At 41.1% G+C, this 1,153,433-nt stretch overlaps 1 protein-coding gene, 1 long non-coding RNA gene and 1 other non-coding gene across 3 annotated transcripts; 1 reads left to right on the forward strand and 2 right to left on the reverse strand.

Annotated features, from left to right (window-relative positions):
• Positions 1-18,610: 18,610 nt before the first annotated feature.
• LOC142203618 (dynein axonemal heavy chain 3-like) lies at positions 18,611-946,521 on the reverse strand. Its single transcript, XM_075274510.1, has 81 exons — positions 946,495-946,521; positions 936,777-936,868; positions 897,084-897,163; positions 894,843-894,960; positions 845,520-846,031; positions 845,130-845,262; positions 824,152-824,290; positions 817,814-817,918; positions 816,635-816,765; positions 815,996-816,191; positions 813,164-813,367; positions 808,958-809,092; positions 805,639-805,757; positions 801,796-802,000; positions 798,661-798,864; positions 797,594-797,724; positions 796,717-796,912; positions 794,735-794,929; positions 794,201-794,389; positions 788,071-788,301; positions 785,531-785,629; positions 784,870-785,009; positions 779,815-779,973; positions 779,484-779,712; positions 647,105-647,257; positions 644,075-644,216; positions 624,246-624,444; positions 617,512-617,620; positions 612,271-612,390; positions 611,376-611,546; positions 605,789-605,926; positions 592,311-592,454; positions 580,541-580,705; positions 571,953-572,175; positions 541,153-541,283; positions 540,740-540,840; positions 533,351-533,465; positions 520,182-520,315; positions 516,402-516,581; positions 500,866-501,061; positions 487,266-487,274; positions 424,703-424,720; positions 418,161-418,399; positions 381,864-382,013; positions 351,108-351,327; positions 322,419-322,532; positions 316,985-317,134; positions 286,651-286,833; positions 280,554-280,692; positions 277,674-277,864; positions 277,172-277,267; positions 272,496-272,687; positions 267,002-267,135; positions 258,377-258,539; positions 243,593-243,775; positions 228,523-228,681; positions 212,779-212,886; positions 197,087-197,251; positions 192,845-193,029; positions 189,475-189,646; positions 182,343-182,476; positions 181,371-181,542; positions 172,522-172,725; positions 169,173-169,303; positions 163,969-164,161; positions 128,259-128,437; positions 121,135-121,393; positions 71,284-71,409; positions 67,204-67,381; positions 63,843-63,919; positions 54,715-55,008; positions 40,187-40,324; positions 34,870-35,130; positions 32,678-32,770; positions 30,066-30,164; positions 26,410-26,592; positions 24,601-24,693; positions 22,300-22,479; positions 22,024-22,134; positions 20,772-20,829; positions 18,611-18,756 (listed from the first exon to the last, which is right to left on the reverse strand). The coding sequence occupies exons 1-81, from the start codon at positions 946,519-946,521 to the stop codon at positions 18,611-18,613; spliced, it is 12,669 nt and encodes a 4,222-aa protein (XP_075130611.1).
• A 128,380-nt stretch (positions 946,522-1,074,901) lies between these two features.
• LOC142205356 (U6 spliceosomal RNA) lies at positions 1,074,902-1,075,008 on the forward strand. Its single transcript, XR_012716370.1, has one exon. It is a non-coding gene; the product is annotated as a U6 spliceosomal RNA (small nuclear RNA).
• A 19,769-nt stretch (positions 1,075,009-1,094,777) lies between these two features.
• LOC142203662 (uncharacterized) lies at positions 1,094,778-1,122,989 on the reverse strand. Its single transcript, XR_012716119.1, has 3 exons — positions 1,122,793-1,122,989; positions 1,122,103-1,122,167; positions 1,094,778-1,094,850 (listed from the first exon to the last, which is right to left on the reverse strand). It is a non-coding gene; the product is annotated as an uncharacterized LOC142203662 (long non-coding RNA).
• Between the last annotated feature and the right edge of the window lie 30,444 nt (positions 1,122,990-1,153,433).

Consider the following 1,153,433-nt stretch of genomic DNA (forward strand, 5'->3'; position numbering starts at 1 on the left):
GTAATAAGAGACCTTTGGGGACATCTGATCACTTTTTTTTTTGTACTTGAGGCTGATTTCTCCTATAACTGGGGCTGCTACATTTAACCTCAGTTATAGGAGGAATCCAGCCTCCTGCACGCTGCTATACACAGTATGCAGAGCTGATCTGAGTCCTGTAGGACCCAGCAGCTCTGGCAGGACACTGAGCCCGGCGGATCACGTGTCTGCTGGGTCAGAGGGCAGCTGATTTATGGCTGCGTCCATAGCTGTGTATACAGCGCTCATTGAGTGCTGTATACACAGCGATCGAGAAGGCAGGGGAGGTAATAAATTTATAATTTAATAAATAATAATAAATAATAAATAAATAATAAATAATAATAATTAATAAATAATAATTAATAAATAAATTTAATAAATGAAGTTACAGCCAGCTCCTAGTGAAAGCAACTGCACGATCTCCGTGCAGCTGCTGTGTTCTGGTGCACGTACAGGTACATCCTGGCAGAACTAGACCACCACTTCCCGGACGTATATAGTCTATGGGCGGTCCAGAAGTGGTTAAAGGGGTTGGCCACCTTCAGACCAATATTGACAAACAAATGTACAATCAAAAGATATACAATTTTCCAATATACTTTCTGTATCAATTCCTCACAGTTTTCTACATCTCTGCTTGCCGTCATTCATTCTGTTACTTCTAGTGGATAAAACTCTGACCATGGTCATGTGATTTACGGTCCATGGTCATGTGATGAGGACACAGGTGCACAGATGATTACCAGGCAGATGTCTGATTACTGGGCTGTGACTATAACAAGCAGCACCTGTGTGCTCATCACATGACCGTGGACCGTAAATCACATGAACATGGTCAGAGGTTTATCCTCTAGAAGTAACTGAATGAATGACAGAAAGCAGAGATCTAGAAAACTGTGAGGAATTGATACAGAAAGTATATTGGAAAATTGTATATCTTTTTATTGTACATTTGTTTGTCAATATTGGTCTGAAAGTGGACAACCCCTTTAAGGAACAGCAAGCACGCATAGACATGCTGTACAGAAAAGCAGAAGGAGCAGGGCAGAAAAGGAGAGTGGGAACCAAATGGTAGTTCTTAAAAGTAACCTGGTGGCTGTGAATGCTGTAAGAAGTGACAATGTGTCGGTACAAGTACAGTACTATCCATCACTGGATTAGGCTATGGGAGCTATGAGGCCCCACTTTTTTTGTTGCATATTTTGCAGTGTTTTTCTGAGTTTAAGTGAATTCAGAACAAGGAAGATGTATAAGAAGCTTCCTAGATATTTCCCATTCTTTTTGTAACCATTCTTGGCTTTGGCTCAAAATACGGTAGCAAAATCTGCAACAAAAACACTGCATTTCCACAACATGGGGTCTAAGCCTTAGGCCTCCTGCACACAAATGGCAATGTATGTGGTTTTCACTGACTTATACATTAAAAATGAACTGACAGGGCTGCAAATGCAAACAGGTATAGGACAGATATAGGACCTGCTCCATAATTTGCAGCTCTTCAATTTGGCCTGGACACAGAGCCACAAAAACAAGGTGAGGCAGTAGCCGCAGGCAGCACTCCGGAGGGGGCTGGTAGCCGCGGCAAATTATTTTTTTTCATTTTCTTTTTTTTACTTTTTTTTTTTCTAAACTAGTGGAGGAGAAAGCCACTCTGAAAACAACTCGAGCAGCCCCCTCCTGCGCTGGTTTAGACCTCTGCATCTCAGTGTCCTATACCTCAGCTGTAGCAGAACACTGAATGGACGCTCCCTCTGCATGTAATTCTTGCAGTTCCCATGCTGAGTGCCGTAGCAACGAAATATGCCAAGAGTGCCAATCTTGCTGACCCCTGCTCTAGATGAAGGCAGTTGAATAGTATTGGAGGGAAATTTGTTCTCAACTCCAAACCAGACTAAATTTCAAAAATGAAAATTGACATAACCTATGATATTCTTACTTTTCAAGTCTCCTCTTAAATAGAGATTTAGGTGAATTGAATCATTTTGAGCTGGATTCGACCTGAATATCCCAAATTGTTTGGTCTTTAATGAAACTGAATACTTTGCAATTTATCTGAAGCAAAGTAATAACAATAATAAAAAAAATGTATTTATATAGCGCCAACATATTCCACAGCTCTGTACAATTTGTAGGGTTCAAATACAGACAGAAAGATACATTACAAAGAAAGTCATTTCACACAATGGGACTGAGGGCCCTGCTCGCAAGAGCTTACAATCTATGAGGTATAGGGGGTGACACAAGAGGTAGCAGAGGCGGCATTGCTTATGCAGAGGTCAGACACTTTTATAATAGATGTGACTGTCATTACATAAACATAAGACTTTATGAGCCGTCAACAGTCGTGTCCTTTAACATGTGGATGGAGCTTGGACCTATAAAGTTAGCCTCAGATGGCATCATATCATGTGGGGAATTGCAGCATTTCAGCTACATGTTGATGGGATTAGCCATTTTTGGGGGGCTCCCAAGCTAGACTCACATCTGTAACAGTCTATCCATCATTTGGGTCCACTGGGGGACCCGAACAAATAAGAGACTGACTGCTGTTTTAGCTGTTACACATAGACACCAGCGGACCCCATTGACTATAATGAAGTCAGTCGAGTGTCCGTTGTTTCAAAACTACAAACAATAACATTTGTATCTCAATATTGGTCTGAAAGTGACCAACCCCTTTAACCTCTTCCTGCACCATGACATAATAATACATCATGGGAATGTGTACCGTAAAGCACTATGTTGTACTTGTAAATTTGGAAAATTGCTGTTAGAATTGGAAGCTTTATATTTCCAAAATAAATTGAAGGACAATTAAAAGAAGATGCCAATATAAAGCAGAGATACAGGAGATATTATTTATGAATGTATTTGGGGGGTATCAGTCTGACAGCAGAGCATTTCACATTTTGAAAATTGCAAATTTTTCCAAAATTCAATAACATTTTCAGAATTTTTTTGTATAATAAAATGCAAAAAATATTGACCAATGTTTACCACTAACATGAAGTACAATGTGTCTCAAAAACAATCTCAAAATCACTTTGGTAAGTTTAAAGAATCCTATAATTAAAATGTTTTTTTTTCTGACTAACATACAGGAATAGCCTTAAGAAAGGCTATTCTTCTCCTACCTTTAGATGTCTTCTCCGCGCCGCCATTCGGTAGAGCATGCCACAAAAAATAGCTGCGCTCATGTGCAGTTGGCTCTGCCCGAGGTCTGATGGCAGAGCTGACTGCTTATGCATAGAAGTTTGACCCCAAGCACCGGAAGAAGACGCAGGGAGAGGACGTTCCGGAAGAAGATAGAGACGTCGCTGGAGAGTTCTCTCGGAGCATTGGGGACGCCCTCAGTGCTGTTTGAGCACTGAGGACCGTCCCCAGTGCTGTGAGATAGCTCATTTGCATACCGAAGAAAACTGGGATTTCTACCGAACGGCAGCGTGGAAAAGACATCTAAAGGTAGGAGAAGAATAGCCTTTCTTAAGGCTATTCCTACGTGTTAGTCAAAAAAAAACCAAACATTTTAATGATAGGATCCCTTTAAAGCATCTCAAAATTATTGCCACATAAAGTGATATATGGGGCCATGACCATAAGGTGTTTTTTGGTTATGTCATTAAGGGGTTAAGCACAGTAATGACTGGGAGCACAATATTTCACTTTGGAAAGACAGTAGTAAGTTAGGAACTCTGTGCTATGTGAGGCCATAATGAGCACACATGCAGGATGACATTGGTAGGGAAATAATTAGGTGAACACACTGACCCTTTAAGAAACAGCAAGCGCACATAGGCATGCCCTATAAAAAGCAGAAGGAGCCGAGAATATACGTCAGAAAAGGAGAGTGGGAACCACACGGTAGGTCTTAAAAGTAACCTGGTGGCTGTGAACACTGAAAGAGGTGACTGTGCCAATACAAATACAGTCCAGTCCATCACCATTATTCTTTGCTGTTCTACGCTCATACATGTTTGGAGGCTCAGTAAAAGGGGCATTATACTGTGTCAGGGGCCAGTAAAGGGGGTGTTACACTGTATGGGGACAGTAAAGTCCTGTATCTACAACTTCTAACGTTTCGAGGGGGAGAAGAGTAGGTATTTTCTGATTTCCCAGGTTTTGAGGGGGGACTGTCAAAAGTTTGGGATGGCACCCAGTTTTTCCTAGTTACACCCCTTCATAAGGTGTGTGGGGACCCTGGTTTCGCATTGGAGCCTCACAAGTTCACATTGCGCCTCTGCATGTGTGTACTTGGGTCAGAACAGTATTTCTGACCAGGTTGCTACCTGTATCATGAAGCATTGGTTGCTGAACTACAGTACTTATATAGACTGTTATGGGATCTCTGACCATCTAATTTTATTTAGAGGCACATGTAGGTTCTTTTTCTCATTAATTTATATGAAACCCATAAAAACTTACTGTTATTTTCCATTTTACAGAAATTTCCCTCTAGAAGTGATTACAGTGCCTTTTATGGCGACACAGAAAACTATACTATGGAACCATAGGGACTCCATCCCTCACAATACAGGGCCCATACTCACAGACCCTCAACAAGAATAATGACAGATATGAGCTTGCTGTATACCTACTGGCCACATGAGGTCACTGTCTTACTGTGGATTATAATTACACGTCACCATTGTATCACTCTATATCTAGAGATCTTGTAAAATAATAATAATTGCCATTAGAATACATCACAATGGTTACCTTGCCATGCATAGCTAAATTATTACACATATCTTTTTATTTTGTATTCATCCTTTATTCGCTTTGACTTCAAAGCGTCAGTCCCCATAGATACATTTGATGCCATTGGCTAATTGTGTACGTTTATAGGATCAAAAGCTTGCTGTGATAATACTGCTAACCCCGTGTCCTTTGATTTAATTATAATTAAGTAATTAAAGGAAATACAATTATGATTCAACATTGGCAACTTAAGAAGCCTATTATATGTAAATAATAGATAATTGAAATTTGTGTGGCTTTATTAACAAAAACTTTTATCTTATTTGCTCTTCTGCTTAATGACTTTAACAATAAAGTCACCTTTGGGAAAAACAGTTTCTGAAATTTCTTAATCGAAGAAAGGAGATTTGTAGAATGAGGGGTCTGATAAACTACTTCAATGTTTTTCTTGCAGGATAATAAAATACATCATTATGGAGAGCTTTTTTACGTTACTAAAATGCAACACATGAGTGCTGGTGACATATGGCAATATTTGTACAATATAGATATTCACACGTGTACATGTGCATAAAGAGTAATTTATTATATTCTCATCAAGTGTGTATCCTAGGTACACAGAAATGAATGGTAAGAGGGTTTAGATTGTGGATAAAGAATGACTTTCAGATGAAGTAGAAAGAGATGAGAACAGTAAATGACATAGTCAGTAGAGATGAGCGAGTACTGTTCGTATCAGCCGATCCGAACAGCACGCTCCATAGAAATGAATGGATGCACCTGATACTTCCGCTTTGACGGCAGCCGGCCGCTTAACCCCCCGCGTGCCGGCTACGTCCATTCATTTCAATGCGAGCGTGCTGTTCGGATCGGCTGATCCGAACAGTACTCGCTCATCTCTAGTCAGACATAGTGTATAGATTTCTACCAGTGAGAGCAGATACAGAATATATAGAGGTCCGGGGATTTGTCAGGCTTGTCTTTGTGGGCCGCTGTGCAGACCAGCCTGCAGTAGTATGGAAAGCCAACTTGTCTGTGTAGTGAAGCTACTGACAAGGATGAGCCAGATGCAGCAGCATTTTAATACAGTTTTCTGACACGGAATGAAAAGAACATATTTATCATTTAACGACTCAGAACTTCTTAAAAAAGGAGAAGGAAGGACACTTGGGGTAATTTACTTTGCCATCTACATAGATGGATGCATAAATCTGGCATAGATGAGAGTAGGAGTGGTACATATATGGCACAAAGCCTTTTTTCCACCAAAGATGTGCCACTTTGCTCCCCACTTGCCACTTTTTAAGAAAGTGAGCTGAGCAGAGATCAAGGCAGAACAACAACAGGGACATCTTGGCCCAGCAACTTGACTATAATTCACACCAGAAAAGTCCTTCTCTTGTAGGTTTCAGTTCTGGCACATGGGACAACCTGGCTGGAGTCTTTTAATAATTCTGATGCACTTACATCATCTGGCAAATGGCAAGCAGATGCATTGTGCAAGCACCAGTGGAAGCAGGGATAGCGGTCTGGATGCCATTTGAGACACAACCAACGTTTTTCCGAGCAGCATTACTTTGCAGAAGTGTGTACCATCCTTCTTTATAAAGTAATTCCAGGGGCGTAACCAGATGATGTAAGTGCACCAGAATTATTAAGAGGCTCCAGCCAGGTTGTCCCATGTGCCAGAACTGAAACCTACAAGAGAGGGAGTTTATTGTCTTCTACCTATTGAGCCTGATGAAAGCCGTTTATGAAAGGTCGAAAAGTCACTCTACTTGATCTATGTGAATAAACACTATTATTGCATGTACCTTCCTATTATCATGTGACTGGCACTTTATCTATGTGCTTTTGGAATACTAGACATTCCCCCTCTCATGAATTATATGTCCATGAATTGATGTTTAGCAGTATTTGCAACAGTGCAGTCTTCATCATATACCACATGGGCCTGTCTGCATCCTTCTATGAACTGACCTAGACATAACCTAAGTAGTAACTTAAGGATCACTTGAATTAGATGGTAGCAAAAAAACTAAAAAAAGTTGCTTCCTGGTGTATGTTATGCAGATAATCAAAGGTAACTTCACTCAGAAATCTTTGCTGAACTCTGTCTTGCTACAATGTCAAAGATGTGTCATGTTACTGCTTCTAATAGAAGTCTATCAGACGGGAAGAGGGAGGAGTGAGCAGGAGTGAGATAAGAGACTGCAAACAATTGAAAATGAAGCTTTCTAATCTCACCCAAGTGCTTATTAAATAAAATTTTATTTTCGTTAGTTCACCTGCTGTCATTATTTCCCAGAAGCCATTTAACTATGTTCAACTGAACTGTGGGAGTAGTATTAAAGGGGTTGGCCACTTTCAGACCAATATTGAGAGACAAATGTTATGGTTTGTATAATAAAAAGTTGTACAATTTTCCAATATACTTTCTGTATCAATTCCTCACAGTTTTCTAGATCTCTGCTCAGTCATTCTGTTACTTCTAGAGGATAAAAGTCTGACCATGGTCATGTGATTTACGGTCCATGGTCATGTAATGAGCACACAGGTGCACAGTTGATAACCAGGCAGGTGTCTGATTACTGTGCTGTGACTATAAGGAGCGGCACCTGTATGCTCATCACATGACCATGGACCGTAAATCACATGACCATGGTCAGACTTTTATCCTCTAGAAGTAACAGAATGACTGAGCAGAGATCTAGAAAACTGTGAGGAATTGATACAGAAAGTACATTGGAAAATTATACAACTTTTTATTATACAAACCATAACATATGTCTTTCAATATTGCTCTGAAAGTGGCCAACCCCTTTAAAGTATACAGTTGTGTTAAAAAGTGCAATCAATACAGTCACTTCTTAAAGGGTATCTGAGATTTTATGAAAGTTGAAATATGTGCAGGGCCTTGCTGGGAAATATGTTTGATGACTGTATAAGCCTTCATACATGCTATTTTTTCTGCTGCTAATAATCACATTATGGCTGCAACACATTTTGCATTTGTCTTTGAGGCAGTGGATATGTAGCATATAGAACAGTCTGTCCCCCTCCCCTATCCTTTGTAACTAATACTGGTTCATTTACATATAAAATTCTGCCAGAAGTAACTGTACAAGATCAAACAAATAGCTGAGAAAATCCTGAGTGACAATAATATAGGAGATCCAGGAATACTGAAAGGACAGGTTTTATTAAATATCTAAGATAACAATCAAATAAAAACAAATCAAACTCCTTCAGATGAAAAGACATGTGCTAAACTAGACAGACCCTTTGTTTAGATTTGACACCCCGAAACGCATTCTTTGACATTTAATAAAACCAACTGTCCTTTTTGACATCACCCTGTGATCCATTGTGATACACTTTTGCTTGGAGAGGCGCATAACCTGGAGTTTTTATTGTTTAAGAGTGTTTGAGCTTTTACTTAAGTTCACATTCCTTAAAGGGTATTCCCAACTGGCTTGTTCACCAACCTGCATGCTGTGTGCTCTATTCACTTCCTGTTTTTTTCAGTACATTGGTGAGCAGGGTTTCACTTGCTCTGCTTATCTCTCTTCATAGCAGTACATGTTTGCAGTCAGTAATGAGGGATGGTTGTAAATAAATTAGCACAGTATCACTGGAAGATGCAGAATATGAAGCTGATGTAGCAGAGCTGGATTTGATAGATGATGAGAATCCCAAATTTACATGCTACAGGAACAAGAGTCAGCTTGCAATAAACTCCGTTTTAGGTCTGTGTCTCAGCCCTTATCAGTCGGTTAATTGAATTTTGCTGATAACTGAAAGAGCCAGAGATAAACAGCTCAGAAATACAAGCTGCTCCGAGCACTCAGCTCCCCCTCCCCTATCTGAGAGCAGGGAGCTACGTCACTTGTCCTGGACAGAGAGATAAACAGCTCAGAAATACAAGCTCCCTCCGAGCACTCAGCTCCACTCCCCTTCCCCTCCCTAAAGAACAGGGAGCTACATCACTTGTCCTGGGCGGAGAGATAAGATCATCCCCAGGTCCGTGGTTATGGAAACGCAGCGTAAACAATTAAGTGAATAAATTAAGATAGCAGCCAAACAAAGCCGTTTTGACGAAGAAATGTATTTAGGAAAAGTCTTAACTCCACATAAGCTAGCAGTATAGATAGGATCCTTGAAAAGGGACAACCCCTGTAAAGGAATGATACTGTAACTAGAGATGAGCGAACACTAAAATGTTCGAGGTTCGAAATTCGATTCGAACAGCCGCTCACTGTTCGAGTGTTCGAATGGGTTTCGAACCCCATTATAGTCTATGGGGAACATAAACTCGTTAAGGGGGAAACCCAAATTCGTGTCTGGAGGGTCACCAAGTCCACTATGACACCCCAGGAAATGATACCAACACCCTGGAATGACACTGGGACAGCAGGGGAAGCATGTCTGGGGGCATAAAAGTCACTTTATTTCATGGAAATCCCTGTCAGTTTGCGATTTTCGCAAGCTAACTTTTCCCCATAGAAATGCATTGGCCAGTGCTGATTGGCCAGAGTACGGAACTCGACCAATCAGCGCTGGCTCTGCTGGAGGAGGCGGAGTCTAAGATAGCTCCACACCAGTCTCCATTCAGGTCCGACCTTAGACTCCGCCTCCTCCGGCAGAGCCAGCGCTGATTGGCCGAAGGCTGGCCAATGCATTCCTATGCGAATGCAGACTTAGCAGTGCTGAGTCAGTTTTGCTCAACTACACATCTGATGCACACTCGGCACTGCTACATCAGATGTAGCAATCTGATGTAGCAGAGCCGAGGGTGCACTAGAACCCCTGTGCAAACTCAGTTCACGCTAATAGAATGCATTGGCCAGCGCTGATTGGCCAATGCATTCTATTAGCCCGATGAAGTAGAGCTGAATGTGTGTGCTAAGCACACTCATTCAGCACTGCTTCATCACGCCAATACAATGCATTAGCCAGTGCTGATTGGCCAGAGTACGGAATTCGGCCAATCAGCGCTGGCCAATGCATTCTATTAGCCCGATGAAGTAGAGCTGAATGTGTGTGCTAAGCACACACATTCAGCACTGCTTCATCACGCCAATACAATGCATTAGCCAGTGCTGATTGGCCAGAGTACGGAATTCGGCCAATCAGCGCTGGCTCTGCTGGAGGAGGCGGAGTCTAAGGTCGGACCTGAATGGAGACTGGTGTGGAGCGATCTTAGACTCCGCCTCCTCCAGCAGAGCCAGCGCTGATTGGCCGAATTCCGTACTCTGGCCAATCAGCGCTGGCCAATGCATTCTATTAGCCCGATGAAGTAGAGCTGAATGTGTGTGCTAAGCACACACATTCAGCACTGCTTCATCACGCCAATACAATGCATTAGCCAGTGCTGATTGGCCAGAGTACGGAATTCGGCCAATCAGCGCTGGCTCTGCTGGAGGAGGCGGAGTCTAAGATCGCTCCACACCAGTCTCCATTCAGGTCCGACCTTAGACTCCGCCTCCTCCGGCAGAGCCAGCGCTGATTGGCCGAAGGCTGGCCAATGCATTCCTATGCGAATGCAGACTTAGCAGTGCTGAGTCAGTTTTGCTCAACTACACATCTGATGCACACTCGGCACTGCTACATCAGATGTAGCAATCTGATGTAGCAGAGCCGAGGGTGCACTAGAACCCCTGTGCAAACTCAGTTCACGCTAATAGAATGCATTGGCCAGCGCTGATTGGCCAATGCATTCTATTAGCCCGATGAAGTAGAGCTGAATGTGTGTGCTAAGCACACACATTCAGCACTGCTTCATCACGCCAATACAATGCATTAGCCAGTGCTGATTGGCCAGAGTACGGAATTCGGCCAATCAGCGCTGGCTCTGCTGGAGGAGGCGGAGTCTAAGGTCGGACCTGAATGGAGACTGGTGTGGAGCGATCTTAGACTCCGCCTCCTCCAGCAGAGCCAGCGCTGATTGGCCGAATTCCGTACTCTGGCCAATCAGCGCTGGCCAATGCATTCTATTAGCTTGATGAAGCAGAGTGTGCACAAGGGTTCAAGCGCACCCTCGGCTCTGATGTAGCAGAGCTGAGGCTGCACAAGGGTTCAAGCGCACCCTCGGCTCTGATGTAGGAGAGCCGAGGGTGCACTTGAACCCTTGTGCACCCTCAGCTCTGCTACATCAGAGCCGAGGGTGCGCTTGAACCCTTGTGCACACTCTGCTTCATCAAGCTAATAGAATGCATTGGCCAGCGCTGATTGGCCAATGTATTCTATTAGCCTGATGAAGTAGAGCTGAATGTGTGTGCTTAGCACACACATTCAGCTCTACTTCATCGGGCTAATAGAATGCATTGGCCAGCGCTGATTGGCCAGAGTACGGAACTCGACCAATCAGCGCTGGCTCTGCTGGAGGAGGCGGAGTCTAAGATCGCTCCACACCAGTCTCCATTCAGGTCCGACCTTAGACTCCGCCTCCTCCAGCAGAGCCAGCGCTGATTGGCCGAATTCCGTACTCTGGCCAATCAGCACTGGCTAATGCATTGTATTGGCGTGATGAAGCAGTGCTGAATGTGTGTGCTTAGCACACACATTCAGCTCTACTTCATCGGGCTAATAGAATGCATTGGCCAATCAGCGCTGGCCAATGCATTCTATTAGCGTGAACTGAGTTTGCACAGGGGTTCTAGTGCACCCTCGGCTCTGCTACATCAGATTGCTACATCTGATGTAGCAGTGCCGAGTGTGCATCAGATGTGTAGTTGAGCAAAACTGACTCAGCACTGCTAAGTCTGCATTCGCATAGGAATGCATTGGCCAGCCTTCGGCCAATCAGCGCTGGCTCTGCCGGAGGAGGCGGAGTCTAAGGTCGGACCTGAATGGAGACTGGTGTGGAGCTATCTTAGACTCCGCCTCCTCCAGCAGAGCCAGCGCTGATTGGTCGAGTTCCGTACTCTGGCCAATCAGCGCTGGCCAATGCATTCTATTAGCCCGATGAAGTAGAGCTGAATGTGTGTGCTTAGCACACACATTCAGCTCTACTTCATCAGGCTAATAGAATACATTGGCCAATCAGCGCTGGCCAATGCATTCTATTAGCTTGATGAAGCAGAGTGTGCACAAGGGTTCAAGCGCACCCTCGGCTCTGATGTAGCAGAGCTGAGGGTGCACAAGGGTTCAAGTGCACCCTCGGCTCTCCTACATCAGAGCCGAGGGTGCGCTTGAACCCTTGTGCAGCCTCGGCTCTGCTACATCAGAGCCGAGGGTGCGCTTGAACCCTTGTGCACACTCTGCTTCATCAAGCTAATAGAATGCATTGGCCAGCACTGATTGGCCAGAGTACGGAATTCGGCCAATCAGCGCTGGCCAATGCATCCCTATGGGAAAAAGTTTATCTCACAAAAATCACAATTACACACCCGATAGAGCCCCAAAAAGTTATTTTTAATAACATTCCCCCCTAAATAAAGGTTATCCCTAGCTATCCCTGCCTGTACAGCTATCCCTGTCTCATAGTCACAAAGTTCACATTCTCATATGACCCGGATTTGAAATCCACTATTCGTCTAAAATGGAGGTCACCTGATTTCGGCAGCCAATGACTTTTTCCAATTTTTTTCAATGCCCCCGGTGTCGTAGTTCCTGTCCCACCTCCCCTGCGCTGTTATTGGTGCAAAAAAGGCGCCAGGGAAGGTGGGAGGGGAATCGAATTTTGGCGCACTTTACCACGTGGTGTTCGATTCGATTCGAACATGGCGAACACCCTGATATCCGATCGAACATGTGTTCGATAGAACACTGTTCGCTCATCTCTAACTGTAACAGCTCACACGCACAAAGAATTTCTTTAGCATACCATTCAGTCCAAAACGCAAGTCTACCAAGTTGATCCAGAGGAGGACAAAACCCCCTATGAGGAAATTTTACTTCAAGAAACTCATCCAAACCCTCTTGAGCTTGTGTATGTTATCATCCATCACCACATCCTGTGACAGTGACTTCCATAGTCTCACTGTTCTTATTATAAAGAAGCTCTACCTATGACCATAGTAAAAATGTAGGTGGCACATTACAGATTTTGCACTGTGGCTTATGAGCCTCAAGCACTGGTTCTGGATAGTACACTCAACTGTGAGGAGCATTAGGTCAGACTGAGCTTTCAGCCTCCATATATAGGTGGATAATATCAATGTCGCTACTCTATTCAATAGCAGCCGGCAGAGATCTTCAAAATGGTGAGGAGTTTTAGAGCTTTTTATTATTTCCACAAAACATGAAGCTGCCTTCTGCATTATTATTATTAATACTCTGTTAGCTGGTTATAGCTGAAATAAACCTGGTGGTAGGGACATTACAGTTGGCTGCGGCTTCATTTATCAAATAAGTAAATGCTAAAGCCATCCTAATTGTAAAACATATATATTTCTAGCACTTAACTATAAGCAGATGTAGAACCATAATATGGTTAGGCGGTATAACTGAATAATTTAAACTCAATTTTTCTTGATTAATGAAAACTGAAATGTTCTTATAATCACTGGATTCATTAGTAACAGTGAAAAAACTGTAATTATAATGCCTAGACTAATTGCATCAAGGCAAGAATTAAGAATTCATTTCCTTTTTTTATTATATCTCGCCGAAAGTCATCAAAAAGCTATCATGTTCATCCGACAATGCTCCATTTCAGTGCGGAAAAGCTCTTGTGCATGAATATGTGGTCCTGAATGCAGCACAAGAACTCTGAGAAGGTGGAAAATAAATCACTCAGAAAATAAAGCTTTCTTGTATAATTACTGAAGTGTACGACAAATTAGGAGAGATGGCCTCAGGATAAATGGACACAACAACACCATCAAAGAAGATAAGCAGATATTATTTACTACATACAGTACACATTGTATTAATATAATTGTAAGGGTAGGCAGCGGTTATGAAAGTTTGGAGCTTTAAGCACATTTATAGTAATAAAAATAATTATAGTCTTTACTAATCAATTATGTCTCATGGAAATTATGTATACAGCTTAAGGCCTACTGTACTGAGAAACAAACCACTATTATACGCTCGGGTCTATACACACACCAGAGTATCATAAGAGAAGGCCCAGAGGAGGTCAGTAAACATGGCAGTGTTACTCAACCCTTCTGGGCTCTATCACAGCATCCAATGTGGGTCCCTGTCCTCTTCAGTTCTCTTTCAGCCTCCTGAATGACGTCAGCGGCCATGAGGGACTTCTGAGGACTGGAACTGAGCCTCAGTGGTATCATATGGTAATGCCAACATCATGATACTTGCGTCTAAGCAAAACTGCCAAATCAACCATGTGAACACTAGTCATACCATGAAACACAGCAATCAGGTAGGAGAAAAATGACCTGGGAGCAATAGCAAACTGTGAAGGATATCGCCTTACCAAAGCCGCTTGGCACACCTGCGATCGCCATCTTTTCTTGCTTTCTACTCACCCCCGTTAGTGTGCCTGGGTTTATAGGATAATACAAAACGAGTTTTATAAATTTTATATTAACTCGAGTGGGTCGGTACTAACCACTAATACAGAAATACGTATCAGTGAATATAAAGCAAATACAGATAAAAGCACAATACAATACATAAAATAAAATGAGAATAAAAGATAGAAAGGAAATAATACCAAAACAAGTCTCTGAAGCCTACCTCCTAGGCCTCAGGGTACATGCTTAAATCAGTAAGGAGCTTCAATTTGCTCACATGGCTCCCAGTTTCAGAACTCCCTTTGTCTCCTCAGGTGAGACCATTTAACTCCCCCAGTCTCTTCCCAGATTCCTCCCTGAGAGATGTCATTAGGGGGAAGTCCACCCCTCCATCCTTGAAACCAAATAACCATGTATCATCATATTTCCTTTCAAGATGACCACAGAGTCAGAAAAGAGGTATGATGGGGTTTGCGGCGAGATCCCCATTGTGTAGACATCAAGAATGACACTCCAATTTCCTTTGTCTGGACCTTTTCCCTGCTCCCTACTGTATCTTATGTGGACTTGGATCGTGTGCCTTCAGTTTGCGCACCTGAGGAATTTATCAGGGGACGGTAGCTTGTCCTTCTAGGCAAATATTATCAGAAAACTGGGGCTTGTGTATTCAGAGGTCTTTCAATACATAATTTCAGGATATAGATAGATAGATAGATACACACACACACTGCTCAAAAAAATAAACACTCAAATAACACATCCTAGATCTGAATGAATGACATATTCTCATTGAATACTTTGTTCTGTACAAAGTTGAATGTGATGGCAACAAATTCACACAAAAATCATCAATAGAAATCAAATTTATTAACCAATGGAGGCCTGGTTTTGGAGTCACCCCCAAAATTAAAGTGGAAAAACACACTACAGGCTGATCCAACTTTGATGTAATGTCCTTAAAGGGGCTATATCATTGGGAAAAGTCATTTTTAACTAAGCACATCCTTGCATAGGCGATTCCACACATACCTTTTGTATGTAAATCGCTTCAGTGGTTTTTGAATCAGCCTGTTTTTATTCATATGCTAATTAGCCTCTTGGTGCACCCCGGAAGTCTCATTGTTCACCCTCTGCCTATTCTTTCCTATGTATGTGTACAACACAGGGTGCTGCTGCTGATGACTTCCTGCTTCCTGTTTGCACACACAGATAGGAGAGAATAGCAGAGAGGAGTGCTGCTGGGAACTTCCTGCTGCCTGTATGACCTCCCTGCAATACCTGGGCATGCTCCTGATGAGGTTGCGGATGGTCTCCTAACGGATCTGCTCCCAGACCAGACTAAAACATCTGCCAACTTCTGAACAGTTTGTGGTGCAATGTGAAACACTGGAGGCGCTACTAGGAAACAGGCCAGTACACCAGGAAACATGGAGGGGGCCGTAGGAAGGCAACAACCCAGTAGCAGGACCACTACCTCTGCCTTTGTGCAATGAAGAACAGGAGGAGCACTGCCAGAGCCCTGCAAAATGACCTCCAGCAGGCCACAAATGTGCATGCAGTGTGTTTTTCCACTTTAATTTGAGCAGTATATAAATAAATAATATATATATATATATATATATATATATATATATATATATATATACACATTTATATATACACACACACACACACACACATCTCCTGCACTTGCCACCAGAGCCTCAGCTAGCCTCATGGTAGGTGCAGCCATGATCCCAGCAGTCGTACTGGATCAGAGAGGGCCTTTGATGATGGTGGTCAGAGTATTCCTCTCCACAACCTACCATTCTTGTATGCCCAAATCATAAGCCAATATCCTTTACCATTACTATAACTAAAGAAATCTTGTGCATTATCTGGGTGAAGGAATACAGCACTTTTTAGCTAAATATAAGTGTGAAGCTACCATTACTTCATCAAGCTATTTTTATAGGCGGCTGTCTCATCACATTATTTTTACATAGTGATATAAGATGTACCGTATTTTTCGGACTATAAGACGCACTGGACTATAAGACGCACCTAGGTTTTAGAGGAGGAAAATAGGTAAAAAAAATTTTGAAGCAAAAACTGGTAAAATATTTAATATATGGGAGTTGTAGTTTTGCAACAGCTGCAAGGCCACATTGACAGGTGACCCTGCAGCTGTACGGGGATGCATAGAGTGTTTTTTTTTGCGGGGCCAGAAGTACTTTTTAGTTATACCATTTTGGGGAATATCTATTGCTTAGATCACCTTTTATTGAAAAAAAAAAACCAGTGGTTTATGATATATGATTTTCTACTTTTATATATATATATTCTAGGGACAGGAGGTGATTTAGAACTTTTAGTTATTTCATATTTTTATTATATATTTTTAAAGCTTTTTTTTTTTTTTTTTTTTTTTTTACTATTTTATTCTGTATTGCCGTCTATGGGACATTCTGTCTATTAGTATTACGGCTGGTCATAGAGACCAGCCGCAATACTAATACAGCAGTGACAGGCCCGGGAGCCTCATTAGGCTCCCGGCTGTCACCCGAACAGGTCGGCTCCTGCGATATCGCCACGCAAGAGCCGGCCTGCAACTTTACAGGTACGGGGCCGGTGGGGACCGGCCCCGGGGGAGAAGGGGCCGCTGATACTGACCCGGCATCCGCTGTACTAGAGAGGCGGATGCCGGGGAGGGATAGACGCCGGGGCCTGAGACATCGCTGCCCTGCCCTGCATGAAGGCAGCGGCGGGGGGACGGAGGAGCAGAATAGCATCACTCCTCCCGCTGCTGGCTTCATGCAGGGCAGGGCAGCGATGTCTCAGGCCCCGGCACCTGTAATGGCGTCTATCACTTGCCGGCTTCCGCCTCTCTATTACAGCGGATGCCAGGCGCCACATTCGGCCTATAAGACGCACCCTTCTTTTCCCCCCAAATTTGGGGGAAAAAAAGTGCGTCTTATAGTCCGAAAAATACGGTAATATATTTATACAAGCCTGATAAAGACAATATACTGTAAGTGCTATTACCTGCTAAAATAATAGCTTATCAGGATACAAATTTCATACACTCTGTTTATTGACAAATGGGAATATGAGAGGAATTACATTATAAAGATCCATTTCTGTTACTGATACCAGCAGACTGCAAGTACATAAATTAATATGCAATACAGTTTATTAATTATGAAGATTATCATTTTACAATACCACATAAATAGTGATTAAACATAAAAATATTAGCACATAAAGTAAAATGTCACCATTGATGAGAGTTAATATTGAAAATGCTGTAATAGGGAGGTCACAGATTCTGCGCCTGCTTTATAAATAGGTTATTACATTGCCGAGTATGGAAACATTCATTTACAGTGAAATAAAGTACTTTTTATTTAGGAAAATGTCACTGAATATTCTGCGACAGCGTTCGGTGACTCTGAATTGATAAGCTGGGTGATACATTTCAGGCTCCATCCACTGATAGATGTATTATGTGCCAACCCTATTCAGAGTTGTACGTATATACATAATAACACTAGTGATTATACAAAGATTAAACACAATAACGACAGGTATAATGATTTTCATTAACATAACCTTGAAAACTAAGAAAATAAACAAGTCGACAGATTTATGGTACTAACTTTGCAGAGGGTTTGCACAATTTTTAATTTTGTAACCAAAGTTTTTATTGCTGCAGTGCATATAAAATAAAAAGGAAATCAGTTTTACAATTAGTCGACTAAATTATCTGTTTTGTTTATATAGTTCATATCATACTTAAGGCCTCGTTCACATCTGTGTCGGTAATCAGGACCCCCCTCCCCGAACGGACTATCGAACGCATTTGCAAGCGGTGTGCAGTGAAAGCACACGGACCCCCATAGACTATAATGGGGTCCGTGTGCTTGCCGCGAGATCTCTGCAGAGAACATGCGGACAGGAAAGTACTTCACAATCTACTTTCCTGTCACATGATTTGTGTGGAGATCTGGTCCCATTACAGTCTATGGGGTCCGTGTGTTTTCACTGCATACCGCTTGCAAATGCGTTTGGTAGTCCGTTCCCATGTGGACTCCCCGAACGGATTACCAAACGCAGATGTGAACCAAGGGTAAGTGTCTCCTTGGTTACAGACTACAAAGAAGTCTGTAGTCATGTGTTACACTTTTCCCTGAGCTCCATCTTGTTACCTTTCAGACAGTAGGAGATGTGACTGTTGGAAGGGGGATACACATGACTGCATGACTCCTAGGGTGTGTTTTAGTCTGTAGCCGGTTGACACATAGGAGTTATATATTTGAAAATTATCATAAATGATTTTAAAGACTAATGATGACTTATGATTTATTTCATTGAACGCTAGATATGACAATTTTTATTCATCACACTTGCCTTTCCTGAGTAAGGAAATATATAATAGAGTGGGCACATATAGTTGTCCAAGCAATGTATTTTTCTATTTCGCACTAGTAGTCCAGCTGGCACAGGCACGCCACGCCTCGGTTAATCCAGTGGTTGGGGGGTTTGTCTGTTGCCAGGTTGATGGTGAGCACATAGTTGGTGGAATGTCCTGTTGTGGAGAGTTCTCCACGGCGAGCACTTGTTTTGTAAACTGTGAATGCGATAATTTCAAGAATCCACCATGAAGAATACTTACAGGTACTAGTTTACAAGTATAAACAATGTTTACAATACAGTAGCATAAATCCTTTATATTATTATCATACATAGATGTAGCCACCAAGGTGGAAGGAACTTATGCAACTTTTTTTTCTCTTTCAGTCAGGTTCTGCATTTATCTACATAGCAAGAACTCAACCATTGATAATCCATATCAAACTTTTTTCCTTATAGGCCATGTAAATTTTCATAATACTTATGGTAACTTCTTTAGATGACTTTTAGGTAATGTGTAGCATCACTTTCTAGTATCTGTCTATTGTATCTGGATTGTATGACACTAATATCTAGGCAATGTATGTCAGTATTATGTGAGCAATGCATGGAAGTATTTTGCTCTGTTTATTACTTCTGTGTATTCAATGCAATGGCTTTTTTATATAGATACTGTATGTCAGCAGTATGTAGACCCTCCTGCCTTTTGATACTTGTACTTGGGGCAAGCGTCAGCGCCCAGGAAAGTGCCAGGGCCCCAAGCTCCTGACAGGGCCCACTTGGCAGTAGCGTAGAGTACGGTACCCGTGGCAAGCTGAAAATGGCCAGGGCCCTGGACCACCATTATAGCAGTCAGGGAAAGCCTGGTTCCCCAGCTCCTATACGTACTGCTAATGGAAAGGGCCTGTGTAATACTGTGTGGGGGCCACAGCAGAGAACATAATACTGTATGGGGGACTCTGTGGAGCATATAATACTGTGTGGGGGTCACTGTGAAAAATGTAATACTGTGTGTGGGGCCCACTGCGGTGCATATAATGCTGTGGGGAAAACTGTGGAGCATAAAATGCTATGTGGGGCCACTGCAGAGGATATAATACTGTATGGGGGCCACCGTGAATCATGTAATACTGTGTGGAAGTCCTTGCTGAACATGTAATACTGTCTGGGGGCCACAGTGGGGCATATAATATTGTGTGGGGGCCCTGGCGGAGCTTATAATGCTGCGTGGGGGCCACTGCAGAGCATATAGTGCTGTGTGGAGCCCACTTCGATGCATATAATGCTATCTGGGGGCCACTGCAGAGCATGTAATACTGTGTGGGGGTCACTGTCGAGCAAATAATGGTGTGTGAAGGCCACTGTGCAGCATATGATGCTGTGTGGGATCCACTGCACAGCACACAATGCTGTTTGGAGGCCACTGCTAAGCACATAATGCTGCCTGGGGGCCACTGTGGAGCACATAATGTTGTATGTGGGAAAACTGTGGAGCATATAATACTGTGTGTAGGGGACCACTGTGGAGTGGAAATATTAACAGTATCAGGCCCTGTTCACACAGTGGAATCTGGCACTGATTTTGCAGCGGATTTCACACCTAAATCAGCAGCAGATTCCTCTCTGTTCTGCCTCCTATTGAAACTAATTGGAGCATGAAGGTGGAAAAAGAAAAGCATCCTTCTGGATCTTGCTGCAGATTCTGCAGCTGATTCAGATGTTGTAGCTTGATACTCTTCACTGGTTAGACCAATTCATTTGGGCCTAATCAATGGTGGAAAATAGCAACAGAGTACTGAGGTTCTGCACTGTGAGCCAGGAGAAGAAAGTAAAGAAGAATCCAAGGCAGGTGTCCAGCTCAAATTCCTCTTTGCTTTCCAATGCCCAAATAAGGCTTCATGCACACAACCAATCTTGTATCCTTAGTGTCTTCTACTATGTACTTACATGGAATGGACTGTATTACAGTCCACTTCAGTAGGTCTGCCTCAGGAAAAACACCCAATTTCAATAGGTTTTTTGATGCTGTGTGCATGAGTTACTCCAAAAGGGGCTCACTGGGGCTCTGTTGCCCAAGGGCCCACACAAACCTGGAGCTGGCCCTGCTTGTACTAATACTACTAATATGGTAGAAGACTATATACATTTTTAAAGCACAGAACGTTAATTAATATGAATTGAAAACTACTTTATTTTTAGCCAAATTTGCAGCTTTGACTATTGGTACTTTACCTGGGCATTGATAAAAGGAAGCAACTTGAGACACTTTTTCTTTAGGAATAAGCCATATCTTTAATATGTCTGTAAAGGAAACTTATTTCAAAGTTGTGTTTTTATCTATTCTAACTTAATTTGGAAGAAATGGGTGGTAGATAAGAAGGCTTCAAATGAACGGAATTAAATGCCTTATAAAACTCAATCATACCTCTTTATACAGCAAGAATATTTCTAAAACTGGCAAAAAATCTAACAAAAAATATTTATTATGGGAAAGCATTGAGTATTGTATGTAAATACATGACATTGATATTTCCCTTAGCCACATAGCGTTAAAAAAGTCATAGACCAGGTGTTTGCAACTTTTTCAAGGCCAGTAGTGCAAATGGTCCATGCCAAAGCCAGTTTTATGCCACCATTACCACTTTCTGAAAAGGGGGTATGGCATCGCCATATTGTGCAGTAGCCATATATACAGGATTAAAGACATGGTACTGTGCAATGTCCACATATACAGAATTAGAGAAGAGGTATTGTACAATTCCTGTATATACAGGATGAGAGCAAATCTATACACACAGATACATACAAATCCCCAAATTATACATTTCTATGAAGTTTAAGGGCCTGTGAAAGGCCTTCAAGAGCTGCTGCACACATCGATGCCAGGAACCAACACAGATGTATACAAAGATGCATTGGTTCCGCTTTTAATCTTTCTGTTGCAGCAAAGGGAAGGTATGAATGTTTGAAAACATACAAAGTCCAATGTAAATTACCCTAAGTAGTCATGGGGGCGGGGAGTAGCTTCAGCCTGGTTCCCTTGTTAATCCCATCCCCTGAAAGTGATTGATGACATCTCCCTTGTGACATCAGGCAGTGAGGGGACTATGAGGGGGATCTCAGTCATGTCCAGGGGATGTGACTAACAAGTGGACAGCGTGCTACAACAAAAAAGATTACAGAAGGCACTGAAGAAAAGGGAAGTACTTCATCCTGCACTTAATGGAACCAGTTTATATTGGAAAAACCACCTGACAGGTTCTCTTCATTATCAGCCATTCTATAAATGTAGAAGTGGACAACTCATGACATGATGTCTGCATTGCTGATTCCAAAGTGCCATTCTGCTTTAGCAATAAAAAATTGCAATGTAATTTATTTTGAGTAACTACTTTGAAGGCACATGCAGAAAATTTAAGATTACATGGTTAACATTTCACTTATACAATGTATATAAAGTACATTATCTTATAAGAAAGGATACAATAGGCATGCTTTCATACAAAACTTTTGGGAAAGATTCACCAATCATATGTTTGTCTCGGTCCCATCTGGCTCCTTCCATATAGAGACCATTAATATATATGCCATCAGGCTGCAAAGGAAGAAGAAATAGCAGAACTATGGTAGCTGAACCCATTATACTCTAAATCGTATATGTTATCTTATAGTTACAATTACTCCATCTAGTATCATACAATAAAATATAATTCATAAATATATAAGCAAAAATAACTTTAACATTAAAGTAACTAATTACCGGAGAAGCATCAATATCATTGGTGTAATAATGATCTGTTATCTGAACCTGGAGTCTCAGTAAATCTATAGGGGTCCTATACTTTCTGGCATAGTTTTGCAGGGCTCCAGTAAGAAAAGATTGGGTAAAGAAAAACCCTGAGATCCAGAAAACTTTGGGTGTCCCCTTTTCAATCCATTCCTAAAACAAAAGAAATAAAAGATGAATGTAAATTATACACTTATTAATAGTAAGTCTTTGAAGGGATTATGTAACGGAAGAATATGGTCACTCAAACACCTTATTAACAAAAATGAATTCACTTACTTCTTAAGTTAGAGCATCGATTCCCCGTATGACAAGACTGTCACATGTTCCCAGAAGCTCAGCAGTGAGTTCAGTTTGATGACTCTGTGACACAGGCCTATATATTTGTGTGTGGTCCCCTCTCTTGTTGTGTCAGAACATCATCAAACCATATGACCACTAGGGTGCTGGTATTGTGATGATGCAAAGGATGTAAACCAGTCTTTACTTTATCAAAGCCATCTTTTTCATATTAATTCTGGCACATGAAAGTGTATTGTAAACTGCTAGTCAAACTACATTTTTATCACAGTAGTATAGAAATGGCATGAGACAAGATACAGTTTTTTATGACACTGATGGAAATAGTGGAGAACAACACTCCATTTGATTCAGAGAAGTAAATAGGGAATATGCAAGTGCACTACCACTCTTCTCAAAAAGGGGCTCAATAACCCTAGTTGTCATTATGGATTCCCCTGTGATCATACACTTATTATCTATCCTGTGACTATGTGATGAATGTTGTTTCTGGTAAAAGCCCTATAGCATCCCTAACACCCCTGTTCTCTAGTAAGAACATTCCTGTTCATGGAACCAGTGGTGTAACTACTGGGGTAGCAGTGGTCGGAGACATTAGGGGGCCTGGCGGGCCCTTGATGTTTGTTTTTTTGTTTTTTTTAATAGGCTGTTACCTGCTGGAGTAACCCCAGCCGGTAAAGGGCCCTATTTACTTACCGATTCCCGCTCCTGCTCACGGCCGCCTGCGCTTCCCCTTCTGCGGAGGCAGCTGTGAGCAGGAGCGGGAATTGGTAAGTGAGGCCACAGGCCTACGAGCCCCGAAAACACTACTATCATTACATTCTGGGGTCTTTTCAGAACCCAGAGTATAATGACCGGAGACCCAGAGGAGGTGAGGTAAAATAAAAAACACTGTTACTTACCTCTCCTGTGCTTCAGCAGGCTTTAGGCCTGTTTGGTGACATCACAGATGCCATGTGGCCCAGGCTAACGTCATTATGTGTCGGAACGCCGGCCGGGGTCAGGTGATGTCTGGTCCAACATTGAAGAGATCTGCAGGAGTGCGCCAGAGCCAGGAAGAGGTAAGTAACATGTTTTTTTTTATGTTTGTATCTTCCCCTGGGTCTCCAATCATTATACTCTGGGGTCTTAAAATGAAGTAAGGGGGCTCCATGTCAAATGCTCGGCTTGGGGCCCCACCGTTCCTAGTTACGCCACTGTGTAGAACAGTTCTGATAGTAGAATATAAGGGAAATATTGTATAGGTCACAAAGCCTTAGCCTTAATTTGTTTTTCGTTACTTTTTCAACTTTTTTTGATATTTGTTGCTGCCATCAATTTCTAAGTGAGTTATTTTTTGGAATTAGGGCTGTACAATATATTCAAGAAAAGCAGCATATTTTTCTATTTGCAGTGAAAGAAGGAAATAGTTAACTGCTTTTCTGGAGCATCTGGCTGACAACAGTTCCTGGTAGGTAGACATAGCACAGTTTGAAGAAGGATTTGGATGACTCACACCACAGTAAACTTGTAATTTACTACTGCTTCTGAGAAGATTGTAGCTCTCTGCCACTCACTATCCCTTGGCAGGCTTCTATAGAAAGGTTTGATGTGTAAACACTATATTAAATTATTGCCCACACAGTTCAGATATCCTAAACCAAATAATGTCTCACTACTGTAAAGCTAACAGCAAACATTAGACATCCCAGGAATAGCATGAGGCATAAATCTTCCGAAATGAGGGTGTGTTAAGCTGTTGCTACAAGGATTCTTAATTCCCAGGGAAGGTTTTATACACCAGAGGTCATGAATCTGCTTGAATTTTCATAAAAAGAAGATTTTCTACAGTATTCTATCACAAAGTGTTCTGTTTATGCAAATGTAAGTACTTACTGCAGCAGAGGAAATGTATCTGGATATGTTTATTTTCTCTGCAGAGTAGAAGCGGATGACAATGAAGATTACTTTTTTGCTTTACTGTTAAGATCTCACCTTGAAAAAGTTCAGTCTTTGCAAAAGATCTGTTATATAACCGCCTAAGGGCTTCAGTGATGGGTATGACCTGGCTGACCAGACAGAGGGAACCTAAAAGCATAATGTGTGTTACTGAGAATGACTGCATTATGGTATATGAGTGCATACTTTGTGCTGGTTACAAACAGAGATTTTACATTTTACCATGAATTCCTTTTTTAGCTTTATAATAATTTAGATCTCTGACCACACTAGTGTTACGCTTTTTTTGCTCACAGTTGGGTTATGACATGTAATATCTTCACAGCTCCGACTGACGCTAGGTTCACACTAGCGTTTGGCAGTCCGTTCTGTGGTTTTCGTCTTCTGCATGCAGAAGACGGAAACCTGTCAGACCGGTCCGGCCGTGAGCGGCAGTGAGTTTTTTAAGCTCTCTGCCGCAAAACCGTTTTTTAAAAATCGGACACAGAGTACTGCATGTCCGACTCTGTGTCCGGTTTAAAAAAAAATGGTTTTGCGGCGGAGAGCATAAAACGCTCACCGCTGCTCACGGCCGGACATCTTTCAAACCCATTCAAATGCCTGCAGGTTTCCGTCTCCTGCCTCTGTTTTGTGCAGGAAACGGAAACCTGCAGAACGGAGACCGGGCGCAGATGTGAACAAGCCCTGATATGTAATGAATCAATTGGGTTTCTGCTTGAATATTTTTTACGGTAGGAATTGTATTGCAAACTATGCAATGGCTGTAAATAACAATACAACCCCCAAGAATTGGTGCAAACAGTATCTTAGATCACCATGGTCTTATAAAATAAAATTCCTCTATAATTCTGCTTTACATTGTTATTGGCACAGGGCCTGCACTGAAGTGAATAGTACTTACAGAAATCTAAGATCACTTGAATTTTGCCCATTTGTTTCAGTGGATGGAGAGTGTGTATCTTAGTGTCCATGAGTAGGGAGAGAACCTTCCCTGTCTGCAGGAAGCGACGCATTTCTAAGGTATGTGGTCTATCTGCACACTTTCCCTTCTCTAGTTTGGGGCGGGGGTGACCTTTGTAAGCCAATATAAAATGTCTAGAAGCACCACTACATATAGCAGGATCTTTCCACTGAAATTCGATTGGGCATGGGGAAAACTTATTCTAGCACTGGTTTTGTTTCTCAGTTGCTAGTGACTTCTCTACATCTCTATTATTTCCCAGTTGTAGCCCTTACAACCGTTTGTATTGTAAAATCTATTAACAGCTTGTCTATTACTGAAAGATGGGCAAGGAATTCATTTGGAAACTAAAATTCCATTTAACCCAGCAAGTTAATATGTCTCAATATTCAATAATAATGTTATTCAAACAAAAGTAACATAAAATACTCTTTATGCTGCTCAATCAGAATTTTTTCCGTAAAGCAGAATGATAAAAACATGGCTACATTTCCCAGTGGCTTCTCTATAGAACACATATTTTATGTATAAGTAAAATACTATTTTTTCTGACTCTGAATTATGAGCTGCTTTCCCATTTCTTTAAGGGTAATAGATCCCACTGTATATTTTTCATATATGTATTAGTGAAGATAAGAAACCGCAGGCCCTTTGATACTGAAAGAGGTAACAATATGTGTTTAAAACATAATTACCAAGTAGATATGACTAGTGTCAGGGGAATATGAAATGAAGAAGCTGAAGTGTGAAAAAGATTCTTTGCAATGTGGAGACAGAAAGATGAGTAATGAGAATCCTAATACACTGTGACAGCACTTGCATATTAATCCCTATGGGTGAGCCATATTTTAAGACGCACTTACTATAGCGCACAAATGACTTACTTTACCAACAATCATGCTACTGAACAAATCATCAAGCTCATTGGACATCACAGATAGACCCGAAATGGCTTTGTTTAAATCTTGCAAGCTCATCCGGATGGTAGAGGTCAAGCGGTTAAACCTCAATAGCTCATGAACCAGCACAGTATTCATAGATTCTGTGTACTGAGTCGGATAGAGTCTCTGGAAGAAGAAAAAAAGTCATTTGAAATAGGTTTTAAAAGTGCCTCATACATCTACTATATAAAGTACATACAGCACAACTATGGCAATAAGCAAAGTATCCTACTGTATATGTAATTGTGTACCAATCATGCTCGAATGTATGCTTTGCATGGTTAATAAATAGTAACCTAAATCTCTGACCCAAGTCGACCAAATACATTTGACCTTGTATGTTACTTCTTTGCTATGTTGGAAATCCATTGTTTTTTCAACTATTTACTACTATACCTACATAAGTCATTCCAGAGAGATTCCATGAATCCTTGTATACTGTTAGGCAAGATGTTTTTGAAATATGTAATTCACTTATTATTATAAAATAAAAATCTGTGAGATATTCTGAAACTTTGTTCATTTAATACTTGCTTGTGTTAGGTACCCCTCTGCTTTATTACCCTTCTGCTTCAGTACTTGTTCTTATGTGTTGTGCAGACATGGCAGTTGCATGTGTCCAGCTGTCACCAAACAAGAGGAAGATGAGACGCATGGACTATCAAACCACCCACCCACCATGGACTATTAAACCCCCCACCCACCACGCAAAAGAACCCACGGACTGTTCCACCCACCCCCCATGGACTATTAAACACCCCTAAGCCCCCCCATCACCTGTATACTCACCGACACCCCAAAGCCTCAAACAAGAACGAGGAGACCCCAAAGACACTCAAACCCCCAACCCACGAACCCTGTACCCATTCTCCTCCACCACCCCCAACTTTCTTTTTGCCTTGGCAACACCAAATGACAACTGGAAATGGTCACAGCCGAGGAAAAAACAATATCTGCGTAAGATCACAACAGTAAAAACTCAGCAGTAGTACAAGTCTCAGATGGTAGCAAAGGAATACTCAGACAGTCCAAGTCACAAAACAAAGTATACAGTTCAATATCATTAGGGTTGTACATCGCAACATACAAATATGTGACTGTCTGGGTGTCTGCGCTGTTTGAATTCCCTGAAGCAACTCCTTTAGTGGCATCCAAAATTCATCGCTGCCAGGACTATGCTTATAGGTGTGGAGATGTAAGTTTATTATGAAAATAATGTTAGAAAATTGTAAACCGAAAGGGGTCTCTTCCAACCCAGCCGACTGGAGAAGTGCATATTATCCAGTACATAAATTACTGCAAGGTAGATGTGATTGACTGACCCGCATTTCACTTACAACATTAAAAGATAATCCTGTTTTTAAGCTGTACAAATTTATGGAAATCTACTTACAAATTCTAGATTCTATAGCTATTGTAAGCTATGTTGAGAAAACATGCTACAATTGTATAAAAACTTTATCAGTTTGAGATATATATATATATATATATATATATATATATATATATATATATATTGAAATGAAAGCATTAAACTTATCAGATACAATAATATAGGAAAAATGTTTGCTGTAGGAATTCTACATTGCTTGATTGTTCCAAAAGTTTACATGTATTGTATAGTTTAATTGTGTTATACTAATTATACATTTCAGCTTTCTGATTATTGCTATTGGAACCAGTCAACAGTTTGTTGACAGACACTCCAAAAATCCTAGCTAGTTGAGCTCCTATATAGAATGTTCTTTTTTGCCTTACTGATCTAAACTGATCAGATTAGTGTTCTCTAGAGATGAGCGAGTACTATTCGAAACGGCAGTTTCGAATAGCACGCTCCCATAGAAATGAATGGACGCAGCCGGCATGCAGCCAATGCCGGTGTCCGGCCCCTTAACCCCCTGCGCACCGGCCGCTCCCATTCATTCCTATGGGAGCATGCTATTCGAATAGTACTCGCTCATCTCTAGTGTTCTCTCTACAATTCCCAGACTGCATCACAACACAGAGAATGAGCAAGCAAGGAAATGGGAGATTAGTTATGTAGATTGGTGTCATATAACTGAAGGAATTTTTAAGTTTATTGAGGAAGCCTGATAATATAGGGTAGTTGAGCCAAGGGCATTGGATACTTGACAAGGATCGATGGTGGTCTCAATAAAAAACAAGACCATATATCTGACCATATATGTGAGTATCCTTTAAGACTTTGTACACTCAAGTACTATATGTATGAAAAGGACAGCATAGTGTTCCAGCAGGACAATGACCTGAAGTATAAGTTGAGATTAGTGAAGAAATTGCTCATTGACAATGAAGTAGAGGTGCTGCATTAGTCCCCAGACCTCAAGCAAAGAGAACACTTGAGGGTAGAATTGAAGTAAAAGCTCGCACCCAAGTGAGATAACTAGTGTGCACCAAGATTTGGAACAAGTGGAAGAGACCTGGGATCAGATTTCGGTCAAGACATGCTTGAATTATTATTAATATTATTTATAGACCACCATTCATTCCATGGTTCTGTACATTTGAGGGTTTACATACAGTAAACAAAATATACAAAACAAGTATAATACTAACAGTGACGGACTGGCATTATCCAGTCTATGAAGGAAAAGGTATAGAGACAGTAGGTGAGGATAGACGCTATTCAGATGTTGGTTTGGGGACGATAGAGTTTTTGGAGTCTGTAGGCCTTCCCGAATAGGTGAGTCTTCAAGGTTTCTTGAAGTGTGTTATGTGGGGGACAGTCTTATGTGTTGTGGTAGTAAGTTCCATAGTATGGGGGATGCACGGAAGAGGTCATGGAGACGGTTGTGTGAAGAGCGGATAAGAGCAGAGTGGACTAGGAGGATCGGAGGTTACATGTGGGCAGGCAGATTAGGTCAGAAATGTATGGAAAGGACAGGGTGTGGATGGTTTTATATGTCAACATGAGCTTTTTGAATTCTATTCACTGAACGATCAAGAGCATGCCCTGAAGGATTCAGGCACTAGTTAAAGACAGAGATCGATTTACAAAATACTAACAAAATAATAAAAATAAAAATTTTTGATTTTTTTGGCGCAAAAGTCAAATTTATGAGTGAGATAGCCAAGACGATTGTCTATAAAATAATGGTCGTCACATTAAACACACATATAATTTTGTTTTCACTATAAGCGGAATCTCCCAGTATACCTGCCTTGTTATATATCCATCATACTAGTCATATTCTCAATAGAAAAACATATTGAATCACAATTTCTAATTATATGTGGATTATGCCTCAATGGATAGTGCAAAATGCTATCTAGAGGGAAACTCATAATAAATCTAAATATGAATTACCAATTCTAGTAATTAATATGAAAGCTTTTAACATAAAAATTATTAACATTTATATAGAAGTCCCCCACAGTGCTCCATTTCTATGTACGGTTATATGATTTCTACAGGAAACTAACTTCTTTTTGGTATTAAATGTCTTAAATATGCTGTAATATGTGAAAATTAATTATATAAATGGAAGAAAATCTGAGTCTAGAACAATGACACAGAAAATACTGTTTCTTTCTTATACTATTTCAAACAAATCGTCAAAGTTTCATATAACTTGTACCTTGACTTCTTCTACATTAAAATCCTCTGGTATTTTTGACAGAATGTCAACTGTAAGTTCCTGGACAACTTCAGATGTTGGTTTTCCACCTCCACTTGTCTAGACAGTAGACAGATGACATTACAAAGGTACATAAAGATAGCATTTTGTATCATACTCAGCCAAAACAATGGGGATATGAATCAAAATAGTTCACAAAATAATAAAACTTTTCAACAGTTTGACAGGTTCTTCAAATATAGTAGTCAATAAAATCCCAGTGCGTTGAATTTAGCTTATTTCTTGTTAAAAGAGTAAAATGCAAACACTGATTATTTTATTAGTTTATTAACCTCAATTATAATAATCAATTCTAAAATCATATTTATAAATTAATATCACAGTTGAATATAAGAAACTTTATAATATTTCTTATTAAAGAAATATGTTTCCTTCTCCACTTATTAGGCAATTTTCCCCTCCTTCCTTTCACTCAGACTGTTGTCTGTCTAGAATCAATCTCTATGCTTAGACTCACACACAGACGCCTATGGAGAGGGGAGGGGGAGGAGGCTGTTCATTTATTTATTGCCTCATGCTGTGAAGTATTAGAGCCTTGTGTTGAAAAATTCAGTTATTTCTGTGTTTTTTTTTTTCCAGTGGCCTCCTATCCCCTCCCCTTCTCCAAAGACTTCTATGTAAAAAAGTAATTCAGCCTTATAAGTGGACAAGGAAGCATATTTCAGTAATAAGATATATTAATGAATTTCTTATTTTCACCAGTATTATTTATTTATTTATGAAAAGTGGTTTTATCATTAGAATTTTACAAGACGGTTTTAGCCATAAAGGGAATCTGACAGCACAAACATCATTTATAAACTAAATACATAGAACTCTACTGGTACCTTTTGTGTATTGTGACTTGATGCTCCAACACTGAGGAATTTAGTTTATTACAAATATGCAAAATGAGTTCTCAAGTGTTAGATTCAAGTGCTGAATTTCTCAGAGCTGGAGCAGCACCACTGAGATCTTTCAATGGTGCTGGAGGTACCACTGAGGTCTGTGTGTATCGCCCTACAGTACTATGAGTTTCGTTTATAATGGATGTTTGTGCTGACAGACCCCTTTAAAAAGGAACCTGACATATGAAAAATGTAGTGTAATCTCCAGGCATCTATCATGTTATACAACAGAAAGAGATGATTGCTATAAAGTTTTTGGGGAAAAGATTCCGTATAACTTGTCATTTAGTCATGTAAATCTTCTCTTTTTATGCTGAAAAGTTAAAGGGGTTGTCCCAGCTCAAGGATCCTATCTATACTGGTAGCTTATGTAAATTGAAGACTTTTCCTAAATATAATGCTTTAGAAATGCTATTTTGTTTGCCTGCTATGTGAAATTATTCCTCCTCTTGTTTACACAGCTTTGTTATAACTACTGACCTGTAAGACAATTGATGCCACTCACTCACTGCTCTTGCCTCCAGGACAATCAGTCCAGCTAATTGTAGTTTGCTGATATCGCACAGGTAAAACTAAGATTAACTATTAGAGGAACAGAAGAAAGAAGAAAACCCAGGTGAAAGAGATGGGTGTAGAGGAAAATCAATTACAGAGGTGAGGAAATAGGACTGTATTCAGACAGTACAAGAAGAATCTATTGCAAGGAATCATAGGCAGATGGCGCCGAAGCCTGAACGGGCAAGGATATTACAGTGGTCTTATTGGAAAATGTGGCTTTGACAGACATGTAGTGTACATTGCCAGCTTTAGGCGTGGGCTACATGGCAACCTTGGTCAGCAAATGTGGGTGTGTTGGCCTGTTACTCCTTTACCAATACAAGTGAATGGAGTAGCATTGCGACCCCAAGAGTTCTAGTTGCATACAGATCAAGCACTGCTGCATTTTTTTTGAAGCATGTTTCAACTCCATTCACTTATATTGGTGAAGGAGTCAGAGGCCTGCACAGCAATCTTTGTCGGACAGGAGTCGTTGCCAAAATCCCTTTGTAGTCCTAGCCTTGTTCTCTTCAATCAGATCTCTGCTTCTTTATAATTTACTGATAGTAGGAAGGGAAACATTGAAAGAGAGTAAATCATGGTAGTAGGTTAGGTCTTGTTTGTACTGTGTAACCATGAAGATTCACAGGTCTTCCCTGATAGGCCTAAGTTATGGAAAATGAACTGTAAAATCTGAACATTGATCATCATTGATTAAGTTTAGTAAAATGTTTACATTTTTGGGAGTATGTCCAGACAAACAATCATCCATTCCCATACACATTGCATGATTGCTCTCAGTACAATTTCTGTTCACATCAGGGGGTTTACTCCTGACAATGATTCTATACCTGCATAAAAAGAGGCGATCAACAATAAACTAGCATTTGCATGTTTGTTGGATAGGTGTACGTAGAATTGTGATCAAATATTAACATTGTTCTGTTGATGATCACCCTATGTAAGAGCTCATTTACCCTTGTCTAATGTAGACTCTTTAACAGCCTTTAGAATACACAATATTTCCATTAGTTATAACTATTGTCCCCAGTACCTACATGACAATATAAATGGTAAGGGTCTTTGGAAGAAACAGTCATTGAATTGTGATGTTAATATGTATAGTACCTGTTTTGGTAAAGTTGCAAGGATTCCATCAAATAATTCCACAGTCTCCTTCTGTTCTCTGGTAATATTTCCATTGACATGGAGTCCAAATACCTGAAAAAAGTAGTATTCCACTATGATATATTCAGTAAAGGCTTTAAAGATCAACTTTCTAGTGACTATTCATGAATTTATTAAAGGCTACTATGAGCCACATATGAAAGATTTGCGTGCCATGCAAACTAATAAAAACTCATGAAACTGAATATAATGCAATGTAGTAAAGCACTATATTAGAACTAGAGATGAGCAAACAGTAAAATATTCGATATTCGTTTGGAATGGCCGCTTAATATACGACTATTCAAACGAATGTCAAACCCCATTATAGTCTATGGGGAAAAATGCTTCGTTTCAGGGGATCCGACCTTTCGACTCAGGAGAGTCACCAAGTCCACTATCACACTCCAGGAAATGATGCCAACACCCTGGAATGCAACTGGGACATGTCTGGGGGCATCAAGTACCTTTATTATGTCGGGATCCCTGTCAGCTTGCGATATGCGGGAGCTGACTTTTTCCCATAGGAATGCATTGACCAGCGTTGATTGGCCGAATGCCATACAGAGTACAGCATTCGGCCAATTAACGCTGGTTCTGCCGGAGGCTCATCTGTGAGGAGGCGGAGTCTAATATTGGACCAGAATGGAGACTGCTGTGAACCGATCTTAGACTCCGCCTCCTCCGGCATACTCTGTATGGCATTCGGCCAATCAACGCTGGTCAATGCATTCCTATGCCGAGATGAAGCAGAGCTGGCTGTGCGCTCAGCTCAGCTACTCCGAACATGCAGCCAGGGTGAGCACACAGCCAGCACTGCCACATTGGAGATGAAGCAGTGCTGAATGTACGCTGAGCTCTGCTACACCTGAGATGCAGCAAAGCTGAGTATGCAGCAGGGTTCAACGCACACTCAGCGCTACTACACCTGAGATGCAGCAGAGCTGAGTGTGCAGCAGGGTTCAACGCACACTCAGCACTGCTACATCTGAGATGCAGCAGAGCTGAGTGTGCAGCAGGGTTCAACGCACACTCAGCACTTCTACATCTGAGAAACTGCTGTGGACCGATCTTAGACTCTACTTCCTCTGGCACAACCAGCGTTGATTGGCCGAATGCTGTACTCTATTGGCATTTGGCCAATCAATGCTGGTCAATGCATTCCTATGGGAAAAAGTCAGCTTGCGCATATCGCAAGCTGACAGGGATCCCGACCAGATAGAGCCCCAAAGAGCTGGGTGAGTAACATTCCCACCTAAATAAAGCTAATTCCTAGTTAACCCTGCCAGTACATCTATCCCTGTCTCACAGTCACATAGTTCACAGTCTCAAATTAATCGAATGTTAAATCCAGCATTCGTCTAAATTATAGGTCACCTGATTTAGCCAGCCAATTACTTTTTCCGATTTTTTTTCGATGCCCCCGTTGTTGTAGTTCCTGTCCCACCTCCCCTGCACAGTTATTGGTGCAAAAAAAGCGCCAGGGAAAGTGAGAGGGGCTAAAAATTTTTACTGCGTTTGCATCGTGGTGTTCGATTCCAATCGAATACCCCGAACGGCCAAATATTCGATCAAATATGTATTTGATCGAATAGTGTTCGCTCATCTCTAATTAGAACATATCCTATCCGTGGAACTTACCTTATACGTGGCATATAAAACTCTTACCTCTAGTAGTAATTACATGGAGCCTCGGACACTATGTGTGGATAAACTCCTAACATTGCCATGCACCTGAGACTAACTGGCCAAACCTGTCAACTGTCCACCAACCCAAATTCCATATTACAATATATACAGGATATAAAGACACTAGAATGTTTTCGTATTACATATACACATCTAAGACAGTAGCCATATAGGTAAGCTGTGTGAATCATAGTACTATACAGTATGCAGATTTCACCAATACCAAATTACTATTAAATAGACGACTGCTATATTATTAATATTACTGGTTACAATAGGTTGACACTATTAATCGGACAGTGAAACATCAATAGCTTTATTTTTGACGTATTTGATCTATTTAATATGATATGCATATCTCCTTGGAAGGTATGATTCCTTAATATTTAGCAGCAGAAAGCTGATTACTGTTCCGAATTGCTTATTACTTGACATCTATTAAGGTTTATTGTTAGGTCACATACCTCTGGATCAGCATTGAGAGGAAGGCTTTTTATGTATTCCATGTAGCTGTCATGGGTACCGTTCTTTGGAGCAAAGTATTTTCCACTGGGAGAGAATGTGTAATGGCTTTCGGTAATTATAGCTTCACAAAGAAATATGTCTAGCAAGCTTAAGAGAAGACGCCTGTCGTGCTCATCTGTTACTCTTCCTCCATAGTTGCATTCACCAGTTAGATAAATGATGGCATCTAGAGGGGTTTCTTTGTAATCATTGAGGAAACTCTACAAGACATAGGATATATATTCTCTGCAATTATCCGACCTCATACATAGCACTATATGACATGTACGGCCCAATTAAAGGTATCAAGGATTGTTTATACAGGTCAGGACACATTTACCATGGGCAGCATCTCATAAATCTAGTTGCAGGGGTATATGTAGCAAGGCTATAAGGACGTCTTTAATAAATCATATTCAAGAAGATAAAACAGAAGCAAATGGTTGAATTTCATAGGCTTCAGTTTTAAATTGCCTTAAGACATTGCATTCACTATAATGTAAGTGGACTCCTTTGGAGTATTGGGAGTTCCCCTTATTGGTGGATGAAGTTAACCTGTATTTTATCTTGTAAAGGGCTGTCCCACCTCCATACAATAATCCTCAGCAGGTCACATCACTGACCACGTCCATCTTATCGATATTGACACTTTGTCACTGCTAGTACCAAGTAAGTGACTGCCACAAATGGACATAAGGGATATATCAGGAAATTGCACAAATACCAAGTCTTTGCTATATTGTTATTCTCACAGTTACCAAATAATAGAAAATGCCTACTGTAGTACAGCACTGTTCACACTGCCACTGTGGCAATAGAGGTATCTCAGCCCTTTTATATATTATTGTGGCGTAGAGAACCACGCAGAGAGCTGTAATGCTGTTCAACTTTATATATCAAATAGCAGAATGACAGCCTTTCCAGCTGTACTGGAGTATCTTTGTACATATCCTCTCAGTCCAAGTGTATTCCAAAAAGCAGTGCATGACCACCACTTTAGTTTGTGGATCTCTGCATATCACAGACAGCACATAGAAGCCAGTTTACATGTTACTGACAGCAGCACTATTATAATAAGATGGTGGCAGTACATATATAATATACAGCCAGAGGCGTAACGTCAAGATCCTGGAACCCAATGTACAGTCCTATGAAAAAGTTTGGGCACCCCTATTAATCTTAATCATTTTTAGTTCTAAATATTTTGGTGTTTGCAACAGCCATTTCAGTTTGATATATCTAATAACTGATGGACACAGTAATATTTCAGGATTGAAATGAGGTTTATTGTACTAACAGAAAATGCGCAATATGCATTAAACCAAAATTTGACCGGTGCAAAAATATGGGCACCTCAACAGAAAAGTGACATTAATATTTAGTACATCCTCCTTTTGCAAAGATAACAGCCTCTAGTCGCTTCCTGTAGCTTTTAATCAGTTCCTGGATCCTGGATGAAGGTATTTTGGACCATTTCTTTCTACAAAACAATTCAAGTTCAGTTAAGTTTGATGGTCGCCGAACATGGACAGCCCGCTCTCAAATGATCTGAAAACAAAGATTGTTCAACATAGTTGTTCAGGGGAAGGATACAAAACGTTGTCTCAGAGATTTAACCTGTCAGTTTCCACTGTGAGGAACATAGTAAGGAAATGGAAGACCACAGGGACAGTTCTTGTTAAGCCCAGAAGTGGCAGGCCAAGAAAAATATCAGAAAGGCAGAGAAGAAGAATGGTGAGAACAGTCAAGGACAATCCACAGACCACCTCCAAAGAGCTGCAGCATCATCTTGCTGCAGATGGTGTCACTGTGCATCGGTCAACTATACAGCGCACTTTGCACAAATAGAAGCTGTATGGGAGAGTGATGAGAAAGAAGCCGTTTCTGCACGTACGCCACAAATAGAGTTGCCTGAGGTATGAAAAAGCACATTTGGACAAGGCAGCTTCATTTTGGAAACAAAAATTGAGTTGTTTGGTTATAAAAAAAGGCGTTATGCATGGCGTCCAAAAAGAAACAGCATTCCAAGAAAAACACATGCTACCCACTGTAAAATTTGGTGGAGGTTCCATCATGCTTTGGGGCTGTGTGGCCAATGCCGGCATCGGGAATCTTGTTAAAGTTGAGGGTCGCATGGATTCCACTCAGTATCAGCAGATTCTTGAGAATAATGTTCAAGAATCAGTGACGAAGTTGAAGTTACGCCGGGGATGGATATTTCAGCAAGACAATGATCCAAAACACCGCTCCAAATCCTCAGGCATTCATGCAGAGGAACAATTACAATGTTCTGGAATGGCCATCCCAGTCCCCAGACCTGAATATCATTGAACATCTGTGGGATGATTTGAAGCGGGCTGTCCATGCTCGGCGACCATCTAACTTAACTGAACTTGAATTGTTTGTCCAAAATACCTTTATCCAGGATCCAGGAACTGATTAAAAGCTACAGGAAGCGACTAGAGGCTGTTATCTTTGCAAAAGGAGGATGTACTAAATATTAATGTCACTTTTCTGTTGAGGTGCCCATACTTTTGCACCGGTCAAATTTTGGTTTAATGCATATTGCGCATTTTCTGTTAGTACAATAAACCTCATTTCAATCCTGAAATATTACTGTGTCCATCAGTTATTAGATATATCAAACTGAAATGGCTGTTGCAAATACCAAAATATTTAGAACTAAAAATGATTAAGATTAATAGGGGTGCCCAAACTTTTTCATAGGACTGTAAAATATGGGGTCCCTACTTACCATGTGCTATCTATAATACTGGTGTTAATGTTGTAGAAAGCCTTTTGATTCCCTGAGGATCCAGGGGCTATTAGCAATTGTCACCTCTGTATCCCCTATCACTTTACCTTTGTATACAGCCTATAGCAGCCTATTGATCCTTTACCTATTAATGATTCTAAATGATCTATGTCTGTTTATGTAAACTAAACTGCTAGATACTATAGGTTTCCAGGCTTTGAGAGGTGATGCTCCATGAACAACTTCATCACTCATGTGTTGGCCAAAGGTCAGGAGCGCCAGGGACCCAAATGGAGACTCTTCACTAGATCCCCTCAAAGGTAAGTAGGCAGAATTTGTTTTTGTAAGTCTGTGCAGGAGACAAAAATGTATTGGAACACCTCCGTAGGTAGTCACTTAAGTCACTTGATACTACTGACGGGAGCAGTGTCCAAAAGGGCTCATATACATAGCTGCTTAGCAGATTGCTCTGGTAGGGATCAATTATACAATATCTATAGTCTACTATAAGTCCATACTATTCCAGTTGCATGAGGTATGTTTACATAGTTTTATTTTACTAATATATATGGGTAATAAAAGAGTGTTTTATCCTGTAAGTGGTGCCTACAGGTGCGCACTGTGGAGTCCTGAGGACAATGTGCTGCCATATACGGGCCTTTTTATAATTAAAATTTCATCACATATAAGGTCTATTGGATAATAGCGATAATTCTTTAGGTCACTATTTGTCCACCTTGTTGCCTTTGTGTATATGTATAGCATATATACTGTATATAATATTTTACTTTACATTTAAGTGTAACTACATCCTTTACCACTAGGTGGCAATGTTTAACAAGAAATTTTTCATTACTGTTATTATTTAGTACTGGCGCAAGTGTTGGTGGAAGGATGTATAGCTAGACAGACAGACAGACTTACAGATAGATAGATAGATAGATAGATAGATAGATAGATAGATAGATAGATAGATAGATAGATAGATAGATAGATAGATAGATAGACAGACAGATAATCCAGATGTATAATTTTAACCTCCTTTTTCAAGCATTTTACATTTTTTTATGGGACATTTGCCTTTGTAATGATCCCTTGATGCATTTTAAAGTGGTTAATATGTTTAGCAATTATGGTATCCCCTATTGCAATATACTTTAATAGAGAACTTTGCTTTCTGTAGGTAATAATCCTTGCTAGATACTATTGCTGCATGTCTGCAATAACTTGTAGGAGATATGCTCTATCTTCTAGGCTTAAACAGGTTTTACCATATGTAAACTATTTATATATCAGCTATGTGGTAAGTGTCTTGAGAAAGTGGGTCCAGTTTGTTTATGCTGACACTCTATTCTTCTGTATGAAATTGCTGAAGATAGCCAAGTACTCAGCGGTGAACCTGCTTTTATCGCCACCTGAGGCGGACGACAGAAAGCCGCTCCCCCCCCCCCTCCCCGGAGTAGGGGGCAGAGCGGAGGGGGCATGGCTTAGCGGCGTTCGCTGGCAGAGAGCAGGCACGGAGAGGACCTGCTCTCTGCCTGAGTGTGAGGGGAGGCCGCTGGAGCAGCGCTGCTCCAGCGGCCTCCCCAATCCACCGCTCGGTGCTAAGCCAGTCCAGGACAGCTTGTCCTGGACTGGCTTAAATAAGCAAAAATGCCGCCCTCCCTGGGGCCCCGGCATAGCGCCGCCTGAAGCGGTCGCTTCAGGTCGTCTCATGGGAGGTGCGGCTCTGCAAGTACTGCAGAGGCTTCCCTTTGGCAGTCTCATAGAGATAAATGGAGTGGCAGATAGCATGCTCACCCTGCTACTAGACTCCTACAGTGGGCAGGGTATCGCTCTTGTCATGTTGGCCGGGGGTCCCAGTGGTTGAACTTTAGCGGGGAAAAGATGTCCTTAAAGAAGAGATCAGAGGAATCTAAAAGGTTTTTAAAAGTTTACAAACCATATCAATAGAACAACAGTGTTAATATGGGTTTATTCCCCATAGCTTGTTTTTCTATTTTCATCAGCTTTTCCATATTTCAGTTTCCAAAGTGTGTTCAGTAATGATTAATATTTAAAGTTTTTAGGGACTGTTCAGTATGAAACATCAGTATTTCTAGAACACATAGTAATTCCCAATGACTTATTTCTTCTCTGTTTATTGGAAATGAAATTGCTAGCTTGTGTCTCTGGGAATTTCAAAATAGCTCAAGCAAAAAATAGTTTCCCTTTCCTTCTTCATCTTGAGGACTGCCTGGCAACAGTGGGACATGATGTCAGCGCTAAAACTTCAGCATCTTCAGGACACCAGGTGGGTTAATAAACTTTCCTGCTGTCTGCCAACTGGCACATATATATAAATAGGCTTTCATAAAGCCGATAATGTCACCCTCATCCTAATGCTGTACCTTGTATCTTTACCATGCTGTATTTGTGCATGTCCGCTAAAGGACCATTGGGAAGTGCAGCGATGGACTGGTTGATCATAATATCTATAATGCTTAATTTTATAATCCGTAACAAGACATGGCATATGTTACCTGGAGTTGCCTGGCACTGATTTTTAAGTCTGAGTCATTGAATTCATAAGGTATGTTCCAACCAAGGGATCCATATGTGCGTCTCTCTTGAACGAGTGCATGGAAAAAACATAATCCAAATAAAAGCTTCTCAAATACCTGGGGAGAAATGGTAAAAATCATAGTCTATTATTTGTTTGATGATCATTGTAGGCACCATATACTCAAATAGATTAAGATCATTGATGTTTTGTTGATAAATTACTTAAGCTTATGTACTTATGGTCACTGCTTTGAGATTTGCTAGAAAGAAAGAAAGAAAGAAAGAAAGAAAGAAAGAAAGAAAGAAAGAAAGAAAGAAAGAAAGAAAGATGCCACATGGCCTTTTTTCCAGTTTAATACTCAAATTATTAACCTCAAACGACAGTAATAGTAATTTGGTAAGGGTGTCTGCTTAGGATTTCCCTCCATTCTTGGAGCCTAATAGGGTCTTGGTGTTCACTTAAACAGCACCTGAGACCACTATTGAATATCTTCAATTCTCTTACTACCAGAAGAAAACCAAGTGAATCTCCTTGGGACTTCATAATGAGAGCCAGTGTGTCAGGCCTCACCAGTGACATGCCAAGTGTCAGACTTGATCAGCAGATGCCATGCTTGTATTTGAATGACATGTCACAGCTGAATGGTGCTAATAGGAGGAAATTTGACTGTTTTGTCATTAATGAGAAGGGTGACTTTTTTTTTTTTTTTTGGTGGATGACCCTTTAAATAATAGACTATGTCCAAAGAGGTGGGAAAAAAATCACTACTTCACTTTTTCTTTGTTTTATAATTAAAAAAAAAATCATATGGGAAGTTAAAGTGGTTTTCCTCTGTCCCTTTCCCAGCAGTTTGGCTGCTGTCTGTTTTTCTCACTTTCTTCCACAAGCTGGCAGATGGTAGCTTTGACTGTTTGATGGCCAGAACACTATGAAGTACCTCAGTAGATACAGACACTGCCTTTGCCATAAAATAATATTTATTACTAGAAATTTAATATAAATGCAGATAAAATATTATACACAGTAAATGTATATTATATTACACAGGTTTGTAGAGAACACCTCTTCCCAGACAATAGACTTGTAGTGAATTCCATGTTATCTGTGTGATTATATAGAGTTTTACATTGTCTGAGCCTTTGTCAGCAAACTGAAATTAACAGACCTGATTATCCTGATAACAGCTCTGAAAGCAATCACAATCTGAGAATTCAGCCCCCCCTCCCCCCCCCCAGGGAGCAGTGAGTTGTCACCTAATAAAAGATAACGTGCTATGTGCCTTTACAATGATGTGTAAACATAGGAGGAATAATTTCAATTACTCTAGGCTCACACCAGCTTTCATGTTTTCTGTCTTTGGAGTCCCAAATGACATAAACCCTGTCCACTTAGAAAGTTGATACAGACCACATAGACTACAATGGGGTCTGCCAGGTTTCCGAAGATTTTGTACTAAAACCGGAAAAAACAGGACTTTTCTCTCCTCCAATTTTAGGTGGTTTCAGCGACAGAGACTCAAACCCTAGTGTGAATCCAGCCTTAGTGAGCAAGCCAAGCAGCATTTCTTAAGCAATGTATTTAGTAAACCTCTTAGAAGTATAGATAAAATACTTGAGATGGGAATAGCTCTTTAAGAGATATTGGAGAAGTTTTACTAATCTAAAATTTAGACATCATAAACTTACACATGACACTCAGAAGATGTGCCAAAACTTATCATAGAGGTGTATGCAATGTGATAGAAACTAAATACTCTGCTCTGAAAGGAGGCTTACTTTAAAGAAGAACTGTTGTCCTCAGAGATGTGAGGTATTACATACCACTAGAAAACCGACAGTGCACTGAATTCAGTACACTGTCACCTTTCCTGGTATGTGCCCCGGTTCTAGCCATACCGCTGTTAGTTTCAGTATTCTTCCATAGCCTTGTACGGTCAGGTAGGGCTTTCCTCACACCCCAGCGATGACGCTACGCTGTAATGGCTGCGTTTTTGGTAGTGGAGAGATATCAGTGCCAGCACCTGGACTCATACTGGGAAAGCCGACTGCTGAATTTCTAGTGGTACGTAATACCTCACATCTCTAAGGAAAGGTCCTCTATTAAACAGTTAATTTGTGCCAAAATACTGGAACAGGCCTTTAACACACCTGGCACATTATATGAAAGTATCCAAGCCCCCTTATCTAGGCACTTTGTAAAGCAAATAATGTGATACATGTCATGTGTACCAGAATTCTCTCTCGCCAGAATTGCACATGTAAACATGTATGCAAACAAGGAAATGTGTGCAAAAAAAATCATTGTCAGCAGCACATTCCTCACATAAACAAGGGTGCACTGCTGAAAATAATACATCTGTGTGGGAGCAAACAATCATACATACAATTATATTTGTATACTGACCATGGCGGAGGCAGACTAGCTCTATTATATTGCCAATTGCCACTTGGTTAAGGCAAGGAGCTCAGCTCCGTATGTGAAAGGACCCTCACACCAGGAGGATATTAGACTTTCTGTTGAGACAATTACAAGCTCATGGAGTGGTACTCAAGTGGTATTTTCCACGAAAAGAAAGAAAGTTGCCACAGAGTGGGCCCATGATAGCTGTTGGCCAGTAAGCTAAGGTGGAAGAATTGATCTGAATACAACTTGTGCTGGAATGTGCCTGTACTGATAGGGGAGGGGTCTTTAGTGGTAGAGGTCTCTCTCTGTATGATGGATCCTTTTTAATATTACTGAAAATAAGTTGGCCAGAGCAGATATATAATCCAGATCTATATACATTTATTTTGAAGAGTCTAAGAAGCTTATAGCTACACGTTTTATATGAAATACCATTTAGAAATTAGCTATGCATATTAGAGAGGCAAGTGAAATTATGAGTATTTCTATACAACAGAGAGGTCATTGTAATTTGGCTTATTTGTACATACTAACAGGTACGGACAGCTCAAGAGTGCCAATATACTAACAGGACTATCCCCCCCTGTTCTGCCTGCTGGGATTTTACGTCTTTTATTGTGTTTGTGATATGCTGTAATAATATCTGCTATACTTATACACTACATTCAGTCTGGGCATTCATTAGTGAATACCGAAATGTGTCTATTCTTAAACCGCCTGATATACTACACCTCTGTCTACATATTCTGCTCTATACAAGACAGTATTCTTCAGGCTAATGTTCAAAGAAAACAAGAAGTCTGACGCGACCTTAGTACAGAATTAAACTTGCTGTTAGAGTTGGGAGTAGGGAGCGTTTTTTTTTCCAGAAAATCTCATATAGAGCTTAACTTCTCCGAAACCCACTGTTCTTTTATTATTCTGGGAGATCTTAATGCTATTGCAAAGGTCACTCAGTGTGCGAGAATTCTTAGCTTTCCTGTCTGTAGAAATCACTTGAGGGGGGAAGTAACTAAGAGACATGAACAGCCTGGTTACACTATATATATGCATTGTCTTGCTACTGTATTAAATGTTTGCAATTATACTATAAATTCATTTGTTTTTCTTCTTTGCCTTGGGTTTTTGTGAAGACTATATAAGTGTTACAAACAGAATATGCAGAAGGAATCACTTGTAAGGAGCTTTACATAGATATATTCTAAAACTATCTGTGCAATAAAAACTGTCCTTCAGGGCAGGGCCCCATATGGGGTAAACAACGCAGTTTGACTGCAGTGTAAACGCTGCGCCAAAACCTACAGCATTTTACAGTGCCTGCAAAGTAGCGAGTCCCATCCACACATTGTAGAAAAATATGCACAGCAACTGTTGCGTGTCTGGAAATCATAGCATATCAATTATACCTAGAAATGCCGATTTTTTGCCTACAGGTATAACTGAAGCAGCAAAGTGCTGTGGGGAAAAACTGCGGTTTTTCCTGCAGTGCTTTTTCACTGTGCTCTGCTATGTGGGGCCTTAGGGTTGGTTCACACTAGCGCTTGTATTCCGTCTGCAAGGGGTCCGCATGGAGACCCCCCTGGACAGAATACCAACGCTAATGCAAGCGCTGTGCAGTTAAGCACACGGAGCCCATAGACTATAATGGGCTCCGTGTGCTTGCCGCGCACTGCCTGCACAATTCATTCGTGCGGGCAGTGCGCAGCAAGCACACGGAGCCCATTATAGTCTATGGGCTCCATGTGCTTTCCAAGCACATCGCTTGCAATTGCATTCCCTCCGAGGGGTCTCCATGCGGACTCCTTGCGGATGGAATACAAGCGCTAGTGTAAACCAGCCCTTAGACAGACTTATTTTCTGTGAAATATGTCAGCCTAATGATATGTGCATGAGGACTAATAGATACTTTGGAGTACCTAGATTTATTTATTTTTATCAGATCATCTTGTATTAAATATTTAACATAACATACAATAAACAGTGAAAAGAATAGCAAAAATCACCCCCCACACACACACTCACACAAAACCCAATAATCCTTCCCTTCCATAGACAGCAGTGGTTTATTACAGAATTAAATTCATATCCCAACCAATGTCTCAATGAATATGACCTCAATATACATTTAGACATTTCACCTGGTATTACAAGTACAATTTTTGATTAACCTAAATATAGTTTGAATTTTTACAAGGTGTTGCACAGTGATGCATATGGCTCTGTTCACAATAGCATCAAAGCTTCTGTGAATAGAGGACTTATAATAGGATTCAATAGAATTCATCAGGTTACTGGTTTTGTTCACTAATCTGATAGAACTTACGTTAAAGTCATCTAAAGGCACAAAATAAAATGAATTAATGGGGACATTCAAGGAATTTTATGGTTTAGAAAACCCATATTAAAATACCCTATAAGGGTATTATAAGCGGGATGGTCCATTATTTATACCCTTCATCAAACAGGTAGAACAGCCACATTCTTCTGTGAAGGAACCATCATATCTCACTGGGATAAGCACTAAATTACATTGCTTTTGATCAGCTAGAATTCTGTCTGTCTTATTTTCTAGTCTGGATCTAATAACAATAAGTTATTTATATAGCACCAACATATTCCGCAGCACTTTACTTTGATAGTATGCCTAAAAATGTTTGATGGGGCACAAGGGTATAAGCAGTAAAAGCACTGTGGATATTCATTTAGAAGAAAAGATATAAATAGTATTTCTTTTATCTGTGGTACACACCAAAGATAAGTAGAGCTGGCATCTACAGTAGTTTATACATTGTCTATAGGTCATAATTTGCAGGATAAGATAAGATAATCCTTTAATAGTCCCGCAATGGGGAAATTTCAGATAACTCAGTATGGAATATTATAGTTGAGTACGCTATTCCATATAGGTTAAGAAACGGAATATTAGCATATGCCAAAAGAACCCTTTTGGTATAGACTGTGCCAAGAGGTTTCCTAGAATAACGTACACTACAAACACAGTATGAATACATCCATGGGTCTCATCTACACCTGAATACTCAGTATTGCATCTGTAGCCTGTCATGGGTTCCTACAGTGCTGACATGTGCCAAAACCTGTATACAGAGGTGCAGGAGGATTCACAGTTTCTGTGCAGCAATTAGGAGCATTGCTTCTATGGGAGAATGCTCTGCCTCACAGAGACACAATGTAGCAGTGTACGGAATGTATTCATAGGGCCTCTGCCATGTGCACGATGTACCCATAGAGAACATGTACTATATATTCACGAAAGAATAGCAGATTTGTAAAATGTAAATGATATCAAGAATCAGAGTAAACACTACGATGCATACAATATCTACCAAATTACACACAGGTAACAATATACACAACATACTAGTCTTCATAGCGGCGGGTATTAAATATATGAAAAGTGACATTTGTATATCTTGACCTTCGCATTGTCGGTGAGATGTTTCACCAGTAAACAGGCGTATGACCTGGAAATTGTAAATGAGTCCACATTGTTAATCAGGAAGTCTGTTATTCCACGGGAAGAAGCATAATAGCTTTGATATAATATTCATTCAGATATGACACTTTTCAAGTGGTTTGCAACTGCAAATGGAAAAGTTAAAAAAAAAAAAAAAAAAAAAAGCTTAAGTAACCATAGCAACCTATCTTGTCAGTCGCGTGTTCAAGTTTCCCATTTTATTTTTTTCCTATCCTGAGGTAATGCATGATAGATATCTTTCCAAGGTTAGAAGAGAGGTTTGAGGCAGAACAATAATCCTCCCATGAACTGCCCAAACACAAGAAAATATTTCTTAATTAAGCAAGAAGTCAAAGCAGCGTGCTCATTACTGTGAAATATCCGTCTATATCAGCTGGGAAGCACAAAGCCGTATGATGGGCGCGTAATGAGCACCACAATATCACACCATTTATACACGTTACTTTTATGGCTATGTCAAAACAAACACGCGTAGGATGGTGAAGGTCTGCCTTGAATGGAGTGGCGGGGCAACCGTACCCATCTTAAATGATGTCAATGAGGTGATATTTCAGCGTAGATGTGTCATTTTACCCTTACGGACTGGAACGCCGTTTTAGATAAATGTAAGCCTAGGTTTTCATTCATGCTGAATCTCACAGTTGGCGCAGCACAGATCTCAGGAAAGTCCCAGCCTGCTGTATGTGACAGAGGCTGTCATGAAACTCTCCTGTCTGTTCTGACCTCTCCTGCTGACTTCCACCTGTTTTATTGTCATCACATTGGGACATCTTTTTAATGAGCTGACTGTACAGACCTGCAAGACAACAATCATATTCAATACACATTTAATAAAATGAATAGATGTCTACGGTACTGAAATTACATAGCGTCCCAACACCAGGGTTGCCATAAATTTCTTTTTTCCACTGTTCATAAAAAAAAAAAATAAAAAAAAAAATTCTACATGCATTACCTATACTTTATAATAAATTTTGGAACCCATTTGTGCCTATTAGTTGTTCTAAGTGTGGTGGCCACTCTGTCTATGGTATCCTTATTCATGCTGTGGCCTAATGCCTTGTAGTCACACTGGGTGTGAAAGTTTCCTTTTAGAAGGGTGGCTTTCGTTCATATGGGGTTTGAGTAGACTGCGATTTTGGATGTTGAACCATTGTAAAAGCAGTGGGAGTGTGGGCTTACCTGACCCTAGGCTACCACTCAGCTGTCCTCTTGCGCCTCTGACTGGCACTATCATGGCGCAGACAAGCAGTAGTTCTTCATTGAGGCTTTCGTCCCACCTGCCCTCTTTACCCTGGGTTCCGGTCCATTTCCTCCCTAGTACTATCAAGAACTTTTTGTTATCACTACATTTTCTCCGGATCTGGGATGCAATGTATGCAGGTGGCTGCGTTGCTAGGGTTATGGCCCCCTTAGCCCTATTTCCATAATCTCACATTCGCTCTGGGTTGTTTGGTGGATAAATTCCTCTGTTGGTGGAGTAGGGATGACATTCACTTGTGCAAGGTTGCTGGTGACATGCTTCTTTCCCCTCTGGAGCTTTTGCATGCTTCTCACTTGACTCTCACTTGTCCTGACTGGAATTGGCCAACTTAGCACTTTTCTCTGTAAATTTTCCTTGCCTCCACTACTTTCTTGCACCATGACAAATCTGGAGTCTGCATTCTCTCACGTGGACAACACCCTGCATGCCCTGTCTGCACTCTATAGCATTCTCCTCAAAGATGCTGTACCCAGAAACCCTACCTTTATGGGTCCCTGGGAGTCTCTTTCCTGTCAACTGGGGCAGGTTATTCCTGTTTACACATAAACTCCCATTGTCTTGCAGTGGGCAGGAAAAGAATTTCAAAATGCTGACTCAGTGATACCGCTGCCTTGACCTCCTGCATAGGTTTTATCTTGGGGTGTCTTACCGATGCTGGCACTGTGGCTCTGAGAGAGGTACACTTTACCATATCTGGTGGGAGTGTGCTACCCTTAGGCTCTTTTGGAATGCTGTGTTCACTCTGTACACTAAAGTGAATGGTCGATGCATTATGCCCTTGCCCCAACTGGCCCTTCTCTCCATTATACCTGGGAAAATTTCTGTGGTAAAGAGAGACCTTCTGTGATTGATTGAACATAAAAGGGAGGCTTTCCCAATACTTTTGGTCTTCCATCTTGAGTTCCTGAGCATTTACAGTTTCTAACTGCTGTTGTTGATCCTTGCTACCATTTAGCAATTTGTACTAACTGCTTGTTTGCTGGACAACTACTACCTCAGTAAAGGACTGGTGACTCAGATCCTGTGAAGTGAGCATCTCTCTTTGTCATGACTCTAAGATACACAAATAGTGTGGGCACAGCTCCCCTGTCCTTGGGTAGGCTGGTGTAATTGACAGCACAGTAGGGTTTGGGCATAGTAGGTTGCCATGCCTATTCCAACTTGTCCAGATAAGAACAAAAATCTGGTTGGCGGCCCTGCTATTCTTCACTTCAATGTACTGAACTGTGGCCTTTCATGTACAAATGTGGGTTAAAAGAACTTCAGATTGTAAGTCAGCTCCTATCTGTCCTCTTTATCTATCCTCTTTTATCTATATCTGCTTAACGCTACATCAACAAAAAGAAAATAAAAAAAAATGGCCTTTTCTTTATCAGAAAGCCCTCTCCATTTACTCCAGTTATTTAGTTCAAATAGCTTTTCCATCACCTACGTTCAGAATGTGGGGGTGGTTTGTCTTTTCTCCCAATTCTGGGTGGGCATTGTGCTTTGTAAGTGAAAGCTGTAGACAAATTATAGGAATAGTGTTGGGGCTACCAATGGCCAGATACTCACAGTCAGTTATTAATAGTACTGTGAAGAGTAAAATTCTGGAAATATTAGGGCTCGTTCACAGGGGGCGGTGCGGATTTTGACACAGAGAGTGACGCGGGAGCCGCGTCACTCTCGGGTCAAAACCTGCCTGCCACAACCATCGCAGTCGTGGCTTTCCCCTCCAGAGCCGGCTCAAATGAATGAGCTGACTTCAGAGGGTGCTGCCGCTAGGCGGAAGCCGCGGCTCAGCGCGCCGTGGCTTCCACCTGAAGAAAGGGCAGGTTGCTTCTTTTTTTCTGCTAGCAGAAAAAAAAACTAGCAATCTACATAGACCACTATTGTAAAGGGGCGGATTTTGAAGTGAAATCCGCTGTCAAAATCTTCCCCTTTGTTCACGTGTGAACTAGCCCTTATTGTTTCTTTAATTGTTGAATAAAAAGACTGTTTTGGCCTCAAAAAGCAAACTCTTTGGTGCCCACCAACTCCATGATGAACAAAAAAAGGCAGCTGCCCCATGACAGCTACATTTTTCCTTCTGCTTAACATTAGTGGCTGTCAACAGAATATTTTCTTTTATCAATAGATATTCCTCCAGGAACTGTGACATGACCAAATATTCATGCCTCTGTGAAGATTTGCTATGTATATTACCAGTGAAGTACAGGTGTACAAGTGAATACTAGGTGGTGGTGCCAAGTGTTGAGTGCTAAGTTTGTACACAAGTGAGTTGACATTCGTGTTAGCAGGGATTGACTGGCAAGGGAATTGTAGCTCTCCTACTGGAATGCTACTTTAAGCATAAATCCTGCGAGTATAGAAGGTCACTGTCTATTCAATTCAATTACATATAGCTTGATCAGTGGTAGATACATAATATTTCCGTTCAAGCATGCAGTGAATGCAATGTATGTCATACCAGCGCCCACAAAAAGCTCTTTAAGGCGTTTAAAATAAAAAGTGAGAGTTAACTGTGAAATGGTTGCTAAGTGGTCCAAACATAGCTAGATGGACAATGACAGCCAAGGACAAGATGTGCATTACACATCCTACTCGAGCACATTCTGTTCATTTACAGCCAGAATTGCCATACTCTATTTAGAAAATGTATCACACTGTTCATCTCTCTCACACAAATGTAATGTGACAGAAAGACATTGAAATCAAGGGATTATTTAGTTACGTAAAACTAGTTTTAATTCCCAGACAACATATCTAATAGGTAAGATTTGAAACATCCTAGTTTGGCAGAAACCTTCATTTAAAAGCAATTTCATAAAAATGAATTCATTTGTCCAATAAATCAATTCATTGCTTTTTTTTTTACCTCTTTTGCTAAATTTAGATGGACACCTCCCTAAATGTGTAGGTTATCTTGTCCACCGCTGGACATAATGTAATCTCTTCTAGTCATTCCTATTTCCTGGTCTTAATTCTTGTAATGTAGTTCCTGCTGTTTTGTTCAGCTGCAGGGAGAATTGGCTGTTGTGGTTTGACAATGACAAGAATACCTCTTGTCAAGTGAAATCACATTTATAGATAGAAGATGGACAGGACAGTGCTTGCCAAATGTGGTGTAAAATAGGAAAACAAGAAAGAAAAAAAAAAAGCTTTCCTTTTCAGGGAATAGTATAAAACAACTATTGCTTTTTGTACAGTATTTAACCCTTTGACATACATAGAATTTTATGCAAGGCTAGATTTATACCATGCATGGCTCTGATGTGTAAAGGCCAGTTCTTCTAATGTATAAATCTACCTTGACCAAAGCATGTCATTAGCCAAATTACTACCAAAAGAACTTTGTTTAGCATGGATTTGACTTGTGTTTGTCAGTGTACTTTAGCACCAACTGAATTGAAGAATGTAGAATGCTTTTTTCATGTAGAATGCTTTTTTTTTTTATATATGTAAAAATACATAATATTGCATGTTTTTTATTAGTTGAGATCAATGCACTTATATATGTATTAAATAGTATATGTCTATAGTAGTAGTATATGTATATCGTATAGAGATGAGTGAGTACTGTTCGGATCAGCCGATCCGAACAGCACGCACGCATTGAAATGAATGGAAGCACCTGGTACTTCCGCTTTGACGCCGGCCAGCCGCTTAACCCCCCACGTGCTGGCTACGTCCATTCATTTCAATGCGTGGGTGCTGTTCGGATCGGCTGATCCAAACAGTACTCGCTCATCTCTAATTATCGTATATTAAGTAGTAGTATACATGCACCACTAGAGGTGACTTATCGCCACTGAAAACAAAGCATTAGACAAGTTGTAATTCAACACGTCTGATTGTTTTCCTTCCCCAAATCTGTTGAACAAATGTTGACTGAAAACCTACAGTAATATACATTGGATTATGTTGTATCTTTTGAAATTAGCTAACAATAATCTAATCTCTATGGCCAGTTTAATATTCAACTATGATACTGTATGAACCTTAGCATATATATGTATTGTGAGAAGGTGACAGGCAGAGTGCTGGAGTCCAGATATATCAGCCCTGGGTTTCTGACATATTTGTGGCCCAGGGTGGGTCTGGAGTAGGCCTCAGCCCAGGTGTAGATCCTTGGTTAATTACTGGGCCAGAAAAAGCCTGCAGCTCTTGCATTGCAGTGCAGTTCCATGAAGTGAAAGGAGGTGTATGGTTCTGTCCTGTAACCCTGAGTCTGGTGAGACAATATTGCCTGTTGTGTTCGTGTAGCTGGAAGTAAGCCACACGTATAGTTAGGTTATCTGTTCTGTTAGACCTGGTTCACATCTGCGTTCAGTATTGCATTTGGAGAGTCCGCATGGGGAACCCCCAGAATGGAATACCGAACGAATTGACAAGCGGTGAGCTTATGAAAGCACACAGACCACATAGACTATAATGGGGTCCATGTTTTTTTTGCGCGCTGTCCACACGAATTATAGTCTATGGGGTCCATGTGCTTTCATAAGCTCACCGCTTGTCAATGCATTTGGTATTCCATTCCCGGGGTCCCAATGTGGACTCCCTGAATAGAATACCAAACGTAGATGTGAACCAGGCCTTAGCTAGTGGCTCAAACGAGCAGTTATTTATTTTGTTTTTGCCTGAAGTTAAGGCTGTATTTTGCTTAGTTTATTTTGTGCCTGAAGTCAAGGTTTATTTATTTTCCTGATTTTTTTTTTTTTTTTGCTAAATAAACCCGTTTGCTGCACATTTTGTGTCTCTGTCTTAACTGTTTGGGTCCGTACCATGGCGCCGAGCTAACTTTCCCACTATATATATATATATATATATATATATATATATATATATATATATATCGTACTTAACGGACAAGTGTACTGGACTACATTATTGAGAACAGATGCATCCATTAAAATAAAATATATGTTTTTCTGTAATGGGTCCTCATGGGTGCCACTGTGCGACTGTTTACATTTACAAGCTCAAAGTCTTAAGGCTTTTAGTCCGTGCACACAGACCATCACTAGCCAGGGTCACAGTGCCATTTGCAATCTAGTCCTAATGTACATCTGAGAATAAATAATTGTGTTTAAGACTAGAAAGAAATATTTTTTGCAGAAAGGTTAATAAGAGCAAGCTCTTGCTCCACTATGCTGATAAGTCAAATGTCTCAGATGTTGTTTGGAAAACAGGAATGACCAATAACCATTTGGAATCCAATTCCTTTGCTGTATTGCATATTTGGGGGTCGTATAAAAACATAAAAATGTTCAATAAAGAGTTTTCATTTTTTTCTTAGTGACTCTTTATGAATAATAGACCGAAGAGCAACATTGACACTTTGATCAAATCAGTTGCATGTTTTTGTAGTTTACCTGGGATTCTGAATAACTATAAAAGGTATCGATTTCGATGTATATATAAAGTAAACAACACAGTAATAAACTCAGCAATACGTGTATGCTTCTCTGTACTCGCTAAAGTGACAAATGGAACGTCATCCACATTGTGCTGTACATTTATGAAACTAGAACACTGACATATTGAACAAGTCATTACACGGTGCAGGATATTTTTGCAATAGTTCAACTATCTTTCAAGCACGACAAGGTTACACTGCAGCAAACATACAACAAAATAAACTGCAAGATGAAAAATCTGACTGATGTGACAGGATATTTGTTGACATTCATGTCAAGAGATTCCACAGCAAAGCAGCAAAGAGAATATCCCCAATTCTTAGAACTATCATTTCTGTTGACAGTTTGATGACGGGACGTAAAACAATTCTCCTGCTTCTTACAGTTAGTTTGCTCTTCCTATGTTTTCAATATGGACCTGCCAATTCCAATGTGCCAGAGAAGTTCTGAAAGGTCAGTATTTCATTATTTATTGCCCGGATTCCAAAACTCTATTACTATAACTACTGCGTTAATGAATCTTATTTGTCTTATCTTGTTCTGTTATTATACGTCATTATCTATTTTTTCATATTTTTTATGATAATATTGAGAAAACACTATATATAGGATACAGTTAGTAACAACAGTTTAATCCATTTCCCCAGGATGCATTCTAACCCTAATGACCAATGCAATTTTTCCCTTTTTTCGATACTGGTCAAATACATACATCATTTTATTTTTTTAGGTCACTGTGATGAATTTTGCAACTTTTTGTGACAAATAGGGCATTATGTTTTTTCCAGCTTAAACCAAATAGCAGTTGCTAAATAAGGTAAAATGGGAAAAATTCTAAAAAAAATTAACAAAGTGCCATTTTACAACAATTATTTTAATATATGACAAGACCTAGTTAATGTCACTGTGTTGAAAGCAGGGCTATGTGTGCAATTCCAAGATCCTTATTCATTTTCTTTAATTTATTATTACTATTATTTTTAAATAATTTTTAATTAAGCCCATAACAACCAGGAAACTTTTTTTTTTTTTCCAAAAATCAAAACTTAAATTATTCTTTCGGCTAAGGCCCCACATTGCAGAGAATCAGCCTTTTTGTTGCAGATTTTGTTGTGTTTTTTGAGCCAAAGCCAAGAGTGGCTACAATATGAATGATATATATACTGTATATATATTTATATTACTTATACTTCTGCCTTCTGATCCATTTACTCCTGGCTTTAGCTTAAAGAACCACAGCAAAATCTGCAACAAAAAGTGATGCTTTTCTACATTGTGGGGCCTCAGCCTTATATACAAATCCTATTCTAGGGATACCCATATTCCTGTATTGTCTGTACAATATACTGTGCATGCTTTATGGCAGTGGATGAAAGTCAATTGAAAAATCTCATATATTATTATAGTCTCCAGGAAGCGTCAGAGAGTCCATCCTCTAATGATAATGACTTTCCTCTTGTCGGGCTTGTATATACAGAGAAGCTGATCAATGAATTACAGAGAATTGGAAATAATATTTTAGTGTGATGGAGTATCAGTGTGAAAATATTAAAATTTTTAAAGTTTTTTATGTGGCTTGTAACATTGAAAATTTAAAGCTGCTGTCAAAAATGTATTAAAATATATTTATAAAAACACATATTTAAATGTTTTTTTTTTTTTTTTGCTGATATATCCTCTTTAACTACCTAACAGTGCAAACATTTTTCAGCTGCTCCATTGGATATTTTGTGATATATTATTTATTAATTAAATAACCACATATTATTTAAAATTAAGAAGCAGAATTGTGTAAAGCATTAATAACATTATTAGATCTCGTGAATTCCCAGTTGCTATGGGTTTTACCTTCAGTCTTCACCTGATCTAGTCATGGTCTGTGAATGCTTGGCCTAGATACTAATGAGCATGTTGAGCGCAGTGACACAGTAAAGGTAACCTACCTGTGGTTTGTTGCAGCCATTAAAGAAAGACGGATTACAAATTGGATCGCTGAGGTATGACTTTAACAAGTTTGCTCTTAGTCCCTTTGGGGGTTCATTGGTCATTTTTATTCCATTCTGCAGAACAGATACAGGAAAACTTTGCGAAGGATAACTGGTCAGCCATAATCGGAAGCTAGATTTTGTCTTTTCTGGATCTGTAATGACTTCTTCACAAATTTGTTCAAGATCTGCAAGCCAACTAATAGCCAAGTGGCAGTTCTGGAGTACGACCCATGTGCCATCTTCAGCTGCCTAAAAAAAAGTAGCCAAAATTTAGGAAATGATGTTATTATTCACACATTCACATACCAAATTAATTATGAATCCCTAACAATCTGGAGAGAACCCAAACACAGTCATTATCTGCGAAATGAAGTTATACAGTCTCTGTGACCTTTAATCAATCATCATACTGTTAATGTTAATTTTCCTGATTTAAAAACCATAGATGTATTTGCATTTTAATGGGCATTAAATGAGTGTCATTGGGAAGAAATAATAGATTCTTGGCCTTTTGGTATAAATTCTTAGTAAAATATTTATGGGAAATGATGTAAAAGATGTAGATGATGTTGCTATTGTTATAACCATAATATCTTTCACACAGTGATGAAGAGTCATAACTAAAAGAAACATTTTATGTTTGATATTAAATTAATATACAGTTTGGAGAATGCTGCCTGGAGAGTTATGTGCATCAATTTTAATGATGACTTGCTGTTACCATAACTCAATTCATTTGTAAACTTTGTCATAGGTTTGCCTTTTAGTGAGGAGAATAATTGAAGGAGAAGTAGGAATTAGAAATTGTATTTGCTTTTACTTAGATAGATAGATAGATATAGATAGATATACACAGACAGACAGACACATAGATAGATAGATAGATAGATAGATAGATGCATACATACATAAACACATAGATGTGAGGCAATGTTTTTGCTTCTTGTACCCGCCATCCCCTCACCTACACCAAAAATATGGTTCATGTAATTATCATATTTCTCTGTAAATGTCAGACTTTGAATAGGAGAAGTCAGGGAAGGCTGAACCCACACCCTAGATAGTGATAACTGTACTGACTTTTTCTTCCTTTAGCTTTTATGTGTTTTTTTGTAATGGATGTTTTCCCCTATTCTCGAGACAGGGAATAAGTGATAGATCTCTGGCGGCCCGATTGCCGAGTCCCTCAGTGATCAGGAGACTCCTTGTGAATGGAATGCGTGTGTAACCAGCGCTGCATTCATTTCTATAAGGCTGCAAGGCTCTGCTACAGATTACAGTCCATTACAGATTACAGTGTTCCATTCCCAAAGTAGCTCTAGGGTGACTTTTGGTTCTCCATCCTCCTGATCACTAGAGAACCTGAAGTTCAGGCCCTCAGCAATGGGACACATATTCCTGCCAGTGGATAGGAAATAAGTATCCATAGTGGCACAACCCCTTTATCCTCTTTCTGCTGGTGGCATTTTTCAATTTTCGTTTTTGACTCCTTGCCTTCCAAAACTTTTTTATGTTCCTGTTCACAGATCTATATGAAGGCTTAATGTTTGCAGGACAAAGTGTTCTTCATAATGGTACCATTTATTATTCTGTATAATGTACTGGGAAGCTGGAAAAAAATTCTGAATGGGGTGGAATTGGAGAAAAAGTGCGATTTGTGCGACTTACTTACGGGCTTGGTTTCTACAGCATTCACTGTTCAGCCAAAATGACACTTCACCTATATTCTATCTTTCGGTATGATTCTGGGATACCAAATATTTATAGTTTTGTGTACAGTTTAACCCCTTAACAAAAGTCCAAAACTTTACAAAAAAAATTGCATAGGGCGGCTTTTCTCATGGGGCCAGGTGTACTTTTTAGTTATACCATTTTCAAGAATGTCTATTGCTTGGATCAATTTTTATTAAAATTTTTTGTCAGAGCTGAAACAGATAAAAAAAGCGTTGGTTTGGCAAATTAGATCCCCTCCCCCCCCCCCCCCCCCGCTATGACATTCACTGTATAGGAAAAATATTTTTATAAGTTTGTGGACCAGCATATACAAAATCAGGGTTACCTAATAGGTATATGTTTTTTACTATTAGATGTATTTTAAGGAAAAGGGGGTGATTTGAATTTTTAATTTTTTTAAAAAAATTTTTTATATATATTTTTAGTCTTCTTTTAATACTTAATTTATTAGAACCCCTAGGGATCTTGAAACCCTGGGAGTCTAATCAGTAATGAAATGCATTATAATGCTAATGCATTGCAATATATCGTCATGTGTATGACAGGCTGCATAAAGTATGGCATACAAATGAATGCTAGACAAGTTTGGGAGCCTTCAATAGGCTTTTGGCTATCAACGCAATGGAACACCGGCACCGGATCTCATTCTCGGCGCTGGCAATCCTACCCAAAATGATGGCAATGGCGGCTGCTCAGCTCCTGAGTGACCCCCATATTTAAATACCCAACATCTGCTCCACTATTATGGTGGATGTTGCAAAGGGGTTAATCACTAGGCAAAGGCATATTTAGCTTTCTTTAGCTCACAGAGTGCATGCACAGTTATTATCCTCATCTTAAACAGGTAATTTAGCCTTTTTACAATTCATGACCTACAATTCATATATGCTATCAATATTAAATTAGTGAGAATCCATCTCTCAGCACTACCTGCCAGTCAACGGTCTGAAGGAGCTGCTGCACTCATGCACGTTTCGTAATGGCCGTTTTGAGTATTGCAGGTTTATCCCAATGGGACAAAGCTGAAATATCTAGAACAGCTACTACAAAAAAGTTCATCTGTCTGAGTATGGATCAGACTGCAAATCAGTGTGAGTATTGAAGATGCTGAAGTGCTTGCACCAGGGCAAACATCTAATCGCAGGGGTGCTGAGTCGGGCCCCCAGCAATCTAATATTGACGGTCTATCCGAACAATAGGCTATCAGTTTTAAAAGGCTGAATAACCCCTTTTGAGTTTTCTCTAATAAACAAGCACAGTTGTGAAAAGTTTTTTTTTTTTTGCTTTAAAATGTTGAATGGTTCCCCTGGTAAGCCCTTTGGTGTGCTCTGCTGGATACCATGGCTTTTCTGCTATACTCCTTGAAAGCAGAGCAGTCACCTCTATCTTTTTTTCTATCCCATCGTGCATTTATGGGATGAAATGATAAGGCTACTGTGTTATTTCCAAACTAGCACTTATCCTGTACAGCTACTCGGTGATTTCCTAATAGTCGCTGTATTATCTAGTCTGACACAATGTGTGTACATACAATTTTACACAAAAGCCTTAGTTAGTAATGTTGTATTATCAGATTCACCACTATTCAATCATACAATTTTATCTTGGCTCTTAGCTTTTCCTTGCCAACATATAGCCTTGTTTTTTCATATAGAACTCTATTCAATAATGACTTCAAGTCTGCGACTCACATTTGCTAAATGAAGACACTTACAAATGATTAGATTTTTCCTGCCAGACCTTTGAGGAAGAAAACATATAGAAATGACACATTTTCTTCATTTTCCATTATTTGTATAGCGCCAACATATTCCAAAGCAATATTCAGAGATTGTCATCATTCACATTATACTAGTGATACACATAAGAAAGCTTTCCGGCCGACAAGTAATCAGGCACAGTTATCTCACATGATCTCAGTCATGTAGTGTATGTGTACTGAAAAATGTAGTACCGTATTTTCTGGCATATAAGATGACTTTTTAACCCCTGAAAATTTTTATAGCGGATGCCAGGTATGTAAAGCTAATGGCGGCTGGTCTGCTGCAAAGCGGTCGCCATAGCAATCGGGTCTCTGCTGTAATGTACGGCAGAGATGCTGGGGCTAATGCCCGCAATCAGAGTCCACTCTGATCGCAGGCATTAATATTGCAAAGCCCCCCCTCCTCCCAAAGTGTCAGAATAGCCCCCCATACCTGTAAAGTTGCAGGCCGGCTCCTGCACGGCAAGGTTGCAGGAGCCGACCTGTTCCTATGACAGCCAGGAGCCTACTGAAGGCTCCCAGGCCTGTCATAGGAATATTACTATTGCGGCTGGTCTATGACCATCTGCAATAGTAATGTATAGAATTTCCCATAGGCTGAAATACACTTGTATTGCAGTCTACGGGACTTACAATTAAATGATTACAGGCTCAAGCCCCCTAGGCGGGGGTTAATTAAATAGTTAAAAAAAAACAAAAGTTTAAAAAATATATAAAAAGATAAAAAAAACAAAAGTTCTAAATCACCTCCTTTCCCTAGAATACATATAGAAGAAGAAAATTACTGTGATACACATACACATTAGTTATCCCTGTGTCCAAAAATGCCCAGTCTACCTATAAAATATTTTTCCTGTACGGTGAATGTCAAAATCAAATTTGCCAAACCACTGTTTTTTTCACTGTTTCGCCTCTGATTTAAATAAAAGGTGATCTAAGCAATAAACATTCCCCAAAATGGTATAACTGAATCTGAGGATAGATCATCAATCAAAACGAGTTGGAAAACTCCTTAAGGCCAGGGCTTCACATGGAGTAAGTACCGTGTTGTGACCATGGTGTAAACATCGTGGAAAAAATGCAGTATTTTACAGTTCTTGCAAAGGATTCTAGCGAATTCCATCCACACATTGCAGAAAAATTCTGCAATTTCCAAAACAGTTGTACTTTTGGAAATCGTAGCATGTCAATTATACCTATGGAAATGCTGGCGGTTTCCCTGGAAGCAGAAAGTCCGCAGAAACCTTTGTAGACCTCCTGTGAAAAGCACTGCAGGAAAAACAGTGATGCATTACTGACAGTTTTTCCTGCAGCACTTTTTTTTCTGAAGCCTGTTACATGGGGCCTTAGCCTTAATAAAGCCCAAGTGCCACCTTAATCAAATGAATTGCCCTCTTATATTATGCCCCTCATTCCCCCTAACAAATATTGCGCCCTAATGACCACTTATATAAATGATGCCACGTAATGACACCTTATATAAATAACCTCGCCCCATAATGCCCCTTAATATAAATGAATTCTCCTTATGCCCCCTTATATAAATACCCCCCCACCCATCCGCAATTGCGGATTAAAGTACAAGCACATGCAATACAATGGTCCCAAACACACAGCTGCAGTTTTTGCGGCTGAGTACCAGGTCCGAATTGTAGATCCGCAAATTATGGAACAGGTTCTATATCTGTCTGTAATTGTGGATCTATAAATTCTTTTAATTGTATGAGTCAGTGAAAACCACATATGATACATGGACAACAGTCATGGATGCCATTTTTACTTGCAGGAGGCCTAAACCCTTATTCACATCTGTGTTTGGTAATCCGTGCGGGGAGTCCGCATAGGGACCCCCCTAAATGGAATACCAAATGCATTGCCAAGCGGTGTGCAGTGAAAGCACACAGACCCCATAGACTATAATGAAAAGTACTTTGCGATCTACTTTCATATCCGCATGATTCATGCAGATAGCACACGGACCCCATTATAGTCTATAGTCTTTCATTGCTTGGCAATGCATTCGGTAGTCCATTCAGGGGGTCTCCATGCGGACTCCACAAATATATTACCAAACGCAAATGTGAACAAGGTCAGGAGAAGTGACAGGTACTGTATAAGCAAAAGTTCTGGCAGAAATTAGCAAAGCAAAGACTGAACAGCTATTAATGTATAAGTTGACTAATAGAAAATTATATTCTGAGATAAAAGCTTGAACACAATGGAACGTGTGTAACTATTTTTCTCATGTTCTTATAATGACTGTATGGACATGAGGTAACATGCCTTTTATTTAGTTGCTTGGCTGCTTTATAATTCTGCTACATCAGTGCAGAGCTGTATTCTACAATTACAGCTTAGTTACAGTCCCTATAGTACCCTAAAAGAGATGAGTTTTTAGAACTGACTTCAAACTAGAAGTTGGGTGTTAATCTGATTGCTTGGGGTAACACATTCCAGACATTTGGTGCAATTTGGGAGAAGTTTTGGTAGGGAGATTCTAGTTATAGAGGATGTTAATCTCAGGCCATTGGCAGAACACACAGCACAAGTAGTAGAAGGGCAGACAGAGATGAGAGGAGATGTTGGGAGGTGCTTCAATTTGGACAACTTGTGGAGAAGGGTGATAAGTTTACATTGTATTCTATCATGGAAAGGCAACCAGCGCAGTGACTGTCACAGACTGGAGGCATTGGTGTAGCATTTAGACTGAAAATAGAGCCTGGCCGCTGCATTCAGGATACATTGTAGTGGTGAGTTTATTGAAGAGAAGACCGATTAGCAAGGAGTTACAGTAGCCACATCGAGAGTGAATCAGGGCAACCAAAAGAGGTTTGGATGTTCTCACAGTAAGAAAAGGGTTGATTCTGGAGATGATTTTGAGGTGCAAGTAGCATGAGCATGCAAATAATTGTATACAAGGGGTAGAGGAAAGGACTGAGTGAAACACAGCTCAAAGACAGTGGGCATGTTGCAAACACAATCCAAAAACAGTGGGCATGCTGCGTCAAAGTTACGGTTAGATTACAGACTGAAATGAAAATATCAGGATTAGTTTGGTTAGTAGATGGTGGAAACGACAATAGTTCAGTTTTTAAAGGGATTCAATCATTAAACTGGCATTTTTTCTCCCTAACATTTAGGAGTAGCCTTAAGAAAGGCTATTCTTCTCCTACCTTTAGATGTCTTCTCCGCACTACCGTTTGGTAGAAATCCTGGTTTTCTTCTGTATGCAAATGAGTTCTCTTGCAGTACTGGGGGCGGTCCCCAGCGCTCAAACAGCACTGGGGGCGTCCCCAATGCTGCAAGAGAAATCTCCAGTGACGCCTCTATCTTCGCCTGGAATGCCTCTCTCCACATCTGGGCTTCAAACTTCTAGGCATGCGCACTCGGCGCAGTTTTTAAGCTAAAATCCATCATTCATTTAATCCCTAAAACTGAAGGTTTTTTCAAGTGCAGTGAAAAAAGCACAGATATTCATGAAGGCAGACTGCTTGTTCTCTAGACTGTTACTTGTTCTGAACAGGGTATGTTTACTAGTGTTAACTGCTTGAGGAATCTTTTTTTTTTTTTTAAATCAGCACATGAAGTTAGAGAATAAGTAAGTGAATTACTGAACTCAAGCAGCAGACATATCTTAAACCCCATGGTAGATCTTGTATGACATAGAAGGTAAGCAAATTATATTTAGATGAGCAGTTCCCATAATGAATTTTAAATGATGTTGTGTTAGTGGAGTGGGGAGGTTTATTGTGGTACTAGTGCTATTGGTGATTAATATATAGTTAAAGACACACACAAGCTGCTGAATTTAGACAGCTGGTGCAGATACTATCTCTGCAGTGGCATCTTTTGGTATCATTGCCATTTACTCTCCTCCTGATGCAATGTAGCAGGAGCAGGTTACGTCTTCTACTTTACATACTACATAGCACTGAAAGAGTGCTATGTTGTGAATAGTGGAATACACTGCCTCTATTGGAGTATTGAGTGCTAATGGGAATAGCAGAGCTAATAGGTCTTAGCAGACTCTGATCAGTTCTTCTAGTGTTTATTGTCATTAATGGAGGTTTATTTCACCTATAACTGGATGTCAAGTTACAGTGAGCAAGTTCCCTAGAGAGTTTTTATGACATCATGGAGAGACATATTAAAGAGAACCTTTTAACCCCTCAGCCGATCCGAACAGCATGCTCGAATAGAAATGAATGGACGTAGCCGGCACGCGGGGGGTTAAGCGGCCGGCCGCCGTCAAAGCGGAAGTAGCAGGTGCATCCATTCATTTCTATGGTGCGTGCTGTTCGGATTGGCTGATCCGAACAGTACTCGCTCATCTCTAGTAACTGGACATGTTGAAGGTGGTGAAAAGTCCTCTTTAAGTAACAAGTAACAAAAATACAAATAAATCAAAAACATTTCTAAAGTAAACTTTGACCTGTTGTGAATGGTGAGTATATAGAGTGGTAAGATGACTAAACTGAAGTATATACATTGTACAGAAGAGTATTGATGAAGTTATTATTAGGCTTAGTTTGCACTGTCGAAACTACAGTTTTTTTTTTGTTTTTTTTATAAAATGATATGGAAAATGAAAAAAACAACAACAACAACCCTAACCAAAGATTCTATGTTTAACATAGAAACTTTATTCAAACAATAGCTCTTTTTTGATGACACATTCCCTGGCATAACTACAACAATAGCATGCAGTCAGAAGCCATCACATATGATTTCCATATAGGCCATCATTGTCTTTAGGATACACCTCCAAGTTAAATATGAACTATTTTACCAAAATGAAGGGGAATTGCATGTTATCTGCAGCTACCAGACCTGAACCCAATAAAAATACATTTAGAGGTTTTCCGACATATTAGAAAATGTTCTTGTAGGAAACAATCAGCTTTTCTTTTGAGTCAACTCTTAATTTTTAGCTTCAAAAAGTACATAAAAAAAGCACTCAAAGTACTTCTGGTTAACAAGGTAAAGGCCATCCTACACAAAAGAGAAAAGTCGTCTGAACCCAATGAGTTCACTAGGGCCAACTCTTTGAAAATGAACCTCCCAACTCTCCTCCGACAGATGATGTCAGGTAAAAAAAAGGATCAGGCAAGTGGATTTCAACATGCCTGATGCTTTATTCTCAGTAGAGATAAGCCACTGCTCCATATTGAAAATACATGCACATTTAATATCTATTAACTCTTTCCATATCCCAGTTCTCCTATTGATCATCTTATGGATCTGTAAGGGGGCATTCACACGGAGTAACCTTGCGCTGATTCTGGCACGATAGCTCACATAAGAATCAGCGCTGCAAAACAGAATCCCATTGAGTTCAATGGGGTCCGTTTAATTCGCATAACACATTGAAATCGATGGGTTAAAAAGCCTCCCATTGATTTCAGTGTGTTTGCGAGTTAAATGGAACTCATTGAACTTAATGGGATTCTGTTTTGCAGCGCTGATTCTTACGCGAGTTATCATGCCAGTACCAGCGCGGCGTTACTACGTGTGAATGCCCCCTAATATTGCATATCTTAGTTATTTTAGTTGTCATCAGCCATGTCATTTCAGGAAAGAACCTTACCTTCTCAATTAATTTCCGAGCAATGGGTCCTTGCCCTTGACCCAGTGAAATTGTTTGAAGATTCATACCACCCATCTCTGTAACAAAAAATTTCTGTTAAAAAGTGTTAACTTCTGAAATGAAGTCCTAGCTAGGAAAAGTGATGGAAGGTATTCTGGGGCTGGAGGTGTTCTAGAAAGGCAATACAAATCTCTTGTTTCTCTGTGTTCTTACAGAAAATCAAACCATTCACCAAGAATAATGCTATCGCACATTGATTCTGCAGCTGCTGTTCTTCTTAATCCAAGATAAAATGGAGATAGATTACCAGCACAATACCAGTAGAAATAAGAATCTGACAGATAAATGCCAAACACGGCGTAAGCTTTGGAATTACCTTTCTATATACTAGACATGATCAAGTCATAGAGGAAGGGGGAAGCGAGGTGATTAACACTTAATGCACTTAGTGTAGATACCACTAGATGCAAGGAGGAGGAAATAAAAGGAATAGTTTAATTCATGTCTGGCTGTAACCTGCTGCAGACTCATTCTGAATGTATTATAGAAATATAAACGCTAAAATAAAACTGTCTCAAGAAAGACTAAATGTGCTATGCTATTTTGCTCTCTCTAATACAATAAAAACGTAAATTTGTGTGGGTGTCAGGTGATATTTGCATGTACCTATACGGTGGGTCCGACACTCAATCTTGCATAAATCTAACTATACACATTCGATTTTAGTGGTCCATTTCCAGCCATCCATCTCACATGTAGAGTCTATAAATGGTCCAGACTTTTATCTGCTGATGACAGATCAGCCATGCTGGATATTTTTAGTTGGCATTTGGCATGATTGTCCGCTTTTGGGCGATCATCAGAAGTAGAAAATGTGTCTGCTTTTCAATGACCTGATTTATATTTTCAGTGGATTGTTTTTGAGTTTAGTGTAGGGATTTGCAAGACATTAATATCTTTGACCTTGCTTATGTTAGCCAAAATATCAACTAATACCTTATGGTTAATATCAAAACTGAAATCAATGGGAAAAAAGCCTCCCATTGATTTCAATGGAATCCACGCGGAAAACAGAGTCCACTGAGGTCAATGAGAGTCTTTTTTTTTCAGCATTGATCCTGACGCGGATTCCGCACCAGAATCAGTGCCAACTTCCTCCATGTAAATAGACCCTAAGAGGAGCTAAATCCGCCAGTTTCAGCATGATGACAGTCTGTATAATGTATATATTCAATGTTTATTTTGAATATATCTACAGTGAAGAAAAGAATGGGCTATGCTGAAATTCAATATAATTTTATTTTGTTCCTAAGGGAGCATGCTCTGCCAAATGCAGCTATTGAAGGAATATAGCTACCTTTACCCAATCAATATAATAAACTGAAATGGTAAGGTTATATACAGTTTAGATTTTTTTTCCTATGCTTATTGGAGCCAGCATTCATATATTAACTTATTGTTCTTCAATAATAAATACAATATACAAGAATAATTATTCTAGTTTAGTTAGTTGTAACTATAGCGGGTCTGCACATCAGCAAAATACAGGCTCTTGTTAGATTTATCTGGACAAAAAAATGTGTGACATAAGGAGACAGACAAGACGGACAAGCTAATAACCAATTATCCGCCATCAAATTGTACCAAGTATCCTTGTAATAGTTACAGTCATCACTTAACAAATCATAAAACAAGCAGCCTAACAAACTGGCAATAAACCAAGCAATAAGTGTCAGCTACATTTCTTACAAAATCTGCAGATCGTTTAAGAATATCAGTGTTCTGAATTGCTATTTATGTGAAAGAGAGAAATAGATGGTAAAATGTTACATAATAATGCTAAAATGTTATACCCCTTGAAAAATTTAGGACATAGCTGCAAGTAATGGCTTACGAAAACACTAAAAAGATCAAATTGAGAAAAATGATATTCTAAAAAGATAGTTTGCTTGGCCTAAACTGAAATGTGACTGTTTGGCTTGTATTCATATCCTTTCACTAATAGCTTGCAGAAGCTTGGCAGGTTGTCAGAAATAATGGTGTTTCCATCACACAAATATGTAACTGACTACCCATCTTGCTTCTCATACTTGCTTTAATTTTGTAATACTGACAATGATGCGGTGGCTGTTTTTTATTTCTTATACTCTACATTTCCTTTTGTTTATCTTAAAGGTTGACTCCTGTAAAATAACATCCAGTTACAATGTAGAATAATTCATGTTTTTTTTTATTACACCTGATAGTTGTGTGCAGGTAGCTGTGTGGCAGCATATTGACGCTGTGTACCTTACTACACAAGGTGTCTCATTGATTCAACTGAACAGAAAAACAAAAAACTAATCCTAAACAGCTACCACCACTGCCACCACTTAGATATGTCCTGTGGCCCAATCCATCGTATTATGCCCTGCTGCACTGCCACAGCTGCCTAGTACCTACCACCACTGAAGCCACTCAGGCAGACATGCCCTGCAGCCTGCTCCATTTTATGCCCTGCTGCACTGCCACACATTGCACAGCTGCTACACGGCATGCACATTTCCCTAATAAATGCATAATTTTTGAAGTATTTTAAATGTTAAATACACAAAAGTGAGTATGGCTAAACTGAGTTTGTATCCTCTGCTTACCATTTGTTTTTCCTTGACATATACGTCACTTTCTAACGGCTGTGTTTGCCTTAGAGAGATAGAGATTGAAAAAAATAGATACCTAGGAGTCCTATGTTTTAAGCCCGGAGCCCCACGTGGAGCAAATGCTGCAATTTGCCTGGGGTGGAATCTGCGGTTTCCCCATAGGTATAATTGAAACAGAAAGTCTGCAGAGGAAACATTTGCGAACTTTCTATCTAAAGTGCTGCAGGGAGAACCACGAAGCGTTTGCGCCACACTTTTTCCCCACAGCACTTTTTTTGTTGCAGGACGCCATGTAGAGCCTTGGCCTAAAGTGTAGTTCATACCGAACTTATTTGACTTCAAATGAACCATGAACATGAGCCATGGAACCAGAACACAAAATTAATCTTTATGGGTTCACCCATCTCTATTGATAATTTTAGGATAAAACATCACTATGAGATCACTGGGGTCTGACACCCATGAACACCAACAATGACCTTTTCCAGCATACACAGAGAATACAACAGGAAGCAAATGGCTTTGTACCATGCAGCCAATGTCTTATTTACTGTGTTTGTAAGGACATGCAGTGTATAGTACACCTTGGAAACATGCATTTAAAATAGTAATGGTATTGGTGTGTTATATGACCCTAAGAGCATCTATTTTGCTAACAATGAACATTTTCCCAGAGTTTAAATTTTTCTGAACATATCTCTTAGTACTAGAATATTCATCACCTTGCTCTTCTGCAAATTTAATTAGCAGTTCTAAAGGATCAGCTCCAGATGACAAGACAAATATCAGGGGTATGCTAGAGGTGGAGTCCATGTAACTATGTTGAAGATCAAATGTTGGAGGGTCAATATAAGTAGGCCCCATTTTATCAATGATAAATTGCTGGACTGCTGGAATGACCTAAAGAGAAAAAAAAAGAAGGATGAAAATGTGATATTACACTAAAAGGTGTAATGCATTATGCACAAGACCAATAATTATTCCTGAAATATCAATAGGTGACAAGTTGAAGAAAGTGATTCCAGCCATGATTCTAGTAGTAATTAAAGATGAGCGAGTACTATTCGAAACTCCAGTTTCGAATAGCACGCACCCATAGGAATGAATGGACATAGCCAGCACGCAGGGGGTTAAGCGGCCGGCCACTTCCATTCATTCATATGGGTGCGTGCTATTTGAAAACAGCCGTTTCGAATAGTACTCGCTCATCTCTAGTAGTAATAGATAATATATATAAATGTCTCTAAATCACTTGGCTGTCTAACTTCTTAGAGGTCTTGTTCAATAGAGATTGCATTATTAGGGTTTAAAAGAGACTCTGTCATCCCCATCGGCCCCTTGCAAAAAGATTGTGGGGTGCCATGGTTTTTTTATCGGAACCAGGATAGAAATGAAGACACCCAGGCCTGCCATCTCTGTACACGTATAAGATCCTGGCAGAGTCAGGGCCCATTAGAATGCCTTTCTTCATTACTCTGAATTATTTCAGCTATCAGAAGACCATTTTGTCTTCTAGGCCAAAAATAAAATATTTAAATACACAGCCGAGGCCTGGCAATAGTCATTAGGGTTGGAATATACTCAGACTCTCCATGCTCAATAGTGATCACTGCATTCATGATCAATAGTCATCCCGCCCCATAAACATAACAACAACAATATAAATATGGTATTGCTGCAATCGTAATGACCTGCCAGACATAGCTGCCATGTTATTTTTAACGCAGAGTAAAATCATGACTTAAAAAGGTATGAATTGTGGGTTTCTTCACATGGAAAACATTAATAAATCCTAAACAAAACATTATATGCACTCAAAAAAAAAAAAAAAAAAAAATGGTGCAAGAAGAAAGTACAACTCACCATGTAAAAAATAAGCCCTTACATAGCTATGTCAATAGAAAGTTATATTGAGAAGTTGGGGAGGTTATTATGAAAGGTGGAGAAATAAAATGTGTAAAATGTTGCTGAGCATTAATGTACAAACCGGCCTTCAAAATGGTCAGCTGGTCATGGAATGGATTAAAAATATGTGATATACAATAGAAACAGCCATTAGAAACAGTTCATGTGCATGTAGCCTTAGGGCGGGTTCACACCTGCGCCCAGTCTCTGCTTTGCAGGTTTCCATCTTCTGCCCGAGAAACTGGACAGGAGACGGAAACCGGCAGTCAGTTTTCAAACCCATTCATTTGCGTTTTGTGCCTGTCCATGGCGAAACCGTGTTTTTTAACCGGACACAAAGTCTGACATGCAAAAAAATATTCCAACTTCCTTGAGTCCTGAGAGCCGCATTTTTAAGGAGTAAGATCTGCTGAATTGTGTTGCATTGAGACTTGCCAGGATCTTTCTTCTCATGGCGTCTGCATAAAGGCTCTTGGGCACTGTTAACCATCTGTACAGCTATGTATGAGCCATTATTGTGATAACAGGTGTAAACTGTGAAGATAGCATAGGTCCACTGTGACAACGTGTAGGGTGAAATGACTATTCCTGTACAGCGTTTTTGACGTAGAAGCCATATCCATACTTTACTATCTTAATTATGAATACAGCAGATGAAATATTTTATGAGACTTAGCTCTAAAGCTTAATACTTATATAGAGCAAATAATAATAGGAAATTGCTTCTAATCCTCCCTTAAGGAAATACATGTGATGCATCATGGTGCCTCTTCATTTCTGCAGCTTAGTGAATGTCCTATGGAGTTAATTTATTGATATTAGTCACATATTGGACACAGCAAAGACACACAGTTTGAGGTCTCTTCAAATTAGTTGAAGTTCTGCTCTCATTTAATAGATCTGACCTAATTATTTACTCCTCACAAATATCCCCTACAGAAAGTTTGGCTACATCGGAGCGATTTACTGCCGAGTTGCTATAAAATATTGGGAATCAACATCTGCTGTTTCTTCCCTGCTGTAATATTTTTCTGGAAAGTACAAAAAAAGGCAATGACGGTTTGCGAGTGCCAATCTTCACCATCAGAAGAGCTGGCATGATTTGAGGAAGACCTGCTGCTTTCTCTTGTTGAAAGCTCATTTCACTTAGATTTTCTGTTGCTTGCACATCAAATTTTCATTATGCCCTTTACTGCTCTTTAAGAAAAAAGGAAAGAAGAGTTAGATATTTTATTTATTTCAGTGCTATTGTCCACTGACACTGGAATTGATTTCTGATAGGTAATCTGTAATACCGGCTTTTCATTTTTACTGTTGATGTCCCATTTTTCTTTGTTCGTACCTTTTATGAATTATATTTGGCCCAATCTGTTGATATCAAGTAAATGATCAGGGCTTATTTTGCTTAAGTTTGATAAAAATACTGTGGTGAGAATTTTATATTGTGGTACCAAGCATCCCCTTAGTTGGAGCCTCTATATGTTAGCTTGGTATCCTAAGTTATATGGTTATCAATAGAAAATGTTCAATATTGTCAAATGGTTGTTCTTGCCATTATGATTGCTAGATTATGATTTTTTAAACATCTTTTACAAAATAACACCACATTTTATGGAAGTTATTTTTATTTTATTGTTACACCATGTATTGGACGGATTTTCCAGCCTGAACAGTAAGGTGGGAAAGGGATTCTGAGCAGTATAGTTATATAGTATTTTTCATGGCCGTTTGCACCTGAGGGGTGGCCATACAGTGTATGGAGGGATCTGTTAAAACGGACAAAAATAGAGCATGATCTTTATTTTGACAGCCCTTCACAATGGACTATTGAAATATCAGTCTTGTGAATAGCCTCCATTCACCAGAAAAAAAATTTATGTAGCTGCATGACAGCTGTAAAATATACCTCCCATCCATCCTGGATTCAGCGGGGCAGTCTCGGTTTCTGGTCCCAGTTGGAGGCATGTTCTGGCTTCAACTCCCACTTCCTGCATCACCACTGTGCCCCTGTGTGCTCCGATGCCAGGAGCTGTAGATGTGATGTGAAGATGTCACTCACATCACGCCTACAGCTACAGAGACTTCTACAGAGCAGCAGGCCTACACAGGACTCTGGCCTGAACCACATCAAACTCCATTGTCACAAATTAGAAGACTGATGCTGGGTTCGCACCAGCGTCTGGACTCCGTTCTCAGGTTTCCATCTTCTGCATGCAGAAGACGGTAACCTGTCATGCCGAGTCTGGCCGTGAATGCCAGTGAGCATTTTATGCTCTCCGCGGTGAAACAGTTTTTTTTTTTTTTTAAACCGGACACAGAGAACTGCATGTTCGACTCAGTGTCCGGTTTAATAAAACCGGTTTCGCCGCGGAGAGCATAAAATGCTCACCGGCGCTCATGGCCGGACACTTTTCAAACCCATTCAAATGAATGGGTTTGGAAAGATGCCGGCAGGTTTCCGTCTCCTGCCCAGTTTTGTGCAGGAAGCGGAAACCTGCAAAACGGACTCCGGGGCGCAGATGTGAACGAGCCCTGAGTCAGACCTCCTCTTGCAAAAGCTCTTTTTGGCTGAATGGGCACATTCGTACAGTCACTCTCCAAAATCTTGTAGAGTGGAACCTGTTTTAGGCACAAAAACTTCCTTGCTCCATATTACCACCACTGGTGTTGAAATTGTATGCCCCAAACCACGTAAATATACATTAAGTTTGATGGTCAGGTGTCCACATACGTTTGCCCTGTGCTGGCATTTTACTAATATCTTATTTTACTGATATATTAGGTTATTTTACTTGTTATAAATTAAACATGGTAAGTTTTTACTACTACTTTGCAAATTATATATTTTTTTGCTTACATGTCATTACCATAAAGAGATATATAAAAGCCAAGTTTACCTTGTCGGGTCGCAGGCAGCGTATAACCAGTAGTCTCTGAAAAGCAGTCAAGAGATCTTCCCATGGGTCTGGCAATTCCGTCTCGTTAGGGTGCGAAGAATCATATATATTTTTCCACTCAGTCAGCTGAATAAGGTCATGATTTAAATAAGAAGAAATTACTATGTAATTACCAATTTGGAAGTTCTACATATTAACATGTCCATCATTAGTACAGCTTCCTGTTCTACATATACCCAGGCTGAATAATAATTTGCAGTACACCAGCTATACAACATACTAAGCCTTTATCATTTCCATCATTCCCTGCTACAACTGGATACAATGCATTTTCAGTCTCCTGTCTTCACGACTAAGTAAATTTCAGTCAAATATTGAAAATTCTTATAAACTGATTTGGAAATGAGATGTTAAACAGCAACATATTTGTAGAAAATGTATTCTATATTTTCTACAAATATATCTATTTTATATTTTCAGCTCAGTTTATTAGCGTGAAATGTTTCTAGTTACCTGTCAACCAAAGAATATTTATCAATCTTAATTTCTCAATTGTCATTTTTGTTTTTTGGCTAGGCTAAACCTGAATGTCATTTCTTTATTTGTATATCCAGTAATATAGCCATATACATCATATTAAATACAATTCCATTCCGTGAGCGCCATATTACCACTCGACCCTTTGATTGTTTAACCAATAATACATGATATTACTATAATAAATCCAAGTCTATCATTTCAGACCATATGTAGGTCTTAAACCAAATAATCGAGTGCCATCCCAAATAACTTCATGTTATTTTAGTGGAACAGGGAGAGATGAGTAGTTGCCAGAAACATCTGGATCCACTTATCTCTCTAGGAAACAAAATAATGAAACAGGAAAAATCCATCCTGTAGGATTCTTGTTTTCCCTGATGGCATTGACTGGCTGCAAATGCAAAGATTCAATGGCTCCTGCCAGTTTTAGCCTTGCAATTTATCTAATAGTAGGTGCATCTTTCGCTAAGGAGTTTGCCTGTTTATTTCGATAGGATGTTTATTTCATTGGGGGTCAACAGTTGTGAGATGTCTGTGGCAACAGGGTTCACGGTGGAATATCTGGCTTCTATGGTCAGTTCTACATTTAGTAATAAACAATATTATCTTCTATAAATATTATATCAACTGTAACACTGTGAAGAAAATGTCTTTTCGTCTTACCATTTACACCTATACTGTTAGTTTCTGCTTGGAGTTTTGCTTTATCTGCATTTATAGTTTCTAAATAGATAAGTATACCATATTGTGTTAGTGTCCAACTATTTTCCTGCCAGATCTAGTTTTATTCATTTGTTTTATTAATCTATAGATTTTGCAAAGGATTTCATACAATTGTGAGAAGCAATTTCCAGAATTATCATTGCCCAACACCCCACAATAGCTAAAGGCACTTTTACACAGCCCTGCCTTTCATTCCAGTTCTGGAGAACTGAGCAAACTGAGCATGCTTAATAGCTCAGAACCTCTCTACACCCGGAAGTGAAGTGAAGCCATCCTGGCATACTCAGTATGATCGGTTCTCCAGAAAATGGCCGCTTGGGCATGCACAGTTGGCTCTGCCTGAACCCGAAGTGGCAGAGCTGATTGCACATGTGCAATATTTTACATCAGATGTATGTGAACGGCAGACATTCAGGCCAAGAGGAGGAGGGGAGTGATCAGAAGCATAAAAGGGGCTTTGGAGAGTTATGACGCAGGGGGTAATCGAAGTCCCTAATCCTAATTTGCATAAAAGAAGAAACAGAATTTTGCTGAAATGGCGGGGAGAAGCAAATAATGAAAGGTAGGAGTGGAAAAGCCTTTTTAAAGGCTATTCCAAAGTGCCATTAGCTAAATATGTGTTTTTCTAATGATAGATTCCCTTTAATAGACCTTGCTGTCCAATCAAAGTAAGAAGAAATGAGGATCATAACAAAATGGTTGACAAAACAACATTGGTGAAACATGTGCGTTGGCGCACACTGGCAACTTTAAAACCAAAATTTAACAACACTAAAAGGCTCAGGATTGCTGTGGTGGAGAGGAGGAAGCCAAGCCTGGAGGAATAGAACAAGACAACAGGAAGGACAGTCACTTTGTGGTCATGGAGGTATCTGAGCAGGGAACGGCAGGGAAGAGCAGAACAATGGTGGTCAGTTAGATTAGGAAATTGACAGGATTGTGGCAGTTTAGTATTGACATTTAGAATTTAGTATAGATGATGAGGCTAAATAACTATGTGAGACTCATAATGGTGGGTTGCCATGTCTTGATCGCTGGCTTATTTTACTGTGTCCTGGTTTAATGATGTAAACTGTAAGTGTCGGAATTATTTATTTATTTATTGCTCCTATTTCCATCACTTTTCTACAACTCTTGTCAATTTGTTTTTTTGACAAGTGAAGTAGGTATGGCTTATATAGAATAACTCCATCACCTCCAGCTCGTAGCATTAAATAATAGGCGCTGCTCCTGGCACAGATGGAGTTTTTTTGTAGCCCCATAACACTGTTATCTTTGGTGTCTGATATGCTATTTAGGCTCTTTACAGTCCCTGACAAAAGTTCTGTCGCTTATCCATGTTGTGGAATCAAAAGCTTATAAACTGACTTTAAATTCATCCATTGGTTTTAGAAATGACTCATATGAAAGCTGAAACCCTCCCAAATGTTTTTTTTTTTTGTTAAGAAAATAAATTGGCTTCACTGTTGAAATATTGATCATTTAATGAACACAGAAAGGTCAGATTTTGGCAAGACAAAAGTTTTGTCACCCACATAAAGTAATATGGAAATCAAACCAATAATTCAGTGCAAATACAATAATATGTTTCATAACATTGGTGAATGAAGTTGTGGTGCTATTAGAGCCATATTAAATATTTTGTGTGACTTCCGTGAACTTGAAGGATGGCATCCATGCGTTTCAAAAATGATTCATACAATTTATTGATGAAGTCATCAGTAATAGCAAAGAATGCCGTCTTACATGCCTCCCAGTGTTATCTGCCAAGCTTCCTCTTTCATCCTACCCCAAACATGCTCAATGATGTTCATGTCTGGTGACTGGGCTAGCCAGTGCTGGAGCACCTTCATCTTCTTTACCTTGAGGAACTTTAATGTAGAGATGGATGTATGAGATGGAGCACCACCCTGCGTCAAATTTTGACCCCTTTTATGATTGGGAATGTAAGAGGAAGCTAAGACTTGTTGATATTTTAGGCTATTGATATTACCTTCCACCTTGCAAATGTTTTGCATACCCCCATACTGAATTTAACCCCAGACCATGATCTTACACCCAGAAAACAGTTAAGTTTGGTGGTGGAATCTTGAATCCATATGGGCTCCAATAGGTCTCCTGCAGTATTTGCGATGGCTGTGGTGTAATTCAACTGAAGATTCATCTGAGAAATCCACCTTCTGCCACTTTTCCAGCATCCATCCATAGTAGGCTGTGGGCCTTTAATTGCCTTTTGTTTAGTGATGGCTTCTGGGCACTGATTCGACCATGAAGGACATTTAGAGGCAAAATCCTACAAACTGTTCTAGTTGACACAGGGACCTGAGGTGACTGGGCCTGTTGGAGCTCTGCTGCAGTGGCAGAGGGGCTGGTTTTGATTTTCTAACCAACAAACGTTCCTCCTGAGCAGTTGTCTTGTGGGGTCTGCTTGACCTGGGCTTGTCAAAATCTTCTCCAGTCTGTTCAAGTCTTTTTTTTTATTCTTTGTACTTAACGCTGAGACTCATTAAAGGTGCCAGCCACCTCTGCAGTGGATCTGGTCTTCAGCTTCTTGATAATCAAAGCTTTGGTCGCAGGGGTGATTTTTGTCATGTTGTCAGAGGTGAAGTTGCAGTTCAAGTGAAGGTTTGGGGTGCTGGAGTTCTTCTTATACATACCCACTAATTAACCGATCAATTAGTGAGCACAAGTGAGACTGTACACTAGGATTGGGGGCATCAAATGACAAGGCGACAAAACCTTTGTCTTGCCAAAATCTGACCTTTCTGTGTTCATTAAATGATCAATATTTCTCCATTGAAGCCAATTTATTTTCTTAATAAAAACACATTTGGTAGGGTTTCAGCTTTCATATGAGTCATTTCTTAAACCAATAGATGAATTTAAAGTCAGATTATAAGCTTTTGATTCCACAACATGGATGAGCGACAGAACTTTTGTCAGGGACTGTAGTGTCAGGAGGGTGGTGTCAGGCAGGGGCAGATAAGTTGAGTGATTCTGAGCTCTGCAATGGCTGCCTCCAATTAGAGCTCAAAATCACACCCCCTGCCTGACACTGCCCTTCTGACATTACAAAGATGAAATAGCACATGGAACAACAAAACTAACAGCAGTGATTGCTAAGAAATGGATTCGGTGGAGGTTCTCTTTAAGGTGAATTTGCAGAAAATTTGCTACAGATCAAGCACCTTTTTTTTTTTTTACTAAATTGGGTGCATGGAAATATACCTCAGAAAGAACACGGACCCCATTATAGTCTATGGGGTCCGTGTGCTTTCACTACACACCGCTTGCCAATGCGTTTGGTATTCTGCTTGGGGGGGATCCCCATGCGGACTCCCTGAATGGATTACCAAATGCAGATGTGAACTAACCCTAACACTACTGGCTCATTTACAACTGTTCAATTGTTTACAATTGTTCCAATATAACATATATATGAGTGACAAAAGTATGTGAACCTTTAATATTAGCAGACCATTTGAAAGTGAAATTAAAGTCAGTTGCTTTCACTCATAGGATGACAGTAGGTGTGAGTGACTTATTTTATTTACTATTATTATTATTATGCTTACTTATAGCGCCATCATATTCCGCAGCAGTATGCTCAGTTCTCCAGAGAACTACACCAGTATACTGCACATGCGCAGTACGGTCGTGTAGTTGACCACACCAAAATGGCGTTCGAACATGTGCAGTATCGCTCTGAACGCAGCAGAACTGTGTATGCACGAGATTTGAACTGCAAGAGTCTGATGGGCGGCAGAATATCCAGGGAGGAGGAGGGCAGACGGAGCACAAGCAGTGGAGGAGTGGGATAAAAGGTATGACATGGGGGGTGCTCGGAGGCCCAGGGGAATTCCCATGGTGCTCCGTGGGGTTCATTTGCATACGCTATTATAGTGATTTATAAAGAAATGGCGGGGGCAATTGAAAATGTAAAGGCAGTAGTAGAATAGCCTTTTTAAAGGCTATTCAGACATGTCTTTAGGTCAAACTGAGTTTTCCCAATGATAGACTCCCTTTAAGACCTTTCTAATATTAATGTTAATGTTTATGAATCCACAATCAAGATGACGCTGAACAACAATGGCGTATATGGCAGGAGTACAAGGAGAAAGTCGCTGCTCTCCAAAACAAATGACCAAGGCTAATATTTAAGACTCATTTGTTTGATTTGGTTCTATTTACTTTTGTGAAAATCTGATGTAGTTTTAGGTCATATGTTTGCCGAAATATAGAAAATTACAAAGAACTCACAACCTTTCAAGCACCACTATCCTTGTAACACACAATAACGCTTCATAAACCTGTAGATTGACACAGTGCGCAATGTACATACACACATTGTAATTATACATAATGCGGTTATAAATTGATTCAGTTATTACATTGAAGCATATGTAGACTATTTATAGGATCATTTCACCTTTGCTGCACATTTACAATTCATATTCATCAATCTTTAGTCAAACCCACTTTATCCAATTGAAGTATTGATCTTTGTACATTCCACTGTATTAAATCTATTGAATTTGTCCCCTATATGCATGTCAGATCTTGGAGAAATGTATAAATAAATCTCTGATAGTTACATGTATTGTTGCCTGAAGACATTACAATGTAATATGGTGAGAAAAGTAGTCAAAGTAATTCAGTATGTGTTGGTTTGGAAAGCAGACATCAGTCAATATGAATATGTGTATACAGCACCCTGATAGCAATAATACAGTTAAAGACATAGTAGAAAAACACACGTACCGTAAGTAACTCTTCAATGTAATACACAGATTATACTCTTGATCTTTCTACTTAGTTTCCAATTAAAGGTACTTGACCAGAATGAACTGATGAGAATTTTCCATTAATAGAATACAGTAATAGAGTACAATGTATTCAGTGTCGGTCAATATCAGGAACGATACTGGAATTGTGAAGGAGGTGATCAGAGATCTAATAAGGGGTCGTGTCAGACAGCCTAAGCACAGCTTAAAGAGGTTGTCCAGTATTTTATATAGTATATCCATAGGCTATAGTCATTAGGGGATAGGCCATAAATATCTGACTGCGGGGGGCCGACAGTCGCTGGTCAGCTGTATGGCCCATTTCAAATGCATATTGCTCTGTGCCCTGTACTGTAGCCCAATTCCTATTTTAGGGACCAGAGTCAACTGCTTCCAGATCCATTTAGTGTAAAGTACAGGCGTGGGAAGAAACTCCTGGACTATATCTTTAATAGTAATAAGACCATGTTGTAGAAATTAAATGCGCTATATTCATTGGACAAAAGCTGGCTGAAACTACCATCTATCTTGGTTGGCAGGTGGAAGGCAGATCAGGCATGTTGCTTTTAAGTGCCTCAGTCTTCCCTGGAGATAAGCCACTTACTCCACTCTAAGCAACTTACTCCACTCTCCACATTGCAAACACCTATATAAAGTATTGACTAAATGCAGCTAATAAAGGTCTACGGACATTGAATTGCATGTATTGCATTATTGATTTACAGCCTATTGTATGTAAAAGACAAGCCTGTCTCCAGTTTATACTGGTGAACCCATGCCTCCCTTGTCTGTATTTCATGGTTTCTGCAGCTTTCCCCTATGATTTCATTTATAAAGCCTCAGTTCACTTGCAGTTTAAAAGCTCTAAAATGCTGATTTATCCGGAAATGAATATGATGATGAACCATGGCCACTGTAACTAATGTCTTGGGCTGAAGCTTAACAATTTTATATATTTCTACGACATCCCCGTATGAAACCAGCATAGTGAAATTTGCAAACCTCTAACTCTAGTCTATTCTTCATAAAAGTAATTCATTCATATAAGTGAAAAACATTTTTATGTAGACATGTTGTTCTCTGTCAAAACTAGTGATGTTTAGGCCCTATTCAAACAGACACAAAACCACAGTAGTACCAATAATAGAATCACCAATGATAGAGGACATAGAGGACATACCTCGCATCTCCCACCCCAGGGCACACTGCACCACCAATGCTATAACCACCAGTGGGAGGAGAAAGAATATTAAAATACAGCTGATTTTGTATATTGTACAACACGAGTATCCTGATCTCTAAATCTGAGTCAGCCACTACTGCATAGGCCCAAGAAGGTTGACCCTTGAAATACTCTATTGAGGGCTTACACATCTCTATTGGGGAATTTCCCAACATCTCAAACTTTCCAAAAACCAGAAACGAGTCTGAAGAAGGCCATTCTGGCCGAAAACGTTTATTTTCGTTTTCACCAAGCCTTGTAAAAATCCTTGAGCATTAAAAGCAATCACGCAAAAGATTTATTGTCTGTCGGTGGGATTCTTTATTATATAAGATAAGGATTGGGACCCTATCCCACCATCTACCCAGCAACATCCATCACACTCCTCTGCACAAAACCACAGTAGTATTCTACTGTACTTTAGTCCATACTGCAGAGGATACTGATACAGAGGATACAGAGGATTGCTGAAATTTCCCCAAGGTGGGACTATTAAAGGATTATCTTATCTTATCTTATACAGACTTTGATCATTGGCTATTAATTGTCTCCAATGGCCTTCATGTCTATCTCCTCTGTGGACATACAAACTGAGTACATATATGAAAAAATGTTTATTGTAGATGTTTTTTAAAAACATTTGCCTATTTTTGGAATTGAGAAATGGGAGTAAGCAGCTGTCCGACATCGTTGGCATTTATCTTCATATAATAACAAAAGTATCTCCATTTTGAAACAGATTGACCTTTTCTGTCGACATCTTCAAATGGTGAAAGTCAGAACAAATTAATCTAATGTATATTGCACCTTTAGATGATTATAATGTGTATACATGATGCACAGCGGATATTGTATGGCAGAACTCTATAGAAAAGAAGTAAAAACTATTTAATACACAAAATGTATGATTTTTTTTGTTATTGAGTCAAGCAACCAAGATTACGATGTGTGTGCCGTGTATGGCAGCAGTCTTACCCTCTATGAATCCATATTACAGATTCATCGGAGCTTTAGTGTTACCATATAGTGAATCGTAATCTGCTCTTAAAGTCATTCTTGGGGGGCTCACTATGGATCTATACAACAAGGATCCATAATGCAGCCTAATTTGGATTTTATTAACAAAATTCTGGGGATGGGTTAAATAGGGTATTCTTACCACATTGAACATAGAAGCTAGTTGGAGACTTCTTCTTCTATCCTTATATATCTATATACTATAAATATTAGTTGTGTAAGATGCACAATAATATTTATTAGTGTCATTTTCCCATTATCTTTTCTTTTAGATGGTTTCCTCTTTGCTTTAATCTACAAAACTAGGCTCATGTTTTAGGTTAGCAATTCTAATAATCTTACATAGCCAACAGAGGGCAACATTTAGCTAAGAAACAAGTGTTTTATGCTAAACTTTGCAATAAGACTTTAGATTTATTTCACCTATCAAAAACTTTTGGTCATAACAAGTTTTTATGTAAAATATCCAACTTTACAAATAACGATTGTGCATATTCCCCTGTACTCATCGTAATAGGTCATAAGAGTGCATTAAATTAGGTCATAAGGGTACAATAATTTAATCACCCTCAACATTCCGAGCAAATATTACAATTTATTTACAATTTGAACATGCTGTTGTTGTTATTTCTAGTGATTTACGCTATTAGATGGTAAGTGTTACAAGTAAGTGCTGAAGTGGTATCATAACTTGGGAATATTATGCACTGGTATATTCAAGTCATGTATGAAATCATCCTTGTTGTGGAAATGAACACAAGCTCATAGGAAGCTTAAATGTCTTCACATCCATACACTCTCTGACTCCACAATTTCTTCATCTCTCAACTCAGTCATCCTCTCGCCCACACCAGAACTCAACAAGTTAATAGGTAACCCTGACAAACCAATCTGTACCTCCTCCCACAGCTCTCATTTTAGCTGAAGACTTTGTCTGATATCTCAAAAACAAGATTGACACTATCAGAGACAGTTTCATTACTTATGTCTCCACCATTACCAATGAAAAGCTCTTGGCCCTACTCTACAATCACACCTCACCACCTGTACACTTGACCAGATCCAATTCCACCTCATCACAAGATTGTTAATGTCTTTATCCCAGTCCTATCCCACATCTTCAGGTTATCCGTGTCCAGTGTCATATTCTCTTCTTGCCTTTACCTCTCAAATATCCTGTCGTACATGTACCGTGGAAGTGCATTCTTAGTGCATATTCTCCGAAGCTGAGTATGCTCCATATGCAGCACATGCTGACCTTTTAGATGCTGTGGTCAATACTGACAGCGGCATCTAAGGTGTTAGATTACCTGTCATCTTTCAACAGTATTATACAGCAGACACCAGGCTCTAATACTTGCGGATCACTACCCACACTGATCGTAAGTATTAACCCCCCCTGTTCCAGAGGTCGGACCACCACCGATCATAGTGTTTCAAGTATCCTAGTGATATGCTACATTAAAATACTTTGTACTTGTATCGTAGCAACCAGCTATGCCTTGGACAGAGATGTAGCAACCAGAATAAAAAAGAAAAATCTAAAGTTTACTTTGCTGACTGCATTCAGAAACTGGAAAAATGTGACTAAACTGAATGGATTTGATGCTATGGCATGTCCATGGATTTTTGCTAGCCCTGATCATATGAATTCAACAATCGCAGAGATTTCTGTAACCAATCAGCTGCATGTGAATAACTCCATAGAAATTTCATTATTCCAAGCACATTTCCTTTCCTTATATTGTTATTCATGTCTTTATTTCAAGTTACTTTCCTATAAATGGTATTTCAGAAGATTTGCATAGTCACAAGCCTAAATAAATGTGACATTTGTCAATGTATGACAATGTTAGTCTTTTCGTCCCTAATTTACATAACTCCAGACTATCATATACTTTACTTCCTTTCACCTGACAATCTTTGCTAGCGTCCTATGTTTGGTTAAAGCATTATATTACAGACTTTAGTCTTTGATCTATATTAGTATGCTATGCAATGCCATTATATAGAGTACCCACCAATATCTCATCGGTTTCTCGCTTTGTTGTTTTATTTGGCATGTCAGATGGTGGGATTTTCTGTATTCTGGAGGGGGAATACAACTGCTGTGTGTTAGGTTCTCCAATGTTTATTATAGCTTAGTATTAGCATTCTTAATTTATATGCCATATGTTTCATACTCCAGCAACCAAACAGTATGGAAGATAAGGAAATCTGAGTTTTTAACTACTTTATTTATCATACAGACTAGTGTTCAGCTACGGATTTAGTGGGGGACCATTCAGTATAACGCTCAATAAAACACTGTCACTAAATGTTCGTGTCTTCAAACTCATCCCTTAATTCTTTACTGTGGTTTGTTCAGTATAGGAAAAATATGACTTGTGTCTTCAAAAAGAGTGCCCCCTATGTCTGCAGGTTGTGTATAGCACCGCAATTCAGCCCCATACATTTGTATTAAACTGAGCTGTAATGGCAAACAAAACCTATGGACAATTGTGACTCTGTTTTTGAACAAGAGCTGTGATATTTTTTAAATAATGAGCAAATTCACATTTTAAGGTTACCTATAAGTTATATGTAGGTTATGTTGATAACATTTTTATAGGAGTCTACAATATGTCGTTTTTATTTTTGTTACACAGCTCCAGATGTTCTATATTCTGTAACAATGGGAGTAAAGTGAGTCTCGCAGATATTACTAGCTAGAACTTAGACCTTACTACATAAGAATATATTTATTGTTATTAGAGATGAGCGAACACTAAAATGTTCGAGGTTCGAAATTCGATTCGAACAGCCGCTCAATGTTCGTGTGTTCGAACGGGTTTCGAACCCCATTATAGTCTATGGGGAACAGATACTCGTTAAGGGGGAAACCCAAATCCGTGTCTGGAGGGTCACCAAGTCCACTATGACACCCCAGGAAATGATGCCAACACCTCTGGAATGACACTGGGACAGCAGGGGAAGCATGCCTGGGGGCATCTAACACACCAAAGACCCTCTATTACCCCAACATCACTGCCTAACAACTACACACTTTCCACATTCAAAAAAACCTCTATCAAAGTGGGAAAATACCTGGAAACCTTCTTTACTCCCCAAATGGATGGACACAAACCCCAATTTAAGCTCAACAAACAGTAACAACCACCCCTTTAAATCACGTTCCCCATGACAACCACAAATGGAATAGGCAATGGGAATTCCAAAAGCCCTCACCCTTAACTGTCATTTTGAGTGTGTGTGTGTGTGTGTGTGTGTGTGATGTGGTAAGACCTTCCAAAATTCACTTTTCTAGCCCTTAACATGAGCCCTTCCAAACAAAGTTACATGACCTTAAGCTGAGCTACCAGCAGAGATTGAGGCCCTTGGCATGAGTAGAGCCTTGCACCAGCAGTGTTTTTGGCACTTAGGGTGAGTTGAGCCTTGTACCAGCGTGTGTCCCTTAACATCAGGCGGGCCCTAAGTTCTGCGCTTTGCACAAAAGTTCCACATTAACTAGGCTGAATGGTACAAAGATTAGTAGGCCCGAGAACCAGGAACAGGTCTTGCAATGGCTGTCGGATAACGCTTAAAGCACATTGTCCACCAGCCAGTCAGCCTCTACCTCCTCTTACCCAACAGTCTTGTCCTCCTTCCACCCAAAATTCCCAATCTTCTCAGAACAATAACCCCAACTGTCCCTGCTCCCCAGAGCTGTTCTCCCTTCCTTTGACTGTACCGCAACCTGCCCCTCCATTTCGCGATTCCACGGACCTAACAGACGAGTATCTGTGTCCAGATGCTCAAACACTAGAGTCTCCTCCATTCCATCTCCGGTCGATTTGGTGGCGGATGACCAGCAACCCACCCTCATCGACGACGATGAGACGCAGTTGCTGTCAGGGCAGCCAGTTGACATGCGCATTGTGCAGGAGGAGGAGGCGAGACAGGAGTTGGAAGAGGAGGTGGTGGACGACGAGGACACCGACCCCACCTGGACAAGGCAGATGTCAAGCTGGGAAAGTAGTGTGGATGTTGAGGCAGGTGCAGCACCAAAAAGGGTAGCTAGAGGCAGAGACATGTCCAGAGGCAGAGGTCAGCTGCTTTGCCGAAGCCAGGCCAGACCCGGAATGTCCGAAGATGTTCCCTTTTGTACCCAGCCCAGAAAAACTCCCCCATCGAGGGCACGTTTCTTGAAGGTGTAGAGTTTTTTCAAGGAATGCGCCGAGGACAGATATAGTGTCGTCTACACAATTTGCCTCTCGAAATCGAGTAGGGGCCCTGAGAAGAGCAACCTGTCCACCACTTCAATGCACCGTCATTTGGAATCCAAGCAATGGAATCAGTGGCAGGCAGCAACGGCAGGACAAACGTCGCCCGCCGTTCATGCCACTGCCTCTGCTCACAGTGCTGGCGATGCACTCCAGAGGACGAGCCAGGACATCACTTCATCTGCCTCCGCCACTTTGTTGACTTCTCCCTCATCCTCCCCTGTTTCTGTCTTATCTCCTTCTCCTGCACCATCAAAGGCACCATCAGGCGCTTCTTTACAACAACCCACCATCTCTCAGACATTGGAGCGCCGGCAGAAATACACCGCTAACCACCCACCCACGCAAGCCTAGAACGCCAACATCGCTAAACTGCTGGCCCAGGAGAGGTTGGCGTTCCGGCTTGTTGAAACTCCCGCCTTCCCGGACCTGATGGCAACTGTGGCACCTCACTATGCCGTCCCTAGCCGTCTCAACTTCTCCCGGTGTGGCGTCCCCGCCTTGCACCAGCACGTGTCACTCAACATCAGGTGGGCCCTTAGTTCCGCGCTTTGCTGCAAGGTCCACTTGACCACCGACACTTGGACAAGCGCCTGTGGTCAGGGATGCTGCAGTGCTTATCTTTAATGACAGGCAGGGTGAATGTGGTGGAGTCTGTTCCTCGGGTGCAAACTGGGGTGGCCTATCTCCTCTCCCAGGCCAAAATTCATGGCAGGAGTAGACTGAAACCCTACGACGCTGCAACCTCCACCACAGCTACTAGCGGCAAACGCTAAAACACTGGTGTGGGGAGACGTCAGCAGGCGGTGCTGAAGCTCATCAGCTTGGGGGACAGACAGCACAGTGCCTCCGAGGTCAGGGATGCCATCCTGGCTGAGATGGCATTTTTTTTTCCCTGCTACACCTGGGGCCTGGCATTTTTACGCCTGTGATAATGGCTGGAACCTGGTAGCGGCTCTGGAGCTTGCCAGCCTCCAACACGTTCCATGTTTGGCCCACGTCTAACCTAGTGGTGCAAAGTTTTTTAAAAACATACCCAAATGTACCGAAGCTACTGTTGAAAATGCGGCGCTTGTGCGCCCACTTTTGCAAGTGCACAGGAGTCGCTGCTAGCCTAAAAACACTCTAGCAAGGCCTACATCTGTCCAAACACAGGCTGTTGTCCGTCATTCACACACGCTGAAACCCTACAATACCATATCTTGAGCAGGGTGTGTGAGCTGCACAGACCTTTGATGGAGTTCCATCTACAAAACCCAAGGGTTCCTCAAAGTCAGCAACCAAAGTTTCTGCACCATGAGTTTCCAGGGGTGGCAGAGTTATGGCTAGGGGAAGAGGCATGGATAGGGATGATGTCTAGGGGCAAAAGCAGTGTGGATGTGGAGGCAAGCTAAGCAGGAAAAACTGGGGGTACAAGCTAAGGCATGGACTGGGGTGATGTCTAGGGGCAAAAGCAGTGTGGATGTGGAGGCAAGCTAAGCAGGAAAAACTGGGGATACAAGCTAAGGCATGGACTGGGGTGATGTCTAGGGGCAAAAGCAGTGTGGATGTGGAGGCAAGCTAAGCAGGAAAAACTGGGGGTACAAGCTAAGGCATGGACTGGGGTGATGTCTAGGGGCAAAAGCAGTGTGGATGTGGAGGCAAGCTAAGCAGGAAAAACTGGGGGTACAAGCTAAGGCATGGACTGGGGTGATGTCTAGGGGCAAAAGCAGTGTGGATGTGGAGGCAAGCTAAGCAGGAAAAACTGGGGGTACAAGCTAAGGCATGGACTGGGGTGATGTCTAGGGGCAAAAGCAGTGTGGATGTGGAGGCAAGCTAAGCAGGAAAAACTGGGGGTACAAGCTAAGGCATGGACTGGGGTGATGTCTAGGGGCAAAAGCAGTGTGGATGTGGAGGCAAGCTAAGCAGGAAAAACTGGGGGTACAAGCTAAGGCATGGACTGGGGTGATGTCTAGGGGCAAAAGCAGTGTGGATGTGGAGGCAAGCTAAGCAGGAAAAACTGGGGGTACAAGCTAAGGCATGGACTGGGGTGATGTCTAGGGGCAAAAGCAGTGTGGATGTGGAGGCAAGCTAAGCAGGAAAAACTGGGGGTACAAGCTAAGGCATGGACTGGGGTGATGTCTAGGGGCAAAAGCAGTGTGGATGTGGAGGCAAGCAAAGCAGGGAAAATGGTGGCTAGAGGCAAAGGGATGTCCATAGGCAGCAAGGGCAAAGATGCAAAACTCTCCCGTTTCAAGAATTTTCCTGACTTGTTTCCCCACAAAACATTCCTGGGAGGAGGGCTGAAACACCACCCTCCTCCTCCTCCGCTGTTAGATTTACCCCAGCTACGAGCTGAAAACGCTGCAACACTGGTGTGGGGAGACGTCAGCAGGCTGGGCTGAAGCTCATCAGCTTGGGAGACGGACAGCACACTGCCTCTGAGGTCAGGGATGCCATCCTGGATGAGATGGCAATTTGTTTATCCCCGCTGCCCCTGGGGCCAGGTTTTTTAGCTTGTTGGAGGGCTCTGGAGCTTGCCAGCCTCCAACACGTTCCATGCCTGGCCCACATGTTCAATGTAGTGGTGCAATGATTTTTAAAAACATACCCCAAATTAGCTGAGCTAAGGGTGAAAGTGCGGCACTTGGACACCCACTTTCCCAAGTCTACAGTACCTGGAGCTAGCCGCAATACACTCCAGCAAGGCCTACATCTGCCTGAAGCACCTACTGTTGTGCGAGGTCACCACACGCTCTAACCCTAGATACCGTATGTTCAGCAGGGTGTGTGAGCAGCAGAGACCTTTGATGGAGTACCAGCTACAAAACCCAAGGGTTCCTCAGAGTCAGCTCCCTCACTTTCTGCACCATGAGTTTCCATGGGTGGCAGACTTATGGCTAGAGGCACAGGCATGGATAGGGGTGATGTGTAGGGGCAAAAGCAGTGTGGATGTGGAGGCAAGCTAAGCAGCAAAAACTGGGGGTACAAGCAGCCGGTGACATCATCACTGACAAGCACAGCTGTCTGTCAGCTGACAGGCTGACTTTCACCAAAATGAACAGACAATGGATAGACTCATCATATACATGTCAGTTACATGACAAATTTAGTGCAATTTGCAAGTCCAAGATGGTTTGGAGATCTGCGGAGAGGAATCTCACCACCTCTTGCGGGTGCCATCATTTGGAAGGCAAGCCCTGGGCTGGGGTGAGAGCAAGCGCAGGATAATCGTCGTTTGGCCTGGCGGCCACTGCCTCTTCCACTGTTGACAGGGCTGGCGCTGCAGTCCAGACCAGGAGCCAGGACACCTCCACATCTGCCTCTGACACTTTGGGGAGTTCACCCTTATCCTCACCTTTTCCTGCCATTTCTCCTTTTGCCCGCGCCATCATGCGCCTCTTCCCAGCAACTCCCCATCTCCCAAGCCTTTCATTTCATGCTAAAGTACAGCGCAACCCACCCACATGCCCAAGGCTTCAACGGCCTCATCTCAAGAAATCTGGCCCAGGAGATGTTGGAATCCCGGCTGGGGGACACTCTGCCCTTTTTGGGCAGAGTGTCTACTGCGCCACCGCACTGTGCCGTCCACACCAGCACTTTCCCCCAAACATGAGGCGGTCCCTAAATTCAGCGCTTAGCCCTAAAGTTCCATGTGACCAGTTACGAATGGACAAGTGCATGCGGACAGGGACGCTACCTTTCAATTTGGGCACAGTGGTTGAATGTAGTTGAGGCGTGGACCGGGTCGCAAAATGTGGTGGCCTGACTTGTCTCCCCACACAACATTCCTGGGAGGAGGGCTGAAACACCACCCTCCTCCGCTGTTAAATTGACCCCAGCTACGAGCTGGAAACGCTGCAACACTGGTGTGGGGAGACGTCAGCGGGCCGTGCTGAAGCTCATCAGCTTGGGGGCCAGACAGCACACTGCCTACAAAGTGAGTCATGCCATCCTCGATGAGACGGCAATGTGGTTTTTGCCACTGCACCTGGGCCCAGGCATGTTGTCATGTGTGATAATGGCCGTAACCTGGGATTGGCTCTGTAGCTTGGCAGCCTGCAACATATTCCATGCCTGGGCCATGTTTTTAACTCATTGCTGCTAATCTTTTGAAAAAGGTACCCCAATGTTCCTGAGCTACTGGTGAAAGTGTGGCGCTTGTGCGGATAGTTTTTAAAGTGTATAGTTGCCGCTGCTAGCCTCTATGCACTCCTACAACGCCTGTACCTGCTGGAACAACGGCTGTTGTGCGACGTCTCCACACTGCTGGCACTAAACATATCATGTGTTGAGCAGAGTGTGTGAGCAGCACAGACCTTTGATGTAGTTCCAACTCCAAAACCCTCGGGTTCGTCAAAGTCAACTCCCTCAGTTGCTCAACCATGAGTGGCCATGGGTGGCAGACTTATGTGAAATCCCATCCCATCCATTGCACTGGACACGAAACATTAGCATGCGCTCAGCACAACTTCGGATATGGCAGATGCGTTAAGCAGGGTGCAGGGTACAACACAGACCAGGCCCGAGCACCAGGAACAGGTGTTAGAAATACTGCAGCATCTGCCATTTCCTTCCAATTTTGGGGTTTTGGACCCGCCACCGACTTGTCTGGACCTAAGTGGGGATCATGAGACACAGTTGCCATCAAGGCAAGCTGTGGTCATGTGCGGTTTGCAGTAAGGGGGCAGTGCGCAATTGGAAGAGGAGTTGGTGGATGACGAGGCCACCGACCCCACATGGACAGGGGTGATGTCTAGGGGCTAAAGCAGTGTAGATGTAGAGGGAAGCTAAATCAACAAAAAACCTGGGTAGAAGCAAAGGCATAAACTGGGGTGATGTTTAGGGGTGAAAGCAGAGTAGATGTGGAGGGAAGCTAAGCAGCAAAAACAGTGGGTAGAAGCAAAGGCATGCAAAACTCTACCCTGTTGGAAGACTTATTCCTAGGTCTGGAACACGTTAATGGCCCCCCTGGACAAATTACTGCCACTCAGGGGCCTAGTGTCACCAGGAGGGACAAGTATAGGCGCATGTTGTGGGAATACCTGGCCGACACCAGCTCTGTCCTCTCCGATCCCTCTGTGCTCTACAACCTAAACTTATTTTCTCATCTTTTTTTCTGAACTGCACATCTCTTGCCTGCTTCCTTTGGGATCTTAGAAATGGTGGTCCACTTCCACAGATGGTAACTTCAATAGACAGTGTAACGGGAGTAGCTGAGGGATCGCTGTCTTAACCACTTTTTGGCACAAAATTAACTTCCAAAGCCAAATATGGTGCAAGTATATGATGCAAGGACACCTACACACCTATCTCTGACACATTGGGGAGTTCACCCTCATGCGCCCTTTTGGCCTGCACCATCATGCGCCTCTTCCCAGCCACTCCACATTTCCCAAGCTTTTCATTGCAGGCAGAAGTACAATACAACCCACCCCCATGCCCAAGCCTGTAACAGCCTCATCGATAAACTGCTGGCCCTGGAGATGTTGGTGTTTGTTTATGCTTCTGGAGACCCAGGCCTTCCGTCAGCAGATGGCAGCTGGGGCACCTCCCTATGCTGGGCCTAGCCGTTACTACTTCTCTTGGTGTGCTGTCTCTGCCTTGCGCCTGCATGTGTCCCATAACATCAGTCGGGCCCAGAGCTCTGCGCTTTGCTGCAAGGTCCACTTGACCACCGACACATGGACAAGCGCCTGTGGTCAGGGATGCTGCAGTGCTTATCTTTAATGACAGGCAGGGTGAATGTGGTGGAGTCTGTTCCCCGGGTGCAAACTGGGGTGGCCTATCTCCTCTCCCAGGCCATGGCAGGAGTAGACTGAAACCCTACGAAGCTGCAACCTCCACCCCAGCTACTAGCGGAAAACACTGTAACACTGGCATGGGGAGATGTCAGTAGGCCGTGCTGAAACTGATCAGCTTGGGGGACAGACAGCACAGTGCCTCCGAGGTCAGGGATGCCATCCTGGCTGAGATGGCATTTTTTTTTCCCTGCTACACCTGGGGCCTGGCATTTTTGCGCCTGTGATAATGGCTGGAACCTGGTAGCAGATCTGGAGCTTGCCAGACTCAAACACGGTCCACGCATGGCCCACGTTTTCCAACTTGTTGGTGCCATGTTTCTTTGAAACCTACACCATTGTGCCTGATATACAGGTCAAAGTGGGGCCATTTTCGTAAGTGAGAACTAGCCTCTGCTAGGCAGAAAACATTCAGAGCACACTCCTCTCATCTTCGCACCGTTGGCTGGCGGAGGAAGACGAGGGGGTTGGAGTGGCATCTGATGTCCCTATCCCACACGAGGCTAGAGGGTGCACTTCAGTGCATCCCATTGCTTCACCACAAATGGTGTGAAGGGGAGTGGAAAATGGAGGAAATGGAGAGTGACCCTTACAGTTGGGGCCAGCAAAGGCATGCCAAGTAACACACTGGCACACATGGCTGACTTCATCTTGGGTTGCTTTTCAACACATATTTCACATCATGAAGAACAAATAATACTGGATTTTTTCAAGCCTCGAACCCCGGTCTAGGTCTAATGTCTGTTCCTTTCTTATATTAGGGGAGAGGGAAAAAAAATTACTTCAGTGATACGTTTAGCGTACATAGACTGACTATTAATGTGTATCCCACTTAGTGTTGTTAGGGTTACACACCGTCACAACCTGGCTAAAGCTTCTATAGCTGTTAATAAAGTCAACATAACTTTACGGTATCCAAAAAGACAGCTGGTACCGACAGAGAGCAAGACAAATGTCACCCAAAGCTGTGAGCTCTGAACACCCACAGTGACTTTGGCGTCATCATCATTATAAGGGAGTGGGTGGTAATAAATAACTTGGCAGTGCCTAAAACCCAAAAAGCTTATACAACTATATTTACATTAAGATACACAAATGAAACTTTTCAGTAGCATGTCATGAGACAAGCTGATAAGCTCTTCCTTTGTGCAGTGCTATTTGAAAGTTAAACGCTGCCTTTATTTTAATTCTGGAGAAGGTGCAGACATTAGATTTAGAACATGTTGTCTTCATTGTCCAAATCCTCTATATAGGTAACGCGTTTTTCGGGCCGAGCTGTCTGGGAACGAGCTGGTGCAGCACTGACAACCTGGGTGAATATGGCAAGAGCCTGAGATGTAGGGTGAATGAATCCCCAAATTATTTGTGGAATTCCCAGTGAGACAATGGCACTGTATACCAGTATTAAAAATTGTGGGTGCACATAACCCCCATATATTCTTTGAATTCCCAGTCAGACAATGGCACTGTATAGCAGTATTAAAAATTGTGGGTGCACGTAACCCCCATATATTCTTTGAATTCCCAGTCAGACAATGGCACTGTATACCAGTATTAAAAATTGTGGGTGCACGTAACCCCCATATATTCTTTGAATTCCCAGTCAGACAATGGCACTGTATACCAGTAGTAAAAATTGTGGGTGCACATAACCCCCATATATTCTTTGAATTCCCAGTCAGACAATGGCACTGTATACCAGTATTAAAAATTGTGGGTGCACGTAACCCCCATATATTCTTTGAATTCCCAGTCAGACAATGGCACTGTATACCAGTAGTAAAAATTGTGGGTGCACATAACCCCCATATATTCTTTGAATTCCCAGTCAGACAATGGCACTGTATACCAGTATTAAAAATTGTGGGTGCACATAACCCCCATATATTCTTTGAATTCCCAGTGAGACAAAGGAACTGTATAGCAGTATTAAAAATTGTGGGTGCACATAACCCCCATATATTCTTTGAATTCCCAGTGAGACAAAGGAACTGCATAGCAGTATTAAAAATTGTGGGTGCACGTAACCCCCATATATTCTTTGAATTCCCAGTCAGACAATGGCACTGTATACCAGTATTAAAAATTGTGGGTGCACATAACCCCCATATATTCTTTGAATTCCCAGTCAGACAATGGCACTGTATACCAGTATTAAAAATTGTGGGTGCACATAACCCCCATATATTCTTTGAATTCCCAGTCAGACAATGGCACTGTATACCAGTATTAAAAATTGTGGGTGCACATAACCCCCATATATTCTTTGAATTCCCAGTGAGACAAAGGAACTGTATAGCAGTATTAAAAATTGTGGGTGCACGTAACCCCCATATATTCTTTGAATTCCCAGTCAGACAATGGCACTGTATACCAGTATTAAAAATTGTGGGTGCACATAACCCCCATATATTCTTTGAATTCCCAGTCAGACAATGGCACTGTATACCAGTATTAAAAATTGTGGGTGCACATAACCCCCATATATTCTTTGAATTCCCAGTGAGACAAAGGAACTGTATAGCAGTATTAAAAATTGTGGGTGCACATAACCCCCATATATTCTTTGAATTCCCAGTGAGACAAAGGAACTGTATAGCAGTATTAAAAATTGTGGGTGCACGTAACCCCCATATATTCTTTGAATTCCCAGTCAGACAATGGCACTGTATACCAGTAGTAAAAATTGTGGGTGCACGTAACCCCCATATATTCTTTGAATTCCCAGTCAGACAATGGCACTGTATACCAGTATTAAAAATTGTGGGTGCACATAACCCCCATATATTCTTTGAATTCCCAGTCAGACAATGGCACTGTATACCAGTATTAAAAATTGTGGGTGCACGTAACCCCCATATATTCTTTGAATTCCCAGTCAGACAATGGCACTGTATACCAGTATTAAAAATTGTGGGTGCACATAACCCCCATATATTCTTTGAATTCCCAGTCAGACAATGGCACTGTATAGCAGTATTAAAAATTGTGGGTGCACGTAACCCCCATATATTCTTTGAATTCCCAGTCAGACAATGGCACTATATACCAGTATTAAAAATTGTGGGTGCACATAACCCCCATATATTCTTTGAATTCCCAGTCAGACAATGGCACTGTATACCAGTATTAAAAATTGTGGGTGCACGTAACCCCCATATATTCTTTGAATTCCCAGTCAGACAATGGCACTGTATACCAGTAGTAAAAATTGTGGGTGCACATAACCCCCATATATTCTTTGAATTCCCAGTCAGACAATGGCACTGTATACCAGTATTAAAAATTGTGGGTGCACATAACCCCCATATATTCTTTGAATTCCCAGTCAGACAATGGCACTGTATACCAGTAGTAAAAATTGTGGGTGCACATAACCCCCATATATTCTTTGAATTCCCAGTCAGACAATGGCACTGTATACCAGTATTAAAAATTGTGGGTGCACGTAACCCCCATATATTCTTTGAATTCCCAGTCAGACAATGGCACTGTATACCAGTATTAAAAATTGTGGGTGCACATAACCCCCATATATTCTTTGAATTCCCAGTCAGACAATGGCACTGTATACCAGTATTAAAAATTGTGGGTGCACGTAACCCCCATATATTCTTTGAATTCCCAGTCAGACAATGGCACTGTATACCAGTAGTAAAAATTGTGGGTGCACATAACCCCCATATATTCTTTGAATTCCCAGTCAGACAATGGCACTGTATACCAGTATTAAAAATTGTGGGTGCACATAACCCCCATATATTCTTTGAATTCCCAGTCAGACAATGGCACTGTATACCAGTAGTAAAAATTGTGGGTGCACATAACCCCCATATATTCTTTGAATTCCCAGTCAGACAATGGCACTGTATACCAGTATTAAAAATTGTGGGTGCACATAACCCCCATATATTCTTTGAATTCCCAGTGAGACAAAGGAACTGTATAGCAGTATTAAAAATTGTGGGTGCACGTAACCCCCATATATTCTTTGAATTCCCAGTCAGACAATGGCACTGTATACCAGTAGTAAAAATTGTGGGTGCACATAACCCCCATATATTCTTTGAATTCCCAGTCGGACAATGGCACTGTATAGCAGTATTAAAAATTGTGGGTGCACGTAACCCCCATATATTCTTTGAATTCCCAGTCAGACAATGGCACTATATACCAGTATTAAAAATTGTGGGTGCACATAACCCCCATATATTCTTTGAATTCCCAGTCAGACAATGGCACTGTATACCAGTATTAAAAATTGTGGGTGCACGTAACCCCCATATATTCTTTGAATTCCCAGTCAGACAATGGCACTGTATACCAGTAGTAAAAATTGTGGGTGCACATAACCCCCATATATTCTTTGAATTCCCAGTCAGACAATGGCACTGTATACCAGTATTAAAAATTGTGGGTGCACATAACCCCCATATATTCTTTGAATTCCCAGTCAGACAATGGCACTGTATACCAGTATTAAAAATTGTGGGTGCACATAACCCCCATATATTCTTTGAATTCCCAGTGAGACAAAGGAACTGTATAGCAGTATTAAAAATTGTGGGTGCACGTAACCCCCATATATTCTTTGAATTCCCAGTCAGACAATGGCACTATATACCAGTATTAAAAATTGTGGGTGCACATAACCCCCATATATTCTTTGAATTCCCAGTCAGACAATGGCACTGTATACCAGTATTAAAAATTGTGGGTGCACGTAACCCCCATATATTCTTTGAATTCCCAGTCAGACAATGGCACTGTATACCAGTATTAAAAATTGTGGGTGCACGTAACCCCCATATATTCTTTGAATTCCCAGTCAGACAATGGCACTATATACCAGTATTAAAAATTGTGGGTGCACATAACCCCCATATATTCTTTGAATTCCCAGTCAGACAATGGCACTGTATAGCAGTATTAAAAATTGTGGGTGCACATAACCCCCATATATTCTTTGAATTCCCAGTGAGACAATGGCACTGTATACCAGTAGCAAAAATTGTGGGTGTATATAGCCCCAATTCTATTGCTAGGGGACTTGCAGGGTATTTCTGAGGTGAAGGTGGGGGGGCACACCGTTGGAACGGGGATTTGGGGTGTATATATGGGGTATACGGGAATACACTGTCAGTGTGTTCCATTCAGGATCCTGGGAAAGCTGGGTTGCGGCGATTGAGCCCGTCAGTGCCACGTTACACTGACAAGCTTCTCCCTGGAATTGAAGTTATATGTAAGCCCAATATATTCTTTGAATTCCCAGTGAGACAATGGCACTATATGGCAGTAGCAAAAATAGTGGGTGTATATAGCCCCAATTCTATTGCTAGGGGACTTGCAGGGTATTTCTGGGGTGAAGGTGGGGGGGCACACCGTTGGAACGGGTATCGGGGGTATATATCGGGTATACGGGAATACACTGACAGTGTATTCCATTCAGGATCCTGGGAAAGCTGGGTTGCGGCGATTGAGCCCGTCAGTGCCACGTTACACTGACAAGCTTCTCCCTGGAATTTAGCTCTTATAAGAGCTGTTGGTTGTCTTCTCCTTCCTATCCTAGCCTGTCCCTGCCTACCCAGAATCTAAGCCCTAGCTAGCTGGACGGAAACCTCCGTCCTCGGTGAATTGCAAGCTCAGAATGACGCGAAGCTGGGCGGCGCTGTTCTTTTAAATTAGAGGTCACATGTTTTCGGCAGCCAATGGGTTTTGCCTACTTTTTTCAACGTCACCGGTGTCGTAGTTCCTGTCCCACCTACCCTGCGCTGTTATTGGAGCAAAAAAGGCGCCAGGGAAGGTGGGAGGGGAATCGAGTAATGGCGCACTTTACCACGCGGTGTTCGATTCGATTCGAACATGCCGAACAGCCTAATATCCGATCGAACATGAGTTCGATAGAACACTGTTCGCTCATCTCTAATTGTTATCAGCAGTGCTGTATACGGTGCATTCATATACATGTAGGATTCTTTATAGAAGCTGTAGGTATGTTTGGGAATTGCGAGTCACTGCATTATCTTGTAGCATCCATCAGGATTTCTTTGGCTGACCATGGTTATCTGACATTTCATGACATTCAATAAATTGGATATTGGATAAGGAGACTTTAGTCAACCCTTATCTATCACCTTTTGCATGGAGTTTGTCATTAACCATTAACATAACAGAGTTTACTTATAGGGGTTTTCCCAGCAAATAACACAGAAGACTTATCTAGGTTGTCAATATTAGATTGTCAGGGTATGACATAGGGACCCCCCCACCAAGCAGCTGCTATAAGGAGAACAGAGCTGAAAGTACACAGCTCTTTGCTCTGTGTAGTGGCTTTGCTGAGCTACTGCAGCTCAACTCCTATATAAGTGAATGGAAGCTGAATTGCAATAACTCAGCACAGCCACTACATGGAGGGATAGATATCTGCTTCTAAACCTTTGTTCACATCTGCGTTTGGTATTCCGTTCGGGGAGTCCTCATGGGGACCCCTCGAATGGAATATCGAACACAACTGCAAGCGCTGTGCAGTAAAAGCACACGGACCTCATAGACTATAAATGAGGTCCGTGTGCTTGCCGCGCGCTGCCCACACGAATCATGTGGACAGGAAAGTAGATTGTGAACTACTTTCCTGTCCGCACAATGCCTGCAGAGATCTGGCGGCAAGCACACGGACCCCATTATAGTCTATGGGGTCAGTGTGCTTTCACTGGCATACCGCTTGAAGTTGTATTCGGTATTCTGTTTGGTGGTGGTGGGGGGTCCTCATGCAAACTCCCCCGGGCGGAATACCAACGCAGATGTGAACGAGGCCTAACTCTGTTTTCTGTATCAGGGCTGCTGAGGACCCTCTCCAATCATTATCATCAATACTGTGTACCTGGAAAACCCCTTTAGCTTAAGGCCCCACATAACGGGTCGTAGCAAAAAAGCGCTGCTGGAAAAACCACGGCAGCAATATATTACCATTTTTCCCACATCGTTTTTCAACGAAAGTCCACAGATGTTTTTACTTCAGACTTTCTGCTTCCATTATACCTCAAGGGACACCTCTGGCAATACTGTAGGTATAATTGACATTCTGCAATTTCCGCTGCATGCATGTTTCCAAAGTGTGTGGATGGGATTCTCTAGGATCCCATTGACTATGCAGGGACTGTAAAACACCACGTTTTTTCTGTGCCATTTCCACCATGGCCAAACTGCGGTGTTTACACCATGTGGGGCCCCTGCAGACAGAGCTATATAATGAATATTCACTTAGCAGCTTCTTTACTTTATTGAACTATTGTTGGCTTACTATGGAAATCACTTTCTGTTATATGGGTTTGTTACAGATATTTATATTTAAAGCTAAGCTTTATTGTTAGCTGATCAGTGGTGGTTGAGTGTTGGTGGGAATAGACATTGGTTAGTGCTACTTGATTTAGGTAGTGAAGACCTGGGAAAATCCACCATTGCTCGTGATATCATCTGAACCTCAATGAAACTCATTACTGATTATGACAGCGTGTTTCATTTGGGTTCGGCACATACTAAAGTGATTCAGCATCTGGATGTATAAGAAAATCAGACATATGCCAAAATGCCATTACAGCTAGAGATGTCTTAAGGTTTCAAGATTCCTGGAGGATAGACGAGTGATCAGACTGCGGTGTTCACCTCTGCTAACTCACTCGGAATCAGTGTTCTTTGTGCCCTTTTCCTGTCTGCTACTCAGTCTCTTTTCTCCATCTTACCAGTCATCTATCTTGCTAATATCCTTAACATGCCTCCCAGCTGGTGATGCCAATCTGACCTGCTGTTTAATATATCAAAGGGCAGATCTGCATATATAATGTTGTAAGTGGCAACAAAATCAAATAGAAAAGCAATAGTAATACATACAATAGTAATACTTTGATTACTCACAATCAGAAGCAAAATTACCTTTTGCTAGCACAAATTAGTCATACTTGCCTATATGCATCTATGATATCTACATCACACACAGACATCCCTCCCTTCAAGCCCACTCAGTATTTAATCCCCTACTTGCTAGGTATTCTGGTGTGTACTGCACATTGCTTTCACTGGTTATCTCACAGTTGGCTTCCCCAGAGTTTGTGCATTGAAATCAAAAGATATGGGCACATAGGGGTAAACTTACTAACACCTATGCTCCAGATTGGTGTGGTGATTTCTGCCAAAATACGACTGTCTATCTTTTAAACCTCATTTTAGATACTTTGACAGTTTCTATGCCATGTCTGACAAGTGTGTGGAGCTTATTGGAAAAGAAGATAGTTTGCAAAAAGAGGCATGGCTTTACCTGTAACTCTGTGCACCAAAATGTCGGCATATTTTTTGTCAGAAAGTAAGCCAACTAACATATGGTGTAAAGTTATACTAGACAGATGCTCCAGATTTATAATCCAGTATTAGGCACCGTAGCATATCTGATGCAACTGAAGACTGCCTGGTCTAAATTTGCTTTTGGAAATTATTCGTAAATCTGCTTTATTAACTGTTAGAATACCAGGAGCTACAAAATCACTTCCCAGTTGAGTTTTGGACAACGGATCTAAAGTACTAACATCTATAATTCAAAATAATTTCTATTCCTGTTAGTAAAGATTCAGAAGGGAATGGAAATTTAGTCACTGCAAAGTACCACCCTCTGCATGCTCCCATTAAAAATAAATGGCCTTGCATGTAGTCCATGATTGTCACGGACTTCAAATGTGTGAATAAGGCCTATTAATGGTAAAATATAATAAAAGCAATATAAATATAGTGACACCTTATCACCCGACAGAAAAAGTTGCTGTCATTTTTAAAGCAGAGTGAATGCTATAAAAACAAATCACAAAAAAATTATGAAAAAACTGTACCATTTTTTATCACTCCCAAAATATTAAGGGTTCAAAAAAAGGAGAGCACTTAATAAGCAGAAGCAGGAAACAAAAGCAATATCCAGAAAACAAGCCAAGGGTCACAAATCCAAGCAGGAATGTCAAAGCAGAATCAGGAGGCAAATAGGGATTCCAGGGAGCATGACAGAGATCAGTAAGCAAACGCGAATTCACAGACAAAACGGAGAGCCAAACTAGGAATAGCAAACTAAATTAGCCAGCCCTTTGTCAGGAGGGTGAGGTCTTATAGTTCTCCTCAGCTGCTAACTAGATCAAGCCAGGAAGTCTCTGAAACTGCAAAAGCTACTCAGGATGGCATGGTAACATTAAAGGTGCAGAAGCTGGATAGAGATCCCGACAGTACCTTGATTTGACAAGCTGTTATACTGCATTCTACCTCAAGTGTAGTTGAAAGTTACACTGCTTTCCTCATACCACATATCTCCTCAGTTTTATTCCTGCACAACCAGGCTCAGGAAGGCTGATCACAATTAGGACACTTATGGGGAGAGACTATCACTACAAGCAGACACACTGTAAATCCCCTCCCCTCATGCCTTGAGGAAGGAGCTAAAATGGAGCTCCGAAATGCGTAGCCATGCTATATTGCAAAAATTCCTTTGATAATGGATTTCATGTGAATATTTTTTAAATGGGAGCTTAATAAAGGTTATATTTTATTCATCATTCTTCGGTTGATGCTGGATTCACTTCCATTTTAGATACAACAATTTTCCCACGGGTCTGAGTCCGCCTGAGTTTCCGTGCATCTCGGCTTGATGAAGTGAAAGTAAGGGTGAGCTGGATATATATTCTACTACTTAGTATATGGAAATGCCTGTGCCCAATCTGATGAAATGTCCTCTTTAATCATTAAGCTCATGTTTACTTTACCTTTTTTATTGTCTTATGTTATATACTGTATGTCAACCCACTTGTTTTTATACCAGCTTTTTGGAATTAAAGGGGTTTTCCAGCATTGTTTTTATTGCCTACTTTTAGATAGGCCATAAATATCTGATTGGTGGGTGGTCAACAGCTGTTCAAGGTTTCTTCTGAACTGCCTACTATGCAGTATATGAGGCTGGAAGTAGCTAACTCTGTGCCCTCTATAATGGGAGGTTGATATTGCTGCAGCTCAGTCATGGCGTCTGTCCTCCCTACAGAGCACGGTGTTGCTAATAGCTCCATGTACGGTATAGTATGGACAGCGGAAGCTACCCTGAATAACTGAAATATATATATATATATATATATATATGAATATTATTTAAGTAAGCAGTACTCCTATAATTTTTTATATATTGGTATGCCCTAGTTTGTATGAATAGCAGAGAATGCATTGCAGTGTATTTTAGTCAGTGAATTACTTTTGCAAATACCATGCTGGCATTAATAAAAAAGCAGTGAAACTTCATAAATAAATGTCTTTCATAGGCTGCGTGTTATAGGTGCCTTGGATAAAACGGGCTATTAAAAAATGCATACATCTGACAACTTCAGAAGTGAACATTAAAAACCAATAAGATGTAGCTAGCTAATAGTTTAAGGAATGTCTAGTTTACTGAATATCATTGCTGGACTGACTTGGAAGAAAAAGAAATATCACTCTGACATTAAATATTGTGCTTCCACAGCAGCAGAGAATAGCATTTTGATGAGCATATATCTGTGAACTAAAATCAATTATATAAGGAGAGAAACACTTTTATTTAACCACATTAGGAATGTGATGAAACTGCACAGAGACATATCTTATTTATACAGTGCCAAAATACAAAAATAGAACATGCACATTGTATTGTGTAAGAGGCAGTCTAAGGAAACATTGCCAGCATAAGAATATATTACATGGGTAAAGGGAACCTGTCATCAGGTACATTATTAATATTTATTTCATTTACATATACACTATATAGTGTCTTGTGGGTCATATAGAAAAAGTGAAAAAATATATATAAAGATGATTGGATATTGACTCATGTGCTACTAAACTAAAGCAATATAATCACAAAGATAGGCATATTTTGGTATAGCACCTCCTTGACTGGTCCTTTTTAAAAAGTCATAGACCACCAACTCCAACTGATTGCATCCTTCAATAGGTGTTATGTCACTGATTCCCTAGTAATCACATACTCTACTGTCACATGGGTGGTCCTTGATGAGACTGGCAGGAACCACCCAACTGATGGCAGAGAGCAGAATTGTGCTGATATAACTGCACTGATTGCTCATGAAAGGTGAGAGCTAGAATTCTAACAGCGCTAGAGTAAGTGGAGGAGCACCTATTGAAAGACACAAAGATGGGGTTGGTGGTTGGGTTGAAAGGTCCTCTTTAAGTGAATTGATTTGTGCTGTAACACATCTGAGCAGATCCTATGGTCCCATCTGATCATGCAGTCAGTCTCAGATTGCTTCTACCTTTATAACCCGACTTTTCAATGGTGTACAATTTTAAGCATTGGAAATAGCTTATATAGATGAAGGGGGTGATTTCTCTTATTTAAAATTTGTATGTATATGAAGGTTCTTTACTTACTTAGATTCTTGTAGTACGTGACTATGATCTTGTGGTACATGACTATGATCAATGGGGAATGTATTAAAGCTGACTTTGCTAATAATACATTACTGCACCTGGATAACCCAGGGAAACTGTAGACTCTTGTGAATAACTCTTTTACTATAGCCATGATACAGAACAATTATAATAAGCAGAAAAAAATTAAATTTACATTAGACATTGGTGAATGATCATCTTTTCACCCCACCCCTATGGGCTATCCACTTTCTAATATTGATGGTCTATCTTTATGTAGTTGCAGCCTTAAGAACTACAACTCTACCCCCATACACTTCAATGGGGCATTGCTGCAATACTTAACGCTTAGCTACAATTTGCAGAGCCAGTGGGCAACATTACTAGGAGCCACTCTGTCCTAGGGCAGCTGATCTACAGTGGATCCTCACAGATCTAATAATATATATATATATATATATATATATATATATATATATATATATATAAATCTAATATAGATTTAATATCTAATTAGAAAGTGGATAACCCCCTTCATGTTCTTCTGTACAGAGCTCCATTTTTCTGATACAGAGCTCTACATTTCCTACATGTATACATGTACATGAATGATATAATTCGGGTATAACCACCACTAGGGGAAAATTACTAATTCTACTAAAAATTAAGAGTATGGTAAAAAAAAAACAAAAAAAAAAAAACCTACACAACAGCTGTCCTCTTGGTGACTACAAGAAGTCAGAATTCATCATAAAATTTCTATCTTGGATCTGAACATAGAATCAGAAAAAAAGAGTTCTAACCAATATAATACAAAATAAATCAGCACAAATTTCCAAAATGGTGTTGAAAGGTGGACTGTACATCATTCATCATTACTTAGACCCTGTGGTCTTGCAATCCAACTTTCACATTCTCAAAAAGCTATCATTCCATTGCCATTGTTTCTTAACCCCATTATAAATAACTATTTAGGGCTATCAGTTTCTAGATAATGACACACTTGATCACGTCCCAACCTTTTAGGTATCAGCCGGATTACAGTAGTTAGCTGCCATCACTATTATTGGTAAATGATACAGAGACATAATAGCTGTAACAAGCTTTTATGCCCATTAGAACTTCGACACGTTATAGCAGATTGTCTTTTATTTGAAAAACTTTGCTGTCTGTACATTACTGAACACTCTCTGCACTTTGTTCAATTATTTGCAACTAGCATTACTTCTTAACTATGTCCTATGTGTTTCACAGTAGGATCTAATTAAAAAGTCAATTTACACTTTTTTGTCGCATCAAATCTAACTTTCGCTTCTGGCTTTGCAGACAGAGGTTTGTTGAAAATCTCTCCCTTTTCTTCTTTAATTTGCTCATCCTTCAAGCTATCAAACACAGAAGATTATTCATCTACTTTTAGTTGATTCCAAAATATGAAATTTGGGTCATGTATTGGGAATCCTCAAAGCACAACCTAGACATTGAGTTCTTAGTCTTTCAAAATGTTCATTATTGGTGTAAAGAAATATTAAAAACTGTAATCTGATCCTGGCAGTTACTCGCCAGTGCAAGGATGGTGCCAGTATTGTTGGTCCGGTGTTTTTATCAATGCACATCTTCATGGCCAATGAGCCACTCTGCTTGACATTTCTCCTTCAGAACCACCGCCTAGACACTGGCCCCTGCAGGTCACCTGAACTCGCTCACAGACACCTCACTCCTCACTGAAGTCCTCTTTACTGAGGAAGATAATGGCAGCACATTGTATGCAATCTTTCAGTGGAACAACAGATGACGGGTTGAAAGTAACAGTTGCGGTTAGGCCCAGTGCCCTTTACCGGAGAACCAGTACTCTTACCCAAGTATGTCCTAAATTATGTACTTCACAGAACCAGATAGCATTCTTGTGGCCAGGAGGAGGCTTCCTTTTGTAAGCTGTCCAATGCACTTCCAAGCATGCTTTCCATGAGAAGGCCAGTTTGGATGACAGCTTGGATAAGGGACCATTTGTAGAAGTGTTGGATATTGAGATATTCTACACTTCTATAAATGGTCCTTCATTCAAGTTGTCATCCAAAATGGCCCTCTCATGGAGAGCACTGGAATAGGCCCTTAGGTAGGGAACTGTTCCCACCCTGGATAGTATCTGAAGTCAGTGAGTTGCACCACCTATAAACAACTTCTGCTGTGATACAACTCATAGAGGGAACTACGGTATTCAGGATACAGCTTCCAAAAAGTATTAGACCTGCGATGACCTGCACCACTTAAAGATACATGAGCATATACACAAAATCATACTACTACTATGATCATAATTATAATAACTATACCTGAGGAAGGGATGTGAGATATCCCGAAAGCTTGTAATCTGTCATCATTATTAGTTAGCCATTAAAAATGGTATCAACTACTGAAGACTCTCGAGTTTTTAGTTTTTTTTAATTTCATATCCACTGGCTAACACGGTACAAAAATCGTACTTTTTCCTTATACATAATAATGATATGACATTATTAGAAGAGAATTTGAGGTTCTCTAAGAACCTTCTTGAAGAATTTAAAATTGATATTTTTGTCTATAGACCATATTAGTTTATTTACATGTGCCAATAATAGCAGTAATCCAGTTTCTATCTCTGTTCTTTATATGTCCTGATGCTGTGTCAGAGTGCTTCTGCATTCTTGTGTTTGTAGTATAACTATAGTAGCTTACACCTGTTCACATTGGGATGTACTGCCTGAATTTATTTTGTATGCATATCTAAATAACTAGATAAATAAATAGACTTTAAATAGCCCACCATGTTGCCTGGTTTATTGTAATAATGATCTTTTTCTAGTACAGGTAGCTACCAGCGAACATGTGAGAGGAGCCACAGCAACTTGGATGTAGGGTGCTACTTCTGGTCACATGACCCTGAGTCAGAAGTAGCTTAGCAACTCTAGGTTCCTCCTTAGGGTCAGTGCACACAGAGTATTTTGGCGCTGATTTTGATGATGAATCTGCCTCAGAATCAGCCTCCAAATAGAATTCTTTTGGGAGGCTATTTTGGAGTCTGATTTTGAGGCGGATTCAGCATCAAAAAACTCTGTGTGCACTGACCCTAAACAGACCTACAACAGAAGTGTTTAAACCCTCCCTGGAGAAACCCTTTAACATTCCTGCAACCTTACAATAAAAACAATGATTCTCCTTATTTATCAATTCATAGACGGCATATTCTTCTAGTGCATTGATGCATCAATGAGCTGGAAAGTAGTTCTAGTAGGTGCAATTATTTATCAACATCCTTTGCCTTTGCTTTGCTAGTCCATGGTTTCAAGGTTCTTTTAAAGTTGTTATTTTTTACACACAAGTGCTCCCTATTACACATCAAGATATTATTGATGTCTTATATGAAAAAGCTCATAGCTGAAATAAGTTATACTTCAGTCAGAGCTAAGCCTGTGCTAAAATATGCCATTATTTCATTATTGTAATACTCCTTAGCTTGTACTTATTACATTGTTCTCTATTCAGCATAAGTTTTGAATAGAAGAAGGAAGTGTAGTAAATAACTAGATTTCTCCTAGTTATGTTTCTATAGAGGAAGGATTGAGTTCTATTACAATGTAAGCTTCAACGATTTTCTCTGACAAAACAGACACTTAAGTAAGTACGCACCTCTTAATCACATTATCATTATGTGTCTCTTAATAGCTTATACAAATGAAAGGATTGTGTACAGATGTATGTAGAGAAAATACAATTATGTGTCACTAATGTGTAATCTGGATTCAGCAATTCCAATGTGCTCATTTATAAATACATATACATTCCCTAGAGAAGGTAAATTCTAGCAAAAATCTTTTTTAATTGTAACTATAGTAACACAATAGTTATTAACCCCTGCACGGTCTCCAGGGTTTGACTTATCTATAGGTGGCTTTCCAGCAAAAATCCACTTAAGGCTGAAGCACCACATTGCGAAATCGCAGCTTTTTTGTTGCAGATTTTGTTACGGTTTTTTTGAGCCAAAGCCAGGAGTGGATTGAGAAGGAGGAAGAAGTATAAGAACTTCTCATATATTTCCCATTCGTTTTGTAGCCATTCTTGGCTTTAGCTCAAAAAGCCACAACAAAATCTGCAACAAAAAAAAGCTTTGTTGCCGCCTAAAGGCTCTACTAAGTTTTAGATGGGGGGTGCCAAACTGAATTTTTACCCCAGATAAAGGAACTTTAAACTATACTTGAATCAACTACATATATTCAGTGTTAAAACATTCAATGAAAAAGATGCTGATGCAAAGGGGTATTCCAGTACCTAACATTACTTACCCATTTTTGTGAGACCCTATCATTGTTGGGTTTTTAATAGTCACCATATTCTGACACCTGTAACCTTTTTATACTTCCATGTACAGGGATGCAGGTGTACTTTTTAATTGTACCATTTTGGGAAATTGCTATTTCTTTGATCACTTTTCATCAGAGAAATACAGTGAAAAAACGTCAATTTAGCACTTTTGATTTTTTTTGTCCCGCTACTGCGTTTACTGTGCGGGAAAAAATTGTACAACGGGTGTTTTTGGACATAGGGATACCTAAAGTGTATGTGTTTCACAGTATTTAAGTACTTTTATACCTGTTCTAGGGAAAGGGGTAATTTGAACTTTTAATACTTTTTATTTTTTTTATATTCTTTTACTTTTTTTTTGCATTTACTATAGACCCCCTAGGGGTCTTGAACCCGTGTGCCAGTGATCTGGGGGAAAAAGGTGGCGCCTACGCACTGCCGGTAAAATGGCGCTTTGGTCAACTTTGACCGAGGTGCCAGAGGGGTTAATGCCTGCAATCAGAGCACGCATAAAAACAGTGGGTATAAAACAGCAGACACCTGGGCGGTGCGCCATCTTTAAACATCTGGCATCCACTGTACTAGTACGGTGGATGTCAGGAAAGGCTTAATAATATAATAGTTCAGGCCTATGGCAGCATGTAATAGAACTAACGTAATGACAAGCTTGGCAGCCTTCAATAGGCTTTTGTCTGTCATGACAACCGATGACGTTCTAGAGAGTGGCAAATAAGGAAAAGATGGTGGTGCACTTTAGATGCCACAGTCACATTTACAGCATTAGACAGCTTGGAAAATCTGGTGCAGTTTAAGACTACCTAGCCTAAAGGCACATTTACACGAATGAGGTGCAAAACAGCTTTGAAAAATGTCGCCTTGCACCTGAGGGGCATCCATTTTCACAGATCCCACATACATTTGAGTGTATGGAGGGGTTTCTACAAACAAACAAAAATAGGACATGACCTATATTTTTCCTCTGTCACAATGGACAGTCAAAATACCAATTATGTCAATAGCTCCTATTTGCTTGAATTGAATTTAATGCTGCTGTGCATTGCCCAATAAAAAAAAAATGGCCGTCACATGGCCATTATTCACTATTGTGTGAATATAGCTTGTCTTTGCACAGTCTAAAAGTTATACAGTTTTAGTTTATCTGTCCCACTGTGTTTCATTTATCTGTCCACTGTCTCTAGCAATTGTTTTAGATCTGAAGTAATTTACGTATTGATGAAGGCTGGCTCCACATAAATTGCTTCTTTAACTTTGCCCCCAACATATGGATGAACAAATGGGATCAATAATTTATTAAACCCAGCAGTCAGCATATTTGGTTCTAATAGACTTAACTTCATAAACTCCATCCACTGAATTATGATTTTCAATATTATTTTCATTTTTCTAATAAAGCCTATGATTCCCCTCATTGACTCAGAAAATACAACTGTAAACTGCTGTAAACGATTTTGGAACACAAGTACACATTATTCCTGAAAGGAATTACAATGTAGGCAAAGTCACTAACAGCTCGTCTTAAACTCCAAAAGCAACACCAAGATGTGATGGATTCCAAATGACAGCAAGCAGAGATCTTGAAAATGATCATAAATTGAAATATAAAATATGCTATAAAATTCCCTGTGAATGCCCGCTATTTTGTTTTTCTATTTATCTATCTGTATACAGTGTGTATTCCAGAATTATGTCATTAAAAAGCCACAGAGATAAATGACAGGCATTTTACTCCATTCAGTTGTGTGTGGGAATGTAGTTGTGGTTAGTCTGCTGAGCTGATGTACATCATAGTTATTAAAAACAACTGTATAAAAAGTTATTGCAATCTTACACCAGTAGAAAGGTGGTATAAAAAGTGGAGCAACATTTCATGGCAGAAGTGTTAACCCTAAAGATATTTGTTATGCCTCCAGCAGGTATCTCATATTACCTGTCATAGCTCCACCTAGTGGCCATTGTGCAAATTGCAAACCACCATACCTTTTCCTATGTGTCCCACTAGAGCCACCGTAGTTCCTTCCCACAACCTGGTGTCATCACCAGGCTACACTGTAGTTAGTCTTTTTTACTTCAGGCATGGACCCTACCACATCATCTTATACTTTCTCCAAGACTTGGGCCTTAAGTAGCATCGTTGGTATGTAATAGCTATACCCAGCACTATACCTTCATGTATTACATATATTGTTATGTTTCCACACTCCCTAGCATAATTTCTATATGTAGTTGTTCTAGCTAGTAGACCATGCTCATTGAGCCAGACCCCGCATGTAACCATACGCCTCATAGATGTCTATTACCTCCCCACTACCACAATGTTACGTATCTGATGTTCCTTCCAGCAAGATACATGTACAGTTTGTGTCATAGTGTGCTGTTATGTAATAGTAATGCCTGCATAGCCATGTCATAGACGATTGTCACATGTATGTCTGCCATAGTAATATGTATACAGTTTGTGTCATGGAAGATTACCACATGCCCATTGTAACTGCAATGTACTGTTTTCTGTTCCCCAGTTTCACCCTATCCCTTGTAATAAAAGCAAAGTTTGGACACCTCTCCAGAGTGCATAAGTTACTGGGAAGGAGTTTAGCTGCCTGTCAACCTATACCCCACACACATAGGGAGGACAGAACAGTGAAACAACGGCTTCTTACAGGCCAAGCAGCAAGATTCTGAACCCTACACAGCGCCACCATGTCAGCAAGCGACAGCAGACCCTTTGAGACGAGATCTCACATCTCAGCAAGCTCCAGGAACTCAGATACGTCAGTGAGTAGCTCCATGGCCGCCAGGACCCGCGCAAAGGCTGAAGCAGCCAAAATACGCGCAGCATTTGCAGAGAAGGAGATGCAAATGGAGATAGAGAGAGCACGCCTGGAAGCAGCCACTGCAGAGCAACAACTGCAAATAGAGAGAGCACGCCTGGAAGCAGCCACTGCAGAGCAACAACTGCAAATAGAGAGAGCACACCTGGAAGCAGCCACTGCAGAGCAACAACTGCACATAGAGAGAGCACGCCTGGAAGCAGCCACTGCAGAGCAACAACTGCAACTAGAGAAAGCACGCCTAGAAGCTTCACTGAAAAAGCTAGCACTAGATAGGGAAGCAGCAGCCGCTATGGCAGAAGCAGAAGTCCTAGAGGAAGCAGTAAACTTCACAAGTGACAGACCTGGCAGCATACTTGGACCCGAATCTAGCCGCCATGACAGCATGCAGCGTACCTCAAACTACGTGCTAGGACATGTCAAACCAGAAAGCATTCTACACACTGGTCCAGAGACTAAGACCACCCCGGTTGATGTGTCCCCGCCAGATCCCATCACACAACAAACACCTTCAGCTTACCACCGGCTCCCAACGCAGCCTGTACCCAGTGTGAAAAATGCTCACAGCGCGGTCGTATCTCTTAAGAGAGAACGGGAAGATGCCGGCTACTACAGAAACAACACATTCTCAATTGGCTACGGCCCACCACATCCCCTACTCAACGGCTCCACTCCAGAAGTGGCACCCCCGGATCCTACGGGGCCTAGCTTTTACCAGTTCTTCACGCGACGGGAACTGGTAACCAAAGGACTCACAAAGTTCGATGACCGTCCTGAGAACTTCAGAGCCTGGCGAGCCTCATTTGAAGACACCATTAAAGGTCTAGGTCTGTCGGCAAGAGAAGAGGTGGGCCTCCTGGTCAAATGGCTAGGGGACGAATCAGCAGAGCACGCTAAACGCCTCAGAAACATCAACGTCAGGTACCCAAGCACCGGGTTGAGCATGATATGGGAGAGACTCGAAGAGTGTTACGGCGCACCAGAAGCGATAGAGAATGCACTCTTCGGGAGGATTGACGCCTTCCCCAAAATTACCAACAAAGGCCTCCATAAGCTGAGGGAATTGACGGACCTACTGTTAGAGCTCCAATCTGCCAAAGTTAGTGGGGATCTGCCATGCCTTGTGTTCTTAGACACGGCACGTGGCATCAACCCCCTTGTCCAGAAGCTGCCTTATAATCTACAAGAGAGGTGGATCAACCAAGGTTCTAAGTACAAACAACAACATAAAGTTCCGTTCCCTCCTTTCTCCTTCTTTGTAGACCTTGTGCGTCAACAAACGAAGGCTAGAAATGACCCCAGCTTCGACCTCGCAGCCCTCGACACCACCTATTTCAGAACTGGTAAACCTGCAGCGATTGACGACTCGAAAGCCATACCGGTTGCTGCATTTAAAACCAACGTGTTCCCTGCAAACTCCTCACGTGAAACTTACCGCACTGTAGAGACCTCAACGGAAGACCCGTGCAGAGAATGCCCTCTGCACAAGAAGCCTCATGCACTGCTAAAATGCAGAGGGTTCAAAGAGAAGTCCATTGAAGATCGCAATACCTTCCTCAAGGAGAATCACATTTGCTACAAATGCTGTGCATCAGCTTCCCATCTTGCAAAAGACTGTACAGCCAACATCAAATGTGCAGAATGCGACAGCAGAGAGCACAATACAGCCTTACACCCAGGGCCAGCACCATGGACTCTGACACCCTCAGACCTGGGTACAGAGCATGGCGGGGAGGAGGTAGAGACAACACTTCCTGAATTGACAACCCAGTGCACTCAAGTCTGTGGGAGAGGGCTTAACGATAGATCTTGCTCCAAGATCTGTCTCGTTACAGTTTATCCCATTGGCTACAAGGAGAAGGCGGCAAAGCTATATGCAGTCCTCGACGAACAAAGCAACAGGTCGCTTGCGAGCTCATCCTTCTTCAACATGTTCAAAATTGAGGGACACAGCTTCTCATATTCACTCAAGACATGTTCAGGTGTGAGTAAAGAAACAGGAAGAAGAGTCACCGGCTACCAAATCGAATCTATTGATGGCGAGACATCCTTACCTCTACTTACTCTGATCGAGTGCAACCATCTTCCCAACAACAGGGAAGAAATCCCTACACCGGAGGCAGCGCTACGCCATGAGCATCTCAAACCCATAGCACCCCTCATCCCTGCCTTGGACCCAGAGGCTCAGATAGTGCTCCTGCTCAGAAGAGACATCATAAGGATCCACAAGGCGAGAGAACAAATAAACGGCCCTCACGATTCCCCATATGCTCAGAAGCTTGACCTAGGGTGGGTCATTACGGGCAACGTTTGCCTAGAAGCTGCACACGCATCAACTACAGTGAACGCTCTCTACACAAACTTATTGGAGGTCGGACCCCCACCTCCTTCCCAACCATGCCCCAATAGGTGCCTCATAAAAGAGGAGCCCGCTAGCATAACTCACTCTGAACCAACAGAAGTCACGAACTGTTCCCGCAACAAAGGTACGGGCCACTTGGGGTGTATGATCCCCCAAGAGACTAAAGAAGATGACAAGGTAATGCCCTCCAATAGAGACAAAACCTTCTTAAAGATAATGGAGGAAGTTTCCTTCAAACGTGAAACAAATAGTAGAGCCGCACCGCCACCTCTCAGGCCATGGGGAGGCCATCTCCCCAACAATAGAGATCAGGCAATAAATCTGATGCAAATTTGAGCAACTATAGTCAATTAATATTACTCTCATGGTAAATCTCTACCTAAAAGTTCAAAATTCTTTTTTTTTTTTTTTTTTTTGTAGATTGTGAGTCCCATATAGGGATCACAATGTACATTTTTTTCCCCCCTATCAGTATGTCTTTGTAGAATGGGAGGAAATCCACAGAAACACGGGGAGAATATACAATCTCCTTGCAGATGTTGTTCCTGGTGAGATTCGAACTCAGGACTGCAAGGCTGCAATGCTAACCACTGAGCCACCGTGTTGCCCCTATAAGTTCAAAATTCTGTGATTATTGATGGTAATTTTCTAATATGTCATTATAATGTCTTTGGAATGTGCAAGCAGTACTTTTCTCTCCACATTTTTTGTTCAGAAACTGAGAGGAAACCACACAGACCTCATTATAGTCTATGAGATCTGCGGGTTTCCTAAGGTAACCCATAAGGTAAACCTTTTTATCCAGATTAGCTTTCCATTTGGGGGTCAGCAAGTGGACTCTCCAAACAGAAACCCATGGACAAATGTGAACCAGACCTAAGTTAGTCTGTTCCTTGTCCACTGTGAATGAGAGGAATCGGAATTGCCACCTAGCTGCTACCATGCCAAAGACATGAAGGGAAGTCTTTCTGCCTGTATTATACCTATATATTCATGTACATCTCCGCTGCTGATCTTTTCTGCAATGAGTGAATGGGATTAGCAAGACTCAAATCTACTTTGCAGGTACTGTAAAATGCAGGGTTTTTGATGTTTTTCTACATTTATTTCTGGTGGCAGACAGAGATTAGAGATGCGTGAACCTCCCTAGATTTGTTTAGTTTTGGGTTCATGTGACTCGAGTCCCTTATTTGTTCAGCTGTCATGTTATTTTTCCCTCATAGCAAGTGCAGTAAAAAGAAAAAAATGACAGAATTATCGAACAGCATTAAGGCTGGAGCCCCCACTGTGAAAATGCAGCATTTTGGCTGCAGTGGCAAAAATTTCTGCATTTTATATTACCTGCAAAGTGGATGGGATATTGGCTAATCCCATCCGCATATTGTAAAAAAAAAAAAAAAAATCAGAAGTGGAAATTCAGCAATTTCACAAGATGCTTGCATTTTTGTAATTCATAGCATATCGATAATACCTACAGAAACAAGGGCGTTTTCCATATAGTAACCTGCCATCCCCCAAAGACCTTCTACTCTTATCTGCTCTTCACACAACCGGCTCCAAGATTTCTCCCATGCATCCTCCATACGCTGGATCTCCTTGCCACAACATATAAGGCTGATTCCCACCATCCCACTCTTCAAGAAGCCCTGAGGACTCACCTATTGAGGGCCTACAACCTCCAATAACACTACTGTCATCACACCACCATATGAACAGCCTCATAGATTGTAAGCCCTTGCAGGCCAGGGCCCTTTATCCCACTGTGTTAGTTGGTCATTGTTAGCATTGTTTGTTTTGTATATTTTGTGTACAGTATGTAAACCCGCAAATGTAAAGCACCATGGAATTAATGGTGCTATATAAATAATAATAATAATAATAATAATAATTATACAGGTATAATATGGGCAAAAAGTCAGCACAGGAAAACTCTCTGTGAGAAATGCTGTAGAAAAAACATGATAAGTTTCCACCACAATCTTTTCTGCAGCGTTTTTTTGACATAATTCGCTGCCTGGGGCCTTAGCCTTAGACAGACAGTCTTATGTCCTCAAAATAGCACCAATAAAGATGTCAGGTCTTCCTGGGTCTTAGAATACGGTGATGGAAAAACAAAAAAAAAGTTTTTTATGTATAAAAATATTTTTTACTGCACAAAAAAATACTTGTAGCTCTGTAAACCCATACATAAATATTTTATTGGGTCATTATTTATGGCCAACATGTAAAACAAACAAACAAAAAACAAGCCCCTATGCAGGTACATTGAGGGAAAAACTAAAATGTACAAACTAATGGTCTGGTCATTAAGGCCCTAAGGGGTTAAATAATACATTATGTTTTCGCAATGTTAGCAACGCCAACATTAGTATTACAGCTGCACGTAGCCTAGAAATATCTCAATGCAGAACTAGAAGAACAACTTTAATGTTGGCCATACGCTGTATAAAGCTTTATTTCCTGTAGTGTGTAAGTGTTCAGTTAAATACAAAAATGTAATATTACATTATCTTCTTTACCTAAGACACTCGGTAGAACCAGTCATTTAAGGATTTTGTCTTGAAGGAAAAAGGGAACTGTTGAATCGTTATTCTTTATTCTTACGGCTAAAGTCTTCACTATTTCAGGTATAAAATTATAGTAACATACAAGATCTTATTTAATAAACGCAAATTACTTGACAAAAACAAGTCTTAGGTTAAGTATGGTGCTAATTCCTGCCCATATTATAGCGCAGCGACAGGAACACTTACAGAAATTATAGTGTAGACGCACACGAAACACTCTGGGTATAAACAAGTGGGAACTGTCCTGCTATGGATTAGCCAACTCTGAACTTTTTCTTTATTATTTGAAAATCCAATACAAACTGTGTTAAGTGTTTCTACCCTTATTAAACAGTCACCTAAAATCTATAATTCACTGAAACATTAAGTAATTGCCATTTATTTCCAAACTATTCAATTGCTCAAGACCAGCTGTGAATCCAGCAGAGTATTACTATGTAAAGCAGCATTTGTTATCAGTATCTCTGCATGGGAGTGGGTTCAATATAATAGGCAAAAGAAAGCACACATTAAACAAATACATATATATATATATATATATATATATATATATATATATATTTGCAAGAAAAAAACGAAAATGCAATTATATCAGGAAAAATTAAAACAAGAGGATCATTTAATGAGGACTGATTTGTTTTCACAATGTATATACCCAAGAAATGTAGTTGTCCTCAAGGATAATGTCGCCTTGATAGATAGATAGATAGATAGATAGATAGATAGATAGATAGAGCGGATAATATATAAATATGAAGACATGACTTCTCATTAGCCACAAACGGAAAAAAAGGAAAAGGACACAACATTAATATATCACAAGAAATTTTCTAAGAAATTATACAAAATATATTAACAAATAAATAAAAAATCCATATATAAACAGGACAAGACTAACAATATACAGTATGGGTGTCAGACCTCTACTCAAAGTACTAGTGGCCTGTAATGCACATCAAACAGACTGTTGCATCTACTGTATATCTAGCTCCAGGTGAATAAGGTACTACTGCTCAAATAGCCGTTAACCACACAATACAAATGACTTAATAGGACCATATAAAGGGTAACAAGACCAGACCATATCACAGCGATTAATATACTGTATATAACTTAGTAGCAATAATAGTAAGGCCCATTGCCCATAGTAACAACCGAACATACTGCAACCAGATTACATGACTATAGACATTAAAGCAATGTAAATTCCAAAAGTGGGGGAAAGCAGAGGACTGACATTTCAGTATGCGACTTCATCAGGGGGCCCTGGAATAATGTCTCTAGTGCCACTAATAGGTGGTTTACCGAAAGGGAACTGGTCTGGTTCCTTATGCTAGTGACTGGAGGGAGATGGAGCCTGTATATTCTACATCTCATCGAACTTCATTATGCAGGGATGGCCAAATCATGTGGCGTATGAAAGGAACCTGTCAGCTACTTTTCATCCCCCAAACCACCATCTGTACCCAATAGTGCTTCTTATGCATTGTCCCGTTACCTTGTATGTATGTATGTACTTTGAGAGACAGTAGCAGTATATCTCATAGAACTACCACTACCGATCTACCTCTGTGAATCACAGGAAAGGCCTACTCTATCTCACACACAGTGTAGTAAGAATGTAGTGCAGCTGTAAAGCAGATTAAAGGGATTCTACCATTAAAACACTTTTTTTTTTCTGGTTGACACATAGGAATAGCCTTAAGAAAGACTATTCTTCTTCTACCTTTACATGTCTTCTCTGCGCTGCCGTTCCGTAGAAATCACGTTTTTCGCCGATATGCAAATGAGTTCTCTCACAGCACTGGGGGCGGGCCCCAGCACTCAAACAGCACTGGGGGCATAACCAAAGCTGCGAGAGAACTCTCCAGCGCCACCTCCATTTTCTTCAGGAATGGGTCTTCACACGTCTTCTTCTGCCGCAGGTGGTGAAACTTGTAGGCCTCGGGCCGAGCCAACTGCGCATGCCCACAGTCCACAAGAAAATGGCCGCTTACTCTGTAAGCAGCCATTCGTCTTGTGGCCGCAGGCATGCGCAGTCGGCTCTGCCCGAGGCCTACAAGTTTCACCGCCTGCGCCGGAAGAAGATGCATGGAGACCCATTCCTGAAGAAAATGGAGGCGGTGCTGGAGATTTTTCTCACAGCATTGGGGATGCCCCCAGTGCTGTTTAAGTGCTGTGGACCGCCCCCCAGTGCTGCGAGAGAACTCATTTGCATATCGTCGAAAGCCGGGATTTCTACAGAATGGCGGCACGGAGAAGACATCTAAAGGTAGAAGAAGAATAGCCTTTCTTACGTGTCAACCTACATTTGTAGGTGTCTGGGATGGATTAGAAGTTCCCACTCAAGATAGGACTTTATACCATTGTGTGTATCCATATGTGCACTATGTATTTTTTTACATTGTAACAATAAAGTATTTGCTGTGTATTGTGAAGTTCGATAATGTAAATGCTGATGACGCAATGTATGTTGTATATTGTATGCCACTGTCACTGTTGACTTGCCATCATGCCAATCCTTTTTCTGGTTCTCTTTTTTTTTTTTTAAATAATTTTTATTTTTGCATTTTAAGAATTAAGAGAATGACAAATAACAATAACAAGAACATACACTCCAATAGTATCTCAGAACAGAAGTAATTGAAAGCAGTCTCAGTAGAAATGACATATGAGAACACAATATGTGAAATATGTACTGTATAACGTCAATTAGAAGCATTACCAGAAAGTTGACAGTAAATTTATACCAGGAGACCACATGACACTACACATTCACATTCATATACTCATTCATCCAGTGCACCACTCCAGGATAGGGGGCCCAGATTTTCATAAAGTGATCTTGAGTGCCAAATATGTAAATTTATATTTAGGTAAGTCTGAGTTGATCAGTGGCTGAATGATGGAACCTTAGGAGCTTCCAGTTAAGAGGCAATGCAAAGAAAGTGCTATTGTCTGTTTCTTTTTCCTAAAGTAAAGCTTATGGATACTGTGGCCTGATGCTTTACTGTCATGTCAGGGCAGATCTGTATGGTGTGACTTTAGCTTAAACTGGGCATTCCCCAAAAACCAAGCAAGTGCAGCAGTACCCTGGAGTAGTAGGGTCCATGTGAACTCTTGACTATTCCCTGCATTCTGTCATTCTACTGTGTAACGTTTGAGAAACGGCTACCTCAAGTAAATTGCACAGTAAAATTGTGACCTGCAAGTGTTGGTGTGTTTTTGCAGTTGTAACCTCTGAAAGCACTGGAGTAGTGGGGATCTGGCTGCCCTATTCATCCCTTTCTCAGACTGGCATAACTGGAAGAGTAATATCCATGCCTGGCACCATTACAACGCCACAGCATGCATTTCTGCTATGGCCTCCCTCTTCTGGCCATTTATCTAGGTACGTTATAAAGCCGTTCTTACACTCATGTGTATGGGCCAGCTCAAGCCTCGGGGCCTTCTGCTATGGATGTTTTTTTATGAAAGTATTTATACCTATGTTGCCTTTAATATCGGAAATTTCAAGAATTTATTTTTTTTCCTGTTTGAACGCTACAAAATTCAATCAGAGAACAAGCATACAAAATATTATGTTGTACTGAATAAATATCCCATTAAGCATCTAAATAGCTATTTTATCAGGATTTATTCCCTGTTTTTTGCTGTTTTATTCAGAAGTTTGTGGCACATAAAAAAGAAAGTGAGAAGGAAAAGCACTTTTAGCATGGCTCTAGAAGTTTAATAAGAAACGGGCGATTAGCATTGTGCATTGGGAAGAGGCGGTAATTATACTAGTTTTTGTTTAATATGTCAAAAAAGTTGTATAAAGATGTCTGTCTTCAGTAGTTCTCCACTAAAACTGTACCAGTATCATAAAACCAGTCTCATAAACACTTCTGTGGATTCTTGACAAACAACATCTTTTGGAATTTAGGAAAACTCACCCTCATGTTAAGGATTCTAAATAGAAGCAATAATGTTCCAGACTTTGTCCGTAGTGTTTCAGACATTACGTTTATGAGCGAGGACAATCACTCATATAAAATGGATTGAGAAAAACAAAATAATTCAACTTGATGACCTTTCAGAGCTTAATCCTCACAGTATTATTTCATCAATAGCATTTGTGACTTGCATGAAAAACTTCCTAAGGCAATTATTTTATTAAATTGTTTTGTCCATGGTGTACGTTCATGGCCTTTGCTCCAGTTTAGATAACTGCAGTGCCACTCAGCTCTACTATATATTTTATCTTTCATGCTATGCGATATATTAAAGGGATTTTCACACAAATATTATCATATATGTAATGTACGTGGCAACATAGATGTGTATACCACAGCAGTTTAGGGTTTACTGTTAATGTATAGCAGACCGTTTGGTTATTTTTGTTTTTTAATTGTTATTAAAACAAGTTTTTGGTGCTCCCTCTTGCTGTGGCCAACCTGCCATTTTACTGTCCAATCTGGTGCCCAGACACTGCCCCTGCAGGTTGCTTGGAGTATTCCACTGGCAAAGAAAGGACACACATAATACCTGGCTTCACACTGCGGTTTCCTTATTGCAGCAAATGTAGTATAGCAGATTAGAGTTAATGCAGTAGGGTGCTAACTATACAGGCTTCTGGTCTGTCACCCCAGGACCTGGGCTCCTGCTCACCAAGTGCATGCCCCTAAACTAAACTCCCTCTCCCCTAACTTCTAATTTCCTTAAATTAAAAAAAAAAATCTATAATTACCCATATTCCTGGAGCAGTCATGTGACTACCCCAGGGACACTCTCTGATAATCTGGTGACATTCCGTTTAACCGCTTTCAAAACAGAACATCACCATCACTCTTCCCCCTCCCCTAATACTTGCCAAGCCTTTCTGTGTCCAGGACGGCTCCTCCCTGTCTTCTAGCAGTGGGCTGAATAGGCTAGCCAGGGAGACGGGGGGAGGGTGGGAGGGGCGTATTCGATAGACTTAATGAGACAGTGAGGGTGGGAGGGGCTAGGCTTATTGAGACAGTGAGGGTGGGAGGGGCTAGGCTTAGTGAGACGAAGGGTTTTGTAACGGAGTGAAGGAGGAGGGGGGGTTGAGTAAGAGGGAACTAGTGCAGCAGCTGCACAGGAAGCTGCACAGCAGTAAGCTAACACCATGTAAACAAAGGGAGAGAATGCCAGCAGCTGCCAGAGACACTCAGAAATCACTCCAAACACTGCTAAAGGTATAGGGGTGTACTTATTAACCCATTATTAGCACTAACAAACCTTTATACAAAAAGATTTTCTGCCTGCAAAACCCCTTTAGGATAAGCTAGTTCACCAAACCAGTGGATGTCCTGATGGCTCTCCTCCACAAGTGCACCACATGGCTCTAAATGCTCACCTGGACTTGCTAGTTGATCTTGCCCACAAGGTATCCTCCAGCTGAAGATGGCCTGCTCCATCCTCTGTCTTCATGAGCCATGCCCTTCCTACCAAAGCTTGAGAACAAGCCCTTAAATATAAGTCCATTTCCCACCTTGGGTAGCCTGGGCAGTACCTGACTTTAGTAGGTAAGACTATAGAAGAGTAACAAATAACTTCTCCTGCTGTGACTCATCAATAATATAGGCTTCATAAAGTAGCAGAACACTGACCATGCGATAACCAGAACCAGTCAAGGTACTATGATCATGCATATGACACACCATACAACATAGTGCAAGCACACCACAACACATGACACAAAACAACCAATAAACCACACCCTGACAAGTCATGAAACATCAACTCCAATAAGACTGCACTCTTGCTACAATACCAGACACAGTCTTGTTCACTGCCTCTTACAGAAATTTTTAAAAAATACATAAAACTATTATGCTGGGGATATAGAGAATGTCTTAATTGAGCTCTAATCTTGTACTCTGAAGGAACCTCCAGATATTGACCTTTATCATATTTCTTTAAAATGGGAATAGTCGGGTAAAGATTGTAGTATACATTCTATTGGAATTGGACAGTCACAAGGCTTTCATGTACATTATTTGTTCAGTACCTCAGGATTTAATATATCAATGTTCAATGGTAGACTTGCATGTTCTTTAATGCTATTCTCTCCAAACATCTTGAAGAGGTTTGCATGTGAATCACTGGAGACTAACCAATCTGTTCGAATAAACATACTGCTTATTTTTCCGCACCGGTGTGTTTCCACTGATTCCTGGTTCAATCATTTACATTCACCTTAGCTTAGGAAAACTAACAGCACACGATATATAATTAGAGTTGTTATGTGCTTCTACTTTATGCTTTTTGACTGAATCAGTTTTTTCAGGTATGCTTCAGTAATGTTGTATTATTGAAAATCATGCTTTGTATCCATACACTAGAGCATCTTTAACATTGTACACAGTATGGACCCACATACTGCCATGTGTGCCTCTGTGCCGTATCATACTCTTTCTCAAAAGCAATTCATGGGTTGGAGCTACACAGTGGTAAAGTTTGGTATGGAATCCAGCCATGTACATGAGGCATTAGTGATAACTTAAAGTGAACCAGGCAGGTGATTTTTTTTGAGGGGAGGATATGATATTGGGTGGGAAGCTGATCCCTGTAATACATAGGCACATTATGTAATTTGGAACAATTTCTTGTTAACACCAGATTAAATCCTGACAGTACATCTAAGAGACACCTGGTTGGTTAGTAAGATAGTCCTCCTTATTCCTTCCACATTGGCTAATTCATATCTTTCCTTCTATCAGTACGTACACACAGAAGACAACCACACAACCAGTCTATATGGGCATGTAGGCAGGACTCTGTCTCTACTAGGAGTCCTGTAAAGATTTATTTTACTCTTTATCCAGAACTCTTCCTAATCATATAAACCTATATGTCACAGAATTCAGCTTCTCTCCTGCTCTCAGATGAGGCAGAAGGAGTTCCCTGTCACTAGAACAGAAATGTAGTATTACATGGCAACAATAACCCTTTATGTAAAATGTAGACAGGATGGGTGGGAGAGAAAGATTTACTGTTTGCTGATAGTGAAGGGACGTATATGCTGTAATAGGGCAGGTCGAAAACGGATTGTCTCATCAAGACAACCAGAGGTTTAGCTATAGGTGGTGCAGAGGTAGTAGTTGCACTGAGCCCTCTGCCCCATAAAATATAATCCTATTCTATCCCATTCATATTCTATTCCATACTATATGACACAAGATAGGTAGGGGCTTTATTAATGGTTTTACATTGGGACCCAGGAACTTTAGGTTACGCGTCTGAAGACAACCCCTTTTATGTTACAATACAAGGCGGCATCACTCCTGACAGAGACTATTCACTAATATGTGAGACACATGGGGGGTACTAATGAAGGACCTTAATTATGAAGATACCTAATTATTACCTCCATATGTCCCACATATCAGTAACTCTTATGTGAGGCACACAGGGGGTTAATGTGAGGGACATGATGGGGTTAACTGCTATTACTATGAAGCACATGGAGTTACTAAGCAGCAGTGCACATGACCAGACTTTTTATCTGCAATGGTGGATTTCCCTCCCTCCCTAAGTTTTCCCAGTTGTTTGTGGTAAAATTAAGGGTCTCAGCTTATATTTGGGTCAGTTTATACTCGAGTATATACCATATTTATCCAATGACATAGTAAATCCCTTGCCAATAATATAGCCATAGTTACTTTTCTTTTCTTATACATTTCGTAGATATACATATGTGTGTGTGTGTGTGTGTGTGTGTGTGTGTGTGTAAAGTGCCTTATTAGCTATGAGTATTCATTCTTATGGCCTGCCAAGAAAAACAAGCTGACAACTGTGAAGTCAACTGAAAGTCAACCAGGCTCAATAAAATATGACAAAGCAGAAGTACAATTTGTTCCCATCTATTTTAGTGATAGACACTTCAAAACTAAGTGGAGCAAATAATTATTTTAATAGCCTAGGGTTTTAACATAAAATATACATAATAACATTGTATTTACATACTTTTGAGCAGAAATGGTCATCTAATCCTTTGAAGAGTGGTAATGTGGAAAGTCGAAGAATTTCACCCCAGGATTTGTCCTTCAGCCACACAGGAGCTGGGTTGGGATGTGGGATCTCGAGTGCAACCCCACCAGTGAGAAGAAAGTGCCATTCATCATTATTGATCAAGCCTTTATTCCTCTGTAAACCCACACAGAGTAGGAATGAAAACAGGAGCTTGTGTTTTTCAAACAGCGAGCGGCAGACATGTTCATATATGCTAAAAGATGAAAGAAGGAAACATTTCTGTCTTATTTTCTCGTTTTAGTTTCAAAAGGTATATATTTCTTTATATGCATAAAATAATATAGGTTTAGCAATGCAGAAACCACCTGCAGGGGGTATGTGTTTGGTTATCCATGAATTATTATTATACTCTTGGGGCTATTCAAACCCCAGGGTATAATAATCGGGAGCCCCGGGGGAATGCAGAAAAATAATTAACAGCCATGCTCACCTTCACTCACCTCTCATGAACTCCTGTACAACATCCAGTGATCTCTCCAGAGCAGATTTTAGCCTCCTGGGTGAGGTCAGAATCCCCGGGGACTATTGAGACCTGTGATTGGACCTCTGAGGTCCCAAGGGGCACGTCAACATCTTGACACTTTGACATAAGTATGACTATTTATTACTTTAGGATACGTCCATGAAACTTTTTTTTTTTTTTTTTAAATGTAGATTGTGAGCCCCACATGGAGCTCACAATGTACATTTTTCCCTATCAGTATGTCTTTTTTTTTTTTTGGACTATGGGATGGAAATCCATGCAAACACGGGAGGAACATACAAACTCCTTGCAGATGGTTTTTTGCCCTTGGCGGGATTTGAACACCAGGACTCCAGCGCTGCAAGCCACCGTGTGGCCCCCTCGTCCATGAAACTTTACCGTAGTGTCAATAAGGCATAAGACAGATTCATAAATCTCCAACACTTTTTCCAAATTTAAGGGATAGTCTTAAAAAGACAACACCTTGTCATCTGTTTAAAAGGCATTTGTCTTTAAGGGAAAACCTCTCTAACTTTGCAAAGCTATAAAGGGGTATATTTTCACTGAGATTCTGTCTTCGTAATTAAATCAGGGAAGACATTCCAGTGAGCGCCCTCTATTGGTTTGCAAAACTGAGGCACCTGACTTCCTAATTACATCATGGAAGACAGATTTGCATATTCTTCCCATAGTCCTTTGCAAAGCTGATAAATGTTCCTTCACTGGATTCACACAGCTCTGTTACATCAGTGGTGAATTACGTTGCAAACAGAATTTTTTAATTACATTTCTATATGTTAAAAAACACTATACATCGATAAACACTTGCTAAATAAAATCTATTCTGGTGGCCAGTTTTACCATCTTGGCTTTAAAGGTGATGATAAATTCCACCTTGTGTTTACAAGGCGAGCACTTTCAAGTTAAGCATAAATGTTTCATAAGAATAGTAAGGTCGATCTGAGATAACACAAAAGTAACATAAAATTCTAAATGCCAGGGTAAGGCAAAAATAGTGTTTTTTAATTAAAGTTTTCCTTCTTTTAATGACATCAGGAAAACAATTGCTTTTTTTTTAAGCCATAGAAAAAGAACATTTGTCACATTATAAAGCTTTCCCCTTTAGATTCAGGAAAGACTGGCATTGAAGAAACAGTGTCCATGGGAACAATTTCTCTCATTAGACTTTTTTACGCCTGAAAACACAAGAAAATTTGTTCAGCCTTTTCAGTAGTTATTGGTAAGTAAAGCAGGAAGATGATATTGGGAGTCTGTCTCGACCCTGTAAAAGCAGCCCTGGCAACAGTCAAATTCAACAGTAAAATTGAAAACAGCAAACCATGGGGTTGAGATGTTCACAAATTACTTTCTTTTTACAACACTGTTTTTTTTAATATAAGAACATTAACTACATGATGTCAAAATGCACAAATCATTCCCGAATGTGTAAATAGTTCAAGCTACAACATTGGGGATATTGACCCCTTCATGGCCAGGGGTGCATTGGACTTTCACGCCTACAGAATGTTGCAATGTAAAGGCAAATATCTATTTTTTTTTGTTATATGATACACTCTTATTGCTGTAAATTAAAGCTGATATCAGTAAATTTTTTAAGGCTTATTTGTAGAAAAACGGGAACCTGGGAAAGATATAAAGTATAAATATTTTTTTTTATGTTCTAAACTTCAATCATGAATTCTCTCATGCATAGCAATACTATATATGCATACACTGTGCAATGAATGATGTCACTATAGTGCCATAAACAAGGTCTATATGTAGTTTTCAGGTTATAAACCCGGACTATATACATAAAGTGATCTTTTTAGTACAGAAATATTACATTATTTACTGAAGTGCTGTAACACTCGTACAATTTGTGTATTCTCCCTTGAGACAGAGATGCTCAGCATCTGGGAACATACAAATAAGATATTACTAAAAGGAACATAAAGTACAAAAACATCATAGAAAAAGGCCATACTTACCCATAATCAGATTATACTGTACATGGCCATATTGGATGCTAGCAGGCCCCCATTGCAAGATATGATAGAGAAAACACAAATGAAAAATGCTAATGAAAAATCCCACACTCCTACCATTCATGATACGGCCAGGGCTTTTGTTCACTTATACAGGGTTGCTGTTATTATTGAGTTGTACGTATGAAGGTGCTGGGCATCCTGTGTGATCTAATAGTCTGTGGCGTGACCATTAGGCTGTTCTTTGGCGCAATGTGCCTCACATTATCTCACTGGCATCCTCCCCCCTCATGCATTGGAAGTGTGGGATGTTTATTTACCTTATTGCACCCATGTTTTCTCTATCATATCTGGCAGTAGGGGCCTGCTTGCATCCTGCACAGCCATGTATGGTCTGGTAAGGGTTAACTGTAGCCTTTTTCTGTGATGTTTATTGCAATATCTTATTATATCCTTATTACAGTGGGGCAAAAAAGTATTTAGTCAGTCACCAATAGTGCAAGTTCCACCACTTAAAAAGATGAGAGGCGTCTGTAATTTACATCATAGGTAGACCTCAACTATGAGAGACAAAATGAGAAAACAAATCCAGAAAATCACATTGTCTGATTTTGTAAGAATTTTTTTTCAAATTATGGTGGAAAATAAGTATTTGGTCACCTACAAACAATCAAGATTTCTGGCTCTCACAGACCTGTAACTTCTTCTTTAAGAGTCTCCTCTTTCCTCCACTCATTACCTGTAGTAATGGCTCCTGTTTAAACTTGTTATCAGTATAAAAAGACACCTGTGCACACCCTCAAACAGTCAGATTCCAAACTCCACTATGGTGAAGACCAAAGAGCTGTCAAAGGACACCAGAAACAAAATTGTAGCCCTGCACCAGGCTGGGAAGACCGAATCTGCAATAGGCATCCAGCTTGGATTGAAGAAATCAACTGTGGGAGCAATAATTAGAAAATGGAAGACATACAAGACCACTGATAATCTCCCTCGATCTGGGGCTCCACGCAAAATCTCACCCCTTGGGGTCAAAATGATCACAAGAACGGTGAGCAAAAATCCCAGAACCACGCGGGGGGACCTAGTGAATGAACTGCAGAGAGCTGGGACCAATGTAACAAAGCCTACCATCAGTAACACACTACGCCGCCAGGGACTCAGATCCTGCAGTGCCAGACGTGTCCCACTGCTTAAGCCAGTACATGTCCGGGCCCGTCTGAAGTTTGCTAGAGAGCATTTGGATGATCCAGAAGAGTATTGGGAGAATGTCCTATGGTCTGATGAAACCAAACCAGAACTGTTTGGTAGAAACACAACTTTTCGTGTTTGGAGGAAAAAGAATACTGAGTTGCATCCATCAAACACCATACCTACTGTAAAGCATGGGGGTGGAAACATCATGCTTTGGGGCTGTTTCTCTGCAAAGGGGCCAGGACGACTGATCCAGGTACATGAAAGAATGAATGGGGCCATGTATCGTGAGATTTTGAGTGCAAACCTCCTTCCATCAGCAAGGGCATTGAAGATGAAACGTGGCTGGGTCTTTCAACATGACAATGATCCAAAGCACACCGCCAGGGCAACGAAGGAGTGGCTTTGTAAGAAGCATTTCAAGGTCCTGGAGTGGCCTAGCCAGTCTCCAGATCTCAACCCTATAGAAAACCTTTGGAGGGAGTTGAAAGTCCGTGTTGCCAAGCGACAGCCCCAAAACATCACTGCTCTAGAGGAGATCTGCATGGAGGAATGGGCCAACATACCAACAACAGTGTGTGCCAACCTTCTGAAGACTTACAGAACACGTTTGACCTCTGTCATTGCCAACAAAAGATATATAACAAAGTATTGAGATGAAATTTTGTTACTGACCAAATACTTATTTTCCACCATAATTTGCAAATAAATTCTTACAAAATCAGACAATGTGATTTTCTGGATTTGTTTTCTCATTTTGTCTCTCATAGTTGAGGTCTACCTATGATGTAAATTACAGACGCCTCTCATCTTTTTATGTGGTGGAACTTGCACTATTGGTGACTGACTAAATACTTTTTTGCCCCACTGTATATCCTTGATGATGATCATCATTAAATGTCATTTGCTTACCCCAGGGGTTTAAACAGGAGCTTTCATGTTCTCTATAACTGGTGGTGTTATACAGTCCTATGAAAAAGTTTGGGCACCCCTATTAATCTTAATCATTTTTTGTTCTAAATATTTTGGTGTTTGCAACAGCCATTTCAGTTTGATATATCTAATAACTGATGGACACAGTAATATTTCAGGATTGAAATGAGGTTTATTGTACTAACAGAAAATGTGCAATATGCATTAAACCAAAATTTGACCAGTGCAAAAGTATGGGCACCCTTATCATTTTATTGATTTGAATTCCCCTAACTACTTTTTACTGACTTACTGAAGCACAAAATTGGTTTTGTAACCTCAGTGAGCTTTGAACTTCATAGCCAGATGTATCCAATCATAAGAAAAGGTATTTAAGGTGGCCAATTGCAAGTTGATCTCCTATTTGAATCTCCTCTGAAGAGTGGCATCATGGGCTACTCAAAACAACTCTAAAATGATCTGAAAACAAAGATTGTTCAACATAGTTGTTCAGGGGAAGGATACAAAACGTTGTCTCAGAGATTTAACCTGTCAGTTTCCACTGTGAGGAACATAGTAAGGAAATGGAAGACCACAGGGACAGTTCTTGTTAAGCCCAGAAGTGGCAGGCCAAGAAAAATATCAGAAAGGCAGAGAAGAAGAATGGTGAGAACAGTCAAGGACAATCCACAGACCACCTCCAAAGAGCTGCAGCATCATCTTGCTGCAGATGGTGTCACTGTGCATCGGTCAACTATACAGCGCACTTTGCACAAATAGCAGCTGTATGGGAGAGTGATGAGAAAGAAGCCGTTTCTGCACGTACGCCACAAATAGAGTTGCCTGAGGTATGAAAAAGCACATTTGGACAAGGCAGCTTCATTTTGGAAACAAAAATTGAGTTGTTTGGTTATAAAAAAAGGCGTTATGCATGGCGTCCAAAAAGAAACAGCATTCCAAGAAAAACACATGCTACCCACTGTAAAATTTGGTGGAGGTTCCATCATGCTTTAGGGCTGTGTGGCCAATGCCGGCATCGGGAATCTTGTTAAAGTTGAGAGTCGCATGGATTCTACTCAGTATCAGCAGATTCTTGAGAATAATGTTCAAGAATCAGTGACGAAGTTGAAGTTATGCCGGGGATGGATATTTCAGCAAGACAATGATCCAAAACACCGCTCCAAATCCTCAGGCATTCATGCAGAGGAACAATTACAATGTTCTGGAATGGCCATCCCATTCCCCAGACCTGAATATCATTGAACATCTGTGGGATGATTTGAAGCGGGCTGTCCATGCTCGGCGACCATCTAACTTAACTGAACTTGAATTGTTTGTCCAAAATACCTTTATCCAGGATCCAGGAACTGATTAAAAGCTACAGGAAGCGACTAGAGGCTGTTATCTTTGCAAAAGGAGGATGTACTAAATATTAATGTCACTTTTCTGTTGAGGTGCCCATACTTTTGCACCGGTCAAATTTTGGTTTAATGCATATTGCGCATTTTCTGTTAGTACAATAAACCTCATTTCAATCCTGAAATATTACTGTGTCCATCAGTTATTAGATATATCAAACTGAAATGGCTGTTGCAAATACCAAAATATTTAGAACTAAAAATGATTAAGATTAATAGGGGTGCCCAAACTTTTTCATAGGACTGTATACTACTGTAAAGCTTTGCTGGTGTGCACTCTGGTTGCAGAGATATTTGTGCTGTTACTTTTGACACCGATATTACTACCCGGTCAGAGAGGTTGGCCTTACAGCTCAGTATCATCACTGGGCCACAGTATACTTCAACAGTCTTGTACCATTGGGGTGGGGGGCAGTGATGACACTGAGATATAATGTTGGGCCCCTCAGTGGATGGATTAAGGTAGAGAGACAGATTAACAAATTTTGGATTATTCGGTTCAGAAAAAAAAGACATGTATGGAGAGATGTAATAACAATGTACAAATAATGATCTTTTTACACCTAGGCCTGTGACAGTGACAAGGCGACATCCTTTACACTTAGAGGAAAGAACATTTCACCAGCAATTTAGACTCTTATAAGAATACATATAAAATGTGTCTTCCTGTTCACAAATGAGACATTGTGCTAGTTGGAGAGCCTGGGATAACTTGTCACATAGCACATAATTGATAATGGATAAATCACAAATACAGCCACCGGTGAGAAGATTTTAATGTACATCATTATCCTTACCATGGAACAATAACAGTTTTGTAGGAGCGCTACTTTATTTATCACACATATAATCTGTAGGGCACTGACCACATTGACCAATGGTAATAGCTCGTGAGACGTTAGATTACTGGTACTGCCTCTGAGCTGTCTCTCCATGACAATCCCTGTGACATCAGTAATGATGCTAGGGAATTCCTGGCGGTAGCAACTATCTGAATGCAGAAGCTACAAACTAAAGCCACACGCTCCATTATTTCCCCTTTTATATAGCAAGCATTAGTACATTCATTGCTGCTGATCATACCTGTTTGTAAAGTAGTCATTGAGTTTTGTTATTCTTTCCTGTAGATTTGGAGATGTTTCACTTCTCTTTATAGCATTCACATACAAATTTATAAACCAAGCCAAGGAATACTGATACATTGAGTTAAGATAAGCCAGGTCTGAGATGACAAAGAATATGGCACTGGAGTGGTTAGCAACCTGTTAAGAACACAATGTCACTTGGTTAGATTTCACTTCTTAAGTAACTGGCATAGACAGACAGATTTAATCATGCGTTATATTTACAAATTTGTATACCATTTTCAGCAAAATACTCAAAATGATAAACTGTGGTTTTAACTCTCTTGTGCTCGTGTGATAGCCAATGTGAACACTATCTAAAGTGTGTATGACTTTATTTACGTAAAATGACACTTTTATGCTGAAAATTGCTTCAATGTTTAGCACTTGGTATCTCCCTTGCCTTTAATTTGCAGTGCGGCCATGAAATGTCCTTCTCTAGCGGCAGAGACACTGACGTATTACAGGAATGAGGATTAATCTTTGCTTTCATAGTCACATGTACTATTGTCCTCTTCTGTGTAAGACCTTCCTTTTCAGACTGCACAGTATTGTCTCAAATATTAACCCTTTCCTGCTCCTAATTCAAATCTACAGTAAGCTGGCTGTATCTGCCACTGCAACTATCCTGTGTGTTCTAGATGTGCAGGGCTTCTTAATCTACCATTACTATTAGTTCTGTCTATGAGGATTGTGAGACAAAGCGGCAAAGCTATGCACGCGTCTTTACTGCATTGTCTCACGTGTGAGAAAAGAAAAGACAATAAGTAGTATGTGAGTAACAAGCCCAGGGCTGGTGTCAGCACCCAGAAAACCCAGGCAAGTGCCAGAGCCCTGTTGAGATCACACATATATATATATATATATATATATATATATATATATATATATATATACACGTATGTGCGCGCATAAATATGCACGCGCATAAATATGCACGCACATATACAGGGTAGGGCGCATATATATGTGCGCGCATAAATATATGTGTGCGCGCATAAATATGCGCGTGCATATACAGGGTAGGGCGCATAAATATGTGTGCGCAAAAAATATGTGCGCGCATAAATATGTGTGCGCATGTACAGGGTAGGGCGCATATACAGGGTAGGGCGCATATATATGTGCGAGCATAAATATATGCGCGCATATACAGGGTAGGGCGCATAAATATGAGCGTGCATACAAATGTGCGCGCATATACAGGGTAGGGCGCATATACAGAGTAGGGCGCATATATATGTGCGCGCATAAATATGTGCGCGCATATACAGGGTAGGGCGCATAAATATGCGCTCATATACAGGGTAGGGCGCATATATGTGCACGCCTAAATATGTGCGCACAAAAATATGTGCGTGCATATACAGGATAGGGCGCATAAATATGTGCGCGCATAAATGTGTGCGCATATTCAGGGTAGGGCGCATATTTATGTGCGCGCGTAAATATGTGCGCAAGTAAATATGTGTGCGCATAAATATGTGCGTGCATAAATATGTACGCGCATATACAGGGTAGGGCGCATATATATGTGCGTGCATAAATATGTGCGTGCATAAATATGTGCGCGCATAAATATGTGCGCGCATAAATATGTGCGCGCATACACAGGGTAGGGCGCATATACAGGGTAGGGCGCATATACAGGGTAGGGCGCATATATGTGCGCGCATAAATATGTGCACGCATAAATATGTGCGCGCATATACAGGGTAGGGTGCATAAATATGTGTGCGCATATACAGAGTAGGGCGCATATATATGTGCGCGCATATATATGTGCGCGCGTATACAGGATAAGGCTCATATTCAGGGTAGGGTGCATATATATGTGCACGCATAAATATGTGCGTGCATAAATATGTGCGCAAATAAATATGTACGCGCATACACAGGGTAGGGCGCATATACAGGGTAGGGCGCATATACAGAGTAGGGCGCATATATGTGCACGCGCATAAATATGTGTGCGCATATACAGGGTAGGGCGCATAAATATGTGCACGCATAAATATGTGTGCGCATATACAGGGTAGGGCGCATATACAGAGTAGGGCGCATATATATGTGCGCGTATATATATGTGCGCGCGTATACAGGATAAGGTGAATATTCAGGGTAGGGTGCATAAATATGTATGCGCATACACAGGGTAGGGCGCATATACAGGGTAGGGAGCATATACAGAGTAGGGCGCATATATGTTCGCACGCATAAATATGTACGCGCATACACAGGGTAGGGCGCATATACAGGGTAGGGCGCAAATATGTGCGCGCATAAATATGTGCGCGCATATACAGGGTAGGGCGCATAAATATGTGCGCGCATAAATATGCGTGCGCATATACAGGGTAGGGCGCATAAATATGTGCGCGAATCAATATGTGCGTGTATAAATATGTGTGTGCATATACAGGGTAGGGCGCATATACAGGGTAGGGCGCATATACAGAGTAGGGCGCATATATGTGCACGCGCATAAATATGTGTGCGCATATACAGGGTAGGGCGCATAAATATGTGCACGCATTAATATGTGTGCGCATATACAGGGTAGGGCGCATATACAGGGTAGGGCGCATATACATGTGCGCGTATATATATATGTGCGCGCGTATACAGGATAAGGCGCATATTCAGGGTAGGGTGCATAAATATGTATGCGCATACACAGGGTAGGGCGCATATACAGGGTAGGGCGCATATACAGAGTAGGGCGAATATATGTGCGCGCGCATAAATATGTACGCGCATACACAGGGTAGGGCGCATATACAGGGTAGGGCGCAAATATGTGCGCGCATAAATATGTGCGCGCATATACAGGGTAGGGCGCATAAATATGTGCGCGCATAAATATGCGTGCGCATATACAGGGTAGGGCGCATAAATATGTGCGCGCATAAATATGTGCGCGAATCAATATGTGCGTGTATAAATATGTGTGTGCATATACAGGGTAGGGCGCATATACAGGGTAGGGCGCATATATATGTGCGCGCATATATATGTGTGTGTGTATACAGGGTAAGGCGCATATTCAGGGTAGGGTGCATATATATGTGCACGCATAAATATGTGCACGCATAAATATGTGCGCGCATAAATATGTACGCGCATATACAGGGTAGGGCGCATATACAGGGTAGGGCAAATATATATGTGCGCACATATGTATTTGCGCGCGTAGACAGGGTAGCGCGCATATACAGGGTAGGGCGCATAAATATGTGTGCGTATAAATATGTGCACGCATAAATATGTGAGCGCATAAATACGTGAGCGCATAAATATGTGCACGCATATATATGTGCGCGTATAAATATATGCGCGCATAAATATGTGCACGCATACACAGGGTAGGGCGCATATACAGGGTAGGGCGCATATATGTGCACGCATAAATATGTGTGCGCATAAATATGTGTGCGCATATACAGAGTAGTGCGCATAAATATGTGCGCGCATAAATATGTGCGCGCATAAATATGCGCACGCATATACAGGGTAGGGCGCATAAATATGTGCGCGCATAAATATGTGCGCGCATAAATATGTGCGCGCATACATATGTGCGCGCATACATATGTGCACGCATACACAAGGTAGGGCGCATATACAGGGTAGGGTGCATATATGTGCGCGCAAAAATATGTGCGCGCAAAAATATGTGCGCGCATAAATATGTGCGCGCATCTCCAGAGTAGGGCGCATAAATATGTGAGCGCATAACTATATGCACACATATATATGTGCGCGTATAAATATGTGCGCGTATAAATATGTGCGCGCATAAATATGTGCGCACATACACAGGGTAGGGCGCATATATGTGCTCGCATCTACAGAGTAGGGCACAAAAATATGTGCGCGCTTAAATATGTGTGCGCATATACAGGGTAGGGCGCATAAATATGTGCGCGCATAAATATGTGCATGCATAAATATGTGCACGCATACATATGTGCGTTTAAAAATATGTGCGCGCATAAATATGTGCGCGCATACACAGGGTAGGGTGCATATACAGGGTAGGGCGCATATATGTGCGCGCATAAATATGTGCGCGCATAAATATGCATGCGCATATACAGGGTAAGGCGCATAAATATGTGCGCGCAAAAATATGTGCGGGCATACACAGGGTAGGGCGCATATACAGGGTATGGCGCATAGCATAAATATGTGCGCGCATAAATATGTGCGCGCATAAATATGCACGCGCATATACAGTGTAGGGCGCATAAATATGTGCGCGCAAAAATATGTTCGTGCATAAATATGTGCGCGCATATACAGCGTAGAGCGCAAAAATATGTGCGCGCATAAATATGTGCTCGCATATATATGTGCGCGCATATATAGGGTAGGGCGCATAAATATGTGCGCGCATAAATATGTGCGCGCATAAATATGTGCGCGCATAAATATGTGTGCGAATATCCAGGGTAGGGCGCATATACAGGGTAGGGCGCATATATATGTGCGAGCATAAATATGTGCGCGCATATACAGGGTAAAGCGCATAAATATGTGCACGCATAAATATGTGTGCGCATACACAGGGTAGGGTGCATATACAGGGTAGGGCGAATATATATGTGCGCGCATAAATATGTGCGCGCATAAATATGTGCGCACATATACAGGGTAAGGCGCATAAATATGTGCGCGCATAAATATGTGCACGCATAAATATGTGTGCGCATACACAGGGTAGGGTGCATATACAGGGTAGGGCGAATATACAGAGTAGGGCGCATATATATGTGCGCTCATATATATGTGCGCGCGTATACAGGGTAAGGCGCATATTCAGGGTAGGGTGTATATATATGTGCAGGCATAAATATGTGCGCGCATAAATATGTGTGCGCATAAATATGTACGCGCATATACAGGGTAGGGCGCATAAATATGTGCGCGCATAAATATGTGCGCGCATATACAGGGTAGGGCGCATAAATATGTGCGCGCATAAATATGTGCACGCATAAATATATGCGCGCATAAATATGCATGCGCATATACAGGGTAGGGCGCATAAATATGTGCGCGCAAAAATATGTGCGGGCATACACAGGGTAGGGCGCATATACAGGGTATGGCGCATAGCATAAATATGTGCGCGCATAAATATGCACGCGCATATACAGTGTAGGGCGCATAAATATGTGTGCGCAAAAATATGTTCGTGCATAAATATGTGCGCGCATATACAGCGTAGAGCGCAAAAATATGTGCGAGCATAAATATGTGCTTGCATATATATGTGCGCGCATATATAGGGTAGGGCGCATAAATATGTGCGCGCATAAATATGTGCGCGCATAAATATGTGCGCGCATAAATATGTGCGCGCAAAATATGTGTGCGAATATCCAGGGTAGGGCGCATATACAGGGTAGGGCGCATATATATGTGCGAGCATAAATATGTGCGCGCATATACAGGGTAAAGCGCATAAGTATGTGCACGCATAAATATGTGTGTGCATACACAGGGTAGGGTGCATATACAGGGTAGGGCGAACATATATGTGCGCGCATAAATATGTGCGCGCATAAATATGTGCGCGCATATACAGCGTAGAGCGCAAAAATATGTGCGCGCATAAATATTTGCTCGCATATATATGTGCGCGCATATATAGGGTAGGGCGCATAAATATGTGCGCGCATAAATATGTGCGCGCATAAATATGTGCGCGCAAAATATGTGTGCGAATATCCAGGGTAGGGCGCATATACAGGGTAGGGCGCATATATATGTGCGAGCATAAGTATGTGCGCGCATATACAGGGTAAAGCGCATAAATATGTGCACGCATAAATATGTTTGCGCATACACAGGGTAGGGTGCATATACAGGGTAGGGCGAATATATATGTGCGCGCATAAATATGTGCGCGCATAAATATGTGCGCGCATAAATATGTGCGCGCATATGCAGGGTAAGGCGCATAAATATGTGCGCGCATAAATATGTGCACGCATAAATATGTGTGCGCATACACAGGGTAGGGTGCATATACAGGGTAGGGCGAATATATATGTGCGCGCATAAATATGTGCGCGAATATATATGTGCACGCATAAATACGTGCGCTCATACACAGGGTAGGGCGCATATGCAGGTTAGGGCACATATATGTGCGTGCATAAATATGTGCGCGCATATACAGGGTAGGGCGCATAAATATGTGCGCGCATAAAAATGTGTGCGCATATACAGGGTAGGGCGCATATACAGAGTAGGGCGCATATATATGTGCGCTCATATATATGTGCGCGCGTATACAGGGTAAGGCGCATATTCAGGGTAGGGTGTATATATATATGTGCAGGCATTAATATGTGCGCGCATAAATATGTGTGCGCATAAATATGTACGCGCATATACAGGGTTGGGCGCATAAATATGTTCGCGCATAAATATGTGCACGCATAAATATATGCGCGCATAAATATGTACGCGCATACACAGGGTAGGGCTCATATACAAGGTAGGGCGCATATACAGGATAGGGCGCATATATGTGCGCGCATAAATATGTGCGCGCATATACAGGGTAGGGTGCATAAATATGTGCAAGCATAAATATGCGTGCGCATAAATATGTGCGCGCATAAATATGTGCGCGCATATACAGGGTAAGGCGCATAAATATGTGCGCGCATAAATATGTGCACGCATAAATATGTGTGCGCATACACAGGGTAGGGTGCATATACAGGGTAGGGCGAATATATATGTGCGCGCATAAATATGTGCGCGCATAAATATATGCGCGCATAAATATGTGCGCGCATATACAGGGTAAGGCGCATAAATATGTGCGCGCATAAATATGTGCACGCATAAATATGTGTGCGCATACACAGGGTAGGGTGCATATACAGGGTAGGGCGAATATATATGTGCGCGAATAAATATGTGCGCGCATAAATATGTGCGCGCATAAATATGTGCGCGCATACACAGGGTAGGGCGCATATGCAGGGTAGGGCGCATATATGTGCGTGCATAAATATGTGCGCGCATATACAGGGTAGGGCGCATAAATATATGCGCGCATAAAAATGTGTGCGCATATACAGGGTAGGGCGCATATACAGAGTAGGGCGCATATACAGAGTAGGGCGCATATATATGTGCGCTCATATATATGTGCGCGCGTATACAGGGTAAAGCGCATAAATATGTGCGCGCATAAATATGTGCGCGCATATACAGGGTAGGGCGCATTAATATGTGCGCGCATAAATATGTGCACGCATAAATATATGCGCGCATAAATATGTACGCGCATACACAGGGTAGGGCTCATATACAAGGTAGGGCGCATATACAGGATAGGGCGCATATATGTGCGCGCATAAATATGTGCGCGCATATACAGGGTAGGGTGCATAAATATGTGCAAGCATAAATATGCATGCGCATATACAGGGTAGGGCGCATAAATATGTGCGCGCATAAATATGTGCGCGAATCAATATGTACGCGCATAAATATGTGTGCGCATATACAGGGTAGGGCGCATATACAGGGTAGGGCGCATATATATGTGCGCGCGTATACAATGTAAGGCGCATATTCAGGGTAGGGTGCATATAAATATGTACGCGCATAAATATGTGTGCGCATAAATATGTGTGCGCATAAATATGTGCGCGCATATACAGGGTAGGGCGCCTAAATATGTGCGCGCATATACAGGGTAGGGCGCATAAATATGTGCGCGCATAAATATGTGAGCGCATAAATATGTGCACGCATACATATGTGTGCGTATAACTATGTGCGCGCATACACAGGGTAAGGCGCATATACAGGGTAGGGCGCATATATGTGCGCGCATAAATATGTGCGCGCATAAACATGTGCGCGTATATACAGGGTAGGGCGCATAAATATGTGCGCGCAAAAATATGTGTGCGCATACACAGGGTAGGGCGCATATACAGGGTAGGGCGCATATATGTGCGTGCATAAATATGTGCGTGCATAAATATGTGCGCGCATATACAGGGTAGGGCGCATAAATATGTGCGAGCATAAATATGTGCGCGCATAAACATGTGCGCGCATATACAGGGTAGGGCGCATATGCAGGGTAGGGCGCATATGCAGGGTAGGGCGCATATACAGGGTAGGGCGCATAGATATGTGCGCGCATATATAGGGTAGGGCGCATAAATATGTGCGCGCATAAATATGCGCGTGCATATACAGGGTAGGGCGCATAAATATGTGCGCGTATAAATATGTGCACGCATATACGGGGTAGGGCGCATATAGAGGGTAGGGTGCATTTATATGTGCGAGCATAAATTTGTGCGCGCATATACAGGGTAGGGCGCATATATGTGCACGCCTAAATATGTGCGCGCAAAAATATGTGAGTTCATATAAAGGGTAGGGCGCATAAATATGTGCACGCATAAATATGTGCGCGCAAAAATATGTGCGCACATAAACATGTGCGCGCATATACAGGGTAGGGCGCATATACAGGGTAGGGCGCATAAATATGTGCGCGCATAAATATCTGCGCACATAAATATGTGCGCGCAAAAACAGGGTAGGGCGCCTAAATATGTGCGCGCATAAATATGCGCACGCATATACAGGGTAGGGTGCATAAATATGTGCAAGCATAAATATGCGTGCGCATATACAGGGTAGGGCGCATAAATATGTGCGCGCATAAATATGTGCGCGAATCAATATGTGCGCGCATAAATATGTGTGCGCATATAAAGGGTAGGGCGCATATACAGGGTAGGGCACATATATATGTGCGCGCATATATATGTGCGCGCGTATACAATGTAAGGCGCATATTCAGGGTAGGGTGCATATAAATATGTACGCGCATAAATATGTGTGCGCATAAATATGTGTGCGCATAAATATGTGCGCGCATATACAGGGTAGGGCGCCTAAATATGTGCACGCATAAATATGCGCACGCATATACAGGGTAGGGCGCATAAATATGTGCGCGCATAAATATGTGCGTGCATAAATATGTGCGCGCATAAATATGTGAGTGCATAAATATGTGCACGCATACATATGTGCGTGCATAAATATGTGCGCGCATACACAAGGTAGGGCGCATATACAGGATAGGGCGCATATATGTGCGCGCATAAATTCATGCGCGCATAAATATGTGCACGCATATACAGATTAGGGCGCATAAATATGTGCGTGCATAAATATGCGCACGCATATACAGGGTAGGGTGCATAAATATGTGCAAGCATAAATATGTGCGCGAATCAATATGTGCGCGCATAAATATGTGTGCGCATATAAAGGATAGGGCGCATATACAGGGTAGGGCGCATATATATGTGCGCGCATATATATGTGCGCGCGTATACAATGTAAGGCGCATATTCAGGGTAGGGTGCATATAAATATGTACGCGCATAAATATGTGTGCGCATAAATATGTGTGCGCATAAATATGCGCACGCATATACAGGGTAGGGCGCATAAATATGTGCGCGCATAAATATGTGCGTGCATAAATATGTGCGCGCATAAATATGTGAGCGCATAAATATGTGCAGGCATACATATGTGCGTGCATAAATATGTGCGCGCATACACAAGGTAGGGCGCATATACAGGATAGGGCGCATATATGTGCGCGCATAAATTCGTGCGCGCATAAATATGTGCACGCATATACAGATTAGGGCGCATAAATATGTGCGTGCATATACAGGGTAGGGCGCATAAATATGTGCGCGCATAAATATGTGCGTGCATAAATATGTGAGCGCATAAATATGTGCACGCATACATATGTGCGCGTATAAATATGTGAGCGCAGAAATATGTGCGCGCATACACAGGGAAAGGGGCATATACAGGGTAGGGCGCATATATGTTCGCGCATAAATATGTGCACGCATAAATATGCGCGTATATATACAGGGTAGGGCGCATAAATATGTGCGCGCATAAATATGTGCGCGCAAAAATATGTGCGCGCATACACAGGGTAGGGCGCATATACAGGGTAGGGCGCATATATGTGCGTGCATAAATATGTGCGTGCATAAATATGTGCGCGCATATACAGGGTAGGGCGCATAAATATGTGCGCGCATAAATATGTGCGCGCATAAACATGTGCACGCATATACAGGGTAGGGCGCATATACAGGGTAGGGCGCATATACAGGGTAGGGCGCATAGATATGTGCGCGCACATACAGGGTAGGGCGCATAAATATGTGCGTGCATAAATATGTGCACGCATATACGGGGTAGGGCGCATATACAGGGTACGGTGCATATATATGTGCGAGCATAAATTTGTGCGCGCATATACAGGGTAGGGCGCATATATGTGCACGCCTAAATTTGTGCGCGCAAAAATATGTTAGTTCATATAAAGGGTAGGGCGCATAAATATGTGCACGCATAAATATGTGCGCGCATAAATATGTGCGCGCATAAACATGTGCGCGCATATACAGGGTAGGGCGCATATACAGGGTAGGGCGCATAAATATGTGCGCGCATAAATATCTGCGCGCATAAATATGTGCGCGCATATACAGGGTAGGGCGCCTAAATATGTGCGCGCATAAATATGCGCACGCATATACAGGGTAGGGCGCATAAATATGTGCGCGCATAAATATGTGCGCGCATAAATATGTGAGCGCATAAATATGTGCACGCATACATATGTGCGTGCATAAATATGTGCGCGCATACACAGGGTAGGGTGCATATATGTGCACGCCTAAATATGTGCGCGCAAAAATATGTGAGTGCATATAAAGGGTAGGGCGCATAAATATGTGCACGCATAAATATGTGCGCGCATATACAGGGTAGGGCGCATAAATATGTGCGCACATAAATATCTGCGCGCATAAATATGTGCACGCATATACAGGGTAGGGCGCCTAAATATGTGCGCGCATAAATATGCGCACGCATATACAGGGTAGGGCGCATAAATATGTGCGCGTATAAATATGTGCGCGCATAAATATGTGAGCGCATAAATATGTGCACGCATACATATGTGCGTGCATAAATATGTGCGCGCATACACAGGGTAGGGCGCATATACAGGATAGGGCGCATATACGTGCGCGCATAAATATGTGCGCGCATGTACAGATTAGGGTGCATAAATATATGCGTGCATATACAGGGTAGGGTGCATAAATATGTGCGCGCATAAATATGTGCGTGCATATATATGTGTGCGCATAAATATGTGAGCGCATAAATGTGCACGCATACATATGTGCGCGTATAAATATGTTCACGCATAAATATGCGCGTATATACAGGGTAGGGCGTATAAATATGTGCGCGCAAAAATATGTACGCGCATACACAGGGTAGGGCGCATATACAGGGTAGGGCGCATATATGTGCGTGCATAAATATGTGCGCGCATAAATATGTGCGTGCATAAATATGTGCGCGCATATACAGGGTAGGGCGCATAAATATGTGCGCGTATAAATATGTGCGCGCATAAATATGTGCGCGCATATAAAGGGTAGGGCGCATAAATATGTGCGCTCAAAATATGTGTGCGCACATACAGGGTAGGGCGCATATACAGGGTAGGGCGCATATACAGGGTAGGGCGCATAGATATGTGCGCGCATATATAGGGTAGGGCGCATAAATATGTGCGCGCAAAAATATGTGCGCGCAAAAATATGTGCACGCATAAATATGTGCACGCATATACGGGGTAGGGCGCATATACAGGGTAGGGTGCATATATATGTGCGAGCATACACAGGGTAGGGCGCATACACAGGGTAGGGCGCATATATGTGCGCGCATAAATATGTGCGCGCATAAATATGTGCGTGCATAAATATGTCCGCGCATATACAGGGTAGGGCGCATAAATATGTGCGCGTATAAATATGTGCGCGCATATAAAGGGTAGGGCGCATAAATATGTGCGCGCATAAATATGTGCGCGCAAGATATGTGTGCAAATATACAGGGTAGGGCGCATATACAGGGTAGGGCGCATATATATGTGTGAGCATAAATATGTGCGCGCATATACAGGGTGGGGCGCATAAATATGTGCGCGCATAAATATGTGCGCGCATAAACATATGCGCGCATATACAGGGTAGGGCGCATATACAGGGTAGGGCGCATATACAGGGTAGGGTGCATAGATATGCGCGTGCATATACAGGGTAGGGCGCAAAAATATGTGCGCGCAAAAATATGTACGCGCATGCACAGGGTAGGGCGCATATACAGGGTAGGGCGCATATATGTGCGTGCATAAATATTTGCGCGCATAAATATGTGCGTACATAAATATATGCGCGCATATACAGGGTAGGGCGCATAAATATGTGCGCGTATAAATATGTGCGCGCATATAAAGGGTAGGGCGCATAAATATGTGCGCGCAAAATATGTGTGCGCATATACAGGGTAGGGCGCATATACAGGGTAGGGCGCATATACAGGGTAGGGCGCATAGATATGTGCGCGCATATATAGGGTAGGGCGCATAAATATGTGCGCGCAAAAATATGTGCGCGCAAAAATATGTGCACGCATAAATATGTGCACGCATATACGGGGTAGGGCGCATATACAGGGTAGGGTGCATATATATGTGCGAGCATACACAGGGTAGGGCGCATACACAGGGTAGGGCGCATATATGTGCGCGCATAAATATGTGCGCGCATAAATATGTGCGTGCATAAATATGTCCGCGCATATACAGGGTAGGGCGCATAAATATGTGCGCGTATAAATATGTGCGCGCATATAAAGGGTAGGGCGCATAAATATGTGCGCGCATAAATATGTGCGCGCAAGATATGTGTGCGAATATACAGGGTAGGGCGCATATACGGGGTAGTGCGCATATATATGTGTGAGCATAAATATGTGCGCGCATATACAGGGTGGGGCGCATAAATATGTGCGCGCATAAATATGTGCGCGCATAAACATGTGCGCGCATAAACATGTGCGCGCATATACAGGGTAGGGCGCATATACAGGGTAGGGCGCATATACAGGGTAGGGCGCATAGATATGCGCATGCATATACAGGGTAGGGCGCAAAAATATGTGCGCGCAAAAATATGTACGCGCATGCACAGGGTAGGGCGCATATACAGGGTAGGGCGCATATATGTGCGTGCATAAATATGTGCGCGCATAAATATGTGCGTACATAAATATGTGCGCGCATATACAGGGTAGGGCGCATAAATATGTGCGCGTATAAATATGTGCGCGCATATAAAGGGTAGGGCGCATAAATATGTGCGCGCAAAATATGTGTGCGCATATACAGGGTAGGGCGCATATACAGGGTAGGGCGCATATACAGGGTAGGGCGCATAGATATGTGCGCGCATATATAGGGTAGGGCGCATAAATATGTGCGCGCAAAAATATGTGCGCGCAAAAATATGTGCACGCATAAATATGTGCACGCATATACGGGGTAGGGCGCATATACAGGGTAGGGTGCATATATATGTGCGAGCATACACAGGGTAGGGCGCATACACAGGGTAGGGCGCATATATGTGCGCGCATAAATATGTGCGCGCATAAATATGTGCGTGCATAAATATGTCTGCGCATATACAGGGTAGGGCGCATAAATATGTGCGCGTATAAATATGTGCGCGCATATAAAGGGTAGGGCGCATAAATATGTGCGCGCATAAATATGTGCGCGCAAGATATGTGTGCGAATATACAGGGTAGGGCGCATATACAGGGTAGGGCGCATATATATGTGTGAGCATAAATATGTGCGCGCATATACAGGGTGGGGCGCATAAATATGTGCGCGCATAAATATGTGCGCGCATAAACATGTGCGCCCATATACAGGGTAGGGCGCATATACAGGGTAGGGCGCATATACAGGGTAGGGCGCATAGATATGCGCGTGCATATACAGGGTAGGGCGCAAAAATATGTGCGCGCAAAAATATGTACGCGCATACACAGGGTAGGGCGCATATACAGGGTAGGGCGCATATATGTGCGTGCATAAATATGTGCGCGCATAAATATGTGCGTGCATAAATATGTGCGCGCATATACAGGGTAGGGCGCATAAATATGTGCGCGTATAAATATGTGCGTGCATATAAAGGGTAGGGCGCATAAATATGTGCGCGCAAAATATGTGTGCGCATATACAGGGTAGGGCGCATATACAGGGTAGGGCGCATATACAGGGTAGGGCGCATAGATATGTGCACGCATATATAGGGTAGGGCGCATAAATATGTGCGCGCAAAAATATGTGCGCGCAAAAATATGTGCACGTATAAATATGTGCACGCATATACGGGGTAGGGCGCATATACAGGGTAGGGTGCATATATATGTGCGAGCATAAATTTGTGCGCGTATACACAGGGTAGGGCGCATACACAGGGTAGGGCGCATATATTTGCGCGCATAAATATGTGCGCGCATAAATATGTGCGTGCATAAATATGTCCGCGCATATACAGGGTAGGGCGCATAAATATGTGCGCGTATAAATATGTGCGCGCATAAATATGTGTGCGCATATAAAGGGTAGGGCGTATAAATATGTGCGCGCATAAATATGTGCGCGCAAGATATGTGTGCGAATATACAGGGTAGGGCGCATATACAGGGTAGGGCGCATATATATGTGTGAGCATAAATATGTGCGCGCATATACAGGGTGGGGCGCATAAATATGTGCGCGCATAAACATGTGCGCGCATATACAGGGTAGGGCGCATATACAGGGTAGGGCGCATGTACAGGGTAGGGCGCATAGATATGCGCGTGCATATACAGGGTAGGGCGCAAAAATATGTGCGCGCAAAAATATGTGCGCGCAAAAATATGTGCACGCATAAATATGTGCACGCATATACGGGGTAGGGCGCATATACGGGGTAGGGTGCATATATATGTGCGAGCATAAATTTGTGAAATATATAAATGTAAAATATATGTAAAAATATGTGAGTGCATATAAAGGGTAGGGCGCATAAATATGTGCACGCATAAATATGTGCGCGCATATACAGGATAGGGCGCATAAATATGTGCGCGCATAAATATCTGCGTGCATAAATATGCGCGCGCATACAGGGTAGGGCGCATATATATGTGCCCGTATAAAAATGTGTGCGCGTATACAGGGTACGGCGCATATTCAGGGTAGAACGCATATATATGTGCGCGCATAAATATGTGCGCGCAAGATATGTGTGCGAATATACAGGGTAGGGCGCATATACAGGGTAGGGCGCATATATATGTGTGAGCATAAATATGTGCGCGCATATACAGGGTGAGGCGCATAAATATGTGCGCGCATAAATATGTGCGCGCATAAACATGTGCGCGCATATACAGGGTAGGGCGCATATACAGGGTAGGGCGCATAGATATGCGCGTGCATATACAGGATAGGGCGCAAAAATATGTGCGCGCAAAAATATGTACGCGCATACACAGGGTAGGGCGCATATACAGGGTAGGGCGCATATATGTGCGTGCATAAATATGTGCGCGCATAAATATGTGCGTGCATAAATATGTGCGCGCATATACAGGGTAGGGCGCATAAATATGTGCGCGCAAAATATGTGCGCGCATATACAGGGTAGGGCGCATATACAGGGTAGGGCGCATAGATATGTGCGCGCATATATAGGGTAGGGCGCATAAATATGTGCGCGCAAAAATATGTGCGCGCAAAAATATGTGCACGCATAAATATGTGCACGCATATACGGGGTAGGGCGCATATACAGGGTAGGGTGCATATATATGTGCGAGTATACACAGGGTAGGGTGCATACACAGGGTAGGGCGCATATATGTGCGCGCATAAATATGTGCGCGCATAAATATGTGCGTGCATAAATATGTCCGCGCATATACAGGGTAGGGCGCATAAATATGTGCGCGTATAAATATGTGCGCGCATATAAAGGGTAGGGCGCATAAATATGTGCGCGCATAAATATGTGCACGCAAGATATGTGTGCGAATATACAGGGTAGGGCGCATATACAGGGTAGGGCGCATATATATGTGTGAGCATAAATATGTGCGCGCATATACAGGGTGGGGCGCATAAATATGTGCGCGCATAAATATGTGCGCGCATAAACATGTGCGCGCATATACAGGGTAGGGCGCATATACAGGGTAGGGCACATATACAGGGTAGGGCACATATACAGGGTAGGGCGCATAGATATGCGCGTGCATATACAGGGTAGGGCGCAAAAATATGTACGCGCATACACAGGGTAGGGCGCATATACAGGGTAGGGTGCATATATGTGCGTGCATAAATATGTGAGTGCATAAATATGTGCGTGCATAAATATGTGCGCGCATATACAGGGTAGGGCGCATAAATATGTGCGCGTATAAATATGTGCGCGCATATAAAGGGTAGGGCGCATAAATATGTGCGCGCAAAATATGTGTGCGCATATACAGGGTAGGGCGCATATACAGGGTAGGGCGCATAGATATGTGCGCGCATATATAGGGTAGGGCGCATAAATATGTGCGCGCAAAAATATGTGCGCGCAAAAATATGTGCACGCATAAATATGTGCACGCATATACGGGGTAGGGCGCATATACAGGGTAGGGTGCATATATATGTGCGAGCATAAATTTGTGCGCGTATACACAGGGTAGGGCGCATACACAGGGTAGGGCGCATATATATGCGCGCATAAATATGTGCGCGCATAAATATGTGCGTGCATAAATATGTCCGTGCATATACAGGGTAGGGCGCATAAATATGTGCGCGTATAAATATGTGCGCGCATATAAAGGGTAGGGCGCATAAATATGTGCGCGCAAGATATGTGTGCGAATATACAGGGTAGGGCGCATATATATGTGTGAGCATAAATATGTGCGCGCATATACAGGGTGGGGCGCATAAATATGTGCGCGCATAAATATGTGCGCGCATAAACATGTGCGCACATATACAGGGTAGGGCGCATATACAGGGTAGGGCGCATATACAGGGTAGGGCGCATAGATATGCGCGTGCATATACAGGGTAGGGCGCAAAAATATGTGCGCGCAAAAATATGTGCGCGCAAAAATATGTGCACGCATAAATATGTGCACGCATATACGGGGTACGGCGCATATACAGGGTAGGGTGCATATATATGTGCGAGCATAAATTTGTGAAATATATAAATGTAAAATATATGTAAAAATATGTGAGTGCATATAAAGGGTAGGGCGCATAAATATGTGCACGCATAAATATGTGCGCGCATATACAGGATAGGGCGCATAAATATGTGCGCGCATAAATATCTGCGCGCATAAATATGCGCGCGCATACAGGGTAGGGCGCATATATATGTGCCCGTATAAAAATGTGTGTGCGTATACAGGGTACGGCGCATATTCAGGGTAGAACGCATATATATGTGCGTGCATAAATATGTTAACGCATAAATTTGTGCGCGCATACACAGGGTAGGGCGCATATACAGGGTAGGGCGCATATACAGGGTAGGGCGCATATATGTGCGCGCATAAATATGTGCGCGCATAAATATGTGCACGCATATACAGAGTAGTGCGCATAAATATGTGCGCGCATAAATATGTGCGCGCATATACAGGGTAGGCGCATAAATATGTGAGCGCATAAATATGTGCGCGTATAAATATGCGCGCATACACAGGGTAGGGCGCATATATGGGGTAGGGTGCATATATGTGCGCGCAAAAATATGTGCGCGCATAAATATGTGCGCGCATACACAGGGTAGGGCGCATATATGTGCACGCATAAATATGTGCGCGCATAAATATATGCGCGCATTAATATGTGCGCGCATCTGCAGAGTAGGGCGCAAAAATATGTGCGCGCTTACATATGTGCGCGCATATACAGGGTAGGGCGCATAAATATGTGCGCGCATAAATATGTTCGTGCATAAATATGTGCACGCATAAATATGTGCGCGCATACACAGGGTAGGGCGCATATACAGGGTAGGGCGCATAAATATGTGCGCGCAGAAATATGTGCGCGCAAAAATATGTGCAGGCATACACAGGGTAGGGCGCATATACAGGGTATGGCGCATATACACTCACCGGCCACTTTATTAGGTACACCATGCTAGTAACGGGTTGGACCCCTTATGCCTTCAGAACTGCCTCTTCGTGGCATAGATTCAACAAGGTGCTGGAAGCATTCCTCAGAGATTTTGGTCCATATTGACATGATGGCATCACACAGTTGCCGCAGTTTTGTCGGCTGCACATCCATGATGCGAATCTCCCGTTCCACCACATCCCAAAGATGCTCTATTGGATTGAGATCTGGTGACTGTGGAGGCCATTGGAGTACAGTGAACTCATTGTCATGTTCAAGAAACCAGTCTGAGATGATTCCAGCTTTATGACATGGCGCATTATCCTGCTGAAAGTAGCCATCAGATGTTGGGTACATTGTGGTCATAAAGGGATGGACATGGTCAGCAACAATACTCAGGTAGGCTTTGGCGTTGCAACGATGCTCAATTGGTACCAAGGGGCCCAAAGAGTGCCAAGAAAATATTCCCCACATTATGACACCACCACCACCAGCCTGAACCGTTGATACAAGGCAGGATGGATCCATGCTTTCATGTTGTTGACGCCAAATTCTGACCCTACCATCCGAATGTCGCAGCAGAAATCGAGACTCATCAAACCAGGCAACGTTTTTCCAATCTTCAATTGTCCAATTTCGATGAGCTTGTGCAAATTGTAGCCTCAGTTTCCTGTTCTTAGCTGAAAGGAGTGGCACCCGATGTGGTCTTCTGCTGCTGTAGCCCATCTGCCTCAATGTTCGACGTACTATGCGTTCAGAGATGCTCTTCTGGCTACCTTGGTTGTAACAGGTGGCTATTTGAGTCACTGTTGCCTTTCTATCAGCTCGAACCAGTCTGGCCATTCTCCTCTGACCTCTGGCATCAACAATGCATTTCCGCCCACAGAACTGCCGCTCACTGGATGTTTTTTATATTTCGGACCATTCTCTGTAAACCCTAGAGATGGTTGTGCGTGAAAATCCCAGTAGATCAGCAATTTCTGAAATACTCAGACCAGCCCTTCTGGCACCAACAACCATGCCACGTTCAAAGGCACTCAAATCACCTTTCTTCCCCATACTGATGCTCGGTTTGAACTGCAGGAGATTGTCTTGATGCCTAAATGCACTGAGTTGCCGCCATGTGATTGGCTGATTAGAAATTAAGTGTTAACGAGCAGTTGGACAGGTGTACCTAATAAAGTGGCCGGTGAGTGTACATATCTGTGTTGAACTCTTATTTTCAGGAGGTGTAGAGTCCATATCTTTCTACTTGGTTTAAATTTTTAGGCTAAGGCCCCACGTAGTGAAACACAGCCAAAAAACCCCCCCAAAACCTCTGCACAGTAAACTGCAGTGGAAATGCATAGCATTTTTGTCCGCAGCATTTTTCATTGTGTTTTCGCTGAGTTTTTTTTTGCAGACTTTCTGCCCCCATAATACCTATACAGAGAATGCCAGCATTTCTTCGGATAGAATTGACATGCTGCAGTTTTCCAAAAAATCATACGATTTCAAAAAACACTGCTTTTCTTCCGTGGAGTTTTTTCTGCAATACAGGTAGTCCTCGGGTTACGACGGTCTCGGGTTACGATGTTTCGTGGTTACAACTAGAGATGAGCTAAAAAGTAAAGCTCTCTCGTACCAGAAAGCTGCCAGCACTCCTGACTAGCAAGGACGAGCCTGCGGCAAATCAACGCTGGTTCTGCAGCAGGCTCGTCTTTGCTTGTCGGAAAAGAGCTGGCAGCTTGCTGTTACAAGGGAGCTTACTTTTTCTCATAGGAATGCATTGGCCAGCGTTGATTGGCCAGTGTACAGCATTCGGCCAATCAACGCTGGTTCTGCTGAAGGCTCGTCTTTGAAGAGGCAGAGTCTAAGATCGGCCCACAGCAGTCTCCATTGTGGTCCGATATTAGACTCCACCTCCTGGCCAGCGTTGATTGACCGAATGCTGTACACTGGCTAATCAACGCTGGCCAATGCATTCCTATGAGAAAAAGTAAGCTCCAGCATAAACACAAACTGCCAGCTCTCCCTGTACAGTACGTGATTTAGTGTGCAGCGGCTCGGAACCGAGGAAGACTGTACTGTACTGTATATGGTACACTCTTCCTCGGTTCCGAGCCACTGCACACTAAATCACGTTGATCCGTTCCTACGCGGTGTCGTATGGTATGTTTCCGACTTACTATGAAATTCGGTTTACGACGCTGCGTAAGAACGGATCAACGTCGTAAGTCGAGGACTACCTGTATGTGAAAAGTAAAACTGAGGCATATTTGGAAGCTGTAGAATCACCTCTTCAAGGTACAGTCATTAGGTGTATAACCAATTTAACCAAAAATGATTCAGCTTTAGAACCCCATGTTTATGTAAATTGCTATTTTACTCATATACAAAAGGAAGGAGAAAAGGGGGGAAGGGGAATCTTTTTTTTTTGCTTAAGCCTCACTCTCAACTCTAAATTTCCAGGCAAAGTACTTTCCCCTCATTTGCATATAAAAAGACTCCAAAACTGAATAATAGAGGAATAATCAGAAACTATAAAATTGCCTCTACAATGTATTGGGATTAGGTTTATAATCAATTTACTGCTGACAGACTCTCTTAAATGCTGCTGCAGACTCCACTGGAATCTTCAAGATGTGAAAAGAGTGACTAACAAAGTTCCTAGATACTTAAAGCTGTAACATACCATGAGACACTGACATGTAAAACCTAAAATGTGTAAAGTACAGTTAGGAGCATTCATATTTTCATATGCAGCAGTTCTAATACTTATTTTGCCTATGCCGGCTTCTGAATAGCTGACTATATCTCAAGAGATGAGGGATAATCTCATCAGAGAAAACACTCTCAAATAAAATCAGCATAGTTTTTAAAATTAGATTTTCGCAAGGGCAATCCAGAGCCCTGTCTTTCCGGCACAGCACTATAAAACATCAGCTTTGAAAAATGTTTATATGTTTAGATCTCGGTTTGCTTTCCAAGGTACAGTTCGGAGGATAGCTAGATAAGTGATTTGGCAAACATTCCTTAATTTCTGAAATATGACATTTTAGACCTGACTATGCGGAAATAGTGACACTAAAGTTATTAGAAAATAGCATTTGGAGTAACATAATTTAAGAAGAAGAGAGAGGCCTGATTCTGAATTATTTGTAGAACTGAGGACAATACTCTTGAATGCAAAGAGCTGAAAATCTATGACATGCTTACAATACAAGTAAAAATAGCAGCTTAACAATAGTAATTAATAATGAAGAAACCCCTGTTGTGTATGAAATGAAAGCATGTACACTGGAGCTCTCCTGCAATGCAATGCCTTCAATGGTTTAAGTATTGTAACACTGAAATAGATAATAGAATATGAACAAATCCATAAAACAGTTTGAGTCTTCCAGGATAGTAAATAGGAAAAAGAGAATGGGCCATGATAAATAGAAATACTAAAAATGCACAGACAGTCATAAGTGGTTAGAAAAAAACCAATATACATAGGCACCCAAACAGTCTGCACTCAAGCTGTCCCAATACATTATATGTAATGTGTCCTAAGAGTCCGTACATATGCACATAGACACACAAGAGAAAACATTTACATGAAAGTCCTTTTATCATGAGAAAAGAATTGTCTAAAAACACCAAAACCCAAATTGATAGATTGATAATTGTGTTGCGTACTCAATAGTGTTAGAAGAAGGACTATTATTTCTCCCCTATACCTGGCTGCAATATGTTCTTCAGTTCATGGATCACTGAAAGTTCCATTTTCATTCATTCAGTACATTGCACTGGGTTGAGGGAGCCCAGGTTCATTTGCTATGGGTGAATGTGACCTGGCTACATGGAAGACCATGGGTAGGAGTAAGACAGTCTCGCTTATTTTCCCTCCCAGTGCCACAGCCAATTCTCTTTTTCCCAAATCAACAGGTAATGCTATTTCATGTGAACATGGAGATATTTAAGTCCTACATTTGTTTCTGCATGGCCACTAAATTTCTAATTGTAGATTTTGCACAGTGCCATCTATTTGTCATTTGGTAATGTACAAAATTTTTTCCATGTGACAGAGAACCCCATGTAGCTGCTGCCACCATTACTAGAAGTGCTGGAAATGTGTCTGCCAGTGCTACCACCACCACCCAAGCTTGCCTTAAGTCTTCCCCAGGTAGATTTTTTTATATTGAGACTTCAAATCTGCTAGAATCTTTAATATTACCACTGCCATCATCTTCTTACTCTTCACCTTATCACCTTGACTTCTTTGCTAGTTCCTATACACAATAGAATCATCATCAGTAATGTCATTGTCTTACCAGTTTTTTTCTGACTGATCAGGACCCTTGGCTTTTTGCACACCCTAATAATTCCTACCTTGATATTTATACCTCTACCAGAACTACTACTAGTGCAATAATCTCTTGCCACTACCACTACCACCACCAAATCCAACAGTCCTGGCTTTCTCTTCCACCTTTGCCTTTTGTACATCCAGAAAATGCTGACAGTTCTCATCCAAAACATCCAAAAGAGGAAGAAGATTCAGACTAAGAGAAATATTTTCTCAGCAGATACCACATCAATACTGGGGATCAATGTCAGTGAACATGAAGAAGACATGATTGACAATGCAGAAAGGATGTGCGGTAAGTTATGTATTACAACAGTAGAAGAGCAGGAGAGACACACAGAACCCTGACTCAATGTCAGTGTATCAGTGCAGTCAGATGTCATATCCTGCTCCAGAAAATGCAAAAATTGCTGAAAAAATACGACTACCAATCGGGATAAAAAGCAAAGGTAGTTTATTTAGTGAATAATGTGCCTTTTTCAAGCCTGAAAACACCTCAAAATCCAACTATTTAAATGAACAAAATGGCAATGACAATTCAAACATGGTTGGATAAAACATAGAGTATAAATAATTTTATGATAGCCACTGGTGCTGAATGTAGCCAGCATTCTATATTCATTTTATTAATAAAAAAAAAACCAGCATAATATTCTTAGTGATAATTAGTTAAATTAATAAATTGTTGAATAAATAAAGTTTAAATAATAGAGATGAGCGAACAGTGTTCTATCGAACTCATGTTCGATCGGATATTAGGCTGTTCGGCATGTTCGAATCGAATCGAACACCGCGTGGTAAAGTGCGCCATTACTCGATTCCCCTCCCACGTTCCCTGGCGCCTTTTTTGCTCCAATAACAGCACAGGGTAGGTGGGACAGGAACTACGACACCGGTGACGTTGAAAAAAGTAGGCAAAACCCATTGGCTGCCGAAAACATGTGACCTCTAATTTAAAAGAACAGCGCCGCCCAGCTTCGCGTTATTCTGAGCTTGCAATTCACCGGGGACGGAGGTTTCCGTCCAGTTAGCTAGGGGTTAGATTCTGGGTAGGCAGGGACAGGCTAGGATAGGAAGGAGAAGACAACCAACAGCTCTTATAAGAGCTAAATTCCAGGGAGAAGCTTGTCAGTGTAACGTGGCACTGACGGGCTCAATCGCCGCAACCCAGCTTTCCCAGGATCCTGAATGGAATACACTGTCAGTGTATTCCCGTATACCCGATATATACCCCCGATACCCGTTCCAACGGTGTGCCCCCCCACCTTCACCCCAGAAATACCCTGCAAGTCCCCTAGCAATAGGATTGGGGCTATATACACCCACTATTTTTGCTACTGCCATATAGTGCCATTGTCTCACTGGGAATTCAAAGAATATATTGGGCTTACATATAACTTCAATTCCAGGGAGAAGCTTGTCAGTGTAACGTGGCACTGACGGGCTCAATCGCCGCAACCCAGCTTTCCCAGGATCCTGAATGGAACACACTGACAGTGTATTCCCGTATACCCCATATATACACCCCAAATCCCCGTTCCAACGGTGTGCCCCCCCACCTTCACCTCAGAAATACCCTGCAAGTCCCCTAGCAATAGAATTGGGGCTATATACACCCACAATTTTTGCTACTGGTATATAGTGCCATTGTCTGACTGGGAATTCAAAGAATATATTGGGGTGACGTGCACCCACAATTTTTGCTACTGCTATACAGTGCCATTGTCTCACTGGGAATTCAAAGAATATATGGGGGTTATGTGCACCCACAATTTTTAATACTGGTATACAGTGCCATTGTCTGACTGGGAATTCAAAGAATATATGGGGGTTACGTGCACCCACAATTTTTAATACTGGTATACAGTGCCATTGTCTGACTGGGAATTCAAAGAATATATGGGGGTTACGTGCACCCACAATTTTTAATACTGCTATACAGTTCCATTGTCTCACTGGGAATTCAAAGAATATATGGGGGTTATGTGCACCCACAATTTTTAATACTGGTATACAGTGCCATTGTCTGACTGGGAATTCAAAGAATATATGGGGGTTATGTGCACCCACAATTTTTAATACTGGTATACAGTGCCATTGTCTCACTGGGAATTCAAAGAATATATTGGGGTTATGTGCACCCACAATTTTTACTACTGGTATATAGTGCCATTGTCTGACTGGGAATTCAAAGAATATATGGGGGTTATGTGCACCCACAATTTTTAATACTGGTATACAGTGCCATTGTCTGACTGGGAATTCAAAGAATATATGGGGGTTATGTGCACCCACAATTTTTAATACTGGTATACAGTGCCATTGTCTGACTGGGAATTCAAAGAATATATGGGGGTTATGTGCACCCACAATTTTTAATACTGGTATACAGTGCCATTGTCTGACTGGGAATTCAAAGAATATATTGGGGTTATGTGCACCCACAATTTTTACTACTGGTATACAGTGCCATTGTCTGACTGGGAATTCAAAGAATATATGGGGGTTATGTGCACCCACAATTTTTAATACTGGTATATAGTGCCATTGTCTGACTGGGAATTCAAAGAATATATGGGGGTTATGTGCACCCACAATTTTTGCTACTGCTATACAGTTCCATTGTCTCACTGGGAATTCAAAGAATATATGGGGGTTATGTGCACCCACAATTTTTAATACTGGTATACAGTGCCATTGTCTGACTGGGAATTCAAAGAATATATGGGGGTTATGTGCACCCACAATTTTTAATACTGGTATACAGTGCCATTGTCTGACTGGGAATTCAAAGAATATATTGGGGTTATGTGCACCCACAATTTTTACTACTGGTATACAGTGCCATTGTCTGACTGGGAATTCAAAGAATATATGGGGGTTATGTGCACCCACAATTTTTAATACTGGTATATAGTGCCATTGTCTGACTGGGAATTCAAAGAATATATGGGGGTTACGTGCACCCACAATTTTTAATACTGCTATACAGTGCCATTGTCTGACTGGGAATTCAAAGAATATATGGGGGTTATGTGCACCCACAATTTTTACTACTGGTATACAGTGCCATTGTCTGACTGGGAATTCAAAGAATATATTGGGGTGACGTGCACCCACAATTTTTGCTACTGCTATACAGTGCCATTGTCTCACTGGGAATTCAAAGAATATATGGGGGTTATGTGCACCCACAATTTTTAATACTGGTATACAGTGCCATTGTCTGACTGGGAATTCAAAGAATATATGGGGGTTACGTGCACCCACAATTTTTAATACTGCTATACAGTTCCATTGTCTCACTGGGAATTCAAAGAATATATGGGGGTTATGTGCACCCACAATTTTTAATACTGGTATACAGTGCCATTGTCTGACTGGGAATTCAAAGAATATATGGGGGTTATGTGCACCCACAATTTTTACTACTGGTATACAGTGCCATTGTCTGACTGGGAATTCAAAGAATATATGGGGGTTATGTGCACCCACAATTTTTAATACTGGTATACAGTGCCATTGTCTGACTGGGAATTCAAAGAATATATGGGGGTTACGTGCACCCACAATTTTTAATACTGCTATACAGTTCCATTGTCTCACTGGGAATTCAAAGAATATATGGGGGTTATGTGCACCCACAATTTTTAATACTGGTATACAGTGCCATTGTCTGACTGGGAATTCAAAGAATATATGGGGGTTATGTGCACCCACAATTTTTACTACTGGTATACAGTGCCATTGTCTGACTGGGAATTCAAAGAATATATGGGGGTTATGTGCACCCACAATTTTTGCTACTGCTATACAGTGCCATTGTCTGACTGGGAATTCAAAGAATATATGGGGGTTACGTGCACCCACAATTTTTAATACTGCTATACAGTTCCATTGTCTCACTGGGAATTCAAAGAATATATGGGGGTTATGTGCACCCACAATTTTTAATACTGGTATACAGTGCCATTGTCTGACTGGGAATTCAAAGAATATATGGGGGTTATGTGCACCCACAATTTTTACTACTGGTATACAGTGCCATTGTCTGACTGGGAATTCAAAGAATATATTGGGGTGACGTGCACCCACAATTTTTGCTACTGCTATACAGTGCCATTGTCTCACTGGGAATTCAAAGAATATATGGGGGTTATGTGCACCCACAATTTTTACTACTGGTATACAGTGCCATTGTCTCACTGGGAATTCAAAGAATATTTGGGGGTTATGTGCACCCACAATTTTTAATACTGGTATACAGTGCCATTGTCTCACTGGGAATTCCACAAATAATTTGGGGATTCATTCACCCTACATCTCAGGCTCTTGCCATATTCACCCAGGTTGTCAGTGCTGCACCAGCTCGTTCCCAGACAGCTCGGCCCGAAAAACACGTTACCTATATAGAGGATTTGGACAATGAAGACAACATGTTCTAAATCTAATGTCTGCACCTTCTCCAGAATTAAAATAAAGGCAGCGTTTAACTTTCAAATAGCACTGCACAAAGGAAGAGCTTATCAGCTTGTCTCATGACATGCTACTGAAAAGTTTCATTTGTGTATCTTAATGTAAATATAGTTGTATAAGCTTTTTGGGTTTTAGGCACTGCCAAGTTATTTATTACCACCCGCTCCCTTATAATGATGATGACGCCAAAGTCACTGTGGGTGTTCAGAGCTCACAGCTTTGGGTGACATTTGTCTTGCTCTCTGTCGGTACCAGCTGTCTTTTTGGATACCGTAAAGTTATGTTGACTTTATTAACAGCTATAGAAGCTTTAGCCAGGTTGTGACGGTGTGTAACCCTAACAACACTAAGTGGGATACACATTAATAGTCAGTCTATGTACGCTAAACGTATCACTGAAGTAATTTTTTTTCCCTCTCCCCTAATATAAGAAAGGAACAGACATTAGACCTAGACCGGGGTTCGAGGCTTGAAAAAATCCAGTATTATTTGTTCTTCATGATGTGAAATATGTGTTGAAAAGCAACCCAAGATGAAGTCAGCCATGTGTGCCAGTGTGTTACTTGGCATGCCTTTGCTGGCCCCAACTGTAAGGGTCACTCTCCATTTCCTCCATTTTCCACTCCCCTTCACACCATTTGTGGTGAAGCAATGGGATGCACTGAAGTGCACCCTCTAGCCTCGTGTGGGATAGGGACATCAGATGCCACTCCAACCCCCTCGTCTTCCTCCGCCAGCCAACGGTGCGAAGATAAGAGGAGTGTGCTCTGAATGTTTTCTGCCTAGCAGAGGCTAGTTCTCACTTACGAAAATGGCCCCACTTTGACCTGTATATCAGGCACAATGGTGTAGGTTTCAAAGAAACATGGCACCAACAAGTTGGAAAACGTGGGCCATGCGTGGACCGTGTTTGAGTCTGGCAAGCTCCAGATCTGCTACCAGGTTCCAGCCATTATCACAGGCGCAAAAATGCCAGGCCCCAGGTGTAGCAGGGAAAAAAAAATGCCATCTCAGCCAGGATGGCATCCCTGACCTCGGAGGCACTGTGCTGTCTGTCCCCCAAGCTGATCAGTTTCAGCACGGCCTACTGACATCTCCCCATGCCAGTGTTACAGTGTTTTCCGCTAGTAGCTGGGGTGGAGGTTGCAGCTTCGTAGGGTTTCAGTCTACTCCTGCCATGAATTTTGGCCTGGGAGAGGAGATAGGCCACCCCAGTTTGCACCCGGGGAACAGACTCCACCACATTCACCCTGCCTGTCATTAAAGATAAGCACTGCAGCATCCCTGACCACAGGCGCTTGTCCATGTGTCGGTGGTCAAGTGGACCTTGCAGCAAAGCGCAGAGCTCTGGGCCCGACTGATGTTATGGGACACATGCAGGCGCAAGGCAGAGACAGCACACCAAGAGAAGTAGTAACGGCTAGGCCCAGCATAGGGAGGTGCCCCAGCTGCCATCTGCTGACGGAAGGCCTGGGTCTCCAGAAGCATAAACAAACACCAACATCTCCAGGGCCAGCAGTTTATCGATGAGGCTGTTACAGGCTTGGGCATGGGGGTGGGTTGTATTGTACTTCTGCCTGCAATGAAAAGCTTGGGAAATGTGGAGTGGCTGGGAAGAGGCGCATGATGGTGCAGGCCAAAAGGGCGCATGAGGGTGAACTCCCCAATGTGTCAGAGATAGGTGTGTAGGTGTCCTTGCATCATATACTTGCACCATATTTGGCTTTGGAAGTTAATTTTGTGCCAAAAAGTGGTTAAGACAGCGATCCCTCAGCTACTCCCGTTACACTGTCTATTGAAGTTACCATCTGTGGAAGTGGACCACCATTTCTAAGATCCCAAAGGAAGCAGGCAAGAGATGTGCAGTTCAGAAAAAAAGATGAGAAAATAAGTTTAGGCTGTAGAGCACAGAGGGATCGGAGAGGACAGAGCTGGTGTCGGCCAGGTATTCCCACAACATGCGCCTATACTTGTCCCTCCTGGTGACACTAGGCCCCTGAGTGGCAGTAATTTGTCCAGGGGGGCCATTAACGTGTTCCAGACCTAGGAATAAGTCTTCCAACAGGGTAGAGTTTTGCATGCCTTTGCTTCTACCCACTGTTTTTGCTGCTTAGCTTCCCTCCACATCTACTCTGCTTTCACCCCTAAACATCACCCCAGTTTATGCCTTTGCTTCTACCCAGGTTTTTTGTTGATTTAGCTTCCCTCTACATCTACACTGCTTTAGCCCCTAGACATCACCCCTGTCCATGTGGGGTCGGTGGCCTCGTCATCCACCAACTCCTCTTCCAATTGCGCACTGCCCCCTTACTGCAAACCGCACATGACCACAGCTTGCCTTGATGGCAACTGTGTCTCATGATCCCCACTTAGGTCCAGACAAGTCGGTGGCGGGTCCAAAACCCCAAAATTGGAAGGAAATGGCAGATGCTGCAGTATTTCTAACACCTGTTCCTGGTGCTCGGGCCTGGTCTGTGTTGTACCCTGCACCCTGCTTAACGCATCTGCCATATCCGAAGTTGTGCTGAGCGCATGCTAATGTTTCGTGTCCAGTGCAATGGATGGGATGGGATTTCACATAAGTCTGCCACCCATGGCCACTCATGGTTGAGCAACTGAGGAAGTTGACTTTGACGAACCCGAGGGTTTTGGAGTTGGAACTACATCAAAGGTCTGTGCTGCTCACACACTCTGCTCAACACATGATATGTTTAGTGCCAGCAGTGTGGAGACGTCGCACAACAGCCGTTGTTCCAGCAGGTACAGGCGTTGTAGGAGTGCATAGAGGCTAGCAGCGGCAACTATACACTTTAAAAACTATCCGCACAAGCGCCACACTTTCACCAGTAGCTCAGGAACATTGGGGTACCTTTTTCAAAAGATTAGCAGCAATGAGTTAAAAACGTGGCCCAGGCATGGAATATGTTGCAGGCTGCCAAGCTACAGAGCCAATCCCAGGTTACGGCCATTATCACACATGACAACATGCCTGGGCCCAGGTGCAGTGGCAAAAACCACATTGCCGTCTCATCGAGGATGGCATGACTCACTTTGTAGGCAGTGTGCTGTCTGGCCCCCAAGCTGATGAGCTTCAGCACGGCCCGCTGACGTCTCCCCACACCAGTGTTGCAGCGTTTCCAGCTCGTAGCTGGGGTCAATTTAACAGCGGAGGAGGGTGGTGTTTCAGCCCTCCTCCCAGGAATGTTGTGTGGGGAGACAAGTCAGGCCACCACATTTTGCGACCCGGTCCACGCCTCAACTACATTCAACCACTGTGCCCAAATTGAAAGGTAGCGTCCCTGTCCGCATGCACTTGTCCATTCGTAACTGGTCACATGGAACTTTAGGGCTAAGCGCTGAATTTAGGGACCGCCTCATGTTTGGGGGAAAGTGCTGGTGTGGACGGCACAGTGCGGTGGCGCAGTAGACACTCTGCCCAAAAAGGGCAGAGTGTCCCCCAGCCGGGATTCCAACATCTCCTGGGCCAGATTTCTTGAGATGAGGCCGTTGAAGCCTTGGGCATGTGGGTGGGTTGCGCTGTACTTTAGCATGAAATGAAAGGCTTGGGAGATGGGGAGTTGCTGGGAAGAGGCGCATGATGGCGCGGGCAAAAGGAGAAATGGCAGGAAAAGGTGAGGATAAGGGTGAACTCCCCAAAGTGTCAGAGGCAGATGTGGAGGTGTCCTGGCTCCTGGTCTGGACTGCAGCGCCAGCCCTGTCAACAGTGGAAGAGGCAGTGGCCGCCAGGCCAAACGACGATTATCCTGCGCTTGCTCTCACCCACTGAGCCCAGGGCTTGCCTTCCAAATGATGGCACCCGCAAGAGGTGGTGAGATTCCTCTCCGCAGATCTCCAAACCATCTTGGACTTGCAAATTGCACTAAATTTGTCATGTAACTGACATGTATATGATGAGTCTATCCATTGTCTGTTCATTTTGGTGAAAGTCAGCCTGTCAGCTGACAGACAGCTGTGCTTGTCAGTGATGATGTCACCGGCTGCTTGTACCCCCAGTTTTTCCTGCTTAGCTTGCCTCCACATCCACACTGCTTTTGCCCCTAGACATCACCCCAGTCCATGCCTTAGCTTGTACCCCCAGTTTTTCCTGCTTAGCTTGCCTCCACATCCACACTGCTTTTGCCCCTAGACATCACCCCAGTCCATGCCTTAGCTTGTACCCCCAGTTTTTCCTGCTTAGCTTGCCTCCACATCCACACTGCTTTTGCCCCTAGACATCACCCCAGTCCATGCCTTAGCTTGTACCCCCAGTTTTTCCTGCTTAGCTTGCCTCCACATCCACACTGCTTTTGCCCCTAGACATCACCCCAGTCCATGCCTTAGCTTGTACCCCCAGTTTTTCCTGCTTAGCTTGCCTCCACATCCACACTGCTTTTGCCCCTAGACATCATCCCTATCCATGCCTCTTCCCCTAGCCATAACTCTGCCACCCCTGGAAACTCATGGTGCAGAAACTTTGGTTGCTGACTTTGAGGAACCCTTGGGTTTTGTAGATGGAACTCCATCAAAGGTCTGTGCAGCTCACACACCCTGCTCAAGATATGGTATTGTAGGGTTTCAGCGTGTGTGAATGACGGACAACAGCCTGTGTTTGGACAGATGTAGGCCTTGCTAGAGTGTTTTTAGACTAGCAGCGACTCCTGTGCACTTGCAAAAGTGGGCGCACAAGCGCCGCATTTTCAACAGTAGCTTCGGTACATTTGGGTATGTTTTTAAAAAACTTTGCACCACTAGGTTAGACGTGGGCCAAACATGGAACGTGTTGGAGGCTGGCAAGCTCCAGAGCCACTACCAGGTTCCAGCCATTATCACAGGCGTAAAAATGCCAGGCCCCAGGTGTAGCAGGGAAAAAAAAATGCCATCTCAGCCAGGATGGCATCCCTGACCTCGGAGGCACTGTGCTGTCTGTCCCCCAAGCTGATGAGCTTCAGCACCGCCTGCTGACGTCTCCCCACACCAGTGTTTTAGCGTTTGCCGCTAGTAGCTGTGGTGGAGGTTGCAGCGTCGTAGGGTTTCAGTCTACTCCTGCCATGAATTTTGGCCTGGGAGAGGAGATAGGCCACCCCAGTTTGCACCCGGGGAACAGACTCCACCACATTCACCCTGCCTGTCATTAAAGATAAGCACTGCAGCATCCCTGACCACAGGCGCTTGTCCAAGTGTCGGTGGTCAAGTGGACCTTGCAGCAAAGCGCGGAACTAAGGGCCCACCTGATGTTGAGTGACACGTGCTGGTGCAAGGCGGGGACGCCACACCGGGAGAAGTTGAGACGGCTAGGGACGGCATAGTGAGGTGCCACAGTTGCCATCAGGTCCGGGAAGGCGGGAGTTTCAACAAGCCGGAACGCCAACCTCTCCTGGGCCAGCAGTTTAGCGATGTTGGCGTTCTAGGCTTGCGTGGGTGGGTGGTTAGCGGTGTATTTCTGCCGGCGCTCCAATGTCTGAGAGATGGTGGGTTGTTGTAAAGAAGCGCCTGATGGTGCCTTTGATGGTGCAGGAGAAGGAGATAAGACAGAAACAGGGGAGGATGAGGGAGAAGTCAACAAAGTGGCGGAGGCAGATGAAGTGATGTCCTGGCTCGTCCTCTGGAGTGCATCGCCAGCACTGTGAGCAGAGGCAGTGGCATGAACGGCGGGCGACGTTTGTCCTGCCGTTGCTGCCTGCCACTGATTCCATTGCTTGGATTCCAAATGACGGTGCATTGAAGTGGTGGACAGGTTGCTCTTCTCAGGGCCCCTACTCGATTTCGAGAGGCAAATTGTGTAGACGACACTATATCTGTCCTCGGCGCATTCCTTGAAAAAACTCTACACCTTCAAGAAACGTGCCCTCGATGGGGGAGTTTTTCTGGGCTGGGTACAAAAGGGAACATCTTCGGACATTCCGGGTCTGGCCTGGCTTCGGCAAAGCAGCTGACCTCTGCCTCTGGACATGTCTCTGCCTCTAGCTACCCTTTTTGGTGCTGCACCTGCCTCAACATCCACACTACTTTCCCAGCTTGACATCTGCCTTGTCCAGGTGGGGTCGGTGTCCTCGTCGTCCACCACCTCCTCTTCCAACTCCTGTCTCGCCTCCTCCTCCTGCACAATGCGCATGTCAACTGGCTGCCCTGACAGCAACTGCGTCTCATCGTCGTCGATGAGGGTGGGTTGCTGGTCATCCGCCACCAAATCGACCGGAGATGGAATGGAGGAGACTCTAGTGTTTGAGCATCTGGACACAGATACTCGTCTGTTAGGTCCGTGGAATCGCGAAATGGAGGGGCAGGTTGCGGTACAGTCAAAGGAAGGGAGAACAGCTCTGGGGAGCAGGGACAGTTGGGGTTATTGTTCTGAGAAGATTGGGAATTTTGGGTGGAAGGAGGACAAGACTGTTGGGTAAGAGGAGGTAGAGGCTGACTGGCTGGTGGACAATGTGCTTTAAGCGTTATCCGACAGCCATTGCAAGACCTGTTCCTGGTTCTCGGGCCTACTAATCTTTGTACCATTCAGCCTAGTTAATGTGGAACTTTTGTGCAAAGCGCAGAACTTAGGGCCCGCCTGATGTTAAGGGACACACGCTGGTACAAGGCTCAACTCACCCTAAGTGCCAAAAACACTGCTGGTGCAAGGCTCTACTCATGCCAAGGGCCTCAATCTCTGCTGGTAGCTCAGCTTAAGGTCATGTAACTTTGTTTGGAAGGGCTCATGTTAAGGGCTAGAAAAGTGAATTTTGGAAGGTCTTACCACATCACACACACACACACACACACACACACACACACACACTCAAAATGACAGTTAAGGGTGAGGGCTTTTGGAATTCCCATTGCCTATTCCATTTGTGGTTGTCATGGGGAACGTGATTTAAAGGGGTGGTTGTTACTGTTTGTTGAGCTTAAATTGGGGTTTGTGTCCATCCATTTGGGGAGTAAAGAAGGTTTCCAGGTATTTTCCCACTTTGATAGAGGTTTTTTTGAATGTGGAAAGTGTGTAGTTGTTAGGCAGTGATGTTGGGGTAATAGAGGGTCTTTGGTGTGTTAGATGCCCCCAGGCATGCTTCCCCTGCTGTCCCAGTGTCATTCCAGAGGTGTTGGCATCATTTCCTGGGGTGTCATAGTGGACTTGGTGACCCTCCAGACACGGATTTGGGTTTCCCCCTTAACGAGTATCTGTTCCCCATAGACTATAATGGGGTTCGAAACCCGTTCGAACACACGAACATTGAGCAGCTGTTCGAATCGAATTTCGAACCTCGAACATTTTAGTGTTCGCTCATCTCTATTAAATAATAAAAAATTAAATTAATCAATATGAATAGTGAATAGATGAGTCCATTGTGAGGTTTGGGATGGGACAGAGGGTGTCAATTAAAGGGGTTTCCCCATCTCATTCCTTCAGCTTTTTGCATGATATCTCCTCTTCTCACTTCCTGTATTTCTCTCAGCTCTCTCATAGTGCCCCAGCTTGCTAAATGGGGCACTATGAAATATCACAATACTTATGGAGCTCAGATAATATGCACATGCTTGTAGAGAACTGTGTGTTTACATAGAGAGATAACAGATTGGATTTTATCAGCAAACTGTAATTAGCTGAACTGATTGTTCTGCCAGCAGAACAGTGAGTGATGTCACTTTTCCTATCACACAGGTCTGTGGTTATGGAAACGCCGTGTAAACAATTGGAGGAACAAGTTAACATAGCAGGAAAACAAAGCAGCATTTTTAAAGCAATATATTTAGGAAAATCTTCAATTCATATAAATTACCAGTATAGATAGGATCCTTGAGATGGGAATATTCCCTTAAGCTGGAGTGGTGTTGACTAGTGCAAAATATTCTACTTGCTGTGGACTCTCATGAAAAAACATATAGGGAATCTCCTATTGCAACTGTGAGATGAACAAGCCAAGTAATCAAAAACTTAATCTTTATTCTCAGGAAGTGCAACAATTCTGTGACTACTGACGGTACTGCAAGACTTTATAATAAAAAATAACTGTACTGTAGAAAAAAATTACTTTGGCACTGGAAAGGAGATCTGACCAGTATATCTGTAACACTATAGGCAAAACAGCCAAAGCACAGTGCAGAGCTTCTTCTCTAGTCTGATGATTTTTCTGCTTCTCTTTCCTCTAAAATTGTTAAATACAACTAAGCTCTGCCCCAGAGTCCTCCCCTCCAATATTTCTGTAGTGCTATTGCAATTCTGATGTTTTTTTCCCCCTATCACTGTACTGGAGTTTCTTCTCTTAGCTTGATGTATCATAAAATGGCTCTTTTGCTTCCTGCCCAGTATCCTATATGTTGATATGACTTCAGCATTGTAACCTCTCCACCCACCACTCATGATTAACTGAGAGGCTGGTAGGTGATTCCATAAGCCCACCTAGGTCACAGAGTCCATGTAATCCTCCTCCTATGCTCTTTTTCCATGTTACATGTGGCAGTCATTCTAATTTAGACTGAGACAGATTAGAAAAGTTTTGATTTCATCATAAACTGAAAAGATTGAACTTTTTGGTCAAAAACAGTTTATGCAAAAGTGGTTTGCTCATCTCAAGCCATCGCTTTTAAAAAAAAAATTGAATTGTTGTTTGTGCATTTCTCCTATTATTTAAAGATTTCGAAAAAACAAAACAAAACAGGGATTGAAATTATGTAAATTGTACATACTGGTCTGTAGCCATCTCTGGTTTCATCAATTTGTTTCTCTGTCTTAGCAGTTATTTCTTGCTTCTCCTGGATCTCTTGGGATAACTTTTTGCTTGAGGAAAGAATGTCAATAGCTCTCTCGTCCTCCAAGATGTTTCCTTCCGACAAAGATAAAACTTCCAAAATCTGATCTTCTATCTCTTTCAACTGTTTTCTATAAAAGAAATGTTATTTATATTAGGAATCATGGAAATAGTGCATGAAGGATTCCAGCACAGTCTAGGCAGCTATTTCTGTCTATTTGCCGTGTGACATATTCCCAAGTAGGCCCTCACAGTAATTTAATTGTCATAGATTCCTAAGCATGTCAAATTCCTGCTCAACTGCTTACAAATTTTGCCTCAAGTGAATTATTTTATAATAGACTCCAGGAAGAATTCATCAATGTTTGACTGATTTAATTCTTTACCTACACTTAAGACTCATAGGCATATAAAACCAATACAATATATGCTTATAACATACAACCAGAGATCCTATTTTCACGTTGCTGTTTCATTTATCCTTTACATTGTTCATTTTTTTTAATTTCATTAACACTTATCACTTGTTTGTCATATCTTAAATATAGAACTGAACTTGGCACAGGAACAAATGAATATAAACCTTACAACAATCTCCTCTGTTCAACAGATGTCAAGTGAAAATATCTGCTATGACAGTTCTGTAATTCTGTTTATATACTGTAGTTGGCATGGTATAAAAACAATGAGCGTTTGGGTTTTTGCAGTCTGTCAGTAAGTCCATTGAGGAATTCTGTAGACAACCTCTAACCTGGCAGCACCAAAGGGTAACATTTACTGTCACAGTAAACAACGATTTAGACCTTGGCGCCACGTTGCAAATACAGTGTTTTGGCTATGGAGGAAGTGCTGTGGCAAAAAATGCAGCATATTACATTACCTTCAAAGTGGATGGGATTCTGGCAGAAGAATTGTGTTTTTGTAAATCATGACAATTGCATGATAGTTATACCTAGGGAAATGCTGAAATTTTCCACATCCTATTAATATTATAAAGTTTGTGAGTTTGGATGTTTGTGGGTTTGTGTGTTTGGATGTTTGTTACTCAATCACGCAAAACCCGCTTGACCGATTTAGCTGAAAGTTTCCACAAACATAGTTAATACACCCGATTGCGCAATAGGCTACTTTTCGTCATAATAGCGCACATACGTTTGTGCCAGGACCCCCACAAAACCCAAACTCACACCACCATCTCTGCAATCTCACACACTTTGGACCATAGCAAGCCACAAAATTCATATTGCCCTCTACAGCCTCGCCCCTAACCCCACACAATCACATTCACATATACTTTACCACTTTGCCCCTCACCTTAACGATACTCCAGGAGGCTCTCTTTAACGTTCCGGAGCAGCCATGTTTGCCGACCCCCACCGCTCTGACAATCCGCGACACCGCCCACCCATGTCAATACCCCTAGGCGGTCTAATAAATGCAAAAAAAAAAGTTTAAAAAAAGTAAAAAAAATATATATATAAAAAAAAAGGATTAAAAATTCAAATCACCCCCCTTTCCTTAGAACACATATAAAAGTAGTTAAAAACTGTGAAACACATACATGTTAGGTATCCCCGCATTCAAAATCACCCGCTCTACAAAGCTATACAAATATTTTTCCTGTTCGGTAAACGCCGTAGCAGGAAAAATGGTCAAAAGTGCCAAACCGCCGTTTTTTCACTGTTTTGATTCTGATAAAAATTTGAATAAAAAGTGATCAAAGCAATAACATTTCCCGAAAATGGTAGAACTACAAAGTACACCCAGTCCCGCAAAAAAAAAAAGATGCCCTATACATCCCCGTACACGCACGTATAAAAAAGTTACGGCTGTCGGAATATGGCGACTTTTCAAAAAAAAAAATTTTTAACACAGTTTTGGATTTGTTTTTAAGGGGTCAAAATGTAAATAAAACCATATAAATTTGGTATCCCCGGAATCGTAACGAAACACAGAATACAGGGGACATGTCATTTTGGTTGCACAGTGAACGCTGTAAAACCAAAGCCCGTAAGAAAGTCGCAGAAATGCATTTTTTCTTGAAATCCACCCCATTCTGAATTTTTTCCCTGCTTCCCAGTACATTATATAGAATAAATAATGGTGGCATCATGAAGAAAAATTTGTCCCAGGAAAAATTAAGACCTCATACGGCTCTGGGAGCGGAGAAATAAAAAAGTTATGGGGTTTAGAAGGAGGAGAGTCAAAAACGAAAATCAAAAAATGCCATCGGCGTGAAAGGGTTAACTTCAAATACTTCTGTCCCAAAGTCACTATGTAAAGTTTCTCACAACACCGTATAGCAGCTCAAATACAAGTTAACTTCAACACAAAAGTCTCACGTATTCTCTGAATTACAGTAAAAACAAGATACAAACTTACATTTCATATCCCATACCTTATACACAGTACGAAAACCTTACCCACACCTGTATATACCCACTTCTACAATCACCGCAGACGAAGTCGCGGGTACCAGCTAGTATAGGTATAATAGAAGCAGAAGGCCCACTGCAGAAAAAACATGATGTGTTTCCGCTACAGACTTTTCGGCAGGTATAATTGACATGCTGCAATTTGCAAAAAATATTTTGGAACTTGCAGTATTATCACCGCAGAGTTTTTTCCGCAATGTGTGGATGGGATTAGCCAGAATCTTATTCACTTTGCAGGTAATGTAAAACACAGCATTGTTTGCTGCAGCCAAACCACTGTGTTTCTGCAATGTGGAGCCCCGATCTAAGAGTGGGACAGCATAACACATAATTAACGGTTATTAAAACAGACTGTTCAGAAATGGTGACAAGTCCTCTACAAAGTCATGAGTAAATGTTTTCTTATATATAGTGAATTTTTATTTATAGCTATTCTCTAATTTGCTCTATTTCTAGAGGAACCATGATTGTCACCAATCTATATGATTTAGGTTAGCACCACTTATTCTAATACCTGTCTAAAAGGGTTGTAGTGCTGAGATCCTAAATTTGTTGATGTTGTATGTATGCAGAGCACATTTTAAACTCGGAAAAGTTCATTATGCTGGATGGTGTTCCCTTCCTGAGCTGCCAATTGTCAATTTAATTTTGGAGGGGAATCCTCAGCAAAGGTTAGATTTAAAACTGGGATTAATATACGGCTGGGTATTGATCAGGATCACAACAGCTGTATTTAAAGAGAGGGGGCAACATCTTGGTCTCCTAGTATTACTCATTTATTAAAGTTAGAATTACATACAGACTTCACTTTAATCTATTTCTTCCACTATATCTGAGCTACTCTAAAATAAAATGATATTCATATGATATGTAATTTACATTAAACAGTTTTCATGTAAACCATCTTACTGTTTCCAGACCTTTCCTTCTGCACGACTCACTATATTCCAAATTTATGAAAATTCTGTTAAATGTGGAAATATTTATAGATATGGTTTGGAAATATACAATATGCTCTTTGCCATATGTTAACTAATGTTTCAGATTTTGCTTCACAGTAATTCTAATCTCATATTCTGCTGTACCAGTAATCTTTAATAAATGCATTGACTATACCATGTTTTCAAAGAAAATAACGTGTAGTTTGATTTGGGCAGTATTACAGGTTATTTAGTGCATTAGATTGCCATGCCTTTCATTATTATTCATGAGTCCATACAAAGTTTTTTTCTTTTCTCCGCACAAGGCATAAAGACATTCTATGGAGGAAATTGCACATAATATCATAACAAAATGTTACGCCAAGTAAGTCCAAGCAAAAGAAGGAATTAGCATAAAGATTGTTAGGCTGCATTGTCATCTGCATTGTGAGTGCTGTATATAATTAAAGCCCCAATATAGTGTCAAATCTGTTGTTCAATATCCTTCAATAGAGCCCCAATTCATGCAGTGTGGTCGGCCTGGATTCTGTGGTGGTCCCATCTTTTTGAGAGTAGGAATTATACTGCATTCATCATTATTGCCATCAAATTTGACAAAACTGCTTACAGAGCCTCCAAGTTAAATTTCCAATACTCATGCTGTCTCCATCTGAAGCAAAAAGTAATTTTCTAGTTAACCTAAATCAGAAAATTTGAGAATATGTGGCTTAAAGTGTATCATGAATTTGCTATGTGTAGTAAAAATGCAGCATCAAATTTTTTCACTACATATATTGCATGTAAGCGCTATGGGGTATTAGGATCAGTGTTTAGAGATACATCTGGGGAAGTATTCAGGGATAGCTATGGTCAAGGACAATCATATTTGGTCATATTTATTATTCATCTGTTCACCATACCCTCAACATCATCCATTTGTTCTATCATCTGAGTATCATTATCATCATTCATCGATTCCATCACCTAATCACCACCGCCATCCTTTTCCAGTAATCTATTCTTGTTACCCACTAGTGTTCTCATAAGGGTTTTATATTTTCCTGGGATCAAATCTAACCAAGGGGAACATCGGCTTTGAGTTTGCATGTTTTTCCTATGTTTGCGTGGGTTTCACCAGATACTCCGGTTTCCACCCAAATACCAAAAATATACATATAAATAAATAAGATTCCCGTAAAAACAAATGACCCTTGTAGGAGTGAAGGTGGAGCGCCTGTACAACAGCTACTAACTCTTCTACCATAATGCTCCCTGTGCTTTGAGTCCATTGTGTGAGAAAAGTTCATTGCATGTCCACTTACAAGAGTGCCCAAACATCTCCCTCATCCAGATCTTATATCTGATAGATGGTTCCTACTTCTGAAGGTAAAAGAAATCTGTATATCAAGCTGCTTACTTTAAATAGTTATTCAGCATTTTTGTATAGTACACAAGAGCAGTACTGGTTCTCATCTACACCGCACTTTTCTGTATCATATCAAAGAGGAAATATTGTTATTGCTTAATAAAAAAATATATATTGCTTGTTCCTTCTTTTTTTGAATCAGAGTACTTTAATACTTACATGGCTGCTTCACATATGTGTATACATTAGGACATTTTAGAATCTATTCACACCTATTCACACCTGTTTAAAAAACAGGTTATGCCACCTAATAGATGTGGGTATGTGACCAACGTGGGCTCGGTTTCCTCACTGCAGCTCCATCAGCTATCTTTATAGTACATCTACCCAAGGCAAACACAACATTCATGAAAGAGAATACCTGGTTTTTGCTCCTTCACGATACAGAAGGTTTTTCCTCTCTTCTAAGTCTGTTTTTTCTTCTGCAGCAAGTATGGTTAACAGCTGATCCTCTAAACCCACAGGAGTAATCATGAAATTGATCAATGTTACCTATTAATGTGAATGTATATTTAGATATTGTAAAGTCAGAATAATTTAGAATAATGGAATTATAACAAGAAATAATCTAGAATGCATTTATACTATAATAAGTGGCTATGTTCTGTAGTTCAGTACATTTCAACAAACATAAGGGCTAACATCGGACATATTCAGTATTCTGAAGAACATTTTTCTCTCCCTGAAGTTTGATTTACAATTCTGTCAGAAGCAACTAGGCAGTAGACTAAAAACTCTACCTTTGTCTGTGTGCCGCTACTAAACACGACAATGTGTAGCCTGTTGCTGAGGAGCATCTGACAGAATAGAAAATGCCATTCAACAAACCCAGGCACGATTCAGACAGCAGTAGTTATGTCACTACTTTGCATCAGTATTTATAAGCAAAACCCAAGAACAGAGTAGAATCTACCCCAGGAAAGTGCAATAGAAAGATTTTCTCGTTCTCTTTGTATTGTATGCAGCCCAGATTTTGGCTATACCTTAACAACATATGATGGACTATTACATCATGATGTTGTGCAGGGGGGATAAACCAATTGCGACTAAGACATCTGTCTTGTGGTGGCACATTGGCTCTGCTATATCGGACTAGATTTCCTTCTCCAGGAGCATCAGCAGACAGCGATCCATTGCTATGACACCTGGGAGCCTATTGATAGCTTTAAGACCTTTCACTATGGCACTTTTATTATACATAGCCTTAGGCAGTGTGTAATAGAAGTTCAGACTCTTACGGTATACAAATCACAGATACTAGTATATATACCCCCAGCAGGGTTAATAACAACACAAATGGGATCCACCAAATCATCAAAGAGTTAAATCTGCCTAAGACATAACTTGTAATAAATATCAAATAAAATCCTTCATGATAAATTAGTGACACATAAACCAAAAACCACAACAAAGCGAGTGTACTATACACATTCCCTCTCATTTACAGAGTCCATCAGCAGCATCAATCCAAATATAACACATTGAAATGAACAAAAATGGCAGCATTGCACTAGGTTTGCTATAAGGGTCAATAATCAATGCCATCAAAATCCCAGATAATAATATAAACACATATAGAGCATAATATGAGCAGCTATTGTAGTTACTGGTACAAAAAGCCATTTTAATACATGAATATATAGAGATGAGCGAACAGTGAAATGTTCGAAGTTCGAAATTCAATTTGAGTAGCCGCTCAATACTCGACTGTTCAATCGAATATCGAACCCCATTATAGTCTATGGGGAAGAAATACTCGTTTAGGGGGAAAGCACTATTCGACTCAGAAGAGTCACCAAGTCCACTATGACACCCCAGGAAATGATGCCAACAACCTGGAATGCAACTGGGACAGCAGGGGAAGCATGCCTGGGGGCATCTAACATGCCCAAGTCACTGTATTAGGTTGGGATCCCTGTCAGCTTGCGATATGCGCGAGCTGACTTTTTCCAATGGGAATGCATTGACCAGCGTTGATTGGCCAAATGCCATACAGAGTACAGAATTCGGCCAATCAACGCTGGTTCTGCCGGAGGCTCGTCTGTGAGGAGGCAGAGTCTAAGATCGGACCAGAATGGAGACTGCTGTGGACCGATCTTAGACTCCACCTCCTCTGGTAGAACCAGCGTTGATTGGCTGAATGCTGTACTCTGTATGGCATTCGGCTATTCAAGGCTGGTCAATGCATTCCTATGCCGAGATGTAGCAGTGCTGGCCGTGCGCTCAGTTTGGCTACACCGGAGATGCAGCAGGGTTCAGTGTACACTCAGCTCTGCTACATTTCTGATGCAGCAGAGCTGAGAGTGCAGCAGGGTTCAGCGCATATCTGATGCTGCAGAGCTGAGTGTGCAGCAGGGTTCAGCGGTTCTCCGGTGTAGCACCGGTTCTCCGGTGTAGCAGTGCTGGCCGTGCGCTCAGCTTGGCTGCATCACTGGAGTAGCCAAGCTGAGCGCATGGCCAGCTCTGCTTCATCTCGTCCGGGGAGAGTCTGCATGAAGACCCCCTGAATGTAATACAAGCGCAATTGTAAGCACTGTGCTGTAAAAGCGGCCGGACCCTATAGACTATAATGGGGTCTGTGTGCTTGCCGCACACTGCCCTCACAAATCATGTCTGCATAATTCGTGCGGGCAGTGCGTGGCAAATACATGGACCCCATTATAGTCTACAGGGTCCATGCACTTTTACAGCACAGCGCTTGCAATTGCACTTGTATTCTGTTCGGGGGGTTCTCCACGCAGACTTTCCTTGGATGGAATACATATGCTAATGTGAGCCAGGGGTAAGGCTCTATTCAGATCACATGTTTTCTGTTTAACATGATTGAATAAACGGATGCAAGAAAACAGATGAAGACAGATAAACACTGATGGTCATCTACTTACATAGACAGCATTGTTAAAGAAATGGACAGAAATGGATATATATATATATATATTAAAGCAATGATGTCTATGTAAATGGATGGCCAACAATTTGCATCTTTTTTTTGCATCCTTTAAACAGATTTAAAAAATGTGATCTGAGTGGAGCCTATAACTATGAAGGAGGCATAAATCCATTTATTGTGAGGATCATGGAGGTCTTGGCAGTCAAAGTGATGTCATAAAGCAAGCACTTTGTCAACATGTATATAAAGAGACTGGCATAACCACTGCCTGTTATTTAACCATCTTGAATTACTATTACAGATGGTAGGATTAACTGGCACAACCATTGAATGCATATTTTATTACTGAGTTTAGGTCTAATGTTGTTATAAATACTCTTACCTTACCTTCCACAAGGTTTACCCTTCAGTCAATTGTGTAATATAATATAATTTTATATTCATAATATTTTACGCTGTGCAACAATACCACTTTTTAATGTGTATCCACGCAAGACAAAATATCTAGTCTTTGGTAAATGATCATGTTTTCACTGCATTATCTGCTAAAAGAAGCAGCTAGCTGTGAAAAGCAATACCGGCTCTAAAATCTAATTAGAAAAAAAATCCTCTCACATCCTGTCGGTGCTATTGCACAGCTGTATTATTTTGACATCCACATAAATACGAGAATAATACTATTAGAATTGGGAAAACAATTCCACAGTCCAATTATAACTTCACAGTACTTCATTCATTATCCCCAATGTATTTGCATTTCTACCAATTTTACTAATTCCTATAATTTCCTTGTTCAGTGGATAACAGGAGGAAAACATACTTTGACAGACACTTCAGGAAGGTAATGAGGATTTCGGAGGCGGGTGGTCATATAGAGTTTAAAATCCCTGCTGTAATGAATAACAGACTCCCCGAGCCGGATGTATTCCACTCCATTCTGTTTAAATGTCTGTCTCAGCAGTACGGGCTCCAAGATTGGATCAAGCTCTTCTGTGATATTTTCTATTAAGACAGGTGTCCCAAACTAAGAAAATAAAATAAGACGTTTTAAGGGAAGAAAAAAATTCAATCAAACCAGGCATATAAACAAAGAATCGCCGAATTAATTCAGGGAAATGCTGTCAGCCATAATGTGATGTAGTTTATGTGTTACAGCCTGGATACCATGGGAATCTGAGTGACAGATTTGTTAAGCGAATACGAAATTGCAGAGCTTTACGTTATTTATTTGCTTAGCTCCAATCCTGTAACATTTCCATTTTCTATGCCAGTAGCATCACTATATAGATAAAAAAAAGAAAAAGCGCTATATTAAAGTAGGTGATATAACTATGAATTGAATATGTGCAGAGAGCTGCAAGCTGTCAAAGTGCTTAATATGAGAGATTTGTCAGCTGTTTGCTTTATCGATTCCCCTTGAACAGAATGTCGCTGGTGGCCTTTGCTTTATTCCTGTAGAGGTCATGTGGTTTAAAAGCACCAGAATAAACTCTTGCAGCGAGAGTAATGTTAATGAGTGTAAGGTCACAACAATCAGATACAGAAGTGTAATAAAGCAATGACAACACTATGGAAAAAGTGAAAAAAAAAGCCTCAAGTATAATGAAAGCCATGGATTTTTATTTTCTAATAGGAGGCAACGATGACAAATCTGTTATTGTAGTGAACGGCTTAGAGTATTGATGGCATTTGCAGTACATACAAAGCAGCAAAAGATATCCAACTTTAATTAATGTTTTTTTCTGTTTAGTTACTATAGTAGAATACATTGCAAACATCTTCTTAAAATAATACTCAAGTTAAAATATATACATAAAATCCCTACTAGTGCACAATATGTATACTACCGTCATGTCCTGTATGGGGTACAGTCTGCGTAGCCATAAGTTCAAAGTTAAATTACTGGGGTTTCCAACTATAGGTTTACTACATCCTTTCCCTGTTGTATCATAATATATTTTATACTGCGGGAGTTGTAGTAGTAGACTGCAATGTGTTTTTTTCTAAACCCTGGTCAGCAAAAATACTAGTGTTTATTCTTATCATATCCCACCTAGGCTATTGCAACATCCTTCTCTGTGGCCTTCCGGCTAAGACTGTTACACTGCCCCTCCCCAATTCATCTGCTGCACAGCTACATTATTCCATTTCTCCCATTCCCTCTCCTCTGCCTCTCCCTTCTGTCAGTCTCTTTTTTGACAACCTTTTGCCTGGTTAATTCAATTCAAAATAGTAACAACGACATACAAGTCCATCCATAACCACTATACATCTCTTACCTTATCATCTGTTGTCTCTCTACATATAATCTTAGCTCTACACAGAACCCCCTTTGTCTCCTCTTATCTCCTATTCGGTATACCTCCTGCCTTCTCCCATTTACAATTTCCCTGTACTCTAGAACTTGTTACCTCCAACACCTTAGACTACCTCCTACTACTGAATCAAAAGCAAACTGAAAATACTGTACAAGAGTAGATTCTACCCTCACCTTCTTTCTCCATTTCCCCTTCCCTAGCAGATTATAAACCCTATAGTGGCAAAATTCTCTCTTTTTCTGCATTCATACAGTTAATTTATAATTTTTTGTACATTATTTATAGTAAATAAACCTTTTTTGTATGCAAAGTGCCCTGGAATTAGTGGAATTCTAAAATAAATAATAATACTTGTGAATTATGAAATACAACCCTCTTATCCAGAGAGAAATATTTTAAGTTCCACAATATGTTATACATAGCCAACCAGTCAAAGACAGGGACACAATGTCTGGTGCAAACAGGTTTATTTTGGAATACAGCCTTAACTTCAGGCAAAAATGTCAAACAAAACCCTGCTCATCTGAGCACTAACTAAACAGTAAAACGCTAACTAAACATGTGGCTTACTACCAACTACATGAAGAAACAAAATAGCATGGTATGGTCTCACCAGACTCAGTATTTCAAGACAGACCCAGACAGCTCCTCCCGCTCCCAAGATCTGTCCTGAAGTGTAGGTTCTGCAGCCTTTTATGGCCAGTAACAAGCCCAAGAACCACACCTGGGCTGAGGCATACTCAAGACTCGAACTGGACCACACATATGTCAGAAACCTGGGGGAGATATACTGGGACTCCAGCACTCTGCCTGTCACCTTCTCACAACTGCGTTTCGCTATGTAGGGCCTTAGCCTTCACTATCTTTTTTATGATTAACTCTGTTATAATAATATTCTGTTTTACTTTAGTCAGTCAACTTGGGTAAGAGTTTGGGTATCCAAGGACCAGTGTCACTATAAAACTAATATATACATAATATATTACACAACAACCTCATCAAATACAATCTTATTACTTGATTCCCAGTATGTAAATTCAGCAGTTTATTAAAGAAGTTATCAAAGAATCTTTAGTCTGAACTACAGAAACAGAAAGAAGGCAGTAAGGTTATGTGACAAGAAAATAAAGTTAGTGATCCCTGGGTATGTTAGAGAGGTTATGTGTCAGTGGAGGTCCCCTACTGATCAGCAGAAGTAAGATGACATGATGTTCCAGCACGCTGTGTATCAGAAATCTATGCTGCTATTCACGGGCTATTCACAGCCTAGAAATCTCTGCTGCTATTCATGGGATATTCACAGTTCTAAATGCAGCTATTGAATTACAGTCAGATGAAAAGTTCTTTTGGCCGGTAGTTAAAATGGGCTCTATTATTATTATCAAGCGCATCTACCCTAGGCCTACTTGTTTGTCTTTAGGATACAGTAGTCATGTGTGGCTACCAGATGTCTCACAGTAGAATTAGAAAAGAGAAATGTAATTTGCCATTTTTCTCTGGCATTGGAAACTAAGCAAAAGTCTGGCAGCCTTCTAGATATTAGCACCTTGGTGGATTCAGAGGAAATGAGTTCAGTCTGTTGCCTATGGTCCTGTAAGTGGTAATGGTAAAGTAATATAATTGATTAGACATTAATCTCTGTACTTTTTGCTATCTGACAAATTAGCATTCATACATAAGGGCTTGCCAATAGAAATTTGATCATTTTTGATGCTCAAAGCATTTTACACTGGCTGAATCTCAAGTAGGGTTTTATACAAAATTTGGCTGGGAATCCCCATATGCATTGTGTCGCCTTGGGCTGGAGAAAAACATGCATGATAATTTCTTTCTGAACATATTCCATGGAATAAATATTTACAACAATAACCACTTTCCAATGGTGTCAGATTTACTCAGTAGGTAGCTATGATTCGATATGTGGTCTAGGAGTGTTTTATAGGTTGTACTTACACTTCATTGTACAGTTGCTGAATTTTGCATCTTATATTTTTTATATGTTTAGTTATTGTCACCTTTACCCTAAAAGATACTTATTTATATTTCCAAACTTTAGGAATACTGCTAATACGTCAGTCCTAAATATTTTTTTCATCATCACTATGTTTCTGACCTTTGTTTCATCTCAATATCTTTTCGCTACTTGTAAAATTCATAATTTAGAATTGTAGAAAACATTGTACAATAAATAGGCGGATAAGCAGACTAGATAGATAAACTGAAAAACAAACTAGGTAGATAGACAGAAAAACAGATAAAGATAGATAGACTAAGTAAATAATAGACAGATAGATAGATAGATAGATAGATAGATAGATAGATAGATCAATAGATAGGTAGATAGATAGATAGATAGATAGATAGATAGATAGATAGATAGATAGATAGTAGAAAGTTAGACATCCATAAAGACAAATAGATTGATAGATCACAAGATATATTTAGAAAAAAAAAACCCTGAAAAAACTAGAAACAGGTACTGGGCTTTACTCAAAATTGTACATTGAACATTAATGTCATGCTGAGTTTCAGGCTACAATATTTCTAAAGGCCATTGTTCCTATTATATGCTTATAGAACTACATCAAAGTGCAAAAAAAATTCCGTGTGCTAAGAGAGGTAAAATAAATGAATATCTATATTCTATACAATAATGCTGAGAGTTTCGGAAAAAGCGCAATTTCAGATTATTACCTACCAGAGCCCAAAACAAAATCTATATTTACTCTGTAGTTGGCAAACACGTTGACATACAGCTGGGTTCTTAGAGAAAACATCCAGCTGTTAAAATTAAGCCACTAATCTACAATGGATGGTTTGCATTTTTAGTGTAAAACTGTTAACAAAAACCCCACGAGGCTGAGATTCGCCTGTTTTGCTTCTTGGTGAAGTGAAACGGACTTGAAAGAAAAATAAAAACTGTGTCAGTCTCACTCTGTGCCAACTGACCCCATGGGAAGAAACAGACAGATTTCCAGCTCCAGAGGGTCTTTTTTGAGATTTTTTTTTTATTTCTAAAAACCTCCAGGCATTCTTGCTCAACCATGTAGAAATAACAATTCCACCTACATAAAGGAGTCTGCACAATGAACAGTCTTTCCATTTATCCCAGTCTATATGAGCATTCTACTGTCTGATTATTTGGTTTACACAGAAAATGTATATATTTTATCTGAGAATGAAACAGAATACCACTTATATCAGCAGAAGAATGAAAACAGCTCCTAAATACATTGCTACAGGTCAACAAAGAGTGCCTATCTTGAAATACAATATATTTTTGTATTTTTTATTAACTGTATTATTTCTAGTAATACCATTATCACTACCTATACCACTACAAATAAGAATAGGAGAATTAAAATAAAACTACTCTGAAACATCGTTCATTTTAAACTAGGGTATCTACTTAAATGGTGCCTGTGGGTGTGATGGCACCATCTCAGATTTCTGGTCACTTCATGTATAAGGCTGGTGCCCCATGTGGTGTAAATGTGGCATTTTACAGTCACTGCAAGGTGGATAGAATTTGTTTTTGGAAATTGCAGCATGTGAATTATACCTATAGAAATGCCAGCGGTTTCTCCATAGGTAAAATTTAAGCAGAAAGTCCACAGAGGAAGCCTGCTTCCCATACTATACATACCCGTTCAGTAACTCATACAGTCTCTATATAAGTAGAACACTATACTGTTACAGACTCTCTTTAAAGGGTTATTTCCATCTTGTAAAGTGATGGCGTATCTCTAGGAAGTGCTGTCACTTTCTGATTATCTAGCTCTGACCTTTGGGACCCCACTGATCCTGAGAATTAAGGGGCCACAATACTTATTTAGCCGTGCTTCCTTCAGTAACTTAAATCAAATGGCTTGGGTCCACTAGAGTAAATGAAAGAAATGATTTACGGTAAGTGCATTTTTGTAACAGTATGTATTACTTCCCTGTATAGGTTTATATCTGGCATTACATTTCTAGATTTCTATGTAATTCATTGGTAAAAAAAAATAAAAAAATAAAAAAAATCTTTTCTTGCATGTTGTAAAAAGATCTCAGATTGGGATTTAATTGTCTGTTTGGGGTTGTCTTCATACAGTCCTATGAAAAAGTTTGGGCACCCCTATTAATCTTAATCATTTTTAGTTCTAAATATTTTGGTGTTTGCAACAGCCATTTCAGTTTGATATATCTAATAACTGATGGACACAGTAATATTTCAGGATTGAAATGAGGTTTATTGTACTAACAGAAAATGCGCAATATGCATTAAACCAAAATTTGCCCGGTGCAAAAATATGGGCACCTCAACAGAAAAGTGACATTAATATTTAGTACATCCTCCTTTTACAAAGATAACAGCCTCTAGTCGCTTCCTGTAGCTTTTAATCAGTTCCTGGATCCTGGATGAAGGTATTTTGGACCATTTCTTTCTACAAAACAATTCAAGTTCAGTTAAGTTTGATGGTCGCCGAACATGGACAGCCCGCTCTCAAATGATCTGAAAACAAAGATTGTTCAACATAGTTGTTCAGGGGAAGGATACAAAACGTTGTCTCAGAGAGTTAACCTGTCAGTTTCCACTGTGAGGAACATAGTAAGGAAATGGAAGACCACAGGGACAGTTCTTGTTAAGCCCAGAAGTGGCAGGCCAAGAAAAATATCAGAAAGGCAGAGAAGAAGAATGGTGAGAACAGTCAAGGACAATCCACAGACACCTCCAAAGAGCTGCAGCATCATCTTGCTGCAGATGGTGTCACTGTGCATCGGTCAACTATACAGCGCACTTTGCACAAATAGAAGCTGTATGGGAGAGTGATGAGAAAGAAGCCGTTTCTGCACGTACGCCACAAATAGAGTTGCCTGAGGTATGAAAAAGCACATTTGGACAAGGCAGCTTCATTTTGGAAACAAAAATTGAGTTGTTTGGTTATAAAAAAAGGCGTTATGCATGGCGTCCAAAAAGAAACAGCATTCCAAGAAAAACACATGCTACCCACTGTAAAATTTGGTGGAGGTTCCATCATGCTTTGGGGCTGTGTGGCCAATGCCGGCATCGGGAATCTTGTTAAAGTTGAGGGCCGCATGGATTCCACTCAGTATCATCAGATTCTTGAGAATAATGTTCAAGAATCAGTGACGAAGTTGAAGTTACGCCGGGGATGGATATTTCAGCAAGACAATGATCCAAAACACCGCTCCAAATCCTCAGGCATTCATCAGAGGAACAATTACAATGTTCTGGAATGGCCATCCCAGTCCCCAGACCTGAATATCATTGAACATCTGTGGGATGATTTGAAGCGGGCTGTCCATGTTCGGCGACCATCAAACTTAACTGAACTTGAATTGTTTGTCCAAAATACCTTTATCCAGGATCCAGGAACTGATTAAAAGCTACAGGAAGCGACTAGAGGCTGTTATCTTTGCAAAAGGAGGATGTACTAAATATTAATGTCACTTTTCTGTTGAGGTGCCCATACTTTTGCACCGGTCAAATTTTGGTTTAATGCATATTGCGCATTTTCTGTTAGTACAATAAACCTCATTTCAATCCTGAAATATTACTGTGTCCATCAGTTATTAGATATATCAAACTGAAATGGCTGTTGCAAACACCAAAATATTTAGAACTAAAAATGATTAAGATTAATAGGGGTGCCCAAACTTTTTCATAGGACTGTATCTGTATTATCCTGAGAATTTGTGCAGGTTGGGCAGTATCTTTAGGGACCAGGAAGAAGTGTTTACTATGTGAAATGGCTATTGTTCAATATCAACTATTGTAAATGAGAGAATTATGGTGAGACCCAGACCCCTTCTTCTTTAATCAAATCAAATCAAATCAAAAAAGCTTTATTGGTCCGAATAGATATTTGGCATTGCCAAAGCTAGTAAAGTGTGTGTGTGTGTGTGTGTGTGTGTGTGTGTGTGTGTGTGTGTGTGGGGGAGTTGGACTCGGGTGGGTGAGTGGTGGGTATGGTGGGGGTGGGGTGGGTGGTTTGGGGGTATAACAGTCTGTGGAGTCTCATCTTCCTCTTCGTTGGTGACCGTTATATGGGGAGGTGGGGTGGGGTGGGGCGGGGCGGTTGGTTTGGGGTATAACAGTCCGTGGAGTCTCATCTTCCTCTTCGTTGGTGACCGCTATATGGGGAGGTGGGGGTGGGGTGGGGCGGGTGTATTGGGATAAATATAATAGTCCGTGGAGTCTCATCTTCCTCTTATTTGGTGACAGCTGGACACGTATTGGGCAGCGATCTCCACAGTGGCCTCTTCTTCTCCCATGAGATGCTCTCATAGTCACCCCTGAGACACACCTGTCAGACCACAATCAGATCCTGCTGTACATGAGATCCACTGACAAGCCACTCACACAGCAGCCTCACCAGATTGGTCTCTACAACCTGCCACCATTCTTTAAATGGGCCAGTCACCAGGCCACCGAATACGCCAATGCGGCTAACCGACCCAAAATCAAGGAACTGCTCACAAACTTCTTCTCTAATGTACTATTGAATTAACTTACTATTGACAGATGGGCTCCACTACTACTAGTATAAAGTGAAGATTAGGCTGACTTCACACTACCATAGCATTTGAGAATGTGCCTAAAATCGGCGGAGAGAAAAGTCCTGCAAGGACTTCATAGCCTGTGAGGTCCATGGGTTTCTACATGTAATTCCTTTTCAAGCAGGCAGGGTTTCCGCATATGGGCATGCAAATGCTAGTGTGAACCTAGCATTACTATGCGTGCTGGTGAACTTTTCTCTATAGTTGAATGAGATATTAAGCAATCACCATGTATATAAAGGGCAAGGAGAAACATTTGTCTGTGTGTACATATTCACTAAGATATGGGCCCATATATATTCTAGGAGAAGACACACCTAATACTAGTACATTAGCAAAAATAAAAATTCCCCAGATGACCTTAAATAAGTTTTCTTTGTAAGGCTAACAGGACATAAACGCAGTTTATTAAAATGAATTTTTTAAAAAGCTCATGACCAGAGCGTAAAAAGCTGTAAATAAAGGAAGAGACTCCTTTTAATCCATGCAAGTTACAAACAAACCATACAAGCTAGCAACTGTAACGTTCATGTAGCCAATTGTTCGGAATATTTTCAGAATGATCTGAATAGGCACAAAGCCATGAGATGAGTGGTGAACAGGTGCCTTGGGGTCATAAATCATAATAAAGAGCTCGACAAGATGACAGAGACTAACAAGGTAATTATAACTTAAACAGTGTAACGTGTAAAGAATTAACCACACTTTCACTTAGCTCTTCACATTTCAATGTTAATGCAAATATAATTCAAGTGCTGGAAATAGAGCATGTTTACTCCTTTAGTACCTGTATGCTGTTTCCAACTGTTCGTAGGTAGTCCACATCTGTAGCTTTGCATATCTGAATTTTATTTATTTTTTCCATGTTTTTTATCCATTTATTTGCTTGTCCCTGAGGATCAATTATGAGAGGCCACCGTTGTGCCGATGTCACAATAATAGCATTTTCTAAGGAGAAACTGAAAAGGTCTTCATTGTAAGTTATTTATTGGTAGATTGAACACTAATACGTTATGTAATACTGTAAAAATATACAGTATAACTAAAACAATTCATACATTGTACGTACATTCACAGAAACAGCTCTGTGCAAAGTCTTCACCTAGTATAAGGAAAGGGTATAGCAAAGGGAACCTGTCACCACTTTTATGGTGCCAGCTCTGGGGGCAGTTTGAAGTAACTTTTGCTATTTCAGGTTATAGTATATTTCAGCTAAGGGAGAAATCTGTCAATCAAAGGCAAAAGGGTGGGGGGTAACTCACAGCTCAGGAACACCAAGGACTCCTGACTCACAGCATGATGCAAACTTTCTAGGTTTCAAAAAAATTACACAGCATTTCTCCAATGTGCGATAGGGATTAAGCCAGACTCCCATCCACTTTGCAGGTACTGTAAAATGAAGTCGTTTTTGGCTTGGCATGTCCGCTACGGCAAAATCATGGCGTTTTTGAAACATGGGGCCCTAGCCTAAGGCTGGATTTGAAGAGCAGATATATGGAAGTGAAGTAGATGGCAGGATTACTAGAATTCTGAAGACTAGGAAGTTTTTCTGCTGCGGCTAAAATATGAGGCCTGGTTCTGAAGTTAAATTTGTTTTTGAAACATAAGAGATTGATGGGAGAAAAAGACTACATGGTTCATCTAATTTGTGCTTATATTATTACCATGTTATCTTATGATAGTCATGTGTTTATCCCAAGCACGTTTAAGTGCAGCTGCTACTTATGATATAATATAGAAAATAAAGTAATTGACATACTTATCTTTTGGAAGCCCGTGGAATTGCCATTCCATTATTTTTACCAGATCTCCCAAGGTACCCGAAAGTGCAAATCCATCTGAGACAGGGATATTTTTGTCTTGACACATAGTGATCCAGCATTTTAAAATTTCCTTAAGGAAGAAAAAATGTATACTTTTAAGTGGTGAGAAAGCATTGACATTTTAATAAATATTAAAGAATATATATATATATATATATTTTTTAATTTTATATATCACTAAAACGCTGGCAGTGCTGTGTCTTCCTGATGCTAGCGAAGATATCGGCACCATTAATTTCAGCACCGATATTTTTCCACTGTCAGAAGGGTCATTGCTGGACTGTGAGGAACACCCCACCTGACAGTACAAGTCTATAGAAGAGTACTGTCATGGGGGCATCCTTACCGACCAATGATGACGCTGAGCTATAAGGTCCTCCCTTCTGACAGTGGGAGATATTGGTGAGTAAATTAACAGCACCGTTATCTCCAATACAGGGGTGATTCAGCACACTGTGAACTATCTAACGGTATATAATACAGCACATTGATGAGGACATGAAAGGTCCTCTTAAGCTTAATTCGAACAATACTATTTTTGAAATTTGCATATGTATTTCAAATGTTTTTGTCTAAGGTTAGTAGATCTTTACTTTCTGATCTTTATCTGACCAAAGCACAGGGCATTTTCTATTTTCTCAGGTATTTTTCCACTATAATACCTAACCATATAAAAAATTGTATTTTAGCTGCCAGTTCAAACAAGTTTCTACTTCAATGTCTTGGTTATGGCTTGAGTTGCATGAATTCAAGAGATATTATGTGGCTGAAATATATGTTAGAAAAATGTGTGAACCCCGGATTTTTGAGACATATGGAAACTTTAGGATAATGTTATTATCAGCTTCCACTCTGCTTGTTGTGATATGTGTTCATTGCAAATATGATCGATAACTATACAGACATCATGAACTTTTAATGGTTCTAGGAAATATATTTCTAATAGTGGCAGTACTATCTAATATAGTAGTGATATGTACAGTGGGGCAAAAAAGTATTTAGTCAGTCACCAATAGTGCAAGTTCCACCACTTAAAAAGATGAGAGGCGTCTGTAATTTACATCATAGGTAGACCTCAACTATGAGAGACAAAATGAGAAAACAAATCCAGAAAATCACATTGTCTGATTTTGTAAGAATTTATTTGCAAATTATGGTGGAAAATAAGTATTTGGTCACCTACAAACAATCAAGATTTCTGGCTCTCACAGACCTGTAACTTCTTCTTTAAGAGTCTCCTCTTTCCTCCACTCATTACCTGTAGTAATGGCACCTGTTTAAACTTGTTATCAGTATAAAAAGACACCTGTGCACACCCACAAACAGTCAGACTCCAAACTCCACTATGGTGAAGACCAAAGAGCTGTCAAAGGACACCAGAAACAAAATTGTAGCCCTGCACCAGGATGGGAAGACTGAATCTGCAATAGGCAACCAGCTTGGATTGAAGAAATCAACTGTGGGAGCAATAATTAGAAAATGGAAGACATACAAGACCACTGATAATCTCCCTCGATCTGGGGCTCCATGCAAAATCTCACCCCGTGGGGTCAAAATGGTCACAAGAACGGTGAGCAAAAATCCCAGAACCACGCAGGGGGACCTAGTGAATGAACTGCAGAGAGCTGGGACCAATGTAACAAAGCCTACCATCAGTAACACACTACGCTACCAGGGACTCAGATCCTGCAGTGCCAGACGTGTCCCACTGCTTAAGCCAGTACATGTCCTGGCCCGTCTGAAGTTTGCTAGAGAGCATTTGGATGATCCAGAAGAGTATTGGGAGAATGTCCTATGGTCTGATGAAACCAAACTGGAACTGTTTGGTAGAAACACAACTTTTCGTGTTTGGAGGAAAAAGAATACTGAGTTGCATCCATCAAACACCATACCTACTGTAAAGCATGGGGGTGGAAACATCATGCTTTGGGGCTGTTTCTCTGCAAAGGGGCCAGGATGACTGATCCAGGTACATGAAAGAATGAATGGGGTCATGTATCGTGAGATTTTGAGTGCAAACCTCCTTCCATCAGCAAGGGCATTGAAGATGAAACGTGGCTGGGTCTTTCAACATGACAATGATTCAAAGCACACCGCCAGGGCAACGAAGGAGTGGCTTTGTAAGAAGCATTTCAAGGTCCTGGAGTGGCCTAGCCAGTCTCCAGATCTCAACCCTATAGAAAACCTTTGGAGGGAGTTGAAAGTCCGTGTTGCCAAGCGACAGCCCCAAAACATCACTGCTCTAGAGGAGATCTGCATGGAGGAATGGGCCAACATACCAACAACAGTGTGTGCCAACCTTGTGAAGACTTACAGAAAACGTTTGACCTCTGTCATTGCCAACAAAGGATATATAACAAAGTATTGAGATGAAATTTTGTTACTGACCAAATACTTATTTTCCACCATAATTTGCAAATAAATTCTTACAAAATCAGACAATGTGATTTTCTGGATTTGTTTTCTCATTTTGTCTCTCATAGTTGAGGTCTACCTATGATGTAAATTACAGATGCCTCTCATCTTTTTAAGTGGTGGAACTTGCACTATTGGTGACTGACTAAATACTTTTTTGCCCCACTGTATATATGGTACAGATATTACCTACGCTGTATAGTTATAGAAAATATCCAGAATATGTAAAGTCTCTGCATACTGTACAAATTCACATTTACATCTTGAGAAATAAAGTTACTCCTTAAAGTGCATAAACTTGGTAAAAGTGGCACTATATTTACTGTAATAGCGAAACGGTGACACCATAGTACACAATTAGATACAAATTACTTGAATTACAACACCCACTCATAATATTCCTAAAGCCCTGTCCACACACAAGCAGCCCGTAATTCTTTTTCCATCCCTAAATTGTGTGCCGAGTGTTTATTGCCAGTTCATTTCCTGCTTGATAAAGCATGATGATTTTGAAGCAAACTAAAGTGAGGAAAAACACAGGCTATTCTTGTCCTTTTGTGAATGTACTGTAGTAATCCTTATCAAAACCTTTTAGATGGAATAGTACATCACCAGCAGAATATAAAAAATACATCAAATCTACTCAAGCAATATCTGAACAGACAAAAATGGTATATAAGTATAGATAGTATTTTGAATAAAGAAATAAAAAAGCGACTTGTACAGAAAGGTGTGCGACGTTCTTTTTCAAAGATCCATTTAACTGCAATTTACTTTAACCTTTTAGCTGCAATTGTTATATTTATGTTACAGAACCATTTACCCATGCATCTGGAAATGTAATGGCAGCGTACACTTACAGGCCATAAACTGTCTTGGCAACTGGGGGAAGCCTTGTCAGACTACAATTGTTAGACTAGAGAAATATATAATATGGCAGCCATTCACATGAATGTCTGCGCATAGACAGCTCAAGTTCATCAGATCGGGTAACAAAGCTGTCCATTCTGGTTCATGGGGATGGAATCCTTAGTGGAGCTTCAAGTTCTCTTTTGATAACTCACTTTCAGCATGTATTATTATTACCACCCCATTAAAGGGGTATTCCCACGTCGCATACTCACCAGTCCTCACTGCTGTAAAATCTTCTTTCTTCCTGGTTTCTTGCGTCATTTGGTGGGCGGGGTTTCACATGCAACCTGCCGTTTAGCTCCGCCCCAAATTAGCGTGTAGCTCTGCCCACCGCATAGCGTGATCCTATGGGGTGGCAGAAGGTCCTCAAACAACACTATATGCACAATATTGGACTATGAAGTACCGGCAGGAGCAACTCCATTCTGTGTTACATACAGAAACTGCCTGTCTCTGCCATAATGAACACAATTGAATTAGCAAGCCTGATAACTGAGAGAACAGAAGACAAGTTCAGAAATGAAAGCAGCTCCTCTCCCCTATCTGAGATCAGACACAGGAATAGCTAGAAACACAGGCTCGCTCCCGTGCACTTAGCCCCTCCTCCCTCCCCCCTGAGAGCAGGCAGATACATCACTTGACTTTCAAGTAGATAAGTCAAGGGCTGTGTCAACAATGAATCGAATAAAGTAAGATAGTGGACAAACAAAGCAGTTTTGCTGAAGCAGAGTATTAAGGAAAAGTCTTAAATCCACATTAACAAGCAGTAAAGACAGGATCCTTGTGATGGGACAAAAAAGATACTTCCCCCAGTTTATGTGTGGCTTGCCAAGCCCATATCTAATATTATGTATGCACATGAAAAATAGAATATATTTATGTAACAGTCCAGATTTTTTAGTGGAAATATATTTAAAGGAGCATTTGCCAATCTTGGACACATATCCCTAGGCCATTTTTTAACCCCTTCCCACCGCAGGCATTTTTTTTATTTTAATTTTTGACTCCTCTCCTTCCAAAAGCCCCCCAAAAATAATTTTTTCATTCGCTGAGCCTTATAAGTGCTTATTTTTTGTGGGACAAACCATACCATTTAATTTTCTGTACTTGGAATATGGAAAAAAAAAATCACAATGGGGTGCAACTGAGGAAAAGCTGCATTTGTGAAACTTTCATACAGGTTTTGTTTTATATTAATTATATTCAATGGGTCAGTAGGATTCCAGGGATACCCAATTTATATAGTTTTTATGTTTTAACCCCTTAAAAAATCCCAAATTTTACTAGAAAGAGTGCAGCCACCATAATTAGAGGAATGGGTGGATTAAAGTAGGACAGGTTACATTTTTGGGTTTATTCAGTTTAGAAAAAAGATGTGGGGAGATCTAACAACAATGTACAAATACATGAAAGGATAGCACAAAACTTTCTAAGGATCTTTTTTCTCCTAGGCTAATGACAGTGACAAGGAGACATTCTCCAAGTCTATGGGGAGAGAACATTTTACGAGCAACCTAGACAGAGATTGTAAGAGCAATTACCGTAGGTTATGGAACTCACTGCCACAGAATGTGTTAATGGTGGATGCATTGTGCAAGTACAAACAAGGCATGGATGCCTTTTTTTAATGGATTATGGGTTATGGCTTTCAATCTCGTTCCGAGGACTGGCAATCAAATCCAAAATAACAGGGCCCATGCACTGCTAGGATAATGGAAGGGGGCTTATGCCAGTGATCAATGTAAGCAATGATTATGGGTGTTGCCACTGGGTCTTAAATGTATTCAAAAGCTTTTGCTTCTATACCCCTCAAGATGCCGATTTAGCAATGAAATATGTAGAGGGCACATAATTTTCTGGTTTTAATCTGTTTAAGCAGCCTTCTGTATGAATCATGTCATGAGCAAAACTGAAGTTGTGTTTTGATATACAATCTTTGATAGTACCTTGGTTAAAGTTCCCTTATGTAAAGATGAAAATCTCAATGCATTCTAGATGGCTGTAGGTTCTAATATTTCGAGCTTTCATGTAGCAGTGAAATAGTAAAATGTATGTTTTATATGAGAGCTATCTATCCAATATAGTGTGTAATATGAATTTATATTTTTATTATTAGCAATCTGTTAAAATTCAGGACCTTGTAGAAAACATATATTGAAGTAATATGTACTAATGTGAATAGAGCAATTGGTTGTTATAGCTCCTGTTTAGCTGCAACAACAGGCTAAGTCTGTCTTTATCCCCATATCTATTGCACTTCCTGCTCACTCTTACCTACTCCCCTCTCCATAGACATTTTATTTATATATATGTACTCTTTTTCATGTGACCCGAAGTCCTTTTTTTCATGATGGATATAGCAAAATTTAGCAGTGAAACTCAAAAAGATATGTTAGGGGAGGGGACTCGGGTGCAGGCTACCAGCCTGACAGGTGAAGAAAGAAGCATTTATCTCTGATGAGATACATTACAAAGTTTGCTATGATCACCTGTACAAATTATTTATGCAAAGTTTGTTGAAATAATATTGCCCATTGTAAGATAGTGATGGGGAAGGTCAGGGAGGGAAGATATATTCCTCTTAGGTTTCTTTCATATGTGTAGTAGGAATATAGCAGTTCCTAGTCCATTTCTGTCATTAGGACCAGGGTGCTGGTTAATCGCTGCATCTGCAGTATCTTCATAAAAAGGTGCCTTCACAGGGATTAAAGAGAGCTCAGAGTTGAAAAGGATTCTGATGGAGTCCGGTCTAGGACTCAGTATTGAAAGTGCGCTGGAGCTGTAAAGTTTGGACCTCTGTAGTTTACCTGTGAGTGACAATTTACTTATCACTGCTGGATGTTCTGTGCCTGGTAGAACGGCACTTGGTACAGACAGGAACATCTATGTTAGTTAGAGCTGAGCCGAGCAGGTTTTGTTTTCTTTATTGCCGATTGTTCTTTTCTGTTGGTTTTGGACTATATAATCGCAAGCACCCTATTTGTACCCGACTAGCTGTGTCACTGTCTCCATCTGTTGTGAACCCACTTTTCCTATCAGTACTGACGCTAATCAGCGCCGCACCTCCCATGAGGCGACCTGAAGCGAGTGCTTCAGGCGGCGCTATGCCAGGGCCTCGGGAGGGCGGCATTTTTGGTTACCTAAGCCAGTCCAGGACAAGCTGTCCTGGACTGGCTTAGCACCGAGCGGTGGTTTGGGGAGGCCACTGGAGCAGCGCTGCTCCAGCAGCCTCCTCTCACGCTCAGGCAGAGAGCAGGTCCTCTCCGTGCCTGCTCTCTGCTGGTGAACGGCGCTAAGCCCTGCCTCCTGCACTTCACCACGCCCCCTCTGCTCCGCCACCCCCCCTCCTCCCAGCAGGGGGGGGCAGCTTTCTGTAGTTTGCCTCAGGTGGCGAAAGGGGAAGGTTCGCCCCTGACGCTAATCCTCCCTTTTAACACCTTTTAAGTGTAATAAATTCCTAATAAAACACCTTAGAATCCATGGATTACTATGGTACTCCAAACGCTATATTATGGAACTCTAAATGCTATGTTATTGCTATATATACTGTAGATGGTTACATTATCTGGTTCAGTGTAACAACTTTAACGTTCCTTATTAATGGACAGGTAATGAATGGCAACTGGCAATAAGCTACACACATCATACAGTATAATGTATGGTACAAGTTGTAGTATAGAATCTTCAGCCTATAGACAGGTACACAAAGTCACATCTTGTTATTTTAGCAGCGCTACATACTTGTCGGAATTCTGCAGTGAATGGACCCAAATAGGCCACAATGCCAGCGCTTAGCAACATATCTCCCACTATATTTTGGTATGTATCTTCCAGATGTATGGCAATATTTTTCCAACGCTGTTTTTCTCCACCAAGCCCATTAATTAGCTTTTCTGCTCGGTCCAGCTTGAGCCTTAAAAAGTAATAGAAATATGTTATGAAAATGGCTATTATGGCATTATGAACAGTTCTGAAGCAGCATGGGCATTTTTCCTTAATCGCATTGCCGTACAAAGGTTGCTATCCAGCTGTTATTTTTGTAGGAAAGCCAGCTGACAGGATAATTTACTGGAAATGATTAGGTTAGTATTTTTAGAATTTGCAGGTACACATAGCCTCATTTACATTCTGTATCCAGATCTTTGGTCAGAAATAGTGAGCAGTCTGAGAAGTGACAACACTGTGCAACACTGTATTGTAATACTGTCTGACAAAGTCATTAGTTGCTTGAGGACCTCAGTTGTGTTTCATGCGCCATCTAATATTGAAGGAAAGCACATAGGCAGAGAAGGGTTGATAACTCATTTTTACAGGTTACACATTTACATTATCTAAATGCAATACTACCAGCTACCTTTTGCAAGGCAAAGCAGAGAAGATGAAAGCATATAAATCACAAAGATCTGAAACACTAAATCAAAGTAAGAGTCCTTTGATTGAGAAAGCATTTCTGTTATCATCCTCTGTTCAATACTGTATTAGCAACCTGAATATATTTCCACATTCTATATCAAGTAAATCAGTTAACTTTGCACCCTACTGTGTCTTTCTACAACTCAATGTGTTCTCTTACTGACCTACATTTTTATAACTGTATAATTACCAAATTTCTATGTCCATTACTATAATTAGTGACAATGAGCACAGTTATCCAGTAAACTGATCTCATACTTGCTGCACAGCCTAACATTGCCAGTCTTTGTGCAGACAAGTTTCAGACTGTTTTTCAGAACAATTTGGATACATTTTGTTTTCTTGAAATGGTGTCCATAGAATCAAAGACATATGTCATAAGGCAGATGGAAGGCGGAGTGTGGCTGAATGGAAGAAAATGAGTGGTACCAAAACTCAAGGATTGGTCTGCTTTGTGGATGGCACAGTGTATATGCTGAACAATGGAAAAAGGCTTATCAGATATAGAAAACACTGCAGAAAATTAACAATTCTATATTGGTAAGTGCCATATATTCAGCTTACATACTCGCTGCATAATAGTAGGTAGAAAGTGGCCAACCTCTTTAGTCCCTTTTTCTCCAATTGTTATAACTATGCCTACCCAGTACTACATAAATAATGTTATGCTGGTATAAATCTACACAGTTCTGAAAATATAATTACAAAAGCCTCTTATATCCATTCATTTCTGTTGGTTACATTTCATTACATGTGTATTGACTTGAAAAGGTCTTTCATACACACATGGAGTGCTGATGCCATCTAATTATATAAACCCATAGACTGGTGCCACGCTGTTATTTTTTTTATCAAGAAGCCCCCATTCCAAATATATTATATAGTTATGTTTGTGCCAATTCTTTGGCTACCCACAAAAGTTAGTGGTCCCTCACCACCACTCTGATGATAGCATCGAGCACTAGAATACCACTCACATCTTTGGAAGAGTGCCAGTCTAGCAGTCCAACAGTGACAGTCTATGGGTATAAATAAATTAAGACGTCAGACGAAATAACAGGTCTTCATTAAACCAGTCTGCAACCTTTTAAGCTTCATTATAATAGTTAGCAGATATATTACATTACTTATTGAGTGCTGATCCTGTGTTACTACATATATTATAGACCACAGCTGCATTCACATGTCTACAGATTTAAAGAAGACCTTTCACTCCCTACACCAATATTGGTTCTTAGCATTTAATAGGAAGCCCTCTACTTGCAGCTCAGTTGGAATTTTTTAACTAGCCCCCAATGTGCTATTTCATTTTTGTATTGTCAGAAGGGTGGTGTCAGGCAGGCGGTTTGATTCAGAGCTCCAATCATAGGCAGCCATGCTCAGAATCACACACCTTACCTGCCCGTGCTTGACACTGCCCTCCTGACAGTACAGAAACTAAATCAGTGATGGAGCATTCATTAAATGCTATAAAGAGCTGGACTTGTTGGAGGTGGCAAAAGGTTCTCTTTAATGTCTGAAATCTGCAAGCATGTCTTGGTGACCTTATGTCTGCACAGAAATACCATACATACTCGAGTATAAGCCGACCCGAATATTAGCCGAGGCCTCTAATTTTACCACACAAAAAACTGGGAAAATTTATTAACTCGAGTATAAGCCTAAGTGATGGCATATATGTGTACAGGCCCATTGAAATGTAATAGTTCATAATTTTATCCACCATTACAGATAAAAAGTCTGGTTATGTGCATTACAGCTTAGTCACTCAATGTGCCTCATAGTAATAGCAGTTAACCCCATCATGTCTCTTACATTAACCTCCTGTGTGCCTCACATAAGAGATACTGATATGTGAGAGACATGGAAGTAATAATGATTACATTAAACATTATTAAGGCACTTTATTATTACCTCCATATGTCTCACATATTAGTAACTCTTATATGGGGCACACAGAGGTTAATATGAGGGACATGATGGGGTTAACTGTTATTAATGTGAGGCACATGGAGTTACTGAAACTAAATTAATAACCCCAAATGCCTGACATTAATAGGAATAGTAACTACAGAAGGTACCTGTGTGTTTTACTTTCACTTTGTTACACAGAGTTTCCGCTCCTCTACAGGAAGCAGGCACAACAGCAGTGGCCTCCCGGGATTTCATCTCTCTTACTAGAGAAGGGGAAGTGTCTTATATCATTACTGAAGCACTAAAGGACACTCCCCCTTCATTTAAATGATGCAGGTCCTTGAAGGTCCTTGTGCTTCGTGCCTCATTTTGCCAATGCAAATGCATTGGTTAAGGAGCCAATCGGGGCCCCTGACCAATGCATTTGTATTAACACAATGAGGATTAATAGTTGGGGCTCAGGATCCTGACTCAAGTATAAGCCGAGGGTGGCTTTTTCAGCATAAAAACTGTGCTGAAAAAGTCGGCTTATACTCGAGTATATACGGTATACGTAGTCTGTAAAGTGTAATTTTTCTTAATACTATACACAGTTCAGTAATCTAAAAAACGAAATTAGTTGTTTAGGATGTGACTGACAATAAGCTGTTCCCAATACCAAATAGCCGGACATTGAATGCAGTTCTAGAATATATTACAAGCTGTAACTCAGGGCAAGTATAAAATTATGTAATACATCAATAAAGTTACACTGTTTATCTTGGTTTTATCTCTCAAAGCATACTTGGTCATATTTATGTTCTCTTCAAGGACTCTTTTCTCTGCTAGTTTTTGGGATAGCCGATCCTGGAGATCTTTTAGTTTGGCAGTGACTTCCTTTAGCTCTTCTCTCTTGATTTTGAGTTTCTCCAAGTGAATCCTTAAATCGGCCTCTGCTGCTTCCAGCCTCTGACGTTTTGGAGCCACAATCTTTAAAAAGATACATTTAGAATAATTTAAATGCCGAGTAGTTTACGTTGTAGTTTATGCTATTTTTGTAGTTTTACATTTCTGCTGTCATCTTTTTTTAATATAACACATATAACATAAAGTATAATCGCAACCTCATTTTTCTAGACTTTATCCATCTTTCTTTAGTTACACCAATATAATCTTACACCAAGCTAAAGGTGATAGTCTAAGTTATTTTTAGCAAAACATTTTTCTGTCTTATTTAAAATATTTACCACCCTGCTGTTAATAGAAGACCCTTTGCTTTGCCTTTCGGCACATTACATACATAAAACAAGAGCCATCCAGCATGGATTTCTCTTGATATAGGCAAGGCTCTCATCATTTGTGACAAGGTGATAAGACAAATGACCTTTAACAATAAAGAAATGGTTGGTGCAAAGGTCTAATAGCTAAATATGTTTAAAAAATGAAATACACAGGATGTACTCTATGGATTGGGCTTCAACAATTGCATGGGGTTTTTAACAGTTTTTTAAAAACTTTTACAGCACTTTCATAAATCCATTTTTTTCTTAATAAATTAAACAGTATTTGGAATAGTTTTTTAATTGCAGAAGCAGCAAAATTATATTTTAAAATAATACATTTTTACTATTTTTTCAACACTAAACAAAATATTATAGTCCATTAAGCTAACATAATAACAATAAGTTATTGCAAGCCTGTGGTGCATGAGGTCATGTTGGGACTAAAATTCAGATCTAGTATTTGAAAATACACAGGCTAACTTCCAGTGTTGTGAATGTGAAATATGTTTGTTGACTTGTGGCCTAGGGCTATTTGAAGTGTGCTATATATCACATATTAAGAAATACAGTTGCTGTAAAGTATATTATGTCATCTGTAGATAAGTACAGGGTTTTGTTCCATGAAAATTTCAATTTCTTTTAATGGAAGACCAGAATATATTTATAATAGAGTAATACAGAACATCAAAACCAAAAATTGTTCCATGTGTCAAACCTAACCAAACAATCATCAATGTAATTAAAGGGGTTGTCCACTTTCAGACCAATATTGAGAAACAAATGTTATTGTTTGTACAATTCTGTATCAATTCCTCACGGTTTTCTAGATCTCTGCTTGCTGACATTCATTCTATTACTTCTAGAGGATAAAAGTCTGACCATGGTCATGTGATTTACGGTCCATGGTCATGTGATGAGCACACAGGTGCACAGCTGATTACCAGGCAGGTGTCTGATTATTGTGCTGTTGACTATAACGAGTGGCACCTGTGTACTCATCACATGACCATGGACCGTAAATCACATGACCATGGTCAGAGTTTTATCCACTAGAAGTAACTGAATGAATGACAGCAAGCAGAGATCTAGAAAACCGTGAGGAATTGATCGGAAAATTGTACAACTTTTTATTATACAAACTATAACATTGGTCTCTCAATATTGGTTTGAAAGTGGACAACCCCTTTAAGCTCTGATGCTTTGCAGTGCTGGAATCCTGAGTTCAAATCCAGCCAATAACATTTGCATGAAGTTTTTCTATTCTTTTGTGCTCATCTCTATAAAATGCTGTGGAATATGATGGTACTTTATAAGTAACATAATAATAAACACATCACACCATAAAAATAAACCTACAAAAATGAGATTTGGTGCCATTGTAATTCAAATGATAAAGAATTGCTTTTTGAATCCAAAAGACAGAGAACTCGTCCGGTAAAACTGTGGTTACTGGTGGACCTCATAGACTATAATAGTTTCGCCAGGTGCCCGCTGTTTTTACATTGGCACAAACAGAGCGAAAAGTCCTTTGCCAATTTCTGGGTTTGATCAAGTTTTATTAGATTTTTGCAAATTTATAACATCAAAGGGTGAAACAAAATGTAAAACAGGAAACTGTGTAGTACCACATTAGAAAAAACAACAACGCAAGAGTAGTCAGGCCTGCGGGCCCAAAAAACAAGACAGATCAAGAAGGTACTGTCCAGGTTCAGAGGTACTGTTCAGAGGGAAAGGGATGGAGCCTTGAAGGAGAGCACCACAGGAGCCAATTCTCCAAAGAGAGCAAGTGTGGGTAGGAACAGGGAGACACAAAGCAGGAAAAAGGACAAAAAATGTGCAACAGCAGACCTGAATATAGGAACAGAAAAGGATCTTGAGTTATCAGGAGAAAAAGAGCTAGTGAAGTCAGTTGACTCCTGGAACACCACCCATGGCCAGCAGAGTGCATCAAATTTGGAGGAGTCAGTGGAGTCTGCCGCTACTAGTACCACCACTTCTGCAGAGAGGGGGTGGCAGCACTGTGTCAGTGCCTGGGGATGACTGCCCTGGCAACCATAAGGTAGTGTCACAGGAGGTCACCCGTCACTGTTTTGTATTTACCTGGTATAAGCGAAAGTAGGGCCAACCGGGGAGAGAGCGCGAGGGGATGACCGCTGACCTTAATGTTGAGATCAAAAATAGACTTCCAGAACGATCAGATCCCCAGGCACTGTGAAGAAGGGTGCCCATTTCTGCACCAACACTGATCAGACACACAAGGTTCTATTTCATATCTTTCAGGACTATAGCCGCCTGTGACACTGGTATTCAGCTAGATAAAATTGATAGTTGTATTCACCTGTTTTACTGAGCTGAGTGTCACAAGTGCACCTGACATTTGCCAGAATTTCCATGATGGACAGTTCGGTGCTGGCTGCATTCTTTCTGTAACTCTTTATTGACTGTTTTACATCCCCTTTACAATGCCTCCGCTCCAGTTCTCTTTGGTTTGGCCCCACATACCGAAAATGCTGTGATTTTTGCATAAAACACAGTGTTATACAGTGCAAAGTGGATGGGATTCTTGCTAATCCCATCCACACAATGCAAAAAAATATCCGCAGCAGACATGCTGCAATTGTAAAAACTGTTGTGTTTCTATAAATCGCAGCATGTCAATCATATCTATGGAAACACTGGCGTTTTACATATAGGTATAATTGAAGCAGAAAGTCCGCAGAGTTTTTTTTCTTTTCTGCGAAAAGTGATGTGTGAAAAAACACAATGCATTTCCATTGCGGTTTTTCCCGCAGCGCTTTTTCGTTGTGGATAACTACATGGGGCCTTATGCTTAAATGGATTTCCAATTTTATGGAAATATAGCTGTATGATATAGCTTTGTAATATACTTTGTGAGCAGAGAGGATTATGTTGCGTTTGACTAATTTACTAACATAAAAGGGAAGTGAATCACACTGAGTAAATGCCGGCATTGATCAGAACTGCGCAGTTATAGGTGTACATCATGTTGGGTTATATAGCACAGGGCTGTCGCAGCCGTTTATTTTTCTGTGTCATACTCAGCCATTTTGGTATTTGATGCTTTGGATGAACTTATTGTGACCTTCAAGCTTGAAGCATTACTAGCCCTTTGTATTAAAGTCACTCTCAATGAATGAAAATAATAAAAGACAGGCATGAAACAGCTCTGATGAAGATATTAAAAAAGCCTGCAATATATGGACAACACTAAAATGAAGGCTTATACCCTGTGACGGATAATCAACAAAGATTGACACACCAATGAGAGATCTGCTTTCAGCTAGGGATCGTAGTAATCAAACTGTCATCCTTCAGGCAACAAACAAAAGAAGTTTTCCAGCAAGATAACAGAAAAGATCCCCCGGGATCATAACCGTACGTTATTTTGGCATCTACACACAATACTGCATATATTTTTATTAACCCTGACGTCCCAGCATTTAGTCTACAATTTAGGTTAAAGCATGTAAAGGCAAAATTATTAACCCACTCTCTTTCTATATATAGTGATGTGTAAAGGACTATATAAATATGAAGAGACTGCAAGCTTTGTATACATGTATGTTAAATTATACAGCTATAGTACAAAGTGGAAACCATGCAAGACTGTATGAATAAATAAACAGAAAAGAACCGAGCTGTCCTTATATTGTATTAACATTCATCTCACCATGCTTTGCCTATACAAATTTAACAAGATGAAAGTTTGATGCCTATGAAGAATCTTAGGACACAGTCGTTACCTTGGCAACCTTGTCATAGACTTCAATGGCCCTGACCCAGCTACAAAGCCCTTCACAGGCTGAAGAGACATTCTTAATGACAGCTGGCTGGAACTCCGCATTGCTGATAAAATCTCTTCTTATCTGGGCAATAACCTTTGACGGAATATTGTCTTTATCAAATTCCTAGGAAACAAAATAGCAGTAATTAATGGCAAATTCTCAGCATTCTCATAATACAATGATAGAAAATTCTGGGCCAGTACAAATGACATGTAATACAGGATTTTTACAATAATGTGTAAAACGCTGCTGTTCCATGCTGATTTCCTAATATATCATTACAGACATTGATCTATTGGCCTCTGTGAGCATCCCAAAACTATTCAAAAGTATCCATATTCCTAATGAAGTTTTAGGTTAGTTTCTATTGAAATTCCTACCAAGGCTAAGTCCCCACGCGTTTTTGCTATATGTAAAGTGTCTGCATTGTAGCTGTGATGTCATCTGCCTCCTATGTGACCTCTCTGTTAATATCTGCACCCTAATAGCCCCATTATATTTTCAGCTTGCAATAGCCAGAGTGGCAGCCCTCACTATGGAGCATGTGACGGCGTGCTTAGCACGTGTAAAGCACCATGGAATTAATGGTGCTATATAAATAAATAAATAATAATAATACTAGTACACGCTACATTTCCCAGGTATACCTTGCTCTGTGGGCTTTCTAACTTCTACACTGGCCATTACTTCTAACAGAAATCATTCATACACTGTACACAATCTATTTGTTAAGACGGCGCATACGTGGTTATGTAACGTTGATCTAATAAGCCTGCTATAGGACAGTGAAAGAAACAAACTGGGCACACTCATCCTAAATGAAGATGGACTACAGGGATAGATGGATCTCATTGGGTGTTTTTCAATGACATATACATGTTGTGCTAATTGCTTTCAATAGGTGATAGCGGTATTTTTAAATTTACATTTATATGAAATATAACTGTTTTTGTGGGAAAACTCCTTTAACAGCCGCAGGACATATCAACTTGGTAGAGCTTTTCTCAGGGTCATACTTGAGCAGCTGGTTGTAGCAAAATGGGAGCGGCCTATCTGTGGAGTGTAGTTTATATAAAAGAATGGGGCTATAAATATCTGGAACACAATACTATGCTCTAAAATGAGTTCATGCTCCAGATCAGAGCCCTGTATTAAAGGGGAGGTGCATACATATTTTATCACCCAATCCAGCTCTGGCAGACCTGATGACTTCATTACACAAGCAACAAATTGATTTTAAAGAAGATTATACAATACTTATTTTTCAAGTGATGGTGCTACAAGGAAATTGAATATTTATTTCAGGTTTTCTAAAGGAAAATAGCTGATTAACCAAATTCCAGCAATGGCACCCATTGGTTGATCTTGTTGTTAATGGACTCATAATAAATAGAGATGATCAAACACATACAAATCTTTTAAAATGATTTAAAGGGGCTCTATTATTGGAAAAAGTCATTTTTAACTAATCACATCCTTGCATAGCCTTTAGAAAGGTTGTGGAATACACATACCTTTTGTAAATTGCCTCAGTAGTTTTTGAATGAGAATGTTTTTATTTATATGCTAATTAGCCTCTCCATGCACCCCGGAAGTCTCTTTGTGCACTGTCTTCTGTATATACAGCACAGGCTGCTGCTGACTCCTCCTCCCTGCTCTCATACACAGCATAGAGAGGAAAGCTGGCTGACAATTTCCTGTGCACCGAGAACCTAATTAGCATATGAATAAAAACAGACTTATTCAAACACTTCTGAGGCGATTTACATACAAAAAGTATGTGTGGAATAGCCTTTCTAAAGACTATGCAAGGATGTGATTAGTTAAAAATGACTTTTGCCAATGATAGAGCACCTTTAAGGTTTTAAACTTCATTTGAGATGGGGTGCATTAGAGGTTGTCCAGGTTTATTCCAATATTGAGAAAAAAGTGTTCAGTATTCTCACACCTGCAAATTTTTCCCTAGTTTAGGGAGCTCGGTTAGGTGTCTTTTTTGTGAGGCCCAGTTCACATCTGCTTTCGGGCCATTCCGTTCACCTATCCAAATGAAATATGTGGAGAGAAAAATCCTGCAAGCTGTACTATTACTAATCTATCATTAATACAAATATGTGCTGACGTACTTACTTCTGATCAAGATAGGCCAAAATGAGTGGCATGAAATAAACTGTTGTGGAGACAAAAGTTTTTTTGTGTTACAGCATCCAAAGACTTTTAGATTGCACCACTCACCTTGAAATATCTCAAACTAAGAGGAAAGGTAAAAGAAAACCAAAACCATCCAAAATAAACATGTTAAAAAAACCTCTGAAATCAAAATGGATAATTTGTCATTGAAAATATTCGGTTAAACCGCATCACATTACATTGTATTTTTTTCCCAGACAGAAGTTGTTGAAAATTTTACCTTGATCAGAGATAATCTACAAGATCAAACATCAAATATTTTGGCTCGTTAACTAAACTGTGATATGATGAAGAAAATGCACTACATAAGTAAACATGTTAAAATATTAAGCAGTCTCTGGAACAGTTTGACATTATTCCGCCTGTCACATTCTCCCAAAGCTTAAAAAATTCAGGTTTGAAGCAAAGTGTTGGAGTGAAAAGAGTTAGAGAGCATTGATGTTTAAGTTAAAGAAAGACAAGATGTCACCTAAAAGATAAGAAAAAGATATAGCAAACCCCTACACTCTTTCATCTTACAAACTCTGCTGACTGAAAGAGAAGCCATAAAATTTATTCTACAAATTCAGTGCTTGAGAGAAAACACAATCTATCTTCTTACAGTTGGAGAAAGATTTGTTGGGTAAAATGTAAGGAAACAGTAGTAGTCTTGAGAAGGATAAAGCAACTGCAGTTTTATGTGACAGAAACCCATAAGAAAAAGAATCCACCTATACATTTAGACAAAGAACAAATGGTTTACCATAGTCCTCAAGACTACTAAAGTGCTTATAGAATAAAAAGAAACAATCCTATCTACGCTAGTTGTCATTCACCTTTACTACAACAGTACAACAGTTTTGGGTTTTTTTTGCACACTATAATGGTGTCAGGAAAATTGTAACGTTACAGGACAACCTGATATAATTATGGCAACATCAGTAAAATAATGGCAAAACATGACCTTCAAGAATGATTTCAGACTTTTTTTTTTTTTTTTTTTACCATGATAATGACCTTAAAAATATTTCCACTTTTGGAAACCACTTACTGCCACTCCTAAACTACTACTTTCTTTAACACTTGTTACTGATCTGCTGTTAAAGTGTGCATTATTAATCTACATGACTCTTGAACAGTGGTTCTCAACTTGTGGTTTGTGTACCTCAGTGGGTATGGTGTGCTGTTTTAGTGGGTATGTACCATTGTTGGCAAAACTTGCTCTTAAGTGGTAAATTTAGTGAGTGTCTGAGACCCTGTGGGCTAGTGCAACCCATGCTCCCCACCATCTACAAATAATGAAGCATAGTGGCTGCGGAGCAGAGGCAGGCATAAGAAGACATCAGGTCAGGGTTAAGGGAATAGTCTTCTGTACAGCAGCGGGTAGTCTGTGCTGAATAGACAGATAGCTTCTGATTTGTGCAAAACTGGTTAAAAGCCGAAAGACTTTTGCTAGGATTGAGCGATCGGGATGGGAAAAGATCGGATCCCAATTGGCAATCGAGTAAATTTCATGATCACAATCGGGTTCCGATCCTAAAAAAGATCGGGAATGGAATTCCGATCCCTATCGCTCAACTTACCTGCACAGAAGCGCTGCCGATGCCACTCCCTGTTGTCCTCAGTCCAGTCCTCTCTCATTCACAGGCCTGCAGGCTAGTGTTACAGATGCTGGGAGAAGGCTGGGCATGTGGCTTAGTAAAGTGTACGCCCTGTACCCGCCCACACAATCCTAAGCCACAACAAGCCCCGCCTACTCCCAGCATCAGGAACACTAGCTTGGGAGGCGGTGGCGCGCTTGGTGCTCTGCAGGCCTGTGAATGAGAGAGGACCGAGAACAACGGGGAGCAGCAGCGGCAGTGGCAGTGATTCTATGCAGGTAAGTGGAGGGGACTAAGTAGCCAGGGGATTTATTAATCACTACACAGTGTGGAGTCCAAAATTTGAAGCCTTCAATTTTTGGACTCCACACTGTGTAGTGAACAGGATCGTTTTTAAAATCCAATTTTCTATCATTAAAAAATCCCATTGACTTGCATTAGGATCGGAATTGTTATTGGGATCAGATGGAAAATGATTGGAAATCGGATTTTTAAAACGATTCTGACATCTCAAGATTGGCTCAACCCTAACTTTTACCTTTACGTGTGTGCCTGCCACAGCTCACCCATAATCAACAGTGTCCATTGCAGGTACTCGGTTGGAACTTTTTTCACAAAGGGGTATTTGGCTTGAAAAGGCTGCTCTACAACAATGGCACATTGATAACTAAGGTCCCATAAAAGTGACCTCTTTCTACATTTATATGAGACTATACTGTGATTTACTTTATTAATGTGCTATTCTTCTAGATCCTAAATGTTACAATGGATTTTTTGGAAATCAACAGGTCAGTGCAACAGAAGTCTTGAAAATATGGAATAAATGTGCCATTTTACTAATCCAAGTATAAATCTGTGATTCTTCTGCATTTCCAAGTGTCAATCTGTAGGTAGTCTAAAAATCCATTGGTCTATGGGATAAAATTAAATCTCAATTGAGTGAATAAACAGTGTTGTGATCCTGGGGTTTTGTTATTCTAGACCCCATGATTATATCCATTTGTGCTAGGCTGTACACAATATTTAATAGTCTGCCTTGTATCATAATTTAAGCGGTTAATTTTTTTTTTTTTTTTTTGCCTTATCAAACAGCTTAAATGATTAAGATAGTGTCAGATGGTTTAAGAAATATGCTTTATGATAAGAAGTTTCAAAACAAGTCATATGTGTGGATTAATTGCAATAACTTTGATATCTAGAAGGCTCAAGTTACCATATAGTACAAAGCTGTTAATCATGCCTACTTTTCATTAAAGCCATTAAAACCAACTTGTGAAGTATTTTTGTGTCTTTCATATTTCTAACATTAGACCCCACGGTGAAATGTAAAATATCATAACCACAAAGGCACAACAAAGACAATAAAAAAGCAAAAGGAGCAAGACATGAAAGAGACCTAAAAAGGAAATATTAAAGCAAGCAGTACAAAGCTTCTGATACTTAAAAAGATTTTCTAACTAATAAACTTGTGCTAATATGGGCTGGAAAGTAAGGGATGTGCTTACGGATGATGACTGTGCGTAGATAAGGTGAATCAACTAAGCCATGAAACATAAATATATGATTTCTTCAACACGTTCCTTAACTACATTATTCACTAGCATTATTAAAAAGTTCTGTTTCTAAGTGATTGATCAAAAAGAATATAAAATATGGCTATATGGGTCAATAACTGTATCAAAATTCATAACGCTTTATTATTTATGGACCATTCTGAATGTGCCCTCACACCACCCCTGAAACGTTACCTACAAATATCAGGGAAGCCAATGGATAATGTGATATAGTCATTAAAAGACCAATTATTCATTTCTTTTTATCTAGTTATCTAATAATAATTGCCAAACCATGGTAACAGTGTAGATATCATTAATGTGGTCACATAGACAAAGGTACAATACCGGTTGTGCAAATTATACAGTAGGTTACCAATACATATCCTAATATGGAGCCAGGTGTCAACTAACTGATAACCAATTCTGTTCCATTTATACATTGTTTAATAAATGTACTGCAAACACCTTCATGCCTACTACTCCAGGGATCTGAAGGTCCGTCCCCAGTGCACCAACTGCTTCAAATGCATGAGACATCAAAGCTGTTTCTCTCCAAATCTATATAAGTGGCATACATAACAAAGGTATATTATTTTTCACTGTAATGGGCTCTGTAACATTGTATCAACAGTTGAACATGCTTGGAGAAGGTGATAGACTCCCTTTAAGGGCGGTGATAAGGGTGCAGAAAAAGGAAAAAAAAAACCCAGACCATCCTGTCCTGAAAGACATAAGACATCATAATGGAAAGTTCATTTTGGCTTTTGTTAACGGGCCACCTGTATCTATGTATTGAAATGTCTTGGACAATGGTTTCAGTGCTTGTCAAGGATCTTGACGGTGTTGTAGTGAGACAACCTTATTTTTAAGTTGTATAACTTGTCCATAAAATAAGTAATAAAAATAAGTTTCCGTAGGTAGAAAAACTTACCATAGTCCAGAAAAAGAAGCCTTTAAATAGGACCTTTCATGTCCTCTGGGCACATACGGTGTGATACACCGCTAGAAAGCCGACAGTGCACTGAATTCAGCGCACTATCGGCTTTCCCATTCTGTGCCCCTGCTGAAGAGCTATTGGTGCCAGTATCATAGCTCTTCAGTGTCAAATGACAGTCTGACAGTCAGTCACGAACGCCCAACCTCAAAGTAGTGTCTTTTGCGCTGTACTGTGAGAGGGGACGTTCATTACCTCCCAACCATGATGCTGATCAGTCAAGAACGCCCTCCCCTACTCTTGATAGTACTCTTCCATAGAGGAGTACTGGGAAGAGGGTGTTTCTCACCACTCAGCGTCATCCCTGTTGGCTTTCTAGTGGTGTATTACACCACATGTGCCCCAGGAGGTGAAAGGTCCTCTTAAAAATTAATCCCTGATCTCTGCTACAGAGCATTACAAGCATAACGTCCGAATGTAAAAGCTTTAACATATATTATTTGCTTTTCTAAAAACAAGTTACGTGGCCAAAACTACCAAGAAATAGATCATCTCTTCATTTTCCAACATGTGCAGATTTCCTACTACAAATTATTGTTTCCATTCATTTACTTGGGATTGTGTAAACGGTTTAATATTGTTCACAGATGGGTTTGCATAGAAACATCTACTGATGTATATGAGTAGAAATATAAGAACTGGCATGTTATTAGGTTAGCAGGATAATGTTGAACTCTCATTTCTCATATTAGTACATTTTCATGCAATTGACTAATGCTACAACAGATGACGCCGCATGAAAAATATTTACTCCGCTGAATAAAACAACTGATGCCATTCTAGAATCATACTATTATCTCAAGCACTAAAACCAAAATTTTTAACCCCTTCCTGCCACAGGCATTTTTTATTTTCTTTTTTGACTCCCCCCCCCCCTTCCAAAGCCCATAACTTTTTTATTTTTCTGCTCTCAGAGCCATATGAGAGCTTAATGCTTACAGGACAAATTTTTCTTCATGATGCTGTTATTAATTATTCTGTACAATTTACTGCTGGAAAAAAAATTCTAAATCGCGTGGCTTTGAAGTAAAAGTGCATTTGTACGACTTTCTTACAGGCTTCATTTTTACGGCGTTCCCTGTGCAGCCAAAGTGACATGTCACCTCTGTATTCTATGTTTCGGTACGATTCCCGGGAAAACCAAATTTATATGGCTTTAAATTCAATTTTTTTTTCTAAAAGTCACCATATTCTGACACCCATAACTTTTCTATGCTTCCCTGTAATATGAGGCTACACCATTGATTTGCAAAATGGTAATATTAAATCGCTGTGCTCTGTTAATACATGATGATATCCTGCTGGCCTTAGAAGCAGCTCATTGACATTACATGCTGTTACTTAATCGATGATCTTCAAGTATATACAGATCCTTCTTTGCCGGTGACTCTACCAGCTTTACTCCCCCTGGGACATATGTTGCATATGGATTATACACAAATGCACTTTACGTTTATTCATATTGAACCTAATTTGCCAAGTGGATGTCCAAATACTCAGTCTGTCCAGGTCTGCTTTTAACCTATGCACATCCTTCACAGACTGTTCTATACAGTTTATAAATGGCAATGGACTGCAATCTATACAATTAAACGTCTAGGTAACACGTTTATGTTTGCTACTCCTGTAGGGTATATTGGGTTCCTTTCCTTCATTACCTAGACTTCCAGTGGTACATCATTAATATGATCACCCATAAATTGATGACTCTACAGAGTCTGTGCAGGAAATTTGACAAGTGAGCTGCAGAATACAGGATGTGTCAGCCTTTGTGGCTGCTCTCGTAGATGATGTACAAACAGGATATCTAGATTAAAAACTTGCATTTCATTAAAATGGTCACTAGTGTTTCAACAGATTTTGCATAAATCAGAACTATAGGTGAATATTAGAAACTTAAATATCTTAGGCTATATGCTCATGTGTAAGGGGTATACACTGAAATTCTCAGCCCATATACACTATATACGCTTCATCCAGGTTGTCACGGTGTGTACCCCCAAAAAATCAGTGGGATATACATTCTAATTCTCAGGCTATATATGCTTCATCCAGGTTGTCACGGTGTGTACCCACAAAAAATCTGTGGGATATACATTCTAATTCTCAGGCTATATACGCTTCATCCAGGTTGTCACGGTGTGTGCCCACAAAAAATCAGTGGGATATATATTCTAATTCTCAGGCTATAGACGCTTCATCCAGGTTGACACAGTGTGTACCCCCCAAAAAGCAGTGGGATATACATTGTAATTCTCAGGCTATAGACGCTTCATCCAGGTTGTCACGGTGTGTACCCACCAAACCATCTAAAAATGCACAAGCCTACCAGTAAGGGTCGTGGGCAACGCCGGGGGCGTGAGAATGCTGCTGGGGATTAAGGTCGTGGTGAAGCCACAGGGCATTCCGTGCCTACTCCTCAGGGGCAGCAAGCATTTCGCTTCTCCACAGTCCCCCGCTTGCTGGCCACATTAAGTAGGGTGCAGGGCACAGACCTAAGTAGACCCGAGCACCAGGAACATGTGTTACAATAGCTGGCAGATAATGCTTCCACCACATTATCCACCAGCCAGTCAGCCTCTACCTCAACTCCTCCTCCTACACAACATTCTGGTCAGCCTTCCTCCCAAAATTCCCAATCTTCCCAGCAGAGTAATCCCAACTTTCCCTGCTACCAGGAGCTGTTCTCTGGTCCTTTAACTGTCCCTCTCCCTGTCCCTCTATTTCCTGATTCCACGGAGCTACCAGACGACTTTCTGTGTCCAGATGCCCAAGCACGGGAGTATCCTCCATTTCCTGTTGATTTTGTGGTGGTTGACCAGCAACCCACCCTCAGTGACGATGACAAGACATAGATGCCATCAGGGCAGCCTGTTGCCATGTGCGGTGTGCAGGAGGAGGAGGCGAGAGAGGAATTGGCAGAGGAGGTGGTGGACGATGAGGACACTGACCCGACCTGGACAGGGGGGATGTCAAGCGGGGAAAGCAGTGTCGATGTTGAGGGAAGTGCAGCACCAAAGAGGGTAGCTAGAGGCAGAGGCATGTCCAGAGGCAGAGGTCAGTTGCTTTGCCGAAGCCAGGCCACACACAGAATGGCCCAAGATGATCTCTATCATAGCCAGCCCAGAAAAACTCCCCTATCGAAGGCACATTCCTCGATGGTGTGGAGATTTTTCAAGGAATGCGTGTAGGACAAATATAGCACGGTTTGCACAATTTGCCACTCGAAACTGTGTAGGGGCTCTGAAAAGAGCAACGTTTTGACCACTTCCATGCGCCATCATTTGGAATCCAAGCACTAGGCTCAGTGGGAGAGAGCAAACACAGGACAATCGTCTTCCAGTGTTGCTGCCACTGCCTCTTCCACTGTCGCCAGTGCTGGCGCTGCAGTCCAGAGCACCAGCCAGGACACTGCAACTTCTGGCTCCACCACTTTGGGAACTTCTCCCTCATCCTCCCCTATTCCTGTCTCATTTTCTTCTCCTGAACCATCATGCACCTCCTCCCAGTAACCCACCATCTCTGAGACATTTCAGCGCAGGCAAAAATACAGCACTAACCACCCACATGCGCAAGCCTTGAACGCGTACATCTCCATACTCCTGGCCCAAGAGATGTTGGTGTTCCGGCTTGTGGAAACTCCGACCTTCCGGAACCTGATGGCAAGTGCGGCACCTCACTATGCCGTCCCTAGCCATCACTACTTCTCCCGGTGTGCCGTCCCCGCCTTGCACCAACACGTGTCACTCAACATCAGGCGGGCCCTAAGTTCCACGCTTTGAACAAAGGTCCACTTGATTACCAACGCGTGGACAAGTGCATGCAGACAAGGACTCTACATTTCACTGATGGCACACTGGGTGAATGTAGTTGAGGCTGGGACTAGATCACAAACTGGGCCGGTGTATCTAGTCTCCCCGCCTATCATTCCTGGCAGGGGCTCCTCCTCCTCCTCCGCCGCCGCCGTTAAATTAACTCCAGCTACGAGCTGGAAACGTTGCAGCACTGGCATGGGTAAACGTCAGCAGGCCGTGCTGAAGCTCATCAACTTGGGGGACAGACAGCACACTGCCTCCGAGGTGAGGGATGCCCTCCTCAATGAGACAGCAATATGGTTTGAGCCGCTGCACCTGGGCCCAGGCATTGTCGTGTCTGATAATGGCAGGAACCTGATAGCAGCTCTGGAGCTTGCCAGCCTCCAACATGTTCCATGCCTGGCCCATGTCTTTAACCTAGTGGTGCAACGTTTTTTAAAGACATACCCAAATGTGCATGAGCTACTAGTGAAAGTGCGGCGCTTGTGCGCCCACTTTCGCAAGACTACAGTAGCTGCTGCTAGCCTCAAAAAACTTCAGCAACGCCTACATCTGCCCGAACACCTGCTGTTGTGCAACATCCCCACATGCTGGAACGCAACATATCATATGTTGAGCAGAGTGGTTGAGCAGCAGAGACCTTTGATGGAGTACCATCTCCAAAACCCTAGGGTGCCACAAAGTCAGCTCCCTCAGTTTCTCAACCATGAGTGGTCATGGATGGGAGACCTATGTGAAATCCTATGGGTGTTTGAGGAGTCCACCAAGAGGGTCAGCTGTGACGACGCACTAGTGAGCGTAACAATCCCGCTCTTGTGTGTGATGCGAGAATCCCTCATTGCCATCAGGGATAACACAGATCACACTGAGGAGTCAGGGATAGCAGCAGAACTGTCACAGCAGGAGAGTAGTTCCACACACCTGTCTGCTTCACAGCGTCGTTTAATGATGGAGGAGGAGGAGGATGAAGACGTGGCAGATGATATGATTGTGACACAGGAGGCTACCGGGGAAGTTCAATGCGTCCCATTCTTGCAGCATGGATGGGGCGAAACGGAGGAGGAGGAGGAAGAGGAGGAAATGGAGAGTGACCTTTCAGGTAGGTTCAGCGAAATCATGCCAAGTAACACTCTGGCACACATGGCTGACTTCATGTTGGGGTGCTTTTCAAGTGACAAGCGCGTAGTCAAAATAATGGAGAACAACCAGTACTGGATATTTGCAATCCTTGACCCCCGGTATAAAAATAACATCTCGTCTTTTATTCTGATAGAGGGGAGGGCCAATCGCATTAATGACCGCCGCAAGCAATTGGTGCAGAACATGATGGAGATGTTTCCATCAAGTGTCGTTGGCGGCAGAGAGGACAGTTCCTCCATGAGGCGAACAAGTGCCGTCTGGTCCACACCCACAAGGGGTACACTGTCTAAGCTCTGGGACACATTAATGGCACCCCCTTGCCAAACTCACGCCACTGAGGGGTCTAGTGTCACCAGGCGGGAAAAGTATAGGCGCATGTTGCGGGAAATACCTGTCCGACCACAGCCCTGTCCTCTCCGATCCTTCTGCACCCTACACATATTGGGTGTCGAAGTTGGACTTGTGGCTTGAACTTGCCCTATACGCCTTGGAGGTGCTGTCCTGTCCTGCCGCCAGCGTGCTATCTGAAAGGGTTTTCAGCACAGCCGGTGGTATCATCATGGATAAGTGCAGCCGGCTGTCAGCTGAGAGTGCCGACCGGCTGACTTTCATCAAAATGAACAGTCACTAGATAGACCCATCATTTTCGTGCCCACCAGTGTCAAGCACCTCAACATGAACTGTCATGTCTGCGCTCAACTTCTACAATTCCTCCTCATATTCCTCTACCATCTGCGCTGCACAATTCTGATCCTTCTAGGCTCAATCCACCCTGATTTCCCCAAACTCTGCTGGTTAGAGGCTGAATCCACCATGATTTCCACAAACTCTGCTAGTTAGAGGCTGAATCCACCCTGATTTCCCCAAACTCTGCTGGTTAGAGGCTAAATCCATCCTGATTTCCCCAAACTCTGCTGGTTAGAGGCTCAATCCACCCTGATTTCCCCAAACTCTGCTAGTTAGAGGCTGAATCCACCCTGATTTCACCAAACTCTGCTGGTTAGAGGCTGAAACTACCCTGATTTCACCAAACTCTGCTGGTTAGAGGCTGAATCCACCCTGATTTCCCCAAACTCTGCTGGGTAGAGGCTGAATCCACCCTGATTTCACCAAACTCTGCTGATTAGAGGCTGAATCCACTCTGATTTCCCCAAACTCTGCTGGCTAAAGGCTGAATCCACCCTGATTTCCCCAAACTCTACTGGTTAGAGGCTGAATCCACCCTGATTTTACCAAACTCTGCTGGTTAGAGGCTGAATCCACTCTGATTTCCCCAAACTCTGCTGGCTAGAGGCTGAATCCACCCTGATTTCCCCAAACTCTGCTAGTTAGAGGCTGAATCCACCCTGATTTCACCCAACTCTCCTGGTTAGAGGCTCAACTCACTCCAAGGGCCAAAAACACTGCTGGTGCAAGGCTCAACTAAGTTAAAGGGCCTAAAACTCTGCTGGTAAGAGGCTGAAGTCACTTAAAGGGCCTCAATCTCTGCTGGTAACTCAGCTTATGGGCCTCTAACTTAATTTGGAAGGGCTTACGTTAAGGGCCAGAAAAGTGAATTTTGGAAGGTCTTTCCACATCACACACCCACCCACAATGACAGTTAAGGGTGGGTACTGTTGGATTTCCCATTGCCCATTCCATCTGTGGTTGTCATGTGCAACGTGATTTAAAGAGGTGCTTGTTAAGGTTTCATTAGAGTAAAATTTGGGTTTCTGTTTAATCAATTGGGGAGGAAAAAAGGTTTCCAGGTATTTTCCCACTTTCATAGTGGGTTTTTGAGTGTGGAAAGTGTGTAGTTGATAGGCTGTGATGTTGGGGTAAAACTGTGACTTGGGCTTGTTAGATGCCCCCAGACATGCTTCCCCTGCTGTCCAAGTTGCATTCTAGAGGTGTTTTCATCATTTACTGATGTGTCATAGTGGACTTGGTGACCCTCCTGAGTCGAACATTGGTTTTCCCCTAAACGAGTATTTTTCTCCATAGACTATAATGGGGTTCGATCGAACAGTCAAGTATTGAGCGGCTACTCGAATCGAACTTCGAACATATCACTGTTCGCTCATCTCTAGTCATATATAGACCATATATTGAAAGGTTACATATGATCAAAGTCAACTTTTGAATATAATCTTCATTTTACATTTTCACTTATGCAATTGTTAAAGGGGTGTTTCATTTTCTTCTGCAGCTTAAAATAACAAAATATGTGATAGGCCGGGCCACTGCTCTATTATAGTGACTAGTGCACAAAATTGATAAGACTGTTCATTGTAAACTAGGATTGTTGGATGGGTGCATTGCACTCTCTGCAGGCTTTGATCCATGTTTGATGTGTGAGAGATCTTGGAATTAAATAGCTGACTTACATTTTATGCACTGCATGCATATATTTTTGGTGGAATTTAGGCCTGTATTGTTCTTTTTACACATAATTTATTTAACAATATCTGTTCTATCTTGGCTGTAGCAGTTTGCAAGTGCACACCTAGTTTGTTCTCCAAACCTCATGTCTATAAATGGTAAAGTACAACTATATAGAATTAATGCAATTTGTCTACCAATATCCTGGCAGCAATTGTGGGGGTATTTTTTGTTCATTCTAAAAATTTCACAACATTTTAGGAATTATGTGCACTTGTTTTCAATATTTCATAAAAATCCATTTTTGAGCTGATCACTAATTAATACTTAATTAACTTGTGAGTCTATTAAAACCCCTGAAGTCTAAAATGATCCAGGTTCATTTTACCAGTGAGGGCCTGGGGCCGTATCTTAATTAATTTAATAGATGGTTAATCCTAATGAATGATTTAAAGCCTTTCAGAAAAAAAAAGAGGCTTAAAAAGGTATCAGAAAGCAATGACTATCAAACCAAGCCATGAACTTAAACAACATATGTGTGAAGAACTTGAATTATTTATGTTGATGATCTTTAACCCTTTAAACATGCAGGGTAGATTGGGTATTAAGACTCAGCCAGTTTTACCATATTTATCTTCTTATAATGTTTCCATTGGTATATGAGGGCTTATTCTTTGGCACCATTTTGAGGTATAAATAATGTTTTACATAGCTTTTATTAATATTTTTGAGTTAAAAAACCCATACAATTCTACTATTTTTTGCATTTGTTTTTACAATGTTTTCTTTACATTAAAAATATCCCAGTGCAGTACACATTTTGGTTTACATTATTTATTTTGGAAATGGGAATAGTTTTTATTTCTTTTTTTACACTTCTGTCTTTACTACTTCTTTTTTTTTTTTTTTTTTTTTTTAACTGTCCCACACAGGCACTTGAATTTGGGATCACTCTATCCCCTGTACAATGTACAGGAATACTTCTAGGATACTGTACATTGTACATAGGCTCCCCATGTGTTATGGGAAAGGCTGGTAACCCTTTTATGGGTACCCCAGTGTATCACGGGGGAGCGAGAGCCTAACCACCCCGATGCCGTGCTGTGCCCAGATGCCGTTTTGGCTCACTATCATTGATGCAAATCACTTACCAAAGACACAGAGATGTGAATAAGGCCTAAATGAGGCTTAAGCCAAATGCCTAGTTGGATAAATGATGCTAATCATTGTTTACTCTTAATCACAGCCATACCTTCACTGCGGATTGCATACTTTATTATGCATTAAATAGTTAATCTAACAATCTAAACTTAAGATGCACACTCATTGGGCCAAAATTTATTTGACCAAAAGCTCCACGCATTGTTTGTTTTATGGGAAAGAAAGGCGGGCCAAAGACGAACACTACTGAAAGTGGATTTATGAAGCATTTTCCAATTTGTGTGATCATTGTTTTCCCCAATGACTGCCTTAAGAAGAAAGCCTGGGGGCAGCTGCAATGATTCAGTCATTACTTTAATATGTATTTGGATTTCACAGTCTAAGGCTACAAACATACTGTATGTTCTATGCAACAGTACATGAAGAGTATTTTAGAAAGCTCAGCATACAGTATACACTATAGCTTAACATATAGAAACAAAGGTTTTTACACAACTTCAAGTTATCTTCGATGATCAAAAAGTTCCAGGAGTGGGAAAAAGTTGCTGAGTATAGACTATATTGGCTCGTATAACTGCAACCAATGTGTCCCTCAATTACAAACATTTTTAATAGCATAAACAATAAATATACAATGCCTCTAATTTAGCTTTGTAACTTTTTAGGATACACAATTTGTGACAAATTTAATATGGCAGAAATAACAAAGGGAATAAATAAATATGTACATTCACAAAAGAAAAACTACACGGCCTATCTTCAATAAATCAAAAAAATCTAATAACTAAGATTATAATACTAATATGAAGTAAAAATGGCAAAACTAAATATGCACATTATAAGAAGAAAAGAATACCTTCAATAAATCCAAAAACTTCATGTCGCCTAACATTTTCTTTGACGAAGGCCAGTAGTCATCAACAATTTTTCCATTTTGATCTGTCCTCTTTTCTGGTTTAATCCCCTGTGAATGCAATATTCATTATAGAGGAGGTGCTTCTAAGGCTGGATACACTACAGCGCTCGCTCTGCGTCCTGCAAGCAGGATTTTTCTCCCAGCATTTTTCGGGCAGAAACCAGTAGACCCCATTATAGTCTATGGGTCCACAGGTTTCTGCCGGTAGCCGCCTTTGAAGCGGAATGGAAACCCAAGTGCAGATATAATATACTGAAGCAATGCAAAGAAAACAAATCAAGCAGAAATAAAAATGGAAAGGAATGGAAAAGAAATATCCTGTTCTTATCCATGTTTCCCAGAGAAGAAGACATTTAGGTATAATATGGCATTGATTTATGTAATATCTAGAGATGAGCGAACAGTGTTCTATCGAACTCATGTTCGATCGGATATTAGGCTGTTCGGCATGTTCGAATCGAATCGAACACCGCGTGGTAAAGTGCGCCATTACTCGATTCCCCTCCCACCTTCCCTGGCGCCTTTTTTGCTCCAATAACAGCGCAGGGTAGGTGGGACAGGAACTACGACACCGGTGACGTTGAAAAAAGTAGGCAAAACCCATTGGCTGCCGAAAACATGTGACCTCTAATTTAAAAGAACAGCGACGCCCAGCTTCGCGTCATTCTGAGCTTGCAATTCACCGAGGACGGAGGTTTCCGTCCAGCTAGCTAGGGCTTAGATTCTGGGTAGGCAGGGACAGGCTAGGATAGGAAGGAGAAGACAACCAACAGCTCTTGTAAGAGCTAAATTCCAGGGAGAAGCTTGTCAGTGTAACGTGGCACTGACGGGCTCAATCGCCGCAACCCAGCTTTCCCAGGATCCTGAATGGAATACACTGTCAGTGTATTCCCGTATACCCGATATATACCCCGATACCCGTTCCAACGGTGTGCCCCCCCACCTTCACCCCAGAAATACCCTGCAAGTCCCCTAGCAATAGAATTGGGGCTATATACACCCACAATTTTTACTACTGGTATACAGTGCCATTGTCTGACTGGGAATTCAAAGAATATATTGGGAATACAAATACCCTCATTTCTTGCTACTGCCATATAGTGCCAGTTTCTGACTGGTAATTCAAAGAATATATTGGGGTTACGTGCACCCACAATTTTTACTACTGGTATACAGTGCCATTGTCTGACTGGGAATTCAAAGAGTATATTGGGAATACAAATACCCTCATTTCTTGCTACTGCCATATAGTGCCAGTTTCTGACTGGGAATTCAAAGAATATATTGGGGTTACGTGCACCCACAATTTTTACTACTGGTATACAGTGCCATTGTCTGACTGGGAATTCAAAGAGTATATTGGGAATACAAATACCCTCATTTCTTGCTACTGCCATATAGTGCCAGTTTCTGACTGGGAATTCAAAGAATATATTGGGGTTACGTGCACCCACAATTTTTACTACTGGTATACAGTGCCATTGTCTGACTGGGAATTCAAAGAGTATATTGGGAATACAAATACCCTCATTTCTTGCTACTGCCATATAGTGCCAGTTTCTGACTGGTAATTCAAAGAATATATTGGGGTTACGTGCACCCACAATTTTTACTACTGGTATACAGTGCCATTGTCTGACTGGGAATTCAAAGAGTATATTGGGAATACAAATACCCTCATTTCTTGCTACTGCCATATAGTGCCAGTTTCTGACTGGGAATTCAAAGAATATATTGGGGTTACGTGCACCCACAATTTTTACTACTGGTATACAGTGCCATTGTCTGACTGGGAATTCAAAGAGTATATTGGGAATACAAATACCCTCATTTCTTGCTACTGCCATATAGTGCCAGTTTCTGACTGGGAATTCAAAGAATATATTGGGGTTACGTGCACCCACAATTTTTACTACTGGTATACAGTGCCATTGTCTGACTGGGAATTCAAAGAATATATTGGGGTTATAAATACCCTCATTTCTTGCTACTGCCATATAGTGCCAGTTTCTGACTGGTAATTCAAAGAATATATTGGGGTTACGTGCACCCACAATTTTTACTACTGGTATACAGTGCCATTGTCTGACTGGGAATTCAAAGAGTATATTGGGAATACAAATACCCTCATTTCTTGCTACTGCCATATAGTGCCAGTTTCTGACTGGGAATTCAAAGAATATATTGGGGTTACGTGCACCCACAATTTTTACTACTGGTATACAGTGCCATTGTCTGACTGGGAATTCAAAGAGTATATTGGGAATACAAATACCCTCATTTCTTGCTACTGCCATATAGTGCCAGTTTCTGACTGGGAATTCAAAGAATATATTGGGGTTACGTGCACCCACAATTTTTACTACTGGTATACAGTGCCATTGTCTGACTGGGAATTCAAAGAGTATATTGGGAATACAAATACCCTCATTTCTTGCTACTGCCATATAGTGCCAGTTTCTGACTGGGAATTCAAAGAATATATTGGGGTTACGTGCACCCACAATTTTTACTACTGGTATACAGTGCCATTGTCTGACTGGGAATTCAAAGAGTATATTGGGAATACAAATACCCTCATTTCTTGCTACTGCCATATAGTGCCAGTTTCTGACTGGGAATTCAAAGAATATATTGGGGTTACGTGCACCCACAATTTTTACTACTGGTATACAGTGCCATTGTCTGACTGGGAATTCAAAGAGTATATTGGGAATACAAATACCCTCATTTCTTGCTACTGCCATATAGTGCCAGTTTCTGACTGGGAATTCAAAGAATATATTGGGGTTACGTGCACCCACAATTTTTACTACTGGTATACAGTGCCATTGTCTGACTGGGAATTCAAAGAATATATTGGGGTTATAAATACCCTCATTTCTTGCTACTGCCATATAGTGCCAGTTTCTGACTGGTAATTCAAAGAATATATTGGGGTTACGTGCACCCACAATTTTTACTACTGGTATACAGTGCCATTGTCTGACTGGGAATTCAAAGAGTATATTGGGAATACAAATACCCTCATTTCTTGCTACTGCCATATAGTGCCAGTTTCTGACTGGGAATTCAAAGAATATATTGGGGTTACGTGCACCCACAATTTTTACTACTGGTATACAGTGCCATTGTCTGACTGGGAATTCAAAGAGTATATTGGGAATACAAATACCCTCATTTCTTGCTACTGCCATATAGTGCCAGTTTCTGACTGGTAATTCAAAGAATATATTGGGGTTACGTGCACCCACAATTTTTACTACTGGTATACAGTGCCATTGTCTGACTGGGAATTCAAAGAGTATATTGGGAATACAAATACCCTCATTTCTTGCTACTGCCATATAGTGCCAGTTTCTGACTGGGAATTCAAAGAATATATTGGGGTTACGTGCACCCACAATTTTTACTACTGGTATACAGTGCCATTGTCTGACTGGGAATTCAAAGAGTATATTGGGAATACAAATACCCTCATTTCTTGCTACTGCCATATAGTGCCAGTTTCTGACTGGGAATTCAAAGAATATATTGGGGTTACGTGCACCCACAATTTTTACTACTGGTATACAGTGCCATTGTCTGACTGGGAATTCAAAGAGTATATTGGGAATACAAATACCCTCATTTCTTGCTACTGCCATATAGTGCCAGTTTCTGACTGGGAATTCAAAGAATATATTGGGGTTACGTGCACCCACAATTTTTACTACTGGTATACAGTGCCATTGTCTGACTGGGAATTCAAAGAGTATATTGGGAATACAAATACCCTCATTTCTTGCTACTGCCATATAGTGCCAGTTTCTGACTGGGAATTCAAAGAATATATTGGGGTTACGTGCACCCACAATTTTTACTACTGGTATACAGTGCCATTGTCTGACTGGGAATTCAAAGAGTATATTGGGAATACAAATACCCTCATTTCTTGCTACTGCCATATAGTGCCAGTTTCTGACTGGGAATTCAAAGAATATATTGGGGTTACGTGCACCCACAATTTTTACTACTGGTATACAGTGCCATTGTCTGACTGGGAATTCAAAGAATATATTGGGGTTATAAATACCCTCATTTCTTGCTACTGCCATATAGTGCCAGTTTCTGACTGGTAATTCAAAGAATATATTGGGGTTACGTGCACCCACAATTTTTACTACTGGTATACAGTGCCATTGTCTGACTGGGAATTCAAAGAGTATATTGGGAATACAAATACCCTCATTTCTTGCTACTGCCATATAGTGCCAGTTTCTGACTGGGAATTCAAAGAATATATTGGGGTTACGTGCACCCACAATTTTTACTACTGGTATACAGTGCCATTGTCTGACTGGGAATTCAAAGAGTATATTGGGAATACAAATACCCTCATTTCTTGCTACTGCCATATAGTGCCAGTTTCTGACTGGGAATTCAAAGAATATATTGGGGTTACGTGCACCCACAATTTTTACTACTGGTATACAGTGCCATTGTCTGACTGGGAATTCAAAGAGTATATTGGGAATACAAATACCCTCATTTCTTGCTACTGCCATATAGTGCCAGTTTCTGACTGGGAATTCAAAGAATATATTGGGGTTACGTGCACCCACAATTTTTACTACTGGTATACAGTGCCATTGTCTGACTGGGAATTCAAAGAGTATATTGGGAATACAAATACCCTCATTTCTTGCTACTGCCATATAGTGCCAGTTTCTGACTGGGAATTCAAAGAATATATTGGGGTTACGTGCACCCACAATTTTTACTACTGGTATACAGTGCCATTGTCTGACTGGGAATTCAAAGAGTATATTGGGAATACAAATACCCTCATTTCTTGCTACTGCCATATAGTGCCAGTTTCTGACTGGGAATTCAAAGAATATATTGGGGTTACGTGCACCCACAATTTTTACTACTGGTATACAGTGCCATTGTCTGACTGGGAATTCAAAGAGTATATTGGGAATACAAATACCCTCATTTCTTGCTACTGCCATATAGTGCCAGTTTCTGACTGGGAATTCAAAGAATATATTGGGGTTACGTGCACCCACAATTTTTACTACTGGTATACAGTGCCATTGTCTGACTGGGAATTCAAAGAGTATATTGGGAATACAAATACCCTCATTTCTTGCTACTGCCATATAGTGCCAGTTTCTGACTGGGAATTCAAAGAATATATTGGGGTTACGTGCACCCACAATTTTTACTACTGGTATACAGTGCCAATTTCTAACTAGGAATTCAAAATGCGCAAGGCTCCCGGAAAGGGACGTGGACGAGGCCGTGGGCGAGGTCGGGGGAATGGTTCTGGGGAGCAAGGTAGCAGTGAAGCCACAGGGCGTCCCGTGCCTACTCCTGTGGGGCAGCAAGCATTGCGCCACTCCACAGTGCCAGGGTTGCTTGCCACATTAACTAAACTGCAGGGTACAAACCTTAGTAGGCCCGAGAACCAGGAACAGGTCTTGCAATGGCTGTCAGAGAACGCTTACAGCACATTGTCCAGCAGCCAGTCAGACTCTGCCTCCTCTCCTCCTATTACCCAACAGTCTTGTCTTCCTTCCTCCCAAAATTCCGAAGCTTTACAGAACAATAACCCAAACTGTCCCTGCTCCCCAGAGCTGTTCTCCGCTCCTTTCATTGTCCCTCAACCTGCCTCTCCACGTCACGATTCCACGAACCTAACAGAGGAGCATCTGTGTCCAGATGCTCAAACACTAGAGTCTCCTCCATCTCCGTTCGATTTGGTGGTGGATGACCAGCAACCCACCCTCATCGACGATGATGTGACGCAGTTGCCGTCAGGGCATCCAGTTGACCGGCGCATTGTGCGGGAGGAGGAGATGAGACAGGAGTTGGAAGAGGAAGTGGTGGATGATGAGGACACTGACCCGACCTGGACAGGGGGGATGTCAAGCGGGGAAAGTAGTGTGGATGTTGAGGCAGGTGCAGCACCAAAAAGGGTAGCTAGAGGCAGAGGCAGAGGTCAGCAGCTTAGGCGAAGCCAGGCCACACCCGGAATCTCCCAAGATGTTCCAGTTCGTACCCAGCCCCGAAAAACTCCCACCTCGAGGGCACGTTTCTCGAAGGTGTGGAGTTTTTTCAAGGAATGCGCCGAGGACAGATATAGTGTTGTCTGCACAATTTGCCTCTCGAAATTGATTAGGGGCTCTGAGAAGAGCAACCTGTCCACCACTTCAATGCGCCGTCATTTGGAATCCAAGCACTGGAATCAGTGGCAGGCAGCAACGGCAGGACAAAGGCCGCCTGCCGTTCACGCCACTGCCACTGCCTCTGCCTCTGCCACTGCCACTGCTGACTGTGCTGGCGATGCACTCCAGAGGACGAGCCAGGACACCACTTCATCTGCCTCCGCCACTTTGTTGACTTCTACCTCATCCTCCCCTGGTCCTGTCTTATCTCCTTCTCCTGCACCATCAAAGGCACCATCAGGCGTTTCTTTACAACAACCCACCATCTCTCAGACATTGGAGCGGCGGCAGAAATACACTGCTAACCACCCACACGCGCAAGCCTTGAACGCCAACATCGCTAAACTGCTGGCCCAGGAGATGTTGGCGTTCCGGCTTGTTGAAACTCCCGCCTTCCTGGACCTGATGGCAACTGCGGCACCTCGCTATGCCGTCCCTAGCCGTCACTACTTCTCCCGGTGTGCCGTCCCCGCCTTGCACCAGCACGTGTCACTCAACATCAGGCGGGCCCTTAGTTCCGCGCTTTGCACAAAGGTCCACTTGACCACCGACGCGTGGACAAGTGCATGCGGACAGGGACGCTACATTTCACTGACGGCACACTGGGTGAATGTAGTTGAGGCTGGGACTGCTTCCCAAACTGGCCCGGTGTACCTCGTCTCCCCGCCTAACATTCCTGGCAGGGACACGAGAAGAACACCCCCCTCCTCCTCCTCCTCTACCGCCTCCTCCTCCGCCACCGCCTCCTCCTCCGCCACCGCCTCCTCCTCCGCTGTTAGATTGACCCCAGCTACGAGTTGGAAACGTTGCAGCACTGGCGTTGGTAGACGTCAGCAGGCTGTGCTGAAGCTGATCAGCTTGGGGGACAGACAGCACACTGCCTCCGAGGTGAGGGATGCCCTCCTCGATGAGACGGCAATATGGTTTGAGCCGCTGCACCTGGGCCCAGGCATGGTCGTTTGTGATAACGGCCGGAACCTGGTAGCAGCTCTGGAGCTTGCCGGACTCCAACATGTTCCATGCCTGGCCCACGTCTTCAACCTAGTGGTGCAACGTTTCCTAAAGAGCTACCCCAATGTTCCAGAGCTACTGGTGAAAGTGCGGCGCATGTGCGCCCACTTTCGCAAGTCGACAGTAGCCGCTGCTAGCTTAAAATCTCTCCAGCAACGCCTGCATGTGCCACAACACCGGCTTTTGTGCGACGTCCCCACACGCTGGAACTCAACGTTTCAGATGTTGAATAGAGTGGTTGAGCAGCAGAGACCTTTGATGGAATACCAGCTACAAAACCCTAGGGTGCCACAAAGTCAGCTGCCTCAGTTTCACATCCATGAGTGGCCATGGATGAGAGACCTTTGTGACATCCTACGGGTCTTTGAGGAGTCCACAAGGAGGGTGAGCTCTGAGGATGCGATGGTGAGCCTTACAATCCCGCTCTTGTGTGTTCTGAGAGAATCCCTGATTGACATCAGGGATAACTCAGATCACACAGAGGAGTTAGGGATAGCATCCGATCCGTCACAGCTGGAGAGTAGGTCCACACATCTGTCCGCTTCACTGCGTTTAATGGAGGAGGAGGAGGAGGAGGAAGAAGAGTTGTCCGATGATGTGATGGTGATACAGGAGGCTTCCGGGCAACTTCGAATCGTCCCATTGTTGCAGCGCGGATGGGTAGACATGGAGGATGAGGAGGAAATGGAGATTGAACTTTCCGGTGGGGCCAGAGGAGTCATGCCAACTAACACTGTGGCAGACATGGCTGAGTTCATGTTGGGGTGCTTTACAACCGACAAGCGTATTGTCAAAATCATGGAGGACAACCAGTACTGGATCTTTGCTATCCTTGACCCCCGGTATAAAAACAACATCTCGTCTTTTATTCCGGTAGAGGGGAGGGCCAATCGCATCAATGCTTGCCACAGGCAATTGGTGCAGAATATGATGGAGATGTTTCCAGCATGTGACAGTGGCGGCAGGGAGGGCAGTTCCTCCAGTAGGCAACCAAGTTCTCACCGGTCCACACAAACGAGGGGCACACTGTCTAAGGTCTGGGACACCTTGATGGCACCCCCTCGCCAAAGTGCCGCCACGGAGGGTCCTAGTGTCACCAGGCGTGAGAAGTATAGGCGCATGTTGCGGGAATACCTTTCCGACCACAGCCCTGTCCTCTCCGACCCCTCTGCGCCCTACACGTATTGGGTGTCGAAGTTGGACCTGTGGCTTGAACTTGCCCTATATGCCTTGGAGGTGCTGTCCTGTCCTGCCGCCAGCGTCCTATCTGAGAGGGTGTTCAGTGCAGCCGGTGGCATCATCACTGACAAGCGCACCCGTCTGTCAGCTGAGAGTGCCGACCGGCTCACTTTGATAAAAATGAACCACCACTGGATAGAGCCTTCATTTTTGTGCCCACCTGTGTAAAGCACCCCAACATGAAACTCCATGTCTGTACTCAACCTCTCCAATTCCTCCGCATCCTCATACTCATCCACCATAAGCGTTGCACAATTCTGCTAATACTAGGCTCCCTCCAACATGATTTCCCCCAACTCTGCTGGTTAGAGGCTCCCTCCACCCTGATTTCCACCAACTCTGCTGGTTAGAGGCTCCCTCCACCCTGCTTTCCCACAACTCTGCTGGTTAGAGGCTCCTTCCACCATGAATTTGCCCAAACTGGGCTGTTTAGAGGCTCCCTCCACCATGAATTGGTCCAAACTGGGTTTTTTAGAGGCTCCCTCCACCATGAATTGGTCCAAACTGGGCTGGTTAGAGGCTCCCTCCACCATGAATTGGTCCAAACTGGGCTGGTTAGAGGCTCCCTCCACCATGAATTTGCCCAAACTGGGCTGGTTAGAGGCTCCCTCCACAATTAATTGGTCCAAACTGGGCTAATTAGAGGCTCCCTCCACCATGAATTGGTCCAAACTGGGTTTTTTAGAGGCTCCCTCCACCATGAATTTGCCCAAACTGGGCTGTTTAGAGGCTCCCTCCACCATGAATTGGTCCAAACTGGGCTGGTTAGAGGCTCCCTCCACCATGAATTTCCCAAAACTTGGCTGTTTAGAGGCTCCCTCCACCATTAATTGGTCCAAACTGGGCTGGTTAGAGGCTCCCTCCACCATGAATTTGCCCAAACTGGGGTGGTTAGAGGCTCCCTCCACCATTAATTGGTCCAAACTGGGCTGGTTAGAGGCTCCCTCCACAATTAATTGGTCCAAACTGGGCTAATTAGAGGCTCCCTCCACCATGAATTGGTCCAAACTGGGTTTTTTAGAGGCTCCCTCCACCATGAATTTGCCCAAACTGGGCTGTTTAGAGGCTCCCTCCACCATGAATTGGTCCAAACTGGGCTGGTTAGAGGCTCCCTCCACCATGAATTGGTCCAAACTGGGCTGGTTAGAGGCTCCCTCCACCATGAATTTCCCAAAACTTGGCTGTTTAGAGGCTCCCTCCACCATTAATTGGTCCAAACTGGGCTGGTTAGAGGCTCCCTCCACCATGAATTTGCCCAAACTGGGCTGTTTAGAGGCTCCCTCCACCATGAATTTGCCCAAACTGGGCTGGTTAGAGGCTCCCTCCACCATGAATTGGTCCAAACTGGGCTGGTTAGAGGCTCCCTCCACCATGAATTTGCCCAAACTGGGCTGTTTAGAGGCTCCCTCCACCATGAATTTGCCCAAACTGGGCTGGTTAGAGGCTCCCTCCACCATGAATTGGTCCAAACGGGTTTTTAGAGGCTCCCTTCACCATGAATTGGTCCAAACTTGGCTGTTTAGAGGCTCCCTCCACCATGAATTTGCCCAAACTGGGCTGTTTAGAGGCTCCCTCCACCATGAATTGGTCCAAACTGGGCTGGTTAGAGGCTCCCTCCACCATGAATTTCCCAAAACTTGGCTGTTTAGAGGCTCCCTCCACCATTAATTGGTCCAAACTGGGCTGGTTAGAGGCTCCCTCCACCATGAATTTGCCCAAACTGGGCTGTTTAGAGGCTCCCTCCACCATGAATTTGCCCAAACTGGGCTGGTTAGAGGCTCCCTCCACCATGAATTGGTCCAAACTGGGCTGGTTAGAGGCTCCCTCCACAATTAATTGGTCCAAACTGGGCTAATTAGAGGCTCCCTCCACCATGAATTGGTCCAAACTGGGTTTTTTAGAGGCTCCCTCCACCATGAATTTGCCCAAACTGGGCTGTTTAGAGGCTCCCTCCACCATGAATTGGTCCAAACTGGGCTGGTTAGAGGCTCCCTCCACCATGAATTTCCCAAAACTTGGCTGTTTAGAGGCTCCCTCCACCATTAATTGGTCCAAACTGGGCTGGTTAGAGGCTCCCTCCACCATGAATTTGCCCAAACTGGGGTGGTTAGAGGCTCCCTCCACCATTAATTGGTCCAAACTGGGCTGGTTAGAGGCTCCCTCCACAATTAATTGGTCCAAACTGGGCTAATTAGAGGCTCCCTCCACCATGAATTGGTCCAAACTGGGTTTTTTAGAGGCTCCCTCCACCATGAATTTGCCCAAACTGGGCTGTTTAGAGGCTCCCTCCACCATGAATTGGTCCAAACTGGGCTGGTTAGAGGCTCCCTCCACCATGAATTGGTCCAAACTGGGCTGGTTAGAGGCTCCCTCCACCATGAATTTCCCAAAACTTGGCTGTTTAGAGGCTCCCTCCACCATTAATTGGTCCAAACTGGGCTGGTTAGAGGCTCCCTCCACCATGAATTTGCCCAAACTGGGCTGTTTAGAGGCTCCCTCCACCATGAATTTGCCCAAACTGGGCTGGTTAGAGGCTCCCTCCACCATGAATTGGTCCAAACTGGGCTGGTTAGAGGCTCCCTCCACCATGAATTTGCCCAAACTGGGCTGTTTAGAGGCTCCCTCCACCATAAATTTGCCCAAACTGGGCTGGTTAGAGGCTCCCTCCACCATGAATTGGTCCAAACGGGTTTTTAGAGGCTCCCTTCACCATGAATTGGTCCAAACTTGGCTGTTTAGAGGCTCCCTCCACCATGAATTTGCCCAAACTGGGCTGTTTAGAGGCTCCCTCCACCATGAATTGGTCCAAACTGGGCTGGTTAGAGGCTCCCTCCACCATGAATTTCCCAAAACTTGGCTGTTTAGAGGCTCCCTCCACCATTAATTGGTCCAAACTGGGCTGGTTAGAGGCTCCCTCCACCATGAATTTGCCCAAACTGGGCTGTTTAGAGGCTCCCTCCACCATGAATTTGCCCAAACTGGGCTGGTTAGAGGCTCCCTCCACCATGAATTGGTCCAAACTGGGCTGGTTAGAGGCTCCCTCCACCATGAATTTGCCCAAACTGGGCTGTTTAGAGGCTCCCTCCACCATGAATTTGCCCAAACTGGGCTGGTTAGAGGCTCCCTCCACCATTAATTGGTCCAAACTGGGCTGGTTAGAGGCTCCCTCCACCATGAATTTGCCCAAACTGGGCTGTTTAGAGGCTCCCTCCACCATGAATTTGCCCAAACTGGGCTGGTTAGAGGCTCCCTCCACCATGAATTGGTCCAAACTGGGCTGGTTAGAGGCTCCCTCCACAATTAATTGGTCCAAACTGGGCTAATTAGAGGCTCCCTCCACCATGAATTGGTCCAAACTGGGTTTTTTAGAGGCTCCCTCCACCATGAATTTGCCCAAACTGGGCTGTTTAGAGGCTCCCTCCACCATGAATTGGTCCAAACTGGGCTGGTTAGAGGCTCCCTCCACCATGAATTTCCCAAAACTTGGCTGTTTAGAGGCTCCCTCCACCATTAATTGGTCCAAACTGGGCTGGTTAGAGGCTCCCTCCACCATGAATTTGCCCAAACTGGGGTGGTTAGAGGCTCCCTCCACCATTAATTGGTCCAAACTGGGCTGGTTAGAGGCTCCCTCCACAATTAATTGGTCCAAACTGGGCTAATTAGAGGCTCCCTCCACCATGAATTGGTCCAAACTGGGTTTTTTAGAGGCTCCCTCCACCATGAATTTGCCCAAACTGGGCTGTTTAGAGGCTCCCTCCACCATGAATTGGTCCAAACTGGGCTGGTTAGAGGCTCCCTCCACCATGAATTGGTCCAAACTGGGCTGGTTAGAGGCTCCCTCCACCATGAATTTCCCAAAACTTGGCTGTTTAGAGGCTCCCTCCACCATTAATTGGTCCAAACTGGGCTGGTTAGAGGCTCCCTCCACCATGAATTTGCCCAAACTGGGCTGTTTAGAGGCTCCCTCCACCATGAATTTGCCCAAACTGGGCTGGTTAGAGGCTCCCTCCACCATGAATTGGTCCAAACTGGGCTGGTTAGAGGCTCCCTCCACCATGAATTTGCCCAAATTGGGCTGTTTAGAGGCTCCCTCCACCATGAATTTGCCCAAACTGGGCTGGTTAGAGGCTCCCTCCACCATGAATTGGTCCAAACTGGGCTGGTTAGAGGCTCCCTCCACCATGAATTTGCCCAAACTGGGCTGTTTAGAGGCTCCCTCCACCATGAATTTGCCCAAACTGGGCTGTTTAGAGGCTCCCTCCACCATGAATTGGTCCAAACTGGGCTGGTTAGAGGCTCCCTCCACCATGAATTTCCCAAAACTTGGCTGTTTAGAGGCTCCCTCCACCATTAATTGGTCCAAACTGGGCTGGTTAGAGGCTCCCTCCACCATGAATTTGCCCAAACTGGGCTGTTTAGAGGCTCCCTCCACCATGAATTTGCCCAAACTGGGCTGGTTAGAGGCTCCCTCCACCATGAATTGGTCCAAACTGGGCTGGTTAGAGGCTCCCTCCACCATTAATTTGCCCAAACTGGGCTGTTTAGAGGCTCCCTCCACCATGAATTTGCCCAAACTGGGCTGGTTAGAGGCTCCCTCCACCATTAATTGGTCCAAACTGGGCTGGTTAGAGGCTCCCTCCACCATGAATTTGCCCAAACTGGGCTGTTTAGAGGCTCCCTCCACCATGAATTTGCCCAAACTGGGCTGGTTAGAGGCTCCCTCCACCATGAATTGGTCCAAACTGGGCTGGTTAGAGGCTCCCTCCACCATGAATTTGCCCAAACTGGGCTGTTTAGAGGCTCCCTCCACCATGAATTTGCCCAAACTGGGCTGGTTAGAGGCTCCCTCCACCATGAATTGGTCCAAACGGGTTTTTAGAGGCTCCCTTCACCATGAATTGGTCCAAACTTGGCTGGTTAGAGGCTCCCTCCACCATGAATTTGCCCAAACTGGGCTGTTTAGAGGCTCCCTCCACCATGAATTGGTCCAAACTGGGCTGGTTAGAGGCTCCCTCCACCATGAATTTCCCAAAACTTGGCTGTTTAGAGGCTCCCTCCACCATTAATTGGTCCAAACTGGGCTGGTTAGAGGCTCCCTCCACCATGAATTTGCCCAAACTGGGGTGGTTAGAGGCTCCCTCCACCATTAATTGGTCCAAACTGGGCTGGTTAGAGGCTCCCTCCACAATTAATTGGTCCAAACTGGGCTAATTAGAGGCTCCCTCCACCATGAATTGGTCCAAACTGGGTTTTTTAGAGGCTCCCTCCACCATGAATTTGCCCAAACTGGGCTGTTTAGAGGCTCCCTCCACCATGAATTGGTCCAAACTGGGCTGGTTAGAGGCTCCCTCCACCATGAATTGGTCCAAACTGGGCTGGTTAGAGGCTCCCTCCACCATGAATTTCCCAAAACTTGGCTGTTTAGAGGCTCCCTCCACCATTAATTGGTCCAAACTGGGCTGGTTAGAGGCTCCCTCCACCATGAATTTGCCCAAACTGGGCTGTTTAGAGGCTCCCTCCACCATGAATTTGCCCAAACTGGGCTGGTTAGAGGCTCCCTCCACCATGAATTGGTCCAAACTGGGCTGGTTAGAGGCTCCCTCCACCATGAATTTGCCCAAACTGGGCTGTTTAGAGGCTCCCTCCACCATGAATTTGCCCAAACTGGGCTGGTTAGAGGCTCCCTCCACCATGAATTGGTCCAAACTGGGCTGGTTAGAGGCTCCCTCCACCATGAATTTGCCCAAACTGGGCTGTTTAGAGGCTCCCTCCACCATGAATTTGCCCAAACTGGGCTGGTTAGAGGCTCCCTCCACCATGAATTGGTCCAAACGGGTTTTTAGAGGCTCCCTTCACCATGAATTGGTCCAAACTTGGCTGTTTAGAGGCTCCCTCCACCATGAATTGGTCCAAACTGGGGTGGTTAGAGGCTCCCTCCACCATGAATTTGCCCAAACTGGGCTGTTTAGAGGCTCCCTCCACCATGAATTGGTCCAAACTGGGTTTTTTAGAGGCTCCCTCCACCATGAATTGGTCCAAACTGGGCTGGTTAGAGGCTCCCTCCACCATGAATTGGTCCAAACTGGGGTGGTTAGAGGCTCCCTCCACCATTAATTGGTCCAAACTGGGCTGGTTAGAGGCTCCCTCCACCATTAATTGGTCCAAACTGGGCTGGTTAGAGGCTCCCTCCACCATGAATTTGCCCAAACTGGGCTGGTTAGAGGCTCCCTCCACCATGAATTGGTCCAAACTGGGGTTTTTAGAGGCTCCCTCCACCATGAATTGGTCCAAACTGGGGTTTTTAGAGTCTCCCTCCACCATGAATTGGTCCAAACTGGGGTTTTTAGAGGCTCCCTCCACCATGAATTTGCCCAAACTCTGCTGGTTAGAGGCTCAATCCACCCTGATTTTCAAAACAAATGTTGGTGCCAACCTCAACTTACTACAAGGGCCAAATTCACTGCTGGTGACAAGCTCTCCTCACTGCAAGTGCCAAATACACATGTTTCAAGGTGTTTTCCTACTGTCAGAGAGGTGGTATTGAGTGTGTAAAGTGTGTAGTTGTTAGGCTGTGATGTTGGGGTAATAGAGGGTCTTTGGTGTGTTAGATGCCCCCAGACATGCTTCCCCTGCTGTCCCAGTGTGATTCCAGAGGTGTTGGCATCATTTCCTGGGGTGTCATAGTGGACTTGGTGACCCTCCAGACACGGATTTGGGTTTCCCCCTTAACGAGTATCTGTTCCCCATAGACTATAATGGGGTTCGAAACCCGTTCGAACACACGAACATTGAGCGGCTGTTCGAATCGAATTTCGAACCTCGAACATTTTAGTGTTCGCTCATCTCTAGTAATATCTTCTTTTATTTAAAGGCAAAGTGTTATAGAGTAGGTGGCGCTGAGCAGATTGATTCATTCTGGGTTTAGGAGTGGATGGTCCTACTCAGTGATTAACAACCTTCTGTGTATGAGTGTGCATATGCATACAAAGATAGTTGTCAATCACTGAGTTATACTGAACATATTCCCACAAAACTATATATCAATCTGCTCAGCTCTCCCTGCTCTGGCAGACTGGACTCCATTTTCAAAGCGACTTTAAACTATTTTTACCGACTGATTCTTTGAAGTTTTCCAAATGGATAAAAACACGTTAAGTTTTATCTCTTGTAAACAGAAGGTGCCTCGTTTTTTGCTAACAGTAATGACTAAAATAATTACCTTTAAAATGCATATTGCAGCCAATGTAAGGCGTACTCCAGAAGGCGGGTTCTGCATGGTTTTCAGTAGAGTGATATCACTGGCCTTTAATGTATCCAGTGCAGCAATAGCAGCATTTAACGCAGGTATTGCAACACTCAACTTCTGCTCACATTCTTCCTGCAATCACAAAACATAATCAACATTAGCAAAGTAAATGGACAGTAAGGCCCGGTTCACATCTGCGTATGATTTTCCATCTGGGGAGTGCGCTTCAGAGCTTCTCTCTTTTTTTTTTTCATTTGGAGAGGGGAACGGTATAGCTCGAACACAGATGTGAATCAGGCCTAACATCAGACTCAAAATATTGCCCCAAGGGCAACATGTTCTTGACATTTGATCAGAAGCACATTCAATTTCTTTTGGGAAACTAGAGATTTTAATGAGTCTTGTAACAAAGCATTCCTAAATATCTTGGACTTTCTGCAGTCCTCTATGGCCAGGGGTGCCTGCCTCTTCCTAGGGACCTTGTGTACCATATTGCATGAAGTTCTATTAGACATCCACATATTCAGTGTTTCTATCGGCAACACGTGAACCTAGAATAACTCGTGTAAGGATCAGCGCTGAAAAGCAGAATCCCATTGACTTCAATGGGTACCGTGTAGCGTTCGTAACACATTGAAATCAATGGGTTAAAAAGCGTCCTATTGATTTTAATGTGTTACGCGTGCTAAACGGAACCCATTGAAGTCAATGGGATTCTGTTTTGCAGCGCTGATCCTTACACGAGTTATCGTGCAAGAATCAGTGCCGCATTACATCGTGTGCATGCACCCTAAAGATGCATATTATTGGTAGGACATCACTGAGTATTCAGGACAGTGATGCCGATAATCACTATGAATAGGGTTGAAATGACTGCAGTAGAAATCATTCCTGTATAGTTGAGTTGATGCAAATGAGTGCAGATCACCAATAATATTAGTGTAATACAGCCTTAAGAAACATTACACATCAACAATAGTCTATGTGGCATCAGATTTACATTGCTTTTTGACAACAAAAGTTTCCATGGTATGATACTAATATGAATCTACACCTACATTTCTTCTCTTGTGATTATTGCGCCTTGTTTTCATATTCAATTGTGTAAGTAGTATAAATTACACACACACACACACACACACACACACACACACACACACACACACACACACACACACACACACACCTTTGCATATCACTTTGATAACATTTAGCCATCTCTAATTTGTGAAGCTGGCTTACTTCCAAAATAGCCTGCATCTTGGTTTATATATCAGGTTCTCTCATTAAGAAAAGGCCCTGTTATATATATCGAGCAGACCAACAAAACCAATAAATAAATGTCTTTTTAATATTGAACAGACTATTCATTGATTAGGAACATGGTTACATTTTATAGACTGGAGCGGTTCGCTCATTATTAAATTTGCTATATATAGTGTAGCCTCATAGTTAGATATGACCTAAATAATTGTAGTACTATTTCACTATGCGTCTACCTATCCATATTATCAATTTCTATGTAACCAATGGGCTTAAACAATGCTTTATTTAAGCTGTAGGGTGTTTGAAACATAGACCAAACTAGGAATGCTTTTACTTTAATCTTATTGTACATAAATACTCCATTCTTTAGTGAACAGTCTTCCACAACAGAATTTCTGTATAGCAAAAAGTCTGTCTTTACTGATAAAAGTCACTTTGTACAGTAAAATGGTTCCTTTGGGCTACATCCGTGTGCTTGCTCAGTGATTTACAGGTTGCTTGTACTGCAGATCTTCTCATTTCTCAAAGCCTGAGGTGAATGTCCCATTTATAGTGAGCAGCTACTGAGAGAATGAAAAGTGACTCCACTGTAAATACTGTATAGCAGAGGGGAAACATGGAGGGATTAAACAACTGGTGTGTTAGAAACCCATTGATGACAGAATTCATATTGCAAACAGTAAAATGTGTCTCCAGTGCCGTGCCTCTAAAGGCAATTGTTCAATTGTTAGGATTTCTGTTGAAAGAAAGGATAAGAGAATCCTTATAGGCATTCATACTAGATTTTATATTTTAATACAGATGATTGTTCTTTTTTGTCATCCATTTTAGGCGCTGAATGATCCACTGCAGTGTCCTACTGCTGGAACGTAAATTTACATAGAAATCAAAAGCTCTCTTATGATAAGTCTCCGTGAATCATCTGTGACCGCATTGTTTCAGTTCCGCTGAATTTGTTAAAAATAAAAAAATCTATTTACCAGCTAAGCTTCCTTGGTATAGAATACCTATATTATCTAGGCTACAATAGAAGAGAATAGCAGAATGAAGGAGGAGAAAACGGGGGCTATGCATTTTCATGAAGCCTGGCTGACTGTATGACAGAATTATAACCTTGTGGCTGCTAACATTGGCTGGACCTATCTACAAAAGGAAGATGATCAACATTTTAAAGGGAATGTGTAATCTTAAAAACCATATTATTCAAGCCAGGTTTTTAGAAAGAACATAGGGTTGAATAAACTAAAACTGTCTAAGATTCAGACATTTTTATTTATGACAACAGCGTTGTGAACTACGCCAGATTTTCTATTAGGTCGTGCGAAAATAGAAAATCTGGTGCATTTAAAGAATAATTGAGTGTTGTACACCAGTTTTGAAGTGGTCTCTCTTCCCGTGTTATTTTGTGACTAAAATTCACATTAGCCTATTAGTTTATGTTGCCTATTCGGAGAAAGTTTTAATCAAGTATTAACCAAAAAAGTGCTGCAAGAGGTTTTTCCCACTGCCCTTTTCACAGAAAGTCCACAAAGATTTCCTCTGTGAACTTTCTGCTTCAATTATACCTATAGGGAAACCTCCGGCGTTTCCATAGATATAATTGCCATTCTGCGTTTTCCAAATTTGCAAAGGTTGTGGAAATCACATTTGCTCCGCAGATTTTTCCGCAATGCGTGGATGGGACTGAAAATGCTGCATTTTCTTCTGTACTGTGTTTGCCACATGGGGCCCCGACCTCAGGCAGTTCAGGTAGCTCAGTTTTAACCAGTCCTGTGCAGGCTAGGTATGTTATCAGAATCACCTTCTTATTAGTGAAAGGAGGAGATATAATCAAATATGTCAGCTCAATTGCACAACTGAGGACTCTATTCATGCCATGCCCTGACTATACAGCTGGGGCAGACTTTTCAAAAAACATATGGGCTCAGGATCGGTTTAATACTCCCTTAATTAATTTTTAAAGGACAGCTATTTGTTTTTTCAGAAGCACCCACAAGGCATTCTTTTTTTTTGTGGTGCCCTAACTTCCTTAAAATAGCCTGATAATACCCTTCCCATAATAGTCAACAACAGCCCCTGCCCCCATAATACCTAAGCATAGTCCCCCTTATTAGCTTGACACTGCACTTAGTAATAGCTAGACAGATACCCCCTATAATAGATATGCACAGCTCCCCATAATAGTAAGCACAGCCCCTTCCCCCATAATAGCCAGAGTCTTCCCCGATAATAGCCATCACAGCTCCATAACATCCATTCATATGTATATTCCTGATATGCTAAGTCCCCACCCCCAGCAAGCTGAAACACAGAACTACAATGTGAGATGTGATGCCAGATAGGAAGTAAGAGTCTCCTCCCATTTCCTCCCTCTGTAGTGGAGAGGGAGGAGCTACATGCTTACCGCTCATTGGTGTTAGTGAACAGAGTCTGTTCCTGTATCTAGAAGCTAACACACAATGCCTGCACAATAGCTCTTAGCTTTGACCATACTACTTGTAGAGGATGGCCTATTCTGTGAAACTAAGTGGCCTCAGTACAGTATTTAATATGGTTTTGTTTTTACTACAATTACCAGTTAAAATATACACAATTATGAGACTCAAACATCCGTTAAAGTAGATAACATACTAGACTATACACTAACCATTAGAGATATACTTTTTAATGAAACTGAACAATTTGGAATTTGTCTCAGACAAATTAATTAGGCCACTGCAAATAAACTATAATACTCTGGGGTCTATTCCTTCTTTCTCTTCAGATCCCAAAGTATGGTAGCTGGAGGCCTGGGGGACAAAAACCCCCAAAAACATCCATACGTATCTTCTGTTACCTATTCTGGGCCTCCTCCAACATCTGGCGCTCTTCTACGATGTCATGAGCCCAAGGTCAACGCTGAGGCATGTGAGTGGTGACATGAAAACATGCTTGATGTCCCCATGTCACTACCGAGATCCAATCAGCAGTGACCATGGGCACATGATGTCAGAGAAGAGAGCTAGAGTGCTGGAGGAGGAAGACACTAATGTTGCGTCACCAAGGGGAAGATTGAAAGAGGTAATGGATGGTGAGTATAGATTTTTTTTTTGTCATGTCCCCTGGGCCTCAAGCTATTATACTCTGGGGTCTAAAGAATCCCCAGAGTATAATAATTTCCCTTCTAGTTCTATCAGAACAAGTTCAAGTCTGTCAGAACCAGGGATTTGCTTTGTCTGAACACAGGAAGAAACAAATCTTCTGGGGTTCACCCATCTTTATTAATCATACATTGCAAAAGTCCTGATGAAATGCTGACAAAACATAAACCTTCAAAAGATTGATGACAATAAATTACAGAATATAGACAAAACATGATTTTTTAAATTGTTAGGCAAATAAAATTAGACTTTCCTTTGCCATAGTTGCCTATGCTTATTAGGCCTCATCACAGCCAGAGACGACAGGGAGTACAGAGACTTAAACCTGGACTTTGTGGAATGGTGCCAGTGAAACCACCTCAGGATTATGGGAAGACCAAAGAGATAGTGGTGGACTTTATTTATCAGAGGAGTGCCCTGAATCTGGTTGACATCCAGGGGACAAGCATTGAGATAGTCAACACCTATAAGAACCTGGGTGTGCTCCTTATTAATAAACTGGACTGGGCTGATCACCTGGGTGCGCTGTACAGAAAGGGCCACAGCAGGCTCTAACTGCTCAGGATGCTGAGGGCCTTTGGAGTCCAGGGGGCACTTCTTAGGGCCTTTTTCAACTCTGTGCTAGCATCAGCCATATTCTTCGGAGTAGCCTACTGGAGGTGTAGCATATCATCCAGGGACAGAAATAGACTTGACAGGCTGGTTAGAAGGGCCAGGTACAGGTGGTTGGTGACAGAAGGATACTGTCCGTGGTGAGCTCCATGCGGGAGAACAAATCCCACCCCATGCCGTTTCACCCCCTCATCTGCCCCAGTGTCATGCCGTTCCCCCCTCCCCTTCATTTTCCCCCCCAGTTTCATTGGGCCCCCTCCATCTCTGTCCCCAGTTTCATGCCGTTCTCTCCCCACCCTCTTCATCTTCCCCAGTGTCATGCCGTTCTCCCCCCTCCCCTTCATTTACCCCCCAGTTTCATTGGGCCCCCTCCATCTCTGTCCTCAGTTTCATGCCGTTCTCTCCCCACCCCTCATCTGCCCCAGTGTCATGCCTTTCCTCCCCCTCCCCTTCATTTTCCCCCCCAGTTTCATTGGGCCCCCTTCATCTCTGTCCCCAGTTTCATGCCGTTCTCTCCCCACCCCCTTCATCTTCCCCAGTGTCATGCCGTTCCCCCCCTCCCCTTCATTTGCCCCCCAGTTTCATGGGCCCCCTTCATTATGTTCCACCTTAATATAATACAAAACAAACACTTACACTCACCTTCCATCGCTCCCCCGACGCTCCTCTCTCCGCTCTCACTACATTCACATAGGCGATTAAAGCAGGAGCTGTGAGCTCAGCTCCTGCTTTAAAGCTGCGGCCGGGTTGCGTGTGTAGGCGCGATGTGATGACGTCATCGCGCCTACACACGCAAGCCGGGACGCAGCTTTAAAGCAGGAGCTGAGCTCACAGCTCCTGCTTTAATCACGTATATATTCAGCTCATCGGCGTCCGTCGGACGCCGATGAGCTGAAATCGGGACAGGCAAGTGCCGAGGCAGGCAAGTGCCGGGGGGCCCCCAGAGGCTCTGTGGGCCCCAGCACTTGCCCGACTATGCCGTGCGCTGACGCCGGCCCTGGTTACCTGAATAACGTAAAGTGCATCACCTTTTTCCATTTAGAAATATAAAAATTCAGCATAATAAATGACTGTATAATTATTATAGATTGGATATTTATTGCCTACATAAACTTTTCCATTTTGCCTAAACACAGTTTGCATTTAGATGCTGTATTACTTTAATGAAGAACCTATAAAATTGTGTTGAAATTTAGATTATTTGTGCAGCCAGCCTTTTTGACAAGCAGCCGCTTTTGCAGGCATTTATAAGGCCAGCAATTTATTTTAATCATTTACTGATCAAAGGGGAGAAAGGGAGAGAATATGCAATGTGTATTAATAATAACGCATGCTTTTAAGTGTTCCCATATTGCAAACAAGTAATATATGACCAGGCACCATTACCGGGCTCTTATCAACGCATTGCATTTCCTCAAAGTTATTTAAAGGTCATTACATGTGACAATAAAATGTGATTTAATGTGTTATATTTCTGTGTGCCAGCATGAATGCTATCCACTTGTGATGGTGCTTAGAAAACCAGAAATCTTTGTCAATTAGTGTCAACGTGTTCAATATTTATGTTGTTGTTTTCTCATCTAAAATGAAAATGTTGCTTTCTATGGCAGGATTTTATTAACTGGCTAAAATATTTTGACAGCTACTATTGTATTGCATTAAGGCTGACTGCCTAATGTGATGAAGTAGGAAATTGGCGAAAATTAATTATGGGAAATTAAGAAAGTACATCATTTCTTAAGCAATGGTGACATTTAAAACCTTTATTGTCATCTCTGAATATGAACTTATTTACTTAGCATATCTGTTTGGTTCCACTCATGTTTGTAACCTCAAGTTGCCTGGAAAAGGAAATGTTCTGCATACCTAAATATACGAGTTAAGCACACTTTGAGGATGCATCTGTTGTTTTATGGTGCTCCATGCTGATTTGTAGCTTACAGGCATTGTTGTACCAAGTAGCTGAGATGAAATAGGAGCAATGATGGTAGAACACATCTAGCTTTAGTTATAGTTTATGCTTATCTCAATGGGTGTCAGATGCAGACTATGAGATATTACTACATTTAATGCTTTTGTACTATATAATACACAGATGTCATTTTACTTATGTACTGAAATGCTTTTCTTGTGTTAAATGATAAGAAGAAAAACTATTGAAGTGATGTAAAGCAAATAAATAGTTCTGATAAAAGCATTAATGAAGTGAAAATGGTAAAAGCAAAAACTATTAAAAATGGAGCAAAGTGTCCTTTAGTTTACATTTGACATTAAAACTAACATATATATTTTTTCTTTTTTTTTATAATGCTTTATAATGGATTGCTGATTAATCAGGGGTCTATGGCTAGTGTATATGTGTCACAGTACTAACAAAAAGTTGGTAAGCAATGCAATAATAAGTGCTCCTTAATTCCATTTTTTTATGCAGATTGTGAGCCCCATATAGAGCTCACAATGTACATTTTCCCTATCAGTATGTTTTTGGAATATGGGAGGAAATCCACGCAAACACAGGGAGAACATACAAGTCCTTACAGATGTTGTGTTTGGCAGGATTTGAACCCAGGACTCCATCGCTGCAAGGCTGAAGTGCTAACCACTGAGCCACCATGTTGCCCCACCTTAATTCTAATTTGTGGACCCAATGGAAATTTTTTAAGATTTGAGTGGATATTTAAGGGGACCTAGTCATTCCACACTATAACATGCGCAACTAGGATTAAATAAAGATAATAGACAATAGGAAATCTATATCAATGGTTTACATTTAATAGATTTGTCTTTATCAAGTTTGTATTTTTCAGTTAAAACCCTGCCATAGTCCAAAAAAAGTAAGCCATGTTGAACATTAGTTTTTGAGCTACCAAGAAAATGCTGAATTAGGATTTGGCAAAAAAATATATCACTGAAATAAATATAATCTGTTGTGTAAACACTTTGGGATTTACTATATTATACTTTTAAATCAACTGGAGGCAGTATTGGCTAAATGTAGTAGTTTACAATGCAATACAATTAGAGATGAGCGAGTAGTGTTCGATCGAGTAGATGTTCGATCGAATACTACGGTATTCAAAATACTCGTACTCGATTGAACACTACTAGCTGTTCAAAGTTTAAGGTTCGAATGCTATACATTCTGCCAAACAACGCTGGTTCTTCTCTTACCTTTAGAAGTCTTCTCCGTGCAGCGTCCCCACGGCGTCTTCCGGCTGGAATTCACTCTGCCTAGGCATCCGGCCTAGGCAGAGCCGACTGCGCATATACGGACATGCCCTCACATGCGCAGTCGGCTCTGCTCAGGCGTTGGGCCGGGCAGAGCCGACCACGCATGCGCAGTCAGCTCTGCCTAGGCCCCGATGCCTAGGCAGAGTGAATTCCAGCCGGAAGACACCACGGGGGCGCTGCGTCGGGAGAAGACTTCAAGGAAAATCCAGCCCGACTGTCACTTGTGGACTTGGTAAGTATGATTTTATCGAATTTTGCTGACCCCTGAAACGAGCATTTCCCCCCATAGACTATAATGGGTTTGAAATCCGTTCGAACAGTCGAACAGTGTGCGGCTGTTCGAATCGGATTTCGAACCTCGGACATTTTAGTGTTCGCTCATCTCTTAATACAATGTTTCTTTTGCACTTTACTAGGAGTCAAAGCACGTTTGATAACATAAAACTAGTCAAGTGAACATAGAAGAAAGTTCTTAAAATTTCCTGTAGGCCTGGATAACACTGGCATAAGAAGAGATCTGTGCCAACCAGAGCCAAGTGGTTACAGTCAAGGCATATACAATAATGGTTTGTATTATTAGAGACCTAGATGAATCTAACTAGAAGACGCTTTAACTTTAAACAAATATCTCAAAATAAGGTATGGAACATACAATTATAACCACATATGTACAGTTAGAAGACCTGCGTAAAGAGAAAAAAAACATAGATAAACTATGTTTAGCTAAAAATGGAAACCCTATCCGCTTAAAATGGGTTTACCCACAGAACCCCACAGACCCCATAGATTTTAATGGAGTCCTCCAGTTTTCCAACGATTTTAACCTGAAATGTTTGTAGGTCTTTTCTCTCCTTCTATTTTAGGAATGGGGGATGGAGTCCCAGAACACTAGTGTGAACCAAGCAGAAGTTTATGGTTGGGCAAACAATAAGTTGTTTTTTGAAAGATTGGAACAAAGCAAGCTTAGGGGTTACTTATTCTTATATACAAGTAGTCCAGTGGGCAATACAGAGTCTTTCTTTCCATACCAATGTCTGGGGATAGAAAGGAATTCTTCATTCAACATTTATTTTCTAAGTAAGGACTGAAGGTGTGGAAAGAACATTTCACTTACTTATCAAAACCAACAGAAATCTGTCTTTGATGCCCACAACAACCAACCACAGCACAGAATATTTCCACAACAGTTTTAATATGGGATCTGTTATGATTAGTTGTGAACAATAGGGTCAGATTTTGTCTTGCCATTTGTGTTCCATTATTACATAACAAGGTGACCAAACACAACAATGTAGACCTTTAGAAGTACCAGCATCAAAGGAATTACTTAATTCCCTCAAAATGTACGGCTGTGTCCCATCTCCAGCCTCAGGAACATGAATAAATAAAGAAAAAAATCGATTCTGCCAGCAGTTTGCAAAAAGAGGATGGTGACTTCTTTATTGGAAGTTGCAAACACCACATATCAACCCTCACAAGGGTCTTTTTCAAGTGTCCAAAGGTGACCAAACATTTTAGACTAGATCAGATTATTTAGTTTCACTTATAGGGAAATGTTACAAACAAAACAACCCAAGTATTTCTATTAATGTCTTTTGCTCTTTATTATGAAAAAAAGCTAGCTAAAAAGAATGCAAAGTAATATTCCCAGTCCATTCATAAAGGATCTTGAGCAAGATAACACTCAACCACTATTGTTAAATTATAGTACACGACACAATTATCTGCTAGCGAAAACCTGCCTTGTTAAGCAAAATGAGAACAGAAAGTTCCCTACACTTGACCTTGATAACTACAAAACACATCTCCGTACACATCCTACAGTACCATTATCAGAGTAGGAACCAGATTTATAATGCATAGCGCAAAACAAAATGTCATGACTGTATGTCAAAACTTGAGTACATTTGAATGACTGCACGGTCCAGACAGGTCAGATAAAATCATTTTATGTAAGGTAATAAAATTAGAATAAGTAAACTGAAGTGCCCTTTCAAATGATTTCATACTTTCCTCTGACCCCAGAGAACAAGACAATATAAAACATTTACTTATTCTCGCCGTATAATTGGCATTACAGCTTCTCCTCCCCTGTTGTAATGTACTATACCTCGCTTGTTGTTTGGCACATTGATGAAGTCTCCACATTTCGCTGCCATGAACATGGTATTGGGGCACACTGTTGTTACTTATAGCATAGCAGGTAGCAATGTAAAAAATTATTTGTTCATTACCAGTGACTTCCAGATATTTCACTTAAAACTGTTCATGGTATGGCCGGGTGTAACCAGCGCTGCACCTCCCATGAGGCGACCTGAAGCGAGCGCTTCAGGCGGCGCTATGTCAGGACCCCAGGGAGGGCGGCATTTTTGATTATCTAAGCCATTCCAGGACAAGCTGTCCTGGACTGGCTTAGCACCGAGCGGTGGATTGGGGAGGCCACTGGAGCAGCACTGCTCCAGCAGCCTCCCCTCACGCTCAGGCAGAGAGCAGGTCTTCTCCGTGCCTGCTCTCTACCTGCGAACGGAGCTAAGCCCTGCCCCCTTCGCTCCGCCATGTCCCCTGCGCTCCGCCATGCCCCCTGCGCTCCGCCACGCCCCTTCGCTCCGCCCCCTCCTGCCGGGGGGGGGGGGGGCGGCTTTCTGTAGTTCACCTCGGGCGGCGAAAGGGGTAGGTTCACCCCTGGGTGTAACAGTACTGCAACTTCTTTTTATTAAAAATCCATGAGTTCTATCCTTTTTCACTCATTAAGCACTGTATTGTGTGTTACTCTCTACTGGCATGGATTCAATAAAGCATCTCGATTTGGTGAGAAATTAGATTTACGTTAAAAGCAACTTACAAGTATGAGTCAGGCTAAAACCCAACATAGCACGCTGCAGCGGAAAAGCGCTACGGGAAAGGTCACGGCGACAATGCATCAAGGTTCTTCCCACAGCGCATTGCCTCAAAAGTTCGAGAGGTTTTCTCTGGGGACTTTCTGTTTCAATTATATCTATAGGGAAACATTCAGCGTTTCTGTAGATATAATTGGCATGCTGCGATTTCCGAAACTGCAATGGTTTTGGAAATAGCCACGTGCGTGCACTGCGTGTTTTCCTGAAAAGTGGAGATGGGATTCGCTAGAACCCCATCCACTTTTCTGTGACTGTAAAATACTATGTTTTTTCTGCAGTGTTTACACCATTTCGGGTCTCAGCCTAAAGGGTTTTCTGGGGTAAATTAACCCTAAAGTACTATCATGGTGTCTATCATAATGATATGTGTATGATAGTGGTGTATGAACACCATGATAGTACTTGAGGGTTAAAAACTAGCTGGTGATAGGGTTAAATAAAACAAGAAATTAGACTAACCTACCCTGATACTCGTCCGTCTCTGGTTCCTGGACTGCCTGTGCCAGAGGTGCAGAAGGTAGGTTGACCACTGCTGCCAAAAAGTAGACATGTACCCCTTGCCTAAGCCGTATTCAGACTGGGTGCATATAGTGCTTTTTTAATTGAAGTAATGAGTAGAACATGTTACTATGCATTTCATCCAATTAGTACACGTTTACGAATGGCCATTAGCTTACAACTGAAATGCATAGTAACATGTTATAGATATTATTACAGTTAAAAAAGAAGATAGTATTTACAAAAGCACAGTGTGAACCCAGCCTGAAAGACTTTCTCCACTAATATGTAATTATTCTGTATGATACCTGTAAACAATAGATGCCAGAGTATGGATGAATTAAATGTAGGGTATTTTGTAATAAATGTGGATTAAAAAGAATCAGTCATGGGGATAAAAGTTAATTGAAGTGATTAGTTTTCCTGTAACTCACGAGTACCTTCTCCTATAGCAAACAGCCCAGGACCTAATTTTAGGTTATATGCAAGTGAAGACACCAATGTAGAGAGATTTTCTAAGCTACAAATGCCAGAATTTCAGCTCTCTTTACAGTTATAAAATGTGTAAAGGAAAAGGATGTGACTAAGAGGAGATGCAAATTGTGCCAGCTTTATCATGTGTGGTATACTTTATTGGCACATACGACAGCAGACATAAGTTGGAAAGAAGATAAAAGTTTTAAATTATGTTTAGTGAGTTAGCAAAATTTATCATAAAGAGAGTGCCATAGTGATATATAATCGTTTCATCCCTTCAAACATTAAAGTCAAAGTTACACTTGGCTCACACTATCGTTGGGGTTTTCGTTCTTTGGGTTCGCTTGAGCACTCAAATGGAAACCCAATATACTTTTTTTTTTTTTTTCCCCTCTTCCTCTGTATCAACACTGTAGTGTTATGGGCTCAACTGGCTGGACCTGTGTCTTCACCCAATTTCATCTAAACTGGATCAGCTGTTTGAAGGGACCATGGCACACGTGTAAACATGGATAAATAAAAATGTGCAAAAAATTATTTTGATTAGGGGGCACACAGAGGGCAATATTAATAACTGGCAATATTTAAGGGGACACACAGAGGTTTTACTGAATTAATGGGGTACACAAGGCATTTTTAGATTACCGTATTTTTCGGACTATAAGACGCACTTTTTTCCCCCCAAATTTGGGGGGAAAAGAAGGGTGCGTCTTATAGTACGAATGTGGCGCCTGGCATCCGCTCTAATAGAGAGGCGGAAGCCGGCAAGGGATAGACGCCATTACAGGTGCCGGGGCCTGCGACATCGCTGCGCTCCTCTGCCCTGCATGAAGCCAGCAGCAGCGGGAGGAGTGATGCTATTCCGCTCCTCTGTCCCCCCCCCGCCGCTGGCTTCAGGCAGGGCAGGGCAGCGATGTCTCAGGCCCCGGCGTCTATCCCTCCCCGGCATCCGCCTCTCTAGTACAGCGGATGCCGGGTCAGTATCGGTGGCCTCTTCTTCCCCGGGGCCGGTCCCCACCGGCCCCGTACCTGTAAAGTTGCAGGCCGGCTCCTGCGCGGCGGTATCGCAGGAGCCGACCTGTTCGGGTGACAGCCGGGAGCCTAATGAGGCTCCCAGGCCTGTCACTGCTGTATTAGTATTGCGGCTGGTCTCTATGACCAGCCGTAATACTAATAGACAGAATGTCCCATAGACGGCAATACAGTTGTATTGCCGTCTATGGGACTTGCAATCAAGCGACCGCAGGTTCAAGCCCCGGGGGGGGAATAAAATAGTAAAAAAAAAAAAAAAAAAAAAAGCTTTAAAAATATATAATAAAAATATGAAATAAATAAAAGTTCTAAATCACCTCTTGTCCCTAGAATATATATATAAAAGTAGATAATCATATATCATAAACCACCATTTTTTTTTTCAATAAAAGGTGATCTAAGAAATAGATAGTCCCCAAAATGGTATAACTAAAAAGTACTTCTGGCCCCGCAAAAAAAACACTCTATGCATCCCCGTACAGCTGCAGGGTCACCTGTCAATGTGGCCTTGCAGCTGTTGCAAAACTACAACTCCCATATATTAAATATTTTACCAGTTTTTGCTTCAAAATTTTTTTTCCCTATTTTCCTCCTCTAAAACCTAGGTGCGTCTTATAGTCCAGTGCGTCTTATAGTCCGAAAAATACGGTATATATTTTATAACTGGGAATGATAGCAGAACTTCATGTAGTAGAGGAAAATTTGGGTTGGGTACTTGGAAAATGTGAGAAGCCAAAGGTGTGTGTGTGTGTGTGTTGCAACCTTTACAGAAACAAGTCACAACTGGCAGAAGTGATCATGGGGGGTCTAGTCCAGATGAAAATGCAAACAATTACAATCAGAGACGTCGACTATAAGTCACTAAATGTTTCCTGTGCTGTATTTATTTAAATGGTCTGTAGAGCCCTGTTTAGAGCCGCTATGTACCACTATATGGTCATCGTCTAGTGATAACATCAATATACCTGAGTTGGAGGCCCATTTAGAAAGATCCCACCACTAAACTCCTAGCTACGACTCTGCATTTAGCTCAAATTATGGCAACACAGACTCCAGCAATACTGACTATAAAAGATTTCCCTTCTAATAAATCTCCATATCATCTTAGATGCAAACTGTTATTATAATATAATTAATGAGAAATGTTTGTTTCTTTTTAATCAACCCCTGAATAAAATATAAAATACATATTTATTTGTTTGTTTACTTATTTATTTATTTTATTTTTGAGTGGAGTTTCTTTTTAACCTCACTTTTTGTGTTGGTATTTTTAATATATTCTATTTTTATGGCTTAGCATGACCCAGTGTCCCTGTTTGGTTTTAAACAACCATATACCATATAGAAGGTAAAGGTTACATCCAGTCTTTACCCTCTAACCTTTTGCACTCAAATTCAAGTCTGCACATCATGTAGGTATGATCTTATCCAATCTATATCCTAAAGCAGCAGAATCCATAGGTAACAGTGACTTGCTAATCTCTTATTATAAAGCTTTTGTAGTGTACTAGAATTGTGTCCATTATGCACGGTGTATCTGCTTGAAGAACTCTTCACCATTTCCGTGTATAATAAATTTGCATTCCATTCCTGAAATGGAGCTTAATATTCTTAGTAAACAAAATGATAAATCCTATAACTCAACAGGGACCATAATGAGCAAACTTGCAGCAGTTTGCTGTGCTTTTGATCAATAGCCTCCATCATGTCAGCAGCAGGCAAGCCTCTGTCTATCTCATATTCAGTTCTAATTTTAACACTCAATTCACTGCCACAGTTTTTACAAAGACATGTGTGTCCAATTTTCTTGATTGTGTATTGCCTGATCAATATTAAATCTAATTTACAATTCTGTCCCCTGTGAAGCTTGCATATGTTATGTCAACATACCTTAATGGCTTTGGCTTCCAAAGCAGCCTTGTTAGCTGTTGCCTCATCTGCTTCAACTAAACTTTTAACCGCTTCCACCTCCAAAGTCTCATCTGCGATAATGTTTACCAGCTCCTCCGTCTCACCACTTCGTTCAATCAGCATAGGCTTTAGCTCTGTCAACTCTTGTTGCATGATGGCTATCTGATGAGCCAAAAAATAAAGACATGGAAAAGGTTTGAAAACACATATTACAATGAAATATCATGCTGTCCCTATTCAACTGATGGGCTCTCATCTAGAAACCGAGAACATAGATGTTGCTTCCTGCATCTTCTACTTGTAGAGAAAAATAAACATTATTATGTAGGTCTTCTTAATCTTTGACACTTATATCTACATTCTGCATTACACATACCCCACTGTTATTCTGTAAACTCATAAAAATCTCATGATGAATACTGAATCAACACTGTAGGGTTATAGGTTGGATTTGATGGATCTGTGTCTTATTTTAACCTAGTGACCCTATAAATTCAGTCACTTTCAGGGCTATGGAGTTGGTAGGCCAAACCATGGACTCCGACTCTGACTCCTGCTCCGACTTCTTTATAAATTGCTGCCAGCCATGGTCATACATATGCAGTAGAGCTCCTCTAATTCAAGAAAAGGATAGTGATTGACTTCATGGAAAAGTAAATATTCAATAAACTATGCCTCTAAATAATGATATAATATCAATAATTGTATAGCATATGCCCAATCCAGCTCTACCACCCTGACTACTTTCATATCATAGTTTCATATCATAGAATTGGATAGAGAGACTGACTTATGGTCCACATTAAAGACACTGGGGCAGAAATTTTTATGTGCAGTCAAAAAAGTTGCAAACACTACCACTAGAGATGAGCGAACAGTGTTCTATCGAACTCATGTTCGATCGGATATTAGGCTGTTCGGCATGTTCGAATCGAATCGAACACCGCGTGGTAAAGTGCGCCATTACTCGATTCCCCTCCCACCTTCCCTGGCGCCTTTTTTGCTCCAATAACAGCGCAGGGTAGGTGGGACAGGAACTACGACACCGGTGACGTTGAAAAAAGTAGGCAAAACCCATTGGCTGCCGAAAACATGTGACCTCTAATTTAAAAGAACAGCGACGCCCAGCTTCGCGTCATTCTGAGCTTGCAATTCACCGAGGACGGAGGTTTCCGTCCAGCTAGCTAGGGCTTAGATTCTGGGTAGGCAGGGACAGGCTAGGATAGGAAGGAGAAGACAACCAACAGCTCTTGTAAGAGCTAAATTCCAGGGAGAAGCTTGTCAGTGTAACGTGGCACTGACGGGCTCAATCGCCGCAACCCAGCTTTCCCAGGATCCTGAATGGAATACACTGTCAGTGTATTCCCGTATACCCGATATATACCCCGATACCCGTTCCAACGGTGTGCCCCCCCACCTTCACCCCAGAAATACCCTGCAAGTCCCCTAGCAATAGAATTGGGGCTATATACACCCACAATTTTTACTACTGGTATACAGTGCCATTGTCTGACTGGGAATTCAAAGAATATATTGGGAATACAAATACCCTCATTTCTTGCTACTGCCATATAGTGCCAGTTTCTGACTGGTAATTCAAAGAATATATTGGGGTTACGTGCACCCACAATTTTTACTACTGGTATACAGTGCCATTGTCTGACTGGGAATTCAAAGAATATATTGGGAATACAAATACCCTCATTTCTTGCTACTGCCATATAGTGCCAGTGTCTGACTGGGAATTCAAAGAATATATTGGGGTTACGTGCACCCACAATTTTTACTACTGGTATACAGTGCCATTGTCTGACTGGGAATTCAAAGAATATATTGGGAATACAAATACCCTCATTTCTTGCTACTGCCATATAGTGCCAGTGTCTGACTGGGAATTCAAAGAATATATTGGGGTTACGTGCACCCACAATTTTTACTACTGGTATACAGTGCCATTGTCTGACTGGGAATTCAAAGAATATATTGGGAATACAAATACCCTCATTTCTTGCTACTGCCATATAGTGCCAGTGTCTGACTGGGAATTCAAAGAATATATTGGGGTTACGTGCACCCACAATTTTTACTACTGGTATACAGTGCCATTGTCTGACTGGGAATTCAAAGAATATATTGGGAATACAAATACCCTCATTTCTTGCTACTGCCATATAGTGCCAGTGTCTGACTGGGAATTCAAAGAATATATTGGGGTTACGTGCACCCACAATTTTTACTACTGGTATACAGTGCCATTGTCTGACTGGGAATTCAAAGAATATATTGGGAATACAAATACCCTCATTTCTTGCTACTGCCATATAGTGCCAGTGTCTGACTGGGAATTCAAAGAATATATTGGGGTTACGTGCACCCACAATTTTTACTACTGGTATACAGTGCCATTGTCTGACTGGGAATTCAAAGAATATATTGGGAATACAAATACCCTCATTTCTTGCTACTGCCATATAGTGCCAGTGTCTGACTGGTAATTCAAAGAATATATTGGGGTTACGTGCACCCACAATTTTTACTACTGGTATACAGTGCCATTGTCTGACTGGGAATTCAAAGAATATATTGGGAATACAAATACCCTCATTTCTTGCTACTGCCATATAGTGCCAGTGTCTGACTGGGAATTCAAAGAATATATTGGGGTTACGTGCACCCACAATTTTTACTACTGGTATACAGTGCCATTGTCTGACTGGGAATTCAAAGAATATATTGGGAATACAAATACCCTCATTTCTTGCTACTGCCATATAGTGCCAGTGTCTGACTGGGAATTCAAAGAATATATTGGGGTTACGTGCACCCACAATTTTTACTACTGGTATACAGTGCCATTGTCTGACTGGGAATTCAAAGAATATATTGGGAATACAAATACCCTCATTTCTTGCTACTGCCATATAGTGCCAGTGTCTGACTGGGAATTCAAAGAATATATTGGGGTTACGTGCACCCACAATTTTTACTACTGGTATACAGTGCCATTGTCTGACTGGGAATTCAAAGAATATATTGGGAATACAAATACCCTCATTTCTTGCTACTGCCATATAGTGCCAGTGTCTGACTGGGAATTCAAAGAATATATTGGGGTTACGTGCACCCACAATTTTTACTACTGGTATACAGTGCCATTGTCTGACTGGGAATTCAAAGAATATATTGGGAATACAAATACCCTCATTTCTTGCTACTGCCATATAGTGCCAGTGTCTGACTGGGAATTCAAAGAATATATTGGGGTTACGTGCACCCACAATTTTTACTACTGGTATACAGTGCCATTGTCTGACTGGGAATTCAAAGAATATATTGGGAATACAAATACCCTCATTTCTTGCTACTGCCATATAGTGCCAGTGTCTGACTGGGAATTCAAAGAATATATTGGGGTTACGTGCACCCACAATTTTTACTACTGGTATACAGTGCCATTGTCTGACTGGGAATTCAAAGAATATATTGGGAATACAAATACCCTCATTTCTTGCTACTGCCATATAGTGCCAGTGTCTGACTGGTAATTCAAAGAATATATTGGGGTTACGTGCACCCACAATTTTTACTACTGGTATACAGTGCCATTGTCTGACTGGGAATTCAAAGAATATATTGGGAATACAAATACCCTCATTTCTTGCTACTGCCATATAGTGCCAGTGTCTGACTGGGAATTCAAAGAATATATTGGGGTTACGTGCACCCACAATTTTTACTACTGGTATACAGTGCCATTGTCTGACTGGGAATTCAAAGAATATATTGGGAATACAAATACCCTCATTTCTTGCTACTGCCATATAGTGCCAGTGTCTGACTGGGAATTCAAAGAATATATTGGGGTTACGTGCACCCACAATTTTTACTACTGGTATACAGTGCCATTGTCTGACTGGGAATTCAAAGAATATATTGGGAATACAAATACCCTCATTTCTTGCTACTGCCATATAGTGCCAGTGTCTGACTGGGAATTCAAAGAATATATTGGGGTTACGTGCACCCACAATTTTTACTACTGGTATACAGTGCCATTGTCTGACTGGGAATTCAAAGAATATATTGGGAATACAAATACCCTCATTTCTTGCTACTGCCATATAGTGCCAGTGTCTGACTGGGAATTCAAAGAATATATTGGGGTTACGTGCACCCACAATTTTTACTACTGGTATACAGTGCCATTGTCTGACTGGGAATTCAAAGAATATATTGGGAATACAAATACCCTCATTTCTTGCTACTGCCATATAGTGCCAGTGTCTGACTGGGAATTCAAAGAATATATTGGGGTTACGTGCACCCACAATTTTTACTACTGGTATACAGTGCCATTGTCTGACTGGGAATTCAAAGAATATATTGGGAATACAAATACCCTCATTTCTTGCTACTGCCATATAGTGCCAGTGTCTGACTGGGAATTCAAAGAATATATTGGGGTTACGTGCACCCACAATTTTTACTACTGGTATACAGTGCCATTGTCTGACTGGGAATTCAAAGAATATATTGGGAATACAAATACCCTCATTTCTTGCTACTGCCATATAGTGCCAGTGTCTGACTGGTAATTCAAAGAATATATTGGGGTTACGTGCACCCACAATTTTTACTACTGGTATACAGTGCCATTGTCTGACTGGGAATTCAAAGAATATATTGGGAATACAAATACCCTCATTTCTTGCTACTGCCATATAGTGCCAGTGTCTGACTGGGAATTCAAAGAATATATTGGGGTTACGTGCACCCACAATTTTTACTACTGGTATACAGTGCCATTGTCTGACTGGGAATTCAAAGAATATATTGGGAATACAAATACCCTCATTTCTTGCTACTGCCATATAGTGCCAGTGTCTGACTGGGAATTCAAAGAATATATTGGGGTTACGTGCACCCACAATTTTTACTACTGGTATACAGTGCCATTGTCTGACTGGGAATTCAAAGAATATATTGGGAATACAAATACCCTCATTTCTTGCTACTGCCATATAGTGCCAGTGTCTGACTGGGAATTCAAAGAATATATTGGGGTTACGTGCACCCACAATTTTTACTACTGGTATACAGTGCCATTGTCTGACTGGGAATTCAAAGAATATATTGGGAATACAAATACCCTCATTTCTTGCTACTGCCATATAGTGCCAGTGTCTGACTGGTAATTCAAAGAATATATTGGGGTTACGTGCACCCACAATTTTTACTACTGGTATACAGTGCCATTGTCTGACTGGGAATTCAAAGAATATATTGGGAATACAAATACCCTCATTTCTTGCTACTGCCATATAGTGCCAGTGTCTGACTGGGAATTCAAAGAATATATTGGGGTTACGTGCACCCACAATTTTTACTACTGGTATACAGTGCCATTGTCTGACTGGGAATTCAAAGAATATATTGGGAATACAAATACCCTCATTTCTTGCTACTGCCATATAGTGCCAGTGTCTGACTGGGAATTCAAAGAATATATTGGGGTTACGTGCACCCACAATTTTTACTACTGGTATACAGTGCCAATTTCTAACTAGGAATTCAAAATGCGCAAGGCTCCCGGAAAGGGACGTGGACGAGGCCGTGGGCGAGGTCGGGGGAATGGTTCTGGGGAGCAAGGTAGCAGTGAAGCCACAGGGCGTCCCGTGCCTACTCCTGTGGGGCAGCAAGCATTGCGCCACTCCACAGTGCCAGGGTTGCTTGCCACATTAACTAAACTGCAGGGTACAAACCTTAGTAGGCCCGAGAACCAGGAACAGGTCTTGCAATGGCTGTCAGAGAACGCTTACAGCACATTGTCCAGCAGCCAGTCAGACTCTGCCTCCTCTCCTCCTATTACCCAACAGTCTTGTCTTCCTTCCTCCCAAAATTCCGAAGCTTTACAGAACAATAACCCAAACTGTCCCTGCTCCCCAGAGCTGTTCTCCGCTCCTTTCATTGTCCCTCAACCTGCCTCTCCACGTCACGATTCCACGAACCTAACAGAGGAGCATCTGTGTCCAGATGCTCAAACACTAGAGTCTCCTCCATCTCCGTTCGATTTGGTGGTGGATGACCAGCAACCCACCCTCATCGACGATGATGTGACGCAGTTGCCGTCAGGGCATCCAGTTGACTGGCGCATTGTGCGGGAGGAGGAGATGAGACAGGAGTTGGAAGAGGAAGTGGTGGATGATGAGGACACTGACCCGACCTGGACAGGGGGGATGTCAAGCGGGGAAAGTAGTGTGGATGTTGAGGCAGGTGCAGCACCAAAAAGGGTAGCTAGAGGCAGAGGCAGAGGTCAGCAGCTTAGGCGAAGCCAGGCCACACCCGGAATCTCCCAAGATGTTCCAGTTCGTACCCAGCCCCGAAAAACTCCCACCTCGAGGGCACGTTTCTCGAAGGTGTGGAGTTTTTTCAAGGAATGCGCCGAGGACAGATATAGTGTTGTCTGCACAATTTGCCTCTCGAAATTGATTAGGGGCTCTGAGAAGAGCAACCTGTCCACCACTTCAATGCGCCGTCATTTGGAATCCAAGCACTGGTATCAGTGGCAGGCAGCAACGGCAGGACAAAGGCCGACTGCCGTTCACGCCACTGCCACTGCCTCTGCCTCTGCCTCTGCCACTGCCACTGCTGACTGTGCTGGCGATGCACTCCAGAGGACGAGCCAGGACACCACTTCATCTGCCTCCGCCACTTTGTTGACTTCTACCTCATCCTCCCCTGGTCCTGTCTTATCTCCTTCTCCTGCACCATCAAAGGCACCATCAGGCGTTTCTTTACAACAACCCACCATCTCTCAGACATTGGAGCGGCGGCAGAAATACACTGCTAACCACCCACACGCGCAAGCCTTGAACGCCAACATCGCTAAACTGCTGGCCCAGGAGATGTTGGCGTTCCGGCTTGTTGAAACTCCCGCCTTCCTGGACCTGATGGCAACTGCGGCACCTCGCTATGCCGTCCCTAGCCGTCACTACTTCTCCCGGTGTGCCGTCCCCGCCTTGCACCAGCACGTGTCACTCAACATCAGGCGGGCCCTTAGTTCCGCGCTTTGCACAAAGGTCCACTTGACCACCGACGCGTGGACAAGTGCATGCGGACAGGGACGCTACATTTCACTGACGGCACACTGGGTGAATGTAGTTGAGGCTGGGACTGCTTCCCAAACTGGCCCGGTGTACCTCGTCTCCCCGCCTAACATTCCTGGCAGGGACACGAGAAGAACACCCCCCTCCTCCTCCTCCTCTACCGCCTCCTCCTCCGCCACCGCCTCCTCCTCCGCCACCGCCTCCTCCTCCGCTGTTAGATTGACCCCAGCTACGAGTTGGAAACGTTGCAGCACTGGCGTTGGTAGACGTCAGCAGGCTGTGCTGAAGCTGATCAGCTTGGGGGACAGACAGCACACTGCCTCCGAGGTGAGGGATGCCCTCCTCGATGAGACGGCAATATGGTTTGAGCCGCTGCACCTGGGCCCAGGCATGGTCGTTTGTGATAACGGCCGGAACCTGGTAGCAGCTCTGGAGCTTGCCGGACTCCAACATGTTCCATGCCTGGCCCACGTCTTCAACCTAGTGGTGCAACGTTTCCTAAAGAGCTACCCCAATGTTCCAGAGCTACTGGTGAAAGTGCGGCGCATGTGCGCCCACTTTCGCAAGTCGACAGTAGCCGCTGCTAGCTTAAAATCTCTCCAGCAACGCCTGCATGTGCCACAACACCGGCTTTTGTGCGACGTCCCCACACGCTGGAACTCAACGTTTCAGATGTTGAATAGAGTGGTTGAGCAGCAGAGACCTTTGATGGAATACCAGCTACAAAACCCTAGGGTGCCACAAAGTCAGCTGCCTCAGTTTCACATCCATGAGTGGCCATGGATGAGAGACCTTTGTGACATCCTACGGGTCTTTGAGGAGTCCACAAGGAGGGTGAGCTCTGAGGATGCGATGGTGAGCCTTACAATCCCGCTCTTGTGTGTTCTGAGAGAATCCCTGATTGACATCAGGGATAACTCAGATCACACAGAGGAGTTAGGGATAGCATCCGATCCGTCACAGCTGGAGAGTAGGTCCACACATCTGTCCGCTTCACTGCGTTTAATGGAGGAGGAGGAGGAGGAGGAGGAGGAGGAGGAAGAAGAGTTGTCCGATGATGTGATGGTGATACAGGAGGCTTCCGGGCAACTTCGAATCGTCCCATTGTTGCAGCGCGGATGGGTAGACATGGAGGATGAGGAGGAAATGGAGATTGAACTTTCCGGTGGGGCCAGAGGAGTCATGCCAACTAACACTGTGGCAGACATGGCTGAGTTCATGTTGGGGTGCTTTACAACCGACAAGCGTATTGTCAAAATCATGGAGGACAACCAGTACTGGATCTTTGCTATCCTTGACCCCCGGTATAAAAACAACATCTCGTCTTTTATTCCGGTAGAGGGGAGGGCCAATCGCATCAATGCTTGCCACAGGCAATTGGTGCAGAATATGATGGAGATGTTTCCAGCATGTGACAGTGGCGGCAGGGAGGGCAGTTCCTCCAGTAGGCAACCAAGTTCTCACCGGTCCACACAAACGAGGGGCACACTGTCTAAGGTCTGGGACACCTTGATGGCACCCCCTCGCCAAAGTGCCGCCACGGAGGGTCCTAGTGTCACCAGGCGTGAGAAGTATAGGCGCATGTTGCGGGAATACCTTTCCGACCACAGCCCTGTCCTCTCCGACCCCTCTGCGCCCTACACGTATTGGGTGTCGAAGTTGGACCTGTGGCTTGAACTTGCCCTATATGCCTTGGAGGTGCTGTCCTGTCCTGCCGCCAGCGTCCTATCTGAGAGGGTGTTCAGTGCAGCCGGTGGCATCATCACTGACAAGCGCACCCGTCTGTCAGCTGAGAGTGCCGACCGGCTCACTTTGATAAAAATGAACCACCACTGGGTAGAGCCGTCATTTTTGTGCCCACCTGTGTAAAGCACCCCAACATGAAACTCCATGTCTGTACTCAACCTCTCCAATTCCTCCGCATCCTCATACTCATCCACCATAAGCGTTGCACAATTCTGCTAATACTAGGCTCCCTCCACCCTGATTTCCCCCAACTCTGCTGGTTAGAGGCTCCCTCCACCCTGATTTCCACCAACTCTGCTGGTTAGAGGCTCCCTCCACCCTGCTTTCCCACAACTCTGCTGGTTAGAGGCTCCTTCCACCATGAATTTGCCCAAACTGGGCTGTTTAGAGGCTCCCTCCACCATGAATTGGTCCAAACTGGGCTGGTTAGAGGCTCCCTCCACCATTAATTGGTCCAAACTGGGCTGGTTAGAGGCTCCCTCCACCATGAATTTCCCAAAACTTGGCTGTTTAGAGGCTCCCTCCACCATTAATTGGTCCAAACTGGGCTGGTTAGAGGCTCCCTCCACCATGAATTGGTCCAAACTGGGCTGGTTAGAGGCTCCCTCCACCATTAATTGGTCCAAACTGGGCTGGTTAGAGGCTCCCTCCACCATTAATTGGTCCAAACTGGGCTGGTTAGAGGCTCCCTCCACCATGAATTTGCCCAAACTGGGCTGGTTAGAGGCTCCCTCCACCATGAATTTGCCCAAACTGGGCTGTTTAGAGGCTCCCTCCACCATGAATTGGTCCAAACTGGGTTTTTTAGAGGCTCCCTCCACCATGAATTGGTCCAAACTGGGCTGGTTAGAGGCTCCCTCCACCATGAATTTCCCAAAACTTGGCTGTTTAGAGGCTCCCTCCACCATGAATTGGTCCAAACTGGGCTGGTTAGAGGCTCCCTCCACCATTAATTGGTCCAAACTGGGCTGGTTAGAGGCTCCCTCCACCATGAATTTGCCCAAACTGGGCTGTTTAGAGGCTCCCTCCACCATGAATTTGCCCAAACTGGGCTGGTTAGAGGCTCCCTCCACCATGAATTGGTCCAAACGGGTTTTTAGAGGCTCCCTTCACCATGAATTGGTCCAAACTTGGCTGTTTAGAGGCTCCCTCCACCATGAATTGGTCCAAACTGGGGTGGTTAGAGGCTCCCTCCACCATTAATTGGTCCAAACTGGGCTGGTTAGAGGCTCCCTCCACCATTAATTGGTCCAAACTGGGCTGGTTAGAGGCTCCCTCCACCATGAATTGGTCCAAACTGGGGTTTTTAGAGGCTCCCTCCACCATGAATTGGTCCAAACTTGGCTGTTTAGAGGCTCCCTCCACCATTAATTGGTCCAAACTGGGCTGGTTAGAGGCTCCCTCCACCATGAATTGGTCCAAACTGGGTTTTTTAGAGGCTCCCTCCACCATGAATTTGCCCAAACTGGGCTGTTTAGAGGCTCCCTCCACCATGAATTGGTCCAAACTGGGTTTTTTAGAGGCTCCCTCCACCATGAATTGGTCCAAACTGGGCTGGTTAGAGGCTCCCTCCACCATGAATTGGTCCAAACTGGGGTGGTTAGAGGCTCCCTCCACCATTAATTGGTCCAAACTGGGCTGGTTAGAGGCTCCCTCCACCATTAATTGGTCCAAACTGGGCTGGTTAGAGGCTCCCTCCACCATGAATTTGCCCAAACTGGGCTGGTTAGAGGCTCCCTCCACCATGAATTGGTCCAAACTGGGGTGGTTAGAGGCTCCCTCCACCATTAATTGGTCCAAACTGGGCTGGTTAGAGGCTCCCTCCACCATTAATTGGTCCAAACTGGGCTGGTTAGAGGCTCCCTCCACCATTAATTGGTCCAAACTGGGCTGGTTAGAGGCTCCCTCCACCATGAATTTGCCCAAACTGGGCTGTTTAGAGGCTCCCTCCACCATGAATTTGCCCAAACTGGGCTGGTTAGAGGCTCCCTCCACCATGAATTGGTCCAAACTGGGGTGGTTAGAGGCTCCCTCCACCATTAATTGGTCCAAACTGGGCTGGTTAGAGGCTCCCTCCACCATTAATTGGTCCAAACTGGGCTGGTTAGAGGCTCCCTCCACCATGAATTTGCCCAAACTGGGCTGTTTAGAGGCTCCCTCCACCATGAATTTGCCCAAACTGGGCTGGTTAGAGGCTCCCTCCACCATGAATTGGTCCAAACTGGGGTTTTTAGAGGCTCCCTCCACCATGAATTGGTCCAAACTGGGGTTTTTAGAGGCTCCCTCCACCATGAATTGGTCCAAACTGGGGTGGTTAGAGGCTCCCTCCACCATTAATTGGTCCAAACTGGGCTGGTTAGAGGCTCCCTCCACCATTAATTGGTCCAAACTGGGCTGGTTAGAGGCTCCCTCCACCATGAATTTGCCCAAACTGGGCTGTTTAGAGGCTCCCTCCACCATGAATTTGCCCAAACTGGGCTGGTTAGAGGCTCCCTCCACCATGAATTGGTCCAAACTGGGGTTTTTAGAGGCTCCCTCCACCATGAATTGGTCCAAACTGGGGTGGTTAGAGGCTCCCTCCACCATTAATTGGTCCAAACTGGGCTGGTTAGAGGCTCCCTCCACCATGAATTGGTCCAAACTGGGGTTTTTAGAGGCTCCCTCCACCATGAATTGGTCCAAACTTGGCTGTTTAGAGGCTCCCTCCACCATTAATTGGTCCAAACTGGGCTGGTTAGAGGCTCCCTCCACCATGAATTGGTCCAAACTGGGTTTTTTAGAGGCTCCCTCCACCATGAATTTGCCCAAACTGGGCTGTTTAGAGGCTCCCTCCACCATGAATTGGTCCAAACTGGGTTTTTTAGAGGCTCCCTCCACCATGAATTGGTCCAAACTTGGCTGTTTAGAGGCTCCCTCCACCATTAATTGGTCCAAACTGGGCTGGTTAGAGGCTCCCTCCACCATGAATTGGTCCAAACTGGGTTTTTTAGAGGCTCCCTCCACCATGAATTTGCCCAAACTGGGCTGTTTAGAGGCTCCCTCCACCATGAATTGGTCCAAACTGGGTTTTTTAGAGGCTCCCTCCACCATGAATTGGTCCAAACTGGGCTGGTTAGAGGCTCCCTCCACCATGAATTGGTCCAAACTGGGGTGGTTAGAGGCTCCCTCCACCATTAATTGGTCCAAACTGGGCTGGTTAGAGGCTCCTTCCACCATTAATTGGTCCAAACTGGGCTGGTTAGAGGCTCCCTCCACCATGAATTTGCCCAAACTGGGCTGGTTAGAGGCTCCCTCCACCATGAATTGGTCCAAACTGGGTTTTTTAGAGGCTCCCTCCACCATGAATTTGCCCAAACTGGGCTGGTTAGAGGCTCCCTCCACCATGAATTGGTCCAAACTGGGGTTTTTAGAGGCTCCCTCCACCATGAATTTGCCCAAACTCTGCTGGTTAGAGGCTCAATCCACCCTGATTTTCAAAACAAATGTTGGTGCCAACCTCAACTTACTACAAGGGCCAAATTCACTGCTGGTGACAAGCTCTCCTCACTGCAAGTGCCAAATACACATGTTTCAAGGTGTTTTCCTACTGTCAGAGAGGTGGTATTGAGTGTGTAAAGTGTGTAGTTGTTAGGCTGTGATGTTGGGGTAATAGAGGGTCTTTGGTGTGTTAGATGCCCCCAGACATGCTTCCCCTGCTGTCCCAGTGTCATTCCAGAGGTGTTGGCATCATTTCCTGGGGTGTCATAGTGGACTTGGTGACCCTCCAGACATGGATTTGGGTTTCCCCCTTAACGAGTATCTGTTCCCCATAGACTATAATGGGGTTCGAAACCCGTTCGAACACACGAACATTGAGCGGCTGTTCGAATCGAATTTCGAACCTCGAACATTTTAGTGTTCGCTCATCTCTAACTACCACCATGCCTTAAAGGAGGCATGGTGGTAGCGAGCTGGTGTAGATTTAGTGTATGCGCATGATCCACCGGAAGATGCCCCTAATTTATGAGGAGGTATGTGCCTCATCATAAATTAAGCACATTCTCTGATGATATAGGGATTGTCAAGACTGACATTTTACTGGCATACAAAATGCCAGTCTTTTATCCCCCCCTCCCCTCACTGTATTATTTAGCAATCCAGAGTACCAGTTACAAGGTACAGAGGGAGAGCAAAATAGACCTGTTAAGTCTCAGATAAAGTGACTGGTGACAAAATTACTTGCACTGCATTTTACCCCATATGAATTACAACTGGAATGAAATTTTTTGGATTCTACACATAACAAATAGCCAGGAGAAGATGCCCAGGAGGCAACCTAAACCATGAAATGAGCATTCTTGTTTAATTTCTGGAGAACAAGTTACTGTATATTACTTTGTCTAAAATGAAGTTAATAAGTTAATCATGGGCCAGAGTTTTAAGAATAAGGCACATAGCTAATATTGTGTGTCTTTTACAATGTATCATTCAGTGCAGAGTGGCAGACATGAAATATCAACAAGCAGCTTTTTAGTTTAATGCATTTTCGGAGCTCTAGGCTATACCTCTATATTGTTCTATCGTGTCATACAGTATGCATGTCACATTGCTCTCTGATAGAGTTATGTCATAACAGAATACTAGATCTAATGTACACAACTCTGCAACAGAACTGTCTTGTTCTAACGACATATTGTCAGATATAGTCTCTTAAGTATAAGGTTCCTACAATTATATGTTATCTGCATTATAGACTGTACACAGCTTGCAAACTCCAACCCCTATGTGATGTACACATAGTTATACCAGAAACTGCAAAATTACAAGGAAATGTTTGTGTGATAGTGATGAAAATGTCCTCCAAGTGCAAATTGACATGGACACTTTTCAAAATTCAAGGATAATTGAAATACCATGTCAAAAAACGAGGCTATTTGTACTGAAAAAGATTGTATTCGGCCATGCTGATAGACAGCTGGCCAATTTTTCCTGACAGGAAAAACCCAGTCAATTTCAGAGACCATTTCTTCATGAAGGTGCTGTGCCTTTCTTTAAACATTAATGACTTGATGAATTCCCCGCTACTCTTCATGACCTGAACCGATCCTCATGTACTTCTCCAGCACAGTTTACATGGGAAATACAGTCTACTAATGGCAAAAATGCAGAAATTCTCTCTTCTGATTCTTTTCAGTTATTTCCTAGGTAACATTTCATGAGGTAAAATAGTCCTAAAATGCTAAAAAATATGCATGCGGCAAAGTTTGCCAGTTACATTCATACGCCGATGAAAGCAATTTCAGATTCTGCGCCAATATCCATTAACTTGTACGCTCACTAGGGGCTGCGTCCTCACAACTGAGGCAAGACGTACAAAGGCGACAGGTACATTAAAAGAATAAATGAATATGGGGCACGTAGGCGGCCATTATACATCTGCATTTCACTTCGGGAAAATAGTTAGTTTTTCTTAATTAATAAAGTCTTTACTTCCACTGAGTCAAGTGCAAACAAAAGTATTTTGGGACTTTGCTGTTTCTATCCACTGTGTTAATTGATGTGGTCTGAAAACTTTTATTTTGCATGGTATCCAAAAGTGGAAACAAGTGACTGTGACTCACGCTGCTTTCACAACAAGTAATGCCATTGCACGAGTTTATTCTCCATTTACATTGGAGGACGTTAGAATTGCTCCTGTGATTTCAGTGTCAGTCTGGCTGCTCTGTTTACTAATGAGACTACATTATAATCTAATTAAAAAGTGGAGAAATTTGGCCCATCTGCTTAGAATTTTTATAACCCTAGGCTACTGTTAATTTCAAGCCATGTTCATAACATGCTTTCTGGAAGCTTAATTCCTAATGCGTACTTGTGGAGGAGAAACAGTGGGAAGGGTATTACCTTGATCAGCTGCAAATACATCTTTACTCACTTGTGAGGATGCAAAATCGAGTTTTTCAAGCCCAACCAGATATCTGTTCTTGCTGGTTAACAACTCAAGTCTTTTCCGTTCTAATAGATTCTTAAAGGTCTTGATTAATTCAAGGTATGATGTTGAGGTGACATATATCTGTCTCCGCAGTGTCTGGAAAACCCTGTCAGCAATTAAGAAATGGAATGACATAAGACATCGCCTCAGACTGATAAAGTGCAGCATAACATATTTTGTTCTTTTCCGTTTATTTGCCGCTTTGAGACATAAACACACATTTGTCCTCATCAATTCCCCAAAATGAGATTTCAGCTTTCACAGGAAACCAAAGCTATAAAGGCATTTTACGTAGGGAAAAAAAGGAAAAAAAAAAAAACTAATTTCCACTCGAACAGCTCCAAGGTCAGGTCAGTAAAAAAGGCAGTTGTTCGTGCTCATGAATACTGTATGAGATCCAATAACAATTTTTTTTTTTTTTTAGGAAGAAGATAGGGGTATGTTAGTTATAAAAGCATAGCGTGTATAATGGCTATTCGGCTCAGCATTTCTGCTAGCAACAAAAATGTCATTATTTGTTTAATAGAAAGATTTATTCCAAGACACAATAGAAAAAAATGAAGAAAAATCTATTAACATGCAAAATATTCTAGAGAATGAAATGTATATGTATATTCTGCACAATTTCTTCTTACTATAATATGACAGAATGACTGGTAATAGAGCAGAAAACTTTCCAATTCTGAATTGTAGCTGACTTTAGAGAATTGAGGGGAAAAAAACTGAAATAAAAGGGGGATTCTAAATCCTTTCATAGCACCAGTAGAGTCTTTGTCTAACAATCACAAAACATCAGAGAATACGCCTTTTCCTAAAGGTATAACTTAATGCCTCTAGGCCCTGATGCAAAACTGGGTCCTCTCCCTACCTTATGCCAGAGCAGAATAGTGGTATCTTTTATATAGCATAGAAACCTTGGGAGCAACATCAGTGACTAGGGCTACCACTGCATTCATGCCTTTCACATTATTTTCACATACTATTTAACTAGTTTGGCTACTAATCTCCTAGTAATGTGTCTGACCTAGTGCCACTAGGCCCATGGTTACATGTATCTCTGTTCACATACTTGCAGTATTGACATACAGAATTATCAGTAGTCCAATGCAGCTAACTTCCCACAGGGGTAACGTTAGAATGTATAGTATATGGCCATTGCTCCATGCAATGTGTATCACATTGCTCAACAGGGTAGAATAAGAACAATGCCACATTTACATGTAGAGCACTGATCTATGAAATAATTTCCTTACATTCTAATATAATAATAAAAAAAAAAAAAAACACTGAAAGGATGGTTGACTAACTGACCGATGCATAAGAAGATGTTACACAAGTAGATCTTAGAGGACAACTCCATCTTAAAGGGGTTGTAGCAAGTTCTAAACTTATCACCTACTCACACAATAGGTGATGAGTGTCTGTTCTAAAGGGATCTGACCACTGAACCCCCACCTATCATGAGAATAGAGGTCTCTCAGTATGAATAGAGTGGAGGTTGAGTATATGCAAGGTGTGCCAAAGGAAGCCAAGTACAGTCGTCAGCTATTAATAATAATACATTTATAGAACGCCACCATCTTCTGCAACACTTTACAAATCAGGTTGTGAGGTTCAAGTAATAACCATAATATAATTCACAATAATATTACACTTAATGTGTATGTAGGTACACGAGCAAAAAGCAATGAAAGAAAATATAATCATCATGCATCATGTAGTATTTCTCAATATATTCATAGATTCATATATATATCCAGATTTTTATGTTAGTGTGGGAAAAATGAAATATATATTTTCACGAAATAATTCAGTGATAATGTTAATGTGATCCATCTATTATGGGCGTGTATTTAAACTTTTTAGCGGGAAGTTCTGGTATACCATACTGTAGAATTATAATGGTGTTCCATAGTTTAATTCTAGAAAATCTATATCAATAACATTTAAGGCGATCACTAGAGCAGTATTTGTAGCAAGATTTGTCATTCTTAAACTCAGAATGTCAGGTATAATACCTCATTTTATTGCTTGGAACAATCAAATGGGTCAATATGAAAAATGATACATCAGAAGAGGAATACATTTAAACCCTTAGACCTATGGGATTTTTGGTTTACTATTGATAGATCAAAATATAATTATTATATAAGACAGAACTGGATAATGGATTTCAGGATTAATGCTATATCTCACTGAATAAAAAATACAAGATCTTTTTATAAGAATATGTCTTTCTTTTGATTTGTATTATTCTACTTAATATTGGTTTTGCACAATTTTTTTCATGAGATTAAAAAAATATATAAAAACAAGCCTGATCAAATTATGTTTTTAGGTTATGTTTTTAAATGTTTAACTATGATATATTTTAGATGAATATTTGGGGCGGTCTTTCTAATTTACATTAAATGAAATTTAAAAGCATTAAGAAATTAGTTCAGTAAAATGCAACTTTTATTCTGAAGTTATTTTGGAATAATTGTCTGGTTGGATTTTTTCTTACCAGATGACTTCTAAGAATAACATTATAGAGGCATAGAATGAAAACCTATGAAACAAGCCATGAGAAAATCAAATATGTCACAGTCCACATGAAGTCTGCCTCCAAATAAAAGTATGTACCACAAGAAAGGAAATTTTAACAAGTATGAGAATGTTATTAGGTAGACAGTGTTTTCAGTGCCTTTCTTGGAAAATAGTCAATACACAAGGGACAGTGAGGCTTAGACTTAGCAATGGATATATTAATATGAGGCAAAAGGAACGTTGTCAACATAGAGATTTTCATTCATTAAATAGAGTTGTCCAAAGCAACCGGATTGGCCATCTCTATTGCAGGAATAGGAATTTGTGGTATTAAATTGAGAAGCTTAATTAGAAAGTGACAGGAACCAAAGATAAACTAAGCTGAACCTATACTCTGTGCGAGATCCATTGTTAATAACGTAGGACACATAATCTAGGATTTAATGGTACCTTTTTAATAAGGCAAAACATGCCGTAAATATGGAAAGCTCATATTTTCATAAAGTCTCAGTGAAAACGAAAAAGAAAAATGTGATGTACAGAGCTATGCAAAAACATTTAAAATCTTATATAATCTTTATTACCAATTTGTATCATCACTGAAAATGTATGAAAACAAGAAGTAAGAAAAAGAGAAGAAAACTCGAAGAACACAAATGGACTTGTAATACACTTTAGATTATAATTACCAGTAAATATAATTACATTATTATTATATTATTAATAATTGTATAGGCAGGAATATTTTTAATTTATTTTTTGTTCTATAGTAATTTTTTAGTGCCATCTTCCCTTTTCATTTGCTTTTCTAGGCCAATACCCCGTTCAGTGACCTTCAATTGGTTGTACTATTTATATGTTAAATAACTGTATCCTTAAAGGGGGTTTATCACCTGTCCAATGCTAATTCAATTGCCTCAACTGTATCACAGAGCAAATTACAGTGAAAACTAAAATACCTTTATGTATGTAGATTTGGAGAAAACACCTTTTTTTTTTCTTCATATATATTGTTAGCTAAAGTATCGGCAATACAAAAGAATTGAATAGGCGTATAGTAATACACTCAACATAGATATTACTGTAATCAACTCAAACATTACTGAAAACAACCAAGAAACAAAACATAGAAATTATTGGAAGGGGAAGTACGGGGGAAATAATTCATGTCCCATAAGTCCAGTTTATCAACTGAGGAAGTCTATCTATAAATGAGATGGTCATTTCCAGTATGTCCAGCGAAAGGGAGGGGTACTTTTGTAGCCAAGGGATTGCATGTCATACAAGGCTGAGATGGAATAATTCCACAGTACAAATGGTTTCTCATAAACACAGTGTTTCCATTAGCAATGAATGCAAAGGAGAAGAGGGAGGTCTCCAGTTTTTTTTTGCTATAAGAAGTTTTTGGGTCAGTAAAATGTGAATCAAGAGTTTCCTATCTCAAGGGGGTTGTGCTTCAATCCCCAAGTGCTTTGTCTAAAGGGAATGGTCTACCAAAGATAGAGGATAGTAGTGCAAATGTTTGTTTCCAAATAAGTAGTATCAAAGGACACTCCCAATAGATGTGGGCTAGAGATGAGCGAACAGTGTTCTATCGAACACATGTTCGATCGGTTATCAGGGTGTTCGCCATGTTCGAATCGAATCGAACACCGCGTGGTAAAGTGCGCCAAAATTCGATTCCCCTCCCACCTTCCCTGGCGCCTTTTTTGCACCAATAACAGCGCAGGGGAGGTGGGACAGGAACTACGACACCGGGGGCATTGAAAAAAATTGGAAAAAGTCATTGGCTGCCGAAATCAGGTGACCTCCATTTTAGACGAATAGTGGATTTCAAATCCGGGTCATATGAGAATGTGAACTTTGTGACTATGAGACAGGGATAGCTGTACAGTCAGGGATAGCTAGGGATAACCTTTATTTAGGGGGGAATGTTATTAAAAATAACTTTTTGGGGCTCTATCGGGTGTGTAATTGTGATTTTTGTGAGATAAACTTTTTCCCATAGGGATGCATTGGCCAGCGCTGATTGGCCGAATTCCGTACTCTGGCCAATCAGTGCTGGCCAATGCATTCTATTAGCTTGATGAAGCAGAGTGTGCACAAGGGTTCAAGCGCACCCTCGGCTCTGATGTAGCAGAGCCGAGGCTGCACAAGGGTTCAAGCGCACCCTCGGCTCTGATGTAGGAGAGCCGAGGGTGCACTTGAACCCTTGTGCACCCTCGGCTCTGCTACATCAGAGCCGAGGGTGCGCTTGAACCCTTGTGCACACTCTGCTTCATCAAGCTAATAGAATGCATTGGCCAGTGCTGATTGGCCAATGCATTCTATTAGCCCGATGAAGTAGAGCTGAATGTGTGTGCTAAGCACACACATTCAGCTCTACTTCATCGGGCTAATAGAATGCATTGGCCAGCGCTGATTGGCCAGAGTACGGAATTCGGCCAATCAGCGCTGGCTCTGCTGGAGGAGGCGGAGTCTAAGATCGCTCCACACCAGTCTCCATTCAGGTCCGACCTTAGACTCCGCCTCCTCCAGCAGAGCCAGTGCTGATTGGCCGAATTCCGTACTCTGGCCAATCAGCACTGGCTAATGCATTGTATTGGCGTGATGAAGCAGTGCTGAATGTGTGTGCTTAGCACACACATTCAGCTCTACTTCATCGGGCTAATAGAATGCATTGGCCAGCGCTGATTGGCCAGAGTACGGAATTCGGCCAATCAGCGCTGGCTCTGCTGGAGGAGGCGGAGTCTAAGATCGCTCCACACCAGTCTCCATTCAGGTCCGACCTTAGACTCCGCCTCCTCTAGCAGAGCCAGCGCTGATTGGCCGAATTCCGTACTCTGGCCAATCAGCACTGGCTAATGCATTGTATTGGCGTGATGAAGCAGTGCTGAATGTGTGTGCTTAGCACACACATTCAGCTCTACTTCATCGGGCTAATAGAATGCATTGGCCAGCGCTGATTGGCCAGAGTACGGAATTCGGCCAATCAGCGCTGGCTCTGCTGGAGGAGGCGGAGTCTAAGATCGCTCCACACCAGTCTCCATTCAGGTCCGACCATAGACTCCGCCTCCTCCAGCAGAGCCAGCGCTGATTGGCCGAATTCCGTACTCTGGCCAATCAGCACTGGCTAATGCATTGTATTGGCGTGATGAAGCAGTGCTGAATGTGTGTGCTTAGCACACACATTCAGCTCTACTTCATCGGGCTAATAGAATGCATTGGCCAATCAGCGCTGGCCTATGCATTCTATTAGCGTGAACTGAGTTTGCACAGGGGTTCTAGTGCACCCTCGGCTCTGCTACATCAGATTGCTACATCTGATGTAGCAGTGCCGAGTGTGCATCAGATGTGTAGTTGAGCAAAACTGACTCAGCACTGCTAAGTCTCTGCATTCGCATAGGAATGCATTGGCCAGCCTTCGGCCAATCAGCGCTGGCTCTGCCAGAGGAGGCGGAGTCTAAGGTCGGACCTGAATGGAGACTGGTGTGGAGCGATCTTAGACTCCGCCTCCTCCAGCAGAGCCAGCGCTGATTGGTCGAGTTCCGTACTCTGGCCAATCAGCACTGGCCAATGCATTTCTATGGGGAAAAGTTAGCTTGCGAAAATCGCAAACTGACAGGGATTTCCATGAAATAAAGTGACTTTTATGCCCCCAGACATGCTTCCCCTGCTGTCCCAGTGTCATTTCAGGGTGTTGGTATCATTTCCTGGGGTGTCATAGTGGACTTGGTGACCCTCCAGACACGAATTTGGGTTTCCCCCTTAACGAGTTTATGTTCCCCATAGACTATAATGGGGTTCGAAACCCATTCGAACACTCGAACAGTGAGCGGCTGTTCGAATCGAATTTCGAACCTCGAACATTTTAGTGTTCGCTCATCTCTAATGTGGGCTAGTTTACCTTTATGTCCACAGGATCTCCAACACAAACTGGAGGTGCCTGGGAAGATCTGAGACAGTTTTGCTGGTGTAATACCACTGTCAATAATTTCAGATGCACTTCTATTAAATTTGTACACTGGGTGGCTTTCAGTGAAGAATGAATTACATTGGGCCAGCTTTGTAATGATAAAGAATGGTTTAAATCCTTTTTCCAACTAAAGAAATAAACAACAACTTTGAAGTTTTTTTTGCAAATCAAGCAATTGGTGTACAGGGTGTAGAACTTAGAGTACTGCTCTGGCTGCAACTGTGCAGTGAGAGTTGATCCTCCTCATCACTCATTCTACTTAAGCAGCAAGAGTAGTGCTTCCAGGGCTGAAGCCCCACCCCCAGAGCTCCAACTGCCTAATTTGCATAAGACTTCAATTTTTTTCTCCAAATCTACAAAAGTAACATACATAACAATAGTATGTTGTTTATTACTACTATGTGGCGGTTGTGGCATTTGACTGTTGAATCTACAAGTACTGAACACATTTTTCTAGAAATGGTTAACATAAGTTATACTATTGCAAAATCCATTTTCTAGCTCTTCTTCTACAGTATACAACCCATTCTGTTATGGCTTAGCCTATACCAAATTTCACTATGTTAAGATGAATTACTTTTACAGCTGAGTTCACATCTGGGGTAGAAATTCCTTTTTTTCATTCTGTTATAGGAGCAGAAAAACATAACTCGATGCTATACAGAATAGATGCAGAATAGATCAGAGTTACAAGTCTGTGTATTGGCTGATTTCAGTTTTATATTACACCTTTTCTCCCGGCGTAACTATACAACTCACAGTAACCCTGAAGTCAGGGTCATCACACTTGATCTAATTGAATTTTTTAAATAACCTTTCTAATTCCCTTTGATAACTAGCAATTTGGGCATCATAAATGTACTAGCCTGCCCTTTGCTGTCGTGAGCTGAGAAGATTTATGATATCCAACCTATTTAAACTTTTAATGGCAATAATAGCATTTGGTTAGCAGAATTAAGTGAAGGAGGGTTTCTGTGACGGAACCACGAGAGGAAATGATTACTGGGGACAAGATGGGGATCAGAATGATGGGAAGTTTATGTGCTCAAACATGTTGTGAACAAGTCGTTCGCGACATCTGGGCCCAGAAAGAGATAAATGAAAAATGTAAGCTAAATGCAAAAATGTATGGATGGTAAACAGGTAACAGTTGGGAGCAGAAGTTGGACATGGGGGCTCCAGCTGAGCTTTTGCACCAGGGCTTGTGATCTGTTATGCTCCTACACCCCCCTCCACTACATTTTGATATAGAAAACCAGTCACTGGTATCATCTAAAAAGAGTAGAGGGTAATAGTTACTAACATTATAGTAGCATTCTGCACTCAACTTCATGATTCAGACAGAAAATAAAAAATTTGATATTTTTTTAACTATAAGTTAATGAAAAGAGTAAAATAAGTCACAGAGGTTTAGTCACAGCTTTGCTGTTGTTTTGCTGGGTAACCATGCCTGAGTCACACAAGATAATGTAAATCTAAGGTCTACTTTCATGTCTATATTTATGTTGGTTTCCATAGTTTAAGCCTTATATTGTGTTACTACTCTCTTGATGTTTGTCAGCCTTATAGGGATATTTTCATCCATTTTCAGCTACAAAAACAGATAAAATACGGATATAAATATATATCAAAATAAGGCACTGATTTTCTCCAGGCTTATGTAGAGTAAATACTTGGTCAATACAGACATCAATATGTTTAATATACAGCTGTATAAATCAAGGTTTTGTGAATAACTGCATTGAGTGAGTAGCTGAGCCATCTTAATATGGGAACAATATGTACTGAAATACTGTATGCCTGAATAAATAAGGCCTTCCTGGGTGAAGAGTAAAATTAAATTGGTATGTTTATGATGTCCTGCTACAAGTATACATGAGGGGCATTAAACATATTAAGCACTATGCTACAGTGGCTTCTATTTTAGATTCTTTTGCATTTTGCGACTACTTTGTATTTATTTCTCTGCCTTCTGCTTTCACTCACCAATCAGTGTATGAATAGTTGGCAGCAAAGTTTAATATGTCCTGGTAAACACTCCTGCTGTAACTTTAATTAAATACCTTTCAGACAGCGCTACAACACTTTGATGGAAGTGCTGACACATGAACACAGCTTCATTCCTGATTTCCTGTGACATTTCCACATCATCAAGAAAATGATTCGCCACCTTCTCGAGAGCGTCTTCGGGCCATGCCTGTAGAAAAAAATGTTTTATTATACTCCAAGGAAAGCAAAAGACAATTGTTATGTTTTTTAAAAAAATGCAAAAATGAATGCAAATATTTAATACAAATGTTTGTTTACTTTACAAGGTACCTGAAAATTATACGAAAACCCATAATCTTCACCAGCCCTCATGAGTGATTTAGATCTACACAGCTATCTAAGCTACTGTGGACATCACTACATGTGCAATTGTGGGCTTACCTTTACACCTTATTCACATGACCAGTGAATGAGGGTATTCACATGTCCATTTTGTTGAAAAATGGAAAACAAAAAGGTTAGTTTAAAAAAATGGATATGCTCTATCTTTGTTTTAACAGACTCAATAGAAAAAAATGGATCAATTTTGAACAAATGTAAAACAATTTGACATTTGAATTATGTCCATTAGAATGAGTAAAAGATAGGAGTCCAATGAAATTCCCGTGTTTTTATTGCCCATAAAAAAAAACAAAACAAAAGCTGACACTTAGCCATCAAAATGGTAAAATGGAATGGAACAATGGTATGGAATAAATGCAGGATGGATGCAAAAATGGACGTTCACAGCTGTTTTTCATGGATGCTAGAGCTAAAAAAAATTGTGGGATCTTGTGAATAAGGCCTTATGCTGTACTGAAGTTTTTTTTTTGTCCAAGATTGTGCAAGAAATATATCTATGTTGTATTGAGTTATATTGTGGTTTTGTCTCTATAGCTTTAGTACTATTTGACTCTCCAGTACAATGCATTCCCTTTATGGAGCACAAACAGTTAGTGACTGCAGCCATGAGGAATAACAGAAAAGTTCACTATACTTACAGTGAGTGAAGTATGTCTTGATTGAAATCCTGGAAGAAATTCAGTGAACTGAGAGACTAGGTGTTAGAGGAGGAGGAGGATTGGCACCTATAAGGTAGAATCCATGGAGAACTAGTAGAACTGCTGTGGACTGCAATGGTTCTACTTGTTAAGAACATTGGTTTAGCTGGGGCCTTACAAAGTCCATTTCCAGCGGAGTGGGAATGAGATAGAGAGGGTGTGATAGTGGTCTCTCGAAACCTATGCACGGGAATTGTCTGGAGTATTGAGGTCCACTTTTGAAGGGAAAGGGTTACAGTTCTGTAGGATAGATCATCAATATCAGATAGGCAGAGAGGGGGGGGGGGGTGAAACCAGGTGTTCTCAGCAACATCTATAAAAATAATGGAGCTGGAAGCAGATAGCTCTGTTCTCCATGAGGTGGATGTGCTAAGTTACTGCACCTCATCTCCAATACATGTGAATAGGAGCTATGCTGCCATAACACAGGACATCCACTATACAGAGACTAGAGCTCTCTGTCCCAACTGTTCTACATATAGAGGCTGGTGAGAACGGAATGGTCAATGTGGCTCCAAGCTGATATTGATGACCTATCCTAAGTGTAGGTCATCAGTATAATTTGCCCAGAAATTCTCTTTAAGACACAATGCACAAAACTAAAAATCATAAGAAAATAAAATAGACCCATCAACAGCATCTAGTCCATGTAAATATAATGTTATGATAGCAGCAGATTTTTTTTCCACTACAGAGAGCAACACTAAATTGAAAATATATGGATATAGCAAGCAAGCTACTGAAATTAAATATTGCAGGATGTTAGATTTTACATTTGCTCACTATTCCATCAATGGTAGTGAAAGATGGAGATTTAATATAAAAGTATAGGCAATTCAGTGTGTTCCAAACCAATATATTATTGCCTTTTATTGTCACATAAAAATCTCTTCCTCCTCGATGGAGATACCTTTCAGGCTTAGTATTCCCATATATTCTTGCAACCTCCTGCTTTTCTGTGTTGGCTACTTGCTACACTCATTTATCCAGGTAGTCTTCATTCTGATGCCAGAAATATAGGGTCTTTTTGATGCTCCTCATAAATCACCATTTTATTCCAAATTTAGCTTATTTCCATCAAATTCTATATTCAAAACCCCACTTCTTCATAAGTTTGAGCTTTCCTACAGCTCTGATATAATTCCACTCTCCATTTCGTATGCTTGTCTATGTCAGACTTTCCTTACACTTCACAAATGTATATTCTTTTATCTCACTTGAAACCATTCCCTTTGCCGTAACAAATCTCAGAACCATTTTTCTTTCAACATCTGTTCAATCCCTCACACATTGAATATTAAACTATCAACTGAGAGAAGTGCACTGTATATCTCATGACCCCGTCTATATGCATAGAATCCCAAGGTCCCTATTATACATGCAAAATGTTGTCACATTAGTCTTACACAAACATAGTGAGCTTGTTAACTATAAGATGTGAAGGATGCTTTCCTCCATACAGTGGTAACACCTAAACACTTCACCTTGTACAATACCATACCTTACTAGGGTAAAGTGGCATCTTTCTCATCTTGTCACCCTACATTCCTCCTGCCCCAGTATGCAAGTTTTAGTTAAATGTTTGGTTACCAAAAAGATGCAAGATTGAACTGAAAATATTAGACAGGGAATGGAGATGAGGAAGGGAAGTAGCAGCTGCACCTCTCCTGCTGTGTCTGTGTGAGTCTCATGCTGCTAGTGGGGAGAAGAGAGGAGACTGTGTCTGGGCGGCAGATATGTAATTGGCTCAAAGTCTTACTAATGTACTTAGCAAACCACTGTCAGGACTGATGGGTTAGTGTGCATTATGGCACACACCTGGCTATGACCAGTGCTACAGTCTTCAGTAGCTGACATGCACCTTGCCGGTTTGTCCTTCTCGAAGCAGCCACACAGTCACACCATCCCCATGCAGGTCACCTACTGGAACTCTTCATTGGTGAAAGAGACACAGACTTCAGACAACAGGGACATCATTTCAGAGTTCTGAGTTTTCAGAGTTTCAGCACTCTGTTGTGGCTTTTCACTCCTTATTTTACCACTGCAATCCTGATCAGTGAGGAGTCTCGAGCCACAGACTCTGCAGCTAAATCAGCTGAAGCATCCGTGGCAAGATCAAGCAGGATGCTTATTTTTTCAATGTGATGCTGCGATCTCTTCCACCCATTGAAAACAATAGGAGGAAAAATCTGCAGCTGATTTGGGGATGAACTCTGCCCCCAAATTTGCATCAATATTCCTACATGTGAACACCCCCTAACATGCAACTCTGTTTTGGCTATAAAGAACCATCACATGATCCAGCCTCCAGAAATCTCCCAAAGCAATGACTGTGTAATGACCTGCATAAGCCAGGGACACACATCAATCAAAACATCACACAGAACAAGTCTCATACAAACACAACATAAAATGAGAAATAACCTTGGTAGAGACAGTTTAGAGCACTCCAAGCTGTCACATTGTGTAGAGACCACTCCTCTGCTAAACTTCATGCACAGTGTGAATAATGGTTGAATATGTCCACTGCATATCTACACAGCTACTTGTTCAGACAAAAGGAAGATAAGCCACCTATTTAAGATGTGCAATCGAACCACCTTACATCCCTCCATTAAGGATTGTTGTCTCTGACAATTGAAGTAAAGGTCATGCACCTATCACTACCTGGAGCATTCTGTAGCCCAGTTCAGCTATGCCTACCAACTGCACCACACTTTCTGTCGGAAACTTCACCTGTATAGCTTCCCCATGGCAAGGGTTACTATCTTACCTACTGATGTAACCCTTCCACTCAGGAATTTCAAACTGGACCATCTGGGGAAATAGTTCCTTCCATCTGGCCCATCTGAGGAAGCTCCTATGCAGATTTATGCAATAATCCAGGCTGTTCCCCATCCTCAGCATGAGTTCATACATATGTATGCCACAGTATGACAGATAACTTATCAAAAGAATATGGGCCATTTATTCAGTTCTAGTAACTTAGACCAAAATATACATCAGAGAAATACATGACAACTGCCCATAACCATTGAACTTGTCTTCTAGGCTTGATCATGTTTTACTATCAAATTAACCACATAGCTACCTGCTTTATCTTGCAATCATCAACTTGACCATAAAGCTTAAATGGATTACATGACCTAAGTTATCTTGTTCAAGAGGACCTTCTTTACTGATCCACACAGTAAACTGGGAGAAGTAGATCTGTAGGCTCCACCTCCTCCTCCTCCATTGCTTCCAAGATCCTCTTCTCTGAGCCAGACTGAACTTCTGAACTAGAGCTCACTGTGGATTCCACCTGGGACTGTCCACCTGTTTGCTGCACCTGCATGCACCAGGGCATGGCTAGGTACAAACATGTGGGTTCTCGTAGTAGTGCCTTGACCCTCCTTTGTCAAACGTGCAGGAGGTCCCAGTTTGGGTCTCATAGCTAGCGTGGAGGCAAGTAATCCAGTTTCTTTTCATCTCCTTAAAAAGCTTTCCCTGCTAAGTTGATTGCCTCAGCTTGTTGTTGCCATCAGATGATATCCAGTGAGATACTGGTATTAACTTTGATCACCAGCCGCTGGATGGCTCTGGTCCCTGATGATGATTTCACAGGGCACCTCTTCTCTTTGTAGCCATCAAAACATGGCTACTGGTACTTATAGAAGATGTATTCCTCCCCACCAGCCGGGTTCTCCCTACTGGATTCCTTTCAGGCCCTCAGTCCTATCTCTTTCAAAGAGGAACACTCAATTTCTCAAATGGCGCAAATCTTTGACACAACTCTATTTATCTATTGTATGGCCCTCTCTCCAGAAACTTTCCAAAGTAATAACTTACACCGCCCACAGTAACCCGCATTATGCAATACATTACACCGTAAAAGTCATATGCAAACACATCTCGATTAAGACACTTTATAGCATCAAGCTTTGTCACAATGTGCTGAGACAGTGCCTCTGCTAAACCTCACATGCAGTGTGAACAGCAGCTGAATCCCTACCCTGCCTATCTACTATCATCTATACTATCAACTATTCATGTGGGCCAAGAGGAGAACAGAGAAACTATTTAAGGTTTGAGTCCACGCCACCTTACAAAATCATAGAGTACATAGACTATCACATCCAGGAAAAGACTAGCATGGAGAGAAAAAAAAATATCCATTCCAGAAATCAACAGACTAGGGAAAAAAATTCAAAAAAACATTTTTTGTCTGCTTTAATAAAAATCTATAGCTGCTTTAGATTTTAGTTTTGAATAGTTTTTTAAAAAAACTTCCTTGCTGAGATGACAGTATCATTTTTTGAGATTTGGAATCCAATTTGTGTGTGTGTGATATATATGTATAATTATACACACACACACACACACACACACACCCTGTTTGGTTTTGCTATGTTACAACATCCTATCATTCTTGGTAACTTACATATTGGAACATTTAAGCATAAGATTATAAAATGCCATATTTCACCTGAAACCAGTCAATTGTGCAGCAGTTAACAAGTGATGAATAATGACGAAGATGGTCACGAAAAGCTTCTCCCGTTGGACTAAAAGCTAGCACAACATGTAGGTTCTGTCTGATGCGATCTTTAAATTTACTGTATATGTCAGACGGCGTGCTTTCACTTTGGATTTCATGAGCTGGCAAAAGCTGGCGCATCTATAAAATAAAAAACAACAGCAGAATTTTCAGTTTCGAGTTATTGCATCACATTTGCCTGCTTGTAAATCTCACTTTTTATCCTCTACTAAATAAGTCCTACCCTAGCTAAATATTATAACTAAATATCCTGTCATACAGATGTAAAGAATGCTATGAAAGTGGGGATGGCTCGCGCCAACTATGTGGGTAAAACATATTTACTCTATTTTTTTCTTAATTGAATACTGACATTAATCGAAAAGATTACATTACTTTATGAATTGCATAAAATGAATAAATTCTATACACTTGTTAATTCTGCAAGGAATATTTCTAACCCTTACCAGGTTCATGGCTCACTGCCAATAAAAATTCTTCCTTTATCGAATGAACTAAAAGGCTGAAATTAGGCTTATTACAGTTCATATTACCGTGATACACGGGAATAACTAATGCTCTACCATTTGGGAGGATCGTGTTAAACATAATAAGATTTTCATTTATGACATGATATACATTCTGAGAATGTAATGAAAACAACTCATGGATAAGAAATTATTTTTTTTTACTTTTATCTTTTACCACGTGTATTTATAACTGGTGTTTTAATCATACTGCCATTAAAGTGAAAACCCATCTTTGAATAACAGTTTGTTCTTCAATATTTACAATGAATAGCTTCATATTTCTGTGCTTATAGATTTACATTAAAATGGGGCTCCAAAGCTGAATGACAAGGGTGTATTTGGAAACTGTAGAATCACCTATAAAAGGTGCTATGTGAAGAAAGCTCCTGCTAGTGGCAGCTGATGGAAGCCAGATCATTATGACATATAATATAATATATACATACACTTGGAACCTTTCATTTGCTTTTTTGCTGAATTTCCTATGCCATTTTCCTTCCCCTATTAATTCTATAGGGAAGATGCAAGCGTTTTCACAGATAAAATTGACATCTTGAACAAGAAAAGGTCAAAACAGTGATGAAAAATGATGACACCTATGGAAAACCGACATAAAAAACTGATAGTTTCATCTGTTTTTAATGTCCACTTTTTTAACTTTAGTTGGCCATACACATTAGATTTGGTCTGTCTGTCAAAAGGCGGGGAAAGAAAGGTGGGTGGTGAATTTGAACATGCCCAATCATTGATTATGATGTTAATCTGTTTTCCCTTAGTCTTAACAGCAGCACACTGCAGGTTATTTCTGCCCCTATGTGCTGGTAGGACAGGTGGAACTTTTAATTACCATAAAATATGCATGACATAACCCTTTAAGAGGGCACAGAGATCCCCCTTTCCCGTGTTAGTAAAAAAGTAAATTAAAGACATTTCTTAGAGAGGGAAGCGTGTGCTGCTGTTAGGACTAAGGGGAAACAGATTATCATCATAATCAACTATTCCCTTACGTCATAAAGGCAACACAGTGCTGGTAGGACATAAGGGACTCCTTTATTCTCAGGAAAGATGGGCAGAAGATTGCTTTGTTCTCCCTATTTAGAACATATGCACACTTGGTGAAGCTAAACAAGCCTGTGCATAGGCAAGATGGTAAAAATAGCTGAACTCTTGAAAGTCTATGACCAGCTTTAGGGTGTGTTCACATTAGCGATCTTTTATGTTCTTTAATCAGTGTTAAGAATGGATTAGGATTAGTCTTTTCATAACACAAAATAATATAAAATCATTAAATAGTTTTGCTGACTGAACATATGTTTTCACTAAAGTAGGAAACTCATTCATGCAATGGATTTACTATTTGCCACAAAAGTTGATTCATGCTTATATATATCAGGTTAAGAGTTCAAACAACTAAAAAAGGTTTCTGCCAACAGCTGTTTCTCACCTTTTCAAAGCAGCATACACTGGTTTTACAAGGGTGTGAAACAGCTGTCGGCAGAATGCATTGGTCAATGGGGCATGAACTTTTAACTTGTTCAAAGTAAAACTGTATATGCAGTAGTATTCCTATAGAAATATTATTCCTATAAAGGATTGCAAAACATGAAATTGCTTTCAAGGTTCTTTCACAGATCTAGTCATGTCACAGTTATATCTGTATAAGATACCTTTAATGGGTCATCCCATGAAGAATTCTGTTTAGTTAAATCCAGCCATAATTATGAATATTATCTGTATTTACATATATTCCCAGAAATTCCAGATATGGAATGACATTTTAGAAAGGTGTTTTACCTATTCTATGAATAACTTTTACTGTGTCTACCTCAATAAATGTCCTCACCACACCAGGATTCTCTCTGCATGCTTAGTGGAACAGCAAGAGAAACAAGACTGAGCTTGTATTTCTATCTTCGCTATTTTTACTGAGTTGGACACATTAAAGGCTTTTTATAGAAACCGCAGATTGCGCTATTCTAAATTATTTTATGGAAAACTGGGGATATAAGGATTTTCAAAATTGAAAACCTGTTTCTAAATATGGACTGGATTTAGCTATAAACAGAGGCAAACCTGTAAATGCCATGGTTTGGCCGTAGAGGAAACGCTAGGTCAAAAAGCATGGCGTTTTACAGTCACTGTAAAGAATCCCATCCACACATTGCAGAAAATTATGTACACTAGAAATGTTGCGATTTCCAAAATTGTTGCGCTTCTGGAAATTGCAGCATGTCAATTATACCTACAGAAACTCTGGCAGTTTGCCTATAGGTATAATTGATGCAGAAAGTCTTTTGTTTTTGTATGCTTTTTAAGTAACAATCATCTGTACAATGGAAGGGAAATATAACATAATTATAAAGAAAAAAAATATCAAAATGCAGAATGCTCTGGATCTGCCTTTTTTGGTCAATTTTGTATATATTTTTAAAAAAAGCCAGTAAAAGTATGTGTGGCCAAAAATACACAAAAAAAACAAATATGTAAAACAACACTTTTAGGGAGCCTGCACACGGAGTTTACGCTCTCTCATTCTGAACGTAAAACTCACTCAGAGTGAGTGGCGTAAAAAACAGATCCCATTGATCCCCATTGATACGCACGTATCACATTGAAAGCAATGGGTAAACAAGCCTCCCATTGATTTCAATGGAGAGAACACGTATGCCGGCACCCATTCAAGTCAATGGGATCTGTTTTTTACGCCACTCACTCTGAACGAGTTTTACGTTCAGAATGAGCGAGCTTAAACTCCGTGTGCAGGCTCCCTTATATAGAAAAAATGCTGGTCAAAAGCCTCATTGTGCAAGTTGCCATAATCTTTTCTTTACACTTTTCCTTTTTGGATCACTTCCCTATTTGCCTCAAAAATATTATCAAACATTGCCACAAATATTACATGTAATATTTGTGGCAATGTTTGCTAATATTCCACCCTTATGGCTGTAAGGCTGAGTTCACATGTAGTTTTTTGGTCAGGGTTTTGAGGCCGAATCAGCCTCAAAATCCTGACCAAAAAGACGGCTCCCATTGAAATCATTGGGAGCCTGTCAGTTCTTTTTCCGGGAGCCATTTGTTCCGACTCTCGGAAAAAAGAAGCAAGAAGCTCATTCATGCCCATTCATTGGGCCTAATCTGGAGCGGAGTGCTCGACTGGATGCCAGTCCACTTGCCTCTGCCTCAGCTTCTGGACCAAAAATCCCCTTGTGAACCCGGCCTAACACTCAACCCGCTGTTGATCTACAAAAACTGAGCTTAGTTCATTATAGTGATCTTTGTTCAACCCAATAGGATACAGGTTACGCAATATAGACCCTAAAATGTTCCTATTGTGAGAAGGTGACAGGCAGCGTGCTGGAGCCCAGATATATCAGTCCCAAATTTCTGACATATGTGTGGTCCAGGGCAGATCTGGAGTAGGTCTCAGCCCAGGTGTGAGTTCTTGGCTTATTAGTGGGCCAGAAAAAGCCTGCAGCTCTTGCATTGCAGTGCAGTTCCATAGAGTGAAAGGAGGTGTATGGTTTTGTCCTGTAACTCTGAGTCTGGTGAGACATTATTACGTTCGGTTTGTTCGTGTGGCTGGAAGTAAGCCTCACGTATAGTTAGCTTATCAGTTATGTTTAGTTAGTTGCTCAGACAAGTAAGTTTTTATTTTGTTTTTGCCTGAAGTCAAGGCTGTATTTTGTTTTGCTCATTTTGTGACTGAAGTCAAGGTTTATTTATTTTCCTGTTTTTTCTAAACAAACCAGTTTGCTGCATATTTTGTGTCCCTGTCTTGACTGTTTGGGTCCGCATCACTGCTTCTACCGAGCGAACTTGTCCACACTATACTGTTATCCCCTTAAACAATCAATATCCAAGAGCATAAAATTAGCGATTTTTAAGTAGACCCTGTCATAAACCATATCTTATTAGGTCTAATTTTGTAAACATGGACTGTCATGCAGCACTATGAAAGATGTCATTTCTGTAAACTTCCCCTGAATTTTCTTTGTAATGGTGAAACAGTTTCTTGCATCATAAAATAATTCCAATGCCCTCCTCCCTCGCTGTCTTTGAGCACCTCTGACTAGAGCACAATAAAAGAAAGATGACCTTTTCCATGACTTCCAGTTTTTCTTCATTATTAAACAGGGAAGGAACATCACCAGTGCTCAGGATCATGTTGATGTCTTCCAAAAATGACTCATCCTATTGCAAGAAAGAAAATTACCCATTTACAATTCAAATAATGAATCTCAGAAACTGAAAAAAAATCCTTCACTATTAATTTATTTCTTGTACTTTTCCTGTGCAGTTATTTGCAAAACACATTTCTATCTTGAAGTCCCATCTTTCTTCATCTGTTTTAACGAGTTTTCATGAAACTACTATCATTCTCATAATGGGCATTGTGAGGACTAAAGCAGGCAATTTACTGAGCAGCTTTGTACAGTATTGATATTACAGTTTTGTGGCAAAATATCACTTTAGAGGTAAGTAGCTATTATTATATGCTGCATTACTGTTAATATATTATTTTTATGGCCAGGTACGAGCATGATTCAATTATACTGTACATTTCTTCCTAGATTACGTTACCTTTGTGTTATCATACCTTTATTTGATGATCAGCAAACAGAAACACAGTCGGAATCCCATTCTGTCCAGTAGCTCTCAACACCTTCTTCAGATCATCTCTCCATTCACTAACTGTGTATGATTTCAGAATGCTAACTTGATAAACTTCAATGTCTGCCATGAATGCTGCAAGTCTTGTGGCAGACTGTCGGCCAGTCCCTCCAATTCCTGGGTATATTGAGACATACAATTTACATACTGAACTACAAAACTTAGTACATAATCAGTGTTAGTAAGCTATGTTATCATAGTAAAAGAGATGGTACAGAGATAGTTCTGGAAGTACAGCACTGTCAGCATCTTCTCCCAACCTCAGATACCTGGCTACCTACATGGTAACAAAGTAGATAAGGTTGGACAGAGACACAATTCTATGAAGCCCAACCTAAAAACCCACCAAGTTGATCCAGAGGAAGGAAAAAAAATCCCAATTAGGCTGATGCCAATTGCTCCATCAGGAACAATTTCTTCCAAACGACAAATATGGCAGCTGGAATTACTCCCCTGATCAACATCTTATCCTAAAAATTCTAGCTCCTATAACCTATGATAGTCTTACTTTCAAGAAAGGCATCCAGGCTCTTTTTGAACTTATTACTGTATCAGTCCCGGTGGCAGTGAGGTTCATAGTCTCAACACTCTTACTGTAAAGATGCCCTGCCTATGACTAAGGTAAAACATTTCTTCCGCTATGCATAGTAGATGCCCTTTGTCACAGCTACATGCATCGGTGTAAAGATATCACAGGAAAGATCTCTGCACTGTCCATTCATATATTTGTACATTATATCAGGTTTTCCTAAACGTTCTTTTTTTCCAAACTAAGGCACTGAGCTCACACTGGGTTTTTTCAGTCAGGATTTTTAAATCAATGGGAGCCGGTCAGGTCTTTTTTTCCGGGAGCCGTTTGTTCCGACTCCCGGAAAAAGAAGTGTGATGCTCATTCTTCAGGCAAATTCGCCTCGCAATTCGGCCTGAAGACACTCCCTCCTTCTTAATAGGCCCATTCACTGGGCCTAATCCAGAGCGGAGTGCTCAACTGGATGCTGGTACAGTGCAGCGACATTCAGTCACGTTTACCCATTTTTTAGTCCGGAACCTGAGGCGGTCTCCACCTCAGGTTCTGGTCCAAAAAACCCCATGTAAACTTACCCTAGAAACCTTACCTTTGATAACCTGTCTTCATGCACTAATCCACCCATTCCCTCAATTACCTTGGTCGTCCTCCTCTGCACTCACTGTAGTACAGTTACGTCTTTCCATAAAATTATGCACAGTATTCTACACAGGCTTGACCTGTGATTTGTATAGAGACAAAACAATATACTCTAATACATTCTATTCCTCTATTAATACAGCCCATCAGCACCGCACCTCCCATGAGGCGACCTGAAGCAACTGCTTCAGGCGGCGCTATGTCAGGACCCCAGGGAGGGTGGCATTTTTGCTTACCTAAGCCAGTCCAGGACAAGCTGTCCTGGACTGGCTTAGCACCGAGCGGTGGATTGGGGAGGCCGCTGAAGCAGCGCTGCTCCAGCAGCCTCCCCTCACGCTCAGGCAGAGAGCAGGTCCTCTCCCTGCCTGCTCTCTGCCTGTGAACACTGCTAAGCCCCGCCCCCTTTGCTTTGCTCCCCCCTTCGCTCCGCCACTCCCCCTCCACTCCGCCTCCTCCTCCGGGGGGGGGGCTTTCTGTCGTTCGCCTCGGGCGGCAAAAGGGGTAGGTTCACCCCTGCAGCCCATAATTTTATTTACTTTGGTAGCAGCTGTCTGGCACAGGTTGGCCACCAATATCCCCAGGTCTTTTTCTGCAGTAGTCTCACCCTGGGTTTTATTATGTAAAACATAGCTGTATCACTTGTTGCCACAGCTCAGGTACATAACTTTAAATTTATCCACATTAAAACTAATTTGTCATTTCTCTGCCCAAGTTTCCAGTTTCCCCAAATCCCTCTGTAATATTCTACTGTCCTCCTCTGTGGTGACTATTTTACAACTCTGCCTCTCCCCTTTACTAATCCCTTCACTGGATACCCATCACCCAGTGAATAGAGTTAAAAATTATAACTCTTAAATACCAGGCCATCCACATCTTGTCCACTTCATACACCTCTGACCCAATCTGCTATCTCCTCACATGTAATCTCTGATCCTCTCAAGACCTCCTTCTTCGGTCTGCTCTTATACTCACTTCACACAACTAACTCCTAGACTTCTACGTATCCCCTCCCCTATACTCTTGAATTCACAAGCATGATACATAAAACTATCTCACAATCACAACCTTCAAGACCACCCTCAAGACTCATCTCTTCAGGACAACCTGCAACCTGCAATAACCCCAATGCTATTACATCAGCATTTGAACAGATCCTACCTTCACATACTGTATCTATCCATCTTTCCTCATAGATTGTAATAGACTATATTTTTTGTAATAACCTATGTAATAAAACCATTCCTGAGTGGTTATCTGAGCTGCAAGGATACTTGAATCAATCATAAGTTTGTACATCCCTGTAATATTGTTATATTGGTAGTAAGGCATTTAATATATTGTGTCTCATATATTACAAAATGTTAACTGTATTTTTTATATGATATATACTTAGAACATGCTCTACATATCTGTTAGGTAGGGGTCACATCTTTTACATTCTCCCATGAGACTGTGATACCCCATTCTGCCAGCCAAGATAGCATTTCTTACATGCGCAACATTTTTCATTGGCAGACTATTTGATTCACAAACCTCTTTTCTTACTTTCATATGGCTGTATTATACTAAAGTAGAGATCAGTGGTAGTTTTAAAACATGACAAATCTTAAGATCTGTATATTGAAAATTCTAAAATCTTACCAATAAGTAAAGCATGTCCACATGGTAGCTTCAGGATTCTACTGATTCTAGAAATGTGTTCAATAGCGAAGTGAAACATGACCAAATTCATGGGTGTCTTACTTTGCTTGTTGAATTGATGCAAAAAATGTTGCATAAACTAAAATACAGAAAAACAAAAGAAATGTATGGAAGCTGATAGAAATATTATAATATATATGGGAATACTTAAGCAACACAATGTAACTTCAAGCAACACTGATTGACAATCAATTTCACATGATGTTATGCAATTGGAATGGACTTCAGATGGAAATTATTGGTAATTATTGAGACATGCTCAATAAAGGAGTGGATCTGCAGGTGGGGCCAGCAAACCACATCTCAGTACCAATGCTTTCTGGCTGATGTTTTGGTCACTTTTGATTGCTGGCTGTGCTTTCACACTCGTGGTAGCATGAGACGGACTTTACAAACCCACACAAGTGGCTCAGGTAGTGCAGCTCATCCAGGATGGCACATCAAAGTGAGCTGTGGCAAAAAGATTTGCTGTGTCTGTCAGCATAGTGTCCAGAGGCTGGAAGTGCTACCAGGAGACAGGCCAGTAGACCAGGAGACATGGGGGCCGTAGGAGGGCAACAACCCAGCAGCAGGACTGCTACCTCCGCCTTTGTGCAAGGAGGAACAGGAGGAGCACTGCCAGAGCCCTGCAAAATGACCTCCAGCAGGCCACAAATGTGAATGTGTCTACACAAACAGTTAGAAACTGACTCCATGAGGATGGTATGAGGGCCCGATGTCCACAGATGGGGGTTATGCTCACAGCCCAACACCGTGCAAGACGCTTGGCATTTGCCATAGAACACCAAGAATGGCAACTTCACCACTGGCGCCCTGTGCTCTTCACAGATGAAAGCAGGTTCACACTGAGCACATGTGACACACATGACAGAGTCTGGAGACGCCGTGGAGAGTGATCTGCTGACTGAAACATCCTACAGCATGACTGGTTTGGTAGTGGGTCAGTAATGGTATTACAGCCACTGACTTCCCTGCTCTACAAAACTCCCTGTGCTTTGAGTCCTTTGTGTGAAAAAGCGCATTAGAAATTTTTGTCATTTGTCATTTTGTTCTTCTCTACTGAAAATATATGCACATGTCAGATGGACTAAATATTCGTTCAACAGTGATTGAAGGTGTATCTTAAAGGATTTGTTCGGAATAAAATACAAATAAATCACTAAACTAAACTCCTTCCCACCGCCTAACTTCTAATTTACTTGTATATATTAAAAAAATGTATAATTACCCATATCTCTGGGGCAGTCATGTGACCGCCCCAGTGACACTTTCTGACAATCTGGTGACATTCTATTTCACCACTTCTGAAACTAAACATTACCAATACCCCCCTACAACCCCATCAATACTTACCAGCCTTCCTGTCCAGGAACGACTCTTCCCCTCTTCCTCTCTTCAAGAGAGGAGGAGGGGTTGTAATGGAGTGACAAGGAGGTAGTATGGAAGGAACACAGGAAGCTAAATAGCGGGAAGCTAACCCCACATAAACAAATGCAGAAGTTGTCAGGAGCTCCCACAGAAACCTAGAAATCACTCAAAACACTGCTAAAAGTATATGGGTGTACTTTTAACCCATTAATAACACTAACAGACCTTAGTAGAAGGTAATGATATTTGACCATTATCTATGTAAGAGTTATAACTCAAATCTGCCATTGAAATATTATGGAATTGGGAATATCTTCATTGTGAGTGATCAATTCTGAACTGCTATACTTTTACTTTTTATTTTTTTCTACAATTTCTTGAAGTATCAAAACATAAAACATTTCCGCTCACTGGTGTACTAGTACCAATGAAAAGCACATCATTTATCAGCTATAATGAACAAAAATCTACAGGCTTTGTCAGCCTTTATTGCTTCGGGGCAGATGAGATCTGTTATTTATGGTGATGGATACTCTTATTTTTGCTTTTTTTTAGTTTATTTTTATAGGAAATGAAAATGACAAAAATACATAGAAAAAATGGTGTCAAATTACATTTATTTATGACTGTTTTAAAAGTGGGTCTCTTAGTAGGACTTTAGTTCCAGGAAATTAATATATGGGCGATAAAAGATACATACATACTTTAACAATGCTTTTCCCTGCATTTAGAGAACCAATGACGAATATAGGAAAAAGAAAACTGGATATTTTCAGCTCATCATGTATAGTCTGGCAATTCAAATTCACAAGCAACGAGGTGCATGGAAAAAACCTCCCATGACTCACAGGAGTAATCAACGATTCCACAAAAATAGAGTAAAATCCAGCACTACTTCGAAGTTGTCTTATTAAAAAATAACTTTTAATCTAACACTAAAGATGCAAAAAGAAACAAACAAAAAAAGAGAGAAAAAAACGCAACAAAATTCAAATACATCCTACACGTTTCAGGGCTTTCATGCTATGCATGCTATGACTAAGGGGTATGATAGCCCTGAAAAGTGTAGGCTGTATTTGAATTTTATTGTGTTTTTTTTCTCCCTTTTTTTGTTTGTTTCTTTTTGCATTTTTAGTGTTGGATTAAAAGTTATTTTTTAATAAGACAACTTCGAAGTAGTCATGGATTTTACTCTTTTTTTGTGGAATGATGAATATAGTCTGCTCTTTATACAAAACATGAAATGCTAACATGGATCCATATTCTGCCTGCTAACATGCTAAAAATATCAGAGACACAAAGTACATCTACAGTTGATTCTCTGCTTAGCTAAATAATGAGCAAATTCTACATAGAATGGTGACTTTTAGCCTTATGTGATTATCTTTCGTGGTATCAGCAAAACCAATATTGAGCAATCATTTTTTCCCACAATGGAAGGAAAACTCACAGGCATGGAATGCAATTCATGAGCCATCAAATGTAGAACAATTAATGAGAACATTTTGCTGCTTGACAAGTGTATCATTATGATTGACTATAACAATATAAGTATTTCAAAATGACAAAATTATAATTTGGATTACTTTATAATAAATGTGCTGTATTTCAGTATAGTGCACTTAAAAGATACCCAAATTTTAGGTAAGCTACAAAAATATCCGATCTAGACTATTTCTTACATTTTTATAACTGGAGAATAGCATGAAAATAATCCCTTAATTCTCCTTAAGGTCAGTTTCTACTAAATATACAGCCTTAAGAAAATCATGTATACCATCTTTGAATTCTATGGCGTTTATGTATCAGGCCCTAATAAAAACATCTGGTCCTTACAAGGTCTTAACTTTAGGGAAATACAACCTCAAATGAGAAACAACAGGTAACAGATTTCATAGTTTATGTATACCGTATATACTCGAGTATAAGTCGACCCGAATATTAGCAGAGGCCCCTACTTTTACCACAAAAACCTGGGAAAACTTATTGACTCGAGTATAAGCCGAGGGGGGGGGGGGGGAATGCAGCAGGTACTGGAAAATTTCAAAAATTAAAATGGTCAGAGTTTTTGGGTGCAGTAGTTGCTGGGTGCTGGGAAAGGGGAGGGGGTGTTTTGGTTGTCTGTCTGCCCCTTCCCTGAGCTTCAGGACTGTTTTTTTTCCCCCACTTGGAATTCAGTCTGGCTGAATATAGGGTATCTGCAGTGCTCCTATTAACCCCTTCCCGACGGAACAGGAGCACTGCAGATCCCCTATATTCAGTAGACTGGGCAATTTCAGACACAGGGATACCTAATGTGTATGTGTTTCACAGTAATTTTCTACTTTTAAATGTATTCTAGGGAAAGGAGTGATTTAGAACTTTTATTTATTTAGTTTTTTTTAAAGCTTCTCCCCCCCAAAAAAAAAAAAAAAAAAAAATTCTGCTTAACTCGAGTATAAGCTGAAGGGGGCTTTTTCAGCACAAAAACTGTGCTGATAAACTCGACTTATACTTGAGTATTCATGGCGTATTTCACAACAACTAGGCCAAAATGCAGAATAAGTGTGTGAGAAATTAAGTATACCATTACTCTTTCCATAGGACTTACGAGGGTAAGTAGCAGTCTGGTGCTGCTAAATATTTTCTTTCATCATCAACAAGAATCTATAATATTAGAAGTTTTAACAGTTTTCTGGTCTGGACTATTCAGGCATGTGTTAACACAATGTCAAGAAGGAAAGACATCAGCTATTATCTTCAAGAAGCACATTTTTCTGCAGATCAATATGGGAAAAGTTATAAGGCCATTTACAAAAAAAATTAAGCCCATTGTTCTACAGTGAGAAAGATTATTCACAAATAGAGAACAGTTAAGGCAGTTGACAATCTTCCCAGGAGTGAACGTCCTAGCAAATTTACCCTAAGGTCTAACAATGTGCAAAAAACCCTAAAAACAAAGAGCTATGCCTAAGATGCTACAGACCTCACTTAACATGTTAAATATTCAATTTCATAACAGTACGATTACAAAAAGAATGAACAAGTATGGCTTGTTTGGAAGAGATGCCAGCTGAAAGTATTTTCAGTCTAAAAAAACAAAATGACAAGGTTGCATCTGAGCAAACCACAAGATTTTTGGAATAATGCCCTTTCAACAGATGAGACCAAAATACAAATGTACGGCCATAACACACAGCATCATGTTTGGTGAAAACAAAACTCAGCACAAACAATTTATACCATCTATCAAGCATGGTGATGTAGGGGTGATGATTTGGGCTCATTTTGCAGCCACAGAACTTGGGCACCCTACAGTCATTCCATTGTGATGACCACAAACTCCTCTGTATACCAAACTATGCTCTGTGCCCTGCTCATCCATGTGCATGTGGGTTGGTGTATGTGTGCTGTCTGTGTGATGTTTATATGGTGTTTGTGAAATGTTTGTGTGTGGTGGTGCAGCCCCTTTAGTGGCGACTCTTTGGCGCCATCGCTATAATCCGTCCCTGTCCGTCACAACTGCTGTTTTGCCCTTAGCACTTTCACATTTCCCCATTACATTTATAGGGTCTTACTTTGGAGGCCCCAATCTCATGACAGGGGTATGCTAGCGGGATGTAACATGCACAGTATTCTGCTCCTATGGGTGGAGATGGGGCATGCCAAATTTCATTCAAATCGGGCGAGAACTGTTGATTTGTATAGAGTAGGCTACTACAAATTTTGAGTTTTATATATAGATGTATTAAAGAAGATTATCCATCCAGTATTTTCTTCTCCTAAATGGAGGTGTAGTTGTAAAGCTACCCATGCACATTAGATAGCATAGTGACTGCTACTTATTTTCATGGGATCTACCAACAGTCTGTTTTGTAGGTCAATGTTTGGGGGTAAATGTGAAATAGCATTTTGCATTTCAACATGACCTGATTGTTCTGTTGGAAAAAAAAAAGCTGACCTCAAAGGTGTATGGCAAAGGCTTTACATTATTGAATAAACATGGATACTCAGCGTGTTGTCCATGCATGTTTATGGGGAGGTCAGGTGAGATAACTGCTCACTAGCAGATTAAGGCAACTCACTTTTCTAGAAAACACCCCTAGCCATTTAGCACCCAAATAGAAGACAACAGGAAGAAATAAACACTTGCATTGCCTGCAGTATTTTAGAAGACTTTTACATGAACTGAGTGACTGAAAAATGCTGTGGGCAATGTTACCACTTATTTACTTTTATAATGCAACCACATTTTATTTACTACATTATTTTACTAATGTGTTTATTTATACTGACATCTAGGATATGATGTTTATACATGTAACTGTGTCCTATATACTGTGCAGAAGGAGGAGAGCTGTGAGCCTATCCATCGCCAATTGTTCATGGTGGATCCTGTGCTATCTTTCCTCCATAACCAAATAACCCTGTCTAACCATGTCAAGGAAATGGTACATCTACTGGTAAGATGATGTCTCCTACAATGCACTATGGCTGGGTTGATATTCATATTCCATGTGACTGTCTATAGATATAACAAACCAAATGATGAGTACAGGTAGAGTAATGTAAATGCTGAATATTTCCATTGGGTAAATCCTTCTAGCTATGAGAAATATTTGTTTTTGTGTGTCCCTTTCTCAGAAGAAAGAGGTGGCTGTATGAAAACAAGACAATGTGGTAAACTTACATTTTTCAGTTCCTCAATATCCATAATTTCATTATAAAACTTCTCAGACTTCTCAGCATTTTTGGGAATAATATAATCCCCAAAGAACAGATTGCGCATGTCATCATCCTGTATTTCTCTCCCGATTACCAGGTGAGTGAACAGATTTGTCATTTTCTCTTTAAACTGGGACTGTACAACATTCTAAAGAAACAATAGAAAAGAGTATTAGAATAATTTTGATTAATTGTCAACAATGTTTCTTTTCACATGAACCAGATGATAATAGCCAGGATATGAATAGACACCTAGTGCAATTATTTAGGCGCATGAAAATTACAGCGAGCCAATAATTTAGTCTTGTCTTTTTATCATATTACCCATGACCTTTCTGTCATGTGTTAATATTTTAATTTATGTGCATGACATTCAACAATCCCTTGGTGGTTTTTTTTTTCAAATGTATAACAAGACAAAACAAGTAAACAGATCCCATAAATTTCAGGCCATTAATAATTTATACAACACCAATGTTTACAATTCTATACAAAATATCACATTTCTAACACACCATCTTCTGATAGTTCTGCATTGTAAGGACTGGATAAAATATTAATAGTGTGTTTTATACTCCACATACAGAAAATAGATTTTTTTTCACAGATTACAACTGTATGCTGTGGATTTCAGCAGCAATTAAAGGGTTTATGCCACAAAGTGAGAACAAAAGGCTAAAGTGAGTATGACTGGTGCTGTACGGCACTCCAATTCACTTCACTGGGAGTACCAGGGATAGCCAAATACTTTACTTCAGCTACCTCCAGTGCTCTAATTGAATTGATAGCCGAATGCTTTACTTCTGCTGTCTTTGATGCTCCCATTAAAGTGAATGGGAAAGCCATCCACCACCAGTCAAGCCCATATTCAGCCTGGCTTCTGTGTGACTGAATGTGCATTGAAAGAAAAGGACCCCCATTTTCAAGATCGGTGGGGGTCTCAGAACCCCATATCTTTTGGATAGAGGGTAAATAATTTTTGTGGCAAAACCCTTTAATCCCATTATCAGCTCATGATTCAGTGACCTTTACATATATACTTTTCTTTACCTGTTTTCTTCTATGGACATGTCAAGATATGTGATCCTAATATAAGCAGCCTTTCATAATATAATATTACAAATTGATATGCTATGACAAAGTGATATGTTTTCTATCCTATATGCAGGGTTGTATAGGCGGTACAGTAGTAGCAGTTGCTACTGGTCCCTGTACTCTGATGGGGTCCCAAGGGTCCCTTTGATGGATAAAATATGCCACTTTTTTTTATTTATTTTTATTTTTTTTAAGTGATACAAGGTAGGTAGGGCCCCAATACAATTTTTTCATAGCAGCTTAAGAGTATGCCTTTTCCCATATGTGTTTGTGTGGGGCCACCCATTGGTCGTGTTGTGAATTTTAGCCTTTCAAAGGTTTTGTTATCTTGTTGTGATATTGTAATGAATTGCATTCATGGAAAAATTGTTCATTAAGGCCGGGGCCTCAAGGGTCGGTGATTTGTAGGGTGATTTAGGAAATCAAAGCAAGTCAATTAAATCTACGGAATCACTGGTGGTTTCCCCATAGATATAATTATAACAGAAAGGCCGCAGAGGACAATTCTGCAAATTTTCTGTTTAAAGCGCTATGGGAAGAGCCACGATGTGTTGCCACCACATTTTTTTCCACAGCGCTTTATTGTTGCCTGATGTCCCATGTGGTCTTAGACTAAAGAGGTTTTCCATCCTAAAATCCTACCGATATCTCATCAATTTCAGATCAATGAGGTTTCAACACCTGGCACCCCCATGAATCAGTTCTTCTCAGCAGCTGATACACAGAGAATGGCGCAGGAAGCAGACAGCTGTCTTCTCTGTATAGTTGGTCAGACCACTGTAATGCAAATCAACTCCCATTCATTTGAGTGGGTTCTAATCTCCAGTAACTTGGTTCAGCCACTACAGAGAACAGAGTTGTCTGTTTCCTGATTGATAATGAAAATAAATCAATATATTTTCAAATAATGGTGGCTAAACATATGCTACTGAAAAGAAAATAGTAAAAATAAAACATACAAAAAAGATTTTTTCACCACAGTTTTCAGGATGATGGATATCATTGAAAGTGCAAGAATTGTAGTTTTTATGCAAGATCCACTTTGTAAAACTGATTCATATATGTACTGTACATGTGGGAACAGATGATTTATAACCAAAATTATGGTACTCTCTATCGGGCCACTATTTAAGTTAATGGGGTTCTAAAACTTTTCATGAATATGAGTTATGTAAGGTATATACTGTATACTTTGGTGATCTAGTAATCTGATCTTTTGGCATCATGACTAATGACCATCAGTATACATTATAAAGCCATGGTGCACTCATAGATGGTATTTTTATGTGTCTCATACACAAACCCTGTTTAGCAGCCACATGGAGTTGCGGTAAAACTAGGAAGACTAATATTTTATTCTCTTTTTGATCTGATTTCTGCTCAATTATCTATTTTCTGGATTGTCACTTTGCAATTTCATCAGCTGGTCATAATAACACTGTTGCTTAACAAACTTTCCTTGCTGTAGTCTCCATAGCTACCAGGGCTTCTTGCTGTTCTTTGCTCAGAAGCGCTAAACACTGCTGGAGATAAACTTGCTGCTTTTTGCTACTTTTTGTAGTGATGACACTTGTCTAGTGAATTCTCACAGCTACAAGTACAGAAACTATTAGATCAGCAGAAGATTTATATGTTTTTCTTTCTATTGCATATGTAATACCATTATTTAGCAGTCAGAATTTGAATATATGTATTTCTATAAGTAGCTTTATAGGCAAATAGAGCTAGTGTACATTATTAAAGAAACACTGGAAACATTTATACTCTTAGGCTGCATGCACACGGAGTTACGCCGGGCTTGTAAAAATACTCATTCACAGCTGTACATGCGAGTGCTGCGGACGGCTCCCATTGAAGTGAATGGGATGTGTTCGGGAGCCGTCCGCTGCGCTTGCGTGTACGGCTGTGATTGAGTATTTTTACAAGCCAAATGCAGGGACTCCAAATGCAGAGAGTTGAGGGACTCCAAAGTAGGAATCCCTTTGTAATCTGCCACACTTCTATGCCTTGCTCTAGGCATAAGAATGACTATCAATTTAGCCTAGAATTCTCCATTAAAGTTTAACGTATACCTACAATAATTGTTGGCCAAACAGCTCTCAATCTCTCCATATGCATGGAGAGATTGGGAACCAAATATGATGTTTTTTGTTCTCTCTTTGGCAGAGAGGCACAGATTGCCATCAGATGCCACTGGCTATGACTTATCTTTTTTTGTTCTCCTTAACATCTACTTAAAGAAAGTCGACCGAACATCTAGTACATATTAGATGCTTGGCTGGCCCAAATGAAGTTAGCATGTTTGGCAGACATTATCCTTATTTGTATTGCTACCTCAAGAGTGAATAAGGCCGAGTTTTTTGGCCTGGAATCTGAAGCGGAGGCTGCCTTAGGTTCCTGTCCAAAATACGCGTAATTGCGACTGGATGCCGGTGCACTCTTCTCTAGATTAGGCCCAATTGAATGGGCCTAGTCTGGAGGAGGGTGTGTTTTCAGGCCAAATCGCCAGGCAACTCCACCTGAAGAATGAACATGTCCGTTCTTTTTCCCGGGAGCCAGAACAAACCGCTCCCGGAAAAAAGAACTGACCGGCTCCCATTGAAATCAATAGGAGCCGTCTTTTTGGTCAAAATTTTGAGGCGGATACGGCCTCAAAATCCTGACCAAAATACCCCGTGTGAACTTAGCCTAAGATAAACTGCCCCTAGAAGAATGTTAGAATGTACAAAAAATAAAGAAAATCATAAAACTTAATTGTTATGAACATCATAAACCTCATTTACCTTTGTTTATCACACCAATGAGGTTCTAGGTTTAGCAATGAGTAAATAGACTAAATGAGTGTGAGATTTATTCCTCCCACTTTGATTTAATTATTATAGGCAGAATAGATAAGTGAGGCTACTTGTTTCCGAGCGATTCAAGAACCGTGTTTACAGATTATACACAGTGGCATCCTTTGACATTCTTCCTTACTTGTCTCAGTTTCTACAGGGAGAATAATTATATGGAGTTCTATATTATTTGGCATTATGATGTATAGAAATATGCTGTTAATTACCCAGACTACATCTTGTAGCCAGAAATGTCAGTCTTTGAAATTTAATTAGTATCTGCAAGGATCTTTTTTTAAAGTGACTCATTTAGTCAATTCGCTAGAACAGGACACATTAAGTTAATTGTCTTCAGCGCAGTAGTTTGTAAGTTACAGTGGAGAAGCAGTCGGCTTCAGAGCCGTGCTGACTGTGGTTGCTTGACACACAAGTAAGCACAGCTAACAAAGCCCCCAGATAAATTCACTTTATTCTTTCTCCTGAAACATGTTGCACCCTAGATAATACCAGATCATTGTTTTATAACATCTCAGACTCCAGAAGATTCATCAACAAGTTGGGTAAGAAGCTTTACGAACTCAGAAGAATGTCTGTCTAGAGGTATATTTTTTTTCTCTTAACAGTTGCAACAAACTATAAAAAAAAACATGCCCTGGCTGTGCTCATCCATACAGTTGACCTAGATGCAAAATCTCCCGATGCTTCGGCAGAACAGGTACATTTTTCTTTTATGATCGATTCCCTGCTTAAAAAGAACATGAATAATTAGAGAGCAGATGCCATACCTTTCATTTCACAAAGCACTACTGGCTGTGAGGACAATTTCTGTTAAATGACTTGCCAGGCAGCCTTGCCCCTGAAGTATAATTATGAAAGGCTAGGGTATGAATATTGCACATAATGCCTGAATAAACAATGCTACCTATATCAGCGATACAACCTGCTGACCCAGTTGTCATAACATAAATATTAACTAGCAGCTGTGGCTTTTCACATCAGATGTTTAATATTTTTAATTGGGTAATGCCAAAGCCAAAGTGAAAAAAAAAATATCTAAAAATCTGTTATGAAAACCCAGAGTACAAATATAGATGAGATGTATAGGAACAATCTTTCAAAGGGGTGGCTAGGAACATAATTACACGAGCCTAAGATGATTTAGAGATGTAATTTATATTAAAAGGTGTTTATATTGTGATCGTTTTCTACTGGGTAACTGATTTGTGCCTGCTGTGTATAAAAGTAGAGCAGAACACTTCATTTCTTACACTAAATTGTAAGTAGACCGTTGCGAAAAATGTTCGATTTCGTCGGTACATTTAAAATAAAAAAAAAAAACAACAACATTCCAAACAAATAAAAAGAATCTCTATAGGACACCACACATCATGATCATCCTGATTTTCCTTGTTCTTCTTCTATCATAATTGCAGATGATAATTCATAAATCAGTAAAACAGTGCCTTGCTTTTTATTACAGCGACCATAATGTGTGCCTCATTCATAGTGTCAAATTTTTGACTAGGGTAACATAAGGTGACTTTTTGTTTATATGGTGGTGGCCATTTTATTGGAAGGAATCACTCAATTAAGTGACAGATGAGATGTATATGAACAGTAGTACCACTAGTACTAGTAGTAATGGTGCTTGTACTACTACCACTAGTAAGGGTGGGTTGACATCTGCACCCAGTCTCCGCTTTAGCCAATCCAGCGGATTTCCATCTTCTGCCCTGAGAAACTGGACAGGAGACGGAAACCCGGCAGTCACTTTTCAAACCCATTCACTTGAGTAGGTTTGCAAAGTGACCGACCGTGTGCGTCTCCTGCCTGTCCATGGTGAATCCGTTTTTTTTTTAACCTGACATAAAGTTGGACATGCAGAAGACGGAACCCCGCTGGATTGCGCAAACTGGACACCAGGCACAGATTTGAACCCGCCCTAACAGCAGTAATGTTGCCAGCAGAAGCTTACACACAGTGACACCAGCCAGCTGTAGCTCACAAACTCACAGTGACAACAACACAATTCCAATCTGAATGGCAAATATGTGTAGTTAAGCTTTAATAATTGCCCTCTTTGCTGTATCTTTGCAATATTATGCATGTTTATTTGTTATGAGCTTAACTTGATAGATTTATCTTTCAGGGTCCCTAGAAAGCTGGGTAAGATGCCAATCAGTGCTATAGTGCAGACTGCAGCTCATAAACCTCAAAGTTATGATGCACGTAGGCTGTGAATCTAAGGAAGCTGAGTGATTTACACACATAGATGAAAACTACACACATGTAATCCTTCCCTTTCCCTGTTATAAATCATGGCCTGAAGCTGCACTGTTTACATTACACTCAATGGCCCTCCATCACACCATTAAACTGAATGGGAGCTAATACCCACCCCTTAATGATAAGCTCCACCCATTACAAATCACCTGTAATGTCATGCTAGTGCTTGTAGATAGTCTACAGCCAGTAATGGCACTGCACAGAGACAGGATACAGTGTCTCCCAATCTATGTCTACTAAACTATTCAGAGCTGCAGCTTAGCACCTAACTCTACAGACATAGCTAGATATTAACTATATCATGCATATTTTTAATTTTATTTTTGGTTTTCAAGGTTTAGTGTCCCTTTAAGTACGTCTCAAATTTAGCAAAGCACCATCACACCTCTATCTCTATACTTGAGGGTTGGAACCACACACACAAAACCATCCACTCATCATGAAGGCCTGTTTCTCACAGTCTCCTCTGAACAATTGATTTAAAGATGTGTCTCGTACTTGAAGGGATTCTACCACTGAAATGAATTTTTTTGATGATCAAACGTCGGAATAGCCTTTAGAAAGGCTATTAGTCTCTTACCTTTAGACGTGGTCTCCGCCGCTCCGTTCCTTAGAAATACCGGTTTTTACCGGTATGCAAATTAGTTCTCAGCAATGGGGGCGAGCCCCAGTGCTGAAAATGCGATGGGGGCATCCCCACTACTGCTCGAAAACACGCTCCAGCGACGCCTCTATCTTTGGCTGGATCCTCCCCTTCTTTCGTTGTCTTCCTTTTCGTCATCTCCGATGCCTGCACAGTTGGCTCTGCCAGTGAGACACCAGCAGAGCCAAGTGCACATGCCAGCCGGCAGCCATTTTTGGAAGGCCACTCTTGCTCTTGTAATTCAATACATTCATTTCAATGGTAGGATCCCTTTAATCCCTGGAAGGCATTCATGTGTGCTGTAATCTGAGGTGCTGTTAATTTGCAGTTTGTGAGGCTGATAACTCTAAGGGTGCATGCACACTACGTAACGCCGGGCGTGTATGAGAGCCGTACACGCCGGCATTACAGCAGGGCTGCCGAACACTTCCCATTCACTTCAATGGGAGCGCTCGTAAACGCCGCTGTTACGAGCGCTCCCATTGAAGTGAATGGGAAGTGTTCGGCAGTCTGCTGTAATGCCGGCGTGTACGGCTCTCATACACGCCCGGCGTTACTCAGTGTGCATGCACCCTAACAAAGTTTTTTTCTCCGGCCGCTTCCATTCATTCCTATGGGTGCGTGCTATTCGAAACAGCCGTTTCGAATAGTACTCACTCATCTCTATTATCTACGTAACTAGAATAACCAACAAATCGCAACAGAAGCCACATACCAGAGTATTCACAGCTAACATTCTACTCACATCTGTGACTCTTCATGTTAATAGTTTACTTGATGTACAAAGAGGTGAGCTCTGTGTTTGTTTTATGTACACCCCTGAAAATGCACTGAGCAGAAGCAGAATTGGTTATTCTATGCTACTCTACGTTAGGCATTTCTGTATTGCAATCAAAAAAGAGTGCATACTTAGCAAAAAAAAACAGAGTGCTGGTTGTAACTATAAATGTGTTGATTGGTGTTCCAAAATTCAGCACCCCTACTGATCAGCTGTTCTCATTAGACAGATAATGTAGCAGAAAGCAGAAAGCTCTGCTCTATGTGTAGTGAACACATTAGGTTACTGCAGATCAGTTCCCATTCGCTTAAATGGATGCTAGGATGCAATGACTCGGTTCAGCCACTATACAGAAAACGCAGCTGTTTGCTTCCTTCTCTATTCTGAGTAAATCAGCTACTGAGTGGGTTTCAATCTAATGGTGGGTATCTAATATCGATGAACTTTACAAGCAAGCATACATGGTACAATTAACTCACAACAGGGTAAGAGCCTCTGTAGGGCTGCCAGCAGAATTAGATTCTAGCTAGCATTCAGTTAGTACTAGAGATGAGCGAACAGTGTTCTATCGAACTCATGTTCGATCGGATATTAGGCTGTTCGGCATGTTCGAATCGAATCGAACACCGCGTGGTAAAGTGCGCCATTACTCGATTCCCCTCCCACCTTCCCTGGCGCCTTTTTTGCTCCAATAACAGCGCTGGGTAGGTGGGACAGGAACTACGACACCGGTGACGTTGAAAAAAGTAGGCAAAACCCATTGGCTGCCGAAAACATGTGACCTCTAATTTAAAAGAACAGCGACGCCCAGCTTCGCGTCATTCTGAGCTTGCAATTCACCGAGGACGGAGGTTTCCGTCCAGCTAGCTAGGGCTTAGATTCTGGGTAGGCAGGGACAGGCTAGGATAGGAAGGAGAAGACAACCAACAGCTCTTGTAAGAGCTAAATTCCAGGGAGAAGCTTGTCAGTGTAACGTGGCACTGACGGGCTCAATCGCCGCAACCCAGCTTTCCCAGGATCCTGAATGGAATACACTGTCAGTGTATTCCCGTATACCCGATATATACCCCGATACCCGTTCCAACGGTGTGCCCCCCCACCTTCACCCCAGAAATACCCTGCAAGTCCCCTAGCAATAGAATTGGGGCTATATACACCCACAATTTTTACTACTGGTATACAGTGCCATTGTCTGACTGGGAATTCAAAGAATATATTGGGAATACAAATACCCTCATTTCTTGCTACTGCCATATAGTGCCAGTTTCTGACTGGTAATTCAAAGAATATATTGGGGTTACGTGCACCCACAATTTTTACTACTGGTATACAGTGCCATTGTCTGACTGGGAATTCAAAGAATATATTGGGAATACAAATACCCTCATTTCTTGCTACTGCCATATAGTGCCAGTGTCTGACTGGGAATTCAAAGAATATATTGGGGTTACGTGCACCCACAATTTTTACTACTGGTATACAGTGCCATTGTCTGACTGGGAATTCAAAGAGTATATTGGGAATACAAATACCCTCATTTCTTGCTACTGCCATATAGTGCCAGTTTCTGACTGGGAATTCAAAGAATATATTGGGGTTACGTGCACCCACAATTTTTACTACTGGTATACAGTGCCATTGTCTGACTGGGAATTCAAAGAATATATTGGGAATACAAATACCCTCATTTCTTGCTACTGCCATATAGTGCCAGTGTCTGACTGGGAATTCAAAGAATATATTGGGGTTACGTGCACCCACAATTTTTACTACTGGTATACAGTGCCATTGTCTGACTGGGAATTCAAAGAGTATATTGGGAATACAAATACCCTCATTTCTTGCTACTGCCATATAGTGCCAGTTTCTGACTGGGAATTCAAAGAATATATTGGGGTTACGTGCACCCACAATTTTTACTACTGGTATACAGTGCCATTGTCTGACTGGGAATTCAAAGAATATATTGGGGTTATAAATACCCTCATTTCTTGCTACTGCCATATAGTGCCAGTTTCTGACTGGGAATTCAAAGAATATATTGGGGTTACGTGCACCCACAATTTTTACTACTGGTATACAGTGCCATTGTCTGACTGGGAATTCAAAGAGTATATTGGGAATACAAATACCCTCATTTCTTGCTACTGCCATATAGTGCCAGTTTCTGACTGGGAATTCAAAGAATATATTGGGGTTACGTGCACCCACAATTTTTACTACTGGTATACAGTGCCATTGTCTGACTGGGAATTCAAAGAGTATATTGGGAATACAAATACCCTCATTTCTTGCTACTGCCATATAGTGCCAGTTTCTGACTGGGAATTCAAAGAATATATTGGGGTTACGTGCACCCACAATTTTTACTACTGGTATACAGTGCCATTGTCTGACTGGGAATTCAAAGAATATATTGGGGTTATAAATACCCTCATTTCTTGCTACTGCCATATAGTGCCAGTTTCTGACTGGGAATTCAAAGAATATATTGGGGTTACGTGCACCCACAATTTTTACTACTGGTATACAGTGCCATTGTCTGACTGGGAATTCAAAGAATATATTGGGGTTATAAATACCCTCATTTCTTGCTACTGCCATATAGTGCCAGTTTCTGACTGGTAATTCAAAGAATATATTGGGGTTACGTGCACCCACAATTTTTACTACTGGTATACAGTGCCATTGTCTGACTGGGAATTCAAAGAGTATATTGGGAATACAAATACCCTCATTTCTTGCTACTGCCATATAGTGCCAGTGTCTGACTGGGAATTCAAAGAATATATTGGGGTTACGTGCACCCACAATTTTTACTACTGGTATACAGTGCCATTGTCTGACTGGGAATTCAAAGAGTATATTGGGAATACAAATACCCTCATTTCTTGCTACTGCCATATAGTGCCAGTTTCTGACTGGGAATTCAAAGAATATATTGGGGTTACGTGCACCCACAATTTTTACTACTGGTATACAGTGCCATTGTCTGACTGGGAATTCAAAGAATATATTGGGGTTATAAATACCCTCATTTCTTGCTACTGCCATATAGTGCCAGTTTCTGACTGGGAATTCAAAGAATATATTGGGGTTACGTGCACCCACAATTTTTACTACTGGTATACAGTGCCATTGTCTGACTGGGAATTCAAAGAATATATTGGGGTTATAAATACCCTCATTTCTTGCTACTGCCATATAGTGCCAGTTTCTGACTGGTAATTCAAAGAATATATTGGGGTTACGTGCACCCACAATTTTTACTACTGGTATACAGTGCCATTGTCTGACTGGGAATTCAAAGAGTATATTGGGAATACAAATACCCTCATTTCTTGCTACTGCCATATAGTGCCAGTGTCTGACTGGGAATTCAAAGAATATATTGGGGTTACGTGCACCCACAATTTTTACTACTGGTATACAGTGCCATTGTCTGACTGGGAATTCAAAGAGTATATTGGGAATACAAATACCCTCATTTCTTGCTACTGCCATATAGTGCCAGTTTCTGACTGGGAATTCAAAGAATATATTGGGGTTACGTGCACCCACAATTTTTACTACTGGTATACAGTGCCATTGTCTGACTGGGAATTCAAAGAGTATATTGGGAATACAAATACCCTCATTTCTTGCTACTGCCATATAGTGCCAGTGTCTGACTGGGAATTCAAAGAATATATTGGGGTTACGTGCACCCACAATTTTTACTACTGGTATACAGTGCCATTGTCTGACTGGGAATTCAAAGAGTATATTGGGAATACAAATACCCTCATTTCTTGCTACTGCCATATAGTGCCAGTTTCTGACTGGGAATTCAAAGAATATATTGGGGTTACGTGCACCCACAATTTTTACTACTGGTATACAGTGCCATTGTCTGACTGGGAATTCAAAGAATATATTGGGGTTATAAATACCCTCATTTCTTGCTACTGCCATATAGTGCCAGTTTCTGACTGGGAATTCAAAGAATATATTGGGGTTACGTGCACCCACAATTTTTACTACTGGTATACAGTGCCATTGTCTGACTGGGAATTCAAAGAATATATTGGGGTTATAAATACCCTCATTTCTTGCTACTGCCATATAGTGCCAGTTTCTGACTGGTAATTCAAAGAATATATTGGGGTTACGTGCACCCACAATTTTTACTACTGGTATACAGTGCCATTGTCTGACTGGGAATTCAAAGAGTATATTGGGAATACAAATACCCTCATTTCTTGCTACTGCCATATAGTGCCAGTGTCTGACTGGGAATTCAAAGAATATATTGGGGTTACGTGCACCCACAATTTTTACTACTGGTATACAGTGCCATTGTCTGACTGGGAATTCAAAGAGTATATTGGGAATACAAATACCCTCATTTCTTGCTACTGCCATATAGTGCCAGTTTCTGACTGGGAATTCAAAGAATATATTGGGGTTACGTGCACCCACAATTTTTACTACTGGTATACAGTGCCATTGTCTGACTGGGAATTCAAAGAGTATATTGGGAATACAAATACCCTCATTTCTTGCTACTGCCATATAGTGCCAGTGTCTGACTGGGAATTCAAAGAATATATTGGGGTTACGTGCACCCACAATTTTTACTACTGGTATACAGTGCCAATTTCTAACTAGGAATTCAAAATGCGCAAGGCTCCCGGAAAGGGACGTGGACGAGGCCGTGGGCGAGGTCGGGGGAATGGTTCTGGGGAGCAAGGTAGCAGTGAAGCCACAGGGCGTCCCGTGCCTACTCCTGTGGGGCAGCAAGCATTGCGCCACTCCACAGTGCCAGGGTTGCTTGCCACATTAACTAAACTGCAGGGTAAAAACCTTAGTAGGCCCGAGAACCAGGAACAGGTCTTGCAATGGCTGTCAGAGAACGCTTACAGCACATTGTCCAGCAGCCAGTCAGACTCTGCCTCCTCTCCTCCTATTACCCAACAGTCTTGTCTTCCTTCCTCCCAAAATTCCGAAGCTTTACAGAACAATAACCCAAACTGTCCCTGCTCCCCAGAGCTGTTCTCCGCTCCTTTCATTGTCCCTCAACCTGCCTCTCCACGTCACGATTCCACGAACCTAACAGAGGAGCATCTGTATCCAGATGCTCAAACACTAGAGTCTCCTCCATCTCCGTTCGATTTGGTGGTGGATGACCAGCAACCCACCCTCATCGACGATGATGTGACGCAGTTGCCGTCAGGGCATCCAGTTGACCGGCGCATTGTGCGGGAGGAGGAGATGAGACAGGAGTTGGAAGAGGAAGTGGTGGATGATGAGGACACTGACCCGACCTGGACAGGGGGGATGTCAAGCGGGGAAAGTAGTGTGGATGTTGAGGCAGGTGCAGCACCAAAAAGGGTAGCTAGAGGCAGAGGCAGAGGTCAGCAGCTTAGGCGAAGCCAGGCCACACCCGGAATCTCCCAAGATGTTCCAGTTCGTACCCAGCCCCGAAAAACTCCCACCTCGAGGGCACGTTTCTCGAAGGTGTGGAGTTTTTTCAAGGAATGCGCCGAGGACAGATATAGTGTTGTCTGCACAATTTGCCTCTCGAAATTGATTAGGGGCTCTGAGAAGAGCAACCTGTCCACCACTTCAATGCGCCGTCATTTGGAATCCAAGCACTGGAATCAGTGGCAGGCAGCAACGGCAGGACAAAGGCCGACTGCCGTTCACGCCACTGCCACTGCCTCTGCCTCTGCCTCTGCCACTGCCACTGCTGACTGTGCTGGCGATGCACTCCAGAGGACGAGCCAGGACACCACTTCATCTGCCTCCGCCACTTTGTTGACTTCTACCTCATCCTCCCCTGGTCCTGTCTTATCTCCTTCTCCTGCACCATCAAAGGCACCATCAGGCGTTTCTTTACAACAACCCACCATCTCTCAGACATTGGAGCGGCGGCAGAAATACACTGCTAACCACCCACACGCGCAAGCCTTGAACGCCAACATCGCTAAACTGCTGGCCCAGGAGATGTTGGCGTTCCGGCTTGTTGAAACTCCCGCCTTCCTGGACCTGATGGCAACTGCGGCACCTCGCTATGCCGTCCCTAGCCGTCACTACTTCTCCCGGTGTGCCGTCCCCGCCTTGCACCAGCACGTGTCACTCAACATCAGGCGGGCCCTTAGTTCCGCGCTTTGCACAAAGGTCCACTTGACCACCGACGCGTGGACAAGTGCATGCGGACAGGGACGCTACATTTCACTGACGGCACACTGGGTGAATGTAGTTGAGGCTGGGACTGCTTCCCAAACTGGCCCGGTGTACCTCGTCTCCCCGCCTAACATTCCTGGCAGGGACACGAGAAGAACACCCCCCTCCTCCTCCTCCTCCTCTACCGCCTCCTCCTCCGCCACCGCCTCCTCCTCCGCCACCGCCTCCTCCTCCGCTGTTAGATTGACCCCAGCTACGAGTTGGAAACGTTGCAGCACTGGCGTTGGTAGACGTCAGCAGGCTGTGCTGAAGCTGATCAGCTTGGGGGACAGACAGCACACTGCCTCCGAGGTGAGGGATGCCCTCCTCGATGAGACGGCAATATGGTTTGAGCCGCTGCACCTGGGCCCAGGCATGGTCGTTTGTGATAACGGCCGGAACCTGGTAGCAGCTCTGGAGCTTGCCGGACTCCAACATGTTCCATGCCTGGCCCACGTCTTCAACCTAGTGGTGCAACGTTTCCTAAAGAGCTACCCCAATGTTCCAGAGCTACTGGTGAAAGTGCGGCGCATGTGCGCCCACTTTCGCAAGTCGACAGTAGCCGCTGCTAGCTTAAAATCTCTCCAGCAACGCCTGCATGTGCCACAACACCGGCTTTTGTGCGACGTCCCCACACGCTGGAACTCAACGTTTCAGATGTTGAATAGAGTGGTTGAGCAGCAGAGACCTTTGATGGAATACCAGCTACAAAACCCTAGGGTGCCACAAAGTCAGCTGCCTCAGTTTCACATCCATGAGTGGCCATGGATGAGAGACCTTTGTGACATCCTACGGGTCTTTGAGGAGTCCACAAGGAGGGTGAGCTCTGAGGATGCGATGGTGAGCCTTACAATCCCGCTCTTGTGTGTTCTGAGAGAATCCCTGATTGACATCAGGGATAACTCAGATCACACAGAGGAGTTAGGGATAGCATCCGATCCGTCACAGCTGGAGAGTAGGTCCACACATCTGTCCGCTTCACTGCGTTTAATGGAGGAGGAGGAGGAGGAGGAGGAGGAAGAAGAGTTGTCCGATGATGTGATGGTGATACAGGAGGCTTCCGGGCAACTTCGAATCGTCCCATTGTTGCAGCGCGGATGGGTAGACATGGAGGATGAGGAGGAAATGGAGATTGAACTTTCCGGTGGGGCCAGAGGAGTCATGCCAACTAACACTGTGGCAGACATGGCTGAGTTCATGTTGGGGTGCTTTACAACCGACAAGCGTATTGTCAAAATCATGGAGGACAACCAGTACTGGATCTTTGCTATCCTTGACCCCCGGTATAAAAACAACATCTCGTCTTTTATTCCGGTAGAGGGGAGGGCCAATCGCATCAATGCTTGCCACAGGCAATTGGTGCAGAATATGATGGAGATGTTTCCAGCATGTGACGTTGGCGGCAGGGAGGGCAGTTCCTCCAGTAGGCAACCAAGTTCTCACCGGTCCACACAAACGAGGGGCACACTGTCTAAGGTCTGGGACACCTTGATGGCACCCCCTCGCCAAAGTGCCGCCACGGAGGGTCCTAGTGTCACCAGGCGTGAGAAGTATAGGCGCATGTTGCGGGAATACCTTTCCGACCACAGCCCTGTCCTCTCCGACCCCTCTGCGCCCTACACGTATTGGGTGTCGAAGTTGGACCTGTGGCTTGAACTTGCCCTATATGCCTTGGAGGTGCTGTCCTGTCCTGCCGCCAGCGTCCTATCTGAGAGGGTGTTCAGTGCAGCCGGTGGCATCATCACTGACAAGCGCACCCGTCTGTCAGCTGAGAGTGCCGACCGGCTCACTTTGATAAAAATGAACCACCACTGGGTAGAGCCGTCATTTTTGTGCCCACCTGTGTAAAGCACCCCAACATGAAACTCCATGTCTGTACTCAACCTCTCCAATTCCTCCGCATCCTCATACTCATCCACCATAAGCGTTGCACAATTCTGCTAATACTAGGATCCCTCCACCCTGATTTCCCCCAACTCTGCTGGTTAGAGGCTCCCTCCACCATGAATTTGCCCAAACTGGGCTGTTTAGAGGCTCCCTCCACCATGAATTGGTCCAAACTGGGTTTTTTAGAGGCTCCCTCCACCATGAATTTGCCCAAACTGGGCTGTTTAGAGGCTCCCTCCACCATGAATTGGTCCAAACTGGGCTGGTTAGAGGCTCCCTCCACCATGAATTTCCCAAAACTTGGCTGTTTAGAGGCTCCCTCCACCATGAATTTGCCCAAACTGGGCTGTTTAGAGGCTCCCTCCACCATTAATTGGTCCAAACTGGGCTGGTTAGAGGCTCCCTCCACCATGAATTTGCCCAAACTGGGGTGGTTAGAGGCTCCCTCCACCATTAATTGGTCCAAACTGGGCTGGTTAGAGGCTCCCTCCACCATGAATTTCCCAAAACTTGGCTGTTTAGAGGCTCCCTCCACCATTAATTGGTCCAAACTGGGCTGGTTAGAGGCTCCCTCCACCATGAATTTGCCCAAACTGGGCTGTTTAGAGGCTCCCTCCACCATTAATTGGTCCAAACTGGGCTGGTTAGAGGCTCCCTCCACCATGAATTTGCCCAAACTGGGCTGTTTAGAGGCTCCCTCCACCATGAATTGGTCCAAACTGGGGTGGTTAGAGGCTCCCTCCACCATGAATTGGTCCAAACTGGGGTGGTTAGAGGCTCCCTCCACCATTAATTGGTCCAAACTGGGCTGGTTAGAGGCTCCCTCCACAATTAATTGGTCCAAACTGGGCTAATTAGAGGCTCCCTCCACCATGAATTGGTCCAAACTGGGTTTTTTAGAGGCTCCCTCCACCATGAATTTGCCCAAACTGGGCTGTTTAGAGGCTCCCTCCACCATGAATTGGTCCAAACTGGGCTGGTTAGAGGCTCCCTCCACCATGAATTGGTCCAAACTGGGGTGGTTAGAGGCTCCCTCCACCATTAATTGGTCCAAACTGGGCTGGTTAGAGGCTCCCTCCACCATTAATTGGTCCAAACTGGGCTGGTTAGAGGCTCCCTCCACCATGAATTTGCCCAAACTGGGGTGGTTAGAGGCTCCCTCCACCATTAATTGGTCCAAACTGGGCTGGTTAGAGGCTCCCTCCACAATTAATTGGTCCAAACTGGGCTAATTAGAGGCTCCCTCCACCATGAATTGGTCCAAACTGGGTTTTTTAGAGGCTCCCTCCACCATGAATTTGCCCAAACTGGGCTGTTTAGAGGCTCCCTCCACCATGAATTGGTCCAAACTGGGCTGGTTAGAGGCTCCCTCCACCATGAATTTCCCAAAACTTGGCTGTTTAGAGGCTCCCTCCACCATTAATTGGTCCAAACTGGGCTGGTTAGAGGCTCCCTCCACCATTAATTGGTCCAAACTGGGCTGGTTAGAGGCTCCCTCCACCATTAATTGGTCCAAACTGGGCTGGTTAGAGGCTCCCTCCACCATGAATTTCCCAAAACTTGGCTGTTTAGAGGCTCCCTCCACCATTAATTGGTCCAAACTGGGCTGGTTAGAGGCTCCCTCCACCATGAATTTGCCCAAACTGGGCTGTTTAGAGGCTCCCTCCACCATGAATTGGTCCAAACTGGGTTTTTTAGAGGCTCCCTCCACCATTAATTGGTCCAAACTGGGCTGGTTAGAGGCTCCCTCCACAATTAATTGGTCCAAACTGGGCTAATTAGAGGCTCCCTCCACCATGAATTGGTCCAAACTGGGTTTTTTAGAGGCTCCCTCCACCATGAATTTGCCCAAACTGGGCTGTTTAGAGGCTCCCTCCACCATGAATTGGTCCAAACTGGGCTGGTTAGAGGCTCCCTCCACCATGAATTGGTCCAAACTGGGGTGGTTAGAGGCTCCCTCCACCATTAATTGGTCCAAACTGGGCTGGTTAGAGGCTCCCTCCACCATTAATTGGTCCAAACTGGGCTGGTTAGAGGCTCCCTCCACCATGAATTTGCCCAAACTGGGGTGGTTAGAGGCTCCCTCCACCATTAATTGGTCCAAACTGGGCTGGTTAGAGGCTCCCTCCACAATTAATTGGTCCAAACTGGGCTAATTAGAGGCTCCCTCCACCATGAATTGGTCCAAACTGGGTTTTTTAGAGGCTCCCTCCACCATGAATTTGCCCAAACTGGGCTGTTTAGAGGCTCCCTCCACCATGAATTGGTCCAAACTGGGCTGGTTAGAGGCTCCCTCCACCATGAATTTCCCAAAACTTGGCTGTTTAGAGGCTCCCTCCACCATGAATTTGCCCAAACTGGGCTGTTTAGAGGCTCCCTCCACCATTAATTGGTCCAAACTGGGCTGGTTAGAGGCTCCCTCCACCATGAATTTGCCCAAACTGGGGTGGTTAGAGGCTCCCTCCACCATTAATTGGTCCAAACTGGGCTGGTTAGAGGCTCCCTCCACCATGAATTTCCCAAAACTTGGCTGTTTAGAGGCTCCCTCCACCATTAATTGGTCCAAACTGGGCTGGTTAGAGGCTCCCTCCACCATGAATTTGCCCAAACTGGGCTGTTTAGAGGCTCCCTCCACCATTAATTGGTCCAAACTGGGCTGGTTAGAGGCTCCCTCCACCATGAATTTGCCCAAACTGGGCTGTTTAGAGGCTCCCTCCACCATGAATTGGTCCAAACTGGGGTGGTTAGAGGCTCCCTCCACCATGAATTGGTCCAAACTGGGGTGGTTAGAGGCTCCCTCCACCATTAATTGGTCCAAACTGGGCTGGTTAGAGGCTCCCTCCACAATTAATTGGTCCAAACTGGGCTAATTAGAGGCTCCCTCCACCATGAATTGGTCCAAACTGGGTTTTTTAGAGGCTCCCTCCACCATTAATTGGTCCAAACTGGGCTGGTTAGAGGCTCCCTCCACAATTAATTGGTCCAAACTGGGCTAATTAGAGGCTCCCTCCACCATGAATTGGTCCAAACTGGGTTTTTTAGAGGCTCCCTCCACCATGAATTTGCCCAAACTGGGCTGTTTAGAGGCTCCCTCCACCATTAATTGGTCCAAACTTGGCTGTTTAGAGGCTCCCTCCACCATGAATTTGCCCAAACTGGGCTGTTTAGAGGCTCCCTCCACCATTAATTGGTCCAAACTGGGCTGGTTAGAGGCTCCCTCCACCATGAATTTGCCCAAACTGGGGTGGTTAGAGGCTCCCTCCACCATTAATTGGTCCAAACTGGGCTGGTTAGAGGCTCCCTCCACCATTAATTGGTCCAAACTGGGCTGGTTAGAGGCTCCCTCCACCATGAATTTGCCCAAACTGGGCTGTTTAGAGGCTCCCTCCACCATGAATTGGTCCAAACTGGGCTGGTTAGAGGCTCCCTCCACCATGAATTTCTCAAAACTTGGCTGTTTAGAGGCTCCCTCCACCATTAATTGGTCCAAACTGGGCTGGTTAGAGGCTCCCTCCACCATGAATTGGTCCAAACTGGGGTTTTTAGAGGCTCCCTCCACCATGAATTGGTCCAAACTGGGGTTTTTAGAGTCTCCCTCCACCATGAATTGGTCCAAACTGGGGTTTTTAGAGTCTCCCTCCACCATGAATTGGTCCAAACTGGGGTTTTTAGAGGCTCCCTCCACCATGAATTTGCCCAAACTCTGCTGGTTAGAGGCTCAATCCACCCTGATTTTCAAAACAAATGTTGGTGCCAACCTCAACTTACTACAAGGGCCAAATTCACTGCTGGTGACAAGCTCTCCTCACTGCAAGTGCCAAATACACATGTTTCAAGGTGTTTTCCTACTGTCAGAGAGGTGGTATTGAGTGTGTAAAGTGTGTAGTTGTTAGGCTGTGATGTTGGGGTAATAGAGGGTCTTTGGTGTGTTAGATGCCCCCAGACATGCTTCCCCTGCTGTCCCAGTGTCATTCCAGAGGTGTTGGCATCATTTCCTGGGGTGTCATAGTGGACTTGGTGACCCTCCAGACACGGATTTGGGTTTCCCCCTTAACGAGTATCTGTTCCCCATAGACTATAATGGGGTTCGAAACCCGTTCGAACACACGAACATTGAGCGGCTGTTCGAATCGAATTTCGAACCTCGAACATTTTAGTGTTCGCTCATCTCTAGTTAGTACCAGCACTGCTATTATTTTTTTCTTTTTTTGGCATTTTAATCTTGGAATAGTTTTTACACTTTTTTCCCCAATAATGATATCTATAGGAAAACGTGTTTTGTTTTTTTGTTTTTTAACAAAGCATAAATGGTAGGAAATCTAAAAGAACACCAAATTAAAAATTTATTAAATGTATGTAAGGTTATTCATAATTACCTACTAAATAACCTGTAACTTCTGGCTGTGGTGAAAAAATGCAAGAAAAAAACAGCAATAAATAGCACTAAAAAAACAGCAGAAATGTTAAAAAAAAAAACTAAGCGTGCTATCAGCCTAAAAGAGTTTATTCATACTCACGGCAACAAAATTGATGAGAGTAACAATCAAATCAAGTCCTGAGTGAATTCAGTCTCTCATCACCTGACTCAAGTTTCACCTTTACTCTGGCTTCCTCTGAGGCATAACCTCTTATTTACTGTATAATCTCCATTCTCACAGCTCTATATCACAATTTCTGACCCTCATAAGCCTAAAGCAGTTGCTTCGAGGACATATTTGACATACATTGGACATGGAATTCTTCATATTTCTTACCGCACTTGGATGTTTAATGTGGATAGGCTTAGTGCTGCTCGCTTTTGGGCTGATAACCAGCACACTGTTTGGATTTTTTGCTTTGCTTAAGGATTAGAGATGAGCGAACAGTGTTTTATCGAACACATGTTCGATCGGATATCAGGGTGTTCGCTATGTTCGAATCGAATCGAACACCGCGTGGTAAAGTGCGCCAAAATTCGATTCCCCTCCCACCTTCCCTGGCGCCTTTTTTGCACCAATAACAGCGCAGGGGAGGTGGGACAGGAACTACGACACCGGGGGCTTTGAAAAAAATTGGAAAAAGTCATTGGCTGCCGAAATCAGATGACCTCCATTTTAGACGAATAGTGGATTTCAAATCCGGGTCATATGAGAATGTGAACTTTGTGACTATGAGACAGGGATAGCTGTACAGGCAGGGATAGCTAGGGATAACCTTTATTTAGGGGGGAATGTTATTAAAAATAACTTTTTGGGGCTCTATCGGGTGTGTAATTGTGATTTTTGTGAGATAAACTTTTTCCCATAGGGATGCATTGGCCAGCGCTGATTGGCCAGAGTACGGAACTCGACCAATCAGCGCTGGCTCTGCTGGAGGAGGCGGAGTCTAAGATCGCTCCACACCAGTCTCCATTCAGGTCCGACCTTAGACTCCGCCTCCTCCAGCAGAGCCAGCGCTGATTGGCCGAATTCCGTACTCTGGCCAATCAGCACTGGCTAATGCATTGTATTGGCGTGATGAAGCAGTGCTGAATGTGTGTGCTTAGCACACACATTCATCTCTACTTCATCGGGCTAATAGAATGCATTGGCCAATCAGCGCTGGCCAATGCATTCTATTAGCTTGATGAAGCAGAGTGTGCACAAGGGTTCAAGCGCACCCTCGGCTCTGATGTAGCAGAGCCGAGGCTGCACAAGGGTTCAAGCGCACCCTCGGCTCTGATGTAGCAGAGCCGAGGGTGCACTTGAACCCTTGTGCAGCCTCGGCTCTGCTACATCAGAGCCGAGGGTGCGCTTGAACCCTTGTGCACCCTCGGCTCTGCTACATCAGAGCCGAGGGTGCGCTTGAACCCTTGTGCACACTCTGCTTCATCAAGCTAATAGAATGCATTGGCCAGCGCTGATTGGCCAATGCATTCTATTAGCCTGATGAAGTAGAGCTGAATGTGTGTGCTAAGCACACACATTCAGCACTGCTTCATCACGCCAATACAATGCATTAGCCAGTGCTGATTGGCCAGAGTACGGAATTCGGCCAATCAGCGCTGGCTCTGCTGGAGGAGGCGGAGTCTAAGGTCGGACCTGAATGGAGACTGGTGTGGAGCGATCTTAGACTCCGCCTCCTCCAGCAGAGCCAGCGCTGATTGGTCGAGTTCCGTACTCTGGCCAATCAACGCTGGCCAATGCATTCTATTAGCCCGATGAAGTAGAGCTGAATGTGTGTGCTTAGCACACACATTCAGTTCTACTTCATCGGGCTAATAGAATGCATTGGCCAATCAGCGCTGGTCAATGCATTCTATTAGCGTGAACTGAGTTTGCACAGGGGTTCTAGTGCACCCTCGGCTCTGCTACATCAGATTGCTACATCTGATGTAGCAGTGCCGAGTGTGCATCAGATGTGTAGTTGAGCAAAACTGACTCAGCACTGCTAAGTCTCTGCATTCGCATAGGAATGCATTGGCCAGCCTTCGGCCAATCAGCGCTGGCTCTGCCGGAGGAGGCGGAGTCTAAGGTCGGACCTGAATGGAGACTGGTGTGGAGCGATCTTAGACTCCGCCTCCTCCAGCAGAGCCAGCGCTGATTGGTCGAGTTCCGTACTCTGGCCAATCAGCACTGGCCAATGCATTTCTATGGGGAAAAGTTAGCTTGCGAAAATCGCAAACTGACAGGGATTTCCATGAAATAAAGTGACTTTTATGCCCCCAGACACGCTTCCCCTGCTGTCCCAGTGTCATTCCAGGGTGTTGGTATCATTTCCTGGGGTGTCATAGTGGACTTGGTGACCCTCCAGACACGAATTTGGGTTTCCCCCTTAACGAGTATATGTTCCCCATAGACTATAATGGGGTTCGAAACCCATTCGAACACTCGAACAGTGAGCGGCTGTTCGAATCGAATTTCGAACCTCGAACATTTTAGTGTTCGCTCATCTCTATTAAGGATGCATTTTAGTTTAGTGTGCAGAAATGCCTAAAGCAGAGTAGCATAGAGAAATCAATTTCTGTATATAGTTACAAAGTTAATACGGTTGAAAAAAAGACATATGTCCATCAAGTTGAACTAGTGGATGGGAAAGGGCATGACAGTCAATACATTTCCATAACCATCAATGCAATTTTGCTCTGAAAAGGGACCTAATCCTTTGTTGAGGCTGTCAACAGTGACTGCTGTAACCAGCTCCTGGGGTAGGCTATTCCACAGATTCACAGCCCTTGAATTTTAAAGGGATGCAATAATTGAAATCCCATTTTTTCTCCCTAACATGCCTTAAGAATGGCTATTGTTCTCCTACTTGTCTACTCCGTGCCGCCGTTCGGTAGAAATCTCGGTTTTCTTCTGTATGACTTCTTTTGCAGCACTGGGGGTGGTCCCCAGCACTCAAACAGCACTGGGGCATCCCCAATGCTGCGAGAGAACTCTCCTGTGATGCCTCGATCTTCATCTGGATCGCCTCTCTCTGAGTCTTCTGCCATCCTGGGTTTCAAATTTCTAGGCATGTGCAGTCAGCATTTCCATCGAGCCTCAGGCAGAGCCGACTGCGCATGCACAAACAGTGTAAGTGGCCAAAAGAAAATGGCCGCGGGCATGCGCAGTCGGCTCTGCCAAGGCCCGATGGAAGAGCTGACTGCACATGCCTAGAAATTTGAAACCCAGGACGGCAGAAGACTCAGAGAGAGGCGTTCCAGATGAAGATAGAGGCGGCACTGAAGATTTCTCTCGCAGCATTGAGTTTTTCAGCTGCTGATTAGCCAGAATCCCATTCACTTTACATGTACTGTAAAATACAGTGTTTTTTTGCTGCTATGTTTCTACAGTGGCAAAAACGGTATGTTTTTCACAAAATACGGCTTCAGCCTAAATCTACCTTTTCACAAGTCCAAAATCTCAAACCAGCATTAGCCCATTATTGGCACATGTACAAATATAATATTAAGCAGTAGCATAGCCAGAGTTTTTTTTTTTTAATTGCAGTTGACATTATCTGCCTGTTTGTTTAGTAACTAAACACAAAATCTAAATATTGAAAACATTTTTTTTCAAATATTGTATAACTATAGTTTTGTATGTATGGATAAAATGTAATTGCATATATCCTTGACTGCAAAAACACATATAATCTTTAGACTGCAAGTAGATTCTTAATATCATGCTTGCCTTTCAAGAATATAAATCCATGGATGAGTACAAATGTTCAAAAATTTTCAATGCTAAATTTGTTCTTTAGTTGAAACATAAAGAATCCTGATTCACTTTGTAGCGAGTACAATCAAAGCAACTCTGAGATTGAAGAGTAACCTTTGAGAATACCAACATGCTGCAAGAAAACATAGAAATAGGTCTTCGCTAGAGAAATTACAGGCACAGAGCTAAAACTATGACTGAGCAGTAGATCGAAAATATGAACAATGCCTTCAACACAAAGGGGCGAAACAGACAGTAATTTGTACAATAGGTAGTGCTTTGCATAGCATCTCATTGTTTTATAAATAAAGCCTACAAGGATAGTCATTAAACTGAAATGCTGTGGAAGAGCCACAACATTAAGCGATTTCAAGCTCTGCAAGCTCTCCATAAAAAGGAAAAGCAGGTGAAAAATAAAAGACATAAACATCTTCAAAGACGCAATAGACTGGAAATGTACATGACTCTGCTGTAATTGTTTTCTTCTTTATTTCTGTGTAGACATTTGGTAAATATTAAAACATCTATTGAAACCATTAAATAAGAAAGACAACAAGTTCACATTTGGATACTGCGTGATGTAGTGGTTATATCAGACAATTGGCGTCATAGTTTATAAAGCCAAATATGTGTGAACAATTAGAGGCCATGTGAAAAACCAGGCATGAAGAGAACCAAATATTACAACTCTACTGAATGTTTCCCACAAACTACATGCTGTCGATCACAGATACTGTATTGAATGGGTCATACAATACATAAAATATACAAACATTTCATATGTCACATGCTACAGTATTAGTGATACTCTGATATCAAAATGTTGTCTCCATGGCCAGACATAAACTAGACTTTGGCTGACTGCTCGTACAGGTGATGGCTTTCTCACCCAGTGTCCCATTACACATTCTCTTCAGACAGCTCTGGCAGTGCTTTATCCCCAAAAACACAAGACAAAAAGAGAAAAAATCCATATCCCTTATTGGAGAAGAAACATGAGGCCTCAATACACATTAGACGGTAGTCTGGTTCTATCGAAATCGGTGTGTTTGGTCAATACACATCTAACACGTATGGCTTGCATAAATCAATGAATGCATGGCTGTGGTAATAATAATTTCCTCTTCAAAAACATTATGATTAAAAGGGCTGTTTTCCTCTAAAAAACATTTGTTATATATGTTAGCGAATGTGAACTGCCTGCAGTAGAGGAAGAAGCCTATTTTTACTAGCCATAGAGGAAAACTGCAGTGATGAGAGCTAGTTATTACCACTACATGATACACGACATTCTCAGGTTAGGACAATGTAGGAGAATGTTTTAAGATAGTGTAAATTTAATACTAATATGTATTGAAAGGGGTAATACAGTCAGGGTCAGCTCCAGCTTTATGTGGGCCCCCTTAGGCCTCAACATTATCCACCACATCCTACTAATATTATAAATGTGAAAGTTTGGATGTTTGTGTGTTTGTTACTCGATCACACAAAAACGAATTTGGATTACATTTGGCACATAATAGTTTTAATAGTTTGTAACCTGGATTAACACATATGATACTTTTTATCCTGGTAAATGACATGAACTCACGACTGTTATAACTTTATGTTCATATACTATATTACGCTGCTCTTGCCAGCAGGACTATCAGCTAATTGGAGTTTGCTGATAAAGCTGCTCTGTTATCTCTCTATGTAAAGACATATCTAACCCAGAGTCTATTGTGTACAAGCATTTGTATATTATCTGATCTTCTCCAGTGCTGACACACTGAGATGGGAAACCCCTTTGATTCAAATTGGAAGTTTGCCAATTATAAACATGCCGGGAAAAAGAAAATCTAATTTGTCACAAAATTCTAAAACAACAAGAGCTATGAAGGTAGCCAGAAGTCAACAGATTTCTCCTCAAGCGAAGCTCAGAGGGATCATTGGTGCCAACAACACGCTCATTATATGGCATCCCAGCAAGCTGCTGAGATGCCGGAACAATCACAGGCACGGTGCAAGGAACAAGTTCAGCAGTAGGCCAGCTTGAGAGCTGCTGAAACGCCAGAGCAGGCAGATCATCAACGCCAACAACACATTATATGGCATTCCACCGAGCTGCTGAGATGCCGGAACAATCACGGGCATGACGTGAGGAACGAGTTCAGCAGCAGGCCAGCTTGACAGCTTCCGGAACGCTGGAGTAGGTGGATCATCAACACCAACAACACGCTCTTTATATGGCGTCCCAGAGAGCTGCTGAGATGCCAGAACAATCAAAGGCATGAGGAACAAGTTCAGCATCAGCACAGCTTGAGAGCTGCCAAAGTGAAGGAGCAGGAAAACAGTCAGTGGCAGCAATTTGCTGAATATAGGCAGATCATCCATTCAAACAACTCACAGATGAAGTCGCAGGCAGAGGCCAGTATATGGATAAGGCTAAAATCATAGTAGCAACACAAATTGCCATGTCACCTTCCAACATTGCAAGCAATATAAGTGAATGGGACCAGAGAGATATAATAAATATGTATTATATATTTAGTTATCTTCTAAAAGTAACAGGGCTGTGTCTGTGTAGATTCTCCTGCTCGTTATACAGCAGTATGTGTTGGTTTAAGGGAATACTCTATAATAACTACAGGCAGAGATACAATATACAGTATAATCCATGAATCTTCATAGTGTGTGAATAGAATTTTACCTTGAACCTAATATTATAATATACAATACATGTCCCTGTTTCTAACATCATAAGCAAATCTCATTTTTGTTCTCATTATCAAATAACACTATTGATATCATTCCATGATTTGAAAAGAGTTATCCTTTGATCAATAACTGGTTTATGAAATTCTAAAATGAAAGAAATCGCTATAGTGATCAAGGAGTACAGCTGTATCTACCATTAGCCAGCGACAAATCAACCACAAATCAGTGTTACATTTCCAGACATGAACCAATGTGTTCCAAATACGTCCATTCATCTTAACTACAAATGTAATGACACAGAAACAGATGGGAGAAATGACTTTATAGTGAATTTTATAAGGCACAATCATTGATAATTTTGCATGACATTTGCTCTCATTTCAGCATTGGATGTTGAGTAAACTATTTAACCCAGCGCACTCCATACAACCAGCTGAGTTTCTCAAGTTTAAGTGTTTTTTAAATGCTTCGGATTAGACGATGCCTGAGACTTGCACCTCTCTTTAAGAGTCTCATAAAACTTAATGACCCAAAGGTTAAAAACAGCCTTGGTTTATCAAGTTTTAGCCACACAAAATAGTAAACCAGAGGGGGCTTTCATTTCAGCTTAAAGGTCACATGCCATGAGCAATAATAAATATGTTCTGCAGCATCTATTGTGTGCTTCAACCTTTTCATCCTGTCATTTAGACAGTAAAATACCTAACTCCTACACACAGCTGATAAGGCCATTAAACGTGTGTGATAGAAGCAGATATATTCCACAGAAGAAAATCAACTTGTCTCTTCTGCAATAGAATGTAAAGCATACATATTTAAGGCAAGAAAACATAGATGTTTGCTTCAATTTATTTAATACTATAATAATATACTATACTAATATTTAATAATATACTATAAGGAATCATTATTAAAACTAGTAGGAATGAAAAAAGCCTTATCCTCTTCCTGCCGCAGCCAGCTTTTTGACTTTGAGTTGGATTTTTCATATCTGACGTGTCACTTCTTGTGGCATTGACTTTGGAACACTTTAACATACTAAAGTGATTTGGAGACTGTTTATTCGTGACAAATTGTACTCTGTCTTAGGGAGCCTGCACACAGAGTTATGCTCCGCTCATTCTGAATATAAAATTTGTTCAGAATGAGCGCGTAAAAACCAGATCCCATTGATTTCTATGGGTGCCGGCATACGCGCGTATCACATTGAAAGCAATAGGGATAAAACCCTCCCATTGATTTCAATGGGTAGTGCACGTATAGCAGCACTCGTAGAAATCAATGGGATCTGGTTTTTATACGCTCATTCTGAACGAGTTTTACGTTCAGAATGAGTGGAGCGTAACTCTGTGTGCAGGCTCCCTTAGTGGTATATTTTGTTGGGGATTTGGGGGCAGATTCCGCCACGAATCTACCACCCAAAGAGTAATTCATCATATTTTTCCTCTGTGTGGACTTACCCTCACATGTCAAACAGCAATTTTCAAGAACGTTTACAATGCCCATTTTTTAAGGGGCTAATACAGTTCTGAAGGAATTTTGAAAGGATTCTGTATTAGAAACCCTCATAGATCAAAAATTCACCCCTTAAGTAAGTCAAAACAGGAAATATAAAGTATTTTCACCCTATAAGCGTTTAACAGAAATTAAGAAAAAACGGAGATAAAATTTACACAGTTTAATTTCTTTTTCTAATGTGTTCATTTAGCCCTAGAATTCATACATTCACAAGGGGTTAAAGTAGAAAATACATCACACAATTTGTTATGCAAGTTCTCCTGACTACCATAATACCCCAAATGTGAATGTAAACTGATATATAGGCACACAGCATGAAACATAGGAAGGCGTGCTGATGAACTTTTGGAGAGAAGATCTATAATCAGTTTCAGGCACTATGTTGCATTTGCAGAGCCACTGAGGTGTCAAAACAGTGGAAACCCCCCAGAAAACGACCCCATTTAGGAAACTAGAACCCTCAAAGAATTTATTAAGGGATTAAGTGAGTACTTTGACCTAACAGGTATTTTAAAGAATTGGTCCATGAAAATGGAAAATTACATTCTTTTCTATAAAATGTTGTTTTACCCCAAAATGTTTCATTTTTACATAGAGTTAAAGTAGAAAATGCGCAATTTGTTAAATAATTTCTGACTATGAAAATATCCCACATGTGGATATAAATTTCTGTATTGGCATACAGTAGAGGAGGAGTACCATTGAGGTTTTCAGAGGGCAGATTTTGGTAGAATTGGTTTCAGGCGCCTTGTCACATTTGCAGAGCACCTTAGGTACCAGCGCAGTGGAAAGCCCCAAAAAATGGCCTCATTTTGGAAACTAGACCTCCTCCAGGAATTATAGTAAGGTAAGGTATAGTCAACATTTTGAACCCACAGTTGTTTCACCGAATTTACTACCAATGATATGTGAAAATGAAAAATTACAGTTGTTTTTGTCCTTATTATAAAGATACAGAAGAAGTCAGTGTTTCTGTAGGTATAATGCAAAGGTTTTTGAAGTCCCTGCATTTTTGCTTCAGATAATTTTTGCAATCTGTGGATGAGATTAACTAGAATCTCATTTGCTTTGAAGGTACCTGTAAAACGTAGCATTTTTACAATGTTTTTGCAACTTTAGCTTAGGTTGTTCATGATTCTAAAAAAGGGTAAAACTTTTGTAAAAACACCTTACTAATCAAAAGATTGTGTTTGGTATTGCATTCACTTGAATGGGGCCACATTTCAACTCTTGAAACAATCCTTGAGCAGGCATCATTTTCTGGAAAAGAACAGTATTTTTAATACTGAACAACCCATTTAAGATCCAATGATATCTACAAAGCAGCAAAAAATTAACCATACAAGGTATGAGCATCCAGTAATGTTTGAGTATTCACTCCATGTATGAAGGACTAATACATGATTCTAATGCTGATATAGAAATTGTCCTGTTGTAATTATGCAATACAAGTAAAGGAATGGATAATAGATGTACTACAGCCTACAGATGTAAGCGTCAGGCACATCTTACTCATCTACTACTTACTTACTGTGCTGTACATGAAGAATACTTTCTAGAGATCATATTGACATTGTTATAAAGAAAACTTAATCATTTTACACTGATATATAATAATGGATATTCCACTTGCTGTCAATGAATGGAAAACTCCTACTGAAAACTTATTTTCTTGACGCCACAACTGTAGCTTAGAGAGACTATACAATCACTGAAGAGAGAGGTTTGTTATGAATAAATAGGAATAAATAGGGGGCATGGCTCCCTTGAGTATAGAACAAAAGAATGAGGGTTGGGGATTGGTCCTCCTTGTGTAACAAGCAGCAACTAGTCCATTTGTTACCACTTTATGAAGTTATAGCAACCTGTGGCAGCTCTATATTAAAGTGCTAGTCCGTGATGGAGGCAACCCTTTTAAAAGCCTATTTACATAGCATATTTATGCTTATGCACAGGAGAGCAATAAGAAGGCTATGAGTCTATGAACGTATGACTGTACAATGAAATATGATGATGCTTAATGTATAATGGTAAGAAGTTACATAAAAATCATTTTCACACATTTGCATGCCACAGATGAATAGACTGTTAAATAATTCAAGGTCCATTAATGTATAGGATTTATCATCTAAAAAGTTGCTTTTGTAGGTCAAGGTCTTTTCAAAACAAAATCCATTTACATTCCTTACCTTTACTATGTGAAAAAACTTCTGACGGTCCTGACTGCTGACAAGTCTGTCACAGAAGACTCTGTAGACCTCATGTATCCAAAGTCTCATTAATTTCTGAGCTCCTTCAGCACTCTGATGTACCTGAATGGGTTTCAAAAGCAGGATTCCCTAAGCAGAGAAGTAACATTTAGTGATTTTACTTAATTAAGAAATTATTGAGGTCTACTACAGTAACAAGATAACAGAAAAAGTTAAGCAATTCTTTTTACTATAAAGAAACATTATCAGAAATTACTTTTGTATCATTTTTCTTAAATATTTGCATTAGATTAATTGTGGCTTTAACATGACCATTAAGATACATCTTCGCTACTGGAGTAAAATGTTCTTTCTACCTTTTGAAGACAATGGTGGGAATAAACTAAAGCTTATCCGACAGAATTCTGTCTAAAGTCTGAAATGTACAGCACCATTGGAATTAATAGTGCTATATAAATTATTAATACAATAATAATAATAATAATAATAATAATAATAATAATAATAATAAATAATGACCAGCCTCTGTTGGACTTCAAAGACAAAATAATGTTTTTTTTTTGTTTTTAATACTTGCATTGGCATAACAGTGTGCTGGCTGATAGATGGCACCATTGTCGGGCACATGTGTTGTATAATAATTTTAATCCACTGTTTGTTTGTTTTTAAATTTTGTTATTTACAGTATTTACCATGTGGTATAACTAACGTAATAGTATTTCTCTCTGAGTAGATTTCATTAAGTTGATATCATATTTGAAAAGTTTTTGCTATGTTTAAAAAAAAAAACATTGACCCATGACCCATAACATGTTTAAAAACAGTTTTTAATTATTATTTTACTTAAAAACAATACATCAAAGAATAAAGTGGACTTATTACAGTTTGGGAATCAGCGATGTACAATTCTTAAGAATATTGTATATTGGTATAGGATGAATCCAATAGAATCCATTCATCTATAAAAGCAATAAGACATTGTGATGGGAGGAATATACGATGGTTGTATTTACTAAGATCCCATAAATTGGCAGACTATATAGCGAATAAAGCATCAAAGCTGTCAAACAACAATGGCACGCTTTGATCCCTGAGCGTTTGAAAATCTACAGTTTACATAGAGAAATACAATCCTTTGGCAATATAGAAAATAACCAAAGTGATAATACAACACTGGATCAATAGTCTAAATAGGATAAACCAGAACAAAAGGAGTTAAATAAGCAGTGATAACATTTCACTGCTTCTCGCTCCCTGAACATGGTGTTACTCACCTGTGCACATTCTAATAGCCTCCAAATTGGAGTACCATTTGGTCTACTTCGCGTAGCAAAGGTATTTTGCATTTATCCCAGAGATGGATCCCCCAGTAAAATTTGTTTCTGTAACCAGAATGATGTGGGTAGGAAACATATATCGGGCTAGGGCTACATGGCGAATTTGGCTGGGTCACCTTGCAGCTCTTTCACTCTTGTAGTCAATTGTGCCCCAGAGGCTGCCGTGACTACTAGTTGCTAAATTATCGGACAATGATTTTTTTGCAACTCATGGTACAATGCAACTCCATACATTAATATGAGGGAAAGAATCACAAGGTGACCTGGCAATATTTGGTCATTTGACAGGAGTTGCTTTGAATCCCTTGCCTTAAGCTTATCATTGACTACATATAATTAGACAAATTTCTATACCCTTTCTCTTTTTGTTGTACTGCCCCCACATAATCCATTTCTATTATGAATGACAATTTATAAAAAAAAACAAAAAAAAAAAACTACATCCTTGGTACACCCCTGTTGATTATTCTAATTCTGCAATATTACCTTCTTCCTACCTGCTGCTGAAGTTTGGTGTAATATATTGACAGCATGTTTACTAACTACATGTTTTAATCTCCCAGGGAAAGACTAAAGTAACTAAATAGTAATAATAATAATAATAAACATACAAAAACATTACTCACCTCTCTCCAGTCCTCTGTTTCTTGCATTGACAAGTCCAGTCTGTTTGTACAGTCTGCCCAGCTGACATCACCAGTGATATCCTGATTTTGCTAGGTGACCACTGCAGCCAATCATAGGCCTTAGCAGTGACCTCTTCACACAAAGCACATCACAGCTGTAATGTGCTATCTGTAAAGAGTTTGGGACTGGCCTCAGCAGTAACCTAGCACAAATTGGACATCATTGCCGGTGTAAGCCGATGGCCTGTAAACAGAAAATACTGCCTTTGGAAATAGAGGACCAAGGAGAGGTGAGTAAAGGTTTTTTTATGATATTGTCACCTTCAGGAGCCCTTTTACATCATAAAAACATAACTCAGAACACCCCTTTAAGCCATATCCCTAAAGCACTCATCTATTCCTTTTTTTTTTATTATTGTGGCTGGCATTTTCCATACAAAAAGAAACCCTAATAACATTTGGGGATAATTATTACTCTGCAGGACACTGTTACTAATGGACACACTGGGGAAGCATTATTACAATGGGTTACACTATGTTGGGCACAGCTATTTCTGAGGGCACTCTCCATGACACTAACTACTGTAGGGGGCACTCTGTAGTATTAATACTTTCTGTGGGGTCGTCTGAATGATACTGTTACAGATTTAAGGATAAGCCTCATTAGGGCAGCAGTATTTACGGGATGATGGAACTGTGTGGAACTTAAGATGTTTGTGTGGGAAACTCTACAAAAACAAGTTGTGGCTGGAAGAACAGTAAGGGAAGAGAAAGTGAAGGTCTACAATTCAAGAAGATGTCACCTTTGAGTCATTGGATATAATAGATATGGATTTTCCTGTGTTACTTGTGACTACATTTTATCATCACAGGCAAGGTTGTCATTCTCAGGGCTCTCTATGAAAAAATGGAAGTGACGGAACCTGACAATTTGCCAGTATGAGGGTCTGAAATATCCGATGACAGCCCTGCCAGCTTGCACAGGATAACTATAAATGGCTTATTCTAGACTGCTGAAAAAAAAACACTTGGTGCACTAATCTAAAGCCTCTAAGTGGCCACCTTAAAAAGGAAGGTTGTAAGTCATTAAGAGGTTAAAAACAATCTGTTATCCAGTATCTATATTTGCTGTAGAATTATGGAAGCAAGTTGAATATGAAACATATTAAAACACATCAGTGAAGACAATGTATGTCCGAAAACAAAAAGGAGAAGACAAATATTATGCTCCAACCTAAACCTTTCACAAAGTACAGTCTTCGTAATCTACTCCAACTTTCTAATCAATTGAATGAGAATTTTATTTTCTAAACTGGTGGCTTCTTTCACCACTGGTGTCTTCTGCCAACTGTGAGTTTCAGTTCTTTGCTCAGATGCTTAGTAGTAGCTTAGTTCAGGTCTTACAGCAAGTCATTACGGAAAAATCTGATGTTTTCTTTTTGATGTATTGTATGTTTGAGCCTTTGTCAAGCTGGAATAGTTCTGACCTATGACCACAACCTTCTGACAATAAGCAGCTCAGCTTAATTTTGCTCTGCAAGAAACAGTTGGTGTGATTTACCAAATAGCTTTTATATTATTTTATATGTCCAAAAGACATTCTTCCAAAAGGACTGTGGCATTCTAACATGCACTGTGGCAAACGCCAATCATGGCTTCAAAGTTAGGTCTCCTACCTGTCCAGAGATGTTGGCTGCAGTCTTGTGGGCCTTAAAGTGTAACTGTTACTTTACTTTATTTGCTATTGAGTGGGGAGGGGTTTGCTGAACGTTTTTGTGATATATTTAAAGGGGTTTTCCCATTTCACTTCCTGTATTTCTCCCCCCACCATCCCTTGCTGAATGGGACACTGAAGTATCACAGTACTTATGAAGATCAGATAATATGCACAAGCTTGTAAAGAACAGACTTAGTGTCATCTGTGTGTTTACATAGAGAGATAACAAACTTGGCTTTATCAGCAAACTGCAATTAGCTGAACTGATTGCCCTGCCTGCAGAGCTGTAGATAACAATGAGAGCAGTTAGAGACTTGTCCTATCACACAGGTCCATGGTTATAGAAACATTGTGTAAACAATGGAAGGAATAAGTTCACATAGCAGGCAAACAAAGCAGCATTTCTAAAGCAATATATTTAAGAAAAGTCTTCAATTTACATAAGACACCAGTATAGATAGGATTCTTGAGATGGGAATGCCCCTTTAATGCTTATTAATATTGTACTTTCTTTTAGCAGAAAATAAGTTCTAAAGTTTTGGCTAGCAACACAATAACTTAGTGTTACTAGGAAAGTCCATCCTGTATTCATCTGTATTGCACATATATACATGTAGCATCTGTATTGCACATATACACATGTAGCAAATGCCAAAGTGGGAAGTATCACTTTAAATTGCCGTATCTCTGCTTTTTATATTATCTAGAAAGGCACTTCTGATGATTTTCAAAAGATTTAGCTGTAACAGAAATGAGAAATCACTAGTTAAAACAATCAGAAATGGGATTTGTAAGATCTTCAACTCAGCTTTCAAATAGCACAGAAGCATTTATTTTTTAAGTGGTATAAAACTGACGATATAGAGACTTGAATGATACCTCCCACTTTGGCATTTGCTATATGTGTAAATACTGGCAATACATGTGAATACGGGAAAGATATTCTCAGCAACACTTAGGCCTGGTTGAAATCTGTGTTCAGGCCATTCTGTTCCCCTATCCACATGAAATATGCAGAGAGAAAAGTGTTGCTTGCAGCAGTGTTCTCTTTGCATTTTTCATGCAGAAACCGAGCGGAAACCACACAAACCGCATTATAGTCTATGGGGTCTGCGGGTTTCCTTAGGTAACCGCTTTTTTATGTTGATAGATTTCCATTCAGGGAGTCCTCAAGCAGATTCCCCGAATGGAAACCAGAAAGCAGATGTGAACTGGACCTTAGTTTTTGCATTGCTAGGGAGAACTTTAGAACTTGTTTTATAAAAGAAAGTACAATAGGTTAAAAAGTAAAAAAGTTCAGAAAACCCCTCCCAACATAATAGCAAACAAGGTGAAAAGACAGAACAAAGTAAGGATCAGCTCTACAAACAGCATAAAATATGGCCATATTCACACATATTTCTTAACAGATCATGATTTTAAAGGGCAGTGGCCACTGCTAAATAACTACTAAATGCAAAATCAAGAATTTCAGTATAAAGAAAGGAATATCATATCATGTGTATTATTTTTATTACCAGTGCTATATATTATCCTTCCGACCATACCATGTAATGATACCCATTGGTTATTATTTTTGCTGTATTATACAATATTCATACAATGAAATAGTTATCTCATTACATGCCAGCATTGACTGTTGATACCTGGGGTACATGTAGCAGAAGTTGGTTATGATATCTAGTAACATGACTTAATTATTTGATTTTCCTTCATTTAACTTGGTTTTTTACCTGTATGACACGTGAGAAGTCTCTCAAACTGAATACATAGTGAGATTTTGAAGGCATGGGAAGAAATGCCAGCGCCACTTGTCTGTACAGATCCATTGTGGCCCACACAAGGATCTGCAGAATAAATATTAAAAAAGCAATTACTGGCTTTGTCTTCAAGGGAAAATGTGCATCTGTCAACATAAAAACAATTTAAGATGTATCAGTTCACAGATGGGTGATGTACAAATGCAGAGGATCACAGTCAGTTAAACAAAATGAAACAACTCGCACAATGTCATGAAATCAAACAGCATTTGAGCTTTAACAAAATCAATTTTTCATTTAGAAGGTTAAGTGCACCTTTTTATATTTCTTTAAAAAAAACCCATCTTGCTCTAAAAATACTATTTCTATAGGCTAAATGTGAACATGCTGTCTTAATGTGTGGTGTCCTTGGTTTGGCAAGGAGAGCGAGAAAAATTTCAAAAGGAAATCTCCAGCAGCTTTTAATGCTTGCCCTTTGATCATGTGCCTTTTACAGTCCCAGAAAAGTACCAATTTGACTAGCTCTCTCTGTTGATATTAGATGACCTGGATGCACAAAGCATAATATGAAGTAAATGATAAAAAGAAATAACACTCTACCTACATAGTGATTTTCTTTAAGCAGCAGGTTTGTGGGAGCGTTTTAGACACTTTATTTTATTTTCTGCTGCTGAGGTCGCTTCTTAAAACATGGTGGAATTTCATGTATCCTTCACTATACTTTACATAGTGGATGAAACCTGCATTCTATTTCTTTTCTATTTTTAAGTACTATATATGTAACCATATCTGAAAGGATAGATCACTACTACGCATATGTTAACCTTAACAGAAAACCGAACCATCATATCCACCAACCACACTGTCATTACATAAAGATGAAAATCACAAGTGCTTTTCAGATGGACTGATATATACACAAAAGGGGGGTCTCATGCCACATGGTCCTAGTTTACATAAATATCAGTGACAGTCTTGAGATCCAGAATTATTTATCATTGCATATATAGTATTATGTGTCATAAAGAAAGGACACCTGGAGTGTTTCTGTATTATTTTAATGCATTTCACAGAAATCTCTTGCTGAAATCAAGTAGAAAATAAAAATGCATCACAACAATGAAGACAGAAGTAACTAAAATGATATAGCCATAAAAAATAAAATTGAGCAAAATGAATAAACAAATGTTATATTTATACTTATATGTATATTATATGTATATATATTACACACACACACACATATATATATATATTATATTGTATTGATATTTTTCATTTAATTATTACATCCATTCCATATCAGTATTTTATAAAGTTGATTGAATGTATTGCCCTCAATACATAAAGAGTATTGCTTCTAATTATAAGGGTTGCAAACAGATAATGGTCACATTGTGAACATACAGTAGATCAGCAATATTCTCATGACTTTTCTAGATAAACCCAAACTTCATACATTAAGTGTTTGTTTGTTTTAAATAATGTATTACAAGTTACAAAAATGAATAAAAATATTGCCATATGTACCAGGTTGTTGATAATTTTAATGGAAATGATTATATGAAATTAAAAGGGATACCTTCCCATCAACCTTCACTCTCCATCTCTCTTGAAGGAGTATAGCGATAGGATGTGCAGAAGTAGTTGCATCTAGGCCCTGGTGCATTACAGAGTCCAAAGGCCTCACTGTTGCATAAGAAGGCAGCAGTATTTTGCACTTTTGTTCTCTGTAACAGATTTTTGCATTGGAGTCTATGAGTTTCAGATCTTCCAGGCCCTTGCAGCAACAAATATCAGGAAGCGGGTTACAAACTCTTGACACGTTGTATCATGTTCCTATCAAGTTGTGTAGAATGTTTCCCAACATTTCTCTCTGCTGGAGATGTAGATCCACAGAAGGCACTATCTTTCATATCTTCTGTCCCCTGCTTAGGCCCTACAAGAGGATGTTCACGGCATACTTACACAAGTCTTTTAAGTTGCAAGCATTTTTCTTACTGTACAAGTCTTTTCTGCATATGACTTCTCTGAAATACTTTGTTAAACCAGTAAGAACCTGTATCCCTGCCCTCTGGAAGTCCATCTTCCCACCTATGCTTAACACTGGGTACATAAATTGGAAGACTTTCCGATGATGGATGACCTCATGACCTCTGTCTCAGAAACTCTTTTATGTCCATCTGGAGCCTTTGGATCATGTTTCAGGGTATGCAGGAATGCTGAGACCTCATGAGAACCTGAGGGACTCTGGGTGGTCAGCTGAGAGAGACCCCATTTCCCACCTTTTTTTCCTTTCTTCTCTTCCATCTCTCCCCTCGTAATTGCTGGTCTTTCCCTTCTCCTACTCCAAACTCCCTCTGACACGGTCTCTCTTTCAACCTTGCCCCCTCATGATCCCCCACAACCATTCGCTGATGCCCCTAAGAGCCCGAAAACATCGTTGTGCACCTGCTTTGGTCAAATCAGCAAATTTTGAAGTGACCTGTGATTGTGTATTATGGATCAGTTACTCCTTCGCTTGTACTCTTACCGCTGTATGTTACTGGTTTAATTATATATGTAAGATAGTCTATAATTTTACCTCTTTAGTGTAAAATAGTGTAAAAAGATGCAAAGATTGCAAATGTTCAAAAAATTTAGATATGTGTCACAAGAGGTATATTATATATATTTTAGTAATATAAGTAATATAATTCTTTAATAGTCCCACCATGGGACTACACTCACCGGCCACTTTATTAGGTACACCATGCTAGTAACGGGTTGGACCCCCTTTTGCCTTCAGAACTGCCTCAATTCTTCGTGGCATAGAATCAACAAGGTGCTGGAAGCATTCCTCAGAGATTTTGGTCCATATTGACATGATGGCATCACACAGTTGCCGCAGATTTGTCGGCTGCACATCCATGATGCGAATCTCCCGTTCCACCACATCCCAAAGATGCTCTATTGGATTGAGATCTGGTGACTGTGGAGGCCATTGGAGTACAGTGAACTCATTGTCATGTTCAAGAAACCAGTCTGAGATGATTCCAGCTTTATGACATGGCACATTATCCTGCTGAAAGTAGCCATCAGATGTTGGGTACATTGTGGTCATAAAGGGATGGACATGGTCAGCAACAATACTCAAGTAGGCTTTGGCGTTGCAACGATGCTCAATTGGTACCAAGGGGCCCAAAGAGTGCCAAGAAAATATTCCCCACACCATGACACCACCACCACCAGCCTGAACCGTTGATACAAGGCAGGATGGATCCATGCTTTCATGTCGTTGACGCCAAATTCTGACCCTACCATCCGAATGTCGCAGCAGAAATCGAGACTCATCAGACCAGGCAACGTTTTTCCAATCTTCAATTGTCCAATTTCGATGAGCTTGTGCAAATTGTAGCCTCAGTTTCCTGTTCTTAGCTGAAAGGAGTGGCACCCGATGTGGTCTTCTGCTGCTGTAGCCCATCTGCCTCAAAGTTCGACGTACTGTGCGTTCAGAGATGCTCTTCTGGCTAACTTGGTTGTAATGGGTGGCTATTTGAGTCACTGTTGCCTTTCTATCAGCTCGAACCAGTCTGGCCATTCTCCTCTGACCTCTGGCATCAACAACGCATTTCCGCCCACAGAACTGCCGCTCACTGGATGTTTTTTCTTTTTCGGACCATTCTCTGTAAACCCTAGAGATGGTTGTGCGTGAAAATCCCAGTAGATCAGCAGTTTCTGAAATACTCAGACCAGCCCTTCTGGCACCAACAACCATGCCACGTTCAAAGGCACTCAAATCACCTTTCTTCCCCATACTGATGTTCGGTTTGAACTGCAGGAGATTGTCTTGACCATGTCTACATGCCTAAATGCACTGAGTTGCCGCCATGTGATTGGCTGATTAGAAATTAAGTGTTAACGAGCAGTTGGACAGGTGTACCTAATAAAGTGGCCGGTGAGTGTATTTAATACCACTAGACTACTGGACTACTTGTTAATAGCATAGAGAAACAAATAAGTAAGTATCTAAAATGTCAAGTACATGTTGAACAGTAAATATGTATACACATAATTGCAAGACATTGGAAGATGAATTTAGTAGAGTTATCTGGGATAACACCAGCACATGAAGGAGTAGGATAGGGCAATATAGCATGTATAATTGAAAGTAAACATAATAAAAATAATGTGTAATCACACTTGTGAAACCCCAGGCTATAATGTCACATAAACCTGAGGGTTAGAAGCATAAACTGTGCTTTTTTATATGCAGAATAAAAATAACTATGTTAAAGTCTTGCCAAATGTAATAAATTAATTAAACAGAAGCAATAGATGAGGCCCTTTCATAGTAAAAGTCACATTGTGAAAATTGGACTTTGGATTCCCATGCCATCTTGGTTGTCAGCTTTATATATACTGTATGACTTTCATTCCATACTGTGTATTTGAATCTGATTGCATTGCACATTTACTCTGCTATATAAAATGCACTAAAACAGTCATTCTGGAGGCATTTCAGATACTAATAGTAACAGCCAAGACACTAACACTATTGACAATATAACAAAAAACTGGCTAATATAACAAATTCTAGCAGTCAATTAAGAAACATTGTTAGTTTTCCATAAATCTGGGTTTATTGGATGTATTTTCCTTTATTAGCACAAATAAAATTTAAATGACAAAATATGACATTTCATTCTCTCCAGGAGCAGTCATAAAAGAGTATTTACAGTTCACAGACAGAACATAGATGTTTAGGTCTTATGCGACATTATGGCCATTGACACTGTAGAGCTAGAACAGTAATGTGTGGACTGACCTTTCCAAACATTGCAAAGTTTAATGAGGAATAATCTAAAGTTTATTTGGTTCTAGCCATAAAATATTTTAATAATGAATACACAGTAATTATAAGGTATGAATAAGCACACTTGAAGTAAGGCAGTCCACAGTACAGACAGATATTCTTTAAAAGGAGTTTGTCCCTTTAGTAAACAGGTTATAAATCTAATCTCAGTACCTGTAGAGGTATTCAAATATATCTATGTTATTTAGCTTTGGAGTCACATTTTTATGTAAATGTTTAATTCAGGGGCGAAACTAGCAAAGACTGGTCACCATAGCATGATCTAGCCCCCTCCCCCCACACCAACATAGCCTCACTTTCCTACATGGAATAATTCCCCATTTACACACATTATAATGATCCAAAGATGCCACCAGACAGTATGTCACACAGTGGCCTCTCCACAAAGTATGATGTCCCCTAGCAGCCCCTCCACACAGTATAATGTCACATAGCTGTCCCTCCACACAGTATAATGTCATATAGTGGCCTATGAACATAGTAAAATGTTCCATAGCAGACCCTCCACACAGTATAATTTCACATAGTGGTTAGTTAGTTGCTTAAAGGACACTTACCTACAGGCTTGGCCAATTTCAGACCAATATTGAGAGACAAATGGTATTGTTTGTATAATAAATTGTTGTACAACTTTTCAGTATCCTTTCTGTATCAATTTCTCATGGTTTTCTAGATCTCTGCTTGCTGTCATTTAATGTGCTTACTCCCAGTGGATAAAAATGAGTCCATGGTCACATGATATACAGTCCAGGGTCATGTACATAGCTCGGATATGGTCATGTGCATAGCTCAGATGTCTGATTAATGTAAATGTTGAAGAAAGAGTGGTACTATCACTCAATTTCAAGAATTAATCCACACTAAGCGGTTTTGTTTAACGTATGGAAGTGGTCACACAAACCTTCTAGGGTCGTACTCTACACCCCATAAATAACAGATGAAGTGTTCAAAGGAAAAAGAGAAAAAAAACCTGGCTCGAGAAAGCGCCCGTGCTGGCGCGAAACGGCTGTTGCCCTTGCTTAGCATGTCATTCCTCCCTCCTGGCTTGTTTTATCATTATCCCAAATAAAGGACTGAGTTTTTAAGAAAAAATCTTCAAATGGGTGAGTGCCCCCCGTTTTTTTTTTCTTTTTTTTTTCTCTTTTTCCTCTGAATACTTTGATTAACCACTTCAGTACCGGGCCAATTTGTGGTCCAGGACCAGACACATTTTAGGTTTATTTTGTATGTGCGGTTTTGAGGGCTGTAACATTTTTCCCGTATGTCTCAGTCAACTAATTTTTGCGTCTTTTTTCGGGGACACATAGGGCTTTATTTTTATGTTATCTTTATTTTTGAATGTGTTTTAATTTTTTTTATATCTGGGAAAATATAAACAAAATAGGAGGGAAATTGTGTCTGGTTTTCAATTTTTTATTTTTTTTTTTATTTAATAACACATAGTGTCACTGAAAAACTTTATAATATAGTTTTTCCTCTCTGTTACAGTAATTTTTATTTTGTATAGTGTCATCGGGGGTGGGGCTATAACCTTTAATAACGGCGTTTTATAAGCGTATTATTTATTTATTTTTTATTATTATTTTATTTACATTTTTTTAAAACTTTTTTATTATTTTTTTTTTTTTTTTTTTTCAGATTGTGTCCCCATAAGGTAATAAGAGACCTTTGGGGACATCTGATCACTTATTTTTTTGTACTGGAGTCTGATTTCTCCTATAACTGGGGCTGCTACATTTAACCTCAGATACAGGAGAAATCCAGCCTTCTGCATGCTGTATATACAGCTTACTGAGCTGATCTGAGTCCTGTAGGACCCAGAAGCTCTGGTAAGACTCTGCTTCCGGCGGATCACGTGTCCGCCGGGTCAGAGGGTAGCTGAATTATGGCTGCGTCCATAGCCGTGTATACAGCGCTCATTGAGTGCTGTATACACAGCGATCGAGAAGGCAGGGGAGGTAATAAATCTGCCCTGTCTTTTCTCTGGGAGCTCCGGCTGAAGTTACAGCCGGTTCCTAGTGAAAGCAGCTACACGATCTCCGTGCAGCTGCTGTGTTCTGATGGACGTACAGGTACGTCCTGGCAGAACTAGGCAACCACTTCCCGGACGTATATAGTCTATGGGTGGTCCGGAAGTGGTTAATATGCTGTGACTAATACAAGCTGTCCACCTGTGTGTCCATGACATGTCACATGACCATGGACTGTATATGACATGACCATGGACTGATTTTTACCTACTGGGAGAAAGCACAATAAATGACATTAGGCAGTGATCTAGAGAAAATATATTAACAATAACATCGGTCTCTCAATGTTGATTTGGGACTTGCCAATCCCTTTAATGACTTTACTGTGTTTGATTATATACAGTACTACATATATATATAGTACTTTGTGGAAAAAAGGTGCAAAATAAGAAGGCTCTAAAACATAGAAGTGTTAATTTATTTTTGGCAATTAACAGAATGCATAGTGAATGAAGAAAGAAAAATCTACATCAAATCAATATTTGGTGTGACTGCCCTTTGGAGAAGGAGCCTGGTATTGATGATATGGTTGATATGATTGATGATATCCGAGTCGTGATCTCAACGTCATCAGGTTTTCTAGGATTATATACAAAAATGCTCCTCTTATTTTTTCAAGAACAGCACCTTTCTTGTCTTTTGGCTATGTTTGGTATTGCAGTTACCCTTATTCACTTTAATCGAATATATTTTAAAACTAGAGACAGTCTATACATAAAAGTGATGCTGTAAGGGAATTGCTAGTTGAGAAATTCTCCAGTGCTGTCGCTGAAACCAGGGAGGAAGGGGAAGACAGAGACAGTGAGTACTATCCACTATCCCTACCTACTTGCTGCAACTGTCCTAATGACAGGGACAACTTGGTGACTGTCCCTTCTCTGAATAAGTGCACACAGAACAGGACAACACAAACAATACAGAAGAGGAGTCAGTAAGCCAAGGGTCAAAGCCAGAGAGACAAAGCATAAATCCAAAAGAGTAGTCACAGGGGAAGCCAAAGGTCAGAATTAGTAATACAATACATTAGGAAGAGAACAGCTTAGCAAGGAACAAAGTCACAATATCCAGTGAACCTTTGTGGGCTGATGACTTGAATATAAGAAGTCCAGAACCCACCCCAACTTGATTGGCAGATAGGCTGTCAATCACACAGACTAGGCTAAGAGTAACAGTTTGAGGAACAGTGGGAAACAAGGTGCAGGAGATGAGTGTAGCGGAAATTCAGTTACAGAGAAGAGGTAATAGAGCAGTGTTCTGACAGAGCAACAAGAACTTTAACCAAGGAATCAAACTGAACATGCCTCCTGCGCTGCAGAGTGTGAGTGAAGGGTAGTGCAAAGACACAAACAGGCAGAGAAGTTACAGATGTTTTTCATTAAAAAAGAAAATAAAAAAACATTTCTAATCTTTAACAACCCTCTTTTTCAATAGTCAGTTTTACGTAAATTTTCAGGTAGATGCTTTTTTCCAATTTTCTTGAAGAGCAGAGATTACCATACCCAGTAATCTGTTTTCTACCAGAATTAAGAGCCATGTTGAGAGATAACAATGTCATGATTGAAGATTGACTCTATACTCAGGACATGTTATAAATAGGACTTTTTTTTTTAAGAATGCACAAAGTTCACCAACAGAGGTGATACAAGAACATCATGGTCCTGTCTTTCTGAATCCTTTGTAAGATTCTTGCAGTAAAAGTTAGAGGAGAAAAAACAAAAATCTTGCTGTTTAGGTACTTTTTATCTTGTTCCAAGGCTCCGTTTCTAAAATAGTTCACTACATGAACTGTTGACAGAGAAAGTACTCAAGACTTGGAAATCATTTTTATAATAGATCTTGGAGGGACCTTTGTCTTAAGTTACTGCAAATGAAGGTAATGTTTGTAATTTGCTTAACAAAGTATTTCCTCACTGAGGCTAGGGCCCCAAATACTGGGTATCAGCAAAAATAAGTGCTGCAGGAAAAACCCCAGTGGCAATGCATCATGGTTTTTCCTACAGCACTTTTCACCAGAAAGTCTGCAGAGGTTTCCTTTGCGGACTTTTTGCTTCCATTATACCTTTGAGGAAACCACTAGCATTTCAGTTGATATAACTGACATGCTGTGATTTAAAAAATTGCAATGTTTTAGGAAATCGCAGTGTGTCTGCATCATGTAATTTCACGCAATATGTCGATGGGATTCATTAGAATCCCTCCACTTTGCAGAGACTGTAAAATGCCTCATTTATCTCACGTGGGGCCTTGGCCTCAAATGAATCTCAAAGTAAAGAAAATTGTTCATGTTTTCTGGATTAAGTTTTGGGGCCATGTTAATTCATTCAGAATATATGTTTTGGTGCATCTCCTATATTAAAGCTTTTGACAAATATCCAGAAACAGAATAAAAGTGTCCAAAGTAGAGATGAGCGAACAGCGTTCGATCAAGTACATATTCGATCGGATATCAGGCTTTTCGAGATGTTCGATTCCAGTCGAACACCAGGTGGCAAACTCACTAAAAATTTGATTCCCCTCCCACCTTCCCTGGCGCTTTTTTTGTCCCAATTACTGCGCAGAGTAGGTGGGACAGGAACTACAACAACGGAGGCATCGAAAAAAAATCTGAAAAAGTAATTGGCTGGCTAAATCAGGTGACCTCCAATTTATACGAATAGTGGATTTAATATCCGGTTCATATGAGACTGTGAACTATGTGACTGTAAGACAGGGATAGATGTACAGGCAGGGTTAGCTAGGGATTACCTTTATTTAGGTGGGAATGTCACTCACCCAGCTGTTTGGGGCTCTATCTGGTCGGGATCCCTGTCAGCTTGCGATATGCGGGAGCTGACTTTTTCCCATAGGAATGCACTTACCAGCATTGATTGGCCAAATGCCATACAGAGTATAGCATTCGGCCAATCAACACTGGTTCTGCCGGAGGCTCGACTGTGAGGAGTCGAAGTCTAAGATCGTACCAGAATGGAGACTGCTGTGGACCAATTTTAGACTCCGCCTCCTCCAGCAGAACTAGCATTAATTGGCCAAATGCTGCCAATCAACGCTGGTCAATGCATTCCTTTGCCGAGATGTAGCAGTGCTGGCCGTGTGCTCAGCTCGGCTACACCGGAAATGCAGCCGAGCTGAGCGCTTGGCCAGTACTGCTACACCAGAGATGTGAACCATGCTGCACACTCAGTTCTGCTGCATCAGAGATGCGCTGAACCCTGCTGCACACTCAGCTCTGCTGCATACTCTGGAGATGCAGCCGAGCTAAGTGCACGACCAGCTCTGCTACACTGGAGATGCAGCCGAGCTGAGTGTGCGCTGAACCCTGCTGCACACTCAGCTCTGCTGAGATGCAGCAGAGCTGAGTGTGCAGCAGGGTTCAGCGCTTCTCTGATGCAGCAGAGCTGAGTGTGCCGCAGTGCTGGCCGTTCGCTCAGCTCAGCTGCATCTCCAGTGTAGCCAAGCTGAGCGCACGGCCAGCACTGCTACATCTCGGCATAGGAATGCATTGACCAGCTTTGATTGGCCGAATGCCATACAGAGTACAGCATTCAGCCAATCAACGCTGGTTCTGCCGGAGGAGGCGGAGTCTAAGATCGGTCCACAGCAGTCTCCATTCTGGTATGATCTTAGACTCTGCTTCCTCACAGACAAGCCTCCGGCAGAACCAGCATTGATTGGCCGAATGCTGTACTCTGTATGGCATTCGGCCAATCAACGCTGGTCAATGCATTCCTATGGGAAAAAGTCAGCTCCCGCATATCGCAAGCTGACAGGGATCCTGACGTAATACAGTGACTTGGGCATGTTAGATGCTCCCAGGCATGCTTCCCCTGCTGTCCCAGTTGCATTCCAGGGTGTTGGCATCATTTCCTGGGGTGTCATAGTGGACTTGATGACCCTCCTGAGTCGAATAGTGGTTTTCCCCTTAATGAGTATTTTTTCCCCTTAGACTATAATGGTGTTCAATATTCGATTGAACAGTCGAGTATTGAGCGACTACTCGAATCGAATTTCGAACTTCGAGCATTTCACTGTTCGCTCATCTCTAGTCCCAAGATACAATTTCGGTATACATACACTGTAAGCTTTATATTTAAAGCCTGCATTGTAAAAATATATAAAATAACTTGCACCATAAGTAAAATCCAAATGTGAAATGTCAGATTACAGAGTGAGCAATTAACCTCTTGAGATACTAACAATGTAACACAAGAGATCCAGCTTTTTTCAATGGGCATATTTTACCTGTTTAGAGAACAAAGAGTCCATCACTGGCTATAAAAACTGTCAGCCTAAGAACCATAGACTTCTAATTAGCTGCCAAACCATTACAGCAAAACATCCGAGTGCTCCATCAACTAAGCCATTGTTACAATCATTACACCAATGAAGTTCACATCCAGCAGAGAGTAATAACAGAACCTATCTGCAAGATGTCAAACAACACAGATAAAGAATGGGAGCTTTGTTCTTGCAATTGTTTCAGTTCTTTTTTTACGGTTCTGCAACTAATGGCAAGCCAACAATAACTTAAATATAGTCTAAGCTATACTTAGCTTTATTTAGAGAGACACCATCAGGGAATTGCTCAAGGGACAGAACACGTGTATGCTCATCTCTCCAGGATGCCCAGCATTCAGATATCTATTGTAGACCAAAGACATCTTGAAAGGCTCCCTCAGAAACCATGTGAAGCATGACGGAATACAGTAGGAATTGCTTATTACTACTAAGAAAAATAAGTGTGGTATTAGGAAAAAATGACTTGGTTTCCAGATTCTGACAGCTAAGGATCCTCTCTTTTTTATACTATAAATGGTTAATTTTTCAGTCCGACAGTTATGATTGAAATACGTTGTATTAATAGCCTATACTATGCTCATCATATTTGTACATTACTTTCATTACAAATGATGCTCATGATGCTCTTTTAGCAGTGAAAAACCCCTTTAAAGAGTCTGCCACTAGCAGGCTCCTTTCCTTCACACCCAGATACTAAGGACCACAGGACTCAAGACAAAATACAAAACATTGATGAGTGTGTCCCTGCCCTTAAAGGAGTTGTCTGGGAATTACAGATTTTTGCCAGGAGGCCAAAGTGAAAAATAAAATAATAAAACACCTCAAAAACTCACCTTTCTCTAGGGCTTTGGTGTTCCAGGCCATTGTCTAGTGCAGCGAAGCCCAGGGGCTTGATCTGGTGGAGGTCTTCGCAGCATGTGATTACTGATACCAATCAGCAGCCTCAACTGCCTAAGGAAAGGCCACCTGTGTATCCCTGTTCCTTTTCTTAGACCACTGAGCCAACTGATTAGCCTCAGTGGTCACATGCAGTAAGGACTTGTGCCAGAAGAAGCCACTGGGGTTCACTTAACTGGACAGTGGTGGCGGATGCCAGAGCCCTGGAGACAGGTATGTTTTTTATTTTTACTTTTCCTAGCCTCATGACAAAAATCTGTAATTCCTGGGCAACCCCTTTAAGATCCCTACATATAATCATGTTCTGACAGTTACCACCCCTCAGTCACATGCTGCTTTCCTCTACAGATCTCTGCTTGTACAGTAAGGCTCCTCCCTCTCCTCAGTCACATGCTGCCTTCCTCTAAAGACCTCTGCTGGTACTCTCAGGCACCTCCCTCTATTCAGTCGCATGCTGCTTTCCTCTACAGACCTCCACATGTACTACCAGGCATCTCCCCCTCTCCTAAGTCACATACTGGCTTTCTCTACAGACCTCTGCTTGTGCTCCCAGAATCCTCTTCTTCTGCCCATTCACATGCTGCTTTCCTCTACAGACCACCTCTGCTTATTTTGCTAGAAACATCTCTCTCTCCTGAGTCACATGCTTCCTTCCTCTACAGATCTCTGCTTGTGCTCCCAGGTACCTTCTCCACTTTTCAGTCACATGTTGCTTTCCCGTACTAACCTCATCTCAGCTCAATGCTCCAGCTGATCACAGCACCTGCCCGCATGGCATCCTTTTAACTCTCCCCTAAGAAGGTAAATACCTTCTTCCTTGCAATGCAAGTTTTATGAGCTCAATATGTACTAGCTGATCGGTATTCACCACCACACTGAGGTTGTATGAGACCACTGTAAGCTGACCGGTATTCATCACCTCCCTGAGGTTGTATGAGACTAGTGTGTACTAGCTGATCGGTATTCACTACCACACTGAGGTTGTATGAGACCAGTGTGTACTAGCTGATCGGTATTCACTACCACACTGAGGTTGTATGAGACCAGTGTATACTAGCTGACCGGTATTAACCACCTCCCTGAGGTTGTATGAGACCTAGTGTATACTAGCTGACCGGTATTAACCACCTCCCTGAGGTTGTATGAGACCAGTGTGCACTAGCTGACCGGTATTCATCACCTCCCTGAGGTTGTATGAGACTAGTGTGTACTGGTCGGTATTCACCACCACACTGAGGTTGTATGAGACCAGTGTGTACTAGCTGACCGGTATTCATCACCTCCCTGAGGTTGTATGAGACCAGTGTGTACTAGCTGACCGGTACTTACCACCTCACTGAGGTTGTATGAGACCAGTGTGTACTAGCTGACTGGTACTTACCACATCACTGAGGTTGTATGGTATGAGTGTGTATCAACTGACAGGGACAGGCCTTACAATGCTGCATCCTGCTGATTGGAGGAAGCTTTCTGCATGCACCAGAGTGAAATGGAAAACCTCATAAAGAGGAACTGAAGAACTCGTAGACTTCCATTGTAGGTACATGCCCCCATTCTTGGAAAAGTACTGGCAAAACAGGACAAATATCCCAGAAAAAATGAATTACAAATACATTAATGTTCAATTGTTTCATTTACTTTGAATTACTTACAGGGGTTATCCTGTTAGGGACACTTATTCCCAATCCACAGGACAGAGGATAAGTGTCTGATCGCTGGAGGCCCAATCACTGGGTCCACCAGTGATCAAGAGGACGGGGGACCAAAAGTCCCCCTAAGGCCTCCTTGTAAATGGAGCACCAGAGCACTTGCGTGATCACTGCTCTATTCACTTCTATAGGGTTGCGGGCGCATTACAGTCTGAACCTGAAGTGCTCATACATTTTAATAGGCAAATGTATACCAAAAGAGTGTGTAATTTGCATATATTTGGCTAGTATACATCGAAATTCTTCACCCCAAACTGTATAGGAAAACATTATGGATGTCAATGACCATGTAAATAATGGTTATATAGATTATATTTATAGTCGTTGTGGGAATTTCTGTAGTGTGGCAGTCCTTTCCATTGTCCACTAGGCGAAGATGATCTCCTAGTGTCAGGATACGGAGTCGCCGTGGTCTGCTTGCTGCGCGGCGCCTCCGCAGGAGACGTATTAAGAGTTCTATTGGTTGTGCTTAGGTTATTAAGGGTTAATCTTTTCCTTGCTCTCAGTTCTCCATGCCATTAGTTATCACAGGTGTTGTGGGTGGTTTTCTCTGCTGCTATTTAAACCCCACCCAGGCATGGATCCTTGCCAGCCATTCACTTTGTGTTGTCCTGGTCACCTGCTCTGTCAGTTTTCCTGTCTGAGAGTCTTTCAGTCTGTGTTTTGGTTATTGTATACTTGGCTTGTATTTTGACTATTCCTTGTCTTCTGATTCAGTACTTTACTCATCTCCTGGCTTGACCTCTGGCTCGTCTGACCTCGCTTTCTCTACTGTGTTTTTGATGGGACTCGTGGTCCTCCCTTGTTCCATGCTGTTTTGTCTTTTGTTTTGCATTTCATGTTACACTGTGCTTTCTGCTTAGGTGTGACCCTCGTGACTCCAGTCCCTGGCACTTTCAGGGCCTCCTCTTCCCTGACCCTAGCCACCGGGACAGTAGCATAGGAGTCGTGGCAGGCGCACTTCAATTAGAAAGTTCATTGGTCTGCCTCATCTCAGATCTACAGCATAGTTATAGCCGCAGGGCCTATGACCCCTTTTGTCATTAGTTGCAAATTGTTGCTTTCCCAGCTGTGTCACTTTGCACTGCCTGACCCTGACTCCAGTCCTTACACCTAGTTCCAGGAAGCTCCATGGAATTTATAGGAAAAGAAAGATGGAGATGGCACTTGATCCCGACAGAGAAATGAGGAGAGGAACAGACCTGACAAACCAAGTAGGCTCCAGAACCAAGACAAGAGTATAAGACCAATCCCTTGTACTAAGGGTGGAAAGGCCAAAGATCATACAAGAAACAGAGGAGATCACCTGGCAGTAGTTGGGATAGACACAAAACAGGTCATAAAGCCAGCTCTCACCAGTATGAAAGAAAGTGTCTTTCTCTGGTCCTGTGGGAAGTTTAGGCACAGGTATTAAACAATAACCTAGGAAGAGCCTGCCGATAATTGCAGCCTGTCCGACCGGAGCAACTAAGAAAGATCTGTTAGTGTGCCACTGACTAGAAGTTCTGAGTAGTTCTGTGAGAAGAGACTACATGAGAAAGAAAAAGTTAATCCTATTGTTGATGTATTGAGTGTGAAGTGTTCCTGTACCAATTATCTTACCAGAGACTGTTAAATTATTAGTCAAAGTCTGCTATTCAGAATATTGCTATTGATTGACAAAGCTTATTAATATGCTCTAAAAAGATATTTTATAATGTACATGCCAATTACAAGAAATTTCCAAAGTAACTCTGGAAATCTATATGTTTGAGGAGAAGGGGGCTTCCTTTCCACAGGTGCGCCCCTGAATGAGTTGCATTACAGACCAGTTATCCAGTTGATGTAGAGTACTTGCTGTTTTTGAGCGATCTCCTGTGTGCTACAATAGACTTATCAGTTAACTGCTATATACTACAGGCAACATAAACTTCCCAGCAATGCAGAATGTTGTATCACGCTGGATTACTGCAGCTTGACATCCATGTCACTTTGGTTCTATTAACTTTAGCACGGTACCAACACCCACACACTGAAAGCACCAAACTTGACGAAAGAATAATATAAGAAAAATGCGCAGTCACTCTCTTCACTGATGTCAAGATAACTTTGTACTCGAGAGTGGCAGTGAAATTAGAACCCACACACTTATAACAATGCAACAGGTAAAAGAAAGTGTGCTCGAGATGAAGGAGGAAAGTCATGACACTGGTGAGGTGTGAATATCAGAACAAAATCATGCTGCCACTTTGTATAGCTTGGGGATGTGTGAAGTCTCTGCTTCCTATCAACATATGATACCTAAATCATTGCCTAATTTCAGCATCCAGAAAGTCTACGCTGAATGTGATAACAACTCATCTTTGGCACATATTAGGGTATTCGCCTGGACTAGCTGTAGTGACTAGTATCATCAAAATCTGACTTATGCAATTGTCGATTGTCACATGAATAGACCAACTTTTCATGTTTTCCTAAATGTGAATAATCTTCGGCACCTGTCTATAACTGCAGCAGCAAAGAGAGCCTCCATCTTGCTAACCATATAATTTTTTGTGCTACTTACTCCCTGTTCATCACCCCACACATTAACCCCCACCCGCCTCTGGACTGTCTACACTGTGGACTGTATCTGTTAACCTCCTACTTGCCTTCAGATCCTTTAAGGGACACTTAGGAAACTCCTCCTGGCAGAAGTGGTAGTGGGGTGAAGGGAGTGCAGAGCCCCTACCCCAACATCAGGGGGAGTTCCTCACCTTCCCCCACTTACATGTGATATTCCACGACCTCCCCACCAGGAACGAAACCTGACCACGTATGGAGATGGAAGTTTAACTGTAAGACTTCGTCTCACATAGCCACAACCTGCTCCTAATTGATTTTTTCAGCTTACAATGGGGAAAACAGGAAAGGACAGAGCCGCTGAGGCCCCAGATACTCCGCGTCAAGGGAAACAATAAGGAGATCTACAAAAATTTCTCAAAAAGAAAAATTTATACTCTCCAGCTCGTTCTCTTAAAATGGCACCTTCTACTAGGCAAGAAATAGAGACAGGAGAGGACTCTGACCAGGAGAGTGTGGGAGGATATGACCATTCTGATGATGCCCTAGCTACAGTTTCAAAATCTTTTTTCCAAAAGGCTCTAGCCGCTGCATTGACACCGGTCTTGACTAAGCTTTCAAACATTGAATTCCAGCTTAATGACATGGGACATAGAGTGAATACTCTTGAAACCAGCTGTGCAGCCTTAACTAACCATGCTTCATTGGTCTCCTCCAGACTTGCATTCTACAAAGAGAACATAGATCATTCACTTGTTTTGATCGAAGATCTAGAGAATTGTAGCAGGAGGAAGAATATAAGAATTAAAGGTCTCCCTGAAAGTAACACACAGGAAGACTTAAACAAAATGGCCACCACGCCCTTCTCTGATCTTCTAGGCCAGGAGAGGGCTGAGAACATTTTTATTGAAAGAATCTATAGAGCTGTTCGCCCGCGACCGCTGCAAGGAGATCAACCACGGGATATCATTTGTGGTTTACTCTCTTACCCTGGTGTCACAGCCATTCTTTCTGCAGTTCGTGAAAAGTCAGAAATTCGAATTGGCGACACAGAGATATCAATATACCAAGATGTCTCCCCGTCCATTCTAGCGAAAAGGCGCATGCTCAAGCCCCTCCTAGAAGTACTTTGTGCAAAAGATATCAAGTACGCATGGTTATACCCCTTTGGCCTAGCGATTATGCATAAAGGAAGACGTATCACCATTAACACCCAGAATGATCTTACCACCCTGTGGGCCCAATTGAACATACCACCAATGGACATCCCCTCCTGGTCACCCACTCCACCACTACCTGACCTGCCAGAGGTACCTGAGATAGACTCGTGGCAACAGAGTCATCGCTTCAAGTCTCCAAGAGTTAAGAAATCTCTAGCGAGATACAGATCCTCTGAACCACCTTGAAATTCCGCGGAGTTAGGACTCAACGGACTGTGAGTGACTCACTGTTATTTGTTGGGACTTTTATGAATACTTTCCACCTAGTTTGCTGGTTAAATATCTTATTCGCCCTAGCTTTAAGTTTAGCTTGGACCTGCCACCAGGTGAACTGATTGAGTTAACTCCCAACTGATTTATTATGTTACTTATTTGTTTGTTAAGCAGTCACTCACACGGCAGTTCAACAGATTTTTATGGACACAATCAACTATCCTTGACTATTCTGTAATGTCATGCACGATTGTTGGTTAGGTCCTCCAGTCTACATTATAATACTGATTATTGTTTACTTTCTAGCAGTTATCCTTTCACTCCTAGTTAACCATATTTACTCTTGACTAAGCTATACTGAAACCATTAATCTACTCCCTTTTTATGTGGGAGTATGTTGTGGCTAGTTCTCAGATCAGGTTACTAACTAGTTCCAATAAGAGCTCATTGTTATATTATTACTCATACTTATTGATTAAGTTTCTTGTGAATTTGTCAGGTTATTACTGTATAACTTCATGTTTTTTGCTCTGTATTAGATTCTTGTCTTACACCCCCCCCCCCTTCCTTGTTCACCATCCCTGTTCACCCCCCTCTTCTTCCCCTACCGCTTCCCGGGAGTGACCTACATATCGACATATTGATCGTCTACTAAAGCAACCCATCAAACAGACGGAACTCTAGACCTCCACTGACAGGACGGGATATCCTTCTTGCTTATCGTTCTACCCTATTATGACAACAGTCACATTCACCACGTTTAACTCAAATGGTTTAAATTCACCACAGAAGAGACATGGAATGCTGAGATTGATCAAGAAACTGAAAACTGACATTCTCCTACTCCAGGAGACACACCCGAAGGCCTCAAAGATACCGTCTTTCCCAAAACGCCCATATGATCAGTGGTACTTCAACTGTAACACTTCCTCATCCTCCAAGGGTGTCGCTATAGCTATTCATCGTGAGACACCCTTCACTCTCCACCAACAACACTTTGATGCAGACGGTAGGTTCATCTTTCTGAGAGGGATACTGGCCTCAAGACCAGTGACAATTGCTAACATCTACGTACCTAATCAAGGTCAAGTCCCGTGGATAAAATCGGCACTCCAGGAGTTACGCCAATTTGCGGTAGGAGACATCATTCTGGGTGGCGACTTGAATGTCACAATGAATCCACTACTAGACTCGTCATCAGGCAAATCAGTGATCTCCCAGTTGGCCATCAGCTCCCTTCTCAAAGCCCTCCAGGATTTACAGCTGACAGATGTTTGGAGAGCTCTCCACCCCTCCGAGAGGGACTTCTCCCATTTGTTGCCAAAATACAATTCGCACCAGAGACTTGATTAGCTATTCTGTTCCCAAACTTTGCTGCCTTTCTCTCAGTCCACGGATATTGATTGTGCTACAATATTGGACCATGCACCTGTCACGGCTTCCTTCCGCATCTGAGAGATATCCCTCCTTCAGTGGTCCTGGAGGTTAAATGACGGTCTCATAAATGATAATTCTTTGCTTTCAGATATCTCTAAAAGTCTCGAAGAATATTTCTCAATTAATCCTACCCCTGATGTCTCTGTAACTACGACATGAGAAGAAAACAAGGCCTATGTGAGAGGCCTTCTTATCTTAAAAGCAGCTGTCATCAAAAAACATAGACAAAAAGAAGTTGACTTTCTACTTGCCCAGAAAGGACACATAAAATCACGAGACTTGCCTCCACTTTGTCTGATCTTTCAGCACTCAGGGAGAAGCTTAAAAGGCTGTTCCATATGCAAACTGCCAAAAACCACCTTCTCTTTAAATTTCGCCTCTACGCACATGGAGACAAAGGTGGGAAAATGATGTCACAGATGATCAAGAAAGCTCAGGCAAAGGCTCACATAGACAAAATCAAAGATGACAAAGGCAACATTGTTACAGACACCGACAAAATAGCTAATGCTTTCCAGAACTTTTATTCCAAACTTTACATCTCCCCTCCCTGTGATGCACCCGTAGCGAACCAATGCACCATTTCGCGGCATAATCTGCCCCCTGTGTAAACGGGCCTTAATTTTGCTACAGTTATGATTTGGAATGTAAATACCTGATATGCATTATGTATTCTCATTGCTACAAATCAAACATCATTTAAACATAGTGATTAATCACAAAAGCTCTCTTCCACTAAATCTGCTGAACCCCTCTATCATGCTCACACACAGCCTGAACCCTCTTATCATACTCACACACAGCCTGTACTCCAATATCATGCTCACACACAGCCTGAACCCCACTATCATGCTCACACACAGCCTGAACCCCCCTATCATGCTCACACACAGCCTGAACCCCACTATCATACTCACACACAGCCTGAACCCCACTATCATACTCACACACAGCCTGAACCCCACTATCATACTCACACACAGCCTGAACCCTCCTATCATACTCACACACAGCCTGTACCCCACTATCATGCTCACACACAGCCTGAACCCCACTATCATGCTCACACACAGCCTGAACCCCACTATCATACTCACACACAGCCTGAACCCCACTATCATACTCACACACAGCCTGAACCCCACTATCATGCTCACACACAGCCTGAACCCCCCTATCATGCTCACACACAGCCTGACCCCACTATCATGCTCACACACAGCCTGAACCCCACTATCATACTCACACACAGCCTGAACCCCCCAATCATACTCACACACAGCCTGAACCCCACTATCATGCTCACACACAGCCTGAACCCCACTATCATGCTCACACACAGCCTGAACCCCCACTATCATGCTCACACACAGCCTGAACCCCCACTATCATACTCACACACAGCCTGTACCCCACTATCATACTCACACACAGCCTGAACCCCCCAATTATACTCACACACAGCCTGAACCCCTCTATCATGCTCACACACAGCCTGAACCCCACTATCATGCTCACACACAGCCTGAACCCCACTATCATGCTCACACACAGCCTGAACCCCACTATCATGCTCACACACAGCCTGAACCCCCCTATCATGCTCACACACAGCCTGAACCCCACTATCATGCTCACACAGCCAGCTTACACATGCTGTCTCTTCTCTCCATCTTACCTTCCAGTCTCCATTCACTGCAGCCTTCCCTTCCTGTGTAACTCGGCACTGTACTGAATAGCTCCGCCCACACCACAGTCCGATCACATGGTCATGACATCATCACAGGTCCTTCAGCCCACTAGGATCTACCCTGCTGCACACTGTAGCGCGGCTTCTCAGCTGCTAAAGCCATCGGAAATATGTATTTTCCGATGGCTTTAGGCGACCCCTGTGTTTTGGTCGTTCGACCCCCGCCGGGGTCGCGACCCACAGGTTGAGAACCGCTGCTCTAGATAAAGACGCTCTGCAGACACTAATTGGCAATAAACAACTCTCTTTCTTGCATTATCAACACACCTACACTCATGAGACTATTACAGACTGACAGACCCCTCTCTCACCTTTCACCAGACCTTTATATCCCCTGCCCTCCCCGTCATCCTCCCTTTTTTCATTTTTATGACTTTTTCTCCCATTTCCTTTCCTTAAGAACAAGAATCCCTCTACTTTACTTTACATACATGGTACTTATTCAGTCTTTTTCAGATAATTTGAGGGTTTGACCCTCTTGCATTGCTTGATCTTATATGCTCAAAATGTTCATACCACTGCTACCTCCTTTTTTATGCTTTATTTTCTGTAAAAAAAAATAATTGAAAATGTTAATAAAATGAGATTTGAAAAAAAAGTGAATAATCTTCAATCTCTTTGGTTGTATTCTCAGATTCATATGAAGATGACAACAGGTGACAAATACTTTCATGATCAGAATGTCACTTATTCCAAGCCTCGAACATAGAGGAAGGATCATCTAGAAAAATCTTTGTAGTTAAGAAAGAAGAATTAGTGATTAACTTGATCTCTGATGCATCTTTTTGCTTGTGGTTAAATCAATACAGAGCAAGCAAGGAAAGCGAACAGTGTGAGCAAACTCTGAATTGTCTGCTTCCAGATCTCTTGTTTTGCCTATGTAGCTGTTGAGAGCAATGGAGGCCCTAAAACAACTCGGGGACGATATTTAGTTGTCCAATTCACATTAACCTTCAGTTTGAAAGCACATTGTTCTGTAAAGTCTGAACTGCTGAACTGCTGCTGGGAGACGTTGCAGGGCAAGTTCTAACGTTTCACAATAAAGTCTTAAACATATATATATATATTTTTAATGTTCTGGGCCAAGTGCTGGCAGGCATGCCGGAGGCCCAGTACTGCCTCAAGCACAACTGTCTGTCCTAAGTCACTCCTGTCCTGGCTGTCATTGCAGCATCACAATGTGGTCGACAATCGGTAGAAGAAAAGCTCTACAATTATATAGAAATTATTACATGGTATGTATTATATGCGCGGAATGAAATCATTATCATTTAGATGTCCACATTTATACCATGTTTTACATAATATTATTCTAAAATCCAGCTGCTGACATTTAAAATACATGGTATTTGAAAAAGATGTGAAATTATCTTTAATGCATCCTGCTCACATCTTTCTTATTTTTATTCTTTGCTTAAAGTGCTCATAACTGATGGACAAAGTAATGCAAAAATATTGCATACAATGATATATATAACCAATTTTTAAATAATTTTCTTGTGACATCATCAGATGATATCATTGTTGAACTGGAGTGCCTAGGTCCCCTTTGTAAAAAGTTATTCTAGGGACCCCACTATACAACTACATGCAAACACTGCCTGACCCCATCCCCATGATTTATACACACACACACACACACACACACTTCTTTTCAGCAAAGACCTACTGCCTAGTGCTTCCCTCTCATTGTTTCTGTTCAGTAGTTATTCCGCAAAGTAGGTCTGTCTTTGCTGGGGATACAGTGTCAAGGGCAGACTTTAGCATTTCAGGGGCCCCTCTAATCAAAACTTTTAGGTCACACCCCCTCTCTCACACAATCACTTCTTATTTGCGGGTCAGGAAATCTGGGAAAAATCGTTATGCATGCTGTGCTATCTTATCCAGTGAAATACCAGGCACCCTATGCTACACCTCTCAAAATTTTTTACTCATAGACTGTTTCAGATAAAATCCTCTTTATTAGCTCCCACATAGTAGAATGCCTCCTCTACTGGCCCCCACAGAGTTTAGCAAACTCATTACTGAATTCTACTTAGTATATTGTCCCTTATACTGGTCTCTACACAGTACATTGTCTCATTTCTGTGGCTTCCAAACAGTATATTGCCCCCTTTACTGGCCCCACACTTTATATTATCCTTTTTTTTGCCCCAAAACAGTGTGGTGTTCACTATTTCAGCCCCCACATGGTATATTGTCTCCTATACTGGCCCCACATGTACATTGCGCTATCCTGTCCAGTAAAATGTCAGGCCCCATATACTGCACCACTCCATATTTTACAAACTACTGCTCCACACAGTATAGTGCCCACTTTAATGGCTCTCACACAGTATAGCACCCCTTTTACTGGCTCCCACACAGTATAACGCCTTGTTTGCAAGCCCACACACATTATAATGTCTTCTTTACTGGGCCACAGAATATACTGCCCCTTTCCTGGCCCTCACACATTATAATGTCATCTGTATGAACCTCCACTCAGTATATTTTCCCTTTTTGGCCCCCATAAAGTATATTGTCCCCTTTATTGACCTCACACAGTATATTTTCCGCTTTCTTGGCAGTATATTGCAACATGTATTGGCCCCAACAAAACCCTTATAATATTTGCTTTGGGGCCCTATGATATTAGTGTGTATGCCCACTACAGTCATCCTTTGCAAAAGTGAGGTTGGGGGATAACAACTAAAGCATTAAGTGCATTTTAGAGGTACTTTAAATTTGAAGATAAGGGAAAATCTCTCTTTTATATAAGAGGTTTCAAGCTCAATTTAACTGCAAGGTGTCAGGCTGTAGCATGAAGACTATATGTTTAGATGCAGCAATGGAACACAGTCTGCTGCACAACCAATGGTGTAAACTGGTTTCACCCACTTGGAGAGCCAACACCAACACACCAAACCCTTTCTAGATATGACAACCCAGCAGCAAATAGTGGCAGTGGCACACAAGGTAATAAGTCATCAGCATTGTCAGTAAAATACACATCATGAAATGAACAAGAGAACGCACAAATCAAATGGATTGAACAGTTACATAGCCGATTTTGCAGATTTTGGTGGCTTCTATCACCTCAAAATACTCTCTAGCACTGGACTGAATTCAGTGAGGCTTAGTAATGGATGGCAAAATAAACCAGAGACACTATATATATTTTTTTTTATCCAGTGAAAAAGGGTCCTTCACAAAAACTGATCATATTTTTATTCAACACAGATACCAGTGTTGCCCATTATGGGATATATTTCATCATTGGTTCCTTATGCATTTCACCTATTCCTGTTTTAAGCAGGGTGGGTGAGCTAAAAGTGAAGTAATGTTTTGTGAGGGAAAGATTATTAAACGTGAATCTATTGATAAGTGTTTAGCAACTGCTTGAAGTATGGCTTTTCTTCAACTCAACTATGCTAAACTAATTTTTAACGGTTTTACAGATGAATTTTTTATGCCGCTATTTCCTAGACTCTATGCTACAGCTAAACAGACGCTGTTATTTTCAATCTGTCTCTTGTTATACATTGGCAGTACTTAGCCTTTTGTCATTTTTACGTTTTCACTTACTTTAGAGCTGTCAAAATCCAGCCACCCATCTTAAATCGTGTCAAGATTTTTTTTTCTATAACCATCAAAGCGTTTTTTTGTTAGAGTTAAATCCACCAGATCACATACTTTTTGATAACTTAAATAACTAAAGTTCATACAACTATTAAGATAGAATATTACATTTGTGTCAAAATATTCCTTGGAATTAAACATGCATTTGAAGTTAAAGACCAGACATTGCCGAAACGCTGCATTCTTGGCTATTGTGCAAATGCAGCAGTAAAAAATTATGCATATTACAGCACCAGCAAGGTGAATGAGATTTTTTTGTACCCTCAATCACATGTTGTGGAATGGTTTGTATGGAATGGGTTTTTTTATGTAATTTTTTAGCTGTGTTAATCTATGTGTGGCCTACGTGTGGCTAGTTTCTCCCATGATTGGAATAATTGATCATTATGGAGGGTCTTATGGTAGCAGGCAAGCAGTGCTATTCAGTGAGCAAAAGAGAAATTCTAAACTCATTTAAAAGCCTAATGAAGAAACAGTTTTCATTAAGTTTCGGCCCTGTTGACATGTTGTGGTTTCTGTTTATGCATATGTGCACACACTGTATTCGGCTGCATTCCATCATGGCTTTCCGCTACCGATTAGGCTCAGCTGAATGGACCTAATCAGAAGTCAGTCTCAAGCTGTGGAATCCATGGCTGAATCAGCCACGGAATCCAGAGCAAGATCGAGCAGGATGCTGATTTTTAAACAAACATGATGGAAGATAGTGTCCATCATGTTGTTTACATTAATGTCAAAAGGAACAGACACAGAATCAGTCTGCATTCATTCTCTGTAACAATTAATATCCGTTATCATCCTATGTCAGAAGACAGCAACTGACATTAACAACGACAATGTGTTCCACTAGGGATTGAGATTTTACATTACATCCAAAGAGTACTGGAAAATGGGAATAGACTAGCCAGTCTTTATCCAGCTTCCATAGAGAGAAGTCGAGAGTAAGCAGAGCTAGTAACATTGTATGTAACTGTGCTGCAGCGCAGAGCCAGGGAGTCAGGGAGAAGAAATCTGTCAGCACTGTGAGAGTGAAGAGTTCTGGAGGAAAGGTGCTGTAAGATAGAATCTGAGGATAAGTAAAACAAGGGCCTCCGAGTTTGACCTTATCTCACTTAACAGCCAGGACACACTGTTATATAGAGCATGTGAGAGAAGGTAATTTGTTTAGCCAGACAAGTGTTTCTTTATCTGGAGAAATCTGAGGAGACATGGACATCAAAAATTGATCTTGTTTGAGCCACAGTATAGACAGGGCATCCAGTTATATTGCACAGGTTTAGGATTGGTACCAAGACAGAAAGAGTGGAAAAACTAAAATGACACATTTATCATACCTTAGCACAAGCAACTGGAAATGCCATCATTGAGTGAGCTTGACCTTATCCACAGTGGACCACCTATGTAAGAACTGTACCCCAATTGTGTGTGCATGATTTTGCTTGTTTTGTTGCATAATGTCTTAGTAAAGTTGAGAACTGTTTTCATTTGCAACTGTTTTTCTCCTGAATCAATACCTGCAACTACCACCAAGAGCCCTTCCAAATTCCACCTGGTTCAGGAAGGGTACTGACTGTAAGGAAGCACTCTGGGAAAACTACTACCACCATCAGGTACACTACAGACTCCTTCAGCTCTGCACCAGCCCAGGAGGTGAGCCAATGAAATTCGATAAGTCTATTGGCCACCTGTGAAAACTTCTGCAATTTCTACTACTCCTCGCATCCTCTGGGTCCCTCCAATGGGTTCCTGCACAAGTAGTTAGCAATAAACAATGTAATACAATGCAAACATATTATTAATCCATAAAGCAGCAAAGTCCTTTGCAGTGGTCCTTGCCTAAACAACAACAACAAAAGGCATTTCGGAGAGCGATAACAACATGTATATGTAGTAGAGCATCCCTTCTCTCTAAACAGTTTGAGGCGACATATTGTTTGTGAATGTGTCTAGATGAAATGTTAATGATTTCATTTAACATGCATATTTACATGGAATATTATTGAAAGTAAAGTTTTAATGCATGAAATATTGCTTTCATTTTTGTAGCTTGTGTAACGTTCCCCATTGTAACTTTACTGATGGCTGACCCTACTGAGTTGAAAATGGTGAATAACAAAATGTCCTATGAAAGAAAAGGACACTGTTGATAAGTGTGTTAACCTCCCTCTCAGAATATTACAATTTAAAACACATTTCCTGTTGAGAGCTCTTCAAGGAGAAAAAATGATGTGGCGCTGCATTCATTAGATTGTAGAGGTTATTATGATTTACTTAACTTAGTTATTTAAAAATAATGAATTGTACATTTCCAACTGCCTTGAAATATTTGATTTAATTTGTCTTCTTCCCATTATGTGTACTTACCAATTGCATTTACAGGGAAAAAAAAAACATCTCAAAATCAGTTAAAAATAGAATAATCTTCAATATATTGCTTTACTTAAATATAAATCGTTATAGACAGTGCAACAGTATTTGGCATATGTCACAACTGGCAATTCTCTTTTAGTGAAATAGGTAACATATTTAAAGGCAATGTCTCAATAGCAAATAACTTATTTTTAATCCTGTTTTAAATCTATTAGCATAGCATATTAAACATAATAACAAAGAATATGGTGTTTAAAAATATTCCTTGTTGTTATCTAGATTTTTTTTAAAAAATCCCTAAAAATCATGCAGTTCTGACTCTGGTCACTAAGCCAAATAATATAATAATACTTCCTATTTTTTTATGGCTAAGACCCCATATTGCGTTTTTTTTTTTGTTGTTGTTGTTGTTGTTTTTTTAACCAGAAGGGGATTCAACAGAAGGGATATGTCTAAGTACTTCCTTCATATTTTCCATTCCCTTTCAAGCTCATGCTGACTTATAGACCTTAGCTTAGTAATACCACCTAACTTATCACACTGATGGTCACAGCTATAATGTACATGCAGATAAGACACAGGAACCACCAAATCTCCCATAGAAGTCAATAGGGTCTACCATTGTGCCTATGGCTCATGGTCCATCTCTAGGTGACAGAAAGTTACAAACTGTTGTACGCTTAGTGGCAAGAATTGGTATTGTAAGACATTTTTTTAGTATGTGTTGGCTTTTTAAAGATAGTTACCACCTACCCCAAGCATATTAAACTGCTCCCACCACAACACGGATCATTTCTTAATTTACTTAACTTATCTTTCTGATGTGTTTTAAGTAGCAGGAGACATAAGGGATTTACATACTAACTCTCACTCTACTGACTGAGACCACATGGTAAGTTGAACCTTTTGAGATCTGCTCACATGGTGTATTACTGTGTGGTAGATCTGATTGCTGTGGTGCTGCATCTATGGGGTGGGATGACTCAGAGCCTGGTGACTTAACATGGAAGTAGAGGTCTTGTTGGACTGTTAGGTCACTTCCCTCAGGGCCATGCACTGGTGTCTTTGACCTGTCTGACTACTCCTAGAGTTAATGTGCAGCAAAGAGCAGGTCTCTGGAATAGGGATTAATGGGTGAACACTAGGGAACAACTACCACTATGGAGGTAACAAAAGATTTTGGTTGTTGCTCAAAATGATCTCTTAACAACTACTCTTAGGTGTTTTTAGATGTATTATGCAGTGCCGTAAACACGAGGTTTTGCAAAATAGTGGTTGCACAAAGAAACTGACAGCCAGGCACCCAATAGAGAGGGCAGTATTGTAATTTTTTAACCGTTTCTTCTCAGGCTCTGCATTCCCAGCACAATGGGTACACAACAAAGGCAGAGGGAGTGCCACTACATTTTTTTTTTGGTAAGGGGTCATGTGATCAATGGGGCAACTGGTAAATCACAGAACTGCTGGTTTTAACTAAATCAAGCAAAGATGAACTTTTGATGGCCTGGCCACAAATTGACCAGCCATAATTCACAAGAAATGAATAAAATGGCCTTTTTATATTAACTACCATTATCTAAACCGCTTTCTGTCCCTAATTGTCCAGAGCATCAGCATACACTCAAAATTCTGAATAATTCCCTACATTTACATAAAATAAAAAAATAACCATCACTAGTTTACCTGTTATGTTCCATCCACAAATAAACAAGAAAGCACTTACTCTGGAGTATCTTTTTAGTGATATGTCAAATCCGCAGTTGAAATGCCAGTCCATAATTGGTTGGAATATGCTCTTCATTGTTTCATCACTAAAAGCATCTATTGAAAGAACATTGAAATGGCGAAGAAGGCGAGGGGTAACTGCATGTCCTCCACCAGCAGGAGGCGCCATGGCCAGAACAATTGTTGTGTCCTCAATTTTGATCTTGTTTGTGTCTTTCCTGCAGAAACAGATTATTAAATAATTCAGTTAGATTAGAACTATTTTCATTGCATGTAAATAATATACAGACTTATTACTAAAGACTTCATAAGTCATAATATTTTACAGAGGGCCAAGCTATCAGGTCTTCAAAAGATGAACAGGGGATTAGATCTCACATGCTGTCAGACCGAGATGATAGACTGCCACCAACTGTGGAGAATAGGTTATATTCTAAATGAAATACTGCTTTCCTTTAAAAATGTGCTAGAAGTAAATCACTGTGATGGACATTCCCTGGAAGAGCAAACAGAAACACACAACAAAGAAAGTTTTTTTTCCTCCTCTTCCTAACATCATCTTGGAGTGAACAGAATCTTCTAACAATAGCAGAAAATGGAACACAAAATGAATTTGAATGATGTAGCATTTCATATACTGAGCCTGTTGTCGTTTTTATGTTTCTTTCCCACAGCAGGGGGTCATGCAAGCCTGAACAGTTCCAGAAAATTGTGAAATATAAAATGTATGTGCATTTTTAAGTACAGCAGGAATATTTGAAGCCGGATGTTCTCTATAAAAATCATTTTATTATAGGAAATCTGTATGCGGCCTGCATCATCACAATGTCATTAAGCCAGTATAGTCACAGCACAATTCTGCTGCTTTCATTGCTTTTATAGATTGATTTGGGAGAAGGAAGACGTAGCCTTTAACAATAACTCTTATGTATCCACATACCATGCAGATTTTAACCAAGCACAATTCACTAGCCTATAAAGGTTCATTAAGTGATAGTATAGTATTAATATATGTGCTGACTTTGCACGGAATACACTACGTGATATTTCTAGTATTACAACTAAGCAAGTGATTATTACCCAGATAACGCTATACATCTAGTAGAAGAGCTTTAATATTTCTCTAGTATCAAAATGGTGCGACTTGTAGCCTAGAAGGCACTGTACTATACATTACTACTACCCCAGTCATAGCAGAGCAGAATACAATTCTACCGTATTTTACAATAGAGCCATCAATGTGTCTTTGCTCAGTTAACTTTACAGCGGTTGATATTGCTCATGCTCGTATTTCCAGTTCTACTGAAAGAAAATAAGGTAGCAAGCACCATGTCTAGGAGAAGAGCTGCGTCTCAAGCACTATGCCTATAGCAGCAGGCTTGCTGTGCCCAATAATATATCTGGTACGGGCACATTCTTTGAAATATAATAGCTTTTTGATTCATCTGTAATTTTCAGACATGCTAACTCTGCAAAAGTAGACTCCACTGCTACATGTCAACTTTTAGGAAATCACTATGATGTCCTACGCAACAGGAGGGTTACAGAGCCTCTAGCCAAGCCTTTAATATGTTATTGTACAAGTCTGTTTTGGAGAAAGTGATGTCACTTTTGGTTTCTTTTCCTGCCTATTTACTGCATTGCCTGACTAAAGGTTTTGTTCAATTTGCTTTAACATATTCAGTAAAAAAGCACCCATGGAGTTTCTTTATTGAACCAACATTATATATAGTAATACAGTGTTTTGACCCTTTAGAGTAACTAGGTATCTGTAAAGCATCAAACAACAAGAGGACTAAGAAAATATTAACCCTTAATAACCAATCACGTGTGAGTTAATCAGTTGCGAAAGCAACATCTTGATGAAAAAAAGGTGCATAAGTTATCATAGACAATGTCAATGTACAGTATCTACCAGTGCTCTTGGAAGTACAGTCACCGTAATAAACTTTATACTATCCTTAGTACAGTGCACATTGCCTCAACTAGTTCGATTTGTAAACATTTATAAAATGCATTTACCAACTCCTGAAAGACAGTATTCAGTTGTCACATATACTGTACACCTTATACATATATATATATATATATATATATATATATATATATATATATACCAAAGTATACATGCCCAGTCAACAGATTAGAAGAACTCACTGCTATTGCCATGGTGTCATAAATACTCTTAAGGTCCCACGTAACGTCCCGTAGCACAAAAGTGCTGCGGGAAAAACTATGGCAGTAAGGCATTGTGATTTTTCCTGTAATCCATTTCATAAAAAAATCACAGAGTTTTCCTTTGCGGACTTTCTGCTTGAAATTATACCTATAAGGAAGCCGCCGGTGTTTCCGTAGGTATAAGGGATTTGGAAATAGCAGCATGTCCACTGCACGTATTTTACTGCACTTTACCACTATAATGTGACTATAAAATGCTGTATTTTTTTCTGGGGCATTTACACCAGTAGAATTAGTGTGTATGTATGTCCAACATTACCATACCAAATCCTGTAGGGACAATTTTAACAGTAAAAACTCAACAAAAGTACTGTGGATAAAGAGGAAAGATGAATAGTGTTGGGCGAATCAGTTCCCTACAAGCCAGATTTGTCCTGAGTATTCCAAATTGTTTGCTTTTTACTGAAACTGAACCATTTGGGATACATCTCGGGTGAACTAAAAAGGTCTGAAATAAGTGAGGGAAGGTGAGTGTAAATTTTTATTTTTTGTTTTTTACACCTCCTTTGGGACTGTTCCTATTATATTCTGGGATCTGAAGAGACCACAAAGTATAATAATTCACATCCAGTTTTATCCAAACAAGTCCAGACCGAACTGGAAGATCGCTTTGTCCGAACACCAGATGTAACAAATCTTCAGAGGTTCGCCCATCCTAACTGCTCTGCTTGACTTTGCTATACTCTATTATGCTTTGTTAAAACCACACAATGCAGCAGCTAAGAACTCATCCTTCTCTGGACTATTACATTTTGTAGCTTGTGCTGTTCCATTGCTTGTTGGTGATTGACTTTGCTATTTAAAGCTGCCTGTCCATCCGTCTTTGTTAGAGGATTATTCTGCTTTGCATTCTGTTGTGTTTGTATTGCTTGGCATGGATCAATTATGCTCTTTTAACTGTTTGTATATTCTGCCTCTTGCATCCAGGTTTCAGTTCTGCCTGCACACACTGAAACCTGAAGTGAGATCGGAACCTGTATCATGTCTGCATCTGATATATCCTGAAACCTAAGTCTAATCCTGTGTATACTGAATCTTGTGCCTGCATTAATCCTATGAATCCTGAAACCTTAGGTGTACCCTAAAATCTGAGCATATATTATGTCTGCATCTAATGCATCCTGAAACCAGTGTCTCATTATATGCATTCTGAATCCTGTGCCTGTATGTCTTGTGCCAAAACCTTGAACCTGGTTCCAACCTTGGCTGTTCCTAGACCCTGTTCCTGGCTTCTCTTGGATTGGTGCCTAAAGATGTCTTCCTGGTTGCTGCTCCAGCCCTCTCCTAGTTCTGTCCATGGAATATCCTGTTTAAACTGAGGGCTGCTGTGCCATGCCCTGTCTGTGGTTATCCTGCCTGTACTATGTCCTGACTATGAAATGTCCTGTCTATCCCATGTTCTGCCCTCCCACATTAGTGTTTTTGGGCTATGAATAGTCACTACAAGGAATCTATAATATTTATGTAACACTCTGCTTTGACTCTTGATGTATTAAGTTGTTACTAAACAGTTATTACTAAAGCATTGTCACTGTAACCTTGTTTCAGCAAGCCTTGTTATAGTATTCTATAGTATAAAGACTGACTCCTTGTAAATGTTACTGCCCCTTTACTCATATGCATCATAACCAGGATGTGAGGAACTGACCAGGAACACATGGAAATAAGCGGCCAAGGTGAGTCCCTGACGTCCCTGCTACCTCTGACTAAGATTAGTTATGGTTGGCTGCAAATCCCGGAATGAAGGAAAAAAATGGATTGGGAAACTTTCCCTATCTGATTCCCTGACTGAACCTGACTAACCTCTGCGTAAAGTCCTTACAAGGACTCCCCACACCGGAACCTACAATAGATACCCTAGAGTTACCCTAACAGCAGACTGGGGTGGGCAAAAAGAAGCAAGCCAAGTATTACTAGTTGTGACAGATAACAGAGCAATAGCAGAAAAGTGTAGTCAGGCAAGGCCAGTGGTAGATATCAGCGAGCAATAGAATATAAAAATAAAGAGAGAAACTAAACAGGCAGGAAACTGGAAGGGAAAGGGAAAAGTAAACTTAAGGGCTGGAGGTGGAGTACAGATAACAGGCTGAGTTCAGTCGGAGTATTTTGGATCGGAATTTGACGCAGAGGCAGCCTCAGGTTCTGGTCCAAAATACGGGGCAGTATACTATACATTGTAAATGTAGTTGTCTTTCATATTAAAATATGTAGTTGTACTGATTAAGTCCTGACACATTTTAATGTAATGAACATTTTCTAAGATGTTGTGGGTTTAACTAGTGTCCCTTAAAGTCCACCTAAAACTACATTACTACAGTGTATAGAAACTTTTGCAGCAAGACTGAAGCACAAGTAGCTTCGTGTATAACCACCCAAGTTTCAAAGAATATATTGTTTTTATGGAAAAATCTGTTCACAGGAAGTTCGGTCTAACTGAAATGATAGTATATTAACTCACTAATATCTTTATTGCCAGTGTTAGCCTTTGACCATAAGGGCGGTAGGTTAACTACTACATATAAGGTCATACAACAGGAACAGCTTCAGGTTAATAGCTATGCATTAGGTCATAATCAACCAGGATCACAACTGTATAAGCCAAAGTCTGTCGAGACCTGTCTCCCTAACACAGCCCCAGTCAACAGTTTCTTATCAAATCTACAATATTTCTTCTCAGCATTGCACCTTATCTCATGAATCCACAACCCTGAACATACGCCAAGCACCTTCCCTGTCATTCTGAAACATCATTAGTGCTAAATAGCTTTCCATTAAAAATCTAAGCCATAGTACTTTTACTGTAGCTCACAGGTTGTTTTTTTTTTTTTTTTTTTGCTCTGGAAACCTTATTAAATCTTGCAAGTTACATACCTTTGTTTTAAATTTTCTTGGTTCTTATAGAAAGTAGCAGATTATATTTAACTATGGACATTTTTTCCATGAAAATATACCTTTAACTATAAAATAGAATTGTCTTAAAATAGAAATCATTAAAGGGGCTCTATCATTGGGAAAAGTCATTTTTAACTAAGCACATCCTTGCATAGCCTTTAGAAAAGTTATTCCACATGTACCTTTTGTATGTAAATCGCCTCAGTAGTTTTTGAATGAGCCCGTTTTTATTCATATGCTAATTAACTTCCAGCGAGCACAGGAAGTTCTCAGCAAGTATGTGCTTAGTTAAAAATGACATTTCCCAGTGATAGAGCCCTTTTAAATTGAATGAGTGGGGGGGAAAAGTATGTAGTCAGCCACCAATTGTGCAATTTCTACCACTTAAAAAGATGAGAGAGTCCAGTAATTGACATCATAGGTAGGTTTCAACTATGAGAGACAAAATGAGAAAAATGAGATGAAATTTTGTTATTGACCAAATACTTATTTTCCACCATAATTTGCAAATAAATTATTTCCAAATCAGACAATGTGATTCTCTGGATTTGTTTTCTCATTTCGTCTCTCATAGTAGAGGTCTACCTATGATGTCAATTCTCATCCTTTTAAGTGGGAGAACTTGCACAATTGGTGGTTGATTAAATACTTCCCCCCCTATTGTAATAGTGTGACTGAATGGCTTGTGAAGTCCCAATAGAGAGATTAAAAGAGTCCAGCTGTATGGAAATTGGTTGACAGTATGGGATCAGACATTTTGGTAAAGGATTAGATGTGAGCGAATACCATTCGATTAAGTAGGTATTTGATCGAATATTACGGTATTCGATCAAATACCATGCGGTAAATGCAGTAAACATTCGTATCCCCTCCCACCTTCCCTGGCGCTTTTTTTGCACTAATAACTGTGCAGGGAAGGTGGGAAAGGAAGCAGGAAAACATAGGCATTGAAAAAAAAAAAGGAAAAGTCATTGGCTGGCTAAATCAGGTGACCTCGGATTTATAAGAATAGTGGAAGCCATATTTGTTTGGGAAGGCTCACCCCAAGGGCTTGAAAAGTAAATTTTTGTATGGCTCAGCTTAAGGGCCAGAATTTTTGGAGGTCTCACCACATCCCACACACACACACAATGACAGTTAAGGGTTGAGGCTGTTGGGTTTCCCATTGACTATGCCATCTGTGGTTGTCATGGGTAACGTGATTTAAAGGGGTGCATGCTAATGTTTCTTTAGCTTAAAATTTGTGTTTCTGTCCATACTGTTGTAGAGGAAAGAAGGTTTCCAAGTATTTTTCCACTTTCATAGAGGTTCTATTGAGTGTGGAAAGTGTCTGGTTGATATGCTGTGATAGTGGGGTAATACTGGGACTTGGGCGTGTTAGATGCCCCAGGCATGCTTCCCCTGCTGTCCTAGTTGCATTCCAGAGGTATTGGCATCATTTCCTGGGGTGTCATTGTGGACTTGGTGACTCTTCTTAGTAGAATTTGGGTTTCCCCTGAAACGAGCAATTTTTCTCCATAGATTATAATGGGATTCGATATTCGGTCGAATAGTCGAATATTGAGGGTCTACTCGAAACGAATAATGAATATCGAATATTTCACTACTCACTCATCTCTATAAAGGATACATGGAGCCTATTCAGTCATCTGTCTAAAGACGGACATTCACTTTAGATAGCTTACTTGTTGAAGGCTTACTCATTAAACATTGATTTGCCTTGACCCATGTATCCTGAATGAGGAAAGCACAGTAAGCCTCTGGCAGCGGATCCCCCCCCCCCCACACACACACACACCGAGAACAGAAGGATCAGGCATGTGGGCAACCAGCAGCCTGATCATTTCTTTGTATAACATTGAACGGTTAATGGAAACTGCATATTCATCTAACAATAACCTGATGCATATGGCTTACTCAATAGAATTAAATATTTTAGTAGGCCCCATTGCACCTAATACGAACCTCGTCTGAAATATACATTCCATACAGTAATACATGCAAAGCTAATATCTTAGTTTATGCAGACACACATCTGCTTAATACAAGGCACCAGGGCAACCTCTGTGCTAGACATGTAAAAGACAATAGTTATTACATTTTAACTAATAGCACTAATTTCCCTAATGCATTGAAATTGTAAACAGGCCAATTATTGCAACTATATGAAAATATTTTACTAGATAATATAACCAATTAAAATGTGCATAGATTAGTGAAGAATGTAAGTGACTTAAGATGGAAACAATATGGAAAATGGTAAACACTTAGCTAAAGGTTACATAAAGAAGAAAACTTCCCCCAATATAGAGTAGTATGTATAAGGAATGGGCAGATTGAAATTCATGTTGCAGTGAATATCAGATTGTATCAAGAGTTATATCAAAGAGGGAAGCAACCATTTTAATTTTATCCAAATTAAAGTTCAAGGAGCATTAAGACGTTAAAGATAGGATTGTGACAAGGAAGACAGAAATATGAGCCAAGATGAGAGGTAGTTTTGGAATCGCTTCATGGGCAATATTTGGGTCTTCTCTGTGTGATCTGGTTTCTTTTCACACTAAATAAATCATACTTATCAGTTAAAGGGGTTGTCTTCTCAAAGTCAGACAGTCACTGACTCTGTGGGGACATAAAACATTACCTCTGTCTGATCCTCTGTTTCTGTTGTCAGTGCTGATGTCATGCTTAGAAACAAATGCTAAATCTATACAAGATTGAAGAATATGTTGTAGTATGTGCATATACAGCAGTCTGTCAGTCACTATGGAGAAATATAGAAAGAGGGGAAGGAGTGTTCCCAATGAATTCACCCGAATCATAACTAGTTTACTGCATTCTTTCATTGCTCCTATTAGTAAATGAGCACAAAATGTGTTTGTGCCATTTTCCATAATAGGACTAGATGACATATCCGCTTCAACCCAGAACTCTCTCAGGTTAGGTTCACATCTGAATAAAAAAGCACTTACTTTCGGAAACCCACGGATTCCATAGACTATAATGGCGTCCGTGTAGTTTGTGCCCGAAGAGGGTGAAAAATATGGAGAAAAAAGCACTGCTTCCATTTTTTCATGCAGAGAGGGGAACGGAATCCCCAATTGTAGTGCAAGCGCTGTTGTGAACCCAGCATAATAGTGTATTTGGAAATGGTGTTCTAAGCCAGTTAAAAGAGAGTGTCCACTCCCCCCAAAATAATTATAATGGTTCCTATGGGCATGACTGAAGTTTACATTTTACTTCTATACTTTACTTTTGTAATGTAGTGCTTAAAGTGATGGCACCACAACCTGTTTGTTGATGATTTACGTTCCTGCATGCCTCACTGCCTCCAATGGTCCACAAAGGGCCTGGAATGGTAACATTCCGATGGAAGTTGCACAAACAGAAGGACGGTCCAGCAATATTCTTCCTTAAAAATTCTTCTTTATTTAAACACACATTTTAAAAAGATATATATTGTGTCCAAAGGGATAATTGGATATATTACACAGTGAAGATGAGATGACTGACGCGTTTCGAACACTAAGTTCTTATTCGTAGTCTGATGTTTCAGAAATCCACTGGTTCTTATATACCACAGTAATCATGTGTAAGTAATCCACATAATTACATGAACCCGTGCTGACATATACCAGAAGACACACCTAAAATTTCTAAAAGAAACACTGTGTAATATTAGATTATATATATTTTCTTGTGACTGACAGCGATACCAAAAAATAATGAGTTGGAAATATTAAATCCTACCATATATTAAACACCACATGTGTATATGTATATACACTGTTATTTTTATAATGCTTTTTGCAAGGCACACTGATGTTCAGGGTCAGCCTTCCACACCCTATGTGTCATATGATAATTTCTATTTTTCAAAAAATGTATTTAGGGAAGGAGAATGGATCCCCTTGATAACAGAGGTTGTGCAATAATGTATATCTAAAAATGTTCATGCACAAATAAGAGATACCCTGGTCAGGGAAATCCCTCGATGGCAATGTCCACACTTTGACTAATATGGCGCGTGCATGGACTACATTCTGCAGTTGCAAAAAGTTAAATATATTCGAGACCACCCATAAACTACAATTATGTTCACTTCCAACACTATGTCTTTATCATCTATATCTGATATCACTTGTGTGGCTAAAGGTGCTAAGAGTGTGCTAAATTTGTCATCCAAAGAATTAACTAAAAGTGATATATCACTGTTATCCAAAGGCTTAGGTTTTGTACCAGCCAGAAAATTTGACCTTTTTGACACTCTCTTGGACCTAAACCGATTTGTGCGATCTTTGACTGTCAAACGGCACTTCTTTGATAGTAGTTTAGGTCAACAGTCTGAAGATGTTTCCATGTTTTCTTCACTTAATGAGTTTGAAAATCTCACATTTAAAGAACAGTGTTGTTTGCAGGATCTTCAAAATCTGGCAGATGAACCTCCTACCTTTAATATTGATTTATCGGTTGATAGGAGAAACCCCTTTTATAATCCAGTGGGTTCTCGCACCAACGTGTTGGAACAGTTCTAACAGGCAGTTGAGAATGAGCTTCATAGGCTTTATAAGGAAACAATGGATACCCCTTTGTTAGACAATCTAACTTATAATGAAAGACAGAGCCTGATGCAATTACAAAAGGACAGGAATGTGGTATTCAGACTAGCGGATAAGGGGGGCCTTATTGTTGTTTTAAATTCAACAGATTATGTTAATTCTGTTTATAAAATCTTGAACGATACCCATACGTATAAACGACTAGCCTTGGATCCCACATCATCCTTTTCTAGTATTCTAGATAAACTATTACAGGAGGGCATGAAACTGGGATTTTTTTCTATGACAGACATGAAGTTTTTGAGGCCCGATTTCCCAGTTGTTCCTATTTTTCATGGGCTCCCCAAAGTCCATAAGGACGTTTTTCCTCCTCCACTGAGACCCATCATTTCCGGGATCGGGTCACTCAATGAGAGACTCTGTCAATGGATCGATAAAATTCTCCAACCATTGGTTACCCGAGTCCCGGGTTATATTAAGGATACAAAGGACCTTTTAAGGGTCCTAGATGGGTTTCAGTGGAGGAATGATTACGTTTGGGTGACTTGTGACGTCACTTCGCTGTACTCTTCCATACCGCACCCGGTGGCCTTGGAAGCATTGTCTTTTCATCTCTCCAAATTCTCCAATTTCTCACCCACTCTTTGTGAATATATTCTCAAAGTGGTTGATTACTTACTTTCTCACAATTTTTTCATGTTCAACGGGGAATTTTTTATACAGACGTGTGGGGCGCCAATGGGGGCGAAATTCTCGCCCTCATTGGCGAACCTCGTCATGGCATACTGGGAGAGTATTTACATTTACAATGCACATAATCCTTTTGGACGGTCACTGGTGTGGTTTGGAAGATATATTGATGATATCTTAATTATATGGGGAGATAACACAGCTGGGATACCGGATTTCATTTCTTACATCAATAACAATAATTTTAATTTGAGATTTACACACCACGTTGAAGTTAGTAACATCAATTTCCTCGATGTTACCTTAACTGGTAACAGCAATATGGGCACCATCACTACCAATATGTATAGGAAGCCTTTGTCAGGAAATACCCTTTTACATGCAGCAAGCCAACACCCAAGACATACCATCAACTCTTTGCCAGTAGGCAAATTTATTAGGGCTAGAAGAACGTGTACTGAGGAAGTGTCATATAAAAATAACATCGTTACTATGGAACACAGATTCCGAGAACGTGGTTATCCACAGTGGACTCTGGATAGAGCCAAAAACATCGTTTCACGGATTGATAGGAAATCATTGTTATCTCCCAAACAAGTGCCCACAGGGAATTCCAAAAACAAAAATAGGAATAGGACATACTTCTCAACTGTGTATAGTAGCAATTACAAGCAAATTACAAATATAATTAAGAAATATTTACCCATTCTTAATCAAGACGAAATCCTTAGATCAATATTGTCTGAAAAATGTCAGTTTATCTCAAAGAGGGGTAAGACATTGGGGAATTTTCTTTCACCAAGTGTCTATACGAATAACACCAAACCTAACACAACGTGGATGCACCTATTGGGTTTTCATAGATGTGGCACTAGTCGTTGCAATGTGTGCAAATATACCGAAAAAAACTCTTTTTTTAAAAACTCAAGTGGGAACAAACAGTATGACATCAGATATTTTTTAAATTGTTCCAGCTCTTATGTGGTGTATATGATATCTTGCACCACATGTAACCTTGATTATATAGGTTGCACCACACGCCCCCTGAAGACGAGGGTTTCGGAACATCTATATAGCATTTCCAACAGCAACTGTACCAAGAGCACGGGAGTCTCGCAGCACTTCATCCGTATACACGGTGGAAGTGTTGCGAGCTTCCGCTTTAAAGCCATTGATCAGGTTAGGAAACCTTTACGTGGTGGCGACCGGGAACGCTCTCTTAAATTAAGAGAAGCGTCATGGATCTTAAAATTGAATACACGATCACCCAATGGATTAAATAGGAGGAATGACTTATCCTATATTTATTAGTTATTAATTATCATTTATCCATTTATTCATTTTTTCGATATGGGGTTTTTGTATATTGGATATTTACATTTGCAATCCTGTGCAATGCTGTAGAGGGATTAATAATACAAAAAGCAATAAGTTGTTTGATTCCCCGCTCAGTGCTTACCTTGGGTTGTGGACTCCACCTCTTCTTTCATTCATGGGTGTCTGTTTGGGACTTGGATGTCCGCGTTTTCTAGATTCTTAGGAGTTACTTTTGTTTGTGACCTATTTTGGGCAATGTTGGCTTCCGTAAGTTGCGGGACTAGTTGTCTGCGCATACCCATGTATCATGTTGGGTGTGGTGTGGCCATTTTTAGTAAGGGATTCACTTGTTTTTGGCATCCCGCAATTGCCCATGCGCATCTCAGACATACAGAGTTGCATAGTTTATGGGTGGTCTCGAATATATTTAACTTTTTGCAACTGCAGAATGTAGTCCATGCACGCGCCATATTAGTCAAAGTGTGGACATTGCCATCGAGGGATTTCCCTGACCAGGGTATCTCTTATTTGTGCATGAACATTTTTAGATATACATTATTGCACAACCTCTGTTATCAAGGGGATCCATTCTCCTTCCCTAAATACATTTTTTGAAAAATAGAAATTATCATATGACACATAGGGTGTGGAAGGCTGACCCTGAACATCAGTGTGCCTTGCAAAAAGCATTATAAAAATAACAGTGTATATACATATACACATGTGGTGTTTAATATATGGTAGGATTTAATATTTCCAACTCATTATTTTTTGGTTTCGCTGTCAGTCACAAGAAAATACATATAATCTAATATTACACAGTGTTTCTTTTAGAAATTTTAGGTGTGTCTTCTGGTATATGTCAGCACGGGTTCATGTAATTATGTGGATTACTTACACATGATTACTGTGGTATATAAGAACCAGTGGATTTCTGAAACATCAGACTACGAATAAGAACTTAGTGTTCGAAACGCGTCAGTCATCTCATCTTCACTGTGTAATATATCCAATTATCCCTTTGGACACAATATATATCTTTTTAATATGTGTGTTTAAATAAAGAAGAATTTTTAAGGAAGAATATTGCTGGACCGTCCTTCTGTTTGTGCAACTTCCTGTACGGAATCTTTCCTATGTCGGAGGAATCGCTTTGGAGGTCCGGGCAGCTTCTTCCCCCGTCCTAAGGGTCTGTGAGTTTTCCGTTTGCCATTGTTGTGAACCTTTTTGGGCTGTGTTCTCCCTTCCCTGTTTTTCCCTGCTATTTTTTTGTAACATTCCGATGGGGCTGTATTAGTAGAAGAATATGAGAAAGATGACCGTAAGTATTATGGATAGTCAGTTGCAAGGTGTTACATGAAAAACCTCACCAAAAAGTCTACGAAAATGTGTGTAACAACACTTGATTTAAAAAATAGGTAATTTTTTTTGGAAAGAAATTCCCTTTAAGGTTATTTTCTCAACAGGCTTTTTCTAAGCAGGAAAATAGATCAATCATTAGCCAGGTGGCTAGATGGAAATTCAGAATAAGAATGATGAACACATTTACTGTAAGCAAACTCCAAGTGTCAATGCAGCGGGTCTGTGACTGTAACAGATACACCAGCTACTTTATCTATAAAACAACTGCTAACATAATCTGTTATAAATTACATAAGCCTGATAATGTATTATGATACATTATAATCAGAATAATTTCCTTGTCTTTCTTGTTCCCTGTGGTCATAACTGAAGTTATAGTGTTTGCTCAGCGGCTGCGCTGTGAATGTCACCATGAGATTGCTGATCTTAGAGCATTATATTGGTCGAATAGCCAGTGTCAGAACATATTACTAGGGCAGGTTTCTTGATCAGGAGATTTTGAATATCCATTTTTTTATGTTACAGTCGACCTATTGCCACAGGTGTACATTCACTGAACAGATGGAAAAAAAAAAAAGTGTTTTAGTCTTGGTGCTCATTAGTACTGATGGTTGCTAGGCCATAATGGTTTTGTCCCAGTGTGCACTTGTACATCTGTTACATATTCATAAACTAATATGAGCTTTGGGAGAAATTCATAGGTTATGAAAAGATATAGTAGTAAGGAAGGACAGGGAACAAACTTGGACACTATATGGAAAAACCTAAAAAAAAAAAAAAAAAAAAAATTACTTTTAAAATTAAGCACAAATAAAGGGACAGTTAAATTGCTGATAGTCCAGAAAACTGTTACCTACATTTGCATTAAATTGTGGAAACAGGGCGACATATTACTTTTAAGTAGAGAAGGATCCCAAGTGAATATGTGAATAATTCGAAGAAAATCAGCGGCTCAGATTAATTTGCCTAACTGAATTCATAAGAGTAGCAGCACAGCCTATGAATACCAAATAGCAAAAACTCAAATAACCGCAAGCACAGAATAATGCTCTTTAGACCTAGTATTAAAAGCGATCATTTACTACTTTATGTAAAGGATGGAACACATGTTATCTGTAGTTAACTACAAAGTAAAAATAAGCAGACAGTCCTAAGGTTTCTTTATTAATGACTTCTTCTTTGCTTTATGAAAATATACAAATATACAAGTGAATTTCTACTGGCTGAAGTGTGCTCTTGTAAAACTGTAGCCTGTCTTAATGCTCATGTACTGTATTGTCCAAGTTGGGACACAAGTATGGGCACTGATAGAAACTGATTTTCTTGTCTTTAAGTCCTTAACCGTTCAAGAGGCCCTTTCATGGCCTCATGAATATGTGGTTTTATATACTGCGAGAAAGCCGACAGTGCACTGAATTCAGCGCACAGACGGCTTTCCCAGTATGTGCAACAGGGCTGAAGATATCAGTGCCGCACGCACAACAGTACACATCCATAGAATTTATACTGGGGGGGGCATTACTCATAGCTCACTGTCGTCACTGGGCGGTAAGGAACATCCCCTCTGACAGTACATGGCTATGGACATATATGCAATGACCCTAGGCTGTGAGGAATGCCCTTCTGACAGCGGGGAGAGATTGGTGCTGAAGTTAATGTCACTGATATCTCCAGCCCCAGGAGAAAACACCTGGAAATCAGCACACTGTCGATTTTCTAGCGGTATATAAAACCACACATTCTTGAGGACATAAAAGGTCCACTTTAAGTCCTTAAAGATTTTTTCTAGCCCCAATTGAAATTTTTGTTCTGCTAACCTATCAACAGGATAGGTAATCAGTATCAGGACCTGGACCTCACATAGATCATACGTTCTATATATGGCCAAGTGTCATGTGCAACACCGCTTTTATTCAAGAAATAGGACTGGAGTTACAGTTCACCAAAACCACTATGTGGAGAAGTACTGTGCTGCTGCTATTGAGCCCAGAGGGTGCTAGAGCAGATGATCTTTGTTCGAGTGTTGGACCCGACAGAGCATATATTGATGACCTATTCAGTGAATAGACCATCAGTATGCAAATTCAATTTGAGCCAGAAAACCCCTTTAATGTGCAATGAGCAATGAAACAGAGCAGAACAGTAACAATACTCAATGTCTCTGAAATGACATTTCCTCAGTCTTCAGCCACCAGCTTGTACAAGTTTCCCTCTCCCTCACACAGAACAAGCTGATGCTTCCAAAATCCTTCTGTGATAACAGCTGTACTTCTGTCTTCATTCCAATAGCTGTCTTGCCTAGTATGGATCTACTCATTCAGGACCAGGGCCAGCACCAGTACCCAGAAAAACCTGGGACCCAGAGCACATAGAAACTCTCATTGCACTGACACTGCTGAGCAGTTAGTGCAGATTTCACTTACCACTTGCAGCTCCTCCCTGCCTGTCTCCTTCTCCAGCTCTGATAGGGTTCTCAGTGCAAGGGAAGGGGAAGAGATCCAAGGAGCTATGAGCAGTAAGTGAAAGTGAAATCTGCACTGAAATCTGTGCTCTCCCTGAAAAAGCATAAAGCATGGTGTGTGTGTGCGTGTTTGTGTATGTAGGGGGTTAAGGCATACGTACTATATGGGGGGTATAAATACCCGCTCTACTGTATTTGGGCATAGGAAGGACATTATATTGTATAGGGATCATTATGGGCAATTAAGGGCCATTATACATGTGGGAGCATGTCAACTATAGCTGCAGCTTTCATTCACAGTTTTCGATGTTTGCAATGCAAAGGTGGAAAGTTGCAGAAGACCTACAGCACTGCAGCAGGTCACAACATCAAAAAAGCATTAATGACACATGACTTGTGCTGCACAATGGCCCACTAAGTCTCTGCCCAACTTCTGCCTTGCAGCACATCCTTTCTCTCTCCTCAGCGTGTCAGCAACTCATCTTTGCTTTTCCATTGATCACATGGGATCTTATTCTAACCTTTTCTCTAGAAGCTTGAATACTAGCTGGATCATTCAACTCGTCATATCACCACCCTCTAGGGTACCCCGGGTGAGCTCTCTGTCATATGCATATTTAAAAAGGCAATGGGAATACCCCAGAGAAAACTTTTTGTTTTACTGTCATGATTTTTTTTTTTTTTTTTTTACCATAGCACTCAATAGGGTTGTAATTTGGACCCCTTATGCCTACAGGTCATGGTTAAAATCAGTTCATATCTAAACAGGGCCTACCCTCACCTACTCTCTCTATCCCTCTTCCCTCGTAGATTGTGATATCTTGCGGGCAGGGCCCTCTATTCTACTGTACCAGTTGGTCACTCTTAGTATTGTATTTGTTTTGTGTATTTTGTATATTGTATGTACAGTAAACCCTCAAATGTACAGCACCATGGAATTAATGGTACTTTAGAAATATATAATAATAATAATATAAAATATACCCCTGATTGGGCTCCTATAGTCTGTATAGATGCAAGATGCAGTAACTGAACTCTTTAAGGATAAGGCTATACATCGCAGAGACAATGCTTTTAGCCTTTGCGGAAAGGCAGTGAAAAAAAAAAACTGCATTTTATAGTTCCAGAAGTGTTAATGAGATTTTACGGTTATACCAAAACTGAAGAAAAAATGGTGCAGAAAATGAATGTGCTTTTGACAAATGTTACTTTTACATCCAAAAACATAGCATTTTCTCCATAGTCTTACATCAGTGATTCTTAACCTTGTTTGAGGTACCAAACTCAGCAGTTTCATATGCACATTCACCGAACCCTTCTTTAGTGATAAATCAAATATGATTTATTTCCAAATTCAAGACATAGATATATGTTTTTTACTGGTCCACAAAATGAACTGTGCATAGGGCCTAGGGTTCGATCGAACCCTGGTTAAGAACCACTGACTTACATATTGGAGACAAAAACAGCAAAATGCAGTGGAAAAGCTGTGAAAAGCTACATATTTGTTTTCACTACATATAGTGTTTTCACTACATTTTTTTCTGCAGTGTTTTTTTTAGGTGCGATTCACTAGGTGTTGCTTTAGCCTAACTCTTTATATTATATTTCCATAAACACACATTGTTTAATAAACATTTGAGCTTAAAATGGATTTCCAGGAATATTAATGGCTACTGTTAGGCCGAGTGCTGAAACCCCTTCAAAGAGTTGATCTGCAGTGGTGCCAAAAGTTAGAACCCCACAATTCTAATATCCATGGTCGATTCTGCTATAGGTCTTCAATATTCTGATGACAATCCAATATTTTTTTTACATAGCAAATTATACAGCTATAGCTATAATAAAATATACTTTTGTTCAATAAAGAAATCAAAGAAGCCATGGAAATTTTGATGTATATTGTCCCAGAGCATCCACCATCTAAGTGCACCCAACAGGCCTTATAGGTCTCTAAAGTTCATAGTGTGCAGCAAAGCCATAGTAGTCAGTGAAGAGGGAACAATACAGTTGCTAGGCAACCTACTTTCAAGTAGAGATGCCCTTTGAGTGTTAAATGAAATTTCAGCACAAAGAACTACAGCACTGGGCCAAGTCACAAGAGATTTGCCTATCCTTAATTATTATAACAAGAATGCAATAACGTTTAATAACTTTAGTATTAACATAGCCAGATAATGTGACTCTATTAAACTACTAATTAACCAAAAGAAGTACAAACACATTTTAAAAGAATCAAAGAGAAGAAAACCTGCCTATGGGACTGGAATGTTGGACTAATTAATTGTCTTTTTTTACTTCCAGAAATGCACAAATAAACTGAAAATCATTTTTGTACTGCTGAAGCATACATTATTCAGTGCACAAGTAAGTGTTATAAAAATATCCAATAACAAATTATCTGTAAAGGGTCTCTCAGGCACCAGTGTAAACCATTTTAATTAAGGATTCCGTAAATATCAGCACTTAATTAATGTCATGAGTCCTACTAATGTACCGTTGTTTTCTTCATATTTCAGGTGTAAACAATTAATTGATTTATTTTATTATATGTAGAAATGCACATGGTGTGTTGGAATGCACGCTTCTGACGGTGTACCTGCTTATTATACTGGATACTGGATCTACTATGGATACGGAAAAGCAATTTACAAGAAGAGAAGACAGCCAGCCAGTTCAGTATGTTTGGGTATGTGAATGTGCATTGTTCCTATAAACAAAGCTCTTGGAGCTACTACTTTTTTCGTGGAAATATTGGCTGGCAAAGTTACTCTTATGGGCACAGCTTTCTAGGAAAAAGTTCTCTCTCCTCCAGAAGGAATAAAACTGTCTCTCTAAAGCTACCCATAGTGAGCTATCCTGTTAGACAAAATGTGACCTATGAAAGAGCCTTGAAACATAATCTGTACTGAAGTGGGGCAAAGAGCAAACAGTTGTCAACATATCACTCTTTTGGAAGATGCGCTGGATTGGCAAAAATCCTTAGTCATATTTAAGGGATCGTTGATAGACTGGACATTAACCACTTCAGTACCGGGCCAATTTGTGGTCCAGGACCAGACACATTTTAGGTTTATTATGTATGTGCGGTTTTGAGGTCTGTAAAATTTTTCTCGTATGTCTTAGTCAACTAATTTTTGCGTCTTTTTTCGGAGACACATAGGGCTTTATTTTTATGTTATTTTTATTTTCAAATGTGTTTTAATTTTTTTTATATCCAGGAAAATATAAACAAAATAGGAGGGAAATTGTGTCTGGTTTTCAATTTATAATTTTTTTTTTATTTAATAACACAAAGTGTCACTGAAAAGCTTTATAATATAGTTTTTCCTCTCCGTTACGGTAATTTTTATTTTGTATGGTGTCGTCGGGGGTGGGGCTATAACCTTTAATAACGGCGTTTTATTAGCGTATTATTTATTTATTTTTTTATTATTTTATTTACATTTTTTAAAAAACTTTTTTATTATATTTTTATTTTATTTTTTTCCCAGATTGTGTCCCTATAAGGTGATAAGAGACCTTTGGGGACATCTGATCACTTTTTTTTTTGTACTTGAGGCTGATTTCTCCTATAACTGAGGCTGCTACATTTAATCTCAGTTACAGGAGAAATCCAACCTCTTGCACACTGCTACATGGTATACAGAGCTGATCTGAGTCCTGTAGGACCCAGCAGCTCTGGCAGGACACTGCTCCCGGCAGATCACATGTCTGCCGGGTCAGAGGGCAGCTGATTTATGGCTGCGTCCATAGCTGTGTATACAGTGCTCATTGAGCGCTGTATACACAGCGATCGAGATAGCAGAGCAGGTAATAAATCTGCCCTGCTATCTCTCTGGGAGCTCCGGCTGAAGTTACAGCCAGCTCCTAGTGAAAGCAGCTACATGGTCTCCGTGCAGCTGCTGTGTTCTGGTGGACGTACAGGTACGTCCTGGCAGAACTAGACAACCACTATCCGGACGTATATAGTCTATGGGCGGTCCGGAAGTGGTTAAAGGAGTTGTCCACTTTCAGACCGATATTGAGAGACAAATGTTATTGTTTGTGCAATAAAAAGATATACAATTTTCCAATATACTTTCTGTATCAATTCCTCTTGGTTTTCTAGATCTCTGCTTGCTGTCATTCATTCTGTTACTTCTAGAGGATAAAACTCTGACCATGGTCATGTGATTTACGGTCCATGGTCATGTGATGTACACAGGTGCACAGCTGATTACCAGGCAGATGTCTGATTACTGGGCTGTCGCTATAACAAGCAGCACCTGTGTGCTCATCACATGACCATGGACCGTAAATCACATGACTATGGTCAGACTTATCCACTAGAAGTAAAGGAATGAATGTCAGCAAGTAGAGATGTAGACTGCCTTCTCCACTTGCCAGAATGAGCTACCTTTTAGATACAATTCTACCACTGCACCTCCTCTCCTTTGCTTCCCCATAGACTTCTGTCTGTTAGGCGACCAACTGACACAGTGGGATTGAGAGCCCTGCCCACAAAGGCTTGCAAGCTTTTTTTTTTTTTTTTCCAATCAATTCTTTAATGAGATATGTTACAAATTCTCTTACATTGGACTTTACTATTTATTTTGGGAAAGTTGTTTTCTAATTGGAAGTAGGCTTTAATGAAACTTATTAAAACCTGGAGACATGCCCTTTGTAGATGAAGCCTTCTTACCTAACATTGCTGAGGTAACACATTTAAGCACTAGTTGGACTTATATTTCTGAAGAAGAATCTGATATCATATGGATGTTGGGGCATAACTAGTAATGCTGGAACCCCATGTAAGAGTATGCCACTCTCTAAATATACCACCTCACCTCTCCATGTACCACATAGACTGCATTTAGAAATGGAAAGATTATGATTCTCATGTTCATTCCTATGCTGCATGGATTTTACTTCCATCTCTTGACCTTTTGGTACCCCATACAAAGAATATCCTCCCACTCGTTTTCCATAAATCTCAGAGGTTTCTTTATTAGTGCAGATGGTCCACTTTGCTTTTCTCACAATAAAAATCAAAATCAGCACTAGCATATCTTCTGGGGAGTGCCAACTGTTTATCACATTTGTAAAGATGGGGTGAAATCCTACTTGAACATCAAGTTCGTACGGGAGTACCATATTTATTGGGATGGTCATTAGAGATGAGCGAACACTAAAATGTTCGAGGTTCGAAATTCGATTCGAACAGCCGCTCACTGTTCGAGTGTTCGAATGGGTTTCGAACCCCATTATAGTCTATGGGGAACATAAACTCGTTAAGGGGGAAACCCAAATTCGTGTCTGGAGGGTCACCAAGTCCACTATGACACCCCAGGAAATGATACCAACACCCTGGAATGACACTGGGACAGCAGGGGAAGCATGTCTGGGGGCATAAAAGTCACTTTATTTCATGGAAATCCCTGTCAGTTTGCGATTTTCGCAAGCTAACTTTTCCCCATAGAAATGCATTGGCCAGTGCTGATTGGCCAGAGTACGGAACTCGACCAATCAGCGCTGGCTCTGCTGGAGGAGGCGGAGTCTAAGATCGCTCCACACCAGTCTCCATTCAGGTCCGACCTTAGACTCCGCCTCCTCCGGCAGAGCCAGCGCTGATTGGCCGAAGGCTGGCCAATGCATTCCTATGCGAATGCAGAGACTTAGCAGTGCTGAGTCAGTTTTGCTCAACTACACATCTGATGCACACTCGGCACTGCTACATCAGATGTAGCAATCTGATGTAGCAGAGCCGAGGGTGCACTAGAACCCCTGTGCAAACTCAGTTCACGCTAATAGAATGCATTGGCCAGCGCTGATTGGCCAATGCATTCTATTAGCCCGATGAAGTAGAGCTGAATGTGTGTGTTAAGCACACACATTCAGCACTGCTTCATCACACCAATACAATGCATTAGCCAGTGCTGATTGGCCAGAGTACGGAATTCGGCCAATCAGCGCTGGCTCTGCTGGAGGAGGCGGAGTCTAAGGTCGGACCTGAATGGAGACTGGTGTGGAGCGATCTTAGACTCCGCCTCCTCCAGCAGAGCCAGCGCTGATTGGCCGAATTCCGTACTCTGGCCAATCAGCGCTGGCCAATGCATTCTATTAGCCCGATGAAGTAGAGCTGAATGTGTGTGCTAAGCACACACATTCAGCACTGCTTCATCACGCCAATACAATGCATTAGCCAGTGCTGATTGGCCAGAGTACGGAATTCGGCCAATCAGCGCTGGCTCTGCTGGAGGAGGCGGAGTCTAAGGTCGGACCTGAATGGAGACTGGTGTGGAGCGATCTTAGACTCCGCCTCCTCCAGCAGAGCCAGCGCTGATTGGCCGAATTCCGTACTCTGGCCAATCAGCGCTGGCCAATGCATTCTATTAGCCCGATGAAGTAGAGCTGAATGTGTGTGCTTAGCACACACATTCAGCTCTACTTCATCGGGCTAATAGAATGCATTGGCCAATCAGCGCTGGCCAATGCATTCTATTAGCTTGATGAAGCAGAGTGTGCACAAGGGTTCAAGCGCACCCTCGGCTCTGATGTAGCAGAGCCGAGGGTGCACAAGGGTTCAAGTGCACCCTCGGCTCTCCTACATCAGAGCCGAGGGTGCGCTTGAACCCTTGTGCAGCCTCAGCTCTGCTACATCAGAGCCGAGGGTGCGCTTGAACCCTTGTGCACACTCTGCTTCATCAAGCTAATAGAATGCATTGGCCAGCACTGATTGGCCAGAGTACGGAATTCGGCCAATCAGCGCTGGCCAATGCATCCCTATGGGAAAAAGTTTATCTCACAAAAATCACAATTACACACCCGATAGAGCCCCAAAAAGTTATTTTTAATAACATTCCCCCCTAAATAAAGGTTATCCCTAGCTATCCCTGCCTGTACAGCTATCCCTGTCTCATAGTCACAAAGTTCACATTCTCATATGACCCGGATTTGAAATCCACTATTCGTCTAAAATGGAGGTCACCTGATTTCGGCAGCCAATGACTTTTTCCAATTTTTTTCAATGCCCCCAGTGTCGTAGTTCCTGTCCCACCTCCCCTGCGCTGTTATTGGTGCAAAAAAGGCGCCAGGGAAGGTGGGAGGGGAATCGAATTTTGGCGCACTTTACCACGCGGTGTTCGATTCGATTCGAACATGGCGAACACCCTGATATCCGATCGAACATGTGTTCGATAGAACACTGTTCGCTCATCTCTAATGGTCATCTGTGGTTGCCTAGCAGACTAAAGGAAGTTAAGGGTAAGCTGAAATCTCTGGTGTCATTCAGGTGTTTGAAAGATTTTGTAACAATCAAATCTCAGGATAAAAAACCTGCAGTATATTGTGGGAAAACATGCCAGATAACAGTATGGCAGATTTATTAATAATTAGAGATGAGCGAACACTGTTCGATCGAATAGATATTTGATCGAATATCAGGCCCTTCGAGGTATTAAATTCCAATCAAATATCACGAGGCAAACGCAGTAAAAATTTGTATCCCCTCCCACCTTCCCTGGCGCTTTTTTGCACCAATAACTGCGCAGAGGAGGTGGGACAGGAACTACGACAACGAAGGCATCAAAAAAAAATCAGAAAAAGTAATTGGCTGGCTAAATCAGGTGACCTCCAATTTATACGAATGGTGGAGTTAATTCGGTTAATTTGAGACTGTGAACTATGTGACTGTGAGACAGGGATAGATGTACAGGCAGGGTTAGCTAGGGATTACCTTTATTTAGGTGGGAATGTTACTCACACAGCTCTTTGGGGCTATATCTGGTCGGGATCCCTGTCAGCTTGTGATATGCGCGAGCTGACTTTTTCCGATAGGAATGCATTGACCAGCATTGATTGGCCGAATGCCATACAGAGTATAGCATTCGGCCAATTAACGCTGGTTCTGCTGGAGGCTCGTCTGTGAGGAGGCGGAGTCTAAGATCGGACCAGAATGGAGACTGCTGTGGACCGATCTTAGACTCCGCCTCTGCAGAACCAGTGTTGATTGGCCGAATGCTGTACTCTGCATGGCATTCAGCCAATCAACGCTGGTCAATGCATTCCTATGCGGAGATGTAGCAGTGCTGGCCGTGTGCTCAGCTCGACTACTCCGGAGATGCAGCCGAGCTGAGCGCACGGCCAGCAATGCTACACCGGAGATGAAGCAGAGCTGGTCATGCGCTCAGCACGGCTACTCCGGAGATGCAGCCAACCCTTTTGAAAATTGTGGGTAATTAATTCAATTCATGCTTCAAGCATGTGATGCTCATTCAAACTCTCTTGCGGCAAGTAATAGGTGTGGGCAATATAAAAATCCCACCTGAGACAAGATAAAATAGAGAAAATTGACTCAATCTTTATATTGCATGTCTGTATGTGCCACACTAAGCATGGAAAACAGAAATAGGAGAAGAGAACTAACTGTCTGAGGACTTTAGAACCAAAATTGTGGAAAAATATCAACAATCCCAAGGTTATAAGTTCATCTTCAGAGATCTTGATGTTGCTTTGTCTTCAGAGCTCAACATAATCATGAAGTTTAAAACCCATGTCACTATAGCTAATCTCCCTGGAGGAGGATGGAAGAGAAAAATTGATGAAAGATTACAATGCAAGATAGTCTGGATAAGCAGCTGTAATCAAGTTTCAAAAAATTCAAGTTGTCCTGCAGGCTCAGGTTGCATCAGTGTCAGTGTGAACTATCGACATTTGAATGGAATGAAACTATGTCAGGAGAGCCAGGAACATCCCACTGCTGACACATAGACATAAAAAAGCTAGATGGCAGTTTACCAAAATGTACGTGAGTAAACCAAAATCCTTCTGGGAAAATGTCTTGTGAACAGATGAGACCAAGATAGAGCTTGTTTTTGTGTTGTTCCAATACACACAAAGGAAATAAACATGCGTATTACAGAAAATGTGTAATTACAATTTCTAGCACATTATTCTACTGTTTACCAAAAGTGGGGAATGAAGGGGAAATGGAATGAGGCCTACAATGAAAAGAACATAATATTAACAGCCAAGTATGGTGGAGGTTTAAAGATGTTTTGGGGTTGTTTTGCTGCCTCATTACCTTGACTGTGTGCAAAGTATCATAAAATGTGAATATTACCAAAGGATTTTGAGTCTCAGTCTGTGTCCGTAAGCTGGGTTTGCGTCCTTTGTCATGGGTCTTCCAGCAGAACAGTGACCACAAATATACTTCAAAAAGCACCCAGAAATGGATGGAAAAAAAAAGCGCTGGAGAGTTCTGAAGTGGTCAGCAATGAGTCCAGATCTAAATCCCAATGAACACCCATGGAAACATCTTAAAATTGCTGATAGGAGAAGGCACCCTTCAAATATAAGAGACCTGGAGTAGATTGCAAAAGAAGAGTGGTCCAAAATTCCAGTAGAGAGATGTAATGCCCTGTTCACATCTGCAAGCGCTGTGCTGTGAAAGCATACAGACCCCATAGACCATAATGGGGTCCATGTGTGCTGGCCGTGCACTGCCTGCACGAATGATTTGCACGGGCAGTGCGCAGTAAGCACAGAGACCCCATTATAGTCTATGGGGTCCGTGTGATTTTACAGCACAGGGCTTGCAATTGCGTTTGTATTCCTTTCGGGGGGGGGGTCTCCATGTGGACTCTCCCCGGACGGAATAAAAAAGCAGATGTGAACCAATGCTAAGAAGCTTGGTGATGGTTATAGGAAGCGATTAATTTCAGTTATTTTTTCCAAAGGGTGAGCAACCAAATATTAAAGGGATTCTACCATTAAAACCTTTCTTTTTGTGGATAAGACGTCGGAGTAGCCTTTAGAAAGTCTATTTGTCTCTTACCATTAGACGTGGTCTCTGCTGCGCCGTTCCTTAGAAATACTGGTTTTTACCGGTATGCAAATGAGTTCTCTCGCAGCGATGGGGGCGGGCCCCAGCGCTCAAACTGCGATGAGAATTGTTTCCAAGCGCCGCCCCCTTCTTTGTCCGCAGCGTCATCTTCAATGTCTTCTTCCAGCGCAGGCTCGTAACTTCTAGGCCTTGAGCAGAGCAGGCGCACAGGCCACGGGAAAATGGCCGCTAACAATACTGTGCAAGCAGCCATTTTCTCGTGGCCTGTGGGCCTGCGCGCTCTGCTCAAGGCCTGAGGCCTAGAAGTTACAAGCCACCGCCAGAAGAAGAGGCTGAAGAGGACGCTCCTGACAAAGATGGAGGCTGCGCTGGAGAGTGTTCTCTCGCAGCATTGGGGATGCCCCCAGTGCTGTTTGAGCGCTGGGGCCTGCCCCCAGTGCTGCGAGAGAGCTAAATTGCATACCGAGAAAAACCGGGATTGTAAGCGAATGGCTGCACAGAGAAGACAAGGAAAGGTAGGAGAAGAATAGCCTTTCTTAAGGCTATTCCGACATGGTACCTAGAAAAAATAGTGTGTGAATGATAGGATCCCTTTAAGTTGAGAGTGCCAGTAATTTAGGCCAGTCAATATTTGAAGTTTTGTGTGAAACTGTATCAGTTTTTGCTTCTTTTTTTTTGCTTCAAAACACACAAAGGAAATAAACGTATGTAACTAAACATGCATAATTGCAATAATTTATGGAGAAATACTACATTTTCTGAAATACAATTCAGAGGTGCAAATATTTACAAAAAAATGTTTAATCTACAATTGTTTACAAATTTAAATCTTGTTATGTTATGGAGAAATCAGTTTGAGGCCGGGGCCCCACAGGTCATAAACGCTGCAATTTGCCTGCGGTGGAAATGTTGCAGGAAAAATCGCGGCGTTTTACAGTAATTGTGCTTAAATCAGCAGCGGGGACATGCTGTGATTTCCAAAGCCATTGCATTTTTGGAAATCGCATAATGTCAATTATATCTGCGGAAACGCCAGCGGCTTTCCCGAAGATATAATTGTAACAGAAAGTCTGCACAGAGGAAAACTCTATGAACTCTACTTCAAAGCGCTGTGGGAAGTAGCACCGCAGTTTTTCCCACAGCGCTTTGGCGTTGCAGATCGTCCTGTGGGGCCTTAGTCTAAAACTCCAGGGCCCTGTTGTAAAAGATCAGCCTGCACCACATGTACAACTTCTCCACACAACTGTCCATCACATCCCATTCGTATATTCTAGCTGCATTTACATTTTGCTTTTGGCCTCTATGTGGGCCTAAACTGCCATAAAGACCTAAAGTCCTATTGTTCTCATCCACTGTTGGTGCCCTCTACATAATAATCACTCCCCCTTTTGTACCATTGCCTCCCCCACAGAATCCCTCCTTGACTATATGCCGCTTATCAACTGCAAATTTTTGCCAATAAAAAGCTGATGTTCTCCTTTATGATGTGGAAGGCTATGTGTCATAAATCTTTCCACTCGAGCTCACCAGAGGGCAGTGTAATACATTTACAAGCACAGACTGTCAGCTATCAAAGAAAATCTTCCAGCTCTAGTCTGTTGAGGGTGACATGTGGGGCCCACTGCCTACTGAGCCTAGTTGCAGTGGCAACCCCTGGGACCTCTATAGGTATGTCAGTGGTAGTTCCTATATGTGGTATCATTTAGCTTCATTAAAGTGTTTATTGAGGAAAAAGCAGGTTTCATATATAGTTGTGCTAAAAAGTTTACATACGCTGGCAGATTTTTTGTTTTTTTGTCATTTTTTCAGAGAATATAAATGAAAACACCCATGGTTTTTCCACTCATGGTTAGAGGTTGGTTGAAGCCATTTATTGTTAAACTTCTGTATTTTCTCTTTTTAAATAATAATGACAACCAATAACATCAAAATGACCCTGTTCAAAAGTTCACATACCCCAGTTCTTAATCCCTTCCCTCTGACGGCATTTTTTGATTTTCGAGTGCATTTCTGCGATTTTCTAATGGGATTAGTTTTTACGGTGTTCACTATGCAGCCAAAATGGAATGTCACCTGTATTCTATGTTTCGGTACGATTCTGGGGATACCTAATTTATATGGTTTTATTTACATTTTAAACAAAAATCCAAAACTGTGCCAATTTTTTTTTTTCTAAAAGTCGCCACATTCTGTCAGCCGTAACTTTTTTATACTTCCGTGTACGGTGATGAGTAATAGAGATGAGCAAACACTATTTGGAACAGCTGTTCTGAATAGCACGCTCCCATAGAAATGAATGGAAGCGGCCACATCCATTCATTTCTATGGGAGCGTGCTATTCGAAATGGCTGTTTCAAATAGTGTTCGCTCATCTCTAATGCATAAGACATCTTTTTTTGCAGGGCTGGGTGTACTTTTCAGTTATACCATTTTGGGGAATTGCTTTTGCTTTGTTCATTTTTTAATTGAAATTTTTATCAGAGGCAAAACAGTGAAAAAATGGCTGTTTGGCACTTTTGACTTTTTCTCCCGCTACGGCGTTTACCGTACAGGAAAAATATGTTTATAGATTTGTAGAGAGGGCGTTTTCGGACACAGGAAAATGGCACCTCAGTCAGCTTTGACCGAGGCGTCGGAGGGGTTAATGCCTCCAATCGGTGCGAGCACCAACCGGAGGCATTAGCGCTGGTTGTCTACTGTGTAAAACAGTAGACACCTGGCGGCTATGGCGGCCGACCGACTCGCGGGAGGCCGCCATAGTTAAACACCCGGCATACGCCGTAGTGTTACGGCGGATGTCGGGAAGAGGTTAATACTGTGTATTGCCCCCTCTAACAACAATGACAGCTTGAAGTCTGTTATTTTAGTTGTGAATGAGACTCTTTATTTTTTCAGATAGTAAAGCTGCCCATTCTTCTTGTTCCTGTAAATTTTTGGGTTGTCTTGTATGTACTGTGCGCTTGAGATCTCCTCAGAATGGCTCAGAGTGGCTCAGTGACATTGAGGTCAGGAGACTGAGATGGCCACTCCAGAATCTTCACTTTCTTCTGCTGTAGCCAATGACACGTTGACTTGGCCTTGTGTTTTGAATCGTTGTCATGTTGGAATGTCCAAGTACGTTCCATGCGCAGCTTCCTGGCTGATGAGTGCAAACTTGCCCCCAGTATTTCCTGATAACGTGCTGCATTCATCTTTCCCTTTGACCAAGTTTGCTGTGTCTTTGAAGCTTACACATCCCCACATCATCAGTGATCCTCCTCCATGCTTTACAGTAGTAATTCTGTTCCTTTCATCATAGGCCTCGCTGACACATCTCCAAATGTAACATTTATGGTTGTGGCCAAAAAGTTTGATTTTTGTCTCATCACTACAAATTACCTTGTTCCAGAAGTTTTGAGGTTTATCTTTGTGCTGTTTGATCTATTAAAGAGAGATTCTTTGTGGCATTTGCGCAGTAATGGCTTTCTTCTGACAATTCGACCATGCGGGCCATTTTTCTTTAAGTGCATCCTTATTGTGTATCTTGAAACAGCCACACTGATAGTTTTCAGAGAGTCCTGTATTTCAACTGATGTTATGTCTGGGTTTTTCTTTGCATCCCGAATAATTTTCCAGGTAGTTGTGGATGAAATTTTGGTTTGTCTACCTGACCACGATTTGGTTACGTGAACACTCTCTGACTGGCATCAATTCCTTGGAGATCTTTTTGTATACCTTTACTGTTTTATACAATTCAACCACCTTTTCCTGTAGATCCGTGGACAACTGTGTCAATTCCTGGGCATGTTATAAAGCCAAAATCACCAGGGTATGTGAACTTTTGAACAGGGTCATTTTGATGTTTTTGGTTGTCATTATAATTTAAAAAGAGAAAATTGACAATAAATGGCTTCAACCAACCACTAACTAATGAGTGGAGAAAAATGTTTTTGTGTTATCATTCATATTCTCTGAACAAAGGTCAAAAGAGAAAAAAATCTGCCGGGATATGTCAACTTTTTAGCACAACTGTATATAGTTATAAACTAATCTTGAAGAGTCTGGCACATGGGTGTCTGTGCATTAGAGAAAATGTTAGAATTTATCTCCTGAATTGTTCTATTACATGGGAATATACATGTAAAATATCTTGTAATTTATGTTTGACAATTGCGCTGAGGAAGCCATCAATCAAGCTGTAAACCTGGACCTGACATGCCACAAACTGGGCCTCTAAAGCATTGTACACTGAATGCAAAACCTGACCAGCATGCTGCAATATGAACACAGTTTGAACACTGCTGACTGGCATCAATTGCTTGGATCAATTGGATCAATTCCCTGTCTGCAATATTTATCAACTCTAAATGGCTCCGCCCACTGGCTCCTTTCCCGAGCTATATTGGCCTATCAGGAGCTGTGCCATGCTGCCTAATGTTTAGATTGATGTAGGGTAGGAAGTTGTTTATACCTAATGTATATACCTACTGACAAATCTGCAGGATAGATGTGCAAAGGGAAGTTAACTAGAAAAACACAAACATTGCTGATAAATTCCCCATAGGTAGTCTCTACATTTCCATATTACAGAACTATAGTATAGGCACTCTGTGCGCTGCCAAATGGTGCCTCCATAATACCTTTCATAATATAGTGCATGCTAATTCTTTCCATAAAAAAATAAGGAGCAAGGAAAGTTTGTTCCCCCCAAATAAAATCTGAGTACACATGAAGGCCTATAGCAATGGCCACTACCTTATAGATCCATAGAACATGGCCACGTGCATTAACCTCAATGAACAGAATTCACAAACTAACTGAAAACCTTATGCAAATTGATGTTCTTTAACTTGTAGTCCAATCACGTTAGAATTAATAGTAAAAAGAAACAAACAAAAAAACCCCTAAACATAAAAACATCAGATTCCTACAATTCAGAGGGACTTTCCATTTAGGTTCAATTCAGGGAACATTTCCTCAAATGACTGTTATTAAATAAATGGATGTCACGATGTGTATGGCTTTAATATATATTGGCAGACAGATTAAATGACTATTTTGGGCAAATGACATCTTTAAAAAACACATATTCCAAGCTAAGTAATATTCATGTCCTTTGGTAAATGCACTTAAACACTAGATATCCGGTCTAAAGTGTTCACGAGCCACCTATGAAATAAATAAAACTGATGTAGAAAGTAAGTAAGATGCTTTTAGTCAGTAACAAATTGTTGTTAAACTGTAATTTACTGCAACGTGTGAATCTCCATTTCTTTACGTTGCAAAGAATCTTGTAATTCAGAATGTTTTCCTGTTGTGTCTGAGCAGATGAGAAATTATAAAGACTAATACAACAATTTAACGCTTGAGAGAAACAGTGTATATCATTACTCCTCTGTAGCCAAGCACGCTAATTAATATTTATTGCACCTGTCAAACCAGTAGCCGTGGTCAATCCATTGCCGAAGCAGTTCAATGGGAGGCTGGGCACCATATTTCTCCTTGGCAGGCATGTTTAGGTCATCAACAAAGACAAAAGCTTGCTTCCCCAGTGGAGGACCGTACACCCTCTTCTTTCTCCTGTAAAATTAAACCATTAATTTAGTTCATGTTAATTTCCAGCTAACTTTTAGCTGCAAACGGGAAGAAGGATGATGGTGGCGGTGGTGGGGGAAGGGGATTCTTCCAAGTTACATCATTGTTAGAAACAATTTCAACTTCAACAATCTGTGACCTCTGCATTTTATCAGATGTGCCTTAAAGGTCACCTAGCATTGTGAAGCGATAGTTATAAATCCACATGGAATTTAATCAGAGGTGGCAGGGCATTCGGAGGTAAATAAGCTTCCTGAACTATTTCAGCCAGAACCTTTGTTAAGCACTGACAAGGAAAGTGAATAGCAGGCAGTAGGATTAATCAAACGCTAAGAAATGCAACCAACAGACTTCAGCTTATCTGACAATACAAGGAAAGGTTTTAATTTGTAAACCTTAAGGATAATTGTTTTCAGGTACTTAAATGCAGGGGTTTTTTGGTAAAAAAGGAAAAACAAAAAAAGGGAGGCCTTAAAAGTAAGATTACCACTAAAAGAAGAAAATGTTTTTAGAAAACCCTTTGGTACAAGACAACTGTATTGTGTTATGTTCCTTGTTCTTTTTTCTGTAGACATTTGATGCTAAAATAGAGGTTTTAGCATCAAATGCCATACAAATTCAGATTTTTAAAAAAATATATCGCTAAACCTGGCAACACATGGAATAGTCTGCAGCACTCCGAATAAAGTATGATACTGCTCACTATTGGGATGCTGGTTATTAAAAGGACATACAATGGAGGCCAGTAAGCAGGAACTTTTTCAGGTGGAAAATCTATTCCATTGATGCAAGTGTCCCATTTATTGATACCATAAATGGATAATTTAGCCAATTACGTGAGTAATGGGACATGTATCTAATATGGGAAACAGACCATATCACCATTGGTGGACTTGCTACCACTGTAGGGATTAAATATGGGAGTGAACCGCTTTGGCACCAGCCAAGTTTGACATGAATATCCCAAATTGTTAGGGTTATAACAAAACCGAACAATTTGGGATTTGTCTCGAACAAACTAAAATGGCCACCTCGACATACATTGCTGTAAAATGTTATACACAGTTTGTTTGTTTTTTATAAAGATTTTGCTGCAGTTTCACCTTGGCAATTTACAGTGTCTCCAAAATGGTGAATCCCATCCACACATTGCAGAATATAATCCAAAACAGAAATGATGCAATTTAAAAACCATTTGCGTTTTTTGCATACCTGTGGAAATGCTGGTGGTTTCCCTATAGGTATAATGGAAGCAGACAGTCTGCAGAGGAAAACTCTGCAGGCTTTCTGTGAAAAGCGCTGTGGGAAAAAATGCTATGTGTTTCTGCCACAGGTTTTTTCTGCAGCGCTTTTTCACTGCTGCTAATGCCCCACAGTGCACAAATTCAGTGGAACAAAAAATCACTGCATTGTACAGTACCAGCAAAGAGAATGAGATTTTGAGCAATCTCAACTACATATTGTGAGGGACAAAACTGTGGGAAAGCCGTATTTTCAAAAACCTGCACATAAACACTGCATGATAATGTCAGCTGCAGAAACGCAAGTATTTTTCCTATATATGCAATAAGGAAGAAAAATGCAAAGAATAATACAGAAAAATGCTGCGAAAAAAATGCATTGCATTTTTTTTTTTGCATTGTTTATTTTTAGCTATGTCTCACTATATGGAGCCTCAGACTAAAGTGTTTTGTCCACAAGTGCAACTCATCCCCTATCCACTAAGGACCAGCGCCGCACTTCTAATGAGGTTGCCGCCTCGTGCGGCGGACTGGAGGGGGGCAGCAGCCCAACCTTTTTTTTTTTTTTTTTTTACTTTTTTTTCTCTGAACCAGCGCAAGGAGAGCGGCAGCTCTCCTTGCGCTGGTTCAGACGACTACGTATCGGCGTAGCCTGTTACTGCTAGCACAGACTTTGGACCTGTATGGTAACAGTCTGTTACTGCTACCACAGGCTTTGGGCCTGTATTGTACTGCTAGCACAGGCTTTGGGCCTATATGGTAATATCCCAGACCACGTGACGTCTGACACATTACCATATAGGCCCGATGCCCGCTAGGATTAACACCGGATCCCAGAGAGGTGAGTAACAGTGTTTATTATGTTCCCTCCCCTCCCCTGGGGCTCCGATTATTATACTCAGGGGTCTGAAAAGACCCCTGAGTATAATAATAATACATGGGTGTGCAACTGTGGGGAATAATAGAGCTTGAAGTGTCCACTGTGGCCCCTGTAACCTCTATTATACCCCACGGTCTATTGTGCCACTGTGAGGCATAATATAGGCTGCAGGGGCCACTGTGCAATGCGAGCAGAAGCAAGGAGTCAAAGATGTCTGTGTTTCAAATTGTACAGAGTCAAGTCACAGCTGGAAGAAGTGGTCATGGCGGCCCCAAAGGGAAGAGACGGGAAATGTGGGAAGATATCTCCTGTGAGTATTACTGCACAAAATATTACTGAATTTTATTTATTGAAATGTTACTGCTAGCACCCCAACAGTGTAAACGCCCCCCAACCAGACCCCCCACCCCCCCGCACTGTCTGAGGTGGACAATCAAAAGATGAACACCACCCCTCTCGGACTCAATACGAGGGGGGGGGGGGTGAGGGCGTCTTTTGATCGTCTGCCTAAGGCAGCAGAGAGGCTAGATCCACCACTGCTAAGGACAATGTCACTGTCTCCTATGGACACCCCCCCAGAAGTCATAATGACATATATGGACTAATTATGAGATATTCTGTCGATATACTATAAATACACAAAGAGAAAGAGATGTCCAGCAACCACTGTATTCAGTAAAACTTAATTTTTAATTTACAAAATCATATTACAATTAAAAAAATGGGGTGTCACAAACAAGGAAAACAACCCCTATGTCAATGCAAAGTGTCTGGCTGACGCGTTTCATGCATCTCCAGTCATAGACTGTTACTTTAAACCAAAAACCACCATATACACCTGAGTGAAGAGCTCACATGATCCTTAACATTAACCCTTAAAGGGGCTCTATCATTGGGAAATTCATTTTTAACTAATCACATCTTTGCATAGCCTTTAGAAAGGCTATTCCACACCTACCTTTAGTATGTAAATTGCCTCAGTGGTTTCTGAATAAGTCCGTTTTTATTCATATGCTAATTAGACTAGTGCACGATGCATCGTGCACCCCCTTTGCTATTGTTTCCTATGTGAGTATACAGCACAGGCTGCTGCTGCTGATGATGATGACTCAGCTTCCTGTTTGCACACACACATAGAAGATAATAGAAGAGACGAGTGCTGCTGGGAACTTCCTGTGCTGGCTGGAAGCTCATTAGCATATGAATAAAAACAGACTTATTCAGAAACTGCTGAGGCAATTTACATACTAAAGGTAGGTGTGGAGTAGCCTTTCTAAAGCCTATGCAAGAATGTGATTAGTTAAAAATGACTTTTCCCAGTCATAGAGCCCCTTTAAAGAAAACCCAAGACTAAAGCGAAAAAGAACACACAATAAAACAATATACGAACATAGAGAAATCCCCCTTTACAGTCTATCACTATATGCAGTACAATATTTCTATGAAGAGGAATGTATCAATGCATGCTAAATAGCTTTTTGTTTGACATTAGAGCAATTAGAGGATCATAGTTATATATCTCAGGGTGCAGAAACATTTACTTGAAACCAGCTTACACCTCCGTATTTATTGATTCCTGCTTGAGATCATGGCTTATGTTTACAGAGAATAATAACTACATGCTCACCAGTAAACCTTATTTCACTACAATGACTTCTTTTAGTAAATTGAGAATAAAAGGGCAGCATTTAGTGTAATACTTTCTTTGAAAAGTTTTATTAGTCAATTTTCTTGGTCCAAAACTTTTTTTGTGACAAGCAATTGCTCAAATATCAGTCTGCAGAAATATCAGGTACCGAAGCCAGATTGTTTTTTCCACTCTGCTTAGAACTGAAGAAAAATGATCATGTCCTCTGTCCTTCTATTTCAGATCTCATGCCTCATCTGACTTCAGCTATGGAGATAGCCAGGGCATACTGGGTCCCACAGTTGCTGAAGCAAACATACGATACATGGAGAGCATCATGCACGGGTCTTATTCTAAATAATAGAATCGATGCACACCATTTTCTGGTCATCATTGCTTTAGCAAGGGATACTCTTAACCACTTCAGTAGTGGGGCAATTTGTTATCCTGGGCCAGACATATTTTCGGGGTTTTTTCGTATACGTGGTTTTGAGGGCTGTAACATTTTTATCATTTGGGTTATTCAACTAATTTTTGTGTCTTTTTTCAGTGACACATAGGGCTTATTTTTACATTGTTTTTAGTTTTGCATGTGTTTTTCTATCCAGTATAATATAAACAAAAGAGAAGGGAAAACACGTCTGTTTTTCACTTTTAATTTTTTTTTATTTTTTTTTTTACTTTATAGCACAAAGTGTTACTAAAGAACTTTATAAGGATAAAGCCCCACAGGATGTCTTGCAGTAATAAAACACTGCGGGAAAAACTGCGGTGGTAACGCAGCGCGTTAGACAGGAAGTTCACAGAGTATTCCTCTGCGGACCTTCTGTTACAAATATACCTACAGTGCTTCCATAGGTATAATTGACGGGCTGCGTTTTCCAAAACCAAAACGGTTTTGGAATTTTTTTATATGTATATTGTGAGCCCCATATAGGGATCACAATGTACTTTTTTTTCCCCCTATCAGTATGTCTTTGTAGTATGGGAGGAAATCCTTGCAAACATGAGGATAACATACAAACTCCTTGCAGATGTTGTTCCTGGCAGGATTCGAACCCAGGACTCCAGCGCTGCAAGAGTGCAGTGCTAACCACTGAGTCACCGTGTTGCCCATGGTTTTGGAATTTGTGGCATGTCCGCAATGCGGTTTTTACCGCAAAGTGGGCATGGGATTCACTAGAATCCATTCCACTTCGCCATTACTGTAAAACACCGCAATTTTTCCCACGGCATTTCCACTGTGGGCAATTGGTCCATGGTGATGTGACGGACATAGGTACAGAGTTTATTTCCAGGCAGATTTCTGATTCCTGTGCTATAACTGTAACAAGCTGTGCACCTGCGTGTACATCACATGTCCATGGACTGATTTTTATCCACTAGAAGTAACATATTGAATGACAGCAAGCAGAGATCTAGAAAACTGTGAAAAATTGATCCAGAAAATATTTGAAAATTGTACAACTGGATGACCCCTACCAATTTTAGTGGGACTGACTGACCATCTAATGTGTATGAAGCTTCTTGAAGGATTTTTCCTCTATGACTATTTAAAATACATGCATGCTTGGTCATGAAAGGGTTCAGCAGAATGCTATCTGCTGCAAAATATGTAACATGTCCTATTCCTGTCCAATTTTGCGGTCCCGCTTTCGCAGCTCCTATTCATTGAATGAAAGGGGCCACAGAAGCACAAACAGTGCACGGGCAGCACATGGATGACATTCGTGTGTCCCCAGTGTGCCACTCGTGGAGTTCATTCATGGCAGCTGGGTAGCACATGGTCGTGTGCAACCGGCTTTACTATATGCTTTTCCTCTGTACTCATGTCTTTTTTGCAACAAGATATCATTAGCCCATACGATTATTACTATATAGTTATTTACAGACTGAAAATTGCGTCTCAATGGCAACTTTAAGGGTGAGGCCCAAACTTGCAGAATCACCTCCTTTTTTTGTTGCAGAGCCAAAGTCAGGAGTGGCTTGAGAAGGAATGGGAAATATAAGGAAGTGCATTCCTGACTTTGGCTAACACAGCAAAAAAAAAAAAAAAAAAAAAGCTACGTTTCTGCACTGTGGGGTCTTAGCCTAAAAGTTCTGCCTCTGTTCAGTGGCAGAACTGTATTTTGGGTCCCCTGTACTTATGGGACAATCACTTCCTACTCAGTATGTGCAAAAGTATTTCCTCTCCTGCAGCAATTATGTTTGCTGAAAATAATTCCATCTAATGATTATTTTTAAACCTGTAAAATGTGCTTGCAAATGATATACAGCATTATCAGATTACTGACTAGGGCGCCTCCGGCAGTCACAACTTGACAGTGCCACCATATTAACTTCTTCCTAATGTGAAAGTGAGTATCATACTTTAAGACTAACTATGGTATGATGCTATCACATTATATATTACTTTATTATTGATGTTTTCTTATATTATAGGAAGCAATAAAAAATATACAAATCTTCTCTCAGGTACAGCTGTATATCATATGTAGAATAACGTAGAAATATACAGAAATGCTACATAGTCCATCTAGTCTGCCTTATATTATTACATGGGATTGATATGTTTATCCCAAACATTTTGAAATTCATTGTAAATGTCCTAACTATATCTACTGGATGTTTGTTCCAAGCCTCAACTACTCTTTCTGTTGAAATATTTCTTGACATTCCTTCTGATCTTCCTCCAATTAATTTTATACCCCACATTCTTGTACTTGTGTTTAGTTTTTTTTCTTAATCCAATGTAAATGTTATGGATGGACCTGAAGTGAGAAGTTTTATACTGAAGAAAGGGGCTAAAATTCCTCCAAATTTCCCCAAAAGTATAGATACAGTTGTGGCTCCACAAGGGGGTCACACCGTGCCCTGAAAGCAGAGGTTTACATGCTTGTGACTAACAGATCTGCGTGCAGAACTGGACACAGTATTCCAGATGGTCTCACAAGAATTCTGTGCAGCGAGAGTACATTCTCTCTTTTCCTACTGGTTATACCTCTAGCTTTATAGCTGTGCACCCTACTTACTTTCCCTGCTGCCTGGATGCACTGTATACTCATTTTGTAGCTGCCAGGTATCAGGACCATTAGATCCTTCCCCAACACAGAAAAAACATTCTTATACTCAGATAAGAGGGTTCATTCTTCCCAAGAGAGTTATTTAACATTTGGATACACTGAAATTTTTCCATTGTTTGGACCATTCATTCACTAAGGCTAGATCTTCTTCCATGATACAAATTCTCTTACACACTTTTGTGTTATCAGCAAACCAGATAAAACTTACCTAACTTTTTCTTATGTCACCAGTAATAAAAAAAGAATAAGACCCTGGGTAGCTTGAAGCACAAAAGCTTACCTAAAGGCCTCCAGTGAGGACTTCATATGAACTGTACACTTAGCATATACAATATCACAGAATCTTTCTGAAAATATAGTTAGGCACCTATATCAAATATATATACATAACTTTGTTGCTGCCATTGTTTTACCTTAGTTCAGTGTCTCAGTTTTTATGAGCCAGGCTGGCCTATGGTCTTTAATTCCAGTATTGATTCCTCTGATGCTGAAGATAATTTGTGATAGGTTGCAATAGGGAGCAAGGAAAATCATTTAGGAAAACAGGCCCAATATTGTTATATATTTGCTAGAAACAGTAAGTTGGAAGAAGAAAGCTCACTGATAGCCGAATAACTTATATATATATATATATTATTACAAAATTAATGCTTAAGGAGGCAACATGTATAATGGCTTACGACCATCACCTAACAACAAAATTCACATGACCGTTTTTTGGATGGTCCATCTTTAACAGCTGTCAAAAAAACCAGGTGTGCACTATTTTTGCCTTTAGAATGGACATAGTTAGGGGCATGTGAACACACCAATTGAAAATCATGGGTTTTATAATGGTCATGTGACGAGCATTTCAAAAATAGCAATCGCATAGCCATTATATTTTGCCAACCATACACTTGCCTGGACACACATAAGGCCTTAGTGTGTGAACTGTGCACAGTATACATCTCTGGTCACTACTGATAAGATAACTTGAACCTCAATTTCAGACATGAGTGCTGCACCTATGGAAAGCCAGCCTGTACCCTGAGTGGGTACAATGAGACTGTTAACAGTAACAAAGTCTGCTAGGCTTCCACATCGTAGATAGAAGCATACCAAACTACTGAGGAACTGATGGAAAAATATGAAACTGTTACCAATAACAAAAACTCTAAACTCACTGTTAGATCTAAAATGAAAGGGGAACGCTTGTTGCAATGAAGATAAATGCTTCTTTTCATATGTTTTTCCTTTTTGTGTCTGCATAGCGCCACTTCCAACCCAGTGCAGTTCAAGTATTGTATCTGAGTCTCATTCACTTTAATGAGGCCGCATTGTCGATCTGTGGACAGTGCCTTGTTGGAAGTGCTGTGAAGATAACTATAAAACTTTCAGCTATTTTTTTTTTCATGCTCTGACTTTCTCCTTGATATTTTGTAGTGCAACAGTTGCATGAAAATACTTGAAGATGAAAGGAGGAGACATTCACTAACTCTGTTGTAGTTAAATGTACGTTCTTTTGTTCCACAGTACAAATGGAAGATAAAAACTTCATGATACAAACATATTCACTTGCATTATATATGCATTTCAGGTTACTATCTCCTTAGTCATAACTGAGTAACACTACCTCCCACTAGGTGTTTTTATTGTTGCGTAAAATCTAATGAAAGTTTCTTTTACATGCTGTTGCTGCAGACTTCTTATAGCAAGGCCTAGTAAATAACACTCACAGAACAGTTGCCGTCCATGGAAATACAACTTACATCTTTGTACAACTTCTAAAATATTTCTGTGCAAAGGTTGGCCTGTCTAAATAAGTTAAATGTATGTCAGGCTAAAATTACTACCGAAATTGTTGCACAGTACAAGTAAGGAGGACCTGTCACCAAGTATAAAATGATAAAGGACATATATTATTTCACTACAGCTGTGCCCTTGATCAATTTGGCAGTTTTTTTGTTTTTTTTTTGTAGTCTGCCCCCCGCCCCCCCCCCCAAAAAAGATATGGTCAAAGGAAAGTTATATGTATATTAACAGTAAGCAGAGAATTAGAAGACCATAAGAGATTGATACAGAAAATACCTTGGAAAATAGTTGAACTTTTCATTATACAAGCAATACTATTTGAAACTGAACAACCCCTTTAATCCAATGTGTTGGTCAACTTTACTCATGAGACAGAATTCCATATGTCACCTCAACCATTTTAGTGTTGTTTACGGTGGAGATTTCTTTACTAGAGATGAGCGAACAGTGTTCTATCGAACTCATGTTCGATCGGATATTAGGCTGTTCGGCATGTTCGAATCGAATCGAACACCGCGTGGTAAAGTGCGCCATTACTCGATTCCCCTCCCACCTTCCCTGGCGCCTTTTTTGCTCCAATAACAGCGCAGGGTAGGTGGGACAGGAACTACGACACCGGTGACGTTGAAAAAAGTAGGCAAAACCCATTGGCTGCCGAAAACATGTGACCTCTAATTTAAAAGAACAGCGACGCCCAGCTTCGCGTCATTCTGAGCTTGCAATTCACCGGGGACGGAGGTTTCCGTCCAGTTAGCTAGGGGTTAGATTCTGGGTAGGCAGGGACAGGCTAGGATAGGAAGGAGAAGACAACCAACAGCTCTTATAAGAGCTAAATTCCAGGGAGAAGCTTGTCAGTGTAACGTGGCACTGACGGGCTCAATCGCCGCAACCCAGCTTTCCCAGGATCCTGAATGGAACACACTGACAGTGTATTCCCGTATACCCCATATATACACCCCAAATCCCCGTTCCAACGGTGTGCCCCCCCACCTTCACCTCAGAAATACCCTGCAAGTCCCCTAGCAATAGAATTGGGGCTATATACACCCACTATTTTTGCTACTGGTATATAGTGCCATTGTCTGACTGGGAATTCAAAGAATATATTGGGGTTACGTGCACCCACAATTTTTGCTACTGGTATATAGTGCCATTGTCTGACTGGGAATTCAAAGAATACATTGGGGTTACAAATACCCTCATTTCTTGCTACTGCCATATAGTGCCAGTTTCTGACTGGTAATTCAAAGAATATATTGGGGTTATAAATACCCTCATTTCTTGCTACTGGTATATAGTGCCATTGTCTGACTGGGAATTCAAAGAATATATTGGGGTTATAAATACCCTCATTTCTTGCTTCTGGTATATAGTGCCATTGTCTGACTGGGAATTCAAAGAATATATTGAGGTTACAAATACCCTCATTTCTTGCTACTGCCATATAGTGCCAGTTTCTGACTGGTAATTCAAAGAATATATTGGGGTTACGTGCACCCACAATTTTTGCTACTGGTATATAGTGCCATTGTCTGACTGGGAATTCAAAGAATATATTGGGGTTACAAATACCCTCATTTCTTGCTACTGGTATATAGTGCCATTGTCTGACTGGGAATTCAAAGAATATATTGGGGTTATAAATACCCTCATTTCTTGCTACTGCCATATAGTGCCAGTTTCTGACTGGTAATTCAAAGAATATATTGGGGTTACGTGCACGCACAATTTTTGCTACTGGTATATAGTGCCATTGTCTGACTGGGAATTCAAAGAATATATTGGGGTTACAAATACCCTCATTTCTTGCTACTGGTATATAGTGCCATTGTCTGACTGGGAATTCAAAGAATATATTGGGGTTATAAATACCCTCATTTCTTGCTACTGCCATGTAGTGCCAGTTTCTGACTGGTAATTCAAAGAATATATTGGGGTTACGTGCACCCACAATTTTTGCTACTGGTATATAGTGCCATTGTCTGACTGGGAATTCAAAGAATATATTGGGGTTACAAATACCCTCATTTCTTGATACTGGTATATAGTGCCATTGTCTGACTGGGAATTCAAAGAATATATTGGGGTTATAAATACCCTCATTTCTTGCTACTGGTATATAGTGCCATTGTCTGACTGGGAATTCAAAGAATATATTGGGGTTATAAATACCCTCATTTCTTGCTACTGCCATATAGTGCCAGTTTCTGACTGGTAATTCAAAGAATATATTGGGGTTACGTGCACCCACAATTTTTGCTACTGGTATATAGTGCCATTGTCTGACTGGGAATTCAAAGAATATATTGGGGTTATAAATACCCTCATTTCTTGCTACTGGTATATAGTGCCATTGTCTGAATGGGAATTCAAAGAATATATTGGGGTTACAAATACCCTCATTTCTTGCTACTGGTATATAGTGCAATTGTCTGACTGGGAATTCAAAGAATATATTGGGGTTACAAATACCCTCATTTCTTGCTACTGGTATATAGTGCCATTGTCTGACTGGGAATTCAAAGAATATATTGGGGTTATAAATACCCTCATTTCTTGCTACTGCCATATAGTGCCAGTTTCTGACTGGTAATTCAAAGAATATATTGGGGTTACGTGCACCCACAATTTTTGCTACTGGTATATAGTGCCATTGTCTGACCGGGAATTCAAAGAATATATTGGGGTTATAAATACCCTCATTTCTTGCTACTGGTATATAGTGCCATTGTCTGACTGGGAATTCAAAGAATATATTGGGGTTACAAATACCCTCATTTCTTGCTACTGGTATATAGTGCCATTGTCTGACTGGGAATTCAAAGAATATATTGGGGTTACAAATACCCTCATTTCTTGCTACTGGTATATAGTGCCATTGTCTGACTGGGAATTCAAAGAATATATTGGGGTTATAAATACCCTCATTTCTTGCTACTGCCATATAGTGCCAGTTTCTGACTGGTAATTCAAAGAATATATTGGGGTTACGTGCACCCACAATTTTTGCTACTGGTATATAGTGCCATTGTCTGACTGGGAATTCAAAGAATATATTGGGGTTACAAATACCCTCATTTCTTGATACTGGTATATAGTGCCATTGTCTGACTGGGAATTCAAAGAATATATTGGGGTTATAAATACCCTCATTTCTTGCTACTGGTATATAGTGCCATTGTCTGACTGGGAATTCAAAGAATATATTGGGGTTATAAATACCCTCATTTCTTGCTACTGCCATATAGTGCCAGTTTCTGACTGGTAATTCAAAGAATATATTGGGGTTACGTGCACCCACAATTTTTGCTACTGGTATATAGTGCCATTGTCTGACTGGGAATTCAAAGAATATATTGGGGTTATAAATAACCTCATTTCTTGCTACTGGTATATAGTGCCATTGTCTGAATGGGAATTCAAAGAATATATTGGGGTTACAAATACCCTCATTTCTTGCTACTGGTATATAGTGCAATTGTCTGACTGGGAATTCAAAGAATATATTGGGGTTACAAATACCCTCATTTCTTGCTACTGGTATATAGTGCCATTGTCTGACTGGGAATTCAAAGAATATATTGGGGTTATAAATACCCTAATTTCTTGCTACTGCCATATAGTGCCAGTTTCTGACTGGTAATTCAAAGAATATATTGGGGTTACGTGCACCCACAATTTTTGCTACTGGTATATAGTGCCATTGTCTGACCGGGAATTCAAAGAATATATTGGGGTTATAAATACCCTCATTTCTTGCTACTGGTATATAGTGCCATTGTCTGACTGGGAATTCAAAGAATATATTGGGGTTACAAATACCCTCATTTCTTGCTACTGGTATATAGTGCCATTGTCTGACTGGGAATTCAAAGAATATATTGGGGTTACAAATACCCTCATTTCTTGCTACTGGTATATAGTGCCATTGTCTGATTGGGAATTCAAAGAATATATTGGGGTTATAAATACCCTCATTTCTTGCTACTGCCATATAGTGCCAGTTTCTGACTGGTAATTCAAAGAATATATTGGGGTTACGTGCACCCACAATTTTTGCTACTGGTATATAGTGCCATTGTCTGACTGGGAATTCAAAGAATATATTGGGGTTATAAATACCCTCATTTCTTGCTACTGGTATATAGTGCCATTGTCTGACTGGGAATTCAAAGAATATATTGGGGTTATAAATACCCTCATTTCTTGCTACTGGTATATAGTGCCATTGTCTGACTGGGAATTCAAAGAATATATTGGGGTTACAAATACCCTCATTTCTTGCTACTGGTATATAGTGCCATTGTCTGACTGGGAATTCAAAGAATATATTGGGGTTACAAATACCCTCATTTCTTGCTACTGGTATATAGTGCCATTGTCTGACTGGGAATTCAAAGAATATATTGGGGTTATAAATACCCTCATTTCTTGCTACTGCCATATAGTGTCAGTTTCTGACTGGTAATTCAAAGAATATATTGGGGTTACGTGCACCCACAATTTTTGCTACTGGTATATAGTGCCATTGTCTGACTGGGAATTCAAAGAATATATTGGGGTTATAAATACCCTCATTTCTTGCTACTGGTATATAGTGCCATTGTCTGACTGGGAATTCAAAGAATATATTGGGGTTATAAATACCCTCATTTCTTGCTACTGCCATATAGTGCCAGTTTCTGACTGGTAATTCAAAGAATATATTGGGGTTACGTGCACCCACAATTTTTGCTACTGGTATATAGTGCCATTGTCTGACTGGGAATTCAAAGAATATATTGGGGTTATAAATACCCTCATTTCTTGCTACTGGTATATAGTGCCATTGTCTGACTGGGAATTCAAAGAATATATTGGGGTTATAAATACCCTCATTTCTTGCTACTGGTATATAGTGCCATTTTCTGACTGGGAAATCAAAGAATATATTGGGGTTATAAATACCCTCATTTCTTGCTACTGGTATATAGTGCCATTGTCTGACTGGGAATTCAAAGAATATATTGGGGTTACGTGCACCCACAATTTTTGCTACTGGTATATAGTGCCAATTTCTAACTGGGAATTCAAAATGCGCAAGGCTCCCGGAAAGGGACGTGGACGAGGCGGATCGACGATGATGTGACGCAGTTGCCGTCAGGGCATCCAGTTGACCGGCGCATTGTGCGGGAGGAGGAGATGAGACAGGAGTTGGAAGAGGAAGTGGTGGATGATGAGGACACTGACCCGACCTGGACAGGGGGGATGTCAAGTGGGGAAAGTAGTGTGGATGTTGAGGCAGGTGCAGCACCAAAAAGGGTAGCTAGAGGCAGAGGCAGAGGTCAGCAGCTTAGGCGAAGCCAGGCCACACCCGGAATCTCCCAAGATGTTCCAGTTCGTACCCAGCCCCGAAAAACTCCCACCTCGAGGGCACGTTTCTCGAAGGTGTGGAGTTTTTTCAAGGAATGCGCCGAGGACAGATATAGTGTTGTCTGCACAATTTGCCTCTCGAAATTGATTAGGGGCTCTGAGAAGAGCAACCTGTCCACCACTTCAATGCGCCGTCATTTGGAATCCAAGCACTGGTATCAGTGGCAGGCAGCAACGGCAGGACAAAGGCCGCCTGCCGTTCACGCCACTGCCACTGCCTCTGCCACTGCTGACTGTGCTGGCGATGCACTCCAGAGGACGAGCCAGGACACCACTTCATCTGCCTCCGCCACTTTGTTGACTTCTCCCTCATCCTCCCCTGTTCCTGTCTTATCTCCTTCTCCTGCACCATCAAAGGCACCATCAGGCGCTTCTTTACAACAACCCACCATCTCTCAGACATTGGAGCGGCGGCAGAAATACACTGCTAGCCACCCACACGCGCAAGCCTTGAACGCCAACATCGCTAAACTGCTGGACCAGGAGATGTTGGCGTTCCGGCTTGTTGAAACTCCCGCCTTCCTGGATCTGATGGCAACTTCGGCACCTCGCTATGCCGTCCCTAGCCATCACTACTTCTCCCGGTGTGCCGTCCCCGCCTTGCACCAGCACGTGTCACTCAACATCAGGCGGGCCCTTAGTTCCGCGCTTTGCACAAAGGTCCACTTGACCACCGACGCGTGGACAAGTGCATGCGGACAGGGACGCTACATTTCACTGACGGCACAGTGGGTGAATGTAGTTGAGGCTGGGACTGCTTCCCAAACTGGCCCGGTGTACCTCGTCTCCCCGCCTAACATTCCTGGCAGGGACACGAGAAGAACACCCCCCTCCTCCTCCTCCTCTACCGCCTCCTCCTCCGCCACCGCCTCCTCCTCCGCTGTTAGATTGACCCCAGCTATGAGTTGGAAACGTTGCAGCACTGGCGTTGGTAGACGTCAGCAGGCTGTGCTGAAGCTGATCAGCTTGGGGGACAGACAGCACACTGCCTCCGAGGTGAGGGATGCCCTCCTCGATGAGACGGCAATATGGTTTGAGCCGCTGCACCTGGGCCCAGGCATGGTCGTTTGTGATAACGGCCGGAACCTGGTAGCAGCTCTGGAGCTTGCCGGACTCCAACATGTTCCATGCCTGGCCCACGTCTTCAACCTAGTGGTGCAACGTTTCCTAAAGAGCTACCCCAATGTTCCAGAGCTACTGGTGAAAGTGCGGCGCATGTGCGCCCACTTTCGCAAGTCGACAGTAGCCGCTGCTAGCTTAAAATCTCTCCAGCAACGCCTGCATGTGCCACAACATCGGCTTTTGTGCGACGTCCCCACACGCTGGAACTCAACGTTTCAGATGTTGAATAGAGTGGTTGAGCAGCAGAGACCTTTGATGGAATACCAGCTACAAAACCCTAGGGTGCCACAAAGTCAGCTGCCTCAGTTTCACATCCATGAGTGGCCATGGATGAGAGACCTTTGTGACATCCCACGGGTCTTTGAGGAGTCCACAAGGAGGGTGAGCTCTGAGGATGCGATGGTGAGCCTTACAATCCCGCTCTTGTGTGTTCTGAGAGAATCCCTGATTGACATCAGGGATAACTCAGATCACACAGAGGAGTTAGGGATAGCATCCGATCCGTCACAGCTGGAGAGTAGGTCCACACATCTGTCCGCTTCACTACGTTTAATGGAGGAGGAGGAGGAGGAGGAGGAAGAAGAGTTGTCCGATGATGTGATGGTGATACAGGAGGCTTCCGGGCAACTTCGAATCGTCCCATTGTTGCAGCGCGGATGGGTAGACATGGAGAATGAGGAGGAAATGGAGATTGAACTTTCCGGTGGGGCCAGAGGAGTCATGCCAACTAACACTGTGGCAGACATGGCTGAGTTCATGTTGGGGTGCTTTACAACCGACAAGCGTATTGTCAAAATCATGGAGGACAACCAGTACTGGATCTTTGCTATCCTTGACCCCCGGTATAAAAACAACATCTCGTCTTTTATTCCGGTAGAGGGGAGGGCCAATCGCATCAATGCTTGCCACAGGCAATTGGTGCAGAATATGATGGAGATGTTTCCAGCATGTGACGTTGGCGGCAGGGAGGGCAGTTCCTCACCGGTCCACACAAACGAGGGGCACACTGTCTAAGGTCTGGGACACCTTGATGGCACCCCCTCGCCAAAGTGCCGCCATGGAGGGTCCTAGTGTCACCAGGCGTGAGAAGTATAGGCGCATGTTGCGGGAATACCTTTCCGACCACAGCCCTGTCCTCTCCGACCCCTCTGCGCCCTACACGTATTGGGTGTCGAAGTTGGACCTGTGGCTTGAACTTGCCCTATATGCCTTGGAGGTGCTGTCCTGTCCTGCCGCCAGCGTCCTATCTGAGAGGGTGTTCAGTGCAGCCGGTGGCATCATCACTGACAAGCGCACCCGTCTGTCAGCTGAGAGTGCCGACCGGCTCACTTTGATAAAAATGAACCACCACTGGATAGAGCCTTCATTTTTGTGCCCACCTGTGTAAAGCACCCCAACATGAAACTCCATGTCTGTACTCAACCTCTCCAATTCCTCCGCATCCTCATACTCATCCACCATAAGCGTTGCACAATTCTGCTAATACTAGGCTCCCTCCACCCTGATTTCCCCCAAATCTGCTGGTTAGAGGCTCCCTCCACCCTGATTTCCACCAACTCTGCTGGTTAGAGGCTCCCTCCACCCTGCTTTCCCACAACTCTGATGGTTAGAGGCTCCCTCCACCCTGCTTTCCCACAACTCTGCTGGTTAGAGGCTCCCTCCACCCTGCTTTCCCACAACTCTGCTGGTTAGAGGCTCCCTCCACCCTGATTTCCACCAACTCTGCTGGTTAGAGGCTCCCTCCACCCTGCTTTCCCACAACTCTGCTGGTTAGAGGCTCCCTCCACCATGAATTGGTCCAAACTGGGCTGTTTAGAGGCTCCCTCCACCATGAATTGGTCCAAACTGGGGGTTTTAGAGGCTCCCTCCACCATGAATTGGTCCAAACTGGGGTTTTTAGAGGCTCCCTCCACCATGAATTGGTCCAAACTGGGGTTTTTAGAGGCTCCCTCCACCATGAATTTGCCCAAACTGGGCTGTTTAGAGGCTCCCTCCACCATGAATTGGTCCAAACTGGGGTTTTTAGAGGCTCCCTCCACCATGAATTGGTCCAAACTGGGCTGGTTAGAGGCTCCCTCCACCGTGAATTTGCCCAAACTGGGCTGTTTAGAGGCTCCCTCCACCATGAATTTGCCCAAACTGGGCTGTTTAGAGGCTCCCTCCACCATGAATTGGTCCAAACTGGGGTTTTTAGAGGCTCCCTCCACCATGAATTGGTCCAAACTGGGCTGTTTAGAGGCTCCCTCCACCATGAATTTGCCCAAACTGGGCTGTTTAGAGGCTCCCTCCACCATGAATTGGTCCAAACTGGGGTTTTTAGAGGCTCCCTCCACCATGAATTTGCCCAAACTGGGCTTTTTAGAGGCTCCCTCCACCATGAATTGGTCCAAACTGGGGTTTTTAGAGGCTCCCTCCACCATGAATTGGTCCAAACTGGGGTTTTTAGAGGCTCCCTCCACCATGAATTGGTCCAAACTGGGGTTTTTAGAGGCTCCCTCCACCATGAATTGGTCCAAACTGGGCTGGTTAGAGGCTCCCTCCACCATGTATTTGCCCAAACTGGGCTGTTTAGAGGCTCCCTCCACCATGAATTTGCCCAAACTGGGCTGTTTAGAGGCTCCCTCCACCATGAATTGGTCCAAACTGGGGTTTTTAGAGGCTCCCTCCACCATGAATTGGTCCAAACTGGGCTGTTTAGAGGCTCCCTCCACCATGAATTGGTCCAAACTGGGGTTTTTAGAGGCTCCCTCCACCATGAATTGGTCCAAACTGGGGTTTTTAGAGGCTCCCTCCACCATGAATTGGTCCAAACTGGGGTTTTTAGAGGCTCCCTCCACCATGAATTGGTCCAAACTGGGCTGGTTAGAGGCTCCCTCCACCATGAATTTGCCCAAACTGGGCTGTTTAGAGGCTCCCTCCACCATGAATGTGCCCAAACTGGGGTTTTTAGAGGCTCCCTCCACCATGAATTGGTCCAAACTGGGCTGGTTAGAGGCTCCCTCCACCATGAATTTGCCCAAACTGGGCTGTTTAGAGGCTCCCTCCACCATGAATTGGTCCAAACTGGGGTTTTTAGAGGCTCCCTCCACCATGAATTGGTCCAAACTGGGGTTTTTAGAGGCTCCCTCCACCATGAATTGGTCCAAACTAGGGTTTTTATAGGCTCCCTCCACCATGAATTGGTCCAAACTGGGGTTTTTAGAGGCTCCCTCCACCATGAATTGGTCCAAACTGGGGTTTTTAGAGGCTCCCTCCACCATGAATTTGCCCCAACTCTGCTGGTTAGAGGCTCAATCCACCCTGATTTTCAAAACAAATGTTGGTGCCAACCTCAACTTACTACAAGGGCCAAATTCACTGCTGGTGACAAGCTCTCCTCACTGCAAGTGCCAAATACACATGTTTCAAGGTGTTTTCCTACTGTCAGAGAGGTGGTATTGAGTGTGTAAAGTGTGTAGTTGTTAGGCAGTGATGTTGGGGTAATAGAGGGTCTTTGGTGTGTTAGATGCCCCCAGACATGCTTCCCCTGCTGTCCCAGTGTCATTCCAGAGGTGTTGGCATCATTTCCTGGGGTGTCATAGTGGACTTGGTGACCCTCCAGACACGGATTTGGGTTTCCCCCTTAACGAGTATCTGTTCCCCATAGACTATAATGGGGTTCGAAACCCGTTCGAAAACACGAACAGTGAGCGGCTGTTCGAATCGAATTTCGAACCTCGAACATTTTAGTGTTCGCTCATCTCTATTCTTTACCTATACTTTAGACATTCTTCAAAGTGCTAAGTAATGTACTGTATTTGTAAGCAATATATTGTGTGGGGACTTGACTATCTCTATATTTCATTGTTTTATTATTCATTGGAAGGAAATAATCTCTTGTAGTTAAAGGTATCCTCACTCTCTGTGTAGGAAAAGTTGACAACTAAATGACACTCTTTTCTACACCAAAAACAGCTTATAAGAGCAGTCCTCCTATTCTGTTGATGCATTTAATGCCTTTGTGTGTCATAATATTGCTTTGCAAATAAACTACAAGGCCTCACAAGACGTGATTCACTGAACAAACTGGAAGACAAAAGTCTCTTAGGATGGGAATAAAACTGTATTATTTATGATCTTACAAACATTAACAACCTAACAGAATATGTGAAGTTTTAGAACAGTGTTGCTGCATTACATTATGGATTACAAGCCAACGCTCTGAGTTTATACAGAGAAAACACTAGGCTACTATACAGTTTATTTAACCCCTTAGGGAGGGCCTTAAGGACATGGCGCCTTTTTCTTGTTTTTTGTGTGATGAGTTGTAATTTCAGGCACCACCTTTTTGGGTACATTTGTTTTACATTTAGTAATGTTTTTAGTTGGGCTAAAAACCTTCTATTCCATTATTATTTATGGGGTTTAGTTTTTTATGATGTTCACTCTAACATGCTTTTTTCAGCAGATCATAACTATCACAGCAATGCCAAATTTAGATATTTAATTTAGGTTTTGTTATCACTATGAAGCCAAAAAAACAAAAAATTGCCCCACAGCTCAAACAGTGACCATAAACAGAAATCTACGCATGCATGGAATAAACTCCTCAGCTAGGAGCAAACCAAAATGTTTCCAGCAACACAAAAGAAACCAAAAATGTATAAAACTTAACGTTTAATGTTCTATATCACAATAATTAAAAATAACAACTACTGAATGAAAAATTCACATAGAAAATGTGAACACAAAATCACAAAAACATAAAAGTGAAGACATAAAAACGCCACATGTTGGGCTGCTTACGCGTTTCAGGGCTTGTTGCCCCTTACTCAAACCAATGCTTAAAGTTTTATACATTTTTTGGTTTGTTTTGTGCTGCTGGAAACATTTTTTTTCCATTTGTTATCACTATGTTCTATCACGTTCACTAAATAAAACCTTTTTTTGTAAAATATATATATTGGGGAGCACCATATTCTAAGACCCAACAATTTTACTTTCTGTTGAGCTGTGTGTTTTTTAGGACAAGCTATAGATTTTTGTGTTACCATCTTACAATAAACACATACAACATTTTGATGATGCTTCATTACTTTTTTCGGAAGAGACAAATTTGCCAAGCAATTTTGCATTGCATTTTTCTGTTAATGTCTGTACAAATAATATCTTAATGCTTCAAACTTTTACCAATGTGGTAATACCTATTATGTTGATATTTCTTAAATTTTGTCCCACAAAGGCACATGTACGTGCTTTGTACAATAAAGTGGCTTTAATACTGTGATCAGTATTGATCACTGTATCTTTGGGGTTAATATGCTAAAATCAGAGTCATCACCAATTCCCACAGTGAGAACCAGGTGGCAGCTACATAATATAAGCAGCACCCAGCAGTGATGGAGCAGACACAGCTTCTGTGCCATTCCATTGTAGCTCTGTACTATAATGGCACGGAGCCTTAATTACCTACTCAGCAAGTAACAGTAAGGCACTAAGGAGAAGGGGTTAAAGGGCCACAGTATTCCTGGGGTCCAATACAGATTGCAGACAAAACGGTTTGAGAAAACCACACAAAGTTTCACTGAAAACAGGTCTTATTTAGGGAGGTGGTGAGTATATATAATATACCATGGAACTGAAAATCTGTCATAGGATATGTAGTTAAGAATAGGGGGGTGATCTTCTCACACAGGTGGTCTTTTGAAGAAATTTCACTGTATACGTTTAAAATAAAATATGAACAGATTAATAGGTCAATATGCGAACAGCACATACACAATATAGGCCATCAACCTGCCTGACATTTCTCCATAAAGACAGATTTGCTAATTGTGGCTTTTCCGGCAAATCTTCTAAGGTTTCACTTCACTTTCTCTTTCTTGCTTCAAGCAGCATGACTTTTCTGAACTCCGCCTTCAATTTGATCTTTTGAGCATTTCTACCTGTATTATTAATATGCTGCTAGTTGTAGTTAGCCATTGGCTCAGATCTCATACAGGGTGAGTGACATAGAGTGGTCCAGTTGAGAGAGGACATCATTTTAATAGACCAATATGTTAATCTGTACTATCTGATAATGAAGAACCTTTGTTTTTATACTGTTTCAAGTTTTTGCTTCTGAGGAACTGACCACCAAGGAGGAATTCTTCCTAGCTTGAAACTTGCGGCCAGAAAAGGTTATTTATTTGTACTGTGACCAGTGTCCAATACAAACAGAGTTTTTTTTTTTTACTTTCTTTTTTATTTGTTTTTACTTTTAATTTTTTCTTTGAGAAGTAATACATTGGCAATTTGCATAATAAGATATCTCATAGTTTTGTGAAGTATAAATGCATTGGATAAAAGGTTGTTTTTTTTTTAAATCCAAAAACTACTGATCTTGGGGTTGGGTTGTGTTTGCTATTGCAAATCAGCCACATCCACTCAAATAGGGATGAGCTGTATTACCAAACACAAACCCTTTTATTGCAGTCCAGGACACCCCCATTAATATGGATTTACTGAATGAATACCTAGTATGTTAATAAAATTGAGTAATGTGTAATGTGTAATGTCTACATAAGATAAGATACGATAAGATAATCCTTTAATAGTCCCATAGTGGGGGAATTTCAGTATGTTACAGCAGCATAGTAATACAGATATAGGATAATACACAGTAATATATTACAGAAGTAGACACACATATGCTGAGAAGAGAAGATATACTAGGAGTCCATAGCAGCTAAGTAAGAGAAGAAAAAAAAGAAAGAAGGAAGACTTCAGGATCATTTAGCTCTCTGTGCAGGGTGATCTTCACTTGGTCTGATGTAGATTATGTAACCTGATTGACTTGCGATAGCGCTCCTTCTCACACTTGGGGTGAAGCAGACGGTCACCTACAGTGCTGCCAAGTGCCGTCAAGGTCTCATACATAGGGTGGGATTTATTCTCCCACATGGAGCTCACCATGGACAGTATCCTTCTGTCACCCACCACCTGTACTGGGTCCAGGGGGCTCCCCAGGACAGAGCTGGCCCTTTTGATCAGCCTGTCAAGTCTATTTTTGTCCCTGTTTGATATACAGCTCCCACAGCAGGCTACACTGAAAAAGATGGCTGAAGCAACCACAGAGTTGAAAAAGGCCCTAAGAAGTGGCCCCTGGACTCCAAAGGCCCTCAGGCTCCTTAGCAGGTAGAGTTATACTGTATATATACCATAGTAGTAAATAGCAAATGTACCCATTCCTAGAACAAAATCACCAGTGAACATAAAGACACAGTAGATTAACTCTCCTGCAATACCCACAATTAAATGTCATCTGAGAGATGGGGCCTGCGTTTTATTAAACCGCTGCGTTTTACATTACCTGCAAAGTGAATGGTATTTTGGCTAATCCCATCTACACATTGCAGAAAAAAAAAACTGGAAAATGTTTGTAAATAGCAGCATGTCAATTATATCAAATGCTTTTGATTTGCGTGTAGGTATAATAGGGACAGAAAGAAAATGTGCAGACCTTCTGAGAACAAAAGCTATGCATTTCTGTAACAGTCTTTTTGGCTGTGGTTCGCTACATGGGGCCTTAGCCTAAAGAGGTTGTTCACCAATTGCACCAACACCTGCAGAAGCTGGTGTAAAATAAAGAATACACTTGCTCATTTGAAATCAGTGCACCATTATCAGCTGCCAATGTCTGATCAGTCTCGCACTCTCGGAAATCCTGCTCTCCACATGACTGCTGAAACCAATCAATGGTCTCAGCAGTCACTGGTATGGAACCTCAGTGGTCATGTGGGGTGCAAGTCTTCTGGTATCCAGACACCAGCGTGAGGTGGAAAAGAACTCCGGGGGTGGAAAACGAGAAAAATCTTGGCTTCAAAATTACAGAGAGTCTAGCAGGAAAAGCAGTAGAAGACTAATGGTAGTACCTTGCAAAGCTGTTTCAACAAAGCCCAACTTCACCCCCCTCCCCCCATTGCTTGAGTGGCATTTCCCACTATTTCACACTTTTCATATAGAAACAGTTACATGAAATGCAAAATAAAGACCTATCAGGGAAAAAAATGCCCCTAAATCCTCTTTTCAGCTAATTTGCATAAGAATAATACAATGATTTTTATGAAAATGGAAATGCAATGTAGAATAAGAAAGGCATCTTTGGAAAGTGTAAAAGCCGCCCTACAAAGTATTGTCATTAATTTGATACTGATTTCCTACTGATAAACTTCCTTTAACCCAAAGTTTCCTTACAGATTGGAATATCCATTTAGATGTAGTGTTTTTGTAGTACTTGGTGTTGAGATAGTTGCATTTGGGCTGTGGACACTTTACTTCAATGTCTGATAATATCAGTTTCCTATAGTTAAATATTTATTTCCCATGAATACCGCCTGATACATAACAGAATAAAAACAATGATTTCAGAGCATCAATAACTTTTCTGTTTCTGCATGCAATGATACCAACAATTGTTTCATTATCTCTTGTAATAATACCAGAAATAACTTCAATAGTCACTCCAGTTATTAATAACACTTTTCATTGTGAACTTCTCTTCCTCTACACGGTTTCTGTGATGAGAGCTGGAGTGGATAGGAATGATGCATATTAATGGGGATTAAAATATGAGCGTGTACTAAATAATTACTGAGACTTTTAATTATTTTGCCACCAGGCCCGCAGCAGAGATAATTTAGAAGGAAGCAAACACATCCTATAACACTTAACATTTATTTTCCATGGAGCCTGTAACAAGAGCTTTGTAGCAGCAATGGGAGGAAATGTGATTGGAATCCCACCTAGGCAGGAAAAACAACACGTAATTCCCTTTATTAATTTGTCACTTCATGTGAGCACATGGCCAAACACAAAAGTTTTGTCATCCTTCTCTTTTTATCAGAGAGTTATAGTCAGCTTGTGCTATATCTCCGGTCGTTCGGCTCGATAAATGCCTTATGTCACTTACTATGAAGATAGGCTGACAGGAGACGGTCATGAGGGAATATGGAAAAATTTACTTGTTGTCATCCTGCCACTTTCAACAAAGTGTGTGGTAAAATGAAAGACCCTCAAGAAATAAAGTGAAATGTGGGTGGTAAACATGCAATGCTTGTCTAATGCTCGGCCTGCTTATGATTTGTTTCCACATTTAATGTAATAGTAAGAATATTAAATATAATAGATCAAAAAGAAGAACAAAGGAGGGGGGTGAACAACACTTTTATATATATCTACTAATAATCTGCCTTTATGTATTCCTCTCATTGCAAATAGAGATTGCAGATTAGGTAGAATACTTTCTGCACACTATTGCATCTACACGTCAGGAACTCATAAGCATTGTAGGTCTGATACCTTAGAGAATGCCAGGGTAAGGTACACATGTTACAAGGTGGTAAATCTTTTATATGATGTCCTAGAGCAGGGGTAGGCAACCATTTTTGTTCGGCGTGCCGATTTAAATTTAAATAATGAGAGATGAGGTACTCGAGTGCCGCACAATAATTTTTAAGCTGATGACAACTACACTAAAGTCATATAGAACAAACCGTAACATAGAGGTGCTGTCATACTGTGCTCCCAGTCACATGCGTTTATTGTTATTTGTCTGGATACAGCTGTACTTTTCCATTAGAAGCGATGTAAGTACATATGTAACCTACAATTAGTGAAAACATACGTGACTAGTAGCAGAGTGAGGTAACACCTGCACAGTGTCGTACCTCCCATGAGGCGACCTGAAGCGAGCGCTTCAGGCGGCACTATGCCAGGGCCTCAGGGAGGGCGGCATTTTTGCTAACCTAAGCCAGTCCAGGACAAGCTGTCCTGGACTGGCTTATCACCGAGCGGTGGTTTGGGGAGGCCGCTGGAGCAGTGCTGCTCCGGCAGCCTCCCCCCACTCTCAGGCAGAGAGCAGGCAGTCTCTGGGCCTACTCTCTGCCGGCGAATGGGGCTAAGCCCCGCCCCTTCACTCAGCCACGCCCCCGATCCACCCGGCCACGCCCCCAATCCACACGGCCACGCCCCCGATCCGCCTCCTCCTCCCCGGTCGCCATTACCTGCACTTTTCTGTAAGTGAAATGTGGATTAATTTCAGCCACATTTAATTCCTGGTGGCATGGTAACAGCTAAACCACATCCAGGAATTAATAGGTGTCACACTTACACCAAAATGACAGTGCTGGTGCCCAGGAACTAGATTTGGCTTTAGGAGCACCTGGGTACACGGTGTCACTACCCAAAAAGAAACACCCTAAGGCTGAGGCCCCACATTGCAGAAACGCAGCTTTTTTTTGTTGCAGAATTTCCTGCGTTTTATTGATCCAAAGCCATGAATGGCTACAGAAGGAATGGGAATATACAAGAAGTTCTTATACTTCTCCCTTCTGCTCAATTCCCTCCTGACTTTGGCTCATAAAACTGCAACAAAAAAGCTGTATTTCCGCAACACAGGGCCTTAGCCTAAGCCTGAGGCACCGCGTTGCAGAAATGCACCTATATTTGTTGCATAATTTGTTGTGTTTTTCTGAGCTCAAGTGTATTGAGAACAAGGGAGACATATAAGAAGCTTCCTAAATATTTCACATTTCTTCTGTGGCCATTCTTCAGTTTGGCTCAAAAACCCACAGCAAAATTTGCAACAAAAACTGTGTTTGCTCAATTTTTTAGGCCTCCTACACACACAAATGGCACAGATATGGTTTTCACTGACCTGTAGATTAAGAACACAGCTGCAAATGCGGACAGGTATAGGACGGGTGTAGGAAAGATATAGGACAAATATAGAACCTGCTCCATATTTTGCAGCTCTTCTATTTGGCCTGGACACACATCCACAAAAACAGGTCTATGTGTATGGGCTCATTGAAATGTACAGGTCCATACTTTTATCCACAATTGTCTGGTCATGTGCATTACAGTTTAGCAACTCCATTTGCCTCATTAATAGCAAATAACCACATCATGTCCCTCACATTAACCCCTGTCTAAGCGTTACTGATATGTGAGAGACTTGGAGGTAATAATTAAGCATCTTCATTATTGAGGTCTTTTATTAGTACCTCCATATATCTGACACATTAGTAACCCTTATATGGGGCACACAGGGGTTAATGTGAGGGACATAATGGGGTTAAATGCTATTAGTATGAGGCACAGGGAGTTACTAACACTAAATTATTAACCCCAAATGCCTGACATTAATAAGAATAGTAATCCCAGTGTGTACCTGTTGTGTTTTTTTTTTTTTACACTTTCACTTTGCTAGCAGCTCTCTCTCCTCACCTCGGGGAGCCTTTGCAGCGATGCAGACGGCAGGAGCTATCACTATAGCAGGCAGAGACCACAGCGATTAAGCTCCACCCCCTGGGCAGTGGAGGGCAGTGAGAGAAGGGGAGTGTCCTTATGCCTCAGCTCTAGCAGAGCACTGAGGGAACGCTGCGACTTCATGTAATTCTTGCAGGTCCTACCGTGCCAGTGAAATATGCCAGAAGTACCACTCTTGGCACGCGTGCCAGGGGTTGCCGACCCCTGTCCTAGAGGCAGTTAGAAAAAGGACACAAATTTTCCACAATACAGTCATCCCAAACTCCACAAAGTATATATTACAGTACATTTAAGTGGGAAATATGTATGAAGTGAGGTGTAAGGCTCTTGTGTAATGCCTCTTTGTAATGAATCTTTGTTGTTAAGGTATTCATTTATTTTACGTAAGTGAATAGTTTGCAGAAAGAAAACAGGGCTAGGCAAGATTTGAGCCTTGCTCCCTGGCCCTGTCACTCAAAGAAGGGAGGGAGGAGATGAGGGCGTATCAGAGCAGTGTAGACTATAGCAATTCAGAGCAGGCAATTAGTGTGTTACCAGTTTGTCAAACAAATTGTTTATTATTAAATTTCATTGGACAGATTATAGTTTTGGTTGAAATTGTCTATTTTAGCAATCTTATTAAAGGGTATTTGCACCTTTATTGAAATATAAATCAAATTGCTTAAAAAAACAGAATACAATAGGGTCCATGATTTTTTTTTATTTTGGGACAAATTTATCAAAATAAAAGTAGTCACCTGGGAAAACATGCTGACCCCACAGATTATAATGGGGTCTGTGTGATTTCAGCTCGGTTTTCATATGAAACATGAGGAGAGAAAACTCTTGCAAGCAGCACTTTTCACACATGTACCTCATTATGGTCTATGGGATATGTGTGTTTTCCCAGGTAACCACTTTTCTATGCATATAGGTTTCCATTCTGGGGGTGGGGGGTTCCCCAAGAGGACTTCCCGAATGGAATCCCGAACACAGATGTGAACCGGGTCTAAAAATGCTGCAGAAAAAAACCAAAACAATGTGTATCACTAAACGCGCTTTGTAGCCGCTTTTCGCCATGTGGGCCTTAGTATTAACATCGTTAATACATTTTATGAAACATTATATTGTATTATCAACAATCCTAAAACAACTGCTTCTATGTGTTCTGGTTTTCCATTAGTTTTGTCCACTTTTATGGTTAACATTATGAGTTCCGCTTAGCTTTTATAATCATTGCTGAGAAAACAAATCTTCAGCTAATAAAATATTACTTATACACATGTTCCCATTCTCTTAATTTATGAACTCCCTGCTGTGTTTGTTTGATTTTCTATTTAGAAGGAAATTGCATGGGCTCTTAGCTGATACAAAATGAATTAAGTTGGGCAGTGTGAGAAATGTGAAAAAATCTAATTTTATTTACTTAATATATAAATATTATGTGTTTTTATATTAGGACTATGCATAAAGCTTTTATAGCTGTGGAACATTGTGGGCATTTCATCATCAGAAAATAATTTATATAACAAGAAAAAAAAATTTTTGTTTTTGTTTTTTACAAAACAGAATAATTCTAAGACTGAATACGCTTGGTGTTTATATTTTTTTTTTTGTACTTTTCAAGATTTATTGTTATCATTGAATGGGAGCCATACTTATTTAATCCTGGAGGATATAAAGCTGTCTTAGTCATGTGATGATCACACTGGAACACTGATAGTCACAGTTTTTCAGTGTCATGTAAGAAGCCGAGCACCTAGTTAATTATCACATAACCAGAACACATTGGTCACGATGAAAATCAGGATCTTGAAAAACACATGCTGATTCAAAAACTATAAAAATTGAAATAATTGTGTGTGTGTGTGTGTATTAATTTACCATCTTCCAACTGATGCAATTAAAATTGAGATCTTTCCAGAAATATATTGGTACAGTTATCCTAGACTACTAAAACTAAGATTGTGATAGGTGGTGAAGGAAAGATAAAAACCAGGAAACCACAAATGGCAGATCTGGAAAACAGTTGTCAAATTTTGAGTTCTCTTTAGGAATGTCAGTATTATACAGAATTTTCAAATTATCATTTTGGAGTGGACTCATGTGGCTCTAAGGGTAGATACCTACTATAAGAACCAAAGCTGATGATTGACTTGTGCACAATGACAGATAGAACATTAAAAAAGTATACAGAAGTAAATCTACAGTTCAGTTAGGTAGACAAAAAATATAATGCTATGACTAACAATCCTAAACCATAAAATATGTATGAAATACCTTTAATTGTAATATCTCCAATCACACTCATGTGCCTAAAGTTGTATGTACGGTATATGTGTGTAAGGCTTCCAGAAGTTTAAAGAGGACCTTTCACCGATTTGGGCATAGGCAGTTCTATATACTGATGGAAAGCTGACAGCACACTGAATTCAGCGCACTGTCGACTTTCCTGATCTGTGCCCCGGGTAAAGAGCTGTCGGTCCCGGTACCATAGCTCTTTACAGTCAGATGGGCGTTTCTGACAGTCAGGTACATCCTTCTCCACAGCAGCGCCGATCGCGCTGTGCTGGGTGAGTGGGGAGGAACGCCCCCTCTCCTCCTGATAATACTAGTCTATGGACGAGCACTGTGAGCAGAAGGAGGGCGCGTTCCTCCCCGCTCACATAGCACAGCGCAATAGGCGCTGCTGTGGAGAAGGATGTACCTGACTGACTGTCAGGAACACCCTTTTAACTGTAAAGAGCTACAGTACCGGGACCGATAGCTCTTTACCCAGGGCACAGTGTGCTGAATTCGCTGAATTCAATACTGCTTTCCAGCAGTATATAGAACTGCCTGTGCCCAAATCGGTGAAAGGTCCTCTTTAATACAGCAAGCAGTCAACAGCTGAGAACAAAAGATTATTGTGGTTAAGTTAGCACACCTACTTATCAACAAGCATATGAGCAAATCAATATCATGTGCTATTTGTAACAGTAATGTCCTCTTATGTAGTAGGGGGGGGGCATTGTGCTCCCTGAGGGTCCAGGATGCAGGTGCAATTGACCAGATGTATTTGATATTAAAGCCCCATGCACAAAACTGAGTGTGCTTCCGATGTGGGACCATTTTGCAGTGGAATGCAGTCGGATGACACTCAGAGTGACATCTAAGTGCATTCCATAATGCATCTATGTCAACGGGGACTTGTGATCTGCTCCATGTCATTGAAACAGACTGGATTGGTCCTCACCAAGAACATGTAGGATCAGGCTAATCACATGACAAACAGAGGACTCAATCAGAGCCTATATTTTAAAAAAGAAGCTCCCTGTGAGCAATATAACAACATGGCTTCTTCCAAGGCTCCTGTTCTTATGTGACAGAATGATAAAAAACAACAATTATATGACCAGACAGTTTATATATAATAGGTATTGTATGTTCAGTTTAAATTGCAGGCTATCTGCTGTACCCTTTTAATCTTTGGAAGTATAATTAAAGACTTAAAGGGATTCTATCATTGGATACCTTTTTTCTCCCTAACACATAGGAATAGCCTTAAGAAAGGCTATTCTTCTCCTACCTTTAGAGGTCTTCTCCGCATAACCGTTCGCTTGAAATCCGGGTTATTTTTGGTATGCAAAGGAGTTCTCTTGCAGCACTGGGGGCGGTCCCCAGTGCTCAAACAGCACTGGCGACTGTGCATACCCAGGCCACAATAAAACGGCCGCTTACTTCAGCTTAATGTGTAAGCAGCCATTTTCTTGTGGCCCGGGCATGCACAGTCGGCTCTGTCCAAGACCCGAGGCCTAGAAGAGTGAAACCCCGGACAGAAGAAGAAACAGGAAGAAGGCATTCCAGAAGAAGATATAGGAGTTTCTGGAGAGTTCTCTCTCAGCATTGGGGATGCCCCCAGTGCTGTTTGACGCCAGGGACTGCCTCCAGTGCTGCGAGATAACTCATTTGCATACTGAAGAAAACCCGGATTTCTACCGAACGCCAGCACAGAGAAGACATCTAAAGGTAGGAGAAGAATAACCTTTCTTAAGGCTATTTCTAAGTCTTAGTAAAAAAAAAAAAAAAAAGGGTATCCAATGATAGGATCCCTTTAAGTGCATTATCATATTGCAAACATTGCATGCCATACTATACTGTAATCCCTAAAATGTCAATCTTTGGCTGCCACTTTTACTATATACTATTTACATGCACACACTTGCTACAGTTTAAAAAAAAAAAGTAGTGATAAGGAGTAGAGATGTGCAAACACTATTCGAAACAGCCGTTTCGAATAGCACGCTCCCATAGAAATGGCGTGCCGCCCGCTTCCATTCATTTCTATGGGAGCGTGCTATTCGGAACGGCTGTTCCGAATAGTGTTCGCTCATCTCTAATAAGGAGTAGATATGAAGGTATCAAATAAAATATAGACTATGTTAAGAAACTTGTTACTTTTATGGGCAGAACAAAATAGATTTTTAATCTTAAAAGTGTTTCATCCCAATCTTGTTTAGTTATGTAATAAAACTGGAATTTGAGGGAATGCAGAATTCATAAGCAGATATACAGTATACAATCCTGAATGATTAGCTATTTTATCCTGCCAAGAAATGCAAAACAGGGTAATCAACTTCAATTACTGTAACAAATACATTGATTTAACCAATGTGGTCTTTTTACAAACATTGTAAATATCAGATCTGATAACAGTGACATATTTTAAGCTCCCTGCTCTACATAAAATGTTGTATTGAACCAGGTGACATTTGTTTCATGATTATAGCTAAAGCTTGGTAAGCAGCAATTTAGTAACCAGCCAATTAGCTGGGAATAATGCTAGCAATGGTTGGTAACTGCGGGTGATAACCCTTGATAAATGCTTCCCAATGTTCCCTGTCATTTGTTACTGTCTGCTTTGGCTCGAAATGTAAAAGGAAAAATAACGTGAATAGAAAAAAGGCAATTTCCTATATAAGCTGTGCATGCAGGTCTAAAAAGTCTTTAATTACGATGGTTTATACGGCTTAAAGATATAAACAAAGGCAAGCAATGATTTAATGAAATGCTATTTGCCTGCCTGTGTCTATATTCAAAGGATAGTAGTTGTTTTTCCCTGAAAATAGATGTTAATTCTGCAGAAAATAATAAAAGGTGTTGTCTCATGAAGTCAACCCCTGTATAAATGGACATTACAGAGGGGTCTTCCTCTCTGAACCAGAATGGAGACCTGCTTTAACATTTTTTCATCTGAATGGTGACCATATTCCCCTAATGAGGCACTGCATAGGAGAAGTCTAGCTCGTCAGTCCTTCCTCTGACAAAACATTAATGTATTCATGTCCACTGGTATCTGCCAGGTGATCTTTTTGTACTTTAGGTATGTGACAGCTTCCCTAGGACGTACCAAACATGTTAAACATACTGCTTAATCTTTGTTAATCATTTTCTGGACCTGGCATACAGAGGATTATATCATTATTACTGATAATGTCTGGAAGTCAGTCACCATTTGTAAAGATTCTCGTCTCATGATTCCTGCATTATATGTATATAGAGGGGAATAGACCAGAACATACAGTAGTAGTCTGTACAAATCACTGGTCAGACTGTATATGGAACACTGTGCACAATTTTGGGCACCTGTATATAGGAAGGACATACCATAACTAGAGGGGTGCAGAGGAGGCTGACCAAGATAGTTAGAAGGAATGGGTGGATTACAGTATAAAGACAGGTTATCAAACTTGGGGTTGTGAAGTTCTGGAAAAAATGTCTTACAGGTCGCCTAAGTACAATGTACAAATATGTGAATGGACAGTAAAGAGATGTTTCTAAATGACCTCTTTAAACCTAAGACCGTGTCTAAGACAAGTGGACATCCTCTATGTGTAGCAGAAATAAAAGTTTTCCCATAATCATAGATGGGGTTTCTTTAAAATAAGAGTGGTGAGACTGGAACTCACTGCCACAAGATGTTCTGATGGTTGATTACTGTTACTAGTTCAAGGGAAAACTGGATGCTTTCATAGAAAGTAATAATTACATGTTATGAGAATTAATATATGAAGATGGGAAGCTGATCTAGAGATTTGTGCAGATTGCCATATTTGGAGTTGAGAAGAATTTTTCACCTCATATGGGAAAATTGGTGTCTGTTTCATTGGATTTTTTTATGCCTTCTTTTGGGTCATCATGAATAGGTTGGACTTGATGGAATTGTGTCTTTATCAAGCATTATCAATTTATGATACTATGTATGTTAAATTATCATCCTCTTCAAAGCCTTTTAAGACTACCAATTACCCACATGTAATATGCAATATCAGCATGCTCTATTGTTAGCAGGGCTGAGGAATTTCACATCATAGGGGCTATGTTGGGGCATATACAGCTTGACTTGTCCTATTATCTCTTCGCCCCCTTGGCTTGAAACATCTAATTTGAATATGGAATACAACTACATTTTTTTTTGAGGATGAAAGGAGCACCAGAAGGGCATTAGAAGGATAAACCATTGGGTAACACGTGAGATTTACTGTGAGATACTGTTGGTGGTTTAGGAAGTTAAAGGGGTTGTCATGTTATGGACACTTATTCCCTATACACAAGGCAGGGAATGGGTGTCCTATCACTGGGGGCCCGACTGTTGAGTCCCAAAGTGATTAAAAGAGGTCAGGACACTGAATGTCCATTTAAAGCCTCCTTGTGAATGGAGTTCCATTGTGCTGGTGTGACCCGCACTCCATGCACTGCTATTGGGCTACCAGGTCTATAATCTCTGACAGCAACCATTTTCAATCCCCAGTTCTCCTGATCCCTGGGGACCCAGCTGTCCGGCTCCCAGCAAATGGACATGCAGCCTCTGCCCTGTGGGTAGGGAATAAGTGTCCATAATGACACAACCCCCCTTTAAAAGGGTATTCCAGGAAAAAAAAAATTAAAAAGGTCTGTTAGTGTTATTAATGGGTTAAAAGTGCACCCATATACTTTTAGCATTGTTTTGAGTGATTTCTAGGTGTCTGTAGTATGTTCTACATTTATTTACATGCAGAGCTTCCTACTATGTAACTTCCTGTGTACCTGTCATGCTACCTCCCTGTCACTGCTCCCCTCTCCTCTCTCACTATGTTACATCCCTCCTTGTCTCCCTAGCTAAACTATACTAAGCTTTTCCACCCTAGCTATGATAAACTAGGCTATCCTGCCCACTGATAGCCTGCCGTCCCACAGCATCATATTTACCTAGCTTCCAATGTGGGAGCCGCCTCCTCTTCTTCTCTTCACTCTGCGCAGCTTGGAGACGCTGCGCACAGTCTGAAAGTAACTGTGAGGCATGTACAGTAGGGATGGATTGCCATCTCTACTGTGCACGTTTTAAACTCAACTTCAGATTTCACAGGTGTTGGAAGAGAAGTGGAGAGGAGGACCCGTTCCGGACACAGAAAGACATGCAAGTATTGATGGGGGGGGGGAGTACTGGTGACATTCCATTTCAGAGGTGTTGAAAAGGAACATCACCAGATTATCAGAAAGTGTCTCTGGACAGTCACATGACCGCCCTAGGAATATAGGTAATTAGACATTTTTTTTAAATTGATGTATATTAGAAGTTAGGTGGGGGGAGTTTAGTTTATAGTTAGAATTTAATTTTATCTCAGACATCCCCTTTAAATCAAGTTGACAGGTTTCCTTCCTTAAAGGGGTTTTCCCATCTCCTTGTTTCAGCAGTTTGCATGCTGTCTCTTCTTCTCACTTCCTGTATTTCTCTTCTCCTCCTTACTGAATAGATACTGCAGTATCACAGTACTTATGCAGATCAGATGATTTCCACAAGCTTGTAGAGAACAGACTGAGTGTTATCTGTCTTTACATAGAGAGATAACAGACTCTGCTTTATCAGCAAAACTGCAATTAGCTGAACTGATTGTCCTGCCAACAAGAACAGTGAGTGAGTGATGTCACTTGTTCTACAGGTCTGTGGTTATAGTAATGCTGTGGGAGGAATAAGTTCACATAGCAGGCAAACAAAGCAGCATTTCTAAAGCAATATATTTAAAAGTCTTCAGTTTACATAAGCTACCAGTATAGATAGGATCCTTAAGATGGGACAGCCCCTTTAAAGTGGCTGCTGTGTATAAACAGCAAGCACAGAATTGTAATGATGCAAAGGCTACTAAATGACAAGAGATTCTTTAAATGTACTAATCCAAATGTGCCTTATTATGATGGAGCCAGGAGAATTGCCTTACATGATTACTGATTGTAAAAAGATGGTTCCTAATAACATTCTCAGGTATTGCTATTTATGTAATCCACCAATATCATCTTTTAAATGAGAACGTGTGGCCTTTTGCTTAGGAAAGTATATTTATGTAATTATGTAATTTTTTTTTTTACAATTGAATCTTAAATAGTTTTTAGCACCTAATAAAAATTTTGATGGAAATTAGAAAATTAGGCGCTGACTATACATTACTTGCTATTTTTCAATGATACATGGCTAATGAGTATAAAGAGTACAGGAGAAAAACTTTATATTAAACTCGTGTCCTAGTTTCTGATGAAAATATAATTAAGCTTCTGGCAAAGTTTTCACTTTGACTCTTTTACAGCCCAGGTAGTGCCAGGCTAATTATATTAACCTGCGGTAGTAGTAATTTATATCTCAATGGTGAGCCCTCCTAAGGTAACTTAATATTATTGTCAAATGTTAATATCCCTGGAAGAGTGGTAGAAGGTAGGAAATTTTGTTACACTATAGCTAAGCACCTTGAGGGTACGCCAAACATCAAAGCACTTGGCATAGGAAGTTGCTTATTAGGATACCCCGCATAGCTATTTTATGCAGATAATAGTATAGTACAAGTATAGATATTATCACACAGTATAAACTACAGATTACAAGCCTGTCAGATATTAAAGCACTAATAAAGCAAGGTAACATAGAATACTGCAATAATCTTACAACACACAGTAATTATTATAATAATAGCTTTGGCCAAATGCACAGAACCTTGTTTTCGGAAATCTTGTGACAAGGATCTGCCTTGTTTCTATGAAAAGCTGGGGAACATAAAAGCAAATAGAGCCATAGAAAGCAGTTCTAAGAGATGTCACTACTAAACAGTAGTTAAAAACATTGATCTAATTGCCTATATTTTATACAGCCTTATGTTTCTATTTATATTATAGAAAGATTATAGAATCCTTGGTGTATTTCATGTACACAGTAGGTAACCCCCCGCATTTATAAGTAAGGAGAAAACATCCCTTTCGCACTCTCAACCTCAAAGACATTACCTTCACCCTCCTTTTGTTGGCAAGTACACACCTGCTGCTTTGATCTTACACTGACAGATGGCCCTTATTTCCTATTAAGTCACAATTTAGTGATTCATTTTAATATGCCATGGACTGCGGAAAGCCCAGGACCAGATGTCTATTTATTCTCCCATGGAACAGTATTCATAAGAAGAAGTTAAGACAGCACATGCTCTCTTGAATCACGTTCTATTTCCTGTTCGGTATAAATCAGAATCTTTGTCAACAACAATTAAAACGTAGTTTGGGTTCCTGTAAACAGCGTAGAATGAAACAAATCAGATTTCATTTGTACTGTCAGAGGCTGACGCTGGGTGGTTAATATTATTTTGTGGGCTAATCTCTATGGAGCACATTCAGCACTATTACATAGTTGATTTTAATTAAAAGTCAGGGTACCTTTCCAGTTTTGTTAGGAAGACGTCCTGGGTCTGATTAGCTGAAGCTTGCACTGAGAAGTTAATTTGACATACAACATATTTTTCTTGAGGTAAGTGTCGCAGGAAGCTGTTTGTAATAGCTGTCTTTCCCGTGCCTGTGGGGCCCACAAAAAGTAATGGCTTGTCTTGAAGCAGCAATGTCTCCAGGAAGTACATCTGCATAGCAGTCCCAGGCGTACTCACTATAATGTCATTAAGCTGGAAGAAAAAAGAAGAACAGGCCCCGACAATGTAAATAAAATCTTTTATTAATCGTTCTTTTCTTACAACTAAACTTATTTTAGATAAACAGGCGAGGAACGTTTCTGATTTAGAAGATAGTGAAATCCAGTGTTCTAATATTTGACACTAGAAGAGAAACGTAAAGCTAATTCTTAATCTTAGAAGAGGTGTCGTGTTTGGGTGTTACAGAAGAAGCGTTCTGTAGTATGAATAACAGAATTTATCTGCATAAAAGGAGTGGAGAAAGAAAATTATGCTTTCTACAGGTATTTAAAGGCAAGCTGTCACCAATTCTGAGATGTTTGTTGTAGTAAATGCATACATCCCCCAAGAAATAACAACTCTATTCTTATAATTCTCAGTTGTATTATTCCTTCACTATTCTTCCTAAATATTTCTGAACAAATATTTATACTTTTATACTTTGTTTATACTTTTATAGCATGTTTTGTTAAAGAAAAAAAAATCTGATCATGAGAGATCCATTAATGGAACTTATTCTTTTCAAGTGTACTCAGACTAAACAGTCTTTGTCATATTAATTGTAATACTGTTTCAATAAATCCTTTTTTATTTTTTTATTTTATTTTTTGAGGACAATGATCGATAGATTACTACAGATCAGTTATTGACAATAAAATACATATGGTACTTCAAAAAATGAAAATGTGACTAAAGCCTTAGGAGCTCAGGCCTCATGCATGAAGCTGGACAAGCCCCGAGCTTTACACAGTTTTACTACAACACCCATTGAAGTAAGGCTAGGTTCACATCTGCGTTTGGGCTTCTATTTGGGGGGTCCACTTGGGGACCCTCCAAATGGAAATTTAATCCACTTAAAAAATCCGTTACCTGGACCACATAGACTTTAATGGGGTCTGTGTGGTTTATGTTCAGTTTCTGCTTGGAGCGTTTTCTCTCCACATTTTTCTTGCCAAGAGGGGAACGGAATCCCCAGACTTAGAACAAGCGTGGTGTGAACCCAGTAAGTAAATTATGTTATGTTCCAACACATGCTGTATTATAGAGATATACTACAATAGAAGAATTGAACAATGTATCTGTAATGCTAGATTGTACAATACAAAAGCATAAAAAGTTGAGTGCCCACAACTCCATAGTATGGAAGTACAGTTTAGTGATATGTCTGTATTATCCACTGAACTGGATTACCTGGATAGAATGATCAGGAAAACAATGGACATTCAAGCAAAAAAAGAAAATATAGCTCTGTGGATCTGTCTGGTCGTCTGTGGTTCCTTATGTCCTATAACGTATTTTTGCATTCCATTTGACTCCTGTCCTGACAAAGCGCAGTCCCAAGCTAGCTCTGATAAACAGGCCTGTATGTCCCTATACATATTTCTTCCTACGGGCTTACAGGAATCATCGGGTGACTACTAGTAACTAGAGATGAGCGAGTAGTACTCAATCGAGTAGGTATTCGATTGAATACTACAGTATTCAAAATACTTGTACTCGATCGAGTACCACTCGCTATTCGAATGGAAAAGTTTGATGCAGAACCAGCATTGATTGGCCGAATGCTATACAGTCGGCCAATCAACGCTGGTTCTTCTCCTACCTTTAGAAGTCTTCTCTGTGCAGCTTCCCCGTTGCGTCTTCCGGCTCTAAATTCACTCTGCCAGGCATCGGGCCTGGGCAGAGCCTAGTGCGGACATGCGCAGTAGGCTCTGCCCAGGCCCGATGCCTGGCAGAGTGAATTCAGAGCCGGAAGACGCCGCAGGGACGCTGCACGGAGAAGACTTCTCGGAGGATCCAGCCCGACCATCACTCGTGGACTTGGTAAGTATAATTTGATCGAATGTTGCCTACCCCTGAAACGAGCATTTTCCCCCCATAGACTATAATAGGGTTCGATATTCGATTCGAGTAGTTGAATATTGAGGGGCTACTCGAAACGAATATCAAACCTCGAACATTTTACTATTCGCTCATCTCTACTAGTAACCTTTACTATTATGGGAATAAAGCAGCCCTATATGGCCAAGTAACAGTAGTAATAGTAATTGTGAGTTTCATAAGGTCCTGTGCTGTCTGCCTAGAACAAAGGTGTGTACAGTTTGGGTTCATGATGTGATTAGTATTTACTATACATGTAAATATCTATTCTAAATGTTTCCAGGACTCACTTCCCATCTCTGAGTCTTGGCACTTACATAGCTTTTTACATGACAATACAATCAAATCAATTTTTTTTAAAGCTTTACCCCCTGACCTCAGCATCCCCTTTACATCTATTTTATATTTTTCAAAGACCCAAAATACGTGTAGAATGACGGCCTGTGTCTGCTGGTAAGATGAGAGAGAAGCAAAGTTTTATTAGTGCATTAACCAACTGTGAAAAATAAGGCTGGATTCACACCTGCGCTTGTTGCCCATTCAGGCATTCCATCCATCACTCCGCTTAAAAAATACGGAGAGAAAAGTCCGGCGGACCGTATTTTAGTCTATGGGGTCAGCAGGTTTCCGCGAGTAACTGCTGTTTTTAAGCAGATTAGGTTTAGGCAGAATGCAGGTGTGAACCTAGAGTAATAATATATATTAGAGCTTAGTTTGCTACTTTCTAAGGGTTGTACATCATATGTAATGCTATATACAACAAGAAAGTTTCCAGATATATGTACCCAATGTAATATCATAACATGCAACTGTGTATCATACATTCTTTCAACCATAAGCTTTCATGTTAACAAAGACTATCACTTGATGCCCAATTGTATGGGAATGTGTAGCATATTACACTTTGCTGTGAAGTAACAAATGTATGCAACATATACTGGTACTGCCCAGTGAATGTCAAAAGTACACTCTTTTGACAAGTGTTGGACCCATAGACATTTCAATATGCTGAACGTACAGCCTAATATACAAGAGCAGACCCTAATTCTTCACAATTTTTCCTAGCCAGATGGGGCCACTGTATGATATTATAGTGTGTGTAAATGGGGCATTATACCAGGTGGGGGAGTCAGGAAAGGGGTTGTTTGCTATGGGGCCCTGTTTTAGCTAGTTACACCCCTGCTAGGATAGGATACATGGTATGTCTAAGACCATTCTAATTCAGATCTTGCAGAATTAACTTTAATATTAGGCGGACTTTTTCTTTTAGATGAAAAAAATAAATAAATCAGTCCCTAGTCTAAGTCTCTGTGTCCCATCAGTAAATGGGTGCTTAAGAGCAGACAATTAACTTTGTTTATTTTCTACATGAATTTGATTTGAACAGAGGATGCTCAGTCTTAAAGAATCAAAGAAAGAAGCCAACCATCTGGCATAAGCTTGTATTCACCCTCATAAATTCATCATTACAAGCCAGTGTCTTGAAAGTGAAGTAATAAATATTCTCAGAGCTTAAAATCTTTCTTAAACTGTGTGTTTGATGTTACCCAGGCACACCGAAATATCCTAATTAACCCATTTCACAGAAGATGACTTTTTACAGAATAATACTAGAAATAGCAAAAGTTCAGATTCTAACATTTGTATTTAGATAGATAAATAGATAGATATGAGACAGGTAGATAGATACACAAATAAATATGAGATAGATAAGAACAAATATTTGTAATGCAATGGATAGGTAAATGGATACATAGGATTTCACTGTATAGAGATAGCAAGACCTATAGATTTAGTTAAACTTCACTGGAAAAACACATTAGACACTATAGGTGAATACTAACATGAGCTACAAATAGCTCTGCTTGAGTAACTTTATCTATGGAACTGATCTATGTGTTTTCTATTGATCTGCATCAACCCCATATCCGCCTAGTGGCAGCACTATTTTGTGTTTGAGCACCAATCACACCAAGAAAATGGATGGGTGGATGGAGATAGATAGATAGATAGATAGATAGATAGATAGATAGACAGATAGATAATTTACAATACAGTACTGTAACCAGTTTGTGGTCCTTAGGCAGTAATTGTAGTAAATGCACAGGTTAGAGCAGGCATGTGACTGGGTGGGCAGCTTACAACAAGGCATGGTCAAAAATAGAAATAGATACAGAAACAAATAATAAATTACTGTATATACTCGAGTATAAGCCGACCCGAATATAAGCCGACCCCCCTAATTTTACCACAAAAAACTGGGAAAACTTATTGACTCGAGTATAAGCCTAGGGGGGAAATGCAGCAGCTATTGGGAAATTTCAAAAATTAAAATGGTCAGAGTTTTTGGGTGCAGTAGTTGCTGGGAAAGGGGAGGGGGTGTTTTGGTTATCTGTCTGCCCCTTCCCTGAGCTTGAGGACTGGGTTTTTTCTTCCCCCCACTTGGAATTCAGTCTGGCTGAATATAGGGGATCTGCAGTGCTTCTATTAACCCCTTCCCGATGGAACAGGAGCACTGCAGATCCCCTATATTCAGTAGACCAGGCACTTTCAGACACAGGGATACCTAATGTGTATGTGTTTCACAGTCATTTTCTACTTTTGTATGTATTCTAGGAAAAGGAGTGTTTTAGAACTTTTATGTTTTTAAAATCCTCTTTTTTTTTTTCTTTTGCACTATTTTATGGGAGATTCTATACATTAATATTGTGGCTGGTCATAGACCCTCCCTCCTAAAAAAAAAAAAAAAAAAAAAAAAAAAAAATTTTTTTTTTTTTGCTGACTCGAGTATAAGCCGAGGGAGGCTTTTTCAGCCCAAAAACTGGGCTGAAAAATTCGGCTTATACTCGAGTATAAGTGCAAATATCAGCAGGATAGGGATTCTCAAGACCAGCATATAAATTGCACAAATTGTACAGCGCTGCGGAATATGTTGGCGCTATATAAATAAAATGTATTATTATTATTAATTAATTATTATTATTATTATTATTATTATATTGCTAGTCTTAATAAATCTGACTGATACCGCGTCTCTGGTTTTGACCATTGTCTAGATCTATCTCTATCTTTGTCATTTTCCTCTGGCTCTATATATATTTCAGTGCAACCAGCTCTGGCCCCTGCTGCATTATGGTTATTCTTCACTGCACTTCTCTGTTGAATGGCTGAATGGCAGGTACTCTGCAGATACAACTGTGATACCTTCAAAATGAACATCGGATCCCAGTATAGGGATTAAAGGATAAAAACCTGCAATCCCTTACATTCTACTAATAGGAGAACCTTATGCCAAGCAGAATCCTATTTGAAAATGGAATACTCTCATTACACATTGGCTGTGTATCTGGACGTAGTTGTGTAAAGTCTCAGTTAGTGGCCAGATAGTAGCATGTTGGATTACACCTTTTATAGATAAATAACTAGCATCAATTGTATTTAGTATCATTCTCTGCCCCAAAATATAATAACTCACTCCCAATTTTACCTGTTTCCCTACAACATTCTACTTTCAACTACACTTCACACACATTATATATATTATATATATATATATACACACACACACACACACACACACAATTACAATACAATGTGCCCCACCTTCCCCAAGATGGTACGTTCTAATTTTGGAATATATTGCAGATTGTTGTACTAGCAGTGGTTCACCACCATTTTGTAAGTGAAGAGGTGCTAGGATTCAGTATGAGCAATATTCCTTCCAGCTGGTGTAACTGCACTGATTTTATCTGTTTCCATTTCTCCCTCTGTATATGTATACACTGTGCATGCATTAAACAAGACTGAGCACAAAAAAATGTGCTGGAAATTGGAGGATCGTCAATGATGATCTACAGTATGTGGAAGCTGACTCAATTTACCTGATACATAACATTTCCCTATTAACATCATGCAGCCAAGAGCGGAAGCTGGCTTGAGGGCAGATACTTTATTTGCCTACAGCTAGAGTTGTTGTTATTCTTTAGCAAACATGACATTAAAAATGTTCTCTTATTGGTTACCAAACTATAATCTAAAAAAAGACCTAATTTCTGCAGAGAAATTTCGGAAACTAGGTGGAGAGAAACTGGAAATTGCCTCTGGCAAGACACTCAAATTGAGGTTACATTGACAGAACTAATTTTAAAGTTTAAACATCACTGTATAAGTTGACATAAATCTATTGGCAAAAAGTCACTTTCTTGGGTAACTCATAAATTCCTATTACCTTAAACATGTACACTGTATATTTGCGTATGAGACACATTCTCTGAAAGTCCAGCACAGAATGTGTGTATAAATGATAGAAAAATGTAGCCATATATAATAAACTGTTGTTCACTAAAGTAGCAATTATTTAATAAGTAAACAAATGTAGCATTGAAAGCAGAATTTGACAAACTATTTCATTCCAACAATTATGTGCATTACTTCCTGGTAATGTGTTGGTGTGTAGCCCAAATCATACAGCTTAGGGCAGTGGCGTAACTAGGAATGGCGAGGCCCCGTGGCGAACCTTTGACATAGGGACCCCCCCGACCGACACCGAAGACCTCGACTGACCCCCTCCTACTCATTCCTGCGTGCTCTATTATGCCCCATAGTGGCCCCTTCACACAGTATTATCCCCAATAGTGGCCCCTGAACACAGTATTATATCCCATAGTGGCCCCAGTACACAGTATTATGCCCCATAGTGTCCCCTGCACACAGTATTATCCCCCATAGTGGCCCCTGCACACAGTATTATGTCCCTTTGTGGCCCCTGCACACAGCATTATGCCCCATAGTGGCCCCTGCACACACTATTATGCCCCATAGTGGCCCCTGAACACAGTATTATATCCCATAGTGTCCCCTGCACACAGTATTATCCCCCATAGTGGCCCCTGCACACAGTATTATGTCTCTTAGTGGCCCCTGCACACAGTATTATGTCCCACTGTGGACACCCATAAACAATTATTATACTCTGGGGTCCTTTCAGACCCAGGGTAATAAAAACATAAAAACCTACTGTTTCTTACCTGTCCCCTGGCTCCTACGCTGTCTGCCTCCGCTGCCGTCCTTCTTCAATGACGTCGGACGTCACATGACCCGGGACGCAGGCCGGATTCATGTGACGTCAGACAACTAGGAAGGAGGCCTGGCAGGATCGTGGAGAGGTAAGTAACAGTGTTTTTTATGTTTGTTACCTCTCCCGGTCCGCCAATCATTATACTCGGGGGTCCGAAAAGACCCCCCCCCCCCCCGAGTATAATGATAGTAGCAGTAGCGGCTGTCACCAGGCCCCTAATGTGCCGGGCCCTGTGACAGCTGCCTCTGCTGCTATGGCGGTAGTTACGCCACTGGCTTAGGGGATGCCCATAATACTCTCATAAATGTTCATTGCTTTCATGCATCATAGGATAAGAACAATGGACATTGACAGAAATAGCATGACGGATGTAGTCTGAGCCCCCTTCATCTAACATCCATTCCCATTCACTCTAATGTAAAAAAAAAAACATAACAAAGGCTCTCCTTTGTCAAGTTTGCTTACTTGTGTAGCAGTCGTTCATATGGGACGTTTTCTTCCATCAAAAAAGTAATAAAAATTATAGGAAAAAGTGAATGCAAAATCAATTGCCATTAAATGACCTATCACAGACGAGAACAACAGACATCGATAATGGTTGTGTGAATATACCCTTACAGAACAGTGACCTGGTGTTGACATGTTCATTTCCCTGTATTGACCACTACTGTAAGTCTCTGTTTAACTTGATAAGCCAGCTTTCATTTTGTGATTGTGAAAAACATATTAGTTCATACTATTGGTTTTGTATAGGAGAATTTGTACTTGCAAATTGTGCCATTTAATGTTCCATTTGATGTTCTGGGAAGCTGATACAAAAAATCAGAATGTGGTGGAATTGAAAAAAAATATTGCAGTTTTGCCATTTTTTTGCTTTTAGGGTATCCACTGTGTGGTAAAAATATCAGACTTCCTTTATTCCGAAGGTCAGTATGATCACATTGATACCAAATATATACACTCACCGGCCACTTTATTAGGTACACCATTCTAGTAACGGGTTGGACCCCCTTTTGCCTTCAGAACTGCCTCAATTCTTCGTGGCATAGATTCAACAAGGTGCTGGAAGCATTCCTCAGAGATTTTGGTCCATATTGACATGATGGCATCACACAGTTGCCGCAGATTTGTCGGCTGCACATTCATGATGCGAATCTCCCGTTCCACCACATCCCAAAGATGCTCTATTGGATTGAGATCTGGTGAATGTGGAGGCCATTGGAGTACAGTGAACTCATTGTCATGTTCAAGAAACCAGTCTGAGATGATTCCAGCTTTATGACATGGCGCATTATCCTGCTGAAAGTAGCCATCAGATGTTGGGTACATTGTGGTCATAATGGTATGGACATGGTCAGCAACAATACTCAGGTAGGCTTTGGCGTTGCAACGATGCTCAATTGGTACCAAGGGGCCCAAAGAGTGCCAAGAAAATATTCCCCACACCATGACACCACCACCACCAGCCTGAACCGTTGATACAAGGCAGGATGGATCCATGCTTTCATGTTGTTGACGCCAAATTCTGACCCTATCATCCGAATGTCGCAGCAGAAATCGAGACTCATCAGACCAGGCAACGTTTTTCCAATCTTCAATTGTCCAATTTCGATGAGCTTGTGCAAATTGTAGCCTCAGTTTCCTGTTCTTAGCTGAAAGGAGTGGCACCCGGTGTGGTCTTCTGCTGCTGTAGCCCATCTGCCTCAAAATTCGATGTACTGTGCGTTCAGAGATGCTCTTCTGGCTACCTTGGTTGTAACGGGTGGCTATTTGAGTCACTGTTGCCTTTCTATCAGCTTGAACCAGTCTGGCCATTCTCCTCTGACCTCTGGCATCAACAACGCATTTCCGCCCACAGAACTGCGGCTCACTGGATGTTTTTTCTTTTTCGGACCATTCTCTGTAAACCCTAGAGATGGTTGTGCGTGAAAATCCCAGTAGATCAGCAGTTTCTGAAATACTCAGACCAGCCCTTCTGGCACCAACAACCATGCCACGTTCAAAGGCACTCAAATCACCTTTCTTCCCCATACTGATGCTCGGTTTGAACTGCAGGAGATTGTCTTGACCATGTCTACATGCCTAAATGCACTGAGTTGCCGCCATGTGACTGGCTGATTAGAAATTAAGTGTTAACGAGCAGTTGGACAGGTGTACCTAATAAAGTGGCCGGTGAGTGTATGTATATAACTTTATTAAGTTTCAACACCTTTAAAAGAACTTTGAAAAAAATTATCCTTTGTACAGAGGAGTGTAAAAATTCTTTTTGTGAAGCAAGTTTTGTTCATTGGTACTCTTTTGGGGAATGGGTAGGTTCACCACTGTTCCATGGTTTCTCCATTTGTGGATGACCCTTAGTTCACATCTGCGTTTGGTAATGTGTTCCGGGAGTCCGCATGGGGACCCACCGAACGGACTGCCCAACAATTTTGCAAGTGGTGTGCAGTGAAAGCACACGGACCCCTTAGACTATAATGGTGTCCGTGTGCTTGCCGCAAGATCATGCGGACATGAAAGTAGATTGTGAAGTACTTTCCTGTCTGCATATTCCCTGTGGAGATCTGGCGGCAAGCACACGGACCCCATTATAGTCTATGGGGATCCGTGTGCTTTTACTGCACACCGTTTGCAAATGCGTACGGTAGTCCGTTCAGGGAGGTCCCCATGCGGGCTCCCCCGAATGGATTACCGACGCAGATGTGAACGAGGCCTAATAGCTCTTACTGGAGTCTCAAAGTCTTAGAAATGGCTTTGTAACTCTTTCCAACCTGATAAATGTCAATTACTTTGTTCCTCATCTGTTCTGTTCTTCAGATCACGGATAATGTGTTGCTTTTTGAGATCTTTTAGCCTAAGTCATGTTGTCAGACAGTTTCCATTCAACTGGTTTCTTAATTATACAGATCTAGCAGTTGTCAAGCCTGGATGTGGCTAGTGAAATTAAATTCAGTTTTCCAAAAAATATGGTTAATCATAGTTAATTTTTTTGGGGGGAGGGGGACAATTATTTTGCCACTTTGGACCAGGGCGTTTGGGGTAGCTTTTTTCCCTTAATAAATTAAAACATTAAAAAACAGCTTTTTGGATTTTCTCAGGTTATCTTTGTCTGGTATTTAAATTTGTTTGATAAGTGCGACAAATGATCAAAAAAAAAAAAAAAATCTGTACGGGGCAAATAATTTTTTTTACAGATATATACTGTATATATCTGTTTTCTAGTACTTTATGACTTTCATACAGCTACATCTACAAGTATGCAGCTGTCAGGTACAAAGAATCATGGTAACAAAGGATCAAGTATGTTAAAATCCAACTAGCAATATCCCTGACATCTGTCATTGTTCAAGGGTCAAGAGGCTTGTATACAAAATAGATGATCGGTCGATCTTCCTGAACTCACCTGTGCTCTATTTAGTGTGTGCGAGCACCTTATTCTGTACTGTCTCTTTAATCCAAATACAAAGTGTCAAACCCAATGTTTTAGAATAAAATAATGTAGCATAGTATCTAAAAGGGTATAGGAAATCGAGGTTACTTTATTAGATCATTCTACGTATGGTGAACCAAGTGCAAGATCAAATCATATAAACAGCCCAAGGTACTGTTTTGTTTTAGCTGAAAAATAATAGCCAACTTGCGGTTTAGTTCATGTGGCCATCTTTTGTAAGAAATTGGCAATGAGAAACGTTTAACTTGAGTGTGAAGGTTATTACAAAGGCAGGGTGTATAATACAGTCTATACTCCTAAAAGTACAAGTCCAGCAGTTTTAACTACAAAATGTATTAAACCTTCAGACACAAATTTGCCCTTCATGCAAGCAGGATGTTTTATCCTTTGCTTTAAGCTCTCTGAAGTGTTTTTCCACCTTGTGCCATTTTGCTGTAAAATGACAGTCCTGGATCCTGTATTTTATTTAAAAAAAACTAACATTCATTATTTTTCGGGTAGGAAATTCATTTTTTCTTCATAAGCTCAATGCATAGCTGATTAAATTAGCATGATAAGTTCCATTACATAGTGTAACAAAGGTTATCAGTTTTCGGGTACGTGATTGTCGTTTAAATACAGTATTTCACGTCAAAGGAAAAGGTTGTATCAGATTCTTCTATTGTAATGTCACTAACGTCTGTACAAAATTTTCTTTTCTTTGCCACTTTTATTTTGTTTTAATAGGTGTTCTGTTCATTAATACATTACAGACAGAAAAATTGGATGGATATGAAACCTACGTACCTTCAATGAGTCTTTTCTTTATCTGTCCCTTTCTGTCCATGGATTTAGAACATGTATCAATGAACACATTTGATGGAGCTGACTCTTATACAATGGCTTTGGAGTTAACATTTTTTTTCTTTAATTGCTCAAAATATAAGTCATTTCATTCTTGCAAACCCTTAAAACCCTTTTTGCAGCTGACAGATTATATTTCTGTGATGTGCTCTTTGTCATGAAACAACTATGACACTATTACTCCAGAAAAAGAAAAGTTATTTCCATATTTAAAGGACTTAGAACACTGAACATACGATTCACCCTTCACCAAATAAAAGCTTTCCTATCTTCACAACCGCCCTTTCATGCTGTATCCTTTGCCAAAGTACAGAGGTTATAGTGACTTCTAAAAGGTGCACCGAGTAACTTGCACTCACTAGAATGAACATTCTCACAATATCAACTGGTTTATGGACTTTAAAGTTGTTGTTTTTTAACTCTAAAATATACTTGCCCTACGAGAGTTTATTCTGACATGTATCCCCAGTCACTCCTGTTATTTCTTCTTGTGCTCTGTCATGCCATTTACTGTGGCTAAACCTTATGTGACTGAAGTAGCCATTCGGCAGTTATGGGTGAAATATCACATCTAAGGCCAGCAACACTGATGTGGGGATGTCATAATAGCATGGAGGAACAACAGGGGCACAACACTGATAGTAGCGAATAGAGATGAGCGAACACTAATATGTCCGAGGTTCGAAATCCGTTTCGAACAGCCGCACACTGTTCGACTATTCGAACGGATTTCGAACCCCATTATAGTCTATGGGGGGAAATGCTCGTTTCAGGGATAGGCAACATTCGATAAAATCATACTTACCAAGTCCACGAGTGACGGTCAGGCTGGATTCTGCTTGAAGTCTTCTAATGGCGCAGGGTCCCCGCGTCCTCTTCCGGGTGGAATTCACTCTGCCTAGGCATCCGGCCTAGGCAGAGCCGACTGCGCATGCGCGTGCATGCACGCGCATGCATGCGCAGTTGGCTCTGCCCAGGCCCGACGCCTGAGCAGAGCCGACTGCGCATGCGTGTGTATACGGGTGCATGCGCAGTCAGCTCTGCCTAGGCTGGATGCCTAGGCAGAGTGAATTCCACCCGGAAGAAGACGCGGGTACGCAGCGCGGAGAAGACTTCGGAAAGGTAAGAGAAGAACCAGCAAACCTTAAACTTAAACAGCTAGTAGTGTTCGATCGAGTACGAGTATTTCGAATACCGTAGTATTCGATCGAACACCTACTCGATCGAACACTACTCGCTCATCTCTAGTAGCGAACAGTAGTGTGTCTGGTAGGATAAATATATTCAACAGTTTTTTTTCCTGTTTAAGTCAAGTCACAAATAAGATGCAGCCATACTGTATGGCTGAAGCAGAAAAGAATATCAACATAATGACATCACTGAAATGGATCCTGTTGGGGGTAATAGGGTGCCAGAAGTAGTGGAGTGTAACGATAAAAGCGCTGGATATCCTTATCTAATACTATGGGCATGACTAATAGGATGTTAGGCCCATAGGATGTTAGGTTTCCTCTACAAACTTTATGCTTTAATTATACATATAGGGAAACCGCCAGTGTTTCTGTAGGCATAATTTTCCAGAACCACAATGGTTGTGGAAATTGTAGCATGTCTGCAGTGTGTATTTATACTCAGTGTGGGGATGGGATTGTCTAGAATTCCATCCACTTTGCAAGATTTGTAAAATTAAACTTTTTTTTCTGTGGTGTTTCCACAACGTGGGTCCCCAGCCTATAGATGCTTTAACTGTGTGCATTTAGATTATTAACTACAGAGTAAAGGCAGCCACTATCAGGTGTGAATATATAAAGTACTCCTTTAGTGGAGCAAACCTCCATGTGTTAGACATTTGTAGTGTTTTTGTTCTCATGAATGAAATGCATGAAAAAAAACATGAAATAAAGCATGCTTTAAAAAAAACTATTTGCAACAATCCAATTAGAAATCTATGAGTAAATTACTAGAGATGAGCGAGTAGTACTCGATTGAGTAGGTGTTCGATCGAATACTACGGTATTCGAAATACTCGTACTCGATTGAGTACTACTAGCTGTTCGAAGTTAAGATTCGATGCAGAACCAGCATTGATTGGCAGAATGCTATACATTGCCTAGCAGAGTGAATTCAAGGCCAGAAGAGGACGCGGGGACGCTGCGCAGGGAGAAGAATCCAGCCCGAGCCTCACTCATGGACTTGGTAAGTAGAAATTGATCGAATGTTGCCATCCCCTGAAACAAGCATTTACCCCCATAGACTATAATGGGGTTCGAAACCCGTTCGAACAGTCGAACAGTGGGCGGCTGTTCGAATCGGATTTCGAACCTCAAACATTTTAGTGTTCGCTCATCTCTATAAATTACCAATTGGACGTTACCATCTTTATAAAGAAAAAATTTAAGAAAAGTAGTGATGATGTCAGATTGTTTGGGGACAAACCCCACGACCAAGAAAATAGGATTCTAATAACATGTTAACACTAATATGTATAATAATAATAATAATAATAATAATAATAATAATAATGATATTATTTATTTTAAGAATTCTAATATTAATTGTACTTAAGCATCAGTTTCTTTCTTTTTTGTGATGACAGGGTGTCAGCAATTATAGTGGCAATAACGTTCTAAGACTCTAGTCCTATAGTATAAAATTCTTTTTATTAAGGGAAAGGTGAAAGATGAACATAAGGTACAGTATATAACTGGTTGTACATGTGTGGGATAATAATTAGAGATGAGCGAACAGTGTTCTATCGAACTCATGTTCGATCGGATATTAGGCTGTTCGGCATGTTCGAATCGAATCGAACACCGCGTGGTAAAGTGCGCCATTACTCGATTCCCCTCCCACCTTCCCTGGCGCCCTTTTTGCTCCAATAACAGCGCAGGGTAGGTGGGACAGGAACTACGACACCGGTGACGTTGAAAAAAGAAGGCAAAACCCATTGGCTGCCGAAAACATGTGACCTCTAATTTAAAAGAACAGCGACGCCCAGCTTCGCGTCATTCTGAGCTTGCAATTCACCGGGGACGGAGGTTTCCGTCCAGTTAGCTAGGGCTTAGATTCTGGGTAGGCAGGGACAGGCTAGGATAGGAAGGAGAAGACAACCAACAGCTCTTATAAGAGCTAAATTCCAGGGAGAAGCTTGTCAGTGTAACGTGGCACTGACGGGCTCAATCGCCGCAACCCAGCTTTCCCAGGATCCTGAATGGAATACACTGACAGTGTATTCCCGTATACCCGATATATACCCCCGATACCCGTTCCAACGGTGTGCCCCGCCACCTTCACCCCAGAAATACCCTGCAAGTCCCCTAGCAATAGAATTGGGGCTATATACACCCACTATTTTTGCTACTGCCATATAGTGCCATTGTCTGACTGGGAATTCAAAGAATATATTGGGCTTACATATAACTTCAATTCCAGGGAGAAGCTTATCAGTGTAACGTGGCACTGACGGACTCAATCGCCGCAACCCAGCTTTCCCAGGATCCTGAATGGAACACACTGACAGTGTATTCCCGTATACCCCATATATACACCCCAAATCCCCGTTCCAACGGTGTGCCCCCCACCTTCACCTCAGAAATACCCTGCAAGTCCCCTAGCAATAGAATTGGGGCTATATACACCCACTATTTTTGCTACTGGTATATAGTGCCATTGTCTGACTGGGAATTCAAAGAATATATTGGGGTTACGTGCACCCACAATTTTTGCTACTGGTATATAGTGCCATTGTCTCACTGGGAATTCAAAGAATATATTGGGGTTACGTGCACCCACAATTTTTGCTACTGGTATATAGTGCCATTGTCTGACTGGGAATTCAAAGAATATATTGGGGTTACAAATACCCTCATTTCTTGCTACTGCCATATAGTGCCAGTTTCTGACTGGTAATTCAAAGAATATATTGGGGTTATAAATACCCTCATTTCTTGCTACTGGTATATAGTGCCATTGTCTGACTGGGAATTCAAAGAATATATTGGGGTTATAAATACCCTCATTTCTTGCTACTGGTATATAGTGCCATTGTCTGACTGGGAATTCAAATAATATATTGGGGTTACAAATACCCTCATTTCTTGCTACTGGTATATAGTGCCATTGTCTGACTGGGAATTCAAAGAATATATTGGGGTTATAAACACCCTCATTTCTTGCTACTGGTATATAGTGCCATTGTCTGACTGGGAATTCAAAGAATATATTGGGGTTACAAATACCCTCATTTCTTGCTACTGGTATATAGTGCCATTGTCTGACTGGGAATTCAAAGAATATATTGGGGTTACAAATACCCTCATTTCTTGCTACTGGTATATAGTGCCATTGTCTGACTGGGAATTCAAAGAATATATTGGGGTTACGTGCACCCACAATTTTTGCTACTGGTATATAGTGCCATTGTCTCACTGGGAATTCAAAGAATATATTGGGGTTACGTGCACCCACAATTTTTGCTACTGGTATATAGTGCCATTGTCTGACTGGGAATTCAAAGAATATATTGGGGTTACAAATACCATCATTTCTTGCTACTGCCATATAGTGCCAGTTTCTGACTGGTAATTCAAAGAATATATTGGGGTTACGTGCACCCACAATTTTTGCTACTGGTATATAGTGCCATTGTCTGACTGGGAATTCAAAGAATATATTGGGGTTACAAATACCCTCATTTCTTGCTACTGGTATATAGTGCCATTGTCTGACTGGGAATTCAAAGAATATATTGGGGTTACAAATACCCTCATTTCTTGCTACTGCCATATAGTGCCAGTTTCTGACTGGTAATTCAAAGAATATATTGGGGTTATAAATACCCTCATTTCTTGCTACTGGTATATAGTGCCATTGTCTGACTGGGAATTCAAAGAATATATTGGGGTTATAAATACCCTCATTTCTTGCTACTGGTATATAGTGCCATTTTCTGACTGGGAATTCAAAGAATATATTGGGGTTACGTGCACCCACAATTTTTGCTACTGGTATATAGTGCCATTGTCTGACTGGGAATTCAAAGAATATATTGGGGTTACAAATACCATCATTTCTTGCTACTGCCATATAGTGCCAGTTTCTGACTGGTAATTCAAAGAATATATTGGGGTTACGTGCACCCACAATTTTTGCTACTGGTATATAGTGCCATTGTCTGACTGGGAATTCAAAGAATATATTGGGGTTACAAATACCCTCATTTCTTGCTACTGGTATATAGTGCCATTGTCTGACTGGGAATTCAAAGAATATATTGGGGTTACAAATACCCTCATTTCTTGCTACTGCCATATAGTGCCAGTTTCTGACTGGTAATTCAAAGAATATATTGGGGTTATAAATACCCTCATTTCTTGCTACTGGTATATAGTGCCATTGTCTGACTGGGAATTCAAAGAATATATTGGGGTTATAAATACCCTCATTTCTTGCTACTGGTATATAGTGCCATTTTCTGACTGGGAATTCAAAGAATATATTGGGGTTACAAATACCCTCATTTCTTGCTACTGCCATTTAGTGCCAGTTTCTGACTGGTAATTCAAAGAATATATTGGGGTTACGTGCACCCACAATTTTTGCTACTGGTATATAGTTCCATTGTCTGACTGGGAATTCAAAGAATATATTGGGGTTACAAATACCCTCATTTCTTGCTACTGGTATATAGTGCCATTGTCTGACTGGGAATTCAAAGAATATATTGGGGTTACAAATACCCTCATTTCTTGCTACTGGTATATAGTGCCATTGTCTGACTGGGAATTCAAAGAATATATTGGGGTTACAAATACCCTCATTTCTTGCTACTGCCATATAGTGCCAGTTTCTGACTGGTAATTCAAAGAATATATTGGGGTTACATGCACCCACAATTTTTGCTACTGGTATATAGTGCCATTGTCTCACTGGGAATTCAAAGAATATATTGGGGTTACAAATACCCTCATTTCTTGCTACTGCCATATAGTGCCAGTTTCTGACTGGTAATTCAAAGAATATATTGGGGTTATAAATACCCTCATTTCTTGCTACTGGTATATAGTGCCATTGTCTGACTGGGAATTCAAAGAATATATTGGGGTTATAAATACCCTCATTTCTTGCTACTGGTATATAGTGCCATTGTCTGACTGGGAATTCAAATAATATATTGGGGTTACAAATACCCTCATTTCTTGCTACTGGTATATAGTGCCATTGTCTGACTGGGAATTCAAAGAATATATTGGGGTTATAAATACCCTCATTTCTTGCTACTGGTATATAGTGCCATTGTCTGACTGGGAATTCAAAGAATATATTGGGGTTACAAATACCCTCATTTCTCGCTACTGCCATATAGTGCCAGTTTCTGACTGGTAATTCAAAGAATATATTGGGGTTATAAATACCCTCATTTCTTGCTACTGGTATATAGTGCCATTGTCTGACTGGGAATTCAAAGAATGTATTGGGGTTACGTGCACCCACAATTTTTACTACTGGTATACAGTGCCAATTTCTAACTAGGAATTCAAAATGCGCAAGGCTCCCGGAAAGGGACGTGGACGAGGCCGTGGGCGAGGTCGGGGGAATGGTTCTGGGGAGCAAGGTAGCAGTGAAGCCACAGGGCGTCCCGTGCCTACTCCTGTGGGGCAGCAAGCATTGCGCCACTCCACAGTGCCAGGGTTGCTTGCCACATTAACTAAACTGCAGGGTACAAACCTTAGTAGGCCCGAGAACCAGGAACAGGTCTTGCAATGGCTGTCAGAGAACGCTTACAGCACATTGTCCAGCAGCCAGTCAGACTCTGCCTCCTCTCCTCCTATTACCCAACAGTCTTGTCCTCCTTCCTCCCAAAATTCCCAAGCTTCACAGAACAATAACCCCAACTGTCCCTGCTCCCCAGAGCTGTTCTCCGCTCCTTTCATTGTCCCTCAACCTGCCTCTCCACGTCACGATTCCACGAACCTAACAGAGGAGCATCTGTGTCCAGATGCTCAAACACTAGAGTCTCCTCCATCTCCGTTCGATTTGGTGGTGGATGACCAGCAACCCACCCTCATCGACGATGATGTGACGCAGTTGCCGTCAGGGCATCCAGTTGACCGGCGCATTGTGCGGGAGGAGGAGATGAGACAGGAGTTGGAAGAGGAAGTGGTGGATGATGAGGACACTGACCCGACCTGGACAGGGGGGATGTCAAGCGGGGAAAGTAGTGTGGATGTTGAGGCAGGTGCAGCACCAAAAAGGGTAGCTAGAGGCAGAGGCAGAGGTCAGCAGCTTAGGCGAAGCCAGGCCACACCCGGAATCTCCCAAGATGTTCCAGTTCGTACCCAGCCCCGAAAAACTCCCACCTCGAGGGCACGTTTCTCGAAGGTGTGGAGTTTTTTCAAGGAATGCGCCGAGGACAGATATAGTGTTGTCTGCACAATTTGCCTCTCGAAATTGATTAGGGGCTCTGAGAAGAGCAACCTGTCCACCACTTCAATGCGCCGTCATTTGGAATCCAAGCACTGGAATCAGTGGCAGACAGCAACGGCAGGACAAAGGACGCCTGCCGTTCACGCCACTGCCTCTGCCTCTGCCACTGCCACTGCTGACTGTGCTGGCGATGCACTCCAGAGGACGAGCCAGGACACCACTTCATCTGCCTCCGCCACTTTGTTGACTTCTCCCTCATCCTCCCCTGTTCCTGTCTTATCTCCTTCTCCTGCACCATCAAAGGCACCATCAGGCGCTTCTTTACAACAACCCACCATCTCTCAGACATTGGAGCGGCGGCAGAAATACACTGCTAACCACCCACACGCGCAAGCCTTGAACGCCAACATCGCTAAACTGCTGGCCCAGGAGATGTTGGCGTTCCGGCTTGTTGAAACTCCCGCCTTCCTGGACCTGATGGCAACTGCGGCACCTTGCTATGCCGTCCCTAGCCGTCACTACTTCTCCCGGTGTGCCGTCCCCGCCTTGCACCAGCACGTGTCACTCAACATCAGGCGGGCCCTTAGTTCCGCGCTTTGCACAAAGGTCCACTTGACCACCGACGCGTGGACAAGTGCATGCGGACAGGGACGCTACATTTCACTGACGGCACACTGGGTGAATGTAGTTGAGGCTGGGACTGCTTCCCAAACTGGCCCGGTGTACCTCGTCTCCCCGCCTAACATTCCTGGCAGGGACACGAGAAGAACACCCCCCTCCTCCTCCTCCTCTACCGCCTCCTCCTCCGCCACCGCCTCCTCCTCCGCTGTTAGATTGACCCCAGCTACGAGTTGGAAACGTTGCAGCACTGGCGTTGGTAGACGTCAGCAGGCTGTGCTGAAGCTGATCAGCTTGGGGGACAGACAGCACACTGCCTCCGAGGTGAGGGATGCCCTCCTCGATGAGACGGCAATATGGTTTGAGCCGCTGCACCTGGCCCAGGCATGGTCGTTTGTGATAACGGCCGGAACCTGGTAGCAGCTCTGGAGCTTGCCGGACTCCAACATGTTCCATGCCTGGCCCACGTCTTCAACCTAGTGGTGCAACGTTTCCTAAAGAGCTACCCCAATGTTCCAGAGCTACTGGTGAAAGTGCGGTGCATGTGCGCCCACTTTCGCAAGTCAACAGTAGCCGCTGCTAGCTTAAAATCTCTCCAGCAACGCCTGCATGTGCCACAACACCAGCTTTTGTGCGATGTCCCCACACGCTGGAACTCAACGTTTCAGATGTTGAATAGAGTGGTTGAGCAGCAGAGACCTTTGATGGAATACTAGCTACAAAACCCTAGGGTGCCACAAAGTCAGCTGCCTCAGTTTCACATCCATGAGTGGCCATGGATGAGAGACCTTTGTGACATCCTACGGGTCTTTGAGGAGTCCACAAGGAGGGTGAGCTCTGAGGATGCGATGGTGAGCCTTACAATCCCGCTCTTGTGTGTTCTGAGAGAATCCCTGATTGACATCAGGGATAACTCAGATCACACAGAGGAGTTAGGGATAGCATCCGATCCGTCACAGCTGGAGAGTAGGTCCACACATCTGTCCGCTTCACTGCGTTTAATGGAGGAGGAGGAGGAGGAGGAGGAGGAGGAGGAAGAAGAGTTGTCCGATGATGTGATGGTGATACAGGAGGCTTCCGGGCAACTTCGAATCGTCCCATTGTTGCAGCGCGGATGGGTAGACATGGAGGATGAGGAGGAAATGGAGATTGAACTTTCCGGTGGGGCCAGAGGAGTCATGCCAACTAACACTGTGGCAGACATGGCTGAGTTCATGTTGGGGTGCTTTACAACCGACAAGCGTATTGTCAAAATCATGGAGGACAACCAGTACTGGATCTTTGCTATCCTTGACCCCCGGTATAAAAACAACATCTCGTCTTTTATTCCGGTAGAGGGGAGGGCCAATCGCATCAATGCTTGCCACAGGCAATTGGTGCAGAATATGATGGAGATGTTTCCAGCATGTGACGTTGGCGGCAGGGAGGGCAGTTCCTCCAGTAGGCAACCAAGTTCTCACCGGTCCACACAAACGAGGGGCACACTGTCTAAGGTCTGGGACACCTTGATGGCACCCCCTCGCCAAAGTGCTGCCACGGAGGGTCCTAGTTTCACCAGGCGTGAGAAGTATAGGCGCATGTTGCGGGAATACCTTTCCGACCACAGCCCTGTCCTCTCCGACCCCTCTGCGCCCTACATGTATTGGGTGTCAAAGTTGGACCTGTGGCTTGAACTTGCCCTATATGCCTTGGAGGTGCTGTCCTGTCCTGCCGCTAGCGTCCTATCTGAGAGGGTGTTCAGTGCAGCCGGTGGCATCATCACTGACAAGCGCACCCGTCTGTCAGCTGAGAGTGCCGACCGGCTCACTTTGATAAAAATGAACCACCACTGGATAGAGCCTTCATTTTTGTGCCCACCTGTGTAAAGCACCCCAACATGAAACTCCATGTCTGTACTCAACCTCTCCAATTCCTCCGCATCCTCATACTCATCCACCATAAGCGTTGCACAATTCTGCTAATACTAGGCTCCCTCCACCCTGATTTCCCCCAACTCTGCTGGTTAGAGGCTCCCTCCACCCTGATTTCCACCAACTCTGCTTGTTAGAGGCTCCCTCCACCCTGCTTTCCCACAACTCTGCTGGTTAGAGGCTCCCTTCACCCTGCTTTCCCACAACTCTGCTGGTTAGAGGCTCCCTCCACCCTGCTTTCCCACAACTCTGCTGGTTAGAGGCTCCCTCCACCCTGCTTTCCCACAACTCTGCTGGTTAGAGGCTCCCTCCACCCTGATTTCCACCAACTCTGCTGGTTAGAGGCTCCCTCCACCATGAATTGGTCCAAACTGGGCTGTTTAGAGGCTCCCTCCACCATGAATTGGTCCAAACTGGGGTTTTTAGAGGCTCCCTCCACCATGAATTGGTCCAAACTGGGGTTTTTAGAGGCTCCCTCCACCATGAATTGGTCCAAACTGGGGTTTTTAGAGGCTCCCTCCACCATGCATTGGTCCAAACTGGGGTTTTTAGAGGCTCCCTCCACCATGAATTGGTCCAAACTGGGGTTTTTAGAGGCTCCCTCCACCATGAATTTGCCCAAACTGGGCTGTTTAGAGGCTCCCTCCACCATGAATTTGCCCAAACTGGGCTGTTTAGAGGCTCCCTCCACCATGAATTTGCCCAAACTGGGCTGTTTAGAGGCTCCCTCCACCATGAATTGGTCCAAACTGGGGTTTTTAGAGGCTCCCTCCACCATGAATTGGTCCAAACTGGGCTGTTTAGAGGCTCCCTCCACCATGAATTGGTCCAAACTGGGGTTTTTAGAGGCTCCCTCCACCATGAATTGGTCCAAACTGGGGTTTTTAGAGGCTCCCTCCACCATGAATTGGTCCAAACTGGGGTTTTTAGAGGCTCCCTCCACCATGAATTGGTCCAAACTGGGGTTTTTAGAGGCTCCCTCCACCATGAATTGGTCCAAACTGGGCTGTTTAGAGGCTCCCTCCACCATGAATTTGCCCAAACTGGGCTGTTTAGAGGCTCCCTCCACCATGAATTGGTCCAAACTGGGGTTTTTAGAGGCTCCCTCCACCATGAATTGGTCCAAACTGGGGGGTTTTAGAGGCTCCCTCCACCATGAATTTGCCCAAACTGGGCTGTTTAGAGGCTCCCTCCATCATGAATTGGTCCAAACTGGGGTTTTTAGAGGCTCCCTCCACCATGAATTGGTCCAAACTGGGGTTTTTAGAGGCTCCCTCCACCATGAATTGGTCCAAACTGGGGTTTTTAGAGGCTCCCTCCACCATGAATTTGCCCAAACTCTGCTGGTTAGAGGCTCAATCCACCCTGATTTTCAAAACAAATGTTGGTGCCAACCTCAACTTACTACAAGGGCCAAATTCACTGCTGGTGACAAGCTCTCCTCACTGCAAGTGCCAAATACACATGTTTCAAGGTGTTTTCCTACTGTCAGAGAGGTGGTATTGAGTGTGTAAAGTGTGTAGTTGTTAGGCTGTGATGTTGGGGTAATAGAGGGTCTTTGGTGTGTTAGATGCCCCCAGACATGCTTCCCCTGCTGTCCCAGTGTCATTCCAGAGGTGTTGGCATCATTTCCTGGGGTGTCATAGTGGACTTGGTGACCCTCCAGACACGGATTTGGGTTTCCCCCTTAACGAGTATCTGTTCCCCATAGACTATAATGGGGTTCAAAACCCGTTCGAACACACGAACATTGAGCGGCTGTTCGAATCGAATTTCGAACCTCGAACATTTTAGTGTTCGCTCATCTCTAATAATAATTATATGTACCACACAGCGGTCTGAACATGTTTTCATGGGAATTGGGGAAGGAAAAAAGTGGAACAACTGTTCTTACTCGTGTTAATTTGACAAGCGCTCAGTAAGCAATGTGAGATGCATTAGTGCTAATGTTTCCAAGCTGTCAATTTAAGTAGTAAAAAGGAGGAGCTGCAACATAAAATATATCTTAATTCTTTTCAAGGCTCATTTTATGATATTTACTTTCACACATTCACTGACCCACAAAGTGTTGCCATAGCTACACTAATGGACTAAGGAGAAAAAAAGAATAGGTGACAAGAACTATTTGAATATTATTATTTTTTGTCCTTTCACAGGATGCTTATGGCAAATTGACCTGCTTAAGGAATATAAATGTGTTCAGCGCTGACCTTCAGTAGTGAAGCAATGCACATGACTCAAAAATGCATTTCATTTACACAATTTTGAACACTTGTCTGTTCCTTTTATTGTCATGTTGACTCAAGCTATACTTTCTGCTATACTTTTATACAGTATATTGTGTATAATGGGTGAGCTGTGCTGCGTTTATTGTGGTGTTTCTTACGGAAAAGCAAATGAACATTTTAAAGAAGACCTATTAACCTTCTATATTCTGTGCTACTAGTATATGTTTGCATAAAAAAATAGTAACTGTATAATGTGGTTTCCAGAGCATTCTGTGAGCCAAATGTATGCTAAAAGAAAGTTCAGCTCTGTAAAAAAAAAAAAAAAAAGTCTGATTGGATAAAAAAAAGTCAATGAAAGTCCGTTCATCTACTGATAGCAGGCACGGTTTTCTAAGAGTATGAACCTGTCAATTAATGCAGTGCACTGTACACTCATTGCCAGAAATTTCACCCTGGTAGGATTTCTTAAAAACTCAGTATGCAGTCATGTCTCCGGCTGATATTTAAATGACTACAAGTTTGGTCTGATTTGAAACTGGGTTTTGCTAAAAGACAGTCTAAAACTGCTTCCCTTGCTGTACTATGAGATAAGCTCTCAAAAACTACTTTTGGGTATTATACCACTTGGTAATTGACTTCTAAACCTGCCTTGATGCATTCAAAGACATTTTGCCCAGTTGACAGACTTTAAGAGGGGTGCATCTTGTAGCACCTTCATGCCACCTTCTCCTTGCTTCTGCCTGGACCTTTACCAGGTACTTAGGACATTGAGTGCTACCAGTTTCCTACTGCTGTCATTGATAGCCAGACACTGTAATCTTACTTTTATGTGTCATGAATGAGAAACCTGGACTGCTATGAATTGCAACCATATTGTCTTTAGCAATGAATCCAAGTTCTGTTTGAGATCTGAAGATGTTTACATCTACAAACCCATCTGCAACATCTGTTAGCAAAATGCCACCAGATATCATACAAAACTTGTATTCCTCTATGCCCAGCCGTATCTTGTCTTGTATCCTGGCTAGAGGTAGCCTAATAGGGTACTAGAACCTCCTTTCCCAAATAAACATTTACTTTTGCTCTAATATTTTATTCACTTATATATATACTTTACATTCACACAGTTTCACATTTGATTCCAACAAGTCTTTCTTGGTGCATTGTTTTTTAGGTCAATGAGTGTACTTCGGCATATTTTAGTTTGAGACTGAAGAGTGAAGGCATAAGAAACATCAAACTTAATTATTTCAGTGGCAAAAAATGAATAAATACATACAACTTCATTACTAGACATTTAGAAAAACCCCTTTTGACTGCATATTGTTGTGGCTAACCTTCCAGACTTCAGCTTCAAATCTACAGAATTTCACAATTAAATCCATAAAAAGTTAATGACAAGGTGAGCTCTTAAGGGCAGAAACCTGTCATCTTTTGTTTCACTGTTTGTTCATGTGTTTTCATTACTTGTCATTTTACTTCTGTTACTTCTATTGTAAAGTGGTATGGAATATTTTTTTCTGCATAAACTTCTTTAGCAAAATACAATATAAAAAACTGTTGTAGATGAAAAATTAAACATGAACATATTTTAGTTTGTTATGCATTCCCCAGAGAGAGCTTTACATGTAGTTTGAGGCCTTTTTAATACAAAGGAAAATTGTACTTATAGTACGTGAGGCCTAATAACAATTGTTAGGTAGAAAATAAAAGGCTGAAGTCCTTGAGGCTGAAGTCCCACCTTGCAAAAGTGATGCGTCTTACAGTCACTGCAAAGCCAATGAGAGTCTGGCTAATCTCAGGGAAAAAAATCTGCAGTGCAAAAGCTGCATTGTTTAAAAGCGCTTGCTTTTTTGAAAATCTCAGTTTATCAATTTTACCTGTGGAAATGCTGGCATTTTCTGTACAGGTGTAATAGCAGCAGAAAGTCTGCAGAGGAAAACTCTGTGAAAATGCAATGAAATATGCTGTGGAAAAAAGGGTTCATTTGCTGCATTTCACTACGTTGGGCCTCACGTAGCATAAACACTGCAATTTTGGCCAAAACTGCAGCGTTTTACAGTACCTGCAAAGTTGATTGGATTGTGGCTAATTGCATCCACACATTGCAGAATTCTACAGCAGGCATGCGACAATTTCAAAACTGTTGTGTTTTTTATAAATCGCAGCATGTCAATTATACCTATGGCAACACCGGTGGTTTCCCTATAGGTATAATTGAAGTAGAAAGTCTGCAGAGTAAAACTCTTGGTTTCCGTCTTCAGCCCCGGCAAAACTGGACAGGGGGCGGAAACCCGACGGTCAGCTTTAAAACCCATTCACTTGACCACTGGCGTCCCCCTGTGGCCTGTCCACGGGGAAACATTTATTTTTAGCCAGACACAAAGTCGGACATGCAGGACTTTGTGTCTGGCTAAAAAGAAAACGGTTTCCCCGTGGACAGGCCCCAAGCATACACTGACAGTGACCTTTACAAACCCATTCAAGTGAATGGGTTTTAAAGCTAAAACAAAATATTTTTCAGAGCTCACCCAATTTGTCAATGTTTGAGCAGCAGACTTGTTCCATTCTTCAGGGTACATGGCACATCACGGATAAAAGATGTCTTGTATGCAGGAAATAGAAAAACCAAAAAGAAAGCTGGCAACTCTTCTGAAGGCATCGTTCAATAAAATGTAACTTTTAATAATAAATCATAAAAATAAACAATAGTGTACAAAAATAAGCATAAAACAAACAAATTCCCCTAAAAAACTCCTACGCGTTTCAGAACATTATGTTCCTTTTTCAAGGCATGTATAGCACAATCAATCACTACACTCTTTAAATAGTATGACTTCCCCAGGTCAGAGGTACAAGCTCCGGTCAATCAGTGTCAAAATACAAACAGATGATGTTTCTCACTTTAACCCCTTAACGCAATTTCACGTACATGCACGTCAGGGATTCCAGTTTGTTCCCGCATTCCCATGTGCCTGTATGTGATGGAGATTGTACGGGCTCAGAAGCAGAGCCTGTGCGATTACCATGGAAGCCTGGCTGTATCTAACAGCCGGGCTCCCGCTGTAACAGCGGGGACGGTGATTGCACCGATCCCCGCTGTTTAACCCTTAAGGTGCAGGTGGTCAATAGTGACTGCCCCATCTTAAGGGTTTCAAAGTGAAAGTAAAACTCCCGGTGGCATCGGGAACCAGAGTTAGCTGTAACATACAGCTAATATCCTGCTCTTTAACCCCTGATGGAAGCGCAGCTTCCATCGGGGGTTTTAACCCTTTAGATATGGCGGGCAAACATGTCCGCCGTATCCAATGGGCTCTGCTGGGTTAAGGGGCCCCTGGGCGGGCACCAACCACAGTGAGATCGGGGGGTGCCCATATGAAGCATCTGCAGCCAGGGGTCTGTACAGTGACCCCTGGCTGCCTGCAGATCTCACATACCTGGTTGATCCTGCCAGGAAGGGAGGAAGTTAGTCTATACGTCTACTCAAGTGGTAGAAATCCATTCAGCTTACCCAACGGGTCACGTGACCTTCATTTAGCCAATAAACAGCCTTCTACAAAAAATGATACTGCAGGCATCACCAATGTAAGTATAATCTGACTTTTTAAACTTACACACTATTTACATTAATGATAGATCTTGTAGACCCTATGTATATATTGAATAAACTTATAGAGGATAAAAGATACTAAAAGGATATCTACCAAAATATCTAATATTTTTCAAAATATGTTAGTATATATATGATACATCTGTCCTAATATTCATGCCCATTGGTATTCTGCTGTTAAACTTCAGAATCCAATAGGCTCCTTTCTTAAGTAACATTTTCTCCAGTCTCCCCCACAGATTGGCTTATCGATTTTTTCCAAGCCATAAAAACTAGAGATGAGCGAACAGTGTTCTATCGAACTCATGTTCGATCGGATATTAGGCTGTTCGGCATGTTCGAATCGAATCGAACACCGCGTGGTAAAGTGCGCCATTACTCGATTCCCCTCCCACCTTCCCTGGCGCCTTTTTTGCTCCAATAACAGCGCAGGGTAGGTGGGACAGGAACTACGACACCGGTGACGTTGAAAAAAGTAGGCAAAACCCATTGGCTGCCGAAAACATGTGACCTCTAATTTAAAAGAACAGCGACGCCCAGCTTCGCGTCATTCTGAGCTTGCAATTCACCGAGGACGGAGGTTTCCGTCCAGCTAGCTAGGGCTTAGATTCTGGGTAGGCAGGGACAGGCTAGGATAGGAAGGAGAAGACAACCAACAGCTCTTGTAAGAGCTAAATTCCAGGGAGAAGCTTGTCAGTGTAACGTGGCACTGACGGGCTCAATCGCCGCAACCCAGCTTTCCCAGGATCCTGAATGGAATACACTGTCAGTGTATTCCCGTATACCCGATATATACCCCGATACCCGTTCCAACGGTGTGCCCCCCCACCTTCACCCCAGAAATACCCTGCAAGTCCCCTAGCAATAGAATTGGGGCTATATACACCCACAATTTTTACTACTGGTATACAGTGCCATTGTCTGACTGGGAATTCAAAGAATATATTGGGAATACAAATACCCTCATTTCTTGCTACTGCCATATAGTGCCAGTTTCTGACTGGTAATTCAAAGAATATATTGGGGTTACGTGCACCCACAATTTTTACTACTGGTATACAGTGCCATTGTCTGACTGGGAATTCAAAGAATATATTGGGAATACAAATACCCTCATTTCTTGCTACTGCCATATAGTGCCAGTGTCTGACTGGGAATTCAAAGAATATATTGGGGTTACGTGCACCCACAATTTTTACTACTGGTATACAGTGCCATTGTCTGACTGGGAATTCAAAGAATATATTGGGAATACAAATACCCTCATTTCTTGCTACTGCCATATAGTGCCAGTGTCTGACTGGGAATTCAAAGAATATATTGGGGTTACGTGCACCCACAATTTTTACTACTGGTATACAGTGCCATTGTCTGACTGGGAATTCAAAGAATATATTGGGAATACAAATACCCTCATTTCTTGCTACTGCCATATAGTGCCAGTGTCTGACTGGGAATTCAAAGAATATATTGGGGTTACGTGCACCCACAATTTTTACTACTGGTATACAGTGCCATTGTCTGACTGGGAATTCAAAGAATATATTGGGAATACAAATACCCTCATTTCTTGCTACTGCCATATAGTGCCAGTGTCTGACTGGGAATTCAAAGAATATATTAGGGTTACGTGCACCCACAATTTTTACTACTGGTATACAGTGCCATTGTCTGACTGGGAATTCAAAGAATATATTGGGAATACAAATACCCTCATTTCTTGCTACTGCCATATAGTGCCAGTGTCTGACTGGGAATTCAAAGAATATATTGGGGTTACGTGCACCCACAATTTTTACTACTGGTATACAGTGCCATTGTCTGACTGGGAATTCAAAGAATATATTGGGAATACAAATACCCTCATTTCTTGCTACTGCCATATAGTGCCAGTGTCTGACTGGGAATTCAAAGAATATATTGGGGTTACGTGCACCCACAATTTTTACTACTGGTATACAGTGCCATTGTCTGACTGGGAATTCAAAGAATATATTGGGAATACAAATACCCTCATTTCTTGCTACTGCCATATAGTGCCAGTGTCTGACTGGTAATTCAAAGAATATATTGGGGTTACGTGCACCCACAATTTTTACTACTGGTATACAGTGCCATTGTCTGACTGGGAATTCAAAGAATATATTGGGAATACAAATACCCTCATTTCTTGCTACTGCCATATAGTGCCAGTGTCTGACTGGGAATTCAAAGAATATATTGGGGTTACGTGCACCCACAATTTTTACTACTGGTATACAGTGCCATTGTCTGACTGGGAATTCAAAGAATATATTGGGAATACAAATACCCTCATTTCTTGCTACTGCCATATAGTGCCAGTGTCTGACTGGGAATTCAAAGAATATATTGGGGTTACGTGCACCCACAATTTTTACTACTGGTATACAGTGCCATTGTCTGACTGGGAATTCAAAGAATATATTGGGAATACAAATACCCTCATTTCTTGCTACTGCCATATAGTGCCAGTGTCTGACTGGGAATTCAAAGAATATATTGGGGTTACGTGCACCCACAATTTTTACTACTGGTATACAGTGCCATTGTCTGACTGGGAATTCAAAGAATATATTGGGAATACAAATACCCTCATTTCTTGCTACTGCCATATAGTGCCAGTGTCTGACTGGTAATTCAAAGAATATATTGGGGTTACGTGCACCCACAATTTTTACTACTGGTATACAGTGCCATTGTCTGACTGGGAATTCAAAGAATATATTGGGAATACAAATACCCTCATTTCTTGCTACTGCCATATAGTGCCAGTGTCTGACTGGGAATTCAAAGAATATATTGGGGTTACGTGCACCCACAATTTTTACTACTGGTATACAGTGCCATTGTCTGACTGGGAATTCAAAGAATATATTGGGAATACAAATACCCTCATTTCTTGCTACTGCCATATAGTGCCAGTGTCTGACTGGGAATTCAAAGAATATATTGGGGTTACGTGCACCCACAATTTTTACTACTGGTATACAGTGCCAATTTCTAACTAGGAATTCAAAATGCGCAAGGCTCCCGGAAAGGGACGTGGACGAGGCCGTGGGCGAGGTCGGGGGAATGGTTCTGGGGAGCAAGGTAGCAGTGAAGCCACAGGGCGTCCCGTGCCTACTCCTGTGGGGCAGCAAGCATTGCGCCACTCCACAGTGCCAGGGTTGCTTGCCACATTAACTAAACTGCAGGGTACAAACCTTAGTAGGCCCGAGAACCAGGAACAGGTCTTGCAATGGCTGTCAGAGAACGCTTACAGCACATTGTCCAGCAGCCAGTCAGACTCTGCCTCCTCTCCTCCTATTACCCAACAGTCTTGTCTTCCTTCCTCCCAAAATTCCGAAGCTTTACAGAACAATAACCCAAACTGTCCCTGCTCCCCAGAGCTGTTCTCCGCTCCTTTCATTGTCCCTCAACCTGCCTCTCCACGTCACGATTCCACGAACCTAACAGAGGAGCATCTGTGTCCAGATGCTCAAACACTAGAGTCTCCTCCATCTCCGTTCGATTTGGTGGTGGATGACCAGCAACCCACCCTCATCGACGATGATGTGACGCAGTTGCCGTCAGGGCATCCAGTTGACTGGCGCATTGTGCGGGAGGAGGAGATGAGACAGGAGTTGGAAGAGGAAGTGGTGGATGATGAGGACACTGACCCGACCTGGACAGGGGGGATGTCAAGCGGGGAAAGTAGTGTGGATGTTGAGGCAGGTGCAGCACCAAAAAGGGTAGCTAGAGGCAGAGGCAGAGGTCAGCAGCTTAGGCGAAGCCAGGCCACACCCGGAATCTCCCAAGATGTTCCAGTTCGTACCCAGCCCCGAAAAACTCCCACCTCGAGGGCACGTTTCTCGAAGGTGTGGAGTTTTTTCAAGGAATGCGCCGAGGACAGATATAGTGTTGTCTGCACAATTTGCCTCTCGAAATTGATTAGGGGCTCTGAGAAGAGCAACCTGTCCACCACTTCAATGCGCCGTCATTTGGAATCCAAGCACTGGAATCAGTGGCAGGCAGCAACGGCAGGACAAAGGCCGCCTGCCGTTCACGCCACTGCCACTGCCTCTGCCTCTGCCTCTGCCACTGCCACTGCTGACTGTGCTGGCGATGCACTCCAGAGGACGAGCCAGGACACCACTTCATATGCCTCCGCCACTTTGTTGACTTCTACCTCATCCTCCCCTGGTCCTGTCTTATCTCCTTCTCCTGCACCATCAAAGGCACCATCAGGCGTTTCTTTACAACAACCCACCATCTCTCAGACATTGGAGCGGCGGCAGAAATACACTGCTAACCACCCACACGCGCAAGCCTTGAACGCCAACATCGCTAAACTGCTGGCCCAGGAGATGTTGGCGTTCCGGCTTGTTGAAACTCCCGCCTTCCTGGACCTGATGGCAACTGCGGCACCTCGCTATGCCGTCCCTAGCCGTCACTACTTCTCCCGGTGTGCCGTCCCCGCCTTGCACCAGCACGTGTCACTCAACATCAGGCGGGCCCTTAGTTCCGCGCTTTGCACAAAGGTCCACTTGACCACCGACGCGTGGACAAGTGCATGCGGACAGGGACGCTACATTTCACTGACTGCACACTGGGTGAATGTAGTTGAGGCTGGGACTGCTTCCCAAACTGGCCCGGTGTACCTCGTCTCCCCGCCTAACATTCCTGGCAGGGACACGAGAAGAACACCCCCCTCCTCCTCCTCCTCTACCGCCTCCTCCTCCGCCACCGCCTCCTCCTCCGCCACCGCCTCCTCCTCCGCTGTTAGATTGACCCCAGCTACGAGTTGGAAACGTTGCAGCACTGGCGTTGGTAGACGTCAGCAGGCTGTGCTGAAGCTGATCAGCTTGGGGGACAGACAGCACACTGCCTCCGAGGTGAGGGATGCCCTCCTCGATGAGACGGCAATATGGTTTGAGCCGCTGCACCTGGGCCCAGGCATGGTCGTTTGTGATAACGGCCGGAACCTGGTAGCAGCTCTGGAGCTTGCCGGACTCCAACATGTTCCATGCCTGGCCCACGTCTTCAACCTAGTGGTGCAACGTTTCCTAAAGAGCTACCCCAATGTTCCAGAGCTACTGGTGAAAGTGCGGCGCATGTGCGCCCACTTTCGCAAGTCGACAGTAGCCGCTGCTAGCTTAAAATCTCTCCAGCAACGCCTGCATGTGCCACAACACCGGCTTTTGTGCGACGTCCCCACACGCTGGAACTCAACGTTTCAGATGTTGAATAGAGTGGTTGAGCAGCAGAGACCTTTGATGGAATACCAGCTACAAAACCCTAGGGTGCCACAAAGTCAGCTGCCTCAGTTTCACATCCATGAGTGGCCATGGATGAGAGACCTTTGTGACATCCTACGGGTCTTTGAGGAGTCCACAAGGAGGGTGAGCTCTGAGGATGCGATGGTGAGCCTTACAATCCCGCTCTTGTGTGTTCTGAGAGAATCCCTGATTGACATCAGGGATAACTCAGATCACACAGAGGAGTTAGGGATAGCATCCGATCCGTCACAGCTGGAGAGTAGGTCCACACATCTGTCCGCTTCACTGCGTTTAATGGAGGAGGAGGAGGAGGAGGAGGAGGAGGAAGAAGAGTTGTCCGATGATGTGATGGTGATACAGGAGGCTTCCGGGCAACTTCGAATCGTCCCATTGTTGCAGCGCGGATGGGTAGACATGGAGGATGAGGAGGAAATGGAGATTGAACTTTCCGGTGGGGCCAGAGGAGTCATGCCAACTAACACTGTGGCAGACATGGCTGAGTTCATGTTGGGGTGCTTTACAACCGACAAGCGTATTGTCAAAATCATGGAGGACAACCAGTACTGGATCTTTGCTATCCTTGACCCCCGGTATAAAAACAACATCTCGTCTTTTATTCCGGTAGAGGGGAGGGCCAATCGCATCAATGCTTGCCACAGGCAATTGGTGCAGAATATGATGGAGATGTTTCCAGCATGTGACAGTGGCGGCAGGGAGGGCAGTTCCTCCAGTAGGCAACCAAGTTCTCACCGGTCCACACAAACGAGGGGCACACTGTCTAAGGTCTGGGACACCTTGATGGCACCCCCTCGCCAAAGTGCCGCCACGGAGGGTCCTAGTGTCACCAGGCGTGAGAAGTATAGGCGCATGTTGCGGGAATACCTTTCCGACCACAGCCCTGTCCTCTCCGACCCCTCTGCGCCCTACACGTATTGGGTGTCGAAGTTGGACCTGTGGCTTGAACTTGCCCTATATGCCTTGGAGGTGCTGTCCTGTCCTGCCGCCAGCGTCCTATCTGAGAGGGTGTTCAGTGCAGCCGGTGGCATCATCACTGACAAGCGCACCCGTCTGTCAGCTGAGAGTGCCGACCGGCTCACTTTGATAAAAATGAACCACCACTGGGTAGAGCCGTCATTTTTGTGCCCACCTGTGTAAAGCACCCCAACATGAAACTCCATGTCTGTACTCAACCTCTCCAATTCCTCCGCATCCTCATACTCATCCACCATAAGCGTTGCACAATTCTGCTAATACTAGGCTCCCTCCAACATGATTTCCCCCAACTCTGCTGGTTAGAGGCTCCCTCCACCCTGATTTCCACCAACTCTGCTGGTTAGAGGCTCCCTCCACCCTGCTTTCCCACAACTCTGCTGGTTAGAGGCTCCTTCCACCATGAATTTGCCCAAACTGGGCTGTTTAGAGGCTCCCTCCACCATGAATTGGTCCAAACTGGGCTGGTTAGAGGCTCCCTCCACCATTAATTGGTCCAAACAGGGCTGGTTAGAGGCTCCCTCCACCATGAATTTCCCAAAACTTGGCTGTTTAGAGGCTCCCTCCACCATTAATTGGTCCAAACTGGGCTGGTTAGAGGCTCCCTCCACCATGAATTGGTCCAAACTGGGCTGGTTAGAGGCTCCCTCCACCATTAATTGGTCCAAACTGGGCTGGTTAGAGGCTCCCTCCACCATTAATTGGTCCAAACTGGGCTGGTTAGAGGCTCCCTCCACCATGAATTTGCCCAAACTGGGCTGGTTAGAGGCTCCCTCCACCATGAATTTGCCCAAACTGGGCTGTTTAGAGGCTCCCTCCACCATGAATTGGTCCAAACTGGGTTTTTTAGAGGCTCCCTCCACCATGAATTGGTCCAAACTGGGCTGGTTAGAGGCTCCCTCCACCATGAATTTCCCAAAACTTGGCTGTTTAGAGGCTCCCTCCACCATGAATTGGTCCAAACTGGGCTGGTTAGAGGCTCCCTCCACCATTAATTGGTCCAAACTGGGCTGGTTAGAGGCTCCCTCCACCATGAATTTGCCCAAACTGGGCTGTTTAGAGGCTCCCTCCACCATGAATTTGCCCAAACTGGGCTGGTTAGAGGCTCCCTCCACCATGAATTGGTCCAAACGGGTTTTTAGAGGCTCCCTTCACCATGAATTGGTCCAAACTTGGCTGTTTAGAGGCTCCCTCCACCATGAATTGGTCCAAACTGGGGTGGTTAGAGGCTCCCTCCACCATTAATTGGTCCAAACTGGGCTGGTTAGAGGCTCCCTCCACCATTAATTGGTCCAAACTGGGCTGGTTAGAGGCTCCCTCCACCATGAATTGGTCCAAACTGGGGTTTTTAGAGGCTCCCTCCACCATGAATTGGTCCAAACTTGGCTGTTTAGAGGCTCCCTCCACCATTAATTGGTCCAAACTGGGCTGGTTAGAGGCTCCCTCCACCATGAATTGGTCCAAACTGGGTTTTTTAGAGGCTCCCTCCACCATGAATTTGCCCAAACTGGGCTGTTTAGAGGCTCCCTCCACCATGAATTGGTCCAAACTGGGTTTTTTAGAGGCTCCCTCCACCATGAATTTGCCCAAACTGGGCTGTTTAGAGGCTCCCTCCACCATGAATTGGTCCAAACTGGGTTTTTTAGAGGCTCCCTCCACCATGAATTGGTCCAAACTGGGCTGGTTAGAGGCTCCCTCCACCATGAATTGGTCCAAACTGGGGTGGTTAGAGGCTCCCTCCACCATTAATTGGTCCAAACTGGGCTGGTTAGAGGCTCCCTCCACCATTAATTGGTCCAAACTGGGCTGGTTAGAGGCTCCCTCCACCATGAATTTGCCCAAACTGGGCTGGTTAGAGGCTCCCTCCACCATGAATTGGTCCAAACTGGGGTGGTTAGAGGCTCCCTCCACCATTAATTGGTCCAAACTGGGCTGGTTAGAGGCTCCCTCCACCATTAATTGGTCCAAACTGGGCTGGTTAGAGGCTCCCTCCACCATTAATTGGTCCAAACTGGGCTGGTTAGAGGCTCCCTCCACCATGAATTTGCCCAAACTGGGCTGGTTAGAGGCTCCCTCCACCATGAATTGGTCCAAACTGGGGTGGTTAGAGGCTCCCTCCACCATTAATTGGTCCAAACTGGGCTGGTTAGAGGCTCCCTCCACCATTAATTGGTCCAAACTGGGCTGGTTAGAGGCTCCCTCCACCATGAATTTGCCCAAACTGGGCTGTTTAGAGGCTCCCTCCACCATGAATTTGCCCAAACTGGGCTGGTTAGAGGCTCCCTCCACCATGAATTGGTCCAAACTGGGGTTTTTAGAGGCTCCCTCCACCATGAATTGGTCCAAACTGGGGTTTTTAGAGGCTCCCTCCACCATGAATTGGTCCAAACTGGGGTGGTTAGAGGCTCCCTCCACCATTAATTGGTCCAAACTGGGCTGGTTAGAGGCTCCCTCCACCATTAATTGGTCCAAACTGGGCTGGTTAGAGGCTCCCTCCACCATGAATTTGCCCAAACTGGGCTGTTTAGAGGCTCCCTCCACCATGAATTTGCCCAAACTGGGCTGGTTAGAGGCTCCCTCCACCATGAATTGGTCCAAACTGGGGTTTTTAGAGGCTCCCTCCACCATGAATTGGTCCAAACTGGGGTGGTTAGAGGCTCCCTCCACCATTAATTGGTCCAAACTGGGCTGGTTAGAGGCTCCCTCCACCATGAATTGGTCCAAACTGGGGTTTTTAGAGGCTCCCTCCACCATGAATTGGTCCAAACTTGGCTGTTTAGAGGCTCCCTCCACCATTAATTGGTCCAAACTGGGCTGGTTAGAGGCTCCCTCCACCATGAATTGGTCCAAACTGGGTTTTTTAGAGGCTCCCTCCACCATGAATTTGCCCAAACTGGGCTGTTTAGAGGCTCCCTCCACCATGAATTGGTCCAAACTGGGTTTTTTAGAGGCTCCCTCCACCATGAATTGGTCCAAACTTGGCTGTTTAGAGGCTCCCTCCACCATTAATTGGTCCAAACTGGGCTGGTTAGAGGCTCCCTCCACCATGAATTGGTCCAAACTGGGTTTTTTAGAGGCTCCCTCCACCATGAATTTGCCCAAACTGGGCTGTTTAGAGGCTCCCTCCACCATGAATTGGTCCAAACTGGGTTTTTTAGAGGCTCCCTCCACCATGAATTGGTCCAAACTGGGCTGGTTAGAGGCTCCCTCCACCATGAATTGGTCCAAACTGGGGTGGTTAGAGGCTCCCTCCACCATTAATTGGTCCAAACTGGGCTGGTTAGAGGCTCCCTCCACCATTAATTGGTCCAAACTGGGCTGGTTAGAGGCTCCCTCCACCATGAATTTGCCCAAACTGGGCTGGTTAGAGGCTCCCTCCACCATGAATTGGTCCAAACTGGGTTTTTTAGAGGCTCCCTCCACCATGAATTTGCCCAAACTGGGCTGGTTAGAGGCTCCCTCCACCATGAATTGGTCCAAACTGGGGTTTTTAGAGGCTCCCTCCACCATGAATTTGCCCAAACTCTGCTGGTTAGAGGCTCAATCCACCCTGATTTTCAAAACAAATGTTGGTGCCAACCTCAACTTACTACAAGGGCCAAATTCACTGCTGGTGACAAGCTCTCCTCACTGCAAGTGCCAAATACACATGTTTCAAGGTGTTTTCCTACTGTCAGAGAGGTGGTATTGAGTGTGTAAAGTGTGTAGTTGTTAGGCTGTGATGTTGGGGTAATAGAGGGTCTTTGGTGTGTTAGATGCCCCCAGACATGCTTCCCCTGCTGTCCCAGTGTCATTCCAGAGGTGTTGGCATCATTTCCTGGGGTGTCATAGTGGACTTGGTGACCCTCCAGACACGGATTTGGGTTTCCCCCTTAACGAGTATCTGTTCCCCATAGACTATAATGGGGTTCGAAACCCGTTCGAACACACGAACATTGAGCGGCTGTTCGAATCGAATTTCGAACCTCGAACATTTTAGTGTTCGCTCATCTCTAATAAAAACGCATAGAGGAGACATCAGAGTTATGTACAGCAGAAAAATGATGGGATACACCAGACATACTTTCATCGGGGAACTTATTAGCGTCAGTTATATGTTCCGAAATCCTTTTTTTCAAAGGTCTGATTGTGCACCCAATGTAGTCTTTTCTACAAGAAAAGCACTTAACATTGTAAATGACATGGTGTAAATAAACAGTTAATAAAAGTTTTTATATTTATTTTAATATCAAACTTATAGCTTTCTCCCACTGAAGTTTTCATTGTATATCTACATACATTGCATCGAGACAATCCACATCCAATAAACCCTTTGAATGATGGATTTCTGAACAATTTTTTCAATTTACTGATACATAGTCCCGGTGACAATAGATCTCCTAGTGACTTTTTTCGCTACATAGCGTACTCCATTGTCTAAAATTTCCTTTGAAACTGGATCTATGCTTAAAATTGGCAAGTTTTTTTTTAACAATGTCCACTATTTTTGTATATTGGGGACTAAACGCTGTTGAAAAGGTTAACTGACCATCTGCTTCTTTTGGAGCTGTTTTATTGTCTTTTAATAACAATCCCCTTGACCTATCCTTAATAAGTTTATTTGCTCTCTTCAAGGTCCATTCAGGGTAGTGTCTTTTACCCAATCGATCTAATGTTTCTACTGAGGATCGTGTATAATCCTCTACTTTTTGTCCGAATTAATTCGCCCATTGGGACAGATTTCATGACATGTTTAGGATGGCAGCTATCTGCTCTAAGTACAGTATTACCCGCAGTGGGTGTCCTGTAAAGAGAGGAAAAAATTTCCCCTCCGGTACATCGCCTTTTAAGGTGATGTCCAAAAAATTTATGTGAGCGGAGGCATGCGAAAAAGTAAAACTAAGTGACAAAGAATTATTATTTAAATAACCTAAAAAAGCTGGTATGGACGCCACATCCCCTGACTATACAATCAAGATGTTGTCAATGTAGCGTCCGTACCAGCTTAAAAAATGAAAAGGATTGTGTAATCTTCTTCTTCTGGCACTGGGATCACACTTGTACACCTGCGCAGTCGGCTCTGCCATCAGGCCGCAGGCAGAGCCGAGTGCACATGCCGGTGGCCATTTTTTTTCGTGTCCACTTACGCGAGCATGCGCAGTACACTCTGTACTCTGTTGCTGACGAAGATGGAGGCAGCTCTGGAGAGAGTTCTCTCGCAGCGAGATAACTCATTTGCATACTGACGAGAAATGGATTTTTAACCGAACGGCGGGGTGAAGATGATATCTAAAGGTAGGAGAAGAATAGCCTTTCTTAAGACTATTCTGACGTGTCAACCAGAAAAAAAAGTTTTAAATGGTAGAATCCCTTTAAAGTAAGCAATGAAGAAATAGCAGCTCTCACACAAGAACTATGGTGCCTTCATACAGATGACCCCACCAATCAGATATTAAACATAGACCATCAATTTTCTGAACCAGAAAAAGAAAACGTGTAGAAAACTAATGTAGAACAAGCAAAAGAAGTCTGGAGAAAATTAGGGAAAGGAAAATGATTTGAAAAGAAAAAAGGATAACAATTAAGAGAAATAGAGAGCTGTAACCAAGAAGATGTGCAGGAATGAAGAGGTGTGCAATGTGGATTAAAACAATGGATGAGAAGCTATCTCTGTTGACAGGAATCTGTCTCTGCTCAGCCCAAAATAGGGCATTTTGTTTTAAAACATTATCTATTTTTTATGAATATGAGTGCTGTAAAATTCATTCTCAGTAAAAAAAAAAAAAATATATTATCTTTATTAACTTGAGAACCAATGGAGCTGTTCACTGTATCCGTACATATGAAATTATTGTATATATCCAGTACACATTAGTCTTAAAATGAATGTATTCTTGACACCTATCAATTAATATTGTCATCAGTGACAAACAACGTTGTAAATCATTTTTGCAAACTGTCAGCATCAACTGGGTTTTGAATCTTGTTTAAGGAGACTTAAGGCTGACATCTGTCATTGTCATTGTAAACACGAGTCATCCCTTATTCTGATGAATCCATTTTTCCATTTAAAGTTTTTGTTCCTTCAGTCATCATTGTCACCTATCAGTTACTAAATGATTCTTTGCTATCACAATGATACCTGGCAGCTTATAATTGGAGATTGACTCTTGTTAATATTTCTAGCCTGATAGTCAATGTGTATACTAGAAATTAATAAATTTGTCTGACAATATATTGAACTACTGTATATAGTCCTTAGTAAAACATGTAGACTTCAAAGCTGCACAAAGTGTAAAAGGGATAAGGCACATTAAAGTATGTGTCCATTTTTATTCATTGTTTCAGGTTTAAAATGCTATGCTAATTTCTATGCATATCTTAATTAGAATTCTTGAAACAGAGCTCTATATCCCCATGTAGACAAAGTTGGAAAAATAATGTCTTGACTGCTTGCAGCTACCAATAGTGGAAACATATAAGCATGCCGTGTAGTATTGAGCTCGATGAATAAAAATATGCATTAAGCTCCTCCTAAGCTTTCTTTTCTAATGGCTGCAGGTAGCTGTTCCACTGATTATGTCAAATTTGGAATGTATTCTCTAGCCCCAACCATTCCCAAGCAATCACTTCTGTTAGTTTCAGAATAATTGTACTCTCTGCTGTCAAGTGGGCGGTCCTGAACTGGAGCAGAAAGACAGGGACCACCAATCTGAGAGATCATAACTGTGCTGAGTCTAACACTAAGGAATAGTGGGAGCTTGAGAAATAATTCCAAATCTGCTAGAATCAGTGTTGTAGCACCTATAGAAGGATGCAGACAGTTGGCATTGGTGGAAGTGGTGAAAGGTCCTCTTTAAGTCTGTTTCTATGCAGGGGATTATCTATATCATCATGGGCAGCAAAGTAGAAGGACAGACAAGGAAAGGAATGAGATCAGGAAAGTGTTTGGGTATAGTAATAGGTAGGGGGGGGGACAGCTATCCATAGATAGCTCTCCATAGTTAAGTTATTCCCATTCTCCACTTAAGAAAATAAATAAAAAGCAGAATAGCAGTTCTGAAGTGCAACTAGCAAGATGAACAGGAATTTTCATGTAAGGGTATGTTCACACAGATTTTGCAGGCAGATTTTGATGAGGAATCTGCCTCAAAATCCGACTGCAAAAACATCACCCATGCTTTTTTTTCTGCTAGCGATTTTTTTCAGCTTGCAGGAAAAATAAGTGGCTTGCCCTATCTTCCCGCAGATTCCCGTAGCATCCGCAGCTCAAGACTCACTCCTGATTAGAAAAATGAAAGGAAAACGGGGGGCACTAAGCCATTTGAAGAATTTTCCTTAAAAACTTAGTCCTTTATTTGAGAGTAAAGATAAAACAAACCGGGAGGGAGGAATGACAGGCAAGGTGTGGGCAACAGCCGTTTCGCGCTGGCACAGCTTTCTCAAACCAAGTATGTGTCAAAAATCACATGCTCTATGCAGGGGATTATGTCAAATTTGTCAAATTATGTCAAAACATGTTTTGTTTTATCTTTACTCTCAAATAAAGGACTAAGTTTTAAAGAAAATGAGGAGTGCCCCCTGTTTTCCTTTCTTTTTTCTTGAATACTTTACTTGTTTTCACTGGGATGTAGAGCACCACCCTGGAAGATACTTATGACTGGTTCCATATGCTTTGTATAACCGCAGAGAGTGTATTAGCGGTTGGAATTAAAGGGGTATTCCCATAACTCTTGTTCTGCAGCCTGAAGGCTTTGTACTCTCTTCACTTCCTGGATTTCTCGCACATTGGTGGGCGGGTTTTCACTTGCTCCGCTATCTCCTATGATCCACAGTATGATGCTGATGTGGAAACTGATGTAGCAGAGCTGGATTTGAGACAGCTTGCATTACATACACAGGTAACGGACTCCTTATCTCAGCCCTTATCAGCCAAATTCAATTAAACCGGCTGATAAGTGGAAAAGCTGAAGATAGACAGCACAGTAATCCCGGAGCTCTCACCTCCCCCTGCCCTATATGAGGAGCTCCGTTGCTTGTCAGCCCCTCCCTCCCCCCTGAGAGCAGGCAGCTACATCACTTGACAAATGAGCAGATAATCCCAAGGGCAAGTGTCAACAATGAAGTGAATTAAGATAGTGGCCAAACAAAGCAGTTTGGATAAAGCAATGTATTTAGGAAAAGTCTTATATCAACATAAACTAGCAGTATAGATAGGATCCTTGTTATGGGACAACCCCTTTAAGCGATAGTGCCACTTTTTCCTTGGACTTTTGGCTTTTTCACTCCTGATTAGGCCCATTCATTCCAATGCCATGTGAACTTATCCTTAAGTTTTATATTTGGGTTTTAATTGTATTGTTTATTATTATTATTAGTAATAGTAGTAGTAGTAGTAGTAGTAGTAGTCGTAGTAGTAGTAGTAGTAGTAGTAGTAGTAATATTTTGATTTGAATGACATGTTATTATTAGCTTTTATTACTTTACTACTATCTTATTTTTAAAAACTATCCTTGGACAGGAAACACTCATATCTCTTTTTCATGTTAGTATGGAAAGGCATAAATATTCCAACAAGCATTTTGTACTGACATCTAAAATAGTGGTAAATACTGTAAATAAAAGACTGTATTCACAGATGTGTTTGTGCTAAATGACAAAAAGAAAGAAATGTTACAACATAATAAATCAGAATTCTGTCCTGAGTTTGCTATACACAGATGCTGTGCAAGACATGAATATGACTCATATCATCATGTCTGAGAATTAATGTGGCCAAACATATTGATAGCAAAATTCTGTAAAATTCCATATTTGCAAAATGTTATTTGGAAGCTTTTTCCTTAATGCTCTGATGTTGTGGGTTAATGTTGGCTTTTATTGTGACATATATGGTGTTATCTATTAAAAAACACAGATATTGCTGTCTATGCGGAATTTACGAGTGAGCAATGAACCAATTAGAATAGGTATATAAAATATTCCCATACTTTGTGAATTTGTGATTTCTCTTATAATGTCTCATGTAAGCAAAGAAAATGTACATGTCAGCGTCAGTGATACTATGTTACATAATGGTATAGGCTGGGGCCCCATGTGGCATAAATGGTGCAGAAAAAATACACGCATCCTGTGATTTCCAAATCATTTAAGCAGTAAAAGACTGCGCTTTTCACAAAACCGAACAAATGGAGGTGTGCCACTGCTCACAAACTAAATCTCTGCATTATGGAGTATAATAGTTGGAGGCCCAAGGGAGTTAACAAAAAAAAAAAACAACAAAAAACATTCACACTCTTTTATCATCTCTTTTGGGCCTCCCTGTAGCATCCAGCACTCTCCTGATGATGTCATGCACTTTTGGGTCACCCCGGGCACATGATATCACTGAGGAGGTGAAGAGAGAGCACTGAATGCAACAAGAAGGGGCACCTATCATACGCTGGGGTCTGAATAGACATCAAACATAATTTTGTCTGTTTTACCTTAAAACGCTAGGCATTGGATAAATAGGTGTCTAGTAGCCCGGAGAGTGTTCTCCTCCAAGTTTTAAATCATTTTAAGGTGTGGTTTGTACCAAACTTGTTCAACCCAATGCAAATTGGATCCTAGTGTGAAAATGTTGATAAATTTGTTGCATCTTTAAATACACTATGGACTAAAAGTATTAGCCCCCACTTCATTGAATTCAGGCGTTTCAGACAGTCCTATTGCCACAGGTCCATAAAATCCAGCATCTAGCCATGCAGTCTGCCGCTACAAACATTTTTTGAAAGGAATGGGTTATTTTAAAGAGCTCCAGAATTCCAGCATAGTACTGTAATAGAACGTCACATAATTCAATGAAATTTCTTCCCTTCTAGGTCAACTGTGAGTGGTATTGTTGAAAAGTGAAAATGTTTAGGAATCACAATAACTCAGCCATGAAGTGGCAGAACACAAATTTACAGAATGGCTTTGCCAAGTGCTGAGGTTTATAGTGCATTATGCTGATCCCACCGCAACCATTTTTCATTTTTCACTCCCTGCCTTCCAAATGCCATAGTGTTTTTCCCCATTCAATATGGTGGATGTCAACAAAAGAATACAGGGGTGTTCTGAGACGTTTCTTTATTATTTTATACTGCTGATAGTGGACCAATAAACATAACAAACAAGTACTGAACTCTCCCCAAGTCTCTGTTTCAAGGAGCAGTAACAGTTCTTATCTATACAGACCCCCAGGCTAACATCACTAGTGACGTCCCATTTTCACTAGAGCACATCTTCAGCCAATTACAGGACTCAGCAGTGCCGTGGCATGCTGTTGGTGAAGAGGTGACTGCTGATGCCTATGATTGCCTGCAATGGTTACCAGGCTCCAAGAACTGGATGATCTGTATAATATGTTATAAATAAATGGACCTACTACCAGTAGAGATGGTTGCCCGGGGAATAGTCAAGTACTTGTTTGTTGTATTTATTTTCCCACTAGTAGCAGTATAAAATAATAAAAACATGCCTCAGAACACCCTTTTAAGGTCTCCCACATGTAAATGAGTCTTATACAACAAAAAATCAATTCTATCAGAGAGGAACACGGAATAAACTAGCATTAGTGTAGCTCGTGAATAACCTCAGCATGTCATGAGAAATGTATACCATATGTCTGCATATGCCTGTCTTGCCTCATATTGTACTATATAAAATACTGATACACTGGTTCAAAGATTTTTTTTTTTTAGCAACAAAAATAGCAAAAAACTAATTTACCAAACTCCCACTGAAAAAAAAAAAAAAAACTGCATCACTTTTTCCACATATGGACACACTTTCCGCATATTTTTAGCTAATAGGCAAATGTAAAATAGTTCAGGAATATTTTTAGATAAGCTCAAAAAAAAAAATAGAGTAGTGCTTGAAAAAAATCTGGAGTGAAAAAACTTTAATCTTATTTTACTAAAAATACATATATTGAGTAGTTGGAGAGAAAAACGTCTGCTTACCCAAGAAACTGCATAGATTCAAAACAATATTTTTTCAGCAACCAGAGTATAGCAGAATTTTAAATATAATAAATGTATAGACTAGAGATGAGCGAACACTAAAATGTTCGAGGTTCGAAATTCGATTCGAACAGCCGCTCACTGTTCGAGTGTTCGAATGGGTTTCGAACCCCATTATAGTCTATGGGGAACATAAACTCGTTAAGGGGGAAACCCAAATTCGTGTCTGGAGGGTCACCAAGTCCACTATGACACCCCAGGAAATGATACCAACACCCTGGAATGACACTGGGACAGCAGGGGAAGCATGTCTGGGGGCATAAAAGTCACTTTATTTCATGGAAATCCCTGTCAGTTTGCGATTTTCGCAAGCTAACTTTTCCCCATAGAAATGCATTGGCCAGTGCTGATTGGCCAGAGTACGGAACTCGACCAATCAGCGCTGGCTCTGCTGGAGGAGGCGGAGTCTAAGATAGCTCCACACCAGTCTCCATTCAGGTCCGACCTTAGACTCCGCCTCCTCCGGCAGAGCCAGCGCTGATTGGCCGAAGGCTGGCCAATGCATTCCTATGCGAATGCAGACTTAGCAGTGCTGAGTCAGTTTTGCTCAACTACACATCTGATGCACACTCGGCACTGCTACATCAGATGTAGCAATCTGATGTAGCAGAGCCGAGGGTGCACTAGAACCCCTGTGCAAACTCAGTTCACGCTAATAGAATGCATTGGCCAGCGCTGATTGGCCAATGCATTCTATTAGCCCGATGAAGTAGAGCTGAATGTGTGTGCTAAGCACACACATTCAGCACTGCTTCATCAAGCCAATACAATGCATTAGCCAGTGCTGATTGGCCAGAGTACGGAATTCGGCCAATCAGCGCTGGCCAATGCATTCTATTAGCCCGATGAAGTAGAGCTGAATGTGTGTGCTAAGCACACACATTCAGCACTGCTTCATCAAGCCAATACAATGCATTAGCCAGTGCTGATTGGCCAGAGTACGGAATTCGGCCAATCAGCGCTGGCTCTGCTGGAGGAGGCGGAGTCTAAGGTCGCTCCACACCAGTCTCCATTCAGGTCCGACCTTAGACTCCGCCTCCTCCGGCAGAGCCAGCGCTGATTGGCCGAAGGCTGGCCAATGCATTCCTATGCGAATGCAGACTTAGCAGTGCTGAGTCAGTTTTGCTCAACTACACATCTGATGCACACTCGGCACTGCTACATCAGATGTAGCAATCTGATGTAGCAGAGCCGAGGGTGCACTAGAACCCCTGTGCAAACTCAGTTCACGCTAATAGAATGCATTGGCCAGCGCTGATTGGCCAATGCATTCTATTAGCCCGATGAAGTAGAGCTGAATGTGTGTGCTAAGCACACACATTCAGCACTGCTTCATCAAGCCAATACAATGCATTAGCCAGTGCTGATTGGCCAGAGTACGGAATTCGGCCAATCAGCGCTGGCTCTGCTGGAGGAGGCGGAGTCTAAGGTCGGACCTGAATGGAGACTGGTGTGGAGCGATCTTAGACTCCGCCTCCTCCAGCAGAGCCAGCGCTGATTGGCCGAATTCCGTACTCTGGCCAATCAGCACTGGCTAATGCATTGTATTGGCGTGATGAAGCAGTGCTGAATGTGTGTGCTTAGCACACACATTCAGCTCTACTTCATCGGGCTAATAGAATGCATTGGCCAGCGCTGATTGGCCGAATTCCGTACTCTGGCCAATCAGTGCTGGCCAATGCATTCTATTAGCTTGATGAAGCAGAGTGTGCACAAGGGTTCAAGCGCACCCTCGGCTCTGATGTAGCAGAGCCGAGGCTGCACAAGGGTTCAAGCGCACCCTCGGCTCTGATGTAGGAGAGCCGAGGGTGCACTTGAACCCTTGTGCAGCCTCGGCTCTGCTACATCAGAGCCGAGGGTGCGCTTGAACCCTTGTGCACACTCTGCTTCATCAAGCTAATAGAATGCATTGGCCAGCGTTGATTGGCCAATGTATTCTATTAGCCTGATGAAGTAGAGCTGAATGTGTGTGCTAAGCACACACATTCAGCTCTACTTCATCGGGCTAATAGAATGCATTGGCCAGCGCTGATTGGCCAGAGTACGGAACTCGACCAATCAGCGCTGGCTCTGCTGGAGGAGGCGGAGTCTAAGATCGCTCCACACCAGTCTCCATTCAGGTCCGACCTTAGACTCCGCCTCCTCCAGCAGAGCCAGCGCTGATTGGCCGAATTCCGTACTCTGGCCAATCAGCACTGGCTAATGCATTGTATTGGCTTGATGAAGCAGTGCTGAATGTGTGTGCTTAGCACACACATTCAGCTCTACTTCATCGGGCTAATAGAATGCATTGGCCAATCAGCGCTGGCCAATGCATTCTATTAGCGTGAACTGAGTTTGCACAGGGGTTCTAGTGCACCCTCGGCTCTGCTACATCAGATTGCTACATCTGATGTAGCAGTGCCGAGTGTGCATCAGATGTGTAGTTGAGCAAAACTGACTCAGCACTGCTAAGTCTCTGCATTCGCATAGGAATGCATTGGCCAGCCTTCGGCCAATCAGCGCTGGCTCTGCCGGAGGAGGCGGAGTCTAAGGTCGGACCTGAATGGAGACTGGTGTGGAGCGATCTTAGACTCCGCCTCCTCCAGCAGAGCCAGCGCTGATTGGTCGAGTTCCGTACTCTGGCCAATCAGCGCTGGCCAATGCATTCTATTAGCCCGATGAAGTAGAGCTGAATGTGTGTGCTTAGCACACACATTCAGCTCTACTTCATCAGGCTAATAGAATACATTGGCCAATCAGCGCTGGCCAATGCATTCTATTAGCTTGATGAAGCAGAGTGTGCACAAGGGTTCAAGCGCACCCTCGGCTCTGATGTAGCAGAGCTGAGGGTGCACAAGGGTTCAAGTGCACCCTCGGCTCTCCTACATCAGAGCCGAGGGTGCGCTTGAACCCTTGTGCAGCCTCGGCTCTGCTACATCAGAGCCGAGGGTGCGCTTGAACCCTTGTGCACACTCTGCTTCATCAAGCTAATAGAATGCATTGGCCAGCACTGATTGGCCAGAGTACGGAATTCGGCCAATCAGCGCTGGCCAATGCATCCCTATGGGAAAAAGTTTATCTCACAAAAATCACAATTACACACCCGATAGAGCCCCAAAAAGTTATTTTTAATAACATTCCCCCCTAAATAAAGGTTATCCCTAGCTATCCCTGCCTGTACAGCTATCCCTGTCTCATAGTCACAAAGTTCACATTCTCATATGACCCGGATTTGAAATCCACTATTCGTCTAAAATGGAGGTCACCTGATTTCGGCAGCCAATGACTTTTTCCAATTTTTTTCAATGCCCCCAGTGTCGTAGTTCCTGTCCCACCTCCCCTGCGCTGTTATTGGTGCAAAAAAGGCGCCAGGGAAGGTGGGAGGGGAATCGAATTTTGGCGCACTTTACCACGTGGTGTTCGATTCGATTCGAACATTGCGAACACCCTGATATCCGATCGAACATGTGTTCGATAGAACACTGTTCGCTCATCTCTAGTATAGACTCCAGTAAATATGCATCATATGTACATTTTCCAGAGGGCAAATTTTTCCTCACATAATCATTGATAATTATTAGAGATGAGCGAACACTAAAATGTTCGAGGTTCGAAATTCGAATCGAACAGCCGCTCACTGTTCGTGTGTTCGAACGGGTTTCGAACCCCATTATAGTCTATGGGGAACATATACTCGTTAAGGGGGAAACCCAAATCCGTGTCTGGAGGGTCACCAAGTCCACTATGACACCACAGGAAATGATGCCAACACCTCTGGAATGACACTGGGACAGCAGGGGAAGCATGTCTGGGGGCATCTAACACACCAAAGACCCTCTATTACCCCAACATCACAGCCTAACAACTACACACTTTACACACTCAATACCACCTCTCTGACAGTAGGAAAACACCTTGAAACATGTGTATTTGGCACTTGAAGTGAGGAGAGCTTGTCACCAGCAGTGAATTTGGCCCTTGTAGTAAGTTGAGGTTGGCACCAACATTTGTTTTGAAAATCAGGGTGGATTGAGCCTCTAACCAGCAGAGTTTGGGCAAATTCATGGTGGAGGGAGCCTCTAAAAACCCCAGTTTGGACCAATTCATGGTGGAGGGAGCCTCTAAAAACCCCAGTTTGGACCAATTCATGGTGGAGGGAGCCTCTAAAAAACCCAGTTTGGACCAATTCATGGTGGAGGGAGCCTCTAAACAGCCCAGTTTGGGCAAATTCATGGTGGAGGAAGCCTCTAACCAGCCCAGTTTGGGCAAATTCATGGTGGAGGGAGCCTCTAAACAGCCCAGTTTGGGCAAATTCATGGTGGAGGGAGCCTCTAACCAGCCCAGTTTGGACCAATTCATGGTGGAGGGAGCCTCTAAAAACCCCAGTTTGGACCAATTCATGGTGGAGGGAGCCTCTAAAAACCCCAGTTTGGACCAATTCATGGTGGAGGGAGCCTCTAAAAACCCCAATTTGGACCAATTCATGGTGGAGGGAGCCTCTAACCAGCCCAGTTTGGACCAATTCATGGTGGAGGGAGCCTCTAACCAGCCCAGTTTGGGCAAATTCATGGTGGAGGGAGCCTCTAAAAACCCCAATTTGGACCAATTCATGGTGGAGGGAGCCTCTAAACAGCCCAGTTTGGGCAAATTCATGGTGGAGGGAGCCTCTAAAAACCCCAGTTTGGACCAATTCATGGTGGAGGGAGCCTCTAAAAAACCCAGTTTGGACCAATTCATGGTGGAGGGAGCCTCTAACCAGCCCAGTTTGGACCAATTCATGGTGGAGGGAGCCTCTAAAAACCCCAATTTGGACCAATTCATGGTGGAGGGAGCCTCTAACCAGCCCAGTTTGGACCAATTCATGGTGGAGGGAGCCTCTAAACAGCCCAGTTTGGGCAAATTCATGGTGGAGGGAGCCTCTAAAAACCCCAGTTTGGACCAATTCATGGTGGAGGGAGCCTCTAAAAACCCCAGTTTGGACCAATTCATGGTGGAGGGAGCCTCTAAAAACCCCAGTTTGGACCAATTCATGGTGGAGGGAGCCTCTAAAAACCCCAGTTTGGACCAATTCATGGTGGAGGGAGCCTCTAACCAGCCCAGTTTGGACCAATTCATGGTGGAGGGAGCCTCTAACCAGCCCAGTTTGGGCAAATTCATGGTGGAGGGAGCCTCTAACCAGCCCAGTTTGGACCAATTCATGGTGGAGGGAGCCTCTAAAAACCCCAGTTTGGACCAATTCATGGTGGAGGGAGCCTCTAAAAACCCCAGTTTGGACCAATTCATGGTGGAGGGAGCCTCTAAAAACCCCAGTTTGGACCAATTCATGCTGGAGGGAGCCTCTAAACAGCCCAGTTTGGGCAAATTCATGGTGGAGGGAGCCTCTAAAAACCCCAGTTTGGACCAATTCATGGTGGAGGGAGCCTCTAAAAACCCCAATTTGGACCAATTCATGGTGGAGGGAGCCTCTAAACAGCCCAGTTTGGGCAAATTCATGGTGGAGGGAGCCTCTAAAAACCCCAGTTTGGACCAATTCATGGTGGAGGGAGCCTCTAAAAAACCCAGTTTGGACCAATTCATGGTGGAGGGAGCCTCTAACCAGCCCAGTTTGGACCAATTCATGGTGGAGGGAGCCTCTAAACAGCCCAGTTTGGGCAAATTCATGGTGGAGAGAGCCTCTAACCAGCCCAGTTTGGACCAATTCATGGTGGAGGGAGCCTCTAAAAACCCCAGTTTGGACCAATTCATGGTGGAGGGAGCCTCTAAAAACCCCAGTTTGGACCAATTCATGGTGGAGGGAGCCTCTAAAAACCCCAGTTTGGACCAATTCATGGTGGAGGGAGCCTCTAAACAGCCCAGTTTGGACCAATTCATGGTGGAGGGAGCCTCTAAAAACCCCAATTTAGACCAATTCATGGTGGAGGGAGCCTCTAACCAGCCCAGTTTGGACCAATTCATGGTGGAGGGAGCCTCTAACAGCCCAGTTTGGGCAAATTCATGGTGGAGGGAGCCTCTAACCAGCCCAGTTTGGGCAAATTCATGGTGGAGGGAGCCTCTAACCAGCCCAGTTTGGACCAATTCATGGTGGAGGGAGCCTCTAAAAACCCCAGTTTGGACCAATTCATGGTGGAGGGAGCCTCTAAAAACCCCAGTTTGGACCAATTCATGGTGGAGGGAGCCTCTAAAAACCCCAGTTTGGACCAATTCATGCTGGAGGGAGCCTCTAAACAGCCCAGTTTGGGCAAATTCATGGTGGAGGGAGCCTCTAAAAACCCCAGTTTGGACCAATTCATGGTGGAGGGAGCCTCTAAAAACCCCAATTTGGACCAATTCATGGTGGAGGGAGCCTCTAAACAGCCCAGTTTGGGCAAATTCATGGTGGAGGGAGCCTCTAAACAGCCCAGTTTGGACCAATTCATGGTGGAGGGAGCCTCTAAAAACCCCAGTTTGGACCAATTCATGGTGGAGGGAGCCTCTAAAAACCCCAGTTTGGACCAATTCATGGTGGAGGGAGCCTCTAAAAACCCCAGTTTGGACCAATTCATGGTGGAGGGAGCCTCTAAAAACCCCAGTTTGGACCAATTCATGGTGGAGGGAGCCTCTAAAAACCCCAGTTTGGACCAATTCATGGTGGAGGGAGCCTCTAAAAACCCCAGTTTGGACCAATTCATGGTGGAGGGAGCCTCTAAAAACCCCAGTTTGGACCAATTCATGGTGGAGGGAGCCTCTAAACAGCCCAGTTTGGACCAATTCATGGTGGAGGGAGCCTCTAAAAACCCCAATTTAGACCAATTCATGGTGGAGGGAGCCTCTAACCAGCCCAGTTTGGACCAATTCATGGTGGAGGGAGCCTCTAACAGCCCAGTTTGGGCAAATTCATGGTGGAGGGAGCCTCTAAAAACCCCAATTTGGACCAATTCATGGTGGAGGGAGCCTCTAAACAGCCCAGTTTGGGCAAATTCATGGTGGAGGGAGCCTCTAAAAACCCCAGTTTGGACCAATTCATGGTGGAGGGAGCCTCTAACCAGCCCAGTTTGGGCAAATTCATGGTGGAGGGAGCCTCTAACCAGCAGAGTTGTGGGAAAGCAGGGTGGAGGGAGCCTCTAACCAGCAGAGTTGGTGGAAATCAGGGTGGAGGGAGCCTCTAACCAGCAGAGTTGGGGGAAATCATGTTGGAGGGAGCCTAGTATTAGCAGAATTGTGCAACGCTTATGGTGGATGAGTATGAGGATGCGGAGGAATTGGAGAGGTTGAGTACAGACATGGAGTTTCATGTTGGGGTGCTTTACACAGGTGGGCACAAAAATGAAGGCTCTATCCAGTGGTGGTTCATTTTTATCAAAGTGAGCCGGTCGGCACTCTCAGCTGACAGACGGGTGCGCTTGTCAGTGATGATGCCACCGGCTGCACTGAACACCCTCTCAGATAGGACGCTGGCGGCAGGACAGGACAGCACCTCCAAGGCATATAGGGCAAGTTCAAGCCACAGGTCCAACTTCGACACCCAATACGTGTAGGGCGCAGAGGGGTCGGAGAGGACAGGGCTGTGGTCGGAAAGGTATTCCCGCAACATGCGCCTATACTTCTCACGACTGGTGACACTAGGACCCTCTGTGGCGGCACTTTGGCGAGGGGGTGCCATCAAGGTGTCCCAGACCTTAGACAGTGTGCCCCTCGTTTGTGTGGACCGGTGAGAACTTGGTCGCCTACTGGAGGAACTGTCCTCCCTGCCGCCAATGTCACATGCTGGAAACATCTCCATCATATTCTGCACCAATTGCCTGTGGCAAGCATTGATGCGATTGGCCCTCCCCTCTACCGGAATAAAAGACGAGATGTTGTTTTTATACCGGGGGTCAAGGATAGCAAAGATCCAGTACTGGTTGTCCTCCATGATTTTGACAATATGCTTGTCGGTTGTAAAGCACCCCAACATGAACTCAGCCATGTCTGCCACAGTGTTAGTTGGCATGACTCCTCTGGCCCCACCGGAAAGTTCAATCTCCATTTCCTCCTCATCCTCCATGTCTACCCATCCGCGCTGCAACAATGGGACGATTCGAAGTTGCCCGGAAGCCTCCTGTATCACCATCACATCATCGGACAACTCTTCTTCCTCCTCCTCCTCCTCCTCCTCCTCCATTAAACGCGATGAAGCGGACAGATGTGTGGACCTACTCTCCAGCTGTGACGGATCGGATGCTATCCCTGACTCCTCTGTGTGATCTGAGTTATCCCTGATGTCAATCAGGGATTCTCTCAGAACACACAAGAGCGGGATTGTAAGGCTCACCATCGCATCCTCAGAGCTCACCCTCCTTGTGGACTCCTCAAACACCCGTAGGATGTCACAAAGGTCTCTCATCCATGGCCACTCATGGATGAGAAACTGAGGCAGCTGACTTTGTGGCACCCTAGGGTTTTGTAGCTGGTATTCCATCAAAGGTCTCTGCTGCTCAACCACTCTATTCAACATCTGAAACGTTGAGTTCCAGCGTGTGGGGACGTCGCACAAAAGCCGGTGTTGTGGCACATGCAGGCGTTGCTGGAGAGATTTTAAGCTAGCAGCGGCTACTGTCGACTTGCGAAAGTGGGCGCACATGCGCCGCACTTTCACCAGTAGCTCTGGAACATTGGGGTAGCTCTTTAGGAAACGTTGCACCACTAGGTTGAAGACGTGGGCCAGGCATGGAACATGTTGGAGTCCGGCAAGCTCCAGAGCTGCTACCAGGTTCCGGCCGTTATCACAAACGACCATGCCTGGGCCCAGGTGCAGCGGCTCAAACCATATTGCCGTCTCATCGAGGAGGGCATCCCTCACCTCGGAGGCAGTGTGCTGTCTGTCCCCCAAGCTGATCAGCTTCAGCACAGCCTGCTGACGTCTACCAACGCCAGTGCTGCAACGTTTCCAACTCATAGCTGGGGTCAATCTAACAGCGGAGGAGGAGGCGGTGGCGGAGGAGGAGGCGGTAGAGGAGGAGGAGGAGGGGGGTGTTCTTCTCGTGTCCCTGCCAGGAATGTTAGGCGGGGAGACGAGGTACACCGGGCCAGTTTGGGAAGCAGTCCCAGCCTCAACTACATTCACCCAGTGTGCCGTCAGTGAAATGTAGCGTCCCTGTCCGCATGCACTTGTCCACGCGTCGGTGGTCAAGTGGACCTTTGTGCAAAGCGCGGAACTAAGGGCCCGCCTGATGTTGAGTGACACGTGCTGGTGCAAGGCGGGGACGGCACACCGGGAGAAGTAGTGACGGCTAGGGACGGCATAGCGAGGTGCCGCAGTTGCCATCAGGTCCAGGAAGGCGGGAGTTTCAACAAGCCGGAACGCCAACATCTCCTGGGCCAGCAGTTTAGCGATGTTGGCGTTCAAGGCTTGCGCGTGTGGGTGGTTAGCAGTGTATTTCTGCCGCCGCTCCAATGTCTGAGAGATGGTGGGTTGTTGTAAAGAAGCGCCTGATGGTGCCTTTGATGGTGCAGGAGAAGGAGATAAGACAGGAACAGGGGAGGATGAGGAAGAAGTCAACAAAGTGGCGGAGGCAGATGAAGTGGTGTCCTGGCTCGTCCTCTGGAGTGCATCGCCAGCACAGTCAGCAGTGGCAGTGGCAGAGGCAGTGGCAGTGGCGTGAACGGCAGGCGGCCTTTGTCCTGCCGTTGCTGCCTGCCACTGATTCCAGTGCTTGGATTCCAAATGACGGCGCATTGAAGTGGTGGACAGGTTGCTCTTCTCAGAGCCCCTAATCAATTTCGAGAGGCAAATTGTGCAGACAACACTATATCTGTCCTCGGCGCATTCCTTGAAAAAACTCCACACCTTCGAGAAACGTGCCCTCGAGGTGGGAGTTTTTCGGGGCTGGGTACGAACTGGAACATCTTGGGAGATTCCGGGTGTGGCCTGGCTTCGCCTAAGCTGCTGACCTCTGCCTCTGCCTCTAGCTACCCTTTTTGGTGCTGCACTTGCCTCAACATCCACACTACTTTCCCCGCTTGACATCCCCCCTGTCCAGGTCGGGTCAGTGTCCTCATCATCCACCACTTCCTCTTCCAACTCCTGTCTCATCTCCTCCTCCCGCACAATGCGCCGGTCAACTGGATGCCCTGACGGCAACTGCGTCACATCATCGTCGATGAGGGTGGGTTGCTGGTCATCCACCACCAAATCGAATGGAGATGGAGGAGACTCTAGTGTTTGAGCATCTGGACACAGATGCTCCTCTGTTAGGTTCGTGGAATCGTGACGTGGAGAGGCAGGTTGAGGGACAATGAAAGGAGCGGAGAACAGCTCTGGGGAGCAGGGACAGTTGGGGTTATTGTTCTGTGAAGCTTGGGAATTTTGGGAGGAAGGAGGACAAGACTGTTGGGTAATAGGAGGAGAGGAGGCAGAGTCTGACTGGCTGCTGGACAATGTGCTGTAAGCGTTCTCTGACAGCCATTGCAAGACCTGTTCCTGGTTCTCGGGCCTACTAAGGTTTGTACCCTGCAGTTTAGTTAATGTGGCAAGCAACCCTGGCACTGTGGAGTGGCGCAATGCTTGCTGCCCCACAGGAGTAGGCACGGGACGCCCTGTGGCTTCACTGCTACCTTGCTCCCCAGAACCATTCCCCCGACCTTGCCCACGGCCTCGTCCACGTCCCTTTCCGGGAGCCTTGCGCATTTTGAATTCCCAGTTAGAAATTGGCACTATATACCAGTAGCAAAAATTGTGGGTGCACGTAACCCCAATATATTCTTTGAATTCCCAGTCAGACAATGGCACTATATACCAGTAGCAAGAAATGAGGGTATTTATAACCCCAATATATTCTTTGAATTACCAGTCAGAAACTGGCACTATATGGCAGTAGCAAGAAATGAGGGTATTTGTAACCCCAATATATTCTTTGAATTCCCAGTCAGAAACTGGCACTGTATACCAGTAGTAAAAATTGTGGGTGCACGTAACCCCAATATATTCTTTGAATTCCCAGTCAGACAATGGCACTATATACCAGTAGCAAGAAATGAGGGTATTTATAACCCCAATATATTCTTTGAATTCCCAGTCAGAAACTGGCACTATATGGCAGTAGCAAGAAATGAGGGTATTTATAACCCCAATATATTCTTTGAATTCCCAGTCAGACAATGGCACTGTATACCAGTAGTAAAAATTGTGGGTGCACGTAACCCCAATATATTCTTTGAATTACCAGTCAGAAACTGGCACTATATGGCAGTAGCAAGAAATGAGGGTATTTGTAACCCCAATATATTCTTTGAATTCCCAGTCAGAAACTGGCACTGTATACCAGTAGTAAAAATTGTGGGTGCACGTAACCCCAATATATTCTTTGAATTCCCAGTCAGACAATGGCACTATATACCAGTAGCAAGAAATGAGGGTATTTATAACCCCAATATATTCTTTGAATTACCAGTCAGAAACTGGCACTATATGGCAGTAGCAAGAAATGAGGGTATTTGTAACCCCAATATATTCTTTGAATTCCCAGTCAGAAACTGGCACTGTATACCAGTAGTAAAAATTGTGGGTGCACGTAACCCCAATATATTCTTTGAATTACCAGTCAGAAACTGGCACTATATGGCAGTAGCAAGAAATGAGGGTATTTGTAACCCCAATATATTCTTTGAATTCCCAGTCAGAAACTGGCACTGTATACCAGTAGTAAAAATTGTGGGTGCACGTAACCCCAATATATTCTTTGAATTCCCAGTCAGACAATGGCACTATATACCAGTAGCAAGAAATGAGGGTATTTATAACCCCAATATATTCTTTGAATTACCAGTCAGAAACTGGCACTATATGGCAGTAGCAAGAAATGAGGGTAATTGTAACCCCAATATATTCTTTGAATTCCCAGTCAGAAACTGGCACTGTATAGCAGTAGTAAAAATTGTGGGTGCACGTAACCCCAATATATTCTTTGAATTACCAGTCAGAAACTGGCACTATATGGCAGTAGCAAGAAATGAGGGTATTTGTAACCCCAATATATTCTTTGAATTCCCAGTCAGAAACTGGCACTGTATACCAGTAGTAAAAATTGTGGGTGCACGTAACCCCAATATATTCTTTGAATTCCCAGTCAGACAATGGCACTATATACCAGTAGCAAGAAATGAGGGTATTTATAACCCCAATATATTCTTTGAATTCCCAGTCAGACAATGGCACTGTATACCAGTAGTAAAAATTGTGGGTGCACGTAACCCCAATATATTCTTTGAATTCCCAGTCAGACAATGGCACTATATACCAGTAGCAAGAAATGAGGGTATTTATAACCCCAATATATTCTTTGAATTCCCAGTCAGACAATGGCACTGTATACCAGTAGTAAAAATTGTGGGTGCACGTAACCCCAATATATTCTTTGAATTCCCAGTCGGAAACTGGCACTATATGGCAGTAGCAAGAAATGAGGGTATTTGTAACCCCAATATATTCTTTGAATTCCCAGTCAGAAACTGGCACTGTATACCAGTAGTAAAAATTGTGGGTGCACGTAACCCCAATATATTCTTTGAATTCCCAGTCAGACAATGGCACTATATACCAGTAGCAAGAAATGAGGGTATTTATAACCCCAATATATTCTTTGAATTACCAGTCAGAAACTGGCACTATATGGCAGTAGCAAGAAATGAGGGTATTTATAACCCCAATATATTCTTTGAATTCCCAGTCAGAAACTGGCACTGTATACCAGTAGTAAAAATTGTGGGTGCACGTAACCCCAATATATTCTTTGAATTCCCAGTCAGACAATGGCACTATATGGCAGTAGCAAAAATAGTGGGTGTATATAGCCCCAATTCTATTGCTAGGGGACTTGCAGGGTATTTCTGGGGTGAAGGTGGGGGGGCACACCGTTGGAACGGGTATCGGGGGTATATATCGGGTATACGGGAATACACTGACAGTGTATTCCATTCAGGATCCTGGGAAAGCTGGGTTGCGGCGATTGAGCCCGTCAGTGCCACGTTACACTGACAAGCTTCTCCCTGGAATTTAGCTCTTACAAGAGCTGTTGTGGTTGTCTTCTCCTTCCTATCCTAGCCTGTCCCTGCCTACCCAGAATCTAAGCCCTAGCTAGCTGGACGGAAACCTCCGTCCTCGGTGAATTGCAAGCTCAGAATGACGCGAACCTGGGCGGCGCTGTTCTTTTAAATTAGAGGTCACATGTTTTCGGCAGCCAATGGGTTTTGCCTACTTTTCTCAACGTCACCGGTGTCGTAGTTCCTGTCCCACCTACCCTGCGCTGTTATTGGAGCAAAAAAGGCGCCAGGGAAGGTGGGAGGGGAATCGAGTAATGGCGCACTTTACCACGCGGTGTTCGATTCGATTCGAACATGCCGAACAGCCTAATATCCGATCGAACATGAGTTCGATAGAACACTGTTCGCTCATCTCTAATAATTATGTTAATCAGTTTTTCCTTAGTCCTAACAGTCACACATGTTGGGATCACATCTTCCATCTTGTATTCTGTCAGCCATCTTGTGACCTTTTTCTTATATAAGCTTCATAAGGATGTCTGTTTAGAGTCTAAGAGACCCCTTTAGGGAATAAGGCGTGTGGAATGTTGATGGTTGGGTTATAACTCCTTATCTATTTGTGGTCATCTTTGAGGGTGGGTGTAGAAACTGGTTCAAATAACCTGTTGATCGTTAGCCCCAAGGCCGGAGTGGACCAGCATGTGATCATTATCTCTCTTGCTGTGATATACATCTAGAATTAGTGTAAGATGTTGATTTACACATAAATATCTCAGATTCTTCTTCATGTCATGAGAAAGGTCATCCCAGGTTGGAGTGTAATAATGAGATGCAGACCTTATCCAATAGTCATGTGCCACAGCTTATGTTATAACCAATCATGTCAAGTCCAACCTGCTTTTGTCTGTATAAATGCTACTCTCTGTAACAATAAATCAGAACTCTTTTGATACACCACCATCTTGTGTCTTAATCAGTTCTCCAGGCCTAGAAGAATGGCTGTAGTCCATCTAGGCCTGTTAATTAATTATTTAATTTGGAGCCCTGCAACATACTCCTATGAGGACCGTTTGATGTCCCCAACACACAATACTGGAGTATTTCTGCCCCTGTGTGCTGGCAGGACAGGCAGAAATTTTAATATAATTAATTGAACTAATTATCCCACCCTGTAAGAGGGCAAAAGAGACCTCCCCCCAAATGTCAATTATAATGAAATATGAAATATATAAATATATGTGAAATTTATAAATGAAATATAAGACATACAAGAGCGGAGCCTTGTGATGCTGTTAGGACTAAGAAAAAAAAGATTATTGATTGCCTTATATCCTATCAGCAGCACAGTAATGGGGACTTAGCAAGTAGACCCCTAGGGAAGGTTTTCTCACAGCACAGAGCTCAAGATAGAATGTCCAAATTTAATCTATATTGCTTAAGAAATGTTGAGTGAGAACTCCAAGATGCCACTGCACAAATCTATTCCAAAGGCACAGAACATCTTTCAGCACAAGATGTAGAGGCCGTCTGAGTGGAGTGCGCCCTAAGGAACTAAGGAGGTTCCAGATGCTGGGAAACAAAAGTCAGTTGAATGGTTTCACTAATCCACCTAGATAGAGTAGCTTCAGAGGATTTAAGACCTTTGTTCCTTCCTGAGTAGTTAATTAGATTTACCTAAAAGATAAAGAACAATCCAGGTGATTCTGAGACACCTGGCTAGATCTAAGGAGTCTAGTATACACTCTTGAGGAGTAGAAGGTCTAGGAAAATACAGGCAGATAAATTACCTGATTGATATTAGCTTGATAGGAAATATTAGGAATAATCCTGGAAGGATTCTCACTTGAGCTCTGTTTGTAAAAAAAAACCCCAAAATATAATGTTCTTCAGCCGAGAAGGCCTGAAGCTGTCTACTTTTTACCAAATACCCACCAGCAAAATGGCTATCTTAAGTAAAAGAAACTTACCTCCTCCAGGGGTTGAGAGGGGTGGGGGTGGGGGTGGGGGTTACATAGATCAGACAGATTGGTGGACAAATCCCACTAAGGACAGGGAGTTGAAATAGAAGGCATAGACCCAATGGCGTCCTTCAAGAATCACTTTATTAAAATCCTTTGAGACAAATGTTTGTCCAGACAGGCAAATAAGGATGTCACTTGCACCTTAAGAGTAGGAGGTTCTGATTCCCTTACTGGTACACTAAGAACTAAAGATTGGATTGGAGAAAACCTCTAGTAAATTCCTCGACTCATATGAACGAGTTAGGAAAACCAAGCTTTTCGGAAAGAATGATATGATGGCTATTGCCATGGCTTGGTCTTGTCTGATTTTAATCAATACCCTTAGTGTAATAAAAACTGGAGGGAATATACAGTGCCTTGTGAAAGTATTCGGCCCCCTTGAACTTTTCAACTTTTTGCCACATTTCAGGCTTCAAACATAAAGGTATCAAATGAAAATTTTTGGGGAGAAGAATCAACAAGTGGGACACAATTGTGAAGTGGAACAAAATTTATTGGATATTTTAAACTTTTTTAACAAAGAAAAAACTGAAAAATTGAGCGTGCAAAATTATTCGGCCCCCCTTGCGTTAATGCTTTTTAGTGCCACCTTTTGCTGCGATTACAGCTGCAAGTCGCTTGGAGTACGTCTTGTAGGGGATGAGGACATCAAACGGTCCTCATAAGAGTATGTTGCAGAGCTCCAAATTAAATAATTAATTAACAGGCCTAGATGGGCTACCACCCATTGGGCCTGGAGAAGCCACACAGACACGCAGGTGATTGTGTATCAAGTGAGTTCTGATTTATTATAAGAAAAAGGTAGTTTAAATACATTACAGACAAAGAGCTGGCTTGGCTATTCTAATCAGGTACAACACGATTGGTTATAGAGATATAAGACAAGCCTGGCACATGACTATTGGCTGAGGTCTGCATATCATTATTACACTCCAACCTGGGATGACCTTTCTCATGACATGAAAAAGAATCTAAGATATTTATGTGTAAGCCAACATCATACACTAGTTCTAGATGTATATCACAGAAAGAGAGATAATGATCACGTACTGGTCCGCTCCGGCCTTGGGGCTAACGACCAAACAGGTTATTTGAACCGGTTTCTACACCCACTCTCAAAGATGACCACAAATAGATAAGGAGTTATAACCCAACCATTAACATTCCACACGCCTTATCCCCTAAAGGGGTCTCTTAGACTCTAAACAGACATCCTTATGAAGCTTAGAACAGAAAATGCTTATAAAATGGCTGACAGAATACAAGATGGAAGATGTGATCCTAACAGTTCCCCCATTTTGAGATAATTGGATACAGGAATTCATATTTAGGTACTTCAGTGACTTAACATCTACTGCTGGACCTTTCCAGATTCCCCTCATATGTTCCTGTATTCCAAATTAATCTCAATCATAGTTCTGGCCTGTTATTTTCAGTCTGCTTTGTATTTTTCAAACACATAAACATAAGATTATACATTCACTTGCGTATACTATGTATCATTACTTCCTGTTGTGTTATGAAAACATCTATATAACATGACTGAGGCTAATATGGGGCTATGAGGACATATCCTACAGTCTGACACATTCAGATCTTCGTTCAAGATCATATGATGTTTAAAGAAAAAAAAAACTTATTGTCCCACTCATTGTCAAATGTTCTATGCAGGCTTATCGCCAGAATAATCTATAACAGTAATATCAGGAGAATCTTCATCGCTGTGTGTAGAGACTTCTTTGCAATGTGAAGCATGGACACAATTAGGCTTTCCGTCAAGTTTCATAGGAGTATTAGTAGTTAGCAGCACTTGGAGGGAATCATCAAATCTTGGTTCAAGAGGATTTCTCACGTGTCATCAATCTCTTGGTTCAAATGAATAGGTCCCATCCACTTAACTTAAAATCTGAGAGGGAGGAGAAAACTCAAAACTATACATTAGTCAGATGTTTTTGCCAAGACATCACATAGTCAGTCAGTACACCATAATACAACTCTAACCTAGGGGCTGACCCAAAGAAAGTTTGCTATGGGCTAAAACCAATTCTTCTGTCAGGAGGGTACCTTACAGAAAATACAAATACAAGTGACACTCTACATCTTTCAATAGCCGTCTACCTGCAGCCCACTTGTGATGGCTTTCTTCACCAGATATGCCCCAGGCCATCCTGAAGAGAAATCACTATACACACAAGCACGTACTTATACCGTCTCATCTTTAGTAGTTACTAAAGTTATAGTTATAGCATATAGTTATCCTGCAATCCCTGGAACAGGTACAAGGGCTCTGGGCATGGCTCAAAGACACTTTTCATTTACGACATGCCATGCAGGCTCACATATATCTGTCAGTAGTGATACTAAATCCTGCAGTCGCCCATCCTCCGCTCACCGGGTCACACATGGCTACTTCTACTCAAAGAAACTTTTCACTTTTCATGAACTCTGCTCAATCCGAAATACATACATTATTTTATTCATTATTTCACCTGTGAAATGTGTCCCTCTATCAGACTCTATCATCTCAGGTATCCCCAATCTACACACAAGCTCAGATATCAATTTCTTGGCAGTTACCTGTGTCGTTGCTCGGCTGATCCAACCTGAGAACAAATACACAGACCAACACATTTGTACGTTCAGATTCAGGCAATTGTATGTAATGGATACAGGGGTTTTGGTGTGCATGCGGTGTGTCTTAACTACCTGCCCTGGATTGTGTAGAGCACCTATGTGACATGCTTTTACGTGATTCCCTGCAGCCCTTCCAAAAGCTGAGGCAAACTATAGTTTACCCACTAATGACTCCATGGCATTTCAAGAGGCATGCACCTTACCGTGGGCCAAACCAGCCATTTGGGGGTACACTGATTTATCCCCCATTTTCACATTCCTTCACATTTTCTGGCACCAGCCTTTGTCCATTTCTCAATTTCCTCACCAGTCACCTTAGAGTACAGCCCCTTGGGGTCTGCTAGGTCAATGTCTCACCTGGTTGAGACCCTTCCATGGCAGTAGTGCCGCTGCTTACTCAGCCTTTCTATTTCCAATACTCTCAGGGTCTCTTCCCTTTGTGTGAGCTCTGACTTTTACAATTGCCAACTGCTTAGGGAGCAATATGGCCATATCTCAACTGACTTACTAAGTTTCCATTCTTAATTGGTTTGCCCTGTGCCATCAGGAAGTTCCTGGACCTCCATATTGGACCATAACCATGTGCAATGCCATACGCATACCTGGAGTCAGTGTAAATGTTTGCTGTGCTATCAGGCTTCTATAAGGTCAGCCTCTTATACTGACATGTGTGGTGGAAGGGCTTCTTATACTATGGTGTCATGTATAATGACTACAGCATACCCTGTATTCAAATTTGCCTTTTTCTGTTAGGTACCTGTAACCGTCCACAAACATCTCATAGTCAGGATTCTCCAATGGGGCGTCAGTGACATGACTGAAGCCGACTCTTCTGAGAGGAGTTTAAAAATATCTCATCTACTAAATATCTCATTATCTACTCCCCCCTTTTGAATCATGAACTCCTACTGGTATAAGAGTTGCAGGATTCAAAAGTCAAATAACGCTGAAATGAGATGTTTGAGGAGGATGTAGAGCAAATTCCATGCTGCTCTATCTTGCCAAAGAAATATGACATCTGTCTATCTGTGTGAGGATTGCCTTACCACCATTCTGATAGAGGAAAACACATCAGGTTCATGTCTGTCTATCTGTGGCACAAGAAAAATTAAAATTATCAACATATCATATCACAATAATATTCACTTAATCTCCCATAAAACATTTGTCTAATCTTTTTCATACACTGGTGGTTTTTGCTATCACTTCTTTTGTCTAATTAGATTTCCAGTGTCTCACTTTTAAGCTATACAAGGCAATACAATACTCTATTTGCCCTCAGCAGATATACAATAGAACTTTTGAGACCTAATTAAGACACTAATTAAGACACTGTAGCCTAAGGGTACAGCCATTGTAAGTGGCTGGCTGGCTAAAACTTGCCAAACCTGTATTCAGACTTATTTATACAGTCCTAAGTAAATTCAATTCTCTACAACTTCTAATTATTCCAGAATTACAACTAATTCATTAAATGCTCAAAATATATCAGCAGAGAAGGCAAAAACTTTAAGGGATCAATCTATCTCCCCCCTCCCCCGTCATAACAAGAATTTATACACAAAAACACATTACAGAGCAGATATCCGAGTGCCTTCTGATCTACTTAGTCAGATGTCTATCACCTTGTAGCAAACAATGCCGCAGAAATACCACTTTTGTTTTGTAAAACTATGATTTATCTTTTCCTGCGTGTACATTTTAAGATAGCTCACATGCATTGCCTACCCCTTTATGGTGCCTAATCCCATATCAGAAGGATCAATCTGAATAGAAATTATCGATAACATTTTACAAGTATTCGATACAACTTTTTCACAAAATAATTCCAGATTGTTAACATTCATGGGTTTATAGTATAAACTCATAACCAATAAACACTGAGTACCTAGTACATGTACATGGTATATCAAGTACATCTCATATTCACCAGAAGACATATATACTGTACATATATATATATTTTCAACGATGGAAAGGAACTCATATCTACTTGTCACCACCCTCTGTGGGACTATCAGTAGAGATGAGCGAACAGTGTTCTATCGAACTCATGTTCGATCGGATATTAGGCTGTTCGGCATGTTCGAATCGAATCGAACACCGCGTGGTAAAGTGCGCCATTACTCGATTCCCCTCCCACATTCCCTGGCGCCTTTTTTGCTCCAATAACAGCGCAGGGTAGGTGGGACAGGAACTACGACATCGGTGACGTTGAGAAAAGTAGGCAGAACCCATTGGCTGCCGAAAACATGTGACCTCTAATTTAAAAGAACAGCGCCGCCCAGGTTCGCGTCATTCTGAGCTTGCAATTCACCGAGGACGGAGGTTTCCGTCCAGCTAGCTAGGGCTTAGATTCTGGGTAGGCAGGGACAGGCTAGGATAGGAAGGAGAAGACAACCACAACAGCTCTTGTAAGAGCTAAATTCCAGGGAGAAGCTTGTCAGTGTAACGTGGCACTGACGGGCTCAATCGCCGCAACCCAGCTTTCCCAGGATCCTGAATGGAATACACTGTCAGTGTATTCCCGTATACCCGATATATACCCCCGATACCCGTTCCAACGGTGTGCCCCCCCACCTTCACCCCAGAAATACCCTGCAAGTCCCCTAGCAATAGAATTGGGGCTATATACACCCACTATTTTTGCTACTGCCATATAGTGCCATTGTCTGACTGGGAATTCAAAGAATATATTGGGGTTACGTGCACCCACAATTTTTACTACTGGTATACAGTGCCAGTTTCTGACTGGGAATTCAAAGAATATATTGGGGTTATAAATACCCTCATTTCTTGCTACTGGTATATAGTGCCATTGTCTGACTGGGAATTCAAAGAATATATTGGGGTTACGTGCACCCACAATTTTTACTACTGGTATACAGTGCCAGTTTCTGACTGGGAATTCAAAGAATATATTGGGGTTACAAATACCCTCATTTCTTGCTACTGCCATATAGTGCCAGTTTCTGACTGGTAATTCAAAGAATATATTGGGGTTACGTGCACCCACAATTTTTACTACTGGTATACAGTGCCAGTTTCTGACTGGGAATTCAAAGAATATATTGGGGTTATAAATACCCTCATTTCTTGCTACTGCCATATAGTGCCAGTTTCTGACTGGGAATTCAAAGAATATATTGGGGTTACGTGCACCCACAATTTTTACTACTGGTATACAGTGCCAGTTTCTGACTGGGAATTCAAAGAATATATTGGGGTTACGTGCACCCACAATTTTTACTACTGGTATACAGTGCCAGTTTCTGACTGGTAATTCAAAGAATATATTGGGGTTACGTGCACCCACAATTTTTACTACTGGTATACAGTGCCATTGTCTGACTGGGAATTCAAAGAATATATTGGGGTTATAAATACCCTCATTTCTTGCTACTGCCATATAGTGCCAGTTTCTGACTGGGAATTCAAAGAATATATTGGGGTTACGTGCACCCACAATTTTTACTACTGGTATACAGTGCCATTGTCTGACTGGGAATTCAAAGAATATATTGGGGTTATAAATACCCTCATTTCTTGCTACTGGTATATAGTGCCATTGTCTGACTGGGAATTCAAAGAATATATTGGGGTTATGTGCACCCACAATTTTTACTACTGGTATACAGTGCCAGTTTCTGACTGGGAATTCAAAGAATATATTGGGGTTACATGCACCCACAATTTTTACTACTGGTATACAGTGCCAGTTTCTGACTGGGAATTCAAAGAATATATTGGGGTTACGTGCACCCACAATTTTTACTACTGGTATACAGTGCCAGTTTCTGACTGGGAATTCAAAGAATATATTGGGGTTATAAATACTCTCATTTCTTGCTACTGCCATATAGAGCCAGTTTCTGACTGGTAATTCAAAGAATATATTGGGGTTACGTGCACCCACAATTTTTACTACTGGTATACAGTGCCAGTTTCTGACTGGGAATTCAAAGAATATATTGGGGTTACGTGCACCCACAATTTTTACTACTGGTATACAGTGCCAGTTTCTGACTGGGAATTCAAAGAATATATTGGGGTTACGTGCACCCACAATTTTTACTACTGGTATACAGTGCCAGTTTCTGACTGGGAATTCAAAGAATATATTGGGGTTACGTGCACCCACAATTTTTACTACTGGTATACAGTGCCAGTTTCTGACTGGGAATTCAAAGAATATATTGGGGTTACGTGCACCCACAATTTTTACTACTGGTATACAGTGCCAGTTTCTGACTGGGAATTCAAAGAATATATTGGGGTTATAAATACCCTCATTTCTTGCTACTGCCATATAGTGCCAGTTTCTGACTGGGAATTCAAAGAATATATTGGGGTTACGTGCACCCACAATTTTTACTACTGGTATACAGTGCCATTGTCTGACTGGGAATTCAAAGAATATATTGGGGTTATAAATACCCTCATTTCTTGCTACTGGTATATAGTGCCATTGTCTGACTGGGAATTCAAAGAATATATTGGGGTTACGTGCACCCACAATTTTTACTACTGGTATACAGTGCCAGTTTCTGACTGGTAATTCAAAGAATATATTGGGGTTACGTGCACCCACAATTTTTACTACTGGTATACAGTGCCAGTTTCTGACTGGGAATTCAAAGAATATATTGGGGTTACGTGCACCCACAATTTTTACTACTGGTATACAGTGCCAGTTTCTGACTGGGAATTCAAAGAATATATTGGGGTTACGTGCACCCACAATTTTTACTACTGGTATACAGTGCCAGTTTCTGACTGGGAATTCAAAGAATATATTGGGGTTATAAATACCCTCATTTCTTGCTACTGCCATATAGTGCCATTGTCTGACTGGGAATTCAAAGAATATATTGGGGTTACGTGCATCCACAATTTTTACTACTGGTATACAGTGCCAGTTTCTGACTGGGAATTCAAAGAATATATTGGGGTTACGTGCACCCACAATTTTTACTACTGGTATACAGTGCCAGTTTCTGACTGGTAATTCAAAGAATATATTGGGGTTACGTGCACCCACAATTTTTACTACTGGTATACAGTGCCATTGTCTGACTGGGAATTCAAAGAATATATTGGGGTTATAAATACCCTCATTTCTTGCTACTGCTATATAGTGCCAGTTTCTGACTGGGAATTCAAAGAATATATTGGGGTTACGTGCACCCACAATTTTTACTACTGGTATACAGTGCCATTGTCTGACTGGGAATTCAAAGAATATATTGGGGTTATAAATACCCTCATTTCTTGCTACTGGTATATAGTGCCATTGTCTGACTGGGAATTCAAAGAATATATTGGGGTTACGTGCACCCACAATTTTTACTACTGGTATACAGTGCCAGTTTCTGACTGGGAATTCAAAGAATATATTGGGGTTATAAATACCCTCATTTCTTGCTACTGGTATATAGTGCCATTGTCTGACTGGGAATTCAAAGAATATATTGGGGTTACGTGCACCCACAATTTTTACTACTGGTATACAGTGCCATTGTCTGACTGGGAATTCAAAGAATATATTGGGGTTATAAATACCCTCATTTCTTGCTACTGCCATATAGTGTCAGTTTCTGACTGGTAATTCAAAGAATATATTGGGGTTATAAATACCCTCATTTCTTGCTACTGGTATATAGTGCCATTGTCTGACTGGGAATTCAAAGAATATATTGGGGTTACGTGCACCCACAATTTTTGCTACTGGTATATAGTGCCAATTTCTAACTGGGAATTCAAAATGCGCAAGGCTCCCGGAAAGGGACGTGGACGAGGCCGTGGGCGAGGTCGGGGGAATGGTTCTGGGGAGCAAGGTAGCAGTGAAGCCACAGGGCGTCCCGTGCCTACTCCTGTGGGGCAGCAAGCATTGCGCCACTCCACAGTGCCAGGGTTGCTTGCCACATTAACTAAACTGCAGGGTACAAACCTTAGTAGGCCCGAGAACCAGGAACAGGTCTTGCAATGGCTGTCAGAGAACGCTTACAGCACATTGTCCAGCAGCCAGTCAGACTCTGCCTCCTCTCCTCCTATTACCCAACAGTCTTGTCCTCCTTCCTCCCAAAATTCCCAAGCTTCACAGAACAATAACCCCAACTGTCCCTGCTCCCCAGAGCTGTTCTCCGCTCCTTTCATTGTCCCTCAACCTGCCTCTCCACGTCACGATTCCACGAACCTAACAGAGGAGCATCTGTGTCCAGATGCTCAAACACTAGAGTCTCCTCCATCTCCGTTCGATTTGGTGGTGGATGACCAGCAACCCACCCTCATCGACGATGATGTGACGCAGTTGCCGTCAGGGCATCCAGTTGACCGGCGCATTGTGCGGGAGGAGGAGACGAGACAGGAGTTGGAAGAGGAAGTGGTGGATGATGAGGACACTGACCCGACCTGGACAGGTGGGATGTCAAGCGGGGAAAGTAGTGTGGATGTTGAGGCAGGTGCAGCACCAAAAAGGGTAGCTAGAGGCAGAGGCAGAGGTCAGCAGCTTAGGCGAAGCCAGGCCACACCCGGAATCTCCCAAGATGTTCCAGTTCGTACCCAGCCCCGAAAAACTCCCACCTCGAGGGCACGTTTCTCGAAGGTGTGGAGTTTTTTCAAGGAATGCGCCGAGGACAGATATAGTGTTGTCTGCACAATTTGCCTCTCGAAATTGATTAGGGGCTCTGAGAAGAGCAACCTGTCCACCACTTCAATGCGCCGTCATTTGGAATCCAAGCACTGGAATCAGTGGCAGGCAGCAACGGCAGGACAAAGGCCGCCTGCCGTTCACGCCACTGCCACTGCCTCTGCCACTGCCTCTGCCTCTGCCACTGCCACTGCCACTGCTGACTGTGCTGGCGATGCACTCCAGAGGACGAGCCAGGACACCACTTCATCTGCCTCCGCCACTTTGTTGACTTCTCCCTCATCCTCCCCTGTTCCTGTCTTATCTCCTTCTCCTGCAACATCAAAGGCACCATCAGGCGCTTCTTTACAACAACCCACCATCTCTCAGACATTGGAGCGGCAGCAGAAATACACTGCTAACCACCCACACGCGCAAGCCTTGAACGCCAACATCGCTAAACTGCTGGCCCAGGAGATGTTGGCGTTCCGGCTTGTTGAAACTCCCGCCTTCCTGGACCTGATGGCAACTGCGGCACCTCGCTATGCCGTCCCTAGCCGTCACTACTTCTCCCGGTGTGCCGTCCCCGCCTTGCACCAGCACGTGTCACTCAACATCAGGCGGGTCCTTAGTTCCGCGCTTTGCACAAAGGTCCACTTGACCACCGACGCGTGGACAAGTGCATGCGGACAGGGACGCTACATTTCACTGACGGCACACTGGGTGAATGTAGTTGAGGCTGGGACTGCTTCCCAAACTGGCCCGGTGTACCTCGTCTCCCCGCCTAACATTCCTGGCAGGGACACGAGAAGAACACCCCCCTCCTCCTCCTCCTCTACCGCCTCCTCCTCCGCCACCGCCTCCTCCTCCGCTGTTAGATTGACCCCAGCTACGAGTTGGAAACGTTGCAGCACTGGCGTTGGTAGACGTCAGCAGGCTGTGCTGAAGCTGATCAGCTTGGGGGACAGACAGCACACTGCCTCCGAGGTGAGGGATGCCCTCCTCGATGAGACGGCAATATGGTTTGAGCCGCTGCACCTGGGCCCAGGCATGGTCGTTTGTGATAACGGCCGGAACCTGGTATCAGCTCTGGAGCTTGCCGGACTCCAACATGTTCCATGCCTGGCCCACGTCTTCAACCTAGTGGTGCAACGTTTCCTAAAGAGCTACCCCAATGTTCCAGAGCTACTGGTGAAAGTGCGGCGCATGTGCGCCCACTTTCGCAAGTCGACAGTAGCCGCTGCTAGCTTAAAATCTCTCCAGCAACGCCTGCATGTGCCACAACACCGGCTTTTGTGCGACGTCCCCACACGCTGGAACTCAACGTTTCAGATGTTGAATAGAGTGGTTGAGCAGCAGAGACCTTTGATGGAATACCAGCTACAAAACCCTAGGGTGCCACAAAGTCAGCTGCCTCAGTTTCTCATCCATGAGTGGCCATGGATGAGAGACCTTTGTGACATCCTACGGGTGTTTGAGGAGTCCACAAGGAGGGTGAGCTCTGAGGATGCGATGGTGAGCCTTACAATCCCGCTCTTGTGTGTTCTGAGAGAATCCCTGATTGACATCAGGGATAACTCAGATCACACAGAGGAGTCAGGGATAGCATCCGATCCGTCACAGCTGGAGAGTAGGTCCACACATCTGTCCGCTTCATCGCGTTTAATGGAGGAGGAGGAGGAGGAGGAGGAGGAGGAGGAAGAAGAGTTGTCCGATGATGTGATGGTGATACAGGAGGCTTCCGGGCAACTTCGAATCGTCCCATTGTTGCAGCGCGGATGGGTAGACATGGAGGATGAGGAGGAAATGGAGATTGAACTTTCCGGTGGGGCCAGAGGAGTCATGCCAACTAACACTGTGGCAGACATGGCTGAGTTCATGTTGGGGTGCTTTACAACCGACAAGCGTATTGTCAAAATCATGGAGGACAACCAGTACTGGATCTTTGCTATCCTTGACCCCCGGTATAAAAACAACATCTCGTCTTTTATTCTGGTAGAGGGGAGGGCCAATCGCATCAATGCTTGCCACAGGCAATTGGTGCAGAATATGATGGAGATGTTTCCAGCATGTGACGTTGGCGGCAGGGAGGACAGTTCCTCCAGTAGGCGACCAAGTTCTCACCGGTCCACACAAACGAGGGGCACACTGTCTAAGGTCTGGGACACCTTGATGGCACCCCCTCGCCAAAGTGCCGCCACAGAGGGTCCTAGTGTCACCAGGCGTGAGAAGTATAGGCGCATGTTGCGGGAATACCTTTCCGACCACAGCCCTGTCCTCTCCGACCCCTCTGCGCCCTACACGTATTGGGTGTCGAAGTTGGACCTGTAGCTTGAACTTGCCCTATATGCCTTGGAGGTGCTGTCCTGTCCTGCCGCCAGCGTCCTATCTGAGAGGGTGTTCAGTGCAGCCGGTGGCATCATCACTGACAAGCGCACCCGTCTGTCAGCTGAGAGTGCCGACCGGCTCACTTTGATAAAAATGAACCACCACTGGATAGAGCCTTCATTTTTGTGCCCACCTGTGTAAAGCACCCCAACATGAAACTCCATGTCTGTACTCAACCTCTCCAATTCCTCCGCATCCTCATACTCATCCACCATAAGCGTTGCACAATTCTGCTAATACTAGGCTCCCTCCAACATGATTTCCCCCAACTCTGCTGGTTAGAGGCTCCCTCCACCCTGATTTCCACCAACTCTGCTGGTTAGAGGCTCCCTCCACCCTGCTTTCCCACAACTCTGCTGGTTAGAGGCTCCCTCCACCATGAATTTGCCCAAACTGGGCTGTTTAGAGGCTCCCTCCACCATGAATTGGTCCAAATTGGGGTTTTTAGAGGCTCCCTCCACCATGAATTTGCCCAAACTGGGCTGTTTAGAGGCTCCCTCCACCATGAATTGGTCCAAACTGGGCTGGTTAGAGGCTCCCTCCACCATGAATTGGTCCAAACTGGGTTTTTTAGAGGCTCCCTCCACCATGATTTGGTCCAAACTGGGGTTTTTAGAGGTTCCCTCCACCATGAATTGGTCCAAACTGGGGTTTTTAGAGGCTCCCTCCACCATGAATTGGTCCAAAATGGGGTTTTTAGAGGCTCCCTCCACCATGAATTTGCCCAAACTGGGCTGGTTAGAGGCTCCCTCCACCATGAATTGGTCCAAACTGGGCTAGATAGAGGCTCCCTCCACCATGAATTGGTCCAAATTGGGGTTTTTAGAGGCTCCCTCCACCATGAATTGGTCCAAACTGGGCTGTTTAGAGGCTCCCTCCAGCATGAATTGGTCCAAACTGGGGTTTTTAGAGGCTCCCTCCACCATGAATTGGTCCAAACTGGGGTTTTTAGAGGCTCCCTCCACCATGAATTGGTCCAAACTGGGGTTTTTAGAGGCTCCCTCCACCATGAATTGGTCCAAACTGGGGTTTTTAGAGGCTCTCTCCACCATGAATTTGCCCAAACTGGGCTGTTTAGAGGCTCCCTCCACCATGAATTGGTCCAAATTGGGGTTTTTAGAGGCTCCCTCCACCATGAATTTGCCCAAACTGGGCTGGTTAGAGGCTCCCTCCACCATGAATTGGTCCAAACTGGGGGTTTTTAGAGGCTCCCTCCACCATGAATTTGCCCAAACTGGGCTGTTTAGAGGCTTCCTCCATCATGAATTGGTCCAAACTGGGGTTTTTAGAGGCTCCCTCCACCATGAATTGGTCCAAACTGGGCTGGTTAGAGGCTCCCTCCACCATGAATTTGCCCAAACTGGGCTGTTTAGAGGCTCCCTCCACCATGAATTGGTCCAAACTGGGCTGTTTAGAGGCTCCCTCCACCATGAATTGGTCCAAACTGGGGTTTTTAGAGGCTCCCTCCACCATGAATTGGTCCAAACTGGGGTTTTTAGAGGCTCCCTCCACCATGAATTGGTCCAAACTGGGGTTTTTAGAGGCTCCCTCCACCATGAATTGGTCCAAACTGGGCTGTTTAGAGGCTCCCTCCACCATGAATTGGTCCAAACTGGGGTTTTTAGAGGCTCCCTCCACCATGAATTGGTCCAAACTGGGGGTTTTTAGAGGCTCCCTCCACCATGAATTGGTCCAAACTGGGTTTTTTAGAGGCTCCCTCCACCATGAATTGGTCCAAACTGGGGTTTTTAGAGGCTCCCTCCACCATGAATTGGTCCAAACTGGGGTTTTTAGAGGCTCCCTCCACCATGAATTGGTCCAAACTGGGGGTTTTAGAGGCTCCCTCCACCATGAATTGGTCCAAACTGGGGTTTTTAGAGGCTCTCTCCACCATGAATTTGCCCAAACTGGGCTGTTTAGAGGCTCCCTCCACCATGAATTGTTCCAAATTGGGGTTTTTAGAGGCTCCCTCCACCATGAATTTGCCCAAACTGGGCTGGTTAGAGGCTCCCTCCACCATGAATTGGTCCAAACTGGGCTGGTTAGAGGCTCCCTCCACCATGAATTGGTCCAAATTGGGGTTTTTAGAGGCTCCCTCCACCATGAATTGGTCCAAACTGGGCTGTTTAGAGGCTCCCTCCACCATGAATTGGTCCAAACTGGGGTTTTTAGAGGCTCCCTCCACCATGAATTGGTCCAAACTGGGCTGGTTAGAGGCTCCCTCCACCATGAATTGGTCCAAACTGGGTTTTTTAGAGGCTCCCTCCACCATGAATTGGTCCAAACTGGGGTTTTTAGAGGCTCCCTCCACCATGAATTTGCCCAAACTGGGCTGTTTAGAGGCTCCCTCCACCATGAATTGGTCCAAATTGGGCTGTTTAGAGGCTCCCTCCACCATGAATTTGCCCAAACTGGGCTGGTTAGAGGCTCCCTCCACCATGAATTGGTCCAAACTGGGCTGGTTAGAGGCTCCCTCCACCATGAATTGGTCCAAATTGGGGTTTTTAGAGGCTCCCTCCACCATGAATTGGTCCAAACTGGGCTGGTTAGAGGCTCCCTCCACCCTGCTTTCCCACAACTCTGCTGGTTAGAGGCTCCCTCCACCATGAATTGGTCCAAACTGGGCTGTTTAGAGGCTCCCTCCACCATGAATTGGTCCAAACTGGGTTTTTTAGAGGCTCCCTCCACCATGAATTGGTCCAAACTGGGGTTTTTAGAGGCTCCCTCCACCATGAATTGGTCCAAACTGGGGTTTTTAGAGGCTCCCTCCACCATGAATTTGCCCAAACTCTGCTGGTTAGAGGCTCAATCCACCCTGATTTTCAAAACAAATGTTGGTGCCAACCTCAACTTACTACAAGGGCCAAATTCACTGCTGGTGACAAGCTCTCCTCACTGCAAGTGCCAAATACACATGTTTCAAGGTGTTTTCCTACTGTCAGAGAGGTGGTATTGAGTGTGTAAAGTGTGTAGTTGTTAGGCTGTGATGTTGGGGTAATAGAGGGTCTTTGGTGTGTTAGATGCCCCCAGACATGCTTCCCCTGCTGTCCCAGTGTCATTCCAGAGGTGTTGGCATCATTTCCTGTGGTGTCATAGTGGACTTGGTGACCCTCCAGACACGGATTTGGGTTTCCCCCTTAACGAGTATATGTTCCCCATAGACTATAATGGGGTTCGAAACCCGTTCGAACACACGAACAGTGAGCGGCTGTTCGATTCGAATTTCGAACCTCGAACATTTTAGTGTTCGCTCATCTCTAACTATCAGCATTCAATTTCTTCATCTGCTCCCTGTGGAGACTAAAAATGTAACAATATAAACATGAACAAACAGAGCATGTACATGTAACACATATGGGCCCATTCATATACATACATGCAAACTTCACACTGGAGCTCCAGACACACACACATCCATTGAATCATAAAGAACTTGTCAATTTTCATATATTTTGTACAGTGATATCATCTTATTGTTCTTTTCCTACAAATAATCACAGGGTTAGTTATAATTCCTGCACTGCTGAATATTGAGGAAAAATAAACAAACAAATCATTAGATGGCTTCATCTTCAATGTGTATAACTGAAAAATAAACATAATAATGATTATCTAACATTTATGCCATTAATCCAATTCTAAAGACATTAAATATGATTTAAACAGCCAATACTGATACCAACATTACATATTAATATCTTTTTCTTTTCTTTCGACATACCATCTATATGACCACCTTACCCTATACAGTTACAAATTATTAAACCATATATTCATAATTCTCCATACATTATACCAGTGGTGTTACAATGTTACAATCTCACTTATAGCTGACAACTTAGCCACCTGCTGTCTCCCCTTCCCCCTTCTTGCTGACTCCTACCAAACCTGTATAACATGATACCTCTGCTGTGGATATACAGAGGACAATAGGAGGTGGGGGAGGGGCCTGACACTCATTGTGAATTTATCTGGTACCTGGGAAAGCTGGGTGGATTCCTCCTTAGTTAGTACAGAAACAGGAAATGACTCAGACAATGAGGCAGCCAGCATACAAAATTCATCAATGGTAATAGCTGATGTTTCCACTTGTACCTCCCCACTAGGATCAAATTGTATATTTGCACCAAACACCGTTAACACCTCAGTACCATTAAGAGATGTTGGCACATCGTCACTAACAAGCAATTTGGTGACAACATTTTGCCCTCTAAATTTCAGATTGAGTGGCACTGTTTATTTTAAAATGATTCTTTTTCCTCCTAATCCAACACAAGATTGAGATTTATCAGTCCTCAGCTCATAAGGTATGTGGCATCCTTTAACTACAGAAATGGCAGCCCCTGTATCCACTAAGAAGGGGATTTCTTCCCCCAATACCTCCACTTTTATGTATTATTGCCACACCTTCTTCTGATGTTTTTGCAGGGAGGACTGGTACAGGGTTGCCAACTCCTCATTGAGGGGTGTTGGCACATTGGTCAGTGCCCTGAGCTGGGGGGTTTCCAGCTTTTAGAGACCTACAGTCCTTCCTAAAATGACCTGGCTTCCTACAGTGATAACACTTGTAATTGTGTTTTTGTTTGCCTCCTTGTCTGTTGCGAGTTCTCTGGCCAGAATTTTTATTATTGAAGGCAAGCAATACCTTTTTCTCCTTCTCAGACCTGTGATCTAACTCAAGGCCCTTGGCAGCTTGTAATAAGGCAGGGGCTTCACTATGCCGCCATTTTGATTTACAGGCTCTTTCCTGACCACATGTCCATCCTTCAGGATTACCTGGAGCAGATGGTGCAGAGTTTTGCTCATAGGGAGATGGGTTTTTTCTCAGGGGGGGCATAATACATGACTCCCTCATGTTCCTTATTTCTATACCCCTCCCTTTCTATTTCCCTGCTTACCTGCGTCCAACTTTTCAACATTTTTACTTAATTTTTGATCCTGAACCCAGCCTCTATGGATGGAGTCAATTCCTTGCCAATGACTACTATTCAGAAGTCCAGTACAACAACAATTTGCTACAGCTGTTCACCACGGCTCTACTCTCTCTCTTCTACTATCTCTTGGGTTGATTTCCATACTGGCTGACTCTGCACTTCTCCCATTTTGTTCTGCGTGCTTTATTTCTGCCTTTTTCACAATCCTCTCTTTCACAAGATACAACACAATATATATATATATTGTATCTGACTCGAAAGTGATTTTTCAAGGTCAGTTAGATTTCTGCCTTTTTTCACTGCCCTTTCTTTCACAAGATACAACTGCATCTGACTCGAAAGTGACTATTCAAGGTCAGATGAGGGATCACTATGTCCCTTTGTCACGTGACTACTTACTTTCTACAGAACACAAATGAGGAATACAACAACTGCACAACCATAACAGATCAGCTAACAATTTCAGCCCAAGTTCCTATCTAGCAACACCCATACAACATACTGCTCTTAGGTTCTTTGCAAAAAGCTTGAGATATCTATATAAGGAACATATGTGTTTACCTCACACTCGGACAGGAGTACAAAAAGTCCTTAGAAACACAGATCAGATTGGTAAGAAAAAAGTTCTTACCTGCAGCTGCTGACTTTTTGGATCTGCGGTTCCAGGAACTTCTGTAATCACTGGTCGTCCGAGGGATCAGTAAACCGTCTCCTTATTTCTCAAGCCCCACGTTGGGCGCCAATTTGTAGGGGACGAGGACATCAAACGGTCCTCATAAGAGTATGTTGCAGAGCTCCAAATTAAATAATTAATTAACAGGCCTAGATGGGCTACCACCCATTGGGCCTGGAGAAGCCACACAGACACGCAGGTGATTGTGTATCAAGTGAGTTCTGATTTATTATAAGAAAAAGGTAGTTTAAATACATTACAGACAAAGAGCTGGCTTGGCTATTCTAATCAGGTACAACACGCTTGGTTATAGAGATATAAGACAAGCCTGGCACATGACTATTGGCTGAGGTCTGCATATCATTATTACACTCCAACCTGGGATGACCTTTCTCATGACATGAAAAAGAATCTAAGATATTTATGTGTAAGCCAACATCATACACTAGTTCTAGATGTATATCACAGAAAGAGAGATAATGATCACGTACTGGTCCGCTCCGGCCTTGGGGCTAACGACCAAACAGGTTATTTGAACCGGTTTCTACACCCACTCTCAAAGAGGACCACAAATAGATAAGGAGTTATAACCCAACCATTAACATTCCACACGCCTTATCCCCTAAAGGGGTCTCTTAGACTCTAAACAGACATCCTTATGAAGCTTAGAACAGAAAATGCTTATAAAATGGCTGACAGAATACAAGATGGAAGATGTGATCCTAACAGTCTCTATCAGTTTTGCACATCGAGAGACTGAAATTCTTGCCCATTCTTCCTTGCAAAACAGCTTGAGCTCAGTGAGGTTGGATGGAGAGCGTTTGTGAACAGCAATTTTCATCTCTTTCTACAGATTCTCGATTGGATTCAAGTCTGGACTTTGACTTGGCCTTTCTAACACCTGGATATGTTTATTTGTGAACCATTCTATTGTAGATTTGACTTCATGTTTTAGATCATTGTCTTGTTGGAAGATAAATCTGCATCCCAGTCTCAGGTCTTTTGCAGACTCCAACAGGTTTTCTTCCAGAATGGTCCTGTATTTGGCTCTATCCATCTTCCCATCAATTTTAACCTTCTTCCCTGTCCCTGCTGAAGAAAAACAGGCCCAAACTATGATGCTGCCACCACCATGTTTGACAGTGGGAATGGTGTGTTCAGGGTGATGAGCTGTGTTGCTTTTACACCAAACATTTAGTTTGACATTGTGGTCAAAAAGTTTGATTTTGGTTTCATCTGACCAGAGCACCTTCTTCCACATGTTTTGTTTTTCTCCCAGGTGGTTTGTGGCAAATGTTAAAGGGGCTCGATCAGCAAAATCACGCTGATAGAGCCCCACATATGCGTGAATAGCCTCTAAAAAGGCTATTCAGGCACCGTAAATGTTATATTAAACTACCCCCCCCCCCCCCGTTTTAAAATCATAACCTAAAAAAGAATGTGCTCTACTTACGAATCGTGCACGGTGGGCGGGCATTCAGGGTGTGTCTTCATCTTCATCCATGCCTCTTCTTCCTCCGATCCCGTCATCCTCCGGCGCTCGCAAATGGACGTTGATAAAAAAAAATAGCCTGGGCGCATGCGCAGTAGCCGTAGTAATAGCCGCATGCTACTGTGCATGCGCCCAGGCTATTGTTTTTATATCAGTGTCCGTTTGCGAGCGCCGGAGGAGGACAGGACCGGAGGACATCGGAGGAAGAAGAGGCGTGAACGAGGATGAAGACACACCCTGAATGCCTGCCCAGGGTGCACGATCCGTAAGTAGAGCACTTTCTTTTTTAGGTTATTTTAAAACGGGGGGGTTGTTTAATATAACATTTACGGTGCCTGAATAGCCTTTTTAAAGGCTATTCACGCATATGTGGGGCTCTATCAGCATGATTTTGCTGATAGAGCCCCTTTAAAACAAGAGTTTTTATGGATATCTTTGAGAAATGGCTTTCTTCTTGCCACTCTTCAATAAAGGCCAGATTTGTGCAGTGTATGACTGATTGTTGTCCTGTGTACAGACACTCCTACCTCAGCTGTAGATCTCTGCTGTTCATCCAGAGTGATCATGGGCTTCTTGGCTGCATCTCTGATCAGTCTTCTCCTTGTTTGAGATGAAAATTTAGAGGGAGGGCCGGATATTGCTAGATTTGCAGTGGTCTGATACTCCTTCCATTTCAATATGATTGCTTGTACAGTTCTCCTTGGGATGTATAGACTTTGGGAAATCTTTTTGTATCCAAATCCGGCTTTAAACTTCTCCACAACAGTATCTCAGACCTGCCTGGTGTGTTCCTTGGTCTTCATGATGCTCTCTGTGCTTTAAACAGAATTCTGAGACTACCACAGAGCAGGTGCATTGATACTGAGACTTGATTACACACAGGTGGGTTCTATTTATCATCAGTCATTTAGGACAACATTGGATCATTCGGAGATCCTCACTGAACTTCTGGAGTGAGTTTTCTGCACTGAAAGTAAAGGGGGCGAATAATATAGCAAGCCCCACTTTTCAGTTTTTTATTTGTTAAAAAAGTTTGAAATATCCAATAAATTTTTTCCACTTCACAATTGTGTCCCACTTGTTGTTGATTCTTCCCCCAAAATTAAAATTTGATACCTTTATGTCTGAAGCCTGAAATGTGGCAAAAGGTTGAAAAGTTCAAGGGCGCAGTATACTTTCGCAAGGCACTTTATATGCCATCCTGAAACTCAAAGGGATGGACAGGGTGTCCACTGTCAAGGGATTTTCCTCCTGATATACAGTATACAGCAGAACTCCTTAACCTGGGCATTCAGTCTGGTCACCATAATGTCCACCTCCAGAAGAATTCACATTAGGGTTACATAGTTATATAGTTAGTATGGTTAAAAAAAGACATATATCCATTAAGGTCAAACAGGGGATGGGAAACGTCATGACAATCTATACATTTCCATAACCATGAATGCTATTTTGCTCTTAAAATGCATCTAATCCTTTGTTGAAGCTGTTGGCTGTGACTGCAGTGACCAGTTCCTGGGGTAGGCTATTCCAGAGATTTGCAGTCCTTACAGTGAAGTAGCCTTGTCAGCTCTTGAGATTGAAGCTTCTTTTCTCCAGGTGGAAAGAGTGTCCCTTTTTCTTTTGAGGGGATTTTACATGGAACAGCTTCTACCCATATTTCTTGCTTGGGCCATTTATATTTTTATATAGGTTTATCATAGCTCCCTTTAAATGCTTCTTCTTCAGACTAAACAGAGTTCACTCCTTTAGTTTCTCCTCATACATTAACTGAGGTCCTCCATGCCCCTTATCAGTCTTTTGGCCCTCTGTTTAAACTTTTCCAACTCTAGAACATCCTTTCTATGACCTGGTGCCCAGAACTGAACTGCATTACATGCCTGTTCCATGAGTCCCATTTAATATGAGACAGCATCCTGCTGGCCTTAGAGGCAGCTGATTGACATTGCATGCTGTAACCTAATCTATGATCTACAAGCAGTGGCATAACTAAAGTCTAGTGGATCTGGTGCAAACGTTTGTCAGGGGCCCCCTACCCCCTTTTTATAGCAAATTCTTGATAGTGGAGGTTATGGGTGCTGCAGCGATTTCTCAAATACTTGAAAGGGATACAGCTTTAGATCCCACAAATGCAGTTATCAAGAATACGGTGAGTGAGCAGTGCAGTACTCAGCATGTAAACAATACTATGACAGTATTAGATGCTTCACAGTGGCCCTCAAATAGTATAACGTGCTCAACAGTGGCCCCACACAGTATTATATGCTCACAGTGGCCACCACACAGTATTACATGCTCCACTGTGGCCCCCACACAGTATTACGTGCTCCACTGTGGCCCCCACACAGTATTATGTTCTCCCAAGAGCCTTCCCTTACTGAGCCAGTGCTATTATTATAACTCTGAGGTCTCCTTAGACTCCAGAGTATTATAAGTAGAGACCCAAGAGAAGTGATTAAAATTAAGAAACACTTATACTCACCTTATCTCACCTCTCCGGCGCATCCTCACTCCGTCATGCTCTCTGCGGCATTGTCTTCTGTCTTACCACTGAGGTCTTGTGCTCTACTGGTCACATGGGTCGCCGACCTCAGTTACCTCCGGACCCAGTCACAGTCGCATCCACTAATCACCACGATCGTTATGCCACTGTCTACAAGTACTCAATTTACATTTATATATAGATTCTAATTGTGTATGGCATGACTGTTTTTTCACATGGCAACACGTTACATGTATAAACATATAAAAGCACACATACCTCCACATTAGCAATGGTATGTGGCTTTGTACCATACAGGACTTGCATTCATGAAATGTAAAGTAGCAACCAGAAACATGCACAACAAATTAATTTAGTTTCTTCCTAGAATAGTTGTGCAACCTTGAAAACATTTTGCTGGTAGACATTAAAATGAAAATTGGTAAAATAAACTAAGAAATATTAGACTTTATGAAATCATAGGAGTCTAATTAGAAGTACATAACATCATATTGCTGCTACTGAGTGAATCCCATTAAGATTAGAAAATTCAATATCTCATCTGAATGGTTTTTAATTGATCTATACACATTTTTTGATTGCAGTCTAATATGTCACTTTTTTTTCTACAAGTAGACAAATGTAAGCACATTAACACTCTTAAACAGTATAGATGGTTGGCATTTTCCATTACATGGTATACTGTTTTTCTCTAGCTTAATTAAAGATATCACAGAATAAATAACCATGCTTTTAAGGTGCCTTTTACCAAGAGTTATGGCTTAATGTTGCCTAAATAGCCACACAATTTAAGAAAGAATAGTGCTGTATGCAAAAAGTAGACAAGATTGTTCTATAAAATTCAACAGAAAACATTGAATGAGTACCCACTGGTTGCTATTTGCTTAGATGATGTATAATACATTTGGATTGTGTGTGTATGTTTATGTGTATATATGTATAATATATATATATATATATATATATATATATATATATATATATATTATTTTTCTTTCTATGTGGTGTCTTATAAATTTTTCTACTGTTAATATCCCCATTATGGGTGCAGCACATTTTATATTTCTCTCTCAGGCTAGGGACACATACAGTAAGGAGCAGTCTGCCCCACTTCCGTATCCATTAATTACTACTATTATTGATTTTACATGTAATACTGCCACAATTAACTGCAAATTACAAATAGGAAACACATAGCTTGGAAAAACACAAGTTAACAGAATTTAGCAGATCCAGTGACACTGGAGTAGAAATACAGGACATGATGCGGTTAAACAGATTCAGACACATAGAAATTTATGAGCACAGTCAGGAAAGCTGCTTGAGGTCTATAACATCCCATCAGCAATAACACAAGCAGCCAAACGGAGCTACAACTACATGAGTAAATATTTCTTACATTGTAAGCTGTGAGATGTACAGAATGTTCAGGCCAGTCATAGAGAAAGTTGGCATCTACCAGCAGGACAATGCGACGTGTCATATAGCTCACAGTGTACGTGTGTGGTTCGAGGAGCACCAGGGTGAGTTTACCATACTCCCTTGGCCAGCAAATTGCCCGGACTTGAACCCAATCAAGAATTTGTGGGACCACCTCGATCGGGTTGTTCGTGCCATGGATGCTCAACCGCATACCCTAGCGCAGCTGGCCAAGGCACTGGAGTCAGCATGGCTCAACATCCCAGTGAACATCATCACAACATCCCCTCTCTTCCTGCACGTCTTGCAGCGGTCCGCTATGTGAAAGGTGGTTATTCTGGATTTTGACAGGTAGTCACATTAATATGACTGGACTGTGTATAAGCTTAGCTTCAGTAAGCCATTTAAGTATTTATACTTAAATATACTCTACCAATGTATCCTGATATCATCTTACCTCGACTAGTTCATCAGTTTTAGTAGGTGTAACCAGATCGTTCCACGTACACCAGGATGCGAATTTGGTTTTAATGTAGACAATATCATAAACACTTTCAGATTTTGGTAAGTGAACAGATTTTGGGATTTGCAGGCCACTTAGCGTTGGATTGTGTAAAGCTTGGTCACATAGATCCTTCAAAAAATCACTAAACCTAGAAAGGAAGAAAGCAAATTATCATTACATTCTCCACTAGGTTGTAACAACTCACAAGTAGTTCTTGCAATATACTGATTTTCACATTCACATTGCTGAAAGAAAACTATAGACTTCAAAGTAGGATAAAATATATCTGCTATGCTTATGCTGCCTGCTACAATCTAGTCATGGTTTACCCATTCTGGGCATTTGTACTTCCCGGACAGCTTCTATTTGTGACCTGTAGTCCATTACAGTTAAAAGTTTATTCCTGACTGTGTGCTTCAGTCTATGGACCACTGTGGGTAAGTACCTCCTATAGAATCCGGATACGGTTACAGTCACAGCCAATTCTTTAACTATGCATAGAATTGTATTTTTCTTAAATTGGTATTATTGTTTTAGCAATCAATGCATATTCATTTTATAGTTAGAAGTTGTACTGGCCTAATATATATTTTTTGGACAATTGCAATATTTTAGTTTTCGAGAACTTAGCTTGCAGTCATTAAATAGGAGAAAAAAAATCACTTAAGATGGTCGCATATCTACCTGGTTAGTTAAAGCTATGCTAACTATACTACAGAATAGTTAACATAGCTTTAAGTGATTTTGAGATGTGCACCTCTGTCACATGCCCAAATAGATTATATTACCCTGGAAGTAAGCAATAAAGGTTGTTATTGAATGACTGCAAGCAGAGATCTTGAAAACCATACGGGAAATAAGAAATTATACAATGAAGAAGCTTCATTTGCTAAAAATGCAATCTCTCTTTATACTGTACAACAGAATGAACCAAGAGACTTGAAAGCTTGTTATAAGGGAACATCATAATGCGAGAGAAAGATGTAACAATTTATACTTTGTGTAGATCATCATAGAAATTCTAGTTAATTTAAAAGCAAAATAACCATTCTAAATGAAATTATTCTATGTGATTTTCTGTCCACACTGCTATTCCCACCAGGTTCCTCCAAAATAAAGCTATATTTAAAATATACCCTGTGTAAAAAAAGTCACAAATTTTGGCTCAAGCACATTTTTGCCTTTTAAACACTGTTTCTACCATTTATCTGAAAACTGGGTAGAGTGGGTCATGTCTAAATGGGTGGAGCAGGGCTTCTCACAGTCAAACAAATTCATCAGACTCCCAACAGAAACTGAAGTAATGGCTCAAATCTATGGCAGCTCCTTATTGTGGAGGGCAGGAGTTACTGCTAATCACATTGATGTATTGATGCCACATCTTATGGATGCCACATCTTATAGATGCTACATCTTATGTTATTGTGGAATGAAGTGTGTATACACAGCAGGGTGTTGTTTCAATACAGTTTTATCCTGGAAAAAACTTAGAAATTATAAGGTTAACATTCATTTATGTTGTACAAGTGGCTGTGTCCTAAATATGTCTTGCTGCACCTTACACTAGGTTCACACTTGCATTTGGGTTTCCGTTCAGTAGGTTCGCTTGTGTCCCCCTGTACGGAAACCTAATCCACTTACAAAAGTGGTTACCTGCGGAAATCCGCAAACCCCGTAGACTATAATATGGTCCGTGCAGTTTCTGTCTGAAAAGGGTGAAAAATACGGAGACAAAAGTGCTGCTTTCAGGACTTTTCTCTCCAAATTTTTAAAGCGGAATAGGGGAACAGAATCCCCTAGCAGAGAGCAGCTGTAGGTGTGAACCTAGCCTTAATGTCTCCCAACCGAGGGAGTGCAGGTGTTTTTTATTTGTTAAATGAATCCATTATGTATATTAATATTACAGTTTATAAAATGTAATATAAAATATACATCCAATTCAATTTATGTGAGATCTAGAACATATACATTATAGGATTGGAAAAAATACAATGGAAAACTATAAAACAGCACATATATATAAAGATATTTATAAACGAAAAAGTTTCTTCAAGGTTACATAATGCCCTTGATAGAAAGTGCACATTCCCATTTCAGTTAATTAACAGCTTTTCTTCCAGACTCGGTAAACATTGAATGTGACACGGCTTCATTCACTCCTCGAATTAACTTAATTGAAACACTGAATTTCATTAAGAAGATATTGTTTAAACAAACCTACAATTTGAAATAGTACAAAATGCATTGGCAATGTCAGTGTATCACACTAGTAACACAAGTGATAGTGTAGAGTGTTCACATCTCCATCCTTATGTTTGATTTTTGCCTAATTCATTTATATCACTTTGGTGAAATTACCTTTGATACGTCTGTAAGTCTGAAAGTTTGTTCACTGATCCCGTATAACCCAGCAGTAGCACTAAAGGATACACAGTGATTTCTTGTTGTGAACATTATGATGTGCTAAGACGCTATAACACTGTGCCTATGCACTTTATGACCTACAACACCTCAATATTTTTAAGTGATAAATTGAGGAAGTGTTGGATGTTTTGTGGGCTTGCTGATGGGCTCAATCTTTCAGATGTCATAACTTTCTACTTTGAACACTAAAATGAGCCATTACTTGAACTTGTAAAGGTTTTTGATGAAAGACTTGCCACAAAGTTTGGCCTCAATGGAGACCAACTAAAAGACTCCAATGTGTGATTTATTTCTTAAAGTCATTTTGCCAGTCTCTTGACATCCTAGCCAGTAGCAGTTAGAATATAAATGCATTTTGTAGGGGAAAAGGTACTATATGATTTTCAAATGTTAACTTTGGGCTTAGAATATTTACTCTGTATTTTATATAAAAAAAATAAAGTTACTGTAAATCCTAACGGTGAACTGGGTGCTTACCTTTGTCAGAGAATATGATAAACAACATTATCTAAATAGGATTTATCTAAAATGCTAATCAAAAACTGAACATTGTCCCCAAAACAGAAGCAGTAAAACACATAAAATCAGTATAAAAGCTCCTCATTTATGTATCACATAGGTAGTAATCCTGAGGTCAGAATAGCTGGACAATATAAGGCCAGAGAAGGAATAACCGGTGGGGTGGGCTTAATATCATATTGAAATGATATCTAGCACTTGATGATAATATACACTATATGTGTACTAAAAACTAAACCCAACTTTTGAGACCTGGAATTTTTTTGTGAATAAAACAAATAATGAATACAGGATTTTGAATTAATTATATGCCTTATCCTCCTCAGTAAATGTGAACAATACACTATACTATACCATACTATATTTTTAGGTGAGTGTCTACAACATTACACTCCATGTATATTTATAAGGTCCTGTTCACATCTGTGTTCAGTATTCCATTCAGGGAGTCCGTTTTGGGATACTAAATGCATTAAAAAGCAGTGAGCAGTGAAAGCACACGGACTTCATAGTCTATAGTTGGGTCTGTGTGTTTTCCATGCGGTGTCCGCATGCAACATGTGGAGAGAAAAGTACTTCTTGCATGATTCATGTGGACACCATGCGTAAAACACATGGACCACATTATAGTCTATGGGGCTCGTGTGCTTTCATTGCTCACCACTTTTTAATGCGTTTGGTATTCTGTTCGGGGGGTCCCCAAGTGGACTCCCTAAATGGAATACCGAAAGCAGATGTGAATCAGGCCTAAATGTATACAAAGTTGCTACATCACATGTATTTATTTATACTCAGCAAGTAAGGCAGCTCAAGATTATTTCACTTTTAATAAAGCCAAAAGGATATGTAGACTATCTTATCTAGCTGTTTGTATGTGGGAGGATATTGTATTCCAAACTAGAGATCAGCTAAGTGTGGAAATATATATATATATATATATATATATATATATATATATATATATATATATATATATATATGTATATAGCATTTAGATTTGGATACTGTGTGCTACTATATTATATTATGTATGTAATAATTTTAATGCCTATATACTTCTGCAAGCAAGAAATGTTTGCTCTTTGTATACTCTTTCATTAGCAATTGTCATAGGAGAGGTTAGTTTTCATTCAAGGCATGTCTAAATAACTTACTATACAAGTATAAATACTCAAAATAAAATGTGAGATGTTTGTTACAGTACTTGTCCTGAGGGACCTTAATTCCATACTTTGTATTAGAGGTTATAAATATTAATGGCAGTTTTATACGATTTGTCCTAGTTTCGATGAATTTGTTTAAAGTTTGTTCGCAGACTTTTTCTATCTTTAGTCTGATGTTGCAATCATTTGAAAGGATATTGTCATTTAGCTCATATGACTGATGAAGGACATTTGTATCTGTAATCCATGCATGTTATAACCAGAACACTAAGTATGTTTAGAAATAACCATTTAATACTTTTCTGTACAAGTTTGCTGTAAAAAAAAGAATTTAGGTATAGAAATTTAGTACATAGCACTTTTCTGTTCATTATGTTCCTATGTAAGCATCTGATCTAATTCCAATAAACAAATACAGCAGCTTACATAAGAACTGGATATCCATGGTAAATTGTAGTGGACTTTCAAGAAGTAGCTATATGTCCCTTAACTAAGCTAAGACATGCAAACCTGGTGCCTAAATTTTACATCCTACTTGCCACTTTGATCACAAGAGTACGAAGGATGCTTTTGATAGGAGTGGTGAAATATAAGTCTAAAGCAAGTTGGAATAAAGGACTTCTATGGTGAGAGTATAGAAAAGTGTTTTTTTATATACCACAATGAACAAGAAAAATATTCAGGGACATTATCTCTGATAAGGTGAAGTACAACTAGTTTGGTTATTATCCACCTCAGGATCACATCAGTTTTAGCCTTTGTGTTTCAGTTTTTTTTTATTTTCCAACTTCCAAGAGGTGTAACTTACGCTGGGTTCACACCAGCGTTCGGGCCTCCGCTTTCAGTTTCAGTCTTCTGCTGAAAAGAGGAACCCATTGAAGTCAATGGGAGGCTTTTTTTTTGGCGCTGAATCTGAAGCGGATTCCACACCGAATTCAGCACCATTTTCGTCTGTGTGAATGCACCCTAAAAGTCATGCTGTGCACAAGACATACTACAAACAGAGCATCCCACCATGACACCCCCCTTATGCATTTCAGAATGATACTCCTCAGTCCTTAAAGGGGTTGTCCCATCACAAGGATCTTATCTATACTGCTTGTTAATGTGGATTTAAGACTTTTCCTAAAATACAATGCTTCAGCAAAACTGCTTTGTTTGTCCACTATCTTACATTATTCAATTTTTTGTGGCCACAGCCCTGACTTAGCTGTTCATGAGTCAAGTGATGTATCTGCTGCTCTCAGGGGGGAGGGAGGAGGGGCTAAGTGCAGGGAGCGAGCCTGTGTATCTAGCTATTCCTGTGTCTACACCACATGTGACCTAGCTTCCTGTTAGCAGATAGGGGAGAGGAGCTGCTTTCATTTCTTCTGTTCTCCCAGTTATCAGGCTAGCTAATTCAATTGTGTTCATTATGGCAGAAGACAGGCAGTCTCTGTATGTAACACAGAATGGAGTTGCTGCTGCCTGTACTTCATAGTCCAATATGGGTGGGCAGAGCTACATGCGAATTTGGGGGCGGAGCTAAACGGCAGGTTGCATGTGAAACCCCGCCCACCAAATGATGCAAGAAACCAGGAAGAAAGAAGATTTTACAGCAGTAAAGACTGATGAGTATGTGAGGTGGGAATACCCCTTTAATCATAATATGAAGGAAAATGTCAAATAAAACAACCCTTTTAAAGCTACAAACTTTTTAATTAGAACACTCTACTACTATATTACTATAAACAGTGTCAGACTGTCTAGGGCCCAATAATGGAATTGGTTTTAGGGTCCCACCCTACTGGTACTGGTGTACAATCCATAAAAATGTCACACCACTATCCAAGCCCTATCAGATTTATCACCATTTACGCCAGTTTTCTGGCATAAATTATGCCAGGATTCTATGTCAGCAAGGAGGTTATGTGGAGTTCTGGTAAGGCATACATGGATCCTGTAGGATGCCTTTAAAGAGGACCTTTCATCACTTGGGGCACATACAGTTTTATATACCGCTAGAAAGCCAACAGTGCGCTGAATTCAGCACACTGTTGGCTTTCATGATATGTGCCCCAGGTGAAGAGCTATCAGTGCCGATACCGTAGCTCTTCACCGTCAGGAGGGCGTTCCTAACAGTCAGTTAGGAACGCCCTTCCTCACAGCAGCGCCTATAGCACTGTACTGTGAGAGCGGTGAGCCTCCCCAGTACTAGTCTATGGATGAGTACTATCAGGAGGGGAGGAGGCATTCCTCTCAGCTCTCACAGTACAGCACTCACAGCACTGCTGTGAGGAATGGCATTCCTGACTGACTGTTAGGAACACCCTTCTGACGGTGAAGAGCTACGGTCTGAATTCAGCGCACTGTCAGCTTTCTAGTGGAATATATAACACCGCATGTGCTCCAAGTCATGAAAGGTCCTCTTTAATCCTTGAGGAGTGATGAACTTCATTATAAATAAGGTGCAAACTCTAATTGTTGCCTCAGCTATTAGAGCAGGCACTATCACTGCAGCATAATGGGACATTGGCTGGCAAGAATAAAACTACAACTCTCAGTTGTTTCTGAGGATCTGGGGCTGCTGGAGGTTAAAGTTCTCAGAGGGTCAGGGAAGAATATAGGCCTGTTCAGACATTTGAAAATGAAGAGTATTTGAGAGAGACTTCGTCAGATTTCTCTTTATTTTATGACCCTTCAGTTTCTTCAGCTCTTTACTGGCTCCTGCACAGTATAAAGCCCCCTTCACTGGCCCCCATACAGTGTATTATCCATTTTTGGTTACCATATGTATATTATCCATTTTTTGTCCCCCACACAGTATTGTCCCTTTTAAGGCCCCAACACATACTGCTGCCTTCTCCTTTTTGACCTCTACACAATATATGTTCCCTTTTTAGGTACACACATATGATATATGATACTTTTTGGCCCCCACACAGTATACTGCCCATTTTTATAGCTAGAGATGAATTTTTGGGGTTTGTCACCCATAAAGCATTATTATACTCTGAGATCCCTCAGACACTAGAATATAATAAGTAGAGGCCCAGGATAGTGAAAATAACTTACACTTATACCCACCATGACTCACTTCTGCTTGGCATCCTTGCAGCATCTAGTGGTCATCCAGCATCCTCTTCAGAACTCTTCTGGCCTCTGAATGACATCATTCACCCCGGGGGGTCATTGCTGAGGCCTGTGATTGAGCATTAGAAGTCACGTGGGGCAAGCCAATGTTATGGTGCTGATGCATCCCATGTCAGAGATGAGATGCAATCACAGGCCTCAAATCCTGGGCACGTGCCATCATTCAGAGGTCTGTAGAGGACGCCACATAATCATCAGACACTATGATGATGCCCAGATGAGAGGCGAGTACAAATGTTTGTTGTTTTTACTCACCTCAGCCAATACCTATTGGATCATTTGAATAGGTACTAGCCAATAGTTTATTCACTGATTCATGCTCCTTTCCAGTTATACCTCCACTTCCTCCTCCAGGGAACTGAAGAACACTAACATGTAATGTGCAGTGCCCTTTGAAGGAAGAAGTTGAAACCAGAATGGACAGAAATGGGGATTGTTGAGTAAAATATCGGCCGCTATCTGTTGGAATAATCCAATAAGTAGCGGATGATTAAAAAAATGCAGTTCCCTGAAGTGTCATCTATTTTAAGTCACTCTGTGGGACACTCCCATTTTGTATGACTGCAAGAGTCTAGCTATAAATTGTTGATTAGATGGTACAAAACTGCGGCAGTTCTACACAAGTTTTCCCTGGATGTTTCGCCTCAGTGTTGGCACTGCCATAAAACTAACTACTTTCTTCATCTCGCCCTACAACCTGCAGTAGTGACCCCTTCCACTCACACCTTCTCCAGTCTCTGTTGCCTGCTGCCACAACTTACCTTACTAAAATATTTAACCTTTCTCTCTTCTGGAATTTTCCCATCCTCCTTCAAGCATGCTGTTATAACCCCGCTATTGAAAAAACCCTCCCTGGACCCATCCTGTGCTGCTAACTATCGACCCGTCTCTAACCTCCCCTTCATCTCTAAACTTTTGGAACGCCTGGTCTATTCTCGTTTAATCCGCTATCTTTCTGCTTGACCCCATAAAATCTGGTTTCCGCACTCTGCACTCTACTGAAATGGCCCTTACAAAAGTCTCCAATGATCTCCTAATGGCTACATCTAATGGTGACTTCTTTCTTCTTATTCTTATGACCGCTCTGCAGCTTTTGACACTGTTGAACATCAACTTCTCCTTACTATGCTTTGCTCAGTTGGCCTCAAAGACACAGCGCTCTCCTGGTTTTCCTCTTATCTCTCAGACCGCACTTTCAGTGTATCATTTGCGAGCTCTGTTTCTTCCTCTCTTTCCCTTGCTGTTGGGGTTCCTCAGGGCTCGGTCCTAGGCCCCCTGCTCTTTTCTCTCTACACAGCCCCCATTGGACAAACCATCACCAGATTTGGCTTCCAGTACTATCTTTATGCTGATGACACCCAATTATACATATCTTCCCGTGACATCACCCCTGCACTAATACAGAACATCAGTGACTGTCTTTCTGCTGTCTCAAATATCATGTCTTCGCTCTATCTGAAACTAAATCTCGCTAAGACTGAACTACTACTGTTTCCACCATCTAATAGGTCTGTCCCCAATATATCCATTGTTGTCTCAGGCCTTACTATAACTCCTAGGCAGCATGCCCGCTTCTTCGGGGTTATGTGTGACTCAGACCTTTCCTTCACCCCTCATATTGAATCACTTGCACACTCATGTCACCTCCACCTCAAAAACATCTCCAGAATACGCCCTTTCCTTACCAGAGATACACTAAAAAGACACTTATTGTCTCTCGGATTCATTCTCGCCTTGACTACTGTAACTCCTTACTAATTGGTCTTCCCCTCACTAAACTCTCCCTTCTACAATGTATCCTGAATGCAGCGGCCAGGCTCATCTATCAGTCTAGATGCTACAGCGATGCCTCTGGTCTGTGCCAGTCACTACATTGGCTGCCTATTCATTACAGAATAAAATATAAATTTATCACCCTCATCCACAAGGCTCTCCATAATGCTGCACCTCCCTACATTTCCTCCCTCATATCTTTCTATTGTCCAACCCATACTCTCCATACACTCAATGACCTAACACTTACATCCTCTATTATCAGAACCTCCCACGCTCGTATACAAGACTTCTCCCAAGTTGCACTACTTCTCTGGAATCCTCTATCCTGGACAATCAGAATAACTCCCAATTTCTACAGCTTCAAATGCAAATTAAAGACACATCTTGTCAGACAGGCCCATCACAATTTCTAATGTAAACCCTTCTGTACCATAATTAGAATCCCCAAAATGTAACCCTCCTCTGCCCCCACTCCCATATTACCCCACATGATATGATGCCATTTCAGGCTAACTTTATATGTCCAAGCTCTATCCACATGTTAAAGGGCACAACTAGTGATGCCTCATAAAGTTTTATGTTTGTGTAATGACAATAACCTCTATTACAACATTGTCTGACCTCTGTATAAGCAATGCCACCCCTGCTACCTCTTGTGTCACCCCCTCTACCTCATAGATTGTAAGCTCTTGCGAGCAGGGCCCTCAGTCCCAGTGTGTGAATTGACTTTTTTTGTAATGTATCTTTCTGTCTGTATTTAAACCCTACAAATTGTACAGTGCTGAAGAATATGTTGGCGCTATAGAAATAAAATTTATTAATATTATTAACTATTTGCTCCTACCTCCATATCTGGTGGGAATGCAAGAACATGACCTCATGCTGGTCTGGTGTGCATCAGATACTTGACCAAGTCTGTGGTGTCTGTGTTCCTCTGTTCCCTGCAGGAATATTTCTGAACCTGTGACCTATCCTCCCTCTTAGATCTTCTAAACGGCTCTGGCTCCAACTAGTGTCGATACTGTCGACAAATTTCTAATAACCCTTTATTGGGCGTCAGATTCCACTCTCCCAATCTCACATTTCCTCAGGAAGATGTCACAGATAGCCTGATTGGAGGAGTTCTCCCGTTTAGAACTTCATACCTACCCAATATTCCGTTCTATATGGTAGCCATGGTACTCCTTTACCAAGAATGCTACCTGCACCCACCTATGGGAACTCAAGGTTGGCCACCCATTGCCATGCTGAAATGCTTTTCATCCTTTATCATTACATGATCTAATTAGCTCATTTTATGGTTCATTACTCTTTGTATGTCATACTGGCTGCTTCATGACTGATTTATAAATACCAGATTTGTATGATTAACATATCCTTGTTCACGGCTATATTTGCTGTATGTTCTTATATTGAAAAACCAATAAAACATTATTTACAAAAAAAACATGCAGCTCCTAAGTTTTAAAAAAAGTATCGGGGGATCCTCAAAGTTGAAGTCCTACTCTAACTTGAAATATAAATCAAAATTATGTCTATAAATGCAAATAAAATGTTAGGATTCTCAGTATGTATGCTCCTCGCTATGGCACTGATCATTACTATTACTTTAGGTTTCCATGCCAACATGTGAAGTTTTCTCTGGCTCTGCAAATAGTTCGGCTCTGAATTCATCAGAGAGCCACCCTTTCTTTAATCATGTATGCTAGGAACAGGGCCGGCTCCAGGTTTTTATGGGCCCTTGGGCGACAGAGCCTCAGTGGGCCCTCTTGTAAAGGAGGTGGGGGAGTCGAGACACTGTGCGTTGCAGATGAAGCGAGTGACGTCATGCAGGAGTGTGGCGTCACCAACGCCATACCTCCCAATCTTTTAAAGAGTAGAAAGAGGGGCAAAATGTGCGGCGCGCTCTGCGCGCCGCGGCAAGTTTAGCTCCGCCCTCTTTTATGTTGATTCCACCCATTCTCATTCATTTATTATGTGTTCCCACACAGTATAATCCTCCTACAGTCACCCGTAAATTATATGCCCCCCTCCATCTCTCCCCCAGTTTCATATACACCCTTCCTCTGCCCCCAGTTTCATGTCTCCCCTCCATCTCTGTCCCCAGTTTCATGTCCCCCCTCCATCTCTGTCCCCAGTTTCATCACGTTCTCCCCCTTCATCTGCCCACAGTTTAATGTCCCCCGTCTCTGCCCCAGTGTCATGCCGTTCCCCCCCTCCCCTTCATTTGCCCCTTCAGTTTCATTGGGCCCCCTCCATCTCTGTCCCCAGTTTCATGCCGTTCTCTCCCCACCCCCTTCCCCAGTGTCATGCCGTTCCCCCCCCCTTCATTTGCCCCCTCAGTTTCATTGGGCCCCCTCCATCTCTGTCCCCAGTGTCATGCTGTTCTCCCCCCCTCCATCTGCCCCAGTGTCATGCTGTTCTCCCCCCCCCCTCCATCTGCCCCAGTGTCATGCTGTTCCCCCCTCCCCTTCATTTGCCCCCCAGTTTCTTTGGGCCCCCTCCATCTCTGTCCCCAGTTTCATGCCGTTCTCTCCCCACCCCCTTCATCTTCTCCAGTGTCATGCCGTCCCCCCCCTCCCCTTCATTTGCCCCCCAGTTTCTTTGGGCCCCCTCCATCTCTGTCCCCAGTTTCATGCCGTTCTCTCCCCACCCCCTTCATCTTCTCCAGTGTCATGCCGTTCCCCCCCTCCCCTTCATTTGCCCACCAGTTTCATGGGCCCCCTTCATTATGTTTCACCTTAATATGTAATACAAAACAAACACTTACATCACTCACCTTCCCTCGTTCCCCCGACGCTCCTCTCTCCGCTCTCCCTCCAATCACATACGCGATGCAGGAGCTGTGAGATCAGCTCCTGCTTAGCTCCGGACCGGCTTGCGTGTGTAGGCGTGATGTGATGACGTCATCGCGCCTACACACGCAAGCCGGGGCCGGAGCTTTAAAGCAGGAGCTGATCTCACAGCTCCTGCATCGCGTATGTATTTCAGCTCATCGGCGGACGGACGCCGATGAGCTGAAATTGTGACAGGCAAGTGCCGGGGGGCCCCCAGAGGCTCTGTGGGCCCCGGCACTTGCCCGACTATGCCGTGCGCTGACGCCGGCCCTGGCTAGGAAGGTATTTAAACTTTGCACTAAGATCCCCCCAGTGCCTACTATTAATTAATCGTTACTAGCTAGGTTCATGTGCTCAGAACATTTCTGTTTCTTTGCTGTGTTCTTGGTGGATGACTTTGGCTTGTTTACTGAATATGCTTACTGATTTGGCTTTACAAGGAAATCTCAGACTTGACCTCGGATTGGACATGTGTATTCCTGATTTTGATTTGTATTATCTGTTCTCTCCTGGCTTCTGTGTGTTGCTGGAGCTTACTAGTCTGATTTTAGCTTGTAGTTGCCAAGATCATCTGGACTGGCAGCAGGCTCTGGTGGAGATGTCAGGGTAGTCTTAGACTCACCCAGGGCAGTGTGAGATTTAGGTAGTTTGTTCTACTGCTCTGTGTTATCTGCCAGTTTTCTGTATTTTTGCAGAAGAAAATATCATACCTGAGAGTTAAAAAAAATAAAAAATAATAATAAATATAAAAATAAATACCTCAAATACAATGTAAAATTCAGGCCTCTCACCATGCATGTTTATAAAAACAGGATCCAAAAAGCCTCCCTTGTAAGAAGAGCTCATCTCCATTCACCTCTTCTTTGGGGCCATAGCACTTTTTCAAAAGCATATACCAACAGGTGATTCATTCACCCAACATGTACATCCCTGAAGTATTTTGAAAGTCTGGACAAACCACTACTACAAAAAGTAAACCTATTCGTGGCACCAGTCACATGCTCTGCCACTCTTGTTTTCCACTTTTGGATTGTTTACTATATCTCAATTGTCATGATGCTGGAGCACCATCACTTTTTTTCTTATCAGTACCTGGTACCGGAGTATTGTATGCTTGCGTTGACTTTTGTATGGATATATCTGCTTTTTGCTCTTGATTTGAGGTGAGATGACATATTGTTTTTAATTTTGATGATTACTGTGATATCAAATGTTTTAATGGATTTAAAAATATAAAAACTTGGTAAGGAAACTTTCTATGCATTGCCATATTGACATCAATAACACCAATAACTTATTTAAGTTTCTGAGTATGAAGGTGTGTAAGAGTTATCTTTTTGTCAGGAAAGTTATAGTTTTTATTGATACTATTTTGGGGACTATCAGACGTTTTAATCACTTTTTATTACATTTTTTCAAGGACTCAAACCTATAATAAAATAGCAATAAATGGGGCACATTTTTATAGTTTAATAGTAAGGGCATCTTCTTACGTAGAGATTGCTAATATGTTTATTTTTTTATTTGCTTTTATATGTGATCTAGTGAAAGTGGGGTGACTTTTTAAAAATGTTACGTTTTTTTCAGCTCTCCCAGAGGGCTTGAAATGGTGATCATTAGATCGCTTATACCACAGACTACAATACTACCATACTGAAGTCCACTCTGAAATAACTATAATACTATTGATCCCTGCCACACGGACAGACCTGGGTACCTTAAAAAATCTCCTGGCTGCCATAGCTATGATACAGCTCCCATAATCTCCCAACAGGAAAGCTATTCTGTTGCTTTCAATGAGAGTGAAATAGAAACTAACCACTCAGATGCCATGGTCGTATTGTTAAGATCTCTGAATCCCCACTGATCTTGAAAATCAAAGCATCACAGTGGTAGTTTATGACTGCAGCTGCTTCTAATTTTTCTCTGCACGGTAGCGCTTCCAGCCACCTGGCTTTGTAGGAAAACGCAGGTGGTCAGGAGACTACTGTGCTGTTAGGATCGGTGAAGGAGATTCAGGGTTAAATCAGCAGAGCAGCTTCTTCATTCTAAGGAGCAGTGGGGGATCTGGAGGTTGTACTATGTTCATTAAGTAAAAGAAGTGAATTAGGCTTCCTGCACATGACCGAGTGTGCAATCCAAGTATTTTTCCTTCATTGTGTTTATTCCGATTTTTTTTTAAAACACGTCCTATTCATTTTCACTGATCTGAGTCGCCCATTGCAATCAATGGAATAGTGAAAAAAACAAACAATACTCGGATGGGATTCTGAAGTTGCAGCTGATCCCATAAATTCTTGGTTGGTGATAAATCTGATGACTAGGCAGGCCAAGGAAATGTTTCAATATAGTGGAGACAGAAACCTTTGCTGTTTGTGGGTGAGCATTGCCCTGTTGAAAAATCCAAGTGGGAAGCCCTGTTATGAAAAGCAACATATGTGGCTGCAAGATATCATACACTAAGCTGTTAGTGTCCCTCATATCACTAGTAGGAATCCCAGATCATCACAGCAGCAGTTGGGTCTAGGTGTCATTCTACAGAAAAGGCAGGATTAAAGGCCTCCATACTGAAACCTGGATTCACATTTAAAGCTTATGCAATTCTGGTCTATAGCATTCCACGTTTCTTGTTCACAACACCACTGCAAACCAGGGCAATGGTGGTTGGCTGTCAATGACTGGACATACAATAGAGGCCTTGACACACAATTTCCTTCTGCTAATCACCTGAAAGTGGTCCAGAAAGGGAAAGGGGTGTATAATGACTGTGTCACCTGTGTCAGGATGGTGGATAAGGAAATTGTGGGAGCTGCTCCTGCTTATCATCAGATCTAACAATTCTCTCTACTGGTGGTTTGTCTGGGCCATATGGAGCCTGTTTGTCGTGTATTTGCCCTCATATAACCACTGCTACCAACACCTACTAACAGCTGGGTCACAATGTCCTAGATGATGGGCAATTCAACAAAATGGCTATCATGATGCATCCCCTCTTAAAGTCTGTCAACTGGGCAAAATGTCTTCATCTGCATTGTAGAACCATACCTAGCTGTCCAAAATCTATTGCCAAGTTTTATGCTACTAGAAAAGTAGTCTCAGAGCTTTTTTGCAGGGCAGTAAGGGAAGCACTTTTGAGTCCTCTTGTGGCAAGATTCAGTATCTAATCAGACCACATCTGAAATCATTTACATATCTGCCTAAAACATAACTGCATGCAATCCAACATTTCTATCTTGATGCATTTCATAGTGTTTTCTAGCTGTGTTTTGCTATATGTGGCCTTTGCCTTAAGGTGATGCCATAGAGTCTTGTGATTGCAGTTACAACTGCACTCACTTCTGTGGTCACAGATTCTTTCCCTTATAAATGTAAGTAAAAAAAACTATTAACTACAACCTAGTTACAACTCCTCATTACTAGCACAAGTGACATCAATATAAGATAGTATCTAATGAGAAGACAAATTAATTATGACCCCAGAAATGAATGCAGTTATAACTGCATTTGGAACACTGTGTGGCCTGAAAAACAAATTCTATTATAGTTAGCAATACTGTCTCATTACTGGTACAAATAACCATCCTGTATGCAGTAGGTTCATTAAATAATTTGTAGGTGAAGAAAAATAATGTCCTACCTTTCTTTAGAATCTGAATGAAGGATTCCACCAACAGACCAAATAATCGAAAAGAAACCGTAAGCCACAATCATATGTTTGACATCTTCAGTTGCTTTTTTGCCATTTGTGTGAAATCCTGGAGAAACTGTGTCTTCTTCAAGTATCCCATCTTCATTTTCAATTATTTTAGATGCAGATCTAAAATAAAGTAAAAATATAATTCAGTATGATATCTGTCACTATGCTAGTGTTCTTATCCTAACAACACCCTAAATCGATGTGATCATTTTTTTTTGTTTGTGGTGGACAAAAGAAAATTATGACACTCAAGTTCTTGTGATTGTTAGTTTGCAGAAAAGGGCCTGGTTGTTGATTTTTTTAAAATATATATATATATATATTATGTCATAAGTAGAGATGAGCGAGTAGTATTCGTTCGAATATCAAATCCTATTATAGTCTATGGGAAAAAAGGGGAATGTTGTTCCGGTTTCCATGGAAACCAACGTTTGACACCTTGGATCCTCCAAGTTCCGGAAGTAGCAGGATGAGGAGCACGAGGAGGTTTTTGCATTGAATTCAATGGAATTTTCCAGCGTGGTATTCGACCGATACGAGTATTCGATCGAATAGCAGTATTCGATTGAATACTACTCGCTCATCTCTACTCATAAGCTTTTTCAATCTTGTATGCTAACCTTGATAACTAGTGCTAAGATGGGGCAACACGGTGGCTCAGTGCTTAGCACTTCAGCCTTGCAGCGCTGGAGTCCTGGGTTCAAATCCTACCAGAGACAACATCTGCAAGGAGTTTGTATGTTCTCCTTCTGTTTGCATAAATTTCCTCCCATACTCCAAAGACATACTGATAGGGGGGAAAAAAAAACAAAAAAAACCTAGTGCTAAGATACATGACTCTAACTCCATCCAGGAGACCGCTAATGCTATCACTCCGGAGAAGAAGGGTGAAATTTCATACTGTTTACTGTAGGAACCACAGACACTTCAATGTTAGGAACACTTAAGGGGAAGCTGCACTGTAGCACAAGGTGGATAAAAGCTTTTGTTTTCCTGGTAAGGAAACAATGACCATTCATTGAGGTCTGTCTATCTACAGTCCTATGAAAAAGTTTGGGCACCCCTATTAATCTTAATCATTTTTAGTTCTAAATATTTTGGTATTTGCAACAGCCATTTCAGTTTGATATATCTAATAACTGATGGACACAGTAATATTTCAGGATTGAAATGAGGTTTATTGTACTAACAGAAAATGCACAATATGCATTAAACCAAAATTTGACCGGTGCAAAAGTATGGGCACCTCAACAGAAAAGTGACATTAATATTTAGTAGATCCTCCTTTTGCAAAGATAACAGCCTCTAGTCGCTTCCTGTAGCTTTTAATCAGTTCCTGGATCCTGGATAAAGGTATTTTGGACAAACAATTCAAGTTCAGTTACGTTAGATGGTCGCCGAGCATGGACAGCCCGCTTCAAATCATCCCACAGATGTTCAATGATATTCAGGTCTGGGGACTGGGATGGCCATTCCAGAACATTGTAATTGTTCCTCTGCATGAATGCCTGAGGATTTGGAGCGGTGTTTTGGATCATTGTCTTGCTGAAATATCCATCCCCGGCGTAACTTCAACTTCGTCACTGATTCTTGAACATTATTCTCAAGAATCTGCTGATACTGAGTGGAATCCATGCGACTCTCAACTGTAACAAGATTCCCGATGCCGGCATTGGCCACACAGCCCCAAAGCATGATGGAACCTCCACCAAATTTTACAGTGGGTACCAAGTGTTTTTCTTGGAATGCTGTTTCTTTTTGGACGCCATGCATAACGCCTTTTTTTATAACCAAACAACTCAATTTTTGTTTCCAAAATGAAGCTGCCTTGTCCAAATGTGCTGTTTCATACCTCAGGCAACTCTATTTGTGGCGTACGTGCAGAAACGGCTTCTTTCTCATCACTCTCCCATACAGCTTCTATTTGTGCAAAGTGCGCTGTATAGTTGACCGATGCACAGTGACACCATCTGCAGCAAGATGATGCTGCAGCTCTTTGGAGGTGGTCTGTGGATTGTCCTTGACTGTTCTCACCATTCTTCTTCTCTGCCTTTCTGATATTTTTCTTGGCCTGCCACTTCTGGGCTTAACAAGAACTGTCCCTGTGGTCTTCCATTTCCTTACTATGTTCCTCACAGTGGAAACTGACAGGTTAAATCTCTGAGACAACGTTTTGTATCCTTCCCCTGAACAACTATGTTGAACAATCTTTGTTTTCAGATCATTTGAGAGCGGGCTGTCCATGTTCGGCGACCATCAAACTTAACTGAACTTGAATTGTTTTGTAGAAAGAAATGGTCCAAAATACCTTCATCCAGGATCCAGGAACTGATTAAATGCTACAGGAAGCGACTAGAGGCTGTTATCTTTGCAAAAGGAGGATGTACTAAATATTAATGTCACTTTTCTGTTGAGGTGCCCATATTTTTGCACCGGTCAAATTTTGGTTTAATGCATATTGCGCATTTTCTGTTAGTACAATAAACCTCATTTCAATCCTGAAATATTACTGTGTCCATCAGTTATTAGATATATCAAACTGAAATGGCTGTTGCAAACACCAAAATATTTAGAACTAAAAATGATTAAGATTAATAGGGGTGCCCAAACTTTTTCATAGGACTGTATCTATCTATCTATCTAAAAGTCCAAGCAAAAACAGTACCAGCAGTGGTAAGGGTGCCAGTCCAAGCATACAAGCAGGTCCAGTATAAAAATAGGCCCCGCTACAGAGTATTATTTAACAAAAAGTGAGGGTTTTTATTATCCCATACACACTATCAATGTTTCACTGTCTTTTTCAAGAAGTGTATGACATATACAAGCATTTTTTATAGTGTTCAGAAGAAATAGATAATTAAATAGTAATCATATAAAAGTGATACATCTCAAAATCACATATAATGTGTCATAAAATTACATATATAATATATAGTGTAGTAAGTGTCACTACACTCCATAAATTCTGCATAGAAAAACATACATATGCATATGTATCAGCATACACTTTATGTGCAACCCCCCCCCTCCAAAAAAGAAAAAAAAGAGGTTGATTGCACGTTATGAGCACGCTGATTTGGGAACAATTCAGCTGTGCTAGTGCCCTGTCTTTTTGTCTTTGGAGCTGGCCTCAGATTGGTCAATTTAATTAACAGTTTTTATGTCTATTATGCCAGTTGTGGACTATCAGATATACTATATATGTAATGGTTGAATTTTGATACTATTTGTCTATACTATAGTGTTTATGCCGCTGTTCACACTAGCTCTATTCATTTGGTTTTTGTTTTGATAGAATAAATTGGTTAATGGGACAAAGGTGTTGTTACAACCATCATACAACCTGGGCTTCCATAACCCCTCTGCAGTGCCATAGGCTGGTCGCCTCCATGCCATATTGCCGCATTGATGCTGTCATTCATGCAAAGGCAGCCCCAATGAAGTACTGAGGGCATTTACTGGACAGACTTTTCATTTGCCCAACATTTCTGTGTTAAATGGCCTTGAACGGTTATATATAAATTAGCTCTTATATGGCTAGTGGACAGGAACCTTTTCCTTTTCTTAGAGAAAATGTTCCATTGTTTATTTTCCTATTGTAAGGTTATATGTTGCTAGTTAATTTTTATTCCTTTAATGGCACCATTTTGAAACACTTTTTTGGGCGAAATATTTACTATGTGAAAACTAACTGTAGAAAATACAGTTACAGTAACTTACCTGACATTAGATAGCAAGGATTCATAAATCTTGAGCATTGACATAGTGAGATGCATAGGGGAGGTCTGAATTATAAATTTACATTTTTCTTCCACAAAATCTAAGGAAATGGGAAGTAGACATCTGCACATCATCTAAGGAGACAAGAGGCAAACATACTTTATCAACATATTGCTTTATAGAAGTTAAAAATGGAATAAATAAAACATAGATTGATATTACATATACATAATTGTTCATTAATATAGCGGTTAATGATGTTGAAATTTTGGTAAGTGTAGGAGGCCTAGTTCTGCCCAATCTATACAATTAAATATATATGGGATGATAATTGGTTTGTCCTTACTATATTCAGAACAATTCAAAAGGACTAGGTGAAAACTAAAACTGAACTTTTATTGAAATAATAAATAAATAGTGCACATACATTAAAACGTGTAGGCAGTGTAATCTATTAGCACAAGACTGCGTATGGATTCAGTGCCTTCTCGTGAACTCAGTCTTCGGATCGCATTCATAACCGATACCATTCAAAGCGATCCGGATAGTTTAACCAAGAAACTACTATCTATTACTATCTACCTATTACTAGAGATGAGCGAGTAGGTATTCGATCGAATACTACGGTATTCGAAATACTCGTACTCGATTGAGTACCACTCGCTATTCGAATGTAAAAGTTCGATGCAGAACCAGCATTGATTGGCCGAATGCTATACAGTCGGCCAATCACGCTGGTTCTTCTCCTACCTTTAGAAGTCTTCTCCGTGCAGCTTCCCCGCGGCGTCTTCTGGCTCTGAATTCACTCTGCCAGGCATCGGGCCTGGGCAGAGCCGACTGCGCATGTCCGCTTGCTCTGCCCAGGCCCGATGCCTGGCAGAGTGAATTCAGAGCCGGAAGACGCTGCGGGGACGCAGCACGGAGAAGACTGCTCGGAGGATCCAGCCCGACCCTCACTCGTGGACTTGGTAAGTATAATTTGATCGAATGTTGCCTACCCCTGAAATGAGCATTTTCCCCCCATAGACTATAATAGGGTTCGATATTCGATTCAAATAGTCGAATATTGAGGGGTTACTTGAAACGAATATCGAACTTCGAACATTTTACTGTTCGCTCATCTCTACCTATTACGTATATCTACTTTTGTGTCCATACATTCACTTATCTCCTACATCAATGTAGCAGGCCATCATGTTTATTTCTACAATGCCCTTCTTAGCCTGATCTAGCTATTGCTCAGAAATTTATCAACTTTTCATTATGCCATGAATATTACTTATGGAGTCATCAGTATCATATATCTTCATTCCACTTTGCATGTTCTTCCTTCATTATTTCTCTAGAAGTGCTATTGTCTTAATTTCAGATTAATATGTTTACATGTTTTATATAGCTGTAAATTCATGTTGCCAGTATATATGATAAATAGTGTTAGAGAAATGTTACTTATTAAACTGCCCACTAACTGTGTGGCTGCATAGTATGCCAATATGATAAAAACAGCATTGGTACGAATACAAAGGTGAATGTAATTGTTTGTTTTATTTATTTATATTACATGCAATTTACACAGCTTGAATAGATCTAATTTTGCAGAAATTCAGAAAACAATTCAATGCAGTCTGTGTTTCTCCACACATCTTAATGTTATAAAATCAATGATATATCCATGCTATAATGTTTAGCATTGTTTCCATTTTGAGATAAAATGAACAATAACAAATTCTAATATAAATAAATAAAATACTAACAGCTTAAGATCCAAGTTTTCCCATAGGAACAATGTTCCCGTCTTCCTTTTAAATTGGAAGGTATATTACTAATAAAAGTAATAGCAATAATATGTTGGAAATGAGCTTTACCAAAATCATCCAAATAAGCCTATTATATAAAACAAAGTACTATAAATCCTACCTAAGGCAAGTATTAGTCCGACTAATTGCACGGAAAGCATCTTAGCACTGTCATTAACATGTTAAGCCTTCAAAAAAGCCATTTGATTACAAAGTGAATGTTAGATGAACATTCTGCATCACCATATGCCAAAGTACATAATATGAGGTCCCAGACATATTTTTTTCTATGAAATGATGCATCAAGGTAAGTTAAGACACAAAAAGAGTATGATAAAACCTATTAGATCTAGCATTAATATAATTATTTTCTTTTCTATATACCATATGGCAACGTATTTGAAAACAATTATATTACTTTCCATCTGTATACTCTAAAGTACATGGAAGCAGGCAACCTTTCAAAATCTGTGCTCTCAGCTGGCGGAAATTGAAGGTGAATGAATAGGCGTTTAACTACCAATTTCACTTAAAAGTACAATATAAGAAGGAAGCATTATTATTGTGTTATCATGTACAGTACTGTGAGAAATTATTTCCATCTTCTAAATGGAATGTTGCATATTTGTCCCACTTAATGGTTTCTTTAACTATATATTTGAGAACTATGATGTATATAAGTATATGGTAGGTGTGAATTCTACCTTTACTGCTTGCTCAGTTCTATCTAAAACTCATATAGCCTTATATAGAGTGGGATAAAATGGCTGCCCAATTTTAGCATTAATGTGTGGCTCCTGTTTTTTGTTTTGTTTTGTTTTAAATTCTTAGTTTATTAGGATTTTCAGAATTTTTACAAGTATACAATCGCCATAGTCAGAAGTGAAAATAGCAAAGACATGTTCATCAATAAGTAATCAGAAACAAGGTTATAACATCATAGCATTCAAACAACATATCATAACTAGTGATGAACTGCAAAACCACTGTCTTAACAAGGTCCAAGACAGCCTGCAATAAGAAGATATGTTCATATAGCAAGGTTAGGTTCGACATATCACAATAACAAAAATAATAAAAAGAAAAAACAGTAAAGAAGATTAGGGAGGGGTAAGAAAAAGAGTAATGAGAGTAGTATAGGATATATAGGGGAGGGGGGGGGGAGTAAGGATAATAGGAAAATACGCTCCAGGACGGGAGTTGGGTCGCACAGGCATCTGAAACCTGTAATCAGTCCGAGGATAGGTTTGTGTTGGAGTGCTCCAACCAGGATTTCCAGGTACGAAGGAATCTATCGTGCGTTCCATTGGGCCAGCTCAACATCTCCTCAAATCTAGCCACTTGTGACACTTTTGCAGACCATTGTGGGATAGAAGGGAGATCGGGCTGTTGCCAATATTGGGGAATCAAAGATTTAGCAATTTCAAGTAGATGTGTAGTTAGGTTCTTCCTACTTGGAGAATAATCAGGAGAGGGTGAGGACAGAAGAACCATAGAAGGCGTCAGAACAACAGAAGAGTTCGTGATATTGTGAATTTGGGTTTGTATTTGATCCCAGAAATCGCGGATAAGGGGACAAGACCACCAGACATGGAGAAGGGTTCCAGTCTCAGATTTACAGCGCCAACATTGGTCGGTATCTGCAAGATTATGAGAAAATAGCCACGATGGGGATCTGTACCAGCGGGAAAGGACTTTGAAATGCGATTCCTGGAGCTTTACACATTGAGAAAAACCATGTGAATTTTTTAGAATTTAGGATGCTTCTTCATCAGTAAATTTGAGGTCGAGTTCCCTTTCCCATTCAACAAGAAAAGAAGGTTTCTCCGAAGAGGAATTTTCGTTCAGAATTGATTTGCACTCAGCTAGTTTCCTTCCTGTTCTGGTGGGGGTCATCACTTTCTGCTCGAATTTAGTTAAGGGCCGAAAAATGGTTTTCCGCTGGGGAACCGATTCCGTGCACCATCTAAAATGGTCATAATGGAGAGGGTTTATAGGAGTGTCAGGTAGGTAACTTTTGAGTTGAGAGATAGACAATGGTGAGAAGTTGAAGTCATAGAGTTCTGAAAATGAAAGATGGCTAAGTTTGGCCCAGAAATCCTCATAGCCCGTTATTGGAGGTGAAAGTAGTCTAGGAGTTAAATGAGCCGGGCACAGACGAGAGGGGGATGGAGCGAGTTTTTTGTTCCATTTTAGCCACATTTCCCCCAGCCCTTTCAGAAGAACATCACAAGTGGGTTTCCTGAGATAATTCGGATTTGGAGTCCATAGGTGAGCGAGGAGGTTATGGCCGTGTTGTAGTTCAGCAATCTCTCGAGTCACAGAGTCGCGGGCTGGAGCTGCTAATGAAAGCCATCTAGAAAGTAAATTCGCTTCATAATATAGTCTAAAGTCCAGTAATTGAATACCTCCTTGGGACTTCTTTTTAATAAGCTGACTGTGTGAGATTCTTGCCGGTTTGTGTCTCCAAAGATAACGTAAGAAGAGGGTCCTAACATTGCTTAAGAACTTAGGCGGAAGGGCAATGGGGAGCATCTGAATCCTGTATAATAGTTTGGGCAGGATGTATGTCTGAAGCAAATTACGCCTTCCAAACCAGGAGAGGAATGGTATGTCGAGTCTGTGGAGCTCAGTCTTGAGAGTGTGTAGGAGAGGAGCAAAGTTTTCATCGAATAGATTCCTTAGGTTACTAGTGAGTTTAATTCCAAGATAGGTGAGGTAGTCTCGTTTCCAAACAAAGGGAGAGGAACTTTGGGCGAGTTTCCTCTCAGCCGTTGGAAGAGTTATTACAAGAATTTCGGATTTTGAGACATTAGGTTTGTAGTTCGATATTTGACCGTATTTTTCCATCAGAGACGTCAGTATCGGCAATTCGGTAAGAGGGTCAGAGGACAGGAACAAGACGTCGTCCGCAAAAGCCACACTATGCAACGTCCTAGTCCTCAGTTGAAAACCAAGAAGTTTTGGGTGGAGACGAACAGCTTGTAACAATGTTTCGAGTGTAAGAATGAACAATGAAGGGGACAAGGGACAGCCTTGTCTTGTGCCGTTTTTTATATTGAACGGTGCTGAAAGGGTACCATTAACACGCAGACGGGCATGGGGTTCTTTGTAAAGGGAGAAGACCATATTTATGAAATTCGGGGGGAAGCCAAAAGCACGGAGGGTATCCGACATAAATTGCCAATTGACTCTGTCAAAGGCCTTCTCGGCGTCTACACCGAGAAGGACCAATGACTTTTTGGAGGAGTGGGAAAGGGCTATGGAGTGCAATAGTTTGTGGGCATTATCTTTCCCTTCCCTCCCTTTTACAAATCCAGTCTGTTCTTCATTAACAATTTTGGGTATGATAGAGCGAAGGCGCAGTGCCAGCAGTTTTGCCCAAAATTTAACATCTAAATTAAGTAATGATATTGGGCGGTAACTGCCGCATTGAAGTGCGTCTTTTCCCTCTTTGGCTATCAAGGTAATAAAAGCTTGATTGTTTAGGAAGGGATTCACCAGCTAATAAGGCGTTACATAGTGTGGTCAGATGTGGGAGCAAGACATCCTGGAGTTTCCTGTAATAGAGCATAGTAAACCCATCAGGGCCAGGACTTTTCCCCAGTGGGAAGGATGCTAAGACCTCTTTCATTTCCAAGAGAGAGATTGGAGCAAGTAATTTCTCTGAGTCCGCCTGGGATACTTGAGGGAGTTGAAGGGATTGAAGAAACTCAGATGTAGCCTGAGCATGGTCAGAAGTCTCGACATGAGAAGGTAGATTGTATAATCACTCATAGAAGTTTCTAAAGGTTTCAGCTATATCTTTTGTTTTTTGGTGAACTTTCCCTGAGTCATCTTTTATTGCATTTATATAGGATTTTGCTCTGGCCCTTCTAACTAGTGCTGTCATTAATTTGCCCCCTTTATCTCCGTGGGAGTAAAGTTTCAATTTATAATAGAGTTGAAACTTAGCCGATTGTCTATCAAAAAAACGTTTCAGCTTTTCTCTTAAAGAGGTCAGTTCCTCTAGTAGGGACAGAAGTTGTGTGCGCTTATGTGACTTTTCAATAGAGGAAATGCTTGTGAGAAGAAAGTCAATCTCCTCCTGCTACTTCTTTTTCAGTTGTGATCCTTTAGTAATTAATAAACCGCGTGTAAAAGCTTTGTGGGCCTCCCAGATGGAGCCCATTGAGACGTCAGGAGTCTGATTTATACGGAAAAATTCTGTCAGTTTAAGTTTTAGATCATCAACAAATACAGTATCCCCCAGAATTGTATCGTTGAGTTTCCAGTTCCATTCTTTAGGAGTCAGCTCTGATATAACAAAGGTTGTGGAGACTGGCGAATGATCGGATAGTGTAGCACAGTCTACCTTAGATGTCACCAGTGAGCAGAGTAAAGAGCTTGAGCACAGTATATAATCAAGTCTCTGGTGGGATCTATATTTGGGAGAATAGTGTGTATAATCCTTCGTATTTGGATTAAGGGAGCGCCAAGAGTCTAGCAGATGATATTCCTGAAATGAGTTGTGAAGGGAGCGCAAGGCTATCTGTGAGATGGCAGATTTCCCTGTCGATGAGTCTAGGAGGGGATTGACTGTCACATTAAGGTCGCCACCGATAATTAACTCGCCAACAGCAAATTGTCTAAGCGTTGATAATGTTTGTCTAAGCCAGCGAACTTGGTCGTGGTTAGGGGCATAAATACAGGCCAACGTGATCTTTCTAGATGCTATGGATCCCTTCAGGAAGAGAAATCTACCTTCTGCATCTGTTAGCATCTGTTCATATTGGAAGGGGATGTCTCGACCGATAGCAATAGCAACTCCTTTAGATGAGGAAGTTGGGTGGGAGTTAAAGTACCATTGGTCAAATTGTTTCTTAGGAAAGCTTGGTACCCTAGACATTTTGAAGTGCGTTTCTTGTAACATGAGAATATCAGTCTTCAGTTTGGTGACTAACCTCAGTATCCCATGTCGTTTCTGGGGTGTTTGCAAACCATTAGCATTCAGGGAGGTCACTGTAACCGTCGTCATGTCAGGTTTTGTGGTTCCGGATTGGGGTAGTGGAGGAATGAAGTATCTGGTATTCTCCCGTCCTGGAGGTAAGTGGATGAGTGGGGAGAGAGGGAAAGAGTAAATAGTAAGGCGAGAGGGGGGGAGGAGGGAGGGTGGATGAGAAGCAAGAGAAATTAAGAGTTTATAGAATGGTTAAAAGAGAAAAAATTTGCGTTAGTACAATATATATCACCCAATTCCAAAATAACGAGTTGAACCTTATATAGGGAGGTAGGGTAGGGAAGGGGTGGGGAGGGGGGGGGAGGTATAGGGAGCAGGATATATTAGAAAACACCTAGGGCGCAGAGGTATGAACTCCTTTCAGGTGTACCTCCCCTGAGCCCGGGTGTAATCAAGTACAATATACAATATTAGGAGGGATGTTATAAAAGCTGGTTAGTGGAAGTAAGGGACGGATAGGAAGCAAGTATTGAGAGGTCTGATCGGATGACAGAGCCCCGTCCAGCTCTCTTGTAAATATAGAAAAGTATAAACAAATCGCGGCATCGCATGGGCAAAATGTTATTATCGTGTGAGCAAAGCAGAACAATAGCTTTAAATACGAGCTAGAACAATCTGTAAATGCGTCAAAAACGAATTACAAACTTATAAGAAAAACTAAGAAGGCTCTGGAAAAAGCATTACATAATGGCAATAATGTGAACCAAGGTGTTGCTCTAACACAATATCTTAAGAAAGATAGACAAGGGCACCGAACCCAGGAACTGGTCTTTCAGGAAACAACAGACCGAGAGCGAGGAATGGGCTTTCTTCCCCTATGGGCTTTGCTCTTTTCTCCCAGAAGCCAGGGTCTTTCGTCGGTAATGTCCGGTAGGTCTGGGAAGTCCGGGAGAGGTGGCGTGGGCAGCCAAGGCGGGATATCGAGAGGTTCCATCCGAAGGTGAGCCCAGAGCGCTGGTAAATCTGAGGGGGTATGGACTGTAAGCCTTTTGCCCTTGTGCATCACTGCTAAGCCGAATGGATATAGCCAGGCGTACTTAATCTCTTTAGCTCTTAAAGCATCCAGTAAGGGTTTCAGGATTCTGCGTTTCGCTAGTATGGAGGGTGCAACGTCCTGGTATATAGAAATTTCAGTGTCTCCAAAGGAGATTGTTGGTTTATTTCTGACAGCTGCCAGAATCTCTGCAACATCTGGAAACATGAGGAGGCCACAAATAATGTCCCGTGGTGGGGCGCCCTGCTGCGGTTTAGGTTTGAGAGCGCGGTGGATCCTCTCGATTTGGATTTTGTTGGCTCTGTCGGGGCCTAGCAAGTCAGTGAAAACTTGCATTGCAAGTTCGTTCAAGTCCTCTGCAGTATTTTGTTCAGGGACACCCTTAAGTCTAATATTCTTCCTCCTCCCCCTGTTTTCTTGATCTTCTATCAGTATTAGTGATCTATCAATATATTCTTTATATATGTGCATTCTGGCAGCCATAGTTGTAGAATGGTTAGTAATGGCGGCTGTACTATGTTCTAGGGAAGAGACGCGTTGGCCTATGCTGTTTATATCTGACCTGATTGCTGCTAGTTCTTCCATCACCGGAGTCAAGGCTCTAGCGAGAGCTTTCTGTAACACGGACAGCGTGACTACCGTTTGTCCTTCAGCTGCTTGTGTAGTGATATCAGGCGGCGCGATCTCTTCCATGTCTGAGTCGTCTTCATGTTCGTTTTCCTGCCTCACGGCCGGCGCCATTTTGGAAGGGCCTGCAGGGGAGTAGGCCGTTTTCTTTTTGATAAATTTCTGTATGTCTCCTTGTTGTTTGCTTGTTCGCGGGGTACCCGGAGGGTCAGTGCCCCTCTCTTTGTTAAATTTGCCCATTCTTGATGCCGGGAAAGTGCTGTGAGAGCTGGTTCGGGGTCTAGCGTGACAGAGCTCTACAGCTAAGCAGCCATCACCAAGCGCGGTCAGACTCCGCCCTGGCTCCTGTTTTTATGATAGATGAGGATCGCAGTGGTGAGACTTACACTTTCCATCCATACCAAGGCATATAAAAGATTTATTTTGTTTTTAGCAAATGGCACATATTCATTGTATAATGAGAAATTATATGATTTATTAATATATATATGAAGGAGAACATATACTACTCACATACTCCAGTAACAAAGCCAATGCTGGGAGCAGTGCTCAGTGACGCTCAGTTAAAGGGGTATTCCCATCTACATAATTATTTTTTAATTTGTAGATGGTTAGAAGTTAAACATTTTTGCAAATGTAAGTAATTAAAAATTCTGCAGAGTTTTAAAGATTTTCTCTAACTTTCTTAGTGGTGACAGTCTTTTATCTTGATCGGTTGCCATGGATATGACCACCAATGCAAAAACTTTCTAAGGTCAGAAAATCAGCCATGATTTCTTTATTGTGGCCGGGCTATCTTCTGATACATGTAGTGTCCCTGTCTGATAACCCATGTACAATAAGGAAATCATAGCTGGGTTCCTGACAAGTCCCAGACCATAGAAAGTTTCTGCATTAGTGGTCGTATCCATGGCAACTGATCAAGATAAAAGACTGTCACCACTAAGAAAGTTAGAGAAAATCTTTAAAACTCTTCAGAATTTTTAATTACTTAGATTTACAAATATATGTTTAACTTTTAATTCTCTACAAATATAGAAATGATTATGTACATGGGAATACCCATGTAAGTTATATAATACTAGCCTCTGCCCGCGACTTCATCTGTGGGTTGTTGGCGTTGATGATCCGCCTATATTCAGCAAATTGCTGCTGTCGATGGTTCGCCTACTCCGGCATTTTGTCAGCTCGCAAGCAGTCCTGCTGCTGACCTTGTTCTTCACACCTTGCCCGTGATTGTTCCGGCATCTCAGCAGCTCACTGAGACACCAAATAATGAGCATGTTGTTGGTGTTGATGATCCGCCTGCTCCAGTGTCAAGCTGGCTTGCTGCTGAACTCATTCCTTGCGCTATGCCCATGATTGTTCCAGTATCTCGGCAGCTTGCTGGGATGCCATATAATGAGAGTGTTGTTGGCGTTGATGATCCGCATGCTCCGGCGTTTGGGCGGCTCTCAAGCTGGCCTGCCGCTGAACTTGTTTCTTGCACTGTGTCTGTGATTGTTAGGACATCTCAGCACCTCGCTGGAACGTCATATAATGAGTGTGTTGTTGGTGTTGATGATCCGGCTGCTGCGGCGTTTCGGCAGCTGTCAAGCTGGCCTGCCGCTGAAAACATTCCTTGAGCTGTGCCTGTGATTGTTCCAGTATCTCAGCAGCTCACTGGGACACCATATAATGAGTGTGTTGTTGCCGTCAATGATCGCCCCTCAGCTCCACTTGAGGAGAACTCTGTGACTTCTGGCTTCCTTCATAGCTCTCGTTGTTTGTGACAAATTAGATTTTCTTTTTCCAGGCATGTTGAAAATTGGCAAACTGACAATTTGGATTAAAGGTGTTTGCCCATGTCATCAGTGCCTGAAGCAGATCAGATAATATGCAAATGCATGAACACACACCACTGAGGGTTAACGTGTGTTTACACAGAGAGATAACAGCCCTGGCTTTCTCAGAAGCTGAGATAAGAGCAGTGTAATGTAGTATGTGAACATAAATTCATTTCAGTCATGAAGCTATGTCATTTACCGGAATACAAAGTAGCCTATATTTTAATCGAGATTACAATCTTTCTATGTGCTGAATTTCATTCAAATCCATTCAGCTGTTTTTGCGTGATTGAGTAACAAACATCCAAACACACTTTATAATATTAGAAGGATGGTATAATATGGTATAGTGTAACAATAGCTAGAGTTTAAGCAATCTTTATACTAACTAATGTAATCGATAGCAGACTTTATCTTTAGTATTTCATGGTAGAATTAGATGCAAGTTAAAGAAACTGTGCACATAAAGTGGCCAGAAAGAAATACATAAGCATCGGTCAATTGTAATTCACATCTATCTGTATCACACATCTAAAACTGACTTGAAAATAAAGTCTATTAATTACATAGGGGAGCACCATGGATTTCTTAAATTTTGAATATGATGTAATAAATGTTCTTTATCAATGGCTTTCAAGATCCCATTTCACGAGATCCTTCATTGTTTACTTCCAGGGGATGTGAATATATCAATACTCATGCTGTACAAATGTATAACTCCCAGTCTAGTTATAGAAATTTCTCATGGGTTAACCATAGACTGCAGCCTTTGGTGGAGCAGATAGTGGCCGTATGCAGAGTTCCCACCATAAAATGGTTGTGATCTCATAAGGAACAGTGTTATTTCTGTTCATAGTATGTTTTGCTATTGATTTCTCTTGATGTGCGACATACTCTCAATTGTGCAGACAATGTTTTACTATGTTGCAAGTAAAATCAAGACATAGGTTGTCCCAAGGAGTTGTGACTTGGAAGAGTTATAGAGGGATGTCTTTCTAGGCTCTGACTGTGGTGTGAAGTTGGGTTACACCACAGTGAAGGTAGGCTGGAATTAAGGCATGGAATCTGATCATGTTAGTTGGTTCTGTGTGTTCTCGGCACTGCAAAGTTTGAGGCCTTGTCCGGCGGATATGACTGGGAGTATCATGTGTGAGAACTGGAGAGATGCCTGCTTGAATGAGACCGAAGTGTTTACTTCATACTCATTCATGTGCAAATTCTACATGTTTCTACCTTTTTTAACTGCAATCAAGGAAAGTAAAGTCTTGGATCCAAACACTAAACAGCATCTGGTGGCTTCTTGGGTATGACTACATTACAGGTAGCTGACTGAGGATCTGCACGTGATGAGGATCTGCTAGGGAGTAGTAGTTAACACATCCATGCTGCACAGTTAACCTTACAGTCACATAAGTAGGACAGATTTCCCAACAGAGATCTTGAAAACCGTGAGTAGTTAGTACATAAAAAACATAAATTATAACAGAAATTACATAATCTCTCAAATAAGAATACACCTAAAATTATTGGAAACTATGAATTACTAAAGACGAGTCAAGCTCAACTTTATTTATTGAGGTCTGAATTATCCATTTGTAGTGGTATTGACTTCACGATAATGATGATTATTGCTAATTAAAATAGAGGTCATTAAAAAGAGAAATTTTGTCTTGCTACCCGAGGACATTTAAGAAACAGGATTCCACAGAATTGGAATAAAATTTTAGCAGTTAACATATTTTGTAGCTAAAAGATATTTTCGATATTTAGTTACAGGAACCACAAGCACATTTTGCAAATACATTTAGTATAAATCTACTTTAAAATCCTACAAGAAAAGTCAATATCTCCTAGCAGGAAAGAGAAAAGGTTTAGTTTTACATAATAAAACAAACTAAGGCTATCAAACCCGCCTCTATTAAGTCAGCAGGTCAATTCCCATGACAATGCTGCCCTCCTGTATTTTAGCTACCGGCTTTATGAAGACACCCCTGAGGTCCCTTCTAATAAGTTATCTTTCCTGATAAGATAAATCCCTATGCTGTGATGGTCTCTGTTAGTAATGGGATCATTGCACATCTATTATATTATAATAATCCTGTGGTTGTGATAAGTGAGATAAATGACAGCTAAGGAAAGGAATATTCTATATTATTATTTGTCAGACCATTGAAACTGCATTTTCTTAAATGAGACTATGTACCTAGTGAGGTTATTTCCTTCAATGTTATTGATAGCATGACTTCTGGAGCACACTTCATCAGCTTCTGCTAACACTGACTCCAAATCAAATAAAGAAGGTTATTACATTAGCTAACACACATTTCCTACAGCCCCGTTTGGTTATCAGCTGCTGCATATAGAATATGTTTTTATTTAAAGGGATTTTTTTTAATATACATCTGTGCATGATAAACCACCTTGACATATTGTGACATGTATTCTTGGTTATTGAAAATGTGCAAGAATGTAAAGATTTATTTTATTTTTTTTTATCTTTTTATGCAAACAAACATATATATACACTTTAGGATTCTATTCTAAAGTAAGAAATAAGAAATTTTAAATTACAAGCTGCAAATTTTCTATGGAATTTATATTTCTATTGTTTGGCCATTTCAGTCCAAATGACAAGACAAATGGTATTCTCTGAATATCCAGCAATCACGCATTTCATTGTTTTCGGTTAAAATGCGTAGACAGTCTGGCAATGCAGAGCATTTGTCTTTATCTGTAGAATACCTGACAAGAGGCATGATTACTTCTGTAAGGGTATCAAAATAAAGAAAAAATGTCCTGTCCGCAGCTTGGGTTATTTATTATAGGCTGAAATGCTGACCGTGGTTGGGAAGCAAACATTTTTTAGTCTATATAAGAATATATTTATTTTTTATGTCCAGTGTTAATATGGAAAATACTCATCCTACCTGGACAATCTGACACTCTTCAGCAGTAAGTAGTTCTGTAAGGCTTGCTGTTATCCATGACTCAGTTAGTGGCTCCCACCCCAAGTCTTTTGCTTCCATATAAATCATGCCACATCTGGAAAATAAAATGCCCAAAAAAGAAAAAAAAAATATTGTAAGAGGATGTTAAACTTTCAGCCTATATAAATTTGTTTTTACTGTGCAGTCTAATGTTATCATCAGCACTGGAAACTTGTGGCAGATTTTTTGGGATAAGCAAAGGTAGACTATACTGTAGTGCTCTTCATCAGGAGTCTTGGTTGAAAATCCACTAAAATGTCCACCTCACAGTCACTACTTAGTTCTTCCGTCAAGTGTCTGTTCCTCCTACTGTGTGATTGTGTGTAGTCCAAAATGGGAGACCTATCACACAAACAGTCCAACCAATCATGGCACACTGCAGTAATGTTTAGTAGAGGCCGGTGTTTGCCTGGCCCATGTCCCAAATGTGACATGTGACTCTTATAGACAACAAGAAGTCACATAGGCTTCTATAAATACAGTCCTATGAAAAAGTTTGGGCACCCCTATTAATCTTAATCATTTTTAGTTCTAAATATTTTGGTGTTTATAACAGCCATTTCAGTTTGATATATCTAATAACTGATGGACACAGTAATATTTCAGGATTGAAATGAGGTTTATTGTACTAACAGAAAATGTGCAATATGCAGTAAACCAAAATTTGACCGCTGCAAAAGTATGGGCACCTCAACAGAAAAGTGACATTAATATTTAGTAGATCCTCCTTTTGCAAAGATAACAGCCTCTAGTCGCTTCCTGTAGCTTTTAATCAGTTCCTGGATCCTGGATAAAGGTATTTTGGACAAACAATTCAAGTTCAGTTAAGTTAGATGGTCGCCGAGCATGGACAGCCCGCTTCAAATCATCCCACAGATGTTCAATGATATTCAGGTCTGGGGACTGGGATGGCCATTCCAGAACATTGTAATTGTTCCTCTGCATGAATGCCTGAGGATTTGAAGCGGTGTTTTGGATCATTGTCTTGCTGAAATATCCATCCCCGGCGTAACTTCAACTTCGTCACTGATTCTTGAACATTATTCTCAAGAATCTGCTGATACTGAGCGGAATCCATGCGACTCTCAACTTTAACAAGATTCTCGATGCCGGCATTGGCCACACAGCCCCAAAGCATGATGGAACCTCCACCAAATTTTACAGTGGGTACCAAGTTTTTTTCTTGGAATGCTGTTTCTTTTTGGACGCCATGCATAACGCCTTTTTTTTTATAACCAAACAACTCAATTTTTGTTTCCAAAATGAAGCTGCCTTGTCCAAATGTGCTTTTTCATACCTCAGGCAACTCTATTTGTGGCGTACGTGCAGAAACGGCTTCTTTCTCATCACTCTCCCATACAGCTTCTATTTGTGCAAAGTGCGCTGTATAGTTGACCGATGCACAGTGACACCATCTGCAGCAAGATGATGCTGCAGCTCTTTGGAGGTGGTCTGTGGATTGTCCTTGACTGTTCTCACCATTCTTCTTCTCTGCCTTTCTGATATTTTTCTTGGCCTGCCACTTCTGGGCTTAACAAGAACTGTCCCTGTGGTCTTCCATTTCCTTACTATGTTCCTCACAGTGGAAACTGACAGGTTAAATCTCTGAGACAACTTTTTGTATCCTTCCCCTGAACAACTATGTTGAACAATCTTTGTTTTCAGATCATTTGAGAGTTGTTTTGAGTAGCCCATGATGCCACTCTTCAGAGGAGATTCAAATAGGAGATCAACTTGCAATTGGCCACCTTAAATACCTTTTATTATGATTGGATACATCTGGCTATGAAGTTCAAAGCTCACTGAGGTTACAAAACCAATTTTGTGCTTCAGTAAGTCAGTAAAAAGTAGTTAGGGGAATTCAAATCAATAAAATGATAAGGGTGCCCATACTTTTGCACCGGTCAAATTTTGGTTTAATGCATATTGCACATTTTCTGTTAGTACAATAAACCTCATTTCAATCCTGAAATATTACTGTGTCCATCAGTTATTAGATATATCAAACTGAAATGGCTGTTGCAAACACCAAAATATTTAGAACAAAAAATGATTAAGATTAATAGGGGTGCCCAAACTTTTTCATAGGACTGTATCTAGACTGAGCTGTTAACATACAATATCATTATTTGTGGTTATTAAAAAGTAAAGCTATATTTTTTTGTATAATCCGTATGGATTCCCATGGAATTATACAGTCCTATGAAAAAGTTTGGGCACCCCTATTAATCGTAATCATTTTTAGTTCTAAATATTTTGGTGTATACAACAGCCATTTCAGTTTGATATATCTAATAACTGATGGACACAGTAATATTTCAGGATTGAAATAAGGTTTATTGTACTAACAGAAAATGTGCAATATGCATTAAACCAAAATTTGACGAGTGCAAAAGTATGGGCACCTCAACAGAAAAGTGTCATTAATATTTAGTAGATCCTCCGTTTGCCTCTAGTCGCTTCCTATAGCTTTTAATCAGTTCCTGGATCCTGGATGAAGGTATTTTGGACCATTCCTCTTTACAAAACAATTCAAGTTCAGATAAGTTTGATGGTCGCCGAGCATGGACAGCCCGCTCTCAAATGATCTGAAAACAAAGATTGTTCAACATAGTTGTTCAGGGGAAGGATACAAAAAGTTGTCTCAGAGATTTAACCTGTCAGTTTCCACTGTGAGGAACATAGTAAGGAAATGGAAGACCACAGGGACAGTTCTTGTTAAGCCCAGAAGTGGCAGGCCAAGAAAAATATCAGAAAGGCAGAGAAGAAGAATGGTGAGAACAGTCAAGGACAATCCACAGACCACCTCCAAAGAGCTGCAGCATCATCTTGCTGCAGATGGTGTCACTGTGCATCGGTCAACAATACAGCGCACTTTGCAAAAGGAGAAGCTGTATGGGAGAGTGATGAGAAAGAAGTCGTTTCTGCAAGCACGCCACAAACAGAATCGCCTGAGGTATGCAAAAGCACATTTGGACAAGCCTGCTTCATTTTGGAAGAAGGTCCTGTGGACTGATGAAACAAAGATTGAGTTGTTTGGTCATACAAAAAGGCGTTATGCATGGCGTTCAAAAAAACAGTATTCCAAGAAAAACACTTGCTACCAACTGTAAAATTTGGTGGAGGTTCCATCATGCTTTGGGGCTGTGTGGCCAATGCTGGCACTGGGAATCTTGTTAAAGTTGAGGGTGGCATGGATTCCACTCACTATCAGCAGATTCTTGAGAATAATGTTCAAGAATCAGTGATGAAGTTGAAGTTACGTCGGGAATGGATATTTCAGCAAGACAATGATCCAAAACACCGCTCCAAATCGACTGAGGCATTCATGCAGAGGAACAATTACAATGTTCTGGACTGGCCATCCCAGTCCCCAGACCTGAATATCATTGAACATCTGTGGGATGATTTGAAGCGGGCTGTCCATGCTCGGCGACCATCAAACGTAACTGAACTTGAATTGTTTTGTAAAAAGGAATGGTCCAAAATCCCTTCATCCAGGATCCAGGAACTGATGAAAAGCTACAGGAAGCAACTGGAGGCTGTTATCTTTGCAAAAGGAGGATCTACTAAATATTAATGTCACTTTTCTGTTGAGGTGCCCATACTTTTGCACCGGTCAAATTTTAGTTTAACCACTTCCGGACCGCCCATAGACTATATACGTCCAGGAAGTGGTTGTACGTCCAAGTCAGAACACAGCAGCTACACGGAGATTGTGTAGCTGCTTTCACTAGGAGCCGGCTGTAACTTCAGCCGGAGCTCCCAGAGAGATAGCAGGGAAGATTTATTACCTCCTCTGCTATCTCGATCGCTGTGTATACAGCACTCAATGAGCGCTGTATACACGGCTATGGACCCTGCCATAAATTAGCTGCCCTCTGACCCAGCAGACACGTGATCTGCCAGGAGCAGTGTCCTGCCAGAGCTGCTGGGTCCTACAGGACCCAGATCAGCTCTGTATACTGTGTATACAGCATGCAGGAGGCTGGATTTCTCCTATAACTGAGGTTAAATGTACCAGCCCCAGTTATAGGAGAAATCAGCCTCTAGTACAAAAAAAAAAAGTGATCAGATGTCCCCAAAGGTCTCTTATCACCTTATGGGGACACAATCTGGGAAAAAAATAAAATAAAAATATAATAAAAAAGTTTTTAAAAAATGTAAATAAACTAATAATAAAAAATAAATAAATATTATGCTAATAAAACGCCGTTATTAAAGGTTATAGCCCCACCCCCGACGACACCATACAAAATAAAAATTACCGTAACGGAGAGGAAAAACTATATTATAAAGTTTTTCAGTGACACTTTGTGTTATTAAATAAAAAAAAAAATTATAAAATTGAAAACCAGACACAATTTCCCTCCTATTTTGTTTATATTTTCCTGGATATAAAAAAAATTAAAACACATTTGAAAATAAAAATAACATAAAAATAAAGCCCTATGTGTCCCCGAAAAAAGACGCAAAAATTAGTTGACTAAGACATACGAGAAAAATTTTACAGACCTCAAAACCGCAGATACATAATAAACCTAAAATGTGTCTGGTCCTGGACCACAAATTGGCCCGGTACTGAAGTGGTTAATGCATATTGCACATTTTCTGTTAGTACAATAAACCTCATTTCAATCTGAAATATTACTGTGTCCATCAGTTATTAGATATATCAAACTGAAATGGCTGTTGCAAACACCAACATATTTAGAACTAAAAATGATTAAGATTAATAGGGGTGCCCAAACTTTTTCATAGGACTGTATGGAGTGAAAAATGAGAAAACAATTAGGTTCTTATTCATACCCTAAGCTATGCAGAATGTTTTCCTGTAATGATAAAATCCACCTTTCTAACACAACATTGACAATACAGCAGATAAGTTCAGTCTATGTCAAACCCCAAAACATAAAAATGTAATGACTTTAAATAGCATCAATTTTGAAAACAAAAATTTACACTTTTCTAATTATTTGAAATTTGGTATTTGAGGTTAATATTTATTTAAAACTATACACTACTTAATGTCTAATGGAAGTTATTTACACAGAGAATACACTGTATAGTAGTAATAAAGGCTGTGTATTGTCCCTATTAAATATTTGTAATGCAACCTTCTTAAATGACGTAATAAAAGGAAAATTAGTAACATTACTTTCTTGCTTTCTATCATTTTATTAAAGAACTAGATTGTGTTTTTCCTTGATATACAACTGAAAGCAATAACATGTGCACATTAAAATGTCCACTGGAGCAAATCAATTGATTCAGCAAGATGAAGGTTTGCTAATTATAGGATTACTGATCTCATCACATTGTAAGACAGGAAGACAATTTTAATACAGAACATCAATAAGCTTAGCAAAGCTTAGATTAGATGATTTATTGGTTATTGGAAAATCTCGGTTATAATGTGGATTATAATTGTGGATAGTGTTCAATCGGCTTCTAAATAACAAACAAAAACAAGTCATAGCCTTTTATAAACAAAATATCACATACATTTTATATCCAACGCTATAACACATTATTTGATGCTTGTTAATTTGTTTAAAACGTAGGCATGGATGTTAAACATTGATTCTGTAACATCTCTGCCTGTTCGGGCCTCTGCGCCACCCTCTGCTCGCATGCTGCGGCGCCGGAGGCGTGTGCAGTTTGACAATTTGCTTAAGGTTTTTAGTTGCACTGTGTGAACACGGCTCTAGTCCTTAATTGGATTTGCACCACACCCGTCTTCTGCCAAGGTTGCCTCTGTTCATTAAGTGGTTAATCTGTCTTGCCTGTGATTGACAGCCTTTCTTCCTGTCAGGTTCTGGGCGGGTTCTTCCTTCCCTATATAGTCTTGGCTCACAGTCACACTGGTGTCGGTTATTGCCCTTGCTTTCTGGTATCACTTGCTATTTACTTGTATGCTAATCCTTGACCTCTGGCTTTCCTACTGACTATTCTCTTGACTCCGATTTGGCACTGCATCGCTCTCTTGTTACCGAACCCTGGCTACCTGACCTCCCTTTGTTGTTGTACGTCTTGTCTGCGTTTTGTGTTTCACGTATTCAGGGAGGGATTGTCCTCGTGGTTGTCGCCTATCACCTAGGATAGGGTCTGGCAATAGGAAGGGAAAGCGGGGGGCTTCAGTTTAGGGCTCACTGTCCCTTGTGCCCCTCCCTCCAGGGTTCACCAGCAGCTTCTGGGGAATTATCATCTGGCTATTCCCTAACAGATTCATTTTATTAATCAGATAAATGGTGATAATTTATTCACAAATGTAGACGAATACTGTAAGGTGGCCATACATGCTTAACTAATGTTGGCCAGACCTGGCAATTTCAGCTACATAAGCTGGCTATCTAATGTATATGTGGCCCCCTCCTGAATTGAAATCCTGATTGTTTTGTTCTAAGGGAAGAAACCCCTATCACCTTTGAAAATGCATGCATACTCTGCTGTGCATGTACATGAGGGGTCTGTTAGGATTAGCTGTTAGCGGCATCCAAGGGGTTAAAAACTCCCTTGGAACGCAGCTCCGATGGGGGGTAAAGGAGCAGGGTGTTAGCTGTCAGTAACAGCTAACAACTAGAGATGAGCGAACAGTAAAATGTTCGAGGTTCAATATTCGTTTCGAGTAGCCCCTCAATATTCGACTACTCGAATTGAATATCGAACCCTATCATAGTCTATGGGGGGAAAATGCTTGTTTCAGGGGTAGGCAACATTCGATCAAATTATACTTACCAAGTCCACGAGTGAGGGTCGGGCTGGATCCTCCGAGCAGTCTTCTCCTTGCAGCGTCCCCGCGGCATCTTCCTGCTCTGAATTCACTCTGCCAGGCATCAGACATGCGCAGTCGGCTCTGCCCAGGCCCAATGCCTGGCAGAGTGAATGAAGAGGCGGAAGACGCCGCGGGAAAGCTGCACGGAGAAGACTTCTAAAGGTAGGAGAAGAACCAGCGTTGATTGGCCGACTGTATAGCATTCGGCCAATCAATGCTGGTTCTGCATCGAACTTTTACATTCGAATAGCAAGTGGTACTCGATCGAATACGAGTATTTCGAATACTGTAGTATTCGATCGAATACCTACTCGATCGAGTACTACTCACTCATCTCTACTAACAACCACTTCTGATGCCGCCCCCTCAAATAGTGAGTGTGCAGCGACCAGCATTGGGCATAGTATTACACCCTAGTACCAGGCGGCCAGGACGTTATAGTACATCAAAGGTTGTTAAGGGGTTAATTAAATTGTACACAAATGGATACACATTCTGATTCTTAATATAATATTTTTATCTCATTATCTAAAAGTTATGTAGACTTTTCTTACCTACTTATCGTAGCTGGGGATGCTTGTTCAAGATCTAGTACCTCAAAAATCATGTTCTGCTGTGGACTCATTTGGATTATTTCTCCACTCATCAGACAGAGCTAAAATATTAAAAGATACACACAATAAGGCACATATCATGGATATGGGGGATATGGCTTTGTTATACACCAGGACCACAGTTTCTGTACAAGGCTTTGAGAAGATCACATAAATAGCAGAAGAAGAAGCAGAATAGAATCAAGTACAACTAGAATGATCATGTTTGACTTCTTACTTCACCATGACTTTTCTGAAAGAGTAGTTATGTTTCAGTGACTTAAGACTGGTATGAAAACATTGCTTTACCGGTTTAGGACTCTTACCCAAAAATGATCAGGATTCGTATAAACATTGCAATTTTCTATACATACCTTTTTGTTATCATCTAATACAGTATTCATGTTTTCTACCCACACGGCATCCACTGGCCCATCAAATATGCACCATTTCCTGCATTTTGTATTGCATGTAGCATGACTCCGGAACACACTAGCCAAAACACCTGCAGAAAGAGAAATATAGTTTAATACCTACCTATATATGTTTCACTAATAATGAGATACTGAAACTCATGAACTGAATATTGTCTGAAATTGCCTCTTTTATGATATGTATGGATTTCTTTTTTTATTTTCTTATGGTTCATTTAAATTAGTAGGTCACTGAATACATTAAAATATTTACAGTAATATGTCTTATTGGGCTCATTGTAAATGTTAAAATAAAAGCCAGTTACCAAAAAAATAAAACATAATAAAATGACTTTAGAAAAGGAAGAAAACCAGTTAAAGTCTCTCTGTGTCAATCAATGTGTATCATGCTGTGATGGGTAAGAGGGAGCTACACAGGGGAGAAAGCACAATTTTGACACTGCACCAGAAAGAGTATACACTCAGATAAAGGAACAAGAAACACACAAAATGTACATTTGCGGAAATTATGAAACGGGAAAGATCCAAAATATGCACTCTTAGTGTATTCTGACTAAGACATTAAATAATAAAGTGAGCAGTAGCTGCTTACATACTATATGGATAGAAATATTAGGACACCTGCACAGGCAACCTACAGGAGCCTTTATGACATCCCATTATAAAACCATAAGGATTAAAATAGAGGTGGTCACTCCTTTGCAGCTAAAACTGCTTCCACTTTTTTCAAATGACTTGCCACAATATTTTGGAGAGTGTCTGTGAGAATATTTGCCCATTTATCAAGAACAGCACTTGGGTTGTTAGACTCTAATCTTGGTGATAGGACCTGGCATGCAGTTTTCATTCTAGCTCATCACAAAGGTGTTTGATAGGATTAAAGTCAGACCTGTGTAGAACTCAAATTCTTCCACTCCATACTAACCCAACCATGTTTTTATAGACATTGCTTTGTGTATTGAGGCACAATCATGCTAGAACAGGATGTGCCTTCCACAAATTGTTCATATAAAGTTGGAAGCAGATAGATTTTAAAGTGTGTTGAAGCATTAAGATTTTGTTTCACTGGAACTAAGGGGCTTAGGCCAACTCCTGAAAACAACTCTGTAGTGCTAGCCCTCCACCACCAAACTGCACAGTTGGCACAGTGGAGCCAGACATGTAACATTCTCCTGGCATTCACCAAATCCAGAATTGTCCATTAGACTGCCAGAGACAGAAGTCTTAGGGTGCATTCACACGGAAGAAAATGGCGCTGAATTTGATACAGAATTGCTAGCAGAAAAAAGGAACCCATTGAAGTCAATGGGAGGCTTTTTTCCAGCACTGAAATTCCACACCAAATTCCTCACCATTTTCCTCCGTGTGAATGGACCCTTACTTTTCACTCTACAGATCACATTTCCATTGCTCTAAAGTCCAGTGGTGGTGTGCCTTATACCACTCCATCTAATACTTGGTGAGATAAGGCTTGATATGCAGTGACATGGTCATGGAAACCCATGCCATGAAACTCCCAGTACATAGTCTTTGTTGTTGATGTTAATCTATAGTTATTCAGTTTGCAAAGCTTATACAACATTTAGGCATTATGCACATACAGCAACCCAGAACTGTAACTTTACATGGTCTGCTCCTTGGTGGCTAAGTTGCTGTGGTTTCATTTTTCAATTATACCGTAAAGTATATGTTATGCAGACCTGATGGTAAGAGGTAGCTCATTGAGTTTCAGGTATTCAGTTATTAATAATCTCAGCTCTCTTAGCTTTCCACAAAGCCATAGTTTATAAGTAAAGACATAGTAGTCCACCAGCAATAGCTATCATGAGATGACTCCAGATAGCAATAAACTCCTATATTGCACAGTGAAACTGAAGTCTGATGTATCCCCTATATTATGTTTGGCTGTGTTGTGCTTTGTTCACCCTTGTAACTACCACTTTCCCTTTTTTTGTATACTGTGTCCAGCAGCATTGGTTGCCAGAAAAAAGATTTTCATGGTTCCCAGATGGAAGAAGTCTGGCATCATCACAGGCTTAGACAGTAGCTGACACAAGTGTAGTGTTGCGGTACTAAGCAATGCATTGTGGTGCTGCCATAGGGAAGAATTAAGAGATTATGGAGAGAGGTGTTAGCAGGAAGTGCACAGAGAATGGCTCTGACTGCATGTGCAACAGTCCACTCCAGCCCCGCTGAGATGTGTCAAATGGCAAGAGAGAGACAATATGGGGCAAGCCGGGGGTAGCTCCTAAGTGTCTCATAGAGACACAGTAGGAAAAGCTGTGTTATCTCTCCTCCACTAAAGGATGACACAGTATTCCATATGTATTTAATACATTTCGGATTTACTCGGGGAGCTATACTACAATAGTATTATTAATTTTATTATTATTATTATTATTATTATTATTATTATTATTATAGAATTTGTGTTTGGATTGATAATTCAATAAATTAGAAAATGTAGTGTAACATTTAGATCTCCTATTCTAAGTCATAGCAGATATGATCTGTCTTTGCGGTAAAGGCAGAAGTTTCACTCTTTGATTTGCCCAACTTGTCTCAGTATTGAGCCAATAAAAGCCAATCTCTTGGCTAATCTTTTTGTCCTAAGCGTATATTCTATTGGAAACTACCATTAATACTTCTTAACCTTAACTTGTCCTTCAAACTTTAGTTCAAATTCTAGTTTCTATTTTTATTGTGTCTTAAAATAATACAAAATTGCATTTCAGAAGCTTAGTACTTTTCACAGAGACACTTAAATTTCATTATTTTTGACAGTAGAATTACAAAATCTCTGGAACAAAAATGTGCTCTTTTATTGCATCACTCTGGCCTGAAGCCTTAGAGTTTATCACAGGAGCAAGATATGCATTGCCTCTCTATGATAAGGGTTATCAGTTCCCTGCAAATATAAACAGATATGTCGCAGCCTGGCATCTGCCAGACACTCATGAATAGTGGAACAATTTACATTTAATTCTCTTTGTCTGTATTCTCCTATGCATGCATATCAAAGAATAGATTGAGCAATTACTATTTGATATTTTGTATTACTCACAGTTAAAAACAAATGGCTGCTTTTGTTTTAAAGACACACAGACCCACATCACTGCACACATAAATAGAAAGGCAACGCGATAAATCTTTTTGTGTGTGTTTACACTCCATGAAATGGAGATATGGCTTGACAGGTAAAAAAAAAAAAACATAAAGTGGACCTGTCTTTCAAAGAGCCATAATAGTACCTTACATACATCAGGATTACTGTTGTTACCTAATTGACTGTTAAACATGCAAAGTAAAATATAGAATTATCTTTTTTCTACTCCCATAAGTAACAAAAGTGACATCCATCTTCATTTTTAAGTGTCTACAAAGATTCTACAGTTTGTACTTGTGTATAATGCTACTGACATAAAATGTCTGTCAAACAGATGAGTAGCTATAGAGTGCTCAGAGGTAGGGGATGCATTGGGACTGCCATATAAAAAGATGCAAATATGCAAAAGTAGCAGGAGAAGGGCAAATATAAAGTTCATTGTGGCTGAGGAGCCTCAATCTACATCTTGAAATGAACCATCGTACTGATGACTGACAGAACAAATGTCAAGTATGAAAGTGCACATTCCACATTCACATGTATAGAAAATGCTTCAAAACACCATTATTAGTAAAAATGGTATATGTAGCAAGGCTGCATGTGAATGTAGGGTCTGAATAGTGGAGCCATAGGCAGCGATTTTTTTCATGGAATTGATTACATATATGACAATACAGTAAACAACAGAGAGAGGAGATTGGCACTAGTACTGGCACGTTGAAATAGTGGCCATTCTTTAAATGATTTTTTTTTTTAATTAATGGAGATTTTTCCTATCGGTATGTCTTTGGAGTATGTGAAGAAATCCACGCAAACACGGGGAGAACATATAAACTCCTTGCAGATGTTGTCCTTGGCAGGATTCAAACCCAGGATTCCAGCGCTACAAGGCTGCAGTGCTAACCGCTGAGCCACCATGTTGCCCTTCTCTTTAAATGAACTGGAGAACTTCCTGGGTACTCAACAAAATTGACATCCAAATGTTTAATCCCCCCCCCCCCCCAAAAAAAAAAAAAAAAAAAGCAGCATATAAGGTACAGTCATGGGAATTCCAAGTGACTATTAAATCAGTGTGGTCGAGCAGATAAAATAAAACAGATGCCGGTCATAGAATGGCAAAAGGATCATCTTGCGTTACATGTACTTTTTTTTAAACCAAGAATAGACTTTTTCAGTCATTGGTATGAAATGGGGAAACATGCAGAGGTACAGTAATGTATGTGCCCAAAGATCTCTGTGAGTGACATATTTATGGATACATAATTTGCGTATGAGCACAGGGGCCCAGGGTAGGAGTTCCCACCATGTTAGATATATACAGTTATGTTCAACATAAAAAGTATTCTGCAAAAAGAGATGCAAATCTATTCAGATGACAACTGAGTGTATCATTTGGCTTAATATCAGAGTGCGGCTGTAGCCTCAGAGCGATTTTATACAGACCTCTGTTTAGGATAAAACATGTAGAATGCCACTTGTTTCCATAAGCCTTTCATTTAAGCCCAAACTACAGGGGAAAAGAATGACTGCTACTGAGATCAGGAAGACATTTAGGCCAAGGTCCTATATGGCGGGCTAAAGCAAAAAAGCGCTGCGGGAAAAACCGTGGCAGCAACATATCACTGTCTTTCCTGCAGCACTTTCACAGAAAGAGTTTTTGTCTGCAAACTTTTTGCTTACATTATACCTATAGGGAAACCATTGCCATTTCTGTAGGTATAATTGACATGCTGCGATTTCCAAAACTGCATTGTTTTTGGAAATATCAGCATGTCTGCATATTTTTCTGCAAGTTGTGTATGGTATTTACTAGAATCCCATCCATCTTGTAGTAACTATAAAATGCTGAATTTACACCACGTGGGACCCCGGCTTTATCGTGTGTTTTACTCAAAGTTCAGTTTTCCGATGCAGATATTGAAGTCATAACTAGATATGGGTCATATAGGAAAAGCAAGTTAGACGACAGACTGAACTTCTCTTTTTTTCGATCCTCTCCTGATTTTGGCTTTCAAAAAATCTGAATGTGAAAACACAACTATTCCTTTTGATCCATGCTCGAGCACAAGCTTACCTATAATCATTAGATCCTAAAATTTGACCCAATAATCTGCTTGTGTAAAAGGAACTTTAATTGAAAATCACTAGACCCATTCTATTAGCCCAGCCTCACAGATAGATTAGGGATACCTAATTCAATCTAAGACTATGGCCCAATGTTAAGCAAAAGCAGATTTTTTTCAGCATATTTTGCTGTGGCGTTATGAGCCAAAGCCAGGAGTGGATTGATCAGACGGGAGAAGTGTAAGAGCTTCCTAGATATTTACCATTCCTTTTGATTCATGCCTTGGTTTGGATCAAAATAACACAGCAAAATCTGAGACAAAAAAGCATATTTTCCGCAATGTTGAGTGTCAGCCTAACTGTTTTCCGCTTGTGAACTGGTGGCTCAGTTGCCGAGCTATCGCTACTTTTGTCAATAATCAAATGAAGTCTTTGGCACAATTATGTCATTGCTTCAAAAGATAAGCAACAGTGCCCTGGTTGCTCTTAAAGCTCATTTGGATATTAAAGGGATTCTACCATTAAAGCAACTTTTTTTCTAATTACCACATCAGAATAGCCTTAAGAAAGGCTATTCATCTCCTACCTTTAGATGTGGTCTCCATCACGCCGTTCCTTAGAAATACCGGTACTTACCGGTATGCTAATAAGGTCTCGGCAGCAATGGTGGCGTCCTTCTTCTTCATCTGCCTCCTCCCCTTGTCTGTCGTCTTCTTTCTTCGTCATGTCTGACGCCTGCACAGTCGGCTCTGACATTGAGACCCTATTAGAGCCGACTGCGGAGGCTCAGTAAGGTCCGTACAGCTGTCAGAGCCGACTGCACAGGCATCAGACATGACGAAGAAAGAAGACGACAGACAAGGGGAGGAGGCAAATGAAGAAGGACGCCTCCATTGCTGCCGAGACCTCATTAGCATACCGATAAGTACTGGTATTTCTAAGGAACGGCGCGACGGAGACCACATCTAAAGGTAGGAGACAAATAGCCTTTCTTAAGGCTATTCCGACGTGGTAATTAGAAAAAAAGTCACTTTAATGGTAGAATCCCTTTAACAAAAACAGGAATCTCTCAGCAACTGAAGCACTCATTTACAAGGGCAGAACACAAGTTAGGGTCACCTGAATCAAGCAGTGTTTTCCCATGGGAATAGGTGTATATAATGTTGAGCTTTTGCTATTTTTGTCAATATGCAAATGAGTTCTTTGGAACAATGAGGGCATTGCCATTACTCCAAAGAAATAAGTAAGAAGGCTCCAGTTGCTGTAAAAGCTTATTTGCATATTGAAAAAAACAACCATATCTCAGTAATGGAGGCACCAATTCACAAGGGGAAAACACTATTTGATTCAGGTGACCTTAACCTATCTAGGTTGATATGCCGATTTCTGGAGACATACTCCTTTTAGGGAACTTGTGGGACCATTCAATGTGAAAGAAGAGGTGGTGTATTTATAAATAGCCACAATTTACTCAGCAGTGAAAAGTTGTGTTTTCATTATTAAAGGTCTCTGCAATTTTATGGGGGTGTTAAACCTGAGAAATAAAACTGCTTTACTTTGAAAGGACAAAAAATAGAGTAAAGTAGTAACACATAAATAGCTTTGATGGATTGTTTTTTTCATTAGCACTATATTCTGTGTATATCTTGTGACAGGTTGTTAAAGAGAACCATCAGTTCATTCTGTAGTAGGAAACAAAGTGAAGGACGGTGCCTTTAGTTTTTTATGAGGCTGCTAATACGATACTGACTAGCAATGATTACTGAAGTTGACTGGTAATCACATTTGGGTCTGTTGTAATGCATTTAATGTAATACAGCTTATTTTAATTGCTATTCTCATTTATGGTCGTCTGATCTTAGGAAATGCAAAACTGAATTATAGCATAACCTTACAGGGTTACTGAAATGAAGGTTCTATATAAGTCAATACACATTTATGCCTTTAATTCATAAACTTTTCATATATGCTTTGGTCTTGCCAGCCACTTATCGTGTACCATACTACAAATTTATTTTAAAGGCATGTTAGAATAAAACGCATTTCTGGCTAAGAACTACATAAAGGGAGAAATAGCGCAAATGATTACTAGTTGGCTTAATTGGATTGTAATAACTCAATACTCTTCCATAAATTTTTGATTAGCACTACGTCTTTTACCCAACAGGTCGCCAAGTAACAGTTTTTATCTGATCATTTCAGCATTAAAAATACATTAAGCCTTTTTCTCCTGTGAAGCGGATGGCATAATTCTCAATAAGCTTCACTTTGCGAAAGAAATATTGATATATACCTGTAATCTCTAGTCTCAAAATTGATAAAGCTTTATGCAATCCAAATTAAAAGTCGCAGCAATATGTCTGGCAAATAATAATCAATTGCAACACACTAATTAATACAATTATCAAGTCCCTAGTCCACCTTACAGCTAACATTATCAGAATTCTGCGATTGAGTTATAATTGCAGTATACCAGAAAAATGTTCACCAATGCACATTACTATAGAAGGATTTGATCATTACAACTAAACATTACACAGTGTATGATCCAGATAAGGTCGGATAAGGATTGTAATTTGTAATGATAACACATAGCTAAATTGAACTACCTCTGGGGGGCCTTGTATTATCTCTGACATTTAGAAGAAGTTAGTGGATATGTAAATAAAAAAATAGTTGTAAACTATATTAAGAACAAGGACAAAGATGAGACTTAAGACCCTGTTACATATGCCAGTGAAGAGTCATTTTCAATAACTATTCCATGTAAATGTGCTCCTGCTCACCCAACAAACAAGCAAACACACATTTATGAGCTGACTGCATCCTCTATAAGCACAAACGATACTTGATTGTGGGCAACACATCACCCTGCGCAGCCAGTAATAGAACTGCATGTGCCTGAACAATTGCAATAAGGATAGTTCGGACATGTACATTTCCAATAATTGCTCCATATACATGAAGTTAAAGAGGACCTTTCATGAGATCGGGCACGTGCAGTTTTATATACTGCTGGAAAGCTGACAGTGCGCTGAATTCAGCGCACTATCGGCTTTCCTGATCTGTGCCCAGTGTAAAGCGCTATCGGTACCGTAACACTTTACAGTCAGAAGAGCGTTTCTGACACTTAGCCAGGGACGCCCTTCTGCCCAGAAGCACCTATTGCGCTGTACTGTGGAGCGGGGAGGAAATAAAAGTAAATAAAACTGCATGTGCCGATCTGATGAAAGGTCCTCTTTAAACTCCTGTTGGCATTCTACATTGTTATTCAGCATTCATTAAACACTGAAACTTGTAAATGGATCCTTAGGCTTAATTTGCAGCATGTTTGTGGTTTACAGTTGCTGTACAGGTATGAAAATGTGCCCATAGACTTTAATATGATTAAAGATTATGTCAAATGAATCTCCTTTTCTCCAAGATATGTAATCATTCAGACTCAACTATATTAAAAACACTTAACATAAAAAATGTATACTGGTACAAAAAAAAAAAAAAAATCAACTGAATTTGCTAGAATTGCATATACAAGGGACATTTCATATCATTGCTACAATAATATTTGAAGACACTGTGAGCAGAATGTAAATAAAACAAAGAAAACTGCCTGCCTCACAGTATGAGAAGCAATGATGTAGACGAAAGGGGGCAGGACTTAAAGTGTGAGTAGCCTAAATATGTACCATTTTTATTATCTGACTTGAGCCATTGTGATACGTTAGGTGTAGGGCAGTTCAGCGCCTGACTTAGGGTGGATGGCAATCTATGCAGAATCTCTTTTGGTATCCGCATCCATAGCAAGAAAAATTGATATATTTTAGATCTATTTTTTTCACTGAATTCCAAGTATCATTTTTTTTTCCTTATAATTTCCAAAAGCTGTATTTTTCAATTCCACCCCATTCTGATTTTCTTCCCAGCTTTCCCATACCTGGTATGGAATATTAAATGGTACGATTTAAAAGTACAATTTTCCTGCAAATTTTTTCTAACCCTTTCCCGCCAATGGCATTTTTTGATTTTCGTTTTTCGTTTTTGACCCCTCCTTCTAAACCCCATAACTTTTTTATTTCTCCGCTCCCAGAGCCATATGAGGTCTTAATTTTTGCGGGAAAATTTTTTCTTCATGATGCAACCATTAATTATTCAACATAATGTACTGGGAAGCAGGAAAAAAATTCAGAATCGGGTGGATTTGAAGAAAAAATGCATTTTTGTGACATTCTTACGGGCTTCGGTTTTACGGCGTTCATTGTGCAGCCAAAATGACATGTCCCCTGTATTCTGTGTTTTGGTACGGTTCCATGGATGCCAAATTTATATGGTTTTATTTACATTTTGACCCCTTAAAAAAAATCCAAAACTGTGTTAAAAAAATTTTTTTTCTAAAAGTTGCCATATTCCGACACCCGTAACTTTTTTATACGTCAGTGTACGGGGATGCATAGGGCGTCTTTCTTTGCGGGGCCGGGTGTACTTTTTAGTTCTACCATTTTCAGGAAATGTTATTGCTTTGATCACTTTTTATTCAAATTTTTATCAGAATAAAAACAGTGAAAAAACGGCGGTTTGGCACTTTTGACTATTTTTCCCGCTACGGCGTTTACCGAACAGGAAAAATAGTTTTATAGATTTGTAGAGCGGGCAATTTCAGACAAGGGGATACCTAACATGTATGTGTTTCACAGTTTTTAACTACTTTTATATGTGTTCTAGGGAAAGGGGGGTGATTTGAATTTTTAATACTTTTTATATATTTTTTTATATTTTTTTTACTTTAAAATTTTTTTTTTTTTGCATTTATTAGACCCCCTAGGGGGTGTTGAACCCCAGGGGGTCTGATCACTAATGCAATGCATTACAATACTAATGCATTGCAAATAATCATCCTTTCTTTTTCAGGCTGCATAGACCAGCCTGCAAAAGAAAGAGCTTGCAGACAAGTCTGGGAGCCTTGTAAAGGCTCCCGGCTGTCATGCCAACGTGACGTTTGGCCTGGAGCATGCTGGCAAAAATGACATCGGCAAAATGGCGGGGCCGGGAAAATAGCTCCTCCGGCGCCTTTGACCGTGGCGCTGGAGGGGTTAATGCCTCCGATCGGTCCGGGGACTGATCGGAGGCATTAGAGCCAGTTGTCTACTACTTACAGCAGTAGACACCCGGCGACTATGGAGGCCGCCCGGCTCCTGGGCGGTTGCCATAGTTACACACCTGACATGCGCCGTACTATTACGGCGCATGTCGGGAAGGGGTTAAAAGTGCTGCAGTGGGAAGGAGTTAACACCTTTACTGCTCTGCTCATCACATCCTTACATTATCTACCTCACTACCCTATATCACCAGGGACAATCACACATACACTGTAATTGAAATAGAACCCCAAAGACGTTGAAATGAAGGAGGACCTTACACCACCTCTACAGCATTTAGATGTAGGGAGATTCAGCACTGTGGATGAATTTATGGGTGAGTGTGATAATTTTATAATGTGATGTGATTAGAGATGAGCGAACAGTGTTCTATCGAACTCATGTTCGATCGGATATTAGGCTGTTCGGCATGTTCGAATCGAATCAAACACCGCGTGGTAAAGTGCGCCATTACTCGATTCCCCTCCCACCTTCCCTGGCGCCTTTTTTGCTCCAATAACAGCGCAGGGTAGGTGGGACAGGAACTACGACACCAGTGACGTTGAAAAAAGTAGGCAAAACCCATTGGCTGCCGAAAACATGTGACCTCTAATTTAAAAGAACAGCGCCGCCCAGGTTCGCGTCATTCTGAGCTTGCAATTCACCGAGGACGGAGGTTTCCGTCCAGCTAGCTAGGGCTTAGATTCTGGGTAGGCAGGGACAGGCTAGGATAGGAAGGAGAAGACAACCAACAGCTCTTGTAAGAGCTAAATTCCAGGGAGAAGCTTGTCAGTGTAACGTGGCACTGACGGGCTCAATCGCCGCAACCCAGCTTTCCCAGGATCCTGAATGGAATACACTGTCAGTGTATTCCCGTATACCCGATATATACCCCGATACCCGTTCCAACGGTGTGCCCCCCCACCTTCACCCCAGAAATACCCTGCAAGTCCCCTAGCAATAGAATTGGGGCTATATACACCCACAATTTTTACTACTGGTATACAGTGCCATTGTCTGACTGGGAATTCAAAGAATATATTGGGAATACAAATACCCTCATTTCTTGCTACTGCCATATAGTGCCAGTGTCTGACTGGGAATTCAAAGAATATATTGGGGTTACGTGCACCCACAATTTTTACTACTGGTATACAGTGCCATTGTCTGACTGGGAATTCAAAGAATATATTGGGAATACAAATACCCTCATTTCTTGCTACTGCCATATAGTGCCAGTTTCTGACTGGTAATTCAAAGAATATATTGGGGTTACGTGCACCCACAATTTTTACTACTGGTATACAGTGCCATTGTCTGACTGGGAATTCAAAGAATATATTGGGAATACAAATACCCTCATTTCTTGCTACTGCCATATAGTGCCAGTGTCTGACTGGGAATTCAAAGAATATATTGGGGTTACGTGCACCCACAATTTTTACTACTGGTATACAGTGCCATTGTCTGACTGGGAATTCAAAGAATATATTGGGAATACAAATACCCTCATTTCTTGCTACTGCCATATAGTGCCAGTGTCTGACTGGGAATTCAAAGAATATATTGGGGTTACGTGCACCCACAATTTTTACTACTGGTATACAGTGCCATTGTCTGACTGGGAATTCAAAGAATATATTGGGAATACAAATACCCTCATTTCTTGCTACTGCCATATAGTGCCAGTGTCTGACTGGTAATTCAAAGAATATATTGGGGTTACGTGCACCCACAATTTTTACTACTGGTATACAGTGCCATTGTCTGACTGGGAATTCAAAGAATATATTGGGAATACAAATACCCTCATTTCTTGCTACTGCCATATAGTGCCAGTGTCTGACTGGTAATTCAAAGAATATATTGGGGTTACGTGCACCCACAATTTTTACTACTGGTATACAGTGCCATTGTCTGACTGGGAATTCAAAGAATATATTGGGAATACAAATACCCTCATTTCTTGCTACTGCCATATAGTGCCAGTGTCTGACTGGGAATTCAAAGAATATATTGGGGTTACGTGCACCCACAATTTTTACTACTGGTATACAGTGCCATTGTCTGACTGGGAATTCAAATAATATATTGGGGTTATAAATACCCTCATTTCTTGCTACTGCCATATAGTGCCAGTTTCTGACTGGTAATTCAAAGAATATATTGGGGTTACGTGCACCCACAATTTTTACTACTGGTATACAGTGCCATTGTCTGACTGGGAATTCAAAGAGTATATTGGGAATACAAATACCCTCATTTCTTGCTACTGCCATATAGTGCCAGTTTCTGACTGGTAATTCAAAGAATATATTGGGGTTACGTGCACCCACAATTTTTACTACTGGTATACAGTGCCATTGTCTGACTGGGAATTCAAAGAATATATTGGGGTTATAAATACCCTCATTTCTTGCTACTGCCATATAGTGCCAGTTTCTGACTGGTAATTCAAAGAATATATTGGGGTTACGTGCACCCACAATTTTTACTACTGGTATACAGTGCCATTGTTTGACTGGGAATTCAAAGAGTATATTGGGAATACAAATACCCTCATTTCTTGCTACTGCCATATAGTGCCAGTTTCTGACTGGGAATTCAAAGAATATATTGGGGTTACGTGCACCCACAATTTTTACTACTGGTATACAGTGCCATTGTCTGACTGGGAATTCAAAGAATATATTGGGGTTATAAATACCCTCATTTCTTGCTACTGCCATATAGTGCCAGTTTCTGACTGGTAATTCAAAGAATATATTGGGGTTACGTGCACCCACAATTTTTACTACTGGTATACAGTGCCATTGTCTGACTGGGAATTCAAAGAGTATATTGGGAATACAAATACCCTCATTTCTTGCTACTGCCATATAGTGCCAGTTTCTGACTGGTAATTCAAAGAATATATTGGGGTTACGTGCACCCACAATTTTTACTACTGGTATACAGTGCCATTGTCTGACTGGGAATTCAAAGAATATATTGGGGTTATAAATACCCTCATTTCTTGCTACTGCCATATAGTGCCAGTTTCTGACTGGTAATTCAAAGAATATATTGGGGTTACGTGCACCCACAATTTTTACTACTGGTATACAGTGCCATTGTCTGACTGGGAATTCAAAGAGTATATTGGGAATACAAATACCCTCATTTCTTGCTACTGCCATATAGTGCCAGTTTCTGACTGGTAATTCAAAGAATATATTGGGGTTACGTGCACCCACAATTTTTACTACTGGTATACAGTGCCATTGTCTGACTGGGAATTCAAAGAATATATTGGGGTTATAAATACCCTCATTTCTTGCTACTGCCATATAGTGCCAGTTTCTGACTGGTAATTCAAAGAATATATTGGGGTTACGTGCACCCACAATTTTTACTACTGGTATACAGTGCCATTGTCTGACTGGGAATTCAAAGAGTATATTGGGAATACAAATACCCTCATTTCTTGCTACTGCCATATAGTGCCAGTTTCTGACTGGTAATTCAAAGAATATATTGGGGTTACGTGCACCCACAATTTTTACTACTGGTATACAGTGCCATTGTCTGACTGGGAATTCAAAGAATATATTGGGGTTATAAATACCCTCATTTCTTGCTACTGCCATATAGTGCCAGTTTCTGACTGGTAATTCAAAGAATATATTGGGGTTACGTGCACCCACAATTTTTACTACTGGTATACAGTGCCATTGTTTGACTGGGAATTCAAAGAGTATATTGGGAATACAAATACCCTCATTTCTTGCTACTGCCATATAGTGCCAGTTTCTGACTGGGAATTCAAAGAATATATTGGGGTTACGTGCACCCACAATTTTTACTACTGGTATACAGTGCCATTGTCTGACTGGGAATTCAAAGAATATATTGGGGTTATAAATACCCTCATTTCTTGCTACTGCCATATAGTGCCAGTTTCTGACTGGTAATTCAAAGAATATATTGGGGTTACGTGCACCCACAATTTTTACTACTGGTATACAGTGCCATTGTCTGACTGGGAATTCAAAGAGTATATTGGGAATACAAATACCCTCATTTCTTGCTACTGCCATATAGTGCCAGTTTCTGACTGGGAATTCAAAGAATATATTGGGGTTACGTGCACCCACAATTTTTACTACTGGTATACAGTGCCATTGTCTGACTGGGAATTCAAAGAATATATTGGGGTTATAAATACCCTCATTTCTTGCTACTGCCATATAGTGCCAGTTTCTGACTGGTAATTCAAAGAATATATTGGGGTTACGTGCACCCACAATTTTTACTACTGGTATACAGTGCCATTGTCTGACTGGGAATTCAAAGAGTATATTGGGAATACAAATACCCTCATTTCTTGCTACTGCCATATAGTGCCAGTTTCTGACTGGGAATTCAAAGAATATATTGGGGTTACGTGCACCCACAATTTTTACTACTGGTATACAGTGCCATTGTCTGACTGGGAATTCAAAGAATATATTGGGGTTATAAATACCCTCATTTCTTGCTACTGCCATATAGTGCCAGTTTCTGACTGGTAATTCAAAGAATATATTGGGGTTACATGCACCCACAATTTTTACTACTGGTATACAGTGCCATTGTCTGACTGGGAATTCAAAGAGTATATTGGGAATACAAATACCCTCATTTCTTGCTACTGCCATATAGTGCCAGTTTCTGACTGGGAATTCAAAGAATATATTGGGGTTACGTGCACCCACAATTTTTACTACTGGTATACAGTGCCATTGTCTGACTGGGAATTCAAAGAATATATTGGGGTTATAAATACCCTCATTTCTTGCTACTGCCATATAGTGCCAGTTTCTGACTGGTAATTCAAAGAATATATTGGGGTTACGTGCACCCACAATTTTTACTACTGGTATACAGTGCCATTGTCTGACTGGGAATTCAAAGAGTATATTGGGAATACAAATACCCTCATTTCTTGCTACTGCCATATAGTGCCAGTTTCTGACTGGGAATTCAAAGAATATATTGGGGTTACGTGCACCCACAATTTTTACTACTGGTATACAGTGCCATTGTCTGACTGGGAATTCAAAGAATATATTGGGGTTATAAATACCCTCATTTCTTGCTACTGCCATATAGTGCCAGTTTCTGACTGGTAATTCAAAGAATATATTGGGGTTACGTGCACCCACAATTTTTACTACTGGTATACAGTGCCATTGTCTGACTGGGAATTCAAAGAGTATATTGGGAATACAAATACCCTCATTTCTTGCTACTGCCATATAGTGCCAGTTTCTGACTGGTAATTCAAAGAATATATTGGGGTTACGTGCACCCACAATTTTTACTACTGGTATACAGTGCCATTGTCTGACTGGGAATTCAAAGAATATATTGGGGTTATAAATACCCTCATTTCTTGCTACTGCCATATAGTGCCAGTTTCTGACTGGTAATTCAAAGAATATATTGGGGTTACGTGCACCCACAATTTTTACTACTGGTATACAGTGCCATTGTCTGACTGGGAATTCAAAGAGTATATTGGGAATACAAATACCCTCATTTCTTGCTACTGCCATATAGTGCCAGTTTCTGACTGGTAATTCAAAGAATATATTGGGGTTACGTGCACCCACAATTTTTACTACTGGTATACAGTGCCATTGTCTGACTGGGAATTCAAAGAGTATATTGGGAATACAAATACCCTCATTTCTTGCTACTGCCATATAGTGCCAGTGTCTGACTGGGAATTCAAAGAATATATTGGGGTTACGTGCACCCACAATTTTTACTACTGGTATACAGTGCCAATTTCTAACTAGGAATTCAAAATGCGCAAGGCTCCCGGAAAGGGACGTGGACGAGGCCGTGGGCGAGGTCGGGGGAATGGTTCTGGGGAGCAAGGTAGCAGTGAAGCCACAGGGCGTCCCGTGCCTACTCCTGTGGGGCAGCAAGCATTGCGCCACTCCACAGTGCCAGGGTTGCTTGCCACATTAACTAAACTGCAGGGTACAAACCTTAGTAGGCCCGAGAACCAGGAACAGGTCTTGCAATGGCTGTCAGAGAACGCTTACAGCACATTGTCCAGCAGCCAGTCAGACTCTGCCTCCTCTCCTCCTATTACCCAACAGTCTTGTCTTCCTTCCTCCCAAAATTCCGAAGCTTTACAGAACAATAACCCAAACTGTCCCTGCTCCCCAGAGCTGTTCTCCGCTCCTTTCATTGTCCCTCAACCTGCCTCTCCACGTCACGATTCCACGAACCTAACAGAGGAGCATCTGTGTCCAGATGCTCAAACACTAGAGTCTCCTCCATCTCCGTTCGATTTGGTGGTGGATGACCAGCAACCCACCCTCATCGACGATGATGTGACGCAGTTGCCGTCAGGGCATCCAGTTGACCGGCGCATTGTGCGGGAGGAGGAGATGAGACAGGAGTTGGAAGAGGAAGTGGTGGATGATGAGGACACTGACCCGACCTGGACAGGGGGGATGTCAAGCGGGGAAAGTAGTGTGGATGTTGAGGCAGGTGCAGCACCAAAAAGGGTAGCTAGAGGCAGAGGCAGAGGTCAGCAGCTTAGGCGAAGCCAGGCCACACCCGGAATCTCCCAAGATGTTCCAGTTCGTACCCAGCCCCGAAAAACTCCCACCTCGAGGGCACGTTTCTCGAAGGTGTGGAGTTTTTTCAAGGAATGCGCCGAGGACAGATATAGTGTTGTCTGCACAATTTGCCTCTCGAAATTGATTAGGGGCTCTGAGAAGAGCAACCTGTCCACCACTTCAATGCGCCGTCATTTGGAATCCAAGCACTGGAATCAGTGGCAGGCAGCAACGGCAGGACAAAGGCCGCCTGCCGTTCACGCCACTGCCACTGCCTCTGCCACTGCCACTGCTGACTGTGCTGGCGATGCACTCCAGAGGACGAGCCAGGACACCACTTCATCTGCCTCCGCCACTTTGTTGACTTCTACCTCATCCTCCCCTGGTCCTGTCTTATCTCCTTCTCCTGCACCATCAAAGGCACCATCAGGCGTTTCTTTACAACAACCCACCATCTCTCAGACATTGGAGCGGCGGCAGAAATACACTGCTAACCACCCACACACGCAAGCCTTGAACGCCAACATCGCTAAACTGCTGGCCCAGGAGATGTTGGCGTTCCGGCTTGTTGAAACTCCCGCCTTCCTGGACCTGATGGCAACTGCGGCACCTCGCTATGCCGTCCCTAGCCGTCACTACTTCTCCCGGTGTGCCGTCCCCGCCTTGCACCAGCACGTGTCACTCAACATCAGGCGGGCCCTTAGTTCCGCGCTTTGCACAAAGGTCCACTTGACCACCGACGCGTGGACAAGTGCATGCGGACAGGGACGCTACATTTCACTGACGGCACACTGGGTGAATGTAGTTGAGGCTGGGACTGCTTCCCAAACTGGCCCGGTGTACCTCGTCTCCCCGCCTAACATTCCTGGCAGGGACACGAGAAGAACACCCCCCTCCTCCTCCTCCTCTACCGCCTCCTCCTCCGCCACCGCCTCCTCCTCCGCCACCGCCTCCTCCTCCGCTGTTAGATTGACCCCAGCTACGAGTTGGAAACGTTGCAGCACTGGCGTTGGTAGACGTCAGCAGGCTGTGCTGAAGCTGATCAGCTTGGGGGACAGACAGCACACTGCCTCCGAGGTGAGGGATGCCCTCCTCGATGAGACGGCAATATGGTTTGAGCCGCTGCACCTGGGCCCAGGCATGGTCGTTTGTGATAACGGCCGGAACCTGGTAGCAGCTCTGGAGCTTGCCGGACTCCAACATGTTCCATGCCTGGCCCACGTCTTCAACCTAGTGGTGCAACGTTTCCTAAAGAGCTACCCCAATGTTCCAGAGCTACTGGTGAAAGTGCGGCGCATGTGCGCCCACTTTCGCAAGTCGACAGTAGCCGCTGCTAGCTTAAAATCTCTCCAGCAACGCCTGCATGTGCCACAACACCGGCTTTTGTGCGACGTCCCCACACGCTGGAACTCAACGTTTCAGATGTTGAATAGAGTGGTTGAGCAGCAGAGACCTTTGATGGAATACCAGCTACAAAACCCTAGGGTGCCACAAAGTCAGCTGCCTCAGTTTCACATCCATGAGTGGCCATGGATGAGAGACCTTTGTGACATCCTACGGGTCTTTGAGGAGTCCACAAGGAGGGTGAGCTCTGAGGATGCGATGGTGAGCCTTACAATCCCGCTCTTGTGTGTTCTGAGAGAATCCCTGATTGACATCAGGGATAACTCAGATCACACAGAGGAGTTAGGGATAGCATCCGATCCGTCACAGCTGGAGAGTAGGTCCACACATCTGTCCGCTTCACTGCGTTTAATGGAGGAGGAGGAGGAGGAGGAAGAAGAGTTGTCCGATGATGTGATGGTGATACAGGAGGCTTCCGGGCAACTTCGAATCGTCCCATTGTTGCAGCGCGGATGGGTAGACATGGAGGATGAGGAGGAAATGGAGATTGAACTTTCCGGTGGGGCCAGAGGAGTCATGCCAACTAACACTGTGGCAGACATGGCTGAGTTCATGTTGGGGTGCTTTACAACCGACAAGCGTATTGTCAAAATCATGGAGGACAACCAGTACTGGATCTTTGCTATCCTTGACCCCCGGTATAAAAACAACATCTCGTCTTTTATTCCGGTAGAGGGGAGGGCCAATCGCATCAATGCTTGCCACAGGCAATTGGTGCAGAATATGATGGAGATGTTTCCAGCATGTGACGTTGGCGGCAGGGAGGGCAGTTCCTCCAGTAGGCAACCAAGTTCTCACCGGTCCACACAAACGAGGGGCACACTGTCTAAGGTCTGGGACACCTTGATGGCACCCCCTCGCCAAAGTGCCGCCACGGAGGGTCCTAGTGTCACCAGGCGTGAGAAGTATAGGCGCATGTTGCGGGAATACCTTTCCGACCACAGCCCTGTCCTCTCCGACCCCTCTGCGCCCTACACGTATTGGGTGTCGAAGTTGGACCTGTGGCTTGAACTTGCCCTATATGCCTTGGAGGTGCTGTCCTGTCCTGCCGCCAGCGTCCTATCTGAGAGGGTGTTCAGTGCAGCCGGTGGCATCATCACTGACAAGCGCACCCGTCTGTCAGCTGAGAGTGCCGACCGGCTCACTTTGATAAAAATGAACCACCACTGGATAGAGCCTTCATTTTTGTGCCCACCTGTGTAAAGCACCCCAACATGAAACTCCATGTCTGTACTCAACCTCTCCAATTCCTCCGCATCCTCATACTCATCCACCATAAGCGTTGCACAATTCTGCTAATACTAGGCTCCCTCCAACATGATTTCCCCCAACTCTGCTGGTTAGAGGCTCCCTCCACCCTGATTTCCACCAACTCTGCTGGTTAGAGGCTCCCTCCACCCTGCTTTCCCACAACTCTGCTGGTTAGAGGCTCCTTCCACCATGAATTTGCCCAAACTGGGCTGTTTAGAGGCTCCCTCCACCATGAATTGGTCCAAACTGGGCTGGTTAGAGGCTCCCTCCACCATTAATTGGTCCAAACTGGGCTGGTTAGAGGCTCCCTCCACCATGAATTTGCCCAAACTGGGCTGTTTAGAGGCTCCCTCCACCATGAATTTGCCCAAACTGGGCTGTTTAGAGGCTCCCTCCACCATGAATTGGTCCAAACTGGGTTTTTTAGAGGCTCCCTCCACCATGAATTGGTCCAAACTGGGCTGGTTAGAGGCTCCCTCCACCATGAATTGGTCCAAACTGGGGTGGTTAGAGGCTCCCTCCACCATTAATTGGTCCAAACTGGGCTGGTTAGAGGCTCCCTCCACCATTAATTGGTCCAAACTGGGCTGGTTAGAGGCTCCCTCCACCATTAATTGGTCCAAACTGGGCTGGTTAGAGGCTCCCTCCACCATGAATTTGCCCAAACTGGGCTGTTTAGAGGCTCCCTCCACCATGAATTTGCCCAAACTGGGCTGGTTAGAGGCTCCCTCCACCATGAATTGGTCCAAACTGGGGTTTTTAGAGGCTCCCTCCACCATGAATTGGTCCAAACTTGGCTGTTTAGAGGCTCCCTCCACCATGAATTGGTCCAAACTGGGGTGGTTAGAGGCTCCCTCCACCATGAATTGGTCCAAACTGGGCTGGTTAGAGGCTCCCTCCACCATTAATTGGTCCAAACTGGGCTGGTTAGAGGCTCCCTCCACCATGAATTGGTCCAAACTGGGTTTTTTAGAGGCTCCCTCCACCATGAATTTGCCCAAACTGGGCTGTTTAGAGGCTCCCTCCACCATGAATTGGTCCAAACTGGGGTGGTTAGAGGCTCCCTCCACCATTAATTGGTCCAAACTGGGCTGGTTAGAGGCTCCCTCCACCATTAATTGGTCCAAACTGGGCTGGTTAGAGGCTCCCTCCACCATGAATTTGCCCAAACTGGGCTGGTTAGAGGCTCCCTCCACCATGAATTGGTCCAAACTGGGTTTTTTAGAGGCTCCCTCCACCATGAATTTGCCCAAACTGGGCTGGTTAGAGGCTCCCTCCACCATGAATTGGTCCAAACTGGGGTTTTTAGAGGCTCCCTCCACCATGAATTTGCCCAAACTCTGCTGGTTAGAGGCTCAATCCACCCTGATTTTCAAAACAAATGTTGGTGCCAACCTCAACTTACTACAAGGGCCAAATTCACTGCTGGTGACAAGCTCTCCTCACTGCAAGTGCCAAATACACATGTTTCAAGGTGTTTTCCTACTGTCAGAGAGGTGGTATTGAGTGTGTAAAGTGTGTAGTTGTTAGGCTGTGATGTTGGGGTAATAGAGGGTCTTTGGTGTCTTAGATGCCCCCAGACATGCTTCCCCTGCTGTCCCAGTGTCATTCCAGAGGTGTTGGCATCATTTCCTGGGGTGTCATAGTGGACTTGGTGACCCTCCAGACACGGATTTGGGTTTCCCCCTTAACGAGTATCTGTTCCCCATAGACTATAATGGGGTTCGAAACCCGTTCGAACACACGAACATTGAGCGGCTGTTCGAATCGAATTTCGAACCTCGAACATTTTAGTGTTCGCTCATCTCTAGATGTGATGTGATGTAATGTGATGGATGGGTAACCAGTGCATTTATGTACCGTTTTGACAGAAAGAATCTGGTGGCCGCATTCAGGACAGATTGCAGAGGGGAGAGTTTAATAAGAGGAAGCCCAAGTAGAAGAAAAAATTGTAATAGTGAAGATGAGAGTAAATCAGAATGAAAATGAGGGTTTTTGATGTTTCCACACTCAGAACAGAGCAAATTCTAGAGATGTTTTTAAAGTGCAGGAGACAAGAATGTGTAAGTGTCCAAATATGTGGTGTGAAGGTGAGATCCGAGTCAACTACAACCACAAGACAGTGGGTGTAATAGTAAGACTAAATACAGAAATGGAGATATCTGGGTTAGGTCGGTTAGTAGATAGAGGGAACACAAGAAGTTCTGTTTTTGAAAGATTCATTTCAGATATAGAGAAGACATGATGTCAGAGACATCAAAGAAACAGTCACTGGTGTCCAGTAGTAGAGAAGGGTGATGTCATGGTATATATAGCTGGGTGTCATCAGGATAAAAGTGGTACTGAAAGCCAAATCTGTTGATGGTTTGTCCAGTAGGGGCTGGATAGAGAAAAAGAGGAGGGGGTCTGCGACCAAGCCCTGGGTGACCCCTACAGCAAGGGGAAGAGGAGAAGAAATAGTACCATTCTATGTAGCCCTGTATGGTTGACTTCTTTATAGCTAATTATTAGCTTCATGTTTGTTAATATCTGTTTGAAGCAGCTCTGCATTGCTTAGATTAGAGTAAATGGTGTCCACATCACTATCATGTACTCAAGCTGCAAAAGATTTGAAGGAACATGACAGTAAATTCATTTGTGTAAATTCTTCTTTTCCTACTGAGTCATTAACTGTAAATGCTATACTATACAAAACAGCACTTATGTGTAAAGAGTAATATTAATAGTAGATTTAATTTCCAGGGACCTATCATACACTGAATTACTGGTGCATGGGTTTGATTCTCTAGAGGTGCACATCACCAGTAAACACAAAAAACCTAATAGAAGTTCAATTACAATGGAATATTACATAAATGGAATGCTACCACTATGTGAGCTACATGTAATGCAAACTATTAGCTGTTATCGTAACACATGAATGACATGCCTTCATATACTTAATGGGGATGAGCATTTTACATTATACAGTAATTGCCTTTGCATATCTTGTACTGATTTTGAGCTACACAATATTTTCTTCTCAATTATACTGTATCTAAAGCAGAATTGTTGGTTTCCTGGCCAAAGCATTGTGTTATATCAGATGACACTGGGATTATCTTATTTATTGTTATTTATTTATTTTATTTATTAAAAAGGTTAAGAAGAATAATACTTTTTCTTGATTGTTAAAAAGGCTATTCCTAAATCACTATGGTATACTATCAGTTTTTGACAGGTGAATATACAACCTGTAAAAAGCATGCCACTACAAAACCAAAGAGCAGTAGTGTTACGTATGGACCGACATGACATGGGGGCATTCAATTCACTCCACTCACTCAATCTTGCACTCACCCTGAACTTAGTCTGCAAATTTAGCATAAGTCGCCACGAACACGGTCCATGCACTCCACATATACGTCACCATCGCTAAAGCAATAAAACTGCCTTGGCAGTATATCTGGTCTTGATGGCAGGAAGAAACATTTGCACCTCTGAACAAACTTCCCCTGGTCCCGGACATTACCTGTACACACACATTCCAATGTACTATACTAATGGCACATGCATAAACTCTATATTCACTAATGATGAATCCCTGAACAATATAATTCAGTAATGATACATAGACAAATGGGCTCCTTTCATCACACCTCCCCATTTAGTTTACATGTTATATAAATGACACGTGTGGGTTCCTTTCATCAGAAATAGAAACATGTTTTCTGTAATGAATCACATATGAGTATCTGGGAATCTGGTGGATGAATGTTGGTTTTCCAAATGCCTGGAAACTCTTCCTACAGCAATGAATAGTGCTCAAGATAAAAGTTGGTGGAAGATGGGTAATGGTATGAAGCCATTTTTCTGAAAGTGAGCTAGAGTCTTTGCTACAGCATATAAAGACAATAGTTTACTTTCAAGCTTGTGGAAAAAGTTTGGGAAAGACCCATTTCTGTTCCGGTCTAACTGTGAATAAAGCATGGTTCATAAAGACACGACTTAGTGACCTTGTGGTCGGTACAGAGCCCACAGAACTGATCTTAAAGCATTATTCCCATTAGGGCAAATTGCAGGCGACATTGGAATAACTTCTTCACTCTCTGACTCATAGGAACAGATTTAAGGGAACAGCTGACCAGTGCTCTACTCTATGAGTCCTGCTCTAGGGGTTGAGATTTGGGAGCAGTTATTTTCTCAGCAGTGTTTTATCACGATAGGAATGACATTGTATCTGAACTGAACACTTTTGAGATAATTTAGAAAGTACAACCAACAGGCAGACTAATCCTGGACAACCTCTTTGACATACAGTTAGGGCCAGAAATATTTGGACAGTGACACAATTTTCGCGAGTTGGGCTCTGCATGCCACCACATTGGTTTTGAAATTAAACCTCTACAACATAATTCAAGTGCTGATTGTAACGTTTAATTTGAAGGGTTGAACAAAAATATCTGATAGAAAATGTAGGAATTGTACACATTTCTTTACAAACACTCCACATTTTAGGAGCTCAAAAGTAATTGGACAAATAAACATAACCCAAACAAAATATATATTTTTTTCAATATTTTGTTGCGAATCCTTTGGAGGCAATCACTGCCTTAAGTCTGGAACCCATAGACATCACCAAACGCTGGGTTTCCTCCTTCTTAATGCTTTGCCAGGCCTTTACAGCCGCAGCCTTCAGGTCTTGCTTGTTTGTGGGTCTTTCCGCCTTAAGTCTGGATTTGAGCAAGTGAAATGCATGCTCAATTGGGTTAAGATCTGGTGAATGACTTGGCCATTGCAGAATGTTCCACTTTTTTGCACTCATGAACTCCTGGGTAGCTTTGGCTGTATGCTTGGGGTCATTGTCCATCTGTACTATGAAGCGCCGTCCGATCAACTTGGCAGCATTTGGCTGAATCTGGGCTGAAAGTATATCCCGGTACACTTCAGAATTCATCCGGCTACTCTTGTCTGCTGTTATGTCATCAATAAACACAAGTGACCCAGTGCCATTGAAAGCCATGCATGCCCATGCCATCACGTTGCCTCCACCATGTTTTACAGAGGATGTGGTGTGCCTTGGATCATGTGCCATTCCCTTTCTTCTCCAAACTTTTTTCTTCCCATCATTCTGGTACAGGTTGATCTTTGTCTCATCTGTCCATAGAATACTTTTCCAGAACTGAGCTGGCTTATTGAGGTGTTTTTCAGCAAATTTAACTCTGGCCTGTCTATTTTTAGAATTGATGAATGGTTTGCATCTAGATGTGAACCCTTTGTATTTACTTTCATGGAGTCTTCTCTTTACTGTTGACTTAGAGACAGATACACCTACTTCACTGAGAGTGTTCTGGACTTCAGTTGATGTTGTGAACGGGTTCTTCTTGACCAAAGAAAGTATGCGACGATCATCCACCACTGTTGTCATCCGTGGACGCCCAGGCCTTTTTGAGTTCCCAAGCTCACCAGTCAATTCCTTTTTTCTTATAATGTACCCGACTGTTGATTTTGCTACTCCAAGCATGTCTGCTATCTCTCTGATGGATTTTTTCTTTTTTTTCAGCCTCAGGATTTTCTGCTTCACCTCAATTGAGAGTTCCTTTGACCGCATGTTGTCTGGTCACAGCAACAGCTTCCAAATGCAAAACCACACACCTGGAATCAACCCCAGACCTTTTAACTACTTCATTGATTACAGGTTTACGAGGGAGACGCCTTCAGAGTTAATTGCAGCCCTTAGAGTCCATTGTCCAATTACTTTTGGTCCCTTGAAAAAGAGGAGGCTATGCATTACAGAGCTATGATTCCTAAACCCTTTCTCCGATTTGGATGTGGAAACTCTCATATTGCAGCTGGGAGTGTGCACTTTCAGCCCATATTATATATATAATTGTATTTCTGAACATGTTTTAGTAAACAGCTAAAATAACAAAACTTGTGTCACTGTCCAAATATTTCTGGCCCTAACTGTATAATTGGTTAATTCCATTTTTTGCCTGCTTGCTCAACCTACTTGTTGGTTCAATCAGATCATAAAATGTTACAGTATATTGGATCTGGTTAACAGTTCACTAATGAAACTTTTCTTCTTTCAGTTCTGACAGTTTCAGACAAGTCATAAAAACAATTAAAATGCAGTGGTTCTACCATTTATCATTGCTGCAGAAAATAATACATCTGAAATCCTATGAACCCATTTAATTTACCACCAAACAATTAGGTCCCCATCAAGATTATTGTGAGATGAGAATGAAAACATTTAATTGAAGTTTTGCTGGATACAGTGTCATATAATGTATGTTGATTTAGATTTGTTCTGTCAAGATAGTGAAAAATATATGCAATCTATTGTAGAGTGGGACAGCATCGTAATCCTGTAGAAGCTGAGATGCAATGGAAATGATACTAAAATGATACTGAACTGATATAGCTTTGTCCTTATTTTTGTTCCATGCAGGAGTTTTGAAGACATAGATGTGCTTTCTAGAAACAAATACATTACATTTGAGTGAAGGTTTTGTACAAAATATCACTTAATGGGGAGATTTATCATGATTGGAATCAGTTTTCCTAGCTGCTCTTCACTGCCACCACCAATAATAGGTTAGGGTCCTGAAATGGGACCCCAACATCTTTCAAATTCACAAAACCCTGAATGTGTTTTCTACACCAGACAACTCTTTTAAATTAAGTTGTTTGAAAGTGAAAAGGGGTCAACACACATTAAAATCACTTGTTTTCATCTTGCTTAATACAAATCTGCAAATAGCAGCAACACGCAGACTCTAAATCACCAATAAACTTTCAATGGCTGTCACGCTTGTTCAGCTGATAGTTGTCTTTCCAGACTTTTCCATACACAGCAGAAGAAAACATCAGAAGCTATCTTATTACAATAATCTCCATTATTTTGCAATTAATTAATTAAAATTATTTTATTTAAATAGTACCAACATATGCTACAGAACTATACAGATTATAGATAATGGGGCCAATTTATTAAGATCAGAGTTTTTTGCTGCAGTCTTACTCCACCTTTGCATAGCACAATATGCACCAGTACTATTAAAAGGCTATGGTCCCTTAATAATGTTGGTGTATGACTGGGAGGTCCCATGTGCTAGAAATGAAATATACACCAGTCAGGGTTTAGATTGGATTTCTAGTGTAACTCATGTCAATTTTCTTGTGGGAGTTATAGTAAATCTTAGGACAGAGACATCCCTCCTCTGGCCCACCTAGATTCCCTCTTCACCCATTTATTTTTAAGCGGTAGGCAGGTCACAATACAGAAAAAAATGGGAATTTTTGAGCAAAAATCCATGTACATGCAACAAAAAAATATGACATTTTATGTCTTGTTTTCCAGAAAACCAGGGTGCAAGGCATAATAAATGGACTCCAATGTTCTAATATGTAATCAAATAAAAGTATAAAAAATATAAAAAGTATAAAAATCCATTTATTATGTGCTGATGTAATGTCCCTGTCAATCTATCATGGGTTCTGCTTGCAATGTCGGAGACATTGTGCATAAAAGGGAGGCCCCAGTGGCGAAGCACATCTGGGCCAAACATGCAGGGGATCCCTTTTCTTTAAAATTCCAAGGACTGGAAAAAGTGCCACGTTCAATCAGGCGAGGTGATTGGGATAATTTAATCCTGAAAAAAGAGACGCAATGGATCTTTCGATTCAGATCCCTGAGTCCTGGGGGTCTGAACGAATCCCTATCCTTTCTACCTTTCCTGTGAGTTCTGTTTAACATCTGGATGTGTGTGGGTTTACCACCAGCACGCGTGTGGTGTTAAACTTTTTTCCACGGTGCTGTGGTTAGTTAATCCACCTTTACTGTAAACTGGTTCGGTGATTAAAATTGCTTTCTTTTGGAAAAAGATAAGAATGGACAGATGTGGAATGACCTGTGGGAGTCCAGTATGGTAGTCTATTTTAAGGGCAGGTAGATACAGCATGGAGTGATAGAACTTGATATTATCCTACTAAAACATCGAGACATAAAGGCAGCTTGTTATTGCGGGTGAATAGTATAAAACACTGTTAATTGACCAAATAAGAGAATATCTCTATACTACTATAAAGGAGATACCAACAGAATTGGGGTTATTGTGGGTTCAGGGGAGTCCAGGGGTCATTTGCCCTTGGCTTTTCCCTTGGGTCATTTTTGTGATTCTTGCAATACTACTGTGGCTGGTCCCACATGATAATGAATTTTATAAGAATATGTGTGACCGAGTGGGAGGCTCTCTGACTCTGATTCCAAAGTATTGGATTGAGGAGTCGGTGTCAGAGGGCTTATCTAGATCGTATTTCTGTCTCTCCTCCCTATAAATGCAGTCACTACAAATGTAGTGATTGAACCCATTTGATCATCCTGGAGAATACTCCTTTATAATCGCCATGCAAGACCTTGGGAAGCAATGAGTTAATTTAGCCTACTCGATGTCCCGATATAGCTGTTTTGCTCAATGAAGTCAGCGCTGTGTTTTATTAAGCTCTCGCGCATGCGCGAGGCTCCGTATCCAGCCTTCCTGGATCATTGGCCACGCCCCCTCAGAGGTTCGTCTCCCAGTCGCTCAGGGATTGGAGCGCGGGATGAAGGGGGCGGGATACTAGGAGGCGGAGACTCAGGCGTCTGCGGATATATAAAGCCTGAGTTCGGCAGCGGGCAGCGTCGATCCTTATGAAGTAGCGGGGCCAACCCTCATGGTCCCGTGAACTGCGGTTTTCACCGCACAACTATTGAATTAGCCATTGCGCTCCATTACCGTGCCTCCTGATGAACTAAAAAGGGAAACGCGTTGAGGTCTATATGCTAGTGAGGGACAGGGGGGGTCTGTAGCAGCGTTCTCAGCCTGATAGCCTCTCCCTTAGGATCGAGGGGTAGAGGGTTGTTTTGCTATACTAAGCTGATTACTGGTCTCTGTTTGAATTACCCCCGTGCTATTTACCTCTTATCAATCTCAAAGGTTGAGGGAGGATAGTTTATTGCTTTATTACAATAGTGTTGAGTCAATACAAATATAGGACAGTGAAGGCAGGACAGTGTATATAGAGGGCAAGCCCACTGTAACTACAGCACTCAGCAACCTATTTCTAGCAATACTACCCCTCTACCTTTATTTTAATTGGGTCCACGTTTTTATTATGCAGTTTGAAATAAAAGTTACATTTTATTCAATTTGATAGGGAATTTTTTCAGTGTATATATAGTTCTGCTTGCAGACTCATTTATTCCTTCATCAATCTCTACCTGCTCCCCTTTTTTAGAAGTCTTTAACCCCTAGATGTCTCAAATCAGGCTATTTACGTCGCTCTATCTGATGCCCCGTGCTGCAGTCTCATTAATTACAGTCAAACAGCTTTGATCTACAACTGCTTCTGTAGGAGCGATAAGTGCTAGCATCTACATGCTGAAGTTAATGTCCTAGAGTTACACTGTGATAAGGGAAGCTTTTAGAACTTTTATCATCACTTTTATTTAAAAAATCTAACCTGTTATAGTGAAACTGACTTCCCATTCACTTTGTGCTAGCAGAACTTGCTCCCCTGCCAGTCCCCACCATCACCTACTTCCTGAATATTTGCTCTGTCTAAGCAGGGAGCCTAGCTAGAGATAAATAAAATAGTTTACAGCCCTCTAATATACTAAACTACTGTTTAATTTAGACATGGACAAGGTGTCCAGAAAATAAGCCATGCTGGATATAAAACCTAAATTTTTTGTTGAAAACGATATAAATGTGTAGCCCCTGTAATCAGAAGAACTAGAGAATCTAATTTTAATACGTTTATGTGCAATAGTATATATGAAAACGATTTAGTTTTAGGTAGCATTTCACATTTTATAACATTCTTAGTTAACAAATAATACTACTTATTTTGAGATATGCAAAACCATTAAATAGATATTGTAGTGTAAAGCAATCTATACTAAACTGCTAAATTTGGCCTGGGCATTGGGGCATCAACGACACTTGGTCTGGAAAGGGTTAAACTATTAAACTATAGTTCTCTGTATTACCCTGAATTTCTATAACAACTGACCTTCACACTACATCTCTACACATATTTCATGACATTCTCTTAGCTCCTTTGCTGATATTCTCCTAGACATCTTCTATGACTATGATTATTCTAATGGCCAACACAAGACCTTAAAGCAGGACTGTCATTCACGTACATCCAGCTGCTCACATTGAATACACTGGGGGCAGCACTTCAATGCTTAGTGCTCAATAAAATAGTACTGTGTTTTGTTCAGTTGCCCAGTTTTCCTTCCTTTACAATATTATGATACACTTTCATACATGTTATTTTTCTTAAAAATGGCTTCTGCAGAGATCACATGTTGTGAAATACTAGTAAATGGTATTGAGGGCAATCCCAGTACACATTTCATTCATGTTTTTTATATAGTTTAAAATATTATCATAGAGTGAAACAATTTGTATGTTTTTGGCTTTATCCATAAAACAGCTGGTAACATTGTATAAAATACTGGAAAAAGACATGAACTAAAGAGAGAAATATTGTAAAGCATGAGTTGCCGAGTCTCATTTGGCATAAGATTGAATCTTGGAATAGTTCCAATTATAGAGGCCTAGGGCATAATCTGAAAAAAAAACCCTGAAATTAAGGCATGAAATTGCTTGATAATTTTTAAGCACATTCTTCCTGCCTAGAGTGAAGGACAACACAGTAGGATGCAATGTGCTGAAATTTCTCTTTCTATGTCGTTTACATAACACTAACATAGCATTATAATAAAAAATGCAATATTTCTGTATTTATCTAAAGCCCACTTCCAAACTTTCAGTAAGCACACATATACAATTTCAAGAAAAATAAAAGTTTTAGCGTTTGGCTCTAGCCTCTTTTGGCTAGAGGTAAATTATTATCATTCTACCGATGTATTTATTAATATACAGTACATTACTACTGGAAAATTCAATTGAATGATAACAATCTAAGCGAGTGATATCTTAATGATATGATAAAAATATATTTTGCCGCTTAGCATCCTCATACTTATTGGTCAGCAATGAAAATAACAACACATTACAGACTGAATATTTGTGTTTAGATGTGAACAAGTTATATGGGTATATACAGTAGATGCACATCAATAAAATACTAAAGTCAATTATAAGAAAATACAGATGGTTACTACAATTGTGGACCTACCATCAATCCACTCATGTGAAACTGGATCAAAACTTCCATATAGCTGTCCTATAGTCATAGCCTTTGGATTTATAAAAATATAATCAACACCATGTTCATTCATTAATCCCTTTGTTTCCAAGTCTTTTAGAACTTCAGCAAGAACCTTAAGTGCAGAGGTTTTTCCCCCAAACGGGCTTCCAATCACCATAAAGCCATGTCGAACCAGCATCATTTCATATATCTATTAAATAAAGAGATATTGTTACATTTACAGATATGGAGGTGTCCTAACTCACCTGTCATCTTAGTCATGCTATATGAGATATGTGTATACCAAGCTAAATAGATTTTCTAAACAGAAAATAATTTCATGACAAGTTTTTTTTTTTATAAACTATCCTATTTGTATAGCCACCCAGGGTGGGGCGAGGTGTGAGACGGTGAATTGCACTCTTTACAGGCTTTTGTTAGCAGCTTGTGATATTGAAATAGTTAACCAAATTGGAGATCAGTTAAGTGTGGGAACAGATCTCTACATATATACAATGTGTTTGAGAATAGTGCCTTTGATTCAGCATAGATCTAACATGAAGAAAATAAGTGCATGAAATAAGAATTTGCTTTTGTCATGTTCTGCCTTTGTTATCATGGAACTTAAAATATGATTAACTAGTTAACGCAACTTTTCATATCCATTGATAATAATATGTCCTTCTTCTCTCCTCTTGGTCTGTATACCTTTCTCTTGCCAACCCAGTGCCTATCTATTCTTCCATCCAAATACAAACTGACCTCATAACTTGTATCACTGATGTATAAACATATAAACATAAGCTATAGTATTGGCTGATGTAGTGACTGCTACTGCAACTGTTGGATCCTGTTGCCTTCCTAGTCAGGGCTCGTTCACATCAGCGTTGTGAACTCCGTAGTTCAGGTTTCTGTTTCCTGCCTAAAACAGAGCAGGAGACGGAAACCTGTAGGAGTCTCTCTCACCCATTCATTTGAATGGGTGAGAGAGATGTCCGGCCGTGAGCGGCGGGGAGCGTTTTAGGCTCTCCGCCGCGAAACCGGGTTTTATAATCCGGACACAGAGTCGGACATGCACTACTCTGTGTCCGGATTATAAAACCCGGTTTCGCGGCGGAGAGCCTAAAACGCTCACCGCCGCTCACGGCCGGACCCAGTCTGAGCTTTCCGACTTCTGGCATGCAGAAGACTGAAAGCTCAGAACGGACAGATGAATGCAGGTGTGAACCTAGCGTCAGCTAGTTTTTTTTTTCCAGGTTATGCTTCTTAAAACACTGGACATTACTCTGTACTGTTAGTTTATCGTATTACAGCAGGAAATATTTATTTCTTTATATAAAAAATATGAGATAAATTCTGACAGTTTGTATATGCAGCTTATTAGGCTGGAAGAAGTAATTAAATGAACAATTTTAATAAAAATAATATGATTGAATTCATTAATCCAACTGTAGAACTCCTATAGCTTTAGAAGACTTTGATTTCAATAGCAAATTTTATCTTTGTATCGTTCTTATACTCAAATATGGAAATAATAAATCGCAAAATTTTAATATTAACCCCTTCCCACCGCAGGAATTTTTCAATTTTCGTTTTCTGTTTTTGACCCTTCCAAAGTCCATAACTTTTTTATTTGTCCACTCTCAGAGCCATATGAGGTCTTAATGTTTGTGGGACAAATTGTTCTTCGTGGTAGTACCATTAATTACTCTGTACAATATACAGGTAAACTGGAAAAAAAATTCTGAATGGGGTGGATTTGAAGAAAAACGGATTTGTGCGACTTTCCTATGGGATTAATTTTTACAGCGTTCACTGTTCAGCTAAAATGACATGTCACGTGCATTCTGTGTTCAGGTACAATTCCAGGGATACCAAATTTATATGGTTTTATTTACATTTTAGCCCCTTAACAAAAATCCAAAAGTATGCTAAAACATTTTTATACTTCCATGTACGGGGATGTAAAAGGCATATTTTTTGCGGGTGCCGGTTGTACTTTCTCATTATACCATTTTGGTAAATGTCAATAGCTTTGATCACTTTTTATTCAAATTTTTATCATAGGCAAAATAGTGAAAAAACGTCAGTTTGGCACTTTATACTTTTTTCCAGCTATGGATACCTAATATGTATGTGTTTCACAGTATTTAAGTAGTTTTATATGTGTTCTAGGGAATAAGGGGGGGATTTTTAATACTTTTTATTTTATTTTTTTCTTACTTTTTTTTTTGCATTTATTAGACCTCCTAGGGGTCTTGAACCCCAGGGGGTCTGATCACTAATGCAATGCATTACAATGCTAATGCATTGCAATACACTACATAGAGTATCCTGCAATAGAAAATATAGTATGACAGGCCGGAAAACTTTTAGGAGGCTCCCAGCTGTTATAGGAACAGGACGCAAGCCCCAGAGCTTGCTATAGGTGCATGTGATCGCCAGAAATATGGTTTAACTGAGACACCAAAGGAGTTAATGCCCATGATCGGTGCGAATTAAGGGGGCTGTCTGGCTCCTTACCAGATGTCGGGAAGGAGTTAAACAATCATGTCATTAAAGGGATTCTATCATTTAAGTGCAATTTTTTCTGGGTACCACATTGGAATAGCCTTAAGAAAGGCTATTCTTTTCCTACCTTTAAATGTCTTCTCTGGGCTGCCCCTCGGTAGAAATCCCAGTTTTCGTCGATATGCAAATGAGTTATCTCACAGCACTAGGAGCAGGCCTCAGCACTCAAACAGCACTGGAGGTGTCCAGAGAACTCTCCAGCGCCGCCTCCATATTCTTCAGAAACGGCCTCTCCACTTCTTCTTCCGGTGCTAGGTTCAAACTTCTAGGCCTCAGGCCTAGAGCAAAGACAACTGCACATGCCTGCTGGCCACAAGAAAATGACCGCTTACACAGTATTATAAGTGGCCATTTTCTTATGGTCGGCAGACATGTTCAGTCGGCTGTCCAAGGCCTAGAAGTTTGAAGCCAGTGCCGGAATAAGACGTGAAGAGATGTAGTTCCAGAAGAAGATAGAGGCAGCGCTGGAGAGTTCTCTCGCAGCATTGGGGATGACCCCAGTGCATTTTGAGTGCTAGGGCCCACCCCCAGTGCTGTGAGAAAACTCCTTTGTATACCAACGAAAACCGGGATTTATACCGAATGGCAGCATGGAGAAGACATCTAATCTAGACCTTTCTTAAGGCTATTCCGACATGGTAAAAAAATTGCATTTTAATGATCTAATCCCTTTAAGCTACAATCCAGAACATCCAAGGCATATTTTTATGGAGTTTCAGTGAAAACAGTAAGATTGACTGTTATATATTTACTTATCTCCTCTTGGCCTCTGCTTATTATATTCTCAGGTCTGAAGAGATCTCAGAACATAATAATGGTTCAAGAGTGGTGAACTCAAAATTTTGGGAAAAATTGTAATAAACTCAGCTTGTTGCAATCACTCATTCCTGCTAATGATTCTTAAAGGGGTTGTCCCATCACAAGGATCCTATCTATACTGCTTATTAATGTGGATGTAAGACTTTTCCTAAATACATCGCTTCAGCAAAACTGCTTTATTTGTCCACTATCTTACTTTATTCAATTCATTGTTGACACAGCCCTGACTTAGCTGCTCATGAGTCAAGTGATGTATCTGCTGATCTCAGGGGGGGGGGGGGGGGAGGGGGGGATAAGTGCAGGGAGCGAGCCTGTGTTTCTAGCTATTCCTGTGTCTACACCATGTGACCTAGCTTCCTGCTCTCAGATAGGGGAGAGGAGCTGCTTTCATTTCTTCTGTTCTCCCAGTTATCAGGTTAGCTAATTCAATTGTGTTCATTATGGCAGAAGACAGGCAGTCTCTGTATGTAACACAGAATGGAGTTGCTGCTGCCTGTACTTCATAGTCCAATATGGTGGGCGGAGCTACACGTGAATTTGGGGGCAGAGCTAAACGGCAGGTTGCATGTGAAACCCCGCCCACCAAATGATGCAAGAAACCAGGAAGAAAGAAGATTTTACAGCAGTAAAGACTGATGAGTATGTGAGGTGGGAATACCCCTTTAATGATTATGAAAAAGCAAGACATACCCATTACAACTGTACACAATTACAATTCTAAAAATCATCATAACTAGAGATAAGTACATTTTTCAAAAAAATCAATTTTCTGATACTATTCGATTCAATCAGAATTAAGTTGTGGCAAATTCCTTTAACCCCTTCCTAACATCGCACTAATAGTATCGCGCTTCTGAGAAAGACTTCCCACAAACCACGCAGGAGCATGATGTGCTGTGTGCGCACCCCGATTTACGGGTGTCAGCTGTATGTAATGCCTAACACTGTCCTCTAACACCCTCAGTTGAAGCTGAGCTCGGATTGCGGCTGTCAACCCCTGAGATTCTGCAGTAAAACATGACTGCAGAATCTCAGTGGTTTTATTATATAGTGAGGTCCTGATCAGCCCCCCTGTGATGTTTTTGGGGGAGTAATATCATGATTAAAAATAAAAAAAAAAAATTACTGATACTCACCTGTCCTGGGCTGAGCATCCACTCCGGAGCTCTTCCAAATAATGACAAAGGCCGTGTTCCCCAGGCCTCACTGGTGGGGCCTGCGATTGGACCCCAGCAGTCACATGGGGAGAGATAACATTATTACGTAATTTTTTAAAAATGTTTTAATCACAACAGCACCCCCTGATCCCATCACGGGGGTGCCGAGGGAGACATGTAGCATGGCAGAACCCTTGCTACTGTGGCCATGTTTGACCGCGGGCATCCAAGGGTTCTGCATCTAAGGATTTCAAACCCTTGATCGGAGTTATGCGATTCATTGCCACGAAGCATGAGGAAGTTTGGATTTGATGTGAATCGAATATTTCCTGAAATTCGGATCGAATTCCACTTAGTCAGCTTTTATTCGCTCATCTCTAATCATAACCAATAACTTTGGCTGCATTTACAGAAGTTAAGCCGGATTCACATGGGAGTTTTTGGTCCGGAAACTGAGGCGGAGGCCACTTCACTTTCCGGACCAAAAAATGGGTAGCCTAAACAACATTTTGTGGTGAGCTCACAAAAATACTGTATAATGCTACAAAAACAATATTTGCATTAATCATAACAAGGAAGCATATGCGCCCCAATTCTTTTAATGCTAGCTAGAGGAAATAATTATGGTCTGTAACCTATACAGTAGATGGAATATAATAGAATATGATTGAAGTCCAATAAAGAAGTGTTGCTCCAGAGATGAGGAGAGGGCTAGATATAATTTAAAATCATATTCTATCCTTAACCTCTTCTAAACTATAGTACTTTAGTCTTGCAGTGTTTGTTATCTCCTTCTTGCACAGTCTATTTCATTTCACCTTTCTGCTATTGCAGATTAGAGAATTAGGAGGAAATTGTCCATATGTCTGAAATATATTGGGTCACAAAGGGTAATGACAAAAAAGTAAATTATTATTGAAATATTATATAACATGTAATATTATAAACATGATTAGTAGAGATGAGTGAACAGTGAAATATTCAAGATTCAATATTTGTTTCGAATAGCTCAATATTCGACTATTCGAACAAATATCGAACCCCATTATATAGTCTATGGGGAAAAATGCTTCGTTTCAGGGGAAGCCACACTTCGACTCAGGAGAGTCACCAAGTCCACTATGACACCCCAGGAAATGATGCCAAAACCCTCGAATGCAACTGGGACAATAGGGGAAGCATGCTTGGGTGCATCAAACATGCCCAAGTACCTGTATTACACCACTATCTCGTCAGGATCCCTGTCAGCTTGCGATCGCGGGAGCTGACTTTTTCCCATAGGAATGCATTGACCAGCGTTGATTGGCCGAATGCCATACAGAGTACAGCATTCAGCCAATCAACTCTGGTTCTGTCGGAGGAGGTGGAGTCTAAAATTGGTCCACAGAAGTCTCCATTCTGGTCTGATCTCGGATGTAGCAGTGTTGAGTGCACAGCTCTGCTACACCGGAGATGTAGCAGAGCTGGCCGTGCGCTGAGCTCTGCTACACCGGAGATGTAGCAGAGCTGGCCATGCGCTGAGCTCTGCTACATCCAGAGATGTAGCAGACCTGAGTGTGCGCTGAGCTCTGCTACACCCGAGATGTAGCAGAGCGGAGTGTATGCTGAGCTCTGCTACATCCAGAGATGTAGCAGAGCTGAGTGTGCAGTGAGCTCTGATACACCAGAGATGTAGCAGAGCTGAGTTCCGGAGGATGAAGTAGAGCTGAGCGCACACTCAGCTCTGCTACATCTCTGGATGTAGCAGAGCTCAGCACACACTCAGCTTTGCTACATCTCTGAGTGTAGCAGAGCTCAGTACGCACTCAGCTCTGCTACATCTCTGGATGTAGTAGAGCTCAGCGCACACTCAGCTCTGCTACATCTCTGGTGTAACAAAGCTGTGCGGTCAACACTGCTACATCTGAGATTGGACTGTGGACCGATCTTAGCCTCTGCCTCCTCCAGCACTCAGCTCTGCTACATCTCTGGATGTAGTAGAACTCAGCGCACACTCAGCTCTGCTACACCTCTGCATGTAGTAGAGCTCAGCGCACACTCAGCTCTGCTACATCTCGGGAGTAGCAGAGCTCAGAGCACGGCCAGCTCTGCTACATCTCCGGTGTAGCAGAGCTGTGCGCTCAACACTGCTACATCTGAGATCAAACCAGAATGGAGACTTCTGTGGACCAATCTTAGACTCCACCTCCTCCGGCAGAACCAGCGTTGATTGGCCGAATGCTGTACTCTGTATGGCATTTGGCCAATCAATGCTGGTCAATGCATTCCTATGGGAAAAAGTCAGCTCCCGCATATCGCAAGCTGACAGGGATCCCGACCAGATAGAGCCCCAAAGAGCTGTTTCAGTAATATTCCCACCTAAATAAAGGTAATCCCTAGCTAACCCTACCAGTTCATCTATCCCTATCTCACAGACACATAGTTCACAGTCTCATATGACCCGGATATTAAATCCACTATTCATATAAATTGGAGGTCACCTGATTTAGCCAGTCAATTACTTTTTCCGATTTTTTTTTTTTATGCCTCCATTGTCAAAGTTTCTGTCCCACCTCCTCTGCGCTGTTATTGGTGCAAAAAAAGCACCAGGGAAGGTGGTAGGGGGATACAAATTTTTTTGTGCGTTTGCCTCGTGGTATTCGATTGTAATTGAATACCTTGAACGGCCTGATATTCAATCGAATATCAATTCAATCGAACGCAGTTATCTCATCACTAATAATTAGATGAGTAAATCAATTTGTTCAGTTCTAGTTCTGAAATTAATAAACCTGATTAACTTTAGTCTGCGTTTTTCAATGTATGGTTCTCCAATGGAATCCTCTAGTCATCCCAATTCCTTAACCATATGTGGGGAACTGGGTCAGAATAAAAAAACAAAAAGTTTCCTGACTGTTGTTTTTAGATTCTTGATATAAATAATTTACAGAGCAATGAACAGGTAGGAAAAATTATTTTGTCTTAATTATGGATGGATTTGCAAAGGAAAACTAACAGAGGGGAATAATTCGATTTGTCACTACTCAAATTCATTAAAAAGTTCCCAAAAGTATTGTATTTCATTAATTCTAAAACTTCTAGGATTTTTGCCACAGAAATTGTGCTAAACTGGTGGGCGTCCCCACAATGCCTTGTAGGTAACGCTCCCTCTAGCACAGTCAATCATGAGGGACTGTAGGTGAGAGTCACAGCCACTAAAAACCAGTCAACCAGGAAATACTGCTGCTTTGGGGGAAATATAGATAGGAAAGGAGCCTCAGACAAGAGAGTGACTTAGTGTCAGTGAATGCATTATATAGCGGGAAGAGAATAGATACATTTAGAATGAATTGGTAGATTTTAGAGAGATAAGTGTCAGTGTATAATGTCAGACTTTTCAAGGAAATCGGGGAACACTCTTGATTTGGGCCAAATTTTTTCAAGTCAAATATAACCTGGCAGTAAGTTTGATCGAATTGGACCCAAAAAAAGATTTTGAGAATTTTTCTTCTTTTTAAAAACTTGTACCCAAACAATGTATTGCATTTAAAAGTTCTCCATATTTTCAAGAATACTTCTCTCCGTTAATAACTGGAAGCATGCTTATTTATATGCTGGATTTAGAGACCAACACAGACCAAATACAGCTGACATTTGAAAGTTTGCTACAATGTAGTTTATACAGTCTGGAAAATCCAATGTGAGTTAACCAATCCAGACACCATTCTGATAGCTCTTACTGTCTTCGATACAGTCTATTAGGATAGGTAAGAGATTTGTCATGTTTAATTATATATGACCTACCTTAAAAAAAAAGTATAATTGGCTATTCAGTATTGTACCAGATGTGTTACTTTTTTATACTGAGACCCCAGCAGTGGTTTTCAACATGAAGATGTCTCAGCACGAAAGAAAAGAGTATACCATGAGTTCATATTTATACAAAGCAATATAAGAGTATGATATACTAAATTCACTGAATGAGAAGTCTGCTATAATATATTCAACAGAAAATGATATCACATATGAATGAGAGGAACACTTGCTGACTTGTATTATCTTCTTGATGAAGCAAGGGACTGGTTGCAGATTCATTTTCCTAGTGATTTCCCTGATGGACACCTCTAGACTGCCATGGTCAGGAGTTGGCAAAACAACCCCTGGGAAGAGGTCAGAAATGATGCTATCAAAAAGCGGGACATCATGGGACAAAAACTGCAAATTGAAAATGAGAGAGAGGAAAAAATTAGCAGCATCGTATCTCCTAGAACAAATCTGTGCCCTTACATATACTATATTCTGTTTTATTTTCTAAATAATTTTGTGTGTATGACACTAGAGATGAGCGAACACTAAAATGTTCGAGGTTCGAAATTCGATTCGAACAGCCGCTCAATGTTCGTGTGTTCGAACGGGTTTCGAACCCCATTATAGTCTATGGGGAACAGATACTCGTTAAGGGGGAAACCCAAATCCGTGTCTGGAGGGTCACCAAGTCCACTATGACACCCCAGGAAATGATGCCAACACCTCTGGAATGACACTGGGACAGCAGGGGAAGCATGTCTGGGGGCATCTAACACACCAAAGACCCTCTATTACCCCAACATCACAGCCTAACAACTACACACTTTACACACTCAATACCACCTCTCTGACAGTAGGAAAACACCTTGAAACATGTGTATTTGGCACTTGCAGTGAGGAGAGCTTGTCACCAGCAGTGAATTTGGCCCTTGTAGTAAGTTGAGGTTGGCACCAACATTTGTTTTGAAAATCAGGGTGGATTGAGCCTCTAACCAGCAGAGTTTGGGCAAATTCATGGTGGAGGAAGCCTCTAAAAACCCCAGTTTGGACCAATTCATGGTGGAGGGAGCCTCTAACCAGCCCAGTTTGGGCAAATTCATGGTGGAGGGAGCCTCTAAAAAACCCAGTTTGGACCAATTCATGGTGGAGGGAGCCTCTAACCAGCCCAGTTTGGGCAAATTCATGGTGGAGGGAGCCTCTAACCAGCCCAGTTTGGACCAATTAATGGTGGAGGGAGCCTCTAACCAGCCCAGTTTGGACCAATTAATGGTGGAGGGAGCCTCTAACCAGCCCAGTTTGGACCAATTCATGGTGGAGGGAGCCTCTAAACAGCCCAGTTTGGGCAAATTCATGGTGGAGGGAGCCTCTAAAAAACCCAGTTTGGACCAATTCATGGTGGAGGGAGCCTCTAACCAGCCCAGTTTGGACCAATTAATGGTGGAAGGAGCCTCTAACCAGCCCAGTTTGGACCAATTCATGGTGGAGGGAGCCTCTAAACAGCCAAGTTTTGGGAAATTCATGGTGGAGGGAGCCTCTAACCAGCCCAGTTTGGACCAATTCATGGTGGAGGGAGCCTCTAAACAGCCAAGTTTTGGGAAATTCATGGTGGAGGGAGCCTCTAACCAGCCCAGTTTGGACCAATTCATGGTGGAGGGAGCCTCTAAAAAACCCAGTTTGGACCAATTCATGGTGGAGGGAGCCTCTAAACAGCCCAGTTTGGGCAAATTCATGGTGGAGGGAGCCTCTAACCAGCCCAGTTTGGACCAATTAATGGTGGAGGGAGCCTCTAAACAGCCCAGTTTGGGCAAATTCATGGTGGAGGGAGCCTCTAACCAGCCCAGTTTGGACCAATTCATGGTGGAGGGAGCCTCTAACCAGCCCAGTTTGGACCAATTAATGGTGGAGGGAGCCTCTAAAAAACCCAGTTTGGACCAATTCATGGTGGAGGGAGCCTCTAAACAGCCCAGTTTGGGCAAATTCATGGTGGAGGGAGCCTCTAACCAGCCCAGTTTGGACCAATTAATGGTGGAGGGAGCCTCTAAACAGCCCAGTTTGGGCAAATTCATGGTGGAGGGAGCCTCTAACCAGCCCAGTTTGGACCAATTCATGGTGGAGGGAGCCTCTAACCAGCCCAGTTTGGACCAATTCATGGTGGAGGGAGCCTCTAATCAGCCCAGTTTGGACCAATTCATGGTGGAGGGAGCCTCTAACCAGCCCAGTTTGGGCAAATTCATGGTGGAGGGAGCCTCTAAAAAACCCAGCTTGGACCAATTCATGGTGGAGGGAGCCTCTAACCAGCCCAGTTTGGGCAAATTCATGGTGGAGGGAGCCTCTAAAAAACCCAGCTTGGACCAATTCATGGTGGAGGGAGCCTCTAACCAGCCCAGTTTGGGCAAATTCATGGTGGAGGGAGCCTCTAAAAAACCCAGTTTGGACCAATTCATGGTGGAGGGAGCCTCTAAACAGCCCAGTTTGGGCAAATTCATGGTGGAGGGAGCCTCTAACCAGCCCAGTTTGGACCAATTAATGGTGAAGGGAGCCTCTAAACAGCCCAGTTTGGACCAATTAATGGTGGAGGGAGCCTCTAACCAGCCCAGTTTGGACCAATTAATGGTGGAGGGAGCCTCTAACCAGCCCAGTTTGGACCAATTAATGGTGGAGGGAGCCTCTAACCACCCCAGTTTGGACCAATTAATGGTGGAGGGAGCCTCTAACCAGCCCAGTTTGGACCAATTCATGGTGGAGGGAGCCTCTAAAAAAACCAGTTTGGACCAATTCATGGTGGAGGGAGCCTCTAAACAGCCCAGTTTGGGCAAATTCATGGTGGAGGGAGCCTCTAAACAGCCCAGTTTGGGCAAATTCATGGTGGAGGGAGCCTCTAACCAGCCCAGTTTGGACCAATTAATGGTGGAGGGAGCCTCTAACCAGCCCAGTTTGGACCAATTCATGGTGGAGGGAGCCTCTAAACAGCCAAGTTTGGACCAATTCATGGTGGAGGGAGCCTCTAAAAAACCCAGTTTGGACCAATTCATGGTGGAGGGAGCCTCTAACCAGCCCAGTTTGGACCAATTAATGGTGGAGGGAGCCTCTAACCAGCCCAGTTTGGACCAATTAATGGTGGAGGGAGCCTCTAACCAGCCCAGTTTGGACCAATTCATGGTGGAGGGAGCCTCTAAACAGCCCAGTTTGGGCAAATTCATGGTGGAGGGAGCCTCTAACCAACCCAGTTTGGACCAATTCATGGTGGAGGGAGCCTCTAAAAAACCCAGTTTGGACCAATTCATGGTGGAGGGAGCCTCTAAACAGCCCAGTTTGGGCAAATTCATGGTGGAGGGAGCCTCTAAACAGCCCAGTTTGGGCAAATTCATGGTGGAGGGAGCCTCTAACCAGCAGAGTTGGTGGAAATCAGGGTGGAGGGAGCCTCTAACCAGCAGAGTTGGGGGAAATCAGGGTGGAGGGAGCCTAGTATTAGCAGAATTGTGCAACGCTTATGGTGGATGAGTATGAGGATGCGGAGGAATTGGAGAGGTTGAGTACAGACATGGAGTTTCATGTTGGGGTGCTTTACACAGGTGGGCACAAAAATGACGGCTCTACCCAGTGGTGGTTCATTTTTATCAAAGTGAGCCGGTCGGCACTCTCAGCTGACAGACGGGTGCGCTTGTCAGTGATGATGCCACCGGCTGCACTGAACACCCTCTCAGATAGGACGCTGGCGGCAGGACAGGACAGCACCTCCAAGGCATATAGGGCAAGTTCAAGCCACAGGTCCAACTTCGACACCCAATACGTGTAGGGCGCAGAGGGGTCGGAGAGGACAGGGCTGTGGTCGGAAAGGTATTCCCGCAACATGCGCCTATACTTCTCACGCCTGGTGACACTAGGACCCTCCGTGGCGGCACTTTGGCGAGGGGGTGCCATCAAGGTGTCCCAGACCTTAGACAGTGTGCCCCTCGTTTGTGTGGACCGGTGAGAACTTGGTTGCCTACTGGAGGAACTGCCCTCCCTGCCGCCAACGTCACATGCTGGAAACATCTCCATCATATTCTGCACCAATTGCCTGTGGCAAGCATTGATGCGATTGGCCCTCCCCTCTACCGGAATAAAAGACGAGATGTTGTTTTTATACCGGGGGTCAAGGATAGCAAAGATCCAGTACTGGTTGTCCTCCATGATTTTGACAATACGCTTGTCGGTTGTAAAGCACCCCAACATGAACTCAGCCATGTCTGCCACAGTGTTAGTTGGCATGACTCCTCTGGCCCCACCGGAAAGTTCAATCTCCATTTCCTCCTCATCCTCCATGTCTACCCATCCGCGCTGCAACAATGGGACGATTCGAAGTTGCCCGGAAGCCTCCTGTATCACCATCACATCATCGGACAACTCTTCTTCCTCCTCCTCCTCCTCCTCCTCCTCCATTAAACGCAGTGAAGCGGACAGATGTGTGGACCTACTCTCCAGCTGTGACGGATCGGATGCTATCCCTAACTCCTCTGTGTGATCTGAGTTATCCCTGATGTCAATCAGGGATTCTCTCAGAACACACAAGAGCGGGATTGTAAGGCTCACCATCGCATCCTCAGAGCTCACCCTCCTTGTGGACTCCTCAAAGACCCGTAGGATGTCACAAAGGTCTCTCATCCATGGCCACTCATGGATGTGAAACTGAGGCAGCTGACTTTGTGGCACCCTAGGGTTTTGTAGCTGGTATTCCATCAAAGGTCTCTGCTGCTCAACCACTCTATTCAACATCTGAAACGTTGAGTTCCAGCGTGTGGGGACGTCGCACAAAAGCCGGTGTTGTGGCACATGCAGGCGTTGCTGGAGAGATTTTAAGCTAGCAGCGGCTACTGTCGACTTGCGAAAGTGGGCGCACATGTGCCGCACTTTCACCAGTAGCTCTGGAACATTGGGGTAGCTCTTTAGGAAACGTTGCACCACTAGGTTGAAGACGTGGGCCAGGCATGGAACATGTTGGAGTCCGGCAAGCTCCAGAGCTGCTACCAGGTTCCGGCCGTTATCACAAACGACCATGCCTGGGCCCAGGTGCAGCGGCTCAAACCATATTGCCGTCTCATCGAGGAGGGCATCCCTCACCTCGGAGGCAGTGTGCTGTCTGTCCCCCAAGCTGATCAGCTTCAGCACAGCCTGCTGACGTCTACCAACGCCAGTGCTGCAACGTTTCCAACTCGTAGCTGGGGTCAATCTAACAGCGGAGGAGGAGGCGGTGGCGGAGGAGGAGGCGGTGGCGGAGGAGGAGGCGGTAGAGGAGGAGGAGGAGGGGGGTGTTCTTCTCGTGTCCCTGCCAGGAATGTTAGGCGGGGAGACGAGGTACACCGGGCCAGTTTGGGAAGCAGTCCCAGCCTCAACTACATTCACCCAGTGTGCCGTCAGTGAAATGTAGCGTCCCTGTCCGCATGCACTTGTCCACGCGTCGGTGGTCAAGTGGACCTTTGTGCAAAGCGCGGAACTAAGGGCCCGCCTGATGTTGAGTGACACGTGCTGGTGCAAGGCGGGGACGGCACACCGGGAGAAGTAGTGACGGCTAGGGACGGCATAGCGAGGTGCCGCAGTTGCCATCAGGTCCAGGAAGGCGGGAGTTTCAACAAGCCGGAACGCCAACATCTCCTGGGCCAGCAGTTTAGCGATGTTGGCGTTCAAGGCTTGCGCGTGTGGGTGGTTAGCAGTGTATTTCTGCCGCCGCTCCAATGTCTGAGAGATGGTGGGTTGTTGTAAAGAAACGCCTGATGGTGCCTTTGATGGTGCAGGAGAAGGAGATAAGACAGGACCAGGGGAGGATGAGGTAGAAGTCAACAAAGTGGCGGAGGCAGATGAAGTGGTGTCCTGGCTCGTCCTCTGGAGTGCATCGCCAGCACAGTCAGCAGTGGCAGTGGCAGAGGCAGTGGCAGAGGCAGTGGCAGTGGCGTGAACGGCAGGCGGCCTTTGTCCTGCCGTTGCTGCCTGCCACTGATTCCAGTGCTTGGATTCCAAATGACGGCACATTGAAGTGGTGGACAGGTTGCTCTTCTCAGAGCCCCTAATCAATTTCGAGAGGCAAATTGTGCAGACAACACTATATCTGTCCTCGGCGCATTCCTTGAAAAAACTCCACACCTTCGAGAAACGTGCCCTCGAGGTGGGAGTTTTTCGGGGCTGGGTACGAACTGGAACATCTTGGGAGATTCCGGGTGTGGCCTGGCTTCGCCTAAGCTGCTGACCTCTGCCTCTGCCTCTAGCTACCCTTTTTGGTGCTGCACCTGCCTCAACATCCACACTACTTTCCCCGCTTGACATCCCCCCTGTCCAGGTCGGGTCAGTGTCCTCATCATCCACCACTTCCTCTTCCAACTCCTGTCTCATCTCCTCCTCCCGCACAATGTGCCGGTCAACTGAATGCCCTGACGGCAACTGCGTCACATCATCGTCGATGAGGGTGGGTTGCTGGTCATCCACCACCAAATCGAACGGAGATGGAGGAGACTCTAGTGTTTGAGCATCTGGACACAGATGCTCCTCTGTTAGGTTCGTGGAATCGTGACGTGGAGAGGCAGGTTGAGGGACAATGAAAGGAGCGGAGAACAGCTCTGGGGAGCAGGGACAGTTTGGGTTATTGTTCTGTAAAGCTTCGGAATTTTGGGAGGAAGGAAGACAAGACTGTTGGGTAATAGGAGGAGAGGAGGCAGAGTCTGACTGGCTGCTGGACAATGTGCTGTAAGCGTTCTCTGACAGCCATTGCAAGACCTGTTCCTGGTTCTCGGGCCTACTAAGGTTTGTACCCTGCAGTTTAGTTAATGTGGCAAGCAACCCTGGCACTGTGGAGTGGCGCAATGCTTGCTGCCCCACAGGAGTAGGCACGGGACGCCCTGTGGCTTCACTGCTACCTTGCTCCCCAGAACCATTCCCCCGACCTCGCCCACGGCCTCGTCCACGTCCCTTTCCGGGAGCCTTGCGCATTTTGAATTCCTAGTTAGAAATTGGCACTGTATACCAGTAGTAAAAATTGTGGGTGCACGTAACCCCAATATATTCTTTGAATTCCCAGTCAGACACTGGCACTATATGGCAGTAGCAAGAAATGAGGGTATTTGTATTCCCAATATACTCTTTGAATTCCCAGTCAGACAATGGCACTGTATACCAGTAGTAAAAATTGTGGGTGCACGTAACCCCAATATATTCTTTGAATTCCCAGTCAGAAACTGGCACTATATGGCAGTAGCAAGAAATGAGGGTATTTGTATTCCCAATATACTCTTTGAATTCCCAGTCAGACAATGGCACTGTATACCAGTAGTAAAAATTGTGGGTGCACGTAACCCCAATATATTCTTTGAATTCCCAGTCAGACAATGGCACTGTATACCAGTAGTAAAAATTGTGGGTGCACGTAACCCCAATATATTCTTTGAATTCCCAGTCAGAAACTGGCACTATATGGCAGTAGCAAGAAATGAGGGTATTTGTATTCCCAATATACTCTTTGAATTCCCAGTCAGACAATGGCACTGTATACCAGTAGTAAAAATTGTGGGTGCACGTAACCCCAATATATTCTTTGAATTCCCAGTCAGAAACTGGCACTATATGGCAGTAGCAAGAAATGAGGGTATTTGTATTCCCAATATACTCTTTGAATTCCCAGTCAGACAATGGCACTGTATACCAGTAGTAAAAATTGTGGGTGCACGTAACCCCAATATATTCTTTGAATTACCAGTCAGAAACTGGCACTATATGGCAGTAGCAAGAAATGAGGGTATTTGTATTCCCAATATACTCTTTGAATTCCCAGTCAGACAATGGCACTGTATACCAGTAGTAAAAATTGTGGGTGCACGTAACCCCAATATATTCTTTGAATTCCCAGTCAGAAACTGGCACTATATGGCAGTAGCAAGAAATGAGGGTATTTGTATTCCCAATATACTCTTTGAATTCCCAGTCAGACAATGGCACTGTATACCAGTAGTAAAAATTGTGGGTGCACGTAACCCCAATATATTCTTTGAATTACCAGTCAGAAACTGGCACTATATGGCAGTAGCAAGAAATGAGGGTATTTATAACCCCAATATATTCTTTGAATTCCCAGTCAGACAATGGCACTGTATACCAGTAGTAAAAATTGTGGGTGCACGTAACCCCAATATATTCTTTGAATTACCAGTCAGAAACTGGCACTATATGGCAGTAGCAAGAAATGAGGGTATTTATAACCCCAATATATTCTTTGAATTCCCAGTCAGACAATGGCACTGTATACCAGTAGTAAAAATTGTGGGTGCACGTAACCCCAATATATTCTTTGAATTACCAGTCAGACACTGGCACTATATGGCAGTAGCAAGAAATGAGGGTATTTGTATTCCCAATATACTCTTTGAATTCCCAGTCAGACAATGGCACTGTATACCAGTAGTAAAAATTGTGGGTGCACGTAACCCCAATATATTCTTTGAATTCCCAGTCAGAAACTGGCACTATATGGCAGTAGCAAGAAATGAGGGTATTTATAACCCCAATATACTCTTTGAATTCCCAGTCAGACAATGGCACTGTATACCAGTAGTAAAAATTGTGGGTGCACGTAACCCCAATATATTCTTTGAATTACCAGTCAGAAACTGGCACTATATGGCAGTAGCAAGAAATGAGGGTATTTATAACCCCAATATATTCTTTGAATTCCCAGTCAGACAATGGCACTGTATACCAGTAGTAAAAATTGTGGGTGCACGTAACCCCAATATATTCTTTGAATTACCAGTCAGAAACTGGCACTATATGGCAGTAGCAAGAAATGAGGGTATTTATAACCCCAATATATTCTTTGAATTCCCAGTCAGACAATGGCACTGTATACCAGTAGTAAAAATTGTGGGTGCACGTAACCCCAATATATTCTTTGAATTACCAGTCAGACACTGGCACTATATGGCAGTAGCAAGAAATGAGGGTATTTGTATTCCCAATATACTCTTTGAATTCCCAGTCAGACAATGGCACTGTATACCAGTAGTAAAAATTGTGGGTGCACGTAACCCCAATATATTCTTTGAATTCCCAGTCAGACAATGGCACTTTATACCAGTAGTAAAAATTGTGGGTGCACGTAACCCCAATATATTCTTTGAATTCCCAGTCAGAAACTGGCACTATATGGCAGTAGCAAGAAATGAGGGTATTTGTATTCCCAATATACTCTTTGAATTCCCAGTCAGACAATGGCACTGTATACCAGTAGTAAAAATTGTGGGTGCACGTAACCCCAATATATTCTTTGAATTCCCAGTCAGAAACTGGCACTATATGGCAGTAGCAAGAAATGAGGGTATTTGTATTCCCAATATACTCTTTGAATTCCCAGTCAGACAATGGCACTGTATACCAGTAGTAAAAATTGTGGGTGCACGTAACCCCAATATATTCTTTGAATTACCAGTCAGAAACTGGCACTATATGGCAGTAGCAAGAAATGAGGGTATTTATAACCCCAATATATTCTTTGAATTCCCAGTCAGACAATGGCACTGTATACCAGTAGTAAAAATTGTGGGTGCACGTAACCCCAATATATTCTTTGAATTCCCAGTCAGAAACTGGCACTATATGGCAGTAGCAAGAAATGAGGGTATTTGTATTCCCAATATACTCTTTGAATTCCCAGTCAGACAATGGCACTGTATACCAGTAGTAAAAATTGTGGGTGCACGTAACCCCAATATATTCTTTGAATTACCAGTCAGAAACTGGCACTATATGGCAGTAGCAAGAAATGAGGGTATTTATAACCCCAATATATTCTTTGAATTCCCAGTCAGACAATGGCACTGTATACCAGTAGTAAAAATTGTGGGTGCACGTAACCCCAATATATTCTTTGAATTACCAGTCAGAAACTGGCACTATATGGCAGTAGCAAGAAATGAGGGTATTTGTATTCCCAATATACTCTTTGAATTCCCAGTCAGACAATGGCACTGTATACCAGTAGTAAAAATTGTGGGTGCACGTAACCCCAATATATTCTTTGAATTACCAGTCAGACACTGGCACTATATGGCAGTAGCAAGAAATGAGGGTATTTGTATTCCCAATATACTCTTTGAATTCCCAGTCAGACAATGGCACTGTATACCAGTAGTAAAAATTGTGGGTGCACGTAACCCCAATATATTCTTTGAATTCCCAGTCAGACAATGGCACTATATGGCAGTAGCAAGAAATGAGGGTATTTATAACCCCAATATATTCTTTGAATTCCCAGTCAGACAATGGCACTGTATACCAGTAGTAAAAATTGTGGGTGCACGTAACCCCAATATATTCTTTGAATTACCAGTCAGAAACTGGCACTATATGGCAGTAGCAAGAAATGAGGGTATTTATAACCCCAATATATTCTTTGAATTCCCAGTCAGACAATGGCACTGTATACCAGTAGTAAAAATTGTGGGTGCACGTAACCCCAATATATTCTTTGAATTACCAGTCAGAAACTGGCACTATATGGCAGTAGCAAGAAATGAGGGTATTTGTATTCCCAATATATTCTTTGAATTCCCAGTCAGACAATGGCACTGTATACCAGTAGTAAAAATTGTGGGTGCACGTAACCCCAATATATTCTTTGAATTCCCAGTCAGACACTGGCACTATATGGCAGTAGCAAGAAATGAGGGTATTTATAACCCCAATATATTCTTTGAATTCCCAGTCAGACAATGGCACTGTATACCAGTAGTAAAAATTGTGGGTGCACGTAACCCCAATATATTCTTTGAATTCCCAGTCAGACACTGGCACTATATGGCAGTAGCAAGAAATGAGGGTATTTGTATTCCCAATATATTCTTTGAATTCCCAGTCAGACAATGGCACTGTATACCAGTAGTAAAAATTGTGGGTGTATATAGCCCCAATTCTATTGCTAGGGGACTTGCAGGGTATTTCTGGGGTGAAGGTGGGGGGGCACACCGTTGGAACGGGTATCGGGGTATATATCGGGTATACGGGAATACACTGACAGTGTATTCCATTCAGGATCCTGGGAAAGCTGGGTTGCGGCGATTGAGCCCGTCAGTGCCACGTTACACTGACAAGCTTCTCCCTGGAATTTAGCTCTTATAAGAGCTGTTGGTTGTCTTCTCCTTCCTATCCTAGCCTGTCCCTGCCTACCCAGAATCTAAGCCCTAGCTAGCTGGACGGAAACCTCCGTCCTCGGTGAATTGCAAGCTCAGAATGACGCGAAGCTGGGCGTCGCTGTTCTTTTAAATTAGAGGTCACATGTTTTCGGCAGCCAATGGGTTTTGCCTACTTTTTTCAACGTCACCGGTGTCGTAGTTCCTGTCCCACCTACCCTGCGCTGTTATTGGAGCAAAAAAGGCGCCAGGGAAGGTGGGAGGGGAATCGAGTAATGGCGCACTTTACCACGCGGTGTTCGATTCGATTCGAACATGCCGAACAGCCTAATATCCGATCGAACATGAGTTCGATAGAACACTGTTCGCTCATCTCTATATGACACAAATCTGACTTTTTAATTCTATACTATATAAATAACACATATATCCTCCATATATTAAAAATTGTATGCTATAGCTCAGTCAGCACATACTGTAGTTATTAGATTTTCTTATACTATCTGTGAGTCAGATCCTAAAGAACAATTAAATCTAAAATATTGGTTATCAGCATATGAGCTGCACATTGAACAAATAGTCATGTATATTGCGGCAAGGAAGGATTATCTCTGGCTGGTGAAATATATGCAGATGAAAACCTTACTCCATCCACAGTGACATTTTAAAAGAAGCGTAGGGTCATAAACATTGCAATTAAGCTATAGCATGTAGTTTATCTTCTCGCCTGCCTTGTAATTGTCAATCGATCTGAAATGACACTGGAAAAGACCAGAACTAGAAACAGCTCATGTTTGCTGTCATGCATTTTCCTATTCCCAAGTAACACATTATAAAGCGCATACACTGTAGCTGGAAGTGGACAATACCTTGGGCAGATTAACGTCACGTATCGATCGAAGCATCAGTACATCCTCTTTCTCCTTTGGTAATTTAACCTTTAGGTTTCCAGCAGCTGTTAATACAGATTTTACTGCCCTCATTCCGTAATCATAGTGATGCTGGGAAGAAAGCTGAAAACAAATAGAGTGTTTTTAGCAGTCATCATATAAATCATGTGATTGATAGTTAACATGGAATTCACTTGGCACAGGCATTTATATATTTAAATTAAAAAATAAATAAATTAATATTTAAACATAATTAAGAAGGTTAAGCTCCATTCAGATCACATATTTTTTTTACTTCGTGTCAATTTTTTTCATCAATTAAATGGATATAAAAACATGATCTGAATAGAGTTGTATATAAATACAAAACACAGGGAAAAAATTCTAAATTTATTAAAAGAGATTGCTGCACATAGCTATTAACATAAGGCATTGTGTAAGGGTCTATATATGTGTCTATAAAGATGGTATTTTAGGGGGCATTCACACTACGTATACTGAAGCTTATTCTGAACGTAAAATAGAATAAGCGGCGTATAAAGCAGCTCCATTCATTTCTATGGGAGCCGGCATACGAGCGCTCCCCATAGAAATGAATGGGCTGCTTCTTTCACTGTGAGCAGTCCCATTGAAGTGAATGGGAAGTGCCGGCGTGTATGGCTCAGCATGAGCAGAGCTTGCCGTATACGCCGGCACTTCCCATTCACTTCAATGGGACTGCTCGCAGTGAAAGCAGCAGCCCATTCATTTCTATGGGGAGCGCTCGCATGCCGGCTCCCATAGAAATGAATGGGAAGTGTTCGGCAGCCCTGCTGTAACGCTGGCGTGGACGGCTGTGATACACGCTGGCGTTACGTAGTGTGAATGCCCCCTTACAGAGCTAAAGTGTTCTCAAAAAACAAGGTGACACTTCATCTGGTGAAAAAATTTTTTTTTCCAGAGCCAACAAGACTTCTTCACTATAAGGACTACCTGTAAGGACTGAATCTGTGGAATAGCTTACCCCAGGGGCTGATCACAGCAGCAGCAGCTTCAAAAACAGATTCAATGCCTTTTTACAGCATTGATGATTATGGAAATGTATAGAATGTTCATTTCCTTCACTCATCTTTTTAGTCATGTCCCCTTTCCCATCCCTTGATATAAATTAATGGACATGTCTCTCAACCGTACTTACTATGTAACTATATATTTGTACATTGCTATAAGGTCACATCCAAGCCGTCTTAATTCAAAACTGAATAACCCCAAGCTTGATGACCTTTGATTCTCTATGAAAACTAATTCTCCCATTCACTTAATGTCCTGCTCTGTATCCAGTCCTGTTATGTTTTTTCCTATATGCAAGTACCTAAAACTGTACACCATATTACATTTGTGATCTGACATATTTGTATAAATGCAAAATAATGTAATGTACTGAACATTTATAGCAAATAAAATCTAGCATTAATAGTAAGCTTACTATCAACCAATATCCCCAATATATTTTCAATAGCTGTTTACCATGTGTTGTACTAGTTAATGCTTATTTGTAGATCTCGTTTCCTTCCTCTATCCACCTCTCTTCCTTCCCCAAATTTCTCTGTAATATTATCTCCTTTGTGTTGACTACTTTACAGAGTTTGGTATCAGTTGCAAATATGGAAATTCTACTCTGTAAATGCTCTACAAGGTCATTATTAAAAACTTTAAAAGAAATGTGCCCGTTACTGACCCCTGTGGCACACAACTGGTGCATGTGACCAAGTCAGATTCTTATAACTGAGCCAGTTACCCACTTACTCATATTTACTCCAATTTTCTCACTTTATTCACCAATCTATTGTGTTGCATAGTATTAAATGCCTTTGAAAATTCTCACCACATAACATTCACAGCCTTCCCAGGTGTGGTCTGGAATTTACCGCATCATAGAAACTAATCAGATTAGTCTGACAGGACCGATTCTTGACAAACTCATTCTGATGCAGTGTAATAAAATATTATCATTGAGATATTTTAGTATAGCATCTCTTAGAAACCATTCAATACCAGGGCTATAGTTTTCAGGGTTATTTTTTGAACTTTTTAAAATACTGGTGCCATATTTGCTATGCTCTAGTTTTAGAACAGACCTTGTCATTATTGACTCAATAATAGGGTTGAGCAATCGGGATCAGAAAAGATCGGATTCCAATCAGCGATCGAGTAAATTTCACGATCGCGATCGGAATTCCGATTCCGATCTTTTTAGGCGGGATCCAGGTCGGAGATTATTTCCCACAATGCTTTGCTACTGCCCAAGCATTGTGGGAAAAGCTAACAATGTTAGCTAGGTCCCATAGAAATGAATGGATGCAGCCAGCACATAGCCTGTGCCGGCGTCCGGCCACTTAACCCCCTGCGCGCCAGCTGCATCCATTCATTCTAATGGGAGACTAGCTAACATCTCTAGTAGCTAAGGCTTGGTTCACATATGCTGATGTGCTCCGTCCATAAGGGGGCCGTGCGCTTGAACTGCACAGCGCTTGCAGTTGCGCTTGTGTTCCGTCCGTAGGGGTCCTCATGTGGACCCTTACGGACGGAAGACATCAGCATGTGTGAACCGGGCATTATTACTTACCTGCACAGAAGCACTGCCGCTGGTCTGGTCCCCTCTGTTCTTGCTTCTCTTCTCGTCTTGATGCCCCCACCTCTCAAGTTAGTGTTACAGACCTAGGAAGAAGGCGGGTCTTGTGGCTTAGGAGAGTGTGGGCAGGTACTGGGAGGGGAGCACTCACGTCTCGCCGCCCTGTACCTGCCCACACTCTCCTAAGCCACAAGTCCCACCTTCTTCCTAGGTCTGTAACACTAACCTGGGAGGCGGGGACAGAGAGGTGAGAAGATGAGCGAGAACAGTGGGGACCGGACCAGCGGCAGTGCTTCTGTGCAGCTGAGTGGACAACAGGGGGGACTTAAGTAGCCGGTTTTTTTTTTAATCACTACACAGCGTGGAGTCTAACAATTAAAGCATTCAATTTTTAGACTTCATGCTGTGTAGTGAATAGGATCTTTTTTAAAATCCGATCTTCGATTATTAAAAAAATCCCATTGACTTGCATTGGGATTGGAATTGGGATCGGATTGGGTTCGAATGGAAAATGATCAGAAATCAGATTTTAAAAACAATCCTGAAATCTCAAGATTGGCTCAATCCTACTCAATAAATATAAGAAATATCAAGATAGTTAATCTATGAAGTGCTCAGGGACCTGGTGATTTGTCTATTTAGTGTTTTTAAGATGGTGTTGTACTTCTTGCTGGGTTAAGCAGGTGACATTTAAAGGAGAATTTACATTATCCCTAATCGGGTCATCTGTCATAGGATTTTTCTGTGCAAAGAAATTTAATAGATCTGCCTTTTGCTCTGCCTCATCCACATTTTTTCTCAGAGGACCAACACTTTCACTTCATTTCCTTTTTAAGTTTCTTATTAGTCGCATATGTGTCCATTCTTACCTACATGTTCAGTTTTGTGTCAAGAAATATTTACAATATATATCACAAAGTGTCAACAGATCACAAAATCCTATGTGTGTATATGTACACCTACCCAATTGGCTGCATTGTGAATTGTAGCCTTTCAAGGGTTTTTACTCACTGTGAACAGAGTGCAACACACACGGGCAGTGGTGCAGTGCGGTACTCAATGTGAACAGAGTCCGAAACAAACAAGGCTCACCCCAGGTCAGCAACAAACATGCTCCTGCAACAGCTAGGAGTTCAGCAAACAAACATGCTCCTGCAACAGCTAGGAGCCACCACGGAAGTTTGAACATGCTCCTGTAACAGCTAGGAGTTGTCCTGCAACAGCTAGGAGTTACCCATGAAGTTTTACAGTTTCAATAAAGCTATCTCAGAGACCAAAACTGCTGCAGCCCACAGGCTGGAACAGTGTCTACTGCTTCTAGCCCTGGTGTAGAGATGACAGTTCAGGGTTTACAGGTCCTAACTAATAGCACCCAGAAAGAAGCAGAGGAACCCCACACAGAGGCCTAGTCTGGAAACCTTCCTGAATGCTGGAGCCTATCCCTGAAACTATTGTCATTAACAACTTCTGTGGACTTTAATCAATCTTTAGTCAAACATTAGTCAAAGTGTGAGCACCCGGCGGGCGTAGGCTCACATTATTTAAAGGGAAGACCCCGCCTAATAGGGGCGGTGGTCATGACCTCACCGCTCATGCTCAGTAGGGGAGAAATGACACTTTGCTTGTGAGTGGCTCTAAAAGTCTGAGCATGCTCAGTAGGGTGAAAGCTGGACTTAGACTGACCCGCAGGTGGCGCTGTGCGCCGGTAGAGCAACCTGCGGGACCCAATCCTAACAGCGAGTAGTATTCGAACGAATACCTCCCCTGCATAGTTATTGGTGTAAAAAAAAAGTGCCAGGGAAGATGGGAGGAGAGTCAATTTTTTTTTTTTTTTTTAATTCAAGAATTTTTATTGAAGAATTTTTCATATACAACAAATAAAAAAAAAGGGGGGGGAGGAAACAAACAAACAAGTCATATTATATTGACATTAACTATATACTGGTGAATAAGCAGATATAAACATTCTATTTCTCAATTATGGCGGAAATAACCCAAGGTGCATCAGTCTCATGAATCCTAAAACACCGTCATAGACAAATTGTCAATTCAAGGCATACATTAAAGAAAACAAAATAAACATTATAAAGCACTGTTGAATGTAAACTTAGTAGATAATCAAGCCATACATGCTCTACACAGTACATAAGGGAAAACAAGAAGTAGAGTAGGTTATGTAAAGGGAGAATAATATAGGGAGGGAGGGGCATAGAAAGAAGTAGATCTACAAATATTCTCGATGACTGGGTTGGTGCAACATGGAAAGTTAAGTGAAAGAAATCACAATGGATTTTCGAATGCGTTATAGTTGTTCCAGGGTCCCCAAACTTTCACTTAAATGTCATGAGTTCTATTTGACCAGTTAAGTAGTTCCTCAAGTCTAGCAATGTCCTGTACCGTGTGTACCCAAAGCTGAACTGGCGGTTGTAGTTCCTGTAGCCAATACTTCGGGATCAAAAGCTTGGCAGCTGCTAATAACATGTAGGTCAGATGGTCTTGGGATGGGGCGTAAGACTTGGTCGGTAGTGTGAGGGAGAGCGATTCCGGCTTGAGATGAATAGGGGAGCCTCTAACTTTTGAGATAATGGCCAAGATCTCATCCCAGAACGGTCTAATCTTCGAACATGTCCACCAAATGTGAAGGTAAGTACCCTTCTGCGATAAGCACCTCCAACACCGTTTGTCAGTTGAGAGACCCTTCTGCACCAACCACTCTGGCGTCCTGTACCATCTTGATAGTAGCTTAAAGTTGTTTTCTTGCATTCGTATACAAGTAGCAAAGCCATGTGAAGCTTTCAGGACAAGTTCAATGTCATCATCAGTTAAGGTAATATTCAAGTCTCTTTCCCAGCTAGTAAGGTAAGCGGGTTTGTACAGCGTGGGTGGGGAGCCAAATCTATGCAGGAGAGCTGAAGTTTTCCGAAGCATGGGAGTTCTGGAGAGGAGTAGTTTCTCAAAATTCGTCAAATTTCTCTTCGGTAGTTCTAGAGCATTAAAGGTAGCTAAATGATGATGGACATGAGTATATTGCAGGAAGGAGATGTGCAGATCCTGAGGGAACATCGATTGATCTATGTGCATGACATAGTTTGACTTCTCACATAATTCCCATAAGCTCCCATTAAAATTTGGAGGCCACACCGATACAAGTTTCTTTTTTCTGCTCTTTCCCATCCACAGTGGCAGAAGAGATACAGGTAGAAGGGGAGAAGGGGCAGGTGCCAAGTCTGGACCTAATTCTCGCCAAGTCTCAATGGCTCCCTTAAGTAGGGGGTTCGCAGTGCCAGGGCTATTGTTAGAAGTTGGAGGGAACCAGAGTTCTCCTTGAAGTTCCATCGGGAGAATGTATGATTGTGACTTTATCGGAAACAAGAGGTGCGCCCACCAGCGTAGTTGATTCGCTTTATAGTAGCGTGTAACATCTGGCATGCCTATTCCTCTTTGTAGCTTGTGTTTGATTAGTAAGGACCAGGCCAGCCTGGGGGTTTTTCCATTCCAAACAAATCTTGTAAACATCTTCCTGATGGACTCAAAGAACATCTTCGGCAAGTGAATGGGTAACATGGACATAATATATAAAATTTTCGGGACTAAGTAGGTCTGGATAAGGGCTTTTCTGCCAAACCACGATAGGGGAAGGGTTTGGTATGTTTGCAAATCCTTTTTGAGGGAAGTCAGGAGTGGCACAAAATTAAGGTCATATAGTTGCGCTATATTGGGCCCCAGGCGTGGGGAATCAAATTTTATCGTGTTTACCTCGTGGTATTCAACCGAATACACCAATAACTATGCAGTGGAGGTATTCGATCGAATACTACTATTCGATCGAATACTACTTGCTCATCTCTAGCCAAGACATTAAAAATGGGTCGTGGCTGGATCTTCCAGCACGACATTGACCCAAAACATACAGCCAAGGCAACAAAGGAGAGGCTCAATAAGAAGCACATTAAGGTCATGGAGTGGCCTAGAAAGCATCCAGACCTTAATACCATAGAAAATTTATGGAGGGAGCTGAAGCTACGAGTTGCCAAGTGACAGCCTCAAAATCTTAATGATTTAGAGATGATCTGCTGACGTGCACAAACCTCATCATCAACTACAAAAAAAGACTCACTGCTGTGCTTGCAAACAAAGGTTTTGCCACCAAGTATTAAGTCTTGTTTGGCAGAGGGATCAAATACTTATTTCTCTATGCAAAATGCAAATAAATTTGTAAAATTTATACAATGTGATTTTATGGATTTTGTTTTTGATTTTCTATCTCTCACTGTTAAAATTAACCTAACCTTAAAATTATACACTGCTCATGTCTTTGTCAGTGGGCAAACTTACATCATTTGCAAGGGATGAAATTATTATTTCCTTCACTGTAATTACTATATCATTAGTTCCTATAAAAATACAACTTGTCCTGCACAATACAAGGTTTCATTCAGCTAAACTGATGAATCAATAAAATAGTATGTGTACTCTAATACAGTGAGGAAAACAATCGTATTGGTTTGAAAAGATAAAATTAGGTATGTTAAAGGATTAAAATGTACTAAGTTCTAGCGTCTGAGTTGTGTGCATATTTAGTTGTTGCATAAATTAAAAATCTCCAATAAAAGTGACATTTTCAGGAACGTTTTTACTTAGCATTTTCATTTAATTATTGTATTGTACTGCCTATTATTTTGCATATTTATTGGCATTTTAAGCCATCTTAATCTTTTTGGGTAAGATGCAACCCTATGCTGGCAAGATAAAAAAAAAAGTGTCTAAAACACGGTAAATGTAGAGCACAAAATGTAGGCCTTTTTTTGCTGCAAATTAAGCAAATTAAGCCATAATTGTAGTACATTGAACTTAGTAAATATGTCCTATTAAAATGTGGTCACTATTACCTAAATGACCCCAAACTTATTTATTTGGTAATCTGTCAGGTCTCTTTATTCAATCAGGTCAGGTCTATAATGTCATCCAGCTAAGCAGCCACATAACTGCCAAGCAAGTCTCTAAAGATATTATTGATAAAATGTTGAAAAACTGTGTATGCATTACACAACCAGAAAGGCATTACCAAATATTCAAAGAGACCTTCCAGCGTGTTAAAGGTAGTCTTTCATTTGTCTCCTTATTTGATCCGGATCAGATTGTAGGCCCCGCAGAGGTCAATTTTAGAAAACAAGCAGGCACCCACAATCTGATTAAAATGATCAGGGATCAGAGGAAGAAGGTGCTGATTTTTTTACTGTAATTTTATTTAATTCCTAATAGTTAATGCATGGTCGCAATCTACCATTTTTTTTTTTAGCAAAATAGATCCCAGCCCCCCATGGGAGTACTGCACTATCCAGTTACCATTACTGGGTCTTTCAGTTTCTGCCTCCCAATTTATATATGGGTAGCCCCCATTACATTAGGGAATTGCTAGATGAGCAATTTGCCGGTAGCTGCTGGTGAAATCTGGGAGGAAGGGAACGACAAGACAAGGAGTCCTAATTCTGAACCAGCCCTTAGTCCCTGCCTATTTGCCTCAACTACCCTAAGCGGTAGAGGACAACTGGGCAACAGTCCCTTTCTATGGTGCAATTGATAACGCAGAACGCAGACAAGACAAACTACAACAAGAAGTTGGTCAGCTAGCTAAGGGGTCAGAACCAGTCAAGCAGCGAAGTACAGAGTTAGAATCCAAAAAAGTAGTCAGAGGGAAAAAGCCAAAGTCAGAAATATGAATATAGATAGCAACAGTATACAGCCAGAACACCAAAAGCAAAAGTAAGCATAAGGGATAAGACTGGAAAAGTAGATAAAGGAATTTGCCTTAGACTTGTTTGGCCTGTAGGAATGTCAATCAAAAGCTACTAATTATTGACCAGTCATGCCTCATTTATCTTTTACAATTGTATGTGATATTTTTCCTTCAACATTTCTTAGTTATAACTCCTCAATATTGCTAGTAAGACTTCTGGGGTTGGTTTACAAGCATTTTACGTGTTTATTAGAGATGAGCGAGTACTGTTCGGATCAGCCGATCCGAACAGCACGCACGCATTGAAATGAATGGAAGCACCTGGTACTTCCGCTTTGACGCCGGCCGCTTAACCCCCCGCGTGCCGGCTACGTCCATTCATTTCAATGCGTGCGTGCTGTTCGGATCGGCTGATCCGAACAGTACTCGCTCATGTCTAGTGTTTATGTGTTTTATTTGTATCTTTTTTCCTCTGTTCCCTACTACGTATACTCCCCCCGTCCTCCATTCCATCCCAGTTACATTACTTACAATAGTCCAATATCATTATCTATAGTATTTTACCATCCAAGTTATTGGCCTCCCCGTGCTTCACCCAATGTATTTAAATTCCTGACTATCTTCAGGATCTCAGCTTGTAGTCATTCAATGAGAACCTTTATTATTTATTTCCAGATTTGTTACAGTACAGTTATCAGAGCTCTATCTTGTAACAAGCTGTATACCTGTGGGATCATCACATGACTAAGACTTTCAACATTTTCATCTTCTGGAACTACAGTAAACAATGAAGACTCCCCAGAGGAACTGATACTAAATTTATATTGAAAATATTGTAACTTTTATACAGAAAAATAGGCTAGGTTTGAGCTTGAGTTAAACCCAGAATTCTTTATTAATTATTTTTACAGATAATCTGTACAGATAAGTCAGCAATGAATTTATTAAAAATATCTTCCTCTACTGAGCAGTTTCCAAGGTTAGAAACCAATAGTTAGCAATTACTGGATTTGGAAATTAGGATGTACCTATTCCAAGTGACTTTGTACCTCGTAAATAAATATACAGTGCTGCATAGGAAGCAAGCTTGTATGGCACATGAACGCATATAACTTTATATATAGAGTTATTTCATAATTTATTAAGCCATATTTCCATAACAACATTTTATTTATAGCTCAAGGAATGACTCCCTGCACCGGCTTTCAAGCAATAGCTGAAGTGTATCTCCCAACAAACATTGGAAGCTTACATTTCTACAGAAGCTGTCATTATGTAAATAAAGTTACAGGTTGCCCTGTATCTCACAAGCCATATATCTACTATTGAGGAAAAAAATTTGTTCTGCCACTAATGTAAGAAAAGTAAATAAATGTTCGATGTACACAAACAATAAACCTTTTCGGAAATGAGCCTCTGAGCTAATACTTATGCATCCACCTATGGATCTGTCTCATTAAATATTGTTTGAGAATATATATATAATCCAAATCAAATATATTGACATTCATGTATGCAATTTCATAAAAGAAAATTAAAAGGTAAAAGCCAGGAACAGATGAGTGTTAAGTATTTGCAGTACTAAGCACTGCATCAGTTACACAGTGACAAGAGGCAGAGTGAAGGAAGCTATGAATAATGGAATCACAAGGCACAAAGCGGATGGGATGTCAAATCTTTGTGCTGCGGGTCATGTATTCACCCTAAAGGGTAATGGTTTTCTATCAGACAATAGCCCTATATCCATCTTATTATATTTCTCTGCAAAGCGTCTGGGCACAAAGTGGCAAGATAAAATGTTAGGTTGAAACAATACTAATATATATGAATGGGGGATGAGCACAGAGAGAAAACCTCAGGCAGGAAGTAATCTCGCTAGAAAATCTGGGACTTGTTTGAGTGTTCACAAGGGGAAAAAAAAAAGATCTTGGTAATCACCAATCATAAAAGTAACTAAATGAATAAAGACATTTGTGACATGCTTTAATTGTTTGGGGGATGAATACGTATTAAACTATCAAAACATTGTGAGGATAAAATTAGATTCATTAATCAAAGTGAAGCTGAGAGCTGACCGTGAAGACATAATACAAATACATTTTCTGTTCTTTCAACCTTTGTGTACCTGAACAAGTGCCACTTTCAAAATTTTGATGAACATAAAAATTATAAAAAGTAGTAATAATAGCAATTACAATGTTACATCATGTGGTGTAACTAAGCCAATAACTGCACTTAGGGTCTAGGGCAGTGATGGCGAACCTATTTGAGACCGAGTGCCCAAACTGCAACCCAAAACCCAAAAATTATAGCGGAGTGCCAACATGGCAATTTAACCTTAAAACTCTGTGGATCCACAATTGCGGACAATTATGGACCCACAAATTACAGTCGTATGACTGGGGCTTTACAGAGCTTGTACTGAAAGGTAAAGGTCTCTGCATTTTTTTCTTTTGAACAATTAATGTTCACTACTTACATCGCACAGGATCCGTTTTATAGTGACCGTGCAATGTAATTACAGCCTGTACTAATATCACGTCAGCTATAAAACAGATACTGTGTTATATAAGTAGTGAAGGGACCCCACACAGTACAATCTGCCCAACAGTGGCCCTCACACACAGTACAATCTGCCCTGCAGTGGCCTCCACACACAGTACCATCAGCCTCGCAGTGGGCCACCACACACAGTACAATCTACCCCGCAGTGGCCTCCACACACAGTACAATCTGCCCCGCATTGGCCCCCACACACAGTACAATCTGCCCCGCATTGGCCCCCACACACAGTACCATCAGCATCGCAGTGGCCCGCACACACAGTACAATCTACCCCGCAGTGGCCTCCACACAGGATTATACTCTACAGTAGACCCCTCACCACACATCATGAAATGGTCCACAGAAGCCCCCTCCCACACAGCAACAAATGGTCCACAGTAGCCCCTCCCACACAGCATCAAATGGTCCACAGTAGCCCCCTAGCACACAGCATCAAATGGTCCACAGTAGCCCCCTCCCACCCAGCATCAAATAGTCCACAGTAGCCCCCTCCTCAGACAGTACACAAACATAAATATACTTACCTGAAGAGCTGCTGGGCGTCCTCTCTTCTGTTCACTGCGCGCACTGATGACTTATGTCATCACACCCGCGCAGGTGCAGAAGTCACAGTCTGTAGTCAGTGTAGGCCGCGCATTTGCACAACCAGCAGAAGGCAGCGATCGCTCACTAACGGGGAATCCTGTACTGGATTCCCCGTTAGTGAACGATCAGGGCGACTGCTCGCGTGCCGGCATAGAGGGCTCTGCGTGCCTTCTCTGGCACGCGTGCCATAGGTTTGCCATCACTGGTCTCGGGTAATAATGAAGTGATCACAGTAATTGTTAAGAGTTGGACTGCAATTACAACTCTTCATAGTACAATAGGCACAGCTCCACTGATTTTGGTGCAGTTGGATTTTTGTTTAGATCCCACCATTCCTGAGCAAATGATGCTGTTAGTTTCAGCACCCAATATGCTAATATGGCGTAGGAAGCCTAAATAACATTGTGTGTTAAAAGTAACTGTAGTGATGATTGCTCAGAAATAATAGGGGCATGAAAAAAAATCTAACTACACCAGAATCAATGGGATAGTTCCTAATTCAAAAAGCTGGAATTGGTGGAGGTGGTGAACGGTCTTCTGAAGCATTGTCTTACCAAGATAACTTCTGTACCAGTTGCTGCTGCTCTTTTGAATCAAACATGTCCAGGCATCACAGATGTATATTTATAAATGGCCAGCATGATCCGCAACATTCGTCACCACAGAATTAATGTATGCCTAGGCATGGCTTCTCTTCTTGATAACAGGTAATCTTGATCTTTTAAATATACCAGGTAAGAGTAGCTTACCAATTAATCCTTGGTTAACATATCCACATAATAAACATGGCAATGGGGGTGTGGCTTGTGCTCAACATGGATGTATGTATGTCAGCTGACTTTTTGAGGTAGCCGTGGCACCTACCTATCTTGTCCTCATCCTGCTGTCAGGGGTGAACCTGCTCCTTTCGCCGCCCGAGCGAAGTGCAGAAAGCCGCCCCCCCCCCCCGCCGGGAGGAGGGGGCGGAGTGGGGGCGTGGCTTAGCGAAGGGGGCGGGGCTTAACGCCGTTCGCCGGCAGAGAGCAGGCCCGGAGACTGCCTGCGCTCTGCCTGAGCGTGCGGGGAGGCTGCTGGAGCAGCGCTGCTCCAGTGGCCTCCCCAAACCACCGCTCCGTGCTAAGCCAGACCAGGACAGCTTGTCCTGGACTGGCTTAGGTTAGCAAAAATGCCGCCCTCCCTGAGGCCCTGGCATAGTGCCGCCTGAAGCGCTCGCTTCAGGTCGCCTCATGGGAGGTGCGGCACTGCCTGCTGTCCAAGCTTCTGATGACAAAAATCTGACAAGCAGATAGTGAGCCTTGCAGACAGAGCATATATAGCATATAGAGTCAGATATTGGGTGAATTTGTAGAGATTTGGCTAAAAAAAAATTGTGAGAACCTTTCTTTATGGTCTTTGCTATTAAACAAGCTCATGGGGTCTCTGCAAAGACCTCAACCCTCCACCTTGTGTGTCATCTGTTACAGATACAATTCTAAAATGAGCCATATCTCTTCTGAATTTTGTGGACATTTGGCTTCAGAGACCAATTCATTAGATGGGTCTCTATTCTCCACAGCTCCCCTTGTGCCCAGGTGATGATAAATTGTTTTCTTTCTCCCTCTCTTGATCTTCTTAGGGGTACACTCCTCTTTCTCCCTGGTTGTTTGCTGTGGCAATAGAGTCTCTAGCCTTTGTTTCTGATTGGACTATACATATCTGGGCGTTAGGGAAAAGGATTATGATATGGCTTTGTCTATGTCCAATTCTAATGCCACATTGCCTGGGCTATGTTGCTTAACACTTTTGGGTTGCTTTACGGCTTGTTAATTAATATCATATTTGATGCCTCTGCATGCGGCCAATTGTATGTGGGAGTTATCATAAACAACATTCCTAAAAATAAATGTTGTTGTTTTACAATAATGCCCAAACCTTAAATATTTCAATTCTGTAGCTTATTGAAAATCAGAACCACCTTACCTGTTCAGAACATAATCTATATGTAGCTACAATTTTAGCAGCAAGACTACGAGCAGCAACAAAGCCCATGGAATAGAGAGATATTTCTGCAATTAAAGCATAATCTGGTACCATCATAGCCACAGTCCGAAATAGTACCTACAAGAAAGACAATGTCAGAAAATTTAAATATTCATTATTACTATTTACTGCCTTTCAGAATATTCTATTCCCTACTCTCTAGATCTGGCACTTTCACGTCCTGTCTTTGTAATCCCCACTCTCACCATCACCCCATGATTTATTCAAATCCCCCAAATTAGCCAATCCTTCGTTCCCCACACTCTTGGGTGACAGACTAGGGCTTCTATAATGCCTCCTTAAGGCTAGGTTCAAACTATCATCATTTAATGCCTTTTGCTTTCATCCGTCTCAAGATGAGAGTAACAGACATTAAATGACATTTGCCAATGGAGCCCCCCTCTGTCAAGTGTTTATCTGCATTAAGGTAAGAATATAATGATGGAAGAAAAAGTTGTGCTTGTAGAACTATTTCTTCCATTTCAAAAGTCAACAGACAAGATGGAAGACAGTGGTCACCATGTTGTTTACATTATAGTCAATAAGTACAGACATAGATGGAGGGGGCGGTTTCTATTGAAATTTTGTGAGTGCGCAGTAGCGCTCCCTCTAGAGCGCTACTGCGCATGATCCAGCGCCATTTTCCTGCTTGATAAGATTGTGAGTGAGCGGTGGAGTGTGCACATTAGTGCCACGGAGGAAGCTCTACTGCGCACATGCAACATTTCAATAGAAACCGCCGGGAAGGACAATGATGGAGGCGGTGAAGAAGAAGGAGCATAACCATTTCAAAGGAAATAAAAAAAAAACAGGGAGGGGGGGTCTTTTTAAAAATGACTAACAGCACCTGAATAGTCTTTTTAAAGGCTATTCAGGCATATCTTTATCTCTGCCACATATCTTTACCACATAGTGCCTACCCTGAGCCTTTCCATGGACAATGCCCTATTGCTGAAAGAGACTCTACCCACCTATTGGCATGATGTTTCTACTGTTGACTATGTTTTGGTTTTGCATATAATCACGGGGTATCGTTCTTGTACATAAGTCGTGTCACATTGTTGTTTGCCATTATTCTGTTTATTGTTTCTCAGGTATCCAACCCTACTACCTGTGCGCATCCCATCTCTTTAGGTTCCTCCACGCTAGTTAGTCGCCGAGGACAGCTCTTTTCTTAGTGGGGGTGTATGTAATGTCCCGGTACTGCTAGTCCAATTCCCTCTAATAGTTCTTGCAGACCAAGATAGTATGGACATTGGCATATAAGGTAAAGATTTACTCCCCCTTCATTCCTTCATTTCTATTTTTCCAGAGCATGCGCCATCTTGTGGATGTTTTTGTGAACTACACCTGCCTATACTTTGCCATTGTAATTTAAGTTGTCAGTGTGAAGGTGTGTCCATTATAATCAGGTGACCTTCAGGACCAATCAAGCTCCCTTGATTTGGTCTGGAGGAGGAGTCGAGTTACAGCCCCCTCGAGGGGGGTGGGGGACCTTCTGTCTGGCCCTTTGTGTAGACACAGCTAGCAGACGGAGCACATGGAGGACGGATAATGGCTGCCAACTATCAGAGTACAGCAAACAGAGATGTCTTTCCCTCTGTTCCCAAGATCCTTCTCAGAGAGAGTTTTCCTTTGGAGCTCCAAGCCTACAAGCACTAGGAGTTGATGGACTTGCTTTATCCATACATCTGGGACGTCTACACGTATCTCTGTATCCAAGTAAGTCTTTGGGACAAATATATATTTAAGAAGCCCATAGCTAGTCTGGCAGAATTCGAGAATCTCCCGCTGCTAAGAAAAATTGTATTTGCTATCCTACATACGTGTACCCAGTTGTGGTTTAACCCCCTGGATACAGGCCGTCTTTACAAGTATATACAAGTTTACTACTCAAGCAACTATTAATTAAACTGTCCAAAACATTCCTTCTCCAAGCTCCATCACCTGCTTAATTGGACACTGCCTACAAAGATTGCTGTATTGTATGTGAAGAATTCCCCCATATGTACATTTGTATTACTTTGTCCTGCTAGTAAAAGAGCAACGATTACCCCCGAAGCCTGGTTGTCTGTTGTCATTGTCAGATATCACGTGGGGCCGGGTAATCGGGGACATCAAAAAGGAGATTTTGTGCACATTTGGGACCCCCTGAAATCCTGCCACATCGGATATATTACCGTGATACCAGCCCTGGCCTTCCTGAGTGTTGCAAACCCTTCCCTTTTTGTGGCCCCCTTTCTCAGCGACGTAGAGTACCAGCGACGTTCCCCACCAGGGGGCACACACCAAAACGTTCATTGAGGAGGAGGGGAACAGGGGTTACTGCTTATGTCAGATAATATATATGGCTATAAGTCTCCACACACCTGAGAAGGTGGTCTCTCCCTAAGGAGTGACGTTATCCCCACAATCTGGTCTCACAGCCTCTCACTTAAACCAAATCAGTTCTCTCTATGCTGCGCTGATGACGTCCAAAGAGACAGAAACGGTGCCGTCCGTAGCTGAGAAACTGATTTGGTTATAACCTCGCATCATGCAGCAAAGGCTTCTGGGAAGTCGGGCATGTTGTTCAGGGTTGCTTGCTATAGAGGGCAGCATAAGAGAGGCACTGTCTCCCTGTTTACATCTTCGGAGACAGATTTGCATATTCTTCCCATGTTCCTTTGCAGTGGAGCAACTATGGCTATAAGTCTCCACACACCTGAGAAGGTGGTCTCTCCCTAAGGAGTGACGTTATCCCCACTATCTTTATCTCAAAACACTAAAATGTAATGATAGAGCCCCTTTAAGTTCTTTCTAGTTGGTTTTCAAATATTGTGCATTCTGATTATTATTGGTTGCATATGAAAATAATTAGATGCAGAGCTAACAATATAAAGTGCTACAGTGTATGTTGGTGTTATATGAGTGAATGCTGAATCAATCTATGTATCTAGCTATTGTAAATGCGGGTGCTTGGGGCTGGTTGTCAGGCAAGTAAACACATGGAGCATGGTCTTTAAGATCACACTTGTGCTTGTTTTATTAGGTGCATATCACAAAAGTTCAACACAAATATCTTTCCTCAGCATAAGGCAACATAAAGCAAACAGCTTAATTTATCCCCAAGGCAGTAAAGTCCATAAACTCAGCAAGCTGGCTCTTGTAGTTCTCCACACAAACAGAGTCTTTGGGTCCTCAGCTTCTCAATAGCAGCAGCAACCAGGAAAATGAGATCCACCCAACTGTTTGGACAGGGTTTAAGGCTCCCACTGCTGCTGTTACAAAACCCAGGGATAGAGCCTCAGGCCCGGGTCTACAATTAAACCCCAAAACCTGGATATGGATTCGTCCATCACCAAGTGGAGAGGAGCCATCTTACTGGGATATATCTTCCCTCCACAACCATTCCCACTGCCTGCCTACACTATCTATCTGTCTATCTGCACCCAGTTTTCCCGATCTATACATGCAAATCCAATATTATATTGCCATTCACTTCACTGATGATTTGTAGAATCCCGAGAACGATGCAGAATTGTAAGTATCATGGCTGTCTGTTCTAATTATAATTTTAATTGAAAATCAGGTTCTAATGAAAAAAGAATAATTCTGGGTCTAGCGGGAACATCCTTGAGGTGATTTCAAACCTAGACACAGAAGGACATAAAATTCACTTGGGCTATGAATTCTAACAGGCGATCAGTATTTTCAGTATTTGCAAAATCTTTTACAGAATATTTCAGAATTCTCAATAGGTTTTACCTGAATATGTAGTTTTCTGGTAAAAACGGTATACAGTAGTAAAGTGCTTCAAGTGCTCTTTGAGCAAGTGAGAATGTTGCAGGAGTTATTTTAAAGTTTATTCACACCTTTTATTTTAAATTTCAAATCTGCTTTTATATTATAATTAGATATATAATAAAGGAGGCTATGATTATGGTTTTGTAAACCGAAACGCGTCAGCCGGACTGCGGCTCGACTACTTGCGTCTATGGTGCAAGATTTTATGGAGTGATTGAATAAAAGCTTTATTTATTTAAAAGTTTTATTGATAGTTTCCGGCTGGATTCCAAATCTCTTTCTTGGATGTATATTTACTGGTTTCTTGCCGTGGAAATGTGGGATCCGTGCTGGACTCAATTTGGAATTAACCCAGGAGTGAAAATTCCATATGATATCATCTCCTATGGCGGGCTGAGTATTTTTCCTCTTTCCTTTTCCCATAATAAGACTGTTTATCAAAGGGGTTCTCCACTTTCAGATCAATGTTATTGTTTGTATAATAAAAAGTTGCATAATTTTCCAACATACATTCTGTATCAATTCCTGATGGTTTTCTAGTTTTCTGCTGGCCGTCATTCACTCTACTTATTCCCTATGGATAAAAATCTGTCCATGGTCATTTCATAGTCATGTGATGAGCACATAGGTGCACAGCTCATTACCAGAGGTCTGATTACTGTGATGTCACTATAACGAGCTGTGCACCTGTGTGTTCATCACATGACCATGGACCATATGTCACCTGACCATGGACTGATTTTATTCACTGGAAGTAAGCAGAGTGAATGACAGCAAGCAGAAATCTAGAAAACCGTGAGTAATTTATACAGAAAGTATATTGGAAAGTTATATAACTTTTTATTATAGAAACAATAACATTTTTCTCTCAATATTGGTCTGAAAGTGGCCAACCCCATTAATTGTGATATCTCCTATGCCAGTCTTAATCCATTGTTTTTGCAATTAAGGCTCTGGCCTGTTAAAGGGGTTGTTGCAGCATGGTCATGTGACCAACAGACATGATGTCACTTCCTGAGAAGAAGAAAGCAACCATGTTTTTTAAGTCCTGCACAATCCCTTTAATAATGCTGGTGCACAACTGGAAGTTCTGCATTCTTAAATAGAGATCTAAGGTAGTCAGGGATCAGTTTAGATTTCAGGTATACCTCAGGTCAGTTTTCTGACATAAAAAATAATCTGACATATGGCATAAAGCTGATAAGCAAAGGTGTTCCCACCCTGGCCTGCCTTGATCTACATTCTGCTCCACCAAATAGAAAGAACAAAGCAGTGCATCTTTGGCACAAGAATGCTATAGTTGATGTAGTAAATCCTCACCATTGTATAAATTTAAATGTTGTCAGAAAGAACACAAAAGGGAAATGGCAAGGGAACATGGATATATTGATGGCAGTGGTCTAACCTCCAACAATGACATGTTGATAACCTACACTAAGCCATTAAGGTAAATGTCCAAGTGAAGCCCTTTAAGGAGTTAACTAGAAAGAAAGATATAAAAACAGTGCCACTTCACAAAAGCAAATGTGAAACCTCTCCAAAAGACCAGCCGTTTTAGAAGACCATCGCCAATCTTGGCCTCATTTCCTGTGACAGATTTTCAGTTCCACAATATGTTACTGTATTTCTACTAGCTATTTTCTTTATAAAGGCCACCCCCAGAAGATGACTTTCCAATACAATTTTGGGCTATTTATCAAAACAATATAAAAATTTCACAAAACTCAATAGCACATCATACCTTTAAGTTATCTGGCAGCTCAGCTCTTCCTGCGTATCCTGGATTCATAGTTATAAATACAGTGCATGATGAATCTAAACTTATTTCAGTCCCCTCAAACACAAATGTTTGAACCTGCTCAGAAATTGCTCTTTGGATTGTCTGAATTTGTTGAGCAACAACAGAAAGTACCTAATAATAAGCACATAATAAGTAAAAAGTAATAATAAGTACATAACATAGTGTTCAGCATAATCAATAGCTTTAACCATACCATGAGTATTACTGTACAATAAGGGCAGTGTGTGATATTTAGGTAACTTATAACCAACATCTGGAGAAACACGGTAATAGAAAATGAACCAAAGTCAAAGTGATATTAGTAGCAATAGTAAGAAATTGTTTATAATATCAGTGGTGCTGGTAAATTACATGTGGATGCGAAAAAGCACTGCAGGATAAGCTGTGTTTTTTCCCCACAGTGTTTTTCACAGAAAGTCTGCAGAGTTTTCCTCTGTGGACTTTTTGCTTCAATTATATTTATAAGGAAACTGCTGGGATATTGCCATGATGTAATAGCTAAGTATAATATTTCTGTGATGTTAAGGAGTTAAGATTTAGACTTCTAATTTACAAACTTAAAATATTCTTATTTATGCAATCCTTAAAAACTATACTTACACAACATATTGTATCTAATCATATTTTTTGCGTGATATGGGTGGACTAAAATAAATATTATTCATTATACTATTTTTTTTGTAGATATTATGGCTTACATTGTAAAAAGGTGTATGTACACATGAAAGAACTGAATTTGAAAGTCAATATTATATTTCTGCATTTATATTTGTACTTGCAGAATTGGTGCTTGCAGTGCATACTAAGTTTTCTGAGAAAGTGGTGTTAGAATTACCTCCAGCTCAATACGATTAAATTCATCAAAGCATGCCCAAGCTCCAGACTGTGCCAGACCTTTGAAGAATTTCCCCATGGCTTTATAGTCTAGTCCATCAGAGCAGTTAAAAACAACACACTAAAAAAAGAGAGTAAAGGCCGGTTAAATATTCATAACAGCCCTGTATAGAAACCATTTGGAAAAAAATAAAGATTAACAAAAGAAAAAAATAATATGAGCATGGTCAAGTTTATTTTAATTAAAATTATTTCATATAACGTTCTGTTTTCACAATGGCTACAGTTGACAACACAGTTAATTAAAAACAATAAAGAGGAAAGCCATACCGCACGTCTGCAAGTGCGACAGCACTGAACTTAATTAAGAGTAATCAAAAAGATCAAAATAGAGTTGAAAAAGGGATAATACATGTAAAAGTACAATGGCATCAATTATTTTAATTTAGTAAAGTCCAGGGTCATAAATATTGCTTGCTCTTTTTATTTAATTTGTGCCTGATTTATTGCCTGCATTTAATAATACAACCAGAGAGGTAAACACCATTGCCCCATACAAAATCATAGCTGAAAATAATAATAGCTGTTTCATTTATTAAAATTATTTATTATATTTAATGTGTAAAATATGTGATGAGCCAGACTTTGAGGTCTATAAACAGTTCTGGAAAACAAGGGAGAATTTATCACAACACCATTCTTGGAAGATACCAATGAAATGCGTTTAATACTCTGGAAAATGATCTGCCACATTAACAGATTAGGGAAGTGGTTCACCAGTGGGGTCAGGTGTATAACTGCAGGGGGTGTAGAACAATGGAGCTATCCATTACTCAACCTGAGAGCAGACCTGTAAATCCTGTGTGATAATTTGGAAGCCATAATACAATTTGTTGCATTCAGATCCTGATATTTAAGGTTATATTATAACTCTAACAGGAACCCAAGTTCAGGTGTTAGGAGGGGCCGGAGCCTCCACTGTGTAGCGCGGAGGCGCCCAACCTGATCTCTGTCCAGCACCGGAATGTCGGCCTGCTGGGAGCCTCCACTTGAGTGTGCAGAGGTTTCGGTTTCCCCCTAGCACCGGGACCGGCACTTTTGGCGTCAGGGGGGTCAGCGGTGGGCCAGAGGCTATTTAGGCCTCATTTTGGTTTCGACCCATCACTGGTTATTCGTTTCTCTGCGGTATCAGCTCCCCTAGCAACGAGCCTCTCTTCAGTTCCCTGTCTCCTGTCCTGCTACCTCCTGCCTCTTTCCCTTGCCTTACAGACCTCTCCTCTGTGATCATGATTTGGCACCTTCCTGACCTCTTGTGTATGACCTTTGGCTTCCACCTGACCTCCCTTTTGGATCCTGATTTGGCTACTCCATTTATCTCCTGTGTATGACCCGGCTTCCTTGACTACGTTTCTGCCTCTACCTTCTGCTACCAGGTGACCTCCAGTTATCAACTCTGCTTGCTTGACCATGAATCTGCTCCTTGGGTATCTGCGTGAACTCCCTGCAATACCCTCCTGTTCACCTACGACTCCAGACCATCTTGCTCTCTGGGACTTCACTCTAAGGTTAGTGTCTGCGTCCTTCTGGGACCTCCTACTTTGGGTTCGCTGGGTGTGTGTCGCTCTCTGGGCAGTTGCGGATCTGGGCCTCGGACTTTTACCAAGTCCAAGTCCACCATCAGGAGCTCTGGTGAAGAACTCTGGGGCCTGGTTCCACTCCGGTTGCACACCCAGGACTGTTTTTGCCCAAGTGCTTGGGGATTCTAGGTGCCCAGGACTTAGAGTTATTTGTTGCATCAGGTTCCTAACATCAGGATTTTGTGAAACAGGGACCTACAAAGTCCATCAGATTTTAGACTCTTCAGCAGTGGCCAAAACCCAACCTTTCTTTCTCTGCCAAGTGGGACTTTCATTTTTGTGATACATGCATACTTTTACTATCAGAGAGATAATTGAGCAGTGCCATATCCTATGTATAATTTAAAGAAACTGACACAAAAGTTGTCAGGGTGACAGTGTAATAGAGTTCATTGGATTCTATAAAAAGAAAAACAGATCCTGACTAACACTAAGTCTATTAAACAAGTAAACAGTAGATCATTTTGTCTGTACTGTTTGTCAGCATGTAATTTGTTCAGAAGGGGTACAAAATCTCCTGAAGTTCTATGCAGGCCGTCTTCTGGTGTGCCGAGTTTTATAGACATAGTATCTCTTCTAACCCACCTCCAGGGGTGAACCTGCCCCTTTCGCCGCCTGAGGTGAACTACAGAAAGCCGGGGCGGGGCGGAGGGGCGTGGCGAAGTGCAGGGGGCGGGACTTAGCGCCGTTCGCCGGCAGAGAGCAGGCACGGAGACGACCTGCTCTCTGCCTGAGCGTGAGAGGAGGCTGCTGGAGCAGCGCTGCTCCAGTGGCCTCCCCAAATCACCGCTTGGTGCTAAGCCAGTCCAGGACAGCTTGTCCTGGACTGGATTAGGTAACCAAAAATGCCGCCCTCCCTGAGGCCCTGGCATAGCACCGCCTGAAGCGCTCGCTTCAGGTCACCTCATGGGAGGTGCGGTGCTGCCCACCTCTATAGCTTCTAGCCTACCCAACCAGTATTATGTGATGAGGGATCATAACTCTGAAACAGCTCACTGTGGATGGGCCTCTTACTTTCTGAGCATATGTTCTTGGCTTTAACCAGTGTACCTAGATTTCTTAAAAAGCACACATTGGGCTATATAGAGCTACCTTCAAAAAAGTGACACTAGAGAAAGTTTTCCTTTTTCAATCAAGGAGAACTTATTTGCATATTCTTTCCATGCATGTTCCTCAAACAGTTTTGTAGAGCTCCTATTCCATCTTCGCTGGAGAACCATTTAGGGGATGTGGGACAGAAAGGTTTCCCCTAAAATATATTATGATATGAAATAGGATCAAAGGAAAGAAAGAAGGGAAAAAGAGTTGGGATGTTATCCTAAGTTTAGTGTTGAGTGCATGTTGCTAGGTCATAAAGGGATTACTTGGTAAATTAATTCTAAAGTGATGCCAATTCGATGGAAATAGACAGCAGTCAGATTATTGTAAAAAATGTCATAGGAGCTGGCACAAATAGCATGTTCATAAATACTGTACACTACAAATTTGCATGCTTGGATAGACCAAGCAGATATATAATTACAAAAACTGTAGATGTGTTATAACGGAATATAACTTTCAACAAGGTGTTTCCAAATAATTGCACATGTTAAAAAGATAGTGCTTTCTCCACATGGTTGTAAATGGGAAATAGAAACCAAACTTTATTTTATGACAGTTCTACATCTTTGTATATCTGTTCTAGATAATGCCCTGATTTCATTTCTTTCTAAAGAAAACTAATAAAACATGAGTTTACCCTTTTAATTATTCATTAGAAAGACCCTCAGGCTCCCAAATACATAAATATGTTAAGGCACTGCAGCCAGAAGGTCAGTCAGTTTACTGCACACGAACAGGCCGTATATATTGTTGACAAGCCACCAGCACTTTCCAGCAGTCCGCAGTCTTGGAGTGAAGAGTATTAGGTATGTATCCTTTTTCTAACCTTTCTGTACTTTGGTTTAGGGTCAGACAAGGGTTATAGGAGGCTGGACTAGCAGGTAAAACTTTACTGTAGAGGATAATTTATAATATCTTAACTCTATTATATTGAGGTAGTTTTTTATCTCTGTTCGAGAATATTCCACCAAACATTTAATATAACATATTCATCTAACATTTAATATAATTCTGCATAGCCATCAATATACTATAATACACCGGATATTTACTTTAAAATATCTTCCTTTTGCTCACTTCCATTATGTGTATGGCATGTTTTATTTTTATAAAAACACTGGCTCTAACTTGTCATTTATTACACTACAGACTTCATAGCATTGTAATTGGTTGTAGCATGTTTGAAAAGGAAAATCTACCAAAAACTCCCAAAATGCAACAATGTATGTGAGAGTTTTAGGGTGAATTCACACTGAGTAAACGCTAGCTTATTCTGAATGTAAAACACGTTCAGAATAAGCGGCGTCTAAAGCAGCTCCATTCATTTCTATGGGAGCCGGCATACGAGCGCTCCCCATAGAAATGAATGGGCTGCTTCTTTCACTCCGTGCAGTCCCATTGAAGTGAATGGGGAGTGCCGGCGTATACGGCAAGCTCTGCTCATGCCGGAGCGTACACGCCGGCACTCCCCATTCACTTCAATGGGACTGCACGGAGTGAAAGAAGCAGCCCATTCATTTCTATGGGGAGCGCTCGTATGCCGGCTCCCATAGAAATGAATGGAGCTGCTTTAGACGCCGCTTATTCTGAACGTGTTTTACGTTCAGAATAAGCTAGCGTTTACTCAGTGTGAATGCACCCTTAAAGTGCACAGATAAATTTGTATTTCTATGATTACATTTTTTCATGTGTGCATGGGAAGAACTGCCATGTTAAAAGCATTGCAGCTCTACTACTACTGGTTTTAGGAGTCTACCACCTCCCTCAAGCATACTCAACTGCCAGCACTGTGCTACAAAGCACATTACAGTGATAAACAACATATCACTATTATGTGTATTACTTTTGTAGATTTGGAGAAAAACAACTTTAAAGTATTATACAAATGAGGTAGTTGGTGCACTGGGGGCAGGCCTTAAGCCCTGAGAGCGCTACTCTTGATGTTCATGTAGGATGGGTTATGTAATAGCAGTGGCTGGATCAACTCTTTCTGCCCATACAGGATATGGTAGGGGTCTGAGTGGTGAGAGGAAAATGAAGGCTCACCATTTGTGCTCCATAACATGGTGATAACAGTTGAATATGCTTGGGAGATGGTAGACTCCCTTTAAAGTGGAAGTGGAGTGTGGAGCACTATTTAGCCTGTTGATTTCTTAAACACACTCGCTGCTGATGTGGTTGTTGCAAAGTGAACCTCTCTACAAGTTGTTGGTTACCTGTTATACTCTATCAAGCCATGCACTCCAGAATTATGGCATAAAATGGTTGAAACATAAAGTTTTGGAACTTTTTGACCCTATTTGCACAAGATATTTTCACACCACACACTCCACTATTGAAAAGTAGGTTGGAAAGTGGGCATGGTAACCAGATCTAAAGATAGAACAGAGGAACGCTTCTTGTGATAAGCTTTCTCTAGTTATAAGTCTTTTATTCTTTATATCATTATATGTGCACTTTCATAAGTAAAATAGATCCAATACATGCCATATGTAAGTGTTTACCTGCTTTGCCACTGCTCTAGCCAAATCCTTACAGGTCTCAGTTTTGCCTGTTCCAGCGGGTCCCTCTGGTGCCCCTCCAAGATTTAGCTTCAGAGCTCCCATTAAAGTTCTAAGACACAAGCATGAAATATAACTGATTTTTAATAGCACAGATTAAAATCTTATTTAACTGAAACAGCAGGATAAGTAAAACTTTAAAACCATAAAGAAAATGAAAATAAATAAAACTTTAGATTTTAATATCTGTTAGTAGAAAATTTTAATCTGTTCTTTTCCCCAATGAGCTTTTTCCACAACATTAAGACCTGAGAGTAATGTACATGAATAAAGGGTTTTTGGCTGGAATATAGAGGTCATTACCAGTGAGACCAATGAACACTGAATAATGGTAAATATAAACAACATGGTATTTACAAAAATCTTTGTCCTTTTTATTGCTATATTGTATGTGGTACTTTGAGAAGGAACTGAATGTTATTATATTAAACATTGACTCAAATATTGCTTATTGGAATAAAATATTAAAATGTACCTTATTATGTATCATTTCAATCATGGCTTAACATGAGTTTATAATTTTATTGGAAATATGGAAAATCTACATTTCCTGCTTGAGACTCAGCAAGAAAGAACTTCTCATCAGAACCAGAAAAGTGTGAAAATTTAATACACATTTTCAGCTTAAGTTTTATACCCAATACAACACTTGGTTAAATGTACACAATGAGACATTTCTGCTTAGTTCTGTGTTTTCGCTAACTGTTAACGATGTAAAACAAGATTTTCTCAGTTTTTTTCTTTCACATTGGAATATTTACTAGTCAACAACGGTTTTTGTTATTTTAGAAATGTCCTCTTTAATTATTCATAGTATGTGCTATGTGTACAGTACAATGAATATAAGAAACAATGTTCAGGAGAAACAATCCAAAACCTTAGGCCAGTTTTAAGTGAATTTGTTTATATGTGGTTAGTTATGGTAATTATAATTACTATCTTGTTAATGCAAAAAAAAAAAAATACATTTATTTTACTCATTGTTATTATTTATCCAACTAATATTTATACTACATCATCTTTATCGAACTTCATTTTCAGAAAAACTGGATGAATATTCCTAGTTCACATAGTGAATGCTATTTCTTGAGTGTTGCAAGGCTTTGCTATCAGCCAAGTGCCAATCCAGCTTTGAGACAGAGAGTTCAAGTACTTGTATTTTAAACAGATTGGTTGCTATAGATAAAAGCATTAAAATAGTTGCAGTAGATAAAAAAAGCGAATGTTTGGAATGGATTATGTCTTCCATGGACTACGTCTGGAATTGTAGCTCAGCCATTTATGTGAATTCCTTTTTCTTTGCCCCTTCCTCTACTGTTAACAAAAAAGGAGACAGAGAGAATAATGTACCTGTGTGTAAGACTGCGCAGGAACTGCTTGTAGTCTGTTACCATGGAGACACATAGGAGGTGAAGGTACCAATATAAAAGTTGAGTGTTTTTTTTTTTTTTTTACTCAAGACTCTTTGCAAAGTTGCCTTCTTATGTTCTATTTTAGATACATTGGACGATTTTACAAAATTATAAGTTTGTATATTCTTTAGGCTTTACAGTTGTAATGTATAGAGATGAGCGAACACTAAAATGTTCGGGGTTCGAAATCCGATTCGAACAGCCGCACACTGTTCGACTGTTCGAAACAGGTTTCGAACCCCATTATAGTCTATGGGGGAAATGCTCGTTTCAGGGGTATGCAACATTCGATCAAATTCTACTTACCAAGTCCATGAGTGAGGGTCCGGCTGGATTCTTCTCCCTGCGCCACATCCCCACATCCTCTTCCGGCCTTGAATTCACTCTGCTAGGCATCAGGCCTGGGCAGAGCTGACTGCACATGCCCGCACTACAAGTGGACATGCACAGTCGGCTCTGCCCAGGCCCGATGCCTGGCAGAGTGAATTCAGAGCCGGAAGAGGACGCGGGACACTGTGCAGGGAGAAGACTTCTAAAGGTAAGAGAAGAACCAGCGTTGATTGGCAATGTATAGCATTCTGCCAATCAATGCTGGTTCTGCATCGAACTTTTACATTAGAACAGCTTGTAGTACTCGATCAAGTACGAGTATTTCGAATACCGTAGTATTCGATCGAACACCTACTCAATCGAGTACTACTCGCTCATCTTTAGTAATGTACTGTAATAATTACATGAGTTTAATGGTTTATCTGTATGTAGTAATGTGTGGGAAAGTTCTAAATAGGAATAAGAGCAGGAGATCATATATATATTTTTAGTAACTGAATAGTGTACCTTTAACATAGGAGAAAAGAGGAAAGAGAAATACTTTAATGCTTCATCTATTATGTTGCTGTGATAATTTTATGGAAAATAACATATGAACAATTACAGTAATTGAATAAAGAAACAGAAATATAAGAAATAATCAGCAGGTATCAAGGGATTGAGAGTCAATTAAATTATAAGGTTACCTAATAATTGTATAATTACATTACGCTATATGAATTACTTTAACTGATTAAATTTCACTATACAGTACATACGTTTATTCCAATCCTTTCATCTATGAGATTTCTGCCTCTTGTAGTTATGAATTTGTATACTATATTTGTCTCTTTTTTCAGTCCTTGATATTAGCTCTCATCAGGCCTAATCCAAGCTCAGAGAGATGTTTGCAATTGTGGCATAATAACTATTTTCTCATAATCCTGGACACAAAGAAAATGCCTCAATAGATTCTTATAGTTTTCTTCTTTAATTATCTTTCCAAAGTTAATGCTACTGTTTGTTTTGTAAAATAAAAGATTTACCTTTTCCCACTTTAATTTGCTTTTACCAGTTTAAAATAGACAATGATAGTTCTGCAAACAACAATATCAAGGGGTTTCCACCTTCTTAATAAAGTGACTTCTTTGACTTTCATACACCTTTTATTAGATGTCTTTCATTCAGTATCCTATGAACATGTTATAAAACGGTTTCCTGAGTGAAATTACATTATTTCCACCTATATCATTCCCCAGTAATACTGATCTATGCCAGAAAGGGGGCTAAAAAAATATTTTAGTTCGTGTCATGTGCTCCTGGAAATGTAGCTTCTTCTATAAGCTGTGTTGTTCCAGAGACTTCCCTACTCCACCCCTTTTCTATACATTGTAGCATGATGAACACCCTAGCTATCTGTATCCATTCATTAACCGAGCACCCCTCCTTCTCCATCATGGTTTATGCAGACACAGAGAAGGGGGCTGACTTAGCTATTGCACTGAGCCAGACAGCCATGTGTTGTACTGTTGCAGCTTACAGCAGACTTTCTGCTTACAAAGCAGAGAACCACATAAGTCAGAACATCTATAAAGCTTAAAAAATTGAAGTATACTACAAAGTTTGTTTTATTTTGCAATTGAATACCATATAGAGATGAGCGAGTAGTATTCGATCGAGTAGGTATTCAATTGAATACTACAGTATTCAAAATACTCCTACTCGATCGAGTACCACTCGCTATTCAAATGGAAAAATTCGATGCAGAACCAGCGTTGATTAGCCAAATGCTATACAGTCGGTCAATCAACGCTGGTTCTTCTCCTACCATTAGAAGACTTCTCCGTGCAGCGTCCCCGCGGCATCTTCCGGCTCTGAATTCACTCTGCCAGGCATCAGGCCTGGGCAGAGCCGACTGCGCATGCCCGCACTACAAGAAAATGGCTGTTTTGACTGTAAGTGGCCATTTTCTTGTAGTACGGGCATTGCGCAGTCGGCTCTGCCCAGGCCCGATGCTTGGCAGAGTGAATTTCAACGCCGGAAGACGCCGCGGGGACGCTGCATGGGGAAGACTTCTCGGAGAATCCAGCCCGACCCTCACTCGTGGACTTGGTAAGTTTAATTTGATTGAATGTTGCCTACCCCTGAAACAAGCATTTTTCCCCTATAGAGTATAATAGGATTCGATATTCGATTCGAGTAGTCGAATATTGAGGGGCTACTTGAAACGAATATCGAATATTTAACTACTCGCTCATCTCTAATACCATAGATAACTCTTTTTTGGAATCAGACCACACCTTTAACCCCATACCCATCATCCGCCATACTATTATGGCAAACGTTGGGTATTTAATAGAGATGAGCGAACACTAAAATGTCCAAGGTTCGAAATCCAATTCGAACAGCCGCACACTGTTCGACTGTTCGAACGGATTTCGAACCCCATTATAGTCTATGGGGGGAAATGCTCGTTTCAGGGGTAGGCAAAATTTGATAAAATTATACTTACCAAGTCCACGAGTGACGGTCGGGCTGGATTCTCCTTGAAGTCTTCTCCTGCTGCAGTGCCCCCATGTCTTCTTCCAGCTGGAATTCACTCTGCCTATGCATCGGGGCCTAGGCAGAGCCGACTGCGCATGTTAGATTTCATGCTGTATAGTGAATAGGATTGCTTTTAAAATCTGATCTCCAATTAATAAAAAGAATCCCATTGACTTGCATTGGGATCGAGATCAGGTTCGAATGAAAAATGATCGGAAATCAAATTTTAAAATTGATCCTGAAAAGTCAGAATCGGCTCAACCCTAGCTGGGAGTCAAAAAGAAGAATCAGAAAGGGTTATTGGTATAATTATAAAATCTTAATGTTTTAAAAGCTTTCTGCAGCGATGGAGAATGTGAACGAAAAGTGAAATCTACACTATGGGACTTTGTATAAGTAGTTACATTTAGCAACGCAAACTACAGATTGCCGACAGCTGGAATGCCAACAAAAGTTTTCCAAACACAAGATTTTTTTTATTTTGCGAGAATTGTTTGTTAGATTATAACAGGGAACTCTTGTAAAAATCCCCCTGTTTCTATTCACATTTTAAGGGAAGATTTAAAGTTTATCTCCCTTATTCTTTTCACATTTGGTTCCTAGTTTATACTGCGAGGACATGAAAACATTTTTATTCCTGTTTACGCAAAGGTCAGCATGTGCTGCGTTAAAGAAAATGTGGTAAATAAATGGCTGTTCGACCATAAACGACAGGTGGTATTTGAATCACTCTTGTTTTGTAATTTTGAAGCTACTTTAAATGTATTAGCTCTGCCAGAAACAAACAAATCACAAGCAAACTTGCTGTCTGCATGAACATAGCTACATTAATTGTTGTCTAGAAATGGCAGCATGACATTATTTCAGTAAGACACCAGTAAGACACCAAAAGACATTAAAAGAAATGTTATCTGGCAGGAGGGCATTTTTCTAAAGTTCCTATGGTGAATCATTATGCTCACTTTGTACAAGCTAAATGTGTTACTTGGAAGGTATTTATATTGAGCAAAGTTTCTTCTGAGGTTGCTATGATACAAAGACATCAAACATTATCTTAGGCCACACACAAAATGCTTAAACTAAATGGAGGCAGAATACCAGGTGCAATGAATATTCTCCATAAAAACACTATTAAAATTACAAGTAAAAAAAAAAAATAGCAATGTGAAATATCTAAGTTACATTGTTAACCTTCATAAATATAAGAAGAACAATCAGAATAAACTTCAGCTATTTTGATGTTACATTCTGTCGGCTCATAGAAGTAAACTATCATCAGTATGCATCTTCATATGACAATGCAGCTTGCATGCCAGAAAAGACATTTTGCCTTATAATGGTAGCTTGGCCAATACGATGCAATGCCTAATAATAATAATAATAATAATAATAATAATAATAATAATAATAATAATAATAATAATAATAATAATAATAATAATAATAATAATAATAATAATAATCCAAATGTAAAACAAGCAACACCTTGTATGTGATATTAGCAAGCCAAATAGTCTTGATGTCCTATTTATTTTGGAAATTATTGTAGCAATCTTCTAAAATTGCAAAACATAGTAAATAGAATACTGGATATTAAATGGCTATTTATTATATAATGCACAATTAATATGTATAAGAATCACTGGGCTAAGGCCTGGTTCACGTCTGCATTTGGTATTCCTTTCGGGGAGTCCACTTGGGACTCATTAAAAAGCGGTGAGCAATGAAAGCACATGGACCCCATAGTCTATAATAGGGTCCGTGTTTTCTGCACGGTGTCCGCACAAATTATGATTTTAAGAACTACTTTAAGAAGTACTTTAAGAACTACTTTCCTCTCCGTGTGATTGTGTGGACACTGCGTGGAAAACACACGGACCCCATTTGAGTCTATGGGGTCTGTGAGCTTTTATTGCTCACCGCTTTTTAACACCCCAAATGGAATACCAAATGCATATGTGAACCAGGCTTAAGTTTACTGCAGTGTCAGTGGGAGTGTCACACAGAGATTTATATTGTCATTTTAGGCCATGTATTAGGCTTAACACATTGGGACAGATTTGCCACAAGCCACATTTATGGAGTGTTTTTGAGGGAACATGACTTTCAATATGCCATATTGCACCATAATTCTACCACAAAAATAGTTTAAAAGTACCATAAGCCACTCAACAGTTGGTATAAAGTTAAACAGTAGTGATGTTTAGAGCAACTTATTAAGAAAGTTATTAGGTAAATGGTATTCTACATGAGGTGCAATTTTAATAAGTGTACATTTGAGATATAAATAAGGCCAGTGCACTGATACTTTAAAAAATGCAGTCCAATTTTGGGTCCCAATTTCTGAAAAAGATTTCAGGCTGCTGTTTAAAGAAGGATAACTGAACTTACAAGCGTTTACAAAATTTTTACCTGAAACATCGATCAGTTAGTGGTGTAAGAACAAGTCTGCCTGAGTTTCCCAAATATTCATATCCATAGAGAACACTGGTGGTGACCATTCTGACCACAACATTGCCTTCTTCCCAGTAATATCTCATTTGTGCAATCCAGCTGAAATCTGATGTATTAGAGATCCTCTGGTTGTTCAAACTGGAAACAACATCACGTGCTGTAAGTAAAAAAAAAGTAAGTTATCACCTACAGTATATTATATCATATAAAAGCATGAACTCCACATTACCCTGAACATCACTTCACGGAATCCAGTTTTAAAGTTTTTTTGTTTTTTTTTAAAGTCAGACTAATGTTTCAAGGATTTGTCTACATTTAAGGTATTGTATACAAGATGACAATTTAATATGGAATTGGCTGTCTGGGAGACATAAATGACTTTTCCTTAAAGTTGTTATCTGGGATAACCCCCACTGCATATCTTCTAAATTACTTAATGTACCAAAAATCTATAATTACCAGGGTGGTCATGTGACTGACCCAGGCACATTTTCCAATTTTACATTGACGTTCTGTTTCCCTGTTTCTGGAAAAAGAATGTCATCAATACTAACCCCCACCTCATAATAGTTACCTGTCGTCCTGTCTGAATCTTCTAGGCATTAGACGTCACTTCTGCGGAGTGCAGGCTCTACTATGTATGCTGGGACAAGTGAAGCCTCAGGCCCAGAAGATCTGGGCAGAAAGGCACGTAAGTGTTATGGCGTGGGGGCGTTGGGGATGGGGTTGTGAGTTAGTTAGGAAGGGATAATAGTGGGCTGGCTAGCCAGGGAAACAGGGAGGGGTGAGAGAGAGGGAGAGGTAGTCAGTTTTGAGTGATTCTCAGATTCCAGGATATCCCAGAGAAACACTGAAATATTTGTGTGCACTTATTAACCTATTAATAGCACTAACTGACCTTTGGAACTAAGAGGAGAGGAGCGCAAGAGAAGAAGGTGGAGGCAGAAAAGAAGACAGAGGCCATCACTGCAGAGTTTTCAAGCACCACTGGGGATGGCCCCAGTGGTGTTTAAGTGCTGGAGAATGCCCTCAGTGCTGTGAGAAAACTAATTTACTTAAGGAAGATAGAAGAATGGAAGTGTGGATCATAATCATAAAGATAAGAGAAGAATAGCCTTTCTTAAGGCTATTCCTACGTGTATTTAACTTGGCTCATTTTTGGTGTACAATATCACGTCAGCTCCTGTGCCCTGTCCACCATTTTTTTGTTTTCAAAAGTAAACAAATACAATATGTAGACAGATACAGTATATAAACAAATACAATATAATGGTGCATAAAGGGGTTGAAAATTAGCCATACCATCAAATGCATAAATAAGCAAAGATATCCAAGAGATCAGAAAGTACTAATGCAAGTTTGGAAGTCAGGACACGTGAATAGGCAATGGCTATATCACAATATTACTATCAGTCAAAAATAAACAGGTAATAAATCAGGGATGAGAAAAAGATGACTTCTCACGTCCCATGAGAATGGGAGAGGTAAGTGGGAAGGAATCATTGCCCTTCTCAGGGGACATAAAACAAGAAACAGAAATAGAACAAGTAACATACAAAAAACTGAGAATCACATAACACATAGGGAATAGAGGTGTAAAGAAAGAAAATCACAGTGGGGGATAAAGAGGGTGAGGGAGGAGGAAAGAAGAAGAAGAAGAAGGGAAGAAGAGGAGGGAAAGAGAAAGTTGAAGAAGGAAAAGAAGAAAATAAGTGGAAAAGTAGAAACAGAGAGAAAATGAAGAGTAAAAAAACAAAAAAGGGGAGGTGAAGCAGCAGAGAATAGAGAGGTAAATTAGGGAAGAAATATAAACAGAACAAAAAAGGAGTGGATTCAATGAACACAAAAGCAGAGACAGGAGCTATCTGTTAATTCTAATATCCAGTTTGAGAGGACTACTATCAGGGCTGACAAGATCTGTGACAAGATCTGTGACCATGTGGTCAGGATTTTCTGGTGTGTCCTTCTGGACCAGCTTAAGAGTGCTTCATAGGGAGATCTGGTTCACTTTGTTTTCCCATTCTTGAGTGGAGGGAGGTGAGTTCTGAAGCCAATACAGGGGAACAAGCAGTTTTGATGCCTCAAGCAAGTATGTCATCAGGCAGTCTCTCAGGGGACTATAGTGAAATGATGGTTTCAACAGGAAGACCATTGCAGGAGTCAAGGTAAAGTCTGGTCATGAGATCTGTTGAATCCGGTTTATGGTATAGCCAGTCTGTATTCCTGTACCACCTAGATAGCAGCTATAGTGATTCTCCTGAAGGTGTATACAAGTAGAAAAGCCATGGAGCAGCTTCATATGAGGCAAGGAGGGTCTTGAGTTCAGACAGCAATGGGACAAAATTCATCTCATAAAGACTGTCAACTCTTGATGCCAATGAGATGCCAGGTAGTTAAGAGAAAAGTTAGCTCTCCTCCACTTTTTTAGACAATGGGGGAGTGGGGTGGAAATCTAAGCAAGCCAGGCTGGAGATGCCCCAGTCCTTTAGATTTATTATAACTTACAGCAGAAAAGTTGCATTAGTTATACCACAAATATATGCCGGCTCCTGACTGACGTAGATTTGTGATCAGGTGCCTTCACAAAAATTATAGGCTAGGAATGAAGAGGATTAAATTTAGTAATGTAGATTTATTTCTATAATGTATGTGTGTATTTTTCTGTAATGCATTAGCTAATGCACATAATTTGCCATTTCTGCACAGAAAATTGGACAAGGATCTGTGGGGATCCCAGTCATGACATGCTATATCAGATACTATATAGAAAGTATTATACCTAGATGTTTTTCTTCCGGGTGAGAATATTTCTATAATGTGGTACCATACAAAGGCATCCTACGGTAGCACATGGAGTACTTATGCTCCATATTACAGAGCTATACAGCTATACAGGTTCCATGCAAATGACTCAAAGTCTGAAAACAAATAGAACAAATGTTGAAAGGAGAAGCAGGGTTTTTTTTGTTGTTTTTTTGTTTTGTTTTTTACTTTGGATGGCAGAAAAAGCAAATTATTTCTTGAGCCAAATTTTAATTCCTTCTAATGATATTTGCTTTGTTAATTTGTGTGTACTTGGATTTTAGCCTGAAAGTTATGTTACAAAGATATTAAATCAAAGAACGCTATCCATATCTGATTTTGCTCAGATATCTGTTTATTGTGCTAGTATTCTGTGATATTTAATAGGAATCTGGTTGATTAATGAGGTGTTTAATTTTTATAGTCACTATTAAAATGAAAAGCAGTCTGTGTTATCTCAGAAAATTCTATTTCAAAGGAGCTGGATGCTCATTATGAATAATCACTTGCAACTTATGAAAGAAATGTAAACTTGGTATAACTCAGTAGAAAAAGTTTAAACCTGTACAACATTTAGAAAAATAAAAAATTCCCTACTGTTTTTATTCAGTCAAGTCCCTGGCAGCTTATACATAGCCATAGGAGTTAAATCAATCCTTAGTCAGGTATAGTGTCTGCTGTTTTTTTCCAAAGTGAAAGATTTCACTCATTCAAAATGATAGTTCCCAATTAACATGATTATGATAATTGCTAAAATATGATGGCATAAATCCTGAAACATGACACGCTCAAGAAATTCACTCATCTAAAGTTTGGCAACAAACAAACATTTCTTAGTGATCCTATGGAAACATATACAAAGTAGTGCTTGTTTTACTCCTGTATTGCTGCATAGTTGAAGCAGATCTGGACTTTAGAATAGTTAGGAGACTTGTAATAGTATCCAGTTATACAGATTTGACATCATATTGGTATTTCCCTGCTCAGCCTATGATAGCAAATCAAATCCATGTGGATTTCTCCAGGCTATTGTTATGGTCAGCAGGGTTTATTAAAAAAAACAACTTAAATGAAAACCCCACGGAGCCCTCTGGGCCACTAACTGCAAACCAATCTGGTGTGAACACCGACTAACAGTTCCAGTCACTGCTAGCCAAATTAAAAGGACCAGGTGCGCTCTGTTGAAATTCACAGAGCCCTGTGCAGTCAGAGCAGTCGAACAAATAAACAAGTTGGCTAGCCTGAACTCCAGGACTAGCCAGAGACCAAGTAAACCCTGTGTGCAGTTCCACCCAGCCACCCAGGCAACTACTGCCAAGCTCACTCCCAGTCACCCTGTCTGGGAAGTATTGCTAGCTGCCCCTACAGAGTTGCACCACAAACATACAAGGCAGCATGCTGCCTGACTACCAGTGGCATTGCTAGCTCAGGGGTCTTTGCTAACTAGGGCAATTCAAATAATATTTCAGGCAGGAACCCAAGCACACACACAACACACATCAATTCAGGTTTTTGAATGAGATCATAGAGCGCCGGGCGTCCAGACCAGCCCCCTTATATAGGCAAGGGGCGGTCACCAGCAAATAGCCCAGCTGCCCAAACCGAGCGTCCATTGGTTGATACACATGTCGATCAACCAGTCGACCACGCCCGGCTGTTGCAAGGCAGGTTAACCCTTGCAACCCTGGAATTTGCAGAGGAACAGACAGCGACGCCCATATCATGGCCGCAGTCTCTGCACACAATCCTAACACTACCCCCCCCCTCCACGGCGCAACGACGCCATGCATCTCCGGATCGGAGACGGACATGGTGAGGAGTGAGCCAGACACGATCACTTGGGGACAACTCCATCCCTGACCTATGTCTGATGTCAGCTGTTGCTCTGCTCCTGGCCTTGGCCTGACTCATGGCAGAGTGCACAGGCCGTGGAGCCTTGCCCTTTAATAAAAGGTTTGGCAAGTCAGGGGTGTATACAAATCTAGTCCCTTTACTTTGCCCAGAAACTGTGCCAATACTCTGCTTAGTGTTAGGTCTTTCCCAGGCTCTCCCTTGCGGGCAAAAACCCTGGCTGGCACCTGATGGCAGGGGACCAAAAGACTTTTTTGCAGATTTAAGCCTCCTGCTTCTGCCTTGAGGCGGTGTTGCCCTTGGCAACAGGTCAGTGGAGTGATTATGAGACCAAGGTACTGGCAGGGTCTTAAATGCATTTATAGTAAAGACCTCTGCAGACTGAGGCGGTAAGACCTCTTGCTTTGAAGGCCTCACTGGAGGGACGGCGGATGGTATAGCCTCCATACACCTTCCCTTGCACTCCGACTCCACTTAATAATCTCCCCTTGCCTCCAGTCTATGACTGGTGAGTGCCGGCGTAACCATGGGAGACCTAGCATTACTGCATCAGTTAAGCCCTCCAAGATTTGAAAAGAGAGCTCCTCTGTATGCAGTGTTTTATACCGCAGAAGCAACGGTGGCGTCTCAAATCGGATCTGCGGCCGAATTTGAGACCCATCTACCACCGTAACGTTAATGGGGGTCTTAAGAGCTCTCATGGGAATACCATTTTGCTGGGCGAATTTGGCGGACATGAAATTCCCCATGGCCCCAGAGTCTATCATTGCTCTAGTGTTTACCCAACCATTACCCAGCTTAAGGGCTACTGGGAAATGGACACAATTATGGGACTTTTGTGTACCAAGTAACCCACACCCGATGGACACTTGGCTAGCCTTCTTTTCCAGGGGGTTGAGCATTGAGGAGCAATATGCCCTGGCCTGTTGCAACGGAAACAAATTACCCCCTTAATTTTCCTACTCCTGCTGCCACCAGGAGTGGAAGCACGGGAGGTGTCCATAGGTTCAGTGGACTCCACAACAGGCGAGGCAGTGGTAGATTTTATGACCCCCCTCAGGGACATGAGGTTATGCTCGAGCCCCCGCTCCACTCTCCTATCAGACAACTGTGTATCCACATGAGTAGCTGAATTTATTAGGGCAGAGAGGGAGGTAGAAGGCTTTCGGCCTGCTAGTTCGTCCTTAATATTTGAGGACAAACCTTCCCAAAATATTGCCACCAGTACCTTATCTGGCCAATCCAGCTCAGATGCCAAGGTTCGAAACTCAATAGCAAAGTCTGCTACTGAGCTCTGGCCTTGCTTTAAACGTAAGAGCTGCGAGGCAAAGGTGGACTGGGGCACTGGGCCATGAAACACCAGGCGTAGTGCTTCACACAGCGCGGCTAGCGTAGCCAAGTCCGCTGCATCCCGTTCTTTTAACGGGGTGGCCCAGGCCAATGCTCTCCCAGTGAGCAAGGAAACTACAAAGGCTACTTTAGATTTCTCATCTGGGAAGAGACTGGGACAAGCTTCAATGTAAGTTTTACACTGGTGTATGAATCCCCGACATCCCTGCGGCTCACCCGCATACCGCTCCGGAGGCAGGAGAGGACACGGTGACGCTGCAGAGGTCGGCAGACTACCAACCAGCTGAGCCATAGCCTGAACTAAACCTTGAGACAGGTCAGAAAAATTAATTGTGGCAGCTGGTGGAGATTGCTGCAAGTGTTGCTCCACTGCGCCCAGGCGTGTGTTCAGACTATTGACAAGACTTGCCAATTGCGAAGACGAAGTCATTATTGCGGCAGGGCTCTGGCTCTATGATACTGTTATGGTCAGCAGGGTTTATTAAAAAAACAACTTAAATGAAAACCCCACGGAGCCCTCTGGGCCACTAACTGCAAACCAATCTGGTGTGAACACCGACTAACAGTTCCAGTCACTGCTAGCCAAATTAAAAGGACCAGGTGCGCTCTGTTGAAATTCACAGAGCCCTGTGCAGTCAGAGCAGCCGCACAAATAAACAAGTTGGCTAGCCTGAACTCCAGGACTAGCCAGAGACCAAGTAAACCCTGTGTGCAGTTCCACCCAGCCAACTACTGCCAAGCTCACTCCCAGTCACCCTGTCTGGGAAGTATTGCTAGCTGCCCCTACAGAGTTGCACCACAAACATACAAGGCAGCATGCTGCCTGACTACCAGTGGCATTGCTAGCTCAGGGGTCTTTGCTAACTAGGGCAATTCAAATAATATTTCAGGCAGGAACCCAAGCACACACACAACACACATCAATTCAGGTTTTTGAATGAGATCATAGAGCGCCGGGCGTCCAGACCAGCCCCCTTATATAGGCAAGGGGCGGTCACCAGCAAATAGCCCAGCTGCCCAAACCGAGCGTCCATTGGTTGATACACATGTTGATCAACCAGTCGACCACGCCCGGCTGTTGCAAGGCAGGTTAACCCTTGCAACCCTGGATTTTGCAAAGGAACAGACAGCGACGCCCATATCATGGCCGCAGTCTCTGCACAATCCTAACAGCTATATATTACACAGGTGTCAATTGATGCCATGAAATACTAGAAATCCTGCACAGTGGCCATTGCAGGGTAAGGAGTTATTAACAGGACAATGCTGTTTTTGACAGACCTAGCATCCGTGAAAAACAGCCATCCATTTTGAATCTGTTGTAGTTTTCTATTACTGATGGCCAGGTTTCATTAGTTTTGCATCCATTTTAAATAAGCTGTTAAAAAGTGGATGAATTTCATTGGTCTTTCATTTTTAACCCAACAATCCATTTTTAACAGATGTAATTCAGATGCATAGCATTCATTGAAAGCAGATCCATTGTTTATATTGGGTCCGAGTATAAAGACACGAGATACAAAGGGGCTTTATTAGCATACCCGAAGAAAAAACATTTGGCATTGCCAAAGCAAAAGAATGGTTAAGGGTGGGAGAAGGAGGTGGGGGGGGTGAGGTGTGTGGTTTGGGGGGTTCGTGTGTCCTTGGGGTCTCGTCGTTATTGTTTGGGACGTGTGGGTATGGGTGGGCATAGTGTGGGTGGGTGGTGGGGCTTAAAGGTCTTTGGGTGGTGGGGTTTAATAGTCTTTGGGGTCTCATCTTCCTCTTGTCTGATGGCAGCTGGACACATATTGGGCAGCAATGTCCACAGTGGACTCCTCTTCTCCCGCTAGGATGTAGAGTTTCCTCTTCTCGTCAAAATGAACAATGATGAAGCATTTTTTTTAACTGTCTGTTTTTTTCTGTTCGCAAAAAAAAAAAAATGGACATATGGATGCAACCATTTATAGACATGATGGTTGTTGCATGGCTGTTTTTCACCGTCGCATCAATAAAGCCTTTCTCTATAGTCCAGCAATACTTTCATGATTTTTTATTCATAGAAGGGATTGTCTTGATGAAAGCACCCATTTTATCTATTTACTTTTTTTTTTTCAGGTAGAAAGGAATCCCCCCCATACCCCCAAACAAAACTTACAAAGAAGGTATCATTTATAATGCATTTAGAGGCATGAAAGCTTCGTATAAAAGCCTAAATAAAAGTTGGTTAACTTGCCATGTACTACTCTATCATCCTTTTCCCATTTTTATACCATTCTACAAGAAAACAAACATCTTGTTCTAGAACACTAGTATAGCTGCAGCCAACATAAAAATTCTCACATTACTGGTGTTGCACTCAGTCACTGACAACAAATAACATATCATATTACATCACGACAGAGGCTGAAATACCATTCACTAAATCTGTTTAATGGAAGCCAAGCTACAAAGTGTTGACAATAAAATCTCTAGACTGCATTACCGCCAACTCACTGTGCCGTTAAACACGTACATCCCGCATTTATCTTGTGAAAAATAAACAAACACTCACACGTTAAACTGCGTGTGAACCTCACTGGACAAGAGTGTAATAATAATGCTAGAAGTCAAGGATAAAGTGTAAAATTGCTATTGCTCTTATAGATATATATTTTAAGAAAAAAAATAAAATAAATGGTCAACTTGACTGAATTGCTGCTATCAAAGGAAAGTTAAAAGGGTGTACTAAAAAAAAAGTTATAACTGTCTGGAGGCAAGCTTAACTTTTGTGCTAACAAATTAAATGGATTTTCAATCCTCAATCTTCTTTCTTATTCATTGAAAAGGAGAGCAATTTCGCTGGCTCTGCTGTTGCTATTCGATATAAACACCATTGCAGCAGCTCATATATTCTTCTCTTAACCTTCTGTGAACCTTCATTGTACAAATTCCTGTTGTATGGCTTTCTATGAATGCTGAAAGGGCACTGATCTTCAGACACTAGAAAATAGTTCAACAATGAAAGCCTGGGGTAACTATCCTTGAAAACCAGATCCTGATATTACATAAAACACCATTTAATGGAATGATTTACTATCAATATGTCACATACCGTACATTTATAGTACAATGAAAGCTGTTTTAGAAGGTTGGCTCTTGCATAGCTATAATATGATTTTAAGTAAACATTATCATTATTGCTAGGCATGTTTGACCTGAATTACTCATAAGTAAAGATGAGTGAACCTCTCAAGATTCATTTTGTTTCGGGTGGCTCTGTCACAGATTCGTTTTCGATATGAACCATAATTTAAATTGGCTTAAAACGCTGTGTATAATACTGTCAGGGCTCCTAGGAACTTCCTAAATCTCCAAGGCAAACACAGTTGAAGTGATTTCAAAGTGAAAGTGACCTGTATGTCTATGGAAAAACGGATGGTAAGCATTGGATACAAACTCTGAGTTGAACCATACCCTGCACTGGCACTCTCTTTTATGCATTTTAACATTTAAAGCACTCAAAAAAATTCCCTTTTTTAGTGTGTTGTGGAAACAGTTACACAAAAAGCAAGAGAGAAACTGTCTTTCAGGAGGATAAAGCAGATGAAAGTTTCTTTACAAGAGAGGTTACAGCATAAAGAGTATTATTGATAGAGATAATAAACAAGATAATAAACAGAACAAAGAGACATAGAAATGAAGACCTGTAATAGGGCAGAGAAGTCAGGCAAATATTCCAAAACAGAGGTTCTTAAGTCAAATTTCTGTCAACCAGCCTTTAGAACATCACTTTACAATCCATCTCATAAGAGAATTGGCATTAGACTTCTAGTTAACTTAAAGTTAACTCTAAAGATCATTATTAGAGATGAGCGAGTAGTACTCGATCGAGTAGGTATTCGATCGAATACTACGGTATTCGAAATACTCTTACTCGATCGAGTACCACTCGCTATTCGAATGTAAAAGTTCGATGCAGAACCAGCATTGATTGGCCGAATGCTATACAGTCGGCCAATCAACGCTGGTTCTTCTCCTACCTTTAGAAATCTTCTCCGTGCAGCTTCCCCGTGGCGTCCGGCTCCTACCTGTGTCAGCTCCTCGCTTCGCCGCTGCCGCCTCTCTCGCTGACACATATGCGGCTGAGCCGGGTTCCAGTTCAGCCGCATATGTGTCAGCGAGAGAGGCGGCAGCGGCGAAGCGAGGAGCTGACACAGGTCAGTTGTCTGAGTTGAAACAGGACATACAATGACTGCTGCCGGCGCCAGGGGGCCGGCACACGGTGGCGGACCAAAACCGGGCCCCCCCATTTTTAAATTTGGCCGGGCCCCTGACGCCAGTAGCAGTAGTACTGGCCTATCGGCGGCCCTGCTCACTGGGATTCCACCATGCCCTCACAATTCCTAACAGATTTCCTCCTAGTGTACCTACCAGCACTACTACCTGTAGCACACTCCCTGCCACTACGACCGTCAACAACACTCATGTTATCCACCTATACCTCCTCTACATCCAAACAACACTGGCAGTTTTCATCCAACTCATCAAGAAGAGAAAGAAGAGGAAGTCTTGGGCTTTGAGGAATATCTCTCTCAGCAGAGGCTACATGACTACTAAAGAATGGGATCTGTGTCAGTGATAAAGACATGGTTGATGGTACAGAAAGACAGCAAGGTAACTTGTATGTTACAACAGTGGAGGAAGATCAAACATGTATGGTTCAATGCTTTAAAAAATGTCTTTATTCTTAGGAATACTGTGGCTCCTAGTGTGGCTTTCAAAACTAGAAGTAATGTTGTTGTTGCCATCTACATGCTTAGTGCCTGCTCCCACTCATTTGCCTATCCCCCTGCCCTGGTTTTTTCCCAGTTATTTTACAGAAAAGTGCTTATACATAATATAGTAGTTGCCAACATTTCTGACATTGTGTGTATTTCCTTTGCTTTTCTTCAGATTAGCACAGGCAGACTCACAGTTTTGCTGTTAGAACAGTAGTTGCTATGTATTTGATGAAAAAAAAAAAAATTAAAACCCTTAAAGAGGTTATTTGGTTTCTAATATTGATGGCCTATCCTTAGAAAAGACCAACAACATTAGATCTACGGGGATCCAACAACTGGGGCCCCCACAGATCTCTGGAACCAAAACAGCACGACTATTTACATACTGCAAGCCACGCTAATCACTCACCCTACAAAGTGTAGTGATAAGTAGTATTGCAGTGGTACCATAAATTTCAATGGCGCATTGCTGCATTATCTACACTCACCTATACAGTCTCTATGATGAGTGAGCAGCATGTCTCGTGATATGTAAACAATATTGAGACGCTGTCTGAGTACCGGTGATCTGGAGGACGTTCTGGGTGTCAGACCCCCTCAGATCTAATACCCTAAGGATTGTCCATCAATGCTGGAAACCAGATAACCCCTTTATCAAAAGTTTTTTTCACAGGGCTGACTGTCAGTAAAAATAATGTTTAAACAATTCACATAGAGATGAAATTGTCCTATTACATAAACAGACAAAATCAGATTATTGGCAATAGCTACAATTCTTTCACTAATCTGCTTGTAATTGAGTAAATATGACTAAACTGTCCTCTTCCTAAGATTCTCTAAATCTATTTTTTTGCAATTGTAAGCATTTCAGAACAGAGCTCTGTATGGTGCAGTGAGATGATTCACAGAACCTTATCTATCTGCACCATTACTGCAAATGCCTATGTTCATGCCTACAGCCCTTTAGATGTGTATATGACATCAGCACTGTAAAGCATCCCCCTACCACTGTCTATTGGCTGAGAGGCTGTCATATGATGTAAGGTGGTGCTAGAACATTACACAGGTTCATAAGACATGTCTCATCTATATTTATCCTGCACAATGCAATGGCAGCAGATATTTTAGTTAGTCTGAAACAAATTGTCATTTGTTCTGTTTCAATAAAAGTTTAATGACAAATCAGTTTGTTCATCTCTACTCATAAAAATGGCTAGTTTACATATATTTATTATTTCAGTGGTGAAACCCATTCTGAGTTAGTTAAATCCTTGGTTCCTTTACAGCTCTAGTTGGCTGTGTGAGTCTTTGGTTGCAGGGTTATTCTTGTAACTAACAATGTAACACTTAATTTACTTTAGGGACAGAATGAACCCAAAACAATATGTCACAAAACATACATCATCTCAGCTGGTTCTAGAAACCTGACATTGAGTTTATTGTGCTCCAGTGGCCTGTCCAGACAATGCAGATCAATACAGTAAAATACCTTTGGGACTCGGTGGGATTGGAGATTTGTAACATGAATGTCTGTCATATCTTCATTAATTGTTTGCTAATATAAAGTCTGGATGGATTAAGACCAGGAATTTTGTTGAATTCATGTTATATAGTATTCAGGGTTATTGAAGGGTCATGTCTAGAACTAGATAGGTGCATCTAATAAAATAACAATGAAAATATATTTCTTTTGTGTCTAGATTCTTTGCTGCATCTAAGAATGCAGATGTGTTGAATGTGTTGAGTTAGGAGGTTGTAAAGCAGTGCTGTGGAAAATCAGAGATAACAAGATTTCACTTTGGCCATTTTGTATCACAAACTAATGTGTCATATTGCAGACACACAACGCCTTCTGTTAAACTGTAATCCCTGAAAAGGTAGGAAGGCTTCAAATTATTGTTCCTAGGAAATACAAATAACCTACAATTCTAGCATGTAACTTAAGGTACAATTGTTCACTTTCTTGATTATTTTGATTGCTTTATCCGTTACACTTTACCTATACCTGTAAGTCAATGTGTCTCCCTATAGTAATATTAGAGCCTGATGTAGACAAGAAGAGACAACTATATATGGTAATTTGGATTTTTTTTTCCAAGGGAGATTAATCTGCATACTTTTCTAGGTTTGCACTGCCAGATCCTAAGTCTATGTTCACCTTATAGAAATGAGAAATAAAAACATATGGATACTTGCTGAGATTTTCACACTATATTTGTCATAAGTTTCCCTACTGATTAGCCATATATAAAAGGGCTAATCATTGTTTGGCCACCTGAAACTACAGCAAAATAGGTAAATGTCATGATTTACAGGGAAGCAGGTAACCGTGTACAGGGGTGTAGAGAGAATCTAAGGAAACAGGATAGGGGAACCTGTCCCTGCGCTACAGCGGCTTGCTAATCCATGCCTGCAGGTGATCGTCAGCTTACCCGGGATAGCCCCGGTCCCGACAGCTACTCTCTCTGAACACTAAGACCTGTACAGATAGAAAGGGAAAAGGGCTACAAGATACTAGGGTCTGGTGTTCTAAATTTGGGCACCCCTAGAGAAAAGATTACTGCAGGACAAAGTGCTGGGAATAGGTGAACTTGGCGAACTAGCAAGCCCAGCATGACCACAAACAGACAACAGAGACTAAACGCAGGAAGGAGGAAAATGGTGAGGAAAGGTATTATGGGAAACCACCAAGACAAACTTCACACAAGCAGTCTCTTAACACTACCCCCCCGACTAGAAACTGCAAAACTCTAGATAATCCTCTAGAATCTGGGCGAAGAATTAGTTGCAACTACAACAAAAACTAGCAAGGAATGAAAAGACAGCCAGCCTGAAATAGAGTCTGGCAACACCTGATAGGATGATACTAGAGATGAGCGAATATGCTTGATCAAATACCTCGACTGCATAGCTCCCGATGTAAAAACATTTCGGGGCTTCAAATTTTTACTGCCCCTCCCACTTTTCTTGCCGCCAGGAGCTATGCAGCCGAGGTATTCGATTGAGCATATTCGCTCATCTCTAGATGATACAAATGAACACACCTGAGGCTACCAAACTCCAGCAGACAAAGAAGTACATGCAACAGAGAGACAGAGACTAAACACAAACCAAGCAAAAAGCCACGAGGCAGGGAACCAAGTAGGAAAGCCCCAAGACGCCGGTTCAAATCCTGACAGTAAGATGCTTCTTTTTCTAGCATTCTGAAAAAAAAGGAACCATCACAGCACTCTGAAATAAAAAAAAAGAGGCCATGACTAACTCTATTTAAAATCAAGTAGAGTACAGTGTGAGCATATTTGGGGAAGACAATGTCCAAAAACCTCATGTAAACATACCCTTAGGAGAGTCACTATTCCAGTTACATGCGCTGATGAGATTTTTAAAGAAGTCCATCACCTCCCCTATGGATATTCAACTGACATTTATCAACATGTTACAGAGGATATTACAATGATAAACAATGTATCTGTTATATATGTCATTTTTGTAAATTTGGTGTAAAATACAGTAAATGTAAACAAATTAGCTAGTGCACTGAAGTGGGCCTGAGGTGCCACTCAGATCCTTACCAAATCCTGTCTACACCACTTCTGTTATGTCATCACCTATCCTACATGAGTAATAAAAGCAGTGTTCCCACAGTTGCAGGCCATTTCCAGTGCACCAACTGCCTTATTTGCATAAACTTCAAAGTTGCTTTTCTCCAAATCTATCAAAGTGCCATACATAACAAATGTATGTTGTTTATCACTGTAATGTGTTCTAGTTGTATATGCTTGAGGGAAATGGTAAACTTCCTCTAAAGACTAAAAAAAAAAAAATATCTGTTCATAGATGTAGTGTATCATGAAACTAAATGATACATATTATCACTAAGCTCTAAGTGACTACATAAAATTCAATAAACACATGCAAACTTTTCACACAATTTTTGCAAATCTAATTTCTAGATACAGTACAGCTGTTTTGGCATTTGGTCAATTATACATTTTATTGTATCAAGTGATGCTTTGAAGGCACCAAGCAGGTTTAGTCCAGGAGAATAAAACAACACATTTAAATAACTTTAAAGATTTCAGAGAAATGTTTCGGCTCTGAAAAGGCCTGGATTTGCTGACACAGATGACAAGTATAAAGGAATTCATTTGGAAAATAAAAATAAAAATCCAATTTCATAAAATTGACAGGTAGCATAGACAAAGTATAAAACACAGTTATATAAAAACAGGAGGATATAAAATTTCACAGATCAGAAAGACAAAATATATGTGATTAAGTGCAAGAAATCATGGTATCGTCACTGCAGAACAAATCTTCCAGTTACATGATACAGTACAGTATTGAACCATGTAACAATAAGAAACCATGTTGAGAAAAAAATACAAAAGGCCAATCTTAAAATTAAATATCTTTTAAACATAAATACTTTGTATAATTATATGGACACACAACTGTACATATGTCAAGCCCCTATTGCCTACTCAAAATGAAAATTACCCACAACTAAAGATTTACTATTTCTTAATTATTTCTATCTTAATGGTGTTTTTTATAAGTCCACATCCTTTACAACAATCTCCTTTACCAAATAATAGCCCCATCTTAACCATAACTGCTTTTAGCTTCACGAGTGATGCTCCGATATGGCATACAGTCCTTCTCGGTAGCACTTGTGTTCAAGAAACAGCTTCACTTCTATAGCCAGGCAGTGAGCTAAATAGCATGGCTCTTAGCTGTCATTTCAGTAATTGAAAAGTTCAGGTGCATATAAGAAAACTTTGTAAGGCCGAGCCTCATGTAGCGAAAATGCTGTGGCAAAAGCCACTGCGTTTTACAGTTCCTGGAAAGTGGATGGGATTCTGGCTATTCCCATCCACACATTGCAAAAAATAATATGCAATGGAAATGTTGAGATTTGAAAAATGCTTGGATTTATTGGAAATTGCAGCATGCCAATTATACCTATGGATACGCTGGCAGTTTCCATACAAGTAAAATGGAAGCAGAAAGTCCACAGATGAAAACTCTGCAGACTTTCTGTGAAAAGCGCTGTGGGAAAAACCGCAATACAATTTTGCCGTATTTTTTCTTGCAGCGCTTTTTGGCTGTGTCCTGATAAGTGGGGCGTTAGCCTTATATATCTTTTCTGAAAAAAATCCTTCTATATCCTGTTATTAGCTACTCTTTTGATTGATAAAATGCTTATTTCACCAAAAGATCTGTCTTTCCTCACTGTGAACACCGGTATAGTTCACTCACAGATCAGATTACTCAGGAGAAGCACACCGAGTGAGTGGGAAGCACAGAGAAACAAGCTGCTACAGGAAATAGTAAGAATTATTTCTTTTGTAACACTTTTTAACAGTTTTTCAGCAGGTCTTAGCAAGAGTGAACATTATAGATGTAAATAAAGCTCTGGCACGAGACACATAATGGTGTAATATGCTCCAGGATATCTGTTTCTCGCTATTTATCACTCACTCCTCTTCCTACTCCCCTTCCTCTCCATAGAGTTCTATAAAATGTAGCCTCTCTTTAGTGAAGACAGATCTCTTTTAGTGAAATGAGCAGCTTACCAGGTAGGAGAGGAGCTGATAACAGATGATAGGAGCACTTTTCACTGATAATGTATAGTATAAAGTTTCTTATATTCACCTGAACTTTTCATTTACAAAAAATATTTGAAGCAACAGTTACTCTTTAAGCTTGCATGCAAGTCTCAGAACCATTCTATTCACTTCTGTATAGCAGTTGACATCTGAGATGGCTGTGCCGTTTATTCACTCCTGGCGGCTAGCACATGGTAATGTACAACCCGCCATATGGTGTTAATGAGTCCCTTTACATAATGGGTCATGTGTAGTTATAAAGATAGCACATACATTATGTCTGCCCTGGCATATTCCATGCAATAGACAACAGTTGCGGGAATATTCTTATACAAATGCTAATTTCAGATTCACTCACATATACTTATTTTGCTCCATAGTGTGAAACTCACACATCAGAAACATATGGACAAAGAGAATTGTCACAAATTCCTTTATCACATAACAGAAAGTAAATAGAACTATTAGGCTGGGTTCACACTAGCGTTGGTGTCCGACAGCTAGTGTTCGATGCTAATGTACGCGCAAGATTTTAGCATCTGGCACAAGCTGCATCCGTTACAATTTCCATTATTTGAAATTGGACATCATGTAGTGTCCTTTACTGTCCATGTGTGTCCTTAAGTGTCCGTTTACAAAGATGTCTGATTTTTCAAGCGGACAGCTAAATCCTACATGGGGGCACTAATAAAGGACCTTAATTATTAAGATACCTAATTATTACCTCCATATGTCCCACATATCAGTAACTCTTATGTGAGGCACACAGGGGGTTAATGTGAGGGACATGATGGGGTTAACTGCTATTACTATTAGGCACATGGAGTTACTAAGCTGTAATGCACATGACCAGACTTTTTATCTGCAATGGTGGATTTCCCCCCCTCGGCTTATACTCGAGTCAATATGTTTTCCCAGTTTTTTGTGGTAAAATTAGGAGCCTCGGCTTATATTCGGGTCGGTTTATACAGCATTCCACAAAATCACCATAGCAATGGTAATACTATTAAAAAGCAAACGGTTAATTTGATTTTGACTTTCTAAGATATTTGACAAGGAACATTTCCAATGCATCATTACTTTGACATTAAAATACGCAATTGGTTTGCATAACATGTATAAAAATGTAATCTTAACAAATACAAAATCAGAAATCCATTAAAATACTTTAAATACCCCACAGAATTCCTGACACTATCATTAATTAAACTAAGCTCAACAGTGAGCACAGTAACCCATATTTATCTCCACAGATTTAGAAGTGACAGATGATAATCATTAAGAAGATGACAAAATGATGTATCCAACATTAGCTGCAAAATTTCAGCTAATTCCTTTTGCAGGTAATGACACCTTGATGCCGCATAATGTGGGACATTTCTAAAATTTGCTTCATATATTATACTAAAACTTTTAAAAAAATCTTAATATTTTTTTTAGAATATTTAGAGATTGAGTTGAGTAGTTTATAACACATTAGTATATTTAACTGGTACATTAGCTGCTGTTCCTAGAAACATTATACAGTACTTAAAAAAAAAAGTTAAGTCACTTCTGTGCTGTAGTCCATTGCTAGAAATATTTAATAAAGCCAAAATAATTTCAGAAAAACAGAATTAACATAGGGTTTTTAAGGCTGGTGTGTAAACCATTAGAATTTCTCATAGGAAAGCCTTGATTGGTGAGGAAAGATCAGAGAATGTTGTGCGCTCAGTGAGCGGGTAATCAAAGAGACAGATCTGGTTGACATCCTCCTCTGTGCCAATTAAATGTGACCTCCCTGCTGATGTTTTAACGCTCTAATTAAAGTTAAGTTTCAATTCCACTGAGTTAAAGCCTGGGTATAGCATTCATTTAAGCACACTTGTGTATTCTGTATGGTACTTTCATAATGGTGAAGTCCCTTACACTGTAAATGATATGGGTTATTACAAGTCAAAAGATCAATAAGTATACAGACGTAGCAAACACAACTTGTCAAATGCTATTTGTGCACATTATTACATTAAAAGCTATGTGAGTGTAACAATCCTTTGAGGCACTAATGTATACTCACAGTTCTCACAATTTTTTCAATATCTATTTCTAAGGGGGAGTACAAATTTTGTGCATAAAAGTGGAAAATCTAAAGATTCTAATAAAAAAAAAAATATGCATGTGCAGTTATAACAGGTTTTAATATATTTGTGCAAGACAAATCCTTAATAGCCATTAGATGTACCTTTATCGCTACTGCATTAACCACTTCATGACTGGGCCATTTTATCTGGTTACTGTCTAAACACAAGTTTTGGAGTTTTCTTGTATATGTGGTTTTGAGGACTATAACATTTTTTTCTAATAATTCTTGCAGTTTTCTTTTGAAGTCATACAGAAGGGTTTATTTTTATGTTTACTTGTTTTGCCTTTTTTTACTAGCTGGGAAAATGTAAACACAAAATGTGTATGCAATGTGTATATATAGTCGTTTTCATGTAACATAAACATATGTTACTATCATACCCACCACAGGGCTATAACTGTGATAGTAACATATATTTATGTATTTTTTTTTTTATTTCATTTATTTTTACACATAGTGCCTCCCTTAAAGGTCATAATACACCTCTGGGAGATGTTTTAATATTAAATTTTTTTTTTATTTTTTTTTGCTTTATTCACTGGTGACTCAGGCATATATATTAACCACAGTTACAGAAGGAATACATCCTCCTAACATGAACTCCATAGCTGATCTGGGTCCTATCAGAACCTGCAGCTCATGCAGTTCATGACACTAGGAAGATTACATGACCACCAACTGGGAAAAAAGATGCATACGGCTCCCATACCATACCATGTCATACAATGGAAGGAGGGGGGCAGCTGTATAGCTGTATGCCAGAAAGTTTGTAATTTAATTCTTTTACAGATGGAAAATAAGTTGCTGTACTTGAGAGTGACAGAAGAATATTTTCACCTTCCCACATTCAAAGCCATAATTTTGCCCCCACACTAGCTCTGAGTTTTTATTATCTCATTATGAATCAGGACAATAGACTAAATAGTGTAAATGTGAACCCACCCTAAGTTATCACAAAGTGATATGCTATTTAGCCTACATGTGTCTATACCTTGTCATCTAGTGGGAGCTGTGAATTGCAGCTTTTCAAGAATCTTGCTAGCAAGTTGTGATATTGTGTTGAACTGATTTTACAAGAAGGTGAAGTCCACTCAGTAGAATAAAAAAGTCAAGTTAAAGGAAAAACAAAACACAGTTTTTCATAGATTTTTTGTAGGGTACCCATAATGGCCAGGGTTCAGATCACTTACATATCTCAAACATTTCATCTTGTTTTACCTCCGTTTTGAAAATATGTGTAGCCTACCAAAAATCATTGTAAATTAAGACTACGAGAACAATATTTCATTATTAGAAGAAAGAACATACCATGGACATCTATGGTAATCAAAGCACCAAGAGTAATACGTTCCATTTTTGTTAACCTTCCTCTTACAAGACTAACAATATCTTCAATTTGGTCACTGCATTTTTGCAGAATGCTTTCAAGACCTCTTTTTTCCACTAAAGCCTAGAAAGATAAAGAATACAAAGAAACAATAAATATAATGCAAAAATAATTAATATCATTCACTTTATTTTTTTCTAAAGCCTAAACCAAAACACTCTTCAGTAAGTTTAGTTATTGAGATTTTTTTAAAAATAATATACTCACAGTTTAATGAGAACACGGAAAGTTTTATTGTCTCAACTATAGTGCATAGTAAGATTGTTTTCTACCCCTAGAAAAAATGCAGATGTGATCTGCCAAACAAAAACATCAGTGTTTTTCCAAAAAATAATTCAACAGAACAGATGTACACATCGTCTGCTATTGAATGGATTGGCTATGGATTTGGTCATGGTAAAAAAAAGTGCTGTACAAATGTGTGCAGCAGTGTATAACAAATGTATTCTCTCTGGATATTAACTGTTGGAAGTATATCCAGTAAAATACAAATGGTAAAAAAAAAGCTAGCTGACCCTTTGCTGATCTTTGATTCATGTTTTGGCTTTTGGAAAGCATTTTCATCCAACCAAATAATTCTTCTTTTCTGAAATGAATTATATCATGCCAATTTAAGCAAAAATATTTGCTTAGTCCAACATCTGTAGCTCTACTTAAATGGCCAAAAACAAAACAATTGCCAATTTTCAACACTATCATTTTACAGGGTTGATTCTGAGCAAATATTTACTCGACAAATTACAGATTTTGACTACTCACTGAGTTTTTTCATGCCATCATTTATCATTGTTGAGACAACATAGCATGATCATAATATCTGTCTTGTAAATGACTAGGAAACAAAATAAATTTTGACCTATAGATTTACTCCTTAAGAACCAATGACATTCCTGTCCATCATTGACTGTGAGGGGTTATATGGAGAGACCTCAGAAGCTGAGCCCTCTCCATATAAGTAAACAAACACTTTAAGTATCTCCTCATCCAAATATACCCAAACTATTAAACTATATAATATTCATTCATTATATTCATTTCATGCAGTGAACAACATAGTGGGGAAGAAAAATCAAAATGTCCAAATTGTTGTATTTTCAATACTTGCCTCTTCAAAAAAAAAAGTGCTCAAGCTTTTAGACATGCTGCATGGGTATCAATAAAAATTACATTTTATCTTGCATAAAAACATGCGTTAACCAGAACCGTACATGGAAATAGTAAAAAACGACAAGTAGAATATGACAATGCAAAATCTGATCATTTTCCAAAGTTTTTATTTTTTTAAAAGCAATAAAATATTAAAAATTCTATATGAATTAGGTATCACCATGATCTCACTGACCATCAGAATAAAGATAACATGTCATTTTTGATGCATGTCGATAATCAAAAAACAAACAAATTGTCAATTTCAACTCATTCTATTTTTTTTCTCAGCTTTCAAGTACATTTCACAGAATATTAAATGGTGCCATTACAAAGTACATTTTAGCCTACAAAAATACAAGCATCATCCGATAGCTGCGATGATATCACAATTAGGCTTTGTGTGGTATGATATTTGTTAGGCAAAAATGTGGCATATATAATAATATGGTCATATTGCCTCAGTACTCTGGTGGGCTAGATTGACAATTGCTACTGTAGTCATCAGACATGGCTTCCATCCATTCACAATATACTATAGACAAGTTACACTGTGGATGTAACTATAAATTAACTGGCCGGCAACATTATTCAATAAATTCTGCTTTAAACTTTTCAAGTTTTTATCTTTATAATGGTTACAGCATTACATGTTACATGCATTACATTCATAATATGCCATACATCCACGGTTACCCCTTAGTGTCTGAGTGTAGCTGGGTAGGGCAAAACTTCTTGAAACTTTACAATTAACTATTGGTGTACATTAAGAACTGTTACAATGGTCTCTCATTCAGCCTATTTGCATAAAACTGTTAAATGATTTATTACTTGGGTTTTAAAACTGGTAAACAGACAAATAAAATAAATAAAACATTTCCTCCACCATAGGTATAAGCTATAGACCTAATGTGTGCCCTGGGCTGGAATTTAAAGTACTTAATTTTTTCTATTCTCAACATAGTGTAACAATTCAGTTTCTCTTGGGTAAAATTGAATAACCTTTCTAGAGGTTAACAGCCAAAAGAATTTTGATGTGCATAACTGCACTTGCAGACATACACTGTATAAAACCTTTAACTTTTATTCTTTAATAACATATTTTTTGTCAAAGGTTATGGGAAATTTTTATTTAAGATAAGTTAAGTTGTATGTTAATTGACAACCAATGCTACAAACGTTCATGGTTCAACGCACATGTTTTAGATTCCTTGATGTTAAGACAACCTGGTCAGATGAATTAAAAAAAGAAAAAAAAAAAAAACCTATCTGCACTATTTAAATTTAATCTTTTTATAAATATTTGTGTGTGTATACAAATGATTATATATATATATGTATATATATATATATATATATATATATATATATATATATATATACACACATATACATACACACACTCATTCATATGTGTATGTACATATATTGAATGTTCTATATTACCGTTATAGTCATCCAATGTGCATCTATATGGTACAATTACAGTATACGAGTCTGTAATACAAATTCATATGTGATATGAATAAAACCTTTAGTATGCTACCCATGGGGGTAGATAAAGGTTCAGTAGTACCACAAAGGTTTCTTTGGGATGTTGTATGGAGCTACAACAGTTGTGTGCGAAACTCCTTAGGTTTGATTTATTACTGTAACTATATGCAGCAAAGACATTACTTAATAAAATTAGCTCATTAAGACATGAAAAATATTTATGCTATATAAAATGTTAGATATATGTACATAATATATCCCAAAAGTATTCTAAAATCATTAATAAAAAACAACATATTAAAACAAATTACCTTTGAGACATCTGAGGTCCAATGCACCATACTTGATGCTAAAACAACTTGCCCAGGCCAGTGAAGAACCCATTCTTTCCTTGGAGATTCAGTGTATGCTTTAATAGAGTGATTCATAACTTCAAGAAGGGAAAGTTTCATTACCCTCTCAACCTAGGATGAAATAACACTAGTAAAAAAAACAGTTATGCAACATAGGTTATAAGTCAAATATCTAATTCAACTTCATACAAAATGCAGCTATAAATATATCTTACTGCTTCATGAAGAGACAGGTTTCCTGAAGTTTCAAAATTGTACGAGACTAACTTAAACACCAAATTTTTATTGTTTAGGAGAAGTAACAACAACTTGTCAGTGACAAGTGAGAATCCCCTTAATAATATAGTGCACTAATTTTACACAAAATAAAACTTTACTTTTATTAGATCATCTATTGGCTAGTACCTGTCATTAACCCGGTACCCCTGATGAATCCAAGTTCCTGGTGAAACATGTTGTGGGGACTTCTTAACTTAATATTTTAATATAGCACTCTGGTCACTTTGGATGGAGTGTGTTGACTGCAGCATCCACTCCTAACAATATGAGTGGATACCGTTCAATTTATAGAATAGAATATATTTAGAGATATGTCAGAAATATCCTATACTTACCTTAGAGAAGGAAATAAAGTGGATCAATCTATGATTATATAGTTGAATGCTAGAAATACCCTATACTCTACACTTACCTCAGAGGACTAAATAAATTGTATTAATCTGAGATTATATAGTGGAGCAAAGGTTGCAAAATTTTAAAAGGTTGCAAAATTTTAAATGATAGAACCTTAGTTTGGAATATTGCTATACACTTTTAAGGTGGTCTAATAAAAGTAAAATTTTATCTAGTGTAACCTTACAACACTATGTTAAGTGGATTCTGAGTTGTCACTAATAAAACTGTGTAAGGGCTTATTTTTCCAGTACTTTACTATGGCACCACTGAACATTCTGTATGAGGTACCCGGACAAAAAAATTCTGAAATTCTGAGTGGTATTGGAAAAAGAATGCAATTGTGCCAGTTTCTTATGATGTATGCATATTCTGTGACACAGCTTTGTCACAATAACAGGAAATACAGTAGAAAACAAAAAACAAAGTAGGACATCCTCACTATGATTTGGCTATTTGAATTTAACACCAAAACACAAGATTTTGGCTCAAAATTCCAATGGGCCAATTACCAAACAGCCATCCCCTATTGAAACGAATAGTGAGATATCAACTGGAAGATAAAATATGCTGTGCGTATAACTAACCTACTCTAATTAGCTAAGTTAGATAGCGAAAAGCAGTGGAACATTAAACCCTCAAGGATCAGACAGCAGACAAAATTTTGTGCAGCCATGCCCCTTTTCCCCATGCTACTTAAAAAAAGTGTGAAAAGTGTAGAAAGAAAAAAAAAAAAAACACAGTTTTTGGTGTTCATACAGCCTATGCCAAAAATTCCAGCTTTATTATACATTTTATACCAAGTACAGACATAAAATATATGATAAATTCCTCAAATATGTTTATTGCTAGGCAACTGATTACTAAAGTAGTTGAAATCTGATCAACAATTAGGCTAAGGGTGCATTCACATGGAGGAAAACGATGCTGAATTTAGTGTGGAATCTGCGTCAGATTCAGCGCTGAAAAAAAAAAGCCTTCCAATGACTTCAATGCAGAAAAAGGAACCCATTGAAGTCAATGGGAGGCTATTTTTTCAGCGCTGAATCTGACGTGGATTCCACACCAAAGCGCCATTTTCCTCTGTGTGAATGCACCCTAAGGCTGTAGCAAGTTGCAGCCAAAAAACACTGCGGATAATAAATTTTTTCTGCAGCTTTTTTCACCGAAAGTTTGTAGAATTTTCCTCTGGGGGCTTTCTGCTTCTATTATACTTATACGGAAAATGCCAGCATTTACATAGGTATAATTGACATGCTGTGATTTGCAAAAATACTTGTGATTTTTTTCAGTAATGTACAGATGGGATTAACCAGAATCCCATCTACTTTGCAGGTCCTGTAAAATGTGTAAAATCGCTACGTTTTCACAACATGAGGCTCAGCCTTAAAGTCACTGATGAAAAAATTTTGATCTGTTAGTACTTTAAAAAAAAACTTAATAATAATAATAATAATATAGTATAGAATAGGAGAAAAAGAATCAAAGCAAATACCTGTAATAACTAGAGATGAGCGAACAGTGTTCTATCGAACACATGTTCGATCGGATATCAGGGTGTTCGCCATGTTCGAATCGAATCGAACACCACGTGGTAAAGTGCGCCAAAATTCGATTCCCCTCCCACCTTCCCTGGCGCCTTTTTTGCACCAATAACAGCGCAGGGGAGGTGGGACAGGAACTACGACACCGGGGGCATTGAAAAAAATTGGAAAAAGTCATTGGCTGCCGAAATCAGGTGACCTCCATTTTAGACGAATAGTGGATTTCAAATCCGGGTCATATGAGAATGTGAACTTTGTGACTATGAGACAGGGATAGCTGTACAGGCAGGGATAGCTAGGGATAACCTTTATTTAGGGGGGAATGTTATTAAAAATAACTTTTTGGGGCTCTATCGGGTGTGTAATTGTGATTTTTGTGAGATAAACTTTTTCCCATAGGGATGCATTGGCCAGCGCTGATTGGCCGAATTCCGTACTCTGGCCAATCAGTGCTGGCCAATGCATTCTATTAGCTTGATGAAGCAGAGTGTGCACAAGGGTTCAAGCGCACCCTCGGCTCTGATGTAGCAGAGCCGAGGCTGCGCAAGGGTTCAAGCGCACCCTCGGCTCTGATGTAGGAGAGCCGAGGGTGCACTTGAACCCTTGTGCACCCTCAGCTCTGCTACATCAGAGCCGAGGGTGCGCTTGAACCCTTGTGCACACTCTGCTTCATCAAGCTAATAGAATGCATTGGCCAGCGCTGATTGGCCAATGTATTCTATTAGCCTGATGAAGTAGAGCTGAATGTGTGTGCTAAGCACACACATTCAGCTCTACTTCATCGGGCTAATAGAATGCATTGGCCAGCGCTGATTGGCCAGAGTACGGAACTCAACCAATCAGCGCTGGCTCTGCTGGAGGAGGCGGAGTCTAAGATCGCTCCACACCAGTCTCCATTCAGGTCCGACCTTAGACTCCGCCTCCTCCGGCAGAGCCAGCGCTGATTGGCCGAAGGCTGGCCAATGCATTCCTATGCGAATGCAGACTTAGCAGTGCTGAGTCAGTTTTGCTCAACTACACATCTGATGCACACTCGGCACTGCTACATCAGATGTAGCAATCTGATGTAGCAGAGCCGAGGGTGCACTAGAACCCCTGTGCAAACTCAGTTCACGCTAATAGAATGCATTGGCCAGCGCTGATTGGCCAATGCATTCTATTAGCCCGATGAAGTAGAGCTGAATGTGTGTGCTAAGCACACACATTCAGCACTGCTTCATCACGCCAATACAATGCATTAGCCAGTGCTGATTGGCCAGAGTACGGAATTCGGCCAATCAGCGCTGGCTCTGCTGGAGGAGGCGGAGTCTAAGGTCGGACCTGAATGGAGACTGGTGTGGAGCGATCTTAGACTCCGCCTCCTCCAGCAGAGCCAGCGCTGATTGGTCGAGTTCCGTACTCTGGCCGATCAGCGCTGGCCAATGCATTCTATTAGCCCGATGAAGTAGAGCTGAATGTGTGTGCTTAGCACACACATTCAGCTCTACTTCATCAGGCTAATAGAATACATTGGCCAATCAGCGCTGGCCAATGCATTCTATTAGCTTGATGAAGCAGAGTGTGCACAAGGGTTCAAGCGCACCCTCGGCTCTGATGTAGCAGAGCTGAGGGTGCACAAGGGTTCAAGTGCACCCTCGGCTCTCCTACATCAGAGCCGAGGGTGCGCTTGAACCCTTGTGCAGCCTCAGCTCTGCTACATCAGAGCCGAGGGTGCGCTTGAACCCTTGTGCACACTCTGCTTCATCAAGCTAATAGAATGCATTGGCCAGCGCTGATTGGCCAGAGTACGGAATTCGGCCAATCAGCGCTGGCTCTGCTGGAGGAGGCGGAGTCTAAGATCGCTCCACACCAGTCTCCATTCAGGTCCGACCTTAGACTCCGCCTCCTCCAGCAGAGCCAGCGCTGATTGGCCGAATTCCGTACTCTGGCCAATCAGCACTGGCTAATGCATTGTATTGGCGTGATGAAGCAGTGCTGAATGTGTGTGCTTAGCACACACATTCAGCTCTACTTCATCGGGCTAATAGAATGCATTGGCCAGCGCTGATTGGCCGAATTCCGTACTCTGGCCAATCAGCACTGGCTAATGCATTGTATTGGCGTGATGAAGCAGTGCTGAATGAGTGTGCTTAGCACACACATTCAGCTCTACTTCATCGGGCTAATAGAATGCATTGGCCAATCAGCGCTGGCCAATGCATTCTATTAGCGTGAACTGAGTTTGCACAGGGGTTCTAGTGCACCCTCGGCTCTGCTACATCAGATTGCTACATCTGATGTAGCAGTGCCGAGTGTGCATCAGATGTGTAGTTGAGCAAAACTGACTCAGCACTGCTAAGTCTGCATTCGCATAGGAATGCATTGGCCAGCCTTCGGCCAATCAGCGCTGGCTCTGCCGGAGGAGGCGGAGTCTAAGGTCGGACCTGAATGGAGACTGGTGTGGAGCTATCTTAGACTCCGCCTCCTCCAGCAGAGCCAGCGCTGATTGGTCGAGTTCCGTACTCTGGCCAATCAGCACTGGCCAATGCATTTCTATGGGGAAAAGTTAGCTTGCGAAAATCGCAAACTGACAGGGATTTCCATGAAATAAAGTGACTTTTATGCCCCCAGACATGCTTCCCCTGCTGTCCCAGTGTCATTCCAGGGTGTTGGTATCATTTCCTGGGGTGTCATAGTGGACTTGGTGACCCTCCAGACACGAATTTGGGTTTCCCCCTTAACGAGTTTATGTTCTCCATAGACTATAATGGGGTTCGAAACCCATTCGAACACTCGAACAGTGAGCGGCTGTTCGAATTGAATTTCGAACCTCGAACATTTTAGTGTTCGCTCATCTCTAGTAATAACGCATTACAAACAGGTAATGTACAACTTTCAGTATGTGTATGCCTACCAGTAGCTAGAAATTTTAGCAGGAAGGGTATCAAACCCTGAAGAAACTCAATCACAGGCCAATAGTCTAATGAATTAGTTACACAATCACAATATACAGAATTTAGTTTACTAGCTTCTGTATACCTTTCTTTTTGTGAAACATAGTTTACACTAATGCTGTACAGCACAAGCGTACATCTGATATTCAGAAATTAATTCATAATATTCTCCATCTAAACCATATAACACATTTACTATAATATAAAGAGTATTCATTACAAAAAGATTTTCAAGAGCCATCTTCATAATACTATCATTACTATAATGCTAAAGATAGTAAAGGCTGGCAGAAAGCTGAGAGAAGAGAAGTGTATAGTGAAAGACATCAATATAATAGAGTACAAAGGAGTGCTTAGCTGTCAAAGAGAGTTTAAATAAAGTCTGAATATAAGTGAAACAGCTGATACTGTTACACAGTCATTACATATCATTTTTTTTTAAAGCACAACATTGCCTTATAATTCATGCACGTTGCCTCCATAACAAGTAACAACAAGTCATTTAACTCTCATTGAAAAAAAATAAATCAAACTTATTTCAGATTAGCAAAATCCCTTCAGGACACCAGTGGAGATTAAACTTTTAACTCACACAACAGAAATGTAGACATTTGTTATTCCTTATGTAATAAGTAGAGATGAGCGAACAGTAAAATGTTTGATATTCATTATTCGTTTTGAATAGCTGCTCAATTTTCGACTATTCGAACGAATATCTAACCCCATTATAGTCTATGGGGAAAAATGCTTTGCTTCAGGGGATCCAACCAGTCGACTCAGGAGGGTCACCAAGTCCACTATGACACCCCAAGAAATTATGCCAACACCCTGGAATGCAACTGGGACAGCAGGGGAAACATGCCTGGGGGCATCTAACATGCCAAAGTCACTGTATTATGTCGGGATCCCTGTCCGCTTGTGATATGCGGGAGCTGACTTTTTCCCATAGGAATGCATTGACCAGCATTGATTGGCCGAATGCCATACAGAGTACAGCATTCGGCCAATAAACGCTGTTCTGACGGAGGCTCGTCTGTGAGGACACAGAGTCTAAGATCGGACCAGAATGGAGACTGCGGTGGACCGATCTTAGACTCCGCTTCCTCCGGCAGAACTAGCGTTGATTGGCCAAATGCTGTACTCTGTATGGCATTCGGCCAATCAATGCTGGTCAATGCATTCCTATGCCAAGATGTAGCAATGCTGGCCGTGCGCTCAGCTCGCCTACACCAGAGATGCAGCCAAACTGAGCACACGGCCAGCACTGCTACACCAGAGATGTGAACCCTGCTGCACACTCAGCTCTGCTGCATCAGAGATGTAGCAGAGCTGAGTGTGCACTGAACCCTCTGCTGTAGAAGAGCTGAGTATGCAGCAGGGTTCAGCACAGACTAAGCTTTGCTACATCTCTGGTGTAGCAAAGCTCAGCACACAGCCAGCTTTGCTTCATCTGCGGTGTAGCAGAGCTGGCCATGCGCTGAGCTTGGCTGCATCTCCGGAGTATGCAGTAGGGCTGAGTGTGCAGCAGGGTTCAGCGCATCTCTGATCCAGCAGAGCTGAGTGTGTAGTGGGGTTCAGCGCACACTCAGCTCTGCTACATCTCTGATGCAGCAGAGCTGAGTGTGCAGCAGGGTTCACATCTCCGGTGTAGCAGTGCTGGCTGTGCGCTCAGCTGCATCTCCGGTGTAGCTGAGCTGAGCGCACAGCCAGCACTGCTACATCTTAGCATAGGAATGTATTGACCAGCGTTGATTGGCCGACTGCCATACAGAGTACAGCATTCGGCCAATCAATGCTGGTCAATGCATTCCTATGGGAAAAAGTCAGCTCGCGCATATTGCAAGCTGACAGGGATCCCGACCAGATAAAGCCCCAAAGAGCTGGGTGACATTCCCACCTAAATAAAGGTAATCCCTAGCTAACCCTGCCAGTACATCTATCCTTGTCTCACAGTCACAGTCTCATATGAACCGGATATTAAAACCACTATTTGTATAAATTAAAGGTCACCTGATTTAGCCAGCCAATTACTTTTTCCAATTTTTTTTCAATGCCTCTGTTGTCGTTGTTCCTGTCCCACCTCCCCTGCGCAGTTATTGGTGCAAAAAAAGCGCCAGGGAAGGTAGGAGGGGAATCAAATTTTTTGTGAGTTTGCCACCTGGTGTTCGACTGGAATCGAACATCTTGAACAGCCTGATATCCGATCGAACGTGTACTCGATCGAACACTGTTCGCTCATCTCTACTGCTGATTCATGGGCAGAACAAAGGTAATGGCAGCCTACATTATGCACTAAGACTTACAGCAAGATATTAGAATATTAGTATAATGTATCCGACATCATTCCCACTTGTCCAACAGAGAGATTTTAGTAAGTATGTAATTTAATTTACTTTAGGTAACACAAGGTTTTTGTAAGCTACACTTTGGAGTTGCACCTGAGTTTTTTCCACTTTAATAAAACATCAATTTCTCGGAGTACTTGGATAAAACAGTATTGCATTCATTTGCTAGAAAAGGCCATCTGGAGCTGATCTCATTACCCAAATTTACTTTTTTCTGTATTTAGATACTTGGTCAGTTTAATTTATTAGGTTGTTGTACATATGTAATAGAACATGAATTTTTATAGATGATTTTATATTTTGGAATTAGTCGTGCTTGGAAAAAAGTCTGAAAAACATACATCGAGCTTATAAATATTAACAATCTTTACAACTTTTTGGTCTGTAAAAAATGTTAGCCGGTAAGATGCCTATTAAAATGAAAAAAAAAACAAAAAACTTTATGGGTAGAAAAGTGTTGAGCACAATGCTGTATTAAAAAATTGATAGTGAAGGTATTTCTTTGCCAGTAGGCTATAAGCTGTAGAATCCAAACAACTTAAAATGCAATTTACTTGGAGCCAGAGGCAATGTAATTTAAAATACATTCTAAGGTATCCATCAATGCAAGCAATTTTTGCAAAAAACGCACTTTACAGTGCTGCAGAATTAATTTTTAATAACCGTAATATGTACCTCCTTAAAAATAAAATAAGTACAAACACAGACAAAACGCTTAATTTACTTTTTAGGGTTCTTAAGTCACCGGAAGAAACCTATCATTTTTGCCTTAGTTCACAGTAACTGCTCACAACTTTTCTTTTAAGTGAATTACTTTTTACTGCTATATAACTTTCCATGTATAAACATGCACGAGTTTATACTTACACCATAAACACTTAATTCTGTACTTTAATTTCCAGATAAATCTCTCAAATTCTTATTAGGTGAAGGAAGCATTTCCACTTACTCTTAATCCTTGCTACTACAACAAGCCTATTGACCTGTACATTCCTACCAGCTCACAGTTGACCCTTGGTAGGAATTTTCTCCCTACATTTTACTACTCTACACTTCCTCTAAGGATGCAGTTTCTTGAACTAGAAATTACTGGAGCTAAGCCCTGTGAGACAATAAGTCAGTTAGGAAATTTCAGCTCTGAAGCTAACATAATTGTAAATGCAGCTCTTCACTATAAATTCTGATGTTAAACTTGTTTATAAAGCCCAATGTTAGAGTGCACAAGATGATATCCTGTAATTTTTATTTTTTAAAAATGTAGATTGAGAGCCCCACATAGAGCTCACAATGTACATTTTTTCCCTATCAGTATGTCTTTGGAACATGGGATGGAAATCCATGCAAACACAGGGAGAACATACAAACTCCTTGCAGATGGGTTTTTTTGCCCTTGGCGGTATTTGAACACCAGGACTCCAGCGCTGCAAGGCTGCAGTGCTAACCACTGATATCCTATAATGCGTCAATTGGCGATCATTTGCATCTGCTTTTTATACAGGCCCATGAGCATTACATAGGAGAGGAATCTACTGCAATCATTCCTCCAGCAGTATAATTGATTTTTGTTCACACAAGGTGATGTGCTACAGACAATCAAGAATCTCACTGACTGGAAGAACATTTATTCGCTATAATGAAACCAATCTTGTGTGAAAGGGGGTGTAAAACTAGACCTAAGTCATCAGTATCAGATTAATGTGGGTTCAATGTCCAGCACCCCCCCCCCAGCTAACACACAAAGAATAGAGCAGGAAGCAGATAGTGCTGTTCACTGTGTAGTGGTCAGACCAGGATACTGCAGATAATTTCCCATTCATTTGGATATCATCTGAGCTGCAGTGACCCAATCATCTCATATTAGTGGCATAGCTTTAAGTAATCAATATTTTTACCTTGAAAACCCCTTTAACTTAGAATTGGTAGAATGAAAGAAATGGCAATGTAATTTCCACGCATTGTATTCTATTATATAAACATTTCAAAAGTGGACTTTTGAATATCATTTTATGGTAATATTGAAAAGCACTGTAACCCCTTAGTGACTGGCCTGTTTTGGCCTCAATGACTAAGCCATTTTTTGCATTTTTCCATAAATGGTTACCAAGAGACCTAAGTTTTGGGGCACATTTATCTCACTGAATCATTTTTATTAAGTCTTTCCAGCAGGGAATAAAACAACAATTCCAATATTGTCTTTTTACACTATTAAGTTTGTTCCACTCGCCACGCACATTATATATGACCTTAGTCTTAAGATGTTCATACATTAAGTGAATGTCAGGCAAACTCACAGATTTTGTTTAGAAAAACCAACCTCCAAATATTTACAGGGATCTCCTGACCTGATCTGGTATGTAAAATACTTGATCTTTTGTTTTAACAAGGTATATGCTGTTGCCAGGGGTGTATGGCAGTGGTTTCTCTCTCACTATCCATTAAATACACATGCATGCTCAGTCAAACTGAGCATGCATGTGTATGGGGGAGTCAGGAGGAATGGCTCTTAGCCAAATAAGCTTTCAACCAACAGCTATTGAGGATGTATGGCAAACTCTAGAGAATACTGCACTCATCACAAATCTCAGCTGACTAAATTTGGAGCCCTTCAACATATTGACATGTTCAACATAATAGTTACCACTAGTGGGTGTTCCTCTTGGAAATTGTGCCACTTTAATACTTTGTTTTCTTAGCAACATTTTAATTGTTTACATTTTTTTTGTATTATAGCATATTTAAGATTCCCAAAATATAGTGTATTATGAAATGATAAATTAGTTATGGTCCAACCATGCTCAAGTTATCTATGTGCAAAAATGTATAATCATCCCTTGGATGCTAATAATAGAATATCTGAAGATATTTTGACTCAGAACATATGGAAAAAAAAGCCTTAACATCTCAATAAGATTTTCTCAACTTTTTCTATTTGTCAATTAATCTAGTAGAGTAGACATGAGCTACTGTATAATTAACTTTCCAGGGAACATGTGTCTTACATTAGAGGCAGTTGCAGGAGTTCATAGTAATAATTAACAGAGGGTCAGCATGGTGTTAAAGAGCTGGTTTGATGTATAGTCTTTTGATTTCAGCTTATTTTTTAACTGAATAAAATGTATTTTGTGAAAATGTTCTTTTCTGAGCAACTTTATTAGGAAACTGGCAACTAAAACATTAGCACTCCACAGCGAAAAGATTCTTAAAGTAATCAGAGTAGAAGGAATGCACCAATCATGTCTCTCAGGCAGAAAATGGGCCAAGTGAATAATAGAAGGAAACCGCTCTTGTGATACCTGCTAAACACATGTAGATTTCTTTCCTCGGAAATACTTTTTACATTGACTCTATCACATCATTTTAAGGCATCTATAAATCTTTCAGCCCTGGGGTCTCATTATTCAAACCATCCAAGCTGTACTTTAAATGAGGTTAGTGTAGCATCAGGGCAAGACATTAACACAGTGCTCAATTTATCATCCACTTCTAATTACATTTCCTAAGTCAATAGCCAGTTCACTTATCATCGAAGGCTTTTAAATGGCACTGTCTGCATCTTTTCTTTCTGGAAGGCAGAGACTATACAGAACAACTTGGCCGTTCTTCACCCTTAACATGGTACGAGCAAATACTCCTATTATGAAGAATAGTAGTGTACAATGGTCTTTCAAAACTATATAATCTATTATAATAATATTTCATAACTAATTAATTTATTTGTAAATCAACTCTTTTTGATGAAGGACTTCAATGGACAATTAAAAAGATAATTTTTTAATTTTTTTTATTCTTATGTATTTAATTTTAATTCTATTTTTTTATTTCATCATGCAGTATTTATTTTTTTCTCTACCTTCTCTCATTTTTTTATCACAATGTATAATAGGTTTGTAGTGCCTTGTTAGACATGCTAGATATTTTGACTAGCTTTACACTACCTATAATTTGGCTTACTTTGCCTCAACAATTTGGGGCAGCTGTTAAGCAATTTTGGCAAGTGTCACATTTTCAGCAATTTCCCATGCCACTTAGCCACACCTTAACATTACGTTACACTCCTTGATGAGTGTATATTGTTATACTGTATATATTTTTAGATATATTTGCTAGATTTTCATAGTAAAATACAAAGAATACACTTAAATGTACAATTAAAAAGTATCTGCAAAACAGATGAAGACTACTCTATAAATTGTCTTAAAGAAACTAAAATACACAGATTCCGTCATTCTTCTGATGCAATTTGGGAAATATTATGGAACAGCTAGGTCAACATACAAATCTGTGAGTGGTAAAAGTTGTTTTGTAACCTTTTCCAGCCTGCTGATCATGAAATCTTCTTTTGAGGTCCTCTGAAATCTCCTTGTTCGTGCCATGATACACTTCCACAAACGTGTTGTGATAATCAGGCTTAAAGGGATTCTACCATTAAAAACTTTATTTTTCTCCCTAACACATCGGAATAGCCTTAAAAAAGGCTATTCATCTCCTAACTTAAGATGTCTTCTCCGCGCCGCCGTCTAGTTAAAATCCCATTTTCCGCTGGTATGCAAATGAGTTCTCTCGCAGCACTCGGGGGGGGGGGGGGGGCTCCAGCGTTCAAACAGCACTGGGGGCATCCAGAACTCTCCAATGCCACCTCCATCTTCTTCAGGAACGTCCTCTTCACAGTGTCTTCTTCAGGGGATGTGGCTTCAAACTTCTAGGCCTCAGTCCTAGGATAAAGCCAACTGCGCATGCCCGCCGGCCACAAGAAAATGGCCACTTACAATACTGTGTAAGCAGCCATTTTTCTTGTGGCCGCGGGCATGCGCAGTCAGCTTTGCCTTTCAGACCAGAAAAGCTGGATAACATACCAAATGGAGCTGTAACAATGAATACTAAATACTACATTTACCCATATAAATCTACCTCCTTGTACTAAACTGATACTATAGCTTGCAAGGATTTCCCTTTCAAAGTCACAAGAATGCTGAGTAATAATACCACATAATGCAGTAATAGGGACTGCTAAATACTAAATATACTTAATAAAATCTCCCTGCTTGTTTCCAAATCAAACCAAAAATTGAGTAGCATGTGGAACTGTAATAAGGAATATTGTATACTATAGATAAAAAAAAAATCCTGTCCTTGCTCCATAATTGTGCCATATCTTACTAGATTTACCTTTCAGGCTCCCAGAAAAGCTAGGTAACATGCCATGGTTAACCGTAATAGAGACCACTTAAGCAAATTCTACCTAAATAAACCTCATCCCTCCTTGATCTGTAATTGTTTCATGACATACCAGATTTTCCCTGGGATCCTGGGAGATTTGGGTAATCTACGAGGTAATGTTGTATTAGAGGATGCTGAGCACTAATTATACCTCAGTAAACCCTCTTCCTGTGTGATTTGCACCAAGTAAATGAAAACCACACATCTGTAATCTTCCCCTCTCCTTGGTTTAGCTAATGCCCTGGAACTGCATTACCTTCATTACACTAAAAGGACCTACATTGCAACATTAGGGTAAGTTCACACAGAGTATTTTGGTCAGGATTTTGAGGCCGTATTCGCCTCAAAATCCTGACCAAAAAGACGGCTCCCACTGAAATCAATGGGAGCCACTCAGGTCTTTTTTCCGGGATCTGGTTTGTTCCGGCTCCTGGAAAAAGAAGTGAGAAACTCATTCTTCAGGCCGAGTCACCTCGCGATTCTGCCTGAAGACACACCCTCCTCCAGACTAGACCCATTCATTGGGCCTTATCCAGAGCGTAGTGTGTAGCTGGATGCCGGTGCAGCATACCGGCTTTCAGTCGCGGCTACCCGTTTTTTGGTCTGGAACCAAAGGCAGCCTCCACCTCAGGTTCCAGACCAAAAAAAACCATATGAACTTACCCTTAGAATGAATGGGAGCTAAGCCCCACCCTTTTCCTTGATAAGCCAACATCAAAAGGATCTTTATTGCCTCTGAAAAGACCTATATGGGAATCTAAGGTTTCCTATCATCCATCACACTGGACTACACAGGAGTGAAGTGGCTTTTTACACTCCTATATCCACACAAAGCTGCTACCACTTGCCACTTACTGTAAGTAAGACACCAGTTTACCAATAAGATGCACACCTAGCACACAACAGGGTAACATGGTTAAATATATTCACCATTTGGAAATGAGGAAATATTAAAGCCAAAGGACAATCTTATTAAATTTTAGATTTAATACATATAAAAAGGTGCATTGACAATAAATAGATGAAATAAAGAAGACAAATACATGCAAAAAAATATATAAAATTAAGGGGGAATAACAAAAAGAGGCCTTTTTTTTCAATGTAGATTGTGAGCCCCATATAAGGATCACAATGTACATTTTTTTCTCCTATCAGTATGTCTTTGTAAAATGGGAGGAAATCCACAAAGGGAGAACATACAAACTCCTTGCAGATGTTGTTCCTGGCAGGATTCCAACCCAGGACTACAGTGCTGCAAGACTACAGTGCTAACCACTGAGCCACCGTGTTGCCCCTGACCTGGTTTGTTTAACCCTTTTCCAACATCCGTGGAAGATGTCGGGTATTTAAAGATGGTGGCCGCTTGGGAGCCTGGCAGCTGCCATAGCCACTGGGTGTCTTCTGTTTTATACAGCAGACAGACACCCAGCGCTAATGTCTTTAGCCTCGGTCAAAACTGACCGAGGAGCCATTTTGCCGGGGATCGCTAGCACCCGGAGCAAGCTCCAGTGCTGGCGCACCGTTGTCATCACAGCCAGGAACCTTTTGAAGGCTCCCTTTCCTGTACAATGCATTAGCATTATATTGCATTGCATTATTGATCAGAACCCCTGGGGTTCAACACCAACTAGGGGGTTTAATAAATGCATTAAAAAAAAATAAATTATAAAGTAAAAACAATATAAAAATAAATAAATAAATAACTAAAAGTTCAAATCACCCCCCCCCCCCCCTTTCCCTAGAACACATATAAAAGTACTTAATTATTGTGAAACACATACACATTAGGCATCCCTGTGTCCGAAAACGCCCGGTCTACAAATCTATAAAAACATTTTTACCATACAGTAAACAACGTAAGAGAGGGAAAAAAAATCTAAAGTTCCAAACCACTGTTTTGCCTCTGACAAAAAATTGCATAAAAAGTGATCAAAGCAATACCAATTCCCAAAATGGTATAACTAAAAAGTACACCAGGTCTCAAAAAAAGACGCCCTATGCATCACTGTACATGGAAGTATAAAATAAAGTTACGGGTGTCAGAATATGGCAACTTTTAGAAAAAAATATTTTGCCATAGTTTTAGATTTTTGTTTAGGGGCTAAAATGTAAATAAAATCATATAAATTTGGTATCTTCAGAATTGTACCGAAATATAGAATACAGGTGACATGTCATTTTGACTACACAGTGAACGTCGTAAAAAGGAAGCCCATAAGAAAGTCACACAAATGCACTTTTTATTCAAATCCACCCCATTCTGAATAAAAAAATTCAGTACATTGTGCAGAATAATTAATGGTAGCATCATGAAGGAAAATTTGTCCCGGAAACATTAAGACCTACAGTAATATGGTTCTGAGAGCGTCTATGAGAGATACCTGGTTGTAGGTCATAGTTATTTGGATATCATCTTATGTAGCTGATCAGTATGACTTTCTGAACATTGATAGACTACTGTATATCATACACTTTATACTTTTTAACTCATTCCCGTTTCTGTTTTCACAGCAATTTTAGACTTTTTGCAACTCTTTGCTAATTTGACAAATCATTACATATACCCTTGTCTGTACGGACATAATACATAGTAGGGAGAGAAAAGATGTATTTGTTACTAGGCTGTTTTGTTTTCCCATTTGTTTCTCATAAAATGTAAAATAGAGAGGGCGCCAAAGGCAGAAGCTTATTACACAACATCCAAGGTTTCAGAACATGACCCTGGAGAGGCTGCGTTCCTGGTATATGTTCCCTCATTGCTCTCTGTAGCATGATTTAAATGAGCATTTAAAGTCAGGAATATTAATGTCAGGTAACGCTATTCCCTTCACACTATAGATACTTTTTTCAGATAAGAAGACTTATTTATTTGTAAAATGTGCCACACACAAACAGCACTTTCATAAATAGCTTTTAAATATGAATCTATTCACCCCGGCTGCTTAAACACTGGCTTTGAACTCAAAAACTAGATTATTTGAAGTGACTTGTCTCACAGGGAGGGACCTGCAATATATGATTCAGAATCAAAGAGAAACACTACATGGTTCATGAATTATTCAAAAGTAATCTGGCATTTGGTTCAATGTATAAAAAAGCGCTGCTGCTATGCTAGAAAAAAAAAACACAAAACAATTCACTGCTATGGAAGTTGGGAAGCCAGTTTTAATCAATGTTTGCGACAAACAACCACGTCTGATTTGTCCGCCCTTCACATTAACCATCAACAAACTTTATGAGAATTGACTGATTATTATAGGCAAAGAATGAAAATGACAACCTATACAAATATAGGGGTGTTTACGATAATTTCTTGCTTTTTGACTATTTACAGTACCTATAGGAATTGTGTTTATGCCTTCCTCCATTTAAAGGTAAATTATCAGGCTGCTGTATAGAATATAAACCTATCATATTTAAACCTATTAGAAACATAATATATTTAGGGTACATTCATATCATATTTTGGCCATATATATTGCAGATTTGTTTTTTGGCTCCTTTAAAAACAGATGCAAATGGTTACCTGCAGAAGAGCATCCATTTATAATAGTGTTTCCTGTTAAACAAATCCTGTTAAACACATCACCAAGATATGAATGTCCCCTAAAAAATTTTTTCAAAGATAATCTGTTCTAAAATTAGGATATTCATGGCATATCAAATTTCCATTACCGTGTATATTAGCATTACATGTCAGTCATTGACCTAGGGGGGTGCTATTTCTCCTCGTAGAGACCAAGATTTGGCAAAGGAAGTTTCAAAGCCCAGGGCCCCTGAGAACAAGGGGATGTAATCTAGCTCTTACCCAAGAAGAGTAAAACTCCCTCTTTATTGGCGCCTATAGAAGCTTCTCTATAAATCAACATCCAACTTTTTAACAGGTCTTGTATCAGCTAAACTAGAAAACTTTCCATAAGAAAAAAAAACATCAATCTACAGACAGCTGTTTCAGAGTTTTTGCCTTTGTCAGTGCAGAGCAGGGTACTGGTTGGCTAGTTGAGACAGACATTTGATGTTGGATTAGGAGGGAATATTTTTAAAGGGATTCTACCATTATTTTTTTTACTTATTTTTTTTGTGGATAAGGCATCAGAATAGCCTTTAGAAAGGCTATTCATCTCTTATCGTTAGACGTGGTCTCCGCTGTGCCGTTCCTCAGAAACACCGTTTTTTACCGGTATGCAAATGAGTTCTCTCTAACAATACTGTGCAAGCGGCCATTTTCCCGTGACCTGTGCACCTGCGCAGTCTGCTCGGCTCTGCTAGAAGTTACGAGCCTGCACTGGAAGACATTACAGATGACGCAGTGGACGAAGAAGGAGGCGGCGCTTGGAGACACGTCTCTGGCAGCGATGGGGACGCCCTCAACGCTGTTTGAGCGCTGGGGCCCGCCCCCATCGCTGCTGGAGAACTCATTTGCATACCGGTAAAAACTGGTATTTCTAAGGAACAGTGCGGCGGAGACCACGTCTAAAGGTAAGAGACGAATAGCCTTTCTAAAGGCTATTCCAATGTCTTATCCACACAAAAAAAAATGTTTTAATGGTAGAATCCCTTTAAGGCATTAACTGAGCCACTGCTATATATTGACATAGCCTAAACCACATGAACAGTAGAGTGGATACCCAATAGAAACTAGCCTGAATTTTGAAGCTATAACATGGGGGACCATTGGATCCATGAATGTATGAATTTTATGGTTATTCATATGATGTTAGATTTAAAGGTGAAGTTCTTATACTTGTGGCTCATATTTAAATAGAATATCTGAATTATAAGTTTAGTTTTAAACATTCTATTCCACCCTCACTACTTAGTTGACATAACTTTTGTTTTAAAGCATCCAATAGCTTACTCAGCTATGCTATTCAATACAGTCCTATATATTTTTTTAACATTGAGTTTTATAGGCAATATATGCTGCCGTGTGCCTACACAATGGTATATGTTAGAGCCTTCTGTCTCAACTATATGAGGGGAGGAAACACTTCTGACATATACCATGTATGCCAATTTACTTTATAGTAGACATAGTTAAATATATGTATTAAATCTTTTAATACTGGAATACATTTTTCATTAAATCTGCACATAATGACATATTTTGCATAGAAAAAGCCTTTAAATATGGCAGCTATGGTATATTATGATGAATGTTAACTATACTGTATCTGCTTATAATGTGCTCAGGTATTAAATATGTATACAGAAAAATGCCAAATATATCTATACAAATAAATAACACATAGGATTTCATAAATATTATCTTTAATTGGTTGGTAGGAAATATGCAGTCCCATTTTTTACGCAGAATAGATTATTTTTTTCACGTAAAATGAAATTTTAATTTCAGCCATCTTACATGGATTATTCTAAAGATTTAGATAAATGAAAAAAATGTGGAGGCTTTATTTTTACTTAGCAGAGTTTAATGATTTTTTCCTTTCATAAAGTAATGCATAGCTATTAATTAAGATTTTATAAGCCATGGTGATTGAACTTGCCGGCTTCTTGTAATGAGACAACATGCCAATGTGTTCTGTGTGGTTGGAATGCGAATGTTCTCAGTTTGTGCACGTCAACACTTTCTGATTTCATGAATGCCTCAGTGATTTGAAGTCACTCTTACAGATCCTCAGCATCAATAGCCTTAGTTATAAATAATAAAAGGAAGACCATTTCCATTAAAATGCTGTATTGTGTTCTCCCACCTCAAGCAGTCTCTAGAGTCTGACATCTCTGCAGGTTGTTTAATAAAAGTCTGGTGCACAGATCAACATAATCCATCACCATTTACAGGTATTTTCAATACCTGACTGTATTCTCTCATTACTTAAAAGATGGATCATCAAAGAAATTTGGCTCATAAACATACAAGCAGGTGGTTGGATTTTATATGTTAGGGAATAAATTCACTGATCACTAATCCTTTCCATTTTACAGGTCTTTGTTGTCCTAGACAAATCAGTAGCAATGCACAAAGGTTTCATACTTTGGAAGAGGCAGGTGATAGATTCACCATCTTAATTATGTTCTTTTTTTTTTGCCAGAATACAACATACACAAATATTTCAAGAATGTATGAAAATTTACAAGAGACAGCAATACAAACATGCCTCAGGCCACAGTTACAAAAACATCTAAATCATACCATTTACTGGTGTATATTAAAATGTTCTCAGAAGTAACAAGACCTTTCACAAACTTTCCTATCACTAGAATCACATCTGCGTTCAGGTTTCCGTTCAGGAAGTCCACAAGCGGACCCCCTTAACAGAAACCTAATCTGCTTAAAAAAAGCAGTTAACCACGGTAATCTGCAGACCCCCATAGACTATCATGGGGTCCACTCAGGACTGCATCTCTGATCAGGCGAGGTGAGGTGGTGGTCTCAGGCGGCACTCTGGAAGGGGCGGCGCCGTGGCAATTACATTTTTTTTTTCTAAACTAGCGCAGGAGAATACCACTCTAAAAACAAATTGAGCGGCCCTCTCCTGCACTGGTTTAGACCTCTGCGTCCCAGCACAGGCGACGTCATCATGCCACCTGTGCTGAGATGCAGACGTCTTATTGCCGAGTCAAAGGAGGAGGAGGCAGCAGCAGGAGCAGTGGCAAGCTAGGTAAGTAACATACTTAATAGACCGCTACCTGCTGGAGTATCCCCATCAGGTAGTGGCCTATTTACCTATCTCCCTGGGCCTGCTCATTTTCGCCCCCACTTACCCTTCTGCTATAGGACATGGAGGGTGGCTTTGAGCATGGGCTTGGGCCCTAGCCACGAACCCGCTTTCGCTATTATTATACTCAGGGTTCTTTTCAGACCTCCTAGTATTATAATCAGAGCCCCAAGGGAGGTAAACATAATAAACAGTGTTACTCACCTCTCCAGGATCCAATGTTAATCCTAGCAGGGTTCAGGCCTGTATGGTAATGTCCCAGACATCATGTTGTCTGGGACAGTACCATACAGGCCAGAAGCCTGTTCTAACAGTACCATACAGGTCCGAAACCTGTGCTAGCAGTAACTGCTGTATGGTAACAGGCTGTTACTGCTAATACAGGCTTCAGGCCTACAGTATATTGTAACAGGCTGACTTACTAACTAACCAACTGAGAAACAGATGATCATGAGTAGAGACAGGTGAACCATTTCAAAATGAGCCAGGTTTGACCCAAATTGTTTGGGTTTTTATGAAACCAAACAAATGGCGATTCATCCTAGATGAGATAACATGTCCAGTACCACATATATTGTGAGGAAAAAATACAGCAGCAACAAATGTCTCTTCTATTTCAAGTCACAATTAGGTTTTAGCACCACCAGATATCAGCTGACACCTTTGACACAATAGAAAGCTTACAGTGCTGATGTATAGTGCAGTACATTATACAAATTGCTACAGGCATTATCACAAACTAGTTGCAGTAATGGTGGACATAAGGAAGGATCTGTGATTCCTCTCAGTGCATCGCACAGAACACAGTTCTGAAACACTTGCAAGCAATAATTGGAAAAGGAAAATTTAGTCAGATTCAAGTAATTGCACAGGCAGATTAGTGAAAGAAGCAATAAATAGGAGTAAGTAATTTTGTCTTTCCATTGTTTAATAGAGCAGTTTCATCTGTATACAATCTTTCAACTTACTTTTTACTGACTGAAACAATCATGTTAATGAAAAATCTTTTGTTAAGGGCTTGTTTGGGCAACAGTTTATATTTTTCATTAATATGAAATCGTCAATTCCACCCACACAAATCTAAAATAAAAAATCTACATTATTTAAGCATTTTTGTTGTTCTGTTCACCCACTATACAATCTAACCTGCATTAATATGAAAAAAACAACTTGCTATTTAATGGGGGGGGGGGGGTTGCTCTGCTCACCAAATACACAATGTGTGCTAATCTCAAAAATATTAATTTCTTAGGCCGGGGCCCCATGGACCTGAAACGCCATGATTTGCCCGCAGCGGAGACTCTGCGGGAAAAATCGTGGCGTTGTACAGTGCAGCCAAAATGGATGGAATTCATGCGAAACCCATCCTCACTTTGCAGAAAAGATCGCAGCACGGACAAGCTGCGATTTGCAAAGCCGTTGCAGCTTTGCAAATCGCAGTATGTCAATTATATTCACGGAAACGCCAGCGGCTTTCCCATAGATATAATGTTTTTTTTTTGTTTTTTATGTAGATTGTGAGCCCCACATAGAGCTCACAATGTACATTTTTCCCTATCCGTATGTCTTTGGAATATGGGATGGAAATCCATGCAAACACGGGGAGAACATACAAACTCCTTGCAGATGGTTTTTTGCCCTTGGCGGGATTTGAACACCAGGACTCCAGCGCTGCAAGGCTGCAGTGCTAACCACTGAGCCACCGTGTGGCCCCCTCCATAGATATAATGTTAAGAGAAAGTCTGCAGAGGAAAACTCTGTGAACTTTCTCTTAAAAGCACTGCAGAAAGAACCACAATGTGTTCACGCAGCGGTTCTTCCCGCAGTGTTTTAGTGCTGCAGATATGGCCTGTGGGGCCTTAGCATTAAGCATTTTTTTGTTGCTGTGTGTGCATATAGCATAAAATCCTGCACTGATATATATTAAAAAAAAATCTGCTATTTTAGTTTTTTTTTCTACTCTGATCATCCAAATAGATGGTAGGATGAAGTATTAATCTTAAAAAAAATATATATACATTTCTTAATTTTTTTTGTTGTTGTTACAGATAGAAACAGTATTACAGCCTGTGCTAAGATAAAAAGAAAAAAATAAAACTCTTATTTAAAGCTGACTTAGATCTCATTCTCCAGTAGTCATGTAGCATCTGCTACGAGGGATATTCCTCATAGCCTATAACTTCCTCTTCTTACTCTTTTTGATCAGTTGGATGAGAACTAGAGATGAGCGAGTACTGCACGCACCCATAGGAATGAATGGAAGCGGCCAGCACGCAGACTTTGCCGGTGGCCGGCCACTTAACGCCCTGCGTGCCAGCGCCTTCAATTCATTTCTATGGGTGCGTGCTATTCGAAACGGGAGTTTTGAATAGTACTCACTCATCTCTAATGAGAACTGGTACTTTTTATGGAGAGGAGATAAAGGTGGAAGGAAGGAGTGTTGGTGGGGGTAATAGTGGCAGGGGGGGGTGCTACTGGTGGTAGTGCTGTAGGGGCAATATAGGAAAATATATTGGAATGGTGAAGGCATAGAGGAATCCCATTGCCATGAAGAGTCACAAAAAAGTGAGGAAGATGATATTTCTGAATCTGATGTTGATTCTACTATAGATAAGACCTGGCAACTCGACCAGGGTGACATGATCACATCACAGGAAGAGGGTGGTGGCAGCTGCAATAGTAAAACTCTACCCAACATGGTTGATATTGCTATGTTGGCCTCTTCATGTAAATGTCCATGCAGGGGAAAAATCTTGAGAGGTTCTGCCATGTCTAATCATGAGTATCTGTGTAGCTACAGCGAGACTCTTCTCACATCTCCTTCAGCATGCTGTCAAGCATAAATTTTGGAAATATTTCCCAACAAATAAAATTAATGATTATTTGCTCATTATTTCAGCTTTTTGCTATTCTGCAACGCAGAAGACCTAAATAAACAAAACTATTCTTACAAAAAAGCTTTGCTAAATTTAGTATACTGTTACCTCTATGGACAACAAACTCTTTTCTATACACTATATTAACAATCTACAGCTTGGTTTGAAATAGAAATTCGTTAACATTTTATAACCGTATATTCTCATTTCAGCCCACTTTTCGCATATATAAAATTCTACAATTAAAAATCAGAAGCAGTCCAACATATCTATGGTGCAGTAGATTAAAATTAATAATCAAAGCATTTAGATAGTCTTTTGCTATTGCTACTACTGGTGCCACTGCCCGTCAAATAGATTTGAGAAATAAAAAGAATGGAATTGAGAGATAAAGAATTGAATTTACATAATAGGATAAAAAGGTTAAACTGCTTTGCTTTCATATGGTAAATGCTTTTATATTATAAAAAGATTATTAGGAATATCGGTCATATTAGAAAGCTAACAGCAAAATATCTTCATGGGATTGTTTGCAATACAGAAGCTTCTAATGACATTATCAGTATGTGTCAAGAGAAAGCTGAAAACCAATAAGATTATGTGCTACATATTTCAAAGGGTTCATATATGAATGGAATTTGAGTCTAGAGCTGCTGCCTACTTTCTAACTTGTCAGTTAAATGTAATGTGATCCTACTGCTAAAAAATAGCTTTGGAAAGTTACCATTAAGGTAAAGTTTCACCTTATAAAAATAGAAACATTTTAAAAAGTACCAGATACAATGAGAACCTCATTTCCATTTTCATGGCTTTGTCCATATAAATAGACCCCACCTTAAACACTTCAGGATCAGTCCATTTTCTGTGGTGCAAGAACAGACACGTTTTCAGGTTTTGGTTTTTTTTGTCAAACGTGATTTTGGAGTCTATAACTTTTTATTCTTTTGAGTTAATAAAATAGTTTTTGTGTCTTTTTTTGGCTTTAATTTTATGTGGTTTTAATTTTCGTTGTTTTTATTTTATGTTGTGTCACCAGGGTAGGTGCTAGAACCTGTAATGTGGTCTTATTAGTGGCATTTTTTTTTCCAATTTATTTATGTGGTTAGTTAGTTTTTATTCAGTATATGCCACATATGCTAGGTTCACACTAGCATTCTCCTGTCCGTTCTGTGGTTTCCGTCTTCTGCATGCCAGAAGATGGAAACCACAGACCGGGTCCGACCGTGAGCGGCGGTGAGCGTTTTAGGCTCTCCGCCGCGAAACCGGATTTTTTTTTATCTGGACACAGAGTACTGCATGTCCGACTCTGTGTCCGGATTAGAAAACCCGGTTTCGCGGCGGAGAGCCTAAAACGCTCACCGCCGGACATCTCTCTCACCCATTCAAATGAATGGGTGAGAGAGACTCCTGCAGGTTTCCGTCTCCTGCCTCTGTTTTAGGCAGGAAACGGAAACCTGAAGTACGGAGTTCACAACGCTGATGTGAACGAGCCGATAACAAAACTTTGGCAATCATTTAACAATACTTATTTTTATGCTGATTTCCCTATAACTAGGGTTGATACAATAGCCCCAGTTATAGCAGGAATACAACCTCTTAATCTATATTGCGGAGCTGATCTGGGTCCACTAGAACCCCGCAGCTCATACAGTTCCTGGCCCAAAGCGATCATCATGAATTTTAGTACCCTCTGTAGAGTTTCTCCTGCTCACTTTGTTCCCCTCTTATTTCCACAATACTTTGAGTACTTAATTACCATACCCTTTAAAATATATGATTATATGAGTTTATTCATATCTGTGGTTTCCTTCCAGCAGGTATTCTTCCTGCATATACTTCTATAGGCAGAGGTCTGCTCTGACTATGGGTGAGAATTATCCAACTGAACAATGTGTAACTAGGGTAAAGCATAAGGATATTTTCAGAGTGAAAAACTACTTATATTGTAATGAGAAAAGCTAATATTATAGTATGAGGATTGTGTAAACAGATTTTAAATGTTGACTGTTTCTTTGGGATTCTGGTAGATATTATGGCTGGTGTGTAATGTGGTTAATGAAGGCAAGCAGGAAGGCATTGGATATGTAATGGGGGTCATTTATTTTGTTAGAATGTGAGAAAGCCATACCTGTCTGTAATTTCACACCCAAACATTACACTCATTTTTATGTAATAACTAGTTATGTGGAGTGAAAAATTATATTTCATATAGAGCATTTTCGTCTTAAAATTACACCTAGAACTATATGTCCTCAAGTTATCCTCATTTGTAATGTACTTTTCAACTAGTTCTCAGTTATCGTGATCTAGCAGATGCTGGATCGTCTAAGAGAACACCAACAAATAACAGTAATTACACTATTTGAAGGTGTACTTTATAATATAGGCTACTTTTTAAGCTCTTTAAAGATAACTGCACAAATATTAGTAACTATTAAAGACCCATACATAAAATGTAATTGCTATAAAAAATATTGTATACATAGATATGCTGTAAGGGAATTACTAGAGGAGCAGTTTCCCAGAGATGCTGCTAACCCTGGGGGGAGATGCACAACAAGACAGTTAGCCATAAGCTGAAACTCCCTGCTGTCCCTTTCTGCTTGTCACTCCTGTCCTAAGCAACAGGCGACAACTGGTCGACAAGCCCTTCCTATATATAAGTGACAACACAGAACGCAGACAAGGCAAACAACAAAAAAGGAAGGTAAGCTAGCTAAGGGTCCGGTAACAGTCAAGCAATGCAGAACAAAAATCGTAATTTAAAAGAATAGCCACAAGGGAAGCCAAGGGTCAGAGGTCAGTAATACAATAGTAGCAGAAAGAGGAGCTTAGCAGAGACAAAGTCTAAGGACAGAGTCAAAATAACCAGCAAGCCTGTGTGGGTTGAAGGCCTGTATATATGAAGCCCAGGACCTGCCCTAGGCTTGACTGGTAGACAGGATGTCAAGCAGACAGGCAAGGCTAGAATAAACAATTTGATGAACAGAGGGCAAAAGGAGATGGGTGTGGTGGAAACTCAATTACAGAGGATAGATAATAGAGTAGTATTCACACCGTGCAATGAAAAACTAAGCAAAGAATCAAACTGAACATGCCTCCTGTACCACAGTGTGCGAGTGGAGGGTGGCGCAGAGACCCAAACAGGAAGATACGTTACATCTCTCCTTCCTTATCCATCCTCTTAGATGAACATGTCCAGATATTGTATCACAAGTCAAGGAGTTTTCACTAAAAGAATTTAGCCAACAAAAAAAGGAGAGGATTACCCAAATGGGGAGGAGGCAATATATAATATCTCATCAGTCTCTGGAGAATTTCAATGGAGGTTCTTTTGGAGATTCTTCTGTCCCAAAATTTAAAATGTTTAACCAGCGTCGCCACATTCCTCTAATCCCAGATACTTAGGTACTCAATTTTATTAATGTTTAGCCGCATAAGAAAAGGGATAGAGGTATGTGGAAGGGGCACCACTAGTCAAAGTGTGAATTTATATAACTCAAATAATGTATAAATAAAAGGACATTCATAAAAAGAGCTCTATGTGTCAATGTGGATTATTAAATACAGTAAACAAAAAAAGTTAAACTATAGGAGTTAACTATTGGAACTTGTTTTATTGTGATTTTAACTGCTGTTTGTGGTTGTGAATAAATGTAATACCTTTTTGGATACTGATTCCTTCTAATCTCTAGAATATCAGTGAAAGGTGAATGTTGATCATTTTAGCTCATTAACAGAAATTCACATCTTGACTAGCGGCGTCCCCTACATATGCATCCATATTTTTTTTTTATTTTGTGGCTAAATACGAAATGACTATGTGCTTAACATTCCTCTCACATAATTTAGTTCCGATCTAAATCCACAAGAAGGGAAGTTACTTAACCTATTAAACCCAAATGATCCTAGGCTATGAAAAAAATAAGTCCTAAGTAGATTTCGGTTTGCAGCAGATCCCCTCATGCTGCCAATTCAACACCTCCTAGATCTCTGCTGTGTTCTACTTTCTGGTCTTTCACTTGACACAGGGGTAATAGCTGGGAATGCCAGTCAGTCCTTCACTGGCTGCTGCAACTGTGGCCAGTCATTGGCTGAGTTAGACATTTACAGCTATTTCCTCAGACAGGTATAAAAAAAATAAAAAAAAATAAAGCATTACATTTTAAGTGTTATAATTTCCAAAACTAAGGAATAAAAATCGAAGAACTTTAGCTTCTAAAGGGTTTTCTAACAATATTCCCAGGCAGTTATTAGAACTGTTAGTTTACTGATTTATAGAATATTGTACGTATATTGTAAGTAAAATGTGACATGAATGCCACTAAAAGAAGCATTCTAGTAATTAAAATACATTAATAATATATATTAATTTAGAAAACCCAGAGAATAGCTCTAAGCAAAAATAAGTTATATATAGATATATGAAATTGTTCAGAAATGAAAGGGCTTGAAGTTTATTGTTCTTACATTGTTCTCGCGGGCCTGACTGCATGACCCATGTAGTTGAGCATGACCTGAAATAGATCACAGATATCTGACATAGCGATGTAATGCAATCTTTCCTCTTTATCACTGATTGCATCAATTTACTTCACTTCTAAAGGCACCTGATTACAACTTACAGTATTTTCAAGTCTCATTTATTTATATTCAAGTCTGCAATTTTCTCCTAAAATAGAGCTAGATCCGATCATAGGGAGAGAAATGATATGCAATTAACGGTGTTATTGTACCAGTATGCGATACGTTGGAAAATTCCCATTTAAGTCGCAACATCAAACACATAACCATTTAAAAATAAGCCACGGCTTTATAGCTGTGATGTTCAGCAGCGCATTTCTTTATATTCTCCAAATGTTAGTGGGAGTGCCTCGTGCTGGAGGCTTATACTGTTACTTTAAAAACGTATCTGTCATGTATGACAGACAGGATGAGCTGTGGTGCTGCTTCTGAATTCTAATTGGCACTTCTCTGCTACTTGCCTGATGCAATGAGTATTCAGATTAAGCTGAACAAATGCCACATTTGCATTTCTGATAAGTGCTGGCATTTTTCACATCTTTCACATCTCTTGCTTCAATAAGCATACCCCCCAAAAGTTGCAGATCTCGCCTGTAAATATATACTAGTGATGATTCATAATTGCCAGAGATTTCCTAACAAAAAACATAGCTCAGCAAAAAGATACTTCTCAAATGGAAGTTACAATAAATTAGTTGACATTGACACTGCCGCCGTGCTTTGCAAAATGAGGCATATAGTTCTAAGCAGTAAACATCAGCAGTAAAATATATTCATTTTAAACTCTGTTCAGTTTATTACAGTGGATTTATTTCTAAACTGAATAGGTGCTGTTCTGCCCCCTGCAGCACATTCAGGACCGCAGTGGCAATATTTCTTCTTTTCCATTGAGATTTATTAATGCTTACAGGTTACTGATAATAACCATGCATGCTTAGGAGTTGCCATATTGCGCAAGTCATTTTTCCTATGAGAAAATATAGGTTGCTGCCGTAAAGCCTTCCTCTTACAGGTAGCAGGGGTTTATCTGTAACTTATCTCACAGGGTAATAAGTCCCAGTTTGTCCCTTATCAACCCCGCTATCACTTTAACAACATGTTAATAGGTTATAGGTGAGACAGGGTTAAACCCAAGCTTCCACCATTGGCAAGAATTAGGGAGTGCTTAGTGTCTGATTTTGGCTTAAAGAGGACCTTTCATGACCTCTGGGCACATGCGGTGTGATACACTGCTAGAAAGCTGACAGTGCGCTGAATTCAGTGCACTATTGGCTTTCCTGTTCTGTTCCCCCGCTGAAGAGCAATCGGTGCCGTTAGCATAGCTCTTCGTTGTCAGAAGGGTGTTTCTGACAGTCTGTCAGGAATGCCCTTCCTCACAGTAGCATCTATTGTGCTGTACTGTGAGAGGGGGCACTGCTTACCGCCCAGTGAAGAACTACAGTAACAACACCGATAGCTCTTCAGCAGAGACACAGAACGGGAAAGTCTATTTGAATTCAGTGCACTGTCAGCTTTCTAGCGGTGTATCACACCGCATGTGTCCAGAGGATGTGAAAAGTCCTCCTTAAGAGCAGGATGAGTAAGCCAAGTCCCTTTGTGAATGGGAGTGTTGGAGAATACCGAAACCCACCCATTCAGCTTTTCCTTGCAAACAATATTGGCCTTACTGTTCTCCATTTTTGTCAAGAGAATGACTCACCAGCAAAGACTCTTCTCTTGACCATCCCATAAATCAGAATATAATTGGGCTTACACTTTACTTAAATGTCACCAAATACTTTCTCATTTTTGCCATCAATTGATAAAGTAGCAACTTTAAACTCCTTCAACATACAGCTCGATTAGCACAGGATGAAGTCACACAAAACATTTTAAATGGAGTGTTTTAAAGTAGTACATGATATTGAAGATGGTAGAAGGCTGCCAAATATGGATGGTTATTGCTAACAATGTAAAAGAGCTCTTGCATAGCCAAGTAATAAATTTTTTTAAAGATCTACTAAGATCTACTATATTGTAAATCATATTATATTTGAGATTACAAAGGTATATTATTGCATGAATTCACTAAGGAGTAAAATGAGCCAAACTGCGGGTCAAATAGTTTGTTTCAATTTACACAGCTTTGTTAATTTATACTGTGACATTATAAAATCTGTGAAATATGTACTTTAAATACATAAAGAAGACTGGGCAGAGCAAACATAATGAAAAACGATTTATGAGAACAGCAGTGTCCGCACTTAGAGCAGCTCTTCAGCTCTCAAACAACATACAACAGCTGTTTTCCACGTTGCAAAAACTTTTCAAGGATAAAAAGAGTTATATTGGTAAATACCTTAATTAGCTTTAATTAGTCAAAGAATTTCCAGATGTTCATGCCCCCCATAAGCGTGAAACAGATGAGAAATAAAAATAGTATGCAAGCTATAACTCTATTGTAAAGTAAAGGCTGTTTATTTCAGATGCTCCCTTATATTTTTAAATAATTACTATACAATTTTTATGTCTACAAGATGAAAATATTTATTGGTCTAAACAATCTACTGTACGGCACAGTAACATCTTTCTTTTGAAATGAAAGAGCTTTTCGTGAAACAGGATATTGATGACCATGTGTTTAAGATAAGGTTGGGGTCGAGCTTTCAGCACATCCCCTGATCAGAGGAACCTGGGTCATTCCAATGTTTACCTCTGTCCATCTACTTCTTCTTCCACTATCTGCATAGTGGATGAATCTAATATACCCTACTATATAAGTTCTGTAGTAGGTGTGTGGATAGACATGCTGTATAAGAAAAGATGCCGCAGCACACATGAAAGTCCCTTAAACAGATGATCTCCAAGATTGCAATTGGATCATCATTGATATTAATATCTTATCATAAGTATAGACCATATATTCACTGATATAGAAATTAAAAGTAATGAGAATTATCATAATTACTGAGATTACTTTCTATCCCTAGTAGCCCTCTCATAAAAACACAATGTGGAAGATAAATTGATAATTTTCTAACAATATACACATTAAAACTAGACTAGCTAGGTGAAAAATGCAGCAGAGAGCGTCTTCAAAAAAAGTTACATAGTTTGGTTGATGTGCAATTATTTTTTCCTATGTAGTAATGCCAACATTTCTTTCCAGGGTTCCTGAAACACATATGTATTGCCATAAAAAGCTTTCCATAATAATATTTTTACCAGTGGTTGCCACTATTAGAGAAACATCAGAAACCTTCTTATATCATACGAGACACCATTACTTAAAGTGGGTTCCCCGTGAACATTACCATATTTAAATGTTTTAGAAAATTATCAGTTGATCATATTTACTAATAGAAATATTTTAGTATTTTTCAATTTTAAAGATTTTCTTTAACCATCTTATTGGTGGCAGTCTTTTGTCTTGATAGTTTGTCATTGGATACAACCATGACTGAAGAAACTTTCTATGGTCTAGCACCTGTAGCAGCCACAACTCCATTTTGTTTCCTATCCACCATCTCATTTGTATATGTTTGACATGAACAAGTGCATGATCCAAGGGATCACATCTCTTTTCTGTTGAAACTTAAGACACTTGCTGTTTTATTTTGCTCCGTTTGAGCAAAATATATATTTTAGTTAGAATAGCAGATTCTGAGCCAATAGTGAGAACCAGTACTAGAACACTGATCAAAATGGTAAATACAGTGCTAAGTATCCAGTTCCCCCCAGGCCCGGACCAACTCCACCCCCACAGTGGGGTTCAACATAGCCCCCAATGGTGGGGATGGACTTAGCAGCTCTGCTTGGAATTGCAAAAGAACCAGACACTGAGAACTCATATCAACAGATGTCTTGAGTAGCGATTCAGTTCCAAAGAACCAGAAGGCAGCGGCAGGTGGTCAGCAGGTGGCAGCAGAGAATCAAAGTGTAGTCATACAGTCCGGGTCGTCAATGAGAGGGCAACTCAGTATAGTGGGAAATCCAAAGGGAAGGTCAGGCAGGCCGAGTCGGTAACAGGAGTGGTGGAGTAGTACAAAATCAGTGTTCACAAAGCAGGGTCTAAATCGGTGTTCAGGGAGCAGGCACAGTACAAAAATCAGGAGGCAAAGGCAGGGTCAAGGCAAGGGGTTAGAGCACAGGCAATTAAAACAGGAGAAATGCTTACTATCAGGAACACGAGAAAACACTGAATAGCCAGTGGCGGTCTGGACCAGAGCCATCCTTAAATAGACTCGCTGCTAGGCCGAAAACTGGAAGTTCCCTGTCCAACTCAGGAGGAGACCAGCAACCCCCACACAATGCTGTGGAGGTTCCAGCCTGCCTCCTGAGACCTAGAAACAGGACTTGGGAGCTCAGAAAGGAGAGAGTCAGAAGCCTCTGCACAACTCCAGACCTACTCCTAACAATTTTAGCCTGATCATGTGATGAATATGTGATGATTGTATAGCTAAAAGTATATAACCTTTATTAGACAGGAATATATATTCGTAAATACTTTCAGCTGAGGGTTCTATATAAACTTGACAATGCTTAATAAAGGGGGAAACTGCACCTCTGCCGTGTGTCCGATTCTCTGAGCCAGCTTGCATCAACCACACCCAATATGGAAACCTAGGGAAACACCCAGTCGTGACTTATTGTGGCCAGGTTATTTTCTCATGCATGTAGGGCCCCTGTCTATGCCTGGTTTTCTGACAAGCCCCAAACCAAAGAAAGTTCTTGCATTTGTGGTCATATCAATTGGCAAACAATCAAGAAAAAAATCTTTCAACACTAAGATAGAGAAAATCTTGAAAACTCTGCACAATGTTTAATTATTTACATATGCAAAAATAATTAACATTTCATTATCTGTAAATTTAAGTATGGTTATATTCATGGGAATATCTCTTTAACTATATTACAAGTTGATTGACAGCTTTCTTTGTACACATACTAAAACAAGGAAAGCTGTCAATCACTGTGTGTGGTGGGTAAACAGGGACACCACAGACTCTCCTAGGAGTTCTGTCATAATTTATTCACATTTTTATTGAGAAATCTTGCCTCAAATTGCATAAACCTATTTAGCACATTGCTCAGATTCTCTCCCTCTATCATGTTCTGAATATTCAGGTAGGGCAGCAAAAATAATCTGATATGAACACGTGAAAGAAGATGATGCAATACTTATATACACCATTGTCAAAATCTTCATAAGATATCCAGTAATTTATACTAATAATCCCTAATGCCTTCACTTAATATGCAGCAGTTAGTATTAATAAACGTCTTAAATTTTATTTAATGAAGTGGTTTGTGTGTTTTTAACGGCCTGTGGTTATTGACTGGTGCTTTCCCTTCTTCACTGCAACATGAAACATGGTTTAGAAAAGAGTAACAAATTCTGCTGCTTTCCCCTGCTGAGATAGTTTACCTCTGCAACAGAAGCACATTTAGATTGTTCTTTTCTTGTAAGCCCTGAGCACTATCTATTCCGCACAATGACATTTACCTTTTCTGTGACAATTTTAATGGCTGTTGTATTCTCTCCGCCTTACTAACAAGCAGATTACCATTTATTTTCGCACATTGCTTAGTAGAAAATAAGTTAACTTTTTGTCCCTGAACTACAATATATTTGTAAATGAGTCCATTTGGAACTGTTGTGCCTCCTGCTCATTACTGTGTTTGAACATCCATTTATTTGGCGGCTTCTCATTAGTGAACTCATTCTTTATTCCTGTATTTTAAATTATTTCATCTTTTACTTATGACTTTTTTGGAGATTATTAATAATAGCAATTATTTATTGAAATCAATTACATCACAATGCTGCATAATATACTTTAGATTTTATTGTACTTATTTTTAATAGATGATTGGGTTGAAAGAGCGGAATTAGTTATATTTATTAAGAAGACCTCATTTGTCTAGCATACATTACTGTGAATACAAAATCTCTGCCGCTGTATACTCTTTTATGATAAACCCTTGCTAAGCCTATTCGACTTGAACATAGTGGTCAAAATCATTTAAAGAGTTCCTAATTAGAGATGAGCGAACACTAAAATGTTCGAGGTTCGAAATTCGATTCGAACAGCCGCTCAATGTTCGTGTGTTCGAACGGGTTTCGAACCCCATTATAGTCTATGGGGAACAGATACTCGTTAAGGGGGAAACCCAAATCCGTGTCTGGAGGGTCACCAAGTCCACTATGACACCCCAGGAAATGATGCCAACACCTCTGGAATGACACTGGGACAGCAGGGGAAGCATGTCTGGGGGCATCTAACACACCAAAGACCCTCTATTACCCCAACATCACTGCCTAACAACTACACACTTTCCACATTCAAAAAAACCTCTATCAAAGTGGGAAAATACCTGGAAACCTTCTTTACTCCCCAAATGGATGGACACAAACCCCAATTTAAGCTCAACAAACAGTAACAACCACCCCTTTAAATCACGTTCCCCATGACAACCACAAATGGAATAGGCAATGGGAATTCCAAAAGCCCTCACCCTTAACTGTCATTTTGAGTGTGTGTGTGTGTGTGTGTGTGTGTGTGTGTGTGTGATGTGGTAAGACCTTCCAAAATTCACTTTTCTAGCCCTTAACATGAGCCCTTCCAAACAAAGTTACATGACCTTAAGCTGAGCTACCAGCAGAGATTGAGGCCCTTGGCATGAGTAGAGCCTTGCACCAGCAGTGTTTTTGGCACTTAGGGTGAGTTGAGCCTTGTACCAGCGTGTGTCCCTTAACATCAGGCGGGCCCTAAGTTCTGCGCTTTGCACAAAAGTTCCACATTAACTAGGCTGAATGGTACAAAGATTAGTAGGCCCGAGAACCAGGAACAGGTCTTGCAATGGCTGTCGGATAACGCTTAAAGCACATTGTCCACCAGCCAGTCAGCCTCTACCTCCTCTTACCCAACAGTCTTGTCCTCCTTCCACCCAAAATTCCCAATCTTCCCAGAACAATAACCCCAACTGTCCCTGCTCCCCAGAGCTGTTCTCCCTTCCTTTGACTGTACCGCAACCTGCCCCTCCATTTCGCGATTCCACTGACCTAACAGACGAGTATCTGTGTCCAGATGCTCAAACACTAGAGTCTCCTCCATTCCATCTCCGGTCGATTTGGTGGCGGATGACCAGCAACCCACCCTCATCGACGACGATGAGACGCAGTTGCTGTCAGGGCAGCCAGTTGACATGCGCATTGTGCAGGAGGAGGAGGCGAGACAGGAGTTGGAAGAGGAGGTGGTGGACGACGAGGACACCGACCCCACCTGGACAAGGCAGATGTCAAGCTGGGAAAGTAGTGTGGATGTTGAGGCAGGTGCAGCACCAAAAAGGGTAGCTAGAGGCAGAGACATGTCCAGAGGCAGAGGTCAGCTGCTTTGCCGAAGCCAGGCCAGACCCGGAATGTCCGAAGATGTTCCCTTTTGTACCCAGCCCAGAAAAACTCCCCCATCGAGGGCACGTTTCTTGAAGGTGTAGAGTTTTTTCAAGGAATGCGCCGAGGACAGATATAGTGTCGTCTACACAATTTGCCTCTCGAAATCGAGTAGGGGCCCTGAGAAGAGCAACCTGTCCACCACTTCAATGCACCGTCATTTGGAATCCAAGCAATGGAATCAGTGGCAGGCAGCAACGGCAGGACAAACGTCGCCCGCCGTTCATGCCACTGCCTCTGCTCACAGTGCTGGCGATGCACTCCAGAGGACGAGCCAGGACATCACTTCATCTGCCTCCGCCACTTTGTTGACTTCTCCCTCATCCTCCCCTGTTTCTGTCTTATCTCCTCCTCCTGCACCATCAAAGGCACCATCAGGCGCTTCTTTACAACAACCCACCATCTCTCAGACATTGGAGCGCCGGCAGAAATACACCGCTAACCACCCACCCACGCAAGCCTAGAACGCCAACATCGCTAAACTGCTGGCCCAGGAGAGGTTGGCGTTCCGGCTTGTTGAAACTCCCGCCTTCCCGGACCTGATGGCAACTGTGGCACCTCACTATGCCGTCCCTAGCCGTCTCAACTTCTCCCGGTGTGGCGTCCCCGCCTTGCACCAGCACGTGTCACTCAACATCAGGTGGGCCCTTAGTTCCGCGCTTTGCTGCAAGGTCCACTTGACCACCGACACTTGGACAAGCGCCTGTGGTCAGGGATGCTGCAGTGCTTATCTTTAATGACAGGCAGGGTGAATGTGGTGGAGTCTGTTCCCCGGGTGCAAACTGGGGTGGCCTATCTCCTCTCCCAGGCCAAAATTCATGGCAGGAGTAGACTGAAACCCTACGACGCTGCAACCTCCACCACAGCTACTAGCGGCAAACGCTAAAACACTGGTGTGGGGAGACGTCAGCAGGCGGTGCTGAAGCTCATCAGCTTGGGGGACAGACAGCACAGTGCCTCCGAGGTCAGGGATGCCATCCTGGCTGAGATGGCATTTTTTTTTCCCTGCTACACCTGGGGCCTGGCATTTTTACGCCTGTGATAATGGCTGGAACCTGGTAGCGGCTCTGGAGCTTGCCAGCCTCCAACACGTTCCATGTTTGGCCCACGTCTAACCTAGTGGTGCAAAGTTTTTTAAAAACATACCCAAATGTACCGAAGCTACTGTTGAAAATGCGGCGCTTGTGCGCCCACTTTTGCAAGTGCACAGGAGTCGCTGCTAGCCTAAAAACACTCTAGCAAGGCCTACATCTGTCCAAACACAGGCTGTTGTCCGTCATTCACACACGCTGAAACCCTACAATACCATATCTTGAGCAGGGTGTGTGAGCTGCACAGACCTTTGATGGAGTTCCATCTACAAAACCCAAGGGTTCCTCAAAGTCAGCAACCAAAGTTTCTGCACCATGAGTTTCCAGGGGTGGCAGAGTTATGGCTAGGGGAAGAGGCATGGATAGGGATGATGTCTAGGGGCAAAAGCAGTGTGGATGTGGAGGCAAGCTAAGCAGGAAAAACTGGGGGTACAAGCTAAGGCATGGACTGGGGTGATGTCTAGGGGCAAAAGCAGTGTGGATGTGGAGGCAAGCTAAGCAGGAAAAACTGGGGGTACAAGCTAAGGCATGGACTGGGGTGATGTCTAGGGGCAAAAGCAGTGTGGATGTGGAGGCAAGCTAAGCAGGAAAAACTGGGGATACAAGCTAAGGCATGGACTGGGGTGATGTCTAGGGGCAAAAGCAGTGTGGATGTGGAGGCAAGCTAAGCAGGAAAAACTGGGGGTACAAGCTAAGGCATGGACTGGGGTGATGTCTAGGGGCAAAAGCAGTGTGGATGTGGAGGCAAGCTAAGCAGGAAAAACTGGGGGTACAAGCTAAGGCATGGACTGGGGTGATGTCTAGGGGCAAAAGCAGTGTGGATGTGGAGGCAAGCAAAGCAGGGAAAATGGTGGCTAGAGGCAAAGGGATGTCCATAGGCAGCAAGGGCAAAGATGCAAAACTCTCCCGTTTCAAGAATTTTCCTGACTTGTCTCCCCACAAAACATTCCTGGGAGGAGGGCTGAAACACCACCCTCCTCCTCCTCCGCTGTTAGATTTACCCCAGCTACGAGCTGAAAACGCTGCAACACTGGTGTGGGGAGACGTCAGCAGGCTGGGCTGAAGCTCATCAGCTTGGGAGACGGACAGCACACTGCCTCTGAGGTCAGGGATGCCATCCTGGATGAGATGGCAATTTGTTTATCCCCGCTGCCCCTGGGGCCAGGTTTTTTAGCTTGTTGGAGGGCTCTGGAGCTTGCCAGCCTCCAACACGTTCCATGCCTGGCCCACATGTTCAATGTAGTGGTGCAATGATTTTTAAAAACATACCCCAAATTAGCTGAGCTAAGGGTGAAAGTGCGGCACTTGGACACCCACTTTCCCAAGTCTACAGTACCTGGAGCTAGCCGCAATACACTCCAGCAAGGCCTACATCTGCCTGAAGCACCTACTGTTGTGCGAGGTCACCACACGCTCTAACCCTAGATACCGTATGTTCAGCAGGGTGTGTGAGCAGCAGAGACCTTTGATGGAGTACCAGCTACAAAACCCAAGGGTTCCTCAGAGTCAGCTCCCTCACTTTCTGCACCATGAGTTTCCATGGGTGGCAGACTTATGGCTAGAGGCACAGGCATGGATAGGGGTGATGTGTAGGGGCAAAAGCAGTGTGGATGTGGAGGCAAGCTAAGCAGCAAAAACTGGGGGTACAAGCAGCCGGTGACATCATCACTGACAAGCACAGCTGTCTGTCAGCTGACAGGCTGACTTTCACCAAAATGAACAGACAATGGATAGACTCATCATATACATGTCAGTTACATGACAAATTTAGTGCAATTTGCAAGTCCAAGATGGTTTGGAGATCTGCGGAGAGGAATCTCACCACCTCTTGCGGGTGCCATCATTTGGAAGGCAAGCCCTGGGCTCAGTGGGTGAGAGCAAGCGCAGGATAATCGTCGTTTGGCCTGGCGGCCACTGCCTCTTCCACTGTTGACAGGGCTGGCGCTGCAGTCCAGACCAGGAGCCAGGACACCTCCACATCTGCCTCTGACACTTTGGGGAGTTCACCCTTATCCTCACCTTTTCCTGCCATTTCTCCTTTTGCCCGCGCCATCATGCGCCTCTTCCCAGCAACTCCCCATCTCCCAAGCCTTTCATTTCATGCTAAAGTACAGCGCAACCCACCCACATGCCCAAGGCTTCAACGGCCTCATCTCAAGAAATCTGGCCCAGGAGATGTTGGAATCCCGGCTGGGGGACACTCTGCCCTTTTTGGGCAGAGTGTCTACTGCGCCACCGCACTGTGCCGTCCACACCAGCACTTTCCCCCAAACATGAGGCGGTCCCTAAATTCAGCGCTTAGCCCTAAAGTTCCATGTGACCAGTTACGAATGGACAAGTGCATGCGGACAGGGACGCTACCTTTCAATTTGGGCACAGTGGTTGAATGTAGTTGAGGCGTGGACCGGGTCGCAAAATGTGGTGGCCTGACTTGTCTCCCCACACAACATTCCTGGGAGGAGGGCTGAAACACCACCCTCCTCCGCTGTTAAATTGACCCCAGCTACGAGCTGGAAACGCTGCAACACTGGTGTGGGGAGACGTCAGCGGGCCGTGCTGAAGCTCATCAGCTTGGGGGCCAGACAGCACACTGCCTACAAAGTGAGTCATGCCATCCTCGATGAGACGGCAATGTGGTTTTTGCCACTGCACCTGGGCCCAGGCATGTTGTCATGTGTGATAATGGCCGTAACCTGGGATTGGCTCTGTAGCTTGGCAGCCTGCAACATATTCCATGCCTGGGCCACGTTTTTAACTCATTGCTGCTAATCTTTTGAAAAAGGTACCCCAATGTTCCTGAGCTACTGGTGAAAGTGTGGCGCTTGTGCGGATAGTTTTTAAAGTGTATAGTTGCCGCTGCTAGCCTCTATGCACTCCTACAACGCCTGTACCTGCTGGAACAACGGCTGTTGTGCGACGTCTCCACACTGCTGGCACTAAACATATCATGTGTTGAGCAGAGTGTGTGAGCAGCACAGACCTTTGATGTAGTTCCAACTCCAAAACCCTCGGGTTCGTCAAAGTCAACTCCCTCAGTTGCTCAACCATGAGTGGCCATGGGTGGCAGACTTATGTGAAATCCCATCCCATCCATTGCACTGGACACGAAACATTAGCATGCGCTCAGCACAACTTCGGATATGGCAGATGCATTAAGCAGGGTGCAGGGTACAACACAGACCAGGCCCGAGCACCAGGAACAGGTGTTAGAAATACTGCAGCATCTGCCATTTCCTTCCAATTTTGGGGTTTTGGACCCGCCACCGACTTGTCTGGACCTAAGTGGGGATCATGAGACACAGTTGCCATCAAGGCAAGCTGTGGTCATGTGCGGTTTGCAGTAAGGGGGCAGTGCGCAATTGGAAGAGGAGTTGGTGGATGACAAGGCCACCGACCCCACATGGACAGGGGTGATGTCTAGGGGCTAAAGCAGTGTAGATGTAGAGGGAAGCTAAATCAACAAAAAACCTGGGTAGAAGCAAAGGAATAAACTGGGGTGATGTTTAGGGGTGAAAGCAGAGTAGATGTGGAGGGAAGCTAAGCAGCAAAAACAGTGGGTAGAAGCAAACGCATGCAAAACTCTACCCTGTTGGAAGACTTATTCCTAGGTCTGGAACACGTTAATGGCCCCCCTGGACAAATTACTGCCACTCAGGGGCCTAGTGTCACCAGGAGGGACAAGTATAGGCGCATGTTGTGGGAATACCTGGCCGACACCAGCTCTGTCCTCTCCGATCCCTCTGTGCTCTACAGCCTAAACTTATTTTCTCATCTTTTTTTCTGAACTGCACATCTCTTGCCTGCTTCCTTTGGGATCTTAGAAATGGTGGTCCACTTCCACAGATGGTAACTTCAATAGACAGTGTAACGGGAGTAGCTGAGGGATCGCTGTCTTAACCACTTTTTGGCACAAAATTAACTTCCAAAGCCAAATATGGTGCAAGTATATGATGCAAGGACACCTACACACCTATCTCTGACACATTGGGGAGTTTACCCTCATGCGCCCTTTTGGCCTGCACCATCATGCGCCTCTTCCCAGCCACTCCACATTTCCCAAGCTTTTCATTGCAGGCAGAAGTACAATACAACCCACCCCCATGCCCAAGCCTGTAACAGCCTCATCGATAAACTGCTGGCCCTGGAGATGTTGGTGTTTGTTTATGCTTCTGGAGACCCAGGCCTTCCGTCAGCAGATGGCAGCTGGGGCACCTCCCTATGCTGGGCCTAGCCGTTACTACTTCTCTTGGTGTGCTGTCTCTGCCTTGCGCCTGCATGTGTCCCATAACATCAGTCGGGCCCAGAGCTCTGCGCTTTGCTGCAAGGTCCACTTGACCACCGACACATGGACAAGCGCCTGTGGTCAGGGATGCTGCAGTGCTTATCTTTAATGACAGGCAGGGTGAATGTGGTGGAGTCTGTTCCCCGGGTGCAAACTGGGGTGGCCTATCTCCTCTCCCAGGCCAAAATTCATGGCAGGAGTAGACTGAAACCCTACGAAGCTGCAACCTCCACCCCAGCTACTAGCGGAAAACACTGTAACACTGGCATGGGGAGATGTCAGTAGGCCGTGCTGAAACTGATCAGCTTGGGGGACAGACAGCACAGTGCCTCCGAGGTCAGGGATGCCATCCTGGCTGAGATGGCATTTTTTTTTCCCTGCTACACCTGGGGCCTGGCATTTTTGCGCCTGTGATAATGGCTGGAACCTGGTAGCAGATCTGGAGCTTGCCAGACTCAAACACGGTCCACGCATGGCCCACGTTTTCCAACTTGTTGGTGCCATGTTTCTTTGAAACCTACACCATTGTGCCTGATATACAGGTCAAAGTGGGGCCATTTTCGTAAGTGAGAACTAGCCTCTGCTAGGCAGAAAACATTCAGAGCACACTCCTCTCATCTTCGCACCGTTGGCTGGCGGAGGAAGACGAGGGGGTTGGAGTGGCATCTGATGTCCCTATCCCACACGAGGCTAGAGGGTGCACTTCAGTGCATCCCATTGCTTCACCACAAATGGTGTGAAGGGGAGTGGAAAATGGAGGAAATGGAGAGTGACCCTTACAGTTGGGGCCAGCAAAGGCATGCCAAGTAACACACTGGCACACATGGCTGACTTCATCTTGGGTTGCTTTTCAACACATATTTCACATCATGAAGAACAAATAATACTGGATTTTTTCAAGCCTCGAACCCCGGTCTAGGTCTAATGTCTGTTCCTTTCTTATATTAGGGGAGAGGGAAAAAAAATTACTTCAGTGATACGTTTAGCGTACATAGACTGACTATTAATGTGTATCCCACTTAGTGTTGTTAGGGTTACACACCGTCACAACCTGGCTAAAGCTTCTATAGCTGTTAATAAAGTCAACATAACTTTACGGTATCCAAAAAGACAGCTGGTACCGACAGAGAGCAAGACAAATGTCACCCAAAGCTGTGAGCTCTGAACACCCACAGTGACTTTGGCGTCATCATCATTATAAGGGAGCGGGTGGTAATAAATAACTTGGCAGTGCCTAAAACCCAAAAAGCTTATACAACTATATTTACATTAAGATACACAAATGAAACTTTTCAGTAGCATGTCATGAGACAAGCTGATAAGCTCTTCCTTTGTGCAGTGCTATTTGAAAGTTAAACGCTGCCTTTATTTTAATTCTGGAGAAGGTGCAGACATTAGATTTAGAACATGTTGTCTTCATTGTCCAAATCCTCTATATAGGTAACGTGTTTTTCGGGCCGAGCTGTCTGGGAACGAGCTGGTGCAGCACTGACAACCTGGGTGAATATGGCAAGAGCCTGAGATGTAGGGTGAATGAATCCCCAAATTATTTGTGGAATTCCCAGTGAGACAATGGCACTGTATACCAGTATTAAAAATTGTGGGTGCACGTAACCCCCATATATTCTTTGAATTCCCAGTCAGACAATGGCACTGTATAGCAGTAGCAAAAATTGTGGGTGCACGTCACCCCAATATATTCTTTGAATTCCCAGTCAGACAATGGCACTGTATACCAGTATTAAAAATTGTGGGTGCACGTAACCCCCATATATTCTTTGAATTCCCAGTCAGACAATGGCACTGTATACCAGTATTAAAAATTGTGGGTGCACATAACCCCCATATATTCTTTGAATTCCCAGTGAGACAATGGCACTGTATAGCAGTAGCAAAAATTGTGGGTGCACGTAACCCCCATATATTCTTTGAATTCCCAGTCAGACAATGGCACTGTATAGCAGTAGCAAAAATTGTGGGTGCACGTCACCCCAATATATTCTTTGAATTCCCAGTCAGACAATGGCACTGTATACCAGTAGTAAAAATTGTGGGTGCACATAACCCCCATATATTCTTTGAATTCCCAGTCAGACAATGGCACTGTATACCAGTATTAAAAATTGTGGGTGCACATAACCCCCATATATTCTTTGAATTCCCAGTCAGACAATGGCACTATATACCAGTATTAAAAATTGTGGGTGCACATAACCCCAATATATTCTTTGAATTCCCAGTCAGACAATGGCACTGTATAGCAGTAGCAAAAATTGTGGGTGCACGTCACCCCAATATATTCTTTGAATTCCCAGTCAGACAATGGCACTGTATACCAGTATTAAAAATTGTGGGTGCACATAACCCCCATATATTCTTTGAATTCCCAGTGAGACAATGGCACTGTATAGCAGTAGCAAAAATTGTGGGTGCACGTCACCCCAATATATTCTTTGAATTCCCAGTCAGACAATGGCACTGTATACCAGTAGTAAAAATTGTGGGTGCACATAACCCCCATATATTCTTTGAATTCCCAGTCAGACAATGGCACTGTATACCAGTATTAAAAATTGTGGGTGCACATAACCCCCATATATTCTTTGAATTCCCAGTGAGACAATGGAACTGTATAGCAGTAGCAAAAATTGTGGGTGCACGTAACCCCATATATTCTTTGAATTCCCAGTCAGACAATGGCACTATATACCAGTATTAAAAATTGTGGGTGCACATAACCCCCATATATTCTTTGAATTCCCAGTCAGACAATGGCACTGTATACCAGTAGTAAAAATTGTGGGTGCACATAACCCCAATATATTCTTTGAATTCCCAGTCAGACAATGGCACTGTATACCAGTATTAAAAATTGTGGGTGCACATAACCCCCATATATTCTTTGAATTCCCAGTGAGACAATGGAACTGTATAGCAGTAGCAAAAATTGTGGGTGCACGTAACCCCCATATATTCTTTGAATTCCCAGTCAGACAATGGCACTATATACCAGTAGTAAAAATTGTGGGTGCACATAACCCCAATATATTCTTTGAATTCCCAGTGAGACAATGGCACTGTATACCAGTAGTAAAAATTGTGGGTGCACATAACCCCCATATATTCTTTGAATTCCCAGTGAGACAATGGAACTGTATAGCAGTAGCAAAAATTGTGGGTGCACGTAACCCCCATATATTCTTTGAATTCCCAGTCAGACAATGGCACTATATACCAGTATTAAAAATTGTGGGTGCACATAACCCCCATATATTCTTTGAATTCCCAGTCAGACAATGGCACTGTATACCAGTAGTAAAAATTGTGGGTGCACATAACCCCAATATATTCTTTGAATTCCCAGTCAGACAATGGCACTGTATACCAGTATTAAAAATTGTGGGTGCACATAACCCCCATATATTCTTTGAATTCCCAGTCAGACAATGGCACTGTATACCAGTATTAAAAATTGTGGGTGCACATAACCCCCATATATTCTTTGAATTCCCAGTCAGACAATGGCACTATATACCAGTAGTAAAAATTGTGGGTGCACATAACCCCAATATATTCTTTGAATTCCCAGTGAGACAATGGCACTGTATACCAGTATTAAAAATTGTGGGTGCACATAACCCCCATATATTCTTTGAATTCCCAGTCAGACAATGGCACTGTATACCAGTATTAAAAATTGTGGGTGCACATAACCCCCATATATTCTTTGAATTCCCAGTGAGACAATGGAACTGTATAGCAGTATTAAAAATTGTGGGTGCACGTAACCCCCATATATTCTTTGAATTCCCAGTCAGACAATGGCACTGTATACCAGTATTAAAAATTGTGGGTGCACATAACCCCCATATATTCTTTGAATTCCCAGTGAGACAATGGAACTGTATAGCAGTATTAAAAATTGTGGGTGCACGTAACCCCCATATATTCTTTGAATTCCCAGTCAGACAATGGCACTGTATACCAGTATTAAAAATTGTGGGTGCACGTAACCCCCATATATTCTTTGAATTCCCAGTCAGACAATGGCACTGTATACCAGTATTAAAAATTGTGGGTGCACATAACCCCCATATATTCTTTGAATTCCCAGTGAGACAATGGCACTGTATAGCAGTAGCAAAAATTGTGGGTGCACGTCACCCCAATATATTCTTTGAATTCCCAGTCAGACAATGGCACTATATACCAGTAGCAAAAATTGTGGGTGTATATAGCCCCAATCCTATTGCTAGGGGACTTGCAGGGTATTTCTGGGGTGAAGGTGGGGGGGCACACCGTTGGAACGGGTATCGGGGGTATATATCGGGTATACGGGAATACACTGACAGTGTATTCCATTCAGGATCCTGGGAAAGCTGGGTTGCGGCGATTGAGCCCGTCAGTGCCACGTTACACTGACAAGCTTCTCCCTGGAATTTAGCTCTTATAAGAGCTGTTGGTTGTCTTCTCCTTCCTATCCTAGCCTGTCCCTGCCTACCCAGAATCTAACCCCTAGCTAACTGGACGGAAACCTCCGTCCTCGGTGAATTGCAAGCTCAGAATGACGCGAAGCTGGGCGGCGCTGTTCTTTTAAATTAGAGGTCACATGTTTTCGGCAGCCAATGGGTTTTGCCTACTTTTTTCAACGTCACCGGTGTCGTAGTTCCTGTCCCACCTACCCTGCGCTGTTATTGGAGCAAAAAAGGCGCCAGGGAAGGTGGGAGGGGAATCGAGTAATGGCGCACTTTACCACGCGGTGTTCGATTCGATTCGAACATGCCGAACAGCCTAATATCCGATCGAACATGAGTTCGATAGAACACTGTTCGCTCATCTCTATTCCTAATCTTTCAATAGATTTTAAATAGAAAGTACAATATATGTACATGAGAGGTATCAGTATTTCTGTTGTTTATGAGCCACATCCTAAATTATATTTAGCATTTTTCCACTTGACCTGCTCCATCTCTAATTTTCAATGGTCTCAGTTGTAAGGGGTGAAGAATAGCTGCTATGATGTCTGCTATAGATATTATACAGAAATTAGAGGAGACTCTGCTCCATAACTATCTCTCTTCAATTAGAAGTGTCAGCAGAATCACATAGGACAATGTAGAAAAGAACTGACCTGTATTTTTCTCCTGCATTTGGAGTGAGATACGAAGCTTTTTGTTATCTGCAGGCAGCAATTTTTGTCTGTCACTTAGCTCCTGCTCACTCCTCCCCTTTCCATAGTCTTCTTTTGTAAGCGGTCATCTCAGACCTCAGAGATTTAGAATGATGGCCAATACTGGATGGAGAATTTAAGGGGGCTGATTAGCAGAAAAAAAATTTCTGTTATAAGATCTACTACACAGTTTACTATTGAATTATTCAAAGTTTGCTGGAAGCTTAGTGATCCTTTAACTTACTTTTATATTTCTAGTTGTTCAATGGTTAAACATGTGATTAAAAGTTGTAGGAACTTCGACAACTCCTTTACATTGTAGGATTGACTTAGTCTTTTGGTCTTTCTATTTTGCTTCTTCTTCAACTCCCAACTACATATATTAAACTTATATTGTAGCTAGTCACCAATGAACAAAAAAATTGGCATTGGATATCAATCCTGATTTTGACACAGTTATTTTGTTTGTCTTGCCTTAGATAACCCTAACATTGTTTCTTCACAATGCAGTATATTGTAAAGGGGATCAAGTGATAATATGCTCAAGTTCCCAGACAATAAAATAATTATAAAAAGATAAAATAAATAATGGACATTAAAGTTTCTAGCTCAAATGTAAATAATAGAAACAAAAATTTCTAAACATTAGGTATTGCATGCTTATAAGTTCAAACTATCTAAATATAATGTTATTTATCCCATGTGTCAAACCCTGTAACAATGCAATGCAGAAATTGTCATATTTTTGGGCAGCTTGCCTTCTACAAGCAAAAGAAAAAAGAATGATAAAGTCATATAGATTGAAAAAATTGGTACAAATAAACAGTAACAGCTCTTCCCTCAAACATTGAGCATTCGCATAGCTCCAGCAATGAAAAACAAAAAGAGATATGACTGTTAGAACATATTGCCCCAGGAAAATTCTTTTTTATTTATTTTTTTTAACAAAAAAGACATTTTATCTTGTAAAAGTTTTAACATAACAAAACCTATATAAATATGCATAAATATTGCAATGACCTTCCAAAAAATGTTACCGTGATATTTTTAATGAAAAAGCGAACACCATAGAAACAAAACTAAAAAAGAAACAACAGATTTGCAAGGTTTTTTTCATACAGCTCCCTCCAAAATGTTAAAGAAAACATTTTAAGTACGCTAGTACGGTACCTTCTTAAAGTACACTTTGTCATGGAAGAAATAAACCTATATATAACATAATATATATATATTATATAATAAAATGCAATGCCAACACAAAATTGAAAAAGTTGTGAATTTTGGAAAGCAGAGAGGATTAACTGAAACAGCTGCCAAACCTAAACAGCCGAACTAGGTTGTGCTTTTAAAGAAATACATTTTAAAAAAATTATGAAAAATATTTAGAAAAAAAATGGCAAAAACTATTAGATCCTTTGTAATTACGTAGGTTGTATGCCATAAAAATTCTGGACAACCCCTTTAACATTTAACCTAAATGTCTGCCCTCTGTACCAAGCCCTGACAACCATAAACTGGGAAAAGTGTTTTGTCCGGGGAATCTAGAGCTGAGACTAAAGCCCAGGTAAGACTTACCATGCACTGCCCTGCCCCAAAGCACTTTTCTGGTATTTACATATGAATAAAATATTAATTTACATGAAAATGCTGCTCCAAAGCTGAATGACAGAGGCATATTTGAAACTGTAGAATCATTTCTACAAGGTACTGCGATGATGATGATGATGATGATTATTAATTATTATTATTATTATTATTAATAATAATAATAATAATAATAAATACATTTTATTTATATAGTGCCAATATATTCCACAGCACTTTACAATTTATACAAAAAGATACATTACAAATAGAGATGAGCGAACAGTGTTCTATCGAACACATGTTCGATCGGATATCAGGCTGTTCGATGTGTTCGATTCGAATCGAACATCACGTGGCAAACTCCAAAAAAAATTGATTCCCCTCCCACCTTCCCTGGCGCTTTTTTTGCACCAATAACAGCGCAGGGGAGGTGGGACAGGAACTACGACACCGGAGGCATCGAAAAAAATCGGAAAAAGTCATTGGCTGCCGAAATCAGGTGACCTCCATTTTAGACGGATAGTGGATTTCAAATCCGGGTCATATGAGAATGTGAACTTTGTGACTAAGAGACAGGGATAGCTGTACAGGCAGGGATAGCTAGGGATAACCTTTATTTAGGTAGGAATGTTATTAAAAATAACTTTTTGGGGCTCTATCGGGTGTGTAATTGTGATTTTTGTGACATAAACTTTTTCCAATAGGAATGTATTGGACAGCGCTGATTGGCCAGAGTACGGAACTCGACCAATCAGCGCTGGCTCTGCTGGAGGAGGCGGAGTCTAAGATTGCTCCACACCAGTCTCCATTCAGGTCCGACCTTAGACTCCGCCTCCTCCGGCAGAGCCAGCGCTGATTGGCCGAAGGCTGGCCAATGCATTCCTATGCAAATGCAGACTTAGCAGTGCTGAGCCAGTTCTGCTCAACTACACATCTGATGTAGCAGATCCGAGTGTCCGCCTCCTCCAGCAGAGCCAGCGCTGATTGGTCAAGTTCCGTACTCTGGCCAATCAGCGCTGGCCAATGCATTCTATTAGCGTGAGCTGAGTTTGCACAGGGGTTCTAGTGCACCCTCGGCTCTGCTACATCAGATGTACATCATCTGATGTAGCAGTGCCGAGTGTGCATCAGATGTAGCACAGCCGAGTGTGCATCAGATGTGTAGTTGAGCAGAACTGGCTCAGCACTGCTAAGTCTCTGCATTCGCATAGGAATGCATTGGCCAGTCTTCGGCCAATCAGCGCTGGCTCTGCCGGAGGAGGCGGAGTCTAAGGTCGGACCTGAATGGAGACTGGTGTGGAGCGATCTTAGACTCCGCCTCCTCCAGCAGAGCCAGCGCTGATTGGTCGAATTCCGTACTCTGTCCAATCAGCACTGGCCAATGCATTTCTATGGGGAAAAGTTAGCTTGCGAAAATCGCAAACTGACAGGGATTTCCATGAAATAAAGTGACTTTTATGCCCCCAGACATGCTTCCCCTGCTGTCCCAGTGTCATTCCAGGGTGTTGGTATCATTTCCTGGGGTGTCATAGTGGACTTGGTGACCCTCCAGACACGGATTTGGGTTTCCCCCTTAACGAGTATATGTTCCCCATAGACTATAATGAGGTTCGAAACCCATTCGAACACTCGAACAGTGAGCGGCTGTTCGAATCGAATTTCGAACCTCGAACATTTTAGTGTTCGCTCATCTCTAATTACAAACAGTCAATTCACACAATTGAACTGAGGGCCCTGCTCGCAAGAGCTTAAACCCAGTTCAGATCTGCATTTGGGGCATTCCGTTCCCCTATCAGCATGAAATATGCAGAGAGAAAAGTCCTGCAAGCAGCATTTTTCTCTCCTCATTTTTCATGCTGGAAACCGAGTGGAAACCACAGCGGACTCCCTGTACATAAACCCATGCACAGATGTGAACTAAGCCTTACAATCTATGATTAGGTTTGGAACTAATTTACTGCTGACAGACTTTCTTTAAAGTTTGTTAATAAGTTAGGTTATAGATAAAGTTTGTGTGATATTTTTGGAATAACTATGTGGAATGAAGTGACTTAAAGACTGAAGTCTTGAGTAACTGTGATAAAATTAGCAAAGGGCTGTTGGCTCTATCACACTGAAGAGACTATTACCAGCTGTAGAGACAGACCCCATATACATTAAATTATGGCAATAAAGCACATAAAAGCAGAAGAACAGAAAGTGTGCAAATATTACAAATGACACACAATCTGTTGTGATTATCTTCTGAATGTTACGGAGAATTACACAGGAGAAAGCTACAATATAAAGAACAGAGTATGTGGGAATATAATGACAAAGATAAGGTCTCCCTAATGAATACAAAAAGATGGTTTTATTTTTATTCACCATACATTTACTAGTTTATTCTTGTAAAACATATCAATCCTATCCTACATAACATATATATACTACTATAGTGTATATATTTCTCAGGTACAATATTATGCAGCAGCCCAGATTCCTGATCAGTTCTCCAGTCTATAACACATGTAGGTTGATTATGTTAATTGCAGGTTTAATACTCATTAAAGCAACATCATAAAGATCATTCACATTTTGTAAGATCATTCATGTTACTGTTGCAAAGTTATTAGCACAATTTATGTCTATGACAATATTGATTTTAGATTAGAGATTCTATATTCATTGCTCTCCATGGTATCTTAAAAGTAAATAAAAAAAGAATGCTATACACTGCCAATCAACGCTGGTTCTTCTCTTACCTTTAGAAGTCTTCTCCCTGCGCAGCATCCCTGCGTCCTCTTCCGGCTCTGAATTCACTCTGCCAGGCATCGGGCCTGGGCAGAGCCGACTGCGCATGTCCGCTTGTAGTGCGGGCATGTGCAGTCGGCTCTGCCCAGGCCCGATGCCTAGCAGAGTGAATTCAAGGCCGGAAGAGGACGCGGGGACGCTGCGCAGGGTGAAGAATCCAGCCCGACCCTCACTCATGGAGTTGGTAAGTAGAATTTGATCGAATGTTGTGTACCCCTGAAACGAGCATTTCCCCCCATAGACTATAATGGGGTTCGAAACCCGTTCGAACAGTCGAACAGTATGCGGCTGTTCGAATCGGATTTAGAACCCCGAACATTTTAGTGTTCGCTCATCTCTAATAACTACTAGACTGTAGGCTGATATCTGTATGGAATCATTTTTGTACATTACATAGCTATATAGCAATATTATTGAACATTAAGAGAATGTATTACTTAGCCTATTTAATGTTTTATACTGACGGCTGATTAAGATTATCCTCTTAAAGTAACATATGGTATTAAAAAAAGTAAACCGTGGTGAAGCTTTGAAAGTTTTGCAGTTGTTTTGTCCTGCACTTTGATCCTCACGCCAAACACAGAACTCACTTTGAGCCGTGTGTTTAGTAATAGTTGTGCCAGGGAACTGATCATGTCACTTCTCTTTAATGTCAGTGGGATTGAGCAGAAACTGTGTAGAACTCTGTAAATTAAAAGCATTATACAAATGGGCCTGGAAAGAGGTTAAACCATGCAGTAAAAAAACAACAAAAACAAATGGATCTGGGAACATTTATCTAATTCAATGATGTGTTGAAGGATTAGAACTGCCACAAAAAGGTTTATTTTCTTTCCTGTTATAAAGGCACATGATGTAAAATTTAGAGGTAATTTTTTTACTGTTGTATTGTGACATATTCACCCTTGTATGGTTCACAGCAGTGTCATGTGAGCAGCAAACATACTCTTCAAATAACATAGCTTCTCATGTGAGGACAGGAAGTTTATCCATTCATCCCAAGGAGGCTAACATTGTAGCTCTCAGAGGAATAAATGGAGAAACTGACTTCCTATCCGCTCATAAGAAGCTTTGTCAGTTGGAGAGTCTGTATGCTGGTCACATGACACAGCTAAGGACCAGAAAAGAGTGGATAACTAACAAATAAAGTCACCATTAACATTACACCTTACAGTCACGTGCTTTTCTATCAGGACAGAGAATAGCATTTTTTCTGCAAGTTCCACTAACTAATTTAAACCTGGTAGGATTCATTATAAAGAAACAAAGTCCAAAAACAAGATCTAGCCTTATTCATTCAGCCTTGAGGTATTTAAGTTTTGGAAAAGTTAGGGCTAGTTCACACTGAGGGTGATGGGGCGGATTTTGGCACCGAGAGTGACATGGGGAGCCGTATCACTCTCGGGTCAAAACCCGCCTGCCACGACTGTTGAGGTCGCAGCTTCCCCTCCGGAGTCAGCTCAAATGAATGGGCCGACTCTGGAGGTTGCTGTCGCCAGCCAGGCAGGCTCAACGAGCTGCGGAATCCACCTGAAGAAAGGGCAGCTCTCAGCTCAGAAAAAAGAACGCTAGTGGTCTCCATAGACCACCATTGTGAAGGGGCAGATTAGGACATGGATTACGCGCCATAATCTGCCCCCTTTGTGCCTGTGTAAACGGGCCCTTAGTAAAAGCTTCTAATAAACATGCCCAAGAAATGTCGATCTTTTCATAAAACAAAGTTAACTTTTAATTATTACGTCTGTTATCCCTATGTGCTACTAGTTTGTACTAATAACCCTAAGGCTTTTCTGCAGCACACCAATTTTTTTTACAACTGCAAAACATAGCTTGGTCAAAGCATGCAATTATATTGGAAAAACCAAAAACATAGTGATGCATTTCTTAATTATTTTTTTTAACACATATATATATATATATATATATATATATATATATATATATATATATATATCATACCAACCATTCACCAACACAATAATAGATATATTGACAACTTTAAAAAAATTCAAGAAATCGTCAAGATATATAGTCATATTTCATACATATAATATAGAAATACTAAGCAACATACATTTCACAACATGCATCATGTAAAGATGCCAAAGACTAAGTTGTTAGATATAAGACAGCCATTAATGATTCAGTGTAACAGGTTAGGCCGTGAAGATGGGCAGTTTGCATAACAATCAATTAAAACAAGATCACTGTATTCATTTAGAAAACCAATTCAATGCTAACCAAAATCAATGAGAACAATTTAGGCATCGCGCTTACCTAGACTCTGTATCAATTTTCTCATCTTTTGAACCTTGATCTGGCTCTGGAAATAGATTAATTTCAGTCCTCTTGGGATTATTCTATTCAGCCCATACTACACATCCTTTATTAAGAAATGTGCAAGGGCTGCAGAAGTACATTTTATGCTAAGCACCACAAATCTGAACTATCTACTCATCTTCCAAGAAATTAATATCATACAATCTAACTTTTTCAATAATCATAATACCTTTCCTTGCTGATTCCTATTGAACTTTTAATCCTATCTGCTGAGCTTCATACACATTTCTATAAAAAAAAAAAAAAAAAAAATCCAATTCAATATAATATAATGTTTACTATGGATATGTGTAGTGTCCTTAAAGAGGACCTTTCATGTCCTCCTGCACATGTGGTTTTATATAGCGCTAGAAAGCTGACAGATCGCTGAAGTTAGGGTACTGTCTGCTTTCCCATTATGTACCCCTGGGCTGGAGATATCAGTGCCATCAGAAGGGCGTTCATGACAATCTAGCTTGGTTGTGAGGAACTCCCCCCTCTGACAGTACTCTAACATAGCCTTGTATTGTCAGAGGGGACGTTCCTTACTGCCCAGCCATGACGCTGAGCTGTGAGGAACGCCCCCCAGTACAAGTCTATGGACGAGTACTGTCAGAAGGGGCGTTCCTCACAGCCAAGCTAGATTGTCATGAGCGCCCCTTCTGACAGTGGGCAGAGATCGGTTCCATAACTAAGAGCACCAATATCTCCAGCCCGGGGGCACATATCGAGAAACCGCACAGTCGGCTTTCTGGCGGTATATAAAACCACATGTGCAGGAGGACATGAAAGGTCATCTTTAAAGCTAAGGCCCCACATTGTGAGCCACAGTCGAAAAGTGATGCAGGAAAAACAAGTGCAGAAATGCATCACAGTTTTTGCCACAGTGCTTTTCATAGAAAGTCTACAGAGTTTGCCTCTGCAAACTTTCTGCTTCAATTATACCTATACAGAAAAAATTATATGTAGGTATAATTAACATACTGCGATTTTTAAAAAAAATGCGTCAGATTTTTTAAAATCGCAATATGTCCGCTGTGGATATTTTTCTTCAATATGTGGATGGGATTAGTTAGAATCCCGCCCACTTTGCAGGTACTGTAAAACTCGCGGCAAGATTGTGTTTAGTAGACCAGAACGTCTAGGGACATCCAAAATAATGGTAGTGTACTAGTTACTTGGTAGTGCATTAGTTATAATGTTAATGTAATGTATATATAATCAATTTTGGACCATTTTCCATGTGACAAGAGATATTAGTGATAATATTGCAAATCAAACAAAAATTAATGTTGAAATAAGCTGATATAATAAAATATATATGCAAAGATAAAGAGTCACTTCCATGTGACAAAAGATTTACCAGCTAATATGCATTGCAGCTATTTTAAATAATTTAGAGGACAGTACAGAGTGTCTCAGCCTATTTATGACAAACACTGAGCTTCCATCTCTTGAAATGCTGAGGATTTTTAATAAAATATGTAGCACATTTCATAAGCGTTGACAGTGTGTGCTAATTTGTCTCATGTTTCAAGAGCTTTTAATAGACAACCATTTGTTATTTATCAGACACTGACATTTTTGGTGCTGTGAAAATAACAGGCTGTCACAAAACACATAGCTCTAGGTAACTATACAGCACTACTGAGGCTCTACACACTACTAAATAAAAATCCATAGTTGCTTGAAGAAAAACGTCATCAAGAAAGCAATAGGAATTCATTGGAGTGTTGCCTATAGGAATCAATCAGATTCACAAATAAGTCCTTTGGAAAATCCTATGGAAAGTCAAAGCAGACTTCTATGGGAATATTGGCATGTGCTACACCAATGTTTCTTCTACTGATCCTATGCTTACCTAAAGGAGGTAATTATTTTCCATTTCAATAGTTATCACCCCCAAAATTTGGAATCTAGTGTATATATGCATGTGTATACTCTGAAAGATTGAATGTAATGCATGTAGGTCACATGTGATGTGACGGTTACTGGAGAGAGTTAGTTGCCGCCAGTTCTCATTTGTGTTGCACAGCATCACTGCCAGTGCAGTTCAACTGGTGGTGCAGAATTAAGACATACGGCTGCCCATCTGGGCCTGTAGACCTCGCCGCAGTGCTCTGCGGCTTAGCGGTTCTGTTGCGTTTATTATTATTTTTGTATTTGCACACAGAACCATAACACCTGTCAACTTGTGATATGTGCGAGCTGACTTTTTCCCATAGGAATGCATTGACCAGTGTTGATTGGCCGAATGCCATACAGAGTACAGCATTCGGCCAATAAACGCTGGTTCTGCCAGAGGCTCATCTGTGAGGAGGTGGAGTCTAAGATCGGACCAGAATGGAAACTGCTGTGGACCGATCTTAGACTCCGCCTTCTCCGGCAGAACCAGCGTTGATTGGCCGAATGCTGTACTCTGTATGGCATTCATCCAATCAACGCTGGTCAATGCATTCCTATGCCAAGATGTAGCAGTGTTGGCTGTGCGCTCAGCACTGTTACACCGGAGATTAAACAGAGCTGAGTGTGCGTTGAACCCTGCGTTGACTTGGGCATGTTAGATGCCCCCAGACATACTTCCCCTGCTGTCCCAGTTGCATTCCAGGGTGTTGGCATCATTTCCTGGGGTGTCATAGTGGACTTGGTGACCCTCCTGAGTCGAGTAGTGGTTTCCCCCTAAACGAGTATTTATATCCCCATAGACTATAATGGGGTTCGATGTTCGATCGAACAGTCGAGTATTGAGCGTCTACTCGAATCGAACTTCGAATATTTCACTGTTTGCTCATCTCTTTCTTTTAAAAACTGAGGATTCCTGGCTCACAGGTCTCAATTCCCAATACACCTGATCAAGCATATTGACAAGAACGTACCACCATTGGAATCAGATGAGCTCAGATAGGGCACCATAAATCTGGTGATAGATTCCCTTTAAAGGGATTGTCTGTTTACTAAAATAATTGTAAAAATAGTAGTAAAAGTTGCTTTGGATAAGTCAGAAGTAACTTTTGTGACATTACAGGCCCCGGCATCACCACTAAGGCCTGTTATTCGATTTCAATGATCGTATCATGCGTCCTGACATCATGATATAAGCATCAAAATGTCAATACCCTCCAGATAACCACTGAACCCCAAATACAGCCCTTAGCAGTGGCATGAATCCATAATGTCACTAAAGATGCATAATGGGCCCAAAGACGCCTGTCGAATGCGCATAGAACTCACTGAGGGAGCCAAGTAATAAAAAATAGCAATAAAAAGTCATACATACCAAAAATTGGTACAATTAAAAGCTACAACTAACCCCCAAATAAAGAGCACAGGTTCTGGCTTAGGACAGGGAGTGGTGCGGCTTAGCACTCACATTCTGCACCTGATCTGCTTGCTGGCATTGTCCCCTCAGGGATTCTAGTTTCAAAGGTGCACTAGGGAGACGGGCCTACAGCATCCTGAAGCAATGAATTTTCCCACTCAGAACTCTACCATCTCTTGCCTGTACTAGTGAGTTAATCATCTCATAGCTATGATATCACCCTTCATACTTAATCCCTTAAGGACACAGCCAAAAACTGTCTTAAAGGGGTTGGCCACTCTCAGACCAATATTGAGAAATAAATTTTATGGTTTGTATAATAAAAAGTTGTACAATTTTCCAATATACTTTCTGTATCAATTCCTCACGGTTTTCTACATCTCTGCTTGCTGTCATTCATTTTGTTACTTCTAGTGGATAAAAGTCTGACCATGGTCATGTGATTTACGGTCCATGGTGTTGTGATGGATATACAGGTGCACAGATGATTACTAGGCAGATGTCTGATTATTGTGCAGTGACTATAACGAGCAGCACCTGTGTACTCATCACATGACCATGGACTGTAAATCACATGAACATGGTCAGAGTTTTATCCACTAGAAGTAACAGAATGAATGACAGCAAGCAGAGATCTAGAAAACTGTGAGGAATTGATACAGAAAGTATATTGGAAAATTGTATATCTTTTTATTATACAAACCATAATATTTGTCTTCCAATATTGGTCTAAAAGTGGTCGGCACCTTTAAGTATATGGCCCATTTTTCAAAACTGACGCCTCACTTTATATGGCTATAACTATGAGACACTAACTTATCCAAGTGATTTTTTTTTTTATGACGCATTGTATTTCACGTTAGTGGCAAACAGTGATCAACATTTTTTGCATTTATTTATAAAAAAAATAGAAAAATTGATAGAAATTTTGAAAATTTAGCAATTTTCAAAATGTGAAATGCTCTGCTTTTCAGATAGATAGTCATACTACTCAAGTACACTACTACATATTAGCTACCTTATTCCTGCTTTTATTTAGCATAATCTTTTAATCCTCCTTCAATTTATTTTGGACATAAAACTTACAAATTTAACCAATTTTCCAAATTTACAGGAAAATTTCCCTAACTCATTTTTTAGGGATCACTTCAATTCTGAAATAGATTTTAAAGAGCTACATATTATCAGTGACTCATATCTCCCCATTTTCAAAACTGCACCCCTGAAATAAATTTAAAAAAATCATTTGGGCTTATTGTGTATTGTAGTGTATACAGGAAGTCTGACTTCCTCTTGTCTCAGCAGACTGAGCCAGGTACATGGCTCTGGCAGACCCAGGGTCAGTGATCAGACCTCGGGCAACCGAAAATACATATCAGCATTCCCTGAACACACCCAGAGTGGGATGATGGGTGGCACCAGATGTAACACAACTCCTTAGATGTGGTGATCAAATATCTAAAGGGTTAAAATCCAAAACTGAAGCCCAACTCAGACCCTCCATGATGGAGCAGGGTGTAAACTGTCAGTTACAGCTAACACCCACTCTGAAAGGTACCCACTCACATACTAAGCAGTCATCTGGCATTGGACATAATGGTATTTTGGTAGCTGTGACGTACTATTACGGAAAGGTCACACAGAGATTTTTGGTCAGGATTTTGAAGCCGTATCTGCCTCAAAGTCCTGACCAAAAAGATGGCTCCCATTGAAATCAATGGTCTTTTTTCCGGGAGCCGTTTCTTCTGGCTCCCGGAAAAACGAACCGACATGCTCATTCTTCAGGCCATTTCGCCTCGCGAGTCAGCCTGAAGACACACCCTCCTCCGGACTAGGCCCATTCATTGGGCCTAATCCGGAGCGGAGTGCGCAGATAGATGCCGGTGCAGTGCACTGGCTTTCAGTCGCGGCTACCCAATTTGTGGTCCACAACCTGAGGTGGCCTTGGCCTCAGGTTCCGGACCAAAAAACTCCATCTGAACTTACCCTTACATCCAATGTCGGCTATGGGTTAAGCAGCAAGAGCAATGCTCCCAGGGCTGAAGGCCCACGCCCAGTCGACCAAGTGCCTTATTTGCCTAAGACTTCAAAGTTGTTTTTGTCAAAATCTATAAAAATTACATAGATAACATAGGCATGATGTTTATCACTGTATTGTACTCTGTAATGCAGTGATGGAGGTTAAATATGGGGAAGTGGTAGACTCACTTTTTATATACCACATTAACTTTTGGTATAAAACTCAGGATTCTTCTCAAATCTCATAAAGCAGATACATATAAGACTTTATCTGACAAAGCAATAACTGTAGCCAAACGTGTAACAAGGGAAAAGGAAACATGTATATCATTAAGACAAAGAATAGGTTATATTTAATCAATGCATTCCCATTTCATTTGCTCTCATTACTGTAGTTTTTTGGGTTTTTTTACTTTGCTTCCCATTTTGGTTTTATTCTCTGGCTGTTTAGATAATTAGGTACATTAGGAATTGTTCCCTTAGATGTAAATGTGTTTCCTCCTGCATGGTGATTTAATACGATAATCCCTTTAAATCAGTCTTACGTGATCACTCTATAACACAGTGTGTTCTGTCATCGACTCAAGCAATGATTTGTCTATATTATATGGAACGTGTACCCAAATGACCTACTTATCTGTTCAGCCTAGTAATCAAATGCATTTTTTTAACATTGCTATTCTTACTATCATGTCTTGTGCTAGATAACTTGATTGTATTCATTTTGCATTATAGTATGCTACATTGTTACATCATTAAAACACATATTTATAATTCAGTTGTAGAGAAAACCACCAATTCTGTTTGGTAGCTGCATCTATACGTCATATAGGTCTCTCTTAAGTTACAAATTTTAAAAAATGACTGCGTAGATTGGGAAAAATTTGGAGTTGTGCTTCAGCTGACAATGCTGATAGTGATAGATTGTGTATGGAGAGACACATCCCTTTCACAAGGTGAGTGGCAAAACCTAGTTTTCACTTTATTCATACATTTGCTAGTAGAAGAAGCTAGTCACAAGCCAGAGCTCGAAGAAGAATTGTTACTTCACTGGGAACATAAGTATTTTCTAAGGCAGACATGTCAAGAGAGATGACAGGTAGGGTTGAACGATCGGGATCGGAAAAAATCGGATTCCGATCGGCGATCGAGTAAATTTCACGATTGCGATCAGAATTCTGACCCAATCTTTTCCAGCGGGATCAAGATCGGAGGTTAACTCAAGATCGGCTCCACCCCAAAAGTGATTTTTTACCCCCATAGAGAAGCATTGACTAGGGTTGAGGATGGGGATTGGAAAAGATTGGATTCCGAGTAAATTTCACGATGAAGATCAGGATCGAGATCGGCTGGAAAATGATTGGAAATCAGATTTTAAAATCGATCTTGAAATCTCAAGATCAGCTCAACCCTAATGACAGGTTCTCATTAAGACCAATCTACTTGGGTCAATAACCTTCTGAATGTTCATTTGTATGAAAGTTCATTACACAATTTTTATTTGGGTTTCCAACCCCTAATTACTATTTCATACTAGCAACCTATTCACAGGATAGGTCATCAGTATCTGGTCTGTGAGAGTCTGACACAAGACCCCACACAGATCAGCCATTCCAGCAGCCTCAAGGTGCCGTAAAACTGCTTCAGTGGATGGGGGGTGCATACGGCACCACTCCTATTCAAGCTGTAGCAGACCACTGAATAGTGGTGGGGGTTCATGATGATTACAGAATATTGTAAATATCATCTGATCAATTTGTTAAATCATCAATAAGTGGCTGATTTTCTTGGTTGTGTAATTAGACCACTTTACAGTGCTGTCCCTGCAAGTCTGATGGGTAAGCATTGCTGGCTTTGTGTGGTTGTGGAGAAGGAAACTTAAGCCTTGACCTGAAAATCTAGATCTTCCACATTTTGGTAACTGTCAGATAAAGATACAGTTTGCTTTATGTCAGTTCAGCTTTTAAATGTACCTGTCATTAAAATGATTTTTGCCTGAAATGGTAGCTCATGTGAATTTATGAAACTATATCATACTAGATAAAGGGATATATTCCTCACTCACTAGCAACCTGTATTTCCTCCTTCCCTGTTTCAAGGTCCTCTGTTATTGTTCTGAAGCCTTCTTAGTCATTAAAGGGTTCATCTAAGGATGAAGCAAGCAGGAGAAGTGAAGATGTTGCTGCAGTCTATCTTATATCATACATAATTTCCCCTGTGCCAGTGGAGTTAATTCATGATGCGCTCACCTTAAAATGAATTAGATGCATCCTCTGGGAGGCCGGGCACCTCAGTTCAAATCTACATCAGCTACTTAAAAGTGGTATAAATAATAATGAATCTGGCGCAGGCGAGGGCTATCCCCATGCTCCATCTCACTTACTTTAAAAAAAAAGTTGTGAGGGTAGTTTTAAGATGCCACTTTCGACAATTGACACCATTTTGAGACTTTTTATGCCTACAAAAGTGTCAGGAATCCTTAGAGAATCTTCCCACTGTGTGTAAAATTCATGGCTGCACCAACTGAGTGGTAAGTGCACACTGCTCCAGTACCACATCAGTAGAGCCTGGTCATAAAAATTAGATTGTCATTTTAATAAAATGACAGGTACTCTTAAACCAAAATCCACAAGATTCATGGAGTGTCTTATGGCAAAATAATAGTATGGAGTATAAAAGATCTGGCTGATGAAAGACATAATGTTAGGATTGGGTCCCGCAGGCTTCCCGTCCAGCGCATAGCGCCACCTGCGGGCCAATCCGAACCTTGCCCTCAGCGTTGTACAGTAAGATGTCTGGAGTCTAAGTCCAGCTTTTGGCCCACTGAGCATGCTCAGACATTTTGGGTCCGCTCTGAGGCTAAGTCCCATTTTGGCCATTCTGAGCATGACGTCATGCCACCGCCCCTGTTGGGCGGGTACTAGCCTTTAAATAGTGTGAGCCGACACCCGCCCGGTGCTCACACTTTGCTTAATAATACATTGAGACAGGAGGTTAGGGCCAGGTTCCAGTCAATTGTAAGAGCCGAGTAGGGATCCAGCTAGTATTCCTTGGCTCTGCCCTTTGGAACCAGTCAACCCATTCCTAGTCCAACTGTTTTGTATTACCTTGCAGGTTTAGGAGTTTTATGCTCTCCGCCGCAAAACCGGATTTTTTAATCCAGACACAGAGTACTGCATGTCCGACTGTGTCCGGATTAAAAAACACGGTTTCGCGGCGGAGAGCGCAAAACGCTCACCGCCGCTCACGGACGGACATCTCTCTCACCCATTCAAATGAATGGGTGAGAGAGACTCCTGCAGGTTTCCGTATCCTGCTCTGTTTTATGCAGGAAACGGAAACCTTCACAACGGAGAGGGCAACGCAGATGTGAACGAGCCCTTAGCTGTTCTGGTTGTGTTTATTATTGTTTTTATATATACACACAGAACCATAACACATAAACACAATAAATAGGTGGTAACAGGCATGGTTACTTTCCTTTGATATCAGTCACGCTAGGGAAACTGATGAGCAATATGGCCAGAGATCAAACCCACCCAGTCAGTGTTTTATGACATTGTCAATGGTCATTCATTATTTTAGGAAAATATCCAAGTCAACCTCATGAAAGAGAGATCCAACTATATAATTTACCATGTAATGGTGCAGCACGCTGCGTAATGAGGTAGCTTAGTTGTATATTGACCAAGACATAAACCAACTTCTAAGCCAGTGCACCTACAGCACAGTATACATTTCTGTATCCTACCAAGGCCATGGAAGTCAATAGAATCCATCACCTGTATGTTTAATAATGAAACGTGTTAGAAAGTGTAAAGTTTTATTTCAAGGCTAATATATATATATATATATATATATATATATATATATATATATTCAATAATTTATTAATTGTATTAATAAAGTAAAGTAAGACTTTTAAACTTTTATAAGATTTCACATTTGAGTCCTTTTCTCTGCCATAAGATTTTCAGAAAGTTGACACCTAAAGAAAAGGGAATCTGCTCCAAGTGATGAGAAATAATTTAAACATAATAAACATTTATGAACAGATGCTTCCACAATATAGAAAAGGAGAGAGCAGCTTGCCTATTGCAGGTATTGTTAATGCAATGTCATACACAGCTGCCTCTAGTGCCTCAGCATCTCCGAGGACCACAGGTGGCTTTACCAGCTGACACTTCATATTAGGTATGGGAATATGAAATGGACATCCAGAGACTCTCACAACATGAAATGGATGTTAGAAAAGATCTAGTTCCAAGAAGCATGAAAACATTTTCAAAATTGAAAGCTATTTCTTATGTATTGCACTCATGAGGCTCATGTTTTTACTAGTACTGATCACATTCATATCACTTGTACAATGCTAGTTTTGTTGCAATCAAGCTATATTTTATTGAGCTGATTCTGATGTACACAATTTATATAATCTTATTCTATGTACTACAGTTAAATCCCCCCAATACTTCATACCATAGGCGTTGCCAGAAGTTCCTGAGCCCTAATGCACAATTTGTTACAGGGTCCCCAATTACCATGAGCTATATAGAATACTGGTGTTTTATTAAGCTGTAATAAGGCCTTTGGGCCCCCATTGCCTTACAGTGACTTCTCAGCGCAGAAAATATTATTATTATATAGGTGGTTGCTGGGGGATTTATCATTAAGTATCAGCTGGGAATTGAACTGAATAGAGTATTCAAGGCTGTTACCCTACCAACTTAGGGTTAGTTCACACAGTGAAGATAGGGCATGTCGCTTTTTTTTTTTTTAATACTAGCTGAAAAAAATCACTAGTGGAAAAAAAACTGCGAGTGGCTCCCAATGAAATGAATGGGAGGCATTTTTGCAGGCGGATTTAGCGTCAAAATACGGCTGCAAAAAACTCCATGTGAACATACCCTTAACCTCTCCCTCTATTAATCTGAATAAGAGTTTATTTTTTCTACCAAGCTTCATTAGTCGTCTGCTGTGCCTACATGGCATACTGGTATATAAATATATCTCTATATGACAGTACATCATAAACCGTGTTCTAAATTATTAAGCAAATTATATTTTTTTCTGACTTTCCTAAATGGTCAATGCAAATGACAATCAGTATAATGTTTCATTGTTCAACCGTATACAGAGTATAAAGCAAATGTTATTGGACAAAGCTCCTGATGATAACCGTTCCAAATTATGCACAACAGCGTTTCTAAACATTTTAGAGGTTGTAAAAAAAACTGAAAATGGTCATTTGTTGAATCTGCAGCATTGATAGGTCACATTCACTGATATTAAAAGCTATGTCAACCAAAAACATCTTAGCGGACCAAGTTTCATGTTCTTAGAGCTTTTGGATAGTTTCTGCTTGAATTTCTTTGCTGGGTATCCGAATAACCTCCCAGAACTGCTGTTATGATGTGAACTTCCTACCACCCTCATAGATCTTTTGCTTGAGGATGCTATAAAGGTTCTCAATAGGGTTGAGGTCAGGGTAGGATGGTGACTAGAGATGAGCAAGTACTATTCGAAACTCCCGTTTCGAATAGCACGCACCCAAAGGAATGAATGGATGCAGCCGGCCGCGCCCATTCATTCCTATGGGTGTGTGCTGTTCAAAATGGCCGTTTCGAATAGTACTCGCTCATCTCTAATGGTGACCACACCAGGAGTTTCTCTCCTTGTATGACTATAGCAGCCAATGACTCAGAGGTAATCTTTTCTGCATGTAATGGTGCATTGTAATGCATGAAGATGATTTTTATGGAAGGAAAGGTTCTTATTTTTGTACAATGGAAGAAAGTGGTCAGTCTGAAACTCTATATACTGTGAAAAGGTCATTGTCACACCTTCATTGACTCTAAAAGGGCCTGCTAGCTCTTTCCCCATGATTCTGGCACAAAACATGACTCTGCCACTTCCTTGCTGACGCTGCAGCCTTGTTGGGACATAGCGGCCATCCAACAACTATCCACTAATTCATCCATCTGAACCATCCAGGGATGCATGGCTCTCAGGGCTTTTTGGCTGTGGTTGACGATATGGGGCCTTAAAGGGGCTCTATCACTGGGAAAAGTCATTTTTATCTAATCACATCCTTGCATAGGCTTTAGAAATGCTATTCCACACTTACCTTTTGTATGTAGATTGCTTCAGTGGTGTCTGAATAAGTCCGTTTTTATTCATATGCTAATGAGCCTCCTCTCTCCCATTATCTTCTATGTGTGTGAAGCAAACAGGAAGCTGAGTCATCATCAGCAGCAGTCTCCCATAGGAAACAGCAGAGAGAGGTGTGCACCATCTATCGTGCACTAGTCTAATTAGCATATGAATATAAACGGACTTATTCAGAAACCACTGAGGCAATCTACATACAAAAGGTAGGTGTGAAATAGACTTTCTAAAGGCTATGCAAAGGTGTGATTAGTTAAAAATGACTTTTCCTAGTGATAGAGCCCCTTTAACCTTCAATAGATTTCCCTTAACCGGTTAAGGACCAGGCCCAAAAGTATGTTAAGGACCAGGCCTCTTTTTTCAAAACTGACATGTGTCACTTTAAATGGCAATAACTTTGAGACGCTTTAACTTACACAAATGTTTTTGAGATTGTTTTTTTTCGTAACACATTATACTTCATGTTAGTGGTAAACACTAATCAATATTTTTGCATTTATTTATAAAAAAAAAACTAGGAAATTTGATGGAAATTTGAAAAAAAATTGCAATTTTCAAAATGTGAAATTCTCTGCTTTTCAGGCAGATAGTCATACCATCCAAATACATGAATAAATATTATCTCCAATATCTCTGCTTTATATTGGCATCATATTTTGATTGTCTTTTAATTTATTTTGGACGTAACAAGGCTTACAAGTGTAACAGCAATTTTCCAGATTTACAAGAAAATTCTCCAAACCAATTTTTTAGGGACCACTTCAGTTCTGAAAGTAATTATAAAGGCCTGTATAATAGAAACCCCCATAAATTACCCCATTTTCACTAATACATTCATTTAGACCTAAAATTAATACATTCACAAACGGTTAAAGGAGAAAATACATCTGAAAGTTTATTGTGCAATTTCTCCCGTGCACAGAAATACCCCACATGTGGGTGTAAACTGATTTTTGGGCACACGGCAGTGCATGGAAGGGAAGGAGCGACACTGGGTGTTTGAACAGCAGATTTTGCTGGAATAATTTTCAGCGCCATGCCTTATTTGCAGAGCCCCTAGAGTACCAAAACAATGGAAACCCCCCAAAAGTGACCCCATTTTAGAATCCACACCCCTCACAGAATTCATCAAGGGGTATAGTTAGCATTTAGACCCTACAGTTGTTTCACAGATTTTACTAACATTGGGATGTGTAAATGAAAAATTACTAAAATGTCACTTTATCTCCAAAGTTTTCATTTTCACAAGGGGTTAAAGGAGTAAAAGCCCCCCACAGTTTGTTAAACAATTTCTCCTGAACACGGCAATACCCCATATGTGGCCATAATCTGCTGTATGGGAACATGGCAGGGCTCAGAATGGAAGGAGCGCTATTTTGCTTTTGGATGGCAGATTTTGCTGGAATTAATTTTAGGTGCCATGTCGCATTAGCAGAGCCCCTAGAGAACCAATACAGTGGAAACCCCCTAAAAGTGACCCCATTTGGGAAACTACACCCCCACAGAACATATTAAAGGGTAGAGTGAGCATTTTGACCCTACAGCTGTTTCTCAGATTTTATTAACATTGAAATTAACATGAAAATTAACATGAAAATGAAAAATTACTTTTTTTTCCAACACACTGTCAATTTAGCCCCAAATTTTTAATTTTCACAAGAGGATAAAGGAGAAAAAGCTCCCTAAAGTTCGTTACATAATTTCTCCTGAACACAGAAATGCCCCATATGGGGTCATAATCTGCTGTATGGGAACATGGCGGGGCTCAGAATGGAAAGTGGGCTATTTGGCTTTTGAAGAGCAGATTTTGCTGGAATATTTTTCAGGTCCCATGTCGATTTGCAGAGCCCCTAAAGTACCAATACAGTGGAAACCCCCTATAAGTGACCCCATTTTGGAAACTACACCCCTCATAGAATTTATCTAGGGGTAGAGTGAGTATTTTGGCCTCACAGGTGTTTCACAGATTTTATTAACATTGGGACGTGAAAATGAAAAATTACTTTTTTTCCCAATAAATCGTCCATTTAGCGCCATAGTTTTAATTTTGCAAATAGTTTAAGAATTAAAAGCACCCCACAGTTTGTTACACAATTTCTTCTGAACATGGCAATACCCCATATGTGGCCAAAATCTGCTGTATGGGTACATGGTGGGGCTCAGAATGGAAAGAGCGCTATTTGGATTTTGGAGGGCAGATGTTGCTGGAATAGTTTTCAGGGGCCATGTCGCATTTGCAGGGCCCCTAAAGTACCAATACAATGGAAATCCCTCAAAAGTGACCCCATTTTAGAAACTACACCTGTCAAGGAATGTATCAAGGGGTATTATCATTTTGAGCCTAAAATGCTTCCCAAAAATTAATGTACAAAATGAAAATTGAAATTTTTAAAAATATGCCATTTCGGTGCCCAATACGTTGCACCCACTTTGTGTTGTCAGAGACCTGCACTCCTAAAACTATTAAGAGGGCCATCCCGGGGGTCAAAAAATTATATATGTGGGTGTAAACTGCTGCTTGGGCACACAGCAGGGCTCAGAAGGGAAGGACTACTGTGCGTTTTAGCTTTTGGGGTAGAGATTTAGAGGGACTCTCTGGGCACCATGTTGTTTTTGCAGAGCCCCGGAGGTGCCAGTAAACTGGAATTCACCAAGAAGTGACCCGATTTTGTAGGGGCAATTTTAGGGTCTCTGCAAATGTGACATGGTGTCCAAAAACGAAGAATCTAAATCTGCACTCCAAAAGCACATATTGCTCCTTCACATCTGCACCCTGCTGGGTACCCAAACAGCAGTGTATGCCCACATGTATGACACTGGTGTACCCCGGATAACGTACTTAATACCATATGTGGGTAAAAATGGCTGTTTGGGCACAGCCGGGGACAGAAGGGAAGGAGCGCTATTTTGGTTTTTGGAGCACAGTTTGGTTTTTGGACGTCATGCCACTTTTGTAAAGCCCCTGAATTGCCAATAAAGTGGAATCCGCAGACATGTCACCCTATTTTGGACACTACCCAACTGATGGGATTTATCAAGTGGTGTAGCGAGAATTTTTAACCCTTGTGTGTTGCATTTATTTAGTTTCCAGAAATGAAATCGCAACTGATAGAGAAGTTAAAAATGAAAATTTTACAGATTTGCCATTTCAGTGTGCAACATGTTGTGCCCGACTTATGTCAGCAGAGACACTCCAAAAACTGTTAAATGGGTATCCTGGGCACAACAGCTTTTAGAGCGTTCATCTCTGATACAAGGTGGGCACAACATATTACGCACTGAAAGGACGTATTCCTGGAAAAATGGTCATTTTCACCTCTCACAATCAGCTTCGTATTCATTTATGGATAATAAGTTATAGCAACACTTGGGGGTTAAAAATGCTCTCTGTACCCCTGGATAAATCCTTCAGGGGTGTAGTTTCCAAAATAACGTCTCATATCAGGGGATTCCACTTTACTAGCGTTTCAGCTCTGCAAAAGTGTCATGGCATCCAAAAACCAAACCGTCTGTGCTCCAAAAACCAAATGACCCTTCTTCCCTTCTGTGTCCGGCTGTGCCCTAATATCAGTTTATACCCACATATGACATTACGTCCGTTATCCTGGGTACACCAGTATCATATATGTGTCATACATGTGTCATAAACTGCAGTTTGGACGTACATCAGGGCGCAGAAGGGAAGGAGCGCTATGCGGCTTTTGGAGTACAGATTCAGATGTTTGGTATCTGAACGCCATGTCATGTTTGTAGAGCCTGCAAGGTACCAGAAAAGTGGATTCCATGGGGTACCAGGAGTGACCCCATTTTGAAAACTGAACCCCTCAAAGAATTTAACAGGGGGTGTAGTGAGTATTAGTATCCCGGACGTGACTGCACAGCGGATGGCGAAAAGAGGGAATATATAAGCAGTGCGGAGAACATTGCAAACACCAAATTCCCTACTATGTCCCCGTAGCTCCTATGATTGGGGGAGTCACTCTGGGGGTCACTTTAGGGGTCACTTCTGGTGTCTGTTCCCTCATAAGGTGTAAATCTGGGGTGTCTGCTGATATCCGCTCACACAGCTTATATATTCCCTTCCCGACGCAGCCAGTTGTGTTCTAATAATTTGGCGATTTTTGCGGACTTTTGTCTTCACATTGTTAGATGCTATATTTTCTTTATTTTTCTGGTGACGTGGCCATATAAGGGCTTATTCTTTGCGGGATGAGATGCATTTCGTAATGACACCGTTTTTGGGTGTCTACATCTTATTGAATACATTTTATTAACCCTTTTTTGCTGGATTTAAAAAAAAAAAAAAAAAATCAATCCTGGCATTGAGTTTTACTTTTTTAATTTTACACCATGCAGCGTACAGTATAAGTAACATGTTCCCTTTATTCTGCGGGTCGGTACGGTTACGGAGATACCTCATTTATATTATTTTTTTATGTGTTACTAGTTCTGCAGAGGAAAAACACATTTGGGGACATAAATCAATGTTTTTTGCATCTAATCTTCTAAGAGGCGTAACATTTTTATTTTTCGGTTGACAGTGTTGGTTGAGGGCTTATTTTTTGTGGGGCAACCTGCGCTTTTTATTGGTACTGTTGTCGGATGCATATGACTTTTTGATCACTTTTTATAGCATATTTTGTATGGTGAGATGGCAAAAAATCATTACTTCCGGCGAGTTTTTTCCGTTTTTTTTTTCCGGCGTTCGCTGTGTACATTTAATATTATTTCAGTTTTATTGTACAGATTGTTACGGACGCGACAATACCAAATATGCATTGTTTTTATTACTTTTTAGTTCTTTTTTATATAATTCATTTTCTATAGAGAAAAAAGGATTTCTGGGCTTTATAAATTTATTAATTTTTTTCATACACTTCATTTTATTTATTTTTTTCATTTTTTTTACTTTTTCATGTGTGCATTTAGGACACTTCAATCAGCAATACTTTGCTGATATAGAATGCCATGTGAGACACAGCATGCAAGTGTCCCACATGGCATTCCGTAGCAGGATGTCAGGCTGTGTAGACGCACAGCCTCACATCAGAAGGTCCTGGCAGGATCACCAGGTATGTGGGGGCTCCGGGCAGTCTGGGGTCACTGGCCAGACCCCAGACTACCTTTTACTGCTATCGGCACCCCCCGATCTCGCCGCGGGGGGTGCCGATCAGCTTCAATTGTCGGCGGATGCCTTTCGGCGCAATCTAAAGGGTTAAAACGTCCAGTCGGACTCAGTTCCGACTGGACCTTATTGAGGAAGGGGTTAGGTGTTAGTAACACCTAACCCCCGTCCTCCCCGCACCCCTCCCCCCGCGAAATAGGTACCTAAAGACAGGACGTATTTTGACAATAGTCCGGTCTTTAGGTACCTGGACCGCAGGCTGTAAATTTACGTACGGCGGTCCTTAACCGGTTAATTGGGCTCACCTGGAAAACTAAAGATGTTTGAGTTTGATTTCAGTAATCCAAAGAGCCCTGAGACTATACTATCCGTGAGTTGAAAAACAAAATATTAAATCTTTTGACACTTAAATCCAATTTGCTTAATAATTTGGAACATGGTGTATGCTTAAAAATAGATTTTCTAAGCATACAATGTACTAGCATAGAAAGATATTTCTGTAGGTGTCATACATATGCATTGAAAGACAAAGCTCGGTTTGAGAAATAATATCTGTTAAAATGAATACAATACAGCCCGTGGCTCAGTAAGTAGAGAGATAGAGATACAAGACTATCTCATACCTAAATAAAAAAAGAATATTAAAATTAAGCTATAGGGGGCATTCACACAGAGTCAACGCTAGCTGATTATGGCAAAATACACGTGTAAAAAATGGCATTGAAGTCAATGGGAGTCTGATTTTTACACGTGTATTTTGCCATAATCAGCTTGCGTTTACTCCGTGTGAATGGCCCCTTAGTTCTCTTCACATCTAGAAAATATAAGCAATATAGAGCTATAGATTTTATAATGTTAAATCGTGCAGCTGCAGAAGTGGGGGGCTGGGTGTTACTATTACCAGCTCTGCCTTTCCCATCAATGTGTGCAAAGCCCTCAATTCACCCTCTGGATAAAACCCGCACAACAACTGTTGGTATGCTTCATGAACTAACCAGGACTGAAACAGTTCCAATATAAACGGCCATACTCTACTATTAACCCTATATAATTATAAACAACATTGCCTTCTGACATCTGACTACTGCACAACTCCTTGGACTGTCTTAACTGCTGATATTGCGATGCCATGTTCCAAAAATATTTTCATTGTCATGTTTCTACTGCATATCTCATTTATGCTTGATCATTCTATAAATTGGTCAACATTATTAAACATTTACTAAAAATTATTGGGACAGAATTATGAAAACATCCTACAGTCAACATTCACAGCACAACTTCCATATTTAAAAAGAACTAGAAGAAAGAAAAGCTTACTAATAAAATTTTATAAGTTTTTTTTCTTTTTTGACAGATTTATTTACACACTATACCTAGTGCTTGGGTTATGCAGGTACAGTGCACCGTGGCTTTTTTTTTATGCTGGAGTTCTGGATATGAATCCTAGACCAACATCTGATGGAATTTTTAGGTTTTCCTCATATTTTTGCGAGTACCCTGGTTTTCTCCCATACTCAAGAAAACCCTGTACAAGTCAATTGAAAATCTAGATTGTGAATCCAATGGGAGCAAGGACCAATGTGAAAAATTACAATCTCTATACATAACACTGTAGAATATGCTGATACTATATCAATGAATAAAATAAAAACAATACTGATGGCACTTATGACCCTGGCATTTACTGCCCTAATGATCTTGACATTCCCTCATAAGCTGCCTTTGTATGTGACATCTTTACTACAGACTTTGACTATGTTCACACATTGCTTCTTTTTGTATTTGCTGTTATGTTGCTGTAAAAGTCCTGTGACCTTGATTTTCAATTTGCATTTGGCTACTATAAACAATAAACATAGTATGATAGCTTATAATACTTGTCAGGGCTCATTCACCTCTGCTCCCGGTGTCTGTTCTGCAGGTTTCGTTTCCTGCACAAAACAGAGGCAGGATACGGAAATCTGCAAGACTCTTCCACACCCATTCATTTGAATGGGTTTGAAAGCTGTCCGGCCGTGAGCAGCGGTGAGCGTTTTATGCTCTCTGCCGTGAAACCGTTTTTTTTAATCCGGACACAGAGTCGGACATGCAGTACTCTGTGTCTGGTTTAAAAAAAAACGGTTTCGCGGCGGAGAGCATAAAACGCTCACCGCCGCTCACGGCCGGATCTGGTCTGTGGTTTCCGTCTTCTTGCATGCAGAAGACGGAAACCACAGAACGGAGACCCGAACGCAGGTGTGAACCTAGCGTTACTTTGTTGTGCTCTTTTATACTGTATGCTTGTACAAAGCTAATTCATTACATTACCTTTATTTTATCAATTATTTCTTTCCCTCATATATGCATTTGCTATATTACTGAAACACGCTAATGTATTTGCTAAACTAGGGCAAAGTCTTGACTGATATGTCTATACGCTTAAACCATGAGCAAACAATTCCAAATCACCTGCCAAGTTATGTGACTCGCCCTATGTGGTTTTATCACATTAGGTCTCGCTGGTTTATAAAGCTTCTAATCACTTTGCCAAATACTTTCAGCAATAACTCTTTCACTGCAGAGGGAGATGGAATAGCAGAGGCGAGCCATTCATTTCAGTTATTATTAGAAACAATTGTGCTTCTTCCTCTTTATGATCTAGATTTGCCCAAAAGCATGATTACTTTTTTGTTTTGTTTTTTTGTTTTTGTTTTTTTGAAGTCGGAATCCAAATGCTGAAAGTGCAGTTTCCAGGGGTTGTTTTAATGCATGTATTTATTCATGAACAGTCTTACTTATCCATAACATTTAATAACCTTTGAAAACAAGCCCAGGCTTCCAGCTTACCCAATCCTCCAACCTAATTATTTCAGCAAAAGTACATTGTCTGTTCCAATTAAGATATAATTACACAGTGTAAGATATGTTTTTCTTCGAAAACTTTCATGCTTGAATATTAAAAAAAAAAAAAAAAAAGTATAATTTCTGCACCTGGATGGCGGATAGAGTAATATAATACAGATCTTATACTATGCAAAAAAATATATATTTGAAGGTATTTCTTTTTATTGGTGCTGGGTTATTATTTTCATTTTTTTCAGTAATTCAGTTCATAGGTCTACATAAATTATTGTTTCAGGTCATCACCCTAGCAATAAAATACAGTCAAGCTTCAAGCTGAAAGTGAGTGGTTTGTTGATGGCAGTTAATGTACCATCTGCAGTATCTAATCTTGTAAGATTTCCAATATGTTTTATACTTTTGTGTCCTTCAAAAGTTTCACTTGTTCTTTGAAATGACAATACAATATTCTAAGAACAGCAATGAACTATAATCGGTGTATACATTATGACAATGGGGGCAGTTACGTAATGTAATGTCTTTAAATTACAGCACAAGTAGCAAAGAAATACGGTATACTGTATATTTATATGCACAGTTCTGCTACAGTAACAGTAATAAATTCAAAATGCACATTTATGGCTCTTTTCATTAGGGACCTTCACGATTCTTTGTTGCATGATACTGGAATAGGGATTTATTCAGATCATCAGGGTACTACAGATGAGCGAGTACTGTTCAGATCAGCCGATCCGAACAGCACACTCCATAGAAATGAATGGATGCATCTGGTACTTCCGCTTTGACGACGGCCGGTCGCTTAACCCCCCCGCGTGCCGGCTACCTCCATCCATTTCTATGCGAGCGTGCTGTACGGATTGGCTGATCCGAACAGTACTCGTTCATCTCTACAGGGTACCTCTCCTAAACATGGTCACCCTTAATACAGTGAATACTTTGCTGCTATGGGTTCTCTATAAGGGCTCATGCACATTTTAGCATAATGCATGTGTAAAAAATTTCATTGAAGTCAATAGGAGTGTTATTTTAACACGTGTATTCTATACACGTGTATTATGCTAAAATGCGCTTGCGTTAACTCTGTGTGCATGAGCCCTTAGGGTGAAAAAGTACACCTTAAGGCTAAAGATCTCACAAAGCAAAACAGCTAAAAAACACTGTGAAAAAAAAACAACAGCAGAAACACCACTTTTTTTTCAGCAGCGTTCTTTCTTGTGTTTTTACTGAGAATCTCATTCACTTTGCAGGTACTGTAAAACGCAACTTTTTTTTTTTTTTTTTGGGGGGGGGGCATTTCCACACTGGCAAAAACACTGTGTTTTTGCAATGCAATGTGGGGCTTTAGCCTAAAGAAATACACCATCCAAACTTATATTGCATTTCATATGCCAGTATCTCACCTACTATTTTTTGCTGCTTTTATTTCTGTATTTCACAATGTGGTGTTGCTTAGCAGTGAGAATCACATGACATATTTTCTCTACTATAGTCCATGGAGATCTATTATGATTTTGCATGGACTGTATTACATAGAGAGGAACTCCTTTAAGAAGCAAGTTGAGAAATTGGAAAAGAAAGAACATACTTGGGGTTTGCTTGATAATCCCTGTCTGCAGCTTAAACACTTAATTTATGATGATGTGGAAACATTAGATGCATCCTCTAGAATACAAGGGCCTACAAAAAAAATCTACATCACCTTCTTGCTGGCATAGATTTCTGGCTTCATTTGTAAAGAAAACTAGCAAAAATGATAATAAATCCAATAGGCCTGCTATTATGCCCATCATGCCCCTTTAAAGAAGAGTGGTGTGCATGGTGCATTGTTTAAAAATTCACAATTTTGCACAAAAATTCTGACTAGTGCACACATGTTCTCTGTCACATAAGTCAGAAAAAAAAAAAAAATCAGTCCTATGGTGATTTTACAGGACTGATAATGTACACAGTGATGTCACATTACAGGTATAATAAACACATTGACGTCACAGTACAAGGAGAATGCACATAGTTATGTCCTAGTACTGGGATAATGTCCATAGTAATAACACAGTACAGGCATAATAAACACAGTGAGGTCACAGCACAAGGAGAATTTTATATACACAGTGATGTCATAGCACTATGATATTACCCACTATGACATACAGGGCAGAGGGGGGCTTTTTAAAATTCGGCTTATACTCGAGTATATACGATACTTGAAAAATTTAAACAAACAAAAAATGGAACAATTAAACATAGGCTAAATGGAAAAAGACCTTTAAGTTTATTTCCAAAACTCGAAAAGTTATTATACATTATATATGTTATGTGCTTGTTTGCATTCAGAAGAACAAGGATTTCAAATGTTTTGTCCGACAGGCGGTTTCTTCTCGGTGAGAGAATTATTCCCGCTCGAGAAAATAAGCGTTCGACTGGAGCTGATGAGGGTAATGCACTGATTTAGTCAGAAAATTTTGCTTCGGGGTTGGGGATTGTAAAATAAAAACCAAAGCATGATGTAATTAAATAACTTACCCTTAAGTCAGACTTGGACAATGTAAAGCCTGCGCGCCACATCCAGCCCTCTGCCTTGTTCTGTACGGCCCGCATAGCTTTTGGAAGTTCGTTCTCGGACCTGGGAAGACGTCATCACAGCCTATCACAAGGATAGGATATGACTCGTTAGTGGGTGGAGCCACACAAGACAGTGTGAAACAGCAAGCTGCTGGCAAGGGAGGCTGCTGGATGATAAAGAGAGAAGAGACAGCATGTGTGAGCAAGAGGGGGGAACTAGGGGCAGATGTAGGGGGGGGGCAGTTACACTGAAGGCAGATAGAGGGGGGCATTAAACTAGGGGGTAGATGAAGAAGGATATTAAACCATGGGGGTAGCTGGAGGAGGACATATCTGCCTCTAGTTGCCCCCAGTTTAATGTCCCCCTCCAACTATCACCACTGTTTAATGTCCCCCTCCAGCTGCCCCAGCTTCAGGTCCCCTCTAGTTTCCCCCAGTTTAAACTGGGGCACCAGGAGGTTGTAATACTGTGAGACATTTGGAGGGGAATATTATAATATGGTGACATATAATGTACGAGTAACTATAGGAGGATTATACTGTGTGGGGGCACATGGAAAAATTATTGAGAATGGGCGGAGTCAGTATATAAGTGGATGGAGCTAAATTTGCCGTGGCACGCATAGCCCTTTAGAACCGTTTCAATTTCTCATGTGGCCCTATGGGAAAATTAATTACCCACCCCTGCCTTAAGTGCTTAAGGAAGTTAGACGTTGAGTTTATTTAACCTGTGATTAACTTGTTTGGACAGGCCTTGCAGTGAGCGTACACTTTTTGTCCTGCCCCCTGTCGTTTCAGATTTAGTCTTGTTAATTTTGAAAAATGTTCCGTCCAAAATTGCAGGGAGATGTGGGTCTTCGAGATCTGAATCATTGTCGTTCGCGTCCTCTTTCACTGGTATTACAATTTTCCTCCATTTTTGAAATAATTTTACGGAATGGATTACGCAATCAGGATGATTAAAAACTAAAAATAAATCACGCTTCACTACAAGGCGGACTTGCGTTGCTGGAACGCACTGGAATTTTCCCTTCTCTCGTCGCACCTTGCACGAGATACGAGAAACAAGAGTGATAACCTGACTCACGCTGTTGTTTTTTTTTTTTTTAAGCGCGGCGAGGCGGGTTATTTAGATTACAACATTTGTTTTGAATTTAGACAGTAATTAAAACATGTAAAATACTTCCTACAAGTATTTTAAATACAAAATACAAATACCTGACAAGTATTTTAAATACTATTTTAATTACGCTGGGTTCACACCTGCGTTCATGTCTCCGTTCTATGGTTTCCGTCTTCTGCATGGCAGAAGACGGAAACCATAGACCGGGTCCGGCCGTGCGCGGCGGTGAGCGTTTTAGGCTCTCCGCCGCGAAACCGGATTTTTTTATCCGGACACAGAGTACTGCATGTCCGACTCTGTGTCCGGATTATAAAACCCGGTTTCGCAGCGGAGAGCGCAAAATGCTCACCGCCGCACACGGCCAGACATCTCTCTCACCCATTCAAATGAATGGGTGAGAGAGACTCCTGCAGGTTTCCGTATCCTGCCTCTGTTTTAGGCAGGAAACGGAAACCTGAACTACGGAGAGGGCGACGCAGATGTGAACGAGCCCTTACTTGTATTTTAAATACTCCCGAACACTGATGACATAATAGCACAGGGTTAATGTTAAAAGGTCACTATGTACGGTATACTATTACAGCACAGGATATAACAAAAGAAAGTATAATTTTCTCACAGGAAGGCATTATAACGTAATGAAGGCTTATGTAAAGTAATAGATGCACATTCCCATCCCCCTTCCATCACCCATGGTTGGCACTAATCTCAGTGGGAATGGGCCCCTTCATTGCTGGGACCTATAGCAGCTGCTGTATCTGCTGCCCTAGTAGTTATGCCTATGCTTTGTGCTTTATGTTGACGTAACGTCAGGTAATTGTGTTTTCTCTGCTCTTAAAGGGGTTGTCCCATGAAGTAAAGTGTGCAGGACCTCTGTCCTTCTCCCTCCATATTTAACCTGAGCTCAACCAGGCTAAACGTCGGTGGGGCTGCTGGTAGTCGCTGCTCACCAGTCCTGCCCACATTCCGTCTGGCTGAGCTCAGGTTGAATGTGGAGGGAGTCTGACAAAGCTCCTGCAGATTTTACTTCAGACTTTACTTCATGAAATAACATCACAAAACACTCTTTGTTATCTCTGCCCCCACACATGACTGACTGTCACTCTCCAGGTTTTTTTAATGTATACTGCCCTCATACCTATAATCCAGCTTCTCCTCAGCTCCTGACCAGACTCCTTCTTGGCTTTCATATGTGTGTTTCTCTCAGCTGTGCTCTCCATCCCATGATGCATCAGGACACCATCAAATGGCCAGCTGTATAGACTGTACTATAATGACAAGATTTGGGGGGGGGGGGGGGGTGTATTTCTCCTTCTCTCTATATTCTCCTAGATAATCTAAGAAACTAGAAGTATATAGCTAAGGAGGCTGAGCTGTGATCCCCTTCTCCATTGCTGTGTCACATGCACGCTTTACTCAGCAGTTAGTACAGAGTTTGCTATTTATTATCATTATCAGTGGACTCAATAGAAGAAAGATGGATGAAAGCAAAGATGAGCAAAGGCATAACGGTACTTTTCCGTTATCGGGCCAGCATCGCAGTTCAGCACCAGCATCGGGATAGCAGTCAGCAGTTCAGCATCGTGAATTACAGCCGAGGACTGCTGGCCTGATCCTTGTACCCAGCTCTCCTTACATCTGCCCTATACCCTCCCGCTACACGACTAGGCCTCACCATAAATACTGACCAACACTACTAGTTAGTCGCCGGACGGTGCAAGAAGTTTGTCCCTCCGGCTCGCCGTAGCGCCCCGTTACTATGGTCAGTGCATCCCTTTCAGGGCCTGTATTGAGCCCCAGTGTGTTTCCTTCTGGTCTCCGGTCTCGGTACTGGCCATGGCTTCCAGTGCGAGCATCTTCCTCCTGAACGTGAATGGACAGATTGAGAGCGCCGAGGTGAGGCCTAGTCGTGTGGCGGGGAGGGTACGGAGCAGATGTGAGGAGAGCTGGGGGGTAGCACTGGGAGGATGGGGGCATCGCTGTACTGGGTACTAGAGACAGGGCACAAGCATCGGGCCAGCAGTCCTCGGATGTAATTCCCGATGCTGGACTGCTGTCCCGATGCTGGTGCTGAACTACGATGCTGGCCCGATAACGGAAAAGTACCGGCATAACTATAGGGGGTCACAGAAGTCAAGCTGATCCCTTCATGGCAAAAATATTAGGTTATGTTTACACAAAGTTATTTCCAGTGGATTTTTAGGTGAAATTTACCTCAACAAACTGTTATGGAAGAGTCCTCAGAGTAAATATTAGGAAATAGCAGGATGTGGCACATAACAGAGACCACTAGAGCTAGCGGTGTAAATCCTATACAGCCCTATGAGATTCCAGACATGCAAACTCTTTCACCGTCACCAGCTGTGAAGCCGCATAGACTTTGCTGAATATGGGTCCAAGCTATCAGCATGGAAACCGTACAAGAAATAAACGTTCCCTGATCAAAATCAGACCAGAACCCACTATAACCTTACAAGGCCGAGTGTCAGCTGAATGCCTTCCGCTGCAAACTAAGGTCCACATCCGATGCACACTCGGTCGTGTGCATGGGGTCTTAATTTGTGAACAGAAGGCTCTGATGACATGGGGCTGCCTGTCAAAGGCCTAAATACCTGCAAATCTGTAGGTGCAGAGTGCCTTCAATTAAAGGGGTTGACCAGAATAAGTATTTTTTGCAGGTGGGCCACAGAAGGTGAAAAAAAAAACATGCTTACCTGTTTCCATTGCTCTGGTGAGACACAGGACAACCAGGGACTGTTGAGTATGTTTTTTTTTTTTTTTTTTTTACCTTCCCCAACCCCCCTGCAAAAAAATACTTATCCTGGACAACCCCTTTAAGGTTAGCTAACAACTGCCTACAACAGTCCCAAACTCACTGGCTAAAGACTGAGCTAACTCTGCAATGGTTAATCTCTGCCCAGGAGCCACTCTCATTTACACAGCATAAAAAGCACTTTACAGAAAGTTATCGGAGTTTTCCTCTATGGACTTTCTGCTTCTATTATATCTATAAGTAGAGATGAGCGAACACTAAAATGTTCGAGGTTCGAAATTCGATTCGAACAGCCGCTCACTGTTCGAGTGTTCGAATGGGTTTCGAACCCCATTATAGTCTATGGGGAACATAAACTCGTTAAGGGGGAAACCCAAATTCGTGTCTGGAGGGTCACCAAGTCCACTATGACACCCCAGGAAATGATACCAACACCCTGGAATGACACTGGGACAGCAGGGGAAGCATGTCTGGGGGCATAAAAGTCACTTTATTTCATGGAAATCCCTGTCAGTTTGCGATTTTCGCAAGCTAACTTTTCCCCATAGAAATGCATTGGCCAGTGCTGATTGGCCAGAGTACGGAACTCGACCAATCAGCGCTGGCTCTGCTGGAGGAGGCGGAGTCTAAGATCGCTCCACACCAGTCTCCATTCAGGTCCGACCTTAGACTCCGCCTCCTCCGGCAGAGCCAGCGCTGATTGGCCGAAGGCTGGCCAATGCATTCCTATGCGAATGCAGAGACTTAGCAGTGCTGAGTCAGTTTTGCTCAACTACACATCTGATGCACACTCGGCACTGCTACATCAGATGTAGCAATCTGATGTAGCAGAGCCGAGGGTGCACTAGAACCCCTGTGCAAACTCAGTTCACGCTAATAGAATGCATTGGCCAGCGCTGATTGGCCAATGCATTCTATTAGCCCGATGAAGTAGAGCTGAATGTGTGTGCTAAGCACACACATTCAGCACTGCTTCATCACGCCAATACAATGCATTAGCCAGTGCTGATTGGCCGAATTCCGTACTCTGGCCAATCAGCGCTGGCCAATGCATTCTATTAGCCCGATGAAGTAGAGCTGAATGTGTGTGCTAAGCACACACATTCAGCACTGCTTCATCACGCCAATACAATGCATTAGCCAGTGCTGATTGGCCAGAGTACGGAATTCGGCCAATCAGCGCTGGCTCTGCTGGAGGAGGCGGAGTCTAAGGTCGGACCTGAATGGAGACTGGTGTGGAGCGATCTTAGACTCCGCCTCCTCCAGCAGAGCCAGCGCTGATTGGCCGAATTCCGTACTCTGGCCAATCAGCGCTGGCCAATGCATTCTATTAGCCCGATGAAGTAGAGCTGAATGTGTGTGCTAAGCACACACATTCAGCACTGCTTCATCACGCCAATACAATGCATTAGCCAGTGCTGATTGGCCAGAGTACGGAATTCGGCCAATCAGCGCTGGCTCTGCTGGAGGAGGCGGAGTCTAAGGTCGGACCTGAATGGAGACTGGTGTGGAGCGATCTTAGACTCCGCCTCCTCCAGCAGAGCCAGCGCTGATTGGCCGAATTCCGTACTCTGGCCAATCAGCGCTGGCCAATGCATTCTATTAGCCCGATGAAGTAGAGCTGAATGTGTGTGCTAAGCACACACATTCAGCACTGCTTCATCACGCCAATACAATGCATTAGCCAGTGCTGATTGGCCAGAGTACGGAATTCGGCCAATCAGCGCTGGCTCTGCTGGAGGAGGCGGAGTCTAAGGTCGGACCTGAATGGAGACTGGTGTGGAGCGATCTTAGACTCCGCCTCCTCCAGCAGAGCCAGCGCTGATTGGTCGAGTTCCGTACTCTGGCCAATCAGCGCTGGCCAATGCATTCTATTAGCCCGATGAAGTAGAGCTGAATGTGTGTGCTAAGCACACACATTCAGCACTGCTTCATCACGCCAATACAATGCATTAGCCAGTGCTGATTGGCCAGAATACGGAATTCGGCCAATCAGCGCTGGCTCTGCTGGAGGAGGCGGAGTCTAAGGTCGGACCTGAATGGAGACTGGTGTGGAGCGATCTTAGACTCCGCCTCCTCCAGCAGAGCCAGCGCTGATTGGTCGAGTTCCGTACTCTGGCCAATCAGCGCTGGCCAATGCATTCTATTAGCCCGATGAAGTAGAGCTGAATGTGTGTGCTTAGCACACACATTCAGCTCTACTTCATCAGGCTAATAGAATACATTGGCCAATCAGCGCTGGCCAATGCATTCTATTAGCTTGATGAAGCAGAGTGTGCACAAGGGTTCAAGCGCACCCTCGGCTCTGATGTAGCAGAGCTGAGGGTGCACAAGGGTTCAAGTGCACCCTCGGCTCTCCTACATCAGAGCCGAGGGTGCGCTTGAACCCTTGTGCAGCCTCGGCTCTGCTACATCAGAGCCGAGGGTGCGCTTGAACCCTTGTGCACACTCTGCTTCATCAAGCTAATAGAATGCATTGGCCAGCACTGATTGGCCAGAGTACGGAATTCGGCCAATCAGCGCTGGCCAATGCATCCCTATGGGAAAAAGTTTATCTCACAAAAATCACAATTACACACCCGATAGAGCCCCAAAAAGTTATTTTTAATAACATTCCCCCCTAAATAAAGGTTATCCCTAGCTATCCCTGCCTGTACAGCTATCCCTGTCTCATAGTCACAAAGTTCACATTCTCATATGACCCGGATTTGAAATCCACTATTCGTCTAAAATGGAGGTCACCTGATTTCGGCAGCCAATGACTTTTTCCAATTTTTTTCAATGCCCCCGGTGTCGTAGTTCCTGTCCCACCTCCCCTGCGCTGTTATTGGTGCAAAAAAGGCGCCAGGGAAGGTGGGAGGGGAATCGAATTTTGGCGCACTTTACCACGCGGTGTTCGATTCGATTCGAACATGGCGAACACCCTGATATCCGATCGAACATGTGTTCGATAGAACACTGTTCGCTCATCTCTATCTATAAGGAAACTGCCGGTGTTTCTGTATATATAATTGACATTCTGTGATTTCCAAAAATGCAACAGTTTTGGAAATTTCAAAATTTTTGTTTCGGATATTTCTCTGCAATATGTAGATGGTATTTGCTGTGTGAGTTTTACAGGGACTGTAAAACATTGCAGTTTCTTTTGTGGCGTTTACATCATGTGGGGACTCTGCCTAAAACACGGTATACATATAAAACAGCTTGCTACTTAGCAGTGACCATTTTGGGGAAAATTGCAACTATACTTATACTGTATTCTATTATGTCATTTTTAGTTCTAACATTTGGACCAGTAAGATCCCATCGTCACTTCACTCAGGTCTGTATGCATGTTTGCACCACCTTGTAAAACTTAAAGAGGACCTTTCACCATATCTGGGCACAGGCAGTGTTATATACTGCCAGAAAGCTGACAGTGCGCTGAATTCAGTGCACTGTCGGCTTTCCCGATCCGTGCCCGGTGTAAAGCGCTATCGGTCCCGGTACCGTAGCGCTTTACAGTCAGAAGGGCGTTTCTGACCATTAGCCAGAGACGTCCTTCTGCCTCGCGGCGCCAATCGCGCTGTGGAGCCGGGAGGAACGCCCCCTCCCTCTCCTAATAATGCTAGTCTACGGACAAGCTGTGTGAGCAGAGGGAGGGGGCGTTCCTCCCCGCTCCACAGCACAGCGCGATTGGCGCCGCGAGGCAGAAGGACGTCTCTGGCTAATGGTCAGAAACGCCCTTCTGACCATAGAAGAGCTACGGTACCGGACCGTAAGCTCTTCACACCGGGCACGGATCGGGAAAGCCGACAGTGCGCTGAATTCAGCGCACTGTCAGCTTTCTGGCAGTATATAAAACTGCCTGTGCCCGGATATGGTGAAAGGTCCTCTTTAAGGCTTTGATATGTATGTTATTGTATTTGATTCCTAAGCTGAAAGAAAAACAAATGAAAACCAACCAGAGGCAACATTATATTGGAATTTATATGGCTGACCCTCTCAGATGTTAATCACAAAAAATAAAGTAGTTTCGATCTTAAAATCCTACTAAGAATATCTCACATTTGTTGACTTCATCTTATTACTACACAGTTGGAACACCTTATCTCGCCTTACAAAAAATCTTGATTAGTGGGATTTTAGTGACTAAAATACATCTCCTGTTGACTGCTGTGTTGTTACATATCTGTAAATCCAGACAGATGTAATTGCTTTGATAAGTGTAATTGATGTGGTGTTTGGATCATTCTGTCAATCACGAGCATTTTACCACCTGTAAGGGAAATCTATGTCTGCACATTATTCGGAGCACATCTTTCTTATTCAAACAGGACATCTGTAGACTTATTTATATCTTCAATAATAAGGATGACATGATTGGCAACAAAGACTAAAGAATCTGTGGGATATGGCCAAACGGATGGCAATAAGGAACACATATCTCAAACTCTCACAGAAATGTATCAGGGAGATAAAGCAAAATGTATTAGAATTCTGGCACAAACTGCATCAATAAGGATTACATGTTATGCGGCACATTTTATTATGCATTTCAGAATCATTTTGCACCCTCCTTCAAGAGTTTCAAAAAAAGGTACATGGTTATGAATGAGTCATGCAATATGCCAAATTTATTAACTGTGTGTGAAAATAAAATATTCTGGCTGTAAGGAGGATTAAAGAAGACAGGTACAGATGTAGAAAAGCTAACCTGAACATCTGCAATTGGTAAAACTGCTTGTTATGGGGCTGCCAGCCCTCTCCCCGCTGCGCTCCTGAGTCTCTTCTTCTGGATCTCAGGAGGCAGACCAGAACCTCCACAACATTGTGAGGGGATTACCAGTCTCCTCCTGAACCGGAAGGGGGACTACCGGTTTCGGCCTAGCGGTGGGCCGGAGTCTATTTAAGGAGGGGTCTGGCTCTGGACCGCTGCTGGCTATTCAGTTGACTTGACTTACTACCTTGTAGTAAGCATTCTCCTGATCTGATTACTTGTGTTTTGTCCCTTTGCCTTGACCTTTTGACCTTGCCTCTGCCTCCTGATTTCATACTCTGCCTGTTCCTGTTAATGGCCTCGACTTGCCTCTAGACCTCTGCTCCCTGAACTCTGCTTTGTACTCTGCTGCTGCTCCTGTTACCAACTTGGCCTGCCTGATGTTCCATTTGGATTTCACTTTGTACTGTGTTGTGATGTTGTGCAATTGGAAAAACATTTTTCTATGACATTTGTATTTTGTTGTGTTTTGTGATAAGATACCAGGCTGTAGCACTGTGCACAAGTTCAAGATAAATCTGCTACAACTGTATGTGCATGTGTATGTAATTTATTATCCTATGTACGGTACTCTATTAAATGTGGCTCAATGTACCTTATGAAATGATATATTTGAATAAGTACTGTATACCAAATTGCCTGCCAAAGTGATTACTTTGCCTTTGGAATCCACTATTACTAGCACCAGTTCATCCCTATAACTATCTAGAGAGGAACTATTTCCACCACTGTGGATGATAGTATAGATGGTAGGTGCCCCCTCACCACCGTTAATTTGTGAGATTTATAGAATAAGTATTCCCATCAGGTAATAGGTCTCCTGAACACTGGCTTAGCCAGCCATGAAACATAGGGACGGAATGGGGCAGCATGTGTAAAGGAACAGCTCTGTGGTACTGGCCTTGTTAAGCCGGGAGTCTTTAGGGGTCAGAATTACAAGTTTGAAGAGCAAAAAAGGAAGTGCACAATACGGAGCCGCTGCCCCATGTACTTGACTCTTTTTGGAGAAACAACAGATTGGTGAAATTGAACTTTTTTTTTTTTTTTTTTTCATCACTGTTTAATCATTACTAGAGATGAGCGAACACTGTTCGGATCAGCCGATCCGAACAACACGCTCCCATAGAAATGAATGGAAGCACCTGGCATGCAGACTTTGCCAGCGGCCGGCCACTTAACCCCCTGCGTGCCGGCCGCTTCCATTCATTTCTATGGGAGCGTGCTGTGAGCGTGTTGTTCGGAACGGCTATTTCGAACAGTGTTCGCTCATCTCTAATCATTACTTTAATGTGTGTGTGTGTTTGTATTTTTCATATGTAGTGAATCTTGTGAAAATTGTGAATAATTTTTTTCCTGCTCTCATTGGAGACATATGTAAGGGCCATTTCAGTAGAGTGCAGAGTATGGAAGCCAGATGGTAAGGGATCAAGAAGAGAGTTAGCAGAGAGGCAAGAATAGACCAAGTATTCCAAGATTTTGAAGAAGAACATTTTAAAGGTGTTTATCTACCTTTTCAGAATTCATTGCCTATTCATAAATAGCAATATCTTGACAATTGAGACACTTAATTAACATGAGGAAAACACTGTTTGATTCAGGTCACCCTAACCTATCTGTCTACAGGGCTGAGTAGGGATAAGATAGATTATTTGGAGATTGATTAATGCTGGGAAGACCAAGGAGATGGTGGTGGAATTTAGTAAATGGAGAGGTGCTCCGACCACAGTGGAGATCCAAGGAACATGTATTGAGATAGTAAGGACCTATAAGTACCTGGGCGTGATCCTCAACAATAAGCTAGACTGGGCTGATCACCTGGAGTTGCTGCACAGAAAGGGCCACAGCAGACTCTACCTGCTCAGGAGGCTGAGGGCCTTCGGAGTCCAGGGGACACTTCTTAGGGCCTTCTTCAACTCTGTGGTTGCTTCAGCCATCTTTTTCGGTGTGGCCTGCTGGGGGAGCAGTATATCAACCAAGGACAGAAATAGACTTGACAGGCTGATCAGGAGGGCCAGCTCTGTCCTGGGGAGCCTCTTGGACCCAGTACAGGTGGTGGGTGACAGAAGGATACTGTCTGTGGTGACCTCCATGCGGGAGAACAAATCCCACCCCATGTATGGGACCCTGATGGGACTTGGCAGCGCTGTAAGTGACCGTCTTACTTCAACCCAAGTGTGAGAAGGAGCGCTATCGCAGGTCCTTCCTTCCAACCGTGACCAGGCTGTATAATCTACATCAAACCAAGCAAAGATCACTCCGCACAGAGAACTAATGATTATGACGATGAGTCCAAAAGAATGTGTAGACATGGGTGGCACTACTCACACAGAGATATACATGATTATGACGATGACCATGAGGTCTTCCTCTTTCTCTTCCGTTTTTCCTTAGCTGCCATGGACTCCTAGTATATCTTCTCTTCTCAGCATATGCGTGCCTACGTCTTTATTATATTACTGTGTATTATCCTGTACCTGTATTACTATGCTGCTGTAACATGCTGAAATTTCCCCAATGTGGGAATATTAAAGGATTATCTTATCTTATCTTATTGTTGAGAGCCCCAGAGATCATTGGTTTTTGCAGGAGCACTGCTCCTGCACAATTCTTTACAAGCTAGGTGCTGTGCTACTCACTCACCACATTATTGATAGTTGTGGTTTTGGCCACTGCAGCAGAGTTTTATTCAAGTCTATGGGAAACCACTGCAGCACCCACAACTGTTAATATAAATTATATGGAGGGTAAGCAACTTAGTGCCTAGTGTGTAAACAAAACTAATGTTAAAGTGTGAACTAGGAAGAAACACACTTAGACTTCTGCTGATGTAAAATTGTTGGCCTAGCTTAATAAATTGGTGTTAACTCTTTTAAAGTGGATCTTTTAATATGCACTTTATATTTTTGCTTTAAAGAAGTCTGTAGGGCCTTTCTCTGAGTTCATATTCAACCTTAGCACAGCCAAGCTATATGTGGGTGGGACTCTTGATGTTTGGATCTTTCATTCACTTAAATGGAAGAGCCGAAGATAACCACGTGCTGTACTTCAGCTATCTCTTATGTTCAACCTGGCTGTGCTCAGATTGGATGTGGAGTAGGAGAAAGGACCTGCATTTTTCACTTCATAGAACAACCCCTATAAACCATTTCATATCTCACGTCCTGTAGTAATACTAAACATCTCCCTACCTATACTTATAGCGGACATTCATATGTAATGTATATTTTACATAAGATAGAAGGCTAGATAGATAGCTAGATAGAATATGGGACAAGTAAATGGTTAAAAAATATATATATGATAGTAGAAATGATAGATGCTGAAGCAATAGAAATACAGATGTTGCAGACTTAACCTGAACTTCTGCAATTGGCTAAACCGCTGCAGCGTGACATATTTTCACCAAAAAAAAAACCCAAAATAAAAATGAAAAGTCATTAGAAAAATATTGTGAAATTAGTTTTCATTGGTTTTTGTTGTCTTCTGTGCTAAGATATCATACTGCACGCATAGGGTTAGTAGGTAGATAGCTGTGTAGATAGATAGATAGATAGATAGATAGATAGATAGATAGATAGATAGGCTACAGCAATCAAAAAATGTAAAAGTTTAAGCCTGACATGACAATAATAGCATATGTTGCAATATCATATTTCAATCATGTCAGCAAACAATGTATCAACAATTGTCTAGAACATGATGACAGATAATGATGGGAGAAAAAACAAATAAACCTATTTTCGTCTCTGTTTCCATGGAAACAGGATCCCAGACATGTTTTGAAATAATTTGTTGCTGCAAAAGCACATGTATTAGATACAAATACACTGCAGACAACTATTCATGTTCCTAATACACTATTTGACATGTAGAAGTTAACAATGTCATGTTTAACAGGTCACTTAATCTTCCTAAAATAGTAGGAAATAATATCATTATTTATTTTATGTTAGGTGCCCCATTGTGATATATAGTTTTATATTTTGTGACAACTGTAGGTCTACATATTATATCACTTTATCTTTACACTATATGGAAACAATTACTGTGTCACACCTCTTAATCATTGCATTCAGGTGCTTCATTCAGTCCTATTGACAAAGGTGTAATCCAGCACCTAGTCATGCAGTTACACTAGGTTCCCACTACTGTTTTAGTACTCCGTCCTCTATTCTACTTAAAATAGGTGGAGAGAAAAGTCTTACAATTTCAGTATAAAATCAGTATAAAATTTCAGTATGAAACTGGTGGAAATCCTGTGGACCCCATTATAGTCCATGTGGTCCAAAGTGGTTACTTTTTACGTTAGTGTCACACCCATCAAACATCTTAGGTAACTAAAATGGAGAATGTAACCCAGGCCCTCTCCTCCAAGTCAGTGTCTGGCTAAAATATCCACAAACAAACTCCAAAATCTTGTCAAAAGCCTTTGCAGAAGAATGGCAGCTGTTTTAGGTACAAATGAGAAACCAACTCCATATTAATGCTCATGGGTTTAGAATGGCATCAAAGCTTCTGTAGGCATAATATGTAGGTGTCCCAATACTTTGTCCTTCTACTGTATTTCCAAATGTTTTGGTCAAAACAATAACTAGTATGATTCCCAGTAGTTGTGCATTAGACATTAGAAGTTTTATTTACACTTATGATGGAAATAATATTGCATTATTGAGCGTTATTCTTGCCACCAAATGATGGATAGTGCAATAGAAACTACTGACATATTATAGGGTCTGTCTGCTTTGTTGGACACAGTAAATCCAGCATAGTCTGAAGGCATGCACTATGAATGGAAAAGAAACTACTGCTGTGTGACAACTGAAGTCTCTTTGACAACCAACCAGCTATACAAAATAGACAACCACAGTGACTGCCCAATATTGTAAAATATCCAGTTATCCATATGATATTTGCAATGGAAAAGTTGATTAAAAATAATGGGTTTTGTATTATCATAGTTTCCATAACTGCCACCAGGTATAGTGGAAAAGAACAAGGCTTAGATTTAGTGGTGGGTCGAGCTTTGTGTCTCCATTTTAGACCTAACATAGATCTGTTAAATAAGCCCAATCCCTTTATTTTTCGAAAGCTATTCAGGAAAAAGATAACAGGTTAAAATACACTCACCGGCCACTTTATTAGGTACACCTGTCCAACTGCTCGTTAATACTTAATTTCTAATCAGCCAATCACATGGCAGCAACTCAGTGCATTTAGGCATGTAGACATGGTCAAGACAATCTCCTGCAGTTCAAACCGAGCATCAGTATGGGGAAGAAAGGTGATTTGAGTGCCTTTGAACGTGGCATGGTTGTTGGTGCCAGAAGGGCTGGTCTGAGTATTTCAGAAACTGCTGATCTACTGGGATTTTCACGCACAACCATCTCTAAGGTTTACAGAGAATGGTCCGAAAAAGAAAAAACATCCAGTGAGCGGCAGTTCTGTGGGCGGAAATGCGTTGTTGATGCCAGAGGTCAGAGGAGAATGGCCAGACTGGTTCGAGCTGATAGAAAGGCAACAGTGACTCAAATAGCCACCCGTTACAACCAAGGTAGCCAGAAGAGCATCTCTGAACGCACAGTACGTCGAACTTTGAGGCAGATGGGCTACAGCAGCAGAAGACCACACCGGTTGCCACTCCTTTCAGCTAAGAACAGGAAACTGAGGCTACAATTTGCACAAGCTCATCGAAATTGGACAATTGAAGATTGGAAAAACGTTGCCTGGTCTGATGAGTCTCGATTTCTGCTGCGACATTCGGATGGTAGGGTCAGAATTTGGCGTCAACAACATGAAAGCATGGATCCATCTTGCCTTGTATCAACGGTTCAGGCTGGTGGTGGTGGTGTCATGGTGTGGGGAATATTTTCTTGGCACTCTTTGGGCCCCTTGGTACCAATTGAGCATCGTTACAACGCCAAAGCCTACCTGAGTATTATTGCTGACCATGTCCATCCCTTTATGACCACAATGTACCCAACATCTGATGGCTACTTTCAGCAGGATAATGCGCCATGTCATAAAGCTGGAATCATCTCAGACTGGTTTCTTGAACATGACAATGAGTTCACTGTACTCCAATGGCCTCCACAGTCACCAGATCTCAATCCAATAGAGCATCTTTGGGATGTGGTGGAACGGGAGATTCGCATCATGGATGTGCAGCCGACAAATCTGCGGCAACTGTGTGATGCCATCATGTCAATATGGACCAAAATCTCTGAGGAATGCTTCCAGCACCTTGTTGAATCTATGCCACGAAGAATTGAGGCAGTTCTGAAGGCAAAAGGGGGTCCAACCCGTTACTAGCATGGTGTACCTAATAAAGTGGCCGGTGAGTGTATATGTCTATAAGAAAAGTATAAAGTAAGTTTTTAGAGCATTTTTAAACAATACTAATTTTAGGATAAACTATAAGATGGCTGATGTCCAAATAGATAGAAAGTAACAATCGTGGTGATGCATATAGAGTTAAGCATTAGAGATGAGCGAACACTAAAATGTTCGAGGTTCGAAATTCGATTCGAACAGCCGCTCAATGTTCGTGTGTTCGAACGGGTTTCGAACCCCATTATAGTCTATGGGGAACAGATACTCGTTAAGGGGGAAACCCAAATCCGTGTCTGGAGGGTCACCAAGTCCACTAAGACAACCCAGGAAATGATGCCAACACCTCTGGAATGACACTGGGACAGCAGGGGAAGCATGTCTGGGGGCATCTAACACACCAAAGACCCTCTATTACCCCAACATCACAGCCTAACAACTACACACTTTACACACTCAATACCACCTCTCTGACAGTAGGAAAACACCTTGAAACATGTGTATTTGGCACTTGCAGTGAGGAGAGCTTGTCACCAGCAGTGAATTTGGCCCTTGTAGTAAGTTGAGGTTGGCACCAACATTTGTTTTGAAAATCAGGGTGGATTGAGCCTCTAACCAGCAGAGTTTGGGCAAATTCATGGTGGAGGGAGCCTCTAAAAACCCCAGTTTGGACCAATTCATGGTGGAGGGAGCCTCTAAGAACCCCAGTTTGGACCAATTCATGGTGGAGGGAGCCTCTAAAAAACCCAGTTTGGACCAATTCATGGTGGAGGGAGCCTCTAAACAGCCCAGTTTGGACCAATTCATGGTGGAGGGAGCCTCTAAACAGCCCAGTTTGGGCAAATTCATGGTGGAGGGAGCCTCTAACCAGCCCAGTTTGGGCAAATTCATGGTGGAGGGAGCCTCTAAAAACCCCCGTTTGGACCAATTCATGGTGGAGGGAGCCTCTAAACAGCCCAGTTTGGGCAAATTCATGGTGGAGGGAGCCTCTAACCAGCCCAGTTTGGACCAATTCATGGTGGAGGGAGCCTCTAAAAACCCCAGTTTGGACCAATTCATGGTGGAGGGAGCCTCTAAACAGCCCAGTTTGGGCAAATTCATGGTGGAGGGAGCCTCTAAAAACCCCCAGTTTGGACCAATTCATGGTGGAGGGAGCCTCTAAAAACCCCAGTTTGGACCAATTCATGGTGGAGGGAGCCTCTAAACAGCTCAGTTTGGGCAAATTCATGGTGGAGGGAGCCTCTAAAAACCCCAGTTTGGACCAATTCATGGTGGAGGGAGCCTCTAAAAACCCCAGTTTTGACCAATTCATGGTGGAGGGAGCCTCTAAAAACCCCAGATTGAACCAATTCATGGTGGAGGGAGCCTCTAAACAGCCCAGTTTGGGCAAATTCATGGTGGAGGGAGCCTCTAAAAACCCCCAGTTTGGACCAATTCATGGTGGAGGGAGCCTCTAAAAACCCCAGTTTGGACCAATTCATGGTGGAGGGAGCCTCTAAACAGCCCAGTTTGGGCAAATTCATGGTGGAGGGAGCCTCTAAACAGCCCAGTTTGGGCAAATTCATGGTGGAGGGAGCCTCTAAAAACCCCAGTTTGGACCAATTCATGGTGGAGGGAGCCTCTAAAAACCCCAGTTTGGACCAATTCATGGTGGAGGGAGCCTCTAAAAACCCCAGTTTGGACCAATTCATGATGGAGGGAGCCTCTAAACAGCCCAGTTTGGGCAAATTCATGGTGGAGGGAGCCTCTAAACAGCCCAGTTTGGACCAATTCATGGTGGAGGGAGCCTCTAAAAACCCCAGTTTGGACCAATTCATGGTGGAGGGAGCCTCTAAACAGCTCAGTTTGGGCAAATTCATGGTGGAGGGAGCCTCTAAAAACCCCAGTTTGGACCAATTCATGGTGGAGGGAGCCTCTAAAAACCCCAGTTTGGACCAATTCATGGTGGAGGGAGCCTCTAAAAACCCCAGTTTGGACCGATTCATGGTGGAGGGAGCCTCTAAACAGCCCAGTTTGGGCAAATTCATGGTGGAGGGAGCCTCTAAAAACCCCCAGTTTGGACCAATTCATGGTGGAGGGAGCCTCTAAAAACCCCAGTTTGGACCAATTCATGGTGGAGGGAGCCTCTAAACAGCCCAGTTTGGGCAAATTCATGGTGGAGGGAGCCTCTAAACAGCCCAGTTTGGGCAAATTCATGGTGGAGGGAGCCTCTAAAAACCCCAGTTTGGACCAATTCATGGTGGAGGGAGCCTCTAAAAACCCCAGTTTGGACCAATTCATGGTGGAGGGAGCCGCTAAACAGCCCAGTTTGGACCAATTCATGGTGGAGGGAGCCTCTAACCAGCAGAGTTGGTGGAAATCAGGGTGGAGGGAGCCTCTAACCAGAAGAGTTGTGGGAAAGCAGGGTGGAGGGAGCCTCTAACCAGCAGAGTTGGGGGAAATCAGGGTGGAGGGAGCCTAGTATTAGCAGAATTGTGCAACGCTTATGGTGGATGAGTATGAGGATGCGGAGGAATTGGAGAGGTTGAGTACAGACATGGAGTTTCATGTTGGGGTGCTTTACACAGGTGGGCCCAAAAATGAAGGCTCTATCCAGTGGTGGTTCATTTTTATCAAAGTGAGCCGGTCGGCACTCTCAGCTGACAGACGGGTGCGCTTGTCAGTGATGATGCCACCGGCTGCACTGAACACCCTCTCAGATAGGACGCTGGCGGCAGGACAGGACAGCACCTCCAAGGCATATAGGGCAAGTTCAAGCCACAGGTCCAACTTCGACACCCAATACGTGTAGGGCGCAGAGGGGTCGGAGAGGACAGGGCTGTGGTCGGAAAGGTATTCCCGCAACATGCGCCTATACTTCTCACGCCTGGTGACACTAGGACCCTCCGTTGCGGCACTTTGGCGAGGGGGTGCCATCAAGGTGTCCCAGACCTTAGACAGTGTGCCCCTCGTTTGTGTGGACCGGTGAGAACTTGGTTGCCTACTGGAGGAACTGCCCTCCCTGCCGCCAACGTCACATGCTGGAAACATCTCCATCATATTCTGCACCAATTGCCTGTGGCAAGCATTGATGCGATTGGCCCTCCCCTCTACCGGAATAAAAGACGAGATGTTGTTTTTATACCGGGGGTCAAGGATAGCAAAGATCCAGTACTGGTTGTCCTCCATGATTTTGACAATACGCTTGTCGGTTGTAAAGCACCCCAACATGAACTCAGCCATGTCTGCCACAGTGTTAGTTGGCATGACTCCTCTGGCCCCACCGGAAAGTTCAATCTCCATTTCCTCCTCATCCTCCATGTCTACCCATCCGCGCTGCAACAATGGGACGATTCGAAGTTGCCCGGAAGCCTCCTGTATCACCATCACATCATCGGACAACTCTTCTTCCTCCTCCTCCTCCTCCTCCTCCTCCTCCTCCTCCATTAAACGCAGTGAAGCGGACAGATGTGTGGACCTACTCTCCAGCTGTGACGGATCGGATGCTATCCCTAACTCCTCTGTGTGATCTGAGTTATCCCTGATGTCAATCAGGGATTCTCTCAGAACACACAAGAGTGGGATTGTAAGGCTCACCATCGCATCCTCAGAGCTCACCCTCCTTGTGGACTCCTCAAAGACCCGTAGGATGTCACAAAGGTCTCTCATCCATGGCCACTCATGGATGTGAAACTGAGGCAGCTGACTTAGTGGCACCCTAGGGTTTTGTAGCTGGTATTCCATCAAAGGTCTCTGCTGCTCAACCACTCTATTCAACATCTGAAACGTTGAGTTCCAGCGTGTGGGGACGTCGCACAAAAGCCGGTGTTGTGGCACATGCAGGCGTTGCTGGAGAGATTTTAAGCTAGCAGCGGCTACTGTCGACTTGCGAAAGTGGGCGCACATGCGCCGCACTTTCACCAGTAGCTCTGGAACATTGGGGTAGCTCTTTAGGAAACGTTGCATTACTAGGTTGAAGACGTGGGCCAGGCATGGAACATGTTGGAGTCCGGCAAGCTCCAGAGCTGCTACCAGGTTCCGGCCGTTATCACAAACGACCATGCCTGGGCCCAGGTGCAGCGGCTCAAACCATATTGCCGTCTCATCGAGGAGGGCATCCCTCACCTCGGAGGCAGTGTGCTGTCTGTCCCCCAAGCTGATCAGCTTCAGCACAGCCTGCTGACGTCTACCAACGCCAGTGCTGCAACATTTCCAACTCGTAGCTGGGGTCAATCTAACAGCGGAGGAGGAGGCGGTGGCGGAGGAGGAGGCGGTGGCGGAGGAGGAGGCGGTAGAGGAGGAGGAGGAGGGGGGTGTTCTTCTCGTGTCCCTGCCAGGAATGTTAGGCGGGGAGACGAGGTACACCGGGCCAGTTTGGGAAGCAGTCCCAGCCTCAACTACATTCACCCAGTGTGCCGTCAGTGAAATGTAGCGTCCCTGTCCGCATGCACTTGTCCACGCGTCGGTGGTCAAGTGGACCTTTGTGCAAAGCGCGGAACTAAGGGCCCGCCTGATGTTGAGTGACACGTGCTGGTGCAAGGCGGGGACGGCACACCGGGAGAAGTAGTGACGGCTAGGGACGGCATAGCGAGGTGCCGCAGTTGCCATCAGGTCCAGGAAGGCGGGAGTTTCAACAAGCCGGAACGCCAACATCTCCTGGGCCAGCAGTTTAGCGATGTTGGCGTTCAAGGCTTGCGCGTGTGGGTGGTTAGCAGTGTATTTCTGCCGCCGCTCCAATGTCTGAGAGATGGTGGGTTGTTGTAAAGAAGCGCCTGATGGTGCCTTTGATGGTGCAGGAGAAGGAGATAAGACAGGAACAGGGGAGGATGAGGGAGAAGTCAACAAAGTGGCGGAGGCAGATGAAGTGGTGTCCTGGCTCGTCCTCTGGAGTGCATCGCCAGCACAGTCAGCAGTGGCAGAGGCAGAGGCAGTGGCAGAGGCAGTGGCAGTGGCGTGAACGGCAGGCGGCCTTTGTCCTGCCGTTGCTGCCTGCCACTGATTCCAGTGCTTGGATTCCAAATGATGGCGCATTGAAGTGGTGGACAGGTTGCTCTTCTCAGAGCCCCTAATCAATTTCGAGAGGCAAATTGTGCAGACAACACTATATCTGTCCTCGGCGCATTCCTTGAAAAAACTCCACACCTTCGAGAAACGTGCCCTCGAGGTGGGAGTTTTTCGGGGCTGGGTACGAACTGGAACATCTTGGGAGATTCCGGGTGTGGCCTGGCTTCGCCTAAGCTGCTGACCTCTGCCTCTGCCTCTAGCTACCCTTTTTGGTGCTGCACTTGCCTCAACATCCACACTACTTTCCCCGCTTGACATCCCCCCTGTCCAGGTCGGGTCAGTGTCCTCATCATCCACCACTTCCTCTTCCAACTCCTGTCTCATCTCCTCCTCCCGCACAATGCGTCGGTCAACTGGATGCCCTGACGGCAACTGCGTCACATCATCGTCGATGAGGGTGGGTTGCTGGTCATCCACCACCAAATCGAACGGAGATGGAGGAGACTCTAGTGTTTGAGCATCTGGACACAGATGCTCCTCTGTTAGGTTCGTGGAATCGTGACGTGGAGAGGCAGGTTGAGGGACAATGAAAAGAGCGGAGAACAGCTCTGGGGAGCAGGGACATTTGGGGTTATTGTTCTGTGAAGCTTGGGAATTTTGGGAGGAAGGAGGACAAGACTGTTGGGTAATAGGAGGAGAGGAGGCAGAGTCTGACTGGCTGCTGGACAATGTGCTGTAAGCGTTCTCTGACAGCCATTGCAAGACCTGTTCCTGGTTCTCGGGCCTACTAAGGTTTGTACCCTGCAGTTTAGTTAATGTGGCAAGCAACCCTGGCACTGTGGAGTGGCGCAATGCTTGCTGCCCCACAGGAGTAGGCACGGGACGCCCTGTGGCTTCACTGCTACCTTGCTCCCCAGAACCATTCCCCCGACCTCGCCCACGGCCTCGTCCACGTCCCTTTCCGGGAGCCTTGCGCATTTTGAATTCTCAGTTAGAAATTGGCACTATATACCAGTAGCAAAAATTGTGGGTGCACGTAACCCCAATATATTCTTTGAATTCCCAGTCAGACAATGGCACTATATACCAGTAGTAAAAATTGTGGGTGCACGTAACCCCAATATATTCTTTGAATTACCAGTCAGAAACTGGCACTATATGGCAGTAGCAAGAAATGAGGGTATTTGTAACCCCAATATATTCTTTGAATTCCCAGTCAGAAACTGGCACTGTATACCAGTAGTAAAAATTGTGGGTGCACGTAACCCCAATATATTCTTTGAATTACCAGTCAGAAACTGGCACTATATGGCAGTAGCAAGAAATGAGGGTATTTGTAACCCCAATATATTCTTTGAATTCCCAGTCAGAAACTGGCACTGTATACCAGTAGTAAAAATTGTGGGTGCACGTAACCCCAATATATTCTTTGAAATCCCAGTCAGACAATGGCACTATATACCAGTAGTAAAAATTGTGGGTGCACGTAACCCCAATATATTCTTTGAATTCCCAGTCAGAAACTGGCACTGTATACCAGTAGTAAAAATTGTGGGTGCACGTAACCCCAATATATTCTTTGAATTCCCAGTCAGACAATGGCACTATATACCAGTAGCAAGAAATGAGGGTATTTATAACCCCAATATATTCTTTGAATTCCCAGTCAGACAATGGCACTGTATACCAGTAGTAAAAATTGTGGGTGCACGTAACCCCAATATATTCTTTGAATTCCCAGTCAGAAACTGGCACTATATGGCAGTAGCAAGAAATGAGGGTATTTATAACCCCAATATATTCTTTGAATTCCCAGTCAGACAATGGCACTGTATACCAGTAGTAAAAATTGTGGGTGCACGTAACCCCAATATATTCTTTGAATTACCAGTCAGAAACTGGCACTATATGGCAGTAGCAAGAAATGAGGGTATTTGTAACCCCAATATATTCTTTGAATTCCCAGTCAGAAACTGGCACTGTATACCAGTAGTAAAAATTGTGGGTGCACGTAACCCCAATATATTCTTTGAATTACCAGTCAGAAACTGGCACTATATGGCAGTAGCAAGAAATGAGGGTATTTGTAACCCCAATATATTCTTTGAATTCCCAGTCAGAAACTGGCACTGTATACCAGTAGTAAAAATTGTGGGTGCACGTAACCCCAATATATTCTTTGAATTCCCAGTCAGACAATGGCACTATATACCAGTAGCAAGAAATGAGGGTATTTATAACCCCAATATATTCTTTGAATTCCCAATCAGACAATGGCACTGTATACCAGTAGTAAAAATTGTGGGTGCACGTAACCCCAATATATTCTTTGAATTACCAGTCAGAAACTGGCACTATATGGCAGTAGCAAGAAATGAGGGTATTTGTAACCCCAATATATTCTTTGAATTCCCAGTCAGAAACTGGCACTGTATACCAGTAGTAAAAATTGTGGGTGCACGTAACCCCAATATATTCTTTGAATTCCCAGTCAGACAATGGCACTATATACCAGTAGTAAAAATTGTGGGTGCACGTAACCCCAATATATTCTTTGAATTCCCAGTCAGAAACTGGCACTGTATACCAGTAGTAAAAATTGTGGGTGCACGTAACCCCAATATATTCTTTGAATTCCCAGTCAGACAATGGCACTATATACCAGTAGCAAGAAATGAGGGTATTTATAACCCCAATATATTCTTTGAATTCCCAGTCAGACAATGGCACTGTATACCAGTAGTAAAAATTGTGGGTGCACGTAACCCCAATATATTCTTTGAATTACCAGTCAGAAACTGGCACTATATGGCAGTAGCAAGAAATGAGGGTATTTGTAACCCCAATATATTCTTTGAATTCCCAGTCAGAAACTGGCACTGTATACCAGTAGTAAAAATTGTGGGTGCACGTAACCCCAATATATTCTTTGAATTACCAGTCAGAAACTGGCACTATATGGCAGTAGCAAGAAATGAGGGTATTTGTAACCCCAATATATTCTTTGAATTCCCAGTCAGAAACTGGCACTGTATACCAGTAGTAAAAATTGTGGGTGCACGTAACCCCAATATATTCTTTGAATTACCAGTCAGAAACTGGCACTATATGGCAGTAGCAAGAAATGAGGGTATTTGTAACCCCAATATATTCTTTGAATTCCCAGTCAGAAACTGGCACTGTATACCAGTAGTAAAAATTGTGGGTGCACGTAACCCCAATATATTCTTTGAATTCCCAGTCAGACAATGGCACTATATACCAGTAGCAAGAAATGAGGGTATTTATAACCCCAATATATTCTTTGAATTCCCAGTCAGACAATGGCACTGTATACCAGTAGTAAAAATTGTGGGTGCACGTAACCCCAATATATTCTTTGAATTACCAGTCAGAAACTGGCACTATATGGCAGTAGCAAGAAATGAGGGTATTTGTAACCCCAATATATTCTTTGAATTCCCAGTCAGAAACTGGCACTGTATACCAGTAGTAAAAATTGTGGGTGCACGTAACCCCAATATATTCTTTGAATTCCCAGTCAGACAATGGCACTATATACCAGTAGTAAAAATTGTGGGTGCACGTAACCCCAATATATTCTTTGAATTCCCAGTCAGAAACTGGCACTGTATACCAGTAGTAAAAATTGTGGGTGCACGTAACCCCAATATATTCTTTGAATTCCCAGTCAGACAATGGCACTATATACCAGTAGCAAGAAATGAGGGTATTTATACCCCCAATATATTCTTTGAATTCCCAGTCAGACAATGGCACTGTATACCAGTAGTAAAAATTGTGGGTGCACATAACCCCAATATATTCTTTGAATTACCAGTCAGAAACTGGCACTATATGGCAGTAGCAAGAAATGAGGGTATTTGTAACCCCAATATATTCTTTGAATTCCCAGTCAGAAACTGGCACTGTATACCAGTAGTAAAAATTGTGGGTGCACGTAACCCCAATATATTCTTTGAATTCCCAGTCAGACAATGGCACTATATACCAGTAGTAAAAATTGTGGGTGCACGTAACCCCAATATATTCTTTGAATTCCCAGTCAGAAACTGGCACTGTATACCAGTAGTAAAAATTGTGGGTGCACGTAACCCCAATATATTCTTTGAATTCCCAGTCAGACAATGGCACTATATACCAGTAGCAAGAAATGAGGGTATTTATAACCCCAATATATTCTTTGAATTCCCAGTCAGACAATGGCACTGTATACCAGTAGTAAAAATTGTGGGTGCACGTAACCCCAATATATTCTTTGAATTCCCAGTCAGAAACTGGCACTATATGGCAGTAGCAAGAAATGAGGGTATTTATAACCCCAATATATTCTTTGAATTCCCAGTCAGACAATGGCACTGTATACCAGTAGTAAAAATTGTGGGTGCACGTAACCCCAATATATTCTTTGAATTACCAGTCAGAAACTGGCACTATATGGCAGTAGCAAGAAATGAGGGTATTTGTAACCCCAATATATTCTTTGAATTCCCAGTCAGAAACTGGCACTGTATACCAGTAGTAAAAATTGTGGGTGCACGTAACCCCAATATATTCTTTGAATTACCAGTCAGAAACTGGCACTATATGGCAGTAGCAAGAAATGAGGGTATTTGTAACCCCAATATATTCTTTGAATTCCCAGTCAGAAACTGGCACTGTATACCAGTAGTAAAAATTGTGGGTGCACGTAACCCCAATATATTCTTTGAATTCCCAGTCAGACAATGGCACTATATACCAGTAGCAAGAAATGAGGGTATTTATAACCCCAATATATTCTTTGAATTCCCAGTCAGACAATGGCACTGTATACCAGTAGTAAAAATTGTGGGTGCACGTAACCCCAATATATTCTTTGAATTCCCAGTCAGACAATGGCACTGTATACCAGTAGTAAAAATTGTGGGTGCACGTAACCCCAATATATTCTTTGAATTCCCAGTCAGACAATGGCTCTATATACCAGTAGCAAAAATTGTGGGTGTATATAGCCCCAATTCTATTGCTAGGGGACTTGCAGGGTATTTCTGAGGTGAAGGTGGGGGGGCACACCGTTGGAACGGTGATTTGGGGTGTATATATGGGGTATACGGGAATACACTGTCAGTGTGTTCCATTCAGGATCCTGGGAAAGCTGGGTTGCTGCGATTGAGCCCGTCAGTGCCACGTTACACTGACAAGCTTCTCCCTGGAATTGAAGTTATATGTAAGCCCAATATATTCTTTGAATTCCCAGTGAGACAATGGCACTATATGGCAGTAGCAAAAATAGTGGGTGTATATAGCCCCAATTCTATTGCTAGGGGACTTGCAGGGTATTTCTGGGGTGAAGGTGGGGGGGCACACCGTTGGAACGGGTATCGGGGGTATATATCGGGTATACGGGAATACTCTGACAGTGTATTCCATTCAGGATCCTGGGAAAGCTGGGTTGCGGCGATTGAGCCCGTCAGTGCCACGTTACACTGACAAGCTTCTCCCTGGAATTTAGCTCTTATAAGAGCTGTTGGTTGTCTTCTCCTTCCTATCCTAGCCTGTCCCTGCCTACCCAGAATCTAAGCCCTAGCTAGCTGGACGGAAACCTCCGTCCTCGGTGAATTGCAAGCTCAGAATGACGCGAAGCTGGGCGGCGCTGTTCTTTTAAATTAGAGGTCACATGTTTTCGGCAGCCAATGGGTTTTGCCTACTTTTCTCAACGTCACCGGTGTCGTAGTTCCTGTCCCACCTACCCTGCGCTGTTATTGGAGCAAAAAAGGCGCCAGGGAAGGTGGGAGGGGAATCGAGTAATGGCGCACTTTACCACGCGGTGTTCGATTCGATTCGAACATGCCGAACAGCCTAATATCCGATCGAACATGAGTTCGATAGAACACTGTTCGCTCATCTCTATTAAGCATACATAAGGATTACTGCTGGCTGGCTATGGATAGGCATAAGTCTGGATCATATTAAATACTTGTTTTTATTTAAAAAGGATAAAAAAAGGTACTTGTTTCTTTTACTAGAAACGGGGCCTAATCGCTGTTTCTCTATGGAGGCAAATACTTCAAAGCCCAGCATATTGGATATCAGGTGGCACAGTATGTACAACACTGACTTTGAACTAGGAAGCCGGTTTTAAATCCTGTTTAGCTCTTTGTGAGTCTTGGAAAGTAATTTTACTTGTGTGTGTCCCACACTGCGAAATCTTTGGGTATTTGATGTGCAAAAACAAATTAAATTAAAAATTTCTGCCCTGAAGTCGGAAAAAATGAGTGAGGAAGATCAAAGGGAGATAGAGAACTGTGAATAAAATACAATAGTCCACGTTCTAACAGGATTATGCAGGAGATTTTGCTATTGTCAGTCAAGAAGATGGTAAGATTAATAGGGCTCGCTCTCTACAGCACTATGTTATGTTTTAACTTCTACAATCACCTGTTCTTCTTGTTACTGTGAAAAGTACAGAGATTAAAAGTCACATAATATTTAGACACAAGGATTGGCTCTTAGGTTCAGAAGAAAATCAAATGAAATAAGGGAAATAACACAATAACAACTTGTTTTGTTAGATATCTTTAGGGGAAGGAAATACTGTACACAGTGCAAATATTTATCGTAGCTACAGAACAAGTTTGCCTATCATTTTAACAATCTTTAGATGTGTCATAGTGACATATCAGAAGTTTTGACCCTTGTAGGTGTTGGGGATAAGCGCCTGTATGGCAGCCACTAGCTCCCCTACTCCACAATGCATTACAGATGTTTGTCATTGTCATTGATCAGGAGGGATCCAAGTCCTGAGACCCCACTGAAAAAGATTGGTCAGAGCACTCATCTGAGAACTTTTGTCCCTATGTTTCAGCAATGGTGGGATACAGATGCCAAAACTATGACATGTCAGAATATTGTTAAACTTATAGATCCACTTTAAAGTTTGATGTGCACCTGGGTTGTTTTAACTTGCACCCTCACCTCATAGCTAGACAATATTATAACACAAACCACTGCAAAATATATAATAGCAATATATGGTAGCAAGTTAAGTATTGCCTAAAGGTAAGTACATATAAAATACTTTTCTTTCTCATTACCTAATTTTTATGCCAAACCTTTCTTAAAGGGATTCTATCACTAGAATACCCCTTTTAAACTAAATACACGTAGGAATAGCCTTAGGAAAAGCTATTCTTCTCTTACCTTTATTATTCTGATCCACGCCAACGTTCCTGAGAAATATCTTCTTTCTTCCTTATGTAAATGAGTTTTCTTGCAGCACTGGGGGCATTCCTCAGCATTTCAACAGCATTAGGGGTGTCCCTCAGTGCTGCTTGAAATCTCTCCAGTGACGACCTCTGCTTTCTTCTCCACCTCTTCTTTTGCACTCCTCTTCTCTTCATTAAAAAGCGCTGACTACACATGTCCATCGGCCATTTTCCTGTGGCTGAACGGGCTAGGCCACAGGAAAATGGCCGAATTTGCCAACTTACACATGCGACATCTGCCAGCTCCCACTACCAGGAGGCCAATTTTCAGATCTTATCCCATTAGTAAAAGGTTCCCCGATGTGCTGGAGATGTGGGCAGGAGGAGGGCAACATGCTTCATCTCTTTTGGTCCTGTTCAGTGCCTTCCCCATTTTGAGATAGTGTTAAACAGATCAATTTGCAAATTACTAACATCTCATCAGTTGGGTCCTGCTCTGTTTCTACTTCACCTCTGATGTGAAACTGTAAGTGCTCGCTACTCCGTTTACTGGTCCCCACAGCCCGAGGTTGCATGCCGCAGTTTTGAAAGCGAGTAGAACCTCTTTCTTTCTTCCTCTGGATTTTAATGAGATTATGCGAATGGAAAACCTCACTTACTTTCTGCATGAAACTAGTGAGGCCTTTAACAAAACCTGGTTTTACTGGTTGGAATTCCAACATTCTCCAGGGCTTAAACGGTGGATTTTGAGTTCTGACTGTGGTCCCTGGCATTAGTATTACCAGTGTCTCTGCATCTGCATCTGAGCTCACATTGTGAACCTCAGGCCTTTCTACTATGGTCCTGACATGTGATGTCCTCCAGGCCCCCCTCTTGGCCCATATCTGGTATGTTACCCTATTCACTCCCATATTACCCTCCCTAGTGTTTTTTTTTTTTTATTCCTCTTCCTATCCTTCTTTTTCTCTTCTGCTCTTCTCTCTCTGCTCCTCCTCCCTCCCTTTACTACTTTCTCTTAATTTCCTTTATTCAATGTTTGTGTTGTCTTGCTGATTGTAGCTGCCTTGGGTTGCCTTTTGGTGGTTCTGGTCTGTTTGTATGTGATATTCCTGTATTCACGGTCTGTTATGATTTATGTTGTTTTATCTTGGAAAATTCAATAAAATGCTTGAACTGAAGAAAAAAATTGACAGAGTCTATATAGGTCAAAAACACATCAGAATTTGGCTATGGAGTAATGGAAGAACGGGTGAACAGGTCTAATAAAACACATTTTCTTGGTATCATATAGATGGCTGTGTATTGGCTATAGCTATGGCTATGCATTGCTTCCATGTGGAAAACAAGACATAGGTACTACATTCCAGTTCCATAGAACTCAGAGACTGTATTGAGACAAATTAAAGGTTTATAAGCATTACCCCTTTCCCAGGTGATAATTTGTTTTGCAAAAGCATTGCTGAAAAAAAGCCTCAATTACGTATATTACTATATAAAAATATGATTTTGTTCTTTAAGCACTGATAAGAAAACTAATTTAATGGCCTGAGAAATACATTATCTTCAATGAAAAACACAATATGTGAAGATCATAGCATTCAAATGGATATAAAGACTTCCACTTCTTATATTTAGAACAACCGCATATCTCTTGTAAGGCCACCCGGTGCCCCATTACTAACTTACAGGAATGGAGGAATTTATTAAAGGGCTTAAAGTTAACAGAGCAGCAAATCTAGAATTCCAGTCAAAAGGTTTAACCTGACTACTTGTCATTTCAATCACAGTAACAAGGGAACTGGGCAGCAGGACGTATCTGTAAGAATATATCTAATAAGTTGAAATTTAAATTTTTATGGCCTCAATCCTTTTCTAATGGAAACAATAATGAAAAGAATCTATATGGTTTGCTGTATTTCAATATTCTCTAAAGTATATTAACATTTCAGCATGCTGATACTATGATTCCTTAATTAAATGTGTCTTTTTCTTAAAACACATTTATAATAAAGATGACTTTTAATATTCATATATAGGACTGTGTAAAAGGGGATTGCAAAGTTCCAGCAAGGTTCCATCTTCAAATGAATTAATATGATGAAAAGCAAAATCTTTGTGCAAATAGAAAAAAGGCTTCTGGCAGAAGCTGAATGGTAAATATTTTATTACAATAATCTCTTTGCCAGATAAAAAGTGTACAGAATGAATTAAATGGCTTTCAAGATTTTCTCTGATGCATTTTATTTCCTTTAAACATTCCTAGCCATGCAGGTTAAATGCACATAATCTTTGGAACAATGGAGGTAAACTGTTTCATATAATCTGGGATGGCAAAATGTATGGACCAATGTAATGTGGGAAGAGCTAAAAGGTTATGTAAATTAATACACTATACTTTAGGGTCTGCAACACTTTAGGTCTAGATGGCATAGATTCGACATTCAGGAGCATGGAGGTCCAGAAATGTACCTGATTTATTAACAGGCATATACCTGTTATTGGAATAGGTGCAGTGCTCAGGATGCAATGGCAATTTAAGAACAACAGAATCTGCAAATGTAGAATTTTAAGAGATTTACAGCAAAGTTAGATTTACTAATTGCTAAGAGACCGCCTACTTTAAGACAATCTAATAGCCTATTACTTTTATGAAGGCTGTAAGATATCTCCATATGACTTTCATTAAAGTATACCAAAATTCTAGCTCATGAATAACACAGGTTAACACTAATCTTCACTATGGGTAATGCATTATTGTTGGGAGCCAGAAGATAAGCTAGCCACAGAATGTCACAATGTTGGAATCCATATATTGTCCATACCCAAACATTTCAATGAGTGAGTCCAGAGTACAAAACAAACAGGAATAGGACCCATCCTAAGTTTTGACTCCGGGCTCATGGCTACCCATATGGACCAATGATAATACACAGTGTATGGGGCCTGAACAATGAGTGGGTCAGTGTGCACAATCCGTATAAAAACATGAATAGTGGACTGAAAAAGCACATAACATCTAGCCTTTTTTCTAATGAAAATCACTTGACAAATGCATATTAATTGTAATCTGTTAGATGATTAGTGAAAAGAATTCCCATAGTAACTTAGAACATTGACATTGTATTACTGATAATGTCCTAGATATTCTAAGAATTTTATAGATATAAAAATCTGGCCTATTGTAACATCTCTGCCTGTTCAGGTCACTGTGCCACCCTCTGCTCGCATGCGGCGATGCAGGAGGCATGTGCAGTTTAGTTCCTTGCTAGAGTTTTTGGTTGCACTGTGTGAACACGGCTCTAGTTCTGTAATTGAATTTGAACCACACCTGTCTTCTGCCCTTGTCTGCCTCAGTCCATGAAGTAGTTAAATTTGGTCTTGCCCTGCGATTGACAGCCTGCCTTCCTGTCAGGTCCAGGGCGGGTTCATCCTCCCCTATTTAGTCTTTGCTCACATTCACACTGGTGCCTATTATTGCCTCATGCTTGCTGGATTTTTTGTTACCGATACCTGACTAGCTGACCTCCCTTTGTTGTTGTTTGTCTTGTCTGCGTTTTGTGCATCACATATATAGGAAGGGATTGTCTCTAAGTTGCCACCTATTACATAGGATAGGGCCTGGCAAGAGGAAGGGACTGTGGGGAGTTTCAGTTTAGGGCTCACTGTCTCTTGTGCCCCTTCCTCCAGGGTTCTCCAGCAGCTACTGGGGCATTGTCATCTAAGCAAATCCCTAACAGAATAACAGGCCCAAAAAATAACCTTCTGCCATTACTTCCCTCCAGGTCAGCATGGATCCTATTCAGGCCCTTTCAGCCAAGAGAAGGATTGGCAGGCCTGGTAGCTGAGCTAGCTAAACAGGTTTATACCCTTATAAGGTCAGGATGTTACTCCCGGATTGGTTCTCAGGGGACCGTGAAAAATTTTAAACTTTCTGGGAGTCTTGTCACCTTTACTTTTGAATTAATCCACATATGACTCAGACCCAAATGGTGGGAGTGGTTATATCTCTTCTATAGGGGGATCCACAAGCTTGGGCCCTAAAACTCCCTCCTGAGGCTGAGGAGTGGTCTAATCTGGAAAAAAAAATGTAAGTCCCTGGGTTCTATTTATGCTGAGCCAGACCACATTGCACTTGTGGAATCTCAACTCCTCACCATGAGGCAGGGAGAACACTCAGCCGAGGAATATTGCGCAGAGTTCTGTAAGTGCAGTGTAACTACAGGTTGGTGTGAGTCAGCTCTAAAGGCTCACTTTAAACAAGGTTTGTGTGATCGGATTAAGGAGCTCTGGGTTGGTCACCCAGATCCCCCTACTCTTGAACAGGCCATGACTTTAGCTGTCCGTATTGACTGTAAGATCCGTAAAAATTTAAAAGAGAGAGTAGGGCCGTTTTCCTCCAAGTTTTCTGTCTCTTCCTCTCTCTCTCCTGAAAAACTTATCTTTCCTCCCATCACTTCTGGAGAGGAACCCATGCAACTGGAAGCTGTGGACGCCAAGACACAACGAGAGCATCGTCTCAGGAATAACCTGTGCCTGTACTGTGGTTCCTCTGGTCATGTCACCTGAGACTGCTCAATCAGACCCTTGTCTGGGTGGTAATCAAAAGAACCACTCAGGCAACCAGGTATTTGGGGGGAATAAGATGATGTTATCTGTGCCTCTGTCCTCTGGGGACAGATCTGTTTCTGGCAAGGCCCTAGTTGACTCTGGGTCTGCAGCAAACTTTATTAAATATTCGGTTGTTGCATCTTTGGGCATTGAGCTTTTTGTTTCTGGAGCAGATTTTACTCCATTGGCCAGGGGTAAAGTCCATTTTAAAAACCCCTTGATCTCTTTGCAAGTGGGCTCAACACACACTGAAGTCATAAGTTTCTTTGTTAGGGAAAATTTGTCTTCTGATGTCATTTTGGGGCTCCCTTGGTTGAACCTTCATAACCCTATTTTTGATTGAGGTAAAAGGGAGTTGGTAAAGTGGGGAGATCCGTGCTGCATCCCACTGTATTGCTTTGCACTCCTTAGATTGTGTCAGTGAGGAGAAGGTCTCAACTACTAAAAGTTTGGAATGCCCCTCCAGTCTTAAAACCCAGCAGTATTAGAAAAGCCAGGTGAATAAAAAATGTTTGCCTGGTCCTCAAGCGTCTGTTGTTCAAGCAGATTTAAAATACAAGGCAGAGAAAATTCAGAATTCCTCTAGAACTGGTTTATCCAGTGAGGGTCCGGTGGCCCCTCATAAAAGCGGGGGTACTGTAACATCTCTGCCTGTTCAGGTCACTGCACCACCCTCTGCTCGCATGTGGCGGTGCAGGAGGCGTGTGCAGTTTAGTTCCATGCTTAGAGTTTTTGGTTGCACTGTGTGAACACGGCTCTAGTTCTGTAATTGTATTTGCACCACACCCGTCTTCTGACCTTGACTGCCTCAGTCCATGAAGTAGTTAAATTTGGTCTTGACCTGTGATTGACAGCCTGCCTTCCTGTCAGGTCCAGGGCGGGTTCATCCTCCCCTATTTAGTCTTTGCTCACATTCACACTGGTGCCTGTTATTGCCTCAAGATTGCTGGATTTCTTTTGCTGTTACTTTACTTGTATTCCTATCCTTGACCTCTGGCTTTTCCTATTGACTATTCTTTTGGACTTTGATTTGGCACTGCATTGCTCGACTGTTACCGAACACTGGCTAGCTGACCTCCCTTTGTTGTTGTTTGTCTTGTCTGCGTTTTGTGTTTCACATATATAGGAAGCAATCATCTCCAAGTTGCCACCTATTACATTAGATAGGGCTTGGCAAGAGGAAGGGACAGTGGGGGGCTTCAGTTTAGGGCTCACTGTCTCTTGTGCCCCTTCCTCCAGGGTTCTCCAGCAGCAACTGGGGAATTGTCATCTAAGCAATTCCCTAACACCTATAATAAAACTTATTGGCAGAGATTATAAAGACTGGCATTTTCTGACATCTATCCTGTTCTGAAGAAAGACGCACCTAGTTTTTAAGATGCTCACGTCTCATAATATAAATCTCCTATGTAGCTCCTGTCCTCTGTGCACCTGAATCTTAAATATATGTCAGGTAGAAGCTGGTGTCGATTTGAGCTATAATTTACGCCAGTTTTAGTCCTGATTCCTGAATGCTTGCCATGATTTTTCGGCCTTCAGGTATGAAATGCATGAGTGTTGTTCCCAATACAGCATTGTGCAAGAGCCTTACTGTATATTCAGAGTCTAAAAGGGGATGAAATCCCATCATGTGAGATCAGGAAAGTCTTTGCAAGCCAAGCTTTCTTGAACTCATGCTACAAGATGTGATCCTGCCCTTGTCACTAAATACACTGCTCCTGTACAGATCTGTACATGGCTGGGTGCACAGAGCCTAAGTAATGAAAATTGTATGGATTTTAAGGATTTTAATGGTTTTTATATAGGATTTTATTTTAATAGATTTTATGTTAGAGAGATGCTAGAGGTTTTTCTAAACATTTTGTACTATGTTGCTGTGTGCCCAACATAATCTGTGTACCTACAAAGATTTTGTCAAGTTAGCGTATTGTCTCCAGCAATAGTAAAATGGCAACATTTTTTATTTTTCTTGTGATAACTCAATTTATTTTTGGTAAGCCTGTGAGAGTCTAAGAGAACACATACATTTGCATTCCGGACTCTTAAACATGCTTCTTTCTTGTCAATCAATCCAATAACAATTGCATTAGAGGTCACATAGCCCCAGCAGAATTCATTAAACGCGACTGAGCGATGCAAGCCCACATTCATTCCAGGTGTCTGTCTCCCATCTTATCCGCATGTAAATGATGACAGAAGCAAGTGACAATATAAGGAGCATGTGTAAATTAGAAAAAAATATATAGGGTGCCAATACTGCCTGCAATGGAAATCTTTACAAAGCCACTGACAGCGAAGTTTTATTGCAGAGCCATGGGAGATCGGCAGCACCTGTCATACACAATTGCTATTTTACAGTTAATGACTTAAGGGCCCTGGGGGATAACACATAAAATTCACTGTTGAAAAACACGACTTTACAACACCTATGTGGGCAAAGAAGAAACATTACATGACAGAGATGGTTTCGCCCGCTATCATTTATTTCATAGAGGCACTTTTATTTATTACACTGAGAACACGCAGTTAGCACACGTCAAAGAGACACCATAAAGCATCACACAGTAATGTCATGACATGGATTTACCATATATAATCTAGAGAATTAAACAACCATTTATGAGGAACAGAACTGCAACATTTACGGAAATGTTAATTTTTTTAACCCATTATGTCAAGTTTAAAAATGGAAGATTTTCAGAGAAATGTGAAATTCCACACCGAAAATCAACTGAAGATAGTTTCAACTCAAGTAGATAGGATTTTGAAACATTCTGAAAATGCCTACCTGCATGCCGTGAAAAAAAGTATGGATTTCAGGACATGGTGAGCAAATTTACCCCTACAGCAGAAGAAATCGATTAGATCTGTTTTCTCAGAAGTATTACATTTTTCACTTGTTGACCACACAATGTTTCTGGAGTTCATTGCCGAGAAGATTGTACATATTTTTTTTCTATACTTAACCATAACATCAAAACACATCCTGAAGGCACCATGAACATAACCAAGTGGATCAAATAATATAAATTCATTGACTATATTGTATGCACAAGCACAGTAGTGCAGCACCTTGGATATTAGCAGTGTGGAGTTGGAGTGTGTGGAGGAATCCAAAAACTGCGCCTTTGGTCACAGTAGCTTTTGGTGCCAAAGCTACTTACAGGTGATGAGGAAGCACAGTGATGAGGGGGTTGCATTTGAGTTATGTTAAGGGATCATGTGAGGCACACTGTGGTATGTCTTCTGCATTCACATCTATCGGGGTATTTGATTAATTTAGTTACAATGACACAGAACATTAAAGAGTAGGCTCTGTCCTGCTCAATGTCATTGAAACACTATGAACCGTAATCCCCCCAGAGATGAGAATGCATAAAAGAATGCACAGATGTCACTCCAGGTGTCTTTTGACAGCATTCTACTAGAAAACTGGGCTCCACATTGGAAGCACACTCATCCATGTGCATAGGGCCCAATGGTTTCACAGTGGAAATTAAGGGACTCTGTTACTTTCGACTGTCCCCTTTGTTAGGACACCCTGATAAAAGGCTAATTACAGGGTCATCTGAAGCAAGGACCCCTAGAAAACAACTGCAAGGCTTGTCTGTGTTACATGCTCAAGAGAGTTGTTCTGTGCAGCCCATTGTACACTCGTAACTTAGGAACCTGAAAAGGGGACACTTCCATTTCTATTCAGAATTATTTTATTAGAAATCTAAGAAGGAGTATTGTAAACCAGTTATTCCTGTTTAAGGCTGGGGCCCAAATGGACAGCGCTTTGGTCATCACGGAAATGCCATGGAAAACAATGCAGCATTTTTAGAGCATCTAGAAAGTGGATGGGATTCTGGCTAATCCCATCCACACATTGCAAAAATAAATCCGCAACTGGAAAAGCTGCATTTTCAAAATGGCCTGCGTTTTTGAAAATTGCAGCATGTGAATTATACCTGTGCAAACGATTGCCTGTTCCATATAGTTATAATAGGGGCAGAAATTTCACAGAGGAAAAAATGCTATGAAAAACGCTGTTGAAAAAAAGATATGTATTTCTGCCAAGTTTTTTTTTTTTTTTTTTTGCTGTGTTTTGCTATGTGGGCAGCAGCCTAAGTGCCAGATCATAGCTTGCCATACTTAAAAGTCCTGATTCGAAAAGATCTCTTCAAGAGTTACAGAGAGACAAAAATCTGGAAATCCATGCTGATGATAAAATTGAAATAATTGATTAAAGGACTCAATCTAACATCTGGCTTTATGAGTCCTTACATGGACAAAAGTAACAAATATTGTGTGATTTTTTTTTTCTGAATATTATTTTTCAACTATATTTCCTCAAAAGGGGTAGTAAGCCGAAACATGCACATGTGCTCACCTACAACTTCCAATCCGTACATTTTAGACTCATTTTGAACTTTTATTTTATTTGTCATGTATCTCAGTCTTTGTGTTTGCCAGAATTTCAGCTAAACACAACTAAAATGCATTTTTCACACAACTTTACACTTTGCTGCAAAATTTTGTTAGGATGCCTACATGTGCAAAATACTGGAAGGCATTGGTACAATGTGCCAGACATCTACCTTAAATAGTATGGGTATGCTGGTAAGAAATTATTTATTTTATTGTATATGTATTTCAGGTTTGAACAAGGTGTTAGGATTGCAGTAAAATGGTTAAATCCAAAACTACTGTTATTCAAACCTCCTGCTATGAGTTATCTGCTAATCTACATATAAAACAATATATCAGGGTAAGCTTCTTAGTATATGACAGTAGCATACTTCCAGACAGTGGCGTAACTAGGAATGGCGTAACTAGGAATGGTGGGGCCCCGTGGCGAACTTTTGACATGGCCCCCCTCCCTGACTGAAGACCTCAACCAACTGACCCCTACCACCGCCGCCTTTCCCCCTCCCCCGCGCGCATTTCTGCGCACACTATAATACCCATTTTGGCCCCAGTACACAGTATTATGTCCCCATACTGGCCCCAGTACACAGTATTATGTCCCCATAGTGGCCCCAGTACACAGTATTATGTCCCCCATAGTGGCCCCAGTACACAGTATTATGTCCCCATACTGACCCCAGTACACAGTATTATGTCCCCATAGTGGCCCCAGTACACAGTATTATGTCTCATAGTGGCCCCAGTGCACAGTATTATGTCCCCATACTGGCCTCAGTACACAGTATTATGTCCCATTGTGGACACACATGAACAATTATTATACTCTGGGGTCTTTTCAGACCTCAGAGTATAATAATAGGAGACCCATAGGGATACAAACATGACAAACTACTTTTACTAACCTATCTCCCAACTCCCCTGCATTCTCCGTTGCTGTCGGCCATCTTCCAGGACGTTATGTGACTGGGGCCCTGCATCGCGGGTCATATGACGTCACGCAAGTAGGCCGAAGGCTTCCCGGAGCCTGGAGAGGTAAGTAACACAGTTGTTTATGTTATCTTACCTCTCCCAGGCCTCCGATCGTTATACTCGGGGGTCCAAAAAGACCCCCGAATATAATAGTGCTTGTGGGGCCCACGCCGTCACTTACCGATCCTGGCCCCTGCCAGGATTGGTAAGTATATATAGGGCCCATCCCCTATTTAAAAAAAAAAAAAGCAGCGGTAGCGGCTCTCACTGGGTGCCTAATGTCCCGGGCCCTGTGGCAGCTGCTACCACTGCTACCATGGTAGTTACGCCACTGCTTCCAGCTCAAAGTAATATCATGTGCATTGCTCCTTTTCTTGAGCAACACAACAACGAGACCTTGGCACACTTTCTTAACAGTTTTTTTTATTGGCTGTTACATTTAGCATAGCTCCAGGTGTTCAACTTGGCTTAGACTCTGTTAAATAATTTATCCTTTTTGTCACAAGACTTGTGCCAAGACTCTGTGGTCTTTAAGTTTATGATCATTGAATCTTCTTGAGTGATGAGCTAGTAACCTGGCCAGGTGCTCCTGGGATAGCCCGACAAAGACTCGGCCCGGTAGAAATCAAATAAGACACAGGCAGGTGTTTTCTACTTTTTTATTCCTGGAACATATTGCATTAAACTGGTCATGTGAGCTGGTTAAGGGCACCCATATGTGTAATGTATTTTGCTGTGCAGCTGAGAATTATTTGGCAAAAACCCTACATGGATTTACATCAGCTTGCCAATGTTTTGCAATGTAGTTTTCAGCTGTATGATAAGTAAGTTTGAAACACATCACTACCGTGTGCTTCACCTGTACTTGGCAACCTCAGGGCATGTTCATTTAACTGATTTTAGGGTTAAGGCCCCATTTAGCGGGGCCACAGTGAAAAAGCTCTGTGGGAAAACCTGTGGTAGAAAAACATTGCGTTTTTTCCCGCAGCGCTTTTCACAGAAAGTCCGCAGAGGTTTCCTCTGTGGACTCTCTACTTCCATTATACCTATAGGGAAACCCACTGTACAACATTGACTATGCCATTTTAAAATTTTCCCTTTTTTATATATAATCATGTATCACGAATTTTATTTATTTATTAAAATCAGATAATAAAATACATCACTTTTTTTCCAATTTGCTTTTTTTTCTTCCATTTCCTATAGCTGATTATGGAAGCTGCCTTCTTGCCTAGGTTTCTCCTCTGCTCTGTTAATAGTGTTAAGTGATAGGCTTTACAGCATAGTTATGGCCATAGGTAGCAATAGTCTGGATCTGACACATTGAGGTCAATGGGAGAGTTTTCTGGGCAGGCATTGTTCACGGAGGGGAGTAGATAAGCTATGATATGATCTATCATCATTAGTGGAAGGACTAATAGGTGTTATGTAGCGCTATCAATATGAGCTTCTATTGTAAAGAAAACCCCCACAGTATTGGTGATTCTCATTCTATTATTATGCTTAGTGGTCCAATTGAAAATTGAAGAATTTAGTATATTTTTAAAAACAGATAGTGAAAATTAAAAAAAGAATATCAAACTCTTTAAAATCATGTTCAGCATAAAAATGTGGTTTAAAAAAATAGGTCATTTTCTGCTAACACTTTCCATTTAAGTATCAAAAAAGAATAGAGAATGGTGTTGTCTCAACCTTAATTTAGATACATACATACACATGCATACATTCTTAATCCTATTTAATCATTAAGTTGCATCCTTCTTCATTGGTCACATAGTTTTGTGCTTGAATCAATGAGAGGTTATGTGGGAAGGCGTCAGGTCACTCCTACAGCCGCTCGATAGTTCTTCCACATCCCAGATGTATGCCTGTGCACTGCTTTGAGTATTGACATCAGATCAGTTGACTACAGACTATTTTTAGTCCTCTTGAAGCCAACTTGTCCTTTTCCTTACAACTGTCATAAAATTAGTCTTTATTATAAGCTAAAAGTAACCCCAGTTAAAGTATAATGAGGCTTGCTGTATATCATTATATAATATAGAGCTATTCAGTTGTGTTCATGTTCATATCAATCTTTTTGTGAACAGAGCCTTGAGTAAATCTACAATGTATTAGTCACAATGGTCGCCATAGATACAACAAGCTGCCTTTACCCAATATGTATGTACTGTGGGATTTGTAATGTTAGTACGACAGTCAAAGGTTAAAATCTTTGCTAAAACCAAATAAACAGTTCTGGCAAAAAGGATACAGTGGACATGTCCAGTATCAAAACTGTGTGAGGGAAAGATGTAGCTCATGGTAACCAATCCAATTCCATCTTCCATTGTATTTAGACACTCACTGGTCAACAAAATCAACAATCTCATTGGTTGACATTATTAACATCTCAAATTTTCCTTTCCACTAGTTTTTTTTTTTTTTTAATGTAGATTGTGAGCCCCACATAGGGCTCACAATGTACATTTTTCCCTATCAGTATGTCTTTGGAATATGGGATGGAAATCCATGTCTTTCCACTAGTTTTTGTATATTTCTCTTCTTGTGTTAGGCCTAATGAGGGGCCTAATGGGGGTCAAACAAGTTCTCTTTTTAGCTCTTCTAATACTAAGCATTACTTGGCTTTAGCAATAAACATTACCTACTAATAGTATTGAATGGAGAATGTATTTAATATCCTTACAGTAAATTTAATTCTTTATTGTACTTTTTTGTCTCCAGGAAAGACCCTTTTAACTCAGAACATTGAATGCATTGCCATAAGAGAAGGAAGAGGGAAGAGCTTTGTGTGTCGGACTTAGTCCCTTTGTCTGCTGGCACAAGGAGTACAAGAAATATTAAAGCTCCAATCACCCAATAATTCAGTTACGCTACAGAAAGTCCCCCATGTTGAAATTGAAAGGTACTTCAGAAAGTTTCAGCTGTAACCTGAGTCAGTTGTCTGGTGTAAGTTATAATAAATTTGCCAGCCAAGGCATCCCCGCCATGTCCTGTCTTTATCTCCACCCTTCTTCTCCCACTTGTTTAAAAAAAAGCCAAACTGGGCACAAAATGAACAACATTTGCAATTTCTGTGCGAACAAAGCAGCAAATGCAACAAAAATTGTCCCTTTTTAAGCCTTGTATGGCAGGAAACTGCTGTATAAGTCATCATAAGAACCTATTGACTCTTGCTAGTCTTAGATGTCTGAAATTAATAAAAAGAAAATTTTATGAATCCGACTAATACTTTAAAAAAATCCATATTAAATACTAGGGCCGATGTGTCCAAGAATGATATCTCTCCATATCTGGTCTAGGAATGACCTAGCTCTTGTCCATAAACCATTATCTATACCAGTCACATTATCTTTAGCGAGTAAAGCAGGTAAATAATGAAGAAAATGAAAGTCAGTAAAGACAATCCAGAGCATAGACTTTATTATCAGGACTGATTCATAAAAAGAAAAGAAATAAGAAGAATCCCAATGCAAACTTTAGTCCATACTTTAAGAAGTATAAAAATGAAATCATTTCATTGCGATTTTTAATTAATTATACTTTTCATTTTATATCAATTGCATTAAAGCCAAAGTCACAGTATAAAGCAAGACAAAGCGCTTGAAAAGGAAGTAGAAGAAACAAAGCAGAAAGCAATGTTTATTTATTATAACCTGTAAATTGAAAGCCAGCACTGCGGGTGACCTGAGGATTATTATTATATGTAAATGTTGTTCGCTGCAGCACATAGTTATGACAAATGGCTTGTTGAGGTTCATTTATATGCAAAAATAAAAAAAAAGCATTTGCATTTTTTTTCTATAGAGGTTAAACTCAATGAAGCCTGTACAGTGTATCTGCAATTGACCAAAGAATACTCTGTGTAGAATATTCTACAGAGAAGATTGCAGCACCCATTGCACTTCAATGTATTGTGGTTTGGTAGGATAAATGAAGGCACAGCCTTAACGGCGTAATTGGAATATTAGTACATAAAATTGCTAAGAAAAATATACTAAGATATTGAGAGCTAAAAATCAAAGCAGGTATCCTGGGTCCATGGCATATAATCTGTTGAAGGCGCTGTATATACTTTAGATGATTATTGGTGAAGATCTTGATTAATGTCGATCAAACATATAATTATGTAGGACAGAGCGCTGGAATCAGTCTCTACAGAGCAGAACGCTATAATCAGTCTCATTCTCCACACTTTACTGTCCATGTGTTTCTGAAATGGATGATCCTCCGTGTGGTGCTTAAGTCTCCTGCAGACATCTCTAAACCTCCAGCGACCATTACTTTCAAATACAATTGGCCTTAAAAGCATTCACTCCACCAAAGTCACATTTTTACAAATTGCCCCATTGCTTGGCAGCGCAATTAGTTAGCACAACTTTGCTAATGAAGGATTTAATCATTCTCACAGGACAGAATTTACAATAATCCGTGACTAATAATCCAAGCGTCCCAAGTCTCTGCAGTGTAATAAACAAGATGTGTGACAGATACATTTACTTCTGCTTGATATGAGAAGGGGAAAAAACATGGTGAATGTAGAATTTAGTGTAAGAGATGTGGATGACTGGAGCTTACAGGCTATTCCTGATAAGGTCAGTGTATAAATGAGGCTTTTTCTGACTGGCTCTGTTCCAAGGACCCAGCTGGCAATCACTCGAGATCAATGATCATAATGTGACAGGTTTCTAGAATGAAATGTACCCAATGGCATAGGTTGAAAGCTGAGGAAAATAATTCTTCATCATTCCTCCCTTTATCATGACAGTCAACAAGGCAGTTTTTCATCATTTTTCCTAATAAATTACTGAATTAACTGTAGCCTGTGATGTCTATTATTATATACTGTAGGATATCCCAGTGACCTGTCCATATGCTGGGAGACATTTACTATATTTACATACATATGTAATAGATTTATAGCCAAATAATGGGAAACACGATATCAAAGTGCCCATATCTTATTTCTTCTCAGTATCATTGGTTAAATAGCATGTTCAATAATGAGAACATCTGTTTACCGTCATATATGGTATATCAAAAATTGCAACAGTTTCACCCATATCTAAATCTATTCTACACATAGTTTTCACAGAAAAAGGTACAGGAAAATTGTACACAGCTTATACAGTGTAGGATTAGGCTGGCAGCTCACACAATCAGGCAGCCAAATGTCAAGTGCCCAGCATTCACACAGTGCCAGGATCCCTAGAGAGTAGACAGAAACTTCTGTCTCCTCTGTTCTTACATGCACAGTGCTAAATAAGTCATGTTGTCTTTATTGGCATCAGTTGTCTCTTGTCCAAACACGTGATCACACGTGATGCTGGTGTAAGGGGCCCAGTTTAGTCCTAAGAGTGACATCTATCACTGTAATGGGATCAATATCTCTAGAAACAGGGGCTGCACAACACCCCAGTCATTGTTGTAATGCAGGCACTAAACTATTCACCAAAAATTGGACATGCATATTAAATATGCATTAATTACAAAATAGATGCAGAATTTACATTAATGTCCCAAAAAAAATAACCAAAAAAATAATATGTAGCTGCTAAACTAAAGTATACTAAAATAGCTGTCTGTTCCAGAAGGCCCAAAGTACCCTAGACCAGAACAAGTTAATAGTCTCAATGGATTTAATTAGAGATGAGTGAGTACTGTTCGGATCAGCCGATCTGAACAGCATGCTCGCATAGAAATGAATGGACGTAGCCGACACGCGGGGGAGTTAAGCGGCCGGCCGCCGTCAAAGCGGAAGTACCAGGTACATCCATTCATTTCTATGGAGCGTGCTGTTCGGATCGGCTGAAGAATATTAGAATAAGACCAACTATAAAAAAAATATTTAACACAGAAATGTTGGCCAAATGAAAATTATGAACAGTTAATGCACTAAATACTTAATCAGGTCTCCTTTTGCATGAATGCCTGCATCAATGCAGCAATGTGGCCTGGAGGGATCAGCCTGTGGTACTGCAGAGGTGTTATAGAAGCCCAGGTTGCTGTGATAACAGCCTTCAGCTGGTCTGCATTGTTGGGGCTGGTGTCTCATCTTCCTCTTGATAATACCCCATAGACTCTCTATGAAGTTAAGGTCAGGCGAGTTTTCTGGCCACTCAAACACAGTGATACTGTGGTTATTAAACCAGGTATTGGTACTTTTGGCAGTGTGGTCAGGTGCCAAGTACCATTGGAAAATGAAAATTCCATCTCCAAAAAGCTTGTTGGGAGAAGGAATCATGAAGTGTTCTAGAATTTCCTGGTAGACGGCTGCACTGACATTGGTCTGATAATATACAGGCATATACAGACATTGTTCTCCAAACCACCACTGACTGTGGAAACTTCACACTAGACCTCATGCAGCTTGGATTGTGTACAGCAGCCTCTCCACTCTTCCTCCAGACTCTGGGACCTTGATTTCCAAATTAAATGTAAAATTTACTTTCACATGAAAACAACACCTTTGACCATGGAGCAACAGTCCAGTTCACTCTCTCCTTGACCCAGGTAAGACACTTCTGGTGTTGTCTATTGATCAGGAGTGGCTTGACACATGGAATGCAACACTTGTAACCCATGTCCTGAATACGTCTGTGTGTGGTGGCTCTTGAAGCACTGACTCCAGCAGCAGTCCACTCCTCGTGAATCTCCCCCAAAGTGTTTGAATGGCCTTTTCTTAACAGTCCTATTAAGGCTGCGGTTATCCCAGTTGCTTGTGCACCTTTTTCTACCACACTTCTTTCTTCCACTCAACTTTCCATTAATATGCTTTGATACAGCACTCTGTGAACAGCCAACTTCTTTAGCAATGACCTTTTGTGGCTTACCCTCCTTGGGAAGTGTGTCAATGACTGCCTCCTGGACATATGTCAAGTCAGCAGTCTTCCCCATGATTGTGCCGCCTACTGAACCAGACTAAGGGATGTTTTTAAATGCTTAGGAAGCCTTTGCAGCTGTTTTGGGTTAATTATTCTAATTTTCTGAGATGATGACTTTTGGGGTTTCCCTGGCAGTAAGCCATAATCATCAACATTAAAAGAAATAAAAACTTGAAAAAATTTGCTCTTTGTAATGACTCAATTTATTATATGTGTTTCACATCTTCAATTGAATTACTAAAAAAAAACGTTTTGATGATATTCTAATTTATTGAGATGCATTTATATATATTTTCTATGTGTCAGGGAAACTTATGGCTCCCAAGGAGGGTGGTACTTTGTCACAGAAACTGATGTAGCTCCAGTAGCTTTGCACTCATCATGGACCCAAAATCAAGGACATACAAGTAAAAGAAAACTGGCAACTAGTAGCCAAACCTTAAGGAGAATTAATTTAACATTGATTATATTATCTTCATAATTTTGGTGTCTTAGAGGTAATCTAGAATTAAAATGTAAGGTAACACCATTATTATAAATCTACAACCAGATAAAACAGTATTTCACCACTTACAATAGATGATAGTCACAGCTCACACCCTCTTCACAAAGCCCTCATCACATATCCAAAAAGCTCTAAAATTTCCTGTATCTGGTTGCTTAGCCTAAAGCAAATCTCTTAATGGCTCAGTGCAATGCTCATTTAAAATGTCTCCCCATAATACTGTACTGCCAATAAAATAAAAATAGTACATATATGCTATCCTACTAATATTATAAATGTCGATCAAGAAGGAAGTATAGGCTACTTCGGCAGGCGCGCACTCCAGACAGGCCCACTGAGACTCACTAAATGGAGCCCCTGCTCCACTGCAGGACCTGAGATGACATCATCACAGGTCTTTCAGCGGGCCTCCGATCTCCGATATCTCAAAACTACAATATGACTATTATATTGTGCCATTACAATGATAATTTGTTTTACCCCTTAGGAGGCATTCACACGGAGTAACACCGGGCATGTATTACAGCCGTACATGCCGGCGTTACGGCAGAATGCCGAACACTTCCCATTCACTTCAATGGGAGCGCTCGTAACAGCGGCATTTACGAGCACTCCCATTGAAGTGAATGGGAAGTGTTCGGCAGTCTGCCGTAGTGCCAGCATGTACGGCTGTAATACACGCCCGGCGTTACTCCGTGTGAATGCCCCCTTACTGTTTTTAATGAAAGCTGGTGCTGTACAGTTGCAGTGACAATGTCTGACACTTTTAAGGAGAATGTGGCATCCATGATTAATGAGGAATAAAGCATGTACTGCAGGACTGGGGTCTCACATGGCATACATACCATACAGCAGGCACTGCAGGACTGGGATCTCACATGGCATACACACCATACAGCAGGCACTGCAGGACTGGGGTCTCACATGGCATACACACCATACAGCAGGCACTGCAGGACTGGGGTCTCACATGGCATACATACCATACAGCAGGTAATGCAGGACTGGGGTCTCACATGGCATATACACCTTACAGCATTCACTGCAGGACTGGGGTCTCACATGGCATACACATACACCATACAGCAGTCACTGCAGGACTGGGTCTCACATGGCATACACACACACGCACACCATACAGCAGGCACTGCAAGACTGGGGTCTCACATGACATACATATCATACAGCAGACAATGCAGGACTGGGGTCTCACATGGCATGCACACCATACAGCAGACAATGCAGGACTGGGGTCTCACATGGCATACATACCATACAGCAGACAATGCAGGACTGGGGTCTCACATGGCATACATACCATACAGCAGACAATGCAGGACTGGGGTCTCACATGGCATACATACCATACAGCAGGCACTGCAGGACTGGGGTCTCACATGGCATACATACCATACAGCAGGCAATGCAGGACTGGGGTCTCACATGGCATACACACCATACAGCAGGCAATGCAGGACTGCGGTCTCACATGGCATACATACCATACAGCAGACAATGCAGGACTGGGGTCTCACATGGAATACATACCATACAGCAGGCACTGCAGGACTGGGGTCTCACATGGCATACACACCATACAGCAGGCAATGCAGGACTGGGGTCTAACATGGCATACATACCATACAGCAAGCAATGCAGGACTGGGGTCTCACTCGGCATACATACCATACAGAAGTCACTGCAGGACTGGGGTCTCACATGGCATACAGACCATACAGCAGACAATGCAGGACTGGGGTCTCATATAGCATACACACAACAGATTAGCTGTTGGTGGAATCATCAATGGCTAACCTGTTGTGTTGTATAGTTCCAGAAAATTAGATTAAACAGTTTATGATGCAGGTTTACCCTGTGTATTTCAAGTTTTGTAATGTAAAGGATAAAAGCAGCTGGAAGCCAGGGGTTCCTGCAGGTATCTTGCCATAACAGCCACCATATTTTAGGAACACACGCTGTTGTATTTCCATGGGGGAAACTTGGCAGCATGTCCACCTTGTGTAACGCTATCCTTAAGGTAGCTTTTATTTATGAGGAAGCTGAAAGTGACATTTATGAGGAAGCTGAAAGTGAATGTGACAACATCAACATTGCAACCAATGTAATCAGCGCTTACATTATTTGCAATGTTGCAGGGATGTACAGCAGCTGCTGTGGCCAAAGCCACCATGTAGCACTCGCTTAAATCATGGGTTGCAAGCCTGTCTCTACACTGTATGAAATACTGAAGTGGGAAGACCAAATATGTTATCATAAACCTTGCTTTACATCAGATGCTTTATCATATAAATAAATTAAGTAGGAGTCTTTAAGAGCCATTAAAAGAACAAAAGCCTGAAAACAATAAACACTGGGTCGAGTTTACTAATCTTGACTAATATGTATACAGTTATAAACTATGACCAGATTAAATTAGCCTGAGGCCTCACATTGCAGAAACACAGCTTTCTTGTTGCGGATTTTGCTGTGTTTTTTTGAGCCAATGCCAGAAGTGGATTAACCAGAAGGTAAAAGTATAAGAGCTGCCTATATATTTCCCATTCCTTTTGTAGCAATTCTTGGCTTTGGCTCAAAAAAACGCAGCATTTCTGCAACATGGGGCCTCAGCCTCAGTTGACTTAATTTGCCGCCAAATATGTACCAAAAATACTTTTGTGAACATTGCCGCTTTCTTTATCCTTTCTTACTCATTATTGACTGAGGCTCAAAACGTGTCTAAAACATATAATAAATGTGGGATAAAGCAAGCATGCCACTTTTTAGTGCAAAATATTTCAGAATTCTTCACCATCTTTTTTAAAGACAGAATCTGATTTTAAATAAAGAAATTACTATGTAAGGTTGAAGCTCAATTATGTGAAAACACAACGTTTTGGCCACAGTGGAAATGCAGCGGCACAAAATGCTGCGTTATGGCTAATTCCATCCACTCATTGCCGGGAAAAAAATCTGCAGCAGAAAAACTGCATTTTCAAAAAATGACTGTGTTTATGAAAATTATAGCATGTCAATTATACCTACGGAAATTTCCATTTATTTTCCATATGGATATAATAGGGGTAAACAACTCAGCAAAGGAAATACTATAAAAATACAATGGAAAACACGTTTCTGCTCTGTTTTTTTCATTTTTGCGTTTCATTGCATTGTTTCAAAAACTTGTTGTTTCGTCATAAACTGTGGCACTCAAGTCTAGCAGGCTTTGTATGGTATTACAAATATAGACCATGGGCAAGACTGGAATTTTGTCTGGAAATAATCTGTAGACCAGCCTCTTTTAAACATGTAAAGTAAACATCCTGACCAGGATATTAGAAGTTTTATACCTAAAATCTAAAATACTCTGAATACATTATTTCTGATATACCTGTATAATAGAAGTGGTAGATAGACATAGCATGATATTACTGTGCCTATACATGGAAACTGGCATAGTAATTGATGGGTGCCATTAATGATTTTTTGTCTGTGTTTATGACCAGACCCTCCAATCTACACAGTATTGTTCTCCATCTCCCTGTCATTCACAATATACATGAGGATAAAAAATAAATGAACCCATTCAACAACAGGTTCTGTCTGCAAATGAGATGTTTAATATGTGATTTAGTCATTATGGGATGGAGAAAGGTATGAAGTCCTAGGGATGCTCTGAATGCGTAATAACTCTATGGCACTTGCTATTGCAGGCAGCTTGTTTGTGAGTTGCTACGTAATTGAAAATGGTATCATTATGAATCAGTTACCTCGGGCCTCACAAAATGGGTGGAAAATGATCCAGACTTAACATCTGAACTCATTATATCTACATTAACTAAATCATTGAAATTCATCCCTTCGGTATCATACTAGGAGATGTTCATAAAAATAGCTGACGGAGAGTATATTACCGTACAATATGGTTTGATGATGGAAGTGAATTACAACCTGGGCGGCCTTAAGTGTGGGGACAGGAGAGCAGATTATTGCCATAGTTTTTGTGGCTGCCCACAGATACAAACTTTCTGCAGAAAGGTTCATGTGAACGTATCGAATACAATGCACACCTGCATGGGCCCTCTTTGGTCACCTGATGCTCTGGGATTCATTTGTCCCTGTTAGTCATGGATACTTATTGTATTGTATTTCATCAGTGGCCCATAAAACCCTGAGAAACATGGCCAGCACCTAAAGTCCCCACATGTCATATATTTCTAGAAAAGGCTGTATATCTACTCCATATAGATTGGATGGATGTCTCTCTACAAAAGAGGATCAGCGTTAAAAAGTTCTATGACACATGGACCCCAGTTATTTGACTGTTACCCTCTCACGTCACAAAAACAATAAGAGACTATTTCCAGTTTACCTCCTGGTACTTGGATCAGGGCTTTTCAGGAACTGATCCTCCTTGGCCATAATCTACATTCGATTATGGGAACTTTTCACTTTGACCTGGGTAAGCTGTTTTGGTCCATTAGTGTGAGAAGATGATGCCCCATGTCTTCTCATCCAGAATTCCTCTCTCTTTTAGTCTTCTTCCTTTCCACCCAATCGCCCCCTCTTTCTACTGTTTTCCTTTTTCCAGATAATAGTCAGAAATTAAAGAATGACCTAAGGGCAAGATATCTTAAGATGACTCTCCAGATTTTGTCCTACCGATAATGATAAATGTGGGATTTGCTTCACATATTTAAGATCATCTGGAGAGTTATGAGAAACATAATCTTCCCCTTGTCCACTTCCCTCCTCATGTTCATGTTGGTTACTGGTGGTATCATATTTACAAAATACCTGACCACCATTCTTTGCAGGTTTACTTTTTTAGAGAGTTGGTGCTTATGTATGCAGGATTTAGCAGAAGACGGTCAGCCAGGACAACATTCTTTTGTCTACCATGTAGAGTGTCAGACTGATAGACCCACCAAAAAGCCAGTAAATACTCAATTGGGCCTATAAATAAAGATGGCGGCTGATAAAAGGTTGAACACTGATGCAATTAATTGCTGATCATCAAAACCAGAGCTTTTTTCACTCATTGTACCACCACAACACTGGTCTGGGGTCTAATTAACTTATGGGTTTAGTTTAAGGTCTGAGATAAATTTGGGGGCACTCATTTGTGGATTTGGGAGCCTAAATGGCCACTATGGGAAAGCATTTTAGGTGCATTTCTTCATTTTCTGTAGCTGCATCCTAAAGCACTATTGCTATGGTTTAATAATTTAGTATTTGGAGACATTGAGCAGCACTGTAGATGCAGCAGTGAGGACACCTGGTGTAGCAGCAGCACAGTATTGGTGCAACTGTATGAGAGACTTGTGTTAATATGGAATTGGCAACAGAAGGGAGGGCCAAAGATGTCTGGGAAACAAACTCTTCAACCTTCAGGAGAAATTGTCATGGCAGTCTCGACTGGATGGAGAATGGAAAGAAAGTGAATGACTTCAAACAAAGAAGACGTCACTTGTGATTCACCTGATTTATTGGTTGTACATTGTGCCTGCATTTGACTAGTTCTGTATTCTTCTGTATAGACAGCAGTGTAGTTATACACACTATACTTGTGTAAACTATTATCTGGCCATTATATGGTCACTGTGGTATATCATAGATTTATATTTTTGCCATTATGTAACATATATTTTTAAGTATAATTTAGGACCATTAGATTTGTACTTATGCATTTGTATCTTTGGAAGTGTTTATGCATGTTTATGGGTGGTCACATGTTGTTAATTACACATGTTTTACTCATTATGGGGTTAATTAGTAAGGGCATTTTTGTGTATGTGGACTAGCCTTTGTCAATGCCATGATGAAGGGGCTAACGCCCTGAAATGTGTAGGCAACCGCTACACCATGTAGGTCAGCCTTTTTGTGGAGTTATGTTGTCAGTCTTTTTTTCACTTCCTACACTGGTTATCTTGTGATTTTATGGACACTTTTCCAATAATTAGAAGTTAAGTTTTATACAATTCGAGACCGCAGTGTTGCATTTTATGTATAGATTTGTACTAGCGCTATGACAAAGGCTGGTCTTACACGACCATATTGAATGTACGATCCGCAAGTTGCTGATCAGCAACACCAGTTGCTGATCGGCAACATAGACTCCGCAGACGTCCGTGTCCTGCGGCGCACTCGTCCATAGAGTTCTATGGGCGAGTCCGTGCAGTGCCGCAATTTACAGCCATTACGGACATGTTCTATAAATTGCAGACCACGGCTGCAGCCTGGCCGCACCATGGATAAAATATCCGGTGGTGTAAGAGGCCGCATTGAATATACATATATATATATATATATATATATATATATATATATATGTAAGTGAAAAGGTGAAAGTAAGTAAGTAAGTAAGTAAGTGAAAGGTGAAATCTAATTGGATTACATGTATAACACAGGATTCTTTTTAATATTTTTTGTATGATGCCCACTTATTGTCAAGGTGGTTTGTGCAATTAAATCAGTTGAACATGGTTACTTAAAGGGATTGTTTAGAAACCCAGTTTTTAAATTCTCTATTGGTCCATTCTGAGCTGTTCTTTATGCAAAACTAGCATTGATTAGCTAGAGTAGACAAAAACTGCTAAATCTATCTTTATTCCTCCTGTATCAATACAGTCTCACAAAAAAAAACATAAATTGCCATAGTTGCTCATAATAACTACTTTATGGCCATGTTTCACATTTACAGTGTATTTTTAGAAATGAGGTCTCTGAGCTAGTAATTGCTCTCATGTATCAAAACTATTTTCCAGTGGGACCTCTCCTGTTATGCCTTTGTTTAATCTAATTCTCCTGTAATATTCATGATCCTTATTTTTTCCCTCTGAGAACAAATTCACACATGGCAGAATTGTTGCAGAATTTTCTTTGACTGTAAAGTAATTTTTCTAAAGCAATTTCTTTGATTATATAGTAAAAATCAGTTAATGAATGAATGTACCAGAAGGTATTTGTTGTTTTAATTATGCAAACCAAATGAATCTATAAATGTATTAATCTAGTATCTGTTTGTATAAGTGTAAATATCTGTATGTTCTATTACGTAGGACATTTCAAATTTTTCCATAAAGAATAATATTTGCGCTAAATCAAACTGCTTGAAAATGAATCAGATTTCAGCTTTCATTTCTCAATGTGTTTTAGAAAAATTGTAAGCTGCATTGACATTGGTTGCTTTGGGCAATGTGTTTCATTTTTCTGGTAGACAGAAAACTTGTAATTTACCATGAAATACCAATAGCTTTCTTTGCCTGCAGTCTTTTCAATGACCTAGTATACATACGTCAGAGGGAAAACAATGAAGAAGATGTACTAAGACTTCTGGAATAAAAATATGTCATTGCACATGGCAACCAATCAGATTCTACTATATTTTTTCCTAAAGTTGATTTTATTCTATACGTAACTTCTGCACTATTAATAAAGTTAATATAGAAAAATAACACTAGTAAGTCATAAAAGTATTGGAGTGCTGTTAAGTTTACTAATATGCAGCCTATTCTGATCCTTCTTCTTCTTCACATCAATGGGTGGTGGTTAGAGATGAGCAAACACTATTCGAAACAGCCATTTTGAATAGCACGCTCCCATAGAAATGAATGGATGTAGCCGGCACGCGGGGGGTTAAGCGACCGGCCACCGGCCAAGTCTGCATGCCGGCTGCTTCCATTCATTTCTATGGGAGCGTGCTATTCGGAACGACTGTTCCGAATAGTGTTCGCTCATCTCTAGTGGTGGTGGGGAAAAGTTATGTATTATATGTAGAATAGCACATTCTATCCATTTGCCAATAAGACTTGGGATGGGCCTGTATACTTGTATTAGTATGTGGCTTGTGATTTCTGTCTCTAGGACACTATTTTATTAAAATGAAGGACATCTTTCATTTTCATTGGATTATGTCCAGCAAATAAATTTACGGTATTATAACTTCTTCTGATATCAACAGGCACCATCATTTCCATAGGTTTGTGACCTTATTTTCTGCTGAAAATAGGGTAAATCAAATCTTTTGTGACAAAGTCTTACTGAGGTATTGTGTCAGCTTGCAGTTGAATGTTTTATTTGTCTAAAGAAACTGAACAACAGAAGTAATACATTGTGTCAAAGGTAATGCACACCATTTACAAGATTTCTAATTTCATGGTGCATGACAACACTTATACTGCAACACAATATGGGTTAAAATGCAGAACTGACAAAAATGTCAGTCAGAGGCCCTGGGAAAATAAGAAATTATTCAAACGCTACTTTTGTAACCTCATACAATCATGTTTCTTTTCAGCCCATGCATTTGTGTAGTGGAACAAATCCAAAGCGCACATTGAGTGCCAAGGTTCAAATATCAGCACAGAAAAGGCACCTTTGTGAACTCATGGATAACAGATGGCATGAGACTGGCATTTTCTTGTCCTGAAGGGTTTCTCTGATTGCAGATACTCTTCTGTCTAAATGAACATATAGTTCTGCTTTGACACCATTACAGAATCTAAAGTTTGCAACAAGACATGTTTTGTTAACTTAGTAAAAACACAACTGACTTTGTTTAAGAGACCTAAATATGGTACATTTCGGAAAAACGGAATATACTGAATGTTGATCAACATATTGAAATGAACCCTGTGATAAGCTGTGGTAGTGTTTCTGTGGAAAGACCATTGTAAAGTGATATTACGCAAGCATTTTCTAGATTAAAATATTTATTTTCTGTATCTAACCTTTGACACGTATGATTGGTTCAAAGATCCAACCAATCGGTATGGACATTTCACTAGTAATACACCTGTATTACTGAAGTACATGTAGTTTTTGACTAACTAGTATGGTACTACATGTGCTGTACATTAGTTACCTGTGCTAAGATCAACTGCTCCTTTGGACACCAGGTTAGAGTCACTCCATTTTATGTGTGTATTGTACAGGTCCCAGAAGAAGTTCCTTTCCTCTACATAGAAAGTCATTTACATATTTCAGCAGCTCTTTCTGAATGTTGTATGGTATGTAAGGATTGACTCTTTGTATATTAGTCACCTCATTATTTTACTTATTACTTATTTTTTCTTATATAAGAATAATATTTGGGCGCTTCAGACCAGTTACAAATTTTTTTCATAGAATTATGAGCCTCAAGTTACAATACACAACTTACAATGTTACTTATAAAGTTACAATGGTCGTCCTGAAAACACCTTCCAGGTGTTATTGCCATCATAAACTGGTACCAGTGTCTGTAGAATCAAATGATGACCTTTATAGTATGCCTTCAATAATCTTTCTGTTGCTGACCAAAAGTCCTCCTAAAAACTCCTTTTGAATGGAGCACCAGTGAATTTCCATGATCGTTGCTCCATTTATTTCTTAGCGGCTGTAGACAAGGTTGGAGATTAGAGTCACAACAGCCCCATAACCTCAGTGAATGGAGTGCCACTCATGCAAGCAACCCCGTGGCAGGTTCCCTTTAGATTTAGTACCCTAATCTTGATGTCCTCAATCACAAATATTAATATTATAAGTGTATGAGACCTGATCATGAAGTCCAATCATAACAGATGCTGTTAGTGACAATTCAATGCTACGTAAAGCAATAAATAAGAACTGCACAAGTAATATTTAAGAAAGTTTGTCACAAAAGACAAGGTAGTATCTAGTGTTTAGAGAACTTTTCTGCTGATGTGGAGTCTGGAGCAATAAGCTACATTGATTTTGTAGGTCATATGCAAATGTTATTAGGCAATGTAAACCTGAAGATCAGTGCCAAAGCTATGGTATTTACGATCCAGGAAAGTACTCAATGCTTATTGTTGTGAACACATAGACTAAATAACAGTATATAATGCCAGATATGCTGTTTCTAAGGCCAACAAGATAATGTTGTATATGACAAGAAGTAGGGACTCATGAGACCTGGATATAATATTACCACTTCACAACCTCATCTAGAGAATGCATTTAGTTCTGGGCATCAGTTCTTAGGATGGATGCCCTGGAGTAAGGAACGGTACAATCTGATATGAGGCATGGAGGGCCTTATGAGGAAAGATTATTATAATTAAATTTACCTAGTTTTTATAAGAGGCAACAAAGGCAAGGTTATTACTTTCCTTACCATAAGAACTGTGAATATGTGAAATATTCACCTCAGGAGCTGGTCACAATAAGAACAACCAACAGCTTCAAGAAAGCTTAGATGCCTTCTAACAGCAAAATAACATTGCTGCTGATATAACTATGTAGAATTCTTGTTTCCCATGCCCATACACTTCAACCATATCCTTTCTCTTGGCAATGCTTTCACCATACTACTGTATAAGTAAAAATCTGTATGTACAATGAGTACAGTAAGGCATACCTCTACTGCCCATGAAATAAATCCTGGTTATTTGTGGGGATTTTTCTTCTCATAAAGCTAATTCTAGTATATAATATGTATAAATACTTTTATACATTGTAGAATTCATGACCGATAGAAATTCATCATCCAAGATCTCTGAAAAAAAATTCCAGGACTTAGCAAGGCCACATCGATGTTCAAACCCGTACATGAAATTGTATGCATTCTACTGAAAAGTTGTACATTTTGTTAAGGATTTGTATACTTGGGCATTGCATTTCTGCCCCATCACCACCACTAATAAAGTCACAACTGTTCCATTCACTTTTATCTTTTCATTTTGATAGTAGTAAAAAATGTGGTTATTTTATTCGTAACTCAATATGTTTTGCTTAATAAATATGTAGAACTAGGAGTAAGAAATAATATCAGGTTTAAAGAGAAAAATAACACAGGTCAAAGTAAAATAACACAAACCAGCTTGGGAAATATCCTTGAACACATTTTAAACTTGCCCTTTACAAAGCCTAGCTGCTGCAGTGTGTGTTTACTGTGAACCGACCGGAAGTAAAAGTAATAATCCAAACGTGATATAAGAGTTTCATCCAAATTAAAGGTTATGGATGATACCTAAATAAAGGTTGCAAAAGCAGATGAGCAATAGTATGATAAAAGCTACTGTATGTCTTATAGAGTAAAAAGCACAAAATATTGATTTTGTTTTTCACTCGTAGTTTAGTAAATAGTTTATTCTCTCTCTCTTCCCAATGAATTTCATTAATAAGGTTTTTTTTTTGTTTTCTTTTTTGCATGATCACATTTTTATAGGAATATACATTTTTTTCTATGGGAATATACATTTTCAAAGACTGGAGCATTTTAGCTTGTAAATAATTTAGGCATAAATAATAATATAGTACATTCCCATATGAATAGTAATGCTACATCCTGCACATTTCATTAAGCAATGATGGACTAGCCAGAAAAAAAATGCCTGGTAGGCAAAAAAAACCAAAAGAATCTTTAAATAAGTAAATGGATTTCCCTATACTTAAAGGCAAGGAAAGGTTGAGGGGTTGACTGCGTGGGCAGTTGCTCATGGCACTACAAGTGTAATACCTTTCATTTTATGCAGACAAAGATGTGACAAACGAATGATTGCTCATTTTCGACAGGTCTCATGACAAACTGCAGACACTAAGATGGTCACATCTTCAAACTTCAAGTTTGGGCATTGTCAGAGCTTGACTTACATATAAGAACACAGATAGTGAGCCAGAACAGAGATTTTCTCCTTACCTTAACTTAGATTTGGTTAAGGACTAAGTTCTCATGAAACCAGTTGCATACCATATCATGACAGGCTAGTAAAACCCTTGACAGACTGCAAACTGCAACACTGGGTAGCCACACATTTACACATATAGGATAGGCTTCTTGTGAAAGAATGTTGCAAATCCATATTTTTTTGAAAAGTTGGTCTTTTCGTAGGTCACATCTGGACATGTCCAGTCGAAAGACAATGTAAGGAAGCATACATCTGTTTGTTTCTAAGAAGAGGTTATTTAACAGAAGCCACCAAGAAGAAGTAATGAAATATAAACTAAGTTCAGAGATGTTACAGAGACACAAAGAAAGGAAAGCAGAGACAAGCTAGTAGGACCTATAGATTTTATTTTATAAATTATTCATACAGAATTTTTAAAATCAAAAAATATTCAATAGCAAAAATATTGATACTTTAAGTGCTTGTACCTAAAATTCTGTTCAGTTGTATGTTAATTTATTGTAATATATTTAGAATTCAGCATGTACCAAATTTCTCCATACCACAAAAAACTTTTGTCCAACACATCTGCAAACACATGCGGGAACTTCTCATTGTCAGAAAAGGCCTACTATGAATCTAGGAAAGACCCTAACATGCCTAGAAGTGCAAGTAATGAAGGAGGCCACCAGAGTTAACCACTTGGAATGACATACAACAATCAGTAGTCCAACGCCTCTGTTGCACAGTCCTCAACACATCTGCTATAACAACATAAATATGCTGCCTGTAAAAATATCACATTTTATGCTATGTATATCTTGTTTTGCCTACTATTTCATGCTCAAACTTTCATGGTATAAAAAAGATAAATTTGAGCATTGAATGCTGGCTTGTTTTCGGAACTCTTTTTGTAACACTGTCTATTAGATCCATAGCCATTGCATTTTCCATGCTCATGGCCCCCATTTTAGATGATGACTTTTCACAATGTATTTCATGGCTTCCATCCCTACATGAGACATTATTACTATCACATAGGAATAAAAAGCCATAAAACACCACAGTGAATTTATCTCGATCGGATGCAATACTTATTTTCTTCACATGATTTCACATCTATTTCAAAACTAACCAATAATTTCATGCTACATTACGGAACATTTTAAACTATATTTCAGTGACAAGATGCACACTGAAAGTGTTACATCAAAAATTAACAAAGCTGCAACTGTCAAAGGAATTTTTGTGAAGACACAAACGGTACAATAAAACGGCTTAATCCACTAAATGTAACACAACACTGGGGACAGCTAAACTGACAAGACAACAGCTAACATGCACCAAGAAATGTGGCAGATCTTGGAAGAAACCAAGGGTTTTATTAAAGCCAACAAACACCAGCTCAAATAACACATACAACTTCACAAGACATCTGGATCAATCTGCTCAAACAATAATAGAGACCCCTTTCAACACAGATCTAGAACAAATAAACTTGTCTCTCTCTATCTGTTATGAGACATGCATTCTTTGTATGTGAGACCCAAGCAGACAATTTGATAACAGTTACACTTTATAACACAAACTACACAGCATCCAACATTATGATATTGGGTCAATAAAACATGCTTAGTGTATCTTTCATTCTACACAGAACAACAGACCACTGGCATCATTGCACAAAAAGATGGAGAAAACTGATGGTCTGGCTGTATACATTAAGTACTGTACATGCAGAAATAGAACACTAGCTATTGATTTACTTACACAGCTAGTATTCTGAAATACTGACTATAGTGTATTACATACTTACAGTAACATAGATAAAGACTCTACAACCAATTACCTCTTTTACTATCCTTACTTACCTGCTAAGTCCTGGTTCACCACATTGTGAAAAGTTTGAGTTGCATGAAGAAGACAAGCAAGTGGTAAATGAAGATTATATAATGAAATTCATTTGTCCAGAATTCAAGTACTATACATTGTGTAAAGTTTTATGTATCCTCTTTAGTTTTGAGTTATAGGCTAAACAATATTGTTTTATAGAGGTCGCTTTCAAATAGAAATGTGTTTTATAGCTCTTGGCTCTGTGTATTCTTTCTGCATGTGTTCCAAATAGAAGGCGTGGAACAAGCTGCCTTACAGATACCTAAAGTGGCAGGTTATCGCCATTTACAGTAAAAGGGCTGGGCATTAAAATTCAACATTCCCAATCCTTCTATCCAGTGGCAACATTTCTCAAGAGAGATCTAGGAAGCCTCCATCCACATTAGAAAGTTGGCATTGGGTAGTCCTGTTAAAATCTGTAGATTTGGATGATTTTGTTGTAATGTGTATGGGGACCTTTAGATTATGTTGAACATGTTGAGGTGACCTGACATGCAAGATATCGATATGATTAAATAGTTAAATTAAATTGTAGAAAAAATATTTGCCTAGTATTTGCCTAATTTAGCCTTTGCTTATTTGAAGATTATTGAAATTAAATTGATATTTAAATTGATATTAAAACTATGAATATTACAAAATATGTATGACATGACATTTCTTACATGTATGTTGGTGGGAACACAATTTAGTACATGATTTAATCATTGGTATCCTTCGGTAATTGTACTCTATGGTTAAATTATAACTAAATGAATCCTAAGCAAAGACTAAGCATATTCACCTCGTGAAGCCATTTCTCAACTAGGCCCTTGGCATTAGATGGAATTATTCTCAGCACCAGCTCAACTTTCTCATTTTCTGATGACTCCATGTGAGTAATTTCTTTCTTCATATCAAATGTAAGTTTCGCAATGCCTTCAAAGCACTTCTTAAGGTGCGGCTGAACTCTAAGTGGATCCTTTGTCTCAGACAGGATTTCTAGTAGTTCATCATTGGACAGGAAGAAAAATCTGGTAGGGTGTTAGAGGACAGAAAAAATAGTAACCTGAGTGACATCCGAACAAACATTTCATACAAACATACACAGCTGACAGAGAAAATGGACTGTTTACCTTGGAAAGAATAGCCTTTTCTTCTCCAAATAATCATTCAGGCCTTTCTGAATGTCATCCAACAGCAATTCTGCTTCCTTCAACTTATCCAGCATCTGGGGCTGTGAGATAACCCTCATGGCGTTGGCCTCCTTCACAGACTCCCTCATTATTAGCCTCCTGGTGAGCAAGATAGAATATAGTGAATGTAATAACCATACTTCACACAACAGGCTCTCTCTCTTTCAAATTGAAAATCCCCTTATTACGAAACAAGGGGTGATCTTTTCTTTCTCCATACCTTTAAATACGACTGCAACATTCATAGCTTTTTACAAAACCGCAGCTGCTTTTTAAGCTTTAGCTAAATAGAAAGTGCTGGCCAGTAATTCTACTGAGGTTGAATGCATTATTCTTGAATACACTTTGGTGAGGGGCTTTTCATTTTTAACTATATTGGACAAGGAAAGTCCTTCGTCCATCTAATTATGACTGAGCTTTGTTCAGTGCCATTAACCCACAATGCTGGATTGATCCTATTCTATTATTTGCTCTAACCAGTTCAATAAATCAACACTGCTTATTTTTTTCCCTGGGAAATGAGAGAGCTCATTAGGGGGACTGTGTGGGTATTAATGATGTCGACGGAAACAAAATAAGACAAATGTAAAGTCAACAACAAATACAGGCAACAAATGAGATCTATTGTTCTTCCAAGTGATGTCTAGAGCATTACTACATGGAGATCAGACAAAAACATGATATAGGACACATTTTATGCCATACACCATTTATACAGATAGTAAATAAAGTATGACTAATAGATACAAGGAAAGTGTATTCAGAAACATTTACAAAGTAAAAAAAAAATAAATAAATAAAAAGTTGTATTTTTAGATTTTACACTTGCCCCGCCAACAAATTTATGCAGCCACTTGATAAAATGTTTTTAAAAACTGCCTAGAATAGTTTAAAATAATAAAAGTAGTATTTTCATTACAAATCCACTGCTATTCCTATTCCGCTGCTTCCCAGTCCCCATTGATCTGTGTGCCCTGACCTCCACTGATGATATTCCGACATGTGATTGCTTCACAGTGCTGTTAACAAGTCACGACTAAGGTCAGTGGTTTAGTGGTTGGCTGAAGCATTCACTTATTCATATATCGTGACATCATTGTAGAAGTATAGGATAAAAAGACTGATGAGAGCAGTGGAGAGCACTGGAGAGTAGTGGAGAGCATTGGGATGAGAACACCAGGAGATTGGTAAAGTGAATATTACTTTTTTTGTTATTTTATAACATTATAAACTGTTTTAACACTTTTAGATAGATGCACATCTCTTTAAACTAGTGGGACATTTGGGGGACTCACTTGGCACAGGATTAAGCTCCTTGGTTAAACAATATTAAATTCCAAAAAAATCTGATGATAATGACAATGATGTCATAAAGTATAAAACAATAATTGTATTAGTGCCATAAAAATTCTATATTGAGTGAGCTGCATCAAAAGAATTTCACCATTACAGACACTTATTCCCTATACACAGGTTAAGGAATAAATGTCAGATTGCTGGGGATATAACTACTGTGACCCACAGCCATCAGGAGAAGGGAGAACAGAAAGCACCCCTGAATCCTCCCCGTGAATTAGGCTCCAGTTTGCTTGTGTCACTGGCACTTCATTCACTTTGGTGGGGCTGCTGAGTTTGCAGCAGTCCGACACTTATCCCCTATCCTGTGACACAACTCCTATACACTCCTGCAGTACCATACACGTGAATACATGAAACTTATGGGCATTTATTTAAATTTTTAGTATTTCAAAAACTGAGAATTCCCAAGAATGCTTATTCCCAATCATAGCCCAGTATAAACAGGACAGTGGTCAAATGACAAGGATAAATGCTCAGTTGTCATCTTTTAATCATGCCTATAAATCATAGGTATATTTCCTTATGCAAACAGGGGATTGCTGCAAATGATATGAAAATCTTATGGGGATGAGTACTCACAATGGCATGTCCACTATACAGTATATGTGCGGATGTGCAAGGTACAGTTCCTTTAAACAAACTGGTTATATTGTCAATCAATTCCAAGGACAATCCTAGGAGCATTCATTACTGATCATTGCCCAGTCTTTTGCTGTATTTCATTGCGACAAGACATCACTACTATACTGTATGGGGCCAATTATCAGGAATGATTATTCCTAAGAACGGTTGGTTATAAAGGGGCCATAGCTTGCTTGCTTTACCAGTGGATTAGCTGTACAGATCCACCCATTTCTTTCAGATCTGTCTAATAATATTTCTTTTGAGAAATTCAGAGAAAACTAAAAATTACTGAAACAAGAAGTTGTATAGGAGACCGAGCGACTTAAACTTTAAGAGTACAATGGAACTAGTTTGGAGAAACACTACATGTTTTATTATATTGACCTTCTGTTTCAAATCTATAGCAGAATTTACTACAGATTTAACAAAACTTATTTGTGTATCATGGCTTACATTTCTGTTACTGATGTATTCGTATTATATAACTTTATGCAGCCACCATTTCCACTTGTTTAGGACCATCAAATAAAGCCCATTTTATCATTTGAAGATCAATTGATCATAGATCAAGCCATTGACTTTTGGGCATCCAGTTTAATGGGAAAAGTGCACAAACAGTTGAAGACAAGTGAACCCAAAGTAACCAGTCATAAAATTATATAGGTCAGGAATACACCACTAAAAAAGTTGAAGACCCAAATAATTTTCATTTGGTCTGCAGGAACTGAAGCCACTTAAAAGACACATGTAATAGCAATAAAATAGTTGAATCCATAGTTTAAACTTAAGAATCAATAGTATTAGTGTACTAGAAATAATAAAATTATTAAAATGAATAGTGGTAACTAATAGTACTTGTCATATCAAATGCTGTATATTGGATTTAAATCCACAGTCTTAACCTCAAGGTGAATGTCCTTTTCACATAAAAGCAGCAGTGCTGAGAAAACCAATTATTAGTTCCTATCCATGAATTCAACTAGGCAGATTTATTTCCTACAACTTAGAAGTCATAAGGTGAAAAGGCTCCCATGCAAATTATTTCTTGAAAATTTTATTAAATGCTGGCTGAGACAAATATGGACTACAATAACGTCAGCTGCTTAAAATTCAAGACTTCAAAGGTTCCCCACATAAAGCAAGTCTTCTAACAGAAAATTAATGACTTTGGCGTATGATGTCTTTTGCAAGCATCAGTAGAAACAGAATAATTGTGAAATAAAGGAAGATTTAGAACAAAAAAGAGGTATAAAAGAGCAAAGTAAAAATGTCACTAAGGAAACAAGAATGAAAATAATCAAATATCGTGGATGAATATAGATGCAGAACTATGCCATACTTCTGCAGTGCCAATGAAGTGCAGATGGTAGCCCTGAAATATGGGGATAAAGTGCATTTCTAACAGGAATCTGAAATTAAAATTATTTTTGTTCTTAAAAAAAATGCACCTACAAATTGTAAATGCATGAGACGGCAGAATTGACTTATTAGGTTTGATATTTATAGTAAGTGTTAAGGAATCGCAATAAACATTTAGCAGAATTAGAACAAACACTTTTAAGAAATTAAATTGTTTTAATCAATCATCTCAAATAAATAACGTACCTGATAATATGACACAAAAAAAGGAAATTTCTATGTGATGTTCTCACTTTTAAGAAAGTCATTCAGTCCTCTTGTACAAGTTATAGGCCATTACCGCATCATGTGACAGTGAATTCAATATTCTAATCCCTCTTACTGTAAAGGAAACCCTTTTCCTCTAGACATAGGGGATGCCCCTTTGTCATGGTAACAGGCCTAGGTGTAAAGAGATCATTGTCAAGATCTCTGTACAGTTCATTCATATGTTTATATATGAATTGGATCAGCGGATCAATGGAATGGAGTGGAATCAATGGAATTAATCAGGTTGACAAATTATTGTTAAACTGAACAATCCCAAACGTGATAACCTGTCTTTATAGTCTAATCTACCAAATACCTTAATTATCTTGGCCTCCCTCCTTGAGACCCGCTCCCGTACAGCTATGTCTATGCAAAAACCAAAAATTGTGCACAGTATTCTACATGTGGCCCGGCCAGTGATTTGTATAGAGGCAAAATTATGTCCTTGCCATTAGCATCTATTCTGCTCTTATTGCATCCCTTGATTATGTACCTTGGAAGCAACTGCCTGACATTGATGCTAAAAGCAAGTTTACTGTCTACCAATAGCCACAAGTCTTTTAACCAATTCCACGGCCAAGGTTCATAATATTACAATTATCTATATTAAAGCTCATTTGCCATTTCTCTGCCCCCCTCTGGCCCCTAGCTTCCAGTTTCCCTAAATTCCTCTGTGCTGTTACACTATTCTCCTTTGTGTTGACTACATTACAGAGCTTAGTATCATCTGCAAATATTGAGATTCTACTCTCTAAACCCTCTAGTCTAATGGTTGTTTGATCAGCAGCTAGTCTTCCTATAACCACCATACCCTTGCACATATTTTCAGTGGGGAGTAAATCATTGTTAGACACCTCTGACAGCAGTTTGTCTCACCTGCAATCAATTGGATTAGAAATGTTAAAATTCAATGTGCTTGATCCCATTTTTACCATGACATCATCTGTCAGAGTAGAGTTACACATTCATACACATTATATCAACAACTGGTCCAGCTGAAATTGCTATGTTCCACCATGAATACTGCAATCTAAGGTGTATCGCCAACTGAGGCTTCAAAAACAGAATAATAGGATACATGTACTTAATGTAAGTCTTTTTTTGCAACCAAGGCTCAATAGACAAGCTATAACAGGCCCCTATCTGCCATAAACATGTGCATGATTCCTTTATCAAAAGAGCCTTTGGGTCCCCTCAGGCACTAAGACATGACTGGTACTGGTAGACCTCTGCATCCCACCCATGACTACAGCCCTGACAAACTGTAAACAAAGTTAGTCTATGTGTATTAATATTCACAATTACTGTATCTGTCAACAGCAAAAAAAACAAAAAAAAACTTACCAGTTCCTATCAACAATTTCAAATTTATTCCCTTCTACTGGTATTTGACTGCGTATATCTTCTGATCCAAAAATTGGTTCCAGATATAGCCAAGCCATCTGGACTCTGAGCCAAGATTCTAGAATCTCTTGAAACAGGCGCTGAACGGGAAAAAATAAATAACACATTAAAATCAGGTTATTTTTAGAAACGCTAGTGGGACTTCAGACAGATGTCTGAAACAAATCTGTGTATGATTATAGGAGCAAACTGCTACTTTCCTGCATGTTCCCTGCAATCACATATTCTAGTAGGGTTAAGAAATGCCTTCTCAACTCCTGTTTTATGTTCTACTTGGTGAAGCACAGTGAAGAATGAGCCAGCACAGCTGCCTCTTTGTGTGTCTCACTTGGATGAGTCACTCTCTTACTGGGGGACTGTGTCTATTGCATTTAACCTCACATAATAAAAAGTAAAGTGAAATCAATTTAACATAAAGAATGTTATACTTTTTTCCCCATCTTAATACTCTGCAGATTGCTGATGGCAAAGTCAAAAAGTTTTATATAATGAAAGTCACTGAAGCATGATTTGTATTGGGTGGTGAAATCTGAGAAGTAGGTTGGAGATGAAATCTAAAAGCTAATTAAATTCAACAAGAGCTTCTCGAAAGGCAACATACCAGCTTAGCCTCCCATGTTAGTATTTCCTTTTCGAATGGTGTAATAAATGGAGAACCTTTCATGGTTGTGGTTTTCACAATGTGATCTTCAAGCAAAACCTTAAAAAAGGACAAATGAAAAAATATAGCAAAGAAATATCAAGTAAAGATGCCCTTGATAACAGTATTGAATGAAATCCAAGGCAATGATTAAAAGAAACGATAAATTAGTGCCACTGAAGAGCTGAACTTCAAGCCAACCATCAACTGATTGAACCTTTTACATCTGGTTCGAGGGATATTCACCTGATACTCAAATGTAATTCGAAAAGGTCAGAGGAAAAAGACTGCACAATGTAATTTCTTCATCATTTTGTAATGTATAGTTTCAAGGTGCCAATAATATGAGATGTACATGTATTTTAAAAGGGCCCGGTTTAAGTTTGCCCTCCTATCTTACTGATGAATGATACAAGAAAATCAGATTTTGTTGTTAAAAGAAAACTCTATTTAAAGCAGAAAATGGCACTTATGGCGTGGCCCAGATTTACTCTACTTAGAAAGTGTAAATTTAGATACAGAGTCTGAAAATATGTCAGATTTATCATCGTGACCGATTGTGGATGTTAAATCTGTCATGTTTTTAGGCTATCTAGTCTAAGTTTATACCACAAGAACTTTATGACACCATTTTGGATCATTTTTGGAGAATTTTTCTACATTTAAGTTATGCCCATTACTCTGAGAAGAAATAACCACGTGTCTTTAAAGTTAAACAGATTTTAGTCTAACAGAAGCTAGATGCACCAAGATGTGCCACATTTGCACCAGAGACAGTTGATACCCACTGATAGTAATTCTGGAACAGCAGTTTTTTAAACTGACCATTTATTTAAAGAAAGCGCAGCCATATTGGTTGCCACTTATGAATATGGTTCTTAAAAACTGATTTTGAAAAGGTTTAAAATGGTAGTTTCTTAAACGTTAGTTCAAAGGTGACAAGTGACAACCAATATGGCGGCACTTCCTATAGTCCCTTATTCAAAAGTAGTAGTGTTAGTACATAAACTGTAATTGTGAAACAATATAATGCAGTAAGAGTCCATGAACAACACCCATGCTATTTCTAGATGAAAAGCAGACCTTTTTTTTTTTTTTTTAAATGTGATGCTTCAAGCTAACATTCACAGATAAAGCATTTTACAATGCAACAGATGTATTATGCCAGATTACTTGACTGAAGCCATTTTCCCATGGAATACCCTATCCTGCTCCAAATAGTATCCTCATCTCTGCATCAAACAAACCCTATTCACCATTGTCGCAGTAACTGCATAGTCTCCTATCCTAACAGGTTAACAGCGGTGGTCACAGAAAGATATTCAAAGACTAACCTGGAAGGAGATAAGGCCAAAAGCCTCTACCCATAAAGGCAAGAGCAGCTATAAAACATTTTATCCAGTACTGTACTAAGCTAGTACGAGATGAAATGCAAATAATAAGAAAAAAAAAAGAGGGTAATGTTCACAGATCTGGCGAATATGTTAGATCTGTAAAGAGTAGATCTCACGAAAGGACTGGGCTTTAAATGTTTTATGTAGTATTAACACTTTATATATGTATTATGAGAAAACAAGAATAATCTTTTTTGTGATGTTATGCTGTAACTTCACAAAGCGTAACATATGGAGGTGATATATTGTGAAAAGTCCAATAGGTATTAATCAGATTTGCTGTTTGCCGTCTGTTTATTGGATTTACTGAGCCGAAAACGAATATATGGCGTGTGTTCACATTTCTGAGCAAATATGGCTTAAGAAGTTATTTCAAGTGACTGTTCTGTATTATGGAAATAAAGTACAAACATATAAATCAAAGTGAGATATTGCATTTCCTTTATATCTATATTACTGAACATACACGAAGGCCTCATATATTTTGTTGTGGACAGTGTGCAGTGGTCAATAACAATTCAATAGAATACTTTCCTGTATAAGGAATATCAATTTAATAGTAAAGTCTTAGCAGAGTTATTATAGCCAGATATTGTTCGATGGCTTTTCTTCTAGCTACAAATATGACATTTTGAATGATGACTCTGTGGCTATTTCCCTCAGAGAGCCTATGGGTGTAGTTTCCTAGAGTTTGCTTCTAGCAATATGGCAAATTGATTAACACATTTCTTATAATGGTATAAAAGTTTCCGGAATCACTAGCAACAAATGCTCTAAGAGGATCAACGGCGCCCCTCGGGAAATCGGGAAATGCATTAAAACTTGTGGACTGCCACCATAATAAATAATATACCCCCAAAGACCTCTTGATCAGATGCATATAATCTGTAATACTACATTTGTCTTAGTTATAATAAACCTTTGAAATAATACTAAATTGACTAATGGCTCATGGTTTTCTCTTTCCTGGCTAGTCTCCTTTTACATTTCTCTCTTTAATCCATTAAAATTTGTTGCAATATAAAACAGTATAAAAAGTACAGCAGGTACATTGCTAAAAAAAATTGTCTATGAATAACCTTGCAAATAAAAAATGAAATAGTTCACCTGGATTTCATCAACAGCTGCTAATACATGACTAGTTCCATCCTTGTAGGGTGAGAAGACAAAGCGCACATCCTCCCAATCTGCTTTCATTTTGTTCAGGGCTTTCTCTAGGGCATACTCTTTACTGGCTTGCAGGCTGATCTGATTTAGATTGTCAAGGTATTTTTCAAGGCCAAGCTGCAGAATTTCAAGAAGAGAGGTGTCTCCGTGTGGAGTGATGTTAAACCCGACCTAGGGATAAAAATATAGCACTTAGTATATGTAATGCAGTAAAACCACACGCGCAGTGCAATACTCAGGAAAGAGCCTTATACTTATAACAATGCTTACTAACAGATTAAATTTTAAAAAAAAATAATAATATAGGTGATAAATTATTAGAAATATTAAAATTCCTAGAAACCTAATTCTGAATGGAACAAATCATTAACACTTTCTTGGAACAGTAATCAGAATACGCAAAACTCAAAGATGGTAATTTTTCTTACATATATAGCATACTGACATTCATAAAATTGTACCCAGCCCCAAAATTAATAGGAATACGCTAATGTACTCCTCTTCAGTCAAATTGTTCCTTGCCCAACTAACTGGGATGGTGAGAGCAAAGCTCCATCCTAGTAGAGACATCACTGGGGTTGCCATTACTGGTGTGGCCATCCCAGTAGTGACATCACTGAGGTTGCGCTCATTGGTAAGACAAGCCCAGTAGTGACATCACAGAAGTTGTATGCACTGGTTAAGCCAGATGAGGATAAACATCTGGGTTTCACAAGGACAATATCTGGAAAACGGAAAGTCTTGTTTCATATTATAATCTAAAACATATAACAATTTGGCAGCATGAAATATCCCAAGCTTTTCTAAAGGCCCTATTAAATACTTTCAGGGCTATTATGAAGGTGCAGATTATTGGCAGCACATCACTCTGTGTAATCAGGCATGTACTCCAATAGTCAATGTAGCCAAATGGGAGAGAAAGGATCGCAGAAGAGATTGTATCCTCCCCCATTCCATTTGCATCAGTCTGTCTAATAATGCCAATGCAAGAGAATGCAGATCAACATGTATCTTGGTGATCAGCACTTCGGTGGCCAAGATCTGTCTGTGTAATACACCCTTAAAGGAGTTAGGCAAAGACAAAGAAAAGAAAATAAACAAGCCTGTTGGAGACAGATCAGATGTGGTAAAGATAAATGTATTAGCACAATTCATTTTTAGCACCAGTCATTGTCTTTGTCACAAAAAGTGTTTTGTGCTAATACATTTTTTTTTTTACTTACTTTCATGTCAATGTATTTAAACCCAATAAATTCAATGCAAGTATGAATATGGAAAAAAAATCAGGTACACATAGATATTGTTATATACTTTATGCCTGTACAGAGAGAATAAACTCAGGGGCTAAATCCTTAAATCCAATTTAGCAAGCCTCATGTAAGTAGAACAACATTACACTGAAAATGATATAAACCTCAAGAAATGATCTACTCGCTTGCAGCTGGAAGTTTCAAGAGCATTTATTCCAGTCTTACATGTGAAATGATGCAACAAGAAGCACTTAAATGAAACTAGTTAATCTAGCCTTTGAAAAATAGGCCCATAGACTTGAGTTGTAGGAGCATTTATGAACTGCAGAAAGTAATTACTGAAAGATAAAATAGGATGTCACGCTGCTGTTAGTTTGCCAAATTTATTGCTCGGTATTTTCTGCCTCCTCTCATGATGTCATTTTCATCTGTGACGGACACCATTTGACAATAGCAGAAAAAGGGGGGGGTTTTTATTCAAAGGTAGGGGGTGATTTTAATATGAAATTCTCCTTTGGGGCCAAGTTTCTATAACAATGATGTATTGCCAGTGGTAGATGTTGCAATGCTGATAAATAATTCACACATTCTGTCATCAGGAAAGAAGTGAAATGTATAGAACAGTAAACCAAGCTATCCTGTTTTACAAGCCTATGACAAGGAGAAATAACAACCAGATATGTCAGCTGAAATCATTCTGAAGATTAAGGCACAATTGGTCAAGTGGCTTTCCCATTCTGCGTGTAAATAGAACAAGTTGGGGCTATAAATAAATATACTTGAACCCTGCCCCATTCTCCAGAAGTGGGTCACATACAACAAAGAGGAGAGCTGAGCATTTAGCTCAAAACAATAGCAGAGAACCCTGATAATTTGCTATAAAACATTCTACATGTATTGTAGAATCGGAAAGCAGATGCAGTACGCATTGTAAGAAAATATTGTACTGGAAACCAAATATGGTATTAAGCAAACTGAAGTCATATAATAGAACTTGCTGTCATGCCTACAGTGTGTTGTCTTTTATAAAGGGTTAGCAGGTGGTGCTGTGCTAGCATGGCACCATTGAGAATACAGAATAGGTAAAGGTGCCAACTGAAAAAGCTGAGACTTCTTGCTTTAGTCAATTCAAGAGCTTATGGGATAACTTTATGTTATAAATAAACTTTTGCTTAGAGCTCATCAGAACATAAAGCCAACTACTAAACAGTCTACACATTATACTGCACATACCACTTGGAAAGAAAGAAGCATTAAATAGCTCCCCTAGGCTACAGTCATATCCCAATTACCAGTCTGTAAGCGGGGTTTCAAAATAAACACTGATATGCTGTCATGGGATATAGAACAGTTTCTTTCTCTATGAACCTGTATAGCGGCGGGGTCCGCTATATCATAGCTTGTCACCTAGAGAGACCTAAGTAACACATTTTATTTAAACATAATCCAAGACACAGTTTGATACCACTCATTGATGTGAATCCTCTAAAGGTGTTCTTTCATGTCTCTACTACTCTCCTATTAAGCAATATGGCCATTACAGAAAGGGATGTTCCACTCAAGACGCTATTCTAAACTAAATCCAGTTTGGTAACTGCGACAGCACACAGCAAGGGCATACAGAAGTTAAGTCTTTGTTGGTCTAAAAAGACATTTGTTCTACATTCTAGATGATTCTTGTATGCTTTTGCTGACCCCAGACTGGATATTGTACCATAGTGTAGGTGATAAAACCAAAGCCACCAGGTGATGTGCACAGATGGACACCATTTTCCTTTTTGAGCTAGATCAGAGAGATAGTAACAAAGAACAGCTACCACATACCTAGACCATATATGTAGTACATGGTCGGTCATCTACCTTGGATATAGCAACTGTTGAACAAGTTATTAACATAAGACAACCTCTTTAATGTTTTAAAGGGACATTTCTTCAACTTAGTATGTATGAGTTGACATCTTTAGTAAATACAAACTTATATAACTCTATAATCTAATGCACAGTCACTCACATACAATACATATAAATGCACAGTATAGTTTGAGAGACGAAAGTGCCATTAGCAGAATACACAGTGTAACATATTAAACACAATAATGGAATGGATGTATATTTATACATTATATCTTATCATTGTACTGTACATATCTTTTGTGCGGGGAATACCTGAGCAACAAAGAGTGTATATATATATATATATATATATATATATATATATATATATATATATATATTCTTAAATAATGCTACCAGCAACAGTAAATGGGATTGTACAGTAGAAGTGGCTAAGTAATGGCTTTATCTTATTCCATTCGCCTTGCATTATTTTGCAAATTGAACTCATTCTTGACAGAAGGGACCTAAATGACTTGGCTTGTTGAAAGAATGAAATACTCCAATGATATTGCACATTACTTTAACCCACTTTATGACTACAATTACAGTTCTCATAAAAGGTTTTAGATATAGATCTATTTTTGTAAAACGTGAGCTCTTTGTGAGTTAGTGTTGTATATTCAGGGGAATTATGACTGCTTTTCATATCAAAATATGTATGGGGATGGCATTTTTTGCAGTAAGAAAACAATAACAGTAACTAGTCCAAATATAATTGTCTTTAGTATGTTTGCATCTGCCTAACAGATTAAAACTAACAGAAAATGGCCTTAAAGAGCAATATTTTTATATACATTAGGGTGTAAGATTTCTTTATCTTTGGAAATAATGAAATTAGGAATAAAAGTAAAGGCAGTAAACATGAGAATAGATCCAAAGGGATCTTTATCCATTAAAGGGATATTCCAGCCAGAACCAATTATTACCTTTAGTATGTACTGTATAGGAGACAAATGCTAGATCAGTGGTTGACTATTTTTGTCAGTGCTGAATGGGGCAGAAATACACAAGCTTGACTGGTGCTCAATTGAAACTCCTCCTAACTACAATCTAATGACTAGTGGGACAGGAAATAGGTTAAACTTCATCTATCTACCATGTATCACCTATTCAGTGAATATAAGATAAGTGCTTCCAATTGGAGTACCCCTTTAAAATAAAAGCTTTATGCACCTCCCATGCTTGAGATCATTTTCTGCATTAAAAGGATATATAACATATATTGCCTATACACTGGATAGGTGAAAAATGTTGGAATTGTTGAGATCCAGCTCCTGGAACCACCAGTGATTGTGGGAGTGGATGACCACCAGTTTGTATAAAATGGATGTTAAGGGAGTTATAGATAGGTGTGTCATACCCTTTACATATAAAATCATGGGAAATCATATATTAACTATTATAGGAGAGATTAATAAAAATAATACAGAGGAAAAGGGTTGTAGTTGCCCATAGCAACCAGGCCCTTTGGAGACTAAATGAAGCAACCTGATTAGCTGCCATAGAATGATGATGTCACACTTGTCCCAATATGGGAGCTTACCGGAGGAGGTGCTAATATAATGAAAAGAGAGATAGAAAAGTTAAAGTAATACGCATATTAAAAAATTGTAACAGAAATCACTTAAAAATGAAACATGATAACATGTATTCTCCAAGCACCTATCAGTGTAGCACACAAGCGCAAAAGTACAGGCTATTGGATTTACTAAATGTATGCAAAGGCTACCATGTTGTCATTGTGGATGGCTAAAACATTAATGAAAAGGAACGATAATCAAGAATAAGAAGGACAGAAAAACAAAAGACAAATGTGCAAAATTACCAAACGGAAATAGGATAGTTGGATCTACCAGTATATTTATAAATGTAGATATATATATGTGCATGTCTGTCTAGGACACTGTATACTGTGTGGAAGAACCCTATCTGATCTGCCCATCTGTTCAGTGGAATTAAATTTAGAAATCATATGTAATATAGAAATTTCTTTCAGAATATCAGAAAACACTGACACATCTGAGCTTTCATTAAAAAGCTTAAAGATGGGACTTGAATAACAATCTGCCATGGCTAATTAGTATTTTCAGTTTAGCATATTCACTTTCAGACATATTGCTGTATGCACATGGTAATTTAGGTAAACAGATAGCATCCACAGCTGCATCAATTAACATTGCTAATCAAAACTGAATTCAGGTAATTAGGCCCATTTATGCAAAAAGTCTGTAATTTGGGGGCGAAGCTGGAATCTTTGGTAATATTCATAAAAGAAAGAGCCTATTTTCTTCAACAAGACATCGGCTGAGGAGAAAAATAGGAATGTATGTGTGAGTAATGTGTGTGAAGGAAATTGACAAATTGAAGCTGAGTATTTAATTGCCCTATATTAGTGGGAACCTGCCTGTTTTTGTCATAAATGTTTTCACTGGTAATTAGAAATGATTTACATTTATGTAGCAGGAATAGTATTATCACAACTAATCTGGATGTGGAATTGCCCATACCATGTAACAGCTAGCCATAGAAGATCACTTAATTTCAATTTATAGCAGTAAGCTTATGCCAATTACATGTTACTGGAGAAAGAGCAATAAACCTGAACATATACAGGGATGAATTCTAAACTATACTTAGGATAAATTATAACTTACAGCATAGCTGTGGCTAGGGTTCAGTGTATTGCTCTTACCATGTATCTAAGCACCTGGCCCAGGCAAAATGGCTTGTTGCTGCCCTCAACACCTAGGACACAGTTATTTGCCTTCTCTAACTTCGCCCTGACTCACACTACTTTTATTGTGACAAAGTGTTGACTTCAAACTCATAACAATGGATTAAACGCAATGGATAGAGTGGCATTCACCAAATAAAAGGCACAATACAACATGTCACACTAATAAACTGACACATTGTTCTATTACCTTTTCACTCATAAGATTCCAATGTCTTGCCTTGATCCCTGGTGTACACAAAGCTGTTACAAGAGGCATGTTGATCTTAAACTTTTCAAGCTTGGTCTTAATGGTCGTAGCTACTTTAAGAGGTCCGTGTAAGTCCGGGTGATAAAATGCTTTTGTCAACTTGTAACTAGTCTTCCATAAATTCTGCACCTGATGACAAACAGTTTTTTGAGAGAGTAGTTATTGATTTCTCACAATTCTGTAGGACTCATCTATCATATTGCTAGGCTCAAGGTAATTCATGTCATATTAGACCAATAAAATTTAAATTTAAATAGATTTTACAGCAAAACAGCAATTAATCTTCTTTTTCAGGAATGGACAGTTCCTTTTCAGATGACTATTACAAGAGGAGCTCCTTTCAACATCAGGACAAGCTTAAACATTTCATAAATATAATCCATTCCTTTGGTACTGCATGGCAATAATGGTTGACAGCCAAAGCTGCCAATCCCATATGTGTAACTAGATAGAGTAACATGACTTATCACTCACCGCCTCTTCCACTTCTTCTGCATTGACCTGTAGCAAAGGACCATTCATCCATTTGTCGTAACAAGTGCTAAAGTGCAAGGCTGTGGTCCATAATTTCTCATAGGGCTCCTTTAATTTACAGATCTCTGCTATTTGATTATAAGTGCCTATTTGCTCACTTCCCAGAAGCTCCTCCTCCTTGTTAATATCAGCTTTCTAAAAGATAGAAACCGGAAATTCTCTCATTTTCACACAATTCATGGTTTCAGAGAAAACATCTTCTAAAGTGATATCTAAGGTTATAGAATAGCATATCAGTGATATGAATGCCCTGACAAAGCCAGATATGAAATGCCATTCTTCAATTAGATTTTCTCCTTTACAGACGTCTTAGCTGATATATAAGACACTGCTTAAGCAGCAGCTCTCCAAGACAGATTTGGGGTCAATTCTGTTCTATGCAGTAGGACCAATCCCAAAATTTGTTGTAATTGAGTTTCTATCAGGAAACTATAGATCAAATGGAAAGTACAGATGGCATTTACACTTACTTTAATGCTTTAAGTTGCTTATGTTTAGAATATACATATAAAATCATTTTTATATAATTGTTTTGTATTCTCACTATGTTATGAAATAGCTTTGCATCCTATTGCCTATTATGTTCTGAATAGCATTAAAGTGGTGAATTTTTAGGAAAGATTAGAAATTTCACACAACAACCTGGTTGCTAAGGAAGGATGATTTAATATTCACTCTGGCTCTATATTTATAACATATGCACATATGCACTTTATCAGGCATTCATTACACAGTTACTCATTAGCATATACTCATATTTAGTTGCAGCTGTGCTATGGTTATAGTAAAATATAACACAAAAACAAAATAGACAAGACATTTCACAAAGCCCTCTCTATGCTCACAAGCTTTCAGATATTTCAGCATCACAACTGAGTTAGTTAGCCTATTAAACGAGACATCGAGGACTACGTAGCTTGGCCAAGTTTAGTTAAAGAATGTGTGTTATAACAATATTCCATGAACCAACAGTAAGGCTATGGTAAAACTAGGCACTACTAAAAAATGTCTCTTATACGTGTAATTTGGCCAAACAAGTAAGGGAGACAAAAGTTATAGAAAAGCAAGCATGAGCCATGTAAGACAATAGGGACAGTAAGGAGCATACAAGACAAAGTGACTATTAAGTATATGTCATTCAAGGCAATATGGCTAGAGATATAGGTCTTATAAAACAATCTGGTCTCTATCTACATAGATAGTAGACGTTTTAAAAAAATAAATTGCAGTTTTGTGGGAAGAGTCAGATTCAGACAACCTGTAAATGGCATTAGATACTCTCTACAATGTATATGCCAAACAGGTACACACATATAGTAGGCAGACAGCAAGATAACAGTGGGAGAAACTAAGTCATATCAAATAAAACACTGAAGCTCTACAACACCATATCAGTATTGAGTCTGTCTCATAGGTTACAATACCAAATACAGTCATTGTCTTCCATTCCAAATGTCTTAAGTATATAGTTTCAAGTCCAAGAGAAATCTCTGTACAGGGCTTGACTAAATTACATACATTATATGATAATAGTATGGTGACTAATGTTAACGTAATGGTACTGCATAATGATGCGGCTAAGTAATAAGAATACTACAACTACTACAAATACAGTACAATAGAAATAAATCAGTATTCTCTATTATATCTTTATTATAAGCATCCGAGGAAACATCAGCTTCTATGCAAAATCATCTTTAAATATAGATACAATGCAGCTAATGTGTCATTGTAGAAAGCTTTACATGTAACAAATGATAACTATATTGTATTATTTCCTTGTGGACTTTCATTTGCAGCATGCAAAATGTTCCATTATCTATACTGAAAACAAGAAGCTTATCAAATAGCCACAATCCTAGTGCATGACAGAAAGGAAAGCTCTATTCTATATGCTATAGCAGGATAAAGGCAGAACATACCTCTTTCATAAACTCCTGTATTCTCCTGTTGATGGTGCTGAGTTTCTGTACATAAGTACTGGCCTCGCTCATCCTCTCTTTCTTCTGGAAGTCTTTCACCTCAATGATCACATCAGCCAAGCGCTTTGTGAAATCCTTCTGCCACTGAGCAAGCCTTGCCAGAGCCCCATCATGCTCCCTCTGCAATCGTGTCACACTGACAAAGTGATTGCAAAGCACATAAGAAAAGGGGGGTGGAGAAGAAATGGAATCTTCTTTTTATACACTCTACTGGTATGCTACTTTTTCTGTGTTCACATTTAAATTGGACAGAATCATTTCGAAGCGGCTTTTAATTTCAGAGAGGTTAATCACCCTAATAAAGGTCAATCAAATTTAATCTTCACTAAAACTGCAAGAGCTTCCATCACCTGCAGGACATGTATTATTACCCATTTCACATGCAAAAAAGAAAGACGTGGGCAGTACTTTCCCTATGCATTGCTAATGTCCCATCTCTATCTGCCATTAACATTTCATTAAAATTAGACATTCCACCGGAATTATTAGAGAGGTCATTTTAACAATTCCAAGAAGAAAATCCTGTTTAAAATATACTGTACATCAGCTGTGACACCGGCTTAACTGGCCTCTAATCCTCCTTCTCTTTTCATCACCCAGCTAACGTATAACAATAGGCTAAATCTCAATTATATTAAACATTACTGGATTTAGGTTAAAACAACAGTCACATTTTCCCGCAGACTAATCTTCTGTGTAAGCCGTGGTGACATCATCAATCCACTTCTTATTATTTATATTCAGCATAGGAAGCTCTTATTGCATTCTCGGTGACAGTAAGTATATGAAAAAAATCCGTTTGTCTAGTATCCATTACCTGCCACTAATGATAGGAATGATTCTCTGAGGCCAAGAAAACGTGTTTCCGTTGAGAATAATGTCCTCCTTTGATAAGGATGCATAGTCCATTAGGAAAAGCAGGTTCTCTGCAGCTACTGCCAGTTTATCCTAAGAATTAAAAGAAATGTACCAGCATTTGCATCAAATCCACCAGCAAAGAGGACAGAGGTGAGCAGTCTCATTAAATATCTGCCAGCATGCTTAATGCTTAACACACAGTAAAAGCACCATTAATGGCCCCATTAGAAAAACTACAAAGTATTGCACACATCAACATTCCCCACCTTTACACTAGTTGTATGACACCGACGGTTTACGATTAAATGGTCAAACCACTATCTTTAGAATAGTAGAAAAATCAGACTAGTAATTGAACAAAAACAATATATGAAAAAAACTGGCTTTTGTCCATGCGCTCCTAAGAGCTGCCACTGCACCAGATGAGAAATTAGAAAAAGCACAAGATAAATGTACACTTTAAACCTTACCATAATGGGCCTGATAACCTACGAAACACTGGGATCACCTCCATAAAGAACCCTATTTATAATCTAAATTGAGTTATCAACTGGAAAGCTGGAAATGTGACAATATATAAATAACGTGTGCTTTTACCCTTCAACTTCCTACAAGTTGCATTACTATTAATGTATGCTACAAGGCGTCTCTCAGTCACTGTCAACAGTGACGCTCATTAACCATGTGTCATTGTGGCATTTTCACAACATCATCTGCAGAATAGATGCCTGACTGAGCAAAGAGGAAAATAACCAAACTCTGGCGATGTCGAGAGGCACAAATTATATTTAAGCCAAAAGTAAATGGTGGAAAACATTTAAACAGGGTCAATTCATGTTTTATGACAATGTCATAGATCAATGTCCCAAAGTTGTACTTAATCTTTAAAAAGCGTAAAAGTATACTACCAAGAGACCGTCCTAATATAGTTAACCATTCTTTAAAATACATTTGAAGAAGCTACACATATGGTAGACGGAAGATGAAATGGTGGCAGCGAGGCTACGAATAAAGTCAATGACCTACCTCAATCTTCAGAAGCTCCACAGTCCTTAGCTTGTGAATGTAGTCTTGAAGTTCCACAAGGGCAGACGTTGATTCAGCAATGGTAGTGATTTTTGTGACAATGCCATCATACTGCTGGCAAATTTTTCGATTAAACTTCTCAGATGTAGTAGCAACTTTGTTAATTATGATATTAGTCAGCTGGCGGGTGCGATCAATCATCCACTGTAGAAAAAAAAGTCAGACAACGCGACATCTAATCATAGATAAATTTTGTTCCTTTCTCATACGTGTCACAGATTCTATCCCTCCTGACCCTCTACACAGCCATCTACTGTCAAATTTAGATTCAGCGAGCTTCCAGCTCTTCTTTATCCCTGTGTTAGATCTGAGACTCTTGGCTATCAGGAAGACAAGCGTCACCAGCTGTCTCGGAGCAAGGAGGCAATCAGGTGAATAGTACTTATTATCTTTCATTGCTTTCTGAGGAGTGACAAGATTGATTTGGGACCAAGAGCACATCCCTATATCACGAGCAATTACAGAGGCCTTAGGTTTCCTCCTTTGTACATATGTAAAACTGCGGAGTTGGCATCTCCTTCGCTCACCTGTGCTATAAATAAGAGATTACAAAAAGCATCTATACATTACATATACAGGAGAGCTTTATTTAAAAATAACCTTGGTATTCCAGGGACAAAAATCTGTGTAATTCAATCTCACGAGCACTCGAGAGGCATCTTTTTCCAGTACATTAGTCTTAATTAGGCCCAGAGAAGCCATTAGTGGGTGTCGAAGTCTTCTCTAGGTATATGGGAAGTGACAATTTTTTAAATAGCCTTTTTACACATTAAAATGATTTAACAATGTCATTATAACAGTAATGCAGGTGTTTACAATGACAGGAATATACTAAGCAGCCATTATATTATTTTGGGTTATATTTTACAATACTCAGCATTGCAGCTCTATCTGCCATGAGGACTCCCACATACACTAATTGTAATATACATTTCACTCTATGCTTTTCCCCGCATGCCAGCATAAGGCAAAACTCATGGGTAAATAGTGATTTTGTTTCCAGTTTACAGGTTCAAGTGACATTTTAATAGGAATTCTGAAATTGAAAATGGTAAATAAAATGAAATTGAAAAGCTGAATTGTTTCTGTTATGAGGATGTCTGTGACATAAAACCCATAAAGGAATGTGATAAAATAGATCTCGGAGACCAGTGAATCATTGTCTAGAAAACCCTTTACCTTGATCTACTTTTCTATCGTTTAGTGCCATAGGGGCATCTCCGGCTCAGTCTTCTGCTGAAGCACAGATTGCCATCATTTATTACTTTCTAGCAGTCATGAGTATTCTGTGTATCAGTAGATGGCATTAAATATGAAAGTCTCCTCAAAATGCCTTGCATTTACTAAAGCCTATTTAGATGTGATAGAAGCATTCTGATATTAAGCATGTATCATTAGCTTCAGGGTCATTTGTACAATTGGAATACATTCATTTATATATAATTACTGAGCACTTAAGCTCAGCTTTTGTAATTTTATTAGTAGGTGTGTCTCCCAGAACTTGTCTTTATATATTCAGGATTACCTTTGTAATACACTAGTGCATGAAAACAGATATTAAATACCACACTATAGGTCTACTAGTCTTCAGTAAAATCAATTCCGCCATTTAAGGGATCAACTATCTTAGTCTAACCCTATCCACATTCCATTTTTGGGTACATGTATAAAGAGGGCTATCCCCTGCTTGAACAGCCCTCAAACTGATTTGATCACTGTGGCTGACTGCTTCCCCCACTGATAGCAATAGCCAACATGTGGCCCTGTAATCGGCTCTTTCCTGAAGGATCTACTATTTTCTAAGGAGCTGTCCATTCTGAGAAACGCTAATATATTATGCAAGCACTGTATATGTCAATGTTTTCAAATATATTTGGGAAATATGTTTCAGATCAGCATGACACTCACTTGGGGTAAAAAAAAATCTAAATTAATTTCTCAATTTAAAGAAGTTGTCCAATGAAGGTCATTTATCACCTATGCATGCAACAGGTCATAAGTATTAAATTTATGATGGATAGAGAGCCACCAATCACTAAACCAGAAGTTCCACCCCCTCCCCATCCTCCTCACTGCACAACCACAGTAAGTAGTTTGGATGGAATATTGGTCATTTAGGGAGCAATTTATCATGATGGGAATTTTCAGTCAGTTTAGTTGGAGCCAGCATTATGTGCCAAATCTATCATTTGTTGCATCTATAATTCAAACACTACTGTCCTAATATGTCGTTTCACTTTTTACCCCACCTACTCACTGAAGTAAGATTGTGAAAATTTTTGCAACTTTTTAAAAGTTACATTTGATAAACCTGGTGTATATACAGCTAGACAGGATAACCAAATCCACTTTTCCACCCACTTTTCAGAAAATAGAGTAAGTAGTGTAAAAATAAAAATTGTTGCAAAATCTTTGCGAAAATAAACTCAACAAGCTGTAAAGTTCAATTTTGTTACTTTTTTACGCCAGTATTATAGAGTGCAGTGCTTTATAGACTCCACACAATGGGGGGAGATTTACATCCTGGTGAAGAGGGATGATATTGTAGGGCACATTTGGCAAAGGCCCTTTCTTCTGTCAAACATGCACCACAACTGCAAATGTGGGCAGAGCAGGTGGGACAAGGATGCCTCAGGCCCAATTCACATCAGAAAACTGGAAATCTACTCCAGTTAAATTTCTAGTCTGTCACTGGGACATGCAGCTGATTTATATAGAGGTCGAAGCCTCTTCATGAATCACTGATTCCCTGAACTTGTCAAGACCTTTATTAAGGATGGCATACAATATGCCAGTCTTAATATATCTGCTCCAATGTCTTTTGTAGAAACTCTGCACTGGAAACACTGCGATTCTACGGAATGATAGTTGGGAGATACTGCATGATACAGGATGGGCAGCTGTGAAAATGAAAGGCTGATGAGACTTATATAACTAAATTATTTAGAACATTTCTGTGCCAGACCTAAAAGCCGGTCTTCCAGTCTTAGTACATTTTCAAATCAAAATATAGTCTTTTTGAAAATATTTTTGAAATGATGAAAATAAAATGGTATCGGGGTCAACATATATTACCTGATTCACTTCTGAACAATCCATCAGCAACATCTTCATGGGCACATACACAGGCAACAATGCAACATCTGATGCCAGCTGTTTCATATTGTCCAATTCTCTGGCATAGACCTTAAGCCCAACATCTTTTTGTACTAATGTTTTCAGGTGCCTTTCAGTAAGAGGTGAAAGCAGATGTAGAAAAGGCTTGTATACCAGAGTATATCTAAAGGACACAAATAAAACTCATTTTCTAAGTAATTAATATGGCACTGAATAGAAAAGGGTAAAATAATTCTTAATGCAACTACATTACTAAAATCTGGCAACCTCATAGAAATGTAGGACATTTTTTATAATTCAATAATAACACAGTCACACAATGAATGTCCTCTGGAGCAGTGCTTTTCATATGGCATATTCTATTATACCCAACATACAATACTTTGGCCTATATATCAACATAGCCAAGCATGAACATGTATTATGTCAAAATAAAATGGGCCTAATAATAGAAATGAGAGTTCTGTTTCATTCAAAAATATTATTAAAATAAGACATACTGTGTATTGCTATAAATGTCAACTACTGTACATAAGAGATATGTGAGCATTCTCTGCTGAGATTTCTATGGCTTCTATCCTCTCAGTAGGTCACACATATGCAATAATGGTACAATAAAGTACAACAAAACTGTCTTAGAAAGCTTCCTAGTTGCTCACAGTATCCACAGTAGAGCAGCTGTTATGTTGCCTAGAAGGTAATATTTCACAGCTGCTTTTGAGTATTTTTCTCAGGGTTTTGTCAAGGTTTGCAACATTTGTGACAACAAGAATAGTGCAACATGTATTGCTGTCAAAACAAGAGAAACCTTGATGGAACCCCAATAGTCCCATTATAAATCAATGAGCTCCATCAAATTTAAATTCAGCAAGCCATTATGGCTTCCATCAGGACCAATGCAATGCATAATTAATAGGTGAACAGAGTATTTCCTTACAGTAAGTAACAACTATGGATAATGTGAAGCAAGAGTAGAAAACTAGATCACTGGGGACCAGTGAAACAGGGAAAGACAAGCTAGACAAAATGAAGACAAAAATAATCATAAGCTTTGTATGTCCTAGATATCCAGAGAGATATGGAGCCTCCATAGTTACAGATGTGTCCTCTCTTACCTTTCCTCTTGGCTGGGCATGTACAGATGCATGTATGATGGTTAGCTTTTTAAGACAATATAGTTATTGATATTGTATCACATAGTGATACCCTATGTGTGTCTATGTAGAGATGCCCTATTTTATGATGTCTAGTTATTCATAGAAATTTAAAAAATACATAGTAAAACAGTACATTTATAAATATACATTGGTAAAAATAAATAAATATACACAGGGACATATAGGTACAACCAATTGATTTTTTTGCCCATAGAGAATTTCATCTCCTTTTATCAAACATGTCCCAATTGTTTTTTCATTAAATCCTTTTGGCAGAAGTTTCCACAGTCTTTCCCATTTAGGTAGCGAAAATGTTGCCTCCCTAATTGCTATCATTTAAGAACCTGAATGTATTTGGACATGAACCAGATTACTCGAGTATGGCACAGTAAGATAGGAGTATTATTTTTTTAAAAAAACAAATATGTTTTGGAACTTTTTTAAAGATTTGGCTCCATTTGGTGGTCAACGTTTTACTAGAAAACCTAGTAAATTAAAAAGGTATATGAATAATGTCAGTTTTATTTTTAGTGTGATGGAGAGAAGAATTAGGATGGCATGATCCCTGTAGATAAATACATTAATGGTCAACACAATAAATGTTCTGACAGTTTTATTGTCCTTCCTCAGACGATACAAGGTCACCCTTTAAAGCTAAAATAAGAGATTTCATCTTCAACTACATGTTAGTTTCTTTACTCCTCGAGCCATAAAGCTATAAAGTATACTGCCACATGATTTGTTATTGGCTGAGAGTGATATTTAAGAAAAAGCCAATTTATTTTTCTTCATGAAAAAATAATATTGCTAATTACCGATGAAGGTCACAAAAGATTGAAACAATATGAAACATAGGAAACAATTTGTAGTATATATTGTAGACATTTTTCAGACATAAAGATAGTTTGATATAAATACATGTGTGGTAAAATAAATATATTCAACATGAACAGAGTACATGTGTAGGTCTACCATTGCAAGAAAGAGGGGGACCACCAAAAATTGCATTGAAAATCTGTGTTCTAGAGGAGTAATCTTCTCAAAGATGAGGATATTATCTAAAGTATAAGACAATCTGTCACAGAAAGTCAGGTCTTGCACAAAATGTGGTTCTCTTAAAAAGGTGATCTTTTGGAGATGTTTCACTGTATATTATTAAACCCAAAATGAAAATGATCACAAAAGCCCTTAGTTTTTTTCGGACTAGTGATAAATCTGATGATAGTACAACCAATATATATAGTACAATGTTCATAATACAGTGATGAAACAAAAGTAGACCATCCACTACTGATATTGGTGTAATTTTTTCAAAATTTGTGTATTACCATACACTGAAAATGAAATATTTACCTCTATTTTTTTTTATTATATCAGTCCAGTTGTATTAGAATTTTTTATATATTTTATAAGCTACAGCTCAACATTCAATTATTGACTCTAAACTGCCTAAAGCCATTAACTCTCCATCACTCTCCATCTCCCTCCATTAAAAAATATAGACTTAACCAAAAATGGACACTTGTATTTCAGGATGATTTAACATAAAATAGAGATTTCATGATAAAATGTCATGTTTTAAATTATCTTTTGGCTGAGGGGGAAAAAACTTAAACCATGATGTTGTATCAGTCTATTTAATCTTATCATTGGTCAGCCAAAGGTAAAGCTGGTCAAAGTAAAAGCACTTGAGGGTTGGAAAACCTGAAGAAGAATTCAGCCTTTTTTATATAATCGTTACATTTGACTTTGAGAATAGAATGAAATTGTGCTTAGTTCAGTAGTATATACGTATGTTATAGGCTAACATCACTTAACGTATTGTCAAATGTTCAATGGGGTTTATTATTGTATTCCCATTCTATTATCTACATAAGTTTACTGTCCAGTCATTGACTGTCAAACCAGAGAACAAAGCAATATTGATATATTTAACTGAAAAGGAGCAATAGTTGGGGTTGGCAAGATCATGCATTAAGATGAAAGATGAAACAGATGCAATGCACGGCCAAGATCAAAGCATCCCATCAATTCATTCTGAGAGTCAAAATCCAGCTGAGCATCAGGAGCCCTGTCTGCATAATAAGGAAGGTTGACTAAAACATAAGGATTAAACAGATGAGCTGTCTCTTGTGGATGCATGGCTGGGAGGCCCTGCTGAGCCACTTGTAAAGGCACTTTGGAATCATACACCTGCTACTCAGTAGTCAGTTGTACAGAAAGCTTGCCTGGAGAATAAATTCTACTAATGGACTAAATAGCTTGGTTAAAAATGGGATTCCCAAAAGTCTACAGTTTACATAGTTCTAAAATTGTGTTTCCAAACCAGACATGAACATGAAATGAGATCCCTATGTCTCAATATATACAAGGAAACAGTATACTGTGCACATCTAGAAAATAAATGATACTTTTTATTATCAATTATTGAATTTTGACATATATCAATTATACATATCTGAAATGTTTGGTGGAAAGAAAATATACTTATACTCTACATGGATGTCAAAGTCAGCATTCAGTACAGTAGCTTAAATATAAGGTAGATTTGGATTTCCAAAATTACCAAGTCTGAGTACATGTTGCTTAGAAACATTTCATTTTGTAACCTCTATCAGGAAAAGCTCACAAAAAAGGTACTAACCTGCTTGGACCATGCATGTTGTTTTCAATCACAGCCTTTATTCTCGCTTTGGCTGACAGGACAATCTCTTCATGGATTTGTACTGAGCTGATGTATTTGATTTTCAGATTATCTACAGCCTGCAGATACAAGTACCTCCATTGTTTATTTTTGGAAGCTGTAATGAGCAGGCATTAGCTTGCTCACCAGAGACAGATTTAAGAATTATTCACCTGTTTCTATGAATTTCATCATGTTCTAGATAGCAGTATAACATATGCTGTCAATGAGTAAATATACAATATGTTGATAGCATTTTGATTTTAGCGCTGCATGTGTAGTCATTAAAACTATGTGAAATTTGGAAATCCAATGTAAGCCTGCGGTAGCTAAAACCCAACGTTCAAACTAGACAGAAAAAAAATCTGCACTGATTTTAGTTGCTAAACGCGTCTAGTCCCAAATCGGAGGGTCATCGAACGTCTAAAAACAAGTCAAAACAGCTGAAAATGTTTTAAAACAAAAAAAGAAACAAGTCTTGCCTCTTCTTTTTATCAGCAATACAGTGCTGATGATCCTGCAGTTTTCCAATAGTCACATACTGGCCACTTATAAACAGAGACTGGGAGCATGGTAGGGGCATCAGCACTGGATTGCAGAGAGAAAGAAGAGGTGTCTACTGTTTTGCCTTGGGATATTTGTAGGTTTTTTATATTTTTATAGTTAGATAACCCCTCTTGTGGGATAAAAAGCTCACCAGTGTATCACTATGTGTGTGTGTGTATATATATATATATATATATATATATATATATATATATATATATATATATCCCTACCTCATGCTTAACTTTGTAGAGCACAGTGAGGAGATGTAAGTCTAACTCCTCTGCCTCCACTGCTGATGCTTTGGTCACCTAACAAGCTCCACTCTACTCTATACAACCAGCAGAAGTAGAGTGGAGTAGATGACATCACAGAAAGTCAGAGAGGCGGCAGAAGAGGCTAAACACAAAGACTTCCTGTACCTCGCTACACTCTGAAAACTAAGATTGAGGAAGTTGAATATATATGAATTAATAAGCTTATACAGTGGATAGAATGAAAGCTTTTTAAAACCCTGTGTTACCCCTTTAAAAATTGTTTTAGAATTTTGTTATATTTTCTTTGTCACATTTGAGCAAACGTCTTAAATATTACAGTATCCCACCACTTTTCTTTTAAATCCAGCTATTTACTTGACTTTTTTCTTGATAATTGAGGATTTCCCCATATAAATAAGATTCCCCATTCCACTGAAATTAGATGATAAAGGTGACTTTATCATGTGCTAGAAAGGCTTTAGTAATGAAAGCTAATTCCTTGCATTCTTTTATAACAAGTAAAATATGCTCAACAATATAGGGGTCCATTCTATAGCACAAATATAAAAATATATATATATTTACTCCTATGTAGACAGTTTAGTGACTGTACAAATACTAAATATTAAAGTGTAAAAGATGAGTATTAAATGGAAACTTTGCTACGGAATGTAAAAGCTTTGGCCAGAAGTAATTAGGAACTCCATATTAAGTATATGTAGCTCTAAATATTGGATGCATGTATGTATCTATTAAAAAGGTGTGACAATAATCAAATCAAACATAGTATACTTTTCTTATTATCTTTCTAGAATCTAAAAAACCTAAGCTACCATTTTTAAAACTATCAATTTGTTGTATTATGTTTTATTCTTTTGCCATTTCATTGCAATTATTGTTCTGAATCATATGGAAATGCCTAATATAACCAGTTTCCTCATATTACTAAAAGAATTTAATTCCACAAGTCCTTCCAAAATGTGTAAGTGCGATCAAGTCTATGAGTAGCTAATAGTGTACAACATGAATAAAGTGCTTATTACACAATAGAGATAAGTGATTATTAATATGTGAAAATGTGATTATATGTTACCTTAGACCAACCATTGTAATCAAAAACTCTTTAAACATCACTGCTGTGAAATCAAGCTGGTCGGAGCAATCTAGCCTGCTTTAGATTACGCAAAATAATACTAATCATAAAAATATTAAGCTACATTGTTCAGTAAGATAATCAATACTAAGACCGGCCAATTAATCAGCATGTTAGACCAATATTAATTCAATATCCTGCTATTTGCGTTTCAGCAAAAATACAGATATAAGAAAATGTAACATGACCTTTAACACATTAGATAAACAGTTACAGCAAACTTTATCTTGACCAGTTCCATGGCTTGTGTTAAGTTGTCATGCTGCAGTAAATATAAAGATTGAGAGTTCCCAGTAGTTGATAACTTTTTTAATGACTAACAAACAATGATGACATATTGCAAGCTTTCGGAACTGCTAGGTTCCTTCATCAGGCTAATATCAACTACTGAGAACTCTCAATCTTTACATTTCATATCCACTTGCTAATACGGTACAAAGATAATTTTTTTTATATACATGCTGCAGCAAGTTATTAGATTCAAGCTAAACCTTCCTACGTCTATATAGTGTGTTCCATAAAATATACCTCCTTTTTCTAAAAGGTAAAATAAAAATAAATGACCCTATTTAGTTTGTTTCTGTGTTATAAGGGAAGGTTCATATAACCCTTATATTGAAAGTATTATGGATACACTGTAAATGTCATTACTATGTCCTCACTGAATTTCCCCATGGTGGGACAGTTAAAAGATTATCTTATCTTATGCAGTTAATGTCTGAATTGATATGAAATTAATTCTAAAGTGTTAAAAATAGAATAGCTTGAATATTTCTTGTAATAGTTTGCCAACAGGTTGCCATGTGTTTTATATGGTATGTGAATGTAACTGCAGCACTGTAGCAACAAGTAGCAGATCTACTATATAAAATCCTATTAAAACCTTAAGTTATCTTTAATAATATGGGCCATATTACCCTCAGCAACCAAACAACATTCATCTAGTATGCTTACTAAGTATTTGCTTGCTTTAGAAAGCTATGGTCATACTGGTGAGATCGTTTTTGCAATCATTTTTCAAGCTTTTTGCCAGTGATAGAAAATATCATACTGATAAAAAAATAAAACCTGCTTTACATAGAGTCCTGCTCCCCCTGACTATAAAACTGAGTGAAATACATGAGCAAAATTTAAATAATGGTTATTATTACTACTATTATCTTAGAATTGGCAGTATTTCTACGTGCATACAAATTCTCTTTACTGCCTAGCCAATAATGAGATTTCACTAGGGTTACCGGCACTATGCTTGTCTCTCGCTGTCTCTTTTCATTTTGGCTAATTGATTGAGAAAGAAGAATACAATGGATTTGTAACAAATTACCTGAAAAAGAAAATTCTCAATCCTTGGCATCTGCTGGACACTGATAACTAAACTTTCCACTACATTGTCAAAGCCACAGACAATCTCTTCAACAGATGGATTAAAGCTGACATCCGATTCTTTTAAGAATGGGTTCTGCAGGAGGAAAACACACTATTGTTGGTTTATTTTACAAGGGAACAATAGCTATTTAAATAAGTCATGTTTATACTTTTATTGGTCTTGGACACAGAAGCCATATACCATTCCATGGAAACAGCTAATGCAGATTTCACATCTTGTTACCATACATATTCTGAAATTCAACATTAACTTCTAAAAATATATGCTAAAGTATGTAGAAAAATGGAAGGATTTATTACCAGGTTTTTAACTCATGCCAATATTAAGACAATAAATCTAATCTTCTCAAACTCTTTGGGTAAATTAGTCCATTCTCCAGTGTATCATATGAGATGGACACCACTTCACACAGCTCCTGCCTCCTGCTTGTAAAAGCTAACAACAAAAAATCTATCAGTTACAAGCAGGAGGAAGGGAGTAGCACTATGGGGCTACTGTATCTCTAATAGGGTAGAATACACTTCCTACTCACAGCACTTCCAGATAGTAAAAACAAACAGGGAAAGTCGAGGAAGTTTTATAACTCTGCAACTAATCATTGTAAGCAATCCAGGGAATAAAGAGATTAATAGCGACACACAACCAACTTCAGTTCTTCTTTATTGAGATCAAGTAAAAACAGGCATACCAGGGACAAGATGAGCAGCTGCGATGCGTCATTTCGCGTAGTATGCTCCCTTTGAGACGGATAAAATTGTATTTTCAGCACAACTATATGTAAGGAAAATGAATATTCAAATGGGAACTGGAAAATTCATTCTAGTGCCCCCTTTTAGAAGATAGCTCCCCACAGATTAGTCTGGTTATAGGGTGTTAACTTCCAAAAACTGGAGTTAGAGTGAGTTTTCCTTTTTTTATCTAGTAGAATTTATTTGAATATTCTTTTCACATAATTTTCTAGTAAAACATGCATGGACTGATAGACTCTATGCACTGTAGAATGGCCTGAAAAGGCAGTCTCCCTATGCAAACACAATATTCCTCCTGACCTATGGGGAGAACAAAGAGAAACAAAGAGGCTGTATCTCATCTGATAGGGGTGGTGCCTTAGAGCTGCCAGGTGTGGATTATGTAATCCTATAGTTCACAGTCAGCTACGCGGGGAAGACTGACATGTTGCCTGCACAGAAGAGCAGGCTCTGGACTGCTGGTCAGACTGTTGATCATATGGCATAGTTGCCCATAATGAAAGCTTCCAAATTGTATGAAAGCAACAGAGCTGAGATAATACCATTGCTACAATATTGCTGATGAGTTAGCATTGTATGGCCAAAAACATATTATACAATATAATTTTGGATATTTTGGTTAATCAGTTACCGTAATTCAATAAATTTACCCAATGAATATTAGTTGTGATCCCACACGATTTATGTGAAACAATCTAATTATATCTCATTATTATTGTTCTCATTTCTTTAATATGCCAAAAGGCAAATGGCTCCTGTAACACTGCACTGAAACAAAGCTTAATTTTTGCGTCATTGTTTCAACAATTCATAAAAAAAGGCTTTCTTCTTACAGTCTTATGTTTTACTTATAATTTGGAAAAGTCATTAACATGTCCAGTGAAGAATTGTCATACATTTTCAAGAAGAGTTTAAACCTAGGCAAGTAATCCACTCATTAAGAGTCAAAAAGTCCATTTTGGTGGGAAAATCTTTTTTTTTTCTTTAATTTGTGCTTGTCATAAAGTGGAATTCTAAGGATCACCTAAAGAATAAGGCTTTACATAATCTTTATGGCTTTAGCAAGACAAAAAGAATACTAATTGACAGGTGAAATGTGCATTCTGCTCAAAAGTCTTGAGAGCTTAAGTCACTCAAAGAAATACTAATTAAATAAACCTTAACTTGTATTTCCAGTTAATATAAAAGAAAAAAATCTAAAAATAGAAACAGTCAAGTTTGTGGTATTTTTAAAAGTAGGGTGATGCCATAAAAGCACTATTGTTACCTGTACATGTACAGTACAACATAGGGATTCGGATGTGGTGCATACATCGCTACATGTTACAGAGCTATATATGCCATTGTATGGTAGGTAGCATATTACTCTCTAGAAGTAATATATTATAGTCTTTGTAATTTCTTTTATTAGGGAATCAAACAATATGAAATTAAACACAGACAAGAACATTAGGATCCTACAGAAGCCTATGAGTGCTGTATTATGGCGGTATGCAACACTAAGGTAAAGTGGAGACATAATACAGTTCTGTGCATGAATGCTAAGCTATATTTGTATTATATTCTTGGACTAATGGTAATATGAGGAGGAACAATACAAGTAAAAAGAAAACATGGCAAATATTGAATCCATACCAACAAATGAACTTGGTTATTGCGAGTATTACTCTAGGGAACATTCCTATATTAAGCTACTTTACCATTTTCTTCTGTCAATAAACCACTTAAATGTAAATGTAGCAAAATTTATGACTTGAAATAGTCTTTGCAGGTGTTTGAAAATGGGTTCTGAGATTAGAGAGCAGTGATTACGTCAAACTAAGGAAAAACATTGGTCTTTTTTTTTTGTAAGAGTAACAATATAACATCTTTCCGATTGCAACCTATCAGATCATTACTTCCTTCCATACAAAAAAAATGGATATCTCAAAGCAATATTGGAAACACAATATTTTTTCTACAATAATTTTGATCAATGAAATCCACTTGAAAAAAGAAAACAACATGAAAAAAATCTAAGCTAAGCTATGCATGTTTTTGTTTTTTTTTTTATAAAGAAAGTTTATCAAGGTTGAAAGATATTCAGTTACATATTTAACTATACACGTTTTATAGTACCATTTAACCAAATAGAATTATGTCATTTTCTTACAGTAATTACCACTTTATTTTTGAAGTGGATATCCAAGATGTGAATTGGAATCTATTTTGTTCTGAATGTTTATGGTTAAAATTTAAAGGGTGTTACACTTTAAAAGTGGCGTGCCTCTACACGATGAGCACTGATTGGTCAGAGTCAGACTGTGTAGGGACCCTCCCCCAAATGATAACACTCAGTTCAGAAGTTTTTGGAGGCACAGTACAGAGTTATAAGAAAACAATCTCCAAAACTGATATATTATGGAGAATACATGTATGTACTAAACAGACACTTTAGAAGAACTGACAGGGCCTCCTTAATGACATGAATTTTTTTTTGTACCATATGAGCATAAATATGACCAAATTGATCGTCCTGTAAAAAAAAGATTTGATAATAAAGCTTTTTCACGCTGGAAATCATATCATATCTAATAAACAAACAAATGTGTTTGTCAAATATTTGCATGTGTTATGGTGTATTTTTCCTGTTCAACTTACACAAGGATGCTTCATCGCCATCTGTATTTACGGCTCTGCAAATGGGCTTGATTTCTAGCACAGATTTAGTGCCAGGATTTTGCTAAGACTGACAGAAGTTAGTGTTGCATGACACTGTCGACATACATATTTATGCTTTGTGTGAAAATAATGATTTGTAATTCAAACCATCAAAGGGATTTTATCAGACTTGCAGACTAAGTGCCATTATTAGATGAAAACAAAGAGAGCTGTCACATCATTCACATGTCAGTCATATAACTTGTGTACAACACATACAAGAAGAAAAACGCAGATTATCATTAGACTGTCATTGTAACTTAACAGTGCTTTTAGCTACTGAAGGACTGAATAATAAAAAGTAACACTTGGTCCTAGTTGGTTTTTGCATTGGGTCAGAAGGTTACAGGACAAGTTAAAGAAATATAGTGGGAGAGAAAGTGATGGAGATAGGGTGTGAGGAGAAATGAGAAAAGAAGGAAGGAAGGGAGGAAGGGAGGGAGGGAGGGAGGAAGGAAGGAAGGAAGGAAGGAAGGATGGAAGGAAGGAAGGAAGGAAGGAAGGAAGGAAGGAAGGAAGGAAGGAAGGAAGGAAGGAAGGAAGGAAGGAAGGAAGGAAGGGGAAAAAAGAGTTGACATATAGAGAGAGGGTAACATGAGATGGAGGGAAAAAGACGGGAGTGAAAGATTCACAGAAAACAAGTCCTTTACATATTTCAGCAGCTTCTCTGAAAAGTAAAGTAGATTAAACATACCATAAATAAGACAATAAGATGAGGTTTCACTGGGTACCAAAGATTGTCAGATGGATAATTTCCTTCATAGTGATTCCCATCACTGTAGGTTTCAATCATTTCCACTAGGTCAGTTAGAGAGGTCTCCACTATGCGTCTTAGAAGATTGGACATTAGAGTCGCTAAGCTGCAAAATAAATGATCCATTTTCTTTCGTCGTAAACCCTAGTAGAAAAAACAACACATAGGTGAAAATCACTAGTTCACGTTCATGCTACCTTTAAGACCACTAACAGTATGTCTAATACAGTACATATTATGCAGGAGAAACATGAAATGAAATTAAGGGGGGAAAAAACAGTAGGCAGATGCAAAGCTGAAATGTGCAAATTCACACTTTGTGAAAGTGAAATTACAATGGTTATTTTGAAAATGAAATAATTCTTGCTCAGAGAATGCAAAGACTACATGGTATAAGCATACGGTTGTATTTAACAGCCTGAATTGCCTATGTGAATAAAAAGGAGTCTAAAATTAAGAAAATGTACTTTTAAAGCCATGATGCAAGAGTTTGCTCTTCACTACTTTATTTAATACTTAACACTTATAGATAATACACAAAAGTCAAGAAAAAACACACAAGTAATTACTTATGGGATGGAACGTCCTCCGCATATACGGTACAGGACTAAAATACGCTGAAAAAAAATAATCAATACTAGTACATAGCAAAATTAATTGATGAAATGCTAGTGTTGATAAATAGAAATCTAAGACTTCAAAATAAGTTCTAACACAATGGCATCTATTGATGGGATTGTTAATCCAATAATAAAAAAATGCTGCCCATCTTCCAACAATTCCCAGATCTCTATTTCCTGAATTATTGGCTAAAGTTGGTCACTGCTGCAGCCCCTGATAGGGTGACTATTCACAGTTCCCTGGTTCATGATGGACCAGGCAGCATCTGTATGGGAGAAGGGGGGATTCGTGAGGTAAGTATGACTTTATTGAGTAGAACTTTATTTTTTATATTTTATGTTATAAAATTATTGGCTAGAAAACTCCTTTAATAGAAAACAATAGTAAAACTGAGAACACTGGGGGAAATTTATCAATCCCTCAATGCTGGTGTAGAGAGATGATGTGGTGGAGCACATTCAGTGCAAGGCCCTTTCTTGAGTCAAACGTGTACAACAACCCCTGATCCATGCCTCAATGACTGCTTTATGTAATTGTGGGCAGAGCTGTACAGGACAGGCAGTTTTCTGGCATAGATTTCCACTGTGGTGCTGGAATGTGCTAACGTCTCTTCTTGAATCAACCATTCCCTGCACCAGTTGGGGTCTTTATCAAGACTGGAGTACAATACACCAATTTTAAATCTTCCTCATTGTGTTTCTGGGTTATAAAAAGATAAAGAAAAATCTAATTTCATTATTAAGATTTCACTCTATTACCTATACTTAAGTGGATTCTGCTGGGCTATTAGTGCAGTAGTTATCACAAGGGCAAACATGAAGGGATAGATTTACTGTATGTTTACACCCAGAATGTAGAGCAAAATACACCATAATTTGTTACTTTTCTGGGGTAAAATGATGAATCCAGTTTTAAGTCACTAAAATTTGCTTAAAAGAGACATGACTTAGTGGAAGCAGCATGACTTAGGGATTCAGCATGTTATAGAGCAGAAGGAGCTGAGCAGATTGATATATAGTTTTGTGAGACTGTATGACATCTTTCTATCTCTACTCTTTCTATGCTAAGATGCCAACTAGGTGGTTCTATCCAGTGAATGACAGCCTCCTCTCTGTCAGTCACTCATAGGACCACCTCCTTGACTTCTCTACATGGAAAGTGCAGACATTGCATTGGATAAATGACAGGCTATACAGATTTTATTTCCCACAAACCTATATCTCAATCTTCTCAGCTCTTCCTGCTCTATAACATGTTACCACCAAAATTGTTTTCATTTTACGTTCCCTTTGAAATGCAATTTTTATGCAGAAAAATGCAGCAAAATTAAAATGTTGTATTGTACATATAAGAATATCTCCCATTTGTGTTCTATTTTACAGGGCATGTATGAGGTGTTCTATTATATGAGATTAACAATACAGATTATTTTTAATGGAGAGCTAAGAGATATATACATTTTTAAAAGATTTTAAGTATCCATAATGTCCGCTCATGAAGTTCCCATGATCTCATGCATGTGTCGCAGGGAATCTTTTGCACTTTGATCTGATTGAGGAAGGCGTTTAGTGGCAGGAATACCTATTGGGGACACTTTGCAGCTACCTGTAAATATTGAATACTGTCAGGTGACAGAAATTGCCAGTAACTGCTATGTAGGATCTAGTAATAGCTGTCAGTCATTAGACTAATGGATATGTATAAAACATAACTCTTTTTATGGCAGAAGACTTGACATTGATACAGGTTTATCTTTCCTATGCCAAATCTTGACTATGCAAAGAAGAGTTTTCCATGAACTTCTGTGCACATAGATCTGTCTCACTTGACAAGCATGATAAAGTGTGTCTCCTTTACCAGGGTTCTCATGAGTGATTTCCCAAATGACTTGACAACTTTAAGTGTGTGATATCACTTATTTAACATCTTCATACATATGAAATGTGTACGAATGGCAGACATGAAAACCAGACCTATTATGAAAATCATGTCAATTTTGCTCACTTAAACCTGATTGTAATAAACCTACCATAGCAAAATACTCCCATTAATTTTTGGCACATGCTATCTGTATATGTAACATGGTGGAGTAATTGATTTCCATTATGTTTAAACTGTCTTATTGCAATGTGGACAAAATATTGTACTCACCTCATCCTCTGGCATTATAGATTCTATATTGCCTCTGCTTTGTTCTACAATATCACAACATTCCTTCATCCATGTTTCTTGCAGAAGTTCAGCCCTCTTTTTGACAATGCCAGTTATGTACACAATAAGTTTGTCTAGTACCATAGGGACACTTTGGAGGAGGCTTTTAGTATCAACTAGGCTAAACGTTGTGTAACTGAAAAGAGAATGGATAAAATAGACTTAAATGTTATGGAACCTTAGATCAGCCCCCAAATCATGAAATATTGAAATGTCATATATTAAGTCATCCATCTGCTCACTCCAACCCATGATACAATTTTCTAGTTGCTGGCAATATATCCTATGTTTAAGTGAGTCAAAGGAGTTAGAGGATCAGCAGGAGTACATTAGTGATCAGTCATGAAGTGGAAGGTCAGAATGAGTGATTATAGTCATTTACAGTATGTGAAGCCTGCTCATTGAGTACATGTGGAGAAGCAGATGGGTTAAGCCTTAACAGGTGCTTCTTGTCTTTGGCAATACATAAAGAACTTTCATAATTCATAGATTAAATATTTCATTCTCTTAGATTTCCTCTAACATAGTAAAACTACCAACCAAATTCTGTTATGTGTTGGAACATCATTGATAACATACTTTCTATAGAAGTGATGGAGAGTCTTGGTCATGACAGGATGAGTGATGTGCAAGCTGTTCTTCAATTTGACACATGCCATATTAACACTATTATGCCATGGAAAGCGATTTCGCCCAGCACTGTTACAAATCTTTGTGCAAAAAAAAAAAAAAAATCAGAAACGGGATATTTTATCAACATTTTTAAGAGACAATTTTGTATCATGCATTTTATACTTATACTTTCATTGAGTACTTATGATAAAGATATTTCATGATAAAGTGAAAAGTTAATAAATAGATTTTTTTTCTTTCATTCCAGATTATAATATAAGTTAATTTTTTTCCATTTGGAAAATTAAGATTATTTAAATTCTTAAACATGAAAAAGCATAAACGCTATGCAAAAGTCTAATAAAATGACATTAATAATAAAGTGGATAGCATTATACAGGCTAAAGTAACTGTGTGTTTACTACGGAATATGTACAAATAGCTATCGCAAGCTCTATCGTAGCATTTAAATAACAATACACAATGTATATACTGCCTGACAGGTCTTCTTTCTAAGCTCTCAATGTGATTGCCACTCTTCTCATTTCAATGCAATCACCCTGTCTGCCTGTCTCCTTCCTTCCTTTGTCACTTTCTATCATCATGACCACAGCATTTTTATTACTGCCACCATTCCCCTTTAGCTTTGCACATTTCAGATCGGTATCTACAGCGTACATAGAAGGATCACATTAACGGGAGAGGTGATAGATGTGAGAAATGTGATGGCAGTGCTATACCACCTTTCTATGCAGTCTACTGAGAATAGAAAATGCTCTGGTAAACCATTGTACGAGCTCCATCAAATACACTGCTCCCACAGGGCCGGCTCCATTACAAATATAAGTCTCATTTGTTCCACACATAAGGCACACTTTTTTCCGCAAACCACAATAGCTCTCTAACTTCAGCCGTGAAGCCTCATTATCAAGCAGAGAAATGACCTGTGTCTGTTTGGACAAAACATGCAATTTGGGACACTTTTTCTTAGACACATGATTTCTTCCACCACCAACACAATCTATAGATGTCTATTACTCAGCTAAATAAACTAGGTATCCACTGGTAGTCTATTTATAGAGAGCGAAGCCTGAAGATGGACTGTTGAAAAGGCCTAAAAAGACAATCATGTATTGCTGAAATTACCTTTGGGGTAATTTCAATTCCAAGCCTCTGTTGTTCCGCCACATCCAACAGTATATAATCAAGCATTGATTTCTTTATGGCATATGTATAGTTTTCCTCTACCTCCTGGGGAAAGATAAAAATACAATATTTTAACAGTACATTTTGGAGGTCAATCTAAAACTTTCAGACATTACATTTTTTGTAACTTTTTCAAAGATGTATAAGAAAATTAATATAAACTAAAAACTTGAGTTATGGTACAGCGCCTCTTCCCACCCAAATGATAGGCTTTTACTCTATTTGGTTGCCCCACAATACCACATATTAGCACAGGCTAGAAAATTATGCCAATGTGAAACTAGAGATACCTTAGCCTACACCTGGAAAATCAATGAAACCAGACACAGAATCTGAAAGTATTGGAAATATGGAATTAGAACATTTTAGGCATGAGAAGATATGTTGTAGATATTTTCTATATTTTACAGATTAGAGTATCCTTATGAAATTAGTGCATTCGTTCCTAAGGCTAAAATAATCACAGAGGAAACGCATTGTGTGCTTGGGATTATCCAGAATCCCATTCGCTTTGCAGGAACTGTAAAACACAGCATTTTCACAATGTGGGGCTTCAGCCTAAAACTGTTTTAGTTCAGTTTTTGTGATTGTCATTACAAACCATCAAAAATCCAGGCACATCCCTAAACACGAATATTAGCTTCTATAATGCACTGGGACAGTAAGTTTTTTATGGTTCAGATCACTTTATAGAGTCTTTTGTTTTGTCCAACTTCTTAAAATTTATATCTTGTTTAAAATTCCATGCCACCATTGATCCAGCAAGGAATACTGGGAGAGTTTAGCTCTGAGGGCTGCAGAATTGTGAGGCAATCTGTATTCACATGTTTATACAGTTACTCAAGTTTTTATGTAGAATCATTTAATTTGTAAACTGTAAAATGGTGCTGTTTTATGGTTGGCGAAATGATAATGGGAATGAGGGATGCAGACACCTTAGTAGTATAAGTGAAACATGGCTTTTACCATGGATTATGCAACAACAAAAAAGTAAGAAACAATGTGCAGAAGTGATAATAAGCAAGTAGCCACTAAAGTCAGGCCTCTTCTTTATTCTGAGGGGAGCTCAATCATTGTGGCGCCAACACCCCACGATATCAAAGATATTAGTTAGCCAATTGATGTGTAAGCCCAATGAGCTATCTATTTTGATGTACACATAGGTTATATGCTACCCTAACCTATAATAATATGCTATTATTGTGATATTGTACTATTGCTATTTTCCTAATATTGCTGATTTGCAATCTTTCAGACATGGGTTTAACCACTGATGGTAGCATTGGCAAGTCATTGTTATGTCTGGACTCCCTTTAGCTTCTTTTCTACACTCCATGTAGAGTCTACAAACAGAACTAGCAAGGTAAATTCATAGATTTGTAGTAGTGACATCACTTGTCTTCATTATTATTGGAAAGAAATATGGAACAATTGAATTGAGTATACAATAGTTTCCTTCTTCATATTATGTGGCTTGTCTATTTATTACAGATATACTGAATGAAAAAGTGCTGCAAGAAGAATTATAGAATTAAGTGCTATGGGTCAGAGGGGTCTATAGTAGTAGTAGCAGTGGTCAACAGTACATGCAGTTTTCCTTTTATGTTTCATAAATTATTTTATCAAAAAGTAAAATGAAATTAAATGGTAGAGGGTATGTACTACTCATCCAATGTTAAGGTTACATTAAGGCATAAAGTCCTGTATTCAACCAAATCCCACTGGCATTGAAGCCAACAGAAAGCAACCACATGCAGTTAAACTGCAGCCTAATATAAAACTCTAATGCATTTAACCTCAGGTTAATCTCCCGATTCCCCAACGTGAGATGCTGGGTGAAAGGAGGATCAGGTTGTTGGGTTTCAACATGCTCACTCCTATTGTTCTCTGGGAACATAAACCACTGTCACAGTGACTTATTCCCTCACACTGGTCTTATGTATTGGAGTTTGTAGATTCATACAAAAATTGTATTCCGATTTTCAGTTCTTGTATGTGGGCTAAAAAGTTTAAGAAATTAGTTTTATAGTGGTTATCTGACTCACACCATAATCATATACTGATGGCAGTGGATCCTGTTGCTGGGAACCCTAATGATGTGCTGTAGCCTATGGAAGAACCTTTCAGCAAGTGATGAATCCCCCTGTAGCACCACCACAGGTGAAGTGAAGCCCTACATGGCGCTCATGGAAATTAATTGGTTCGTCTTATAATGTACAGACATGCTGAATACTTCAGAGAGACACTATCTGTCCTGTAGCCATTCTTCAGTCTGGATAATTGATGGAGGTCCTGAATAATGGACCTCTTCTATTAACTCACAATGCCTTAAGGGTAGAGTATATTCACAAGTGGCTGATTTGTTGCAGAAATTTCTGCAACTGAAAAACAGCTCCATACTGTATATCTGAATGGGGTTACTTATCCAGCAAGTGTATGGATTTGTGTGCCGAGGATTTGTTGATGAGAAGTTCTACAATTACAATTTTCTTACTTCTGCTATTGGATTAAACACAAGCATTGGATGTGATGCCATAATTTCAGCTGTTACTTTCTTCTTTGGATAATTTTGTCTTAAAATGTATATATTTTTCCATTTCTTAATGAGTGTATAAAAGTTGGGTGCGTGCAGGTAATTTAATCATAACGTTACATAAAATAATTTATCAAGCTCTAAATTAAATAGAATTTTAACGTCTTATCATCTCTATTTCCAACTATTATTATTGCATCTCTTCTCAGTGCCAAGGTAATGCTTTAGAAGATGTGCCGCGGTATAAATATTTCATTCATTTGGTTAAGCAACTTATAATTAAATGATGCAGATTTACAATATTAATATCAATGGTCAATAAACGGCTAGCATGCATTTTAAAAAGGGATAATATGAAAGGACGGCTAAAATCTGAAATAATGGAATGCCTGATGTACATTTTAAGCTGGATGCTGCAGCTGCTATTTGAATGGTAGGAGATGGAGAAGAATTCTTAATAAAACAACCAGTTACATCTGGGCACCAGCTGTTCCATTTTCAATGACATTATCTTTGGTGCAAAAACTCTACAATCTGTTTGTAAATATGTTATTACTGATGTGGATAACACAGGGATCATTTCATTCTAGTAAAATTAGTCTTTTTAAACTTTTTGGGAAGAAATGTGGTTTATTAAAAACAAATAAAAAATAAAACAATGGACTAAGCAGTAAATGGGTATTTTTAAAGATCTTTTCATACCTAGATCTGTAAACATGATAAGGGGTATCCAATAGGTCTAGAGAAAGGAAAGATTCACTAATGTCAAATGAAGATTTTTTTTTTTACTGAAGTGACACTAGGGAGGAGCCTGGTTCCCTTCCTTGAAAGTAAAAATATTACAAGCTCTGGCTACTTAGATTTATAGAGAAGGTCACCACGATTTGGAGATTCATTGAGATTGCCATAATGGAAATTGGGGAAGAATAATAATAAGAATAATACCTCATAGGTAAATTTTGTCATCCTCTGGATCAACATGGTAGGTTTATAGCTAGGACATGATGGATCTTGTCATTTTTTGAATGATTATTTATAGTACATTCCTACAGATGTAACATTCATTTATGAACTTTCATAACAAGCTAATAAACGTTTCTATCACTCTAACACAATTTTCATAGTGTAGCTGCCCATTCATTATTCATTATGCATGATAGCACCAACGCTACAAAATCTGCTAAGTGCGCCATAGCACAAAACGAATATAAGTAAAGATAATCCTTTAATAGTCCCACCATGGGGAAATTCAGTGAGTTACAGCAGCATAGATAATACAATAATAATACAAAATATGAATACACATATAAGCCCATGACTTTATACAACAAATCTTCATTTGGTGGAGACTACATCAGTACTTTATGTTAGTCTGTATAGAGCTAGAGCAGCTGTAGCTAGAGTTTCTGTCATCCAGGGCAAAGGTTTAGTTTACTACTCTTATCTGTACTTGACCCCCCCCCCAAGCTTCCCCATTCTATTAGCCAAGCTAATGTACACAGTTCTTAATTTATTACTACAAAAGTAAGATGCTGTAGATATAAGAATGTTTATATCACAGTTTCATCCAGGATTTTTTGTACGGTTAGTAAAAAAAATCCAATAGCTAATAACTATAAGCAGTTAGCACAAAGCAAGTTAAGATGTTGCAAATTATATCTAAGAAAGTTCTTAGAAAGGCCTTACAAGTCCAACTGCTCAGTTACTTCAATAGAAAATGCTATAGTTCATTGTCTAGGTCTTCCTCCTCATTGTGTTACATGATAATAGATAGTAAAATAAACAGCCATACGATCCAGCCTATAGGATACACACAAATCCTCAGTACAGGAGAAGCTGAATTATAGTAGCTTAGCATACATTCACACTTAAATGTATCGTAGATATTGAAACAGACAAATATATCTACCATCCACAACATGAATCGACCATACATGCTAATATGTGATTGTGGTTCCCCAATGTAGAGATCTTAGCTGTTCCTCTTCAATTTAATTAATATACCATATGTATCTGTAGTATAAAACCTCTTTAACACAACTTACTCGAAGAGCTCCAAAATGTCCTCCAATAGAAACATTTCAAGGCCAATTATCTGTAATTTGCTTTCATTCAGATATCAGGATTATATGTACAACAAACTTTAAATGATTCTCCTCTATGGAAAATCCTTAAAAGTTGGCAAGCTACAATTTTCACGTAGCACCACTACAGGTGAAACTATGCAATATACAGTGCCCATGCAAATTAGTGGATTCTCTATGTGATAAAGAATAGGACAGCACCTCCAAAGCAGGAGGTACTCCTTGTAGTCATTCTCCCATCTACCCAAGAGGTAAGGATCATGAACTGAGTGAGGACACTTGAAATCTTCTAAACAATGTTTTATTTCCAAACCAGACCACTCATTTCAATACCGTGTCTCTCTTTTGTGAAACAACCATGGCCTTGCAATGTTATCTTGATGCCATACCATTATCATAAATGGACAACATTTCAGCACAACCTTCTGTCCTGTGCAAAATTAATATTGCATCACATGAACATGTCTTTTAGAAGGTTTAAGTGATTGTGGGATTTTATGAGTCATATTCCCCCTTATAGAGAAATGCAGGTTGAGAGAAGGATTTCCATCGAAGCATTATGTGTGGGAAAAATAACTCCTTACAGGGAGTCTTTCATATATCCAACTATAGATGGGGTTCACTGGAATAAAACATTTCTTCCTCTTCCTGATCATTGCCTCCATCGCTGATATATTAGCTTGTATCCTGATATGCTAATGAGCTTTTTGGTTAATTGAGGATGTCACCATTGCTCTTATTGCACCTAAAGCTGTATACTTTCCAGCCTCCAGTCCCACTAATCCTCCCTCCCTTCTATGATTGATCTACACTTCCCATTCCTTCCTATCAGATTGCTCTATAGTGATATGAAAACAATGGTGATGGCCCGTTTTGCACCAAACAGCTCAATAGCATATAAGCCTAAAATAAACCCCCCTGTGAAACCCACCTATATAACTGTACTCATAGTTCAATAGGGACCGTTCTAGTGACAGACTCCCTTTAACAAATATGCTGAAATGATGTCTGATTATCTCAGCTACCTACCTTTACTTTTTGTTGGCTAATTCCAACTATACGTTATATTAATAACTGGTCAATTTGATTGTGAGCTCCTCCCTATGGTGGGAAAAATATATCTGGAAAATGTACATTAAAAATAACTCTCTAAATTTTAGGATCACTTCTATAGGTAAAGGTCATTACAGTAGATGTATGTGATAACTAACATTTTCCTTTAAATTGCCATAATCCATGTCAAAAAACTCAATAAAAATATATTGTCCAAAGACAAACATAATTTTACTACAAGGTGTCATATAAAGCTATAGTACAATAATACTAATTCTTTATAAATTCTTATTATATTAACGTGACCTGAGCCAGAGGGGTTAAGGTAGACTGAGATTTATAGACAAACTTCATATTTGATTAAAAATCCTAGACTTTTCTAATAATTCAATGAACAATTCTAAATACAAGGACGTTCTGTTTTTCCTGCTAAAAATGTCTCTACGGCATATGTATTTTCAGAACAAATCATCTGTTTTGCAGAATGGCTTATTTTATATCTAGAGGGTAGTATGCATAAGAATAATTCCTCCACTGTACTTGTCAAATATTCATGTATTAATAGCAATGAGAGCAGCTTGCAAAATATGACACAAATCCATACATACCTTTGTTAAATCCTGAAGGGATTTGCTCCACACCTTGCAAAGTTCTGCTGGTATGTATGAATAGATTCCCTGAAGCCATTTTACACTAAGTGGAGACACCATACAAGGGTCGATGGATTCTTCAATAAGCCTGTAATATCTACAGAATGAAAATGCAGTGTGAGAACAGTTTCAAAAGCTTTGCTGTTCCCTCAGCAGATATTATGAATAGAAAAGATTTCCTTTTTTTTTTCCAAAGTATGTGACACCCTAGTTAAAAAAAAAAAAAATCTGACAGCCTGTGCATCCTGTCACAACCTTGTGCTAGGAGATGTCAGAAATGAGCGTATAATAACAGTCATTCTGAATAATACAGTTAAGCCTATGATAACAGACTGACTTACTATTCCCTTGATTAATGTTCTTCACAGTAAGCGATGCCTCGATTTCAGCCATTCTAAATTAAGCTAATTATTTCTTCACCCTGCTGTCAATTAAGTTCAATTTTGCAATATCAACAAGTTTAAACTTAAACAGAATTTGCATAATAAAATCATTAAAATCCTTTTAGAGGACATATGCTAATGGAAAATTTATGAAACACAATTTGAATTTTTCGGTGGAACCCAAAATAGAAAAGAGAGTGTGCTATGTTAAATCTTTGTACGTACACGTTTCATACAAAACAAGTAGAAGGAAAATTGGAGTTTCTATATTTCACCATAGACAGACTGCTTATTACTTGGCACAATGGTGCAAACTTGTGGCTCTCCAGCTTTACTGAAACTATTGGTTGGAGCATTTTTTACGTTAAAACCCCACATAATGAACCACAGCTAAAAAAAAAAAAAAAAAAAATGCTGCAGAAAAAAAACTGAGAAAATGCATTGCATTTTTTGCAGCATTTTTCAGTGTTGACTGTGTTTTTCTTCCCTTATTGATATTAATTATTAATAGAGATGAGCGAACAGTAAATTGTTCGATATTCGTTTCAAATAGCCGCTCAATATTCGACTACTCGAATCGAATATGGAATCCTATTATACTCTATGGGGGGAAAATGCTCGTTTCAGGGGTAGGCAACATTCGATCAAATTACACTTACCAATTCCACGAGTGAGGGTCGGGCTGGATCCTCTGAGAAGTCTTCTCCGTGTAGCGTCCCCGCGGCATCTTCCGGCTCTGAATTCACTCTGCTAGTCATTGGGCCTGGGCAGAGCCGACTGCGCATGCCCGTACTACAAAAAAATGTCCGCTTACAGTCAAAGCGGCCATTTTCTTGTAGCGTGGGCATGCGCAGTCGGCTCTGCCCAGGCCCGATGCCTGGCAGAGTGAATTCAGAGCCGGAAGACGCCGCGGGGAGGCTGCACGGAGAAGACTTCTAAAGGTAGGAGAAGAACCAGCGTTGATTGGCCGACTGTATAGCATTCGGCCAATCAATGCTGGTTCTGCATCAAACTTTTCCATTCGAATAGCGAGTGGTACTCGATCGAGTACGAGTATTTTGAATACCGTACTATTCGGGCGAGTAGGTATTCTCGCTCATCTCTAATTATTAAATCTATAGGGAAAGCGCTTGTATTTCCACAGCTAAAATCAACATTCTGCATTTCTTAAAAACACATGTTCTTGAAAATGCAACTTTTCCATAGCTTTTTTTTCCCCCACAATCTGTGGTTGAGATTAACAAACATCTCATTCACTTTGCTGATATTGTAAAAGGCAGCATTTTTTTTCCACAGCGTTGCGTTCTGGGACTTTAGCCTAAAGGGAAACTCCATCTAAATTTAACTTACAGTATATTGTATGTGCCAGTCTCTCATCTGCTATTTTTTTCTGCTTTTATCTCTGTATTGCTCACTGTGGTGTTGCTTAGCAGTGAGAATCACGTGACATATTTTCTGCACTATAGTCCATAGAGATCTATGTGTCTCACAGAAATTCCTCAATGATGATGTTGCATGGACTGTATTACATAAAGAGGAATTCCTTTTGCAGTAACTGCAGATGAATATACAGGTACTGTCACAAAGTTATAATACATATGTACTCAGCATCCCTGATGGTTTCCTAGTTTATATTGAAGTAGTATAGTAGAGAAAAAGAATTACACTGTCCTCCTAGCATGTAAAGATGGTACTGTCTCTAGCTGTCTATGTGATGCTGTGCATAGGCCGAGGGAATCTGATTAGAAGCAAAGAGGAGATTGAACAAAAAGTAAGTACAATATGTACAAAAGATGTTCAGAGTGATATAGAGTCAGGTGGAGCAGACTTGGAAAGTTGGGTTTCTACTAGGGGTATTCTTCAAACAATATCTGAAAAGTCTTCTATATAGACAAATATAGCCTATATACAGTAAGGGCAACCTATTACAGATACAGGTACTCCTATTAACCAAAACACAGACAAATGCTGCGCTATTTGGCCAATAGAATTGATTAAATAATATGGTGGACTCATAGTAAATGATTCCACTATATTCACAAGGGAAGTACTCCCCTCCTCTGCAGTAACTAACAAGCTGCTAAGTAAGCATGTATTGGTGGTGGGTAAAGGGGGGCATATAACAGTACTGTATTCTTTTTCCTTCCTTATTATCCAACAGTGGAATAATTATAATTATTTTGGCTAATAGTAGGACAAATCTTTATAATATGGTTCCCTCTACAGGGCAGGATATCCAGCTACTTTAAATAATTAATATTTTATTCTCTACCATTAAAAAAAGATATAAAATTGTAATACTGTGCAAGTAACTACTTTGTGCATATGCAATACGTATTCCCCATGAAGAACTTATTAAATTGTACACAATGCTATGTCTTACGTACATTAGATATATATTGCCTTCAGCATTGGAAAGGTTTAGCAACCCAACAAGGCAACAGGAGGAGATTAAACTTCCCAATGATTCAAGAAGTTGTGCATAAGTGAATTTATGAGAGTAACATTTACAAGCAACATGCAGCAGCCTGCAATCTGCTAAAGTAATTGTCAAAAAACGGCAAAGAAAAGAGAGGAGCAAATTTACTGACCATGTCTATTGTTTTACGAACGTGAACTTAAAGCAGACAATCTAAAGAATTTTATCATAATGGCTCATGTTACAAGATACTTTTTTTTTTTCTTTTAAATATAGATTGTGAGCCCCCCATAGAGCTCACAATGTAAATTTTTCCCTATCAATATGTCTTTTATTGGAATATAGGAAAACATACAAACTCCTTGCAGATGGTTTTTTGCCCTTGGTGGGATTGGAACACCAGGACTCCAGCGCTGCCAGGCTGCAGTGCTAACCACCGAGCCACCATGTGGCCCCTTGTTACAAAGATACATTTGATGCATTTTGCCTTACAAGTTAAACATGACTAGGATTGCTCCAATATGTTGCAGTAAGGTTTTGCGCACATTGTTTTTTAAGCAATACACTCTTACCATTGAAGCACACTTAAAGGGGTTGTCCAGGGAGCTGTAATTTACTTACCTGGCCTGGGGGTCATAATGTCACTGGAACCTCCATTCCATTATCACCCTTGGACCATATGATTCAAAGCGGGACCATTTGATCTGACTATAGTAAGGCCAGTCCCCATAGCACAGCTATGAGATTGGGGGAGGTGGGGACAGAGTGACCTCAGATGGAGCAACATGAGGGGGGAAAACACTGCTTTGGATCACAAGTTGTGATGTTACCGTGATCCCCAGGACCATCATCAGCAATTCCCAGACCAGGAAAGTAAATTACAACTCTCCAGACATCTTTAATATCTCATTGACTGACATGCCCCCTTATCACGTGAAGAGAAAATAGTGTAAAAACACATAATAAATGTTTTTGACCAGATTAAGACAGATTTCTGTCACATTTAGCTTAGTTTCTTAATGTGTGTAATATGTTCATCTTATGACAGAGGTCCATCCAGAAGGAAGACAGAATTCTCATCTCTACTGTCACCTATAAATGGCCTATAAGTTATCACCAAAGCTTAAAGGCTTATTCCTGCCACAATAATCATATTTCACAAAAAGTACTTTGCAAAATATCAATGTCACCCATTCAAAGTAATCAGTGAGTATGTCACTAGAAAAATCCCAATAATATTCCCAATAATTTCCTACCAACGTTTGAGCATTGTTACCACTGGATTTGTCTTGTACCCCATCCTCATCCAGATCAAGCAGGCTTTCTAAGTTTCTAACAGATGGAGCATGTGATAACAAATAATTCCTGTTATGAGGAATGGCCAATGCAACAGATAGGAAGTGTACAGAGTAAGGTGCACATAGAAGGACCACCCTTTCTGGCCGTTGTAGGCTGTAATGGGGGAGCAGATTTTGGATATCAGAGGGCACATAAAAGGTAGGTAAAGTCACAGTTATTGTGCAAATAGTTTATCTACTCTAGTTTTTTTTATTTTTGAAAAAAAAAGATTCATGTTGGGTAATCTCCTTTAAAGGTGCATTCACACTACGTAACGCCAGCGTGTATCACAGCCGTACACGCCGGCATTACAGCAGGGCTGCCGAACACTTCCCATTCATTTTTATGGGAGCCGGCATGCGAGCGCTCCCCATAGAAATGAATGGGCTGCTTCTTTCACTGCGAGCAGTCCCATTGAAGTGAATGGGAAGTGCCGGCGTATACGGCAAGCTCTGCTCATGCCGAGCCGTACACGCCGGCACTTCCCATTCACTTCAATGGGACTGCTCGCAGTGAATGAAGCAGCCCATTCATTTCTATGGGGAGCGCTTGTATGCCGGCTCCCATAGAAATGAATGGAGCTGCTTTATACGCCGCTTATTCTGAACGTGTTTTACGTTCAGAAAAAGCTTCAGTATACGTAGTGTGAATGCCCCCTAAGCTTGGAGTTACCCATTCTTAGTGCTTATACTACAAACAATGATCAAACATTTTGTTACCAATCATTGCTAGTAAAAATAACACTGATATGTTGTCATAAAACAAATATTTCCGAAGGGAAAGTTACCAGATTACCAATAGTATTGGATTTCACTTCTGAATTCTCAGAAGACTTTTCCCTTGTTACCTACTTACATTAGTTGGCAATTCCTTCAGACACATCTACAAGTATTAATGATTCCTACTAATAATCCATCCCCTGGACTACTTTATTGTTGAACTTATTGATACTGAGAGCAAGATACTATTCTTTACCTCTTTGTGGTCCTATTGATACTTGGCATTAGACCTTAAGAATCTAAATTATTCCAAACAATACATTGGTATTTGTGCTAATATATTTACTACATAGCTATAATAATAATAATAATACTTCCTTATTTCACAAATGTATACAGATTGAATAATAATGGGCATGATTTAGTTGGTCACTCTGGGAACTATGTATAGAACATCTTTTGTGTCTTGTACAGAGTATCGATTTCCATTTCATAAGCCCAAGAAAGAATATAGTTAAAGCTTAACCTCCATCTACAGTGGAGAGAATACTGTAGCAATTAACAACAAGGCCAAGACATCTGGGCTATTAAACAAGCCTCGAGGCCTTAATATGGATTCTGCTTCACTTGATTGATTTCATCTATAGGCATTTATTATAAGGAGGTTGTTTCCATGTGAGTAATACAACACACCAATATTAAGTCATTATGCATGGCAAGCAGATTTCTATAGAATCAGCATAGATACAATTGTTGTAGATGTAAGAGTAATATTCTACAAATAGACATGTTAAGGCCTGATATAATATTTCACAATATTCAAAAATGTTTGTTAATATTAGGGTCAAACTTGTGGACATAGGGTCAGATTTACAAAGACTGGTGTTATTAATGGCAGTCTTTATAACTGCATCGCTGGTGGGAGGTGCCCCTCTTTTATGACTTGGCGCATGCCTCCTCATAAATGACTCATCCTCTGCTGGGAATTTTGCTTACAGGGAAATCTATGCCAACTCATAGCTAATGTAGATTACTAGCATCATTTACACCAGATTTCTGGCATAAATTATAACAAATCTGGTGCAGTCCCCCGCACAGCCTTGCCAGACCCCTTTTTGGGACAGTGGCAAGAGCAGTGCAGAAAAGTTTAAAACTAGAGATGAGCGAACACTAAAATTTTCGGGGTTCGAGATCTGATTCGAACAGCCGCAGACTGTTCGACTGTTCGAACGGGTTTCGAACCCCATTATAGTCTATGGGGGGAAATGCTTGTTTCAGGGGTACACAACATTCAATCAAATTCTACTTACCAAGTCCATGAGTGAGGGTCGGGCTGGATTCTTCTCCCTGCGCAGCGTCCCCGCGTCCTCTTCTGGCCTTGAATTCACTCTGCTAGGCATCGAGCCTGGGCAGAGCCGACTGCGCATGCCCGCACTACAAGCGGACATGCGCAGTCGGCTCTGCATAGGCCTGATGCCTGCCAGAGTGAATTCAGAGCCGGAAGACACCACGGGGACGCTGCGCAGGGAGAAGACTTCTAAAGGTAAGAGAAGAACCAGCGTTGATTGGCAATGTATAGCATTCTGCCAATCAACGCTGGTTCTGCATCGAATCTTAACTTCGAACAGCTAGTAGTACTCGATCGAGTACGAGTATTTAGAATACCGTAGTATTCGATCAAACACCTACTCGATCGAGTACTACTCACTCATCTCTACTAAAAACCTGACTTAAAAAAAAATTGCAATTTTTTAAGAGCCTTGTATGCTAGAAAACTGGAGCACAAGGCAGATCTAAATCTGCCCCATAATTTTCAAGAAATACCTGTTTATGTATTAATTTACAACAGTATTTTCTCCAAAGATTTAACCAGAGTTTTTTGATAAAGCACTTACCAAGCAAAATGTATCAATTGCCACTCACTCCTATACTGCTAATAAGTGGAAATAATATTTTGAATCTTCTGTCTGATGATCACAGGCTGAACATACTCAGTTGAAATACAGTAGGTTATGGACGAGATGGTTCACCTTATAAGACCGCATTTAAACTGTTTGTTCAAGTTCACTTTGTGAACTTTAGAGACAATGAAGTATGGTATAATTATTGATAAGATTATCATAATCTCTGTAGTGCATATACCCAAAGTGTAATTTTATAAATGCACTGAGAAGGTCCATATATCCTATTAGGGGACCAACCTCTTTGAGCCCTAAAAAAGGATACCCCCTCAATTCCTCTGAACTTAGATCAGCTCTTTAAGAAAGTTTCTAGGTCTAGCAAATGTGGACCATCTATGTATTACATCTCAGTGGCTGCCATATAGTCACCATTGTAGAGAAAAAGAAAAAGCAGTTAATGTCTCTCCTGGCAATAAAGGTTGATGCTTTCACCAGCTTCCAATTGTCTTTACTTCCCTTTTTTTGCACATGAAAAAAAATTAATATTCTAAATATGGACTACAATGGGAAACTAATTTATCAAGGTACATGTGAACTGATCCTATGTTAATAATAACTATGTGCATTACAACACACATTTAGAGTATTATATGACTTCTTGACAGTAGTAGTCATGATTATTTGGATGCACTAAACTCATCAGTCTAGTTTCTACCACTATTTTCTGCTTTTAACCAATTGGTTATATTGTAGAAATACATTTTTCAGTACTGTACAAAGAATTTATTCTAATCTGTCCATGTCCCTATGGGAAGCCACTTCAAGAAGTTCTCCACTTAAATGTATTTCTAGAACAATCTGATTAATAATGCAACTTGAGGAGGGGATGGCATAGACTGACGGCTGCTAAGCTGCTTTTTTCTCTTACTCTGCTATCTACACAGTTTCAATAGTATTTTGGGATGAATAGCTTTGTTCCTCTATGTCTATAGCTCACAGAACTATAGTCACAATGTCATTCTCTTTTGAGGAAACATAAATTTAGGTGGGGGCCTCCTTAACCATAGATGGAAAACAGAATATCTGGATCAAAATAATTTAAGGTACACAAACTTAACACATAGTTGCAGATTTCAATCGGATGTAAAGTTGTGTCCTGTAACACTACCGTCAGGCTGAGGCCCCACGTTGCGCAAATGCAGTTTTTTTTGTTGCACATTTTGATGCATTTTTTTCAGCCAAAGTCAAGAATGGCTACAAAAGGAGTGGGATATATATAGGAATCTCTTTTTTTTTTTTCTTTTAAATGTAGATTGTGAAACCCATATAGGGATCACAATGTACTTTTTTTTTCATTTAAAGAGGACCTTTCACCATATCTGGGCACATGCAGTGTTATATACTGCCGGAAAGCTGACGGTGCGCTGAGTTCAGCGCACTGTCGGCTTTCCCGATCTGTGCCCGGTGTGAAGAGCTTATGGTCCGGTACCGTAGCTCTTCTATGGTTAGAAGGGCGTTTATGACCATTAGCCAGAGACGTCCTTCTGCCTCGCGGCGCCTATCACACTGTGCTGTGGAGCGGGGAGGAACGCCCCCTCCCGCTCCTGATAATGCTAGTCTATGGACAAGCGCTGCGAGCAGAGGGAGGGGGCGTTCCTCCCCGCTCCACAGCACAGTGTGATAGGCGCCGCGAGGCAGAAGGACGTCTCTGGCTAATGGTCAGAAACGCCCTTCTGACCATAGAAGAGCTACGGTACCATGACGTAAGCTTTTCACACCGGGCACAGATCGGGAAAGCCGACAGTGCGCTGAACTCAGCGCACCGTCAGCTTTCCGGCAGTATATAACACTGCATGTGCCCAGATATGGTGAAAGGTCCTCTTTAAGTATGTCTTTGTAGAATGGGAGGAATTCCACGCAAACACGGGGAGAACATACAAACTCCTTGCAGATGTTGTTCCTGGCAGGATTTGAACCCAGGACTCAAGTGCTGCAAGGCTGCAGTGCTAAACAATGAGCCAGCATGTTGCCCCTTATATAGGAATCTCTTATACTTCTACCTTCTGCTCAATCTACTCCAGCCTTTGGCTAAAAAAACATAGCAAAATCTGCAACAACAAAAAAAGCTGTGTTTCCACAATGTGGGGCCTTAGCCTTAAAGAGGGTTTGTCAACAGGGCTGAAAAGCCCAATGCCTTATATAATCTATAGGTATTGACACTGCCCATTTGGCTAGTATACCTTAATTTGCATCAATACTAATGGTACTTATATCTTTGTAATGGCTGAACAGATTTGGATAACCAATATACTAAAATGCTTAAGATGACCTATCAGAAGAGGTATGTCATTGGACAATTCAGACCAAGTGACAGGTACCTTTTTTATATTATCATTTGTACAATTATTTGAGAAACTACTGTATCTCAGGACTTCATTTGATGTTCAAGCTTTACAAAGGACCTGATAGGATGAAAAGTTGGTACTTTTGTACTAGTTATACCCTAAATGATCAGTAAAGGTGAAGTTTACTATAGGTACTTTGGTGGTACTTTAGATTTCAACATCATTTTTCTGTAATTCTTGTGATCTAGATCAGATTGCGCAGGGAATCACTGGAATGGTATTCTGGGTCTATGTTTTGTTTGCAACACAAGTGTAGATGTCGTTCTGGTAAGATGAACCATTTTGATGGCAATAGAAAGAGTAGTATTACTACATTTACGTAAATGTCACTGGCTATTGTTCATGGTTCAATTTGCCAACAAAATATTGTCGCTCTTTTTTTGGATAGTGTTCTTTCTGGTCATAGTAAGGGCACATTCTTAAAATATTCAGAAAAAAAATCTGAAAATACTATTGTAATAAATAACTGCAAAAACAGACAGCTATAAATGTCAAATTTAGGATTAATAGTTGCTTTGATAGTAGGTCTATACTATTATGTATGCTGATGTCATTAGTACCATTAGTACATGTGAAAAACATAAAACAGCTGCAAAAGTGCAAAAGGATACCATAACAAAGTAATAGGGGAGTTGCAAATTCAGTTTTTAATATCTTAATACTACTTTATTAATTAAATACAATCACTTGAAGCACCCATCTGTAAACACATTAAGAAAGACTGTAAATTACCCATTAGTTAACCGTTTTCTCTCTATGGCCATTGAAATGTCAGTAACTCCCAAGAAACTACAATATCTTCATGTTGAGATAAAGGAAACAGGAGGAGAACTGAGTAATGAACTATGACAGGGAAGCCCATGGGATCTTATACATATCAGCTAAGTATACTATAAATCTGATACAGATGTCAGAACTTTGAAATGCAGGTTCTCATGAGTACCATAAATGATCAAAATCATCTATTAAATGGACAGACTTCATAATGATTGTCATGTCAGATGGAATAGAACCATTGTTCTGTGCAGGAAATCACTCCAAACAGATTATTATGTGGTAATTACTATAAATGTTCAATATATTTATCATTAGCAGTGAAATAGGCTATATAATGTGCAATTCTTGATTTATCAGTTTTATGTAACCAGGTTATATAATCTATATGTTCAAATATGAGCAAACCAGTTAATAGTCAACAATGGCCACTTTAAGACAGTGCTGTTGTGGCAGCTCTTATGGCATAGTATTGGTAGACAGATTATTATTATTATTATTATTATTATTATTATTATTATTATTATTATTATTATTATTATTATTATTATTATTATTATATGCTTTTTTCGAACATTTAAAGTTTTATACTGCTGTCCACAAATTAAAAAAAGTAACCAAAACGAATTAGACTAGAATAAGTATAATGATATATTTCACATAATGAAATCAATAATAATAGGTATACTAGCTAAGACCTTAAGACACAATGAACTGTTCTGAACTGTACACTGTATATACTATATTACATCATCATAAAGGAGTTAATTGGAGTTAACATTGGGGAGGAGAAAATTAATTTCCATATGCCAACTATGCTAAGATAAATTGATTTTGATACACTATGATTAAACTACTCATCTTACCCTTACTATGTGATTCTTATTATATTTAAGGATGCCATGTTGACATCAGGGCATAAGCTGGCCATACACTTTCCAATCACCCATGTGTTGTTAATATGGAAAGGAGAGTAAGCCACTATAAACACCCCTTATGGCAGCTTATCACCTTTAGAAATGTTGGAAATTAACAAGATTTAACTCTCTTTTACCAAATATTTGTGTCAGGGGAGAGACTGAACACCACTATACTTATTAGATGGTCGACCAGTCCAGTCAAAAATATCAGGTTTGGCAGATATTCATCTACTGCATATGACCACCTTTAAACCTATAACAATGGGTGACTTAAGAAGTGTTATCAGTCTTTACCTATACCTGTTGTAGATGGCTTATAGACTCATGAAACTGGCACATTAAGCAGATACTCTTAGTGACATGATTTCTAATAATCAGGTATTCCTTCCATAGCTAACTCTGTATTGTTACTGGAATTGGGCTTTCCTGTTTTTGTATGGCAATGATGTTATCTTATCTTATCTCATATTATGGCCTATATATGTGAAATACTGGCAAGATGAGGATGCTATGATGGCTCTGATTATTCAGACCATCACTATTACCATGTTTGTTGTCATGTGACCCAACAGACCAATAAGAAACTGGTTTTTGGAACTATAAGGTACATTGACTATTTACTTCTATTGTAACACATGAATTTCAACTTCTAAAATTATTTTTTTTATTTATGTTACCAATAATATCTGCAAGCCTAGATAATATAAGTTTGTTAAATAAATGAGAGTGAATAATACCTAGCTTAAAAGGTAATTATTCTTCTGCCTTGAGGATATGTTTCATGATTAATTTCACTTTTCAGCATAAACACATTTATGATGTCAAAAAGTTGTGAAATTCATACTTCAAACTAAATTAACATCTTTCACATTCTCATAAGCTGTGGAAAATTAAAAGTGCATTTGCAGTATATGATAAAAACATTTTTGGAAGCCTTGGGTCAATAATAATTAAAGAATCGAAATTACCAAGCTAAATTTGGAGCTGTCCAGTGCTGAAACGGCTATTTGCAAGATGTCTTCAATGTTTTACTAGAAATTATAGGCAGAAATGTTTAATTTACCTAAAAGATATTAAACTAAAGTAAGGATTTGTTTAGGCTTAAGACAATATACCAGTTTCACACATCTGGTATACAAATATATTACATATAGTATTATAGTATTTAATAGCTGTTTTTAATGGTTCATGACATTCTGAAACTGGGAAAAGCCCACAGTCTGATTAACTGTAATATGTCTTATACATGGCATTTTTGTAATATGCTAATGAAATTATATTTGATAATTTACTACATAAATAAACTCTTTTGCTTTTCCAATGATTGACCATTTCAATAACCAGTAATACATCATTAACTAGATGGCCCGCCATTTTGTTATATTGTGTTATCTAGTAGTTATTGGCTGCACTGTTAACAGAATAAAATATTTGCAGTATTGCTTCCATGATATATTTGTGTGTTTTTTGCTTTTTTACTTAGCTATTAGCTTTTAAACAAAACAAAATGGCAGAAATTTCTTGCTATGGTTTACTTATGTGGAGATGGTTATGTCTACCATACCTTATACAGAAAATAGGATTATTTCAAAGTTATTTTATGAAAAGAGTGGTACATTTATTTCTGAATGCATAATAATATTCTTTTTATTCATAAATGTATCCATTTTTTTTGTTATACATTTATTAGAAAAATAAATATCATCAATCCCTCAACTTGTAATATCTTCGGTTACAAAGTTTGCAACAGTTTTGGCTCACTGTATCCTGAAACCACATTCAACATACAAGACCAGAGACTGATCTGATCTGTGACCCATGACATGAAGACCCGGCCAATCTGCATCAGTCTCTCATTAGTAAAACACCAATATTACTGGAGTGCATGCATTGGCTGTCTGTCTAGTAGAGCCTAGTGGAGTACTAGCTATGCAAAACTCTACTATACTGTTGTGAGGCTCTACTAGACAGTCAGCCAATGAATGCACTCCAGTAATATTGGTGCTTTACTAGTGAAAGACTTATGCAGATTGACTGGATCTTCATGTCATGGGCCACAGATCCATTTTTTGTGTACTGTGTCCACTATACAGAACCCTATAGAAGCTCCATCCTCAATAAAGAGTGATTTACAGTATTACAGTAGTTATTTTTTTATGCAAATACATTTTCAGTGCTTAAAACCCATTTACTAGTTTTTCATAAAGTTTGTGTACTCCAAATACAACATTTAAAACTTACATCTGTGTCCCCCGGTATCTGTCCTCTTGGTTGGACGTGTTCAGAAATGTGTATCAAAAGTTAAGTAGGTTTTCTAAACACAACTTGCTTTTGTGGCAAGTTATAACAATATGATATGTTACCTATATTATCTGTGTCTATGTGTGACCATCCATTTGGGTACAATGCTTGCCCCAGAACAAATTAATATTGTAATTTGAGGGACTACTACAGTCTAAGTAAGAGATTAAAAATGTTCTTACAAGGATATCAGAAGCATTTTTATAGCCAATCAATACATTAAAGTATAAAAATATAATTATTTATATTCAGATTTGACACTTTAGACGTGACTATAGGTTTTCTATTTTAGTATAAAATAGAATTGTGGTGAAGAAATAGCAATACTGTTCTTAAAGGGGTAGTGACACAATGGGCAACATCACATATCCACAGGATAGCCATAAGAATGCCTTATGATTGACAGGGTTGTTCCCCCTACTCCAGCATCCAATAAACACTGTAGAATTCTGCCTGATCCTTTTATAAATATCCACAGGATAGGTAATAAATGTTTAATCTGTGATCACCTCAACCTAGGGATCCCCAATCATCACCAGAATGGGGGTTCAGAGGCCTCTTTCCACTCCATTCATATATGGGGCAGACAGAAACAGCCCCATGGACACTGAATTGTCCATTCAAAATTCTCCTTTGTCTAGTCATACACTTACCTCCTTCTTATAAAGAAGCATTGCTATGAGGGTTCGTGTGAAGTAGAGCATCATAATGATTTGTTGAGCGTAAGAAAATAGTCAGGTGCTCCTATACAAGAGGTTTTCTAATTTAACAGAGTAAAATGTTTGAATGAAATTTAGTTTTTTGTAGACTTTATGTTAAGAATATTTTAAAATGTCTTTAGTTTAAAGCACGAATGCTTGAAGATGCACTTTAAAGCAAATCTAACCAGACTTTTCAAGAACGTGTGTAGAGTCATTCTCAAGATCCTGCATGAGCCATTTATCATATTATCAAAAAGTAACAAATATCTGAAAGTGTTCTGTGACACTCCAAATTGGTTAAAGTAACTGCACAGGTAAGTTGTATATGGTTGTTGGATATATAGATAGTTAGACATATTTTCTGCCAGATTATTTGGCATGATATTCCAATTTAATTAGCATATAATATCAATTATTTCTGAAATTCTTGCAAGTGGCTACACAATATAGTGTGGCTTATGTAGCAATATGAAACTCATTTTTACTAATTTGCTATCACTGCTTTATCTTATTGACCAGAATTTTCTTCCAACATTTACAATAACAGTTCATAGGGATTTTTTTTATGTCTACAGCTGGTATCACATTCCCATGAAGGATACACCATGCGCTTACCTTAGATATCCCCAATATGTAAAAATTAAAGGGGTATTCAGATGGCATTAATTTATGAGTTGGTGGGGGTCTGACTTGTTAGAGTCCAAAAGGTTTGATCCCCAGGATCATTAAGTGATGACATTTGGTGATATGTCATTGCTTCATACTTTTAAGATAAAATAGTAGTAGTATCATTTTTCCTGAAAGTTTCTTAATATTGTGCTATAACATAATATTTGTCCAATGCTCTTTAATTCTCCCCTTTATACCAATGAAAGATCCTTATCACTAGTGATTTAGTGACATATAGTACAGTGACGTACCAGCAAAATCAACCTACCCCTTTCATTGGAGGGAGGGTAGATAGGTTTCATGCAATAGGAAGCTATTGCTGCTAGACATGGTATGTAGGTATATATAGTATGCATAGGCTTAGTTGCAGGACGAGAAATTGTAGCAAAGCTCTGCTGTCTGAGAGGACCCAAAGATCCCTTTGCTTACCGGAGTTATAAATGATAGTTGGTGGTTGAAAGCTTGTTATAGATGTTCCAAAGTAATTAACTATGCAGAATATTATTACATTGTTGCATATTTATTCGGACATTATTGTAAAAAAAAAAGTGTGATTTAAATGTAAAAAAAAAGTCACATTATAATATAGATTATAATACACACATTTAAAAAAAATATGTTAAATAGTTAAACTTTAATTTCATAGGTCTTTATATAAGATATATAGTACAATGTGGTAAGTATTTTTGTTCAATACTTGTAAATTATTAATTCTTAATTTTTACATTTCTATTGTCTGGGAACATACAGTGTTATGAAAGTGTTTCTGTGTTGATAACATAAAAAAATAATTGTTTTCAGGTTAAGAAATAGCAGTGTGCACTAACATAAAAAGGAACAGCCCATTAGTGAAATGGATGTGCTCAATCTCAGGTGGGGTTCATGCTGAATTTCTGCAGCCATACCCTGCTGATTGATTGATGTAACACTGCTAGGTAATACAGATCCAAAGTTCCCTCTCATAATGATGGAGGAGACCAAAACATTCATGCTGGGTGCACATTAATCTCTGCATAAAAAATAAATTAGACGAGTTATGCTTACACAGAGCTGCAGTCTTTCACCCTCATTTGCCTCTCTGTCATGTATGACTTTAACACTTAGCATGCAATAGCTGCTGCTCCTGAACTCAATGGAAATGAATAAATATTGGATGAAATAATGTGTATCGTCAGGGAATCGGCAGAGATTAATCCGGCTGCATTGTACACAGCCTTTTGTTTTTAGCCTGACGACAGGAGAGCAGGAACAAGACCTCAAAATGTAGATTTGGTATCAGAAATAGGGAGCCCTCGCCTGCTTTGTTCAAGGACCATTTGACACATTCTAATTACATCTAAAATGTGTGTTCCTGGAGGGGCAAAATTCATCCCAGCTATCATTTGAGAATGTCCAGGAGCAGAGAATGTCTCATCAACTCCCAGACATTATAATATAATGACTTGCAGCCAGCCACATATATTACAGCAATATGACATAGAACAATCACAAGGATAGAGGCTTATAGCAACTGTTACCATTATGTTAACTAAATTGTTTCCATCATGTTTTCCTTCCCAGCAAATAGCTGACATCCCCCTTTGCTCCTGGAAATCTCCATTTTTTGCCATCCGGAAACCCGCTGTTACTGTGGTGGGGATGAATAATTGCCTTAGTATTGGGCTATTATATTTAATCATCCTCAATGTAGACTGCAAAGGGCTATAATGTATTTCAAACCAATTGACCTTGATAAGCAACAGGGCTTGCTGATCTTTTTGTACAAATATATGTCAGATCCAGCAATTTTGACATACTCAACCTAATTATGAAGATTTATGGCACTGCATATAGTTTGCATATTCCTCAGATTTCTGTAACCCTTTTCTGTAGCATCCTCACCTATCTGACAAACCTTGAGGACTACTAAAGGTATCTTACAGCGATAATACATTACCCAAGATATTTCTTTGTCTGGGCTTTATACTATAGCACTAAAGATCCTTTCTTTAAAAAGACAATGTCATATTTATCATATTTTTAATGGAATTTTGCATTTCATTGGCATCTGTACTTACAAACTCCCATTATGTAAAATAACGCAGTTATACAAACCAAGGTAACCTGGTGAAAGCAAAAATATATTTTACGCCCTAGTTTATAATACAAATTAACTTGCAAGAGACTGAATTCCAATAACACTACATTTCCAATTCGGCCAATTTCACTTTCCCTCCTTTTTAAAATATACCATGTATTAGTATCATGGAGTGAACCCCAGCTACCAAATACATCTAATGTATGCAAAGGATTAGAGACCTTATTAGAGGTAAAGACATTTACATGAAGGCTTTACATAAAAAACAATAAGTGGATTTAAATCCCTTCCTATACCCATTGGTGTGGAAGCTAAAAATAAAAAGATTAGATCATGCTATGTCAATCATGCAGGGCCTTATAGTGATAGAATCCCCCATATCATCTTAATACTTATATTACTTATTAACCCCTCCAAATTAGACAAGTCATTAAATACACTTGTATCCAGCTCCCAAGGGTTTGACCAATACTCTTGTCTTAAAATCAATAATGCAACTTTATTGCTACATGTTTTTTGTCAATGAATAACGCCATCATAGAAACAATATAAATGTATTGTAGATTAATTCTGGAATAAACTCGCATTTCTTGAAATTAGAACACAGAATGCCATTCAATAAGCGAAAGAAAATATGCAGACACTTAAATTATTTTCTTACATTTATTATTATTAAGTAGTAGTAGTGGATAACTATCTATCTATCTATCTATCTATCTATCTATCTATCTATCTATCCATCCTTATATTCATCCATGCCATATCTACCTATCTCATTTGTATTCCTTATAGTCTGTTTGCCTATCTATGGATCTAGATATCTACCTCATATCTATCTATCTATCTATCTATCTATCTATCTAATATGCATGTCTCTTTCTACATGTCTATTTAATAAGCATTCATCTATCTATTTATCTATCTATATAATGTCTATCTATCTATCTATCTATCTATCTATCTATCAATCTGTACATCTATCTAATATGCATGTATCTTTCTATATCTATGTATATATCTATCTAATATGCATCTATTTATCTATCTATCTATCTATCTATCTATCTATCTATCTATCTATATCTATCATCTGTATATCTATCTAATATGCATGTATCTTTCGATATGTCTATTTAATATGCATTTATCTATTTATCTAATGTCTATCTATCTAATATGCATTCATCTATCTATCTAATGTCTATCTAATATGCATGCATCTGTCTATATGTCTGTCTAGCTAACATACATGTAACTTTCTATATGTCTATTTAATATGCATTTAACTATCTATCTAATGTCTATCTATCTATCTATCTATCTATCTATCTATCTATCTATCTAATGTCTATCTATCCCTCTGTCTATCTAATATGCATGAATCTTTCTATGTCTATCTATCTAATATGCATTTATCTATCTAATGTCTATCTATCTGTCTATCTAATTTGCATGAATCTTTCAATATGTCTATCTAATATGCATCTATCTATCTATCTGTCTAATATGCATGAATCTTTCTATGTCTATCTATCTAATATGCATTTATCTATCTATCTAATGTCTATCTATCTATCTATCTATCTATCTAATATGCATGAATCTTTCTATCTATCTAATATCTATCTATCTATCTATCTATCTATCTATCTTCATGCCTTCTATATTCCTATACTTATCTATATCTTGCAGACATAATGTGTTGTAGAATGGTCTAAACATCCATCTGCAGCAGCAGTAGACGGTATGGTGTGAAACATGTAGTAAGCCTCATTAATTTTTAAACCTATGTGACCTCAATACAGTTTACAGGGTGTAAACATAATCACAAATTAGTTGATGGAACATTGTTGTTTAATATTGTATATATGCTGTGAACAGCGTGTCCCCATGTCATATACTGCTGATTATAAAGCACGCTGTTCCAATAATGCTGAAATAATAGTATCCCACATGAAAAGATCCTAAGGCTTCTTAGCCAGACTGATTCCCAGGAATAATGTGTATTTTTCTGTCTCATTGTGTTTGTACTAAAGCTGGTAACAGCCTGGAAATGACACAGTGCTAGAAAGTTACACTGCTTTATAGAACAAAGAACATTGTTCCCAGGATATGTAACATTAGCCTTGACTTTACATGAAAATCTGCTTCCTTACCTACAAATTAAATTAAAAGAAAAAGAAATATCAGTGGTCTTCTCTATTGTCCTGCACCCATGCTGTCTTGCCACCATGGAGATTGTATCTATAATGTGTATTACTGTGTGCCTGTTACAGCTGTGACACTAATCTGCCTTTGCAGAGCAATACAAGGGGGTGGAGGAAGAGGGAAGTGATAGCCTGCTGACTTCTAGACTGGGAACCAAAACCTCAGGCCAAGTCAAGGCTGAATGGAAGCGACATCAAGTTAATGCTTCAAAGTTCTGTCCTTCATCAAGAAGGTATGCAGCGTTTTTTTTTCTGCTCTTTTCTTTTAATGAAAGGTAGACTGTCATTAGGGATTCTCGTTGAATCCTGTCTAACAGAGACAGACCTTATACAGATTGCTGGTGTCTGCCAAGTAGCCCATAAAGCGTACAGGTGACTATTGTTCCACAGGCAGACATGAAGCCAACCGCTTCAGTCTTTGACAGATCTCAGCAAGAAAATGCCCAGGTTTTCTTTTTAACTCTTAATTGACTCTTGGATTTGGCTACTGTATGCTTCTCAGTAGCACAATAGCTGGTCAGCAGAATGCTGCACTGATCAAAGTGAGAGATAGAATACATTAGAAAACTGTTAACTATTACATTGTATGTGTGGTGCCATTTATTACATTATACTGGATTATGTCTTGTCTTTATCATACACAATACTTTTGACACTTTCTATGTGTCTTACACTAATCTTGACTCTTAAATTAATTTTGAAGTAAACGTAAGATTTAAAGAGGTCACAGTATTGTGACCAAAGACTAACAGCTAAAATGCACTGACCATGTGACCGATCTTCTTGGCAATGACTATGTATTTCATTATATAAGTGCAGTGATAGAGATATATAATATATAGTGTTTATCTGGCTTTTTTACCTGCTGTTAGGACAGGATATTCAATTCTATTGCCATACTCACATATGCATTAGCATTAATGTTTTAACACATTAACATTGAACAAATACAAACAAAGTGTAATGAAAATAATCAATGGATGTTGCACAGATCAGTAACACAAACTCACATTCAGTGTATCATGCATTGCCTTAGACTCATTGACACTGGTAATGCAACAAATACTGATCTCAATCCTTACAGCCATGGAAACAAACTGAAATTCTTAATACATATAACAATAAAAATGTTGACAATATGTGGCAGACTGTGACTCATAGTTATGGGGAATGATATAACATACTGTATTGAGCATAAATATTGTGTGTCTCAAACCAAGGATACTTGATCTTGCAGGATCCTTGTCCATCTAGTTTAAGGCAACAGACATGCCATTCGTATTGCAGTTTCATGACCCCAGATAACACTGTGTTAGTTAAGCTTTACACTTGCCTCTTCTCTTAATGCTATTTGACAAGCAGAAAGCAGGTCTTAAGGAAGTCAATGAATTTGACCAAAATCATCTAGAAGTATTATGCGGACTGACAGATTACATAAAACAATCACATTGTAACTATATTTTTGTTTGGCATAATCCTTCAATTAAAATCAGATTTTGTAGAAAATAAGCGACTCTTTCTTAGCTACACTCCACTTTCTAAGGTAAGTGTGTACTTGTTATTTTTACATTAAGCACACTAATAGGAAATACTATGGAGAAAAATGGGGTCTCAGAATGGGGACATCATTTAATTGTAGTGTGATTTATTTCCTACTTAATCAGGGGCTCCATTATGTGAGTCCTCCGTATTTAGCATCATTGTGAAAATACATGTATAGAAATGCCTCCCTATTCTATCTAAATACAATAGGGGAGATTTATTATACAGACCAGACCTAGTAATTATGAGACGCAAAGCATACTTACTTAAACAGCCATTTGGAAACAGTGTGATGAATGGGAATTTGCTTAGATTAATGGACCATTTATACTTTGGACTTGTTGCTGAAAAGGCATTGTGGGCATTAACTTTGCAGCAGGACAACACATAGCTGCTCGGATTACTGGGGATTAACATTGCAAAAATTTAAGACTCAATACACACAAAAAATGGTTAAATGAATGCAAATGACTACCACTGTAATGGATGTAAAGATGTTATTCAACAGAGAAAATGGTGAGTGATGTACAACCATTTGTCTATATATATGGAAGGTGATTGACTACCTATGAAAACTTACCTATGCAGATGCCTTTCATTTGGGGAAGCTGGTCTGGAGAGGCCATGTGTGGAGGAGCTCGGTGGAGGGAACAGTATAGCGAGAGCTTCCTTGGTAGCTGCATCGTGCTCTCTCCAGTCCACTGCAGCAAAACCTACAATAAAAGTTCAAAGTGATGCACATTGATTCAAAGTCAGGAATGTAAAATGTCATACACAGAAATAAATACTACATAACACCTATCTCCATCAACTGCAGATATATCATTTGTTGTAAATCTATTTCCAATTGAGTTTAGTTTTATTAAATAGATAAAATATAAAGATTAATCAATTTTAAATAATAGTCTTAAAGCTGAATTTCCAGGTAAGCAGCTCTTATTGTGAGAGATGCTGAATTAGTTTCACTTACCAATGTGTTTGTTCTTCTTCTTCTTGTGAGCACTGCTAGAGACTGAATGGGTTTCAGGCTGTGTGGAGTGTTTAGTCCCCTCCAGTTCCCTGTGCTGTTCAGTTGCAGGTGTGCTGAAAGAATGACTGGCTTTGTCTGGAGATAAAGACAGTGGCCTGTGTAAGCCAAGGCTCTCTGCATTGTCTGATGATGTTGGAAGAAGTGGCAAACTCCTATGGGGAGACAGGTATTTGCTGCAGTCTGCAATCCAAACAGGTTCATTTGTGCTCTTATAATGACAGCAGCCTTGGTTTTTGTGTCTCGGAGTGTCTGTGCACTGATTCGAGGGATGTCTCTTCTCCTTAGTATTTATTTGCTTCTGGATTGGAGGGAGAGGTTCTGAGTTTCTCAGTCCAACATCAAAGGCAGGCATGCAATTGGATGATACACTGTTTTCTGACTGGCATTCAGTTCCCCGGGTTGCTGCATTGCTGAAAAACTCACAGTGGTCTTCATTCCAGGACCCAGGAGCTCTGTGTGATTTAAAAAATAATCATTTAAGAAGCAGGCTTGCTCTACACTCCTCCCCTCATCACATTCTTGTTTTTTTCTAGTGCAAAACAGTAACTATTTCAGCAAAGGGATCACTTAATAAAGCCAAGGTCAGATGATTGGAAAACGGTGTAATCTGCCATAACAAAACATTAACCATAACATCATACAAATTTATGAATTTTATTCCCCTGCAGTCACAAACATCAGACATTTATTCTAAAAAGAAAGCTGTTAGATCCTTCCTCCAGTTTCCATAGTGATTTCATTTTTCCCCCTTTTATCACAGATTGGCTGTAGAGCTACTAGCCTTTGTTGTATAAAAGGCTTATGCTACCGACTGTCAATAGAAAGAACAAGTAAACACAATAGAGTGGGAACTGCCAATTGTGGATATGGATAGAAGAGTAAAATCAAAATGTACAGGGGTTCACAGAGCCATGGGAGACTTATTGTATCATATATATATATATATAGAGAGAGAGAGAGAGAGAGAGAGAGAGAGAGAGAGAGAGAGAGAGAGAGAGAGAGATACTGTAGATAGATAGATAGATAGATAGATAGATAGATATAGACAGATGATAGATAGATAGATAGATAGATAGATAGATAGATAGATAGATAGAAGATAGATAGATACTGTAGATAGAGATAGATAGATAGATAGATAGATAGATAGATAGATAGATAGATCAGAGTTGAGTCTGTTCATTTAGAAGAACTCATTTGGCATAGCACATCTTGATATCACAATGGATTTTCAGCCGTATTCCTGCTGAGTTAATTTCATTCACCGTGCACAAATACAATGCAAGCACTGCTACATCTTTAGGTATGTATATTCATAGGCAGACACACCAAGACAAGTAACAATATAGAAGCCTTTATTTTTTACTACTTTCCTGCAATGACAGCTACTCAGCTACATAGGTGTTAAACATGGCAAGTCAATGAAAGTCATGAAATGTATGAGTGCAAAGATTAAAGATTCCAATTAAATGTGATTCCTAATCCTCACTTATGAGACTAATAACCAGGCAGCGGTGTGGTCGGTCGGCTCAACTCTTAATTATTAAATTCATATTTAAAAGCTTTTTCTTTGCACTCAACAACTGACTGCACATTAAATCTATTGATTTTCTGTCAACATTTGATATATGCAATAAAAAATGGGCTTCCAGCTTTAAATCCCTAGCATTGACATGAAACTGCACGTTGGAAGGCTTCTGCCAGCAGCCACTTCTTAAAGCTGTACGCAGACAGTCTTTACATTGGCAAGTATTATACAGTGCACATTAATTGAAGCTATGCATGTGCGCTGTCTCCGAAGAAAGGGAAGCTGATGGCAGATAAAGGCTGCTTGGCCTATTCCCTTTCTCAGCGATGTCAGTTTAGATGAGAACTGGATACAAGCTTTGTGCCTTTACTACTCAGAAGATTAGAAGATGTAAAACTCAAAAGGCTGCTACAAAAATACACACCCCTGCATAATTAACTTAACATAGCGTGCAGGGGGAAGCAACTGGGCATGATGTCTAAGATCATCAGAATGTGTGACAGCTCTAAGGAGTAGTAAAGTAGGGGTCACAAGATAACTTAAGGAGCATGTCATGAGTAAGTTTGTGTATCAGAATTGACATGCTATATCAATGTTTAAGGATATCAGTAATGAAAGCTAGAATATACATTTAATAACGCAACAATTGTGATAATGTGCCAATCTAATTAGATATACAGACACATATATATGGATAGATCAGACACATTAGAAAAAAATTCATACTGAAGTTTGTTGGTGTAAACTGTGCAACTTTCTGCCAATACACAGTATGCACAGTTTACGCCAACAAAAGATAAATCCAAATCAATATAAAATTCTAAAACAATAAGACAATATTTGTTGTGACCGCCCTATGGAGGAGGAGTCCTTGAGGTGATGATATGGTCCCCACAGAGCTCTGATCTCAATATCATCTAGTCTGTGTCTGGGATTACTTGAAGAGACAGAAGGACTTGAGCAAGCCTACATCCACAGAAGGTCATTGGTTGGTTCTCCAAGATGTTTGGAACAAACTCCCTGCCGAGTTCATTCACAAACTGTACTTGAAGAATTTATGCTTATATGGAGGCAAAGAGATAACACACCAAATATTGATGTGATTTAGATTTCAGTTGATTTTGCTAATTGACATGGACTTTTAACACCTCTAGTAACTGTTCTTACTTTACACCATTTACTCCACACCTGACTAATACTTTTACACAGTAATACTGTATATGGTGAACAATTATCTAACAAATTTACCATTACAGACAGAACATTGTATGTATATAATCTATTGATATCAATAACATCAAGTAAAATGGCATCCATATGACTTTAAAACCAAGTTGGTGGTGCTATATCTTAATTCAGTCCTGGGATTACAAGTAAGTGAAACACAATTACTTAAGGGTTATTTCACATTACTGGTGGTGTGGTAATAAGAATAGCCCAGAATTACTTGTGTTTATATTACATATTGGTGAATGCACCGGTGACCCCAGAACTGAATGCTGTTAACTGAAACACTATGTGGCTTAACCTCAATACTGCAATACTATTGGTTTGGAAAGCAAAATCAGACTTGCCCACTAGGGTAACTTTTGGCGGGTATTTACTCTGGCATAAAAGCTGACAGGATAGTGAAAAAGAGAAAGTGCCTCACTGCTATAAGAGTGCTGTCGCACTGGGGCCCAAGAGCCTTAGGGGGCCCATAAGCACTGCCATCAGTAGCAAAAGACCCACAGATTACTCTAACCACACTAAGGTTCATTAAACTCCTTAGCACCCATAACCATCGCTATCAAAAATTTGTTGTAGGGATGCGGTAGGGGCCCCAGACAAAAGATTGCATCTGAGCCCACAACACTTTAGTTACACCACTGCTTGCTCCAACTTTATCTAACTTTCAATTTCTTATTCTTCTCGTGGACCTGAGGAATCTTACATTATTCAGATTTTTGTACTTTCCAAGAGGAACTAACATAGTGATTAATAACTATCCCTTACCTCTGAGGATCCTTTAAAAGCGGACATGGTTTCAGATACAGTTGTTCTGTTAGTTAGGCTGGAAGTTATATACTTGGAAACTGGACACTATCCACCTGGGGTATAGCATATTTATACAATATTCATAAATGGCATGGACTAGTGTGAAATGTTTAATAGACAAAAGTGTTAGATCACAAGGTGTACATGTATCACAGTTCAACACTCAATGAAAGATGCTCTAGCCACTATTTCTAAAGTATTTTAAGACACTACTACAGTACTATCGAAAATGAATAAATTCGTATTTTGCCTTAAAGGTTTTCTACTACTTTTCATCTCTGTTACATACTGTACACCACTTCACACTACAAAACTAGCAAAGATAAAAACATATATCTGTATACACTTGCCACACTTCACTCCATTGGTTGGCATGCTATATGGGGCAGGGAAGTAGAGTCTTGAGTTCCTGCAGGCTGTTCGCTCGTTCCCATTTCTACCTGGTGCAAGAGCATTAGAGTACCTTGGACCAATAATAAAATAAAATAGCATATCATCTGTATAGATGGTACTTGCTGCAGTTGTATCTAATATAGTTTAGATATATTACCCTAATAGAGTATTGTAAGCTGTATTCCTGCCTCTGGAGGAAACCTACTAGTTTAGCCCTGTAATTGCTGCAGCCTCAGCACTAATCTTGTATAGAGGAAATGGTAGCAAGTCTGATATGAGCTAGAAAGCTTGTAGAAACAATGATATTTGCTGAGGAGTGTATACAGCTTCACTGTATCTGGGGCTTACTTTCCTGTGCATGGGGCAGTATACTGTTTGGGGGTTATAAGGAGGTGTTACACTGTGTGGGTTCCACTAAGGAGGCACTATACTATATTAAGGAGACATTTTACTGTGAGGGTGCACTTATGGGACAATTTACTCTGTGGGGCACTAAAGAGGGATTATACTGTGTATGCGGAATTAAGCAGGTATTATGTTGTATCTAAAGGCTATTTGTGCTGTTTTGCAACTTTCTGATTTGCCACAGAAAATGAGTTTTTTCATTTTTTGTTATAATGAAGTTAATATAAGAAAGAAAAAAAAAGGAAGACTTTGTTTCTCTCTTATAATGACTTCAATGGGACACTTTTTCCAATTTTTCCGGAAACTCTGGTAGATCAGAATAATAGAAAACAGGGCACAGATGAAGGGGGAGCGCAGTTTGCCTAAACTGCCTTGGGCACCATAATACCTTGTCCTGGCCCTGACACTGAGTATATAGCACAAGTAGGATTAAGATATGAGGCATGTACTGTAGGATTAACCTACTTGAACTGTGATGTGGAAGTATGAATAATGTCTGTTTTAAGATGACCTTGCTGGGTGACATTGATTTTTGTTTCCTGCTCATTCTAGCCTTACATATTACCCTGTGATGATATTCCCCAAGCCTAAATCCATGAAGTCATGGTTTCCATATCTTGCATTTAAAAGGCTAGAAAAGCCTGACACAATAGTATTCAAATTGAATTTCTAAGCTGTATCTGTATATACTCCTGTTAACATATACATAATACATACAGCAGCTCACAATAACACTACAGTTGTATGATAGATAGATAGATAGATAGATAGATAGATAGATAGATAGATAGATAGATAGAGTAGATGATCTAGTATTAGATCTCTCCAGATTTTTACCCCTCCCCCAATAAAATGTCATGGTTAATCAGGATTCTTAATGATTGTACATTCAGACATTCAGTATCATTATTTTAGGGAGAGGAATAAGATGTGCTCTGCTGGTTTTCTCTACTTATGAGGTCCACTCTTCTTCATTTAAATGATGGTAAATCTATCAAAATGACATTAATTTATGCAGAAAGAGTAAACATTGTAATGGCCGAATATACATGCTGATTCGCAGGGCGAGGAAGCATCAATATTGCATAAAAGGATTTGCATATCAGGAAACAAGGCGAGTGTTAAAGTGGCGCTGTGGTGAAGGCCACTGCCAGGTAAAGATGTACAGGATAAAAGCAGCACAAGGTATTAAAGGCCACATTAGACCCTCCTGTGAGTGATGACACAGATGCACAATGTTCCTTGTCAAAAGCTTGTGTTTCAATTGATTTTTTTTTTATGCTGGATCGATCGCAGTGTCAGGAAGAAGAACTTATAAAACAATAAAGGAAATTTCAAGGAAACTATTGTAATAGTACAATTACAGCAAAAAAAACAAACAAAAAAAACCCCCATACATTTCCAGATTTTATATTTCGTTTTATAGTTTTTGTAATTAATGTCTTGCCAAATATGACAAGCTGCATCACTGGTGCACCAAATAAAAGGTACTGTGTATGTAATGTATAGAATGTAGAGTGCAATAATATAACCTTGACTATGTTAAAGCTAACAGGGTTACTATGTCAGATATGCTGAACTATTAAACAGAAGCAAGGCCTGGCTCTGTGCCAGATGGTGGAGCTCTTTTCTTCCGGGCCTCCGTGGAGGTCCCAGCTCAATGCACAACATTGCTGTTATGTTCTAATGTGTTTCCTTGACATTCCAGACAAAATTTGGACTAGAAAATAACTTTCACTGAAGTTCACTATTAGAGATGAGCGAACACTAAAATGTTCGAGGTTCGAAATTCGATTCGAACAGCCGCTCACTGTTCGAGTGTTCGAATGGGTTTCGAACCCCATTATAGTCTATGGGGAACATAAACTCGTTAAGGGGGAAACCCAAATTCGTGTCTGGAGGGTCACCAAGTCCACTATGACACCCCAGGAAATGATACCAACACCCTGGAATGACACTGGGACAGCAGGGGAAGCATGTCTGGGGGCATAAAAGTCACTTTATTTCATGGAAATCCCTGTCAGTTTGCGATTTTCGCAAGCTAACTTTTCCCCATAGAAATGCATTGGCCAGTGCTGATTGGCCAGAGTACGGAACTCGACCAATCAGCGCTGGCTCTGCTGGAGGAGGCGGAGTCTAAGATAGCTCCACACCAGTCTCCATTCAGGTCCGACCTTAGACTCCGCCTCCTCCGGCAGAGCCAGCGCTGATTGGCCGAAGGCTGGCCAATGCATTCCTATGCGAATGCAGACTTAGCAGTGCTGAGTCAGTTTTGCTCAACTACACATCTGATGCACACTCGGCACTGCTACATCAGATGTAGCAATCTGATGTAGCAGAGCCGAGGGTGCACTAGAACCCCTGTGCAAACTCAGTTCACGCTAATAGAATGCATTGGCCAGCGCTGATTGGCCAATGCATTCTATTAGCCCGATGAAGTAGAGCTGAATGTGTGTGCTAAGCACACACATTCAGCACTGCTTCATCAAGCCAATACAATGCATTAGCCAGTGCTGATTGGCCAGAGTACGGAATTCGGCCAATCAGCGCTGGCTCTGCTGGAGGAGGCGGAGTCTAAGATCGCTCCACACCAGTCTCCATTCAGGTCCGACCTTAGACTCCGCCTCCTCCGGCAGAGCCAGCGCTGATTGGCCGAAGGCTGGCCAATGCATTCCTATGCGAATGCAGACTTAGCAGTGCTGAGTCAGTTTTGCTCAACTACACATCTGATGCACACTCGGCACTGCTACATCAGATGTAGCAATCTGATGTAGCAGAGCCGAGGGTGCACTAGAACCCCTGTGCAAACTCAGTTCACGCTAATAGAATGCATTGGCCAGCGCTGATTGGCCAATGCATTCTATTAGCCCGATGAAGTAGAGCTGAATGTGTGTGCTAAGCACACACATTCAGCACTGCTTCATCAAGCCAATACAATGCATTAGCCAGTGCTGATTGGCCAGAGTACGGAATTCGGCCAATCAGCGCTGGCCAATGCATTCTATTAGCCCGATGAAGTAGAGCTGAATGTGTGTGCTAAGCACACACATTCAGCACTGCTTCATCAAGCCAATACAATGCATTAGCCAGTGCTGATTGGCCAGAGTACGGAATTCGGCCAATCAGCGCTGGCTCTGCTGGAGGAGGCGGAGTCTAAGGTCGGACCTGAATGGAGACTGGTGTGGAGCGATCTTAGACTCCGCCTCCTCCAGCAGAGCCAGCGCTGATTGGCCGAATTCCGTACTCTGGCCAATCAGCACTGGCTAATGCATTGTATTGGCGTGATGAAGCAGTGCTGAATGTGTGTGCTTAGCACACACATTCAGCTCTACTTCATCGGGCTAATAGAATGCATTGGCCAGCGCTGATTGGCCGAATTCCGTACTCTGGCCAATCAGTGCTGGCCAATGCATTCTATTAGCTTGATGAAGCAGAGTGTGCACAAGGGTTCAAGCGCACCCTCGGCTCTGATGTAGCAGAGCCAAGGCTGCACAAGGGTTCAAGCGCACCCTCGGCTCTGATGTAGGAGAGCCGAGGGTGCACTTGAACCCTTGTGCAGCCTCGGCTCTGCTACATCAGAGCCGAGGGTGCGCTTGAACCCTTGTGCACACTCTGCTTCATCAAGCTAATAGAATGCATTGGCCAGCGCTGATTGGCCAATGTATTCTATTAGCCTGATGAAGTAGAGCTGAATGTGTGTGCTAAGCACACACATTCAGCTCTACTTCATCGGGCTAATAGAATGCATTGGCCAGCGCTGATTGGCCGAATTCCGTACTCTGGCCAATCAGTGCTGGCCAATGCATTCTATTAGCTTGATGAAGCAGAGTGTGCACAAGGGTTCAAGCGCACCCTCGGCTCTGATGTAGCAGAGCCGAGGCTGCACAAGGGTTCAAGCGCACCCTCGGCTCTGATGTAGGAGAGCCGAGGGTGCACTTGAACCCTTGTGCAGCCTCGGCTCTGCTACATCAGAGCCGAGGGTGCGCTTGAACCCTTGTGCACACTCTGCTTCATCAAGCTAATAGAATGCATTGGCCAGCGCTGATTGGCCAATGTATTCTATTAGCCTGATGAAGTAGAGCTGAATGTGTGTGCTAAGCACACACATTCAGCTCTACTTCATCGGGCTAATAGAATGCATTGGCCAGCGCTGATTGGCCAGAGTACGGAACTCGACCAATCAGCGCTGGCTCTGCTGGAGGAGGCGGAGTCTAAGATCGCTCCACACCAGTCTCCATTCAGGTCCGACCTTAGACTCCGCCTCCTCCAGCAGAGCCAGCGCTGATTGGCCGAATTCCGTACTCTGGCCAATCAGCACTGGCTAATGCATTGTATTGGCGTGATGAAGCAGTGCTGAATGTGTGTGCTTAGCACACACATTCAGCTCTACTTCATCGGGCTAATAGAATGCATTGGCCAATCAGCGCTGGCCAATGCATTCTATTAGCGTGAACTGAGTTTGCACAGGGGTTCTAGTGCACCCTCGGCTCTGCTACATCAGATTGCTACATCTGATGTAGCAGTGCCGAGTGTGCATCAGATGTGTAGTTGAGCAAAACTGACTCAGCACTGCTAAGTCTCTGCATTCGCATAGGAATGCATTGGCCAGCCTTCGGCCAATCAGCGCTGGCTCTGCCGGAGGAGGCGGAGTCTAAGGTCGGACCTGAATGGAGACTGGTGTGGAGCGATCTTAGACTCCGCCTCCTCCAGCAGAGCCAGCGCTGATTGGTCGAGTTCCGTACTCTGGCCAATCAGCGCTGGCCAATGCATTCTATTAGCCCGATGAAGTAGAGCTGAATGTGTGTGCTTAGCACACACATTCAGCTCTACTTCATCAGGCTAATAGAATACATTGGCCAATCAGCGCTGGCCAATGCATTCTATTAGCTTGATGAAGCAGAGTGTGCACAAGGGTTCAAGCGCACCCTCGGCTCTGATGTAGCAGAGCTGAGGGTGCACAAGGGTTCAAGTGCACCCTCGGCTCTCCTACATCAGAGCCGAGGGTGCGCTTGAACCCTTGTGCAGCCTCGGCTCTGCTACATCAGAGCCGAGGGTGCGCTTGAACCCTTGTGCACACTCTGCTTCATCAAGCTAATAGAATGCATTGGCCAGCACTGATTGGCCAGAGTACGGAATTCGGCCAATCAGCGCTGGCCAATGCATCCCTATGGGAAAAAGTTTATCTCACAAAAATCACAATTACACACCCGATAGAGCCCCAAAAAGTTATTTTTAATAACATTCCCCCCTAAATAAAGGTTATCCCTAGCTATCCCTGCCTGTACAGCTATCCCTGTCTCATAGTCACAAAGTTCACATTCTCATATGACCCGGATTTGAAATCCACTATTCGTCTAAAATGGAGGTCACCTGATTTCGGCAGCCAATGACTTTTTCCAATTTTTTTCAATGCCCCCAGTGTCGTAGTTCCTGTCCCACCTCCCCTGCGCTGTTATTGGTGCAAAAAAGGCGCCAGGGAAGGTGGGAGGGGAATCGAATTTTGGCGCACTTTACCACGTGGTGTTCGATTCGATTCGAACATGGCGAACACCCTGATATCCGATCGAACATGTGTTCGATAGAACACTGTTCGCTCATCTCTATTCACTATCTAAAAATAAAACTATGTTTAAAAATACAACTTAACTAGATTTAAGTAGTATTCCACAATACTTAATCTGCAAAAGCTTTCACAGATACATCTAAGGGTATGTTCACACAAAGTTATTTGGCAGCGGATTTTGACGCGGAATCCGTCTCAAAATCCGCTGCTAAAAACAGCTCCCATTGACTTCAATGGAAGCCGATCGCTTCTTTTTTCCACTAGCTAGTAGCAGAAAAAACAAGCGACATGGCCTATCTGGCTGACTCAGCTGTGGTGTCCATGGTGCGAGACTCCCTCCCGATTAGGCCCATTCATTTGGGCCTAATCCGGAGTGGAATGCTGCAATGGGATGCCAGTGTACTGCCCTTACAAAGAGAACGGTTACATTACATTGATATATCTGAGTACAAAAAATGGTCTGGTTATAAATATGCATTAAAAGTAAATATAACAATAGAGACTTCCACTATTTCAGTACCTGGGATTCTATCTCAGTACAACCTAAAGCTCCTTGCACACCAACATGTTCCAGGTCAGAGTGCTATCCTCTACCTTGCAATGTCTATACCTTGGAGCTTTTCTATGCTGCTGTAACACACTGAATTTCCCCATGGTGGGTCTATTAAATGATTATCTTTTCTTATCCAGGTTTTTCCTGGCTAGCACTCTGACCCATTCATTTCTGTGGGTCTGTGCACATGACCGTGAATTATATGGTCCCATGTGCAAGTCGACAGGCCGAAACTATGGCACAGGTCCCATTCCTGTCTGATTTTGCGGCCATGCTTTCACAGCACCTATTCATTGACGGAAGCATGGCTGCTGTACTGTGCAGTTAATTTACGCCCGCCAGCTAGTACTTGGTCATGTGCAACCCGCCTAAAAAACAGAGTAGAGAAAAGAAAAGATGCAATATGGAAAATATCAGATTCACATGCTATAGAATTGGAGATCCCAGAAGTCCTAGATGTTATAAGATCTCATACCGTCTCCAAAATGATCATTTCTGGTGATCTGGCAGCTATGAATAACATACAGAGCTCACCAGTGCAGGACATAAACTGGCAACTCTATTTTATCTTTTACTCAATGACAAAAAAAATTCCACCTGCACTGTACATCGTGGCCTGCAATTGAGAGTGTATTGACACTCCATATTGTATCAGTACTTTAATATAAAGTAGCTCAAGTAGTATCCCTATAGTAGAACATTGGAGAACACAGTATAGAACAAAATGTCATCCCCAATACCCAACAGAGTTAGCTAAGCAAATACATGCCGTACCCTCTACTATTTCCTTTAGGATCTATTCACACAACCTTGTCCAATTTTCAGTCATGCAGCGCAGATGCATCTGTCTGTTTTTCATGGCTGATTTGTAACTGTGTGGCTTCCATTTTTCACAAATCCCAATAGACTTGAATCTAGTAGTTATCTGGGAATAACAATTTAGACTAGGATATACCCTAATTCTACCCAGATTGGACAGATAGGCTTAAAAAAATGCTGTGTGAAAAAATCCTTGACTTCCATGGGGGTCTTGTGCTCCTGTTAAAAAAAAATCTAAATGACAAAAGTTGTTGTTTTTGTAAATATAAGAGATGCCAGATATGTTAAACATTTTATAAGATGTTATTTGTTGTCTATGTAACATTTTGCTAATGTAATTTTTTCCCTGTATATTTGAAACTCTATGTATTCTCTTTTTATAGAGAGACCATTGCCACTCAGTTATAACAGATAGGACATGGCTGTGCGTCATCAACCATGTATAGGAGGTGATGGAATGGAGAGCAAAGTGCTAACATTTGCCAATACTGTCCACTAGGGGTCAATACTTGTTATAATTAGAATCAAGCAGCATTATTAATATGAGAGTATTAAATAAATGAAAACTTCTTGTAAGGGACCATTTCTTATGAATATTTGTATTAATATGTTAATAAGATGGGAGGACAAATTAATGCTAGATAATAGAAATTCCACATTCTACATCATAAGGAAACTACATAATGGCTGCCCACCATTACATTTATATGACCAGAGTTTTAAGAGTTATAGTGTATATTGTACCTAGTAGGCAATATTATAGGATATTTAGGAGCAGCAACATTCTAGTTGTAAAGACTGAGAGCAACTGACTGACAGACAGCAGCTCCTAAGAATGGGTTTCATGGTGCTTTTATAAATTAAAATATGTGTTTTCTTATTTTAATAATGCCTAGCATATTTTCCTATACAATTCAGCTGGAAGCTAATGGCCATTAAATTGAAAGCTTGTGACAGTGCTAGACACTATTATACTTTATGGGTATTTTACGTATTCCATTTGTAAAGTTTTCCTTGTATCCTGTTAAAAGAGCTATTACATTGTATTTAGAAATCACTATATAAAGATGAACAATGAATTATAAAAAAAAAGTCCACTAGTTAACAGGAATATACTGTATTATAACTACATCTCCACTCTGTGTCTGTACTGTGCCACAAAGAATATGTATGCCTTATTTAACATCAAGCAAAAGAAATGCTGTGAACTCTTGCCAGTCATGCAGGTTCAAAATGAATTTTTAATAGACTATGTGAGATTCATTGTAATTTAATATCATTCTTTTCCTCTCACAAAATAAAAGACCATAGGATATCCTACCTATATAATGGCATGTTGAATGTTTTGTGACATATTGTAAAATAGTACATATATATGGATGCCAGATGAAAGGCATGACGTGGCCAAGTAGATGATGTTCTCTTCTTAAAACACTATATATATATATATATATATATATATATATATAGAGAGAGAGAGAGAGAGAGAGAGAGAGAGAGAGAGAGAGAGAGAGAGAGAGAGAGAGAGAGGTAGGGAATAGCATCTACCTGGCCGCGTTATGCCTCTAATCTGGCTTCCATATTGTTCATACCCCCTTCTGATTATTGCAATCTGTGTCTGAAGAAGGTCACACTGTGATGACCAAAACCTTACATACTCTATTGGATTACTTTCTTTGATACTCACTATATAAAAAAGCAACAAGCTCTTTGGATTGCCGAATTAATATATAATTGTGAAATGGACTGGATCCCTACTCAAGTAAACCACCATTTGGGGAGTGATGTATATCTCTTCTCTGGTATTGGAAAATTTGGTTGGAAAGATGGTATAGTCTCCTTTATTCATTAGATGTTGTTCTAGTAATCTAATCGCCTTAATGGTCCTGAATGACAAAACCTTGCAGCAGATTCCCCAGTAACATGACATAGTGATCAGTGACATCAAGCTAGCCATTTACATGAGAATGGTTTAGCAATTAAACTGCTAAAAATAATAAGACTAACAGATATGGATGAAGACTGATCATAGCACTTATGTATTAAAAGGTCATTCATTATACACATTAGATGACTGTTGGCCAAAACAACATATACAGGAGGAAAGAAAGGTCAGACATGGTGAATTTCAATATGCCTGATCCTTTGCTCACAAGGTAGATACTAGTGGTGTCTAACAGCTGCTTAGTCTGCTATCTATATTGAGTATAGGGTGTTCTGGATTAACTGTTCCCCATATGTGCATCTAAAGTTTCCAGTATGTCATCTTAAAGGAAATGGTTTTCTTTATTTAGTTCATATCTTTTCGACATAGTGAAGTCTGGATCTGACCCATTTGTTAAAAAAATAAATAAAAAGTGCTAAACACTGTGAACTTCTTCTTATAAGTCTGTTGCATTGAGGAAAGTGGTGTTGCGCATCCCCGCCCCATCCAGGTTCACAGTGATGGCTCTTTTTCTTTCCACAGTTACACAAAGAAAGCCTTCACTTAGCGCTGGCGTTGGTGAGGGAAGGTGTATTTCATGAATAGTCTATAACCACTACATGAAATCTAGCTTGATATTAAAAGACCACAACTTTTTAGGGCCACAGACACATGAAGGTTTCATACTTATGTTACCCTAAATGTTTGGGGTTTAAATAATAATAATAATAATAATAATAATAATAATAATAATAATAATAATAAATTAGAAAACCTCTGCTATTCTGAACCTATATATACCCATAAATATATTGTTAATTCAATACATACATTCTAAGACCCCCATTTCTATATACAGTAACCAATGCCTAGAAATATTATTCTGACTACCTCTGCATAATGACATACAGTAAGTTACAATGGAGATTCCTATAGATAACAATAGAATGGCCATATTCCTCTTACCTACAATGAACAACTGCAACACAAAGCACATGGGTGTCTTTTACCCAAGACACCAAGATAATATGAATGATGACAGGCTTATGCAGCGAAAGGACAAGTTCTCTTAATGCATCACCATCAGCAGCTGGTGTTACCATGGCAACAATTACAGCTTATCTCTACGGCGTTCCTTAGATAAATATAAGATAGCGTCGCTCTAAGGTGTGCCTTAGCCTAAATTATGATTACCATTCCTAAAATGTAATGTATAATTCATATGATTGACCAAATGTGTGAGCTATCTGTGCATAGGAATCTCCATTAACTCTAGTAACAATCAGAATACTATGTTTCTATGTTATTCTTTTTACATGCATGTACAAGTATAAGCAATGTTAGCCAGAGCTCTTCTATCTGTTCTATCTGATCTGGTATATATGCTATATTGTAAAACTCTCTTGATATTTGTATGTATATTCCTTCTCATGCCTCCTACAAATACCATGATCATGTAGCGGGCTGCCAGTCCACATTACTAAGATGTAATTATACACTACAAAGCCATTAAGCCCAGCTGCCATTTCTTTTTATATAGTACTTCAATATTTTACAATGTAGGCACTGGAGGAGGCTCGCACTGTAAATGTGTGTAGTGTTACACTCAAGAAAATGTGTCAAATAGAATTAAAAATCAAATACATTTACTGCACTTATAAGCCTTGTACATTTATACATAGCAAGAAAAAACTGGAGTTGTGAAACATCTATGGGGAGATTCTGATGCAGATTAAATCTTCATCCATCATAGTGAGAATATGGTGTGATCAGGTGCAATTAAATGGAGGGAACAAATGTTCAATTCCCCTGCAGCGCCTCCACAGGATCAACGAAGAATAACACTGTGAATTAAAATCAATGGACTGCTCATGTAATGCATGGATGTGCTCAAGGTGTGTTTTGGGGCTAAAATATTGATGACTTTAGAATAGGTTACCTGTATTACACTGGTGGCTCCAACACCTGAGACCCCTAGCTGATCAAAGTGGCTTCCACTTCCCAGGTCATGTGATGTCATATTCATCAGTCACAAAGGCTGTTTGCAGTGCAATCCCATGAATAGTTGATATTCAATGTATGGTGCAGTTCTGATTGTTCAGAGTGCTGAACCCCTCTAATCTGATATTGATGACCTATCCTAATATTCTAAGATCAGTCTTGAAAAAAATCCCTTTAAAGGGATTCTACCATTAAAAATCTTTTTTCTGTGGCTAACACTTCGGAATAGCCTTTAGAAAGGCTATTCGTCTCTTACCTTTAGATGGGATCTCCGCTGCGCCGTTCCTTAGTAATACCGGTTTTTACCGGTATGTAAATTAGTTCTCTGGCAGCGATGGGGGCAGGCCCCAGCGCTGAAAATGCGATGAAGGCGTCCCCACGGCTGCCTGAGAACAGGATCCTGTGCCGCCTCTATCTTCTGCTGGATCCTCCCCTTCTTTCTTCGTCTTTCTTCGGCGGCTTCACCTCTGTCGGCTCTGACACTAGTAGAGCCGACTGCACATGCGCAGCCATAGTTCCGAGTCCGCAATTGCGCACATGCGCAGTCGACTCTACTAGTGTCTCAGTGGCAGAGCCAACTGCACACGCGTCAGAAGAAAGCCGAAGAAAGAAGGGGAGGATCCAGCAGAAGATAGAGGCGGCGCAGGATCGTGTTCTTGGGCAGAGGTGGGGACGCCCTCATCGCATTTTCAGCGCTGGGGCCCGCCCCCGTTGCTGCCAGAGAACTAATTTACATACCGGTAAAAAACGGTATTACTAAGGAACGGCGCAGGGGAGATCTCATCTAACGGTAAGAGACTAATAGCCTTTCTAAAGGCTATTCCGACGTGTTAGCCACAGAAAAAAAGATTTTTAATGGTAGAATCCCTTTAAGACCTTTAGATTGAAAAATGCTTCTTGTAGTCACTGTCTGCCTTGGTTAATAGATAAGAGTCCTAAACAGAAAGGCTACTGGACACTCATCCAATCAATCTGAAGGAAGTGAAGGCTACTGAGTACTTCCAGTAGTCCATCAGTGATGGAAGTGCTCATTGGGGTAACTGTGAGTATGCATGGAGATGGCATTACTCACCACTCCCTGGATTCTGATGCTAGCAGAGGAGAAGTACATGATCTGCATCAGGAAGCATCATCTACAGTGTACAGCAGAGTCGAGTGTGTCACCCTGAGCACATGCCACTGTGTTTGACTCCAACGTCAAGACCTAGTTCAATGGAGGTGGCACACGGAGCAGAAGACTAAGAGTGAGTAAATCTTTGTCTTGTCTAAGATCTGAATTTGGAAACTGGGGTCTGAAATTATTATCTGGTTTCTGCAGTCTTTAATAATTCGACATCTGATCTGGGATCTGTATTAATATTGTGACTGATCCAGGGTCTTTAATAATTTTGATCTGATTTGGCATCTGAATTACTCACTTTACTTATATATGAATTCCTCACCTTGTCTTTGAGGGATAAAGGTCACATTGCTCAGGGTCTGACTGCTGAGTACCCCGACAATGTAACATTTATCCCCTATCCTGAGGATAAATGTCTTTGATGGGACAAAGCCCTTTAAAGTCACTACTGGTTTTGCTTCAAAATGCTACACCAAAATTCTGCAAGTACCATCCATAAGTAGCCAATTTCCCAGTAGCTTCTGAGATCATTACATCTTACTGTACACATGTCCGTATAGTTTATAAAATGGTATCTGTCATAGCTAACTTTATCCTAAGGCCTCATGTACAACATGTCAGGGTACAGGTACTAATTGTGTTTCTCACGGCTAGCACATTGACCCATTCATTTCTATGGCCCAATACACATGACTGTGTATTTTTACAGTCTTGTATATGTGACTATAATCCTGGGGCAAAACTCAGGACAGGTCCATGCCATTTAAGTATGGCCCGGCTACACAAACACAGTCATGTGCATCAGGGCTGGCGTCAGCGCACGGCAGTCGGGCAAGTGCCGGGGCCCACAGAGCCTCTGGGGGCCCCCTGGCACTTGCCCGCCCCAGCACTTGCCTGTCCCGATTTCAGCTCATAGCTGAATACATAGGCGATTAAAGCAGGAGATGTGAGCTCAGCTCCTGCTTTAAAGCTGCGGCCTGGCTTGCGTGTGTAGGCGCGATGACGTCATCACATCGCGCCTACACACACAAGCCGGGCCGCGGCTTTAAAGCAGGAGCTGAGCTCACAGCTCGTGCTTTAATCGCCTATGTGAATGGAGTGAGAGAACGGAGAGAGGAGCATCGGGGAGCGATGGAAGGTGAGTGTAAGTGTTTGTTTTGTATTAAATATTAAGGTGGAATATAATGAAGGGGGCCCATGAAACTGGGGGGAAAATGAAGGGGAGGGGGGGAATGGCATGACACTGGGGAAGATGAAGGGGGTGGGGAGAGAACGGCATGAAACTGGGGACAGAGATGGAGGGGGCCCAATGAAACTGGGGGGGGGGGCAAATGAAGGGGAGAGGGGAACGGCATGACACTGGGGCAGATGGGGGGGTGGAACAGCATGACACTGGGGCAGAGACGGGGGACATGAAACTGTGGGCAGATGAAGGGGGAGAACGTGATGAAACTGGGGACAGAGATGGAGGGGGGGACATGAAACTGGGGCAGAGGAAGGGTGTATATGAAACTGAGGGAGAGATGGAGGGGGGGCATATAATTTACGGGTGACTGTAGGAGGATTATACTGTGTGGGAGCACATGATAAATGAATGAGAATGGGCGGAGTCAACATAAAAGTGAGTGTAGCCAAATTTGCTGCGGCGGGCAGAGCGCGCCGCACATTTTGCCCCTCTTTCTACTCTTTAAAAATTGGGAGGTATGGCGTTGGTGACGCCACACTCCTGCATGATGTCACTCGCTTCATCTGCGACGCACAGTGTCTCGACTCCCCCCGTCTCCTTTATAAGCGGGCCCACTGAGGCTCTGTCGCCCAAGGGCCCATAAAGATCTGGAGCCGGCCCTGATGTGCATGTCACCTTAATGTGTGTTACCACCAGTTGAGTTGGATTCAGATCTGGGCTATGTGCTGTACAATTCTTTCTAGCTTCATTCAGTATCATTGACTTGTGTACACAAGATATTTATGTCAGGTGACTGTAGTAAACCAGGGTCACTTTAATATGAAGAACAACTATCAGGTGCCTGAATGTCCCTCATTTTTGGAACCCTCTTCAGTGTAATGTTTCGGTCTGTTTCCATTATTCTATTTTCACTGTCATATTCTGTCTTTTTCTTTTTATGCTTTCATGTAAGGAAAGATGTGACATTCATCTTACATTTTCTATTTTTATACTAAGAAATACTGTCTAATTAAACTACCATTGTCAGACTAGTTATCTCAGTTTCTGTTTGATATGTTTTCGCTACAATTAGAAATATATCCTAGTACAACAATAGCATATGTTCATCACAGGCATTACATCTTCCATATGTATTGTGACTGTAGAAATACAAAACTAAGTCTATTTTTTGTGATCTTCTGACATGCGTAATGGATATTACTTATAACAAGTTACATAACCCACAAATGTTGGAGCTCCCATAGTCAGATCAGTTCGCACCCCTCCTATGGATCGGCTGCAGGTTTGGATGGCTTCTCAGTTGTTATTCACTATTACACTAATATCTCTCCTGTTATCTGTTGGATTTTGGGAATGGAATGACCATGACTAAAGTGATATACCTTGAAAGAAATTTCTATTAACATAATTAACTCCACGGTTTCCTCTTCTACCTTACCATGTCTCCCTATTGTCCCCCATTACCCTCCCCCCCACCCATTTTGCCTAATGCCTACTGTTAGTGGATTATGTACTGTTTCTATATCTTTGCTGTTTCTTCCCATAAATTATGCTGTATTGTTTAACATATTCAATAAAAATGAGAATTAAAAAAATTACAAACACTAAATATATGTTTAATGATTATTTTGGTTTTAGAGGCCGAGGCTTTCTAACACCAACCGGCCTGGTGTGAAAAATTAATTGTCACCCTCGGTAAAACACAATATCAATTAAGCAAATATAATAGATAATTGGATTTAATTACACTAGGCACACCAATATTTAATTACTGATGTCCCAGCTGAATCTAAATATCACTTTCCAACAATGTGCAATAGGGTAATATGGTTCACCAAGCAGCACTATATATCCTGATCAAAAGATACATAAGATGCAATTTTTACTTGTAACAGCCCTACTAGAGACACCCATCTGTAGTCAGATGTTTTAGGGTCCTTGTCCCTCATCAGTACAGAGCATTACTGAATGGCTGGTAATGTCTTGGACACAGCTTGGGGGTTACTGCTTCCCACTGAAGAGACACAGCAATATACGGAGACTTAGTTTTCAGGCAATGCTCCTTGAGAAAAAAAAAGTATACAAATTAATTCATATCAGTCAAACCAGAAACACACAGCTGTAGATAGTGTTTTCCAGGGTTTTTGCAACTCAAACTACAGTACAAATAAGGGTTAAAGAAAGTAGTACTCCATGCTGCATCAACGGCAACTAATCCAGTAACCCTGCTATGTATTGATGAGAGACAGGAACCAGCCCCTATGCAAATACCCTAAATTAGCTGTCTGCAAATGAGTATCTCTGGTTTGGCTTGCTTGAGTCGATTTTCATATTTGACTTATTTTCTGAAAAATAAGTCTCCATTAGAAATGGGTGAAGCAATATGTTATTTTATATGAAACTGAACAAATGAAGATTTATCTCAGCAAACTAAAATGGCCACCACATTAAGAGATGAAGAGACCACAGAGTATAATGTCACTTTTACTTAAACTTTGGCTGTGCTTGATCTAGATATTGGATGGATATGTTTCTAAGATAGATTGTGTGGGGAAGGGAAGGTAGCAGCAAACAGATTTATTTACAAAAAACTGGGAAAAAAATAAACTTTCACTTCAGGGACAAATGAGCAAAAAAAAAAAAAAACAGCCTTAACTTCAGGCAAAAATAAAAAAAAATTTGTGCTCATCCAAGCAATGAACTAAACAGAAGTTTTAATCTACCCATAAGCGTGGCTTACTACCAGCTACACAAAAAACGCAAACACTAATTGGTCTCACTGGACTCAGGACAGACTCAGGACAGACCCAGGCACCACGTCACTTCCTGGATCTGCCTTGAAGTGTAGGCTCTGCAACCTTTTATGGGTCAGTAACAAGCCTCAGGACACCTTGGGCTGAAACCTAATCCAGACCCGCCCTGGACCACACATAAATCAGGAATCTGCAGCTGATATAGCCGGACTCCCGTATTTTCCCTTTCACCTTCTCACGATAGATAGATATATCGATATATAGATTAAAAAATGGCAGCCTCCACTGGTTCCAAAAAATAAAGCAAGTGTCTGTATTCCAAGTAGCTACTTGATCCTGCAGATCCCTAGTAGTTAGCACCCATTTGTATGCTAATGAAGTCAACATTTGGACTCAAGATGGATGGATGGACGGATAGATAGATAGATAGATAGATAGATAGATAGATAGGCGTGTTCATAGTTGGAACCCAATTTAAGGTGTGGTTTGTATGAATTGTTTGACCCAAACCTAATCTTTGATATGAGCCATCTGAACCTGACACAAATGAATCCTGAGAGCTTCGCCCATCTCTAGTCTCCATACACGTCTGTTCAAATGAGATCAGTCTATAAAACTGATAAAAATCTGGTAAAGAATCAAGTGCACCATTAGCAATGCGGCTTACTTAATACTTTTACCATTTCAGTGTTCTGTTTAATTACATTAATACTACAAATCCAGTGAATAGATCTTGAAAATTCACGCAACAAGATAATAGGTGAATGTATAAGGGTTCTATAGTCAAATATATATTTAGATTCATTTATACACAAATTAACAAAAAACAGCACTGCTGTGTAACATATGACAAATAAACAAGATCTACATTCTCTTTTATGACAATATGTTAATACTGAGTCAAGTAATGACATTTCAATGACAAATTGCTTTTGAATTAGCATATATTAATATAAAATGTTACAAAGCAAACAGACAAATGTATTTGAAACAGAATGTGTTATGAGCAACACAGAACAAAAATACATTTTGTATGCGCTGAGCAGAGCTCTTTTTATTCATACTCTGAACATCTGTGAAATGATGCCCTCTCAATGTTGACTCAACTAATATACTGCGGGAAGGTACAAAAATTCAAGAACACTTTAAATATGTTGCTAACTTTGGACAATGTTTTGTTCTTTTTGCTAGATCCCCAATGGTCAGCTTACCGCTGGATCCGTATTCTTAGAACTTGTGAATCACCACAAGCAACTGCCACTGGGATAGCAACCTGGTTGTGACTCCTTGAATATGATTTTCATTCTTGATACTGTTTCCTACGGTATTAAAACTCATGGACCTTATTCAAATTTCATTGACTTGCTGCAACCTCTAAAATGACAACTAAAACTTCATAAATCAATAGCACAGATGAAAATTTTAAACTTTGTAACATATTTATTAAAGGAAAAATGCATCTTTCTTATCTTTTGCCCTTCTTCCTTCCTCTATACTGCATGTATAGAACGCTTTCATTGAATTTTCCTATTTAATTATATGTTTGCAATTTTCTTAAGTTAATTTTATTCCTTTTATCTGGATCAATCCACTGTGGCCTTGTATCCCACTGCCTTAGAGAACTTGGACCATTCCTGGCCAGCTACTGACCTGGGTCAGTCTGGAGACTCTGCAACTGATAGTTAGTTGTGTGTTAGTGGTAGTTCCGGAAAGACCATACTATGCTGTGTGCTCATTACCCCTAAGGAAAGAGAAATCTTAGCACTCATATAAAGCCCTGTGATAGGGAAGAAAAGCTGTCAACCTATAGTAGGAAAAAGAGTGCCAGGACACATTAACCCCTTCCCACTGGATGAATTTTTCGATTTTGGTTTTTCATTTTTGACTTATCCCCTTCCAAAACCCATAACATTTTTATTTTTCTGTTCTCAGAGCTATATGAGTGCTTAATATTTGCAGGACAAATTTTACTAGTACGGCGTATGTAGGGAAGAGGTTAATCTCTGGGATCCAGAGACTTCATTTAATTCAGCCACTATAGCCATAGTGAGAGAGGCAGGGACTTTCTATTAGAAAAAAAATAACATATACCATTTGATATTTTGGGCATTCCTCATCCCAAGTCTGGGACTAGCCAGCACAGTAGAACTCCATTACCACAACTCCCATCATGGAGCTGCAAGTGCTACCAGTCAACAGTCCTACTACTTCCTGAGTCTTTCCTATGCTTTTCATAAATGCCACCACAAGACTCAGGGTAAGAAAGGACCCCTCTCCAACTGAAAGCACCCCAGAGAAACTTACAGCACCAGCAGGTACATTGGAGGTTGCCCTCATTTCTATTCTCACCTAGGAGGGAACAAAGCACAGCTGTAGCATCTATTAGGTGCTGTATCTCATCACAGGGCTGTTGTAACATCTCTGCCTGTTCAGGCCTCTGCGCCACCCTCTGCTCGCATGCTGCGGCGCCGGAGGCGTGTGCAGTTTGACAATCTGCTTAAGGTTTTTAGTTGCACTGTGTGAACACGGCTCTAGTCCTTAATTGGATTTGCACCACACCCGTCTTCTGCCAAGTTTGCCTCTGTTCATTAAGTGGTTAATCTGTCTTGCCTGTGATTGACAGCTTTTCTTCCTGTCAGGTTCTGGGCGGGTTCTTCCTTCCCTATTTAGTCTTGGCTCACAGTCACACTGGTGCCGGTTATTGCCCTTGCTTTCTGGTATCGCTTGCTGTTATTTACTTGTATGCTTATCCTTGACCTCTGGCTTTCCTACTGACTATTCTCTTGACTCCGATTTGGCACTGCATCGCTCTCTTGTTACCGAACCCTGGCTACCTGACCTCCCTTTGTTGTTGTACGTCTTGTCTGTGTTTTGTGTTTCACGTATTCAGGGAGGGATTGTCCTCGTGGTTGTCGCCTATCACCTAGGATAGGGTCTGGCAATAGGAAGGGAAAGCGGGGGGCTTCAGTTTAGGGCTCACTGTCCCTTGTGCCCCTCCCTCCAGGGTTCACCAGCGGCTTCTGGGGAATTATCATCTGGCTATTCCCTAACAGAATAACCGGCCTAAAACCTACATCCATTGCTTCCCTACAGATAGCATGGATCCTATCCAGTGCCTTGCAGCAAAGTTGGAGGGATTGACAGGCCTGGTAGCTGAGCTAGCTAAACAGGTTCAGACCCTTACTGAGGCTGCTGCACCATCCCCAGCTGTTTTGGCACCTTATAAGGTCAAGATGCTACTCCCGGACCGTTTTTCAGGGGACCGTGCAAAATTTGAAACTTTCAGGGAGTCTTGTCGCCTGTACTTCCGTGTTAATCCACATGCTACTCAGGCCCAAATGGTGGGAGTGGTTATATCTCTTTTTCAGGGGGACCCACAAGCTTGGGCCCTTATACTCCCTGCTGAGGCTGAGGAGTGGGTTGATCTGGAAAAAAATTTTAAGTCCCTGGGCTCTATCTATGCTGAGCCAGACCACATTGCGCTTGCGGAATCGCAACTCCTCACCATGCGGCAGGGAAAACGCTCTGCAGAGGAGTATTGCTCTGAGTTCCGTAAGTACAGTGTAATGGCAGGTTGGTGTGAGTCCGCGCTAAAGACTCACTTTAAACAAGGGCTATGTGATCGTGTTAAGGAGCTCTGGGTTGGTCACCCAGATCCCCCGACTCTTGAGAAGGCCATGACTTTGGCGGTCCGTATTGACCGCAAGATCCGAGAAAATTTAAAAGAGAGAGTAGGGCCTGTTGCCTCCAAGTTTTCTGTCTCTTCCTCTCTCTCCTCTGATAAACCTACCTTTCCTCCCGTCACTTCTGGTGAGGAACCCATGCAACTGGGAGCTGTGGACGCCAGAACACGACGAGAACATCGTCTCAGGAATAACCTGTGCCTGTACTGTGGTTCCTCTGGTCATGTCATCCGAGACTGCACTATCAGACCCCTGACACCTGCGCAAAGACTTCCGTGCCTGAGTGGTAATCGGAAGAACCACTCAGGCAAACAGGTATTTGGTGGGAATAAGATGTTGTTATCTGTGTCTTTGTCCTCTGGGGACAGATCTGTTTCTGGCAAGGCCCTAGTTGACTCTGGGTCTGCAGCAAATTTTATTAAATATTCAGTTGTTGAATCTTTGGGCATTGAGCTTTTGCCACTTGATACACCTATGTCTGTTGCTGGAGCGGATTCTACTCCACTGGCCAGGGGTAAAGTCAGTTTTAAAAACCCCTTGATCTCTTTGCAAGTGGGTTCTTCACATTCAGAGGTCATAAACCTTTTTGTTATGGAGAATCTCTCTGCTGATGTTATTTTGGGGTTCCCCTGGCTGAAGCTCCATAACCCTATTTTGGATTGGGGTAAAAAGGAGTTGGTAAAGTGGGGAGATCAGTGCTCATCCCACTGTATTGCTTTACATTCTGTTGATTGTGTCAGTGAGGAGAAGGTCTCAGCTACTAAAAGTTGGGAACGCTCCTCTGGTATTAAAACCTGGTGGTATCAGAAGCGCCAGGTGAATAAAAAATGTTTGCCTGGTTCTCAAGCATCTGTGGTTCAAGTAGAACCAAAATACAAGGCAGGGAAAACTCAGAATCCCTCTAGAACTGGTTTGTCTGGTGAGGGTCCGGTGGCCCCTCATAAAAGGGGGGGTACTGTAACATCTCTGCCTGTTCAGGCCTCTGCGCCACCCTCTGCTCGCATGCTGCGGCGCCGGAGGCGTGTGCAGTTTGACAATCTGCTTAAGGTTTTTAGTTGCACTGTGTGAACACGGCTCTAGTCCTTAATTGGATTTGCACCACACCCGTCTTCTGCCAAGGTTGCCTCTGTTCATTAAGTGGTTAATCTGTCTTGCCTGTGATTGACAGCTTTTCTTCCTGTCAGGTTCTGGGCGGGTTCTTCCTTCCCTATTTAGTCTTGGCTCACAGTCACATTGGTGCCGGTTATTGCCCTTGCTTTCTGGTATCGCTTGCTGTTATTTACTTGTATGCTTATCCTTGACCTCTGGCTTTCCTACTGACTATTCTCTTGACTCCGATTTGGCACTGCATCGCTCTCTTGTTACCGAACCCTGGCTACCTGACCTCCCTTTGTTGTTGTACGTCTTGTCTGTGTTTTGTGTTTCACGTATTCAGGGAGGGATTGTCCTCGTGGTTGTCGCCTATCACCTAGGATAGGGTCTGGCAATAGGAAGGGAAAGCGGGGGGCTTCAGTTTAGGGCTCACTGTCCCTTGTGCCCCTCCCTCCAGGGTTCACCAGCGGCTTCTGGGGAATTATCATCTGGCTATTCCCTAACAGCTGTATAATATTCCACCTTATAATCAGGTTCTGTGATGAGATAAAACTATCACTGGAACAACCGCATCATGTTATCTCTTTTTTGGAGGTTATTGCCTCCCCTTCCCTTCTCCATAGACATCAATGTGATACTGCTGTAAGCTGAGTACAGACTCCAAAGTATGAATTCATAAAGGAAATTCAGGAACAATGATCAGTGCAGAGCAAGGAAAAGTAAATTAAAGTGAATAGGATTCTGGCTTATACATATGTCAATTACACCAATGGAAATGCTGGCATTTTCCGTATAAGTGTAATAAGGGAAGAAAGTCTGCAGAGGAAAACTCAACAAAAATATTATGAAAAACTGTGGATAATATGAAATGCTTTAGCTGCTGCATTTTTTTTTTGCAGAGATCTTTTGCTGCATTTCGCTAATTGGGGGTCTATCTTTACAGCCAGTTATCTTAAGGCCTGCGTTAGGATTGGGTCCTGCAGGGTTCTGTCTCAGGGCACTGCACCACCTGCTGGTCAATCTAACGCTGGCCCTCGGCATCATGCAGTGAAGTGTCTGCAGTCTAAGTCCAGTTTTCGGCCCACTAAGCATGCTCAGACATTTTGGAGCTGCTCAGAGGCTAAGTGCGATTCTTTCCCTACTGAGCATGCTCAGACATTTTGGAGTCGCTCAGAGGCTAAGTCCCTTTTTGCCCTTACTGAGCATGATTGGTGACATCATGGCCACCACCCTGTTGGGCGGGGACTAGCCTTTATATGGTGTGAGCCGACACCCGCCCGATGCTCACACTTTGACTAAGTACCTTAAGACATGAGGTTAGGGCCAGGTTCCAGTTAATGGTAGGAGCAGTCTCTAGGGATTTAAGTAGGATTCCTTGGCTCTGCCAGTGGGAATCAGTAGCCCATTTCACTGTCTACTCACTTATTATCTCTTAGCTATTGCAGGAGCATGTTTTGTTGCTGACCTGGGGTGAAGTTTAACCCTTGGTAGCCTTGCTATTTTCAGCTGTACTGTGCACCTATCCAGTGAGGTTAACTGGCAGGGTGTTGTTGCAGCTTGTTTACATTGTGCCACATGACTGCCAGTGCAGTTTAACTGTTAGCACACTATTCAGACCTTACAGCCACCCATCTGGGCCTGTGGACCTTGCTGCAGTGCTTTGCAGACTAGCAGGTCTGTCGTTTAAAAATATTATTTTTAAATATATACACAGAACCGTAACAGCCTGTCACAAGAACAAAAGAATGAAGATGGCAGGCATTGCTGAGCTCCTAACACATATAGAGAAGATTTCTTTATGTATTTCTTAGCTTTAACAGTAATGTAGCACTAAGGAAGAGGGTGAGACAAAGAATGAGGTGTTAGGATTTTTTTTGTTCTTATTCTGTGTTTAGTCTACACTTCAAGGTAGTACACCTTTCTTAGACTTCTTTGACTCAGGAATCACCAGTCAAGCTGCTGTAATACCAGAGCCTCACCATCAAAGAAATACTATGATGGAGTGCCAAACAAATGCCACTGTTTTGTACACATAGTACCATGACTAGTGGCAACCAAACACTACAGCACAATGCACATACTATCTGTAGCAAGACCAAATACCTCAAAGTACTTTCTCTGCAGTACCAAATTCCAGTGTCCAGCAAAAAAATACCTCCTAGAAGAATCAAATACCACAGTGCTGTAAAGCATATCACCATGGGAGTGCCAAAAAATACCACCATGTGAGACAAAAATACTTGCACAGAAGCCCCAAACGTGACAATACAGAAATTACTACTAGCAACATTGCCCCCATCTCCACCTGTCCTAATGGCAGGTACAGTCTCCCCCTTTGCATTTCTAGCCCATTACAAATAAAACTTTCCAAACTTGCAGCAAATCATTCTCCAACTCCATACCTCCCAAACTGTCTGGAGCATCCCCAGAACAAAGAGTGTAGATAAGACAAGAGCCTCCTTCCTCCTGTACCAGGCTACGATGCCTCTGCCTCAGGGATAGAGCATTCAGCCTGAAGATGCCGGCTGAACTGCTCCCAAGTAATAGACTGGTAAACTCTTGATGATTGTGTCATAACAAGTCCCTTAGCCTTTTCAGCCATGGAGACTGCTCTGATAATGCAAGACTGTCCCTACAACCTCCATACAAGGTCCCTTCTTTGTATGAAATCTAACATTGACATAACCTGCACCTCAACAGGCAGCAAGTCGTGTCACACTAGTGAGGCCCATCTCATGGTTTGAGAAGCACTTCTCTAAACCACAGCAGAGAAAATAGGGATAATTCTTCATCTAATAGATCATTGAAGGACTCTACACATTCCAAAAGTAATGTTGTTCATAGTCATACTAGAAAATGAATGTACATGCTTGCAACATTTTTTTTGCATAGTAGCTGCAATGACTCTATCTACATGTGCATGAAGTCCTGAAATGTTGTATCAGAGGATGAATTGGTAGATAAACAGAGAGATACAGTAGTTTTTACCATTTTTATTTGCTGGGGTTTAGGGAAAGGTCTTACACAGGGACATAAAAGGCTATTTTTACTCTCTATCTGCTTTTTTTTTTTTTTTTTAAACAAGCATTAACAAAAAAGGTGGATTTAGATATAATAGAGTATAAAAAGGCACTACGTATTAAATATAATGCATACCAAAATAGTTATTACGTTTTGATTGTCAGAATACTGATGTAGATTTCAGGTATGCTATAATTCAATTTTAAGATTGAGTATGTAAAATGCAGTATACAAAAATTTTAAAAGCAATTCAAAAATTTGTATGGTGGGTAATAAAGAGCTCTGGACCCCCCTATTGGTAAGGGATTCTAGGTTACCATACTGAAGAATTACTGTGGATACTTGGTAATTCTTTACGTTATCTGTTGGTATTATGTGATCTTCATCCATACAGTCTAATCACTGGTCAAAAGTCAAATTTTGCTGTCTATACTTGAAATTTCAATTTTACCTGCTGGTTCTAAATGTGAGATTTTCTTATCTGCCACCACTTTTCCTCTTGCACTCTGTTGTACATCTTGCAATCACTCATAGTATAGCATTAACATTGCGCATATGCTGGTTCTTTGAGCATATAATTGTTATATAGACAGCTCTGAGTGATGCTGGCATTTCCAACATCCCGAAATGCTACAGCTGCCAACTGGATTAGAATATAAAGCAATATTGCAAGTTAATAAGAAAAGTGGCTTAGCTAAAGGGGAGACGCAATTATTTCATTAGTTTTCCTGAATATCCATAGTCCAAAATGACAAATATAGGTTTGGTCTTAATCATTTTCTTAACTGGAAATGTCTCATCTCTTCCTTAAAGGCAATGTCTGTTTTATGATATATTAGCCTCTGCTCGCAAATTCATCTTAGTGTTGTTGGCATCGATGAACCACCTATATTCAGCAAATTGTTGCAGACGATGGTTTGCCTGCTCCGGCTTTTCGGCAGCTCTTAAGCTGTTCTGCTGCTGAACTTGTTCCTCACGCCGTGCCTGAGATTTTTTGGGCATCTCAGCAGCTTACTGGGACGCCATATAATGAGTGTGATGTTGGCGTTGATGATCTGCCTGCTCCGGCGTTTTGGCAGCTGTCAAGCTGGCCTGCCGCTGAACTCATTCCTCGCGCTGTGCCCATGAATGTTCTGGCATCTCAGCAGCTTGCTGGGAAGCCATGTAATGAGCGTGTTGTTGGTGTTGGTAATCCACCTGCTCAAGCGTTTCAGCAGCTATCAAGCTTCCCTGCCTCTAAACTCATTCCTCGCGCTGTGCCCATGATTGTTCCGGCATTTCAGCAGCCTGCTGGGATGCCATATAATGAGTGTGTTGCTGGCACCGATGATCCCTGTAGATCATATATAGTAACTGGAATAGCTCAGGGATCATCGTCTCCACAGATAGACGAGCACTTTTGGCACAGCAAAGAAAGTCCAGTCCAGCAGAATGTGGTACAACTGGACGCAACCAGTTTTATTAGAACTTGTGCAGGCAAAACAAAACAGAATACAAAATAAAATCCTAGTCATCCAGCTTCTACCTTCAACACAGGTATCCTAACTATGAGAGCTGGGCCTTCTGCACAGCTCCCTAAACACAAAACACAGCAGGTTAACTCACACTTGTTTTCCCAGGAGCAGAGAGAGCCATATACCTGTGGGCTGTCTGTCCTTTTATACACACATCTCTGGATACAATTATTCAACCCCACACATCTCAAAAACCTGGAGTGACTGAATGGAGTAGAGACACACCCAATACTCCTACTCCAGCAGCCAGGCCTTTTTACCATGGTTTTAGTCAAACCCACCAGCAAGCATCAGCTGCATCTAGATCATGTATGACAGAAACATGGGAGAAATTTACTCTCCTTCTACCACTTTGCCCTGGTCCTGTGACATATATATAAATATATATTGCAGGATGCTTTTTTTATCTTTTTGTGATTTATCTGTAGAAATATTAATTTTCTCAGTGTATTAAAATTTTACTCTGCCAACTGGTCCACACAAAATAGTTGAAATATTTTTATTAGTACCCCACTTTTCACGAGCAATCACTGCAGTTAGTTTTGAGTCCTGACATTATCCAATCAGAGGTGGACAGTCTCAGAGAACTGTTAATCACGCCCCATTGCCTGCTCTAGTCGGAGATGATCCACTTGAAAGTACAGAGGCTAGTTACCATATCAGTGACTTAGCACCTGTTAAAGCATGCAAAGAAATAGAATTGGTGGAAATGGTGAAAAATTGTCTTTACTGATAGTACTATATGATGCTCCTCTTTCATTCTTTGGTGCTGGGGGAAGGGGGCTTTACACCATCACTTCCTGTACTCTGTAATTATATGTAACAGTTTTCTATCAATTAACTATCATGTAACACCTTGGTTAAACTTGGAGAGCATAGAGGGGTATATCGGTGACAGGAAAAATGGCCAATAGACATGTACAGTCAGTGCTTTTTGAAGAAGAGAAGGGGAGCACGAGAGAAGAGGCGGGAGGAGGAGAAGAAGACAGAGTCAGCACTGGAGATTTGTCAAGCAGCACTGGAGACGCCCCCAGTGCTGCGAGACAACTAATTTATATAATGAAGAAAGAAGGTAAATTTCTCAGGAACTGCAGCACGGTTCAGAATAATAAAGGTAAGAGAAGAATAGCCTTTCTTAAGGCTATTTCTATGTGTATTTAGTTTAAAAAGGGTATTCTAGTGATAGAATCCCTTTAAGACAGGCCAAGTGATTCTGACATATTACTATTATTAGTAATATTATTATAATTATTATTATTACTATTTCCTGTTATTACCTATTGGTTCATCCAGTATCAATTTTACTGTAGAAAAATAATGGATAGACTAGTGCATATTTCATTTCTATCCCCTTTGCCTTAGAAGAACCTCTAGGATACTCAGGGGTATGTGCTGTGCCTTTAGGCTTTCTTTTTTCATTTTGTCAAACTTTTCTTTCATTTTTGCAAAGGTCGTCCTTAAAGAATATAACAGTATATTACCATTGTTAGCTGTGTACAGGGAAATTGAACATTTAAAAAAGAAGGAAATGTAGCAAAGACATTACTTGCCACAAAGTGTGAATGCATACAGTTAAATTGAGGAGGTTTAGGAAATAGCCAGCATGCACCCCATAGTGAATCTGCCATTAAATTATGTATCTTATATCCTGAGGAAGATTTAAATTATCCAGAGGAACAAGACAGTTTTTCTTTGTGTGACCTATAGTTTTATATTCATAAACTGTATACAACTGTTAGTAGAAAAAGTCAGACCATCCCTTTGTAATTTCTTCTATGTGCAAATGAAACTATTAAAATGAGAGAAATAAAATGTCACAATATAATAATACCAACAGACAAAAGAGACATGCACACTCTAAGTAATTTCCATCTTGCCAATTTAATATATGACTGAAATGTTTTTTTCTCAGCTGAAGTATATATATCTATGGCCATTATTGAACTCAAACATAATCTTGAGAATTCCAGTACTCTACACATCTTAAAGTCTCAAAATAGTAGATTGAATTTAACTGCTGTCTGTCTAGTTTTCTTTTAAGAAAATTGGCAGTAATTAAGATGTAACTCCGCTCAAATGGTTTCTCTCTAGCAAGATTTTTAATGACTACTGAAAAGCTATCCATCAAAATGACCATATAGTAACATTATAAAATATGGTGGTGAAAATATCCTTTAGAAATCTAAAGCGCCCTGAAAGGCATCCTTTATTTTCCTGGAAGTCTGACTGCGTTTCTAACTTGGACCTACCAATTAAATTAGAATTTGTCTAGGGCGCTAGGTTAAGATTTCTATATGTGATATTTATATATCACATATTTAGAATTAATATATTGGCATTTGCATGTTATATCAAATTGAAGAGAAATTGATATTATATTATGTATGTTCTTCTGTAAATTATTACATGTTAGAGTCTAATAGGTTCTTACCAAGCAGACTGAGGCATAGACTGATGTCATCAGATGAGATGGGTCAAAGAATGAAAAGACACACAATCAAAGTGTATAGTACACAAGGGTCAGAGCTCTGCGAAGAGCCCGCCCATGAGTAGTTTATTTTATAGTGTGACAATACAATAAATCAATTCATCATAGTAATGGCATAATTCTGGCTTATAATATGCTTATGGATATGATTTCATACAAATTCTAAGAAAAAGGGATGCGGGATGAGGGTATTTCCGAGACTGACTGATTCCACAATTGTCTTTGACCACAAGCTATACTCCCTCTTCCCAGTCACCCCTAACACACATCCTCTGATTCTGTATAAATGTGATAAACGTCTAAGAAAAGATATGTGTCTTAGGTTATGGAACAACAACTTATTTTGCTCATCTACTGAGAGTACAAAAGTTCATATAGAGGTAACATATGATCCAAAATGGAGTCACTACTGTTGAGCTCAAGCAAGCTAACTATAAGGTTACTCTAACATACAAAAATTCTTTTCTTTGTTGACCATGCTTCTGGTACTTGTATGGTATGGCTCTCATTAAAAAATGGGCAATGAAGTAAGGCATGAGTGCCCAGATTCTGGTGTAAGGATTCGGACCACTGAAGAAGCACCGTGCTTACTCCCAAATAGAGATGAGCGAGTAGTGTTCGATCGAGTAGGTGTTCGATCGAATACTACGGTATTTGAAATACTCGTACTCGATCGAACACTACTAGCTGTTTGAAGTTTAAGGTTCGATGCAGAACCAGCGTTGATTGGCAGAATGCTATACATTCTGCCAATCAACGCTGGTTCTTCTCTTACCTTTCCGAAGTCTTCTCCGCGCTGCGTCCCCGCGTCTTCTTCCAGGTGGAATTCACTCTGCCTAGGCATCCGGCCTAGGCAGAGCCGACTGCACATGCGCGGGCATGCACGTGCATAGACGCGCATGCGCAGTCGGCTCTGCCTAGGCCGGATGCCTAGGCAGAGTGAATTCCACCCGGAAGAGGACGTGGGGACCCTGCGCCGGGAGAAGACTTCAAGCAGAATCCAGCCTGACCGTCACTCGTGGACTTGGTAAGTATGATTTTATCAAATGTTGCCTACCCCTGAAACGAGCATTTCCCCCATAGACTATAATGGGATTGGAAATCCGTTCGAACAGTCGAACAGTGCACGGCTGTTCAAATCGGATTTCGAACCTCGGACACTTTAGTGTTCGCTCATCTCTACTCCCAAAGTATTCAGTAAAATGTTGCTTTATTGTAATCGATAAATGCACACACAACGCTGTCAAAGGTTCGGGGTTGTACCCCTTTTTCAAGTGGGATACAGACAGAGTTCCTTTCCAGATGGGCTTCTGGACCTCTGGAAGGTATTCCTCTGCTGCGTGTCTGAGAGTAAGCACGGTGCCTCTTCAGTGGTCCGGATCCTGTCAATTCTTGGTCTCTTGTGGATATTTAGGGCCCCAGCAGCTATATATTACTCCACTCCACTCTTCTACATAGCAGAATCACCTCCCAGCGAAACACGGCTATCTAACTCGGTACCCTCTACCTACACAGATTCTAGTGTAGATCCCCCATTATAATTTTCATATCTATAAAAGGGAAGAAATAGACATTGCTCATTGTCTCATAAATGCATATATGTCAAGCTATAATTTTGATATAAAGTAAAAACTCCAGTATAATGGGTTCTATAAGTTAGAATATACAATTTTAGGCTAAATCCCCACTTTGCGGAATCAAACCTTTTTTTATGTTGCAGATTTTACTGCATTTTTTTTTAACCAAAGTCAAGAGTGGCTTCAAAAGGAATGGGAAACATAAAGCAGAACTTATAATTCTCCCTTCTATTAAATCTACTCTTGACCTTAGCTCAAAATACTGCAACAAAATCTGCAGATTTTCTGCAATGTGGGGCTTTAAGCCTTAAAGGGTTTATGTGAACCACCAAACTTATTTTATATGCTACATGCTACATTCAGAACTATTTGAAAGTCATTTTTCAATATTTTAATAGAATATATTAGTATTTTAGTAGAAAATTTAATAGTATAAAGCTTTTATATTTGAGATATATGCAAAATACAAGAAATAATGAACCAGCAGAAGGCTACTCAGTTTTTCATAAGATAGTATCTGTCATAGTCTTTCCATGGACTATCTTATGCCGACAGTGATTGCCTAATGGTTCAGCTTCACTGCAGTGTTAGAGAAAAGATCTACAAAACAGTCACAGTTAAAGAGCTTTGGGAGCCATTTCACTGAAATGTCTTCAAAAATTGACAACTACAATTCCGAAAGTAAAGTATATGTTAAGGTTATATTTCGAAGTGTAGATGGAGGATTCATATATATTTAAATGTAGATACTGCACCTACAAGAGTAATATAAAAAATAAACAACATTTCCTAGTGTCTCCAAATTTTTGCAAGTTAGTTTATACTACCAACACAGCCGTGTTACTATAGTGCAAAGTGTGAAATAAAGGTCATTAATAGTTGTCACATGAAAATAAGATTACTTAAGGTTAATATAAGAGAAAATTAATTTTAAAAATAATTGTTTAATTTTCGAGTTTTGATAAATTTATTTAAAAGGAATGTGCTAAAAGACCCTCCTATGAATGTTTAAATTTTTTACAGAATTTTTTTTACTAGGCTTACAGAGCAGTGTTCCCTGTATACGATGTCATTTTGCCTCCAAAGATAAGAAACAAAATTATTCTCGGCAGAATGTGAAATTGGAAGATTGAAATCATTAAAGTCTGTCAACTTCATTAACAGTGGAAGATTATTCCCAACCTTTCTCACATGTAGACACTTATGATCAATAACAATTGCTGTTGCTTATTGATCACTTCTTTTTGAAAGGTGACAAACAATACTCTCAAACTATGTGAACAGTCTTCTAATCCAAAGAGCATCGCAGCAGAAAGATGCCATTGGATTTGTTTCTATGAATTCACACTTGAGTTCAGTTTTATGCATTCCCTATGGTATCATACGATGTGTTTTTAAGAAATGATGCGTTAACTTCATTGTAACCATACTGGAAAACTTTCAGGAGAAACATCATGAGCATTGCTAATAAACCGAGGATTTGAACAGGAACAAAGTTTAGCTTTACATTTAAATACAAAGATAAATTTATGGTTATGCCTAGACTTTGGTGTAAAATGCACCAAAATTAGGTGCTTCTGTGCACTTTTCACATGTAGTTTAAGGTAAAATGTTGCCAGCTTGTTAGGCAAAGGGCACTCCTTTACTTGAAAGGTGATTGCGCATACTTGTCATTTTTCAAAAAAAGTGAGCAGACTAAGGCAAGGATATAGGTGGGCCAGGACGGGGATGCATCGAGTGATAAATTTAATATAACTTATACCAATTGGTACGAGACCTCCTAGTGATGTGCCCAAACCTCTTAATAATTCTAATTCATCCTACACCAACACAAGCAAAGCTCCGGTCCTAATAAACCAATTACAATCAATGAGGTTGATTTCTTAAGACAGATGTTTGTGAGCCAGTTGGAAACCATTTGCATGCTGATATGAGAAAAAAAAATATGCCCACGTACCTGTCCTACACTACGCACATTATGAACATGTTGTAATGTTTGCACAAAATTCTGTATGTGCAAGACAAGTAACATCTTTGTTATGCCTTGTATGCGAGAAAACTGGTGTACAAGACATAATGCATCTGCCCCAGTGATTCCATATGACTTCAGGATTTATTGTAGCTCACTGTCGCACTTGGTTCTTTAATAAGTTGAAATAACCTTATGCCAATGAAAGTTAGCATGAATGAATGAATATTAAAACATGAGCAGGAAAGTGTTAATAAATATAGCAACTGCTGTTCCCGAGCTTCCAAGGTACAAAAAGTACATCTAATTTGAAATATGTAACAATATAGCAATGTAAACCTCTGCAATCTGATAAGCAGATAGCATGAGCAAGTTTACATGGTGATGGTTTGACAACTATTTGCCAAGTACTAATTATTGTTTTGCCCTCTTGAGGGCTGCCAGCAAATGAAGTTGATGATATGAAGGTAACAGTTGTTTGCTTGAAGAATGGACCAGTCTAGAGATAACAGCTATGTTACAAATCTGTCTTGCTGTGGTTATGCGAGAGAAGGAAACATTGACAGGATGACTATCATTAAGAAGCAAAAAAATGAGCTCAGTTTCTAACAAGAAGCACGTACCACTGTTCATCAAATAGTCTATAGCTGTCGCTCGAGGTGCTGCAAAATAAAGGAAAGAAATTGTTCTCCGTAATAGGGAGACCCATTTGTTTTACAGTTGTTTAACCCTTGCTACACAGAAAAGTGTTGTATTTGAAAAATGGCTAGAATTACCAGCAATTCTACTTTATAAAAAAACATACCATGAATATGGCCACAGTTAGTCTCCTTTAACTAAGGCAGTTCTCCTGCCCAGTAATGAGCACTGATAGACAAGCCATTATCAGCCATCGGCATTCCTTTACTACATTGAGATGGAGTAGTGATTATGAGTATGAGGACAAACAATCTGTAATACAATTGCTCATCTCTACAGATTCATATTGTCAGCTGTATACCCCTGTTTACATGGGCTATGTGCTGCTGACAAATGATCATTTTATGCTGGCATAAAAGATGAGTTGAGACGAAAAATGAGTATTTGCTTGTTTGTTGAGTGATCGTTGACATGTTTATATGGGGCAATGACTGGGAACTAATGTTCTTGCCTACGTCCATTCTGCCCATGAAAAAGCCCACAAAGCTTTTATAGATATTATGTTGTTTAGCTGATTCATTCATTCTGGAAACATACTGTACTATAATGCAGGACCTGAAAATATGAGAATGTCAATCTTTTCATGGTTATAAATAGCATTTTTCCATGTCAAAGAAGGACCAAAGTCTGTTCGGTATCACAACAATGTGCTGTACAGTAAAGCTGAGAAGAAATAAGGGTTCGCCTCTAAGAATGTAATGTTATTTACAGTATTACAGTATTACACAGTATTGAGAAAGTGAAATAAATGTGGAGTTTTATTTGTGAAGGTAATTGGGATGACCAAGTACTATTTCTATTCACTGCTCCGGCCCCATACAACATTTATCTATGTCAAGAAACTTACCAACTTGTAAACTCACTGGAGGCGGGGAAGAAAACTAACTGGTAGTGATATGAAGAGGGGGGAGTCAAAGACAATTAGAAAGCATGCAATGCGTTTTTGGGGGTAACAGACAGAAAACACAAGAGGAATGGGTGGGGTGACACTGCACATCAACCTACCCATTATTTAGTGCAAAAACAGTGCAAAGAAGTTTAAAATAGTAGTTAATAGTCTGTTGGGACTTTTAATATACACACAATTTGTGATATAACATTTGTATTAGTTTACTTTTTTCTGCAATGTAATCACATGACACAGACATTGAAGGGCAATGTGGGGATAAAAGCTTTCAGCAGTGTACTCTTTGCAATGCTTAAGCACATTTTTACTAATATACACGTCAGATCCATCACCTCAAGCTTTTCATAGCGCTGAGGAATCGGCAGACTTCTAGTCCAGCTCCTTTGCTGATGTTCCAACTCTTTACCATGTAACGGACCCTGGTGTACCCAAAGGACAAGCATCAGAGTAGAGTGAGGTCAATCATGCGATGAAGAATTGGAGTATCAGGAAAGAAGAACAAACTTCCAGACTTGTGGTCCCTGCAGAACTATAAAAAACCAAGAATCTGGGCAACTATATTAGTATGCATTGATTATGACCATTGTTTGGATTTAACTGTGCAGCTCTGCTGCATCAGAGCTTTTATTTTCCTCTGTACCCCATATTTTCCTTTTGCCTCCCTACGTGTCATTACTTGTTTCTCCTTCCCCTTCCGTTTGATTACCCCACACCCCCTCTCCTTATGTATCCCCGATATTGATTTTCATTTATCTGTTGTTCTTGTCTTCCAATTTATTTAAAAAAAAATTCAATAAACTTTTAATGTTAAATAAAGGGTCATTTAGTAAATTATTATTATAATATTAGTGAATTATATAATCAAAAGCTAAGAAGAATAAAATACCGTATTTTTCGGACTATAAGACACACTTTTTTTCCCCCAAATTTGGGGGGAAAAGAAGGGTGCGTCTTATAGGCCGAATGTGGCGCCTGGCATCCGCTGTAATAGAGAGGCGGAAGCCGGCAAGTGATAGACGCCATTACAGGTGCCGGGGCCTGCGACATCACTGCGATCCTCTGCCCTGCATGAAGCCAGCAGCGGGAGGAGTGATGCTGCTATTCCGCTCCTCTGTCCCCCCGCCGCTGGCTTCATGCAGGGCAGAGGAGCGCAGCGATGTCTCAGGCCCCGGCGTCTATCCCTCCCCGGCATCCGCCTCTCTAGTACAGCGGATGCCGGGTCTGCAGTCTGTATCAGCGGCCTCTTCTCCCCCGGGGCCGGTCCCCACCGGCCCCGTACCTGTAAAGTTGCAGGCCGGCTCCTGCGCGGCGATATCGCAGGAGCCGACCTGTTCGGGTGACAGCCGGGAGCCTACTGAGGCTCCCAGGCCTGTCACGGCTATATATTAGTATTGCGGCTGGGTCTATGACCAGCCGTAATACTAATACACAGAATGTCCCATAGACGGCAATACAACTGGGGGGGGGGGGGGGGGGATAAAATAGTTAAAAAAAAGCTTTAAAAATATATAATAAAAATATGAAATAAATAAAAGTTCTAAATCACCTCCTGTCCCTAGAATATATATAAAAGTAGAAAATCATATATCATAAACCACCGGGTTTTTTTTTTCAATAAAAGGTGATCTAAGCAATAGATATTCCCCAAAATGGTATAACTAAAAAGTACTTCTGGCCCCGCAAAAAAAAACACTCTATGCGTCCCCGTACAGCTGCAGGGTCACCTGTCAATGTGGCCTTGCAGCTGTTGCAAAACTACAACTCCCATATATTAAATATTTTACCAGTTTTTGCTTCAAAAATTTTTTTCCCTATTTTCCTCCTCTAAAACCTAGGTGCGTCTTGTAGTCCAGTGCGTCTTATAGTCCTAAAAATACGGTACATATGAAAACTGTAATTTAAGTTAAATTGTGTTTAAATTCTTTTAACAGCTGACAGAAGACAGTCAGTATAAGAGCTGACAGTGCTGTTGCTGTGATGTACTACCCGCGTTTCCAGAGCCTTTCTTATAAGACAACCTTCACTGGAAAGCAAATATTGATTTTATATTTAAATGCACTATTCTGATAAGCCTTGAAACACTCCAGTGCTCCCCAGATATTAAACACTATTGTATCTGTTAGTTCTATATGACAAAGCAGAGATGGAAAAACATACTAACTAGACCACAAGAATCCCAATACTGTCAGCTAGGACTGAGGACATTAGTTCATTATTGTCCGTTGGTCGTGGAAATGTCTATGATCATAACTTCACTATTAAGGAGTCATTATTTATGGCTGCTTATAGACAACAGCATCACCTTATTATCTATACTCTGACCCCTCTCTGCTGACTGCCTTATTTATTTATTTTTTGCTTGTTAACTATCCAACCGCTTGATTACTTTGTAATATGTCTGTACTGTCCAGTCAATTCTTTAATCCCCAATACATCCATTCATGGCTGCTATCTCACTAGGGTTATTGTACAAGCTCAGAAGATCCTGGAAGAATATGCAAAGAGCTTTAGGTGGTCACATAAGGCAGATGACGTATGAGGACATTTCCCAAGTCAAAAATGTTTCCATCAACAATCATTGATGACTAACAGTAACACATAAGGTTTTGGGCAAAGAGTTATTAGCTGCAAATAGTAGACACAAAACTCCGTATACAGTACACTTTATTACTTTATGCACACTTGTGATTTCAGTTTCCAGTACAGATTCCTTTGTGACCTATGTCAACCACAAGAGAATCGAAAACTGTTTACTGTGCAGATTCCTGGGTGGTTTATGGCAACCACCCATTAGAAATTAACTGAGAATATGGCCACACATTGTGAAAACAGTGTTTTCGGCTTCTGCAGGAAAAAGTTCTGTTTTACATTTTCAGAAAAGTAAATGAGATTGTGTTTAATGTCATCCAGACATTACAGAAAAAATTACTGTGGAGAAACATTTTTTTTTTTTTTAACATCATGTTCATTTTACCAGCATAAATGAGGGTGAAAATTAGAAGCACGGGGAAAAGCAGTGAAAAAAATGCTAATGTTTTTGCTGTACTTCTTTTTCGTTGAATTTTTAGCTGGGTAAGTATGGCCTTAGCAAGAGGGAACTTTCTCAGAGGCCTGCAATAAGAAGCAGTGGATCACAGGATTGACTGTTCAGCTCAGTATATGTCTTAGAGTGAATACAGTATCTAAATATTGTACAAAATCTGAATTTTCAGTTTGTTTCCAGAGTTTTCTGTTATGTAAATTCTTTACTTTTAATCAATGTCATTCACGATAAGTGGATTCTTTTAGATAATTAACAACTTTGGAATTTTTGTAAAGTCAAACAAATGCAAATAACAAGAAAGATAAACTAGGACAACTACTAAGTATAAAGATTCAGGCAAGATTAATCCATACTCGGAACCATGGGCTAGGAGCTTGAAGAAAACAATGACAATTAATCCTAAATTAATATTTAATATATTTATCAAAAGGAATAAACAGAGAATTATTCATCTTGAGAACACAAGGAATAAAACTTAAATGTCACAAGTACTCTCTTATTAAAGTTAAAAATATATATAAAAATGTCTTAAAACATTGACCAACCCATCGCTAAAGTATTATCGCTATTGTAAATAAGTGGTCTCTAACCAGTGGCTTACGGGCTGCATGTGGTTTCTGATCTCCTACAATGTGGGCTCACCATGACCATACAGAATACACTGACTTTAATAAAACTATAATATTCACAATATTATTAGCCTATTCTAACCTCTACATAGTGCCAGTTTCGGTTGTACAACCATTTTCTTCTAACACCTACATGGGTTATCCAGCTCTTTACCATTGATAACCTGTTTTTAGGATAGGCTTAAAACACGTTGAGGAGTTCTAATTTTTTTAGTTATAGATGGAATACATCTATTTTTTCTCCCTTCATTATCAAGGACACTTAATGAGGTTTAGTTGTATACTCAAGAATACTACTGATCCAGTCATACTTCCACCATATATAACCAACACACCAGCTTAGCTCAATAAATAAAAAATAAAAAAGTATACATGTACTTAAGTTTTCCATGAATTTAAGTATTTTCAGCTATTGTTCATGTTTATTGATGGTTGACAGAAGAATGATAACTTTGGAGTGAGTTTGGACAAATGGCTTCGGAAACTACTGCATGTACACAAATATACAGTATAAAGGAAGCACTGCATAAGTAGTTATATACACATCTTGGACTGAAGAGGAATCATTTGTGGTCCCTGGAGTGAGAAATGTCCTCCAGAGCCTTCAATTATTTACTCTTCACAGGCCATTTAGATGTGTCTACAATAGCTCAGTCAATGTATGATGGGCAATTAGTTCTCAACAGGACACACAGAAAATTATGGCCACCAACTTACTAATGTTATCCAAAGTGTAAACATAGACCCCACAGTTACATGATGTGCTAAATTCATTACAATGACAAACCATCTGTGAAGATTTAGCACATTTTCTTCTTATTACAGCAATTCTTCACTTTAGACCATTACTTTGTACCAGAAAACTAGTTCAAGTCGGTAATAAATTTGGCGCATACACTCGATCGAAATTCAATCCCTTTTATAGATGCTTTTGAAAAACATCTATCAAGGCGTAAGACTCTGTATTTTTTTGCACAAATCAGTAATACATTTATGTAAACTGTTTTGATGCAGGAAGGTGTAACTTTTGCCATAATTCTGGAACTTGTTCTTACCTTAGTCTCCATTATAATATATTGAACGGACCCTAATCTTTACTATCTCAAAGCTCCAGTATTGGGAGTATTGAGGGATTTTTTGTGATTCATTTTTTGTCCACATGACGATTCAGTTTTCACTGACTAAAGCTGGGTTGCACACGACTGTGTGCTAACTGGTTGCCGTGAATGAATTGTATAGATGGTGCACAGGGGACACATGGATGTCACCTGTGTGCTGCCCATGCACCGGCCATGCTTCTGTGGCCCCTTTTATTCAATGACTAGGAGCTGCGGAATCAGGGCTACAAAATTGGACAGAAATAGAACAGAAATTGGACATGTGAATGCACCCATTGACTCTCAAATCACATGACTGTTATTCACTTCATGTCATGTGAATAAGGCTTTAGTTCAGTTTATGCACAGATCAAAATAGGATTTTTTTCTGCTGGACCCTTGAGGTTCAGTATAGCAACAGAGCATGTTCCCATCAAAAGTTCCAATGATATACTGATGGGCCAGCGCAATAATATCAACTACTATTAGTGCAGATATCATAAATACTGATCCACCATTTAGTTTTTGTTGTTTCTTCACAATACTACGTACTTCTACAAAATACTTTTCTTATCTATATTGTTCTAACATATACACTATAAGGCTAATGACCTCGTGGTGAAACACATTAAAAAAACACTGTGTGAAAAAATGTCGGCGACGCATCACATGTTCAGCCACTATTTTACCTATATGGAAAACGCCAGTATAATTGACATGCTGCGCATGAATACACAGCTTTTCCAAAGCTGATTTTTTTTTCCCAATGTATGGATAGGATTAGTCAAAATCCCATTCACTTTGCAGGTAATGTAAAACGCAGCATTTTTGTAATGTGGGGCTTGACTCTAAGTGTAATATACTAAACTTACTATATACCGTAATAGTTATAATGTCTCAATTTAACATTCCATATAATATCCTAGATTCCTATAGTAACGTATGGAGTCGGAATAGATAGGAAACACTTCATAACACTTTTATTTTATAATTAGTAAAAAAAAAAAAAAACAGAAAAAAAATGATATTCCTGGTGGAACTATCTTTTGGAAATTAATGATCTGTAAGTCATTGTGTGTAATATTCCTCATATAAGAATTTCCATTTATTCAGAAACAGTTATTGTTACATATCTCCCTATTTAGACAACATTATTTGAGGAAGACTGGTTTTATTATCCGTGTGTGACTATCCACCAGAGACTAAAAATACTGAGGTACTGAGCTGCATAAGGGGGCGTATAAAATTATGCATGTTTATGAGATACAAAGATAAACAAAATATGCCTATTTATTTTATACTATGCCAAATCTGATGGTACAAGCCACAACGGAGAATTGCTTTTCAGTTTTCAAATGCAATCTGCCTTAGGAGACACACACATGGGTAATTTGCAGCAGAAGTGCCAAATGCTATTTTTACATAAATTAGCAAGTTGGTAAATTAGAATGTGTACTTTTTATTGAAATAAGACATAATAGCCTAAGTGTACTTATGGGTACACTTTACACCACACACCTGTTAAGCTACTTGTTATACACAATTATTACAGCAGCCTATAAACAATAGTGGAACAATAGTGCAACACTACAGCACAGAGCATTTGGGAATATCTATCTAAAAAATAGCAAACCAAGCGAATTCACACAGGGATGTCAAGTGCATTACAAGTCAAGAACCGTACGTAGGCTGTTAGAAGAGTCGGAGCTGTAGTTCATAGGAATCTTTGGAGCTGAGTCTATAGAATAGATTTTCAAGGCACATATTGCATTGATGTGTAATACAGCCATAATAATTGCATCTAAAAACAGTGAAGCGAATGACTGCCTAATAAATACACTATATGTCCCATCCACCCATATGCAATGTAGTTTCTGATCACTCATTTAACTTTTAATTAATCATAATAAAATTTGGTTATCACTCTGTTTTCACATTCAGGTGACGTTAGGTTCACATGAGCATTCGGTTTTCTGTTCAGGGGGTCCACTTGGCGATTCCCCCAAATGGAAACCAAATCCACTCAAAAAAGTGGTTACCCTTGGAAACTCAGGGACTTCATAGGACTATAAAGGGGTTGGCCGGGTTTCCACCCAAAATGGGTGGAAAAATGTGGAGAGAGAAGTGTTACGACTGGCAGGATACTTTAAAAAAAAACCTAAATAATAATAATATCCTGCGGAGCCCAACTGGGCTCCGAACCAGAGAGCACCCTGGTGTGAACAAGGTCTGACAGTTTAAGTCAATGCCAGGCTACAGCGCCATCTGGGTAAACACAGTAACTTAAAGATAAGATCTCTGCAGGACAGAGCAGCTTCACATGAATACAAAAGTCTTGCAGTTACTCCACTGCAAGACAAATTTAAACAAACTATGACCAAGTGCTCACAGTAGCTTTCTGGGCCACACCCACTATAGCTACCTGCAGTTTCAGCACCACAGGTAGCAGCCTGCCTAAGGTAGGAGATTCCCACAATACTGTCTAAAGGGAAGATTCCACAATTTTAACCAAAGGGTGGAGGTTCTCACTACCTACCTAACTAAGCAGCTTGCTGCCAAAACTAAAGTCTTGCACAGATGTGCACCGTATGGAATTTGAGACTGGAGCACCGAGCTGCCCAAACCTGCCTCCTTAAATGGAGGGAAGGTGGGCCTGAACAGCCAGCCTGGGTGCTCAAGCCAGTTGATCATAGGCTGACACTCCTGTAATTTAGGAACCACGCCTATGGGCTGCAAGGGAATTAACCCCTGCTATGCTGGACTGAGCAGTGACAGCTGAACAGGCTGCGACCCTGCTCTCTTGGCCACACTAGCCACACAGTCCTAACAAGAAGTACTACTTGCAGAACGTTTCTTTCCGCATTTATAAAGTGGAATGAGGAACAGAATCCCCAAGCAGAGACTGAGCACTAGTGTGACCCTAATCTGATGATGAATTTTGTCACAAACTTCAGTTGCAATTTCCAGGGTTTGCTCTTCCACTATCTTTTTAAAAATCCCATCCACTACACTGTTACTATACTGACAGCGGGATGGCCAGTGGCAATTTATCAGCTATTTATTTATCCCTTTATCTCTTGATCTCCAATTTTACATTTTGTTTTCAATAAATATTACTTTACTTTTGGATCTTGTCCTATTAGTTTAGGTTTCATAGAAACTTGAAAGAAATGCATTTTTCTCTATTCTTCATAACTGTGTCTCAGCGTTTTTAAACAATCTTTGTCAATAGGAAATTGCACTTTCATATAACATTCCTGACAATCTGCTGTCCTGACATAGAAATATTGGCCATATTAAATGTGTTTATTTCAGCAGAAGTAAATTGTTGTGTCTGTACTAGGAAGACACCCAGAAAACACATTGACTGACAGTGGAATATTGTTCCTCGTCCTTATTTCCATTTTACACTTCTGTCATTTTCTACTTTTAATCAAAGCAAGGCGATGAATGTGATTTGTACACATTGTTGGTTACTAAGATGTCTGCTCGGTAAGATCTGGACTTCAAGACTAGGGAGTATCAATAAACTTTTTCCAACTTTCTATTTAGTATCGCACATACGGTACTGAACTAGTGCATGACTCTGCTAAAGACTGGGAAGATTTAGGAGTTTAATTTATGATTTTTCCTCAGACGACTTTGAAATTTTAACATCTATGTACAGCAATCCGCTTTACTACTCCTCAGCTTGCAATTATTTGTGTCTGCAAATATTGCCCTAGTCATTAACTGCATCTATTATTGATGAGCTTCGTCCTATTATCTGGCGCACAGAATAAAATCTACCTTAATGTGGGATGAAGTATCTAAGAATAATAGTAAAAAACGTAATAATGTAAAGCAAGACATATTAGGAATATAGAGGCATGAACCAAGCATATAAAAAGATCAAAAGCCATTCAGAAGTCCAGTACATTTACATGGCAGGGAGGTAGATTAATATACTTTTACTAATATTGTGTTAATCCCGTTTAATAAAATAATAATTTTAAAATATATATATATATATATATATATATATATATATAGTGAAGTCTATTTTGAAAAGTACAATTTATTCCTATCCCTCCTCCTTCCCCTTCCCCTGCTCAGCTATTTCATATGGACATCTAACTGGTATATTAACATAACTGACTTAAATGTATGATAAATTAGACTTTTCTAATACCCTGGAGTATTGCTGCATAATACACTGCAATATAGCCTGAAGTCACTCAGTCCATTTAAAGTGGGCATGACACCATTTTCCCTTTATAATGTAAGCATATAGAAGATATAGTGCCTGAAATACTGGTAAATAACCTTTAATTTGATTATAGTATCCCCCTTATCAAGTTTAAAAGAATAAAATATGTCCCATGTTACGGAAACAACTAAATCTACTCTGAGACCTATAAACATCTGCTTGTGCCAAGGTGACAGGAAGATGGAAACAAGAGTTTAAAGACTTTTCCTTTATAAGAAGACAAGGTTCCAGAATATGCCATTGTTTCCTCATTAAAAAGAGTCCTACTTTTGAGACCACAATAAATACTTACAATGTAGGGGATGTACTGATAGCTCACTTGCATGGAGTTGTATTGTTCCTCCCTGCACAGTGAATGGCTGGGAACACCTCAATGCAGATGAAATACTGGTGAGATCTGGGTTCCTTCATTTTCATGATCATTGCGAGTCACAAAGATTCCACCCCACCTCTAAGAATGGTATGACAACTCCTAGAAATGATAGTAATACTTTCTTTCACCTGACACAAAGATTCTATTTACTGACCTAGTCCTGTATCTGAATACCCTGACCAAAACACCAAGGCTAAATGTCCCACCAGCTATGCTCCATCTATGTTCCTGGAGAAAGTTCTAACTCAGGTCTGGTTCACATCTGTGTTCAGTATTCTGTTTCGGGGAGTCCACTGAGGGACCCCCCTGAACAGAATACCGAACGCATTAACAAGCAGTGAGCTTATGAAAGGACACGGACCCCATAGACTATAATGGGATCCGTGTGTTTTCCTCGCGGTGTCTGCACGGAACATGAAGAGAGAAAAATACTTCATGAACTGCTTTTCTCTTCACATGACTCGTGCGGACACCACGCGGAAAACACACAGACCCCATTGTAGTCTGTGGGGTCCGTGTGCTTTCATAAGCTCATCGATTGTCAGTGCGTTCGGTATTCCGTTCGGGGGTCCCTATGTGGACTCATATAATGAAATAGCAAACGCAGATGTGAACCAGGCCTTAGCATCTAAATATGTGTAATAAACATAGTTAAAGGGGTTGGCCACCTTCAGACCAATATTGACAAACAAATGTACAATAAAAAGATGTACAATTTTCCAATATACTTTCTGTATCAATTCCTCATGGTGTTCTAGATCTCTGCTTGCTGTCACTCATTCTGTTAGTTCTAGAGGATAAAACTCTGACCATGGTCATGTGATTTGCGGTCCATGGTCATGTGATGAGCACACAGGTGCACAGCTGATTATCAGGCAGGTGTCTGATTACTGCGCTGTCACTATAACGAGCGGCACCTGTGTACTCATCACATGACCATGGACCGTAAATCACATGACCATGGACCGTAAATCACATGACCATGGTCAGACTTTTATCCACTAGAAGTAGCAGAATGAATGACAGCAAGCAGAGATCTAGAAAACCGCAAGGAATTGATACAGAAAGTATATTGGAAAATTGTATAACTTCGTATTATACATTTGTTTGTCAATATTGGTCTGAAAGTGGCTAACCTCTTTAAGAAGTGAATATGTTTGCTGCAATAAATAGTTCACTTATAATATTATGTGAGTGAACTACAGTACAAGAACCAGTACATTGTGTATTCTATACATAGTTAGAAGCTATATTAATATGCTGTATAAGAGTAAGCATCCTTTGCAGTCTTCATATAACATAACATGCTGTGTAATTCAATAGCTTTAATTTCAATGTTGAAGGAGTTATTGACTTATCCTGTATTGAACAGTGCGCATACTGATTAGAAAAGCTGTCGATATGTAGTGCAAAATAGGAGTATTTGCAACTATATAATGGGATAAAGCATTGTCTGTTGCATTCTGGTTCATATAACCATACACTGTCCTCCAGTGTCCTATCCCCCACCCATGCTTTTGTTCCCTGTCCTGATCAACACCATAAAAGGAGGCTATAGTAGTTAGTAATGGGTTAAGTATATTATTTATTGCTATCTAAAACTGTCTATACTCAATTTATTACTGTTGGTATATCCTGCTGAAACTGGAAGAAACTGCCAACAATATAATGGCGCCTCCTGGTTCTTATGCTGGTAGATAAGTCACTGACTTAATCAAGTATGCCTGTTTATACGGTTTCCTGTATGTTTTATGTTAAAGAGGTTGTGTCATTATGGACACTTATCCCTTATTCACAGGAGCACCAGTGTGATTGTGTGACCGGCACACCATTCACTACTATGGGGTTTCCAGGACTGCAATATCCAGCAGCGCCAGCAGTACTTTAGTAAGTGCACTAGCAAGAAGGAGGCATGGGGGACTTTAAGTCCACCATTCTCCTCATTACAGGGGGTCCCGGTAGTCAGACCCCAAGTGATTTGTCACTCAGGGAATATGTGGCATTAATGGCACAACCCCTTTAAGTTGAGGTGAGGGGATAGATGTTGGCCAAACCAGTGAATGAAACTATATACAACTGAAGTTCACATTCTTTATTCTATATTAATTGATCTAAAAATAGAAATGTTATAAAGATATATGTAAGACGTAATTGCCTTGTGCCCACAGAATGGACCCAAAGTATAACAGCTTACAAGTAATTATCAAATATTTATTGCCAGACTATTACACGATCTGTGTTAAATTCATTGAAATGCTGTCATTCTTTATATAACAACAAAAACAGAAAACTATAGATTAGACATAATAGCACATTGTATCACACGTATTACTCAAGAGGACATCCTTGTTAAATCAATAGTGACAAAACATTGCTATAAAAGGGTTTTATATTGGGTAACGTCTCTGTATAATATCTCTGCTGAGTGCTACCTTTTCCCTCAAAAGAGTCCAATCCAAGCCACATCTCATTTGTATCCAAGCTTTATTTCTCATGACTAAAGAATGCACAATATAATTTCATTTCATGCAAAAGGCATCGGAATCGGGTACATGACATTTGAAAGTCCTATCTTAGGAATCATCTTTTACTGAATTCACAGGATATCTTAAAAAAACATGACAACTTGATAATACTTACTTTCTCTTGCTCATTTTATGCAGTGCATTCTTCTTCTTGACAATTTGTAGCTCCTGATAAGGAGGCTTCTGACATAACAATCCAGTTGGATTTTCTTGCCTGCACAGTTCTGAATGCTCTAAAATGCAGCAAATCATTATATCAGTTCAATCTATGGGAAAGGGGGGAGGCAGACACTTATACTGGAAAAGTGGGAATCTCCTTTTAGTTCTGTAAGTAACACATCATGTCTTGCATGTATCGTATTTATACTTAACTTTGTAAAGACTTAGAGTACAGTAATACATATATATATATATATATATATATATATATATATATATATTTAAATATTTGTTCATTTTAAACTTCTCTATCACATGCTCAGAAATTAAACAATAGTATATAGAAAGAGCTATGAAATTTAATATAAAATTGTAATTTCTTAGGACAAATTCAAATCCTATAATCAATAGTCATCATTCACTTGAGGAACATTAATGTTTATGTATAGTTATGGCCAAAAGTTTTGAGACTGAAAATATTCTGATTTTCACAAAGTTTGCGGCTTTAGTGTTTTAGATTTTTTTTCTTGGTTTCTATGGTATACTGAAGAACAATGATGAGCATTTTATAAGTTTCTACACTTGATTGGCAAATACATCAAGTTTATATAAAACTTCAATATTCACAGTGTTATATTATAATTCAAGACTTCTGCGATTCACCGTGGCATGCTGGATATCAGCTTCTTGATCAAATCCTGACAGATGACAACCCATACTTGTTTAGTCAGTGCTTGGAGTTCATTACCATTTCTATATTTTTTGTCCACCAGCTTTTTCAGGAATGACCACAGGTTCCCAATGGGATTGAGATCTGGTGAGTTTCCTGGTCATGGACCCAAATGTTATGCTAGACTTCATCTTTTCTTGTCTAGACAATCATTCTTGCAGGTGTCCTATACAGTCTCAAGGGGGCTTCATCACAGAAAAATATCTTTACCCAAGTCCTCTGGAATCCAATCCCTGTATTTTCTGAGAATGGGTGTGAGCTATATCACTGAGATTCTGTCTTCCTAATTACATCAGGGAAGACAGGCTTGCACATTCTAGTGAGCACCCTCTATTGGTTTGCAACACTGAGGCACCTGACTTCCTAATTACATCATGGAAGACAGATTTGCATATTCTTCCCATTTTCTGAGAATGTCAGTTTTTACTGTATCTAACCATTCTCTAAGAGCAACTTCTCTTAACTATCCAGGAGCAATGTGGTAATGAATAATGTTTTTCTCCAGGATGATAGAGCATTATGTCACATGGCAGAAGTGATGTCTATACTTTATATCTATAGTTTACAAAATCCTGTAGCTTGTACCATGCCTGCTAAGCCTAATTATAGACTAACACTTGCCAACTTTTTTTTTTTTTTTCGGGGGGGGGTTTGCAGCAGTCACCTTGTTTACAATAAAAGATAACACATCCATAGATCATTGCATCCACTACTCACAATAGATGATGTTGCAGATTATTTGCCCTTTCCCTGCACAGAGAATGTCTAAAAATTCTCCAATAGACCTTAATGAACCTTAATCTATTGCTGCCTATGACTATGAAGTTGTAATTGCATGTCACTAAATGTTGTTTACAGAGCAAAGGAGAAACTCTGGCAATATTGTATTCTTCATAACCATATACAGAAAATAGAATAAAAAAACTAAAATAAGGAAATAAAAAATAGATTTTTTTCATTTTCTGTTTTTTGGGGGATTTCACAAACAAAACTTTAAGAAATGTTAAACAATATTACCTTACTTATAAAAGTTCAGCAGCCCCACAAGTTATAATTTATAGTGGAAAAGTACGCTAATATAATTCTCATTCACAACATCTTTATATAATGTATTGTCAGGATGAATAAATATATTATACTAAACTTAAAATTAAACTACGCAGCATTTACTACATAAATTGGTAACCAAAGAATAAAATGTGACTTGAAGATTAAGTGTTTAATAATGGAGCTATTAAATCTTTGTAAATGTTTTGCATTTTTACTAGACTATATTTAACTTTTTATTTCTAAGTGTTGTGTTTCCTCAATGTACTTTTCTCCTGTGGATTAAAACTAAACTTAAAATCACCCCATGCCATGTATACTGAACATACATAGATGTCTATACACACAGACACTTGGTAAAAACATAAAAACAAGAACAAACAAAGAAAATCTTAAGTGTATTGTACAATCTTGAAACACTCTTACCATTGTTGAGCTTGTAGACAGAATGTGTTGAGATGTTTCTGGCTGCTGGGCTATAGTTGTTGGCAATTGAATCACTATAAAGAAAATAATATATTTTTAGAAGAAATATTTCATTGAAAGTTTGGTATTTATGTGGTTTTCGCACCATAAAATTCAACTTTTATGGGACCCTAATTTTAGAGATCCCTCTTGCTTGATTCTCAGTAGTATGGTATCTAATTCCCTCATAGTTGTCATGAATCCCAACATTTTAAGGGAATACTGTAAAGTATCAGTGTTGTATATAGTACAGATGTGTATTACATGTCAAGTCTTAACATATTCTAAAGTGGTTTACATCCATAAAAAATTTCTGGAGATCTCAGAAGTTTTTAATCTATACTATTTCTCAGGCCCAGTTCACATCTGCGTTCGGTAGTCCACTTGGGAACCCCCCAAACGAAATACCAAATGCATTGACAAGCGGTGAGCAATGAAAGCACATGGACCCCATATACTATAATTGGGTCTGTGTGTTTTCCGTGCGGTGTCTGCACAAGTCATGCAGAGAGAAAAGTAGTTCTTTATATACTTTTCTCTGCGCATGCTCGGTGCGGAGACTGCATGGAAAACACACGGACCCCATTATAGTCTATAGGTTCCGTGTGCTTTCATAAGCTCACCGCTTGTCAATCCGTTCGATATTCTGTTCTGGGGGTCCCCAAGCAGACTCCCCGAATGGAATACTGAATGCAGATGTGAACCAGGCCTTAGAATAGAATGGTAGATTTTGTGGTGGTTGAAAATTTTAGATATTGTGATAATAACAAAGGAAAGTAACAAATAGAATTAGGCTTTCTTTTCTCCAACCTTAGCATTTACCAAACTACAATCAAACCAACTATAACTTAATAAACCCTGAAATAAGTGTTGTGAGTAATGATCCTTTACAGCACAGAGATACTGCTGACTGTCTGCGTCTTCCTAAAGTGCGGCTGATTTCTCCTGCAAATATCACAGTGGATTAATGAGTCAGCGCAGAACAGCCATCAACCAAGTTAGCAAAACTTAACCTCATTTCTTTCTTATTTCTGTGGTAGGAACATTACTGATTTCTTCCTGAACCTAATTCTTTTCAGTTCCTATTTTGATCCAGTGTTTTTTTTTCTTCTCTACCTCTCCGTTCCAACCGCCAGTAAATTTCAGGTAAATTTCATTAATGGGACTAGAAGTGCAGCATTTCCTAAATTATTCCCAGCACCAGGTCTACAATAAAGACGTTAGCAAGACACAAAACTTGATATCAGTTGCAGAAAACTGTTCTTCACAAGACGAAGGTTCACAAGTCAACATTATGTATAATATTGATACAAGTATGTAAAGTGTAGAATTTAAGATTGTTGCGTAATTTGATATGAGAGTAAAGTGAATTGTGCTAAAGCAAACATTATGCATTCTTGTAGGTGATAAACATTGAATATTTCAGACAACTATACTGAAATTTATATTGCTGACACAGGTACACAGTATTATCAAACAATAATAACAACAACTGAAAAGTTATGAGATTAGATAAATGGACTGCATGATTGGAAATGCAATTATTTTATACAATATACATGTCAGGAGAGCTAACATGTCCTCTTTAGGATTTCATGTGACTTACATTTAAAGTTTGCTACATCATGGTATAGAACAAGTTAACTCCCTATCTGTACCATTGGGATAGTAACATGTCAATGGCAATAATCTCCATAATACTTCTTAACTTGGTGCTTTAAGTCTAAGGCGCTATGTTATGTTATGTTATGTGAGATATAGGAATCCTCTAAGTTTTTTCTTTTCTTTCCAAGACACTTTACTTTGGCTAACAAAAACACAGCAAAATCTGCAACAAAAAATGCTCCGTTTTCGCTCCATGGGGCTGTAACTTAAGGATTTTGCACTCTTAGACCGTCAGCGGCTAAAACTTACATGCAGATTTTGTTGTGTTTTTTTGAGCCAAAGCCAAGAATGGCTACAAAAGGAATAGAAAATATATAGAAAGTACTTATACTTCTACTTTTTGCTCAATCCATTCCTGGCTTTGACTCAACAAATGAAGGGTCCTAGCCTAAGACTAAGGCCCCACGTAGCGGGCCACAGCAAAAAAGCACTATGGGAAAAACCATGGCCGCAACGTAAGGAATAAAAAAAAGTCAAGTTAAACTTTGCTACATCTGTAAATTATACACTATAATATAGACTGAAGCCCCATGTTGCAGAAATACAGTGTATTGGAATGCTGTACACACATTGTGGGGAAAAAAGAACTGCGGAAAAGCTGCATTTTCTAAATTTCACAAGCTTTTTTTCCTATATATTTAATAGGAAAGAAAAACTCCAATCCAATAGGTCAGAAAAATACTTTATTGAATTCATTGTATAGAATGGTTGAACCCTACTTTTTGTTTAAACAATATGATGATGTAATGCTTCATCGCACTAATCCTGTATCCTCTTTGTTTTAGCTTTCATCTCTTGCTATGAGTGGCACTTATGTCTAACCTTCTATTCAATTGTTTCCTTCATACTATAGTAGTTTACAATATATACACCAGCTTCATTACTATAGTAATTGGATGTATTAGACTCGTAATCATTGTCATGTAGTGTATTGCAGATAAAGTATTCATTGACAGGTATATGCTGGTCTGCATCACTTTATTAACATCTTTATTTAATATTAGCTTATTCTTTATGTAATGAACGAAGGATATAATTTACAGAATTGGTTAAAGCTGGTACCATTGACAATAAGGCCACTGCTACTGTTACTAAACAGTTTCCTCTGATCATGGAAGAAATTCATTATAGGACAGACATAAAACTGGAGTGAGTTCTGGCTACTGCGTTTGAGCCTGGGGCGGTCATTGACAGCCAGATTCCAGAAAGATAGCTGAAGTTTGAAGCCACCATAAGTAGACAATGTTAATTAATGTTGGCTATGGGCACAGTTTGCTACTTATGAAAATCTACAGAGACTAGTTAAGAAAATGCATGCACATCTTATAATTCAAGTTTTGCTGAAATATTATTTATACCATGTGAGGGTCTGTCCTTTACTTCAGCTTTAGGCAAGAAGATCATAAAATTCCAAAATACTTAAAAATCCAAATTACCAAGGTTTAAAGAGAGTCTGTCATGAGGAGACGTGATATCAAACCAGTCCCAGTACATTGAAGGGTACATTATGCTGAGCACTATCGTCCCTTTAGATAAGAGGTCCCCAACCACAGGGCCGTGGACCGGTACTGGGCTGTTTATCACTTGGTGCCAAGCTGGTCCGGTCATCGGGGATCTCTGTTTGGTTACTAGGTGTTGCTGAAGCTCCTATGCTGTGTGTAATACATAGCATAGGAGCCCCCCAGTTAATAGTATTACCTGTGTGTGGGGACTGTTATTAACTATTACAGTAACCCTAATAGTGCCAATCCCTCCCCTGCTAAAACCCTGCCCCGAAAGTCTCACCCCCAGCCTGGCCATGGGAAAACTGACCTACATTTAAGTGGTCCTTGGTAGAAAAATGTGAAGTGGAAGGACCAGCAACCCAGATTCGGTGATAAATCTGGTAATAAGGAACTGCGCTCCCCTCAAAGATTAGTAAACACGAATTTATTGGTAAAGGCAAACTCACACAACGCGTTTCAGGCATCAGACTACGCCCTTCCTCAGGTGCAATAGTTTCTGTACCGCTGAGCTGATTGCTTGGTAGAAAAATTGATATGGACCGCTGCTTTAGAAAGTCCAATAAATACATCACTTCTTTGAAAAAGGCCTTTAAAAATGTGGCTGATTTGATGTTGAGTTTCATTTTTAGCCATTCATTAATTTGTTGTGCATCCACGTATTACAAAAAATATTATGTCAGATTTCTACCCCCATCCCTGAATGCGATCACCAAACCCTTTTCGGTAAAATGACAACAGTTTTAAGGCTTTTCACAAAAAAGTCTGCAGAGGTGTAAAATAGCAGGGTGTAGAACTTTTTAAAAAATTATGATAGTGACATAAAAAATAAAAAAAAATTCTGAAAATTTGTTTAATAAAAGTTTCATAAAACTTATTTTAATATATATATTCCCTTTAAAACGTCTACATTTCAATATTAGACATGGCTTTTTGTAGTCTTGCTAAAAACACGGACAGAAAAACACTGAATATATGGCCCAAACTGTCCGCACCATTCATCAAACTCAACATACCCTGTACGTCCTATATTCTTTGATTCAAAATGGAAAAAGAACATAGCATAAGATTACCACATTGTAATTCTAAAAATTTCATACGACAAATTCTTTTTTAATATATTATGGCCATAATACCTATCCTAAAGTATAAACCAAGCCATTCATCTAAATGAATCTGAATGTACAGGATTAAGGATGGTGTGCTTCAAGCCATTTCTAAAGAATGTAATTTAAAATGTGCACTACTAAACCCAAAAGATGGATTAAACCCTTTATTAAAATTTATAAACAGTGGGAAAAAATGCACAAAAGTCCATTTATAATGAAGTGCTCTATAAAAAGAGAAATCTAAGTCCTTGAACAGTAATTTTCAACTCCTGAGTGGTAAAATGTGCTCGGTGGCTAAATATGGGTGTCGTATTCATGCTATAATTTCACAATCCAACAGATCATTTTCTATGTCCGCATCCTTGCAAATGAGGCAAATAATATGGAATGTGAAAGAATGATTTGTGCTATCAATGACATCTGGAGCTTTGGTACTGCAGTTATTAGCTGATATTTTTTCACCCAGCAGCAGAGACTAAAATCAATCATTGTGATAACGAAGCATGGCATAAGTCGTCTGCACTGTCATTTCAATCTGATTAATCTCACATCCACAGACCTTTACCTTATAGAAGCAATTGTTCCCATTTAATCAAAAAGGAACGTTCATGCTAATACCATACATTAATAAACATAATTGAAACTTTAAGCATTAAATGAAATATGAGACTACGGACTCCGGACAACTATATTGTTCTCCTTAGTATACATACACTTAAAGATAATCTCAATTTATATAAATATGTGTCACTGTATGGCTTCCTAGTATGTATTTAACTGGAACTTGATACGTTTAGTTTTTTTAAATGTAGATTGTGAGCCCCATAAAGGGCTCATAATGTACATTTTTCCCTATCAGTATGTCTTTGGAGTATGGGAGGAAATCCACGCAAACACAGGGTGAATATAAAAACTTGCAGATGGTGTCCTTGGCAGGATTCAAATCCAGGACTCCATGTATATGTCTCTTCTGTTATGCATGTCTATGATGTAGCTGACTGATCAATGGTAAGATTGCTTATACAAGAAATCTATAAGTATCAAGACTAACACATAAACTGCTCCATCTTTGGGCATTAAATATATTATATTGACATAAAATATAATGCAGAGCACATATTTTCACCTGTGGTTAATAACCCAGCTCCCCCATTATATAAAGATTGACAGGCTGCAATGTGAGGCAGCAGTTACCAAAAACGGGGCTTCATCTGACTCGGTGTTAGGATCGGGTCTCGCAGGGTTCCATCACGGCGCACAGCGCCACCTGCGGGCCAATCCGAACCTCGCCCTCGGCGTTGTGTAATAGGATGTCTGGAGTCTAAGTCCAGTTTTCGGCCCTCTGAGCATGCTCAGGCATTTTGGAGCCGCTCAGAGGCTAAGTGCCGTTCTCTCCCCACTGAGCATGCTCAGGCATTCTGGGTCCGCTCTGAGGCTAAGTCCCAGTTTGGCCTTACTGGGCATGTTCGGTGATGTTATGACACCGCCCCTGTTGGGCGGGGATTAGCCTTTAAAAGGTGTGAGCCGACGCCCGCCCGGCGCTCACACTTTATCTGAAAAACACATAAGACAGGAGGTTATGTCAGGAGCTCTAGGCTGCTTCCAGTAGCTAGGCAGGTTCCATCTAGTGCTGTTAGCAAGACCTTTAAGTCCTGAATGTTCTGGCAGCTCCACACTACGGCTCGGTGCAGTGGACTCTGTACCAGCCGGTGGACTGGCAGCAGGCTTGGTCTCTTTAGCTAGGCTATCTGTCACTGTCTGTGTGTGTTATAGCTCCTAGCTGTTCGGAGCCACTTGTGTTGCTGTTAGGGGTGACGTTAACCCCTGGCAGTCTTGTTGCAGCTGGTCCACCTGAAGCTGCACAAAACTAATTACCCAGTGCAGTGAACTGGTGTAAACTTGTTTGCAGCCTGTTTATCTCTGAAGCTGCAAAAAGCTATTTACCCAGTGAGGATAACTGGAGTAAATCTCCATTGTGTAACACGGTTGCCGAGTGCAGTCAACTGGTACAACCTTGCCGCAGCCCGTTCACACTGCTGCAGCCCTGACGCATTCGTCCAGTGAAGTGAACTGGTGCATTTACTTTAGTCCCTGTTCAGACACACTGCCAGGTACTGGCACACGGCCGCCCATCTGGGTCTGTGGACCTCGCCGCAGTGCTCTGCGGCTTAGTGGTTCTGTTGCGTTTATTATTTTTGTATTTGCACACAGAACCATAACACTCGGTCATGCATCGAAACAGCTGATTTGTATATGGACTGAAACTCGAAATTCTCAGCAAGATTGTATTTTGACACAAAAAGGTCTGTTTACTATGCCACTAACAACTTCTACAACAGCATATACATAGTTTACAAGCAATATTAGGGGTACAGGTCTAGTCCCATAGATAATGGGGCAGATGTATGAAAAGGATTTTTTTTTTATTTTTCAAAGAGCTTTATAAGAAATGAAAGCTGTGCTGTGATTGGCTGCTATGGCCTATAATTCATTTCAAAAATTTTCCCCAATGAATGGAGTGATAGATCACATGAGTTACCACTGCCTTGCATCTTCCTCTGACATGGATGAGTAATAAATGGTTTTGGTTGACTAACCAAGTGTACTAGTTCTTTCATAAATAGTAAGTTTTCTGGAACAATTCAGAAGTCTTTTATTTCTTCAGATTTCTTATGAAGCCATTTCTTATGCCGCTCTTCAAAAAATAAAAAAAAATCCTTTGTTTTACAATGTTCCAAATATTGATAGAATTTTAGCTGAATCATTTAAGAACATCTATCACATGGACAACACTGGTCAATCTGAAGGTAACGTGTAATGGAGCAGTTTGCTATATCATTTTGTGGGAAAGGATTCAGTATAACCTGTCATTTAACCCCTTAAGGACGCAGGGTACTTTGGGCCTTAAGGCTCAGACCCTGTTTTTCAAATATGACATCTTTTACTTTATGTGAGGACAGCTTCATATTGCATTTACCTATCCAGGTGATTCCAAGATTGTTTTTTTGTGACACCTTCTACTTTATGTTGGTGGTAAATTTTGGTCATTATACTTTGTGTTTGTTAAAAAAAAGGACAATGTACTGAAAATTTCATAAAATTATCAATTTTGAAAGTTTCTGATATTCTTGTAAAAAAAACAGTCAGATCACACAAGTCTTCCTAATTAACATTTCCCATATGTCTACTTTATATTGGCATTGTTTCTTCAATGTACTTTTACTTTTCTAGGAAGTTAGAAGGCTTATAACTTTTTAGTAGCAAATTTTCAAATTTTCAAAAAAATTTCAAGATTGTGTTTTCTAGGGACCTATTTAGTTGTGAAGTGACTTTGAGGGGCCTATATAATAGAAAACACCAATAAATTACCCCATTTTAGAAAGTATAGCCTTCAAACTATTCAAAATTTTATATAGGAACTTTGTTAACCCTTTAGGTGTTCCACAGGAATTAATGCAAAATGGAGGTGAAATTTCCAAAAGCCACTTTTTAATGCACATTTTCCATTTCAAACTAGATTTTCCAGGAACAGACAGGGTTAATAGCAAAACATATCATAATATTTATTACTCTGATTCTGAAGTTTGTAGAAATATCCCATATGTGGCCCTTCTGTGTAAGTTGACTCAAAAACAGCCCTCAGAAATGAAAAAGCACCTTTGAGGATTTTGGTGCAGCAATTTCATTAGGATAGTTTTTAGACACCATGTTGCATTTGCAGAGCCCTAAAGGTACCATAAAAGTGGAAAAAACCCAAAAGTGACCCCATTTTGGAAACTAGACCCCTTAAGGAATTCATCTAGGGGTCATATGACCATTTTGAATGGCCAGAATTTTCACTGAACTTCTTTGAATTTGGCCGTCAGTTTAAAAAAATGATAATTTCTACAGTTTTATGCAATTTTTCATATTTTCTTTCCCTTTTACCATGGAATAAAGTAGCCCATCTTGTTACCCAATTTCTCTCAAACACAGAAATGCCCCATTTGTGGTCAAAACCGCTGTTTGGGCACAGAGGAGGGCTCAGAAGCAAAGGAGTGTTATTTCTCTTTTGGAGCTCTGATTTCACACAAATGATTTATAGGTGCCATGTTGCATTTGCAGAGCCCTAGAGGTACCACAACAGTAGGAAACCCCCAAAAGTGACCCCATTTTGGAAACTAGACCCCTTAAGGAATTCATCTAGGGGTATAGTGAGCATATTGACCCCACAGGCTTTTCCAAATGATACTGCATAGCAGACGGTGCAGAGTGAGAATTGCAATTTTCAAACCATATATGCCATTTCAGTGCCCTTTATATAGTGCCCAGTACATGCCACAGGAGACATTGAATCCATAAAATGTAACGTAGGTTCTGCTGGATATGGCAATACCCTACATGTGGCAGTTGTATAATGCCTGATGACACGGCAGGGCTCAGAATGGGAAAGGACCCTGGATTTGGTAGCAGAAAGATATATCAGCTAAGGCATTTACATAAGGCCCCTGAGGTACCAGTACAGTTGAGACCCCCAAGAAGTGACTCCATTTTAAAAGCATAACCCCTTTAGGTACTCATCTAGGTGTATAGTGAGCATATTGACCCCACAGGCTTTTCCAAATGATACTGCATAGCAGACGGTGCAGAGTGAGAATTGCAATTTTCAAACCATATATGCCATTTCAGTGCCCTTTATATAGTGCCCAGTACATGCCACAGGAGACATTGACCCCATAAAATGTAACGTAGGTTCTGCTGGATATGGCAATACCCTACATGTGGCAGTTGTATAATGCCTGATGACACGGCAGGGCTCAGAATGGAAGGGCCACTATTTAGACTACTGGAGCATGGATGTATTTTCAAAGGGTATTGTGCAGCAACTGGTGCACAGTGAGAATTGTAATTTTCGAATCATAAATGCCATTTCAGTGCCTGATATATTATGCCCAGCTTTTATTACCATAGATTTTCCTGGAAATGGCAATCCCCCATGGCTGCTATGTGATACCTGGGCACACAAGGGAAAGAGAAGGGAAAGAGGCAGCATGCGGCAAGGGGATAAGCTGTGCGGAGTGCATCAGGGTAAAATTAAATATCAAGGGATGTATGATAAATGCGAAAACATTCTTTCATACAGAGCCCTGGTTTTTCAGGACACGTATCACACTGGTATATAGTGTCCTTCCTTATCCCCCTCTTTGCACAGACTCGGCACCTCTTTTGATTCTTTCCCTTCTTGGAAGTTTGAGGAACTTCTCCTGGAAAGTGTTGTCCTGGAACTATGCGTGGGGCCTCGCTTCCAGATGTACTGGGTACCGTCCCTTCCTGGTCTCTAAACAGGAGGTTCTTGATAACCACCTCTTGAAAATCCAGGAAAGTTCCCCTCTGGCCTGCACATCGAAATAGCACGTACGCATTGTACATTGCCATCTGTACAATGTGCACAGCCAGTTTTTTATACCACACCCTTGATTTGCGCATGGCGCTGTAGGGCTTCAGGACTTGATCTGACAAGTCTACCCCTCCCATGTACCTATTGTAGTCCAGGATGCAATCTGGTTTGGGAGTCTCTGTACTGGTACCTCGTACTGGTACATGGGTGCTGGTGTGGCCATGTATTGTTGTCAATACAAGGACTTCTCTCTTGTCCTTGTACTTGACACACAATACATTGCTGGTACATTGAGCCCTGCTCTCACCCCTTCTGAGTGTTTGCCCAAGCAGGGTCTTAGGGAGGCCTCTCTGATTTTTTTCGGACGGTGCCGCATGCTGCAGTATTTCTGGAGGCGAGGCTATTGAAGAGTGCCACGCTGGTATAAAAATTATCCAGGTAGAGGTGGTAACCCTGGTCCAGCAGTGGGTGTAGCAAATCCCACACAATTTTGGCACTAACTTTCAGGAAGGAGGGGCATTCTGGAGGATCAATTTTGGTGTCCTTCCCTTGGTATATCCTAAATCTGTAGGTATACCCTGATGCACTCTCGCACAGCTTATACATCTTCACGCCATACCTTGCCCTCTTGCTTGGCAGATATTGGCGGAATTTAAGCCTCCCTTTAAAATGTACCAGCGATTCATCAATAGAAATATACTTCTCTGGGGTGTATGCTTGGACAAACCGGGCACTGAATTGGTCTACTATGGGTCTCAATTTATATAAGCGATCAAAACTGGGGTCATCACGGGGTGGGCACTGTTCATTGTCTGCATAGTGCAGGAATCGAAGTATAGCCTCATAGCGCATCCTGGACATTCTAGTGCGATATAATGGGGTGTAGTATAATATGTCCGTGCTCCAGTAGTTTCTAAGGGACGGCTTTTTTACAAGCCCCATGTTTAACAAGAGTCCCCAGAATATGTACATTTCATTTACTGTTACAGGGGTCCACCTGTGGGGTTGCGAAAGAAATGCACCAGGGTTTTTGGTTTTGTACTGTTCAGCGTACAAATTCGTCTGCACCACCATGAGCTCTATGAGGTCCTCAGAGAAAAAAAAATTAAAGAAATCAAATTCTCTGAGCCCTGCCGTGTCAAATTTAATCCCTGGGGTGCCTGTGTACTCGGGGATCTGGGGAACATAGTTCTCAGGAACCGAAGTCCAAATGGGGCAACTTTCCTCTGGGCTTTGTACAGTGCTGTCACTCCTTTCTGGGGTCTCAAGTGCAGTGGGTCTAGGGCGTCTTCTTGGGGGTCCCTCATCATCATCCTCATCATGACTTGATGAGGATGATGATAAATAAAACAGTGTGGCACCATCAGAAGATTCGCTTTCAGAGGCGAGAAATTGATACGCCTCTTCAGCAGTAAAGGAGCGCTTGGACATTTTTGTACGTAATGTGTGTTCACAGTTTATTATATTTGTGTGTTCACAGTATACAGTATATTGGTGTGTTCACAGTAAACTGTATATACAGTAAAAACTGTATAAAGAAAAAAAATAATATACCCAAAAAAATCAGGTATATAAATGAAGATTGGACTTCCCTACACTACACTAAGGATTCCCTAAACTACACTACACTACACCTAATTTTATTTATTCCCTGATGCTAAACCTAACTAACCTAACTAAATTTTTTGCAAATTTCCTGACACTGACTATAATAATTAAAAAAAAAAAAGACAGACAAGACGCAGGGGGTAGACAGTAACAGTAAACGCACCTAACTAACACTGAACTAGTCCCTATTACTAAAACTAAGGTGACGGGTTCCTAACACTAATCTACTATTATTATTATTATTATTATTATTATTATTATTATTATTATATAAAAAAAAAAAAACACAAAAACCCACAAAAAACAAGGACAAACAAACAAAGATGGGACACAGGTAAGGAGGTGGACGGACGGGGAAATGCAGGTGGTGCAATAAGGAGGTGGGCAGAGGGGGTAATTCAGGTGGTGCAATAAGGAGATGGGCAGAGGGAGAAATTCAGATGGAACACAGTGGGCATAAACACACAGGAACAGAGTTTTCAATATATCTCAAAATAGCACAGCACAGCAACCACTAGCAACCTCTCTCAACGACTGACTAAACCCAACAGAGAAGATGGAGGAGGGTGCAAGATGTAGTAGCAGTTCTGTGACATCACTGATCACTCCTATTGGTCAGTAGTCAGTGACTAACCAATAGTGGCGATCAGGAGGCAGGACTACTACTACAGTAGCCAATCACAGCATGGGCGCCAATGCACATCTGGATAGATGCAAGCAGCAGCATATCGCTCACATATGCAATGGCGTTGATTCACAGCAGGATAAACATGCATTTGCGTTTGCATATTGGCGATTGTTGCCATTGCAGACATTGCAGACATTGTTCAGATGTCTGCAATGGCGGCGATCGCCAATATGTTCACGATCCTAACAGGCGAACGCCGCCACTTTTCTCTTTTGCGCCTCATGCTGGCGTCTCATACCGGGGTTTGGTGCATCATACTGGGGCCTCATCTTGCATGCTGTGATGACTGCTGTCCCTTACAGCAGCTATCACAGCAGGAATTTTATTTATTTGCAGCGACGAGACTCACATGGCAGGGGTCGCACTTCCGCGGTCGCCGCCATTACCCACGTGACTAATGGCGGCGATCGCCGAAGTGGGACCACTGCCATTTGTCACCTGGCAGTTAGCTGGGATGGTCTGCTGTCTCAGACAGCAGACCATCCCAGCTTGTACGCATAATGAAACAAAATAGCAGTGATCCAACTTCGGCGATCGCCGCCATTAGTATTCTATCAGTCAGTGACTAATAGCGGCGATCGCTAATGTGAGACCTCCACCATTTGTCTTTTTTTACTTGCCTGTGATGGTCTGCTGTAGGGAACAGCAGCCATCACAACTTTTTTCGGTGAAACGGAGGCAGGAGGGTGAGGGGAAGCTGGTCAGTAATAGTACTGACCTGAGCGTTAACGTACTACATGCGAGGACGTACTATTACTGACCAGAGCATTAAGGGGTTAACCATTGAAATATCTTCTTTATTCTAAGTCAAGTAGGCGGTCCTAACAGCTGCTTCTCCATGTACAGTCATAAAAAGGAGGCTGTCAATTATTTATAGGACCGCCACCTTGACTATTCAACATAGAAAGAGAAAAGATGGCAGGTCATACTCAACGGACTACATTTTTCACGTGACAAGCTCCTTTTAATGGAATCTACTTATTATTGTCATCATAGTTACATAGTAGATGAGATTGGATAAAGACATTAGTCCATCAAGTCCAACCTATAACCCTACAATCCCTACAGTGTTGATCCAGGGGAAGGCAAAAAAAACCATGAGGCTCAAGGCCAATTGCCTCATTTCAGGGGAAAAAAAATCATTCAATCTATTATGACGTGAATGCATTTGCTTGTTTTAGGCTAGATAAAGAAAAGAGCCATAGGAAGAAAAGCCTGCAGTATTATTAGATATGAAGCTGAATGCTGGTGCTTAGGATCCATGATCCCTCTGATATTTAGTTGTGTAAGCGGTAAAACTAGACACTTGAGATAATCATTCATTCAAAATGCCAACATTTTGTTGAAGAAATAAACTTTTTAAATAAGCACTTTCTTAGTAGACCACAGGCTAGACACTGTACTACTTCAGACAAAATGCTGATTTGAAGACTTTCATCTGTAGACAGGAAGAAATTGAAAATGAATTTTTAGAAGCAGTCATAAGTGAGCCGGAGACAGCCTGATAATTGACATATATGTCACTCCAACAGCTGCCTTTGTGATTGAACATTCTTCCTTATTAACTGCAGCTATCAGAGGTTACTTTCTGGCACACACACCCTTTTTTGTTGTGCAAGGCAATAACATTTGAAAGACAAGTTATTACATTGGAGCAGATACACAATAGAAAAACTTTATAGGATTGTGAAAAGGTTTTATTCTAAGGTGACTGACTAGTATCAAAACACTTTATAGTTGAGCAACTGTCCATATCAAATAAGAAATGGTGTCAAACTAATATGGAGGAGTGGGCAGCATATTGCAGAGATTTACTTCACTGTCCACAGAAGGATATAAGAGTAACATTCAAGTTGTATCAAGTTACTGTACAGAAATTGCTAAACAAAAGGAGCAGATATTGTTATAGTCAAATGATGGCGATTGAAATGACAAATTTATAAAGATTAAACAGATCCGATATGCTAAAGATAGATGAATGTAGATATGCTGTATGATCCATGCTGTGAGTTTACATGTCTATGATGTGGCCGATTGATCGATGGTAGGATTGATCATACAATCAACAAGTATTAACATTAACACATAAACTGCTCAATCGTAGAGCATCTATCGTAAAATAAAAGTTAGTGAGTGTGCTTAATTTAAAGGTGACCTTTCACAACCTCTACCTACTGCAACTCTTTGCATCCGTCAATAGCAATCACTCCACTGTTTCAAGCATAGTTGGAATTGTTTTCTAGCCCCCACCATTCCTGAGCAAACAGTGCTGTTAGTTTGTGTTGGAATAACAATTAGATTTTCTACTGTCATGTGCATGGTCTCAGACTATCTGCTCTAACAGCACCAATTGCTCAGGAAAGGTTGGGGCTAGAGAAAAAAAATTCAACTTTTCACCAATTGCAAAAAGTTGCAATTGGTGAAGGTGATGAAAGGTTTGCTTTAACTGATTATAGTCCAAAACTGTTTTGCTATGCTCTTGTCTGACCACTGGTTGAAAATTTCCAACACAGTCAGTCAATTTTTTTTAGACAAAGGTCTGTTGTTAAATATTACAAATAGTTGTTCACATTATTTTCATAACCAATTGCTGTCCGATACTAATGTACTGTGTATAGCCAGTCCAACACTGGCAATACTTGACCCTATATAAAGTATTAAAAGATTGACCTTTCACCCCATAATACCACGTTTGTTTTGGGTGACAAGCAATGAAATATATTACATTTATTGGGAAGGAGAAAAAAATCCCAATCAAATCAAATCAAAAAGCTTTATTGGCACGTCCGAATAGATATTTGGCATTGCCAAACATAGATAACGCGTGAAAACTTCTTCAATTCAACCATTCATTTTGTCTCTCAATTTCAAATTTTTCCCCACTATGATGAATTGGACATATATATATATATATATATATATATATATATATATATATATATATATATATATGTCAAGCATTAATGCATATATATATATATATGTACAGTCCTATGAAAAAGTTTGGGCACCCCTATTAATCTTAATCATTTTTAGTTCTAAATATTTTGGTGTTTGCAGCAGCCATTTCAGCTTGCTATATCTAATAACTGATGGACACAGTAATATTTCAGGATTGAAATGAGGTTTATTGTACTAACAGAAAATGTGCAATATGCATTAAACCAAAATTTGACTGGTGCAAAAGTATGGGCACCTCAACAGAAAAGTGACATTAATATTTAGTAGATCCTCCTTTTGCCTCTAGTCGCTTCCTGTAGCTTTTAATCAGTTCCTGGATCCTGGATGAAGGGATTTTGGACCATTCCTCCTTACAAAACAATTCAAGTTCAGTTAAGTTTGATGGTCGCCGAGCATGGACAGCCCGCTCTCAAATGATCTGAAAACAAAGATTGTTCAAAATAGTTATTCAGGGGAAGGATACAAAAAGTTGTCTCAGAGATTTAACCTGTCAGTTTCCACTGTGAGGAACATAGTAAGGAAATGGAAGACCACAGGGACAGTTCTTGTTAAGCCCAGAAGTGGCAGGCCAAGAAAAATATCAGAAAGGCAGAGAAGAAGAATGATGAGAACAGTCAAGGACAATCCACAGACCACCTCCAAAGAGCTGCAGCATCATCTTGCTGCAGATGGTGTCACTGTTCATCGGTCAACAATACAGCGCACTTTGCACAAGGAGAAGCTGTATGGGAGAGTGATGAGAAAGAAGCCGTTTCTGCAAGCACGCCACAAACAGAGTCGCCTGAGGTATGCAAAAACACATTTGGACAAGCGAGCTTCATTTTGGAAAAAGGTCCTGTGGACTGATGAAACAAAGATTGAGTTGTTCGGTCATACAAAAAGGCATTATGCATGGCGTCCAAAAAAAAAAAAAGCATTCAAAGAAAAACACTTGCTACCCACTGTAAAATTTGGTGGAGGTTCCATCATGCTTTGGGGCTGTGTGGCCAATGCCGACACTGGGAATCTTGTTAAAGTTGAGGGTTGCATGGATTCCACTCAGCATCAGCAGATTCTTTAGAATAATGTTCAAGAATCAGTGATGAAGTTGAAGTTACGCCGGGGATGGATATTTCAGCAAGGCAATGATCCAAAACATCGCTCCAAATCGACTCAGGCATTCATGCAGAGGAACAATGACAATGTTCTGGAATGGCCATCCCAGTCCCCAGACCTGAATATCATTGAACATCTGTGGAATGATTTGAAGCGGGTTGTCCATGCTCGGTGACCATCAAACTTAACTGAACTTGAATTGTTTTGTAAAGAGGAATGGTCCAAAATCCCTTCATCCAGGGTCCATGAACTGATTAAAAGCTACAGGAAGCGACTAGAGGCTGTTATCTTTGCATAAGGAGGATCTACTAAATATTAATGTCACTTTTCTGTTGAGGTGCCCATACTTTTGCACCAGTCAAATTTTGGTTTAATGCATATTGCACGTTTTCTGTTAGTACAATAAACCTCATTTCAATCCTGAAATATTACTGTGTCCATCAGTTATTAGATATATCAAACTGAAATGGCTGTTGCAAACACCAAAATATTTAGAACTAAAAATGATCAAGATTTATAGGGGTGCCCAAACTTTTTCATAGGACTGTATATATATATATATATATATATATATATATATATATATATATATATATATATATATATATGTCTGTTAAGCATTAATGCAGCCCCTCTTTTCATAGATCCCTCACATACTTGAAGCAATGTAGCGATCCATGAAAACTGGCAAAAAGGTTATGTGAATAGCCCTATTGAAATAAATTACTTTTAACACAGATGTGACAGCTGTTAAAAAGAGCATTTCATTGTAGTGTCAGGAATAATGACCACCCCTGAGGAAGCCATCATTTACAATATGTGTGGAGTCTCTTTCGCCAGGTCCTGTATTGCTGGTAGTAAGCCCCTTATAGGCATTTATTATTATTGATCTCATATTTCTATGCATTTGTTATTCTATAGTTGTATTATTGAGTTAGGGGGTTACTTTAAAGACTGCTATGTACACACATTAATGGGAATACGGGTCGTCACCATCAAATATTAGGCAAACTGTCACTGTTACCCATTTCAACCAATCCCAACACAGCTTTTAAGTTTTTCATATATGTCATATAGTATGAGATAAGATAGTGGTGTCAAAGCAAGAAAACCTTTTTTGTGTGTGTTGGAATCTGCAAGAATGGAGTCTGTTGTGATAGTACAGCAAAACTATCAGAATAAATGACACTGTATATGCCCCCGGCCTGAGATAACGCATCAATATCTGAGTATATGCTGTCAAAAATCTGGACATCTGCTATGTCACCAAGGAAGTCACATTGAACATTGTGTATAGATAAAACTTGGATAGTGTCTTTTCATGTTAATAAATTTGTATTCTATTCCCTTGGTTATGAATAACTAAGCTATAATTTTGCACTAATCTTTCTGAATCACCCAGTATAATAATTTTCGTCATGTTGCCCTCATATAAGTTTATTTTTCCTGTACATATCCGGTATTATCTTTTGGTCCATGGAAATAATTACCAATACCAGATAAGTAATAAAATGTATTCACAAAGGTATTCATGTTTTTATGCAATTACCAATTTATATGTATAAATACATTCAATGATACAATGCCTTAAATAATTGGGAGCAAAAAAGATGTTCCAATGGACTAAACTGATAAAAAGGAAATGTTTTGTTTGCACTTAAATAACTTACTGAAGACTGATAGAAACAAACAAAGGTGCATTTGCCTCTTTCTCTAAGTCTTCAGTAAGTTAAGTGCAAACAAAACACTTTCATATATCTCTATTTAAGGGATCTGAAAATGTAATACAAAAGCAAAGTACAAAACTGAATCCTTTATCTGGCATTATTCAGCAAAAAAACACTTCTATAGTTTTACTAAAGTGTCCTTGTATTGTAGAGGAGAAAGAATATCGACAGCAAAAACATAGCATAACACTCAAACTCATGTTATTGGCTTTTGTGACACGTTTCTAATACTGACAGTTGTTACAAGGTAATGAATTTTAAGACATTTTACAACAAATTGCTAAGAAAATGGTAACTTATTCAGAAATGACTCATTATTCAGCTTATATGATATAAAAACAAATAAACTGACTTCTGTACAAATACTGACCACATGTATTGTCAAGCATCAACTGAACACAACAGTGATCTACATGGCTGCAATCATACAACAGTGATCCATCAGTGTTACTCTATTACTTTTCGTAAGTTTCCTGCCAGTTTGTCATCCATTTTTAACTGTCCGTGAAAAATAGATGAACTTTATTACTCTCTGTTTTTGGATTCACAATCATTTTAACAGACATTATAAACAAACTCATCGTATTGGTCCATCTGACTATGAAAATGGACAAAAATATGACATAATCTGTTAAAAAAATGAGTATGCGCATGTCCCCATTAACCCTCATTATTTAAAACAAAACACAGCATAATCTGCAACATAAAAGCAGCTTTTTCGCAACATCTGCCCTCAGCCTTTATGTGCATTTACAGGGGCTGGAGCTCTATTTCTAATACAGAGGTCTAAATCTCCGGCATAATCATCAATGATTTTTTTTTTTCTTTTTTAAATGTAGATTTTGAGCCCCACATAGAGCTCACAATGTAAATTTTTCCCTATCAGTATGTCTTTGGAATATGGGATGGAAATCCATGCAAACACGGGGAGAACATACAAACTCCTTGCAGATGGTTTTTTACCCTTGGCGGGATTTGAACACCAGGACTCCAGCTCTGCAGGGCTGCAGTGCTAACCACTGAGCCACCGTGTGGCCCCCCTAATGATAAAAATTTGCCCATTGTTTCTGCAAACTGGTGAGCATCGAGCCACTACATTTTTTTTTAGCATACTGCTCCCCTTTCTCACTAAGCCACATGGCCTTGCACAGATGGTCAGTCCATCAAATGCTCAAAGGACATTATATGATAATTCATAGACCCACATTGGCAATCTTTGCCAAAAACAGTTAAAACAGAAAGTTAGCATACCATTTGGGTGACTACAGTGAAGCCATTTTGCTTTTTACTCTTCTTGCTTAATGCTGGCAAGTTTACATGTGGAACAATTGACACATAGAAGTAAATATGTTTTTATTCTATAAATTTTCTATTGCCACAGCAGTTGTTAGGATGGGCTCCCGCAGGTTCGCCTTCAGGCACACGGCGCCACCTGCGGGCCAACCCAACTCTTGCCCTTGAAGTTGGGCAGTGAGGCGACTGGAGTATAAGTCCAGGTTTTTCCCTACTGAGCATGCTCAGACATTTCGGAGCTATCAGAGGTTAAGTCCCATTTTGGCCATACTGAGCATGACCGATGAGGTCATGGCCACCGCCCCTGCCTGCCGGGAACTTCCCTTTATATAATGTGAGTCGACGCCCGCCTGGTGTTCACACTTTCACAAAAAAACACTTGAGACAGGAGGTTAAGGCCAGGTTCCAGTTATAGGCAGGAGCAGTTTAGGGGTCTAGTCAGGATTCCTTGGCTCTGCCAGTGGGAATCAGAAAAGCCTATGTGTAACTGTCCACTTGTGTTGTAGCTCCAAGCTGTTGTGGAGCCATTTGTGTTGCTGACGGGTGACGTTTAACCCTTGGCAGCCTTTGCTGCAGCCTATTCTCAGGTGCAGATCGCCAGTGAGGTCAACTGGTGTAAATCCTCATTGCAGCCTGTTCACACTGAAGCTGCACAAACCCATTTACCCAGTGAGGTCAACTGGTGTAAATCTCTATTGCAGCCTGTTCACACTGACGCTGCACAAACGCATTCACCCAGTGAAGTTAACTGGTGCACGTGTGTTACTCCCTGTTCAGACATACTGCTGCCTGTTTCAGGCACATGGCTGCCCTCAGGGGCTTGTGGACCTCACTGCAGTGTCTTGCAGTCTAGCGGTTCTGTCGTTAAAAAAAATATATATATATTTTTATATATATATACAGAACCGTAACAGCAGTACATTGATATTAGTATTCTTTACATTAAAAAACACATTAATTCCATGTTACCTATCGTGACACACAAGATCACACAGACCAACCTTGTTTGCCCTTGTCTAACTGTAGTTGATATTGTTTCTCTGAAAACTGCCCACTCCTCTTATTTTACAGCTCACAGAAAATTAATAAATTTAGGCTTCTGGCACATAATGCACAAAGGTTAAACAAAGATGACACAGGCCTCTCAAGCAGTCTGACACGGGCCACTGCATTAACCCCATTAATGTGTGGGGGAGTTTTCGAACAGAGCCGCTTTAGAAGTTAGCTAGATATGTCAGCGATAAATACATAGATCTACCACTGTTCTATTATTTGATCTCTGGATTCAAAGACTTAAACACTAGTAACGTTTCCTTATTAAATAAGCACTAAAAATATTGATGCATTATTAATCTGCATTGGATAGATGTTCTTGACTAGATCAGATATGTGAAAATACTCCATGAATAATTCAGATAAAAAGCAGAAGAGAACACAAAACACCAAGGAGTGGTTCAGCAAATGTTAATACATGTCAACCAGTCACTTAGGCTTTCTACAAACTTCCTTCAGGAAGATCCATCAGGAGTCTCTTTTGGAAATGTTATCATATTTGTTAAAAATAATAATGCAACATATAGTGCTATATCACTGCAGCGCTGGATCTGTTGCTTAATAGAAAAAATAAAAAACTTAACAGAAGTGGGAACAGAGCCTTAGGCTGAGGCCCCACATTGCAGAAATGCAGCTTTTTTTTGTTGATGGTTTTGCTGAAGTTTTTTGAGCCAATGTCAGGAGTGTATTGAGCAGAAGGTAGAAGTATGAAAGCATCCTATATATTCCCCATTCCTATTGTAGCCACTTTTGGCTTTGGCTCAAAAAACCGCAACAAAATTTGCACCAAAAAAAGATGCGATTCTGCAATCTGGGTCCTCAGCCTTAGGGTGCATTCACACGATGCAACGTGGAGAGCAATCTGACACGTATACACGTGTCAGCAGATTGCGCGCTCAAAAAGATCCCATTGATTTCAATGGGAGTTACGAGCATATACGCCATGTTATTTTGCGCCCGTGATTTTGCGGGCGCAAAATAACACGGTGTATACGCTCATAACTCCCATTGAAATCATTGCGCGCTCAAAAAGATCCCAATCTGCTGAAACGTGTATACGTGCCAGATTGCGCTCCACGTTACATCGTGTGAACGCACCCTTAAAGTGTATTTGACCTGTGAACAGATTTTGCATAAACAAAAAGTATAAAGCATTTACATGGGAATAGCATTATTCCTGGTCATTGTAAGACTTGTACTTATGATTTTTAGTGGTCTTTGTTTTTGCAGGTTTTATTTGTAATTTTCTGTTCCACCTGAGCTGGCGAGTGGAGACTGGCTGCTATTTTGAACAAACAGAAAGTAGAAGATTCTGCCACATAACTTTATTTCATACACCCAGGAGCTGCAGGGTTGTATGTGCGAAAGTCCTGATCTGTATTAATGTGAATAAATCACTTGATGTGAGATAAAACTCTTACTAGTTGTTCCTTGCAGTTTCTTCTGTGCTTGTCTCTTTCTCATTCAGCTCATATTTACTTCTCCCCCTTTCACTCTCCATAGACATCTGTTGTAAGCCTTAACATGATGCCTCCTCTTGTATTCTCTTTTGATGGTCTGCTTGTCTTGCTCTAGCAAGTCAATTTAGTAGGGATAGGAGCAGGAAAAGAACCAGATCAATGGAGAAGGAGGCATTTTTCTTTGGTAAAATGCATTACAAGGGTTCTTATGTCATATTCATATATGCACAGTTTTTTGAAAACCTAGTGACCATTTAACATCATTAGCATCATCAGTAATAGATAGGGGAAGGGGTCTGAGAGACAAATGGAAACTGTGTTTCAGCTATAATCTGATTATAAGCAGCAGAAAAACTGATAGGACATCATGTATATAGGCTTCTAAAGTCATAGACAAGACTTCCCAGTGAGACCTTGCACATATTTCAACTTTCATGAAAACTCAGGTACCCTTTAAGTAACTTTATGTATTTTATGCTGAAAATAGAACTACTGCTGGAATTAAATATTCTTAAAAATAAATCAAACAGCATAACCTTACTTGGACATATGTGGCTTTCTTATTTGAGGATTTCTCTTATAGAGTACGCTACAAATAACCCTATGAAGTTCTTAATATGCTTCAAAAGTAAAAGACATATTACATATGAAAGTCAGTCACAAAATGTACAGAGTATTTCTCATAATGGGCAAAGATGGATAGTGAACAAGCTACAGTGTGAGGACTGAGGAACAATGGAAGACTGTTTAAAACCATTAGGAATGAATTGCTTTAGCTGCAAGAAACGGTTAGACTAATAATAACAAAGAAGTCGAGAATAGTGGTTCACAGCAGTGCCCATAAACTGTACTATATTTAATAGTCAGCAAATTTCATGATGCATATATTGTAAGTAATAAATTTACACAAAGTTACATGTTACAAAATTAAACTATATAATTCCACCACTTTAATTGCAGTATTAAATTATGTCTATAGAGGCAAGCTACACAGTGTCATCATGTCCATTGCTGCCCCCATGTGGCCTCCTGTGCTTCCCTCCCACTTCACACATATTTAAAGTTGAAAACTAAGAGGAACTGTACTGATCCATATATATATATATATATATATATATATATATATATATATATATATATATTAAGGGTCTGGGGTTGCTAGGTGGGATGGCATAGACACAAAAGTCCAGATTTTTTAGTGCAAAACAAAGGTAGAGTTTATTTTCACTCAAAAAGGTAGTGCAGCAACAAAAGGAAACAATGCAAAAATAAATGCCTGCCCGGCTAGGCTCTAACTAAACATAGAATAGGTTACCTCACCTAGAATAACAGAAATCCAAAAAAGCCAGTAGAATCATTCAGGACACAGCTCCAAAAATATGACCTCTCTTTTGCTCTCCAGCCAAGCTCTGCTCAAAGTCTGCTGCTGGACCTGGCTTCTTAATCTCCCTTAATGTGCAGACTCTCTGCAGCTGAGTTGCTGCCGGAACATCCCCAAAGTGCGGACTGGAGGGGGGTGGAATGACAGGTCCCACTACCAACCTACCTGCCATTCCTAAAAAATCCAGCCCAATACTGAGCATTTACCAAACTGCTCAGCAGACAAGACTTGTCTGCTGAGAACAAACATTCCTTCTGGAGTTTTCTCATCCCACCCACCTTAGTAGTCTGGGTGAGATGTACACCCCCCTCCATTACCTGACCAGCCATCGGCTTACTATATATATATATATATATATATATATATATATATATATATATATATGATGCAGAGTTGTAGCCGTACAAGTATTCACCCCTCTAGGAGTACAAGTCAGTGTCCCATCTCCAAATCAGGCTCCAAAGATAAAAGCAGTGAGAAAAAAACTATGTATCAACCCTCACAGGGGTCTTTATCGACCAACGTGTCAAAATCGACCACATTCATGTATAGAAATATAATCAATGTTCCTCACAGGTTTAACCATTAACACCACAACAATAATAGGTATACATACAAAAACCATGTGCCTACATGGAGTTTAGATCTTCAGTGTATCAGGATCATGACTGCACATGAGTGGTCACGTGCAGCGTCATTACTAAGAAAGAAGACGCTCATCTAGAATACGTTATTCACTGTTTGGCAGAATTACATCTAGGTTGCAGAGGCACAAGCTGTCCTACCATGTTACCAAGGAACAAGGTGCTTTACTAAAGTCAGCTGACCGCAACACACATACATGCGCACATAACACTAGTGCGCATACGTGCACCTTAATTTACAGAACTAGCGTTATCCAAAGTATAGGTGTTTTGAGGAGGACCATTCTGCAAGCCCTCTCCTCGCTGTCCTCCCAAGTCCCCACTTCCGGTCTCGTGAGGCAGGCCAGAACTTCCGCAGCATTGTGCACGGGTTGCCATTCTCCTCGTGAGCGGGATGGTGAACTTACAGTTTCGACCTAGCGGCAGACCGGAGCCTGTTTAAGGAGGGCTCTGGCTCTGGACTGCTGCTGGCTATTCAGTTGATCTTTGTATACTGGTAGTAAACATTCCATGATCTGATTATCTGTGTTTTTGACCCTTTTGCCTTGACCTTTGACCTTGCCTCTGCCTCCTGATTTCATAGCCTGCCTTCTCCTGTTAATGACCTTGGCTTGCTTCTAGACCTCTGCTCCCTGAACTCTGCTTTGTACTTCGCTACCGCTCCTGTTGCCGATTTAGCCTGTCTGACCTTCCCTTTGGATTTCCCTCTGTACTGTGTTGCCCTCTTGCTGACAACTTGAACCGTATGACTACGATTTAATCTCTGCCACCACCTGCTTCAGCCTTCTGGATCCCTGGACCAACTCTGGAACCCGAAACATCTGCTGGTAATAGATCTCAGTGTCTGGTTCACTGTGATTTGTGGTGCGCTGTGTGTTTGGCATTTCCCAACCCATACCACTCTGCACAGCAGTGCGGCCAAGTCCATCCAAACCATCTGGGGCTCTCTTGAACACCATTGTGGGGTTGGAGTTGGTGCAGTCTGGGGGGCATTGAACACACGGCACCGTGTTTACCATTTAAATCAGTATATCTAGTATTGGGTCTTTCTTTGGCTCTGAACTGCATCTGCCTTCCTAACAATACTTAGGGCTAAACCAAATATAGCAAATAAACCTGTAGGTGATTACATATAGAGAGTAAACTCATTAAAACTGTTTGCATACTGTTGACATACTCCTACCTATGACACTCCACATTGCCCTCCCTAACCTCCATGCCATCTTCAAGCAGCTTAGCTGCCTCTTTGGCTATAAAAGTAACACTTCTAAAACCGAGGCCCGACCAATCCAAATTTCCTCATCTTATCTAATGCAATTACAATCCTCCTTCCGATATTGCTGGCAGGAATCCTCCATGAAATATCTGCACATCTGACTTACCAGATCCTTTTCCTCATTGTATCAGACCAATTTACCCCACAATTTAGGCAAATTATAGCCATTCTCCCTAAATGGCTGTCCCTCTTTGGCCGTATTTCTGCAGTTAAAATTATATACATTCTCCCTACACTTCTCCATTTATTTAAGAACCTCCCAATCCTGGTCCCCTTTCACTACTGCAAGGCTCTATACTGCAAAAGCCAAAGGGGGCTTTGCTCTTCCTAACTTGGTACTCTTCTTGGGTTTCAGTGGTAGGACCTTCAGAGATCACATCTATCTTGTGGACAGGAGTTAAAGGGGTTGTCCCATCACAAGGATCCTATCTATACTGCTTGTTAATATGGATTTAAGACTTTTCCTAAATACATTGCTTCAGCAAAACTGCTTTGTTTGTCCACTATTTTACTTTATTCAATTCATTGTTGACACAGCCCTTGACTTATCTGCTCAAAAGTCAAGTGATGTATCTACCTGCTCTCAGGGGGGAGGGAGGAGGTGCTAAGTGCACGGGAGCCAGCCTGTGTTTCTAGCTATTCCTGTGTCTACACCACATGACCTGGGTCCTGCTCTCAGATAGGGGAGAGGAGCTGCTTTCATTTCTTCTGTTCTCCCAGTTATCAGGCTAGCTAATTCAATTGTGTTCATTATGTCAGGGACAGGCAGTCTCTGTATGTAACACAGAATGGAGTTGCTGCTGCCTGTACTTCATAGTCCAATATGGGTGGGTGGAGCTACACGCTAATTGGGGCGGAGCTAAACGGCAGGTTGCACGTGAAACCCCACCCACCAAATGAGGCAAGAAACCAGGAAGAAAGAAGATTTTACAGGAGTGAAGACTGATGAGTATGTGAGGTGGGAATACCCCTTTAAGAAGAAAAATAGCTTTAAACATTATACAGTGTAAATTGCAATGCCTTAACCATGAAGAGCATGACCCATCCCCCACCACTCATATTGATAATACCCTAATATAGTATTTAAAAGAAATCTGTTATCAGAATCGGGGCAGCTGAAGCAGCAACATGTCATTATAACCCCAGACTCAACCACTGAATCTTTCACACATCTTCAGAAGTTTTATTGTGCTAGAAGAGAGTGATTACTTATTTTAGGCACTTGCTGCATCATGATTCTTTTTCCAACTGAATAAAACTTCTGAAAATAAGTGAATATAATGGCAGATGGGACAGGGGGCACCAGGTGACAGGTTCCCTTAGAAAATGTGCTAACCCTAAACAGCTAAGGCCTTGAGTGAGGGTCGGGCTGGATCCTCCGAGAAGTCTTCTCCGTGCAGCATCCCCACGGCATCTTCCGGCTCTGAATTCACTCTGCCAGGCATCGGGCCTGGGCAGAGCCGACTGCGCATGCCCGCACTACAAGTGGACATGCGCAGTCGGCTCTGCCCAGGCCCGATGCCTTTCAGAGTGAATTCAGAGCCGGAAGACGCCGCGGGGAAGCTGCACGGAGAAGACTTCTAAAGGTAGGAGAAGAACCAGCATTGATTGGCCGACTGTATAGCATTCGGCCAATCAATGCTGGTTCTGCATCGAACTTTTACATTCGAACAGCGAGTGGTACTCGATCGAGTACGAGTATTTCGAATACCGTAGTATTCGATCCAATACCTACTTAATCGAGTACTACTCGCTCCTCTCTAATACCTCAAAACATATTCTATAGCGACATAGGTTCATTGTAATATTATTTTCAGCATACAGTAAATGTGATGCCTCCTTTTTTTTTAACAAAACATCTATATGATATATGATAGTCAATGTTCTATTAAAGGTAATAATTAAAAATTTAAAGAAAACTTAAAAGTCCTCCATTTTGTTGCACAAGGTATCGTGGAAATTAGTTAGAAACAAGGTATAAGGGCCCCTTCACACGGCGTAAGCGCTCAGCTCATTCCGAGCCGTACACGCGAGCGCTTCTAAACACTTCCCATTCACTTTAATGGGAGCGCTCGTAAAGCCGGCTTTTCAATCATGGGATTGAACATGTTCAAAAAATGTCCACTTATCTTCTAAAATAAAATATCTCTTGTTCGTGTATTCTGTCTGGTATTGCGGTCCAGCTGCACTAGTATGAAATATGATTTACCATACAATTTGAAATAACTTATAGTACAATTTTGGTACGGTAAGTCTTATTTTGGAAAGATAACACTAAATTTACATATAGTTAAAGTAAATAAGTATTTGTGATTTATGGAGAACCTGTCAGGTGTTTTCTCCACTATAAATAGGCCCTAATATGTGCAGGATGAAGTAATTCTCTTTCCATTGCGGCCCCTGTTGCAGCAAATGGAAGCTATGTAAATTCTCCTAAGTAGTCACGGTGGGCAGGGAGAACCTTCGGCCTAGTCACGCCACCCGCTGCTAATCACACCTGGACATGGCTGTCACCTCCTTCATAGTCTGCTGAGGTGATGAGGGAGATGTCAGTCACATCCAGGAGGTTATTAGGGGACAGTGTAACTAGGATGAAGGATCATTACTTGATCTTGGAAATACAAAAATTTAAGTTTCCTAATAAAAATCCGCTGGTATAAAAACTAATTTCTGTGGTGTTGGGACAGAGTTTGTGCCGCAACCTACTGAGATCATATCATATATAGCTAAGGCAGTGAGCAAGCAAAGAAGACTCACAACCCTGGCAAGCTTTTAGGTTAGAAAAGCTGGTTGAACCAGTAGTTTTTTTTTGCCCAATCCTTATAAAAATACTTGCTCTCCCTTGTTTTTCCACATTTACAGCATATGGCAGTTAACAGGTTAAATTCCTGCAGATTAATGCAATTTGCCTGTAATGACATTGCTGCTACTCTATTGCTTATAATCCCTTATACAGAATCTCCATCAATTTACTGGAGTTTAGAGCAGGAACGTTCATCACAACGGACTGTCAGAATTACTCCCCCATTCATAGACATTGAATTTAATGCTGCCATGTGACATGCCGTGACGTCCATTAACAAAAATGGACATCACACAGCCATTAATCATTGTTGAATAAAATCCCAGTCCTGACTGCACCTGTGACAGTAGTAGTAGGTAAGTGCACCACAAGTTAGTGCAGTAAGATTTATTGGTTACATTATAGCATATGCTACAATGTACTTGCACTGTGTATATGTATTTGTGTCACTTTAGAGGGTACAGGATAGCACATGGTAAGCATTCTGTCATTTTCTGGAAGTTGCACAATGATTCCTCAGTAGCAGAATTAAGTTCATGGCGCAACCCGTAGATGACAGATGTTACTTAGGATAACCAGGATGGCAGATGGCTCACCATTAGGGTTGAGCTGATCTTGACTTTTCAGTATCGATTTTAAAATATGATTTCCGATCATTTTTCATTCGAACCCGATCTCGATCCCAATTCCGATCCCAATGCAAGTCAATGGGATTTTTTTATTAATCGGAGATCGGATTTTAAAAGCAATCCTATTCACTATACAGCATGGAATCTAACAATTGTTAGAATCCACGCTGTGTAGTGAATCACTAAAGTAGCCAGAGGATTTTTTCTTTAATCCTCTGGCTGCTTAGTCCCCCCTGGTGTCCACTTACCTCCAGAGATGGCTGGTCCTGTGCCCCGTGCCTTCATTCTTCGCCTGACTGCTGCTTCAAGCTGCTCTTCTCCCTTCGCTGCCCCCTCCCTGCCAGGTTAGGAGAGTGTGGGCGGGTACTGGGAGGGGAGACGTCACATCTCCCCACCCTGTACCCGCCCACACTCTAAGCCCCACGGGCGCGGGCATGCGCAGTCGGCTCTGCCTAGGCCCGATGCCTAGCAGAGTGAATTCAAGGCCGGAAGAGAACACGGGGACGCTGCGCAGGGAGAAGAATCCAGCCCGACCCTCACTCATGGACTTGGTAAGTAGAATTTGATTGAATGTTGCATACCCCTGAAACGAGCATTTCCCCCCATAGACTATAATGGGGTTCGAAACCCGTGTGCGGCTGTTCGAATCGGATTTCGAACCTAGAACATTTTAGTGTTCGCTCATCTCTACTTATGGCCACAAAGTAAATGAGCAGGTCAGTCTTCCGATCACATGATCTTACATGGGTCCCATTCACCAGCTTTGTCATAAGCGCAAGGAGCCATGTGAGTAAACTCACCTTTATTCAGATAACACTACGTCCAGTACTAGTGAGCCGAATAATAAAAATAACAGTAGCGAAGTGCAGCTTTAAATACCATACTTAATAAAATTATATTTGCCCCATTAATGTTTTTACCCATATGTTTTAGATTTCCTAATAATATTTATAGGACTACAAGGTAGGAGTCCCATCATATGAATATTATAGAGAATGCCACAAGGGTACAAAAAAGCTGACAAATTTTCATTTTTTATTGCCTGCAGGCATAACCTTATTATCCAGCCTGCATCAGCCCCTCCATGTATATAGTTTAGGTGTAATTTCCAAAATGACAACATAATTGTCAATATTGTAAGTGCCTGGAAGGCAATATTATGTCTAGACTGGAGTAAATGTTCAATTTATCAGCTACATCTTAAGCAGCAGGGTATGATGGCGCACCACTAATAGATGTATTATTTAAAGCTATGGCACAGAATTTTAAGATTCTTAACGACTGATAGGCCAGCGGGAATAATCCCAGTCATAACAAAATGTAATTGTTTTGTAACTATGCATATGTCCCTTTGCAGGAGAAAAGATGCAGGAATTTGCATTTTAACCAACTTAAGTTGTGATAAATAACTAAAATTTAGCTGTTTGTCTCCATTAGTAATTAAGAAAACCCTGAAACATTGTTCTCTGCTGGCATTTTTTCATCAAATTTTAGTGTAGCCTCCAGTCTGTTTGTAATTGCACTGTACTATAGGCAGCTTGCCTCAAAACACAGAGCATATGGCATCCTCACAGGACTGGATATCATTTTTTTTCGACGATGTGCAAGTCAGTTGGTCACTGTCTTTCTCTCTGGAATAATTGAAACAGCTGATCTAATCCATTTTGGAGGTGAGAAATTCGCTTTTGTCTTTCGCCTGAACATTTTGACTTGATTCTGTCTGAGCTGCAATATATTCTGAAGGCGCACGGAAACGCAGTAGATAGCAAATCAGTAGAAGGTAAAGACGGATTACATGGTGTTCTGTGAAGTATGTTACACCATACAGCGGCATCAACAAACGCGCACTAACCTATAGTCACTGTTCATTTATAAACTCCAAATAACATTTTTGGCATTTTTATATTTTAAGAATAAAAATATTTTTTTATTTTATTTTTAAATATGATGAAATATTTAACAATACACTTTGTAACGATGTAAGCTCTCCTTTCATTATTTACCATTTTTGCCTCCTACGCTGAGAGATTACACATTTTTAATAAAGTTCAATTAAAAATTAAAGAAATGCACAGAGGAGAAGGAAGAATTACGGAGGGAGGAAAGAAAAGTCCAGATCTAATATTAATAGCAGAAAATCGCACGCTGTTAATTATCCTCAGTAGCAATCTTTCTCTAAGTAATGGTAAATCAGCAGCGTTCTTATAATACATATGGGCCATTCGTTTTGAGAAAATCCCCCCCAATTGGCAAAGTTTTTCTATTTTTAGCTTTTATCGAGTAAACCCATTTGATATGATGGTATTGCATACCTACGGGTAAAATGACTCTTCTCCTGTAACAGTCTTTTGTCCGGTTCGCACAACTGATCTCTATGGCAACTGCTCTACGCCTCAAGAATTGTTTCATTAGGAACGTATTGGCGTTCTTTTTAATAAAATCAATCATAAGCGGGAATATCCCACAACATTCCAAGAGGAATGAGCACATCATTCGCTTTTGCACATTAGAAGATTTAATTAAGGTCTAATTAAGAAAATGAAGGAATAGCAAAATGAAATGCAAATGTAGATTTATGTAAAGTAATAGGAGCAAAGTCAGGTTTGGAACGGCTTGTTTATGCCACCTCGGGTCACACACTACAAAATAGAAGCATATTCATTTGTCTTGTGGCTTTGTTTGTTTCTTCTAAAGCGAGAATTATTAATCTTCTGGAGCTATGTCACAACCTTTTGATCGCATACCAAGTTTATGAGCTTGGAGAAAAGCCAAGCCACTACTGCAGTGTGTGTTGAAAGAAACTTTCAGTTCATGGTACACTAGACACTTGGATTTAGTTTCTAACACAATAGATTGCGTGAACAGACTAATACAGTCATGCAAGACCCAAAAGGAAATCTAGACGGTAGTTGCACAAACTTCTCCTATTTTCTTAGGTTTCATAGGTAATTGCCCAAATCTATTCTTAGAAAAATGGCTAGTACAGTTACTGCTACCTTGTACTATCTCAATCCAGAACTACAAGCCAGTACGCAGTGGCGGTCTATCGTGAGCAAGAGGTGGTGAGGAAAAATTCAAGCCATTTACATTTGCTCCCCATGGTTTTATAGTCAAATGGGATTGATTGGAAGTAGTAGTAGCACAAGTCACAATAGTAGTAGTGAGAAAAGTAGTCTACTGACAGGTATTACTATATACTAAAGCAAGTAAACCCAATATATACATTTGAAGCACGCTTGTTTTATACATTTAAAGGGTTTGTCTAGAATTAGAATTCACTTGTTCAAAGGCAGTATCTGGATTGCAGCTCAGCCCTATTTAAGTGAGATGCAATGGGATACACAGCTCATAACAAGCAAAACATAGACCTTTTTTCCATATTCTGGTAACCCCTTTAAGCAATTTCCTACAAACAATAAATGAACGGACTCCGGTCCTCTCCTTACTAAACTCTCCCCTCTACAATCTATTCTGAATGCAGCGGCCAGGCTCATCTATCAGGCTAGACACTACAGCGATGCCTCAGGTCTGTGTCAGTCGCTACATTGGCTGCCTATTCGTTACAGAAAACAATATAAAGTTATCACTCTCATCCACAAGGCTCTCCATAATGCCGCATCTCCCTACATTTCCTCCCTCATCTCTGTCTACCGCCCAACCCGTGTTCTCCGTTCATTCAATGACCTAACACTTACATCCTTTATCAGAACTTCCCACGCTCATATACAAGACTTTTCCCAAGTTTCCCAACTTCTTTGGAATCCTCTATCCCAGACAATCAGATTAACTCCCAATTTCTACAGCTTCAAGCGCAAACTAAAGACACATCTTTTCAGACAGGCCTATCACAATTCCTAATGTAAACCCTTCCGTACCGTAATTAGAATCCCTAAAATTTAACCCTCCTCTGTTCACGCTCCCACATTACCCTACACGATATGATGCCGTTCAGGCTAACTTTATATATCCAGACACCATCCACATGGTAAAAGACATGACTGGTGAAAACTCATATAGTTTTATGTTTGTGTAATGACAGTAATTACAAAATTGAAAAAAATGTTATAGCCCTCAAAAACCACAGGTACGAAAAAACTTGAAAAACTGTATGATCCTGAAATTAGCCTGGTACTGAAGTGGTTAAAGGAGTTGTGCCACATTCCCTATCGACAGGACTCCTCCGCAAATTATATTATAACCTTGCAGTGCATTGTATACTATGGGTCCCCTACCATTGTGAGCTCTCAAGCAGCCCCCATATGCATAAGTGACCAAGCGACCTCTTTGTAACTATTAACTAGAATCCAGTTAAACTCTATGCTTTTACAGCACTGGCTATATTTGGGATTCTGAATTATAGCTAGGCTTTTCCTCCAAAAACACAGCCGCTCTATCTAATGTAAAAAAAGTAATGTATGTCCATTGTTATGACAGAGTAAGGAAATAGATCATTGCAGGCATTGTGTTCTAACAAGCATCTATTTCTGTCACTTCATGTGAATAACTCTATTTGTAGGTGAATACGCAAAAAACCTTTTCCAACAGTTGAATTACATTTTTGTTCCTTCAAGGAGGAATAAAGAATAACCTGACAGCAATGTGTCAAACTGCAACCTTAGTTGACATCACTCCTTAAACTTTTAAGAGGTGAAATGCACATTTAAAATCCAACATGAACATGCCATAAAAACAGCAAACATACCGCAATAAAAGTAGCCAAGGATGATATATCAGATTTCATAGAGAATGATGTCCAGATCATGGAAACCAGAAAGTTCAAATGGCACAGGAATAAAAAGGAATAATATTTAGCCATTTTATTGTTCCCTCTTTTCTTATGCCATAATAAAATATAAGGGGGCGTTCACACTACCATTGGTGTCCGCGGCTATTGTCTGTACAAGATTTTAGCAACAGACACTATCTGGTCCGTTTGCTATTTCCATTCATTTCAATGGCATTTCATCTTGTGTCCTTTAGTGTCCCTTTGAGTCCTATAGTGTCCGTTTTCATCCATGTCCATTTTTTCAAGCGGATAAAAAAATCCTACAAGCAGGACTTTTCTGTCCGTTTTAAAAAATGGAGCCCATAGACTATAATGGGGTCCATGTGGTTTCTGCTCAGTTTCTGCACGAAAAATGTGGAAAGAAAAGTGCTGCTTGCAGGACTTTTCTCTCTGCATATTTCATGCGGAAAGGGGAACAGAATGGCCCAAACACAGATGTGAACTGGACCTTAGCTTAAATGTTAGTATATCTGCAGGTGACCATACCTGGATGACACACTGCTATACTTCCCAGTGACAGCGCACCCCTGGAGTATGATGACATTTTTAAATGGTTCATCCAGTTCCACATCCTGATGTATTGTAATGCCAGCTGTAAAGTTGTAGGTTATGGAGTATGATATAGTTTCAGTTTCAGGCTCAGGCTTCGTACCCTGACAAGATCACATCTCGGAATACTGGAGATTAGCACTGAAGTGTTCAGCATAATTCCCTTTCCTCAGAAAGCAATGAAAATGGCTAACTGGAAACTTCAGGGCAGCTCTAGATGTGCTGCTTGTCCTACTCATTCCTCTGCGTTCTCTATGAGACATGTTCACAAGGAACAGAATGTCTACCCTACTGTACAAGACAATAACCAAGAATGAGAGGAATAGGTGGTGATGGCTGCTATTTAGGCCCAGTCCTGCTCTCTGATTGGAGGAAATCTGGGCGGTGCCCTTTTCTAATTGGCGAAAACTCAAGTCAGTTGACATCAAATAATGACTATTACCTCATAGGTGGTTCTATTTTTCTGATTGGTGAAGATCCAAGTCAGCTGACAGCTCATAATAACTATTACCTAGCGGATGGTTCTACCTCATGGGTGGCTCTATTTGTATCTGGGCAGTGATTTTATTTTCTGATTTCTGGAAATCCAAATCAGTTCAGAATATATCTTGAGTGGCTTTTAAGTTAACTGACCAGTAGTGCTGCCCTCTGGTAGAAATTGACGCATGCATGTCATTAATATCATTGCAAAAAAAAAAAAACCTTTAAAAACTGTTGTAAAGTTGTTTTATATTTTTAAATGTGATATTCGCATAGAGAATGAAAATGAATTCTTTGAAGATACACATAGTCTTAAAGTAAAACCAGGCCACTATGGCAAGCCTTGCTCATACAGCTCAGGGTTAGCGTTATCCTTGTATCTCCAAGTGCCTACTCTTTGCCTCGACATGTGTTGTATTTTCATAAATCTGTGCACCAGGGTCAATAATCTTGTCTAGGTGTAGAAATAAGCATTGTCTTGATCCATTGATGCTGCTGGAGGACCTCAGGTTTATAAGGGCCAACTCCATAAGCCCCAGAAGAAAGGCCCACTGGCAATTTAGTTATTAAACGTAAAAATACAATAAAAATAAATGATGTGGATGGTTAACATTGATTCTGTTTATTGCTTCAAGGACATGAAGAATGGCATAAAATGGCTACGCGTTTCGACACTGCATGTGTCTTCTTCAGGACAGGCAGGAGGTGTCCAGCAATAGCCTTAGAACCAAGTCAAGGTTGTTGATTTGGTTCTAAGGCTATTGCTGGACACCTCCTGCTTGGCCTGAAGAAGACACAAACGGTGTCAAAATGTATTGCCATTTTATGCCATTCTTCATGTCCTTGAAGCAATAAACAGAACCAATTTGTCGATTCTTAACCATCCATAGTGTTTGTTTTTATTTTATTTTTGTTTATTACGGATCTTGCTACCATTAGCGCTCTATCATTTCCCGTTTTTTCTACTTTTCTTTTCTATTTTACTTGTTTAGTCATCTTATAGCCCTGTTTCTTTGTATATGCAGGTGCCTGGTGATTTTTAGTATTAATACAATTGTGATCACACTGTTATTAACAGATTACCCTAAAGGGGTTATCCAGCTTCTAAAAATGATCTGCAAATACATCACAGAAGTGCTAAATACTTGCTGTTCCCTTGTGCACCCTTTGCTTGACTTTATTTTACTTTCTGCTCCTTATATCACTGTTATTTACATGCAATGAATATGTGGACAAACTACATATCCCATGATTCATCTGCCTGCTCTCACTCTCTGTGTTTGCTGCTCACAGAGAGAAAGTGGGAATGAGCTTGCAAATGGAACATCACAGCAGCACGTGACCTCGGATGTGACTTAATTGCAGGAGAAAGTGGAAAAGGGAGGAGTACACAGATTCAAAAACATCAGTCTTTATTTCGGGCACGGTGGTTCTTAAATTTAGTGGCCCGGAAATTCCTGTATGGTATTATGTGTAATAAATAGGTTGATGTTTGCTCCTAGTTGTCCACGTGTTTAGAACTGTATTATTGAAGCTTCCCATTGGGAGTGTTAAATAGATCCTCATCAAGCATGTGGTTATCCCCTTGGAAAAAGCCACAGTGGCAAAACATTTGTTGGGGTTGGTCCGGATTGCATTGGTTTGTATTCACATGAAACTTTGCTATACTTTATGGTGTTATGTGTATATATAAGATATATTGTTCCCAGTATTGGAATACATGTAGTTGTGGGATATTTGGAAATATTGGGAACAATACACTGCATCCTGTGCTTTGTATTTTTGTCACGTACTGTATGAATTGTGCACATGCCTATTGTGGAATATATAAGGCCCAATTGTATATTTTAGTGTATTTATTACTTTTTGTTTGATTTGTTGTTCAGTCACATGAAAACAGGGCTACTGGCAAGAGTGATTTTCAATGCCAGCAGGGAAGTTGGCATTAACCCCAAAGTCTCCTAGATCAATACAGATATTGGCATCAACCTCTTCTTTGCCTTACATCATTATTACAGTTGGTATTAAAGGATTATTTCCATCTCAACAAATTGAGGAGAATGGGAGGAATAGAAACAGCATACCACATTTAGCTTCCCTATGGTACCTAAAACCAATGATACATAACTGTGGCATTACAGAAACAGAGTAGTTCAACTATGCTATGCTGTTTCCAGGTTATACTATAAGGTGGAAATCTAGAGATACTATATGTCGAGTTTCAATTAGTAAATGCTAATACCAGACCATATATATACTCTTATTGCATACATTAGTGTCGCTATGCCATGCAAGCATAACATGTAAAAAGTTAATAGGATCTGGCGAAAATAATACCAGGAAGCCATGTATAAAGTACGTTGATGTTATACTGAACAAAGTAACTAAGTCCATTCTTCGTGGAATACAATAGTGATTGTTGTAGGTTGATCCACATTCACCTTAGAGACTATTCTATCTTAGTCTAGATATTGATGAATAATAGGATTAACATCTCTTTTCTTCCCACTCTCCTATTTGCAATTGCTTCAGGCTTGTGATTTTCCCTTGGAATCCCCTCCTTCCCACTTCCCATCCCACATCAGTATCTGAAATGCTTTCTTATTGTACTATGTGGTATAATATATTGTTACCCCATAAAGCAATAATTCATGACACTATTGTCTTAGTTGCCAAGGTCATGGTACATGTTAGGTCACAGTCATAATACTATATGTTGCAGATTTTGCTGGCAAGTGAATATAACAGAAGGGAAATGTCTAAGAGATTCCTTTAAATCGTTCACATCTGTGCCCTGCGTCTGGTTTAGCCAATCTGGTGGGTTTCCGTCTTCTGCCCTGAGAAACTGGACAGGGGACGGAAACCTGGCAGTCAGTTTTTCCAACCCATTCACTTGAATGGATTTGCAAAGTGACCGTCCGTGTGTGTCTTCTGCCTGTCCGCGGTGAAAGCGTTTTTTTTAACTGGTCACAAAGTCCTGCATGTCCGACTGTTTGTGTCCAGCTAAAAAAAAAAATGGTTTCATCAAGGACAGGCAGGACTTTGGTAAGTAAATAAAGTCTTCTACCTTCTGGGTTTACTCCTTCAGGTAATGGCCTGTTGAAAAAAAAAAAAAAAACAGCAGGGGCCCACCAGGCCCCCTAAGGTTGCAGGTCCTGTAGCAGCCAGGTACTTACGCCCTCTGCCATGGTATTTTCCAAGCCCTTTTTGGCTGTGGCTCACTATGTTGGGCCTTAGCCTAACTGTAGAATCACATGTTTTTTTCCCTATATATTTACAGGGGAAGAAAAAATGCTGAGAAAAATGCAGCAAATGCTTGGCCCTGGCCTTATTCAAGTTTCTGTTTACTACAATTTTGGCATGATCACATAAAAAAAAAACTAAATGGGGTTGAGTCACATAACACATTTTTACCTATAGAGAAAAGCAATAGGTTATGCGTTGTCAAGGTTTTGTAAGCCTCAAGTCACAATATGGTTATACAATAAATCAATTAATAGTGAAATTTCTATGCTGTACAGAACAAACTGGATGTTATATGGGAGTCCTAATACTTTCTAGAGGAGATATAATTATTTGAGCACTGTCATTAGAATAAGCCTCCATATGTTCTCACATTATTCCTGTATGTTAACGTTATTCCCTACCTTGTTCCATTATTCAGCTGAGCTCCTCTGTGACCATGAGATATAATAACATAGTCATGTTCTGTTTGGCGGATGTCATTATCAAACAGCTATTTACTCTTTCTTCTCGTCACTTGTACAGAAGTCTCTGTGTAATGGGTTTCCAGATTAAATACCTTATACATGCTTTGTTTTATTATCCAGAAATTACAGCACCCAGTAGTCCCTATTCCGGTATAGTCACCCTAGAACCTACAATAACCTGCCAGGATGCTTTACAATCAGGCATTGTTCTAATCGCTGACTTCTGACATTGCTACACGCTTTCAATCACTTATTCATTCTTTTTTAACCCAACGTTAAAAATTGGCTGTGAGTACTCGCGCACACAATAGCCCAAACACTATGCATTTCTGTTGTAATACATTTATTTCAATATTATTACCTCCTCTTTCTAACTTTGTACGTGTAATTACTGGGTTGATGTTGACTGGAAGAAAAGAAATCTTGGCAGACATGAACCGCTGTTTTGAAACACTTCACCAAGGAAACTAAAGGAGTAGCATGCTGTGTCATAGCCGTGACTATGTCAAGCAGGACACAAAGGCGTGTTTCAGGAAATTTGGAGTATAACAGGATACAAAAGTAAATATGTAAAATTGCCTTGGTATTGATGCATATCAGACAAAAATACCCCCAAATTAAGCCATCACTAGTTTATGCTTATTATACATCACAAAAAATAATAACTTCCGTTTTCAAGTGGGTTTCTGAAAAAAATATTCATAGTTTACCATTAGCAAAGGCTAAAATGTGTGGTCCAGGGAGTCAGATTCCCAGAACAGCAGAACAACATAGCCAGCCACAGTAATTCAGTTTGTATCCAGGTACAGTGATGTGCAGCTGATCCTGGTATTGCAGCTTAAAGGAGCTAAAAATATTAGTGACCTACCCTATGGATAGGTCATCAATATCAGATTAGTGGAGGTTCAACATCTTGCACCCAAACAGCCGTTCTCAAAAGCTTATACACAGAGAATGGTGCAGGAAGCAGACAGTTCTCTTCTCTGTTACTACAGATCATCTCCTATTCATTAGAATGAGAGCGACGCTGTAGTGACTCAGTTCAGTCACTACACAGAACAGAGCTGTCTGCTTCCTGCTCCATTCTCTGAGTATGTGAGTATGACATGTAGAGATTGGCTATTTGGTGGTATTGCTGGGTGCCAGACTTCCACAGATCTTATGTTATATTTTTAGCCTAGAAAACCCCATTCATGAAATTCAAGTGTATGGGGGTAAACTGCTGTACCAGGCATAACCAACATATAGACTAGCTGATATGTCTGAATAAGCATTGACAAGGCCAGTACTCTCCAGAGTACCACCACTACCCCTTTGTTCTACTGATCACGAGAGTCCCAATTGCACATTAATGCCATGCAGTTGCATGAAAATCTCTTTTAAGATTGGATACTGAACCATATATTCACACTTGATATCCTTATAAACAGCCTAAAGTGCAATTTCCTTATATAGTGTATCTGTATTCCAATAATGATGAAGAGGAAGCAACATTGGTTTCTCTGCTGTATGCTAGGCTGTTGTCTGTATTCTGCTGACAGAGTCCTAGGACTACATTGAGTACCCCTTGATATTCTGCTCTTTACTAGTTCATAAAGTGAGCGATTCCAATACTTGAGTGTCCATAAAAAAAAAAGAAAGAAACAGATCTTATTTGTCTTTATTTATTTATTTATTTTTTTTACATTGGTCTCTGTGTAAATTGGTCTACTAAACAAATGTAGAAAAAATTTGATCTGAATGGAGTCTTACCTTTATGTTTTGCAAAGTTAATTTTAACTATTAGAGGCAAAAAAAAAATAACATTATAAGCATTGAAAATACTTAAATAAAGTGAATAGCTTCTACCTACCTTACGTGTCTATGGAATTTTTCCTCCTTAAACGGAACAGCTTGAGTGAATGCACCATGTTGTAATATCTTTGGCTTCTCATTGACCACAACCTGTAACAAGTAACAAAAAATGTCATGAGCAAAGAATACCATTAAATATCATGCAACATACAGGTACCACATCTATGTACAATACACAATACAGCCTGTCTTATGAATATACAATGTACAGTATTCAGAAGCTGATACAATTGACTGACTGATAAAAAAATATGGAACATCTAACCTATGAGTAAGACTTAGTTAATCACCAAAATTGACAATATCAAACTTAGGCCGTGTCCCCACGTGGCAGAAACTGCAGTGTTTTACAGTTCCTGCAAATCCCAGAAACTGCAGAAACATATGTGCAGCAGAAATGCTGCAAATTCCCAAATCGTTGCGGCTTTGGAAATCACAGCATATCAATTATACTTACGGAAACACAGGTTGTTTCTTTATAGGTACTGTATAACTGAAGCAGAAAGTAAACCTCTGCGGACTTTCTGTGAAAGTGCTGCAGGAAAAACCGCAATGCGTTTCCGCTGTGGTTTTCCCAGCAGCAATTTTTCACCGCAACGTCTACATCACCTGGGGCCTTGGCCTCAATGAGACTAAGGGTGCGTTCCCACGATGTAACGTGGAGCGTGATCTGGCCCGTATACACGTGCCGGCAGATTACGCGGGCGCAAAATCACGGGCGCAAAATAACGCGGCGTATACGCTCCTAACTCCCATTGAAATGAATGGGAGCATTTTGAGCATGTAATCTGCCGGCACATGTATACGTGCCAGATCACGCTCCGCATTACATCGTGTGAATGCACCCTAAGGCCTTATGCACACAACAGTGAAATTTTTTATGGATCTAATGGCCATTAAAAATGGATGTAAATGTCTGTTTTTAACACCCGTTTTTCATCAGTTTTTTAGTTTTTGATGAAAGAGTGTCATCTGTTTTGTAACAGTTTTAACTGTCAGTGAAAAAAACAGATAATTTTCATTGGTATTTCCTATGTAAGGGTGAATTCACACTGAGTAAACGCTAGCTTATTCTGAACGTAAAACACGTTCAGAATAAGCGGCGTCTAAAGCAGCTCCATTCATTTCTATGGGAGCGGGGATACGAGCGCTCCCCATAGAAATGAATGGGCTGCTTCTTTCACTCCGTGCAGTCCCATTGAAGTGAATGGGGAGTGCCGGCGTGTACGCTCCGGCACGAGCAGAGCTTGCCGTATACGCCGGCACTCCCCATTCACTTCAATGGGACTGCACGGAGTGAAAGAAGCAGCCCATTCATTTCTATGGGGAGCGCTCGTATCCCCGCTCCCATAGAAATGAATGGAGCTGCTTTAGACGCCGCTTATTCTGAACGTGTTTTACGTTCAGAATAAGCTAGCGTTTACTCAGTGTGAATGCACCCTAAGCCAAATTCCGCTAGTGGAAAAAAAGCTAGCAGAACCCATTGAAATCAATGGGAGGCTTTTTTTTCCACGTGGAAAATTCCACACCTAATTCCTCACCATTTTCCTCCGTGTGAATGTACCCTTAGGTTATGGCCACACAAGACAAATAGATGACGGATATGGGGCAAAAAACAAGTGAAATGCACTGGGTTTCACTGCAGCTTTCAGCCATGAGGGTAATGTGGCTAGCCTCAGGTTTCAGTCCATAGACTGAGGCTCCACGTGGCGAAAAGTCCCTACAAAGTAGATGGAATGCTAAAGAATCCCATCCACACATTGCAGAAAAATACACACAGCAGAAAAGCCGTCAATTATACCTACATAAATGCCTATGGTTTCCCTATAAGTATAATGGAAGCATAAAGCCTGCAGAGAAAACCTTTGGTTTTTCCTGCTGCACTTTTTTTGCTGCATCCTTACATGGCAAAGGTTAATAGCCATGGCCAAACAAGCAGCATGTTCAAAACCCACAGCAAAAACACTGTGGGTTTTCGTGTAGTTTTCAGTCCTATACACATGACCAACTATTCTGCTTCAGATAACTCACTGCAAACTTGCTCTCAGTCCCCGGTCTTAAACTGTTAATAGCAGCCAATGTCAAAGCCTATAACAACCTCTTGAAAGACAAAAAGCTACCCTGTGACTGGTTACCAAGATCAACAAAAGCTGTTTTTTTAGACAGTTTCAAGCAGTATCTCCATTATAAAGTACACAATAGATGCATTTGATGGAATACATTTCTTACATCCAAATATATTGTAAATTTTTTGCCTTTATATTTGAAAGATACAAATATACAAAAAGGCACATTTAGAATGAAAGAAACAAGCCACACATGACTTACATTGTTGCCTTAGAGTATACTAAGAACAGCCAGCTCCTCCATCAAACTATGTAGAAACCGCGAGTAAGCTTTAGACAAACATTTACAGATCGCCATTAGATTTGCAGGAACCGTGAGCAAAACAACTTGTAAAAGTTGTCAAACATTTCAATGCAAAGGAACATACAAAGGAGTCACCATGTATGAAGTGTATCTTCAACTGTCACTGTAGTTGTTTGCTGAACACAATACAGTATGCTATGGCTCAACGCAAACTAAACCGTGAACTAGGCTAATAACTCTAACTTCACCCATATACACAATGAGAAGAGATGGAGAGATTTATCAGAGGGAGAATTTTAAAAATCAGTTTTTCTGAAGTCTGTTTTACCGTAATTTGCACCAAAACTATCACAATTTTGGATAAATTTCCACAATAATGCAAAATGTTTAATAAATATGGGGACCTTTAGATCTATCACTTCAATGCTTAGACTAATGTTTGCAAAGTTGCCTTTGATACATCTGGAGTACATCATTTTACAGGTTAACCATATCCACTGATCAGTAAAAGTGGAGTGAGCTGTGTAAAAATGATGGACAGTGAAAAAGTTTTGCACAATAAGACTTAAATCAAATTTTTCACCATTTGGGTGTCAGAATTCTGGACTATTTTTTTAAAAGGCATTTTTTGTGTTTTTACATATTTTTAAGAATTTTGATTATCTATATTTTTACGTATATCCTGTAATTTTCACTTAGGTCACTAAATCTAAAATGACACTTGCCAGTTCTGTAGTGGTTTTCTTTGCAGCAGTCACCTCACTTACATTACAGACAAGACAGAAGAAACAAAAAAATAGAAGGGCAAAATAAAGAAAAAACGTACACCAATACCACCCAGTCAAAACAGTGTATAACAGGCATGTATGGGTCCGGCCTATATCTGAGAGGTGATAATTATAGCTCTCATCCTCAATCTGCCTGCACTCCCTCAACCAAATGTAAATGCCGGTTAGACCTCTGAAGCGGCAACCCATATATTGTGATGTGTACAATGTTGTAGGAACAATATATCCCCTACTGTCCTACTGGTGTAATGCTATACTAACAGGACTATGAAAGGAAACAAGGCCCAATGCACATGGGTATAAGCCACTTCAGCACTGCAAACGACATATGTAACTGACTAAACTGCCAAACTGGATATCCCTACTAGAGATGAGCGAACACTGTTTGGATCAGCCGATCCGAACAGCACGCTCCCATAGAAATGAATGGAAGCACCTGGCATGCAGACTTTGCTGGCGGCTGGCCGCTTAACCCCCCGTGTGCCGGCCGCTTCCATTCATTTCGGTGGGAGCGTGCTGTGAGCGTGCTGTTCGGAACGGCTGTTCCAAACTGTGTTCGCTCATCTCTAATCCTTACGCGTTTCCTCCATTAGATTCATCAGGGGCTCTCAAAGTAGCAAACACATTAGCGATATGTGGTGGCAGCGTGACCGCTCTGATTTTACTGCCAGTGACTATAGATGGCCGTATAGATCAGACGTTTTGATTTCAGTTATTTCAGCCTACATTCAGCCACAAAAAGCAGAAAAAAGGAAAATCAGCCAAGTTGGATATTGTCATTTGCAAATCAGCTGAAAATATCAGTATTTGGCATATTCAGACAATAGTGGCTGTTCATCACCCGGTTTGTTCAGACTCACTGCCCCCCTCTCTCTTTTCTGGTTCAGGTAGTTTAGTTGTTGATGTAGATGGTGGGATCGGTTGGATCTTGGATCAGATAACTGCATTACAACTGCTCAAAATCTAACATGTACCCCAGCTTTCCATGGTAACCATTACTGTGAATGTATTGTTGTGACATTTACTATTTTTCTTGATCTAACATTAGCAGGCTGCTTGCTGATAGTTTCTAATTACCAATTATACATTTTTAATCAAAAAATGTCAACTAGATAAGGAAAGGATTAGAATATAGAGGAAGATAAATTATGTATGCTTGAAAGTAACTACATATGTCATGTAAAATAGAAAAGCAATGCAGTGATTTGTAGAAAAGAGATCCATATCACACTACATAATGTACTCTTCTATATGGGTTCACCAACAAAATCAGCAGGTCACATATAATCTCTCATGTATAGAGCTAACAATATATCCAGCCATTGTACTTACAAGTATCTTTCAGTTGCTCAGTGTTAGATGGGAATGATCTAATGTGATGAAAGACTGGTGGGAATAGATATGTAAAGATCTGGGGATGTGAGACTCATTCAACTTTGAAGAGAAGAGAGAGGATTTGGCATTTAGGGAATGTTTTCTGTGTTGATGAAACATGTAAGCTCTGGAGAGTGATGCTCCATATAGACCAAAAAGCGAAAAGTATACAGAAGATGAGCAGAGTTATGAAATTCAAGCAGAATTGTATGGGGACTGGAAGTGCAGAAACCAGCAAAGCCTGATTCTCTTTGGATAGATTCACCATCTATTCAGTCGCTGTTACATATGTATGCCAACACAATGGAAAACTCAATTGAGCCTCTAGGTATTTCCAACTATTATAAAGTCTTACAAAAAAAGAACTGCAGACGATTGAAAAATTTCATCTTGGCAAAAACCAGCTAAATGACGGCCCATAATGCAAAAAGTTCAAGGTGATCTGCTCACCATATAGATCTTAGGCAGCAATATGCTGCAGCATTTGCACTAGACAAGGCATTTTACTTCTAAAGACATTATATTTCCCTTTTATGTTACCCTGACCTTTGTGTAACTAAAGATATCAGCTTTGTAGTAGCATTTCTGTTATAGCACTGATGTTTCCGGTGACTTTCACATTCACTGCCATCAACTTTGGTGCATATAGAATATGTCCGTAAATCAAAACACTACTTGTGCTCTGTAGTTTGCTTATGCCTTCAAAAAATTCACCCAAGGGCGAAATAGGTCATTTGGTTTTTGAACAGAATGACTTGAAAGGCATTTCATGATTTCAAAGTCTTCTAATAAAAGTTATGCATGCCACTGGCTACATGTCTACACATCCTGCAGGCAACGCCATTTAGCTGCAATTTATTTCACCAAGTGATCTTCAAACTGGCACCGCATTAAATGGCCTGAATTATAAAGTAACAGGTTGGACTACATAAAGTTACTCCAGTTAGTAACTCTACATTTATACAATTTGTCAACTCAAAACTAAAAAAAGTGATATTGAAAAAACAATATTTAAAGAAACTTTAGTTTATAACAACAGCTTGAAACTGAGCTTCTTAGTTGTAATGGGCACCATGTCTCATTTGGGAGAGAAGGAATATGGTACCCTCTGCAGATGGCTGTCTTGAGGTTATTGCCTCTCATTAGTGTAAAGCAGGGTATTGGCTGTCTGTGTGATAGGTCTAGACCTGCGTTAGAGTGGTACTGTCTCAGTACAGAGAGAAGGTACATGGAATTATTAGAACATGCATGCCCTGCTAAGCAGTTTGTGGAAAGAATATGCAAATAAAACGTCCATGTGTAAAACAGACACTTGCTCCTAGCACCACCCTATGGAAGACAACTCCTATAGATTAATGCATGGTTTTTCATAAACTCTAATTGCTTAATCTGGAAATAGTCAAATCAGAAGGGAGGGTCCCATCCACAAGACACATAAGACTATTCCCCACAACCACATACAAAGCCATCCACAACCTGTCCCCTCCATATAGCTCTGACATAATCCCCAGCACCTGCCCACATGTAACATCAGATCCTCCAAAGACCTCCTACTCTGCTCTTATCTGTTCTTCACACAACCGTCTCCAAGATTTCTCCATGCATTCCCCATACTCTGGAACTGCTTACCAAGACACATAAGACTGACCCCACAATCACAAGCTTCAAGAAGCCCTGAAGATTCACCTATTCAGGAAAGCCTACAACCTCCAATAACACTACAGTCACCACACCACCACCTGAACATCCTCTCCCCTCACCTTCTGTCTCTATCCCTCTTCCCTCTATCCCACTGTAACAGTCGGTCATTGATAGTATTATATTTGTCTGTATATATTGTGTACTGTATGTAACCCCCAAATGTAAAGCACTATGGAATTAATTATGCTATATAAATAAATAATAATAATAATAATCATAATAATAATAAAGTTATTGTGTCTCATCGGGAATTCTAGTTATATGTCCTTGTTTTATGAGGTGGAAAAAAAAAATAAACAGGTAAATGTTCATTTTTAGAAAATAGCTTTAAGTTTTAACCTGCAAAATATCTTAAACTGTCTGATATTCTGTATGCGGCATTAGGAAAATGAGCGGCGTGAGAGTAGGTCACAGGCCAGCTTGATAGCCATCTCTAATTATTTTCTCGGCTGCATTCACCTTTTTCATTTGTCATTTACAATTGTAGCAACTGTCTTAGCAAAGTATGTTCTTGTAAGGCAGACGCTAAGAACGCCGTAGTACTAAAACTTAGTTATTGCTCTGAAACCATTGTTTCCCAGTTCTTACAGAGAATCGTGACCTTTCTGACTGTACCTCTCGGCAAGATTATCTGGACACATACAACACAAGAACAGCAGGAACTAAGTTTTTATACGTCTGTATTTCTATTATTGCTTAAATGACAGTCTTTGTTATCTGTGTCCTTTTTTACTACCTTATCTTCACATGCATTTTCTCCTGCAGTTCCCTCTACTTTTATTGGAGGCAGTAGGGGTCACCTTTTAAGCCTCTTGCATTAGATAGCAATTAGGTTGATATTACTGGATGGCCGCATTGTGGAATGTCCATTGTATTCCTGAGAAACACATTTGTATAAAGGCAAAAGCATCCCATAGCTAGACACAATGCTTCAGTGAAGTAAGAAGTACGTTAGATATAAGCAATCAATTGCTGGTCTTTCTGTATTTAGTCTATGTTTAGCTGTAGAATTGGATATATCAATGATTTACAAGTATATGTTCAATGCTCACAGTTGTCAGTTGTGGCAAATAATTTAATGGCATACGTTTTTAATTCTCTTATTGCCCTATTGCCGAATTATAATGTATGTTTAGGTCCCACGACCTGCAAGTCTCACAGGCGTTCATACAGAGATTGACATCAGATGCACACAGAAAATTTAGGGCTAAGGTCCCACATAGCAGCCAAAAAGCGTTGAGAGAAAAAAACTTGGCTGCAATGCAACTGCATTGTATCTGATGACAGTTTGCAAAGGCAGATAAGGTAAAATACATATATATATATATATATATATATATATATATATATATATACCAGAATGATGATTTTTTTTTAACCCCTTCAGCATTATGAATGTACGGTTCAAATTGAATCACTTTTCATACTGCTATATAATTTAGGGATACAGCATAGTGATTATACTGTATATTCACAGTTTGTGTGATCACAACATACATACCATCTATCATTGTAAACTGCACTACTTTAGCAACAATAGCGGGTGTGACATCATCAATGGAAGGATTTACCTTGTCACTTCACCATTAGCCCCCCGCCATTGGAAACGCTCTAATACAAGCCAGTAGCCAAGATTTACTAATAGTTAGACAATGTAATCTTAGTCTGAAAATATGGCACATATATAACAGACAGTGTAGACTATGTTTATGCCACTTTTATTTGGTTTACCATGAGCCAAATTTTTCAACACTACGTTGGCACATTTTCGCGAATTTTAAGCCACACCCCATTTTATGAGAATTCACACCCATATGCCTAGCATGCTAAATTTTTTTGCAAAAGATGCACCAGTGTACGTCTCATCTCAAAAGTAAATCTGGGCCAGTGTGTTTTCTAGGTATAGGCTATAAGACATAGATGTTATATAGTAGGTAAATGGATATAAATCAAATGCAACAACATAAGCAAAAAAAATAACAATTTAAAGCACAAATTAAAGCCGTTTTACACATATTTGCGCGGCATGCTTTCTTTCTCTTTAAACCACGCTGCTAAAATGACTTGTGCAGCTTAGGTCATAGAGATTATTTTTTTTCTATGTGATGGAAATTCAGTTTTTTGTCTATTTGAACTTGTCTTCATTCTCAGCTGAACCCAGCTGTCTAACAAATCCATTAATTCTTTTTTCATAGATAGGGTAGCTCTTCTCCCAATCTGGAAAGGCCATAATTCATGGCACCTTGATTGCATGATCAGAATTCATAACGCTCTCCTACATAGAGGACAGCATTTATCCTCATTTCATTGGGATATACTGGCACATTGTCGTTATTTTTTCTTACAGTAAACATTGCGAATAGTGACAATGGATTGGCCTGCTCTACTCAACCATCTTCCCGTGTAGATTTTAGCAACCAAGCACACCATGTTGTATCAAAATAAATTACTGCGGCTCAGGTGACGGCAAGGGCCACATCTGTAAAATATCACCCAATCTGGAAATCTGATTACGGTGTGCACTTGACTGTATTACTCCGTATCCTCATATTTCACATCCATTCTAATTCTTTTCTCGTAGCATATTCTTTGCACAGATTCGTTCCATTGTTACAGTTTATGCATATATACTGTATAGGGTATATAATATATAAAAAAATATGGTAATTATAGTAACGACAAAGCAATTACCAAAAAAGATTTAACATAATTTTGCCTTGTAACCATGCAAAAAGAAGTGTTTTATACATAATCACATTCATTTGACTCAATGAGGATTAGTTATTCAATTAGAATTAACTTTGTTACTAGGAAATGGACCTATCGAGTATACAATTATTGAATGTGGGCTCATTTTTCCAGTCACCTGGAAACTAATTAGCACGACATAATCACATACTTGCTGTCTGGTAAACATACAAGTCCCAAAGGACCAAATGACTTGAATCGTGAATCACTAGCCACTGCTTATATGTAATTATCATATAAATGAGGTGCTTTGCATTGGCCTTTGATACCCAAATTCTCATCAGAGGCAAGGGATATCATACAGTTTATGCAAAACTTCAAGAATACGAGATTCTGAATGTCAAATACATCCTAAACTAAATTTATCTAAATGCAAAAGTTTGGGGAGGGGGGTTAAAAAAGAAAAAAAGTCAAGTGAGTGAATGCCATTGAAGAAAACTAATATGAATAATGACGTGTGCATCAATTCTGTTATAGCCACGAGGTAGAGTAGTAGACAGATTATTAAAGATACTGTAGCATTGTAGCACTGCAAAATAGAATCTCTTTTCATTTCGGGTAAACTTAAACAATATTTGTGCCTTGCTAAGTTACCATTTGGCATAAATCTATCAACGAATTGTTCCTGATATCATGGCATTCATAGGAATATATCTGTTGATATCCTTAAGCCCATAAATACACAAAATAAAAAGTTTTAGGGAGCGTTTAAAGACAATAAAAAGCACACAGTACCTTGCTGGATTCAGGATATTCATACATCTTCTCCAGAGTTCAACTATGTCACAGGAAGAGGGATACAAGCTCTGCAGTCCAGTACCTAAGTACATCAACTGAATCCACTGCAAACTAGAGAGCAGGAAACTCCTTGGCTGTAAATCTAACAACCATTCTAAACAGTGTTGCTTACTCAAGCGGAACTGTCCAGTATTTTGTTAAGGTGTGGCTGTTTTACAAATACAATATAGGGTTACGGATGGATAGCCATACACTATAATCAATAGTAACATAGATGATTGTTCTGTCACCCGGATTTTTTTCTTATCTTGTTTAAATAACGCTGAAGTGACTAAGCTGAATGTTCTCAATGTACTGCTTAAAACACTGTCCTGCAAGCTTAGATACATGCAAACTCATCTGTATGGATAAGCGTGCAGCAAAGACCTATAAACAAAAACGGGCAAACCATTTTTTCTATTTCAAAAATTCGCTAACTGATATAATCCCATACGAATATTAAGCTGATTTTTGTAAGCAATGAGTAAAATACAACTGCATTTTAGCATACAGATGTGTTTCTCCTTACCTTTCCATTAGGCTCCTGATATCCCAAGATAGCATAAGATGACTGGTTTTGAAAACAAATATTTTTCCCCCTACGCCCAAACAGCAGCACAAGATGGGGTATTCCTGCCCCTGTGTACTGTTAGGACAGGTGGAACTTTTATTAAACTAACAAGTTGCCCTCCCATAAAGGCCCAGGAGACCTCCCCCTCCCTGTGTTTTTTTCTGTCCTGTTACCAGGACAGGTGGAGGGAGAGGTCTCCTCTCCCATCTGAATTGGGTGGGCCTCCGCTCCCCCTTGGGACTTACCTGGAGGTAGTGGGGGTCACCTTCTTAGGAAGTGCAGCCTCTGGTCCCGCGTCGTCGGCACCATTCTGCGCTCCTGCGCCGCTCCCAGCCGCCTAGGAACATAGTTTCCTTTGGGCAGAGGGGGGAACCTGCCGGCGCCTCTGTTGTTCCGGCCGCGGACACTGTGTGTGCGCCGCGGCCTTCCGGCTCTACCGCGCAGGCACGGGAGCCGCTTTGTGCATGCGCGCGGGTCCCGTTTCGTGGCCCGTACCGCGCATGCACGGCCCTCCGTCCGGCGCATGCGTACCAGTGAGCCGAGGCGCCGGACGGAGATTTTTTAAAATTACAGGTAGGGGCTTGTGAGGGGAAAGGTTTTCCCCACCTAGGGAAGCCAGAAAGGCTTTCCTTTTTTGGCTAGGGTTGCCCAGTGTGCCCCCTGAGTTATTTAATTAGGCTGAGGTGGTTGGGGGCGTGGTCAAGGTTAGCCCCTCCCCCCCTCCGCCCTATTTAAAGCTGCTGGCCCAATTTAGTTTGCCTGTCAGCTCTTGCTAACAGGTTGCTACTGCTTGGGCAACCAGAAGGCAGCTAAGCAAACCTTTGTGAAAGGATTTCTGAAAAGACTAAGGTGATGTATTCCCCCTAGTGGGGCCTCAGGGTAAAGCTCAAGTTAAGGTAAGAGATTAATTGATTATATATCTCTCCTTAGATGTCGTCTTCCTCCTCTGTACCTGAAAACCCTAAGATGAAGGCTACCGCCAAGCGACGCCACCTAGCCTGCATTAAGTGCGAGGTGCCCCTTCCGGACGGCTATGCATACCAGTGCTGCCGTGGGTGCCGTGGGCCCCCGTCAGAGGACACGTCCGTCCGAGATGTTGTTGGCTGGGTGAGGGAGTTTGTGGAGGAGTCAATGAGGGAGATGAAACTTTCTATCTCCCAATTATCAAAAAAAACCTCGTTTGGAGTCATCCCCTCCTTCTCTCCCCCCTATGGAAACTCTACAGATCCTAGATGAGATCTCCTCTGAAGAGGACATCTTGGAACCAGTTAAACCGGTCTTTGCTGTAGAGAGGATGCCCAAATTGCTAAAAATTGTACGGACCAAGGAAGTGGGAGAGCCTACTGAGGAGACTCCATCTACCTCCCTTAAGTCTTTCCAGGCCAACTCGGAAATGGTTAAGAGGATGGAAGCGGAATGGAGGTTTCCGGAACGTCCATTTAACGCTTCCAGGCGTTTCAGGGCACTGTTTCCCCTAGCAGAAGCCCAGTCCAGCTTTTGGGGCCCTCCGCCTAAGGTAGATATAGCGGTCTCTAAGCTATCTAAGCGCACCGTGGTACCAGCGGAGGATGGTTCGAACCTCCAGGATGTGATGGACCGCAGGGCGGAGGGGTCCCTTAGGCGCATCTATGCCTCCTCTGCAGCGCAGGCCTCAGTAGGCATTGCGGCCAGTGAGGTAGTCACCAGGCTACGGGCTGAAGTCTCAAACCTTGAGAGAGACATCGACTCAGGTGTCCACAGAGACGATCTGCTGACAGCCATGACAAGTATTACTCTAATGTCTGACTACCTCTCTGAGGCGGCTTTCTACCAGGTCAAGCTGGCAGCTAGGGCTATGGCTTTGTCAACTGCCGCGAGGCGTCCCCTCTGGCTCAAACCCTGGAGGGCAGACAATGCCTCAAAGTTTAATTTGTGCGCCTTACCATTTGAGCCGGGCAGATTATTCGGTAGTGAGCTCGACCGCATAATGGAGGGGCTGGCCGACTCGAAGGGCAAAAGCCTCCCCCAGTCTGCAGGGTCTAGGCAACGGTCCTTTCGGGGCTATGCGGCCTCCAGAGGCATGTCAAGAGGCCAATTTCGGAGGCGCCCAGGCGGCCAATCAAGAGGCGGTCGAGGTTCCGCCCGTGGTGGTGAAAAGAGATCCACCTTCTGACTATCACCATCCCCTCGCCTGCAGAGCCGCAGTGGGGGGTCGCCTCTCTTTACATCTAGCCGCCTGGCATCAATACATCCAAGACCCATGGGTTCTCCAGCTTATACAGGATGGCTACAGAATAAGCTTTCTTTCCCCCCTCCAGACAAATACAGGAGGACCCGCCCTCTTCAGGGCACCAAGCAGCTTCATCTTCAGAGATCCGTGTGGGAGTATGTGGACAAGGCTGCATTGGAACCAGTCCCTCTAGACGAGCAGGGTCAAGGCGTCTACTCGCCCGTGTTTTTGGTGCCAAAGTCGACCGGAGGGTGGCGCATGATTATCGACCTAAGGTATGTAAATCAATGCATCCGCAAGGTCCGGTTCCGGATGGAGACCATAAGGTCGGTTCTCCCGTTTTTGCAGCCAGGAGACCTATTCGTCACCTTGGATCTGAGGGACGCATACCTCCACATTCCCATCTATGCTCCACACAGGAAGTATTTAAGAATTGCCATACATCTAGACGGAAGATTACATCACTTCCAGTTTACGGCTCTCCCGTTTGGTATATCTTCGGCCCCCCACACCTTCACAAAGGTAGTGGCTCCGGTCGTAGCCGCCCTGCGCCTCCAGGGGATATTTATTGTCCCGTATTTAGACGACTGGCTATTAAAAGCCCAGTCAAGGGAGGCTCTCGCCACACAGTTGGGTACCACAGTGGCATTCATAAGCAAGCTGGGCTGGCTAGTAAACTGGCAGAAGTCAGTAGTGGTTCCATCAACCCGGATTCAGTTCCTGGGCTTCAATTTGGATTCTCTCAGTATGACGATCTCCCTGCCCTCTCCTCGAAAGGAGAAGATTGGTCGAGCGGTCCACCACCTATCCCGAACCAGGAAGGTTACAATCAGGACAGCTATGAAGGTCCTAGGACTTATGTCCGCGGCCATCGAGGCAGTTCCCTGGGCACTGTGGCATATGCGCCCTTTACAGCTCGAGATCCTGAGAGAATGGAACCACAGTCCTTCTGGACTTCAGAAGCCTATCCAGTTATCCATCAGTACCCGTCGATCACTGGAATGGTGGTCCCAACTCAGAGACGGGAGGTCCACGGTCCAGACTTCCTGGACCCTGTTGACCACAGATGCCTCCCTCACAGGTTGGGGAGCGCATCTGGGGGAGACCCTGATAAGAGGAACCTGGAGCCAAGAGGAGAGGACTCGCTCCTCCAACTGGCGAGAGCTTACCGCAATATATCTGGCACTTCGGAAGCTGACTCCCCATGTGCAGGGGAAGGCGGTCAGAGTGAGAACAGACAATATAACGGCCGTGCAGCATGTCAACAAACAGGGAGGCACCAGGTCTCCCTCCCTGATGCGGGTGACCAACCAGATCTTTTCCTGGGCAGAAAGGAACTTATCCAGGTTGTCAGCAGTGCACATCAAGGGCCATCTCAATGTCCTGGCGGATCAGCTAAGCAGGGGCCTAGTAACAACAGCCGAGTGGTCTCTGAGCCAGGAAGTCTTCCAACAACTCACCAGGATGTGGGGTCTCTCTGAGGTGGATCTGATGGCCACCCAACACAACGCCAAGGTGGGAGTCTTTTGCTCCCTGTATCGGGACGGCAATCCCTTGGCGATCGATGCCCTGTCAATACCCTGGAGCTTCAAACTAGTATACGTTTTTCCTCCGATTCCGATGATTCCCAGGGTATTGGCAAAACTCAGGCAGGACCAGACGTCGGCCATTGTCATCATGCCGTTCTAGCCGAAAATGGCATGGTTTACCCACCTCATGTTAATGAGTCGAGGGACATACTGGAGGCTTCCGCGTGTCCAAAACCTGGTAACTCTAAACAGTCAGCTCTGCCAGGATCTGGACAGGTTCAACCTCACTGCCTGGAGGTTGACCGCACCGTACGTGGAGACAGAGGATTGTCCCAGGCCGTCTTAAGGACATTGGCCCACTCTAGAGCAGATTCAACCAATCGCAGTTACCAGAGGATTGCTCAGGTATTTATGGACTGGGGGGCCAGAAGGCAATGCGATACATCATCCATTGAGGCAGTCCTGGAATTCTTACAGGAAGGATTGGACAAGGGTTTGTCCCCAGCCACTCTAAGGGTGCATGTCTCGGCACTATCCGCTCTATTAGGGACCAGATTGTCGCAGAATCCTCTTATAAGGCAATTCCAAAGAGGGGCCTCTAGGCTCCGACCCCCGGTACGGCCCCCGGCTCCCCAATGGGACCTAGCTGCGGTCCTACAAGGGCTATGTGCCCCGCCATTTGAACCCCTGACAGAGGTAGAGTTCAAATACCTCTCATGGAAGGTAACCTTTCTGCTGGCAATCACATCGGCCAAGCGAGTAGGGGAGCTTCAGGCCCTGGCGGCCTCGGAACCATATACAACCTTCTTTCCGGACAGAGTCCAGCTCAGATTTATCCAAGGATTTCTGCCAAAGGTTCCCACGATGGAAAATATTAACCAAACAATAACCTTACCAACATTTTTCCCCTCTCCCTCCTCCGAATGGGAGGAGAGAATGCACAACCTGGACCTTGTGCGAACACTGCGGATTTATCTAGATCGGACACGCCCATTCCGCAGAGCAGATAACTTGCTCATTAATTTTTTGGGTCACAATAGGGGAAGTAAGGCATCTAAGACCACACTATCGAGGTGGATTAAAGAAGCTATTTCAGGGGCCCTGCAGGCACAAGGTCTGCCGGTCCCGGAATTTTTGCGGGTCCATGCTACTAGGGCAGTAGCCGCGTCTTGGGCAGAGAGACAATCTCTCTCGGTGGACCAAATCTGTGCGGCTGCATTTTGGTCCTCACATTTAACCTTTGCAAGGCACTACAGACTGGACTTGCACACCACCAAAGCAAAATCCTTTGGTTACTCTATCCTGTCTTCAGCTTGCCAGGATCGCCCTCCCTAGAAGGGGTATTACTCGTTAAATCCCCATCTTGTGCTGCTGTTTGGGCGTAGGGGGAATGGAAGATTATGTAGATAATCTGTTTTCCCTTAGCCCAAACAGCAGCACAAAGCTCCCTCCCTTTGACTTATGTTGGTTATACACGGCTATATTCTGTATGATGCTTGGAGACTAACACAGGGAGGGGGAGGTCTCCTGGGCCTTTATGGGAGGGCAACTTGTTAGTTTAATAAAAGTTCCACCTGTCCTAACAGTACACAGGGGCAGGAATACCCCATCTTGTGCTGCTGTTTGGGCTAAGGGAAAACAGATTATCTACATAATCTTCCAATCTTACAACGTAAAAACTTTGTATTTCACATTACTTTTCACTTATCTAAGGCTACATTCAGACAACCAAGGTCCAAAACATCCAATTTTCATAGCTGTCTTGCACCCAAGGGGACACCTGTTTTCATGGATCCCCATTCATTTGAATGCATGAAGGGATCCATTCACTGACATGGAATTTAATGCTGCAGTCTGATGACATTAAACAATTACATGTAGCTTTAGGCTATCTACAGACAAAAGGAAATGAAAGTATGGACGAATGTATATCAGATGAAATGTATGATAATATAAAGGGTATTGCCACAAATACCATTTGGTACCTTTTCACAGGATAGCTGATAAAGATTAGAGGCTGTCTGAAACTTACAGCTGGTACCTTTATCAATCTCGTGTTTGATCTATGAGCTTGAATGGAGTAGTGGAAAAGCATGTTTGTTAGGATGGGGTCCCGCAGGTTTACCTTCCGGCGCACAGCGCCACCTGCGGGTCGATCCAGCTCTCGCCCTCAGCGTCGGACGGCGAGGTTTGTGGAGTCTAAGTCCAGCGTTTGGCCTACTGAGCATGCTCGGACATTTTGGAGACGCACTGAGGCTAAGTCTCATTCTCCTCCCACTGAGCATGCTCAGACTTTTTGTAGATGCTCTGAGGCTAAGTCCCATTCTCTCCCTACTGAGCATGCTCAGATATTTTGGAGGCGCTCAGAGGCTAAGTCACATTCGGCCCATACTGGGCATCCCTAGTGAGGTTATGGCCACTGCCCTGCGGGCGGGGACTTGCGTTTATATGGTGTGAGCTGACGCCTGCTGGGTGCTCACACTTTGACTATTAACTTTGAGACAGGAGGTCAGGGCTAGGATTCCTGTGAAAGGCAGGTTGTCAGTTCAGGGATTCTAGGTAGGATTCCTAGGTACTGCCAGTAGGGAACTAATTAGCCTGATTGAACTGTCCAGTAGTATTGTAGCTCCAAAGCTGTTTGTGGAGCCTTTGTGTTGCTGACCAGGGGTGACATTTAACCCTTGGCAGCCTTTGTTGCAGCCAGTTTACATTGGAAGCTGCCTAAACACACTTGCCCAGTGAAGCCAACTGGTGTAAGCCTCATTGCAGCCAGTTAACATTAAAGCTGCACAAATACTCTTGCCCAGTGAAGCCTACTGGTGTAAGCCTCCTTGCAGTCTGTTCACATTGGGAGCTGCGCAAACACATTCACCCAGTGAAGTTAACTGGTGAACGTGTGTTGCTCCCTGTTCGCACTAGAGCCAATGTTAGGATTGGGTCCCACAGGTTGTCATCATAGCGCACAGCGCTACCTGCGAGTCAGTCTCTAACCATCCAGCTGTCACCCTACTGAGCATGCTCAGACTTTTAGAGCTGCTCACAAGCTAAGTGCAATTTCTCCCCTATTGAGCATGAGCGGTGAAGTCATCACCACCGACCCTATTGGGTGGGGACTTCCCTTTAAATAGTGTGAGCCAACGCCCGCTGGGGGCTCACACTTTGTCTAAAATTTCCTCAAAGTCCACGGAGTGAATGACAGTAGTCAGGGATAGGCTCCAGTATTCAGGCAGGTTGTCAGACTAGGCCTCTGTGTGGCATTTCTCTGCTTCAATCTGGGTGCTGTTAGGACCTGTAAGCCCTGAACTGTCAGCTCTACACCAGGGCTAGGAGCAGTAGACGCCGTTCCAGCTTGTGGAGCTGCAGCAGGCATGGTCTCTGAGATAGCCTATGTGTACTGTTTGATGTCATGTATGGCTCCCAGCTGTGTGCGGGAGCATGGGTGTGTGATGTCTCCAAGCTGTGCACCAGAGCATGGAAACCCCCCTGGGGACTCCAAGCTGTGTGCAGGAGAATGTTCCGTGGTGGCCCCTAGCTGTCGCAGTGTTCTGCAGTAGTTCACATTGAGTTAGGCTGCAGTGTTCTGCAGTAGTTCACATTGATTTTCACGCTGCAGAGTCTTCGCAGTAGTTCACATTGAGTTCAGACATACAGCTGCCCATCATTGGGCCTGTGGATCTCGCTGTAGTGTTAAAAATTTTTTTTATATATATATATATATATATATATATATATATATATATATATATATATACACAGAACTGTAACAGCCGCACAGACATACTGCTGCTCTGCTTAGGCAGACGGCCGCCCTCCTGGGGCTTGTGGACCTTGACTGCAGCCACTACCGCATTCAAGAGGTTCTGTCAATTTATAATTTATATATATATAGACAGAACTGTAAAAATGTTCCACAGACTTTGCATATAGCAGCTGGTAAATGTTAGTTATAGGAAACCCTGGTTAGGAATCTCACTATTACTCGCTTATGTTGCCTTAAGGTTGCCATGCCAATAAATGAAGCTATCATTGCTCTGAAAAACTGACCCAATCAGCAGCTGAGGAGGGCTACTTAAAGTCTGTTTAGAACTTCCCATGTGCCTGCTATTAGTTATTTGTACTAGTTAAGCTCCAGAAGTCTGTTCTTCCCTTTTTGCTTGCTGTTATATTGACTTTGGCTTATTTACCTGATACTCTGATACCTGAACTTTCAGATTGATCTCAAACTGGATATATTTACTCTTTTTATCTGCTCACCTGGTTTGGACTGCATTGTGAGTATTGTTGTGGATTATGATTTTGATTTTAGATTGTAGAAGCATTTCTTTCTAACATTAAGTCTTTGGGTTGATAACCTTGACCATATATCCTGCAAAGACCATCTGCCCTTGCAGCAGGCTTTGGTGAAGTCCTTTGAGCAAATTTAGACTTTGTCTCTCAGTGTTTTGTAGGATTTAGGAATCTTGTTTTATTGCTATCCGATATCAGCCAGTTTCTGTATTTCTCTAAATTCCTTAACAACTCCTTTTAAGTATATGGCTGGTTTATTAGCTATCATTAAAATGTATCTTGGGAAAAGTCTACACAAAAGTTATCGCTGTGCAATAGAAAGCAATGAAGAGTGACCATCTCCAGCAGCTACGGTACCAATAATGATTCACAGTGAAGATGAGAACTACTGGTTACTATGGAAATCCTGCCAAGTGTGGCTGGTTACAGAGTGTTGCTATCCCATGCTGAATTTGGGCAGAGCTGAATACATCATATGGAAAGCCGCAAACACAAAATTAACTTGCAACCTGTTAGCTGCTAACTAGCAAAATGGCATGACCAAAAATATATAGCCAATGGGACAATGCTTAGATACAGGGCTCCCTCGTCTCTCTATTGTTTTAGTTCAGCAGCATATAATAATAAAGGTGTACATTTACAACACTCTTCCTTTCTTTTTTTCAATTGGAAATTGACAAAGATGGATCACTTAGTGTATAGGCATGGGGACTTCTGACTACTAGCTATTCCTACACAACTAAATGCGTCTCAAAAAAATTCTGATTGAATTTGTTTCATAGCATTGAATTGGAACATGGCATAAAGAAATAGTCTGCAGCAGGCAGGCTATTATTATGGGACATTTAGAATAGTAATTGTAGGATCAAAGCTAATCTTATATTTTCCGTTGCACGTTTACAACCATAAATAAATAAACCTAGGATGAATATTTATTGTGAAACTCACATTACTAACTTGAAATATATTTCCTCTTTATTGCAAAACTTTAAGAGTCTGGGGCATGCTGTGCATACTAATTGTGTATTGCTCTGTATTCTACTGAATCAATTGAGTCAAGGATACTAAAAATTCATTGTGTTGTGCTCATTATTATTTATTCTATTAAGTGTTTTAGTAGATGAAGTATGGTGGGGTGGAGGCTGACAAATAGATCCCTAACTAGTTTGCGATTAGTCGTTCCATTACTACCTAGTTACCATATAAGACCGGGAATTATTTTTGAATTATTTATTTATATGTCTTTACTTTCCATGTAGTTCAATGTGGCTCATCTATTTATACTCTGGCACTGTTCTCTGTCTGCTTTGCATGGCACAGGAGGAGTGTCACTCCTGATTACCTGCTACAGGACTCTTGTCATTCTGTACTGGCACTGTTGGAGTTAACTTTTGTGTGCTTGTGTTTGACAGCCTATCTGCCAATCAAGCCTGGGGCAGGTTCTGGACTTCCTTAAACTGACCATCACTTCACACATGGCTGCTGACTATTGTGTCTCTGACCTTGATAAGCATTTATCCTTGCACTTATAGTGTATTTACTGACCTCTGCTCTTTGGTTTTGACTACTCTTTGGGATTGCAATTTGGTACTGTTGGTCTCTCTGGTTTGACTTACTGACTCCTCTTCTGTGGTTTTTTTTCTTTTATCTTTCTTGTTCTGGGTATCACTTACTTTGTAGGAAGGGAGTGTCACACAGCTGTCCTCTACTGCCTAGGGTAGTTGAGGCAAATAGGTTGGGACAGGGGCTGGTCAAGTTTAGGACTCACTGTCTGTCTTCCCCTCCTACTTTTCAGCAGCAGCTAGTTGGGAATTGTTTGTAACAATATGGAGGCAGTTTATCTACTCTTGTAAGAGTAACTGTGATTATTGCATCAGTATCAGCTATTAGATTTAAGTCTCATGGAATATGTTTATATACCATTGTACTCAGGATTGTTTTTGTCATGTGTCTTCTTTTCTGTGTCTAATATTTTTATATTCTATGATAGATGAAATAAAGATGTATGAATATTCTTTCATTTATTCTGTATATTTGCTTCTTCTATTAGAAATAGAACAGAAGAATCCTGCTTCAACCAGTTGTCTTACAGCCAAATGAAAGGGAAACACGAGGAAACATGACTGAACTCCTAAAACATACAGAAAAGCTTCTTTTTTTTTCTTACAATATGAGAAAAAAATAGAAAATGTTTTACTTTTAGTGATTTTTTTGTTTACTTTTCCTTTAAATGGTCACTTTTCAGACAACTTAGCAATGTACATTCATTTAAGATGTAGCTGTTCTCTACCTGAAACACATCTCCCACTAGATGTCTCCACTAGATGTATTTCACTCCATGTTGCTAGCCGTAAACACCATGCAGGACTTTTTCAACAAGCCTAATGCTATGATGCGAGGTTTTGCCAAACCAGTAAATCTATTTCAAAAGGAACAGAATCCCAGCTGTGGACAGTGCTGTTTCGATCTGGTTGGATCTCATCAGCACAGTGTAGGGAAAACTGATTTGCCCTAGAGGGCAGCAAGCAGAGGCATTGCTTTCCTAATTACATCCTTGGAAAGATCTAGAGCACTATTCATCCTGAGCTACCCAGTTTATTAACAGAATACTAGTACTATTATAACAGCTGGGCCAGTTGGAAGAAAGGAGAACGAGAGACATGTTTCTTTTCATAACAGTGATGATTTATATGCTATGCAGGGCATGTAAAAAGCTGAGTGACAATTCCTGTTGCCACCGTAATGGTTACCATTAGTGTTTGTCACCTTTGGAAATCCAGCATCTGTCAAAGCAGCATTTCTCTGAAATGACTGAATAAAATATCAGAGAACACAAAACCTGGCTATATACATTGCTGATTTTTCTACTAAAGACAAGTGTTCAGAAAGTAAGCATGCTAAATGACTTGCACAATGTATCTAATACACTTTCAGGAAAATTAGCTTTTTAATTTCACAATATGTCTTCATCTCCATGCAAAGATATTTTCATGTGGATATTTTCAAAATCAGGCAGATTAACAAGAAATCCACACTAATCTACAGGAGGGAATTTTCCCCAGGCAATGGTAATGGCTGGATAACTCGTTTCATGAATTAAATTACATAATTTGAATGAAATAATAAATAAATATTTCAGTGACATATTGGGAGGCAGGTCTAATAAAATACATTAATAATAAATGAACAGAAGCATTGCCATAGAATATTAAAAGGAAATCTGGTGCATAATGTTGTCAGAGAACAAGTTAGAGAGCCATTTTGATTAAAGGATATGTCCGCTTACATATTTCTGTTTAGATTTGTATCTTCCTCTTGATAGAATAGCATATTTACAAGCAGTTTTGTTCTACTCCACTACAGATGAAAATGGAATATCAAAGCTTAAACTTTTACGGTAAATTGTTCTGTCAGGAAAGACACAAATTCCCTTCAAGTTTCAGGGCCCTTTCATACTAACCATTTTTCTGTCTATGTACTGCTTGTACATGAAAAAAAACGGACAGCAAATGGACCCAGTGTCGTGAATGGAGACATTCATTGGTTGTTTTCGCCCTATGAATGTCTCCCTCTCTGTGGCATACATTCATTTTTTTTTCTTTTCTCTACTTGTCTCAGCCATGCAGATCTATGAGGCAAAAAAAAAAAACTAAAAAAACTTCATTATCCATATAATGTCGGTATTTCATCTGTTTTTTTACAGATTCATTGCTAAGTGATGCTGAAAAATAAAGAAAAAAGCTTCTGCTTTGTTGTTTTGTTTTTTTGTGGATACAAAAAAATGGATGAGACATGGCTGGCACAATGATGGCACATGGATTGGACATAGATCAAACACAGAAATACACGAGGATGTACAACATCCATTTTTTATAGCCTTCCAAATGGACCATTTGCATGAAAGCGGTCTTACCCAAAGAGGTTTTTGCATAGTTAAAATTTATGAACATACCATAGTCTATGGACCACAAGTCTCTATTGAAATAAAAGGGAGACAGAAAAAATCAAGTCAACTGAATGTTTGCTTATTTAGACTTCCACTCTCACCTCCTAAGATTTACTGAATCTACCCTGAATAAAAAGATTTTTCACACTGAATACAGTATGAAAAATCATTTTGGGGACAGATGACCCCTTTAACACAACCCATCTTCAAATATATCCAACTTTAAATATTTGGTAAATGGTAGCATACAAAGAAGCTTGAGAAAAATTCTTACACAGCAAGTTGCCTATTGTTTCTTCTGTGTTAGGCCTGGTTCACATCTGCGTTCCATATTCCATTCAGGCAGTCCACTTGGGGACCCCCCTGAACAGAATACCGAATGCATTAAAAAGTGGTGCGCAATGAAAGCACACGGACCCTATAGACTATAATGGGGTCCATGTGGTGTCCGCACAAGTCATGCGGAGAGAAAAGTACTTCAAGAACTACTTTCCTCTCCGCATGATTCGTGCAGACACTGCATGGAAAACACACGGACCCCATTATAGTCTATGGGGTGCATCTGGTTTCTTTGCTAACCGCTTTTTAATGCGTTCAGTATTCCATTTGGGGGTCCCCAAGCGGACTCCCTGAATAGAATACCAAACTCAGATGTGAACCAGGCCTTAGATGAAAAGTTTGCTATGAAAGAGACTTTTTAGTCTGTTTGCAGTGGACCATTACCAGGATGATAAAGTAAAGCACTACTGAAATGGGCCAGCTGTGATATGACCTATGGCAAAGTATAAATGGTCAATATAAGGAAACCGCTTCGTAAAAAGGAGACAAAGGGAAGAAATGCAGTATAGGAAAGTACTGTAATGTAATCGGATGTGGAAAAAGTTTTGCATGCTTTGTGCACTTATTGGAATATGTTGAATGATCACTTGTATTATAATCTGACAGTAAAATAGAACCTGTGTATAAGCTTAAAACCAAATTCAGACTACAGTTGGGAGTTGTTATAATAATTTTCACAGACATAATAATGAATAGAATGGGAAAATATTTTTTCTGTAGCTCAGTTTAATTTTCTTGGGAATAGTCTTGTCAGAAGGAAGAATGAATGTAGTCAAACTAACGCAGTAAGACTTGACTGACAATATCTACTGAGTTATGAGTGTATAATACTCCATGTCATATTCAGTATATTCCAATTACCATCAAATAACTCAGAAGCATATGAACAGTAGAAAACTTGCTGTAATAGTCTCGTCATCATTAATATTTTTCCAGCATATGTATATTTTAATGATCTTCTAGCATTAAAGCATATTGCAATGGTGACAGCTCTTTGGCTGTATATACTGGCTGACAATCTAAGAGAAAAATGCAGATTACCTTAATGTATTTATTTGACTCCCATCTTTCTGTGATTATTGAAAGGCTAGATATGTCATTTTTTACAATATATAAATGGTACAAAAATATATAAAATGTACAATTGTACAGATAAGGTACAATAGTGGAATGGAATGTTGTACGGTTGGGGAAGAGGAGTACAACAGTAATGTAAAGAACAAAAACATAAGATGATAAATAGTAAAAAATAATAGACAGTCCAGGATAATTGCTTTATAGGCACAAAAAAGTCTATAGCGGGCCATAGGAACTGGTGCACTGTATATTATTATCACCAGTTCTACATGCTCCTGTATTATTCTACCAGTAAATCTAATGTCTCAATTGGTTTTCAGCCATATAACAGAATCCAACAGCAAAGCCCTCTATGTCCCCCAGAGGCTATAGGCATATGACACCTACAGTACATATAGGATTTGATAAAGATTAGAGATGAGCGAACACTAAAATGTTCGAGGTTCGAAATTCGATTCGAACAGCCGCTCAATGTTCGTGTGTTCGAACGGGTTTCGAACCCCATTATAGTCTATGGGGAACAGATACTCGTTAAGGGGGAAACCCAAATCCGTGTCTGGAAGGTCACCAAGTCCACTATGACACCCCAGGAAATGATGCCAACACCTCTGGAATGACACTGGGACAGCAGGGGAAGCATGTCTGGGGGCATCTAACACACCAAAGACCCTCTATTACCCCAACATCACTGCCTAACAACTACACACTTTCCACATTCAAAAAAACCTCTATCAAAGTGGGAAAATACCTGGAAACCTTCTTTACTCCCCAAATGGATGGACACAAACCCCAATTTAAGCTCAACAAACAGTAACAACCACCCCTTTAAATCACGTTCCCCATGACAACCACAAATGGAATAGGCAATGGGAATTCCAAAAGCCCTCACCCTTAACTGTCATTTTGAGTGTGTGTGTGTGATGTGGTAAGACCTTCCAAAATTCACTTTTCTAGCCCTTAACATGAGCCCTTCCAAACAAAGTTACAGGACCTTAAGCTGAGCTACCAGCAGAGATTGAGGCCCTTGGCATGAGTAGAGCCTTGCACCAGCAGTGTTTTTGGCACTTAGGGTGAGTTGAGCCTTGTACCAGCGTGTGTCCCTTAACATCAGGCGGTCCCTAAGTTCTGCGCTTTGCACAAAAGTTCCACATTAACTAGGCTGAATGGTACAAAGATTAGTAGGCCCGAGAACCAGGAACAGGTCTTGCAATGGCTGTCGGATAACGCTTAAAGCACATTGTCCACCAGCCAGGCAGCCTCTACCTCCTCTTACCCAACAGTCTTGTCCTCCTTCCACCCAAAATTCCCAATCTTCCTAGAACAATAACCCCAACTGTCCCTGCTCCCCAGAGCTGTTCTCCCTTCCTTTGACTGTACCGCAACCTGCCCCTCCATTTCGCGATTCCACGGACCTAACAGACGAGTATCTGTGTCCAGATGCTCAAACACTAGAGTCTCCTCCATTCCATCTCCGGTCGATTTCGGTCGATGACCAGCAACCCACCCTCATCGACGACGATGAGACGCAGTTGCTGCCAGGGCAGCCAGTTGACATGCGCATTGTGCAGGAGGAGGAGGCGAGACAGGAGTTGGAAGAGGAGGTGGTGGACGACGAGGACACCGACCCCACCTGGACAAGGCAGATGTCAAGCTGGGAAAGTAGTGTGGATGTTGAGGCAGGTGCAGCACCAAAAAGGGTAGCTAGAGGCAGAGACATGTCCAGAGGCAGAGGTCAGCTGCTTTGCCGAAGCCAGGCCAGACCCGGAATGTCCGAAGATGTTCCCTTTTGTACCCAGCCCAGAAAAACTCCCCCATCGAGGGCACGTTTCTTGAAGGTGTAGAGTTTTTTCAAGGAATGCGCCGAGGACAGATATAGTGTCGTCTACACAATTTGCCTCTCGAAATCGAGTAGGGGCCCTGAGAAGAGCAACCTGTCCACCACTTCAATGCACCGTCATTTGGAATCCAAGCAATGGAATCAGTGGCAGGCAGCAACGGCAGGACAAACGTCGCCCGCCGTTCATGCCACTGCCTCTGCTCACAGTGCTGGCGATGCACTCCAGAGGACGAGCCAGGACATCACTTCATCTGCCTCCGCCACTTTGTCGACTTCTCCCTCATCCTCCCCTGTTTCTGTCTTATCTCCTTCTCCTGCACCATCAAAGGCACCATCAGGCGCTTCTTTACAACAACCCACCATCTCTCAGACATTGGAGCGCCGGCAGAAATACACCGCTAACCACCCACCCACGCAAGCCTAGAACGCCAACATCGCTAAACTGCTGGCCCAGGAGAGGTTGGCGTTCCGGCTTGTTGAAACTCCCGCCTTCCCGGACCTGATGGCAACTGTGGCACCTCACTATGCCGTCCCTAGCCGTCTCAACTTCTCCCGGTGTGGCGTCCCCGCCTTGCACCAGCACGTGTCACTCAACATCAGGTGGGCCCTTAGTTCCGCGCTTTGCTGCAAGGTCCACTTGACCACCGACACATGGACAAGCGCCTGTGGTCAGGGATGCTGCAGTGCTTATCTTTAATGACAGGCAGGGTGAATGTGGTGGAATCTGTTCCCCGGGTGCAAACTGGGGTGGCCTATCTCCTCTCCCAGGCCAAAATTCATGGCAGGAGTAGACTGAAACCCTACGACGCTGCAACCTCCACCACAGCTACTAGCGGCAAACGCTAAAACACTGGTGTGGGGAGACGTCAGCAGGCGGTGCTGAAGCTCATCAGCTTGGGGGACAGACAGCACAGTGCCTCCGAGGTCAGGGATGCCATCCTGGCTGAGATGGCATTTTTTTTTCCCTGCTACACCTGGGGCCTGGCATTTTTACGCCTGTGATAATGGCTGGAACCTGGTAGCGGCTCTGGAGCTTGCCAGCCTCCAACACGTTCCATGTTTGGCCCACGTCTAACCTAGTGGTGCAAAGTTTTTTAAAAACATACCCAAATGTACCGAAGCTACTGTTGAAAATGCGGCGCTTGTGCGCCCACTTTTGCAAGTGCACAGGAGTCGCTGCTAGCCTAAAAACACTCTAGCAAGGCCTACATCTGTCCAAACACAGGCTGTTGTCCGTCATTCACACACGCTGAAACCCTACAATACCATATCTTGAGCAGGGTGTGTGAGCTGCACAGACCTTTGATGGAGTTCCATCTACAAAACCCAAGGGTTCCTCAAAGTCAGCTCCCAAAGTTTCTGCACCATGAGTTTCCAGGGGTGGCAGAGTTATGGCTAGAGGCAGAGATAGGGGTGATGTTTAGGGGCAAAAGCAGTGTGGATGTGGAGGCAAGCTAAGCAGGAAAAACTGGGGGTACAAGCTAAGGCATGGACTGGGGTGATGTCTAGGGGCAAAAGCAGTGTGGATGTGGAGGCAAGCTAAGCAGGAAAAACTGGGGGTACAAGCTAAGGCATGGACTGGGGTGATGTCTAGGGGCAAAAGCAGTGTGGATGTGGAGGCAAGCTAAGCAGGAAAAACTGGGGGTACAAGCTAAGGCATGGACTGGGGTGATGTCTAGGGGCAAAAGCAGTGTGGATGTGGAGGCAAGCTAAGCAGGAAAAACTGGGGGTACAAGCTAAGGCATGGACTGGGGTGATGTCTAGGGGCAAAAGCAGTGTGGATGTGGAGGCAAGCAAAGCAGGGAAAATGGTGGCTAGAGGCAAAGGGATGTCCATAGGCAGCAAGGGCAAAGATGCAAAACTCTCCCGTTTCAAGAATTTTCCTGACTTGTCTCCCCACAAAACATTCCTGGGAGGAGGGCTGAAACACCACCCTCCTCCTCCTCCGCTGTTAGATTGACCCCAGCTACGAGCTGAAAACGCTGCAACACTGGTGTGGGGAGACGTCAGCAGGCTGGGCTGAAGCTCATCAGCTTGGGAGACGGACAGCACACTTCCTCTGAGGTCAGGGATGCCATCCTGGATGAGATGGCAATTTGTTTATCCCCGCTGCCCCTGGGGCCAGGCTTTTTTGTCTTGTTGGAGGGCTCTGGAGCTTGCCAGCCTCCAACACGTTCCATGCCTGGCCCACGTGTTCAATGTAGTGGTGCAATGATTTTTAAAAACATACCCCAAATTAGCTGAGCTAAGGGTGAAAGTGCGGCACTTGGACACCCACTTTCCCAAGTCTACAGTACCTGGAGCTAGCCGCAATACACTGCAGCAAGGCCTACATCTGCCTGAAGCACCTACTGTTGTGCGAGGTCACCACACGCTCTAACCCTAGATACCGTATGTTCAGCAGGGTGTGTGAGCAGCAGAGACCTTTGATGGAGTACCAGCTACAAAACCCAAGGGTTCCTCAGAGTCAGCTCCCTCACTTTCTGCACCATGAGTTTCCATGGGTGGCAGACTTATGGCTAGAGGCACAGGCATGGATAGGGGTGATGTGTAGGGGCAAAAGCAGTGTGGATGTGGAGGCAAGCTAAGCAGCAAAAACTGGGGGTACAAGCAGCCGGTGGCATCATCACTGACAAGCACAGCTGTCTGTCAGCTGACAGGCTGACTTTCACCAAAATGAACAGACAATGGATAGACTCATCATATACATGTCAGTTACATGACAAATTTAGTGCAATTTGCAAGTCCAAGATGGTTTGGAGCTCTGCGGAGAGGAATCTCACCACCTCTTGCGGGTGCCATCATTTGGAAGGCAAGCCCTGGGCTCAGTGGGTGAGAGCAAGCGCAGGATAATCGTCGTTTGGCCTGGCGGCCACTGCCTCTCCCACTGTTGACAGGGCTGGCGCTGCAGTCCAGACCAGCAGCCAGGACACCTCCACATCTGCCTCTGACACTTTGGGGAGTTCACCCTTATCCTCACCTTTTCCTGCCATTTCTCCTTTTGCCCACGCCATCATGCGCCTCTTCCCAGCAACTCCCCATCTCCCAAGCCTTTCATTTCATGCTAAAGTACAGCGCAACCCACCCACATGCCCAAGGCTTCAACGGCCTCATCTCAAGAAATCTGGCCCAGGACATGTTGGAATCCCGGCTGGGGGACACTCTGCCCTTTTTGGGCAGAGTGTCTACTGCGCCACCGCACTGTGCCGTCCACACCAGCACTTTCCCCCAAACATGAGGCGGTCCCTAAATTCAGCGCTTAGCCCTAAAGTTCCATGTGACCAGTTACGAATGGACAAGTGCATGCGGACAGGGACGCTACCTTTCAATTTGGGCACAGTGGTTGAATGTAGTTGAGGCGTGGACCGGGTCGCAAAATGTGGTGGCCTGACTTGTCTCCCCACACAACATTCCTGGGAGGAGGGCTGAAACACCACCCTCCTCCGCTGTTAAATTGACCCCAGCTACGAGCTGGAAACGCTGCAACACTGGTGTGGGGAGACGTCAGCGGGCCGTGCTGAAGCTCATCAGCTTGGGGGCCAGACAGCACACTGCCTACAAAGTGAGTCATGCCATCCTCGATGAGACGGCAATGTGGTTTTTGCCACTGCACCTGGGCCCAGGCATGTTGTCATGTGTGATAATGGCCGTAACCTGGGATTGGCTCTGTAGCTTGGCAGCCTGCAACATATTCCATGTCTGGGCCACGTTTTTAACTCATTGCTGCTAATCTTTTGAAAAAGGTACCCCAATGTTCCTGAGCTACTGGTGAAAGTGTGGCGCTTGTGCGGATAGTTTTTAAAGTCTATAGTTGCCGCTGCTAGCCTCTATGCACTCCTACAACGCCTGTACCTGCTGGAACAACGGCTGTTGTGCGACGTCTCCACACTGCTGGCACTAAACATATCATGTGTTGAGCAGAGTGTGTGAGCAGCACAGACCTTTGATGTAGTTCCAACTCCAAAACCCTCGTGTTCGTCAAAGTCAACTCCCTCAGTTGCTCAACCATGAGTGGCCATGGGTGGCAGACTTATGTGAAATCCCATCCCATCCATTGCACTGGACACGAAACATTAGCATGCGCTCAGCACAACTTCGGATATGGCAGCTGCGTTAAGCAGGGTGCAGGGTACAACACAGACCAGGCCCGAGCACCAGGAACAGGTGTTAGAAATACTGCAGCATCTGCCATTTCCTTCCAATTTTGGGGTTTTGGACCCGCCACCGACTTGTCTGGACCTAAGTGGGGATCATGAGACACAGTTGCCATCAAGGCAAGCTGTGGTCATGTGCGGTTTGGAAGAGGAGTTGGTGGATGACGAGGCCACCGACCCCACATGGACAGGGGTGGTCTAGGGGCTAAAGCAGTGTAGATGTAGAGGGAAGCTAAATCAACAAAAAACCTGGGTAGAAGCAAAGGCATAAACTGGGGTGATGTTTAGGGGCTAAAGCAGTGTAGATGTGGAGGGAAGCTAATTCAACAAAAAAAAAGGGTAGAAGCAAAGGCATAAACTGGGGTGATGTTTAGGGGCTAAAGCAGTGTAGATGTGGAGGGAAGCTAATTCAACAAAAAAAACAGGGTAGAAACAAAGGCATAAACTGGGGTGATGTTTAGGGGTGAAAGCAGTGTAGATGTGGAGGGAAGCTAAGCAGCAAAAACAGTGGGTAGAAGCAAAGGCATGCAAAACTCTACCCTGTTGGAAGACTTATTCCTAGGTCTGGAACACGTTAATGGCCCCCCTGGACAAATTACTGCCACTCAGGGGCCTAGTGTCACCAGGAGGGACAAGTATAGGCGCATGTTGTGGGAATACCTGGCCGACACCAGCTCTGTCCTCTCCGATCCCTCTGTGCTCTACAGCCTACACTTATTTTCTCATCTTTTTTTCTGAACTGCACATCTCTTGCCTGCTTCCTTTGGGATCTTAGAAATGGTGGTCCACTTCCACAGATGGTAACTTCAATAGACAGTGTAACGGGAGTAGCTGAGGGATCGCTGTCTTAACCACTTTTTGGCACAAAATTAACTTCCAAAGCCAAATATGATGCAAGGACACCTACACACCTATCTCTGACACATTGGGGAGTTCACCCTCATGCGCCCTTTTGGCCTGCACCATCATGCGCCTCTTCCCAGCCACTCCACATTTCCCAAGCTTTTCATTGCAGGCAGAAGTACAACACATAGCAACCCCCATGCCCAAGCCTTTAACAGCCTCATCGATAAACTGCTGGCCCTGGAGATGTTGGTGTTTGTTTATGCTTCTGGAGACCCAGGCCTTCCGTCAGCAGATGGCAGCTGGGGCACCTCCCTATGCTGGGCATAGCCGTTACTACTTCTCTTGGTGTGCTGTCTCTGCCTTGCGCCTGCATGTGTCCCATAACATCAGTCGGGCCCAGAGCTCTGCGCTTTGCTGCAAGGTCCACTTGACCACCGACACATGGACAAGCGCCTGTGGTCAGGGATGCTGCAGTGCTTATCTTTAATGACAGGCAGGGTGAATGTGGTGGAGTCTGTTCCCCGGGTGCAAACTGGGGTGGCCTATCTCCTCTCCCAGGCCAAAATTCATGGCAGGAGTAGACTGAAACCCTACGAAGCTGCAACCTCCACCCCAGCTACTAGCGGAAAACACTGTAACACTGGCATGGGGAGATGTCAGCAGGCCGTGCTGAAACTGATCAGCTTGGGGGACAGACAGCACAGTGCCTCCGAGGTCAGGGATGCCATCCTGGCTGAGATGGCATTTTTTTTTCCCTGCTACACCTGGGGCCTGGCATTTTTGCGCCTGTGATAATGGCTGGAACCTGGTAGCAGATCTGGAGCTTGCCAGACTCAAACACGGTCCACGCATGGCCCACGTTTTCCAACTTGTTGGTGCCATGTTTCTTTGAAACCTACACCATTGTGCCTAATATACAGGTCAAAGTGGGGCCATTTTCGTAAGTGAGAACTAGCCTCTGCTAGGCAGAAAACATTCAGAGCACACTCCTCTCATCTTCGCACCGTTGGCTGGCGGAGGAAGACGAGGGGGTTGGAGTGGCATCTGATGTCCCTATCCCACACGAGGCTAGAGGTTGCACTTCAGTGCATCCCATTGCTTCACCACAAATGGTGTGAAGGGGAGTGGAAAATGGAGGAAATGGAGAGTGACCCTTACAGTTGGGCCCAGCAAAGGCATGCCAAGTAACACACTGGCACACATGGCTGACTTCATCTTGGGTTGCTTTTCAACACATATTTCACATCATGAAGAACAAATAATACTGGATTTTTACAAGCCTCGAACCCCGGTCTAGGTGTAATGTCTGTTCCTTTCTTATATTAGGGGAGAGGGAAAAAAAATTACTTCAGTGATACGTTTAGCGTACATAGACTGACTATTAATGTGTATCCCACTTAGTGTTGTTAGGGTTACACACCGTCACAACCTGGCTAAAGCTTCTATAGCTGTTAATAAAGTCAACATAACTTTACGGTATCCAAAAAGACAGCTGGTACCGACAGAGAGCAAGACAAATGTCAACCAAAGCTGTGAGCTCTGAACACCCACAGTGACTTTGGCGTCATCATCATTATAAGGGAGCGGGTGGTAATAAATAACTTGGCAGTGCCTAAAACCCAAAAAGCTTATACAACTATATTTACATTAAGATACACAAATGACACTTTTCAGTAGCATGTCATGAGACAAGCTGATAAGCTCTTCCTTTGTGCAGTGCTATTTGAAAGTTAAACGCTGCCTTTATTTTAATTCTGGAGAAGGTGCAGACATTAGATTTAGAACATGTTGTCTTCATTGTCCAAATCCTCTATATAGGTAACGTGTTTTTCGGGCCGAGCTGTCTGGGAACGAGCTGGTGCAGCACTGACAACCTGGGTGAATATGGCAAGAGCCTGAGATGTAGGGTGAATGAATCCCCAAATTATTTGTGGAATTCCCAGTGAGACAATGGCACTATCTACCAGTAGCAAAAATTGTGGGTGCACGTAACCCCAATATATTCTTTGAATTACCAGTCAGAAACTGGCACTATATGGCAGTAGCAAGAAATGAGGGTATTTGTAACCCCAATATATTCTTTGAATTCCCAGTCAGACAATGGCACTGTATAGCAGTAGCAAAAATTGTGGGTGCACGTAACCCCCATATATTCTTTGAATTCCCAGTCAGACAATGGCACTGTATACCAGTAGTAAAAATTGTGGGTGCACATAACCCCAATATATTCTTTGAATTCCCAGTGAGACAATGGCACTGTATAGCAGTAGCAAAAATTGTGGGTGCACGTAACCCCCATATATTCTTTGAATTCCCAGTCAGACAATGGCACTGTATACCAGTAGTAAAAATTGTGGGTGCACATAACCCCAATATATTCTTTGAATTCCCAGTGAGACAATGGCACTGTATAGCAGTAGCAAGAAATGAGGGTATTTGTAACCCCAATATATTCTTTGAATTCCCAGTCAGACAATGGCACTATATACCAGTAGCAAAAATTGTGGGTGCACGTAACCCCAATATATTCTTTGAATTCCCAGTGAGACAATGGCACTGTATAGCAGTAGCAAAAATTGTGGGTGCACGTAACCCCCATATATTCTTTGAATTCCCAGTCAGACAATGGCACTATATACCAGTAGTAAAAATTGTGGGTGCACATAACCCCAATATATTCTTTGAATTCCCAGTGAGACAATGGCACTGTATAGCAGTAGCAAAAATTGTGGGTGCACGTAACCCCCATATATTCTTTGAATTCCCAGTCAGACAATGGCACTGTATACCAGTAGTAAAAATTGTGGGTGCACATAACCCCAATATATTCTTTGAATTCCCAGTGAGACAATGGCACTGTATAGCAGTAGCAAGAAATGAGGGTATTTGTAACCCCAATATATTCTTTGAATTCCCAGTCAGACAATGGCACTATATACCAGTAGCAAAAATTGTGGGTGCACGTAACCCCAATATATTCTTTGAATTCCCAGTGAGACAATGGCACTGTACAGCAGTAGCAAAAATTGTGGGTGCACGTAACCCCCATACATTCTTTGAATTCCCAGTCAGACAATGGCACTGTATACCAGTAGTAAAAATTGTGGGTGCACATAACCCCAATATATTCTTTGAATTCCCAGTGAGACAATGGCACTGTATAGCAGTAGCAAAAATTGTGGGTGCACGTAACCCCCATATATTCTTTGAATTCCCAGTCAGACAATGGCACTAAATACCTGTAGCAAAAATTGTGGGTGCACGTAACCCCAATATATTCTTTGAATTACCAGTCAGAAACTGACACTATATAGCAGTAGCAAAAATTGTGGGTGCACATAACCCCAATATAATCTTTGAATTCCCAGTGAGACAATGGCACTGTATAGCAGTAGCAAAAATTGTGGGTGCACGTAACCCCCATATATTCTTTGAATTCCCAGTCAGACAATGGCACTGTATACCAGTAGTAAAAATTGTGGGTGCACATAACCCCAATATATTCTTCGAATTCCCAGTGAGACAATGGCACTGTATAGCAGTAGCAAAAATTGTGTGTGCACGGAACCCCCATATATTCTTTGAATTCCCAGTCAGACAATGGCACTATATACCAGTAGTAAAAATTGTGGATGCACATAACCCCAATATATTCTTTGAATTCCCAGTGAGACAATGGCACTGTATAGCAGTAGCAAAAATTGTGGGTGCACGTAATCCCCATATATTCTTTGAATTCCCAGTCAGACAATGGCACTGTATACCAGTAGTAAAAATTGTGGGTGCACATAACCCCAATATATTCTTTGAATTCCCAGTGAGACAATGGCACTGTATAGCAGTATCAAGAAATGAGGGTATTTGTAACCCCAATATATTCTTTGAATTCCCAGTCAGACAATGGCACTATATACCAGTAGCAAAAATTGTGGGTGCACGTAACCCCAATATATTCTTTGAATTCCCAGTGAGACAATGGCACTGTATAGCAGTAGCAAAAATTGTGGGTGCACGTAACCCCCATATATTCTTTGAATTCCCAGTCAGACAATGGCACTATATACCAGTAGTAAAAATTGTGGGTGCACGTAACCCCAATATATTCTTTGAATTACCAGTCAGAAACTGGCACTATATAGCAGTAGCAAAAATTGTGGGTGCACATAACCCCAATATAATCTTTGAATTCCCAGTGAGACAATGGCACTGTATAGCAGTAGCAAAAATTGTGGGTGCACGTAACCCCCATATATTATTTGAATTCACAGTCAGACAATGGCACTGTATACCAGTAGTAAAAATTGAGGGTGCACATAACCCCAATATATTCTTTGAATTCCCAGTGAGACAATGGCACTGTATAGCAGTAGCAAAAATTGTGGGTGCACGTAACCCCCATATATTCTTTGAATTCCCAGTCAGACAATGGCACTATATACCAGTAGTAAAAATTGTGGGTGCACATAACCCCAATATATTCTTTGAATTCCCAGTGAGACAATGGCACTGTATAGCAGTAGCAAAAATTGTGGGTGCACGTAACCCCCATATATTCTTTGAATTCCCAGTCAGACAATGGCACTGTATACCAGTAGTAAAAATTGTGGGTGCACATAAACCCAATATATTCTTTGAATTCCCAGTGAGACAATGGCACTGTATAGCAGTAGCAAAAATTGTGGGTGCACGTAACCCCCATATATTCTTTGAATTCCCAGTCAGACAATGGCACTATATACCAGTAGCAAAAATTGTGGGTGCACGTAACCCCAATATATTCTTTGAATTACCAGTCAGAAACTGGCACTATATAGCAGTAGCAAAAATTGTGGGTGCACATAACCCCAATATAATCTTTGAATTCCCAGTGAGACAATGGCACTGTATAGCAGTAGCAAAAATTGTGGGTGCACGTAACCCCCATATATTCTTTGAATTCCCAGTCAGACAATGGCACTGTATACCAGTAGTAAAAATTGTGGGTGCACATAACCCCAATATATTCTTTGAATTCCCAGTGAGACAATGGCACTGTATAGCAGTAGCAAAAATTGTGGGTGCACGTAACCCCCATATATTCTTTGAATTCCCAGTCAGACAATGGCACTGTATACCAGTAGTAAAAATTGTGGGTGCACATAACCCCAATATATTCTTTGAATTCCCAGTGAGACAATGGCACTGTATAGCAGTAGCAAAAATTGTGGGTGCACGTAACCCCCATATATTCTTTGAATTCCCAGTCAGACAATGGCACTGTATACCAGTAGTAAAAATTGTGGGTGCACATAACCCCAATATATTCTTTGAATTCCCAGTGAGACAATGGCACTGTATAGCAGTAGCAAAAATTGTGGGTGCACGTAACCCCCATATATTCTTTGAATTCCCAGTCAGACAATGGCACTATATACCAGTAGCAAAAATTGTGGGTGCACGTAACCCCAATATATTCTTTGAATTACCAGTCAGAAACTGGCACTATATAGCAGTAGCAAAAATTGTGGGTGCACATAACCCCAATATAATCTTTGAATTCCCAGTGAGACAATGGCACTGTATAGCAGTAGCAAAAATTGTGGGTGCACGTAACCCCCATATATTCTTTGAATTCCCAGTCAGACAATGGCACTGTATACCAGTAGTAAAAATTGTGGGTGCACATAACCCCAATATATTCTTTGAATTCCCAGTGAGACAATGGCACTGTATAGCAGTAGCAAAAATTGTGGGTGCACGTAACCCCCATATATTCTTTGAATTCCCAGTCAGACAATGGCACTGTATACCAGTAGTAAAAATTGTGGGTGCACATAACCCCAATATATTCTTTGAATTCCCAGTGAGACAATGGCACTCTATAGCAGTAGCAAAAATTGTGGGTGCACGTAACCCCCATATATTCTTTGAATTCCCAGTCAGACAATGGCACTGTATACCAGTAGTAAAAATTGTGGGTGCACATAACCCCAATATATTCTTTGAATTCCCAGTGAGACAATGGCACTGTATAGCAGTAGCAAAAATTGTGGGTGCACGTAACCCCAATATATTCTTTGAATTCCCAGTCAGACAATGGCACTATATACCAGTAGTAAAAATTGTGGGTGCACATAACCCCAATATATTCTTTGAATTCCCAGTGAGACAATGGCACTGTATAGCAGTAGCAAAAATTGTGGGTGCACGTAACCCCAATATATTCTTTGACTTCCCAGTCAGACAATGGCACTGTATACCAGTAGCAAAAATTGTGGGTGTATATAGCCCCAATTCTATTGCTAGGGGACTTGCAGGGTATTTCTGAGGTGAAGGTGGGGGGGCACACCGTTGGAACGGGGATTTGGGGTGTATATATGGGGTATACGGGAATACACTGTCAGTGTGTTCCATTCAGGATCCTGGGAAAGCTGGGTTGCGGCGATTGAGCCTGTCAGTGCCACGTTACACTGACAAGCTTCTCCCTGGAATTGAAGTTATATGTAAGCCCAATATATTCTTTGAATTCCCAGTGAGACAATGGCACTATATGGCAGTAGCAAAAATAGTGGGTGTATGTAGCCCCAATTCTATTGCTAGGGGACTTGCAGGGTATTTCTGGGTTGAAGGTGGGGGGGCACACCGTTGGAACGGGTATCGGGGGTATATATCGGGTATACGGGAATACACTGACAGTGTATTCCATTCAGGATCCTGGGAAAGCTGGGTTGCGGCGATTGAGCCCGTCAGTGCCACGTTACACTGACAAGCTTCTCCCTGGAATTTAGCTCTTATAAGAGCTGTTGGTTGTCTTCTCCTTCCTATCCTAGCCTGTCCCTGCCTACCCAGAATCTAACCCCTAGCTAACTGGACGGAAACCTCCGTCCCCGGTGAATTGCAAGCTCAGAATAACGCGAAGCTGGGCGTCGCTGTTCTTTTAAATTAGAGGTCACATGTTTTCGGCAGCCAATGGGTTTTGCCTACTTTTTTCAACGTCACCGGTGTCGTAGTTCCTGTCCCACTTACCCTGCGCTGTTATTGGAGCAAAAAAGGCGCCAGGGAAGGTGGGAGGGGAATCGAGTAATGGCGCACTTTACCACGCGGTGTTCGATTCGATTCGAACATGCCGAACAGCCTAATATCCGATCGAACATGAGTTCGATAGAACACTGTTCGCTCATCTCTAATAAAGATACGATGTTCCAGCAAGTCCAACCTATAATGTTATCATGTAGAGATGAGCGAACAGTGTTCTATCGAACACATGTTCGATCGGATATCAGGGTGTTCGCCATGTTCGAATCGAATCGAACACCGCGTGGTAAAGTGCGCCAAAATTTGATTCCCCTCCCACCTTCCCTGGCGCCTTTTTTGCACCAATAACAGCGCAGGGGAGGTGGGACAGGAACTACGACACCGGGGGCATTGAAAAAAATTGGAAAAAGTCATTGGCTGCCGAAATCAGGTGACCTCCATTTTAGACGAATAGTGGATTTCAAATCCGGGTCATATGAGAATGTGAACTTTGTGACTATGAGACAGGGATAGCTGTACAGGCAGGGATAGCTAGGGATAACCTTTATTTAGGGGGGAATGTTATTAAAAATAACTTTTTGGGGCTCTATCGGGTGTGTAATTGTGATTTTTGTGAGATAAACTTTTTCCCATAGGGATGCATTGGCCGAATTCCGTACTCTGGCCAATCAGTGCTGGCCAATGCATTCTAATAGCTTGATGAAGCAGAGTGTGCACAAGGGTTCAAGCGCACCCTCGGCTCTGATGTAGCAGAGCCGAGGCTGCACAAGGGTTCAAGCGCACCCTCGGCTCTGATGTAGGAGAGCCGAGGGTGCACTTGAACCCTTGTGCACCCTCGGCTCTGCTACATCAGAGCCGAGGGTGCGCTTGAACCCTTGTGCACACTCTGCTTCATCAAGCTAATAGAATGCATTGGCCAGCGCTGATTGGCCAGAGTACGGAATTCGGCCAATCAGCGCTGGCTCTGCTGGAGAAGGCGGAGTCTAAGATCGCTCCACACCAGTCTCCATTCAGGTCAGACCTTAAACTCCGCCTCCTCCAGCAGAGCCAGCGCTGATTGGCCGAATTCCGTACTCTGGCCAATCAGCACTGGCTAATGCATTGTATTGGCGTGATGAAGCAGTGCTGAATGTGTGTGCTTAGCACACACATTCAGCTCTACTTCATCGGGCTAATAGAATGCATTGGCCAGCGCTGATTGGCCAGAGTACGGAATTCGGCCAATCAGCGCTGGCTCTGATGGAGGAGGCGGAGTCTAAGATCGCTCCACACCAGTCTCCATTCAGGTCCGACCTTAGACTCCGCCTCCTCCAGCAGAGCCAGCGCTGATTGGCCGAATTCCGTACTCTGGCCAATCAGCACTGGCTAATGCATTGTATTGGCATGATGAAGCAGTGCTGAATGTGTGTGCTTAGCACACACATTCAGCTCTACTTCATCGGGCTAATAGAATGCATTGGCCAATCAGCGCTGGCCAATGCATTCTATTAGCATGAACTGAGTTTGCCCAGGGGTTCTAGTGCACCCTCGGCTCTGCTACATCAGATTGCTACATCTGATGTAGCAGTGCCGAGTGTGCATCAGATGTGTAGTTGAGCAAAACTGACTCAGCACTGCTAAGTCTCTGCATTCGCATAGGAATGCATTGGCCAGCCTTCGGCCAATCAGCGCTGGCTCTGCCGGAGGAGGCGGAGACTAAGGTCGGACCTGAATGGAGACTGGTGTGGAGCGATCTTAGACTCCGCCTCCTCCAGCAGAGCCAGCGCTGATTGGTTCGAGTTCTGTACTCTGGCCAATCAGCACTGGCCAATGCATTTCTATAGGGAAAAGTTAGCTTGTGAAAATCGCAAACTGACAGGGATTTCCATGAAATAAAGTGCCTTTTATGCCCCCAGACATGCTTCCCCTGCTGTCCCAGTGTCATTCCAGGGTGTTGGTATCATTTCCTGGGGTGTCATAGTGGACTTGGTGACCCTCCAGACACGAATTTGGGTTTCCCCCTTAACGAGTTTATGTTCCCCATAGACTATAATGGGGTTCGAAACCCATTCGAACACTCGAACAGTGAGCGGCTGTTCGAATCGAATTTCGAACCTCGAACATTTTAGTGTTCGCTCATCTCTATTATCATGTTGATCCAAAGGAATGCAAAAACCCCATCAATTTCCCATATTAGGGGACATTTATGAAAAATCACCTGCTGTTACCTATTTTAGGAACAGATTAATAAAGCATGCATAATCAGGAACTTAACTTGAGGGGTTGCAGAGGCTGAGGTCGCACCAGGCCCAGGAGCCTTAGGGGGCCTATAAACACTGCCATCAGTATTGAGATTGCAGCTTCCATCTGGTCCATAAACCAAGGAGACCCACAGACTCCCCTAACCACAGTAAGGCTGATTAAACCTCTTACCACCTGTAACCATCAATATCAAGAATTCGCCGTAGGAATGAGGTAGAGGGCCACAGACAAAAGATTGCACCAGGCCCACAAGACTTTTGTTACACCACTGATAATAATTGTTAGTAAATTGCATAATTGTGCTACTGATCAATAGTGAATAATTTATACCCCATCTTTTACAATATGTAAGATTAACCGCTAAGTGTACCAAAGCTTGAGAAGCAATGTGTGATATAAGTAATGTATCAGCATCTCATGCAGTTACAGGCTGTAAATCCTGAACTTTTTCTTTGCTTGAAGATCACCTGCAGTACTGTTACTTATCTATATTACTCTGAATCTTATTTACCTATTACAATACTAATTTTTGTCAATAAATATGAATATATGAATAGTCTCTAGGGCTCCCAACATACAAAATGACTATGCAGCACATTGTGGGCCTGTAGAGTTTCAATAGTCTCCATGACTACTGCTTGAGTTCTTATGGAATTCCCATTAAAATGCAGGGAGTCTTGATTATTTTTTTTTTTGCAGAAACTGTTTACAGAAGAGGACTGATAGCTAAAAAATTTAACAGAGATCTTTAGACAATCTTAAATTAAAAGACTGGTTCTCCTTGGTTACCATTGCTTACCATTGTAATGCAGTTATAGAATAGGGAAGGGAACATAGCGTTGTAGTGGAGGAACAATGCTCAATATAGCAGTCCACCAAACAACATAACTCTACATGTGCTAAATACTTATTCACTATAAAACTAATCCATCGTTAAAAGATGACTAGCTTGACGTGTTCTTGTTTTCCATCTTTAGAGTTACTGTACCATGTTCTCATTTAAAGCCTATGGATATTTGTTTTTTGCATTGGCTTTACTATTAGATAAAAACAAATTTGCAAATAGTTTGCTTAATTTGGTTTCTGCAGCCTACGTATATTCTTATACATTTTAGGCTGCTCTCGCGTATTCACTGCCAAATCTATCAGGGTCTCTGATGACGTCATCTCTAGCACCTCCTGGGCGCTTCTGAATCTTTTAAGCTAAATTACAATCAAATCAAGTCAAAGTTGGCAACAATATTTGCTTAATGCACAAAACAGGGTTGCCAACTGTACCAAAGCTTTGTTTATAAAACAAAGTGATTCTTCTTAAATTTGGAGGATAATATGTATGTTATATGTATACATCATTATTTTACAGTAATTTCATGGTGCTTTACATTGTTATATTAATCCCTTGGTGCTCAGGAGGCTGAGGGCCGGAGTCCAGGGGACATTTCTTAGGGCCTTTTTCAACTCTGTGGTTGCTTCAGCCATCTTTTTCGGTATGGCCTGCTGGGGGAGCAGTATATCAATCAGGGACAGAAATAGACTCGACAGGCTGATCAGAAGGGCCAGCTCTGTCCTGGGGAGCCTCTTGGACCCAGTACAGGTGGTGGGTGACAGTAGGATACTGTCTGTGGTGACCTCCATGCAGGAGAACAAATCCCACCCCATGTATGGGACCCTGATGGGACTTGGCAGCGCTGTAAGTGACCGTCTGCTTCACCCCAAGTGTGAGAAGGAGCGCTATCGCAAGTCCTTCCTTCCAACCGCGACCAGGCTGTATAATCTACATCAAATCAAGCTAAGATCACTCCGCACAGAGAACTAATGATTATGGTTATGAAGTCTTCCTTCTTTCTTCTTCTGTTCCTTAGCTGCTATGGACTCCTAGTATATCTCCTCAGCATATGTGTGCCTATGTCTGTAATATATTACTGTGTATTATCCTGTATCTGTATTACTTTGCTGCTGTAACACTGAAATTTCCCCACTGTGGGACTATTAAAGGATTATGTCATCCTATATTTACTTTAGAGAGTTTACATACGGTACACAAAATAAAAAAAAAATAGTAATATATATATATATATATATATATATATATATATATATATATATATATATATATATATATTACTAACTATTATTCATATGGTTTTCCAAAAGTTGTTCATATCAAGTGTCTGTGATTTTTTGATAAGTTGTCCTAGAATAAGTTAGAAGTAGGATAATAACTTTTGCAAACTAGTGTCACAATACGAGTACACAGTGCACGGTGGTGCCATACCACTGGGCCAATACACACAATTTTGTCAGGATACAGGGAGAACAGTGTTTGTTACAGTACATAGCATAGACCACGTACATGACAAGCTAAATCCATCTAGCATTATTCGGCTGCACATCCTTTATCACTTTCTGTTGCTCATTTACTGTTTTTGCATTATATTTCATTAGATGTAACCCTCTGCAATCTAACCTACCTGCTCTGTTTTCTTGTTTTGATAGCTTATATTAAATGTATGCATGTGTTGCTGAGATATGACTATGCAATTATTATGTTCTGAGACCCCCATGTATACTTTCTTAAGGAGTTTCCCATCTCAGGAGTTTCAGCTGATCTCCTGTCTCCTCTCCTTTCCACATCCTTGTTTTCAGCTCATTCCACCAGGGAGCTGTGGGTCAGATACAAAGAAAACAGAAGCACTGCTCAAGAAACTTTAGGGCTCAAAAACGTAAAGCTATATATATGCATTGAGAAACAGAGAAGAGAATAGAGATGGCTGGGAACATGGACTGAGTCATTGTACTGACCTGAGAGCAGGTCTTTAACCTAGGCAACTAGTTGTAAACACAGAGAAGAGACATAAATGTATCTGGCAAATGGTGAAAAACCGATAAAGCATTGTATAGGGTAAACACTTCAGCTAGCATAAACAGCACACCTTTGTAACGTATACCACTTTTATAGATATGGAGAAACACAACTTTAGTGTCTTATACAAATGAGGCAGTTCATGCATTGAGGACAGGACTTGTCCCTGGAACAATGTTCTTGCTTTTCTGACTCCAATCATCTCCCGCTTGCACCAGCCCTTGCAGTAGCAATGCAGTATGACATCACCCATCCTACTCCCAGGGTTATTGCCATATCTGCCTCATTTGTATATCACTACAAAGTTGTTTTTCTCTAAAATTCCAAAATGACATACATAACAAAGGGATGTTGTTTGTCTATATTGAAAATGCTTGGGAGTTCTAGGCTGCCTTTATAGATACAGTGAGACTAAGAGTTAAATTTGTAGAAGCTTATACTCAATATTATACATTCTTAAATAAATTCCCTTTGAAAAGATCTGTTTGACCAAATTAAATGAGAAAAGGAAAAGTATAACACCTCCCATAACCTTTTGTACTCTGAGCACACAAAGACTGCTATTTGTTGTAATAAAGCGGATGGTAGCAAACATTACCATATATCCTGGACAATAGAGAAGATTCCTTGGAACCAGAGGGTTGTAGTCAACAGTATAAAGTATATATAGCAGTTGTAAAGAGTATTACTACAGATTACACTGCCAATATACATTGTCCGATATGTGGCAGTATATATTATATGCTATAAAAGCCATCTGTGGCTTGAATTTTAAAGCATGCTGAAGTTATACATCCATTTATTTATCACTGGGCACACATTGGTATACTGTAGGGGCAGAATTAGGTAGCAACAAACTCTATTTCATGACTACTTTGGTTAAAATGAATTGCTAACAGCTATACAATATTTCTATCCTGTATGTCCTGGCATAAGCAAATGTGAAGCAGAAGGGGCTACACCAACATCTATTTAATAGCAGTATATAGCGGTAATTTAGTCTACTTGGAAAGACTGCAATATAAAAAAAAAAGGTCTATCATAAAACGCTAAGTTTAACATCTAACTAAATAAAGGATATAAACCGTTTCTGAATATCAAAATCTCTACTAAAGAGAGACGATGGCTGAGCATGAGCATATACATGGAGATACACTGGTGAACAGCTATCAGCAGCCAACTGGCCTTAAAATTAGATTTATGATGTCGACTTGCCCAATAAAATATTATAGTTCTGATGACTTTAAATATATTTTTATATGAAATGTAGTTTTAACAAATACATAGAGGACATAATTTATCTTTATGATTCATGCAACTTCTATTTCTTTTCAGCAAACCCAAAATTAATAAGTAAGTTATCATAACTTTTAATTACAATGAAAAATTGGAAAATAAAATTAAGGGTTTCTTACATTTCCGCCTCCTCCAGTATCTAAAGACATTGGCAAATAAGCAGAATAATGGGTCTGATACCAAGTCAATGGGGCAGATTTATCATATACTAGTAGAATACCTGCGGCTTCGCTCGCGTAAAATATGTTAAATTGTTGGTTATTAGAGATGAGCGAACACTATTCGAAACAACCATTTCAAATAGCACGCTCCCATGGAAATGAATGGAAGCGGCAAAATTACGCACGTTATACGCCCGTAACGACCCATTGAAATGAATGGGATCTGTTTTGAGTGCTCACATTCTGACACGTGTATACGTGCCAGAATGTGAGCCCATTAACTCAGTGTGAACTGGTCCTTACTATGAGTCAGTTTTTGCCTGACCAATATTGCTGCTCAGTAAGGCTGCTTGCACACTACAGTATTTTTCACGGGTCTCTGGGTCATGGATTCTTTATCTCCATAGATTTCTATAGAACTGCAAAATTCACAGCTTTGTGCACAAGGAAGTCTATGGAACCGCCAAATCCATAGCCTGGAGGCCCGTGAAAAATACTTTAGTGTGCAAGCAGCCACTAAGGAGACCATATATAACACAACAGGGAAGCAGGGAAGGGAAAACACAGCCCAAAAACAGCACACAGCAATTTGAGAGGAACACTCATGATCCCTTAGGAAGAGGAAGGAGCTGCCCGGACCTCCAAAGTGATTCCTCCAACATAGGAATGGATCCTTACAGGAAAGCTAAGGAGACCAGACTTTTGTCAGTGTATGCGTGTGTATGTGTGTGGTCCGTGTGTGTGTCTGTGCATGCGTGTGATCCATGGGTATGTATGCGTGTGTGCATGCACGTGTGTGGTCCACGTATATGTATGCATGTATGTGCGAGTGTGATCCATGTGTTTGTGCATGTGCAGTGCAAGTGTCTATACGTGGAGTAGTTGGGTGTGCTCTGTTCATCCATGTGTATAGTGTGTATCCATCCAAGTATGTTTGCATGCGTGTGTGTGTGTGTGGTGTGCATGTGGTATTTATGGGGTGGTGTTCTGGTATTTGTGGAGTGGCGTTTATGTTGTGTGTGTCTGGAGTGGACTTGTGTTTGTGTGCTGTGTTGTGCTTGTGGGTTGGTGTATGTGTGCTTTCTGTTTGATGTTTATATGGTGTTTGTGAGATGTTTGTGTGTTGTGTGTGGTGGTGCGGCCCCTTCAGCAGCGACTCTTTGGCGCCGTCGCTATAATCCGTTCCTGTCAGTCACAACTGTTGTTTTCCCCTCAGCGCTTTCACTTTCACATTTCCCCATTATATGTATAGGGCCTAACTTCGGGGGCCCAAATCTCATGACGGAGGGGGGGGGGGGGCGCTAGCAAGATGTAACGTGTGCAGTATTCTGCTCCCGTGGGTGGAGAAGGCACGTGCCAAATTTCACCAAAATCGGTCGAGAACTGTGGATTTGTATAGAGCAGACTACTACAGAATTTGAGTTTTATATCTATAGATTAAATAAAAACGGTGTTTGCTGTCCATAGCAACCAATCTCAATGCGGATTTTATTTTTCAAAGATTGGCATAGCAATAGTAATAAATTCCCCCCAAGGTGGGTTTCATCATCAAACTCAAAGAAAGAAGTGAAGTACAAAAGACTGAGGATTCTGAACATCTCAGAGTTTACAATGTAACAAAAGTCTTCTTTGTATTTGAACCTACTTCTGTCTGCCTGCTTGTGTGGTTACAGATGTGGCTGTGCTCATAGATTGGTTTACTCCTAGTGTTTTATCTGCTTGTCTGCATGTCTCTGCTATGTATTTCCCTGGCATTTACAGTCCAGTGTTTTTGTATCTCCTATACTATAGTTGCCTAGGCTTTTCTCAGCTATTTGTTTGCAATTGTACAGTTACTGCTGGCAGAAAGGCAAAACTGTATCAGTAATGGCTAAGGAAGGGGGTACCTTGGTCAGATTTGCCTGAGGTGTTAGCCGGGTTAATGCCACTGGGTCTCCACAATATTTAAATGCCTGAGATCCAACATAATAATACAGTGGATGTTGAAAAATAGATTTTAAAAAATCTAATTCACTTTGCTGATACAGTAAAATGCTGCATTTTATTCCACTGTGTTTCTGCAGCAGTCACAAACGCTACATTTCTGAAACATGAAGTCTTAGCCTAAAATTAACTTATTCTCTGGATTGGCAGGGCCAGGCTATGGACACCTTACTATCTTACGATTCACCCTTTTACACTTTGACAGTCATGCTCAATATGCATATTTTATTAAAAACTACAAGTAAAATCTTTCTGGCCTCTCCTCAATCAAATAAACTTTGGCATCATTATATGCGTGCAGCATTGTCTTGGCACATCAGTAGTTCATGTTGTCATGACTCTGTAAATAAATTCACTTTGGCAAATAAATAAAATATTTGCTTCTGAATCAGCATTGACGAAGAGTTGTATTAATAGGTAAACAAATATGTCATTCAACTGGATACTTTAACCTGTGACAACATGGCTTTTATTGTCAGCTTGACAATAGTAGGATTTTGAAACATACAGTACTTTACAGTAAATATATTACAAATATTGTAAGAGCTGCCCTCTCCATTACTTGTGATACTCTGGAAGTCGTATTATTCTTTATTGGAAGCTTCACTTACACTGTAGAAAATATTGGGGCTAAAGGTTTATAATATTTGCAGGGGTGTTGGACTGGAACTAGAAAACCGTACTGCGCACTAAAACAATAACATTTTGTCATGATTTTAGCCATTATACGGGTGAGTAGAAAATTCTTTAATAAGAGCAAGGTTTTATTACATTCATAAAAATGTAATCTATATAGCACAATAAAACCGAACCAGGTGTGATACATCCTTTTGGGGTGCCATTTTATATTCCATAACCATAAACAAATTTGTATTTACTTCTATCTTTAACAGTATTGTACGTCTTATATTACAAGACTGGCAGTGGAAATTTCCTGTTGTCACTTTTGGAAAACACAGAGGTATAAAACAGTTATGACGAAGAAACAGCCATCACTGTAAGACAACCAACTGTCATGGCAAAATTACAAACAGACAAATCCAATAAAATTGTGCACTTACTGTATGTCCTTGGGAATATCAGAAAAAATGGATTCTTAACAACCATGGAGATTATATGTGTAAGTGAGTATTGTGTTGTATATCATGTTACTGCCAAGTGGAACCAGTCTGATCATATAGCAGCAGTACAGTTATAAGGCCCTGTTTTATCCCATAATGGCTGCCCCTTATAAGGTTGACCTCATGAAAATCACCTTTGACAAAACTTGGGTTAATTCTGGCTTAAACAGCATGTTTTTTTCCATCCATCTGGAAGATTCATGTGTATGGTTATTAGTGTAGAAGTAAAGAGAAATACAGATATTGATGTGATGAGTATTCATAAAAAGTGTGGTTGGTGGCACAGAGTACCATCACGGACATGATTCCCCTAGAGAAATGTAAGGAATGCATCGGGACATCAAAAGTTGACTACTTGTCATCAGTTCAGTATCAATAGACTGTAAAGGCAAAACCTGAAAACCACAATTATAAAAATGCAACCCAAGAAAGACATTTTTATTCTTTAAAGAGGTTGTCCAAGATGATAACATTTGGGATAAGGCAGGCAATGGCGTAACATAAAAAGTAGCTTAAATGACTTGATGATTTTACCCCATTGCAGCACTTTCACTCCCACATTACTTGCTGGTCTATGTTGCTGGACTGCAGTAATGACAACTAGAGATGAGCGAACAGTGTTCTATCGAACTCATGTTCGATCGGATATTAGGCTGTTCGGCATGTTCGAATCGAATCGAACACCGCGTGGTAAAGTGCGCCATTACTCGATTCCCCTCCCACCTTCCCTGGCGCCTTTTTTGCTCCAATAACAGCGCTGGGTAGGTGGGACAGGAACTACGACACCGGTGACGTTGAAAAAAGTAGGCAAAACCCATTGGCTGCCGAAAACATGTGACCTCTAATTTAAAAGAACAGCGACGCCCAGCTTCGCGTCATTCTGAGCTTGCAATTCACCGAGGACGGAGGTTTCCGTCCAGCTAGCTAGGGCTTAGATTCTGGGTAGGCAGGGACAGGCTAGGATAGGAAGGAGAAGACAACCAACAGCTCTTGTAAGAGCTAAATTGCAGGGAGAAGCTTGTCAGTGTAACGTGGCACTGACGGGCTCAATCGCCGCAACCCAGCTTTCCCAGGATCCTGAATGGAATACACTGTCAGTGTATTCCCGTATACCCGATATATACCCCGATACCCGTTCCAACGGTGTGCCCCCCCACCTTCACCCCAGAAATACCCTGCAAGTCCCCTAGCAATAGAATTGGGGCTATATACACCCACAATTTTTACTACTGGTATACAGTGCCATTGTCTGACTGGGAATTCAAAGAATATATTGGGAATACAAATACCCTCATTTCTTGCTACTGCCATATAGTGCCAGTTTCTGACTGGTAATTCAAAGAATATATTGGGGTTACGTGCACCCACAATTTTTACTACTGGTATACAGTGCCATTGTCTGACTGGGAATTCAAAGAATATATTGGGAATACAAATACCCTCATTTCTTGCTACTGCCATATAGTGCCAGTGTCTGACTGGGAATTCAAAGAATATATTGGGGTTACGTGCACCCACAATTTTTACTACTGGTATACAGTGCCATTGTCTGACTGGGAATTCAAAGAATATATTGGGGTTATAAATACCCTCATTTCTTGCTACTGCCATATAGTGCCAGTTTCTGACTGGGAATTCAAAGAATATATTGGGGTTACGTGCACCCACAATTTTTACTACTGGTATACAGTGCCATTGTCTGACTGGGAATTCAAAGAATATATTGGGGTTATAAATACCCTCATTTCTTGCTACTGCCATATAGTGCCAGTTTCTGACTGGTAATTCAAAGAATATATTGGGGTTACGTGCACCCACAATTTTTACTACTGGTATACAGTGCCATTGTCTGACTGGGAATTCAAAGAGTATATTGGGAATACAAATACCCTCATTTCTTGCTACTGCCATATAGTGCCAGTGTCTGACTGGGAATTCAAAGAATATATTGGGGTTACGTGCACCCACAATTTTTACTACTGGTATACAGTGCCATTGTCTGACTGGGAATTCAAAGAGTATATTGGGAATACAAATACCCTCATTTCTTGCTACTGCCATATAGTGCCAGTTTCTGACTGGGAATTCAAAGAATATATTGGGGTTACGTGCACCCACAATTTTTACTACTGGTATACAGTGCCATTGTCTGACTGGGAATTCAAAGAATATATTGGGGTTATAAATACCCTCATTTCTTGCTACTGCCATATAGTGCCAGTTTCTGACTGGTAATTCAAAGAATATATTGGGGTTACGTGCACCCACAATTTTTACTACTGGTATACAGTGCCATTGTCTGACTGGGAATTCAAAGAATATATTGGGGTTATAAATACCCTCATTTCTTGCTACTGCCATATAGTGCCAGTTTCTGACTGGTAATTCAAAGAATATATTGGGGTTACGTGCACCCACAATTTTTACTACTGGTATACAGTGCCATTGTCTGACTGGGAATTCAAAGAATATATTGGGGTTATAAATACCCTCATTTCTTGCTACTGCCATATAGTGCCAGTTTCTGACTGGTAATTCAAAGAATATATTGGGGTTACGTGCACCCACAATTTTTACTACTGGTATACAGTGCCATTGTCTGACTGGGAATTCAAAGAATATATTGGGGTTATAAATACCCTCATTTCTTGCTACTGCCATATAGTGCCAGTTTCTGACTGGTAATTCAAAGAATATATTGGGGTTACGTGCACCCACAATTTTTACTACTGGTATACAGTGCCATTGTCTGACTGGGAATTCAAAGAGTATATTGGGAATACAAATACCCTCATTTCTTGCTACTGCCATATAGTGCCAGTTTCTGACTGGGAATTCAAAGAATATATTGGGGTTACGTGCACCCACAATTTTTACTACTGGTATACAGTGCCATTGTCTGACTGGGAATTCAAAGAGTATATTGGGAATACAAATACCCTCATTTCTTGCTACTGCCATATAGTGCCAGTTTCTGACTGGGAATTCAAAGAATATATTGGGGTTACGTGCACCCACAATTTTTACTACTGGTATACAGTGCCATTGTCTGACTGGGAATTCAAAGAGTATATTGGGAATACAAATACCCTCATTTCTTGCTACTGCCATATAGTGCCAGTTTCTGACTGGGAATTCAAAGAATATATTGGGGTTACGTGCACCCACAATTTTTACTACTGGTATACAGTGCCATTGTCTGACTGGGAATTCAAAGAGTATATTGGGAATACAAATACCCTCATTTCTTGCTACTGCCATATAGTGCCAGTTTCTGACTGGGAATTCAAAGAATATATTGGGGTTACGTGCACCCACAATTTTTACTACTGGTATACAGTGCCATTGTCTGACTGGGAATTCAAAGAATATATTGGGGTTATAAATACCCTCATTTCTTGCTACTGCCATATAGTGCCAGTTTCTGACTGGTAATTCAAAGAATATATTGGGGTTACGTGCACCCACAATTTTTACTACTGGTATACAGTGCCATTGTCTGACTGGGAATTCAAAGAATATATTGGGGTTATAAATACCCTCATTTCTTGCTACTGCCATATAGTGCCAGTTTCTGACTGGTAATTCAAAGAATATATTGGGGTTACGTGCACCCACAATTTTTACTACTGGTATACAGTGCCATTGTCTGACTGGGAATTCAAAGAGTATATTGGGAATACAAATACCCTCATTTCTTGCTACTGCCATATAGTGCCAGTGTCTGACTGGGAATTCAAAGAATATATTGGGGTTACGTGCACCCACAATTTTTACTACTGGTATACAGTGCCATTGTCTGACTGGGAATTCAAAGAGTATATTGGGAATACAAATACCCTCATTTCTTGCTACTGCCATATAGTGCCAGTTTCTGACTGGGAATTCAAAGAATATATTGGGGTTACGTGCACCCACAATTTTTACTACTGGTATACAGTGCCATTGTCTGACTGGGAATTCAAAGAATATATTGGGGTTATAAATACCCTCATTTCTTGCTACTGCCATATAGTGCCAGTTTCTGACTGGTAATTCAAAGAATATATTGGGGTTACGTGCACCCACAATTTTTACTACTGGTATACAGTGCCATTGTCTGACTGGGAATTCAAAGAATATATTGGGGTTATAAATACCCTCATTTCTTGCTACTGCCATATAGTGCCAGTTTCTGACTGGTAATTCAAAGAATATATTGGGGTTACGTGCACCCACAATTTTTACTACTGGTATACAGTGCCATTGTCTGACTGGGAATTCAAAGAATATATTGGGGTTATAAATACCCTCATTTCTTGCTACTGCCATATAGTGCCAGTTTCTGACTGGTAATTCAAAGAATATATTGGGGTTACGTGCACCCACAATTTTTACTACTGGTATACAGTGCCATTGTCTGACTGGGAATTCAAAGAATATATTGGGGTTATAAATACCCTCATTTCTTGCTACTGCCATATAGTGCCAGTTTCTGACTGGTAATTCAAAGAATATATTGGGGTTACGTGCACCCACAATTTTTACTACTGGTATACAGTGCCATTGTCTGACTGGGAATTCAAAGAGTATATTGGGAATACAAATACCCTCATTTCTTGCTACTGCCATATAGTGCCAGTTTCTGACTGGGAATTCAAAGAATATATTGGGGTTACGTGCACCCACAATTTTTACTACTGGTATACAGTGCCATTGTCTGACTGGGAATTCAAAGAGTATATTGGGAATACAAATACCCTCATTTCTTGCTACTGCCATATAGTGCCAGTTTCTGACTGGGAATTCAAAGAATATATTGGGGTTACGTGCACCCACAATTTTTACTACTGGTATACAGTGCCATTGTCTGACTGGGAATTCAAAGAGTATATTGGGAATACAAATACCCTCATTTCTTGCTACTGCCATATAGTGCCAGTTTCTGACTGGGAATTCAAAGAATATATTGGGGTTACGTGCACCCACAATTTTTACTACTGGTATACAGTGCCATTGTCTGACTGGGAATTCAAAGAGTATATTGGGAATACAAATACCCTCATTTCTTGCTACTGCCATATAGTGCCAGTTTCTGACTGGGAATTCAAAGAATATATTGGGGTTACGTGCACCCACAATTTTTACTACTGGTATACAGTGCCATTGTCTGACTGGGAATTCAAAGAGTATATTGGGAATACAAATACCCTCATTTCTTGCTACTGCCATATAGTGCCAGTGTCTGACTGGGAATTCAAAGAATATATTGGGGTTACGTGCACCCACAATTTTTACTACTGGTATACAGTGCCATTGTCTGACTGGGAATTCAAAGAGTATATTGGGAATACAAATACCCTCATTTCTTGCTACTGCCATATAGTGCCAGTTTCTGACTGGGAATTCAAAGAATATATTGGGGTTACGTGCACCCACAATTTTTACTACTGGTATACAGTGCCAATTTCTAACTAGGAATTCAAAATGCGCAAGGCTCCCGGAAAGGGACGTGGACGAGGCCGTGGGCGAGGTCGGGGGAATGGTTCTGGGGAGCAAGGTAGCAGTGAAGCCACAGGGCGTCCCGTGCCTACTCCTGTGGGGCAGCAAGCATTGCGCCACTCCACAGTGCCAGGGTTGCTTGCCACATTAACTAAACTGCAGGGTACAAACCTTAGTAGGCCCGAGAACCAGGAACAGGTCTTGCAATGGCTGTCAGAGAACGCTTACAGCACATTGTCCAGCAGCCAGTCAGACTCTGCCTCCTCTCCTCCTATTACCCAACAGTCTTGTCTTCCTTCCTCCCAAAATTCCGAAGCTTTACAGAACAATAACCCAAACTGTCCCTGCTCCCCAGAGCTGTTCTCCGCTCCTTTCATTGTCCCTCAACCTGCCTCTCCACGTCACGATTCCACGAACCTAACAGAGGAGCATCTGTATCCAGATGCTCAAACACTAGAGTCTCCTCCATCTCCGTTCGATTTGGTGGTGGATGACCAGCAACCCACCCTCATCGACGATGATGTGACGCAGTTGCCGTCAGGGCATCCAGTTGACCGGCGCATTGTGCGGGAGGAGGAGATGAGACAGGAGTTGGAAGAGGAAGTGGTGGATGATGAGGACACTGACCCGACCTGGACAGGGGGGATGTCAAGCGGGGAAAGTAGTGTGGATGTTGAGGCAGGTGCAGCACCAAAAAGGGTAGCTAGAGGCAGAGGCAGAGGTCAGCAGCTTAGGCGAAGCCAGGCCACACCCGGAATCTCCCAAGATGTTCCAGTTCGTACCCAGCCCCGAAAAACTCCCACCTCGAGGGCACGTTTCTCGAAGGTGTGGAGTTTTTTCAAGGAATGCGCCGAGGACAGATATAGTGTTGTCTGCACAATTTGCCTCTCGAAATTGATTAGGGGCTCTGAGAAGAGCAACCTGTCCACCACTTCAATGCGCCGTCATTTGGAATCCAAGCACTGGAATCAGTGGCAGGCAGCAACGGCAGGACAAAGGCCGACTGCCGTTCACGCCACTGCCACTGCCTCTGCCTCTGCCTCTGCCACTGCCACTGCTGACTGTGCTGGCGATGCACTCCAGAGGACGAGCCAGGACACCACTTCATCTGCCTCCGCCACTTTGTTGACTTCTACCTCATCCTCCCCTGGTCCTGTCTTATCTCCTTCTCCTGCACCATCAAAGGCACCATCAGGCGTTTCTTTACAACAACCCACCATCTCTCAGACATTGGAGCGGCGGCAGAAATACACTGCTAACCACCCACACGCGCAAGCCTTGAACGCCAACATCGCTAAACTGCTGGCCCAGGAGATGTTGGCGTTCCGGCTTGTTGAAACTCCCGCCTTCCTGGACCTGATGGCAACTGCGGCACCTCGCTATGCCGTCCCTAGCCGTCACTACTTCTCCCGGTGTGCCGTCCCCGCCTTGCACCAGCACGTGTCACTCAACATCAGGCGGGCCCTTAGTTCCGCGCTTTGCACAAAGGTCCACTTGACCACCGACGCGTGGACAAGTGCATGCGGACAGGGACGCTACATTTCACTGACGGCACACTGGGTGAATGTAGTTGAGGCTGGGACTGCTTCCCAAACTGGCCCGGTGTACCTCGTCTCCCCGCCTAACATTCCTGGCAGGGACACGAGAAGAACACCCCCCTCCTCCTCCTCCTCTACCGCCTCCTCCTCCGCCACCGCCTCCTCCTCCGCCACCGCCTCCTCCTCCGCTGTTAGATTGACCCCAGCTACGAGTTGGAAACGTTGCAGCACTGGCGTTGGTAGACGTCAGCAGGCTGTGCTGAAGCTGATCAGCTTGGGGGACAGACAGCACACTGCCTCCGAGGTGAGGGATGCCCTCCTCGATGAGACGGCAATATGGTTTGAGCCGCTGCACCTGGGCCCAGGCATGGTCGTTTGTGATAACGGCCGGAACCTGGTAGCAGCTCTGGAGCTTGCCGGACTCCAACATGTTCCATGCCTGGCCCACGTCTTCAACCTAGTGGTGCAACGTTTCCTAAAGAGCTACCCCAATGTTCCAGAGCTACTGGTGAAAGTGCGGCGCATGTGCGCCCACTTTCGCAAGTCGACAGTAGCCGCTGCTAGCTTAAAATCTCTCCAGCAACGCCTGCATGTGCCACAACACCGGCTTTTGTGCGACGTCCCCACACGCTGGAACTCAACGTTTCAGATGTTGAATAGAGTGGTTGAGCAGCAGAGACCTTTGATGGAATACCAGCTACAAAACCCTAGGGTGCCACAAAGTCAGCTGCCTCAGTTTCACATCCATGAGTGGCCATGGATGAGAGACCTTTGTGACATCCTACGGGTCTTTGAGGAGTCCACAAGGAGGGTGAGCTCTGAGGATGCGATGGTGAGCCTTACAATCCCGCTCTTGTGTGTTCTGAGAGAATCCCTGATTGACATCAGGGATAACTCAGATCACACAGAGGAGTTAGGGATAGCATCCGATCCGTCACAGCTGGAGAGTAGGTCCACACATCTGTCCGCTTCACTGCGTTTAATGGAGGAGGAGGAGGAGGAGGAGGAGGAGGAAGAAGAGTTGTCCGATGATGTGATGGTGATACAGGAGGCTTCCGGGCAACTTCGAATCGTCCCATTGTTGCAGCGCGGATGGGTAGACATGGAGGATGAGGAGGAAATGGAGATTGAACTTTCCGGTGGGGCCAGAGGAGTCATGCCAACTAACACTGTGGCAGACATGGCTGAGTTCATGTTGGGGTGCTTTACAACCGACAAGCGTATTGTCAAAATCATGGAGGACAACCAGTACTGGATCTTTGCTATCCTTGACCCCCGGTATAAAAACAACATCTCGTCTTTTATTCCGGTAGAGGGGAGGGCCAATCGCATCAATGCTTGCCACAGGCAATTGGTGCAGAATATGATGGAGATGTTTCCAGCATGTGACGTTGGCGGCAGGGAGGGCAGTTCCTCCAGTAGGCAACCAAGTTCTCACCGGTCCACACAAACGAGGGGCACACTGTCTAAGGTCTGGGACACCTTGATGGCACCCCCTCGCCAAAGTGCCGCCACGGAGGGTCCTAGTGTCACCAGGCGTGAGAAGTATAGGCGCATGTTGCGGGAATACCTTTCCGACCACAGCCCTGTCCTCTCCGACCCCTCTGCGCCCTACACGTATTGGGTGTCGAAGTTGGACCTGTGGCTTGAACTTGCCCTATATGCCTTGGAGGTGCTGTCCTGTCCTGCCGCCAGCGTCCTATCTGAGAGGGTGTTCAGTGCAGCCGGTGGCATCATCACTGACAAGCGCACCCGTCTGTCAGCTGAGAGTGCCGACCGGCTCACTTTGATAAAAATGAACCACCACTGGGTAGAGCCGTCATTTTTGTGCCCACCTGTGTAAAGCACCCCAACATGAAACTCCATGTCTGTACTCAACCTCTCCAATTCCTCCGCATCCTCATACTCATCCACCATAAGCGTTGCACAATTCTGCTAATACTAGGCTCCCTCCACCCTGATTTCCCCCAACTCTGCTGGTTAGAGGCTCCCTCCACCATGAATTTGCCCAAACTGGGCTGTTTAGAGGCTCCCTCCACCATGAATTGGTCCAAACTGGGCTGGTTAGAGGCTCCCTCCACCATTAATTGGTCCAAACTGGGCTGGTTAGAGGCTCCCTCCACCATTAATTGGTCCAAACTGGGCTGGTTAGAGGCTCCCTCCACCATGAATTTCCCAAAACTTGGCTGTTTAGAGGCTCCCTCCACCATTAATTGGTCCAAACTGGGCTGGTTAGAGGCTCCCTCCACCATTAATTGGTCCAAACTGGGCTGGTTAGAGGCTCCCTCCACCATTAATTGGTCCAAACTGGGCTGGTTAGAGGCTCCCTCCACCATTAATTGGTCCAAACTGGGCTGGTTAGAGGCTCCCTCCACCATTAATTGGTCCAAACTGGGCTGTTTAGAGGCTCCCTCCACCATTAATTGGTCCAAACTGGGGTGGTTAGAGGCTCCCTCCACCATTAATTGGTCCAAACTGGGCTGGTTAGAGGCTCCCTCCACCATTAATTGGTCCAAACTGGGCTGGTTAGAGGCTCCCTCCACCATTAATTGGTCCAAACTGGGCTGGTTAGAGGCTCCCTCCACCATTAATTGGTCCAAACTGGGCTGTTTAGAGGCTCCCTCCACCATTAATTGGTCCAAACTGGGCTGGTTAGAGGCTCCCTCCACCATGAATTTGCCCAAACTGGGCTGTTTAGAGGCTCCCTCCACCATGAATTGGTCCAAACTGGGCTGTTTAGAGGCTCCCTCCACCATTAATTGGTCCAAACTGGGCTGGTTAGAGGCTCCCTCCACCATGAATTTGCCCAAACTGGGCTGTTTAGAGGCTCCCTCCACCATGAATTGGTCCAAACTGGGCTGGTTAGAGGCTCCCTCCACCATGAATTGGTCCAAACTGGGGTGGTTAGAGGCTCCCTCCACCATTAATTGGTCCAAACTGGGCTGGTTAGAGGCTCCCTCCACAATTAATTGGTCCAAACTGGGCTAATTAGAGGCTCCCTCCACCATGAATTGGTCCAAACTGGGTTTTTTAGAGGCTCCCTCCACCATGAATTTCCCAAAACTTGGCTGTTTAGAGGCTCCCTCCACCATGAATTGGTCCAAACTGGGCTGGTTAGAGGCTCCCTCCACCATGAATTTCCCAAAACTTGGCTGTTTAGAGGCTCCCTCCACCATTAATTGGTCCAAACTGGGCTGGTTAGAGGCTCCCTCCACCATGAATTTGCCCAAACTGGGCTGTTTAGAGGCTCCCTCCACCATGAATTTGCCCAAACTGGGCTGTTTAGAGGCTCCCTCCACCATGAATTGGTCCAAACTGGGCTGGTTAGAGGCTCCCTCCACCATGAATTTCCCAAAACTTGGCTGGTTAGAGGCTCCCTCCACCATGAATTGGTCCAAACTGGGGTGGTTAGAGGCTCCCTCCACCATTAATTGGTCCAAACTGGGCTGGTTAGAGGCTCCCTCCACAATTAATTGGTCCAAACTGGGCTAATTAGAGGCTCCCTCCACCATTAATTGGTCCAAACTGGGCTGGTTAGAGGCTCCCTCCACCATGAATTGGTCCAAACTGGGCTGTTTAGAGGCTCCCTCCACCATGAATTTGCCCAAACTGGGCTGTTTAGAGGCTCCCTCCACCATGAATTGGTCCAAACTGGGCTGGTTAGAGGCTCCCTCCACCATGAATTTCCCAAAACTTGGCTGGTTAGAGGCTCCCTCCACCATGAATTGGTCCAAACTGGGGTGGTTAGAGGCTCCCTCCACCATTAATTGGTCCAAACTGGGCTGGTTAGAGGCTCCCTCCACAATTAATTGGTCCAAACTGGGCTAATTAGAGGCTCCCTCCACCATGAATTGGTCCAAACTGGGTTTTTTAGAGGCTCCCTCCACCATGAATTTCCCAAAACTTGGCTGTTTAGAGGCTCCCTCCACCATGAATTGGTCCAAACTGGGCTGGTTAGAGGCTCCCTCCACCATGAATTTCCCAAAACTTGGCTGTTTAGAGGCTCCCTCCACCATTAATTGGTCCAAACTGGGCTGGTTAGAGGCTCCCTCCACCATTAATTGGTCCAAACTGGGCTGGTTAGAGGCTCCCTCCACCATTAATTGGTCCAAACTGGGCTGTTTAGAGGCTCCCTCCACCATTAATTGGTCCAAACTGGGCTGGTTAGAGGCTCCCTCCACAATTAATTGGTCCAAACTGGGCTAATTAGAGGCTCCCTCCACCATGAATTGGTCCAAACTGGGTTTTTTAGAGGCTCCCTCCACCATGAATTTCCCAAAACTTGGCTGTTTAGAGGCTCCCTCCACCATGAATTGGTCCAAACTGGGCTGGTTAGAGGCTCCCTCCACCATGAATTTCCCAAAACTTGGCTGTTTAGAGGCTCCCTCCACCATTAATTGGTCCAAACTGGGCTGGTTAGAGGCTCCCTCCACCATGAATTTGCCCAAACTGGGCTGTTTAGAGGCTCCCTCCACCATGAATTTGCCCAAACTGGGCTGTTTAGAGGCTCCCTCCACCATGAATTGGTCCAAACTGGGCTGTTTAGAGGCTCCCTCCACCATGAATTGGTCCAAACTGGGCTGGTTAGAGGCTCCCTCCACCATGAATTTCCCAAAACTTGGCTGGTTAGAGGCTCCCTCCACCATGAATTGGTCCAAACTGGGGTGGTTAGAGGCTCCCTCCACCATTAATTGGTCCAAACTGGGCTGGTTAGAGGCTCCCTCCACAATTAATTGGTCCAAACTGGGCTAATTAGAGGCTCCCTCCACCATTAATTGGTCCAAACTGGGCTGGTTAGAGGCTCCCTCCACCATGAATTGGTCCAAACTGGGCTGTTTAGAGGCTCCCTCCACCATGAATTTGCCCAAACTGGGCTGTTTAGAGGCTCCCTCCACCATGAATTGGTCCAAACTGGGCTGGTTAGAGGCTCCCTCCACCATGAATTTCCCAAAACTTGGCTGGTTAGAGGCTCCCTCCACCATGAATTGGTCCAAACTGGGGTGGTTAGAGGCTCCCTCCACCATTAATTGGTCCAAACTGGGCTGGTTAGAGGCTCCCTCCACAATTAATTGGTCCAAACTGGGCTAATTAGAGGCTCCCTCCACCATGAATTGGTCCAAACTGGGTTTTTTAGAGGCTCCCTCCACCATGAATTTCCCAAAACTTGGCTGTTTAGAGGCTCCCTCCACCATGAATTGGTCCAAACTGGGCTGGTTAGAGGCTCCCTCCACCATGAATTTCCCAAAACTTGGCTGTTTAGAGGCTCCCTCCACCATTAATTGGTCCAAACTGGGCTGGTTAGAGGCTCCCTCCACCATTAATTGGTCCAAACTGGGCTGGTTAGAGGCTCCCTCCACCATTAATTGGTCCAAACTGGGCTGTTTAGAGGCTCCCTCCACCATTAATTGGTCCAAACTGGGCTGGTTAGAGGCTCCCTCCACAATTAATTGGTCCAAACTGGGCTAATTAGAGGCTCCCTCCACCATGAATTGGTCCAAACTGGGTTTTTTAGAGGCTCCCTCCACCATGAATTTCCCAAAACTTGGCTGTTTAGAGGCTCCCTCCACCATGAATTGGTCCAAACTGGGCTGGTTAGAGGCTCCCTCCACCATGAATTTCCCAAAACTTGGCTGTTTAGAGGCTCCCTCCACCATTAATTGGTCCAAACTGGGCTGGTTAGAGGCTCCCTCCACCATGAATTTGCCCAAACTGGGCTGTTTAGAGGCTCCCTCCACCATGAATTTGCCCAAACTGGGCTGTTTAGAGGCTCCCTCCACCATGAATTGGTCCAAACTGGGCTGGTTAGAGGCTCCCTCCACCATGAATTGGTCCAAACTGGGGTGGTTAGAGGCTCCCTCCACCATTAATTGGTCCAAACTGGGCTGGTTAGAGGCTCCCTCCACAATTAATTGGTCCAAACTGGGCTAATTAGAGGCTCCCTCCACCATGAATTGGTCCAAACTGGGTTTTTTAGAGGCTCCCTCCACCATGAATTTCCCAAAACTTGGCTGTTTAGAGGCTCCCTCCACCATGAATTGGTCCAAACTGGGCTGGTTAGAGGCTCCCTCCACCATGAATTTCCCAAAACTTGGCTGTTTAGAGGCTCCCTCCACCATTAATTGGTCCAAACTGGGCTGGTTAGAGGCTCCCTCCACCATGAATTTGCCCAAACTGGGCTGTTTAGAGGCTCCCTCCACCATGAATTTGCCCAAACTGGGCTGTTTAGAGGCTCCCTCCACCATGAATTGGTCCAAACTGGGCTGGTTAGAGGCTCCCTCCACCATGAATTTCCCAAAACTTGGCTGTTTAGAGGCTCCCTCCACCATTAATTGGTCCAAACTGGGCTGGTTAGAGGCTCCCTCCACCATTAATTGGTCCAAACTGGGCTGGTTAGAGGCTCCCTCCACCATTAATTGGTCCAAACTGGGCTGGTTAGAGGCTCCCTCCACCATTAATTGGTCCAAACTGGGCTGGTTAGAGGCTCCCTCCACCATTAATTGGTCCAAACTGGGCTGTTTAGAGGCTCCCTCCACCATTAATTGGTCCAAACTGGGGTGGTTAGAGGCTCCCTCCACCATTAATTGGTCCAAACTGGGCTGGTTAGAGGCTCCCTCCACAATTAATTGGTCCAAACTGGGCTAATTAGAGGCTCCCTCCACCATGAATTGGTCCAAACTGGGTTTTTTAGAGGCTCCCTCCACCATGAATTTCCCAAAACTTGGCTGTTTAGAGGCTCCCTCCACCATGAATTGGTCCAAACTGGGCTGGTTAGAGGCTCCCTCCACCATGAATTTCCCAAAACTTGGCTGTTTAGAGGCTCCCTCCACCATTAATTGGTCCAAACTGGGCTGGTTAGAGGCTCCCTCCACCATGAATTTGCCCAAACTGGGCTGTTTAGAGGCTCCCTCCACCATGAATTTGCCCAAACTGGGCTGTTTAGAGGCTCCCTCCACCATGAATTGGTCCAAACTGGGCTGGTTAGAGGCTCCCTCCACCATGAATTTCCCAAAACTTGGCTGTTTAGAGGCTCCCTCCACCATTAATTGGTCCAAACTGGGCTGGTTAGAGGCTCCCTCCACCATTAATTGGTCCAAACTGGGCTGGTTAGAGGCTCCCTCCACCATTAATTGGTCCAAACTGGGCTGGTTAGAGGCTCCCTCCACCATTAATTGGTCCAAACTGGGCTGTTTAGAGGCTCCCTCCACCATTAATTGGTCCAAACTGGGCTGGTTAGAGGCTCCCTCCACCATGAATTTGCCCAAACTGGGCTGTTTAGAGGCTCCCTCCACCATGAATTGGTCCAAACTGGGCTGGTTAGAGGCTCCCTCCACCATGAATTGGTCCAAACTGGGGTGGTTAGAGGCTCCCTCCACCATTAATTGGTCCAAACTGGGCTGGTTAGAGGCTCCCTCCACCATGAATTTGCCCAAACTGGGCTGGTTAGAGGCTCCCTCCACCATGAATTGGTCCAAACTGGGTTTTTTAGAGGCTCCCTCCACCATGAATTTGCCCAAACTGGGCTGGTTAGAGGCTCCCTCCACCATGAATTGGTCCAAACTGGGGTTTTTAGAGGCTCCCTCCACCATGAATTTGCCCAAACTCTGCTGGTTAGAGGCTCAATCCACCCTGATTTTCAAAACAAATGTTGGTGCCAACCTCAACTTACTACAAGGGCCAAATTCACTGCTGGTGACAAGCTCTCCTCACTGCAAGTGCCAAATACACATGTTTCAAGGTGTTTTCCTACTGTCAGAGAGGTGGTATTGAGTGTGTAAAGTGTGTAGTTGTTAGGCTGTGATGTTGGGGTAATAGAGGGTCTTTGGTGTGTTAGATGCCCCCAGACATGCTTCCCCTGCTGTCCCAGTGTCATTCCAGAGGTGTTGGCATCATTTCCTGGGGTGTCATAGTGGACTTGGTGACCCTCCAGACACGGATTTGGGTTTCCCCCTTAACGAGTATCTGTTCCCCATAGACTATAATGGGGTTCGAAACCCGTTCGAACACACGAACATTGAGCGGCTGTTCGAATCGAATTTCGAACCTCGAACATTTTAGTGTTCGCTCATCTCTAATGACAACACATTGACAACATGTGACCACTGCAACCAATCATGTGGTATATTATTTTTCTAACAATTTCAACATGCTACCATATGTAAGGTCTTCCATAGGAGCTCTACATCATGCTGTAGTTTCTGAATACATAAATAAGATATTGGAAAATTCATTATGTGACTATTTTACATCTACCATTTTTTATTTATACAAGTAAACAAGTTAATTTTGCAAAATTCAGACAAAAATCTTAATATATATTCATAAAATTAAGAGTAATCAACAAAATCTGTCAAAATATGTTGCCCCACAAAACAGTGGCTCAGAGGTTAGCCTTGCAGTGCTGGAGTCCTGGGTTCGAATCCCGCCAGGAACAACATCTGCAAGGAGTTTGTATGTTCTCCCTGCGTTTGCATGGATTTCCTCCCATACTGATAGGAAAAAAATGTACATTGTGAGCCCTATATGGGGCTCACAATCTACATTTTAAAAAAAAAAGATGTTGCCCCAATAACCAACTGTTTTGGTCATGGGAAGCTTCATGAAGTTGTTCCGTTCCATTACAGGTGAAATTGTAGTATTACTTTCCACCTATGTAAAAATATAGTCAACCATGTAACAAATGATCACATTGACCACACTCTATAACATTCACATGGCCTAAAAAGGCACATGAATAGGGGATATCAAGACGGAATGACCCCCCTAAATCTCATAGCTACCAATATAAGACTGCTTATTTAAATATATAGATTTTCCCCATTGCATACAATACTAATAATTGTATAGCATATGCTAATAAACTTACCAGGTAAATACTAATGGATAAATATTATTCTTATTATATCCTTATTATTATTCAGGTCTCACTTCTTCATATACATCATTTATTGGCTATTATCCTTTTTCTGATACTTTTTTGGGAACCCATTTGATGAGTAATTCAATTATAATGTACATTTTGCATTGGATTCGTTACTAATTTAAATAAAGCCCTTGAAGATGGAATAAAATTTACAATAATAAAACAGAATACATTTTCACTTTGCTGAATGAGAACTTTGACATTACGAAGACTGGACGTTGAATATTTTATACCTTTTTGTTTAAATGACAAAAACTAAATGGAAAGCCGAAAAGTTGAAGTATAAACATAATAAAATCCACAGACCATGAGACAAGGACATGCCATAATTTTTATAAAATGCCAGGTACAGTTGTTAAACTATCCTCTGCGAGAACAGAAGGACGCGTCTGCAGAAGCATAAAAATCATATTAGCAGCTCTAGCCACAGCCAAGATTTCCTCCTAAAATTATTGGCGAAAGATATTTCTACACTAAAATATTGTAAAAAGATCTGTTAAAATATCCGAAAAATAGTAACATCAATAATTATAATAACACAAGTCTCATAACATATCATTGCATTATTAAAATCATTGTAAAATTATCTGTGTAAAAATTATAAACACTTACATTTTCATGACAATTTAAAACAATAATTCAGGATAGTAAAAAAAAATTAAAATCCATTATTGAAATGGAACACAGCTTGTTTCATTGACTCGGAAGTACTATTGGCAGGGTCAGCTATAGTGGATAGGACCTGAGATTGCATACTAAGGATTAAACTTGGAATAAAGAATTGACACACTGCATGGTGGTAGAGCCAAATCCTGACTGTGAGTAAACCAAATCATTGCCTATAAGTGAGAACATCTGACGGAATTTGTTACACATGGAGGTTTTATTTTTGTATGCCTGTTTTACAAATTAAGCTATTTAGACAGTTTAGTCTACTAAATGACATGAAATGGGGAATTTATGGGGTGAAATGCAAAATACAACTACTCTAACTCAGTGTCATAGGGTTTTCATCAGTTGAACCAATGTTAACCAATGTTGATCTCACTGACTGTATAATGTAACAGTCTAGCTCCCTAACATCGATGATAAACTTTAGTTGAAATTCCTTCAGTTAACCCAAAGGGAGTTGAACAAATAAATATTTCACATATACTAGATGGCAAGGGACAGGTTCAGCCAACCTAAGGCTACATTCATATGACTGAAGTGCAAAATGGCAGTGAAAAACGTCCATATTTCATGGCCATCTTGTTCCAGAGGGGCACCAGTTTTCAAGAATTCCCCCGTCATTTAAGCTTATGGAGGGATCCGTGAAAGTGGACAAAAATAGGACATGGCCTATACTATGACGGTCTATGACAACGGCAATGAATTGTGATTTTCAGTTTTCATCTGCAGACTTTCTGCTTCAATTATACCTATAGGGAAACCGCTTTTGTTTCTGGAAGTATAATGGACATGCTGAGATTTCTAAAATTGCTACGGTTTTGGAAATCACAGTGTGTCCGCTGCACTTATTTTACCGCAGTGTGGGAATGGGAGTTGTTAGAAGCTCATCCACTACACAGTGACTGTAAAACTCTGAAGTTTTTTACACCACGTAGGGCCCCAGCCTAAAACAAGGCCAGGATTGCAGCAGTACCCTATGGATCCAGTTAGTAATTGTCTGGCCGATAACTTTTTTTTAAGCCTCAAGGGCATACAAAATAAATGTTTCTAGTGCTTAATGGGGTTGAGCCGATCTTGAGATTTCAGGATCGATTTTAAAATCTGATTTCCGATCATTTTCCAGCCGATCCCAATCGCAATTGGGAAATTTGCTCGATTGCCGATCGGGATCCCATCTTTTCCGATCTGGATCACTCAACCCTAGTCAATGCTTCTCTATGGGAAAAGTCACTTTTAGGGTTCAGCCGATCTTGAGATTTCAAAATCTGATTTTCAATCAGTTTCCAGCCGATCACGATTGTGAAATTTGCATGATCGCTGATCGGGATCCAATCTTTTCCAATCCCGTACGCTCAACTCTAGTGTTTAATAATGCCTGATCCAGTGACTGGCTAAGCAGAGGTTTCCTGGTATATATTGTGTGTATACACAGACAGAACCTGTCCTGGTGTATCCTGTGTATATACACAAACAGAACCAGGAAGCAGAGACCAATGGGGTCCCAGTAAACATTAGAATGGGAGCAATGCTGAGATTAGTGAGAAATCACTTTATGTATTGTGCTATACTGTTCTGGGAGCACTACCTTAAATGAAAATGCACTTAAAGATAACCATAGATGCAGAATAAGATACAGGAAATTGTGACTAGATACAGTATATATAACATAAAAACATAATTTCATAATTTGATAACTGCCTTTTTCTGAGTAACTTTATCCCCAACCTTTGTTTTCTTCTGCAATTGTTGATCTCATTTTATATTTGATAACATAAATGTTAGTATTTCCTGAGATATGTCATACAAAGTATCTGCTGATCTAATGTAGAAAGTGTTTATACCTATTTGTGGTTGGTTACAGGCACTCAGTTTGTAACATACTTAATGTGACACAGTCCGTTTTTACCAGATCACTCTGAAATACCCCAGAGGTAATAAGAGAATGACTTAGGTATGAAAACTTGAGCTGATGCTAGGAGCAAGCAACACACTCTACAGCTATCTTAGAGATATATATTCATGATTGCAAAGGTCTTGCCTAGTAGAATAAAATATATCTAACAATTCATTATAAGCATCCTAAGTCCAGCGAAAACCCATTTTTATTACACTTTACCTTGTAATTAACAATCACCATATGTCTCCTTAGGCCTTGTGCAAATGGCAAAGTCAAATGCACTCAGTCAGTTCTACAGCACACAGCAGTTCCCTCTAAAAGGAAAAAATAGATCCTTGGGTGCCAGTGTAGGATTTCTTTGTATGGCATCATTTAAAAAAAAAAAAAAAAAAAACAGCATCCAAGGCATTTTTTTCCATGTAAATCCATGAAAACAATAAATATGGCATACTTCGTCAGGAAACCATTCTGAAGTATGGTATGTTTGCTACAATAAGGCTCTGTACTTCATCTGCATGAAAATGTATGTTAAAATACTATGTAGTGTGTGCATATAAACCGACTACTGTGCAAGCATCTTGAACTTTTTGAGAAATAATACTGCATTACTTGGTGCATTACTTTATGTATTTTTCAAGGTTCTCTTTGCATATCCCAGGATGGGAAGATTTAGAATTTTCCCACTTTTTACATAGCTCAATATTTTATCCCAACAAAAATCATGATAGGGAGAAACTACATGAAAGTATACACTTAAATATGTAAAAGTACCAAAAATATAGCATAAATGATACCTAAATATATAAATGCTACACAAACTGTGACAAAGGTCACTCAGAGATGCAGTTTTCAGCAAAATTGATCTTTTATGGTAAAAAAAACAAAATAAGCATCTGGATTTAAAAAAAACATGCCCTAGGGCAGTCATGGCGAAACATTTAGAGACCAAGTGCCTAAACTGCAACCCAAAAAACACTAATTTATCACAAAGTGCCAGCACGGCAATTTAACCTTAATAATGTGTGGATTCACAATTGCATACAATTACAGACCTGCAAAATATAGCCATACCAATGGGGCTTTATAGAGCTTTCTGCTCCCCTGTGACCCTCACACAGTCCAATCTGCTTCACAGTGACCCCCACAGTACAATCTGCTTCACAGTGCCCCCCCCCAACAGTACAATCAGCTCCACTGTGGCCCCCACACATTATAATCTCCTGCATAGTGGTCCCTACACAGTACAATTTGCTCCACGGTGGCCCACACACAGTATAATCTGTTCCATGGATGGGTGCCCAAAGAGAGGGCTCTGAGTGCCACCTCTGGCACCTGTTCCATAGGTTCGCCATCATGGCCCTAGGGTCTATAAAATTTTTTGTATGTATCAAAATGAATATTCTTCTTTGAAATCCCCTCCAGCGTCTAATACCTGGCCACTGAGTTATTAGCTATAACAATGTAATAAAACCTGATATTATCTGTAAATACAGTATCTTAAAATATTATCTACTGTAAATAGTCATATAAAAACTGGATACTGAAAGTTAACACTCTACAAAAAGTAGAAGCAGCACAAAAGTATAATACTAAGAATGGAACCAAGATCCAGACCCCAGGGGATTAATACAACAGAAAGAAAAACTCCACAGTTTCTTTACAATACAGAGGTTATATGCAATGCACAAAGTACTGGACAAAAATGGCCACCATATACCTATGGCAGAGACTCGCCACCTCCTTTCCACAATAGGCAAGTGAAGGGGTACTAAGCTGCAAAATATCATTGTCCATTTTGTGGAGAAGAGGTGTGATATATGTAGACATTATTTATCCAGCGTGAAACTACACAGCCTTTAAAAATCCTCATAAAGTATACTTAGAAAACATTATCTTAGAAGGTATTATTTGCCCTTAGAATGCGTAAACGCGAAAAAAATCTCCCTCCAAGTCACGCATTTTTTTTTTTTCAGATTGTAGAGCCAAATCGATGTGTGAGAATATAAGAGAGGGAAAACATCACTGTCCTTCATGCTGTACATTTCCATCTTTTTGGAGTCCCTTGTAGCTTGTCTGAAAAAACTACACAAAAAATGCAGTCTGCCAAGGAAACCATATCCATACAAAAAGTTCCCTCTACGTGAAAACCACTTATTCGGAATATTGTTTACACTCCTACCCAAGTCTCTCTACATGACTAATATTTATGCACTGCATTCATACGATAGACGTGCCAGTGACAAAGCCAAGTACCTCATATTTTATTTTCGTTCCCAATTGCGAAAGGCACCAGTTGGGCACTTGAATGGCAACATTTAGCAGAAGAACTTGTTCCAGACATATTGGCATTAAAAGCAATTCAAACTTTTTATTTAGCTCAACTTAACAGCACCTTGTGGAATACTATTCTTCTGAGTGATTACGGTCTACATAAGACTCATTCAATTAACATTACAACAATATGCGCATTTCCGCTCTCTCTCCCACCACATATTAAAAATGCAAGCCAATAATACCACCTGAAGCTAGAACGAAAGGTTAAACAGAGACGGTATTGCCATAAAATTGCCTGCAGATGATTACTGCATCTTTTCAGATGAACTAAACAATCTGTCATGCTCCCTTGCTGATATAAATGTGCCGAGCATCGTTACATTAATGATAATCGCAAATGAAAAAAAAATATAGGTACATAAAAGGTTTCTTGCCTGCAAAGTGACCTTTTGAAGTGTATCCCGGCAGCAGATACAGTGGATCCTAATTACTCTTCAATATCCTTGGCTTCCAAGAACATTAATAATAATAAAAGACGCAGACAGCCATCAACACTTCTCATACGGAGACTGAGATTTTTTTGAATGTAGTCATGTGTAGATGGTTTTTAAAAAGGCAAAATGCCAGTCATGAGATTCTATCAGGCTATTGGTAAAATACTGACAGCAGCATTACAGCTAATCGATAAACAATGCAAAGAGCTGACAAAGGTGGATAAAAAGAAAGGCTTTTACTAGTTTGCACTTTGAGGCCTTTTGTTGTGGAATTGTGCTGTTCAACTGAATTGCACTTAGCATTGTTCTAGGAACTTTCTAGCTCATTTCTACAACACATTCTCATGGAGGCTGGAGCTGCTACCCGGGATCTGTACACCGTGCTGCTACAATAGATGAAAGCATGGAAAGAAGCTTCATTTATACTCACCACTATTGTAAATGCAGAGTATTATCTAGATTTTCTAAGGCCAGGAGTCTCTGATTCATGAAGAAAGAGATGTTATAATAGCGATTCCAGGAGTCCTGGCCTACTGATCGTGGTTATAGAAAATATCATATACTAGCTATTCCAGGAACACTGTAGTACGTATGGTGGTTATGGAAAATATCATATACTAGCTATTCCAGGAATACTGTAGTATTTATAGTGGTTATGGAAAATATCATATACTAGCTATTCCAGGAACACTGTAGTACTTATGGTGGTTATGGAAAATATCATATACTAGCTATTCCAGGAACACTGTAGTACTTATGGTAGTTATGGAAAATATCATATACTAGCTATTCTAGGAACACTGTAGTACTTATGGTAGACACAGAAAATATCATATACTAGCTATTCCAGGAACACTGTAGTACTTATGGTAGACACAGAAAATATCATATACTAGCTATTCCAGGAGTACAGATGACTGATAGTGGTTATGGAAAATATCATATATTAGCTATTCCAGGAGCACTGTAGTACTTACGGTAGTTATGGAAAGTATTATATACTAGCTATTCCAGGAACACTGTAGTACTGATGGCAGTCACAGAAAATATCATATACTAGCTATTCCAGGAACACTGTAGTATTTATGGTGGTTATGGAAAATATCATATACTAGCTATTCCAGGAACACTGTAGTATTTATGGTGGTTATGGAAAATATCATATACTAGCTATTCTAGGAACACTGTAGTACTTATGGTAGTTATGGAAAATATATACTAGCTATTCTAGGAACACTGTAGTACTTATGGTTATGGAAAATATCATATACTAGCTATTCCAGGAACACTGTAGTATTTATGGTGGTTATGGAAAATATCATATACTAGCTATTCCAGGAACACTGTAGTATTTATGGTGGTTATGGAAAATATCATATACTAGCTATTCTAGGAACACTGTAGTATTTATGGAGGTTATGGAAAATATATACTAGCTATTCTAGGAACACTGTAGTACTTATGGTTATGGAAAATATCATATACTAGCTATTCTAGGAACACTGTAGTACTGATGGCAGTCACAGAAAATATCATATACTAGCTATTCCAGGAACACTGTAGTATTTATGGTGGTTATGGAAAATATCATATACAAGCTATTCCAGGAACACTGTAGTATTTATGGTGGTTATGGAAAATATCATATACTAGCTATTCTAGGAACACTGTAGTACTTATGGTTATGGAAAATATCATATACTAGCTATTCCAGGAACACTGTAGTACTGATGGCAGTCACAGGAAATATCATATACTAGCTATTCCAGGAACACTGTAGTACTTATGGTAGTTCTGTCAACCATCTTTGCGACATGTTCTTCAGATGGCTTCTTCTGGCTTTAAATGGAACGCATGCGCAGAGTCGACTGTGCTTGCCTGCAGCCATTTTCTTGTACACGAGTACACTGTGTAAGTGGCCATAAGAAAATGGTCACAGGCATGGGAAAGCATGCGACCACTCCCAGTGCTGCAAGAGAACTCATTTGCATACCGATGAAAACCGGGATATTTATGGAATGGTGGCTCAGAGAAGACATAAAAAGGTAGGAGAAGAATAGCCTTTCTTAAAGGGGTATTCCCACGTCGCATGCTCACCAGTTTTCACTGCTGTAAAATCTTCTTTCTTCCTGGTTTCTTGCATCTTTTGGTGGGCGGGGTTTCACGTGCAACCTGCCGTTTAGCTCCGCCCCAAATTAGCATCTAGCTCTGCCCACCCATATTGGACTATGAAGTACAGGCAGCAGCAACTCCATTCTGTGTTACATACAGAGACTGCCTGTCTCTGCCATAATGAACACAATTGAATTAGCTAGCCTGATAACTGGGAGAACAGAAGAAATGAAAGCAGCTCCTCTCCCCTATCTGATAGCAGGAAGCTAGGTCACGTGGTGTAGACACAGGAATAGCTAGATACACAGGCTCGCTCCCTGCACTTAGCCCCTCCTCCCTCCCCCCTGAGAGCAGCAGATACATCACTTGACTTTTGAGCAGATAAGTCAAGGGCTGTGTCAACAATTAATTTAATAAAGTAAGATAGTGGAGAAACAAAGCAGTTTTGCTGAAGCAATGTATTTAGGAAAAGTCTTACATCCACATTAACAAGCAGTATAGATAGGATCCTTGTGATGGGACAACCCCTTTAAGGTTATTCCTATGTGTTAGCGAGAAAAAATGCAACTTTAATGATAGAATCCTTTAATGGTCACTGTCTATAACTTTACTTACATAGGACTGCCTTAACATTTAAAACAGAAAGCCTGTGTAGCAGTAATGTCTGAGAGGCAGCAGTCCTGTGTCAGTCACAGTTTCAGTCTGACTTTGTAACTTACATAGGATTTCTGCCTCTCCCTCCATGTAAAGCAGCCCTGTGCAAAATACTATACACAGGACTGCCTTACATGGAGAAGCTTCTAGTGCTGGCCCTGCCTACTCATACTGACTCTCCCTACTTGCATTGAGCCTACCTATAAAATGTGGCAACTTTTAAATGTTTTTCCAAGGCCTTTTTCAGGTCCCAATCTGCCGTGGTAGTCACAGTAAATATACTAGCTAATCCAGGAGCACTGGACTACTGATGGTGGATGCATAAAATATTGTATACTAGCTATTCCAGGAGCACTGGACTACTGATAGCAGTTACATGTAATATTGTATACTAGCTGTTCTAGGAGCACTGGACTACTGATAGTATACAATATTACATGTAACTGCTATCTGTTGTAGGAGCATTGGACTACTGATAGTAGTTACATGTAATATTGTATACTAGCTGTTCTAGGAGCATTGGACTACTGATGGCAGTTACAGAAAATATCATACAAAACTTCAGACATAGCAGATTTTTTTAATGTTGTACATCTTTGTCGTAAATATGTGAGCAAATCTGCCTGGAAATTGGCATGGCAATACAAGGCTGAATATGCTTTTGTTTATGTTCCGCATGTATAAAGAAATGTAAGCAACTACTATAGCTTTCTGTACAGTGGCATACATGCCATGTATTGCTATTACAAAAAAAAAACATACCGCACAGTGCACTTTTTTCTAAGCAGTTGCATTTTACTAAACATTTTAATACAGTTAGGGCTGTGGAATACAGATATATTCTAGCCAAATTTATACTAAAAGTGCATGAAGTGCATCAAGAAATTTTCCTGGCATAGGGGATTTTCAATTTTCAGCGGAAAATGAAGAGGAATCTAAGGCAGAATTAAGCCAACTTGAGCTGTGTGAACGTACCTTTATATGCTAATTGTACACCAAAAACTTGGCCTTCCAATTTCTAAGAGACTGCTACATAGATCCTATTGCTGCTCTTTATAAACAAGTGGAAGAAGCAGTCTAGGGACAGCCAGAGCTTTTCATAAATGAATAGTACAAGTGAATATAAAAACATATAGTAATATATATTACTAGGTTGCTCTCCTTATCAGATTGTTTGCTTACATAGAATCCTTCTCCATATTCAATTTACATACAGAACACACATAAGGGGAGAAGACTGTTAATTGATTTATTGTCTTAGGCTAGCTGCACACGACCAAGTTTCACCCATGAAACTTAGTCTGTGTGTTAACCGGATTTACCGGCTTGAATTTCATGCTAGGAGTCTTAGCAGTCTAGTTATCTATGATGGTAGGAGTCCCTGCCTCTCAGCAATATACTGTCATGTACTATAAATGGTATGGGACAGTACATTGCTGGGAGGTAGGGTCTCCTACCATCAAAGATAACTAGGATACTAGGAGTCCCACTCCCAGCATGAAGTTCAAGCCAGTAAATCTTGGTGAAACTCGTGTCTAGCTAGCCTTATTCTGTTCACTGGTAGACTCTTCTCATGAAGAAACGCTGTGTGAAAAAAGCTCCCTGACTCCTGTGTAGTAGAATGTATCAGCTGCAGTTATTTATATGTCTTTTCAAGCAGCCTTTTCTTACTTCCCTTCTCCATAGACTAATATACAAAAAGTATGATAAATAGAGAAGAAACAGGTTTCTTAATTGAGCTATATTACAAAGTTTCTTATACCAACACGGCCAGTTGAGTTAATGCCAAAGAGCTCAATTTTTGTCTCATCTGACCACAGCACCTTCTTCCAATGACTCTCAGAATCATCCAGGTGTTCATTGGCAAACTTCAGGTGGGCCTGCACATTTGCCTTCTTGAGCCGTGTATGGAGGAAGATAAATGCTGCCTATGACCCAAAGAACACCGTCCCCACTGTCAAGCATGGAGGTGGAAACATTATTTTTTGGGAGTGTTTCTCTACTAAGGGCACAGGACTACTTCACCGTATCAATGGGAGAATGGATGGAGCCATGAACCATAAAATCCTGAGCGACAACCTCCTTCTTTCCACCAGGACATTGAAAATGGGTCGTGGCTGGATCTTCCATCAGGACAATAACCCCAAACATACAGCCAAGGCAACAAAGGAGTGTGTTACGATACTGGTGATACAGCTGGAATCCGATAGCCAGGAAGGATGGCAGACACAGCGGAGTAGGAGACTTGGTCGATGGATAGCCAGAGGTCGGTGCACAGAGCGGGTAGTCGGATGAAGCCAGGAGTCGGTACACAGAGCGGGTAGTCGGGTGAAGCCAGGAGTTGGTACACGGAGCAGGTAAGCAGGAGAAGACAGGAGTCGGTACACGGAGCGGGTAAGCAGGAGAAGCCAAGGTATACTGAGCAAGAATACCTCAGAGCTAGAGAACTGGGAACAAACACAATACTCAAGCATTGATTATAATATGCTCTGGGTATATATAGGCCTAAACAGGAAACAAGATGGCCGCAAACAGGAAACAAGATGGCCAGCGTCATGAAGCAATACTCGCCACATTAACTGTGGGCAAGAGTCAGGGAACAGCAGCCTCCAGTGGTAGGAGTAATAATGACACTTGAATAGCGGCCACTAGTGGAGATCCTTGGAACAGTATCTTCACATAATGAAACAGAGGTTCTAACACACAGATTCTGACAGAGTGGCACAAAAAGAAGCACATAAAGGTAACAGAGTGGCCAAGCCAGTCTCCATACCTTAATCCCATAGAAAACTTATGGAGAGAGCTGAAGCTCTGAGTTGCCAAGAGACTGCCACAAAATATTAATGGTTTAGAGATGATCTGCAAAGAGGAGTGGACCAAAATTCCTCCTGACGTGCGCAAACCTCACCAACTACAAAAAACGTCTGACTGCTGTGCGTGCCAACAAGGGTTTTGTCACCAAGTATTAAGCCTTGTTTGCCAGAGGGATCAAATACTTATTTCTCTACTAGCTGGAACCCGCGACTTCGTCTGCGTTGATTGTAGAAGTGGGTAAATACAGGCGCGGGTAAGGTTTTAGTAGTGTGTAAAAGGTATGGGATATGAAATGTAACTTTGTATCTTGTTGTTGCTGTAATTGCGAGAATACGTGACACTTTTCTGTTGAAGTTAATTTGTATTTGAGCTGCTATACGGTGTTGGTATAAACTGTACATAGTGTCTTTGGGACACAGGTATTTGAAGTTAATATACCTCGATATACGACATTGTATGATTTGTTATTTTCTGCCAGTAGTGTGTTGACATTTTTTTGTTTTTAAAAGTTGCCATATTCTGACAGCAGTCACTTTTTTATTTGTCTGTGTCAGGGGATGTGCTTTTTTGCGGGGCTGGGTGTAGTTTTTAGTTGTTACATTTTCGGGAAATGCTATTGGTTTGATCACTTTTGATTGATATTTGTATGATAATGAAAATAGTGAAATAACAGCGTTTTTTTCAGTATGTTTGCCGCTATGGTGTTAAGCGTCCAGGCAAAATATTTGTATAGCTTTGTAGAGCGGGCTATTTCGGACACAGGGATACCTAACATGTATCTGTTTCACAGTATTTAACTACTTTTATATGTGTTCTAAGGAAAGGGGGTGTGATTTGAATTTGTAATACTTTTTACTTTTATTTTATTTTTTTCCTTTTTTTTTGGTTTTGTTTTTGCATTTATTAGACCGCCTAGGGGTATTGACATGGGTGGGCGGTGTCGCGGATTGTCAGAGCAGTGGGGGTCGGCAAACATGGCTGCTCTGGAGCGTTAAAGAGAGCCTCCTGGAGCATCGTTAAGGTGAGAGGTAAAGTATATGTATATGTGATTGTGTGGGGTTAGGGGCTAAGCTGTAGACAGCAATATGAATTTTGTGGCTTGCTATGGTCCAAAGTGTGTGAGATTGCAGAGATGGTGGTGTGAGTTTGGGTTTTGTGGGGGTCCTGGCACAAACGTATGTGCGCTATTGTGACGAAAAGTAGCCTATTGCGCAATCGGGTGTATTAACTATGTTTGTGGAAACTTTCAGCCAAATCAGTCGAGCGGGTTTTGCGTGATTGAGGAACAAATTTCCGAACATCCAAACACACAAACCCACAAACTCACAAACTTTCACATTTATAATATTAATAGGATGCAAAATTAAAATAAATTTATACAATGTGATTTTCTGGATTTTATTTTTGATATTCTGTCTCTCACTATTAAAATGAACCTACCCTTAACATTTTAGACTGTTGATGTCTTTGTCAGAGGGAAAACATAAAAAATCAGCAAGGGATCAAATACTTATTTCCTCACTGTATGCAATTGGGATCCTACATACCATGTGCTATTTAAAACAGTAATATATTTTATTTGGCAGAGGGAGTTTTGAGGCCCCCTCAGGTTCCAGTGCTGGTAGCAACTGATAAGACTGCACCCCCTATAGCTACTCACCTACAGTGGGGCAAAAAAGTATTTAGTCAGTCACCAATAGTGCAAGTTCCACCACTTAAAAAGATGAGAGGCATCTGTAATTTACATCATTGGTAGTCCTCAACTATGAGAGACAAAATGAGAAAACAAATCCAGAAAATCACATTGTCTGATTTTGTAAGAATTTTTTTTGCTAATTATGGTGGAAAATAAGTATTTGGTCACCTACAAGCAATCAAGATTTCTGGCTCTCACAGACCTGTAACTTCTTCTTTAAGAGTCTCCTCTTTCCTCCACTCATTACCTGTAGTAATGGCACCTGTTTAAACTTGTTATCAGTATAAAAAGACACCTGTGCACACCCTCAAACAGTCAGACTCCAAACTCCACTATGGTGAAGACCAAAGAGCTGTCAAAGGACACCAGAAACAAAATTGTAGCCCTGCACCAGGATGGGAAGACTGAATCTGCAATAGGCAACCAGCTTGGATTGAAGAAATCAACTGTGGGAGCAATAATTAGAAAATGGAAGACATACAAGACCACTGATAATCTCCCTCGATCTGGGGCTCCACGCAAAATCTCACCCCGTGGGGTCAAAATGATCACAAAAACAGTGAGCAAAAATCCCAGAACAACGCGGGGGGACCTAGTGAATGAACTGCAGAGAGCTGGGACCAATGTAACAAAGCCTACCATCAGTAACACACTACGCCGCCAGGGACTCAGATCCTGCAGTGCCAGACGTGTCCCACTGCTTAAGCCAGTACATGTCCGGGCCCGTCTGAAGTTTGCTAGAGAGCATTTGGATGATCCAAAAGAGTATTGGGAGAATGTCCTATGGTCTGATTAAACCAAACTGGAACTGTTTGGTAGAAACACCACTTTACGTGTTTGGAGGAAAAAGAATACTGAGTTGCATCCATTAAACACCATACCTACTGTAAAGCATGGGGGTGGAAACATCATGCTTTGGGGCTGTTTCTCTGCAAAGGCTGTTTCTCTGCCAGGACGACTGATCCGGGTACATGAAAGAATGAATGGGGCCATGTATCGTGAGATTTTGAGTGCAAACCTCCTTTCATCAGCAAGGGCATTGAAGATGAAACGTGGCTGGGTCTTTCAACATGACAATGATCCAAAGCACACCGCCAGGGCAACGAAGGAGTGGCTTTGTAAGAAGCATTTCAAGGTCCTGGAGTGGCCTAGCCAGTCTCCAGATCTCAACCCTATAGAAAACCTTTGGAGGGACTTGAAAGTCCATGTTGCCAAGCGACAGCCCCAAAACATCACTGCTCTAGAGGAGATCTGCATGGAGGAATGGGCCAACATACCAACAACAGTGTGTGCCAACCTTGTGAAGACTTACAGAAAACGTTTGACCTCTGTCATTGCCAACAAAGGATATATAACAAAGTATTGAGCTGAAATTTTGTTACTGACCAAATACTTATTTTCCACCATAATTTGCAAATAAATTCTTACAAAATCAGACAATGTGATTTTCTGGATTTGTTTTCTCATTTTGTCTCTCATAGTTGAGGTCTACGTATGATATAAATTACAGACGCCTCTCATCTTTTTAAGTGGTGGAACTTGCACTATTGGTGACTGACTAAATACTTTTTTGCCCCACTGTATCTACAGTAGCAAAATGGTTTAATGAAGACTGTTTAGAAATCTGCATTATTTGGCATTTAAGAAACAAATTAACAATTAAAAATTTCAGTGAGAAGAACATAATGTTAGCTTTTTTTGTTTTATATTAATAAATGTAATATAACTTTCCCTTTCTCTTACAGTAATTTTTACATAGATGACTTGTGTGTGACCACAGGGCCAAAAGTGGAGCCACATCATGGTGCTTCCCATAGTTGTGTACACGTTAATCGGGAATTTTGCCTTCCCTACAGGAGGTCTGGTTGTAGTAACAGCCAGCGCCGCACCTCCCATGAGGCGACCTGAAGCGACCGCTTCAGGCAGCGCTATGTCAGGGCCCCGGGGAGGGTGGCATTTTTCCTCCTAAGCCAGCCCAGGACAAGCTCTCCTGGACTGGCTTAGCATGACCGAGTGGTGGATTGGGGAGGCTGATGGAGCAGCGCTGCTCCAGCCAGCGTCTTCCCCTCATGCTCAGGCGGAGAGCAGGTCCTCTCCATGCCTGCTCTCTGCCTGCTAACACCGCTCCACCATGCCCCGCTTCGCTCCGCCCCCTCCTCCCGGGGGGGGAGGCGGCTTTCTGTCGTCCACCTCAGGTGGCGAGACAGGCAGGTTCACCCCTGCAGATAGCTGCCTGGTTCTGCAGCTTCACAAGTCTCTGCAACTGTTCAATACTACCAGGGTGTATGTATATATGTCGTTGCAGGGTTAAGAGTGGATCACCGGGTATAGTCCAAGGGTGCTCCAGAACATTTCCTACAAAGAATAACACTTATGAAGATCTTTGGGGGGGGGGGGTCAAAAGACTTACAAAACAAAAGGAGCCAATTGTAGAAAGCTTCACAACTTTACCCTTCACTATGCTATGCAGTACGATAAGCCTGTTTTGTCTTTAAGAAGGTCTCATGAAGGTAAGGTACTGCTAATTTCCGAATAACCAAGAGAATAGCTGAAATGCTCTTTACACTAAACATTAACACAATAATATTGGAATTCAGGAGCAGTAACAATAACATAGTAAAATAATAATGATAGAACAATTGAGCTATAAAAAAAATGGTAGAAATTCACCATATCTGCTTCTCTAGCGCTGAGTAAGAAAACATTCACAGATGAAAAAGTTTTATAATGAGATAAAAATGTATATAACAGGTAATAAAACATTAATTGCCTTTAATATACTAAATTCTTTGAGAGGTTTTAAAGGTAATGGGGATTTTATAACTATATGGCAGAGAAGCCTAAAAGTAATACATTTTATTACATAATTAGGTTTTACTAAACTCCATTTTCATGATTAAAATTAAATATATTGCATGTTTTATGGCGGGAGCTATTAAAAAGTATCAAAAACAAATATAGGCTGACTAATTGTACGAGGAAACAATCCAAATATTGGTATTGGTAAATTGACATATTATGATTATGTTATTATTCAAGAATTTACCAAAGTAATTCAGATTTTTAAAGTTCTGAAGACTATGGTGGAGAGTTCATTGATTTAATGGCAAGATAAATTAATACTGTTCTGCTCCTCCTTCCTATCTACAGATACCTACGTATCTACTATAACTTGAAAACATAATATGTACTGTATACATATATGCTTTTCTGCATGTACTACATACACAATGGTAAGCATAGATACACTCATATTTACTGTACTTCTATGATCTCACATATCTGATGTTCTGTAGGACAAATGAAACTTTATCTTTACCCATCACTGATGCACAAGCCATTATCCACAGCAACTTAACCTTAGATTGAAGGCTACTATAATTCAAGATACTTAGCAGTGTCTTACCAACATCATGGAAAATCAGACCAATCATAAGAAGTACATTTCAAAAATACAATTCTAATGCTATAGTCACATATCCAACTTGCTTGCATTAAGTAAATTTTTTATTTTATTCATTATTTCCAATACTTGCATTGATTCCTGAAGTTCCTTTCTTATTCTTTTCTTTGGTGGACCACATGACTTAAGTATAAATAACTTATTCATCTCATTAGTCTTCCTATTCTTTGTTTCCTTTCAGTTCTACTAAATTGATAATATGCTCATATGATACAAAGGTAATGTCGATTTTACCAGGATCCAATGAACATGTCCCCAGATTTATATACTGTACAGAATGGTAGCTAGGGTTGAGCCGATCTTAACTTTTCAGTATCGATTTTAAAATCCGATTTCCGATCATTTTTCATTCGAACCCGATCTCGATCCCAATTCCGATCCCAATGCAAGTCAATGGGATTTTTTTTATTAATCGGAGATTGGATTTTAAAAGCAATCCTATTCACTATACAGCATGGAATCTAACAATTGTTAGAATCCACGCTGTGTAATGAATCACTCTGGCTACTTAGTTCCCCCTGGTGTCCACTTACCTCCAGAGATGGCTGGTCCTATGCCTTCATTCTTCACCTCGCTGCTGCTCCACGCTGCTTTTCTTCCTTCGCTGCCCCCTCCCTGCCAGGTTAGGAGAGTGTGGGCGGGTACTGGGAGGGGAGACGTCATGTCTCCCCGCCCTGTACCCGCCCACACTCTCCTAAGCCACAAGCCTCGCCTACCTAGCGCTTTAAACAGCGAGGCAAGAAGAAGGAGGGCACCGGAGCAGCCATCTCTAGAGGTAAGTAGCTACTAGAGATGTTTAGTTTAGCCTCCCATTCGAATGAATGGAGGCAGCCGGCGTGCAGGGGGTTAAGGGTATGTGTTGGCTGCTTCCATTCATTCCTATGGAACTGCAGTGGAGCCTTCACACTGAGTATACAGCGTATACTCAGTGTGAAGGCTAAGCAAAGCATTGTGGGAAAAGATCACTGATCTCGATCCCACATAAAAAGATCCTGTTCGGAATTCCGATGGCGATCGTGAAATTTTCTCGATCGCCGATTGGAATCCGATCTTTTCCAAACACAATCGCTCAACCCTAATGGTAGCTTATTAAGTAAGTTATAACCTATGTTCCTGTAATGTTTTAGTGTAACTTATTTTATTTTGTTTTTGCTATAGTGTTAGGGGGTATTTGGTGAAATTTTTTGCAATATACTTACTTAATCTAACTTCTTTTTAATAGAAAACAGACTCTAAAATCCTCCCTAGCAATCCTCTAACTGAGCGGTTACCAAGGAAATCCATATACATTTGTATCTCCAGTGTGCAGAGCTGTAACATTTGCCAGAAAGGGGATGGCCATTTCAAATGGCTGTATCTGAAACATGTTTCTAGTATCACATGAAAGCTCAGATTCTTATGGTTAAAGAGGACCTTGCATGTCCTCAGGCACACGTGGTTTTATATACCACTAGAAAGCTGAATTCAGAGCACTGTCGGTTTTCCCGTTATGTGCTGTGGGTGCATTTACCGATAGCTCTTCACTGTCAGAAGGGCATTCCTGACAGTCTAATCTAGGAATGTTCCTCCTGACAGTAGAATCCATAGCGCTGTACTGTGTAGGGGCGTTCCTTACTGCCCAGCGATGACACTGAGCGGTGAGGAACGCCCCCACTATTAGTCTATGGACGAGTACTATCAGGAGAGGGGGGCATTCCTCACTGCTCAGTGTCAACGCTGGGTGGTAAGGAACGATCCCTCACAGTATAGCGCTACACACAGTACTGACAGTAGGGGCGTTCCCAACTAGACTGTCAGAAACGCTCTTCTGACAGCGAAGATCTATCAGTAAATGCACCAATAGCTCTTCTACTGGGGCACATAACGGGAAAGCCAATAGTGTGCTGAATTCTGCGCACTATCAGCTTTCTAAAAGTGTATAAAACTGCACGTGCCTGAGGACATGAAAGGTCCTATTTAAGAATTTAGTATTTGCTAGAAAATAAACTGAGATTTCATTAGTTAAAAACACAGTTGGGAATTTGAGCTTTATATGAAACAGTTCATGCTACATATAAAAATCACATTCCTGACATTTGTGTTTTTAACTAGTGATATCTCCATTTTTTATTATAGCTAGAGCTGCAATCTTAATTTTCATGTTTTAGCAGAAACATTTTTCTAGAATGTATATAACCAGAGATACAACCATTTGAAGTGACCATCCCTGCTCTGCTACAGCTCTATACGCTGCATTGAGTATAGGTGTACCAGGCAAACTCCCACTGGCAACACTTAAAGCATTCCTAGTGGCAACATCCTGTTTTCTATTAAAAGGAAGTTAGATATGTTTATTAAGTATATGACATAAAAGTTCACCTAACAACTCCGGCATGATAGAAAAAGAAAAAAAGAAAAATGTAGCAGTAATAGTACAGCAGATGTTGGGTGTTTAACCCCTTCCCAACATGCGCCGTAATAGTACGGCGCATGTCGGGTCTGTAACTATGACGACCGCCCGGGAGCCGGGCGGCCGCCATAGCCGCCAGGTGTCTACTGCTTTAAGCAGTAGACAACCGGCTCTAATGCCTCCGATCGGTCCCCGGACCAATCGGAGGCATTAACCCCTCCGGCGCCGCGGTCAAAGGCGCTGGAGGCGCCATTTTCCCGGCGGTGCATGGGCGCCGCCATTTTGCCCGGGATCGCCGGCTCCTGGAGCATACTCCAGGGCCAACCCCCCGTTGCCATGACAGCCGGGAGCCTGAACAAGGCTCCCAGGCTTTTCTGCAAATCCTCTCTTTTGCAGGCTGGTCTATGCAGCCTGCAAAAGAAAAGATGATTTTTTGCAATGCATTACAATGCATTAGCATTGTAATGCATTGCATTAGTGATCAGACCCCCTGGGGTTCAACACCCCTAGGGGGTCTAATAAATGCAAAAAAAAAATAAAAAAAAAAAAAAAGTAAAAAGAAATATAAAAAAATATAAAAAGTATTAAAAGTTCAAATCACCCCCCTTTCCCTAGAACACATATAAAAGTAGTTAAAAACTGTGAAACATATACATGTTAGGTATCCCCGCGTCCGAAATCGCCCGCTCTACAAATCTATAAAAATATTTTTCCTGTTCGGTGAACGCCGTAGCGGGAAAAATAGTCGAAAGTGCCAAACCGCCGTTTTTTCACTGTTTTGATTCTGATAAAAATTTGAATAAAAAGTGATCAAAGCAATAACCTTTACCGAAAATGATAGAAATAAAAAGTACACCCGGCCCCGCAAAAAAAACCACCCTATGCATCCCTGTACACTTACGTATAAAAAAGTTACGGCCGTCGGAATATGACGACTTTTAGAAAAAAAAAAATTTAACACAGTTTTGGAATTTTTTTTAGGGGTCAAAATGTAAATAAAACCATATAAATTTGGTATCCCTGGAACCGTACCAAAACACAGAATATAGGGGACATGTCATTTTGGCTGCACAGCGAACGCCGTAAAACCAAAGCCCGTAAGAAAGTCGCAGAAATGCATTTTTTCTTCAAATCCACCCCATTCTGATTTTTTTTCCTGCTTCCCAGTACATTATATAGAATAATTAATGGTAGCATCATGAAGAAAAATTTGTCCTGCAAAAATTAAGACCTCATATGGCTCTGGGAGTGGAGAAATAAAAAAGTTATGGGGTTTAGAAGGAGGGGAGTCAAAAACGAAAAACGAAAATCAAAAAATGCCATCGGCGGGAAGGGGTTAAATATGGTGGCCGCATGAGCTGAGCATCTGCCATAGCCTCCTGGTCTCCACTGTATAATAATTGGCGGCAATGCCTGCAATTGGTGGGGTGGTTCAACATCCCCTTGAACAAGATATGGAGCCAGCGATTCATTGCCTTGTCAGCCAGGAGTCTATTGAAGGCTCCCAATCTTGTCTGCTAAAGCAGCTTATTGAAGGCTACCAATAAGTCTGGCATAAAATTGTATTACAAGCTGGTCTACACAGCCTGTGATATATGCTATGATTGTACAATGCATTGCAATGCATTGTATTAGTGATCAGTGATCAAAGTAAAAACAAATAAAAATTTGAATCACCCCCCCTTTCCCTAGAACACAAACTGCTCAAAAAAATAAAGGGAACACTCAAATAGCACATCCTAGATCTGTATGTATGAAATATTCTCATTGAATACTTTGTTCTGTATAAAGTTGAATGTCATGACAAGAAAATTTCACAAAAATCATCAATGGATATGAAATTTATTAACCAATGGAGGGTTGGATTTGGAGTCACCCCCAAAATTAAAGTGGAAAAACACACTACAGGCTGATCCAATTTTGATGTAATGTCCTTAAAACATGTCAAAATGAGGCTCAGTAGTGTGTGTGCCCTCCACATGCCTGTATGACCTCCCTGCAACGCCTGGGCATGCTCCTGATGAGGTTGCGGATGGTCTCCTGAAGGATCTCCTCCCAGACCTGGAGGGGAAAAATCCTTTGTTTATATCTGTACTGTTTTTATTATGGCAGTATTGTAGTAATCATTGACTGCACTTTTTTTTTTTTTTTATAGAATTGATTATGTGAAAAAGTACAGAAGGAAAAACCAGACAAAGGCCGGTGCTCAACAGGTCAAAAACGCAGCAATTTGCCTATGGTGAACACGCAACTGGAAAAATCAATGGTGTTTTACTGTAACTGCAAAGTGGATGGGATTCATGCGAACTTCGCGTTTAAAACCGCAGCGTGGTCACACTGCAACCTCCAAAACCGGTGTAGTTTTGGAAATTGCAGCATGTCAATTATATCTACAGAAACGCAAGCGGCTTTCCTGTAGATATAATTGTAACAGAAAGTCCGCAAACGAAAACTCTGTGAACTTTCTGTTTAAAGTGCTGCGGGAAGAACTGTGATGTGTTCCCGCTGCAGTTTTTGCCGCAGCGCTTTAGCGCTGCAGAGCATGCTGTGGGGCCTTAGCCAAAGTCATCCTGTGTAGATTTCTATAGGAACATGAAGTAAATGTAGATTCCCAGGGGGCTGATCATACCATGCGACATTACTTAAAGTAAAGTAGGTAGGATCGGCACCCTAACAGGGCACAGAAGATAGAACATATATATCAAACTTACTTTGTAGAATTATATTAGACCAGTATTTAGTTTCTATTGAAATAATAATATAAAGAACAATCACAAACTTAATTGGAATGAGAAAACTATGTGAAACGCCTTTATAAAATATTTGGAAAATCTTCACTCGGTCAGCCTGATCACTCCAATAAAACCTCATCGCGTCTTCCGGCTCTGTAATACCATCTCCAAATGCTTTAATTAATAGCATTTTATTATTGCAGCCACTGGGGAAAGCACAAGTCCTCAGACAGGGCAGCCTGTAAGCCATGCAGTGTATGAGTGAAGCTATTGAAGGCATTCAGTACATGATCCTTTCTTCCAAACCGGTAAACTTAGAAATGATAAAGGATTTTATTTTTAATCAGGAGTTGGCATAACATAATGGCCAATTTGGTGGAGCCCCACAAAAGATTTTAGCATACATCTTTAGCTCTGATTAAGTGAAAACAAAAATACACGCTGGGGTAGATGGAATACTTGTGGAATTTATTAGGTTCTATATATGAACCGGAGCCAAATGAGCTTCTTTAATTTCCATAATGAAATTGTTTTTGTAAAGTTAAAAATACAGTAATGAGGCCAAAACGGTGTGCTTTCAGGGGCCCCCACAGTGAAACAAATGAGATTTTAGCTTCTCTAATTGGGCATACTGCAAGCTGGGCTGTGTGCTGTCCTCAGTGCAAAATGTTTGTTATGCCGAACAAAAAGAGGTCTACAGCTGTCAGCATCCTACTATGTAGCGTTTCAGAAGCCAAGCCATCAGAAAGTCTGCTGCTCTCTTACTGAGACCACCCAAGGGGGGAGATCAAGAGGAACAGCTATACTCTTTCCTGATTAAGAAGTTAAGAAGTAAGGTAATTTTGTTTATGGGTTCACAGGAGATGCCTTTGAAGCAATGGCTGAAAATTCTACCAATGCTCAAAAAGGTTTTTCTTATTTGATGCGAAATTTAATATAAATATTTCTTTATTTTGCTAAGTTAAGAAAAAAAAAGTATTACCTGTCAAGCAGAAGAAGTCTTTAGCTGGATTGTTCTATACGCAGAGCCAAACTCCACTGGCTGGCTGCCAGGCTCGACACTATGGTGACAGCCTGTAAATCCCAAGCAGATACAGAGCCATTCAAATGAAACATTGGCTCCTATTTGCTTCTTAACTTATGCTTTTAACTGCAGGATGCAAAATAATAGGCCATCCAAAACTAACTGTTATTGGATAGTTAAACTAGAATCTCACAACTCAAAGTACTTGTCTATTTTAGCACCTTTCAGGCAAATCTAAGCAGGAGATGTCAAGTGTGCAAAAAAGGACTATCTATTACAGGGCTTTAGGAAAATGCTATCCATATAGGCACATCAGATAATATTTAATATACAGACTTTAATAAAGGCATAGAATAAAAAATACTATGTACACACTGTCTACCTTTGGGAAAAGTCATTTTTAACTAATCACATCCTTGCAAAGCCTTTAGAAGGGCTATTCCACACCTACCTTTTTATGTAAATCGCCTCAGTGGTTTTTGAATGAACCTATTTTTAATCATATTATATACAGTCCTATGAAAAAGTTTGGGCACCCCTATTAATCTTAATCATTTTTAGTTCTAAATATTTTGGTGTTTGCAGCAGCCATTTCAGTTTGATATATCTAATAACTGATGGACACAGTAATATTTCAGGATTGAAATGAGGTTTATTGTACTAACAGAAAATGTGCAATATGCATTACACCAAAATTTGACCGGTGCAAAAGTATGGGCACCTCAACAGAAAAGTGACATTAATATTTAGTAGATCCTCCTTTTGCAAAGATAACAGCCTCTAGTGGCTCCTGCAGCTTTTAATCAGTTCCTAGATCCTGGATGAAGGGATTTTGGACCATTCCTCTTTACAAAACAATTCAAGTTCAGTTAAGTTTGATGGTCGCTGAGCATGGACAGCCCGCTTCAAATCATCCCACAGATGTTCAATGATATTCAGGTCTGGGGACTGGGATGGCCATTCCAGAACATTGGAATTGTTCCTCTGCATGAATGCCTGAGTTGATTTGGAGCAGTGTTTTGGATCATTGTCTTGCTGAAATATCCATCCCCGGCGTAACTTCAACTTCGTCACTGATTCTTGAACATTATTCTCAAGAATCTGCTGATACTGAGTGGAATCCATGCAACCCTCAACTTTAACAAGATTCCCGATGCCAGCATTGGCCACACAGCCCCAAAGCATGATGGAACCTCCACCAAATTTTACAGTGGGTAGCAAGTGTTTTTCTTGGAATGCTGTTTTTTTTGGACACCATGCATAATGCCTTTTTGTATGACCAAACAACTCAATCTTTGTTTCATCAGTCCAAAGGACATCAGTCCAAGATGAAGCTGGCTTGTCCAAATGTGCTTTTGCATACCTCAGGCGACTCTGTTTGTGGCGTGCTTGCAGAAACAGCTTCTTACTCATCACTCTCCCATACAGCTTCTCCTTTTGCAAAGTGTGCTGTATTGTTGACCGATGCACAGTGACACCATCTGCAGCAAGATGATGCTGCAGTTCTTTGGAGGTGGTCTGTGGATTGTCCTTGACTGTTCTCACCATTCTTCTTCTCTGCCTTTCTGATATTTTTCTTGGCCTGCCACTTCTGGGCTTAACAAGAACTGTCCCTGTGGTCTTCCATTTCCTTACTATGTTCCTCACAGTGGAAACTGACAGGTTAAATCTCTGAGACAACTTTTTGTATCCTTCCCCTGAACAACTATGTTGAACGATCTTTGTTTTCAGATTATTTGAGAGCGGGCTGTCCATGCTCGGTGACCATCAAACTGAACTGATCTTGAATTGTTTTGTATAAAGGAATGGTCCAAAATACCTTCATCCAGGATCCAGGAACTGATTAAAAGCTACAGGAAGCGACTAGAGGCTGTTATCTTTGCAAAAGGAGGATCTACTAAATATTAATGTCACTTTTCTGTTGAGGTGCCCATACTTTTGCACTGGTCAAATTTTGGTTTAATGCATATTGCACATTTTCTGTCAGTACAATAAACCTCATTTCAATCCTGAAATATTACTGTGTCCATCAGTTATTAGATATATCAAACTGAAATGGCTGCTGCAAACACCAAAATATTTAGAACTAAAAATGATTAAGATTAAAAGGGGTGCCCAAACTTTTTCATAGGACTGTATAAGCATATTATACTAGCCAGAATCTAGGACACCTAATAGAATTCATTTTAATACTGTCCAAACATAAATGCTGAATCAGTAAGGAAAATATTAGGAAACACTTGAAAAAACATTAATAGTATTTATGTCCCTTTTATTCCAAATAAAATTACTTGCATGTTGCTCCTGGAATATAAAGTATACATTTGTATGAAATTGTATTGTATGCAAACCATCAATAAATTTAAAATGAGGAGCATAGAAGAAATCTGATACAACTTTGTTAGCCATAGTTGCTGTACTTGGTATGATGGTGGACACATGCTTCATTCTCTACTTATCAGATGATTTTCTTCCTCCCCTCTCCCCCCTAAACTGCTCTTATTCTGAAATATCTGTTGAATATGTCTTGTCTTCCAAGACAGACTGTCAACTCACCAAAATATAATATCACATTTAATCACAGATCCCTATGGGCAGAAGAGGGGGAGGAGGAAGAGTAAATTCAGTAAGAGAGAATTAGGCAAAGACGTAGTGATGAAGTTATCTCACTATGCTTTATTTACGTTAATACTGCTTAGGACTAGAGATGAGCGAACAGTAAAATGTTCGAGGTTCGATATTCGTTTCGAGTAGCCCCTCAATATTCGACTACTCGAATCGAATATCGAATCCTATTATAGTCTATGGGGAGAAAATGCAACGTTCGATCAAATTACACTTACCAAGTCCACTAATGAGGGTCGGGCTGGATCCTCCGAGAAGTCTTCTCCGTGCAGAGTCCCCACGGCGTCTTCCGGCTCTGAATTCACTCTGCCAGGCATCGGGCCTGGGCAGAGCGGACTGCGCATGTCCGCACTACAAGCGGGCGTGTGCAGTCGGCTCTGCCCAGGCCCGATGCCTGGCAGAGTGAATTCACAGCCGGAAGACGCCGCAGGGAAGCTGCACGGAGAAGACTTCTAAAGGTAGGAGAAAAACCAGCGTTGATTGGCCGCCTGTATAGCATTCGGCCAATCAATGCTGGTTCTGCATCGAACTTCCATTCGAATAGCGAGTGGTACTCGATCGAGTACGAGTATTTCGAATACCGTAGTATTCGATCGAATACCTACTCGATCGAATACTACTCACTCATCTCTACTTAGGACATCTCTATACATGCTATTGCTGCTATGGCTAAATTCACGCTTGTGTTGGAGGCTACATTAGTACCCTTCATCACAGAATCAGTTAAAAACTGTGTGCAATAAAGTCCAGTATGTCGGACATATTTATTTTGCAAAATGATGGACATTGGAACAGAATTTGAATAGACCCTGTTATAGTCAATGTTATCTTTTGGGTTGCATTGGTGTCCATCATTAAAGACATTCAGTGCTTTTTGTTATTTCTGTAGTTCTGCTCTTATAAGAGACCTGAACAATTAAAGCACGTACCACCATACCAAACCATGGGTGTATTACCTTAGAGCCATGTAAGGAGAGAGGGGTGTGGAAGCAATGGCTTGCCCATGTGATATTAAATGGTCCATTGAGGAGGAACTAGATGGTCCCACGCGGTGCTGGAATTGGGCCTGCATCCGCAGTATGGTGCTGTGGGCCATGAAATATATATATTGTCCCCACCTATAATTCTTGCTCCATTTGTTATAGTGGAGTGCACCTTTCCCCACGTGAATATGACCAATGAGAGACCCACAACATGGTAATATCAAATAGAGAAATAATAATAGCTAGGTATTCTCCATTGAGACTGAGCGCATGCCATCAGTCAGCAAAACACAGAGGAATCCACTAAGAGGTAAGACAGTCACTTGGCAAGGTGCAAGTTAAAGTTGCAGACTAGACAGATGCCCTTTCCTTACTACTTAACAAGAAGTTGAAAATTAGCAGCACAAAGGTGACCTGATCCAAGACAATTAGATTATAACATGCTGTTGCAAAAAAATAACTAATATGAGATTTTTACAGAATTTTTTTTTGTCATAACAATGTAATAAACTCTGTGGACAGTCAGATCACAGTGTAACAAGCAACACTAATGGGGAGGGGCCACACGGTGGATCAGTGGTTAGCTCTGCAGCTCTGGAGCCCTGGTGTTCAAATCCCGCCAAGGGCATAAAACCATCTGCAAGGAGTTTGTATGTTCTCCCGGAGTTTGCATGGATTTCCATCCCATATTCCAAAGACATACTGATAGGGAAAAATGTACATTGTGAGCTCTATGGGGGGCTCACAGTCTACAAAAAAAAAAAAAAAGCACACTAATGGAAGATCAGACACTGTATTACAGAAAAAGGCTCGATTGCAAACTTTAAATACGTAACAAAATTAGATTTTTGGCAATGAAATGGTGACCTGGCCATTGAAAGTGTAACGCTAGGTTCAAACTAGTGTTCAGGTTTCCATTCTTTGCTCCTACATGGAGACCTTGCAGGACTTTTCCCTCAGCCAATTTTAAGCAGAATCTGGGACAGGGTCTCCTATAGAGACTTGAATGCTATTGTGAGCCAAACATAACACAGTGAGAGCTACAGCCACATCATAATGCAGATCATCCCCCCACTACCTGTAACATTCATTGCATCTAACTAAAGCATCCACCAGGGTCCTCCACTTATATGTAGGGTTCACATGGAGGTTTTTGGACCGGATTTTGAGGCGGAGGCCATCTCAGAATCCGGTCCAAAAAACAGCAGGCCGCAACTGGATGCCGGTGCAGTGCGTACTGTGCATCAGCATCCAGTCGCAGAATTCCACTCTGGGTTAGGCCCAAATGAATGGGCCTAGTTGGGAGGGAGTGTCGCGCCGTGAACTCTGCGGCGGATTCCACTGTGGAATCCGCAGCAAGAAAGGATGCGACACATCCTTTTTCCGTGAGCGGGAACAAACCGCTCATGGAAAAAAGAACTTATTGAATTCAATGGGAGGTGGATTTTTTAGGCGGATTTTAATGCGGATTCCGCGTCGAAATCCTGACCAAAAAACCCTATGTGAACCTGGCTTTATAATTCTGTTTTACTATTGCAATTTCAGTGTTTTTTTCTATTAGCAATGTATTAGCAGCAATTGCTCTGGATCATGCAGTAATAAGACATCTTTCCTCTAGTTTGAGTATCACAGAATGGATCTATCTCTGCAGCATTCTATATTCTGATATGACATGGCACTGTAACCTCCACCTGCAATTCATGACTATCATTCTCCCTCTCCTCTGCATGGGGCTGTGGCTATTTTAGCTCACAAATCGCAAAAGTTTCAATTTTATAAAAAATCTTCCAGCTTCAAATTCTGCCTGAAATCTGCCTCCTGTTCAGATCAATGAGAGTCAGACACTGATTTTTATCTAAAGCTGATTTTTATTAGGCGTCACAATGTGAGTCCATTCACTAACATGAGTGAAGGAGTTGCAGGGCAAACCACTGATCCTTGGTCGCATGATAGAAGTTGTGGCCAATATTGCTGTGTTGCCTCAGCCTAACACTGGAAACTACAGTTTGTAGCCACCCATCACTGTACAGGTAGTCCTCGACTTACGACGTTGATCTGTTCTTGCGCGGCGTCGTAAACCGAATTTCGACGTAAGTCGGAAACCTACCATACCGACGCCGCATAGGAACGGATCACAGTGATTTAGTGTGCAGCGGCTCGTAACAGCAAGCTGCCAGCTCTCTTCCGATGAGCAAGGACGAGCCTGCTGTAGAACCAGCATTGAGTTGCCGCAGGCTAGTCCTTGCTACTCGGGAGTGCTGGCAGTTTTCTGTTACAAGGGAGCTCTCATCTCTAGTTGTAACCACGAAACGTCGTAACCCGAGACCGTCGTAACCCGAGGACTACCTGTACATTAATATAGACATCTCTGTCTTCCTAAAATACTACATAGGTTTGACTAATTTATGGCTTGCATTTCCTATGGCAGTGAAAGAATGCATAGACTGTCTTTATTCCCAAACACCTTCCTTTGTCTGCACCTCTTTATTTTATTTTTGGCAAGACTATAAAAAAGCACTTATTGTATTTGGCCCAGCTTAACTGGGAAGTGCAAAGTGCTTCTTATTAAGATTATAAAAAACTGAAAGAATTATTAATACATAGGAAAGACCATGTGTTTATTGCATCATTATAATCTTATTCCATAGACTTGTATATATCTTCTGTCTACTGTCCAAGAAAAAAGTTTCGCTTCCATGTCATCATCCTATTTTCTTTAGGAATATATATATATATATATATATATATATATATATATATATATATATAATGAGATTGCTCATTATTATTCATATCCCACCACTTATATAACATTGATATACAGCAATATACTAGTCTCTGTTTGCAATAGAGTTTACAATCCAATTGCAAGCACAAACATACATATCAACACATGGAGATCTATATTATTACCATAGTGCATCAGTGGTTAGTTTAGAAGGAGTCTGACAATGGTTTTACCGGTGACAAACTAAAGACAGTACATTGTAAGATGGCTTCTACACTTTCCAAAGATAACTCAAGATAACCTCCTGTAATTGCCACCCAACACTCAATGCGTCAATGACAATGCCCACTTTGTCTTCATTTAGAGTCAGATATCTGGAGTAGAGAGTGAAGACCCAGCAAGTGAAGAAACACCTCCTAAAGACTTCAGTTAATTAAGAATAGAATGCTGATCTTCAAGAAAATGGAGTTGCAATGCAAAATAACAATGGCATGTTTGGAAAGTGTAGAAGTATGCCTATTAGGGACTGTCATTAGTTTGATAACAATTTTTCTACTCATAGGCTCCCTTTAAACTTTGCTACATTTGTAACTGCATGGCCAAATGCTCAAACATACTACTTTGTCTTGCTTAAAACTACATTTTATAGTCCATTGTTTTGATCTATCAGAGGATCAGAGCAACGATCTGTTAAAACAACACTCTCACATTTTGCATCCTTCACTAATAACTACAGTGCTGCAAAAACAGATGATAGGTTCTGTCAATCAGTTTTCAGCTTTTCTAGTTGGAAGAAAAAAAAATGCAGCAAGAAGTAGGTTTTGTTATTGAACACAGGGCTCTCTTTTGGGGTTGTGAGGTGCAACCATAATATCATATGGTATTCTTGGATTGAATACATATTGAACCATTTCAAGTTTGCATCATACAACCCTTGGAGCGCTGCTATTAAATTAGATCACTTAAGGGTTTGAAAACCATTAAACCTAGAATGATAGAAGTTAAAAAATATATATCTTCCAACATAATTTTCCAGTCTTCAAAAACTTAGAAAAAATAATATTATACCTTGATCTACACTTCTCAGCAAATTCTACAAAAACAAACATGAAGTTCTTAGTATATATTTTGATGAAGGTGTATTAGCCCACTCGCCACCTTACAGCAACCTCTGTGTAGTGGGTTCCCTACTCTATTAGGTGCAGCACTGCAAGGTGGACACCACTATAGCTCAGAATACACATGAGAGGCTACCCAACAGCCCAATAACACCCATACTATCAGGCTAAGCCCCCAGGATCTAGGCAACAACATAGAACAGGGACATCAGCATAACAATGGCAGGCACCATACAGCTATGCACAACGTGAACATATCTCAAAAAGTTCACCTTCAATCGGTGGATTTAGAAATAGTAATTAAATCCCTAATTAAAAACACCTAAGCTAAGTGAAAGGAGTGATCTTACCAAGGCAAAACAAAAAATGAGGGGACTGACTATGCAAATACTCCAGCAACTTAGAAAAAGATGAGAACCACATATCCCAATATTATACATTGATATGCTTCTCAGCAGAATTTACTAAAATGAACATAAGGTTCTTTGTATACATTTTGACAAAACTTTATAAGCCTACCAGCCAATTTGGAATGCTGGGTCACTCCTTCTGTGGTGCTGTGTTATGGTGGTAGTGGATGCCGTGGCACACCCAATAAAATAGGGGCCCACTATATAAAAGATGTTGTGAAGTGGCTAGTAGGCTTATCCATCTTGATCAAAATGTATACTAAGAACTCCGCTTTTGGATATTTTGCTGAGACGCATAGATAAATGTATAATACTGGGATTTGCAGTCCAGATTTTTTTTTTCTAAAATGTTGGTATAGTTTTATAACTGCAGAATCTTCTGCATGATCCTGAAATGCTTTTGTAGAATTTTTCCAAATAACATAAGGGTTACATTTTTGCTTTTATGTTTCATTGTTGGCTGGTGAACATCTGTGAAGATGGGTCTTATCATAAGAAGCATGACATATTGATCTTGTGCCCTACTACAAACAGCACAGAAGAGGGACGCTCATACCACAAGACAGATCCTGGATAACGCCATATCCTGCACAACCCATCTAAATGGATTCTATCACTAGAATACCCTTTTTAAACTAAATACACATAGGAATAGCCTTCAGAAAGACTATTCTTCTCTTACCTTTATTATTCTGATCCGCGCCGCCGTTCCTGAGAAATATCTTCTTTCTTCCTTATGTAAATGAGTTTTCAGACAGCACTGGGGGCGGTCCCCAGCACTCAAACAGTACAGGAGGCGTCGCCAGTGCTGCTTGAAAACTCTCCAGTGATGGCTTCTGTCTTCTTCTCCACCTCCTGCCATTTCTCTCACACTCCTCTTTTCTTTGTCCAAAAACGCCAACTGCGCATGTCTGTTGGCCATTTTCCTGTGGCCAAATGGAAGAGGCCACAGGAAAATGGCCGAAAGACATGCGCAGTTGGCCATTTTCCTATGGCCTCTCTTGTTCTCCCATTCCATCTGCAGACCCTGTCTCCTTCACACCCTGCATGTTCTCAAACTCTCCTCCTGCTCCCTCTTCCTCTTATGACTCCCACTGCTCTTCCAGTGCTGTTTCAAAGGACCTTAACAGCACCACTACAATCTTGGGGTGCGATGCAGCTTAGGAGCTCCCCTATCAGGTGGCTATTCAGATGCTCTGCCAGAAGTTCCCATAAAAATATACTTCATAGAAATCTGAATACTAGCAAAGGAAAGAAGAGAACTTCAATGGATCCATTGCTGCCATAGTGTTTATTGACATGAACGTGCTAATCCACCCTTGAGCTGATCAGTTGAGTCTATTGTGGCACACAAGTTGCTACAACACATTTTATATAGAGACTACAATAACACTAATAAGGTTTTAGGTTTCCTTAGACTTCATTTTATTTTGAATTTACATAGAGCTGTGAACATTGAAGAAAAGGGGCAAGGAGTCTTGACACTGCTGAAACCAAGCTTCCTGCTACTGCTTACTGCCGTATTAATAAGATCTTTATAAAATATAAACTTAGGTTATGAACCGCTTTAAACAATCATATGAGCCTGTGGTTGAAGTGTTAGGGGATTACTTATATTAGATACTATTGAGATATACCTGACATAAATATGAAGAAATAGATTTGTACTTTGTACCTTTCGTTAAATCTACCACTGTTAATATCTCTAATTCTCAGTTTTAACACTTAATGAAATATAATTAGCTCATTTGTACTCGTCTATATATAAACACGTCGAAAGGCTGGATTGTATCTACAGTATTCTGTGGACTTGTTCTGTTTTCCAAATATAGTGCATTTGTGTGAACAATTTGTTGAGGTGAAATGTCAATATGATTTAAAATACAGCTCTCAACCCATATGTTATTTTAGAATTGCCATATGTTGGTTAAATTATTTTTCATGTACAGAATTAAACTCTAGCAGTAACTGCTTACCAGTATTTAATAGTGTGTCTTTTTATCCGCAGAAACTGGATTTGCCCTTGAAGTATCAAAGACATTCAACAACTTCAAACAAAAGCAGCAGTAACTTTTTTATCTGCAGAGTAAACAATAAACTTACTTTTATGTTATGCAGGAATACAGAACGTTCTACCGGCTTCTTCACTGTGACTCAAAATATAGAGAAACAAATTGATCAACATCATGTACAGGGCAAGATCAAGAGTATTATTACTAATATATGGTACTAGTATTCAAAATAGAAAGTATGGCTGAAGACTCACGTCGTGGAAACACAACTTTTTTTGTTGCAGATTTTGCCGTGTTTTTTTTTTTTTTAAATGGATTGAGCTGAAGATAGTTGTATAAAAACTTCCTATATAATTTTCCATTCCTTTGGCTTTGGCTCAAAAAAAGGAAAAAAAAAAATCTGCAACAAAAAAAGGCTATGTTTCATCAATGTGGGGCCTCAGCCTAAAACACATATCAAAGTTGAAAGTTAGAAATGTTAATATTTCATTTGAAAAAGTTGACTCGTAGAAATTAAGGGCAGCAGCACGAAAAATTTGTGACAGGGCCATGTCTACCATAGTCTACAATAGTCTGTAAACATCTTGGATGTGAAGAGATCAATTGCTATAGTTTTTGAGAGGAATATTGTCCCATTATTGTCTGATATAGGATTCTAGCTACTCAACAGTCATGGGTTGTCTTTTCTGGACTTTGTGTTTCATACAGTAATTTGTTAAATGTTTGTATTGGTGAAAGGTCTGGACTGCAGGCAGATCACTTCAGTATCCATATTCTTCTTCTGTGAATGCTGTTGTAATGGATGAAGTATGTGGTCTCGCATTGTTTTGCAGAAAAATACAAGACCTTCCCTAAATGAGATGATGTCTGGATGGGAACATATGTGGTTCTCAAACCTCTATATACTTCTAAGCATTGATAGTGCCTTTCTAGATGTGTAAGATACCCATGCCTTAGGCGCTATTGCAACCCCCACTATCAGAGATAAAGGCTTTTGAACTGTGCTCTGATAAGCTGGATGGTCCCTTTTCTATTGAGTCCACAGGACATGATGTTCATGGTTTATAAAAAGAATGAAAATGTTTGATTCATCTGACCACAGAACTGTTTTCCATTCTAAACAAGCTCTGGCCCAGAAAAGACAGTAGCATCTGGATTGTGCAGATCTATGGCTTCCTCTTTGCATGATACAGCTTTAATTTGCATTTGTGGATGGAACAGTGAACTGTGTTCATAGATGGTGATTTCTGAAATGTTCCTGAGCCCATGCAGTGACTTGCATTATTGATTAATATCTGTTTTAATGTAGTGCCATCTAAGGGCAAATGGTGGGATACTCAAAATCTTTGTAATTTGACATTGAGGAACTCTTTTTCTGGATTTGTTCCACAACTTTTAGATACATATTTTTACAGACTCTGACCATCTTTGCATCTGAGGCACTATGCCTCTATAGTATGCTTTTTTATACAGTCATATGACTTAGCTGAAAATTGAGGTGTCTATCATGAGTACCGCTTACGTTTTCAGCATTTTATTAACCCTGTTCCAACTTCTTTGAGATATATTGCCATGATATATTTCTAAATGATTTGATTTTTTCAATGGAGATGGAAAACTCTCTAAGTTTCAACTTCTGATATTTCTTCTGTAGTGAATAAAATATGTTTATTTGAGATTTTCAAGTCATTGCATTATTGTTTTCATTGCATTCTACAGAGTATCACAACTTTATAGCAAATCATTGCATGCCAAAGTGAGAGAGCATCTGGAATCTGTAAATCATGTTATTTATGGTGACAGGACCTTTTTCACCACTTTCACTTGGTATCCAAAGGAGCAGCTCATCCTGGCACAGGTATAGAGAAGTACAGGACATGTAGTACTGCATTGTTCTATGGAGAGGTGCTACTAGTCAGCCAATTATTGCCACTGCATACACTTCAAATATAGAATGGTCATATATGTGAAATGACCATACTGATTTATTGGAGTCTCCTATCAAGTAATGTATATTGAGAATAGTTTTGTGTTACAATGGACCAAAACAGAGCACTGTATGTTGAGAATACTGTATCCTGAGGCTGTTGATTCTTGAGAGATTACTGTATTCCCTATGAAATTGCATAGAATATTTAATATGACATTGGATTTTCTTGACTTCTACATTTGGCCTGCAGCATATGTTCTATATGTTTATGGCACTCCTTGCATTTTCTTACAATTTAAATGAAAGCATACATAGTCATATTACACCCATTGTAGTGTAGTTTATTAGCTAAAAGATTGAAAATCCCTTTAATATTGTATGCATCATATAAGGGTTGTCTTATGAAAAGAGATGCCCATTGATCAGTCGATTGCTGCAGGTTTAACTTTAGAAACGCCCATAGACCAGATGTTATATCCAGTGGCAGTGGCAGTTTGTAATGCATTGAGAAGTGCAGTCAAGCAAGCAGTAGCCATTACTTAGTCACTGTTTGATGTAGTTCATAAATAGGGCCCTGAGTGATAGATAGGTTTGTGTTCTGAGATTGTGCTCGTTCTACACTGCACATATGGATTTACATCTAAAGATAACAGATTGTGATAAAGCACTTTTCTAGCCTTATCAGAGATCAGCAGCTGAGAGCATTTTGTAGAGTTGACAGTAGGCTTTATTAACCGACAATCACAATGAAAAACCATCTTGGCCAGTGCTGCTAGATATCAGGTGGTCTTAAAGGTATTCTACCATTAAAATATTGTTTTCCTACTTAAGACGTCGGAATAGCCTTTAGGCGATTTGTCTCTTACCTTTAGAAGTTATCTCCGGCCTGCTGTTCGGTAGAAATACCGATTTTACCGATATGCAAATGAGTTCTCTCGCAGCACTGGGGGCGGGCCCCAATGCTGCCACAGAACTCTCTCCAGCGACGCCTCCATCTTCAACAGCAATTGCCTCTTCTGTCGTCTTCTTCCTGCTGTGGTCACACTATGCTCTTGCGCGCATGCACAGTACGCTCCTGTAGTTCCCTGGAGAACTACAGGAGAGTATTGCGCTTGCACAAAAGAGCCGAGTATGATCCCAGATGGAAGAAGATGACAGAATAGGTGGTTGTTGTTGAAGGTGGAGGTGTCACTGGAGAGAGTTCTCTGGCTGCATTGGAGACGCCCCCAGTGCTGTTTGAGTGCTGGGCCCACCCCCAGTGCTGCGAGAGAACTCATTAGCATACCAGTAAAAAATTGTATTTCTACCGAATGGCAGGATGGAGACCACTTCTAAAGGTAAGAGACGAATAGACTTTCTAAAGGCTATTCCGACGTCTTAAGTAGGAAAAAAATATTTTTAATGGTAGAATCCCTTTAAACCTAGGCAACAAGGTGGTTAAACTGAGGAGATATATTCATCTGTATCTGACAAATGGAGCAAGATAGAAGTAATACATTAGGTAAAACGATTCAGATAACTTAAAGGGGTTGTCCAGGATTAATCATTTGTGGCAAGAAGGCTGGGAAAGTTGAAAAAAATGTGAAAAAAAACATTACACATATCTGTCCCTGGTGCTCCGGTGTCTCCCATCACATTCTGGTCCTATTGCTCCTGGCTTCTTCCGGCAGAAGTCCTCACTGCACGAGACCACTGAGGCCAATCAGCAGTCTCAATAGCCTGAGGAAAGGAACCAGGACCACTGATTGGCTTCAGGAGTCATATGTGGCAAGGTCTTCTGTCAAAAAAAAGCATCAGGATTGGACCACAGTGGGAGACACCGGAGAATCAGGGACAGGCGAGTAGGATTTGAGGGTTTTTTCACCTTCCCTGGCTTCCTTGGCAAAAATTGTTCATCCTGGACAACCTTTTTCTGCTAAAACTTTACATCTGATCCTGGAGATGAGATTTCCATTTAGGCCAGGGCCCCACATGGTGTACATTCCACAGTTTGGCCATGGCAGAAATTCCACGGAAAAAAAATGCATCATTTTACAGTCACTGCAAGGTGGATAGGATTCTAGCGAATGTCAATTATACCAAAGGAAACATCGGCAGTTTCCCTATAGGTATAATTGAAGCAGAAAGTCCACAAATTTTCTGTGAAAAGCACTGTGGAAAAACCGTAATGCGTTGCCACCGCAGTGTTTTCCACAGTGCTTTTTTGCTGCGGCCTGCTATGTGGGGCTTTAGCCTTAAGGTTTACATGGAGTTATTAAATTATACACATTTCATTCTAATTATTTTTTATAGCCTATAAAAACGTATTTCTTAAAGCAACACAGCACAGATACTAGATCATCCAATACGAAACTAAAGCATATATACATATACAAATTTACATAGGAAAGAAAATTGCAGGCATGCCAGTAGCGCTAGTTGTGTGTATTCCACTCTTCACTAGCTAGTTATAGGCTCTAAATGGTAGTTCAGCTCACAAAATAAGGGTAGAGAAGGAAATGATTAGAATTACAAAGCAGGTACACTGGGTGTTCCAAAAGCATTTGTTCATTTTGGAACGTAGGCTCAGTGGGACAGCATCATTATGAGGCAGCACCTGTTTTTTATGAGATTCTCACACATTTAGAATGTCCTATTAAGATTTTATATCCCAGTGGCTTGCAACATTTGTCTTTTGAGGGCATCATCTGTTCTGCAGCAGAATTACAAAAAAGTCATAAATATACCATTTAGGTTTTGCTTCCCTGAAAACTTAATATGGCTTTTGTTATGCTGCAGTTTGTTTCAGTACACTGACATAAATGCATCTTTCTCAGTACGCCCTAACGTTATAAATAATTTCCTCTATGATAACTTAATTACTTGAGTTTTAGAATGTAAACTTTAATATAATTATTCTACTTCTCATTGTCTTCTCTGGATTTTTGTGAAAACTGTTAAAAATTAATTGTTACTGAAGATCTAAAAAGCATAACAAGCTAAAGATTATTTTTAGCTCATCAACCAATTTACAAGGACTAATTTAAAGGGAGTCTATCACCAGAATGCAGCATATGCCCCCAACCATGCAGATAAATAGGTTAGTGTTTTCCCTTGGGCCTACGTTGCCACAATATCACTGATTCTCCCCATATAGAAATGAACCTTTTGCAGCCACAAAGGTTTTGTACTTACCTCTTTTAAGACATGGCACCACCATCTTAGCTCCAGAGAGCTCATTTCCATATTGACAGATACAGCCATATCTCAGTGATGGGGACACCACTTCGCAAGGGGAAAACATTTTTTGATTTAGATGACCTATACCTATCTGCAGGACTGATGCCTGGTTCACATCTGCATTCAGTAATCCATTCGGGGAGTCCGCATGGGGACCCCCTGAATGGACTATGGAACGCATTGACAAGCGGTAAGCAGTGAGAGCACATGGACACCATAGACTATAATGGGGTCCATGTGCTTTCTGTGCAGTCTCTGCACTAGTCATGCGAACATGAAAGTAGATCCTGAAGTACGGACCACATTATAGTTTATGGGGTCCATGTGCTTTCATAAGCTCACCGCTTGCCAATGCGTTTGGTATTCCGTTAGGGGGGTCCCCATGCGGACCCCCAAAACGGATTACCGAATGCAGATGTGAACCAGGCCCAAGTTAATATGTGTTGTTCTGGTTACAAACTCCATTTACCTACTGCCAGACTACCCATTGATTTTTTTTACATCTGGGCACTCCACTCTCAACACAATGAGTTTAAGTCTAAGGCCCCACGTAACGGGCTTCAGCAAAAACGCACTGCAGGAAAGACCGTGGCAGAAACGCATTGCAGTTTTCTCCACAGAACTTTTTACAGAATGTCCACAGAGTTTCTGCTTCAATTATACCGATACGGAAACTGCCAGCATTTCCGTAGGTATAATTAAAATGTTGCGATTTCCAAGAACACGCTTTTGGAGATCACAGCATTTTCGTATGAATATTTTTGCAATGTCTGGATGGGATTCTTTAGGCCGTTGTGGTTTTTGTAAATCACGTCAATTATACCTACAGAAACGCTGGTGGTTTCCCTATAGGTATGACTGAGGCAGAAAGTCTATAGAGGAAAACTCTGAAGACTTTTAGTGAAAAGCTCTTCAGGAAAAAACCGCAATGTATTTTCACCTTGGTCTTTCCTACTTTTTCACTATGTGAGGCCTTAGCCTTATGGGTGGTACTTTACTATCTACAGACTCTCTAAAATATGTATTCAAGTATCTATCATATGTTGGAGATGCCATGTTGGAGAATCAAATTTTCAGTTTTAATTGTATAAGTTTAAAGGATTCCCTGGGCAGTTACTGTAGCATTGTTGTTGCATTGTGATCTCTATATGGGGCTCACAATCTACATTAAAAAAAAAAAAAAAAAAAAAAAAAAAAAGGAAGCTGGGGGAGATATACTGTGTCTCCAGCATTTTACCTGCCACCTTCTCAAAGATGGTTAAAAAAATTTAAAAACTCTACAAATTTTGTATTGATTTGTATTTCCAAAAATGTTTATCTTTTAAGTGTAATCAGATTTTATTGAATTTTTATAACAGAACAAAATTAGCGCACAACACATAATGTATCGAAAGATGGAAGCAACATAATAAATAATGCAAATGGGTATGTAGGTCCGAAATGGATAACAAATGAACAGAACAGAAGCAAGAGAAAGAGAAGAGAGGGAAGGGGGGAAAAGTGGGACACCAGGGGACACACAGTCACCAAAGGAAAAACAAGAGAAGGGGGGTCAGAGAGAGTCATGAGAACAGGTTAGAACATTCGGATATCGAAAATGTTTAACTTAATTATCTACAAATCTAAATATGGGTATGTTTGTGGGAATACCCCTTTACTGACCCCTGGTGGTCAAATGGAGTAGAGGGGTGAGTGACAGTAACTGGTATGTTAATACAAAAATTACAACACTATTCTATAAACAGCACCAAAACATATAGGCATTTAAATCTACAAATAAAAAACTGAGGTTCTTGGTATAAATGTTTTCCCAAACTGTAGAAGACCATCTGCCTCAACAAGGCAACCTTATTTGGATAGGACCCTAGACTAAATAGACCTACCTTTCTTGGACCGTTAAAAGACCCACAAATGTGAATATGGAGCTATGAATATGAAACCATGCTTTCCAATTAAAATAGCCTTAGAATTCACAAATAGGTTTATAAAATATAACTTTTATTTTCAAATGTTTAAAATATTATCAAACAATAATATAAAGGTCCTGATTCACCATACATGATACATCTGCCCACAAACTATACTCCAGGCCACTGAATAGGATGTATCTAGTCAATAGACAGGCCCTGTTGTTTCCTAAACCTGTGATATCCTCTAAAACATATACCGTTCTGAGTTGTTGAGTTTGTTTTTCCCCTAAAAACAATCCCTGATTTAGGAAATAAACTGTCCCTGAATAGATGGATCCAACTCAGTGGCCCTGAATAAACCTTTTGGGCAGCCAGGTCATGCATGAATCAGGCCCTTTATTTTATTGTGTTATGATAACATTATAAAATATATAACATTTAAAATTTGGAAAAAAAAATAATAATAATAATAATTTACGTTCTCTGTGAATACTATATTTTGGGTGTTTGGGGATGCCAGCAGCACCCTATTTGTGAGTCCTAAATCAGCCTATGGGAAAATGAAATAGAATCAAAGCACATACTCCCCAGGGGAGAGGATAAAGTGCTGACTAGTAGTGGGCAAAGCATTGAGACTTTGGGTGTTTTATGTCTATTGTGAATTTAGCTGTGGTGCACACTGATGAACCCGGCTCTATTCATTTTGGTGGGAGAACCAGAGATAGCTGAGTGCTGTACTTTGACTATTTCCGGTGCTTACGTTGAAATAAATGAAGCAGGGAATCTGTCTGCTTCCATTGTCACTATATTCACAATGCGGGTAAAACACCCCCAGTTTTCAGGATTGTTAGAGCTCTCAGTGGTCAATTCCCCACCGATTATCAATTCACCCTCTATCATTTGGATAGAGGATAAATATTTTTTATGCCATAACCCCTTTAATTTTAGAGCTTTTTGGTCTGTACTGTATAGTACAGAAAAACAAGTGGCCATCATTACTTTAAGAAATGAAGGTCAGTCAGTCTGAAAAATTGGGAAAACTTTGAAAGTGTCCCCAAGTGCAGTTGCAAAAACCATCAAGCGCTACAAAGAAACTGGCTGACATGAGGACCGCCCCAGGAAAGGAAGACTAAGAGTCACCTCTGCTGTGGAGGATAAGTTCATCCAAGTCACCAGCCTCAGAAATCGCAAGTTAACAGTAGCTCAGATTAGAGACCAGGTCAATGCCACAGAGTTCTAGCAGCAAGCACATCAACAACAACTGGTAAGAGGAGACTTTGTGCAGAAGGCCTTCATGGTAAAATAGCTGCTAGAAAACCACTGCTAAGGACAGGCAACAAGCAGAAGAGACTTGTTTGGGCTAAAGAACACAAGGAATGGACATTAGACCAGTGGAAATCTGTGCTTTGGTCTGATGAGTCCAAATTTGAGATCTTTGGTTCCAACCACCGTGTCTTTGTGCAATGCAGAAAAGGTGAACGGATGGACTCTACATGCCTGGTTCCCACCGTGAAGCATGGAGGAGGAGGTGTGATGTTGTGGGGGTGCTTTGCTGGTGACACTGTTCAGAATTTATTCAAAATTGAAGGCATACTGAACCAGCATGGTTACCACAGTATCTTGCAGCGGCATGCTATTCCATCCGGTTTGCATTTAGTTGGACCATCATTTATTTTTCAACAGGACAATGACCCCAAACATACCTCCAGGCTGTGTAAGGGCTATATGACCAAGAAGGAGAGTGATGGAGTGCTACACCAGATGACCTGGCCTCCACAGTCACCAGACCTGAACCCAATCGAGATGGTTTGGGGTGAGCTGGATTGCAGAGTGAAGGCAAAAGGGCCAACAAGTGCTAAGCATCTCTGGGAACTCCTTCAAGACTGTTGGAAGACCATTTCAGGTGACTACCTCTTGAAGCTCATCAAAAGAATGCCAAGAGTGTGCAAAGCAGGAATCAAAGAAAAAAGGTGGCCTCTTTGAAGAACCTAGAATATAACACATATTTTAAGTTGTTTCACATTTTTTGTTAAGTATATAATTCCACATGTGTTAATTCATAGTTTTGATGCCTTCAGTGCGAATCTACAATTTTCATAGTCATGAAAATACAGAAAACTCTTTTAATGAGAAGATGTGTCCAAACTTTTGGTCTGTATTGTATATATATATATATATATATATATATATATATATATATATATATATACACACACACAGCAACTAATAAATGTGAATCTGCACTGCTACACACACCAAAATGTACCCTTCCAATTGTACACACTTATCTGTTTCCTCCAGATCTTACAGCTCTGAGCCCCTGCATAATTATCCACCTGAGCAACTGCATAAGTATAAATAAATCTAGATATATATTACAAGAAATCTGTAAACCTGCTGAACAGATTTGTTCAGTTCAGCCTACCGCATATCACTATTTCTCTTTATACTACCAAAAACATATATTTTAGCATTGCTGCTAAAAGCACAAAGTTGGGTCATTGACTCAGCAGAAAGTTTATTGTCTTTCAGCATCAATAAAATGACAAGTCATGTTCAGTTTTGCTAGAACCTATAAAACACACACAGAATAATCCTTTTTTTTGTCAAATGAGAAATGCAAGAATTCCATCATTTCGCCATCGAGAATCATTCACACCGTCATCTGCTGCATGAAGCCTTTTCAGTAACACCCTAGAGCAGCTGCAGCACTTCACAAATACAAAATATTTCACTTTGTTCTATGTAATAACATATTAGTCCTTACTTAAAAAGTTCCCATTGTATTATTCTAAATACACAGTAAATGTATTATTAGGAACAGTACAACATGTATGAATAGGAAAACACAGTTTTGTAAACTAAGAAAATTGGCTGAAAACAGACGTTGTGGAAAGCTGTGATACTGGATGTACATTTTACTGTGTGGTTTGTTTTTTGGCCATTGTGAGTTGTGGATTTAGCAGAAGGGAGAAGTATAAGCGCTACTTTTATATTTCCCTTTCATCTTGAAGACACCTTTGGGTTTGGGTTAAAAAAAATAACACAGCAAAAGCAAAATTAGAACCTAGCTGGCACTTGAAGGAAGTTTTCCATGTATATGCATTGTAGAGCTGGTGAGTGTGACCCCACCCCAAATGCACCAAACTGCTGATTTGCATATTGAATACAAATCAAACACACACAAGAAAGGAGCAGCATGTTCACTATGTCCCTACACAGCCATACACAGCATAGACACCATTTAGAAATGGGTTTGGAGGTAGACTCCCTTTAACGAGGAATTTCACGCAAAACATTATAGTTATGCGCTGGTAAAACAGGAGAATTACGCTTATTTTTCTTAGTGAGACATTGGCATTTGTCTGTTTTACTATGGGAACAATTTCCCAGAAAGAAGGAAAGGTTTATTAATATTTTATGATATCTAATCTCAAATCTATTAGTTTCTTTATCCTAATAAGCTTATAATATGTGTTTATTATTTAAACCCTAAACGTGACATTAAAGGGGTTGGCCACTTTCAGACCAATATTGACAAACAAATGTACAATAAAAAGATATACAATTTTCCTATATACTTTCTGTATCAATTCCTCACAGTTTTCTAGATCTCTGCTTGCTGTCATTCATTCTGTTACTTCTAGAGGATAAAAGTCTGACCATGGTCATGTGATTTACGGTCCATGGCCATGTGATGAGCACACAGGTGCACAGATGATTACCAGGCAGATGTCTGATTACTGGGCTGTGACTATAGCGAGCGGCACCTGTGTGCTCATCGCATCAACTTACAGGCCTCCACTTACCTGCACAGATCGCTGCCGTTCCCCATTGTTCTCGCTCCTCTTCTTCAGAGCGCCGTGCACGTCCCTTCCTCCCTAGGCTAGTGTTAGAGATGCTAGGAGTAGGCGGGGCTTGTTGTGGCTTAGGAAAGTGTGGGCGGATACAGGGCGGGGAGACGTTAGTGCATCACTCACATCTTCCCTCCCAATACCTGCCCACACTCTCCTAAGCCACAAGCCCCACCTTCTTCCTAGGTCTGTAACACTAACCTGGGAGCTAGGGGTGCGCATGGCACTCTGAAGGCCTGTAAATGAGAGAGAACCGGACTGAGAAGAACGGGGAGTGACAGCGGAAGTGGATCTGTGCAGGTAAGTGGACTATTGTTATGGTCAGCAGGGTTTATTAAAAAAAACTAAAATGAAAACCCTACGGAGCCCTCTGGGCCACTGACTACTAACCACCCTGGTGTGAACACAGGCTAACAGTTCCTGTCACTGCCAGCTTAAAATAAAGAACCAGGTGCGCTCTGTTGCAATTCACAGAGGCATGCAGTCAGAGCAGCTGCACAAATAAACTGGCTAGCCTGAACTCCAGGACTAGCCAGAGACCATGTAAACCCTGTGTGCAGTTCCACCCAACCACCTACTGCCAAGCCCACTCCCAGTCACCCTGTCTGGGAAGTTTTGCTAGCTGACCCTACTGACTTTTACCACACACACAAGGCAGCATGCTGCCTGACTAACTGTGGAATTGCTAGCTCAGGGGTCATTTACTAACTAGGGCAATTCTAATAATATTTCAGGCAGGAACCCAAGCACACACACAACACACATCATTTCAGGTTTGGAATGAGATCATAGAGCGCCGGGCGTCCAGACCAGCCCCCTTATATAGGCAAGGGGCGGTCACCAGCAAATAGCCCAGCTTCCCAATCCGAGCGTCCATAGGTCGACACACATGTCGATCAACCAGTCGACCACGCCCGGCTGCTGCAAGGCAGGTTAACCCCTGCAACGCTGGATTGTGCAGAGGAACAGACAGCGACGCCCATCTCATGGCCGCAGTTACTGCACAATCCTAACAACTATTCTGTTTCTAGTGGACTATACAATTCTGTTTCCTCCCTGCTGTGCCATATACTCAGCTCTGCTACATCTCAGATGTAGCAGGACTGAGTAACCAGTAAAATAGGGACGAAGAAGAAGAGTGGCAGGCTGCGGTAAATCACTCTGTGCTGTGAGATGAGTGAGTACTATTCGAAACTGCCATTTTGAATAGCATGCTCCCATAGGAATGAATGGACACAGCCGGCCTGCAGGGGGTTAAGAGGCCGGCATTCCTATGGGAGCGTGCTATTCGAAACGGCAGTTTCGAATAGTACTCGCTCATCTCTAGTAGCTAACATTGTTAGCTTTTCCCACAATGCTTGGCCAGTAGCAATGCATTGTGGGGGATAACTTCCGACCTTGATCCCGCCTAAAAAGATCAAGATAGGAATTCCGATCGCGATCGTGAAATTTACTCGATCGCCGATCAGAATCCGATCCCGATCGCTCTACCCTAGTCACTCTCCATGCCCCCCATCATTAATTGGCTCTACCCAGAACAGTCACATTACAAAAGATGGCACTAGAGAAACAGCAGGTCATACCCCTGAATGGTACAGCAAGAAAAAATCAGCAAGGTCAAAACAACCAAAGGAATAAGGGAAAAGCAGAAACGAAACGAAAAACACAGAATAGACAACAAGACAGGGGGGAGACAAGACACGGAATGAACAACAAGGAACAAAGGATGGACTACAAGGGGGAGCGGAAGAATTAGGGCAGACAATGCTCTTTTAGTTTTGCTGCTGTCTGCGCTGGTTCCAGAGATATTGGAGCCATTAGTTTCATCTATTGATATTACTGCGCTGTCAGGTAGGATGGCCTTACAACTTAGTATCATCACTGGGGTGTGAGGAACGTTCTTCAACATCCAGTGATGACACTGAGCAGTAAGGCTGGCCTTCCTAACAGTACACTGACATCAATACTATATATCTCTGGCACCAGGGCAGATACCAGCAGAACTGAAACTGAATTCAGCATACTATCAAGCTTTGTGGTCAGAATTTTTTCTCTATCCCCAACTCTTCCCAAGCAATTAGAGCAGTTTGTTTAAGCACAATAATACTTGCTACTGTCAGGTGGGCGGTCTCAGTCTGTCTACTGCAATCTAGGACCGCCCACTAGGCAGCAGAGAGTAGTATGACTGTCCTGAAACTAACAACATGGCTTGCTGGAATGATGGGGGTTTAGAGAAATAATTCCAATTGTACCGGGATCAGTAGAGCAGCAACTATTGAAGAATGCAATAAGATGGAGTAGATGGAGGTGGTAAATGGTCCTACTGAACATGAGGAGTAAATAAAACTTTAAATAGTCTAATTGCAAAACATTGCACAGTATTGACTGAGAATATTACATTTTGCATGTAGATATTTTATCAAACACTGCAGTGCCTGGCTATGATCTGGTCTATAACCAGCAAATAATTTTACCCATATGCTTCCTTCTAAGAATGGCAGCAGAAAATGTCAAAGAAGAATAAAGGAGCGCACTATTAAATTAATAATGTGGCCACTATGTGAATGATTCTAATCACTTTCTCCTAAAAGTGTTTGGTCTATGAGACAAAAGCTGGCCGCGCATTTGAGGCAGATAGATGGTGACAGAATCCAGAGTGATTTTATGTATGAAAGCAGACCTATTGTCTGATAATTTTAGGTCCACATTATTGTATTGTAAGGATTGATCAATCTCTTCCACACTCTTGGGTTAAACTAGCCCTTGGATTTTACATTATTTTGCAGATAACATGTCACATTCAGTTAAGTTACATGTAACCGAGTTAAACTTTATTGGCCAAAGCAGCTAATTTATTTTCATTGACCACCTACCAATTTCATGTTTCACCTGCTTGCTTTTTTCTTCTCATCTTTAAAAGGGAGACTTTTCTGTTATCAGGACAAGCATTACTGGCAGATGAAATGTAAATTATAAAGCCGTCTCTAAGGTATAAGCCTACATTTTTTTAATTACAGAAGATTTCTCAAGAGAATCAAGATACAACAGCCCACATGAAGGTCTACGTCCTAACAGAAAATATACATTTTATACTTCCAAAAGCCATTTAATTAAATTTACCCTTCGATTAAAATCAAATACCATAGAAGTACTTCTAACAATAGAGAAGTAAAAAACCTAAATATCTGATTTCTGAAAAAGCTTATATATTCCTCTGTTCAGTTATTCAGCTATAGTTGTTTTTCCCTAAAGAAGTAAACACAGTATAGAATTTTCTAATACTTTTGGCCAACAAAATATGATGTATGTCCTACTTCCTTTTTTATAAACATATCTGTCACCGAATTGGTGCTGCCATTAAAAATATCCAACTTAAAGGCAACAAGGCTATCGGACAAACAAATCAGAAAAGGAAGAAGAAATCCCTATAGGTGCGACAGGAAGAAGAGTTGTGGAATTACTAAAACTGTAAATGGGGAAACTATACTGATGTGGATGAACCTCTCCTTACCTATCCTATCTTGAGATGGAGGTTTTAACAATCTTAACATGTTTGGTTAAGGCGTAATACCATAAGTTGTAATGTTTCAGCTCCACTGTTTTTGGGGTTGAAGTTAGAGATGAACTTGTACATTTTAAGCTAAATAAGACAATGGGTTTAAAAGTAATATTCTGTATAATCCGAAAATGTACCCTTTCATAAGAACCGTGTTAGAGAAGAAGGTGGTAACTACAGGCCACTTAGCTTGGCATTTAAAGTATTAAAAAGGATACTTCACCAACTACTTTACTAAGACCAACAAGCTGTTGGACCCAAAACAAGAACATGGCTTTACTGAGAATACTGTACATCATGGTAATCTACACAGTCCAGTAACATTAATGTGACCACCTGTTAAAATCCAGAATAACCTCCTTTTGCAGAGCGGACCGCTGAGAGACGTGCAGGAAGAGAGGGGATGTTGTGATGATGTTCACTGGGATTTTGAGCCATTCCGACTCGAGTGCCGTGGCCAGCTGCGCTAGGTTATGTGGTTGAGCATCCATGGCGCAAAAAACCCGATCGAGGTGGTCCCACAGATTCTCGATTGGGTTCAAGTCCGGGGAATTTGCTGGCCAAGGGAGTATGGTAAACTCATCCTGGTGCTCCTCGAACCACGCACGTACACTGCGAGCTTTATGACATGTCGCATTGTCCAGCTGGTAGATGCCATCATCCTGAGGAAAAACAATTCTCACGTAGGGGTGAACATGGTCCGCAGGGGATAGATGCATACTTGTGTTGATCCATCGTTCCTTCCACAATGATGAGTACACCCAGATGGCTGATGACACGTGCCTTCTGTGATTGGTTATTTAACGTTGATGTCAAAAGTAGGCAGTGGTCACATTAATATGACTGGACTGTGTAACCTCATAGATTTTTTGACAACGTCATAAAAGTGATAGATGAAGATGTTGCAATGAATATCACTTCTCTGGATTCAGCAAAGCCATTCATAGAATGTCACATAGAGATGATAATTTATTAAAAACTGATAGTTCACTGGATTTGTAGTTGGAAAAGGGACAGATATGAAAGTGCTGTTGTTAATCTTTTCCTTCTGATGAGACAGTTACAAGAAGTGTTTCTCAAGGTTCTGTTCCGATCTTTTCCAAATGTTGGGTAACAAAGGAGACCATTAAATACACTAGATATGGTTTGCATGTTTGTAGTTGAAACAAAAATGTGTAAAGTTATTTCTGTACTAGTCTATCATTGAAATAAATTAATCTTTTATGATAAATGGTCAAAACAATAGAAACTCAGTGTTCCCAAATATAAAAAAGTATAGGACTTCAAATTGGAGACAATGGGAGGGGGCCATAAAGTGTGTGGGGTCAATGTGAGGAGGCAGAACATATGTAGGGGAATTGTGATGTGAGGGGATCACTGATAGGGCCATTATACTGTATGAGACAATATTGGGGGCCAATATACTGTAAGGAGGTGTTGATTAGGGTCATTAAACTGTATGAGGCAATAATGGGGAGGGGGACATTATACTGTATGGGACACTTATGGGGGCCATTATACTGAGTATGATTTTTGTGGCAAGCTGTGCACACTACACCTGCAGAATTTGGCAGGACACATTTCATGCCCACTACTTCACCACAGAACCTGTTATTGGAAAAGTTACATCCGACTCTGTGCTTAAAAAGTGGTAGAGACTTGGTCTCATAGGTGGGAAATATTTTACTGGGAAATTTAAAGTAAAATAAAACATACTACAATAAAAAGGAAATAATACACTAGATGGGGGGGGGTCGGGGCCTGAACTTCTGTGTGTACAGACATACCTTCTCATTGCTCCTGGATCCCGGGTTGAATTTCCTCCTGTATATCGGGTCAAAACCATCCTGGTCTTTCCTCAGCATCATGGTACGGTGTATAAGGCATAAGGGAACCTCTTCCTCACTTTCAGAGCCACAGATTGCCCTCTTCCTACTGTTTACAGCCCCTTCATCTCTGCCAGCAGTTGGATCCAAGATGGCGCCGGCATGTGGAAACAAGAGGAAGATGAGACACATGGACTATCAAACCACCCACCCCCATGGACTATTAAACCCCCCACCCACCACCCAAAAGACCACTAAGAACCCCAATCACCCATCTAACCCATACCCACACGTCCCAAACAAGAACGATGAGACCCTAAGGACACTCAAACCCCCAACCCCAACCCACAGACCCCGTACCCACCTTCCGTCACCACCCCCAACCTCCTTTTTGCTTTGGCAACACTAAATGTCTTATTCTTTGGTAATGCTAATAAAGCACCTTTGTATTTGTATGTGCTCCAGCCTCACGGAATGTGCATCAAGCTCTTCGCATACAGGTACAGGCTCCTTCACTATCCCAGCCGGATTCTGGCTCACTGCCATCATCCTCCCCTCTGCTACAGCCAGCATTCCACAGGGAGTCAACTGTTTCTCTGCAAACTTCAACCTTTCACCCTCCCCCCGCCAAGATAGCAGCCTCCGTTCTGTCTGCTCCCCTCACCCTGGAACTATTAACCCTTGGGAAGTTGCCACATGCCTCTTCCTCACCTACAGTCCTATCTGGGGGGCCTTTCCAGACATCACAAGCCTGCACTGCTGCAGCACTGCTCAAACCTCAAGTGTTTCAACCCCCCCACACACACACTGGACTCAGGGGTTCAGCTTCTGCCTCAGCCTGTGAGCCCCTCAGCCCCTGCTGCCCTCTCTAGGATGGACTCTGGCATTTTCTCTTGGAGGTGTTTCGGAGACTCCGGCTGTTGCTCTCTTCTCGCTGCCTTCCTCTGACATGTCGGACTCTTCTCTCCGGGACTCAGCTTCAACAGGCGGCATATCTAAACTTTCTAAATTGGAGGACATCTGGAACCTTCTCAGCTCTCTGCCCACTAAGGCGGACTTGTAAGCTATCGTTCGCAGGGTTGAGGCGAAACAGGAGTGTCTTATTTCGGAGTCTAAGTCAGTGATTCACTCTCTTTCGGAACAGGTCTCTACTCAACAATGGCAGACTGCTTCCATTGACCAACGTCTCTTCTCTGTGGAGCAATTCCTGACTGATCAAGAAGCTCTCAATAAATCTCCTCCTAAAAAGTTGACGACCAGGAGAACAGAGGTCACCAAAACAACATCAAGCTACTGTGAATTCCTGATAAGATTCCCGCTGCTGAGCTTCGTTCTGCTGTCACATGTATTTTCAATACAGTCCTCTTTTGCCCTACGGATGCTAAGATCCACATAGACAGAGTTCACCGTGTGCTGGGCCACAGACGTAAAGACACCACAGAGCCCTGAGATGTTTTATGCCGAGTCCATTTTTTTTTAAGGAGAAGGAGGACATACTTCGAGCAGCCTGGCGGAAAGGTGTGACCCAATTTATGGACTCTCAGGTGCAGCTTCTTCCTGACGTGTCCCGACACATTCTTGCCATGCGCAGAATCCTCAAACCAGTTCTACAAGTTATCCGCAATGCGGGTGCTACATACAGATGGGGCTATCCCTTCCACCTCCAGGTTCATCGCAACAATGCATCATTTTCTCTCTACTCTCCTGACCAAGTGCCCCTATTGGCAAAGTTCCTGGCTCTTCCTGAACTGACTCTCCTGGAGTGGTTGGATCATCCTCTGCCACTTGACACATGGGCTACTTTCCTCCCCCATCCTGCCTCGTCGGCTTAATCTGGGCAAGAACACGCTGCACATTCCTCCTTGACAGGCTATCTCCTCTATCTGCAGCCTTCTACCTGGGACTCTTTTTGTCATTGCCTCCTAATTTGCCTTGCATGCTGTCCCATCTCTTGTTACCTGGTTGTTCTCTGCTAGGGTACCATATCTCATCCCTCCTTCTTCTGTGACATTAGTTTCCTACCTGAATTTGGTTCCCCTTGGCCTCTGGTTAGTGACGGCTGTTGCTGGTGAGATTCTCCCTTCTCCACTGGCTCGCTAAGGACTTGTGGCCTCCCTTCTGATTGAGACACTAGCACTTTTCAGTCCCACATGTAGACTTCCCTTCTTTGCCATCGCTCTTTAGGCTAGCTTCCATCATGTCCAAGGTGTCTTATTACCCCTGTAGGCCTCAGGGCCTGCCCCTCTTTAGTAGTTCTGACCCCCTCCAATTGATCTCTCCAATATTCATCTCACTCGGGTAGTGGGTAGCAATTCATTGTTGTTCTACCTGCCCCCCCCCCCCCCAATAGATTTAGTTTTTCAGCTCTCTGGGGGTATACTGCGGTGTGCCCCGAGACCTGTTTAAGTGGGTTGTCTCACTGTTGATGTTTCCCCGTTCTTAGGCTAGCTTTGACCGGGAGTTGTTATTGTGTTCTTGTCTGAGGTTTTTTTTTGTTTTGTTTTTTTTATTCTTTTCTCCTTTCATTTTCTATTTCTGTCTTTTCTCTGATTTTTTTTTATTTTTTTAATTTCTTGTCTCCTTTTCTTTCCCTGGCTTCTCTTCTTTATCCCTCAGCTGTTCCTTTTCCACACAGTTATAGTCATTATTGAAATGCTGTTTGCGCTGCACTGCTGCGCTTGTCATCAGTCTGAGCCCTTGTCAGCCCCCTCTTCGTTTGGGGCCAGTTTTTGTTTTGTATGTTTTTTTTCTTTTTCTGTTTTATTTGATATAAATAAAGAATTTATTACAAAAAATAAAATAGACTAGATGGATCATGTTGTCTTTTTTTGTTGTCAATTTCTTATGTTGCTATGGTCACTCCATTTGCGCAAATTAAATTACAGCTCTCTCCATATCAAATTAATAGAAAATTAACTTTAGGTTATACTATACTGACCTGTGTGCATCCAAGGCTCTTCATTTTAATTTAATACAACATGATAACATTTGAGATTGCTAAGGATTTATTAATGGCGAAATAAGAACAACCTTTATACAAAGGTGACTCGGTTTCCCTTTCACATGATAGTATAAACATAAAAAAGGGCGTCAACTTCATATTGGATCTACTGCATTATGTAATGGTAATGTTGTCAGAATGGGGTAGAGTCAAATATGAAACTATGAACACAGTGCTATATCCATACCCAACTTCTAAATGACAGAGGTTGGATTAGAATACTAGACAACGTTTACAATAATAGTGGCAAACAGTGCAAAAATAAATTATATTGCTATAAAGTAAGTAATACTATTCACATAAAAAATAACTTTGTCCCCATTTTGCCTTTTTGGCGTCTTTATACAAGTTACTACTCTTCTTATATGCACTGGTTCCACATGAAGCCTAACCTATATGGTAAGGAGACCTGAAGTGTCATAGATCACTTGACCATACTCATTCTGCATACATTTATATGAAGATTTCCTTTACTTTATCATTTGGTAGTTAACTTGATGTTGAGATAATATAGGTTGTGTATAAATTGCAAATAGAAGCAGAATGTTAATCCCAACAATACTGGCACCAGAAAGCAACGAGCTTAAATGAACAACTATTGTTAATCACATTTCTCACATTTGACACAGATCATTAGCTTGAAATGCTTAAGCCAAGTTTGGCCTCTCAAATGCGTATACTAGCATAAATCTGACAAGAAAAGTCCCAATTGTAGAATTTGATGCATTACATTATAATTTGCCTGTTCCCTAATGTGTCTCCAATTGATTGCAGTGGTAAAAACACAAGAACGAGATGGACACAGCACAGTGACACTCCGAAACATTGGGGCAAAGGTGACAGATTCCTCATATGGTCAATTTAGCAGTAATACTGCAGTTTGCATCCCTTGACATTATGTTCCATAGTGTCTTGACATTAAGACCATCTGCCGTTATTTTATTTGCTCATCATATCTATTCAGTCATAAGCAATTAAGTCTGTTTTGTCAGTAAGTTATATAGATAATTATGATAAATAACAGTCTTAAAAATTAGTCGCCAATTATACACAATAGGCAGATTTCCTTGCAGCTACTGATGAGCAAGATAATTCTGCAATAGTAAAAAAAATCCTAGCAACTTTATTAATGATGTTGTCTCTGTAATGAGAAACCTACTAGGAAATTTTCTAGGCACAAGGTCTGACAGTCATTAGAATTCTATTTATAGCTCAGCCAGATTCCTCACTACGTGGATAGCAAGGCATTAAAACATGGAATTGACAATGCTTTAGGTCTAGGGAGCTTATTTCAGGGGATCAGAATGAAAATGAATATTTGACTCAAAAACATTATGCTATATGATGATTTAATTGAAAAAAAAATCTTCTCTACCCTTTTTTGCCTAATAATCCATAGTTATATGTTGTAATCCATGGTTATATGCTATAATTTAGCCACTATTTTGTGTTGCTGGTAACCAAGAGTAGAAATGTTGGAGATGGTTCTCATAATTATATTATTAGTATCGTTGAACATTTTTTATATATAGTTCTTAATGTAAAGAGAAGCAGTCATTCTGGAAATCAACATTGAGGTCTACTGTACATATATATTAGATATAAGGTGGCGAAACATGTTCTCCACATCATTTATATAAAACCTTTGTTCTTACTGTGCTGAGTACGTGTTCCCAGGATGGAGCTAGAGCATTATTCTGAGTATGTGTACCCAGGATAGAGCTAGAGCATTATTCTGAGTACATGTACCCAGGATGGAGTTAGACCATTATGCTGATTACATGTACCCAGCATGGAGCTAGAGCATTATACTGAGTATGTGTACCCAGGATGGAGCTAGAGCATTATGCTGAGTATGTGTACCCAAGGTTGGAGCTACGGCATTATGCTGAGTACCAAACTTTCGTCTCCCACTATTGTTGTTCATCTTGTATACAGAATTGTAATCTGAATAGAATGATTTAATAGCGTAACCATTCTAAATGGTAAGAAATTATAGAACAGATTGAACTTCAATGCATTGTTGTGAAAATATGAAAACACAAAATATAATAAAATATCTCAGCTTACTAACCATATAACTATAATATGATATAGGAAAAGCAAAGATAATAAGACAATGCCTGGTGCAATTTGTAGGTGTGGTCAGAACATTGGTATGAAATTATATTTTACTGGTATACAGCTACTTCCTCCAGTACTATGCATATGAAGGAACAAGTCCAGTGCCAAAATATCATCTACACACTAGACTCTCCTGTGTTAAAAGTCAACTTATTGAATGATCACCTTCATTGGCTCTGCAATCAAGCCAGAAGTTTTAACAAGACCGAAAAGCTTTGAATGTGAAAAATGTAAGGGTCAATGCACACAGAGTTTGTTGGCGAGGAATTAGGAAATGGTTTTTTGAAGCTGTTTTTGGAGTGTTTATTGAGGCTTTTTTAGTTAGTTTGTTTTTTCCTCCAGCATAGTGTATGGACCTTGAAAAAAAATGCTAGCATTTTTTCTGCATGGTTTTTGCCAATTCCACACCCAAATACGCGACGTGGATTTTCCGCCTCCCGTTGACTGCGTTGGTTCTTGCAGGCAGAACCCACCTGAAGGAAGCTTTTTTTTCTAGCGGAACCCATAGAACTCTATGGGGAGGTGTTTTTTTCCATGTGGATTCTGATGTGGATTAAGCGTCAAAATCAGCACCCAAAAACTGTGCATTGACCCTTATTTAGGATCTATTCAGATGAACAATGTACAAAAGAGACATGAAAAAGAGACATTTTTCACACCTGGTTTGTGTTTGGGAGGCTTCTGTTTTCACAGATGCCTCATAGTTTTGAGTCTATTGAGGCATTCATGAAATCAGGCAAAGTTAGGAGATGTGAGTAGCCCCATTCACATGAATTGATTTTAATGTAGCCATGTGACAGCAATTAAAAAAACAGCAATCACTTGACAGAGAACACTGTTCATATGAATAGAGGCTAAACAGGATAGTGGTATCCAATGGTGGAACGTCATCTACAACCACAGAGAAAAGACTTAGTGTAAAAAAAAGATATATATATTGATAATGTATCATGCTGGAATAGATTTTTTTATTGAGTAAATGACATCTCTTTTGGTACATGGTAGATGTAAAGAAAAAAAGCCTAAATAAAAAACAAAACAAAAAAAAAACAGATATGCAGTGTAATAAAAATGTAAAAAGTCTAATAAATCAATAGTATAATAATATAAGCAATAATAATTTAAGCAATAAATCACTTAACTAGCTGACAACAGCCTCCTATTCTCCCCTCCACTCGCCATAGATTTGTAGGGACTCGAATTCAGTCACAGCAACAGTCCTGCTCTAAATGTTGTAGAACAGCAACAGAACTAAAAGGTAAGCCTACATTCACAAAAACATAATAAACAGCCATGTGACGGCTGTATTTTAATGGCCGTCACCCAGCTGCATTAGTTTCAATGTCTGTGAATGGCGGTTATTCACATGAACAATATTTTGACAGTCCGTTGTTATGGACCATCAAAATATAGGACATGCAATGTATGAGGGAATTGGGCAACCGGCCGTCCCTCGGGGCAAAATGATCATGAAAAATAGACATTTTTCAAGCCCATTTTGCACTTATATCATGTGAATGTAGGCTAACCAGGTTTTTTAGGGTTTGGATTTCAGGTGGTTGTTACATGATGAAAGCAGATATTACAACTTTATGAACCATGGCACTAACATCCTACATTATACAGTCATAGAAACACAAATGATATACTTAGCAGTAATGCTTTCAGAAATGCAGAAGATCACTTGTAATATTGAATAAAAGGTATCACTGTTCCCTTGGACACTTCCAAAACAGTTAGTGGTTAATGATCAAATAAAGTCAAATTAATTTGCTTAAAATAGCTTGTAAGTGTAAAAGTGCTTGAATCAGGACCGAAAAATTCTATATCATTTCTAATATCCTTACTTAGCTGCAAACATCTTTCCTCCATTCATCATGTACTTGATGCTTCACTACAGATAGAAAATTCTTAGTTTAAATAAAATCATTTATTATACAAGTACATTAATCATTCAGTTGCTTTATTGACAATGCTCAGATGTTAAATGTACAAGTATATCTAGTGTATAAACAGGGTTGTAGCTTGAAGCCTTTGGTCTTGTTCAGCCAGAATGCCCACAATGTGTCTGGGGAGCCACATGTAGCTTGAAAGGTTGGTTTTCTTATTGCTCCAGACTGTAAGGGCCCATTCACACGAACGTATTAGGGCTGGCGTCCATACACCAAATTTTCTGTTGCAACTGTGGCTCATGTGAACAGAAATTACAACCTCATACTGACCTATGATGCTGGTCCCCCTAAGGCTGCTGGGCCTCGGTGTGACTACACTCCCTGCACCCCCTCAAGTTTCTCCCCTGATTCCAAGCAGGTATTATTGGATAAGAGTGAAAGTCAAATGACCTGGCCATAAAGTAGGATTTAGATTGAAAAAAAAAAAAAAAGTAATACTGGCTGAATTATAAATATTGGTAGACTAGGTGCGTAATGAATGAAGAAGAACTCAATGGAGTACGTCTTTAAGGGAATATAGTATATACATACTGGCCCAGATTTACATTTGTGGATATAACTAAAGTCTTGGATAAATTTGGCACATCTACTTTTAACTAAAATTTTCCATCTTCCTACACATGTGGATGTGACCTGCCAGAAAAGGGGGCAAAAATTGTGTTGAAAAATTCTGGCTAAAGTAAGTCATCTAATATGTGGTATAAACTAGACATATGCCAGCATATATACTTATTGCGTACTGCAGTTAGAGAGAGGAGGCAGGCACAAATCCTGCACAGGGACACTTTGCTGTCTGAGCCCACTCTTGCCCCTATCATATGTATAAATCATTCTTTCCTTCTCAAATCTGTAAATACTACATCCTTCTAGACGGCTGTCATTTATAGTAACTTACAATGAAAACTTAATAGAATATTAAGTCAATATGTGATGTGTTTCTGTTACTTGAATGAGAGAAAATAGAATAATAATGAAAACCATGTGGGAGTTACCACCTGCTGATTCCACAAATGTTGCTATCCAGGAATGTAAAAGTGTTACAGAATAGTCACAATTGTGCCAGATGTATCTAAATATAAAGTTTCTATCTTTGTGTTTAAGAATGTGTTCATACTAATGTCATTTAATGACTATTGCTCTCATCCATGACAGGATGAAAGCAACAGACACTGAAAGATAGATAAATATGCATTCTCCTACATTTAGGTTCTGTCGCTGACACCACCTTCACTTTGAGCGCTGCGGTCAGAACACTGATCCTTTCAGCTCCCGGACTCTTCAGTTTAGGTTTAGGCTCAGCTCAGCCCAATCTGTTTAATTTTTTGTTTCCCAACCTTCCAAAAACCATAACTTTTTTTTTTTACTGTTCACAGAGCCATATATAAGTACATTTTTTGCAGGACAAACTGTATTTCATAATGGTTCCATTTAATATTCTGTGCAATGTACTGGAAAGTTCGAAGGCTACTGCCATCTCCTGACCCAGTTACCGTGTTTCCCCAAAAGTAAGACATCCCCGAATATAAGACCTATTGCAATTTCTTACAAGCTAAGAAATATAAGGCCTCCCCCCCAAAATAAGACCTAGCGGTCTAGCAGTCATTGCTACAGCCATCACAAGGTTCCACCACCTATAAAATTTGTGACACTGTGCACTAAATATGCATCAAATATGCACCAACATCTTGATGCTTTTTTGCATAAACTAAGCCAACTTATAGTAGATGAAAAAGATAGTTAACACAGTCTAATAGCACATCAGATTTATTATCTAGGATCATACACTACACAAATTATGACCGCTAAGTTTTCTTCCTCTATGAAATCTTTAGTAAAAACGCTCAGAATTCTGCAGCTAAAGTTAACATGCTGCAGTTTTGAAAAACACATCTTTTCCACAGCACTGTTTTCTCGTAATGTGAATAACCAGAATCTCATTCATTTTGCTGACACTGTAAAACACCATTTTTTTTAGCCCTAGTCTCACTGTGGCTGAGCAATATGTGTTATGTTAGGCTTCTTATCTTGTTCTGTTTTTCTTGTGCCTCTACTTCTGTTCCTTTGTGCCTGTAGCCTTTTGGCTTTTGTTCCTGATACTTGTAGCTTCTGGGTTTTCTGCAAGATTACTCTGTCCCAGTGCCTTCTATATTTCCTTGTCTTGTCTGAATTATCCACACAAACACGGGGATAACATACAAACTCCTTGCAAATGTCCTTGGCAGTATTTAAACCCAGGACTACAGAGTTGCAAGCCTGCAATCATTTTATGCTCTCTACAGCGAAGTCGTTTTTTTTTTAACCGGACACAAAGTCCTGCATTCCTTAAGGCGGACCAATCAGGAACGGAGGAGTCCTGCATGTTCGACTTTGTGTCCAATTAAAAAAAAAAAACGATTTTGCCGCGGAGAGCACAAAACGCTCACAGGCGCTCACGGCTGGACACTTTTCAAACCCATTCAAATGAATGGGTTTGAAAAATGACTGCAGGTTTCTGTCTCTTGTCCAGTTTCGGGCAGGAAACAAAAACCTGCAGAACGGAGACCAGGGCACAGATGTGAACCCAGCCTGACCTGTAAATTATTTAGGCCATGTTCACCTCTTTGGAGCAACAGCCGCACCCCCATTGCTCCAAAAAGATCATTTGTGTATTGACAAAAACAACAATATCTTGGTAACAGAGGGGTCGATTCACAAGGCGAAAACACCATTTGATTCAGATGACCCTAACCTATCTATCCGTGGGCTGGGAGGTTCTGGTACCTTTAAAGGCTTGCTTGATGGTTGTATACAGGAAAGGTCTGCGTCTCCTGTTCTAGTTTCCTGTCCTGTTATCTGGAGCCTCTTTCCCCTCCTGTCAGGTTTACATTTAACCTTGCTATATCAAATGCTGTTATAATGTATTGCAAGGGGTAAAAAGTGAGGGATGTATAGGGCATCAAGGAAGCTGAAGACCGGGCGTTTATTCTTATGCTGTCAGTACTAACAGAGCCCAAATAGAGTAATTCTACTAGAAGAAGTGAGCCTATAAAAGATACCCAGGTACCTCAGTGGGTTTGTCTAACACCAGCAGAAAGTGGGCGTCATTTATAATCTCAAACCTTTATACCCAAGACATACTGGAGAATAGGCTCCATACTAAATGATTACTTCATTAATGGAAATAATCACAACATATCTTAGCAAGGAAGAAAAGAAACAGATAATGCATTTGTCTAAATCACCCATATTTATATACAATTACATTACAATTCTGATGTATCTGCATAATAGCTGTTTTATCCAATGTAAAGTGCTGCTCAAAGTCTATAAAAATATTAAACTCTAAAAACCTAATGAAATATGCATGGAAATTTTCTGGTTTGTCCCAGATTAAGTATTGATAGCATAAATAACACTCATTGAAATAATAGTCATTTACGAAGCTATTCCTGTTGCTGGAAGTACCACTTACTGATTAATGTTTGCATCTTGTCAGGTCATTAATTACAAGATTATGAGCACTTCATCATAAGGAACAGCCACCACAAGAAGCTTAGAACATATTTAATCTTCAATGCAAGTTTAAATGAAAATTGAAAGAGTTCTTTTTTCCCAACACTTATCAGCATTTCCGTATAAACTGAAATTCATGCACAAAGAATTGTAGGTTAAGGTGCTGCAGTGTGAGGATCCTTACACTCATAATTACTGGTTTAAGAAGGAGACAGTTCTAGGAAATACATTTCAGCCTTAACCAGTCTGATAGATTCTGGTAACATTAAATGCCACTCTTCATAAGTCAAGCAAAACATTTACTCCATGGAAAGCAATACACAAAAATACACAGCTACGGAGTTGCATCTAAAATTACATTAGAGCACACGACTCTGAGGTTAAGGCCTCATGTAGTAAAAGGTTTTCCTCTGCAGACTTTCTGCCTATATTATACCTAAAGGGGAAACACCAGCATTTCCGTAGGTATAATTGACCCGCTGTGATCTACAAAATGCAAGCATTTTTTTAAATCTCAACATTTTTGCTGCTGATTTTCTTCTGCAATGTGTGGATGGGATTAGCCCGAATCCCCCCCCCACTTTGTAGGTAATGTAAAATGTGTTTTCTGCCACGGTAGAAACGCTGCATTTTCACAACATGGGGCCCCAGACTAAAGGAAACTTTACATTAAAGGGGTCACCAAATTTTAAAGTGAAGCTGGCTGAACAGTCAGGAGATTACCCACAGGTCTAGATTCACAATCCCTTGGTCATCAGGACATGTAATATAACATAAAAGTTAGTCAAATTACTAGGAAACAACGTACCTGTAGGCATGGATGGGATTGGACTGCCAGAACATGACCTGATCCAGGTTATTGGCTTGACACTAACTATTAAAGGGGTACCCTCTTTATAACATCCTAACAAGGTATATAGAAATGAGTTGTCCTTCTGAGGCAATTTATTTAAGGTGGACTCATTTATAGAACAGCTTGAATAAATTGTCCTAAAAAAATAAGTTGGCAGAATTCATGGCAGTCCACAATTTTCCCCATTCAACTCTGTGGTTTATCTATAAGTGTCTTTTTTTCCTGAGGTTTGACCAGTATACATGATTTAGGGAGATATGTAGGGGGTCTGTATTGGTGTATATATTTTCAATGTATTGAAGGACTACAAGTATCTTTAAAGAGGACCTTTCACCTCCTGGGGTACATGTGGTGTGATACACCACTAGAAAGCCGACGGTGCTCAGCTTTCCCATTCTGTGCCCCCGCTGAAGAGCTATCGGTGCTGGTACCGTAGCTCTTCACTGTCAGAAGAGCGTTTCTGACAGTCAGAGGGGGCGTTCCTTACCAGTGGGGGCACAGAACAGGAAAGCCGATTCAGCACACTGTCTGCTTTCTAGCGGTATATTACACCACATGTGCCCCAAGGACATGAAAGGTCTTCTTTCACAAGAAAACTGCAGTTGTGACTCTTAGTGTATAATAAAAGGGGATCTGTATCTAGAAATCCCACAAATATATGCATTATGTTTTAACTGATTCTGAATGAAGTTGACCGAGGAAATTTGCTGAATATGCAGATATAGCTAACCCGAACTTCTGCAATTGTTTGAATCACTGCAGCATAATATCTTATCAGAACCAATGAAAAGCTATTGTTGTCTTCTGTGATAATATATCATGCTGCAGTAGTTTATCCAATTTGAGAAGATTAGGTTAACTCTGCTACATCTGTATTTGTCGAGAAATTAGAATGGGTAATAATAGGAAGCACTTAACTACAGCCATTCATGAATCTGAAGACAGTAGAATAGAATGTGGATCGTTCACACAGTTTAGATGTTCATTGGTTCTCGGGTGTTATAATCAGAAAGAACTGAAACTAGCAAAGAGAGAAGAGGTAGCAAATTCCAACTTTTGGGACAAAGGACACAAGCAGTACTACCTAAAACAACACTATGCTTCTCAATTAGGAGGCAGGAATAGTCTATAGAGCAAACCTAAGCTTTGAGGCCAGTCACTGCATGTATGAGTTCGGGAGTCCTAAAAAATGTTTGTTTTTGTCCAGAGGCATGCATTCAGTAATACATAGCAGTTATTATATTAGGAACTGGGTAAAAGAAAGTGGCTTTCCTGATAGAAATCAGTAGAAACCTTGCAAAAAAACGATTTGCTCTTCAGGATAGCTCGACATAAGAGATTTCATAAGGATTATGTAGAAGGAGATTGTATGCAGCAAATCATCTGTTCCAGCTATTGTCTTCATTATTACCGTAAATAAAGGCATTGGCTGGAGCCTTACTTATTACTAGACAATTCAGTAGTTATTTCTCTAATCCCTTTTCTGTGTTTGCCATGAATTCTATTGATATGCTTGTCATTCATATGAGCTTAGATCAGTAGAAGTGAGAGCCCTGGCATTTAGATATTTCTTATTTTCTCACTTTACTCTCAGTGAGTATTTAACTCTTTCATTATTGTGCATCAATGGAGAATTTGCTTCTGTTATTGCTGTATGGAAATGAGGGCATTTTTTAGGACCTTACAATTCATAACCAATCCTTAGGGTAGGACATCATCAATGACTATACAGTGACGGTACAACACATGGGCAGAACAAGTAACATATCAAAAATTGTAATGGGGCAAACTCTACCATGACTACTTTATAAGCCAGTACAGAACTTGAAAAGTGTACGATTATTTTGGCCTCCTTTACACACAGGGATAATGCACACAGTGATTTTATAGTACAGGAATAATGCACAGTGATAACATTATAGAAGAAAAAACGTACATGGTGATGTCACAATACATATATAAGATAAACAGTGAAGACACAATACTGACATATTATATACAGTGATGTCACAATACAGACATAATATACACAGTCACACCCAGTACAAAAATAACATACACAGTGATGTCATACAACAGGGATAATGCACACAATGATGTAACAGTACAGGGATAATGTCCAATATGACATCACAGCGTGGGATAATGCACATAAAAAAGATTCCTGGGGGGGCGTGGCTTGGCCATGGCAGAGTGAGGTTGTGTGCTGTCTCTGCTCCGTCCCTGGCTCCTGGTAGAAACACCCTATACGGCTGACCACATTTGAACTTACCTGCTTGGTGATGGGGAAGAACCGCAGGCCCTCTCAGCGGTCCTCTTCAACTCCTCCGGGGTCTTCTGGATCGTCTTCTATCTCCCGCTTCCTCCGGGTGCCGCGCTGTGGGGACTCCTCTACTCCGGCCGGATCAAAGATGGCGCCTGTTCCTGTAGCCGCTCCACGCGGCCGGCCTGCTGCAGCTGCGGTGCTCTCTCCGGCTGCCTCCAGTGACGTGCGCCTTTCCTCTGCTGCCCTCCGCAATACTGGGGATCCTGAGGACACGCGGCCGTGCTCTCCCTCCTCCGGCGGTCCGGACAAGCTGCATGCCGGGGATGTCCGTCCGCCGACGCATACCTCCGGCGGCCCCCCCCTTCTCTCCTCCGGCCTGATGGATGATGGGCAGGTAGGCCGTGACTCTGCCTCACCCTCTCTACTACCTGCTCATGGGATGGATGGTGAGTGGCCTTCCCTGCCGCCTTCTCCTGCTGCCCCACTGCTGTCCCCCTCCCTGGAGCCCATGAATGCCTCCTCAGGGTCTGTTGCTTGGGGGGAGGGTGGACATGGCTGGTACTCCCCTGAGCCCTCTTCTCCTAGGGTGGCCCCAACGTCCCCCTCATGCCCTGTACATGAGACTTTGAATGTGCTGTCTGTGCATCCGAGCCCCCTGGCTCCTGACTGTGCCGTCCATGCGGCCCATGGACTTTCTTCCCCATCTTCTGCCTCCCCCTCGGGGTCCGCCCCCCCCTCTGCTGCTCCCTCCCGGCCTCCCCAAGGTCATCAGGCTGCTGCTACCTCCCTGCCGGTTCCCCTGGACTCTCCTACTGCTGCTGCAGTTGGTGGACCACGTCTGTGTGTTGCTTTTGATTCTGCTGGACCTGCCGTTTCCTCTGCCTCTGTTTCTGATACCCTGGTTGAATTACGTCGCCTTAGCGCTCATTTGGCGGCGGTTCCCACTAAGTCTGATATGGAGGAATATGTGATTCGACTTGAGCAGTCTTACAAATCGGAGCTGTCTGCGGTCCGTTCCTCTGTACAACAACTGGAGACCAGAGTGGATTCCCTCGAAGCGTCCTCTGCCTCCCATGATTCCCAGCTTTCTAACCAGGAGGCGACCATTGCCTCTCACACTCGGCAGCTGCGGTTCCTATCTGATATGTTGGATGACCTGGAGAATCGCAATCGACGTAATAACATAAGGGTGAGAGGACTGCCTGAATCTGTTGAGTCTCAGCACCTGGATGCCACCTTGCGCACCATCTTCAATTCGATTTTGAGGGCCCCCCTGGACTCACCCATGGAACTTGACCGCGCGCACCGCTCCTTGGGTGCGCGCCCTCCTGATGACAATAGGCCCCGAGATGTTATTTGCAGGGTGCACAGATACCAGTTGAAGGAGGCGATTATGCGTAAAGTTCGGGAGGTGCCGAAGGTTTTGTTTCAGGACTCTGAGCTCCAGTTACTTCCGGACCTGTCACGCCTCACCCTTGCTAAACGGAGAGCATTGAAGCCTCTTCTGGAGGTTCTCACCCAGCATCAAGTGCCGTACACATGGGGCTTCCCTTTCCGCCTGCAGGTCCGTCATGGCGGCCGTGTTGTCTCCATGTCTCATCCGGATGAACTTTTCAATTTCGCCTCTGCCTTGGGCCTCCCATCTGTTCCTGCCCTATCTTGGCCCCCGTTCCCTGGTGACCTCCTGTCGGCCCCTCCCGTCCGTCCTCAAAGGCGCTCCTGGAGGCGCCGCAAGACCCGCTCCCCGGTGGAGGCAAATCCGTCTCAGGCTGCTCCTGGCACTTCTACCTGATGGCTCTGATTGTTTGGACGGACTTTTCTAGTTGTTTAGATTGGACTCCTTTTGCATCCCTGTGATATGTGCTGGGGGGGGATAGGGATGTGTGATGCTTATCTCTCACTGCGGTCTTTCCATCCTCCCCACCAGCTGGCTCCTTCGGGTAGCTTGCTCCCTTCGATTGTTATGTTCTTGTTGTTCTATTTTGTTGGTCAGCATTTAATACTCTGTTAGAAGATTTATTGTTTCGGTGTTTTCGCCTGGGGGCCCGGGATGGGGCACCGGCTGCTATATTTGGAAAAGCCCGTTTCCCACCGGGGTCTCCACGCTTTCTTCGTGCGTGGTCTTTGGCAATCTTTTTCTTTGCCGTTTCCCCACCTCTCTGTGTGGAGTTTTTCTCTCCACCCCACTTAGTTGGTTTTGTCTCTCCTTGTCTCTTGTCCTCTGTGTTTTGTTTGGTTTTTTTCTTTGTCTGGTTGTTTCCTTTTTTCTTTTCCCTCCTTTTCTTGTTTTCCTTTATCGTTCTCTGTCTGTCTCTCTGTTGTCTCGTCCCTTTTCTTCTCCCTTGGCCATGTCCTCTGTTAACTTCTGCACCCTCAATGCTAGGGGTCTAAATGTCCCTCAAAAACGTAATCAGATTTTGTATCAGTTGCATAAACAGCGCTCACATGTCCTTGTTTTGCAGGAAACCCATTTTAAGAAGGACCGCGTCCCGGACATTCGCAGTCGTTACTTCCCTAAGTGGTTCCACAGCGTCAACCCAGTTGCTAAGTCCAAGGGAGTCTCGATTGCTATCCACCGTTCCTTGCAGCATGAGGTTCTGGACACCTGTATCGACCCTGAGGGTAGGTTTCTCTTTTTGAAATTGCGCACGGAAGGCACGGTTCTTACCGTGGCTGGCTGCTACCTTCCGAATCAGGGTCAATTGGCATACTGTAGGTCCCTTATCCGCAGATTGGCAGACTTCAGTGAGGGGGTAGTAGTTTTGGGTGGTGATTTCAATTTTGTCCTAGACCCCCTCGTGGACTCCTCCCCCCCGCGTCCCCCCCCACGCTCCCTCGCAATTGCGCCGTTTGTTGTCTGCCCTTCATAACTCCCAATTGGTGGATGTCTGGCGTATTCTACACCCTCAGGATAAGGATTATACATATTATTCCCCAGCCCATAACACTTACAGTCGCATTGACTTTTTCCTGACCAGCCACCATGCCCTCTCTTGGTCACCGGAAGTCCGTATCGACTCGGTCCTTTGGTCGGACCATGCTCCGGTTCATTTGTCCCTGGTCATCCCTGGTTTGTCGCGTCGTCCATTTAACTGGCGCTTAAACGAGGGCCTATTGAAGGACATTTCCTGTAGGGAAGCTGTCGGGGAGGCTATTCGGAACTTTTGGCTTGATCATACCCATGACCCTACTTCCCTCCCGATGCAATGGGAGGCTATGAAGTGTGTGGTGAGGGGGGTCCTTATTCAGCATGGCGCTCGTCTCAAGAAGGAGCGGGCTGTTGGGGTTGCTGCCCTTTTGGGGCGGATCCACGATTTGGAGATGTCCCACAAACTGACTGGCTCCCGTACGACCTTCACGGAGCTTATCAATGTGAGGGAGGAACTCCGTACCCTTTTGGACGGGAAATATCTACACTTCAGGGATCGCGTTAAAAAACATTATTACGAGTTCGCTGATAAATGTGGTCGTTCGTTGGCTCGTCGTCTCCATCCGCGTGACTCTCCCGCGTACGTTCTGCGCCTGCGTAGTGGTTCGGGCGGTTTGGTTCATAAGCCTACTGACATTGTCGCGGAATTCCGCTCGTTTTATTCCAACTTATATAACATTCGCGGTCACTATGCGGACCTAGACCCGTCGGCGCTCGGGGATAAGATCCGTCGTTATGTCACGGAGACTGCCCTCCCCTCCCTTTCTAGTTCTGACGCGGAAGCCCTTGAGACACCCTTCTCGTTGGAAGAAGTCGCAGCGGCGATTCAGGCGACGCCCGCGGGTAAGGCGCCGGGCCCAGACGGGTTCACAGCTCGTTTTTATAAATGCTTCAGTTCTCTACTTTCCCCGGATCTGGCGCGGGTGTTTAATAGTGTAGGGGAGTTGTCGCCGTTCGCTACGCAATCCTTGTCGGCTCTGATCACTGTGATTCCTAAGCCTGGTAAGGATCCGGTGTGCCCGGCGAGTTACCGGCCTATTTCCCTAATCAATATAGACGTAAAATTGTATGCGAAATTGTTGGCGAATCGCCTTTCTCCTTTCATGCCTGCTTTGGTTCACAGTGATCAGGTCGGCTTTATTCCGGGTCGGGAGGCGCGGGATAATATTTGCAAAATGGTTCTTGCCATCTCCGTTGCCCGCTCCTCTAGGGTCCCTCTTTGTTTGCTTTCAATTGATGCCGAGAAGGCGTTTGATCGCATCCATTGGGGGTTTCTTCAGGAGACCCTGGTGCAGATCGGTATTGGTTCCGGATTTTTGGGCAACATTCTGGCTCTCTACGGGAATGCGTCGGCGCGTGTCCGGGCGAACGGAGTGATTTCGGATCCTTTTTCTGTTCGTAACGGTACCCGCCAGGGTTGCCCCCTCTCGCCGTTGCTCTTTGCTTTGGTGATGGAGCACCTGGCGGTGGCGTTACGCCGCTGTCCGGATGTGCACGGTATACCTCTGGGGTCTCGTGTGGTCAAAGCAGCGTTATATGCTGACGACCTTCTGCTTTATGTCTCCGAACCGCGGGTGTCGTTCCCAGCTATTCAGCGTGAATTCTCCCGTTTTGGTGCCCTCAGTAATTTCAAGGTTAATCTATCTAAGAGTGAGGCCCTTAATGTCTCACTTCCTCCTTCCGAGGTTGAATTTCTGGCGCAGACTTTCCCTTTTAGGTGGCAACCTTCCTCCTTCAAATACTTGGGGATCCATATCTCCCCTGATCCTGCTTCCCTGTTCCACCTTAATTACCTCCCACTTTTGGATGCCATTGCTTCGGACCTACGCTCTTATGGCGCTCGTCTTCCTTCTTGGTTCAGCCGAATCCATGCCCTTAAAATGGATGTCCTCCCCCAGTTTTTGTATTTGTTTCAGGCCCTTCCCATCCCTCTCCCCCGCACTTTTTTGGCTAGGGTACAATCCTTGTTTGGGAAGTTTGTATGGGGCTCCTCTCGGAGCAGACTTGGGTTTAGTACTCTTGTCAGGCGTAAGTCCAGGGGAGGTGTTGGCCTCCCGGATGTGCGCCTTTATTATCGCGCCTCGGTTTTGCTTCGTCTGTTTGACTGGCAATTCCGTCGTCAAGATAAGCAGTGGGTGTCCATCGAATTTGACCTGATATCATCTTCGCTCTCCTCTTGGCCATGGATTCCACCGCACTTTCGTCCCAAACCTCCTGGCCTCTATGTTCTCCCTTCGCACTTCCTGAGGGTGTGGGATCTGGTCTGTTCTTCTGGTCGCTTGGCCCGTGTTCCGGGCCCTATGACTCCCCTCTTCGAGAATCCCATGTTTCCCCCTGGGTGCTCAGTGGATCGGTTCCTCTGTTGGGAGAGAGAGAATCGTACTCGTCTTCAGGAGGTGGCAGGTGATTCTCCGCTCCTTCCTTTTGCCCAGTTGTGTAGCTCTCACCCGGACCTACGCCTCTCATGGTTGGAGTATGCCCAACTTCAATCCTTCTTGACGCGGTTCTCGCTCCCTTCTCACCTCTCTCCTCCGGCCTTAGCCTTAGAATCCCTTGTTGGGCGACGGTCCTCCCCTCCTCGCGCTCTTTCTCTGTTGTATGACACTCTCCTTTTGGATGCCACGGCAGGACTCCCCTCCTATGTTGCTGCTTGGAATTCTGACCTTCCTGTGGGTCTGTCTTCTGCGGATTGGGACAGATCCTTCCTGCTTTCTCATAAGATGGCCCTACCATGTAGTGCTCAGGAGAGAAATTTCAAGATTCTGTCCCGGTGGTATAGGTGTCCAGTGCTTCTTCATAGGATTTTCCCTGCAGTTTCGGACTTATGTTGGCGCTGTGGTTCCGCTAGGGGTACTATGCTACATATTTGGTGGGACTGTGATGTTCTGCGACCTTTCTGGGACGCAGTGTTTTCATTGTATTCCACGGTCAGTGGGCGTTCTGTGACTGTTTCTCCTCAGCTGGCACTTCTGTCAGTCATCCCTGGTAAACTGTTGGCTATTAAGGAGGACCTCCTGAGGCATTTTCTTACGGCCGCCAGGACCGTTATTCCGAGGCACTGGCGCAGCTCCACTCCACCCTCCCTGCTTGAGTTCCTCCAGGAGCTCCTCCTTATACAGAGGATGGAGACCTTGGTGGCGGAGGACTCTCCCGCTTATTCCAAGTTTGAGCTTAGCTGGCGTCCTTGGAATATGTTCCGGGAATCTTCTGCTTTTTCTACTGCCTTTGCTTGAGTGTAACGTGGCCGCCTGTTTTCTTCTCCCTTTTCTTTCTGGCTTTCTCTTTCCTCCGCTTCCCGTTCTGGTTCTGTTTGTGGTCTCTCCGTTTTCGTCTTGTGTTTTTTTGTTTGTTTCTTGTCCTTTCTTTATTCCATTTTCTTCACCTTGTTGAGCTATTATATTGTTGATGTTTATGTGCGGGGGGGTCTTTTTTGGCCTCCCAGCCTACTGATTTATATGTTTTATCATTGATGCTCTGCTTATCTTCTGTTTACTTGTGTTGTATTATTTTTTTTGAAAAATCCTTAATAAAACCCGTTTAAGTATAAAAAAAGATTCCTGTGTACAATAAAACATCAAAGCATATGAAGAAAGTAATTATAATGATGTCACATGCAGGCATTATGGTATCCCAGTAAAGTAATGGAGGTGCATTCACATTTCTAGAGCCCCTTCCATCATGCACAGTTATCACTGGCTGCCCCCAAGTCTCAGTGGAGATGGGCTCCCTTAGTTGTAGACATAACTGCTATGTCTGATACCTTGGTAGTTACACCCATGGACACCGGGCACTTTCACCTATCAGAACTTCATTGCTTATCCAAGCTCAGCAATAGCCATATAATCTGGAAGAGTCTGGTATTACAGCCCTATCTGTTCAAGTAAACTGGGATGTTTTTTAGTTTCAAACATAGGCATACTAAAAAAAAAAAAAAGAAGGTGTTATGATGCTCGCAGTTTAAGCACTGTATGTAGAATATGGGTGAAATGTTAAATTAGTTTATTTATTAACTTGTCTGAATTACTCTTGTAAAATTAATTGTTAACATATCATGCTGTACCATAAGGGGTGCTGGAATAAAGACAGCATTCACAACGTCCAGACTTTCTTACAGTAACAGGAAATCATGATGCCCGAGGCTTGTACCGGTCTCTGTTTATTGCCACGTCTATTAAATGGATTATTTTCCATTCTACACTTGACATACTCATGTTCTATTTCTACTGGGGCAACACTGGGATTATACAATTCAGGAACATTCATACAGACAAGCATATGAAGCTATACCTGAAAATGACAGGGGTTCCATGTATTGGACATCTGGTCACCTCGATGGATTATTCCGATGACAACCATTTTGAGAGCATTACAAAACCATTACTATACGCTCCATAACACTACAGCGCATGCTTTTTCATCTTCACAAATCTGATTTTAAAATCTGCTAATGTCCAGGAAAACATTGCAGTCAGATGTTCTAACCAGATATTACCTATACCCCACAAATTATGGAAAAAAGACATTGAAGGTATTCATATATACATGGCAATGTAGACCTGCACAGAAAATAATAAAAATCTCTATGTTTTCGGTCTGTGAGTAATGACCACATAAAAAACAGCACAGTGTGAAATAGGTGTCATGCGGTGATAATAAACTGAAGGGAACATTGTAAAAACATGATAATAGTTATGTAATAAACATAATAGTAACAATATATGGCCAAATAAAGAGGAGCTTCACAAAAAAATTGGTGTCCGACCAAACGTGTTTTTTATTAGTAGAGTTTTCGGTCTTAGTCGACCTTCGTGTGCGAGACCGCATCAAACAACATAAATCCAATATTCGCTGCCAAAACCTATTACTACCCATTCCATCACACTTCATTCATGCAGGGCACAATATCTCACAGCTTAGATTCCAGGTTCTCGAACATGTGGCTATGCCACGTAGGGGTGGAAACAGGATCACCCTTTTGAAAAAACGCGAAGCCTATTGGATACATAGGCTTCAGACCATGGAACCCCGTGGTCTGAATAGGGAGTATGAAATCCAATCATTCATATAGGCTAGTGTTCTATCTGTTTCATAGGACTACTCTGTATGTTATATGCACCTTGTTATGTTATCGCCTGACTGACTTACCTGCTTATTTTACAGGCTCGTTAGGACCACCTCTGACTGAACCCCCCCCCCCCCCCCCCGGGCCCGCCGCCGTTGGTACCCTTCATTGTTTCATCCTATTATTATTATTTTTATTTTTTTCACTTTTTTTCATTTTTATTTATTTTTATTATTTTTCATTTTTTTGTTTTTTCATTTTATTTTTTATTTTTTTTTATTTTTATTTTTTCAATATGCCAAGAATAAAAACTCATTTTACATTTATTTAATTTTTTTCTATTTTTTCATTTATTGTCTCTGGTTTCTGGTTTTCATCTTTCTCTTTATTCATTCATGTCTTTGTTACTTCAGTGGTGGTGCTCTTCCCTTCCATTTCATTTGCCTTTTGTTTTTCCATCTATTTAGGTCACTACTATAACTGCTATACATCTAGTTATCACTGCTATTCATTCAGTTAAAGTTAACATATGGGTTTTCATTATCACGGAACATTATAGGTTAACACCACTATACCTGACTTCGGTTTCCCATTTATATCATACACGCGCATGCGCCGATTCGCGCATGCGCGATTCTCTACTTTAGTCACTTAGCCTCCAGTTACTATCCTTTCTGTGGCCTTTGCACACATGCGCCAACCCGCGCATGCGCGCTACCTATTGGCATTGTCATCACATACGTAGGCGCGAGTCGGACCAATCACATTGGTCCAGCGCCATTTTTAAAGGGCAGCTTGACGCCACTCTGACCGCGCTCTTCCCACGGCAGACTGCCTGTACTCTTTTTTGCGCAGGATATATTCATCTACAGCGGGCTTGGCTTGGTTTCAGCGGAGGTAAGGTCCCCCTAGAGGACGAGCAACTACATCATTGAGTTCTCTGTTTGTACCCATCTTTAGCATCATATATTGTATTGATTGCAGGTATCTGTGAGCCTCCATTATTTGGACACTGGTCCTATTTATTCTTGGTTCTACTACAAGACAGGTGACATTTTTATTGTTATGTTCATCTCTTTTTTATTACCTACTATCATTTTACTATATCCTAGCACACTATTTACCTTGACTTAGGTGCGTTTCATAGATACTTACTGAACCATCCTTGTTGTTGATAAACCTCATGCATGGCTCCAATATGGCTTATTTGTATATATAGTGTACATGTTTGTATATATCGTTTTTTTTGTATCATGACGTGTCACACCACTGTATCACCACTGCAATTTATTGATTTATTTATTTTTCTTGAAATTTATGTAGAGTCTGACGAAGGTCGACTAAGACCGAAAACGTTTACTGAACTCTACTAATAAAAAACACGTTTGGTCGGACACCAATTTTTTTGTGAAGCTCCTCTTTATTGTGCTGAGACGGGGTGGGACCCTAGCTTCACTACAAGAAGTCTTGAGCCTGTATCCCTTTGAATAATATATGGCCAAATACAGGAATAGATCTCTTCACATGGAATGGCAAAGATTTGTTGGGAAGGGGATTACTTACAGGTCACAAGAGGAAGAAGAGTAATTAAAAACCCTAAGACTCATTTTGCCAGGAATAGCATTCAGTACACCATGTTTGTTTGTGTTTTTACCACATTGTTCAATTTACATCTGAAGGATTACAAAATTCAATGAGATGTGGGGGTTTTGGGCACCAGACCTCATCCCCAAAATACTGGCAAAGTATAGTCAGCAGTCATAATAGCCAAAAGACTTATATAGAAAGTAAAACAATAAGGTACAGATATAACTGTACATAGAAACACTCATAGAAATACAGTCCAAGCAACAAAACCACAGCAGAACTTCCATCTGCGGATGTCAGAATGAGCAAAGTGATGAGAAAAGTGTATAAGGAAATATTTTATGCCACACAAGGTTGCAGAACAATCGGAAAGCCAGTCCACCTCAAGGATTATAAATTATATAGTATTATTCTTATAAATGATATTGTATTATTCTCATAAATATCTCCCATTTGCTCATGTAGACAAGGCAACAAACTGGATTGCTCATATAGAGCGGTTATTGACCATAGAGCATCCCAAAATTTATAAGAAATCCTTTACTTTATTTCCTTTAGATGTAATTTCTAAGCCCAGCAGAACATGAAGGCACTGCCAATATCCAATCCATTTTATTGTACAGTAGCAAAGTGAATGAGATTCGAGGGAGTCTACCACCTCCCCCAAACATATTCAACTGCCACGACTGCAATACTGAGCACGTTACAGTGATAAACAACATACTGTATATTCATTTCAGAAATATTCACTGTGAAAGCTAACACTAGAGTTACATCTTCGCTACACAGACTGAAATGACTGACTATAATAGGATATCTTAGAAGAATCTAATGTGTTCTTGCTATGCGGGAGCTGTTCTCTACATCAAAGTAAAACAGAAGTGATCAGAACCCTTCTGGTGCTATGGTCACATTTGACTATGGCCTCTCAAAAGGATAAGTGCCCACAATCAAAAATGTCTCTGATCAGGGGCACTGCAGCTATGGCAACTTTTGAATGGGTGCCATCTTTAAATATAAAATCTGTACTGTACTTGTACAGCGCAGAGAAGAAAAAGGTTAAATATCCTCACTCGAGATGAGCGAATTTTTGAAAAATTTGGGGATTACATTTTGGGACCCCAAAACCCCCAACCCCCCCCCCAATTGAATACTGAACATATTAAAAACTGGTGAGCAATGAAAGCACACGGACGCCATAGACTATAATAGGGTTTGTGTGTTTTCCACACGGTGTCCGCACGAGTCATGTGAAGAGTAAAGTAGTTCTTGGAGCACTTTTGTCTCCGCGTGTTCAGTGTAGTACCCCATTATAGTCTATGAGGTCCGTGTGCTTTCTTTGCTCACCGCTTTTTAATGCTTTCGGTATTCCATTTGGGGGGTCCCCAAGTGGACTCCCTGAACAGAATACTGAATACCGGTGTGAACCAAATCTAAAGCTAAATTAGACAAGCAGGGACAACTGCTGGAACCAAAATATTGGGGCAGATGGGAGAAACTTTATGACCCATAACATTGCACATTTCATCTATCGAAATCACTATAGGAAGTTAAAGCTGCTCAATGTTTCTTATATACAGTTTCATAAATCTCCTCCATTGTGTTACTGTAGTATATATATTTTTGAATGGTAACTCTTTCATTATGTTTTCAGTTTCCCTTATTTTTTACTACATTGCATAAGCACAGAATTGTGTATTTTTTGAATGGTCTATGTCCAGTCTGTTCATTTTCCCTTCATATGCACAGTCTATTTTCCTCTAGAGTTTTGTAGAGATGCTTCTTCAACCTCTTTGCTCTTTAATTATTTTATAATCTTCATTGGAAAGTGCAACCTGGTATATTTGCTCATAAAAACCATAGTTGCAAGGTTTTGGGCCTTAAAAAGAAAGGACTTTCATTATTCTGTTGTGCGCCAAAACACAATTTTTTCATTATAAAATGACCCAGAGCACACTTGAACTACACAGACCAAGCCAGAATATCATATAAGCGAATAAATACATACTTTTCAAAGTTGAACAAGACAGAAGACTTTTTGTTAAAACTTTCTGGACCTTAAAGCTGTAAACCTTTGTACGTTTGATACAAAACAATGAACAAACTAATAATATATAGATGTATAGACCAGTGATTCCAAAAAGATATTTTATTACTGTCTATTTTAAGAATTCTACTTCTAAAAACTGTTTCTAAATCAAATCATTTTTAGTACAATTACAATCTGAAAAATGTAATTGCAAATGTATAGATTTACAATAAAAATGAATATATAACTTTGTAATTAGTTATTTCTCAATAAGAATTAATATGTGTAACTTTCTGCAGTCGCTTGGAAATAAAAACGTGCGAAGCTCTAGATGTCATTTCGGCAACCCATCAATCACAAGTGACAGGATAAGAAGTCCATCATTGGCAAGTGCCACATTTTTAACTTTATTCATGGCCTCAGGATATAGAGGAAGTTAAAAAATGGTGAGAATTTAACGGAGGGTTCACACTGCTTCTTTGTCAAGCAGCAAAAAACAGCCTCAAAAAGTAGCTCATTTTTTTAAATGTTGTTTCAATTCAGCATGCTTTTTGAGACTGGTTTTTATGCTTTTTGGAGGCATCCCATTGATTTTAATGGGACTGGGAGAATTTTTTTGCCTCAAGATAGGACAGTATGCTTCTCTTTTCAACTAGCTGAAAAACCAGGGCTTGAAAAAAAAGAAGCTAGCTGACTCCCTAGCCTCAAAAATAGCCTCAAAAAAGCCTTAAAAAAATCTCAGAAAGAAACTGTACCCTCCATTTACCACCGTTATGCTCATAGCCCACAGTCCATTTCAGGCATTCTGCCCATAAAGGGGGCTTTCACACGGAGTAAAGTGGCACTGATTCTGGCACGATTACTCGCGGCAGAATCAGCGCTGATAAAAAGACTCGCATTGACTTCAATAAATTCTGTTTTCCATGTGGAACACATTGAAATCAATGGGTTAAAAAGCCTCCCATTGATTTCAATGTGTTCCCCGTGGAAAACGGAACCCAGTGAAGTCAATGAGATTCTTTTTATCAGCGCTGATTCTGCCGTGAGTTATCGTGGCAGAATGTTATGGTAAGCAGGGTTTATTTTAAGAAAAACTAAACAAAAACCCTACGGAGCCCACTGGACTCTGACTGCTAAACAACCTGGTGTGAACACTGTCTGACAGTTAATGTCACTGCCAGCTAAACTAAAAAAACAGGTGTTTTCTGTTATAGATCACAGAGACCTGTGCAGTTACAGAGCAGCCGCTACAATAAACAAAACTGGTGCTCGCTTCGGCAGCACATATACTAAAATTGGAACGATACAGAGAAGATTAGCATGGCCCCTGCGCAAGGATAACACGCAAATTCGTGAAGCGTTCCATATAAAAAAAAAAATAAAAAAAAGGGCCACACGGTGGCTCAGTGGTTAGCACTGCAGCCTTGCAGCGCTGGGTCCTGGTGTTCAAATCCCGCCAAGGGCAAAAAAAAAACCATCTGCAAGGAGTTTGTATGTTCTCCCCGTGTTTGCATGGATTTCCATCCCATATTCCAAAAAAGACATACTGATAGGGAAAAAATGTACATTGTGAGCCCTATGTGGGGCTCACAATCTACATAAAAAAAAAACAATAAACAAAACTGTCTAGCCAGAACTCCTGGTCTAGACAGAGACCGACTAAACTCAGTGTGCTTCAGTTCCACCCAACCACCAAAGCAGCTTACAGTCAAAACCCACTTTCAGTAAACCCTGACTGAGAAGGAAAGCTAGCTAAGGCCTACTGAGATCTTCAGCACACAACACACAAGGCAGCATTGCTGCCTAACTAACAGTGGCATTGCCATCTCAGAGGGATATTGCTAGCTGGGCCAACTAATAATTTGTTCAGGCTGGAACCCGCGCACACACACGCACGTGCACACACACATCAATTCAGGTTTGAGGTTTGGATTGATCTTAGAGCACCGTGTGTCCAGACCAGCCTCCTTAAATAGGAGCGTCCATTGGTCGACACTCCAGTCCGTCAAACAGTCGACCAGTGCCACTTTACTCCGTGTGAATGCCCCCTAATAGGACAGAAGAGGCCTATATTCTAAACTATTGTTCAATGTGGGAGCAAAGTTAGGTGGGTATTTTTTAGCCCTTTAAGGGAACACATAGGGGCACTATTAACATTGGGAGACCTTTTTGTAGCACTATGTTGCTGATACCATGAGAATACTGTGCCTGGCACAATTATTTTAGGGGACATTGTAGGTATTATTAATGTTGGGAGCATTCTCGGGAACTCTGTTTAGCTAAGATATTTTGGGTTACACATTATGGGAAGTTTCTATTGTGAGAATACTTCTACGCACATTGGGGGCACTCTGACTTAACCCCCCGCGTGCCGGCCGCTTCCATTCATTTCTATGGGAGCGTGCTGTGAGCGTGCTGTTCGGAACGGCTGTTCTGAACAGTGTTCACTCATCTATTATTTTGTAGTCACTATGTGGGTAATATTAATGATTGAAAGCAAAGTTTGCTTAGTATTTATTTTATTTAGATGATGTGAAACTATCACCATCAATGGTAAGGTAGTAGGCGGCAGAGGTCATAGAGTCAGGAGGAAACCCTAGGCACTTGGTTCTGAAGGAAAATCTGAAGTAGCCCCCTGGGATTTATTTGCATATTTAGAAAAAACTTAATATCTGACTATGGAAGCATTGGATAAAAGGAACCTGGAATCAGAATAAAATTGTACTATATGTTTTGGGTTCCAGATGATACTGCTGACAACTCCATTTAAACAATGAAAGGTCCTCAACAGGTGACTGACACAGATCCTCCAGGGTGGACATTAACCAGTCAAATATTGATTTTATATCAGTATTTTAGTACTAAAAAACCTCTTTAAGCTATGTCTACATGTACCTAGATTTAGTAGCTGGCTAGCTTCACATGGTTAACAAAAAGTAAATGCAAATTCCCTAGATGTTAATAATATTGTATTCTACCCATTTTATCATGTATGTTGTCTGTACAATAAGTGACCAAATGCTTAAAGGTTTATAGCTATTTTTTCACTTTCTTCACTTTTCGAGGTACCAGTGTTAGACTTCTTAGCAATGAAATGACAAGTATGTGACAAGCTGAAGTGAAGGTAGTATGATCTTGTGTTGTCACGTGGGAATAATTAGGCTTGAGAAATATTTGCAGCATCTACAGAATGTAAATGTTGTCAAGTGTAACTGAAAGGACAAGTGTCCCAAGTATCCATGTGCAACCAACCCTAGAAAAGAAGAAGATTCCTCTATCACTTTGGTATAATTTGATGGTAAAGCAAGACACTATTTTTATTAATTTTACACATTCATCTTTTCGACAGCTCACACATAGAGATGAGCGAGTAGTACTCGATCGAGTAGGTATTCGATCGAATACTACAGTATTCGAAATACTCGTACTCTCGCTGTTCGAATGTAAAAGTTCGATGCAGAACCAGCATTGATTGGCCGAATGCTATACAGTCGGCCAATCAATGCTGGTTCTTCTCCTACCTTTAAAAGTCTTCTCCGTGCGGGCATGTGCAGTCAGCTCTGCCCAGGCCCGATGCCTGGCAGAGTGAATGAAGAGCCGGAAGACGCCACGGGGACCCTGCAAGGAGAAGACTGCACGGAGGATCCAGCCCGACCCTCACTCGTGGACTTGGTAAGTATAATTTGATCGAACATTGCCTACCCCTGAAATGAGCATTTTCCCCCCATAGACTATAATGGGGTTCGATATTGGATTCGAGTAGTCGAATATTGAGGGGCTACTCTAAATGAATATCGAACCGCGAACATTTTACTGTTCGCTCATCTCTACTCACACACAGTCAAATAAAATATTAACTTACAATTAGGAATTTAACAATGCAATATATAAATGTGACCTAAGGATAGCTCATCAATATCAGATCAGTGCAGGTCCATCAGATGTTCTCTGCTGTTTCCCATATCAGAACTATACGGTGTAGGAAACCAATAACAGGAGGATCCATACACTGTGTAATTCCCATGCAAGGGTATTGCAGTTTAATTCAGGTATATGCACAGCCACTACACAGTGTATGGAATCTTCTGCATCAGGCTCCATACATTATATACTTCCAGTGCTAGAGACTACAGATGAGCGAACAGTAAAATATTCGATATTCGATATTTTTTTCGAATAGCCACTCAATATTCGACTATTCGAACGAATATGGAACCCCATTATAGTCTATAGGGAAAAATGCTCGTTTCAGGGGATCCCACCATTTGACTGAGGAGAGTCACCAAGTCCACTATCACACCCCAGGAAATGATGCCAACACCCTGGGTACAAGCAATAGAGGAATAGAGGAAACACATTCGGTGGCTACGCGTTTCAGGACAGAAAGCGTCCCTTCCTCATGGCAATGGCAATAGCCACCGAATGTGTTTCCTCTATTGCTTACCTCTTGTTACTATGTAACATTTTAATGGTATTGAAATAAAAGCTATATTTTATGGAAGAACTTCTACCTGGTGACGCTGGATCCTCATCTTTATTGAAAATTCATCACTGGTCGAGTCCATCCGGTATCCGTCCACACACACAAAGAAGTGTAAAAAAAAGTGTAAAAAAAAAAAGTATTTCTATTCAATTAAAGAGGACCTTTCATGGTTTGGGGCATAGGCAGTTCTATATACTGCTGGAAAGACAACAGTGCGCTGAATTCAGCGCACTGTGGGCTTTCCCGATCTGTGCCCCGGGTAAAGAGCTTTCGGTCCCGGTACTGTATCTCTTTACAATTAGAAGGGCGTTCCTGACAGTTAGTCAAGAATGTCCTTCTCCACAGCAGTGCCTATCGCGTTGTACAGTGTGAGAGGGGAGGAACGCCCCCTCCCTCTGCTCACACAGCTCGTCCATAGATGAGTATAATCAGGAGGGGAGGGGGCGTTCCTCCCCGCTCACACTGTACTGATAGGCGCTGCTTTGAAGAAGGCCGTACCTGACTGACTATCAGGAACGCCCTTCTGACTGTAAAGAGCTACGGTACAGGGAACAAAAACTCTACCCGGGGCACAGATCGGGAAAGCTGACAGTGCGCTGAATTCAGCACGCTGTCGGCTTTCCAGCAGTATATAGAACTGCCTGTGCCCCGGACCATGAAAGGTCCTCTTTAAGAGTTAATAATATGTACAATGATAATTGATCTCATCAACTTATGTGATGATCAGTCCATCCACTCTGCATACATGACAAAAACCATTATAAATTCTATGAGAAAAAGTAATATTTAAAAAAAATAAAAAAGAGAAAAAGTGTGAAATTTACTAAAGTGTCATGTCTAAATAAAACGGTGCCTGACCACATGTGTTTATGGAGATTAAACTAATGAAGCTTCCAAATTACATGCATGTGTGAAATGTGAAAACTGTACACGACATATACTACCTTGATAAAGCCAAGGTGTGATAAAATTTTCAATATGCCAGTGTAAAAATTTGTGAGAAAAATGTGAAAAATATACAGACTGTATATATAGAAAAATATTTTTTAAAAATACATCTGTGTTAAATAAGTAATTGTATGTCCTACCATGTTTAAGAAACTAGATAAGTGAAGTCCTAAATGTACTAAACTTAAAAACACAAAGGAATCAAGCGTGAGAAAAAGTTTGAGAAAAAAAACATGTAGCAGGTATATCATTCTATATTTTGCAAAGTTTATACGGAGTACTATACCAGAGGAAAAGTATTTTACAATAGAGTTCCCGATGATTAGAGCGAGCCGAGGAACGTGAAGCTACATTATATGCCCGAATCCAAGCTTGTAATGGATAAGATATATTCAAATCTCTTTCCCACTTAACTATATGAGAGAGTATTGTTCAGAGAATTGTAAGATGAGAAAATACTATAAAATGTGTGAATTCCGTTTTGTGACTCCAATTTGAAATGTTAAAAAGCCATAGCTATAGTAGGAAGGGTGAGAAGCGGGTATTTATTATTCCTTAAATAGCTTCTAATTTGTAAGAATTTATAGAATTCCTTTTTCGATTATGTAAATTTTTCTATAAGATCATAAAAACAGCAGATATTTTCATTTATCTAAAGATTATTTACAATATTTATATAGGTTTCTAACCATGGGGAGATGTCTAGTTCTGGCATTACACTTCTAATATTCTCAATAGATTTTTTATTTTAGATAAAGGTAACTAAGGGGGTAAATCTAAGCAAATCTCTCCAAATTTTTTTCAATGTTTAGCATTGTAGGTAGGGTTGAGCGATCAGGATGGGAAAAGATCGGATCCCAAACGGCGATTGAGTAAATTTCCTGCCGATACTGCCTAAAAAAGATCAGGAACGGAATTCCGATCCCGATTGCTCAACCCTTACCTGCAACTTAACTCAACTTATGCTGGGTTCACACTAGCGCCCGGACTCCGTTTTCCGGTTTCTGTCTTCTGCATGCAGAAGACGGAAACCTGTCAGACCGGGTCCGGCCATGAGCGCCAGTAAGCGTTTTATGCTCTCTGCCGCGAAACCATTTTTTTAAAACCAGACACAGAGTACTGCATGTCCGACTCTGTGTCCAGTTTAAAAAAAAAACAGTTTCGCGGCGGAGAGCATAAAACGCTCACCGACGCTCACGGCCGGACATCTTTCAAACCCATTCAAATGAATGGGTTTGAAAGAGTCCTGCAGCTTTCCGTCTCCTGCTCTGTTTTGGGCAGGAAATGGAAACCTGTATGAACAGAGAACGGGCACAGATGTGAAAGAGCCCTTAACTGTAACTTACCTGCACAGAACCGCTGCTGCTCCCCAGAGCTCCAGGCCATTGTTTTCTGTCCTCTCCTCTCTCATTCACACGCCGACAGAGTGCCGTGCGCGTCCACACCCCCATAGGCTAGTGTTACTGATGCTGGGAGTAAGTGGGGCTTGTTGTGGCTTAGGAGAGTGTGGACGGGTACAGGGCAGGGAGATGTGAGTGATTCACTAGGGAGGCGGGGCTGCGTATGGCGCTCTGCCGGTGTCTTAAAGAGAGAGGAGAGAAGAGAACAACGGGCCAAAGCTCCAGGAAGCGGTGTACACACCAGGAAGGGAGGCGGCAGTGATTCTGTGCAGATAACCGGACAGCAGGGGGACTAAGTAGCCGGTGGATATTTTAATCACTACACAGCATGAAGTCCAAAAATTGAAGCTTTCGTTTTTAAAATCCAATTTTTGATCATTAAACAATCCCATTGACTTGCATTAGGATTGGAATTGGGATCGGGTTCAGATGGAAAATGATCGGAAATCGGATTTTAAAAACGATCCTGAAATCTCAAGATCGCCTCAACCCTAATTGTAGGCAGAAAAAGTGAGGTAAAGTATAACCAAACGGGATAGCATACAAAATATCTGATAACTTCATCTTAGGGATAGATACTTTTTCAAAATCTATCCATTGTTAAGTACATTGATTCGGCCGCCATGCTTTTATCTGATCTAAAGCAGAGGTCTTTTGATGGTTAAATCATTGTTTTTAGAAAAACTGCTTAACCTATGATACACATATCTAGAGGAACCCACTCAATAGGACAAGTGAGGAAAGACACATCTGGAACTTTTATAGAATCTGTTGATATGACTCACAGTATTTCTCTTTTCTCTCCCATATGAAAAGTTTTCAGTATAAATAAGTTACAGGTAAAATGTCTCATGGAATCAATCGTGTTGAAGATCAAGTCAATGACATATTAAATTTGTTATAGGGCATCGCCAAGAATAGTGTCTTTTATATCAGTTAAAAGGATTGTCGGATATGTGTTCCCAGTATATGGGTGATTTTTGTGACGCCAACTCTATTTCATTCGGGAAATAAAATTCAAATGGGAAAAACATGATTACTTTACTATCCATCTTCTTGCATTCTATGTCTAAACGTAATATATAGCATATAGTAACCAGATAAAAATGAAGTGATTCTATTTTCAAAGAGATACAGTATCAAAGCCTGGAAAAGCATAGGACATATATTATAATGTTTGCAATTCATACAACTGACATTGGTATCTCAGTGACCTATACAAAATCACACCTACCTATAGTCAGAGTTGTATAGAAATTTCACCATGATAGTGCTTAAGGGCCCATAGCTTCTGAGTCTGGTCTGATGTATTACATTTAAGAGCTGGGTCTGAAAAAAAGTATTGCAAGTGGCCATTTTCTCGTGGCCTGTGGGCATGCGCAGTCTGCTCTGCCCAAGACCCGAGGGCCTTAGAAGTTACAAGACACCACCGGAAGAAGAGGCTGAAGATGATGCTGCTGAAGAAGAGGAGGCAGTGCTGGAGAGAGTTCTCTCGCAGCATTGGGGATGTCCACAGTGATGTCTGAGCGCTGGGGCCCGCCCCCAGTGCTGCGAGAGAGCTAATTTACATACCAACAAGAACCGGGATTGTAGTTGAACAGCGGCACAGAGAAGACGACGAAAGGTAGGAGAAGAATAGCCTTTCTTAAGGCTATTCCGACGTGGTACCTACAAAAAATTGTGTCTGACTGATAGGATCCCTTTAATAAAAGTGCACATGTTGGTTCCAGTGACAACCAATGTGTATAGATTGATATAGAATAGACTGGGGACAAGCATACATTACTACAAAAGTATTTTTATAGATTTTAGAAGGACTAAGGTAAATGAAATGGGGGATTGTTAAAAAAAAAAAAAAGGTATTTAAAATGGTGGAATAAAACACCAAGACTGAATGCCCAGAGGACACAACTAAAAGTGGCCATCTTCATGGCAACTAAATTAAAGTCGTGCTTGAAAGCTTGTGAACCCTTCAGAATTGTCTTTATTACTGTATAAATTCAACATAAATATATAGCAAGAGTCAAATGAAACCATTGAGTAATTTTGTAATTTATAATATTATACTTGGTGTTAGGGAAGTGCCAGACAGCAGTTCCCCAGTGCTGTAGATGAACCCTGAAGGAAGGGGCTCAAGAGACATTGAAACCTGGTATGAACCCACACACACACTGTCCCTTCCTGCTTGCCAGTCCTATCCTAGGTAATAGGCGACAACTGGACGCCAAAAGCCTCCTAAGTACATGACACACCAAATGCGGACAAGATAAACAACAAGGGAGGTCAGCTAGCAAGGGGTCAGTAATAATCGAGCAATGCAGTGTCAAAATCGATATCCAAAAGAGTAGTCAATTTGGGAAAGCCAGAAGTCAAGAATCATAATACAAGAATAAACAGCATCAGAAAAGCCAGCACGCACAAGGCAATAGCAAATACCAATGTGAATGTGAGCCAAGAATAAATCGGGCGGATGAACCCCCCCTGGAGTTGATAGGTGGATAGGCTGTCAAGCACAGGGCAAGGTTAAAATTAACCACTTAATGAACAGAGGCAAACAAGGAAAAAAGACAGGTGTGGTGGAAATTCAATTACTGAACTAGAGTCGTGTTCACACAGTGCAACCAAAAACTCTAAGCAAGGAATTAAACTGCACACACCTCCTGCACTGCAGCATGCGAGCAGAGGGTGGCAGAGACGTTACACTTGGTCAGTTATTTCTAAAGAGAAGTAATCCAATATTCATTTAAATATGTAAATGATAAAAGTATGTGAACCTTTGCTTTCAGTATCTGGTGTGACCCCACTTCCTATGCTACATAATTGTGTCAAAATGTTTCCATCTAAAGACAAGTCTGCTCAAATACCCCAAACTGCTTCAGAAATAGATGCAGATATCACATTTTTCACTTCTGAAATATACACTCTGCATTAGGTGCAGGGACCAAAACACATGAACCCGGTGTGGGGAATGTAGCTCAGTAGAAGAAGTGGTGCGGACTGAAACAGTCAAGACAGGGACAAAAAAAAATATGCAGCAAATTTAGAAAAAAAACAGGAAAATAAATAAATCTTGGTTTCAGGCACAAAATGAGCAACATAAAATACAGCTTTAACTTCAGACAAAAACAAAATAAAAACCTGCTCATCTTAGTAACTAACTAAACAGTAATGTTAACCTAACTATACGTGTGGCTTACTACCATCACTACCAGCCACACAAACAAAATAAGCACAACATTGTCTCACCGGACTCAGGGTTACAGGACCGACCCATACACCTCCTTTCACGCCACGGATCTCCTTGAAGTGCAGAATCTGCAGCCTTTTTCCAGCCCAGTAATGAGCCAAGGACTCACACCTAGAGCTGAGGCCTACTCAAGACCCGCACTGGACCACACATAGTTCAGAAGCCTGGGGGAGATATAGCGAGATTCCAGCTCCCTGCCTGTCACCTTCTCACACCAGTCATACATAAATTCATTAACAAATGAACTTTTGAGAAGGCTTCTAAAGTTTGTAAAACAATGCATTTAAAATGTAGCCTAAAAATGTAATTTTTCAACAAAGCTTGAAAGCAATAAGAGGCAAGGAGAAGGAGTGTATATGCTAACACTTTGTTTTGCCTTGAAGAATCTGAATTGAAACAGCAACATTAGAAAGGCAAAGTAGTTACATTTTCTATGGCCTGATGGCTGCCTTCAGCAAAACATCATTTCTGTGTTCAGTATTTTATTAAATCTAATACTTATGTGTGGTTAATGTGACAGCCTGGAATTCATACAGAAAGTTTGAAATAAAATTAATGTTATTACTTTTTTATAGAAGAAAGAATAGTTTACACAAGAACAAACTGTTCAGTAATTCTTTGTGCCTTTAAAATATATTTCTGATGAAGGAATGCCATACAAAAATCTACAATTTATCGAACAGAAATGGCACCATATTTAGAATTTTTCAGTGGTATGAAAAATCAAGACAGTTTCTCATGAGCTGAACCAAACAGAATGGCATCTACAATAAAACATGGTGAGCAATTAACCCCTTGCCGCAAAACAACACAATCTTATGTTGAGTTATTCAGTAAATTGCTTTCGTTTGACAAGCAATTACATCACAGGGAGCCTCAGGAGCTGGAGCCATGCCATCAGCAGCAGGTGTCAGCTATAACATACAGAACAGCCGACATACTACTGCAACAGCCAGTAACACATACCAGTACTGGGGTAGCATTGTTCCGGCAGAGACTGTAGAGCAGGAGTTCTCAAACTCTTTAAACAGGGGGCCAGTTCACTGTCACTCAGACCATTGAAGGGCCAAAATATATTTAAAAAAAAATAAAAATTAAGATTATACGCTCCACAGTAGTTCCCCTCACAGTATTATATGCTTCACAGTACAAACCCCCACATACACAGTATTATATGCTCTTCAGTACATCCCCTACACTGTATTATATGCTCCTCAGTATGCCCCACACACAAAGTATTATATACTCCTCAGTACACCCCCAACACACAGTATTATATGCTCCTCAGTATGCCCCTCCCACACACGGTATTATATGCTCCTCAGTACGCCCCCCACACAGTATTACATGCTCCTGAATACACCCAACCACACTGTATTATATGCTCCCCAGTACACCCCACAGTATTATATGATCCTCAGTACACCCCAAACCCCCCCCCCCCACCCACACACACACACACAGTATTCTATGCTCCTGAGTACACCCCCCACACGGTATTATCTGCTCCTCAGTACACTCCCCCCTCAAAAACAGTATTATATGTAGTTATGGAATTTTACAAGTCAATAAGAACTTCACACAGATACAGTTCAGAACAGGACCCTTTGCTATTTCCACTTTTAGACCAAATATATTAGTTTCCAGATGTCAAAAATAATAAGACTTTATAAACCAACTGCTATCTGCAACAGCCTCTTGTCGAAATATAGAGCTCTCTGTCATCCTGTTAAAAAAATGAATAAAATTATTAAATTGTAGTTATTATTTAGTATCTCAAAAAGAGAAAAACAAACAGAGGAAGCAGAAGGTTTATATTAATTTCAGATGATTAAATACTGATTTGAGTTGAGAATAGATTGCTTTACAATTCGGACTTGGCAATTTGCTGGCTCTCCCCATTCAATCTACTGTGAGTATTGCATCTGAATTTTTGCCAAACCGTGATATGTATCTTTTTCTTTGAAATACTGAACAATGAATATCACACCGAATAGTATTACTTTGCTATAAAGGAGATATAATTATTTTTTGTTCTGTAAATCATTTCAGCAGCCAAGTTATATGTAAGTAGTAAGACATTCTGGTGCCAGAAATTCTAGGACTACCATTCAGTGTACACTATATTTATTGTATTTAGTGCCTTCAATATAGAAAGACTCAATGTAACATCTTATCCTTTTCTTACTGATCAGGAGTGGGCATATAATTCTATGATTTATAAATTCACAATAGTTTTTTACATTTTGCTTTTCAATAGTTCCATATGCTGTATAGTCTTCAGCCGCAACAGCAAAATCATTTGCTTGATATTGTGTGAGTTCATATCGGTCTAGACACGGACTTTAAAAAGACTTCTATCCTGTGATATCTGGTACCAATACAGTACTAGTAGATCCTTTAACCTTTTCGCTGCCAAGGGTCTCTGGAAATTTTGCACCTCCAGTAGCCAGAGCAATTTTCACAGTTTTGAGATGAACAAATCAAACCTAAATTGCAACATTAAAAAAGCATCCAACCCCCCATACCTATATATTTTCTTAAAGTAGACACCTGCAGCATTGTCAGAATGCCACTTGGTACTTTATACGAACAGGCACCTTCATGCAATTTTGATTTAAAGTGAATGTTATATGAAAAAATGCAAATAAATGTATATTAGTTGTTAAAAGCGGAAACCAAACAAAAAAATAAATGCACCAAACCTCCTAAAAATAAGAGTTCAATATGTGCAGAGTTCATACATATCACTATGGCCTGAACCCGCATGCACGTGTCTTCAGAAAATCGCTAGAACTGGAAGGAACAAAAATCTGCTTTGAAGCTGGAAATGTTAAAAAAGTATCATCCTATCAAATGTAGGGATTACACACCATGAAAAGTAAGTGAACCCCTAAACCCTATATATTTTTTGAAAGTAGACAACCTGAAGATTACAAATGTCTTAATGGGTCATCGATAGCCACATCCACCTTCATGTAACTTTCCGACCAACACAAATAATTTTTTGAAAAAATACGCTAAAACACATATTTGCACCTAAAACTCATGTTCAATCTCAGATTCATATACAAAATACTTTTAAAATAATAGCTTATGGTATATACAATGTGTAAATATACTATATGTACCGCAAACATCAACTACAACAAGAGCTCGGACTCCCAAAAACACGAATACAGAAGACAAGCAGGATTTTGCTGTTGTTCACTAATATGTTACAAAGCTATACTGTACCTACCAAACTGTGACTGTGATACCAAAATCTAACTTTTATCAGAGTACACAGCATACCGTATATAAAAACACAATTTAATAGTTTATATATACAAGCACCTTCATTCAACTTTGCGGCAAACAGAGATTGCTAGCAAAAATTGCGCAAAAATTCAAATTTGCCACTAAAGTGCGGCTCAAGAAATCCCTTTCTGCAAACATAATGTACTAGAAGTATAATCTTGTTTGACAAGATTATACTTCTATTTATTTAATCCAGCGAGTCAAGGAGAATAGGGTAGTGCACCAACATCATTTCATGAATGACTACAAGGGTGAGCTACTTTATACCTTTTTTTTTTCTATTGTATATGAAACATAATGTACTGTACATAAAACTGCAATATGTGAGGAGTTCATACATACCACAAATGTATATATTTACAGGGGCGGATGTTAAAGAATCGACAAAATCGCAGAAATGCGCCATCCCATTTAATGTGCACACCATGCCCTGCGGTTGTCAGCCGTCACATACAGCTGACACTGCCCTGTAACACCTGCGGTCGGAACCGAGTCTGATCGCAGGTGTTAACTCCTGAGATGCCGCCAGCATCTCAGGGGTTTCGGTATGTTTGCAGCCTGATCGGCACCCTCGCGACGGTTTTGGGGGGTGCCGGTGTTGCTAATGGGCAGCACGGGGTCTAATCAGTGACTGGTCTGCCCCATCACTTCCCCCTCCAAAATAAATTATAAATAAATACAGCCCCAAAAATCCCATACAAAATGTTTTATTATGTAAAATAAAGAAAAATAGAAAAAAAAACATTACATATTTGGTATCACTGCATCCGTAGAAATCTGAAAAATAAAATAAAAACATTATTTAACCTGAATGGCAAACGAAATTTAAAAAAACGCAAAAAAACACCGAAAATAATTATTAGTCACCACCTTTGCCTTACAAAATGTTCAATAAAAAGTAATCGAATGATCAGATGAAAACCAATATGGTACCAATAAAAAAGGTCATCCCACAAAAAAATAAGCCCTCAACCAGCTCTGTCAACAGAAAAATAAAAATGTTATGCCTTTCAGAAGATGGCAATGCAAAAATAATAGATTTTTTTTCCCTAAATTGAATTCTATTCTGCACAAATAGCAGCACATTAAAAAAAGAATATAAATGAGGTATCGCCGTAACTGTACCGACCCGCAGAATAAAGGTAACATGTTACTTATGCTGTACGCTGCACGGAAAAAAAATAAATGTTAAAAAGCAATACCAGCATTGATGTTTTCTTTTACATCCCACCCAGAAAGAGTTAATAAAATGTAGGCAATAATTTACAGGCACCCCAAAATGGTGGCATTGAAAGGTACATTTCATACTGCAAACAACAGGCCCTCATATGGCCACATTGCCAGAAGATAAAAATAAAAATCTAGCTTGTACAATGTGAAGACAAAAACTTAGGACATAAGTGGCTGCGACTAGAAGAAAATGTATAAGCAGTGCGAGCATTTTCAGGGGACACCCCATATTTAGAGCTTATGAGAGATAATACACCAGCGCTGATCCCCCAGAATGCCCCTCTTCCCTGTCCATGTCATAGGAGATAGTGGGAAAATAGAATGGGATTTGATGTGCCCAATTTACTCTGAACAGCTTACATATTCACTTCTGGGTTACTAATGCTCACTACATCACGTGATAATTTCCTTGAGGGGTGCGGTTTTCAAAATGGGGTCACTTTCTAGAGGTTTCCACTGTTTTGACACCTCTAGGGCTTTGAAAATGCGACATGGTTCCAGAAACTGATCACAGCCAGATCTGCCCTCTAAAAGCTCCTTGGCGCACCTTCCCTTCTGTGTTTCGCTGTGTGTCCATATATTAGATTACACCCACATGTGGAATGTTGTGGTAGTCGGGAGAACTTGCATAACAAATTGTGGGAAGCATTTTCTCCTTTAACCCCTTATGAATGTGCAAATTCTAGGGCTAAATGAAAATATTAGTAATATAAAATTAAATGTGTAAATTTCACCTCCATTTTGTCTTAATTCCTGTTAAGTACTTATAGGGTTGTAATACTTGGTATGTTGTTTTGGCTTATTTAAGGGGTGCAGTTTTGAAAATGGGGTGATTTATGGGGGTTTCTAATGCAGGGGTCTTTCAAAACCCCTTCATGACTGGATTAGTCCCTTTAAAAAAATGGGTTTTGGAAATTCTTGAAAATTTTGAATATTGTTGTTTCACTTGTAAACCTTATAATGTCCGTAAAAAATAAAAGGGTGACTAAAATGTAAGCCAATGGCTGGTCAGGTAATGGAGGGGGTGTACATCTCACCCAGACTACTCAGGTGGGTGAGATGAGAAAACTCCAGAAGGAATGTTTTTTTCTCAGCAGACAACTTTCGTCTGCTGAGCATTTTGGTAAATGCTAAGTACTGGGTTGGATTTTTTAGGAATGGCAGGTAAGTTGGTAGGGGGACCTGTCATTCCACCCCCCTCCAGTCCACATTTTGGGGTTGTTCCTGCAGCAACTCAGCTGCAGAGAATCTGCTCATCAAGGGAGCTTAAGAAGCCAGCTCCAGCAGCAGACTTTGGGCAGAGCTTGGCTGGAGTGCCAAACAGAGAGGTCGTTTTTTGGAGCTGTGTCCTGAATTATTCAACTGGCTTTTTGATTTATGCTATTATAGGTGAGGTAACCTATTCTATGTTCAGTTAGAGCCTAGCCGGGCAGGTATTTATTTTTGTATTGTTTCCTTTTGTTGCTGCACCCTTTTGTTTTGAGTGAAAATAAACTCTCCCTTTGTTTGGACTAAAGAAATTGGACTTTTGTGTCTATGCCACCCCACCTGGCAACCCCAGACCTTGACAAAAGTTTGATGCCAACATAAAGCAGAGATCTGGTACATTAGATTTATGATATAACTAGCTGGTACCCGCGACTTCGTCTGCGGTGATTGTAGAAGTGGGTATATACAGGCGCGGGTAAGGTTTTCGTAGTGTGTATAAGGTATGGGATATGAAATGTAAGTTTGTATCTTGTTTTTGCAGTAATTCAGAGAATACGTGAGACTTTTGTGTTGGATGTAATTTGTATTAGAGCTGCTATATATACGGTGTTGTGAGAAACTTTACATAGTGACTTTGGGACAGAAGTATTTGAAGTTAACCCTTTCCCGCCGATGGCATTTTTTGATTTTCGTTTTTGACTCCCCTCCTTCTAAACCCCATAACTTTTTTATTTCTCCGCTCCCAGAGCCATATGAGGTCTTAATTTTTGCGGGACACATTTTTCTTCATGATGCCACCATTAATTATTCTATATAATGTACTGGGAAGCAGGGAAAAAATTCAAAATGGGGTGGATTTCAAGAAAAAATGCATTTCTGCAACTTTCTTACGGGCTTTGGTTTTACGGCGTTCACTGTGCAACCAAAATGACATGTCCCCTGTATTCTGTGTTTAGTTACGATTCCGGGGATACCAAATTTATATGGTTTTAGTTACATTTTGACCCCTTAAAAACAAATCCAAAACTGTTAAAAAATTTTTTTTGAAAAGTCGCCATATTTCGACAGCCGTAACTGTTTTTTATACGTGCATGTACGGGGATGTATATGGCGTCTTTTTTTTCGGGACTGGGTGTACTTTGTAGTTCTACCATTTTCAGGAACTGTTATTGCTTTGATCACTTTTTATTCAAATTTGTATCAGAATCAAAACAGTGAAAAAATGGCGGTTTGGCACTTTTGACCATTTTTCCCGCTACGGCGTTTACCGAACAGGAAAAATATTTTGATAGCTTTGTAGAGCGGGCGATTTCGGACACGGGAATACCTAACATGTATGTGTTTCACAGTTTTTAACTACTTTTATATGTGTTCTAGGGAAAGGGGGGTGATTTGAATTTGTAATCCTTTTTTTTTGTTGTTTTTAATATTTTTTTTTCCTTTTTTTTAAACTTTTTTTTTTTTGCATTTATTAGACCGCCTAGGGGTATTGACATGGGTAGGTGGTGTCACGGATTGTCAGAGCGGTGGGGGTCGGCAAACATGGCTGCTCCGGAGCGTTAAAGAGAGCCTCCTGGAGTATCGTTAAGGTGAGGGGCAAAGTGGTAAAGTATATGTATATGTGATTGTGTGGGGTTAGGGGCGAGGCTGTAGAGGGCAATATGAATTTTGGGGCTTGCTATGGTCCAAAGTGTGTGAGATTGCAGAGATGGTGGTGTGAATTTGGGTTTTGTGGGGGTCCTGGGAAAAACGTATGTGCGCTATTGTGATGAAAAGTAGCCTATTGCGCAATGGGGTGTATTAACTATGTTTGTGGAAAATTTCAGCCAAATCGGTCGAGCGGGTTTTGCGTGATTGACTAACAAACATCCGAACACACAAACCCACAAACATCCAAACTCACAAACTTTCACATTTATAATATTAATAGGATTTTGGTGGTCTGACTATCTGTATGCAATGCACATCATTTCAAACTTTATAAAATGCATATTTTTCAAAATTTCCACCAAATTTTCTATTTTTTAATAATTAAACACAAAACATATCAACCAAAATTTACTACTAACATGAAGTACAATGTGTTACGAAAAAAACACTCTCAAAATCACTTTGGTAAGTTAAAGCATTCCAAAGTTATTACTAGAGATGAGCGAACACTAAAATGTTCGAGGTTCGAAATTCGATTCGAACAGCCGCTCACTGTTCGAGTGTTCGAATGGGTTTCGAACCCCATTATAGTCTATGGGGAACATAAACTCGTTAAGGGGGAAACCCAAATTCGTGTCTGGAGGGTCACCAAGTCCACTATGACACCCCAGGAAATGATACCAACACCCTGGAATGACACTGGGACAGCAGGGGAAGCATGTCTGGGGGCATAAAAGTCACTTTATTTCATGGAAATCCCTGTCAGTTTGCGATTTTCGCAAGCTAACTTTTCCCCATAGAAATGCATTGGCCAGTGCTGATTGGCCAGAGTACGGAACTCGACCAATCAGCGCTGGCTCTGCTGGAGGAGGCGGAGTCTAAGATCGCTCCACACCAGTCTCCATTCAGGTCCGACCTTAGACTCCGCCTCCTCCGGCAGAGCCAGCGCTGATTGGCCGAAGGCTGGCCAATGCATTCCTATGCGAATGCAGAGACTTAGCAGTGCTGAGTCAGTTTTGCTCAACTACACATCTGATGCACACTCGGCACTGCTACATCAGATGTAGCAATCTGATGTAGCAGAGCCGAGGGTGCACTAGAACCCCTGTGCAAACTCAGTTCACGCTAATAGAATGCATTGGCCAGCGCTGATTGGCCAATGCATTCTATTAGCCCGATGAAGTAGAGCTGAATGTGTGTGCTAAGCACACACATTCAGCACTGCTTCATCACGCCAATACAATGCATTAGCCAGTGCTGATTGGCCAGAGTACGGAATTCGGCCAATCAGCGCTGGCTCTGCTGGAGGAGGCGGAGTCTAAGGTCGGCCCTGAATGGAGACTGGTGTGGAGCGATCTTAGACTCCGCCTCCTCCAGCAGAGCCAGCGCTGATTGGCCGAATTCCGTACTCTGGCCAATCAGCGCTGGCCAATGCATTCTATTAGCCCGATGAAGTAGAGCTGAATGTGTGTGCTTAGCACACACATTCAGCTCTACTTCATCGGGCTAATAGAATGCATTGGCCAATCAGCGCTGGCCAATGCATTCTATTAGCTTGATGAAGCAGAGTGTGCACAAGGGTTCAAGCGCACCCTCGGCTCTGATGTAGCAGAGCCGAGGGTGCACAAGGGTTCAAGTGCACCCTCGGCTCTCCTACATCAGAGCCGAGGGTGCGCTTGAACCCTTGTGCAGCCTCAGCTCTGCTACATCAGAGCCGAGGGTGCGCTTGAACCCTTGTGCACACTCTGCTTCATCAAGCTAATAGAATGCATTGGCCAGCACTGATTGGCCAGAGTACGGAATTCGGCCAATCAGCGCTGGCCAATGCATCCCTATGGGAAAAAGTTTATCTCACAAAAATCACAATTACACACCCGATAGAGCCCCAAAAAGTTATTTTTAATAACATTCCCCCCTAAATAAAGGTAATCCCTAGCTATCCCTGCCTGTACAGCTATCCCTGTCTCATAGTCACAAAGTTCACATTCTCATATGACCCGGATTTGAAATCCACTATTCGTCTAAAATGGAGGTCACCTGATTTCGGCAGCCAATGACTTTTTCCAATTTTTTTCAATGCCCCCAGTGTCGTAGTTCCTGTCCCACCTCCCCTGCGCTGTTATTGGTGCAAAAAAGGCGCCAGGAAAGGTGGGAGGGGAATCGAATTTTGGCGCACTTTACCACGCGGTGTTCGATTCGATTCGAACATGGCGAACACCCTGATATCCGATCGAACATGTGTTCGATAGAACACTGTTCGCTCATCTCTAGTTATTACCAAATAAAGTGACACATGTCAGTTTTGAAAAATCGAGCTTGGTCAAGAAGTCAAAAAGTGGCATCGGCGGGAAGGGGTTAAAACCAATAGGTTGTTGGACTGCAAATAATAAGTAAGGGCTCGTTCACATCTGCGCCCGGTCTCCATTCTGCAGGTTTCTGTTTCCTGCACAAAACAGAGGCAGGAGACGGAAACCTGCAGGACTCTTTCAAACCCATTCATTTGAATGGGTTTGAAAGATGTCCGGCCGTGAGTGGCAGCGAGCGTTTTATGCTCTCTACCGCAAAACTGTTTTTTTTAAATTGGACATAGAGTCGGACATGCAGTACTCTGTGTCCGGTTTAAAAAAACTGGTTTCGCGGCAGAGAGCATAAAACGCTCACCGTTGCTCACGGCCGTACCCGATCTGACAGGTTTCCGTCTTCTACATGCAGAAGACAGAAACCACAGAATGGAGACCCGTTGAACTGTTCTACACATTGGTCGCTATAGCATTCACATTAGGCTGGTATTTCATGTTCTGTGTTGTTCACTTGGAAGTTTAGTTGTGCTAGACAACTGTGGCCTGCTATTTTAACCCATCCATTTACAAGACATTACTAAATAAGGCACTACTTAGCCTACAATGTTTGTTTGGGGAAAAAACATATTTGATAAATGGCGCTGTTTCAATGCAAGTTTGATGCAGAATATGTCAACAGCCCAGAGAATTAAATTTCAATTAATGTTTAAAAAAAAGTTGCCACTTGGATAGACAAGTAGACGAATACTATCAACACCATGAGGAGGATTGAAATTTCAATTAAATTAAAAATTAAAAAAAATGTCAATTGGACATATAGTCATAAAGTATTGGCATGTTATCAGCACCTGGACAAAATTAAGAATATATCTGAAAAGAAATTGGTAGCTGGAAACTGAAAAAAAAGTTAGAAAACTTGTATGTAGTCCAGCTAATGTCACCACAACTTGCTGGACTAGGACATTAAGCACAGCAGAGGGCCAAGTTGAGGACTTGAAAACATGATCTCTCCACCCCCTTGACTTGAACGACCTCATTTGCATAGGGAATAAAAGGTGTTTTTCAAAAGAATGAGATGCCCTGTGAGATACTGAAGGTCAGTCTGAAGGAATAAATCGAGATTATAGGTTCTCTTTATTTCTAATTTTTCAGATTTTTACAAATTAGGCAGATTTCTCCATAAAACCAGAGCTTGATGCCACAAGATTAAGCAATTTCCGAACTGCTGTGGAAATTTGAGTTTACCATATCACAATAATAAAAATTAGACAAACTGGTAATTTTAAACAAATGGCTTTGATATATCATGTTACATATTGCTCGGACTCCAGTGGATATGTCCTTGAGGAAGGATGCAGAAAAATGATTAATCCCTTAATTGGGTTTATTTGTCTTCTCTCTGTGGAGCAATAGACATCTCATTTTCATCTGCATTTGATTGTAGTCTCTGTCACACAAAGACAAAGATTTTAATAAGCGATATTGATGAAAGATGGAGATGTGTAATCATTTAAATGAACTATTTATGTGCCGTTGTATTGTGCTTCTTTGTTAGAGTCGAGACACAAACAAAAACATCACATTTCCAAAGGATAATTTTGTCTTGTGTGTGGAAAAAGCAAGAAGATCATTTGTGCAGCTTCACATTTCATTACATCCCCAAAATAAAAGAATTGGTAGGAGGAGATGTGCGCTCCCATTTTCTTTAACATGAAAATGACTTGTTTTACTCAGTAAACACAACTGTCATTTTATGAGATGACAAAACTTAATAACTTCTACAGGAACATAACTGAGAAATTCACAAAGGTGACAAAAAAATCAATCACCTTTTTTTTTCCACACTAGGATAAGTTTATAGAAAATAAATATGTAAAAAAAATATAATAGAAAGAAATAAAATTATTAACTAAGGCTGGGTTCACATCTGCATCGGAGATTGTTGGAGACTCTGTCACAGAAACCATCGAAAGGACTTTTCTCTACACTGGATTCACATTTGAAACAAATCCCATAATAGTCAATCTGGCCCACCAGTGTCCATGTGTAATGGCTGAAACAGCGGTCCGATTCTCCATTTTTTGGAAGTTGCAAACAATGAAAAGCAAGATGCAAGTATGAACCTAGCAAAAATAGACTTTTTGTAGACTCCACCTTTTGAGGTATTTTCAAGCAGTTATATTTAATTTTTCATAGATGACTATAATGCTAGGAGTCTGAGTCCCAGCTCGGGGTTTGGTCCAGGAAATATGGTTGATATCTACCGATGTGACACAGGCTTTAGGGTGTTGCAAGTAGAGCTATTATCTAATATAGTTATTAAAGTGACTGCATGGAATTATAAAAAAGGGCCTGTTGTTCAGGGGCAAAGAGGCAATCAAATGAGGTATGTCATTTAGCTATTACTTGGTGACAGGCCTTCTTTAAAGAAGACTTTCCTGCGTCTTCATGCGTATGCAGTTGTATATACCACTAGTAAACCGATTCAGCACACTGTTGGCTTTTCCATTATGTATCCTGGAACTGGGGATATAAGTACCATCGGTGTCATGGCTGGCCGGTAAGGAATATCCCCCTGACAATACAAGGTTATGATAAAGTACAGTCAGAGGGGTCGTTCCTCACAGAGATGACACTAGACTGTCAGGAACGCGCTTCTGACAGAGGGGAGATATTAGTGCCAAAAATAAGGGCATTGATATCTCCAGCCAGGGGCACATAATGGAAAAGCTGGCTGTGCACTGAATTCAGCATGCTGTTGACTTTCTAGCGGTATATCAAACCGCATATGCATGAGGACATGAAAGATCCTCTCTAAGTGACTTTCAGCTATACATTTTGTTGCTGTACTAAAAATAATATACCAGAATATGCCTTAAAAATCAAAAAAGCCAAAAAGCAGTAAAGATTTTCTCACTCTCTAGTGTGACCAACCACTTGTTGAATGCGCATAATTTAATATTACTTTCCAGTAGTCACATCTTCTTTGTGATTTTTGATGCGCTCATCTAATATGTACGGGGCACCTTTAATTTAAAATAGGAGTTATCCTTAAGTAAAGAATGGTAAACAAGCTACAAATAATATACCCAGTGATCAAATCACTCCACCGCCATATTACAGGTGAAGTAATAAAAATATACAATAAATAACATTATAAGTAGAGATGAGCGAAGAGTAAAATGTTCGATATTCGATATTCGTTTCGAGTAGCCGCTCAACATTCAACTACTCGAATCGAATATCGAATCCTATTATAGTCTATGGGGGGAAAATGCTTGTTTCAGGGGTAGGCAACATTCGATCAAATTACACTTACCAAGTCCACGAGTGAGGGTCGGGCTAGAAGTCTTCTCCATGCAGTGTCCCCGCGGCATCTTCCGGCTCAGAATTCACTCTGCCAGGCATCGGGCCTGGGCAGAGCTGACTGCGCATGCCCGCACTACAAGAAAATGTAGTGCGGGCATGCCCAGCCGGCTCTGCCCAGGCCCGATGCCTGGCAGAGTGAATTCAGAGCCGGAAGACGCCGCGGGGAAGCTGCACAGAGAAGACTTTTAAAGGTAGGAGAAGAACCAGCGTTGATTGGCCGACTGTATAGCATTCGGCCAATCAATGCTGGTTCTGCATCGAACTTTTCCATTCGAATAGCGAGTGGTACTCGATCAAGTACGAGTATTTCGAATACCGTAATATTCGATCGAATACCTACTCGATCGAATACTACTCGCTCATCTCTAATAAATAACATTATAACCCATTTCCTGCAGTACTTTTTGTCCCACTTATAATAATTACAGTTCTAAACATTTAGCTTTTATAGAATGCTCCAAACTGAGAATTTAGCGACAAATACTCCAAGGCCAGTATAATATCAGGCACTTTATAAAGAACATTCTTTCCATTTACAGGAGGACAGTCAGTAAGTGGAGTTTAGAAACTGATCTATAGATTGCCTTGGGCCTTATACTTCAAACTGAGTACAACCAAACGAAGAGAACCAGATGTTCAGATTTCATTTATTCACTTAGCTACTACTGACACTACACATACAGAGTAGAAAGCAAGTGATGTACTGCGTAGTCTCTGCAAAGCTGTCATTACTACAGTCAGGCCCATGGAAACCATTAGAAGTATATTATAAGCTTCTGTCATTGAAAGAGAAATCCGGAGTCTGAATTTAACACACAATGTTGTAATAAAAGGTCAGGGGATGGAGACGGAAATCCTGCAGATGACTTCTACTTTATTTACTGTACTTTGTTTAGAGGAACGTCTTGAAAAAAATGGTTTAGATTGAAAAAATGGAAGATAGAATTTAGGATATTCATTGCAATGTTTTTCAGTCTTTGTGTTTTACCTGTTCGCACTGGTTTTACCTTGTAGAGGAAGCATTGGTGGAAATAAACAGGATTTGTTAAACACCCTGTATAATATTTCTCTAAAGAGAGCTTGTCACAAGATGTGAAATTGCAGCATACTATACATTTGTGTTCATACAGAGATAATAGACAATAAGTGAATAGGATCACCCACTTGACAAACAAGCTCAGAATGAGAACAGATTTAGTGAATACATTACAAGCACACCCAGAGTGGTAATCTGCTCTGCCAGTCAATAAATGCCACTGACTATAAGTACTTAATGAACTGAAGTATGAATGATTAAAGATCTTTTACACGTGCATGATCTATACATATTTATGGGAAAATACAACATTGGTGGAGGTAGCTTCGATTGTAAATACTGTCGAACAATTGGAATTTGCTGCCACGTTTACTTATTGTGAAAAACAATCAATAAAGCTATACTTAAGTATGTCTGATGAAAAAAGACTTCAGTTATATGTCAAGACTGCTGCCAACCAAAAGCAGTGTCTGCTTCTCACTTCCTGTATTTCTCACTCTCCCTCCTGCTGAACGGGACACACAACACTTCTGCAGGTCAGATAATATGGAGCTTCTTATACAGAACAGACTCAGTGTTATCAATGTGTTTACATATAGAGATAACAGACTGGGTTTTATCAGCAAACTGCGATTAGCTGAAGCCGGTAAGAGCAGTGAGTGAAGTGACTTCTCCTATAGGATTGCGGTTATAGCAACATTGTGTAAACAATGGGAAGAATAAATTCATATACCAGGCAAACAAAGCAGCATTTCTAAAGCAACATATTTAGAAAAAGGCTTCAATTTACATAAGCTACCAGTATAGATAGGATCCTTGAAATGGGACAACCTCTTTAATTGTGATAAATAAAATTAAAAAATCTATAAAATAGTGCATTCCCTAACTGGGTAGATAATATTGACTGTTTGGTTTTACATTAATAAAGAAGTATATGAGCTGCTTGGAGATTCACAACTACAAACCCTTACTTCACAAGTTAAATTATTTGCAGGGGTTACACACAAATGCCACTATGCATTATCTTAAAACAGTAGGGAAACAAAGATCTATCAAGCCCCATATAGAAACACATATTTTGTCCAAAGTGAGCTATGCACACTAACACTAAAGCTTCCTTAGTATTTCTTCTCTCTTTCCCATTTCTCTGTATGCTTCACCTGTCCATATATCAAGAGGGGAAGATTTACAGCATCAGGGAGTGAGAAATAAATAAGAAAAAAATTATAAATTGCCCAGGGGTTACCCTCAACCCCTATGTACGGGGGTGCATTTTAATAAGAACAATAGAATTTCAAGGGGCAAAAAAATGCACCAAGTGACAAAGTGACAAAACAAAGGTTATAAGAGTCACAAATTAATTTTTGCAGTGTCAAAAAGATGACACCATTAGGCTAGAAAAAGTCCCTAAGTTCCAACGCATTTTCCAATATTAAGTTCATCATGGGACCATGAAGAGTTAGAGGGATAGTAATGACATTAGTTAACTGATCATATACCTAAAATAAAGTCAACATAAACTACCTTGTCAAATAATAATATAGAAGTGATAATGTGGACTTGATCCAAAGATACTGTTAGATTGTGCTGTAATATTTTTACACTTAAAGAAAACACCCAAAGGAAATATTTTCATTAAGGCCCAAAGGTTGGACTGATTTGGAAATGTATATCCATTTACACTCTTTCTGTAAGAGTAATCGATCCCAGTGTCCACCTCTCTTCAGTGGTGGTACTGTTTGGCTACCACAGAATCTAAAACACATGGGATTGTTCTCATATTTTTCAAGAGTATGTCTTTCCAGGGGTGTATCACATTTGTTGGTAATCATTGTAATGATCCCTCATGCATCTAATAAATTCAAGTTTTGTGTTCCCTATGTAGTCAAAAGGGCAACTACACTCGGCAACATAAATGACACCCCTGGTTTTACAAGTACAGAATTCTTTCAATGGGAACTCAATCTGTGTTGCTGAACATTTAATGGTTTTAGTTTTATTCATCTGATCATATGTAATGCATGTACCACAATGGAAGTTTCCCACTGGTTTTCAGTCCAACTATGTTGGTTCTTTGGGAATTTCTACAAAGTGACAATTCACAAAGTGGTCCTTCAAGTTACGACCCCTCCTATAAGTGATCTTTGGGGTATTCGGGATAATCTTATTAAGATCTTGAACTTTTTGTAGAGTCCACCAGTATCTATGGAAGATATTCAAAACATTTGTGTGTTGCATATCATAGGTGCCAATAATTCTAACATATTTCTGAATCAGATGATACTGGTTTTCTTTTAGGATGTAACAAAGTTCTACGATCACTATTAATGGCTGTGTGGAAGGCCTCTTTAAGGGGAGCTACAGGATAACCCCTATTAATAAACCAGGTGCACAGATTATCTGATTTCTTTTTAAAAACAGTTGCTCATGAGCAATTTCTTCTGAGGCCGGGTTCACACGGAGTTACGTGCCGCGAGATTTGGCACGTAGACGCCGCGTGACCCTTTGCGTGCCGTACACGCTCCCATTCATTTCAATGGGAGCGGGGAGCGTATGCGCCGCGCTAGTTTGCGGCCGTGAATAAATGCACGGCCGCAAACTAGCGCGGCGCATACGCTCCCCGCTCCCATTGAAATGAATGGGAGCGTGTACGGCACGCAAAGGGTCACGCGGCGTCTACGTGCCAAATCTCGCGGCACGTAACTCCGTGTGAACCCGGCCTTAGGCGAAGATACTGCCCTTTTGGTATTCCCAGATTAAGGGGTAACGGATGAGCGCTCTACCATTTCAACAAACTTTAAGTCAAGGTTTTCTTCCTGAACACTTGAGTTTGTATCGTGTTATCTGTGTATTTTGTAATCAAAACATCCAAAAAAGGAAGATTATTATAACTCCACTCAGATGTAAAATGTAAATCAAGATCATTATGATTCAAGGTGCCTACAAATTCTGTGAATGATTCCCCAAAACCCCCCACAGGACAAAGATGTCATCAATGTACCTCAGCCAGAGGCAGATGTTACCTTGCCATTGGCTGAGGCCATCAGATGCTACCATATTAGCATCCCACCAGCCCAGGAGCAAGTTGGCATAGCTTGGGGAACATGCGCTTCCCATAGCTGTGCCCCTGAGCTGGTAGAAGAACTGGCAGTTAAAGACAAAGTAATTCCGCAAAATATCCAAAACAAAGGAGTTGTGTGGTTCAAGTCTGATATCCCTCATCCTGAGGTAATACTGTATTGCATATAAGCCCAGATAATGGTGAATGGAAGTATACAAGGCCACCACATCAATGGAGGCCAAAATCATACCATCATCCATGGTGACTCTATCCAATCGTCTCAATAAATCTGAGGTATCCCTCGTATAAGATGGCAGAGATACAACCAAAGGTTAAAGGATACAATCTATATAAATTCCCAAATCCTAGTTAAACTCCTCTATCCAAACACTATAGGTCTTCCTTTTAATGGATGTAGTCCCTTGTATATCTTGGATGGGGAGTAAACTCTTGCAACTACTAGATAGAGTGGGAATCAAAAATCATATTTTATTTTGCTAATAATCTCTGCCTCTAAATCTGTTGAGAGGATGATTTTTAATTCTTGTTGGAAGGTCAGCGTGGGGTCTCTTCCATTCTTCGGCCCTAATCCAGAGCGGAATGCCGTGACTGGATGCCGGTGCACTGCAATCTTTCTCAGCAGCTTAATGTATTTCTCTTCTGGAAGTCAAATTATCCTTACAAGAACGTTACCTCTCTATTTTATCCTAGTACATAAACATCTATGCAGATCTATTTATCATGCCCGAAAATAGATGGGGTGCAGGCTCAGAACTCAGCAGGACTCATTATGCAAACACAATTGTTTAAAACTGTACGCTTTGGGCTGTTTGATGTTATATTCTAGCATTTTCATTGTTCATATAAAAGCAATTGTCAAATCTTGTTATACCTGAACACTTGACTTATAAAGATGCAACTTTATTCTTTAAATAACACTGTAACATGTAAGTTTTAGAATTATCATCAAATTACATTTATGATTTCATATGAATAACCACCAATGGCTATATTTTGGATCCTTAGTTATACCTATTCCTTATTTATTATTGTTTATATAGCTCCAACATATTCTGCAGAGCTTTACAGAAAGAGCAATTACTCACTGTACCAAGCAGAGCTCACAATTAGGGTTGAGAGATCGAGATCAGAAAAGATCAGATCCCGATCGTCGATCGAGTAAATTTCATGATCGTGATCGGGATCTGATCCCGCCTAAAAAAGATCGGGAATGGAATTCCGATCCCGATCGCTCAACTGACTTACCTGCACAGAACCGCTGCCACTCCCCGGAGCTCCGGGCCGTTGTTCTCTCCTCTCTCTCTTCGCACACTGGCAGAGCGCTGTGCACACCCCCACCTCCCTAGGTTAGTGTTACTGCTGGGAGTAGGTGGGGCTTTTTATGGCTTTGGAGAGTGTGGGCGGGTACAGGGAGGGGAGACGTGAGTGATGCACTCACATCTCCCTGCCCTGTACCCACCCACAGTCTCCTAAGCCACAACTAGCCCCGCCTTCTCCCAGCATCAGTCACACTAAGCTAGGGAGGCGGGGGCGCGCGCAGCGCTCTTTCAGCGTGCAAAGAGAGAGAGGAGAGGAGAGAACAACGTCCCGCAGCTCCGGGGAACGGTGTACACATCGGGAGAGGAGGAAGCAGCAGTTCTGTGCAGGTAAGTGGGGGGGACTAAGTAGACGGCGGATTTTTTAATCACTACACAGCGTGGAGGCTTCCATTTTTGGACTCCACGCTGTGTAGTGAACAGGATCGTTTTTAAAATCCGATCTTTGATCATTAAAAAAAAAATCTGAAACCTGAAATCTCAAGATCGGCTCAACCCTATTCACAATCTAAACTCCTTATCAGCATGTCCTTGGAGTGTGGGAGGAAATGGAGTACCCAGAAGAAACACACATTCTGCTCATGAAATACTTCTACTCCTCATTTCTTTTTTTTCCCTCAAAGCTGCGGCCTAGGGGTCGAGATGCGGCCCGTTCCTCTGTTATGGCTTCTTACCAGCTGTCGCCCTTTCCCTGTTGCAAACATCCCTGCTTAGCAGGGGTTAACTTCCAAGCAGCAACTGGGCATGGTTGGTTGTGTGACTGACAAGGTTGTTAGCCAATGTGCGCCCGGCGTGGGTGGCTGGGCTGGTTTGTTGGTACCGGCCTTTCCCTATTTACGGAGGCAGGTGGCTCAGCCTGCCACCCTAGCCTCTTTCTAGAGCCTCATTTGTATTGTAGTGTGCAGGTTCCTGTGCTGCTGCTTTGTAGTTGGCAATACTTATAATTGCCCCTTAGTTAGAATCTCACTATTAGTTCTCTGGCAGCAAGCTGCCTTGTTTTTAGATTTGCACTGGAAGCGCACACTTTATGTTGGTTTGTGTCTAGCTCAGAGGTTCTGACTAGACTTTATTTCTTTAGTGGCTGCTCTGAGCTGTGCAGGCTGTCTCTGTGAGGTTAACAGAGACATCCAGATGGTGGAGTAGCCTGGCAATGACGCTCACTGTCAGGCTTCATTCACACCAGCGTAGCTCTGCAGCTCAGCCCATTTGGGCTCCGCAAGTTATTATTTATTATTTTTTTTAAGTAAACGTGCAGATAATAACAGTATGTTCTGTAACTTTGTAAGCTCTCGGAAATACTAATTTATTCTAAATATTATTTTAACTTTTTGGCTTTGTTAACCAAGGCGATCAGGCATCAGATCTCATAGATCAGTGATGACGAACCTTTTAGAGACCGATTGCCCACTGTAATCCAAAACCTACTAATTTATCAAAGTGCAAACATGGCAAGTTAACCTTATTACTGTGTGTATCCACATAGGACATGCAAAATACGGTTATGTGGAAGGGGCTTTACAGAGTTTTCAATTATACAAAACAACTTTATACTGAAAGGTAATAGTTTGCATTTGGTACTTTTAAATAATTAATGTTCACTATTTACATTGCACAGGATCTGTTTTATAGTGACCTTGAAATGTTATTACAGCCTGTACTAATATCACATATCTGCTGTAAAACAGATACTGTGTGATATAAATGATGAGGGGTCCACACACAGTGTAATCTGCTCCACAGTGACCCCCCACACAGTACAATCTGCTCCACAGTGATCCACACACAGTACAATCTGTTCCACAGATGGGGGATCGCAAAGAGGGATCTGAGTGCCACCTCTGGCGCGCGTGCCATAGGTTCGCCACCAGTCATAGACCCATAAATCTGTTTATAAATGTTTAAAATGGGTCCTAATAGATTTCATTGCCCTCAATGTGAGGCATCAATCTTTTCTTTTTATTGAATAGAATAGCGTAGTATAGTATAATAAACCATATCAGAACAGAACTAAAGCTAAAGGCTGACACAATAAATTCCAAAATGTCAATAGGAGTGTTGATGGAGTGTTCATCCATGTAATATTCTAAAAATGGAGGGAATAGATCAGCAATAGCAAATCTTTAGTCGATTCATGATTTTATTGTCTATCAGTTTATGTGAGGCCCTCTACAAAACAAAAAAACTGCTTGTGATGTCCAGGTACATATTGTTTGTGTATGATTTATAGCCTGCCTTTCTACTTTCCCCCTTATCATGTTGTAATGATAGAGCCGGAGGTGGCTGGATTGTTAGAAGCAACTATGCATATCTGGTCCTGGAAATCATTCCATTTATAGAAGCATTAGATGTGTAACAAAACAGCCTATAAGGTATCTTTCTGGTTTCTAACAGCAGGTTGCCTTATGTATTCAACATCAGCATTTAAGTTCACTGCTGCTGAACTGAATTCATATCAGTAGAAATTTCTATCAAGCAGTGGGGAATGCAGGTCATTTTCCAATGCTGTCTTGCCGAGTTATCATCAGAAATGTTTCTAAATCGAGCAAAGTATTAAAAGGTTGTGCAGAATAATTCATTGCATATTTTCAGATACTCTGGCTGTTGCTTTACTCGTATAATGACTACTAAAAACTATTTAGTTATAATTAAACCGCTTGGCTGATTATTTCTCTTTCTTAATGTTTTCTGCGCTGTTGGATAGAATGCTTTACCTATAATATTTCTCTCAGCATTTTTATCGGTTTTTAAATGTTGAGTAGTTACACAAAACTTGCTGTCATGAATAATTATTTTGTTATGCTTCTGCCATTACAGCTGTCGGAACTCATTGTAGAGGATTCTATATTTAAAGGGTTGTCCAGTCTAATGGGTCCATATACACAGTATGACAGAATCAGGGCTCGTTCACATCTGCGCCTGGTCTCTGCTCATACAGGTTTCTGTTTCCTGCACAAAACAGAGCAGGAGATGGAAAGCTGCAGGACTCTTTCAAATGAATTGGTTTGAAAGATGTCCGGCCGTGAGCGCTGGTGAGCGTTTTATGCTCTCCGCCGCTAAACCATTTTTTTTAAAACTGGAAACAGAGTTGGACATGCAGTACTCTGTGTCCAGTTTAAAAAAACCGGTTTTGCAGCAGAGAGCATAAAACAATTGCCAGCACTCATGGCTGGACCCGGTCTGACAGAATGCATGCAGAAGACGGAAACCTGAAAACGGAGTCCGGGCGCTAGTGTGAACCCAGCGTCAGACTACTGCATACTGTGGTATTGTGATTCCATGTGTCACCATATTAGGAAGTAGTAGGAAACGCAACAATACAGCGTTCCCTTGGGTAGTAATGTTAGGGGACTCCCACCACCAAGCCAAGTACAGAGTGGCGGTCATACTGTATATCCAGGCACAAGACTGTATGCTCAATTTATAATCCAGACGGACCACAGTTCTTGCTTGTTTGGCTACTTGGAGCTCCACCACAAGCCATAGGCAAAGTAAATCAGGACCAGAGAGAAGACTGGCTGAAGTGGGATCGCTCCCTTTTAAGCTTGTTTTCTCTCCAGTCCAGATTTACTGTTTCTAGGAAAAGGTACCTACACAATATGGCAGCTGGTCAATTATTATTTTTTCTCTTTTAAAATCCATATTCCTCCATTAGTACTGTATGGCTATATAGGTTATATGAACTTTCAAAAAGCATTCCACTACTCAGACACTTGAAAAAGTACCAGACATGGTTGTTCAATGCTAATGAAGGGCTGGAAAGAGGAAATGACACTTTGTGGGGGGGGGTGTTAGTAATACGAACACATGCCCACAATGCAAAAATCACCCATAGGTCTGTCAGTCTAGCCCATACACAGCAAGTAATTGGGCATCTCTTTTGCACTTTCTTCAATTGTCCACAAGAAAATTGCACTGGAGGGGCACACAGTGGCTCAGTGGTTAGCACTGCAGCCTGGCATCGCTGGTGTTCAAATCCCGCAAAGGGCAAAAAACCATCTGCAAGGAGTTTGTATGTTCTCCCCGTGTTTGCATGGATATCCATCCCATATTCCAAAAAGACATACTGATAGGGGAAAAAATGTACACTGTGAGCCCTATGTCGGGCTCACAATCTACATTTAAAAAAAAAAAAAAATTGCGCTTGGGCATGTGCAGTAGTGCTCAGAAGGTAGCGTTACTGCGCATGCCCAAGATTTCAAAGTGCAGGATCGAGACTACAGGAAATGGAGGCAGTTACGCCTACAGAGGAGGAGGGCATCACAGCAGCACAAGCAAAGGAGGGGGTGTTACAAAGGTATGATGCAGGGTGGTGCACAACAGCTTGGGGAACGCCAAGGGTGCATGGAGAGGCTCATTTGCATATTGGTTTTACCGAAATGTATAAAAAAAGGGGTGTCTTTTCAAAATCTAGTAGCAGCGCCTGAATAGCCATTTTAAAGGCTATTCAGGCATTCAGATTAAGCCATCAATATTGTAAACCCGGAAAACTTCCCTAAAAGAGGAGAGCAAGTACCATATTTAATATCATGACATTTCTGCCCACATATGACTTCATGTGGACATGTTCATTGGATCATAAAGCAAATACTCTTTGAAAGCCGATGGCTGGTCAGGTAATGGAGGGGGTGTACATCTCACTCAGACTGCTCAGGTGGGTGAGATGAGAAAACTCCAGAAAGAACGTTTCTCAGCAGATATCTGTTGTCTGCTGAGGATTATTTCAGAGTTCCGATTTTTAGGAATGGCAGGTAGATTGGTAGTGGGACCTGTCATTCCACTCCCCTCCAGTCCACACTTTGGGGATGTTCCAGCAGCGACTCAGCAGCAGAGGGTCTGCTCATCAAGGGAGGCTTAAGAAGCCAGGTCCAGCAGCAGACTGGGGCAGAGCTTGGCTGGAGAGCCAAAGAAAGAGATCATATTTTTGGAGCTGTGTCCTGAATGATTCTACTGGCTTTTGATTTCTGTTATTGTAGGTGAGGTAACCTATTCTATGTTTAGTTAGAGCCTAGTCCGGCAGGTATTTATTATTGTAATGTTTCCTTTTGTTGCTGCACTACCTTTTTGAGTGAAAATAAACTCTACCTTTGTTTTGGACTAAAGAAACTGGACTTGTGTGTCTATGCCACCCCACCTAGCAACCCCAGACCCTGACATCTTTTATGATACTACAGCAGAGGAGTATGGCTGGTACTATGTGAGAATTTTGTCAGGGATAAAATGTGGGTTTGGGCCATAGATAGGAGTGTAACCTGAAAATCCTGAGCTCATGAAAACTGCATTTTACAAAGTCCCCCAATTACCCTGAATTATTTATAATAATAGAAAATACAAAAATATTCAGCTCACCAATCCATATCGAAATTCATCTGGGAGACCAGAACACGGACGGACTTGTACCGGATATATAGAACAGCAACAAAAAAGTTCGGCTCACCAGAAGAACAAATTTCAATTCCGAAGTTATATTAAAATCTTTACAAATATTTATTCAATATTCATGATAAAAGTGTGAAGTAGTCCCAAAGCAACAGCCTACGCGTTTCCTTACTCATGGCATAAAATTCAGTAACAACAATCACAATTTAAAAGCAACACCGGACACAACACTCCTCCCACTACATTAATCCCTTACGTTAAATAGAAATACGCACATTAAAACTTATATAACATATCATCATCACATATATATATATATATATATATATATACTTCGGATTTAATAAATACAATCAGAATTAAATAGCACACATATCTGAAAATTAATAACTCACCTATTCAAAACAGTGTAGATACATCCTTCATCATAAACAGGTTTCTACATCGAAACGATCATGATATATTACCCAGGATCAACGGAAGGAACTAGAACTAAACCTCCCAAGTATACCGGAAGTAAAACACCAAGCCTACAATGAGAGCTAAACGGACTACATCTCCCACAATGCATAGTCAAGAACACCAATATATTGTAACATGTGTATATGTACAATACAGTAATGGTTATAGACTAACAGAACTACTCAAGCTTGCAAGAAAATCGGAGTTATATTACAACTTGCTAACCTATAGATGGTAAAACAAGGTTAACGTGTAAACCAACCATAGAAATAAAACCAACTTGTAAAAGTTTGGCATATATATACTGTTAATAAATAAAGGAGAGGTCTGATCTTATATTTAGACCTCCCGGATTACGCGTACCTAGACGCATGATCCAGAAGGCCTCACGTGGTGAGGCAGAGGGGTCTTTGGACCTCCTTCAAATACTAGGATCTAGTGGTAACTGCTAGATCTATAGCCTTGTACTGTAGTTATACTCCTGGCCATAAGAGTAGATGTGGCAGGATATGTGAACTAACTACAAAGTACAGTAAATGCTACAAGGACTTTTCAGTCCATAGTTTTACAATATAAATATGGATTAAGGGTATTGTGGGGAAGCTAGCTCCACAGCAGCAATGGTGCAGACTCAACCAGTCAGAGACGGGGACACAAAATCTGCAGCAAACAGGTTCATTTAGAAAAAACAGGAAAATAAATAAACCTTCACTTCAAGCACAAAATGACCAAAATAAAATACAGCCTTAATTTCAGGCAAAAACAAAATAAAAACCTGCTTGTCTGAGCAACTAACTAAACATGTAATGTACTGTCACTCAGTTTCCAGGGGTGGGTGCTCAGTAAAGGCTTTTCACTGCCATGATCAATAGAAAAAGACACCCTACCTGTGTCACCACTATGCATCCGTCATACTGAAGAAGGTCACTTAGACCAAAACGTCTAGAATATGACATTTTGGATGCAATAAAGCACGATTCTTTTTGAATATACTTTGGAGTACCAGAATTTCTTTTTCAACTAACTAAATGTTAATGTTAACCTAACTATATGTGTGACTTATTACCAGCCACATGAACAAAACAAGCACAACTTTGTCTCACCAGACTCAGGGTTACAGGACAGAACCGCACATCTCCTTTCACTCCATGGATCTCCTTGGAGTGCAGAATCTGCAGACCAGCAATGAGCCAAGGACTCACACCTGGAGCTGACACAAAAGGAACAAAATAAAATACAGCCTTAACTACAGGCAAAAGAATATGAAACAAAATCCTGCTTCTCTGAGCACTAACTAGACAATAAGTATTAATGGTACAGGTGGCTTACTGCCAGCGACACGAGTAAACAAAAAGAGCGCAATACAGTCTTACCAGATTCACAGTGTCAGGACAGACCCAGGCACTTCTTCTCGCTCCCAGGATATGTCCTGAAGTGTAGGCTCTGCAGTCTTTTATGGCCCAGTAATGAGCATAGGACCCACATCTGGGCTGAAGTCTATTTATGACCCACACTGGACCACACATATGTCAGAAACCTGGGGGAGATATACCATGACTCCAGCACTCTGCCTGTCACCTTCTCACAGTATACAAGGGTACATTAATGAGAAAAGTTATTTTTCAACTAATACTTCTAAATTATGTATATATTTGTGCATGTACATATATACTGTATATAGAGAAAGAGAAAGAAACAGGATGATTTTTCTACAAAGAATCTGTTTGGAGGATACAGAAAGCCATCTATTGTTCTGCTACATTCCATTTGTGTTAAATCAACTAGGTATATATGTGATAAATGAAGTCTGCACTGCTGGGCAAAGAATTTCTATTAACTACATATTACGGATAAAAACAAAGTGGTAGAGCCAAGGTCTGGCCGTCTCAGGTAAAGCAAGCTGCCATGCATTTCACCTTTACAATCCATGTCCATCAGGCATCGGTACGGTTGTACTAAACACAGAATGGCATTTAAACAGTAGTGGGTATAGTTCATTAAGGTAAAAGATCCAAATTACAATTGATTGTCCATGAATGTAAAGGTTAAGGCAAAGTGTTATTTAGTCAGAGGTGCTCTTTATTTCGAAAGATAAATTAGATTGTACAAGATTAATCTAACTCATTAAACCTGAAAAAACACTGAAAATACATTTCTGATTTACCAAATTTCTAGATATTAATTTTCTTTCTGTATTAATAATAAATAAAACGGATGGGCTTAAGACCGCAGTGCCCAACAGTAACAAGAAAGCAACTTTGATCAGGCCCTTGGAAGGAGTAAGACTACATTCACACAACAGCAAAAAATTTTAAAATGGTTCCATAAATTTACTGCATGTGAATGGGGGCTATTCGCATGACAATTTTTCTGACGTTCAATTTTAATGCACCATCAAAAAAATAGTTTTTCCGTTTTCATGGATCCCTCAATACACTCAAATGTATGACGTCATGTGAATCGAGTTTAAGGGGTATTGAAGAAAAATTGCTTTAACCCTTTACAGATACAGCCAGTTTTCATCTTAAAGACATAGTGATTTTTTTTTTCTATTGTTGCATTCCAGAAGCCATAACTTTTACATTTTTTTGTGGATGTGTCCAGGACTGGCTCCAGGTTTGTGTGGGCCACTGGATTGACGGAACCAAAGTGGGCCCCTTTTGGAGCAACTCATGCACACCTCAACAAAAATAAAACACCAAAATGTGTTTCTTTTTGCCAACGCAGACCTACTGGAGTGGACTGTAATACAAGTAGATAGAACCCGTTCAGACGTCAGAAAGTAAAGGGAAATTTTAGGCTGAAATCTTAATTTTCAATCCTTTAACTGTACAAAAGGTTCCATTCTTTTCAGGACACCTGAAAAGCATCTAAATATTCTCTATACTGCGATAGCTGTTACCTATTGGCAAAAATGCAAAAGGGTATGCCATATTTGCATTGAATATTTATTCAAAATGGTAAATATTCAGATACTTTTTATGTATAGTAATACGCTATTGAATAATATCCAAATAGATATAATAGGACATAAATTTGTTTATAGTGTAGGTCAATGACAGATGTACAGTGTGCAGTTATATAGCATATGCAGTTGGCTTTTCTCGGAAAGTAGAAAAAAAAAACATTTCTTAGCTATATATTTATAAATGTGCTGTAAAACTAGGTTCACACTAGCGTCTGGGTCCCCATGTTGTTTGGATCTACATGGGGTCCCAAAAGACAGATAGTCTGTCCACTTAAAAAGCAGTTACCATAGAGTATAATAAGATCTTCTGGGTTTCCACTGGTTTTACACTGAAGTCAGCAGGACTTTTCTCTCCACTGATTTTAGGCGGAACCTGCAGCAGTGTCTTTTATGTATGTGAACCTAGCTTCAAGGCTGAGGCCCCACATTGCACAAAAAAAACGGATTACAAAAAGGTTGAAAAAAAAAATCCAATGGATTTTTTTTTTTTTTTGCAACCTTTTTGTAATCCATTTTTTGCTTTCAACAGTATGTTGTGCTACGTTTTTGTGTCATTCAAAAAAAATGGACAACAATGGATCTGCTTTCTTTTTCACATTGATGTCTATGGAAACAGATGGCCATCTGTTTGCATCGTTTGCCTATTTTTTTAATCAGTTTTTTTTTTTTTGTTGCAAAAACTAGATCTGAATGGACACTTAGGTTGGGTTCACACCTGTGCCCAGTCTCCGCTTTGTGGGTTTCCGTCTTCTGCCGACAGGAGACGGAAACCCGTCAGTAAGTCTCCGCCCGTGAGCGTTTTGTGGTCTCCACGGTGAAACCGATTTTTCTTAACCGGACACAGAGTCCTGCATGTCTGACTTTGTGTTCGGTTAAAGAAGAACAGTTTCGCACTTGAGACCAGAAGACGCTCACAGGCGCTAACAGGCGGACACTTTACAAATCCATTCAAATTAATGGGTTTGAAAAGTGACCGCCAGTTTCTGTCTCCTGTCCAGTTTCTCAGGCAGAAGATTGAAACCTGAAAGCGGAGACCGGGGCGCAGGTGTGAACCCGCCCTTAGTGTGTTTAATGTTCCAACATTTATCAAATGTGTTTTAACTCATGTAGTATATTTATCTACCTACAATGTATGCTGAGTAGAATATGTGGACCACACATGCCTATCGCTGCGCAACCATCTGGGTGAGTATTTATATGACATCTCCAGACCAGACAAAAGGAATTATTCTGGTTTATTTCACCATTTCTAGTGAACTTCATGCCCAGTTTGCAGTACAAACCACCGTGCGGACATGCCAAGATTTCCAAAACCGGCGCAGTTTTGGAAAATCGCAGCATGTCAATTATACCTACGGAAACCCCAGCAGTTTCCCCATAGGTATAATTGTAGCAGAAAGTCCACAAAGGAAAACTATGCAAACTTTCTGTTTAAATCACTGCAGGAAGAACCGCAATATGTTGCTGCCACGGTTTTTCTTGCAGCTCTTTATTGCTGCGGGACATCCTGTGCGGCCTTAGCATAAAACAGATTTATTTTTTTTTACACTTTTACAAATGACCTTATCTCACAAATTAATGTGTACCTGCATTTTGCATCCGCAAACTTAGGATATGCTATCTCCTAATAAAATGCTACAGTCAGAGCCATATATGAAAGGCTACACATACAATTATGTCGAGAAAGTCTATAGCCTATAAAAGGCACGTACTCATGAGACAGTTGTAAAAGTCATTGATAAGATTAGCAGTATCATTTGATCAATCCCACAGCTGCACTAACTAAAACGGACAAGAAACAAAATAATCATTGCGGTCCCTAACAACAAGGATTACTAACAGTATTTTCAGTGCCACCTGGCAAAAATCTTTCCGTTTCCCTAAAATATCACCTAAAATATCATGAAAACTGCACTTCAACTACAATTGAAAACTAAATGCAATCACTTCTGCTTGTTTCCGATAAAACCTCAAGTGGAATATCACAAGGCTGAATCTACTCATAAACATGGAACAATCACGCCATGCACAAGAAAAAGCACAAAGTTTACTTTATGTATATACTATCAGCTAATTCTGAAAAACTATACTGATACATATAGTGGATATCAAATAGATGATCTCATGAACCAACACGTTCTTGGCATTGGTAGTTAAAGTATGGCAGATGGATCATACTTCTGTATTCAGAAAGGCCATAAATGATAAGAAAAAGGTGCATGTGAACATATGAGCCATTGTCTCTCAATTTTGGCTTTCCTAAGGCCCAAGTAAAGATTTGCTGACATTTTGGGTCTTGAGGTCTCAGCAAATATTTTTGCATTGAAAAGGGGTCGGAGTCTTTAAAAAAAAAATTAAAAAAAATCAGTGCAACATATATGGCAATAAAATAAAAGATATACTCACCTCTCTCTGGTGCTCAGTCTTGCTGAAGACAACGGATGACATTCTGTTTGTGTCAGGTGATGGCTGTAGCGAATCACAAGCCTCAGTGACTAGAGATGAGCAAACTTCTAAAAATTAATTTATCTTTGGGTACAGATGGCTCAGGTCCCATATTAGTTTCTGATTGAACATATTCAGTACGACACTACCTTAAATTGGCTTAAGACATAGTGTAGAATACTCTTGGGGCTATTAGGAATCTATCCATCTCATTTGTAGCTCTTTAAAGCAAACACAGCCAAAGTTATGTCAAAGTGGAAGTGACAAGTATGTCTATGGAAAAACAGATGGTAAACAGTGGTTACCAAATCAGAGTTTAACCAAACACTGTGCTTAACACACTTTTGAAATGCCCCCAAAATTATTCTGTTTTGGGGGAAAAGCTATTTGCCTGTGGTTTGTTAGACACAAATGGTGGTTAAATTTTAAAAAGCAATAGTTTTTTTAGAACAATTAGCCCATTTGTATGATTTGTAAGTGCTACAGGCTTCTTGTTGTTTGGGAGACAAATTTGTGGCTGTGAGCCTAGTTGAAAGGTTATGAAGAATTGGTTTGGCTCCAAAAATTATCCCTTTATGAGAGCAGATATGACTTCAAAATGTTTTGTTTTGGGGTTTTTTATATGCCGACACTGTGGCATCAACAATGTTAAATAGTGGGATGTGGTGGACTAGGCTGCAGGACATGCCTGACTGATTAGTGGCAGTGGTGGTAGCTGTGGCCACATGAGTGGTTATGTGGCATGGAATGATATGATGGGCCAGGCAGTTGGACATGTCTGGCTAAGTGGTGGCATTGCTGGTAGCGGTTTAGGAATTTGCAGGCAACATAAGCAGTACAATGAATGGAACATAATACCAGTAAATAATTGCACCACTATTCAGAGGCATCCGTCGGAGGGGTGTGATCCATGATTCATTTTGGCAAAGGTTATTTTTATCACGTGCTGTGGACAGTTTCATCCTTCTATGCGATACAACGCCACTAGCACTACCAAACACCAGAGCAGGCTGTGATACTGAATATATCAGCAACAGAAAAACACTAAAACTAATATTTTTTTTAGATTAGCACACTTTGCCATGCTATGTCTTGGGTGAGCAGAGCAGAAAAAGATCACGTAGATTAGAGGTTTTTTTAGATTAGCGATTTCCACATGACTGTCTGCATGAGTGTATATATGAGTAACAAGAAAATTGCATAACAAACAAATATTTTTTTCAGATTAGCAGACTCCATCTAACTTTGCATTGGGTGCACAGAGCTAAAAAAAACTTCTATATAACAGTTTGTTTTTTCATTAGATTAGCGCAGGCTGTAAGATTGTATATTGTGTGAACAACAAAAAACTTTTAAAGAACAGATATTTTTTCAGATCAGTGAAGACAGAATTGGTTTTCAGAACAGCAGTTTCTATGTATTTATAAAGGAAAAAAAGTTGGAAGACTGTGTAAAATGTAAAGAACGCGATGATTTGGAAACCTCATGTAACCGTATATTGTTCACAATAATTTAACAAAAGTCATTTAAAACCTTAGAGCAACAACACATACCAAAAACCTTGGTACAGGGTAACAAAGGACTAGAAAAGTGGTATTAATGAAAAATAGCTGGAGGGTCAATTTTCAAGAAGGTTATATAACTGTGTATAAAAATAGCATGTTAGGGAGGCAGAATCCAATCTAAAACTTATGGAACCGTTTCAGAAAAAATGTTTCCTAATTTAAAATTGCAAAAACTTTGAATATCCTACCATCTCCAGTATGTAATATCATCAAAAGCTTCAGAGAACCTGAAGAAATCCATGTGCATAAGGGACAAGGACAACAGTCAATATTGGATGCTTATGGTCTACAGCCCTCAGGCAGCGCTGTATTAACAACAGGCATGAATTGGCAATGCAATCATTACATCGGCTACATCCAGAAATCACTGTGAACACAGTTTGCTGTGCAAACCATAAATGTAAGTTAAATTTGCAAAAAAGACATGGTTGAGTCACGATTCTTATGAGATGCACTGCTGCTATCCATTTCTAAGAGAATTAATTTTTTCCAATGAAATGGAAAAATCTTTCAAATAAAATAAGTATGGTTATGAGATCTTCATATCATTGCATACTTGTTTCCTTTACATTTTACACAGTGTTTTAACTTTTTTGGAATTGGTTTTGTACATAAAACACATGTATACCTCCCTATACCAATGTTTGCTGCCTATGCATATGTATATACCCCCTCCCATGAGTAACAAGCATTGGGAATGGGATAGTAAATAAATATATATATATATATATATATATATATATATATATATATATATATATATATATATATAGGCATAGTAGAAAATTGAAGGGTTTTATCTGGCAAGAGAGATACATCCCTAACCGACTATTAATGGTCCAGCTATTATTCCCTGTCTGTTCTGCCGACAGGTGTACGGTGATAAATAACTTACCTAAATTGGATTTTTTTGCAGATGAAATGCAATATTTTGCACATTACTATTAGTATACATATTACCTGTATGGCGGGATAGGGAACCTTCGGCTCTCCAGCTGCTGTGAAACTTCAACTCCCAACATGCTCCATTCACTTCCATGGGAGTTCCAAAAACAGCAGAGCCAATATGCATGCTGGGAGTTGTAGTCTTGCAACATCTGGAGAGCCGTACGTTCCCTACCCCTGCTGTATACTAATGGCTATTAAATTGAAAACCTTTGGTTTAATAGTTGTAAATATAAAAGTAAATTGCATAGTACTGATTAAAAATTGCATGCAGTTCTTCAGCAAAAAAAAAAAAAAAAAAAAAAAAAAAAAAAAAAAAAAGGGCCATGTAAATCCAGCCTGAGAAGTGTATGGGAAAGTAGTTTGTGTGACTATTGCTCCGCTGCTGTTTCTGGAGAATGTCTTCTACCATAAGAAATCTGTATCCTATAGTTAGGCGAGAGCTAGCCCTGTGATTTAACGAACTGTGCCTGAAGCTACCAAAAAGACTGTATGTTCATTTGGACTTTCATTTGTGCTGCCTGAAACGCTTCTTACTGTTGTCTTCCTGCTGAAGAAAAGCTATACTGTGTAAAGTCTCTCTGCTTGTGGAAAATAAGGATGCTGAGATTTGTTTCATTTTATAGAAACCTGTACTTTCGGGATGTTCACACTACCAACAGATTTTAGCAGCCCCCTTCATCTGAGTCTGTTCCCATTGACGATAATGTAAAAAATATGATGGAAGCTTTTTTCTGTCATCTTTGCTTACTTTTGTAATGGACTTTTTCTTCCATCAGAAAAGTAAAACATATAACATAAGAAAGTTTCCGCCATGCTTTTTAATATGAGAGTGTATGCAGTAAGGACACCAGATGGAGAGGCTCTGTTTGCATTCTGAGAGAAATGACCATTATTTAATGGTAGTGTGAACCTACCCTAACACTATTGTGAGAAGGTGACAGGCAGAGTGCTGGAGTCCAGATATATCAGCCCTGGGTTTCTGACATATGTGTGGTCCAGGGCGGATCTGGAGTAGGCCTCAGACCAGGTGTAGTTCCTGAGCTCATTACTGGGCCAGAAAAAGCTGCAGCTCTTGGATTGCAGTGTAGTTCCATGAGGTGAAAGGAGGTGTATGGTTCTGTCCTGTAACCCTGAGTCTGGTGAGACTATATTGCACCTTTTTTGTTCATGTGGGTGGAATTAAGCCACACGTATATTTAGGTTAACCGTATGTCTAGTTAGTTGCTCAGACGAACAAGCTTTCGTTTTTGCCTGAAGTTGAAGGGATTATATCATTAAAAACTTTTTTTTTCTAACTAACATGTCGGAATAGCCTTAAGAGAGGCTATTCTTCTCCTACCTTTAGATGTCTTCCTCGCCCCACTGTTCGGTTAAAAATGCGTTTTTCGTCGGTATGCTAATTAGTTCTCTTGCAGTCCTGGGGGCGGGCCTCAGCACTCAAACAGCACTGGGGGCATCCCCAATGCTGTGAGAGAACTCTCTCCAGCGCCGCCTCCATTTTCGGCAGCCAGCAATGGCCTCTTCTTCTTCTTCCGGCACTAGGGGTCACACTTGTGTGCCTGCGCAGTCAATGCATCAATGCATAATAGTGTTTCATTGAAGAGCCCCAAAAGTATCAGGTTCAGATAAAGCCCAAAACTTTTGAAAAAGTTCACTCTTCCCCAAGTAGGATGTCTTCTATTGTTCAGGTGATGAGGATCAGTGGTGAGATCATTTAGTGTGCATCACTAAAGATAAAGGTATGTCCACACCTCACCACAAAGAATTACGCATGTACTATCCCATCACAAACAATGGGAGCTGATCTGCAATAACCTGTTCTGGTCACTATATAGAAAACAGAGCTAGCTGTCTACTTCCTGCTCCATTCTTAGTATATAAGCTGCTATGAGCAGCTGAAAGTGCTGGGTGTTGGATCCATTCTCAGTATATAAGCTGCTATGAGCAGCTGAAAGTGCTGGGTGTTGGGTCCATTCTCAGTATATAAGCTTCTATGAGCAGCTGAAAGTGCTGGGTGTTGGGTCCATTCTCAGTATATAAGCTGCTATGAGCAGCTGAAAGTGCTGGGTGTTGGGTCCATTCTCAGTATATAAGCTGCTATGAGCAGCATGGGGATGCTGGGTCTTGGGTCCATTCTCAGTAGATCAGCTTCTATGAGCAGCATGGGGGTGCTGGGTCTTGGGTCCATTCTCAGTAGATCAGCTTCTATAAGCAGCTGAAAGTGCTGGGTGTTGGGTCCATTCTCAGTATATAAGCTGCTATGAGCAGCATGGGGATGCTGGGTCTTGGGTCCATTCTCAGTAGATCAGCTTCTATGAGCAGCATGGGGGTGCTGGGTCTTGGGTCCATTCTCAGTAGATCAGCTGCTATGAGCAGCTGAAAGTGCTGGGTGTTGGGTCCATTCTCAGTATATAAGCTGCTATGAGCAGCTGAAAGTGCTGGGTGTTGGGTCCATTCTCAGTATATAAGCTGCTATGAGCAGCTGAAAGTGCTGGGTGTTGGGTCCATTCTCAGTATATAAGCTGGTATATTCAGCTGAAAGTGCTGGATGTTGGGTCCATTCTCGGTAGATCAGCTGCTATGAGCAGCTGAAAGTGCTGGGTGTTGGGTCCATTCTCAGTATATAAGCTGCTATATTCAGCTGAAAGTGCTGGATGTTGGGTCCATTCTCGGTAGATCAGCTGCTATGAGCAGCATGGGGGGGATGGGTGTTGGAACCCCAAAGACATGATATTGATGTTCTTATCTATAATTTGCATACGTCATCTATATTTCTGTAACTAAAATATTATAAATATCAATAGATAGATGTTCAATAAATATGTGTAGACAAATAGATGAGATAAGAGACAAACCTGTTAAAAGCATTTGATAAATGGAGTTAGCAAAACAAACTAAGGTGCTATCCCATTTTTTTATGGAAAAAAATGTGTTCCTACAGTTAAACACCATACCGTCTCTACAGTTGTAACCAGCATTAGGTCTACTCTGCCACCCAGATTAGTAAGATGTGGACAAAGGCTTTCAATGTACTTTGCTAATAATTCTCCTTTCTAGAGATGAGTGAACGGCGTTCGATCGAATTGATATTCGATCGAATATCAGGCCGTTCGAGGTGTTCGATTCCAATCGAACACCAGGTGGCAAACTCACTAAAAATTCGATTTCCCTCCCACCTTCCCTGGCGCGTTTTTTGCACCAATAACAGCGCAGGGGAGGTGGGACAGGAAATACGACAACGTAGGCAGTGAAAAAAAATCGGAAAAAGTAATTGGCGGCCGGAAACAGATAACCTCCAATTTAGACGAATGGTGGATTTACCATTCGACTAATTTGGAACTGTGAACTATATGAATGTGAGACAGGAACAGATCTACAGGCAGGGTTAGCTAGGGATAACCTTTATTTAGGGGGGAATGTCACTCACCTAGCTCTTTGGGGCTCTATCTTGTCGGGATCCCTGTCAGCTTGCGATATGCGCGAGCTGACTTTTTCCCATAGGAATGCATTGACCAGCGTTGATTGGCTGAATGCCCGTACACTGGCCAATCAATGCTGGTCAATGCATTTCTATAGCGAGATATAGCAGAGCCCATGCGGTTAGCCCAGCTACTCCAGACCACCCAACCATCCCTCCAGCTACTTCTCCTGTACTAACACGACTAGCTCAGCTTGGCTATTCCTTAGTACTACTAACACGCTCAGCTCGGCTATTCCTTAGTGTAATAGCCCAGCTGAGCATGTTAGTAGTACTAAGGAATAGCCAAGCTGAGCGTGTTAGTCTGCTGCATATCTGCCAGCTCTCCTATATCTCCTACACACTCAGCTGGCTATTCCTTAGTACTACTAACGTGCTCAGCTCGACTATTCCAACCCCCTCCCGCAAACCCGGGGCTTCGGAGAATGTGGACGGGTATTGGGTGGGGAGATTCCCCACCCACACTCTCCTAAGCCCCACCCTTCTCCTGACTAGTATTATAGAGAAGGCATGGCTTAGGAGAGTGTGGGAGGGGAGTCTCATAAGCCCCGCCTTCTCTATAATACTAGTCGGGAGAGGGGGGCAGGGCGCTCTGAAACCCGGACCATGGACCGAAGTGTTCCAATAACAGGGAGCTGCAGGTAAGCGGACACCGGGGGGGTTTGGGGACAGGTGGTTTAGGGGGGATTGGGGTTTGTAGTACTAAACATGCTCAGCTTGGCTATTCCTTAGTACTACTAACATGCTCAGCTGGGCTTTTACACTCAGGAATAGCCGAGCTGAGCGTGTTAGTAGTACTAAGGAATATCCAGCTGAGTGTGTAGGAGATGTAGGAGAGCTGGCAGATATGCAGCAGACTAACACGCTCAGCTTGGCTATTCCTTAGTACTACTAACACGCTCAGCTGAGCTATTACACTAAGGAATAGCCGAGCTGAGAATGTTAGTAGTACTAAGGAATAGTCAAGCTGAGCTAGTCATGTTAGTATAGGAGGAGTAGCTGGAGGGATGGTTGGGTGTAGTGCAGAGCTCTTTCATCTGTCCGGAGTAGCCGGGCTAACCGCACGGTCAGCTCTGCTATATCTCGCTATAGAAATGCATTGACCAGAGTTGATTGGCCAGTCTACGGCATTCGGCCAATCAACGCTGGTTCTGCCTGAGGAGGCGGAGTCTAAAATCGGACCAGAATGGAAACTGCTGTGGACCGATTTTAGACTCTGCCTCCTCAGGCAGAACCAGTACTTGATGCCCCCAGACATGCTTCCCCTGCTGTCCCAGTTGCTTTCCAGGGTGTTGGCATCATTTCCTGGGGTGTGATAGTGGACTTGGTGACCCTCCTGAGTCAAATGGTGGGATCCCCTGTAGCGAAGCATTTTCTCCCATAGACTATAATGGGGTTCGATATTCGATCAAATAGTCGAATATTGAGCGGCTATTCGAAACCAAATATCGAATCTCGAACATTTTACTGTACGCTCATCTCTACTCCTTACCACTAAAAACCTATTTTCAGAAGTGCGGCTTAAGTAGCCTTTCAGCTATTACATGTCTAACTTCTTGATGCAAAAACAATATGCAGAATGTAAAATAAGATATAGATTTTATACACCTTCGGCCAGTCATAGCGTCACAATAATCCCCATGATTAATTACATCCAGTATTCTGTTTACTACATAAAAATAGAAAATAAACTATTGAGTGAAAAGTGTGAGTCATTAACTAAATCCGAGCAGAAAAATTCCACATAACTATGGAAACTCCAGACCTTTTTCTCGCAGTGTCTGGATAACGTCCAACGTAACACATTTAATCAATTCACGGGATAAAGATAAGCTACTGCAGGTAGTATACCATCTTTATTTTTATCCCGTACATAATGTATCATTTAAATATAGCTCAGTAATTAACAAAGCTCACATTTTTCATTTTGGCTATAGTTTCCAGTGTCTCTGTACTGCAGAGATAACCATGAAATTATAAGAACACTAGCGAGATATGTAATGGCAAGGAAGTGTCCTCAGCATCTTTTTGCATATTATCAAAATCAATCCTCATTTTAACTTCTATGGTTCCCTGTAATGCACAGAAACCCATTGTGTATTATTATTGAAGACTTTATAATAAGACGAACAACACTGAGCAGGAAGAGAATCCTTTCATTGCATTTGGGGGAAAAAAAATATGAAGCTTTAGCTAAAAGATATACATATGTATGAAATATTAATATTTTCTTGGATTTTTATTATCCATTTCAATGTTGAGTGCGACCGGTTTGTATTCTCTATTCTCCTTGTAACTGTGAGGCAGGTGTGCAGGTAGCTGGTTACCATGGCAACATATTGGCAAGGGATTAGAGCGGAGTCTTCAATAGCATAAGTGAAAGGGGGGGAGAGCGGGTTCTATAAAACTCTATTGCCGCTGTGTAAAAGATAGAACTTACACCTGATCTATACAAACACATACAAACATCTGAAGCCAGTGTGTAGGTTTTCATGGCAAAATAGTACATTTCTGGATCATAAATGTAAGATAGAATTCATGAGGATTACTGGGAACGGCGTCCTAAAATACGCTTTAACTCTAGCTTTCATATTAAACAGCGTCAAATAGAGGTGTTCGGTTTCATCTTGTAAAGTGTCTTTCTTCATACTTACTGTTTTTACATAAGATCAGTTATTAGAGACCAGGCTAGCATGCTTGTGATTGCCGGGCGGAGGATCTGGAAGAAGAAGGAACGCTTTAAGGATGGCTGTTTACTAAATAAAGACTTTAATCAGTATTAAACCTTCATGTCGGTAATAAATGAGCAAGCTATTCAATTAGAACACAGCAATCATCATTTTATCAAGCGCATTGTTCTCCCATCTAATGATAGTATCAATCTATAACTCAAGGAACGCAAGATCCTATTCACACCGAAAAAAGAATGTTCCTTGGCTCGATAATCATCACATACGACTGAGAAAGGTTGCTGTCAATTACAATGGGGTCATATATGAAAGGATTGGTTTAACAAAGTGGCACGAGCAAGGTTAAGTTGGCAAGGTGATATAACCTATTCTTTTTGCTTTTGCTTTCTTTTTTTTTAAGGCAAGGGATTTTTTGCTTTTATTCCTCTACTTAAAGGGGTTATAAACTTATTTAAGCACCTGCACTTCCATGTGGCTACAAGTACATATATAGTTTAGATTCACAACTGTACGTTATCCTTCGTTCACATCTGCAAAAAAAAAAACATGAGGCTCATGCAAATTGCCCAATTTCAGGGGAAAGAATTCCTTCCCAACTCCAATCTGGCAGCCCGTATAAAAACTCTGGATCAACGTGTCCAAACCTGTTATAACCTGTTATAATTTTCTCTTCAAGAAAGGCATCCAGGCCCTCTTTGAACTTGTTTAATGAATCCACCATCACCACTTCCTGGGGCAGAGAGTTCCAGAGCCTCGTTGTTCTTACTGTGAAGAATCCCCTTCTATGTTTCTGGCACAACTTTCTCTCCTCCAGATGTAGTGGATGTCCTCTTGTCACTGTCACTGGCCTAGGAGTAAAAACATCATTAGAAAGTTCTTTGTATTGTCCCTTCATGTATTTGTACATTGCTATTAGATCTCCCCTTAGACGTCTCAACTGAATAACCCTGAGTTTGTTAATCTATCGTTGTACTCCAGTCCAGCCATTCCCCTAATCATTTTGGTTGCCCGTCTTTGCACTTTTTCAAGTTCCCTTATGTCTTTCTTGTATATCGGGGCCCAAAATTGCGCACAATATTCTGGCCGTACCAGTGATTTGTATAGAGGCATAACTATGTCCTTCTCATGAGAATCTAAACCTCTTTGATGCATCCCATCATTTTATTTGCCTTGGCAGCAGCTGCCTGACACTGGTCACTAAAGGTAAGCTTGCTGTCCACCAGAATCCCCAAGTCTTTTTCATTAGCAGTCTTACCCAGTAATTTACTATTAAGTACATAGTCATACATTTTATTACGTCGACCAAAGAGCATTACCTTACATTTGTCAACATTAAACTTCATTTACCGTGTCTCTGCCCATGCTTCCAGTTTCCTTAGATCCCCTTGTAATATTCTACACTCCTCCTCATTATTGATTACCTTACAAAGTTTAGTATCATCTGCAAATATGGACACCCTGCTTTGTAAACCCTCTACCAGGTTACTAATAAAGATATTAAACAGAAGAGACCCCAATACTGACCCCTGTGGCACCCCACTGGTGACTGTGACCCAGTCTGAATATTTACCATTATCAAGTACCCTCTGTTTTCTGTCAGTGAGCCAGATGTGAACCCAAAGCATATTTTCCCCCAGTCCTAACATTCTCATTTTACATACCAACCTTTTATGTGGTACAGTATCAAAAGCCTTTGAAAACTTGTAGTGTGCCACTGATGGAATCTGCAGGAGAAGCTGCTGTGCTGTATTACTCCCACCTTCCATCCATTCCTCCCACTTGCTTTAGTTCCTGATGATCTCATCTTGCCAGGATTGTAAAGTTCAGAGTTCAGTTCACTTTGAACTCATCATTCATGAAGTTCCCATAACTGCTTGCCAAGATAGTGCTGATTTTGTCAATATGTAACTTGGACCAATGGGGGAATTGCCACTTACCTTTGGGTTTACTGTGGGGACTTTATCAAGCCCTGATTCTGGCATAAAAAAAAATCACAAAAGAGCACTTTGTGACCCTTTTAGATTTTGCGACATCTTACATTTTGAGGCTACTCAGCTGACTTTTGGAAAGTGGATGGGAAAGTGGACATGATTAAGCCCCTTTTCTAAGTAGTATGATCATCACAGTGTGATTCTGATATTAGTCATTACGCTCTGTGTTTATTTATTAAGAATGCAAAATGTACTGAAATTAAAAATTAAAAAAATAGCAATTTCTAAAATTTTAATTATAGTGCTTACAAGACAGATATAGTCATACCACACAGGATAGTTAATAATTAACATTCACCATATGTCTACTTTATGTTGGCATCATTTTTTGACATCCTTTTAATTCTGTAAGATGTTAGAAGGCTTATAAGCTTAGTAGCAAATTTTCAAGAAAATGTCAAAGTTCTATTTTTAGGAACCAATTTAGTTCTGAAGTTTTTGGGTTTTTTAAAATTTCCATGTCACTGTCTATATTTTTTTAAAAAAGTACTAAATTGTTTAATCTTCATTCTGGTCACTAAGACTAATAATAGACTGATATTTTCCAATTCTATAGAGGTTTTCTTTGCAACACTCATCACATTTAGATCACAGACAAGACAAGCAGAATTACAATAGAAGATAACTAGAGATGAGCGAACACTGTTCGGATCAGCCAATCCGAACAGCACGCTCCCATAGAAATGAATGGACGCACCTGTGACGCCGGCCGGCCGAGTCAGCGTCACAGGTGCTTCCATTCATTTCTATGGGAGCGTGCTGTTCGGATCGGCTGATCTGAACAGTGTTTGCTCATCTCTAAAGATAACGACTAAAAATTTATACCTACATACAATGACAATCATAGCATGCACTGCTAACAACAAATGCACAAAGCATGTCTAAAAATGAGTTAGCTCTAGTGTATTGCTGCCTATAGCCATGAAACTGCTTTGAAGCATATCTCTAAGTGATGTTAAATAGAACAGAGGAGAAGCTTATGCAAGACAGTAGTCCCCATAGTCATGTCCATAAAACAGAAAAAAACTATCTACAATCAAAAAATAAAGACTGACTAAAAAAGGGATATATTTGACTAGTTGGTGGCAATTAGAAATGAGCGAACAGTAGAATGTTCGAGGTTCAATATTCGTTTCGAGTAGCCCCTCAATATTCGACTACTCGAATCGAATTTCGAACCCTATTATAGTCTATGGGGGGAAATGCTCGTTTCAGGGGTAGGCAACATTCGATCAAATTATACTTACCAAGTTCACGAATGAGGGTCGGGCTGGATCCTTCGAGAAGTCTTCTCCGGGCAGCGTCCCCGCGGCATCTTCCGTCTCTGAATTCACTCTGCCAGGCATCGGACCTGGGCAGAGCTGACTGCGCATGCCCGCACTACAAGCGGACATGCGCAGTTGGCTCTGCCCAGGCCCGATGCCTGGCAGAGTGCATTCAGAGCCGGAAGACGCCGCGGGGAAGCTGCACGGAGAAGATTTCTAAAGGTAGGAGAAGAACCAGCGTTGATTGGCCGACTGTATAGCATTCAGCCAATCAATGCTGGTTCTGCATCAAACTTTTCCATTCGAATAGCGAGTGGTACTCGATCGAGTACGAGTATTTCGAATACCGTAGTATTCGATCGAATACCTACTCGATCGAGTACTACTCGCTCATCTCTAGTTGCAATTAAAACATAGTGATACATTCCATTTAATTACAATTCTGCACATCTATTCCTTTCTGTAGTGCATTTACCAACTCATTTTCCTTTCTTGGACAAGCACACTGAAACCAATTTCAAGGAAAGGCAAGTGACATACATAGTATTACTATTTTTAAACATTAACCGACAAAAAGCATTCAGAACACAAAAATAGTACAGCACAAACTTTATTAACAGCAATCAATAAAAAAGATCAGATAAAGAGCTACTGTAAGACACATAATCTTCCCAGCGGCCCAACATGACATGATGTCCGCTCAGTGATATTATACAGTTTAATACATACAATTACAGGCTCTGGTGCTGCCCCTGACCTCCCCAATGCAGACAGCATCACCCAAAACCTGAATGGTACAGCATGTACCTGATGTCTCTGTGTGCTATCATTGTATTCACTTTTTAGAGTTGAAATAAGGACCTGTCATAGGGAACAGTGAGACAGCACCCAATAAGACGGACTGTCCCAAAAGATTCAGGAGGGATGACGAGGCCACCAACTACCATAGAGCTGGGTGTAAGTGCTCTATAATTAATAAGGCCCTGTTTAGCCATGATCAAATACACAGCAAACTTTAAAAAAAAACACATCACTAAAGGAGAGATAGGGGAAAAAGCTCTCTGCATATGTCAGAACATTAGCATATGCACTACTTCTGGGGTCATTGAACCAGCACTAAAATTGGGACCATGAAAACCTTAAAAGAAGCATGTCATCAAAATTTACCTAACCAACCATTGCCAGATTTGAAGTTTCTATGGTAATGAAAGCGTTAACATTAGAGATGAGCGAACACTGTTCGATCGAATACATATTCGAACCGAATATCAGGCCGTTCGGGGTATTTGATTGGAATCGAATACCACGAGGCAAACGCAGTAAAAATTCGTATCCCCTCCCACCTTCCCTGATGCTTTTTTTGCACCAATAACTGTGTAGGGGAGGTGAGACAGGAACTACGACAACGGAGGCATTGGAAAAAAAATCGGAAAAAGTAATTTGCTGGCTAAATCAGGTGACCTCCAATTTATACGAATGGTGGATTTAACATTCGATTAATTTGAGACTGTGAACTATATGACTGTGAGACAGGGACAGATCTACAGACAGGGTTAGCTAGGGATTACCTTTACTTAGGTGGGAATGTCACTCACCCAGCTCTTTGGAGCTCTATCTGGTCGGGATCCCTGTCAGCTTGTGATATGTGGGAGCTGACTTTTTCCCATAGGAATGCATTGACCAGCGTTGATTGGCCGAATGCCATATAGAGTACAGCATTTGGCCAATCAACACTGGTTCTGCCGGAGGAGGCGGAGTCTAAGATCGGTCCACAGCAGTTTCCATTGTGGTCCGATCTCAGATGTAGCAGTGCTGACACAGCTCTGCTACACAGAAAAGCAGCAGAGCTCAGTACACACAGAGTTGCAGCAGAGCTGAGTGTGCAGCAGGGTTCAACGCATACTCAGCACTGTTACATCTGAGATGCAGCAGAGCTGAGTGTGCAGCAGGGTTCAACGCACACTAAGCTCTGCTGCATCTCAGATGTAGCAGTGCTGAGTGTGCGTTGACCCCTGCTGCACACTCAGCTCATCTGCATCTCCGGAGTAGCCGAGTTCAGCGCACAGCCAGCTCTGCTTCATCTGCGATGTTGCAGTGCTGGCTGTGTGCTCAGCTCGGCTGCATCTCCGGAGTAGTCGAGCTGAGTGCACGGCCAGCTCTGCTTCATCTCCGATATAACAGTGCTGGCCGTGCGCTCAGCTCGGCTTTATCTCTGGAGTAGCCAAACTGAGCGCACAGCCAGCTCTGCTTTATGTCCGATGTAGCAGTGCTCGCCGTGAACTGAGCTCAACTGCATCTCCGGAGTAGCCGAGCTGAGCGCACAGCCAGCTCTGCTTTATCTCCGATGTAGCAGTGCTGGCCATGCGCTGAGCTCGACTGCATCTTTGGAGTATCCGAGCTGAGCGCACAGCCAGTTCTGCTTTATCTCCGATGTAGCAGTGCTGGCTGTGCACTGAGCTCGACTGCATCTTCGGAGTAACCGAAGTGCACGGCCAGCACTGCTACACCTCGGCATAGAAATAAATTGACCAGCGTTGATTGGCCGAATGCCATATAGAGTACAGCATTTGGCCAATCATCGCTGGTTCTGCCGGAGGAGGCAGAGTCTAAGATCAGTCCACAGCAGTCTCCATTCTGTTCTGATAGTAGACTCCGCCTCCTCACAGACGAGCCACCGGCAGAACCAGCGTTGATTGGCCCGAATGCTGTACTCTGTATGGCATTCGGCCAATCAACACTGGTCAATGCATTCCTATGGGAAAAAGTCAGCTCCCGCATATCGCAAGCTGACAGGTATATCAACATAATACAGTGACTTGGGCATGTTGCATTCCAGGGTGTTGGCATCATTTCCTGGGGTCTGATAGTGTACTTGGTGGCTCTCCTGAGTCGAATGGTGGGATCCCCTGAAATGATGCATTTTTCCCTATAGACTATAATGGGGTTCGATATTCGTTCGAATAGTCGAATATTGAGTGGCTATTCGAAACGAATATCGAATATTTTACTGTTCGCTCATCTCTAGTTAACATGGCAGATTTTTTTTTTTGGTCTTCAGTAGTTAAGAGCTAAATCCAATACCTTTGATGTCTATGATAGGAAAAGAGTTAATGTGAACATGATTTATGGTCTATCGTGGTAACGGAGTCAACACTAGCATCCATGTTTTTCTTGTTTATTGAATAGGATAATTCATAACTGGTGTCCAATAGCTTCTCATCAGCAAAACCTCCAGTAGGGTCTCTGCAGCTTCTTAAAATGAAGCTGAAACTTATTGGAGGATCAGGATCAGCTTCTTAGTGCCCTGCACTTATCCTACAGATCGGGAGATAGAAACAATTGTGTGGCTGTAAATGAAGTGTCCTGTATAAGGTAACAGTCTGGGGGAATCTAATGTTACTGCGCCTCTCCAATACAAATATAGGCAGATGGGATGTGTGGAATTGCATTTTTACATATTACTGGAGTTTCTGAGTTGGACTGCTGTTACAACTTGACCATATGGGTAGCTATTTATGTTGCTGAAAACTCAAAATGAATAAAATGCTATTTCACTGAGGTTTGTCTTTCTTCGTCATATGAAATGTCAGCGCTCATCTATTTGCATTGATTGTCTGTACCTTGGGTAAATTAAAACAAAAAATAAAAATTATATCATTTTCTATTCGATGTGCATGTAAACAAGTGCTTACCCAAGAATCAACATCAGTGAATGCATTTATACATTGGTACGCTTCATTTCTCCCTTTCTGGTTTACTTGTACTTTATATGCATATCTGTTGTCAGGTTTTCAGGACAAAGGTAGCAGATGGTGTGATTATCCATTAAACAAATTATTAAAAAGCCTACCAAAGGAATATGCAGCGCTCAAACACTTGCAAACAAGTTTGAAGCACCAACATAATTCACGTTTACTGGAATCGCCATTATCTAGCTTCAGTTGTTCATTTACTTTTTTACTATATAATGCTTGTTAGGGGAATGATGTTCTAAATGGCACTATAATGTATACAAGTATCTATTTAACAGTAATCATTACATTTTCAGTGCTAGAGATCCATTTTAGCTATAGTTAATGGTATGATCGAATTTTTCATGGCTGGAATAGATCTTAAGTAAGTAGCAGCTAATTGCCAAGTTAGTAAAACTTTGATCTAAACAGGAAACAAAGGATCAGCGTATAGGACAATTCCCAATGACAAACTAGGCTGTGAGGGAACCATATGACATCCTCCTCCTCCGAGAAAAGCAAATAATGATACTTCATACAAACAATCAGCAGGGAGTGGATATCCTAATACAAACCAGTTCATGATCTGGGGAAGAGATTCTTCAAAATGTCTTTAAAGAGAGTCTGTCACCTCATTGTCTATTTTAGTAAATGCGTGTATTTCCCTTGAAATAATTCTGTAGCCTTATCTCATATAGTTGTACTGTGTGTTCCTCTTGAATAATTATGATAATTATGAATAAATTTGCAACTGTATCTGACACTTGGGTATGTCCAATAGTATTATTGCAATGTTTTGAGGAACCTTCTCATCAGGCATATATACAGTTGGTTAACAGTAGAAATCGGGGGTGATGTGATATGTGGTGTTCCACTAGAAAAGAATCAAGATTAAGCATAGTGAGCCAAACATACTCCTACAATCCTGTCTGCTTCCTGCTCTATTCTTTTTGTATTAGGTGCCCAGAACAGCTGATCAGTGTGCAAACTTTGACTATATTCTCAGTGTGAAGTTATAGTATGGTGCAGACCACTAAGGGGTTAAAAGTAGAGATGAGCGAACAGTGAAGTTCGAAGTTCGATTCGAGTAGCCGCTCAGTACTCGACTGTTTGATCGAACATCGAACCCCATTATAGTCTATGGGGAATAAATACTCGTTTAGGGGGAAACCACTATTCGACTCAGGAGGGTCACCAAGTCCACTATGACACCCCAGGAAATGATGCCAACACCCTGGAATGCAACTGGGACAGCAGGGGAAGCATGCCTGGGGGCATCTAACATGCCCAAGTCACTGTATTATGTCGGGATCCCTGTCAGCTGGCGATATTGATTGGCCGAATGCTGTATTCTGTATTGCATTCGGCCAATCAACGCTGGTCAATTCATTCCTATGGGAAAAAGTCAGCTCCCGCATTTCGCAAGCTGACAGAGATCCCGACCAGACAGAGCCCCAAAGAGCTGGGTGAATGACATTCCCACCTAAATAAAGGTAATCCCTAGCTAACCCTGCCAGTACATCTGTCCCTGTCTCACAATCACATAGTTCACATATCTCATATCTCATAGTTCACATAGTCTCATATGAACCAGATATTAAATCCACTGTTCGTATAAATTGGAGGTCACCTGATTTAGCCAGCCAATTACTTTTTCAGATTTTTTTGCGATGCCTCCGTTGTCGTAGTTCCTGTCCCACCTCCCCTGTGCAGGGAAGGTGGGAGGGGAATCGAATTTTTAGTGAGTTTGCCACCTGGTGTTCGACTAGAATCGAACATCTCGAACAGCCTGATATCCGATTGAACATGTACTCGATCGAACGCTGTTCGCTCATCTCTAGTTAAAAGATATCTGTGATCAAAATGCTTTCTTTTCTCTGTTTTTCTACAAACCTTGTTAGAATGATACAACTAATACATTCTCATCTACGACAAATGTAACTCAGACTGTAATCCTCATAATTATTTAATAGGGTGTCCACATATTTGAGCAGCTTCCTCTACTAGGTGAAAGATGGTTGGCATCTCACGTGGCCTTTCCTTCACTTCAGCACATCAGTGAATATGATTGGTTAAACCATCACTTAAGAGATACATACATCCTTATACTCCTTTAGTCCCAAATACAGATACTCCGAGAACTATTGAACAGGGCACTACAAATAGAAGATAATTCAAAAGTAAAGACATGATGACTTCCTCTCATGAGTATATTATGTGATATAACATTGATTTCAATATGAAAAATGGTGACAGAAAATCTATAATATGGGACTTAGATCACTGCAACACATTTAACCCTTCAGCTCTTAATAAAGGAGCTACAGATAGGTCATGGACATTTCAGCCCAGAATACAGCATAAAGATAGTTATACTCCAAGTAGGAACATGGATAAGCTTCATAATTCTTGACTATATGAATCTGTTATGACAGCTTCACTAACTGATGCATTTGTTCTATGACAAGTAGATACCATTATATTGAGGAATGATCCACAGATGTAACTTAAGCATTGAGAATTTTTCTTTTACCCTATCAAGTGCATTTCCCATTGCTGCATAAGTAATTTTATTTTACTTTTATCCAATTTAGTATAATTAATATGTATGAAACCTTTTATAGGCTTTTGCTACAGATAATCAGGACACTGTCTATTTCCCCAAGAAAAACTACTTCTCTAGTGCTTATACGTCAGTACCCCGTCCATGTCTAACTCTTTTTGGAACATGATGTGGGTTATAAGGAAAACCAAAAACAATTCTGGTCAGCGCTGTGTACAGATACATTTCTCTGGTTTGACTGATAATACAAGGCAAGTTGCAAAACTCTTTGAAGGTCTAAATATTGACTTATAGATGGAACTAGAGAGATAGTTCTTCTCTACAAGGAAGGAAAGTATTTACCCATTAAGCATTTCCTTTAAAGAGGACCTTTCACCCCTTCCACCAACTCAAGTTTCTAGAATCTGTTAATAGGTGGTCATCCACTGATTCTGGCACAGCTGGAATTTTTTTCTCTAGCCTCCACCATTCCTAAGAAACGTAGTTCGTGTTGGTGCCTGATTTAGATTGGTGCTATTTAGACTATGTAATGTCAGCAGGGCGGTGTCAGGCAGGGGGATGTGATTCAAAGCTCTAATCAGAGGCAGCCATTTTCAGAGCTCAGTCACACCCCTTGCCTGCTCCTTCCAGACGCCGCTCTTCTGACAGTACAGAGACCAAAGAGCATATCAGACACAAAAAATAACAGCATTGATTGCTCAGGAACGGTGGAGGCTACAGAAAAAAATCCAATTGTGCCGGAATCAGTGGAGCACAGGAGTTGGACTTGTTAGGGGTGGCATAAGGTCATCTTTAATTTTTCCCTACCAGCTGGATCTCCATAGAGAGAATTAGTACCTTCTGAGAAGTTGTCTATTTCACCATAACATTGTGCTTTTCATGAAATTATAATACATAAAACATGCCTATAATTCATGTGTCTGGAGGAGACAATATCTTTGTTTCTTTATCAATCTATGTTGTATGTTTATCTATAGCTAAAATAGTGCAAATAGAGGCTTACTGTGATCTGAACCTACATAATCCCAAGTCTTCTGTCACTACCCTAATGGCCAAGTTGGTTATGGACTTGGCTTTGGACATAATATTCATAATATTCATATTTTAGATGCTATAAAAATATAAGAAACAATTTAACTTAGCTATATGAGGTTCACTGAAATATTTTGGTTTATCTTTATTTTCCATGTAAATAATTCCATGATTTTCATCAAAACTAGCCAAATGCAACACAAGATCAATTTTCATAGTGAAATCCAGGAAAATAAAGTACAAGAAAACACTTTACATAATATGGTTGATAAAAAAAAAAAAAAAGCATATCTATCAAGTCCAAGAAATAGGAAAGGATGTGGATGAAGGGAATTGGTATGGCTAGACATGAACTTTCGTATTAATTCAGAGGCTAAAGAAAAAACAAAAGACATGCTCCAGTTTACCCTAAAAATTACCAATTTTACTCCCTTGATCCCAAATACTGATAACAAACGATTCATGGATTCATTCCAATGCACCAACATTGAAAACAATAACGCTATACATTTCTATGAAACCATCTAAGCGTTGTTGAAGCCTCTTCTTCACCCAGGTTTGTACCCAGATGTTGCTAAGCCCACTTGCCATGGTGCAGCTCATCGCCTGTTATCTCAGCTTTTTAAACATTTAAAAACTTTCTCAATTCCCCAAACCTGCAATGAAATGATCATTATTTTAAATTATGTGAGTTTATAGATAAGACACAAGTATACCATTAATCAACAGAAGAGACTTTAGAAACCACTTTTACAACCTGAAAATCAATTTTAAAGAAATCATTAGTACAGCGTAGTTTATATGGTTTTCATGAAATCTGACCTTCATGAAAATTACAATTATAAAGGCTTGCCTTTAATTCTAGCTTGAACTATTGGACAAAAAATGATTCATAGATCACATTAAAACTCTAATAGAGCTACAAAAGTCCACTTACCTTTCTGCTAATGGCAAAAACGTGAATTAGTCCCCATTCTACTTTCGTTGGAATCGTAAGTAGGACCAAACTCTATTCTCCTATTTATAACCCACTTTCTCATATAAAAGCTTCGATAAGTTTTAAAGGACATAAATATTTGAAAAAGATAAACATTTAAAGAAGACAACTTCATGAAAATCATTAAGAATCTATAAATCTAGTTCAATCTATAATTATTTTAACAGGTCTTTATATAATCTCTTTGTCTTTTGTACCAATTTTTTCTAATTTGAAATGGAAGAAACAGATTACTAATTTACAAATCACAACACCTTAAATTAGGAGGTCATAAAATTAGAGACTGAATTTTTTTCAACTTCAAGCATTCACACCACTTATTGCACCTCCAATTAATTTCTTTTTTCTCTTTTTTTTAATAAATTCTTTATAAGTAAACACAAAACAAGAAAGAAAAACAAGAGACAAAACAAGAGCTAGATCACCCCAGGAAACCTGGACCAGCGCGCCCAAAACAGAAACAATACCCGTCCACAAGGAGGGAAAGAAACATAATAAACAGCTACTTAACCGTACATACCAAAAACAAGAAAGGCGGGCCCAAGGCGGGAAAGGGGAACAGAAGAGAGGGAGGGAAAGGGAGAAGAGAAAGAGAGGGAGGAAAAGAGGAAAGAGAAAGAGAGAGGGAGAAAAAAAAAAGGGGACGGGGAGTCTGGAGAGGGAGAGAGGGAAAATTGGAAAACCAGTCAGAGCATCCTGTAAACCCCTTCCCAGGGATCCCTCAGATCAGCGCGCTCCCAAAAGATATGTAGAAGAGTCCCCACCTTGGAGCCACATCACCAGTGGGTAGGGGAGGAGGCAGAGCAAAATTTATGCAGTTTAGAGGAAACATGATACCACAGGGTCAAGAGCTTGTAACCCACCTCCTGCTACTCACTAGCGACCTGACTCGTATGAGCAAACTCGAGGATCCTAGAATGTCGGGAGTTAGAGAAATGTAAGCGGGTACTCGAGTCAATCCGGGAGGAGCAGATCGGGCAAGTCCAGAAATCATGCCAGAGAGGCTGCCTGGTCCGGTGAGTAAAGGGTGAACACCGCCCCATTATGGCGGATCTGGAGATGGAAAAGGTGACCCCATCTATACGTGGCACCCGAGTCCAGGATCAGCTGGAGAACAGGCTTCAGGAGGCGCCGCATGGCCAGGGTGCGACGAGAGACATCAGGGAGAAGAAACACCGATCTATCCAGGAAAGCAACTGGACCCTGACGCCAAGCAGCACAAAGGATGCGCTCCTTCTCCTTGTAGAAATGCACTCTGCAGAGGATGTTGCCGGGCTCCGTGGCAGTGGATCTCTTGGGGCCCCGTGGCAGTGGATCTCTTGGGGCCAGACACCCGGTGAACTCTGTCAATATTGATCTCCGTGTCCAATGATATGGAAAGAACTGTGTTAAAGATTGAGGTAGCAATAGACCGGAGCTCGGCAGTAGGGACAGTATCCAGAATACCAGTTAATTTGATATTGTTCCAGCAACCTCTATTCTCCTGGTCGTTGACCTGAAGCAAAATGTGTTTGATTGAATGTGCGTTGGGGGGACAGGGACTGCTCAACAGCTACCAAGCGTTGGTCAATAGAAGTGGTATATTGCTGTTGGCCCGTAACTTGCACTGTCAGAGACTGGAGTTCCGATTTAAAGCCAGACAGGATCTTCTCCTGCCTCTCCTCAACTCTGCGGACCATGGCCTCCAAGTCCAACTTAGTAGGCATAGTGTGAAGGAGCTGCCAGATATCAGACAACTTAGGACGTTTGGAGCGATAAGGCAGTGAAGGAGGAAAGTTGGGTGCACAGTGCTGCTGGGGTGGCGGAAAAGTCTAGGTCCTGGCTAAGAGGTGCAACAATCATAGGGGCAGAGCCCCTTTGAGGGAGAGGTTGGGGGCCATCAAGGAGAGGCAGTGGGTCTAAAGCCCCGAGGGCCAGGATGGGACCCTCCTTGGAGGAGAGAGTAGAGTCCATCAGGAGGACCCGAGTAGAGACATACATGACCTGGGCCTGAACTGACATATCCCCCACGAGAGAACAGGGGCCCTGTAACACTGGCTGTGGGGGGGGCTGCAGAAGGAGAGACCACAAGTGGACGCAGGGAGGATGAGGCCACAGCCTCAGTAGATGTCATCCCAGCCAGGGACATGGTGTCAGCAGGTGAGAGCTGGAGGGCCGCTAGAGTCTGGCTATTAGCAGAGGAGTGAGGGAGGGAGGGAGGCAACTGAGGGGGGGTGTCACCGCCATCTTGGGAGCTGGAGGGAGGCCGGAGCTGTACCTGGCAGTGAAGAGGCTCTGGATCTACTGCTGTGGGGAGCGTCAAGGATGACTCTGAGGGCCTGGAGGGAGCCGGAGCAGAGAGGTGCTGGATTGGGGAGACCATCTGCGGTGCAGGCGGGACCTCCGCATCCATCAGAGCGGCGCACACCGGCGCCATCTTGGGGCTGCAGACCGAAGAGGAAGAGGACGTTGCAGAGAGGAGGAATCGTGCCAGCTGGGGCTCCACACGGGAGGAGGAAACTGCTCTGCGCCCCAGGCAATGGACCATCGCTGGAGAGGGGAGAGGTGAGCGGTGTGACCCAGGAGGGTAGGTTGCTGCTGGAGTTCGGGAGCTTTTCCAAAAAGCGTCTTCACGCAGCCATGTCTTAAGCCACGGCCCCACCTCCAATTCATTTCATCTCAATTTAATTCAATGTGTGACAAGTAATTGTGAGGCCCCACTCTACAAAGATCACCTTAAAGAGGACCTTTCACCTCCTCACCAGTAAGTGCTGCTCCGCCAATTGCAATACAGTTGGAGTTTTTTTTTTTTTCTCTGGCCTCCACCATTCCTGAGCAATCAATGCTGTTAGTTTTTGTGCCTGATATTCAACGGAGGTTCTCTACTACCAGAGGGGCAGTGTCAAGCAGGAGCAGGCAAGAAGGTGTGATTCAGAGCTCCAATCAAAGATGGACAGTGTCTGTGCTCAAAATCACACCCTTTGCTTGCTGCTACCTGTCACTAGCAACCTGACAGTCCAGAGCCTATCTAGCATATCAGTTACTCACCGCTAGAGGAAAACTTCCAACTGTGTTGGAATCAGTGGAGCGGCACCTATTAAATGATGGAATGAGCTGGACATTGAGGTAGTGAGAGGTCCTCTTTAACAAGCAAGTTCAGAACATAGTGCTCATAGTAATTCTGCAGTACAGATAATGCGCACAGTTATGTCACAGCACTGAAATAATGTACACAATGATGTGATGATTTCTTATTTTATACCATTAACTTTTCTTACCCAATTTTTTTTTTTTTAATTCCAAACAATGACTTTAAGCAATACATAGGTGCTGCTTGGGTGTACCACATCTTTCTCTACTATAGTCCTACCATATTGTGACATAAACTTCACAACCTTTCTGTACTAACATTCATAACCGACCCCCGGCTACACACAGATATTTTCTCTATTTGTGAAATACAAGTATAAAAAACTACATACCGTATTTTTCGGACTATAAGACGCACCTAGGTTTTAGAGGAGGAAAATAGGGGAAAAAAATTTTGAAGCAAAAAAATGGTAAAATATTTAATATATGGGAGTTGTAGTTTTGCAACAGCTGCAAGGCCACATTGACAGGTGACCTCGCAGCTGTACGGAGATCCATAGAGCGTTTTTTTTTTTTTTGCGGGGCCAGATATACTTTTTAGTTTGGGGACATTTTGGGGAATGTCTATTGCTTAGATCATCTTTTATTTAAACCAGAGGCAAAACGGTGGAAAAAAAAAAAACACGGCGGTTTGAAAAATATCAGTAGAGCAGGAATTTTCGGACACAGGGATACCTAATGTATATGTGTTTCACAGTAATTTTCTACTTTTATATGTATTCTAGAGAAAGGAGGTGATTTTGAAGTTTTATTTATTTTATTTTATTTTTTTAAAGCTTTTTTTTTTCACTATTTTATTGCCCCTTCCCCCTAGGTGGCTTGAACCTGCAATCATTCGATTGCAAGTCCCATAGATGGCAATACAAGTGTATTGCGGTCTATGGGAGATTCTCAACATTACTATTACGGCTGGTCATAGACCAACCACAATAGTAATATAGCTATGACAAGCCTGGAAGCCTTCAGTAGGCTCCCAGCTGTCACTAGAACAGGTCGGCTCCTGCGACCTCGCCGTGCAGGAGCCGGCCTGCAACTTTAAAGATATGGGTCCGGTAGGGAACGGCCCCAGGGTGTATTCTACACTTTGGGGGGAAGGGGGGGGGAGTAAGTTTTAATGTCCGCAATTAGAATACATTCTAATTGCGGACATTAGCTTTGGGCCCCCGAATATAGTGGAGACCCGGTTGCTATGGTGACAACTCTGCAGCAGAGTGGCCGCCATTATTCTTACAGACCCTGCATCAAACCCTCCCCGGCAATAGAATGGCGGATGCCGCAAAGGGTTTTAGACGCCAGCACAGGTGCCGGGGCCAGCAGCGGCAGGAACATGACGATGCTCCACATTCAGACTATAAGATGCACCCTCATTTCCCCCCCATATTTTCCCACTGCTGGGCCCTAGGAGGGCGCGGGAACTGGCGCATGCGCACATTGATGAATTTCTTTTGAAATGCACCCTGTCTGGAATTAATCACCCTCTAGTCTCCAAGTAGCTGTCATCTATAGACCACCAGGACCTACCATCACCTTCATCGACTACTTCACCAACTGGCTCATGCACTTGCTCTCAACTGATGTCCCCACTATTATCATGGGAGATTTCAACATCCCGATTAACACAAACCATCCTTCTGCTTTCAAACTCCTGTCTCTCATAGTCAGTGGTCCTCCACTGGCACTCACATAGGGGGATACACACTTGATCTGATATTTACCTGCCTCTGTTCCCTACCCAATCTCTGTAACTCTCCCACCACAGTTCTGACCCCGACTCACTTATATTCTCATCCTTTTTCTCAATTCAGAAACTAAAACAGAAACTTTAACTGCCTTGATATCCACACACTCTCTTCTATCACTTCATACCATGTTCTGACTCCAGGAAACAGATGCCGCCACTGCTTCCTATAACACCTCCATTATTTCAGCTTTTAACTCTGTGGCTGCCAACACACACCAGAACTTGACCAATTAACCCCTTCCCGCCGATGGCATTTTTTGATTTTCGTTTTTCGTTTTTGACTCCCCTCCTTCTAAACCCCATAACTTTTTTATTTCTCCGCTCCCAGAGCCATATGAGGTCTTAATTTTTGCAGGACAAATTTTTCTTCATGATGCCACCATTAATTATTCTATATAATGTACTGGGAAGCAGGAAAAAAATTCAGAATGGGGTGGATTTGAAGAAAAAATGCATTTCTGCGACTTTCTTACGGGCTTTGGTTTTACGGCGTTCACTGTGCAGCCAAAATGACATGTCCCCTGTATTCTGTGTTTCGGTACGGTTCCAGGGATACCAAATTTATATGGTTTTATTTACATTTTGACCCCTAAAAAAATTCCAAAACTGTGTTAAAAAATTTTTTTTCTAAAAGTCGCCATATTCCGACGGCCGTAACTTTTTTTATACGTAAGTGTACGGGGATGCATAGGGCGTCTTTTTTTGCGGGGACGGGTGTACTTTTTAGTTCTACCATTTTCGGGAAATGTTATTGCTTTGATCACTTTTTATTCAAATTTTTATCAGAATCAAAACAGTGAAAAAACGGCGGTTTGGCACTTTCGACTATTTTTCCCGCTACGGCATTTACCAAACAGGAAAAATATTTTTATAGATTTGTAGAGCGGGCAATTTCGGACGCGGGGATACCTAACATGTATATGTTTCACAGTTTTTAACTACTTTTATATGTGTTCTAGGGAAAGGGGGGTGATTTGAACTTTTAATTCTTTTTATATTTTTTTATATTTTTTTTAACTTTTTTTTTTTTTTTTTTTGCATTTATTAGACCCCCTAGGGGTGTTGTACCCCAGGGGGTCTGATCACTAATGCAATGCATTACAATGCTAATACATGGCAATGCATTGCAAAAAAGCATCGACATAGACCAGCCTGCAAAAGAGAGGATTTGCAGACAAGCCTGGGAGCCTGTACAAGGCTCCCGGCTGTCATGACAATGGGACGTCAGCCCTGGAGCATGCACCAGGAGCTGGCGATCACGGCCAAAATGGCGGCGCCCATGCGCCGCCGGGAAAATGGCACCTCCGGCGCCTTTGACCGCGGCGCCGGAGGGGTTAATGCCTCCGATCGGTCCGGGGACCAATCGGAGGCATTAGAGCCGGTTGTCTACTGCTTAAAGCAGTAGACACCCGGCGGCTATGGCGGACACCCGGTGGCTATGGCGGACGCCCGGCTCCGGGGCGGTCGCCATAGTTACAGACCCGACATGCGCCGTACTAAAAAAAAAACAAAAAACTGACATTATCAGAGAAAGCCTCATCCTATACCCCCTGCACCCATTATACTATTCGATGTTCTTCCATAACCTGATACTCCTACTAACCCACCTCTTTAATATATCTCTAACCAGGGGTATCTTACCTTCTGTTTTTAAAAATGCTACTGTCACACCCATCCTTAAGAAACAACCCCTTGAGTTGTCCTATCCAGCCATCTATCACCCCATGTTGGTAACAATGACAACATACATGATAAGTGGAGGCTCCTTAAAAGGCTCACAAAACCCAAAATCCAAACAAATAAAGAAAAAAAGGTTTAATCTTCAAAAGTGACAAAGCTTCTTCACAGTAAGGACAGTGGATGTGTCGAATAGCTGGCCCCAGCAGCTTGTCACAGTAGCAACAGCCTTTTCACAGCAAAATATGATCCCTTTAGCCATGCCCTTTCCCATCCCTTGGTTGAACTTCATGGATATAAATCTTTTCTCAACAGTACTAACCATGTAACTGTGTACAGTATATGTTAAAAAATGCAGGGGTGTAGCTATGGAGAAGGGCTGACAGGTCATGTGCCACAGGTGCTGGTAATAGTGGAGCCAACAAGCTACCTTGCCTTGGCCATATTTTTTATATAATAGGCACTAGGTGAGGAGAAGCCTTGCTAGTCACAGTGGAAGACACGAAAAGTAACCTCTGCAAATATAAGAATTCTGGACTTCATTTTTGTCCATCCTTAGCTAGCCCATATACTAAATGTACCATCTGTTAGAAAATTACTTAAAATGCTAGTTCGAGAAAAGAAAAGCATCTCATCTCTGTTGTAAATGTTCTTGCAAAGACTTTATAAATGAATACGGCAAATTGTGACTCTGAAAACAAAAAGGGCAAGATGCCCTTTTCTAATTGTTTCTAGCATTTATGTTGAGATAAATGAAAATCACTAAAACAGCCTTTGAAAGTAGAACCAGCTATGCCTCCTGCAGGTGGAATTAAGGAACGTTCTCACCAAGCTACACCATTGTGCAAAAAATACAGACTATACAAAAGTACAATACTTCACAGTCCAGATGTATCATTCATAAAGTAATGAGTTATAATGTTAGTTATTTTATGCAGATTTAGGTTTAACTATTAACGGTAACAATGTTTCAGTTCACAGCATCTGTATCTAACACACTATTAATGGACAGATGTGTAAAAGTTGCACTTGGGTATTTGCTTGTATGTGTTTGTGATAAAGGAGCCAGTTATGAATATTAACACATTGAATATTAGAAGAATTGTTCAGGACAACTGGAAAACACATGAGAATGTTTTCTAAACCACTGGAATTCTTTTTGCCAGGCCTTAAATGTGGCACAGAAGATTTTTCTATTAATTGTTAGAGTATTACCATCTAAAAAGTGTCCCTAAAAGTGTTATCCAGGAGTAAAGATCAGCAAAAGCATAATCTGGCTGCTAACAGAGAGCACTAGAAAATGCTATTTAAAGAAAGTACTGTGCTGTGAGATAGGTCCAGACCCCCAGCTGCGAGGCCAGATGGACATGGCTGAATTTGAGGGTCCAAATTATTACCACCAGAAACTGTACAGGAAATAAACGTTTCACTATTTGAAAAAAAAAAAACCCACCATAAACTTACAGGGCAGATGTGAAACAGGAGAACAAATGTTTAGGCAAATGGTCAATACCAGGATATGTTGTCAGGGGCAAAATCAGGAGACAAAACAGATGTCCAGCACTATACCAAGGTTCAGTTCTGAGCGGGTACATCAAAGGCAGAATAAGCAGATCAATAAATAATCAGAAACAAGCCGAGGGTCAGAAAAACAATCCAATACAGTCAATCGTGGTTCAGAGTCAAACTAGCAGGACCTGATTCAGAAGGGAGGGGTCTTTTATAGGACTCCTCAGATGCTAATTGGACAAGTCCAGGAAACTTGTGAAACTGCAGAAGATTCTCAATTTGACACGGTAACCTTAAAGAAATTGAGAAAGTTTTTGTGTTCATCTGCAACACAGTTTCCTCTATGTAAATTTTATTTTGTCTCTCTTTATATTTCTTTTGTAAGCACTAAACCCTTTTGTATTAAATAGAGATGAGCGAGTAATATTCGAAACGGCCGTTTCGAATAGCACGCACCAATAGGAATGAATGGAAGCAGCCTGCACGCCGACTTTGCCGGCGGTCGGCTGCTTAACCCCCTGCATGCCAGCTACGTCCATTCATTCCTATGGGTATGTGCTATTCGAAACTGGAGTTTCGAATAGTACTCGCTCATCTCTAGTATTAAAGTGTTTACTTTAACCCATTTTTAGGTTTTTACTCCCTGCTTTCCTCCCTTCGGTCAAACCTGACCAAGGAATCCAAAGATTGCTCACAGGCACTGATCATAGGTCTTACACAGTGTGGGCATTGATCACAACGGATACCTGGTGGCTATGGCATAATTAAAGACCCGACATCTGTCGCAGTAGTACAGTGGATGTCGGGAAGCAGTTAATGTTAATCCTTAGAATATTCTACAAATCTATTGCCTTTTAAAGTATGTTTTGTTGCCTGACTGCTGGAGAGCAATAAGTAAGAGTGTGTTGGGATACATGTTGGCCCAGATTTCAGTAGGTGGTGGCGGCGGCATGTATGTGGTGTCCATGCAATGTGTTTGAGTGTGATTTATGCTAAATTTGCAACCTGAGTGAAATGCAAGCACAATATTAAGTGAGTGGATTAAACAAACGCTAAGATAGAATATATGTGACAATGGAGAGAGGTTCTAAGTCTTCCCCAATCAAATCAAATTTAACATCCTTTTTTTTTAACTTCTCACTTGTTATCTGTTCACTTGCTCTTCCTTTAGTGCATGTCTGCTAATTTAGGGGACTGTCCACTATTTAATTCATTTAAAAACATTTTTACAATGATTTTACAGTGCACACGGGAATTTTATGACAAACTATATTTTAGAGAACCATAGTGACTTCAAGGATGAAAATTAATATAGAAATTCTCTTATTTTTCATATCTTCATATCTGCATTTTTATTAATATGTTACAGTATTGTAGTTAATGCTGCCAAAGATAATTTATTGTCAGGCTAACAGTAGCAATGGATAGAAAGGTGACTCACATTTTTGAGATTGAGAAATTCGGTCAGACATTTATCATTCAAGAAAGTCAATAAAGAAATATACACAGCTCACTCGTGTGTCCAAATGTTTTAAACTTGTAAAGATCAAATGTCCAACCATGGCGTGCTCGTATCCCACTTTAGTAAACAGGGATGCAGTTATCCTTCCGGATGTGTGAAGGTAGGGTCCCAACCCGTCTTAGGTAGTGCACATACAGCTGAAAGCTGCCAGTGTAGGCCTTGGTCCGCAGGACAGCGGCCTGTACTGACTTCAGAGTGTGACTTCTGCCCTGATGCAAGTGTGATGATGTACGTCATCAGCACCTGAAATCAGAAGAAGGACGATGCTAATCTTAATGGGACTTCAGGTAAGTAATAATATTGTGTGTGTTTGTAGGGGGGGTTACTGTGGAGCATATAATACTGTGTGTGGGGCATACTATGAAGCATATAATACGGTGTGGAGGGGCATGCTATGGAGCATTTAATATTGTGTGGGGCATACTGTGGAGCATATAATACTGTGTGTGTGGCAATAATGTGGAGCATATAATACTGTGTGTAGGAGGGCATAGTGTGGAGCATATAATACTGTGTGTGGGGGGCTACTGTGGAGCATATAATACTGTGTGGGGGCCCAAAGTGGAGCACATAATACTGTGGAGTATATAATACTGTGTGGGTGAAGCATACGAAAAATCACCAGGCATAAATTAATGCAAAAATACAAAATCTTTAATTCAATAAAAATACACATAACAAAAGCACATATAACAATACATATAAAAGATACAGGGAAACTGATATAACTAAAAACAGAGGCACAAGATGGTATGGAAAGATGTTACGAGTATTGTAGCAGCAAAAAGTGACACAGAGTACATACAATTAGCTGGGTGTGCAAGTAGAACAACACTGAAACCCCTTAAGGAAGATATATAATGACCCATTAAGATGGCCCTGTGTACCAGTTGGTAAAAAAAGGGTTAACTGTGCAAAAAGGATACCTGCATGTTATAACCAGAAAGGTCAAAGACTTGCCCCAAAAATCAATTGTGCAGTATATATGCCTGCATGCAGAAAGTAACTCACATGAAAGACCTAATAGAGGGGTTAACTGTGCAATGTATGTGACTGCATGCATGAACCTATAGACAAAAGGACTTTTGCCCAACAATCCAGGGTTAATTATGCATTCTATGTATCCATATGAATGGGTATGTGAGAGATTCCCCAAATACTTCCAGGGGTGAACTGCCAAGTTGCATAATCACCTCACCTAACCCCGCTAGACAATAACCCAATAAACACCATAAATCTAATGTATAAATAAATGCATGAACACTACTGCTACATACCGTACCAGCTGTGCCTGACACCCGACACATGTTTCGCCTATACGGCTTTGTCAAGGGATATACAGTCCTATGAAAAAGTTTGGGCACCCCTATTAATCTTAATCATTTTTAGTTCTAAATATTTTGGTATTTGCAACAGCCATTTCAGTTTGATATATCTAATAACTGATGGACACAGTAATATTTCAGGATTGAAATGAGGTTTATTGTACTAACAGAAAATGTGCAATATGCATTAAACCAAAATTTGACCGGCGCAAAAGTATGGGCACCTCAACAGAAAAGTGACATTAATATTTAGTAGATCCTCCTTTTGCAAAGATAACAGCCTCTAGTCACTTCCTGCAGCTTTTAATCAGTTCCTGGATCCTGGATAAAGGTATTTTGGACAAACAATTCAAGTTCAGTTAAGTTAGATGGTCGCCGAGCATGGACAGCCCGCTTCAAATCATCCCACAGATGTTCAATGATATTCAGGTCTGGGGACTGGGATGGCCATTCCAGAACATTGTAATTGTTCCTCTGCATGAATGCCTGAGGATTTGGAGCGGTGTTTTGGATCATTGTCTTGCTGAAATATCCATCCCCAGCGTAACTTCAACTTCGTCACTGATTCTTGAACATTATTCTCAAGAATCTGCTGATACTGAGTGGAATCCATGCGACTCTCAACTTTAACAAGATTCCCGATGCCGGCATTGGCCACACAGCCCCAAAGCATGATGGAACCTCCACCAAATTTTACAGTGGGTAGCATGTGTTTTTCTTGGAATGCTGTTTCTTTTTGGACGCCATGCATAACGCCTTTTTTTATAACCAAACAACTCAATTTTTGTTTCCAAAATGAAGCTGCCTTGTCCAAATGTGCTTTTTCATACCTCAGGCAACTCTATTTGTGGCGTACGTGCAGAAACGGCATCTTTCTCATCACTCTCCCATACAGCTTCTATTTGTGCAAAGTGCGCTGTATAGTTGACCGATGCACAGTGACACCATCTGCAGCAAGATGATGCTGCAGCTCTTTGGAGGTGGTCTGTGGATTGTCCTTGACTGTTCTCACCATTCTTCTTCTCTGCCTTTCTGATATTTTTCTTGGCCTGCCACTTCTGGGCTTAACAAGAACTGTCCCTGTGGTCTTCCATTTCCTTACTATGTTCCTCACAGTGGAAACTGACAGGTTAAATCTCTGAGACAACTTTTTGTATCCTTCCCCTGAACAACTATGTTGAACAATCTTTGTTTTCAGATCATTTGAGAGTTGTTTTGAGTAGCCCATGATGCCACTCTTCAGAGGAGATTCAAATAGGAGAACAACTTGCAATTGGCCACCTTAAATACCTTTTCTTATGATTGGATACATCTGGCTATGAAGTTCAAAGCTCACTGAGGTTACAAAACCAAAATATTTAGAACAAAAAATGATTAAGATTAATAGGGGTGCCCAAACTTTTTCATAGGACTGTATACTTTTTGCTGCTACAATACTCGTTGTAACATCTTTCCATACCATCTTGTGCCTCTGTTTTTAGGTATATCAGTTTCCCTGTATCTTTTATATGTATTGTTATATGTGCTTTTGTTATGTGTATTTTTATTGAATTAAAGATTTTGTATTTTTGCATTAATTTATGCCTGGTGATTTTTCATATGCTTTGCGTTTATACACACCAGATGGTCTACCTTTTTTGAGGTAGTTTGTGTGACATACTGTGTGGGTGCCCAAAGTGGAGCATATAATACCGTGTGGAGGCCCAAAGTGGAGCACATAATACAGTGTGGGGGCCCAAAGTGGAGCATATAATATTGTGTGTGTGTCACTGTGGGGAAGATTCTACTGTATGGGGGCTCTTCGCTATTTATAACACACAGTATCTGTCTTACAGCAGACATGATATTAGTACAGGCTGTAATAACATTGCACAGTCACTATAAAACAGATACTGTGCGCTGTAAATAGTGAACATTAACCCCTTCCCGCCGATGGCATTTTTTGATTTTCGTTTTTGACTCCCCTCCTTCTAAACCCCATAACTTTTTTATTTCTCCGCTCCCAGAGCCATATGAGGTCTTAATTTTTGCGGGACAATTTTTTCTTCATGATGCTACCATTAATTATTCTATATAATGTACTGGGAAGCAGGAAAAAAATTCAGAATGGGGTGGATTTGAAGAAAAAATGCATTTCTGCGACTTTCTTACGGGCTTTGGTTTTACGGCGTTCACTGTGCAGCCAAAATGACATGTCCCCTATATTCTGTGTTTCGGTACGGTTCCAGGGATACCAAATTTATATGGTTTTATTTACATTTTGACCCCTAAAAAAAATTCCAAAACGGTGTTAAAAAATTTTTTTTCTAAAAGTCGCCATATTCCGACGGCCGTAACTTTCTTATACATAGGTGTACGGGGATGCATAGGGCGTCTTTTTTTGCGGGGCCGGGTGTACTTTTTAGTTCTACCATTTTCGGGAAATGTTATTGCTTTGATCACTTTTTATTCAAATTTTTAATCAGAATCAAAACAGTGAAAAAACGGCGGTTTGGCACTTTTGACTATTTTTCCTGCTACGGCGTTTACCGAACAGGAAAAATATTTTTATAGATTTGTAGAGCGAGCGATTTCGGACGCGGGGATACCTAACATGTATATGTTTCACAGTTTTTAACTACTTTTATATTTGTTCTAGGGAAAGGGGGGTGATTTGAACTTTTAATACTTTTTATATTTTTTTATATTTTTTTTTACTTTTTTTTTTTTTTTTTTTTTTGCATTTATTAGACCCCCTAGGGGTGTTGAACCCCAGGGGGTCTGATCACTAATGCAATGCATTACAATGCTAATGCATTGCAATGCATTGCAAAAAATCATCATCTCTTTTGCAGGCTGCATAGACCAGCCTGCAAAAGAGAGAATTTGCAGACCGGCTGGAAGCCTTTAACAAGGCTCCCGGCTGTCATGGAAACGGGGGGCCGGCCCTGGAGCAAGCTCCAGGAGCCGGCGATCCCTGCCAAAATGGCAGCGCCCATGCGCCGCCGGGAAAATGGCGCCTCCGGCGCCTTTGACAGCAGCGCCGGAGGGGTTAATGCCTCCGATCGGTCCGGGGACCGATCGGAGGCATTAGAGCCGGTTGTCTACTGCTTAAAGCAGTAGACACCCGGCGGCTATGGCGGCCGCCCGGCTCCCGGGCGGTCGCCATAGTAACAGACCCGACACGCGCCGTACTATTACGGCGCATGTCGGGAAGGGGTTAATTGTTCAAAAGTGCCAAATGCAGAGACCTTTACCTTTCAGTACAAAGTTGTTTGTCATTGACAGCACATTTAAACCCCATTCACACAAAGTATAAAGGTTAAATTGCCATGTTGGCACTTTTTGATAATTTAGTGAGTTTTGGGTTGCAGTTTGAGTACTCATTTTCTAAAAGGTTCGCCATCACTGGCAAAGAGTCTTCAGTCCACAGACAGGCAGATTTAGATCCTTTTAGCCCTTTAGCTTTATAGTGTGAGTTAATATCATTAACATGTAAAGTATATGGCACCAGGAAATTATACTTTCACATACATATGAGAATGGGAATAACCTTTTATTTTTTAATAAAACTTTATTATAAGCTGCATGATGTCTATCTGAAATATCAATATTTACATGGAATAAAATATATCATTGTAATATTATTAAAATCAGTGTTACATTTATTGAACTGATATATTATTATAAAACAAACTCGTTCTGAATTCACCTTGTGCTATCCAGAGCAATTACTCGTGTATAGTTAGTATTGTCTAATAAGGTAGCCTTTCCAAGCATCCTTGTTCCTTCTGGCCTTTCCTTTCCTCTCCCCTTTTTTTCTTTTCTTCTTTCCCTTTATGTTTGCTTCTCCTATGGCTCAAAGTGAGAAACTGACTATTGTTTAATCATTCTTTAACCCCTTCCCGACATGCGCCGTAATAGTACGGCGCGTGTCGGGTCTGTAACTATGGCGACCGCCCGGGAGCCGGGCGGCCGTCATAGCCGCCAGGTGTCTACTGCTTCAAGCAGTAGACAACCGGCTCTAATGCCTCTGATCGGTCCCCGGACCGATCGGAGGCATTAACCCCTACGGCGCCGCTGTCAAAGGCGCCGGAGGCGCCATTTTCCCGGCGGCGCATGGGCTCCGCCATTTTGGCAGGGATCGCCGGCTCCTGGAGCATGCTCCAGGGCCGACCCCCCGTTGCCATGACAGTCGGGAGCTTTGTTAAAGGCTCCCAGCCGGTCTGCAAATTCTCTCTTTTGCAGGCTGGTGTATACAGCCTGCAAAAGAGATGATGCTTTTTTGCAATGCATTGCAATGAATTAGCATTGTAATGCATTGCATTAGTGATCAGACCCCCTGGGGTTCAACACCCCTAGGGGGTCTAATAAATGCAAAAAAAAAATAAAAATAAAAAGTAAAAAAAAATATAAAAAGTATTAAAAGTTCAAATCACCCCCCTTTCCCTAGAACAGATATAAAAGTAGTTAAAAACTGTGAAACATATACATGTTAGGTATCCCCGCGTCCGAAATCGCCCGCTCTACAAATCTATACAAATATTTTTCCTGTTCGGTACACGCCGTAGCAGGAAAAATAGTCAAAAGTGCCAAACCGCCGTTTTTTCACTGTTTTAATTCTGATAAAAATTTGAATAAAAAGTGATCAAAGCAATAACATTTCCCGAAAATGGTAGAACTAAAAAGTACACCCGGCCCCGCAAAAAAAGACGCCCTATGCATCCCCGTACACCTATGTATAAAAAAGTTACGGCCGTCGGAATATGGCGACTTTTAGAAAAAAAAAATTTTAACACCGTATTGGAATTTTTTTTAGGGGTCAAAATGTAAATAAAACCATATAAATTTGGTATCCCTGGAATCGTACCGAAACACAGAATACAGGGGATATGTCATTTTGGCAAAACCAAAGCCCGTAAGAAAGTCGCAGAAATGCATTTTTTCTTCAAATCCACCCCATTCTGAATTTTTTTCCTGCTTCCCAGTACATTATATAGAATAATTAATGGTGGCATCATGAAGAAAAAATTGTCCCGCAAAAATTAAGACCTCATATGACTCTGGGAGCGGAGAAATAAAAAAGTTATGGGGTTTAGAAGGAGGGGAGTCAAAAACGAAAAATGAAAATCAAAAAATGCCATCGGCGGGAAGGGGTTAAAACTACACATGTACTGTTATATGTAATAATTGCTTTATTAATTCATGTTAGGGTTGGGAGTAACATCCTGAAAATAAATCTGTATGCATTTCAATCAACTGTACTACGTCAATAAATGTCTATGGGATATAAATTTAAAGAGATTGTCACTAGAGATGAGCGAGTAGTACTCGATCGAGTAGGTATTCGATCGAATACTACGGTATTCGAAATACTCGTACTCGATCGAGTACCACTCGTTGTTCGAAGTTAAGATTCGATGCAGAACCAGCATTGATTGGCAGAATGCTATACATTGCCAATCAAAGCTGGTTCTTCTCTTACTTTTAGAAGTCTTCTCCCTGCGCAGCTTCCCCGCATCCTCTTCCAGATCTGAATTCACTCTGCCAGGCATCGGGCATGGACAGAGCTGACTGCGCGTGTCCGCTTGTAGTGCGGACATGCGCAGTCGGCTCTGCCCAGGCCCAATGCCTAGCAGAGTGAATTCAAGGCCGGAAGAGGACGCGGGGACGCTGCGCAGGGAGAAGAATCCAGCCCGACCCTCACTCATGGACTTGGTAAGTAGAATTTGATCGAATGTTGCGTACCCCTGAAACAAGCATTTCCCCCCCATAGACTATAATGGGGTTCGAAACCCGTTCAACAGTCGAACAGTGTGCGGCTGTTCGAATCGGATTTCGAACCCCGAACATTTTAGTGTTCGCTCATCTCTAATTGTCACCTAAAATATAAAAATTGGCAAACGTTAACATTACTATTTTAGACTATGGCCATATGTTACAGGAAAGCTGTGTTTTGTTGCAGATTTCGCTGTATTTATTTTTGAGCCAACACCAAGAGTAAATTCAAAAGGGGTAGGAAATACATAGACGTTGTCCATGCCCAAATTTCTTTTTTTTATACTTATGACCAATACACAGGATAGGTCATCAGTATGTGATATGTCCAGGTCTTACACCTGGACCCAGTACAGATCAGCTGGCTCTGGCACTCTCCGGGTTCTGGAAGTATACCAGTGGATGTGAAGCATGTGCAGTACCATTTCTATTTAAGTAAGGAGAGGCGCAGCAGCGCCGCATAGCTTTTCCACAAGGTGTACCTCAGACTTAAAGCAATTGACCAGGCAAAAATGGACAAAAAAAACCTTTTTATAAATCGGCCAGGGAAGGTGAAAAAAATAAATAAATAAATAATAATAATAATAATAATAATAATAATAATAATAATAAACACTAATTTTTCCCCAGTTTTTCCCAGCACAATCCAGACATTACAGTCCATTGTTGTCTTCTGGCAGAAATAGCCGCTGCATGTGACCACTGAGGCAGCAGCTTCAATGGAAGGAATCTGGGATGTCACAGCCGGTGAGTAGTATCACTTTGAGAAGATGCCTAAGCAGCAGGACTAGACTGTGCGAAGAGGACACCAGAGCAGCGGGGATAAGTATTTTTTTTATTGATTTATTTTTTCTCCTCGTTGGTCTATTTTAAAAATAGCCTCTTTCAGAGCATATATTTACATAAACTTCCAGCACATGCTCAATGCCATATGATTTTTTATAAATATATTGGTTTCTTATGTGTTGGTGCCCATCCAAAGTTTACAGCTGATGGGTACATGAAATGTTAAAAAAGCCCTAGTTTTAGCAACCAAAATTACAGATGACCCCCTTTACCTGCACTCTTGATTAGGCATGTCCATATGCAAATACAGTCATCTTCAGCTTGAATTTAATAACTCGCTACACTATGAAAACTGAAAACAAAGGCCATTGAAAGCAAAGGAAAAAATTGAGTTAAAGTGATTAACAGCTATTTACTGTTTTAGCGTTAGCAGTCAAGTTAAACGTGGCTACATCTATACGTGTAGCACAAGTTAAGTATTCTGTCTAAAAACAATGGGGGGGTTAACATTTTCGCTGCCAAGGGTCTCTGGAAATTTTGCACCTCCAGTAGCCAGAGCAATTTTCACAGTTTTGAGATGGACAAATCAATAGAGATGAGCGAACACTAAAATGTTCGAGGTTCGAAATTCGATTCGAACAGCCGCTCACTGTTCGAGTGTTCGAATGGGTTTCGAACCCCATTATAGTCTATGGGGAACATAAACTCGTTAAGGGGGAAACCCAAATTCGTGTCTGGAGGGTCACCAAGTCCACTATGACACCCCAGGAAATGATACCAACACCCTGGAATGACACTGGGACAGCAGGGGAAGCATGTCTGGGGGCATAAAAGTCACTTTATTTCATGGAAATCCCTGTCAGTTTGCGATTTTCGCAAGCTAACTTTTCCCCATAGAAATGCATTGGCCAGTGCTGATTGGCCAGAGTACGGAACTCGACCAATCAGCGCTGGCTCTGCTGGAGGAGGCGGAGTCTAAGATAGCTCCACACCAGTCTCCATTCAGGTCCGACCTTAGACTCCGCCTCCTCCGGCAGAGCCAGCGCTGATTGGCCGAAGGCTGGCCAATGCATTCCTATGCGAATGCAGACTTAGCAGTGCTGAGTCAGTTTTGCTCAACTACACATCTGATGCACACTCGGCACTGCTACATCAGATGTAGCAATCTGATGTAGCAGAGCCGAGGGTGCACTAGAACCCCTGTGCAAACTCAGTTCACGCTAATAGAATGCATTGGCCAGCGCTGATTGGCCAATGCATTCTATTAGCCCGATGAAGTAGAGCTGAATGTGTGTGCTAAGCACACACATTCAGCACTGCTTCATCAAGCCAATACAATGCATTAGCCAGTGCTGATTGGCCAGAGTACGGAATTCGGCCAATCAGCGCTGGCCAATGCATTCTATTAGCCCGATGAAGTAGAGCTGAATGTGTGTGCTAAGCACACACATTCAGCACTGCTTCATCAAGCCAATACAATGCATTAGCCAGTGCTGATTGGCCAGAGTACGGAATTCGGCCAATCAGCGCTGGCTCTGCTGGAGGAGGCGGAGTCTAAGGTCGCTCCACACCAGTCTCCATTCAGGTCCGACCTTAGACTCCGCCTCCTCCGGCAGAGCCAGCGCTGATTGGCCGAAGGCTGGCCAATGCATTCCTATGCGAATGCAGACTTAGCAGTGCTGAGTCAGTTTTGCTCAACTACACATCTGATGCACACTCGGCACTGCTACATCAGATGTAGCAATCTGATGTAGCAGAGCCGAGGGTGCACTAGAACCCCTGTGCAAACTCAGTTCACGCTAATAGAATGCATTGGCCAGCGCTGATTGGCCAATGCATTCTATTAGCCCGATGAAGTAGAGCTGAATGTGTGTGCTAAGCACACACATTCAGCACTGCTTCATCAAGCCAATACAATGCATTAGCCAGTGCTGATTGGCCAGAGTACGGAATTCGGCCAATCAGCGCTGGCTCTGCTGGAGGAGGCGGAGTCTAAGGTCGCTCCACACCAGTCTCCATTCAGGTCCGACCTTAGACTCCGCCTCCTCCGGCAGAGCCAGCGCTGATTGGCCGAAGGCTGGCCAATGCATTCCTATGCGAATGCAGACTTAGCAGTGCTGAGTCAGTTTTGCTCAACTACACATCTGATGCACACTCGGCACTGCTACATCAGATGTAGCAATCTGATGTAGCAGAGCCGAGGGTGCACTAGAACCCCTGTGCAAACTCAGTTCACGCTAATAGAATGCATTGGCCAGCGCTGATTGGCC

The sequence above is a fragment of the Leptodactylus fuscus genome, chromosome 5 (assembly GCF_031893055.1).
Source record: "Leptodactylus fuscus isolate aLepFus1 chromosome 5, aLepFus1.hap2, whole genome shotgun sequence".
Lineage (NCBI taxonomy): Eukaryota > Metazoa > Chordata > Amphibia > Anura > Leptodactylidae > Leptodactylus > Leptodactylus fuscus.

Bases quoted from the DNA above. Each gene is read 5' to 3' on its own strand.
- LOC142203618 (XM_075274510.1), bottom strand. From the start codon at position 946,521: ATGTATGAATATCCTGAATCCAGCAAG. The intron at 809,093-813,163 runs GTATGTTTAATC...TTCCTCCTGCAG, and splicing joins ATCTTATTGTCTTATTTATG to AACCCATTCTTAAAAGAATC. The intron at 35,131-40,186 runs GTAACATATGCC...TATGTCTTGTAG, and splicing joins TCAGTGCCAGGCAACTCCAG to AGTTTCCTCAATGATTACAA.